The sequence below is a fragment of the Carcharhinus amblyrhynchos genome, chromosome 1, assembly GCF_965287045.1.
Source record: "Carcharhinus amblyrhynchos chromosome 1, sCarAmb.v2.hapA, whole genome shotgun sequence".
NCBI lineage: Eukaryota > Metazoa > Chordata > Chondrichthyes > Carcharhiniformes > Carcharhinidae > Carcharhinus > Carcharhinus amblyrhynchos.
In genome coordinates, this window is record NC_137324.1 from 7464107 (window position 1) to 8578054 (window position 1113948).

A 1113948-nucleotide genomic window follows, 5' to 3' on the forward strand; every position below is an offset into this window, starting at 1 on the left:
GGAAGGGAATTGAATAAACACATTAGGAGTCAAAGGGTGCTGGGCCTCGGGGGAGGGGAAGATGTGGGACTAGCTGATATGTCGAATCGTAGAATCCCTACAGTGCAGAAACATAAGAACATAAGAAATAGGAGCAGGAGTAGGCCATCTGGCCCTTCGAGCCTGCCCCGCCATTCAATAAGATCATGGCTGATCTGTCGTGGCTCAGTTCCACTTTCCCGCCCTCTCCCCATAACCCTTAATCCCCTCTCTTATCAAAAACCCATCAACCCGCTTCTTAAAAATATTTAGCGAGGCAGCCTCCACCACTTCAACGGGCAGAGAATTCCAGAGATTCACCACCCTTTGAGTGAAGAAGTTCCTCCTCAACTCCGTTCTGAACCGCCCCCCCTTTATCTTGAGGCTGTGCCCCCTAGTCCTACTGTCTTTTTTGAGCGGGAAGAGTCTTTCCACCTCTATCCTATCCATCCCATTCATCATCTTATACGTCTCAATGAGATCTCCCCTCATTCTTCTAAACTCTAACGAGTACAAGCCTAGTTTATTCAGCCTCTCCTCATAGCTCAACCCCCTCAACTCCGGTATCAGCCTAGTAAACCTCCTCTGCACTCCCTCCAAGGCCAAAATATCCTTGCGCAGGTGCGGCGCCCAAAACTGCACACAGTACTCCAGCTGCGGCCTCACCAATGCCCTATACAGCTGCAGCAAGACCTCCCTACTTTTATATTCAATCCCCCTCGCTATGAAGGCCAGCATCCCATTCGCCTTCCTGACCACCTGCTGCACCTGCAGGCTGGGTTTTTATACGTCTCAATGAGATCTCCCCTCATTCTTCTAAACTCTAACGAGTACAAGCCTAGTTTATTCAGCCTCTCCTCATAGCTCAACCCCCTCAACTCCGGCATCAGCCTAGTAAACCTCCTCTGCATTCCCTCCAAGGCCAAAATATCCTTGCGTAAGTGTGGCGACCGAAACTCCATCACGTCCATACCGACAACAATCCCACCCCAAGCCCTAACCCCTCACAACCCCGCACATTTGCCCCACTAATCCCTCTAACCTACACATCCCAGGACACTGTGAGTTAGGTTAATTGGCAATTTACCATGGCCAATTAACCTAACCCACACATCTTTGGGGTCTGGGAGGAAACCGGAGCACCAGGAAGAAACCCACACAGACATGCAGAGAACGTGCAAACTCCACACCGATAGTCACCCAAGCCGGGAATCGAGCCCAGGTCCCTGGAGCTCTGAGGCAGCAGTGCTAACCACTGTGTCACAGTGCCACCCACAGTGCCGCCCTGTTATTGCAGAGAGCCAGCAAACGATGGGTTGAATGGTCTCCTCCCATGTTGTAACAATCCTCATAGATCATAGAAGATCATAGAACCCTACAGTACAGAAAGAGGCCCTTCGGCCCATCGAGCCTGCACCAAACACAATCCCCCCCCAGGCCCTACCCCCATATCCCTACATATTATACCCACTAATCCCTCTGACCTACACATCCCTGAACACTAAGGGGCAATTTCTTAGCCTGGCCAATCAACCTAACCTGCACATCTTTGGACTGTGGGAGGAAACCGGAGCACCCGGAGGAAACCCACGCAGACATGAGGAGAATGTGCAAACTCCACACAGACAGTGACCCGAGCCTGTGACTTGAAGTGGTTTGGGTATTCTAAGGCCAGGAAAATCTCTATATAAATGCAAGTCTTTAACTTCCACTCTATATATAGCATAGAGCACTTTTAAATAACAAAACCTTCCAAAGCCATTCACAGGAGTGGAATGAGACAAATGTGACATCACGGGAAGGAATAAAATTTATTTATTAGTGTCATAAGTAGACTTACGGGGCTGCATGATAGCACAGTGGTTAACACTGCTTCTTCAAAGCAACAGAGATCTGAGTTCAATTCCCGGCTTGGGTCACTGTCTGTGTGGAGTTTGCACATTCTCCTCATGTCTGCGTGGGTTTCCTCCGGGTGCTCCAGTTTCCTCCCACAATCTGAAAGGCGTGCTGGTGACAAGGGGAATTTCACAATGACTTCATTGCAGTGTTAACGTACTTGTGACTAATATATAAATAAACTTTACATGAATAAAGTTACTGTGAAAACCGTCAGTTGCCACACTCCAGCGCCTGTTCGGGTACACTGAGGGAGAATTTAGCACGGCCAATGCACCTAACCAGCACATTTTTCGGACAGTGGGAGGAAACCTGAGCACCCGGAGGAAACCCACACAGACACGGGGAGAACATGCAAACTCCACACAGATAGTCACCCAAGCCGGGAATCAAGCATGGGTCCCTAGCGCTGTGAGGCAGCAGTGCTAACCACTGTGCCACCATGTGCCCACGGAGGAAGGATTACTTGGATAGCTTGGTCAGAATTAGGCAGCTGAAGGTATTTACACTTCCCACTGCCCCGGAAAAACAGCCAGCATAATTAAGGACCCCAGGCACCCCGGACATTCTCTCTTCCGCCTGGTCCTGATGGCTACCTAGTCATCGTAACCACAGTGGCACGGAGGTTAGCACTGCTGCCTCACAGCGTCAGGGACCCTGGGTTCAATTCCCGGCTTGGGTCCCTATCTGTGCAGAGTCTGCACATCCTCCCCGTACCTGCCTGGGTTTCCTCTGGACGCTCCGGTCTCTCTCCCACAGTCTGAAAGACAAGCTGGTTAGGTGAATTGGCCATGCAGTGTACGCGAACAGGCACTGGAGTGTGGTGACTCAGGGATTTTCTCAAACACTTCATTGCAGTGTTAATGTAAAGCCGACTTGTGAGGCTAATAACACAAAAAAAAAACTTTAGCTGGTGACCTCCACACATGGCGAGGGGGACACTCAGTCACCAGTAGAGTGCCGCCAATCATACAATCCCAATAGTGCAGATGGAGGGTAGCACAGTGGTCAGCACTGCTGCTTCACAGCTCCAAGGTCCTGGGTTCGATTCCCGGCTCGGGTCACTGTCTGTGTGGAGTTTGCACATTCTCCCCGTGTCTGCGTGGGTTTCCTCCGGGTGCTCCGGTTTCCTCCCACAGTCCAAAGATGTGCGGGTTAGGTTGATTGGCCATGCTAAAAAATTGCCCCTTAGTGTCCAGGGATGCTGAGGTTAGAGGGATTACTGGGTATCATATGTAGGGATATGGGGGTAGGGCCTGGGTGGGATTGTGTTGGGTGCTGACTCGATGGGCCGAAGGGCCTCTTTCTGCACTGTAGGAATCAATCCCAGGCTCACCCGCTTTCCATAACGCTGCACACTTACCACGGCTCATCCGACACTAAGGTCCAATTTTAGCAAGGCCCATCCACTTAACCTGCGCATCTTCACAACCCAATCAGGGCTTAGCCTTGGAAACTGGTTGCCCGACTTCGTTGGGGGAGGCAGACAATCCGCTTCCCCAATCCATCCGCTGGGAAAACTGACTGGCAGCGGGAATAGTTCAGGGAGATGACCCCATGGGTCCCTCCCCCCCCAACCCCCGCAACCAACCGCTGCAAACCCCCACTAAAGGCCCAGCTCCCTCCCCCACCCCGTTTCAAGTCACCGGCATGTGGCCAGGAAGTTTGAGCCCGCTGGTTCTCATTAGGCAACAGAAGTATCCCATTTGTAAGTCAGAGGAAATAGCTGAGGTCTTTGTGGTGTATCACTGATTACTCAGTCCTGGTGAGCACATTCCAAAAGCTAATTTTACATTTAGTTCTCTCTCTGTGGCATTTATAACATTTTTTTTTTGAAAATGTCGATCGCTTCCAATCAGCCTCCCTGGACTCGGGCTGCCTTCTAAATGCTGACTTCCGAGTCATGTAAGGTTTGGAGGAAGGCCGGAATTTTACTGGCCCCGCCTGTCACGGGAAACGGAGCGGGCGAGGGGCGCGGAGCATGGGAAGGAGCGTTGACCTCGGGTGGGATCGTACGGTTTCAGGGCGAGCAAGAACGTAAAACTCTGCCCATGAAGTTAGGTGATGAAAGACGGTGTCACTGTCATTTTCTTGACAGATTAGGCTAATGCCACACACACTCATGGTCAACTTCCCATCTTTGACCCTCCGTGAACCCTGAAGTCATCCAGAACCCCGCTATCAGTATCCCAACTCCCAACAACCCCTGCTGCTTACTGACCCGGAGAGCAGCAGAGTCTGCCTTCTAAAATTCTCCACTCCCTCCTTGGCCTTGCTCCCTCCCGATCTTTGTAACCTCCTCCAGCTCCATAACCCTCCCTATCTCTGTAATCAACTCCAGGACAACACCCTCTCTATCTCTGTAATCCCCTCCAGCCCCATAATCCTCCCTATCTCTGTAATCTCCTCCAGCGCCACATCCCTCCCTATCTCTGTAATTTCCTCCAGCACCACATCCCTCCCTATCTCTGTAAACTCCTCCAGTCCCTCAATCCTTCCTATTTCTGTAATCTCCTCCAGCACCATATTCCCTCCCTATCTCTGTAATCAACTCCAGGACAACACCCTCTCTATCTCTGTAATCCCCTCCAGCCCTACAACCCTCCCTCTCTCTCTGTAATCTCCCCCATCCCCACAACCCTCCCTATCCCTGTAACCAGCTCCAGTCCCACATCCCTCCCTATCTCTGTAATCTCCTCCAGCCCAACAACCGTCCTGACCCTGTAAACTCCTCCAATCCCTTAACCCTCCCTATCTCTGTAATCTCCTCTCGTCCCACAACCCGTCCACACCTTTTGCATTTCTCCATTTCCAGTCTCAATTTATTTTGTCCCTGCATTGGCAGCTATACATTTGATTTGATTTATTATTCTCCCATGTATTGGTATACAGTGAAAAGCATTGTTTCTCGTACACTATACAGACAAAACATACCGTTCATAGAGAAGGAAAGGAGTAGGTGCAGAATGTAATGTTACAGTCATAGCTAGGGTGTAGAGAAAGATCAACTTAATGTGAGGGGGGTCCCTTCAAAAGTCTGACAGCAGCAGCAGCTGATCTTGAGTCGGTCGGTGCGTGACCTCAGGCTTTTGTACCTTTTCCCAACGGAAGAAGATGGGAGAGAGAATGTTAGGGGCGGTGAGGCCCTTAATTATGCTGACTGTTTTGCTGAGGCAGCAGGAAGTGTAGACAGAATCAATGGTTGGGAGATTGGTTTGCGTGATGGATTGGTCTACGTTCATGACCTTTTGTAGTTCCTTGTGGTCTTGGTCAGAGTAGGAGTCATACCCAGCTGTGATACAACCAGAAAGAATGCTTTCTATGGTGCATCTGTCAAGAGTCATAGCTGACATAAGAACATAAGAAATAGGAGCAGGAGTAGGCCATCTGGCCCCTCGAGCCTGCCCCGCCATTCAATAAGGTCATGGCTGATCTTTTTCTGGACTCAGCTCCACTTACCCGCCCACTCACCACAACCCTTAATTCCTTTACTGTTCAAAAATTTATCTATCCTTGCCTTAAAAACATTCAATGAGGTAGCCTCAACTTCTTAGTCTCCTGAGAAAGTAGAGGCATTGGTGGGCTTTCTTAACTATAGTGTCGGCATGGGGAGGACCAGAACAGGTTGTTGGTGATCTGGACACCTAAAAACTTGAAGCTCTTGACTATTTCTACCTTGTCCCCATTGATGCAGACAGGGGCATGTTCCCCTTTACACTTCCTGAAGTTGATGACTATCTGCTTTGTCTTGTTGACATTGAGGGAGATTCACAGGAGATTCGGTCCGCCTTGTTGACCAACAAGGGGGATACATGCGGTGGGTCGTGCGAGGGCTGCTCTTGGATGTTGCTTCGAGAGTTGCCTAGTGCTTCACGTCGTTAGTGTACGTTTAAACTGGACCATCTGACGGAGGGCACTCACAATGTTAAAATGGCGGCGCGGGCTCGTTGGGCCGAAGGGCCTGTTTCCCGTGCTGTGTTGTTCTTTGTTCTGAGAGATTGTCGTTGCACCAGTTCACCAGATTCCCTCTCTCTCTCTTTCCTGTCCTGTCTTGAGATCCAAACCACTACAATGGTGTCATCAGCAAACATCAAAATGTAGGTGGAGGGGATTTTGACCACCCACTGTATAAGGAGTATAGTAGGGGGCTGAGGACACAGCCTTGTGGGGCACCGGTGTTGAGGATGACCGTGGAGGAGGTGTCGCCTAAGCTTGTGGTCTGTGGATCAGGAACATAGAACATAGAACACTACAGCACAAACAGGCCCTTCGGCCCACAAGTTGCGCCGATCACATCTATACCTACCAAGCCATAGAACTATCTGTAACCCCCAATCCCATTAAATCCCATGTACTCATCCAGGAGTCTTTTAAAAGACCCCAGCGAGTTCGCCTCTACCGCCACCGACGGCAGCCGATTCCACTCACTCACCACCCTCTGAGTGAAAAACTTACCCCTAACATCCCCTCTGTAAGCTCAGGAAGTTCAGGGTCCAGTCGCAGAGGGAGGAGCCGAGGCTCAGGACACAGATTCTGCGTTTTGTAGGGATAATGGTGTTGAAGGCTGAGCTGTTATCAATAACTGGGAATCTGACATAGGTATCTTTGTCATCTAGGCATTCCAGGGTTGAGTGCAGGGCCAGACAGATGACATCTGTGGAGCCAGGCAGTCTGGAAGATGAAAAGGCCACTGTATTCATTCTTGGGAGGTGGGCATGGCTGGCAAAGGTGAGCAAAGGTTTAGTGCCCATCCCAAGTTGCCCCTGAGAATCTAGTGTTGGGCCAAGCTCTTGAACCAAAGTTGCCCTGCGAGGTTAGGTGGAAAATGTCAAGATTTTGACCCAATGATGCTGAAAGAACAGAAGTCACTCAGTAATCCTTATCCCCTGCTACTTACATTGTCTTTCATTCTCCACATCAATGTCAGAGATTGAAATATGTCCCCCACAATACATGAGGAACTTTGTGTCCCGCGCTCTGTGAGCTGAGAGGAGAGGGTGAGACAGATGTATCTCAAGCAGGATTGGGGACACAGGCATTGGCTGCAATCATAAACTCCAGCAATTCTGCTAGCTGTGGACAGTTTGAGAGATGCACTATCCCAATGTTAGCTGTGGCTCAGTAGGCAACACTCGTGATTCGAGCCCCAGGCAATTGGACAAAACCCTGTCATCCAGACCAATATCCCAGTGCCTTTCCAAACTAAGAAGTGTCACAACAACAGGTTAAAGTCCAGCAGCTTTATTTGGAAACGCGAGCTTTCAGGACACAGCTCCTTCATCAGGTGAGTCACTCAGGTGGAGTTTGCACATTCTCCCCATGTCTGCATGGGTTTCCTCTGGGTACTCCTCCCACGGTCTGAAAGACGTGCTGGTTAGATGCATTGGCTGTGCTAAATTCTCCTTCAGTGTACCCCAACAGGTGCCGGAGTGTGGCAACTATTGGGATTTTCACAGTAACTTCATTACAGTGTTAATACAGACTTACTCATGACACTAATAAATAAAATAAAATTCAATGAAAGCACTGTTTTGGGAGCTATCCTCAACATCTTGGCCAACATTCATCCCTCGGCTGAAATGACACAAGAATTATCTGCTCATTATCAAATGTGTGTGTGTGTGTGTGTGTGTGTGTGTGTGTGTGTGTGTGTGTGTGTGTGTGTGTGTGTGTGTGTGTGTGTGTGTGTTTGAGTGTGTGTGTGTGAGAGTGTGTGTGAGTGCGTGTTTTGGGTGTGTGTGTGTGTGTGAGAGTGTGTGTGTGTGTGCAAGTGTGTTAGTGCATGTGTGAGTGTGTGTGTGTGAGTGTGTGTGTGAGTGAGTGCATATGTGTGTGTGTGAGTGTGTGAATGAGTGTGTGAGTGAGTGAGTGCATGTGTGTGTGTGAGAGTGTGTGTGTGTTTGAGTGTGTGCGTGTATGTGTGTGCGAGTGTATGTGTGTGAGTTTGAGTGTGTGTGTACGTGCGTGTGTTACATGGATGATGGATAGTGATAACGCTGCAGCAATAACAACTCTCCTCATTTCTGTCTGGGATTTGCCTGAGCTGCGCTCAGACGCAGTTGTGTTAGTTAAACTTTGGTGACCTGCATGTACTATGGATGAACTCAGCGTGCGGGGGTAACTTGCTATACTGACTCACGGTCACTGCTGTGTGTGGAAAGCTGGCTGGCTGCCAGGGAGTTTCCTGCTTTTGCATTTCTTGCTCACTATGGAGAATTCACATACATCTCGAGAAATCCACCCCACTCCGACAGCTAATTGGATTTGATTTTATAACCCTCTGCCAGACTCAAGAAGAAGATCATATGTTCCAAAAGCATCTGCTGTGACCTCGAGATGTCCCAGGGTGTTTCACAGATCGGCGGCACAAGTACTTTCCGATATACCCTTACTGAATTACAGAATATTTACAACTCAGCCGAAGAAGCTTAAACCCCCGTCCCATCTGACATTGTCTCAAGCTGTCAACATATCACTGAATGGATATAGCCGGAGACAGTGGCCTGGTGTTAATGTTGCTGAACTAGCAATTCAGTGACCCTCCCCCTCCCCTCCCCTCCCAGTGAATGGTCTGCCTCTGGAAACACAAGTTCAAATCAGTTGGCTGGAGAACCTTAAATTCAATTAGCAAAATCTGGAATATAAAGCTTGTCTCAGTCACGACGACCGTGACAACTATCGCTTTCTGTCGTTTGAAAAAAAAACCCCATCCGGTTCACTAATGTACCTTCGGGGAGGGAAATCTGCCATCCTTACCCGGTCTGGCCTATGTATGACTCCAGAGCCACAGCAGACTCTAGTCAGAAAACCACTCAGTTCAAGGATGAATCAGGTTTGGTCAAATGCTGGATGAAAACAAATTCCTGCGGATTACTGGAATCTGAAATGAAAAGAGAAAACGCAGGAGAATCCCAGAGGTCTGGCAGCATCTGTAAGGAGAGAAAAGAGCTGACGTTTCGAGTCCAGATGAGCCTCGGTCAAAGCTTTTACAAACGGTCATCTGGACTCGAAACATCAGCTCTTTTCTCTCCTTACTGATGCTTGCCAGACCTGCTGAGATCTTCCAGCATTTCCTCTTTGGGCAAATGTTAGTTGTCACTTGTCAGCCCAAGCCTGGATGACGTCCGCGTCTCGTTGCGTTTGGACATGGACAACTCCAGTATCTCAGGAATCGTGACTGGCGCTGAGCAACCATCGGCCAACATTGTTACCTGTACGGAGGACAGACTGAAAGTATAACAGCAGCCTGTGCAACACCCTAATGACATTGCCAACAAATCAGGTGATCAGCACTTAAAGCAACCTGCAACCACTTAAATATATAACAAAAATGGCGTCAACTTGGCAGCTCCTTCCAGTCACATGTTACGTTTTGCCGCACTCACATTGCTGCCACAGAGGTTGCTATTAATTTTGCCAGCTCTAGGGAGTTATTGAGAGATGAACTGGGGACCCCTAACTCCTCAATGTTCACAGATTTATTTATAACTGTCACAAATCGGCTGACATTAACACCGCAATGAAGTTATTGTGAAAATCCCCCCATCGCCACACTCTGGCGCCTGTTTGGGTACACTGAGGGAGAATTTAGCACGGCCTAACCAACACACCTCTCGGACTGTGAGAGGAAACCGGAGCACCCAGGGGAAACCCACGCAGACACGGGGAGAATGTGCAAACTCCGCACAGACGGTGACCCCAGCCTGGAGTTGAACCTGGGTCCCTGGCGCTGTGAGGCAGCAGTGCTGACCACTGTGCCACCCATAGGGATTGCATGGCTATCACTCGGGAAGTGCAAATTTCCGATGGACAAGTGCCTCATACTGGAGCTGCCCGGAAATTGTGATTTAAATGCAGAACAAACTAGAATAATTAAAACCACTTGTAACTATTGTACACCAACTCCACCCCTCCAAACCCTACCCCCCCTCCAATCATTCCCATACCCACCGGACACCCCTCAGACCCCACAACGACCATGAGATTCCCATAATGCACCTGACTACTCCACAGAACACCCAGCCCCCACTCCACAAGGACACTCTCTTCCATGGGCCTCCCCCAGCCCTCTATGGGACTCCCTACTGGCCCACCCCGTAGGAATCACCTCACCACCCTCCATCCTACCTTAAACAGGACTCCTCAGCCCCCACCTCCCCCGTCACCCTCCATTCCACCTCAAACAGGACTACGCCACCACCTCCCCATTCCACCTCAGACAAGACTCCCCACCCGCCCCCTCACAGGACTCCCTCACCCCAGACACAGGGCCTCCTCCAACCCCTGATTTTTTCCCCCACAGGCCCAATACAACCCAACCTGACCCACCCCCAGCAAAGCTTGGCCCAATACCACCCCCCCCGAAAACACTCCCCCCCCGGTCCCCGCCCCACACACACACACACACACACACACAATGTCTGATCCGACCCACCTCCCAAGGCTTGGCCCTGACCGCCCCCTCAGAAGGCCTGACCCAACTCAACTGGCCTTCCTCCCACACCCAAGGCCTGACCTGACCCAACCGCACCTCCCCACTTCAAAACCAAACCTGAGTAACCCCCAAGGCCCAAACTGAGGCAAGGGTAGAAAACAGAAACCAGAGGGCATGGGTTAAGGGTGAAAGGAGAAAAATTTAAAGGGAATATTAGAGGAGAGGGGGGGGGATTCTTCACACAGAGAGTGGTGGGAGTGTGGAATGAGCTGCCGGATAAAGTGGTAAATGCGGGGTCACATTTAAGAAAAACTTGGACGGGTTCATGGATGAGAGGGGTGTGGAGGGATACGGTCCAAGTGCAGGTCAGTGGGACTAGGCAGAAAAATGGTTTCAGCACAGACAAGAAGGGCCAAAAGGCCTGTTTCTGAGCTGTAATTTTCAATGGTTTCTGTGCTCTCCCTCCCCCGCCGAACCAACCCCCATCCACCCATCCTACCCACCCCCTTACGCACCTACCTTTTCAAAAAAAGCCCTTAAACCTGCTTTGAACCCACCTGGTTTCCAGCAGCCAGTGCTGTAAAGTAAAGGAAGCTTGGCCTACCTACCTACCTACAACTCTCCATCCTCTGAGGCCTTCCTGGCCTGGGTCAGAAGGTCGGGCAAAGATAGGGACAGCTGGATTTTCAGGTCAGCCCCTCTGGATGGAGTGACGATTCGATTAAATTGCCAGCCCCGCCGGAATGGATGGCCCAGTTACTCCCTCCCCTGGCCGCGTGTCCGATTCTGTGCAATGACTTTCCTCGGGATGTTAAGTGCGAGTTGTTATTTTTGAACTGATTGAGGTCAGCAGTTCAACTCCTGGTCAAAACGGCATCTGTCTGCTAATCTTCTAAACATCTCTAAATCACGGGCTAAGCTCCAGCTGGAATATTGTGTCCAGTGCTGGACAGCACACTGCACAGCCTGTGAGAGATTGGAGAGGATATGTACTAGAATGGTAACAAGCATGTGGGAATTCAGTTCCATAGACAGACTGAAGAGACCGGGATTATCTGCTACAGAGTACCCGTTCCTGACAATGTTCGCAGAGGGATCAATGTTGACCCGACCACCGGGACAATATCAAACTGCTACTTGAGTAGAGATCTTTTATAATGCACTTGTAAACACATTGCACCTCCACAAGTGCAGCACTCTTTCAGTGCCGCATTCTCTCAGTGCTGCATTCTCTCAGTGCCACACTCCCCCAGTGCTGCACTCTCTCAGTGCCGCATTCTCTCAGTGCCACACTCCCCCAGTGCTGCACTCTCTCAGTGCCACACTCCCCCAGTGCTGCACTCTCTCAGTGCCACACTCCCCCAGTGCTGCACTCTCTCAGTGCCGCATTCTCTCAGTGCCACACTCCCCCAGTGCTGCACTCTCTCAGTGCCACACTCCCCCAGTGCTGCACTCTCTCAGTGCCACACTTCCTCAGTGCTGCACTCTCTCAGTGCTGCACTCTCTCAGTGCCACACTGTCTCAGTGCCGCACGGTCTCAGTGCCGCACTCTCACAGTGCTGCACTCTCTCAGTGCCACACTCTCACTGCCGCACAGTCTCAGCGCTACACTCTCTCAGTGCTGCACTCTCTCAGTGCTGCACTCTCTCAGCACCACACTGCCTCTGTGCCACACCCTCTCAGTGCTGCACACTCTCAGTGCTGCACTCTCTCAGTGCAGCACTCTCTCAGTGCTGCATTCTCTCAGTGCCACACTCTCTCAGTGCCATGCTCTCAGTGCTGCACTCTCTCAGTGCAGCACTCTTTCAATGCAGCAGTCTCTCAGTGTTACTCTCTCAGTGTCACACTCTCTCAGTGTTGCTCTCTCAGTGCAGCACTCTCTCATGCAGTACTTCTCAGTGTCACTCTCTCAGTGCCACACTCTCAGTGCTGCACTCTCTCAGTGCCACATTCTCTCAGTGCTGCACTCTCTCAGTGCTGCACTCTCTCAGTGCCGCACTCTCTCAGTGCCACACTCTCTCAATGCCACACTCTCTCAGTGCAGCATTCTCTCAGTGCTGCACTCTCTCAGTGCCACATTCTCAGTGCAGCACTCTTTCAGTGCCGAACTCTCTCAGTGCAGCACTCTCTCAGTGCAGCATTCTCTCAGTGCTGCACTCTCTCAGTGCCACATTCTCAGTGCAGCACTCTTTCAGTGCCGAACTCTCTCAGTGCAGCACTCTCTCAGTGCAGCATTCTCTCAGTGCAGCATTCTCTCAGTGCCACAGTCTCTCAGTGCTGCACTCTCTCAATGCCGAACTCTCTCAGTGCAGCACTCTCTCAGTGCAGCACTCTCTCAGTGCAGCATTCTCTCAGTGCTGCACTCTCTCAGTGCCACATTCTCAGTGCAGCACTCTTTCAGTGCCGAACTCTCTCAGTGCAGCACTCTCTCAGTGCAGCATTCTCTCAGTGCAGCATTCTCTCAGTGCCACAGTCTCTCAGTGCTGCACTCTCTCAATGCCGAACTCTCTCAGTGCAGCACTCTCTCAGTGCTGCACTCTCTCAATGCCGAACTCTCTCAGTGCAGCACTCTCTCAGTGCAGCACTCTCTCAGTGCCACACTCCCTCAGTGCTGCACTGTCTCAATGCTGCACTCTCTCAGTGCCGCACTCTCTCAGTGCCACACTCTCGGTGCCAGCCTTGGTTTTGTGCCCAAGTCGCTGGAGTGAGACTTTTGAATCCCTCTAAAATGGCCCACCGTGCCATTCAGTTCAAGGGCAATTAGGGATGGGCAATAAATGCTGGCCCAGCCAGCGACACACATGTCCCACGAATGGATTTTAAAGAAAGCCCCAGATACACAGTCGCCTCTTAGTCCAAATGATGTGGCCTATTTCAGCACCATGTGCCCAGTGGGAGCGCCCACCCCCCACCACCCTCCCCACCACTACCACCACCGAGCGATTCCTCACTCACAGCTCTCTCAAACCGAAAGTGCAGATTAAATCTTGGAACATGTGTGTCACTGGCTGGCCAGCTTTTATTGCCCATCCCCAGTTGCCCTTGAAAAGGTGATGGTGAGCTGCCTTCTTGAATCGCTGCAATCCATGTCATAGAGTCATCAAATCATAGAGATTTACAGCATGGGAACAGGCCCTTCAGCCCAACTTGTCCATGCTGCCCCTTTTATAACCCTTAAACTAATCCCAATTGCCCACGTTTCACCCATATCCCTCCATACCCACCTTACCCATGTAACTGTCTAAATGCTTTTTAAAAGACAAAATTGTACCCGCCTCTACTACTGCCTCTGGCAGCTCGTTCCAGACACTCACCACCATCCGTGCAAAAAAATTGCCCCTCTGGACCCTTTTTTACCTCTCCCCTTGAACCTATGACTATCACTGATTGCTGTGCAGACACATGGATTTGGGCCGGTGTCTGTGGGAGTTTGCGCATTCTCCCCGTGCTTGCGTGGGTTTTCTCCGGGTGCTCCGGTTTCCTCCCACACCCCAAAGATGTGCTGTTAGGCTGATTGGAGGTAATAAATTGTCCCTAAATTAGTTTTCCCTCAATGTGGAATGCCATAAGCATAGATAAGGGTCATGGGTGGAGGGGGGGACTGGTAATGTTAAAATGGCAGCTCGGGCTCGTTGGGCCAAAGGGCCTGTTTCCCAGGCTGTTTTTGTTCTTTGTTCTTTGTTCTTAGTTTTAGACTCCCCTACCTTTGGGAAAAGATATTGACTATCTAGCTGATCTGTGCCCCTCATTATTTTATAGACCTCTATAAGATCACCCCTCAGCCTCCTACACTCCAGGGAAAAAAGTCCCAGTCTATCCGGCCTCTCCTTATAACTCAATCCATCAAGTCCCGATAACACCCTAGTAAGACTTTTCTGCACTCTTTCTAGTTTAATAATATCCTTTCTATAATAGAGTGACCAGAATTTGCACACAGTATTCCAAGTGTGGCCTTACCAATGTCTTATACAATTTCAACAACACATCCCAACTCCTGTATTCAATGTTCTGACCAATGAAACCAAGCATGCCAAATGCCTTCTTCACCACTTTGTCCACCTGTGACTCCACTTTCAAGGAGCTATGAACCTGTACCCCGAGATCTCTTTGTTCTGTAACTCTCCCCAACGCCCTACCATTAACTGAGTAAGTCCTGCCCTGGTTCAATGTCTTGAACAACTTCAACAAGATGTGGTGCAGATACACCCGCAGTGCTGTTAGTGAGGGAGTGCCAGGATTTTGACCCAATGACCAATGATCTCCTTCTGCACTGTAGAAGTTCGATGATTCTCTCTCCTCTCCGAAGATGATTCTGAATATCTACAAGGATTGAGTTCTCTGTCCTGATGCCTCTTTACGCTTGGCTTGGTGACAAATGTTACCTGACAACCAATGTTCCTTATAATTTCTCTTCGATGTGTACCGTCTGTTTGTTACACCGTCCACTCCCTTTAAGGTACCTGATCACTTCACGGGAATATTGTTGGGATGTTTTACTGTGCTACATTAATGCAAGTTGTAATCCTATTGATGACCCAAGGTGTCTGTCACTGTCGTGCCGAGTCCTGTCCCATTTAGCATCCGGGGCTCAGGGACAATTGGTTTGGTGTGATGATAGGAACATGGGAATATAGGAGCAGAAGTTGGAAAATTTAGCCCTTCTCGCCTGCTCCGCCATTCAAACAGATCATAGCTGATCTCTCCCTGCTCTCAAATCCACCTCTCCATCTGTTCTGCCTCTTTTTATTCAAAACATATCTATCCCCTTCTTGAAACTATTTAATGAATCAGATTCCACTGCGCTGTGGGGCAGAGAGTTCCACAAATCCACCACCCTCTGCAAGAAGTAATTCCTTCTTATCTCAGTTTTAAATCTACCGCCTCTCAACCTATACCTGTGGCCTCTTGTTCTTGACCTCTAGTTCTGGGTGGCACAGTAGCTCAGTGGTTAGCACTGCTACTTCACAGCTCCAGGGTCCTGGGTTTGATTCCTGGCTCAGGTCACTGTCTGTGTGGAGTTTGCACATTCTCCTCGTGTCAGAGTGGGTTTCCTCCAGGTGCTCTGGTTACCTCCCACAGTCCAAAGATGTGAGGGTTAGGTTGATTGGCCATGTTAAAATTGCCCCTTAGTGTCCAGGGATGTGTAGGTTAGAGAGATTAGTGGGTAATATATATGGGGATAGGGCCTGGGTGGGATTGTGTTCGGTACAGACTCGATGGGCCAAAGGGCCTCTTTCTGCACTGTAGGGTTCTATGATTCTTAGATTGGCCCATAAGAGGAGACATTTGGTCTACATTTACTTTACCAACCCCTTTTAAATTTTATATAAATCCATCCCCTCTCATCCTCCTAAACTCCAGCAAGTACAAGCTGTTTAATCTCTCTTCATACATCAACCCCTTCATCCCCAGAATCAATCTGGTGACCCTCCTCTGAGCTGCCTCCAACGCCACCACATCCTTCCTCAAATAAGGAGACCAAAGTTGGACGCAATCCTCCAGATGTGGTCTCACCAACACCCTATACAATTACTGCACAAGAAATGCATTTTAATCATGTTCTCTGCAGGGTTCTTTTTCAAGTTTGCCTAAGCCTTTCTTGTTTTGATGTTGTGTTGTCTGTAACCGGTGTGTTTTATTGTTGTTGGAGCAGAATAATTGAAGGAATGACTATTTTTAAGCCAGGTTAACGTCCAACAGACCTCCCCCTCTCAGTGACTGGATCCTGGATCCTCCCTCTGTGACCGGATCCTGAACTTCCTAACTCACAGACCACAATCAGTAAGGATAGGCAACAACATCTCCTCCACAATCATCCTCAACACCGGTGCCCCACCAGGCTGTGTTCCCAGCCCCCTACTATACTCCTTATACACCTATGACTATGTGGCCAAATTCCCCTCCAATTCGATTTTCAAGTTTGCTGACCATAGTGGGTCGGATCTCAAACAATGATGAGACAGAGTACAGGAATGAGATAGAGAATCTGGTGAACTGGTGCGGCGACAATAATCCCTCCCTCAGTGTCAACAAAATGAAGGAGATTGTCATCGAGTTCAGGAAGCGTAAAGGAGAACATGCCCCCTGTCTACATCAACGGGGATGAAGTAGAAAGGGTCGAGAGCTCCCAGATCGCCAAACTGGTCCCCACATGTCAACACTATAGTTGAGGAAGCCTACCAACACCTCTACTTTCTTAGAAGACTTTACAGATCAACCATAGAAAGCATTCCTTCTGGTTGTATCACAGCTTGCTCTGTTCCTGCTCCGTTCACAGTTCCTGCTCTGCCCAAGACCTCAAGAAACTACCAAAAGCTGTGAATGTAGCCCAATCCATCACATAAACCAGCCTCCCATCCACACTTCCCACTGCCTCGGCAAAGCAGTCAGCATTATTAAGGACCCTTCGCACCCCGGACATTCTCCTTTCCACCTTCTTCCTGCAGGAAAAAGATAAAAATACCTGAGATCGCATACCAATCAACTCAAGAACAGCTTCTTCCCTGCTGCTGTCAGACTTTTGAATGGACTTACCTTGTGTTAAGTTGATCTTTCTCTACCCTCTAGCTATGGCTGTGACACCACATTCTGCACTCTCTCCTTTCCTTCTCTATGAACGGTATGTTTTGTCTGTATAGCGCGCAAGAAACAATACTTTTTACTGTATGTTAATACAAGTGACAATAATAAATCAAATCAAGCCCACCTCTCGAAACACCCTACCTGCCACATCACACCTCGTTCCATGATTGGCCATGCTAAATTGCCCCTCAGTGTCAGGGAAATTAAAGAACAAAGAACAACACCGCACAGGAAACAGGCCCTTTGGTCCTACAAGCCCACACTGCCATTCTAACAATCAGTGAGTGCCTCATTCCAATCCTTCTTCTACCTATGACCTTTGTCTACGTCTCTTGGACTCCACAATAAAGGTGTGCAAATTTAGAGAATTTATGTGCTCCAGATTAAGGGAGGTCTAATTTAGAGACAATTTGTTACACCAATCAGCCTAAAAGCACGTTTTTGGGGTGTGGGAGGAAACCGGAGCACCCGGAGAAAACCCACGCAAGAACAGGGAGAATGTACAAACTCCCGCAGACACCGACCCAAGTCCATGTAACTGCGCAGCAAACAGTGATAGTCACTGAGCTGTCATGTTGCCCATCAGTTGGTCGAGGGTCCCCCTCACCCCACGCCCCATAAGAAGTAGGTACCATCCTTTCGAACCATTCCCTTCCACAACACAGCCATGGTTCAAACTCAGGCACGTTTTGCTCCAATTACCAGCATTGAAAGTTCTCCCTGCGACAGAGAAGTTGCAGGATTGGGGAATGAGTTTTAGAATTAGAATAAGAATGAGAAGGGTAAGTGCGTCAAATTGCAGGGAGAGGGCCTGGTGATTTTGTTGTCGGTGCAGACTCGATGGGCCGAATGGCCTCCTTCTGCACTAGGGGGTTCTATGATCCCACACAATCCCATTCAATCCCACCCCATTCTAACATGACCCACCCTGTTCCAATGTCACCGCACTCACGCCTAGACTGGTGGCCTGTGGAACTTGGTCTGCACTGTGCCTGAGAAATGGACTTCTTCCATCATGTGATATGAACATTGCGGCCAAAAACCATGGGAAATATCGGTTTCTTTCTCATTCAGAGCATTAGCAGTTCCCACCAGTCCGTGAGTATCTTTATTTATGTTTATGCATGTAAATTAGAAGAAATATTTTCAAATGTCAGGTTCTGATCTTATTATCCAACAGCCCCAGGGAGTTGGCAAGATGGAGATCATTTAGCAATCCCAAAACTTGTGCATCAGTCATTCCCTTTAAAGAAAATGAGATGATGGTGGGAATGTTATGGGAAAATTTGCAATTCCATTACAGAAGCTAGTCAGAGAGGTCCGCTGGGAATGAGTCACTGACTCAACTTATTATTCTGAACTCATTCTCTTTTCCGTTCGAGGAATTAGTAGGTACAGCAGCTGAGGTTTCCTGCAGTGGGGATGATTCCTGAGTGATTTCAAGCTACTTCTCGCTGACCCTTTTTTCCGAGACCAGGAGAAGGGAGGAGAACACACATCTTATCCAAAGCATTTCACAGTGAGAGCTTTACTCCCGAACTGCTTGCACCATTGTAATGTGCTACAAGCTGAAATAGCTCAGTTCAGAGGCTGGTAGACTGAACATCGAATGGTCCCTGGTTTGGGCATGAACCCACGTGCTGGCTTTCTTTGGGCGGCACGGTGGCACAGTGCTTAGCGCTGCTGCCTCACAGCACCAGGGACCCAGGTTCGATTCCCAGCTCGGGTCACTGTCTCTGTGGAGTCTACACGTTCTCTGCGTGGGTGTGCTCCGGTTTCCTCCCACAGTCTGAAAGACGCGCTGGTTAGGTGAATTGGCCACGTTACGTTGTCCCTCAGTGTACCTGAACAAGCACCGGAGTGTGGCGACTAGGGGACTTTCACAGTAACTTCACTGCAGTGTTAATGTAAGCTTATTTGTGAAACTAATAAATAAAGTTTAACTTTAGAAAGCACAGTAGTCAACTTTCACACTAAGCTCCCACAATCAGAAAAATCTGTAATTGTGGTGTTTATTTCTTGGAAACACACAAATATCGAAACTACAAACAGGAGTAGGCCATTTGGCCCTTCCAACCTGCTGCTGAGTATGCCTTGACCCCCATATCCCTTGACCCCTTTCACCCCAAGAGCTGTATCTAGAATCATATAGTGCAGAAGAGGCCCTTCGGCCCACTGACCCTGCACCAACATGTGAGAAACACCTGACCTCCCACCTAACCCCAATTCTAAGCCCTTCTTGTCATTTTGACCTCAACTATTTTGATTTGATTTGATTTATTATTGTCACATGTATTAATATGCCATGAAAAGTATTGTTTCTTGCGCGCCACACAGACGAAGCATACCATTCATAGAGAAGGAAAGGAGAGACTGCAGAATGTAGTGTTATAGTCACGGCTAGGGTGTAGAGAAAGATCAACTTAGTGCAAAGTAGGTCCATGCAAAAGTCTGACGGCAGCAGGGAAGAAGCTGTTCTTGAGTCGGTTGGTATGTGACCTCAGACTTTCGTATCTCTTTTCTCGACGGAAGAAGGTAGAAGAGAGAATGTCCGGGATGTGTGGAGTCCTTAATTATGTTGGCTGCTTTTCCGAGGCAGTGGGAGTGGGGAGGATGCAGAATTTGGTGTCACAGCCATAGCTGGGATGTAGAGAAAAATTAATCAGTTGAATGTATAAAGGCAAACACATTACCCCCTCACCATCCCACCCACTCTTGCACCCCATCCCCTCTCCAGAATTGGCCCTCCCCATCTCCTCATGTCTCCCTCAGCCCCTCCTGCCACTGCACACCCTCTTATTTCTCTGCCCTCCGCACGCCCCCGACAACTCGCCTTCCCTTGCTCCCCGTCCTTCTCAATCCCCACCTCCCTCCTCACTCTTTCCCTCGTCGTTCCTCTTACGCCTACCCCGCCTCGGACCCTCCCAGCCACCTCTCTTCACCAGCCACCCCTCTCTCGTTTTCCCCCCCATGCTGTCCTGTTGCACCCTCCCCCCCCCACCGCCCCCCCCCCCCCCCACCGCCCCCCCCCCCCCACCGTGTCCATCTCCGATCAAGTTTTGGCTTTCAAATGTTGAAGAAGCTGTACCACGCTCCCTGCTTTCCACCTGACGGGAAGCGCGGCTCCAGAATCCCTTTGGAGCAACGAGCGATTGGGTGATGCGGGGTTAAGAGGGCCCACTACTGTTCAGCTCTGATCAGGAAGCAATCCAAATGGGGCAAGGGTGAGCTTGGGCCTAGCCAGTTACTGTTGCTATGACACTGTTTCCCGAGAGTGTACTCCAGATTGTGGAAAGATGCTATCCAGACGGATCAGTTGCCTGTAGTCACTTACTAGACAAACACTGACCTGCACACAACCCAACAGCTCCCACACTCAGTATTCCTGGCACTTTTTGGATGCATCTTTATCCGTAGATTGTTTGCAATAAACAATCTTACTTTCTGCCTGGTTACAGAGGTAACCATGGAGGGTCAGAGGGCAGGGCATTCTGTTTCTTTCTTGCCACGTTTGGAATATAGTGTTCAATTCTGGTCGCCACACTACCAGAAGGATGTGGAGGCTTTGGAGAGGGTGCAGAAAAGATTTACCAGGATGTTGCCCTGGTCTGGAGGGCATTACCCATGAGGAGAGTTTACTCAGCTTGTTCTCACTGGAACAACAGAGGTTGAGGGGTGACCTGATGGAGGTCTACAAGATTATGAGTGGCACGGGACAGAGTGGATACTCCGATGCTCTCTCCTAGGGTAGGAAAGTCAAGAACTAGGGGGACAAAAGTTTCAGGTGCGTGGGGAAATGTTTAGAGGAGATGTTGGGGGTGAGTTTTTCTACACAGAAGGTGGTGAATGTCTGGAACGCGCTGCCCAGGGAGGTGGTGGGAGCAGGTATGATGGTGGCATTTAAGGGGCAACTAGATGAATCCATAAATAGGATGGGAATGAAAGGATATGGACTTGGTAAGTGCACACGGTTTTAGTTTGGGCAGGCATCATGGTTGGCACAGGTTTGGAGGGCCGAAGGGCCTGTTCCTGAGCCGTTCTTTTCTTTGTTCTTTGTATATCAGAACGGTGATATTGTCACTAGACTATTGATCCTGAAACTCAGCTAATGGGTGGGATTCTCCAGCCACTCTCACCTGAAAACTTCAGTGGACTTTTACATTGCCCACCCCCACCTGCTGGAAGTCCAGCAGTCGGCAGGATGACAGAATTCCGGCCAATGTTCTGGGGACCCGGGTTCGAATCCCACCAGGGCAGATGGAGGAATCTGTATTCGATAAAAAAAATCAGGAATGAGGAATCTACTAATCATCGTAAACTATTGTCGATTATCAGGAAAACCCATCTGGTTCACTAATGTCCTTGGGGGATGGAAATCTGCCAAGCTTATCTGGTCTGGCCTACACGTGACTCCAGAGTTTTGTATCCTTTTCCTAACAGAGAAAGGTGGAAGAGAGAATGCCTGGTGTGCGTGGGGTCCTTAATTCTTCTGGCTGTTTTGCCAAAGCAGCGGAAAGTGTAGACAGAGTCAATGGATGGGAGGCTGGTTTGTGTGATGGACTGGGCTACGTTCACAACTCTTTGTAGTTCCTTGCAGCCTTGGGCAGATCAGGAGACCATACCAAGCTGTGATACAACCAGAAAGAATGCTTTCTGTGGTGCATCTATAAAAATTGATTAGAGTCAGGGCAGACATACCGAAATTCCTTAGCCTCTTCACCCACGGGCGAGGTTTTCCAGCCACGCTGGCCCCAGGACTGGAAAATCCCACCCAAGATCAACAGGAAAAGTAAAGTTTATTTATTAGACTTACTAGACCATAGATTTACATTAACACGGCAATGCAGTTATTGTGAAAGTCCCCTAGTCGCCACTCTCCGGCGCCTGTTCGGGTACACTGCGGGAGAATTTAGCATGGCCAATGCACCGAACCAGCACGTCTTTCAGACTGTGGGAGGAAACAGGAGCATCCGGAGGAAACCCCCACGGAGAGAATGGGCAAACTCCACACATTCAGTGACCCAAGCCGGGAATTGAACCCGGGTCCCTGGCACTGTGAGGTACAGTGCTAACCACTGTGCCACCGTGTCACCCTTTCCACGGTCCGGCCATCGCCCGCTTAAACGCCTGTGAAAATACTGCCCCATATGAGGATTATCATATCCAATCAGTCACGATCTTATCGAATGGTGGAGCAGGTTTGATGGGCCGAATGGCCTACTTCTGCTCCTGTGCCTTTTGGTTGCTCGTGACCTGGTGTGGGATGGTTATACTGATCGTGCCCTACACATTCCCAAACCTGTATCCGTGGAGCTGAAGGAGGAATGACTCTGGCCACCCTTGAACCAGGATTGGTGACAGCAATCAATGAAGGTGAGATAGATTTCTCTTAGTGCGGGTCGGATTTAACATCCTGCATTCATCCATTTTTATTCCTCTCCCTCTAGACAGGATGTTGAACACCAGCCATCTCACACCCAACTGGGGGGACGCAACATTTAAGTTATGAAGAGAGGTTGGATAGGCTTGGGGTGTTTTCTCTGGAGCAGAGAAGGCCCGGGGTGACCTGATTGAGACGTTCAAGAAGCTGTTCCCCTTCATCGAAGGGTCAGTTACGAGGGGACACAAGTTAAAAGTGAGGTTTCGGGGGGATTTGAGGAAAAACTTTTTTACCCAGAGGCTGGTGACAGTCTGGAATGCGCTGCCTGGAAGGTTGGCACGGTGGCACAGTGGTTAGCACTGCTGCTTCACAGCTCCAGGGTCCTGGGTTCGATTCCCGGCTCGGGTCACTGTCTGTGTGGAGTTTGCGCATTCTCCTCGTGTCTGCGTGGGTTTCCTCCGGGTACTCCGGTTTCCCCCCACAGTCCAAAGATGTGCGGGTTAGGTTGATTGGCCATGCTAAGAAATTGCCCCTTGGTGTTCTGAGATGCGTGGATTAGTGGGTAAAAATATGTGGGGATATGGAGGTAGGAGGTGGGATTGTGGTCAGTGCAGACTCGATGGGCCAAAGGGCCTCTATCTGCACTGTATCTCTCTATGATCTCGTGGCAGAGGCAGGATGCCTCACATCCTTTAAAAAAAGTACTTAGATAAGTACTTGGCACGCCGTAACGTTCAAGGCTATGGCCAAGTGCTGGGAAGTGGGGTTAGGTGGGCAAGTCAGGGCCTTTCATGTGTCGATACAGACTCGATGGGCCGAAGGGCCTTTTCTGTACTGTAGCACTCTTGTGATTCTGTAATTGTAATAGTGCTGAACACAGGCAGAGACTGGGAGGAACCTAACCCTGTTACACCCACCTCTGCCCTGTTTAGTGATGCACAGATTAAAGTTAAAATATTATCATCCATTAAGTCCTTCCAGCCAATCCCACCAATCATTACTCAATTGATCAGACCTTCTTCTCAAACTGGGAACCAACCGGTAAACTCTTGCTGCCATTTCCACAGTTCAATCTTTACCCTTTTATGGGGTGTGGCCATCACTGGCATTTATTGCCCATCCCCAGTTGCCCTTGAACGAGTGGCTTGCTTGGGCATTTCAGAGGGCATTTGAGAGTCAACCACATTGCTGTGGGTCTGGAGTCACATGTAGGCCAGGCCGGGTAAGGACGGCAGATTTCCTTCCCTAAAGGACATTTTTTTTTAAACAACAATCGATAGCTATTGCCATGGTCACCATCACTGAGACAGGCTTTATTTTCCAGATTTTATTCAGTGAATTTAAATTCCACCAGATCCTTTGTTGGGATTTGAACCCTTGACCCCAGAGCATCAGCCTGGCCCTCTGGAGTATCAGTCCCATGACAGCACCATGGCTTCACTGTCTCACCCTATATTGGATGCACCACTCTAGCTGAGGGCTAACCAGTGATTTATGGAGATTTAACAGAGTTCCTGCCTTCAGTAGCTCCTTTAATCCAAAAGGTCCACTCTCAACCTTAACCAAAAGTTTAAAAAATCCAAAACAACAGCAGTTTGCATTTGGATAGCGCTTTTAAGGTGATGAAATACTCTGAGGTGCTTCAAAAGAGCATTTCCAGGCATAATTTAATACTAAGCCAGGAGACATTAGGCCAGGTAACCCTTGGCTCAAAGGAGCCTTAAAGGAAAGGGCAGCGAGAGAGGCAAAGAGAGTATCGGGGAGGAAATCCCAGAGCTTAGGACCTAGGTAACCTATAGTTTTGATTTGATTTGATTTATTATTGTCACATGTATTCATATGCAATGAAAAGTATTATTTCTTGCGCACTATACAGACAAAGCATACTGTTCATAGAGCAGGAAACAAGAGAGTGCAGAATGCTAGGGTGTTGAGAAAGAGAAAGGTACATCCATTCAAGTTTTAGGTAGGTCCATTCAGAAACCTGATGGCAGCAGGGAAGAAGCTGTTCTTGAGTTGGTTGATACGTGACCTCAGGCTTTTGCATCTTTTTCTTGATGGAAGAAGGTGGAAGAGAGAATCTCCGGGGTGCATGAGGTCCTTGATTACGCTGGCTACGTTTCCGAGGCAAAGGGAAGTGTAGACAGAGTCAATAGATGGGAGGCTGGTTGTGGATGGACTGGGCTTTGTTCGTGACCGTTGTAGTTTCTTGTGGTCTTGGACAGAGCAGGAGCCCGTACCAAGCTGAGATGCTCTCTGTGGTGCATCTGTAAAAGTTGGTGAGAGTCATAGCGAACATGCCAAATTTCCTTAGCTCCTGAAAAAGTAGGGATATTGGTGGGAGTACTTAAATATAGGTCGGCACGGAGGGGGACCAAGACATAGACCATAGAACATTACAATGCAGTACAGGCCCTTCGGACCTCGATGTTGCGCCGACCAGTGGAACCAATCTAATGACCCTCTAACCTAAACTATTCCAATGTTATCCATATGCCTATCCACTGACCATTTGAACGCCCTCAAAGTTGGCGAGTCCACAACTGCTGCAGGCAGGGCATTCCACGCCCTTACTACCCTCTGAGTAAAGAACCTACCTCTGACATCCGTCCTATAACTATCACCCCTCAATTTAAAGCTATGTCCCCTCGTGTTAGCCATCACCATCCGAGGAAAAAGGCTCTCACTGTCCACCCTATCTAACCCTCTGATCGTCTTGTATGCCTCAATTAGGTCACCTTGTAGCCTTCTTCTCTCTAATGAAAATAACCTCAAGTCCCTCAGCCTTTCCTCATAAGACCTTCCCACCATACCAGGCAACACCTTGGTAAACCTCCTCTGCACCCTTTCCAATGCCTCCACATCCTTCTTATAATGCGGCGACCAGAACTGTACACAGTACTCCAAGTGCGGCCGCGCCAGAGTTTTGTACAGTTGTAACATGACCTCGCGGCTCCGAACTTCAATCCCTCTACCAATAAAAGCTAACACACCGTACAGGTTGTTGGAGATCTGGACACTAGAAACTTGAAGCTCTCAATCATTTCTACTTCATCCCCGTTGATGTAGACAGGGGCATGTTCTCCACTACGTTTAGTGGAGTGTTTAAAACCAGGGGGTGCTCAAGAGGCCAGAATATGCAGAGTGTGGAGGTCCTGAGTGTTGTGGGGCTGGAGGAGATGACAGAGGTAGGAAAGATTGAGAACATAGAACATAGAACACTACAGCACAAACAGGCCCTTCGGCCCACAAGTTGCGCTGATCATATCCCTACCTACCAGGCCTATCTATAGGCCTCAATCCCATTAAATCCCATGTACTCCTCTCTGAGGCTACAGAGAGATTGAAAAACAAGGATGGAAGCTTTCAAGCTGAGTTGTTGCTTAACCAGGGAACAGCAGGGGTCAGAGAGCACGGCGAGGGGGCAGGGGTGATGGGGCAGTGGGGCTTGCTGGGTGTTAGGACATGGGCAGCAATGTCCAACTGGGCAAAAAATGCACAAAAACAAATGTCGACATCATTGCAGTTTCCTGAAGTGACTGATGGTGATGTAGAGGCTGCAACATCTTGTAAACATCTGGGAAGGAGAACACGAGTAAACAGCTCGCAAACAAAAACCAGAGATGAGCAATTAGATGTGGCCACACTTCACCCAAATATTTAGCCACGGGTGAGGGAGAGTTCAGCCAGATTTGCGAATTGAGACCCTCCCATTTCTAACTTTCCAGTTACGGCTGCTGAACTTATCTGCCTGACTGCTGGCCCGCTCCAGTCGCTGAGCGACGTATGCTTCTGCGTCGGAAAAGGTTTGCGCACGTTTTGGCCAACAGCCAAACAGCTTTACAAAGAACAAAGCAAAGAACAACACAGCACGGGAAACAGGCCCTTCGGCCCAACGAGCCCGTGCCGCCATTTTAACATTGTGAGTTCCCTCTTCCACCCATGACCTTTATCTACGCTTATGGCTCTCCACATTGGAAACCAGACTGAGGGAAGACTAATTTAGGGACAATTTGTTACACCAATCAGCCTAAGAGCACATCTTTGGGGTGTGGGAGGAAACCAGAGCACCCGGAGAAAACCCACGCAAGCATGGGGAGAATGTGCAAACTCCCACAGACACTGGCCCAAATCCACGTATCTGCACAGCAAACAGTGATAGTCACTGAGCTGCCGTGTTGCCCATCAGCTGGTCCAGTTTAAGCGTACATGTGAAGCTCTAGGCAACTCTCGAAACATCCAAGAGCAGCCCTCGCACGACCCACCACGTGTATGCCCCTTGTTGGACAACAAGGTGGACAGAAATTCCCGAAATTCTAACCATATGAACCCTTTGATATTGATGGCCCTGCAAGTCTTCTTGAAGAGGTTTGACGTATTGGTCAGAGAAATGGGTCAATGAATACCAAAGTCACTTATGCAAATATATGGACATGTATAAACTGGCACCAGAAAAACGACAGTGAGCTCCTTGGACTGCTCCCCCAACCTGGTTTTCTAGATTCTTTCAACAAAGGGATGGCACGGTGATTAGCCAGGGACCTGGGTTTGATTCTGGCTCAGGTCACTGTCTGTGCAGAGTCTGCACATTCTCCCCGTGTCTGCGTGGATTTCCCCCGGTTTCCTCCCAAAGACATGCTGGTTAGGGTGCATTGGCCATGCTAAATTCTCCCTCGGTGTACCCGAGCAGGCGCCAGAGTGTGGCAGCTCGGGGATTTTCACAGTAACTTCCTTACAGTGTTAATGTAAACCTACTTGTAACACTAATGAAGCACTGCTGCCTCACAGCGCCAGGGACCCGGGTTCGAGCCTGGCTTGGGTCACTGTCTGTGCGGAGTCGGTACATTCTCCTCGTGTCTTTGCACTTATCAACAGGGGGGTTTGAGTTTAAGAGCCGTGGGGTCATGCTGCAACTATACCGGATGTTGGTGAGACCACATTTGGAATAATTTGTTCAGTTCTGATCGCCTCACTATAAGAAGGATGTGGAAGCATTGGAGAGAGTGCAGAGGAGATTTACCAGGATGCTGCCTGGTTTGGAGGGTAGGTCTTATGAGGAAAGGTTGAGGGAGCTGGGGCTTTTCTCTTTGGAGCGGAGGAGGATGAGAGGCAACTTAATAGAGGTTTATAAGATGATGAGGGATAGATAGAGTGGACATGCAGAGACTATTTCCTCGGGTGGATGTAGCTGTTACTAGGGGGCATAACTATAAGGTTCATGGTGGGAGATGCAGGAGGGATGTCCAAGGTAGATTCTTTACTCAGAGAGTGGTTGGGGTGTGGAATGCACTGCCTGCTGTGATAGTGGAGTCGCACACTTGAGGAACTTTCAAGCGGTTATTGGGTAGGCACATGGAACAGACCGGAATGATAGGAATAGAATGCTGCTCCCCTGTCACACCCCTCCCGGGCCGGATAATGCCTTCCCCCTCGTCCCCACAGACATTTCCCCTACCCCCACAACATTACTGACCCCCTTAACCACACCCCCCCCACCCCTCCCACCATCCAGACTCATCGTGGACCCCTTCCCTCCTTCCTCACATTTCTCCCACTAATCTCAGACAGAGTGGCAGCGGACCCCCCCCCTTCCCCCCCCCCCCCTTCACTGATCTCAGACAGAGTGGCAGCGGACCCCCCCCTCCCCCTCACTGATCTCAGACAGAGTGGCAGCGGACCCCCCCCCCTTCCCCCTCACTGACCTCAGACAGAGTGGCAGCGGACCCCCCCCTTCCCCCTCACTGATCTCAGACAGAGTGGCAGCGGACCCCCCCCTTCCCCCTCACTGATCTCAGACAGAGTGGCAGCGGACCCCCCCTCCCCTCCCTCACTGATCTCAGACAGAGTGGCAGCGGACCCCCCCCTTCCCCCTCACTGATCTCAGACAGAGTGGCAGCGGACCCCCCCCTTCCCCCTCACTGATCTCAGACAGAGTGACAGCGGACTCGCCCCCTCACTGATCTCAGACAGAGTGACAGCGGACCCCCCCTCCTCCCCCCTCACTGATCTCAGACAGAGTGGCAGCGGACCCCCCCCTTCCCCCTCACTGATCTCAGACAGAGTGACAGCGGACCCCCCCCTCCTCCCCCCTCACTGATCTCAGACAGAGTGGCAGCAGACCCCCCCCTTCCCCCTCACTGATCTCAGACAGAGTGGCAGCGGACCCCCCCCTCCCCCCCTCACTGATCTCAGACAGAGTGGCAGCGGACCCCCCCTTCCCCCCTCACTGATAGAACATAGAACATAGAACATTACAGCGCAGAACAGGCCCTTCGGCCCACGATGTTGCGCCGACCAGTTACAAAAACAATGACCCACTAGCCTATACCAATCCCTTCTCGTCCATAAACCTATCCAGAGATCTCTTAAATGCCCCCAAACTAGACGCATTTACAACTGCAGCAGGCAGGGCATTCCAATCCCTCACCACCCGCTGGGTAAAGAACCTACCCCTGACATCCGTCCTGTAGCTACCCCCCCTTAATTTAAAGCCATGCCCCCTCGTGCTAGCTTTCTCCATCCGAGGAAAAAGGCTATCACTATCCACCCTATCTAAACCTCTAATCATCTTATATGTTTCAATAAGATCCCCTCTTAGCCGCCTTCTTTCCAATGAAAACAACCCTAAATCCCTCAGTCTCTCCTCATAGGACCTCCCCACCATACCAGGCAACATCCTAGTAAACCTCCTCTGCACCCTCTCCAATGCCTCCACATCCTTCTTGTAATGCGGGGACCAGAACTGCACACAGTACTCCAAGTGCGGCCGCACTAGAGTAGTGTACAGTTGCAACATGACGCTGCGACTCCTAAATTCAATCCCCCTACCAATAAACGCCAAGACACCGTACGCCTTCTTAACAACCTTATCTACTTGATTCCCAACTTTCAGGGATCTATGTACACACACACCTAGATCCCTTTGTTCATCCACACTATTCAAAGTCCTCCCGTTAGCCCTATACTCGACACATCTGTTGCTCCTACCAAAGTGAATTACCTCACACTTCTCCGCATTAAATTCCATCCGCCACCTCTCGGCCCAGCTCTGCAACCTATCTAAGTCTCCCTGCAGACTATGACACCCTTCCTCACAATCTACCACACCTCCAACTTTGGTGTCATCAGCAAATTTACTAATCCACCCAACTATACCCTCATCCAGATCATTAATAAAAATTACAAACAACAGTGGCCCCAAAACAGATCCCTGAGGCACACCACTCGTAACTGAACTCCATGATGAATATTTACCATCAACCACCACCCTCTGTCTCCTATCTGATAGCCAATTCCTGATCCAACTTCCTAGATTACCCACAATCCCATACATCTGCATTTTCTGCAGAAGCCTACTATGGTGAACCTTATCGAACGCCTTACTAAAATCCATATATACCACGTCAACTGCCTTGCCCCCATCCACCTCTTTGGTCACCTTCTCAAAAAACTCAATAAGGTTAGTAAGGCACGACCTACCCGCTACAAAACCATGCTGACTATTTCTAATCAATTCATTACACTCCAAATAACTATAAATCCTATCCCTAATAATTTTTTCTAAAACCTTGCCCACAACAGAAGTAAGACTCACCGGTCTATAATTCCCGGCAAAGTCTCTGTTCCCCTTCTTAAACAATGGGACAACATTCGCTATCCTCCAATCCTCCGGGACTACACCAGAGACCAATGACGACCTGAAGATCAGAGCCAGAGGCTCTGCAATCACCTCTCTAGCCTCCCAGAGAATCCTAGGGTAGATCCCATCCGGACCAGGGGACTTATCTATTTTCAGCCCCTCAAGAATTTCCAGCACATCCCCCTTATCAACTGTAATACTGTCTATTTTACACCCCTGCAACCCAATGTCCTCCTCAGCTATATTCATGTCCCCCTGCGTGAACACTGAAGAGAAATATTGGTTCAATACTTCTCCAATCTCCTCCGGTTCCACACACAACTTCCCCCTGCTGTCTGTAACTGGCCCTAATCTTGCCCTGACCAACCTTCTGTTCTTGACATACCTATAGAACGCCTTAGGATTCTCCTTAATCCTATCAGCCAAAGTCTTCTCATGTCCTCTTATAGCCCTTCTCAACTCACTCTTCAACTCCCTCCTAGCCAATCTAAAGCTTTCTAGTGCACTATCTGAGCCCTCCAATCTCATCCGAACATAAGCCTCCTTTTTCTTTTTAACCATCGACTCAACTCTTTTAGTGCACCACGGTTCCCTAGATCTACCAAATCCTCCATGCCTGACAGGGACATACCTATCAAGGACTCGCAGTAGCTGCTCCTTGAAAAAACTCCACATTTCGGACGTTCCCAGTCCCTGTAATCTCCTAGTCCAATCTATGCTTCCTAATTCACTCCTAATAGCCTCATAATTGCCCTTACCCCAGCTAAAACTACTGACCCGAGGTTCATGCCTATCCCTTCCCATCACTAAGGTGAACGTAACCGAATTGTGGTCACTATCACCAAAATGCACACCAACTTCCAAGTCTAGCACCTGGTCTGGCTCATTACCCAGCACCAAATCCAATATAGCCTCACCTCTAGTTGGCCTATCTACATACTGACTCAAAAAACCTTCCTGCACGCTTTGTACAAACTCAGACAGATCTCAGACAGAGTGGCAGCGGACCCCCCCCTTCGCCCTCACTGATCTCAGACAGAGTGGCAGCGGACCCCCCCCTTCCCCCTCACTGATCTCAGACAGAGTGGCAGCGGACCCCCCCCCTTCCCCCTCACTGATCTCAGACAGAGTGACAGCGGACCCCCCCTCCCCCCCTCACTGATCTCAGACAGAGTGACAGCGGACCCCCCCCTCCCCCCCTCACTGATCTCAGACAGAGTGGCAGCGGACCCCCCCCTCCCCCCCTCACTGATCACAGACAGAGTGACAGCAGACCCCCCCCTTCCCCCCTCACTGATCTCAGACAGAGTGGCGGCGGACCCCCCCCTCCCCCCCTCACTGATCACAGACAGAGTGGCAGCAGACCCCCCCTCCCCCCCTCACTGATCTCAGACAGAGTGACAGCGGACCCCCCCCTCCCCCCCTCACTGATCTCAGACAGAGTGGCAGCAGACCCCCCCCTTCCCCCCTCACTGATCTCAGACAGAGTGGCGGCGGACCCCCCCCTCCCCCCCTCACTGATCACAGACAGAGTGGCAGCAGACCCCTCCTCCCCCCCTCACTGATCTCAGACAGAGTGACAGCGGACCCCCCCCTCCCCCCCTCACTGATCTCAGACAGAGTGGCAGCAGACCCCCCCTTCCCCCCTCACTGATCTCAGACAGAGTGGCAGCGGACCCTCCCCTTCCCCCCCTCACTGATCTCAGACAGAGTGGCAGCGGACCCCCCCCTCCCCCCCCCTCACTGATCTCAGACAGAGTGGCGGCGGACCCCCCCCCCTCCCCCCCCTCACTGATCTCAGACAGAGTGGCGGCGGACCCCCCCCCCACCCCCCCCCCCTCACTGATCTCAGACAGAGTGGCGGCGGACCCTCCCCTCCCCCCTCACTGATCTCAGACCGAGTGGCAGCGGACCCCCCCCCCCTCACTGATCTCAGACAGAGTGGCAGCGGACCCCCCCCTTCCCCCCTCACTGATCTCAGACAGAGTGGCGGCGGACCCCCCCCCCACCCCCCCCCCCCTCACTGATCTCAGACAGAGTGGCGGCGGACCCTCCCCTCCCCCCTCACTGATCTCAGACCGAGTGGCAGCGGACCCCCCCCCCCTCACTGATCTCAGACAGAGTGGCGGCGGAGCCCATAGATACACGCAGATGCATTTATATGGCCGTTGCGCCCATTTCGGGTGGGGTCCCGATCGCAGCCATTTTCAGGCCTTGGTAAAGGGGTAAGTGTGGTGGAGGTGGCACAGATCACCCGACTCGCCTCACGTCCGACTTCACCCAGCGTTCGCCCCCGGAAACGGGCTCAACGCGATGGCTAAATCAGGCCTTAAGGGCCAATTTAGCATGGCCAATCAACCTAACCCGCACATCTTGGGACTTTGGGAGGAATCCAGAGCACCCGGAATGCTGACATAAGAAATAGGCATGATGTGGGTATGCCGGCGTTGGACTGGCGTAAACACAGTAAAAAGTCTGACAACACCAGGTTTTAGTCCAACCTATTTATTTGATAATATTCTCACTAGCTTTCGAGGGGACAGCCTCTTCGTCAGGTGAATGGAGAGTTCTGGCCTCAGACAGAGCATATAAAGCACAGACAGTTTAGAGATTACTGATTAAAATGCGAATCATTACACCTAACCTGCTGTTCAAGACCTGAAGTGGCTGACAATGTGAGTGGTAGGAGCACTGATCACAGTTTAAAGAGATGTGTATTGTCTCCAGACAGTACAGTAAGTGAGGTTTTGCAAACCCAGGCAAGTCACGGGGGTTACAGATAGTGCGACATGAACCCAAGATCCCTGTTGAGACCGTCCTCATGTGTGCGGAACTTGGCTATCAGTCTCTGCTCAGCGACTCTGCGCTGTCGTGTGTCGTGAAGGCCGCCTTGGAGAATGCTTACCCGAAGGTCAGAGGCTGAATGCCCGTGACCACTGAAGTGTTCGCCAACAGGAAGGGAACAGTCTTGCCTGGTGACTGTCGAGCGATGTTCATTCATCCGTTGTCGTAGCGTCTGCATGGTCTCCCCAATGTACCATGCTTCGGGACATCCTTTCTTGCAACGTATCAGGTAGACTTGTCTACCTGATACGTTGCAAGAAAGGATGTCCCGAAGCATGGTACATTGGGGAGACCATGCAGACGCTACGACAACGGATGAATGAACATCGCTCGACAGTCACCAGGCAAGACTGTTCCCTTCCTGTTGGCGAACACTTCAGTGGTCACGGGCATTCAGCCTCTGACCTTCGGGTAAGCATTCTCCAAGGCGGCCTTCACGACACACGACAGCGCAGAGTCGCTGAGCAGAGACTGATAGCCAAGTTCCGCACACATGAGGACGGTCTCAACAGGGATCTTGGGTTCATGTCGCACTATCTGTAACCCCCGTGACTTGCCTGGGTTTGCAAAACCTCACTTACTGTACTGTCTGGAGACAATACACATCTCTTTAAACTGTGATCAGTGCTCCTACCACTCACATTGTCAGCCACTTCAGGTCTTGAACAGCAGGTTAGGTGTAATGATTCGCATTTTAATCAGTAATCTCTAAACTGTCTGTGCTTTATATGCTCTGTCTGAGGCCAGAACTCTCCATTCACCTGACGAAGAGGCTGTCCCCTCGAAAGCTAGTGAGAATATTATCAAATAAATAGGTTGGACTAAAACCTGGTGTTGTCAGACTTTTTACCATAAGAAATAGGAGCAGGAGTAGACCATCTAGCCCTTCGAGCCTGCCCCGCCATTCAATAAGATCATGGCTGATCTGAATTGGATGAGTTCCACTTTCCCACTTTCTCCCCATAACCCTTAATTCCCCTTGTCTATCAGAAACCTATCCACCCGTGACTTAAATATATTTAGCGAGGTAGCCTCCACCACTTCAACGGGCAGAGAATTCCAGTGACACCAGTGTTAGATTCTCCATACTCGGCCACTATTTGGAAAACCTGTCTCTGATATTACCAGTCTCCGCAGGAGCATCAGGCACAGCAGTGCTTCCAATTCCCAGGTCAACCCCCAACCCCTAGTAGACCTGCCAGTGTACATTGACAAAAATATGTTCAAATTTCCCGGTTGGATGCAAGTGACCAGGCGATGCAATCCATAGCAAGACTGAGCTAGCCAGCCATGTATATACACAAACATGGGCGTCCAGCTTAGTAAGGGCCTTGGTAGCATAGTGGTTAATTTTGCATCCAGTTGGCTACCTCACCCCAATTCCGTGAGATCTAACCTTATGCAGCAACCTACATGCGGTGGTACCAAAGTCCATGTACACAACGTCAACTGCACTACCCTCATCTACCATCTTGGTTACCCCTTCAAAAAACTGCACATTCTCCCTGTGTCTGCATGGGTTTCCTCCCGCAGTCCAAAAGACATGCTGGTTAGGTGCATTGACCGTATTAAATTCTCCCTCATTGTATCTTAACAGGTGCCGGAGTGTGGCAACTAGGGGATTTTCACAGTAACTTCATTGCAGTGTTAATGTAAGCTTGCTTGTGACAATAATAAATACAAGCTTAAACAACTTGTATTTATATAGCATCTTTAACTTAATAAAGCATCTCAAGGCAGTTCACAGGGCAAGCTAATGGCACTAAGACACAATAAAGAGTTATGAAGACAAAAGCTAGTTCAAAGAGGTGGGATTTAAACTATCTTCTGATGCATGGGCATCGCTGCCTAGGTCAGAATTTATAGAACATAGAACACTACAGCGCAAACAGGCCCTTCGGCCCACAAGTTGCACCAATCATATCCCTACCTACCAGGCCTATCTATAACCCTCAATCCCATTAAATCCAAACTACTCATCCAGACATCTCTTAAAAGACCCCAGCGAGTTCATCTCCACCACCACCGACGGCAGCCGATTCCACTCACTCATCACCCTCTGAGTGAAAAACTTACCCCCTGACGTCTCCTCTGTGCCTATTGCCCATCCCTCACTCAGTATGACTATCATAGTCAGTGACCCAAACCAGGAATCGATCCCCAGTCCCTGGTGTCGTAAGGCACGAGCTCGAACCACTGTGCCAGCATGTCGCCCATACAGGGCGTGGGTGTCACCAGCAAGGTCACCATTTATTACCCACCGCCAACTGCCTGGCTGGCTGGGCCATTCCAGAGGAAGGCGAAGGGTCAACCGCATTGCAGTGGGCCTGGAGTCACATGTAGACCAGACCAGGTAAGGACGGCAGATTTCCTTCCCGAAAGGACATTAGTGAACAGATGGGTTGTTATGACATAAATGCATTTTTTTTCAACGCTTCTATTCAATCGTTGTGATGTTGGAGATCAGAAATAAAAGACAGTTTGACCAAGCATGTTGGTTGGAGAAGCAGGCCGTTCAAAGACTGCAGGGTCATCAAACACAAACTGAGGTCAACACCAAGGCAACAAAGAGGAATGTTTTGAAGACAAGATCAAACAAATAAAATAGCCAAGGCACCAATAGGCCTTGATACACTGTTTTATGCTTCCATTAAAAGGATTAGGTTGATACTGTTCTCCCTGAATTTTCAAGCAATCTGGGTGTTCCAAGGTCAAATTGTTCGAATAGATTGTTGATAACAGTGGTTCTAACTTTGTGAGGTGACCTAATCCCCACTTTCTGACACTGAATAGTCACTCGTTACTCTTACTCCCTGCTTTCTGTGTCACAACCAGACAGCAATCCACTCCTCTCCTTGTCTCCAGACTCCATATGTCCTGACCGTGATCATTTGTCTATTAAGCAACACTTTATCAAATGGGTTAGAGGGTGCTCTCAATGGAACATATAAAATTCTAAGAAGGATTGAGTAGATGTTGAGAAAACATCCCCCCTGGACACAGCCGAGAGTCACAGTCTCAGGATAAGGTGTCAATGACTTAGAAAACTGAACTGTACGAGCCATATAAATACTGTGGCTACAAGAGCGGGTCAGAGGCTAGGAATACTGCGGCGAGTAACTCACCTCCTAACTCCCCAAAGCCTGTCCACCATCTACAAGGCACAAATCAGGAGTGTGATGGAATACTCTCCACCTGCCTGGATGGGTGCAGCTCTAACAACACTCAAGAAGCTCAGCGCCATCCAGGACAAAACAGCCCTGCTGGATTGACACCCAATCCAAAAACATTCACTCCCTCCATCACCAATGCACAGTGGCAGCCGTGTGTACCATCTACAAGATGCACAACAGCAACTCACCATGGCTCTTTCCAACAGCACCTTCCAAACCCACAATCTCTACCCTCTAGACGGACAAGTGCTGCAGAAACATGAGAGCGCCACCACCTGGCCACTCACCATCCTGACTTGGAAATAAACCGCCGTTCCTGCACTGTCCCTGGATCAACATCCTGGAATTCCCTCCCTAACGGCATTGTGGGTCAACACGTGGGCTGCAGCGATCCAAGAAGGCAGCTCACCTTCTCAAGGGCGATTAGGGATGGGCAATAAATGCTGACCCAACCAGCGACGCCCATAATCCATGAACAAGGAAAGGATTGAGATGAGGAGAAATGTCTTCACTCAAACCGTTACGAACTCTCTAGCCCAGAGCACTGTGGCTTCTCAGCTATCGAGTACACTGAAGTCAGTGATCGACAGATATTTGGATAGCAGGTGAATTCAGGGAGATAGGGGAATGGGGCAGGAAGGTGTAACTGAGGCAGAGGATCAGCCTTGATTTTACTGAATGGTGGAGCAGCATGGACTGGCCTACTCCTGCTCCCATTTCCTATCTCCTAGTAGGGCACAACATGTCTCTCAATCTCCCCAGAACGAGATCGCAATCAGCGAAAGTGCAACAGATTTCCAAAGATGTTTCTTCTTTTTGGAAAAAAAAATTATGTGACCCAAAGCCAACAAAAACTCTCGGAGCAAATCATTCCCAGCTGTTGAATAATGCAGGTTAACATCCCCTCTCCCTCTCCCTCTCTACTCAAGAGGTAGACAAGTCCCCGTGGCTATTATCAAGTGAAGGAGGGAGACGCACACCAAATTCTGACAGGTTGTTGGGAGTTGAAAGGTCAAAAGTTTGCCGATTGCCCATCCTGTCCCCGGCTGCATTGTTTTGGTTGAACCTAATGATTGTTGTCATTCTACAAATAAGCCTGAATTATTGGTCATGGGGGCTAAGCTTTTCGTTTTCCTTGCTTTACAATCACAGTGTAATTTGTACAGTGCTGATCTCAGTATGCTTGACCTTTATCGATACGGTTGAGAACACCAGGCTTACTCCGATTTTCTTTACTTTTTTCACATTGACAAAAAAAGGCCCTCGGATCTTTATGCCCAATTAGCAATTTGTCATAATACATTAACACTACTTCCATGAGCAACAACAGACCGCAGTGTAAACGTTCCTTGTGTCATCTCACATTGAAGGCAACCCGCAGAAAGCTCAGGCCTCCAGTAACTCTTTCAGTGCCCCAAGGTAAGATGTACTTCTTCTTTCTCTCGTTGGCTTTCTCTCCACTTGGCTTTCTCGTTTCCCCCCCACTTTCAACGTTGCTAAAAAGCAAACGAGATTCCATGTTTCCCGATTCTCGGGGTCCCGCCAGACTGGTGGGAAACTCGCAGGCAGGGGTGTGCTGCCGGCGGGGCTGGAGAATCCCACTGACCCTGGTATCAAAGCTTGCGCTCATCAGGACAAACACAAGAGTGCCAAATTTCAAACGACTGCAACAATTTGTACGAAGAAAGGTGTTGATCAGTTGGTGAGTCGACTCCAATTGGCCAGGCCGTTGCCATGGGGAAAGGAATGGGGAGCTATGGGCTTCACAAGCCCCTAGGTAATTTCAAAAAGGCTTGAAGAAATGTTGCTGAGAGTTGAAATGTCTAAATATTAAGCTGCATGCGCGCTTAAAGTGAGGGGGGAAAGTTCAAAGGGGATGTGAGGGGTACGTTTTTACACAGGGAGTTGTAAGTATCTGGAACGCTAGGGGTGGTGGTGGAGGTGGATACGATAGGGATGTTTAAGGGGCTTTTAGAGAATATGAAAGAAAGAGAAGGATATGGACCATGGGCGAGTGGAAGGGATTAGTTTAATTTGGCATCACGTACAGCATAACATTGGGGGCCAAAGAACATAAGAACATAAGAAATAGGAGCAGGAGTAGGCCATCTAGCCCTTCAAGCCTGCCCCGCCATTCAATAAGATCATGGCTGATCTGTCGTGGCTCAGTTCCACATTCCCGCCCTCTCCCCATAACCCTTAATCCCCTCTCTATTCAAGAACCCATCAACCCGCTTCTTAAAAATATTTAGCGAGGTAGCCTCCACCACTTCAACGGGCAGAGAATTCCAGAGATTCACCACCCTTTGAGTGAAGAAGTTCCTCCTCAACTCCGTTCTAAACCGCCTCCCCCTTATCTTGAGGCTGTGCCCCCTAGTCCTACTGTCTTTTTTGAGCGGGAAGAGTCTTTCCACCTCTATCCTATCCATCCCATTCATCATCTTATACGTCTCAATGAGATCTCCCCTCATTCTTCTAAACTCTAACGAGTACAAGCCTAGTTTATTCAGCCTCTCCTCATAGCTCAATCCCCTCAACTCCGGTATCAGCCTAGTAAACCTCCTCTGCACTCCCTCCAGGGCCAAAATATCCTTGCGCAGGTGCGGCGCCCAAAACTGCACACAGTACTCCAGCTGCGGCCTCACCAATGCCCTATACAGCTGCAGCAAGACCTCCCTACTTTTATATTCAATCCCCCTCGCTATGAAGGCCAGCATCCCATTTGCCTTCCTGACCACCTGCTGCACCTGCAGGCTGGGTTTTTGCGACTCATGCACAAGGACCCCGAGGTCCCTCTGCACCGTCGCCTGCTGCAGTTTTTCGCCTTTTTCGATAAAGGTCAAGCATACTGAGATCAGCACTGTACAAATTACACTGTGATTGTAAAGCAAGGAAAACGAAAAGCTTAGCCCCCATGACCAAAGGGCCTGTTCCTGTGCTGTACTGTTCTATGTCCTAAATTCAGAGTGTTTCTGAATTTTTCTCCAGATGACGAGCTGAAGTGAGCTCACCAAGCTGAAATACGAACTCTGAGTATCGCTCCCGACAAGAAAGCAACAACTCCCAGTTATATAGCACCTTTATCAGAGTGACATTTCTCAAGATGCTGCATTATCCAGCAAAACTGATAGCACACAGAAGGAGATTTGGATGTCTGCTTCTTGGGGCGGCACGGTGGCACAGTGGTTAGCGCTGCTGCCTCACAGCGCCAGGAACCTGGGTTCGATTCCCGGCTTGGGCCACTGCCTGTGCAGAGTCTGCACGTTCTCCCCGTGTCTGTGTGGGTTTCCTCCGGTTTCCTCCCGCAGACTGAAAGACGTGCTGGTGAGGTGCGTTGGCCGTGCTAAATTCTCCCAAAGAGGCGTGGTGACTAGGGGGGTTTTTGCAGTAACTTCATTGCAGCGTTAATGTAAGCCTTACTTGTGACACGAATAAATTAAGTTAAAACTTCCATTTTAGTTGTGTCAGTATCACAGACTAATGTTGGTATTCCATCAACATTTATATCATTAGTGCTGGGCAAACCAGGCAGAATCTGCTGATATAGTTCCCTAGGTACTGAAAATATAGAAATAATGGGTCCTGAAGGATTGAAGTAATGGGGCTTTTTCATTGGGAACAAAGGGCAGGATTTTCCCACTACCCCGCCGTAGCATGTTTCCCATTGGCGGAGATAGCCAGCCAGTAGCGGGATCGACTGGCTCCACCAATGCCTATGGCGTTTTGCATGGCTTGGCCACACGGCGCTGGGGTACCAAAAGTTCCCGCCGGTGGGAAGGCTGGAAAATCCCATCCAAAGATTGTTGACACACCATCTTGGAAACAACTGATCCTGGGAGTTTGTATGGATGGCTACCTGGCTGATGTTCATCACTGGTGGAGGGTACCAAGTAATTTATAGAGTCATAGAGTGCAGAAGAGGCCCTTCAGCCCATCGAGTCTGCACTGACACATTAGAAACACCTGAATTCCCACCTAATCCCATTTACCAGCACTTGGCCCTTGAATGTTGTGACATATTGTTCCTGTTAATACTCATTGTTGGTCAAAAAGGTAAGTTTTAAGGAGCATCTTAAAGGAGATAAGAGATTTGGAGAGGAAACTAAGTTTTGGGAGATAACTACAGAGCTTAGCCGAGACGCTAGGCAGCTCAATGAGCAATGGTGAAGCAATTAAAATCTTGAAGTGTCACAAGATGGGTGAGATCCTCAATGAATATTTCTCATCAGTATTTACTGTTGAGAAAAGCATGGATGTTAGGGAACTTGGGGAAATAAATAGTGATGTCTTGAGGAGTGTACATATTACAGAGAAGGAGGTGCAGGAAGTTTTAAAGCACATCAAGGTAGATAAATCCCCGGGACCTGATGAAATGTATCCCAGAACATTGTGGGAGGCTAGGGAGGAAATTACAGGTCCCCGAGCAGAGATATTTGAATCATCGATAGTGAGGCACCTGAAAACTGGAGAGTGGCAAATGTCAGAAGAGCTGCAGGGAAAAGCCTGGGAACTACAGGTACAACTTCTGTAGCAGGTAAGTTGCTGGAAGGTATTTTGAGAAACAGGATGTACAGGCATTTAGAGATGCAAGGAACGAGTAGGGACAGTCAACATGGCTTTGTGAGTGGAAAATCATGTCTCATGACCTTGATTGAGTTTTTCGAAGGGGTAACAAAGAAGGTGGATGGGGGCAGTGCAGTTGATGTTGTCTACATGGACTATAGCAAGGCCTTTGACAAGGTATCGCATGGTAGGTTGTTGCATAAGGTTAAGTCTCATGGGATCCAGGGTGAGATAACCAAATGGATACAAGATTGGTTAGATGACAGAAGCCAGAGAGTGGTTGTAGAGAGTTGTTTTTCAAACTGGAGGTCTGTGACCAGCGGTGTGCCTCTGGGATCAGTGCTGGATCCACTGTTATTTGTCATTTATATTAATGATTTGGATGAGAATATAGGGAGCATGGCTAGTAAGTTTGCAGATGACACCAAGATTAGTGGTAGAGTGGACAGTGAAGAAAGTTATCTCGGATTGCAACAGGATCTTGATCAATTGGGCCAGTGGGCTGACAAATGGCAGATGGAGTTTAATTTAGTTAAATGCGAGGTGATGCATTTTAGTCAATCGAACCAGGGCAGGGCTTATTCAGTTAATGGTAGGGTGTTGGGGAAAGTTAAGAACAAAGAGATCTAGGGGTACATGTTCAAAGCTCCTTGAAAGTGGAGTCACAGGTGGACAGAGTGGTGAAGAAGGCATTCAGCATGCTTGGTTTCATCGGTCAGAACATTGAATACAGGAGTTGGGACGTCTTGTTGAAGTTGTACAACGCATTGGTAAGGCCACACTTGGAATACTGTGTACAGTTCTGGTCACCCTAAGTGCAGAAAAGATTTACTAGGATGCTACCAGGACCTGATGGTTTGAGTTACAAGGAGAGGCTGGATAGACTGGGATTTTTTTCTCTGGAGCATAGGAGGCTGAGGGGTGACCTTATAGAGGTCCATAAAATGATGAGAGGCACAGATCAGTTAGATAGTCAATATCTTTTCCCAAAGGTAAGGGAGTCTAAAACTAGAGAGTATAGGTTTAAGGTGAGAGGGGAGAGATACAAAAGTGTCCAGAGGGGCAATTTTTTCACACAGAGGGTGGTGAGTGTCTGGAACAAGAGGTAATAGTAGAGGCGGGTACAATTTTATCTTTTAAAAAGCATTTAGATGGCTACATGGGAAAAATGGGTATCGAGGGATATGGGCCAAAGGTGGGTAATTGGGTCTGGCTTAGGGGGTTAAAAAAAGGGTGGCATGGACAAGTTGGGCTGAAGGGCCTGTTTCCATGCTGTACACCTCTTTGACTCTATGACTGTGCATAAAGCAAGGATTGAAAGTTCACGGATATCATTGAAGTAAAATCTCTACATTGCAAAAGGAGTCCATTCGGCCCACCAAGTCTACACCAACCACAATCCCATCCTGTATTCCCGTAACCCCACCTGTTTACCCTACTAATCCCCCTGACACTCGGGTCAATTTGGCACAGCCAATCAACCTAACCCGCACATCTTTGGACTGTGGGAGGAAACCCACTCACACACAGGGAGAACATGCAAACTCCACACAGGCAGTCATCCAAAGCCGGATTTGAACCTGGGACCCTGGCACTGTGAGGCAGCAGTGCTAACCACTGTGCTGCCTTGCCACTGGAGTGGTGTTGGGCCGGAGGAAGTTATGGAAATGTGGGTGTGAAGACTTTAAAATCGAGGATGAGAATGTTAAAATGGAGGCCATGTTGGTCATTGAGTACAGCAGCAATGGGTGATCAGGGACATGGGGCAATTTAGAGCGTTTCCTGACCTTCCCTATCTCTTGTTCAGGTTTCTAACCTCTGCAGTATTTCTCTTTTGAACTTACTTTTTCCTCATTATGCAATTCACCGAGACAGATTGTCAGGTCAAGGTGGTGTGGGATCTTGCTGTGCAAACATTGGTTGCTGCATTGGTCACATTACATCAGGGACGGCACCTGACAGGAATGCTTTATTGTCTCTGCAAAGTGCTCAGTGGGAAAGAACGAAGAGCTTATGCATTTATACGGCACCTTTAATGACCTTTGAATGTCCCAAAGCGATTGGCAGCCAAAAGAAACAGTTCTGAAGTGCCGTCAACGTTTAGACATTCTGAAAAGCATGTTCTTTCCTTACCTGCAGCCTCTATGGAGGCAAGGGCGGCAGCCATCTTGTGGTGACATCGAAATAGGAACAGGTGTAGGCCATTTGGCCCTTCGAGCCTGCTCCGCCATTCATTACAGTCATGGCTGATCATCAAATTCAATATCCTGATATCTCCTCCACCCCCCATATCCTTGATCCTTTTAGCCCCAAGAGCTATCTTTAAATCCTTCTTAAAATCACACAATGTTTTGGCCTCTGTGGTAGTGAATTCCATTCATCGCCCAGATCAACGAGAGAAAGAAATTCTCCTCATTTCCTTCTCATGTCTCTTACCCTTAATCCGTGGCCTTTATTCCAGGTTCCCCCCACACGTTCCTTCAGCAGCTGCCCTGGCAAGTCTTCTCAGAATCGAATATTTCAATAAGACCACCCCTCGTTCTTTGAAACGCCAATCAGCATAGGCCCAAACTGCTCAACACTTCCTCATAAGGCAACCCACACATCCCGAGATCCAGCCTAGTGAACCTACTCTGAACTGCCTCCAATACAAGAATATACTTTCTTAAATGAGGAGACCCAAAACTGCGCACAATATTCCAAGTGTGGTCGCAACAATGCCTTGGGCTGTTGTAGCAAAATTCTTTTGTACTCAGTCCAAATTGGGTGAAGCGGTTGGTTGAACAGCAGAGTTTGGCTTAAACTCATTAACGATTAAGCTGCCTGGCTCGAAGAGAATCGTGGTTACGATAGTTTAGTAACGACGAGGAAATAATGGCCTGAATTTTACCGTCTGCCGCGGGAATAGGAGTGGGCGAGGAGCAGCCCGTGGGAAGGTCCGTTGACCTCGGGAGGGATTTTACGGTTTCGGGATGAGCGAGGCCGTGAAATCCCGCCCCAGTGGGTTCAAATCCCTCGACTGCAATTAATCGCATTTTTTCCGATTCGGTTATGGGAGGTGGGCATCGCTGGTTGGGCCAATATTTATTGACCATCCTTAATTTTGTCTGAGTGACTTGCTAGGCCATTTCAGAGTCAGCCACATTGCTGTGGATCTGGAGCCACATGTAGGCCCGATCGGGTAAGGAAGGCAGATTTCCTTCCCTAAAAGGACATTAGTGAACCAGGTGGGTTTTTCTGACAATAGACAGTGTACCTCAGTGTACCCGAACAGTAATTTCATTGCAGTGTTAATGTAAGCCTACTTGTGACACTAATTTAAGTTCTTTTTGTCAGTGTCTTACATTAACACAGCAATGAAGTAAATTCTTAATTCCAGATTTTGTATTGAATTCAAATTTCACCATCTTACATGGTGGGATTTGAACCCCTGGCCCCAGAGCATTACCCGGGGTCTCTGCATTGCTAGTCTAATTCTACTGATATTGTTCTAATAATTCCGAAATATAAATTTACTATTATCAATAATATGGACAGAGCAAATATCAAATTGTCACTGGATTCCTTAATGTCCTTTAGGGACGGAAATCTGCCGTCCTTACCCGGTCTGGCCTACATGTGACTCCAGAGCCACAGCATTGTGGTTGATTCTCAACTGCCCTCTGAAAAGTCTTAGCAAGCCACTCAGTGTTTGTTCACAACCTTCTCAAGGGCAACAAATGCTGGCCTTGCCAAAGGCACCCACATCCCATCAATAAAATGAATACAGAAAAATACTCCAATGTTTACAGAAAACAGTGTGAGATTGAAATCAGAAATGCTCGCTTTGATCAGAAAGATCAATGGCACAAAACATATCAGTGTTAATCATAAATACATCCCTTCATTAGCTTCCAAGCCTCGATGTTTCCCAGGTATCTGTTACACGATACATTTGCAACCATCACATTGACATACAAAGCCTCCCATCCCTTCCTGTGCCTGGGACAATATGTGACTCCAATCTGCGGCCAGCATCTGTGAAAAGATTTAGCGAGCCACTCGAGAGGAAGGCGCAACATGTTGGCATGTAAGGTCATAAGATATAGGAGCAGAATTAGAGAGAACCCTCTCCACCATTCGATCTTGGATGATATTCTCCTCATCCCCATTTTCCTGCCTTCTCCCCATTATCCCTCAACCCATTACCAAGCAGCACCAGGGACCCGGGTTCGATTCCCAGCTTGGTCGCTGTCTGTGTGGGGTTTATACATCCTCTCAGTATCTGCGTGGGTTTCCTCCCACACTCTGAAAGACGCGCTGGTTGGGTGCGTTGGCCATGCTAAATTCTCCCTCAGTGTACCCGAACAGTAATTTCATTGCAGTGTTAATGTAAGCCTACTTGTGACACTAATGTAAGTTTTTTTATTAGTGTCTTGCATTAACACAGCAATGAAGTTACTGTGAAAATCCCCCAGGTGCCTCACTCCTGTTTGGGTACAATGAGGGAGAATTTAGCACGGCCAATCTCCCACTAATAAATAAACTTTAAGCTTTAAAAGAATAAACCAAATGTCTGCAGGAACCTGTTGGGCTAAATGGCCTGGTTTTGCGATGTGTATTTAGACACTGTCCCTTCTTTTTCTGAATGCTCACTCATAGAGAAGAGACAAAGAGATTATAGAATCGTAGAATCCCTACAGTGCAGATGGAGGCCATTCAGCCCATTGATTCTGCACCGACCACAATCCCACCCAGGCCCTATCCCCATAACCCTATGTATTTACTCTAGCTCGTCCCCCCGACACTCATGGCCAATCCACCTAACACACACATCTTTCGGACTGTGGGAGGAAACCAGAGCACCCGGAGGAGACCCACGCAGACACGGGGAGAATGTGCAGACCCCGCACGGGCAGTGCCCCAAGCTGGGAATCAAACCCAGACCTGCCTAAAAATGGCGACCCTGGTGTCAAAGGGAAAACCCACTGGAGAATGGGCGATTTCCGTTTCCTCCAGTGAGGAATCTGGAGTTGGTGCAGCACACTGCGGTTTTGAGACAAATCCTCCTTTCTTCCTGACCCGGGGATTGGGAGCTGCCCCTGGAATCTCGCCAGAGCCACAACGGAGCTCTCTGTTCCTGATGTCACTCCCTACCCCAACCCCAAGGCCCCAGCACAACACAATGGCAAAACATGATTCGTCAGAGCGAGGGGTTAAATTGCGGTAGGGTTGTCTGCTGAATGGTCCTCACAGGTCCCAGACAAATGGAAATGTCTCCAATGCCAAGAATAATCAATCTGTCTCCATTACTGCTTGGCCCTGCTTCAGCATGAGGAATTAACACACTTCCCTCTGCTCCGTCATAACAGAAAAAGAATTTTAAGAGCAGGAAAAGGCCACTTACGCAGAAAATAACTCACCCGTTCAAAATAGCTTTGCCCCACCTATCCACCTTCTCCCTCAGTGCTTCCTCACTCTAACTTTCTTTATCGTGTTACTTACTTTGTTTAATTATTATCGTCACCAGTAGGCTTACATTAACACTGCAATGAAGTTACTGTGACAATCCCCTAGTCGCCACACTCTGGCGGCGCCTGTTCAGCTACATTGAGGACGCTTTCGCTAGTAGGAAAAACTAGAAGCAGACGGCACAACCTCAGGCTAAAGGGACGATCCTTTAAAACAGAGATGAGGAGGTATTCCTCCAGCCAGAGAGTGGGGAATCTGTGGGACTCTTTGCCGCTGAAGGCTGTGGAGGCCGGGTCATTGAGTGTCTCTGAGACAGAGATGGATAGGGTCTTGATTAATGAAGGGATTAGGGGTTATGGGGAAAAGGCAGGAGAATGGGAATGAGAAAAATATCAGCCATGATTGAATGGAGGAGCAGACTCGATGGGCCGAGTGGCCTCATTCTGCTCCTATATATAGGAGAATATAGTATGGCCAACGCACCTAACCAGTACATCTTTTGGATCCTCACAACCCTCAGTTTACCCTTCCAAGTTAACTCATACTTCATAGAATCCCTACAATGCAGCAGAAGGCCATTCGACCCATCGAGTCTGCGGCAGCCACAGTCCCACCCATTCCTGTAACCCCACATATTTACCCTGCCAATCCCCCGGACACAAGGGTCAATTTTTCATGGCCAATCCACCTAACCTGCACATCTTTGGACTGTGGGAGGAAACTGGAACACCCAGACGAAACCCACGCAGATACGGGGAGAATGTGCAAACTGCACATAGGCAGTGGCCCGAGACCAGAATTGAACCCAAGTCTCTGGCGCTGTGAGGCAGCGGTGCTAACCACTGTGCCACCCTGGTGCATTTGGCGTACTTGAGCTGTGAACGTTGCTGGCAGGGCCAGTATTTTATTCCCCTTAAGAAGGTGTTGGTAAACCACCTTCTCGTAGAATCAATCCCTACAGTGCAGAAGGAGACCATTCGGCCCATCAAGTCTGCACTAACCACAATCCCACCCAGGCCCTATTCCCATAACACCACATATTTGCCCTGCTAATCTCCTGACACTAAGGGGCAATTTAATCATGGCTAATCCACCTAGCCAGCACATCTTTAGAGTGTAGGAGGAAACCGGAGCACCCAGAGGAAACCCACGCAGACACGGGGAGAACATGCAAACTCCCCATAGACAGTGACCCTAGGCTGGAATTGAACCTGGGTCGCTGGCGCTGTGAGGCAGCAGTGCTAACCACTATACCGCCATGCCGCAGGGTCATGGCATCTCTGATAGGAAGTTCAAATCCTGAGTACCCATTGCTTGGCGCACACACTGCCTCAGTGAGGTTCATGCCCATTTTGGCAAGGAGCTTGTGCAGAGACTGGCTGATGATGTTCTTCACTGATGTAATCTGATTTCCCCATCCTGCCATCCTCATGACCTGTGGTTGACCCCGAGATCCCTTCTCTCCAGCCCACCACCACCACTCACCATCGCTAGCCCCCCTGCCCCCTCCACCCCACCCGAGGAGGAACTGTTGAGTGATGCCCCTGCGACACTGGGCACCAACACAGGTACAGGCACATTGGCGTGCTATAGTGTGTCGACCCCTTTTGGAGTGCGTTGCGGTGAGGGTGAAGGAGGCAGTGCCCTTGTGATGGAAGCCAAGGCTTGGCAGCTTAGCTGCAGTGGTGTTGAATCAAGGTTTCCCCAGTCTCCCGGCCTCCTGGAAGGATCATCATGTCGGCCTCCCCATCCTCAGTCCATGCCTGCCTGGGATCCTCTTCAGATCCATCTCTAGGGTCTTCCTCTGACGCAACGTGAAGCTGCCTTGGTATCCTCATCTTTGACCAGATTGTGCAATGGGCTGGATGGGACTAGATGGGCTGAAGGGCCTTTTCTGCACAGTATGACTCGATGACACAGTGGCCAGGTAGGCACTCTGTGGGGTATTGCAGCAAGCCCCTGGAATGGTCCAAACAGCAGAACATAAGAACATAAGAACATAAGAAATAGGAGCAGGAGTAGGCCATCTGGCCCTTCGAGCCTGCCCCGCCATTCAATAAGATCATGGCTGATCTGTCGTGGCTCAGTTCCACTTTCCCGCCCTCTCCCCATAACCCTTAATCCCCTCTCTTATCAAAAACCCATCAACCCGCTTCTTAAAAATATTTAGCGAGGCAGCCTCCACCACTTCAACGGGCAGAGAATTCCAGAGATTCACCACCCTTTGAGTGAAGAAGTTCCTCCTCAACTCCGTTCTGAACCGCCCCCCCTTTATCTTGAGGCTGTGCCCCCTAGTCCTACTGTCTTTTTTGAGCGGGAAGAGTCTTTCCACCTCTATCCTATCCATCCCATTCATCATCTTATACGTCTCAATGAGATCTCCCCTCATTCTTCTAAACTCTAACGAGTACAAGCCTAGTTTATTCAGCCTCTCCTCATAGCTCAACCCCCTCAACTCCGGTATCAGCCTAGTAAACCTCCTCTGCACTCCCTCCAAGGCCAAAATATCCTTGCGCAGGTGCGGCGCCCAAAACTGCACACAGTACTCCAGCTGTGGCCTCACCAATGCCCTGTACAGCTGCAGCAAGACCTCCCTACTTTTATATTCAATCCCCCTCGCTATGAAGGCCAGCATCCCATTCGCCTTCCTGACCACCTGCTGCACCTGCAGGCTGGGTTTTTGCGACTCATGCACAAGGACCCCGAGGTCCCTCTGCACCGTCGCCTGCTGCAGTTTTTCGCCACGTAAGTAATAGTCCTTCCTACCATTCTTCCTACCAAAGTGGACCACCTCACACTTGCCAACATTAAATTCCATTTGCCATTTCCTGGCCCATTCGCCCAGCCTATCTAGATCCTTCTGCAGACTCTCCACACCCTCCACACAATTTGCCTTTCCCCCAATCTTGGTGTCATCAGCAAATTTCGACACCCTACACTCGGTTCCCTCCTCCAGATCATCTATATAAATGGTAAATAGCTGAGGCCCCAGCACCGACCCCTGGGGCACCCCACTAGTCACCAACCGCCAATCCGAATAGCACCCATTGACCCCCACTCTCTGCCTCCTATTTGACAACCAATCCTCTATCCACGCTAACACCCTACCCCCAACTCCATGTCCTCTGACCTTCTGCAGTAACCTCTTGTGAGGTACCTTATCAAACGCCTTCTGAAAATCCAGAAAGACCACATCCACCGGCTCTCCTCTATCCACCGCCCTAGACACATCCTCATAGAACTCCAGTAAATTTGTCAGACACGACTTCCCTTTAATGAAACCGTGTTGCGTCTGCCCTATCAAGCAATTCCCTTCAAGATGCCTCGCAATTTCCTCCTTAATGACGGATTCTAACATTTTACCTACCACAGACGTTAAACTAACCGGCCTGTAATTCCCCGCCTTTTGCCTGGCACCCTTCTTAAACAACGGCGTAACATTAGCCGTTTTCCAATCCTCCGGCACTTCCCCGGAATCCAGCGACGTCTGGAAAATAACCACCAAGGCATCCACTATCACCTCCGCCATTTCTTTCAGAACCCTCGGATGCATTCCATCCGGTCCTGGGGACTTGTCCACAATCAGCCCCTCCAGTCTGTCGCGCACCACCTCTCTAGTAACAGTAATGTCATTAAGACCCTCCAGTCCTACCACCTTTCCATCGCTAACACCCGGCAAATTATTCACGTCCTCCTCCGTGAAGACAGAAACAAAAAAGTTATTCAAGACCTTAGCCATATCCCCATCCCCTACCACTAGGTCCCCTTTCTCATCCGCTAAGGGACCAACGTTCACCCTAGCCAGCCTCTTCCTTTTTATATATTTATAAAAACTCTTGCTATCCTTTTTTATATTAAGTGCTAGCCCAGCTTCATAGCTTCTTCTACCCTCCTTTATCAACTTTTTTGTCAATCTTTGTTGACATTTAAACCTTTCCCAATCCTCTTCTCGCCCACTGCTCTTAGCTACTCTAAATTCCTCCGAACCTGATCTTCAGGAGCCCGATTGTCCTCTGGACCGCTTGAGGAAGCCTGACTCTGATTGTGTCTCTTCCACCTCTGTTCTAGGCTGCCTTCATGGCGTCAGGAGCCACCTCGTCAACAGATACCCTTTGACACCCAGGAAACGACCATCCAATGGGCTAGAGCCACTAACAGCCTGAGGACCTGGGCGTGCCACAGTATCAATGCATCATGGGAGTTGCCAAGATGGAACCCTGGGTAGACTGACTCAATTTGTGTTCGGTGGTCACGTTCTATCTGTATGTTCCTGGAGCAGACGCAAAGTTACCCGGCTGAGCTGCTAGTGTCCTAATGGTCACGTGAGTGCAGCCAATGAAACCCTGGATGTGGGGGAAGCCAGAAGTAGCTGCAAAGCCTCTGGCCCGCGTAGCTTGCTTGGATTGGTCCAACCAGTAATGAAGGAGTGTGAGGGCCTCTCTGAATAGGCCTTCAGTGACTTGCTTAACACAACAATGGGACACTTCACACAGATCCTTCTCCGATCCCTGGAAAGATCCGGATGCACAAAAACTGAGGACAACTGGGAGTGTCACGGTGGTACAGTGATTCGCAGCATCAGGGACCCGGATTAGATTCCTGGCTTGGGTCACTGTCTGTGTGGAGTCTGCACATTCTCCCCATGTCTGTGCGGGTTTCCTCCAAGTGCTCCGGTTTCCTCCCACAGTCCAAGGATGTGTGGGTTAGATGGATTGGCCATATTAAACTGCCCCTTAGTGTCCAAAGCTGTAGAGGTAGAGGGATTAGCGAGGTACACACTTCAGTACAGGCTCAATGGGCCAAATGGAGGGATTCAATGAAGGTGAAATTTGAGTCAATTGCCCTTTTATGTGGCAGATTACATGTTGGCAGTGCCAAGGGTGTGGGACCTCACGGTGTCAGAACCAGAGGAGGTGGAGCCAGATGTGGATGGGTGGAGGGGAGGGAATGAGGGAACTCTGCATCGGGAGGGGGGTGGTGGGGGTCTGGTTGTGTGGTCGAGGTTGCAGTCGCCAATTGGGAGTCAGAGCCAGCAATTAGGGGGTGTCTGTGGAAGGGGTCTGTGGGGTGGGTTGTCTGTGTTGGGGTGGTGGGGGGGGGGGCAGCAGCCTTCGTGGGTTCTTTGGGGATTTGGGGGGGGGTGTCTATTGGGGGATGGCGATCGGGTGGGTCTATGAGAGAGGCTAGCAATCAGGGTGGTCCATGGGGGAGGGTGGTGAAGAGGTGGGAGTCTGTGAGGCGGGAGTGGCAATGGGGACGGGGAAACGATATCAGTGACATGGTGGGGGGAGGCATAGAGTCATAGAACCCTACAGTGCAGAAAGAGGCCCATCGAGTCTGCACCAAACACAATCCCACCCAGGCCCTACCCTCATATCCCTACATATTATACCCACTAATCCCTCTAACCTACACATCCCTAGACACTAAGGGGCAATCTCTTAGCGTGGCCAATCCACTTAACCTGCACATCTTTGGACTGTGGGAGGAAACTGGAGCACCCGGAGGAAACCCACGCAGACACGAGGAGAATGTGCAAACTCCACACAGACAGTGACCCGAGACGGGAATCGAACCCAGGACCCTGGAGCTGTGAAGCAGCAGTGCTAACCACTGTGCTACTGTGCCGCCCTTGACAGATGATAGTATCTCCCGTATACTGTAATGATTTGTACATAAGCAGTGTGTGTGTCTAGCAATCTGCAGCCCTGCGTAAGATGTGCTTTTGGAGAGTTGGAGCAGACTTGATGGGCCAAATGGCCTCTGTCTGCACTGTAGGCGTTCTATGGACGTTTCTCTGGTCAGCTGTTTACTCTACGTCATTTGAAGAGAGACAATTATTTCAAAGAACTTACTCAGGGAGGGCCTTCGAGAATACTGCGTTAACCTTCAGGGAGGGATTCTTCCACTGAGAAACAGCACACAGCGTGGCTACACATCTGTGTAAAATATCCCAGCACCAAAACGGAGAGAAGCTTGAATCCTTAGATCCATTCCACCCAGACAGGCAATAAGATCAAGGAAGGGATTATCTCTAAAGAAACATTATTCAGGCTGTTGACAGAGAAATAGTTGCTAAGTAAGCAGAAAGTCATTACATATTCTGAAGAAAGTGCAAATGAGTTAAGGGCTATGTACAGAATAGTTTATTCAAAGGGTGTAAACACAGCTTCTGGTTTCGATCTTCCACACTCTCTTCATGGTCCTTGCACAGAGCCCCGGCCTACAGCAGCTAATCTCACATTTCCATTCATTTGTGGGACATGGGTGTCACTGGCTGGCCAGCATTTATCGCCCATCCCCAGTTGCCCCTGAAGTGAGTGGCTTGCTCGACCATTTCAGAGGGCAGTTAAGAATCAACTACGTTGCTATGGCACTGGATCACATCTAGGCCATTAGGAGCAAAAAGTTGGGCCATTTAGTCCATCAATTCTGCTCTGCCATTCAATGATTACTATTTAGAAGGCGAACGATTACTATTTAAAGGGCGAAAAGCTGCAGCATGCTACGGTGCAGAGGGACCTGGGGGTCCTTGTGCATGAGTCGCAAAAACCCAGTCTGCAGGTGCAGCAGGTGATCAAGAAGGCGAATGGGATGCTGGCTTTTATAGCGAGGGGGATTGAATATAAAAGCAGGGAGGTCTTGCTGCAACTGTACAGGGCACTGGTGAGGCCGCAGCTGGAGTACTGTGTGCAGTTTTGGTCGCCGTACTTGCGCAAGGCTATTTTGGCCTTGGAGGGAGTGCAGAGGAGGTTTACTAGGCTGATGCCGGAGATGAGGGGGTTGGACTATGAAGAGAGACTAAATAGACTGGGTCTGTACTCGTTGGAGTTTAGAAGGATGAGGGGGGATCTTATAGAGACGTATAAGATAATGAAGGGAATGGATAGGGTAGAGGTAGAGAGATTCTTCCCGCTTAGAAAGGATAGCAGGACTCGAGGGCACAGCCTCGAGATAAGGGGGGGGACAGTTTAGAACGGAGTTGAGGAGGAACTTCTTCACTCAAAGGGTGGTGAATCTCTGGAATTCTCTGCCCGTTGAAGTGGTGGAGGCTACCTCACTAAATATATTTAAGTCACAGGTAGATAGGTTTCTGATAGACAGGGGATTAAGGGTTATGGGGAGAAAGCGGGAAAGTGGAACTGATCCACTTCAGATCAGCCATGATCTTATTGAATGGTGGGGCAGGCTCGAAGGGCTAGATGGCCTACTCCTGCTCCTATTTCTTATGTTCTTATGAGATCTGGGCTGATCTGCCTGCATATACAGTAAGATTCGGGATGCACGGCGGCAAGGTGGGGTTAGCACTGCTGCCTCGCAGTGCCAAGGACTCGGGCCCAGTTCCTGGTTTGGGTGACTGCACGGAGTCTGCAGTTCTCCCCGTGCCTGCGAGGGTTTCCTCCGGGTGCTCCGGTTTCCTCCCACAGCCTGAAAGACGTGCTGGTTCGGTGCATTGGCCGTGCTAAATTCTCCTTCAGAACAGGCGCCAGCGTGTGGCAACTAGATGATTTTCACAGTAACTTCATGTAAGTCCAGTTGTGACACTAATAAACTGAACCAAAACTAAAAGAAATAGGTTATGGATAACTGCAATCTGAATCAGAGAATCCTACAGTGCAGAGGAGGCCATTCAGCCCATCGAATCTGCACAGACAGTCCCAACCAGACCGTAGGCCCATAATCTCATACATTTACTCCAGCCAGTTGCCCTGACACTAAGGGTCAATTTAGCATGGCCAATCCATCTAACCCAGTTTCCTCCCACAGTATGAAAGATGTGCTGGTTAGGTGCATTGACCCTAACAGGCGCCAGAATGTCGCGACTAGGGGAATTACGCATGGCTTCATTATAGTGTTAATGTAAGCCTACTTGTGACTAATAATTGAATAAATAAAATAGCCTACGCACCTTCAGACTGTGGGAGGAAACCCTCGCAGACACGGGGAGAACGTACAAACTCCACACAGACAGTCACCCGAGTCGGGAATCGAACCCAGGCCTTTCACGCTGTGAGATAAAGTTTATTTATTCGTCACAAGTAAGATTTACATTAACACAGCAACAAGGTTAGTGTGAAACTTCCCTAGTCGCCACACTCTGTTCAGGTCAATGCACCTATCCAGCGTGTCTTTCGGACTGTGGGAGGGAACCGGAGCACCCGGAGGAAACCCGCACAGTCACGGGGAGAATGTGCAGACTCCGCACCCAAGCCAGGAATCGAACCCAGGCCCCTGGCGTGGTGAGGCAGCAGTGCCAACCACCGTGCCACCCCAGTTTAGTGCCCAGTTTAACTGGTACAGCGTATAAAAGCAAGCAGTTCATCAGTATGAACTCTCCGCAGATGCTGCCAGCAGACTGGCAGAGTGTTTGCAGTGTTTTCTGTTTGGATGTGAAACTGCGCGGGCCTCAGCGTTTCCAGGGGGGAGCTCGCCAGCATCTTCTGAGGGCCATGCAGATGCGGGCATTGGCGGCACTGCCATCACCCAGCAGCAGAATGGAGAAGTGCAGCAGTGATTCGAAACTGGGTTTACTGCAGAAATATTACGTCATTTGAAACCATGCCTTTTGTATTTCAAAACCACCCAGCCCAGGAATCAGATTGATCAGAGCTTTGGTTTTACTGCAGTAAAGAGTTAGTTAATTAGTGCTTAATCACAACTCATTTATTCATATGTTATGTGAAGAGATTCCTGCACGGACAAATGTATTTGCCCAATAGCTGTTGTGGCAGAGAGCCAGAATGCTGATTGTCATGACTATTACAGTGAGCTATTAACAAAATAACTTGACACGCTCATTCAGTGAATCAATACCAGGAATTCCCTCAACTCCTGACCTCCTTGCTGTTATAAACAGACTGAGTCACAATCCTCTGTATCAGGTACATGCCAACATTTCACATTCACAACAAAAACAGGACATTCTGTCCATCAATTTCAATCAATGTTGATCCCACCAGCCCCATCTATATTCAAGCAGGGTCGCCTGTCCTGGGAGTGTTTGATGGGGGGACAGTGTAGAGGGAGCTTTACTCTGTAGGGGAACTGCTTGATAGAGCAGACGCAGCACGGTTTCCTTAAAGGGAAGTCGTGTCTGACAAATTTACTGGAGTTCTATGAGGATGTGTCTAGGGCGGTGGATAGAGGAGAGCCGGTGGATGTGGTCTTTCTGGATTTTCAGAAGGCGTTTGACAAGGTACCTCACAAGAGGTTATTACAGAAGGTCAGGGGACATGGAGTTGGGGGTAGGGTGTTAGCGTGGATAGAGGACTGGCCAGTCCAACGCCGGCATACCCACATCATGTCAAATAGGAGGCAGAGAGTGGGGGTCAATGGGTGCTATTCGGATTGGCGGATGGTGACTAGTGGAGTGCCCCAGGGGTCGGTGCTGGGGCCTCAGCTATTTACCATTTATATAGATGATCTGGAGGAGGGAACCGAGTGTAGGCTGTCGAAATTTGCTGATGACACCAAAATTGGTGGAAAGGCAAATTGTGCGGAGGGTGGTGAGAGTCTACAGAAGGATCTAGATAGGCTGGGCGAATGGGCCAGGAAATGGCAAATGGAATTTAATGTTGGCAAGTGCGAGGTGGTCCACTTTGGTAGGAATAATGGTAGGAAGGATTATTACTTACGTGGAGAAAAACTGCAGCAGGCGACGGTGCAGAGGGACCTCGGGGTCCTTGTGCATGAGTCGCAAAAACCCAGCTTGCAGGTGCAGCAGGTGGTCAGGAAGGCGAATGGGATGCTGGCCTTCATCGCGAGGGGGATTGAATATAAAAGTAGGGAGGTCTTGCTGCGGCTGTATAGGGCATTGGTGAGGCCGCAGCTGGAGTACTGTGTGCAGTTTTGGGCGCCGGACTTATGCAAGGATATTTTAGCCTTGGAGGGAGTGCAGAGGAGGTTGACTAGGCTGATACCGGAGTTGAGGGGGTTGAGCTATGAGGAGAGGCTGAATAGATTAGGCTTGTACTTGTTAGAGTTGAGAAGAATGAGGGGAGATCTCATTGAGACATATAAGATGATGAATGGGATGGATAGGATAGAGGTGGAGAGACTCTTCCCGCTCAAAAAGGATAGTAGGACTAGGGGGCATAGCCTCAAGATAAAGGGGGGGCGGTTTAGAACGGAGTTGAGGAGGAACTTCTTCACTCAAAGGGTGGTGAATCTCTGGAATTCTCTGCCCGTTGAAGTGGTGGAGGCTGCCTCGCTAAATATTTTTAAGACACGGGTTGATGGGTTCTTGATAAGAGAGGGGATTAAGGGTTATGGGGAGAGGGCAGGAATGTGGAACTGAGCCAAGACAGATCAGCCATGATCTTATTGAATGGCGGGGCAGGCTCGAAGGGCTAGTTGGCCTACTCTTGCTCCTATTTCTTATGTTCTCATGTTCTAATCCCGTGCTGTACCTATCCTGGGAGTGTTTGATGGGGACAGTGTAGAGGGAGCTTTACTCTGTACCTAATCCCGTGCTGTACCGATCCTGGGAGTGTTTGATGGGGGACAGTGTAGAGGGAGCTTTACTCTGTATCTAACCCCTTGCTGTACCTATCCTGGGAGTGTTTGATGGGGGACAGTGTAGAGGGAGCTTTACTCTGTATCTAACCCCGTGCTGTACCTATCCTGGGAGTGTTTGATGGGGACAGTTTAGAGGGAGCTTTACTCTGTATCTAATCCCATGCTGTACCTGTCCTGGGAGTGTTTGATGGGGGACAGTGTAGAGGGAGCTTTACTCTGTGTCTAACCCTGTGCTGTACCTGTCCTGGGAGTGTTTGGTGGGGGACAGTGTAGAGGGAGCTTTACTCTGTATCTAGCCCCGTGCTGTACCTGTCCTGGGAGTGTTTGATGGGGGACAGTGCAGAGGGAGCTTTACTCTGTATCTAACCCCGTGCTGTACCTGTCCTGGGAGTGTTTGATGGGAACAGTGTAGAGGGAGCTTTACTCTGTATCTAATCCCATGCTGTACCTGTCCTGGGAGTGTTTGATGGGGGACAGTGTAGAGGGAGCTTTACTCTGTGTCTAACCCTGTGCTGTACCTGTCCTGGGAGTGTTTGATGGGGGACAGTGTAGAGGGAGCTTTACTCTGTATCTAACCCTGTGCTGTACCTGTCCTGGGAGTGTTTGATGGGGGAGAGTGTAGAGGGAGCTTTACTCTGTATCTAACCCCGTGCTGTACCTGTCCTGGGAGTGTTTGATGGGGGACAGTGTAGAGGGAGCTTTACTCTGTATCTAACCCCTTGCTGTACTGTCCTGGGAGTGTTTGATGGGAACAGTTTAGAGGGAGCTTTACTCTGTACTAGCCCCGTGCTGTACCTGTCCTGGGAGTGTTTGATGGGGACAGTGTAGAGGGAGCTTTACTCTGTATCTAACCCCATGCTGTACCTGTCCTGGGAGTATTTGATGGGGACAGTGTAGAGGGAGCTTTACTCTGTATCTAATCCCGTGCTGTACCTGTCCTGGGAGTGTTTGATGGGGACAGTGTAGAGGGAGCTTTACTCTGTATCTAACCCCTTGCTGTACTGTCCTGGGAGTGTTTGATGGGAACAGTTTAGAGGGAGCTTTACTCTGTACTAGCCCCGTGCTGTACCTGTCCTGGGAGTGTTTGATGGGGAACAGTTTAGAGGGAGCTTTACTCTGTATCTACCCCTGTGCTGTACCTGTCCTGGGAGTGTTTGATGGGGGGACAGTGTAGAGGGAGCTTTACTCTGTATCTAACCCCGTGCTGTACCTATCCTGGGAGTGTTTGATGGGGGACAGTGTAGAGGGAGCTTTACTCTGTATCTAACCCCTTGCTGTACCTATCCTGGGAGTGTTTGATGGGGGACAGTGTAGAGGGAGCTTTACTCTGTATCTAACCCCGTGCTGTACCTATCCTGGGAGTGTTTGATGGGGACAGTGTAGAGGGAGCTTTACTCTGTATCTAGCCCCGTGCTGTACCTGTCCTGGGAGTGTTTGATGGGGGGACAGTGTAGAGGGAGCTTTACTCTGTATCTAACCCCGTGCTATACCTGTCCTGGGAGTGTTTGATGGGGACAGTGTAGAGGGAGCTTTACTCTGTATCTAACCCCTTGCTGTACCTATCCAGGGAGTGTTTGATGGGGGACAGTGTAGAGGGAGCTTTACTCTGTATCTAACCCCGTGCTGTACCTATCCTGGGAGTGTTTGATGGGGACAGTTTAGAGGGAGCTTTACTCTGTATCTAGCCCCGTGCTGTACCTGTCCTGGGAGTGTTTGATGGGAACAGTTTAGAGGGAGCTTTACTCTGTATCTAACCCCGTGCTGTACCTGTCCTGGGAGAGTTTGATGGGGACAGTGTAGAGGGAGCTTTACTCTGTATCTAATCCCATGCTGTACCTGCCCTGGGAGTGTTTGATGGGGGACAGTGTAGAGGGAGCTTTACTCTGTATCTCACCCTGTGCTGTACCTGTCCTGGGAGTGTTTGATGCAGACAGTGTAGAGGGAGCTTTACTCTGTAGCTAACCCTGTGTTGTACCTGTCCTGGGAGTGTTTGATGGGGGACAGTGTAGAGGGAGCTTTACTCTGTGTGTAACTGGCACTTTTATCAGTCTGTAGCGCACTCTGTAGATTATGCAAACTATTGAGTAAGTCAGAATGCTGAATCAGGAATCTGGGTCACATCCTCACACAGTAATTAAGCCAGCCTGTGGCTTTTCAGGACCAACTACTTGCAACAATGAATTTGGACTGGGCTCACACGAGATCTGTAATTCATACAGCTCCTGGCCATTCCATAGCTTTAATTACTACCCCCAACTTGACATTCAAGAACACCTATTGCCTAAAGGCTTCAGGGTGCACACTGCTGGCTCATCAAGTGCACTGGGATTTAGAGCCACGCACTGCGAGAGTTGGCGTCTTTGTCTTTTAACTCACATCCCTTTTGCCTGTGGGTCCTGGGTTCAAATCCAGGCCAGGCAACTTGCTGTTTAATTACTGAATGTCATATAAGGCCATCACCCAACAGAGCTCTCAGTACAAATTGTGCAAAGATTCTGAGCCAGAATTTGGTAACATGGAATTTGGCCAATTGAATTGGTGCTGCATGCTGTGAACTTTTGAGATCCATATGGTATTTTTAACCCATGCTGTACTTGTCCTGGGAGTGTTTGATGGAGACAGTGTGGAGGGAGCTTTACTCTGTATCTAACCCCGTGCTGTACCTGTCCTGGGAGTGTTTGATGGGGACAGTGTAGAGGGAGCTTTACTCTGTATCTAACCCCGTGCTGTACCTGTCCTGGGAGTGTTTGATGGGGACAGTGTAGAGGGGGCTTTACTCTGTATCTAACCCCGTGCTGTACCTGTCCTGGGAGTGTTTGATGGGGGGACAGTGTAGAGGGAGCTTCACTCTGTATCTAACCCCGTGTGGTACCTGTCCTGGGAGTGTTTGATGGGGACAGTGTAGAGGGAGCTTTACTCTGTATCTAACCCTGTGCTGTACCTATCCTGGGAGTGTTTGATGGGGACAGTGTAGAGGGAGCTTTACTCTGTATCTAACCCCATGCTGAACCTGTCCTGGGACAGTTTGATGGGGGACAGTGTAGAGGGAGCTTTACTCTGTATCTAACCCCGTGCTGTACCTGTCCTGGGAGTGTTTGATGGGGACAGTGTAGAGGGAGTTTTACTCTGTATCTAACCACGTGCTGTACCTGTCCTGGGAGTGTTTGATGGGGCACAGTGTAGAGGGAGTTTTACTCTGTATCTAACCACGTGCTGTACCTGTCCTGGGAGTGTTTGATGGGGCACAGTGTAGAGGGAGTTTTACTCTGTATCTAACCCCGTGCTGTACCTGTCCTGGGAGTGTTTGATGGGGCACAGTGTAGAGGGAGTTTTACTCTGTATCTAACCCCGTGTTGTACCTGTCCTATGCATGTTTGATCGGGCAGCGTAGAGGGAGCTTTATTTAGCCAATCAGGGATAGCTTTAATCTTCACCAAGCCCCTTCAGTCTGGGACTGGTGTGTTTGATGGAACATGTACAGAGTGCTGGAATTAGTGCAGGAATTAAGAGAGCTTTTTCTCAGATGAGATATTAAACCAATTTAAATTTCAGCACTTATTACTGAAAGCTCTGAGTTCCTCATTGCTGACTTCATTCCTCTGTATAACCACAAAAAGGCATTCACCCAATGTAAACTCAGAAGGCATGCACTTACTGTCATAACAATATGTACGACACACCTTGAAAAACCACAACTCCGAGCTGGGTATTATTATTCAGGTATATGCTGCACCCTCAGTGATGCCGGTAGCTGTCTGGACTGCGCGATGCTGCTCTGGGTCGTGGCTGTTGTTTCTGATGTAGGCACTGAGCAAACCTGGATACAGCCAAACCCGGCCACTGCCCTGAGCTCTCCTCTCCTCCCGGCCACTGCCCTGAGCTGTCCTCTCTGGGCTGAAGAGCACCTCTGATCTCAAGCCTCCATCAACGAGGTGACCCTCCCACGAGCACTCCTTTGCCTTGATTCGATTTGTCCTTGCCACGTGAATTAACACACAGTGAAAAGTATTGTTTCTTGCACAAACAAAGCATACCATTCATAGACAATGTGGGGAGATAGAAAGGAGAGGGTGCAGAATGTAGTGTTACAGATATAGCTAGGGTGCAGAGAAAGGTCAACTTAATGTAAGAAAGAGACATTCAAAAGTCTGACAGCAGCAGGGAAGGGCAAAGAACAACACAGCACAGGAAACAGGCCCTTCGGCCCGACAAGCCCACGCCACCCATTTTAACACTCAGTGACCGCCTCATTCCAATCCTTCTTCTACCTATGACTTTTGTCTACACCTCTTGGGCTCCACAATAAAGGGGTGCAAATTTAGGGAATTAAATGTGCGCCAGATTAAGGGAGATCCAATTTAGGGACAATTTGTTAACAGCAATCGGCCTAAAAGAAGCTGTTCTTGAGTCGGTTGGTACGTGACCTCAGACTTTTGTATCTTTTTCCCACCGGAAGAAGGTGGAAGAGAGAATGTCCGGGGCACGTGGGGTCCTTAATTATGCTGGCTGCTTTCCGAGCCAGCAGTAGTGTAAACAGAGCCAATGGATGGGAGGCTGGTTTGCGTGATGGATTGGGTGACATTCATGACCTCTTGTAGTTTCTTATGGTCTTGGGCAGAGCAGGAGCCCAGACCAAGCTGTGATACAACCAGAAAGAATGCTTTCTATGGTGCATCCAAAAAAGTTGGTGAGAGTCATAGCGGACACGTCGAATTTCCTTAGTCTCCTGAGAAAGTCGAGGCATTGGTGGGGCTTTCTTAACTATAGTGTTGGCATGGGGGGGACCAGGACAGGTTGTTGGTGATCTAGACACCTAGAAACTTGAAGCTCTCGACCATTTCCACTTCATCCCCATTGATGTAGACAGGGGCAAGTTCTCCTTTATGCTTCCTGAAGATGATGGCAATTTCCTTTGTTTTACTTACATTGAGGGAGAGATTATTGACGTCAAACCAATTCACCACATTCTCTATCTCTTCCCTGACTCTCTGCAGTCCCTGGAAATATGAACATGGGGTCCTTTCTTGCCATCTCATACTCCAGAAAATCCCCATGCCGTTGCTCCTTCAACAGTTTGCATTTATATAGCACCTAGAGCGTGGAAATGTGTATGTTGCGTGCGTGGCCTGAATGGCTGGTGGAAGCAGATTCACCCAGAACTTTCCAGAAGGTTTTAGACAATTTCAGAAAAAGGAGAAATTTGCAGGGTCATAGGGGATGAGAAGTGAGTGGGGCTAAATTTCAGGCTCATGGCAACTTGATGGACTGAATGGCCTCCTTCTTCATGCTTTGGTTCTAAGATTTTTATGGGATGTGTGTGTCGCTGGCTAGGCCGGCATTTATTGCCCATCCCCAATTGGTGAACCGCACACAGTGGTACAGTGGTTAGCACTGCTGCCTCACAGCGCCAGGGACCCGGGTTCAATTCCCGGCTTGGGTCACTGTCTGTGTGGAGTTTGCGCATTCTCCCCGTGTCTGCGTGGGTTTCCTCCGGGTGCTCCGGTTTCCTTCCACAGTCCGAAAGATGTGCTGGTTAGGTGCTAAGTTCTCCCTCAGCGTACCCGAACAGGCGCCGGAGTGTGGTGACTAGGGATTTCCACAGTAACTTAATTCTCACGATAAACATACTTGTGACACTGATAAACAAATAAGTAAATAATAGCAGTCATAGAATGCCTAGAGCGCAGAAAGAGGCGATTCGGTCCATTGAGTCTGCACCGACAACAATCCATTACAGTATAATTCACACCTAAATTTGATCCTTCAAGATGCATCACCTCGCATTTGTCCGGATTAAGCTCCATTTGCCATTTCTGTGCCCAAGTCTCCAACCTTTCTATATCCAGCTGTATCCTCTGACAAACCCTGGCACAGTAAGAAGTCTCACAACACCAGGTTAAAGTCCAACAGGTTTATTTGGTAGCAAACGCCACTACCTTTCGGAGCTCTGCCCCCTCGTCAGCTGAGTGCCCCAAAAGCTAGTGGCGTCTGATGCCAAATAAACCTGTTGGACTTTAACCTGGTGTGGTGAGACTCGTTTACCCCAGTCTAACGCCGGCATCTCCACACATCATAACTCTGGCAACTCCGCCAATCTTCGTGTCATCTGCAAACTCACTAACCAGGCCAGCCACATTTTCCTCCAGGTCATTTATATATACAAAACCAAGCCAGTTCTGTATCCATCTGGCCAGCCCACACCAAATCCCAGATGATTTCAGTTTTTGTGTCAGTCTGCCATGTGGGACTTTGTCAAACGCCTTACTAAAGTCCATCCACAGCCCTTCCCTCATCAATTATCTTTCTCACCTCTTCAAAAAACTCATAAAACATAGAACATTACAGCGCAGCACAGGCCCTTCGGCCCTCGATGTTGCGCCGACCAGTGGAACCAATCTAATGACCTTCTAACCTAAACTATTCCAATGTTATCCATATGCCTATCCACTGACCATTTGAATGCCCTTAAAGTTGGCGAGTCCACAACTGCTGCAGGCAGGGCATTCCACGCCCTTACTACCCTCTGAGTAAAGAACCTACCTCTGACATCTGTCCTATAATTACCACCCCTTAATTTAAAGCTATGTCCCCTCATGTTAGCCATCACCATCCGAGGAAAAAGGCTCTCACTGTCCACCCTATCTAACCCTCTGATCATCTTGTATGCCTCAATTAGGTCACCTCGTAACCTTCTTCTCTCCAATGAAAATAACCTCAAGTCCCTCAGCCTTTCCTCATAAGACCTTCCCACCATACCAGGCAACATCCTGGTAAACCTCGTCTGCACCCTTTCCAATGCCTCCACATCTTTCTTATAATGCAGCGACCAGAACTGTACGCAAAATCAATCAAGTTGGTGAGACATGATCTTGTCTGTACAAAATCATGCTGCCTGCTACTATCTAGTCCACAAGATAATGAAGGGGATGGATAGGGTAGATGTAGAGAGATTCTTCCCGCTTAGAAAGGAAAACAGAACTAGAGGGCACAGCCTCAAGATAAGGGGGGGGGCAGTTTAGATCGGAGTTGAGGAGGAACTTCTTCACTCAAAGGGTGGTGAATCTCTGGAATTCTCTGCCCGTTGAAGCGGTGGAGGCTGCCTCGCTGAATATATTTAAGTCACGGGTAGATAGGTTTCTGATAGACAAGGGAATTAAGGGTTATGGGGAGAAAGCGGGAACGTGGAACTGATCCACTTCAGATCAGAAATGATCTTATTGAATGGCAGGACAGGCTCGAAGGGCCAGGTGGCCTACTCCTGCTCCTATTTCTTATGTTCTTATGTTCTTATTTTCTTCCAAATGTGCAGATATCCTGTCCCTCACTACCTTCTCCAAAGGCTTTCCCACTACTGATGTCAGGCTCACTGGCCTATAATTTCTTGGATTATCCCTGCTTCCGTCAAACAAGGGAGCAATATTGGTTATTCTGCAATCCTCTGGAACCTCGTCTGTGGTCAGAAAGGATGTGAAGATACCTGCTATGGCCGGTCTTCGGTTAAACATCTCATCTAAGAAAATGCACTTCTGACAGTGCAGCACCCCCGTGGCGTGGCACAGGAGTGTCAGCCTGGATTGCTGCGCTCAAGTCTTGGAGTGGGACTTGAACCCACAACCTTGCGACACACAGGGTTCCAATACAGAGATTGGAAGGGCTGAGACCATGGAGGGATTTGAAAATATTGAGGCATTGCTGAACCTTTGGAGCTCAGGGAGGTTCAGAGATGTGGAATAACTTTGGACAGCAGATCCCTTTTTTTATTCTTTTGTGGGACATGGGCGTCGCTGGCTGGCCAGCGTTTATTGCCCATCCCTAGTTGCCTGAGGGCAGTTGAGAGTCAACCACATTGCTGTGGTTCTGGAGTCACAGGTAGGCCAGACCAAGTAAGGACAGCAGATTTCCTTCCCTAAAGAACATTAGTGAACCAGGTGAGTTTTTCCGACAATGGTCATCAATAGATTCTTAATTCCAGATATTTTTTACTGAATTCAAATTCCGCCATCTGCCTTGGTGGGATTCGAACCCAGGTCCCCAAAACATAATCTGAGTTTCTGGGTTAATAGTCTAGCAATAATAGCACCAGGCTCGCTGATGTGCTTGAGTTTACAAAGATGGAAGGTGGGAGTTTGCAAATTGGGAGGGCGTCGCAGTGTGTTTGTGGGATCTTGCTGTGTGCAAATTGGTAAGTACATTTTTTTTCCATAACAACAGTAACTTTAAATGGCGCCTCATCAGCTGAGAGGGAGAAGGGAAGCTTTGGAAGGCATCGCCTTCATTCAAGTCCTTTCTTGCGACTTCTTAAAGTCTTTCAGATAAGTTAAAAAGAAATGTTTTGTGGTTATGCCGAAATGGCCGTTGCTTTCGTCTGATCCTTTCGATCAGCGGTCAGGAACCCACAGGACACCCACCCAAAGGCCAAGAGATTGGCCATGGCTTCAGTGCTCCATCTGGTGGTACGGTGGGGGTACTACGAACGTGTCAGTTTGAGCAAGACTGCCCCGAAACCTTGTCCAATCTAAGGGTGGCTCTCATCACCTTTGAGGAAGTTAAACTTGAAGAATGAGAGGTTCTGGTATTGAGCTTGTTTAAAGAAAATCATTGTCACATTTCAGACTTATTTTTCAGGGTAATTGCCAACGTTACAACAATTCACTCAAGCAACACCACAAATTGGAATATAAAATAACAAATAACGCCAGGAAACGTTCTCCTCACTGAGAATCTTCCCCAGTGAATCTTCACACCCGTTTCTCCTCACTGTGAGACTCTCCCCAGTCTCAGTGAATCCTCACACCCGTTTCCCCTCACTGTGAGACTCTCCCCAGTCTCAGTGAATCTTCACACCCGTTTCCCCTCACTGTGAGACTCTCCCCAGTCTCAGTGAATCCTCACACCCGTTTCCCCTCACTGTGAGACTCTCCCCAGTCTCAGTGAATCTTCACACCCGTTTCTCCTCACTGTGAGACTCTCCCCAGTCTCAGTGAATCCTCACACCCGTTTCTCCTCACTGTGAGACTCTCCCCAGTCTCAGTGAATCCTCACACCCGTTTCCCCTCACTGTGAGACTCTCCCCAGTCTCAGTGAATCTTCACACCCATTTCCCCTCACTGTGAGACTCTCCCCAGTCTCAGTGAATCCTCACACCCGTTGCTCCTCACTGTGAGACTCTCCCCAGTCTCAGTGAATCTTCACACCCGTTTCTCCTCACTGTGAGACTCTCCCCAGTCTCATCGAATCCTCACACCCGTTTCCCCTCACTGTGAGACTCTCCCCAGTCTCAGTGAATCCTCACACCCGTTTCCCCTCACTGTGAGACTCTCCCCAGTCTCAGTGAATCCTCACACCCGTTTCCCCTCACTGTGAGACTCTTCCCAGTCTCAGTGAACCTGCACAACCCCTTATCCTCCCTGTGTCCTCAGGGATCCTGTAAAGAGACTCCATCTCCCTACATCCCCATTCCATCACTGTACTTTCTTCAATATCCAGTCATTCAAAACAGTTTTATGGATGGCAGATGAAGAATATCCATTTGTAGAATTTGCTTCATTAGTTGATAAGATCGTATAAAATTGAATCAAGAGTAGGCTATTGAGCCCTTCAAGCCTGCTCCACCATCCAATATGATCATGGCTGGTTATCCAGTTCCATAACCTGTTTCCTGCTTTTTCCCCACATCCTTTGATTCCTTCAGCTCCAAGAGCTTGATCTAACACCTCCTTGAAAATTTACAATGTTTTGGGCTTAATTACTCTCTGTGGTAATGAATTCCACAGACTCACCACTCTCTAGGTGAAGAAATGTCTCCTCATTTCAGTCCTAAGTGGTCCACCCTGAATCCTTAGATTGACCCCTGGTTCTGGACTCCCGCACCACCAGGAGCCTCCTCCCTGCATTGGCCCTGTCTTGTCCTGTTAGAATTTTGTCCCTCCCCTCATTTGTCTAAACTCCAGCAAATACAATCCTAACCTAATCAATTTCTCCTCATAACATCAGTCCCACCATCCCAGGAATCAGCCTGGTAAACCTTCGCTACACTCCCTCCATAGCAAGGACGTCCTTCCTCAGGTCATGAGACCAAAACTGCACACAATATTCCAGGTGTGGCCTCACTAAGGCCCTGTACAATTGCAACAACACATCGCTGCTCCTGTACTCAAAACCCCTTGCAGTGAAGGTCAACATACCATTTGACTTCTTTACCCCCTGCTGTGTTTACATGCTTACCTTCAGTGACTGGTACACGAGAACACCCAGGTCTCGTTGCGCACTCCCCTCTCCTAATTTATGACCATTCAGATAATAATCTGTTTTCCTGTTTGGCTAATGAAGTGGATAACCTGACATTTATCCACATTAGGCTGCATCTGTCATTCATTTGCCCACTCACTCAACTTGCCCAAGTCACACTGAAGCATCTCTGCAACCTCCACGCAGCTCACCCTCCTCTGAAAATTTGGAAATATTACATTTAGTTCCCTCATCCAAATCATTAATATATATGTAGTGAATAGCTGGAATCCCAGCACTGATCCCTGTGGCACCCCACTAGCCTCTGCCTGCCACTTGGGGAAAGACCCGTTTATTGCGACACTTTGTTTTCTCTCTGCCAACCAGTTTTCTATCCTTCTCAATACCCAATGCTCAATCCCATGCATTTTCATTTTACACCCTAATATCTTATGTGGGACTTCCCGAAAAGCCCCATCCACTGGCTCCCCCTCATCAACTCTGCTCATTACCTCCTGAAAGAATTCCAACGGATTTGTCATTTGTCTTGTAGATTCTGTCCAATTCTGCCACTATCTTCCAAGGAGTTGATTTTAAATCATTGACAATGAATTTTAGAATTTTCCCCACTATTGATGTCAGTCTGTAATTCCCTGCTTTCTCTCTATCTGCTTTATTAAATAGTGGGGTCACATTAACTAACTTTAAAGGCGTTCAAATGGTCAGTGGATAGACATATGGATAACATTGGAATAGTTTAGGTTGGAGGGTCATTAGATTGGTTCCACTGGTCGGCACAACATCGAGGGCCTGTACTGCGCTGTAATGTTCTATGTTCTAACTACTCTCCAATCTGCAGGAACTGTTCCAGAGTCTATGGAGTCTTGGAAGATGACGTCCAATGCATCCCCTATTTCTCGGGTCACTTACTTAAATACTCTGGGATTATCAGAGCCTGGGGATTTACCAGCATTCAATCCCATCTGTTTTGCCAATACCATTTCATTATCAATGTTGATTTCCTTCAGTTCCTCTCTCTCGCTGTGCCCCCCCCCCCACCCCCCTATATTTCTTATTTGTGCCCTCCTTTGTGAAAACAGAACCAAAATATGCATTCAAGTATTCATGATGTGGAGATGCCGGCGTTGGACTGGGGTAAACACAGTAAGAAGTCTGGCAACACCAGGTTTGAGTCCAACTGATTTATTTGATAGTACACTCACAAGCTTTCGGGGTTTGTCCCTTCGTCAAGTGAATGGAGAGTTCTGGCCTCAGACAGAGCATATAGCAGCACAGATGTCGCACTATCTGTAACCCCCGTGACTTGCCTGGGTTTGCAAAACCTCACTCACTGTACTGTCTGGAAACAATACACATCTCTTTAACCTGTGATCAGCGCTCCTTCCACTCACATTGTCGGCCACTTTAAGACTTGAACAGCAGGTTAGGTGTAAAGATTCACATTCTAATCAGTAATCTCTAAACTGTCTGTGCTTTATATGCTCTGTCTGAGGCCAGAACTCTCCATTCACCTGACGAAGGGGCAAACCCCAAAAGCTTGTGAGTTTACTATCAAATAAATCGGTTGGACTTAAACCTGGTGTTGCCAGACTTCTTACTTCAATTATTCAGCCATGTCTTTGTTCCTCATTATAAATTCCCTGTTTCTCACTGTAAGGGACCCACCTTCACCAATCTATTTCTTCTCACATACCTGGAGAAAATTTTACAGTCAGTTTTTACGTCCTCCACAAGCGTACTCTTGTATTCGATTCCCCCCTTCTTATTCAGTCCTCCTTTGCTGAATTCTGAACTGACCCCAGTCCTCAGGTCCGTTGTTCTTGGCCATTTTGAATGCCTGTCCCTTGGATCTCATACTGTCTTGAATTTCCCTTGTGAGCCATGGCTTGACCACCTTTCCAGGTTTAATTTAGTGCTAGACAGGTATAAACAGTTAGAATCACAGAACCCTACAGTGCAGAAAGAGGCCCTTCGGCCCATTGAGTCTGCACTGAACACAATCCCACCCAGGCCCTACCCCCATATCCCTACATATTATACTCACTAATCCCTCTAACCTATCCCTGGACACTAAGGGGCAATTTTTTAGCATGGCCAATCATGCTAACTCGCACATCTTTGGACTGTGGGAGGAAACCGGAGCGCCCGGAGGAAACCCATGCAGACATGAGGAGAATGTGCAATCTCCACACAGACAGTGACCCCGAGCCGGGAATTGAACCCAGGTCCCTGGAGCTGTGAAGCAGCAGTGCTAACCCACTGTGCTACCATGTTGCCATTCACCCATGTGCTCCTTGAATGTTTGCCATTGCCCATCCACCGTCATTCCTTTAAGTGACCTTTCCCAATCTATCATAGCCAACTCGTGCCTGATACCATCTGTTCCTTTATTGAGATTCAGGACCCTTGTCTCAGAATCAACTCTACCGCTCTCAATCTTGGTGAAAAATCCTACCATGTTACGGTCGCTCGTCCCCACAGTTTCTTGCACAACTAGATTGCTAATTATTCATTTCTCATTACGCAACACCCAGTCTAGGATGTTCTCGACAAAGTGAAGACATGTAAAACCATCGGCTCCAACACATCCCTCCCTGATGAGCTCAGTGCATTCTACTTGGTTCCTCAATATATTGGCTCCGAAAACCATCCCGCATACACTCCAGGAATTCTTACTGTGGTGTTATGACTAATTTGATTATATATGCAGATTAAAATCACCCATAATTACAGATGTTCCTCTATCAAAATTAATTGCCTTCGGGAAGATGAGCTGCCTTCTTGAACCACTGCAGTCCACGTGGTGTAGGTACACCCACGGTGCTGTTAGCAAGGGAGTTCTAAGACACCGACAACCAATTTAAGATTGTCGTGCAGGCACGCAGTGTGGCACACTTGAGTCATCTGGAAGTTACATATGTCAATACAAAGAGACCTATTTTTTGCAGACAGAAAGAACATATGCATACATGTTCACTCCTTCTGTTAAACATCGTAAGAAGTCTCACATCACCAGGTTAAACTCCAACAGGCTTATTTGATAACAAAAGCTACTAGCTTTCGGCGCACGGCTCCTTCGTCAGGTAACTTACCTGATGAAGGAGATTTTAATCTGCATAGTGTTGACAAACAGAGAGATCTCGGTGTACATGTGCATAGATCCCTGAAAGTTGGCACCCAGGTTGATAAGGTTGTTAAGAAGGCGTACGGTGTGTTAGCTTTTATTGGTAGAGGGATTGAATTTCGGAGCCGTGAGGTCATGTTACAACTGTACAAAACTCTGGTGCGGCCGCACTTGGAGTATTGCGTACAGTTCTGGTCGCCACATTATAAGAAGGATGTGGAGGCATTGGAAAGGGTGCAGAGGAGGTTTACCAGGATGTTGCCTGGGATGGTGGGAAGGTCTTATGAGGAAAGGCTGAGGGACTTGAGGTTATTTTCTTCAGAGAGTAGAAGGTTACGAGGTGACCTAATTGAGGCATACAAGGTGATCAGAGGGTTAGATAGGGTGGACAGTGAGAGCCTTTTTCCTCGGATGGTGATGGCTAACACAAGGGGACATAGCTTTAAATTAATGGGTGGTAATTATAGGACTGAAGTCAGAGGTAGGTTCTTTACTCAGAGGGTAATAAAGGCGTGGAATGCCCTGCCTGCAGCAGTTGTGGACTCGCCAACTTTAAGGGCATTCAAATGGTCAGTGGATAGGCATATGGATAACATTGGAATAGTTTAGGTTAGAGAGTCATTAGATTGGTTCCACTGGTCAGCGCAACATCGAGGGCCGAAGGGCCTGTACTGCGCTGTAATGTTCTATGTTCTATGTTAACGTGGTGTTGTGAGACTTCTTACTGTGTTTCCCCCAGTCCAACACTGGCATCTCCACATCTCTGCTAAACAGGACAGCCATTTGCTGCTCAGGACACTGCCTTCACCAATCATGGCCAAGTTGCCTGGTTTAAATTTTCAAACCGTGCTTGGCAGTTAACTGCCAGTCATCGTGAGCTGGTGCGTTCTCCATGGCGATGTCACTACCATTCATAGTCCACCAACCGACCGCTCGTTACTCTCTTCTCATGCAGCACGGATTCGGCGTTTCCCCTGACATTGATATTCTTGTGATTGCCCTGATGGGTGCGGGGCAAAAAACTTCGACAAGATGTCTTTTTTCAAGAATTCTCAAGTTGAAAATAGAGCCAAGGTGGGAAGAAAGCAGCTCAGTGGGACAGGGAAGATGCTAAAACAATGGGTCCACCAGGGCAACCCTGTCGGTGGATTTTGGGGAGGAGGGGGTAGCAGGCCAGGGGACTGTGAGGGTGGGTGCGATGGGGGGAAGGTCTTCAGAGGACGTGAGGTCAGTGGCGGTCCTGAAAAAGATGGCATAACACTTGAGGATCATGGTCCAGGCTTGGCGAGAAGGGGGAGGGGTGCGGAGACAGGGGGGTGGGGGGTGGCGGAGTTTGGGGGGGGGTGGTGCTAAAAGGAAATGTCAGAGTGTTGCTGATCAGTCTCAGCAATGTGGGCATCAGTTCACCAGACAACAACAATGCCAAGCAGCTTCAAGTTCTTCCTGAAAGAAGGGAGTGCAGCAAGTTTATTTATTAGTATCGCAAGTGGACTTACTTTACAATGAAGTGACTGTGAAAATCCCCTCGTCGCCACGTTTTGGCGCCTGCTCGGGTAACACTGAGGGGGAATTTAGCACGGCCAACGCACCCGGACCAGCACGTCTTTCGGAAACTGGAGCACCCGGAGGGAACCCATGCAGACACGGGGAGAATGTGCAGACCCCACGCAGACACTTACCCAAGCCAGGAATCGAACCCGGCGTGTGAGGCAGCAGTGCTAGCCACTGTGCCACCGTGCACCCAGAGAGGGGCAGAGGGATGGAGACAGTGTGTGCCGTGCCCATCAGATTGAAATGGGAAATCTCGTCAGATGCCAGAGGGTGGGCAATACCGGTGGGTGCGAAAGCAAAGAGGATGGAAGAAGAATTCAGTGTCACACCAAACCCATAGCTCATTGAGTTGGGGGGGGGGGAGGCATATTTTTATTCATTCCTGGGCTGTGGGCAAGGCTGGCTAGGCCAAAATATATTGCTCATCCCTAATTGCCCCTTGAGATGGAGATGATGAGCTGCCTTCTTGACCCGCTGCACTCCACGTGAGGTAGGTATATCCTCAGTGCTGTTAGACAGGGAGCGTTTGAGAGGATGAAGCTTTGCTGAGGATGGTCGGGGAAGGGGAGGTGTTGGGCGCAGGTGTATACTCCGACCCGCCTGTCCTTGAGCCATTCCAATGGAACACAACACGAGCTGAAAGAACACTGTCTCAGCACTCTCCGGCCTTCTGTATGCAGCAAGGGGTCTCAGCAATTCCAGATCAAGACCATCCCTGACAACAGCTTGGGCTGATGTTCCCGCCTTTGACATTTCCACCTCCCCAAGGTCCTTCTGTACGAGCGGCCCGGTAGTTAGCTCTGCTGCCTCACGGTGCCAGGGAGCCCGGTTCAATCCCGGCCTTGGATCACAGTGTGTGTGGAGTTCCCACGTTCGCCCTGTGTCCGCGTAGATTTCCCCGGGTGCTCCGGTTTCCTCCCACAGTCTGAAAAATGTGACGGTTCGGTGGATTGGCCATGCTAAATTGACTCTGGTTATCAGGGGGATTGGCAGGGTAAATATGTAGGGTTATGGGGATAGGGCCTGGGTGGGATTGTAGTCGGTGCAGGTTCGATGGGCTGAATGGCCTCCTCCTACACCGTAGAGATTGTTCTCTTTTCACCTTCTCCTTTTGTCTTGCACTAACATTCATTCTGTCACGTAATCTCTCCTACGCTCCATCCTTTCACAGACCATTCCCTCAGTTCTTAATCCTCTGAGCCTTTAGTTTAAATTTTAAGTTGAAGTTTATTTATTAGTGTCACAAGTGGGCTTACGTTAACAGATCCAGCTGAATCTCTTTCCCCAGCCATGTCAGAAGGCCATTGGCCTGAAATGTTCCCTCGGTTCCCCTCTCAGACCTGCTGAGCTTCTAAAGCTTTGAATTGGGATTTGCAGTATCTGCTGCGTTTAGTTTCTGCTAACAGGGCTGAAGTAAGAGTGGTGGGAACCCAGCCTGCGCGCTGCTCGAGGTTCCTGCCAACCCTCTCCACTGTTTAGTCTCACAGCAATTCAGCATCAACAAACAACGACTCACCTTTGGGTTTGGCCACACCCAGTCTGGAGCCAAGAGGGGCTACAGATTGTTCAATTAGCCGACATCCCAATGTTGTAACCAACCCACCACATTTTAATCAGTCTTACCCAATTAATTCCTAATTCTGGCTGCAATTGCTTCGCGTACAATTGATTCATTTGAAAAGAATGTGTAAAAACTGACTTTATTTCCAAACTTCCGTTAATTGTCTACTGTCTGATTCAGCGTAGAGGGAGCTTTACTCTGTATCTAATCCTGTGCTGTACCTGTCCTGGGAGTGTTTGATGGGGGAGAATGTAGAGGGAACTTTACTCTGTATCTAACCCCGTGCTGTACCTGTCCTGGGAGTGTTTGATGGGGACAGTGTAGAGGGAGCTTTACTCTGTGTCGAACCCTGTGCTGTACCTGTCCTGGGAGTGTTTGATGGGGACAGTGTAGAGGGAGCTTTACTCTGTATCTAACCCCGTGCTGTACCTGTCCTGGGAGTGTTTGATGGGGGAGAATGTAGAGGGAACTTTACTCTGTATCTAACCCCGTGCTGTACCTGTCCTGGGAGTGTTTGATGGGGACAGTGTAGAGGGAGCTTTACTCTGTATCTAACCCCGTGCTGTACCTGTCCTGGGAGTGTTTGATTGGGACAGTGTAGAGGGAGCTTTACTCTGTATCTAACCCCATGTGGTACCTGTCCTGGAAATGTTTGATGCAGACAGTGTAGAGGGAGCTTTACTCTGTATCTAACCCCGTGCTATATCTGTCCTGGGAGTGTTTGATGGGGACGGTGTAGAGGGAGCTTTACTCTGTATCTAACCCCGTGCTGTACCTGTCCTGGGAGTGTTTGATGGGGACGGTGTAGAGGGAGCTTTACTCTGTATCTAACCCCGTGCTGTACCTGTCCTGGGAGTGTTTGATGGGGGACAGTGTAGAGGGAGCTTTACTCTGTATCTAACCCTGTGCTGTACCTGTCCTGGGAGTGTTTGATGGGGACAGTGTAGAGGGAGCTTTACTCTGTATCTAACCCCGTGCTGTACCTGTCCTGGGAGTGTTTGATGGGGACAGTGTAGAGGGAGCTTTACTCTGTATCTAACCCCGTGCTGTACCTGTCCTGGGAGTGTTTGATGGGGACAGTGTAGAGGGAGCTTTACTCTGTATTTAACCCTGTGCTGTGCCTGTCCCGGGTTTGTGAGACGGGGTCAGTGTAGGGGAGGCATTAATCTGTATCTAGTCCCCACTGTGCTCAAAGGCAGAGTGTACCAGACACGCTAACCTGCCCAAAACTCCAGTCCTCCTTTTGTTGTCTTTTCATTTGCCTTTTTTCATTTTTGCATTTTATCTCTTACCTTCCTCATACCTGTCATGAACCCATGTGAGTGTTAAGAGGATCAGAGTTGTTTAACATGTTCCCGCTGTTCTGAGAAATGGGTGAAATATCTGTGGTTACTTTGAGTCAGACACACCCAAAACGCATCGTAAGCCTTTGCAGACTGGGGGAGAATTTAACCTTTCCGATCATGAATCCCAGGAAACTCGGGGCAGTGGCCCAAATTGAGAAGTCACGGAAACTCCTCAACTTAGAATCCAATACTCCAGACATGACATAGAACCATAGAATCCCTACAGTGTAGAAGGAGGCCATTCAGCCCATTGAGTCTGCACTGACAACAATCCCACCCAGGCCTTATTCCTGAAACCCCATGTCTTTACCCTACTAAACCCCTCACATTAGGTTCAATTTTGCATGGCCAATCAACCTAACGCGCATGTCTTTCGGACTGTAGGAGGGAACCAGATCGCCCGGAGGAAACCCACGCAGAGATGGGGAGAACATGCAACCTCCACACAGACAGTGACCCGAGCCGGGAATCGAACCCAGGTCTCTGGTGCTGTGAGGCAACTGCGGTAACCACTGTGCCACCGTGTGGCCCCAACAAAATGGAAGAGAGGAAGCTGCCTAAAGTCTGACATTCAGAGGAACCTGGGTGACTCTGGACACAAATAAGGTGAATGTCCAACAAGCTAGTAGGAAACCAAATGCCTTTCTGATCTTAACTCTACCTTGACACATTCGTTGGCACAATGGCACAGTGATTAGCACTGCTGCCTCACAGCACCACAGACCTATTTTTGGTTCCTGGCTCGGGTCACCGTGCAGAGTCTGCACGTTCTCCCCATCTCTGCGTGGGTTTCCTCCGGGTTCTCCACTTTCCTCCCCCAGTCTAAAAGACGTGCTGGTTAGGTGCATTGGCCGTGCTAAATTCCCCCCCAGTGCACCCGAACAGTAGTGTGGCGACTAGGGGATTTTCACAGTAACTTCATTGCAGTGTTAATGTAAGCCAACTTCTGATACTAATAAATAAAAGGAACATTATCCCCATGTCCTTTATTTCTGTTTAGATACTAACAAAAAACTACTGCCCTCACCAGAACTGATGTGTAGCGACTGTTTCCCTTTAATAAGAAAGGGATACATACAAACAGACCAATTAGGAGCAGGAATAGGCCATTCAGCCCTTCCAGCCTTGCTCTGTCATTCAAAAGTGCCATATTCCTGCTGACCCCCAGTAACCTTTCACCCCCTTGTTACTCAAGGATCTATCGAGCTTGGCCACGAAAACATTCAGAGACTCTATGCCCACTGCCCTGGAGGAAGAAAGTTCACCACCCTCAGAGAGAAAAAAACTTTGAAAACTGCACCTTTTGGAATGAGAGGATGGGACCCTGAGGAAAGATTGAATATTATTTTAGAAATTAATATTGGGAAGGCAGAAGCCATTGCTTTCATTCCCCGCTACAAACACTGCACCACCAATTCCATCGAATTAGAGAGTCCCTCCAGTGCAGAAGGAGGCCATTTGGCCCATCGTGTCTGCACTAACCCTCCAAAAGAACACCTTACCCAGGCCCGATCCCTGTAACCCCGCGTATCCCCCTAACCTACAGATCTCAGGACACTAAGGGGCAATTTAGCATGGCCAATCCACCTAGCCTGCCTAGCTTTGGACTGTGGGAGGAAACCCACACAAACACGGGGAGAATGCGCAGACTTCACATAGTCACCCAAGGCCAGAATTGAACCTGAGTCCCTGGCGCTGTGAGGCAGCAATGCTAACCACTGTGCCACGGTGATGGTTTCGAATAAGGGGCCGACCATTCAATATTGAGATGAGAAGAAATTTTGTCACTCGATTGTTGGTTCTCTGTCTGCCTCTGAAGTTGGTTCTCAGGACAATATTCCAACAACGCTAACTATTTTCATTAACTCTCAGGCCATTGGTGTCCCTGGAAAAGCCAATGTTTATTGCCTGACTTACTGCCTCCCTGACAAGGTCTACCTGCTTTCCTCATTCACCATTGCTGTCTATGTGGTGTAGGAGCTCTCACAGTGCTGATCAGGAGGGAGTTTCAGGATTTGGACCCAGCAGCATGAAGGAACAGTGATCAGTCTTCAAGACAGGATGGTGAGTGGCTTGGAGGGGAACCTGCAGCTGATAGTGTTCCCATGTTTCTGCTGCCATTGTCCTTCTGGATGGAAGTGGTTGTGAGTTTAGAAGGTGCTGTCTAAGGATCTTTGGTGAGTTCCTGCAGTGCATCTTGTAGATACTGCTGCAACTGAACGTCACTGGTGGAGGGAGTGAATGTTTGTGGATGTGTTGCCAGCCAAGTGGGCTGCTTTGTCCTGGATGGTGTTGAGCTTCTTGAGTGTTATTGGAGCTACACCCATCCAGACAAGTGGAGAATACTCCATCGCACTCCTGACTTGTGCCTTGTAGATGGTGGACAGGCTTTGGGGAGTCAGGAGGTGAGTTACTCACTGCAATATTCTCAGCCTCTGACCTGCTCTAGTAGCCACTGTGTTTATGTGCTGAGTCCAGTTGAGTTTCTGGTCAATAGTATGAAAAGTTTTGGAGTTTAAGGTTTCTTTTAACTTGTACAATATATCAGCGCAAGACAGGAGCATAACCAGATGTCTTTGATTCAAAATAATTGACAGAAGAAGTCGAGGGGAACTGAGAAGAATGTTTTTGCATGTAGAGACTGGTTAAGATCTGGAATACACAAACTGAAAGGATGGTGCAATTAAATTCCCAACAAACTTTCAAAAGGGAATTTGATTTGATTTACTGTTGTCACATCTATTAGTTTACAGTGAAAAGTATTGTTTCTTGCGTGTTATACAGACAAAGCATACCGTTCATAGAGGAGGAAACGAGAGAGTGCAGAATGTAGTGTTACAGTCATAGCTAGGGTATAGAGAAAGATCAACTTAATGTGAGGTAGGCCCATTCAAAAGTCTGACAGCAGCAGGGAAGAAGCTGTTCTTGAGTCGGTTGGTACGTGACCTCAGACTTTTGTGTCTTTCTCTCAATGGAAGAAGTGGAAGAGAGAATGTCCAGGGTGTGTGGGGTCCTTAATTATGCTGGCTGCTTTGCTGAGGCAGCGGGAAGTGTAGACAGAGTCAATGGATGGGAGGCTGGTTTGCGCAATGGACTGGGCTACGTTCACAACCCTGTGTGGTTTCTTGCAGTGTTGGTCAGAGCAGGAGCCATACCAAGCTGTGATACAACCAGGGATTGATGCTTTCTATAGTGTATCTGTAAAGGCTGGTGTGGGTCATAGCTGCTATGCCAGATTTCCTTAGCTTCCTGAGAAAGTAGAGGCATTTGTGAGCTTTCTTAACTGTAGTGTTGGCATGGAGGGACCAGGCCAGGTTGTTGGTGATCTGGATAATTGGACATATCTCTGAAAATTGCAGGGTTAAGGGGACAAGGCTGGAGTGCAGGACTAAATTGAATAGATCTTTGAAAGAGCCAGAACAGACATGATGGGCCAAATGTCCTCCTTCTACCCTGGAAGAATTTCTAATCTATGATCATTTTACATCAAAGAACAAAGAAAATTACAGCACAAGAACAGGCCCTTCGGCCCTCCAAGCCTGCACCAACCATGCTGCCTGACTTAACTAAATCCCCTACCCTTCTGGGGACCATATCCCTCTATTCCCATCCTATTTATGTATTTGTCAAGATGCCCCTTAAAAGTCACTACCGTATCCACTACCACTACCTCCCCCAGCAACAAGTTCCAGGCACCCACCACTGTGTGTACAAAATCTGCCTCATACCCCTTAAATCTTGCCCCTCGCACCTTAAACCAATGCTCCCTAGTAATTGACTCTTCCACCCTGGGAAAAAGCTTCTGACTATCCACTCTGTCCATGCCCCTCATAATCTTGTAGACTTCTATCAGGTTCCCCCCTCAACCTCCGTCATTCCAGTGAGAACAAACCAAGTTTCTCCAACCTCTCCTCATAGCTAATGCCCTCCATACCAGGCAACATCCTGGTAGATCTTTTCTGTACCCTCTCCAAAGCCTCCACATCCTTCTGGTAGTGTGGCGACCAGAATTGAACACTATATTCCAAGTGCGGCCTAACTAAATTTCTATAAAACTGCAACATGACTTGCCAATTTTTTAAACTCAGTGCCATAGCCGATGAAGGCAAGCATGCCATATGCCTTCTTGACTACCTTCTCCACCTGCATTGTCACTTTCAGTGACCTGTGTACCTGTACACCCAGATCCCTCTGCCTATCGATACTCTTAAGGGTTCTGCCATTTACTGTATATCGAGGGACAAAGAGGATTCTCCGTAGAGTTGCCAAGCATCACCAGTACTTATCCTTGGTGTTTTTTTCAGTTTTTATTTTTACCTCTATTCATTAAACATGGGCAGTCTCGTATGAAGACAGGGATTGTTGTTGGAATTAGTTTTGTCAAACGGGAGAGAATACGGTGATGTTCTCAGTTATGTATGGTAGCTTGGCAACAATATCAACACTGAAAGTCCAGTGAAGCACTGTGAACAGTACCAACTGCAACAAACATTGCCTCCTGCAGCCTTACCTGGAGTATTGTGTGCAGTTTTGATGTCCTTATCTGGAGAAGGATGTCCTTGTTACAGAGGGAGTACAGTAAAGGTTTACCAGGCTGATTCCTGGGATGGCAGGTCTGTCATATAAGGAAAGATTAAATCTGTTAGGATTATATTCCAGAGTTTAGAAGAGTGAGAGGGGATTTCATAGAAACTTATAACATTCTAACAGGGTTAGATAGGGTTAGATTCATAGAACATAGAACATTACAGCGCAGAACAGGCCCTTCGGCCCACGACGTTGCGCCGACCAGTTAAAAAAAACAATGACCCTCTAACCTAAACCAATCCCTTTTCATCCATAAACCTATCCACGGATCTCTTAAACGCCCCCAAACTAGGCGCATTTACAACTGCAGCAGGCAGGGCATTCCAATCCCTCACCACCCTCTGGGTAAAGAACTTATCAGAAAGAATGTTCCCAATGAGTCCAGAACTAGGGGGGAATGGGGTGGGGTGGGGTGGGGGGGGGGGGGGGTCATAGTTTGAGGGTCAGCAGGACATCCGTGCTCTTGTATTCTAGTCCTCTAGAAATGAGGCGAGATTAGGCGATTTACCATGGTAACTGTGTGGGGTTAGGGGATAGGACAGTGAGTCTGGATGGGATTCTCTTTCAGAGATCAGCACAGACTCGATGGGCCAAATGGCCTTCTCTGCGCTGTCTGGATTCTATGGTTCTAAGGATCCTCCCACAGTCCATTGATTCCTCCCTGAATCAACGGTGACAGCAGCCACATCACAAGACAGAATGAGTATGTTATCCCAGCTAACCCAATTACCCATTGTAAAATACAATCAACAAGACAGAGTTCCTGTGAACACATTATTCCAGCTAACCCAATTAATTTTGACCCAATTAATGGTCTGGTGGGGGTTTCAGACATATTGTTTAACTACGTCACGCCCAGTCCGCAGGTCCTCTGCGTCCCTTAGCACCTCCCGATCGCTATCTTGGATATACTCTGTCTACTGAATACCCAATGCTGTCTGGGATAAAGAATCCTAAACATTCACAACCTCTGAGTGAGGACGTTTCCCCTTATCTCAGTCCTAAACGCGTGACCCCTTATCCTGGAGCCAAGTTGCAGAGTGCCCGGAAACAGTCTCTAAGCAGCTACACTGACTGCCGGGGGAGCTGAGGACTGATAATCTCACACCTTTATTTCAAAAGAGAGGACAGGGAAAGACCGGATAATTGCAGACCAGTCAGACCGAACTCAGTGGTGAGGGCACAATCATTGAATCCCTACAGTGCAGAAGGTGGCCATTCGGCCCATCGAGTCTGCACCGGCCACAATTCCACCCAGGAGATATTCCTGTAACCCACATGTTTACCCTGCTAATCCCCCTGACACTACGGGAGAATTTAGCATGGCCAATGCACCTAACCTGCACATCTTTGGACTGTGGGAGGAAACCGGAGCACCCAGGAGAAACCCGCATGGACATGGGGAGAATGTGCAAACTCCACACAGACAGTGACCCGAGCCGGGAATCATCCCCAGGTCCTTGGTGCTGTGAGGTAGTAGTGTTAACCACTGCGCCACCGTGCTGCCCAGTATTGGAGCCAATTCTGAGCAATAAAATTACCTATCACTTAGAAAGACATGGATTCATCAAGGACAGTCAGTATGGATTTGCTAGGGGAAGATCGTGTCCGGCTAAAACAGAAAGTGCTGCAAAATCTCAGTAAGTCTAGCAACTGGGCGGCATGATGCCACAGTGGTTAGCACTACTGCCTCACAGCACCAGGGAACCAGGTTCAATTCCTGTCTTGTGTCACTGCCTGTGTGGAGCCTGCACATTCTCCCCATGTCTGCCTGGGTTTCCTCTGGGTGCTCTTGTTCCCTCCCAAAGTCTGAAAGATGTGCTGGTTAGGTGCATTGGCCGTGCTAAATTCTCCCTCAGTGTAACTGAACAGACGCCAGAGTGTGGTGACTAGGGGATTTTCACAGTAACTTCACTGCAGTGTTAATGTAAGCCTAGTTGTGACAATAAATAAATGAACTTTAACTTAAAAGCATCTGTGGGGGGAGATTGGAGCCAATGTTTCAAGTCTGGATGATCCTTTCTGACAAACATCAAAATAGGTGCAAAAGTAAGTTGCAATGAGGAAATAAGCAATTTACAAATAGATATGGATAGCTTAGGTGAGCTGGGCCAGAATTTGGCAGATGGAATCTAACGAGGGTAAGAGTGAAATTATCCATTTTGTCGGAGGAATTAAAAGGCAACTTATTATCGAAACAGAGAGAAACTTCAAAATGGTTCAGGGCAGAGGGATCTTGGTGTCATCATGCTTGAATCACAACAAGTTAGTATAGAGGGAGGGAGGCGATGGCCTAGTGGAATTATCGCTAGACTATTAATCAAGAAACTCAGCTAATGTTCTGGGGACTTGGGTTCGAATCCCATGACAGCAGATGGAGCCATCTCAAGGGGCTAGACTGCCCACTCCTTCTATTGAATGCAATCACCTTTCATTCTTCTAAATTCCAGAGAATTTGAATTCAATAAAAGATATCTAGAATTTAAAAGCTATTGATGACTATGAAACCATTGTCAGTTGTCAGAAAAATCCATCTGGTTCACTAATATCCATAAGGGAAGGAAGTCTGCTGCGGGCCTACTCGTGACTCCAGAGCCACAGCAATATGGTTGACTCCCAACTGCCCTCCAATGGCAACTAGAGATGGGCAATAAATGCTGGCCAGCCAGCAACTCCAAGTCTCACAAGTGAATAAGCAAAAAAGGTGAACATAAGAACATTAGAAATAGGAGCAGGAGTAGGCCTTCGAGCCCTGCCATTCAACACGATCATGGCTGATCTGAAGTGGATCAGTTCCACTTTCCCACTTTCTCCCCATAACCCTTAATTCCCTTGTCTATCAGAAACCTATCTACCCGTGACTTAAATATATTTAGCGAGGCAGCCTCCACCACTTCAATGGGCAGAGAATTCCAGAGATTCACCACCCTTTGAGTGCAGAAGTTCCTCCTCAACTCTGATCTAAACTGCGCCCCCCCCCCCCCTTATTTTGAGGCTGTGCCCTCTAGTTCTGCTATCCTTTCTAAGCGGGAAGAATCTCTCTACCTCTACCCTATCCATCCCCTTCATTACCTTGTAAGTCTCTATAAGATCCCCCCTCAGCCTTCTAAACTCTAACAAGTACAGACCCAGTCTATTCAATCTCTCTTCATAGGCTGACCCCGTCTCTCTGGTATCAGCCTAGTGAACCTTCTCTGCACTCTCTCCAAGTTGCAGCAGGTAATAAGGAAGGCCAATGAAATTTTGGCATTCATTGCTAATGAAGTAGAGTATGAAAGTAGGGAGGTGCTATTGCACCTGTAAAGGGCATTTGTGAGACTGCATTTGGAGTACAGTGCACAATTTTGGAGCCCTTACTTGATGCATAAATGCATTCGAGGCAGTAGATAGAAGGTGCACTAACTTGATTCCAGGGACGAAGGACTTCTCCTATGAAGAGAGTTTAGTCCTACACTCACTGAGGTTTAGAAGAATGAGGTGTATAAGATGCTAAAGAGGTTTGACAGAGTGGAAGGAGAGCAGATGTTTCCCCTTGTCAAGACGTTCTAGAACAAGAGGCCATTATTTTAGGCTAAGGGGTCTCAGATTTAAAACAGAGATGAGGGGGAATTCACCCAAAATGTTGTGAATCTGTGGAGTTCTCTACCCCACAGTGCAGCGGACACTGGAACACTAAACAAATTCAAGGAGGGGGGAGATAGGTTTTTAATTAGTAACGGGACAAAGGGTTATAGTGAATGGGCAGGAAAGTTTGGGCGGCACGGTAGCACAGTGGTTAGCACTGCTGCTTCACAGCTCCAGGGTCCTGGGTTCGATTCCCAGCTCAGGTCATTGTCTGTGTGGAGTTTGCACATTCTCCTCATGTCTGCATGGGTTTCCTCCGGGTGCTCCGGTTTCCTCCCACAGTCCAAAGACGTGCGGATTAGGTTGATTGGCCATGCTAAGAAATTGCCCCTTAGTTTCCAAGGACGTGTAGATTAGTGGGTATAATATGTAGGGATATGGGGATAGGGCCTGGGTGGGATTGTGTTTGGTGCAGACTCGATGGGCCAAAGGGCCTCTTTCTGTACTGTAGGGTTCTATGATTCTATGGAAAGTGGAGACGAGGCTAAGATGAGATCAGCCACGATCATATTATTTAGCAGAGAAGGCTTGAGGGGTTAAATTGCCCACTCCTACTCCGAGATCTTCTGTTCTTCGGTGAAATGACCTTTCTTTCTTCTAAATTCCAGAGAATCTTTTTCTTTGATTCGGTTTTGGGACATGGACATTACTGGCAAGGCCAACATTTGTTGCCTATCGCTTGGCAACAGCGAAGAGAAAACAACAACATCTGGTTGTTGACAAAATTATGAGAGGTCTGGATAGAATGGACACTCGGAGTCTCCTTCCCAGGGTAAAAGTTTCAATCACGAGGTGATATAGAGTTTAAGGTAAAAGGGGGAAAGTTTAAAGGAGATGCGAGAGGCAAGTTTTTTTTACACAGAGGGGGGTAAGTTCCTGGAATGTGCTGCCAGAGGAGGTGGTAGAAGCAGATACAATAGCAACATTTAAGTGGTATCTCGACAGATACATGAATAGGCAGGGGATAGAGGGATGCAGACCGCTTATAGGCAGAAAGTCTTTAGAAAGACTTCATGTATCTTGATGGGCTGAAGGGCCTTTGTTCACATGGAGGCCAGACAGGATAAGCATGATCAAATGACCATTGCCTGAATGGACATTCTATCCATATACCACTAAAGATTGTGACATTAGCAATAGGGCACAGTTAGGAAGAATGGTAGGAAGGACTATTACTTACGTGGCGAAAAACTGCAGCAGGCGACGGCGCAGAGGGACCTCGGGGTCCTTGTGCATGAGTCGCAAAAACCCAGCTTGCAGGTGCAGCAGGTGGTCAGGAAGGCGAATGGGATGCTGGCCTTCATAGCGAGGGGGATTGAATATAAAAGTAGGGAGGTCTTGCTGCAGCTGTATAGGGCATTGGTGAGGCCGCAGCTGGAGTACTGTGTGCAGTTTTGGGCGCCGCACCTGCGCAAGGATATTTTGGCCCTGGAGGGAGTGCAGAGGAGGTTTACTAGGCTGATACCGGAGTTGAGGGGATTGAGCTATGAGGAGAGGCTGAATAAACTAGGCTTGTACTCGTTAGAGTTTAGAAGAATGAGGGGAGATCTCATTGAGACGTATAAGATGATGAATGGGATGGATAGGATAGAGGTGGAGAGACTCTTCCCGCTCAAAAAAGACAGTAGGACTAGGGGGCACAGCCTCAAGATAAAGGGGAGGCGGTTTAGAACGGAGTTGAGGAGGAACTTCTTCACTCAAAGGGTGGTGAATCTCTGGAATTCTCTGCCCGTTGAAGTGGTGGAGGCTGCCTCGCTAAATATTTTTAAGAAGCGGGTTGATGGGTTCTTGATAAGAGAGGGGATTAAGGGTTATGGGGAGAGGGCGGGAAAGTGGAACTGAGCCACAACAGATCAGCCATGATCTTATTGAATGGCGGGGCAGGCTCGAAGGGCTAGATGGCCTACTCCTGCTCCTATTTCTTATGTTCTTATGTTCTTATGATAGATTTCCACTCCGAAAGGGCATTAGTGAAGCAGATGGGTTTCTTATGACCATCCGTGATAGCTTCCTGGTCACCATTACTGTGACTAACTTTATATGATTGGTGCATTGACCATGCTGAATTCTCCCTCAGTATACCCGAATGGTGGTTAGCACTGCTGCCTCACAGCACCAGGAACACGAGTTCAATTCTTAGCTCGGGTCACTGTCTGTGTGGAGTTTGTACGTTCTCCCCGTGTCGGCGTGGGTTTCTCCCACGTGCTCTGGTTTCCTCCCACAGTCCAAAAGAAGTGCTGGTTAGACCTGAACAGGCACCAAAGTGTGGTGACTAGTGTTAATATAGGTCTACTATATATTACACATATAACTCCCTAAATTTGCACCCCTTTATTGTGGAGATGTAGACAAAAGTCATAGGTAGAAGAAGGATTGGAATGAGGCACTCACTGAGTGTTAAAAATGGGTGGCGCAGGCTTGTAGGGCCAAAGGGCCTGTTTCCTGTGCTGTGTTGCTCTTTGTTCTTGTGACACTAACAAACTAAACTTGTATTTGAGATTTTATTAATTGAATTTAAATTGCACCAGCTGCCATGGTGGGATTTGAACATGTGTCCCCAGAGCATTCTCTTGGGCCTCTGGGTTATTAGTCTAGTGGCACTACCGTGCTAGGTGAGCGTCTCCCCATTCTCTTCCAGTTCTCTACCTGGTCAGCCTCGTGGCGTACAATCAGTTGTCATGTCTCACTTCTTCTGTGAGAGTCAGTTGGGATGAGTCAACTTCTAACCACAGGGAGCACCTTGCATGGTTAATGGGTTATAAAAATATGAACTAAAATTTCACCTCACCTCCTCCCTCTCTGGTTTCGAAGATTCTCGGCTATCCTCTAACCACTTCATTCTTTGAATTTCTTCACAACAGATGCTTTGCCAAAGATGATTTAATTGCAGATTCCAGAGCCAGGCTGATTACATCACAAGCTTAGTAACGCTGCAAGAGTAGGCCATTTGGCCCATCAAGCCTGCTCCACCATTCAAACAAGGCTGAATCTTTCCCACTGCCTCGGCAAAGCAGCCAGCATAATTAACGACTCATCGCAGGAAAAAGATACACAAGTCTGAGGTCACATACACTCAAGAACACTCAAGAAATGGACCTACCTCGTGCTAAGTTGATCTTTCTCTACACCCTAGCTATGACTGTAACACTACATTCTCCACTCTCTCCTTTTCTTCTCTGTGAATGGTATGCTTTGTCTGCATAGTGCACAAGAAACAATACTTCGCACTGTATGATAATACATGTGACAATAATAAATCAAAATCAAATCAAATCAAACTACCTATCACTGTGCTGTTTTCCCATTTTTCCCACTTCCCAATTTTTTGTGTCATTAGTTTGCCCAATATCACCACACAGAACATAGGAACTCAGAGCAGGAGTCGGCCATCTGGCCCCTCGAGCCTGCCCCGCCATTTAATAAGATCATGGCTGATCTTTTTGTGGACTCAGCTCCGCTTACCCGCCCGTTCACCATAACCCTTAATTCCTTTACTGTTCAAAAATCTATCTATCCTTGCCTTAAAAACATTCAATGAGGGAGCCTCAACTGCTTCACTGGGCAGGGAATTCCACAGATTCACAACCCTTTGGGAGAAGAAGTTCCTCCTCAACTCAGTCCTAAATCTGCTCCCCCTTATTTTGAGGCTATGCCCTCGAATTCTGGTTTTACTTGCCTGTAGAAACAACTTCCCTGCTTCTATCTTATCTATTCCCTTCATAATCTTATATGTTTCTATCAGGTCTTCCCTCACTCTTCTGAATTCCAATGAGCGTAGTCATCATCTGATGAAGGGACAGCGCTCCGAAAGCTTGTGATTCCAAATAAACCTGTTGAACTTTAACCTGGTGTTGTGAGACTTCTTACTGTGTTTATCCGCAGTCCAACGCCAGCATCTCCACTTCTTGTGAACTGGAATGCAAGGTGGTGGAAACAGATTCAATGGTAACTTCTAAAACCGACTTGGATAAACATCTGAAGGAGAAAATCAAAATGGTAAAATCAGGCCTTGTGGGTCATCGAGGTTTACAGCATGGAAACAGGCCCTTCAGTCCAACTTGTCCACGCCACCCAGTTTTTACCATTAAGCTAGTCCCATTTGGCCATTTGGTCCATATCCCTCTATACCCATCTTACCCATGTAATTATCTAAATGCATTTTAGAACAAAGAGCAAAGAACAACACAGCACGGGACCTTTGTCTACGCCTACTGGGGAAGATTGAGGGAAGACTAATTTAGGGACAATTTGTTACACCAATCAGCCTAAGAGCACGTTTTTGGAGTGTGGGAGGAAACCAGAGCACCCGGAGAAAACCCACGCAAGCACGGGGAGAATGTGCAAACATAGAACATAGAACATAGAACATAGAACATTACAGCGCAGAACAGGCCCTTCGGCCCACGATGTTGCGCCGACCAGCTTTTTTAAAAAAAAACACTAACCCACTAATCTAAACCAATCCCATTTCGTCCATAAACCTATCCACAGATCTCTTAAACGCCCCCAAACTAGGCGCATTTACAACTGCAGCTGGCAGGGCATTCCAGTCCCTCACCACCCTCTGGGTAAAGAACCTACCCCTGACATCAGTCCTATAACTACCCCCCCTTAATTTAAAGTCGTGCCCCCTCGTGCTAGCTTTCTCCATCCTAGGAAAAAGGCTATCACTATCTACCCTGACTAAACCTCTAATCATCTTATATGTTTCAATAAGGTCCCCTCTTAGCCGCCTTCTTTCCAGCGAAAACAACCCCAAATCTCTCAGTCTCTCCTCATAGGATCTCCCCACCATACCAGGCAACATCCTGGTAAACCTCCTCTGCACCCTCTCCAAAGCCTCTACATCCTTCCTGTAATGTGGGGACCAGAACTGCACACAATACTCCAAGTGCGGCCGCACCAGAGTTGTGTACAGTTGCATCATGACGCTGCGACTCCTAAATTCAATCCCCCTACCAATAAACGCCAAGACACCGTATGCTTTCTTAACAACCTTATCTACTTGATTCCCAACTTTCAGGGATCTATGTACACATACACCTAGATCCCTCTGCTCCTCCACACTATTCAAAGTCCTCCCATTAGCCCTATACTCAACACATCTGTTATTCCTACCGAAATGAATTACCTCACACTTCTCCGCATTAAATTCCATCCGCCACCTCTCGGCCCAGCTCTGCAACCTTTCTAAGTCACCCTGCAAACTATGACACCCTTCCTCACAATCTACCACACCTCCGACTTTGGTGTCATCAGCAAACTTACTAATCCACCCAACTATACCCTCATCCAGATCATTAATAAAAATTACAAACAGCAGTGGCCCCAAAACAGATCCCTGAGGCACACTGCTCGTAACCGAACTCCATGACGAATATTTACCATCAACCACCACCCTCTGTCTCCTATCTGCTAGCCAATTCCTGATCCAATTACCTAGATCACCCCCAATCCCATACATCTGCATTTTCTGCAGATTTCCCACAGACACCGGCCCAAATCCACGTGTCTGCACAGCAAACAGTGATAGTCACTGAGCTGAGGTGTTGCCCGTCAGCTGGTCCAGTTTAAGCGTACACTAACCACGTGAAGCACTAGGCAACTCTCGAAGCAACATCCAAGAGCAGCCCTCGCACGACCCACTGCGTGTATGCCCCTTGTTGGACAACAAGGCGGGCTGAATCCCCTGTGAATGTAAAAAAAGAGACATCAACAAACATGCAAAACTTAGACATTTACGGAATCGATTTTAAAAGACAAAATTGTACCTACCTCTACTATTACGTCCGACTGCTTGTTCCAGCCAGAGAATCTGTTTACTGAGATGGGTATTTCACAGGTATTAGGACTAGGAAGAAACAGCAGGTTTAAATCGTGCGATTAGTAGTGCAGCTCCGGCAGAAGGTCAGCATACATACAATTATATTCATTTATTTATTGTCACAAGTAGGTTTACATGCAATGAAGTTACTGTGAAAATCCCCAAGTCACCACAATCCAGCACCTGTTCGGGTACACTAAAACCTCACCTCACCTCCTCCCTCACTGGTTTCGAGGATTCTCGGCTATCCTCTAACCACTTCATTCTTTGAATTTCTTCACAACAGATGCTTTGCCAATGATTATTTAATTACAGATTCCAGAGCCAGGCTGATTGCATCACAAGTTTAGTAACGCTGCAACATAGGAGCAAGAGTAGGCCATTTGGCCCATCAAGCCTGCTCCACCATTCAAACAAGGCTGAATCTTTCCCACTGCCTCGGCAAAGCAGCCGGCATAATTAATGAGGGCATAAGAGAGAATTTAGCTTGGTCAATGCACCCAACCAGCACGTCTTTCAGACTGTGGGAGGAAACCAGAGCGCCTGGAGGAATCTCATGCAGATACAGGGAGAACGTGCAAACTTCACACAGACACAGAGCTGGCAAGGTGGATACAAAACTGACTTGGTTATAGAAGACAGAGGTTAGCAGTGGAAGGGTGCGTTTCTGAGTGGAGAGCTGTGACAAGTGGTGTTCCTCAGGGATCAGTGCTGGGACATTTGCTGTTTGTAATATATATAAATGACTTGGAGGAAAATGTAACTGGTTTGATTAGTAAGTTTGTGGATAGTGAAGAGCACAATCAGAGGATACAGCAGGATATAGATCAGTTGGAGACTTGAGTGGAGAGATGGCAGACGGAGTTTAATCTGGACAAATGTGAGGTAATGCATTTTGGAAGGTCTAATACAGATAGGAAATATGCAGTAAATGGCAGAACCCTTAAGAGTGTTGATAGAGGGTTCTGGGTGTACAGGTACACAGGTCATTGAAAGTAGCAATGGAGGTAGAGAAGGTACTCAAGAAGGTATATGACATGCTTGCCTTCATCGGCCGGGGCACTGAGTTTAAAAATTTACAAGTCATGATGCAGCTTTATAGAACCTTAGTTAGGCTGCACTTAGAATATAATGTTCAATTCTGGTTTAGGATTCTGCCATTTACTGTATATTTCCTATCTGTATTACATAAGAACATAAGAACATAAGGAATAGGAGCAGGAGTAGGCCATCTAGCCCTTCGAGCCTGCCCCGCCATTCAATAAGATCATGGCTGATCTGTCGCTGCTCAGTTCCACTTTCCCGCTTTCTCCCCATAACCCTTAATCCCCTCTCTTATCAAAAACCCATCAACCCGCGTCTTAAAAATATTTAGTGAGGCAGCCTCCACCACTTCAACGGGCAGAGAATTCGAGATTCACCACCCTTTGAGTGAAGAAGTTCCTCCTCAACTCCGTTCTAAACCGCCCCCCCCTTTATCTTGAGGCTGTGCCCCCTAGTCCTACTGTCTTTTTTGAGCAGGAAGAGTCTCTCCACCTCTATCCTATCCATCCCATTCATCATCTTATACGTCTCAATGAGATCTCCCCTCATTCTTCTAAACTCTAACGAGTGCAAATGCATCACCTCACATTTGTCCAGATTAAATTCCACCTGCCATCTCTCCGCCCAAGTCTCCAACTGACCTATATCCTGGAACGACTGAGGTAGAGGGGTGAACTGATGGAAGTCTACAGCATTATGAGAGGCATGGAAAGAATGAATAGCCAGAAGATTTTTCCCAGGGTAGAAGAATCAGTTATTAGGGGGCACAGGTTTAAGGTGTGAGGGGCAAAGTTTAAAGGAAATGTATGAGGCAGAGTTGTGGGTGCCTGGAACTCGCTGCTGGGGGAGGTAGTGGAAGCGGATACAATAGTGACTTTTGAGGGGCACCGACAAATACATGAATAAGATGGGAATAGAGGGATATGATCCCCGGAAGGGCCGGGGGGTTTTAGTTGAACATAAGAACATAAGAAATAGGAGCAGGAGTAGGCCATCTAGCCCCTCAAGCCTCCCCCACCATTCAATAAGATCATGACTGATCTGAAGTGGATTAATTCCACTTACCCACTTGCTCCCCATAACCCTTAATTCCCTTATCAATCAGAAATCTATCTACCCGTGACTTAAACATATTCAACGAGGTAGCCTCCACCACTTCAACGGGCAGAGAATTCCAGAGATTCACCACCCTCTGAGAGAAGAAGTTCCTCCTCAACTCCGATCTAAACTGACTCCCCCTTATTTTGAGGCTGTGCCCTCTAGTTCTGCTATCCTTTCTAAGTGGAAATAATCTCTCCAGCCCCTTCATTATCTTATATGTCTCTACAAGGTCACCCCTCAGCCCTCTAAACTCCAACAAGTACAGGCCCAATCTACTCAATCTCTCCCCATAAGCTAACCCCCTCATCTCTGGTATCAGCCTGGTGAACCTTCTCTGTACTCCCTCCAAGGCCCGTATATCCTTTCGCAAATAAGGCGAACAAAATTGCACACAGTCGGGCAGCATGGTTGGTGCAGACTTGGAGTGCCGGAGGGCCTGTTCCTGTGCTGTAATTTTCTTTGTTCTTTGATTCCATTGAGGTAAAATTCCAGCCCAAGTGTCAGGTTGAGGCCAGGACCAGGTGCAATGCCTTTTCTTGTCAGCTGCTTTGTCTCTCTTGTGGGGAACATGAATAGGATTTAATTTGTATTTGTTTTTTGGGACAAGCACCAAGTTAGATCAAGGGTTTGCCCTGTTCACTTTGAGCATTGGCTTTGTAACTTTAAGAACGGAGTAAAAATATATTTTTAAAAAGATTTGTTGCTTCTGAAGTGGCATCAAACCTTGGGGCAGTTGCCATGGGGAGAGGTCGCTGTCCACGATCTTTCACCGTAAAAAGTCTCACAACACCAGGGTTAAAGTCCAACAGGTTTATTTGGCTGCAAACGCCACTAGCTTACGGGGCGCTGCTCCTTCATCAGGTAAGTGGGAGTATGGTTTATTAGGGTGCTATGGCCCATCGAGTCTACACTGAACACAATCCCACCCAGCCCTACCCCCATATCCCTACACATTATACCCACTAATCCCTACTAACCTACACATCCCTGGAAACTAAGGGGCAATTTCTTAGCACGGCCAATCAACCTAACCCCGCACATCTTTGGACTGTGGGAGGAAACCGGAGCACCCGGAGGAAACCCACGCAGACACGAGGAGAATGTGCAAACTCCACACAGACAGTGACCCGAGCCGGGAATCGAACCCAGGACCCTGGAGCTGTGAAGCAGCAGTGCTAACCCACTGTGCTACCGTGCCGCCCAATCTGTTTCTCTGCTCTCCCCAGCAGAGAGCGATCTGACCTGCACCCCCCCCACCCGATCTGAGTCAGAGAGCTCTGAACCTACCTCCTCAGAAGCTGGAGCACCCAAATTGGACCTCTGGGGACCATGTCTGTTTTGCGTTGAATCTGGTCGGGCAAACCTGGGTGGTGAAGGGGGAAATGCGGGTAAGTTTGGGCGTCCGGCCCATCAAGCCAATTTGATGGTAAAATCGGGCCCTGTGACCCTGTTTCCAACACTTCAGTGTCTTTCTTCCCCCGATTAATACTGCTACTTACCTCCTTTTATCATCTCCCCTACCTTCAGTGAACGACTTCGATACCTGGAAACATAGAGAATAGGAGCGGGAACAGGCCCTTCAGCCCCTCGAGCCTGCCCCGCCTTTGTTTTGTAACACTCGGAGAAAATGCCTCGAGATGTTTTATTGTGCTCGCTAAGCAAATTGCCAAGATAATTCGTGACTTAATGACACCCTGGAGAAAAGGTTTGAACTTTAAATGATGTCTTGCCAATGTTGCAAGCAGCCAATTTAAAGAAAGGCAGTTTTTTTCTCTCTCTCTCTCTCTCTCTGTTACATCCTGTCGGAAGGGTGGGGAGGCATTTCGGTTTGAGAAATCTTTCTCAAAGCACAAGGTACAGGTAAAGCCGTCGGAGCAGGGAAAATGAACAATTACAAATTGTTTGAATCTGAGACCAATTAGATGTCTCACTAATCCCAGAGGTGTCAGTAAGAGGAGAATTGTAATCCATTGCTTAACGTCAAGTCCTTGCATGAGAGAGAGAGAGAGAGCGAGACGCAACACAAGAAGCCCAGTAAAGGCGAGGCGAAAGGGAACTCCCCGCCGTCTGAAATAAAGCCAGCACATTCTGGAAACACTCAGCAGATCGGGCAGCATCTGCGGAGTGAGAAACAGGGTTAACCCCGAGAATCCTACCAACCCGCCTGCCACGGGAATTGGAGGGGGCGAGGGGGGCGGGCAGACCCTCGGATGGGATTTCCCATTCTCGGATCAATCAGGGTTGTAAAATCCCACAAAACGTTTCAGGCCAATGTCGTTTTGTCAGAACTCTACTTCCCAGGCTATTCTGTCAGGTTTCCAGCAGGAATTCGCACGTTCTCCCCGTGTCTGTGTGGGTTTAACGAAGAACAAAGAGCAGTACAGCACAGGAAACAGGCCCTTCGGCCCTCCAAGCCTGTGCCGCTCATTGGTCCAACGAGACCAATTGTTTGTATCCCTCCATTCCCAGTCTGCTCATGTGACCATCCAGGTAAGTCCTCAATGATCCCAGTGTGTCTGCCTCCACCACCCTACTTGGCAGCGCATTCCAGGCTCCCACCACCCTCTGTGTAAAAAACGTCCCTCTGATATCTGAGTTATACCTCACCCCTCTTACCTTGAGCCCGTGACCCCTCTGATCGTCACCTCCGACCTGGGAAAAAGCTTCCCACTGTTCACCCTATCCATACCCTTCACAATTTTATACACCTCTATCAGGTCTCCCCTCATTCTCCGTCTTTCCAGGGAGAACAACCCCAGTTTACCCAATCTCTCCTCGTAGCTAAGACCCTCCATACTTTCTTTAAATTGGTTTCCTCCAGGTGCTCTAGTTTCCTCCCACAGCCCAAAGATGTGCGGGTTAGGTTGATTGGCCATGCTGAATTGCCCCTTAGTGTCAGAGGGGCAAGCAGGGTAAACACATAGGGTCAAGGGGAGAGGGACTGGGTGGGATTATTGTTGGGGCTGGTGTAGGAGAAGAGAACTGAGCTCAGCGGGGAGGGCCAGCCAGGAGGCCAGGAAAATTATCAGTACCCTCACTGTAGACTGGCTGTCTCTGCATATACATGAAATAGTCAGCACAGACAAAGGGGATGTTTCACTATATTAAGAGGTCCTTGCTAACAGCACTGAAACTGTAATAAGGACATGATCAAATGACCATTGCCTGAATGGACATTCTATCCATATACCACTAAAGATTGTGACATTAGCAATAGGGCACGGTTAAACAGCTATTGTCTCGGGCCTACCCCCTTGTATCAGATGTCAATAATTTATCAGTGTGTAAGGTGGAAACAATTATCTTTACTAGACATTATGCCCTGTAAAAAAGAAGCAGACTGTACACAACTGAGCAGAGCAGCCTTAGAAATGCTTCAGTTCTCCTCTTCTTATCAATAAGAAGGTGATAAAGGATCCACCAGCTACGAACACTGTGTCAGAGTATCTTTTTAGCTCCAACACAGGCTCAATGGGCCAAATGGCCTCCTTTTGTACTGTAGAGATTGTATGATTCTATGAGGCATGGTATTTTTCTGCAATGCCTGATCTATACAATATACATAAGAACATAAGAAATAGGAGCAGGAGTAGGCCATCTGTTCGAGCCTGCCCCGCCATTCAATAAGATCATGGCTAACCTGAAGTGGATCAGTTCCACTTTCCCGCTTTCTCCCCATACCCTTAATTCCCTTGTCTATCAGAAACCTATCTACCCATGACTTAAATATATTCAACGAGGTAGCCTCCACCACTTCAACGGGCAGAGAATTCCAGAGATTCACCACCTTTTGAGTGAAGAAGTTCCTCCTCAACTCCGATCTAAACTGCCCCCCCCTTATTTGAGGCTGTGCCCCCTAGTCCTGCTGTGCTTTCTAAGTGGGAAGAATCTCTCTACCTCTACCCTATCCATCCCTTTCATTATCTTATACGTCTCTATAAGATCCCCCCTCACCCTTCTAAACTCCAACGAGTATAGACCCAGATGTACTTACAAAAGCCAGCAGTGGGGCATTACCAAGAGTACTTTATTAATGCAAACTCTGTAGGGATGAACTCCAGACATGTCTGGATTGAATGAGGCGATGTCTACTCTCACTTCCCCCTCACCCCTTCCCAAAACCTGGCAGGAAACCCAATCAACCTTTGAAAGCCATTCTGTAACATTCTGACACAAAACCTCCCTCTCTCAAATAATTGTCAGAGTTGTATTGTACCAACAGGCCTCAGCACGCACTTGATTCAGAGGTCAAGTTAAAGGTGACAGCACTCCCAATTCTTATTGGCAGTGCCCTCCACCCCTCTCATCTCCCCGCACCCCCCCAATGCCCCAACCCCAGCCCAACACCGACCCCAAACACTGCACATGTCTACCAATGGAGTTTAATGCAGATAAGTGTGGGGTATTGCACTTTGGAAGGACAAACCAAGGTGGAACACACCAGGTAAATGGTAGGACACTGAACAGTGCAGTAGACAGAGGATCTGGGAAGGTGCTGGGTCTGGCAGAATCCGCAGAGGGAGGAACAGATTTCACATTTTCAATCAAATACTTGTTTGTTCCAAAGAAAAGTCACATTGGACGTGTTATATAAGGCATTGGTGAGGCAGAATTTAGAGTATTGTGTACAGTTTTGGTCACCTAGTTACAGGAAGGATGTGAACAAGGTTGAAAAAGTGCAGAGAAGGTTGACAAGGATGTTGCTGGAACTTGAGAAGCTGAGTTACAGAGAGAGATTGAATAGGTTAGGACTTTATTCCCTGGAGCGTAGAAGAATGAGGGGAGATTTGATAGAGGTGTATAAGATTTTGATGGGTATAGATAGAGTGAATGCAAGCAGGCTTTTTCCACTGAGGCTAGGGGAGAAAAAAACCAGAGGGCATGGGTTAAGGGTGAAAGGAGAAAAGTTTAAAGGGAATATTAGGGGGGGGGGCTTCTTCACACAGAGAGTGGTGGGAGTGTGGAATGAGCTGCCGGATAAAGTGGTAAATGCGGGGTCACTTTTAACATTTAGGAAAAACTTGGACGGGTTCACGGATGAGAGGGGTGTGGAGGGATATGGTTCATGCACAGGTCAGTGGGACTAGGCAAAAAATGGTTCAGCGCAGACAAGAAGGGGCAAAAATTTTCTACGGTTTTCTATGGTCTGTGGTGTTGGCCAGAGTTCTCCGGTTTAGCACGCCCCACTGTCACTGCCAGCGAGAACAGAGAATTTGTCACTCAGCCAAGTCTGCGTTCCCAGCAGCGGGACTGGATAATCCCAGCAGCGGGGCTGGATAATCCCGGCAGCGGGACTGGATAATCCCAGCTGCGGGAGAGGTTGGAGAATTCCAGCCGCCCTGATCCCTGGCCACATCCAGAGATCTGGTTAGGGACCAATAACAGTTTGTCTAAAGAAGTTCCAGGTTGAGATTCCAGCCAGCTACTTTTGGAATAAAGTCACAAGATTCAAACAAACAAAAACAAGATTTAATATTCAGAATGATAAAACAGTTCAGAAACCATAGAACCATAGAAAAATTACAGCTCAGAAACAGGCCTTTTGGCCCTTCTTGTCTGTGTCAAACCATTTTTCTGCCTAGTCCCACTGACCTGCACATGAACCATATCCCTCCACACCCCTCTCATCCGTGAACCCGTCCAAGTTTTTCTTAAATGTTAAAAGTGATCCCACATTTACCACTTTATCCGGCAGCTCATTCCACACTCCCACCACTCTCTGTGTGAAGAATCCCCCCCTAATATTCCCTTTAAACTTTTCCCCTTTCACCCTTAACCCATGCCCTCTGGTTTTTTTCTCCCCCAGCCTCAGTGGAAAAAGCCTGCTTGCATTCACCCTATCTATACCCATCAAAATCTTATACACCTCTATCAAATCTCCCCTCATTCTTCTACGCTCCAGGGAATAAAGTCCTAACCTATTCAATCTCTCTCTATAACTCAGCTTCTCAAGTCCTGGCAACATCCTTGTGAACCTTCTCTGCACTCTTTCAACCTTATTTACATCCTTCCTGTAACTAGGTGACCAAATCTATACACAATACTCTAAATTCAGCCTCACCAATGCCTTATATAACCTCACCATAACACTCCAACTTTTATACTCGATACTCCGATTTATAAAGGCCAATGTACCAAAAGCACTCTTTACCACCCTATCCACCTGTGACGTCACTTTTACATAGAACATAGAACACTACAGCACAAACAGGCCCTTCGGCCCACAAGTTGCGCCGATCATATCCCTACCTAACAGGCCTATCGATAACTCTCAATCCCATTAAATCCCATGTACTCATCCAGGAGTCTCTTAAAAGACCCCAATGAGTTCGCCTCTACAACCACCAACGGCAGCCGATTCCACTCATTCACCACCCTCTGAGTGAAAACTGACATCTCCTCTCTGTACCTGTATTCCCAGATCCCTCTGTTCATTTGCACTCTTCAGAGTCCTACCATTTACCCTGTACATTCTGCTGTGGCTTGTCCTTCCAAAGTGCAATACCTCACATTTGTCTGCGTTAAATTTCATTTACTATTTTTCAGCCCATTTTTCTAGTCAGTCCAAATCCCTCTGCAAGCTTTGAAAACCTTCATCACTGTCCACTACACCTCCAATCTTTGTATCATCAGCAAATTTGTTGATCCAATTTACCACATTATCATCCAGATCACTGATATAGATGACAAACAACAATAGACCCAACACCGATCCCTGCGGCACTCCACTAGTCACAGGCCTCCACTCAGAGAAGCAATCCTTCACAACCACTCTCTGGCTTCTTCCACTGAGCCAGTGTATTTCATTTACTTATCTCATACTGTAGCATTCAGGGTAAGTATGATGTACGTGTGAATCAAAAGATGAATTGTATCCAACGCAACACAACATTGCAAGCAAGGCAGAGTCCATGGATTCCTCAACAGGCATTAGCCCCACTCTGTGCCAACCAATCCACCGATGTTGTATCTTTCTCATGAAGGTTTCTAATCTCCACTTTTGAAAATCCTACCTTGGAATTCTCTCAATTGGATAGAATCATAGAATCCCAACAGTGTAGAAGGAGGCCATTTGGCCCATCCAGCCTGGCCAACAACAATCCCACCCAGGCCCTATCCCCGTAACCCCACATATTTACCCTGCTAATCCCTCGACACTAGGGTCAATTTAGCACGGCCAATCAACCTAACCCACACATCTTTGGACTGTGGGGGGGAAAACAGACCAGCTGGAGGAAACCCACGCAGACATGGGGAGAACGTGCAAAGTCCATACAGACAGTCACCCAAGGCCTGAATTGAACTCTGAGAAGGTTTAACAATGATGTAGAGATGCCGGCGCTGGACTGGGGTAAACACGTAAGAAGTCTCACAACACCAGGTTAAAGACCAACAGGTTTATTTGGTAATAAATGCCACTAGCTCTTAGAGCACTGTTCCTTCATCAGGTGAGGGGAGAGTTCTGCTCACAAACAGGGCATATAAAGGCACACACAGTTTACAGAATACTGATTAGAATGTGAGCTTTGAATAGCAGATTAGCTGTAAATTCACATTCTAATCACTATTCTGTAAACTGTGTGTGCCTTTATATGCCCTGTTTGTGATCAGAACTCCCCACTCACCTGACAAAGGAACAGCGTTCCGAAAGCTAGTGGCTTTTACTACCAAATAAACCTGTTGGACTTTAACCTGGTGTTGTGAGGTTTAACAATGCCGTATCTCACAGGGTTTCGACCTTGTCCAACAGGGTTCCTTCTCCCCGGATTCCCAAGCACACGAGCTTACAAACACACTTTCAGATCTATGACCATGCCAAGCAGAACACCACTGCCCCAAAGGGATACCTTTGCCCCAGTAGGCCTTCTCGCTCATATCCTGTTCCCTGCAGCCCTTTCTAACTCAGCGGAACTGGGGCCTCTGCCTGCCTCTGCCTCAGTGGCACCAGTGGCTGGCAGACTTTCCAGAACTGACTGCTTCAAGAAGAGCTGCTCAATGCCTTAAACCGAGCTATCAAAACACTCCCAGGCAGGCCCTTGTTACAAGGCAGGAAACAATGTAACAGGCATTGCAATGTCCTGTCCTTTAAATGTTACACTCTCCACAGACTGCTAAATTAACACAAGGGTCACACAGATCGCGGACTTCCCAATAGGCTGGATCTTTCTCTACATCCTAGCTATGACTGTAACATTACATTCTGCACCCTCTCCTTGCCTTCTCTATGTACAGTATGCTTTGTCCGTATAGCGCACAAGAAACCATATAAAGAACAAAGAACAACACAGCGCAGGAAACAGGCCCTTCGGCCCGACAAGCCCGCGCCGCCCATTTTAACACTCAGTGACCGCCTCATTCCAATCCTTCTTCTACCTCCGACTTTTGTCTACATCTCGTGGACTCCACAATAAAGGGGGTACAAATTTAGGGAATTATACGTGCGCCAGATTAAGGGAGATCCAATTCAGGGACAATTTATTAACACCAATCAGCCTAAAAGCACGTTTTTTTGGGTGTGTGGGAGGAAACCGGAGCACCCGGAGAAAACCCATGCAAGCATGGGGAGAATGTGCAAACTCCCACAGACACCGACCCAAGCCGGAGATCCGACCCAGGTCCCTGTAACTGTGCAGCAAACAGTGAAAGTTATTTTCACTGTGTGTTAATGTATGTGACAATAATAAATCAAATCAAAACGTGAACTCTGTTTTTCTCTCTCCGCAGTTGCTGCCTGACCTGCTGCTTTTTTTTTACAGCACTTTATTTTCAGTCCCGATTTCCAGCTTCCGCAGTATTTCGCTTTTACAAACATCCAAACTGACTGAAAATGAGCAGCAGTGTGAGAATTGGTTTTAACAATGTTTGTTGCTAAATAAATATTGGGCAGTGTGCTGGGGAGGCACACCCTTGCTCTGAATGGAAATTGTGCCATGGAGGTCTTTTATATCCACCCAAGCGGCAAACGGGACCTCGGTTTAGACACATGACATTCTGATTCAGAAGCACGAGCCATAGCCGACTTAGAAGCAATTGAGCGTTTGGTAATGGATGATGGATTCTGTGGCTGGTTTCCGTGATGACGTCAGCCAAGCTAATGAGGTTGGTGTGCCAGAGCCTGAACTACCTGATGGGTCCTAACTGATAGTTAAATCAGGGAGCCCCATGCTCCTTACTTAAAGCAGGTGTGTCAGAATCTCAGCCTGCACTCAGCAACTGGAGAGCTGGCTGTGTACAGATGCGAGGTGTAAATAAAGTAACTTGGTGACGGGACTTTCGCCTCCGTGGAGTTATTACTGTCCCAATTGTGTAAGCTGACTAATCACCAGATCTAGCACATTCAAACTCACCATTTGCCACCTGAACTCATGGCCTCTGGGTCACTCATTCAAACAGTGACCAATAGCCCATTTAAACCGTAAGAAAGATACACTTCACAGCCAATGACGTACACCTGAAGTGTGTTCACTGTGGTAAAATGGGAAAACACGGCAGCCAATTTTCACACACCTTTTTGGGCCTCCACCACCCTGCTTGGCACTGCCAAGTAGGGTGGTGGAGGCAGACACGCTGGCATCGTTTAAGACTTACCTGGATAGTCACATGAGCAACCTGGGAATGGAGGGCTACAAACGAATGGTCTAGTTGGACCAATGCGCAGCACAGATTTGGAGGGCCGAAGGGCCTGTTTCCTGTGCTGTACTGCTCTTTGTACTTTGCTCACAGCAAGATCCCACCAACAGTAACTGAGCTGGTAATCATTTTTTTATAAGGCTGACTGAGGGATAAATATCGACCCCCCCACTTTGAAAAATAATTGTCATGGATCCTTTTATGTCCATGTGAGAGAGCAGATGGGGCCTGGGTTTAGTGATCTCAGCCAAAAAACGGCACCTCTGACAGTGCAGCACTCCCCCAGTACTGACCCTCTGATAGTGCAGCACTCCCTCAGTGCTGACCCTCTGACAGTGCGGCACTCCCTCAGTACTGATCCTCTGACAGTGCGGCACTCCCTCAGTACTGACCCTCTGACAGTGCGGCACTCCCTCAGTACTGACCCTCTGACAGTGCAGCACTCCCTCAGTACTGACCTTCTGACAGTGCGGCACTCCCTCAGTACTGACCCTCTGACAGTGCGGCACTCCCTCAGTACTGACCCTCTGACAGTGCGGCACTCCCTCAGTACTGACCCTCTGACAGTGCAGCACTCCCTCAGTACTGACCCTCTGACAGTGCAGCACTCCCTCAGTACTGACCCTCTGACAGTGCAGCACTCCCTTAGCACTGACCCTCTGACAGTGCGGCATACTCTCAGTACTGACCCTCTGACAGTGCGGCACTCCCTCAGTACTGACCCTCTGACAGTGCAGCACTCCCTCAGTACTGACCTTCTGACAGTGCGGCACTCTCTCAGTACCTGATCTTGTGCTCAAGTCTTGGAGTGTGATTTAAACTCACTACTCTCTGATTCAGAATTACATGTGAACCATTCCCAGTCTGGTTATTGTTCCCCATGGAAAGTGGACTAAAGATCCGTGTTTGTGTCTTAACCTCTTGACACAGGAGCAGCAAACCAACTGAGCCGGTTGGGAGCAATTCTAACCTTACAGCGCGAGTGGAGATTTTCATTTTGAAAGGAATGCCGGGGTGGATCCTTCATTTTCTTCACTCTGCTGCCTTCAATACCAGAGGCATTGCAAGTCTGGAATTCCCTCTCCTTTTCCCAATCTCCCCCTTTAAGACATTCCTTAAAGCCTGCCCCTTTAAAGTTTTTGGTCAGCTGACCTAATATCCCTCCATGTTGTTCAGCACCAAACTCCTGTTGATAATCTCCCCTGTGATGCACCTTGGGCTAATTCACCACCTGTAAGTTAGGATGTGATGAGGCATTACTTCCGTTGGTGATTCTGGTCTTTCCTGTCACAATCAGTCCATCATAGAATCCCACAGCTTGGAAGAAAGCCAATTGTCCCATTGAGTCAACACCAGCTCTCTCGAAGAAGAATCCAGTTGGTCTAACTCCCCCGCCCTTTTGCCACTCCCTGCAATTGTTTCCCCTTCAAGTATCTATCCAAGTTACCTCTTGAAGGTTAACATTGAATCTGTCTCCATGACCCTACCTGGTATGGTGGCAAGGTCTTGTGAGGAAAGGTTGAGGGACTTGAGGTTATTTTCATTGGAGAGAAGAAGGTTGAGAGGTGGCCTGATTGAGGCATACAAGATGATCAGAGGGTTAGATAGGGTGGACAGTGAGAGCCTTTTTCCTCGGATGGTGATGGCTAACACAAGGGGACATAGCTTTAAATTAAGGGGTGGTAATTATAGGACGGATGTCAGAGGTAGGTTCTTTACTCAGAGGGTAGTAAGGGCGTGGAATGCCCTGCCTGCAGCAGTTGTGGACTCGCCAACTTTAAGGGCGTTCAAATGGTCAATGGATAGGCATATGGATAACATTGGAATAGTTTAGGTTAGAGGGTCATTAGATTGGTTCCACTGGTCGGCGCAACATCGAGGGCCGAAGGGCCTGCACTGCGCTGTAATGTTCTATGTTCTATGTACCTGGGAGTGCATTCAAAATCCAAACTATCTGCGGCAGCACAGTCGCACAGCGGTTAGCACTGCTGCCTCACGGCGCCAGAGACCCAGGTTTGGTTCCTGGCTTGGGTCACTCTGTGTGTGGAGTCTGCGCATTCTCCCCATGTCTGCATGAGTTTCCTCCAGGTGCTCCGGCCTCCTCCCAAAATCTGAAAGATGTGCTGGTTAGGTGCATTGGCCATGCTAAATTCTTCCTCGGTGTACCTCATGGTCTGGAGACATGGGTTCAAATCCTGCCATGGCAGGTGGTGGAATTTGAATTCAATTTAAATAAAAATCTGGAATTAAGAATCTACTGATGACCATGAAACCATTGCCGATTGTCGGAAAAACCCATCTGCTTCACTAACATCCTTTAGGGAAGGAAATCTGCCATCCTTACCTGGTCTGGCCTACATGTGACTCCAGAGCCACAGCAATGGTTGACTCCCAACTGTCCTCGGGCAATTGGGATGGGCAATAAATGCTGGCCAGCCAGCGATGCCAATGTCCCTGAATTAATTTTTAAAAAGGCTATCGAGTCCTGGAGTGTTGCTTGAACCCAGAGGACACAGGTTTAAGGTGCTGGGGAGCAGGTACAGAGGAGATGTCAGGGGTAAGTTTTTCACTCAGAGGGTGGTGAGTGAGTGGAATCGGCTGCCGTCGGTGGTGGTGGAGGCAAACTCGCTGGGGTCTTTTAAGAGGCTTCTGGATGAGTACATGGGATTTAATGGGATTGAGGGTTATAGATAGGCCTGGTAGGTAGGGATATGATCGGCACAACTTGTGGGCCGAAGGGCCTGTTTGTGCTGTAGTGTTCTATGTTCTATGTTAACCTACACTTCTTTGGACACAAAGGGGCAATTTAGCATGGCCAATCTACCTAACGTGCACATCTTTGGAATGTGAGAGGAAACCAGGGCATCCAAAGGAAGCCCACGCAGACATGGGGAGAATGAGCAGACTCCGCACAGGCAGTCACTCAAGGCTAGAATTGAACCCGGCTCCCTGACGCTGCGAGGCGGCAGTGTAAACCGCTTTGGCACCGTGCCACTGGGAGACTTCCTTACTCTTATATTGCAACCCCCAGACAATAGGAGGACGTTGTCAGCAGCTGGGAAGGTGTCCCCTTGGTGTCAGACTGACTTGTGGCATCCTCACCTATTCACGAGGCAAAAAATGAACGGAGGAAATGGGCAGAGCATTCCGTTCCCTGCCCCTCCTGTCTGGTGAGAGACACATCGTAACATCTGTGTGCATTCCCTGCCATCCCGCTTACCCTCCTCGCAGTCACTCACCAGAGCGGTGCAGATCCTGGTTGTAGAGGTGTTTAGATTATTTACAACAGCTCAGGTTCCTGTTAAACACATTCCACGCTCCCTGGGCATGAATCATCTGTGTGAAACTTGGAGTTGACTGCCAAGCTAGGTAGCATTCTCCCTCATGTTGTCAATGAGCGAGAAACAGCCTGAGGGCATGAGACTGTTTACCTGCCAAGTCACATGGCTCGCCCTCAGTTTGCCCTCAGCTTTTAGCAAACTCTTCTGCTTTGCTCTCCCTCAACACAGCTTCCTGTACGCTCCGGAATCCTCGGAGACGTTACTTAATCCAGCTGCCTTTCCCAACTCCATCATCAACAATTTGTACAGAGCAAACAAAAAAAACCAATGCACATCCGCAACCAATCACAACTTGATACCAAGTCACAGAAGATGGGCGGCACGGTGGCACAGTGGTTAGCACTGCTGCTTCACAGCTCCAGGGTCCTGGGTTCGATCCCCAGCTCAGGTCACTGTCTGTGTGGAGTTGGCACATTCTCCTCGTGTCTGCGTGGGTTTCCTCCAGGTGCTCCGGTTTCTTCCCACAGTCCAAAGATGTGAGGGTTAGGTTGATTGGCCAGGCTAAGAAATTGCCCCTTAGTGTCCAGGGATGTGTAGGTTAGAGGGATTAGTGGGTATGATATGTAGGGATATGGGGGTAGGGCCTGGGTGGGATTGTGTTCGGTACAGACTCGATGGGCCGAAGGGCTTTTTTCTGCACTTTATGATTCTATGATCTGGAAAAAACACCAGGGGCGGGATCTTATGACTGCATTGCGCATGTCTTTGGACGCAAAACTGTCATAAAATCCATTGTTTAGCGGGAAGGGCGCCGGGTCCCACTTTACCACAGTAAGATTGGGAATCCGCCCAAAATGGGCGAGATGTCAATGTATATGTTTTTCCATTCATCATAATGTCATTAAGAACACAAGAATGATCTCTGGAATGAAGAGCTTGTCCTAGGAGGAACTGTTGAAGACTCTGGGTCTGTACTCGTTGGAGTTTAGAAGGATGGGGGGGGCGGATCTTAATGAAACTTGTAGGTTGCTGTAAGACCTGGGTACAGTGGACATGGAGAGGATGCTCCCACTAGTACGAAGAAACTAGAGCCAGAGGGCATAACCAAAGGCTAAAGGGACAAACCTTTAAAACAGAGATGAGGAGGAATTTCTTCAGCCAGAGAGGGTGAATCTGTGGAACTCTTTAAGAACATAAGAAATAGGAGCAGGAGTAGGCCATCTCGCCCTTCGAGCCTGCCCCGCCATTCAATAAGATCATGGCTGATCTGAAGTGGATCAGTTCCACTTTCCCGTTTTCTCCCCATAACCCTTAATTCCCTTGTCTATCAGAAACCTATCTACCTGTGACTTAAACATATTCAATGAGGTAGCCTCCACCACTTCAATGGGCAGAGAATTCCAGATATTCACCACCCTTTGAGTGAAGAAGTTCCTCCTCAACTCTGTTCCAAACTGCACCCCCCCCTATTTTGAGGCTGTGCCCTCTAGTTCTGGTTTTCTTTCTAAGTGGAAAGAATCTCTCTACCTCTATCCTATCTAGCCCCTTCATTATCTTATATGTCTCTATAAGATCACCCCTCAGCCTTCTAAACTCCAACAAGTACAGACCCAATCTACTCAAAAAGCCACAACCCTTTGGGTGAAGAGGTTCCTCCTCAACTCAGTCCTAAATCTGCTCTCCCTTATTTTGAGGCCATGCCCCCTTGTTCTAGTTTCACCCACCAGTGGAAACAACTTCCCTGCTTCTATCCTATCTATTCCTTCTGTAAGATCTTCCGTCATTCTTCTGAATTCCAATGAGTATAGCCCCAGTCTACTCAGTAATTCGATACCCTTCTTTATTTCATAGATCAGCTGGATAGTCAATATCTTTTCCTAAAGGTAGGGGAGTCTAAAACTAGAGGATATAGGTTTAGGGTGAGAGGGGAGAGACACAAAAGTGTCCAGAGGAGCAATTTTTTTCACACAGAGGGTGGTGAGTATCTGGAACGAGCTGCCAGAAGTAGTAGTAGAGGCAGGTACAATTTTGTCTTTTAGAAAGCATTTAGATGGTTACATGGGTAAGGTGGGTATAGAAGGATATGGGTTAAATGTGGGCATTGGGATTAACTCAGGGGTTTAAAAAAAAGGGCGACATGGACAAGTTGGGCTGAAGGGCCTGTTTCCATGCTATAAACCGCTATGATTCTATGTGGGCAATAATAAATCAAATCAAAAAAATGAATAGGGAGAGAATAGAGATATATGGACCAAGTAAGAACAGAAGGTTTTTTTTAGTTTAGTTAGGGCATCATGATCAGTATGGGCTTGGAAGGCCAGGGAACCTGTTCCTGTGATGTGCTTTTCTTTGTTCTTTCTTCTTAACTCCCTGCCAGGACCTCCCCACCTCTCTATCACTCTCTCTTGGCATTTGGCACACTGAGAGGGCTCACTGGATCAATGGGCATTGTTGACTTTTCAGCAGGAAACAAGCTTGGCTAACTCGTCCCACTGCCCGAGAAGTGGCTGGGGATAAGGTTTCTTCCCCACCCCTTGCTTTGTGTGGCTCACTGCATTTCTCTGAATGTGAAGGGCTTTGGTGTCACCATCCAAGGAAGGCAAATTGCTATTGCTTTTTCTTTAATTGTTATTTCTTCGGCAAGAGAAATCCGCTGACGTTATCTTCCTGTGGGAAACTCATTTTGAACCCAGGAGGGCGTGAGAATCTGTGTGGACACGTATACTCTTGCCTGTTCCACTCACCTAAGGTTGGTGGCCCTGAACTGAGTCTGGTAGCGCTCACTCTTACCTCTGAAGTCATGCGGGCAGAGAGTCATAGGGTGGGTTTTTTTTTCAATTAATTTGTGGATCATGGACTTTGCTGGCTGGGCCAGCATTCATTGCCCATCCCTAGTTGCCCTTAGAGGGTAGCTGAGAGTCAACTACATTGCTGTGGCTCTGGAGTCACATGTAGGCCAGACCAGGTAAGGATGGCAGATTTCCTTCCCTGTAGGACATTAGTGAACCAGATGGGTTTTTATGACAATGGTTTCATGGTCACCAGATATTTTTGTGGAATTTCCCAGGACATTATCTGAATTTATTAATTAATAGTCCAGCAAGAGGGAGGTTTTTGACACAGAGGGTTGTGGGGGTATGGAAGGCTCTGCCAAGTAAGGTGGTGGAGGCAGGCATGCTGGAGTTGTTTAAGGGCTACTTAGATAGGCACATGGAGATGGAGGGATATAGGAGACTGTTTTAAATAAGGATCAAGAGCCTTGGGGCGTCCCTGGGAATTAATTGATTCCTATGGACCTTCCAACATATTTCCTGGCTCACTTGTTTTACTTTTGAGCTTCTGGGGATTCCCTTGAATGTTTGCGTAAGATGTGCATGTTATCGATGTTTTTCTCTTTTAATCCACAGGTGTTTCGGTCCGCCTTGTTGTCCAACAAGGGGCATACACGTGGTGGGTCGTACGAGGGCTGCTCTTGGATGTTTCGAGAGTTGCCTAGTGCTTCACGTCGAGATACATGGATTTGGGCCGGTGTCTGTGGGAGTTTGCACATTCTCCCCATGCTTGCGTGGGTTTCCTCCGGGTGCTCCGGTTTCCCCCCACACCCCAAAGATGTGCTCTTAGGTGTGATTGGTGTAACAAATTGTCCCTAAATTAGCCTCCCCTCAATCTGGTTTCCAATGTGGAGTGCCATAAGCGTAGACAAGGGTCATGGGTGGAAGAGGGGACTCACAATGTTGAAATGGCGGCACGGGCTCGTTGGGCCGAAGGGCCTGTTTCCCGTGCTGTGTTGTTCTTGTTCCTAACGACACCACTAGGCCATCGCCTTCCCATCGCCTCTGTGGACCTCAGGCGGGATTTTTCCTCCCGCACTTTCCCCAAGATTGGAAAATCCCAACCAAGGTCACTGGGATCTTTTGTATGGCCTGCCCCTGTCCAGTCCTGTGGCAGGCAGGGCGAGAAAATTCCACCCACACAATTTTACAGCATAAAAAGAGGCCCTTCGGTCCATCGTGCCTGTGCCAGCCATCAACACCTATCTATTCCAATCTCATTTTCCAGCAATTGGTCCAGACTCTTGTAGGTGTTCATCTGAATGCTTCTTAAATGTTGTGAGGGTTCCTGTCTCTCCCACCCTTTCAGGCAGTGAGTTCCAGATTCCCACCACCCTCTGACTGAAAAAGATTTTCCTCAACTCCTCTCTAAATCATCTACCCTCTTCCTTAAATCTATCCCCCCATGGTTATTTGACTCCTTTATTAAGGGGGAAAGTTTCTTCCTGTCTATGTCCCTCACAATTCTGTACATCTCGATCAGGTCCCCCCCCCCCACTCAGCTCCATGGAAAACAGCCAGTCTCCCTCTTCATAACTGAAACACTCCAGTCCAGACCTGGCGGCGCGGTAGCACAGTGGTTAGCACTGCTGCTTGATAGCTCTAGGGTGCTGGGATCGATTCCTGTGCTCGGGTCACTGTCTGTGTGGAGTTTGCACATTCTCCTCGTGTCTGCATGGGTTTCCTCCGTAAGAAGTCTGACAACACCAGGTTTGAGTCCAACCGATTTATTTGATAGTAAACTCACAAGCTTTCGAGGTTCCCCTTTTCGTCAGGTGAATGGAGAGTTCACTATCAAATAAATCGGTTGGACTTAAACCTGGTGTTGTCAGACTTCTTACTGTGTTTACCCCAGTCCAACGCCGGCATCTCCACATCATGGGTTTCCTCCAAAGATGTGCGGGTTAGGTTGATTGGCCATGCTAAGAAATTGCCCCTTAGTGTCCAGAGATGCGTAGTTTAGAGGGATTAGTGGGTATAATATGTAGGGATATGGGGGGGTAGGGCCTGGGTGGGATTGTGTTCGGTGCAGACTCGATGGGCCGAAGGGCCTCTTCCTGCACTGTAGGGTTTCTATGATTCTATGGTGAATCCCCTTTGCACCCTTCCTAGTGCAATCACGTCCTTCTGATAATACGGTGACCAGAATTGCTCACAGTACTATAGCTGTGGCCTAACAAGCATTTTATACAGCTCCAACAGAACCTCCCTGCTCTTGTGTCTATGCCTCGGGTAATATCCCATGCGCCTTCTTAATCATCTTACCCAGGCCCGATTCCATACATGTCAGGAAATCTTTTTAAATTGAATTAAGTGTTTGTTGTGGCTCAGGTTCCACGATAACATCTGAATGATCTGAATGAGAGGTTATTGTTCTGGTGCCAGTATTATAACCAGCGTTGAGAAATAGATTAATGAAACCTCGTTTCCTGTCGACTCAAGGTGATTAAGCTTTTGACACCGTTGGTACGTGGACCTCAGACTGCCCTGTGAGCTCAGCGCCCACTTCAGCACTAGAGTACAAAACTCAAGGTTGGGTCTCCCAGTGGTGAGGGAGTGCGACTTTGTCAGCGGCACCATCCTCTGGATGAAATATTAAAATCAAGGCCATATCCACCCTCTCAGACAACCATTCAAAAACCACCTGGTGATATTAAAAAGAGTCATGATGTGGAGATGCCAGCATTGGACTGGGGTAGACACAGTAAGACGTCTGACAACAGGGGTGCGTGGTGTTGTCAGACTTGTTACAATATTAAAAAGAGCCCAAGGAAATTGCCTCCTGTGCTGTGGCAACTATTTATCCCTAAATCATGATCCATAAAAGAAATTACCTGCTCACTATCACAGTGGGGGCAACACAGTGGCACAGTGGTTAGCACACAGTGCCAGGGGCATGGGGTCGATTCCCAACTCGGGTCACTGCCCGTGCGGAGTCTGCACGTTCTCCCCATGTCTACGTGGGTTTCCTCCGGGTGCTCCAGTTTCCTCCCACCGTCCAAAAGACGTGCTGGTTAGGTGCATTGTCCATGCTAAATTCTCCCTCAGTGTACCCGAACAGGCACTGGAGTGGGGCAACTATGGAATTTTCACAATAACTTCATTGCAGTGTGAGTGTAAGCCGACTTGTGACACTAATAAAATTAAATTAAAATATTGCTGTTTCTAGGAGCTTACTGTGCATGAATTAGCTGTCACATTTTACAACAGGGATTATACTCTGAACTATTTCATGAGTCCTGGTCCTGGTTCATGATCCAATCCTGGTCCCCCCCATGCTGACACTATAGTTAAGAAAGCCCCACCAACGCCTCTACTTTCTCAGAAGACTAAGGAAATTTGGCATGTCAGCTACGACTCTCACCAACTTTTATGGATGCACCATAGGGAGCATGCTTCCTGGATGTATCACAGCTTGGTATGGGCTCCTGCTCTGCCCAAGATCACAAGGAACTACAAAAGGTCGTGAATGTAGCCCAATCCATCACACAAACCAGCCTCCCATCCATTGACTCTGTCTACACTTCCTGCTGTCTTGGCAAAGCAGCCAGCACAATTGAGGACCTCATGCACTCTCGACATTCTCTCTTCCACCTTCTTCCTTTGGGAAAAAGATACAAAAGTCTGAGGTCACGCATGAACTGACTCAAGAACAGCTTCTTCCCTGCTGCTGGCAGACTTTCGAATGGACCTACCTTGCATTAAGTTGATCTTTCTCCACAGCCTAGCTATGACTGTAACACTACATTCTGCGCTCTCTCCTTTCCTTCTCTATGAACGGCATGCTTTGTCTGTACAGCGCGCAAGAAAAAATATCTTTCACTGTATGTTAATACATGTGACAATAATAAATCAAACCAGCTTTAAGACCTTTCTTTATCAAAGGATTCTCCCCTTTAATGCGAGCTGTGACAATGTGACAGCGAATCGAAACGCAACTAACTTGGATGGGATACTTGATACAAAGTGCATGTTAACAAAGACCTTCACCCCCAATCCACAGCTGACATTTCCATTGCAGTACTGAGGGAGTGCCGCACTGATGGAGAGGCGAACTCACTGGCGAGATGTTAAAGAACATAGAGCATAGAACACTACAGCACAAACAGGCCCTTCGGCCCACAAGTTGCGCCGATCTCATCTATACCTACTAAGCCATAGACCTATCTATAACCCCCAATCCCATTAGATCCCATATACTCATCCAGAAGTCTTTTAAAAGACCCCAGCGAGTTCGCCTCCACCACCACCGACGGCAACCGATTCCATTCACTCATTACCCTCTGAGTGAAAAACTTACCCCTGACATCTCCTCTGTACTTGCTTCCCTGCACCTTAAATCTGTGTCCTCTCGTAGCGACCATTTCAGCCCGGGGAAATAGCCTCCAAGAATCCACCCTATCTATTCCTCTCAACATTTTATAAACCTCTATCAGGTCGCCTCTCAACCTTCGTCTCTCCAGGGAGAAGAGTCCCAGCTCCCTCAACCTATCTTCATAAGGCATGCCTCCCAATCCAGGCAACATCCTTGTAAATCTCCTCTGCACCTTTTCAATAGCTTCCACATCCTTCCTATAGTGAGGCGACCAGAACTGCGCACAGTACTCCAAGTGGGGTCTGACAAGTGTCTTATAAAGTTGCAGCATTACCTCCCGACTCCCAAACTCAATCCCTCGATTAATGAAGGCCAGTACACCATACGCCTTCTTGACCACATCCTCCACCTGCGAGGCTGATTTAAGAGTCCTATGGACCCGGACCCCAAGATCCTTCTGCTGTTCAACACAGCTAAGACTCCTACCCTTGATATTGTATTCCTTCATCCCATTGGTCCTGCCAAAATGGACCACTACACATTTATCTGCGTTGAAGTCCATCTGCCACTTCCCCGCCCAGTCTTGCATCCTATCTATGTCCCGCTGCAACTTCTGACATCCCTCCAGACTATCCACAATACCACCAACCTTCGTATTGTCTGCGAACTTACTAACCCATCCCTCCACTTCCTCATCCAGGTCATTTATGAAAATGACAAACTGCAAGGGTCCTAGAACAGATCCCTGGGGCACTCCACTGGTGACTGACCTCCATGCAGAAAAAGACCCATCCACAACCACTCTCTGCCTTCTGCAGGCAAGCCAGTTCTGGATCCACAAGCCAAAAGCCCCTTGGATCCCATGCCCTCTCACCTTCTCAAGAAGTCTTGCATGGGGGACCTTATCAAACGCCTTGCTGAAGTCCATGTAAACCACGTCCACCGCTCTTCCTTCATCAATGTGTTCAGTCACATTCTCAAAGAACTCAACTAGGCTCGTAAGGCACCACCTGCCCTTGACAAAACCATGCTGACTATTCCTGATCATTCTAAACTTCTCTAAATGCTCATAAATCTTGTCCCTCAGAATCCTCTCCATCAACTTACCAACCACTGAGGTCAGACTCACCGGTCGGTAATTTCCCGGGCTATCCCTGTTCCCTTTCTTGAAAATAGGAACCACATCTGCAATCCTCCAATCCTCTGGAACCTCTCCCATCTCCATTGACGATGCAAAGATCATCGCCAGGGGCTCTGCAATCACTTCCCTCACCTCCCACAATAACCTGGGGTACATCCCATCCAGTCCCAGCGACTTGTCTATCTTGATAGAGTTTAAAAGTTCTAACACATCCTCTTCCTTAATATCCATATACTCAATCTTTTCAGTCTGCCGCAAACCTGTTGTACAACCTCCCAGATCAGTTTCCACCGTGAATACCGAGGCAAAGTACTCATTAAGCACCTCTGCCATTTCTTCCGGTTCCACACAGACATTTCCCCCTTCACCTTTTATAGGTCCTATCCCTTCACTTCTCATCCTTTTACTTTTCATATATTTGTAGAATGCCTTGGGATTCTCCTTAATCTTACCTGCCCAGGCCTTCTCATGACCCCTTCTGGCTCTCCTAATTTCCTTTTTAAGCTCCTTTCTACAAGTCTTATACTCCTCTAGATCCTTAACATCTCCTAGCTCCCTGAACCTTTTGTACACCTTCCTTTTCCTCCTGACTAGGTTCACCACAACCTTCGTGCACCACGGTTCCCGCGACCTACCAAAACCTCCTTGTCTCATCGGAACGTTATCGTGCAGAGCTCCAGTCAAACATCCCTTGAATATCCGCCACCTTCCTTCTGTACTTTTCCCCAAGAACGCCTCCTTCCAGTTTATTTGTCCAATTGTCTGCCTGATGTCTTCATATTTCCCCTTACTCCAGACAAACACCTTCCTAGCCTGCCTGATCCTAACTCTTTCCAATGCTATCGTGAAGGAGATAGAATTATGATCTCCATCCCCGAGATGCTCTCCCACCGAGAGACCCGTCACCTGTCCTGGTTCATTAGCCAGCACCAGGTCAAGTACAGCCTCTCCTCTCGTAGGCTTATCCACGTACTGTGTCAGGAACCCCTCCTGAACACACCTAACAAACTCCTCTCCATCCAAACCCCTTACCCTAGGGATATTCCAGTCGATGTTTGGGAAATTAAAGTCTCCCATCACGACAACTCTGTTATTACTACATCTCTCTAGGATCTGTTCCCCTATCTGCACCTCAACTTCCCTATCACTATTGGGCGGTCTATAGAAAACACCCAGCAAAGTTATCGACCCTTTGCTGTTCCTAACTTCCACCCACAGAGACTCTGTAGACATTCCCTTCACGACATCCACCTTCTCTGCAGCCATGACACTGTCCCTGATCAACAGTGCCACTCCACCACCTCTTTTGCCTCCCTCCCTGTCCTTCCTGAAGCATCTGAATCCCGGCACCTGAAGTACCCAGTCCTGTCCCTGAGATATCCAAGTCTCCGTAATGGCCACCACATCACATTCCCAAGCAGCAATTCACACCCTAAGCTCATCTACCTTACTTACTACACTCCTGGCGTTAAAATAGACACACCTCAGCCCCTCGGTCTGGACATTTCTCTTCTCCACCACCCGTCTAACCTCCCTCTCATACCGTCTACAGTCCTTCCCTACCCGGGAGCTAACCTCCTCGCTCTCAGTCTCTTCATCTCTGTTCCCTCCCCCCAACCTTTCTCGTTTAAAGTCCCCCCAGTAGCCCTAGCCAGACTTCCCGCCAAGATATTGGTCCCCCTGGGATTCAAGTGCCACCCGTCTTTACTGTACAGGTCACACCTGCCCCTAAAGAGGTCCCAATGATCCAGGAACCGGAATCCCTGCCCCCTGCTCCAGTCCCTCAGCCACGCACTCACCCTCCACCTCATTCCATTCCTGCTCTCACTGTCCTGCGGCGCAGGCAGCAATCCTGAGATTACTACCTTCGTGTTCCTCTTTCTCAGCTGCCTTCCCAGTTCCCTATAATCCCTTTTCATGACTGCTTCCCTCTTCCTGCCTATGTCAGCGGTACCTATATGAACCACAACCTGTGGTTCCTCACCCCCCTCCGACTTTCAGGATGTCTGGGACGTTTCCAGAGACATCCTGGATCCCAAAACAAGATGTCTGTTGTCTCAAGCTGATACAAAAAGCTCTGGGGCAATATTTCAATGAAAAGTAGGGAAAACACCCCTGACGTCTTAGCCAATTTACAAACGTCATCAGAACAGATAATGTTTTTGGCCATCACCAAGCCAAGTTCTCCACATCGTCTAATTACAAAATTCAGAATTACCCAATTGACTGCAGTTTGGGAGATTCTCGGTAGCAAGAGGTGTACAGAAAGGGGAGCTAGTGGTAGGGGATGGGGATATGGCGAAGGTCTTGAATAACTTTTTTGTTTCTGTCTTCACGGAGGAGGACGTGAATAATTTGCCGGGTGTTAGCGATGGAAAGGTGGTAGGACTGGAGGGTCTTAATGACATTACTGTTACTAGAGAGGTGGTGCTCGACAGACTGGAGGGGCTGATTGTGGACAAGTCCCCAGGGCCGGATGGAATGCATCCGAGGGTTCTGAAAGAAATGGCGGAGGTTATAGTGGATGCCTTGGTGGTTATTTTCCAGACGTCGCTGGATTCCGGGGAAGTGCCGGAAGATTGGAAAACGGCTAATGTTACGCCGTTGTTTAAGAAGGGTGCCAGGCAAAAGGCGGGGAATTATAGGCCGGTTAGTTTAACGTCTGTTGTAGGTAAAATGTTGGAATCCGTCATTAAGGAGGAAATTGCGAGGCATCTTGAAGGGAATTGCTTGATAGGGCAGACGCAACACGGTTTCATTAAAGGGAAGTCGTGTCTGACAAATTTACTGGAGTTCTATGAGGATGTGTCTAGGGCAGTGGATAGAGGAGAGCCGGTGGATGTGGTCTTTCTGGATTTTCAGAAGGCGTTTGACAAGGTACCTCACAAGAGGTTATTGCAGAAGGTCAGGGGACATGGAGTTGGGGGTAGGGTGTTAGCGTGGATAGAGGATTGGTTGTCAAATAGGAGGCAGAGAGTGGGGGTCAATGGGTGCTATTCGGATTGGCGGTTGGTGACTAGTGGGGTGCCCCAGGGGTCGGTGCTGCGGCCTCAGCTATTTACCATTTATATAGATGATCTGGAGGAGGGAACCGAGTGCAGGGTGTCGAAATTTGCTGATGACACCAAGATTGGGGGAAAGGCAAATTGTGCGGAGGGTGTGGAGAGTCTGCAGAAGGATCTAGATAGGCTGGGCGAATGGGCCAGGAAATGGCAAATGGAATTTAATGTTGGCAAGTGTGAGGTGGTCCACTTTGGTAGGAAGAATGGTAGGAAGGACTATTACTTACGTGGCGAAAAACTGCAGCAGGCGACGGTGCAGAGGGACCTCGGGGTCCTTGTGCATGAGTCGCAAAAACCCAGCTTGCAGGTGCAGCAGGTGGTCAGGAAGGCGAATGGGATGCTGGCCTTCATAGCGAGGGGGATTGAATATAAAAGTAGGGAGGTCTTGCTGCAGCTGTATAGGGCATTGGTGAGGCCGCAGCTGGAGTACTGTGTGCAGTTTTGGGCGCCGCACCTGCGCAAGGATATTTTGGCCCTGGAGGGAGTGCAGAGGAGGTTTACTAGGCTGATACCGGAGTTGAGGGGGTTGAGCTATGAGGAGAGGCTGAATAAACTAGGCTTGTACTCGTTAGAGTTTAGAAGAATGAGGGGAGATCTCATTGAGACATATAAGATGATGAATGGGATGGATAGGATAGAGGTGGAGAGACTCTTCCCGCTCAAAAAGACAGTAGGACTAGGGGGCACAGCCTCAAGATAAAGGGGAGGCGGTTTAGAACGGAGTTGAGGAGGAACTTCTTCACTCAAAGGGTGGTGAATCTCTGGAATTCTCTGCCCGTTGAAGTGGTGGAGGCTGCCTCGCTAAATATTTTTAAAAAGCGGGTTGATGGGTTCTTGATAAGAGAGGGGATTAAGGGTTATGGGGAGAGGGCGGGAAAGTGGAACTGAGCCACGACAGATCAGCCATGATCTTATTGAATGGCGGGGCAGGCTCGAAGGGCTAGATGGCCTACTCCTGCTCCTATTTCTTATGTTCTTATGTTCTTATGTTCAAATGAAAGCTCTCCCGGTTAAATTCTTGGAAACGAGGCAGCTATTCAGCACACAGCGAGATGTGACAAGCAACAGTGACAAATAACTTGAGGGTCAAAATACTGCAGATGCTGGAATCTGAAACAAGGACTGGGAAATCTCAACAAGTCTGACTGCGTCGGTGGAGAGAGAATAGAGCCAACATTTCGAGTATGGATGACTTTTCGTCAGAGCATCGAGAAATAATTTGGTGCTGTTTACAGAGAGGAATGTTATTCTGAGTCTGTTCCACCAAAGCCCTCTCAGGAAAGGAGCTGGGAGTCTGTGATTAACTCCATATCCAAAAGACATTGCGTTGACAGTGTGGCACTCCCTCAGCACTGACCCTCTGTCAGTGCGGCACTCCCTCAGTACTGACCCTCTGACAGTGCGGCACTCCCTCAGCACTGACCCTCTGTCAGTGCAGCACTCCCTCAGTACTGACCCTCTGACAGTGCGGCACTCCCTCAGTACTGACCCTCTGACAGTGCGGCACTCCCTCAGTACTGACCCTCTGACAGTGCGGCACTCCCTCAGTACTGACCCTCTGACAGTGTGGCACTCCCTCAGCACTGACCCTCTGACAGTGCGGCACTCCCTCAGTACTGACACTCTGACAGTGCGGCACTCCCTCTGCACTGACCCTCTGACAGTGTGGCACTCCCTCAGCACTGACCCTCTGACAGTGCGGCACTCCCTCAGTACTGACCCTCTGACAGTGCGGCACTCCCTCGGTACTGACCCTCTGACAGTGCGACACTCCCTCAGTACTGACCCTCTGACAGTGCGGCACTCCCTCAGTACTGACCTTCTGACAGTGCGGCACTCCCTCAGTACTGACCCTCTGACAGTGCGGCACTCCCTCGGTACTGACCCTCTGACAGTGCGGCACTCCCTCAGTACTGACCCTCTGACAGTGCGGCACTCCCTCAGTACTGACCCTCTGACAGTGCGACACTCCCTCAGTACTGACCCTCTGACAGTGCAGCACTCCCTCAGTACTGACCCTCTGACAGTGCAGCACTCCCTCAGCACTGACCCTCTGTCAGTGCGACACTCCCTCAGTACTGACCCTCTGACAGTGCAGCACTCCCTCAGTACTGACCCTCTGACAGTGCGGCACTCCCTCAGTACTGACCCTCTGACAGTGCAGCATTCCCTCAGTACTGACCCTCTGACAGTGCAGCACTCCCTCAGCACTGACCATCAGACAGTGCGGCACTCCCTCAGTACTGACACTCTGACAGTGCGGCACTCCCTCTGCACTGACCCTCTGACAGTGCGGCACTCCCTCAGTACTGACCCTCTGACAGTGCGGCACTCCCTCTGCACTGACCCTCTGACAGTGCGGCACTCCCTCAATACTGACCCTCTGACAGTGCGGCACACCCTCAGTACTGACCCTCTGACAGTGCGGCACTCCCACAGTACTGACCCTCTGACAGTGCGGCACTCCCTCGGCACTGACCCTCTGACAGTGCGGCACTCCCTCAATACTGACCCTCTGACAGTGCGGCACTCCCTCAGTACTGACCCTCTGACAGTGCGGCACTCCCTCAGCACTGACCCTCTGACAGTGCGGCACTCCCTCAGCACTGACCCTCTGACAGTGCGGCACTCCCTCAGAACTGACCCTCTGACAGTGCGGCACTCCCTCAGTACTGACCCTCTGACAGTGCGGCACTCCCTCAGTACTGACCCTCTGACAGTGCGGCACTCCCTCAGTACTGACCCTCTGACAGTGCGGCACTCCCTCAGTACTGACCCTCTGACAGTGCGGCACTCCCTCAGTACTGACCCTCTGACAGTGCGGCACTCCCTCAGTACTGACCCTCTGACAGTGCGGCACTCCCTCAGTACTGACCCTCTGACAGTGCGGCACTCCCTCAGTACTGACCCTCTGACAGTGCAGCACTCCCTCAGTACTGACCCTCTGACAGTGCAGCACTCCCTCAGCACTGACCCTCTGACAGTGCGGCACTCCCTCAGTACTGACCCTCTGACAGTGCGGCACTCCCTCAGTACTGACCCTCTGACAGTGCGGCACTCCCTCAGTACTGACCCTCTGACAGTGCGGCACTCCCTCAGTACTGACCCTCTGACAGTGCGGCACTCCCTCAGTACTGACCCTCTGACAGTGCGGCACTCCCTCAGTACTGACCCTCTGACAGTGCGGCACTCCCTCAGTACTGACCCTCTGACAGTGCGGCACTCCCTCAGTACTGACCCTCTGACAGTGCGGCACTCCCTCAGTACTGACCCTCTGACAGTGCGGCACTCCTTCAGCACTGACCCTCTGACAGTGCGGCACTCCCTCAGTACTGACCCTCTGACAGTGCGGCACTCCCTCAGTACTGACCCTCTGACAGTGCGGCACTCCTTCAGCACTGACCCTCTGACAGTGCGGCACTCCCTCAGTACTGACCCTCTGACAGTGCGGCACTCCCTCAGTACTGACCCTCTGACAGTGCGGCACTCCCTCAGTACTGACCCTCCGACAGTGCGGCACTCCCTCAGTACTGACCCTCCGACAGTGCAGCACTCCCTCAGTACTGACCCTCTGATAGTGCGGCACTCCCTCAGCACTGACCCTCTGACAGTGCGGCACTCCCTCAGCACTGACCCTCTGACAGTGCAGCACTCCATCGAACCATTAAACCATAGAAAATTACAACTCAGAAACAGGCCTTTTGGCCCTTCTTGTCTGTGCTGGACCATTTTTTGCCTAGTCCCACAGACCTGCACCCGGAACGTATTCCTCCACACCCCTCTCATCCATGAACCCGTCCAAGTTTTTCTTAAATGTTAAAAGTGACCCCTCATTTACCAGTATATCCGGCAGCTCATTCCACACTCCCACCACTCCCTGTGTGGAGAATGAGAAAGAAATGAATCGACACTGGAGAGACGGCTAGACTGAGAAATGAAGGATAGAGACAGAAGGAAGGAAGAATAGTGGAAAGGAGATTGTGTACGAGGACACCAGAATTGGGTGAGTGATTCATAAGTTCATAAGATAGAGGTGCAGAAAGAGGCCATTCGGCTCGTTGAGACTGCTCTGCCATTCGGGCATGGCTGATCTACTCCTCAGCCCCATTTTCCTGTCTTGTCCCCATCATCCTTCAACCCATTACCGATTAAAAATCTGCCTAACTCCCCCTTAATTTTACTCACTGTCCAGCCGTCCACTGCACTTTGGGGTAGCGAATTCCACAGGTTCACAACCCTTTGGGAGAAGTAGTTTCTCATCAACTCTGTTTTAAATTTGCTTCCCCTTACCCTCAGACCATGGCCTCTCATGCTCGATTGATTGCGACGCCTCAATGCCTGCATATAATTCCAAATCCAAATCTATTCCATGTCAGGAATATCCTTGGTGAGGCCGCATCCTTTAACACTATTCCAGCAGTCAGTCCAAACCTGACATCAGTGGTGCCGTGCATCTGAGGCCTGACTTAAATTTAGAAGCTGAGATGCAGGAAGGTGAGCAAACCGTCTGATCCAAATTCACCTCCCGCATCTTCCAAGCAAATCCTTCAATCCGTTCTGCACCTCAGATCTGGTTGCAAAGCTGTACAGGCCACCTCAGCTGCTGTTTCATAAACGCAGTACCTTTCCAAGCTTCTTATTTTTTTAAAAAAAAAGAGCTCTTGAGGACAAGGTTACTAAATATTTTGACTGGAGAATTTCCAAAGAGCTGTTCCTGCTTTGTTACCTTGGCTTGGGAGAGTCCAAAGGAACAGAAAGAGGTTCTCAATCCCTCTTCCCTCTTTGGTTATTCAGACTGATCTTGCCTGATCCACACCCCAACTCTAATTATTGCTTTGGCTCCATTTCCCAGTGATAAAATTACAGAACTCAGTTTTATTCCTCCAGAACTCATCTCATCCATTGCCTGGGCCTCAACACTTCCCTCTGCAACTGGATCTCAAATTTCCTAACTCACAGACCACAATCAGTAAGGATAGGCAACAACACCTCCTCCACGATCATCCTCAACACCGGTACCCTACAAGGCTGTGTTCCCAGCCCCCTACTATACTCTTTATACACCTATGAGTGAGCGGCCAAATTCCCCTCCAATTCAATTTTCAAGTTTGCTGATGACACCACTGTAGTGGGTCGGATCTCAAACAATGATGAGACCGAGTATAGGAATGAGATAGAGAATCTGGTGAACTGGTGCGGCAACAATAATCTCGCCCTCACTGTCAGCAAAATGAAAGAGATAGTCATGGACTTCAGGAAGTGTAGTGGAGGACATGCCCCTGTCTACATCAATGGGGATAAAGTAGGAATGGTTGAGGGCTTCAGGTTTTTAGGTGTCCAGATCACCAACAAGCTGTCCTGCCTCCCCCGCACCCATGCCAACATTATTGTTAAAAATGCCTCTACTTTCTCAGGAGGCTAAGGAAATTTGGCCTGTCAGCTACAATTCTCACCAACCTTTACAGATGTACCACAGAAAGCATTCTTTCTGGTTGTGTCACAGCTTGGTATGGGCTCCCGCTCTGCCCAAGACCGCAAGAAACTACAAAAAGTCGCGAATGTCACCCAATCCATCACACAGACCAGCCTCCCATCCACTGATTCTTTCTACATTTCCCCCTGCCTCAGAAAAGCAGCCAGCATAATTACGGACCCCACGCACCCGGGGCATTCTCTCTTCCATCTTCTTCCGTTGGGAAAAAGATACAAAAGTCTGGGATCACATACCAACCAGTGACTAATGCTACGCCTCAGGGGTCAGTGCTGTGACCACAACTTTTCGCAATATACGTTAACGATTTGGAGGAAGGAACTGAAGACACTGTCTAAGTTTACAGATGATACAAAGATATGTAAAGGGACAGGTACAATTGAGGAAGCAGGGTGGCTACAGAGGGACGTGGACAGGTGAGGAGAGTGGGCAAAGAAGTGGCAGATGGATTACAATGTGGAAAAGTGTGAGGTTGTGCACAGTGGAAGGGGGAATGGAGGCATAGTCTATTCTCTAAATGGGAAGATGTTAGGAAATCAGAAACGCAAAGGAGTCATTGTTCAAGATTCTCTTCAGGATTAGGGGTTAAAGGGAAGTTTACTCGTTGGAGTTTAGAAGGATGAAGGGGAATGTTATTGATACTTGCAGGATACTGTGAGGCCCGGATAGAGTGACCATGGAGAGGATGTTTCCACTAGTAGGAAAAACTAGAAGCAGAGGGCACAACCTCAGACTAAAGGGACGATCCTTTAAAACAGAGATGAGGAGGAATTTCTTCAGCCAGAGAGTGGTGAATCGATGGAACTCTGCCACAGAAGGCTGTGGAGGCCGGGTCATTGAGTGTCTTTAAGACAGAGATAGATAGGTTCTTGATTAATAAGGGGATCAGGGCAAAAATCAGGGGAAAAGTCAGGAAAATGGGGATGAGAAAAAATGGACCATGATTGAATGGCGGAGCAGACTCGATGGGCTGAGTGGCCTAATTTTGCTCCTGTGTCTTACAGTCTTCTGGTCTTCTGGTCAACTGATGCAAGAACAGTTTCTTCCCTGCTCCCATCAGACTTTTGAATGGATCTACTATATATTGTTATCTTTCCCTGCACCCCAGCTATGACTGTAACACTACATTCTGCACTCTTTCCTTTCATTCTCTCCTTTGTACTCTAGCAACCCATATGCGTCATCTGTATAGCACAGTGATTAGCACTGCTGCCTGGGATCTGGGTTCGATTCCCAGCTTGTGTCACTGTCTGTGTGGAATTTGCACATTCTCCCCGTGATTGCGTGGGTTTCCTCTGGATGCTTCAGTTTCCTCCCACAGTCTGAAAGACGTGCTGGTTATGTGCATTGGCCATGCTAAATTCTCCCTCAGTGGACCCAAACGGGCACCAGAGTGTGGTGTCTAAGGGATTTTCGCAGTAACTTCATTGCAGTGTTAATGTAAGCCTAGTTATGACACTAATACATGAAGTTAAAAAATTTTAGCGTGCAGGAAACAATACTTTTCACTGTATCCCAATATGTGTGACAATAATAAATCACATGAAAGAATACTGAGAAAGTATTCTCAGAAAGAATACTAAGTAAGAGACTTCCGGGTTTAATCTTTTCTATTCATTCACTGGTGTGTGAGCATCACTGGCAAGGTCAGCATTTCCTGCCCATCCCTCATGGCCTTTGAACTGAGTAGATTGCTTGACCATTTCAGAGAACAGTCAAGACTCTGCATTGCTCTGGTGTCTCTAATTTATTTGTTTATTAGTCACAAGTAGGCTTACATTAACACTGCAATGAAGTTACAATGAAAATCCCCAAGTCGCCACACTCTGGCGCCTGTTCGGGTACACTGAGGGAAAATTTAGCATGGCCAATGCACCCTAACCAGCACATCTTTTGGAGAAATTCTGATCGATAAGGGAATTAAGGGTTATGGGGAGAAAGCGGGTGAGTGGAACTGATCCACTTCAGATCAGCCATGATCTTATTGAATGGCGGGGCAGGCTCGAAGGGCTAGATGGCCGACTCCTGCTCCTATTTCTTATGTTCTGTGGGAGGAAACCGGAGCACCCGGAGGAAACCCATGCAAACATGGGGAAAACTTGCAAACTCCACGCAGACAGTGACCCAAGCCAGGAATTGAACCTGTAGAGTTACAGGTAGGCCAGACCAGGTAAGGACTGCTAATTTCCTAAAGGGCATCACAACAATTAGTTATTATCAGACTTTTAATTCCAGATTTTTATTGAATTCAAATTTCACCATCTGCTGTGGCGGGATTTGAACGTGGTTCCCAGGAGCATTACCCTAGGTCTCTGGATTATAGTCAAGTGACAATGCCACAACTCCATCACCATCCTTGCTGTGAAGAACAACGTGACAGACAATATGTGTGTGTGAACTTTAACCTCATTGTGCTTGGTAATTTTAAAATTTATTTATTAGCGTCACAAGTCGGCTTACATTAACACTGCAGTGAAGTTACTGTGAAAATCTCCTAGTCACCAGATTCCAGCGCTTGTTTGGGTACATTGAGGGGGAATTTACAATGGCTAATGCATCTAACCAACATATCTTTCAGACTGGGGGAGGAAACGGGAGCACCCGGAGGAAACCCACGCAGACGCGGGGAGAATGTGCAGACTCCGCACAGACAGTGACCCGAGCCAGAAATTGAACCAGGGTCCCGAGCGCTATGAGGCAGCAGCGCTAACCATTATGCCACCGTGCCACCCCAAGACAGTGAGGTGAGGCATGTGTGACCAAAGAACAAAGAACAACACAGCCCGGGAAAAAGGCCCTTCGGCCCAACGAGCCCGCGCCGCCATTTTAACATTGTGAGTTCCCTCTTCCACCCATGACCTTTATCTACGCTTATGGCTCTCCACATTGGAAGCCAGATTGAGGGGAGATTAATTTAGGGACAATTTGTTACACCAATCAGCCTAAGACCACATCTTTGGGGTGTGGGAGGAAACCGGAGCACCCGGAGAAAACCCATGCAAGCATGGGGAGAATGCGCAAACTCTCACAGACACAGGCCCAAATCCATGTGTCTGCACAGCAATCAGTGATAGTCACTGAGCTGAGGTGTTGCCCGTCAGATGGTCCAGTTTAAGCACACACTAACCACGTGAAGTACTAGGCAACTCTCCAAGCAACATCCAAGAGCAGCCTTCGCATGACCCACCACGTGTATGCCCCTTGTTGGACAACAAGGTGGACCGAATCACCTGTGGATTAAAAAAGAAAAAGACCAAACAGTTGTGTGTTGTGAGCACTTTATTTCCTGGGTGACTGAATGGTGAGAGATGTTTGTTCAGTAAATGGACCCAGACAGAGGACATTTACCTCCATTATGAGAAAGACATTGTTGCCTTCTCTGGAACAACGCTGACCTGGACACTAGTCAATGGATCCGAATGTACCCCAATAGCTTCCAGCACAGCCAAGAGTCAATCGGGGGTCATAGATCATAGAACCCTGCAGTGCAGAAAGAGGCCCTTCGGCCCATCAAGTCTGCACTGAACACAATCCCACCTAGGCCATATCCCCATATCCTAGACCCACTAATCCCTCTAACCTACACATCCCTGGACTCTAAGGGGCAATTTCTTAGCACGGCCAATCAACCTAACCTGCACATCTTTGGACTGTGGGAGAAACCGGAGCACCCAGAGGAAACCCACGCAGACACAAGGAGAATGTGCAGACTCCACACAGACAGTGACCCGAGCCGGGAATCGAACCCAGGACCCTGGAGCTGTGAAGCAGCAGTGCTAACCACTGTGCTACCTCGCCGCAGGTCTTCCTGCTCCAGTTCCAATCTCGCCAGCCAAGCTACCAGCTTCATTCTCAGATGCTGTCTCGCTTACTTCACAACTGCCCAAGGCAAGTAACCCGATCTCAGGGGAAAACCTTTGCTTTTAGCAGCCAGTCAGGTTCCAGCAGCCCAAGTTTTTTTTAAACGTAGACATTTATCTCCCAGCGAATGCTTATTCCAGACACCTCCTGCACGGGAAATTTTAATTGAGTGGAGAAATGCCCCAAGTCCTTACACAACAAATTGGTATTCTGTCTGCCGAAACAAGACAGCGCCTGGGACTCATTCATTCCTGGAATCTCCAAACTGTGGAAATCCTCGCCCCTTTCACAACATCAGCTTTGTGTGGAGGTTGAAATGAAGCCCTTAAGAGCGACAAGGTAGAATGATGTCCATTGTCCAGATGTCCAGAGTCTATTGACTGTCTAAACTTCCTGCTGACCCGCACATCAGTGAGTAAGTTATTACTGAGTAAGTGCTGCTTGATGGTGCTGTCCATCACTCAAACCAGCCTCCCATCCATTGACTCTGTCTACGCTTCCCGCTGCCTCGGCAAAACAGCCAACATAATTAAGGACCCCACGCACCCCGGACATTCTCTCTTCCACCTCCTTCCGTCGGGGAAAAAGTTACAAAAGTCTGAGGTCACGTACCAACCGACTCAAGAACAGCTTCTTCCCTGCTGCTGCCATTAGATTTTTGAATGGACCGACCTCGCATTAAGTTGATCTTTCTCTACACCCCAGCTATGGCTGTAACACCACATTCTGCACCTTACCTTCTCAATGAATGGTATGCTTTGTCTGTATAGTATGCAAGAAACAATACTTTTCACTGTATAGTAATACATGTGACAATAATAAATCAAATTATTATGGGCGGCACAGTAGCACAGTGGTTAGCACTGCTGCTTCATAGCTCTAGGGCCCTGGGTTCGATCCCCGGCTCAGGTCACTGTCTGTGTGGAGTTTGCACATTCTCCTCGTGTCTGCGTGGGTTTCCTCCGGGTGCTCCGGTTTCCTCCCACAGTCACAAAGATGTGCAGGTTAGGTTGATTGGTCGTGCTAAGAAATTGCCCCTTTGTGTCCAGGTTAGAGGGATTAGTGGGTATAATACGTAGGGATATGGGGGGTAAGGCCTGGGTGGGATTGTGTTCGGTGCAGACTCGATGGGCCGAAGGGCCTCTTTCTGTACTGTAGGGTTCTATGATCTAAATCAAATCAAATGAGTGGGAGGGAAGAGGTTCTGCGATCGACTCTCTGATATACATTAAGCCTCCTTGTTTGACCCAATCAATTATTTTGATAAATAATTATCTCAATTATTTTTGGGTGAAGGATCCCTTTTCAAACAGATCAATGGACACAGCCAACTGCCCTCTGCCCCCTCCACATATACCCTCCCTTCCCACCCCCCTACCCACCCCTCCCCACTCACCCCTCACCACTCACCAACACCCCCAGTATGTCTCTACACGGATCTGATGTGGAGTTGCCAGCATCGGACTGGGGTAGGCACAGTAACTACTTACTCTGCCCATACAGACTACCAGGAGTCCCAGACCTCAGTGGGATGGGTTGCTCCACAACAGACCTGGTACGACTCTTTTTTTATTCATTCCTGAGCGTCACTGGGCTGTCCAGCATTTATTACCCATCCCTTGAGAAGGTGGTGGTGGGCTGCCTTCTTGAATCGCTGAGGTCCATGTGTCATGGGTTGACCCACAATGCCGTTAGGGAGGAAATTCAGGGATTTTGACCCAACAACTGCGAAGGAACGGCGATATATTTCCAAGTCAGGATGGTGAGAGGCTTGAAAGGGAACTTACAAGTGGTCCCATGGACCTGCTGCCATTGTCCTTGGAAGTGGTCATGGGTTTGGAAGGTTCTGTCTAAGGATCTTTGATGAATTGCTGTAGTGTATTGTGTAGATAATACACGCACTGCTTCTACTGAGCGTCAGTGGTGGAGGGATTGAATGTTTGTAGATGTGATGCCATTCAAGCGGGGCTGCTTTGTCCTGGATGATGTCAAGTTTCTTGAATGTTGTTGGACCCATCCAGGCAACTGGAGACTATTCCATCACACCCCTACCTTGTAGATGGTGGACAGGCTCTGGGGAGTCAGGAGTGAGTTACTCACTGCATGGTTCCTAGCTTCTGACCTGCTCTTGTAGTTACTGTGTAGACCTGGTGAGTCCAGCCGAGTTTCTGGTCAATGGTAACCCCAAGGATGTTGGTAGTGGGGGATTCAGTGATGGTTACACCAAATGTTAGAACAAATGTGGCAGCGGGGGTGGTGGCTGGAAACCAGGATTAGAAGGCTGGCCTCGTCTGCAGCTGGGATTCTCCAGTCCCGCTGCTGTGAACGCAGAACGCCAAATCCTCTGTTCTCACCGGCAGGATCAGCGGAGTGTGAGAGCGTGGAGAATTCTTACCCGAAATGAGAAATAAGTTACGCAGAGGATTAGGAGAAACAGACAACACTAGGATAAGGAATTAGTGAGGCCTGACTCGGAGGCAATGCAACAAAGGCCTAAATTGGGTTTGTATTGCAAAACAGTTGCAGGGAAGTACAGTAAATGAGGTGCAAGAAGCCACATAGAAATATCATGTTGTGATAATAATCAGGACCTGCCTCAAAGAAAGGTATAAGATGGAGTGGGTTTGTCCAGGGTGTGCAGGGTCCTTGATCATGCTGGCTGCTTTGCTGAGGCAGCGGGAAGTGTAAACAGTGTCAATGGATGGGAGGCTGGTTTGCGCAATGGACTGGGCTATGTTCACCACCCTTTGTACTTTCTATGGCCTTGGACAGAGCAGGAGCCCATACCAAGCTGTGATACAACCAGAAAGAATGCTTTCTATGGTGCGTCTGTAAAGGTTAGTGAGAGTCGTAGCGGATACACCAAATTTCCTTAGCCTCCTGAGAAAGTAGAGGTTTAATTTGATTTAATTTGATTTGATTTGAGTTGAGGAGGAACTTCTTCACTCAAAGGGTGGTGAATCTCTGGAATTCTCTGCCCGTTGAAGTGGTGGAGGCTGCCTCGCTAAATATTTTTAAGAAGCGGGTTGATGGGTTTTTGATAAGAGAGGGGATTAAGGGTTATGGGGAGAGGGCGGGAAAGTGGAACTGAGCCACGACAGATCAGCCATGATCTTATTGAATGGCGGGGCAGGCTCGAAGGGCTAGATGGCCTACTCCTGCTCCTATTTCTTATGTTCTTATGTTCTTATGATTTATTATTTTTACAAGTATTACAGTAACGAAGAGGGGGTCACGATCGGTGTGGGTAGCGGAGGCTGTGGGTGGATATGTGGTATAGTTATGTAGTGGGGGTGGGGGTGATACCGGTGGGGGCCATCGCTCTCACCTTATGCTCCTGGGCCACTTTATCCGCTGTTTGCGGCCCAGGAGCGATGTGACAGAGACACAAGTCTTCTCGCCGCGCGTGCGCAGTCGGAGGTTCCAATCAGAGCGGCGGCGTTTCAGGTGCAGTAAGCTCCGCCCACAGAGCGATTCAGACCCGCCATTTTTCTCTTCAGGCAGAGTGTGTATGGGGAAGGGGTAGGGCCTGAGAACAGGTTTCCAAGTCGGATCTGAATTGCGCCCAAATTCAGCACTTAGAATGAAAATGGTAACGTCGGGTCCATAACGCCTAAACCAGGAATCGAACCCATGTCCATACTATGAGACGGCAGTGCTCACCGCTGTGAGCCACTTGACAAAATGATGCTACATTAAGAGATGTTGTTGTTTCTGTCCTTATCTGACCTCTACTTCACTTCCAAACTCCAGTAATACAATCCAAAGCCTCACAATCCCCTGTGTAAGAGGATTTGCTCATTCTCTATCCAAAATCTCAAGGCTACCCAATTGCTGCAGAAGGTTTCTCTCCATCTAATCTCTCCCAACCTTTCAAAGTTTTCGATATTTCAGTCAAATCACCAAGCCCTAATGGAGCTGCACACCACAGTTCCTCCAGCCTGACCTCCCTTTCTATTCATTCTCGGGATTGTAGGCATTGCTAACAGCACCAACATTTATTTTGGAAAGTCTCAGCAGCTCTGACAGCACCTGTGGTGAGAGAATGGAGCCAATGTTTCGGCTCTGTAGTCAGAGCTCTGACGAAGGGTCACCCAGACTCGAAACGCTGGTTTTATTGTCTCTCCACAGAAGCTTTAGACCCGCTGAGACTTTCCAGCATTTTCTGTTTTTGTTTCAGATTCCAGCATCCGCAGTCATAGAGGTTTACAGCATGGGAACAGGCCCTTCGGCCCAACTTGTCCATGCCGCCCTTTACTTTTAAAACCCCTAAACTAATCTCAGTTGCCCGCGTTTGGCCCATGTCCCTCTATACCCATTTTACCCATGTAACTACCTAAAGATAAAATTGTATCTGCCTCCACTACTACCTCTGGAAACTTGTTCCAGACACTCACCACACTCTGTGTGAAAAAAATTGCCCCTCTGGACCCTTTTGTATCTCTCCCCTCTCACCTTAAACCTATGCCCTCTAGTTTTAGACTCCCCTACCTTTGGGAAAAGATATTGACTACCTAACTGATCTGTGCCCCTCATTATTTTATATAGACCTCTATAAGATCACCCCTCAGCCTCCTACACTCCAGAGAGAAAACTCCCAGTCTATCCAGCCTCTCCTTATAACTCAATCCATCAAATCCCGGCAGCATCCTAGTAAATCTTTCCTGCACTCTGCAGTGTTTTGCTTTTACCTGACATTTATTTTGTTTGACAAAGTGGTCCTTGAACCGCTCGTCGCTGTTTTTCTGCGACGGAGTCAACCGGGACTGGGCTCACATCATCGGCCCAGATCATGTAAGGTTTCCTTCCCCAGAGGATACGAGTGAAACAGTAGCTTGACCTTAACCACCCACCCCACCTCCTCCAGTATGCCACTGAGCTGAGTTAGAAAGGGACGTGAAGTATGGGGTGTGGGTGTCTCTGGCAAGGCTAGTATCTCTTGTCCATCCCTCACTCCCCCCCCCCCAGTCATCCACCCTCCAGTCAAGGCACCAGCACCACTACATGCTTTTGTGACCGCCATCTTGAGCTGAGTGGCTTGCTAGGCCATCTCAAAGGGGAGTTATGAGTCAACCACATTGCTGCAGGGAAATGATGGTGGATTTCCTTCCCTGTAGAGCATTAGTGAGCCAGATGGGTTTTTATTAGTTTATTTATTCATGTCACAAGTAGGCTGACATTGACACTGTAATGAAGTTACTGTGAAAATCCCCTCGTTGCCACACTCCGGCGCCTGTTCGGGTGCACTGAGGGAGAATTTAGCATTGCCAACGTACCCTAACCAGCACGTCTTTCAGACTGTGGGAGGAAACCGGAGCACCCGGAGGAAACCCACACAGGCACGGGGAGAAGGTGTAGACTCTGCACAGATAGTGACCCAAGCCGGGAATCGAATCCCTGGTGCTGTGAGGCAGCAGTGCTAACCGCTGTGCTACATTTTGTGACAATCGATGATAGTGCCATGCTCACCCGATACTGAGACTGGCTTCATATTCCAGATTTATTACCTGAATTCCAAATCCACCAACTTCCGGTGGGCCGGTGGTGGTGGTGGTGGTGGTGATGGGGGGAGGGGGGTGGGATCCAATCCAGTGCCAATCCCATGTCCTCAGAGCATTGATCTAGGTCCCTGCATTACTAGTCCAACTTCATTACCAGTAGAGGGAAAGTTAATGCTGCCATTTTCAGATGACGTCTGCCCTCTCAAACAGAGATCATCATTTATTCCCTCCCCCCTCTCTTTATTCCGGTACCCATGTCATCAAAACAGATGACCTGCCAGAAATTCATCATCTCGAGGTCATGATGGAGGTGCGTAGAACTTTGGTGAGGCCGCAGCTGGAGGACTGTGTGCAGTTCTGGTCACCACATTATACAAAGAACAAAGAACAAACCAGCACGGGAAACAGGCCCTTCGGCCCAACAAGCCCGCGCCGCCGCATCACCCTACACCTATTCTACCCTGCGTGTCTACGAATAAAACCCCCCACTTAGCCAGATTCAGGGGAGAATAGTGTCAATTTGGTAAAACCAATCAGCCTAAGAGCACATCTTTGGGGTGTGGGAGGAAACCGGAGCGCCCGGAGGAAACCCACGCAACCACAGGGAGAATGCACAAACTCCCACAGACACAGGCCCAAATCCATGTATCTGCACAGCCAGCAGTGCTAGTCACCGAGCTGTTGCGGCACCCTTCTACCGGTCCAGGATCAAGCACACACACCGACACGAAGTACTAGGCCACTCCCAGAACCTCCAAGAGTAGCCCACGCACGACCCACCGTGTGCATGCCCCTCGTTTGACAACGAGGTGGACCTCCACCTGCGGAATAAAAGACAAAAACGTTAATCACAAGCCTGCCTTCCCGGTGTCTCCCGAGGTTCTAACCCTTATTTAATATCCCCTACCATAACCCTCCATCCTCGTTTCACTCATGTGCCTATCTAACTGAACCTTAAATGAGTCCAACGTTCCCGCCTCCACCACCCTACTCGGTAGCGCGTTCCATACTCCTACAACTCTCTGCGTAAAGAACCTTCCTCTCATATCCAAATTATATCTCTCCCCCCTCATCCTTAAATCATGTCCTCTTGTATTTGTAACCAATCTAGGGAGCAGTCTCTCACTATTGACTCTGTCTATTCCCTTCAGTATCTTATATACCTCTATCATGTCCCCCCTCAATCTTCGTCTTTCCAAGGAGAACAGTCCCAGTTTCTCCAACCTTTCCTGGGTAGGAAGGATGTGAACACACAGGAGAGGGTGCAGAGGAGATTCTCCAGGATGCTGCCTGGGATGGAACAGTTAAGTTATAAAGAGAGATTGGATAGGCTTGGGTTGTTCTCTCTGTCAATATAAATAAACCTGTTGGACTTTAACCCGGTGTTGTGAGACTTCTTAATGTTTTCTCTGGAGCAAAGAAGACCTGGGGGGGGTGACCTGATTGAGGTGCACAAGATTATGAGGGGCAGAGTGGATAGGGAGCAGCTTAGTTGAAGGGTCAGTTAGGAGAGGACACAAGTTAAAAGTGACGGGTGGAAGGTTTGGGGGGGGATTTGAGGAAACATTTCTTTATGACACCAAAGTCGGAGGTGTGGTAGATAGTGAGGAAGGGTGTCATAGTTTACAGAGAGACTTGGACAAGTTGCAGAGCTGGGCCGAGAGGTGGCGGATGGAGTTTAATGCTGAAAAGTGTGAGGTAATTCACTTTGGCAGGAATAACAGATGTGTAGAGTATAGGGCTAATGGGAGGACTCTGAATAGTGTGGATGAACAGAGGGATCTGGGTGTATGTGTACATAGATCCCTGAAAGTTGGGAATCAAGTAGATAAAGTTGTTAGGAAGGCATACGGTGTCTTGGCGTTTATTGGTAGGGGGATTGAATTTAGGAGTCGCAGCGTCATGTTGCAACTGTACAAACTCTGGTGCGTCCGCACTTGGAGTATTGTGTGCAGTTCTGGTCCCCACATTATAGGAAGGATGTGGAGGCTTTGGAGAGGGTGCAGAGGAGGTTTACCAGGATGTTGCCTGGTATGGAGGGGAGGTCCTATGAGGAGAGACTGAGGGATTTGGGGTTGTTTTCGTTAGAAAGAAGGCGGCTAAGAGGGGGCCTTATTGAAACATATAAGATGATTAGAGGTTTAGATAGGGTGGACAGTGATAGCCTTTTTCCTCGGATGGAGAAAGCTAGCACGAGGGGGCATAGCTTTAAATTAAGGGGTGGTAGTTATAGGACGGATGTCAGGGGTAAGTTCTTTACCCAGAGGGTGGTGAGGGATTGGAATGCCCTGCCTGCTGCAGTTGTGGATGCGCCTAGTTTGGGGGCGTTTAACAGATCCGTGGATAGGTTTATGGATGGAAAGGGATTGGTTTAGGTTAGAGGGTCATTGCTTTTGCTTTTTTAATTGGTCGGCGCAACATCGTGGGCCGAAGGGCCTGTTCTGCGCTGTAATGTTCTATGTTCTATGTTTTACCCAGAGGGTGATGACGGTCTGGAATGCACTGCCTGGGAGAGTGGTGGAGGTGGGATGCCTCACACCCTTTACAAAGTACCTGGACGAGTACTTGGCACACCATAACATTCAGGGCTATGGGCCAAGCGCTGGTGAGTGGGATTAGGTGGGCAGGTCAGGACCTTTCATGCATCGGTTCAGACTCGATGGGCCGAAGGGCCCCTCCTGCACTGTAGCACTCTGTGATCTTGGTGTAGTTTGTGAGATTTTGCTTTGCACAGAATAGCTGCTGTGTGTAGCAACATTGCAACGATGACAACGCTTCAAAAAGCACGTCAGTGTCTGTAAAGTGCTTCGAGACAACTGAGTGAGAGACGAAATTTAACCTTTTTCGATAATATAAAGATGTCAGTAAAACCCACCTTTTCGCTGGAGTTCCAGTGACTCAGGCCAGGTTCCAATCACTGTCTGCATGATTACAGTAAGGGGAATAATGACGGGAACTGATTCAAAATGCTGAAACCTGACTCTACTTGCAGACATCCTACATCACACTCTGTCATTCTCCAGCAAGCTGAGAGTAACTTGATGTGGGCCCAGCTTTAGGCTCAGAATACTGGAGACCTCACATTGACATCACTGGAGCAAGGTTGTGTGCCGACTGTCAGCAGCAGATCCCACACATTTGTCAAACATCGGCTTCTGCACCCACTGACTCACCAGTTGGGCAAGCCCGGGTGAAACGAGAAACCAGTTACAAGAAATTTGCCGAGGAAAGGATCTGTGACCACTTCTAGAGGGCTAGAATACAAGAGAAGGGACGTACTGCTGAGGCTCTGGTTGGTACCCATTTGGAATATTGTGTGTGGGCGGTTTTGGGCCCCCTACCTAAGAAAGGATGTGCTGGTCTTCACGACACACGACAACACAGAATCGCTGAGCAGAAACTGATAGCCAAGTTTCACACACATGAGGACGGCCTCAACCGGGATCTTGGGTTCGTGTCACACTATCTGTGACCCCCATGACTTGCTGGGCTCGCAAATCTCACTAACTGTCCTGTCTGGAGACAATACACATCTCTTCAACCTATGCTTAACCCTCTCTCCAACCACATTGTCTGTATCTTTAAGACTTGTTACCTGTAAAGGCTCGCATTCCAACCATTATTTTGTAAATTGAGTTTGTGTCTTTATATGCCCTGTTTGTGAATAGAACTCCCACTCTCCTGATGAAGGAGCAGTGCTCTGAAAGCTAGTGGCTTATGCTACCAAATAAACCTGTTGGAATTTAACCTGGTGTTGTGAGACTTCTTACTGTGCTTACCCCAGTCCAACACCGGCATCTCCACGTCTTGGAGTAGATCCAGAGGAGGTTAAGAACATAAGAAATAGGAGCAGGAGTAGGCCATCTAGCCCTTCGAGCCTGCCCCGCCATTCAATAAGATCATGGCTAACCTGAAGTGGATCAGTTCCACTTTCCCGCTTTCTCCCCATTACCCTTAATTCCCTTGTCTATCAAAAACCTATCTACCCATGACTTAAATATATTCAGCGAGGTAGCCTCCACCACTTCAACAGGCAGAGAATTCCAGAGATTCACCACCCTTTGAGTGAAGAAGTTCCTCCTCAACTCTGATCTAAACTGCCCTCCCCTTTTCTTGAGGCTGTGTCCCCTAGTCCTACTGTCCTTTCTGAGCGGGAAGAATCTCTCTGTACCTCTACCCTATCCATCCCCTTCATTATCTTATACAAGGTTCACAAGAATGATCCCAGGAATGAGGGGAGCTTGTTGTATGAGGAGTGGTTGAGGCATCTGGGTCTGTACTCGATGGAGTTTAGAAGGATGACGGGGGGATCTTATTGAAACTTAAAGAATACTGAGAGACCAAGATAGAGGGGACGTGGAGAGGATGTTTCCACTAGTGGGAGAGACAAGAACCCGAGGATACAACCCTCCTTTAAAACTGAGACAAGGAGGCATTTCTTCAGGCAGAGGATGATGAATCTGTGGAACTCATTGCCACACAGGGCTGTGGAGGCCAGTGCATTGAGTGTCTTTAAGAACAAAAAACAAAGAACAAAGAAATTACAGCACAGGAACAGGCCTTTCGGCCCTCCAAGCCTGCACTGACCATGCTGCCAGCCTGAACTAAAACCCCCTACCCTTCTGCGGCCGTATCCCTCTGTTCCCATCCTATTCATGTGTTTGTCAAGATACCCCTTAAAAGTCACTATCGTATCTGCTTCCACTACCTACCCTGGCAACGAGTTCCAGGCACCCACCACAGTCTGTGTAAAAAATCCACCTCATATATCTCCTTTAAACCTTGCCCCTCGCACCTTAAACCTGTGCCCCCTAGTAATTGACTCTTCCACCCTGGGAAAAAGCTTCTGACGACCCACTCTGTCCGTGCCTCTAATAATCTTGTAGACTTCTATCAGGTCGCCCCTCAACCTCCGTCGCTCCAGTGAGAACAAACCAAGTTTCTCCAACCTCTCCTCATAGCTAATGCCCTCCATACCAGGCAACATCCTGGTAAATCTTTCCTGTACCCTCTCCAAAGCTTCCACATCCTTCTGGTAGTGTGGCGACCGGAATTGAACACTATATTCCAAGTGCAGCCTAAATAATAAAGCTGCAGAATGACTGGCCAATTTTTAAATTCAATGCCACAAAGTCAGAGATAAGTAGGTTCTTGATCAATAAAAGAATCAGGAGTTATGGTGAGAAGATAGGAGAATGGGGGTGAGAATCATATCAGCCATAATTGAATGGCAGAGCAGAATCAATGGGCCAAATGGCCTAATTGTACTCCTATATCTTATGGTCTTATGGTGTAGAGTGACCTCCAACCCCTAGAAAGGACAAAGCAACAGATGCATGAGATTCTCAGCTCAGGCCACTGTCTGTGTGGAGTTTGCACACTCGCCCCGTGTCAACGTGGGTTTCCTCCGGGCGCTCCGGTTTCCTCCCACACTCCAAAGATGTGCGGGTTAGGTTGATTGGCAGTGCTAAATTGCCCCTTAGTGTCAGGGGAGTTAGTAAGGTAAATGGGGATGGATTATGGGGATGGGCTGGGTGGGATTGTGGTCGGTACAGACTCAATGGGCCCAATGGCCTCCTTCTGCACTGTGGGATTCTATGATTCTATGCAGTGGGATACAGTGAAAGGTGTTAGCAGGAATATCCCAGTCGCGTGTTACCCACCAGCGGGAGGGTGCATATCATTTGCTAGGGGTGGGATTCTCTTGTCCCGCCACTGACAATGGGAGTTGGTGTCGCCCCACCCCGGCGGGAAACCTGGGCTGCCAGCGAGACTGGAGAATCCTGCCAGCGGAATGTCTGGAGAATTCCATTGCTTCTTGCGTACTATACAGACAAGGCATGGAGGATCATTCATAAAGTACATCGGGGAGAAGAAAGGAGGGGGCGTGGAATGTAGGGGGGTAGAGAAAGGTCAACTTAATATACGATAGGACCATCCAAAAGTCTGATGGCAGCAGGTAAGAAGCTGTTCCTTGATGTTCTTAAGTCAGTTGGCATGTATTCTCAGACCTTTTTTATCTTTTACCAATGGAAGAAGGTAGAAGGGAGGGTGCGTGGGGTCCTTGATTATTGTAATATTTTAAGTGATTTCTTCCCAGCAGCTGAATAGAGAACACTTGAAGAAAACACATGCATCACATCATCGATCATTTGATGGGGTTACTGTGCGGTGTAAAATTGCAGCCTGTACTGCTAACATCTCCTGAATAAAGCTGTTAATTGTGTTAAACCTTGACAATATCTAAAAGTCAATCCTGCGTCTTAAAACTTCTTGCTCTTGCCTTGAACCTGTGCCACTGTGTAATTGACACTTCCACCCTGGGAAAAGGCCTCTGACTATCCACCCTGTCTACGCCTCTCATAATTTTGTAAACCTCTATCAGAAGCTACCTGTGAGGGCAATGGACAGACTTGCTGTAGTAATTGAGAGGAAGTATAGCTTCCAGCAAGTATAAGTGAGCCACATCACAACTGATAGTGTGATCCTCAGCTCCTGTCATTCCAGTGAGAACAATCCCAGTTCATTCACCTTTCTTTATAGCCAACACACTCGAGACCAGGCAACATCCTGGTGAACCTTCTTTGTACTCTCTCCAAAGTTTCCACATCCTTAATACACAAAGAAGACTACCTTCTGGTAGTATGGTGACCAGGACTGCAGACAATACTCCAAATGTAGTCTAACTAAGGTTTTATATAACTGTAAAATGATTTGCCAACTCTTGTACTCAATGCCCGGCTGATGAAGGTAAGCATTCCATATGCCTTCAAAAGCCATCGACGGTATCATTTGATTTGATTTGATTTATTATTGTCACATGTATTGTGTACAGTGAAAAGTATTGTTTCTTGCACACCATAGAGACAAAGCATGGAGAAGGAAAGGAGAGAGCACAGAATGTAATGTTACAGCCATAGCTAGCGTGTAGAGAAAGGTCAAGGTAGGTCCATTCAAAAGTCTGACAGCAGCAGGGAAAAAGCTGTTATTGAGTCGGTTTGTTCATGATCTCAGACTTTTGTGTCTTTTTCCCGACGGAAGAAGATGGAAGAGAGAATGTCCGGGGTATGTGGGGCCCTTGATTATGTTGGTTGCTTTTCCGAGGCAGTGGGAAGTGTAGACAGTGTCAGTGGATGAGAGGCTGGTGATGGATTGGGCTACATTCACAACCCTTTGTAGTTTCTTGCGGTCTTGGTTGGAGCAGGAGCCCATACCAAGCTGTGATACAAGCAGAAAGAATGTCTACTAAGGTGCATCTGTAAAAGTTGGTGAGAGTCATAGCAGATTTCCTTAGTCTTCTGAGAAAGTTAAGGCGTTGGTGGGCTTTCTTAACGATAGTGTCTGGTTTGATCTGGCCTACACATGGTTCCTGACAATATGCTTGACCCTAAAATGCCTTCTGAAATGAGTCATAAAGTCATAGAGGTTTACAGCATGGAAACAGGCCCTTCGGCCCAACTTATCTATGCCGCCCTTTCTTTTTAAAACCCCTAAGCTAATCCCAATTGCCCGCATTTGGCCCATATCCCTCTATACCATCTTACCCATGTAACTAATACTAATTGACTCGCCAACTTTAAGGGCATTCAAATGGTCATTGGATAGACATATGGATAATATTGGAATAGTTTAGGTTGGATGGGCTTTAGGTTGGTTCCACTTGTCAGTGCAACATCGAGGGCTGGAGGGCCTTACTGCGCTGTAATGTTCTACGTTCTAATGTAAACGGAGGGCAGTGAGGAATGGGGAATAAATACCGGCCTAGCCAGCGACGCTCATATCCCGTAAAATGAATTTTCAAAAACCCTGGGAGTGTCAGCCTGGATTTGATGTTCAGGATTTACCTGTGGGACCAGAGCTCACGACCCGCAGCCTCAGAGCACGGGTGTCACCCACTGAGAGACAGCCTGACTCAAAGGCCCTGCGTGCCGTCAAGATCCAAAGGCGAAGCCGGCGGAGGCAAAAGGGGAAAGGTGGCCTGGATGTTTCCCCTTGGCAACAGTGGCAAATGCAGAAGACAACCTTTCGCAAGACGGGAGCATTCCCACCTCTGAGTACGGGCAGTCCCAGCAAGCGGAGATCGGGGTAGAATTCCGGAATGATATCCCGTAGGACGCTCATCACACCTTCATCATCTAGGATCCTAAACAAAAACACTCTGGCTGTATTGGATTAATAACCATTCCCGATCCCCCCCACCCCCCGCCCCACCCCCCACTACCCTACCCCCTCCCCCACCATCCCTCAGCCTCCCCTCCGCTCCTCTGGTGCAAAAATGATGACAGGCACGGAAGGAATGTTTGCATTCCAGCCTGTGAATTAGTCTGGGAATCCTTCCATGAGTTCACATTGTTCACTAAGGAAAACAACAGCGGATACGTGGTGGAGCTGGAAACCAGCCCAGTGGGGGCAGGAAATGACTCAGGGGCTGGGGGAGTGTGGAGGGGGTGGGGGGGAGGGGGGTGTGGGTGGGGGTCGAGGGTGAGGGGGTAAGTGAGCTACAATGCAAGGTCTGAAAGGTGTACAAGAGGAAAGAAATCATGGTCACAAGTCACTTCTCCCTGAATCTTTTCCCTGACTACTGACCCGCACACATCAGTGAGTAGGTTATTACTGAGTGCTACTTGATGGTGCTGTCCATCACTCAAACCAGCCCCTCATCCATTGAGTCTCTCTACACTTCCCGCTGCCTCAGCAAAGCAGCCAGCATAATTAAGGACCCCGCGCATCCCGGACACTCTCTCTTCCACCTCCTTCCATCAGGAAAAAGATACAGAAGTCTGAGTTCACGTACCAACCGACTGAAGAACAGCTTCTTCCCTGCTGCCATCAAGCTTGAGGAGAGGTCCAGAATTGGTGAGGTTTAGGTGTGGATTCTCAGTGTTTAAGACCTCAGGAACTCAGGCAATAGCCACCAACAGCGTAGCAAAGAAATTGAAAGACTGGAATTGGAGGAATGCCGAGATCTCAGAGGAACATGGGGACGAAAGAGGTTACAGCAGACAGGGAACTGGCAGAGTCTGATGAGGGCACATTAATTTATATAAAACCTACAGCAAAGTTGCTTTATGCAAATTTCCACACAAGCCTCCTCTCATCCAATTTCATCTCATCCTTCTGTCACTTATGGGCGTTTAAATGGTCAGTGGATAGGCATATGGATAACATTGGAATAGTTTAGGTTAGAGGGTCATTAGATTGGTTCCACTGGTCGGCGCAACATCGAGGGCCGAAGGGCCTGTACTGCGCTGTAATGTTCTATGTTCTAACTTCCATCTCAAACACCGCATTTGGGGACAAGCCTCATATTCTAACTCCTCTCTGGGTATAGAGATGTCTCCTGAATTCCTTATTGGCTTTATTAGCTTATATGTATGGCTCCCAACTCAGATCTCTATCACAACTGGAAAAAACAACTTCTCGATACCTACCCTGTTAAAATCCTTTTGTAATTTCAAAGGCATCACTCAGCTTGATCTGATCCTGAGAATAGAATCCAGGCCTGGTCATTACGTTGTGTTAATTGTTGTTTGATAATAGACTTCATTTCAGCATTAGGGAGGCGCTAGCAAATATATTTGGTCAGAACATTGAATACTGGAGTTGAGGTTGTACAGGATCTTGAACAATTGGGCCAGCAGGCTGATGAATGGCAACTGGAGTTTAATTTAGATGAATGTGAGGTGATGCATTTTGGTAGATTGAACTGGGGCAGGACTTACTCAGTTAATGGTAAGGCGTTGGGGAGAGTTATAGAATAAAGAGATCTAGGGGTACAGGTTCATAGTTCCTTGAACGTGGAGTCACAGGTGGACAGAGTGGTGTCTCAGGACTAGAGGGCACAGCCTCAAGATAAGGGGGGAGTGTGCAGTTTAGAACGGAGTTGAGGAGGAACTTCTTCACTCAAAGGGTGGTGAATCTCTGGAATTCTCTGCCCGTTGATGTGGTGGAGGCTGCCTCGCTAAATATATTTAAGACACGGGTAGATAGGTTTTTGGTAGGCAAGGGAATTAAGGGTTATGGGGAGAAAGCAGGAAAGTGGAACTGAGCCACTTCAGATCAGCCATGATCTTATTGAATGGCGGGGCAGGCTCGAGGGGCTAGATGGCCTACTCCTGCTCCTATTTCTTATGTTCTTATGAAGAAGGCATTCAGCTTGCTTGGTTTCATTGGTCAGAACATTGAATACAGGAGTTGGGCCGTCTTGTTGAAGTTGCACAAGACATTGGTAAGGCCACACTTGGAATACAGTGTACAGTTCTGGTCACCCTATTATGGAAAGGACATTATTAAACTAGAAAGAGTGCAGAAAAGATTGACTAGGATGCTACCGGGACTTGATGGTTTGAGTTATAAGGAGAGGCTGGATAGACTGGGACTTTTATTCCCTTGGGGTATAGGAGGCTTAGGGCTGATCTTATACAGAGGTCTATAAGACAAAGGGCATAGATAAATAGTCAACATCTTTTCCCAAAGGTAGGGGAGTGTAAAACTAGAGGGCATAGGTTTAAGGTGAGAGGGGGAGATAAAAAAGGGTCCAGAGGGGCAAATTTTTCACACAGAGGGTGGTGAGTGTCTGGAACAAGCTGCCAGAAGTGATAGTAGAGGAAGCACAATTTTGTCTTTTTAAAAAGCATTTAGACAGTTACATGAGTAAGATGGATATAGAGGGATATGGGCCAAATGTAGGCAATTGGGACTAGCTTAATGATAAAAACTGGATGGCATGGATGAGTTGGGCCAAAGGGCCTGCTTCTATGATGTAAATCTTTATGACTCTGTGCAATATTAGCTGCTTCAAAGAATAAAGGAGATAAATTGCTTAAATTTGTAAGGTCCCAAAGAGTCTCCAGTGTTTTGGTTTCAACCTTCATTGAGTGCTGTGTTCAAAGTCGATGACTTTTCCCCCAGTTTCACACAAAACAAGTGGCACGGTGGCACAGTGGTTAGCACTGCTGCCTCACAGGACCAGGCAGCCCAGTTTGATTCCTGGCGTGGGTCACTCTGCGGAGTCTGCATGTTCTCCCCGTGTCTGCATGGGTTTCCTCTGGGTGATCCGGTTGCCTCCCACAGTCCAGAAATGTGCCGGTTAGGTTAATGGGCATGCTAAGTTGCCCCTTAGTGTCAGGGTAAATATGTGGGGTCACTGTCTGTAAGGAGTTTGCACATAATCCCTGTGTGAATTTCCTCTGACTGCTCTGGTTTCCTCTCAGCCTGAAAGACCCATAACGTATAGGAGCAGAATTAGGCCATTTGGCCCATTGTGTCTGCCACACCATTCAATCACGGCTGATATGATTCTGATCCCCATTCTCCTGCCTTCTTCCTGCAAGCCTTGATCCCCTTATTGATCAAGGATCTATCGAGGTTCACTAGGCTGATACCAGAGATAAGGGGGTTGGCCTATGAAGAGAGACAAAATAGACTGGGTCTGTACTCGTTGGAGTTTAGAAGGATGAGGGGGGATCTTATAGAGACGTATAAGATAATGAAGGGGATGGATAGGGTAGAGGTAGAGAGATTCTTCCTGCTTAGAAAGGACAGTAGGACTAGAGGGCACAGCCTCAAGATAAGGGGGGGGACAGTTCAGATCGGAGCCGAGGAGGAACTTCTTCACTCAAAGGGTGGTGAATCTCTAGAATTCTCTGCCCGTTGAAGTGGTGGAGGCTACCTCGCTGAATATATTTAAGACACGGGTAGATAGGTTTCTGATAGACGAGGGGATTAAGGGTTATGGGGAGAAAGCGGGAAAGTGGAACTGATCCACTTCAGATCAGCCATGATCTTATTGAATGGCTCGAAGGGCTAGATGGCCTACTCCTGCTCCTATTTCTTATGTTCTATCTATCTCTATCTTAAAGGTGTCAGTGTTGTGACCTGGTGTTGGGAGACTTCTTACTCTGTCTTAAAGACACTCAATGACCTGGCCTCCACAGCCCTTTGCGGCAATGGGTTCCACAGGTTCACCACGCGGACATGCTGATTTGATGCATTGACCATGCTAAGTTCTCTACCAGTGTACCCTAACAGGAGTGTGGCCACTCGGGGAATTTCACAGTAACTTCATTGCAGTGTTGAAAGCCTACTAGTGACATTAATGAATAAACTTATGTGGTTGGACTGGAGACTTGGTGTTGAAGATCAGCCCTGATCTTAGCGAATGGTGAAGCAGATTAGGAGTTCACACTGGTCTGCTCGCTCCGACTCCCGTCGCTTCAGTTCTGACGTGTTCACAGTCACATCCAGTACTGCTTATTCACCAACCCCCACACTCAACATTCCCCCTTCCACTCACTCACCCTCACACATACCCTCACGCACACAATGCAAGCAAGCCACTCAAAGCGAAGGAATCTTTTGTTCATTTTTTACTAAAACAATATTTACCAACAGAAAAAAAAATAGTTTCTTTTTACACTAGACGTCTAATTGCAATCTTAAAATAAAAACACACGACAAATAATCCATATATAGCTTAAAGATAGGAATAGTACAAATTTAAACCAGTTTGCTAGGGCTTCTAAGTTTACGCTGAATATAACCAGCATCAGTAATTGGATCAACATTCAAAGTGCAAAGGTTGCAACTCTGTTGCAATCTCTAATCAAGTTATATACCTAGGATGGTACTCAGAGTAAGTTTAAACATATATATACTTTAAGTAGGAACGCAGGATATATATGTGTTTTTTTTTAAAGATAGTCTCTTGTCTTCCGTTGAAAGGTCATCTCTTCCACCAACTTTCTCCCGTGTCCTTTCCCCGCTCTCCCTTCTCTCTCTCTTTCTCTCTCCCTCCCTCGCTCGCTCCTCAACTTGAGTTGGTCAAATCCTCTTCTCTTCCTCCTCCGCTCCCCATCCCTTCCACTTGTCCAGGATTCTTTGCCTTCGGAACTCTCTCTTTGTGTGACTCTCGCGCGAAGTTTTTTTCTTTCCCCATCCAAAATCGCCATCCTTGTGCCAGACACAACGGAAATTTGCTCAGAGGCCTGTTGCGTCTTTATGCCTTGTACATTAGTTTGTCAAAGAGTTTATTTTTTCCTTAAAATTCAGGTGTGTATTTTTTTGTGTGTGTGTGTGTGTGTTGAACCATTGTTGCTTCACTGGGGTTTGGTGAGAAGTGGTGGTGAGGCCGGGGTGGGGTGGGGGGGTGGGGGTGGAGGGGAGGTGGGGTGTAGGAGTTGGCCCTCCGTTACACCGTGGAACCCAGCATCGACTCTGTCTCTGGGTCTATCTCGTTCTGATTGGAATCCAGTCCAGAGAATTTGACCTTCAACCCGTCCACGGGGTGAACCACTGGCACCGTCAACATTCGGGGGAAAGTCCTGGTGGCCAGCTCGAACCTGCTAGTGCTGGCCAGCTCCATCGCCAGCACTTTCAGAATCAGCTTTGCCAGCTCTTTGCCCAGGCAGCTCCTGATGCCCCCTCCAAAGGGGATGTAACTGAAGCGGTCACCTTTGTTCTCGTCCCGATCTTCCCCAAAGCGGTCAGGGTCGAAGACCTCAACGTTCTGGAATATGGGAGCCGTGTCGTGCGTGTCCCGGATACTGTACAGGACACTCCAGCCTTTGGGAATCTGGCATCCCTGAAAACGAAAACGCAGGCAGTGGTTAAACTCCCCCACTCGATCGCTTAAACCCGAAAATTAAACAACAAGAGGGTTTGCTTCATTGGCCTGGTGGGTAGCATCCCTGATTCTCAGCCAGAAGATCTAGGTTCGAGTCCCACGGCAGGACACGATGGCCAAGGAAGGTGTGGCACGATGACACAGTGGGTTAACACTGCTGCCTCACAGCACCAGGGTTCGATTCTCAGCTTGGGTCCCTATCTGTGCAGAACGTTCATGTAAAAACTCCTTCTAAACACACCAATGACCGGCGGTTAAGAGTGGGAGAGACTCCTGGTCAGCCATGCTTGATGGGGAGTGTCACCCCCTCAAGATATAAACCCCTGGCGACAGACTAGAGTCAGGTTTACAGCATGGAAACAGGCCCTTTGGCCCAACTTGTCCATGTCGCCCTTCCTTTTCAAACCACTAAACTAATCCCAATTGCCCATGCTTGGCCCATATCCCTCTATACCCAATGAAACCCTACAGTACAGAAAGAGGCCATTCGGCCCATCGAGTCAGCACCGACCACAATCCCACCCAGGCTCCCCCCCCCACCCCCCATATCCCTACATATTTTAACCACTAATCCCTCTAACCTAAGCGTCTTAGGACACTAAGGGGCAATTTTAGCATGGCCAATTCACCTAACCAGCACATCTTTGGACTCTGGGAGGAAACCGGAGCACCCGGAGGAAACCCAGGCAGACACGGGGAGATTGTGCGAACTCCACACAGATGGTGACCCGAACTGGGAATCGAACCCAGGTCCCTGGAGCTGTGAAGCAGCAGTGCTAACCCACTGTGCTACCATGCCGCCCGTGTAACTGTCTAAATGCTTGTTAAAAGACAAAATTGTATCAGCCACTGCAATACCGCTGGCAGCTCGTTCCAGACGCTCACCACCCCCTGTGTAAAACAACTGCCCCTCTGGACCCTTTTGTATCTCTCCCCTCTCACCTTAAACCCTCTAGTTTTAGACTCCTCTACCTTTGGGAAAAGACATTGACTATCTAGCTTCTCATTATTTTATAGACCTCTATAAGATCACCCCAGAGTCTTCAAAGCTCCAGAGAAAAAAGTCCCAGTCTATCCAGCCTCTCCTTATAACTCAATCCATCAAATCCTGGTAGCACCCTAGTAAATCCTTTCTGCGCTCTTCCTAGTGTAATAATATCACCAGCGACCTGTTCTGGGAATTACTCGCTATGGAAACAGACAAAAGACTGCCTTAGTGCGTCACTAGGTGAGGGAAGGGAATTGGATTGAAATTGCCTCACTGGCCCTGAGTCAATGTTCTAATATAAAAACATGTGAATTTCTATAGCACCTTTCACAATCTCGAGCCCAAATTGCTTCACAGTCAGTGAGGTAACTTTGAGGTGGAGTTATTTTGTGCTGTAGGAAAGCCAGCAGCCAATCTGCGCACAGCAAGATCCCCAGTTAATCACTTTCAGTGAATATTCACCATAAAGAATGTCCCTGTCCTTTTACTGAACCGTTTGCATCAACCTGTCAGGACAGCTCGGGCCTTGTTCCGAGGCCTCATGTGGTGAACAGCACATCAGGCAGTTCCCCACACACTGCAATGGAATGTGCTCACGTCTCCAGGCTGGGGTAAGGTAAAACACATCGACAACACTGGTGTGGGCAATGACAGGGAAAGCCCTGTCGCATCAGCCCCTTCTCAAGGGCAATTAGAGACGGGCAATAAACATTGGCCTAGCCAGTCACGCCCCACGTTCATGAAAGAGTTACGAACTACCACCATCCCTGCAGTGTAGTTACGCCCACAGTGCTGTTAGGCAGGGATTTTGACCCAGCGACAGTGAAGGAACGGTGATATATTTCCAAGACAGGATGGTGAGTGTCTTGGAGGGGAACCTCCAGATACTGATGTACTCAGATATCTGCTGCTCTTGTCCTTCTAGATGGTAGAGACTGTGGATTTGGAAAGTGCTGCTGAAGGAGCCTTGGGGGTTCCTGTAGTGCATCTTGTAGATGGTACACATGATGCATCAGTGGTGGGGCGACTGAATGTTTACAGCGGACCGCTCTCGGCAGTGGCTAGTTCCACATTCTAACCATTCTCTGATTCTAGAAGTTTCTCCTGAACTCCATCAGTTTTCGGAGCGCTGCTCCTTCAACAGGTGAGAGGTAGGTTTCACGAACACGGCTCATATAGATAGAGACACAATTGCAAGATAATTACAGATTTGGAGTATGAAGAATGGTTGGAATGTGAGTCTTTTCAGGTAATGGAATCTTTGCAGGTACAGTGTCACATTCCAACCATCCTTTTTGATTGGTCATGTCACATTGACTCTAGAGTCAGGGGGATTAGCAGGGTAAATGTTACGGGGATAGGGCCTGGGGTTGACTGTGGTCAGTGAGGACTCAATGGGCTGAATGGCCTCCTTCTGCAGGGATTCTATCATTCTATGACTAATAAGAACATAAGAAATAGGAGCAGGAGTAGACCATCTAGACCTTCGAGCCTGCCCCGCCATTCAATAAGATCATGGCTGATCTGAAGTGGATCAGTCCCACTTTCCCGCTTTCTCCCCATAACCCTTAATTCCCCTATCAGAAACCTATCAACCCGTGACTCAAATATATTCAGCGAGGTAACCTCCACCACTTCAACGGGCAGAGAATTCCAGAGATTCACCACCCTTTGAGTGAAGAAGTTCCTCCTCAACTCTGATCTAAACTGCCCCCCACTTATCTTGAGGCTGTGCCCTCTAGTCCTGCTGTCCTTTCTGAGCGGGAAGAATCTCTCTACCTCTACCCTATCCATCCCATTCATTATCTTATACGTCTCTATAAGATCCCCCCCTACTTGTGACACTAATAATAAATAAACTTTAAACCATCCTATTAACTGTACTTCAAGAATACCTCATTGGCATTGGACGCAAATTAATTAATTCTTTGCTAGGCCTCTTTGGGGCCTAAGTTTGATTTGCACTTACGTCTAACTCAAATGTCTGCAGCGCTGTCCTGTAGCCACCCGAGACAGGTGGAAGCAGGCGTAGGACTTCCTTGATGACACAGTCCAGGTACCTGAGGCGCACGACCGTGGCCATCCTGGGGGTCTCCTCGCACTTGCAGCCGTTGTGGAGGATCCCGTTACTCCGCAGCTCCTCCCTCAGTTTCTCCAGCACCTCCGGGTGCTGCAGCAGCTGCAGGATCAGCGATGTGGTCGCGCTCGAGGTGGTCGCAAAGGCTGCAAAGATCAGTTCCACCGTGGATTCCTGGGACGGGGGGAGGGCAGACATGGAACAACATTGAACTTCCAGCACCCAAACAGGCCAGTGGGCCCAGCTTGCCCCAGGGCCCTGGTTAACTTCCACAACCTCCTCCTCCTCCGACTCCTCGTCACAACATCATAACATCTAGAGCCTAAAGATTGTAGAATCCCTACAGTGCAGAAGTAGGCTATTCAGCCCATCGAGTCTGCACCGATAACAATCCCATCTTGGCCCCATCCCCACAACACCACATATTTACCCTACTAAAGGGGCAATTTTAGCATGGCCAATCAGCCTAACCCTCACATCCTTGAAGCACCCAGAGGAAATCCAGGCAGACACGGGGAGAATGTGCAGACTCCATACAGGCAATGACCTGAGGCCGGAATCGAACCCGGGACCCTGGCGCTGTGAGGCAGCAGTGCTAACCACTGCGCCGCCATCCCACCCAGGCCCGATATCCATAATTCCAAGTATTTACCCTGCAAATACCCCTGACTTTGGGGTCAATTTAGCACGGCCAATCAGCCTAACCCGCACATCTTTGGAGTGCGGGAGGAAACCGGAGCACCCGAAGGAAATCCAGGCAGACACGGGGAGAATGTGCTAACTCCACACAGTGTCCAAAGCCAGGAATCAAACCCAGGTACTTGGCGCTGTGGGGCAGCAGTGCTAACCGCTGTGTCATAGCTATAATTTCCAGTTTTGGACAGCCTTGCAAGCTGGGACATTTTCTCTACGTCTGCCTTACCCTTCATCATTCTCTCAGCTTAGCTCTCAGCCCTTTCATCTGTAGGAGAATTAATGTTTTAGAATCAGGGCATGTGCGAGCGCAGTTTCCTCTGGCAAGGTGCCAACTGTGAGTGAGCTGAAGAGAGATGTGACCAACTATTACTGGAGATCCACATCTCAGACTGATTGGAGCCACCATGGGTAGGCAGTGGTATAGCGGTATTGTCAATGGGTTACTGATCCAGAGACCCCAGGTAAGATTTGGGAACCAGGGTTCAAACCCCACCACAGCAGATGGTGAAATTTGAATTCAATACAAATCTGGAATTAAAAATCTCCTGATGACCATGAAACCATTGTCAATTGTCGGGAAAGCCCACCTGGTTCATTAATGTCCCTTAGGGAAGGAAACCTGCCATTCTGGCCTGCATGTGACTCCAGACCCATTGCAATGTGGTTGGCTGTCACTTGCCCTCTGAAATGGAGGGCAGTTAGGGATGGGTGATAATGCTGGGCCCAGGCAGTGACACCCACGTCCCATAAAACAATTAAAAAGAAATTCTGTATAACTGCTCAGTGTCTAAAATAAAGTTTACTTATTAGTCACAAGTAGGCTTACATTAACACTGCAATGAAGTTATCGTGAAAATCCCCCAGTCGCCACACTCCGGCGCCTGTTCGGGTACACTGAGGGAGAGTTTAGCACGGCCAATGCACCCTTAACCAGCACATCTTTCGGACTGTGGGAGGAAACCAGAGCACCCAGAGGAAACCCACGCCAACACAGGGAGAATGTGCAGATCGCACACAGACAGTGACTAAAGCCAGGAATCAAACCCGGGTCCCTGGCACGGTGAGGGCAGCAGTGCTAACCACTGTGCCACTGCGCTGCCCTACAGCCTATCCTCCCATTCATTTAGATTGTGGCTGAGCGGAACCTCAGCCCCATCTCCCGGCTTTTAATAATATCTTCACCCAACAAGCCTTTACCCATTTGAGTACTGACAGCTCCAGCTGCCTTTTGGGACAGGGGCTTGGATTGTTAGGAATGGGTTCACAGACCTTCCCACTAATTCCTAATTTGATAGAAGTCACTGATATATAAAGGTAGCCACAGGTGGCACTGGCTGTCAGTGGAAAACTGTACGTGGAGTTGGATCAAAGAAATAAAGGTAGTTTATGAAGAAGCAGAACTCGTGTTTCCTGTACAAATATGAATATAAATAGGACAAGGGGCCATGGGCTTAAGGTGAGGGGGGAGAGGTACAACACAGATATTAGAGGGAGGTTTTTCACACAGAGGGTAGTGGGGGTATGGAATGCTCTGCCAAATAAGGTGGTGGAGGCAAACACGCTAGAGTCATTTAAGAGTAACTTAGACAGGCACATGACTGGGTTGGAGATGGGTGGATATAGGAGATTGTTTTAAATAAGGGTCATTAGCACTGGGGCGTCCCTGGTAATGTAAATGGATATGGTATGACAATAATGTTTTTTCTCTTTTCATTCACAGGTTTTAAGTCGGTCCGCCTCGTGTCCAACGAAGGGCATACACGCGATGGGTCGTACTGGGGCTGCTCTTGGTTGTTCGAGATTGGCCTAGTGCTTCACGTCGTTAGTGTGTGCCTAAACTGGACAAGATACTGGGCAAGACGACAGCTCAGTGGCTATCGCTGATTGCTGTGCAGACACATGGATTTGGGCCGGTGTCTGTGGGAGTTTGCGCATTCTCCCCGTGCTTGCGTGGGTTTTCTCCGGGTGCTCCGGTTTCCTCCCACACCCCAAAGATGTGCTGTAAGGCTGATTGGCAGGAATAAATTGTCCCTGAATCAGTTTCCCTCAATCTGGATGGCCATAAAACATTAGACAGGGGTCGTGGGTGGAGAGGGGGGCTGGTGGTGTTGAGATGGCGGCGCGGGCTCATTGGGCCGAAGGGCCTGTTTCCCGGGCTGATATTGTTCTTTGTTCTTTGAATATCCACTGGGTCCTCTGATGTCACTCCTAAAGGTCATGACCCCTTCCTTTCGGACTCCTCCACCCGGGGAAACAGTTGCTCCAAAATGGCCCCATCCTGCCGTCTGAACGTTCCAAACTTTTCCCGTTTTGTTATTCCTTCATGGAATGTGGGCATCAGTAGCAGGGACAACATTTAATGCCCTGCCTTAATGGCCTTTGAACTTGCTAGGCCATTTCGGAGGGCATTTACGAGGGATGGGCAATAAATATTGACCAGTCAGCGATGCCCAAGTCCACATGAATGATCTAGAAAAATTTTAAGACTCAGCCACATTGCTGAGGCTTTGGAGTCACACGTAGGCCAGACCGGGTAAGGATGGCAGATTTCCTTCCCCAAAAGACATGAGTGAAGCAGACGGGTTTTTCCAACAATCAATGAGAGTTATATGGTGACCATTACTGAGGCTAGCTTTCTATTCCAGATTTTATTCATTGAATTTTAACTCCATCAGCTGCCATGGTTGAGGCAGCCATGAGGAGGTGGGACCCTGGTGATCGGGAGCAGGGGGTTGGGAAGGGGGAGTGTCACAATCGGTGATCAGGTGGGTGGGGGGTTGCTGGGGCCAGAGATCAGAAGGCCGGTGATTGGTATTTAAAGTTCATTTATTAATCCAATGTTCCCTAACCAGCACATCTTTGGATTGGGGGGGGGGGGGGGGAAACTGGAGCACCTGGAGGAAACCCACGCAGATATGGGGAGAACGTGCAAACTCGGCACAGACAGTGACCCAAGCCGGGAATCGAACCCAGGTCCCTGGCACTGTGTGAGACAGCAGTGCTAACCACTGTGCCACCGCGCTGCCCCGGGGGTGGTGGGGGCATGTCAACCAGCTCCCCGTCTACTGGGAGATTCGCGCCAAGCCCCAGTCAGCCCCTGAACAGTCTGATGCCGGACTCTCCAGCGGGTTTAGGCTCAGTTCCCCACCCCCCAATCGTGTGCAACCCCCCCCCTGCAGACACCACCCCCCCCCCCCCAACGCCCCCCAGCCCATCCTGGCCACTGGTGTGGTTCTCCTGGTGGACTCCATATTGCACCGAGTGCCGTAAATGATCAAAAGCCAGCTCGCCCAAAGAAGCTGGCGGGAATCGCGCCCGTTTGTTTTCGGGAGTGAGGATTGGGAGAGTTGGTTACCTTCAGTTCCTGCATGGTGAGCTCTTTGCCTTGCTCCCTCGCGCTGTCTATCAGAATGTCCAGCGCGTCTGAGTAATCCTTCTCTTGTTTGCACTGCAGTTTCTCGCTGATGGCTTTCTCCAGGTACTTATGAAGGTTGTCCCGGGCTCGCATACCCTGCAGCCGTCAAGAGGTGAAGGTACAATACAATCGTCACTGGTCAGGCCAGAACCTCATTCACTCAAAAACAACTTGCCTATATACACCAGCTTTAACACAACAGATATCCCAATGTGCTCGACAGAAGCCTTCATCAAACCAGATACTGACACTGAAACCCGTAAGGTGATAAACGCTAAGATTTTAAGGAGTGAGGTCGAGACGGAGAGGCTCAGCGAGGGAATTCCAGAGCTTAGGATCTCGGCAACTGAACACACGGCTAGGAAGAGAAGGATGTGCCAGCCATCAGGAGATGAGAGATGGCGAGAGAATTATCATAGAATCATAGATTCCTACAGGAGGAGGCCATTTGGGCCATCGAGTCTACGCCGACCACAATCCCACCCAGGCCCTATCTCCATAACCCCATGCGTTTACCCAAGCTAGTCCCCCTGACACTAAGGTGCAATTCAGCATGGCCAATCCACCTAACCCACATTTCTTTGGAATGTGGGAGGAAATCGATGCACCCGGAGGAAACCCATGTAGACACGGGGAGAACGTGCAGGCTCCACACAGACGGTGACCCAAGCCGGGAATCGAACCGGGACCCTGGCGCTGTGAGGCAGCAGCGCTAACCACTGTACCACCGTGTCACCCTACGGCTGGGGATTGGGAGAGTGCAGAGATCTCAGAGCGCTTCTGGGGCTGGAAAGACGTCACAGCAAGAGGGAAGGGTGAGGGATTTGAAAAGAACCATGAGGATTTTAATATCCGAGATGCTTGCTTGACCAGGAAGCAACGTAAGTCAGCGAGGAATCAGAATCGATGCAAGTTAAGAGATGGACAGCAACATTCTGGATGAGCTCCAGAATTATCAGCCCATCACGAAATTTCACAGGACAGCTCCGAATACATCAGTGCGCCCTTGCAAATTAACAAAGAGACATCCTAATGGCCTCAATAGGCAGTAGAAGTGGACAGTGAGAACGTAACCTCAGTCCATCTCTGACTACCGTGAGAGAGAGAGAGAGGAGTCAGTGTTACACAATTACTCTAGAATGGATTTGAAGTCAGCTCCAACTGAACAAAAGAACAAGCAATAAACAATTACCCAGCAATAAAACCTCCCTCATCGGAATTTAACATCCAATCTAAACAACACCAAAAGACTGAAACTGTGAGGGGGCTGGATTGACATTAGTAGAGATACAGTCAGTAACACAGGGTGCTGGGGGAGAGGGGTTACTGAGTGACAGTGTGAGGGAGCTGGATTAACATCAGTAGAGATACAATCAGTAACACAGGGTGCTGGGGGAGAGGGGTTACTGAGTGACAGTGTGAGGGAGCTGGATTAACATCAGTAGAGATACAATCAGTAACACAGGGTGCTGGGGGAGAGGGGTTACTGAGTGACAGTGTGAGGGAACTGGATTAACATCAGTAGAGATACAGTCAGTAACACAGGGTGCTGGGGGAGAGGGGTTACTGAGTGACAGTGTGAGGGAACTGGATTAACATCAGTAGAGATACAGTCAGTAACACAGGGTGCTGGGGGAGAGGGGTTACTGAGTGACAGTGTGAGGGAGCTGGATTAACATCAGTAGAGATACAGTCAGTAACACAGGGTGCTGGGGGAGAGGGGTTACTGAGTGACAGTGTGAGGGAGCTGGATTAACATCAGTAGAGATACAGTCAGTAACACAGGGTGCTGGGGGAGAGGGGTTACTGAGTGACAGTGTGAGGGAGCTGGATTAACATCAGTAGAGATACAGTCAGTAACACAGGGTGCTGGGGGAGAGGGGTTACTGAGTGACAGTGTGAGGGAGCCGGATTAACATCAGTAGAGATACAGTCAGTAACACAGGGTGCTGGGGGAGAGGGGTTACTGAATGACAGTGTGAGGGAGCTGGATTAACATCAGTAGAGATACAGTCAGTAACACAGGGTGCTGGGGGAGAGGGGTTACTGAGTGACAGTGTGAGGGAGCTGGATTAACATCAGTAGAGATACAGTCAATGTTGATGTAAGATTCGATCATTAAGTTACTGTCCATACGAAGTGACCTACCTTCCTGTAGCCACTGAACGGAAAGTCAAGAGGTAAGGAGAAAAGATTGGCGACTAGCTGTTCGAAACTTTCTGACAGGAGGTCTAGTTCCGGCTCGGAAATGCGGAATCCCAGTAACACCCGGACTGCGATGCGGAAGGTCAGCTTCTTGGCTTCTTGGTAAACGGTGATGGGTTCCCCACTGCTGCTCCAGTCTCGTATTCCATCCTGGATCGCTTGCTGGATCTTGGGAAGGTAACATTCCAGGGCACTATGGCTGAAAACCTTGGCAAAAATCTGGAAATGAACCAGATCAACGAAGATTTGAATTCATTCTCCACATGCCAGTGTCACAGACACAGCCAGTATTTACTGTTCAGTCTTGGTACAAATGGCAGGCCGATTCAGAGAGCAGTTAATTAGTGTTAGATATTGGCACAAACTTAGTACAGACATTAGTAAAGACGAAAGGGCACGGGTAGCATGGTGGCACAGTGGTTAGCACTGCTGCCTTACAGTGCCAGGGACCCGGGTTCAATTCCCAGCCTCGGGTCACTGTCCGTGTGGAGTCTGCATGCTCTCCCTGTGTCTGCGTGGGTTTCCTCCGGGTGCTCTGATTTCCTCCCACGCTCCAAAGACGTGCGGTTTAGGCTAATTGGCCATGCTAGATTGGCCCTAGTGTCAGGGGGATTAGTGCGTTAAATACGTGGGGTTATGAGAATAGAAGCTAGGTGGGATTGTGGTCAGTATAGACTCGATGGGCCGAATGGCACTGTAGGGATTCTACGACATTAGTGATGCAACCAGGTTTTTCTGATAATATCCTTGACACCTGGACTCAAAGCCACAGGGAACCGGAGAAAGTTTCATCAGCTCTTTTGTTCAATGATTTCAGACATTACTTTGAAAGATTGTAGTGAGTAATACCAGGCGCTACTGAATGGGAAATCAATTCTTCACTCGATCCAGCTATTATTTCTCATTTCTTAACCTGAGTTCCAGTTCCCCAATTGCAGTGCGGAGGTTGGTACCCTGGGTTCTTCGCCCAAAAACATGCAAACTGTTAAATAGCGGCAAAAAATGTTTCCACTTTCTCATCACCTCCTTTCCTGCTCTGAGGGTGTGCCAATTAGAAATTGAGCAAATGGTGAGGAGGATTGAGGGATGGAGTGAGGAAGGAGTGTGGGGAGAGTGAGGAGGGGGTGAGGGGAGAGTGAGGAGGGAGTGAGGGGAGAGTGAGGAGGGAGTGGGAAGGGAGTGAGAGAGAGTGAGGAGGGAGTGAGAGTGAGTGAGGAGCGAGTGAGGAGGGAGTGAGGGAGAGTGAGGGGAAGTGAGGAAGGAGTGAGGAGGAAGAGAGTGGGGATAGAGTGAGGAGGGAGGAGGAAAGGAGTGAGAAGGGATTGAGGAGGGAGTGGGGAGGGAGCGAGAAGGGAGGGAGAGTGAGGGGAAAGTGAGGAGGGAGTAGGGAGGGAGTGAGGACGGAGTGGGGAGGGAGTGGGGAGGGAGTGAAGAGGGAGTGAGGAGGGAGTGGGGAGGGGGTGAGGAGGGAGTGGGGAGGGAGTGGGGAGGGAGTGAAGAGGGAGTGGGGAGGGAGTGGGGAGGGAGTGAAGAGGGAGTGGGGAGGGAGTGGGGACGGAGTGAGAAGGGAGTGAGGAGGGAGTGGGGAGGGAATGAGGAGGGAGTGAGGAGGGAGTGAGGAGGGAGTGAGGAGGGAGTGAGGGATTATGGATTAGAGGGAATGAGGATCGAGTGAGAACTTGGTTTGGTCACTCTCTGGAGAATGAATGGTGCGTGTTTATCCTGCTGATTCTGATGCCAGTCATTGTTTATGAGAGAGAATGGAAACGACAGAGAGACCATACAGTGGGAGCTCTCAGACTCGAAGGGTAATGGAACAGTTCAGCTCCTGACCTTTAAAAACAGCCTCAGTGGAGGTGGCTTTCCTGGTCTGGGAAAAGGTAAGATTTTCCTGGCCCCGTTTCTGTAGGTTTATATAATTTGCTTTCAGCTGTCGACTGTTCAAATAATGTTGAGGTTCCCTTTTCGCCTCAGTCTGGCTCCACCCACCTTCTTACACAAAGTAAATCAGTGCTATTTTTCTCTGCAATAACACAGTATAGTACATTGAGGTATTTGATTCTGAGTGCATTACAATAATGACGCAAACGTGCGTAGGAGCTACGGGGAGGTGACGGCCAGCATCACAATGGTCTGCAGACTCGTACAATGAATTGTGGACAGAGAAAAACTGGTGAAGGTTACAGATGAAGAAAATGCAAGCAATCCTGTGCGCTAGTGGAAACACCACTGTGTTGAACTATGCTGTACCCTGGAGGCTGTGAATTCTCAGAGCGCTCAGCGTGCAAACACACTGCCTTTTCTTTTATTCATTCATGGAAGACACTAGTGTGGCCAGTACTCGTAGCCCATCCCTAGTTGCCCTTATTCATAAGAACATAAGAAATAGGAGCAGGAGTAGACCATCTAGCCCCTCGAGCCTGCCCCGCCATTCAATAAGATCATGGCTGATCTGTCGTGGCTCAGTTCCACTTTCCCACTTTCTCCCCATAACCCTTAATTCCCCTGTCTATCAGAAACCTATCTACCCGTGTCTTAAATACATTTAGCAAGGTAGCCTCCATCACTTCAACGGGCAGAGAATTCCAGAGATTCACCACCCTTTGAGTGAAGAAGTTCCTCCTCAACTCTGATCTAAACTGCACCCCCCTTATCTCGAGGCTGCGCCCTCTAGTCCTGCTGTCCTTTCTAAGCTGGAAGAATCTCTCTACCTCTACCCTATCCATCCCCTTCATTATCTTATACGTCTCTATAAGATCCCCCCTCATCCTTCTAAACTCCAACAAGTACAGACCCAGTCTATTTAGTCTCTCTTCATAGGCCAACCCCCTCATCTCCGGTATCAGCCCAGTGAACCTCCTCTGCACTCCCTCCAAGGCCAAAATATCCTTGCGTAAGTGCGGCGACCAAAACTGCACACAGTACTCCAGCTGCGGCCTCACCAGTGCCCTGTACAGTTGCAGCAAGACCTCCCTACTTTTATATTCTATCCCCCTCGCTATTCAGAGGGCAGCTGAGAGTCAACCACATTGCTGTGGCTCTGGAGTCACACATAGGCCAGACTGGGTAAGGACAGCAGATTTCCTTCCCTAAGGGGACATTAGTGAACCAGATGGGTTTTTCTGACAATCGATCACAGCAGAGACAAGTGGGAGCCTCTCACCCGAATGACAGTGCCTACTGACACTGTGTGGGTGGCACTGCTGCCTCACAGCTCCAGGAACCTGGGTTCGATTCCCAGTTTGGGTCTGTGTAGAGTTTGCACATTCTCCCCACGTCTGCGTGGGTTTCCACCGGGTGCTCCGGTTTCTTCCCACAGTTCAAAAGAAGTGCTGGTTAGGTGCACCGACCATGCTAAATTCTTCCTCAGTGTGTCCAAGCAGCATCGGATTTTTACAATAACTTCATTGCAATGTTAATATAAGCCTACTTGTGACACTAATAAATAAACTTTAAACAGTGCAGCAAGTGAACATCAGCAGAGATTTTGTGACCAGTATGCTGAAAGAGGTATAGGAGAGAATTGCAGCCTTCACTCTATTTCATAGAATCCTTACAGTCAGAAGGAGGCCATGTTGCCCATCCAGTCTGCACTGACAACAATCCCACCCAGACCTTATCCACACAGCTCCAGGTATTTTACACTAGCTAGTTCCCCTGATAATAAGGGGCAATTTAGCATGGTCAATCCACCTAACCCACACTCTTTGGACTGTGGGAGGAAACCGGAACACCCAGAGGAAACACTCACACACCCACGCTCAAAGACAGACACACAGTCACACACATGCATACACACACCCACACACACACACCCATACACAGACACACAGCATGCATTCACACACCCACACTCACACACACACAGATACACAGTCATACACACACACATACAGAGTCACACACACACACATATACACAGATACACAGTCACTCACACACACACATACACAGATACACAATCACACACACACACACGGATACACAGTCACACACATACACAGATACACAGTCACACACATATATACAGTCACACTCACACCTACACTCACATACACAGATACACAGTCTCACACGCACACACATACACAGTCTCACACACACACACACACATACACAGATACCCAGTCACACACACTCCCACACTCACATACACAGTCACACACACACACTCACATACAGAAATACACAGTCTCACTCACACACACACACACACCCCCACACACACACACACCCACACACCCCCATACACACTCATACACTCTCACACCACCCCTCCTGCCCCTGCCAAACACACACACACACTCACATACATACACTCTCACACACACTCCTGTAAAGTGTGTTTATCTCAAGAGGACGAAGGGGAAACATGGAGAGAAAAAGAATGCATTTTCTTTGTCAGTTTACAATTCCAACACTTCACCTGATTCCCAGCAGTTGAATTCAATCCCATTCGAAAAGGGAATTGGAGAAATAGTTGGAAAGGAAACTGGGCCATGGGGAAACAGTAAAGAACAGCGGATCTAATTGGATAACTCTCTCAGCAAGTCACCACAGGCAAGATAAGCCAACATCCCCCAACTGGCCTGGGAGCGTCGACTCGGTGACAGAGTTCGGGTCCACACATTCCAGGCATTTAATTTCTCCACATTTTTCTCACAACCGAATGTGGTTCTGTAAACAATGTGCTTTCTCAAGTCCTGCTCCACCAGGCTCTCTTCAAGCAACTGACTCACTTCCCTCCCCACCGCCGTCAGCCCAGAGCTGATCCCAAACCTGCAGCTTGATGCACTGGCTCCTCCGTGTGCACCCACTGCACCCTCTGCTGAAACTTTGACACCACTGCAACTTTGCAAAGAGAGGGAGCAGCTTTGCGGAGGGTGGGGATGGAGGGTGAGGGACTGCGCTGGTCCCTCATGCCACCCACGAGCCCTCGCCCACACCTAAAATTCAGGCCACAGCATCTGGGTGGCTGGAGCCTACCGTTAAGGGTCAGCAGAAGCTCACTGAGTTACACTCTCACCTTTGACTCAAGAGTGTTGTGAGGTCAAGTGATAGAATCACAGATTCGCTACAGTACAGAAGGTGGCCATTCAGCCCATCCAGTCTGTACCCACCACCTAGGGTGGTCCTGCAAACGCACCTATTTATCCTGACACTAGGGTCAATTTAGCATGGCCAATCAACCTAACCTGCACACCTTTGCACCTGTAAACTCCACACGTATCCATTGACTCTGTCTACACTTCCCGCTGCCTCAGAAAAGCAGCCAGCTTAATTAAGGACCCCACGCACCCCGGACATTCTCTCTTCCGCCTTCTTCCGTCAGGAAAAAGATACAGAAGTCTGAGGTCACGTCCCAACCGATTCAAGAACAGCTTCTTCCCTGCTGCCGTCAGACTTTCGAATGGACCTGCCTCGCATTAAGTTGATCTTTCTCCACACCCTCACTATGACTGTAACGCTACATTCTGCACTCTCTCATTTCCTTCTCTATGAACAGTGTGCTTCATCTGTACAGCAGGTGAAAAACAATACTTTTCACCACATATTAATATATGTGACAATAATAAATCGAATTAAAAATCAAAGACAGTCGCCCAAGGCTGGAATTGAACCCAGGCCCCTCGCGCTGTGAGCCAGCAGTGATAACCACTTTGCCGTTCAATGGGGCAGAGCTTTAGAAATCATAGGTTCAAAGCCCCCCTGTTCCTCACAAGGCTTGCTGGACCTTTCTTCCTGTAGTGTGCCATTGCAGAATGCTTTGTCCTGTCAGGAGGCTCCACAAGAGCCAGTGTGGGCTAAATCCTCAAACATCGACAACCCTCAGTATCCAGAACTTGAGCCAGCGTTCCATAGGCATACGGATTTTAATCTCCAATGGATGACCTGGAGCAGCTGATTGAAACAATGGCTCCGAGCCTCCTGCTGTACTTCACTGGATAATATTAAACGTTCTCAACAGAAGAACACAAATGCCTGGTTTTCTGGGAGTTTGTGGTTATCAGTCCCTCAATGAACACTCTTCCCCAGCGTTTAAACTATTGTACATTCCATTTGGAAAAAAGCAGGCTCAGCTAGGCACTACTGCCAGTCCAGGTGAAGCAGTTTGTGTCTGTGCCAGGGGAAAAGACAGAATGAGGAGAGAGGTGGATTATAACTGAGAGAGATGAATCCTTGATGGACACGCTCAGCAAGTGAGCACACAGCCCCTGTGAAAGCCACCACCATTCAGGAAAGCAGCTCAGCTCTGTTCCTCTCTCCACAGACACCTCTAATCTACGGAGTACTTCCAGGTTTTGTATCAGCTTTTCAGCATCTGCAACATTTTACCTTGGCACTGGAGAGTGATTCTCCCACCCCGCCGTGCTGGTTTTCTAGCTAGTTTTTGAGGTGCTCCAGGATAGGGATGGGGGCCTTGATGGGGCTGTGGGGGATTGGCGGGGAGGGGGGGAGCGGTGTGCAGCCTTGCGGGGGTCCCAGGCCAGCCAGCGATCGAGCTGGCCAGCAGTCAGGGAGCTGACAGTTCAGAGGTACTGCGCGTGCGCAGAGCCCCGCTGGTTTCAGCCTCCCAGCAGGAATAGGCCCCCCTCCCCCTGAAATCTAATGAGATTCACACTGGTGACCTCCGCATTGCAGTGTTGGAGATCCTAGTGAGAACTCCCAATGAAAAAAAACAGCGTGAATTACTCCAGTTTTCCTGTGAAATCAACACTTAAAATTCTTTTGGGAGAGTTGCCCCACCCCCACCAACCCCCCCCTTCCCAAGATTGATGGCTAAGTTGCTAAAGGAACACTTCAGTAAGCAGACTGAGCCCTAAGGAACATGTTGATCCGAGCTTTGACCACCACCATCACCACCTACAATGCCCCCCCTACTCTGACCCAACCCAGCCCCCACCCCCACCACCACCTCCCTGCGCTGTGGAAAATCATGTCAGTGGAATGGACCTCAGTACACATGAACAAAATGCATGGGCTTGTTCCCAATTCCCATCATTTTGCTAGGATTGGAAAGCACACAAGAAGCAAGAATTGGAATGCGTTCCATTGTGGAGCCTCACTGGTTAAATAGCCTGATAACACACGCTGCCTACATTTGTACATAAACAGTGATCGCCCCAGACCCACTGAATGTTTGCACCAGCCTCAAGACAAGAGGGGAGAACATTAAATTTGGGACAAAAGGTTGGGATAGGGAAGAGAGGGAGATCCAGAGAGAGCAGATGGTGATTCAATCAGTCATAAAGAAAGAGGGTGACTGATTCCTTATGAGATAGTTTATCATCACTCTGTTAAGCCAGTGGTGCTGAAGAGTGAAGGGGAATGCCTCATTATGAGGAAGATTACTCAGGAATTCTACTGTTGCTTCAGCCAAAGATCATCTGAAGGGAGTTACTGAAGGGAAATATACTGAGAAACCAGGCTTTAAATTGAATTATTTAAGCACCAGAGCTTACCCACTCTGTATTTAATTTACTTTTGTGTCTATTAATTCACCCATTTCCTGAAAATTATTATTGGATTAATAACCCTGAAACTAACTTTGCATGTATTTTGAATGAGATGATGTTCAATTGCATTAAGTTGGTGAGTGATATTGAATTCAGTTGAAGGGTATTAAGTTGTGTCAGCTTCAGTTAGGTTGTGTTATATTGAGTTAGGTTCAGTTGAGTTGCATTGAGTTGAGTTGGATTGAGTTGAAGTGGGTTGTGTAGGGTTGTGCTGGATTGAGATGTTTTCAGTTGGGTTGTGTTGTGTTGGGTTGAGTTGTGTTGGGTTGGGTTGGATTGCGTTGGATTGGGTTGAGTTGTGTTGTGCTGAATTAGGTTAGGTTGAGTTGAGTTGGGTTAAGTTGTGTTGGGTTGTCTTGGGTTGGGTTGGGTTGACTTGAATTGAATTGAGTTGGGTTGAGTTGGATTGGGTTGGGTTGGATTGAGTTGTGTTCAGTGGATTGGGTTGAAATAGTTTGTGTAGGGTGGTGCTGGATTGGGTTTGGTTGCATTAAGTTGAGTTGTGTTGGGTTGGGTTGAGTTGGGTTAGGTTGGGTTGGGTTGTGTTGGGTTGGGTTAAGTTGGGTTGGGTTGTGTGGTGTTGGGTTGGGTTGTATTGGGTTTAGTTGAGCTGGGTTGAGTTGGATTGGGTTGAGTTAAATTAAATTGAGTTGTGTTGAGTTGTGTTGGGTTGAGTTCAGTTGGGTTGTTTTGAGTTGGATTGGGTTGAGTTGGGCTGGGTTGAATTGGGTTCATTTGCATTGAGTTGGTTGAGTTGAATTGGGTTGAGTTGGATTGGGTTGAGTTGGGTTAGTTGAGTTGGGTTGGGTTGCATTGAGTTGAGTTGAGTTGGGTTGGCTTGCATCGGGTTGGGTTGGGTTGCATTGGGTTGAGTTGGTGGATTGGATTGAGTTGAGTTGGGTTGAGGTGGGTTGGGTTAGGTTGTGTTGGGTTGAGTTGGGTTGGGTTGAGTTGAATTGAGTTGAGTTGGGCTGAGTTGTGTTGGGTTGCGATGGGTTGAGTTGAGTTGAGTTGGGTCAGGTTGTATTGGGTTGAGATGTGTTGGGTTGAGTTGTACTGAGTTATGTTGAGTTGGGTTGGGTTGAGTTGGGTTGGATTGCATTGGGTTAAATTGGGTTGGATTGAGTTGGATTGGGTTGAGTTGTATTGAGTTATGTTGAGTGGGGTTGGATTGCATTGGGTTGAGTTGGGTTGGATTGAGTTGGATTGGGTTGAGTTGAATGGGTTGGATTGAGTTTCATTGAGTTTGATTAAATGGTGGTAGATTGGGTTGGGTTGACATGGTTGAGTTGGGTTGAGTTGTGTGTTGTGCAGTTGAGTTGAATTGAATTGGGGTTTGTGTTGTGTATTGTGTTGGGTTGGATTGGGCTGATTTGAGTTGGTTTGAGTTTTTATGGGTTGAGTTATGGTGGGTTGAGTTGGTTGGGTTTAGTTGTGGTGGGTTGAGTTGTCGTTGGTTGAGTTATGGTGAGGTGAGTTGTGTTGGATTGAATTGTGTTGGGTTGAGTTGTGTTGGGTTGAGTTGAGTATCTTCAAATTCAGTTACAGTAAGTTGTGCTGTGCTGAGTTAGATTCTGTTGTATCCAAACTAGGTGGAATTAGATTGAGACAGTTTAACCTGGATTGAAGAGGTAGGAATGTGGTAGCTTGACTTACATTGTGAGAGGGATGGAGTTTAAAATCAGGGAGGTTATGTTGCAGCTGTACAGTTTTGGTCTCCTCATTTGAGAAAGGATATACTGGTACTGGAGGGGATACAGAGGAGATTCACTAGGTTGATTCCACAGTTGAGAGGGTTGGCTTATGAGGAGAGACTGAGTGGACTGGGGCTATATTCATTGGAATTCAGAGGAATGAGAGGGGATCTCACAGAAACATATAAGATTATGAAGGGAATAGATAAGATAGAAGCAGGGAAGTTGTTTCCACTGGTGGGTGAAACCAGAACTAGGAGGCATAGCCTCAAAATAAGGGGGAACAGATTTAGGACTGAGTTGAGGAGGAATCTCTTCACCCAAAGAGTTGTGAATCTGTGGAATTCCCTGCCCAGTGACGCAGTTGAGGCTACCTCATTGAATGTTTTTAACGCAAGGATAGATAGATTTTTAAGCAGTAAAGGAATTAAGGGTTATAGTGAGTGGGCGGGTAAGTGGAGCTGAGTCCACAAAAAGATCAGCCATGATCTTATTGAATGGCAATGTAGGCTTGAGGGGCCAGATGGCCTACTCCTGTTCCCAGTTCTTACGTTCTTATAAAGTACATTAGGGTTTCTGATCTGGTACATTAACAGTATATTTCCTGGAATTGCACAGGATGATATAGAAAACATCTGCATTTCCGCACTGACATTTTAAGAAGTTTTGTTAAGAAAACTTCTGTTATTAAAACACATGAAGCAATTCATTTTGATTCATTCAAATCAAATGCACTAGAATTCTTTCAGTACATGATATTTAGGGATAGGTAGATGGTGAACTTGAGACAGGACAGTTGGTAGTATAGTGGCATGATGGAACAGTGGTTAGCACTGCTGCCTCACAGCGCCAGGAACCTGGGTTCGATTCTCAGTTTGGGTCACTGTCTGTGCAGAGTCTGCACGTTTTGCCCATGTCTGCGAGGGTTCCTCCCTGTGCTCCGGTTTCGCCCCACAGTCCAAAAGACATGCTGATTAGATGCATTGGCTATGCTAAATTTTCCCTCAGAATACCCGAACAAGTGCCAGAGTGTGCCTTCTAGAGGATTTTCACAGCAACATCACTACAGTGTTAATGTAAGCCTACTTGTGATACTAATAAATAAATTAATTAAATAGGCTTGGGGAGGAACAGGTGATTTTGGACCTATGGTTCCTTAAGCTGTCCAGCCGAGGATGTGGGGGAGATAGATGCTTGCCCTGATATTTGTCTGAAAATGAAAGTAGTAAGTAAGTAGCTTGAATTATAAGGAGAGGCTGAATAGACTGGGACTTTTTTCCCTGGAGTGTAGGAGGCTGAGGGGTGATCTTATAGAGGTCTATAAAATACTGAGGGGCATAGTTCAGCTAGATAGTCAATATCTTTTCCCAAAGGTAGGGGAGTCTAAAACTAGAGGGCATAGGTTTAGGGTGAGAGGGGAGAGACACAGAAAGGTCTAGAGGGGCAATTTTTTCACACAGAGGGTGGTGAGTATCTGGAACAAGCTGCCAGAGGTAGTAGTAGAGGCGGGTACAATTTTGTCTTTTAAAAAGCGTTTAGACAGTTATGGAAGTGGGCTGGGTATAGAGGTAAGATGGGTATAAAGGGATGTTGGCCAAATGCAGGCAACTGGGACAAGCTTAGTGGTAAAAACTGGGCACATGGACAAGTTGGACCAAAGGGCCTGTTTCCATATTGTAAATCTCTGGAACAAAAGTGACTTGCATTTATGTAGCTCCCTTTACAACCTCATGACATTCCAGCCACCGGAGTATAGTCACTGATGTAGAGAACATGGCGGCCAATAACATAACAAGTCTGACCAAACAGCAATGTGATAATGACAAGTTTCCTCTTTTTTTCCCCTCTGTGATGTTGACTGAGGGGTAAACATTGACCAGAGAACCAATTGACACAAGTCCTTTGTGATGGGTTTGTCAGAATGGTTCTCTTTACCAGATTCTCAAAGGTGAACTGGGTGATGTTCCATCTATTTTACCCAGGTCTAACAGCTCAATAACATCAGCCCATATTTGAAGAGTGCTCCTAATGTCATTAATCACTCCGAGCTTCTTTCTCGGGACATTATAAAGCAAAGTTGGAAACTGGGGAAGGTAAGGGTGGGTTTTAAGGAGAGTCATACAGGGGGAAAGTGAGGCACAGAGGGAGGCGATTCCAGAGCACTGAGTCGAGGCAGCTGAGGGCACAACCAATCACAGATGATCAAAATCCGGGAAGGGGCAAGGGGCCAGATAACTCAAAGAATTGTGGGGCTGGGGGCGATGATGGAGATCGGGGGCGGGGGGGGGGTGAAGGATTTGAAAATAAGGATAAAAATGGTGAAATTGAGGCATTATTCAGCCAGCAGCCAACAGAGGTTAACCAACAATGAGATGGCGGTGGGGGGGGGGAGCTTGGTGTAAGTTAGGACACAGTTTGGGGTGACCTCAGGTTTTCAAGGGATAAAAATGTGGGAGACAAGTCCAGAAAGATCCCATTGGAATAAAGAACAAAGAAAATTACAGCACAGGAACAGGCCCTTCGGCCCTCCAAACCTGCACCAACCATGCTGCCCGACTGAACTAAAACCCCCACCCTTCCGTAGACATATCCCTCTATTCCCATCCTATTCGTGTATTTGTCAAGACGTCCCTTAAAAGTCACTATTGTACCTTTTTCCACTACGTCCCCCAAGTTCCAGACACCCACTGCCCTCTGTGAAAAAAATAGTTGAGTCTCAAGGTGATAAAAGGGGTGAATGAAGTTTCTTTTAAAGTAAAATTTATTTATTAGTCACAAGTTTGGCTTACATTAACACTGCAATGAAGTTACTGTGAAATTCCCCTAGTCACAACACTCCAATGCCTGTTCGGACTGTGGGAGGAAACCAGAGCACCCACAAGAAACCCATGCAGACACGAGGAGAATGTGCAAACTCCACACAGACCATGACCTAAGCCAGGATTGAACCTAGGTCCCTCACGCTGTGAAGCGGTAATGCTAACCACTGTGCGATCCCCACATGAGCTGCGGCAGGGGTTCAGTCAGGTCATGTTAGGGAGGTAGAAATAGGCAGTGTTAGTGATGGCGCGGATACATGGTGGAGAGCTCATCTCAGGATCCGAACTGAGCATTACCAGGGAAGGGGATGGAGGGAGTAGTGAGGGGAATGGAGTTGGAAATGGGGACAAATAAAACAAGGCCCTCAGTCTCAACCTACAACAGGAGGTGGTGACCCTTAAGGAGGGTGCAAGCCACAGTTGCCCTTCGAAATGCTCACCTTCCGCTTGTGACGATGAATGTCCCCAATGGAGTTGACCAGACTGGTGGAACCCAGGAGCATCCTAGTGCTACGAGGCCACTGACTGCTCACCAGGGTGTGCTCACCCATCAGGATCTTCCGGACATTCTCCGAGCCAGTCACACGGATCAGCGGGCGGCCCAGAAGGTGAGTCTTGAAGACGTTGCCGTACTTTTCCCGTCTGGATGCATGGAATCTGGACCCCTGTTGCAGAGAGAGGCAGAGAGAGACAGACAGAGAGAGAAAATGTTACATGTTGTAGATTCAGGGACACCTCACATACCAGGGGAAACCTGATTTGACACCAGCTCCCTTAGCTCCAATACAGAATAGCACAGAACGGGGCCAATCAGCCCATTGTGCAGAAGCCAGCTCTTTGGCAAGGCTTCCTCAATCGCCTGCTCTTTCCACACATTTCCCTCATTCAGTTCCCTCTTGGAAGTTGCCATTGACCTGCCATCTCCCCGCTCCCCGCCCTTTGCAGACAGCGGAGTGGGATTTCCTTGCCTCGCTCACCCCAAGACCAGGAAAATCCCGCTCGAAGTCAATGGGCTTTTCCATGATCCGCCTGTTCCGATTCCCGTGGTGGGTAAAATTCCTCCCAGGGTATCTCAAATCACAACCAACTCACTGCATTAAAGAAAACCTGATCTCCCAATGTGGATTTATTGCTAACTGTCCTTAAACTCTTCATTGCTTCTGTCACTGGAGGCAGTTTCTCTGCAATCTGCTTTGGTCGGAACCCTTCATAATAATGAAGGAAAATGGGGAGGTGTTGGGGTACAGGGATTATGATGGAAAATTACAGGGTGGAGACAGTTTAATTCTTGGTGTCACAAGTAGGCTTAAATTAACAACACTGCAACGAAGTTACTGTGAAAATCTCCCTAGTCGCTACACTCCACCGCCTGTTTGGTCACACTGAGGGAAAATTTAGCACGGCCACTGCACCACGTCTTTGAGACTGTGGGAGGAAACAGGAGCACCCGGGGGAAACCCACGCAGACATGGGCAGAACATGCGGACAGTGACCCAAGCCGGGATTCGCACCCGGGTCCCTGGCGCTGTGAGGCAGCAGCGCTAACCACTGTGCCGCCCTAACTTAAGCACAGGGAGGTGACTACACTCTCCATTTATAATGCCTCGAACAGTGAAAGTAGTTCCGTCTTAAGTGGCTCGGATTGGGGGGGGGGTAATCTTCCAATCTCACCAGCTATGAACTCACTCCTTCTCCATTTCCCCTTCAGTCCTGCCCTCTGACTCACATTCCCAGGAATTCAGCACCAAAGGTGAAACTGCAGCTGTCACGAAACATCTACCAGTATGGGAATGTGTAGCTTGTTTTCTTTATCTGCTCAGGGGGATGTGGGCATCATTGCAAGGCCTGTATTTATCACCAATTGTTAATTGCCCTTGAGAAGGCAGGTGGCAGGTCACTGCCTGAAACTGCTGTCATCCCTGAGGTGTAGGTACACCCACTGTGCTGTTAAGGAGGGTGTTCCAGGATTCTGATCCAGCCAGAAGGAACGGCGATACATTTCTTTACTCAGAGGGTAGTAAGGGCGTGGAATGCCCTGCCTGCAGCAGTAGTGGACTCGCCAACATTAAGGGCGTTCAAATAGTCATTGGATAGACACATGGATAACATTGGAATAGTTTAGGTTAGAGGGTCATTAGATTGGTTCCACTGTTAGATGCAACATTGAGGGCTGAAGGACCTGTACATAAGAACATAAGAAATAGGAGCAGGAGTAGGCCATCTAGCCCTTCGAGCCTGCCCCGCCATTCAATAAGATCATGGCTGATCTGTCGCTGCTCAGTTCCACTTTCCCGCCCTCTCCCCATAACCCTTAATCCCCTCTCTTATCAAAAACCCATCAACCCGCGTCTTAAAAATATTTAGCGACGCAGCCTCCACCACTTCAACGGGCAGAGAATTCCAGAGATTCACCCCCTAGTCCTACTGTCTTTTCTGAGCGGGAAGAGTCTCTCCACCTCTATCCTATCCATCCCATTCATCATCTTATACGTCTCAATGAGATCTCCCCTCATTCTTCTGCAATGTTCTACGTTCTAAGTCAGGGAACCCATGCAATTGCTTTTTCCATGCCACTCAATTTCTATTCTGTCTTCAATCCTCCCGAGTTCTCGTGCGAAGAACCGTGCCCTCCCATGGAACAAGAAGACACCTTGGAGAGGTTTGCTCAACCTGAGGAACAGAGACTAGTAAATCAAATGGGTGCCTTAGTCAAACACACAATGCTAGTATCTGGGGGGGGGGGGGTGGAAATCTTACAGCACAGGTCAGCAGGGGTGGACATTGGGGGAAGGAGCAGCAGAAGTTGCAGCTCTCCCTCCTCTCTGAGGTTTAGCACATGAAAGCTGAACCCTGGGCTGGGGCAATGGAAAAGAGAATAATGGAGACACACAAACCACTGGATGGGCTGTCAACAATCCTGGCCACTGTGCTGAACATTTCTCCGTGTGCTCTCCTCCCACTCTCTGCCTCCCAGACCCTTTCACATCTTGCAAATTCCCACCAGTTACCTCTCTCGAGATTCAGATTCTCCCTCAGATTCTCTCTTTCTGTCTCTCTGTCTCTCAGGTTCCTGCTCTAGCAGATTGTCCCAGTCTTCCAAATCCTCTCTCCCTCAGATTCTCTATCATTTAGGTTCTCTCACATTTCTATCTGATCCTCTCTCACTCACATTTTCTCTCTCCTCTTTCTGTTTTTCTCTTTCTCTTTCTCTCTCTCTATACGTATATACTTATACATGTCTTCATACCTCTATCTCTGTCTCTCACTGTCTCTCCCTGTGTCTATTTCTCGTTGTGTCTCTACCTGACACTGTCTCTCTGTTTATCACTGTCTCTCCCGGTGTCTATTTCTCATCGTGTCTCTATCTGTCACTGTCTCTCTGTCTCTCGCTGTCTCTCTGTTTCTCACTGCGTCTATTTCCCGTTGTGATTTTTTATTTCTCACTCTCGAATGTCTCTCACTATCTCTCTTTATTTCTCAGCCTATTTCTCACTCGCTGTCTCTATGTATGTATCTCTTTCTGTGTCTATTTCTCATTGTGTCTCTCTCACTCTCTCTATTTACCTCTCACCCTTCTCTCTCGGTTTCTCTAGCTCTCCCCGTCTCTAGTTCTCTCGCTGTCTCGGACTCTCTCTCTCTCTCTGTGCCTCTTGCATTCTATTTCTCTCTCTCTCTCTCCCACACCCATTCTCTGTCCCCCTGTTGCACACACACACACACTTTCTCTGCTCGCTGTCTCCCAGACTGTTACTGTTTTTCTCTCTCTGTCTCTGGCTCTCTCTCGCAGACGCACAACACGCGTGTACACTCTCTCTCTCAGTCTGATACACAGTCTCACCTCTCCCCGCCCCCACACCCTGCAGTATTTGCTTTGTGTATAATGAGGACCATCCGATAAATCTTATTCAACCAAATTTGAGGGATAATCTGAGTAATCGTGGCTTTTAACGCAATTACTGGCCTGATCTCAATAAATATGATTCTAGCTCTGTGTTTAAATAAAGGGTTATTGATACATTTCCACCCAGGGACAAAGAATGCTTTATGCAGAGGAAGTTCAGACCAGTTTACACTAAAAATTAGTATTTTAACAGAGCCATTGAACAGAGAACGGGAGGCGTCCCTCACTCTGTGTCAAACAAAATTCTCCCTCTTTTTTTGGGGGGGGGGTGGGGGGGAATGAATGAATGAGATTGTGAGTGTGCAGAAATGGGCCAGGGTTACATTATTTGTCCAATCGCTTGCTGCCCGGGTCTGGGTAACTCTCACGGTGGCCTTCAGGCATCAGTGTAACTCTGAGAGAGAGAGAGACACCTATAATGTAACCTTTATACCCACCCATATACACACTCACCTGGGGGGGGGAGGAGGGTCAGACTCCACTACACCCCAGGATCAAACACACAGCTTCTCCCTCCACCAGCTCCCCCCTCCCTCCCCGCTTCCTCAATCGCCCAATCTCCAGAGCCGCTGACTATTGAACTGCGGGAGGCTTCACACTCCAGAAGCAGCAGCTTCACACCAGCCCGCCCCCCCCCCCTCCTCCCCCCCACCATCGCCCCCGCTGGCTTCCTGGGGCCCCGTGTTCGCCACATCTACCAGCAAGTGGGATTGGGGAGGGGAGGGGAGGGGGTAGAAGGGGAGTGGGTTTAGAGAGCAAAAACATCACCCCCCCTCCCCACCCCCACAACCCAGAGACAATTGTACCCTCTACCTGCCACCACCCACCCCACACACACACACACATACACATACACACACCCCTCCTAACAACTGAGGTGCGAGACTGACCTGCGCTACTGTCCATGAAATGCTCACTAAACATTGAGTATCAGATTAATTTTGCCATAATGGGTGCTAACTATAGACATATGATCCTAGCTATCTAAAATATATACTGCATGTGTGTGTGTGTGTGTGTTAGTATAGGCGACTGATCCTATCGTTTGTTTACACACACACATTTTTACAGTCAAAACACACACACACACATATAAACATAAATATGAAGGTATTCCCACTCACTGGTCTGCATGATAAAGGTGGAATATTGTCAATTGCCTGGGAGCGACTGTTTCTTGCCCTGGATCAATCCTTCGCGCGATGCTTATTTCCCGTTGAATAGAGAGAGAGAGAGAGGGAGCGGGACGTGGGGGGGGTAGAGTCACTCAGTACACAGTAGCACGTGTAGGGAGGGAGAGACTTGCTTTTTTTTTCTTTAAAAAAAACAGGGACGGATCCGTCAATGGGAGCTGCTGCCGGGAGAGTGGGGGGGGGGGGGGGTCACACTGCCCACTGGGAGGTTCAGTGATCAACTCTGAGACTCTCCTTCACATCCCCCCCCCCAACCAAAAAAAAATAACCTGGATATTTACAAATATCTGATGTACAGATTATAAATACAGAAACAAACCCTGGGGAGAGAGGGGGGGGGGAAGGAAAAAAAAACTGGTTATCAAAATCCACACCCCCCCCCCACCCCCCACTCCCCTCTCTCTACTCAAATCTGGGGTCAGCGCTTTCTTCACAGCGGCATTTATAAGCTGGGCCATTTGAAGAAAAAAAGCTCCTGACAAATGTCTTAAAGATAGACCTTACAATAAAGAGACAGCGATAAGACTCAAACACACACACACACACACAGCAAACCCGGGCTCACAACACTTCACACGGTTAAAAACTGGGATTGTTTTTTTTAAAAAAATTAAATATGTGTTAAAATTTTTCAAATAAAACATTACACGGTTAGAGCATTCAGATAACCCCCCCCACCACCACCACCACCCCCGCGCCCTCTAACAGACAAGAGTTAGAGAGAATTGGATGTTAGAAGCTCACCTCCACCAGCCAGTGAAATGTTTCTCCAATTACAGGTAATCCCATTGAACCTTTGGGGATCGGTAGGCTGCAGCTCTTATCACGGGTCACCGTCCAGCGGAACTGCCACAGTTGCCTCGACACGGCAGCTAAAAGGACCAAAGAGACCAGGCACGCAGTAACCGTGGCCACGGCAGAAACCAACTCAAAGCCTTCTAAAAACATCCTTATAAACAGGAACACACACACAAAAAAAAACAGCAGCAGGTTGGTAATAGTAGGAGAGAAATGGGGAGGGGAGGGGAGGGGGGGTGGTGAAATATCAAAACCTCTCCCTCCTCCTGCTTTGGCAATTTAAAAATATTAAAACTTTTTTTCTGCAGAATGCATTTGACACAGGTACACACACACACACACATATACAGGGTGTCTGAATGTGGTATCCCGAGTAAATGTCTTGAAGTGTGTGTGTGTGTGTGTGTATATATATGTATGTGTGTGTGTGTGTGTGAGTGAGTTGAATGATTTCCTGCACACAGCTCGCCTGGAGTGTGTCTATATAAAGGCGGGGAAGGTTTAAACCGTGGCAAAATGCCACAACAGTGGCCGCTCCCCGCCCGCCAGCCTCCGGAGGCGAGTTCAGCAGCCGGGGTGAACTGTAACACCAAAAAAAATCTACAACTCACGTCTCAGTTTTTTTTGGAGAGAATGGCCCCCGATTAATTAACACTTCTGTGTGTCTGTCTCTCTCTCTCTCACCTCCAACCCTCGTGTTGCAGAACAGAATCTGGAGTAAAGAGACACACACACACACGCACGGGTTCTGAAATCTTTCGACTTAAAGGCAGGAACCTTTTCCACATTCTGAAGGCGAGACAGCTGAATATCTGAGCGCTCCCCTTCCAATTCTCATTGCTCCCCTGTCTCACTGTTACTAAACACCTTGAGGAGTTCCCAGAGCTTTCATTTCAAGAGATGCCTCCTTCCAACTAACAGCCAGGGGTAGGCACTCGGTCATAACAGACAGAGCTGGCACCACATATACATCTATATGCACTAACTATGTAACCAGGCGTGTATCCATTCATACAGATATAGCCCCGCATTCTCCAGCTAAAGGTTTCTATCACTCCTCCCATTCCCAGGATAACCCTATCCACTGATTTATATCCACACTGGGTCTGTACATTAAACTCCTCAAACATCCCAGAGAGTGTCCGAGAAAATTTTATCCTGGAAATTCGCAGTAATGTGTGTGAGAGAGGGAGATAGAAAGAAGGAGACAGTGTGTGAGGGAGATAGAGAGAGAGAAGAGTGTGTAAGGGAGAGAGAGACAGAGTGCGAAGGAGAGTGTGAGAGATAGAGGAGAGAAGAGAGAGTGAGGGGCAGAGAGGGTGCGCAAGGGAGATGGAAGGAGAGGGCAGGGGCGTGCGAGGGATTCAGAGAGGGAGTGTGTGAGGGAGATAGAGGGAGGACAGAGAGAGAGAGATGGAGGGAGAAAATGAGTGAGAGGGGAGGCAGAGATGTAGAAAAGGTATGAGGGAGAGATGGAGAGAAAGTGTGAGGGAGAGGGAGAGATGGAGAGAAGGTGTGAGGGAGACGGAGAGATGGAGAGGTGTGAGGGAGGGTGAAGGGGAGAGGAGTGAGGGAGAAGGAGAGATGGAGATAAGGCATGAGGGAGAGATGGAGAGAAGTATGAGGGAGAGAGATGGAGAGAAGGAGAGGTGTGAGGGAGGAGAGATGGAGAAGTGTGAGGGAGAGGGAGAGATGGAGAGAAGGTGTGAGGGAGAAGGAGAGATGGACAGGAGTGAGGGAGAAGGAGAGAAGGAGTGAGGGAGAAGGAGAGATGGAGAGAAGGTGTGAGGGAGAGATGGAGAGAGGTCTGAGGGAGAGGTAGAGATGGAGAGGAGTGAGGAAGAGGGAGAGATGGAGAGGTGTGAGGGAGAGGGAGAGACGGAGAGAATGTGTAAGGGAGGGGGAGAGGGAGAGATGGAGAGAAGGTGTAAGGGAGAGGGACAGAAGGTGTGATGAAGAGGGAGAGATAGAGATAAGGCGTGAGGGCGAGAGAGAGAAAGAGAGGTGTGAGGGAGAAGGAGAGGGAGAGATGGAGAGAAGGTGTGAGGGAGGAGAGAGGTACTTTATTCTGGGAGTTGGTAGTTAGCAGGGTGCAGTGAGATGGAGCATTGGCTTCTCTCTCTCTCTTGTAGCCATCTTGCACTGACTCTGACACTGTCACCCCCCCCCCCCCCCTGTCATCATCCCTGCTTCAGTGTAAGTCATCGGTCCCCGTCCCTGATCTGAGTGAGTGCAGTTCGGAGAAACAGGTACAAAGTGATTCAGCCACATGTACAGACTGGAATGCATAATGCACGGGTGCAAGCCTGCTGCAATTCAGTTCTGATGTGCTTTATTTATAACACATCCGTGCTGATTGCGAAAGCTTTCGAGGGATGTGAACCTTTGCTGTTGGAGTTGATGCTGTCTCTTGCTGACCTTGCTTTGCCCCAGGCTGCAGTGTCTGTGTGAGTGCAGCTCTGATCACCACCTAGCAACACTCCCATCAAGCGGACACACGCGGGACTGCAGCTCTCTCCCCACCTGCACCCACCCCACAGAATGAGGCCAATCGGCCCCAACGTGGCTGCACTTGACATCTTGAACGGCTTTTTTTTCTTATTTTGTTAGCGTCACAAGCAGGCTTACATTAACACTGCAATGAAGTTACTGTGAAAACCCCCTGTGTCGCTGTTCGGGTAACACTGAGGCAGAATTTAGCGTGGCCAATGCACCGAAGCAGCAGGTCTTTCGGACTGTGGGAGGAAACCGGAGCACCCGGAGGGAACCACGCAGGCACGGGGAGGATGTGCAAAATCCGTGCAGACGGTGATCCAAGCTGGGAATCGAACCCAGGTCTCTGGCGTGGTGAGACAGCTGTGCTAACCACTGTGCCACCGTGGGTCCACAACCCAGCTTTTCTACAGAAAGAAGTTGTGCATTTATCGAAGAATTCCCTGCAATGCAGAAGGAGGCCATTCAGCCCGTCAAGTCTGCACCAACTCTCTGAGTGTCTTAACCAGACTCTCTCCCATTGCCATAACCCTATGCATTTACCATGGCTAATCCAGCTAGCCTGTTCATATTTACGGATTAAATTTGTGTAGCGCCCTTTCACAACCCCAGGACCTTCCAAAGCCATTTGCAGCCAATGAATTATTGCACTTTTGAAGTGTAGCGTGGCTGCTGTGATATAAGAAACACCGCAGCCAATTTTAACACAGCAAGATCCCACAAACAGCATCGCGACAATGACTGTGGGAACCGTTCTTGCTTTTGGTGATGTAAAGTTTATTAGTCGCAAGTAGGCTTACATTAACACTGCAATGAAGTTACTGTGAAAGTCTCCCAGTCGCCACACTCCAGCACCTGTTCAGGTCAATGTACCTAACCAGCAAGTGGGAGGAAACCAGAGCACCCGCAGGAAACCCATGCAGTCACGGGGAGAACGTGCAGAGTCTACACAAACAGTGACCCAAGCCAGGAATCAAACCCAGGTTCCTGGTGCTGTGAGGCAGCAGTGCTAACCACTCTGCCACTGTGCTGCCACTATATCCAATCCTCCAAAATCGTTCCTCTAGCCAAGCTAATTAATACATTACCCAAACTCCCTCAGCCCTATAAATCCTAGTGTGATCAGTGTGAGTGTGATCTATCCCAGTGTGAGTGTGAAGTATCCCAATGTGGATCAGTGTGAGTGTGAACTGTCCCAGTGTGGATCAGTGTGAGTGTGAACTGTCCCAGTGTGGATCAGTGTGAGTGTGAACTGTCCCAGTGTGGGTCAGTGTGAGTGTGAACTGTCCCAGTGTGGGTCAGTGTGAGTGTGAACTGTCCCAGTGTGGATCAGTGTGAGGGTGAACTGTCCCAGTGTGGGTCAGTGTGAGTGTGAACTGTCCCAGTGTGAGTGTGAAGTATCCCAATGTGGATCAGTGTGAGTGTGAACTGTCCCAGTGCGGATCAGTGTGAGTGTGAACTGTCCCAGTGCGGATCAGTGTGAGTGTGAACTGTCCCAGTGTGGGTCAGTGTGAGTGTGAACTGTCCCAGTGTGGGTCAGTGTGAGTGTGAACTGTCCTAGTGTGAGTGTGAACTGTCCCAGTGTGAGTGTGATCTATCCCAGTGTGAGTGTGAAGTATCCCAATGTGGATCAGTGTGAGTGTGAACTGTCCCAGTGTGGATCAGTGTGAGTGTGAACTGTCCCAGTGTGGGTCAGTGTGAGTGTGAACTGTCCCAGTGTGGGTCAGTGTGAGTGTGAACTGTCCTAGTGTGAGTGTGAACTGTCCCAGTGTGAGTGTGATCTATCCCAGTGTGAGTGTGAACTGTCCCAGTGCGGATCAGTGTGAGTGTGAACTGTCCCAGTGTGGGTCAGTGTGAGTGTGAACTGTCCCAGTGTGGATCAGTGTGAGGGTGAACTGTCCCAGTGTGGGTCAGTGTGAGTGTGAACTGTCCCAGTGTGGATCAGTGTGAGTGTGAACTGTCCCAGTGTGAGTGTGAACTGTCCCAGTGTGGGTCAGTGTGAGTGTGAACTGTCCCAGTGTGGATCAGAGTGTGAACTGTCCCAATGTGGATCAGTGTGAGTGTGAACTGTCCTAGTGTGGATCAGTGTGAGTGTGAACTGTCCTAGTGTGGATCAGTGTGAGTGTGAACTGTCCCAGTGTGGATCAGTGTGAACTGTCCTAGTGTGGATCAGTGTGAGTGTGAACTGTCCTAGTGTGGATCAGTGTGAGTGTGAACTGTCCTAGTGTGGATCAGTGTGAGTGTGAACTGTCCCAGTGTGGATCAGTGTGAACTGTCCTAGTGTGGATCAGTGTGAGTGTGAACTGTCCCAGTGTGGATCAGTGTGAGTGTGAACTGTCCTAGTGTGGATCAGTGTGAGTGTGAACTGTCCCAGTGTGGATCAGTGTGAACTGTCCTAGTGTGGATCAGTGTGAGTGTGAACTGTCCTAGTGTGGATCAGTGTGAGTGTGAACTGTCCCAGTGTGGATCAGTGTGAACTGTCCTAGTGTGGATCAGTGTGAGTGTGAAGTGTCCCAGTGTGGATCAGTGTGAACTGTCCTAGTGTGGATCAGTGTGAGTGTGAACTGTCCTAGTGTGGATCAGTGTGAGTGTGAACTGTCCCAGTGTGGATCAGTGTGAACTGTCCTAGTATGGATCAGTGTGAGTGTGAACTGTCCCAGTGTGGGTCAGTGTGAGTGTGAACTGTCCCAGTGTGGGTCAGTGTGAGTGTGAACTGTCCCAGTGTGGATCAGTGTGAGTGTGAACTGTCCCAGTGTGGATCAGTGTGAACTGTCCTAGTATGGATCAGTGTGAGTGTGAACTGTCCCAGTGTGGGTCAGTGTGAGTGTGAACTGTCCCAGTGTGGGTCAGTGTGAGTGTGAACTGTCCCAGTGTGGATCAGTGTGAACTGTCCTAGTGTGGATCAGTGTGAGTGTGAACTGTCCCAGTGTGGATCAGTGTGAACTGTCCTAGTGTGGATCAGTGTGAGTGTGAACTGTCCCAGTGTGAGTGTGAACTGCCCCAGTGTGGATCAGTGTGAGTGTGAACTGTCCCAGTGTGGATTGGTGTGAGTGTGAACTGTCGCAGTGTGGATTGGTGTGAGTGTGAACTGTCCCAGTGTGGATCAGTGTGAACTGTCCCAGTGTGGATTGGTGTGAGTGTGAACTGTCCCAGTGTGGATTGGTGTGAGTGTGAAGTATCCCAGTTTGCAGCACTTAGGTATGTTTACTTGAAAAGCAACTCAATATTTTAACAAAAGCTTAGCTAGTGAGCCCTTGTAACTCAGGAGAGAGGCATCCGTTCTGTATAAAGGTAGACTGTTTATAATCTGCCAGTATTTAGTGGCTGCACACTGTATACCCCCATGAGATCTAGGCTTGAATTTAAGAATTTGGCTGTGGGATTTGGTCAGATGGGAAAAGAGGTTCTCATTTTTTTACCCTTTGTAATCTCCAGGAACTGGTGAGTTGTTTTCCTTGACCTCCACACGAGAAGACTCAATATTTCTTTAGCTGTGTAAATTAAAAGCTAACCAAGTAAAGAAATAAGGTTCAACAGATTTGGCAGAATTGATGAGCGTGCTGTCAATATAACTTGCGAGAATCTGATGCCGCTCCAGATTTGTGCTAAGTGTCTGCAATTTGCGGAGTCTGAGCTCAGGGTTGCTGAGCTGGAGTCCGAGCTGTAGACATTGTGGGGCGTCAGGGAGGGCAACATCTTGTTCTGGGGGCTGAGCAATGATCTGGGATCAGAGTGTGTGTATGATTGGGAGAGACAGGCAGCTGTGGGGGATGCAGCAGGTAGCGATGGAGGAACCTCAGAACCTGTCTTTGTCCAACAGTACATTCTCCTCGTGTCTGCGTGGGTTTCCTCCGGGCGCTCCGGTTTCCTCCCGCAGTCCAAAGATGTGCGGGTTAGGCTGATTGGCCGTGCTAAGAAATTGCCCCTTATTGTCCAGGGATGCGTAGGTTAGAGGGGTAAGTGGGTATAATGTGTAGGGATCTGGGGGTAGGGCCTGGGGTGGGATTGTGTTCGGTGCTGACTCGATGGGGCGAAGGGCCTCTTTCTGCACTGTAGGGTTCCATGTACTCCGTATTTACTGCCAGTGTGAATGAGGAGAAGGGATTACTCTGTGAATGAACAGACTGACCTTGGCACCATGCTGCAGGTGACCTTTGAAATGCGGGAGGGGGTGAGAAGGGTTCTGGCTGCAATGGGATTCAGTGTAGTCAGGTGGATAGAAGTTGCTCTTTGTGGCCACAGCAGGCAGCTCGGAAGGTTGGGTTGCCTGCCTGGTGTCAGGGTGAAGGATAAAGAACAAAGAAGAAAGAAAAGTACAACACAGGGACAGGCCCTTCGGCCCTCCAAACCTGTGCTGATCCATGCCTGCCTAAACTAAAACTGTGTGCACCCATGGAGCCCCTATCCTTCCATTCCCGTCCTATTCATGTATTGGTCCAGTTGCCCCTTTAAATGCCGCGATTGTACCTGCTCCCACCACCTCCCCGGGCAGCGCACTCCAGACATTCACCACCCTCTGTGTCAAAAACTTGCCTCACCCATCTCCTCGAAACATTTCCCCACGCACCTTAAACCTATGTCCTCTAGTGCTTGACTTTCCCACCCTAGGAAAGAGCATCTGACTGTCCACTCTGTCCACTCATAATCTTGTAAACCATTTATCAGGCCTCCCCTCTGTCGCTCCAGCGAGAACAAACCGAGTTTCTCCAACCTCTCCTCATAGTTAATGCCCTCCAGACCAGGCAACATCCTGGTAAACCTCTTCTGTACCCTCTCCAAAGCACGTCTTTGGGGCTGGAGAGGAACTTGGATTGGAAGGGGGATGATCCATGTAGGAATTCAGGGAAGGCGATGGCCTAGTGACATTATTAACCTAAAATCTCATCGAACGTTCTGTGGCTCTGGGTTCGAATCCTACGATGGTGGAATTCGAATTCAATAAGAAAATAATCTGGATTTAAGAATCTCCTGATGACCGTGAAACCATTGCTGATTGTTCGGAAAACCCATCTGATTCATTAATGACCTTTAGGAAAGGAACTGACCTTTGTTGGGGGGGGCGGAGCAGCACAGTGGTCAGCACTGCTACTTCACAGCGCCAGGGACCCAGGTTCGATTCCCAGCTCGGGTCACTGTCTGTGTGGAGTCTGCGTGTTCTTCCTGTGTCTGCATGGGTTTCCTCTGAGTGCTCCGGTTTCCTCCCGCACTCCAAAGATGCGCAGATGAATTGGCCATGCTAAATTCTCCCTCAGTGTAGAGTGTGGCAACTGGGGGATTTTCACAGTAACTTCATTGCAGTGCTAATGTAAGCCTCCTAGTGACTGATGGATAAACGTTAAACTTAAACCTGCCGCCCTTACCAGGTCTGGCCAACGTTCACAGTAACTTCATTGCGGCGTTAATGCAAGCCGAGTTGTGACACCCATAAATGAACTTCATGTGACTCCAGAGCCACAGCAATGTGGTAGGCTTCCAACTGCCCTAGGGATGTGTAATAAATGCTGGTCACCCAGTGATGCCCACGACCCACGAGTGGAGAACGAAAAGGAACCAGCAGCAGCGTACACAGATGGTCTGCTGAGAGTGTCTGGGGAGTTCAAATTCAAATGCAGAACATCAAAAATAACCATCTCTGCATTGCTAACCTGAATCACGTGTCAATTGGAAAAGCATCAAGCAGGTTAGAGAGTTGAATAACGGCGCGAGCAGGGGGAAATGATTCAGAAAGAGTGGTACAGGAGGAAAGAGCATTCGAGTCACGGGGCTCTGGCACCAGTAAGAACTCTCACAACACCAGGTTCAAGTCCAACAGGTTTGTTTGGTAATAAGCAAATAGTCAGACCCCACTTGGAGTACCGTGCGCAGTTCTGGTCACCTCACTACAGGAAGGATGTGGAAGCTATTGAGAGGGCGCAGAGGAGATTTACAAGGATGTTGCCCTGATTAGGAACCAGGCCTTATGAAGATAGGTTGAGGGAGCTGGGACTCTTCTCCCTGGAGAGACGAAGATTGAGAGGTGACCTGATAGATGTTTATAAGATGTTGAGAGGTATCGATCGGGTGGATTCTCGGAGGCTATTTCCCAGGGCTGAAATGGTCGCTACGAGAGGACACAGGTTTAAGATGCTGGGGAGCAGGTACAGAGGAGATGTCAGGGGTAAGTTTTTCATTCAGAGGGTGGTGAGTGAGTGGAATCGGCTGCCGTCGGTGGTGGTGGAGATGAACTCGCTGGGGTCTTTTAAGAGACTTCTGGATGAGTATATGGGATTTAATGGGATTGAGGGTTATAGATAGGCCTGGTAGGTATGGATATGATTGGCGCAACTTGTGGGCCGAAGGGCCTGTTTGTGCTGTAGTGTTCTATGTTCTAAACGCCACTAGCTTTTGGAACGCTGTTTCTTCGTCAGGTGAGTGGAGAGTCCTGCTCACAAACAGGGCATATAAAGGCACACACAGTTTACAGGATACTGATTGGAATGTGAGTCTTTACAGCTAACCTGCTATTTGAGTCTTAAAGGCGCAGACAATGTAAATGGAACGCTTCACAAATTAGCGTGTCATCCTAGCACAGGGGCCATGCTAACCTTCAGTGCATCATTCCAATTTTAGTACATGTGCTGCCAAAGCGAGCACAAATGGAGATAGCATTAAGCATAGGTTAAAGAGGTGTGTGTATTGTCTCCAGGCAGGACAGTAAGTGAGACGTTGCAAGTTCAGGCAAGTCACGGGGGTTACTCTCCACTCACCTGATGAAGGAGCAGCGCTCCGAAAGCTAGTGGTGTTGACTACCAAATAAACCTGTTGGACTTTAACCTGGTGTTGTGAGACTTCTTACAGTGTTTACCCCAGTCCAACGCCGGCGTCTCCACATCGCTCTGGCACCAGTCAGGTCATAGAGGTTTACAGCATAGAAACAGGCCCTTCGGCCCAACTTGTCCATGCCGCCCAGTACTGATGTAAAAGGGGAGCTATTCCGTTAGGATGGACTTCACTTCAACCAGAAAAATGCTGGAAAATCTCAACAGGTCTGACAGCAACTGTGGAGAGAGAATAGAGCCAACATTTGAGAGTCCGTATCACCCTTCGACTTGAAACTTTGGCTCTGTTCCCTCTCCACAGATCCTGTGAGACTAGCTGAAATTTTCCAGCATTTGTTTCAAGATTCCAGCATCCGCAGTATTTTGCCTTCACGTAACACCAGGTTGGAATCACACTCCTGGCCAGCCATATAACTAGGGCTGTGGACAGGGCTTTGAACTAATCAGGCAGCATGGTGACACAGTGGTTAGCATTGCTGCCTCACAGTGCCAGGGAACCGGGTTCAATTCCCGGTCCTTGGGTCACTGTCTGTGTGGGGGTTTGCACATTCTCCCCGTGTCTGCGTGGGTTTCCTCTGGATGCTCTGGTTTCCTCCCACAGTCTGAAAGATGTGCTGGTTAGGTGGACTGACCTGAACAGGCGCCATAGTGTGGCAACTAGGGGAATTTCACATTAACTTCATTGCAGTGTTAATATAAGCCTTACTTGTAAGAATAAATAAACTTTACTTTTCAATGGAGGTTGGGAGGGGGTCGTTGGTGGGCAGAGGGGGGAGGGGGAGGGGGCAGGGGAAAGGGGGAAAGGGGATGGGGAAGGGGAGGGGGTGGGGGAAGGGGAACGGGAGGGGGTAGGGGGAAGGGGAAGGGGAGGGGGGAAGGGGAGGGGGAGTGGGGAGGGGGAAGGGGAAGGGGAAAGGGGAAGGGGGAGGGAGAGGGGGAAATGGTGAAGAGAGAATTTGAAACCCAAAGAGAAAGCTCAAGGCAATGGAAGGGTAGCATGATGTGCGTAAAAAAAGGTCTCAGGGCTGAAGGGATCAAAGGGATATGGGAGGAAGAGGGATCTGGATATTGAATTTGATGATCAGCCAATGATCAAGGTGAATGGCGGAGCAGGTTGAAAGGGCCGAATGGCCTCCTCCTGCCTGTAGTTTCTATGTTTCTCCGATGCATCCACTCTCCTGTTGGGTTATGTCACAAGTCTCTGGATTCAATGTCATTTGCCACTTCTCTGCCCTTCCTCCTAAAGTCGAGAACTTTCTTCATCATTATCAATGGCCCAGCCAGTTTCATATCATCTCCAAACACTGAACCAGGTTCCCTACGTTTGTGCAGTCAGGGACAGATGGGCTAGTATTAACTGTACACCAATAAATTGAGTCAATGTAGGGAATAGCAATAAAGGATGGAATGGAAAGTTTTTCATCTGAATGCACAAAGCTTCAGGAATTATATCGAGGAGCTAACGCTACATATAAGAACATAAGAACATAAGAAATAGGAGCAGGAGTAGGCCATCTAGCCCTTCAAGCCTGCCCCGCCATTCAATAAGATCATGGCTGATCTGTTGTGGCTCAGTTCCACATTCCCGCCCTCTCCCCATAACCCTTAATCCCCTCTCTTATCAAAAACCCATCAACCCGCGTCTTAAAAATATTTAGCGAGGCAGCCTCCACCACTTCAACGGGCAGAGAATTCCAGAGATTCACCACCCTTTGAGTGAAGAAGTTCCTCCTCAACTCCGTTCTAAACCGCCCCCCTTTTATCTTGAGGCTGTGCCCCCTAGTCCTACTGTCTTTTTTGAGCGGGAAGAGTCTCTCCACCTCTATCCTATCCATCCCATTCATCATCTTATACGTCTCAATGAGATCTCCCCTCATTCTTCTAAACTCTAACGAGTACAAGCCCAGTTTATTCAGCCTCTCCTCATAGCTCAACCCCCTCAACTCCGGTATCAGCCTAGTAAACCTCCTCTGCACTCCCTCCAAGGCCAAAATATCTTTGCGCAGGTGCGGCACCCAAAACTGCACACAGTACTCCAGCTGCGGCCTCACCAATGCCCTATACAGCTGCAGCAAGACCTCCCTACTTTTATATTCAATCCCCCTCGCTATGAAGGCCAGCATCCCATTCGCCTTCCTGACCACCTGCTGCACCTGCAAGCTGGGTTTTTGCGACTCATGCACAAGGACCCCGAGGTCCCTCTGCACCGTCGCCTGCTGCAGTTTTTCGCCCCGTAAGTAATAGTCCTTCCTACCATTCTTCCTACCAAAGTGGACCACCTCACACTTGCCAACATTAAATTCCATTTGCCATTTCCTGGCCCATTCGCCCAGCCTATCTAGATCCTTCTGCAGACTCTCCACACCCTCCGCACAATTTGCCGTTCCCCCAATCTTGGTGTCATCAGCAAATTTCGACACCCTACACTCGGTTCCCTCCTCCAGATCATCTATATAAATGGTAAAAAGCTGAGGCCCCAGCACCGACCCCTGGGGCATTCCACTAGTCACCATTCGCCAATCCGAATAGCACCCGTTGACCCCCACTCTCTGCCTCCTATTTGACAACCATGAACAGAAGGCAATGGTTTTGATCTAATCAGTGTGACAGAGACATGGGTCAGAACCTTACCGCCTCGCCCACCCCGGAATCTCCGTTGGATTTTACAAGCCTTGCCCGAGCGAGGTCATAAAATTCCAGCCATGGTTCCCAGATCATCAGGGTGGGAAATAAATATTCCAGAGTGTACAGCAGAATGGCAAAGGTGCTGGGGTAGACTTGTCCTTAAAGATTGACATAAAGACATTCGTGAGAAAGGACCTGGACCTCAGAAGATCACGAGGTGGAATCAGTAGCGGTGGAAATTAGAAAAAGGATGTTTGGGCCGAGGACACTACCCTGAGGAACCCCTGCGGTGATGTCCTGGGAGGGAATGATTGACCCCTCACAAACACATCAATCCTCCTTTGTTCCAAGTATGACTCCATCCAATGGAAAGTTTTCCCCCCGGTTCCCATTGATTCCAGTTTTGCTTGGGCTCCTTGATGCCAAACTGGGTCAAATGCCTTGATGTCAAAGGCTGTCACTCTCCCCTCTGGCGGCACTCACATTCACACTGATCCACCTCTGGAATCCGGCTCTTTTGTCCATGTTTGAATCAAGGCTGAAGTTACAAAAAAAGGTCGCAAAGGGACAAGAATTTATTTCAGATTATTTTGTATTCCAATGGCAAGGACCCATTTCAATTGAAGCAGAATGGTTACAGCAAAGAAAAAGGCCATTCAGCCCATCAAGTTTCCAGCAATGATGATGCTTTATTTGACTCACATGGGCACCCCATGAACATCCGAGCTTTCTCTCACATCCTTCCAATCATACACACACATCCGCACACACACACACACATCCGCACACACACACACACACACACACCCGCACACACACACACACTCACACACACACATCCACACACACACACACATCTGCACACACACACACACACACACACCCGCACACACACACACACTCACACACACACATCCACACACACACACACATCTGCACACACACACCCGCACACACACACACACACGCACACACACACATCCACACACACACACACACACAAATCTACAGTCACACAAAGACACATACACACACCCCAGTCACACACACAGTCACACAAAGACACATACACACACACCAGTCACACACACACACTCATGCACACACTCACACACACACACGCACACCCACAGTCACAAAGACACACATACAACTAGTCACACACGCATACACACACACACACCTACAGTCACAAATACAAACACCCATGGTCACATACACACATCCACAGTCACACACGCACACACACACAAACCTACATTCACACACACTCAAATACACACACACACACACACATTCATACCCACAGTACAACAAAGGCACACACACAGTCACACAAAGACACACACCCACACACCCCCACGGTCACACACACACCCCCACGGTCACACACACACACACCCGCAGTCACACATGCACACACACACCCACAGTCACACATGCACACACACACCCACAGTCACACACGCACACACACATTCACACACACACACACACCCACAATCACATGAAGACACACACACACATAGTCTCTCACACACACAATCACAATCACATACATTCAAACACACACACACACATACCCACAGTCACACACACGCACACACAGTCTCTCACACACACAATCACAATCACATACATTCAAACACACACACACACATACCCACAGTCACACACACGCACACACAGTCTCTCACACACACAATCACAATCACATACATTCAAACACACACACACACATACCCACAGTCACACACACGCACACACAGTCTCTCACACACACAATCACAATCACATACATTCAAACACACACACACACATACCCACAGTCACACACACGCACACACAGTCTCTCACACACACAATCACAATCACATACATTCAAACACACACATACACATACCCACAGTCACACACACACAGTCTCACACACGAACTCACACACACACACGCACTCACACACATATACCCACAGTTACACCACACACACATACCCAAAGTCACAATAAGACACACACACATATACACACACACAGTTACACACAAGTCCCCATGAACATCCTAGCTCTCTCACACAGTGTGAATGGAGTGGGAGGGCGGATGGAGCTTTCTCTCCGCTCTTTGCCCACTCTCTCTCTCTCTCTCTCTCACTTTCAGCGGTCCGGCTCCATTCATTGCGATCGCCCCTCCTCCAATCCTCTGTTTGCTAAACAGTGCAGAGTGAGCACGTTCACTCTCAGAGATAACTCTGCTGTGCCAATGCCCTGTCTAAAACATCCCGCTGAATCAGTTCTTGCTGAGAGGCTGGTTTGGGAGGGGCTGAGGAATCGGGGGTGGGGGGAGCCAGAGGGAGAGGGAGGATGAGCAGGAAGTACACAGCATCCCACTGGGGAATCTCCCCATTGGCTTTGGGTTTATTGGGACAGGAGCAGACGGCAGGGAGACTGCGGGATGTGTGCTGAGTTCCTGGCAGCACAGAGCGGGTATCTTCACCTGCAGGAACTGGGAGCGCTGGAAAAGTTTACTGACAAGTTTTATGTTTAAGTCCCGGCCAAGGGAAAAACAGAGCCAGGTATGTGTGTGTATGAGTGAGTGTAACTGTGTGTGACTGAGTGTGTGTATGTGAGTGTGTGTTTGTGTGAATGAGTGTGTGTGAATGAGTGAGTGTGTGTGAATGAGTGAGTGTGTGTGAATGAGTAAATGTTTGTTTACAAGTGCGTGTGTGTGTATGGAGTGTGTAAATGAGTGCGTGTGTGAGTATATGAGAGTGATGTGTGCGAGTGTGTGTGTGAATGAGTGAGTGTGTGTGTGAATGTGAGTGAGTGTGTGTGAATGAGTGAGTGTGTGTGAATGAGTGAGTGTGTGTGTGAATGTGAGTGTGTGTGTGTAAATGAGTGTGTGTATGAATGAGTGAGTGTGTGTGAATGAGTGAGTGTGTGCATGTGCGAATGTGCATGTGAATGAGTGAGTATGTGTGTGTGTGAATGAGTGAATGTGTGTGTGAATGAGTGAGTGTGTGAATGAGTGAGTGTGTGTGCGTGTGAATGAGTGTGTGTGTGTGGAGCGGAGGGGACAGTGTGATTGTATATGTGTATTTGTGTGGCTGTATCTGTGATTTGTGTGTGTATCGTGTCATATGTATGTGTGTATGTAAATTAATCCATATCCCCTTTTCATAGAATGGTAATCGTAATTAACAGAAGGAGGTCGTTCAGACCATTGAGCCTGCACCGACAACAGCCCCAGCCAGCCCTTATTCCCATAACCTCACGTGTTTACCCTGCTAATCCCCCTAACCTAAACATCTTGGGACACTAAGGGGCAATTTGGCGTGGCCAATCCACTTAACCTGCACATCTTCAGAGTGTGGGAGGAAACCAGAGCACCCAGAGAAAACCCACGGAGACACAGGGAGAATGTACAAACTCCAGTCACCCGAGGCCGGAATTGAACCCGGATCCCTGGCGCTGCGAGGCAGCAGTGCTAACCACTGTGCTGCCCTGACCTATCCCTGTTCTTCTGTTCTGCCCCACCTCTTCCGCCCCCTTTCCCACTATATCATTCTGTGTATTTTTATCTTGCTTCAGTTCTGTTGAAGGATCATTGAGATCCAGAACATTAAGTCCGTTTCTCTCTGCCTTTTGGCTAAAGTCAAGCATCAGATCAAGATGGCATGTGATGCCTTATCTTGTCAGCTTGGATCCTGGGGCGGCACAGTGGCACAGTGGTTAGCACTGCTGCCTCACAGCGCTAGGGACCCAGGTTCGATTCCCAGCTTGGGTCACTGTCTGAATCACGATTACTGTGCATGTATGTGAATGCACGGATCATAATGAATAAAATTGAGGAGTTACAGGCGTAGATTACATGCGAGAATGTGATGTTATGGCAATAACAGAGAATTGGCTCAAGGAAGGACTGTACTGGGTATTAAATATTCCTGGGTACAAGGTATTCAGAAAAGATTAGCAAGCGAGGGCAGAGGGGGGTAGTAAAACTACGGGAAGTACAATGGTTAATGGGAAGCAAAGCAGCAGGTTAACGTGGGGAGAAGGTTTAAACGACATGGAAAATTAAGTTAAAAGAATGGAGAACTCTGGAAATGTTATTAATGGAAGTGTTAGAATTCAAAACGAAGGCGCAGGAGGGCACTTCATCTGAATATTCATCGCATTTGAAACAAGGTAAATGAGTTGACAGCATCGCGAATGAGTATGATTTAGTGGCCATTACAGAGACATAGTAGCAGAGTGCTCGTGACTGGGAGTTAAATATCCAGGGATATCAGACTGTTCGGAAGGACAGACAGGAAGGTAAGGGAGGTGGTGATATTGAAGGATAACATCAAGCCGGTAGTAAGAGATGATATAAGTTCTATGGAGAAAAAGAGAAAATCCATTTGGGTGGAAATTCGAAATAGGAGAAAAAAGTCAGCGATAGACACAGTCTATAGGCAGCCAAATAATAACATCACAGCGGGGTGAGCAATAAACAAGGAAATAACTAATGCATGTAAAAATTTGACGGCTTTTATAAGGGGGGACTTTAATCTATGGGGTTAGTCAAACCCCGTCAGTCAAGGCAGCCTTGAGGAGAAGTTCAAAGAATGTATCCATGATAGTTTCCTCGAACAATATCTAATGACACCTACAAGGGATTAGCTATCCTGGATCTGGCCCTGTGTAATGATGTGGAAGTGCTGGCGTTGGACTGGGGTAAACACAGTAAGAAGTCTCACAACAACAGGTTAAAGTCCAACAGGTTTATTTGGGAGCAAAAGCCACTAGCTTTCGGAGCGCTGCTCCTTCATCAGGTGAGTGGGAGTTCTGTTCACAAACAGGGCATATAAGGACACAAACTCAATTTACAAAATATGGAGACAATACACATCTCTTTAATCTGTGCTTAACTCTCTCTCCACTCACATTGTCTGTACCTTTAAGACTTGATTACCTGTAAAGACTCACATTCCAACCATTATTTTGTAAATTGAGTTTGTGTCTTTATATGCCCTGTTTGTGAATAGAACTCCCACTCACCTGATGAAGGAGCAGCACTCTGAAAGCTAGTAGCTTTTGCTACCAAATCAATATGTTAAACTTTAACCTGGTGTTGTGAGACTACTTACTGTGTAATGAGACAGCAATTATTAATGATCTCACAGTTAGGGATCCTCTCAAAAGGATCAATCACATTACAGTTGAATTTAAAACACAGATAGAGCATGAGAATCATAGAATCCCACCATGGAGAAGGAGGCCATTCAGCCCATTGAGTCTGCACTGACCACAATCCCACCCAGACCCTATCCCCATAACCACATACATTTACCCCAGCTAGTTCCTCTGACACTAAGGGGCAATTTAGCATGGCTAATCCACCTAATCCGCACATCTTTGGACTGTGGGAGGAAACCGGAGCACCCGGAGGAAACCCATGCAGACACGGGAAGAACGTGCAAACTCCACACAGGCAGTGACCTGAGCCGGGAATCAAAGGAGGGTTCCTGGCACTGTGAGGCATGAGTGCTAACCGCTGTGTTGCTGGGCCATCCATGAGAAGGTAAAATTCAATACCAGCGTTTTGTGCTTAAACAAAGGAGACTATAATGGGATGAGGATAAAGTAGACTGGGAGCAAAAACTTTATGGAGGGACAATTGAGGAACAGCGGAGAACTTTCAAAGCGATTTTTCACAACACTCAGCAAAAGCATATACCAGTGATAAGGAAGGACTGTAGAAAAAGAGATAATCAGCCATGGATATCGAAGGAAATAAAAGAGGGTGTCAAATTGAAAGAAAATGCATTCAAAGTGGCAAAGATTAGTGGGAAACTCGAGGATTGGGAAATCTTTAAAGATCAACAGAAATCCACAAAAAAAGCTATAAAGAAAAGTAAGATGGATTATGAGAGTAAACTAGCTCAGAATATAAAAACAGATAGCAAAAGTTTCTACAAAACTATAAAATGAAAAAGAATGGCTAAACGAAACATTGGTCCTTTAGAGGATGAGAAGGGGGATGTAATAACTGGAAATGAGAAAATGGTTGAGGCATTGAACAGGTATTTTGTGTCGGTCTTCACAGTGGAAGACACAAATAACATGCCAAAAATTGATGACAGGTAGGCTATGGCAGGTGGGGATCGAGAAACTATCATTATCACGGAAGAAGCAGTGTTGGGTAAGCTAATGGGGCTAAAGGTAGACAAGTCTCCTGGATGTCCTTGTGCATGAATCACAAAAAGTTGGTTTGCAGATAATTAAGAAGGCAAATGGAATTTTGTCCTTCATTGCTAGAGGAATGGAGTTTAAAAACAGCGAGATTATATTGCAGCAGTATAAGGTGCTGGTGAGGCCACACCTGGAGTACTGTGTACAGTTTTGTTCTCCTTACTTAAGAAAGGATATACTGGCACTGGAGGGGGTGCAGAGGAGATTCACTAGGTCGAATCCCGGAGTTGAGAGGCTTGGCTTATGAGGAGAGACTGAATAAACTGGGACTATGCTAATTGGAATTTAGAAAAATGAGGGGGGAAATTTATAGAAGCATACAAGATTATGAAGGGAATAGATAAGATAGAAGCAGGGAAGTTGTTTCCACTGGTGAGTGAAACTAGAACTAGGGGGCATAGCCTCAAAATAAGGGGGAACAGATTTAGGACTGAGTTGAGGAGGAAATTCTTCACACAAAGGGTTGTGAATCTGTGGAATTCCCTGCCCAGTGAAGCAGTTGAGGCTACCTCATTGAATGTTTTTAAGGAAAAGATAGATAGATTTTTGAACAGTAAAGGAATTAAGAGTTATGGTGAGCGGGCGGGTAAGTGGAGCTGAGTCCACAAAAAGATCAGCCGCAATCTTATTGTTTGGTGGAGCAGGCTCGAGGGGCTAAATGGCCTATTCCTGCTCCTAGTTCTTATGTTTTTATAGAAAAGGGGGAAGGATGGAGATATTGGTTAAAGAGAGCATTGTAGTGCTGGAGAGAGAAAAGTTTTGTTTATTTATTAGTTCACAAGTCAGCTTACATTAACACTGCAATGAAGTTACTATGAAAATCCCCTAGTCGCCATACTTCGGCCCCTATTCGAATACACTGAGGGAGAATTTAGCATGGCCAATGCACCTAACCAGCACATTTCTCAAACTGTGGGAGGAAATCAGATTACCCGCAGGAAACCCACGTAGAGAACATGCAGACTCCGCACAGACAGTGACCCAAGCCTGGAATCGAACCCAGGTCCCTGGAGCTGTGAGGCAAGAATGTTAATCACTGTGCCACAATGCCACTCATCAAGAGAGGCTGACCCAGACAGTCCAAGGACAGAATCAATTTGGCTAGAACTAAGGAACAAAAAAGATACAATTACATTACTAAGTGAAGTCTATAAGCTGTCAAATAATGGGAAAGATATAGAGGAAGACACGTGCAAGGAAATTACAGAGAGAAGCAAACATTACTGAGTAGTTATAATGGGGACTTTAATTCTCCAATGGTGGTGTAAAGGATGGAGAGGGGAAAAGTTCCTAGATTGTGTTCAGGAAAATGTTCTACAGCAATATGTGTCCAATCCTACAAAAAAGGATGCGCTGTTAGATTTAGTTCCTGGAAATAAGGGGGACCACTTAGATCAAGTGTCAGTGTGGGGAACATTTAGGAGACAGTGATCATTGTATTGTAAAGTTTAGGATGATGGTAGAAAAGGACAATGGGCAACCCAGAGTAAGAGTAATTAACATAATTAATAATTATGGGTGGACTGTAGCACAGTGGTTGGTGCTGCTCCATCACAGCACCAGGGACCCGGGTTCAATTCCCAGCTTGGGTCACTGTCTGTGTGGAGTTTGCACGTTCTCCCAGTGTCTGTGTGGGTTTCCTCCAGGTGCTCCAGTTTCATCCCACAGTCCAAAGGTGTGCGGGTTGGGTGGATTGGCCGTGCTAAATTGCCCCTTAGTTTCAGGGGAACTAACTAGGGTAAATGCATGGGGCTATGGGGATAGGGCCTGGGTGGGATTGTGGTCAGGGCAGACTCGATGGGCTGAATGGCTTCCTCCTCACTGTTGGATTCTATGGATTCTATCTATTAACTGGGGGAGAATTGACCTCAATGGGACAAGAATGTAGCTGGACTGGAAAGTTAGCAGGGAAAACTGCAGCTGAATAATGGGCTACCTTCAAAATAAAAATGCACTGTCTAGAAGAGTGGTGAAGGCAAGTTCAATCAAGGCATTCAGGAGGGTATTAGATGATTATTGCAATAGAAACAATGTGCAGAGGTGCAGCGAAAAGGCAGGGGAATGGCACTAAGCCAGATGTTCTTTCAGAGAACCATTGCAGACATGATGGGCCAAATGGCCTCCTGCTGTGCCATAGTGATTTGATGGTTCTCTGAAATGATTCAGACACAGGCAAGACATATTCCCTTAAAAGGAAATTACGTTTAACTAACTTGCTGGAGCTTTTTGAAGAGGAAACAGAAAGAGTTGGTGACGACAATACTGTTGATGTTTTTGGTGTCTATGGACTTTCAGAGGCATTCGATACAATGCCACACAACGGAATTGTGAGAAAAGTTATAATTCATGGAATAAAAGGGAAAGTAGCAACATGGATACAGAATTAGCTGCATAATAGGAAGCAGAGAAAAATAGTCAATGGATATCTTGCAGGCTGGAGGAAGGTTCCTAGTGGAGTTCCCCTGGAGTCAGTATTGCTTTTCCTGATATTTATTCATGATCTAGATTTTGGTGAGCAGGGGACAATTTCAAAGATTGTGGATGACACAAAACTTGAAATTATTGTAAACTGTGAGGCGAACAAGTTGTTGGATTGGGCAGATAGGTGGCAGATGAAGTTCAATGTGGAGAAGTGTGAGATGGTGCATTTTGGTAAAAGTGACATGGTAAGACAATATAAAAGAAAGGGTAAAATTCTTCAAGGGTTCCAGGAGCAGAGAGACCTGGGTGTGTATGTGTCTTGATCACTGAAGATGGAAGGACATGTGGAGAGAGCAGTTAACAATGCATATATTATCCTGGGCTTTATTAATAGGGGCATAGAGTACAAGAGCAATTAGTTTATGCTGAATTTATGTGGAACACTAGCTAGATCTCAGCTGGAGTATTGTGTACAGTTCTGGGTGACACACTATAGGAAGGATGTGAACACATTGAAGGGAGTGCAGGAAAAGTTTACAAGAATGGTTCCAGGGATGAGAAACTTCAGTTCTGCGGGTAGATTGGAGAGGTTGGGACTGTTATTCTTGGAGAGAAAAAGACGCAGAGGGGATTTGAGAGAGATGTTCAAAATCACGAGGGGGCTGGACTGAGTAGAGAGGGAGAAATTGTTCCTGCTTGTAAAAGGATCAAGAATGCGAGGGCACAGATTTAAAATGATTTGCAAAAAAAAAGCAAATGTGATGTGAGAAAAAGCTTTTTCACACAGCGAGCAGTTGGGGTCTGGAATCCACTGGCTGGAAGTGTGGTGGAGGCAGGTTCAATTGAGGCATTCAAGAGGGCATTAGACTGATTCCCAGAATATCAGGCTGATATATGAAGAGAGACTGGATTGCTGGGCTTGTACTCACTGGAATTTAGCAGAGTGAGAGACATATAAAACCCCGATGGGACTGGACAGGATGTGAGACAAATGTTCCCGATGTTGGGGAAGTGCAGAACTGGCAGTGGGGGTGGGGGTGGGGGTCACAGTCTAAAAATAAGGGGTAAGCCATTCAGGACTGACTGAGGAAGAACTTCTTCACTCAGAGAGTTGGGAACCTGTGCAATTCTGTATCACAGAACATTGTCGGGGCCAGTTTGTTAGGAATGTTTAAGAGGGATCTGGACATGGCCCTTGTGACTGAAGAGATCAAGGGATATGGAGAGAAAGCGGGAGTGGGATACTGAAAGTGCATGATCATATTGAATGGTGGAGCAGGCTCAAAGGGCCGAATGGCCTATTCCTGCACCTATTTTCCATGATTATTGAATAGAAACAATGTGCAGGGGTATTGGAAATTGTTACAGCCTTCTGTGCTGTAATAATTTTGATTCTGTATTCTCTATATGTTACTGTGTATCTGTGCCTGTATAATTCCCTGTTACTGTGTATCTGTGCCTGTATAATTCCCTGTTACTGTGTATTTGTGCCAGTATAATTGCCCGTTACTGTGTATCTGTGCCTGTGTAATTCCCTGTTACTGTGTATCTGTGCCTGTGTAATTCCCTGTTACTGTGTATCTGTGTCTATATAATTGCCTGTTACTGTGTATCTGTGCCTGTATAATTGCCTGTTACTGTGTATCTATGTCTGTATAATTCCCTGTTACTGTGTATCTGTGCCTGTGTAATTCCCTGTTACTGTGTAATTCCCTATGTGATAGAGGATTCTGTACAAGATATGAACTTTTTTTTTAAAAAGTGGCGCAGCTTTAATATAGAAGGTATTCGATTTTATTCCTGATTCCTGTAAGATCTCTAACTGCCCTTCTTATATTGATAGGGGTTACAAAGGGCGCTTCCTGATACATTTCCCACATTGATCTGTCCGGGTTGTAAGTGACTATTATCAGGCATGGTTGAGAGCCTGAAGCTGGCAGGGACAGTGGGACTCCCTCGGCCCACTCCACTCACTGTATGTTCCCCATGTACCTGTCTCTCTCTCTCTCAGACCGTTCCCTCATCAACCAATAAACCACACAACTCACAGCCACGTAATACCCCCCAACCCTGCCTCCAATCTAACCTAATGGATCTCGGTTAACGGCTCCTTATGGGAATAAAAGCAGATTAAATTGTCTAAACTTGTTCCACATGTCAAAAAAAAATTGATTGGAAGGCAGTTTGAGACACACCCCGGGGTCGCTATATAAATGTAGATCTTAGTGCGTTCTTAGGGTGTAAGTAACCCCTTGAGAATTTAAGATTGGATTAAATCCTGATTGGTGTGAATCCATGGGTTTAGAGTTTTCCTGGATCCTTATCTGATTGCGAACGGGAGTCACACCGGGATTACATCTCCCCAGAACCCAGTTCAAACTATCCCAAAAAAATGTCTCTGTTCTCAGGGAATTAGAGCAACTTTGGTTCCAACATCGACTGGCAAAAGTGCGAAGTTAAAATCTAACTCTAGGGCACCTGCTCCTTACCGTCAGATCTAAGAGCAGAGATTTATTTATTTATGATACCCGGGAGAAAGATCTAAATAAGAGACGGGGGGAGGAAGAGACAGAAGATGAAAGTGACTTGTTTTCGAAATATCTGGGGCATTTTCGCCCAGTCAGAATTCGACACTCTCTTTTAATTCGATTCTGATTAGGCGAGAAAAATAAACATCCTGTACGGAAAAAAACAAATATTATCCGTTCCTTCAAATACAAATAACCTCAATGGTCCTTACAGAAAAAAATACAGGCAAACGAAAATTAATGTCAAATCGTTAATCAATTATATTAAACTGGGTGAATATTTAAAATTAACACTGGGAGAGCAGCAAAGTCACCGCGAAATGATTGGAAAAGGTACCTGTCTTTGGAAGATCTGTTCGCTGTTCTCTGCCCCACAGACTCGGCCGACTTGCGGTATTTTTAAATAGTTCGATTTTGTTTGTTCGATGCTTAAGGTTGAACATATAGAGCCGACTTCCCCCCACAGATAGATATATATATATATACAAAACTTCAACCGTTAGTTCCCACCCACTGGGTGACGTTCTCTCTATCTCTCCTTGTCTTGTCAAGCTATGAATATTCAAGCCCGGTTAACAAAAAATGTGTTGGCTTGTCTCTCTCTCTCTCGCTTTTTTTTTTGCAAAATAACAAGACATTTGCAGAATAGCTTTTGGATTAACTCACCGAGGTTGCTTCATCCCGGCTCACACACCAAGAGAATTCAGAACAGGGCTTTAAATTGCTCCATGTTCCAGCAAGTTTTTTTACATATATGTATAACATATATATATATATGTATGTATCTGTAGATAGATAGAAAGTTTTTTTCCCCCACTGATTAAGAGGGGAGGCTTCAATGTAATTAAAGATAAACGAATGCGTGTGTGTGTGTATCTGTACTATTCAAGCTCCCCGGAAAATACGGAGGCTATAACTTTTAATGTTTTTGAAGCTTTCTACATAATGTCTGATTTAATCAGGATAAATCCTTTTCACCAAACCCAGCTCCCAGCCACTCACACACCCTTCGCTTTTTTTTTAAACAAGTCTCTTTTATTTTAATCTCTGGTCACCTTGAGGGGAGATGGTTTATTTTGTATTTGTTTATCGAGCCGCAGTCATTAATCTCCTCCCCCTCCCCTGCCCTCCTTTGTCACCCCGTCTAGAATAAACAACGCTTCCTCCTTAATGCCACCTCCACTGGTAGCCGCTTCCCCCGGCCGCCCCCCACCCTTCCATTCCGCAGACCCTCCCGTTCAGAGTCATACCCAGAACCAAGAGTTAGACTTCAACCAGTTTCAACAACTGGGGACTGTATGTGTCTGAGCATATGTGTGTGTGTTTTAAATAAAGGCTTTGATGTGCCTATGGCTGGACCTACAGCTATTCTTCATTGGGAAAGTCGATCTGTAAACATAACTTCTGTCAGCAGCGAAATTTTTGTTACTGTTTATTGTATCTGCCAGTTATTTGTATACAAAAGAATGTACGGAAACTTAGGAATCTACTCATGCCCCTGCCATGAATATATAAAAAAAACAAGCGAAATCTATAAATATATACATATTTAAAATTATATATAAATAAAGTGTTGTGAATACACAACAGGTGGATGAGAGCATCCAGAGAGCGAGAGGCAATTTTATATCCAGACGCTTCATCATAACATTGTGTTTGTCTACATAACTTTGTAGTGTGTAAGCGGGAGGTTTGAGAGTTTGAATCGGATTGTTACAATTCTTTCTGTAAAGGGTTGAGATTAAAGTCTGTATTTCCCCATCAGTGTGTGTAAATATGTATTTGTACATAACCCATGTTTCAGAGCAACTGTATCATTCTGAGATGTGTGTATGTGTATATGGCTGTCTGTATTAGTGGGCGCCTGTGTATGTATCTGTCCGGATGTGTGTTCCAACCTCATCGTTTCATGATATCTGCATGTGAAACAAACTTTCCAAACGGTTCCCCTCCCAAACCACCGCTCCGACTCTGCAACATCTCAGACAACGCAAATATCATTTAGACTAAAAAAAAAGAAATCGCCCTAGCATCTTATAAAATACTGAATAAAATCCGTTCTTTACATTTAATTCGAGTTTGGGATTTGAGTATCCCAGCGGCTGGGTGAAACAAAATCAATGTAAAGTATTCACAGATACACAAGAGCAATGCGCCGGGAGTTCGGGGCTGAACACGGGACTCGAGCTACTGGGGCAATTGCCATTGCCTCCGGGTCAGGCGCTGGCTGCAATATCAGAACTGGGACGCAAACCAACATCCCCTGCTGCAGCAGCCGGTCCCCATGCACGGTGGTCACCGGGAGAATTGCACCCACTCTGGTTCCGCCTCAACTGGAGATCTGCGTCCAAATTCTGGGCTCCCCCCACCACCACCACCACAGGAAGGCATGAGAGAGGGTGTCGAAAAAAAAAGATTGACAAGAGTAACTTCAGGGATGAGGAACCTCAGTTGGCAAACGGATTGGAGAGTCAAATCGTGACGGAGGGAGTACAGAAGGAGGTCACACGCGGCCCTTCCTGCTTGTGCCAGCTCCCTGCAGCTGGCTCCCACTTCACTTTTGATGCTTGGGGGTGAGTGTTAATGCTCTCTTTAAAAGTCTCCTCTGAATGTGCCTCCATCACACTCTTGCACAGTACATTCCAGATCCTTACCATGGGCTGCAGCACATTATTTTTTTTCCTTTATGTCACAGAAAATAGGAGAAAGAGTAAGTTTAAGCTTATTTATGTGTCACGAGTAGGCTTACATTAACACCGCAATGAAAATCCCCACGTGGCCACACTCCGGTGCCTGTTTGGGTACGCGGAGGGAGAATTTAGCACCTGACCGGTACGTCTTTCGGACTGTGGGAGAAAACCGGAGCACCCAGAGGAAACCCATGCAGACACGGGGAGAATGTGCAGACTCTGCACAGACATGACAGTGAATAGGCCATTCAGCCCTTTGAATCTGCTTCCCCAAGGGGAATTATTTGCCACGTGTATCTAAGAATAATGCACTTGAGTCACTCCGCTTAATTTTAGGATCATGGCTAGCCTCCCACAACATCCTGGGATACATTTTATCTACCTTGATGCGCTTTAAGACTTCCAGCACCTCCTTCTCTGTAATATGTACACTCCTCAACACATCACTATTTATTTCCCCAAGTTCCCTAACATCCATGTTTTCCTCAACAATAAATACTGATGAGAAATATTCATTTAGAATCTCACCCATCTCTTGTGGATCCACACGTAGATGACCTTGTTGATCCTTAAGAGGCCTTCCTCTATTCTTTGTTACTCTTTTGCCCTTTATGTATGTGTAGAAGCTCTTTGGATTCTCCTTTGCCTTATCTGCCAAAGCAATCTCATGTCCCCTTTTTGCCCTCCTGATTTCTCTCTTGACTCTACTCTGACACTCTCTCCTCTTCAAGGGATCCACTTGGTCCCAGCTGCCAATGCATGTCATATGCCTCCTTCTTCTTTTTGACCAGGGCCTCAATATCCTGAGTTATCCAAGGTTCCCTACTTCTACCAGCCTTGCGCTTCACGCTAAAAAAAAGGTGCTTACCCTGAACCCTGGTTAATGTGCTTTTGAAACCTTCCCACTTGTTGGTGACAAGCGTTGGTGTGTGTATGTTAATGTGTGTATGTTGATTTGTGCATGTTGGTGTGTGCGCGTTTGTGTATGTAGGTGTTGTGTGCATGTTGGTGTGTGCGTGTTTGTGTGGACATTTTGGTGTATGTTTGTGTGTGTGCATTTGTGTGTACGTTTTGGTGTGTGTATGTTTGTGTATATGTTGGTGTGTATGTTGGTGTGTGCATGCTTGTGTCTACGTGTTGATGTGTGCGGGTTTGTGTGTGCATGTTGATGTGTGTATGTTAGTTATGTTAGTATATGCATGTTGGTGTGTGCGTATTGGTGTATGCGTGTTGGTGTGTGCATGATCGTGTGTGTATGTAGGTGTGTGCGAGTTAATGTATGTATGTTGGTGTGTGCTCACTCACCCCCACTCACTCTCACTATCCCTCATCACTCACAAGTAGCATATCATAGAATCCCGGCATTGCAGAAAAGGGCCATTTGGCCCATCGAGCCTGCACTGACAACAATCCTAGCCAGGCCCTATCCCCGTAAACCCATGTATATACTCTGTGAATTCCACTGACGCGAAAGGTCAATTTATCATGGCCAATCAACCTGACTCTCACATCTTTGGACTGCGGGAGGAAACCGGAGCACACAGAGGAAACCCATGCAGACATGAGGAGAACATGCAGACTCCACACAGATAGTCACCCAAGCTGGGAAACGAACCCGGATCCCTGGCACTGTGAGGCAGCAGTGCTAACCACTGTGCCACCGTGCTGCCATCACCTACTGAAGTGGTAGCTTTTTCAGTGATATTCCTCTACCCTCCTGTTGTTTCCTCAGAATTATTTTAGCCATATTAAATTTACTGGCAGCTCTCCTGAATTAAGTTTATTTATTCTTTCTAGGGCACAGACTCAAAATAAGACGGGGGTGCAGTTTAGAATGCAGTTGAGGAGGATCTTCTCCTCTCAAAGGGTGGTGAATCTCTGGAATTCTCTGCCCGTTGAAGTGGTGGAGGCTACCTCGCTGAATATATTTAAGTCACGGGTAGATAGGTTTCTGATAGACAGGGGAATTAAGGGTTATGGGGAGAAAGCGGGAAAGTGGAACTGATCCACTTCAGATCAGCCATGATCTTATTGAATGGCGGGGCAGGCTCGAAGGGCTGGATGGCCTACTCCTGCTCCTATTTCTTATGTTCTTATGTTCATGGGATGTGGGCATCGCTGACTGGGCCAACATTTATTGCCCATCCTTAAGCTGCCCCTTGAGAAGGTGGTGCTGAGCTGCCTTTTTGAATTGCTGTGGTAGGTACACCCAGAATGCTGTTAGGGAGGGAGTTCCAGGATTTTGATGCAGCAACAGTGATTGTATATGGTTTTATGGGAATTTGCAGGTGGTGACGTTCCCATGAGCCTGCTGCCCTTGTCCTTCTAAGTGGAAGTGGTCTCAGGTTTCAAAGGTGCTGCCTAAGGAGTCTTCATGAGCATCTTGTAGGTGGCACTAACTGCTGCCACTGTGCCTTGGCAGTGGAGGGATTTATCCTTCAAATTCATTTGTGGGATGTGGGTGTCGCTGACTGGCTGGCATTCATTACCCACCATTTATCACTCATGTTTCTACAAATGTATAAAATGAAAAAGAGTGGCAAAAATAAACACTGGTCCTTCAGAGGATGAGAAGGGGGATGTAATAACTGGAAATGATAATAACTGGAAATGAGGAAATGGCTGAGGCATTGAGCAGGTATTTTGTGTCGGTCTTCACAGTGGAAGACACAAATAACATGCCAAAAATTGATGACAGGAAGGTTATGGCAGGTGAGGACTGAGAAACTATCATTATCACCAAAAGAGGTAGTGTTGGGCAAGTTAATGGGGGTTAAAGGTAGACAAGTCTCCTGGCCCTGATGGAATGCACCCCAGGGGACTAAAAGAGATGTTGGGAGAAATAACAAATGCACTATGGTAATTTACCAAAATTCGCTGGACTCTGGGGTGGTTCTCGGAGACTGGAAAACAGCAAATGTGACGCCACTGTTTAAAAAAGGAGGTAGACAAAAGGCAGATAACTACAGACTGGTTAGTTTAACTTCTGTAGTAGGGAAACTGCTTCAATCTATCAACAAAGAAGAAATAGCGAGACATCTGGATATAAATTGTCCCATTAGTAAGACGCAGCATGGGTTCATGAAGGACAGGCCATGTTTGGCTAATTTTGTGGAATTCTTTGAGAACATTATACGTGCAGTGGACAGTGGGGAACCTGTGGATGTGATGTATCTGGATTTCCAGAAGGCGTTTGACAAGGTGCCGCACCAAAGACTGCTACAGAAGATAAAGGTGCACGGTGTTACAGGTAATGTATTAGCATGGATAGGGGATTGGTTAACTAACAGAAAGCAAAGCGTGGGGCTAAATGGGTGTTTTTATGGTTGGCCGTCAGTGACTAGTGGTGTGCCTCAGGGATCAGTGTTGGAATCGCAATTGTTCATGATTTACATAGATGATTTGGAAGTGGGGGCCAAGTGTAATGTATCAAAATTTGCAGGTGATACTAAGATGGGTGGAAGAGCAAAGTGTGCAGAGGACTGTGAAAGTCTACAAAGGGATATAGGTAGTCTAAGTGAGTGGGACGAGGGTCTGGCAGATGGAGTACAATGTTAGAAAATGTGAGATTATCCATTTTGGTAGGAATAACAGCAAAGTGGACTATTATTTTAAAAATTGCAGCATCTGCTGTGCAGAGGGACCTGGGTGTCCTTGTGCAAGAATCTCAAGGAGTTGGTTTGCAGGTGCAGTAGGTAATTAAGAAGGCAAATGGAATTTTGTCCTTCATTGCTAGAGGGATGAAGCTTAAAAACAGCGAGGTTATGTTGCAGCTGTATAAGGTGCTGGTGAGGCCACACCTGGAGTACTGTGTACAGTTTTGGTCTCCTTAGAATCATAGAACATAGAACATTACATAGAACATTACAGCGCAGAACAGGCCCTTCGGCCCACGATGTTGCGCCGACCAGTTAAAAAAAAACAACAACAATGACCCACTAACCTAAACCAATCCCTTTTCGTCCATAAACCTATCCACAGACCTCTTAAACGCCCCCAAACTAGGCGCATTTACAACTGCAGCAGGCAGGGCATTCCAATCCCTCACCACCCTCTGGGTAAAGAACCTACCCCTGACATCTGTCCTATAACTACCCCCCCTTAGTTTAAAGCCATGCCCCCTCGTGCTAGATTTTTCCATCAGAGGAAAAAGGCTATCACTATCCACCCTATCTAAACCTCTAATCATCTTATATGTTTCAATAAGATCCCCTCTTAGCCGCCTTCTTTCCAGCGAAAACAACCCCAAATCCCTCAGCCTCTCCTCATAGGATCTCCCCTCCATACCAGGCAACATCCTGGTAAACCTCCTCTGCACCCTCTCCAAAGCCTCCACATCCTTCCTGTAATGTGGGGACCAGAACTGCACACAATACTCCAAGTGTGGCCGCACCAGAGTTGTGTACAGTTGCAACATAACGCTACGACTCCTAAATTCAATCCCCCTACCAATAAACGCCAAGACACCGTATGCCTTCTTAACAACCTTATCTACTTGATTCCCAACTTTCAGGGATCTATGTACACATACACCTAGATCCCTCTGCTCCTCCACACTATTCAAAGTCTTCCCGTTAGCCCTATACTCAACACATCTGTTATTCCTACCAAAGTGAATTACCTCACATTTCTCTGCATTAAACTCCATCCGCCACCTCTCGGCCCAGCTCTGCAACCTGTCTAAGTCTTCCTGCAAACTATGACACCCTTCCTCACTACCTACCACACCTCCGACTTTGGTGTCATCAGCAAATTTACTGATCCACCCAACTATACCCTCATCCAGATCATTAATAAAAATCACAAACAGCAGTGGCCCCAACACAGATCCCTGAGGCACACCACTTGTAACCGAACTCCATGATGAATATTTACCGTCAACCACTACCCTCTGTCTCCTATCCGCTAGCCAATTCCTAATCCAGTTCCCTAGATCACCCCCAATCCCATACATCTGCATTTTGTGCAGAAGCCTACCATGGTGAACCTTATCAAACGCCTTACTAAAATCCATATACACCACGTCCACTGCCTTACCCCCATAGAAGTTTACAGCATGGAAACAGGCTCTTTGGCCCAACTTGACCATTCCGCCCTTTTCCTTAAAACCTGTAAGCTAATCCCAATTGCCTGCATTTGGCCCATATCCCTCTATACGCATCTTACCCAAGTAACTATCTAAATGCTTTTGAAAAGACAAAATTGTACCCGCCTCTACTACTACCTCTGACAGTTTGTTCCAAACACTCACCACCTTTTGTGTGAAAGAATTGCCCCTCTGGACCCTTTTGTATCTCTTCCCTCTCACCTTAAACCTATGCCCTCTAGTTTTAGACTCCCCTACCTTTGGGAAAAGATATTGACTATCTAGCTGATCTGTGCCCATCATTGTTTTATAGACCAGTATAAGATCACCCCTCAGCCTCCTACGCTCCAGAGAAAAAAACAGTCCCAGTCTCTCCAGCCTTTCCTTATAACTCAATCCATCAAGTCCCAGTAGCATACTACGAAATCTTATCTGCATTCCTTCTAGTTTAATAATATCCTTTCTATAATAGGGTGACCAGAATTGCACAATGTCTTGGATAACTTCAACAAGACATTCCAACTCCTGTATTCAATGTTCTGACCAATGAAACCAAACATGCCGAATGCTTCCTTCACCACCCTGTCCACCTGTGACTCCACTTTCAAGGAGCTATGAACCTGTAGCCCTAGATCTCTTTGTTCTGTAAGTCTCCCCAGTGCCTTACCATTAACTGAGTGAGTCCTGCCCTGGTTCAATCCACCAAAATGTATCATCTCGCATTTGTCTAAATTAAACTCCATCTGCCATTCGTCAGCTCACTGGCCCAATTGATCAAGATCCCGTTGCAATTGGAGATAACTTTCTTCGCTGTCCACTCTGCCACCAATCTTAGTGTCATCTGCAAACTTACTAACCATGCCTCCTATATGCTCATCCAAATCATTAATATCAATGACAAATAACAGTGGACACAGCATTGATCCCTGAGGCACACCGCTGGTCACAGGCCTCCAGTTTGAAAAACATCCCTCTACAACCACACTCTGGCTTCTGTCAAGGAGCCAATTTTGTATCCATTTAGTTACCTCATCCTGAGTCCCGTGAGAAAGGATATGCTGGCACTGGAAGGGATGCAGAGGAGATTCACTTGGTTGATTCCGGAGTTGAGAGGTTTGGCTTATGAGGAGAGACAGACTAGATTGGAACTATACTCATTGGAATTCAGAATGAAGGGAGATCTTATAGAAACATATAAGGTTATGAAGGGAATAGATAAGATAGAAGCAGGGAAGTTGTTTCCACTGGCGGGTGAAACTAGAACTAGGGGGCATAGCCTCAAAATAAGGGGGAGCAGATTTAGGACTGAGTTGAGGAGGAACTTCTTCACACAAAAGATTGTGAATCTGTGGAATTCCCTGCCCAGTGGAGCAGTTGAGGCTACCTCATTGAATGTTTTTAAGGCAAGGATAGATAAGTTTTTGAACAGTAAAGGAATTAAGGGTTATGGTGAGCGGGTGGGTAAGTGGAGCTGAGTCCACGAAAAGATCAGTCGTAATCTTATTGAATGGCGGGGCAGGCTCGAGGGGCCAGATGGCCGACTCCTGCTCCTAGTTCTTATGTTCTTATCCCTAGTTGCCCTTGAGAAGGTGGTGGTGAGCTGTCTTCTTGAATCGCTGCAATCCATGTTCTGTAGGTTGACCCACAATGCCCTTAGAGAGGGAATTCCGGGATTTTGATCCAGCGACTGTGAAGGAATGGCAATATATTTCCAAATCAGGATGATGAGTGGCTTGGAGGGGAGCATGCAGGTTGGTGGTATTCCCCATGTATCTGCTGCCCTTGTCCTTCTAGATGGAAGTGGTTGTGGGTTTGGAAGGTGCTGTCTAAGGTACGTTGGTGAATTATTGCAGTGCATCTTGTAGATAGTACACACTGCTGCTACTGAGCGTCAGTAGTGGAGGGTTTGAATGTTTGTAGATGTGGTGCCAATCAAGCGGGGCTACTTTGTCCTGGATGGTGTCAGCAAGCATTGTTGGAGCTGCCCCCATCCAGGCAAGTGGGGAGCATTCCCTCACACTCCTGACTTGTGCCTTGTAGATGGTGGATAGACTTTGAGAGTCTGGAGGTGAGTTACTCACTACAATATTCCTCGCCTCTGACTTGGTCTTGTAGCTACTGTGTTAATGTGGCGAGTCCAGTTGAGTTTCTGGCCAGTGGTAACCCCCAGGATGTTGATAGTGGGGAAATTCAGTGATGGTAACACTATTGATTGTCGATTGTTAGATCCTCCTCTGTTGGAAATGGTCATTGCCTGGCACTTGTGTGGCACCAATGTTGCTTGCCACCCATCAGCCCGAGCTTGAATATTGTCCAGGTCTTGCTGCATTTGGACATGAACTGCTTCAAGATCTGAGGAGTCGCAAATGGTGCTGAACATTGTACAACCATCAGTGAACATCCCCACTTCTGACCTTATGATGGAGGGAAGGTCATCGATGAAGTAGCTGAAAATGGTTGGGTCTAGGACACTACGCTGAGCATCTCCTGGAGCTGAGATAACTGACCTCCAACCACCACGACCATCTTCCTTTGTACCAGGTGTGACTCCAACCAGTAGAGAGTTTTCCCCAATTCTCATTGACTCCAGTTTTGCTTGGGTTCCTTGATGCCACACTCAGTCAAAGGCTATCTTGAAGTCAAGGGTAGTCACTCTCACTTCACAGTTATGTAATACAGAGAAATACATAGACTGAGATCAAAACACTGAAGGAGATAGATAGATTGACAGAAAAATATTTAGGAAGCATTGTGCGCAAATAAACACAGGCCGATTTTGACTGATTTAAAATATGACCCACCTTCACATAAAGATGATTTTTACAGACAAACGGATAAATAAGCAGATGATAAAAGGGTGAGGCACAGATAGATAGATACAGAAAAATATACAATGTGAAAAAAGATATAAATAGATATTTTAAACATATACAGGAACAGACTGACAAAAGAGCAAAAAGATCTGAACAAAAACTCAATGCCGGAATTCTCTGCCCGTTGAAGTGGTGGAGGCTGCCTCGCTAAATATTTTTAAGAAGCGGGTTGATGGGTTTTTGATAAGAGAGGGGATTAAGGGTTATGGGGAGAGGGCGGGAAAGTGGAACTGAGCCACGACAGATCAGCCACGACAGATCAGCCATGATCTTATTGAATGGCGGGGCAGGCTCGAAGGGCCAGATGGCCTACTCCTGCTCCTATTTCTTATGTTCTTATGTAACAGATACTGAAACAGATTGAGAAGTGGAAAGAGAGATGGTACAGATACAGAGGCAGGCTGGTACGTGAAGCCAGGATGGAGACAGATACATATCCATCTGGAGAGACTGGGTGGTGTCGCAAGGTAAACATTCTATATCCTGAATTTAAATCGAGATGACTCGTGAGACTGGCTCAAAGGGTCTTTGCAAAGTGAGTTGACCAATTACAGCCCAGCTATCTCTGGGCAAGGGTCAAAGGGGATGGAGAACCCACCTCCATCATCCTCTCAGGTACAGCATTCTGGCCCCTAACCACTCATGATATAAAAATATTTTTTACCCTGTCTCCATTGCTTCCTTTGTCAACTTCCCTGAATCTGCAACATCTCATTCCCGATCCTTCCATGATTTTAACACCTCTAACAAACCTCTTCTCGACCAATACTTCCCCAAGGAATTGAATTCTCCAATCTATCCAGGCATCTCATCCTTGGAACCATTCCCACCTGTCTTTTCTGCACACTCCCTAATTCCTTCACATTCTTTCTAAATGTTGGCCCCCAGAACCGGATGCGGTATTCCATCTGAGTGACTGAGTGCACCAGACACAACAGAGACTATAGATCCTCACAACGGAGTGCTGAATATCTGAGGTCTCGGGTTAGCCAGTCCCCTGCCTTAGTGATGTAGCACTGTTGTTTAACTCTGGCATCTAACCAATAATGTTCAACAAAATGTGATTTACGCACAAAGAATTGGCGACCGTGTGGCCAACGTCTGCGGCCAACGTCTTCCTTCCCTAAACCTCTCCACCTCCACATCACAGCAGTGCAAATCATTGAGAAAGGAAATAAAGAGAGCCCAAAGCCAACATGTTCCCATAAGGATAAAGGATCAACAAGTCCAGAGAATCCTGGATGTCAAGCGATATACAGGATTGGACAAGAAAAGAAAGGAGACTTATGGCAGCTACTAATTTAATTTGATTTATTATTGTCATATGTATTAACATACAGTTCAAAGTATTGTTTCTGTGTATTATGCAGACAAAGCGTATCGTTCTTAGAGAAGGAAAGGAGAGTGTAGAATATAGTGTTACAGTCATAGCTAGGGTGTAGAGAAAGGTGAGCTGAATATATGATAGGTCCATTCAAAAGTTTGACAGCAGCAGGGAAGAAGCTGTTCTTGAGTCGGTTGGTATGTGACCTCAGACTTTCAGAACATAGAAAAACTACAGCACAAACAGGCCCTTCAGCCCACAAGTTGCGCTGATCATATCCCCCCACTAGGCTTACCTATAACCCTCAATCCTATTAAATCCCATGTACTCATCCAGAAGTCTCTTAAAAGACCCCAGCAAGTTCGCCTCCACCACCACCGACGACAGCCGATTCCACTCACTCACCACCCTCTGAGTGAAAAACTTACCCCTGACATTTCCTCTATACCTACTCCCCAGCACCTTAAGAACATAAGAAATAGGAGCAGGAGTAGGCCATCTGGCCCCTCGAGCCTGCCCCGCCATTCAATAAGATCATGGCTGGTCTGTCGTGGCTCAGTTCCACATTCCCGCCCTCTCCCCATAACCCTTAATCCCCTCGCTTATCAAAAACCCATCAACCCGCGTCTTAAATATATTTAGCGAGGCAGCCTCCACCACTTCAACGGGCAGAGAATTCCAGAGATTCACCACCCTTTGAGTGAAGAAGTTCCTCCTCAACTCCATTCTAAACCGTCCCCCCTTTATCTTGAGGCTGTGCCCCCTAGTCCTATTATCCTTTCTGAGCGGGAAGAGTCTCTCCACCTCTATCCTATCCATCCCATTCATCATCTTATACGTCTCAATGAGATCTCCCCTCATCCTTCTAAACTCTAACGAGTACAAGCCTAGTTTATTCAGCCTCTCCTCATAGCTCAACCCCCTCAACTCCGGTATCAGCCTAGTAAACCTCCTCTGCACTCCCTCCAAGGCCAAAATATCCTTGCGTAAGTGCGGCGACCAAAACTGCACACAGTACTCCAGCTACAGCCTCACCAATGCCCTATACAGCTGCAGCAAGACCTCCCTACTTTTATATTCAATCCCCCTCGCTATGAAGGCCAGCATCCCATTTGCCTTCCTGACCACCTGCTGCACCTGCAGGCTGGGTTTTTGCGACTCATGCACAAGGACCCCCAGGTCCCTCTGCACCGTCGCCTGCTGCAGTTTTTCGCCACGTAAGTAATAGTCCTTCCTACCATTATTCCTACCAAAGTGGATCACCTCGCACTTGCCAATATTAAATTCCATTTGCCATTTCCTGGCCGATTCGCCCAGCCTATCTAGATCCTTCTGCAGACTCTCCACACCCTCCGCACAATTTGCTGTTCCACCAATCTTGGTGTCATCAGCAAATTTCGACACCATACACTCAGTTCCCTCCTCCAGATCATCTATATAAATGGTAAATAGCTGAGGCCCCAGCACCGACCCCGGGGCACTCCACTAGTCACCAACCACCAATCCGAATAGCGCCCATTGACCCCCACTCTCTGCCTCCTATTTGACAGCCAATCCCCTATCCACGCTAACACCCTACCCCCAACTCCATGTCCCTCGACCTTCTGCAATAACCTCTTGTGAGGCACCTTGTCAAATGCCTTCTGAAAATCAAGAAAGACCACATCCACCGGCTCTCCTCTATCCACCGCCCTAGACACATCCTCATAGAACTCCAATAAATTTGTCAGACACGACTTCCCCTGAACGAAACCGTGCTGCGTCTGCTCTATCAAGCAATTCCCCTCAGGATGCCTCGCTATTTCCTCCTTGATGACAGATTCTAACATTTTACCTACAACAGACGTTAAACTAACAGGCCTATAATTCCCTGCCTTTTGCCTGCCACCCTTCTTAAACAACGGCGTAACATTAGATGTTTTCCAATCTTCCGGCACTTCCCCGGAATCCAGCGACCTGTGTCCTCTCGTGGCGACCATTTCAGCCCTGGGAAATAGCCTCCGAGAATCCACCCTATCTATACCTGTCAACATCTTATAAACCTCTATCAGGTCGCCTCTCATCCTTCGTCTCTTCAGGGAGAAAAGACCGAGCTCCCTCAACCTATCTTCATAAGGCATGCCACCCAATCCAGGCAACATCCTTGTAAGTCTCCTCTGCACCCTTTCAATAGCTTCCACATTCTTCCTGTAGTGAGGCGACCAGAATTGCGCACAGTACTCCAAGCGGGGTCTGACAAGGGTCCTATAAAGTTGCAGCATTATCTCCCAACTCCTAAACTCAATCCTTCGATTAATGAAGGCTAGTACACCATACGCCTTTCTTGACCACATCATCTACCTGCAAGACTGATTTAAGAGTCCTATGGACCCGGAGCCCAACGTCCTTTTGATCCTCTACACTGCTAAGAGTCTTACCCTTGATATTGTATTCCTTCATCCCATTTGACCTGCCAAAATGGACCACTACACATTTATCCGCATTGAAGTCCATCTGCCACTTCTCTGCCCAGTCTTGCATCCTATCTATGTCCCGCTGCAACTTCAGACATCCCTCCAGACCACCCACAACACCACCAACCTTCGTGTCGTCGGCAAACTTACCAACCCATCCCTCCACTTCCTCATCCAGGTCATTTATGAAAATTACAAACAGCAAGCGTCCCAGAACAGATCCCTGGGGCACTCCACTGGTGACCGAGCTCCATGCAGAAAAAGCCCCATCCACAACCACTCTCTGCCTTTGTATCTTTTTCCCAAAGGAAGGAAGTGGGAGAGAGAATGTCCGGGGTGCGTGGGGTCCTTAATTATGCTGGCTGTTTTTCTGTGACAGAGGGAAGTGTAGACAGAGTCAATGGATGGGAGGCTGGTTTGCCTGATGGATTGGGCTACATTCACGACCTTGCGGTCTTGGGCAGAGCAGGAGCCCATACCAAGCTGTGATACAACCAGGGAGGATGCTTTCTATGGTGCATCTGTAAAAGTTGGTGAGTGTCATAGCTGACACGCCTGAAATGGCGCAACAGTGAGTGAAATGCATTTGCATACATTTAAATTGTATTAATGAGGCTGCCCGCCCGACTTTACCAGCATTTCCCCCTTTACCATCGCGTTCACCCATCCAGATTCAACACGAAGAAAGATATGCTCTACAAAGGTCTGTTTCAGGCACTCCAACTTCTGAGGAGGTAATTCAGAGCTTCCAGCGGCTCAGATCGGCGGTGTGGGGGGGGGTGGGGGGCGGGGGGAGACCATTCTCTGGGTTGGGGGGTGCGGTGCAGGGGAGGGAGGCCAGATCATTCTCTGGCGGTAGGGGTGGTGGGGGGATGGGTGGTGGAGAGGGAGGCTGGATGGTTCTCTGGGGAGACCAGATCGTTCTCTGGTGGGGGGCGGGGGGGGGGGGGGGGGGGGGGGGAGTGGGGGTGGGGGGGGGGGGAGTGGGGGTGGTTGGGGGGGGGGGTGCAGAGGGAGGCTTGATGGTTCTCTTTTGAGGGAGAGAGAAGCCCGATCATTCTCTAGTGAGGTTGGGGGCATAGGTACCCTGGCAGTGCCAGCCTGTACTCTCTGGCAAGAGGCAAAGCACCTCTGCCCGGGGACACCTTGGCCCTGCCCACCCAACCTGGGGCAGCGTAAAGGGGGGGCGGAGGGGTGGGGGACCTCGCTCCGCTCTGCATGGTGACCAGTCGGGGCTGGAGGGAGGCCGGCGACTGGGGTGGACAGGAGGGTGGTCTACCAGGGGAGGGGGTGGGGGTGGTCTCCCATGGGGAAGGGTCTACTGGGTGGTGGGGCGGGGGTCTGGAGATTGGAGCATCCAGGACAAGGGGGGGGGCGGTGTTGAGGGCTGGTTGGGAATGCTCAGGGGAGGGAAGTGTCTGAAATGGACCGGTTGGAGGCGATGGAATTGGAAGCAAAGTTGAGGAATTTTTCCAGGTCTGGACGAGAGCACGAAGCAACACCTAAATAAAGGAGTTGTGAGAGGGGACCCAGGTGGGCCTGGAACAAGGAATGCTCCACATACCCCATAAAAAAGACAAGGGTAGCCAGGACCCGTTACTAGTCCTTCGATTTGGAGAAAGTGGGATGAGTTAACGGAGAAATTGTTGAGAGATAGAACGAGTTCAGCCAGGCGGGGGAGAGTGGTGGTGGATAGGAATTGTTCAAGAAAGAAGCTTTGTTAATGGTCTTGTTAAAAATTTGGCACAACGTTTAGTGACTGGTGAACTTGTATTGCGAGATCCCCTATTCCGTTTAGATTCTGATTTTCTCAGTAATGTTCAATCTCTGTGTTTTTCTGACTGATTCGTCACACTTTGAAATTCATCTGGCAGTAAAATGACCATTCTAGAAGTTTATTAATGTTTTCTCGTAATCTGCTGCAGCCCTCCCCAAGCCTGACTATTCACCCAGCCTCTCCAGCTTAGCGTCATCCAAGAATTTAGAAATTGCGTTTTGGTTCCAAGCCCAGATCGTTTTATGTAATTTACTAACTGCAGTGATCCCAGCACAGATCCTTGTGGAACGCCACTCCTCATCGCCGTCACTCTGATTGGGAAGCGATGATGTCCAAAGTGGTCTGGCCGTCCTTGTTCATGAGTTCACATCATTATCAGGAAATGATGTGGAGGTGCCAGTGTTGGATTGGGGTGGACAAGACGAGAGGTCACTTGACACCAGGTTATAGTCCAACAGGTTTATTTGGAGTCACGAGCTTTCAGAGGTGAAGTGGAGCGAGGCACGCAGGTGCAGGATATACAGGCAGAGTGACGATAGCCCAACACAGACCACAATCAGTAAGGATAGGCATCTCTTCCACGGTCATCCTCAACATCAGTGTCCCACAAGGCTGTGTCCTCAGCCCCCCACTATACTCCTTATAAACCTATGACTGTGTGGCCAAATTCCCCTCCAACCCGATTTTCAAGTTTGTTGATGACATCACCGTAGTGAGTCAGATTTCAAATAATGATGAGACAGAGTACAGGAATGAGATAGAGAATCTGGTGAACTGGTGCAGCCAGTTCCCTCAATGTCAGCAAAACGAAGGAAATTGTCATTGACTTCAGGAAGCGTAAAGAAGAACATGCCCCCTGTCTACATCAACGGGGACAAAGTAGAAAGGGTCGAGAGAGCTCCAAGTTTTTAGGTGTCCAGATCACCAACAACCTGTCCTGGTCCCCCCATGCCGACACTATAGTTAAGAAAGCCCCACCAACGTCTCTACTTTCTCAGAAGACTAAGGAAATTTGGCATGTCAGCTATGACTCTCACCAACTTTAACAGATGTACCATAGAAAACATCCTTTCTGGTTGTATCACAGCTTGGTATGGGCTCCTGCTCTGCCCAAGACCGCAAGGAACTACAAAAGGCCATGAATGTGAATCTATCACACAAACCAGCCTCCCAATCATTGACTCTGTCTACACTTCCTGCTGCCTCGGAAAAGCAACCAGCATAATTAAGGATCCCACGCACCCCGGACATTCTCTCTTCCACCTTCTTCCATTGGGAAAAAGATACAAAAGTCTGAGGTCACGTACCAACTGAGTCAAGAGCAACTTATTCCCTGTTGCTGTCAGACTTTTAAATAGACCTACCTTGCATTAAGTTGATCTTTCTCTACACCCTAGCTATGACTGTAACACTCTGCACTCTCATTTCCTACTCTATGAACGATATGCTTTGTCTATATAGCGCACAAGGAACAATACTTTTCACTGTATGTTAATATATGTGACAATAATAAATCAAATCATATCAAATCAAATACTCAAAGGTAATCAGAAGTGTCAACAGATAAGAACAGACAGTGTAGGCCGGCTGAATGACAAGTCTTTACAAGTAATCAAGAGTGCTACTAGATAAATGTAAGCAGTTAAGTATAATCAGTATGTGTAAAGTGTCAACAGGCTGTATAACAAGGGAAGGGGTGACCTAAGAACCAATAATTTAAGGCAGAGAGATAATTACAAACAATCAAAAGACTAAGAAGGTGCTGAACACTATACAAACTAATTCGTGATGTGGAGATGCCAGCGTTGGACTGGGGTGGGCACAGTAACAAGTCTCACAACACCAGGTTAAAATCATAAGACATAAGACATAAGAAATAGGAGCAGGAGTAGGCCTTCTAGCCCTTCGAGCCTGCCCCGCCATTCAATAAGATCATGGTTGATCTGAAGTGGATCAGTTCCACTTTCCCGCTTTCTCCCCGTAACCCTTAATTCCCTTGTCTATCAGAAACCTATCTACCTGTGTCTTTTTGGTAAGATCAACATTCCGTGTCTAGTTGCCGGGTTTGATATAACTGGGCATTTCCTAGGTCATGTAAAGAGCACAGGTGAAGGCCAGCTATGTAAATGAGGCCATCAAGAAAGAAAAGCTTCTTACTGATAATTCAATGGAGGTAGACTGTTGCCTGTTCTTTGCTACAATAGCAGAATTACTTTTTCCTTCAGTAATTAGCAGTTTGTAATTCAGGGGAGATTGCATTCAACTATCATCACCCCAATTACAAACAGGGGTCCAGCTGTTAAAAGTTCCTGAGAACACAACATAGCCTCAAGGACCTGTCGCTGGACAGTGAACAATTCCATGGGGATTTCTGCCTGCCTATGCAAATCGGGATCTTCCTTGGATTGCAGGATCTTACTTGCAATTTTAAAGTGCAAATAGGCACCGCACGTGCTCGGTGCAACTAAACAGTCAGCAGCCTAATCTTTAAAGGGATCACGGGTGGCTGCCACTCTAAAACAAACTGTTAGATGCTTTGCAGTAATTTACCTTGGGCCAGTGGGAGCAGGAATGCTCTTCCTAATCCATCAGAAGCCATGCAGCCCACTAAAGGCCATTGGATAGGCTGCACCACCTCTACAGGTTCAACTCAGCCTGAATCTTAACCCTTCCCCCAATTTTCAGGCTGCCCACAGATACTCGGTCAATGGGGGGGCGGCTCACTGATGATAATCTAATGAGTGGTGAATTGGAAAATAATGCAGACTTCCCACTGAAGGCGGTTAATCACAGAATCTTTACAGTGCAGAAGGGAGCCATTCAGTCCACTGAGCCTACACCAACAATAATCTCACTCAGACCCTACCTCCCTAACCCCACGTATTTATCCTGCTAATCCCCCTGACACTAAGGGACAATTTAGCACAGCCAATCCACCCAGAGGAAACCAGAGCACCTGGAGGAAACCCATGCAGGCAGAGGGAGAACCTACAAACTCCACACAATCATCCAAGGCTGGAATTGAACCTGGGTCCCTCACCCTGTGAGGCAGCATTGCTAACCACTATACCACCATGTCACCATCCACTTCACACCAATTTTAGGTTTATGCTTAATATCACCCTTTGAGGTCCTTAATTACCAATGTGAGCAAAGACATCATTGGTACCAAGTTGAAGTTAATTCAAGCTGTTGAATGTGATGGGGCAAAGCCTACCCTCCCTTCCACTAATTGAGCGCATGTTGAAAGTTTACTCTGCGTTCAGACCTGTCAAGAGTCTTAATGCTAATCAAACCCGTATAAAACATAAAAGGAACTCTCAAAATATAGACAAATCCAACAGGTTTATTTGGAACCATGAGCTTTTGGAGTGCTGCTCCTTCATCAGGTGCTCAGGTTCAAATCCCACCATGGCCCAGTGGAATAAACATTCATCTGGAATTGAAAAGCTAGGCTCGGCAATAGTGATCATGGCCAAAATGTTACGGCCATTCCCGCCAGCAGGATTTTCCCATCTCGGTGCAAGGAATGGAGATTTGGCTAGGGACCGAATTTCCGACTGCACTGCAGTGGGTGGGGGGGTGTGGCGTGACTGACCACTAAGATCCGTGCGTCAGCTACAAACATCTGAGACTAATGCCTTTTGGAAATCTGCCAGCTTTACTTGGTCTGTGAATCCGGACCAACCTGTGAAGCTGAGAGAAAGGAATGGAATTGGACGGATCAATCTAGGCACAGGGAAGGACAAAGGCAAACTCTATAAAGTCCTCAGTACCAACATCTGGGGGACTTGGGTCAAAATTGGCACAAATGCATCAAACAACAACTGTGTCAAGTCACACTTACGAAACCATACCTTACAGATAGTGTCCCAGACATCACCATTCCAGGGTATGTCCTATGCTACCAACAGGACAGACCCAGTTGAGGTGGCGACACAGCGCTATACAGTTGAGAGGGAGCTGCCCTGGAAGCTCTCAACATCAACTCTGGACTCCATGAAGTATCGTGGCATCATTTCAAAGATGGGCAAGGAAACCCCCTGCTGATTACCACCTCACATCTCTCCGCTGATGAATAGTCACTCCTCCGTGTTTTTGGGGGAGTGTGGCCAGGATGCACAATGTATTCTGGGTGGGTGAATGTCAAGAATGGCTCGGTAGCTGTGGGTGTGTACCTACCCCTCAGGGACTGCAGCGGTTCAAGAAGGCAGCTCAGCACCAACTGCTCAAGGGCAATCAGGGTTTGGCATGAAATGCCAGCCTAACCAGTGACACTCACATCCCATGATAAAATCAAAAGCAGCACAGTAGACCGAGCTGGTGTGGTTGTAAAGGACATTGCTGCTAGTCTGGGACCACAGCAGGTGGTGAGGGAACCAACAAGTGGGGAAAATATATTTGACCACATATTCACCAACCTGCCTGCCACAGACGCACAGTAACACGGTGGGCGGCACGGTAGCACAGTGGTCAGCACTGCTGCTTCACAGCTCCAGGGTCCTGGGTTCAATTCCCGGCTCGGGTCACTGTCTGTGTGGAGTTTGCACATTCTCCTCGTGTCTGCGTGGGTTTCCTCCGGGTGCTCTGGTTTCCTCCCAAAGTCCAAAGATGTGCGGGTTAGGTTGATTGGCCGTGCTAACATTGCCCCTTAGTGTCCTGGGATGTGTAGGTTAGAGGGATTAGCAGATAAATGTGTAGAGATATGGGGGTAGGGCCTGGGTGGGGGATTGTGGTCAGTGCACACTGAGCGATAGTGGGGGATTTCTTCACAAATCCTTGGCCAACTTTTAGTCACTTAAAAACAGCTTATCTGTTTATGTATTGCTATTTATGGGAGCTTGCTGTGCATAAATTGGCTGCCATGTTTCATCTGATAGAACAGTGAAATTCCTTCAAGAATAATTCACTGGCTGTAAACAACCCCATGTCAAGGCGCCACGTAAATGCGAGCTATTTCTCTCTGTTATTCTGGGCTGGGTCAGAATCCTGACCCCGGAGTGAAAGGCCAGGTTATGTACCTCTCAGTCTCAGTAACTGTCTGTCTATTTACCCGTCTGGTTTGTGTGTCTAAGTTTCTGCCCGTTAAAATATCTCTCTGTTTATTTATCTCTTCAGTATTTATCTTCTTTTTTATTATTTACTCTTGGGATGTGGGCAGTACTGGCAAGGCCAATGTTTATCGCCCATCCCTGGTTATCCTGAGGAAGTGGTGGTGGCACCTTGTCCTTAAACTGCAGCTGACTACGCCCGGGGACGGTGCCCCGGGATAGCGATAAATTGCTCACTCCAGGTAACTCACCCGGTGACGCTGGATGGAGAGTGTGATACACGTCCCAGTGGAGGTGGTGTGAGACTCGGAGGCGCGTCGGGGGGAGCTCTACCTGAGGGGGCTCTGCCTCCTGCTGCGAGTGCCTACCACCAGCAAGCCCCTGGCTGGGGAAGAGAGCATTTGACCAGCATCTTGCGGTGAGGCCATTTTAGTTATTACAGAAAGAGACAGAAAGTTAGAAAAGAGCCAGTCGCATTCATGGTAGCCCAGTCCATCACGCAAACCAGCCTCCCACCCATTGACTCTGTCTGCTCTTCCCGCTGCCTTGGCAAAGCAGCCAGTATAATCAAGCACCCATATACCCTGGACATTCTCTTTTCCACTTTCTCCCATCGTGATCGCAGACAAAAGTCTGAGACCACGTACCAACCAACATGCTGCCATCAGACTTTTGAATGGACCTACCTCGCACTAAGTTGATCTTTCTCTTCACCCGAGCTCTGAGTGTAACACTACATTCTGCACTCTCCTTCTCTATGAACGGTATGCTTTGTCTGTATAGCGCGCAAGAAACAATACTTTTCGCTGTATGTTAATACAAGTGACAATAATAAATCAAATCAAATCCAACAACACACACATTGACATGTGTGTCAAAAAGCCCATTAACCGCGGGACTTTTCCATTTTGGATAGAGGGCAGCCAGAAAATCCCACCCATTATCATTGGGAAATTATAAACGAGAGAGATAGATAAAGAGATAGATCAATGTCATGGTGGCATGTTGGCTAGCACTGCTGCCTCACAGTGCCAGGAACCGGGGTTCAATTCCAGGTTCTGTGTGGAGTCTGCACGTTCTCCCCGTCTCTGCGTGGGTTTCCTTCGGGTGCTCCGGTTTCCTCCCACATTCCAAAGACATGCGGGTTAGGTGGATTAGCCATGTTAAATTGTCCCAAGATGTATATTTAGCAGGGCAAATGTATTGGGTAATGGGATAGAGCTTGGGTAGGATGCTGAGTCGGAGAGTTGGGACAACCTCTATGGGCCAAATAGCCTCCTTCTGCACTGTAAGGATTCTATGATTCTAATTTGCATGTTGAGTATATTTAAATGGGGGGTGGGATTTGCACAGAGCCTCTCCCACTCACTTATCCCAGGAAGTTGATACTACATTGGTGGAATCTGTGCCGCACTGAAAGGTTTGATTTCAGGGTTGTCCCTTCTCCTCAATGATCTACTGGGCAGGCAGAAGAGACTGATCTACCCTCCACATTGCCATCCTCCCCCTTGGCACCATTTGTCTGCACGGCAGCCAATGCAAACCTTGCGAGTGAACACATAGCTGGGTGTTTTTGAAAGCAGAGTTACCTTCTCCAAGATAGACAGCCAATTGAGGCTGCCAACCTCACCAACCCAGAGCCGTCTGGTTTCGAGGTGCCAGGCACTCACCTTCATACCCCGGCCCACAATTCTAAACAGCGGCTGGCACATGAAGCCAGGCAGTGGGTGTTTGACTCGGAGAGGCTGTTTGACCAGATGGGCCTTGTTGTGGAAGGAAAGCGTCTCCACTCTCTTGACCATCCTGGTTCTCCCTGACCCTTTCACCCCAAAGTGATAGACGTGCCCAGGAGACGAAACATAAACTAACTGCTATATATAGATGGCAAAAACCGGCCCATAAATAAACAGAACACAGCAAATAAGTTAATAGACGACTGCATAAATAGATAGACAGATATCTTTTTATTAATATTTCAGAACCAGAGGTGACTTAAAGAGACTTTATTTTGCACAGTGCGTTATTGTGATCGGAAAAGCATTGCCTGAAAGAGTGCGGGAAGCAGACTCAATCATAATTAGTAGCATTACATAGAACCACATAGTGTTTACAGCACAAAGATAGGCCATTCGGCCCGACTGGTCTCTGCCGGTGTTTATGGTTCACATGTGCCTCTTCCCAACTTCACGTAACCCTATCGCCAAACAAACCCTTCAATTCAAAGAATCCTACAGTGCAAAAGGAAGCCATTCAGCCTCTCAGATCTGCACCAACTACCCAGTCCCATTACTGTAACCTCTCATATTTACCCTCCTAAACCCCCTGACACGAGGGTTAATTTTAACACGCCCAGTAGCCTAACCCGCACATCTTCGGACTGTGGGAGAACAAAGATCAAAAACAGCCCGGGAAACAGGCCCTTTGGCCCAACGAGCCCACACCGCCATTTTAACATTACCAGTCCCCCCCTCCACCCATGACCCTTATCTATTGTTTTTATGGCCATCCACATTGAGGGAAACTAATTTAGGGACAATTTATTACTTCCAATCAGCCTAATAGCACATCTTTGGGGTGTGGGAGGAAACCGGAGCGCCCGGAGGAAACTCCCACAGACACGAGGAAAATGTGCAAATCCCATACAGACAGTGACCCAAGGCCGGAATCGAACCGGGTCCCTGGAGCTATGAGGCAACAGTGCTAACCACTGTGACACTGTGCCATTGCAAATTCCTTTCTTCTTCTTGAGTTTACCGAGCTCCCTGTTAAAAACAACGATACTTCCATCCTATATGGAATTGAGTTCCACATGCTCACAGGTCTCTGGGTTGAGAGCTTTCTCCAGAATTCCCTATTGCATTTCTTTGTGAGTGGTGTAGATTAATAAATTCGTTTTCCCCGCAAGTAGAGATGGCGGCAATTCTCCCATCGTGACCCGCAACCTTTCTGTCAGGTCGCTTTGGGAGATGCGCATCTCCAGCCTTGTACCGGGATTCGCGCACATGCCAGGGACACACGCGTATCTCCCGGATCCGGAGAAGAGTCGGAGTCCAGACCATGCTGGAAACCGGCGGGAAGGCAGGTCAGTTATTTGAATCTGTTTTTAATGTATTTAAAATATGTAATTAGTTAATTAACGGGACCTCTCAGGTCCCAATTGAATCTCCCATCCCATCGGGAATATTTCATTCCAGCGGGATTCAGACTAGCTCCCCATGTTTGGGGGTCTAACAAGAGACTTTGCCAGAATGAAGGTGGGGGGGGTGCAATCGGGACCCCGCCCCCCCCCAGGGCTCAGGTGGCGGGGGGGTGCCCCCCTGGGCATGGGCACCCTGGCAGTGCTAGCCTGTGCTCTCTGGCGCTGCCCAATGGGCAAAATGCCCATGCCCAGGGGGGCACCTTGGCCCTGCCCATCGAGTATTGCGTAGTGCCAAGGGGCTTATTGTGAGTGGGGTGATCAGTTGGGGGGGGGGGGGGGGAGGGGTGTGGGCTGTGCATCGGGGTGGAGGGAGTCAGGGCCATCCCAGGAATTATTGTGGGGGGGCCACAACTGGGCCGTGGGGGGTGGGGGGGGGGGGTGGGCTGGAGGGGCAGCACTGCGAGGGTCCCAGTCTGGCCAGCGATCGAGCAGGCCAGCAAGCGGGGAGACTGACGGATCGGGGCCACTGCGCTTGCCCAGAGTCCCAGAACTGTCAGACTCCAGCGTGAATCAGCCCCACACCCCCGTGTCTCTAATGAGGTTCACAACTGGGACCTCTGCAGTGCACAGAGTGCAGAGATTCAGGGGAGAAGCTGAACTGAGGAGACAGTCGGGATCTGGAACAGTTTTCCCACCAATTCAGCGAATTTGGGAGAATCTCCCCCATCATTTCCACCATTAACTGCAGAGAAATGGGAGATTTAATAAATTATCCTTTTCAGGTTCTCTAATGTCTGCCGTCCTGATCTGGTCTGGCCTACATGTGACTCCAGAGCCACAGCAATCTGGTTGACTCTTAAATGCCCTCTGAAATGGCCCAGAAGGCCAATAAGTTGCCTCAAACTGCTACAAAGTCAAAATAGAATAGAATCTGATGGATCAGCCAGCATCAACCTTAGAACCAGAAACACAATGACAAACCCAGCCCTGTCACCCCTGCAAACCTCTCCTCAATAATATCTGGGGCCTGTGCCTAAACCAGCCTCCCAATCCACTGACTCTATCTGCACTTCATAGAACGTAGAACATAGAACACTACAGCACAAACAGGCCCTTCGGCCCACAAGTTACGCAGATCATATCCCTACCTACCAGGCCTGTCTATAACCCTCAATCCCATTAAATCCCATGTACTCATCCAGAAGTCAAAGCAGCTTCCTGCTACATTGGCAAAGCAGCCAGCATAATTAAGGACACCACACACCCCGGACATTCTCTCTTCCATCTTCTTCTGTCAGGAAGATACAAAAGCCTAAGGTCACGCACCAACCAACTCAAGAGTAGCTTCTTCCCTGCTGCTGCTGTCAGACTTTTGAATGGACCTACCTTGCATTAAGTTCTCTGCTCCCTAGCTATGACTGTAACACTACATTCTGCACCCTCTCCTTTCCTTCTGTATGAATGGTATGCTTTGTCTGTATAGCACACAAGAAACAATACTTTTCACTGTATCCCAATACATGTGACAATGATAAATCAAATCAAATCAAACTTGGGAGAGCTGTTTCACAGCCCAGTCAGACAGCAGCCTGACCTACTCACACTGATGGAATCATACCTTACAGATAATGTCTCAGACACCACCATCACCAACCCTGGGTATGCCCTGTCCCATAGGCAGGACAGAGCCAGCAGAGGTGGCGGCACAGTGGTACACAGTCGGGGGGCAGTTGCCCTGGGAGTCCACCTGGATCGCAGCTTCAGGTTAAACATGGATAAAGAAACCTCCTCCTGATTATCACCTAAAGCAACCTCCCCTCACTCAGAAGGAAAGAAGTAAAACTGCAAAATAAGAATTCTGGTCCAAACTGGTTTTTTTTCCCTTCTGGGCAGCTGATCAATCCGTTCTCCTCCATGCTGAACAACACTCGGAGGAGCACTGAGGGTGGTGAGGGCACAAATTGTACTCAGGGTGGGGACTTCAGTGTCACCAAGGGTGGCTCAGTAACACTACAGACCGAGCTGGCCAGGTCTAAAGGTCATAGCTGCTAGACTGGAAGTACTGAGGGAAAAACAAGAGGGAAAAACAAGAGACAAGAGGGAAAAACATATTTCATTGTCACCAACCTGCCTGCTGCAGGTGTGTCTGATCCATGACAGTATCGGTCAGAGTGACCACCGCACAGTCCTTGAGGAGACAAAGCCCCACCTTCATACTGAGAATACCCTCCATCGTGTTGTGTGGCACTATCACTGTGCTAAATGGGACCGACTACGAACTGATCTACCAACTCAAGACTGGGCATCCATGAGGCGCTGTGGGCCACCAACAGCAGTGGAACTGTCCTCCAGCACAATCTGCAACCTCATGGCCCGGCATATCCCCCACTCTACCATTACCATCAAACCAGGGAATCAACCCTGGTTCAATGGAGAGTGATCTGATCTGATTTGAGTTGATTTATTATTGTCACATGTATTAACATACAGTGAAAAGTATTCTTCCATGCGAGCTACACAGACAAAGCATACCATTCATAGAGAAGGAAACGAGAAAGCGTGCAGAATGTAGTGTTACAGTCATAGCTAGAGAAAGATCAGCTTAATGCAAGGTAGGTCCATTCAAAAGTTTGATGGCAGCAGGGAAGAAGCTGTTCTTGAGTCGGTTGGTGATTGACCTCAGACTTTTATATCTTTTCCCCAACAGAATAAGGTGGATGAAAGAATCCGGGGTGTGTGCAGGAGGACATGTCAGGACCAGCAACAGGCATACCTAAAAATGAGGTGTCACCCTGGTGACAGAGCTAAGCGGTCCCACAATCGATGGATCAGAGCTAATTTCTTCAGTTCTGAATCCAGTTGCGAATGGTGGTGGACAATTAAACAGCACACTGGAGAAGGAGGCTCCATAAATATCCCCACCCTCAATGATGGAGGTGCCCAGCACAACAGTGCAAAAGATAAGGCTGAAGCATTCATAGCAATCTTTAGCCGGAAGTGTTGAGTGGATGATCCATCTCGGACCCCTCCAGTGGTCCCCAGCATCTCAGATGACCGTCTTCAGCCAATCGATTCACTCCACCTAAGATCAAGAAACGGTTGGAGACACTGGGTACTGCAAAGGCAATGGGCCCTGAGAACATTCCGGCAATAGTACTGGAGACTTGTGCTCCAGAACAGCAATGTCCACATCCCGTGAAAGAATAAATAAAAGAATAAGTATAGAATGGAAGTGATAGGCAGTGCATAATGTCACATTGACGGAGAAACTCTGGTAAGGCAGATAAACATTCCCAAAGACTATTGAGGTCTCTTGGTTCAGGTTTCCGTGTTCTCATGCCTAAGTCCACTGGATGATGCGTTGTTCCCTCTTATTTATCCAAGTGTCTAGCAAGAGTCAACAAATGATCTCAGCATGAGGTAAGCTAGAAAGTGACCTTGAGCGAAGATGGATGTTGAGGGGAGGTGACCACCCTGACATCTTGGGTATCTGCCGTGTATTCATTGATTGGAAGGGTTGAAGCTAGTGATTGGCATTAGGTAAACTAGCATCCCCGAGAAATAAAGAATATTATCGGGTATTTAGAGATGGGGGCAATCCTCCTCAGGCAGTAGTCTTCATCAGACTGAAGAATGACCAGAGAAAGGGCAGGGGAAGAGTTTCTTCCTTTGGAGAGCAGAATGCTGATATCATAACTTCCAGGACATAGAGGCGGCACGGTGGCACAGTGGTTAGCACTGCTGCCTCAAGCTCCAGGGGCTTGGGTTCGATTCTTGGTTTGGGTCACTGTCTGTGCGGAGTCTGCACATTCTCCTCGTGTCTGCTTGGGTTTCCTCCAGGTGCTCTGGTTTCCTCCCACAGTCTGAAAGACGTGCTGGTTAGGGTGCATTGGCCCGAACAGGTGACGGAGTGTGGCAACTAGGGGAATTTCACTGTAACTTCATTGCAGTGTTAACGTAAGCCTTACTTGTGACAAATAAGTAAACTTTATTTTAATAAATAAACTTTAACTTTAAATCATTTGCTCACTCTCTGGGATAAGAAATCCAGTCCCCATTGTCACGAGCTATACACCTTTCCTATCTGTTTCACTAATACATCATCTAAAACTGTCACCCCTTAAGACACATAACCTTAAAATCAATTGCCATTCTTAATTAATTTGTGCCTCTCAAACTTCTCAATCTTACACACCCTATCAAACACCTTCACATTTTAAACATCCCTCTTTGGTCACCCCTCAGTCTTTCTCTGCTGGAGAGAAGAACCCCACGTTTACAATTCCCTAACTGTGGCACCCTCTCCCTTCTGATATCACCCTTGTGAACCTTTCCCTCTCCATTGCCTCGAGATCCTTTTCATAAAATGGAGACACAATCGCTCACACCCTGGTCCACAAGTGGGGTCTAACCCCAGGTTCATAACATCACTTCTGTACTTTTCAATTCCATCACTTTCAAAGAAGAAGTCCAGCGTTTAGTTTACATTGTTTCCAGCTTTGTCAAGCTGCATCGTAAGTTTTAACGATTTGTGAAACTGTCCTCGTCATCCCTTTGTGTCTCGACCCCAGTTAGGTTTTAATATCCAAAGGGTACGTCGTCCTTGTATTTTTTTCTGATAAAACGCAACCCGTCACATTTCTGTAACATTCATTTTCCATTTGCACAACCCAATCTGCCACTTAGAACCATTGGCCAGGACTTTACCATCGCATTGCCGCCGCTTTCGGGTGCTACATGGTTGTAAAGTGGGGCATAAAGTGATTAGTGCGATTGGTGCCAGTTTCTGCGACCATCGCCATTTTACAAGCGCTGGATTTCCAACGCGGTCAGCCTCTTGCTGGAAATGGGAGAGAGGCAGGGTAATTTACTGAAATTTATGTAAAGAAGCATTTACATTTCATTAGCGTGCCTGGCGCTCAATCACCCAGGCGCTCGCCGTGTGGAATTGTCCTCAATGTGGATTGCCATAAACAATAGATAAGGGTCATGGGTGGAGGGGGGGGGACTGGTAATGTTAAAGTGGCGGCACGGGCTCGCTGGGCCGAAGGACCTGTTTCCCGGGCTGTTTTTGTTCTTTGTTGTCCAACAAGGGGCATACACGTGGTGGGTCGTGCGAGGGCTGCTCTTGGATGTTTCGAGAATAGCCTAGTGCTTCACGTGTACACTTAAACTGGACCAGCTGATGGGCAACACGACATCTCAGTGACTATCGCTGATTGCTGTGCAGACACATGGATTTGGGCCGGTGTCTGTGGGAGTTTGCGCATTCTCCCCGTGATTGCGTGGGTTTTCTCCGGGTGCTCCGGTTTCCTCCCACACCCCAAAGATGTGCTATTAGGTTGATTGGTGTAACAAATTGTCCCTAAATTAGTCTCCCCTCAATCTTCCCCAGTAGGCGTAGACAAAGGTCATAGGTAGAGGAGGGCAGTCATAATGTTAAAATGGCGGTGCGGGCTTGTTGGGCCGAAGGGCCTGTTTCCCGTGCTGTGTTGTTCTTTGTTCTCTCCCCCACCACCTCCCCATGACCTCACCGAGAAAGGTTCTCGCCGGCAAGGAATAGACACACTCCCCATGAACAGGGAACAGTCAGCTAGGTTGAGAGGCTGAGTTACAGAGAGAGATTGAATAGGTTAGGACTTTATTCCCCGGAGGGTAGAAGAATGAGGGGAGATTTGATAGAGGTGTATAAGATTTTGATGGGTATAGATAGAGTGAATGCAAGCAGGCTTTTTCCACTGAGGCTGGGGGAGAAAAAAAAACAGAGGGCATGGGTTAAGGGTGAAAGGAGAAAAGTTTAAAGGGAATATTAGGGGGGGATTCTTCACACAGAGAGTGGTGGGAGTGTGGAATGAGTTGCCGGATAAAGTGGTAAATGTGGGGTCACTTTTAACATTTGAGAAAAACTTGGACGGGTTCATGGATGAGAGGGGTGTGGAGGGATATGGTCCAGGTGCAGGTCAGTGGGACTAGGCAGAAAAATGGTTCAGCACAGACAAGAAGGGGCAAAAGGCCTGTTTCTGAGCTATAATTTTCTATGGTTCTACAGGCCTTGTCGGTGAAACCAAAGGGCATTGAAGCCCCTCTGGCCGGGAACAAGGGCCCACTTCCACGCTTACCTGGCACTTAGACTAAAAATGGTAAAACACCGCCCATAGAGTCCCTACAGCGCAGAAGGAGGCCATTTGGCCCATTGTGTCTGCACCAACTCCCCAGCAGAACACCACACACAGGCCCAACACCCCTGCCCTGCCCCTGAAACCCAAGATATTCAGCATGGCCAATCCACCTCACTTACACAGCTTTGGACTGTGGGAGGAAACGGGAGCAGACAGAGGAAACCCGTGTCAGTTACTGTTTACACGTGTTTTATTGCAATCTGGCTTGAATTTGCCCCCAGTTTGGTGCCATCTGTAAATTTCAGTTTTCTGATTCCAAATGTGTTCCTGACAGCAATGCCTCTGAGCAAACAGCATGTGTCACAGTGCGATAACAGTGCCAGCTGGAAAAAAAATTGCTTTGAATGTTCATGAAACATTGGAGATGAATTCTGCTCCTGCAGTGACGGGGAAATAACATCTCAGTCTACTTACTCAGTGCCAACTCTTCTTATTTCTATATATCACCCTGAATTTGGAGGAAGCTTATCAGAAAGTCCACAATGATTTGGATAAAATTGATTTTGCTCTGCCCAAGATCGTTCAAAACTGTGTGAACATAGCCCAGTCCATCGCACAAACCAGCCTCCCATCCGTTGACTCCGTCTACACTTCCCACTGCCTCGGCAAAGCAGCCAGCATAATTAAGGATCCCACACACACCTCAGACATTCTCTCTTCCACCTTCTTCCGTCGGGGAAAAGATACAAAAGTCTGAGGTCACATACCAACCGACTCAAGAACAGCTTCTTCCCTGCTGCTGTCAGACTTTTGAATGGACCTACATAGAACATAGAACACTACAGCACAAACAGGCCCTTCGGCCCACGAGTTGCGCCGATCACATCAACACCTATCTATAACCCCCAATCCCATAAAACCCCATATACTCATCCAGAAGTCTTTTAAAAGACCCCAGCGAGTTCGCCTCCACCACCACTGACGGTAGCCGATTCCACTCACTCACCACCCTCTGAGTGAAAAACTTACCCCTAACATCACTTCTGTACTTTCCTCCCCGCACCTTAAATCTGTGTCCTCTCGTAGCGACCATTTCAACCCGGGGAAATAGCCTCTGAGAATCCACCCTATCCATTCCTCTCAACATTTTATAAACTTCTATCAGGTCGCCTCTCAACCTTCGTCTCTCCAGGGAAAAGAGACCCAGCTCCCTCAACCTAACTTCATAAGGCATGCCTCCCAGTCCAGGCAACATCCTTGTAAATCTCCTCTGTACCCTTTCAATAGCTTCTATGTCTTTCCTATAGTGAGGCGACCAGAACTGCGCACAGTACTCCAAATGAGGCCTGACAAGGGTCTTATAAAGTTGCAGCATTACCTCCCGACTCCTAAACTCAATCCCTCGATTAATGAAGGCCAGTACACCATACGCCTTCTTGACCACCTCTTCCACCTGCGAGGCCGATTTAAGAGTCCTGTGGACCCGGACCCCAAGATCCTTCTGCTCTTCAACACTGCTAAGACTCCTACCTTGCAAGGACCTACCTTGCTTTACATCTTTCTCTACACCCTAGCGATGCCGGTAACACTGCATTCTGCACTCTCTCCTTTCCTTTATTAATGGTATGCTTTTTCAATATAGTGCACAAGAAACAATACCTTTCACTGTACACTAATACGTGACAATAATAAATCAAATCAAATCAGGATGGGCTGTCCTGGCATCCCACAGTGCTTTGCAATGGAGCCAGCACCTGGGTAGTGTTGCTTTTCCTCTTCCTCCTCCTGCTGGGCACCCTCCTCTCCAACGACACCCGGCTGGTTACCCTCCAAGTCCTCCTCTTCCTCCGAAGTGTCTCATTGCTGCTGTGCCAGGTTGTGTGGGACACCATAAACCACTGCAATGCAGAACAATATCAGGGGTTATATTGGAGAGCCCCTCCAAATCGGTCCAGGCACCTGAAGTGCACCTTTAGGAGGCCCATGTGCCACTCCACTATTGAACGGGTGGCAACATGGGCTCATTATACCGGGTTTCCACCTCAGTCTCCACACAGGCTTCACCAGCCAAGTCCAGAGCGGGTACCCCATGTCCCCCGCGAACCATCCCTGCACCCTGGGCTCCTTCTCAAAGACCTCCGGGACATCAGGACTGCTCAAGATGAAGTTGTTACGCGCGCTGCCGGGGAGCCTGACACAAACCTGCATGATATTCAGTCAACGGTCACACACCAACTGCACATTTACTGACTGGAAGCTCTTTCTATTCATGAATCTCCCCGAATTCCTGACCGGGGACCTTGAGGGTGACCCGGGTACAGTCTACAGCCCACTGCACATTTGGCATCCCCGCGATGGCCGCGAATCCTGCAGCCCGGGCTTCCTGCTGGGCCTGGTCCAGGTCAAATACTGACCAGACCGGGCACACACAGGGCATCGGTGACCTCCTTCACACACTGGACAGATGGTGGGGAAACTGCCACAAAGATCTCCACTGGGGGTCTGGAAGGATCCGGGGGGGGGGGGCGTAAAAGTTTAAGGTGGCTGTCAGTCTCACAGCCACTGGGAGTGGGTGACCCCCCAACCCACACCACCCACCACCCCCCCCCCAGCCCCTCCCCCCACCACAACCGTGCCCTGAGGTTTCAGGTCTTGCAACAAATGGCACGGGTGCTGCACTGTCTCCTTTCAGAGCCAGAGCCACCGGCGGCACGCGATGTCTGCCATCTGCTCGAAGGACCCTCATGTGCGAAACTGCCGAGGTCTCCACTCCCTCCTCCTGCTGGCTGCTCCCCCCGCCCCCCCCCCCCCCCCCACCTCCTCAGGGCGAATGGCAGTAATGTTCTGCCTCCAGTGGTCGTCTCCCTCTCCTCTTGTGAGTGGTAAGGCATGGGTCTCCTGTGCCACGATACTAGGGTAGGATGTTTATTATTGGGGAGGGGGTTTATTATTGGGGAGGATGTTTATTATTGGGGAGGTTTTTATTCGTGGGAAGGGTATTTATTATTGGGGACGGGGTTTATTATTGTGGAGGGTGTTTATTATTGGGGAGGGTATTTATTATTGGGACGTTGTGTTAATTATTGGGGAGGGTGTTTATTATTGGGGATGGGATTTATTTTTGGGGAGGGTGTTTACTGTTGGGGGAGTGGTGTTTATTATTAGGGAGGGGGTTTATTATTTGAGCAGGTGTTAATTATTGTTCATTATTGGGAGGATGTTTATCGTTGGGGTGGTGTTTATTATTGGGGAGGGTATTTATTATTGGGGAGGTGTTATTTATGGGGGTGGTTATTATTAGTCAGGGTGTTTATTATTTGGGAGGGGGTTTATTTTGGGGAGGTGTTTATTATTGGAGAGGGTGTTTATTATTGGGTAGGGTGTTTATTATTGGGGAAGTGTTCATTAATGGGAGAGGGTGGTTATTATTGGGGATGGTGTTTATCATTCTTGAGGGTGTTTATAATTGGGAAGGTGGTTTATTATTGGGAGATGATTTTTAATTATTGGGCAGGGTGGTTTTTTATTATTGTGGGGTGTTTATTCCTGGGGAGGGGGTTTTTCATTGGGGAGGGTGTATATCACTTGGTGTGGGTATTTATCAGTGGGGATGGTGTTTATTATTTGAGTGGATGTTTATTATTGGGGAGGGTGTTTATTACTGGGGAGGGTGTTTATTACTGGGGAGGGTGTTTATTAGTGGCCAGGGTGTTTATTATTGGGGGATGGTGTTTATTATTGGTCAGGGTGTTTATTATTGGGGGATGGTGTTTATTAGTGGCCAGGGTGTTTATTATTGGGGGATGGTGTTTATTATTGGTCAGGGTGTTTATTATTGGGTGAGGGTGTTTATTAGAGGCCAGGGTGTTTATTATTGGGTGAGGGTGTTTATTAGAGGCCAGGGTGTTTATTATTGGGTGAGGGTGTTTATTAGAGGCCAGGGTGTTTATTATTGGGTGAGGGTGTTTATTAGAGGCCAGGGTGTTTATTATTGGGTGAGGGTGTTTATTAGAGGCCAGGGTGTTTATTATTGGGGGATGGTGTTTATTATTTGAGTGGATGTTTATTATTGGGGAGGGTGTTTATTATTGGTCAGGGTGTTTATTATTGGGTGAGGGTGTTTATTAGAGGCCAGGGTGTTTATTATTGGGTGAGGGTGTTTATTAGAGGCCAGGGTGTTTATTATTGGGTGAGGGTGTTTATTAGAGGCCAGGGTGTTTATTATTGGGTGAGGGTGTTTATTAGAGGCCAGGGTGTTTATTATTGGGTGAGGGTGTTTATTAGAGGCCAGGGTGTTTATTATTGGGGGATGGTGTTTATTATTTGAGTGGATGTTTATTATTGGGGAGGGTGTTTATTATTGGTCAGGGTGTTTATTATTGGGTGAGGGTGTTTATTAGAGGCCAGGGTGTTTATTATTGGGGGAGGGTGTTTATTATTGTGGAGGGTGTTTATTATTTGGGAGGGTGCTTATTAATGGGGTGGGTGTGTATTATTGGGAAGGGCATTTATTAATCTTGTGGGTGTTTATGATTGAAGGGTGTTTATTATAAGGGAGGATTTTTATTATTGGGGAAGGGTTTTATTTTTGGGGTGCTGAATATTACTGATCGGGGGTTTCTTATTGCAGAGGCTACTTATTGTTGGGGGCAGGTGTATAATACTTGGGGAGGGTGTTTATTATTTGACTGGGTGTTTATTATTGGGGAGGGTGTTTATTATAGGGGAAGGTGTTCATTATTAGAGAGGATATTTATTATTGGGGAGTTTTTTTATAATTGAGTGAGGGCATTTATTATTGGGCAGGGTGTTTATTATTGGGGGAGCTGTTTATTATTGGAGTGGGTGTTTATTATTGGGGAGGGTATTTATTATTGGAGTGGGTGTTTATTATTGTGGAGGGTGTTTATTATTGGAGTGGGTGTTTATTATTGGGGAGGGTAATTATTATTGGAGTGGGTGTTTATTATTGTGGAGGGTGTTTATTATTGGGGAGGGTATTTATTATTGGAGTGGGTGTTTATTATTGTGGAGGGTGTTTATTATTGGGGAGGGTATTTATGATTGGGGAAGGTGTTTATTATTGGGGAGGGTATTTATTATTGGAGTGGGTGTTTATTATTGCGGAGGGTATTTATTATTGGAGTGGGTGTTTATTATTGTGGAGGGTGTTTATTATTGGGGAGGGTATTTATTATTGGAGTGGGTGTTTATTATTGTGGAGGGTGTTTATTATTGGGGAGGGTATTTATGATTGGGGAAGGTGTTTATTATTGGGGAGGGTATTTATTATTGGAGTGGGTGTTTATTATTGGGGAAGGTGTTTATTATTGGGGAGGGTATTTATTATTGGAGTGGGTGTTTATTATTGGGGAAGGTGTTTATTATTGGGGAGGGTATTTATTATTGGAGTGGGTGTTTATTATTGTGGAGGGTGTTTATTATTGGGGAGGGTATTTATTATTGGAGTGGGTGTTTATTATTGGGGAAGGTGTTTATTATTGGGGAGGGTATTTATTATTGGAGTGGGTGCTTATTATTGTGGAGGGTGTTTATTATTGGGGAGGGTATTTATTATTGGAGTGGGTGTTTATTATTACGGAGGGTATTTATTATTGGAGTGGGTGTTTATTATTGTGGAGGGTGTTTATTATTGGGGAGGGTATTTATTATTGGAGTGGGTGTTTATTATTGTGGAGGGTGTTTATTATTGGGGAGGGTATTTATTATTGGAGTGGGTGTTTATTATTGTGGAGGGTGTTTATTATTGGGGAGGGTATTTATTATTGGAGTGGGTGTTTATTATTGGGGAGGGTATTTATTATTGGAGTGGGTGTTTATTATTGTGGAGGGTGTTTATTATTGGGGAGGGTATTTATTATTGGAGTGGGTGTTTATTATTGTGGAGGGTGTTTATTATTGGGGAGGGTATTTATTATTGGAGTGGGTGTTTATTATTGTGGAGGGTGTTTATTATTGGGGAGGGTATTTATTATTGAGGGAGGCTTTTTTTATTGGGAAGTATGTTTATCATAGGGGAGGGTGTTAATTATAGGGGATGGTGTTTATTATTGGGCATGGTGTTAATTATTAAGGGAGAATGTTCATTCTTGTGAGAGTGTTTATTATTGGGGGGGGTGTTTATTATTGTGGGAGGGTTTTTTTATTGGGAAAGGTGTTTATTATGGGGGAGGGTATTTATTCTTGGGAGGGTGTGTTTTTTTATTAGGGAGGCAGTTTATTTCTGTGGGTGACTGTCTATTGTTGCAGAGGGTGATTATTACTGGGGAGGGTGTTTATTATTGGGGAGGGTGATTATTACTGGGGAGGGTGTTTATTATTGGGGAGGGTGTTAATTATAGGGGACAGTGTTTATTATTGGGGAGGGTGCTTATTATAGGGGAGGGTGTTTATTATTGGGGAGGCAATTTATTACTGTGGATGGGTGTTTATTCTTGGGGAGGGTGTTTATTATTGAGTGAGGGTGTTTATTATTAGGGAAGGTGCTTATTATTGGTGAGGCGTGGTTATATCTATTGAGGGTGGTAGTTATCAGGGGAACGGGTTTATTATGGGATGATGTTTTTTATTGAGGGAGAGAGTTTATTATTGGGGAGGGTGTTTATTATTGGAGAGGATGTTCATTATTTGGGGAGGGTGTTTATTATTGAGGGAGGGTGGTTATTATTGGGAAGGGTATTTATTGTTGGGAGGTGTTATTAAGGGAGGGTGTTTATTATTGGGGAGGGGGTTTATTATTGGGGAGGGTGTTTATTATTGGAGAGGATGTTCATTATTTGGGGAGGGTGTTTATTATTGAGGGAGGGTGGTTATTATTGGGAAGGGTATTTATTGTTGGGAGGTGTTATTGAGGGAGGGTGTTTATTATTCGGGAGGGTGTTTATTATTGGGAGGTGTTATTGAGGGAGGGTGTTTATTATTGGGAGGTGTTATTGAGGGAGGGTGTTTATTATTCGGGAGAGTGTTTATTATTGGGAGGTGTTATTGAGGGAGGGTGTTTATTATTCGGGAGGGTGTTTATTATTGGGAGGTGTTACTGAGGGAGGGTGTTTATTATTCGGGAGGGTGTTTATTATTGGGGAGGTGTTATTGAGGGAGGGTGTTTATTATTGGGGAGGTGTTACTGAGGGAGGGTGTTTATTATTGGGGAGGTGTTACTGAGGGAGGGTGTTTATTATTGGGGAGGTGTTATTGAGGGAGGGTGTTTATTATTCGGGAGGGTGTTTATTATTGGGGAGGTGTTATTGAGGGAGGGTGTTTATTATTGGGGAGGTGTTATTGAGGGAGGGTGTTTATTATTCGGGAGGGTGTTTATTATTGGGGAGGTGTTATTGAGGGAGGGTGTTTATTATTGGGAGGTGTTATTGAGGGAGGGTGTTTATTATTCGGGAGGGTGTTTATTATTGAGGAGGTGTTATTGAGGGAGGGTGTTTATTATTTGGGAGGGTGTTTATTATTGGGGAGGCGTTATTGAGGGAGGGTGTTTATTATTCGGGAGGGTGTTTATTATTCGGGAGGGTGTTTATTATTGGGGAGGTGTTATTGAGGGAGGGTGTTTATTATTGGGGAGGTGTTACTGAGGGAGGGTGTTTATTATTGGGGAGGTGTTACTGAGGGAGGGTGTTTATTATTGGGGAGGTGTTATTGAGGGAGGGTGTTTATTATTCGGGAGGGTGTTTATTATTGGAGAGGTGTTATTGAGGGAGGGTGTTTATTATTCGGGAGGGTGTTTATTATTGGGGAGGTGTTATTGAGGGAGGGTGTTTATTATTGAGGAGGTGTTATTGAGGGAGGGTGTTTATTATTGGGAGGTGTTATTGAGGGAGGGTGTTTATTATTCGGGAGGGTGTTTATTATTGAGGAGGTGTTATTGAGGGAGGGTGTTTATTATTTGGGAGGGTGTTTATTATTGGGGAGGTGTTATTGAGGGAGGGTGTTTATTATTCGGGAGGGTGTTTATTATTGGGGAGGTGTTATTGAGGGAGGGTGTTTATTATTCGGGAGGGTGTTTATTATTGGGAGGTGTTATTGATGGAGGGTGTTTATTATTTGGGAGGGTGTTTATTATTGGGAGGTGTTACTGAGGGAGGGTGTTTATTATTCGGGAGGGTGTTTATTATTGGGGAGGTGTTATTGAGGGAGGGTGTTTATTATTCGGGAGGGTGTTTATTATTGGGGAGGTGTTATTGAGGGAGGGTGTTTATTATTCGGGAGGGTGTTTATTATTGAGGAGGTGTTATTGAGGGAGGGTGTTTATTATTTGGGAGGGTGTTTATTATTGGGAGGTGTTATTGAGGGAGGGTGTTTATTATTCGGGAGGGTGTTTATTATTGGGGAGGTGTTATTGAGGGAGGGTGTTTATTATTCGGGAGGGTGTTTATTATTGGGGAGGTGTTATTGAGGGAGGGTGTTTATTATTGGGGAGGTGTTATTGAGGGAGGGTGTTTATTATTCGGGAGGGTGTCTATTATTGGGGAGGTGTTATTGAGGGAGGGTGTTTATTATTGGGAGGTGTTATTGAGGGAGGGTGTTTATTATTCGGGAGGGTGTTTATTATTGAGGAGGTGTTATTGAGGGAGGGTGTTTATTATTTGGGAGGGTGTTTATTATTGGGGAGGTGTTATTGAGGGAGGGTGTTTATTATTCGGGAGGGTGTTTATTATTCGGGAGGGTGTTTATTATTGGGGAGGTGTTATTGAGGGAGGGTGTTTATTATTGGGGAGGTGTTACTGAGGGAGGGTGTTTATTATTGGGGAGGTGTTACTGAGGGAGGGTGTTTATTATTGGGGAGGTGTTATTGAGGGAGGGTGTTTATTATTCGGGAGGGTGTTTATTATTGGGGAGGTGTTATTGAGGGAGGGTGTTTATTATTCGGGAGGGTGTTTATTATTGGGGAGGTGTTATTGAGGGAGGGTGTTTATTATTGGGGAGGTGTTATTGAGGGAGGGTGTTTATTATTGGGAGGTGTTATTGAGGGAGGGTGTTTATTATTCGGGAGGGTGTTTATTATTGAGGAGGTGTTATTGAGGGAGGGTGTTTATTATTTGGGAGGGTGTTTATTATTGGGGAGGTGTTATTGAGGGAGGGTGTTTATTATTCGGGAGGGTGTTTATTATTGGGGAGGTGTTATTGAGGGAGGGTGTTTATTATTCTGGAGGGTGTTTATTATTGGGAGGTGTTATTGAGGGAGGGTGTTTATTATTCGGGAGGGTGTTTATTATTGGGAGGTGTTATTGAGGGAGGGATTTTATTATTCGGGAGGGTGTTTATTATTGGGGAGGTGTTATTGAGGGAGGGTGTTTATTATTCGGGAGGGTGTTTATTATTGGGGAGGTGTTACTGAGGGAGGGTGTTTATTATTGGGGAGGTGTTATTGAGGGAGGGTGTTTATTATTCGGGAGGGTGTTTATTATTGGGGAGGTGTTATTGAGGGAGGGTGTTTATTATTCGGGAGGGTGTTTATTATTGGGGAGGTGTTATTGAGGGAGGGTGTTTATTATTCGGGAGGGTGTTTATTATTGGGAAGTGTTATTGAGGGAGGGTGTTTATTATTCGGGAGGGTGTTTATTATTGGGAGGTGTTATTGAGGGAGGGTGTTTATTATTCGGGAGAGTGTTTATTATTGGGGAGGTGTTATTGAGGGAGGGTGTTTATTATTGAGGGAGAATGTTTATTACTGGAAAGGGTGCTTGTTATTGGAGGAGGGTGTTTATTATTGGGGTGGGTGTGTCTTTTCAGGTGGTGGGTGTTTATCATTGAGGCGGGTGTTTATTTACGGGGAAGTGTAGTTAATGTTAGAGGATTGTATTCAGTGCTGTTTGATTTTCTCCTGTTCCATGTGGTTGTAGTATACACACACACACATATACAGCATACAGTTATTATACATATATACCTACTGTCACAAACATTAGCTACAGTAATGAATCAGAGAGGGAGGAAGTTAAGGGGAAGTGAATCTCACACCAAATCAATCAGTGTCCTTGAAACAGGAGTACGGTAGCGAGTGGGCGGAGAGGGGAGGATCCAAGTCCTGTCTTTACTGCACTTGTTCCAACTCCCTTGTGTTATTTCAACACTTGTCCACTGTCCTTTTTTTATATAATAAAAAAAACTTGGTTTCAGTTTCCATCTATAAAGGAGTCCTGATAGATGATGGATCACTTTGGAATGAGGCTAGGTGTTTGTATGGGAAGTGGCGGCTCTTTCAAGCTGCTTTCTCGGGGACGACGTGATAGAGTGTTAAATGAGCAAGATGTCTCCAGCCTTTAACCCTCAGCACATCAATTACCAGGACCAGCACAACCGGTAGTAATTTATCTTCATTACGGCCTTTCACCAGCATCTGTCCAGCAATTCAAAGTCTCCCCAGCTTTTCCTCAGGATCCGTATGTTGGACGCATGGTTCATTCGCACAGGGTGCTGAGGTGGCTGGAATGAGTTAGACACATAGACAGGGATTCACAGGGAGACGGGCAGGTCGGAAATGTCACAGACAGGCGAGGGCTCACACAGGAGTGAAAGTGGCCATTAAAATCAACACCATTTTGATGAATGTCCCACCACAAATTAAATGCTGCTTCTCGCATTTAAGCAGCATTCTGATCCCTGCGGTCTTTGCTAATAACTCTGTCCTGACATTTTACCAGCGTTGACAAGTGAAACAGTGGCAGTAAAACACACACCAGGATCAGGGACACTCAGGAGCACACACAGAGGCTCAAATCCACTCATGGGCACACACAGAGGGTCAAGTATGTTCACAGGCACACGCACACACACACATATACACAGCGGGTCAGGTATATTCACAGGCACACACACACACAGAGGGTCAGGTATATTCACAAGCAGACACGCACACACACACACACATATAGGGGGTCAGGTATATTCACAGACACATACACACAGGTTCAGGTATATTCACAGACACACAACACACACGCACAGAGGATCAGGTATATTCACAGGCACACACACGCAAAGGGTCAGGTATATTCACAGACATACACAGGTTCAGGTATATTCACACACACACCTACACACACACACACACACACACACAGAGGATCAGATATATTCACAGGCACACACAGAGGATCAAGTGTATTCACAGACACACACACACAGAGGGTCAGGTATATTTACAGGCACACACATAGAGAGGGTCAGGTATATTCACAGACACACGTACCAGATCAAGTATGTTGTGGTCGGTGCAGGCTCGATGGACTGAGTGGCATCTTTCCACACTGTAAGGTTTCTATGATTTCTATGAAGTATATTCACAGGCACACACACACAGAGGGTCACGTACACTCATGAGCACACACAAGGTCAGGCACACATACTGCATTCAGAAGTTCAGGTACACACATGGATATGAAGGATAGAATCTTACCAATAAATGGCCCTGTATCCGGTTCTGACTGAAATCTGGTGTATTTCTCTCCAGACCTTATGACACTTTTGTCAAAAAAAGGCAGTGTTAACAAAGAACAAAGAACAAAAACAGCCCGGGAAACAGGCCCTTCGGCCCAATGAGCCCACACTGCCATCTCAACACCACCAGTCCCCCTCTCCACCCACGACCCCTGTCTAATGTTTTATGGCCATCCAGGTTGAGGGAAACTGATTTAGGGACAATTTATTCCTGCCAATCAGCCTAACAGCACATCTTTGGGGTGTGGGAGGAAACCGGAGCACCCGGAGAAAACCCATGCAAGCATGAGGAGAATGCGCAAACTCCCACAGACACCGGCCCAAATCCATGTGTCTGCACAGCAATCAGCGATAGTCACTGAGCTGTCGTCTTGCCCAGTATCTGGTCCAGTTTAGGCACACACTAATGACATGAAGCACTAGGCCAATCTCGAACAACCAAGAGCAGCCCCAGTACGACCCATCGCGTGTATGCCCCTCGTTGGACACGAGGCGGACCGACTTAAAACCTGTGAATGAAAAGAGAAAAAAACATTATTATCATACTATACCCATTTACATTACTAGGGATGCCCCAATGATAATGACCCTCATTTAAAACAATCTCCTACATCCACCCATCTCCAACCCAGTCATGTGCCTGTCTAAGTTACTCTTAAATGACTCTAGCGTGTTTGCCTCCACCACCTTACTTGGCAGAGCATTCCATACCCCCACTACCCTCTGTGTGAAAAACCTCCCTCTGATATCTGTGTTATACCTCTCCCCCCTCACCTTAAGTCCATGGCCCCTTGTCCTATGTGTCTCTATCATAGGAAATAGCTTACCTCTGTTTACTCTATCTGTACCCTTCATAATCGTATATACCTCATGTTGATGCCATGATTTTAAGGGGCAGGGCCTAACCACGGTGACCAAGCCCGGCTTCAGAGATTGGTGTGACTTTTATAAAGGGTGGCCAGATTGGAGCAAAAAAAAAAGGTGCGCTCCACCCCCCCCCCCCCCCCCACAGAGGAATCGGGGACTCCCCACCCCCACAATGATCGCCAGCACCTCCCTCTTCCCACCCCCACAATGATTGTCGATACCTCCGCCAGCCCCCTCCCAAGCCACCATCATTGCTGGCACCTCCCTACCCACTCCCTCCATCCCCAACCATCACTGACATTTCCTCCCCTTTCAGTGCACACTCTCTCTCCCACCCCCCCAAATACAGTACATGACCCCCCCCACCTCCCCTCTCCCACAACATGAGGCTCCTGTTCAGGTCTGTCTCTGACTCTGTGGCCGGCACAGGTTGGCACTGCTAGGTTGGGCACTGTGTGCCCGGGGGGGGGGGGCAGCGTCTGGGTATGCTCCTCTCCCCCCCGGGATTATACCCACCTCTGCGCCCCCAAGAGGGAATCCCTACGGCAGGTTCACATCTGTGTGAACGCGATGTGAGCTTGTCATCCAGGTTTGAAAATACGGTGCGGTGAGGGAGAGGGAAACTATGGCAGGGGTGCGGGGGCCTAATATTGATATTAAATTTGATGTCAATATACATTAAAATGAGGTTCTCGGCTTTTGTGGCAAGGGAGCGGGGAAAATTGCGGAACACAATCTCTCCGGAGGGAACTGTCTTTCCCGATTCTCTCCGGATTTCCGTCCCACTCTGCAGGCTGACGGTAAAAGCAGGGTGAAAATGGCCCAAGTGTTGAGTCCACACAGGGGAGGGGACCTTCCCAGCCACGTGCAGACAGCTCTCAGGAGTGGGATATCTCAAAAGATTTAGTTTTGGGGGGGGGTTTCCCCCAGTGCATTCCTGTGTCTGACTGTCCTTGTCAAAGCCAGATTACCCTGCAAGCAGCAGTGAGGAGCTGACTACTTTCAACTCAGTCCCCACTTGGGGGCAGATTGGTGACGCTAACAGGAACTTCCGGGTGGCGGACAGACCCCTGACTGAGGGGAGATGTCCAGCAAATGGCTGGAACTGGCCTGATGTCAGACTGGGGGGCTTAGAGTCATGGGGAGGGACCGGGGGGGGTGGGGGGGGGGGGGGGGGGGGGGGATTCTCCTAAAAATATTCTAAGTGTCGAATTTGCAGGAAAACTGGAGTAATTCACACTAATCTTTTTCATTAGGAGTTCACAATAGCATCTCCCACACTCTGTGCAATGCGGAGGCCACTGGCGTGAATCTCATTAGATTTCAGGGTGCAGGAGGCCGAAACCAGCAGATCTCTGCCCCTCTGTCCCTCGGCTCCTCTGCCCCTCTGCTCCTCTCTGCCTCTGCTCCTCTGCCCCTCTGCTCCTCTCTGCCTCTGCTCCTCTCTGCCTCTGCTCCTCTCTGCCCCTCTGCTCCTCTGCTCCTCTGCCCCTCTGCTCCTCTGCCCCTCTGGTCCTCTCTGCCTCTGCTCCTCTGCCCCTCTCTGCCTCTGCTCCTCTCTGCCTCTGCTCCTCTCTGCCTCTGCTCCTCTCTGCCTCTGCTCCTCTCTGCCTCTGCTCCTCTCTGCCTCTGCTCCTCTCTGCCTCTGCTCCTCTCTGCCCCTCTGCTCCTCTCTGCCCCTCTGCTCCTCTGCCCCTTTGCTCCTCTGCCCCTCTGCTCCTCTCTGCCTCTGCTCCTCTCTGCCTCTGCCCCTCTGCCCACTCTCAACCTCCCGGCCAGCTCTATTTAAGATTTAGTATTAAATAATACTATTTAAACGCTAGCCCCGCCTCGCAGACACCGCCAGAAATCCAGGCCTGGGAGGCGCAAGCACGGAGCAAACACTCGTGGGAACACTGCAAATTGGCCGACACGCAGTTTTCCCGTCCCGCTGCGCTAAACAATTAGCACAGCGGGACGGGAGAATCACGGCCATAGAGTCAAAGATGTGTACAGCATGGAAACAGGCCCTTCAGCCCAATTTGTCCATGCCGCCCAGTTTTTAATCACTAAGCTCGTCCCAATTGCCCACATTTGGCCCATATCTCTCTTTATCCATCTTTCCCATAGAACTGTCAAATGCTTTCTAAAAGACAAAATTGTACCCACTTCTACTATTACCTCTGGCAGCTTGCTCCACTCACTCATCACCCTCTGTGTGAAAATATTGCCCTTCATAAGAACATAAGAAATAGGAGCAGGAGTAGGCCATCTAGCCCTTCGAGCCTGCCCCCCCATTCAATAAGATCATGGCTGATCTGAAGTGGATCAGTTCCACTTTCCCACTTTCTCCCCATAACCATTAATTCCCCTGTCTCTCAGAAACCTATCTACCCATGACTTAAATATATTCAATGGTCCCTCTGGACCATTTTGTATCTCAACCCTCTCACTTAAACCTATGCCCACTAGTTTTAGATTCCCCTACCTTTGGGAAAAGATATTGACTATCTAGCTGATCTATGCCCATCATTATTTTATAGACCTCTATAAGATTCCCCCGAGCCTCCTGAGAGAAAAGTCTCAGTCTATTCAGCCTCTCCTTATAACTCAAACTATTAAGTCCCGATACCATCCTAGCAAATCTTTTCTTCATTCTTTCCAGTTTAATGATATCCTTTCCATATTATGGTGACCAGAACTGTACACAGTATTCCAAGTATGATCTTACTAATGTCTTGTACAACTTCAACATAACATCCCAACTCCTGTATTCAACGTTTTGACCAATGAAACCAAGCACATCAAAGGTCTCCTTCACCAACCTGTCTATCTGTGACTCCACTTCAAGGACTTATGAACTTGTATCCCTGGATCTCTTTGTTCTATAACGTTCCTCAACGCCCTACCATTAACTGAGTAAATCGTGCCCTGGTTCAATCTACTAAAATGCATCACCTTGCATTTATCTAAATTAAACTCCACCTGCCATTCATTAGCCCACTGGCTCAATTGATCAAGATCCCATTGCAATCCTAATTAACCTCCTTCACTGTCCACTATGCCACCAATCTTGCAAACTTACTAACCATGCCTCCTAAATTCTCATTCAAATCATTAATATAAATGACACTTTAAACAATGAAAGAAATCTTCAGAGGGAACCTCAAAGGCAAGAGTATTATTCCTTGTATATAGTGACCAAAGCTGTGCATTATACATACATACAAAACACCAACAATAGTGTAGCTAGACTTCTTTATTCTTGTCCTCCAAACCCCTTCCGATAAACAGGCCACATCCCTGACTAATTGCTTGATATACCTGCATACTAACTTTGTGTTTCTTGTATGAGTACACCCATGTCTCTCTGAACATCAACATTTAAAAGTTTTAAATCTATTGAAAAATGTCCTGCTTTTCTATTCCTACGACAGAATAACCTCATTGATCCCCACATTTTTCTCCACCTGCCACTTGGTTGCCCACTCACTTGGTGTGTTAGTATTTCTTTCCAGCCTCTGTGTCCTTCCCACAGCTTAGACTCTCATCTCACCAGCAAACCTGTGAAGTAATGGAAGGAATCACAGGCCAGTTACTAATCTGATAGTTGCATAATAACACCACTGACATATCTCAATCCATCCCCAATATTCAATATTCACTCCCCCGACTACCAGGGAACAGTGATTGCAGTGTGTACCATCTATAGAGTCTACAATAGCAACTGGACAGCACCTTACACTCATCCCACCAGGACAGCAGGGGGAATTTAAATACAACTAGTTTTTAAAAATTGCAATTTTTTTATTATATTCGTGTCACAAGTCGACTTACAATCTCACTGCAATGAAAATCCCCTAGTTGCCACACTTTGGCGCCTGTTTGGGTACACTGTGGGAGAATTTAGCATGGCCAATGCATCTGACCAGCATGGATTGTGGGAGGAAACCAGAGCACCTGGAGGAAACCCACGCAGACACAGTGAGAACGTGCAGACTCCACACAGACAAACGGGAATTGAACCTGATTCTGTGGGGCAGCAGTGCTAATCACTGTGCCACCCCCATTCAAATTTGAAAGCTCGTTTCAGTAATGGTGACCATAAAAGTACCTTAATGTTTGGTTCCTCTGGACTGCGTCCCCTGCCCCCTCCCTTCCCTCCCCCCCAACACCCACCTTCTTCCTCAAGACCCTAATACGTGATCTCTATCCACCCTACCCTGGGTGAACTTACAGTGCCTGGCCTTGGATGTCCTACTGAAGTAGGGAGTGGGATAGCTTGATCTTGTGTTTGGATATAGCTCGGCACAACATTGAGGGCCAATGAGCCTGTACTAGAACATAGAACATAGAACACTACAGCACAAACAGGCCCTTCGGCCCACGAGTGCGCCGATCACATCAACACCTACCAACCTACAGACCTATCTATAACCCTCAATCTCATTAAACCCCATATACTCATCCAGAAGTCTTTTAAAAGACCCCAGCGAGTTCGCCTCCACCACCACTGACGGCAGCCGATTCCATTCACTCACCACCCTCTGAGTGAAAAACTTACCCCTAACATCACTTCTGAACTTCCCTCCTTGCACCTTAAATCTGTGTCCTCTCGTAGCAACCATTTCAACCCGGGGAAATAGCCTCTGAGAGTCCACCCTATCTATTCCTCTCAACATTTTGTAAACTTCTATCAGGTCGCCTCTCAACCTTCGTCTCTCCAGGGAAAAGAGTCCCAGCTCCCTCAACCTAACTTCATAAGGCATGCCTCCCAGTCCAGGCAACATCCTTGTAAATCTCCTCTGTACCCTCTCAATAGCTTCTACATCTTTCCTATAGTGAGGCGACCAGAACTGCGCACAATACTCTAAATGAGGCCTGACAAGGGTCTTATAAAGTTGCAGCATTACCTCCCGACTCCTAAACTCAATCCCTCGATTAATGAAGGCCAGTACACCATATGCCTTCTTGACCACCTCCTCCACCTGCGAGGCCGATTTAAGAGTCCTGTGGACCCGGACCCCAAGATCCTTCTGCTCTTCAACACTACTCAGACTTCTGCCCTTGATAGTGTACTCGTTCATCCCATTGGTTCTGCCAAAATGGACGACTACACATTTATCCGCGTTGAAGTCCATCTGCCACTTCTCCGCCCAGTCCTGCATCCTATCTATGTCCTGCTGCAACTTTTTCCATCCTTCCAGACCATCCACAACACCACCGACCTTAGTGTCATCAGCGAACTTACTTACCCATCCCTCCACTTCCTCATCCAGGTCATTTATGAAAATGACAAACAACAAGGGTCCCAGAACAGATCCTTGAGGCACTCCGCTGGTGACTGACCTCCATTCAGAAAAAGCCCCATCCACAACCACTCTCTGCCTTCTGCAGGCAAGCCAATTCTGGATCCACAAGGCCAAAGGCCCTTGGATCCCATGCCCTCTCACCTTCTCAAGAAGTCTTGCATGGGGGACCTTATCAAACGCCTTGCTGAAGTCCATGTACACTACGTCCACGGCACTTCCTTCGTCAATGTGTTCAGTCACATTATCGAAGAACTCAACTAGGCTTGTAAGGCACGACCTGCCCTTGACAAATCCATGCTGTCTATTCCTGATCATGTCAAACCTCTCCAAATGTTCGTAAATCTTGTCCCTCAGAAGCCTCTCCATCAGCTTACCAACTACTGAGGTCAGACTCACCGGTCGGTAATTTCCCGGGCTATCTCTGTTCCCTTTCTTGAAAATAGGAACTACATCCGCAATCCTCCAATCCTCCGGAACCTCTCCCGTCTCCATTGACGACGCAAAGATCATCGCCAGGGGGTCTGCAATCTCTTCCCTCGCCTCCCACAGTATCCTGGGGTACATCCCATCTGGTCCAGGCGACTTATCTACCTTGATAGAATTCAAAAGTTCCAACACATCCTCCTCCTTAATATTCACGTATTCAATCTTTTCCATCTGCTGCAAATCCATAACAAAATCTCCCAGATCAGCTTCCACTGTGAAAACTGAGGCGAAGTACTCGTTAAGCACTTCTGCCATTTCTTCTGGTTCCACACAAACCTTTCCCCCCTCACCTTTTATAGGTCCTATCCCTTCTCTTCTTATCCTTTTACCTTTCACATATTTATAGAAGGCCTTGGGATTCTCCTTAATCTTACCCGCCAAGGTCTTCTCATGACCCCTCCTGGCTCTCCTAATTTCCCTTTTAAGTTCCTTCCTACAGTCCTTATACTCCTCAAGATCTTTAACCTCTCCTAATTCTGTGCTGTAATGTTCTATATTGACCACAATTCGGTTACGTTCACCTTAGTGATGGGAAGGGATAGGCATGAACCTCGGGTCAGTAGTTTTAGCTGGGGTAAGGGCAATTATGAGGCTATTAGGAGTGAATTAGGAAGCATAGATTGGACTAGGAGATTACAGGGACTGGGAACGTCCGAAATGTGGAGTTTTTTCAAGGAGCAGCTACTGCGAGTCCTTGATAGGTATGTCCCTGTCAGGCATGGAGGATTTGGTAGATCTAGGGAACCGTGGTGCACTAAAAGAGTTGAGTCGATGGTTAAAAAGAAAAAGGAGGCTTATGTTCGGATGAGATTGGAGGGCTCAGATAGTGCACTAGAAAGCTTTAGATTGGCTAGGAGGGAGTTGAAGAGGGAGTTAAGAAGGGCTAAAAGAGGACATGAGAAGACTTTGGCTGATAGGATTAAGGAGAATCCTAAGGCGTTCTATAGGTATGTCAAGAACAGAAGGTTGGTCAGGGCAAGATTAGGGCCAGTTACAGACAGCAGGGGGAAGTTGTGTGTGGAACCGGAGGAGATTGGAGAAGTATTGAACCAATATTTCTCTTCGGTGTTCACGCAGGGGGACATGAATATAGCTGAGGAGGACATTGGGTTGCAGGGGTGTAAAATAGACAGTATTACGGTTGATAAGGGGGATGTGCTGGAAATTCTTGAGGGGCTGAAAATAGATAAGTCCCCTGGTCCGGATGGGATCTACCCTAGGATTCTCTGGGAGGCTAGAGAGGTGATTGCAGAGCCTCTGGCTCTGATCTTCAGGTCGTCATTGGTCTCTGGTGTAGTCCCGGAGGATTGGAGGATAGCGAATGTTGTCCCATTGTTTAAGAAGGGGAACAGAGACTTGCCCGGGAATTATAGACCGGTGAGTCTTACTTCTGTTGTGGGCAAGGTTTTAGAAAAAATTATTAGGGATAGGATTTATAGTTATTTGGAGTGTAATGAATTGATTAGAAATAGTCAGCATGGTTTTGTAGCGGGTAGGTCGTGCCTTACTAACCTTATTGAGTTTTTTGAGAAGGTGACCAAAGAGGTGGATGGGGGCAAGGCAGTTGACGTGGTATATATGGATTTTAGTAAGGCGTTCGATAAGGTTCACCATGGTAGGCTTCTGCAGAAAATGCAGATGTATGGGATTGTGGGTAATCTAGGAAGTTGGATCAGGAATTGGCTATCAGATAGGAGACAGAGGGTGGTGGTTGATGGTAAATATTCATCATGGAGTTCAGTTACGAGTGGTGTGCCTCAGGGATCTGTTTTGGGGCCACTGTTGTTTGTAATTTTTATTAATGATCTGGATGAGGGTATAGTTGGGTGGATTAGTAAATTTGCTGATGACACCAAAGTTGGAGGTGTGGTAGATTGTGAGGAAGGGTGTCATAGTCTGCAGGGAGACTTAGATAGGTTGCAGAGCTGGGCCGAGAGGTGGCGGATGGAATTTAATGCGGAGAAGTGTGAGGTAATTCACTTTGGTAGGAGCAACAGATGTGTCGAGTATAGGGCTAACGGGAGGACTTTGAATAGTGTGGATGAACAGAGGGATCTAGGTGTATGTGTACATAGATCCCTGAAAGTTGGGAATCAAGTAGATAAGGTTGTTAAGAAGGCGTACGGTGTCTTGGCGTTTATTGGTAGGGGGATTGAATTTATGAGTCGCAGCGTCATGTTGCAACTGTACACTACTCTAGTGCGGCCGCACTTGGAGTACTGTGTGCAGTTCTGGTCCCCGCATTACAAGAAGGATGTGGAGGCGTTGGAGAGGGTGCAGAGGAGGTTTACTAGGATGTTGCCTGGTATGGTGGGGAGGTCCTATGAGGAGAGACTGAGGGATTTAGGGTTGTTTTCGTTGGAAAGAAGGCGGCTAAGAGGGGATCTTATTGAAACATATAAGATGATTAGAGGTTTAGATAGGGTGGATAGTGATAGCCTTTTTCCTCGGATGGAGAAAGCTAGCACGAGGGGGCATGGCTTTAAATTAAGGGGGGGTAGCTACAGGACGGATGTCAGGGGTAGGTTCTTTACCCAGCGGGTGGTGAGGGATTGGAATGCCCTGCCTGCTGCAGTTGTAAATGCGTCTAGTTTGGGGGCGTTTAAGAGATCTCTGGATAGGTTTATGGACGTAAAGGGATTGGTATAGGCTAGTGGGTCATTGTTTTTGTAACTGGTCGGCGCAACATCGTGGGCCGAAGGGCCTGTTCTGCGCTGTAATGTTCTATGTTCTATGTTCTATATTCTAACTTCCACTTGTGTCCACTGCAGCTCTGCTGCCTCAGGGACTGGAGGGCTGTTTGACCGACAGCCCTCTAAGGTGGAACCTCCTCCCAAGTGAGGACTGTAAATCCTACCTGCAGCCCTTTAACACTCATTCAAGTGTGAAATGTCTGTGGGAGGAACTTGGAGTTGGTGAGGAACACTCCTCGGATGGCGGGAAGTAAGACCCTGCCATCCGAAAATCATAGAATCCCTACAGTGCAGAAAGAGGCCATTTGGCCCATCGAGTCTGCACCGACCACAATCCCACCCAGACCATAACCCCATAACCCCATTCATTTACCCTAGCAAGTCCCCCCAACACTAAGTGGCAATTTAGCATGACCAATCCACCTAACCCACACATCTTTGGGGTGTGGGAGGAAACCGGAGCACCCGGAGGAAACCCACGCAGACACAGGGAAGAACGTGCAGACTCCACACAGACAGTGACCCAAGCCGGGAATCGAAACTGCGTCCCTGGCACCGTGAGTCCACTGCGCCGCCCTTATGCTTTGCGTGGGTTCAGCAGGATATTCTGCAGTGACTTTGCCCACTAGACTGAGCTCCGTGCTACGTGTGAGTGAGTTAATAGCTGTTTGTGTGCAGTGGGAGTTTATTCTGTTGTATATATAGGTCATCCTGCACTAATGAGACCTTGACACTGAGGACATTTGCCCAAGAAAGCTGCTAATGCACTTCAATCCACATTAATAACACAAATCTGATAGAAATAAATTCCTCGCAAATCTTTGGATCAGTCAATGGAGACCCTGTTGATGAGATTGTTCACTGAAGGGGAATCTCTGTCCTGCTCACAAGCCTAATTACTGCAGATGCTGATAGTCAAATAGAATTTGAGAATATTTTTGTGAATTTCAGCAAATCACCTGTCACCAGCCAAAAAATACTTTCACTTTGTTAAAAAAAAATCAAGCTAGGCGAAAGGTCGTAACCGACGGCGAAGGGTTATGACCTGAAGTGCAGGTCAGGAGAACTTGTGTAAAGTTCAAAGGCCTTGGGTGGAAGGTCAAGGTCTACAATGAAGGGCCAACGGAATGGGGGAGAAGGCAAGAAAAACGGGGAAGTAGCAACAAATCGATATCAGTCTTGAGTTTAGAGACCAAAAAGTTCCAACAAAACGGAATAAGGCGGAGAACTGAATGGTTTTGAGGATTTGGGAACGAATAATGTGCAGTATGTTTCGGAATGCTCAACACTGCCAGAGCAGAGGGAAGTGACATTTTATTGATAGTTTTCATTCATTGGCAAGACTGGCATTTATTGCCCTTGAGAAGGTGGTGGTGAGCTGCCTTCTTGAATCCCTGTCGTCTGTGTGGTCCAGGTACACCCACAGTGCTGTTAGGAAAGGTGTTCCAGGAACTTGGCTCAGTGATAGTGAAGGAATGGTGATATTGGGTGGAATTTTGCCATGGCATTGCACCCATTTTCGGGCACAAGAAAGTGGTAAAGTCGGGTATGAAGCGATTAGTGCGATGTTTATCCGTTTCTGCGCCAGTTCCCATTTTACCAAGGCCAAAAAAAAATCAGTGTGATCAGGAACCCGCCCAAAACGGGCACAGCATCAATTTGAATATTGTTGCATGCATTTCAATGCAATTAGCGTGGTGCACGCCCCAATTTACCAGCACGTCAGTGTTTTCCACCACAGTTCGCCCAAGCCGGAATCCGTCTGGTACAGACATGCTTGATTAAAGGTCTGATTTGGACTCTCCATCAATGAGGTTAGTGAGGAGGTAAGTGCCTACCATCAGATGCTGCTCACAGGGGGTTGTTTTGTGGCAGTCACGTTGCGTTGGGAGGGGTCTGCAAGTGTGTGGTAGATTGGGGAGGCTGGTGTCCGATGTCTGATTTTCAACACAGACCTGGGTCTTGGCACTGACCTCGGGTCTTGGGGATGCTGCTGGGTCCAAGTGCACGCAGCACAGTTCCAGGTGGGGGATGTGCTGGAAGCCCTTTGAAATGACAGTGCTGCAGCCTCAGGAACTTTTCAGCAGCAGTCTGCGTGGTCACTACTGCATGAGTTCTGGGTGTGTGTTACTGGGGGGGCCTGTGGGGGAATTGGGGGGGTTTGAGTTGCTGGGAGACCTCTGGGGGAGAGGCAAGGTCACTCCACCTGCAATCGGTAGGGGAGTCACAATCAGTCTAGGTGGAGGGAGGGGGGGTTGGAGCATAAGGAGGTCAGTAATGTTGGGGAGGGGGCTCAATGTCCGTGGGGGCCAGGAGGAGCCATTATCTGGCCCCGGGAGGGGGGGGTTGCTTTTTTTTCACTGTGCACGTGCAGTTTCAATGTTTAACACACTCGAAAGCCTGTGCTGCAGGCTTTCGAGTGTGTTAAGCCCCACCCACAGGTTTCTGCAGCGAGAAACGGCCTCGCTCAAAATTCTACAGCCAGAGTGCGTACGGGGGTGGGGGGGGGGGGGGGGCGGGTGGTGCTTGAGAACGCACTCAAGAAATGTTCTGAAAATCTCCCGGTTTCAAGTCCATCCAGGCTCTTCGACCAAAAATGGTAAAATACTGCTCATAGTTCCAAGTTAGAATGATGTGTGACTTGGAGGTGGAATGCATGAGTTGCTTTCTCCCTATTGGGGAGCCGGTTCAGCTCAGTGGGCTGGTTTGTGACGCAGAGTAGTGCCAACAACACGGGTTCAATTCCCGATACTGATTAACCGGCTAAGGTTATTCAGGAGGGCCCCACATTCTAAACCTCGCACCCCACACCACCCCCCCCCCCTCGCCTGAGGTGTGGTAATCCTAAATTAAACTTACCACCAACTCTCCCCCTCAAAAAGGAGAGCAGCCCATGGTCACATGGGACATCTATGGCAACCAACTTTACCTTACGTAAGGAAGTGGCCCTAGAAATAGTGGACACATTCCCGGCTCGGGTCACTGTCTGTGTGGAGTTTGCACATGAGTTTCCTTATGTCTGTGTGGGTTTCCTCCAGGTACTCCGGTTTCCTCCCACAGTCCAAAGATGTGCGGGTTAAGTTGATTGGCCATGCTATAAGAAATTGCCCCTTAGTGTCGAGGGATGTGTAGGTTAGAGGGATTAGTGGGTAAATGTGTGGGGATATGGGGGTAGGTTCTTGGTGGGATTGTGTTCGGTGCAGACTCGATGGGCTGAAGGGCCTCTTTCTGCACTGTAGGGTTCCATGATTCTATGAATCTACATTGGTGATCAGTTTCCAGCATTCTATAGACTCTGGAAGATTTTCAAGGGATTGGAGGTTAGCGAATGTAACCCCATTTTTAAAAGAGGGAGGGCTAGAAAACAGAATTATAGACCAGTTAGCGAAAAATGATGGAGTCAATTAACAAGGATGTCATGACTGAGCAATTGGAAAGTGGTGATAGGATTGGTCCAAGTCAGTATGGATTCATTAAAGCAAAATCGTGCTTGACAAATCTTCTGGGATTTTTTGGGGATGTGACCTGTAGAGTGGATAAGGGTCACCCAGTGGATGTAGTGTATCTGAACTTCCAAAAGGCTTTTGACAAGGACCCACATAAGAGATTAGTGAGTAAAATTAAAGCTTCTGATATTGGGGGTAACGTATTGACGTGGACACAGAATTGGTTGGCAGACTGGAAGCAGAATGCGGGAATAAATGGGTCCTTTTCAGAGTAGTGGCAGTGACTAGTGAGGTACTGCAGGGTTCAGTGCTGGAATCCCAGCTGTTCACCAACATAGAATCATAGAAACCTTACAGTGCAGAAAGAGACAATTAGGCCCATCGAGTCTGCACCGACCACAATCCCACCCAAGCCCTAACCCCATATCCCTACAAATTTACCCACTAATCCCTCTAATCTACGCATCTCAGGACACTAGGGGGCAATTTTAGCCTAACCTAACCCACACATCTTTGGACTGTGGGAGGAAACCAGAAACCGGAGCACCCCGAGGAAATCCACGCAGACACAAGGAGAATGTGCAAACTCCACACAGACAGTGACCCAAGCCAGGAATCAAACCCAGGTCCCTGGAGCTGTGAAGCAGCAGTGCTAACCACTGTGCTACCGTGCCACCTAATATACATTAATGATTTGTATGAAGGAATTGAATGCAAAATCTCCAAAGTTGCAGATGACACTAAGTTGGGTGGTGGATGCTAATGGGCTACAGGGTGACTTGGACAGGCTGGCTGAGTGGGCAAATACTTAGCAAATGCGATAAAATGTGAATAAATGTGAGGTTATCCACTTTGGTGGCAAAACAGGAAGGAAGATTATTGTCTGAATGATGGCAGGGGAAGTGTAGCGTGGACTGGGTGTCATGGTGCAACAGTCGCTGAAGGTTGGCATGCAGGTACAGCAGACAGCGATGAAAGCTAATGGCATGCTGGCCTTCATATCAAGAGGGTTTGTGTCTTGTTGAGGCCATGCCTTGAGTATTGTGTGCAGTTTTGGTCTCCTAGTCTAAGGACATTCTTGCTAGTTCTATGAGGATGTGTCTAGGGAGGTGGATAGAGGAGAGCCGGTGGATGTGGTCTTTCTGGATTTTCAGAAGGCGTTTGACAAGGTACCTCACAAGAGGTTATTACAGAAGGTCAGGGGGCATGGAGTTGGGGGTAGGGTGTTAGCGTGGATAGAGGACTGGTTGTCAAATAGGAGGCAGAGAGTGGGGGTCAATGGGTGCTATTCGGATTGGCGGTTGGTGACTAGTGGAGTGCCCCAGGGGTCGGTGCTGGGGCCTCAGCTATTTACCATTTATATAGATGATCTGGAGGAGGGAACCGAGTGTATGGTGTCGAAATTTGCTGATGACACCAAAATTGGTGGAAAGGCAAATTGTGTGGAGGGTGGGGAGAGTCTACAGAAGGATCTAGATAGGCTGGGCGAATGGGCCAGGAAATGGCAAATGGAATTTAATGTTGGCAAGTGCGAGGTGGTCCACTTTGGTAGGAATAATGGTAGGAAGGATTATTACTTACGTGGAGAAAAACTGCAGCAGGTGACGGTGCAGAGGGACCTCGGGGTCCTTGTGCATGAGTCGCAAAAACCCAGCTTGCAGGTGCAGCAGGTGGTCAGGAAGGCGAATGGGATGCTGGCCTTCATCGCGAGGGGAATTGAATATAAAAGTAGGGAGGTCTTGCTGCAGCTGTATAGGGCATTGGTGAGGCCGCAGCTGGAGTACTGTGTGCAGTTTTGGGCGCCGTACTTACGCAAGGATATTTTAGCCTTGGAGGGAGTGCAGAGGAGGTTTACTAGGCTGATGCCGGAGTTGAGGGGGTTGAGCTATGAGGAGAGGCTGAATAGATTAGGCTTGTACTCGTTAGAGTTTAGAAGAATGAGGGGAGATCTCATTGAGACGTATAAGATGATGAATGGGATGGATAGGATAGAGGTGGAGAGACTCTTCCCGCTCAGAAAGGATAGTAGGACTAGGGGGCATAGCCTCAAGATAAAGGGGGGGCGGTTTAGAACGGAGTTGAGGAGGAACTTCTTCACTCAAAGGGTGGTGAATCTCTGGAATTCTCTGCCCGTTGAAGTGGTGGAGGCTGCCTCGCTAAATATTTTTAAGACGCGGGTTGATGGGTTTTTGATGAGAGAGGGGATTAAGAGTTATGGGGAGAGGTTGGGAATGTGGAACTGAGCCACGACAGATCAGCCATGATCTTATTGAATGGCGGGGCAGGCTCAAAGGGCTAGTTGGCCTACTCCTGCTCCTATTTCTTTTGTTCTTATGTTCTTATGAGAGATCCAGTGAAGGTTCACCAGACTGGCAGGACTGACATACGAAGAGAGACTGGATTGACTGGGCTTGTACTTGCTAGAATTTAGAAGAATGAGAGGATCTCATGGAAATATATAAAATCCTGATGGGACAGTTAAGTTAAAACTGGGGGGTGAGAGGTTTAGTGGGTATTTGAGGAAAGATGTTTTTACTCAGAGGGTGGTGATGGTCTGGAATGCACTGCCTGGGAAGATGGTGAAGGCGGGATGTCTCACATCCTTTAAAAAGTACCTGGATGTGTAGTTTGCATAACATTGCATAACATTCAAAGCTATGGGCCAAGTACTGACAAATGGGATTAGGTGGGCAGGTCAGGGCCATTCATGCATCAGTGCAGACTCGATGGGCTGAAGGGCCTCTTCTGCTCTTTAGTATTCTGTATCACCAACCTCCGACCTCCTGTAATTCCATCTAGACTTACGATCAGGGAATCTTCTGATGCTCCCCCATGGAGAAGTCAAGCTGTTAGGCTTGGAGGTCTAATCCCAAGAGCATAGAAGAGAGAAAATGAATGGTCTAAAATTAAATCTTTCTCCTGAACACTTTGAAGCAGATCCCAAGATTAGGGGTGGCTTGTTTGAACCAACTGAATAAAACAAGTGTTATTACTGGTAAGGCACTGGTGAAGTTTAACTACATGTGGCTAAACATACCAAAGTTAGAATGGAAAATAAGACACTAAAGTGACGCACCCCACCAGGGATAGTTTCCATCTGAAAATTCTAAAGTGAGAAGAATGTAGCTGCCCCAATTCTATGGCTATAATGTCCAAAGTTCTCTCAAATCATAATTGTTGCCAGTTAATCTAACATTTGTTGATGACAATATACTACAATTCATAGGTTAAGGTTAGGGAAACTAAGCACTTAAAATGTTCTCCGATTAGAGAGAACGCGTGGATTCGGAAAGGATAGGTAATGCCTGATATGAGAGTGGCACAATGGCACAGTGGTTAAAACTGCTGTCTTACAGCAGCAGGCACCTGGGTTCAATTCCAGCCTCAACTCCATTCTGTGTGGAGTTTGTATATTGTCCCTGTGAGTTTTCTCCAGATGCTCCAGTTTCCTCCAAAGACGTGCAGATTAGGTGGATTGGCCATACTAAATTGCCCCTTAGTTTGTCTTTGAGAGTGCAAGTGTAGCTACGCTTGATCTGGTATAGTACCCGTCAAGCTATAGAACAAGCTAGCAAATTGTTCCGGAAATAATTAGCAATGGAAACAGACAAAAGTCTAACCTACGCACCATGAAGTTGAGATAACTGGACCAAATTCTATGAAGAGGTGGCTAAATTAGTAGTCTTAGGAATGTCAATGGATGCTCTTTAAATGGACTTCCAGATGACATTTGATGAAGTCATGCATAGAAAAATATTAACTGAAAGTGGAATTTACGGAATTGAAAGCAAATTATTGATCTGATTAGGAAATTGGCCAAATGACAGAATATAGAAAACATGGAGAATGGGAGAGTATGCTAATCGGCAGGATGTGATCCACAAGGATTTCTAATGAGGCCTCAACTATTCACCATATTTATTAATGTTTTCAATGATGGACACTGCATTGTAAGCAGGGTTGATGGAACCTTAAACTTACAGAGCGATATCAATATTTTATGGACAAAACTGTGTAAATGGTTTGTAGTGAGATTGCTGCAGTACATTGGCTATCAGTCAAGTAAGGAGTTGATTTTAAAATTTTTCATTGTTGTTTCCAAATCCCTTTGTGGCTTTGCACGTCTTGTAACCATCCCATGGTATCAGCCATGATTGAATGGCAGAGCAGACTCAATCGGCCGAGTGGTCTAATTCTGCTCCTATGTCTTATGATCTTATTCCCAACTCCACAACCCTCTGAGGTTTCTGCACTCACCTAATTCGGTCCTCTTGAACATCCCCAACTTTAATTGCTCTACCACTCACAGCCAGACTTTGGTTGTTGCCTAGGCCCTAAGCTCTGGAATTCCTTCCCTAAACCTCTCGCCTCTTGACCTTGCTGCCCACCTATAAGACACTCCTTAAAACCTACCACATTGACCTGTTTTCTCCTTATGTGGCTCAGTGTTATACTTTGTTTTATAATGCTCCCATGAAGTGCCTTGGGAAGTCTGATTCTGATTCAAGATGCTTTAAGTTTTGCTGACACCCACTTTGACCGAAAAAGGATGAAACAAGATATTTTATAAATGGTGAAAAGCAAAGAACAACTGAGATCCGAAGAGACTGAGGGCTCCAGGTAATGGACAGGTGCAGAAAGTAATCCAATTGATAAGCTTGACAGGATAAGAATACAAGGCCATAGATATCATGCCAAACATAGAAACATAGAAGATAGGACAGGAGGAGGCCATTTAGCCCTTCGAGCCTGCTCCGCCATTCATCACCATCGCTGCTGATTGTCCAATAGCCTAATCCTGCTTTCTCCCATAACCTTTGATCCCATTCGCCCCAAGTGCTATATCCAGCTGCTTCTTGAATACATTCAATGTTTTGGCATCAACTACTTCCTGTGGTATTGAGTTCCACAGACTCGCCACTCTTTGGGTGAAGAAATGTCTCCTCAGCTTGTCCTAAATGGTCTACCTGGAATCCTCAGAGTGCGACCGCTAGTTCTGGACTCCCCCACCATCAAGAACCTCCTTCCTGCATCTATCCTGTTTGGTCCTGTAAGAATTTTATAAGTCTCTATGAGATCCTCCCCTCATTCGTCTGAACTCCAATGAAAACAATCCTAACCTAGTCAATCTCTCCTCAGACATCAGTCCCGCCATCCCCAGAATCAGCCCAGTAAATCTTCACTGCATTTCCTCTAGAGCAAGAACATCTTTCCTCAGAAAGGGGACCAAAACTGCACACAATAAGCGATACAAAGACCTGGAATATTGCGAGGAATCCTGGTTACCAAACCTAAAGAAAGATATATTGGCCCTGAATGGACTCAGTGTTAACTTAGGAGGGGACATGAGACAAACTGGGGTCGTAGTCACTGGGATTTAGAATATTAAGGCTTGATTTGATTAAAGTTTTCAAGATTGGAAGCAGAAGGCAGGGTAGATAGAGAGAAAGTATTTTGGTTGGTTGAGGTGTCCAGGTCTTGGGGACGAAAAAGAAATTAGAGTCCGACCTCTCAGGAGTGAAGTCTGGAAACAGTTCTGCACAAAAAACGGTGGGCACAAGTTTGGAACCCTCTTCCGAAAATGGAATCAATGCTTGCTCAAATGTAAACTTTAAACCTGAGATTGATAGATCTTTGTGAACTAAAATTATTAAGGGATGTGGGGCAAACATAGAGTTAGGTCACAGATCAGCCATAATTCTACTGAACAGCAGAACAGGTTAAATAGACAACTCCTGATCCAAATTCATTCTCAAGACGTGGGCTCTGCTGACAAGGTCAATAGTTATTGTCCATTCCCAGTTCCCCTGTGAAGATGATAAAGGTATAAAGTTTATTTGTTAGTCACAAGTAGGTTTAGGTTAACACTGCAATGAAGTTACTGTGAAAATCCCCCAGTCGCCACACTCAGGCACTTGTTTGGGTACACTGAGGGAGAATTTAGCATGGCCAGTGGACCTAATCAGCACGTCTTTCAGACTGTGGGAGAAAAACCAGAGCACCCGGAGGAAACCTACACAGACATGGGGAGAATGTGCAGATTCCGCACAGTGACCCAAGCCCAGACCAAACTCTGGTCCCTGGCGCTGTGAAGCACCGGTGTTAACCACTGTGCCACCCCCTACAGCATGCTACAGCTGACTGGCTTGCTAGGCCACTTTAGCGGTAAGTTAAGATTCAACGATCAATGATATGGGATTGATGTCACATATAGGTCCACACCAGGGAAGAATTGGGACTTTGCAACAATTCCAAAACTTCAGTCATATTTTTTAACTGCTACAGTGATACGGAACGCCAGATTCCCTGGATCATTGATCCGGTTTCTGGATTACTTGCGACAACACATACAGCCTGAAAGGGGTGGTGGAAACAGGTTCAATTGTAACTGCTCAAAAATAGTTAAATAAATACTTAGAAAGGATAAAACTGTAGGGCTAAAAGGGAGAGTAGGAAAGTGAAGGGTCAGTCATGAGCAGACATTGGTTCAAGGTGAGGGGCAGATTTTTGGGGGATGTGAGTGAAAACCTTTTTATCCAGGGGGGTGGTGATGCGCTGTCTGGGAGGGTGGTGGAGGCAGAATGCCTCACGTCCCTTAAAAAGTACCTGGATGAGCACTTTGCATGTCGTAACATTCGAGGCTATGGGCCAACTGCTGGTAAGTGGGATTAGGTGCGAGTTTGGGTGTTTCTTGCATGTCAGTGCAGGTTCGATGGGCAGAAGGGCCTTTTTTACACTGACGATTCTGTGAAGTGGATAGCTTTCAAAGAACCAGCACGATTACGATGGGCCTAATGGCCTCCTTAGGTGCTGTATTATTTTATGAATGCAGGAAACCATCAATTTACATTATAATGCTTTCCAAATATTTCTTTCAGTCGCGTGTAACATCCATTAGTGGGCACAAGGGGTGAATATCTGAATGGCCTCTTGCTGTGCAGTTTTGTTGTATGGCGGTGGGTGGGTATGCCTAACCTTGATGCTTTTTTTTTGGGCATCAAAACAGTGCGACTTTGCCCTGATAGTGGGTTCAAACCTCCCCATTGTTTTCCAACCATCTCACACACACAGCGTTAAACTCGACTTGAGAAGAACACACTCATTGCTGTGACGGGAAGGAAGCCTCCTTCAAAGTGAATGAACTTGTTGTTTTGGGTTGAAAAGGGGATCCACTTATCAAAGAATGAATGCCAGTACAACGGAACAGGTCAGGCTGAGTTTCACACAGGTGTAAGTTGCCTTACTCCCACACCATTTCCTTTTTATGTTGCCTTCCCTGTAACCTGCAGTTGACCTCTTAAGTAACAGAGCTGCTTTCTGACTAATCAGAGGAAAATTCCTTGTGGATTAACAGTCTCTGACAAAGGTTGGCAGAACTAATTCAAAGCCTATTTGGTCATTTTCGCTCTTGCTGCTGATTTTTATCCTGTGTTTCACATTTGCTCCCTCCACCACTGATCCATAGTAGCAGCAGTGTGTACCATGCAGCAACTTGCAGGAGTCCCCCGTCAGTCTTTTCCAAACCCCTGTCCTCTACTACCACTAAGGACAGCAGACATATGGGAGTCCCGCCAAATGCAAGTTCCTCTCCAAGTCACACACCATCCTGACTTGGATCTATATCCCCTCCGTTCCTTTACTGTTTTTGGGTTAAAAACCTGGTACTCACTTTCTTTCAGCAATGGAGGTGCACGGCGGAACAGGCGGAATCAGCCCATCAAGTCTGCTCTGCTATTCCACATGATCATCCACTTCAAAGCCTTTACCTCCACATTATCCCATATAAGAACATAAACAAGAACATAAGAAATAGGAGCAGGAGTAGGCCATCTAGCCCTTCGAGCCCGCCCCGCCATTCAATAAGATCATGGCTGATCTGTCATGGCTCAGTTCCACATTCCCGCCCTCTCCCCATAACCCTTAATCCCCTCGCTTATCAAAAACCTATCAACCCGCTTCTTAAAAATATTGAGCGAGGCAGCCTCCACCACTTCAACGGGCAGAGAATTCCAGAGATTCACCACCCTTTGAGTGAAGAAGTTCCTCCTCAACTCCGTTCAAAACCGCCCCCCCTTTATCTTGAGGCTGTGCCCCCTAGTCTTACTGTCCTTTCTGAGCGGGAAGAGTCTCTCCACCTCTATCCTATCCATCCCATTCATCAACTTATATGTCTCAATGAGATCTCCCCTCATTCTTCTAAACTCTAAGAGTACAAGCCTAGTTTATTCAGCCTCTCCTCATAACTCAACCCCCTCAACTCCGGTATCAGACTAGTAAACCTCCTCTGCACTCCCTCCAAGGCCAAAATATTCTTGCGTAAGTGCGGCGACCAAAACTGCACACAGTACTCCAGCTGCGGCCTCACCAATGCCCTATACAGCTGCAGCAAGACCTCCCTACTTTTATATTCAATCCCCCTCGCTATGAAGGCCAGCATCCCATTCGCCCTCCTGATCACCTGCTGCACCTGCAGGCTGGGTTTTTGCGACTCATGCACAAGGACCCCGAGGTCCCTCTGCACCGTTGCCTGCTGCAGTTTTTCGCCATGTAAGTAATAATCCTTCCTACCATTATTCCTACCAAAGTGGACCACCTCGCACTTGCCAACATTAAATTCCATTTGCCATTTCCTGGCCCATTCGCCCAGCCTATCTAGATCCTTCTGCAGACTCTCCACACCCTCCGCGCAATTTGCCGTTCCACCAATCTTGGTGTCATCAGCAAATTTTGACACCATACACTCGGTTCCCTCCTCCAGATCATCTATATAAATGGTAAATAGCTGAGGCCCCAGCACCGACCCCTGGGGCACTCCACTAGTCACCAACCGCCAATCCGAATAGCACCCATTAACCCCCACTCTCTGCCTCCTATTTGACAGCCAATCCTCTATCCACGCTAACACCCTACCCCCAACTCCATGCCCCCTTACCTTCTGCAATAACCTCTTGTGAGGTACCTTGTCAAACACCTTCTGAAAATCAAGAAAGACCACATCCACTGGCTCTCCTCTATCCACCGCCCTAGACACATCCTCATAGAACTCCAATAAATTCGTCAGACACGAGTTCCCCTTAACGAAACCGTGCTGCGTCTGCTCTATCAAGCAATTCCCCAATATCTCTTTACATCATTGGCATTGTGAAACCTGTCAATCTCTACTTCAAATATACTCCAGGATTGAGCTTCCACAGCATTCTGGGATAGAGAATTCCAAAGATTCTGGGTATAAAAAATTCTCTGCATCTTGATCCTAAGTAGCTTCCCCATATTTTGAAATTGTGCCCCCTGGTTCTAGATTCCCCGACCAGGGGAAGCATCCAACCTACATCTACCCTATCTATTCCTTGAAGTATTTTGTAGGTTTTGCCGAGATCACTTTTCATTCCTCAAGACTCTAGAAAATACAAGCCTAGTTTCCACAAAATCTCTTCCCACCATCCTGAGAACAGTGTCACATGAAATTACTGTGAAAGTCTACTGAATATTCATTACACTTCCTCAATGGCAATAATATCTTTTCTAAAAGTAGAGAAACCAAAACTGCACACAGCAGTCCAGGTGCTGTCTAACCAAGCTTCTGTACAATTAAAACAGGACTTTGTTACACTTGTACTCAAATCCTCTTGTGGTAAAGAGCAACATATCATTAGCCTTCCTAAAAGCTTGCTGCACCTGAATGTTAGCCTTCATTGACTTGTTGACAAGCACACCCAGGTCCTTTTGTATACCTACACTTTCTAATCACAGCAGGGTGGCACAGTGTTAGCACTGCTATTTCACAGTACCAGGGACCGGGGTTTGGTTCCCGGCTTGGGTCACTAGCTCTGTGTAGTTTGTACATTCTCCCCATGTCTGCGTGGGTTTCCTCCGGGTACTCCAGTTTCCTCCAACAGTCCAAGGATGTGTGGGTTAGGTTGATTGACCATACTCAATTGCCCCTTAGTGTCAGGGAGACTAGCTAGGGTAAATACATGGGGTTATGGGGATGGTTATGGGTGGGATTGTGGTCGGTGCAGACCCGATGGGCTCAATGGCCTCCTTCTGCACTGCCTGATTCTATGATACAATCAATCTCTCACCACTTAAGAAATACTCTATGCGTCTGTTCCCCCTACCAAAGTGAATAACATTCTTTCCACATTATATTCCACCTGCCATGTTCTTACCCATTCACTGAGTGCGTATCCAAATCACTATGAAGCCACTTTGCATCTTCCTCCATCATATACATCAATACCTGATGTTCAAACATATTGCGCATGTCCTTTTCATAACAGTAATTAGGGATGGTCAACACATGCTAGCCTCGCATCTCATGAATGAATAAAATGATGGTTTGTAAAGTTACTGGACAGAGTGAGAAGGTACAATTAGCACTCGCAGAGAGCCGGAACGAACATAATGTGTCGAGTTGCCTTATTCTGTGCTGTAATCATTATACGGTTAAATGAAAGCGTTTCATGGTAATTTTCCTGCAACCAGCCCTCAGATTATAAACTGTTATAAAATTTCATCCATCTCAGCAGGCCATGATCCAGGTCCCAGACTGGACGTCAAAAAGGTTGTCCTTCACGTACTGGAATCCGTCCTGCATGTAGACCATTGGTTTCTGGTGATCCCAGTTCCACTACGTGTAACATTTACAATTTTTCCTGGCTCACAGGGAGCAATAAAGCAAAAAAGACAATTTTTTTTGCTTGAGACTTTGTCTTGTGTGTTGACAATACTCTATATTATCAATAACGTGGAGCTGCCGGTGTTGGACTGGGGTAAATACAGTAAGAAGCCTCACAACACCAGGTTAAAGTCCAACAGGTTTATTTGGTAGCAAAAGCCACTAGCTTTTGGACCGCTGCCCCTTCGTCAGGTGAGTGGGAGTTCTTTTCACAAACAGGGCATATAGACACAAACTCAATTTAGAAAATAATGGTTGGAATGTGAGTCTTTACAGTAATCAAGTCTTAAAGGTACAGACAATGCGCATGGAGTGAGCGTTAAGCACAGGTTAAAGAGATGTGTATTGTCTCCAGGCAGGACAGTTAGTGAGATTTTGCAAGCTCAGGCAAGTTGTGTGGGTTATAGATAATGTGACATGAACCCAAGATCCCGGTTGAGGCTGTCCTTATGATTGTGGAACTTGGTTATCAGTCTTGGCTCAGTGACTCTGTGCTGTCTTTTGAAGGCCGCATTGGAGGACGCTTACCTGAAGATGAAGTTTGTGTCTTTATGTGCCCTGTTTGTGAATAGAGCTCCCATTCACCTGACGAAGTCAGCACTCTGAAAGCTAGTGGCTTTTGCTACCAAATAAACCTGTTGGACTTTAACCCTGGTGTTGTAAGACTTCTTACTGTATTATCAATAGCCCAGGTTCAGGTCTCCTGTACAAATGGATCCAGCAAAAGGGTTTTTGAGACAAGGGAGAAGTCAAAGGGAATTACCAGGATCAATGGGCATCGATCTCCACTGATATTAAAATTTAGACCAACAGCCTTGGCAACAGCCAGAGTCTGATTAATGCTGAAGTAGATTGCAAGGAAGGGTGGATGAGGCAAGGACTGGATTAATTTACACACTCGTATGAATCTCATCAATAAAGGGTGAAAACCTCTGGTCTTGGTGGGTGCCTCTGTGGAGGAAGGTCTGCTGTGTATTCTGTCCATCAAGCTGTTAAATAGACAGCAACCAACCTTGCTTCAGACAGAGGATCCAAGAAGACAACCTCCTGCCCACAAAGAGCTACCAGCCAGAGGTTGGCAGCTGTTGCACATGGCATTTCCACAGAGGAGGCTGTGGCTGCAGCTGAAACAACAACCCCAGAGTCCGAGGAGCTTACAAACACCTGTAAAATTCTTCAGTTCCTCCATTTCACTAAACTCTATGTCCCCAAATTCCTGATAAGTTATTTGCATCCTCCTTTGCGAAATCAGAACCAAAGTATGTATTTAGTTGGTTAGCTATTTCTTTGTTCCCCATTATAAATTCCCTGGCAATGGAGGTGGGATGAGGCCCTTAAGTGGTCATTAATTGGTTACTTAAGGGTCTCAAGTGCAGGCAGGGCAGTAAGTTCAACCATGGACCTTCAGTTCCAGAAATTAATTCCAGTGCAGGAGGGGAAGGCATCAGGTATCGGTTGTGAAGCCAACTCACCAAAGTCAAAGGTCCTGTCCCCTCCTTCCTCACCGCCTGTGTCTGGCCAAGCATTCAACAAATTTAAATACCAAATATCAATTTTTCTACTTAATATATTTACAGAATTTAACTTGTCAGAGTGGGATTTGAACTTACAACTTCTGGGTTTCTGGTCCAAAGAAAGACTTGCATTCATATAGCGCCTTTTGTGATTTCAAGATACCCCCAAAGCTTTGTACATCTCAATTAAAAACGTTTTGAAATTTGATCACTGCAATTGTGGGAAATGCTGCAACCAATTTGCGCACAATTTCCCACAAACATGAACTGCCGTACTGCAATAATCACAAGATCGTTTGTTTTATTGGTACTGGTTGAGAGATAAATATCAGCCAGGACACTAGGGAGAAGTCGGAAATTTGTTGTGGGAACTATTAGGTAGATATGAGAGGGCAGGTGAGTGGTACCTTGACTTAAAATCATGTCCAAAAAATGGGAACTCTGACAGTGCTGTTCCAGTTTCAGCCAGGAGTACATGCTCAAGCCTCTAGAGTAGGATTTGAACCCAACAACAGCTGACCCAGAGACCACAGTGCACAACCATTAAGCTGCCATACTCAGTTTGGTGGATAATGTTCTCAAGTCATTGACTATTCTTTCTTGTAGGTGAAAAGCTGTTTTGTAAGGCTGAGATGTGCGGAAAGTAATAGCAGTGAGAGAGTTGGTCATCTAAGCAATTTTATTTTGGTCAACCTGTAGTACTGTATACTGAGGGTTGCAAGCCTTTCCCATAATAATTTGCACCTCGCAGATGGGTAACACGCAAAGAAAGCAATTTCCCCCTCGTTTGTTCATTTTTTTTTGTAAATTCCACATTTGTGCAAAAAAAATACTGTGCAATTTCCAACAAATAAAACATTTGAAGAATAAAAAAAACAGAGACTAGACACCTAGCAGCCAGATGAGAGGCTGAGAACTAGGAATGTATAGGTAAAACATGACACTGCGTAATACATTGATTATAACAGTCAGTAAGCAAACCTCCAGTAAACCCAACACTTACCCTGCATATCATGTACTCTTCTTTATGTAGTGGCCTAGGATACTGTAAGCTGTGTTCACCGAGAGGTTCTATATATATATATACAACCTGTATGTATTTAGATATTCCCTTTTAATAACATATTAATAAAAAGTAATTATGGCTGTACTCTCCCCCATTTCCCACCCAATTCCCCTAATTCAGGTTCGAGCATGCTCATTGGAAATAGAGTTAACAAAATGGGTAATCTTTCCACTGGAAGCGTTAGTGTAAATGAAGACAACAAAAAAATAGAAAGCCAGAAACTCACCACCCACAGTGAGCTCCTTGCTCTGAAAGGAATCATCAAGACGACTTATCTGAGGTTTTTAAGGATTGCAACATTGACAGGCAACCTGTTTCATTTAGAACTCTATTCCAGTGGACGGAAAGATCATGGGTGGGATTTTATGGGCTTGCTTGGCCGGAAACCGTACAATCCCACCTGAGCACAATGGATCTTTCCGCTGTCCACCCCTCGCCCACTCCGATTCCCATGGCAGGATGGAGCAGTAAGACCCCGGCCTATATATCGAGAAGGGAAGTTAGTGGGAATTTCTTCACCCAAAGTAACAAGAGTTAGATACCAGCTAAGGATTTTGAAAAGGGCTATGCAATTGGGGTAAAGAGACAATCAGGTATGTTTGTTGGAGGAAAACAATCTGTACACACATACAATGAGTTGAGATTTAGGGAAATGATGGTTAAGGAATCCAGGGCTAAGGTAGAAAGAGATTGAGGGATGTGAGGAGAAGAGGATAAAGGCTGATAGGCTGATAGAAAAGGTGAAGGCTCATGGGATACAAGGCCAGGTATGTAGATGGGTGGAGAACTGGCTTGGGAGGAGGAGACAGCGAGTAGTAGTGGAAGGCTCCTTTTCCAATTGGAGGCCTGTCACCAGTGGTGTGCCGCAGGGCTCGGTACTTGGACCTCTTCTATTTGTGGTATATATTAATGACTTGGAAGAGGGGGTAGGTGGTGTGATCAGCAAATTTGCTGATGACACCAAGATGGTTGGATTGGCGGGTACTGAGGAGCAGTGCCTGGCAATGCAACAGGACATAGACAGGCTGGTAGATTGGGCAGATAGATGGCAAATGGAATTTAATCCGGAGAAATGCGAGGTGATGCACTTTGGCCGGAATAATGTGGAGGGGAGTTATACAATAAAAGGTAGAACTATCCGGAGTATAGATACGCAGAGAGACCTGGGGGTGCAAGTGCTTAAGTCCCTGAAGGTGTCGGTACAGGTGCAGAATGTGATGAGGAAAGCGTATGGTATGTTAGCCTTCATAGGAAGAGGTATAGAATATAAGAGTAGGAGTTTGATGTTGCAGTTGTATAGAACATTGGTTAGGCCTCACTTGGAGTACTGTGTCCAGTTCTGGTCGCCGTACTACCGGAAGGATGTAGAGATCCTGGAGAGAGTGCAGAGGAGATTTACCAGGATGTTGCCTGGTATGGAAGGGCTGTCTTACGAGGAAAGATTGGATGAACTTGGGCTGTTTTCCCTTGAGAGACGTCGGCTGAGGGGGGATCTAATAGAGGTTTATAAGATTATGAAGGGGATAGATAGAGTAAATGGTGGTAAGCTTTTTCCGCTACAAGAAATGGATAGAACGAGGGGTCACGGGCTTAGGGTGAGGGGGGCTAGGTATAAGACAAATATTAGAGGGCAGTTTTTCACGCAAAGGGTAGTGGGGGTGTGGAATGCACTGCCGAGTAAGGTGGTGGAAGCAGGCACGCTAGGGTTGTTTAAGAGTCACTTAGACAGCCATATGAGCGGGCTACATATAGGGGGATATAGTAGGCCTTACTGAACATTGTAGGCTTGGGAATACATTTTGCCTCAGGAATGTTAGTCTTTGCCTGTTTAATAATGAATTTTTTTTGTCTCCACAGGCATTTAAGTCCAGCAAGGGGCATGCAGGCGGCAGGTTGTAGTGGGCTGCTCTTGGATGTTGCTTCGGGAGTTGCCTATTGCTTCATGTCGTTAGTGTGCTTAAACTGGACCATCTCGAGGGCAACATGACAGCTCAGAGACTATCTCTGTTGCTGTGCGGACACATGGATTTGGGCCTGTGTCTGTGGGAGTTTGCACGTTCTCCCCGTGGTTGCGTGGGTTTCCTCCGGGTGCTCCGGTTTCCTCCCACATCCCCCAAAGATGTGCTTTTAGGCTGATTGATTGGGTACTAAAATTGTCCCTAAATTGGACCTCCCTGATCCTCGCACGTTAGACGTAGACTAAAATCATGAATAGGTCACTGAGATAGTAGGACGGCGGCGCGGGCTCGTTGGGCCGAAGGGCCTGTTTCCCGTGCTGTGTTGTTCTTTGTTCTTTGCTATAGGCGAGGAGTTGAGAAAACTAGTGGTGAAGGATTGAGGGTTGTTGATAAGGGACTGAAAGATGTACGAGGAGGAGTATGGAGAGGAAGGACTGAAGGATATGGTGGGATGGAGATAGAGTGAATAACAGATTGAGACAGTGTGAAGAAATTGCTGTATGTGGTGACTCAGATTTAGTGATTGGTGAATATGGGTAAAAGTTCGATTGATGTCTGAAAGAGTGAGGAGACCTCTGGGGTCGCAAATCCATTCTTCACAATCCTGTTAGTATCAACATTAGCTTAACAGTTCACTCTCTTTGGATGCCATACTCTACCACCCTCACAACTCCTCTGAGAAAATACTCTTGACTGATCCATATTTTCAAAATATTAACTCATCCCTGTTTCCTCCCCAAAGTTATTGAACAGATTATCTCCTCACAAACAAGTTTCCCTGACTGAAATCCATGCTTGAACACCCTCCAATCAGGTTTCCGTCCCTGTCACAGTACTGAAATGTTTCATATCAATGGGACAAATGGTATCCTGGAGCGTAGGAGGCTTAGGGGTGATCTTATAGTGGTCTATAAAATAATGAGAGGCATAGCTCAGCTAGTCGATATCTTTTCCCAAAGGTAGGGGAGTCTAAAACTAGAGGGCATAGGTTTAAGGTGAGAAGTGAGAGACACAAAAGGGTCCAGAGGGGCAATTATTTCACTCAGAGGGTGGTGAGTGTCTGGAACAAGCTGCCAGATGGTAGTAGATGCGGGCACAATTTTGTTTTTTAAAAAGCATTTATACAGCTACAGGGGTAAGACGGGTATAGAGGGATATGGGCCAAATGTGGGCAATTGGAACTAGCTTAATTGTTAAAAAAAAGGGCAGCATGGACAAGTTGAGCCGAAGGGCCTGTTCCTATGCTGTAAATCTCTACGACTGTGGCAAAGCTAAACTTTGTCCTTCTCTGGTGGCTAGGCCTTTGACATGGTTGACTACACCTTCCTCCTCCAACACTTCACCCTGGGTGGAAATGTACTTGCTTTGTTCTATTCTTAACTATCCAATTGTAGCCAGAGATATACCTACATTGACTTATCTTCCTGCTCCGATACTAGTGCCTCTGGAGAATCTAAGGATGAACCCTTGGCCGCTTCTATTTCTTATCTGTATGTGGCGAGTTTGTAAGAAAGAGTGAGGAGACAGCCAGGTGAATTTTCCTGTTACGGGATGCGGGCGGGACATGGACCATGAAAAGGGTCCATTGACCTCAGGTGAGATCACGGTGTTAGTTTCTACATGTATAGATTACACCCAGTTCTAACTCACCACTTCCTTCCTTGACCTCTCCACAGTGCCTAAATTGCTAGATTGCTTGTTCAACGTCCAGCACTGGATGATCATAAATTTCCTCCAATGGAATATTGAGGAGACACAGGCCATTGCCTGTTGCCCTTATCTCAAACTCTTCAATTTCCCATCCACAAACTCTGTCCTTCCAGCTATCTCAGGCTGAACCAAATTGTGTCAGAGTTGACCAAGGTGAGCTTCCACATCACCAGATGATCAGTAAGACTGTCTATTTTCACCTCTGCTACATAGAAGCATTTATGGCACAAAACAAGGTCATTCAGCCCATCATGTCCATCTTCACTTTGCCTCGGATGGTCTTCTCCAGAAACCTCAGCCATATCCTTTGTTATCTCTGGGTCCAACATTTCCAGTGCACTTTGGCTGACATCCCATATTTTCCCTGCTGTAAAATTGAAGCCATCCAAAACTCTGGTGTGTTTTTACCGCCTGCCAAGTTCTGTTCATACATCACATTGTGCTTACTGACCTACAATGATTCTCCGCTCAGCAAGCTTTGATTTTGAAGTGTTCAAGACTGTTTTCAAATCTCTCCATGCCCTCGTCCTCCTTTCCTCTTGTCACCGTCCCCGGCCCTACAACCATGAGATACCTGCATTCCTCCCTCAATTTCAATCACTTCATTATTGGTGGGTAAAATTTTGTCTTTTAAAAGGCATTTAGACAGTTACACGGATAAGATATATACAGAAGGATATGAATCAAATGCAGGCAATTGGGACTAACTTAGTAGTTAAAAAAAAGGGCAGTATGGACAAGTTGGGCCAAAAGGTCTGTTTCCATGCTGTAAATGTCTAAGACTCTATGGTGGCCATGTCTTCGTCTGCAAAGGCCATAAGCTCTGAAATTTCCTCTTTAAATCACTCTTTTTTCCTTTCAGTGCTACATCTCATTGATCAATCTGTTGGCTATCAGACTTCATACCTCCTATAGTGTCAATTGTGTTTAGTAATGTCCCTGTGAGCCACCTTAGGAAGTTTTACTACATTTAAGGTGTTTTAAAAATACAAGTTGTTGTTGTTCTGATCAGCCCTTAATCATAGTCTACCTGATGCTAATAGTCTTTCATCTCACGGATGCTGACTATATAAATTCATGACTTTCTGTTCCTCTAAAAATTCCAGCATTTGGGGGGGTTTAATTTTTGTCCTTTTTATCTTGTTGATGCAATTGGGCATAAATGCTGCTCGCTCTCGTGAGAAAGAGGTCATTGCAGTCCTTCAAGAGGTTTCAAATTGACAATCAAATGTGCCTTGTACCAGGCTGGTAATCTCTGAGGACAAAACACTTGAACAGCAATGAAAATTTCCTCAGAGTCAGCAACATCACCCTCAGAGTTATTTACTGATGGTAAAATAAAACTATCCCCTGACCAGGGAGTACATATTCTTGCCTCAGTCCTAATTTCTCCTAAAAATGTCAATCTTGTTCGGGTCCAGTTCTATCAATACAGGCCATCTTCTGACTCAGCCAGTCCAGAGGGTGAATTGAGAATATCGGAACATGGAGGCACCACAGTCAAACCTTGTCCAACTCCCGCGCACAGCTCAACCGCCTGAGGGAGAATGTGTCCAGTCAGGCAGCCAGTCGCATTCTTCCCAACTGAATCAAAAGCGAGGGGGATTAATGAGAGTGCAACTCAACTGAAGCTCTGGCCGAGATCAGCTAGTGAGACGGGATAGTGCCAAGAGAGCAACATCTTCCAGCTCTGGATGAAGGGGATATTTCTAGAACAAGTACACTACTCTGCTATCTAGTGCTTCATTTTCTTTTAAAAGTTTGGATGTTCCAGGAATGAGTTAATATATTTAAAATGGCTAATTAAACTAGAGTACAAGTGTCGAGGGCCACTGCTATTGTTATTTAGAATAATTGATTGGGTGCTTGAGTGAGCGAGGCATTGAATTTTTGCTTCTGAGGCAAATTGCAGCACCATACAGCTTCTAAAGTTTGATCCTCTCACTCCTAACAGGTTACTGTACTTAGTTAGTGTAGTAGAAGGGAAAAATTCATACCTTTGGCAGTCGGGGGCATTCTCTTGAGTCTGGTGCTAAAAACCAGGAGTTTTGCACCTTGACCCATGTTGTACCTGGGCATACTTTATGGGTCAGCAAACGGCATTTGCAAAGTAAGATGTTCCATTTGTTGGTATTAATGTTGAACAATCATAATGTTCACCAAATGAAATGTGAAAATGTCACTTCCCAATGAAATACAGATCCAGACAATGAGATGGGGCTCAAGAAGGGTGACTGTGTCTGCATCAATGTTCCCTCCTATCATTGAGTTCTGCAACTCTTTGCACCCTGAGATCATTTCATTTGAGCAAATGGTGCACATTTGCTTTTCATCGGCAGGCGCCTGCACTTGTCCACTAGTTAAGCTGCATTACTTTGAGAGAAAAATTTCCACAGACGATACAGTTGGAAAGGACAAGCTCACTCATCGTAGTGTCCAAAATCAGGCTTTCAGTCACAATTGGCGATGAAGCCACCCGGCCTGAGCTATGGTGGGGTGACCTGACGTTTACAATGGGTATTCCTTTCAGTTGGAGATACCAATAAGTTAATCAGAAGTCTTGTAGTGACTAGACCTAGTAAGAAACTTCCTAATGCTCTGCTCTGGTGAACTGCACACCTTCATTTGATTATGCTGTTGCAAAAACACAAGCTCCCTGAGATATGGCACTTACCAAACTCTGTCCAAACTTAGTTAAGTGTGGCCCTGAAAGGCAGAGTTTGCACACTCCATATCTGACTGTGTGGGCTTGAAAACTCAAACACAATGAGATTTCGTGTATACTATGCGCACAAATAAAATCCCACCCCCTCCCCCAGCACTGTGTTATTGACTGCATCTGTGCTGATGTTACTCCAGCTCCCTCACACTGTCACCCAGCAACCCCGCTTCTCCAGCACTCTGTTAGACTGTCTCTACTGATGTTAATCCAGCTTCCTCACACTGTCACTCAGTAACCCCTCTACCCAGCACCTTGTGTTATTGATTGTACTGATATTAATTCAGCTCCCTCACCCTATTGGATTCATCATTCCCTCTTAAAAAGGACCAGATAACATCATTGGCATTTGTTAGCTTATATTAGAAAATAAGGCAGTATGATCAAAATATGTGTGTCAATATTTTTATGGTGGTAACAAGGGTTCACTTCCACGGATGTTGTCACAGGAATTGGGGATGTGAAATGCGTTTAGCAATCAGTGCAAGATATTTGAATGGAAAGAGTGTCCCAAGGAGTATTTGTTAGTTAATGAGTTCATTTGGTGGCAATGATGAGTTTGGAAGTACAGCGCCACTAGATGAGGTTGTCTTGGAATGAATGCAGAAGGGAGAGAGGAGAAAAGGATTGATGAGTGATGAAAGGAGATATATTCAGTGCGATCCAGGTTGAGGGTCAATATTCAGAATTTCTCTGGACCCCTCCAATTTCCTGTAAGTCCTAAATTCTAGCACAAGGTTTATAATTGGCAGATCTTTGCTTTGAGCTGCTGCACAAAATCCGTTCATCCAACAAAAGAAACCCTATGAACTATCAAGAGGCGTAGTGTTTTTCTCATCAAAGGGACACCGTGCCCATAATTGATTAGCAAAGCCACATGTGTCTGCAGGAGGGATACTGAGCAGTGGTGTTGCTTTTTACCTTCGCAGCAGTCCCAAAATATCTTGCGAGGCAGTTCGCAATATTCCGCAGCACGCTTGTAAACAAACAAAGCAACAAAAAAAAAGTTTGCCAAACACTTGTTGCCCCTTTAAAGGAGTGAATTGGTCTCAGTTTCCATGGCTGTGATGGCACATTGTTCAATATCCAGCATTATGTGCAACTAAGAGGGATGGAGGAAGAGAGGGGCAGGAAGGACGGGGGTAGGTTCAATGGTGGTGGGACATGCTGTGGATCAGACTCCTGAGCTGTTTTGCCACAGTGTCTATGAGCTTCTGCTTGTCCCGTTCGTTCTTGCGGAACTGTGCAAAGACGTTGTTTTTCCTGCTGGTGTCTTTCATTCTGGAAGAGACGAGAGTCACAGCATTTGGTTAAGAGAGGTGGCTCTGAGTGTTTAAGTAACTCTGACAGCACAGATTGCAATCAATCAAACAAAAAGGAGAGAATCTGTGCCGCCAGACTGCACATTTTTTAATGGATAGGAAACAACACATTAGAACATAAGAACTATGAGCAGGAGTAAGTCATTTGGCTCCTTGAGCTTGCTCTGCCATTCAATAAAATCATGACTGATCTTTTCATGCACTCAGCTCACTATAACCCTTAATTCCTTTACTGTTCAAAAATTTATCTATTTATCGATTGAAATATTGCCAAGTTATAATTGGAAAATCTTTATGGTGTGACACAGAACAATGAGTCTGCCCCATTGAGAATGTGATAAATTGAGAAGGTGTGATAAAATTCGCTGGATCAATAATCCGGAGAATGTGAGTTCAAAATTCACCAAGATAGCCTGAGAATTTAAGTTCAGTTTGAACAAAGATTAAAACCTAGTCACAGTAATGGTCACCATAATGTCATCAGATTGTTGTTGAAAAGGCAACAAGTTCATGAACGTTCTAAAGTGAAGGAATTCTACAGCTGTTACAGACTCTGGGCTTATCCCACATCAAAATGTTTACCTTTTAACTGCTACCATAGTTCTTTCATCAACTTTTCAGAGTAATACGTGCCAGCCTTAGCAACAAGGCTATTGTGGAGGCTGCTTAACTCTACATATAACTGTGCTGCAATTTGAAGGGACAGTGTAGAGGGAGTTTTACTCTGTATCTAACCCCGTGCTGTGCCTGTCCTGGGAGTGTTTGATGGGGGACAGTGTAGAGGGAGCTTTACTCTGTATCTAACCCTGTGCTGTACCTGTCCTGGGAGTGTTTGATGGGGGACAGTGTAGAGGGAGTTTTACTCTGTATCTAACCCCGTGCTGTACCTGTCCTGGGAGTGTTTGATGGGGACAGTGTAGAGGGAGTTTTATTCTGTATCTAAACCCGTGCTGTACCTGTCCTGGGAGTGTTTGATGGGAACAGTGTAGAGGGAGCTTTACTCTGTATCTAAACCTTCTCTATGAACGGTATGTTTTGTCTGTACAGTGTACAAGAAACAATACTTTTCAATGTATGTTAATAAATGTGACAATAATAAATCAAATCAAATCAGGAATTCGAGATGCTGGGCAGGATTTTCCAGCCATGCTTGCCCCAAGGCCGGGAAATCCCGCCCAAGGTTATTTAATCATAGAATCCCTGCAGTACAGGAGGTGGCCATTCGGCCTACACTGATAGCAAACCCACCAGGTCCTATCCCCATTACCACACATATTTACCTACTAATCCCTCTGATACTAAGGGTCAATTTAGCATGGCCAATCCAACTAACCCACACTTCTTTGGGAGGAAACCCACGCAGGCACGGGGAGAACGTGCAGACTCCACACAGACAGTGACCCAAGCTGGGAATTGAACCCGGGTCTCTGATGCTGTGAGGCAGCAGTGCTAACCACAGTGTCACTGTGCTGCTCGCATCAACGGACCTTTGCATGATCTCCTGTCCTGCTATGATTTCCATGGTGGGAGGGATGTGAAAATTCCACCTGTGGTCTCACCAATGTTCTGTATTAATGAAGCATAACATTTTTATTTCAATCCCTCTTGTAACAAAGGAAAGCATTCCATCAGTTTTCTTAATTACTTGTTTCACCTACACACTAACATTTGGTGACTAGAGCACCCAGATCCCTCTGCACCTTGGAATTCTGCAGCCATTCTCCACTGAATTAATAGTCTGCTTCTTTATTCTTCCTGCCAAAATGAACAACTTCGCATTGATCTCATTGCATTCCATCCGTCAGATTTTTTGCCCATTCACTCAACCTATCTATATCCATCTGCAACCTCCTCATGTCCTCTGGTTCCATGCTAGGATGATGTAGAATGAACATTTTGCACAGACATCTTTGGAATTCCATGTTCCTGATTGTTTTCAGCAAAAGGCTGGCCACAAGTTATCTCCAGAAAATTGATACTTACGCTCGAGAGATCCTGCAATGCAGCAGTAATATAAAAAGGAAAAAGAGTCATCAAATTTCAATGGTCTCGGGAATACAGTGAAATGACAGCACCATCTGCTTTAAAGTTTTAAAGTGTCACAAGTAGGCAAAGATTAACACTGCAATGAAGTTACTGTGAAAATCCCCTAGTTGCCACACTCTGGTGCGGGTACACTGAGAGAGAATTTAGCATGGCCAATACACCTAACCAGCACATCTTTCAGACTGTGGGGGAAACCAGAGCAACCGGAGGAAGCCCACGCAGACACAAGGAGAACTTGCAGACTCCGCACAGAGAACAGTGTCCGTGTGGAGTAACACTGCAACGAAGTTACTATGAAAATCCCTTAGTTGCCACACTCTAGTATGGGTACACTGAGGGAGAATTTACCTCAAGCCAGGAATCGAACCCAGGTCCCTGGCACTGTGAGGCAGCAGTGCTAACCACTGTGCCACCAGCTGCTTTTGTGCCTGTTTTGATACTTTTCCTCCATCGAGTCATTCAAACTCTAAATGTTGGCTCCATTGTCTCTCCACAAAAGCTGTCAGACCTGCTGAGATTTTCCAACATTTTCTGTTTCAGATTCTACAGCTCGCAGTAATTAGCTTTTATCTTACCATACCCCATACCACCACCCCCCCCCCATCCTGACCCCCACTCCAGTCTTTACAGGGACCTGCTCGTCTCTTGCTCACAATATCACTGCAAAAACACAGTGATTATTCAAACAGAGCAGAACAGTCAACCCCGTCCTCATTTACTGTCTGGGTAGAGATGGTAATGGATAGTAATTCTGAGACAGTGTGTTGGGAGGTAGGGAGGGAGTGAGAGACAGAGTATGGGCAGCAGAGAGAGAAGGTGAGTGTCAGAAGGAGATCAAAGTGGGGATGAAGGCAAAGGGAGAGAAGAGGGTATGTGGACGATCTGAACAGATTGAGCACGAGCCGCTTAAGCCTTTAAATTCTGCATCAAATCCCTCCATTATCTCATCCCTCCCAACCTATCAACCATTCTCCATCCAAGATTTTGGCTTTCTTCCAATTCTGACCTTTTAAAAGCATCTCCAATTTTCACTGATGGTCTTATCTTTAGCTGCCCAGCCCCCAAGTTCTGGAATACTCTCCCTTAACTTCTCTGCCCCTCTCCTTCTTTTAAGACACTCCTTGAAACCCGCCATTTCCTAAAAGCTCCTTAAATGGCTCAATGTCAAGGTACTGCTGATTCTTTTCCTGTAAAGGTATTTGTTACTCTGACAGGCATTAGCAAAACCAGTTGTCGCTGTTGTTCTGATTTGCAATGATTACTTTGGCTTTCTACAATCTAACATGTTTGCTTTGCCAATGCTGCCCTGTAGGCCTGGGAAGATTGTGCCCCAAACAATTGGTATCCTGGCATTTAAAGACTCGACCCACCCACAATGGACAAAGTCCATTCATGCAAGATATTTCCACTGTTTGCATAAACCTTCCACTCCCTGAAATGGAAGCCCTGTAGAAGATGGCACACTTACTTATCCAGCAGGGTGAGGGCTGTTGTAGGATTCACCCTCAGGTATTTACAGTTGGGTTGCCCATAATCCGCTAGGTACGTCGACCAGTCCCACTGGATGAAGAGGTCCAGAAGCTGTGTGAGCAAAAAAGAACAGGGGATAAGAATACCTGCCAAGGTGGGGATTGGTGCTACGCGAGCAGTCTTACACATTGCGACTTCTCTCCCAAAACTATGGAAGGAGGGAGGGGGAGCACAACAATTATATAAATCAGTCAAGAACATCCCCCGCTCTGTGCAAGGAAGAAAATTCTTTAACCTAAGCAGGCAGGATTGCACAGACAATCTTCAAAGCCACACTGAACAGCAGAGGCTGCCAATAAAAATAAGGGGATAAAAAAAATTAAACTACTTCAATTATCTTTCAATCAGGTTGAGCTGCATAATACATACAGCACAGAAACTGAGCATTTGGTCCAAATGATTCATATAGGTGTTTATGCTTCACATTAGCCTGCTCCCACCCCTCTTCATCTCATCTTATCAGGGTCTACTTCTATATCTTTCTCTGATTAAATGTTTAATTCAGCTTAAGCACTCTCCGCACTTTTACCATTCTCTGGGTGCCAACTGGGCTCTCACTTCTTTGAGAAACTTAATTCCAAAGATAAAGCTTGCAACATAACAAAGACATTAAAAGTTATGTGTTCCAACAGTCACCAAACTTACCCAAGTAGTCGCATTTTTAGCTTTAAAATAGGCCCAATGTCGCTTTGTAAGAAGATCTTCGCATTGTCGAGACACCAGAGATTTCACTCCATGGATCTTCCCAGAACTCTGACTCTTAGCTGAGCTGATTGGTTCTGAACAGGCCTCCAGCTCCCAGAATGGTTTTTAAATGATTGACAAGAGTGACCATTTCCAGGAATTGGAATTCACTCCAGCACAAAGCTAGTCGACCACTTCTGCTACTTTAAAACTGAGTGTTCGTCTATTGTTTCAGTCATCTTGGCCTTTTGGCTAAGGTCGAGCATTAAATCGAGCGCAAGATGGGGTGCAATGCCTTATCTTGTCAGCTTGGGTCTTGTTTGTCTCCCTTGTAGGGACCATGAATTAGATTCAATTAGAAAGTTGGATTTGGATTGAATAGAAATTTGAAAAAAAAAACAGCCAATTTCTCAGTAAAACTGTTGCCACTTTTTCACCTGCCCTCCATTAGACAACTCATTTCTTCTCTTGGGTCCGATCCAAGCAATCTTGTGAGTCTTCTGACTGAGTTTTCAATCATCAATTTTAGAAACCCTACAGTGCATTTGGCCCATTGAGTCTGTACCAACCACAATCCCATCCAGGTCCTACCCCCATATCTCTACACATTTATCCGCTAATCCCTCTAACCTATGCATCTCAGGACACTAAGGAGCAATTTTTGCATGGCCAATCAACCTAACCCGCACATCTTTGGACTGTGGGAAGAAACTGGAGCACCCAGTGGAAACCCATGCAGACACAAGGAGAATGTGCAAACTCCACACAGACAGTGACCCAAGCTGGAAATTGAACCCAGGTACCTGGAGCTGTGAAGCAGCAGTGCTAACCACTGTGCTACCGTGCCATACCGTGTTGAGTGTTGGTTTTAGTCCACTCTCTCTTGCACATCTCCTGACAGATTCAGATCATGTGCAATCAAAATGTTCCTCCTGACTACTTTCAACAATCCAGTGCAAAAAGGCAGAGAGACCCTTCTGTCCATTTACCACAACTCAAAGTCTGACCAACCAGATGTCCCACCTCCTTGTGAAATGTTTTGTCAACTTCAGCCCAGTCGCAATCCATTCATAGGATGTGGTCATCATTGTCAAGGCCAGCATTTGTTGCCCATCCCCAATTGCCTTGGAGAAGGTGGTGGTGAGCTGCCTTGTACTGATACCATTCATGTGGTGTTGTTACAAAGGAAGTTTAAGGATTTTGATGTTGCAACAGTGAAGAGATGGTGATTTGGTTCCAAGTCAGTGTGGCTAGGATGGGAAGTGCATGAGGTGTAAATGCATTGGGGGTAGTTCAGAGGAGATTTACTTGGAAGAAGTTGGTTGTCTTCTGAGGATAGGTTAGAAAGGCTGGGCTTGTTTCTGAGGATGAGCAAATGGTGCTCAACATTGTATAACCATCAGTAAACATATCCACCTCTGAGCTTATAATGGAAAGGAAGTCATTGATGAAGCAAATGAATATGGTTGGATCTGGGACATTACCCTGAGGAACCTCTGTAGCAATGCTCCAGAACTGAGGTGATTGACCACCAACCATCAAAACCATCTTCCTTTGTGCCAGGTATAACTCCAATCAGTGGGAAGATTTCCTCTGATTTCCATTGACAAGGGACCCTTGATGCTTTTTGTTATGTTCAGATCAAGCTGTAATGAGGTGAGGAGCTGAGTGGCCCTAGTAGAAACCAAATTGAACATCAATGAACAGGTCATTGCTGAGTGAGTGTCACTTGATAACACTGCCGGTGACTCCTTCCAGAACTTGATGGGATGGTCATTGGCCAGGTTGTGGACAGGACAGACCTGAGCAATATGGTGCTGGGAGGTGCCAGTATTGCAAGTGTACTGGAACAGTTTGGCTAGGGTTGCAGCAAGTTCTGGAGCACAAGTCTTCAGTGCTATTGCTGGATTGTTCGCAGAGGCTGTAGCTGTTCCAGTATCCAGTGCCTTCAGCCGTGTTTTGACATCATTTGGAGAGTCACTGGCTGAAAACTGGGATCTGTGATGCTGGGGATATCAGGAGAAGGCCAAGATGGATCGTCCATCTTGTACTTCTGGCTGAAAATGGATGCAAATCCTTTAGCCCTGCCTTTTGCATCATTGTGCTGGGCTTCTCCATCATTGAGGATGGGGATATTTGTAAAGCATCAACTTCCTCCAATCAGTCATTTAATAGTTGACCACCATTCATGACTGTAAGTAATAGGACTGCAGGAATTCCTTTATAACTTTTTACTCCATCCTTAACGTTACAAAGCCAACACTCAGAATGGAACCAGGCAAACTAAAATCCATTCCTTGCTTGCTCCAAAAACCAAATTCAAAATCCAATTGAATTCATGTCATGGTCCCCATAAGAGAGATGAACAAGATCTGAGCTGACAAGAAAAGGCCTTGCACCTTGGACTTGATTTTAGTCAAAAGACCAGGAAGCAGGACTGCAGGAATTAGATCTGTCTATTGCACGTTGCTTTCATTGTTTGGCGTGAAGTCATCCTGTACTGTAGCTTCACCAAGTTGATATCTCATTTTTAGGTGTGCCTGGCGCTGTTCCTTGCTCTCTTCATTGAACCAGGGTTGATCCCCTAGTTTGATGGTAATGGTGGAGTAGAGGATATGCCAGACCATGAGGTTACAGATTGTGGTTGAGTACAATTCTGCTGCTAATGATGGTCCACAGCGTGCCAATGGAGACCCAGTTTTGAGTTGCTAGGTATGTTCAAAGTCTATCCCATTTAGCATGGTGCTAGCACATAACATGATGGAGGGTATCCTCAATGTGAAGATGGGACTTTGTCTCCACAAGGACTGCGCAGTGGTCATTCCTACCAATACTGTCATGGACAAATGCATCTACAACTTGTACATTTGTGAGGATGAGACAAAATATGTTTTTTTCTTTCTTGTGGTCCCCTTACCATCTGCCACAGTCCCAATCTAGTAGCAATGTCTTTAGAACCAGCCAGTTCTGTCACTTGCGTGCTACCAAACCACTCTTGATGATGGACATTGAAGTCCCCCACCTAGAGTACATTCTGTAGGCCTTGTCACCCTCGGTGCTTCCTCCCTTCATGTAGTGTTCAACATGGGGGAAATGCTGAGTCATCAGCTGAGGGTGGTGGTGGTGGGCGGGGGGTGCGGGGGAAAGGGGAGTACGATTAGTGGTAACCAGGTTTCCTGCCCAGGTTTGATCTGATGCGATGAGACTTCATGGGGTCTCGGGTCCACTGTTGAGAATTCAGGACATACCCAGGAATGTTGATGGTGGTGTCCGGGACATTATCTGTAAGGTATGATTCTATGAGTATCAGGCTGTGTTAGGCTTTTGTTTAACTGGTCTGAGACACAGCCCTCCCAAACTGGGCATAAACCCCAGATGTTGGTAAGTCGGACTTTGCAGGGTAAAGAGGGCTGGATGTTCTGTTGCCGTTTCCGGTGCCTGGGTCAGTGCTATGTGCTCTCTCCGGTTCTGTTCCTTTTAGATCCCATGACAGTCTGATAAAACCGAGTGGCTCGCTGGGCCATTTTAGACATTAGTGAACCAGATGGGTTTTTATGGCAAACTACAAGTGTTCTGTGGTCACCATTAGACAGCTTTTAATTCCAGATTGAATAACTGAATTTAAATTCCATCAACCGCTGTGGTGGAATTCGAATCAATGATCCACAGCATTAGGTTGGGTCTCTGGATTACTAGTCTGGTGACATTACTACTCTACCACCGCCCCCCCCGCCCCATCCTACCAATGAGCCTGTACACGAGGACAAGTCAGGTAGAAAGAAATCTAACCATAACATCATAGCCAGCAGGTAAGTGACTGGCTGGTGGCTGGTAAGTAGTTTTTCTTTCCTTTTTCTCTTTTTTCCCCTTGGCATTGTAGTTATTGTTGTGAGTTGGGTGGTTGTAGAGGGTTGTATTTCAAACTGGAGGCCTGTGACCAGCGGTGTGCCTCAGGGATCAGTGCTGGGCCCACTGTTATTTGTCACTTGTATTAATGATTTGGATAAGAATATAGGGGGCACGGTTAGTAACACCATAGTGAACAGTGAAGAAAGTTATCTCCAATTGCAACAGGATCTTGATCAATTGGGCCAGCGCGTGGTCGAATGGCAGACGGAGTTTAATTTAGACAAATGCGAGGTAATGCATTTTGGTAGACTGAACCAGGGCAGGACTTATTCAGTTAATGGTAAGACACTGGGGAGAGTTACAGAACAAAGAGATCTAGAGGTACACGTTCACAGATCCTTGAAAGTGGAGTCACAGGTGGACAGAGTGATGATGAAGGATTCGGCATGCTTGCTTTCATTGATCAGAACATTGAATACAGGAGTTGGGACGTCTTGTTAAAGTTGTACAAGACACAAGTTGTGTGCTAAGGCCACACTTGGAATACTGTGTGCAATTCTGGTCACCCTATTATAGAAAGGGTATTATTAAACTAGAAAGTGTGCAGAAAATATTCACTGGAATGCTACTGGGTCTTGATGGATTGAGTTATAAGGAGAAGCTGAATAGACTGAGACTTTCTTCTCTGGAGCATAGGAGGCTGAGAGGTGACCTTATAGAGGTCTATAAAATAATGAGGGGCACAGGCAAGGTAGATAGTCAATATTTTTTCCCAAAGGTAGGAGAGTCTAAAACTAGAGGCATAGGTTTAAGGTGAGAGGGGACAGATACAGAAGTGTCCAGAGGGGCAATTTTTTCACACAAAGGGTGGTGAGTGTCTGGAACAAGCTGCCAGAGGTAGTAGTAGAGGTGGGTACAATTTTATATTTTAAAAAGCATTTGGATAGTTACATAGGTAAGATGAGTATAGAGGGATATGAGCCAAATGCAGGCAATTGGGATTAGTTTAGGGGTTTTTAAAAAAGGGCGGCATGGACAAGTTGGGCTGAAGGGCCTGTTTCCATGCTGTAAACCTGTATGACTCTACGAGTTAACTTAAGGGTTAAATCATGGCAGGTGATCCTAGACCCATATCATGCTCCTCTTGTGCGGTGTGGGATTTCAGTAATCCTTCCGGTGTCCCTGGCTTGTTCACGTGCAAGAAGTGTGTGTGTCCAACTGCAGCTTCTGTCAGACCACTTGATTACTTTGGAGCAGTGGATGGATTCACTTTGGCAGAAGAAGTTGTGGATGCAGAATAAGTCGTGGATAGCACATTCAGTGAGTTGGTCACCCTGCAGATAAAAATTACTGAGGGAGATAGGGAATGGGATCAACTGGGTTTACACTCACTGGAATTTAGAAGAATGAGAAGGGATCTCATCGAAACATTAAATCCTGATGGATCTGGACAGGCTAGATGTGGGAAGAATGTTCCCGATGCTGGGAAAGTCCAGAACTTGGGGTGGGGGGTGGGGGGGTCACAGTCTAACAATAAGGGGAGAGCCATTCAGGACTGAGATGAGGAAGAATGTCTTCACTCAGAGAGTTGGGAACCTGTGAAATTCTCTACACAGAAAGCTGTTGGTACCAGTTTGTTAGACATGTTCAAGAGGGAGCTAGATGTGGCCCTTGTGACTAAAGGGATAAAGGGGTTTGGAGAGAAAGCAGGAGTGGGATACTCAAACTGCATGATCAGCCATGATCATGTTGAATGATGGTGCAGGCTCAAAGGGCTGAATGGCCTACTCCTGTGCCTATCTTCCTTGTTCCTATCCTTGTCTCAACTAACACAAGCCCCTCCATTACACCGCTTAAGAGAGGCTCCAGAGCACTTGGCAAATTGGTTTAAAGAACTTCGATGCTTGTTAACATAAAAAAAATGCAGTAACGTTGATTCTACGGTCCTCCGTGGTTAATAGTGAGTCCAGAACTAAGGGTCAGCCTCAGGGGAAGAAGTCAGCCATTTAGAACTAAGATAAGGATCAATTGCTTCACCCAGAGGGTGGTGATCATTGAAGTTCTTTACCCCAGAGTGTGGTGGATGTTCAGGCAACCAATATATTCACCATGAGATCCACAGATCTTTAAATACCAGGAAAATCAAGAGAGGTGGGAATAGAGTGAGAAACTGCAGTTGATGTAAAAGCTCTAGTACAATCTTCCTCATCACATTGAAACTCTTATTTATATTTCCTATGTTATGTTTTCTGATGATGGGAAAGACTTGCATTTCTGTCACATCTTAGAGGACCACAGGACACTCAAAGTGCTTTGCAGTCAACAAAGTACTTTTGCAGTGGAGTCACTGTTGTAATGTAGGAATTTACTGTGCCGGTGTGTGAATTTCCTGTTTCCCATACCCACTAGCCTTGGGCTGAGTACCGTAATGCAAACTCACCCAGGCTCAATGAGCGAGTACAGAAGGGAATGCTGCCAACCCACTTGGGCTAGCAGAGTGAAAAGACTTGTCTAATCAGCCTGTACTGGATTTGAACCCAGGTTGCAGAGATTAATGGGCAGTGTGCTGACTGACTGCTCCACCCAGTCCCTGAGTCCACATCCCTTCTAATCTCTGCTGCTCCCTTGAATCTTTCCCTTGCATGTAACAAACAGATTAGGTGTAAAGCACTTCCTTCCAGTTTAACAATACGGCTGGCTTTCTTTGTGTCTCTAAGCAGAGGTTTAAAGTTCATGAGATAGAGTGCCCGCACGTGTCTTGCTGTTCCACAGAGTTCAAACTGAGGTTACTGGCAGCAGGCCAGCAATACACCAAGTATGTGAAGTATTCTTCATACTTCAAAAAAAAATTAAACTTGCACAGATTACAATTAATGCTCATCAATCTCTACCGTGAGCAAAGCAGGTCCTTGTTTGCAAATAGCGTGCAAGTGAAACACACCAATTATTATGATGAGTGGATAGTGATTGATGGCTGGAGTATGCCACACACACACACACACACACACTGCATACGCAAACTGCAGTTTCGTTACACATGCACAATGCATAGGCGCAGTGCATGTGCCATACACTGCACATGCATATAGCAGATATATTACACAGACACACACAAACCGGTGATTACACACACGCATAACTAATATCCATACGGCACCGTTAATGTTTGTGACAGGGACAATAGTGAGTAAGTTTAATTTTTCAATATTTGGAGGCAGTTCACAGCTGCATGTTCGCACACACACAACACGCATTGCCCACACTCTTATACACTTCAGAACCAGGACACGCACACCCTGTGTATGTGTGTAAAAACAGTGTCAGCCCACACCACATACAGAATGTGAAGCAATGTCTTGTGACCTGCTTTTCACAGTCAAGGGCAGGACAATGGAAGAGTTCAGATTGAGGTTGGGTGTCCTAGAAACTGAAAAGTGCATATTTGTGCATCCTTCCAGTCCAACAAGAAACTGGCCCAAAACGGCTCCGGTCAATTGGCTTGTAACACAATTATCAAGGTTAATCTGTCTTTCTACAGCAGTTCTTACAATGTTTTACTGTGTTTCTTCCAATCGGCACCGCACTGGAGTGAGTAATCCGCAACACCCCTTCAAAACTCCAAGCCTTGGCCATGTGAGTGCTATCAGTCCAATCACAGCACAGCCCCAACACCTTGGCAAGAAACATCCAAGAGTGTGTGAACATTCCAGAAGGGGTCACTGGACAGGGGTCAGGACCCTGGGAGCTTCACCAGTTTCCTGTATTATATATTTGGCGTAACAACATCAGGCAGCCTGAGGCAAGTGGAACTGGGACAAAAGTTCATACATGTAACCGAGGAAAAGCTGGAGAAGCAATGTTGAGGACACTTGAGGGTGAATGGGAGTGACTAAGTGGTCAGACGTTGATTCAGACAATTCCACTGAACACTGGTTGAGTGGGTAGCTTGCTTGTCACTGGGTCAGCAGGTTGTAAGTTTCAGGTCTGCTCTAGAAACTGAGCACAAAATCTCAGCAGATGTTCCACCGAGGGAGTACTACACCGTTCACCAACTCAGGAGTAAGTCTGACAAACCATTGTTGCACTCCCTCTATGGCAATAATATCCTTTTTAAGGGGACCAAAATCACACACACTCTAACCGGGATTTCACAATCTCGTTTGGTCAAGGCTGTGAAATCCTACCCAAGGCCAACAGAGAATTCCGTTCTGTGAGCCTCGCCCACCACAAGGCGGTAAAATTCCCGTCAATATTCCAGGTGTAGTCTAACCAGGCTCCTGTACAACTGAAGCAAGATATCCCTACTCCTGTGCTCAAATCCTCCTTCAGTAAAAGCCAGAGTTCCGTTAGCCTTCCTGATATCTTGCTGCTTGTTAGCCTTCAGTGTCTTATGGACAAGGACACCCAGGTCCCTTTGTACATCCACAGTTTCTTATTTTATTTACCGCTCAAGAAATACTCTGCACATTTCTACAAAGTGGATTACCTCACACTTTCCCACATTATATTCCACCTGCCATATTCTTGCCCACTAAGTCCTCCTGCAGCTGGTTTACATCTTCAGCACGCATTCCCACCTAGCTTTGTACCATCCACAAAGCTGGAAATATTTACTACATATTGTGCCTCTTTACCTCTCCTCCTTTAAGTCCCATCTTAAAACTTATCTCTTTGACCAAGCTTTTAGCCACCTGTCCTTATGTTTCTATAATGGGGTTCAGTATCAAACTTTAATCTGATAAAGCTCCTGAGAAGTGTCTTAGGATACTTTAGCTTTTTATTGTTCTTCATAAAGTGAGAGAGAGAAGACTTTCCAAGTCAGGAAATCACGGTTAATAATTATTTCCCCAGGTCCGCCTTCGAATCGCACAAAGCAGGCTAATCAATCGAAGTGTGAATCACACCCCTGCAATGGGTGTGTCACAAGGTTGAAACAGTAATTCATATCTGACACCGCCTAAAGGGGCAAAAGGTCAGATCTGATCTCCCCACACTGGAATAGGAGTCCAAAACATACAAATCGTGATATTTAAGAAAATTATTTATTCATGGGATGTGGCACATTGCTGGCTTGGGCAGACTTTAGTGCCAATCCCTAATTGCCTTTGAGAAGGTCGTGGTGAACCAGTGCAGTCCACGTGATGTAGATACACACAGCATTCGGGAGAGAGTTCCAAGAAACTGAAGGAAGAGTGATATATCTCAGGATGATGAGTGGCGTGGAAAGGAATTCTTGGTGCTGGTGTTCCCATGTCCTTCTAGGTGGTAGTGATCATTGGTTTGGAAGGGATCCTCAGGTTAGATCACCACCAAAAGGGAGAGCAGCCTATGGTGCCACGGCAACTTTATCTTTTACCATTGCTGAAATATTTTCAGGGCCTTTAGCCTTTGCAGTGCCTTCTGCCATTTATTGATAACATGCGGAATGCATTGAATTGGTTGAAGACTGGCATCTGTGTTGCCGGGGACCTCTGGAGGAGGCTGAGATGGATCAGTCACTCGGCACTTCTGGCTGAAGATTGTTGCAAATGCTTCAGCTTCATCTTTTACACTGATGTGTTGGGCTGTGCTGGGCTCCTCTATCACTGAGGATGGGAATGTTTGTGTAGCCTCCTTTTCCAGTTGTTTAATTGTATACCACCAATCACAACTGGACGTGCAGGTCTGTGGAAGTCGTGAGAACATTTAGTTCTATCACTTGCTGCTCATGCTGTTTTGACACGCAACTAGCCCTGTGTTGTAGCTTCACCAGGTTGTCCCGTGGAAATAGATTATTTCTGAATTGCTGACAGTCCTGCTATTCAGGTAAATATTGCAGCCAATTTTGTAGATGGTGATGTTCCACAAACAGGAAATTAAATGAGTTCATCAAAACTTGAAAAGGTTAGAGATGGAACAGAACATTGACCTGAAATGTTGGGCGGGATTTTATGGCCTCGTTCATCCCAAAATTGAAAAATCCTGCCCAAGGCCATTGGGCCTTTCCATTGTCTGCCCCTCGCCCGCTCCGATTCCCGTGGTGGGCAAGGTGGTAACATTCCAGCCATTAACTCTGTTTCTCTCTCCACAGATACTGCATGATTCTCTGCGTGTTTCCAGCCCTTTGTGTTTTATTTCAGGTGTCCAGAATCCAGTATTTTGTTTTTGGATCAGTACTCAACTCATTGCTACTCTTTTTTTCAAAACTGTTCAGAGAAGTTCTGCTCTTCTCTCCGATGAGATTTGCATTTAATTCTTTTACTTTGGTTACCTCTTTGATTTGATATTTGATTTGAATTATTATTGTCACATGTAATAGTATAGAGTGAAAAGTATTGTTTCTTGCGCACTATATAGACAAAGCATGCCATTCATAGAGAAGGAAAGGAGAGGGTTCAGAATGTAGTGTTATAGTCATAGCTAGAGTGTTGAGAAAGATCAACTTAATGCAAAGTAGGTCCATTCTCAGATTTGATCAGATCAAAAGCTACTGTATCTCTATCTAGTGTTTAAGAAGGGTGCCAGGCAAAAGGCCGGTTAGTTTAACGTCTGTGGTAGGTAAAATGTTAGAATGCGTCATTAAGGAGGAAATTGCGAGGCATCTTGAAGGGAATTGCTTGATAGAGCAGACGCAGCACGGTTTCATTAAAGGGAAGTCGTGTCTGACAAATTTACTGGAGTTCTATGAGGATGTGTCTAGGGCGGTCGATAGAGAGCCGGTGGATGTGGTCTTTCAGGATTTTCAGAAGGCGTTTGACAAAGTACCTCATAAGAGGTTATTGCAGAAGGTCAGGGGACTTGGAGTTGGGGGTAGGGTGTTAGCGTGGATAGAGGATTGGTTGTCAAATAGGAGGCAGAGAGTGGGGGTCAACGGGTGCTATTCAGATTGGCGGATGGTGACTAGTGGAGTGCCCCAGGGGTCGGTGCTGAGGCCTCAGCTTTTTACCATTTATATAGATGATCTGGAGGAGGGAACCGAGTGTAGGGTGTCGAAATTTGCGGATGACACCAAGATTGGGGGAACGGCAAATTGTGCGGAGGGTGTGGAGAGTCTGCAGAAGGATCTAGGTAGGCTGGGCGAATGGGCCAGGAAATGGCAAATGGAATTTAATGTTGGCAAGTGTGAGGTGGTCCACTTTGGTAGGAAGAATGGTAGGAAGGACTATTGCTCCTATTTCTTATGTTCTTATGTTCTTAGTGCTGGTGAGATGGCACCATCCAGAAAACTTAACTCTTGTTTCTCTCTGCAGATTGTGCCTGACCTTTTATGCATTTTCTATTTCAATTTTAGAATTCCAGCAAAGGAGTGATCAGTTAGTCTATTTCTAGAGGAAGGATGGTGTTGCTCTTGGAATTGTGACAGGCAATCTTTTCTAACCCAACTGAAAGACAGCGCCTCTGACAATGCTGCAGTCCTTCACTAAAATACTTGAGGATTAATCTAGGTTATGGACTTAACTCCTGTTCTATGGCCTGACATGATTCAAAGGTAAGGGAACTGCTTCATCAGATGGACATTTGGGATCTGGGCATTTCATTGAAGAAGGAAAGGAGAGGAGGTAACTTGAAAAGAGAAAGAAACAGAAATGATGAACAAATTTGTGCTTCTGTAGCATCTCTCACACCCCCAACTTGTCCCAAAATGCTGTACAGACATTTGAAATTCTAATATAGGAAACGCAGCAGCCAATTTGTACGTGCAAGATTTCACAAACAGTGAGGTGATATGACCAAGTCTCTTTTAAGTGATGTTTGTTTGTGGGATAAACATCTTCCAGGGCTCTCTACTCCAGAAAGCAGTGGATGCTCAAACAGAGAATATATTCAAGGCTGGATTAGGCAGATTTTTGATTGAATTGGGCATCAGGGATTGTGGCTGGATGGGGGGAATGGACAGGAGATTGGAGTGAAGGCCACAATCTTATCGAAAGGCGAAGCAGGCTTGATGCATTGAATGGCCCACTCTGCTGTTTCTCATGATCGTGGGAACCAGGGAGCATTTAAAGTTTAATGTTTATTTTACTGATGTCACAAGTAAGCTTACATTAACAAGGCATTTAAGTTACTGTGAAAATCCCCTAGTCGCCATACTTTGGCACCTGTTCGGTACACCAAGGGAGAATTTAGGGTACACCAAGGGAGAATTTAGCATGGCCAATGCACCAATAGTGGCCAGTGGACCTGAAGGGGCAGACTTCAATTTCATTTCTCATCTAAAGTAAAAATGCAAAGTTTATTTAGTAGTATCACAATTAGGCTTACATTAACACTGCAAAGAAGTTACTATGAAAATCCCCTAGCTGCCACACTCCAGCACCTGTTTGGGTACAGGGGGAATTTAGCATGGCTAAGTTCATCTGACCAGCAAGTCTTTCAGACTGTGGGAGGAAACCTGAGCACCTGGAGGAAACCCACACAGAAAGGGAGAGAACGTGCAGACTCCACACAGACGGTGACCCAAGCCGGGAATCGAACCCAGGTCCCTGGCGCTGTGAGTCAGCAGTACTAACCACTGTGCCACCATGCTGCCCCAGAAAGATGCCACCTCCAACAATGCAGCTTATCCTTGGTACTGCACTCAGTAACATCAACTTGGACTGTGCACTCGGCTCTGTGAAGCCACAGCTGATGCCCAGGCTGAAAGGGAGCAAGAAATAAGAAGGGGAGGTGATGAAGGGGAAGAGTTAAAACAAAAGTAAACTACACATCCTACTCTCTGGATGGCCTGTTTTTGTAGCGCTGTGTTTTCGCACTGCCGCGTGCCAATTTGTTACAAAAATAATTATAAAAGAAAAACAAAGCATTGGAACAGCCTTGCCTGGTCCAACCTGCATCACATCTGTACTCATTTATTGTGCGAGCACACTAACCTCCCAGTGACCCGCCGGGGAAACAAGGACGTCACCTTACCTCGAGGTGAACTTCCCTGCTATCTTTGTTATGAGTAATATAACGCTGATTAAACACGGCTCCACGGCAACAGATGCATTTGTGCAGTATTACTTCCTCTTACTTTGTGTATGTGTGTGTGTGTGTGTGTGCGCGTGTGTCTGTAGGACAGAAAGAGAGCAACAACTCTGCATATCTCTCCGAACTTTATGGCAGGTCAGGCACAGACTTACATTAGATTAATTTTTTTTTGCTTTCCTCCCCTAACCTGATAGGAAAAATAGCGTGCATTTCTATAGTGTTTTTAAAGACATCAAGATGCCCCAAAATGCTTCATAATTGAAGTAGTACATTGGAACTGTGGTCACTATTGCAAAGTAAGAAACACACAGCAAATCACAGACCACTGAATTCTTCACATCAATATCCTCCAAACCAGACAACATCCTGGAAAATCTTTTCTGCACCCTTTCCAATGCATCAACACCCTTCTGGTAGTGTAGCAACCAGAATTGTACACAGTACACTGAATATGACCTAACCAAAGTCTTATTATACAGCGGCAACATGATTTTCCAATTCCTACAATCAACTCCCTGAAGAATGAAGGCTGACATGCCATATGCCTTCTTGACCACCTGAGTTGCCACCTTCACGGAACTATGGATCTGCACATCTAGATCTTTCTGTATGCTAATATTTCTATGGGCTCTACCATTTACTGTATACTTTCCTTCTGCAGTAGACCTTCCAAATTGCATCATCTCACATTTGCCCAGGTTAAATTCCATCTTCCATCTATGTGGGGATGGGGCCTGGGCCAGATTGGTGTTGGTGCAGACTCGAAGGACCTCCTTCTGCACTGTAGGGATTCTATGATTCTGCCATCTTTCGGCCTAGGTCTCCAGCAGATTTATACCCTGCTGTATCCTCTGACAATCCTCTTCACTATCTGCTACTCCCCCAAATTTTGTATCATCTGCAAATTTACTAATCAGGCCACCTGCCTTTTCCTCCAAATCATTGATATGTATTGCAAACAACAGAGGCCGCAGCACTGATCCTTGTGGAACACCGCTTGTCACAGACCTCCAGTTAGAAAAGTACCCTTCCACTGCTACTCTCTGCTTTCAATGCCCAAGCCAGTTTTGTATCCATCGTACCAGCTCACCTCGGATCCCATGTGACTTCACCTTCTGTATCAGCCTGCCATGAGGAACCTAATCATAGGCTTTACTAAAGTCCATGTATACAACATCCACTGCCCTGCCCTGGTCAATATTTTTTGTCACTTCCTCAAAGAATTCAATCAAGATTGTGAGACACGACCTCCCCTTCACAATACCATGCTGTCTACAAGAAGCGACAGTGCACGGCTTATATGGTACAGTTCCACATGAGGTGGAGAGTTCACCAAGTGAGATACAATATTGGGGCGACGCCAAAGACATTATATTTCATAGTGACCTGAGGTCGCTGTGATGTAACTGTCAACTCTGGATTAATAATAGCACACTAGCTTTGACAGCAGTGGTGTGCTATTACTATCCATTGCCTCTTTTTCCCTGTTCCTTTTTCTTCTCATTCTCTTCCCTCTTTTCTTTGCTGTGGAAATTTAGAAATATTTGTAACTTAGTAATGTGAATGACTTGCATTTATTCTGCTCCTGACCACGTCTCTTTACTGACAATGACTACTTTCGCATTCAGCAATTTTTGCTGTGTGCACTTAATTATTACGCTTAGAAGAATTTGAATTATCCACAAATGGGATGGGGAATAAATGCCAGCCTTGCCAGCTACATCCACCTCGATGAATAAAAACGTTTTCTGATTAAGACTGATTTTGCGCAGAGTATAAGGAACAGGAATCGGCCATTTGGCCTGATCACCCCATGACGACGTTTATGCTCCACCAAATTAATTTATGTGCCTCTCATCTATGCTCTGTCTGAGGCCAGAACTCTCCATTCACCTGAAGAAGAGGGAAACCCCTCGAAAGCTAGTGAGTTTACTATCAAATAAATCGGTTGGACTAAAACCTGGTGTTGTCAGACTTTGTACTGTGTTTACCCCAGTCCAACGCTGGCATATTCACATCATAACTGCTATAACACATTCCTACTCCTATATTCAAAACTTCTTGCAATGAAGGCCAACAAAGCATGTGTGTTCTTTACCACCTGCTGTGGTAAAGTGACTTATTTAAGTCCATGAGTGCTTTAAAAATTTTTTTGTGTAACTGCATGTGCAGTAATTTAGAGGGGCCAATTTGTGCACCGCCATTGGGTAAATTTTCAGGTTGTGGCACATAGCTTAGAAATAATACTGCCCTCCCACCTTGCCCCTCCCGCTACCCACACCAAGTGATTATTCTCTCATCTCTAATACTTTCATAAACAAAAATGTTCAAGGCAAAATTGAATAATCACAACTTCCTTTTCATCTCTCTGTGATCTGTCTCCAAAGTTGCTCATAGCAGTGACCAGGAGGTTATTTTAGTGAGTGTGGGTCTTGAGTTAGTGAGTGTGGGTCTTGAGTTAGTGAGTGTGGGTCTTGAGTTAGTGAGTGTGGCTCTTGAGTTGGTGAGTGTGGCTCTTGAGTTGGTGAGTCTTGAGTTGGTGAGTATGGCTTTTGAGTTGGTGAGTGTGGCTCTTAAGTTAGTGAGTGTGGCTCTTGAGTTGGTGAATGTGGGTCTTGAGTTAGTGAGTGTGGCTCTTGAGTTGGTGAATGTGGGTCTTGAATTGGTGAGTGTGGATTTAACACCTTCCCTGAAGTTCACCATCTTTGACACTGGGAATGTCAGCCATGCTTCTGTGCCTCAGCTCTCCGGAGTGGGACTGGGACCTGTGACTTTCTGACACAAATGTGAGAGCCAAGCTGATGCCACGTAATACTGGCAACCCAAATTATTTTTTTTTTAACAGATCGATTACATTGCCCTGGGAAGGTAACGCACCAGACTGATTCTTGGGTGGGCTGGAGTGGCGGAAATCGGTATTGAACCTGGCCAGCAGTGTTAATGAGACGTGAGAGAACTCACTCCACGTAAGCAACTTGACATAAAGCAGGCTTGTTGTACTGTGGTGTTACGTTAAATTTCTTGGCCCCATTCCCATGTTTACAGAAGGAACCCAAGCACCGGGGCACAAGGAGTCAGCTCAGCCCGCCTGGGATGTCAGTGAGTTTTTCTTACAAGTAATTATAGCAGGGCCCAGTCACAGACTCTCCAGTCATGTGGTGGAGTGGTGTTTCCCAGTATTTAGACAGCCTTTGGCATGTAGTAAATAAAATTTCATGAGTTCTATTTTTAAATGTACCTTTTTAAAGCACACACCCATCAATGAGTGCAATCTTTCATGGGGTGGGGAGACATGATGTTATGCTTTGCTAATTAAAATAAGAAGCTGAGGCCCCATCACATCCCCCCCAAAATCACTTGAACGTGAGAAACTCTTCTGCTCCAGCCCAGCGCAGGGCTGCCCTGAAGTCTCCAGAAATTGAAAACTAAACACCAGGTCGGTGCTTGAGAACAAAACTGAGAGGGCTGCACGGTGGTCAGCACTGCTGCCTCACAGCGCCAGTGATCCGGATTCAATCCCTGGCGCGGGTCACTGTCTGTACGGTCTTTGCACATTCTCCCCGTGTCTGCCTGGGTTTCCTCTGGGGGCTCCAGTTTCCTCCCACACTCCAAAGGTGTGCAGGTTAGGTTGAGTGTCCATGATAAATTGCCCCTTAGTGTCAGGAGGATTAGGAGGGTAAACATGTGGGATTACGGGGATAAGACATGGGTGTTGTTGTTGGTGCAGGCTTGATGGGCCGAATGGCCTCATTCTGCACAGTAGATTCTATTCTACGGAAAAAAAATCAAATGCAGAGTATTAAAAGTGGCAGAATAGAAAAATCGAATGGTTACAGCACAGAAGGAGGACATTCAACTTATTGTATCCACTCCATAACTTCAATTTAATCAATCCTAGTCACTGGTCCTATCTGAATAGCTTTATGAATATTTCCCCCTTAAGTGCTTACCCAATTCCTTTTTGAAAGCCATGACTGAAGCTGGTTCTATCACCCTGTCAGACAGTGGTGTTGAAGTAATCCAGTGGCTCAGACAAATTCACTGGTGAAGTTAAGTTCAATCAATAAAATCTGGAATTAAAAGCCAGTACCAGTAATTTTTCTTATTCATACTTGATAATGTGGGCATCACTGGCTGGCCAGCATTTATTGCCCATCGTTAGCTGCCCTTGAGGAGCTGGTGGTGAGCTTTCTTCCTGAACCGCCGTAGTCTATATAGCCACGGTATTTGTGTGGTTAGTCCAGTTAAGCTCCGGTCAATGCTGATAGTGGCTTATTCAGAGCTGGCATGTCAGGGCGATAGTTAGATTCTCTCCTGTTGAAAATGGTCATTGCCTGGCACTTGTGTAGTGTGAATGTTTCTTGTCTTGCAAAATTTGGGCATGGACTGTTTTGGTATCTGAGCAGTCATGAATGATGCAGTCATCGGCGAACATCCCCACTCTGATGGAAGGGAGGTCATTGATGAAATAGCTGACTGTGCCCAGGACACTGCCCTGAGAATTTCTTGCAGTGATGTCCTGGAAGAGAGGTGATTGACCGCCACTAACCACAAACATTGTCCTTTGTGCTAGTTATGACTCTAACCAGCTGAGAATTTTCCTGATCTTCGGGTAAGCGTTCTCCAAGGCGGCCTTCACGACACACAACGCAGAATCGCTGAGCAGAAACTGATAGCCAAGTTCCGCACACATGAGGATGGCCTCAATCGGGATCTTGGGTTCATGTCACACTATCTGTAATCACCATGACTTGCCTGGGCTTGCAAAAATCTCACTAATTGTCCTGGCTCTTTAACCTGTGCTTAACCCTCTCTCCACTCACACTGTCTGTACCTTTAAGGCTTGATCATTTGTAAAGACTCGCATTCCAACCATTACTTTGTAAACTGAGTTTGTGTCTTTATATGCTCTGTTTATGAACAGAACTCCCACTCACCTAATGAAGGTTCAGCACTCCGAAAGCTAGTGGCTTGTGCTACCAAATAAACCTGTTGGATTCTAACGTGGTGTTGTGAGAGTTCTTACTGTGTTAACCCAGTCCAATGCCGGCATCTCCACATCATTGAAAGAGCACCCATCTAATTCACAAGTGTACTTGAGGGAAGGAAAGCTGCCATCCTTACCTGGGTCTGGCCTACGTGTGACTCCAGACCCACAGCAACGTAGTTAACTCTTAACTGCCCTCTGAAATGGCCCAGCAAGCCACTCAGTTCAAGGGCAATTAGGGCTGGGCAACAAATGCTGGCCTTGCCACTGACAGTCACATTCCAATACAGAATACATAAAAGATTGTAATTTCTTGCCATTTAATAAAAGTTTTTCTTAATGTTGCTTCTGGTTCTTTTGCCACAACATTAAATCTGTCTCCACTGATTTGTGACCCTTCAGCTAATGGGAAGGGTTTCTTCCCATCTACAGTCTAAGATCCTCATGCTTTTGAATACCTCTATCAAAATTTTTAACAAAAACAAACACAGCCTCTCCAATCTCGCCACGTACAGTAACTGAAATCCCTCATTCCTGGAATCATTCTCTTCAATCTTTTCTGCTCCCTCTCTAAAGCCTTCACATCCTTCCTCAAGTGAAATGCCTATAAGTATACACAATACTCTTGCTCAGGCAGTGTTTTCAAAAGATACTTCATGATTTCCTTGCTTTGTACTCTGCGCTTTTATTTATACAGCCCAGGGTCCTGTATACTCTTTTAAACATTTTCTCAACCTGCCCTGTCACTTTCAACAGATCGCACATGTATACCCCCTAGTTTCTCTGTCCTGAACTCCCTTTACAATTGCACTTTTTATTTATTTTGCCATATCTCATTCTTTTCACAAAAATATTATAGAAATGATATTATTAAAGCAGAAAGAGTACAGAAAAGATTTACTAGGATGCTACTGGGACTTGATGGTTTGAGTTATATGGGGAGGCTGGATAGACTGGGACTTTTCTTCCTGGAGTGTAGGAGGTTTAGGGGTGATCTTATAGAGATCCATAAAATAATGAGGGGAATAGATCAGCTAGTTAGTCAATATATTTTCCCAAAGGTAGGGAAGTCTAAAACTAGAGGGCATAGGGTTAAGGTGAGAGGGAAGATACAAAAAGGATCCAGAGGGGCAATTTTTTCATTCAGTCAGTGGTATCTGGAACGAGCTGCCTGAGGCAGTAGTAGAGGCGGGTACAATTTTGTCTTTTAAAAAGCATTTAGACAGTTACGTGGATGAGATGGGTATAGAGGGTTTTGGGCCAAAGGGCCTGTTTCCATGCTGTGAACTTCTATGACCCTATGACTCATGGCAACAAGTCAAAAAAAGACAAGGAAACTTGCTGATTACCACAAATGGCCTTCTCTCAGCTGATGAATCAGAACTCCTCTGTGTTGAACATCACTTGCAGAAAGTATTGAAGATGGCATGGGCACAAAATGTACCTTGGGAGGGGCAATGTCTATCAACAGAAGTGGCTCAGTGGCACCACTAAGACTGAGCTAGTTGATGCCGGAAGGACATATCTACTAGACCAGGCCTGCAGCAGGTGGGGAGGGAACCAACAAGAGAGAAAAACCACCTTGACCTTGTCCTCACCAATCTAACTGTCACTAATGCACATGTCCCTGTTAGTATTGGTAGGAAGGAACATCTTGTAGAGATGAAGTCCCAACTCCACACTGAGCATACCCTCCATCATATTGAGTGACATTACCACTGTGCTAAGTAATGATAGATTCTGAACAGATCTCATAACTCAAAACTGAGAACAAAGCTTGGATCAGTTGTGACACCATGCCTGGTTGTGAATGAGGTTGTTAGCACCTGGCAACACGGGAGAACATTTAAATTCTTTCTCCCAATAACCACATCAAGCAAAGCTAAGAAATGTTGTACTAAAGAGACCAGAGTTCCTTGAGTTCACCTTGGCACATTTTCCAATCATATTGAGCTTTTGTCTAATCAGCAATCAATCTTTAACAATTAGTCTAAAACAGACCCAGACATGAAGTGAGGAAAGCCCCAATGGTGAGGAACTTTGGGAATTATAGGCTCAAAGTTACCTGTTCTTCCTATTCTCTTGGGCAATTAGGGACAAGCAATAAATGCTGGTCCCATGAACAAATTTAAAAAACGCAGCAAAGATGTCAGATATTATGTCTCAAAGTTTCTGAAAGAAGTAATCAAATTTGCCTCTGAATGTATTTGATACGAATTGCTCCCAACCTCCATCCCAAGAGAAACTACTCCACAGATCAGCCACTGAAACATGTTTTCCTACAGATCAGCTTTGAATTTAGCCCATGTCACATACAGGTCATGTCCTCTCGGCTGGGGGAGGGGGTGGAACCCAGCAACGGAAAGGAAACGGTGAAGGTGGAACAGCCCCAGACGGTGAACTCCTGTCGACAAGGTGGATCGCTCAGCACTCCACAGCAAATACACGCTCACTTAGAGATGGCTTGGTGGAAATAATGTTGCCAGGAAAGAATTTCAGCTATGCGCAAACGTGGGGAATCTTGTGCCATGTCATCACAACTTTCAGACACTCGTTTCTAAGTATGATCTTGTAGCTGAGAGCCAACATGAAACAGGGCAATAACTCAACGGCACTGGCCTTTCCATGACCTTCTTTCTTCTCCTCCACCCCTCCCCCAGGTCTACAGGTGATAACTGCGGTTCATAGCCTTGGTTATCAGCTCCCTGATCTCTAGACTACTGAACTCTCACTGCACCTTCACTGCGGTTACATTTTAAAAATTTATATCTTACATTGATTTATCTAATCTGGAACAGTGTTATGTAAATAAACCAAACAAGCATTCAAACTGCAGGCAGGCCCTACTTATTCACTCAGCTTCTCTTGCCGACAAGTGGATGAAGAGAATATCAAGCATTTGGCCAATGTAAGGTAGTGGGGATGGATGGGTCAGCCAAAGGCCCATTGTACTGTCAACACGTGGATCAATTAGTGGACACATTGAGGGAAGGGTGGAAGGTGAGTTGGGAGAGGGTGGGGTTGGGGATAGCAGAGGTTGGGAGAATGTGGCAGGAGACGGTACGGCAGAAAAGCGGGATGGAAGAAGGAGGTGAGATGGGAGAGAGTGGTGCAAGCTTAAATAGGAGAGAGTGGTGGTAAGCGCATGGGAGAAGGCGATACAATCTGGGACAGAAGAGGTTGACATGGGGTGAGATGGGAAGGGATGGGAGAGGAGGGCGTAAAGAAAGTTGGTTATGGTTTACAGATACAGTCACGCAGGAAGCACGCAGATTAAAAAGGGAAAACTCCAAGTACTGAAGATCTTTGTACTCTGTCCCAACTGCAAAATCCCTGACTGTAAAGACCCTGAGATTACTGTTTCCCACGAGTGTTTGGTACTAATTCGGCTGAATGCTGACCAATGCTGTGAACTTGGATCAAAAAACAAATGGGATCAGTCTCACTTAAACTGGGTGCTGAAGATTCCAGTAACCCTTTATGCAGTTACTGAAATATTGCCACAAATGGCTGTGTTCATTACCAGTGCTTTTATTTGCTAATAAAGTCCAATAATCTCTCATTACTCAGTGCCCTTATCCACCTGATAGCAACATACTCTGGGACATCTTCCACTCTGTGGAATCTTCCCGTCGCGCCCGCCAAAGCACTCGTACTGGGCGGGACATGGACCATGCAACAGTCTAGTGGTACCTGGGTTCGAATCCCGCCATGGCAGCTGATGGAATTTGAATTCAATGAAAAATACCTGGAATTAAGAATCTACTGATGACCATGAAACCATTGTCAATTGTTGGGAAAACCCATCTGGTTCAATAATATCCTTTAGGGAAGAAAATCTGCCATCCTTACCTGGTCTGGTCTACATGTGACTCCACAGCCACAACAATGTGGTTGACTCACAAATGCCCTTGGCCAACTAGGGATGGGCAATAAACGCTGGCCAGCAAGTCCCATGAATAAATTAAAAAAAGATTTCGTAAGCAGAATGCTTGACTCTGAGTTGGTAATTTATTGCTAGAGAGCTGCTGTGATTTCCAAAACCCTAGACTGGGTGAGTGAATGGGGAAAACGGGTTGGGAAATTCTTTCCGACTTCAGAGCAAAACAAAACTAAAAATATCCCACGGTTCCTCTTGAGGGAAAACCAGGAAGTGTTGGCAATTTACAACCCGTCCTACAGGTCAACAACCTAAGTGAAGCCTTCACTCCTGATTAAGGGTCACAACCAAAACATTGGCCTGTCTTTTCTTTGATAGACACACAGTGGGTTCCCCTGCATTCCTTTTTGGTTTAATTTCAGAAGAGATGCCAATGTGGGATTTTTAAATACAATATTAAGAAAGAAACAATATTGGTTGGAAGGTATTTTCTAAAAACATTCTTACCATTGGTTAGAGCCCTGCACCATTGACCCAACCACAACTGTATGTTGAACCTGCTGTCTTTCGTAGGACTAGTTCCCACCCAGTGGCATTGCTCACGATACTGTTTGAAACATTTTATAATTTCTTTGTTAAATTACATACATATATAGAAAGCACTTTCTGCCTCTCCAAGTATGTTATCTGAAAAGGAGAAAGATAGCTATTTCAGGCTGTTTGTTATGACCTGGAGCCAGAAATATATATGTAGCTTTCTATCTTCCTTCCTCATTGAGCAATTCAACTCTGAATGACCTCAGGATTTGTTTGCTTACAGTATAGAATTTCATAGCACAGAAGATGATCATTTAACCTCTTTCTGGCGGCTCTCTGAAAGACCTATCTGCTTAGTCCCAGCCCACCACTGTTTTCTTGTGGGCTTTCAAATGAAAAAAGAAGATTCTGCTGCCACCATTGTTTTTGGTAGGGGCAATATGCTAACAAATTTCTGAGTTAAAGAAGAGTCCTCATAACCTCTCTTGTTCTTTGGTAATGATCTTAAAGAATCTTTTACACTTTTCTCAGTCTTACCAAAATTTTCAATTAGGCTGAGGCAACACTGTGTGAGAGACCTTATGATTTATAGCGACATGGTGGCACAGTGGCTAGCACAGTGCCAGCGACCTGGGTTCCATTCCCATCTTGGGTCACTGTCTGTGCTGAGGCTGCATGTTCTCCCCATGTCTGTGTGGGTTTCATCCCACATTCCGAAAAACATGCTGGTCAGGTGCATTGGCCATGCTAAATTCTCCCTCAGTGTACCCGGAGTATGGCGACTAAGGGATTTTCACAGTAACTTCATTGCAGTTTTACTTGTGACACTAAGGAATAAAAACTTAGGTGATCCAGTTTTTTTTTAATAACCAGATGTGTTTACTGCACAGTTAGAGGCCAATTGGTCTATTATGTCAGTATTAACTCTTTGTTAGAGTAATCCAAACCTCCCTGCTCTTTCCTCATATAGCCCTTATGCTCCTCTGCTGCAATCAGAACATGCAATGGTCTCTGTCTCAAACTCATGCATGGTCCAAGAACTCATTGTTTCTAAAGGATTGCCAACAAGAAGTTCCATTCATTCTATGTCCCTTCAGACTGCTAAGGGGTACAACACAGATTTACTGGAATGGCTTAGTAAGGTTTAGACAGTTGAATTATGGGGAAAGGTTGCAAAAAGTTGAATTGCACTCCTTTGAGCATGGGAGACCAAAGAGTGATCTGACTGAAGTGTTGAGAATATGAGGCTATGATAGGGTAGCTATGGAGAAATTATTTTCTCTCAGGGATTGGGGGAGGGAAAATCCGGAATGTGAAGTATAATCATAAAAAGAATGAGAAGGGCACACTGGGGCGGCAATGGCCTACTTGTATTATCACTAGACTATTAATCCAGAAACTCAGCTAATGTTCTGGGGATCCAGGTTCGAATCTTGCCATGGCAGATGGTGGAATTTGAATTCAATAAAAAATATTTGGAATTAAGAATCTACCGATAACCATTGTCGATTGTCAGGAAAACCCAACTGGTTCACTAATGTCCTTTAGGGAAGGAAATCTGCTGTCCTTACTTCGTCTGGCCTACATGCAACTCCAGAGCCACAGCAATGTTGTTGACTCTCAACTGCTCTCCAAGCAATGGCAACTAGGGATGAGCAATAAATGCTGGCCAACGATATCCATGTCCCATGAATGAATAAAAAAAAGGTAGAGTGCACACCTCCACCATGCTGCATTTTGGCAATGCAATTATGAATACTCAGCTCTTTCTATAGGCTTTTCCCTGCCTGGTTGATGCTCTGTAACCACAAAGCTGAAATAAATAAACGTTTTTATTCAGAGCTTTCAATCATTAAGGTGGTTTCAAGGCAATCTACATCCAAGAACCTGCTCCAAAAACTCTGCTCATATTTTTGACAGCTGTGACAAATTCCACCAAAGCAGCTGAGACAGTCACAACATTTTAAAACAATCAACAACATTCTAACAACAACACAAGTAAAACAACCTAGAACAACTTGTCCTCTGTCCAAATGCTAACAGATCTTTTAAAAAATAATTCCAGAATGCAGATCCCCATCCTTGCCAGAAATGAATCAGTTCTTCTTTGGGCCATATCCCTTTTTTACTGAAATTCATCCACCAGTTTCTGAGATATATTGTTTACAGACAAACATCATCTCTGCCAACCTTCAGTGGCAAAGGTAGTTCGAGCGATGCTATTTAGGAATAAAATCAGGAAGCACCTTTTCAGACAAAGGTTAGTAGAAATTTGGAATTCTCTCCCACAAAAGGCTGAGAATAATGGAGGACATAGCTTTCAGGATTGTGGTCGATAGATTCTTATTAGGCAAGTGATAGGGAGTATATGTGATAAATAGGTTTGAGTTGCAGATCAGCCATGATCTAATGATCTTACTTATCTAATGGAATGCTGGTGCAAGCCCAGGGGGGCTGAACAATCTCCTCCTCTTCCCATTATTCCCTGTTCAGCAAAGCAGCTTTCTTCTCTGTCTGAACTTTGTGCTAGTCTTAACACCAAACTTGCGTAATCTACCACATTTGACTGAGCTTGATGGATAATTCAGTCCACCTCCAAAGATCCCAATAACTGCACGATTAGCTCCCGTTTCACTGGGGGTGAGGAGGAATGAGGGGGATGGGGACTGGCGGGGGCGGTGGGGGGGTGGGGGGAGAGTGGTCAAACATCAGCAGCAATGGAGATTGAGAGCTGAAGCAGGCACTCATGGCTGGGTGGATAGTTCTGCTGTTTCAAATTTCATTAGTTGCTTGTTAAAGTGTCTCAGCCGTGTAATCCAGCTGATAGATGGATCCAGTGACAGATGGGAGTGTCTAGGTCAGAATAAGAAGGGTGTGCCCCAGGGAGGTTCCTGTGTTTGTCTAATTGCTCCATGTTATGACGGAGATGAAACATTAAAAGGATTAAAATGGATCATAAAAAAACAATGAGAAAAATATCCCAATCTTGAAACACTGTCACGTAACGGAAATTTTGAAAGGATATGGCACTATAGGGTGAAGGAGGAAGGTTAGGAAGCAGAATTTTCTCATTTTTGAGCCAGAAGGTTTTGGTTTCAAGATTCGCTCCCAGAGACTCGAGCGCATAGCCCAGTCTGATACATTAGTGCTGTACCAAGGGACTACTACAGTAGACAGTAGAAAGTCAGTAGAACTGACTTTCAGATCAGTTGTTATCTGCCCTCTCAGATGGATACAGACGATCATATGGCACCTTTCAGAAAATGTAAATGGAGCTCTCCTTGGTATTCCCGCTGTTCTCATCACTCCTCATCCAATATTGCTAATGCTGGTTGGTCATTATCATTGCAGGAACTTAATGTGTCCAAATTGTCTCTCACATTCCCTACAACAGTGACTTCATTAATAATGAAGATGCTATATAAATGCATTTTTTTCTTTAAGTAATATCAACACTAGGAATTATTGTGAGCCATCTCGTTGGCTAATATGGTGACAATGAGACAACATTTCCTCTCTCTTTTCTCAAAAGCCTCTTGCAAACTTTGCTCCCTTGTGTTTTCTCCCTCAGACTCGAAAGTTGACTGCTTATTTTTAAAAATCTTACATGGGATGTGGGCGTTATTTGCCCATCCCTAATTGCCCTTGGGCTGACTGGCTTGCTTGGCCATTTGAGAGTGCAGTTAAGAGTCAACCACATTGCTGAGAGCCTGGAGTCACATGTAGGCCAGGCCAGGCAAGGATGGCAGGTTTCCTTCCCTGAAGGAAACCAGATGGGTTCTTGCGACAGTTGACAGTGGTTTCATGGTCATCACTAGACTTGTAATTCCAGGTTTTTTTTACTGAATTCAAATTTCAGCATCTGTCATGGCAGATTTCAAACACGGGTCCCAGAGCTGGGTCACTGGGTTACTAGTCCAGTGATGATATCACTACACCACTGCTTCGTCCCAGATTGGCTGTGTTGATTCTTGGCCCTAGGTCAGAGGTCATAGGTTTTAACCCCATTCCAGACTCTGTGCTGATGCATCTGCACAGAGTCAGAACTCCCACTATCCTGATGAAGGGGCAAACCCCGAAAGCTAGTGGTGTTTACTACCAAATAAACCTGTTGGACTTTAACCTGATGTTGTGAGACTACTTACTGATGTGTCAGTGCTGGACAGAGAGTGCCCTGTATTATCATTCGGAAAAGATGCTCAGCTATGTAGGAAATCCCAGTACGTCATTCAAAGAAGCACAGCTGAGTTCTCCAAACATCCTTCTTCAACCAAGACCACCAAAAATTAAATAAGCATTTATCTTGGTGCCATTTTTGGAATCTTGCTGTGTGCAAATTGGCTGCTGTGCTTGCTCGTCTAACAACATAGACCACTGTAAGATAAAGGAAGGAAAAATAGAATCAGCAAACCCATCGGAGGGTAACGGTGACGTGGAGAAGGAAATAGGCAGATGAAACTTCCACGGAATTTCTTCCATGGAAATACCATTAACACCACATGTGGTATGCAGCGAGACTTGGCTGGGCTGCGAAAGGGAAACCCAACTCCCAGGCACAGGATCTGTGACTGGCAGATGAATGAGGTAAAATCAGGAAGGAAGGCATTAAACAGGAGTCTTAACAACCAGAATCCACGCCAAGGTTTCGCAAGAGAGAGAGAGAGGGGAAAAAAAAGAAAATATTTTTCCAAAGGCAGCCAGGGCTGCTGAGAGGGAGCAAACAGAAAGCTGTGTTTCAGAGTGAAGACACAGCCCCTTCACAACCCTGTCAAAATGAGGAAAAAGCATGCGGGAGAACCTGATGCAAGATGCCTGGGGGAGCGGGGGCGGGGAGCTGAACAGGGTGACTGGGGAAGAGGAGGATGGGAGAACCCAAGTGCTTAGGTGTTGCGGGTTAAGCTGAAGGCTGGCTGTGGTGCACCTTCAGTGTGCTCTTTGACCTTATACTCTTTGGATCCTGAGGCACCCTCACAGTGGAAGCTTGTGGAGGATAGACTATCCATAATTGGGAGGTGGCGATGTGTCACAGGCTCCAGGAATTGGCAGGTGCACCATAGCTTCCACTGAACACAAACACTAAATCACTTCCGTGCACAGCTATTAGCTTCCGTACCGAGGCCCCAATAATCGAACATCTGTTGTTGCTTCCTCTCCCATCACACCTAAAACAATTGTATGCAAGATTTATGCCTTGCCTCAGTGGCCCAGTAAATAAATGCAGTCTCTGATGCAGTAGAGAGGCACGTAGACCACAAGATATCTGTGTTGTTAAAGCCCGTCTCAGCCTGGGAGATCGCAGGTGCAGTACAATCAACCTCAGGGCCCTCAGCCTAGAAAACAACAGCTTCCATTTATATAGCGCCATTAACATCCCAAAGGTGCTTCACAGGAGCAATATCAGACAAAATTGTATACTGGCCCACACAAGGAAATATTAGGATATTAGTGACTCGGAATAAGGCATTGACCATTAAGGACTGAGATCAGAAGAAATCTCTTTAATCGGGGGTTGTGAGTCTTTAGCATTTACATTCTCAGAGAGGCTGCGGAAATTTGAGTATATCCAAGACTGAGATGGATATATTCTTGGATATATGATATAGGGATATAATGCAGAAACCTTCCATCTCTCTCCACCAATAGACAACTTCTCAAAACTCATACTGCGATCGGTCTTTATCATCCACCCCATCCCTTCTCAAGCTTGGCTCAGCTTCCTACATTTTTATTTTCCTTCCAGTCCTATGTGAGGCACTTTTGGGCATACTCTATCTTAATAAACAACAACTTTCATTTATAGCATCTTCAATGTTGTTAAACACCCTGAGATCTTTTCTTTACAGGAGCAATTATCCAACAAAGTTTGATACTGAGCCAGCTTTGGAGATATTAGGTCAGATAACTAAGCGCTTGGACAGAGAGATATGTTTTAGAGAGCATGGAGAGGGAGAGATAGAGAAATTCAGGGGCTCAGGGCCTTAGCAGTTGAAGTCATGGCCATGGCTATTGGAGCAATGAAAATCAGCAATGCACAAGTGGCACAGTGCTGCCTCACAATGCCAAGGTCCTACATTCAATTCCAGCCTCCTGTCACAGTCTGTGTGGAGTTTGCACTTTCTCCCCATGTCTGTTGGGTTTCCTCCAGGTGCTCCAGTTTCCTCCCACAGTCCAAAGATCTGCAGGTTAGATGGATTGGCCATGCTAAATTGTCCCTTATTATGTGATGCTATTAACAGGGTAAATGCGTGGGGTTATGAGAATAGGGCCTGGGTGGGATTGTGTTTGGTACAGACTCAATGGGCCAAATGGCATCCTTCTGTACTACAGGGATTCTACGATTCTATGAGAATTTGAGGAGTGCAGGTATCTTGAAAGGTTGAAGGAGATTATAGATGGAGGAAGGGGGGAAAGCCATGAAGTCTAGAGGTAATAAAGGCATGGATAAAGGTTTCAATAGCAGAGAGGAGGCAGGGCAGCAATATCTTTGGAAAGAAACAGCAAAACTGCAAGGGAATAATTAGGGTGTGTTTGGGATTTGGCCAGTATATAACCAATAGTAATATAATCTGCAAGGCTCAACTGGGATTATTCCCACTTGGCACAAGGTAACCCTCTCCGCCTCAAGTCAATGGATCTTTTGCCAGTCCATCGAATTTTCTATCCTGCCTAAAATGATTCCCACAGTGGGCAGGACTGGAAAATCCTGCCCAGAATGCTGCAACTGATCAGATAGTCCAGACTGAACAAGAGTTTCCTCAGGGCCAGCAGACTGTATGATCTTTTCACTGGTTAAACTCCAGAATTGTCCTTATCCAATTGGAGACCATTTACTTTTATCTTCCTGGACATAGAGTACACCAGGGAGAGAACGAATGACACCCTAGTGTTAGAGGTAGGCAATCAAAATTTGCTGATGGTTTTCCATGCTTGTTAAACATTGGTAATCGGGACGAAGTAAATTACCACATGGAAGATGATCCTGAACTCTCTCATTCTGACGCTGACCCTGCAGCCAGTACAGCTTCCCTACACCGGGCCTCGCTGGAATCCCTTAAGCTGAATGCCATTTCCACAAGCAAGTACATGTCTCCTGTCCCCTCCCTCAGCCTCCACATCCCACTCTGCACTGATCAGTCTTTGAAATGGCTCAAAGGCAGTAGGCAGGAGCTTGAAAACGATGATCCCGGATAGCCTACAAAGGGAAAGTCAACAACCAAGGGCACAAAACATCTTTTAACAAAGAGTGGTCAGTGTGTGGACCAGAAACAGATGCAGTTGTAAGAATCTATAAATTACTTTCCAGGGCAAGTTTTTTTTTACATGGAATGTACAGCACAAAATAGGCCATTCAGCCCAAATGGTCTGTCCTGGCTGGAGACAATACACATCTCTTTAACTTGTCCTTGGCCCTCTCTCCACTCACATTGTCTGTATGTTTAAGACCTGATTACCTGTAAAGACTCGCATTCCAACCATTATCTTGTAAATTGAGTTTGTGCCTGTATATACCCTGTTTGTGAACACAAGTCCTCACTCACCTGATGAAGCAGCGAGACTCTGAAAGCTTGTGCTGCCAAATAAACCTGTTGGTCTTTAACCTGGTGTGAGACTTCTTACTGGTGCTTATCTCCATAGGAACCTCCTCCCCATGCCCCCACCTTCATCTAATTTAGTGGCTGCTTGGAAAAAAAAAGCCCAGTCATATTGAAGTGAAGGAGGTGCACGGACAACAACGTGCTATTAAACTAGCGGATTTCCTGTGCAGAAATGAAATCCATGCCAGAGCAAAGTTAATGCTCTTTTTTGGAGCTGGAACGTTGAATGATTCACAAAAACACTAGTGTGCCAGTGCTTAGCGATACTGTCACATTCCAATAACTCTTGATGGAGCCAGGTCGACTGTGCCAAGTCAGCTCGCCGCACAGAAGGCATCTTCAAACTCCCTGCAAATATTGACATATTCCCAAAAGAAGAGAGTGCCTTCACTGCAGGAACTGCTTTATAAGAGTATAGCAACAGATGTGATGCTATTAAGTCAAGTACAGATATATAATTACTTTAGATCTCTCCCTTGGGATCCTTTAGGAGTCTAGGGAGCTCAGTTGAAACCTCAGCACTACATAGTTTCTAATCAGTAGCGAAGACTGATTTTTTTTTCTTTTACATTGTTGTCTTTTGCAGCTCTTTCTATCTTACACACCCCTGTCTAAGAACATATGAAATAGGAGTTGGATGAGCCAAATGGTTCCTTGAATCTACTCTACCTTTTCACTATCAAATCTATCCTCTCTGTCCAAGCACTATGATCTAGATTAGAGATAGATTTTTAATTAGTAAGGGAATCAAGGGTTATGGGGATAAGAGGGGAAAGTGGTGTTGAGGATTATCATTTCAGATCAGTAATGACCTCGTTGAATGGCAGAACAGAGTTGCTGGGCCGAATGGCCTACTTCTGCTCCAATGCCTGATGGTTTGTGAATACAATCTACGTGGGGCAATGCAGCAACTCACCAAGGCTCCTTTGACAGAACCTTTCAAATCTGAGACCAATACCACCCACAAAGACAAGGCAGTAGATGCATGGCAGAACCAAGCAAGTTCCACCATCCAACACACTTACTATCCTGACTTGGAAATACATCACCCTGTTGCTGCGTCAAAATCTTGGAACTCCCTTCAAGCACAGTAACAGTACATAGATGCATCTACACTTCATACTGCTGTGGTCGAAGAAGGAAGCTCAGTACCACTATCTCAAGGGCAACTAGAAATGGCTAATAAACATGCTGGCCTAACCAGCGATACCCACATCCCAACCAGCAATGTCCGTGTCCCATGAAAGAAATAAAAAACACCTGAACTTTACCGTACCATAAAGTGCCCTTTCTTTATTCTGTGTTGATTTGTTCTTTAATGCCCTTTTCCTCCGCCTCTCAATCTCCTTACATTTATTATTTCTAGGAAGTTATAACATTCTTGATTAATGCTTCAGTGAGGCAGCCCAGGTATAATGGCCCAATGGAAAAGGCACAGTAAGTAGTCTCACAACACCACGTTAAAGTCCAACAGGTTTATTTGGTAGCATAAGCTTTCAGAGCACTGCCCTATCATCAGGTGAGTGCAGATTTGTTTCACAAACAGGACACATATAGACACAAACTCAATTACAAGGTAATGGTTGGAATGCGATTCTTAATAGGTAATCAACTCTAAAGGTGCAGACAATGTGAATGGAGAGAAGGTTAAGCACAGGTTAAAGAGGTGTGAATTGTCTCCAGCCAGGACAGTTAGTGAGATTTTGCAAGCCCAGACAAGTTGTGGGAGTCGTAGGTAGTATGACATGAACCCAAGATCCCGGTTGAGGCCGTCCTTATGTGCGCAGAACTTGGTTGTCAGTTTCTGCTCAGTGATTCTGTGCTGTGTGTCACGAAGGCCACCTTGGAGAATGCCTACCCGAACATCACAGGCAGAATGCCCTTGACTGCTGAAGTGTTCCCCGACAGGAAGGGAACACTTCTGCCTAGTGACTGTTGAGGAATGGTACCGAACTGAGAATTCTTTCAGAGGGCTAGTATAGACACAATGGACTGAATGGCATCCTTCTGTGTTAACTATGCTTCCATGTTGCCAGTCTTTGTAAAGCCTGCAATTTTATTTTGTGCTGCTGGAGCCAGAGGACCAGGATTTAGCAACTAATGACACGCGTACAAGGTTCAGCGCTTTTTAGGATGTGGGTATCGCTGGTGCGGTCAGTATTTACTGCCTGTGCTTAGATTCCCTTGAGAAGATGGTTCTGAGTCCCCTTCTTGAACTGTTGCACTTCACTACAACAGTGTGGTATGTGAAATCAGTTCAGAGGGTGGTTTAGAGATACCCAGGGCAGATATAAGTCTTCAGGCTAGGCTAGGTATGAACGGCTGATCTCCATCCGTAAAGAGTATCAGTGAACCAGTTTGATTTTCTATGGCTTCATGGTCATTCTTACTGAGACCAGCTTTTAATTTCCATTTGTTTAACAACATGTCAGTACAGAGGCAATTGACAGCTCTGGTTGAAAGCGATACCAGCCTGGCAATGACTTTCTTGGGAAGCACTACACAAAATCAATTGGCTTTGTTCCAACTGCAGAACTGTCATTACCATCTGAAGCTCAGACAAGAGCGTCAACACGATTTGGAGTTGGGGTTATCATTTTTCGAACGCTTAGTCAGTTTTCAACGGTGACAATTGCTGATCTTTATAGTGGCGAAGCATGCAGAATACAGGCCTAACCTTGCGCACGTATGCAAGATCGTTGAACACGAGCAGCTCAAAACCAGAATGGAGCCCAGCTCAGCCCAAGAAGCTTAAAAGGTTTCAAATAACCTGTATGCAAATTGCTCATTGAAATTTTGCACGTACAGTATTCTTTTTAATCTACATACAATTCTGCAGTTATTGCAAGTTTGCCAAATTTGACATGAGGCAGTGCCTTGGACTTTAGGGTACTTTGTTTTGGCAGTTTTAAAACTTTTCCGAATGGGGATTCGCCTGGAATTATTAAGCTACTCCCAAATCTCCTTTGAGCTTCTTGCATGACCCCACGCACATATTGATTCATTTTCAGGGACTGCTTACAAATACAATGCACTCAAAGAAAAAATCATTTTCAGATATTGACCAACTCCCAGAAAACCCCTTTACAGATACAGACACACTCCCAAAAAGACACTCTCCAATTACTGATGCACACTCAGGAAGCCCTTTCCAAATATTGATCAATTCTCAGAAAATCCTTTTCCAAATATTGGCACACTTCCAGAAAACTCCTTATAAATACTGACACACTCTCAGAAAAACCCTTACAAATACTGACACACTCCCAGAAAACACTTTTGCAAATAATGAAACAATGCTTTCCACAATTCCAGAAAACCCCTCTCCAAGCGATAGTGAAACACTTTTAGAAAATCCCCTTTGCAAATATTGACACACTCCCAGAAAGGGAATCAGTACTCTCACTGCAGCACTTTAATAGCTACACAGTAAGAAAAATAACATGCAATGATTCAACAAAACATTATGATGGCCTTGGGAACCCCCTTCTCTGACGGTTTCATTTGGCAGTTTATGCTTGATGTATTGCAAGTTATGAATGCCCAAACTATACATGCCCTGAAGATCAGCAGGAATTGATGAGTGCTCGTTAGAAGATTATATGGAATGGGCTTTTCTTAGGTTTATTGTTGCAAGGTCACCAAAATGCCTAATTTTCATTTTCATCGTGAATTCAATGTCAACTGGTAAAATATAGTCAAGGCTGAAGGCGGAAGAGATTGAAGGGGAGGTAGTGGTATTATCGCTAGACTAATAATCCAGAAACTCAGCTAATGTTCTGGGGACCCAGAAGGGTAAGGACGACAGATTTGTGTCTGAATCTGACACCCTTACCTGGTCTGGCCTACTTGTGACTCCAGAGCCACAGCAATGTGATTTGACTCTCAACTGCCCTCCAAAGCCAATTAGAGATGGGCAATAAACGCTGACCAGTCAGCGATTCCCATGCCCCACAAATGAATCATGATAAAGAAGGCTTCGGTTTGATTCAGCACTGGATGTGTTTTATAAATGTGTATCAACAAGCAGCCAAGCAGACAGAATGGGCTGCATATAGTGGCACGTCTATTCTTGTCCAGTATGGGCAACATTCCTTCATCAATGGTGTCTGCTGATCACATTATTCAGCAATGTGACAGAGATTGACATTTCATACATAATTTGTGTCAAATAACTGTGCTGCATGCACTGCATTTGTTGAGAAATAATCCCGATTTTATCAGCAATGGCTGGTGTGGTTTCAGTTGGGAGCTCCGTTTTTCTGAAGCACATAGAGATGGTTTCTGCACGGACTCTGCCAATAGACTTTGTTGTAAAAACAGACTGGTTGCTGTGACTCTGGCTTTAAGTGCTGCCTGGCCTCCAACAATAATCACTCTGAACAAAACGTTGAAATGCAGTCACCAATCAGCACGAGTGCAGTTTGCAGAGGACAATGGTCAAACCCGACAGTGCTCAGGTAAGTCTATACCTTTGAGTACTGTTTCCAGGACACAAGAGAGGCATTCAAGCGGTGAAGAGGGACGATTTCCCGTTTGTTGAGTCACATTGTCAAACCTCTCAGCAGTATCTCAGAATTCTCTGGACCACTGCTGCTGATAACCCAGGAGAAAGGTTTATTACAGAGGCAGCTCACAGCCGCATAATCCAGATCATTGTCGCTCACAGTCAATCACCTGTTTGTAGCCCACAACCTCACTGTAATTTCAAAGTTATTGTGTCAGCAATAATTTAAACGTATTTCTCCCTGACCCGATCTTAACAAAGATGTTACAGGAGTGAGGCTGGGGATCCATTCTATTATTCTAGTTCCTCATGGATTATCCATTATCCATCATGCGGAACAATAGGCGGCACAGTGGTTAGCACTGCTGCCTCAAAATGCCACGGACCTGTGTTCGATTGCTGGCTTGAGTCACTGTCTACGCGCAGTTTGCACATTCTCCCCATGCGGTTTCCTCCAAGTGCTCCGGTTTCCTCCCACAGTCTGAAAGACGAGCTGGTTAGGTGCATTGGCCGTACTAAATTCTTTTTCAGTGTACCCGCACAGGTGCCGGTGTGTGGCAACTGGGGGATTTTCACAGTGACTTCATTGCAGTGTTAATGTAAGCCTACTTGTGACTAGTAAATTAACTTTAACTTTATCTAGAATGCATTGCAAAACCTGTCCTGTCCATTTCAGCGGAAATGGCTGCAGAAGGAGCAGTTTGTGGGAAAAATGCACTTCACCAATGCTTGTATTAATTTATTGCTTGTGGTGACAAATTTAGTCTTGACAAAATTGCAGCATCAATCTCATAATCTGCTAGCATTGTGGATAAAGCATATTTAATCTTACTTTTTTCAGACCACAGCTTATCTGGTGAATCCAGTGAGTTGATTTTCTTTATACAGTAACATGTCTTTGACCAGGACTGAATTGGCAACTAACATCTTATGAATCAGAAAACCCACAGAATACATCTGCAATTGAAAAACGTAGCCTTTCATGAAAGAGAATCTCATAATTGCGCTGAAGCCATTTAAACTTACTCCTGAAAAGGAAAGCAGATAGTCAATGGTTTCAATGGGTAAATTAGCAGGCAGTTAGTAAAGGTCAGATTGTTTTTCTCAGAGCTGTGATATCTCAATGATAAAAAGCTGACAAATCTTTTTCCTGAACTCTCATCTGATACCACAATGACAAACATTGTGATAGATTGGCACAGGAGAGAAAATCATATAGGCGTTACAACACATAAACACAATCAACAATATCTGTTCTGCTGATCATGCTCCCTGTGAATCCCCTCCCATCGTATCAACACATTCCTCCATCACGTTCTTCCTCCTTTACTTAACCAGCATTAACATTAAAGCATCTGCGTTTCATGCCTCGGTCACCCCAAGTTGCACATCCTGACCACTCACTCATAAAATCCTACAATGCAGAAAGACACAATTCACCCCTTCAAGTCTGCACCGACCACAGTCCCACCCAGGTCCTATCCCCATAACACCATGTGTTTACCCCAGATAGTGCCCCTGACAGTAAGGGGCAATTTATCATTGACAATCCACCTAATCTGGACATCATTGAACTGTGGGAGGAAACCAGAGTACCCAGAGGAAACCCACACAGACATGGGGAGAATGTGTACCTCCACACAGATAGTGTCCCAAGCTGGGAATTGAATGCAGGTTCCTGGCAGTATGAGGCAGCAGTGCTAACTACCGTGCCAGTCCTCACAGTGCAGCTTGGTAGTCATTTTTCCTTAACTTTTTATTGAATTTATTAGCGACTATTTTAAACATATAGAAACATAGAAACTAGAAGCAGGAGTAGGCCATTCAGTACTGTGAGCCTCCTCCGCCATTCATTTTAATCATGGCTGATCATCCAATTAATTTTCTGATTCCCCTTTCCCCTCATATCCTTGATCCCTTTAGCCCCAAGAGCTATATCTAATTTCTTCTTGAAATCAGACAACGTTTTGGCCTCAGCTACATTCTGTGGTAGCGAATTCCACACATTCACCACCCTCTCAACTCAGTCCTAAAAAGTTTATCCCTTATCCTCAAACAAATATCCCTAGCTCTGGATTCCCCACCATCGGGAACATCCTTTCTGAATCTACCCTGTCTAACCCTGTTAGAAATTTATAAGTTTCTGTGAGATCCCCTCTCACTCTTCTCAAATCCAGTGAAACTTTGTATCCTCACTAGCTAGAGGGGAGATTCCAGAGGATTGGAAAACATCCAATGTTTAAGAGGGGTAGCAAGAATAATCCAGGTAATTATAGGCCGGAGAGCCTTATGTCTGTGGTAGGGGAAATTATTGGAGAGGATTCTTTGAGACAGGATTTACTCCTACTTGGAAATAAGTGGATGTATTACCAAGAGGCAATATGGTTTTGTGAAGGGCAGATAGTGTCTAACTAACTCGATCAAGTTATTCGAGGAAGTGAAGATGATTGATGAGGTTCGGGTAGAGGATGTTGTCAGCATGGACTTCAGTAAGGCCTTTGACAAGGTCCCTCGTGGCAGACTGGTGCAGAAGGTGAAGTCACATGGGATCAGAGGTGAGCTGGCAAGATGGATACAAAACTGGCTCGGTCATAGAAGATAGAGGATAACAGTGGAAAGGTGCGTTTCTGAATGGAGGGTTATGGCAAGTGGTGTTCCTCGGGGATCAGTATGGAGACCTTTGCTGTTTGTAATATATATAAATGATTTGGAGAAAAATGTAACTGGTTTGATTAGTAAGTTTGCAGACAACACAAAGGTTGGTGGATTTGCAGATAGCAATGAGTGCCATTAGAGAATACAGCAGGATATAGGTTGGTTGGAGACTTGGGCGGAAAGATGGCAGATGGGAGTTCAATCCAGACAAATGTGAGGTAATGCACTTTGGAAGGTCTAATACAGGTAGGAAATATAGAGTAAATGGCAAAACCCTTAGGAATATTGATAGGGATCTGGGTGTACAGGTACATAGGTCACTGAAAGTGGCAATGCAAATGGAGAAGGTACTCAAGAAGGCATACAGTATGCTTGCCTTCATCGACTGGAACATTGACTTTAAAAATTGGCAAGTCATATTGCAGCTTTATAGAACCTTGGACTGTAGTATTCATTTCTGGTTGCCACACTACCAGAAGGATGTGGAGGCTTTAGAGAGGCAGAAATGATTTACCAGGATGTTGCCTGGTATGGAGGGCATTAGCTATGAGGACAGGTTGGAGAAACCTGGTTTGTTCTTATTGGAATGACAGAGGTTAAGGGGTGACCTATTAGAAGTTTACAAGATTATGAGGGGCATGGACAGAGTGAATAGTTAGAATAGCTTTTCCCAGGGTGGAAGAGTCAATTACTTGGAGGCATAGGTTTAAAGTGCGTGGGACAAGATTTAGAGGAGATATATGAGGCAAGGTTTTTACCCAAGGATGGTGGATGCCTGGAACTCGCTGCCGGGGGAGGTAGTGACTTTTAAAGGGCACCTTGACAAATACATGAATAGGATGGGAATAGAGGGATATGGTCCATGAAGAGTAGGGGGTTTTAGTTAAGTCAGGCAGCATGGTCGGTGCAGGCTTGGAGGTCCGAAGGACCTGTTCCTGTGCTGCAAACTTATTTGTTCTTTGTTCTAATCCTAACTGACTCAATATCTCCTCATATGATTTATTATTGTGTTTTGTGCACTATATAGATAAATCATATAAGAACAAAGAACAAAGGAAATTACAGCACAGAAACAGGTTCATAGAGTTCATAGCAGAGAAGGAAAGGATAGGTGCAGAATATGGTGTTATAGTTAAAGATAGGGTGAAGAGAAAGGTCAACTTAATATATGATAGGTCCATTCAAAAGTCTGATGGTAGCAGGGAAGAAGCTGTTCTTGAGTCGGTTGGTACATGTCCTCAGACTTTTGTATCTTTTTCTCAACAGAAGAAGATGGAAGAAAGAATGTCCAGGGTGCTTGCGGTCCTTTCTGAGGCAGCAGGAATTGTAGACGGAGCCAATGGACGGGAGGTTGGTTTGTGTGATGGACTGGGAGTGAGACTAAAAAAAAATGTCATCCTGACAGACTTGCAATCCTAGGAATCAGCCTGATAAACTTTTGCTGCACTCTCTCTAATAGCAAGGACACCCTTGCCCAGGTAAGTAGACCAAAACTGCACACAATACCCATGGCACATGGTTTTGGTATCCCCAGAGATAAACATCGTCTGTACGTCCACCCAGCCAAAAACCGACAACAATTAAAAACCCTCCATAATTTTGAAACCCTTTATCAGGTCACCACCTTTATTTTCTGGAGAAAAGAGAACCAGCCTTTCTTGATGGCTGCACCCCCTTAGTTCTGGTATCAGAGAAGCCCCCACCATAGTCCATGGAAATTTGACTGGCAGCTTACCAGAACATTTCCTGCTGTTAGATAGCACAAACACGCCCTTCGGCCTACAAGTTGCGCTGAAAATGTCCCTACCTACTAGACTTACCTATAACTCTACATCTTACTAAGTTCCATGTACTTATTCAAAAGTCTCTGAAAAGGCCCTATCGAATCTGCCTCCATCACCACCGACGGCAGCCGATTCCACGCACCCACCACCCTCTGAGTGAAAAACTTACCCCGACATCTCCTCTGTATCTACTCCCCAGCACCCTAAATGTTCAATTACTTTCTGTGATAGTGAATTCCACACCTTCTTGCTCCTTTTATTTTCGTGATGCTAATACGTGTACTAACTTCAGTTTCTGTTGAGGGAGTCTGCTCTCGACTAGAAGATTCCTTCAGCTTCCTCAGCAGAAATCTGGTCAATCAATTCTCACCTGCAATAACAAATCCTTTTGCAGTTCTCAAGTAATTTGATGGGCACTGAACTGTTGAAGAAATGGCCAAAAACCCAAATGCAGTTCCAAATAACAGGGAATAAATTAAGCATAGCATCAAAATTACACAGCCTGATTAACTGACAAACTGTTCGGAAGACAATTTTATTATCTTAGGTGCTAGACTGAAATTTCTAATCTTGTAATTAATCAAAGTCTGAGGTAAAGTAGAAAAAAGTTTATTTATTAGTCTCAAGTAGGGCTTATATTAACACTGCAATGAAGTTACCATAACAATCTCCCAGTTGCCACACTCTGGCGCCTGTTCGGGTACACTGAGGAAGAATTTAGCATGGCCAATGTACCTAACCAGCTTGTCTTCAGGAGTGGGAGGAAACTGGAGCACCCGAGGAAACCCACGCAGGAGAATGTGCAGACTCCGCACAGGCAGTGACTCAAGCCGGGAATTGAACCTAGGTCCCTGGGGCTGTGAGGCAGTAGCGCTAACCACTGTGCCTACCCAAAAGTTTGAAATGAGAAACAGTAGGCAGAGTTCACCCATGGCGCTGCCAGTGGGCTCAATCGCGGTTGGGGGGCGCGGTGGCAGTTTGGTGGGAGTGCAAATATTAGTTTCATATCAGCATGAATTTCCCAAAGTATTTTCCGTGGCTCCCCGCCCACGGGTGGATCAGGAAATCCGTTGATGGTCAGTGTGAAGCTTATTTACATCCCAATAATGAGATGGAATCATCCTCCACTCCCTCTATATCAAGAACAGAGAAGGACACCTTATAAAGATAACACAGATAAGGACACCAAAACTGCGCACAATACTCCAAGTGTGTTATTAAAGGATTATCTGTCTTTGATGTGGTTAGCGAAATACATGTTTGATTTTACAACAGATTGATCACTGGGGATTTAAATTTTCTGAATGGATTTTATGAATGAGAGTTTTCTTTTCAGTATCAACTGTGTTTGTGTGACAGTTCCCTTAGACTGTTAGAAGTTTGATATGTTGTCAGTTGCTCATAATTCCTGAAGTCTACCCGTAATGGATACAGGATGAGTGGCTACAGAGGATTCAGAGAAGATATGGGACACGTAGAATGAGGAATAGATGTTGAAGCTGCATGAGGAATATGATGAAGGGGACATGAAGGTGGGATGGGGGATATGAGGGGTTATAGGGAATATGAGGGTGCATGGAATTGGTATGGGAATATGTGGAGCATGGAGGGGGATGTGGAGTGAGGGCCTGATACTCACCATTAAAACTGGGCTGATGTCCCAGTAAATGGAGGCACATGTTCCAGCCTACTGGCCCAGCCATCCACCACCTCAGGCTGGTGGTAGGCCCCACACTGTCCTGATGCTGCCTCCCCGGATCAGAAATATGGTCGGCGGGGCCTTTTTAAAGTAGAAAGGTTTGCCAGGACCCCAACTAGCAGAAACACTTCCTCTTTATCTACCCTATTTGTTCCCCTTATTTATCAGTCTCATGCTGCACTGTGTGGAATCTTATAAATGCAAGTCAGTCTTTCTTTGTTGAAATCCTCACCCTCTAGATTGCCATTCCCATAATAATCAAATGATGGAATTTACCAAGCCAGCATCTTGACTCAGATAGAACGCTTAAATGTCACACACCAGTCCCGCTAATTTGAATGTGCACTTTCTCTCCCCACGCCTTTCCTCCCCCCTAGGTCCCTCTCCCAGAGTAACTGGACACCCCATTTCTGCAGAGAACAAGTCCCCATGTAATTAATGTTCTGTCAGTGATCTGATCTGCCTAATGCATGACACTTCAAAACACAGATTAGGTATCTGCTATCGGCTCCGCTGAGTATCTGCAAATCACTCCCCTGGAGAGTTTCATATTGGAACTAAACAGCGACGGAAATATGAGATACATGTGCTTTTAATTGGCACAGCAGGGGGAAATAAACCTAAGCTGCATTTACAACAATGTTAAAAACACACTGTAATCCTAGCATTTTGACTCAGCCCAGAGAACAAACTGAATGTTCAAAGACTTGAACATATTTTTGATGTTTCTTATGTCTTTAAGATACAGTTAGTTGTTACTACATTCTAATCACTGTCCCTTAAACAATAAATTCATATCTGAGAAAACAAAAGGTCAACAATTCCAAAAAGCTTGCCCTTTTCTCACAGATTAATTCTGTATCACCAAGTCCCTCAATCTCCCCTCACCAGATCCTTCAATCCTTGCTCAGCCAATCTCCCCTCACTAGATTCCTCAATCACTGCTGGCTGGATCCCTCAAATCCTCTTCACTAGACTGCACCTCACCTGTCCTGAAGCAGTCCATTCCCATGTGCAGCAAGACCTGGACTACAGCCAGAGTGACTAAAGTTTAAATTTAATTTATTTATTAGTGTCGCAAATAGGCCTCCATTAACAGTGTGATGAAGTCACTGTGAAAATCCTCTAGTTGCCACACTCTGGTGCCTGTTCGGGAGAATTTAGCATGGCCAATGCACCTAAACTAATGCACCTTTTGGACAGTGGGAGGAAACTGGAGCACCCAGAGGAAACTCATGCAGACATGGGGAGAATGTGCAAACTCTGCACAGACAGTGATCCAAGTCGGCGCTGTGAGACAGTAGTGCTAACCACTGTGCCACCATGCCGGGCCTGGTGAACAAGAATTGAAAAAGTTGATGAGGGGAAATTTGGTGAGGAGAGATTGAGGGAACTGCTGAGGAATGATCTGAGGAATACTCTATGCTGAGGAGGGATTGAATGATCTAGTGTGGAGAAGTCTTGGGGAGGGAGGATTGAAAGATGTGATGAGGAGAGACTGAAGATGCTGATGCAGACTTGAAGTTGGTGAGCGGAGCTCTGGTGAGGAGGGATTGAGGAAGTTGATTAGAATGGATTTGAGGGATATTGCACACTGAGGAGGAATGAAATGATCTTCCAAGAGTGTAAACATGCACGTTTTGTAATTAATGTTTGGTGACAAGTGGTGTTCCTCAGGGATCAGTGCTGGGACCTTTGCTGTTTGTAATATACATAAATGTTTTGGAGGAAAATGCAACTGGATTGATTAGTAAGTTTACAGACGACACAAAGGTTCATGGATTTGCGGATAGTGATGTGGACCATCAGAGGATACAGCAGGATATAGATCGGTTGGGGACTTGGGCGGAGAGATGGCAGATGGAGTTTAATCCGGACAAATGTGAGGTAATGCAATTTGGAAGGTCTAATACAGATAGGAAATATACATTAAATGGCAGAACCCTTAGGGGTATTGATAGGCAAAGAGATCTGGGCGTACATGAAACTGGCAATGCAGGTGGAGAAGCTAGTCAAGCTCATCTTCAAGGGCTGGGGTACTGAGTTTAAAAATTGGCAAGTTATGTTTACATTTTATAGAACCTTAGTGAGGCTACACTTGGAATACAGTGTTCAATTCTGGTCGCCACACTACCAGAAGGATGTGGAGGCTTTGGAGAGGGTACAAAAAAGATTTACCAAGATGTTGCCTGGTATGGAGGGCATTAGCTATGACGAGAGGTTGGAGAAACTTGGCTTGTTCTCACTGGAGCGATGGAGGTTGAGGGGAGACCTGATAGGAGTCTACAAGATTATGAGAGGCATGGACAGAGTGGATAGTCAGAAGCTTTTTCCCAGGGTGGAAGAGTCAATTACTCAGGGGCATAGGTTTAAGGTGCAAAGGGCAAGTTTTAAAAGAGATGTATGAGGTAGATTTTTTTCCACAGAGAGTGGTGGGTGCCTGGAACTCGTTGCCAGGGGAGGTAGTGGAAGCGGATGTGGTAGTGACTTTTAAGGGGCGTCTTGACAAGTACATGAATGAGATAGGAATAGAGGGATATGGTCCTTGGAAGCGTAGGGGTTTTAGTTAAGTCAGGCAGCATGGTGTAGGCTTGGAGGGCCGAAGGGCGTGTTCCCGTGCTGTAATTTTCTTTGTTCCTTGTTCTCTCAAGGAGTGACAGATCTACTGCATAATTTTGGTCTTTCCAATTACAATTACACATTATTAACAACATCCTGATGTTGAGAATTCTTTCTCCTTAAATGATCTGAATGGATTTTTATCTGTCCGCTGCACCATTCATTCATCACTGCTATAAAATTACTCTTATTTTGAAAAGTCTTGCTTCTTAAGTGAAGATTTAAAAATAAACTCAATAGCTTCCTCTCTTTCCCCCACCCTTGAAAAATATGTTTTCAAAGGTATTGCTCCCCAGTTTATGTGGTTCCTGCCCAGTCTGTTTTGGGATCCCCTGAACTCATCAGGTTTCTTCACTAAAAACCCTCTAAGGAGAGGTGCTGACCACAAGACACAGACCACAGGCCCTCCCTGCATATAGAATCCTCAGTTCCAAGGATAGGGAGGCTTGGATCGAACGTAGTAATGAGCTGACCAAATTACACTGCACTTTAACCGCGCTCCCCCCCACCACCACCGCTGGGCAACTAGACATTGAGGAGATGGAATTACAACCATTATCAATGCAACTGGGAGAGGGGCTAAGGGGTGAGATACAAATGGATGGCAAAGAGCATTAATCACAAGGGAGGTCTGATTATGTATGTTTGATGAGGCTGATTGTCTTGTCTCATAGTCTGTTTTCCGAAGAGAGGAGGTTACGAGGCATCGCAGGGCAACTGCTGTGACTGCTCTCGTGTCTGCTAACACAGTGAAAATTCACCATCAGTGGAAATAATGTCCAAAATAGACAATCACTGGCTCGCCCCACACAGCTTCTGCACCACCCCCCACTCCAGTCAAGTCACCACAGTGGAGGGAGAGCAGCCTTGGGGGAAATTCCCCACTCTTGTGTTCATACTGAGCCTCAAAGGGGCAAATCGAAACACAGCGCTTGTGAAATGAACTCTCCTGAAATATGAGGAGTGTTGATAGGTGTGACATTTCCTGCACAATAAGATTCCAAGAATAGAACTACGCTCATCGACATCAAAAAGTAGATTAAGTGTTTACTATTAGGAGGAGAGTCTGGCATCAAAAATGATGTTTAATTAGGTTATAAAATTTGATGTTGCCAATTAAGTTCTGTACTTATTGGTGAGTTCCACAGACTCCAGAGTTAGGAGAGGCAATGGGTGAGTGGTATTATTGCTAGACTATTAATCCAGAAACTCAACTAATGTTCTGGGGACTGCAGACTTGAAGGGCCTCATAGCCTCTTCCTGCTCCTATCTTTTTATGTTTCTAATACCCGGGGTCGAATCCCGCCAAGGCAGATGGTGAAATTTGAATTCAATAAAAGGAATCTAGAATTAAGAATCTACTGATGACCACGAAACCATTGTCAATTGTTGGGGAAAAAACCATCTGTTTCACTAATGTCCTTTAGGGAAGGAAATCTGCCGTCCTTACCTGGTCTGGCCTTCATGTGACTCCAGAGCCACAGCAATGTGGTTGACTCTCAACTGCCCTCTGAAATGGCCCAGCAAGCCACTCGGTTCAAGGGCAATTAGAGATGGGCGGTAAATGCTGGCCAGCCAGGGACACCCATGTCCCACGAATAAATAAAAAAAATTAAGCAACTGGTATTGGATTGAGGCACCTGTAAAACTAACATAATTGCTCAACTCATTGACGTCAAGTGACATTTGGATGCTGGGAGATTGTGATGTGAAATCTAGGCTCATCTCTCACTCTAAAAGGATCAATTTCAAGCACAATCCTTTGGTTCCTCACATGGTATTTGGGCTCCTGACATTGTCTTCTGTTATAGTGCTATGACTGGGATGGAAGGAGTGTGCAGTTTATCTAGTTCCACTACTCTGCAGTTGCACCATTAGTTTAAAAGTTTAATTCACTCACCATTATTTAACTTTGCTGCTGTTAAACCCGGAATAAAAGAGATTTTAACGGCTTCTTTCATTAAACTCAGTATGATTTATTTATTATAAAACAAAACTTTTCAAAACAAGTTGCAGAAACTAAAACTGTCATGGTTTCCTGTTTAGTTTTAGGGACAGGGAATTCCATCAAAGCCTATACTTTTGTTGTTCTTGACAATGCTTGCCCCTGCTCCACGTTACAGCCTGGATAAATTACGAACACAATTACAGCCTTCACGAACACAATCTTGGCCAGGTTTATTACTAGATCTGTATGGTCAAAGTTGTACACCCTAGTTTATCCCTACAGGTTCCCTTCAATTTTGTAAGTAATCTCACTAGATCCTCACGCCGTCCTGCCTCTAATATGAAAGTACGGTGCCCAACTGTCCTAATATTTCAGTGTTGCCTAACTGGATAATAGGAGGTTCAATTTGTGAACTCCTCATTTTCACTGCCTCTCTCAGCCACTGTGTGTACCATCTGGTACAGCCGCTCCGTCTGGTCTGCCTACTTACGATGCTATTGTATTAACATATTGGTGTGATACTGCCAATTTGTTTTCTTGCGATCTGGGGTGTCTACAAAATAATTTATTTTACCAACCCTCTTAATTACGTTGTATGAGCCATTGGACATTATCTTCAGAGGTTCCTCCTGAGAAGACAACACTAACACTTCAGCCCCTGGTTGTAACATTTGGGTCACTACTTGCAGAGCTGCCCATCCTTCATCTTTCTTTGAAAAATTCAAAGATGTTCTTCCGTCACTTTGCAGGTTTCCAACAGCTGTTCCTGGAACACGGATACATAATCTAACACAGAAGACTCATGCATCCGCTCTTAAAGCTTTTCCTTGATTAATTTCACAGGACCCTTCATCTCATGATCATAAATTCATTCAGAAACCAGCAGATTCATTTGGTAAATCTTAGTAGCAAATAAAAGAAAGTGTAGTCGTTTGTCCCAATCACAGGGATATTCATAGCAACATTAGGTGGGTGGTTTGGCAAAGCTAAAAAATTGCCCCTTAGTGGCCAAAGAGGTGTAGGTTCGGTGGATCAGCCATGGTAAATACGCTATAATTGAGAGTTTGATGGTATCGCTCTTAAGCTTCCCGTGTCTGAGGATTTAATTTGATTTTTGTCACATGTAATAGTATACAGTGAAAAGTATTGTTTCTTGCAGACAAAGCATAATTTATAGAAAAGGATAGAGTATAGAATGTAGTGTTACAGTCATAGCTAGGGTGTAAACAAAGATCAACTTAATGTAAGGTAGGATGATATACTGTGAATTTTAATTGTTTTATACCCAAACTACTGATCACGCTTTGCAAAATTTGAGACATAAAATTGGAACCTTGATCCAGCTGGATCTCTATCAGTAATCCATATTGAGTAAAACAATTAAGTTAACTCCTCTACCGCTACCTTAGCTGTAACTAAAAGGATGGCCTGTGGAAATAATGTTATTAAAGTATAATAGCAGGATAGTGGTAGGGTGTCCTGCTTTTGTTTTTGGTGACAGTCTACCACCAACTAACTAAATGGCTCCTTAAAAACTGGTATGGGAATTAAGAGTGCCAGTTTGATTGTAGGTTGTGGTTTTCCCACCATTGGCACGTGTGGCAGATTTTGCAAACTGCACATTGTCCTGCTGAAGAGCTGGCCAGTAAAAAGGTCAGGTTATCCGCAGTTAGGTTTTCTTAATCCCTACATGTCCTATATATGAGTTTCATGTGTTATCCATAATATTTCTTTTCTTTCATGGATATGGGCATCGCTGGCTGGGACAGCATTTCTTGCCCATCCCTCACTGAGGGGGCATTTAAGAGGCAACCACATTGCTGTGGGTCTGCAGTCACTCGTGGGCTGTTAGGAATGGCTTAACAGACCTTCCAATTAAGTCCTAACTTGATGTCAATTATTCAACAGAAGTCACTGATACATGGAGGGCACAGGGTATTGGTGGAGAATTGTATGTGGAGTTGGAGCAAAAAAATGTCATGAAGAAGCAGAACTTAACATAGAACACAGAACACTACAGCTCAAACAGGCCCTTCGGCCCACAAGTTGCGCCAATCATATCCATACCTACCAGGCCTATCTATAACTCTCAATCCCATTAAATCCCATGTACTCATCCAGAAGTCTCTTAAAAGATCCCAGCGAGTTTGCCTCCACCACCACAGACGGCAGCCGATTCCACTCACTCACCACCCTCTGAGTGAAAAACTTGTGTCTCCTTTATTTACTGAACAGCAACCGAGAGGCTCAAACTTAGGCCAGATCAGGTAAGGACGGTAGATTTCCTTCCCCGAAGGACATTAGTGGACCAGACGGATTTTTACGACAATCATGATCACCTGGATTGACCATCATCAGGCTTTTGCCTTTAAACTAATTTGTTCTTCCAACAATTAAAATAATTGCAGTTCAAACAAATAGCTCTCCCCCCCTCAAGGGCCACACTGAAATCATGTGTTATCCGAGAAAAGGCAGGCTTGTTGACAGTCCAAAGTTAATTTATGACCCTCTTTTAAAAAAAGTCCAAGTGTCCAATCAACGCAATCACAAATTTTAAAAGGAAAATTTGTGAAAGTATCGTTTTCCTAACAATGCAGAAACACTTGTATTTATAGAGTGCCTAATCACCCTACTCTAAAACACCATGTACCATGAATTAATCTGAACTGGTGACTGCTGTATGGGGCGAACAACCACCAACGCCGGCATACCCACATCATGGGGCAAACAAAGCAGTCACTTTGCAAAAAAGCAAGATCACTCAGACCACACAGGATAAATGACCAAGAGGATGAAGGCATAGCCTTCAAAGGCCTGGAATTCCTTCCACAGAGCTCTTTTAACCATATAAGAAATGTTTGTAGGAATAGACCACCTAGCCCTTCGAGCCAGCTCTATTATTCAATACGATCAGACCTTGGACTTCAACTCCATCTTGCAGCCCACTTCCCATATCTCAAAGCTTAAAATTTATTTATTAGTCACAAGTAAGGTTTACATTAACACTTTAATGAACTTACTGTGAAATTCCTCTAGTTGGCACACTCTGGCACCTGTTCAGGTCAATGCACCAAACCAGCACGTCTTTTAGATTGTGGGAGGAAACTGAAGCACCCGGAGGAAACCCACGCAGACACAAGAAGAATGTGCAAACTCGACACAGACAGTGACCCGAGCTGGGAATCAAACCCAGGTCCCTGGCGCTGTGAGGCAGCAGTGCTAACTACTGTGTCACCTCCTTACTTCCCTGAGAGACCAAAAATGTGTCTATACCAGCCTTCAAGGTATTCACCAATGGAGCCTCTGCAACCTGATGGGACAGGGAATTCTAAATATTCACAATCCTTTGAATGAAGTAACTACTCATCACCTCAGCCCTAACAGACCTGCCCCTTAGGGTTCCCCGGCCAGCAGAAACCTTCTCAGCGCCAACTCTGTCAAGTCCCTTCAGAATTTGGTAGGTTTTAATGGGATTGTTTCTCATTCCTCTAAACTCCAGAGAATATATCAATTTACTCAGCCTCTCATTATAGGATAACTCCCCCAATCCCCACCCTCCCCACTCCCCATCCCAAGGACTAATTTAGTGAACCTCCACTGTATCACCTCCAACAAAAGTACATTCTTTCTCAAATGTGAAGACCAAAATTGAATTTTGTCCCCTCTTTATAATCTCCACCTTGGTCTTATATCTATTCTTGTCTGATTATGTAGCATTTTGGGACTTTTCCTTAAGAGTGTTACAGAAACAGAAATATAGAAAACAGAAGGCGGAGTAGGTCATTCTGCCCTTTGAGCTTGGTCTGCCATTCAATATGATCATGGCTGATCCTTTACCATGCTCCTATACTCTCCCAATACCTCTTGAACCCTTTAGAGTCGAGAAGACTATCTGTTAAGTACATTCAGTGACTTGGCTTCCACAGCCTTCTGTGGTAGAGAATTCCACAGGCTCATCACCCTCTGAGCAGAAAACGTTTCTCTTCATCTCAGTCCTAAATGGCCTCCCCCGCACCCGGAGACTATGACCCCTTGTACTAGACCCTCCAGCCTGTGGAAATGATAGCCTTTCATCCAGTCTGTCCAGCCCTGTCAGATCTCATTTCAATGAGATTCCCGCGACTCCCCCCATTCTTCTAAACCATAGAACCATGGAAAATTACAGCTCAGAAACAGGCCTTTTGGCCCTTCTTGTCTGTGCTGAACCATTTTTCTGCCCAGTCCCACTGACCTGCACTTGAACCATATCCCTCCACACCCCTCTCATCCATGAACCCATCCAAGTTTTTCTTAAATGTTAAAAGTGACCCCGCATTTACCACTTTATCCGGCAGCTCATTCCACACTCCCCCCACTCTCTGCGTGAAGAATCCCCCCCTAATATTCTCTTTAAACTTTTCTCCTTTCACCCTTACCCCATGCCCTCTGTTTTTTTTCCCCCTGAGCCTCAGTGGAAAAAGCCTGCTTGCATTCACTCTATCTATACCCATCAAAGTCTTGTACACCTCTATCAAAACTCACCTCATTCTTCTACACTCCAGGGAATAAAGTCCTAAACTATTCAATCTCTCTCTGTAACTCAGCTTCTCAAGTCCCAGCAACATTCTTGTGAACCTTCTCCTGTGAATACAGGCCTTCTACAAGTTACATAACTGCACCGTTATAGCTGATGATATCTCAGCTTTCAACCTCCACTATCAAAAGGGACAAGTGAAGCAACACCGCCTTCAGTCACACATCATCCATTGTCTAGCAGCACTGTGGACCATCCGGCAGAAGGGCTGCTGTGGTCCAAGACATCTATAAGATATACAAGATATAGGAGCAGAATTAGGCCATTCGGCTCATTGAGTCTGCTGCAATGATTCACCCACTGCCATGTCTCAGGCCAGCAAGGGATGGACGATAAATGCTAGGCTTGTCAGCAACGCCAACATCCTGAAAATATCAACAAAGTGCAGACCCTCAACTGAGTCTTCAGCTGAGCTTTCTTACAGATCACAGAACCTGAAGACTAGCCTTGCATTTTGATGCCAAAAGAAAACCTTAGTTGGTGTTTCTTCTGAATTATATCTCCACCCCCGCCGACTCTTAATTTCTGAAGTGAAAGGGTTACAAGAAGTGGGGAGCGGGTAACATCTTGCGTGTGTTATAAGGAAACAATTTAAAAACACATACATACATATATAATTATCACACCTGCAAAGAAAGCACAAGTTTCCAGCTGGTAAAGGAATAATCGTGCACTAAAGAAAGCAGGCGGCAAATCAGCCTGCCTGCTGTCTGACCTCAGCACATTGAGAAGTGGCAGAAAGGATCCAGGTGTAATCACTTTCTGTTGTTGTGTTCGCAAAGGTGATAACGTGCCTTGGGGCAACACTTTACATCCTGACCCTTGCACGACCTCTTGTTTCTCTTTAACTGAACTGATAAACTTGGCGAAAAAAAACTGCGCTGCTATTAAAGTGCGATAGTAAAGCATATCAGGAGAGTGCATTAGGGAGACACTATGACCTGACCTCCTGTCGACCTTGGCTGCCAACCAGAAAAATTCATCCCTGCTACTGTGTAAACTCCGGCAGCTTGCCACCAATTGTCTGTTTCCAGTCACCCTTCCTACAGTGCTATCACTGTGAGACTGTAGAGCAGACTGTGACTTTCTGTTAGCTCTCTTTAAAAAGCCGACAAGCTTTCACGGTGGGATTCAATTACTGGGGCTTCTTTTCTCTCTGGTTATCAAACGCAGCACTTAGAAACACAAAAGCCATCATTTTCAAAGAATATACATATTTAGGTGAACTAGATATTTTCCACCGGTGCTGCCAACGATAGTCTCGGGTCTGAAGCACACTTGTGATACTTGGCTTGTAATACAGCACGTCCCAGTAAGGCTACTGTTCCAACTTAGCGACGCGAGAAAACCATTGCAGTTTCTAAACAGCTGAGGTTAATTGTTGTGAAGTCGCAGCTTCAGGCGCAGTTATATATTTTCAATATTTGTCACAAGTAGGCTTACATTCACACTGCAATGAAGTTACTGTGAAAATCCCCTAGTTGCCGCACTCCAGCACCTAGTCAGGTACACAGAGGGAGAATTAGCATGGCCAATGCACCTAACCAACACGTCTTTCAGACTGTGGAAAGAAATCGGAGCACCCAGAGGAAATCCTGCAGACATGGGGCGACCATGCAGACTCCACGCAGACAGTGACCCAAGCCGGGAATCGAACCTGGGTCCCTGGCACTGTGAGGTGGCAATGTTAACCACTGTGGCACCATGATACCCTTTAGGTTGCATACCTCTGTATTTTGGACCTCTGTGTTGTTGGACCTCTGTGTTTTTCCAAAAAGTTATTTTTGGTGTTAGCCATGGCTGAGTTGGTAACCCTCTCACCTCTCAATCAGAAAGTCATGAATTCAATATCCACTGCAGGGACTTGAGCAGAGTACAGGGGCTGTCTGGATACAAAACTGTGGCAGGTAGAGATCAACATGGAAAAGTCAGGTTGCTACACTTTGAAGAATAATGCACCAGAGTACTTTCTGACAATTGTGGTTGAATAGAGAGAGGTTTAGGGATAGAAATGACAAAAGCTAGATTAGCTGTGGTGAATGTCCTGTTTCTGTATGGCATACAGTATACACAAAATTGTTTCGGCAGAGAAGAATGCCCAATGTGTCTGCACCAGTTTCCCAAATGAGTACGGTGACTTAGTACCATTTCCCTGTGTTTTTTTTAATTACCCAGTATTTATTGCTCATCCCAAATTGTCCTTGAACTGAGTGGTTTGCTCAGCCTTTTCGGAGGGAAGAGTCAAACACATTGCTGTGGATCTGGAGTCACATGTTGGCCAGACCAGGTAAGGACAGCAGATTTCCTTCTCTAAAGGACATTAGAGAACCAGATGGGTTTTCCTGAGAATCGATAATGGTTTCATGATCATTATGAGACTTTTAATTTCAGATGTTTTTATTGAATTCAAAATTCTCCATCTGCCAAGGCGAGATTTGAACTCAGGTCCCTGGAGCATTACTCTGAGTCTCTGGATTATTAGTCCAGTGACAATACCACTGCGCTACTGCCTTCCCCCACACTGTGAAATAACTTTCAAAGTAGAGCTGGGATGGCCAGTGTGATTCCTAAGATCACCTTTTACATAAAGTGTATTGAAAATCTGGAATACTCTTCCCAAATAAAGTTATTGAGGCTGGGGACGAATTGAAAATTTCAGAACTGAGATTGACAGATCTTTGTTTAGAAAGGGAATTAAAAATTATGGAGAAAGGCACTTAGGTGGAGTGGCAGTATGGATCAGCCATGATCTAACTGAACACTAGAACAGGCTCAAGGGGTTGAATGGCCTCCTCCTATTCTTTTCTGTGCAGTCCTGAGGGAATACTGCACTGACAGAGGCTTTATCTAAGGTTTGAGCCCTCAAACCGATGCCTTTTGTCTCCTCAGACAGGTAGATGCAAAAGATCCAATGTACAATTTGTGTAAGAACAGGGGAGTTCCAGTGTCTTGGCACACTTAATTTATCCCTCATCCAATGTCACAAAAGAGATGGTCATTACACCATTGCTATTGGTGGGATCTTGCTAAGAGCAAACTGCCTGCTGCTTTTCCTACATTAAAGTAGTCACAATTCCTCAGAAAGTACATTGGGTTGCAGAATATTTAGGGATGTTACTCTACATAACATCCTTCTCTGGTTTGGATCCATCTATCCCTATGGTTTTTCATAGTATCTGGAAGGGATTCTCTATGTTCAATGCATAATGCAAGTGTCAACTTTGGCTCACATTGGCCTCTGGATCTAGAAGGTTATGGGTTCAAGTCCCACACCTGAGACTGGAGCACAGATTCTTGGCTGACACTTCAGTGCAATGCTGAGGATGATATCGTTCCAAAGTTTTTACAGTTAATTTATGAGTCACAAGTGGGCTTACATTAACACTGCAATGAAGTTACTATGAAAATCCCCTAGTCACCACGCTCAGGCGCCTGTTCAGGTACACTGAGAGAGAATTTAGCATTGCCAATGCGCCTAACCAGCATGGCCTTCGGATTGTGGGAGGAAACTGGAGTGCTTGGTGGAAACCCATGCAGACACAGGGAGAACGTGTAGACTCTGCACAGTCAGTGACCCAAGGTGGGAACCGAACCAGGGTCCCTGATGCTGTGAGGCAGCAGTGCTAACAAATGTGCCACCATGCTGCCCTATTCTATTCTTTCTGTTCTATTAGATGATATAGAAGATTCCAGGGTGCTATTTGAAGAGGAGCTGGGGTAACGATTCTGGGGTTCCGGCCAACATTAAATCCTAACCCAGCATCATTACAGTTCTGAGGCAAAATGCAGGCCAATGGAGATGAACCGTCTGTGAAACTTCTGATAAACGTACTGAACTTATTAATAGATGAAACGTTAACCATCTCAAACCATCCTGAGCAAGAGTATAAATCCTTGGTCCAAAGCAAGGGGAAGAAGTGGGAGTTGTGTCGCATGACCCCCAAGCTGTTAGAACCTCTAATATTGCCTTATGAAGCTAGAGGAGGGAGTCTGCCACTCTCCGTCAAAAAGCAGCAGCAGCTCTCTATACTGTTTCTACAAGAGCTTCTGTACTAGCTACTACAAGACTAATTCAGCTTTATGTGTGTTTCCCATTGTGGAAGCCATCACTACAATAAAAGTGGATTATGTAGAACCCCTACAGTGCTGAAACAGGCCATTTAGCCATTGAGGCTGCACTGACAACAATCCACTCAGGCTCTATCCCCATGACACCATGTATTTACTCTACTAGTCACCCTGACACTAATGGACAATTTAACATGGCCAATCCACCTAACCTACACATCTTTGGAGTGTGGGAGGAGACTGAAACACCTGGACGAAACCTACGCAGACACAGGGAGAACATGCAAACTCCACACAGTCACCCAAGGCTGGAACTGAACCTGTGTCCCTAGCCCTGTGAGGCAGCAGTGCTACCTACTGTGCCATCATGTCACACACTGTGTTGCCCTGTATCAGCTTCAGCCTGCTAAACCTTTGGAGAAATACACCATTAAATTTTATATTCTGGGCATGAAATAATAATTCTTATTTTGTCTGTGGTCTTTGCCCTGTACCTCATTCTGCCTCTTATGTTTCTTTTTTAATTTGTGAATGCATAAAGCGGGAGATGTTACATTCACTCAAAACGCATGAAGAAGGTGTGTAAAATAAACTAGCCCTCTGACCTTACCCCGTCTCGAGTTTGCTATGAGGGGGTCATTAATAGGGCATTGGATCTCTCCAAAACTGAAGGGGTGCGGAAAATATGCCACCTGAAGGGAGAAACCAAAGGCACCTTTTTGTTTCTGGATGGGGGAGAAATCAGAGTTGTTTTAAATTAAACCTCCTCCTGCCTGTGTCGTGAGCAAACCTAGGAGAAACAACATTAAAAATCAAGTACATCCTTTTTTTCCATTTTCTTTGAACACTTCGACTTATTTCCTATTAAAAGACTACAGATGGAGGAACTGAAAAGGCTGTCTCACTTTCTATGCCTTTTTAGCTTTGACAAAAGGTCATCTGGACTCGAAACGTCAGCTCTTTTCTCTCCTCACAGATGCTGCCAGACCTACTGCGATTTTCCAGCCTTTTCCCTTTTGGTTTCAGATTCCAGCAACCGCAGTAATTTGCTTTTATTATTAAAAAAGGTTGTCTAGCTGGGCAGGTGGTTGGAGTTCAACGAACACCATGGACAGACAATGGGGCAAATTTTCCCATTCCGCCCGCCACATAGTGGGCAAGATCCATTGGGATTTGGGTGGGATTTTAGGGGCGAGCCAGGACTGGAAAAACTCATCAAATGTCTAAGAATCACTTGTCACAGAAAGGGACACAGGCAGCAACAGTGGAGAGAACCACTGCAGGGGGCTGGGATTTAGATTTTTGGATCATTGAAATCTTTTCTGGGGAAGGGATGATCTGTTCAAGAGGGATGGGTTACATCTGAACCGGAGGGGGACTAACATCCTGGCGGGGAGACATCAGGAGGGTTTAAACTAGTTTAGCAGTGGGGTGGGATCCAAAGCAGTAGGGAGACAGAAAAGAAGTTTGAGGACAGCACAGAAGTTAAAGAGAGCACATTAAATAGTAAAGGTAGAGTCAGTAATCCTAGTACCAGACAGGTCAGGCAAAAGCAGGACAAAGAGCAAGGGAAGTCCAGATTAAACTGCATTTATTTCAATGCAAGAGGCCTGACGGGCAAGGCAGATGAACTCAGAGTGTGGATGGGTACGTGGGACTGGGATATTATGGCAATTACCGAAACATGGCTGAGGGAGGGACAGGATTGGCAGCTCAACGTTCCAGGGTACAGATGCTATAGGAAACATAGAAATGGAGGTAAGAGAGGAGAGGGAGTTGCACTTTTGATTAGGGAAAGCATCACGGCCGTAGTGAGAGCGGATATATCTGAGGGTTAGGCCACTGAGTCTATATATTAAGGGGGGGTAGCTACAGGACGGATGTCAGGGGTAGGTTCTTTACCCAGCGGGTGGTGAGGGATTGGAATGCCCTGCCTGCTGCAGTTGTAAATGCGTCTAGTTTGGGGGCGTTTAAGAGATCTCTGGATAGGTTTATGGACGAAAAGGGATTGGTATAGGCTAGTGGGTCATTGTTTTTGTAACTGGTCGGCGCAACATCGTGGGCCGAAGGGCCTGTTCTGCGCTGTAATGTTCTATGTTCTATGTTCTATATGGCTAGAACTGAGAAATAAGAAGGGGGAAATCACTTAGATAGGGTTGTACTATAGGCCCCCAAATAGTCGGCAGGAAATTGAGGAGCAAATATGTAAGGAGATTACAGATCACTCCAAGAAATTTAGGATGGTAATAGTCAGCTATTTTAACTTTCTCAACATTGACTGGGACAGCCATGGTATTAGAGGGTTGGATGGAGAGAAATTTGTTGAGTGTATTCAGGAGGAATTTCTCATTCAGTCTGTGGATGGCCCGACTCGAGAAGGAGCAAAACTTGACCTCCTGTTAAGAAATAAGGAAGGGCAGGTGACAGAAGTGTTTGTGAGGGATCACTTTGGGACCAGTGACCATAATTCCATTGGTTTTAAGATAGCTATGGAGAATGACAGGTCTGGCCCAGAAGTTAAAATTCTAAATTGGGGCAAGGCCAGTTTAGATGCTATCAGGCAGTAACTTTCAAAACTTAATTGGGGGAGTCCGTGGGAAGTCAAAGGGGCATCTGGTAAGTGGCAGGCTTTCAAAAATGTGTTAATCAGGGTTCAGGGTAAACACATTCCCCTTAGAGTGAAGGGCAAGGCTGGCAGAAGTCAGGAACCCTGGATGACTCGGGATATTGAGGCTCTGGTCAAGAAGAAGAAAGAGGCACGTGACATGCTGGGGTCAAGTGAATCTCTTCATGAGTATAGGGGGCAATTGTTCTGCCTTTGTTTAAAAAGGGCTGCAGGGAAAAGCCTGGGAACTAAAGGCCCGTGAGCCTCACATTTGTGGTGGGTAAATTGTTGGAAGGTATTTTGAGAGATAGGATCTACAGGCATTTAGAGATGCAAGTGCTGAATAGGGACAGTCAGTAGAGTAGAGTTAAGAGAGAAATCAGGAGGGCAAAAAGTTGACACGAGATTTTGGCAGATAAGGCAAAGGAGAATCCAAAGAGCTTCTATAAATACATGAAGGGCAAGAGAGTAACAAGGGAGAGAGTAGGGCGTCTTAAGGATCAACAAGGTCATCTATGCGCAGATCCACAAGAGATGGGTGAGATCCTAAATGAACATTTCTCATCAGTATTTACTGTTGAGGAAAGCATGGATGTTAGGGGACTTGGGGAAATAAGTAGTGATGTCTTGAGGAGTGTACATATTACAGAGGAGGTGGTGCTGGAAGTCTTAAAGTGCTTCAAGGTAGATAAATCTCCAGGACCTGATGAAGTGTATCTCAGGACACTGTGGAAGGCCAGGGAGGACTTTGTGGATCCCCTAGCCGAGATATTTGACACAGGTGAGGTGAAGATAAGAGATTGAAGTGAAGATTGGAGAGTGGCAAATATTCTGCCTTTGTTTAAAAAGGGCTGCAGGGAAAAGCATGGGAACTACAGGCCCGTGAGCCTCACGTTTGTGGTGGGTAAATTGTTGGAAGGTATTTTGAGAGACAGGATCTACAGGGATTTAGAGATGCAAGTACTGAATAGGGACTGTCAGCATGGTTTTGTGTGTGGAAAATCATGTCCAACAATTTGACTGAGTTTTTTGAAGGGGTAACCAAGAAGGTAGATGAGGGCAGTGCAGTTGATATTATCTACATGGACTTTAGCAAGGCCTTTGACAAGGTACCGCATGGTAGGTTGTTGCATAAGATTAAATCTCACAGGATCCAGAGTGAGGTATTGAAATGGATCCAAAATTGGCTTTTTGACAGAAGCCAGAGGGTGACTGTAGAGAATTGTTTTTCAAACTGGAGGCCTGTGACCAGTGGTGTGCCTCAGGGATCAAGTGCTGGGTCCACTGTTATTTGTCATTTATATTAATGATTTGGATAAGAGCATAGGAGGCATGGTTAGTAAGTTTGCAGATGACAATAAGATTGGTGACATAGTGGACAGTGAAGAAAATTATCTCCAATTGCAAAGGGATCTTGTTCAATTGGCCAGTGTGCTGATGAACAGCAGATGGAGGTTAATTTAGATAAATGCGAGGTAATACATTTTGGTAGATTGAACCAGGGCAGGACTTACTCAGTTAATGGTAGGGCATGAGGGAGAGTTATAGAACAAAGAGATCTAGGGGTACATGTTCATAGCTCTTTGGAAGTGTAGTCACAGGTAGACAGAGTGGTGAAGAAGGCAATCGGCATGCTTTGTTTCAGAACATTGCTTTGGTCAGAACATTGAATACAGGAGTTGGGACGTCTTGTTGAAGTTGTATAAGACATTGGTAAGGCCACACTATGCGCAATTCTGGTCACCCTATTATAGAAAGGATATTATTAAACTAGAAAGAGTGCAGAAAAGATTTACTAGGATGCTACCGGGACTTGATAGATTGAGATATGAGGAGAGGCTGGATACGCTGGGACTTTTTTCTTTGGAACATAGGAGGTTGAGGGATGATCTTATAGAAGTCTATAAAATAATGAGGGGCACAGATCAGCTAGATAGTTAATATCTTTTCCCAAAGGTAGGGGAGTCTAAAACTAGAGGGCATAGGTTTAAGGTGAGAGGGGAGAGATACAAAAGTGTCCAGAGGGTAAATTTTTTCACACAGAGGTGGTGAGTGCCTGGAATAAGCTGCCAGAGGTAGTAGTAGAGGCAGGTACAATTTTGTCTTTTAAAAAGCATTTGGATAGTTACATGGGTACAATGGGTATAGAGGGATATGGGCCAAATGCGGGCAGTTGGGATTAGCTTAGGGGCTTCTAAAAAAAAGGGCGGCATGGACAAGTTGGACCGAAGGGCCTGTTTTCATGCTGTAAACCTCTATGACTCTAATGCTGGGTGGGGAGGAAGGTGGTTTGTGGAGAGAGAGAGAGAGAGAGAGACAAGCGCTGTGAACAAAATATACTCCATGCCCTATCGACCTCTATGTATTTACTGCTTAGTATAACAGCAACAACAGCTGGACAGGACCTGTTTGTTTAAAACACTTTGAAAGTTCTTGCTGCATGGCAATGTGCAAAAACCTGCGGACATGGGCAGGGAACCAAACTGCGGTTTTCCAAATCTTTGTGGTATGTGCAGATTCCATCTTTAACTGCAATTGTGTGGTCACCTCTCTCTGACCTTTTCACCTTCCTTTCACTTGAATTAGAATCCTCTGTTCACTTCTTCATGAAACACACACACACATATACACAAACACATTAAATACCCTTGTGGCTTCAGTGCAAGATGAGTTCAAAATAGTTTATACTGAACATCTTTAGCCTGTTGAACCAACAGGAGTCTTAATCACCTTTGGAAGTGTCTTTTCATCTTGAACTTGATTGTTTTTCATTGGAAAATTTTGTTTTTGCAACTATAAAATTAAGGTAAAAATAATCTATAAATTGCCGCTGCAGCAATATGCAGAAAATCAGAAATAGATGAGTAAATGTGATTCAAATTATTTCCTCATGGAGCAGATGGACCAAACGGCCTTTTGGGTTTTTTTTTCCCCTCTGGCTAGGTGCCGAGCTCCTGAACATAAGTGTTTGTTTGAAATGGGTTAACACTCCATTAAAAGAGTGCTGTGAAAACCGCCGCACAGATCTCCAATCAGCACACGGAGGGTGGTACATCCACCACAACAAGATTACACAATACCTAAACGCAGTGGGTTCTGAGTGCTCTGGAGTGGGCTGTCAACAAACAACCCCTTTTCTCCAGAGAGCTCTACTTGAATCTGGATGTTGAGGTGAAGTTGAGGAGATGCGTTTGATGCTGAGGAGCTGGATTCATTCTCTTTCAAGCTGAGAAAATTAAGGGGAGAATTGGCACAGTTGCTCAAAATTATGAGGAGCCTTAACTGAGTAAATAAAGGAAAACTGTTTGCACTGCTCGGGAAGCTGCTTGAGAGGATAGACATCTCTGAAGATAAAGGATAGTGCAGCTGTTCCTCAGCTCAGCACTGTGAATGTCAATGTAGATGTTGTGCTCAAGTCTCTGGAATGGGTCTTGAACCCTGACCTTAAGACTCAGAGGCGTGAGTTGTATGCACTCAACCAAGCTGATATTAGCAATATGAAATGAATGTGACAACATTCATGTACCGATATCATAAACAACCACATCTAGGTTAATATCTTTTCCATGAACGATTCAAAATAAAACGTGCTTCATCGCACTTCCAGGATTAGGTGTTGGCTTTTTTCAAACATTGGGGTTTCCAGTTTAAATCTCCATCCTCCTCCACTACCACCACCACCTAGAGATTTTACACAAGTAATCCCTTTGAACACAGACCCACACTAAGTTTACTCCAGTCTAGCTTTTCAATAGGGCATCAGTATTGCCAGGAAGTCAGCAGTTTTGTGCAAATAATTGGCACCATGTGCAAGAATTCCACAAGCCTGCAGTCCCACAGGGAGGAGATTGGGGTAAACATTCACGGACACTGGGGCAGAGTCTCGCAGGGAGATTGGTGTAATACAGACACTGGGACAGGGTCTCACAGGGAGATTGGGGTAAACATTTACGGACACTGGGACAGAGTCTCACAGGGAGATTGGGGTAAACATTCACGGACACTGGGACAGAGTCTCACAGGGAGACTGGTGTAATACGGACACTGGGACAGAGTCTCACAGGGAGATTGGGGTAAACATTCACGGATACTGGGACAGAGTCTCACAGGGAGATTGGTGTATCATTCACAGACACTGGGATAGAGTCTCACAAGGAGATTGGGGTAAACATTCACGGATACTGGAACACAGTCTCACAGGGAGATTGGTGTAATACGGACACTGGGACAGAGTCTCACAGGGAGGAGATTGATGTAAAGATTCACGGACACTGGGACACAGTCTCACAGGGAGATTGGGGTAAACATTCACGGATACTGGGACAAAGTCGCACAGGGAGATTCGTGTAAAGATTCACAGACACAGGGACAGAGACTCGCAGAGAGACTGGAGTAAACATTCACAGACACTGGGACAGAGTCTCACAGGGAGACTGGTGTAATACGGACACTGGGATAGAGTCTCGCAGGGAGGTTGGGGTAAACATTCATGGACACTGGGATAGAGTCTCACAGGGAGATTGGGGTAAACATTCACAGACAAGAATCTCACAGGAAGATTCACGAACTCTGGGACAGAATCTCTAGGGAGATTGGGGTAAACATTGACAGACACTGGGACAGAGTCTCACAGAGAGGAGAGACGATTGTGAAAACACACTGATGATGAGGGAGGGAATCCGCAAATAAGGTAACTGTGATGGTGATTGATGGCTTTTGTAGGAAAATATCACCCGATTATCACTAATAAAAGCATGCAAGAAGTTAAGTAGATCTTATTAACCCAGCTCACTTCTGCTCTGAAGAGTTGCCATGAAATAAACATTTCAGTAATAATATTCTGATCCGGTTATATTTACACATTGAATCATTCTGAATTCTAAATGGTCACAATATCAAACTACAGAAGGAGTAGATTCGAACTGCAGGTGCACAGCCCTCTGAGTGTGCTCTGCCATTCAGTGGGATCATGGCTCATTTACATTAAATCCGCTTGCCAACCCAATCCTCACACTCCTCGATTCCCTTCGTGACCAGAAATCACCTGATCCCTCTGTTGAAAAGTTTCACCCTCTTTGCATCTATAAACCACTGGGGTAGATTCCAAAGATTCACAGCCCTCTGAGTGAAGAACCTTCTCTTTGTTTCAGTCCTAAATGACTCCTTATCCTGAGACTAAACTGTCTTAGCGTGCTAAACTCTCCAGCCAGAGGAAATTGCCTCTCAGCATCTACTCTGTTAAAATCTTTAAGAATTCTGCACATTTTCATGAGATCAACTCTTCTTCATATGATGGTTGCTCCAATTTACAGGCTTCTTACTCAAGCACATCACTAATTATTTTTGACTCTGTGATTTTTATACTTGTAAATATGATGGACATGCTGGCAAAACCATCAAACACTCATGGGGCACGTACCCGAGTATCGGTTAGATACAGAGTAAAGCTCCTTCTACACTGTTCCCATCAAACACTCTCAGGAAAGGTACAGAACGGGGTTAGATACAGAGTAAAGCTCCCTCTACACTGTCCCCATCAAACACTCCCAGTACAGGTACAGCACGGGGTTAGATACAGAGTGAAGCTCCCTCTACACTGTCCCCATCAAACACTCCCAGTACAGGTACAGCACAGGGTTAAATAAGGTTGAAGCTCCCTCTACACTGTCCCCCATCAAACACTCCCAGGGCAGGTGCAGCATGCGGTTAGGTAAGGAGTAAAGCTCCTTCCACACTGTCCCCATCAAACACTCCCAGGGCAGGTACAGCCCGGGGTTAGACACAGAGTAAAGCCCCCTCCACACTGTCCCATCAAACACAAACACAAGGCAGCACGTGGCAGAACAGTTTGCCTCATAGTGCCAGGGACCCAGGTTCAATTCCTGGCTTGGGTCACTGTCTATGTGGAGTCTGTATATTCTCCCCATGTCTGTGTGGTTTTCCTCCAGATGCTCCGGTTTCCTCCCACCAACCGAAAGACGTGCTGGTTAGGTGCATTGACCATGCTAAATTCTCCTTCAGTATACCCTAACAGGTCGTGGAATGTGGTGACTAGGGGATTTTCACAATAACTTCATTGCAGTGATAATGTAAGCCTACTTGTGAACACTAACAAATAAACTTTAAAACTTCATGCTGTATCTTTTTTGGGAATGTTTGCTGGGGACAGTGTAAAGGGAGCTTTACTCTCTATCTAACCCCATGCTGTACCTCTCATGAGAGTGCTTGATGGAAGTAGTGTAGATGGAAATTTACTCTGTATCTAACCCTGTGCTGTACCTGTCCTGGGAGTGTTTGATGGGGGACAGTGTAGAGGGAGCTTTACTCTGTATCTAACCCCGTGCTGTACCTGTCCTGGGAGTGTTTGATGGGGACAGCGTAGAAGGAGCTTTACTCTGTATCTAACCCCATGCTGTACCTGTCCTGGGAGTGTTTGAAGGGGACAGTGTAGAGGGAGCTTTACTCTGTATCTAACCCCATGACGTACCTGTCCTGGGAGTGTTTGGAGGGGACAGTGCAGAGGGAATTTTACTCTGTACCTAACCCGGAGCTGTAGCTGTCCTGACAGTGTTTGGTCAGACAGTGTAAAGCAGGGTTTTTCAAACTGGATTGGGGGTTGTGAACCACACGGACGTTGAAATTTTGTCACTGGATATCATATTTAAAAAAGCACAAGATTTTCAAAACATGGTGGGATGTTCTGTGTCCTGTTCAAAACATCGCAAGATGTGTTAAAAACATTGGTGAGATCTTCTGCTGTCCAGAAAAGCAAGATGTTCTGTTTACAGAACACATTTTGTAGAAGGCAGTGTGACAATGAGGATCTCCAGACTCAAGACTGCATAAGAACATAAGAACATAAGAAATAGGAGCAGGAGTAGGCCATCTGGCCCTTCGAGCCTGCCCCGCCATTCAATAAGATCATGGCTGATCTGTCGTGGCTCAGTTCCACTTTCCCGCCCTCTCCCCATAACCCTTAATCCCCTCTCTTATCAAAAACCCATCAACCCGCTTCTTAAAAATATTTAGCGAGGCAGCCTCCACCACTTCAACGGGCAGAGAATTCCAGAGATTCACCACCCTTTGAGTGAAGAAGTTCCTCCTCAACTCCGTTCTGAACCGCCCCCCCTTTATCTTGAGGCTGTGCCCCCTAGTCCTACTGTCTTTTTTGAGCGGGAAGAGTCTTTCCACCTCTATCCTATCCATCCCATTCATCATCTTATACGTCTCAATGAGATCTCCCCTCATTCTTCTAAACTCTAACGAGTACAAGCCTAGTTTATTCAGCCTCTCCTCATTGCTCAACCCCCTCAACTCCGGTATCAGCCTAGTAAACCTCCTCTGCACTCCCTCCAAGGCCAAAATATCCTTGCGCAGGTGCGGCGCCCAAAACTGCACACAGTACTCCAGCTGCGGCCTCACCAATGCCCTATACAGCTGCAGCAAGACCTCCCTACTTTTATATTCAATCCCCCTCGCTATGAAGGCCAGCATCCCATTCGCCTTCCTGACCACCTGCTGCACCTGCAGGCTGGGTTTTTGCGACTCATGCACAAGGACCCCGAGGTCCCTCTGCACCGTCGCCTGCTGCAGTTTTTCGCCACGTAAGTAATAGTCCTTCCTACCATTCTTCCTACCAAAGTGGACCACCTCACACTTGCCAACATTAAATTCCATTTGCCATTTCCTGGCCCATTCGCCCAGCCTATCTAGATCCTTCTGCAGACTCTCCACACCCTCCGCACAATTTGCCTTTCCCCCAATCTTGGTGTCATCAGCAAATTTCGACACCCTACACTCGGTTCCCTCCTCCAGATCATCTATATAAATGGTAAATAGCTGAGGCCCCAGCACCGACCCCTGGGGCACCCCACTAGTCACCAACCGCCAATCTGAATAGCACCCATTGACCCCCACTCTCTGCCTCCTATTTGACAACCAATCCTCTATCCACGCTAACACCCTACCCCCAACTCCATGTCCTCTGACCTTCTGCAGTAACCTCTTGTGAGGTACCTTATCAAACGCCTTCTGAAAATCCAGAAAGACCACATCCACCGGCTCTCCTCTATCCACCGCCCTAGACACATCCTCATAGAACTCCAGTAAATTTGTCAGACACGACTTCCCTTTAATGAAACCGTGTTGCGTCTGCCCTATCAAGCAATTCCCTTCAAGATGCCTCGCAATTTCCTCCTTAATGACGGATTCTAACATTTTACCTACCACAGACGTTAAACTAACCGGCCTGTAATTCCCCGCCTTTTGCCTGGCACCCTTCTTAAACAACGGCGTAACATTAGCCGTTTTCCAATCCTCCGGCACTTCCCCGGAATCCAGCGACATCTGGAAAATAACCACCAAGGCATCCACTATCACCTCCGCCATTTCTTTCAGAACCCTCGGATGCATTCCATCCGGTCCTGGGGACTTGTCCACAATCAGCCCCTCCAGTCTGTTGCGCACCACCTCTCTAGTAACAGTAATGTCATTAAGACCCTCCAGTCCTACCACCTTTCCATCGCTAACACCCGGCAAATTATTCACGTCCTCCTCCGTGAAGACAGAAACAAAAAAGTTATTCAAGACCTTAGCCATATCCCCATCCCCTACCACTAGGTCCCCTTTCTCATCCTCTAAGGGACCAACGTTCACCCTAGCCAGCCTCTTCCTTTTTATATATTTATAAAAACTCTTGCTATCCTTTTTTATATTAAGCGCTAGCCCAGCTTCATAGCTTCTTCTACCCTCCTTTATCAACTTTTTTGTCAATCTTTGTTGACATTTAAACCTCTCCCAATCCTCTTCTCGCCCACTGCTCTTAGCTACTCTAAATTCCTCCGCTTTTAATTTAACACTTTCCTTCACCTCCTTCGTTATCCACGGCTTATTACCTCTCTTCCTACTGTCCTTTTTAACCATCGGAATAAATTTCTGCTGAGCACCAAGAAAGATCTCCTTAAAGATCCTCCACTGCTCCTCAGCAGACCTACCTTCCAACGCGCTCCCCCAGTCCACATTCGCCAATTCTTCTCTCATCCTACCATACTCCCCTCTATTCAAACAAAGGACACGTGTCCGGGAACCCACTTTCTCCTCCTCCATCTGCAACAGAAACTCCACCATACAATGATCACTCTCTCCAAGAGGATCCTTCACCTCAAGGTCCCTAATTCTACCCGCCTCATTACATAGCACCAGATCCAAGATAGCTCGCTCCCTCGTCGGCTCCAACACACACTGTTCCAGGAAACTATCCCGGCAGCATTCCAAGAACTCCTCCTCAAGCCCACCTCGTCCAACATGGGTCGACCAATCAATATGCAGATTGAAATCCCCCATAACTACTGCCGTCCCATTCCTGCACGCCGCACTTATTTGCGCGTTAACAGCCCGCCCCACCTCCAGATCATTATTCGGGGGCCTATAGACGACACCCACCAGCGTCTTCCTCCCTTTGCTGTTCCTAATCTCCACCCACAACGATTCCACTTTCTGCTCTTTGGCTCCGATATCATCCCTTGCTACCACCTTGATGCTGTCCTTAATCAGCAGAGCTACGCCACCCCCTCTTTCCTCCTGCCTATCCTTCCTAAACATGAGGAGGAAAAGCTTAGCATTGTCTGGTACAATTCATGTTGTGTGCACTTTATGAATGGAAAAGATAAGGTGCATTTTTATATGTGGAATAAATCCCGTTTAGATTGCGACTGTAACTGCAGGGCTGCAGCTTGCCTGATCAGTGGGTCACGAAAGGCAGCCATTTTGTAGAAGTTGGTCGCAGGAATAAAATTTGAAAATCACTGCTCTACTGCACCAGTTAAACTGGAGGCTTCTGCCTGTTTCCATAGTAGCTGTACTATGTACTTAAGTGAAAATAGAAATGAGTGCTGAAGTAGAGAGTTTTGATCTGTGGATCTAGGAGCTGGCTTCAAATTCTGATTCAACTGCGCTCCCAAAGGCTGTTGCCATGCCATGCTGGGCCCAAGCCCATTCCACATGCCCCCGTCTGCAAGCAGGCAATCCAGTTCGCCCAAAACCAGCTGAGCCAAAATGGGGAGATGCCCTTATGACAATAACCACTCACTGACGAAGCTGAGATCTAATTTCTGGTCAGCCTCTTAATAAAGTCACAAGGTCATAAGAAATACAAACGGGAGTAGGCTATTTGGCCCATCGAGGATGCCTCTGCCATTCAATAAGATCACAGCTGATCTGGCTGTGGCCTTTAGTCTACTTTCCTGCCTGTCCCTCATGACCTTTGATTCCCCTGTTGATGAAAAATCTGTCTAAAGTGGCCTTGAATGTATCTGATGACCCAGCCTCCAGTGTTTGCTCCAGTCTCCAGCTCCCTGTGGAAGAGCATTTCAAAGGTTAATGGCTCTCCTTATCTCTGTTTTAAATGGGAGACCCTTATTTTAAACTGCGCCCCCTAGTTCTAGACTCCTTCATAGCAGGAAACATCCTCTCAGCCTTTACCCTGTCAAGACCCCTCAGAATCTCAATATTCAACTCTCATTTTTCTAAACTCCAGGTTCAACCTGTTCAACTTTAGAAACATAGAAACTAGAAGCAGCAGAAGGCCACTCAGCCCTTCAAGCCTGCTCCGCCATTCATTTTGATCATGGCTGATCATTGAATTCAATATCCTGATCTACCCTTACCCCCCATATCCCTTGGTCCCTTTAGCCCTAAGAGCTATATCTAATTTCTTCTTGAAATCAGACATTGCCTTGTCTCATAAGACAATGTTTTTCCCCAAGAGTCAGCCTTGTGAACCTTCTCTGAATTGCTTCAAATGCTAGTTTATCCTTTTTTCAGTAGGAAGGCCAAAACTGCACATTGTCCTCCACAGAACAACATAGTACTTGTTTCTCCAAACTCTGCCCGTACACAGCCCAAATAGACCCTGGACTCAGTGTACATAGAAAATCATGGAAAGTGCACAATGTAAGCCAGGTAGATAGTAAAGTTCCCTTAGTTCTGCTCTGAGGACTCTCAGGCCAGCTAGATTCGAGAGAGCTAATGATAAACACCTTTTCATGAGTGGCAGTGTTAGAATGTAACCGGTGACAACTTGGTATTGGATGTAACGTGCCCAATGGGAACAAGATGTAAAGGTTAGCTGACCCAGTAAGTCATGGAACCAATTATACAGTGATGTAATAGTCAGCTGAGCAGCTAATTCACTGTAAATAAGGAACTATGTAGAATTCTGGGGAGCTTGGAGTGGCCCAGGGTGAGGCCCCAGGTTTGGAGTAATGATGTTTCTTTATTAAACCCTTTCTTTGGTTGAGAAGTTGGAGTAAGTTTTGTTGTATTTTCATTAGCTGCATTTTGAAGAGTTCCTTCTGAAGAAACAGGCATGACCACTTTTTAAAATAAATGTATCACAGATGAAACAATAATAGAAAACAAATTTAGGGTTAAAGCTTGACATGAAACCCTGACTACCTCTTCAGTTCACAGTTCACTTTATTGTGGGGATGGACGGTGAGGTTGGGACACAGATAAGTTAAAGTTATTAGTCACAAGTAAGGCTTACATTAACATTGCAATGAAGTTACTGTGAAATTCCCCTAGTCGTCACAGTTCGGATCAATGCACCTAACCAGCACGTCTTTCAGAATGTGGGAGGACACTGGAGCACCCCGCGCAGACACGAGGAGAATGTGCAGACTCCACACAGACAGTGACCCAAGCCGGGAATCGAACCCAGCTCCTTGTGAGGCAGCAGCGCTAACCACTGTGCCACCGTGCCACCCCTAAAGATAAAGGTTGTGTTATGGAAATCTACGAGGGACCAGCATGGAGAGGAGAACACAGAGGTAACAGCAAGTATAGAAAGGAGTGAACAAAATTGGGAAGGACAATGGGAAACAGATTAAATTCAAAGGAATATAAAGGAAGGAACACCAAATAGTGGGAAATGAGTCAAGATCTTGGAATTCCATGTTCTGAAAGTGTGTACAATTTAGTTTGGTCAGTCTGTACAATAACAGCAGGAATGCTCACTGCAATTGTAGGATCCAACAGCAACAAGACGGTTGAGGGGAACATTCAACATATTAACTAATTCATCAACGGGGGAGGGGGCAATAATGTTTTGAAAGTCAACACATAGTTTTGGTTGCCCACATTTCCTTCCACATTTAATACTAAAAAAAAACATCAGATAGTTTTATTTTGGAAGTGACGTTTCCCACATTAAAAACCTGAATTTGGTTAAGCTCCATTTGGGTTTATATTCTTAGGTTCTGGAGCCCTCTTACCTACTGTAAAAGGAGCAGCTGTAATTATTCCCAAACAGGTAAACTGAGAGAGCAAAGGGATGCCTATGCCACCTCCTATAAAGAGCTACCTAATTATTTCCTCTCCCTTTACTCTTTTCCCAAAACCGTGTAAATGTTTTAGCTTCAATTCCCTTTTGGGAGTTATTACTGAATTTCCTCCGATTGCAATACATTCCGGATCCTATCACAACCTGAAAGGTAATTCAGCTTTCTAATGAGTTACCAGAAGGTGAGAGGCAACTGGATATGGATCGAAAATAGATCGTGGGTCTTCCCGACAATGGACAGAGACCTCTACCAGCCAGGAATGGAGACCCCCGCTAGGCAAGGACAGAGACTCCCCGCTAGCTGGAACAGAGACCTCCGCCAGGCAGGGGCAGAGATCTCCACCGGGCAGGAACACAGGCCCCCAATGGGCAGGAATGGAGATCCCTGCCGGGCAGGGACAAAGACCTCCACCTTGCCCGGTGAAAGGATAGACACCTCTACTGGGCAGGGACAGAGACCTCCACTGGGCAGGGACAGAGACCTCCACTGGGCAGGGAGAGAGACCTCCACTGGGCAGGGACAGAGACCTCCACTGGGCAGGGACAGAGACCTCCACTGGGCAGGGGCAGAGACCTCCACTGGGCAGGGGCAGAGACCTCCACTGGGCAGGGACAGAGACCTCCACCGGGCAGGGACAGAGACCTCCACTGGGCAGGGGCAGAGACCTCCACTGGGCAGGGGCAGAGACCTCCACTGGGCAGGGGCAGAGACCTCCACTGGGCAGGGGCAGAGACCTCCACTGGGCTGGGCAGGGAGAGAGAGACCTCCACCGGGCAGGGAGAGAGACCCCCTTCCGGGCAGGGACAGAGACCTCCACTGGGCAGGGTCAGAGATCTCCACCAGGCAAACACGCTGCGGAGGTATATGGGAAATCCACTGTATCTGACTGGTTCAAAGTACACATTTGTAAAGCAGCGGATAGCGATCCACACATAGGCTAGGGTTCACTGTGACTTTAAAATCTCCGCGTAGCCTCACTGAACCATCAGTCTTCATAACGGGAACAATGGGTGTGGCCCACTCACTCGGTGGGTGGTCAATGGCACAATAAGAAAATTAACCACATGCCTGGCAACTAACTAACTAAACTTGCAGCATTCAGTATTTTGCCAGCAGACTGAGCTACGCCAAACTCCTTCGAAAGCATCTTCCAAATCCACAACCACTACCGCCCAGGAAAATAAGGACAGCTGATGCATGGGAACAGCACACACTGCAAGTTCCCCTCTAAGCCACACACCATCCTGACTTGGAATTATATTACTGTTCTTTCACTGGGTCAAGATCATTCCCAATGTGTCTGATGTACACCTAGACCGGGTGGAATGCAGTGGGTCAAGGCTCGCTCGCACCTTCTCAAGGGCAATCAGGAATGGACAATAAATGTTGGCCTTGCTGCTGTGATACTCACATTCCATAAGTGAATAAAGATGTTGTTCCAAATCAGAAAGGGAAAGGGCAGTGGGATTAGGTGACACCCACTTTCTAATCTGGTTGGGGTGGGTAGATAAATGGCAGGACAGGCAGCCACCTCTAATAAAGTTGTCATTCAGAAGGATTTCAATGAACTTGTATGCAAATCATACAAAGTTACTACGGAGATACAATTACAAATACAAGTCACTGATCATCTTTGCTGCACTGGGATTGGAGTATAAGAGTAAGGGAACCTTGCTGCAACTATAAAGGACTCTCCCCTGATGAAGGAGCAGCGCTCTGGAAGTTGGTGCTCCAAATAAACCTGTTGGACTTTAACCTGGTGTTGTGAGACTACTTACTATAAAGGGCTCTGTTTAGACTGCATTACTGGGCAGCACACAGTTTTGGTGGTCTTGCTAAAAGAATGTCATATTTAGTATGTGCAAAGATTCACCAATTTGATTCCTGGCATTGGAAAGCTGTTATGAAGAGTAGAGTATGCCTAAAGTATTTGATATTTGAAGGATATCGTATAAGTAATCGAATAAGTAATGAGTAAGTAACCGTGCTGAAACATATAAAATTCTTCCAGAGTGTGACAGGCAGCTGAGAGGCTGGGCGGAGAATCAAAGACAAGGGCTCTAGGCTAAAGATTGGCCATTTAGAGCTGAGATGAGGAGAAATTTCTTCGCTCAGGAGTGTTGTGAGTCTTTGGATTTCTCTATCTCAGAGAGCTGCGTAATGATGCTCCAACATTGAGTGTATTCAAGAAAGAGATCATCAGATTTTTGAACGCTAAGGGATATGAGGGGAGTGCAGGAAGTGAAGCTGAGGTAGAAGATCTGCTATAATTTTTTCAATTATGAAGCAGGTACATGGGGGTATTTGGCCTACTCCTTTACAGAACTGAGAGGCAGGATATGATCGCCCTACCTGCCCCCACACCACCTCTTCTCTGCAAATTCGGGAACACTGTTGGGATGGGTGGAGGAGAACTTGACGCAGAGGTAAAGAGATTATTTGTGAAAGGTGCGAGTCTCATTGAATGCTGAATGTTTCATAGATTCATGCCCTCAAAGGAGTTTCCATATACACAAAACGCAAACATACTTCTGAAAGAACCCTTGACTTGGATCTGATAAAAAGAGTTTACAGCACCAAGGCTATTAAAATGCTGCAATCTCGGGAGATGGTATGATTACAGAAGGTAGATAAAACTGAGTCATCACCGGCTGTACCATGACTCCTACACTTCTCGCCTTTGATTACTCGGTTAATGAGGAGGGTGGTGAATTGGGGAAGGAAGCAGGTCATCCAGCGGGCAACAAGCACAGTTACGACATACCAGCTGTCTTATCTCTGACACAATTATGCACTCTCTCTTTCTTTTAAGCGTGAAGGTGCAGTGGCCCATTTAGAGCCCTTAATATAAGTGCTAGGAATTACCACACATTGTTTGAATGCCCGGATCATTTCCTTGGCAGGATCAGAGAGATATCAAATGTCCTTGTACCTGGCAGGGGTGATGGACAGGTGTTTATGGGACCCTGCTTTGCGCAAGTTGGCTCACGTGTTTCCCAACATTCAAAAGTCCTTCACCAGCTGTGAATTTTTTTATGATTTCCGAAGCAGTAGGAAGCATTGTAAAAATGCTCCCTCTTTCCTTCCTGGGCTGACCCTCGAGCATTGTGGCAGTTCTTTCCAGTTTCACTGTCATGGATCTCATTCCCAGTATCCATTCGGGGCTATATCTCAGCAGGCCTGTGATGCACCTGGGAAGATACAGGTCCATGGGGTGGACTCACGTGGCTATGTTTGAAACACAGCTAGCTCCGAGAGGCAGCAGTCATTTGGAAGCAGCCGTTAGCTGAGGCAACATTTGCCAACAGCAACTTCTGTATTGCCCTTGAACCGTGTGCTTTGATTGGCCATTTCAGAGTGCATTTAGGAGTCTACCACAGCGTTGTGGATCAGGAGTCACACGCAGGCCAGACCAGTAAAGATGGCAGACATTCAGACATCAGTGAGCCGTGCGTTGGAAGGTAGGTCTGCTGAGGAGCAGTGGAGGATCTTTAAGGAGATCTTTCTTGGTGCTCAGCAGAAATTTATTCCGATGGTTAAAAAGGACAGTAGGAAGAGAGGTAATAAGCCGTGGATAACGAAGGAGGTGAAGGAAAGTGTTAAATTAAAAGCGGAGGAATTTAGAGTAGCTAAGAGTAGTGGGCGAGAAGAGGATTGGGAAAGGTTTAAATGTCAACAAAGATTGACAAAGAAGTTGATAAAGGAGGGTAGGAGAAGCTATGAGGCTGGGCTAGCACTTAATATAAAAAAGGATAGCAAGAGTTTTTATAAATATATAAAAAGGAAGAGGCTGGCTAGGGTGAACGTTGGTCCTTTAGAGGATGAGAAAGGGGAGCTAGTGGTAGGGGATGGGGATATGGCTAAGGTCTTGAATAACTTTTTTGTTTCTGTCTTCACGGAGGAGGACGTGAATAATTTGCCAGGTGTTAGCGATGGAAAGGTGGTAGGAATGGAGGGTCTTAATGACATTACTGTTACTAGAGAGGTGGTGCTCGACAGACTGGAGGGGCTGATTGTGGACAAGTCCCCAGGACCGGATGGAATGCATCCGAGGGTTCTGAAAGAAATGGCGGAGGTTCTAGTGGATGCCTTGGTGGTTATTTTCCAGACGTCGCTGGATTCCGGGGAAGTGCCGGAAGATTGGAAAACGGCTAATGTTACGCCGTTGTTTAAGAAGGGTGCCAGGCAAAAGGCGGGGAATTATAGGCCGGTTAGTTTAACGTCTGTGGTAGGTAAAATGTTAGAATCCGTCATTAAGGAGGAAATTGCGAGGCATCTTGAAGGGAATTGCTTGATAGGGCGGACGCAACACGGTTTCATTAAAGGGAAGTCGTGTCTGACAAATTTACTGGAGTTCTATGAGGATGTGTCTAGGGCAGTGGATAGAGGAGAGCCGGTGGATGTGGTCTTTCTGGATTTTCAGAAGGCGTTTGACAAGGTACCTCACAAGAGGTTATTGCAGAAGGTCAGGGGACATGGAGTTGGGGGTAGGGTGTTAGCGTGGATAGAGGATTGGTTGTCAAATAGGAGGCAGAGAGTGGGGGTCAATGGGTGCTATTCGGATTGGCGGTTGGTGACTAGTGGGGTGCCCCAGGGGTCGGTGCTGGGGCCTCAGCTATTTACCATTTATATAGATGATCTGGAGGAGGGAACCGAGTGCAGGGTGTCGAAATTTGCTGATGACACCAAGATTGGGGGAAAGGCAAATTGTGCGGAGGGTGTGGAGAGTCTGCAGAAGGATCTAGATAGGCTGGGCGAATGGGCCAGGAAATGGCAAATGGAATTTAATGTTGGCAAGTGTGAGGTGGTCCACTTTGGTAGGAAGGACTATTACTTACGGGGCGAAAAACTGCAGCAGGCGACGGTGCAGAGGGACCTCGGGGTCCTTGTGCATGAGTCGCAAAAACCCAGCTTGCAGGTGCAGCAGGTGGTCAGGAAGGCGAATGGGATGCTGGCCTTCATAGCGAGGGGGATTGAATATAAAAGTAGGGAGGTCTTGCTGCAGCTGTATAGGGCATTGGTGAGGCCGCAGCTGGAGTACTGTGTGCAGTTTTGGGCGCCGCACCTGCGCAAGGATATTTTGGCCCTGGAGGGAGTGCAGAGGAGGTTTACTAGGCTGATACCGGAGTTGAGGGGATTGAGCTATGAGGAGAGGCTGAATAAACTAGGCTTGTACTCGTTAGAGTTTAGAAGAATGAGGGGAGATCTCATTGAGACGTATAAGATGATGAATGGGATGGATAGGATAGAGGTGGAGAGACTCTTGCCGCTCAAAAAAGACAGTAGGACTAGGGGGCACAGCCTCAAGATAAAGGGGAGGCGGTTTAGAACGGAGTTGAGGAGGAACTTCTTCACTCAAAGGGTGGTGAATCTCTGGAATTCTCTGCCCGTTGAAGTGGTGGAGGCTGCCTCGCTAAATATTTTTAAGAAGCGGGTTGATGGGTTCTTGATAAGAGAGGGGATTAAGGGTTATGGGGAGAGGGCGGGAAAGTGGAACTGAGCCACAACAGATCAGCCATGATCTTATTGAATGGCGGGGCAGGCTCGAAGGGCTAGATGGCCTACTCCTGCTCCTATTTCTTATGTTCTTATGTTCTTATGAGAGATGACAGTTTTTGGAGCGCTGCCCCGTCATCTGGGGCCTGATGAAGAGGCAGTGCTCCGAAAGCTCGTGCTACCAAATAAACCTGTTGGACTTTAACCTGGTGATGTGAGACTACTTACTGCGCATGTCACTTGCTATTTTAACTCAGCACCTCACTCTCATGCCTATATATCCATCCTTGGCCTGCTGGCATGATCCAGTAAAGTCCAACGCAAGCTGGAAGAGCAGCACCTGATCTTCCAGCTGGGTATACTGCAGCCCTTGGGATTAAACATCGAATTCAGCAACTTTAGATTTTGATCTTTCTCCTCCATTATAAACCCCCTTTTTTCTAATATTCCATACATGTAATGCCCCAATGCAAACTGCCCCACTACACACCAGGCCATCCATCTTTTGTTCTTAAAGGTGCTCCTTTGTTATGACAGTTCCAGCACATTCTCTCTCCCTTCAGTTCTGACAAAGCATTAATGGACTAAAAACATTAACTCTGCTTCTCTCTTAGTAGATGTTGGCAAACCTGCTGAGTTTTAACAGCATCCTCAATTCTTGTTTCAGACTCCAGCATCTGCAGTATTTTGCCAATTTTTTTTGTCCAGAAGGGTGTATTGGCTTTGGAGGAGAAGAAGCAAAAATTCACCAGAACGCTGCCAAGCTTAAAGAATTTAGTCGCAAGGATAGATTGCATAAACCTGTTTCTACACTTACAATTAATGGGTGACCTACCTGAGGTGTCTAAAATAACTTAAAGGGATTTGATGAGGTATGCAGACAGAAATCAGTTCCTCGGTAGGGGGAGACCAGAAGGGGACATATCCTTAGAATTAGAGCTAGGTCACGGAGGGGTGAAATCTGAAAAATTGTTTTGAACACGAGCGTTTGTCGAAATTTTGAACCCTCTCACGCGACCAAAGGAAGGTGGGTGCTAGGGGCCGGCTGAGATTTTCAAAACTACGATCGATACGACTTTTGTTTGGGAAAGGTATGTGGAATAGAGGTAAATTAGGGTGGTCATGGTCTGTTTGAATACAGGATGTCAAGTGACCTCCTCCCCCTGTTCCTTTGCACAATGGTTAGCATCGCTGCCTCATAATGGCAGAGGGCTGGGTTCGATTCCCAGCTTGGGTCACTGTCTGCACATTCTCCCCATGTCTACGTGTGTTTCCTCGAGGTGCTCTGGTTTTCTCCCGCAGTCCGAGAGACATGCTGGTTAGGAGCGTTTGCCATGCTAGATTCTCCTTCAGTGTACCCAAACAGGTGCCGTTGTATGGCGACTACGCAATTTTCACAGTAACTTCATTGCAGTGTTAATATAAGACTATTTGTGACACTAATAACCTTTAAAACTTCATACTCAGAGAGGACTGAGGCAGGTCACGAGGCCGAACAACATGCAGCTCACAGTCTTACCCCTGGTTGGCTCTGAACTTCACTATGACTCAAGATTCTGATATAAAATAACGTGACTGCTGTAAATGATAGCTGACAGTTCCAGCTGTTCAGCAGCATAATCAGAGCAGACTGCCTAGGTGTGCTTAAAGCAATCTGCATATCCAAAGATACTAATGTACAGTGGCACAGGGCAGCAAGGTGGCACAGCGGTTAACAGTGGCAGGGGCCTGGGTTCGATTCCCAGCTTGGGTCACTGCCTGTGCAGAGTCTGCATGTTTTCCCCATGTCGGCATGGGTTTCCTCCGGGCGCTCCAGTTTCCTCCCAAGCTTCAAAGACGTGCTAGTTAAGTGGATTGTATGGTAATTGCCTCATGATGTCCCAAAATATTTACGGTTGGATGGATTAGCAATGGTAAATGCGTGGAGTAATGGGAATAGAGTGGAGAAGAGGGCCTGGGAAATTCTATCACAGTGTCAGTACCTACCTGGTGGCCTCCTTCTATAATCCTATTTCAACTCAGAATTTCCTGGGTTCCATGTCTCTCCTTTTCTGGAGGCAATGTTACACTGAGGCGGGCTGCCACGTTGTTTTACTTTGCAAAGGTAATAACACTACAAAAGTACTAATATGAAATGCTTCACGATGTCCTGAGGCCATGAAAGGTGCTGCGTTCCCCTCCCCACAAGAATCTGTCCTGGGACCTCAACTATTCACTACATTTATTCGCCTCTTATTGTTGACCCGTAGACATACAATACGCAAAAACCTTCAAAGCTGTTCTGACCTGGCAAATTCTTTCTGCCGTCTAATTCACCAAATTTAACAATCCCAATGTGTTTTCGGATAAAATTTGACAAAACCTGCACTGGGAAGATTAATTTAACATGACATTAAAAATCAGCCTGCACAGATAGCCTAGGGCTGACAAATTAGCTGGGTGCTTGAAATGATCTTGCAAGTTGAGATACTGCTTGCCTGAACTTAACGACATAGAAGACAAAAACAATTTCAGGAAATATTTTCAGATATTTGTCAGAAGCATATGCACTTTAGAGTCAGGAAAAGACCAGTAGGCATAAAAAGTCTATCCACATTATCCAGAGATCAATCCCAACAATTCACCTTCTCACCCTTTCCCTCAACATCACCATACCTCCAATACTCTCCTCAGCAAATCACTCAACAACTCCAAACCATCTCCACTCTCCCTCTTCACCATATCACACACTCCCGTCTCATGATAATCCTCAATCACTCACCATATACCCCACTCCCTCCTCACCGTCTCCTCCTCCATTCCCTCCTCACGTCAATTAATGTCAACCATATCCCTCAATCCCTCGCCCAAATCTCATCATATCCCTCAATCCCTCGCCCACATCTCATCATATCCCTCAATCCCTCTTCCACATCTCATATCCCTCAATCCCTCATCCATATCTCATATCTCTCAATCTTTCGCCCAAATCTCATATCCCTCAATCCCTTGCCCACATCTCATCATATCCCTCAATCCCCCTACCACAGCCTCACCCCCTCTTCACAATATTCCTCAAGACGTCAAACTTATCCCACACTCGCTCTTCACCAAATCCAGTGCTCCCCCTTATGATATTCCTCAATCCCACCTCACCATATCACACGCTCTCTCCTCGTGATAGTCCTCTATTCCTTACCATATGCCTTGCATCAATCAATTTGAATCATATGCTCATCCACTCGTCACTGGTCAACTCACCCTCCTCCCCATATCCCTCACTCTCAATTCTCCATATCCCGCACTCTCAATTCTCCATATCCCTCACTCTCGATTCTCCATATCCCGCACTCTCGATTCTCCATATCCCGCACTCTCGATTCTCCATATCCCGCACTCTCGATTCTCCATATCCCGCACTCTCGATTCTCCATATCCCGCACTCTCGATTCTCCATATCCCGCACTCTCGATTCTCCATATCCCGCACTCTCGATTCTCCATATCCCGCACTCTCGATTCCCCATATCCCTTGTTCTCGATTCCCCATTTCCCGCACTCTTGATTCCCCATATCCTGCACTCTCGATTTCCCCATATCTCACACTCTCGAGTTTCCAAATCCCGCACTCTCAAGTCCCCACATCCATCACTCTTGATTCCCCATATCCCGCAATCAATTCCCCATATCCTGCACTCTTGACCTGCCAAATTCCAAACTCGATTCCCTTTATCTTTCACTCTCGTTTCCCCATATCCCTCAATCTCGATTCCCATATCTCTTACTCTTGATTCTCCGTATTCCCCACTCTCGATTCTCCATACCCTGCATTCTTGATTCCTCATATCTCTCATTCTCTACTCCCCATATCTCTTGCTCTTGATTCCCCATATCCCGCACTCTCGATTTCCCCATATGTTTCACTCTCTACTCACCATATCATTCACTCTCGATTCCCCATATCCCTCACTCGATTCCCCATATCCCGCATTCTTTACTCTCCACATCCCGCACTCTCGATTCCCCGTCTCCCCCACTTTCAACTTTCCCATATCCCTCACTCTCGGCTCCCCATATCCCGCAATCTCTACTCATGTCCCACACTCACTACTCCCCACATCCCACACCCTCTACTCCGCATATCCCTCACTCTCGATTTCCAATAACCCTCACTCTCTACTCCCATATCCCTCGCTCTCGATTCCTCATATCCCACACTCTCGATTCCCCATATCCCGCACTCTCGATTCCCCATATCCCGCACTCTCTACTCCCCATATCCCGCACTCTCTACTCCCCATATCCCGCACTCTCTACTCCCCATATCCCGCACTCTCTATTCCCCATATCCCGCACTGTCCACTCCCCATATCCCTTGCTCTCTACTCTCCATATCTCACTCTCTCTAGTCTCCATATCTCTCACTCTGGATTCCCCATATCCCGCACTCTCTTCTGACCAATCCTCTCAATCCTTTCCCATCATATCCTTCGCTAGGAACAAATTGAATTGCCTCTTGATCTCATTTTCAGTTCTATTGGCATGACCTCCCTCTCACCCTAACTGTCAACGTATCAACCGACTCAAGAACAGCTTTTTCCCTGCTGCCATCAGACTTCTGAATGGGTCTACCTCATGTTAAGGTGATCCTTCTCTACATCCTAGCTATAAGTGTAACAATACATTTTGCACCCTCTCCTCTCCTTCTCCCCTCCGTTCTCTGTGAACAACATGTTTTGTCTATATAGCGAGCAAGAAACAATAGTTTTCACTGCATGTGAACACTCACGAAAATAATAAATCAAATCAAGAAAAAGGATTCCAGTTCAAAGTCTCCTCTTTGCAAAAGAAGACCGCCTAATTTCCTTCACATTTCTCAGAACAGCCTTCTTATCTAACCTGTACCCAGCTTACTTCAACTAAAAAAAAACATTGTATTCTCTCTGCGTCATCAGATTGGAGATTGCAAGCTGAACAAATGGTTCATACAAATAGTGTTTTTTTTAATACCCCAGAACTTGTTTTTTTGTCCTTTATCCTTTGGATCTCAATTTAGTCTGAGGTGTAGATCCACAGCTGCTGGCCACCCACCAGCATGCGGGTGTCATTCAATTCCCATTTTAAAGTCATCCACACAATCTACCCATTATAAATTATGTCCACATTCATACATGTGAACCTGAAACATGGTAATTGCACTGTGAGGGCACTAAAGCACCCACAGAGAGGTTTAAGGGCCAAATGTAATTTGAGCTTCAAAGATTTACATAGGCAGTGTGCATAATAAATGTGGACAAAACTTACAATTGGAAAATTGAGAAATCTGTATTTAATGAATGAAGTGGGCGGGGGGCGGGGGGGGGAGGCGGTAAGCCAATCAGTGCTGGTTTAACAGTGGGGAAGCAGTGGAGAACATGCCCCTGGCTACATCAATGGGGACAAAGTAGAAATGGTCAAGACCTTCAGGTTTTTAGCTGTCCAGATCACCAACAACTGTCTTGGTCCCCCCATGCCAACACTAAGCCCACCAACACCTCTACTTTCTCAGAAGACAAAGGAAATTTGGCATGTCCACCACAAGTCTCACCAACTTTTACAGATACAACATAGAAAGCATTCTTTCTGGTTGTATCACAGCTTGGTATGGCTCTTGCTCTGCCCAAGACCACAAGAAACTACAAAGGATTGCGAATGTAGCCCAATCCATCATGCAAACCAGCCTCCCATCCTTTGACTCTGTCTACACTTGCTCTGCCTCAGGAAAAGCAGCCAGCATAATTAAGGACCCCACACACTGCGGACATTCTGTCTTCCACCTTTTTTCATTGGGAAATAGATACAAAAGTCTGAGGTACCAGCCGACTCATGAACAGCTTCTTCCCTGCTGCCATCATACTTTTGAATGGACCTACCTTGCACTAAGTTGATCTTTCTCTACACCGAGCTGTGACTGTAACACTACATTCTGCACTCTCTCCTCTCCTTCTCTATGAACGGTATGCGTTGTCTATATAGTGTGCAAGAAACAATACTTTCCACTGTATGTTAATACATGTGACAATAATATATCAAATCAAATAAAAAGAGAATTCTTGTATTGGTAGGGTGATGGTTGAGGATCACGCAGTGACGGCACGGGCGGGGGGGATTGCAGAACTAGGAATGTTGGGTGTGGAGGGTGGGGGGTTGTGATTTGAAGGATTTTACACGTGCACTAATATTGAGACTGGATTAGGAAGTAGAATTTGGCACGGGAGCGAGTCGACTTCTTGTGAGCTGTCCCCAACATAGCCTCTTTTTTGATCTTTCTCTTCACCTTACCTGTAACTGTAACACTATATCCTGCATCCTCTCCTTTCCTTCTCCCCTATGTATTCTCTTAATGGTATGCTTTGTCCGTATAGCATGCAAGAAACAATAATTTTCACTGTATACCAAATACATATGACAATAATAAATCAAATCAAAAGTTCTCAGTCCTTAGACATGAGAAGATGGTAAAAGGTCTTCTTTGCAGCTTGTTGGGGTGGGGGTATCTGGGGTTCGGGAGGTAGGTACATACAAATTCCTCACTGGACACATTTTTCTTTTCTTTTTTTCTGCTGTTGTTTTCTGCAATGAACCTGCCCGGCATTGGCTCTCTCTCATTTTGAGCTCACAAATGTGCTTCCTGTTGAGCTATTCAGTTCCTTGGGCAGGCAGCAGTAACGTCAGGAGGACAGGCTCTATTCATCAATCCAGCCTAATTTGGCAGGTTAAAGGTGAGAGTGAGTCTTATTGTGCGACGGACGCAGGCGAGTGAGTGACACTAGATCACATGCTTGACAATTGCAGGGTGTCTGCAGTCACAGGGGGTCAGGATTGCTGCTTGCCCTCTAACCAGAAGCCCAGTGCCTGCTCACACACTGAAATTCAGTATTGCTACACTACTTTCAAGAGATTCTTTTGCCTCTCTCTTTTTCAGTCTCCCCATCTATGTCTTTCTCCCTTACTGTCTAAACGTGTTTCTCTGCCTTTTTATGCAATGCTCTCTCTGTCTACCTGTGTGTGTGTGTGCGTGCCTCTATCTATCTGTGTGAATTTCTCTTTACCTGTGTGTAAGATTCTCACTCTGCATCTCATCTTGCTTTCTCCACCTTTCATTGGCTCTCTCTCCCACTTTCGTTCTCATTCTCTCCCCCTTTCATTCTCACTCTCTCCCCATTTCGTTCTCACTCTCTCTCCCTTCGTTCTCTCTCCTCCCATCATTCTCACTCTCTCCCCCTTTTGTTCTCACTCACTCCTGCTTTCGTTCTCAGTCTCTCCCCTTTCCATTCTCATTCTTCCCCCCTTTTGTTCTCACTCTCCCCCCCTTTCATTCTCACTCTCTCCCCCTTTTGTTCTCATGGTCTCCCTCTTTCATTTGCACTCTTCCTCCCTTTCCTTCTCACTCTCCCCCCTTTCCTTCTCACTCTCTTCCCCTTTCCTTTCCACTCTCTTCCCCTTTCATCCTCATTCTTCCCCCTTTCGTTCTCACTCTCTCCCCCTATCGTTCTCACTTTCTGCTCTCTTTCGAAATTGAGAACTTTTGAAACTGCGCATAAAATTAATTACCGCACGAATAAAAGGAAATGTTGGAAATACCCTGCAGCTCAATCAGAGACTGTCAAGGAGAGATTAATATTCAGCAGGAAATGTGTGACTGATTTTAGAATTGGTTCAGGAACCAGATAATGGTTCGGGTTGGAAATAAAGATGCTAAAGAAACGAGCAAGTTTTACAATTAAATATTCTTCATAAAGTCTATGTGGAACAGAAAGTGCTGCATAGGATTATATTTGAACTGTCATTGCTATGTTATGTAGGAAATTACATCAGGCATGTTAAACACAGCAAGATTATATAAACAATGAGGTGGCATTTGGTGGGGGTGGTTGAGAGGTTAGGGATGGGTTGAGCAAGCGGGGATTATTCTTTCCAGCATGTTCTGCAAGTTCCCTGTGCCAGGAGATCTCCGACAGCTACCAGAGGCAAGACTTCAGTGCCTAATATTCCAGCCTGAGGTTCCACAGCTCTGACAATGCAATGCTCCCTCATTAAACTAAAATGCACAAATGCCTTGTGCAGGTGGATGGGTAGCCACCTTTGTACCAAGTGCTGTGTGTTTTGATTGAGAAATCCTCACACCCAGTTTCTCAGCAGGCAGCAGGTGGGAAAGTTTTAATTTATTAGTGTTTTCATTTATTAAAGTTTTTATTTGTTAGTGTCACAAGTAAGGTTCATTAATACTGCAATGAAGTTACTGTGAAAATCCCCTAGTCGCCACACTCCTGTTCGGATACCCCATCTGGGCCAGTTGCTTTCCGTGGGTTGACTTTTGAGAAGGCTGCTCTGAAATAGTGACTTCAGATACAGGTTTGTCCGAGGCTTCTGGGATGGAGGGCGTGCTCTCGCTGACCTCTTGGACCAGTTGGATTGAAAGGCCTGTTTCCGTGCTGTATTGCTCAATGACTCTATGGCTGGAAACTTACCACCATTCACGCTGGCGGGATTTCCCCACCTTGCTGCAGCGAACGGAAATTTGGCTGGCCACCAAATGTTCCGACCTTGTTGCAGTGGGAGCGTGGCGTGAAGGGGCGGTAGGATTGTGCTCAATGACACTATGACCATAAGCAGTGCGGTGAAGCCGTATAATTTCACCTGCGATGTCAAAAATACCGGGCACTGCCTCATGCCTCCAATTCCAAATATACTGAACCCTCACTTTCAGCCAGCGGTGATTCTGGGACCATAGCCTCGCCCCTCAAAGCACTGCAAAAATGTTTGGTGTATTTTTTCTCAAGCCACGCTCACAGGATCAAGTGTGAAGTACCTTTCATTTAATTCATTCTTGGGATATGGGTGCTGCTAAAAGACCCACATTTATTTCCCTTCCCCAGTTGTCCTCTGAGAGCAGTTAAGAGTCAATCACACTCAGAGTCACATGTCATCAGACCAGGTAAGGATTCATTACCTCAAGAACATTAGGACTTTTATGACAATCGATGATAGAACATAGAACATAGAAAAACTACAGCACAAATAGGCCCTTCGGCCCACAAGTTACACTGATCATATCCATACCTACTAGGCCTACCTATAACCCTCAATCCTATTAAATCCCATGTACTCATCAAGTTTGATGATAGTTTGATGGTTACCATTACTGAAACCACTTTTCAATTCCAGATTTCATTTCATTAATTTAATCTATTAACTAAATATAAATTCCACTCTGCTATGATGGGATTGAACCTGTGTCCCAATTTTTACAGGTGCACCATAGAAAGCATTCTTTCTGGTTCTATCGCAGCTTGGTATGGCTCCTGCTCTGACTGAGACTGCAAGGAACTACAAAAGGTCGTGAATGTAGCCCAATCCATCACACAAACCAGCCTCCCATCCACTAACTCTGTCTACACTTCTCGCTGTCTCAGCAAAACAGCCAGCATAATCAACGACCCCACACACCCCAGACATTCTCTCTTCCACCTTCTTCCATCGGGGAAAAGATACAAAAGTCTGAGATCACGTACCCACTGACTCAAGAACAGCTTCTTCCCTGCTGCCATCAGACTTTTGAATGGGCCTATCATATATTAAGCTATGACTGTAACATTATATTCTGCACTCTCTCCTTTACCCTATGTACTCTATGAATGGCATGCTTAGTCTGTATAGTGCACAAGAAACAATGCTTCTCACTGTATTCCAATACATGCGACAGTAATAAATCAAATAAAAATCAGGGCATTAGCCTGGGCCTCTGGATTGTTAGTCCAGTGACATTACCACTACACCACTGTGTCCCGAGCTTAAATTATAGAGTCTTTCCCCCAGCTGCCATTAATCCTACCCACCTCTACAGGTGACTGTTTCAAATAGCAGTACTTACTTTGAAGGGGACAGCTAACAGAATGTTGAGAAAACTGGTTACAAACAGGGGAGGGGGGAGTGGTGGGTAGCTAAGGACAGCTGCTCAATCTGGTAAAGGTTTTTCACTGGGTTGCTGCTGGGGCCACTGTTGTTCACCATTTGGATAAATCATTTTGCAGTCAGGAATCAAAAGTTTAATTTCAAAATCTAGAGAGACGACATCAAATTGGGAGGTACAGTACAAAGTAATATTGTGACAAAGTACAGAACGGCATGAGTAAATCTGAAAAATGAGCATTCAGTTAGCAATAATTTCAATATAGATAAGTGTGACATGGTGCATTTTGATAGCATGAATAAGAATTTCTGCTGTAGCTCTTCTAAAACCAATGTATCCTTCTTGAGGCGCAATGCCCGAAGAAAGCAATTACTCCAGCTAAGTACTGACCAAAGCTCTGTACAACTAAAGCATCAGTTCCATCCTTTGAGATAAAGGCCAAGATCTCTTTCACTTCCTTTGTACTCACGCACTAAGTTTTAATGATCTGTGTACAGAGACCCCCTACACAATTCCTCGAGCAAAAACAGGAATTCAGGTCCATCTTAACTGGACCCAAAGTGGACAGCCTCAAACTTAAAGCAGTTTACTATTTTTCTTTTGAAAAGCTGGTGCATGCTGGAGGTACCCTTGCTGTAAAACACAACCCTGGGCATAGTTCTCTCCTGTAATACAAGACCATCAGGGTGAGGATGGCCAGGCTGGGTTGTTGTGTTGCTGAAAGATATCAAGGTGTTGCAGTACGCAGGGTTAATGGGCAAAATAGCTAAATCATCACGGATAAAATAAACATTTTTTACAAAGCAGCAAATAAAGGACCCAAATAAAGAAGTAAGCTTGCGTGATTGCTATGCATGCATTTTGGTCTATTTATGTCCATGTATGCTTGCTTACATATGCGTGTCTGTAAAATGCATGCATGTCTAAAGGGATTGTGTAGTCCCTGAGGGGTAAAGGCAAGAGTGACATGTCCATTATGTGATGTTTTGGTGCCTAGGCTACCTTTACAACCAGTGGAATTAGGAGCTCATTAATCAGCCTGTCAGTGCTGGCTGGAGATGGAGAGGCTGATGAGCAGGCTTTTCACCGCATGATATGTAGCACTGCACGTTGAGGTTAGTGCGACCGCTTGACAAGGTTTGCCTTCAATCTCAGGTCTTCCGCAAAGACAGCCAAGGTTGCAGGCACCACAATAAAGGGCTTGAGGAAGATGGAAGCCTCAAGAAAACATTTTTTAAAGCATTTTTTGTAGGTAAATGTTATCTCAATTTTCCTCCTGTTCCCAGCTCTCACTAGGCTCCTGCTCAAAGGGACTGGGCCTGGACAGACAGGTGAATGCTGATAAATTTATTTAATCATGGACGAGAGGAAGGTGGACAGTTGAAGCCTCACCTAATGCTGACTTTTTCTGGCACTCACTGGATCATGATCAGAAATATAAACCATTTTCTCCCCAGCAGAAACAGTGCATTTACCTCTCCAGATCAGATGGCGATTACATCTCTCCTTGTAGCTCAGTGTGCCTGGGTCATACTGCCCAAAGACCACTGAACCAGTATCTGATTGCAGCTGAGGACTTCAACAGGACTGGGGTAGCACAGTGGTTAGCACTGCTGTCTCACAGCGCTAGGGAGCCCATTCAGTTCCTGGCTTGGGTCACAGTCTGCACCGAGTCTGCATGTTCTCTTCCTGTCTGCATGGGTTTCCCCGGGGTGTTCTGCTTTCCTCCCACAGTCCGAAAGACGTGTTGGTTAGGTGCACTGCCCGTGCTAAATTCTCCCTCAGTGTACCCGAACAGGCGCCAGAGGATTTTAACAGTAATTTCATAGCAGTGTTAACGTAAGCCTATTTGTGACACTAATAAATAAACTTTAAGGAGTGCCTCAATTGACCTCAGCATGTTTATGCCCAGTCCCAGTTACTGCCACGACTAGATGTTCTTGTTTATTGAACCTTGCATTGCTGAGAGTGCAAACACTGAACCATGAGGCTGATAAGCTACTAACTGTTCAGAGTTAACTCACTTCTGCTGGGTCGGCAGCAATGCCGCAAGTCTTGGCCTCATCGTTGCAGGACTACAGAAGAGTATAAATGTCAGCTAAGTTATTCCATTCCTCTCAGTATCCTCCTGCACATTATTGGCAACACTGGCAGGTCAGCATTTGTTCCTGCCCCTAGTTGCCCTCAAGAAAGTGGTGCTGGGCTTCCTTCCTGAACTGCAGCGGTCCATGGCGTGACGGCACTAAACATTTGCAAATCACTGGAGTATTGCATCCAACTCTGGGCACTAGACTTTCAGAACAATGTCAAGGCCTCGGAAAGTGTGCAGAGGATATTTATATAGGGATAATTCCAGGGGCGAGGGACCTTAGTAATGTGAAGACTGTTCTCCCTCAGGCTGGAGAAGTTTAATGGGGTTTAATATCTTCAAGATGATAAAGGGTTTTTTGACACAGCAAATAAGGCAAAACTGTTTCTGCTGGCAGAAGACCAGATTTCAGATCATTTTTAAAATTAGGGGAGTTGAGTTGATGAGAAATCATCTTATTCAGTGAGTCGTTAAGATCAGGAGTGCGATGGTGAAAATTAATTCAACAGCGACTTTCAAAAGGGAATTGGGTAAATATTTAAAGACAAAATAATATGAAGGGCTATGGGGGAAGAGCAGAGGAGTGGGACCACTGGGATAAGTCTTTGAAAGTCGCTTTCCATGGTATCTGCCTGTGTATCTATGTACGTACATGTAAAAATATTTCCCTGAGGGAACTCTGGTCGCTTATTCCCTGTGTTAAGTGACCTGATTAAAAGCTTCTCCAAGGAAGCTTGCGAGGGTGTCCTAACCCCGGGGATGTGCTACGATTGTGCTCGATAAAATATTCCCCGAAAAATATGCAAACAAAAATCAGCAGCTAAATGCATGAAACGGGATTAGGCACAGGCCGTGGCGCTAATGAGTGAGTGCAACACCAACCACCCTTCCCACCACCCCCCACCCCCCCCCATACTCCCCCTCACTCTACTGCCACCCGCAAAGTAAAACAGAGTGAAGTAATGGGTTCAGAACATCAGTCAGCGGTGACTGCTACATTCACAGATCCTGACAAACCCCCATCTATCTTCTAACTGAAAAGATGACAGGATAAGAATCTCCTTTTTATTTTCGTGGCACGCCCACTGCTGTCCCAGGAGATTGCCGGATTGAGTTGCTCTTTTCAATTGCAAGCGCAGCGGAATTATCAAGAAAACTGTATAGGTACCTGCTGCAGTGACATCACTGGCAATAAGAGTCCTAGAGGTGGACAAGGCTGACTGTAAATCATCATTATAAGGCAGCATTCTATCAGCCAGCTTGGAAAGAATGGTTAGCAGTGGTCATGACAGAATGCTAATTCTTCCTTCCTTTAACTCGCTCTCTGGACATTATCTCTCTGAACAATACGTCTGCCAAGCAGGTGGTCCCTGCACACTGCTCCCTGTATACCAAACACCTGCTTTGTGTCACCCCTCTCCGACAGTCGCTCCAGTGCTTCACTGTGGGACTGCAGAGCCAAGGATGTGACAGCTCTTCTAGGCTCAGAAATTTTGGGGAGGGGAGTGGGGTGTGGGGGGGGAAGGGGGAGGCCGGGGCAGTCTGGCTGGCCAGGCCTCAGGCTTTTCTCGAAGGCCAGAAAGCCAACAAAAAGGACGAACAACAGCAGCGGCCAAGGGCCCCGGCCGTGGAGTTGATAGCGGTGGGAAGGTGGTGGTGGGGGGCGGGGGGGGTGCGAGGACGAGCGTCTATCGCATCCTGCAGGCACTGCGGTCTTCAGTCACACATTTAAAACAAAGGCTTACTTGTCTCAAGTCGATGAAGGCCAACTGCAGCGTGTCCCCTTGGAACCCAGGCACCGGTCCGGATCTGGCAAAGTCTGTGGGAAAGAAAAGAGGATAAAAACATCTCTAAACAACCATGGACAGGGAGATTGGCAGACGGATGACAGCACAGACAGTGAGGCCAAGCTAGAGGAGGACCATTCTTCTAAGGAATCATGTCTTCCTCCCCTACACCTTTGTTCACCCGTCAAAAATTCTGTCATCAAACCACCATTAATTCCAAGCCTTGACAGCTAGGAACTGTACTAATCGACCTAAAATTTATTCCCATGGGCTGTTTTAGCTTCATAGTTTTTCTTTTCCCTTCTTTCTCGAACGAACAAACAGCTTGCGAATAGTTTCTCGACACAATAAAATCTACAGCTGGTGAAATCCTTTCAATTCTGTTAAACTGATTTGATTTTCTATCCCGCACGGCCCACACTGTGGGATCTTTTAAATTACACGCTTGTCACCTGATTTTATTAATGCTAATAAGAGAACATTAAAAGCTCCGATCTCCCCCTCGCCATCGACCGCCACCCCACAACCCCTCCCTGTTTACAACTTGTTTTCAGATGAAAGTCTAAATAAGAAAACTGTCTGGTATAGCTACGTTATTAGCGTGTTTTCAGAAAGGTCGGAAAATATTGGCGCGTCCGGCTGTAAAGGTGCTGCTAATCATAGCATTGAGCAAATGCTCACTCCGAAAAGGAGAACCGGCAATGGTGAAGCAGATGCAACGGAGAAAGAGAGAGAGGGGCACACAGGGACAGGCAAAAACGAGAGAGGAGAAAGAGAGAGAGAGAGAGAGAGAGAAAGAGGCCAAAGCTTTACAGAGGTGCGGGAGATTAGAGGGGGCTTGAATGTGGCAAGGAGGGGAGGATTGGGTAAGAAACTGCAAGGGAGAGGCAAGAAGCAGAGGGAGAAGGGGTGAGAGTGTACGATACGAGGCAGAGCTGAGACAGAGAAGTAAGAGTGACAGATCCAGACACAGAAGTGGAGACTGAAAACAGACAGGCTCCAGAGGAAGAAAGGTTAAAAAAAGGGAGGGATAAAAGAGTCAACAGACCGCATTAGTGTCACAATCAACAGATTTTTGACAGCATTTGCTGTGTTGATTGTTATATAACCTGGTGTTAGACGTTCGGTAATTTTAAACTTCCAATTTTCTGCCAACGACGGTCTTGCTTGGAACAATCCCTTCTGCACATTCATTCACAGTGAAAATGCAACTAAATTTACACACTTATATAAAATCTCTTTGTGTCAGTATATTTATTTAATATTTGGAACAATATGTTCAGTTGCTTTCTTTTCTAACACAGGTTTCAGACAGTGAGCTGTTTAGAGTTTTAGTGGTTGCACCTCGTCACACTTGCACCTTTCTCACTTTCCAATAGAAGATGCTGGAGCCTTTTCCATTTCACCTGCAGGCAGTTAACAATGACTGCTCACCATACCAGTGGGCAAATAGCCCAAATACTTGGATTACATCCTCCTGCCCGTTGTGTTGGGAGCACGGTTAACCCTCCATTAAGATGGGGGGAAAGCAGTAATGCCCAAGGGAGCACCAAACTATTTTTGGGCTTGTGCAGTCAAATCTGAGTGCATGTGGGTATCAATTAACACAGGAATGCTAGAATTAGAGGCAGAGAGAGGTCATATACAGAGTCCATCGAGTCTGCTGCACAACACAGTTAAGACCACAGCTGATCTGCTACATCAACCTCACTCCGCCATCACCCTATATGTCATACACTCTGTTACCAAAAATCTACTGACTTCAGTCTTGAATATAGAGTATCCCAAAGATTCGCAACCATCTGAGTGGAGAGATTTCTCCTCATCTCAGTCCTAAATGGACTCCTTGAAGACAAAGGTAGATGAAGGTTCAGGTTGGGGTGGGGGTGAAGGAAACAGGAATAAAGACAGGACAACACAGCTTTTTAATGCCCAGTGAAACATTTTTAAAATTAATTCTGGGGATGTGGGTGCTGCTGACAAGGACGGCACTTATTGCTCAGCCCTCATTTCCCTTTGAGAAGGTAGTGAGTTATCTTCTCGACCTGCCACAGTCTGTCTGGTGAACGTACTTCCACAAGGGGCTGGAGGGTTGTTTCAAGATTTTAACCCAGTGATGATGAAGGTTATTTTTGCTGGTAGGTTTATTATCTCCGGGTGGAGTGTTCTTTTGTATTGCAGCTTGAAAAGCAACATTTTTTTTATTCATTCGTGAGACATGGGCGTCACTGGCTAGCCAGCATTTATTGCCCATCCCATGTTGCCCTTGAGAAGGTGGTGGTGAGCTGCCTTCTTGAATCGCTGTGGTGAAAGGCCATATTCTGTGGGTTGACCCACAATATCATTAGGGAGGGAGTCCCAGGATTTTGACCCTGTGACTGCGAAGGAACGGCGATATATTTCCAAGTCAGGACGGTGGGTGGCTTGGAGGGGGACTTGGAGCTTGGTGGTATTCCCATGTATCTGTATTAAATGTCAACATTTAACATGGTTATCCGTTTAATGACCTTGAGTGAATTGGAGTAAATAGATCTAAGGAGTGAGATTACCATGCAGTGCTCGATGGTTTGCATAGTCACCCTCAGCCGAATAAGGGAGACAGATTTTTCTCAGTCTTAGCGTGCAGGGATCAGTAAGATAAACGTTTATGTCATTACTACATCTGCTATTCGTTATGGCATCACAAGACAAACAGCCTCATCCCCTTCTTTGTTTTCACTTGCAAAGTGGGTAGCACATTCACCTGAAGGTCAGGAAGTGTGGATAAAAGAAATACCCCAGAGCACTGTAATGTCCCTTCACCAAAAGAAATCCTATCTCCAGTGAGATAGACCAAAATATTAACCAGATAATGGCCCCTCCCACTAATCAGAGCAACTAATTTCTGATCTGCATAATACACTGGGAAGTAAATACAGAATGTAGGCTGTTACTCCAGTGCAGGAGTAAGGGAGAGCTACGTTGTCAGGGTGCCATCTTTTGGTTAAATTGAGGCTCTGTTTTCCTATTCAACAGACAATTGTATTGTTCAAAGGGCAAACAGGTAGGAATCTGCAGCTATAAACAGAGTTTGAGTTAGGTTAGATTGGAAGCTGGGTAGAGTTAGTCTAGTCAGGAGGGAAGAGAGAGAGGGAAAGAGATCAAGGCTGAAAAATCTCATTCTTATCAAGAATCTCTGCAGATTTCAATCCTCACTGCTGTGTACAAATTTACCCAATCAACTTTCCCTCATAATACTAGTAATCGTCTATCAGAATTAAAGGATACTGTGGCAAGAATCATTTCAATTTGAACTAAATGACACAGTTAACACTTGCAATCCATATACAATAGTATCCCCTATTTTCAGAAGTAATCTCACAACACCGAGTTAAAGTCCAACAGATTTATTTGGAATCACGAGCTTTCAGAGCATTGCTCCTTCATCAGATGAATGGACACTCTCCACTCATCTGATGAAGGAGCAGCGCTCTGAAAGCTCGTGATTCCAAATAAACCTGTTAGACTTTGACCTGGTGTTGTGAGGCTACTTACTGTGTCCATCCATTCCAACGCTGGCATCTCCAAATTATTTCTAGAAGGGCTGAAGGAGTGTCACTGTTTGAGTTCACTTATTGAACTTGAGCCTTTCAATTCAGACCACCTTGCTCTGCGGTTTTATGTCTCTGGAACAAAGTAAAATCTTTATTGATGTTTTTAGAGCAAGATATATCGCAGCAACCTTCCTGCTTTGTCACAGTTTCCAGCAGCGGTCAATGGGCAGCAGCAAGAGGATGAAGACCAACTCACTCACTGTACCAACTTGAATGTTCTTCCAAATTACTTTTTGTACCTGTGCCTTTAGTGATGTGCAAATCAGAGATAATTTGTGGACCTGCGTCCAAATGGTTGATTTGTGAGCATTCAGCAACCGCCATCTCTGCTCCGGTCTTCAGCAGACGAAGGTCTCTGTCCTTCAATGTTGAATTAACAATTATCAATGTTAAATTCAATTCCAAAAGTGTCATCAGTATCAAAAGTGGAGGAACTGATGTTCTCAATCTAAGGGGGAGGGAGGAGGAAGTAAAGGGAGAGGGGAGAGAAAGCAGACAGGAGAAAAAAGTATTAAGTTTTTCAAGTTTATTTCTTAGTGTCACAAGTGGGCTAATATTAATGCTGCAATGAAGTTACTGTGAAAATCCCCTAGCCGTCACACTCTGGCGCCTGTTCAGGTACACTAAGGGAGAATTTAGCACAGTCAATGCACCTAACCAGCACATCTTTCAGAAAAAATAGGGGAAACAAGAATAAAAAGGGCACAGAGTGGAAGAGATAAAAGGTGTGTATGAGAGAGAGAGAAGGGAAAAGGTTGCACAGAAGAGAGGAATTCAGTAAGGGAAAGAGAAAGTGAAAGGGGGGAGGGGAAGAGATGGGAAGATACTGATAGATAAATTGCGAGGGTAGAGGGCAAGAGACAGAGATGGCTTCAGGGTGATTTTTAAACTGACAGAGAGGATGAGACAGCACAAGACAGAAAATGATGCAAGCTCGGCTCTGATGAGCCTGAGTGTGGATTTTTCTGCCAACACAACTCTTTTGGCATGTATGTGATAAATTTCCACTTGGGCTTGGTACTGGAGCCAGCTGGTGGTTATGACACTAATCCCCCACTAAAGACTGGAACAGGGACAGTGATGGGTGAATGCCTGCTGATCAAACATTTGGACACACATCCATAAATGACCTCTTTGATCTATACATCTAAAAGCAATTACACAGGTGCAAAAAAGTAAGTAGAAAGGTCTCAGAATCACAGAATACTGCAGTGCAGAAGAGGCCCTTTGGCCCATTGAATCTGCACCAAGGCATGAAAGGTCTCTGGACTAATGCACTGCACGAAACCGTATCTTCAGGAAGGATTGTACGAGGTGTTATTATGGCATGGGCGGCATATTATCAGGCTTGTCGACAAGCTCAACTGACTCTTGATTATTGATTTAAATATGGCGTGTGGGCACTGAGCTACAATGTTATGGGGGTGAGTGGGAGGGGCACCCACCCTATTTTGTGCGCATCCCCGCTGAAAGCACACTTGGTGGTGGCACGTAAACTCCAACTCCCTGTCTGCTCTCCCATGTGGTACTCATTGTAGAAGAGCTGGGGAGTTAAGAACATAAGAAATAGGAGCAGTAGGCCATCTAGCCCCTTGAGCCTGCCCCACCATTCAATAAGATCATGGCTGATCTGAAGTGGATCAGTTCCACTTTCCTGCTTTCTCCCCATAACCCTTAATTCCCTTATTGATCAGAATCAGTTCTCCCCTGTGCCCTGGCCATCATGTAATTCTTTAATTACCATCACTAAAATTATCTGCTCATTATCACATTGCTGTAGGAACTTGCACAATTTGGCTGCTGCATTTCCAGCATTACAAAAATGACTATAGGCACATAGAATCCTACAGTGCAGAAGGAAGCTATCAGGCCCATTGAGTCAGTACTAACCACAATTCCACCCAGACTCTATCCCCATAACACCCTAGCTAGTCCACCTGACACTAAGGGGCAATTTAGCATGGTTAATCCACTTAACCCGCACATCTTTGAACATGGGAGGAAACCGGAACACCCGGAGGAAACCCATGCAGACATGGGGAGAAAGTGCAGACTCCACACAGACTGTGACCCAAGGTGGGAATTGAACCTGGGTCCCTGGCGCTGTGAGGCAGCAGTGCTAACCACTGTGCCACCGTGCTGCACTAAAAAGGGTAGTAAGAAGAATGGTGAGGTTGATTAGGCACTGGGAGGTAGAGGGCATGGCTGAGGTATTAAATGAGGACTGTGCATGGAAGAAGATGCTGTCAAGGTTATAGTGAAAGAGTATCTAATTGAGTTACTGGATTGGCTAAACTTTTAGAAAGATATTGGGAAGGCTGTCTGTATTTCAAGAGGAAAAAGTTACCAGGACTGAATGAGATGCATCTCAGGATGCTGAGGAAGATAATTGCAGAAATATGGAGCCATTCTCCTTTGATGTGGTAGTTACAGAGCTAAGTTTTTAAGTTTCAAATTTATTTATTATTGTCACAAGTGGGCTTGCAGTGGAGTTACTGTGAAAATCCTCTAGTTGCCACACTATAGCGTCTGTTCAGGTACACTGGGGAGAATTTAGCACGGTCAATCTACCTTACCAGTACATTTTCTGGACTGTGGGAGGAAACCGTAGTGTCTGGAGGAAACCCTCACAGACACAAGGAGAACTTGCAGACTCCGCGCAGGCAGTGATCAAAGCCGGGAATTGAACCTGGGTCTCTGATGCTGTGAGGCAGCAGTGCTAATCAGCTTGCCACCGGGCTGTGGAAAAATGTAAACATTGCATACTTGTTGAAAAAAATTACAGGCCAGTCAATTTAATCTGGGTGGTGGGAAAGCTTTTAGAAATTACAATCAGGGAAAAAATTAACACTCACTTGGATTAACTGAGGAATGCCAGGTAGATTTGTTAAAGTCAAATCATGTTGAAGTAACATGATTCAGCTTGTGATGAGGCTGATGGGGACAATTTGGTTGATGTGTTGAATGTGGTCTTGATAAAGTGCCACATAACAAGATTGCCAGCAAAGTTGCAGTCAATGGAATAAAAGGGACAGTAGCAGCGTGGATATGAAGTTCATTGTGGAGTGTCATAAGCATAAACAAGAGTCATGGGTGGAAGAGGGAACTCACAATGTTAAAATGGCGGCGCGGGCTTGTTGGGCCGAAGGGCCTGTTTCCCATGCTGTGTTGTTCTTTGTTCTTTGAATGACAGAAAACAGAGATTAGAAGTGAATGTCTTTTCTTTGGACTGGAGAAAGGTATACATTGAGGTTTCCCAGGAGTAGATGCTAGGACCACTGCTCTTCTTGATTTACATCAATAACTCAGACTTGGGGGGTTAAGGACACAACTTCAAAATTTGCAGATGACACAAAATTTAGAAGTATTGTGACCTATGAGAAGACTTTGGCAAGACACAGACAGGCTGTTGGAATGGGTGGAGACTGTGCCACAATGGAAATGTCACTGGACTCATAATCCATAGGCCCAGGTTAATGCTCATGGGTTCAAATCCCCATTCACCTGGTGAATTCCCCATGGGATTTGAATTTAATTAATAAAATCTGGAATATAAAGCTAGTTTACGAAATAGCGATTGTCGATTGCTGTAAAAACTCAATAGGGTTCACGAATGTCCTTTAAGGAAGGGAATTTGACATCCCTTACATGTGTGACTCTAGACCCACAGCAATGTGGTTAACTCATAATTGCCCTCTTAAATGGTCTAGTATGCCACTCAGTTCAAGGGCAATTAGGGACGAGCAACGAACGCTGGCCTTGCCAGAGATGCCCACATCCCTTGAAAAAATGAAGCAAAATAAAGTAGATGAAATTTATTGCAAAAAAATGTGAGGTGATACATTTTGGTAGAAAAATCAGGAGAGTCAATAGAAAACAAAGGATGCAATTCCAGACTGTGTACAGGAACAAACTGGCCTTGTGGGTATAAGTATATAAATCTTTGAAAATGGCAGGACAGATTAGGAAAGCGGTTCGAAGGGCATACAGGATCCTGCACTACATAAATAAAGGCACAAGGCTGGTTGTTACAGAGCCCCATGGTTTTTGCTCCCCATCCCAGTTGGGGCAGGGAACCCATCCATGATTCTGATGGTTGTCCTCCAAACATTTTAAACATTGGAAGGAGCATTAATTGCTCTCAGGCGAGGCTTGTATCCCCATTCTATTCAGGTGGCCACTGTTGGGACTACAGCCTATGCCACCCGAAGAATCCAAATGTCCAGAGTGAGGATCTCAGTAATGGGGTAAGGACTGGGTTCAAGATAACAGGGAGAACGGTTAAAGTGGGGGAGGGGGAGAGAGAAGAGATGACCTGTGGGTGGGGCTCCATGGCCCCAAGGGACCCACGAAGGAAGAACCCGCTCCCGGCCGCCCCACCAATACCAGCCTGCACTACCAAAACTGCCGGGCTTCCCGCCTGGCATTGGCAGTTTGAGACATCAAGTCAGGAAAGGTGCTATATTAATGCTACTTTCCTTTCATCTTGCATCTTATTTTAAAGAAAATCATTCTTGCTATTTTCATCTTCATTGAGGATTGGGATGTTAGGATGCAGTGAAGAATTGTTTCTTTCCTATTATTTTCAACCATCTTCAGATACTCTCAGGTCTGTTCTCAATGTTTCACCATCAAACATTACCAGCTCTGGGGGTTGTTCGATACATTTCCCTAACTAGCCCTCCATCAGCTGATTTGCGATACTAACGATTCACTATTTACTGGGACCCTGGAGGATAAAGGATAAGTAATTGCAGTCTTAGAGTCCTGGATAGTTCCAAATGGAGCTTGTCACCCGAGAACGATAAACTGAATAGTGATTTTTCATGAGTTTCTGGTGAGTTTATAGAACTAAGGAGACCTAATAACCATTAGGGGGATATTTATCTCAATATAAGGACCAGCTGTCTGAAGTACAGATAGCAGGAGCCGTCTCTTTGCTCATTACAGTCAATCTTCCTAATTTGTGCCTGTCCTAAACAGGCTGAAATTTATCAAAATGCTTTAAAAAAAATTGCAGCAGATGACATACATTTGAAAAAGGGAAGGGGAGGACTATCATTTTCTTCATTGAGCACAGGGAGAAAAAAAAATCACAACTAAAACTTTATGAATTCTGCAACTAATGCTCCCCATTACATCATAAACACAACACCGACAAAAGGGTATTTTACTTGAGAGCGAAGCCACTTTGTGTGAGTGTCCCCATTCTTAGCTTCCAAACACTGGAGATGACAGTGAAAAATAGCAGGGTTACGGCACTGCTATCAATCTCAATTACAGTGACTGTAATGTGAACGGAGTCTCTCTGGGCGGGAGAGGTCACCTGCCCCTGGTGCTCAGGTTAGGAGGCACCTGCTATTCAGTGTCTGCAAAACCCCACCATTCTCAAGGCATTCTGCATTATTTCTCAAACACTACCTCTCCCCCCACCGTATCCCCCTCCCCAAAGACAGGGTTGGTCTCTCTCTCTCTCTCCATTCATGTGACAGACACAGTAATTCAAGACATTCTAAACCAAGATTGTGTTTGCTTTTCATCTCCTCAGCTCTTTCTCTCTCTCTCGTTCTGGCCTGCCCTGCTGCGATTTCGCAGACAGCCCATGTACTGTTGAGCTGCTGCAGTGCCCTCCTGAGTGAGAGACTCAGGTTTTGCACAAGTACACAACTCCATGGCTTAAAGGTGAAGGCCCCATTTGGTCTTGGTACTACCGCTTATAAATCAGGGAAGTGCCAGGTACAGTCACTGGTCTGTACACTGGTGGTATAGTAGTGAACAAAGATGCCTTCCATTAGCCTGTGGTCTCACGGGGCACGTAGGAGTGGTGGGGTGGGGTGGGAGCGGAGGCAATAAAATTAATTCCTCGACAGGGGCTGCCTTGGATTTTTCTTTGAAAAGAATGCACGATTAAGAAACAGATAAAGGAAGATCTTGCGTATATATCACATCTTTCACAGCCTCAGGACAGCCCGAAGTGCCATTTAAAATGGTACCTGCTGAAATATAGGCAATGTAGCAGCCAACTAGTTGCACAGTAAGCTCCCACAAACAGAAACATGATAATAGTCGGATCATCTGTTTTTATGTATTGGTGTAAATTGAAGGATAAATAATGGTTAGAACACCAGGGAGACTCTCTGCTGTGCTTCCAATTACAAAGAATGGAATACAGCACAGAAGCAACAGGTCTGTACAGTATCTATGTTCCACATAAGCACCTCTTTTCACATATCCTTCTATTCCTTTTCTTTATTCATTCATGGGGCATGGGTGTTGCTGGCCAGCCAGCATTTATTGCCCATCCCTAGTCGCCCTTGAACTGAGTGGCTTGCTCGGCCATTTCAGAGGGCAGTTCAGAGTCAGCCACGTTGCTGTGGTTTTGGAGTCACATATACGCCAGACCAGGTAAGGATGGCCGATTTCCTTCCCTAAAGAACATTAGTGAACCCAGACGGGTTTTTCCGACAATGGCCATCAATAGATTCTTCATTCCAGATTTTTTTTATTGGATTTGAATTCCACCATCTGCCCATGGCGGGATTCGAACCCAGGTCCCCAGAACATTAGCTGAGCTTGTGGATTAATAGTCCAGCAATAATACCACTAGGCCACTGCCTCACCATATACTTATCTATCTATACTACCACAGACCCTTCTACACACACCAGTGTGGCAGCGGGGGCTTTGGCTTAATGTACCATCCAATGGACGGCACCTCTGTTGGCCCAGCACTCCTCTAGTACATTGCTGAATGCTACATAACCAAGAAAATTAAGTTCACTTGGGAATGATAGTACTGATTCACTTTGCCATCACTTTTTACAAAGTTTGAAGAAATCATAGACTCTTCAGGTACAATCCAGAGGGGAGACAAGGAACATTTATTTTTCAGGCAGCAAGTATGACCAGCCTTCCCATGCAAGCAGAGCAGGTAGAACACCTGCCGTTTTGTCAAATGCTCTTCTCACCATTCCGGGCCATAAATACTCTCTCCATCATAATTCATCTTACTGTATTCACTGTAGTCTTGTCTATCCTGGAGAGCACATACAGATTGGGAAATCGTATTGCAGAATATCCCTGGTCAGTCTGCAAGGATAACCTTGAGTTTCTGGTTGCCTGACATTTTAATTTTCTATCTATTCTTGACCTCCTATACTGTTTCAACAAAGCTCATCAGAAGCTTGAGGAACAACCCTTATAGCCTCCGGGACACTCTCCTTTTTTTTAGAACATAAGAAATAGGAGCAGGAGTAGGCCATCTAGCCCTTCAAGCCTGCCCCACCATTCAATAAGATCATGGCTGATCTGAAGTGGATCAGTTCCACTTACCCGCCTGCTCCCCATAACTCTTAATTTCCTTATCGATCAGAAATCTATCCACCCGTGACTTAAACATATTCAATGAGGTAGCCTCTACCACTTCAATGGGCAGAGAATTCCAGAGATTCACCACCCTCTAAGAGAAGAAGTTCTTCCTCAACTCTGTTCTAAACTGCACGCCACCACCCCCCCCCCCCCCCCCCCCCCCCATTTTGAGGCTGTGTCTTCTAGTTCTAGTTTTTGGGACATCAGTTCTCAGTCATGCTTAATATTCACTTTGGAAGAGGAACTGTGCATAGTTCTGGTCCACGCTTAAAAACAGCTAATTGAAACACTGAAGAAAGAACAGAAATGTTTCACAAAGATGAAACCAGAACTGAGAGTGTACAACTATCAAAACTACTGAACAAGCTGGGGTTCTTTTCCTCAGAAAAAGCAAAATTGGGAGGTGATCAGGGAGAGGTCTTTAATAATTACAAAGGAGTGGGAGGCGAGTGCAAAAACTACAGCCATCCAATAAGGAAATCGGGAGAAACTATTTTACTCATGGTTTCTAAAGGAAACAATTCAAGTCCATGAAACAAGGATAAGGATAAATCTCGGCCAACACGGCTTCAGGAGAAGTCCGTTGTGTCTAACAAGTTGAGCAGAGCTCTGAGGATGTAACAGAATTGATGGATGATTGTAATTAATATGGCTGAAAGCATTTCATTACTTTTTTTGCAGAAGAATTGTGGTTAAATGAAAGCTCGTGGGAGTGAAAATTGCATAATTGGAAGAAAGCAGTGATCAGTGATCCTATAGAAGAAATGGCCTGACAGTCATCCTCATAAATTGATGGATGCAGGCAATGACTAATGCTGGCAAAATTTTGTTCTCTTTCACCTCCTAAACTCCAAATGAATTATCTAATCTACATCCTTTCTTCTGTTCAATCTCACACCCTAAATTGCACTGGCAAAGTCAACATTCATTCTCCATCCCTAATTACCTTTGAGAAGGAAGTGATGATCCACCTTCTTGAACCTCTGTGGTTCATGTGGAGTGTACAGCCATTGTGCTTCTTGGGAAAGTGTACCAGGTTTCTGATACAGTGATGATGAAGGAGTGGTGTTTTCTGTCCTGGTTGGGATGGTATTTGGATTGGAGGGGAACTTGGAGGTGATTGATGTGCTGTCTTCATCCTTCCTCCTCCTCTGTCTTGTATCCCCACTGCAATGAAAGCAATGCTCATCTCCTAGTCTAACTCATTGTTTTTCCCCAACATCCCCTCACATCTTTCAGTTTTCCCTTCCCCTATAGGTCTTGAAACCAAAGCCTACTCATTCTAATTTAGATTTCTTTTGATTTGATTTATTATTGTCACATGTATTAACATACAGTGAAAAGTATTGTTTCTTCTGCACTATACACAGCATACCATTCACAGAGAAGGAAATGAGAGAGTGTAGAATGTAGTGTTACAGTCATAGCTAGGGTGTAGAGAAAGATCAACTTAATGCAAGGTAAGTCCATTCAAAAGTCTGACAGCAGCAGGAAAGAAGCTGTTCTTGAGTTGGTTGGTACGTGACCTTGGACTTTTAGAACATAGAACACTACAGCACAAACAGGGCCTTCGGCCCACAAGTTGCGCCAATCATATCCATATCTACCAGGCCATAGAACTATCTGTAATTCCCAATCCCATTAACTCCCAATCCCATTTGTAAGTTTTTCCCAAAGGAAGAAGGTGGAAGAGAGAATGTCCAGAGTGCGTGGGGTCCTTAATTATGCTGGCTGCTTTTCCGAGGCAGGGTAAAGTGTAGACAGAGTCAATGGATGGGAGGCTGGTTCGCATGATGGATTGGGCTACATTCACGATCTTTTGTAGTTCCTTGCAGTCTTGGGCAGAGCAGGAGCTATACCAAGCTGTGATACAACCAGAAAGAAAGCTTTCTATGGTGCATCTGTAAAAGTTGGTGAGAGTCATGGTCGACATGCCAAATTTCCTTACACTCCTGAGAAAGTAGAGGTGTTGGTGGGCTTTCTTAACTGTAGTGTCGGTGTTGTTGACTTTTGTTGTTGACTACATTTTCCCTTCAGTCTTAATCCAGCATAATTATCATTGATCTTTCTTCACTTATATTTCTTAATACAGGGAAAACAAATTAGCTATCAAATTAGCTAAGTGTTCCCCAAATGTTCCAGTTAGGATAGACTGAATGGGCCAAATGGTCTCATTCTGCACTGTAGGGCCTCTATGTATTTATTAGGTGCCTTACAACATCTCTAGAAACCTTCTGTAGTGTTCCATATGCAGTGAATCAAGTGAAGTCTAGTCGCTGTTAAATAACAAGTATATAATAACCTAAACTGTAAAAGGATGCTAAATATTCACCGTATAAGAAGAACTGTGCACACTTCTGGTCCGTGTTTTAAAAAAGGTAATTGAAACACTCAAGAAAGAACAAAAATGCTTCACAAAGAACTGAGAATGTGTAACTATCAGAATCCTAGGTGAGCACTGCTGCCTCACTACGCCAGGGTTCCAGGTTCAATGTCACCCTTGGGTCACGGTCTGTGGGAGTCTGCACATTCTCCTCGTTTCTGGGGTCTCCTCTGGGTGCTCTGGATTCCTCCCACAATCCAAAGACATGTGGATTACGTTGGTTGGCCATGATAAATTGACCCTAGTGTCAGGGGGTTTAGGAGGGTAAATTTGTGGGGTTACGGGAATGGGGCCTGGTTGGGATTGTGGTTGGTGCAGACTCGATGGGCCAAATGGCCTCCTTCTGTGCTGTAGGGATTCTATGATTAAACAAGCTGAGGGTCTTTCCCCAGAAAAAGCAAAACTGGGAGGTGATCAGAGAGAAACCGAAAGAGAAAATGCTGGAAAATCTCAGCAGGTCTGGCAGCATCTGTAAGGAGAGAAAAGAGCTGATGTTTCGAGTTCAGATGACCCTTTGTCAAAGCTAAAATGCATAGGTGATCAGAGAAAGGTCTTTAATGATTACAAAGGAGTGCGCGGTGACTACAAAAACTATGACCATCCAATAAGGAACAGGAGAAACTAACTTACTCAGGATATGGTTGAATGTGGAACTTGCTATCACATAAATAGCTCAAACAAATAACACAGATACATTTAAGAAGAAAGGAGATAAAAGTGAAAGAATTTGTTGATAGGCTGAGATGAAGCAAGGTGAAAGGATGTGTGTGTGGAGAACAAACTCTGGCACTGACCTGTTGTTTGGCTGAATGGTTTATTTCTGTGCTGTAAATTCTATGTAATTCTAGGCACAGGATTGAAATGTTGTCAACAATTCTTAACGGCTGCCACTTAATGGGGTTAAATCATGGCAGTGGCTCAGTTTTGGGAAGCTGGTGTAAAGGTAACCAGCCCAATGTGCTAAAGTCACTCTGCAATTAACTTGTTGAGGTGTTTGAAACACCATCAGACAGACTTCATCATCAGCAACACCTTCAGGCAGGGAAACTTCACACTCGCAGCTAGTAATACAGCATCACTATGACAACACAGCTGTATCCAAGGCCTGCTTCCCATATTCATAAATATATATTTTAAATTAAAGGCTCATATTAAGGGCATACTAACAGATGCACAGTAAAGTTCTCTCTACACTGTCCCCATCAAACACTCGCAGGACAGGTACAGCACGGGGTTAGATACAGAGTAAAGCTCCCTCTACACTATCCCCATCAAACACTCCCAGGACAGGTACAGCACGGGGTTAGATACAGAGTAAAGCTCCCTCTACACTGTCCCCATCAAACACTCCCAGGACAGGTACAGCACGGGGTTAGATACAGGATAAAGCTTCCTCTACAGTGTCCCCATCAAACACTCCCAGAACAAATACAGCATGGGGTTAGGTAAAGGGTAACGCTTGCTTTGAACATAAGAACATAAGAACTCAGAGCAGGAGTAGGCCATCTGGCCCTTTCAGCCTGCTCCGCCATTCAATAAGATCATGGCTGATCTTTTTGTGGACTCAGTTCCACTTACCCGCCCATTCACCATAACCCTTAATTCCTTTACTGTTCAAAAATTTATCTATCCTTGCCTTAAAAACATTCAATGAGGTAGCCTCAACTGCTTCACTGGGCAGGGAATTCCAAAGACTCACAACCCTTTGGGTAAAGAAGTTCCTCCTCAACTCAGACCTTATTTTGAGGCTACACTCCCTAGTTCCAGTTTCACCCACCAGTGGAAACAACTTCCCTGCTTCTATCTTATCTATTCCCTTCATAATCTTAAATGTTTCTATAAGATCTTCCCTCATTCTTCTGAATTCCAATGAGTATAGCCCCAGTCTACTCAGTCTCTCCTCATCAGCCAACCCTCTCAACTCCGGAAACAATCTAATGAATCTCCTCTGCGCCCCCTCCAGTACCAGTATATCCTTTCTCAAGTAAGGAGACCAAAACTGTACACAGTACTCCAGGTGTGGCCTCACCAGCACCTTATGCAGCTGCAACATAATAAGAACATAAGAACATAAGAAATAGGAGCAGGAGTAGGCCATCTAGCCCTTCGAGCCTGCCCCGCCATTCAATAAGATCATGGCTGATCTGTCGTGGCTCAGTTCCACTTTCCCGCCCTCTCCCCATAACCCTTAATCCCTTCTCTTATCAAAAACCCATCAACCCGCTTCTTAAAAATATTTAGCGAGGCAGCCTCCACCACTTCAACGGGCAGAGAATTCCAGAGATTCACCACCCTTTGAGTGAAGAAGTTCCTCCTCAACTCCGTTCTAAACCGCCTCCCCTTTATCTTGAGGCTGTGCCCCCTAGTCCTACTGTCTTTTTTGAGCGGGAAGAGTCTCTCCACCTCTATCCTATCCATCCCATTCATCATCTTATACGTCTCAATGAGATCTCCCCTCATTCTTCTAAACTCTAACGAGTACAAGCCTAGTTTATTCAGCCTCTCCTCATAGCTCAATCCCCTCAACTCCGGTATCAGCCTAGTAAACCTCCTCTGCACTCCCTCCAGGGCCAAAATATCCTTGCGCAGGTGCGGCGCCCAAAACTGCACACAGTACTCCAGCTGCGGCCTCACCAATGCCCTATACAGCTGCAGCAAGACCTCCCTACTTTTATATTCAATCCCCCTCGCTATGAAGGCCAGCATCCCATTCGCCTTCCTGACCACCTGCTGCACCTGCAAGCTGGGTTTTTGCGATTCATGCACAAGGACCCCGAGGTCCCTCTGCACCGTCGCCTGCTGCAGTTTTTCGCCACGTAAGTAATAGTCCTTCCTACCATTCTTCCTACCAAAGTGGACCACCTCACACTTGCCAACATTAAATTCCATTTGCCATTTCCTGGCCCATTCGCCCAGCCTATCTAGATCCTTCTGCAGACTCTCCACACCCTCCGCACAATTTGCCATTCCCCCAATCTTGGATAATCTCACTGTTTTTAAACTCCATCCCTCTAGCAATGAAGGGCAAAATTCCATTTGCCTTCTTAATTACCCGCTGTCCCTGCAAACCAACTCCTTGAGATTCTTGCACAAGGACACCCAGGTTCCTTTGCATAGCAGTATGCTGCAATTTTTTACCATTTGAATAATAGTCCATTTTGCTGTTATTCCTACCAAAATGGATGACCTCACATTTACCAATATTGTACCCCATCTGCCAGACCCTCGCCCACTCACTTACACTATCTATATCCCTTTTCAGCGTCCTCTGCACACTTTGCTCTTCCATCCATCTTAGTGTCATCTGCGAATATTGACACAATACACTTGGTCTCCAATTCCAAATCATCTGTGTAAATCGTAAACAAACGTTGCACTGTTCCATCAAATATTCCCAGGGCAGTTACAGCACAGGTTAGTTACAGCATAAAGCTGCCTAATCAAACGCTCTCAGCATGGTACCACCCAGGTTCAATGTCAAGTGAAGTTATTTGTCTTCATCATACCCATAATTTGCAGGAGAGCACACGCTGTATATGAAGATGATATTTCTGTCTGACTGATTCTGAGATTAGCAATTTGGCTCATTAAGAGCTATTCTGTTGAGATGGGTCTAATCTTACAGGATTTTATTTACAACTCAAACATTAGGGGAATACAGGCTTTGTTTGAATCTGTAACAATAGCAAACCCAGATCCCAGAAAAAAGGGTTCTTCTCCTGCAGGATTGCCCCCATCAGAAAGGATGCTGGTTTCGCAGAGTTACTGTTACTGGGTTACGATGTGAGATAACTAGATGAGCATCAGTGAAGCTAAAGTTTTAAAGTTTATTTACTAGTCACAAGTAAAGCTTACATTAACACTGCAATGAAGTTACTGTGAAATTCCCTCTGGTGCCTGTTCAGGCCAACGTACCTAACGAGCACTTCTTTCTGAATGTGGGAGGAAACCGGAGCATCCCGTGGAAACCCATACAGACATGGGGAGAACATGCAAACTCCACAGAGACAGTGATCCAAGCCAGGAATTGAACCTGGGTCCCTGGCATTCTGAGGCAGCAATGTTACCATTGTGCCACTGTGCCACCCCAGCTAGATAGTCAATGGCTGGGAGAGGTTACTGTGTCCGGACGTTAGCTGCTCAGGGCTAATCAGCTTTTCATTTACCTTCCCTCTCAGAATGTGGCTATCACTGATAAGGCCTGATCTACATCAACGGTGATGAAGTAGAAATGGTCGAGAGCTTTGAATTTCTTGCTGTTCAGATTACCAAAAGTCTGTCTTGGCCCCTCCATGCCAACACTACAGTTAAGAAAGTGTACCAATGCCTCTACACTTCACGCTGCCTTAGGAAAGCAGCAGCACCCCGGACGTTCTCTCTTTCATCTTCCTTCAGGAAAAAGATACAAAAGTCTGGGGTCACATACCAACCAAATCAAAAACAACTTCTTCCTTGCTGCTATCAGACTTTTGAATGGACTTATCTGATATTAAGGTGATCTTTCTCTATACCCTAGCTATGACTGTAACACTACGCTCTGCACTCTCTCATTTGGGGCTGATCATTTGGAACTGTATAATTATGAATGGTATGCTTTGTCTGTATAGCACGCAAGAAACTACTCTTTCACTGAATGTTAATACATGTGACAAGAATAAATCAAATCAAATCAAATCAAATCAACTGACTCAAGAACAGCTTCCTCCCTGCTGTCATCAGACTTTTGAATGGTCCTACCATATATTAAGCTGATCTTTCTCTTTGCTCTATCTGTAACTGCATCCTATCCTTATCTCATCTCCCCATGTATTCTATGAACGGTATGCTTTGTCTGTATAGTGCGCACAAAACAATACTTTTCACTGTATTCCAGTACCTGTGATAATAATAAATCAAATCAAATCAATATTTATTGCCCAAATCCAGTTGCTCTAGAAAGATGGTGTTGAGCCTTTTTCCCAAGTTGCTGAAGCAGGTGCTAGCTGGCGAACCAGGAGTTATAGATAGGGCAGACCAGGCAAGGACAGCAGCTTTCTTTACTTAAAGGCAAGGAATCAGTTGGGTTTTTACGACAATCTGACAGCTCTGTATTCACTTTTACTGACAGGGCTTTTTATTGAATTTTTCCAATAACCACAGTGGGATTTGAACTCACATTCTTTGGATTATTAACTCAGGAATATAACAATAACGACACCACTATCATATCCATGTCTGGCTGTAAAGAAGCTGGATTAACATCAGAGAGACAGGACTGCTGGCCAGAGGGGTAACTGAGCCTTAGTGAGGAAGCTAGATTGACATATCTGGAGGAAAAGCAGGCCAAGAGGGACTTTACCTAAGACCAGTTTAGTCTCTTCGCCTTTGGTCTGCGCAGGTGCGGTTCCCAGGGATGGTCACCGGGGAGCAACCAAGTAAGGGGTTGGGGAACTGTGCCAAACTCTGGTTTTTGAGAAGTTAGCTCGGTACAAATCCGAGCTGCTCAACTCCTCACTCTGTGGGGATCACAAATCATTGCATCGTTTCCTCTTGCAATCCATGTTCTCCAGGGTTTGAGGAAAAAATCAGGTACGTGTGTGAGAGAGTTGGCAATTACTCTGACCAATTGGGATATCAAGGGCTTAAAACTCTTAATTGCTTTTTTGGACGGTTTGTTTTTTTGCATTAATGAGGTGGAACCATGGCGAGGCCTTGCCTTAAAGGTTAACATTTGTCTTCATTAAGCAAAATGTGATAACCATACTTCAGCACGGCTGAACCGCTTTTTCGCTAATCACCGTGTTCATCTTTATGATACCATTAATTTGTTTTTACTAGATGTGGCTGAAGGGAGTCTTGTGTTTTTGCATACGGACTTGGGCATTTTTACAAGAGTGCGCTGGGTTGAAAAGTCCGCCCGGTACCTTGTAAACTGCAGCTACAACTTTAATATCCAACATGTGGCTTTTCTGTTTGGTTTGTGCAAAATAAGATACACTCTAATGTATTGTACACATGGTATCCTGCTCCTCCTGCAATACCAGTCATTGTTCCAGGCCACATACTTCTAACTCACGGTCCTCAAGGCCTGTGTACAGTTCTGGGGAGTGAGGGGGGAGGCTCAGTGGTTTTCTCAAGATGGCTGGGGTTCAGGGAGGGCTGGAGGAGCCCTGGAGGTGTTACATGCATGCCGATGACATCCAGATCTACTTCACCACCATCTCTCTTGATTCCTCCACATGGGAGACTAGTCAAGAAGGCAAGGGCCCATGGGATCCAGGGCAATTTGGCAAATTGGATCCAAAATTGGCTTGGTGACAGGAGGCAGAGGGTATTGGCCGAAGGTCATCAAGCTTGCCTCCAGTGATGTAAAGCCGGGGTTGGTGCTGGTCAGATGGCCAGAACAGTGGGAAATGGAATTTAACCCTGAAGAGTGTGAGGTGATGCATTTTGGGAGGACTAACAAGGCAAGGGCATACACAACGAATGGTAGGATGCTAGGAAGTACAGGGGACCAGGGGGATCTTGGAGTGCATGTCCATAGATCCAGGAAGTAATTAGGACAGGCAGACAGGTGGTTGAAAAGGCATGTGGAATTTGGCTGGAATGAGGTAAGAAGCTGAGCGAACCTGGCTGAACTCAAATTGAGCATCAGGAAGCAGGTTATTGCTGAGCAGGTGAGCCCTTCCATCACTTTACTGATGATTGAAAATAGGTAGATGGGACGGTTTGATTGGCTAGGTTTGATCTGTCTTGCTTTCTGTGTGCAGGACAAAGCTGCAGAATTTGCCGGTTCGATGTCAGTGTGCTAACTACTGTAGCATGGCAAAGAGGTGTGGCAAGTTCTGGGGCAAAAGTCTTCAGTATTACTGCTAAATTATTGTCAGCATCTAGCTTCCGGAGCCTTTGCAGTATCAAGTGCCTTCAGCCGTTTCTTCATATCACGTGGCGTGAATCTAATTGGTTGAAGACTGTTATCTATGATGCTGGTGACCACTGGAGGAGGCCAAAATGGATCAGCCACTCAGAACATCTGGCTGAAGATTGTTGCAAGTGCTGCAGCCTTATCTTTTACACAAATCATTGAGGACGGGATATTTGTAAAGCTTCCTCCTCCACTGAGTTGATTAACTGTCCACCGCCATTCAGAACTGGGGACTCCAGAGCTTAGATCTGATCCACTAGTTGTGGGGTCACTAAGCTCTGTCTATCACACGCTGATTACTCTGTTTGGAATGCAAGTAGTTCTGTGTTGTAGCCTCACCTGGTTGACATCTCATTTTTAGGTTTGCCTGGTGTAGTTCCTGGCCCTCCTGCCCACTTCATTGAACCAGGGTTGAATCCCTGGGTTGGTGGGAATAGTAGAATGGGGGATATGCAGAGCTATGAGGACATAGATTGTGATTGAGTACAATTCTGCTGCTGACGATGGCCCACAGCGCCTCAAGGATGCCCAGTCTTGAGTTCAGTACGAAGTCTCACAACACCAGTCTTGAGTTGCTAGATCTGCTCAAAATCTATCCTATTTAATGCGGGAATTGGTTTAGCTTAATTGGCTGGACAGCTGATTAGTGATGCAGAGCAACACCAACAGTGCGGGTTCATTTCTCATACTGATTAAGATTATTCATGAAGGCCCCCCCCTCTGCCCCTTCTCAAGCTTGTCCCTCACACAATGTGTAGTGATCCTCAGGTTAAATCACCATCAGTCAGCTCCGCCCCTCACAGGGAGAGCAGTCTATGGCCACCTGGGACAATGACGACTTTAGTTCCATACAGCATGATGGAGGGTGTCCTCAAGGTGAAGATGGGACATGGTCTCCACAAGGAGTGTGTGGTGGTCACCTACCGATACTGTCATGGACAGATGCATCTGCAGCTGCAGCTGGTGATGATGAAGCCAAGTATGCTTTCTCTCTTGTCAGTTCCCTCGCCACCTGCCGCAGTTCTATCTAGCAGCTATGTCCTTTAGGTCTCAGCCAGCTTGGTCAGCAGTGGAGCTACTGAGCTACTCTTGGTGATGGATATTCAGCTCCCCCACCCAGAATACATTGTGAACATAGAACACTACAGCACAAACAGGCCCTTCAGCCCACTAGTTGCGCCGATCACTTCTATACCTAGAAGTATAGAAGTGCGCCTTTGCTTTGTCCAATGTCAACAAAATTAAGGAGATAGTCATTGACTTCAAGAAGTGTAGTGGAGAACATGCCCATCTACATCAATGGGGATGAAGTGGAAATGGTTGACAGATTCAAGCTTTTAGGTGTCCAGATCATCAATGATGTGGAAATGCTGGCATTGGAATGGTATAGGCACAGTAAGAAGTCTCACAAAACCAGGTTAAAATCCAACAGGTTTATTTGGTAGCACAAGCTTTGGGAGTGCTCCAAAAGCTTGTGCTACCAAATAAACCTTTAGGCTTTAATCTGGTGTTGTGAGACAGATCACCAACAACTTGTCCTGGATGCTATAGTTAAGAAGGCCTACTAATGCGTCTACTTTCTCAGAAGACTAAGGAAATTGGGCATGTCCGCTATCACTCTGATTTTTACAGATACACCATAGAAAGCATTCTTTTTGGGTGTATCACAGCTTGGTATGGCTCCTAATCTGTCCAAGACCGCAAGAAACTACAAAGGATCGTGAACAAAGCCCAATCCATCACTCAAACCAGCCTACCACCCACTGACTCTGTCTAGACTTCCTGCTGCCTTGGAGAAGCAGCCAGCATAATTAAGGACCTCATGCACCCCAGACATACTCTCTTTCACCTTCTTCCATTGGTGAGTATGATTCTATCTCCGGCTGTTGCTTGACTAATCTGTGGGGCTGTTCTCCCAAATTTGGTGCAAGCCCCAGATATTAGTAAGGGGGATTTTGCAGGGTCAACAGATCTGAGTTTGCCGTTGTTGTTTCCGGTGCCTAGTTCAATGCTGGGTGGTTTGTCCGATTACATTCCTTATAGATATTACAGTGGTTTGATGCAATTGAGTGGCTTACTAGGCGATTGCAGAGGGCAGTTAATAATCAATCACCTTGCTGTGGGAGTCACATGTAGACCAGACCAGGAGAGGATGGAGATTTCCTTTCTTAAAGGCATTAGTAAACCAGATGGTTGTTTTCAACAATCAACAGTTGTTTCACGGTCATCAGTAGACTTTTAATTCCAGTTATTTTGTTGATTGAATTCAAATCTCACCATTTGCACCAATAAGTTGTTGCAGAGGTCATGCTACTTGATGCACAGTTCAGGGGCCTGGAACTAATAACCTTGAGAATAAGTGTTCAAATCTCAACCCGTTTTAAGAATTTGAATTCAGTTTAAAAAAAATAGAGAATAACAGGCTGACCTCAGTAAGCACAAAGTTGCTTGATTGTCATAAAAACCAAACCAGTTCACTGATGTTCTTAGAGAAGGAAACTTGTCATTTTTACCTCATCTAGGCCTGTGTGACTCCAGTCCAACACCAACTGCTGTGAACTGGAGTGCTCCAGCACATCTATAAATGGTTCCGAGCAACTTGGGATCGGTGAGAAATTCCAGCCTTGCTAGCAGTGCTATATTTATATTGAATACTACAAAATATTTAAACTTCCAATATAAAAATAAGCATGCACTATGTTGACCCTAAAATATAAGTTTCATTCTGACTACACAATCTGTTTCTTTTAAGTTTGGTGATGTTGGCTGAAAGGTCAATATTGGCTAGGACAAAACAGGTATATACTTTATAGTCCACAACTGCCAGTTTTGCGGAAAAGTCAACTCCACATCACTTGGGATGACCTCAGCACATTTACAAATAGGTTCCAAGCAAAAGGTTTAACTTCATTAATACCAAAGAGGTCCAAAGATGTGCGGGTTAGGTGGACTGGCCATACTAAATTGCCTCTTAGTGGCAGGGGGACTAGCTAGGGTAAATGTATGGGGTTACGGGAATAGGGCGTGGGTGGGACTGTGGTCGGTGCAGACTCAATGGGCTGAATGGCCTCCTTCTGCGCTGTAGGATAAAGAAATACAATTTATCCTCCTCACTTCAAGAAATACATAAATGAATAGGCAAGAATAAGGAGAATCCCAAGACTTTTTAATGTGTATATAAGGAGGAACAGCATAGCTAGGGAAAGAGTACCTCTTTCAACAATCTGGGATGTAGATCATCTTGCGGACTTATCAACCTTCAGCTCCATTAGTTTCTCCAATACAACCTTCTTATTAATCCTAATTTCCTTCAGTTCCTCATTCTCCTTACTCACTGCATCTCTAATTCTGGGAGATTTCTTGTATCTTCCTTAGCGAAGAGAGCCATTAGGTAATAATTTAGCTTCTCTGCCATTTACTGAAATAAATATTGACCAAGATACTAGGGAGAATTCTCCACACCTTCTTCAAAATAGTGCCTTGGATATTTTATGCCCAACCGTGATGGTTCATTCAAATTACCCTATCTCTGACAGCGCAGCATGAAGACTCGGAAAGACTGGTTCCAGCCTGGTCAGCCATTCAATTGGATCACGTCTGATGATTATCTTAACTTCAAGTTCCAAACTGTTTTAAAATCCCACCTGACAAAAATCAATCAGTCTCAGTTTTGAAATTTTCAATTCCCAGCTCCCAGCCTCAGATTTCCACAACCCTTTGTGTGAAGAAGTGCTTCCTAACCCCAAGTGCCCTAGACCATCCCCGACTTCCTTTGGCTTCCCCAATCTCCCCCACAGCTGCTCCCATTGGCCCTCTCCAGCTGAAGGCATGGCTGCCAAGGCTTTGAAGTCTCTTCCGTAAACTTTCCCACTTCTCCCTGTTCTTTTCGGGACAGTGCCTTAAAACCTGTCTCTTTGACTCAACCTTTGGTTACCTGTCCTAATTAACACTTCTTTATGTAGCTTAGTGCCAATTATCCACTGATTACTTACCTGTGACGTGATGATCATGTTTAAGGTGCTACATAAACGCAAGTTATTGCTGAAACAATTTAATGACAGGTTCTTGAGAATACTTTGGAAGGAGGACAAAGATGAAATAGCTGCAAAGCGGGGCCCCTTTGATCACTTACGCTCACACTCTTCAATGTCCATGTTAAACTGTTTTAAGGCTCCCATGGTGATCTGTTTGACCTCGGTATCCAACAGCAGCTGCAGAAGAGATGTAGACAGATGTTTGCATGCAGACATGCAGGCTGTCTGAGCCACTTTGCCCTGAAAAAAAACAAGACAAAATTCCTATTAGACATTAAATCCTCAACTTCCCAGACACAAATTAACAAACAGAAAGGCCATGCTGACTTTTTCCAAATTAAAATGGGTCTGACTGTTCAATACTGAGTATTTGATTATTGCTAGAAAGACATCCATTAATTCACCAACACCAGATAGTTATATGAACATACAAAACACAAGTAGACCATTTGACCCCTCGAGCCTGCTCCACCACTTGATATGATCATGGCTGATCTGTTTGTGTTTCTATTTCCACATTCTCACCTAACCCTGGCAACCTCTGCCTAACAGGAACCTATATCTGCCTTGGAAATATTCAGTGCCTCACCTCCACTGACTCAGTTCCAAAGTTACACCATCTTCAGAGAAAAAAATTCTCTTCATCTCTGTCCTAAAAACGCAACCCCAAATGTTGAAACAGTGCCCCCTAGTTTTGGGATCACCCACATTAACCTTGTTCAGACTCTTAGGGCCTCATCGACTTCAATCAAGTCACCCCTTACTCTTCTAAACACCAATGGGATCAAACCCAGTCTGTCTCCCTTTCCTCACAAGGCAACCTGTTTATCCTAGGTATCAATCTCGGAATCAAAAGCAAAATACTGTGGATTCTGCAAGTTGGAAATAAAAATGGAAAATGTTGGATGAACTCATTGGTTTGATAGCAGCTGTAGAATGAGAAACAGAGTTAACATTTCACATCCATATGACTCTTCTTCAGAGCTGATTTATGTAGTAAACCTCCTCTGAATGGCCTCCAATGCATTATGTTATGAATCTCGTGTGTGGGTAAGATGCTAGTGTACTGTCCACTTTTGTGTTTGCTTCTTATTTTCAGCTCCACTTTTGGCCAGCAGCAGATATGGAAGTCTCTTGTTATAAGTACACAGTCTCTTCCTTGGAAAGTCCTCAGCTGTGTCTTGTCTTGACTGAATGTGGTGATTGTTCCTTCAAGGACAACACCACTGAATGCGAGGCATCTGGCTTGGGTGAACCAATGGAAGTGAGAGTGGAGGAATCATCCCTGGAGGAGGAGTTCACCTTAGAATCACCTTAGGAGGAGTTCACCTTAGGAGGAGTTCACCTTAGCATGCCAGAATTAGCTGCAGAAATGCTGCTGCTCTTGTACGCCTTCGTAAATAAATCCTTTGTTGTCTACGAATGAAGTTTCGGAAAGTGCATCATTACAGTGACACACGGAAACTGGCTCCCTTACTCGAGTTTTAGAGCAACTTTCAGGAGGTTTGGCCCCCAGATATGCAGTGTGTTAGCCCACTGACATGTGGACATACCCTGGTACCCATGAATCAAGTTTCCACCTACTATCAAATAGCTCCGCATCTTTGTGGGTGCCTCAGCAGAATTGAAGGCTAAAAGGAGCAAACACCTGACTGTGAGGCCAAATTCACCTCCAGCTCACTTTTCAAGTTTGCTGATGACACCACTGTAGTGGGCTGGATCTCCAACAACGACAGGACAGAGTACAGGAAAGAGATAGAGAATCTGGTGAACTGGTGCAATGCCAAAATATCTGGAGTGAAGCCAAAGGCAGACTGATGTCTCAGTGTGTCATCTTTCTGTTTACTCCTACAACCAAGTGAGTGCCAGATCCATCTCCCTGGCCCTGCACTCAATACTGGAACACCTGGATAACAAAGACACCTGTGTCCTACTCCTATTCATAGACTACAGCTCAGCCTTTAACACCATTATTCCTACAAGACTCATCCAAACTTCATGGCCTGGGGCTCGACTCCTCCCACTGCACTGGACCTAGACTTCCTAACCCACAGACCACAATCAGTAAGGATAGGCAACAACACCTTCACAATCATCCTCAACACTGGTACCCCACAAGGCTGTGTCCTCAGCCACCTACTATACTCCTTATACACCTATGACTGTGTGACCAAAATCCCCTCCAAATCGTAGTGGGTCAGATCTCAAAACAGTAACAAGACAGAGTACAGGAATGAGATAGAGAAGCTGGTGAACTGCTGAGGCAACAATAATCTCTCCCTCAATGTCAACAAAACAAAGCAGATAGTTATCGACTTCAGGAAGTGGAGGACATGCCTCCATCTACATCAATGGGGACAAAGTAGAAATGGACGACAGCTTCAACCTTTTAGGTGTCCAGATCACCAACAACAGTCCAAAAATGTGCAGGTTAGTTTGATTGGCCATGCTAAGAAATTGCCCCTTAGTGTCCAGGGATGCGTAGGTTAGAGGGATTAGTGGGTATAATATGTAGGGATATGGGGGTAGGGCCTGGGTGGGATTGTGTTCGGTGCAGACTCAATGGGCCGAAGGGCCTCTTTCTGCACTGTAGGGTTCTATGTTCTATCCTGGATCCCCCATGCTGACACTGACGTTAAGAAAGCCCATCAACACCTCTACTTTCTCAGAAGACTAAGGAAATTTGGCATATCAGCTATGATTCTCACCAACATTTACAGATGCACCATAAAAAGCATTCTTTCTGGTTGTATCACAGCTTGATTTGCTCTGCCCAAAACCACAAAAAACTGCAAAAGATCGTGAATGTAGCCCAATTGATCACGCAAACCAGCCTCCCATCCATTGACTCTGTCTATACTTCCCGCTGCCTTGGAAAAGCAACCAACATAATTAAGGACCCCATGCATCCTGGACATTTTCTCTTCCACCTTCTTCCGTTGGGAAAAAGATACAAAAGTCTGAAGTCACTTACTAACTGACTCAAGAACAGCTTCTTCCCTGCTGCCATATTTTGAATGGATCTACTCACACTAAGTTAGTCTTTCTCTACATTATCTATAACTGTAACACTACATTCTGCATTCTCCCCTTTCCTTCCCTATGTATGGTTGCTTTGTCTGTATAGCGCACAAGAAACAATACTTTTCACTGTATACTCATACATGTGACAATAATCCAACCAAATCAAAGAGTTGCATTCCTGTGCCTGTGTACACAACTGGGGAGGTTAAGACACAGAAGCAGAAAATGCTGGAAAATCTCAGCAGGTCTGACAGCATCTGTGGAGAGAGGATCAAGCCAATGTTTCGAGTCTGGATGACCCTCTGTCATTATTCTGGGTGTCCCTTCTGTGTATTTTGCCTTTATCTCAAGAAGTGGACCCTGATGTTTGGAGAGCCCAGTGTCTCCATAGGTTTTGTCTAGGCTTGCACCCTAGAGAGGACATTGCAGTTTTGCTGCACAGCATTCACAGGACACAGGAGGCAGCAGTTAGAAGTGTCAAACCAATTCAAGTGTCGTAGAGAATGGGTGCTTCTGGCTGTCTCCGACAGTGGGAGGGACCATTGTCCCTATTGGTCAGTCACTGACCAATGTGAGTCAGATTTAGAGCTCAAGAGGCTTTGCTCAACAAATAAATGGAATCTATTGCATCAGGCAAACAAGCAAAACAAACAAAAAGAAAGTTTGGAAAGCCGGAATATCAGGACACTGCGCATAGGACTGATAGGCTACTCACAGCTGCTTAAAATGAGCGCAGCTGTGTGTGATCACAGGGAACTAGACAGGCTGAACATTGACATGACTTCCTGACTGAAGACCAGGTCACTCAGAGCAGGTCACTGAAAGAGGAATATTACATCTTCTATTGGCTGGGGAAAAGGTCCAGGGAAACATGTGAGCAAGGTGCAAGTTTTCACTGTAAGGAACTCGTTACTTAATAGAACCCCATAAATGGTTCAGAACCTATTACCTCCATCTGTCTGTCAACTATAACATAATCTGTCCATCTGTCTTTCAACTAAAACAGAGCCAGTTATCCTCATAATTATCTATGCTCTAAGCTGTGCCCCATGACAGAGGCAAAAGACTAGTTCTTTAGGGAGTTTGACATTGTTAATGGCAGAATTGGAAAGTCAGAATATCTTGACCTAATGGGAGATTTCAATGCAAGGTTGGAGATAGATCATGAGGCATATATCCCCTGTCTTGGACATCATGGCCTCTGAAAGGTAAGTGAGGAAGAACGGAGATTATTTGAGCTTTGCTGCCACCCTGAGTTTTGGGTAACTAATACCATCTTTTGGAACAAGCCATGCCATACGATGAAGGCATCCAAACTCAGTGCACTGGCACCAGCTGTTCGCCTGAGATCCAAGACAAAGGTGCACCAAGTTTTCATCAGGGAGTGGCTCTGCACAGACAATGCTGCACTAACATTCCAAACATGCCTATACCTGCAGCGGCAAATGGGCAGTTTGGTTTGGTATCAGCATCAGGAAGTCAAATGTTATGGTTCAGGACGCCAACATATCCCTCATCTATCAACATTGACAAGGTGACACTGGAGATTATTGATAACTTCACATATTTTATCTCCACAATCACCGACAATCTGTCACTTGATGTTGAAATTAACATTCAAGACCCGGACAAAGTATGCTAGGCAGGAGGAAAGCTTGAGTTTCCCTCTCAATTATACCCTCGGCACATTTTGACAAATATAACCAGGTCTGGTTCTTGAAAATGCTAATTCAATCATAATACTGACATTAAAAACTGGAGGACATTTGTTGACAGCATTTTTTTTATTCGTTCATGGGATGGGGACATTGCTGGTGGGGCAATTTCCCTAACTGCCCTTGCTGTTAGTGGCTTGATAGACCATTTGACAGGGCATTTAAAAGTCTGGAGTCACATGTAGGCCAGACCAGGTAAGGTTGACAGATTTCCTTCCCTGAAGGACAGCAAGTGCACAAGTCTTTGAAGGTGGCAGTGCAAGTGGAGAGTGTGGTGAAGAAAGCCTATGGTATGTTAGCCTTTATAGGGAGGGGTATAGAATATAAGAGCTGGAGTCTAATGTTGCAGTTGTACAGAACGTTGGTTAGGCCGCATTTAGAGTACTGCGTTCAGTTCTGGTCGCCTTACTACCGGAAGGACGTGGAGACTCTGGAGAGAGTGCAGAGGAGGTTTACCAGGATGTTGCCTGGTATGGAAGGACTGGGGTATGAGGAAAGATTGAAGAAATTGGGGCTCTTTTCCCTTGAAAGACAGCGACTGAGGGGGGATCTAATAGAGGTATATAAGATTATGAAGGGTATAGATAGCGTAAACAGAGGTAAGCTATTTCCTATGATAGAGACACATAGGACAAGGGACCATGGGCTTAAGGTGAGGGGGGAGAGGTATAACACAGATATTAGAGGGAGGTTTTTCACACAGAGGGTAGTGGGGGTATGGAATGCTCTGCCAAGTAAGGTGGTGGAGGCAAACACGCTACAGTCATTTAAGAGTAACTTAGACAGGCACATGACTGGGTTGGAGATGGGTGGATATAGGAGATTGTTTTAAATAAGGGTCATTAGCATCGGGGCGTCCCTGGTAAGACAAATGGATATGGTACAACAATAATGTTTTTTTTTCTCTTTTCATTCACAGGTTTTAAGTCAGTCCGCCTTGTGTCCAATGAGGGGTCGTACTTGGGCTGCTCTTGGTTGTTCGAGATTGGCCTAGTGCTTCATGTCGTTAGTGTGTGCCTAAACTGGACCAGATACTGGGCAAGACGACAGCTCAGCGACTATCACTGATTGCTGTGCAAACGCATGGATTTGGGCCAGTGTCTGTGGGAGTTTGCGCATTCTCCCCATGCTTGCGTGGGTTTTCTCCGGGTGCTCCGGTTTCCTCCCACACCCCAAAGATGTGCTGTTAGGCTGATTGGCAGTAATAAATTGTCCCTAAATTAGTTTCCCTCAATGTGGATGGCCATAAAGCATTAGACAAGGGTCATGGGTGGAGGGGGGGACTGGTGGTGTTAAGATGGTGGCGCGGGCTCGTTGGGCCAAAGGGCCTGTTTCCCGGGCTGTTTTTGTTCTTCGTAGTGAATCAGATGGGTTTTTATAACAATCGCTAATGGTTTCATGTTCATCATTAGATTTTAATTCCAGAGTAGTTTTTGAATTCACTATCTGCCCTGGTGGGATTCAAACCTGGGTTCCGAGAGCATTGCCCTGGATTCTAGAAGAGAATCATACCTTACAGATAATACAGATAGTAGGAATAACAGATGTGTCGAGTATAGGGCTAACGGGAGGACTTTGAATAGTGTGGATGAGCAGAGGGATCTAGGTGTGTGTGTACATAGATCCCTGAAAGTTGGGAGTCAAGTAGATAAGGTTGTTAAGAAGGCATACGGTGTCTTGGCGTTTATTGGTAGGGGGATTGAATTTAGGAGTCGCAGCGTCATGTTGCAACTGTACACAACTCTGGTGCGGCCGCACTTGGAGTACTGTGTGCAGTTCTGGTCCCCACATTATAGGAAGGATGTGGAGGCTTTGGAGAGGGTGCAGAGGAGGTTTACCAGGATGTTGCCTGGTATGGAGGGGAGGTCCTATGAGGAGAGGCTGAGGGATTTGGGGTTGTTTTCGCTGGAAAGAAGGCGGCTAAGAGGGGATCTTATTGAAACATATAAGATGATTAGAGGTTTAGATAGGGTGGATAGTGATAGCCTTTTTCCTCTGATGGAGAAATCTAGCACGAGGGGACATGGCTTTAAATTAAGGGGTGGTAGTTATAGGACGGATGTCAGGGGTAGGTTCTTTACCCAGAGGGTGGTGAGGGATTGGAATGCCCTGCCTGCTGCAGTTGTAAATGCGCCTAGTTTGGGGGCGTTTAAGAGATCCGTGGATAGGTTTATGGACGAGAAGGGATTGGTTTAGGTTAGTGGGTCATTGTTTTGTAACTGGTCGGCGCAACATCGTGGGCCGAAGGGCCTGTTCTGCGCTGTAATGTTCTATGTTCTATGTTCTATATCCCAGACATCACTATCTCAATCCCTGGATATGTCCTGCCCCACCGGCAGGACAGACGCAGCAGAAGTGGCAGCGGCCCAGTGGTTAAAGGAAGTTGCTCTTAAAGACCTCAACCTCAAGCCTGGACCCCATGATGTCTCTCAGCATCGGGTCAAACATGGGCAAAGTGTATACCTGAACTTATGTCCACGCTTTGGTGTATCCTAGATGTTCAAATATCTGGGAAAAGTCTATCCATCACTTCCTAAAAAATCTGGAATTAAATGCCTACATCTCTATGATTTGCTATGACTTTAGAACTTTCAGGGATTGGCAATTAAAACGGCTTAATCAGATTTACCTTCATCCTAAGAATAAATAAAATGTCCTATAACTGAGACAGTGTTCAGCATAATTTCCACTTGGCAAATTAATTTATATTCTTTCAAGTTTGTTGAGGGGACAGAGGGAGTTAGAATCATAGAATTCTACAGCACAGAAAGAGGTCATTCAGCCCATTGAGTCTGCACCAACCACAAACCCACCCAGGCCTTATCCCCATTGATTTACCCTGACAGAAACGGGCAATTTAGCGTGGCCAATCCACCTAACCCCCATATCTTTGGACTGTGGGAGAAAAATAGGGCACTCGGAGGAAACCCACACAGACAAGGGGAGAAGATGCAAACTCCGCAAAGACAGCGACCCGAGCCAGGAATCAAACCTGGGTCCCTGGTGCTGTAAGCAGCAGTGCTAACTGCTGTGCCATTTCTTGAATGTTATAGCTACATCTAAGTAGAATTAGCTGGGAATCCTCCAAGTTGTGTCGCAACTTCCCCCGCACCACCCGATCACTCCCCTGACAATTTGCACACCCTCAGTGGATGGCATGGTGGCGTAGTGGTTAGCACTGCTGCCTCACAGCGCCAAGGATCCAGGTTCGATTCCTGGCTTGGGTCACTGTCTGTGCCGAGTCTGCACATTCTCCACATGCCTGCATGGGTTTCCTTCGGGTGTTCCGGTTTCCTCCCAAAGTCCGAAAGACGTGCTGGTTGGCTGCACTGGCCGTTCTAAATTCTCCCTCGGTTTACCCGAACAGATGCCGGAGTGTGGCGACTAGGGGATTTTCACAGTAACTTCATTGCAGCGTTAATGTAAGCCTACTTGTGACACTAATAAATAAACTTAAGCTACCGCTCCAAAGTGACAACCCAGGTGATGCAGTCATATTGTGGAGTGGATCCGTGCAACCAACGTGAGGCACATTCATTCAAGTGCTGTTGTGTGGAATTTTGGGCTGAAGCGAGAGGGAGAGACGGGGTGAAAGAGAAAGAGAGACAACAGACCGATGGAGGGAAAAAAAGAACATTAATATTGAGTGAGAGCAGGCTTAGGCTGAACCTGATGCTTTTCCTCTGAAGCAAGCTGCAAACATATAGTAACTATTGAGGCCCACACACATAGAGATGCCATTGAGTGGGGAGGGTGTCTAGCACTGGGGGAGCTCTACTGCAACAGAAATCAGTACTTTGAGAGATGGGGAGAAGTTCTCTGAAAGAAAATCCAGTTTCCTCTCTGAATATCAGTACAGGGCCAAAAACTGGTGTTCACAAATATTAATATCAATGATATGCATGTGCCCGCTAAAACTAGCACCAAAGGGAGATCTCTTGCGGAATAGATGTGCATTAATGATGACCCCTTGCTCAAGGTCCAATTCCACTGTTATTAACCATCAAAGTACCAATGCTTTGTAGCTTTTTTTTCTCTCAAAAGTAAAGTAATATGTACTCTGTTTTTCATCTCCCAACATCTGGAAATCCTCTATTCTGCGGCTTCCTAGTTCCAATTACTATTAAATAGAATTTAGAGGAATAGAACCACAAAACATTTCTTCATTTGTGGCATTCTTAAGTGGACTCACCACAACCTCCTGGCTCTCAGATTTGAACTTTGGACTGTTCTATGTCAGCTCCTCCCTGTCCTCTCCTTACGGCTGCTTCAAGTCTCCCCTAATCTCTACCAGACCTGAGTAATCCAAATCTCTCATGTCAGCATTCTGGTTGCCGTACCAGATCCAACCAAGTCTGTTACTTTTTCCTTATTTCAGTCCCTCTGGCTTGTTTTTTTGCCTTTCTCACCCCCATTGTATCTTCCCACTTTTAGGTATTTCAGATCTACACCCATTGACATACACCAAACTTCCCTCTCCCCTTCAATCATTCAGGGTTTGAATCTTCTGTCTTTTACTTGGCATTTCCAAGTCAACCCATCACAGCACTTTTCCTCCTCATCAACAAATGCCTCAGCAACCTCCTGTCCAGCTACCTCTATGTCTCACTCAACTCACCCAGCACAGAGGGTGGCATGGTGGCACAGTGATTAGCACTGCTGCCTCATAACACCAGGGTTTAATTCCTAGATTGGGTCACTGTCTGTGTGGATTTTGCACATTCTCCCTGTGTCTGTGTGGGTTTCTTCCCACAGTCCAAAGATGTGGGGGTTAGGTGGATTGGCCATGCTAAGTTGCCCCTTAATGTCAGGGGAACTAGCCAGGTTAAATGCATGGGGTTATGGGGATAGGGTGGGGTTGTGGTTGGTGCAGACTTGATCGGCTGAATGGTTTCCTTCCGCACTGTAGGAATCTATGAGCACTGCTCCTTGGCACCTTGCAAGCATATTAACAATCACAGGTCCTCACCACTTTGTCCTACTTGAATAAAGATCCTTGCAATCCTTGACCTTACTGTGGATGCATCCAGGTTTGATTGAAACCTGGTCAGAGGGTGCCAACATCTTATTCCTTATTAAATATTATTCACACAGCTATGCCCCCACCACCTTGCCTCATCGTCATCACCAACCTGCACTTGGCCATTCCCCCCAGTCCCATGGCATATTCTCCTCAGTCAAACACTTCACCTGAATTACCATTAAGATCATTGTGTACCTCCCAACAAATACCAGTGTGTTTCTTCCTGTGATATCCTCCCACTCCATGGGCCTCCATATTGAGGAACTCCTTATTTTTGTTTTTAGGAAACTCCTTAATTTCTGTCACAGTGGTCCTCCTTTGCCCTCTTTCCTTAAGATTTAATGCATCCCCGTTCTCCTGAAATCTCTCCCTCAAAACATATTGCTACCCTCTCCACCCTGCTATATCCTATAGGCATTCTATCCCCATAGCCTCATTCTCTCACAAGGCAATCTGCAAATAGTTCTTTGACTTGTCATTCACTTCACTCTCTTTCCTTCTGCCTCTGTCCTTGGGAAATATCAAGTCATTTCTAGACCAGTATGTTGCCTAGCTCTTTGCCTTCTACATCCGAATTGCTCAACAATTCCCTCGAACCCACCCTGTATGCTCCTGTCCTCAGACAATCCTTCACCATTTCACATCCTGATATGAACAATACCTTCACATTCACAATTCCAAGAAGTGCAAACTTCAGTGTAGAAGTGTCTCAGCCTCCTGCTGCCAGATATGGTGTGACTACAAGCTTTATCGGCCTTGCTTTCCATTGCCCAAATGGTCTGCTACTCTAGAATGGCGCTGGAGGGAAGGAAAAAAGCACAAGCTTCTCTTCTCTACTTCCAGCCATATCTCCTTAAACCCCATTTCCCCAGCTCTCACAGCCACACCTTATTGTGTGAAGAGCTCACAGACTACTTTGTCTCCAAGACATGATCATAGAATCTTGGAGCAGAAGAGGTGCTTTGGCCCATCAAGTCCACACTGATTATTTTTAACTGATTCTACTGCTCCCTATGCTTCCTGTCTATTAAACCAAACCTTTCTGTGTCCCAAGCCCTCCACTGCCTGTACCCTGATCTCTTTATTTTCTCCCTGTCTCTCCCTCCTTCCCACTCCAAGCATATCCAAGCCCTGTCTTTTCTCCCGCAACCCTTTCCCGCTAAACTAATTTCCCTTCCTGGTTACCCATTTTAAGCAATATGGTATTTGCCTCAGGGAGTGTTCCCTTACCCTTCAAAATTGTCATCATTAATTCCGTCTGAAAGAAAAGCCATCTTCAACCCCTCATCCTCATTAATAACTGTCCCAATTGCTTTACCAGATCTGAACCCTTCTCTTCAATGACCCTATATTTAAATCTCTCCATACAGCCTCTTCCATCATCATCTGTTACCCTGCTTTGCCTTACCACTTTTCTACACACTTCTACTCCTTAGAGTTGTTCAAAACAAATCATCTTTAGCCCCAGCATGAACTTGGCCCTTCTTTAGGCTGAACCTTACCACTAACTATCTCAACAGCTTGTTATATATCCTCTCTTTGATTTGATTTATTATTGTCACGTGTATTGGGATACAGTGAAAAGCACTGTTACTTGTGCGCTACACAGACAAAACATAACATTTATAAAGCACATAAGGGAGAAGAAAGGAGAGGGTGCAGAATGTTGTGTTAAAGACATAGCTAGGATGTCGAGAAGGATCAGCCTCTCACTTCATTCTCACTCATTTCCACATCATGGCCCACCTCTACTCCTAGTTCTATTATCCTGCCGCTGAAACCCTCATCACTCACATAATTAATTATTCTAATGTTCTGCTGTCCTGAGCCACCCATCCTCAAAGAACGAAGAACCAAGAAAAGCACAGCACAGGAACAGGCCCTTTGGCCGATCATGATGCCCTAACTGAACTAAAACAAAACTTCTGCCCTTACTCAGTCCATATCCTTCTGTTCTCTTCTTATTCATGTACTCATCCAGATGCCCCTAAAACTGAAATTGACCTAAGTTGAATCCTGGTCCCCAGTTGATTCCAATGTCCCAGATGTGGTGTCACCAAGGCCCTGTTTAATTGCAGCAAGACATCCCTGCTCCTGTACTCGACTCCTCTTGTAATGAAGGCCATCATACCATTTGCCTTCCTGACTGTGCCCTGCAGGGGCTGAGTGTATTTCAACAGATAAAAATGCCCAATATTCCTAAAGAAAATAACTACTTCTACTTTTTTTATACAGTGATCCCTGAAATCCAGATGTCCCCAGAACCAGCACAGACTTGCCGAAGAGTTTATATTCCTGTGGCCCAAAATACGGTTGGATTTTACCACATGTTTCAGTGGCTCTCATCATCATTTTCGTACCTGCTTCAATATAGGTGTATCCCACACTCATTTTTATTATGCTGGGTGTTTAACTTTCGTTGTGCCTGTCATTCTGGGGATTTAGGTGTTACTATCCTATCTTCACTCGCTATCTGTACTATCTGCTTGTGTTGAGGAGCTGATGATACAACTGAGTGTCTCCTGGTCTAAACCACTCCATGAGGTAGTCAAGAGGCAATCACATTGCTGTGGATGAGAAGTACATGTTAATCCAGATGAGGTACAGACAACAGATTTCCTTCCCTGAAAACAAGTTTTTCTTTTGCAATGACAAACTGACAAGCTTCACAGTCAATTTTACTGATACTGGTTTTTAATTTCTAGATTCATTTCTCAAATAAATTTAAATTATAAATCACCAACATAGGAATGTAAATTATTAGCTGTTACTTCAGGCCTCTGGGTTGCACCAGCTTAAAATGAAACCCGGAAGAGTAGCTGTACTAATGGTTTCAAAGAGCGAAAGGCATTGCATGCACGCTACTGTGGATGCGCTTTGCAGGGAGGTTCAGTGCACAAGCTGTGCTTAGTTACTGAATCTCAGTCTGGGGGTGGAAGGAGTAATCAGCCACGATTCCAACTCCTGATTTAAGTGGCATCAATGGTTTGGACTCAGCCTGAAATGTGCACAGACCAAGAACACATACTGTTCAGTCTCACACAAGATACCAGAGGGCAACTAATACCCAGCACTCAGCACCATCAGAATCAAGGGCCGATATCATGGTCCTCCTATTTTCTGGAGGATGCACGCCGGGACTTTTGGGTGGGGGTGGGCTGCAGCGGAGGTAAAGTTTTGGTGAGGCACGGGATGTGTGGGGCATTGTTCTTAACCATTTCGCCACCAATCAGACTTCAGGAAATTGAGCGTGGAGTTGTTTAATTTTATTTATATTTCCGAACTTTTAAACTCTTCAATTCCTGGATCAGGAATAACACAGGAGAAGCTGGGCTGTAATCAGAGAGTGTCCTCATTGCTAACAGTAGCACAGTTGTTTGAAAAGTTGCAAATATGTTAACAATTACTGGGTGGCGGGGGTGGTGGGGGGGAGAGCGAGGGTCTGAAAGTCTGTACCGTTAATTATGGAGCCCGGTTATCAAAGGACTCGTTAACAAAGGCACCAATAAAATTACTGTTAAAATAAACCTACATTAATCTCAGCATACAGTAGGACACGCAATCAGAACAGGCTCCCTCGCTTCAGCCAATGAACTGTCACTCCACTAAAAACTTTCCACCCATGGTCCCTGATCAGTTTCAGATTTAAATGTCAAGTGAGGGGGTGGGGAGGGAGGGAAAGTAAAGTGGATGCCCATTCTGAATATCCAAATGAGAGCAGACATAAACTCCAACTCAGCTGTTAGAACGTTGTGGATTCCAGCCACCTCCAGAGGCCTCAGCATAAAATCCTCCCGTGCAGGGCTGAAGGAGTGCTGCACTGTTGGGGGGGTGCTATTATTTGAATAAGGTGGTAAATTGAATGCTGTCTGCCCTCTCAGCTGGACATTAGCGATCTCATGGCGCTACTTTGAAAAGGACAAGGGATCCTCCTGCGTGGAAATCACTAAACAAAGAACAGAATATCTGGAACCAAAAGAGAAAATGCTGGAAAATCTCAGCAGGTCTGGCAACATAGAATAGAATCCCTACAGTATAGAAGGAGGCCAATCGGCCCATTGAGTGTGTACCAACCACAATCCTACCCAGGCCCTACCCCCCATATCCCTACATATTTACCCACTAATCCCTCTAACCTACGCATCTCAGGACACTAAAGGGCAATTTTATCATGGCCAATCAACCTAACCCACACATTTTTGGACTATGGGAGGAAACCACAGCAGACACGAGGAGAATGTGCAAACTCCACACAGACAGTGACGCAAGCTGGGAATCGAACCCAGATTCCTGGAACTGTGAAGCAGCAGCGCTAACCACTGTGCTACCATGCCGCCCAAAACATCTGTAAGGAGAAAAAGGAGCTGTTGTTTCGAGTCCAGATGACTTTTTCTCAAAGCTCACCCTGTAACCCAGCTTTGTCAAAAGGTCATCTGGACTCGAAACGTCAGCTCTTTTCTCTCCTTACAGATGCTGCCAGACCTGCTGAGATTTTCCAGCATTTTCTCTTTTGGTTTTAGATTCCAGCATCTGCAGTTATTCACTTTTTGTTTTTAACAGAATATCTTGCCGTGGTACGATGTAATTTGTGGGAGCTTGCTATGGGCAAATTTACTTTTTTGTACGCTACAAAAGTGAGTAGCCTAATAGCTGTAAAGCTTTTTGGAATATCCTGAGGTTGCAGAAAGCATTACATATATCTAAGTTCTTTCTTTCTGTTCTTCCTTTCAGTAAAAACCAAGAACCCAAGTGTCTTGCTGCACAATCCTGGAATCATTTCACTCCAATGAGTTGCAGCAACTGAATTAAGAATGTAAGACTGAACTATATAAGAAACAGGAGGTGACAGCCTCACAGCCTTTGGAACCTGTTCCATCACTCAAGATCACGGGTGAACATCCACATCAACGTCACATTTCAGCCCGATCCCCAAATCCATTGACTTGCCGAGATTCCACGAGTCGATCACAGGTTTGTTACAGCGCAGGAAGCTGCCATTTGGTCCATCATGTCTGCATCGGCTCTCTGAATGAGCAATTCACATAGTGCCATTCCCCTGCTTTCACCCTGTAACCCTACACATTCTTTTTTAAGTAACAGTCTAATTCCCTTTTGAACGCGGAGTTGAACCACACACTCTCAGGCAGAGCATTCCAGCGCCTAACCACGCACTATGTGAAAGTCTTTCCTCATGTTACTATTGCTTCTTCTGCCAGTTACTTCAATATCTGTATCATCTCCTTCTCAATCTTTTCACGAGTGTGAACACTTTCTCCCTCTGTCCAGGTCCCTCATAATTTTAAATACTACTACGAAATCGCATCTCAGACCTCTCTTCTCCCAGGAAAATAATATGAACTTTTCCAATCTATCTTCATAACTGAAGATGCTCATCCCTGGAAGAATCCGCATCAATCTTCTTTGGGGCATAACTATAAGATTCATGGTGGGAGATATTGGAGGGATGTCCGAGGTAGATTCTTTACTCAGAGAGTGCTTGGGGTGTGGAATACACTGCCTGCTGTGATAGTTCGATGTTTCTATGTTTCTTTACACTCTCTCCAATGCCTTCTCATTTTTCCTAAAATGCGAGACTCAGAATTGGACACAATGGGCAGAATTTTCCCATCCCAGCTGCCGCAGGATTCACAGTGAGTGGAATACGGACCAGGCAAAGGTTCATTGACCTCAGGTGCAATGTTCCAGTCTTGGGATGGGCACGGACAGGAAAATCCCACCTAATACTCCAGTGGAGGCCAAACAAGTGTCTTCCACTAGTTCAACACAATCTCCTTGCTCTTGTACTCTACAACCCTCTTAATGAAGTCCAGAGTATTGTATGCTTTATTAACCATGCTCTCAACTCTACTTTCAACTCCAATTACTCATACACATACAGACCCAGGTCCCTCTGCTCCTGCATCTCTTCTGGAGTGGTATGCTTTAGCTGATATTGTCTTTTCATGACCTTCCTACACAAATGAATCATTTTGCATTTCTCCACATTTAACTTCAGTTGCCACTTTCCCATTCATTCCATTAATTTGTTAATGTCCTTGTAGGATACTAACCTCCTCACAGATAACAATGACTCCAAGTTTCATACCATCCACAAATTCTGAAATTGTGCCTTGCACAACAAGATCTAGGTCAAATCGAGATCAGCAAGAGTCCCAAAACTGACCCTCCACGGCAAACCGTCCTCCAGCCCAAAAGCATCCATTAAACACTATCCTGTTTCCTGTTATTCAGCCAATTTTATATCCATGTTGTTAATGTCCATTTTATTCCATGAGCTATAACTTTGCTCGCAAGTCTGTTGTTCAGCACTGTATCAAATCCCTTTTGGAAGTCCATGTACACCACACTAACAGCAATGTTCTCATGAACCCTTCGTAAATTCATCACTTTGAACAACATTTGCAATTTTCCAGTCCTCTGGCACCATTCCTGAGTCCAAGGAAAACTGGAAAATTACACCAATGCCTCCAGAATTTCCACTCTCATGGCCCTCAGTGTTCCTTAAACCATCTTAACCTGCCCTGGTGCTTTATCAACTTTAACTGTAGACAGCCTATTTAATACCGTTTCCTTATCAATTTTAAATTCTTCCATTTATTAATTGGTTCCTCTTTCACAGTAGCATCTTCTTCCTTGTGATGACAGATGCAAAGTATTCTCAGTTATTCACTCTTGAATCCTTCCAGTCACTCATAGTGCTATTAGAGAGATTTTGACCCAGTAACAGAGAGGGAAATGGGACATAGCTCCAAGTCAGGGTGGTGTGAAGTGAAGCATGCAGGCGGTGGTGTTCCCATGCTGCTCTTGTCCTTCTAGGTGGTAGATGTTGTGGTTTGGAAGGTGCTGTTATAGGAACCTTGCTGAGTTGCTGCAGAACATTGAACATTGCCAGCTCTGACCTTACAATGGAAGGAAGGTCACTGACAAAGCAGCCGAAGATGGTTGGGCCTAGGACACTAACCTGAAGAACTTCTATAATGATGTCCTGGGGTTGAGATATTTGACTTCCTTCCCTGAAAGACATTTGTGAACCAGCTAGGGTTTTTATCTTGCAGTTGCACTGTCATCATTATAGAAAATTCTAGCTTTATTTAGGTTAATTGAATTTCATTTGTTGCCTCAGACTGTGATGGTGGCAGATTCAATTGCGGCTTTTAAACGAGAATTCAATAATTATCTGATGAGAGAAAAAATTTCACAGCTCCAAGGAAAAGGTGAGGAGGGAAGCTTATTGGATTACTTAGGAAGGGAGCTGGTATGGACAGGAAGTTTGAAAGGCCTTGTTTTGTGCTGTAACCGTTTGATGAAACTCCCCAGCTGCTTTGGGGGATTTGAACTCCTGTCTCTGAATCATTAATTGGGATAATCCAACAGCGGAACCACTTTGCTATCCCCACCCACTCATTTATTGCTCAATTTTACACAGAGAATTGAACAACATTCCCACCCCTCCCAACTCCATGACATTTACCTTCCTCTCCTATTCTTTATCTCATGGCCTTAATTGGGCTCCTTGTACTTCAGAAATCTGTCTCCAAGCTGTGCTCCACGTCACCAGCATTCCAACACGGAAGTTAAAGCTGGAGAGGATCGCACACGACTTGGTGTGAAAGTGAAGGGGAAGATGTTCTTACGGCACTGAGCAATTTATTTTAGGTGAGAAACAGAGCCGATGAAGTTACAAATTACCTTATAAAGTTGAACAAAATTGACAAAAAGCTGCTGCAAGCTCGAAATGAGAGCACTCAGTCAACCTCTAGCTGCACATGTGTTACGCACGACTCTGCACAGGTATGCAACATGCACACACAGGTATGTAACACACATTAGCAGTCAGGTCACAGTTGTCAAACAAAACGGAAATGTCAGTTCCAATTTTTATGAAATCTTGAAATGCCTTCCAATGCTTCTTTTGGAAGCGCTGAAGGGTGAATCGCAACATCTGTCTGGGTAATTTTCTGCTCCTGCAATGCCAAACATAATAAAGTTCTACAGAATTACAGCACTCGGCTGAAAGGCTGTGCTTGTCTTAATCACAGTGCTCCCTGGATAAACAAACATATTGTTTCAAAGTGTAGGGAGGGGAATGAAGGCACTTGTCTTCAGTAAATGGCACACTTGTCAAACCTTTGGACAACTGGCAAACAGTCAAGAAAGATGAGGGTTAAAGCAAACTGCTCCTTTGTACAAAGACATGTCGTCTGTGTCTGAGATTGTTTTGAAGAAAGTTGTGTGTTGGCTGCATCAGTTTGTGTCTTCTCACTCTCTCCACCCTGTCCTGTTCCTGAAACAGTTCCTCAGTACATTGACAGCATTGCTGAGGTAGCACCAGTAAAGACAGGTGTAACTTTTTGGTCCACACAGCCTTTGGAATCCACTGCACTAGCTAACTTTCTAGAATGACTGGTGTCTAAATGAGACATCTTGCAGTATATCCGAAGAGTTGACAATCTAAAACAATGTCCTCCATGGAGGAGTTTAACTGGATTGCTGCTAGGGAGGTAAAAGGCAGGCTGTTTGGTGATCCCTCCTGCACCACTTTGCACCAGAAGTGATCCAGAAATTACTATCTTCTGAGTCACTTTTTTAAATCTACTTCCTAGCTGTCTAAATTCTACTTGCAGGACCTCATTCCCTTTTTCTACCTATATCTTTGGTACCAACCCACTTCTCCTTCTCTCCTTCGGTGAGGTTGTGGGTTTATGAGATGTTGTCAAAGGAGTTTTGGTGAGTTCCTGCAGTGCATCTTGTAGGTGACACACACTGCTAGCACTGCATGTAGATGGTGTAGGGAGTGAATGTTGAAGGTAGTGGATGAAGTGTCAATCATGTAGCCTGCATTGTCTTGAATTGTATTGAATATTGTTGGAACTACACTCATCCAGGCAAATTCTATAACAGTCGTGACTTGTGCCTTGTATTGTGGCTTTGAGGAGTCAGAAGATGAGTTACTCACTACAGAAGTCTCAGTCTCTAACGTGCTCATCTTGCAACTACCACACTTGTCTGGTTGGTCCAGTTGATTTTCTGGTCAGAATGGTAACCCATTAGATCCCACTCTCTTGCTAAGTTAGTTTAGACCCTCCACAACAGCACTCATAAACCTCCCCTCGCTAAATATTTTTAAGAAGCGGGTTGATGGGTTCTTGATAAGAGAGGGGATTAAGGGTTATGGGGAGAGGGCGGGAAAGTGGAACTGAGCCACAACAGATCAGCCATGATCTTATTGAATGGCGGGGCAGGCTCGAAGGGCTAGATGGCCTACTCCTGCTCCTATTTCTTATGTTCTTATGACACTGGTTCCATTTCAGTTCCAATGCAACTCATCCATCTTATACAGGTCCCACTGTCCCCAAACATGGTCCCAATGACCCAGAAATCTAAAGTGATCTCTCCTGCACCACACTGCATCGGAAGTAATCCAGAAATTACTATCTTCCGAGCTCTGTTTTTTAATCTACTTCCTAGCTCCCTAAATTCTGCTTACAGGACCTCATCCCTTTACCTACCCATATCTCTGGTACCAATATGTACCATGGTCTCTGTCTGTTTGCTCTCCCCCTTCAGAATGCCCTGCAGCTGTTCAGTGGCACCAGGGAGGCAACATACCATCCTGGAGTCTCTTCTGTAGCCATAGAAACTTGTCTGTTCTCCTTACAATTGAATCCCCTACCACTGTAACTCTGGGTTATTAATGAAATCCCTCAAGGGGAGCCCAGACCACTGAACCATCTCCCTTCAAATTTCATGCCTTTGAAAATCCACAGCTGTTAAATAAATTAGAGTAATGACCAGAAGGTTCAAAAAGCAGGAACTAGGGTCAGCTTGGATCAGTGAATCGGTCTGCCTCTGAATGGGGTGTGAACTCATAATCCGAGTGCAGAGAAAGCGCTGCACTGTTGGAAATGACTCACTGGATCCACTAAGTTTGCCGACCATCGCAACAGGTCCACAGCAGACGCCATCTTCCTGGCCCTGCACTCAACCCTGGAACACCTAGATAACAAAGGCATCTATGTCAGACTCCTATTTATCTACAACAACTCAGCTTCAACAGCATTTTTCCTACAAAACTCACCTCCAAACTCCATGCCCCGGGACTCTGTTCCTCTCTCTGCGACTGGATCTTGAACTTCCTAACTCACAGACCACAATCAGTAAGGATAGGCAACAACATCATCCTCAACACCGGTGCCCCACAAGGCTGTGCCCTCAGCCCGTCACTATATTCCTTATACACCTATGACTGTGTGGCCAAATTCCCCTCCAACTTGGTTTTCAAGTTTGCTGATGACATCACCATAGTGGGTCAGATCTCAATAATGATGAGACAGAGTACAGGAATGAGATGGAGAATCTGATGAACTGGTGCAGCAACAATAATCTCTCCCTCAATGTCAACAAAACAAAGGAGATTGTCATTGACTTCAGGAACTGTAGTGGAGGGCATGCCCATGTCTCCATCAATGGGGACAAAACAGAAATGGTTGAGACCTTCAAGTTTTTAGGTATCCAGATCACCAACCACCTGTCCTGGTCCTTCCACGCAAATACCATACTCAAGAAAGCCCACCAATGCCTCTAGTTTTTCAGAAGACTAAGGAAATTTGGCATGTCCGCTACAACTCTCACCAACGTTTACAGATGCACTACAGAAAACATCCTTTCTGGTTGTATCATAGCTTGGTATGGCTCCTGTTCTGTCTAAGACTACAAGAAACGACAAACGATCGTGAATGAAGCCCAGTCCATCACTCAAATCAGCCTCCCACTCATTGACACTGTCTACACTTCCCGCTGCCTCAGAAAAGCAGCCAGCACAAGTAAGGACCCCACGTACCCCAGACATTCTCTATCTTCTTCTGGCGGGAAAAAGATAGAAAAGTCTGAGGTCACGGAGCAACTGTTTCAACTCCTTCCCTTTTGCTGTCAGACTTTTGAATGGACCTATCTTGCATAAAGTTGATCTTTCTCAGCATCCTAGCTATGACTGTAACAATACACTCTGCAGTCTCCTTCCTTCTCTATGTACAGTATGCTTTGTCTGTATAGCTCGCAAGAAACAATACTTTTCACTGTATACTAACACATGTGACAATAATAAATCAAATCAAATTTTCAAGCAAAATATAGTACCAGGGCCTAAGAATGTGCTCCTGGCCAACATTCCTCTATCAACAGCACCAAAAATACACCAAGCACTCAATATGGGGTTGCAGTGTGTAGAAAATACTCCAATTTTTTTTGGATGCAGGTCATTCAGGGATACAAGAAGACAATAATTATAAACAGCAGAAGGCTATTCAGCCCCTCTACCTTACTCTGCAATTTGATAAAATTATGGCTGATCTGCTTGTGGCCTCAAGCCCAATGTCCTGTCAGTCCCTCATAACCCTCGAGTCCCTTGTTTATCAAACGTTTTTGTACTGAGCCTTGAATATACTCAATGACCCAGCCTCAACTGCTCTCTTGGGAAGAAAATTCCGAAGACTAACGACTCTCTGAAAGAAAACATTTCTCATCTCGGTCTTAAAGGAGAGACGCCCAACTTTTAAACTGTGTCCAATAGTTTTCAATTCCCCCCACAAGGGAAAACCTCCTCTCAGCACCCACCCTGTCAAGTCATCTCAAGATCCCGTGTTTTCAAAAAAATAACCTTCTAAATGCAATGGGTATAGGTCCAAGTTGCTCAATCTTTCCTCATACGGTGACATCTTGAATTCTTGTTGGATGTTTGTGAGATTCTTTGGCTACCTACCGCGCACGCCACATTCACTGCAGCAAATTTGGCGGCTAGCCAAATCCCCGCTCACTGCGACGGGATGGGGAAATCCCACTAGCTTGAACGGTGGTGAGATTCCGGCCTCCATGCGGGCTTAATTCAGTTATTAGCATTCTCATCCTGCTCTGCAGAGTTCAAGACTCACTACAAACACGAGCAGATAGCTATCTGAACAAACAGTGGCCAGTCCACTCATTTGTTACTTGTGGTTTTATGTGGTGTGCCAACCTGCAACCACAAAGCAGCCGTGACTGTCAGAAAGAATTAATGAATAGTGACGTGCTTGCTTTGGAACAACCTGTGAAAGGTACAATCTGAATGCAACCTTGGTTTTTCTTTTAACAGAGCAGTTCTTCAGTGAATTTGGAACTCTCTGAAGCGTAAACAATATCTAAAAAAAAAACTGTTCTAATTTAAATAAATATTCATTACTTCCATTTAAATGTTTCCAGTGTATATTTATCAGCTAAACAACAGAGCTCAAAGCACGATGCTATCCTTGGCCCTACTCTTTCCCAGTATAGCCACTGCAGTAGACGATGACCTGTTCTGTAACCCTCTCACTCCTTGTCCGATCGAGGCAGTTATCTACTGGATAAAAGCAAATTACCACAGATGCTGGAATCTGAGACTAAAAGAGAAAGTACTGGAAAATCTCAGCATCTGTAAGAAGAGAGAAGAGCTGACGTTTCGAATCCAGATAACCCTTTGTCAGAGCCAAAAGGAATAGAAAATGGGAGATATTTATACTGCAGTGGAGGGAATGAAAGCTGTGTCATAGCCACAAAAATGAGGGGAAAGGCTGCTAATGGCAGTCCACAGAGAGGAGGCAGTTACCTAACTGTTTTAGGAAATTCAAGTTTGAGGGCTGGGAAACACTTTGATAAACCACCCAGAGTTTGATAATTGTCACTCAAAGACCTCAAGGGTGACCTCAATTGGAAATTCAAAGGTCAAGTTTTGAAGCAAGGGAACAGCTGTTTTGAGGTTTAATTAAAAGCAGTCTTTTGCTTCCAACTTTTGCCAATAAGGAACGAGTTGAAACTCCTCCCAAACTCATTGCAACAGCAACCTGACAATGACCAGAAGGTTCCAATGGCTGCAATCGGAAGACAGGTTGTGGGTACACAGGGTTTGTAACTTCAGCATCTCGATGATCTGCCAACAGATCGCACTATGAGAATGACCCAGGAAATAATTTGCCATTTTCTGTGGCGATGAAGTGGTGACTGTTGGCAATGATGGGGCAGTAGTCTTTATCAGTAGTCGACTCTTATGCTCCATTTGTTTTAGCCTGACACAAATGCTCAAGAAGTGATGCTCAAGATGGAATTCTATCTCAACTATCGTACAATGTTTGCTGAGCAGCTTAAATCCCCATGACAGAGTTTGTGTTGTCAATCCATCCAGTGAGACATTCAAAAATAAAAGTATAACCTGCTTTCAGTGACACTGGTTGAGGAATAAGTGATGGCCAGGAAGCCATCAATAACGGCCACCCTTTGCCATGGGATCTTTTACATCCTCCTTAAAGGACAGTCACGACATCAGGTTAATGTTTCACCTACCCCATCCTATCCCCGTCACCTGGTGCATTGATCATGGCCAATCCACCTAACCTGCACACCTTTGGACTGTGGGAAGAAACCGGAGCACCTGGAGGACACCCATGCAGACAAGGGGAGAACGTGCAAACTTCACCCAGATGGTTACCCGAGGCCGGAACTGAAGCTGGATCCCTGGCAGCAGTGCTAAGTACTGTAATGCCCTGACGCCAATGATGTAAAGAGAATTGGGGATAGTGTGGGGAAGAATGCACCGAAGTGAATGATCAGCCATGATTGTGTTGAACAGTGGAGGGGGATCAGTGGGCTAAATGACTGACTCCTGCTCCAATGTCCCTCTGCTCCGGAATGGGATCTCTGCAAGGCAGACCTGAGACCAATTCTGAAGCTTGAGCAGCAGGTGGCATCACTGATGCGACCCTGAGGTTGTGAGCTTTTAGCGTTTATAAATGTGGTCTCCCTGCAGCTTAAGACTGTGCAGGGAGACAGGGAATGGGTGTTCACCAGTCAAGAAGAAACAGGCAGGTGGCACAGGAGTCTCTCGAATACATTTTTCATTCTTCAACCAGTGTTGAGTTCTGAATACTGATGAGAGTGGTGGCTGGAGCCAAGTCCATGGCACCATGGCTCAGCTGTATGATTGGGTTTGGGGGGCGGTGGGTGCAGGGGACACAGAGGAGACTAGAAAGGCAATAATTTGAGGAAGGTGGCTAGCTAAGTGAAAGAGAAAGCTGAGAGAGAGCTGAACTTTCAGAAATACCGTTTTTTGGTTGATACATCAAACTCATTTATCATACTGGGTGGAAGTAAAAGATGTCTTGACACTATCTCCCAGGGCCCTGGGCAATACTTATTCCCCAATCAAAACCGATATTCTGCCTGTACATTGGCTACCACATTTCTTACATTACTACAGTGACGATGATTCAGAAAAACTAAATTAGCCAGATATAAGGGCACTAGGTGAGGACAGAACTCCACTCAGCCATCCACAATTCACCCGCCATTTAGGTACAAGAGACCTGGTAGTTTCTGCAGAATTGCCTCTGGAGTAATGACCAGCATTTCCGAGAAAGAAGATCGACAGGTAGGGACATTTTTCTTCCTCGAAGAAGAAATGGGTGCATTGCAGGTTTTAAATGGTTGTACTCACCGGTAAATGCGTGAACACAGCAAACGTACTGCGTAGGAAAGCAATGAGGTCGACTAAGTAATCACTGGCATGGCCATTGGGTTCTGCTCTCATCCAGTCATAGTCCGCCAGCTGCAGGAACTGGTCAATCTTCTGGTTTAGCTTTGTGTAGATCTCCTCCTCTGCAGCATGCCGACAGTCCTGTGCAAATATAAATACCCCAAACATTCTCGTCAAACACTGCCGGCTGGTGGCTTATGTTTCACATGGACACAGCAAACTAGTCAATGTCAAAACAGAAATCACAACCACAGAAATATCTCCAGTAGCTTTGAGAACCTTGCAGTGCAGAAAGCAGACATTCAGCCCCTTGTGCTCGTGCTGGGTCTGACAAGAGCTTTCCAATTGGTTCCACTGTCCTGCTTCTCTTCCCCAGGGTCCTGCAAAGTTCTCCATCTCAAATATTTACCCAATTGGCTTTTCAAAGTTGCTGCTGAATCCGCTTCCACCAGTCTTTCATGCTGCGCATTCCAGATACCAACAGCTCATTGACTGAAAAAAAATCTCATTTTCCCACCACACCCCCCGACTCTCCCCCGCCATCCACTACCCACCATCATTCTTTTGTCAAATCTGTGTCATCTGCTTCATAATGGCAATGGAACAGTTTCCCTTTACTTACTCTGTCAACAGGCATGGAATTCTTATGGGGAACGTGTATTAAAGTTATTAATGGGAGTAAGCGGAAACTAATTAGGGATTTATATTGAAGGGAAACAGCCAGATCCTGAGCACACAATGTAACCTGATGTTCCCATGTATCACTAAGAGAGCTGCCCTGTTGTGACTAAAGCTGGTGTTCCATGTGCCTGTTGATGTGGACCTTGGAAGATGCAATGACATTACTGGAAAAAAGATAATATTCCAGAAGAGGGGGTGGTTGACGTTTAATGTCATCCCTGGCTGTCGCTGTGGAAAATGCGAAGGGCTGTTTGAGCTGTTGGTATAGGTGCATCAAGAGGATAATTCCAGGGTTGTACAGACACAGTCCAACTAATTTGATTTTACAGGAGTTCTGCCTAAATGCTTGTGGCACACAGTGTACAGACATGCCTTACCTTGAAGGTGGCTGTTCCATACAGCTTGGTGGCATGAATGGTCTCAGGAGGTACATTGGTAATGTTTGTGATGAACTCTTCCAGAAACTTGCAGGATCGCTCCAGATGTGTTGTGTTAATGATAATCTGTACAAGCTGCAAAGGGAACGGGAGGAGTGAGCTGGTTAATGGACAATGCACCCTTCAGGTTTACCATCTGAAATCCTTCTCTATATGTGACCTTTAAATGAAAAATAGTAAATTACAGCATAGAAGGTGATTTCTTCAACCTACCGTAAGTGGAATCATAACTTGTTGCACAAGTTATGATCTGCAATGAACCACATTAGAATCATAAAGTTAAAGTTTATTTATTAGTGTAACCCTTGCACTAACACTGCAATGAAGTTACTGTGAAATTCCATGAGTTGCCACACTCTGGCGCCTGTTCGAGTCAATGCAACTAATCAGCATGTCTTTCAGACTGTGGAAGGAAACCGGAACACCTGGAGGAAACCCACGTAGACATGGGGAGAACGTGTAAAGTCCATACAGTCAGTGACCCAAGCCGGGAATCGAACCCAGGTCCATGGTGCTGTGAGGCAGCAGTGCTAATCATTGTGCCACCATGCCGCTCACAGAATCCTTTCAATGCAGAAGGAGGCCATTTGGCCCATCAAGCCGGTACCAACAACAAGCTCACCCAGGCCCTATCCCCATAACCTCACGTATTTACCCTGCTAATCCCTTTGACATTAAGGGGAAATTTAGCATGGCCAACCAACCTAACCTGCACAGCTTTGGTGCGTGGGAGGAAACTGCAGCATCCGCAGAAAACCAATGCAGACACGGGGAGAATGTGTAGGCTCCATACAGTCACACGAAGCCAGAAATGAACCTGGGATCCTGGCACAGTGAGGCACCAGTGCTAACCACTGTGCCACCACACTGCACTAAATGGTGGTGGAAGCAGATCTATAGTAACTTTCAAAAGAGAATTTGGTAAATACTTAAGGAGAAAATGTACAGTTATGGAAAAATAGCATGGGGATTGGGACTATTTGGCAAACTCTCATCCAAAGACACAGCAGGTATGATGGCTTGACTGTCATAATTCTGGGCAATGTAATTCCTCATACAGGATCTTTACTTGAGCAATTCACAACTAGTTCCCCCTGCCCTGCATTCTCCTCACACGCCTGTATCTTTCTCTGATTTCCTTTAAAAAAAGTAGTCCTGTTTCACCCCGTCCTGCAGCAAAATATTAGATGCTCCACCATCCTAACCTCTCTCATTACTTACCTAGTCACAAGATTAAATTCACGACACTCACTGACTTTCCAACAGGAGGAAATAGTCTTTCCCTATTCACTGACAAAATGCTGAACATTTAAAAAAGACTGAGTAAAACTTCACTTGGCTTCCTCTGTTCCCAAGAACTTAATGTTGTAGAGATGCCGGCGTTGAACCTTCCACATACCTGATGAAGGAACACCGTTTCTGAAAGCTTGTGAGATTACTATCAAATAAACTGGTTGGACTCTAACCTGGTGTTGTAAGACTTCTTACCAAAGAACTTAAGCCAGATTTTGATAGCCAAGGCAGAGGCTTCCCGACTCGCTTGAACTACCTTGGTAAAGAAGAGCCCCAATATACAAGATTCTTGCTCTGGCAGGGAAAGAGTTTGGGATGGAGATGGACAACCCTGGAAGCAGAACATGGGTGGCCACTGGGTTGGGGCGTGTGCTGAAGTAGATTGGTTAGACAGTCTTGGGTCCCTGGGCCTTCGCCTCACTTGTGTCATAAGATTTTAGACTTCTACTCTGAATCCCTCCTCGCTCCTTATACCTTCCACGCCAACTCAGCCCACCCAATACTCCCCATAACCATTCACACTCTCCATGCCAAATCAATGCCAACTCAAGCCCCTCCGCCATTCCCCATAACCCATCATACTCTCCATGCCGCTCAATGCCCATTCATGCCTCTTCCATGCCCATTCATCCAGTATGCGCTACTTACATAACCAATGACCCATGAAATAATGATGGCAAGTACAGAGAGAAGAAAAATCTATTCTCATTCACAAATTTTCTTTTGAAAAACACTGTTCTTACAACCCCATTAAAGTATCAATCAAAAAGACTACTGAAGTATCAAAACAGAGGCTTCTAACAATCCTCTTAATCTTGTTCACGTCCACATCGACACATTAACGAAACAGGTCTTAGAAAGAACATCTCCCTCTTCAGTCCTGTAGAAGGGTCATATAGTCTTGAAATGTTAACTCTGTTTCTCTCTCCACAGATACTGCCAGATCTGCTGAGTTTATCCAGCACATTTTGTTATTATAACCATTCAGAGTGGTCAATCAAGCAAATCCAACAATTCACTTCTGTTGTCGAAATAGAATGTTTTTATTGGACTGGGCTCACAGACAAAAAATACATCACAAATTGGCAGGGACAGTATGAGGTGACATGGGGGAGTGGCTAGGGGGCATGAGTTAGCACAAACAGGTCAAACCTTCTGAACTTGCCTTTCAGATGGTTCCTAAATCTAGATTATGATAGATGACTCCTCTGAGACCATGAACCACGAATCATGGAGAGGTTGGCCTGATTCCAGATTAGCTCAATTGGCTTTGTGATGCAGTGCAATGCAAACATCAGCACGGGTTCAACTTCTGTACCAGCTAAGGTTATTTATGAAGGTCCCACCTTCTCAACTTTGTCCCTCGCCTGAGGTGTGGTGACCCTCAGGTTAAATCACCACCAGTCAGCTCTCCTCCTCAAAGGGGAGAGCAGCCAAGGTCAACTGGAATTATGGCGACTTTACCTTTCCTTTTATGCCAACATCCTCTGAAGTCTCCCATCAATCTAGCATTGCCTTCTTGTTCACATATACTCTGCCCCTTGGCAATCATTTGTCCAAAGTTGGTCCACTTCCAAGTATATCACAACCAGTTCTACTTGATCGATGTCTACTTTTCATTCCTTTTCTGACACTGTTGTCAAACAGCTCATCAGAGATCCTGGTCTTGTAGAAGTTGCAACTGCCCCTTTAAATATTGCAAAAAAACTGAAGACATTCTTTTATCACTGACTAAACATTCCATCCTTCTCCCTGGCCATCAACTCCACAAGGTGACTCCACAAATACTTCCATCCTCAATGATGGAGGAACCCAGACATCAGTGGAAAAAATGGTGCTGAAGTAATTGCAACAATCTTCAACCAGAAGTAATCACTGGATGATCCACCTTAGTTTCCTCTGTAGATCCTCAGTGTAAGAAGTCTCACAACACCAGGTTCGAGTCCAACCAGTTTATTTGATAGTAATCCACAAGCTTTCAGAAACGGTGTCCCTTCATCAGGTGTGTGGAAGGTTCCTTCCCGGTATCGTGAGACTTCTTACTGTGTTTACCCCAGTCCAACGCCAGCATCTCTACATCATGGTCCCCAGTGTCACAGACGTCAGTCTTCAGCCAATTCAATTCACTTCACATGATATCAAGAAACAGCTGAAGGCACTAGAAACTGCAAAGACTATGGGTGCTGACAATTTTCCTGCAATAGTACCAAAGACATGTGCTCCAGAATCCGGCAGTAATCCTGAAGACATGTGCTCCAGAACATGCAGCGCCTCTAACCAAGCTGTACCATTATATCTGCAACACTAGCATCTATCTGGCAATATAGAAAATTGCCCAGGCATCTCCTGTACACAAGAAGCAGGACAACTCCAATCCGGCAAATTACTGCCCCATCAGTCTACTATCAATGATCAGTGAAGTGATAGAAAGGACATCAACAGTGCATCAAAGTGGCATTTGCTTAGCAACAATCTGCTCATTTAGCTCATTACAGCTTGGTTCAAATATAGTCAAAAGAGTTGACTTCCAGAAGGGAGACAAGAGTGGCTGCCCTTGATATCAAGGCCACATTTGACCAAATGCATCAAAGAGCTTCAGCAAAACTGGAGTCAATAGGTCAATGAATCAGAGGGAAATATCTCATATTCAAAATATATCATAGCTCACCCCTCCCAATATTTCTAATCTCCTCCATCTCAATTGACGTTAAGCTCACTGGTCCATAGTTCCTTGTTTTCTCTCTACCTCCCTTTTTGAATACGGGCTTACATTAGCTACCCTCCAATCTGTAGGAACTATTCCAGAGTCCAAAAGTTTTGGAAAATAACCAACAATGGATCTACTATTTCGAGGGCCAATTTTTCAAGTACTTAGGGATGAAGATTATCAGGACCTGGAGATATATCCATCTTCCATCCAATCAATTTCCCTAGAATCATTTCTCTCCTAATGCTGATTTCTTTCAGCTGCTCACTAAAACATGTTTCTCTCAGCACTTTTGGTACATTATTCATGTCTTTCTTTGTGAAGACTGAAGCAAAGTACAAATTTCTTTATTCCCCTTTATGATTTCTTCTGTTTCTAACTGTAAGGGGCCTACATTCGTTTTTGTCAATCTTCTTCTCTTTACATATCTATAGAAACTTTTACAGTCAGCTTTTATGATTCCTGCTAGCTTACTTTCATACTCTATTTTTCTCTTCTTAATCAATCCCTTGGTCTTCCTTTGCTGAATTTTAAACTGCTCCCAATCCTCAGCCTATAGTTTTTTCTTGCCAATTTGAATGCTTCTTCCTTGAATTGATACCATCTCTGATTTCCCTTGTAGGCCGTGGTTTGGCCACAATTCCCTTCCCACTCTTGTGTCAAAAGAAATAAACAACTTCTAGAGTTCACCTATTTGTTCTTTAAATGGCTGCTATTGCCTGTCCGCTGTCTTTCAGTAATGTTTCTCAGTCTATCATGCCCATTTCATGCCTCATACCATTATAGTTCCCTTTATTGAGATTCAGGACCCTGGTCTCAGAATCAACTACATCATCACCCACCTTGACAAAGAATGCTACCATATTATGGCCACTCATCCCCAAGGGTTCTCTCACAGCTAGGTTGCCTTTCTCATTGCACTACACCAAGTCCAAAATAGCGTGTTCCCTTGCTGGTTCCTCAACATATTGCTCCAGAAAACTATCCCGTATGCATTCCAGAAATTCCTTCTCTTTTGTACTGTGATTAATTTAGCTCTCCCAATCTATATGCAAATTAAAGTCATCCATAATCACAGATGTTCCTTTAACACATGCATTCCTGTCTAATAGAGTTATGGAGTCATAGAGATTTACAGCATGGAAACATGCCCTTTGGCCCAACTTGTCCATGCCATCCTTTTTCAAAAATCCTTAAAGTCCCAGTTGCCACATTTGGCCCATATCCCTCTTTATCCATCTTATCCATGTAACATGCTTTTCCCAACAGTACCACTACAGGTTGGTGGTCTGTATATCACCCCCACCAATATTTTTTGCCCCTTGTTATTTCTTAGCTCGACCCATACAGATTCCACTTCATCTATGCTAATATCTTTCTTCAATATCACATCGATATCATCTTTAATCAACAATGCAATCCACCACCTTTTCCTTTCCATCTGTCCTTCCTAAACACTGAATAGCCTCAATGTTTAATTCCCATCCTTGCTCACCTTGGAGCCATGTCTCTGTAATGCGAACTATATCGTACCCCTTTACATCTATCTGTGCAACTAATTCATCCATTTTGTTTCAAATGTTCCAAGTATTCAGTTATAAAACATTAAGTTGTTTATTGTCCCACTGATTTACCTTCTTTGGAACAGAGCCTATGTTATGAACCGCCTGCAAAAAATGGTGAGGTTTTTTTTTAACAGTGCAAATTGCAATTTGCATACAAGGTTGTAAATATGTTGGAAGCAATTCAGAGAAGGTTGACAAAACTAATACCTGGAATGGGTGGATTGTCTTATGTGGAAAGGTTGGACAAGCTAGACTTGTATCTGCTGAGGTTTAGAAAAATAAGAAGTGACTTGAGTAAAGGAAGGCAGTGAAATAGTAGTATTGTCATTGGACTTGTAATCCAGAGACTCAGGACAAAATCCAGGCATCAGGGTTCAAGTCCCACCACTGCAGATGGTGAAATTTGAGTTTAATACAAATCTGGAATTAAAAGTCTAATGATGACCATGAAACCATTGTTGTTTGTCATAAGAACCTGTCTGGTTCACTGATGCCCTTTAGGGAAGGAAATCCACTGTCCTTACTTGGTCTGGCCGGCATGTGACTCAAGATCCACGGCAATGTGGTTGTTTCCCAAATGCCCATGAATGGAGGGCCGTTAGAGATGGGCAATAAATGTTGATCCAGCCAGCAATGCATTGTCCCATAGAATGGATAAAGAAAAAATAAGATCCTGAGGGGACTTAACAGGGTAGATATGGAAAAGTTGTTTCCTTGCAGGAGAATCTAGAACGGGGGTCACTGTTTAAAAATAAGGGGTTGCTCCTTGAAGAGATGAAGAGAAATGTTTTCTCTCAGAAGGTGGTGAGTCTTTGGAACTCTCTTCCTCAAAAGACAGTAGAAGCAGAGTCTTTGAATATTTTTAAGTCAGAGCGAGATAGATTCTTGATAAACAAGGGGTAAAAGGTTATTGGGTGAGCATGTGGAGTTGAGGTTAAAAGCAAACCAGTCATGATCTTACTGAATGGTAAAGCAGGCTCCAGGGACCGAGTTACCTACTCCTAATTCATACGTTTGTAATTGTAATAATTTGTAATAATTATACCTACAAATTATAAATGCAAAGTGTTGTTACTCCCATATGGAAACATCTAATAATTGACACTGTGCTCTAATTGGTGCCTGACCACTGTTTTGTAGCGCAAGGAAAACATTATGCTGATGTAGCCCTTTAGAGGATCTCATGGCATCCCAAAAGGGTTAACAGCCAATTAATACTTCAGTGTAGTCACGGAATCCTTACAGTGCAGAAGGAGGCCATTTGGCCCATCAAGTGTTCTCCAACCACGATTCCATCCAGGCCATATTCCCATAACGCCACATATTTACATTACTAATCATCCTGACACTAAGTGGCAATTTAGCATGGCCAATCAACCTAACCAGCACAGCTTTGGAGTGTGGGAGGAAACCAGAGCATCCAGAGGAAACCCACACAGACACAGGGAAAACGCACAGACAGTGACCCAAGCCGGGACCCTTGGTGCTGTGAGGCAGCAGTACCAGCGTGATGCCCCAATCAATGCTGTCATTTAGTGAAATTCAGCAGCCAAGTTGTATGCAGCAGGTTCCTACAAACAGCAAGGAGTAAAAGGATGAACCAACAGCCTTGCTGGTACTCAGAAAGGAATAAATACTGACCAGCGTACCAGCTCTTCTTCAAAATAGTACTGTCTAAACTTCGACAAAGCTCTGAGAGGGCATACTAGACCTTCTCTGACACTGCAGCACTCCCTCAGTATTTCTCTAATCTCGTGTTGCCAGAGATAGAACATAGAACATAGAACATTACAGCGCAGAACAGGCCCTTCGGCCCACGATGTTGCGCCGACCAGTTACAAAAACAATGACCCACTAGCCTATACCAATCCCTTTTCGTCATGTGCATAAGTGGTGGAGGAGGCCACAAGCATCTGGCTTGGAAGCTAAATTACTGCCATTGAGACATAGTACAGATTTATCATTTCTCACCTACCACGCATTTGAGTCACCTGACCCAAACCTCTTCCTGTGGCCCAGTGACAGGTTTTGTTGGATGAATTTATGTGAAGTGCATTGGGATGTTTTTATTCAGTTAAAGGTACAATACAAATGCAAGTTCTTGCTGTAAGATGAAACTGCGGCCTGACTTCCCTTCAGGCCCATAAATTCCTTATTTTGGGATCCGAATCCTTCAAGTCAACAAACTAATTTACCTGGATCGACTTTGAATGTCACCAACCTCTGTCCCCAAAATGCCTCCTTTTCTCTAAAGGAAATAAAGCGAACTTCCTTGACCTTTCCCCTCACGAACATCTGTTGCTCCTTTTTTGCCAACTTCTAGGAGCATAATCCTCTCCCCATGACCTGGTGACCAGAATTAATTCAACCCACTGGGATTATCTGACCAGCAATTAATTCAACAACACCATTAGCTTCTTAGATTTGTATTAGATTTTGCTGCCAATGCGCTGCAGTTGTGATGAAGTCATAAAATGTCAGCAAAATGCACCTTTTCTCCTTCCAGCTGCAAAGTAGGCAGAGCAGTGACTGAAAGGGCTGCTGTGTCACAAGCACACAGGACACACTCTCGGTGTTCATGCCTGAGATATCACTGTCAGCAATGTACTGGGCAGCTGCCTGCATTATGCTGCTGCAAACCAAACCATCACAGTTGAGAGAAAAAAAATTGTTTCAAAGTCCAATCTTTTAGAAGTCTGAAAAACAGTGAAAAAACGCAACACACATCCACCTGCCCCCGTCCCTTCTCCTTTGACACTTGCTCCACTTCTCCCAGCTTCCTTTGCCATTTCACTCCCCAATTTCCTCTGTCCCTCCCCCACCCACTCCCTGTGAGGTTTCCCCATGCTTTTTCCACTCCCTTTGCCGCTATTCTCTGCTCTTTCCATTTTTTAAAATTCATTTGTGAGACATGGGTGTCACTGGCTGGCCAGCATTTATTGCCCACTCCTAATTGCCCAAGGCCAGCTGACAGTCAATCATATTGTTGTGGGTATGTAGGCCAGACCGGCAAGGACAGCAGATTTCCCTCCCTAAAGGACACTAGTGAACAAGGTGGGTTTTTCCAACAACGGTTTCATGGTCATCAGTAGATTCTTAATTCCAGATTTTTTTTATTCAATTCAAATTCCACACCTATCAGTGGCAGGATTTGAACCCAAGTCCCCAGAACATTCGCTGAGTTTCTGGATTAATCTCGCCAAGGCAGGTGGTAGAATTTGAATTCAATAAAAAATTGTCAGTTGTTGGAAAAACCCGTCTGGGTTCCTATCCCAAATTCCTCATACTCCCACCCTCCGTTGCTTTTCCGATACAATGGTGTTGTAATGTGTGGTGAAGTCATTTCTGGCACACACAGAAGCGTACTCAGAAATAAGGGTGACACCAGTGCTCGATGTGTGTACATGCACATACCTTGAGCATGTGCTGACCATGCATTGGCAGCAGTTGCCGGAATTACAATGGACTGAGAGATCTTTCCTTTCCAAAGAGCTCGAATAGTGAGTTTCTCACTTGTTCAGTACTGATGGAGGGTTTCCCTTTTTATGAAACAGATAATGATGCAGGGGTAACTAAGATGTGGGGATGTCAACGTTAGATTGGGATGGGCACAGTGAGAAGTCTCACAGCACCAGGTTAAAGTCCAGCAGGTTTATTTGGTAGCACGAGCTTTCGGAGCGCTGCTCACTCATCAGGTGAGTACTGACCCGATGAAGGGGCAGGTCTCCAAAAGCTCGCACTACCAAATAAACCTGTTGGACTTTAACCTGGTGCTGTGAGACTACTTACAGGGGTAAGTAATGAAAAGATTTTCCTCGCTTCCCGCAGGACTAGCGATGGTGTAATTGGGTGTTGATTAAGCGATTCCATACAAAAGGGAGTGCTAATGGCCTGATCCTACTCTTTGAAAGGAATCACTGGCCTCTTCAACTGAACAGGTTTAGCACACCTGAGAGGCTCAATCAGAGAGTGTGAGACACCCAGCTGAACATGTACAGATAAGGAAAGTATGGGAGCTCGTAAAAAAATTCTCCAACTTCAGCACAACTACTTTATTCACAGATCAAAGAACGGCGTGATCACCCGCCCCTACCCAAAGCATGTACACTCCATCACTGGTGAAGATGTTGTACGTATCTTCAATCAGAATATGGAAGATAACCAAGGCTGCAGCTGGGTTGTCGATGGTCCACGTTTACAATGTATTTCATTACCTAACCAATGATTGAATGGTAGAAAGAGAATAAAGGGAAAATGAGTACTTTGTAAGACAGCTTGGAGGATTTTCTCTCTAGTGATAAAACAGTGAGCCAGCCTTGTCAACACATTGCCAATTTTGAATGCTGAAGTTTCAGAAACCCTAGGAATTGAATCCTTTAGTTTCAGCAGGTTGCAATCTGCTGAGGAGTCTCCCTTTTTATCTATTAGATGATAAAAGGTATGGATAAAGTAAACATGGAGCGGATGCTTTCTCTTGTGGGGCATTCTAGGCCGAGAGATCATGGTCTTAGGAGAAAGGGTAGCAAATTTAAAACAGAGTTGAGGAGAAACTATTTCTCCCGAAGGAATTTGCTATCGTAAAATTTGATAGGAATTTGATACCGGAGATGAGGGGATTGAACTATGAAGTGAGGCTGAATAGACTGGGTTTGTACTCGTTGGAGTTTAGAAGGATGAGGGGGGATCTTATTGAGATGTATAAGATAATGAAGGGGATGGATAGGGTAGAGGTAAAGAGATTCTTCCCACTCAGAAAGGACAGCAAGACTAGAGGGCACAGCCTCAAGATAAGGGGGGGGGGCAGTTTAGAATGGAGTTGAGGAGGAACTTCTTCACTCAAAGGGTGGTGAATCTCTGGAATTCTCTGCCCATTGATGTGGTGGAGGCTGCCTCGCTAAATATATTTAAGACACGGGTAGATAGGTTTTTGGTAGGCAAGGGGATTAAGGGTTATGGGGAGAAAGCGGGAAAGTGGAACTGAGCCACTTCAGATCAGCCATGATCTTACTGAATGGCGGGGCAGGCTTGAGGGGCTAGATGGCCTACTCCTGCTCCTATTTCTTATGTTCTTATATCCCAAAGTGTGGTGGATGTTGGGACAGTGCATAAATTTAAGGAGTCAGACAGATTTTTAATTGGTAATGGGTTGAAGGGTTATGGGGAGAAGACAGGAAAGTGGGGATAAGGAACATATCAGCCATGGTTGAATGACAGAGCAGGCTCAATGGGTTGAATGGCCTAACTCTGCTCCTATATCTCATGAACTTTCAACTGAGTTTTCTTTCTGAGTGAAGATCTCTGCACAACCTGTCCGTCAAGCTTCCCCAATTTGAACCATTCCATCACTCAGAGCCCTGCCTCCAGCTGCCTGGGTCTAAGCTCTGCAATTCCCTCTCTAAACCTCGCCAGCTCTCTTTGCTCCTTTAGTATGCTCCTTGAAACTACTGCTTGACCAAACCTTAGGGTACCCATCATTAATTTTGCCTACTAGACCACTGTGAAGCTCCTTGGGTGGTCTTCTCTTAGATATGATTCCACAATTGGACACCATTTGCTAATCAATCCTGAGTGCACCAAGAATTACACCGACAACCAATTGGTGTGGCTTACTTACACGTGGTAAAAGCTAAATGTATCAAAATACAGGGCCCTGTCCTTTTCAGCAGAAAGTACATTACATATAACATTATACATAAACAATGCACATTTTTCAACTAAACCATCTGGTCCATTCACCAGGGCAATGCCTTGACCAGTCAGAATCAACTTAGCTTATTTTAATCTAAACAAAGCTTGGCAGTTAACTGTCAGTCATCAGTGAACTGGTGCACTGGGAGTTGGTTAGCTCAGTTGGCTGGATGGCTGGTTTGTAATGCAAAGTGACAGCAACAGCGTGGGTTCAATTCCCGTATCAACTGAGGTTATTCATGAAGGTTCCACTTTCTCAACCTTCTCCCTCACCTCAGGTGTGGTGATACTCAGATTAAATCACCACCAGTCAGCTGCCTCCCGTGCCCCCCATTCCCCCACCCCCAACCCCCAAAGGGCAGAGCAGCCTGTGGTCATCTTGCATTCTCCATGGCAACAGCTCTACCAATCAGAGTCCACCTGCTAACCAATCAGCACTATCTTCTCATGAAGTATAGTTTAAGTTTATTTATTAGTGTCACAAGTAGGCTTACATTAACACTGCAATGAAGTTACTGTGAAAATCCCCCAGTCGCCACACTCCGGCGCCTGTTCGGGTATCCTGAGGGAGAATTTAGCATGGCCAATGCACCTAACCAGCACGTCTTTCGGACTGCGGGAGGAAACTGGAGCACCCGGAGGAAACCCATGCACACAAGGGGAGAACGTGCAGACTCCGCACAGACAGTAATCCAAGCGGGAATTGAACCTGGGTCCCTGATGCTGTGAGGCAACAGTGCTAATCACCGTGCCACTGAGGTTATTGATGTTGTTCCCTTTACATTTGGTATTTTTGCAAATTGTCCTGAAAGCTTTGGCATCATGTGTCCTCCTTCAGCAATACTCGAGGTTTTGTATGTTAAAGATACTGTATAAGTGTAAGTAATTGTTGTTTGGTTTGGGTGGTGAGGAGGGGAAGAGGGTTAAATACTAAAGAAGAGTGAGCAGAATCTTGCTTCTCAATTCTAGGGACTGGCAGTCTAATAGTCACTGAAACTGGTCATCTCCAGCTTTATTGCATCTTAGTTCTTTGGACTGAGTGACAGGGAGAGCGTTCCATTGAGGAAGTGTGCATGCTGTCCATATTAGGCAATTAGCCATAGCGCACAAAGGAATCCTTCCATGAGAGAAAGGCAATTGGTTACACATACCTTGAGGGACACCAACCTATAAGCATCGGACAAGGTGAGGAGGTAGGTTTCTATCAACTAGCACAGATGGGATGGGGATTGAACACATGACATTGAGTGTTATTCTGCCATCCAGCTAACCGCTCCCCGGTCCATGTGAAGCATACAGGATCTCTGGGTCGAATTTATAACCAGATTGGTTTGGAAATGGAAATATAGTCATATGTGAAACATCTAGCTTAACAAGAGGACATTCATGACAGAAGCCATCACAACATATGAAATTTCTCTGGTTAAAAAATGTTGGGGGGGGGGGGGCAGGGGGGGAGAAACTAATTAAACAAAAACAAATTAAATGAGCTTTAATCTGGAATTTATTTGTATAAATAAATTTGTATTGCATTGTTTGGATTTCCAAACAATGCAATAAATTCATTTGAAGCCACAATTAACAGAAAAGAAATGACAACAATGTCATGAAAATATTTACTGGGTGACATGTGGCACAATGAAACTCTAATTTTGGCACTGTTCCAGAAGTTCATGCCGAATTCAATTATTGTCAGATCTTCAGCTTGGGAGGACTTGCACATTGCTGGGGCTGGGAAGCTCTACATCCAAACTGTACTGACTCACCGGTAGCTCCAGAGCTTGCAATCCAGGCAGTCACTCCACTGCAGTACAGATGGAGTGCTGCACTATCAGATGTGCCAATTTACCAACAAACATACAAATTAAGAGTTGAAGTAGGCCATTCAGCCCTTTGAGCCTCCTTCGCCATTTGATAAGATCACGCTTTGTGGCCTCAACTCTACTTTCCAGTCTACCCACTACACCCTTTGATGTGGCAGTACGGTGGCAAACAAAACAAAGAACAACACAGCACAGGAACAGGCCCTTCGGCTTGCCAAGCCTACGCCGCTCTTACCTACCTCTGACTTAAAAATATTCAATGACCCCGCCTTCACCACTCTCTGGGAAACAATGTTCCAGAGATTCATGAACCTCAAAAACAAATTCTCATCTCCGGCTTACCTTTTTAAACAGTAACGACTAGTTCTATTCACTTCACAAAAGGAAACATTCCCTCAGCATCTACCGGTCATGTCCCCTCAGGATCTGACATGTTTCAATAAGAAAATGTTTTATTCTTCTCAGGACGTCCCCCAGGTATTTGCTGAGTAAATCTTCTCTGAACAGCTTCTCACAGATTTGAATTATTTCTGAAATAAGGAGACCAAAACTGTACACAGTACTCTAAATGTGGTCTCATCAATGCCCTGAACAACTGCAGCAAAACGTCCCTAAGTTTATATTCCATTCCCCTTTCTATAAACAACAACATTCCATTTGCCTTCCCAATCACTTGCTGCAGCTGCACTCTAATGTTCTATGATACACGTACCAGGACACCCAGATTCCTCCGTACCTCAGAATTCTGTGATCTCGTTCCATTTTAATAACATACTGCTTCTCAATCTTCCTGCCAAAGTGGACAAGTTCATATCTGCCCATATTATATTCTGCTTATACATCCAAACTGTGCTGTATCAGCCTTGGAAGTGTTTGATGGGGACAGTGTAGAGGGAGCTTTACTCTGTCTCTAACCTGTGCTGTACCTGTCCTGGGAGTGTTTGATGGGGACAGTGTAGAGGGAGCTTTACTCTGTATCTAACCCCGTGCTGTACCTGCCTTGGGAGTGTTTGATGGGGACAGTGTAGAGAGAACTTTGCTCTGTCTCTAACCTGTGCTGTACCTGTCCTGGGAGTGTTTGATGGGGGGACAGTGTAGTGGGAGCTTTACCCTGTATTTAACCCCGTGTTGTACCTGTCCTGGGAGTGTTTGATGGTAACAAGTCTCACAACACCAGGTTAAAGTCCAACAGGTTTGTTTGAACAAAGAACAATACAGCACAGGAACAGGCCCTTGGGCCCTCCAAGCCTGTGCCGCTCATGCGCCCAACTAGACCATTCGTCTGTATCCCTCTATTCCCAGTCTGTTCAGGTGGCTATCTAGAAAAGTCTTAAACAATTCCAGCATGTCCACATCAACCACCTTGCTCGGCAGTGCATTCCAGGCCCCCACCACCCTCTGTGTAAAGTACGTTCCCCTGACATCTGTGTGAACCTTGCCCCCTTCACCTTGAATTTGTGAGCCCTTGTGTTCGTCACCTCCGACCTGGGAGAAAGCCTCCCACTGTTCACCCTATCTATCCCCTTCATAATTTTATACACCTCTACTAGGTCACCCCTCATCCTCCGTCTTTCCAAGGAGAACAACCCTGAGGAGATTTATCCAATCTCTCCTCATAGCTAAGACCCTCCATACCAGGCAACATTCTGGTAAACATTTTCTGTACTGTCTCCAAAGCCTCCACGTCCTTCTGGTAGTGTGGCGACCAGAACCGGATGCAGAATTCCAAATGTGGCCTAACCAACGTTTTATATAGTTGCAACATCATATGCCAACTTTTATACTCTATGCCCCGTCCAATAAAGGCAAGCATACCATATGCCTTCTTCACCACCCTCTCCGCCTGTGCTGCCACCTTTAAGGATCTGTGGACTTGCACACCCAGGTCCCTCTGTGTGTCTATACCCCTGATGGTTATTGTATAGCTCCCACCTATAGTTCAGAACTCCCACTCACCTGACGAAGGAGCAGCGCTCCAAAAGCTAGTGGATTTTGCTACCAAATAAACCTGTTGGACTTTAACCTGGTGTTGTGAGACTTCTTACTGTGTTTATCCCAGTCCAATGCCGGCATCTCCACATAGTTTTTGATGGGGACAGCGTAGAGCGAGCTTTACTCTGTATCTAACCCCGTGCTGTACCTGTCCTGGGAGTGTTTGATGGAGACAGTGTAGAGGGAGTTTTGCACTGTATCTAACCCTGTGCTGCACCTGTACTGGAAGTTTTTAATGGGGGCAGTGTGGAGGGAGCTTTACTCTGTATCGAACCCTGTGCTGTATCTGTTCTGCGAGCGTTTGATAGGGTCAGTTTAGAGAGAGCTTAACTCTATATCTATTCCCATGCTGTATCTGTCCTGGGAGTGTTTGATGGGAACAGTGTAGAAGGAGCTTTAGTCTTCATCTAACCCCATGTTGTACCTGTCCTGGGAGTGTTTGATGGGACAGTGTAGAGGGAGCTTTACTCTGTATCTAACCCTGTGCTCTAATTGCCCAAGGAGGTTTCTATCTGTCCTGGGAATATGACAGGACAATATAAAGCATTGTTTACGCTGTTTCTAACCTGTACTATAACCACCCTGAGGGTGTTTGATGGGACAATATAGAGCGAGCTTTACTCTTTATCCCAAGCTATTACTGCCCTGAAGGGCTAGCAGAGTGGTTTGGCGAGGATGGCTAATGGCGTAGATAGAATGGAGAGGTGATGCTGAAATGTATTAATTTCTCCAACAGCATCAAGAAAACACACCTTTCCCAACAATAAAATTGCACCAAAATATATCAATTTCAAGAGATATCCATTGTGTTCAAAAAGGAATGAAACAGGATTGTGTACGAGCTAAATGAAGAATGGTGGAAAAAGGCTTGGGTCATAAGCACTGACACGGAGCTAAAATAAAAACAAATTACTGTGGATGCTGGAATCTGAAGCCAAAAGAGAACCCTGCCTAACTCCCCTCACATCTTCATCTATTACAGTTTACCCTCTGATTCCAGCTTCTCGTGCGTTTGGCCATTCACACCTTCTATTCTGTCTATAGACTGCCATTAGCAGCCTTTCCCCCTGGTTTCTGTGGCTATGACTCACCTTTCATCCCCTCACCCTGCAGTATAAATATCTCCCACTTTCTATGCCTTTTCACTTTGACAAAGGGTTATCTGGACTCCAAACATCAGCTTTTTTCTCTCCCTACAGATACTGACATGGAGCAGTTGGCACAAAGGGCAAGTTTCTGTGCTATAATCAAACTGAATTTGCACCTACCTGTTAAACAGGAAGGGTGGGCACAGTAGCACAGTGGTTAGCACTGCTGCTTCACAGCTCCAGAGTCCTGGGTTCGAATCCCGGCTCAGGTCACTGTCTGTGTGGAGTTTGCACATTCTCCTTGTGTCTGCGTGGGTTTCCTCCAGGTACTCCGGTTTCCTCCCACAGTCCAAAGATGTCTGGGTTAGGTTGATTGGCCACGCTAAGAAATTGCCCCTTAGTGTCCAGGAATGTGTAGGTTAGAGGGATTAGTGGGTATAATATGTAGGGACATGGGGGTAGGGCCTGGGTGGGATTGTGTTTGGTGCAGACTCGATGGGCCAAAGGGCCTCTTTCTGCACTGTAGGGTTCTAGGATTCTATGTTCTATGATTCTAAGAAGATACACAAAGACTAGAAGAATTCTGGGGTGACTCACCTCAGTGAGTCCAACATGCTGCTTCTTGATAACATTCTGTAAACAATTGCTCAGCGTCCTGGTCAGCAGGAGATTGGTGGATTTCCGAATCATGTCATCTACCTCAGTCGAGCTGCGAAAAAAGTAATGTTTTTTTATTTGAAATCATCTCAGCATTATCTGTAAACCATATGCAGACTTTATAAGACTGGAGCTCATGGCAATGAGGTTAACGTGAACAGATTCCACTTCAGTCACGCTGTATTAGAATCAAGTATTCTCAGAGTGGGGAGCGCACTGACTGACTTCCTCCACAATGTGCCAATCCCATTCCTGCAAACAATGCCTGCTGCTGTGTTCACTATGGCTCAGTGGGGAGCAATCTCACCTTGATGGTTAGAGTTCAAGTTTCATTCCGGAGACTTGAACACAAAAGTCTGGTTGACTCTCCTAACATTGTACAAAAAGGGAGCCACTCTTCAGAGATGCCATCTTTTACCCAAGATGTTGACCAATGGACTCATCTTCCCTCTTAAGTGGACAGAAAAGATCCCACAGTGTCTTCAAAGGGAGGCAGAAGCATTTTCCCTTATGTCCGAGCCAATATCTAACCTTTAAACAACATTAAAAAAACATACTTGGTCCTTGTTGTTTGTGGGAGATTGCTCTGCACTGACTTGCTTGCCATACTTCTAATGTTACAACAATTAATACACTTCAAAAGTGCTTCATGGAAGCTGAAGAAAGGCTTTGGAACAACCTGGGGTGTGAAAAGCACCGTACAAATCTGGCATTACATTTTTCTATTTCCCACAGCATTCACCATGTGTCCATTGAAGGAAACATTTGCAGTCGGAGGACATTGGATAAGAGTGATCATTGTGTCATAAGGTTTAGATTAGTAACAGAGAAGTGCAAAGAGGAGTAGAGCTTCTAAACTGGAAAATGGCAAACCTCAATGGGATGAGAAGGGATCCAGCCTGGGTAAAACTGAATCAAAGGTTAACAAGAAAAACTGTGTTGGAACAATTACTGATCGTTAAAGAAGGACAGGTCTCAGATTCAGGCTAACTCCATTCCAACAGCAGGAGACCAAAACCAGCACCCCTTGGATGAGGGAGGGGATAAAGAACATGATAAATCACTAAAAACAGATGGTGTATTTTATTTGATATTATTGCATGTGTTGGAATATTGTGAAAAGTATTGTTTCTTCTGCCCTATCCAGTCAAAACATACCATTCATAGAGTACATAGAGGAAAAGGAAAGGACAGAGTGCAGAATGTAGTGTTACAGTCATAGCTTGGGTGTACAGAAAGATCAACTTAATCTAAGGTAAGTCCATTCAGCAGTCTGATGACAGCAGGGAAGAAGCTGTTCTTGAGTTGGTTGGTATGTATCTTTTTCCCGATGGAAGATAAATTAAAAAAAAAAATTTTTAAATGAAAAGGGTGGAACAGAGTATATCCAGGATGCATGGGGATTGAGTGAAGTGAATGACTTGGATATTGAAGTACAAAATAAAATTTCAAAACTTGCTAATGATACCAAACTTGGAGGTGTGACAAAGTGAAGATGATACCAATTCAGTGTAACAACTCATAGACCACCTCACAGGATTGGCAGACAAGTGATAAATGGGATTTAATACATGAAAGCGTGAGACTCCATATTTTAACAGAAAGGATAAAGAGGTTCAACACAGATTAAATGACACAATTTTAAATATGGTGTAGGGACAGAGGAATCCGGGACTATGAGTGCATAGATCTTTGAAAATGGCAGGACATATTGAGAGAACATGTTGGAAAAACATATGGGATCTTGGACTTTGATGTATTAAGTCCAAATGCAAGGAGCTTCTGCTGAAGCTTTGAAAGCTCTAGTGTGGCTATAACTTGATTGAGGTTCAGACAGTACAAAGGTGCCAGGATTCAGTTTAAGGTTTTGAGGAAGGGATGCAGGGGTTGTGGACCATATTCTACAGTCTACAAGAGTGCTGGAAGCAGAAATGAGGAAATTAAATAGTCATTTGAGGGAAGGAATCTTGCTGGGCTATAGGGATAGAGTGGGGAAATGGGACCGAATGGACCAACTGTGTAGAATAGCCCCCTTTTTTGTTTTAATTACTCTATCACATTTCACTCTTCCTTCCTTCAGTCTTCCCTCCGTCCTTCATGTGCTTTATGTTTAATTCCCATACTTGCTGCCAGTTCATCAAAGTTTAACAATTAAAGTAAAGGTACTGATCAGAGAGAGGGCTTGATAAAGGACAAGTGAAGTGGAAAGTCACAGAGCACAGTCATCAAGCTATTACTGCTTTCTATTTTACACCAAGATTACTCAACATCTCCATTATAGCTGCATTTTTTGACAATGAGGACAGTGGAGTGAACTAGATTGATATTGGCCTTTCTTTATCCTGCAATTCCAATGTTCCCATAAAATGAGTTTAAAATCTCAATGTAAATTGACTGAATTGGGAAGATTATTAGAATTGAAGGAAGCAATGCAGAAACTACAAAAAAAAGTCCAACACAATATATGTAGGCAGGCCAAACATGACGGATGACATTTAATGTAAGACGGGTATAGAGTATTATACATCAAATGGAAAAAATGAGCAGCATGCATACTTCCTAAATGTGTTGACACTGCAATGGATGAAGTTTAAAGAGCCTGTGGAGTCTTAAATAAAGACTCAATATGTTCAATCAAACCCAACAGAAGGTTCAACAAGGCCAAAAGCACAGAATAAAAGTCAGGGGAAGCTTTATAATCAAACGATAATTTTGGACAGACCACATTCTGAGACTCGTGCCCAGGTGTGGTCACCAAGACACAAGTGAGGCATTCAAGGACGAAAACCACAAGGCTGACCCCTAGTGTCAGAAGCTTGAGTTATACAGAAATATGTGGCAATTACAGATACCTGGCTCAAAAGAGGGCAGGACTGACTCACAAGATACAAGACAGGCAGGGAGAAAGAGGGAGGGGGTGGTAGTATTGATTTAGTGTAGCATTAAAGTGTTAGGTATAATGTCCTTGAAGAGTCAAGGACAGAATCTTGCTGGGCTATGTAAAAGGCCCTACAAGAGAAGGGGCTCTCTTACTTCTAGGTAATGAAGACAGGCAAGAGGTTGAAGTATCAGTGCGGGACCACTTCTGTATTCTGTATTCCCCATTATTAACTTTCCTGTCTCATCCTCTAAGGGACCAATGTTGACTTTAGCTACGCTCTTCATTTTGTATACTTACAGAATCTTTTACTCAGAATCCCTACTGTGCAGAAGGAGGTCATTCAGCCCACTGAGCCTGCACCTGCTCTCCGACAGAGCATCTTACTCAGGCCCACCCCCGTACTAGTTCTGTAAGCCCAGCATTTACCATGCAAACTTACACTAAAGGGTAATTTAGCATGGCCAATGCTTCTAACCTGCACACCTAACCTATGGGAGGCAAACAGAGCACCTGGCGGAAACCTGCGCAGACATGGGGGATTGTGTAAATTCCACGCAAATAGTGACCTGAGGCTGGAATTGAATCGGAGTCCCTGAAGCTGTGAGGTAGCAGTGCAAACCACCGTGCCACCCTTTTACTATTTCTTTTTATATTTTGCACTAGATTTCTTTCATAGTTTACCTTTGTGCTTTTAATTTCATTTTTAATAACCCTCTGTTAGTCTTCAAAAGTTTCCCAATCTTCCAGCCTGTCACTGACCTTTGCAAATGGTATGCCTTAGTTTTTGCCTTTGTGTTATCTTTAAGCTCCTTGCTTAGCCACAGAAGCATTCCCCCCGTCTCTTACAATCTGACTTCCTTTCTGAAATATATTTTACTTGGGAAGAGTTGAATATCTCCTTAAATATCTGCTGCTATACATCAACTATCCTACCCTGTAACCTTTCTGCCCAGTCCACTCAAGCCAAATCTGACCAGAACACTCGCTTAGGCTTCGTGTTTGTTGCCCTCAAACTGAATTAGAAATTTAAGAATGCAATGATCACTATTCCCGAGAGGAGCCATTACTACAAGATCATTAATTAATCCCATCTCATAACGCCATACTAAATCTAAAATAGCCTGTTCCCTGGTTGGTTCAACAACATATTGTTCCAAATAACATGCTCCAAAACACTCTATGAACACTCCCTCATGGCTCCCTTGCCAATTTGATTGATCCAGTCTGTATGTATACTAAAATCACCTATGATTATTGTCATACCTTTCTTATACATCCTAATATTTCCCTGGTTTATACTGTGTTCTACTATGGAATTAAGGAATCTAATTAGTCCCCACAGGGACTTCTTTCCCTTGCTATTTCTTATTTCTCCCAGATGGATTTTACGTCCTGGACTCCAGTGCCAACATCATTTCTCACTACAGCACTAATCATTTCCTTTACTAAGAAATCTACACCACCTCCTTTTCTTTTCTGTCTTTCCTTCTGAAGCACTGAGTACTCCTGGATATTCAACTCCTGGACCTGGTCTCCTTGTAACCATCTGAGAGTGATCACCAACAAATGATACCCCATTGTCTCTGCTTGCTATGTTAACTAATTAATTTTATTCCAAGTGCTATGCACATTCAGATACAAAGCCTTTAGGTTTGTCTTATTATTAATTTTCCTTACTCCTGTACGATATCCTGGTGTAATATGATCAGTAAGGACAGCAGGTTTTCTTCCTAATGATTACCATTACTGAGACTAGCTGTTAATTCTAGATTTATTAAGTGAACGTGAGCCTAGGCCTCTGGATTCCCAGTGCACCATATTGTCACTAAGCCCCCATGCAGTTCCATGCAAGTACAGATGAAAGCCAGTGGTATGGACAGGTATTTAGACAGTATAACTGAGCAAGGCAAACAGATGGGACTTGTTTGAATTTAGTGACTGCCTGTCAGGATCCTAACAGCTTAGAAATCCATTAAGTAAGTCTTTTGAAATATTGAACAAACCAAACACTGTCTGGATGCATAATACTAAAAATATCTCCCCCCTTCCACATTAGTTAGAAGAATTAGAGGCCAGTGTCTCAGTCCACACAATGGACAAAACACTTCAGTAAATTACTACTCTTCATCACCTCAAGTAGGGGGAGAGAATTTCAAAGTGCCTTTTGCCAGCAAGCGTTAACCATGAATTTTTCATCCCACCTATCTAAAGGTCAACATTGAAGCACTCTTGAAAATGTTGTTTTACAAACCATCCTTTCTTATTTAACTCTACCATACTTTAATTAGGGTCATTATCTAGTGGCTTACTTGTTTAAACTGCATTATTTTGCTCCATGAGAAGCTTACTTCAATGCCTGAGGAATCCCAAGCATTGTGCAGAGGTCCATCCAATGGTACAAGGACTCTTTGATGTAAAAATCAAAGGGTTGTCATACATTGAGTGATTAGTATATAAGCAGGTCTGAGAGGGCATCCCTTTTCACAATTACTGGGTCAATTTAGAACTTCATTTAAAATAGGCTGGGAGGAGGCAAAGCCCCTTTTGCAGCAGTGCACCAGAAAGAAACCTTGGCATCTAGTTTGATTTTGCTCAATTGGGATGACGTTTCCAATTGTTATTTTAACATGTTTAAAAATGCATCTGCAGAACAGCCCAATAGCAAAATGTGTAACCCAAAAAGTTACACTTTTTGGAGCTCTGGAGAAGATGGGTAAACTGGTCTAATGTTGGAACCGGATTCTTGGAGAATGAAGAAGGGTAGTGGAGAATAAAAATGCAAGGAGAATGGGAGGATTCTCGGAGAGGATGGATGATGGAAATGAGAAGAAGGAGGCAATGAGTGGGAGCTGTGAAAGAAAGGCGAAGTGAAGGAAAGAAAGGCAAAGGGTGAGGAGGATTGGGGGAAGGGGAGCGGGGTGGGGGAGGGGAAGTAGGGGAAAAGGGAACGGGGTGGGGGAGGTGGCAAGTAGACAACAGGGTGTGGCAAGGGGTGAGGGAGAAAGAGGGGAGTGGGAAAAGGGAGAAGGGAGAAGGAAAGAGGGGGAAGAGGAGGTAAGAGGGGGGAGGGGGAAGGAAGAAAAGGAAAAGGGCAAAAGGGGAAGAAGGAAAAGGGAGAGGGAGGAGAGGGGGCAAGGAAGAAAGGGGAGAAGGGGAGGAGAGAGGAAAATGGGAGAGGGAAAGGGGAAGAGGGAAAGGGAAGAGGGAAAAGGGGAGGGGATACAGAGGGGAGAGGGAGGGAAAAGAGGAGGGGGAAGAAGGAAGGAGAGGCAGAAAGGGGGAAGGATTGGGCATAAGGGGAAGGGAAGGAAGGGATGGAGAAATAGGGAGAAGGAGTTGGGAAAGAGCAAGGGTGAGGGGGAAAGGGGAGGGGATTGGAGGAAGGTTGAGAAATGGCAAGTGGGTGAGGAAGAGTGGCGTGGACAGAGTAGAAGGATTACAAATTAAAGGATAACAGACTAACATAAATACTGGAGATGTAAGTTAGACAAAGTTAACAAATAAGACAGGTTTGTTGGGCCAAATGGCCTTTTAGCTTTTCTTATGTAAATAAAAACTATCAATTTTTCAAAAACTGCTGACATATTTGTAATCAAGCAAGTTGCCTCAAGTGATGTGGGAGGCTGATAGGATATCTTCCAAAAATTGTATTTACACCACAAATCCAGTAAAACTTCACAGGGTGCTTCATTGGGAGCAATGCATGGTTTTGATCTGATTTTGATTTATTATTATCACGTGTATAACATACAGTGAAAAGTATTGTTTCTTGCGCACTATACAGACAAAGCATATCGTTCATAGATTACATAGGGCAGAAGGAAAGGAGAGGGTGCAGAATGTAGTGTTACAGTCATAGTGAGGGTGTAGGAAAAGATCAACTTAATATAAGGTAGGTCCATTCAAAAGTCTGACAGCAGCAGGGAAGTAGTTGTGCTTGAGTTGGCTGGTACGTGACCTCAGACATTTGTATCTTTTTCCGACGGAAGAAGGTGGAAGAGGGAATGTCCGGGGTGCGTGGGGTCCTTAATTAGGCTGGCTGCTTTTCCGAAGCAGTGGGAAGTGGTACAGGAGGTGGGAGTGATAGATTTTCTCGATTTTGGGAGCTGCACTATAGCAGAAGAAACTGATTAATTTCAATCAGGCTTCTCTGTTTAGGCATATGCTTCTGATTTGGAGCAAGGATTTTTGTAAACTGAGTGACCACAGTCTATGAGCCTTTACGTTGTACAGAATGAGTTCCAGAACTCCAGATGTCCACTGAACTTTACTGGCAGGATGGATTCTAAAAACAAATTTGTTCCTAATATGCATTTTGCTCATCAAGGTGATATGTTGGTGCTCCTTAAGAAAGCCTCTTTGCCCTTGAGCACCCAAAGTCAGCAAGTCTTCCACCCAGCTACAGGTTTGAAGTTTATTTATTAGTGTCACAAGTAAACTTACATTAACGCTGCAATGAAATTACTGTGAAAATCTCCTAGTCGCTACTCTCCAGCGCCTGGTTGGGTACACGGAGGGAAAATTTTAGCATGGCCAATGCAGCTAACCAACACGTCTTTCAGAGCACCAAGCGGAAACCCACATGGGCAGAACGTATGTTCTTATGTTCTTATTAATGTGCAATCTACATTCTTCAGTTCCGGTCTAATATTGTTGTAACCAGCCTTCCTCCAATTTAGAGCCTTCTACACTTACCTTTATCTATCAATACCTTAAAACTTACTGAATTGTGGTCACTGTTCCCGAACTGCTCCCCTACTGAAACATCAACCATCTGGCTGGGCTCATTCCCCAATACCTAGTCCAATAAGGCCTCTTCCCTAGTTGGACTATCTACATACTGTTTCAGGAAGCCCCATCCACACCCCTAGCACTAAGTAAGTCCCACATCAACACTGTTACTTTTACACTTTGCCAAAATCTGCCTACATATCTGTTCCTCAATCTCCCGCTGGCAGTTGGGTGGCCTATCATAAACACCTAACACTGTGAGCTCCACCCATATTGCCTCACGGTATGAGCCGTCCTTATCAAAGGCCTTGCTAAAGTCCAGGTAGACAACATCAACTGCACAGCCCTCATCCACCTTCTTAGTTACCCCTTCAAAAAACTGCCGTATAGCCGGATTCCCTTACTGACCAATAATCTGCCAAACTCAGTCTTGTTTATACTCAATGGCACAACCTCCACTGCTCTCTATGGAAGAGCATTCTAAAGACTAACAATCTGCTGAGAGAAGAAATTCCTCCTCATCTTCGTCTTCAATGGGAGACCCTTATTTTTAAACTGTGCTCTCCCCCATTCTGGATGTCTCCCGCGACAGGAAGCATCTTTGTTGTCATGCTCCCTCAGGATCATTGTCTTTTCAATAAGATCACCTCTCATTCTTCTGAACTGGGTACAGGCCCAACCTGCTCAATCATTCCTCAGAAGGCAATGAATCAGCCTGGTAAACCTACTCTGAACTGCTTCCAACATACGTCTAGCCCTCCTTAAATAAGGAGATCAAAAACTGTACACAGCCTTCAGGTGTGCTCTCACCAATGTCCTGTACAATTGTACTAAGACTTGCCTCTAATGTACTAAGACATTTATCCTCCATCCTCCTCGTAATGATGACCAAGATTCCATTTGCTTTCCTAATTACTTGTTGTATCTGCATGCTAACCTTTTGTGATTCATGTGTAAGGGCATGCAGATCACTCTTTACTCCAGCATTCCGCAGTTCCTCTCCTGCTTTTTCCTCCCTGCCAAAGTGAACAATCTCATACTTTTCCAAATAATATGCAATATGCCAGTGTTTTGCCCATTCAGTTAAATATCTATATCCATGTGCAACCTCTTTGCATCCTCCTCACAACTTATTTGTATCACCACCAAATTTGGCTACCATGCAGTCCCTCTATTCATCCAAGTCATTAATACAGATCGTAAATAGTTGAGGGCCCACTAGTTACAGCTTGCCAACCTGAAAATGATCCATTTATCTCAACTCTTGTTCTTGTTAGATAGCAATCCTTTAATGATGCAATGTTCATTGAGGATTACACAATGTTCAGCATTATTAGCGACTTGTCAGACACTGAAGCAGTCCAAGTCCAAATGCAGGAAGACCTGGACAACATTCAGGTATAGACTGCTAAGTGACAACTAACTTTCGTGCCACACAAGTGCCAGGCAATGACCACCTCCAATAAGACAGAAACCAATCATTTCCCCTTGACATGCAATGGCATTACCACTGTTGAATCCCCTACTATCATCTTGCAGGTTACCAATGATTGGAAAATGAGGACAAGGGAAACCGTACCATGGCTGGGGGGGCGGGGAGGAGGGAGGGAGGGAGAGCAGGGAGATGTGGTGATTGCAAAAGTGGGGGAACTGCGTCAGACATGGGTTTAAGTTTCTGTAAACTGCAGTGCAGGGGAGGGAATCCACAGTTGAGGAAAATGGAAGACATGCCAAAGCACCATTGGAGACAGATCTGACAATGGGTCATAAATGCCTGCCAATTTATTGCCCATCCTTAAATGACCCTAAGAAAGTGGTGCTGAACCACCATCTTGAACCACTGCAGTCCATGTGTTTTAGGTACACCCACAGTACTGGAATAAAGTGTTCAGGTAATCATCCCTCTCCCTGATGCACTGCAATGTCCACAGCTTGGACTTCAACTTGGACCCAAAGCTCCTTTAGCTGCATAACCACTAACTGCAGAAGTGGTTACCATGGGTCACATTGGTATCCTGTCGTTCCCACATGCTACAGCTGCAACACATCAATGGATATATTTGGCTTCTTTTGTAGGGCTGTGCACAATTTCCTTTATGTAATGTTGAAGGAAGAGATATCCCGAACTGACATTAGTTCAGAGAAGGAAGGCTTGCATTTCAACTGTACCCTTTGTAAGCTCAGGATACTCCAAAGCACCTTACAGCCAATGAAGTACAGTCACTGTTATAATGTAAGAAACTCAGCATCTAATTTGTACACAGCAAGGACCCACAAATTGCAATGAGGTAATGACCAGAAATTCTGTTTTTGTGATATTTTGCTTGTGAAATAACATTGGTCCGTTCTTCAAGATAGTGCCATGGGATTTTTTTCCTGAGAAAGGGCCTTGGTTTAAGGTCTCATTCGAAAACTGATGACGGTTTAATAGATATTCAACTTAACACAAGTTCAAAACAAGCTGCCAGATGCATTGATTAGCTAAAACTAATGGGTGCTGAACCATGAACGGGGCCATACAGAGGGACTTGTTCCCATCATAACTGGTGTTGCACATATCAGGACTTCACACAGTGTAATGCATAATACAGTTTGTTCCAATCACTTTATAGCTCCACAAAAAAGATTCATAATAATCTAGGTGTGAGCAAATGATACCTTGTGGAAAGAAGAAAGAGCCTATTGAATCAGTTGCAGTTTAAACATGAGACAGATAAGCATGATTTTAGTCCCAATATATGTACATTCTCAAGGATCTGCTTTCCTTAGATACATATTTTCCAGCAGTGAGGAAAGTTAGGACAGTAGGGAAGGGTACAGCTGGCCTCCATCTTTGCCTCCTCAGGAAGATGGCTGTGGTGGTTGTACGTCAATCTTCTCAATTCCAGGACGTCACTACGGAACTTCTTCAGGGCAGTGTCTGAGACTTAAACATCTTCAGTTTCTTCATCAATGACTTTCCTTCTATCATCAGTTCAGAAGTGCTGATGCCGAACACTGCTGCCTCACAGCACCAGGGACCTGGGTTCAGTTCCTGGCTTGGGTCACTGTCTGCATGGAGTCTCCACATTCTCCTTGTGTCTGCTTGGGTTACCTCTCTCAGTCCAAAAGATGTGCTGATTAGGTGCACTGGCCATGCTAAATTCTCCCTCAATATACCTGAACAGGTGCCGGAGTATAGCGACGAGGGGATTTTCACAGTTGCTTAATTGCAGTGTAATTGCAATGTAAGCATACTTGCGACACTAATGTGCAACACCATTTGCAACTCCTTAGATACTGAAGCAGTCCATGTCCAAATTCAGCAAGACCTGGAAAATATCCAGGCCTGGTCTGACAAGTGGCAAGTAACATTTGAGCCAGACATGTATCTGCAACAAGACCTGCACATATAACCCGTTGATATTCAATGGCATTACCATTGCTGAATCGCCACTATCTATATCGTGGGGGTTGCCACTGACCAGAAACTAAATCTGACTACCCTTATGGCCACAACAGCAGGTCAGAGGCTAGGAATCCTGTGGCAAGCAACTCATCTCCTAGCCCCCAAAAGCCTGTCCAAAATCTGCAAGGCACAAGTCAGAAGTGTGATGGAATACCCCCCGCTTGCCTGGATGGGTGCAGATCCAACAACACTCAAGAAGCCTAACATTACCCAGGACAAAGCAGCTCATTTGATTGAAAGCCCTCCCACAAACATCCACTCCCTCCACCACCAATGCTCAGTAACAGTTGTGTATACCATCTAAAAGAGGAAATGCTGGAATGCACCAGAACTCCTTAGACAGCCATCTTTCAAACACATAACCACTGCCATTTACAAGGACAACAGCAGCAGAAACAGGGGAACGCTATTTTTTAAAATCCATTCGTGGGACATGGATGACTCTGGCTGACCAGCATTTACTGCTCATCCCTAGTTCCCTTGAACTGAGTGTCTTGCTGGGCTATTTCAGAAGGCGGTTGAGAGTCAATCACATTGCTGTAGCTCTAGAGTCACATGTAGGCCAGACTAGGTAAGGACGGCAGATTTCCTTCCCTAAAGGACACTAATGAACCAGGAGGGTTTTTCCAACAATCGACAATGGTTTTATGGTCATCAGAGATTTTTAATTTCAGATACTTCATTTTTTATTTAATTCAAATTCCACCATCTACCATGGCGGGATTCGAACCCGAGTCCCCAGAACATTAGTTGAGTTTCTGGATTAGTAGTCCAGCGATAATAATACTAGGCCATCGCCTCCCCCTACTACCTGGAAGTTCTCTTCAAAGCCACACACCATCCTGACCTGGAAATATATCGACATCCCTGAATGCCCCTCCCTAACAGCACAATGATGTTGCACTACATGGACTGCAATTGTTTAAGAAAGTTGCGTACAATCACCTTCTCAATAGGAATAGGAATGTACGAAAAATGCTGGCCGAGCCAGAGATGGCCACATCCCAGGTATGAATTAAAAAAATGTTACTAATCCCAGGTCATTCCACTATGGAAGTCCATCCTCTGCTACTATAACCGACTGCTGAGAAATCTGCTGCCCTGGCTTAACACCCAGTGGGCGTGGTACTGCCAAAGTTGACGAGTGCAGAAGAGAAGACAAGGGAGAAGGTTGAAGAAAGGGCTTGATTTGGCAAACTTTCGTTTTAAAATCCTGGCAATGACTGAGTCTGATGAGGTAAGGGGATTTTACATTTGTGGCTACGGAAAGCAATTCTTCCTCTTTCCACCCTTTCCTCCTACGCTTTAATGATATGCGTTGAACAGATACTGCACACAATAGACGGTGGGGGGGGTAGGGAAAGTCATGGCATTCCAAATGCTCCTGTTTGCTTGTAGAGAGCAGTCACTTTTATCCAACATTACAACCATCAGGAGCTCATGGTTTAGTTGACTTTGCTCTTGCGTTGCCAACATTTTAACAATTACAATCCTTCAATAAAATAATTTCACTGGCTTTGAGTACCTTGGGGTGGTGTAATGCGCTCTATTAAAGGAAAGTTCTTGTTTTCTAAGCCGGTGCAGTGATTAAGTTATTGATGTCTGTTAACATACATCGATGGCAGCATAGTAACAAGCCTCATATCAGGGAGGGGAGCATGCCAACGGTTTAAACACAACACTGCCAAATCTGTAATTCAGCTGCAAGGTACAGGCAGCCAGCCGAAAATGCAATGGGTTGCCCTGCTGATTGAGGAATAGTGCAGATAAAGGGAATTAATAAATGGGTTTGCTCTCGGGCACATAGTCCCAATGCTCCCTCCAGCACTTGTCTTCAAATTCACAGGTAAAGTGCTGGACACAATCAGTGTCTTAAATCGCAAACTGTCCACCCTGCAGGAGGCATCTGTCAACAACACCACATTAGACCCAGAACTACAATATTCTTTATGATGCTCATGTGAGGAGATAAGGGAAATGAGTGACACCAGGGCTAGTCAGTGTTTTGGGGTGGAATCCTGCCACAAGGCAATGAGGACAGATGCTTTCTACTTCATAAAATGTTTATCTCATCTTCCTCATGCAAAACCTACCCAGAAGACAAAGATCCAGTTTCACAGAACATCTGTATTTTAAAATTAACTGGCTAGATGAGCTGGTTACTCAGCTCACTGCTAATTATGGGTGTGCATTTAATGGATCCTATATTCACTTAGCTAACAACAGCAATGACACGTTCACCTCAGTGTTACAATATTTCTAAGTTAACATATAAAGTTTGGGTCTTTCTTTCAATTCTTCAGCCAAGTTATTCCAGCTTGTTACTCTCTCCTGCATAACTATGACTCAGATTGTATCTTTAGATATCATCAACCTCTTGATTAGATTCTAGCCTGTAACTCACGACAGGGTATCCATTATTCTATTTGAATCTTTTGATTAGATTCCAATCTCCAACAAGCATTCACTACTCCTCAAGTAAACCAACTTATTCTCAGAATTTGACCTGAGTATATACTAACCATATTTTAATCATAATTCAAGTCCTAACACAATCGTTGCATGTGCTAACTGACAGTGTAAATCAGCAACAAGTTGTTTTGTTATAATCACAACTTCTGCACTACAGAACTTTTGGACCAAACCCCTTCCTAATCACTCTGATTGCGTACAATTCCAATGGATCAAACCTCTTCCCAATCACTACCATTCTGTGCAATTCCAATGGATCAAATCCCTTCCAAATCACTCCGATTGTGTACAATTCCAGTGGATCAAACCCCTTCCCAATTACTCCAATTATGTACAATTCCAATGGATCAAAACCTTTCCCAATCATTCCGATTGCGTACAATTCTAATGGATTATACCTTTTCCCAATTACTCCCATTCTGTATCATTCCGATTGACCAAATCTTTTCCAAACCACTCCCACTGGGTGCAATTCCAATGCTTCAAACTCTTTCCCAAACACTCCAATTGTGTACAATTCCAATGGATCAAACCCTTTCCCAATCACTCCAATTGTGCACAATTCCAATGGATCAAACTCCTTCCCAAACACTCCCAATTATGTACAATTCCAATGGATCAAACCCTTTCCCAATCACTCCAATTGTGCACAATTCCAATGGATCAAACTCCTTCCCAAACACTCCAATTGTGTACAATTCCAATGAATCAAACACATTCCCAATCACTCCCATTGTGCACAATTCCAATGACCCAAATCTTTTCCCAATCATTCCAACAGTGTACAATTCCAATGGACCTGGTATTGGGGAATGTGCCCAGCCAGGTGGTCGATGTTTCAGTTCGGGGAGCAGTTCGGGAACAGTTAAGGTAGACGAGTCCCCAGGGCCTGAGGGGGTATACTCCAGAATACTGAGGGAGGCAAGGGGGGAAACTGCTGGGGCCTTGAGAGAAATCTTTGTATCCTCACTGGCTATAGGGGAAGTACACACAGTAGGAAGTCTCACAGCACCAGATTAAAGTCCAATGATTTATTTGGTAGCAAACATAGAACATAGAACATTACAGCGCAGAACAGGCCCTTCGGCCCACGATGTTGCGCCGACCAGTTACAAAACAATGACCCACTAACCTAAACCAATCCCTTTTCGTCCATAAACCTATCCACGGATCTCTTAAACGCCCCCAAACTAGGCGCATTTACAACTGCAGCAGGCAGGGCATTCCAATCCCTCACCACCCGCTGGGTAAAGAACCTACCCCTGACATCCGTCCTATAACTACCCCCCCTTAATTTAAAGCCATGCCCCCTCGTGCTAGATTTCTCCATCAGAGGAAAAAGGCTATCGCTATCCACCCTATCTAAACCTCTAATCATCTTATATGTTTCAATAAGATCCCCTCTTAGCCGCCTTCTTTCCAGCGAAAACAACCCCAAATCCCTCAGCCTCTCCTCATAGGACCTCCCCTCCATACCAGGCAACATCCTGGTAAACCTCCTCTGCACCCTCTCCAAAGCCTCCACATCCTTCCTGTAATGTGGGGACCAGAATTGCACACAGTACTCCAAGTATGGCCGCACCAGAGTTGTGTACAGTTGCAACATAACGCTGCGACTCCTAAATTCAATCCCCCTACCAATAAACACCAAGACACTGTATGCCTTCTTAACAACCTTATCTACTTGATTCCCAACTTTCAGGGATCTATGTACACATACACCTAGATCCCTCTGCTCATCCACACTATTCAAAGTCCTCCCGTTAGCCCTATACTCGACACATCTGTTATTCCTACCAAAGTGAATTACTTCACACTTCTCCGCATTAAACTCCATCCGCCACCTCTCGGCCCAGCTCTGCAACCTGTCTAAGTCTTCCTGCAAACTATGACACCCTTCCTCACTATCTACCACACCTCCGACTTTTGGGGGTCTGCCCCTTTGTCAGGTGAATGGGGAGTTCTGATCACAAACAGGGCATATAAAGGCACACACAGTTTACAGAATACTGATTAGAATGCGAGTCTTTACAGCTAATCAAGTCTTAAAGATGCAGACAATGTGAATGGAGATAGCATTAAGCATAGGTTGAAGAGATGTGTATTGTCTCCAGGCAGGACAGTAAGTGAGATTTTGCAAGTCTCACAAACTTGATCGAGTTTTTCGGGGAAGTGACAAAGAGATTGATGAGGGTAGGGCAGTGGAAGTTGTCTATATGGACTTCAGTAAAGCCTTTGACAAGGCCCCTTATGGCAGGCTGGTGCAGGAGGTGTAGTCACATGGATCAGAGATGAACTGGCAAGGTAGATACAAAACTGGCTAGGTCAAAGTCCAACGCCAGCATCTTCACACCATCAGTGAAAGAAGACAGAGGGTAGCAATGGAAGGGTGTGTTTCTGAATGGAGGGCTGTGACAAGTGGTGTTCCTCAGGGATCTGTGTGGAGACCTTTGCTGTTTGTAATATATACAAATGATTTGGATAAACATGTAACTGGTTTGATTAGTAAGTTTGCCGACGACACAAAAGTTGGTGGATTTGCGGATAGCGATGAGGACCATCAGAGGATACAGCAGGATATAGATCAGTTGGAGGCTTGGGTGGAGGGATGACGGATGGAATTTAATCCGGACAAATGTGAGGTAATGCATTTTGGAAGGTCTAATACAGATAGGAAATATACAGTAAATGGCAGAGCCTTTAAGAGTATTATTAGGCAAAGGAATCTGGGTGTACAGGGACACAGGTCACTGAAAGTGGCAATGCAGCTGGAGAAGTCCAGAAGGCTTACGGCATGCTTGTCTTCATCAGCCGGGGCACTGAGTTTAAAAATTGTCGTCGTGTTGCAGCTTTATAGAACGTTAGTGAGGCCACACTTGGAATATAGTGTTCAGTTCTGGTCGCCACACTACCAGAAGGATGTGGAAGCTTTGGAGAGGGTACAGAAAAGATTTACCAGGATGTTGCCTCGAATGGAGGGCATTAGGTATGAGGAGAGGTTGGAGAAACTTGGTTTGTTCTCACTGGAACGATGGAGGTTGAGGTGAGATCTGATAGAAGTCTTCAAGATTATGAGGGCAATGACAGAGTGGATAGTCAGAAGCTTTTTCCCAAGGTGAAAGAGTCAATTACTAAAGGGCACAGGTTTAAGGTGCGAGGGGCAAGGTTTAAAGGAGATGTACGAGGCAGATTTTTTACACAGAGGGTAGTGGGTGCCTGGAACTTGTTGCCGGGGCAGGTAGCAGAAGCGGATACGGTAGTGACTTTTAAGGGGCATCTTGACAAATGAATAGGATGGGAATAGAGCGATATGGACCCCAGAAGGATAGGGGGTTTTTGTTAAGTCAGGCAACCAGGTCGGACAGGCTTGGAAGTCCGAAGGGCCTGTTCCTGTGCTGTAATTTTCTTTGTTCTTTGGACCAAACCCCTTCCCAATCATTCCGATTGTGTACAATTCCAACGGACCAACCCCCTTCCCAATCACTCTAATGGACAGAACAAAGAACAAAGAACAAGTGTCTCTGTGTAAAAAATCTGCCTCGTATATCTCCTTTATCTACCTCGCATATCTGCCCCTTACACCTTAAACCTGTGCCCCCTAGTAATTGACTCTTCCACCCTGGGAAAAAGCTTCTAACTATCCACTCTGTCGACCTCTATCAGGTCTTCAGTCAAACCTCCGTCGCTCCAGTGAGGACAAACCAAGTTTCTCCAACCTCTTCTCATAGCTAATGCCCTCCATACCAGGCAACATCCTGGTAAATCTTTTCTGTACCCTCTCCAAAGCCTCCACATCCTTTGGTAGTGCGGCGACCAGAATTGAACACTATATTCCAAGTGCGGCCTAACCAAGGTTCTATAAAGCTGCAACATGACTCGCCAATTTTTAAACTCAATGCCCCAGCCGATGAAGGCAAGCATGCCGTATGCCTTCTTGATTACCTTCTCCACCTGCCTTGCCACTTTCAGTGACCTGTGTACCTGTACACCCAGATCCCTTTGCTTATCAATACTCTTAAGGGTTCTGCCATTTATTGTATACTTCCTATCTGCATTAGACTTTCCAAAATGCATTACCTCACATTTGTCCGAATGATCAACACTTCCACTATGTTGAATTTTAATAGATCCAAAGCAACACTCCCTAATTATCCAATGATTTAAAACATTTGCAGACAATTAATCACGATAAAACGTTCACGTATGGAGATAACAGCACATTCCACTGTCCAACCCATTTTGGGTACAATGTTATTCTGTTAAACTCTGGTTTTTCAGTTGAGATTGAATGGTTATTATGAATCACTGTGCATTATACAGACACTGAGATTATAATTAGCTATCTTACTTCACAATTAACTGAAGTCCTGATCTAAATGGAACTATTCCTTGGCAAAGCAGTTTATCGGCGTCTGATATGAAAGGACCGGATATACCAGGATCCAAAGTGCAACAAGCAGACAGGATGAACGGGCGCCTGTTTACTGAAGAGTGACCTGATTGATTTCAGCAGTTTACTATCAATGACAAATACTTACATAGAAAAGAGATGTCCTGCTGCCCACCCTTCAAAGATAAAGAGTTTCATGGGGAGGCGAAGAATGAACTGGAGAGCTCCTTCAAAGAGCCAGTACAAGCATGATGGGCTGAATAGCCTTCTTAGTTGTATGAATAAGTCGCAGAATCATAGAATGGTCACTGCACCAAAGGAGGCCATTTGGCCTGTTGTGTCTGTGCCGGCTTTCTGCAAGAGCAAATCAGCTAGTCCCACTCTTCACTTTTTCCCCATGGCCCTCTACCTTTTAGCCTCTTCAGATCACAGAATGTTTTAGGCTTATGTTCATAGATGTCTATTAAAATTTTCTTTTGAAAGCTCCAATTTAATCCTCCTTCACCACACTCTCAGGCTGCGCAGTCCAAGTGCTAATGACTCACTGGGTAAAAATATTCTTCCTCATGCCACAGTTAGTTATTCTGCTATTCACCTTGTGCCCTCTGGTACTTGATCCTTTTGTTAATCTACTTCTGGGGGGGTTAACATTTACCAGACACTTAACTGTACCAGTCAAGTAAATACTGTGGTCACAGGTCAGAGGCTAGGAATTCTTTGGCAAGTAACTCACATCCTGAACCCCAGAGTCTATCCACCATCTATCTACAAGTTAGGATGGAATACTCTCCACTTGTCTGGATGAGAGTAGCTCCACCAATGCTCGAGAATAACACCTTCCAAGGCAAGATGCTTGATTACCATCCCATCCACCAGCTTTAACATTCACTTCTTTCACCACTAGCTCACAGTGGCAGCAATCTGCACCATCTACAAGATGCACTGCAACAAATTGCTAAGGTTCCTTTGACAGCACCTTCCAAACCCACAACTTCTACCAGCAAGGTACACTGCCACCTGCACATTCCCCTCCAACCATCCTGACTTGGAACCACATCATCATTCTTTCAGTGTCCCTGGCTCAAAATTTTGGAACTGCCTCTCTAACAGCACTGTGGGTGGCTACAACACATGAACTACAATGGTTCAGGTAGGCAGTTTAGCACCACCTTGTCAAGGGCAATCCACAAAGGACAACATATGATGGCCATGCCATCTGCATTCACATCCCATGAATAAATAGTTTCTAAAAATCAGTTTCTGCTGTGGTGGCACAGTGGTGAGCACTGCTGCCTTGCAGAACCAGGGACCTGGGTTCAATTCTGGCCTTGAGTAATTATTGTGTGGAATTTGCACATTCTCTTTGTGTCTGCATGGGATTCCTCCAGGTGTTCCAGTTTCCTCCCACAGTCCAAAGATGTGCAGGTTAGGTTGACTGGCCATGATAAATGACCCTTAGTATCAAGGGGACTAGCAGGGTAAATACATGGGTTCCGGATTAGGGTCTGGGTGGGATTATTGTCGATGCAGGCTTGATGGGCCAAATGGCCTCTTTCTGCACTGTAGGGATTCTATGATCTCTAATTATTTTGAACACTGCCTCAGAAAAGCAGCCAGCATAATCAAGGACCCCACACCCCATGGACCTACATTTGTCCACCTTCTTCCATCAGGAAAATGATACAAAAGTCTGAGAGCATGTACCAATCAACTCAACGACAGCTTCTTCCCTTCTGCCATCAGACTTCTGAATGGACGTACCTCGTATTAAGTTGATCTTTCTCTGCACCATAGCTATGACTGTAACACTGTATTGTGCACTCTCTCCTTCTCTATGTACAGTATACTTTGTATAGCATGCAAGAAACAACACTTTTCACTATATATTAATACATGTGACAATAATAAATCAAATAAGTCAAATCAAAACAAAGCGTACCGTTCATAGAGAAGGGGAGAGTGCATTCTGCACTCCTCTATCCAAGCCCCTCTCAATTTCTTCTCTGAGAAGAACAGCCCCAGTGTCCCTGGGACCTTTCTCATAAATTGTTTCTACGCCCTCTCTAAATACTTCACATTCAACAATTTGTTTTCAGAAAGTACCAGGTCTCTGTCTCTGTGTCCCTTATAAAACTGCTTCCCCTCATCTTCCTACCAAATTGTATCACTCTTAATTGCCTGCTGAAATGGCCAAGTAAACCTATCAATCCAGGGCAATTGGGATGGGCAACAAATGCTGGCCCAGCCAATGACGTTTACATCCCACGAATGAATGAATTAAAAGAAGTAGATTTAAACACTTCTGACGAGCTCCTCATACACTTGTAGCCAGTTACATACAATGAAGTGCATTATCAAACTTCCTCCTAATACTGTTAATAATGTCTTCAGTCCAAACTCAGATGAACTCTCAGCACTTAATACAACTTCTTTCTTTCCTGCAGCAAATTACCCTTTTCTACCACAATTTCTTCTTCTCCTCAAACTTACTTTGCCCTAGTTGCTGAAATACTTCAGACTTTTAGCTTCACGGTCTCAAATACTTTTAGACCCAGATGCCAGACTTGAAAAGACAGAAATTTCCATTAAATCATGGGATTTAATGGGATTGAGCCATGGGATTTAATGGGATTGAGGCACGGGATTTAATGGGATTGAGGCACGGGATTTAATGGGATTGAGGGTTATAGATAGGCCTGGTAGGTAGGGATGTGATCGGCGCAACTTGTGGGCTGAATGGCCTGTTTGTGCTGTAGTGTTCTATGTTCTATGTAAAAATGACATCCTCAAGGCCTTTAAGGATTCAAAGCCACTTCATTCCAGTGAAGAATTTTTGAAGTATTCTGTCAGCTGAAGCCAAAGTAGGCCTCACTGATCATAACCTAACCGAAGGATTAATTTCCATAGTGAGAATGATCACATATATCACAATGGAGGTTTCAGCATTTCCTTGTTGGGTGAATGCAAGATTCCTCTGCCCCATTTTAAAGCCATGATGTGGAGATGTCAGCATTGGACTGGGGTACACACAGTGAGAAGTCTCACAACACCAGGTTAAAGTCCAACAGGTTTATTTGGTAGCAAAAGCCACTAACGCTCCGAAAGCTGGCATTTTAAAGTCAGCAGGGATGTTCATTTTGTAACCTTAATAATTATCCCTGAACCACCATTCCTAAAATTCGATCAACTGGTCATTATCACATTGCTTCTTGTGGGAAGTTAACAAGTGGTGTATACAAGTTGAAGCAATGATAAAGAACTTGCATTTATAAAGCATCCCTCATCATTAACTGTAGCTTGGACTGTTCAAACACACTTCCAGCTGGTCGCTCACACTTGAGGTCATCAAAATTCTTCTGTCTATGCCTTTGGCCATGGCCTTATTAGGCCCGTTCATCCATCCTCCCTCTGCTTGCTGATCTACATGGTTCTTGGTCAAACAAGATCTTGATTTTAATATTCTCAGTCTTGTTTTAAAATCCTTCCATGACATCATCCCTCCTATCTCTGTAATTGCGTCCAGCCTCACAACTCTCCAAAATATCTGTGCTCCTCTCATTCTGGCATCTTGAGTATCTGATTTTAACTACTCCACCGTTGGCGACAGCACCTTTAATTGCTTAGGCCTAAGGCTCTGGAACATTTTCCCTCTTCCTCTCCTCCTCTCTAACTTGCTTTTCTGCTTAAAACGTACCTCTTTGACCAAGCTTTTGATCATCTGACCAAATATCTCATTAAGTGGCTTCTGAGGGGCATCTTGACAAATACATGAATAGGAGGGGAATAGAGTGAAGGTTAGGGGATTTTACTTCAGATGGGCAGCATGGTCAGTGCAGGCTTGGAAGGCCCAAGGGCCTGTTCCTGTGCTGTAATTTTCTTTGTTCTTTGTGGCTCAGTGTCACGTTTTGTTTTATAACATCCCTCAGCAGTATCTTGGGATGTTTCATGACATGAATGATGTGATAGATATAAGTTGCAATTTTTTCCTGTTGCTTTATCATTCGTGCTGTTGGCATGTCCCAAACTGTTGCACAGATAATGGCCAGAGCAGAGCCAGCAGAGGTCCAGGGTAATTCTGTCTAGAGGATGAGATGTTTAACTGAGGCCCCATCCAGTTGTCCATTAAAGATCTCATGGCATTACTCAAAGTGCAGTGAGTGCTTCTATCACTTCAGTAACCACCATTCCCAGCTGAATCATCATCCATTGCCTCAAAGAGATCCGCCCTCCCCATCAAACTGGCAATTCACCTCCCCGTTTCTTGCATTTACCTCCGCAACAGGTACTGTACTTCAAAAAGAAGACTTATTTTTTTCTGCCGCAACTTTCAGGTATTCGGGATGTTGAAAACTGCCTCACAGCGAATGAAGTACTTGCAAAGTGCAGTCGCTGTTGTAATGAGGCAAACACAACAGTCAATCTGAACACAAGAAGATGCTGCAAACAGCAATGTGATAATGAACAGATAATAAATTTTGGGTAGCATTAATTGAGGGACAAATATTGGCCAGTATACCAAGGAAAACTCTCAGCTCTTTTTCAAAGTAATAACCATGAGATCCTTTTACATCTGTGCGAGAGGGCAGACCAGATCTTGTCTGAAATGGGGAGGCATGAGACGATACAAATTCCATTATTTCAGCTTGGACTCTGGGATCAATGGGAGATAATGCGGGGTGAAAAAAAATAAAACAAGCATTGAAGGAGAGACAGAAGAGTGTGCAAAAAGACACCACTAAACTCGATACCTTGCTTCCTAAGGACTCACAAGCTTATGACCCGGCATACCTAACTTGATTGACGGGCTGACCCCATCACTCTAGGGTTCAGTAAGAATGACAGCTAAATATCCTGCTGGCTCTCCATGCAGACCCTCTAATAAAAACCAATTCAAACCTGTCACGTTACTGAAGGGAAGAAGTGGCAGGCGACATTATTGGTCAGGGATAGTGGGCCATTGTTTGGCAGGGGGCCCTTTCTAACAGGACAACAACTCCAGCAGAGAAGACGGCAGCAAAGTGCACTCAAAGCGTTTTATTTAAATTTTCCTCTGACATGCAGGCTTTGTTTTTTTGTTACGAACTGACAAGTATTTTAAAAGCACCTTAGACAACAGATTTGAGGAATTTTCTCAGATGACACACAAACCCATTGTATTGGAGGCTAACATTCATTGTCTCCAGCTCCAATTCATTCTTTCCCAGAACCTCACAACTGTGGAACTTCACAGTCCTTCCTCCTACCATCAATGGGCTTTTAAACATCAAGATTGGCAATACCGAATCATCACTCCTTCATTTCACCAACATCTTCCAGCTATCCACTTCCCAGTTCCCCTGCCAATATTTCTCCTTCAATCATCATCACCAAAGAAAAATTGCCTGGCCATTTCCACAACCTTGGTCTGTGGAGCTTGCTGTGAGAGAATTGGTTGTCACTTTCCTACACTAAATAGTGACTGCACTTCAGATATATTTCGTTGATTGTGACATACTTTAGAACAACCTGTGGTCACAAAAATGCAAGACCTCCTTGCTTTTTAAGAAAGCTTTGCGATGTCTTGAACCATATCCAGAAGTTTGCAGAAAGAAGAAACTATCTCCCTCATAAGATGCTGACGCTGGGGGTCAACTTTTTTTAAAAATTCATTTGTGGGACATGGGCGTCGTTGGCTGGCCAGAATTTATTGCCCATCTCTAGTTGCCCTTGTTCAGAAGGCAGTTGCGAGTCAACCCACACTGCTCTTGCACTGGAGTCACATGTAGGCCAGACCAGATAAGGACGGCAGATTTCCTTCCCTAAAGGACATTAATAAATCAGATGGGTTCTTCCAACAATCGGCAATGGTTTCATGGTCATCAGTAGATTCTTAATTACAGATATTTTTATTGAATTCAAAATCCACCATCTGAGATAGCAGGATTTGAACTAGGGTCTCCAGAGCTGAGTTTCTGGATGAATATTCTAGTGATAATACCATTAGATACCACCTCCCCATAATTCAAACCCTAGACTGACAGAAGTTTTCTCTGTGAAAGGGGAATATGCAGCAAATGGCAGGTAAATGGAGTTGAGATACAGATCAGGCACGATCCAAATGCAGTACAGGCTCAAGAGTCTACTTATGTTGATAGATTCCTAGTTGTTCATTTTGTGAACAACTAATGAGGTGAATGTGCACATACTTCAACAACTTGCATTTATACAGCAACTTTAAGGCAATAAAATATCCCAAGGTATTTCTCAGGAGCATCACCAGATAAAAAGAGTGGACCAAATCACAGAAAATGATATTCCAGCAGTTGGGCAAAAGCTTGCTGAGAGGTAGGTTTTATAGAGTGTCTTAAAGTAGGAGAAGGCGGTAAGAATTGGAAAGGTTTCGAAAGGGGATTCCATAGCTCAGGCCCTCGATAAGTGAAGGCACAACTACGATGGGAAGAGTGATGACAATCAGTGTTGCATAAGAGGCCAGAATCAGAGCAGCATTCACAGAATCCCAACAGTGCAGAACAGTCTGCACCAACTCCTTGACAGAACACATTACCCAGGCCTTCTCCCCATATTTCTTATGGCCAATCCACCTAATCTGCACATCTTTGGACTGTGGGAGGAAACCGGAGCACCTGGAGGAAACCCACGCAGACACTGGGTGAATGTGCAAACTCCGCACAGTCACCCAGGCCAGAACTGAACCCTGGCGCTGTGAGGCAGGGTAACAAATTCTCTGGCAGAGAATGTGGTAGTAAATTCCACACATTCACCACCCTCTGAGTGAAGAAATTTCTCCTCACCTCAGTTGTAATCGGTTTACCCCTTATCCTTAAACTATAACCCCTATTTCTGGACTTCCCCACCATTGGGATATTCTTTCTTAATCTACCCTGTCTAATGCTGTCAGACTTTTATAAGTTTCTATGGGATTCTCTGTTACTCTTCTAAGTTCCAATGAATATAATCCTAACCATTTTAGTATCTCTTCATATAACAGCCCTTCCATCCCAGGAATCAGCCTGGTAAATCTTCGCTGTAGTCCCCCTACTGCAAGGACATCCTTCCTCAGATAAGGACAACAAAACTGCACACGATATTCCAGGTGTGACCTCACCAATGCCCTACACAGTAGAACATCTCAATTCCTATACTCAAATCCTCTCACTATAAAGGCCAACATAACATTTACCTCTTTACTCTCTGTTGTACCTGCATGCTTACTTTCAGCAACTGATGCACAGGGACACCAAGGTCTCGCTGAGCATCCACCTCTATCAATTTACATCCATTCAAATAATAATGTGATCCTATTCTGCTACCTCACATTTTGGATAACCTCACATTTATCTACAGTATTCTGCATTTGCCATGCAGATGCCTACTCACTTAGCCTGTCCAAATCACCCTGAAGCATTTCTGCATCCTCCTCACAGCTCACCCTTTCTATCATCTACAAATTTGTAGATAATATATTTAGTTTTCTCATCCAAATTTTTAATACATAATATGAACACTTGGGGGTCCTAGCACAATCGCTAGCCATTCACTGCCAATTGGAAAAAGACTCATTTATTCCAACTCTTTGCTTCCAGTCTGCTGACAAGCTTTCTATCCATTTCAAGACACTACCCACAATGAATCTATGATTCTAATCCCACATGCTTTAACTTTACATATTGATCTGCTATGTGAGATTTTGTCGAAAGCCTTCTGAAAGTCTAAATAAACCACATCCACGGGTTCTCCCTGGTCAACTCTACTAGTTACATCCTTAAAGAATTCCAGTAGGATTGCCAAGCATGATTTCCCTTTTGTAAATCCATGCTGACTTTGTCTGATTATACCACTGTCTTCCAAATGCTGACTTATGAAATCTGTGATAATGGACTCTAACAACTTCCCGATGGCAGGCTCACTTGTCTGTAGTTCTGTTTTCTCTCTACCTCCCTTTTTGAATAGCTGACTTAAACTGGCTATGACTGTAACGTCACAATCTGCACGCTCTCGTTTCCTTCTCTAAACGGTATGTTTTGTCTGTAAGTGCGCAAGAAACAATACTTTTTACTGTATGTTAATGCATATGACAATAATAAATCAAAGTAATCAAACTACCATCCAATCTGAAGGAACAAGTACAGAGTCCAAAGACTTTTGGAAAATGATCACCAATGGATCTACTGTTTCCAGGGCCTCTTCCTCAAGTACTCTAGGATGAAGATTATCTGGCCCTGGAGATTTATGCTCCTTCAATCCCATCAATTTCCCCAAAGCCATTTCTCTATTAATGCAGATTTCCTTCAGCTCCTCACTAAAACATTTTGCTCTCAGAACACCTGATACATTATTCACACCTTCCTTTGTGAAGGCAGAATCAAAGTACGAATTTAATTCCTCAACCATTTCTTTATTCCCCGTCATGGATCCCCCATTTCTGACTGTAAGGGGTCTACATTTGTTTTTGTCAGTCTCCTTCTGTGCTGTAAGATTTCACAAACAAACAAGGAAATATGTTGTTCACTCAATGTTGCATCAACTGCAACCTTAATAAGCTCTGGCAGGAAGTGCAGGAGGCATGCTTATTTTTAAAAATATGTTCTCAAGGTTTAGTTGAAGTTGGCAAAGACTGTTTTTATGACTTTAACGAGGTCCATGAGATGGACCTGTTCAAATATGAACTCCGTGATTGAGACAGTTAATGCTGTCTAACTGCAGAGGAATATAATGTGAAGTGGCCAGATTACCAAAACTCAGGATATAGAATCCAACAGTGCAGAAAGAGGTCTTTCGGCCCATCGAGTCTGCACTGACCACAATCCCACCCAGGCCCTATTCCCATAACCCCATGCATTTACTCTAGCTAGTCCTCCTCACGCTAAGGGTCAATTCAGCACGGCCAATCCACCTAACCAGCACATCTTTGAAGTGTGGGAATCAAACTAGAGCAACTGGAGGAAATCCACACAGACACAGGGAGAATGTGCAAACTCCACACAGACAATGACCCAAACCGGGAATCAAACCCAGGTCCCTGGTGCTGTGAGGCAGCAGTGCTAACCACTGTGCCAATGTGCCGATGTATACTTTGTACTGGGAAGTACTTGTGTGAGTATTACTAACTGTTGTGAAGTATTCTGAAAGAAATGGCGGAGGTTATAGTGGATGCATTGGTGGTTATTTTCCAGACGCCGCTGGATTCCGGGGAAGTGCCGGAAGATTGGAAAACGGCTAATGTTACGCCGTTGTTTAAGAAGGGTGCCAGGCAAAAGGCAGGGAATTATAGGCCGGTTAGTTTAACGTCTGTGGTAGGTAAAATGTTAGAATCCGTCATTAAGGAGGAAATTGCGAGGCATCTTGAAGGGAATTGCTTGATAGAGCAGACGCAGCACGGTTTCATTAAAGGGAAGTCGTGTCTGACAAATTTACTGGAGTTCTATGAGGATGTGTCTAGGGTGGTCGATAGAGGAGAGCCGGTGGATGTGGTCTTTCTGGATTTTCAGAAGGCGTTTGACAAAGTACCTCATAAGAGGTTATTGCAGAAGGTCAGGGGGACTTGGAGTTGGGGGTAGGGTGTTAGCGTGGATAGAGGATTGGTTGTCAAATAGGAGGCAGAGAGTGGGGGTCCACGGGTGCTATTCGGATTGGCGGATGGTGACTAGTGGAGTGCCCCAGGGGTCGGTGCTGGGGCCTCAGCTTTTTACCATTTATATAGATGATCTGGAGGAGGGAACCAAGTGTAGGGTGTCGAAATTTGCGGATGACACCAAGATTGGGGGAACGGCAAATTGTGCGGAGGGTGTGGAGAGTCTGCAGAAGGATCTAGATAGGCTGGGCGAATGGGCCAGGAAATGGCAAATGGAATTTAATGTTGGCAAGTGTGAGGTGGTCCACTTTGGTAGGAAGAATGGTAGGAAGGACTATTACTTACGGGGCGAAAAACTGCAGCAGGCGACGGTGCAGAGGGACCTCGGGGTCCTTGTGCATGAGTCGCAAAAACCCAGCTTGCAGGTGCAGCAGGTGGTCAGGAAGGCGAATGGGATGCTGGCCTTCATAGCGAAGGGGATTGAATATAAAAGTAGGGAGGTCTTGCTGCAGCTGTATAGGGCATTGGTGAGGCCGCAGCTGGAGTACTGTGTGCAGTTTTGGGCGCCGCACCTGCGCAAAGATATTTTGGCCTTGGAGGGAGTGCAGAGGAGGTTTACTAGGCTGATGCCGGAGTTGAGGGGGTTGAGCTATGAGGAGAGGCTGAATAAACTAGGCTTGTACTCGTTGGAGTTTAGAAGAATGAGGGGAGATCTCATTGAGACGTATAAGATGATGAATGGGATGGATAGGATAGAGGTGGAGAGACTCTTCCCACTGAAAAAAGACAGTAGGACTAGGGGGCACAGCCTCAAGATAAAGGGGGGGCGTTTTAGAACGGAGTTGAGGAGGAACTTCTTCACTCAAAGGGTGGTGAATCTCTGGAATTCTCTACCCATTGAAGTGGTGGAGGCTGCCTCGCTAAATATTTTCAAGAAGCGGGTTGATGGGTTTTTGATAAGAGAGGGGATTAAGGGTTATGGGGAGAGGGCCGGAAAGTGGAACTGAGCCACGACAGATCAGCCATGATCTTATTGAATGGCGGGGCAGGCTCGAAGGGCCAGATGGCCTACTCCTGCTCCTATTTCTTATGTTCTTATTACTAACTGTTGTAAGTTTGGTAAAGGGACACTGACCTCGGTGGTTTTTACTGTCCATTCAAGGCTACTCTGACCAGAGCCACATTCTGAGTGTTTAGGGGAGCAATATTAAAATTAGAACAAAGTCACGTAAAAGAGAAAGCAAAGACTCTACAACTCACTTTTCAATCCTCTGGGCAGTTGCTTAACTGATTTATGATGTTATTTACTGTTTTCTGCAACTCTGCAAATAGGTTTAGAATGTCTTTTTACTCAAATTAACTTGTCGGTGGCTGATTCCGTGAACCTTTCTGTCACCTGTGTGAACATTTCCCAGTTCCAGTCGCCTCTCATCATATTCAGAGTCTAAACTAGTCAGCAACCTCTGCAACCTAAAAAGGCTTTAAAATAAAATTGCCGAAAAATAACTTGGGAACTTCAAGATAAAAATTTGGCATTTATAAAAGACAGCAACTTAAAACTAAATTGGCAAATGTCTCTGGCAGAATGATTTCCTTCAACTCCTCACTAAAACTTGTGTTTGTCAGAACTTCTGGTACATTATTCATGTCTTCCTTTGTGAAGACAGAATCAAAGTACAAATTTAAATCCTCAACCACTTCTTTGTTCCATTATGAACCGTGGCACAGTGGTGAGCACTGCTATCTCACAGCGCCAGGGACCCGGGTTTGATTCCCGGCTTGGGTCACTATCTGTGCGGGATCTGCGCATTCTCCCCATAACTGTGCGGGTTTTTGCTGGGTGCTCTTCCCACAGTTCGAAAGACATGCTGGTTAGATACACTGGCCTTACTAAATTCTCCCTCAGTGTGCCCGAACAGGCACTGCAGTGTGGCGGCTAGGGGATTTTCACAGTAACTTCATTGCAGTGTTAATGTAAGCCTACTTGTGACACTAATAAATAAACTTTAAATTTATATATAGTAGGTTAAATACAGGTGTTGAAATAATGCATCATTAGAAAAAAATTAAATAACAATACATCAATCTAAATTGTCACTTTCTTCAAAACTTTTTAAACTATAATTTTGCCAGTGATGTCCTCTTTAAAACAAACTTTAACTTAAGATATGTAAAATTAGGATAATTTTTTTGGCTATTGAGTCCCATGATAAATAAAAGCTTAAATAATACATTCAGAATAATGCTGAAAAAGAGACATTCTGGTGAAAATGTTCATCTTGCACTTATCAGCACAAACACAAGAATGCCAAATTTCAAGGAAGCAACAATTTTTAAACATCCATTCATGGAATGTGAATGTAGCTGACTCAACCAGCATTTATTGTCCATCCCAAATTGCCCTCGAGAAGGTGGTGGTGAGCTGCCTTCTTGAACTGCTACAGTCCACGTGGTGTAGTTACACCCACTGTGTTGTTAGGGAAGGAGTTCAAGGATTTTTGACCACACGACAGTAAAGTAGCAGCAATATATTTCCAAGTCAGGATGGTTAGTGTCTTGGAGGGGAACATCTTGGTGTTGGTGTTCCCAGCATCTGCTGCTCTTATCCTTTCATCTAGAGATTGTGGGTTTGAAAGGTGCTGTCTAAGGAGATTTGGTGATTTTATACTTCATAAGGGGGAACACTAATTCCCCGGTGCATTCTTTGTGGGAAAGCCTTGACCAGAGGCAAGTCACCAATCGATCAGTCACCTTTTCACACGCAATATGAAATGTAATTCTCTTTGAAATTTGGCATTCAAAAATCTGACCTGATGAGTGCAAGACAAAAAGCTTTAACAGCATGTCTCTTTTTGCAGCAATACTTAAGATCTCATTGTCTACATTCAAAATAATTCATCATCTCAACTCTGTTAGAAAGAACAACGATCATTAAGTCTGTTCCTCGAACGAAAGGTATGAGCCGGGATCCCCCCCCAAAAAGCATGCAAGAAACAAAGCTTTTCACTGTATACTAATATATGTGACAGTAATAAATCAAAAAAATTCTAAGTCCCCATCATGCGGGAAAATGGGAGTAAATTCATGTGTTTTTTCAGCGAGATTTCCAGAATGAATCTATGACACTGTGCATCACAAAGTGCTCCAGTGGGAATAAGGGGATAGAGCCTATTCCTGCTCAAGAGGCCAGCAGCATTGCACTGAGTGGGCCACGTAAACAGGTTTGTTCTGAGCGCGATGACATTTTCTTCTTCAAATAATTATTTCAAACCATAAAGGACAGCATGATTAACCTCATGTCTCACAATAAAAACACAGCTCTAGCTTTTCTTGATTTCATTTTTGTAAAGGTTTTTTTTGCATGCTTGTGTGATCTAACTGGAAAAGGCTGCAAGCCACAAATAAGATGAAATGAAACAGAGCCACTGGTTTCAGACCATTGGTACAACCTCAGGTACTTATTGACCTGTAATTTATTTGTTTCTCTTCATTGCCAGAATGTCTCTACGTTACAACAGAAACTTCCATTTGTAGAGTTCCTTTGTGATCTCAAGGAGACACGTAAGGGGTGGAATTCTCCCAAAATAATTTCAAGCATCCAATTTGCATTTAAAAACTGGAGTAAATTCCACTGCTTTTTTCAGGGGAACTTTCAAAATGAATCTCCCACACTCTGAGCATTGTAGAGTACCCTGGTGTGAATCTCGATGAAAGTCAGAGGCAGGGCCTATTCCTGCTGGAAAGGCCGGCAGCATGGTGCTAAACAGATCACTGCACATGTGCTGATCTGTCAGGGCAAAGATTGGCCTCCCAATCACTGGCCAATGACCTTGGCGACAGTGCATCACTGGCCAATGACCTCGGCGACAATGCATCACTGGCCAGTTACCTCGGCAACAGTGCATCACTGGCCATGTAACCTTCATCTCCCTGGTTGCTGGCCTCCTAGACATGTCTGGGCCAGCCCACCTCCCATAAGATGTTAGAATAGGTGAGCAGAACCTAGGCCAAAGAGGATGGTTTTTAGAAATGTCTTAAAGAAAGACAGAGGTAGAGTGGTGGTGAGGTTGAGGGAGGGGTTTCCAGAGCTTGAGCCGGGGCTATTGAAGTTGTGGCGAGGAACAAAATTGGGGATGCATAAGCTGCCAGAATTGAAGTAGTGCACTGATGTTGAAGGGTCAGTGGTCTGGAGGGCTGAGACCTTAGAGCAATTTGAATGTGAAGATAAGGATTTTGAAATCAAAGCAACAAGTTACAGCAGACTTCTGCATATTACTCCAAGTGGAGACAAACCAGACCTTCGTACAGATCAATGTTAAAACTCTCCATCTTTTTTTGCACCTCCTCACAATCACTTTACAGACCCTTCTAGTCACAGCTGGAAACAAATCATCCGCCTGTCACTTGATTGAAGTGTGGTCGTGAGAAGAGAAACTAAAAATTATTCTGAAAATTACTGGCAAAGAAAAAGGGACAAAATTTAAAAAAAAAGCATTGCTACATTAGGCCATAATAGCCAACTGGACTAGCAACTAGAGATCTTTGTATTCAAATCCCACCATGACAAATTATAAATCCATTTCAATAAGACTGGTTTCTTGATAATCGGCAACAACTAAAATGACCATTAGAACTGCCAGATTTTTAACAAAACCAATATGCTCACTGTTGTCTTCATCAAGGAAGAAAACCTACCATTTGTACATGTGCTTCGAGTCCGGTAACCATCTGACTCTGAACTCAGGGATTGGTAGATTCCATAGTATTAACAAGATTAAGGGAGGATTTGATTGATGTTGAATTTAGTTTTTTTAGGAGGGGTGACAAAAATGATTGGTGAGGGAAGGGCTGTGGATGTTGTCTACATGGTCTTTAGTAAAGCATCTGACAAGGTCCCTCATGGCAGGCTGGTACAAAAGATTAAATCCCATGGGATCAGGGGTGGGCTAGCTCGATGGATTCAGAACTGGCTTGGCCATAGAAGACAGAGGGTAGAGGTGGAAGAGTGTTTTTCTGAATGGAGGCCTGTAACTAGTGGTATTCCGTAGTGATCGGTGCTGGGATCTCTGCTGTTTGTAATATATATAAATGACCTGGAAGAAAATGTAGTGGTCTGATTAGCAAGTTTCCGGATGATACTGAGATTGGCGGAGTTGCAGACAGTGATGAAGGTTGTCAGGGAATACAGCAGGATATTAATAGACTGGAAAATTGGGTAGAGAAATGGCAGATTTAGTCCGGACAAATGCGAGGTGATGCATTTTAGTAGATACAATTCAGGTGGGAGCTATAAACTAAATGGCAGAACCCCCCCCCGGCCAGGTGAGTATACAGGTGTACTCACCTACACAGGTGAGTATAGGTGTTCGTTCATACGTCAGCCATAATCTCACTGAATAGTGGCACAGGCACAAGAGCCTAAGTGGCCACCTCCTGTTCCTATGTCCCCTCAGGGCAATTAGTGACGGCAATGCTGCCTTTAGTATCAGATGTTCCATTTAATTTGTTCTCTCTCAATGATCTCCTTACCTCAGATGAAGGTCCTCCGAGAACTTGAGGCAGGCGTAGATAAACTCTTTAATCTGGGTGTAGACTTTGGGCACAAATTCCGAGAATGGGAACTTTTTGGGGAAGGGTTGCTGAAAATAAGGAACATAAGTCAACATGGGGGTGGAAAGAAAGTAGCAAAGACTTGAACAACAGCACATTCAATGATGCATGGCACTGTGGGGTAATTTAAAACCGTTAGAGCACCAATTAAAAAAATACAGGAAACAGTAAAATAAAAACCCAGTGCCAGAAGAACACAGCAGGTCTGGCAGCATCTGTGGAGAGAAGCAGAGTTACTAGGCAGAATTATACCATTCCACCAGCCACGGGAATTGTAAAGGATGAGGGTGGACCATGCAAATGTCCAATGACCTTGGGTGGGACTTTCCGGCCTTGGGGCGAGCGCGGCTATAAAATCTAACCCACTGAGTCCAACAAGACTCTTCTTCAGAACTTAAGAGTTTCATTCCTTAACACTTGAAAGGAAGAGAAAAAGTTTATGCTAAAGAGTTTGGATGAGATGAAGAATGAAATCAAATTGGGAACCAGGACAGCTTTGAGATTGGTTGAGTTGGTGCTGCTGGAGACAGAGGTCTAGTGCGTATATGGGATGTGCATGGCACTGAAAGTGGATCTCACCATGTGCTGAGAACAACAGTCTGAAGAACGTTGTATGTCTCACCAGTACCTGTAACCCTGGGCCATGGAACTTCAGATGGAATCCACATGGGGTAAGTCAGGGGCAGACACTGAGAAAGGAGATGGGGCTGTGAAAGCAAGTTTTGGTAAACACCTTATCCAACGCTGGGAGGGAAATGGAAAGCAATGAATGTGAACAAGCTGAAAGACACAAGAGGAGGATTTCTCCAAGGTTGGCATTGCTGGAAGTGAAGTGGCAGTGAATTAAACAATAAAATGAAAGCAGAATATTGCGAATGCTGGAGATCAGAAATTAAAACAGAAAGTGTGGGAAACATTGCAAATCGAAAATATCTCTCCGGGTGCCTGTTTCAGGATCTTGTCAACTGCACTGGATAAATCTGTCATTGTTTGAGGTGGTGATTTCATTCAGAAGAGTAGCTGGAGCTGATAGATCTCTTACTGTCTTCATATGGTGCAGGAAAGCACTCCATCTGATGATAAAACTAACAGGAGGAAATGAGATGCATACTAGGAAGTTATAATTAGATGACACTAATCTCTGGTCTCAAAAATCTGTAGATTACAAAGAGCAAGGGAAAGAAGCCCGAGGGATAACTTGAGATAATGTGTTTCACTCAAGGTGATAAGCTGGAGAAACAGGATATCATGTAGAACAGCAGTTGAGTTTAGATACCTAATTGAGTGTATGTGGTTATGAAGTCAGTATGACACACACACAAACCATGAAACCAATAAGGGATGATATCCATCTTAATTCATCAAACAACCTGTTATTCTATAGGTTGCCCTCTCCATTTTAACAATATTTCTTTGAGGGAGATGAAGGAGTTTTGTCCTGATAGTAATGAAAGTTGGCAATAAAGCCAGAGAGTCATTATGGCCCAGAAAGAGGCCATTCAGTCCATCGAGATAGTGTGATGGCTCTTGATTTCAACACAGTGAAGATGAACAGAGAAGAAAGTGTGCGTACGATGGGGTGTTTCATGGGAATAAGCAAAGAAATTTCACTGAAACTCCGACCTTACTAACCCTGTGAAGGAGGAGAGGATGGCAGTCTTTGAGAGACTTGAATGATAAGTGAGCAAGTTAGAGAACAACACTGGAGAAAACGGACAGCTCAGATTTGGGCCAATCACTCAGAAACTCATCTCATAGAGTTATAATGACACGCACTGGGAGTATTCAGCTCCTTGAGTACATGACAATCCTCTGTACAGCAATCCAGTCTCATTTCCTCATTGGAAGTTTAGTTCCCTCGAGTGCCATCCAATTTATTTCGGAAATTATTCATCGTGTCCATTTCCATCACCCTCATAAGCTACAAGTATGCGCTGATGCAAGCGTCAGACATCAGATGATCAATAAAAGTGCACTATGACTGCTCCAAAATGACTGGATGGATGAAGTTGGAGCCACCAAAAGGCAAGGGATGGCAAAGCAGGTAAACTATAACTCTGACCACCCAAGATATTTGCTGAAAATCGTTGCTTTCATTAAAAGTGAAAAGGCAGACATGGCCGTGTAGTGGTTGATTTAGTAGGTGCTGAACTAGAATAGGAAACACACATCTAATTGAAGAAGGAGGTGGTAGCCAAGAACCTTCATCGGCCTGTGGTTCATCTATTCAAGGGAGGAACATGTTGCAGACACTGTGGAACAGATCCAAGAGCCTTGTCCTGACTGTGGATATGTATTTGAATGCAGTCATCTAAATCCCAAATGACTCAGAACAAGGGTTTACATTGTTGGAAATTGCAAGTCATCCCAGACTCACACTATTCCACATTCAAGCACTCTACTTCACTGTGGCACAAAACCATACCAGCATTTGACCTTTTAATAACATTATATTAAATGAACCATTTCCAAGCTATACCTTGGACACAAAAGATCCCACAATTGTTGATCACATCTTGGTATTATCTCCCAGTTAGTGAAAAAGCAGAAAGTGTTGGAAATACTTGTGATACTCTACGTTATTCTGTGATACTCAGCAGGTCAGATAGTATCTCTGGGAAAAGAAATAGAGTTAATGTTTCAGCTCAGTGTCCTTTCCTTAGAACTGGTACATTGACATTTTCTGCCTTATTTCAATTTTCCAACCTGTCCATGGAACCCAAGTTGGGGATCATTGGATATTGGGGCCCAGCTGAGATTGATAAGGTCTGACCAGATCTCCTGTTGGACCTCATGGCGGTGGCCAGTGCAAGCTGCTGTTGTTGTTGGATAGCTCAACTAGCAGCGCACCAGATACACTTAAGTCTGTACCTGTCCGTCTCAAAAGAATGGAGATGACGAAGGGAATGGGTTGAGGAGAGGAGAGTCAATGGGAAGAGGGAATGAAATACAGGGTAGGATTTTACAGCCTTGCTCATCCTGAAACTGCAAAACCCTGCCCGAGGTCAACGAGTGGCACAATGTTACAGTGGTTAGCACTCCTGATCACCGCGCCAGGGACCTCAGATGACTGCGTGCAGTTTGCACGTTCTCCCCATGTCTGCGTGGGTTTCCTCTGGGTCAGTTTCCTCCCACAGTCCAAAGATGTGTGGGTTAGGTTGATTGGCCATGCTAAATTGACCCTTAGTGTCAAGAGGATTAGCTGCGTAAATACATGGTGTTACGAGGTAGGATGGGATTGTTGTCAGTGCAGGCTTGATGGGCCAAATGGCCTCTTTCTGCACTGCGAGAATTCTGTTCTCAGGTCACAGACCTTTCCACGTTCTGCCCCTCACCTGTTCCATTTCCTGTGGCAAGTGGGGTGGTAAAATTCTGGCCATAGTCACTCAAAGGCATCACTGGGAGATAATAAACTGGTTCAACATATCGATGCCTGAAGGAATTTGGCTAATAGAGGTGTCAAGGATCATCAGTTTGGAGTTCTATTTACTAACAGTAAGTTTTCCAGGGAATGCTGCAGAAGGAAGTGGTGACTGAGGAAGTTTGAAAGATATGGGTGATGATGACAAGTATTGATTAAGTCCCATTCGTATCTTTGAGTTTTAGATTGCTTCAGTAGTGTTTGATATTAATATCATGCACACTAACTGGGAAATAATACCAAGATGATGTGTTCAATAATAGTGGGATCAACAATCTCAGATAAGGACACCAAAACTGCACATAATATTCCAGGTGAGGCCTCAACAAAGCCATATTCAATTGCAGCAAAACATCCTTATCACTATACTCAAACCCTCTCACTATGAAGGCCAACACACTATTTGCCTTTTTTACTACCTGCTGCAGCTGCGTGCTTACTCTCAGCAATTGATGTACGGGTCATTGAGTATCCACCTCTCTCAATTTACACCCATTCAAGTAATAATCTGTCTTCCTATCATCAATACCAAAGTGGATAACCCCACATTTGTCCACATTATGTTGCATCTGTCATGCAGACGCCCACACAGCCTGTCTAAATCATGCTGAAGCATCTCTGCATCTTCCTCACAGCTCACCTTCCCATCCACCTTTGTATCATTTGCAAATTTGGAGATAAAACATCAGTTCCCTCTTCCAAACCATTAATATATAATGTGAACAGTTGGGGCACTAGCATAGATTCCTACGGAATCCCAGTAGTCATTGACTGCCAATCAGAAAAAGACCCATTTATGCCAACTTTCTGCCTTCTATCTGCCAACTAGTTTTCTATCCATCTCAAGACATTACCTGCAATGCCATGTGCTTTAACTTATGTGAAGGAAACGTCCACACACCACCTCCACTGGTTCTCCTCGGTCAACTCTAGTTACATCCTCAAAAAAGTCCAATAGATTTGTCAATCATGATTTCCCTTTTGTCACTCCATGATGGTTTTGTCTGATTGTATTGCTGCTGTCCCAATACCAGGTTATGAAATCCTTGATAATAGCTTCCGGCAACTTCCCCAGTACCGATGTAGGTTCACTGATCTATAGTTCCCCGTTTCCTCTGTACCTCCCTTTTTGAATAGCGAGCTTACATCAGCTACCATCCAATCTGTAGAACTATTCCAGAGTCCAAAGAATTTTGGAAAATAACCATCAATGGATCTACTATTTCTAGGATCACTTCCTTAAGTATTTTGGGAAGAAGATTTATCCATCTTCAATCCCATCAATTTCATTAAAACCATTCCTCTACTAATGCTGATTTCCTTCAACTCCTCACTAAAACATATTTCTCTCAGCATTTTTGGTGTATTATTCATGTCTTCCTTTGTGAAGACTGAAGCAAATTACAAATTGAATTCCTCAGCCATTTATTTATTCCCCGTTATGAATTCTCCTGTTTCTGACTGTAAGGGACCAACATTTGTTTTGTCAAACTTCTTTCTCTTTACGTATCTACAGAAACTTTTACAGTCAGTTTTTATGTTCTCCTAGCTGACTTCCTGCTCTATTTTTTCCTTTTAAATCAATTCCTTGGTCTCCATGGTGAAAATATTTAACAGAGTAACAATTGCTTACATTTTCCAGCTCTGGATCATGGAATGGGAATTGGCCCATCACTCTTTTGTACTCCTCTTCACTTGAGACAGGAATAGCACTGTAGTTATCCAGGTCTAAAATATATCTGGTAGAAGAACAAAATCATCAGAGTGAACAAGCAGAGTGATTCAATTTCTGATGCATCAGTAGCAAGTGATACCACTTCTCACCAATCTCACAAGCAATCCCTCTTGAACATTTGGTAGCTGCAAGTCAACCTTACCTGAATTAAAATCAATTTATAACTGTACTCCTACAAATTCCCTGTGTATCACATTTCCTTTATTTTTTTTTATTCATTCAATGGACATGGGTGTCGCTAGCTGGCAGCATTTATTGCCCATCCCTAATTGCCCTTGAACTGAGTGATTTGCCAGACCATCTTAGAGGGCAGTTGAGAGTCAACCATATTTCAGAGAATAGAAAATAAATGGGTCTTTTTCATCTAGCCTTCTCTGAACTGCTTCGAATGCAATTATACCCTTTTTCAAATAAGGAGACCAAAAGTGTACAGTTCTCCCGATGTGGTCGCACCAAGGTTCGTACAGTTTCAGTCAGATTTCCCTACTTTTATATTCAATGCTCCTTGGAATAAACACCAACATTTCTAATCTAATCTAAGCTTTTCTAATCACTTGCTGCACTTGAATGCTGACTTTATGTGATTCATGTACCAGGACACCCAGATCCCTCTGTGCTTCAGAATTCTGTAATCTCTCCACTTAGTAATATATTGTTTCGATCTTCTTCCTGTCAAAGTGGACAAGTTCATATTTTCCCATATTATACTCCACCTGCTAAACTTAACCTATCCCCTTGTAGACTTTCTCTTGTCAACATACTTTCCTACCTATCCATGTGTCACCTTCAAATTTAGCTACCATGCGTTTTGGCCCCTTCATCCAAGTTATTGATGTAGTTTATAAATAGTTGAGGCCCCAGTACTGATCCCTGTGGCACTTCTGAAAAAGACCCATTTATCCCTACTCTCAGTTTCCTGTCAGTTAACCGATCCTCTCTCCATGCTGATATGTTATCCCTTACACCATGAGCTCTTATTTTGTGTAGTATTAAATCCCACAAGCTGGAATGATGGGATTTGAATCCATGAGCGGTCTGGATTACTAGTCCAGTGACATTACCACTATGTTACTGTCTTCTCATTGGTCATTAGGCAACAGATGAGCGTAGGTTTGAGGTTTCACCACCAGAGAGAAGAGCTTAAGAACAAGTGGTGACACACAACTGATAGAAAATGGCAGTGCATCGTCCCTGATCAGAACTTGAGACCAATGCAAATTTGAGGCAGTGGTTATCGATTAATTTTCTATTACTTCAAAAGAATGCCTCTATAATAAGGTGCTGCCTCTGAACTGTGACGAACATGCCAAACAAAAGGCACAAAGACTTGGTCCTGGTCCCATTCCCCTACAACTTCCTGCCCAAGAGGATTGCAAGTAAACGAGTGCTAGCCCTCCCTCGATGCTATTCTCGCTGGGGAAAGTAATAATTGGCCTTCAATTCTCACTTCTCCCCATTCCCATGGAATAACTTTGCCAGTTTCAAGATGGTGCTGGATTGTGGTGGCTTCTTGTGAGCTGCCCCTAGCGTGCCCTCTAATTTTATCTTTTATTCTTGTTCTATGTTTTTAAAACTGCACTATGACTGTAACACTATATTCTGCACTCTCTCCTTTCCTTCTCGCCTGAGTACTCTATGAACAGAATGCTTTGTTTGTATAGCACTGTATATTAATTTTCACTGTATTCCAATATACTCGATACCCCTAAACACACTGCCCTCAGAAGTTCTTTCTTCAAATCTTGCTTTTTGTATTGATGGCAGAACATCCAACCCTCTCTCACTCTCATATAGGATCTGCTGTGTCCTTTTCTCCAGCTACATCTCCCCAGCCTTCACACCACCAAACATCTAACCCATCAATAACAACCCATCAATAACACTCTTGGTCACTTCTTCAGGAATACCTCTTGGCTCTGATGTTCAACATTAAGCCCCTGGTATGGTGTCCATGTGGTCATTTCTGGTGCAAACTGCCAAACTGACTGACTGTGGGAAAGCCTCAGTATGAAGCCATATCCCTAGTCTTTGAATGTTTTGCCAGGTATCTCTTTCAGCACAGCAGTGATCAAGATCAGGTGAAAAGGGGAGAGGCAAGGGCCTGTTTCACTGTTCTTCCTCTGTTGGCCAGTTATAGCACTGATGAATTCAGCACAGGGATTAAGCCTAGCTTGCATCGGCTATCTACTGTACAGGCTCCAGGTCATTCTGCCTTGATTAATTTTTGTTAAAAAGTATTAAAGTGGGAGTATTTTTAAACACACTCATTTTCTTCAGTAAAGACGTCAGGGGTTGCTAACAATAGCTTTCTGGGCAGCATTTGGGCTTCAAAAGAGCACAAGTCAAACAAGGGGCAAGGAATCACTCTGCAACAAAGAATATATTTGGTGGAGTAAGACTGCTGTGGATTTGTGCTGGTGATTGAAAGCATATGTATGGTTTACTGAGGGGAAACATCTCCAACTGCTCTTTAATTATTATACACTTTCAGGGCCAAATAGTAATTTGGACTTGTGACAAAACCTTGGGGGAGGAAAGAGAAGGATGGAGGGAGAGAAGGAGAAAGAGAGAGAGGAGCAGGGGGAGAAGATAGGGAAAAGAAAGAGGAGTGAGAAAGATAATGAAGGAAACAGAAAAAGTATAGACAGAATGGCCGGTATTTTATGATCTCGCTCGGGTGAGGCTCGTAAAATCCCACCCGAGGCCAATGGAGAATTCCATTCTGTGAGCCACACCCGCCCCAATTCTGTCATGGGCATGGTGGTAAAATTCCAGCAAATATGTATGCGCTCACACAAACGGTGAGAGTAAAGGAAGAAAACAAAACGTTAAAAATGAAAAGGGGTTTAACCCACAATATCTGAAAGGAAGGAAACATGAATCATTCAGACTCAGTAGATTTCAGCAAGCACAGGAGTGAAGGGATAACGAGATCTTGTCTATAAAGTCAAAGACTATGACATTCTCACTGAGTTGCAATGTGTAGAGGAAAACTTGGACAGTGTTTGTGAGATCAAGTTTCAAGATGATCAAAGTGGAGATTTGAGTTTCAACAAAGGTAAGGAAGTTGAGGACAGAAATGGCAGCGTAGAGATGGATGTGGACAGTATGGAACAAAGCAACTTCTGTTGGGCAGATGGGTAAGCAGGGAGCTTTAATCACTAGTCAAACAATGTTGGACCTTCTAAGGTGCTTTTGATTAGACAATGTAGTGGGAGCTTTACTCTGCATCTAATCCATGTTGCCTCTGCCACAGTAATACTGAGAAAAACATTAACTAAACAACAGGAAGTACTTAGAGGAGAACCTAGATATAACAGAAACAAAGTATAACCAAGAGGCTAATGAGAATGGGGGAATGAGTGAATGTAATTAATATCAGAAGAAAAAAATTACTGGAGAAACTTAAGGGACTAAATCTGACAAAGCCCCACCTAGGCTTTGAAAGTGAATGAATCAAAGAGAGAATCATTCTACAACAAATAATACATTTGGTAGAATAAGGATGGCCTACATGCTAGGAATCTGAAAGAGGTAATTGCAGACATAAAGGGTACACTGGTTATTATTTTCCAAAAATCCTGAGTTTCTAGAATGGTTCCAGCTGATTGGAAGTCAGACAATATAAAACTGCTATTTAAAAAATGGTGGAGCAAGGAAACAGGAAAACGTTGGCCAAGTTATCTCAACTTCACTCATTAGAAAACTGCTGACACCTATTATTAAAGGAGTCTTAACAATGCACTGAGAAATTCATAGCTTTGATCAAAATCAACATGGTTTTGTGAAAGGGAAATCTTGTTTGACAAATTTATTAGAGTTCTTTAAGGATGTATCTAATTCATTCATGTGTGCTTTGCCCAAAGGCAGATGCGTTGGCTCACTGTCAGGATGCTTCATCCTGAGCTGTGCCCTTGGTAGTTTTGTTTAGTGATGTCTTGCACTCTCAGGAACAGGACGAGGAAGCAGGTCCCCAGGGTTCCTCCACTGGAACAGGAATCAAACAACATTGTTACTGCTCTACCCATCTAGCCAACTAAGGGAAGCTGCCCCTCAGGATTTAACTAGCGGGCCAGATGAAGGGAAACCAAGTGGATATAGTGTATGCGGATTTCCAAAAGGCATTAGATAAGGTGCCACACAAAGTTTCATGTGGAAGATAAAGGCTTATGGAGTTGGGTGATATATTAGCATGGGCAGAGATTCGGTTAACTGACAGGAAGCAAAGAGTAGGGATAAGCAGAGTATTAGCAAGTTGGCATGTGACAAGTAGTGGAGTTCTAGAAGAATCAATGCTGAGGCCTCAGCTATTTACAATCTTTATTATTGACTGAGAGGAAGAGACAGAGAGAATCTACATTTGCTGACGGTGCAAAGCTAGGTGTTGCTCCAAGTTGTGAGGAAGACAAAAGGAGACACAAAGAGTTTAGACAAGTTCATTCAGTACTCTCCAAATAGTTGATTGCAATTGACAGGGCAATCCTGGAGTCTCAAAAAACCAACTGTCATTGGCTGCCGTACTGCTGCTGAAAACGTGCATGTCTCAGGCATCTATCTCATGATGAAAAGGGAATCAGCTCACTGACTGCTGAATCGCAGGCACCAAGATATTGACTAAGATGGGTCAAGACAAAATGATGAGCAAGGATGCTGGAATCTGAAACCAAAAGAGAAAATGCTGGAAAATCCCAGCAGGTCTGGCAGCATCTGTCAGAAGAGAAAAGAGCTGACGTTTCGAGTCCAGGTTAACCTTTGTTAAAGCTCAGAAAAACACTCTGATTAACAAACTGGTTGCATCACAACTGATGGTGCACTGTCAATGCTGGCTGTCAATGAAAACTTTGTTGCACTTTGTAGAAATGATCCTGAATTCCCCATCTTTGTCAATTGGAACTCTGTTATCCACCAACAAGCGCTAGCGAGCAAGGTTATCGACTTTTCTCATAAGAACATAAGAACATAAGAAATAGGAGCAGGAGTAGGCCATCTGGCCCTTCGAGCCTGCCCCGCCATTCAATAAGATCATGGCTGATCTGTCGTGGCTCAGTTCCACTTTCCCGCCCTCTCCCCATAACCCTTAATCCCTTCTCTTATCAAAAACCCATCAACCCGCTTCTTAAAAATATTTAGCGAGGCAGCCTCCACCACTTCAACGGGCAGAGAATTCCAGAGATTCACCACCCTTTGAGTGAAGAAGTTCCTCCTCAACTCCGTTCTGAACCGCCCCCCCTTTATCTTGAGGCTGTGCCCCCTAGTCCTACTGTCTTTTTTGAGCGGGAAGAGTCTTTCCACCTCTATCCTATCCATCCCATTCATCATCTTATACGTCTCAATGAGATCTCCCCTCATTCTTCTAAACTCTAACAAGTACAAGCCTAGTTTATTCAGCCTCTCCTCATAGCTCAACCCCCTCAACTCCGGTATCAGCCTAGTAAACCTCCTCTGCACTCCCTCCAAGGCCAAAATATCCTTGCGCAGGTGCGGCGCCCAAAACTGCACACAGTACTCCAGCTGCGGCCTCACCAATGCCCTATACAGCTGCAGCAAGACCTCCCTACTTTTATATTCAATCCCCCTCGCTATGAAGGCCAGCATCCCATTCGCCTTCCTGACCACCTGCTGCACCTGCAGGCTGGGTTTTTGCGACTCATGCACAAGGACCCCGAGGTCCCTCTGCACCGTCGCCTGCTGCAGTTTTTCGCCACGTAAGTAATAGTCCTTCCTACCATTCTTCCTACCAAAGTGGACCACCTCACACTTGCCAACATTAAATTCCATTTGCCATTTCCTGGCCCATTCGCCCAGCCTATCTAGATCCTTCTGCAGACTCTCCACACCCTCCGCACAATTTGCCTTTCCCCCAATCTTGGTGTCATCAGCAAATTTCGACACCCTACACTCGGTTCCCTCCTCCAGATCATCTATATAAATGGTACATTGACAGTTGTTGCCATGATCATCAACTCAATTCGTGCCAAAGCTCTGCAACATTGTTTGTTCAGATTGTTAACTGATGAGCTTGATGCCACCGTACAGATGTGAGGTAGTTGAGAAAAAGTACGAACAGAAATTCTTCCAATTCTAACAGAACGAGACAGGAATGGATGCAGGAAGGACGTTCCCAATGGTGGGGGTGCCCAGAACCAGGAGTCAAAGTGTAAGACCTGAAATGAGGAGAAAGCTCTTCACCCAGAGAGTGGTGAGCCTGTGAAATTTGCTAGAACAGAAAGCAGGTGCCAAAACATTGTATATTTTCAAAAAGGAGTTAGATATAACACTTGAGGTGAAGGGGATCAAATGATATGGGGGGGGAGGTGGTATCAGGGCTATTGAGTTGATAATCAGCCATGATCATGATGGCTTGAAGAGCTGAATGCTTCTACTCCTATTTTCTACATTTCTATGTCACGGGCAGGTGCAGATGAAAGAAGCAGGTTAGTGAGAATGAGGTCAATTATGTTTTTCCCACTTGTTGGTTCCCTCACCACCTGACACAGTCCCAGTCCAGAAGCTGTGTCATTTAGGACCTAGCCAGTTCAGTCTGTGGTGATACTACTGACTGACTCTTGGTCACAGAAGTCCCCCACCCAGAGTATATTTCAAGCCCTTGCCACCCTCAGTACTTCCTCCAAGTGGTGTTCAACATGGAAGCGTACTGATTCATCAGGAGGTATAGTTTGCGGTAATCAGCAGGAAGTTTTCTTGACTATGTTTGACCTGGTGCCATGAAATTTCGTGGGGTCCAGAGTCAATGTTGCGGACTATCAGGATAACTCCCTCTCTCTTATACCTGTGTGCTGTCACCTCTGCTGGATCTGTCCTTCCAGTGGGACAGGACATATCGAGGAATGGTGATGGCGGTGTCTGGAACATTATCTGTAAGGTATGATGCAGTGAGTATAACAATTTCAGGCTTTTGCTTGACTAGCTCTCCACATTTGGCACAAGCCATAAGATGTTAGTAAGGAGGACCTTGCAGGGTCGACAGTGTTGGGTTTGGCGTTGTCTTTTCCGGTGACTAGGTCATCAGTCTAGTTTCCTTCCTTTGTGTTTTCTTAGTAGCAGTTGAATAAACTGAGGGGCTTGCCCATTTCCGTGGGCATTTAAGATCAATTACAGTGCTGTGGCTCTGGAGTCACATGTAGGCCAGACCAAGTATGGATGGCAGATTTCTTTCCCTGAAGTTGCTTCTTCTCACAATAATCAACAATGGTTTCACAATCACCATTTGACTTTTAATTCTAGATGTTTTGTTGAGCTTAAAGTCCACCAGAAGATTAAGGAAATTTGGCATGTCAGCTATGATTCTCACCAATTTTACAGATACACCATAGAAAGCATTCTTTCTGGTTGTATCACAGCTTGGTATGGCTCCTGCTCTGTCCAAGACTGCAAGGAACTACAAAAGGTTGTGAATGTAGCCCAATCCATCACATAAACCAGCTTCCCATCCATTGACTCTGTCGACATTTCCCACTGCCTCGTCAAAGCAGCCAGCATAATTAAGGACCCCACGTATGCCAGATGTTCTCTCTTTCACCTTCTTCCGTCAGGAAAAAGATACAAATGTCTGGGGTCACATACCAACCAACTCAAGAACAGCTTCTTCCCTGCTGACAACTTTTAATGGCCCTATCTTGCATTAAATTGATCTTTCTCTACACCCTATGACTATAACACTACATTCTGTACTCTCTCGTTTCCTTCTCTATGAAAGGAAGCTCTGTCTTTATAGTGTGCAAGAATCAACACTTTTCACTGTATACTAATACATGTGACAATAATAAATCAAATCAAATCAAATCTGCTGTGGTGGAACTTGACTCTGGGTCTCAGGGATTACCGTGGGTCTCTGGATTACTTGTCCAGTGACAATGCACCACTGGTCTCTGACTGGGCAACAAGATAGCAGAAGGAGTATAATATGGAAAGTGTGAGATTATTCACTTGGGCAGCAAGAACAGAAAAGGAGAATATCTTTTAAAAGATGTGAAACTTGTAGTGTTGATTAAAGAGCAACTTGGGCATGCTTACATGAGGACTCAGAAAGTTAGTATGGTCTTGGTGCAATTGTACAGGGCTTGGTGAGGCCACATTCTGAGCACCGTGCAGTTTGAAGGAAGGATATACTTACCTTAGAGACAGTGCAACGAAGCTTCACTCGATTGGTCCCTGAGCAGAGAAGGTTGGTCCTACAGTGAAAGGCTGAGTAAATTGGGCATAAACTATCTGGAGTTTAGAAGAATGAGAGGTAATCTCATTGAAACATACAAGATTCTGAATGATTAAAGGCAAATTGCTGTGGATACTGGAATCTGAAACAAAAACAGAAAATGCTCAAAATTCTCAGCAGGTCTGACAGCATCTCTGGGGAGAGAATAGAGCCAATGTTTCAAACCTGGATGACCCTTCGTCAGAGACTCTGAAGGGGCTTGACAGGGTAGATACCGAGGCCCTGATTTTACCGGCATGGCTACCCCGAAATCGAGGTGGGCCAGGCTTGCAGAACAGCATTCCCCGTTGGTCTCGGGCGTGACCTTGTGAACCTCGGGTGGCCGCATCAGTAAAATCATGGTTTGATAGCTTGTTTCTCCTGGTCAGTGAATCAGGAAAATGGAGGCATAGCCTCAGGATGATCAATGAGGAGAAATTCCTTCACTCAAAGGGTTCAGAATCTTTGGAATTCTCGACCTGAGAGGGTTGTGGATGCTTCATCGTTGAGTATATTTAGGTTTGGGAGAGACTGATTTTTGGTCTCTGAGGGAATCAAGGGATATTGGAAGCTGACAGAAAAGTGGAGTTGAAACCCTATATCGGAGCAGTTTAAACAGGCCATGTGGTCTACTCCTATTTCCATTTCATATATCCAATATGGTACCAGCTGAATAAGTTGGTTCTTTATTACTGGTGACTGTTTGCCACATGAATATTATATTTTATATACTCATTTAAATCCAAATTCTCATGCCTGTACTTAAATATTTTAATAAAGTGGGTCATGGGATAATAATGTTCTGGTTGTAGCTCAGTTTTTTGGGAAGGATTCCAAAGTCCCAATGTTCTCAGCATGAGGAAATTAAGATAAGTTGCAGTTTCCTAATCTGAGTCATTCTTTCCTAAAAACTGTGGGAAGAACATGGCTTTAAAAAGATTTAAATTTGTATAGCACCTTGAAAAAAGCAGGACGTCCCCAAATGTTTCTCAGTCAGCTAAAGATTTTTTGAAGTTTTTTTATTCATTCATGGGGTATGGGTGTCGCATTTATTGCCCATCCCTCAGGGCATTTAAGGGTCCTAAAATAAAAGTGCAGAAGACAGTCATTTGGACCATCAAGTCTGCATCGAGCACAATCCCACTCAGGCCGTATCCCTATATCCCTACTCATTTACTCTGTTAACCTTCAGACACTAAGGGGCTATTTAGCATGGCCAATCAACCTAACTTGCACATCTTTGGGCCGTGGGAGGAAACCAGAGCACCGGAGCAAACTCACGCAGACACAGGGAGAATGTGCAGACTACGCTCTGACAGTCACTCAAAGCCAGAATTGAACCTTGGTCCCTGGAGTTGTGAGGCAGCAGTGCTAACCACTATGCCATCCAACCACATTGCTGCGGCTCTGGAGTCACATGTCAGCCAGACTGAGTAAAGACAGCAGATTTCTTCCCCTACAGGACATTAGTGAACCACATGGTTTTTTACAACAACATGACAATGGTTTCATGGTCATAATTAGATTTTTTGTTCCAGATTTCCACTGAATTCAAATTTAACCATCTGCCATGGTGGGATTCGAACCCTGGGTTCCCAGAGCATTGCCCCAGGTCTCTGGATCACTAGTCCAGCGACAATAGCACAATGCCACTGCCTACCAACAAGTGCTCTTGTAATATTGGAAATGATGCAATTTGCTCATCCTATAAACAACAATGAGACAATGGTCAGATTTAATTTTGAGAACATTACATGTGCAGTGAACAATGGGGAACCCATAGATGTGGTGTATCAGGATTTCCAGAAGGCATCTGACAAGGTGCCGCACCAAAGACTGCTACATAAGATAATGGTGCACAGTGTTATAGGTAAGGTATTAGAATGGATACAGGATTAGTTAACTAACAGAAAGCAAAGAGTTGGGGGTAAATGGGGTGTTTTTCTGGTTGGCAATCAATGATTAGTGGTGTGCCTCAGGAATCAGTTTTGGGGCTGCAATTGTTTACGATTTAAATAGATGATTTGGAGTTGGGGACCAAGTGTAGTGTGTCAAAATTCGCAGATGACACTAAGATGGGTGGAAGAGCAAAGTGTGCAGAGGAAACTGTAAAAGGGATATAGATAGTGTAAGTGAGTGGGCGAGGGTCTGGCAGATGGGGTACAATGTTGGTAAATGTGAGGTCATCCATTTTGATAGGAATAACAGCAAAATGGGCTATTATTTAAATGGTTAAAAAATTGCAGCATGCTGCTGTGCAGAGTCCTTGTGCAGGAATCTCAAGGAGTTGGTTTGCAGGTGCAGTAGGTAATTATGAAGGCAAATGGAATTTTGTCCTTCATTGCTAGAGGGATGGAGTTTAAAAGCAGAGAGATTATATTGCAGCTGTATAAGGTGCTGGTGAGGCCACACCTGGAGTACTGTGTACAGTTTTGGTCTCCTTACTTGAGAAACGATATACTGGCATTGGAGGTGGTGCGGAGGAGATTCGCTAGGTTGATTCCGAAGTTGAGAGGGTTGGCTTATGAAGAGAGACTGAGGCTATAATCATTGGAATTCAGAAGAATGAGGGGAGATCTTACAGAAACATTTAAGATTATGAAGGGAATAGATAAGATAGAAGCAGGGAAGTTGTTTGCACTGGCGGGTGAAACCAGAACTAAGGGGCATAGCCCCAAAATAAGGGGAAGCAGATTTAGGACTGAGTTGAGGAGGAACTTCTTCACACAAAGGGTTGTGAATCTGTGGAATTCCTGCCCAGTGAAGCAGTTGAGGCTACCTCATTGAATGTTTTTAAGGCAAGGATAGATAAATATTTGAACAGTAAAGGAATTAAGGGTTATGATGAGTGGGTGGGTAAGTGGAGCTGAATCCACAAACAGATCAGCCATGATCTTATTGAATGCGGAGTAGACTCAAGGGACCAGATAGCCTTCTCCTGCTCCAAATTCTCATGTTCTTAATGACGTTGGTTGAGGGATAAACTTTGGCTGGATCATAGAGGAACATTGTGTGGTCTTCCTCCTCCTGGGAACGGCGGCACAGCGGCACAGTGGTTAGTACTGCTGCCTCAGCGTCAGGGACCTGGGTTCAATTCCTGACTTAGGTCACTGTCTGTGCGGAGTCTGCATGTTCTCCCTGTGTCTGCGAGGGTTTCCTCTGGGTGCTCCAATTTCGTCCCATAGTCTGAAGGACCTGCTAGTTAGGTGCAATGGTCATGTTAAATTCTCCTTCGGTGTACTCGAACAGCCATCGGAGTGTGGCAATTAGGGGATTTTCACATTAACTTCATTTCAGTGTTAACATAAGCCTACTTGTGACATTAATAAATGAACTTTAACATCAAACTGAGAGGTATTTGAGTTAGTGCTTCATCTGAAAGACAGACCACCCTTGTTTGTGTTAAACATGCTGTTAAATAAAACAGTGCTCAAGGCTTTATAAATAGAAGAAAAGAATACATAAGGGAAGGTGCTAAACCTCAATGGAGGTACAATCTGCCCCCACACTTTAAGGTTACTGAGGCTTTGGAAAAGAGGATTCTTATGCAAATGAAGCAGGGATGAGAGACTCCAGTTGCGTGGAGAACTCAAGAAGATGGAATTATTCTCCTCATAGAGGTTTTGGAAATATTTAGTCAAAGTATTCAAAATCATGCAGGATTTTTGAAGAGGGAGAAACTGTTCCCATAAACAAGAGCAATGGTAACTCGAGACAACAAAAGAACCAGAGGAGAGATGAGGATTTTTATTTGGGCAGTGCGTAGCAATAATCTAGAATGTACTGTCTGAAAGGCTGAAAGATTCAGTGAGAACTTTCAAAGGGGAATTACAACAATGGTTAAAAGGCGACGTTTGTAATGTGAAGGGGAAATGAGCAAGGGTGGAACTAAATGGATAGCTCTTTCAAAGAGCTGGTACACAGGAATAATGGGCTCAATGGCCTCCTTACATGCTATACAATTCAATGACCGGAACTTTCTTGCCCCGTGCTCCGCGGGAGTCAGAGCGGGTGAGGGGTGCACCATGGAAAGATCTGTTGACCTCGAGTGGGATTTTATGGTTATCAGCGAGACTGTAAAATCCCGCCCAATAATTCTGTGATTGTAGCTCCCTGACAATTTGAAAGAGTTGTACTCATCCACTATCCTGGGCTTTTTAAGGTTAGTGGTGCTCTGGGCCTTTCTAAATAATTAGATTAATCCAGAGAGGAAAGAGATTACTCAGGTCAGTGCAATTACACTGTTACCCTTAATGATCTATAGTGGTATTGAGAATCCGGTTTGGAGACATATAATGTGGATTTTAAAATAAAATGGAAATAAATAACCAGAAGGCCAGAGTGCACTGAAAAGGGCCTGAGAAAGAAAATCGCTGCAGCGTCTCATGTGATGGTTTTGCCAGGAGTTGGGAGGGTGCATATCAAGTTAACAGGACAGAATGTAGAGTTGACAACATCTGGGAACAACTGTGTATATTTAAAACTGGATTTGCAGTTTTAACAGGTCCAAGGTTGCCAGTACAAGGGAAAATTATTTTATTTTTGAGGATTTATTTACTTTAGACGTTGTTAAGCCCAGCAGAGATTAATCTGCGTAAGTGCGGTATTTGCAAAGAGCCCACGAAGCTTCAGAAACTGCACTTGCAATGAGAAGACTTACAAGATCAATACACACAGAGATCATAACTTGCAAGGACTTCTCTACTGACTGAGTCCAGTTGTAAGCAGGCAGATGATATTCCCAACTGTGGAACACAAGCAATAAAGGAGGCTAATCCTGTGCAGTGTCCAGACCCTTCTCTTTCACAAGATGTGTTAAGATACAAAGCCTGTTTGCCATTTTTAGTCATCCTAACATTTCTTTGTACTGAGGCCCTGTTTGCCTCTTACCCTGTCTATCATTTTTGCATTTTACTGTTCTCTCTTTTATTACTGTCCTTGTTTCTCTTGACCTTTCCAAAAGACAGGAGTGAAGGAAAAGGTGGTGGGGTAGCACTGTTAATAAGAGATGAAATGAGGAAAGATGTGAGAGACGATCTAGGATCAGATGATGTAGAGTACATTTGGGTGGAGGTAAAAAAACAGCAAGGGCAAGAAGACAGTGGTAGGAGTATTTCATAGTTCTCCAAACAGTAGTCACATTTAGGAAAGGGTATAAATCAACAAGTAATAGGAACATGTGGAAAAAAAGAGCAATAATTATGGTTGATTACAGATGACTTTAATCTTCATGTTGATTGGGTTAATCAAGCTGGAAAAGGCAGCTATTGAATGTACTAGGTTTAGTTTCCAACAGCAATACATCATGAAGCTAATCACGGATCAAGCCATCTTGGATCTGGTAACGGGCATTGAGATAGGTATAATAAATGACCTCAGAGTAAAATATCTTCTTGGAAGTAATGATCATAACATTATAGAATTCAATATTCAGTTTGAAAGTGAGAAACTTCAGTCGGAAATAACTGTGTTTAACTGAAATAAACAGAATTACAATAAAATGAGGATAAAATTAGCTAAAGTGTACTGGGCAGGAAAGACAGTCAACAAGCAGTGAGGTAATTTGAGGAGGTAATTTATAACTCTGAGCAAAAATCTATCCCAATAAGGAGGAAAGATGCTAAGAGAGGGATAAACCAACCATGGCTAATCAAGGAAGTTAAGAAGAGTATTAAGTTAAAAGAGAAAGCATATAAGGAGGCAAAAGTCAATGATAAGACTGAAGACTAGAATAAATTCAAAATCTAGCAAAGGAGGACTAAAAATAATAAAGTGAGAGAAAATTAACTGTCGGGCAAACTAGCAAGGAATATAAGAACTGACAATAAGAGCTTCTTTAAATATATAAAAAGAGAGAGGTCCATTAGGCCCTGAGAAAATGAGTCTGGGGAGATGGCTATGGGAAACAAGGAAATGGCAGAGGAGTTAAACAGGTATTTTGCAAAAGTCTTTATAGTGGAAGATATTTCGAACATCCCTTTAATATGAAAGAACTCTGGAGAGGAATTAAGTACCATCACCATCGTTAGAACAGTAGTATTAAACAAACTAATGGGGCTAAAGTCAGATAGGTCCCCTGACCCTGATGGCTCACATCCTGGAATCCTAAAAGAAGTAGCGACAGAGACAGTGGATGCTTTGGTTGTAATTTTCCAAATATTCTTGGATTCTGGAGAAGGAGGATTGCCAACCTGACACCCAAAAAACAAAGAAAATTACAGCACAGGAACAGGTCCTTCGGCCCTCCAAGCCTGCACCAACCATGCTGCCTGACTGAACTAAAACCCCCTACGGTTCCGGGGACCATATCCCTCTATTCCCATCCTATTCATATATTTGTCCAGACATCCCTTAAAACGTATCTGATTCCACCACCTTCCCTGGCAGCAAGTCCTAGACACCAACCATCCTCTCCTTTAAACCTTGCCCCTCGCACCTGAAAGCTGTGCCCCTAGTAATTGACTTTTCCACCCTGGCAAAAAGCGCTTTATCTGAATGCACGAAGCATTTGGAATAAAGTGGATGAGCTGGTGGCGCAGATCAACACAAATGGATACGATCTGGTGGCCATTACAGAGACGTGGCTGCAGGGTGACAGGGACTGGGAGCTGAATGTACAGGGCTATCAAGTGTTTAGGAAGGATAGGCAGGAGAGAAAAGGGGGGGGCGTAGCTCTGCTGATTAAGGATAGCATCACGGTGGTAGCAAGGGATGATATTGGAGCCAAGGAGCAGAGGGTGGAATCGTTGTGGGTGGAGATTAGGAACAGCAAAGGGAGGAAGACGCTGGTGGGTGTCGTCTATAGGCCCCCGAATAATGATCTGGAGGTGGGGCGGGCTGTTAACGCGCAAATAAGTGCGGCGTGCAGGAATGGGATGGCCGTAGTTATGGGGGATTTCAATCTGCATATTGATTGGTCGACCCATGTTGGACGCGGGGGGCTCGAGGAAGAGTTCTTGGAATGCTGCCGGGATAGTTTCCTCGAATAGTGTGTGTTGGACCCGACGAGGGAGCGAGCTATCTTGGATCTGGTGCTATGTAATGAGGCGGGTAGAATTAGGGACCTTGTGGTGAAGGATCCTCTTGGGGAGAGTGATCATTGTATGGTGGAGTTTCTGGTGCAGATGGAGGAGGAGAAAGTGGGTTCCCGGACACACGTCCTTTGTTTGAATAGAGGGGAGTACGGTAGGATGAGAGAAGAATTGGCGAATGTGGACTGGGGGAGCACATTGGAGGGAGGGTCTGTTGAGGAGCAGTGGAGGACCTTTAAGGAGATCTTTCTTGGTGCTCAGCAGAAATTTATTCCGATGGTCAAAAAGGATAGTAGGAGGAGAGGTAATAAGCCGTGGATAACGAAGGAGGTGAAGGAAAGTGTTAAATTAAAAGCGGAGGAATTTAGAGTAGCTAAGAGTAGTGGGCGAGAAGAGGATTGGGAGAGGTTTAAATGTCAACAAAGATTGACAAAGAAGTTGATAAAGAAGGGTAGGATAAACTATGAAGCTGGGCTAGCGCTTAATATAAAAAAGGATAGCAAGAGTTTTTATAAATATATAAAAAGGAAGAGGCTGGCTAGGGTGAATGTTGGTCCTTTAGAGAATGAGAAAGGGGACCTAGTGGTAGGGGATGGGGATATGGCTAAGGTATTGAATAACTTTTTTGTTTCTGTCTTCACGGAGGAGGACATGAATAATTTGCCGGGTGTTAGCGATGGAAAGGTGGTAGGACTGGAGGGTCTTAATGACATTACTGTTACTAGAGAGGCGGTGCTCGACAGACTGGAGGGGCTGATTGTGGACAAGTCCCCAGGACCGGACGGAATGCATCCGAGGGTTCTGAAAGAAATGGCGGAGGTGATAGTGGATGCCTTGGTGGTTATTTTCCAGACGTCGCTGGATTCCGGGGAAGTGCCGGATGATTGGAAAACGGCTAATGTTACGCCGTTGTTTAAGAAGGGTGCCAGGCAAAAGGTGGGGAATTATAGGCCGGTTAGTTTAACATCTGTGGTAGGTAAAATGTTAGAATCTGTCATTAAGGAGGAAATTGCGAGGCATCTTGAAGGGAATTGCTTGATAGAGCAGACGCAGCACGGTTTCATTAAAGGGAAGTCGTGTCTGACAAATTTACTGGAGTTCTATGAGGATGTGTCTAGGGCGGTGGATAGAGGAGAGCCGGTGGTTGTGGTCTTTCTAGATTTTCAGAAGGCGTTTGACAAAGTACCTCACAAGAGGTTATTGCAGAAGGTCGAGGGACATGGAGTTGGGGGTAGGGTGTTAGCGTGGATAGAGGATTGGTTGTCAAATAGGAGGCAGAGAGTGGGGGTCAACGGGTGCTATTCGGATTGGCGGATGGTGACTAGTGGAGTGCCCCAGGGGTCGGTGCTGGGGCCTCAGCTATTTACCATTTATATAGATGATCTGGAGGAGGGAACCGAGTGTAGGGTGTCGAAATTTGCTGATGACACCAAGACTGGGGGAACGGCAAATTGTGCGGAGGGTATGGAGAGTCTGCAGAAGGATCTAGATAGGCTGGGCGAATGGGCCAGGAAATGGCAAATGGAATTTAATGTTGGCAAGTGTGAGGTGGTCCACTTTGGTAGGAAGAATGGTAGGAAGGACTATTACGTGGCGAAAAACTGCAGCAGGCGACGGTGCAGAGGGACCTCGGGGTCCTTGTGCATGAGTCGCAAAAACCCAGCTTGCAGGTGCAGCAGGTGGTCAGGAAGGCGAATGGGATGCTGGCCTTCATAGCGAAGGGGATTGAATATAAAAGTAGGGAGGTCTTGCTGCAGCTGTATAGGGCATTGGTGAGGCCGCAGCTGGAGTACTGTGTGCAGTTTTGGGCGCCGCACCTGCGCAAAGATATTTTGGCCTTGGAGGGAGTGCAGAGGAGGTTTACTAGGCTGATACCGGAGTTGAGGGGGTTGAGCTATGAGGAGAGGCTGAATAAACTGGGCTTGTACTCGTTAGAGTTTAGAAGAATGAGGGGAGATCTCATTGAGACGTATAAGATGACGAATGGGATGGATAGGATAGAGGTGGAGAGACTCTTCCCGCTCAAAAAAGACAGTAGGACTAGGGGGCACAGCCTCAAGATAAAAGGGGGGCGGTTTAGAACGGAGTTGAGGAGGAACTTCTTCACTCAAAGGGTGGTGAATCTCTGGAATTCTCTGCCCGTTGAAGTGGTGGAGGCTGCCTCGCTAAATATTTTTAAGACGCGGGTTGATGGGTTTTTGATAAGCAAGGGGATTAAGGGTTATGGGGAGAGGGCGGGAAAGTGGAACTGAGCAGCGACAGATCAGCCATGATCTTATTGAATGGCGGGGCAGGCTCGAAGGGCTAGATGGCCTACTCCTGCTCCTATTTCTTATGTTCTTATGTTCTGACTATCCACTCTGTCGTTGCCCTCATAATCTTGTAGACTTCTATCAGGTCACCCCTCAACCTCCATCGTTCCAGTGAGAACAAACCATGTTTCTTCAACCTCTCCTCATAGCTACTGCCCTCCATACCAGGCAACATCCTGGTAAATCTTTTCTGTACTCTCTCCAAAGCCTCCACGTCCTTCTGGTAGTGTGGTGACCAGAATTGAATACTATATTCCAAGTGCAGCCTAACTAAGGTTCGATAAAGCTGTAACACGACTTGCCAATTTTTAAACTCAGTGCTCCAGCCGATGACGACAAGCATGCCATATGCTTTCCTGACTACCTGCATTGCCACTTTCAGTGACTTTGTACCTGTACACCCAGATCCCTCTGCCTATCAATACTCTTTAAGGGTTCTGCCCTTTACCGTATATTTCCTAGCTTTATTAGACATTCCAAAATGCATTACCTCACATTTGTCCGGATTAACTCCATCTGCCATCTCTCCGCCCAAGCCTCCAGCCGATCTCTATCCTGCTGTATTCTCTGATGGTCCTCATCGCTATCGGCAAATCCACCAACCTTTGTGTCGTCCGCAAACTTACTAATCAAACCAGTTACATTTTCCTCCAGATCATTGAAATATATTACAAACAGCAAAGGTCCCAGCACTGATCCCTGAGGAACACCACTTGTCACAGCCCTCCATTCAGAAACACACCCTTCTACTGCTTCCCTCTGTCTTCTTTGACCAAGCCAGTTCTGTATCCATCTTGCCAGCTCACCTCTGATCCCACATGACTTCACTTCTGCACCAGTCTGCCATGTGGGACTTGTCAAAGCCTTACTGAAGTCCACGTAGACACCATCCACTGCCCTACCCTCATCAACCATCTTCGTCACTTCCTCAAAAAACTCAATCAAGTTAGTGAGACACGACCTACCCTTCCCAAAACCATGCTGCCTCTCACCACTTATTTCCAAGTGGGAGTAAATCCTGTTTCAAAGAGTCCCCTCTAATAATTTCCCTACCACTGATGTAAGGTTCACCGGCCTGTGAATACCTGGATTATTCTTGCCACCCTTCTTAAACAAAGGAACAACATTGGCTATTCTTCAATCCTCTGGCCTAGCCAGTGAGGATACAAAGATTTCTCTCAAAGCCCCAGCAATTTCCTCCCTTGCCTCTCTCAGTATTTTGGGGCATATCCCATCAGGCCCTGGGGACTTGTCTACCTTAATGTTTCTCAAGAACCCAATATCTCCTCCTTTTCGATCTCAACATAACTTAAACTATCTACACGTCCTTTCCCAAATTCATCATCCACTAAGTCCTTCTCTTTGGTGAATACTGATGCAAAATACTCATTTAATACCTCACCTATTTCCGCTGGCTTCATGCATAGATTCCCTCCCCTGTCCTTGAGTGGGCCAACCCTCTCCCTGGCTACCCTCTTGCTCTTTACATATGTATAAAAAGCCTTGGGATTTTCCTTAATCCTGCTGGCCAATGATTTTTTGTGACCCCTTTTAGCCCTCCTTACACCCTGCTTAAGTTTCTTTCTACTTCCCTTGTATTCCACACTTGCTTCATGTGTTCCCAGCCTCCTAGCCTTGACAAATGCTTCCTTTTTCTCTTTGAATAGACTCACAATATCTCTCGTTATCCAAGGTTCCAAAACTTGCCATACTTACCTTTCATCTTTACAGGAATGTGCCGGTCCTGAATCCCTATCAACTGACACTTGAAAGCCTGCCACATGCCAGATGTTGATTTGTCCTCAAACATCTGCCCCTAATCTACATTCTTCAGTTCCTGCTTAATATTGTTGTAATTAGCCTTCCCCCAGTCTAGCACCTTAACACGAGGCCTATACTTTTCCATATCCATCAGTACCTTAAAGCTTACCGAATTGTGGTCACTGTTCCCGAACTGCTCCCCTACTGAAACATCGGCCACCTGGCTGGGCTCATTCCCCATTACCAGGTCCAGTATCGCCCCTTGCCTATTCATCTGCCTTACCTGTTACACTTCTCACATTGAAACAAATGCGCTTCAGTCCACCAGGCCCTCTTTGATTAGCAACTGCACCCTGCCTGCTCTTTCTCTGAGTCTTACTGGCCCTACTCTCTGTTATTAGAAAAGGAGGGAAGTTAAAAAGTGAGTAACTGTAACCTATTAGCCCAATATCTATTGTTGGAAAAATGTTAGAATCAATTATTAAGGAAGTAATAGCAGCACATTTGGAAAATCATAAACTAACCAGTCAGAGTCAGCATGGCTTCATGAAAGGGAAATTGTTCGAGTTTTTTCAGGAAGTTTCAACCAGAGTGGATAGAAAGAAATTAGTAGAACCAGTGGATGTTGTGTATATGGACTTTCAAAAGGCTGTTGACAAGGTCCCACACAAGAGATTAGTGAACAAAATTAAAGCTCATGGTATTGGGGATAATGTATTGATGTGGAACTGGTTGGCAAACAGGAAGCTAAGAGTGGGAATGAACGGTCCTTTTCAGAGTAGCAGGCAGTAACTAGTGGTGTGTCACAGGGTTCAGTGCTGGGACCCTAGCTGTTCGCAATATACATTAATGATTTGGACAAAGGAATTGAATGCAGTATCTCCAAATGAGCAGACGACACTAAGCTGGGTGGCAGTGTGTGCTGTGAGGAGAATGCTAAGAGACTGCTGGGTGACTTAGACAGGCTGGCTGAGTGAGCAAATACTTGGCAAATGCAACATCATGTGGAAAAGTGTGAGGTTATTCACTTTGGTGGCAAAACAGGAAGGAAGATTATCTGAATGGCGGCAATTTAGGAAAAGAGGAAGTGCAACGTGACCTGGGTGTCATGTGGAACAGTCACTGAAGGTTGGCAGGTACATACAGAGGAAAGCTAATGGCATGCTGGCCTTAATAGCAAGAGGATTTGATAATCGGAATAAGGATGACTTGCTGCAATTATACAGGGCCTTAATGAGGCCACACCTTATGTATTGTGCGCAGTTTTGGGCTCCTCATCTGAAGAAGGGCATTTTTGCTATTGAGGGAGTCCAGCGAAGGTTCACCAGATTGATTCACAGAATGGCAGGACTGACATATGAAGAAAGATGGATCAGCTGGGCTTCTACTCACTGGAATTTAGGGGACCTCATAGAAACATATAAAATCCTGATAGGACTGGACAGGCTAGATGCAGGAAGAATGTTTCCAATGTTGGGTGGGAAGTCCAGAACCAGGTGTCACAGACTAACAATAAAGGGTGAGCCATTCAGGACTGAGATGAGGAAGAACTTCTTCACTCAGAGAGCTGGAAACCTGTGGAATTCTCTACCACAGAAAGCTGTTGGGACCAGTTCATTAGATATGTTCAAAAGGGAGCTGGACGAGGGCCTTGTGGCCAAAGGGATCAAGGGGTTTGGCGAGAAAACAGGAGTGGGATACTGAAAGTGCATAATCAGCCATGGTCATATTGAATGGCGTGCAAGCTCGATGGGCCGAATGGCCTACTCCTGCCCCTATTTTCTATATTTCTAGACATGTTCTATTTGGACTTCCAAACGGTGTTCAGCAATGTATCTCGCAAAAGATTAAGCCATAAGATAAGAGCCTATGGTGTTAGAGGCATGGATAGAGGATTGGCTAATGGACAGCAAACAGCGAGTGGGGATGAGGGTTTTTTGTTTGGGTTAATGACCTGCAACAAGTGGGGTTTCGCAGGGACTACAACTCTTTATAACATATATTAATGACTTGGAGGAAGGAACAAATGTGCTGTAGCCAAATTTGTGGATGACACAAAAATAGGTGAAAAGGCAAGTTGCGAGACCTGGACAGAATGTTTACATTCCACAAACAAACGGGGAAAAAAAGGAACATTTCCATGCAGAACTCAACACCGAATCAAGAGGAGACTATCTGAATAAGGGAGCCAGGTTTTGAGCAGTGTCTGAGAGATGGCAAGAGAGAGGGGCAAGGTCTTGGAACTGTGGTGGAAAGTGCTATACTTGGGCTTCGATAGCTGAAAGCAGAGTCACCAATGGTGGGGCAAAGGAAATAGGGGATACATAATAGGCCAGAGGTGACTTCTCAGAGCTGTTACAAGTATCAGGTTTCCCTTTTAAATGAAGTTTCATAGCTTTGACTCATCAGTAAAGATAAGCAACCAATCAAAAAGAAATTTTGTGCGCAAGTAGAAACCAAGATAGTTACTAACAGCTTAGTAACTAGCTCAGAACTAACTCCACAATCATAAAACAAAAGAAATACGAACAAGAGTATATTACAGACCCTACTAATTTGGTCCGGCAAGGGATACCAAGAGAGAAACTTGCATTCATTTGGTGGCTGATGTTTCTCAAGAGATGTAACAAAGCACTTCACGTTCAATGAATGATTTTGGACTGTCGTTACTGTTTTAATGCTTCAACCTACAAACAGCTGTGAGATGAATGAGCAGTTACTCTGTTTTTGCTGGTGTTGATTTGAGTCAGGAAAGTTGGCCAGAATTCTGCTAAAACTCTTTATTTTTCAAGAGTTCCACGGTTTCTGTTAATAACGCCCTGTGGAGCCACTGGCTTGCTGTCCTGCCGAGAGAATAAAACCGCCTCCAAGAATCCAGCACTATAACCGACGAGGGGGAAATTTCTACTGATGTTTACTCAGCTTCTGACTCCCACATCGGCAGATATACAAGGCAACACACAACCCATTCCTATTCTGCCATCAGTGCTTTATGCTCCCTTTCAAACTCTACAAGGCCCAATTTAAACTCTCTCTACACCTGTTTTACAATTTTTCACTGACCCCTTTAGCTTGTTATCTGCTTGGGCTATCTGTTTACAAAAACAGAGAGAAAACTACAGGCTGGTTACAGCATGGGCAGCACAGTGGCACAGTGGTCAGCACTGCTGCCTCACAGCGCCAGGGACCTGGGTTCAATTCCCAGCTGGAGCCACTGTCTGTGCAGAGTCTGCACATTCTCCTCGTGTCTACATGGGTTTCTTCCGGGTGCTCCGGTTTCCTCCCAAAGTCTGAAAAACGAGCTGGTTCGGTGCATCGGCAATGCTAAAATTCTCCCTCAGTGTACCCGAACAGGCGCTGGAGTGTGGCGACTTTCATAATAACTTCATTGCTGTGTTAATGTAAGCCTACTTATGACTCTAATAAATAAACTTTAAACTTGAACTTCAAATTCAGTAGTGGGCAAAATGATAGAATTTATTATTAAGGACCGGTAATACGGCACTTAGAAAACTATTATCTGACTAAACAGAGTCAACACGGGATTTATGAAAGGGAAATAGTGTTTGACAATTTACAAAGTCTTTTGAGGATGTAACTCATGGGATGGATAAGGGGGATACCATTTATACACCTTTACTAAAAAGGTATTCAGTAAGATGCCACAGAAGTGGTTGTGCTACAAAATTAAGACATTGGATTGGGGGAGATAATATATTAGACTGAATTGATTAATGGACAGAAAATAGAGAGTGGGAATGCAGTCAGCATTTTTGGCAAGCTGTAACTAGTAAGGTGCCGTAATGATCAATAAAGGGGCCTCAGCATGAGGGATTGACAGGAAAATTGCTGAGAAAACGTTTCACGTGGCTGGGGAATCTAGAACATGGAATCAAAATCTCAGAAATGGCTGGCCATTTAGGAATGAGATACACAAACATTTCTACATTCAAAGGGTTGTGAATCTTTGGAATTTTCTAGCTCAGAGGGCTGTGGCTGCAGTCACTGGTTACGTTCAGGATGGAGGTCAACAGTTGTTTTTGGGTACTCAGGGAATTATCTCCAGGAATCTCTCGAAGCAAGGCGGGTGTTTGCTACAGAGCCCACAGCAATTGCTCTCATGTGGGTTTTTTTTAAACACGGGGACACTATTTCGCTGCAGCTACCACGAGCTCCTGGCAGAGCAGGAAACTCTCCCAATTTTGCCACCTCTATATTGGATTCTCAGGTTGACAATCTGATCGGCCACACCAAAAGGCTCAAAGGGAAGGACGCAGCATTCATGGCTAACTACTGAAGTCAAAGATAGTATCAAATTGAAAGAGAAAGCACGTAATTCCGCAAAGATGAGTGGCAGCCCAGAAAACTGACAGAATATAAATAACATCAAAGAACGTCCAAAAGATAGATAGGGGAAAAAACTAGAGTTCAGCTGGAAATATGGGTAGGTGACAGAAGTATTAGTGAAGGATCACTTTGGGACAAGTGACCATAATTCCATTTGTTTTAAAATAGGTATGGAGAATGATAGGTCTGGTCCTGAAGTTAAAATTCTAAACTGGGGCAAGGCCAATTTTGATGGTATTAGACAGGAACTTTCAAAAGCTGGCTGGGGGAGTTTATTGGCAGCAAAGGGACCTTTGGTAAGTGGGAGCCTTACAAAGTGCGTTACCCAGTGTTCAAGATAAGCATGTTCCTTTTAGAATGAAGGGCAAGGCTGTAGAAGTAGGGAGCCCTGGATGACTCAGGATATTGAGGCCCTGGTCAAGAAAAAAAAGGAGGCACATGACGTGCATAGGCAGCTGAAATTAAGTGGATCCCTCTAGCAGTAGAGTTAAGAGAGAAGTCACGGGGGGCAAAAAGGGGACAGGAGATTGTTTTGGCAGAGAAGGCAAAAGAAAATCCAAAGAGCTTCTACAAATACATAAAAGCCAAGGGTAACTAGGGAGAGAGTAAAGCTTCTTAAGGATCAATAAGTTCATCTATGTGTGGATCCACAAGAGGTGGGTGAGACCCTAAATGAATATTTCTCATCAATATTTACTGTTCACCTTTCCTCATTAGGTTCATCTCTTTACTCACATTTTTTTCAAGTAGCAAAAATAACTAGTTAAAAAACAGTGTTCCAAGTTTCTCTTCTGAAATTTGGGATGCCCTCACTTGAACACCAGTGGGGTTCATAATACTACTTAGAATCTATACCAATCTCTTGAATGAAGGAACCAAATGTATGTTGCTAAATTGATGACACAAAGGAAAGTAAGTTGGGAAGAGGATATAAGGAGCCTGCAAAGAGACACAGATAGGTTAAGTGAGTGGGCAAATGTGGGAAAATGTGAACTTGCTCACTTTGGCAAGAAGAATGGAAAAACAGCATATCTTTCAAATGGGGAGAAACTGCAGAACTCTTGAGGTACAGGGGGAACTGGGTGCCCTGGCACATGAATCACAGAAAGTTAGAATGCAGGTGAGGAAGGCCAATAGAATGATGCCATTTCTCGCAAGGGATATTTTGCTACAGTTGTACAAGGAGTTGGTGAGACCATATCTCGAATATTGTGTACACTTTTGGTGTCCTTATTTAAGACAGGATATGAATATATTAAAAGGAGTTCAGAGAAGGTTCAATCAATGAATACTTTGCATGAGGGTTTACCTTACAAGGAACGATCAGGTAGGCTGGAATTTAGTGATTAAAAAGTAAATGTCAACATAGGCTCTCCCCTTTGAGAGAGCTGACTGGTGATGATTTAACCTGGGGGTTACTACACCTCACGCAAGAGGCAAGGTTGAGAAAGTGGGGCCTTCATGAACAATCAACATGGGAACTGAATCTGCGCTATTGGCATTGCTCTGCATCACGAACCAGCCAATTGAGCTAAGAGTTGATCTTATTGAAATATGTAAGATCCTGAGGGCACTTGACAGGGTGGATGATGAAAGGACGTTTCCCTTTGTGGGAAATACCAGAACCAGGGGACACAGTTTTAAAAGTAGGAGTATCCCATTGAAGACAGAGGTGAGGAAATTATTTCTGAGGGTCATGAATCTTTGGAATTCTCTTCCCCAGAGAATGGGGGAAGCAGAGTCACTGAATAGTTTTAAGGTAGAGCGAGACAGATTCTTGACTGAGAATGGAGTCAATGGTTATTGGGGGGTGGTATGTGGAAGTGGCATATCTTACTGAATGGTGGAGCAAGGTCAAGGAGCCAAATAACCTACACGTGCTTTTAACTTATACGGCCATATGCAAGTCTTTCTTTCTTCATTATCAACCACTTACCCCACCCAACTGGTAATGGCTGTGCCCATAGAGATCAGGGCTCCCTCTGGTCCAATTTAGGTGAGGTTATCCCCCTCCAAAAAAAATGACAGGTTTTAATGCTGGAGGCATTTCTGAGTCTGTACCTTTAAGAACTTGCCTGACCCACCAAAACTTTTAGTTTCGCCAAGCGGCCTACACTTCACCTCACCAGACAGGAATGAAACAGGAAAGGAGGAAAAACGGGACAAGTTTCCCAAGCTCAAGCCTTGCCTGAAGGCTCTTCAGTTACATCCTAGGCTTCTATTTTAAGCCACTGTTGGTAATGGCTGTCTAAATAAAGGCTACTCCATTTCACAGTGGAGGAACTGAGAAAATACTTTTTTATGAACTTTGTCAGAACATGGTGTAATTTCACTTGCATTGTTCATACTTTACACTACCAGCAAACACCTGGCATGCAAGTAACTCCACAAACATGTCTGAAACAATAAGACCACTATTAATGTTCTCCAGATCTGGACAGAAACACTCTTGGCAAGCACAGGAAAACTCTCACTATTATTTTAGGCCCTTTCAAGCCATGAATCACGTCCAGTGGGAAGTCAGGGGATTCTTGAGTGAGAACTCTGGAAACCACTAATTTCAAAAGCGAGGAAGACCTTTTAACCAGGCAGTGAGAGAGTCAAGCCCCTGTTGCAAAAAAGGCCAACTCATGAGTGGAAAAATTCTTCTCTATTCCAGTTCCTTCATTTGGTTTTTCATGTGCTTTTATTGTGATATAAAAGATCTGATATTGAATGCATTTCAAAAAGGATGGAATGTGTAAATATAATTGCCATGGGTTGCAAATTCATGTTGTTTCCCTCGTTTTGAAATGTTCCTAGAATCTGGGAATGATACACTAAAGGAGGATACTTGGTCCATGAGCCTACTTGGCTGACCTATGCAAATAGCCCTGCTCCCCTGCTCCTTCCCCAGACCCCTATAAATTTTTCCCTTAAATTATTCATCCAATTATATTTTGAAAGTTCCAACTGATTTTCCACCAGGCTTTCAGCCCATGCTTTTCCAGATCAAAAAATTCACCATGTCACCTCTGGCTCTTTTGCCGATTACCCTAAATCTCTGATTACTCTCAGTTTGGCCAGTGGAAACAGTGGGCAGGATTTCATGGCCTTGCTTGTCCCAAAACCGTAAAATTCCACCTGAGGTCAACAGGCCTTCCCACTGTCCGCCCTTTGCCTGCTCCAATTCCCACGGCAGACAGGGCAGTAAAATTCCAGCCAGTTTTTCCTTGTTTATTCTACCAAAGCCATTCATGTGCACCTTCATCAAATCTCCTCTTAACATTCTCTGCTGTGCTCTACTGAGAACAAATTCCAGTTATCCACGTAACTGATGTCCCTCCTCTCCCATACCATTCCAGCAAATCTCCTCTACACACTCTTTACACTCTTGATATCCTAATTTGTGGTGCCCAGATTTGGGAAAAAGTACTCCAATTAAGGCTGAGTCAGTGTCTTATCAAGGTTTAGTGTAACTCTCTTGCTTTTGTACTCAACTCACTTTAATAAAGTCAAGGGTCCAAATATGCTTTTTTAAAGTCTTTTTAGCATTTGCACCTCTGAGTCAGCAGGTTCCAGGGTCAAGACCCACTCCAGGGTTTGAAAAAAAACGAGACTGACATGGGATGACATGGTGGCACAGTGGTTAGCACTGTTGCCTCACAGACAAGGACCTGGGTTCAATTCCAGCCTCGGGTCACTGTCTGTATGGAGTTTGCACATTCTCCCCGTGGGTTTAAAATGTTGAGAGGAATAAATAGGGTGGATGCTCAGAGGCTATTTCCCCGGGTTGAAATGGTCGCTACAAGAGGACACAGATTTAAGGTGCGGGGAGGAAAGTACAGAAGTGATGTTAGGGGTAAGTTTTTCACTCAGAGGGTGGTGAGTGAATGGAATCGGCTGCCGTCAGTGGTGGTGGAGGCGAACTCGCTGGGGTCTTTTAAAAGACTTCTGGATGAGTATATGGGGTTTAATGGGATTGGGGGTTATAGATAGGTCTATAGATTGGCAGGTGTTGATGTGTTCGGCGCAACTCGTGGGCCGAAGGGCCTGTTTGTGCTGTAGTGTTCTATGTTCTATGTTTCCTCCAAGTGCTCCGGTTTCCTCCCACAGTCCAAAGATGTGCAGGTTAGTGAGACTGACATGCTAAATTGACCCTAGTGTCAGGGGGATTAGCAGCATAAATATGGGGGTTACAGGAATAGGGTCTGGGTAGGATACTGGTTGGTGCAGACTTGATGGGCCAAATGGCCTCCTGCTGCACTGTAGGGACTCTATAACACTCTAGCTCAGTACTAGGAAAATGCTGCATTGTCAGAGATGCTGTCGTAAAGGAATCTTGAGCCATGCTGTCCCTGTCCCTTTAATCCCATGGGCTTCAATCATGCTCATAAATTTATTGTGTGTTAATTTATGTAACCACTTTCAAATATCCACATACACATCAACCACACTGTCCAAAGATGTGCAAGTTAGATGGACTGGCTATGATAAATTGCCCCTGAGTGTCTGGGGGATTAGCAGGGTAACTATGTGGAGTTGTGGGGATAGGATCTGGGTGTTATTGTTGTTGGTGCAGGCTTGATGAGCCAAATGGCCTCCTTCTGCACTGCAGATTCTATACTCTCATCAACCCGCTTTGCTATTTAATCAGATAAATCAATTAAGTTATCAAACATGATTTGCCTTTAACAAATCTATGCTATTCATTTATAAGCCCATGCTGTTCCAAATGCCAACCAATTTTGTCCCCGATTATTGTCTCTAAGTTTCCCATCACTGACACTGAGCTGACTGGCTTAAATTTGCTGGGTTTATCACTCTCCCTTTCTCAAACTGGGGTGTAACACTTGCAAACTTCCAATCATCTCACACCACCTCCATATCCAAGAAGGATCGAAATATTGTGATCAGAGCTTTCTTGGCTCTACCCTTCCTCAACAAATATGTAAAGCATTTAAAAGTATTCACAACACAGGTACATCTGGCCCAACAGATCCATTCTGATATTTACGCAGCATTCCTTTGCATATTTACAACTTGTAAATGTTGTCCGCATGTTGCCATTGAGGAAATACACAAAGGTTCAACACACTTGTTCCACAGATGCCAGGACTGTCTTAGGAAGAGAGACTGGGCAAACTGGATCTGTATTCTTCTGAGTTTTGAAGAATGAGAGGTGATGTTATTAAAACTTACAGAATATTAAGGAATGGACAGGGTAGATGCAGGAAAGATGCTTCCCTTGATTGGAAGTCTAGAACCAAGGGGCACAATTGGAAAGAAAAGGGGGAAGCCATTTAGGACCAGGCTCAGGAGAAAGGGCCATGGAAGCTCAGTCATCAAATTTGTTTAAGGTAGAGATTGATAGATTTGTGATTAACAATAAAGTGAAGGATTATGGAGATAGTGTGTGTAAAAGGCATTGAAATGTCCGATCAGCCATGATTGTACTGAATGGCGGAACAGGCTTGACATGCTGAATGGCCTACCCCTGTTCCTATGTTGCAATAACCAGGACATTTCACAGTGAAAAACATGAATGGACACATATTCACTAAATGAATGGGGTTTCAAGAGGCTAGGAGAGAAGCTAAGAGGGTCTTGGGCATGATGGCAGACTGAACAAGTGGGACAAATAGCGACTGAGCAGCAACACTCACTTTGTTGAGGCAGAACTGCATTACCAGATTATGTGGACAAGTCTATCATGCTGAAATCATATTGTGCGGTGGCCACAAAGCATCCCAACTGCTGTGTCTGGCTCCACTTACCAAAGCACATTTGCATTGGAAATACTGCAGAGGATCACCAAGCTCATTCCCATTGTCAGAGGGACACAACTATGAGGGCTGTCTAGAAAAGCTCAGGCTCCACAATACAGTGAGGCTCCAAACAGGAGAGAAAGAAGTTAATCCTGAACGCCATTAACAATGTACAGGTATAACCTGCTAAATGATAAGTTCAGCATTGTAAGGAGGTACTTCTTCATAATACACTCAATACTGAAATGGGCTCTTGGTAGAACAATGCAAAAGAAATTACAATAATTCATTGCTTTGATGGGGGAACTGTTGAATTCTTTCAGAGAATGAGGAATAAAAATCCTTTCTCACTGGTGTCTACTTCTATAATATATGGTGCAACAACAGATAATAGGAATGCAACTTATTTTAAACAAAGAAACAACTTACATTTATACCACATCTTTCATAATTTTAGGATGTACCATGGCACTTTATAGCCAATGGAATACTTTTGAAGCGTAGCCACTGTTGTAAATCATTAGCCAGCTCTTCTCCCCTGCTCATCTTCGAAACAGTACAGTAGAACCTATGCACCAAATTTGTCATTTCATCCTGAAGAAGGCATATCTGGCAGTGGAGCACTTCCTTGCTACTGTACTGGTGTGTCACCCTGGATTGTTCAAATCTTGGGAGTGGGGTTTGAGCCCACAATCTTTCACTCAGAGTGCAACCAACTACATCTTAGTTTGAAACCAAGGTGAAAGGGCGAAGTGTGATTCTAGGACTCTGTCCAGGTTTGAAAGAGCAGAAGATGTGGTGAGTCAGTACCTGAATGATGTCAAGTTTAAGGTTTTGAGTGGTAGAAGATGAAGATGAGGAATTGAGGAACTCCACAGTTTTGAGGTGCTGGGAACAAAAGACTTAGAGTCGGAGATTATTTGGATAAGTCTTCTGGGAAAGGAACTATCTGATCATATTTAAGCATCTAAATCAACACCCATGCATGGGGAAATTGAAACTCCCTCTACTATACTCAATAACACGCCCTAACCCAAACCTCAAAAGAGCATCTTTCCCACATCAGCATGACTCTTCATTTCCACACAAACCATCCTTGTGGCCTATCTGGGTGCAATTAACAACCTGATGTTGACGTGCTGGATTGTGGCCAAATTAGTGGTGTGGACACATGCTAATCGGGAATGAGGTTGACAAAAGTCATTTCAGATGGGATCCATTCAATGAGAACCAGAGCTTTCCATTCTGTCATTCCGAGCTGAATTAAAATCCAGGTTAAGAGTTGTAGCTACAGTTTTTTCACAACGCTTTGCATTGATCCGGTGCTTTAACGGAGTGAAACTTCTCAAGGATCTTCACAAAAGTGCAATAAAAAATATCAACAAAGAAAGGAGATAATTAGAAATAGAAAGAAAATGGTGTCAAGGTTCAGCATCTTTGGAAAGGGAAGAAGAGTTAATGTTTCAGGTTAATGAGTTTTTGTCAGAAGGCAGGTAGGAGCTATGAGAACTGATGACCAAAGGCTTAGTTTTAAGTTGACTCTTAAAGTGAGAGATAGAGGGAGGAAGGTAGACAGGGTTAGGGAGTGAATACTGGTACTCAGGGCCAAACCAGCTGAACCAAATATGGGGGTCAGCTATGGGCTGTTAAGATTCAAATTCTGTTACAGTGGTCTTAATCTATTTTACCATCTGTTCTAGGTGATGGACATCATGCAATAATCTGGCACTGTGGATATTGTGACTGTGATTGTTACGCAACCGTGAAGAAATTTCTAAATATCCAAGCTATACCATGGTTTAGAAATTTGGTACATTCTCCCACAATAAGATTTTATAAAGGGGCGGCACGGTAGCACAGTGGTTAGCACTGCTGCTTCACAGCTCCAGGGACCTGGGTTCGATTCCCGGCTTGGGTCACTGTCTGTGTGGAGTTTGCATATTCTCCTCGTGTCTGTGTGGGTTTCCTCGGATTCTCCTGTTTCCTCCCACAGTCCAAAGGTATGCAGGTTAGATTGATTGGCTATGCTAAAAATTGCCCCTTAGTGTCCTGAGATGTGTAGATTAGAGGAATTAGTGGATAAAATATGTAGGGATATGGGGTAGGGCCTGGGTAAGATTGCGGTCGGTGCAGACTCGATGGGCCAAATGGCCTCTTTCTGTACTGTAGGGTTTCTATGGTTCTATGAAGATTTTGTTTTTATTTCACTGCTATTCACTAAGAATTTATTCCTCATCTGTGGTATTTTTAAAGGATAGGCTTGCAGACCACGAAGGTACAAACAAACAAGAGCTTTATTGGAAAGGGGTTACTCTACAGGCTATTAGAATAGACCACCCACTTGTCCGTGCAACAGACCAATGACATCATCAGGACATCATGTGACTGGTCCCTTAAAAAAGGTGAATACACAACAGCAAGGCCTTGATGGGTGTTCTCAGTGGTATCAATGGAGCAGGAGGAAGGCTTAGGTCCAGGAACACCACCACCTGCAAATTCCCCTCCAAGTCGTGCATCATCCTTAAAACTATATCACCATTCCTTCATGGTCACTAGGTCAAAATCCTGGAACCCCCTTCCCAACTGTGGGTGCACATATGCCGCCATATTGACGAGCAGTTCAAGGAAGTGGCTCTCACCACCTTCCCAAGGGAAATTATGGATGGGCAACAAATACTGTCCTGGCCACATTCTGCCAAAGGATAATAATAAAAAGCATCAAAATAGGTCACCTTATTTTAAAAAAACAACCAACTGTTGTTCCTAGTGAGTAATATTACTGCATCTGCTAATTAAGAACAGATCTATGCGACTCTGAGCACTGAAGGAGAGAAAATGGGACCATGAAAACCCATCCTCTGATCAAAACGATCTGGGGAGGGTGGAAGTTTTTACAGTGCGTTTGATCTATGCTCACTTAATCCCTGAAGAGTCGGAGAAGGGGAAGAGGAAACACAAAAGCCATTTACTGTGTAAATAAAGCTCTTCTGGGTGAGAGGGGAGGGAATGGAAAGCAGTCCAAGCACTCCACCAAAACCATTTCAGTCGCACCATCTTTTGCTCTCTCATTTCACTTTGGGGGATAGCACAGTGGCACAGTGGTTAGCACTTCTGCCTTACAGTGCCACGGACCCAGGTTTGATTCCTGGCTCAGGTCACTGTCTGTGCAGAGTCTGCACGTTCTGCCTGTGTCTGCGCGGATTTCCTCTGGGGGCTCCGGTTCTGAAAGATGTGCTGGTTAGGTGCATGGGCCATGCTAAATTCTCCCTTGGTGGACCCGAACAGGTGCTGGAGCGTGGCGACTGGGGGATTTTCACAGTAACTGCACTGCAGTGTTAATGTAAGCCTACTTGTGACAAATAAATAAATGAACTTTAATAAATAAACATTTAATCTAGACACAACCCCAGGAGAGAGAATAAAAACTCAGGCACGCAGATAAACAGAATAATCACCTGTATCCACAATGCCATCTATCTGTGTATACAAATACATTTATAATATGCATGCATTAATCAAGAGGGCAAAAAAATGCTTCAGCTCATATTTCTTATGTTACAAATATGAATGCAACATTTCAGGAACCAGCTACTTGCACAAATGATTCTCTCAGGAAAAGTGAGGATTTAAAAAGTGCCTACAGAAGGAAAAGGCAGAGAAGAGAGATAAGAACATACAAAGTAGGAGAAGTAGGCTATGAAGTGAGGTGGCGCGGTGACACAGTGGTGAGCACTGCTGCCTCACAGCGCCAGGGATTTGGGTTCACTTTCCAGCTCGGGTCAGTGTTTGTGTGGAGTTTGCACATTCTTGGGTCAGTGTTTGTGTGGGTTTCCTCCGGGTGCTCCGGTTTCCTGCCACAGTCCAAAGATGTGCAGGTTAGGTGGATTGGCTAAACTTTTCCTCCGTGTACCTGAACAGGCACTGGAGTGTAGCGACCAGGGGATTTTCACAGTAACTTAATCGCAGTGTTAATGTAAGCCTTAATTGTGACTAATAAATAAACTTTAATTTGCTTTTTCTATATAACTCCTTGGACCTGCTATGCCAGATAATAAGATCATGGTTGATTTTATACCTCAGCTACACCTCCCTATGCCCATATCTCTGGATTCCCCTCCTGATGCACAGAAACAGAAAAAAAATAAAAGAAATGAAAGCCCATGTAAGATGGAAATACTTGAAGGATGAGTCAGCATTGGAAAGGAAAGAGACTGTTTACTGTTTCAAGTTGGTCCCTTAACCGGACATAACACTAGGTCTTCTCCTGTTTGAGTTCCCACAGTAAGTTAGAGTGGTTTGTTCTAAAAGGAGATGAGCATATCAATACCCTTCCTGAACAAAAGCTGAAAGCTCCAGTCCTCTCTCAATCATGGAGAAAAAGAAGATAAAGCCATTGTCTTCCACAAGCTGTACTTAAAGAACTGGAAGATATTGGAAACCATTTACATGAACACCAGAGCAATGGAGAAGCAAAACTGTATGAAAGAACAAAGTTAACGTAAGCCTGCTTGTGACCAATAAATAAATAAACTTTAATAAATAAACATTTAACATTGAAGTTATCCTTCAATGGTAATGTCTCCAGTTGCAGGGATGTGTGCTCAGGGTTAGTACAGGCTTAAATTACCCTGAAGTACGGAAGAGTTACATTCTGGCAACGAGACTGGGATTTATTTCACCAGCCCACCCCATTCCCAAATAGCGAGGTGGAATGTCACAGTAGAGTCCAATTTCCACAGCTATGAAAACTCCACCTAATTGAACACAACTGAGGCAGCCAAGAAAACAGTCTGCTCAATGAATACAATTTCAAAGTTCAAGATTGTACAGAGTATACACCACCATTGCATGCACTCGTTGCTCAGAGAAGATTTGGCTGCAAATTGATTGCTGAGGAGAATCTTCATGCCTTGATGAATGCAACAGGAATTGTGCGCAAGTACTTCAGATGTTGGACTTTCAAGTGGATTTTCCACAAGAATTTCCAACACGAGAAATGCCCTTTGTGCAAAGCGGTCACCGTGTGTGGCCTATGTTTGATTGAGGTGCTACATTGGGATCAAGACTGCTGTAAACTCAACAGGAGTTCTGTAAAAATGACAACCGCTGCCCACAGTAATTGCAAACTTTGAGGCAGGCTGTTCAGCCTGCTGAGCAGATTCCATCATCAAATGTGATCGTGGCTGGTCTAAATATCAGCACTCTTCACCCACCATACTTCTGTAGCCCTTATTACCTGTGATAACCTCCATGACTTGTATGGGGAATCACTGATTGGCCTCCCTGAAGTGTTCGGAGAATATGAGCTCCCTGGGGGATTGAGAATTCGCTCACCAGTGGAGTTCCTATATCAAACCTTGCACAAAGCAGGCCCCTGAATGGGTCCATTATTCCATTGTCCCGGTTGAGGCCTGTTGTGTTCATCACAGGCTTGTGGTTTTGCTTTACTTTATTTTGTGCAATAAAGCACTGTTCCTTGACAGCCAGCTCCTGGAGTTACTATATTAACCTTTCCCAGAACAATTTAGCAATTCCATTTCAACAGCTTTTTCAGGGTGGGAGTTCCAGATTTCCACTACGACTTCTTAAATAGCCTAATATTAATTTTATGATCATGCCCCATTGTTCTGGTCGCTTCCAACAGCGGAAATAGTTTCTTTCTACCTTCTCTGCAAAACATACTGGATGGTCTGTTAACCTCACAACCATGCAAATCACATACTGAAAACATCTTGTCCATTTGAATCATAGGTCATTGGGTCCCATCTGCAAGAACTTTGTTTTTAATAAAAGCAAAATACTGTTACTGCAGGAGATCTGAAACACAAACAGAAAATGCTGGAAAATCTCAGCAGGTCTGACAGCATCTGCAGAGAGGAAACCAGAGTTAATATTTCAAGTCCATGATGACTTTTCTTCAGAACTCATATCATAGACTCTGTACAGTATAGAAGTGGGTAATTTGGCCCATTGAGCCTGCATTGACCATAATCACGTCCTGGCCCTATCCCCGTAACCCCACATATTTACCCTGCTAATTTCCCTGACACTAAGGGGCAATTTAGCAAGGCCAAAGGAGTCCGGAGCACCCGGAGGAAACCCAGGCAGACACGGGAAGATTGTGCAAACTCCACACAGAGAGTGAACCAAGGTCATAATTGAATCCAGGTCTCTGGCACTGCGAGGCAGCAGAGCTAATCACTGCGCCACCTTGCCATCCACTTGAACTATTACCTCCATTTTAACTCTGATGCAAAGGTATTTTCAGGTGTTCCAGCACTCGAATAGATTATGTGCCCTCACCCAAGAATGCATCATGAGTTTTGGCTGAGAGCCCAGATATCTATTAGTGTGGCAAAACACCAGAGCCCAGGAAAAAATTGCTTGATTGATAGTTCTGGTTCACTGATCTCTTCTGTAAATTGCACAATGTTTATCTACACATGATTAAGAAGTTTCAAGTGCTTGTGATTTCAGCAATTGATACTTGGGTCTAAATGATTGACACTGTATTGGCCTGGAGTAAAAAGGAGAGTTTTTTTTAAGGAAGTGCAAAATAATCAATGAATCCCTGCCTTTAAAGCTTTTCATTACACATTCAAATATCTCTGTAGGGTTCATTAATTCTATACAGTATATAGTGGGTGAATGGGAAGTAGTTGATACCAAAACATTTAATTGTATTCAAGAGGTGGCTAGATATAGCACGTGGGGCAAAAGGGATCAAAAGTTATGGGGAGAAAGCAGCATTAGGCTACTGAGTTGGATGATCAGCCTTAATCATGATGAATGTCGGAGCAGGCTCGAAGGGCTAAATGGCCTCCTCCTGCTCCTATCTTCTATATTTCCATGTAATGGCCATGGAAGTCCCATAGCTTAGCATCGAGACTGTGATGGTCTCTAGAGAGTGGGTGAGATGCATACTTAGTAATGGGAGGTATGAGGAGGTGTAAAAGATGGACGGAGACATCGCATGGAGTGGGGGGATGAGTAGGTGTGGGGGTGAGGAGGTGCGGGAAGGGGTGGTAAGGGTTAGAGGATCTTGCTATTTCTACTATGGCTGGGAAGACCCACAGCATCAAGACAGGCCTTTTAAACAGCCCAACTTGGTACCCAGGAACACTGTGGCAGACTCTAAATTCTTTCAAAAATCCCTTCTTTCCTGGCACTTTCTCCTGAAGTGAACAGGCCAAGCTGGAAATTTCCCTGACTCACACTAAGCACCTCAGGGATGACAATCCAGCCCATAGTGTTAGGGTGATAGTGCTGAGGAGAATTGGACCAGATACTGAATAGCAATACTTATCCTTGATGGCAAACACGGTGGCACAGTGGTTAGCATTGCTGTCTCACAGCATCAAAGACTTGGGTTCAATTCCTGGCTTGGGTCACTGTTTGTGTGGAATCTGCACATTCTCCTAGTATCTGCACAAGTTTCCTCCAGGTACTCCGATTTCCTCCCACAGTCTGAAAGATGTGCCGGTCAGGTGCATTGGACATGCTAAAGTCTCCCTCAGTGTACCTGAACAGGTGCTGGAATGTGGCAACTAGGTCACAGTAACCTCATGGCAGTGTTAGTGTAAGCCTACTTGTGACACTAATAAATAAACTTTAAAAAATCTTTAAGAACTGTGGTAAACAGTTAGGGGGCTGGGTGGCGAAGGAATCAAGGGAATTATCAACGATGGTCTCAGCAGTGACAGAAACTGTGACACTGACAGGAGTACACGGATTGTGAGGTTGAATGGGAGAATCAATCTCCGTCAGTTCAAAGGTAAGGGGAATAGCAATGTACACTACAAACCGCTTTGGGCCAAAATTCTGTTCCAGCAAGAAAACAAGAAAACAATAAAAAAAAAGTAAACTTTTAATCACTGTAACAGCTCCAGGTTGGGAAGACTTCACCCTAAGCTGTCTTTGCAGCTGCCTTTGGCTGTGCTTGCTATGATAGCCCCCTCGCCCTACTATAGAGTATTGCAATATGGTTCTATGGCTGTCGGCTAGAGATGTGCACCCATTGCTGGAGTACAGCAAGCACAGGGTAACACTGCCCTGAAGGGGCAGGCACATTATTATTTGACAACCATCATATCCCAATCAAGTATGTCTACAGGGGAGCTTTAGAAAGTACAAACATGCAGGCACGGAGACACTGGTTTAGAAGTGTGATGATATCAGAACTGAGAGTGTAGAAAGGAGAATGCTGCAGGGTGACCTCGTTTTTTTTATTTATTAGTGTCACAAATGGGTTTACATTAACACTGCAATTAAAATACAGTGAAAATCCCCTAGTTGCCACACTCCGGTTCTGTTTGGGTACAGGAGGGAAAATTTAGCAAGGTCAATGCACCTAACCAGCACGTCTTTCAGACTGTGGAAAGAACCCGGAGCATCTAGAGGAAACTCAGGACAGACTCGATGAGAACATGCAGACTCTGCACAGACAGTGATCCAAGCCGGGAACCAAGCACAGGTCTCTGGCGCTGTGAGGCAGCAGTGCTAACCACTGGCCTCTTTCTGCACTGTAGGGATTCTATTTTTCTGAATAGTATAGACACATGTAAAGGAATACTGCATGAGCACACAAGGGAGAAAGGAATCAAAAGTTGTGTTGATAGAGTGAAATGAAGGGAGATGGAAGGGGTTTTTTTTTCAAGTATAAACACCAGCTTGGACCTGTTAGGCTGAACTGCCTTTTCCTGTGCTGTATATTCAGCAATTTTACTTAAATATACTTCTTTTAATTCATTTGTGGGACATGGGCATTGCTGGCTGGCCAGCATTTGTTGTCCATCCCTAGTTGCCTGAGTGCAGTTGAGAGTCAACCACATTGCTATGGCACTGGAGTCACATGTAGACCTGACCAGAATGGCAGATTTCCATCCCTAAAGGACATTAGTGAACCAGACAAGTTTTTCCAACAATCGACAGTGGTTACATGGTTATCAGTAGATTCTTAAATCCAGATATTTTTTATTGAATTCAAATTTCACCAGCTACCGTGGCAGGATTTGAAACCAGGTCCTCAGAACATTAGCTGAGTTTCTGGATTAATAGTCCATCAATAATACCACTAGGCCACTGCCTCCCCATACTGTTTCTTTGAAAGCTTAAACAAAGTTAAAAACAAAGTTATAGGAATCAATAGTTCCTCAAGCAGAACCTAAAGATACCTAAAGGTACCCGGACCAGCACTCAGATACTGCATGGACCAGGTGACGGGGGTATTCACAGACATCTTTAACCTCTCTTTATACCAATCTGAGGTCCCTATCTGCTTCAAGAAGACAACCATCATCCCTGTACCCAAGAAAAGCCAGCCTTAATGGCTTTCATCTGGTGGCTCTGACATCCATCATTATGAAGCTTCGAAAGGTTAGTCATGACAGAAATCAATTCTGGCCTTCCAGACTGCCTGGTTCCACTACAGTTCACCTACCACTGCAACAGGTTCATAGCAGATGCCATCTCCCTGGTCCTACACTCAACCCTGGAACACTTAGATAATAAAGACACCTATGTCAGACTCTTACTTATTAACTACAGCTCAGCCTTCAACACCTTTACTCCTACAAAACGCCTCTCCAAACCCCGTAGCCTGGGGTTCGGCTCCTCCCTCTGTGATTGGATCCTGAACTTCCTAATCCGCAGACCACAATCAGTAAGGATAGGCAACAACACCTCCTCCATGATCATCCTCAATACCAGTGCCCTGCAAGGCTGTGTTCTCAGCCCTTACTATACTTCATATACAGTTATGACTGTATGGCTAAATTCCCCTCCAACTCGATTTGCTGATGACACTATCATAGCAGGTCGGATCTCAAATAAAGACAACAAGAAAGACACAGAGAATCTGACAAATTGGTGCTATGACAACAAACTCTCCCTCAACAGCAACAAAATGAAGAAGATCGTCATCGACTTCAGCAAACATAGTGGAGAACATGCCTCTGTTTACATCAATGGGAATGAAGTAGAAATGGTCGACAGCTTCAGGTTTTTAAGTGTCCAAATCACCAACAACCTGGCCTGGTCCCTCCATGTGGACACTACAGTTCAGAAAGCCCACCAATGTCTCTACTTTCTCAGGAGACTAAGGAAATTTGGCATGTCCACTACAAGTCTCATCAACATTTACAGATGCATCATAGAAAGTATTCTTTCTGGTTCTGTCACATCTTGGTATGCATTGTGCTCTGTCCAAGACTGCAATAAACTACAAAGGGTCATGAACGAAGCCCAGTCCATCACTCAAACCTTCCTCTCATCCATCAACACTGTCGACACTTCCTGCTACCTCAGAAAAGCAGCCAGCATAATCAAGGACCCCATGTATCCCAGACACACTCTCTTGCACGTTCTTCCATCAGGAAAAAGATGCCAAAGTCTGAGGACATGTACCGACTGACTCAAGAACAGCTTCTTCCCTGCTGCCATCAGACTTTTGAATGGACCTATCTCACATGAAATTCATTTTTCTCTACACCCCAGCTATGACTGTAACACTACATTCTGCACTCTTTCCTTCCTTTCTCTGTGAACGGGATGCTTTGACTGTATAGCGCGCAAGAAACAGTGAATACTTTTCACTATCAATACATGACAATAACAAATCAAATCAAAATCCAATTTTCCTTCTAGTGTGGGAACACCGCACTATCAGAAATGTCCTCATGAGAATGAGACATTAAACAGCTCCATCTGTTCTCTCAGCTAGATATAAAAGATCATACAGCTCTCTTTAAAAAACTGTAATGGGGAGCTTTCACAATATTTATCCCTCAACGAGCACCCTGTAATAGACTTTCTGGTCATTATGACAGAACAGTTAGTGGGATTTTGTTTTGTGCAAATTGGCTGTTCATTTCCTACATTTCAACAGTGACGACGTTCAAAAGTGCTTCAATAGCTGCAAAGTGCTTTGATGTGTACTGAGTTAGTTGAAGCAATATAGAGTCAGTGAATCAGTCTTTCTTTTAAACACGCAACTGGATGCAACAACTATGCAGCAACTCATCACAAAGTTGGTATCTGGGTCTAACCAGCATTTCCTCAGTGGCAGACTGAGTGTCAGGGCTAACTTTTATAATTTAAAGGTAAGTGTACCACTAACAGTTCTACAGCTAGGATATTGTCAGGACCCATAGTTTTTGCTGTAACCAGTGCTTTCAGCCATTTCTTGATATCACATGGAGTGAATCGAATTATCCGAAACTGGCGTCGAAAATGATGGGGTCCTTGAGAGGAGGTCGTGATGGGTCATCCACTCAACATTTCTGTCTGAAGGTGACTGTAAGTGCTTCAGTCTTGTCTTCTGTACGGACGTACTGGTTACCCCATCATTGAAGATGTGGATATTTGTGGTGCCTCCTCCTTCTCCAGTTAGTTGTTTAATTGCCCACCACTATTCACAACTGGATGTGGCAAGACTGCAGAGCTTTGATCTCATCCACTGATTGTCAGATTGCTTAGCTCTGTCTCGCACGCGGTTTCCACACAATTACAAATAACTTCTTCCTTATAAAAAAAGAGCAAATCAGCCATAAGCAGCCAAGCATGTTACTGAAGAGGGCCAGAGTTAATGAATTGCTTTCAGATGGCAAAGTTAACGCGTCCCTTTCTTTCTTCAATATGACCCATGGCCTGAGCGATGCAAAGTTGCTTCTAGTTACTTTGCAGACTTAAGGACTGCCCTTTCTTAGTCACGCAAGAACGCTCTAAAAGCTTTGCTGATTTTATGAGTTGTTCAACATAAGCCAAGCAACTTAAGCACAGCGATGGCTAAAATTCCAAGTATTTGGAGTCAAGTCCTCACATTGTCTTCTTGTGAAATCCACATTGTATGGAGGAAATTCTCTTTAGGGCTCTTTCATGATGTGGAACCTTATGTTGAAAGCGAACTTTTGAGTCTGAGAAATTCTGGTTAATATTCAATCATTAAAAGGATGTCCCAGTGTTTGTGGGCGCCCGGATGTGGGTGTCCTCCGAATTCAGTCACATGCAGAGTATGAGAACTTGGAATGTTAAGTCATTAGATTTCCAATGAGTCTTCAGTGAACTACTTTTCTTTTCTCCTTATGTATAAAAATCAGAATTACTTCGAATCCAGAAAGGCGCATTGCACCTTCTTCTGGTCTTCATAAGTTCAATTATGACTACCCATTCCTATCTTTCCATAACTTTTTCTATCATCTCCCTGATTAAATTTTCAATGCTATTCATCTCCATTGCAATGGTTCTCAGTGACCCAATAAATACTCCCAGCTAACTATGGCAAGCGTTAGAAACAGATAAACGCTTTTGTGCTCTCCCATCAAACACTCCTAGAAGTGTTACATTACAATCTTAGTAGAGACCAGTAAATTCTTCTTTTAAATAGACAGAATTTGATATTCCAGTTATTTAATAAGATAATGAACCATAAATACTATCTATCCTATAGTCTATCATCCAGAATTGACATAAGCTAAGATGAATTAACAGGAAGATTGTGGTCAAGCAGAAAGTGTAACCTGCAAGTGAAGTGGCAGCTACAATGAAGACAGACCTTATGAATGGGCTCAGCTGTTCACACAGACATTTAGTGATCACACTGAGTCACATAATTCTTCAAGCTCTGTTTTCCTCATAAATAATTTCTCCTTTTTTGTTATTTATTCTTTCATGGGATGTGGGCATTATTGGCAAAGCCTGTATTTGTTGCCCATCCCTAATTATCCATAAACTGACTGGCTTGCTAGGCCATTTCAGTCAACAATTATGAGTCAACCATATTGCTGTAGGTCTGGAGCCGCATGCAGCCCAGGCAAGGGAAAGATAGCAGATTTTCATTACTAATTTGTATGTTTGCACTTTATTCATTTGAATTTAAGTTCTACCTGCTGCCGTGGTGGGATTTGAACCCACATCCCCACAGCATTAACGTGAACCTCTGGATTACTAGTCCAGTGACATTGCTACGATACCACTGTCTCGTCCGGCTTCTCCTAGATGCTAGTCTGATCTCCAGTCAACAGCAGCACAGAAGCAACCCGATTTCCATGGGCACAGTCTTTACCACAACTGGAACACATTCACAGAAACTGCTCAACTTGGTCCAAATGGCGTAAACCCACCAATGTTATCATAAACTTTAAAGTTAGTTTATTTATTGGTGTCACAAGTAGGCTGACGTTAACACTGCAATGAAGTTACTGTGAAAATCTCCTAGTCACCACACCCTGGTACACTGTTCGAGTACACTGAGGAATAATTTAGCATGGCCAATGCACCTAACCAGCATGTCTTTCAGACTGTGGGAGGAAACCCGAGCACCCAGAGGAAACCCACACAGACAGGGGGAGAATGTGCAGACTCTGCACAGAGTCTGACCTGAGCGAGGAATCGAACCTGGCGCTGTGAGGCAGCAGTGCTAACCACTGTGCCATTGATAAAAGGTACTATAGCCAAATTTGCAGATGACACTAAAATAGATGGGACAGTAAAGAAATAAGCAAATTCCAAGCGGATATAGATAGGTTAGGTGAGTGGACCAAAATTTAGTAGAAGGAGTTTAAGATGGACAAGTGTGGGGTTATCCATGTTGGTCGGAAAAATGGAATGGTGACTTATCACTTCAATGGAGAGAGACTTCAAAGTGCTTCAGTGCAGAGGGATCTGAGTGTCCTTGTGCATGAATTGCAGAAAGCTAGTATGCAGGTACAGCAAGTAATATGGAAGGCAAATGGAATGTTGGCATTTATTGCTAACAGAATAAAGTATAAAAGTAGGGAAGTGTTGCTGTAAATGTACAAGGCATTAGTGAGACTGCACCAAGAGTATTGTGCACAGCTTTGGACCCTTTACTTGAGGAGGGATGTAGCTGCTTTGGGGGCAGTCAGGGGAATTTCACTTAATTGATGCGGAGTTCCCGGCATTGGACTGGGGTGGGCACAGTAAGTAGTCTCACAACACCAGGTTAAACACAGGTTTATTTGATAGCACGAGCTTTTGGAGCGCCACTCCTTCATCAGCTGATTGCAGAGATGAGGTCTGATGAAGAGAGACTGAGCAGTTTAGGCCTATACTTTCTAGAGTTTAGAAGAATGAGGAGTGATCTAATTGAGGGAAAGAATACACAAAAAGGGGTTTGACAGGGTGGATGTGGAGTGGAAGTTTCCTCCTGCGGGGCATCCAAGAACAATAGTTTTACAATAAAGAGTAGCAGATTTAAAGCAGAGATGAGGAGAAACTATTTTTCTCAAAGGTGGTAAATCTGTGGAGTTTGAGTAAATTTAAGGATGAGATAAACAGATTTTTAATTAGTAACGGATTTAGGGATTATGGAGGAAGAGCAGAAAAGTGGTGTTGAGCTTGTGGGAAGATTGATCATATTGAATGGCAGAGCAGATTTAAAGTGCTGAATTGCCTACTCCTACCCTGAGTTCTTATGTCTTTATGTTCTTCAGCAGCCATAACAACTTATTCACTTTGCTAATTCTCGAGTCTTTATTTCTTCACCTTGCCTGTTCCGCTCCAGTGGGCTCAACAACTGCAGCTGCACAGTTTGGGCAGGTCTGTATTTTGTATGTGAAACTGGGAAGTTCAGTTTTATATCTGGGTGCACCCTTTTCTGCTTCCAGTTCAGTTTCATTTCCAGTTCAGTTTCTGTTCTGAGATAGCGTCTGCCTCAAATGCATAGAAACTACATTTTAAAATACAGGTTCCTTCGCGACAGGTACAGTACAGGTTAAACACAGAGAAAAGTTTCCTCTCAACCGTCCTATCAAACATTTCCAGAAAAAGTCCAGTACGAGGTCAGATTCAGAATAAAGCTCTCTTTGCACTCAACCAAATATTCTTAATTCATGTTATATTCAGAGTGAGGTTTATCCGATTCAACAACCTACCTCAAGCACAACCTGGGAAAAGCATCTTCTACTGAATCGGACTGACATTCTGATAGACAAGGGAATTAAGGGTTATGGGGAGAAAGCAGGAAAGTGAAACTGATCCACTTCAGATCAGCCATGATCTTATTGAATGGCGAGGCAGGCTCGAAGGGCTCGATGGCCTACTCCTGCTCTTATTTCTTATGTTCTTATGACATGTTCTCCATTTCCTACATCTGTAAAGCTCACTGGTTGGAATTTTACCATCCAACCCGTAACGAGAATCAGAGTGGGTGAGCAGCTGACCATGGAAAGGTCTGTTAACTTCAGGCAGTATTTTATGGTTTTGGGGTGAGCAAGGCTGTAACATCCTGCCCATTGTGTCTGAATCAAATTGCTAACCTGCGCTGAATTTTAGGCACTTCTATGAACAGCAAGCATGAATCAATGGCAGCTGGAGTAGAACTGCACACGCACATTACATGCTTATAGCCAAGGAAAATTTCAAACCTTCAAAGGTAACAACCTGCATGTGCATAGCAAGTGGAATCCAGGTTGGATTGAAACTGGGCAGAAGTAAAACAATGACAGCGCATTGCTGTTTTTGTAAAGCCATCTCACCTGAAGACCCCAGACCACTTCTTGAGCAGAATTTCACCGTACTGGTCCCGGATCTCGAGCAGCATGTCAAAGTACTGATTAACTGGAAATCCGTATCCCTGTAAAAGAAATGCGAGTGCTTCAAATATCAGCGTTCAGAACAGCGAACGCTCAGGTCCTAGAATCATGGAATTCCTATAATGCACAAGAGGCTATTCAGCCCATCGAGTCTGCACCAACTCTCTGACAAAGTAACTTACTCCGGCCCTGTGCCCCGCCCTATCCCTGTACCCCACACATTTACCATGGCCAATCCACCTCAGAGGAAACCCATGCAGATAAGGGGAGAACATGCAAATTCTGCAGACAGTGACCCAAAGCTGGGATCGAACCGGGTCCCTGGTGCTGTAAGGCAGCAATGCTAACCACTGTGCCACTGTGTCACCCACAGATTAAAATTCTAATTGATAAAAAATGAATACTTCTGAAGGCAACTGGACTGCACAAATCCCAACACATTTTATGCTAACTAGACCTCTGTGTAATCCTGACTGAAGATATTAAATCTTGTTTAATTATGTGCATTCATTATGGTGTTTTCAGATTTCACTCTTCTGTACCGCGTGATTTTCTATGAACGTCAAGAAACAGTGGCCTTGATTGTGATATTCCTTGTACAATATCATCTATATCCCAAAGCCAGTTATTGATAGAAAACCATTAAAATACTTCTTATTCAGCAAAACAAATAGTCCTGAGATTGCAGGGTTGTCCGAAAAGGAGGGAATGAGTAGGAAGACCCGATAGTATTTGCAGTTTAAGAAACTGAGATGTGATCTCATTGACACATATACAATTTTTACAGACTTTAACAGGGTAATGCAGAGCCATTCTTTGCCATGGCTGGAAAGTGTGATAATCTCAGGATAAAGGATCATTTAGAAGAGAAATTATAATAGATTTCTTCACTCAGCAGATATGACATTTTGGAATTTTTACTGTAGATTTTCAATGAGTATACAGTAATTCCTAACTTAACATTCTAGTTGTACTTCTAAAAATCCAACTTTAAGAAAAATTACTTTTATGGCGGCATAGTGGCACAGTGGTTAGCACTGCTGCCTCACAGCACCAGGGACTTGGGTTCGATTCCCGGCTTGGGTCACTGCCTCTGTGGAGTTTGCACGTTCTCCCCGTGTCTGCGTGGGTTTCCTCCGGGTGCTCCGGTTTCCTCCCACAGTTTGAAAAACATGCCAGTTAGGTGCATTTATGCAAACGGGCATCGTAGTGTGACGACAAGGGGAATTTCACAGCAACTTCATTGCACTGTTAGTGTAAGCCTTATTTGCGACTAATAAATAATCTTTACTTCCTTTATTTTTAAGCAAATCAGGTTCTCCCATAAGAATATATAAACTGGAGTTAAGTTCCTTAGCCAGTCTCACCTTGATAGAGTCATAGAGATGATTAGAGATTCAGTCCCTAGTGCCCACCAAGTTTCTCCCCAAGCCCTGATGAGTCCGTCCCAAGAGTCTGTTCCCAGCAAGTCTGTCACCAAATCCAGTGAGTCCATCCCTGCAAGTCCACACCAGGAGAGTCTGTTCCAGGCAAGTCTCTCCCGGAATTCTTCCCTACTTTTTTTTAAATCCTTCGCGGGACATGGGCATCGCTGGCTGGCCAGCATTTATTGCCCATCCCTAATTGCTTGAGAGCAGTTGAGAGTCAACCACACTGCTAAGGCTCTGTAGGCCAGACCAGGTAAGGACAGCAGATTTCCTGCCCTAAAGGGCCAGATGGATTTTCTGAAGATCGACAATGGTTTCACGGTTATCAGTAGATTCTTAATTCCAGATATTTTTGTTGAATTCAATTTGCACGATCTGCTGTGGCAGGATTCGAATCCCAGCCCCCAGAACATTAGCTGAGTTTCTGGGTTAATTGTTCAGTGATAATACCACTTGGCCATTGCCTCCCCCTTTTCCACTGGTGTCAGTGTAGAAAAAAAACACTGAACACAGTAACCGCCACTGAATTATAATGTATTTAAGAATGAGATTGATAGATTATTCCACACTTTGAGAATCAGAGAATATGGCGATAAATTGGGAAAGTGAAGATGATGTCGAAGATCAGCCAATGATCAGTTAAACGGCAGACCAAGCTTGATGGGCAGTATGGCCTCCTCCTGTTCCTTTTTCAAACATTTCAAACATAATGAATAAAGAAACCTTTTCAAGATTCTTAATCATCACACAGTTAGTTTAGATACAAGGCTTTGTCAAATTCCAGCTATGGAAAGGTCCCTAGTTACCTGTAGAGTGTCTGCAAAGAGTACGAGGAGGTTCTTCAAATCCAAGACCAAGTTCGGGTCAGAGCAGTATGACTGAATGAGGAGGAAAAAACAATATTTAATGCCAGAAAACTTCAAACTGCCTTTCAACATATCTAACTTTGTGAGTAACCTATTGTATGTCTGGGCCAGTTGAAGATTTTCATCTTCACAGTGTTAGAAAGACAACACAACTCATATTTAAAGACCAACTTTTATGATCAAGAGACCCTATCTTCTACGTTTCTACAGGCTATTGAGTTGGATGATCGCGATGGTTGTAAGGAATGGCAGAGCAGGCTTAAAGGGCCAAATGGCCTCCTCCTGCTTCTACCTTCTTCTTTTATGTTTCTATCCCAAAGTGATTCACAGCTAATGAAGTACTTTTTAAATTGTGGTCACTGTTGCAATGTAGGAATCAGGTTGAAGACAAAACTACTGTATTTCTTCCCTCTTTCTCAGACCCAAAACCATGGTCCTCTTCACCTGCCTCAGGTTTGTGTTCATGTCATCTACAAACTCAAAGTGGAACATCATTTAATCTCATATCATTGCACCTCCCAATTTCAGTAACCTCCTCTAATCTCATAACCCTCCCCAGCCCTCTGACTCCAATCAAGATGTGTATCTCTCCTTAGAAAGTTTCCTCCCTATTGCATTGACAGAATTATAACAAAACAACTTTGAATGACCAATGAAGCATCTCAATTGCTATAAGCTACAGAGCTTTGCGCCGGTTGCAGGAGGATGGGTTTAGAAAGGGCGTCTGGGTATTCTCAGACTGGCATGGAGAAGATTTTGATTTGATTTGATTTATAATTGTTACATTTATTAGCATACAGTGAAAAGCATTGTTTCTTGCACACCACAGAGCCAAAGCATACTGTTCATTGAAAGGAAAGGAGAGAGTGCAGAATGCAATGTTACAGTCACAGCTAGGGTGTAGAGAAAGATCAACTTAATGCCAGGTAGGTCCATTCAAAAGTCTGACGGCAGCAGGGAAGAAGCTGTCCTTAAGTCAGTTGGTACGTGACCTCAGAGTTTTGTATCTTTTGCCCATTGGAAGGAGGGGTCCTTAATTGTGCTGGCTGCTTAGCCGAGGCAGTGGAAGATGGGCCAAATGGCTTCCTTCTGTGTTGTAACCTTCTTATGCTTCTATTAGTGAGTTCGTACTGAATTCAAGAATGACATAGATTGACACTATGAGAATCGGGAAATATGGGAATAGATCAGGAAAGAGAAGTTTTTTTTATTCTTTCACGGGATGTGAGCATCACAGGCCAGGCCAGCATTTACTGCCCATCCCTACTGCCCTTGAGAAGGTGGTGGTGAGCTGCCTTTTTGAATCACTGCAGTCCATGTACTGTGGGTTGGCCCACAATTCCACAGAACTCCTGGCCTCTGACCTGCTTTTGTAATCACAGAATTTATAGGGCTGGTCCAATTCACCTTTTAGTCAATGATAACCCCAGGATGTTGACAGTGCGGGAAATTCAGCAATAGTAATTTTTAAGTTCTCTCTTCCTTGAGATGGTCATTGCCTGGCACTTGTATAGTGCGAATGTTACTTGCCACTGATCAATCTAAGCCTCAATATTATCCAGATCTTGCTGCATTTGGGCAGAGACCACTTCAGTATCTGAGGAATGGTAAATGTAGCTGAACATTGCACAATCATCAGCAAACATCGCACTACCGTTACAATGGGGGCCAGGGAGAGAGAATGTCATTAATGAAGCAGCTGAAGATGTTTGGGCATGGACACTACCTTGAGGGACTCCTGCAGTGATGTCCTAGGACTGAAATGATTGAGCTCGAATCACCACAATCCTTTGTGCCAGGTTATGAGTCCAACTTGCAGAGAGACTTCCCCTTGATTCCCATCGACTCATTGCCATATTTGGTCAAGTGCTACTTTGATATGAAGGGCAGCCAATCTCACCTCATCTCCTGAGATCAGCTCTTTTTGATTTTTGCACCAAGGCCACAATGAAGTCAGGAGTTGAATGACCCTGTTGCAAACTAAACTGAGTGGCCAACAGCAGGTTATTGCTGGATAAATGACACCTGACAGTACTGTAGACAATCTATTCCATCACTTTGCTGATGATCGAGATTAGACTAATGGGCAGTAACCAGCCGGTTTGGGTTTGTCCTGCTTTTTGGGGCAGGACATACTTGGCAGTTTCCCACTTTGCCGGGAAGATGCCAGTGTTGTAACCGTGTTAGGACAGCTTGGTTAGGGACGGGACTAGTCCCGGATATAGAAAAATCAGCCAATGATCATACTAAATGGAACTACAGGCTCGAGGAACTGTATGCCCTACTCTTGTTCCTAATCCTTTCAGTCTTATCTATAAAGAACAAGTAATTATTGTTAATATTAATTAAATTCCACTAATAGAATACACTGATAAATCTGCGGCTGAATTGGAAGGACAGACAGGGGTCTTTAAAATCTGTATGACTGAGTAGTGAAGATGAGATGCTCCAGTATTCTGGAGCTTTAAGTGGTTAAATAGAGCCCGCGATAAGTCTTCACCTCACTCCTTAGCCACTCAGATCCCACTTTCTGGAATTTCCTCCTTGGAGACTTTGACACCCTCTTGTTGCTTCTTGCAAACCCAGTAGTTGCACTAGGTTGATAGTCATCTCTGTTCATCTCGTCCCTTTGACTTAGCATTAACTTTTATTCCCAAACCCCTCTATGAAGTGACCATAGGTTTATCTGATTTAAAGGCACCATACAACTGAAAACTGTACTATGCTACACTGACTAGGGAGTAGTATTGGAAGCCTGGGCAAATGTTGCGTAGAGTCTGATCACCAGAATCACAGAATACTATAGAGTAGAAGACACCCTTCATACCATCAAGTCTGCACCGATGCATGAAAAGCCCTATGCGCCCACCTAATCCCACTTGCCAGTACTTGGCCCATAGCCCTGAATGTTATACAAAGAACAAAGAACAAAGAACAACACAGCACGGGAAACAGGCCCTTCGGCCCAATGAGCCCGCGCCGCCGTCCTACTATCTCAGTGACCTATTCATGATTTTAGTCTACGCCTAACGTGCGAGGATCAGGGAGGTCCAATTTAGGGACAATTTTAGTACCCAATCAATCAGCCTAAAAGCACATCTTTGGGGGATGTGGGAGGAAACCGGAGCACCCGGAGGAAACCCACGCAACCACGGGGAGAACGTGCAAACTCCCACAGACACAGGCCCAAATCCATGTGTCCGCACAGCAACAGAGATAGTCTCTGAGCTGTCATGTTGCCCTCGAGATGGTCCAGTTTAAGCACACTAACGACATGAAGCAATAGGCAACTCCCGAAGCAACATCCAAGAGCAGCCCACTACAACCTGCCGCCTGCATGCCCCTTGCTGGACTTAAATGCCTGTGGAGACAAAAAAATTCATTATTAAACAGGCAAAGACTAACATTCCTGAGGCAAAACGTATTCCCAAGCCTACAATGTTCAGTAAGGCCTACTATATCCCCCTATATGTAGCCCGCTCATATGGCTGTCTAAGTGACTCTTAAACAACCCTAGCGTGCCTGCTTCCACCACCTTACTCGGCAGTGCATTCCACACCCCCACTACCCTTTGCGTGAAAAACTGCCCTCTAATATTTGTCTTATACCTAGCCCCCCTCACCCTAAGCCCGTGACCCCTCGTTCTATCCATTTCTTGTAGCGGAAAAAGCTTACCACCATTTACTCTATCTATCCCCTTCATAATCTTATAAACCTCTATTAGATCCCCCCTCAGCCGACGTCTCTCAAGGGAAAACAGCCCAAGTTCATCCAATCTTTCCTCGTAAGACAGCCCTTCCATACCAGGCAACATCCTGGTAAATCTCCTCTGCACTCTCTCCAGGATCTCTACATCCTTCCGGTAGTACGGCGACCAGAACTGGACGCAGTACTCCAAGTGAGGCCTAACCAACGTTCTATACAACTGCAACATCAGACTCCTACTCTTATATTCTATACCTCTTCCTATGAAGGCTAACATACCATACGCTTTCCTCATCACATTCTGCACCTGTACCGACACCTTCAGGGACTTGTGCACTTGCACCCCCAGGTCTCTCTGCGTATCTATACGCCGGATAGTTCTACCTTTTATCGTATAACTCCCCTCCACATTATTCCGGCCAAAGTGCATCACCTCGCATTTCTCCGGATTAAATTCCATTTGCCATCTATCTGCCCAATCTACCAGCCTGTCTATGTCCTGTTGCATTGCCAGGCACTGCTCCTCAGTACCCGCCAATCCAACCATCTTGGTGTCATCAGCAAATTTGCTGATCACACCACCTACCCCCTCTTCCAAGTCATTAATATATACCACAAATAGAAGAGGTCCAAGTACCGAGCCCTGCGGCACACCATGTTATGGTGTGCCAAGTAATCATACTTTTTAAAGGGTGTGAGGCATCCCACCTCCACCACTCTCCCAGGCAGTGTATTCCAGACTGTCACCACCCTCTGAGTAAAGAAGTTTTTTCTCAAATCCCCCCTCACCAACCCACACTTTTGACTTGTGTCCCTTCGTAACTGACCCTTCAACTAAGGGGAACAGCTGCTCCCTATCCACCCTATTCATGCCCCTCATAATCTTGAATACCACAGTCAGGTCGCCCCCTCAGTCTTCTCTGCGCCAGAGAAAACAACCAAAGCCTATCCAACCTCCCTTTATAACTTAAATGCTCCATCCCAGGCAACATCCTGGTGAATCTCCTCTGCACCCACTCCTGTGCATTCACATCCTTATAATGCGGCGACCAGAACTGCACACAATACTCCAGCCGCGGCCTCACCAAAGTTCGATATAACTTCATCATGACCTCTCTACTTTTGTAATCTACACCCCAATTGATAAAGGAGAGTGTGCCATATGCCTTTTTCACCACCCTATTAACCTACCTTTCCGCTTTCAGAGATCTATGGACAAATACGCCAAGAACTCTTTGTTCTTCAGAACTTCCCAGTGTCAGACCTTTCACAGAATGCATCCTTGTCAAATTACTCCTTCCAAAGTGCATCACCTCACACTTTTCAGGGTTAAATTCCATCTGCCACTTATCCGCCCATTTGACCATCTCCTCTATATCTTCTTGTAACCCAAGACACTCAACTTCACTGTTAACTACCCGGCCAATCTTTGTGTCATCGGCAAACTTACTGATCCTACCCCCCACATATGTCATTTATATAAATGACAAACAATAGGGGGCCCAGCACGGATTCCCTGTGGTAGGCCACTGGTCACTGGCCTCCAGTCACTAAAGCAGTCATCTGTCATCACCCTCTTTCTCCTACCGCTAAGGCAATTATGAATCCACCTTATCAGATCACCTTGTATTCCTTGTGCATTAGCCTTCTTAATAAGTCTCCCAAGTGGGGCTTTGTCAAAGGCTTTGCAGAAATCCATACGACACAGTGAATGTAGAGTAATAGAAAGGACTTGCATTTAAATAGCACCTATTGCAACCACAGGACGTTCCTTTTAGCTAAGTAAGTACTTCCCTGAGTGTGACCACTGATGTTATGTAGAAAATCTGGCAGCTAATTTATGCAAAACAAAATCTCACAAAAAGAAGTGTGCTTCTAACCAGATAAAGTGATAATTGGTGATGTTGGGAATAGTGTCATGTTATCTGTTACAGCCTGAGGGGCAGGTAGGGCCTTGGCTTATTGGCTCCTCCAAAAGGCAGCATCTCTGACAGCTCAGTGTCTTCTGTCCTCGTAATGAGCTGGCATTGTTAGTCTAGAACTGGAGTCTTAGCTGGCAGAGGAAGATTATGAATTCAGGGAAAATGTACACGGAGCTTGGCACTGTACGGCTATGAGGATTTACAGTCAAGTCTGATTCTGCCTTCTTCTGATAGCATGTCCATTTAGCAGCAGGGGCTTCTGAGAGATCAGCAAGAGGGGGTAAATTTTCCTCTTTCTAATCTAGTCTTCGTAGTTTATTTTTAAACATTTGAAAGGGAAAAGAAATTCCAGGGCCGTGGGGAAAGAGAAAGCAGTGCGACAAACAGGATAGCTTTTTTTTGAAGAGTCTGCAGTGGCACAATGGTCCAAATGGGCTCCTTCTGCGTTGTACACTGTGGTGACAGAAAGTGACATGATAAGATATATTGTGTTATGAATCTATACTGACATCGATGATTATGTCTACATAACAGCCTGCACGTAACAATTTGACTCAAAGCACTTTGCAGTGGGGCTAGGAAGTGAAAAAGAAGTTAATATGCAGTCGTGAGGATAGATTGAGAAGGCTCTTGAAGGTGGGGAGGGAGATATTCGGATGAGATTTGTGAGAGCGAGTTCCAGAGTGTAGGGTGTGTAGTGGCTAAAGGCTAAAAATGTGGCTAAAAATGGGGATGAGGAGCATATCAGCCATGATGATCGAATGGTGGAGCAGACTCGATGGGCCAAATAGCCTAATTCTGCTCCATTGCCGGGGGAGGCAGTGGAAGCGGATACAATAGTGACTTTTAAGGGGCATCTTGACAAGTATATGAATGAAATGGGAATAGAGGGACATGGTCCCCGGAAGCACAGGGGGTTTTAGTTCAGTCGGGCAGCATAGTCGGTGCAGGCTTGGAGGGCCGAAGGGCCTGTTCCTGTGCTGTAATTTTCTTTGTTTTTTTGTTCTAAATATTATGAATTTATAAGGCTGTAATACTGATGAAGCCAGGAGAGAGTTACAATGCCGGCATGGGGGAAGCAGAGGACTCACACTGATTCACGTGACTACTAACAGTGGGGGTTGATGGGGTTTTATTCAATTTAACAAGTGGGACAGAGTAGAAACAGAATTACTTATCTTAAAATTAGAATTGGCAATGAAGTATATTCTGTTTCTGCGTTTAATAATGTCTTGCAATACAAGTAGTGCTTTGACATGGTAGAGGGGTGGAACTGAAGGAGACGGTGGAGGGGTGTGCCTGTGTGGAGGAGGGGAGGTTTAGTGGGGTGGATGCAGATTTCAAAATCTTACTTACTGAATGAGTCCTGAGTGCCGACATGGTTTTGGACACTGCCAACTCCCACAGCTGATCAATGTACGCTCTGTTCACAAGACCCTGCGTGGTGTGCAATATGTGGTCCTCAACTACAAAAAATCTGCAGGGGGAACCGGGACAAGTCAGAATTGGACACAAAGTCAATCAGTAAAGACACACACATGCACAGCAAAAGACACACCCTTGACTGCAACAGATACCCCAGACAGATTTAAGGCAGGATTCGTTACACTGTTAAGCCTTGCAATATGAGGTATTAATAAACACCTTGACTTGCCCTTCGTTCACCCACATTCACACTTAACCTGAGGTGATAGCTGCTCAATGTCAGCACAACAGCTTCTGTGACTTTTCCTCAATTGAAATTTGTATTTGCGATTACTAGGGAGAGGAATACCAATTCTGGAGGCGGGGAGGAGGACGGGGAGCGAGGGAAGTATGGCAGGGAGGCAGGCAGGAGTGGAGAAAGACAGAAAAGAGAGAGGAGAGAAGATATCAAGGGAGAGGCAGAGTGGAGAGAAAGAGGAAGCAGCGGGGAGAAGTTAAATAAAAAGGATAGCAGAAAGGGAAAATGGGCAAGGGACAAAGGGAGAAAGCATTGGGGGGAATATTGAGGGGGGAAACAGCAGATAAAAGGAGAAAAGGAGGGGGAAAGGAAAATAGGTAAGGGGGCAAAGGGAGAATGGAGGGGAAAAAGAGGAAGGAATGGGTGAAAAGTGAAAGAAATAGAGGGTGGGAGGGGAGTGAGAGAAGGAGAGACAACAGGGAGAGACAAAGATGGGGTCAAAAGGAGATGAGGAGAAAGGGGAGAAAAGGAAGAGAGAAAGGAAGGAGGGACAGGAGAAAGGAGAGAGGAACAGGAGAGAGGAGGAGGGACAGGAGAGAGGAGGAGGGACAGGAGAGAGGAGGAGGGACGGGGAGAGGAGGGAGGAACAGGAGAAAGGAGGAAGGAACAGGAGAGAGGGAGGGAGGGACAGGAGAGTGGGAGGGAGGAACAGGAGAAGAGGAGGAGGGAGGGATGGGAGGAGGGAGGAACAGGGAAGAGAATGGGGAGAGGAGGAGGAGAGAGGGAGGAGGGGGAGAGAGAGAGAGAGGGGAAAGGGAAGAGAGGGAAGAGAGGGAGGAGAGGGGAGCGAGGGAAGAGAGGGGAACGAGGGAGGAAAGGGGAGTGAGGGAGGAAAGGGGGGCGAGGGAGGAAAGGGGAGCGAGGGAGGAAAGGGGAGCGAGGGAGGAAAGGGGAGTGAGCGAGGAAAGGGGAGCGAGGGAGGAGAGGAAAGGGGAGAGAGGGAGGAGAGGGGAGAGAGGGAGGAGAGGAGAGAGAGGCAGGGAGAGAGGTGAGAGAGGCAGGGGGAGAGATGAGAGAGGTGGGGGAGAGATGAGAGGGGCAGGGGGAGAGATGAGAGAAGCAGAGGGAATGAGGGAGAGGGGAGGAGACAGAGCAGGAAAAAAGTGAAGGAGGGGTGAATGTGGAATTAGGAGGGGAAAATGGAGAGAATAGAAAAAAAGAGGAGGGTGGGAAAGGAGAGGACACTTCACACTCAATATTTTCCTGTTTTTTTTAGCCGGACTTATTGGATTGCTACTGGAACAGGATTCTAACTCATAGACATGCTTCTTATCCAACTCTGCTGAACACTAGGATTGAAACCAAAACCTGATCTGAATGATTCAGGTACGCACAGTTAACCAGCAGAACACTATGAGAAGGACACGTTAGTGCGTCCTATCACCAAGGACGCTCATAGGTACGAGATTCGTAAATAGAGATTTGAGGGGAGGAGACCGACCAAGGTGGGGAGAGAGAATGTGAACATGAGAAGGAGAATGGGGAAGAGAGATAGAGAGAAAAAAAGACAAAAAACTGGGGAGGCACAAAGAAAGGAACCTACAACTGGAGAAGTGTCCTGGTGGTAGAAACCATCTCCTGAAAAATAACCCAACACAAGCCCTCCACTAATGAACACCACTCCAAAATGTAAATAACAAGAACATTGCACCAGCAGAACTTTCCCTTTGCATGAAAAACATACACTCACCCGACAATTTGATTAAAATACCTCCTGTAGCCGTCTAATGTTTCATGCTGCAACAAGACAAGCATTTTCAGTTAGGACAATAAAGGACTGCAAAAATAAAGCATTTTAAAAAAAGGGTCATACACTGGCATACTCAGTAATTCAGGGCAGAAACAAAAAGGAATACTGTTTCATCAAGGTTAAAATGCTCTTTGGTTAATGGAAATGAAAGGGGAGATTATTCCTACCATGTTGGAAGGGGGCTGCAGGACTAAGCGGGCCTGTTTCTTTCTTTGTTTCCTGTAGTAGTTCTCAAATGTATCTTGGGCACCCTGGAGAAATGAAACAGAAGAAAAGGGGATGTGTGTTGGAGTTGGGAGCGCGTGAACACATTTTTAAAGACTGACAAAAGCAGATTTGTTGTCGAAAGCCAGACACCTTTAACCAAGGCTCCTGTCTACACAATGGGCTTCCCATTTCGATAGGAGCGCCCCAAAACCTCCTTCCCCTCCACCAGCGTATCCCGACTGCTGCCATTATCTGAAGCACCCAATTACCTGACCTCCGTGAATGGACACTTCCGCTCATTAAAATCTGTCTTCGTAATTTATCAAAAAAAGCTAAAGGCAAATGTTCTCACCATTGGGATGAGTTATAGAATCAGACAGCACAGAATGAGGCCATTCACTCCATTAGGAATGTGCTAAGCACAACCAGAATGATAGAATCTGGATCTACTGTGATTCTAGCACCTCAGCTTTAATAATCATTTTGTTATTTTCTCCATATTATGTCAGGTCATAGCATCAAAAAGATGTGCAAAGTATTCTAAATTTGTTATAGTCAGTACTCATTAACCTTTGTGACCAAGTTGACTGATAGGGAAGGCAATTCTTTATGTTTCTGTGTCTGGAAATTATTGTGTTAACCACAATGTCCTAAATATATGCACTGGGGCTTCTTGAATCACTGCACTCGTTCAGATGATCAGCGCAAACAGGGAAGTTTCTTCACCCAGTCTATGATGGAATTGGTTAAGGCAGGTAGATTTGATCATCTGTATTGGCATTTCCCAAAGGCAGACAAATTAATCAGTTTCTTGTCAAAGTGCCAGTGTTCTTTCATTTTGGGGAATATGCTACAGGGCTGGATGGGGATGCTCTTGCTGTGCAATACCGACTCTTACTGCTCTCAGAGCAAGTGAAGGAGCTTACTCAATTAAAGCACAATATTGTATTAATAATTTTGTATCCTCCTAATAATGACACTGTACTTCACATGAATCTCTCCTTCCCATCATCCCATCTATGAAAAAGCTGTCTAATTAAGTCCCACTCTTCTGCTCTTTGGTCTAAAGTTCTTCCAATGTGCACCACTCAATCGTTTATGCAGCTCATTTTGAAAGGCATAGCCAAATCTGATTCAACCATGCTCTCTGTGACATACCTGTTCATATAAAACTGCCTGAGCACAAACACATTCTCTTCATTTCCCTCAGTTAACTGCTCGCGAAAAAGGTTACACACAAAGGGGAATGCTGAAGATAATTCACACTTTCCACTATATTTACTGGGGGGAGATCCAATAAATTGGCCTTGAGTCCTTGACAATTGGAGAGACTCTGATGTGATTTAACACACGATTTCAAGGTTAGGAAGGGAATTGCTCAAACCAATAATGGAAAGTGTTCACAATTGTAGTTGGAACAGGTACAAAGTTAGGTTCGAAGGGAAGACAGGCTGAATACAACCAACCAACGGGTAATAAGGAGTATGATTAAGTTATCAGGGAAGAAACCGTGAATGAGTACAAATGAATTCAAGAGACAATTATAGAGAAGGAGTTGAGGGATGATGTGTAACAATGGTAAGGGTTATATGAAGACAGGGTTTAATATATCAAGAGGAGATAGGCATATTGGGTCAAATGGTCTTTTCTTGCTCCTGAAATGTCTCATTCTCATGAACGGCAATACAGTAGCAGTGATTTCAGTAGCGTCTCCAGTGTCGCCATTCTGTGCCTTCAAAACACTGGACTCCACAAAACAGGGTGCTATTTTCCGCCAGCAGATTTCCTGTTTCCATTCATTGCAAAAGAACAAATTATAACCGGTTTTTACAAAAAAAAACATCCACAGAACAAAAAGGGTTTTAAAGTCTAAATGACTCGAGACCAGCTGGTTTTAATGAGAAGACCTTTTTTTTCCACCACCACCCCACACAAAACAACTATTTACAATTATTGTTTTTGTTTCAAGTCTTAAATCGCTGTAACCTTATGTGGCTCCATAATCCCCTGACGTTTTAAGCTCAGAGTCTCAGAGTGGATGTTCTTTAACGAATTAGGCAGTATCTTTGCATTGTTGCTTGTATTAAGATCGCTCTGGGGGCGAGGCGGAGCAGAGGGGGGGTGAGTGTGATGAGAGTAGGGGATTTGTTCAGCAGCCTCAATGGTGCTGGCGATGAGGCTAAATGGTGGCGCAGACAGCCGGAGAAATCAATGCGGTCTGCAGTCTCGACTCCCGTTGCTCAACAACATTAATCTATATAACACCTATAAGATAGTCAAACGTTCCACAACGCTTGGTAGGAGGCTTAAAATTTGACGTGGAGTCACAAGAAGAGATATTAAGGTAGATGGCCAAAAGCTTGGTGAAAAAGGCAGGTTCTTCCGAGTTTTCAAAAGGAGGGAGAGAAAGGAAGAGGGGCAGAAAAGTTTAGTGGGGAAATTTCAGAGTTTAGGCCCAGGCACGGCCACCGATGGTGAAGTGAGTAGAATTGCGGTGAGTAAGAGGCCAGAATTAGAGGATGTCACAGATCTCAGGGAGATGTCAGGTTGAAAGAGGTTACAGGGATAGGGAAAATCCTTTAGGTGGCAGGTGAAGATGTGGGTGGGTCAGATTGTGAAAGAAAGACGATGACAGAATCTTCAAGCACAGACAAAAACTATTCCTCTCTTTGCATCTGCGAAAGTTCTTTGAAAGAACTATCCGATTAGTCCCAACTCCCAAGCTCTACCTAGTGCCAAACAAATTTACCCTTATCAAGTTTCTATCCAATTTCTGTCAAACAGTGCATTCTGGATGTAAAGTAAAGCTTATTTATTTATTAGTCACAAGTCGGCTTACATCAACACTGCGATGAAGTTACTGTGAAATTCCCTTACTTGCCACAGTCCAGCATCTGTTCAGGTCAAAATTTGGTTCCAAAAAAGAAATCTAATTTTTTACTCCGGTTCTTGTTCTGTTCGAACATTGGCGCTTATGATTATTGACTCAATGGAAACAGTTTCTCCCCATTTATGTTACCAAAAACCACTCGATCAAATTTTCACTTAACCCTCATTGCTTGAAGAAGAAAACTCTGATTTCTCTAGTCTCTCCACTGTTAGAGAGCAGGTTAAATTTTAAAGAAACTTCAATCAAAAATTCAGAGGAAGAGATCTTGGGGAGCTTAGAGAGAGATTTCCTTGCTTTCTCCCTTACCTTTCCTGTCCTGAAGGTAGGGTCTTGTGTCAACAACAATAACTGCGCAAGTAGCTTACCCTAAAAACCAATTTTGACATGGGAATATGTAAAACCCAGGTTTTTGTCACCTCCTGATCTGGATGCTGCCAGATTCGCTGAGTTTCTCCTCTCCATTTTTAGCTCAGTTCTCCTAGTGTGCAAGGCGATATTCACCTCTCAACCAACAACACCAAAATCAGATTAATTGGCCTGCCTGTTTGTGGTACCTTGTTGAATTTTGTTGATAAGCTGTACTTCAAAGTAATTCACTGTCCATGAGAAACCTGAGACCTACAAATGTGCTACATAAATTTTAGACTTGCTTTGCAATGAGGGGCTTTCATAGCGATTTTACCATGAGTCATTAGAAATGTCATTCCTCAAGAGAAGGGACAATGCGTACAGCACCACAGTTTGGAAGACCAGGTAGCATTTGCTTTGAAGGGGAATTAAAATAGGAATGGTATTAAAACAAGATGTTGATTTACCACCTCTAACGAATGCTATTCAATAAAAATGTGTGGCTCAGTTTTCAATGGATGCCCCTCCCCAATCATCAATTTTGTCAAGGAATTATGGAGAAAATACAATGCTATTTCACTGGTTGGGATGTCCAGAAGTCTCCAAATGAAGTTACAGTCAGCTGCTAGGAAAACTCTACTGGACATCAATTGACAGTGAAAATCTCACGTTCTTCACTCTTCCACAGCGTTGTCAGTGAGATTTCAGATTAGAGTACAGGAGCAGGGATGTCTTGCTCCAGTTACACAGAACATAAGAATTTAAAGTTAAGTCACCACCAGTCAGCTCTTTCCCTCAAAGGGAGAGCAGCCTGCGGTCATCTGGGACTGCAAACAACTTTCATTATTTTTTACTTCGGTGAAGGGGATCAAAAGTATGATGGGGGGAAGGTGGGATCAGGCTACTCAGGTGGATAATCAGCCATGATCATAATGAATGGCGGAGCAGGTTTGAAGAGCCAAATGGCCTACTTCTGCTCCTATTTTCCATGGGTGGGATTTTCTGGCTGCGCTCGCCCTAAATCCGGAAAATCCCACCCAAGATCAACAGGCTTTTCACTGTCCGTGTCCCACTTGCTACTGGTGGGGTGGCAAAATCCAGCTTATGTCTATGTTTCTATGTCTAAGATTACTTGACAGCTATGATAGTTCAGAACAAAAATCAGAGTTAATACCAAAGGGCGAGAAGAAAATAGGAGAGAAGACAAGGTAAAAGAGAAAGAAGTGAGACCAATTGTATGAGACAGAGAAGACTGATGAGGGAACAGTGAGGAGCTGAGGAGGAAGGCGTTCGAGTTAAGGGATTTCACAGTGAGCTTTGAATTCAACACACTGAGGGTGCCAGGGGGTGGAAGTGTGTGCTAAAGAGGGACTTTGCAACTCAAGGGGACTGAAAGGAGAAAAGCTCAGAGCAGCACTGACCACACCAGCATTAAGAGAATAGAAAGAAAGCTGGATTTAGAATCAACGGGGAGCTGGGCCCTTGAATAGCGCCAGGCTCCACCAGCTCAGGCTCGGATGCCTGGCGCCGTCTTTTGAGTCCACAGCCTGGCTAGCATGGAAAGGAGAATTCTTTAAGACTCGGGGGTTTGTGACATAGCAGTTTAGCTATTTAGCTCATTGCAGCTTAGAGGCAAGGAACAAAATCTCTTTAACAAAACTAATAAGGTCAGCACTTGCAGCATTTTCAAAACATAATCACATGCTAAGAAAACAAGTGTTGTAATGACCTGAAAAGCTAAAAGCATGATTGACATAATGTTGGAAGATCAGAGCTCCCTGGCAACCCTTGAATGTTGGATTGACGGTGTCTTGTTATATTCAGTTTTGGACACATTGTGCCTACTGGATATCTTTCAGTGAACCCAGAATTCTGCCAAGTTATGCTCTAGAATTCCTAAGCAGACAGCACATCAACTACAAACCACATATTTAAATGTTATATTATTGCACACAAGATGTGTTACTTTTGTGACTGTGGACCGGATCGTCTGTGGATAGCGTAACATGCTTGCAGAAGAAGTCATAGCCTCCGTATTTTTCAGATAGTTTCTCTGTTGAATGGATCTAATTTCAAATAACTGTGTCATTCTTGCCGCAGTGGAGCTGCCCACAGCATTCAACACAGGAGGGGACCGGCAGCTTCACAAATGGGTAAAAGGCAGACAGATTTGGGGTCTAGGTTTTATTCAAGTCAGCTGTACTTGCGACCAGGCCAAAGCTGTACCTATTTATGCTGAACCCATCTACTCTATCATTCTTGCTATCAACCATTTTTAAAACTCATTTAGTTCTAATGCCTTCATCATTCTATCCCCCACCCCTTCTTGATGCTATTTCTTGGCTTTCTGTTCCACAATCCTGCTGCTCCTTCAATCCATTCTCCTTTCGATAAATTGTTTTCCTTCTTGTGTTCTCTTCTGTTCTCTCGTTCTTGGCTTCCCACCCGTAGCCCCAAACCCACCCTGAGCCCCCTGTGTCCATTGCTCTTCTAGGGCTTGCATTATAATTTGCAACTCTTTAAAAATACATTTGACAAGGACAATATTTATTGCCTATTACTAGTTACATACATAGGAACATTACACAGAAAATAGAAGCAGGAGTAGGCCATTTGGTCCTTCAAGCCTGCTCCACCATTCATTATGATCACTTTAGCCCCAAGAGCTATAGCTAATTCCTTCTTGAAATCACACAACATTTTGGCCTCAACTATTTTCTGTGGTAGTGAATTCCAAAGATTCACCATCCTTTGGGTGAAGAAATTTCTCCTCACCTTAAGGTTTGCCCCTTGTCCAGCCCAGAGCAAACCTTGTAATAATGATCTTCCACAATGAGGGCAGCACAGTGGCTAACACTGCTGCCTCACCCATGTTCAGTTCCCGGTTTGGGTCACTGTGTGGAGTTTGCACATTCTCCCCATGTCTGTGTGGGATTCGTCCTCCCGGTGCTCTGGTTGGTTTCCTCCCACAGTCCACAAGTGTGCAGGTTAGGGGGACTGGCCATGCTAAATATCCCATAGTGTCAGGGGGACTAGCCAGGGTAAATGCATGGGGTTATGGGGATAGCAGCTGAGTGAGAGTGTGATCTGTGCAGGCTCGATGGGCCAAATGGCCTCCCTCTGCATTGCAGGGTTCTATGATTCTATGAATGAGAAGCAATTTCCTTTGTGTCAGGTATTATGCCAGCCAATGGAAAGTTTCCTCCTGATTCTCACTGAGGGTCTCCCACAATGATGTCCTGCAACTGAGATGATTGACCTCCAAATACCACAGCCATCTTTCTTTGCGCCAGGTATGACTCCAACCAGAGGAGAATTTTTCCCCTGATTCCTGTTGACTCCAGTTTTGCTACAGCTCCTTGATATCACATGCAGTCGAATGCTACCTTGATGTCAAGGGCTGTCACTCTCACCTCACCTCTAGAGTTCAGTGCTTTTGTCCATGTTTGAACCAAGACTGTAATTAAGCCAGGAGCTGAACAGTCCTGACCTCATTGTTGTCCTTGGTGAGTGGAGAATAGAACAATGGAGCAGGACATTGTACCTCACAGATCTCATGGGCATAGTAAGATGCAATTTGTGATGCTTTAAAAAATCATCATCTATGAACTTGCAAAAATGGAGTAAAAAAGAACTTGCTGAATCTGTATTTCAATGTCTTTCCTTTTATAGAACATAGAACATTACAGCGCAGAACAGGCCCTTCGGCCCACGATGTTGCGCCGACCAGTTACAAAACAATGACCCTCTAACCTAAACCAATCCCTTTCCATCCATAAACCTATCCACGGATCTCTTAAACGCCCCCAAACTAGGCGCATTTACAACTGCAGCAGGCAGGGCATTCCAATCCCTCACCACCCTCTGGGTAAAGAACCTACCTCTGACATCTGTCCTATAACTACCACCCCTTAATTTAAAGCTATGCCCCCTCGTGCTAGCTTTCTCCATCCGAGGAAAAAGGCTATCACTGTCCACCCTATCTAAACCTCTAATCATCTTATATGTTTCAATAAGGTCCCCTCTTAGCCGCCTTCTTTCTAACGAAAACAACCTCAAATCCCTCAGTCTCTCTTCATAGGTCCTCCCCTCTATACCAGGCAACATCCTGGTAAACCTCCTCTGCACCCTCTCCAATGCCTCCACATCCTTCCTATAATGTGGGGACCAGAACTGCACACAATACTCCAAGTGCGGCCGCACCAGAGTTTTGTACAGTTGCAACGTGACGCTGCGGCTCCTAAATTTAATCCCCCTACCAATAAACGCCAAGACACCGTATGCCTTCCTAACAACTTTATCTACTTGATTCCCAACTTTCAGGGATATTTATTTATTTTAAAAATTCACAAATCAGCCATGATGTAATTGAATAGAAAAGTTATGAATGGGATAGAGAAGGTTAAGAAGCGACTGGCTCGAGGTTTTCAAGATGATGAGAAGTTGGGCAAAGTAGATATAGAAATCTACTCACTCTGACGAGCACACTAGCGGCAGCATGGTGGCTCAGTGGCTAGCACTGCTGCCTCACAGTGCCAGGGACCTGAGTTCGATTCCCGGCTTGGGTCACTGTCTATGCAGAGTCTGCATGTTCTCCATCTCCACGTGGATTTCCTTTGGGTGCCCCGGTTTCCTCCCACAGTCCGAAAGATGTGCTGGTTAGGTGCATTGTACCCAAACAGGTGCCGGAGAGTGGTGACAAGGGGATTTTCACAGTAACTTCATTGCAGCGTTAATGTAAGCCTACCTGTGACACTAATAAGTAAACTTAAAACTTAGTCATCAGTTTTAAATCATTGGCAAAAGCTATGAGATACCAGGAGGGATTTTTTTTGTAACAGCATTGCTGGGATTATGAATGCTCTACCTGAAAGGTGGGATTAGCACAACTGCTCTTTCAAAGAGCCAGTACAAGCTCACCCCCAATCAAGCTGCAAGAGCTTGCAGATGTAATATCTTAAAAGTAATGAAGTATCCCTACAGCAAGCCACAGGGACAGATAACCAATGTCAATTAAATGAAGGAGATAGTCATCGACTTCAGGAAGAATAGTGGATGACATGACCCTGTCTATATCAATGGACAGCGCTTCAGATTTCTAGGTGTCCAGAACACCAACATCTTGTCCTAGTCCCTCCAAGCCAATGCTACAGTTAAGAAAGCCCACCAATGCCTCTACTTTCTCAGGAGACTAAGGAAATTCGGCCTCTCTGTTACAACTCTCACCAATTTTTAGATGCATCATCCTTTTCAGAGGTATCACAGTTTGGTATGGCTCCTGCTCTGACCAAGACTGCAAGGAACTACAAAGGGTTGTGAATATAGCACATAAACCAGTCTCCCATCCACTGATTCCATCTAAATTTCCTGCTGTCTTCAGCATAATCAAGGACTCCACGCACCACTGACACACTCTTTCATGCCTTCTTCCGCCGGGAAAAAGATACAAAAGTCTGAGATCACATATCAACCACCTCAAGAGCAGCTTCTTCACTGCTGTCATCGGGCTTTTGAATGGGCCTATCCTATATTAGGCTGATATTTCTCTACACCCTATCCGTAACTGCAAAACTATGTTTTGCATCTTATTTTTTCTTTCTCCCCTATGTACTCTATGAACTGTATGCTTTGTCTGTATAGTGCGTAAGAAACAATACCTTTCACTGTATCCCAATACATGTGACAGTAATAAATTAAATCAAAAAAAAAAGCCTTTTCAAAAATCCTAGGTACTTAGCAGCAAGAGAGGCAGAGAAGAGGAGAGATTTAGGGAGGGAATTCCACACAGCTGATGTTTTTGCCTATGGCGGAGCAAATAAAATCATGGATGCACTAGAAGCCAGAATTGGAGGAATGCAGAGATCTCGGAAAATCTAAGACCTATCAGTAAAACAACTTCATAAAAGCAAAATGTCATAGATGCTGCAAATCTAAAAGGAAACATGGAAAAGTAGAAATATGTTGCAGGACAGGCAGCACGTGTGGAGTGAAAATTGAGTCAATATTTTAAATCTGTGACCTTTCATTCACAGTTCTGATGGGTGAGGTAATAGCAGGCACTAAGCTTCCCCGGGTGCCATCCAACGAAAGTCACTGCCTTAAGGAGAGATGGGAAGTGGAAAATTGGGGAAAAGACCCAATGGTGAAAGCGACTTTTTAACAAATAATTAGTGTGACTTCTCTTTAAGAATTGCGGTCTCACAGCATGAACTGGAAGAGCAAGTCCAACTTTTGTGATTAAACTTAAACTAATAGTATTTTTTTTGCTTCTTGTTTCATTAGCTAATTCTTTTGAGAAACGGGGGGAGGGGGTGGGTGGAGCGAGACTTATCAACATCGCTGTGTGGGACTTAATCATCTGTGAAACAGTCGCAATACAATATTTTCTAGCTTGTCTAAGCTCCTTTTCTGTGTCAACTCAACCTTTCCACCCTTTAAATTGGTCGAAAGATCATGATAAACTGCCACTGAAGTGTCTAATTGTGATCTCCGTTACAGTGCCATTGTACCTTCAGCTGGTGTGCTGTGTAGGAGCTTGCAACCCCTTATTGTCCTCCCACCAGGAATGAGCGTAAGCCTATCCTGTGCTATTGTGCCATTAACTCTCCTGGAATCCCCACGAGTTGACAATTTAATACAAAGTTCTTTTTGAGAGCAGACTGAGATCTTTTCTTTTCTCTCTCTCTCCAGCTTTTTCTTTCTTTAAGTGGTGTTGTTGTTCAAAGTCCTTTTCAGAGTTGATCCTATTCTGGGTCTAAAAGAACACTTTAAAAAAAAGGACTTGTTTCTACATTTTTCCTTCCATTGTCTGCACTCAGCTTGTAATGCTCCTTTTGATCCCACGTGCGAGAGAAAATTATAAAAAAAAATCAATTGGAATGTGTTTACAGAGGATGCTACACTTCAAACCAATGGGTGCCACCTTTTCTCCCCGTAAAGGGGAAGGAATATTTTGGGTGCAAGGAACTGGAAGGGCAATATTATTTTGCTTAACTTTGAGGCACTCCTGCACTTTGTCAGAAGCAAAAATATCAACACCCCCTGCTGACATTCGCAGTGCCAGGAGCCTCAGGGGCTGCAGCCACTATGCCTAACAACATTCAGCTCCTCTGCTGACAAACTCACTGATTAACTGGCAACAGCAACACCAACTTGCATGCATACAGCACCTTTAATCTGTAGAGCACCTGTAGGGTGTCACAGTGGCACAGCGGTTGGCACTGCTGCCTCACAGCACCAGGGACCTGGGTTTCATTCTCGGCCTGGGTCACTGTTTGTGCGGAATTTGCATGTTCTGCCCGTGTCTGCATGGGTTTCCTCTGGGTGCTCTGGTTTCTTCCCACAGTCTGAAAGAAGTGCTGGTTTGTTGCATTAGCCATGCTAAATTCTCCTCAGTGTACCCGAACAGGTGCCGGAGTGTGGCCTCTAGGGGACTGTCACAGTAATTTCATTGCAGTGTTAATGTAAGCCTACTTGTGACTGATAAGTAAATAAACCTTACCTTAACATAATAAATATACCCCAAGGGGATTCAAAAAAAACATCAGCAGACAAAAACTGGCATTGAGCCACATCCGCAGCTGGTGAATTTTGCTACCAAATAAACCTGTTGGACTTTAACCTGATGTTGTGAGATTTCTTACTGTGCTTATCCCAGTCCCAATGCTGGCATCTCCACATCATTGAGCCACATATACAGGCTTGAGAACATTTTGAGTCTAGATGACTCTTTGTCAGAAATCTTGCTGGATAAAGTTTCTCTACAGCACCTCAGTTTGCCTTACTGCATTACAGTGTTGCGTAATTGCAAATTACTGCTGATTAAGGGGAAGTTACAGAAGCATGGAGAAAGAAATTGAAGGATATGGAGATAGGGTGAGGTGAAGCAGATCAAGGGGGAGTTCATGTGGAGTGTCAGTAGCAGTATGGATCTGTTGTGGGCACTGATGGCCTGTTTCTGTGATGTACATTTATGCAATGTTTAAAAGAACAATGAAAACCGGGTTCAAGATAACGAAGACAGTCATTGAGACAGAGCTAAGATATGGTCAAACTGCCAATCCCATCACTGCTTCGTAGCTTTCACTTCACAAATCGCAATTCTGGAGCTGCCAAGCAATGTGATATTATTAATGCCTGAGCCAAATCCCAAGAGCAAGCGACACGTTCCTTGACCTGGCCCAGAAGTAAGCCAGTTATTCTCACCCCTCTGGGGCCGCAGTAACTTCCCCGCAGATTAAACAAACAGCAAGCCATCTCAGCTGTCAGGCCCATTGCTGTTTGCTGTCACCGAAGAAAGAGTGAATAACTCATACGGCCAGATGTGAAAGTGCATTCGTCTCTCCTTTCTCAATCTGTCTGGTCTCACTGGATTAATTTGGCAAAGCCCAAGGGATGCCGATTGCAGCATTTAAATTGTACATTTTGTTGCCTTGTTATAGAGAGATACCGACAGGGCCAAGGAATCCCAAAAGCTTAAAAGTTCAGCAATAACAGCAAGTTGCTTTTATACAGCACCTTTAGTAACGTAGATGCTCCACAGGAGAAGTTCCTGGACAAAACCTAACACCAAGCTACATAGATGTTTGGACAGCTGACCAAAAACTTTGTCAAAGCAGGACATTGGCAGGTGCACCTTAAAAGGAGCAGAGCGAGATGGAGAGATGCGGAGTCTTATAAAGGAATTAGACAGCATTGGACTTAGACATCTGAAGTCTCAGCCACCAATTGGGAAGTGATTAAAGGGATGCACAAGAGGCCAGAATGAGAAGAGCATAAAGACCTCAGAGGGTTATAGGGCTAGGAGAGGTTACAGAAAGGGAAGTGCATGGCCATGGAGGAATTTGAGAACAAGGATAAGAATTTTAAATTCCAGGCATTGCCACACCAGTAGCCATTGTAGGTCAATGAGCATCACTTGATGATTAAGTAACTTACAGACCAGAAAAGGGATTTTAAAATTATTCTAAAAAGAGCAATTTCTCACCTGCCGATATTCAACCAACAGATCGGATCTAATCTCTGCAATCCCGCCACACCCAGCTCTGAATGATGGTGGACAAATAAACAACTAATGAAGAAGTGACTTCACAAATATTGTCATGCTCAGTGATGGGGAAGCCCAGCATTTTGGTGCAAAAATCAAGCTTTAAGCACTTGCAACTATCTTCAACCCAGAAGTGTCATGTGGATGATCCATCTCAGCCTGCTCCTGTCATCAGTAAGGTCAGAAGCGATTCACCAACAATTGCACAATGTCCAGTAACTCCTCTGATACTGAAACATAGAAACATAGAAACTAGTAGCAGGAGTAGGCCATTCGGCCCTTCGAGCCTGCTCCGCCATTCATTTTGATCATGGCTGATCACTGAATTCATTATCCTGATTCCTCACATTCCTTGATCCCTTTAGCCTCTAGAGCCGTATTGATGGGTTCTTGATAAGAGAGGGGATTAAGGGTTATGGGGAGAGGGCGGGAAAGTGGAACTGAGCCACAACAGATCAGCCATGATCTTATTGAATGGCGGGGTAGGCTCGAAGGGCTAGATGGCCTACTCCTGCTCCTATTTCTTATGTTCTTATGTTCTTATGATTTCTTCTGCGTCAACCTGCAGCAAGACCTAGTCAATATTCAGCCTTGGGCTGACAAGTGACGGGTAACATTTACACCACACAAATGCCAAGCAATAAGCATCTCCAACAATGTGGAGTTGCCGGCGTTGGGCGGGGGTAGACACAATAAGTAGCCTCACAACACCAGGTTAAAGTCCAACAGGTCCAAATAAACCTGTTGGGACTTTAACCTGGTGTTGTGAGACCACTTACTGTGCCATCTCCAACAAGAAAGCATACAACCATTGCCCTTTGGCATTCAACGGCCTTGCTATCACTGAATTCCCCACTATCCCCATTCTGGGAAGATCACTGACCAGACACTGAACTGAGACAGTGATATGAGTACTGCGGCTATAAGATCAAGTCAGTGGCTGTAAATTCTGAGCAAGTAACTCACCTCCTTACTCCCCAAAGCCAGTCACCCATCTACAAGGCACAAGTCAGGAGAGTGATGGAATACTCTCCATTTTGTCTGGATGAGTGCAGCTCCAACAAGAAATTCAACACCAAACCATTCGATTGGCACCCCATCCGCCAACTTGACTAATCACTCCCTCCAGCACCAACACAATGAGGCAGCAGTGTGTACCATATACAAGATGCACTGCAGCAGTTTACTAAGGCTCATTCAACTGCATCCTTATCATTGAGAAGGACAAGGGTAGCAGATGCATGGGAACACCACCACTTGTAAGTTCCCTGCCAAGTTAAACACAATCCAAACTTAGAAATATATCACCATTCCTTCAGTGCCATTAGGTTAAAATCCTGGAACTTCCTCCCTAACAGCACTGTGGATGTACCTACACCAGATGGTCTGCAGCAGTTCAAGAAGGCCACCTTGTAAAGGGCAATTAGAGATGGGCAACAAATGATGTCCATGGCACTGATGTTTATAACCCATGAGAAAGAAACAATTAAGGCAGAGAAAAAGTTGGTGACAAAAAGACCTTGAGCAGCAGCAGGTAGAAGGTGATATGAAGTGGAAGTGGCTTCCATTATGTAGTGCTATTGTCTTGAATTAAAAGTAATTAAAAGGAGAGACGGTGATGTAGTGGTAATGTGACTGGACTAGTAATTCAAGAGGCGCAAGTTAATGCATTGGGGACATGTGTTCAAATCCTAACGTGGCAACTGCTGGACTTTACCTTCACTGAATAAATCTGGAACATGAAGTCTCAATGATGGTGACCATGACAATGATCATCAATTAACATTGAAACCCATCTGGTTTACTAATGTCCTTTGGGCAAGGAAATCTGTCGTCCTTACCTGGTCTGGCCTACATGTGACTCCAGAGCCACAGCAATATGGTTGGCTCTTAACTGTCCTCTGAAATGGCCTAGCAGGCCACTCAGTTCAAGGACAATTAGAGATATGTAACAAATACTGGCCCTGTTTGTGATGCCCACATGCCATGAATGAGCAACAAAAACATGCATTTAAACAGTTAAGGCAGTCGGTAAGACTTGTCGTTTCTTCACTGCTTCCTTTTTCTGTTTAAAGGTACGGCTTCATTCACATGTGGTTCACCCAATTGGCTTTTCGTATGTGTGCTACATCATATGGGCAGCACGGTTAGCACTGCTGCCTCACAGTGCCAGGGACCTGGGTTTGATTCCCAGCTTGGGTCACTGTCTGTGCGGAGTTTGCACATTCTCCCTTATCTGTGAGGGTTTCCTCTCAGAGTCTGAAAGGCGTGCTGGTTAGGTGAAGTGGCCACGCTGAATTCTCCCTCTGTGTCTCCGAACAGGCACTGGAGTGTGGTGACTAGGGGATTTTCACAGTAACTTCATTGCAGTGTTAATGTAAGTGTACTTGTGACACTAACGAATAAAATTTACTTTATCTTTTACTTTATCAGCTATTGAACAAGTAAGTCATCGCACCCACCACCATGTATTCTTATTTACTTTCAACAAAAGTCAATAGCTAGCAATCATAAAAGGTGAAACTAACCCAAGCCACAAAAAGATACTTTTTTTTATTCTTTCTTGGGACATGGGCACCACTGGCTGGCCAGCATTTATTACCCATCCCTTGTTGAGAGTCAAACACATTGTTGTGGCTCTGGAGTCACACGCTGATCAGACAGGATGAAAGATTTCCTTCCCTAAAGGACATTAGTGAACCAGATGGGTTCTTCCGACAATTAACAGTGGTTTCACGGTTATCAGTAGATTCTTAATTCCAGATTTTTAAAAAATTGAATTCAAATTTCATCATTTGCCATAGCAGCATTCGAACCAGGTGTCCTGAACATTAGCTGAGTTTCTGGATTAAGGAATATACCAAGAGGCCGTCACCTCCTCTAAGATAACAAAACTGACCCAGGCCACAACTGCACAGATGTCAAAACTAACCCAGATCCTTGGTGAAACTGACCCAGGTCTCTCTGCGTTATGGTAAATCTGCTCCAGCAACAGAACAGCAGACAATGGGTTTCTGCCGTACTGTGAAGCAAGCAGTTTATATCGATGTAATTTATTGTACAACACACACAAACAGTGTGCACTAAACAATTACAGAGTGATTACACAACACAATCACTAAAACCAGGGGAAAGAAAGGAATTCAGTTCTTTGCACAGAATGTAACTCAATCTCTGTAAATAGGTCATAGCGCGGCCGGCCATAAATATGACAAGAGGTTGACCATGGTGGTTCCAACATCCTGAGATAGTTCAAGGAATTTATTGTGGAAAGCCAGTTTCAAGCAAACCAAAAGTTCAAGTCCTGCTTCAAGGAGGAGATTCCCTTGATACACAGCTGCAGGCATTTCAACCATCAGCGTAGCCAGCTCTCTCTCACTCTCTCTCTCTCACTAGTAAAACAGCTGAATGCAAAACACCGTGTGGAACATATGGAGAGTTTGCTGCCAGAAACTGACCCCCGAGATTTGGAAACGCTAACCGAATTATGACAGGTCATGTGTTGTGTGGCTAAACACCAGCATAAACAGGACTGTCCATACTCGCAGCAGATGGTTACATGATCTCTAAGTGCCTCTTCACACCACGAACTGCTCGCCGTACCTCAGAGTGCAGTCACTGTTCGGGAAAATGACACAACCACCACAGGACAAGAACACCTCATGAACATTCGAGCCAAGCTGACATGCATTTATCGCAACATGACAAAGGAAAAATGTGCATTTACAAACATCCCACAGCATCCTCAGGAAATTCCAAAGCACATCAAAAATAACGAATTACATTCCTGAGATATAAACACTCCTGTTTTATAGGCAAGTGTACAACAGACGATTCATGCAGAGCCAGGTCCCTGATCAGCAATGAGACGAACAACCAGTTAATCTGATAGAGTGTTCTTGCATGAAAGACAAGAGTTGGCCAAGATACAGTGAATTCACTGCTCTTCTTCAAAGCAAGACGGTACTTTCAAAGTCTACTAGAACAATCAGGTGGTGTAAATGTTTTGTTTAAAGGACAGCACCTCTGGAAATGCAGCACTACCTCAGTACTGCACTAAAAGGTTGGTCTGGTTCATGTTCTCAAGTCCCAGAGTGGGACTTGTAGCCAGAGTGGAGAGAAAATCAAATCTGCAAATGTTGAATGCTGCTTTCTTATTTTTCCACATCATTAGGTGGAGTGTTTATTGGCAGAATTTTCCAACTGTACATGGATTCCACTCACGGTACATGCCTGACATTACAATGGTTGGCAAGTCTAGATTTAACAAGTTGAGTAACTATCGTTCACACTTTTTTCAGACCCAATTACTCACATGCCCTCCTGGCTGGCCTCCCAGCCCCACCTTCAAAACTAACGCTCATCTAGAACACTGCTACCCATATCCTAAAATACTGGGTGGTTTTACAGCACACTGGGTGGTCATTTCATCCACTGAACTCTGTACTGGTTTAATTTCTTCAACTGGAAATATCTGTGATCAAATTTCATTAGCCTGTACTTTCCCTGTATGCTTTCACTTATCCTTCTAAACCATGGGCAGCTTCTGCCTGAGTACCATACCCAGGTTCAGCAGGGGCTCTGGGCTGCCATGGGGCTTGAACCTGCACCCTGAAGATCCAATGGAGCCAAGCCAAGCCAGGTCAGCTGGATGCCATCTTTCCCAACCCAGGGATTGGTCAGCATGAAGTTAGAGAACAGTTTCTGTACTGAACTGTGTGCGTGTGTCAAGGAGGGAGGAGGAGAGCGAGGGAATGAGAGAAAGAGAGGAGAGAGGAAAAAGGAGAGCTCTGGAGGGGGGGGCGGGGATAAGACGGAGGGTGTTAAAAGGGCAAGAGTGATCTGGGTTCTCCGATGGGCAAAGGGGACCTATAATGGAAGCTCACCCTCCCTGCTCCGCACGAAACACTAAGCCTTTGTGTATGGCATGCTAGTCTTCATCAGTCAGGGCACTGCGTATAGGAATTGGAAAATCATGTCACGGCTGTGTAAGCCTTTGGTTAAGCAGCGTTTGGAGTATTGTGCACAATTCTGGTTGCTGTACTACGGGAAGGATATTGATGCATTGGAAAGGTTGCAGAAGACATTCTCCAGGATGTTGCCTGATTTGGAGGATATGGACTATGAAGGAAGGTTGAACAAACTTGGGTTGTTTTCTTTGGAGCACTGGGGGATTGGGGAAGGAGGGGTGGGGCAGCAGTGGTGGAAACCTGATAGAGGTTTACAATATTATGACCAGGCTTGGATGGAGTGGATAGTCAGAGTCTTTCTCCCAGGTTCAAAGCGTCAATTACTCGAGGCGTAGATTGAAAGTGAGAGGGGGAAAGTTTAAAAGAGATGTAAAGGGCAAGTTTTTCACACAGATGGTGGTGAATGCCTGGAACGCACTGCCAGAGGAGGTGGTGGAAGCAGATTCTATAACAACATTCAAGAGGATAGATACAGGAATAGGCAGGGAATAGAGGGAATATTGACCAATTAGAGGCAAGAAAGTATGAGATTGGAGAAGCATCTGTGTCAGCACAGACTTGGTGGGCCGAAGGGCATGCCCCTGTGCTGTACCATTCTTTGTTGTCTGCCTTAGGTATTAATTGACTGTGTAAAGACCTGACCAGGTCCGAGGATGTGTGAGCCAGCTAACTCCTTCACCAGCCCCCAGAATAGCCGACAAGCCCGCCAGACGGAGCATGTAAAATCCAGCCCTGGGAATTTCAGATGGACTTGAGCAAGATCTACAAAAAAAAGTACACACTCATCACCTGTCATTAGCAGAGACACAGTAGAATTACCTGTCCCAAATGAATCTCACTTGACCCAGATGCAGTTAAAATGTCAAAAGCACAGACAAAAAAAAGCTTAATAGGATAAATGCAGCTGCCTTCTCAAGTTCCAATCAAGCCGATCTCCATCACGATATCCTTGGTCATGCTGTTATACAATCCCAGCATAAACAATACACTCTTCATTTACTTGTCCAATGGGATTTGGGTGGGGGAAAAGAGGGAATCTGCACTCTGTGTGGCTCTGGAGGTTGAATCATCAAACCATGAATAAAAATATGCTAGTTTTTTTTGATGAATTGTAAGTTCACCAAGATGAGGAGCATTAATGCAGTGGAACAACATACTTTCCGACTCAATCACTCACTGCCACTGTGAAGCATTTTTAAGTAACCACAGCACAGGTTCAGATACAGATAAAGCTCCATCTACACTGTCCCCATAGTACACTCCCAGGACAGGTACAGCACGGGGTTACATACAGAGTAAGGCTCCCTCTACACTGTCCCATCAAACACTCCCAGGACAGATACAGCACAGGATTAGATACAGAGTGAAGCTCTCTCTATACTGTCCCATCAAACACTCCTAGGACAGGTACAGCATGGGGTTAGATACAGAGTAAAGCTCCCTCTACACTGTCCCCAACAAACACTCCCAGGACAGGTACAGCACGGGGTTAGATACAGAGTAAAGCTCCCTCTACACTGTCCCCATCAAACACTCCCAGGACAGGTACAGCACAGGGTTAGATACAGAGTAAAGCTCCCTCTACACTGTCCCCATCAAACACTCCCAGGACAGGTACAGCACGGGGTTAGATACAGAGTAAAGCTCCCTCTCCACTGTCCCCCATCAAACACTCCCAGGACAGGTACAGCACGGGGTTAGGTACAGAGTAAAGCTCCCTCTCCACTGTCACCCATCAAACACTCCCAGGACAGGTACAGCATGGTTTAGGTGGCAATGTCAAATGCCCCATCACTGATGCAACAATGTGATGCATCCCCAGTGCCAAACAGAAATTCATTCCCATCTTCCCCTCCCAGGTACTCCTGCCTTAAATGGATCCATGTGCTATTTTCCAATTTCTTACACGTTGTCATATTACGACCTCTCAGATTATCAAAAGTTCCAGAAGGACTTGTTTTAGTCTTCTTTTTCACACAGATCAGTCAGCCACATTTTTGGGAAGCACAAAGCAGAACGCATGGTATAATCTTTGACTTTCTCCGAGTGCAAAAGCAAAAACGCAAAGTCTGTGCATCTGAAAGTGCAGGGCAAGTCAGGTTAAGAGTTACCATTCAGTTAGAGACACTTTGTCTCAAGGTCAGAAGAAGATATTCCTTGATAGCACTGAATGAGAGCTCAGATGAAGAATGCTGCGCAAAGTGTATTTTAGATGGGAGATTTTTTTTATATAATGGGTGGTAGTAGGGTAGGTGACCACTGAGACCAAGACAGGGTGCAGGGGCAAGAATGCATTTGGATTATGTTCAAAAATGGAGAAGGAGTGAAAAAAATGGTCACTAAAACAAGGACAAGTTCCCTAACAACACTTCTTTAGACTTGTATAATCCAGGATTTGAATATATAAACAATGTGGACGCTACAGTGTGATACTGAAGCACAGCTGCGTTTCAGATGGAGCATTCAACATTGGCCCCAGGATGGAGGTGCCTTAACTGACAACCAATAAGTCTTATATTGCAGGAACTACTGTCAAATGATAGAGCATCAAAACGTGACAGAAATATCCTTATTCATTTACATTGGGGTGGCAAGGGTTAAAGTACCCCCCTGTATAGACTGGGTAAAGTTGTGCTCCTCTGTACTTTGAGAAATCCTTCAGATTCAACAGATGATGTTGTTTTAGTCTAAATAACCTCACTGGATGGCCACATAAAGTTGTTCATTGTAAATTCTGCAATGCCCTCTGCTGTTTTCTTTGAGACATTCTGCCACACCAAACAAACAGTGCGGCTAATCTTGTCCAGTGAGTTTTCCACAGATTCACAGTACAGTTACAACACAAAAGGTGGACATTCGGCCTGTCAAGTCTTTGCCAGCTCTCTGCAAAGGAAACTCAGCCTGTCATTTATCCATAGCCCTACAACATTTATCTGCTGAGATGCTTATCCAATTGCATGTTAAAGTCCACGACTGAATCTTCCTCCACCACACTCTTGGATAGTGTATTCCAGATCCTAACCGCTCATCGCAGAAACAAGTTTCTCCTCCTGAAGCCTTTGGTCCATTTGCCAACCAGCTTTAATCGACCAGTGGGAACAGTTTCTCTCCAAAAACTGCAGCAGGCGACGGTGCAGAGGGACCTCGGGGTCCTTGTGCATGAGTCGCAAAAACCCAGCTTGCAGGTGCAGCAGGTGGTCAGGAAGGCGAATGGGATGCTGGCCTTCATAGCGAGGGGGATTGAATATAAAAGTAGGGAGGTCTTGCTGCAGCTGTATAGGGCATTGGTGAGGCCGCAGCTGGAGTACTGTGTGCAGTTTTGGGCGCCGCACCTGCGCAAGGATATTTTGGCCCTGGAGGGAGTGCAGAGGAGGTTTACTAGGCTGATACCGGAGTTGAGGGGATTGAGCTATGAGGAGAGGCTGAATAAACTAGGCTTGTACTCGTTAGAGTTTAGAAGAATGAGGGGAGATCTCATTGAGACGTATAAGATGATGAATGGGATGGATAGGATAGAGGTGGAGAGACTCCTCCCGCTCAAAAAAGACAGTAGGACTAGGGGGCACAGCCTCAAGATAAAGGGGAGGCGGTTTAGAACGGAGTTGAGGAGGAACTTCTTCACTCAAAGGGTGGTGAATCTCTGGAATTCTCTGCCCGTTGAAGTGGTGGAGGCTGCCTCGCTAAATATTTTTAAGAAGCGGGTTGATGGGTTCTTGATAAGAGAGGGGATTAAGGGTTATGGGGAGAGGGCGGGAAAGTGGAACTGAGCCACAACAGATCAGCCATGATCTTATTGAATGGCGGGGCAGGCTCGAAGGGCTAGATGGCCTACTCCTGCTCCTATTTCTTATGTTCTTATGTACTGCGCCTGGACACCTATGATTCTGAATACCTCTATCAAACCTCCTCTCAAACTTCCTGCCTAGGAGAACATCCCGACCAATTTGCGAAGAGCAAGTCTCACAAACAGCAACGTGGTAAACATTATGTTGTATGGTATTGGCTGAGGGATTAATAATGGCCAATGCACCATGGAGAGTTCTCTGCTCTTCTAAAACCAGACTGTAGGATCCTTTATGTACACCTACCATAGCAGACATATCATATCATTGGCAAGACAGAGGCTCTGACATTCAACACTGTCTCAGTCCTGCAGTCGTCCTGAATTAGGAGCTCAAGAATCCTGAGCTTTGTGTAACAAGCAGAGTGCGATGCATGTGCATGAGGTGCTGGCAGTGAAGAGCTGAACTGGTCCTGAGTATCTGAATCACAGGCGTTACTTAGAACACATGGCATGTTAAGCAGCATAGTTGTAATCAAACTTTTACATTAGTGAGACACCTAATAAATCAAAAAAATAATTTGTGTACATCTGTACAAGCATACAAATTAGGAGCAGGAGTAGGCCACTTGGCCCCTCAAGCTTGCTTCACCATTCAATAAGATCACAGCTGATCTTATTTCAATTCCACATTCCTATCTACCCCTGATAACCTTTCACCTTCCCATGTTAATCAAGAATCTATCCATCTCTGCCTTAAAAATATTCAAAGGCCTCCCATCCATTGACTCCATCTACACTTCCCGTTGCCTTGGCAAAGCAGCCAGCGTAATTAAGGACCCCATGCACCCTGGACAAACTCTCTTCCATCTTTTTCCGCCGGGAAAAAAAAACAAAAGTCTGAGGTCAAGGACCGACCAACTCTGGAACAGCTTGAATGGACCTACCATACGTTAAGCTGATCTTTCTCTATATCTTAACCATGACTGTAACACTCTATTCTGCACCTTCTCCTTTCTTTCTCCCCTGTGCACATATTCACCCTGCAAATCCCCCTAACCTACACATCTTGGGACACTAAGGGGCAATTTAACCTAACCAGGGGTTAGGGGAAATCCATCCATCCTGCACATTTTTGGATTGGAGTGTGGGAGGAAACCGGAGAACCTGGAGGAAACCTATGCACACGCGGGAAGAATGTGCAGACTCCACACAGTCACCCAAGGCCGGAATCAGTCCCTGATGCCCTGAGGCCACAGTGTTAACCACTTTGTGCCGCTTCATGGGAAGGGCATAACTTAGTTGAAAGTAGCAGTTCCAAATCAAGGGAGTTGAGGCAAAAGATCTATTGCAGCTGACTTATCACTTTATGTAATTTGGGCTCCATATGCCTAATTCAGTGACACGGTTGATTCTTCAAATACATTACTAAGGATTGGCATTAAACGCAATCTTGCCAGTGTGGCCAAGGCCAATTTATTTTTGTTTTGATTGAATGATATGTGAACTAGTTATAGGCTTCTGCAACCATCTGGCAGCTTTCCCGGTCATTTGTTTTTCTGGCGCCAGATTTACTGAATTCAATTTCACCATTTACTGTGGAAGAGTTTGAACTCACGGCCCCCGAGTTGTTAATCCAAGTAGCATAACCAGTGCGCCACCTTACCCTGAACAACCACCACTGGGTGAAGTACTGGCCCAGCACAAGGTGGCAAATCCCAGCAGAACCTGCGATGGGTGGGGAACAGTATCAGAAAAATACTGATGCTTAAAATGACCACATTTAAAATTTTTTTGATTCTCAGCCAACCTGGCTAAGTACTGCACAAACATTACATCTAAATGGCAAGTATGAACTTTGGCAAGGGAAGAGACCCAATTTGGCAAAACAGGAGTTGCTTAACATTAAATTGTTCATTCCTTTTCCTTCTGTTGATTTTTTTGATAACGACATCAGTACTAATTTGGCTTCTTGATTTATTGCCCTGCCTAGCACTGAGAGAAAGAATAGACTGACTGTTTGTTAGAAAACATTGGATACAGGTGTCCCGAGAGCAATGTTGTCAAGGCAGTGGTCCCTTGCCAGAACATGCTGAGATACTCCAGTCCCCCTGCACTGCTGAGACTGCAGCTACTAGAAATAAAGGGAAGAAAACACATATTCTGGAGGGAAAACATCTATCAGTGGCTACATTATTCTGCAATGCACCGCTGCATCCCATCTCTTCAAAAGCACTAATCTCCAGCTGAAGTCCAAGTGAGCATTATTCAAGTGTGAGCCAGAAGCCAGTGTTTTCAGGGAGAGGGGTGGAGTTGGAGAGGTGTCATGAACTTGATCCTGATCCTGATCTGAACAAGCTGACGTCCAGTAACCGGCCACTGGAATGCTGGGGAAATCCTTGCTGACTTTCCTTCACCCTAGAGCAAGGGAGTAGAGGAAAACCACAGCATGTCTCTTCTCTCACCATCAACTTAGCTGAGTTCATTTGTGCCCAGTGATTAAATCAGACTTGCATGCTAAAAACCACATGGTCCATTTACTCACTAAGTTACCTAACTTCATTACCAACCGAAGATCCACATATTAAGAAATGAGAAAACTGCCCAAAGAGTGGCGTAGATCTCATTCCTGTCTGTCAAAGAGACCTCCACCTTTCTACCTAGAGCTTCTGAGGGCACTGAGACACCTCGTTAGGAAGCAAGATGGAAGAGGTGTAGGGGATGGGAATGAAGAGTGAGCAACCCTCACTATGCTGAGATGCACCTTTAGTCTTGCTCAAAGCAACTGCAAAGGAAGAAGTGCAAAGAACCAGCCACTTCACTGACCAATCAAGGGAAGGATCTGGGTTGGGGGAGGGCGTGAAAGAAGTAGTAAAGAACAAAAGATAATAGATTAGCTAGAAATCAGTATGGGAGCCATGACCTACGTGCAGGATACTGCAGAATGCTGGAGATGATGAAGGAGAGGGGGCAGGCCAAAGAAAGTGTGACGCAAATGAAGCTGGGGTGGAGGATGGCACGCTCTATATACCCCCCAGACTAAACAAATATTGAGGCCCCCTAAACACTATCAACTTCCTGGTTTTCAGCACCCCCCCCCTCCCCAAATGAATATTCCTTCTCAGTGACAAGACATTGAAAGCCACTGTGCGGTACTGCACAAGTTAGAGAGTGTTGGCTGGCTCCCAAGCCGTTTATGAGGTGCACAGCCCTTCACTAATGACTGGGCTGTTTATTAGCAAAGGCTGCATTTTGCAAGACCTTGTTTCTCTTGGCACATTCCTCACGGCTTGTCCCAGGCCTGACCTAACAAGGAACTTCCCCTCTAGGGGCCAACTACTGCCTATACTACGACAGATTGCTATCACAAAGACTTCGTACAACAGCGCCTACACACTGTTATCATAGCCAATAGTTTCTGGAGGGGAAAAAGAAACAAACATTAAGGTTAATACAATATGACCCATTGTAACCCTGATTTCCAACAAGTGCTGGGTTGTGGAGCTGGCCTAAAAGAACAATATAAAAGTTGTAATGTTCACTCCTCCTTCGCTGAAGGCACTGACTCTCACCAAGATACAGTTCCACAAGCATCAGCCATTGTCTGACTGGCTGCCCATGGAGTCCATTCTGTACCTCCAAGTCTCCATAGCGGCTATATCAACAGCAGCACATTATCACAGCTGAAGCTGATCTCGCTCTCACCTAATAACCACACATGCCTTCCAGGGGGCTGTTGGATGCTGGTTGGTGTTCACGAGCTGGAACTCTGGCTAATATTTGACTCCCTTCCTAGCCCGCAGGTCCTGATGGCAAGTGTAAAACATTAACTGCTATCTTACAGGGATTAACGAAGTCAGTCGAGTCGGGCGACTGAACCCAATGCCCTACAACAGTATACACCCATTCAAAGGATGTCTCAGATTTTCACAGAAAACAAATCGCTTTCAAAGTACTGTTGTTTTACAGCTAACTTTTCTGCACAGCAAGATCCCACAAAAGCTAATGAGATTTAAAACCAATGTTCCTTGGTCAACCACTCAGAAACAGATTAACTGTTTTTTCTTTTAAATCTCATTGTCTTTTGTGGGATCTTATTGATCAAAAATCTATCTCAGTCAGAAATATACACAAAAGCTCTGCCCCCACAGTGTTCTGTGGCAACAAGTTCCAAAGACTCTCAACCGTCTGAGAGAAAAAATTCCTTCTTATCTCAGTATTAAATTGGTGCCTTTTTATTCTGAGACAGTGCCCTCCAGGTCTAGATTCTCTCATGAGGGGAAAGCTCTTTAACAGAAACATAGAAAATAGGAGCAGGGGTAGGCCATTTGGTCCTTCGAGACTACTCCAGCATTCATTATGATCATAGCTGATCATCCAATTCAATAGCCTGATCCTGCCTTCCCTCCATATCCTTTGATCCCCTTCACCCTAAGTACTATAACTGTTTCCAGAAAACATGATGTTTTGGCCTCAACTACTTTGTGTGGTAGTGAATTCCACAGGCTGACCACTCTCTGGGTGAAGAAATTTCTCCTCATCTCTGTATACCCTGATAAACCTTCTCTGCACTCCCTCCAGAGCAAGAACATCCTTCCTCAGATAAAGGGACCAAAACTGCACACAATATTCCACATGCAAGGCCCTGTATAATTGCAGTAAGACAGCCCTGCTTTACTCAAATCTTCTTGCTATGAAGGCCAACGTATCATTTGTTGCACCTGCATGCTTACATTTGGTGACTGGTACATGAGGACTCCTAGATCTCGTTACACATTCACCTCTCCTAATTTATGACCAGATAGTAATCTGCCTTCCCGTTTTTGCTACTAAAGTGGATAACCTCACATTTACCCGAATTGTACTGCCATTCATTTGCACACTCACTCCACTTGTCTAAATCACACTAAAGGATATCTGCACCCTCCTTACAGCTCACCCTTCCATCCAGCGTTGTGTGATAAGAATCCTATTGCCCCAATTATTGAGAGAAGTCCCGGGGTGAGGTTTCAGCCTGCAGCTTCATGGCTCAAAGCTGAGCGTGTTACCACTTAGCAAAGCAAAATACTGCAGATGCTATAAGTCAGAAATAAAGATTGCTGGAAATATTCAGTAGGTCCAGCAGAGTCTATGGAGAGAGAGAGGAACAAAATTACCATTCCAGGTCAATGAGCTTATGTCTTGGTTCTTGGTCAGAAAAGTTAACTTTGTTTCTCTCCCTCAGGGTGATGAGGGTCTGGAACCACTGCCCGAAAGAATGGCAGAGGCAGAAACCCTCATTATAAAAATACAATTGGATGTATACCAGAAATGCCATCCACGGCCATGGACCCAGAGCTAAGAGAAATTGCTAAACATTGTAAAATGGGAAGATGTTAGCATGGGACTTAGCAAGGCTGAAGGAAGCAAAACACACAAAGCTCATGAATATGTTTCCTTTTGCAGGGATGCAATAACCTAGTGGTATTATTGCTAGACTATAAATCTAAAAATGCAGTGAATGTTCCAGGAATCCAGGTTCGAATCCTGCCACAGCAGATGGTGGAATATGAATTAACTAAAAAGTAAAAATCTGGAATTAAGAATCTACTGAAGACCATGAAACCATTGTCGATTGTCAGAAAAACCCATCTGGTTCACTAATGTCCTTTAGGGAAGGAAATCTGACATCCTTACCTGGTCTGGTCTCGGGGCAATAAATGCTGACCAGCCAGCGATGCACATGTCCCACAAATGAAGAAAAAAAAACTGCACCCTTAAAATTCAAAATCAGGATGGAAGAGGAAGCCAGAAGAGAGTTTTTTTTTCATGGGATGTGGGCATCGCTGGCAAAGTCAACTAAGCCCAGGCTAATCGGGAGGAGTTGGTGGGGGGGGGGGGGGGGGCTTTCTCTCAGAACGAGAAAGTATGAGGAGTGAGCTGAGAGAGATTTTTAAGATTATGACAGGATTTAATGGGGTCATTAATAGAAAAGAGTCACCAATACATCTAATACAGGAAGGAGTCAGGAGAGAAAACTATGCCAAGAAAGTGAAACCAGCTACAACAAGGATTAGGTGAAACTAAGGGCATGGATATATTTAAAGAAAAGCCCTAAAAGATGAAAAAATGAGGGAGAAAAGGCCATTCTGATTGGGTTAGGTGAAGTGGGCTGGAGGGAGGCTCATGCAGAGCATTAAAACTATTGCAGATCTATGGTGTAAAATGACCTGATTCTGCATTGTAAAATATACGCAAATATGAGTCACAGAGTCTACTTGATTTCCTAAAACTGCAAATAATTAAAAATCTCAGATTTATTTCTTGTTATAATTAATAGCTGGTGTTCTGATTCTTGACCTAATCAGCCTTTAACTTAGAACTGATAAACTACTATTTCAACAATGTCTTTCCCATCTTCAGAATATTCATTTCCTCCTACAGCCCACTATTTCTTTTTCTTTTCAGTTATGCATTTAATTCTGTTCTGAATCTGCTTCCACCACACTTTCAGGTAGTCTTTTCCAGATCACAATAATTCACTGAGGACCAAAAGTTCTCATCATTCTGCTGGTTCTCTCACCAACAATCTTGAATCAAAGTCCCCAATGCCGATTCCCTTGCTACTGGAAATAGTTCCTCCCTAGCTATTTCATCAAAACCTTTTGAACGTCGCTCTTGTAAATCTCCCCTTCACTGTTCTCTGTTCTACAGTGATCAATCCCAGATTCTCCAGTCTAACCTGAGAAACAGTTCATCACAGGCCAGCAACTGAGGGGTTAACCCATAGGTTTCCATGCTCCATTGTCACTAATCTCTCAACAAGTTCATCAAAACATAAAACAAACAACCTTCATAACATAATGAAAGATCACTCAAGTCCGATGGCCGTATCACCTTCTGCTATCTCATGCACAATAAAAAGTGTTTGCAATTCACCCAACTCTATCCGGGCGTCAAACACAGGGCAAGCACAGCAATAAATGAAAACCAGGAGGTCAGGAAAAGGTGACACAAACACGTTTAATGCCACCTTGCCAAGGGAATGGTTAGAGGGCAGAGAAATGCATGCGCCACAGGATGGTTGATACAATATTGCCAATTTACGGCAACAGGCATTCCTCATGTCCCTATCAGGTAGGTGCACAAACTCCCTTTCATTACTTCACTCCCCAAAGCACACCCACCACAAACCCACTCCTAGCCGTGTGCAATTAGTATCTCAAGATTTTTTTTAATCGTTCAGTGGGCCAGCATTTATTGCCCATCCCTAACTGTCCTCCATTTCAGAGGACATTTGACAGTCAACCACGTAGCTGTGGGTCTGGAGTCACATGTAGGCCAGACTGGGTAAGAACAGCAGATTTCCTTCCCTAAAGAACATTAGCGAACCAGGTGGGTCTTTTCGACATTCAACAATGGTTTTGTGGTCATCAGTAGACTTTTAATTCCAGACTTATTATTACTGAATTCAAATTTCACCATATGCCGTGGCGGGATTCAAACCCGGGTCCCCAGAGCATTAGCTGAGTTTCTGAATTAATAGTCTAGCGATGATGCCACTTTGCCATTACCACCCCCTAAAGATTCTCTTCACTAATGATTCTTTGTTGTAAATCCTTACGGTTCATGTGAAGCACTGGATTGCCACAGTATGGAGTTAATTTAAGAATCACCTGACCCAATCACTTAGCGTTGTTCTATGTCCCTCTGACATGACAGCAATAAAAAATATATACGCAATGGTAGGGCAGAGAGTTGCCAAACAAGCAACAACTGAACCATGGCATTTTGAGAATTTAAGTCAATTACAAAGGGGGGGAACAAACAGAGAAAAGTTATAAAGTTTATTTATTAGTCACAAGTAGGCTTACATTAACACTGCAATGAAGCTACTGTGAAAATCCCCTAGTCGCCACACTACCGCGCCTGTTCAGGTACGCTGAGACAGCATTTAACATGGCCAATGCAACTAACCAGCACGTTTTTGGAGTGTGGGAGGAAACCGTTGCACCCAGAGGAAACCCACGTAGATAAATGGGAGAGCGTGCAAACTCTGCACAGACAGTGACCCAAGCCGGGAATCAAACCTAGGTCCCTGGTGCTGTAAGGCAACAGTGCTAATCACTACCAGAAGTGACCTAGATGTGAGTAGAAATGACCATGAAGGTGTGAGAATGCCATAAAGTCTCGACCGATTCACAAATGGACTTTAGAGGAGGCAATGTGTCATCCTTAACCATTTGCAACACTGTCCCAAACATGGTCAAGTGATTGCCTCCAAAAGAGTTGAGCAAACAACTCCACTGTATCCAGGGCAACTAAGGTTGGGCAATAAATTCCAGCCTTGTCAACAACAGACACATCCCAAAAATGAATTGAAAAACATTCCCGAATTTAAGGATATAATCTAGACTGTCATTGTCAGGAGTGGTGTTGCTGGAATGAGACATTATACGGAATCACATTTGCCAGCTCGGGTGGCTCAGATGAGCAGTATATTATAACCCCACAGTTAAGTGATAAAAGTTTTTTTCTGTTTTTATTCCAATTCAATCCAATCAAGTCCAATTCAGAGTCTCAACAAGTTGAGACATTCCTGATCCAAGCTGACAAGACAGGGCTCTCACCTCCTGTCTTGGGCTTGATCCAAGCTGATTAGAGTAGGTGTAGCTCCTCCTCCAAGGCTTGTTCTCATTTGCATCTTAGCCAAAAGACCGAAATGCCGCTTTTAAAAATTGCTTCAAATGAAGCTAAAATGTAACCTAATGACTTCAACCAAGCACAGCATGTCCATACTACACTTGATCTTAACCAAAAGGCCGAGAAGGATTGTGTTGAAGTGCTCAAACACAAGGGAACACAAGGTATGTAATGGGAATAAGAAGGAAAACCAGGCTGTTCTTTTCCAGCCAAATGGCAAGAGCTTTATGTAAGCTACCATTGGAGCAGAAACGATAAACAGGTCAGAGGCAAACAACACAATAGATGGGAACCGATAATAGGTTATGAAAAGTGGCACATAATTGAGAGTTTGGTCACACACATACAAACCACAGGAATGAAAAAAAGTGCAATAACAGCAAATAAATACTGACAGGAACCATACAAAGGAGATTAATCTTATACAAGGCTCGGTATCCCAATTTTTTTTTATGCTTAATCAGACAAGGAGATATTTATTCTACACTGTTGAAGAGGTTAAAATACATGGACAGTTTGCATTGGTGTGGCTTGATTTCCCTGGAAGACAGAAAATTAACAGGGTGATCTATTATTCAAAATACTTACAATAAGCAAAACAGTAATAGGGTAACTGAAGAGAAACGTTGCTTCTGCTGAGGGAGCCCAGAAGAAAAGGGCCATAACCATAAAATTTGAGCTAGACCATTCAAGGATGTCAGTAAGTACTGCTTCACACAAGCAGGGGAGGCGATGGCCTAGTGGTATTATTGCTAAAGTATTAATCCAGACTCTCAATTAATGTTCTGGGGACTTGGGTTGGAATCCCACCATGGCACATGATGAAATTTGAATTCAACAAAAACAAAGTCTGGAATTAAGAATTTACTGATGGCCATGAAGCCATTGTCACTTGTCAGAAAATCTCATCTGGTTTGCTAATGCCCTTTAGGGAAGGAAAGCTGCCATCCTTATCCAGTCCAGCTTACATGTGATTCCAGAGCCACAGCAATGTGGTTGACTTTCAACTGCCCTCTGAAATGGCCTAGCAAGCCACTCAGTTCAAGGGCAACTAATAATGGGCAGTAAATGCTGGCCAGCAAGCGACACAATGTCCCACAAATGAATAAAAAGGTTGGTGGAAACCTGAAAGTGTCTTTCACAAAAAGCCTTTGAGGCTGGGGACTCAATTGAAAATGTCAAAACTGGAATCAATAGTTTTTTTTATTAGGCAACGGCATTAAGCACATTAAGGTAACTAGATGGAGCGAAGATACAGATCAGTCTTGAGCTAATTAAACAGCGGTACAGGTCCTTGGGACTGAAAGGCCTCTGTGGCAATGAATGATGTTGAACTGGCTAGGGGTGAAACTAAGTGACATCTGGGAATGACAATAAACATAACACTTAGAATGTATAATCAATGTAAAGCAGCAGAGAGTAAACTAGTGTTAGCTTGGCTTGATAGTAGCTTAGTGTCAGAAAGGTTGTGAATTTAAGTCCTAGTCCAAATGAACACTAAATCTGGACAGGCACTCCAGTCCACTCTTGACAGAGTGCCACACTATCTTTCAGAAATTATACTAAATTAAGTCAACCTGTTCAAGTGCATGCAAAAGAATCCATGACATTATATGGAAGAACTTAGGGAGAACTCTCCTGGTGTCCAGGCCAACATTCTTCCCTTAACTAAAACATGTAAAATAGATTAACCCATCACTTACCTAATTTTAAAGGACCTTGCATGCCACAGCCGTAACAGTTATTTCAGAAATAATGCAGTCAACTGTAAAGCATCTTGATTATATGAAAGGCACTTCATAAGTCTAAATTCTGGCTTTTTAAAGAAAAACAGGTATACAGCAAAAGCATACAACTCTCAATGCTAAAGCTGCAGTCGCTTACTTCCTCTCTAGCTTAGCTGAAACCGTGATTTATGCTTCCATTAACTCAAGATCAGACTATCAGGTGCCTTCTGCTCCTCCTTCCTGAGCAGCTCCCTGTCTTCCAACCACTGCCTACGCATCTCCCACCCACCCCCACCCCGTGACAGAGACTATAGGTCGCCCACTGGACTCCTCAGCTACCTCAGGACTTATTTTTTAGAAGCAAGTCAGCCTCAATCCCAAGGAGCTGCCCAAGTAAAAAGAAAGAAGTGCTGCTGCCAGTTCTCATCAACTAACCATCCAAACTTTACCCTGATGGCATGGACTCTGAACTTCTTGAAGAGTCAGAGTGCAGGTAGTGATACTCCAGCCACAATCCCGCAATCCCCCTTCGACACATGGCAGGGAATAGCCGATCAAATTTTTCAATAAGGCAAAAGAAGGGAAAGGCTAAATCAATTAGATATTCTGATATAAAACTCCAAGAATCCACATTTCAAGTTAAAATTGAGAAATGTAAAAAAGACTGACACCAGATCTCATGACCACTGGATGTCTCAAAGCATTTTACAGCCAACGAAGTTTTGAAATGTAGCTAAAGTAGGAAACATGGCAGAAAATTTGCAAGCTTCAACAAGCAGCAATATGTTAATAACCAGATAATCTACTGGGCAGGACACCAAGGATAACTCCCCAACTCCTCTTCAAAATAGTGCCAGGGGATTTTTTACACCCACCTAGTTGGGATCTAGGTTTAACATCACACCCGAAAGACACACAGAAACCAACAGCTATCGTGGATTTGTTAAACACGAAGGGCTTACAAGGGAAATTGGAGGTAGTGTCAGATCGAGGAAGGGGCATTCAAATTGGCCAGAAAAAGCAGCAGAACTGAGGATTGGGAGCAGATCATACATGATGATGCCAGTGAATTACGAGGAGAGACTGGGACTATTTACACTGGAACACAGAAGGTTAAATGGAGATTAATTGTGGATTCCATAATTATGAAATCTGCACAAAGTCAATTTCCTGAGGATTGGAGATCAGCAAATGAGGAGGGTCATCAGATTAACATAATCATTCGCAGGGAGACAAGAAGTTAAGAAATGTTTCTTTACACAAAGGGTTGTTGGGAGTTTGGGATCCTTTGAGAAGGAATCCAGGGCGAGAAAAGCAAAGGGAAAGAGCAACGTTTGAACTAAATGGCTCTGTGCAATAGCTGAACCCCCAAAGAAGTAAGCCGATTGCCCATAAACTAGATGTTATTCACGATAACTCTAGGTCTCCAGCAAAGCATTTAAGGTTTATTGGAACAGCAAACAATGAGCAACAATTATGGAACCAACTGGGCAAATTGAGGTATAATCCTTTGCCCTGCAGCAAATCCTAGAACTATCACATCATCAACCTTATCCCCTCTCAATAATTGTCAATTTCAGATACTTATACATCCAGCAACCTTTGAACTTTCACTCGATAACGAGTTAGAAACTGACAGCGTGGGAACGAAATAATCACAGCTATCTGTTTGGATATCACATTTCAAAGTCCAAACTATCCTGTTAAGTGGCTGCATTCTCATTCTGGCAGCAGCTGATTAACTAGATTATTTGGAAGCAGGCCAATGCATGAGTGATCTAATACTCACCTCAGCAGGGAAAACAACTTGCTGCTCTTGCAAGATTATTTGCAAAATTTATACACAAGCAAGGACACGGCCACAAAGAATTCAGGCTAAGCTTCTTCACCCATAGCGCTGAGAATGTTAAACTCTTTACCACATGGAACGGCTGAGAATAACATTCACGCAAGGGAAAACTAGATGAACAAAAGTGAGAAGGGAATGGAAGGTTATGTTTATAGGGTGGGATGAAGCTTCCCTGCTTCTCTCTCCTCCTTTAAGACACTCCTTAGAATCTTCCACTTTGATTAAGCCTGTGGTCACCTGTCCTAATATCCCCTGAAGTGGCCTGGTGTCAAATATTGTTTGGACATTTTCTGCAGTTAAAAGTGTTAAATAAATGCAAGCATTGTTGGAAAGTGGGAGGGAGTTCTTGCGAAGAGTGGGCAGAAAGGGCCCCTTCTGTGCTTTAAATTCTATGTAACATCTACACTTTGTGAGAACGTAGATTTGATCCCTAGCCTGTGAGGAATTAGCAGATCATAGTGGGGCCCGCAGGCAATGTTTCACCTAACCCAGGGGCGAGGCAAAGAGTCGCCAGCGCTTGTTGAATCGTAACCGAAACCAGGTTTGCCATTCTCTACAGCGGCAGGATTTGGTGGTTAGTGAGGAAGCGGAAGTTGGCAGGAGAGAAAGAATTCAGACATTCTCCAGTGCCAACCACCTCCCCAGTGTTCAGAGCCACAGAAAAACGGAGGCTCAAATACTGGAAATTACTGCAAAAAAAGAATTATTAAACTCTGATGGAACACAAATAGTTTGCACATGATGAGAATGGAAATGAAAAATGCTGCGGCTACGACTGAGGCTTTGACACTTAAGGGAAACATTTTCTTAACATCAATCATGATGCGCTCAAATGACAGATTAGGGATTCTCTCTTATTTTTGGCTAATCCAGTGGAATTTGGGTTCAAAGTACTGGCAAGGCAGTTCAATGGAATTGTGATTATTTGTTTATGGGTAAAAGTCCTGCCCTGGAGCACATGACAAACACCATATTTGAGAACTTAACCAACAAAATCATCTTATGATCATCAGTGAGAGAGCACAGCACAGGAAATGGCCAACCAGCCTATTTTGCCCTTGCAACATAACCACAGACTCTTCCCAACCTCTTTCGTCTTCTGAAGGAGAGCAATAACTACAGTTAAAGGTTCCCTCCTGGAGCTCAGTCTCGGGATGAAAATGCAGCCAGTTGCACAGCTTTACAGAACGGAAGCCACTGGCTTAATAAGTAAGTATTCCGTACTGAGCAAAGCTGATTTAGCCAATGCTGCAAACAAACTGTCCCAGTCTTCCTGGATAAAGTAGGGTAAAAGAAACACATCAGGACACATCCAATTAATCTCCGGGACACCGCTGCGAAAAACTCCAGGTAAAATACCATAGCCTCGATTGAGCAAATTAGATAAGGGAAACAAGTGCCCTGGTGTGAGGTTACTCAGTTTGGGTGCAAAGAAGTTTTTGAAAAGTGGGAAACCTGCACATGTTGATATTCAGGGAGACTTGAATGTGCTCGTACAGAGAGCACAGAAAGTTAGCATGCAGGAACAGCAAGAAATTAGGAAGGCAAATGGCATGTCAGCCTTTATTGCAAGGGATTGGAGTAGAGAAAGATTAAGAAATTTGGCTACATTGTGCAGGACTTTGTTAACAAAACATCTATGTGTGCAGTTTTGGGCTCTATATTTAAGAAAGGACATACTTGCATTGGAGACGGTACAGCAAAGGTTCACTAAATTGGTGCCTGGGATGAATTCTACGAAGACAGGCTGAGTAAATTGATCCTACCTTCTCTGGTGCTTAGAAGAATGAGGCAATATCATTGAAACATATAAGATTCTAAAGACCTGATAGAGTAGAAGCTGAGACTTGTTTCCACTGTCGGGGAATTTAAAACATGGGGACACAGTCACAAGATAAGGGGAAGATATGTAGGACAGAGATGAGGAGAAATGATTGAATCTTTGGAATTCTCTACCCCAAGAGGGCTGTAGCTGCTCCACCACTGAGTATATTTTACTAAGTATTTAAGTACTATTGAGTATATTTAAGGCAGAGAAGACAGATTTTGTGGTCTCTCAGGAAGTTAAGGGAGCATGTGGGAAAGTGGAGTTGAAGTCAGAGATCAGCCATTAATGGCTGTATGCTCCACTCCTGTTCCTATTCCTTGTGTTCCAAACAGTGACAACACTTTAAAGGTATATCATGGCCCATGAATTACTTTGGAACCACATCAATGCAAGTTGAAAAAAGGAAGAATGTTTATGGGGTCATAAACTGAGCTGGAACTGCACCCCAGCATCTTCAGATGTCTAGAAAGAATGAAGAAAAATAAGGAAAACGCAATAAAAAAAAAGAAACATAGAGAAAGAACACTGTGAACCTATTAGTACATAGATTAACTGGTGTGATTCTGCACACAAATTAATGAAACAGATCTCAACTTTTATTGTACTGGGGGACCATTGGTGAAATGATCTCATAAGGGTGAGGGTAAGTGAGTAGGTGAGGGATAGATGAGAGAAAACTAAATTGCCAGTTACGACAGTTACCGAACCGAATTCTAGTAATAGCATCTTCAGAAGAGCAGGAAAACTGCAACATAAACAAAACTTAGTAAATAAATCATGCTCAAAAAGTCGCCATAGAGATCTGCAGTGTTTAAGACTTAATGTGCGATTATTTCACCATCTAATTGTTATCCTGTTTTTGTGAGAGTTGTTAAGATACTAGGTCTTTGCACACACTACTTTCAGCTATTTACGCAAACTGCGGAGTCAGGAAATTACTTCTAACTGAGGAAACTCTTCAGATTTCTATGGAGGGTACAAATGAGCGTTTTTTTTTACAGCCGTACCAGGAACAATAGATAAATTAAAAGGTTTGAAGCTTACTTGCCGCTGCCCCGCCACTGACCCCGTGGGCTAACGTTTTGCCAGTCTTGACCTTCCTGAGAGAGTTCAGGGCTTCCTGTGGCAGTGGCACCAGTTCCCAGATAGCTCAGTCTCTCCCAACTTCCAGCTGCTGATGGTGGGAATTACAGATACCTACACCCACAGTCACCAAGACCCTGACCATGGACTGACCTCGACGCACAAACCGCAGCACAAAGCTGAACTTTTACCCTGCAGATAAGCAGGAGGGAAGCACAAGGAACTAGTGCTGCACGCCTAAGCTTGCAGTATCTTTCCTTCCCATCTCAGCTGTGCTTTGAGTATTCGATAGAGGCAGCGTTATGAGTTATAAATGACCTGAAGTAAAATTTCTGTCTTTAAGATCGTACTGTGAGAATTGGAAATAAATGAAAAGGAAAGTGACATATTTTATACTCCTCACTTACAGGGGCAGCTGCCTGAATGTCACAATTTGACTCTCGGGAGGCAAGGGATTGAACAGCAGTCACAATGGCAAGCAGCAATGGCCAAATACCTTTCCAAGTTGTGGTGATATCCTCCTGGCACCAAGGGTTAAAAATACTTTTGCAAGGTAGCAAGCTGGCACTTCTATGATGTTGCAGGTTGTGTAATACCAATCTTCCACTATATACTGCAGTATGTCATGGAAATCAGAAATGAGTTGGAGGTTCACAGGTTAAATCAAAGTCACACAGGTTAATATTTAGTTCCTGTCATAGGGTGCCAACCTGAATCATGAATGTGTCTTTTCCTTTCCTGATACTGAAGGATCTTTCAAGCACTTGCTCATATTTCGGGTTTCTGAAGCTCAAAGCCCTTTTGATTTCTTTTAAATCCATTGCAAAGCAAGAGTACCTGAATCATTTCTGTAAAACCTTCCAATTGTATATTGGTTTCTGGTGTAACAGCACTAGTGAACCCAAATCCCCCGATATAACTTTGGGTCATTTCTTCTCTCCTGTGATGCACAGCTTGCACTCATAGGGTCACAAGTTCTGGAATGCCATCTTACCATAGAATATCATAGAATCCTACTGTGCAGAAGGAGGCCATTCGGTCCATCGAGTCTGCACTGAACACAATCCCACCCAGGCCCTATCCCCATAACCCCATGCACTTTACCCTGGCTAGTCCTCCTGACACTAAGCAGCAATTTAGCACAGCCAATTCACCTAACCCGCACATCTTTAGACCGTGGGGGGAAGCCGGAGCACCTGGAGGAAACCCACGCAGATACGGGGAGAACGTGCAAACTCCACACAGACAGTGGCCCAAGCTGGGAATCGAACACGGATCTTGGCGCTGTGAGGGAGCAGTGCTAACCATTGTGCCACCGTGCTTATCAGAAGCCGGTTACCTACACAGAGTACCTGAAGCTCGAATTAGCAGCACAATTCTCAGCACAGTTGGTCCGCACGTGTGTTCTTTCCCGCCGGTGTGAAAATACTTATCGCCAAGTGTGTGTCACAATCATATAAAAACCCACTGCCACCAAACAGGCAAGAGGTTCAAGTCATGATTCCCAAGTATCTGAGCAAAAACTCATTGCTCCAACATGCTGACAGGCGAGCAAATCTCTGCAGATCTGGATCAAAGACGTTCATTCTTCCTGCACCTCCCGTCAATTTTCATCATATTCAGCACCATCCCCCACCCCAATCGGAATAGCATGATTTGGAGCCAAGTGACTTACCAGCGCAGTATATATGTGCAGACATCTGTACACGGGGGAAAAGTCAACCAGATCTTGAGCACTTAGTACCTGTCAAACACATGAAAAAACATACACACACAAAAAGAAAAAGAGAGGAGGTGAAACTTAGTGCATGGTCCACATCCATATCAATCAATAACACTGTCAATCAAGGTAACACTTCCATAAAAACATCAAAAGCTCCCAAGCAGATATCTATTATAAAAGACAGGTGTGCTGCAGCTGTTGGAAATGATCAGGACAATGCCAGACCTGTATGTTTTGGGTTTGGCCTGTTTCCTCAACACATGCAACCAGGCCTCCTTTACTGGGATTAGAGCTTTTATTAAGTTGTGTCACTGGCCTTAAAGGAATCCTGTGGGATAATGGTCCCACAATGAATAAAGTGCTGTGAAATGTTACTGCTTACCATTAAATTACTCACAGGTTTTTAACATTTAAACTTTTTGAGAGCTAATGGCACATCAAGATGAGGGATATCACTGTTCTATTTCAGGCAGCCAGTAACATCAAACACTGACAGGTACAGCACGGGGTTAGATACAGAATAAATCTTCCTCCATACGTCTCCATCAAACACTCCCAGGACAGGTACAGCAGGGGTTAGATACAGAGTAAAGCTCCCTCTACACTGTCCCCATCAAACACTCCCAGGACAGGTACAGCACGGAGTTAGATACAGAGTAAAGCTCCCTCTACACTGTCTCATCAAACACTCACAGGACAGGTACAGCACGGGGTTAGATACAGAGTAATAGGATAGAGGTGGAGAGACTCTTCCCGCTCAAAAAAGACAGTAGGACTAGGGGGCACAGCCTCAAGATAAAGGGGAGGCGGTTTAGAACGGAGTTGAGGAGGAACTTCTTCACTTAAAGGGTGATGAATCTCTGGAATTCTCTGCCCGTTGAAGTGGTGGAGGCTACCTCGCTAAATATTTTTAAGAAGCAGGTTGATGGGTTCTTGATAAGAGAGCGGATTAAGGGTTATGGGGAGAGGGCGGGAAAGTGTATCTGAGCCACGACAGATCAGCCATGATCTTATTGAATGGCGGGGCAGGCTCGAAGGGCTAGATGGCCTACTCCTGCTCCTATTTCTTATGTTCTTATGTTCTTATGTACACTGTCCCCATCAAACACTCCGAGGACAGGTACAGCACGGGGTTAGATACAGAATAAATCTCCCTCTATACGTCTCTATCAAACACTCCCAGGACAGGTACAGCACGGGGTTAGATACAGAGTAAAGCTCCCTCTACACTGTCCCCATCAAACACTTCCAGGACAGGTACAGCACGGGGTTAGATACAGAGTAAAGCCCCCTCTACACTGTCCCCATCAAACACTCCCAGGGCAGGTACAGCATGGGTTAGATACAGAATGAAGCTCCATCTATTGAAATTTACAAGATTTAAATTCAGCTATCCTTTTAGCCTGCACTTCCAGCATTTTCTGTTCATATTTCAGATTTCCAGCATCTGCGGTATTTTGCTATTTGTTCACGGATATTGGTTGGCCAAGGGTATCAAGTCTTATGAAACAAATACAGTAAAGTGAAGCTGAGATACAGATTTGCAATGATCATGTCTAATTTTGTCAACCTTCCTAAAACTCCTACTTGGCCCCCCCATCACCTTGCCAGATTACGTCTCAGTGGTGCGAATCACCCAACATTTCTCCTGAATGGGAGACTGGTCCTGGGTGCGCCGCCAGTATAATTGTGATAAAGGTATGTGACATTGTTAGCTCGTGTCTGCATTCAAAACCCTTCCCATACCCCACTTTCATTGCTGCATTCCTGGTAAGAAGTCTGACAACACCAGGTTTAAGTTCAACCAAGTCCAACCTGGTGTTGTCAGACTTCTTACTGTGTTTACCCCAGTCCAACACCAGCATCTATCTCCACAGCATTCCTGGTGCTCAGAGCCCATTGCTGATGTTGCCAGTTGCAAACCAAGTCATCAGGAAATTCAGGCCTATCGTGTGTAAGAATTTCAACTATTTTTTGAAACTGGTAAACACTTATTATTCAGAACGTAAATTTGTGGCAACGGGCCTTTTCTTCAGCACCAGGAGACAGTGGCATTGTGGTTATGTTGCTGGACTCGTAAGCTAGAGGCCCAGTCAATGCTCTGGAGACATGGGTGAAAATCCCACCATGGCAGCTAGAGGAATTTGAATTTGAGGCCAGAAGACCTTTCCATGGTCTGCCCCTCTGATTGCTGTGGCTGGCGGGATGGTAAAATTCCGGCCATTGTGTCTAATTTTGAGTCAATTTTAAGCATTGCGTCATAGAGGTTTACAGCATGGAAACAGGCCCTTTGGTCCAACTTGTCCATGCTGCCTTTTTTTAAAATCCATAAACTAATCCCTCTGTACCCATTTTACCCATGTAACTGTCTAAATGCTTTTTAAAAGACAAAACTGTACCTCTGGCAACTTGTTCCAGAAGCTCACTGCCCTCTGTGTGAAAAAATTGCCCCTCTGTGCCCTTTTGTATCTCTCCCCTCTCACCTTAAACCTATGCCCTCTAGTTTTAGACTCCACTACCTTTGGGAAAAGATATTGACTATTCAGCTGATCTATGCCCCTCATTATTTTATAGGCCTCTATAAGATCACCCCTCAGCCTCCTGTGCGCCAGAGAAAAAAGTCTCAATTATCCACCCTCTGCTCAAACTCAAACCATCAAGTTCCCGTAGTAAATTTTTTCTGCAATCTTTCTAGTTTAATAATATCCTTTCTATAATAAGGTGATCAGAACTGCACACTGTATTCCAAATGTGGCCTTACCAATGTCTTGTACAACTTCAACAAGACGTCCCAACTCCTGTATTCAATGTTCTGACCAATGAAACTAAGCATGCCGAATGCCTTCTTCACCATTCCAACCACTTGTGACTCCATTTTCAAGGAGCATAAATCTGCCCCCTGGATCTCTTTGTTCTTTAACTTTCCCCAACGCCCTACCATTAACTGAATTAGTCCTGCCCTGGTTCAATCTACCAAAATGCATCACCTCGCATTTATCTAAATTAAACTCCATCTGCCATTCGTCAGCCCACTGACCCAATTGATCAAGATCCTGTTGCAATCCAAGATAACCTTCTGCACTGTTCACTCTACCACCAATCTTGGTGTCATCTGCAAACTTACTAACCATGTCTCTTAAATTCTCACCCAAATCATTAATATAAATGACAAATAACAGTGGACCCAGCACTGATCTCTGAGCCACACCACTGATCACAGATCTCCAGTTTGACAATCAACCCTCTACAACCACCCTCTGGCCTGTCATCAAGCCAATTTTGTATCCACTTAGCTACCTCACCCTGGATCTCATGAGATTTAAGCTTATGCAACAACGTGCCATGTGGTACCTTGTCAAAGGCCTTGCTAAAGTCCATGTAGACAACATCTACTGCGCTGCCCTTATCTACCTTCTTGGTTACCCCTTCAAAAAACTCTATCAAATTTGTGAGACATGATTTTCCACTCACAAAGCCATGCTGTCTCTAATCAGTCCTTGCATCTCTAAATTCTGTAGATCCTGTCTCTCCAACAACTTACCCACCACAGATGTGAGGCTCACCAGTTTCCAGCAGTGCTTTTTAAACAAAGGCACAACATTTACCACCCTCCAATCTTCAGGCACCTCACCCGTGACTATTGATGATTCAAATATCTCTGCTCGGGGACCCGCAATTTCTTCCCTAGCCTTCTACAATGTCCTGGGATATCCTTCATCAGGTCCCGGGGATTTATCTACATCGATGCACTTTAAGACTTCAAGCACCTCTTTCTCTGTAATATGTAAGCTTCTCAAGACATCACTATTTATTTCCCCAAGTTCCCTAACATCCATGCTTTTCTCAACAGTAAATACTGATGAGAAATATTCATTTAGGTTCTCACATATCTCTTATGGATCCGCACACAGATGACCTTGTTGATCCTTACGAGGTCCTACTCTCTCCCTTGTTACTCTTTTGGCCTTTATGTGTTTGTGGAAGCTCTTTGGATTCTCCTTTGCTTTATCTGCCAAAACAATCTCGTGTCACTTTTTTGCCCTCCTGATTTCTCTCTTAACTCTACTCCTACACCTTCTATACTTTTCAAGATGTTCACTTGATTCCAGCTGCCAATGCATGTCATGCGCCTCCTTCTTCTTCTTGACTAGGGCCTCAATATCCCGAGTCATCCAGGATTCCCTCCTTCTATCAATTTTGCCCTTCACTCTAAGAGGAATGTGTTTACCCTGAACCTTGTTAACATACTTTTGAAAGCCTGCCACTTACCAGATGTCCCTTTGCCTTCCCACAGACTCCCACAATTAACTTTTGAAAGTTACTGCCTGATACCATCAAAATTGGCCTTGCCCCAATTTAGAATTTTAACTTCTGGGCCAGGTCTATCATTCTCCATAGCTTTCTTAAAACCAACAGAATTCTGGTCACTGGTCCCAAAGTGATCCCACGCTAACACTTATCTCACCTGCCCTTCCTTACTTCCCAAGAGGAGGTCAAGATTTTCCCCCTCTCTGGTAGGCCCATCCACATACTGGGATGCTCCCCTACTACTTTGCGCTCTCGGTTCTGCTCACTGTAAGAATCTATAGCAAAGAAACTGGTTACGGAACATGTCTCCTGGCAGAGTTACTCTGACTAGACAGAGTACAAAAAAAAGCTACAGTACTTTGCAATCCATTGATATTGATTCATTTGCTGTCTCTGGAATGAAGCAGAAATATGGGAACAGGAGAAGGCCCCTCAAGCCTGTTCCGCTGTTCAGTTAGATCATGACTGATCTGTATCTCAACTCCATCCTCCTGGCTTAGTTTTGTAGCCCTTCATATCCAAAAATCTATCAATCTCAGTTTGGACATTTTTTCCTATTTGGGGGGGGAAACAGTTCTAGATTTCCACCAACATTATATGTCAATGTTATGTTTTTAAAAAAGGCTCCTTCCTCACACATTTTCAACATTTAGTTTGTAACATGTAATTGAGAACCAGCCATTTACAACAAAATAGTTCTCTGTATCTATGCAAAGTTGCTGATATGTAAGGGTAGCTTGCCACAGATTTTCATGCACTCCAATCTTGACACACATAACAAGCGTATTCAGGACATAATTCCAAAACGCTTGATCCATGTTGTGCTTCGAATTTAATAAAACAATTTTTGTGCGCTATAATATAATTATCTTACATTATCTTAAGGATGCTGGAGACCTCAGTAATAAACTAGCTTGTGACTCACACAAGGGACTCAACCTTGCCAAGGGAAAGCTACTGGCAGAAAAGTATTACATGATCGACCTCCAGGAATCCATAAAGCCAAGTTTGGCAACATTAATGAAGTGCTTTGGGACATTATTTTTTCACCTTAAAGGTGCCATATCCCTGCACAAGCAGAGATATAGAATGAAGCACAAAAATGATTGAATAGACTGGGCCTGTACTTGTTAGAGTTTAGAAGGCTGAGGGGGGATCTTATTGAGACATATGGATTTTCAGAAGGCGTTTGATAAGGTACCTCACAAGAGGTTACTGCAGAAGGTCAGAGGACATGGAGTTGGGGGTAGGGTGTTAGCGTGGATAGAGGATTGGTTGTCAAATAGGAGGCAGAGAGTGGGGGTCAATGGGTGCTATTCGGATTGGCGGATGGTGACTAGTGGGGTGCCCCAGGGGTCGGTGCTGGGGCCTCAGCTATTTACCATTTATATAGATGATCTGGAGGAGGGAACCGAGTGTAGGGTGTCGAAATTTGCTGATGACACCAAGATTGGGGGAAAGGCAAATTGTGCGGAGGGTGTGGAGAGTCTGCAGAAGGATCTAGATAGGCTGGGCGAATGGGCCAGGAAATGGCAAATGGAATTTAATGTTGGCAAGTGTGAGGTGGTCCACTTTGGTAGGAAGAATGGTAGGAAGGACTATTACTTACGTGGCGAAAAACTGCAGCAGGCGACGGTGCAGAGGGACCTCGGGGTCCTTGTGCATGAGTCGCAAAAACCCAGCCTGCAGGTGCAGCAGGTGGTCAGGAAGGCGAATGGGATGCTGGCCTTCATAGCGAGGGGGATTGAATATAAAAGTAGGGAGGTCTTGCTGCAGCTGTATAGGGCATTGGTGAGGCCGCAGCTGGAGTACTGTGTGCAGTTTTGGGCGCCGCACCTGCGCAAGGATATTTTGGCCTTGGAGGGAGTGCAGAGGAGGTTTACTAGGCTGATACCGGAGTTGAGGGGGTTGAGCTATGAGGAGAGGCTGAATAAACTAGGCTTGTACTCGTTAGAGTTTAGAAGAATGAGGGGAGATCTCATTGAGACGTATAAGATGATGAATGGGATGGATAGGATAGAGGTGGAAAGACTCTTCCCGCTCAAAAAAGACAGTAGGACTAGGGGGCACAGCCTCAAGATAAAGGGGGGGCGGTTCAGAACGGAGTTGAGGAGGAACTTCTTCACTCAAAGGGTGGTGAATCTCTGGAATTCTCTGCCCGTTGAAGTGGTGGAGGCTGCCTCGCTAAATATTTTTAAGAAGCGGGTTGATGGGTTTTTGATAAGAGAGGGGATTAAGGGTTATGGGGAGAGGGCGGGAAAGTGGAACTGAGCCACGACAGATCAGCCATGATCTTATTGAATGGCGGGGCAGGCTCGAAGGGCCAGATGGCCTACTCCTGCTCCTATTTCTTATGTTCTTATGTTCTTATAAGATAATGAAGGGGCTAGATAGGGTAGAGGTAGAGAGATTCTTCCCGCTTAGAAAAGAAAACAGAACTAGAGGGCACAGTCTCAAAGTAACCTGAGAACGGAGTTAAGGAGGAACTTCTTCATTCAAACGGTGGTGAATCTCTGGAATTCTCTACCCATTGAAGTGGCGGAGGCTACCTCGTTGAATATATTTAAGTCACGGGTAGATAGATTTCTGATAGACAAGGGAATTAATGGGGAAAAAGCAGGAAAGTGGAACTGATCCACTTCAGATCAGCCATGATCTTATTGAATGGCGGGGCAGGCTAGATGGCCTACTCCTGCTCCTATTTCTTATGTTCTTATGGTAGGCTCAGCAGCCTCCTCCTGTGCTGCATCATCCTATAAAGTGGACTTTAGGCTCCATCTAAATAAAACATTTACTTAAAACAATTGGTGTTTTGAAATAAGGCTCAAAGAAAAGAAAAACCTCCCAAGAAGTTCAGAGATAAAAAAAATATTCAAAATTTACAGATGGTCTTGGACTGTTTTCAACACTATAATCACAACTCTAGGGTTCAGAGGATGCTTACAAACCACAACTAAATCCAGAGATGAGATTATAGATTTAAGCTCTCTACCATCTATTCACCGGTTGACATGCACATTGCTGTGTTCATTTGTGGAGAGTGAAGGGGGGAGAGGTTATTCTATCCTTTCATGGCAGATAGCGCCATGAAAATTGCAGAGAAGTAATATATATCTACTTTGAAGACTGGCAACTCACTGCAACATTTAGTGAATCAGTCAACTGCCCGGTGACCATCACTTTCTGTGAATCAGTTAGACTGTTAACAGGGTGATTTTGTTTGGATTTGTCAGTTATGCAACAATACTGTATGTAATGAAAAGTGAGAGTAACTGCTGAATGAAAAGAGAAAAAAAGCTTCATTAATAAAATGCTTTTCACAATCTCAGGATGTCCCAAAGTACTTTACAGTAATTAGGTACAGTCACTGTTGTAATGTGGGTGGCAGGGAGTTAATTTGCACACAGCAAGCTCCCACAATCAGTATTGAGATATTGACCAATAACCCATTTTATGGTGTTGGTTGAAGGATAACTACTGGGGATGACACCAGGGAGAATTTCTCTCCTCTTCTTCAAATGGTGAGAAGTGCTTCTGATCAGGCAGGACAGTGTTCAGAATACACTGAAGTGGAATATGTTCTTCAGTTCACAACCACCAATTCAGAGGCTGAAGTTTTATTGCATTGCTACAACAGACACTTGACAGGATAGAGATACATACCAATGCCAAATTTCCAATCTTGTCTTGGCTGTAACATGCCCGGAAATTAAAACAACATTAAGTTCACAATATGGTACTTATGTCAGCTTGTGCAAGTCCAAAAAAAATGTATCCTTATAACCTTGCCCAGCACAAGTTGTCAGAATTAAAATTGCAGTTATAACAATCACGGTCAAATTCATTCTTATTTTCTCCTCTGCACCTCCTAGTGGACAGATGGATTTCTGTGTTTCCCAACTCTCAGGACTCCATGAAGGTAACATGAGCCAATTACCCTGGAGTTATTACATCATTAAGTCCTTAAAGAGTTCTTGCTGCAACTCCACATCATGTCAAATATGCTATTCTGCAGTCTCTGGATTCCATTACCATTAATGATGATTGGGTTTAATAAGAGGTAATGACATACATTTTCAGTGGCATGGGATCAATGAAAACCAGATAAATCCCACTCACAGGGTTAATTCTCAATTACAGAGAACTTTAAATATAAACAAGCTGTTTTGGGAGAATTAAAACTCACCTCAGGGTAGCTCAGTTCTCATTTTATGTTTGACTGGATGAGGGAATTTTGGTACTAGAGAACAGAGCACTGGTATCAACAGCTAGAGAGAGGCTCCAGGCCTGGTTTGGGTGACTGAGTTGCACATTTGTGGGGCTGTCACTGACAGTGACTCCACCGAGTGGTGACATTTAGTAGACAGCCAGCCTGATTGGACAAAGCTGTCCACCAATGTCACAGCGTGGTCTTCGCACAGATACTAGGCAAGGTGTGGGACCACTAGACAAAATTCAGATTGGGAGTGAGTGGGCAGAATCACATACCCGAGTTTGCATTGGGCAAGGGTCGTTATGTAGGCCTAAGGAAAGGGTTGGCCCAAGAGGACTGGGCTAGAGTATTAAACGGAAGGAGGGTAAAAGAACAGTGGCAGTTGTTTAGGGATGGTGTTCAGAATATACTGAACACTGTCCCTAAGACATTCAAGACATCTTAACTAAGGACATTTCTGAGGGAACGAGAAATTGCAAAAGGGTGAAAAAATAAGGAAATCAAGGATAGCATAGGATAAAAGCGAGGGCATATAATACTGCAAAAGTTAGTGGCAGCATGGAGGATTGGGAGGACTTCAAACGCCAACAAAAGTTGACTAAATACAATACCAAAAATGCTAAAATGGATGATGAAAGGAAACTAGCTGAAAACATAAACACTGACACCAAAACTTTCGATGATTATCTAAAAAGGAAGAGAATAATGAAAGTAGATGTTGACCCTTTTAAAGGATGGAAATGGTGACATAATAATGGGAAACTTGGAGATGGCAGAGGCACTAAAGCAATACTTTGTCTCTGTCTTCACAGTAGAAGATAATAATTCTGTCTCAAAAACTGCAGTTAATACAGTGGAACTTAGTGAAATTTCTATAACCAGGGAGAAGGTACTCAGTCAACTGAAGAGTTTAAAAGTAGACAAGTTTGTGGGACCTGATGGTCTATATGCTAGGGTAATAAAGGAGGTCACAGCAGAGATAGTGGATGCATTAGTTAAGATATTCCAAAATTTCCTGGATTCCAGAGAGGTACTGGTGGAAACATGCTAATGTAACATCCATATTCAAGAAAGACGAGGGGCAAAAAGTGGGAAACTATAGACCAGTCAGTTTGACTTCTGTGGTGGGAAAGTTGCTGAAGTGAATCATAAAGAAGGACGTGACCGAGTTTCTGGAACGGCAATGCTCCATTCACCAGGGTCAGCACCTTAGTGCCAGGGGGACTAGCTAGGATAAATAGATGGGGTTGTGGGGAGAGGGCCTGGATTTGGTATAATCTATCTGAGGGTGTTTTGCATATTAAAAGGTTATGACTTTGTGGAAAAAATAAAGTATTTGCACTGGTGGCAGAATCAAAAATATGGAGCTGTGATATTAAAATCAATGCTTGACATTTGGGGGGATATCACAAATCATTCTTTCCAAGCAAAGGGGTGATGAAAACTGGAATTCTTCCCCTCCTCCCACCCCCAAAAGGTTGGGGGAATCAACCAGGCTTCAAGACACAGAGAGCTAGATCTTTGCTTGGTATGGGTATCAAGGATCATGAAGCTAAGGCCATGCCCATGGGTCTGAAATGGAGCTGAATGGCAAAACAGATTCAAGAAGCTAAATAGCCTATCCCTGTTTCTACGTTCCTAGTCTTCAGGTATTCCATTCCACAAAGTGATTAAGCTCAAGTTCTGTTGTTTGCAGAAACTGTTCTTTGCATGTACATCTTGGAAAACAGAAACACCCCCAACCCATTAAATGCCCTGCACAAATTCACCAAGTGGGCTGGCTTGTCACCACTATACAAAGTAAAGGAATTTTGGCTGATACTGCAAGACTATCACATCAAAAACATCCACTTATTGCGATAATCAGACCATCTCATTGATCATTGTTTGTTTCCTTCAGAACCATTAAACAGCCATAAGGAGCTAAGCAAAATAGAAACAAAACAAAGGGCAACCTTCATGTCTGTTGAGCTGCACGTCGATGGAAGTTGGACGTGTTGTTGGCCCATGGGGTACGGAAACCGCTCACGTCAGACAAGAAGGGCAGGGTTCCAATGGTCCTATTCCTCAGCAGAGGGAGGAGGAAATGGGCAATCAGAGTTAAAAGTGAGAGTTTTTTTTTATCCTAAATAGTCCGACATCAAAAACATATAGCTGGGCCCGTTGAGAAATGCCAAGCTTGATTACGCTGCTGGTAAAAACAACGACATGATCTGATAGTGCTGGACAAAGTTGAGTGTCAGTCGTGTCACCAGCCAAAGGCAGGCTTCTTTGGCTGATCCAGACGCACATTTCATTTAAGTTTGAAACAGGGAGGGTAAACTTGTAAACATCCTCAGACTTATCTGCATGAGCAAAGAGCATCTCCCCTTCATGATGTGCTGCTGAGCCACATAAACCAGAAGGTCACAGGTTCCATTCCTGAATGATCTCATCTGCAGTGGCACTGAGGCAGGACAATTAGTCTCTTCAGTCCCAATACAGCAAAAGGAATAATCGGTCAGCTTTCCTGCCTCTCCCACAACCCTGCTCTAAAGAGTGGGCAATTAGGAAACATAGTCTTGACTGTGATGCCCCCACATGGTCAAACGACAACTGAATGCTCATATTCTGGGTTTCCATCCAAAGGTTAGGCAATGTGGGGACATACTGGAAAGCTGCTCGAATAAACTGGGGGTTGGATTTTACCTGCTCCGGTGGGCATGTTTTTGCTATGTAAAATATGGACGACATAGAAACAGAAGATAGGAGAGGAGGAGACCGTTCAGCCCTTCAAGCCTGCTCCGCCATTTATCACAATCATGGCTGATCGTCCAACTCAATAGCCTAATCCTGCTTTCTCCCCATAACCCTTTGATCCCCAAGTGCTATATCTAGCTGCCTTTTGAATACATTCAATGTTTTGGCATCAACCACTTCCTGTGGTAATGAATTCCACAGGCTCACTGCTGGACAGTGATGAGCGGAAGGGCGAAGATAAATAATTGTGACTGATCAACCGATAAACTCTGCAAAACATGACCAGCTCTCTGCTGGACACATGGCTTTGCCCAGCGCTGTCGTTGCACAATAACAAATGTATGTGACATCAATCATGCTCAGAAGATCTTGTCTCCCACAAGTATGCATGGGAAACCAAGCTTCAGCAGCGTAAGCAGGCTGATGAGATCAGAAAGCCACAAGGACATTTATACAGCACATACTGCTATGTATCACTGACACACTTCCCACCTCCGCCCAATATTCTAATACGGACATTAGACATGTTTGCACTTTGTTTTTGCAGTTCATGAAACTAAAGGGACAAGGGAATTTCCAATTCAGTTGACTCCCTCTAATGCCATTCAACTAAAACTCATCTCTTCAGAAAAGATATATCCACCGCCATCCCTGAAACTACCAGCTTGGTTCAGTTGGTAATACTCCTGTTTCTGTTTCAGAAGTGGGTTCAAGTTCCACACCAGAACATTAAGCATAGATTGTTGGATAACCATCCAGTCCGGTATTGAAGAAGTGCTGTTCTGTCGGAGGTGCCTGTATAGAATATGTGGCATCGAAATAGGCCATTCAGCTCCAGCAGTTCATGGCACCATTCATATTCAAGCCTCCTCCTGTCAGAAAAACCCTCTATACTCCTCATGTGCTTGTCTAACCTCCCTTTAATGTATCTAAACTATTTGTTTTAACCACTCCCTGTGGTAGATAATTCCACAGTCTCACCACACTCTGAATATAGCATTGAAGTCTGCCTGTTCAGTGTAATGTAGAAAAATAACAACAAGATATCTTAGTGTTGGGATGAACATCTACCTTTCATCCAAATCCAACCAACAAGCTACTCACTTGTTCTTTAGTTTTCCTTTCGCCAAGCACTGACTTTGTATACCTGTTAACACATATCTTATTTTTATGCACTATCAGTGCCTCCTAGTCCTAAAAACTGCCATTAACACTTCCTTTGTCTTGTGCCCTAAACAGCTTTGTGTAATCGCTCCTAGCTCAGACCTTTTAACTTGATAAAATCCAGGTTGAAGTCCAAAAGGTTTGTTTGAAATCACGAGCTTTCGGAGTGCAGCTCTCTCATCACTCAGCGCTCCAAAAGCTCGTGATTCCAATAAACCTGTTGGACTTTAACCTAGTGTTGTGAGACTTCTTACTGTGCCCACCCCAGTCCAACGCTGGCATCTCATCACATTTCTCCCTTTTTAGCTCTGAAGAAGTCATACAATTCAGAGCATTGACTCTGTGTTTCTCTCTCCACAGTTGTGGCCAGACCTGCTGAGTTTATCCTGCATTATCTGTTTTTATATCAAATAAATCAACTTTTGGTGTCAAGGGGGCAGAGACAAAGCGGGGAGTGGGGGAGGAGGTAGGAGGGGAGAGAATGGGGGGAACTCTGCATTGGGGGTTGGGGGCTGGTGATGGGTTTGGCCATCAGGAGGCCAGCCCCTCAGAGGGTGGGGGCAATCAGGGAGAGGGATGTTTGGTGATTACTGGGGTGGGGTTATGGTCGGCGATCAGAGGGGAGGCATGTGTAGGAGTTTACTGTGCACAAAGTATCTGCTACCAGTACATAATCATAGAATCATAGAACCCTACAGTGTAAAAAGAGGCCCTTCGGCCCATCAAGTCTACACTGAACACAATCCCACCCAGGCCCTATCCCCATATCCCTACATATTATACCCACTAATCCCTCTAACCTACGCATCCCAGGATACGAAGGGGCAATTTCTTAGCATGGCCAATCAACCTGATCTGCACATCTTTGGACTGTGGGAGGAAACTGGAGTACCCATAGGAAACCTACGCAGACACGAGGAGAATGTGCAAACTCCACACAGACAGTGACCCAAGCCGGGAATCGAACCAGGACCCTGGAGCTGTGAAGCAGCAGTGCTAACCACTGTGCTACTGTGCCACCCCTTATAGTCATAGTACAGTCATAAGTATAGTCATAACAAAGACTACAAAAGTATTGCATTGGCTGTGAATCGCTTTGTGGCATGAAATACACTATTGCAAGTAAACTCAATCTTTCTATTTCTAGTTCAAACAAGTCTCAAACATTATCACTCACAGTCTGACAGAGGCTGCTGAAATAATTGATAAACTCAAAGCTGCAAATTTAGTCAAGTGTCTGTGGGCTTAAGTCCCTTCAGGGCCTTGCACATAACGTGCCAGATAATTAACTTAAAAAAACTCAACATGGACAATGTCATAAAAACAGAGAGTTCTGGAAGAACTGAGCAGGTCTGGCAGCATCTATGGAAAGAGAAACAGAGTCAATGTTTCGAGTCCAATATGACGCTTCTTCGGAACTGAACGGAGGTCAAAATGTGATGGGTTTTATGCTGTTGGAAAGGTCAGGGGAGGGTCAGGTAGAACAATTAACTCTCATCAGCAATCTCTTTAAACTTAACGAGCGTGATTTTCCCAGTGCACTGCACAGCTTGAGTAGCATAGCAGGCTGGGAAATATCAGCGGGTAGCCAGAAAGAGGAATCTTCCAAGGTCATTGTTTCCTAATCAGGCTGAAGGCAGGGAACAACGCGAGGCTGATTACACTATCCAACAGGGGAACAGGGAATCAGAATATTGAATTCAATGATCAGTCATGAGCAAAATAAATGGCAGAGCAGGCTCGAAGGGCCAAATAGCCTACCCCAGCTTCTACATAAGAACATAAGAAATAGGAGCAGGAGTAGGCCATCTGGCCCTTCGAGCCTGCCCCGCCATTCAATAAGATCATGGCTGATCTGTTGTGGCTCAGTTCCACTTTCCCGCCCTCTCCCCATAACCCTTAATCCCCTCTCTTATCAAGAACCCATCAACCCGCTTCTTAAAAATATTTAGCGAGGCAGCCTCCACCACTTCAACGGGCAGAGAATTCCAGAGATTCACTACCCTTTGAGTGAAGAAGTTCCTCCTCAACTCCGTTCTAAACCGCCTCCCCTTTATCTTGATGCTGTGCCCCCTAGTCCTACTGTCTTTTTTGAGCGGGAAGAGTCTCTCCACCTCTATCCTATCCATCCCATTCATCATCTTATACGTCTCAATAGATCTCCCCTCATTCTTCTAAACTCTAACGAGTACAAGCCTAGTTTATTCAGCCTCTCCTCATAGCTCAACCCCCTCAACTCCGGTATCAGCCTAGTAAACCTCCTCTGCACTCCCTCCAAGGCCAAAATATCCTTGCGCAGGTGCGGCGCCCAAAACTGCACACAGTACTCCAGATTTGCATCTATTTAGTGAGCCCAGGACATAATCATCCGGGCTCACTAAAGTTTCTGATCCCACTGGTGGAGGTCCAGACCAAGGGGATCATGTATGGTCCCCAGCAACGGAGGCCAGGCGTGATGGCCTCACTGGTGCAGACCAAAGGCCATTGAGGTCTCCCGGGAGGTCGGGGTGGCAAGGGGATGAGTGCCCCTTGGACACTGCCAACCTGACTCCCTGGCAGTGATCAGTGGACACTGGGCAGTGTCAAAGGGGCAGGGCCTGAGGAGGTAAAGGCACAGCAAGGAGTGGGGGGAGGTAGGGGGGAAGGGAAATGGGGAGAACTCTGCATTGATTTGATTTGATTTATTATTGTCGCACATATTAGTATACAGTGAAAGGTATTGTTTCTTGCATGCTATACAGACAAAGCATACCATTCATAGAGAAAGAAATGAGAGAGTGCAGAATGTAGTATTACAGTCACAGCTAAGGTGTAGTGAAAGATCAACTTAATGTAAGGTAAGTCCATTCAAAAATCTGATGGCAGCAGGGAAGAAGCTGTTCCTAAGTCGGTTGATCCCTGATCTCAGACTTTTGTATCTTTTTCCCAACAGAAGAAGGTGGAAGAGAGAATGTGTAAGATGCGTGCAATCCTTAATTACGCTGGCTGCTTTACCAAGGCAAAGGGAAGTGTAGGCAGAGTCAATGGATGGGAAGCTGGTTTGCGTGATGGATTGGTCTACATCCACTACCTTTTGTAGTTCCTTGTTGTCTTCGGCACAGCAGGTCCATACCAACCTGTGATACAACCAGAAAGAATGCTTTCTAGGTGTATCTGTAAACGTTGGTGAGAGTCATAGCTAACATGCCAAATTTCCTTAGTCTTCTGAGAAAATAGAGGCAATGGTGGCTTTCTTAACTATGTGTCAGTTTGGGGGGACCAGGACAGGTTGTTGGTGATTTGGACATCTAAAAATTTGATGCATTGAGAACTGAAGAGTGGGGGGGGAGGGCCCGCCGCCGCCATCAGGTGGTCGGCCACTCGAGCATTGCGGTGGGGGGGGGGGTCATGTTCAGGACCGGTGTGGAGGGGAGGGAGATCAGGGCCAGTGACCGGAGAGGAGGGACATGTCAACCGACCTCCCAGTACACCGGGGGAATACACCGGGCTTGCATGCCGGGTCCCCCTCAATACTCTGATGCTGGCCTCTCAAGTGAGATTAGCCCCCCACCCCACACAATTCCTGCTTTCTGACCCATTGGGCATTTAGCTTTCTTCGGAAAATTGTGGCCGATTAATCTCCAACTTGACAAAAAGGTTTGGAAATATTGCTAACGTTGTCCATAACTGTTTGTGGTTACGCTTGTGTATCTCCGTTCCATATAATATTGTAAGTCTGAAGAACAAAATCCCAAACAGAGTTGCAACTATACAAATTTAAGAACATAAGAAAGTATGGAACGATAAAAGGTCAGTCATCTATTGGCCCCTAAATCTATCAAGATAATTTGTTCCCAACTGCTCCTAGTTCTTTTTCATTAACATTTTGAATTTAAGTAGACCCAGTACTTTATAATGTCAATAAACGTAAGAATCATTAACCTAAGACTTGTCTGTATAGCCTCCAATCCAATCCTTAACCAGCTCCTAATGAGAGGTGTTGCTTTCTTGTTACCTGCAATTGTACAACCGAAGTTGAAAAGATCCTTCTCCATCCTCGTACTCACAAATTTATCACTGGACGTAAGACTGACGGGAGGCATTGTACGGGTGTTTGAAAGACAGAATGTAAATAAAGTGCTGTTCTATCTGAGCAAAATGGTACAGGACATATAGCCAACACCACGAGGAGAAACATAACCACAGGAGGAGGGCAGCATTATCATACTAAAAGGTGCATGCGGTTGCAGTTTGATTCTTGTTGCTAATAATGCAGATGTATCAAGATATTTAAGCTGGACCAATGAGTATTTCCTGTCGGTTTTTTGTTGAGGGAGTAAGCACATATAAACTGTTAATCTAGAGCAAAGCAGTTAAAACAGACATGCATTCGTATAATTTTCACAACCTCAAGATGCTCCGAAGTGTTTTTCAAGTTAAGCAGTTCACTGCCATAATGTAGGGAACACAGCAGATAATTTGTGCACAGCACAGTTCCACAAACAGCATGAGATAATGACCAGGTAATCTGTTCTAATGATATTGATTGAGGTAAATATTAACCAGGAAAATGGGGACAATTTCACTGCTAGTGCCATGAGATTTTACACATCCAGCTGAGAGGGCAGACCGGGACCTCGGTATTAGATGTCACCTGAAAGATTACTTCCTACATTGCAACACTCTCTCAATGCCAGACTGGAGTGTCAGCCTAGATTAGCTCAAGTCTCTGGAGTGGGTCTTGAACCCATAACCTTCTGCCTCAGAGACAACAGTGATACCCACTGAGCCACAACTGACACTGGCTCTAATTGTTGTTTCTACTTACCCTCTAACAACCCTGAGAATCTGCCCAAGAGCAATTTACCTGTGACTGACAACCCAGCGCATCCACACAACAATTACCTTGAAGTGGCATACCCATTCCACATAGCTTCACTTGAGCTGCATGCTACAATCATCCTGTCTAACATGGCAAACATTTTCATCAATTACAGACAGCTTCACTGGCTCGGCAGCATTCACAGGATGGAAGGCATTTGCATTCGAAGGATTTTCTGTCTGGTGATTTAACTGGAGCCAAGTGACCTGTAGGACGACCAAAGCTCTGCTTCTAGAATGCTTAGGGCATGATCTGAAGGCCCTAACCATCGATTCTCACACATGGGAGACACTAACTGATGACAGAGGAAAAAGTGATTATAATCTGTGCACCAGGATATGCCACCATGATGATCAATGGCTAAAGCAGTTGGGCAACGAGTGCCAACAGTGAAAATAGCCACCCAGAGCACCTGAGAGCTACTTTACATCAAGCACTTGTGTCCAAATTCGCTTCTCACAGATTGGCTCTTCAGCCATCAGCACAAATGCACAATATGAAGCTACTTCACCCACAACCGATTTACTGCATGTTCTTTACCTTGTGCAGATGGAAGAATGCAGATGTACAACCCTAGAAAAGTCATTACAAAATAACTGAATTTAACTTGAGCAATGTCATGGAAGAACTATCAGTAATTTCACTAAACAGTCACACCACATAAGGAAGCCATTTGGCCAACTGTATTTGCACAGGCCCTCTAAAAGAGTAATTCACCAAGTGCCACTCCTCCACATTCTCCCCACAATCCTACGCAGTTTTCCTTTCTAGTTAGTAATCCAATTCTCTTCTGAATGCCTCAGTTAAACCTACCTCTACCACTGGAATACTATATCCAGTTCTGGGCATCACACTTTAGAAAGGATGTGAAGACATTGGAGAGAGTGCAGAAAAAGTTCACAAAAATGGTTCTATGAGTGCATAGATAGATTGGAGTAGTTGGAACAATATTCTTGAAGAAGAGAAGGTTGAGAGGACATTTGATCGAGGTATTCAAAATCCTGAGGGGATTGGACCGAGTGGATGAGGAAAAACTTCCAATCATGAAAAAGATCGAGAATGAGAGGACACAAAGAAACAACGGAGTCATGAGGAAAAATCTTTTCACACTGTGAATCATTAAGGTCTGAATGCACGGTTTGAGAATGTGGTGGAGGCAGGTTTAATTGAGGCATCCAACAGAGAATTGGATTGTTATCTGAAAAGGAAGCCTCTTTGAATTTAGCTTGAGCAAGGCCAACATTTACTATGCAATTGCTCTTGGGAAGATAGTGGTGAGTCATCTTCTTAAATCAATGTAGTTCACTTGATGAAGGTACTGTTAAGGTATTGTGCTGTTAAGAAAAATGTTCCAGGATTTTGATCAAACTGACTGCAGAAGAGAGTTCAGATGGTGTGCTACTTACAGGGGAACTTGCAAGTGATGGAGTTCATAAAATTGTCAATCCTCTGCACTGACAATACATACAGTAAGAAGTCTCACAACACCAGATTAAAGTCCACAGGATTATTTGGTAGCACAAGCCACAAGCTTTCAGGGCACTGCTCCTTCATTAGGTCAGTGGGAGTCATTTTCTCAAACACGACATATAAAGACACAAACTCAATTTACAAAATAATGGTTGGAATGCGAGTCTTTACAGATAATCAAGTCTTAAAGGTACTGACAATGTGAGTGGAGAGAGGGTTAAGCACAGATTAAAGAGATGTGTATTGTCTCCACACAGGACAGTTAGTGAGATTTTGCAAGTCCAGGCAAGTCATGGGGGTGTGTTAACCTGGTGTTGTGAGACTTCTTACTGTGCTTACTCCAGTCCAACCCCAGCATCTCCACATCTTGACAATACATTGCAGGTGTCCTGGCCAATATTTATCCCTCAACAAATATCACTAAAAAGAAGGCAATCCGATCATTACCTCATTGCTGATTGTGGGACTTTGCTGTGGACACACTACATTACAGTCATGATGACTCACCATATCTAATTGATTGATAGTAAAGCACTTTAGGACATTTTGAAATGTGGTGTATAAATACAAGTCTTTCTTGCTTCCTCTCAAAATGTGTCAGGCAAGTGATATGGAATGTTTCAAAGAGGCTATGGACAGATGATAAGAATTTCAGGCAGAGACCGTCAACCTTAGTCATTCTATTCTGGGGCGTTCTCTTGGCATCTTTCATCTTTTTTGCAAGCTGCTTTCCATGAAACACTGTGGCTTTCAAAGGGAAGAAGTTGACGCACCAGTTGAAGATTCTTTTGGTAAATGTGGGTTATTTTCTTATCGACAAACACCAATTCTCCAAAGATCAATACCAAAAATCTGGCATCCCTCCTGCCAAAAAGACAACTTAATTTTCTGTCTGTTTTTTATTTTTTTAAAAATGCTGCCTACTTTATTACACCATGATGCATTTTACTGATCTACAAGCATTTCAGAAAGTGCACAAACCTACTTTATAGGACAAATACTTTGCAGAGGCCTTTAAATGACTTTTTCTTCCTGTTAGTTTTTAGTAATTTGCCAAGAGATTGGAAAAAGTGCAGAAGAGAGTGACAAGAATGGTATGAGTGACTTCAGTCATGCAGAGAGACAAGGGAAACTGGGATGGCCTTCTTTGATTTGCGCGCTATACAGACAGAGCATACTGTTCATAGAGACGGAAAGGAAAGAGTGCAGAACGTAGCGTTACAGTCATAGCTAGGATGTAGAGAAAGATCAAGTTAATGCAAGGTAGGAAGCATAGAACGAGAGTAAAAGATAGAATTTGAAGGTATCCTGGGCACAACTTGCAAGAAGTTGCCTCACTCTGGCGTCATCTTGGATACTGCCCTCTATCAGACAGAAAATCAAGGAGGAGTTTTTTTTTACTCTTGAGTATGAAGAACTGGAATGCACTCTACAAAAGTATGATGGAAGCAGATTCAAGGGGAAATTAGATATATAATTGTAGGGAAATGTCTGCATGGCCATGGTGAAAGATAAGGGGAGAATGGGTAGTGCTTTCAAAGAACGGGCTCTACAGGTGAATGGCCTCCACTTGAGAAGAATCCCGGCTCCTTTGGTACAAAATGCATTTTTTCAGGGTTTGTCTGGTTATTGATCACAGGCTGGCAACATTAAAATATTAATCCTACAGTAAATGGTTAAATCAATTTACTGGGCCAAATATTTCAAGTCACTAATGCAATGAGTCACAGTTTCAGGTTCAAAAGTTCACTTCCTTTGAATTGGGTTCTTCATTTTGGTGACTGAATCAAGCTGGCAAGCAAATTGCTTAATCAAAAAAGTATCATATCCCACTTTAACTCACCCAGTAAGACCCATTCACCATCTCATCTCATTCATTTCCAAAATGTTTGCAGCATTTTCAACATCTCCATGTGATTTACTGCTCACTGTGTGACTAATTTTTTACCATGCTGTCATGGGGTGTCAACATCACTGACAAGACCACCATTTTATTGCCAATCCCTACTTTCCCCTGTGAAGATTATGATGAGCTGCCTTCTTCAACCGTTGTGATCCATGTGGTCTAACGCTGTTAGGAAGGGACAGTGAGGGCAAAGCAATATAGTTCTACATCAAAAGGGTAAGCGGTTTGGAGGAGACCTTGCAGGTTCTAGAGTTCCCATACATCTGCTACCCTTGTCCTTCCAGGTGGTATCGGTCATGGGTTTAGAAGGTGCTGTCAAAAAAGACTTGGTGCATTGCTACAGTTGGGTAGCTTGGGGTATTTACTGCTGCTACCATGCATCAGTAGTGGAGGGAATGCATTTTTAAGGTGGTCACTGATCAAGCAGGTTGCTTTGTCCGGGGTGGTGTCAAGCTCCTTGAGTGTTGTTGGAACTGCACTCATCCAGGCAACTGGAAAGTAATCCTTCACATTCCTGACCTGTGCCTTGTAGATGATGGACAGGCTTTGGAGAGTCAGGAGGTGAGTTACTCACTGCAGAATTACAAGCCTCTGACCTACTCTTGTAGCCACACTATTTATATGCTGGACCAGTTCAGTTTCTCATCAATGGTAACCCCCAAGATGTGGATGGTAAGGGATTCAGCAATGATAATGCTGTTGAATGTCAAGGGGAGATCAATGGATTCTCGCTTATTGGAGATGGCCATTGGCTGGCACTTGTACGGCATGAACATTACTTGTCATTTACCAGCCCAAGCCTGAGTGCTGTCAAGGTCTTGCTTCTGAGGAGTCACAAATGATACTTAACACAGTGTAAAAACATCCCCACATTCTGACATGACAGTGGAGGGAAGCTCACTTGTGAAGGTGGCTAGGCTGAGAATAATACCCAGAGGAACTTCTGCAGGGATGTACTGGGGCTGAGATGACTGACCTCCAACAACCACAACCATCTTCCAGAGAGAGAGTCAATGTTTCAAGTGTGGATGACCCTTCATCAGGGCTGACGAAGGGTCATCTAGACTCAAAACATTGGGTCAATTCTCTCTTCACATATGTTGTCGGAAATGCTGACATTTTCCAGCATTTTCTGTTTTTGTTTCAGACTCCAGCATCTGCAGTATTTTGCTTTTATTACAACTATCTTCCTTTGTGCTATATATGATTTCATTGGAGAGTCTTTCCCCATTCTCAGTGACTTGAATTTTGCTAAAGGTCCTTGACTCTACACTCAGTCAAAGGCTGCACTGATGTCAAGGGCAGTCACTGTTATCCCAAATTCAGTTCTTTTGGCCTTGCTTTGACACGACTGCAGTATGGTCAGGAGCTGGGTGGGTCTGGCAGAACCCAAGCTGAGCATCAGTGAGCGAGATGTATAAATGCCACTTGATAACACTGTTAACAACTCTCTTCATCACTCTGCTGATGACTGATCATAGACTAATGGGGTGGTAACTGGCCGGATTGGGACTGTCCTGCTTTCTGTGGATAAATTTACGGAATAAGCCATCTCCCACTGCCCTACTCTCTCAGTAAAACTCTGAAACTAACTTCCCCGCACAGTCTTATTTACCTTTATCAAATCACTTTTCTCTCTGGAGCATAGGAGGCTGACCTTATAGAAGTCTATAAAATAATGAGGGGCATAGACAAGGTAGATAGTCAATATCTTTTCCCAAAGGTAGAGGAGTCTAAAACTAGAAGGCATGGGTTTAAGGTGAGAGGAGAGAGATACAAAAGTGTCCAGAGGGGAAATTTTTTCACACAGAGGGCGGTGAGTGTCTGGAACAAGCTGCCAGAGGTAGCAGTAGAGGCAGGTATAATTTTGTCTTTTAAAAAGCATTTAGATAGTTATATGGATACAATGAGTATAGAGGGATATGGGCCAAATTCTGGCAATTGGGATTAGCTCAAGGGTTTTAAAAAAAGGATGGCATGAACAAGTTGGGCCAAAGGGCCTGTTTCCACGCTGTATACCTCTATGACTCTATGACTTGTCATCTCCGTTCTTAAGAGCACTGAATTTACATCTGCAGCCTTCACCAGCCATAAAACCTCAGGATAGCAACACTCCTCCACTTCTGATTTCCTGCACTGTCAGGTCTTATATCCCACCTTAGGTCAACGGACCTCTGTATGGTCCACCCCTCACCCGCTAAGATTCCCATGGCGGGCGGGACAGGAAAATTCCACCCCACGTCTTTTTGTTCCCCCACAGGTAGATGATCAGTGATTTTGAGGTTAGGACCTTCAGTGTACATTGATAATAAAGAAAAACTCTGCCTGCATTGCCTTCCATTGCCGGAATGCAGCCGTCTTTTAAAATGTGGTTTTCTGGCTATGCATTAGGTTAAAATGCACCTCACTCGTTCTGAATGTAACTCCTTAACTTTATATGTTTTTTTGTCTACTCTGCAATATCCTCAAGTCCTTCTTATGCCTTCTGGTCTTCAGACACTGGCCTGCATCGACCCAGGTTAGCACTGGATGGATATTTTCCTGGGGATTCACAAGGCCTCCTGCCTCCAATTGCCTCGGCCCCAGATTCCTGTCAGCGGCTACCCCAACCTCACAGCACTCCTGTTTCCCACACCAACTAGAAAAACAAACAGATTTATTCGTTACCCTACAGGATTCTTCATCTGCATCAAACAACCTATTAGCCCATTTCCAATATATTTGTTACTAAAGTTTATTAATAGTGTCACAAATAGGCTTACATTAACACTGCAGTGAAAATCTCCTAGTGGCCACACTCAGGCACCTGTTTGGGTACACTGAGGGAGAATTTAGTTTGGCAAATACACGTAACCAGCACGTCTTTCAGACTGTGGGAAGAAACCCAAGCACCCGGAGGAAAACCCACAGAGACATGGGAAGAATGTGCAGACTCCGCACAGACAGTGACCCAAGCCGGGAATCGAACTTAGGTCCCTGGCGCTGTGAGACAGCAGTGCTAACCACTGTGCCACCCTGTCACCACTGGTGCGTCATCAGAGTGAGTAGATTTCTATATCTACTTTACGCGGAGGGTGTGGAGAGTCTGCAGAAGGATCTAGATAGGCTGGGCGAATGGGCCAGGAAATGGCAAATGGAATTTAATGTTGGCAAGTGTGAGGTGGTCCACTTTGGTAGGAATAATGGTAGGAAGGATTCTTACTTACGTGGCGAAAAACTGCAGCAGGCAACAGTGCAGAGGAACCTCGGGGTCCTTGTGCATGAGTCGCAAAAACCCAGCTTGCAGGTACAGCAGGTGGTCAGGAAGGCTAATGGGATGCTTGCCTTCATAGCGAGGGGGATTGAATATAAAAGTAGGGAGGTCTTGCTGCGGCTGTATAGGGCATTAGTGAGACCGCAGCTGGAGTACTGTGTACAGTTTTGGGTGCCATACTTACGCAAGGATATTTTGGCCTTGGAGGGAGTGCAGAGGAGGTTTACTAGGCTGATGCCGGAGTTGAGGGGGTTGAGCTATGAGGAGAGGCTGAATAAACTAGGCTTGTACTCGTTAGAGTTTAGAAGAATGAGGGGAGATCTCATTGAGACGTATAAGATGATGAATGGGATGGATAGGATAGAGGTGGAGAGGCTCTTCCCGCTCAGAAAGGACAGTAGGACTAGGGGGCACAGCCTTAAGATAAAGAGGGGGCGGTTTAGAACGGAGTTGAGGAGGAACTTCTTCACTCAAAGGGTGGTGAATCTCTGGAATTCTCTGCCCGTTGAGGTGGTGGAGGCTGCGTCACTAAATATTTTTAAGACGCGGGTTGATGGGTTTTTGATAAGAGAGGGGATTAAGGGTTATGGGGAGAGGGCGGGAATGTGGAACTGAGCCACGACAGATCAGCCATGATCTTATTGAATGGCGGGGCAGGCTCGAAGGGCCAGATGGCCTACTCCTGCTCCTATTTCTTATGTTCTTATGTTCAAACCTCACAGCGCTAACCACTGTGCTGCCCGTTAATCAATTAATGCATTCACAAAGGAAGTGAGAGAGAAATAAAATCATTGGAATTGTTTTTTCATGTTTCCTGCTCCCTATCTTGCCGCCTGCTTCTCCTTCACTGAAATCCCTTCAACCTCTCCACATCGCCACCCACAATTCTCCAAGCAAAGCCTTGGTCACCTCTCCACTCGCCAACAAATTCTGTTCCTTTGTGAAGCGGCTAAGATCCTTTCCTACATGAAAGGCACCTCTACAGGCAAGCTGTAGCGGAGCTATTGTTGTTGAATAAGTCCTGTTGGCAACTCTCATCAACACCACTTAGTGGGGGGAGAGGAGAACACAAAGGACATTGTACGCAGTTCATCCGCCCTTTCATCTTGCGGAAGATGCTTGGGGGCAAAGAGCCAGCAAACAGTTTAAAACTAAAGCCACTGAAGAAAGTTTTTTCTTTAAAAAAAGTGTTTTCTCTTCCTCCAAACAGTAATTATAATAAAAACTTTTTTGCTCCACCTGCCTCTTGGGAGCTTGGGGAAAAAAGAGCTGAAAATGGCCAACATAAGTCAGACAGTAAATAATGACTGTAAATATTTATGCTGACTGGGTCACCGAATAATGAGAATACAAAGCTGGACCCTTTCCAGCCTTTCTTGTGTTGCAGCTCCGATGGTAGCCTCTGGGTCAGAATGTTCAAACCCCACAGCAGGAGTCTGAGCATGTACTGCAGGCTTAGACTGTGGCAAAACAGTGCTGCAATGCCAGAAGTATTGACTTTCAGGTAAAGCAGTAAATTGCGGTCCTGTTTGCTGGTGGCCATACAAAGCCTCACGGCAAAAAGAAAAACATCTATGCTACTGGGCAAGACGAGAGCTGACCATTCATTTCATTACCATTTGGGAGAGCTCACTGAGTGGGACTGGCTGCCGCACTATCGATGTAGCAAGCATTATGGCACGCAGAAGTATTCATTAAATATTAAGCACTTTTAGGAGTTTTAGGAAAAGAAGAAGACTTGTACTTCAACAGCATTGCCCACAACTTCATGACGATGAAGTAATTCTGAAGTGTAGTCAGAGGAAATGTAGCAACTAATTTATGCACAGCAAGCTTCCACAAATAGTCTGATAATGTCCAGGTTGACAGTTTTAGGCAATGGTTGAAGGATAAATGTTGACCAGGACACCCAGGAAGAGCTCCATTGCTCTTCTTTCAAAAGTGCTGTGGGATCTTCCATGTCCATTCAAACAATCAAACTGAACCTCGGTTTATCATCTGATTGATAAGTTGGCACCTCCGGCAGTGCAGCACACCTTCAATAATTCACTGTAATGTCAGCCTAAACTTTGTGCTCAAGTATGTGGAGTGCTCACCAGAAGGGGAGAAAAAAAAGGTTATAAAGAAAGAGTGCAAAACTGAATTTGATGATCTCAACTGGCGAGTCAGCAATGGGCCAATAACTGGCTTCAGGTTACAGGAATAGGGAGGGGAAAATTGGATCGGGTTCCTGCTTGTAATTTTTAAATAGGATGTGAGTAACATTGGCGACACACATTTATTGCCCATCCCTAGTTGCCCTGACAACTGAGCGGCTTGCTAAGCAACCTCAAAGCGGGTATTAAGAGTCAACCACTAGTGTGGGACTGGATCAGGATGGCAGGATCACTTTTCTGAAAGACATGAGTGAGCCAGTTGGCTTTTTACTGGCCATTTGGCAGCTTCCATGATCATATTTTTCCGTTGCCAGACCATAAATTACCAGATTTATTGAATGCAGCTTCACAAATTGCCAAGGTTGAATCTAAACTCGCGCTCTCCCAGTAAGTAGTTCCATTGTGCTACCTTTCTCATCTGTTGTCCCTTGTGAACAGTTGTGGACATTATGTAAATGTGGGATCAGCTATGAGGCCCCTCCACAGTCAACTGACCTGCACGCACCAGAACCACACTTCAAGAATGGGTTGCCTGACAGGAAGGGCCAGAGAAACACTAGTCCTGTTGGAAGACAATGCCTTTGGGGGAGAAGGAGAGCAAGGGAGGAACAAAAATTGGATAAAAACAAAATAAGAATAAAATAAAGCTAATAAGATAATAATAAAAATTAGAAGAGTTTTGTTCAGCTTGTCAAACTAATTCCAATAGACATCATGGAGTCACCCAGAGGTGAATTTCTGGAATTCACTATCACAGAAAGTAGTTGAGGCAAAATGTTATGTGATTTCAAAAAGAAATTAGATCTAGCTCTTGGGGCAAAAGAGATCAAGGGATATGGAGGGAAAGCAGGATTAAGATATTGAAAACGATGATTTGCCATGACCAAACCGAATGGCACAGCAGGCTCGAAGAGTTGAATGGCCTACTCATGCTTCTGTTTTCTATGAGCATGCAAGTAAAACCTTCGAACAGAGTAAATGTCAGAATTTGATTATAGTGGTTATGTTACAGAGTCAGTACCCTGGGTAATGAAATGAATGGTCAGCTCTCGTCTTGCCCATAGGTGTGTTTCTTTTTGCTGTGACACATTGTATGGTCACCAGCAAACAGGAGCAAAATTTAATGCTCCTGGGTGAATAATCCAGGGAACAGCCATGTGGGAACATCTCCATCAAACATACTGCAACAATGAAAGCAGAAGACACACCATCATTTTTTCTGGGCTTCTAAGGATGAAAGTAAATGCCAGAGGTTGATTGGTTGCAGTGCACTTGTGACAGTCACAGAGTCCAACAGAATCATGAACCAAAGTGCACCAGACTTGGAAATACTCTGCAGCAGCCACAAGTCCAGGCCATAAATTTAAGTTATAAGTAGATATGTTGGGCTGAATGACCTGTTTCTGCACTATAAATGCTTTGTGATTCTCTGCAAATAATACAGCAATTACTTTGACTCTTATGAAGATAAATTTATCCTGATACTATCCAGCCTTTACTGTAAGCAGACAGGCAATCACCTCATTTATCAAACAATAAACATTATTTAACATTGCAGCAATGATTTCTGCAAGATGCAATGTATCTACTATTTTGAATGAAATCAACTGCTTCCAAATTTAACCCCATCGCAGCGTTTGCCAGTAACTTATTGTGCGGCTTTCCAGTTTAACTTGAGTAACCTCCTTCAACCACACCTTCCACAGGCTTGAAAGACCTGAATCGTGTCTTCTCTCGATTCTTCTGGCACCAATTCAGTCTTGACAATTTGGGACATTTAACTCCTGAAATCAGCCTTTGTCGCACTCTTGAGTCCTTTCCGAAATGTCCTTTTCAAGGCAGGGTGCCCAAAACTTCTCCCGCTATTCCAGCTGCAACCTCATCAATCACCCACTGGGCTAAAATGACCTGTTCTGATTTATAACCAAATGCCCCCAAGATGTTACGTTTCCCAGGGGTTTGATTAATATCATGTGTTACACATCAGAAACCCCACCATTCTCACGCATACACACACATGAAGAGTGTAACCTTTTGTGCAGAAGGAGAAGGTAATTGAAGCAACACTTTCCGTGCACAAGGATACTTCATCCATCAGAGCGAAAAGCTAAGCCAATGACATAGAAGTCCACTTCACAGGTTGATCTCGTTCCTCTAGCAGACTGGAAGTCTGGAAAATTAAACTCTGGAAACATTATGAATCTAGGCTTTAGCTTTTTCGTAGCTTGATTCTTTTTTTAAAACAGTGAAAGAACAATGTTTATATAATGCGCCAGAATGTTTCACAGCAAATTAGATATTTCTGAAAGGTAGTCACTTACGACAATGAGAGAAACATGGCAGCCAATTTGCATAGTGAGAAGAGAGATGAGAATATCTGGTTTTAGGAAAGTTATTTGAGAAATAAGTTTTGGCTGGAACACCAATAATAAGTAGTGGTAGTAGAGGTGGATACAATTTTGCCTTTTAAAAAGCATGAGTAAGATGGGTATAGAGGAATATGGGCCAACTGTGGGCAATTGGGATTAGCTTAGTGGTTAAAAAAGGGTGGCATGGACAAGTTGGGCCAAAGGACCTGTCTCCATGCTGTAAATCCCTATGACTAATAACTGCTCTGCTTTGAAAAGTCCAACAAGATATTTAACATTCACCTCGGAGGCAGATGAGACCTCTATCTGAAAGACAACACCTCTGACTGTGAGGCAGGCCCTCAGTAGTGCAACGAAATGTGCGTCAAGATTACGTGTTTAAGTCTCTGGAATGGGAGTTGAACCTACGATCTTCTGTCTCAAAGGCAAGAGCGTTCCCATCAAACCACAATGGGAAAGTTAGGATCAAGAAGAGAAAATGTCCTTTATGACAACAGGGGGCAGATAACCTTATGCAGATGGCTGCATCAGTAGGAAAACCATGGAAAAGTGTGGCCTGTATTAAAAGCAGCACAAAACAACAGGTTTAAGGGAATCAAGAGTTAAAAAGCAGCATGAATGTCAAATGAAAATCAGCCTCCCTTCACAAATAAAACACAACAAACGCTTCATGATTTCATTACATTTCCCTTACAATTTGAAGTGGGCAGACTCAAATATTGAAGCTTTTCACCAGTATGTCGCAATGGCATTTTCCTCATTAGGTTATGCTACACTGCCCTCTGTGGCCAATTGGAAAAGTGCATCGCTGGCTGAAGGAATAGAATCGCATTATTTCCAGTAAATTGCCCAGCCTGATATGAACTAGCCCATTCCAGAGAGGTTGGTGTGTTAGAAACATAGAAAAACTACAGCACAAACAGGCTCTTCGGCCCACAAGTCACGCCGAACATGTCCCTACCTACTAAGCATACCTATAACCCTCCATCTTACTAAGTTCCATGTACTTATCCAAAAGTCTCTTAAAAGACCCTATCGAATCCGCCTCCTCCACCACAGCTGGCAGCCGGTTCCACGCACCCACCACCCTCTGAGTGAAAAACTTACCCCTGACATCTCCACTGTACCTACTCCCCAGCACCCTAAACTGTGTTCTCTTGTGGCAACCATTTCGGCCCTGGGAAAAAGCCTCTGACTATCCACTCGATCAATACCTCTCAACATCTTATACACCTCTATCAGGTCACCCCTCATCCTTCGTCTCACCGAGGAGAAAATACTGAGCTTTCTCAACCTATCCTCATAAAGCATGCTCCCCAATCCAGGCAACACCCTTGTAAATCTCCTCTGCACCCTTTCTATGGCTTCCACACCCTTCCCGTAATGAGGCGACCAGAACTGAGCACACAGTGTTATCAGCTAGCTATTTTTCACCATTCATTTATGGGATGTGGGTGTTGCTGCTAGGCCGGTTTTAATTGCTCATCCCTCATTGCCCTTGAGATGGTGACCTGCCTTCTTGAAATGCTGCAGCCCATGTAGGTCCACCCTGGGTGCTGTTAAGAAGTTCCAGGGTTTTGAACCAGAGACTGTGAAGGAATGGCGATATATTTTAAAATCAGGTAGGCGAGTGACTGAGAGGGGAGCATCTAGATGATGGTGTTCCCAAGTGACTGATGCTCTTGTCCTTCTAGATGTTAGTGGTCGTGGGTCTGGAAAGTGCCTTTTGGCAGTGCATCTCGTAGATGTTACACACGGTTCCCAGTGTTCGTCAGGGATGGAGGGAGTGAATGTTTGTGGAAGGAATAGCAATCAAGCGAGCTGCTTTGTTCTGGATTGTGTCGAGCTTCTTGAGTGTTGTCGGAGCTGCACTCAGCCAGGCAAGTGGAGAATATTCTATCACACTTGTGACTTATAGATATAGACAGACTTTCGGGAGTCAGGGGCTAAGTTCCTTGTTGTAGGATTCCTAGTCTCTGACCTGCTCTTGTACTGCAACACCATGAGCACGGGGAAGTGATGGCTCAGTGGTATTATCACTAAAGTATTAATCCAGAAACTCAGCTAATGTTCTGGGGACCCGGGTTCAAATCCCACCACGGGAGATGGTGGAGTTTGAATTCAATAAGATATCTGAAATTAAGAATCTACCGATGACCAGAAAAGCTCAACGGAAGAAGCTGAGGTGAGACATTAAGGCATTTGACCGAGCGTAGCATCAAGTAATCTAGAAAAACAGAAATCCATGGGACTCAGATGGAGTCATACCTTGTGCACAGAAAGGTGGTCCTGGTTGTTTGAGGTTAATCATTGCAGCCCCACACCATTACCGCAAGAGCTTCTCAGAGTAGTTTCCTAGGCTTAGCAGTCTTCAGTTGTTTCGCCAATGACCTTCCCTCCATCATAATCATCACTAGGTCAGCACAGTGACACAGTGGTTAGCACTGCTGCCTCGCAGCACCAGGGACCTGGGTTCAATTTCCAGCTGGGGTCACTATCTGTGCCGATTTTGCATGTTCTGTCCATTTCTGCGAGGGTTTCCTCTAGGTGCTCCAGTTTTCTCCCACAGTCCGAAAGACATGCTAGTTAGGTGTGCTGGCCATGCTAAATTCTCCCTCAGTGTACCCGAACAGGCACCAGAATGTGGTGACTAGGGGATTTTCAGTAACCCCATTGCAGTGTTAATGTAGGCCTACTTGTGACACTAATAAATAAACATAAAAAAACACTGACGCTTGCAAAATGTTCAGCACTATTCACAATTCCTTAGATGCTGAAGCAGTCCATGCCCGTGTGCAGCAAGACCTGGACAACATTAAAGATTGGGCCAATAAGCGGCAAGTAACATTTGTGCCACACAATGACTATCTCCATCATGAGAGAATTTAACCACCTATCCTGCACCACTATAAACATCCTGAGGTTTACCAGTGACTGAACAGAAGCTGAACTGGACCAGTCATGTAAATACTGGCTACGACAGCAGGTATGTCCACTATACATAACATTCCCTTCCTAACAGCACTATAGATATATCTCCACCAAAAGAATTGCAGTGGTTCAAGAAGGCAGCTGACCACCACTTTCCATGGGCAATTAGGGATAGACAATAAATCATGGCCTAGCCATAGATGCTACCATCCCATGAAAGAATAAAGAAGTCCATTTATATAGTTCTTTTAATGCCATGAAATGTCCCACCATTGGAGCACTACCAGAAGAGATTAATTTTAAGAAGTGCCTTAAAAAGGGACAGAGAGAAGAGAGGGAGCAAGAGGGAGTGAGATAGAGTGAGAGAGAGTGCAAGAGAGAGCGTGAGGTTTAGGAAAGGCATTCCAGAGCGTAGAACCGAGAGAGCCAAAGACTTGGCCACCAACCATGAAGCAAGTAAAATTAGGATGCTCAAGTGGCTAATACTGGAGGAATGCAAATACCACAGAGGGTATTGTGGCTGGAGGAAATTACAGAAGTAGAAAGGGGGCAAGGCAATAAAGGGATTTGAGAATTTTTAAATCAAGGATTTACCGGGAGCCAATGCAGGTCATGAACACAGGACCGATGGGTGAATGGGACCACAGTGCTAGTTAGGCTTTGGGCGACCTCAAGTTTGCAGAGGGTGTAAGATGGGAGGCCAAACAGGAATGTATTGAAATAAGTCAAGCATAGAGGTAACAAAGGCACGGATATGGATTTCAGCAGCAGATGTGAACAGGCATGGTTACAGTCAAGCGTTGTTAAAGGTAGAAATAGGTGGTCTCAGCGATGGCGCATGGTTAACTCTTAATTGCTCGTTAAGTATCCCAGTTGTATCAAACAGTTGTTCAGGAAGGCATGACACCATACCACCTACAAATGGAGGTGCTAAGTAAATGCCAACCTGCCACATGTCGGGAATGAAAAAGTATTCTCTTGTGTTTCTAGCTCGATGCAAGCATCGATGTGTCTTTGCTTTCAACTTGACACATTTTGCTGCATATTCCTTTGGGGAAAGAGGTGAAAAGCAGAGATTTTTCATTCTCTCCCTTTTTGAAGCTGTTAAGAATTTCACTAATTGCAGTTGCGAACTCTGAGGAATAGTTATTTTGGTTACAAAGCCGTCTCTAAAGTAATCTAAAACAGCATCGAATGATTGTCAGCTGTCCAGCTGCGAACATGGAAAGGTGACATCTGGTTCACTGCATTTTTAGCTAATACTTTCCTTCGTCTTATTGCCAGTGGATTGAGGCTGAGAAAGTTTGAGTAAGATAAACTCCCTTTACAACCTGGAGCATTGCAGCAACTAAAGCTGGTAAAACTTTTACAAGACTTCTTTTTCACATCATCGACAGAGACATTTGGAGGAGGGGGGGAGTGCAAAGAAAGTAAGGCTCATGAGGCTGAAAGAACGAGAAAGTATGTGAAAGTATGCAAGAGAACAAGGTTGAGTAGGAGTGAGTGACATTTCACAAGAAAGTGAGGTTGTGCAAGAGTGAGCAAGGCGTGTGCAAATGAAGTTGTGCAAGAGTAAGTGAGACTGTGCAAGATGAGGTTGTGCAAGAGTGAGCAAGGTTGTACACGAGTGAGGCTGTGCAAGAGTGAGCAAGGCTGTGCACCAGTGAAGTTGTGCAAGAGTGAGCAAGGCTGTGCACGAGTGAAGTTGTGCAAGAGTGAGCAAGGTTGTGCACGAGTGAGGTTGTGCAAGAGTGAGCAAGGTTGTGTTATGAGTGCATGCAAGTGAGAGATTGTGAGTGAGTGTAAGAGAAAGATTGTGCAAGACTGATCAAGATGAAGCAAGTATGCATAAGTACTCATGTGAGTAAGTGAAATTGTGCGCAAGTATGTGCACGAGTGTGTGTGTGAGAGTGACATAGTGAAATGGTTGTCATAAGAACTAGGAACAGGGATAGGCCATCTGGCCCCTCAAGCCTGCTCCGCCATTCAATAAGATCATGGCTAATCTTTTCGTGGACTCAGTTTCACCTACCCGCCCACTCACCACAATCCTTAATTCCTTTACTGTTCAAAAATTTATCTATCCTTGCGTTAAAAACATTCAGCGGGATAGCCTCAACTGCCTCACTGGGCATGCCAACTTTCCTTAGTCTTCTGAGAAAGTGGTTGGTGGGCTTGATGGGCTTAATTCCTTTACTGTTCAAAAATTTATCTATCATTGCCTTAAGGCATTCGATACTGTGCCACACAATGGATTGGTGAAAAAAGTTATAGCTCAAGGAATAAAAGGTACAGGAGCAACCTGGACTCAAAACTGACTGAATAATAGGTAGCAGAGAGTAACAGTCAGTCAATGGATATTTTTCAGGCTGGAGGAACATGTTCCCCAGAGGTCAGCATTGAACCTTGCTTTTCCTGATATTTATTTGTGATCTAGATCTTGGTGTGCAGGGGATGGTTTCAAATTTCACAGATGATGCAAAACTTGGAAGTATTTTAAACTGTGAAAAGGACAGTGTCTTCAAAAGGACACAGACAAGTTGTTGGAGTGGTCAGATAAGTGGCAGATGAAGTTCAATGTGGAGAAGTGTGAGATGGTGTATTCTGGTAAAAAGAACGTGGACAAACAATATTAAGTAAAGGATAAAATTCTTAAGGGAGAGGCGGTGGGGTAGTGGTATTGTCGCTGGACTAGTAATCCAGAGACCCAGGGTAACACTCTTGGAACCTGGGTTTAAATCCCACCATGGCAGATGGTGAAATCTGCATTGAATTAAAAGTCTCATGAAATCATTGTCGATTGCTGGAAAAATCCATCTTATTCACTAATGTCCTTTAGGGAAGGAAATTTCCTGTCCCTACCTAAGAATGGGCAACAAATGCTGGCCTTGCCATGCCCACATCTGTTGAAAGAATTAAAATGCCACTAGTCCATCACCTCCCCCTTAAACCGGAGCACCCAGAGGAAACCCATGCAGACACGGGGAGAACGTGCAGGATCCACACAGACAGTGACCCAAGCTTGGAATTGGACCCAGGTCTATGAGGCAGCAGTGCTAACTACTGTGCCACCGTGCTGCTCCATGGTCTATGCACCCAGGTTCATTTGCTCCATTTTTTATCAAAACAATGTGCAGGGATACTGGGAACAGGCAGGAGAATGGCACTAAATCATTATGCTCAATTGGAGATACAGTGTAGGCATGATGGATTAAATAACCTCCTTCTGTGCAGTAACAATTCTGTGAGAGAGAGCAGGAGTGAGTGGACGAGGAGGGGGAGACAGCAAATGAGAGACAGAGCGAGTGGGAGACAGCAAGTGAGTGAGAGCGTGAATGAGAGTGCGTGAGTTAGAGTAAGCAGGAGTGAGAGCAAGAGCGATCCTACACTATTCTCCCCTGAATCTGGCTACATTAGGGGTACCATTCACATTCACATGGGGCGGGGGTAGGTGTAGGGAAATGCTTTGTTGAAATGCGGCGTGGGCTCGTTGGGCCGAAGGGCCTGTTTCCCATGCTGGGTTGTTCTTTTGTAGTACAGCGAGAGAGAGTCTGAGTGAGAAACAGCCTGAGCAAGAGAATGAAAGGCCACATCCCTAATTTCCCTTGAGCCAGTGGAGGTAAATCACCTTCTTGAACTGCTGCAGTCCATGTGGTGTAGGGAACGCACAGTGCAGTGAGGAAGGGAGTTTCAGGATTTTGACCCAGCGGCCGTGATATATTTCCAAGTCAGTATGTTGTGTGGCTTTGAGGGAAATGTCCAAGTAGTGATGTTCTCATGTATCTGCTGACCTTCGTCCTTCTAGGTGGTACAGGTCGCAGGTTTGGAAGATCAGTTGCTGCAGTGCACTTTGTTTGTGAATGGTAGCGTGCATGTTTAAGGTGGTGGAAGACTGTTGATCAAGATTTGTCCTGGATGGTGTTGAGATTCTAAAGTGCTGTTGGAGTTGCACTCATCCAGGCAAGTGGTGCCTTGTAGATGGTGGCCAGTCATTTGTGATGTTGGGGACATAGAAAAAAGGCCAAAATGGATCATCCACTTGGTACTTCTGGCTGAAGATGGTTGCAAATGCTTCATCCTTCTTTTTTGCACTAACATAGGTATGTTCTATAGGTATGTCAAGAACAGAAGGTTGGTTAGGGCAAGGTTAGGGCCAGTTACAGACAGCAGAGGGAAGTTGTGTGTGGAACCGGAAGAGATTGGTGAGGCATTGAACCAATATTTCTCTTCGGTGTTCACGCAGGGGGACATGAATGTAGCTGAGGAGAACACTGGGTTGCAGGGGTGTAAACTAGACAGTATTGCAGTTGATAAGGGGGGTGTGCTGGATATTCTTGAGGGTTTGAAAATAGATAAGTCCCCTGGTCCGGACGGGATTTACCCTAGGATTCTCTGGGAGGCAAGAGAGGTGATTGCAGAGCCTCTGGCTCTGATCTTCAGGTCGTCGTTGGTCTCAGGTATAGTACCGGAAGATTGGAGGATAGCGAATGTTGTCCCATTGTTTAAGAAGGGGAACAGAGACTTCCCCGGGAATTATAGACTGGTGAGTCTTACTTCTGTTGTGGGCAAGGTTTTAGAAAAAATTATTAGGGATAGGATTTATAGTTATTTGGAGAGTAATGAATTGATTGGAGACAGTCAGCATGGTTTTGTAGCGGGTAGGTCGTGCCTTACTAACCTTATTGAGTTTTTTGAGAAAGTGACCAAAGAGGTGGATGGGGGAAAGGCAGTTGACGTGGTATATATGGATTTCAGTAAGGCGTTTGATAAGGTTCACCATGGTAGGCTTCTGCAGAAAATGCAGATGTGTGGGATTGAGGGTAATCTAGGAAATTGGATCAGGAATTGGCTAGCAGATAGGAGACTGAGGGTGGTGGTTGATGGTAAATATTCGTCATGGAGTTCAGTTATGAGTGGTGTGCCTCAGGGATCTGTTTTGGGGCCACTGCTGTTTGTAATTTTTATTAATGATCTGGATGAGGGTATAGTTGGGTGGATTAGCAAATTTGCTGATGACACCAAAGTCGGAGGTGTGGTAGATTGTGAGGAAGGGTGTCGTAGTTTGCAAGGTGACTTAGATAGGTTGCAGAGCTGGGCCAAGAGGTGGCGGATGGAGTTTAATGCGGGGAAGTGTGAGGTAATTCACTTTGGTAGGAATAACAGATGTGTCAAGTATAGGGCTAACGGGAGACTCTGAATAGTGTGGATGAACAGAGGGATCTAGGTGTATGTGTACATAGATCCCTGAAAGTAGGGAATCAAGTAGATAAGGTTGTTAAGAAGGCATACGGTGTCTTGGCGTTTATTGGTAGGGGGATTGAATTTAGGAGTCACAGCGTCATGTTGCAACTGTACACAACTCTGGTGCGGCCGCACTTGGAGTATTGTGTGCAGTTCTGGTCCCCACATTATAGGAAGGATGTGGAGGCTTTGGAGAGGGTGCAGAGGAGGTTTACCAGGATGTTGCCTGGTATGGAGGGGAGGTCCCATGAGGAGAGACTGAGGGATTTGGGGTTGTTTTCGCTAGAAAGAAGGCGGCTAAGAGGGGATCTTATTGAAACATATAAGATGATTAGAGGTTTAGATAGGGTGGATAGTGATAGCCTTTTTCCTCGGATGGAGAAAGCTAGCACGAGGCGGCATGGCTTTAAATTAAGGGGGGGTAATTATAGGACGGATGTCAGGGGTAAGTTCTTTACCCAGAGGGCGGTGAGGGATTGGAATGCCCTGTCTGCTGCAGTTGTAAATGCGCCTAGTTTGGGATCCGTGGATAGGTTTATGGATGAAAAGGGATTGGTTTAGGTTAGAGGGTCATTGTTTTTTAACTGGTCGGCGCAACATCGTGGGCCGAACGGCCTGTTCTGCGCTGTAATGTTCTATGTTCTATGTTTTAACATGCTGGGCTCCATCATCATTGAGGATGGGGATATTTTTGGAGCCTCCTTCGGCTCATTGTTCATTTGTCCACCACCATTCATAACTGGACATAGCAGGATTGTAGAGTTATGATCTGATCAATGTGGAATCATTTAGCTCTGCCTGTAATTTGATGTTTCTGCTTTTAAACATGCAACAGAGTATGGGCAAGTGAGGGAGAACAGAGGGTGTAAGTGAGCGTGAGCAAAGCTAAGCAAGGGCAAAGACAGGCATGGGCACTGTTATTTTGGTAGCAAATGTAACAGCCAAAGTGCATGCAGCATCTCCAGAGACAGTGATAAGATGAATGAGCGGGTACTTAGCTTTGGAAGTGCAGGTTAGGTGATGAACCTTGTTGGGGATGAGGAGACATCTAATGTATTTCTTCAGATAGTGCCATTTAACATTCACCTGAACTAGCACACGGGGTCTTTGCTTAACATTCCATCCAAAAAAATGGCACCTCTGACAGTGCAGTTCTCTTTCAGTACGGCACAGCAGTGTATATGCAGGTCTAGTGGCGAAATGTAAATGTTGCATTGAAAATTTGGAAGGAAGGAATGATTTATATTTGGGGTAGAGCTTGAGCCTGCATCTTACTGTGTCAAAATCAAGGAACTACAAAAGGTCGTGAAAGTAGCCCGATCCATCATGCAAACCAGCCTCCCATCCATTGATTCTGTCTACACTTCCCACTGCCTTGGGCAAAGCAGCCAGCTGTTTTTGTTCTTTGTTCATAATTATGGACCCCACGTACCCCAGACATTCTCGCTTCCACCTTCTTCTGTCAGGAAAAAGATACAAAAGTCTGAGGTCACATACCAACCGACTCAAGAACAGCTTCTTTCCTGCTGCTGTCAGACTTTTGAATGGACTTACCTTGCATTACGTTGGTCTTTCTCCACGCCCTAGCTATGACTTAACACTACATTCTGCACTCTCTCATTTCCTTCTCTATGAATGGTATGCTTTGTCTGTATAGCATGCAAAAAACAATACTTTTCACTGTATACTAATATATGTGACAATAATAAAATAAAATCAAATCCAACCTACTCCTGCTCCTATTTCTTATATCCTTCAATCTTGAATCTTGATCCAACAGCTTATCTGAATTTTACACTAGAAGAGACAAGCGCAAACAATCCAGGCATCAAACCTAATCTACCTCCAAGGGTTCAACCCAACCAATCTAAGCTGATAGAGGGAGGCTCTTCAAAACTACTTTCCGGGTCCAATGACATTTCAATCCGTAGCGCATTCACCAGTTTCAGCAAAAGATTCTGGACCTCAAAGGCCTTTTCAAGATTTGCCCATAATTAAGACAGACACCAATTAGTGAGGAAGTGTTGGGTCTTTTAGATGCATGAACAAACTGAGGTTTCTTCTTCCCAGTCAGATGAACGTTAAAACATCTGTGACACTGTCCGAGCAAATGGTCTCTGGTACCCAGGCTCGCATTTGTAGCTCCCTCAGCCACAGAAAGATGGTCATTTATCTTATTGCTTTCTGTGAGATCTTACGATATATAAATTGGCTGCTGTTTTTGTTAACATGACCAGTGGCTATATGTTAGAAAGTAATTAACTGGCAGTGAGATGCTTTGGGATACCCTCAGCATGGGAAAAGGGCATGAGATAAATTCTTTCCTAATCAAGAAAAGCTTAAAAATGCTTCTTTATTTGAACATCTCCACCGCTGGCCCTCCACAGATGGCAGTTCCTTGCTCACGGCACCAGAAGGGCTATCATGCTCAATGAAGTTTTTAGTTATTTCTATCTACATTGATCCCAATAACCCTTAATCTTATTCTGAAACCAGATATTCACCCAGTTCTCGTCTTGAAGGAGTTTAACACAGCTCAGGTGCGTTTTTGTGAGAGCCATTTCCAGATGTCAACTGCCCCACAGGCAAACTTACTTCTTCTGATCTCTGGAGTTGCTGATCTAAAGCAGATTGTTGCCATTTTGTGATTCAAGGAGGAGGCCCACTACCACTTTCTTAGAGAACCCAGGGGCAGTCAATTAATACAGCCCGCAACCCACAAACAAATCAATGTTCCGACTTGTAAAACCAGTCACGATGCTAGATCAGTCCCAGGACTGAATAAACAAGGACTAAAATATGCAGCACTTGCTCAGAGGCAATGGTTAGATGCATGGGATGCACAGCTGAGAAACAGGGCATTTGGCTCAGCCAGTCCACTGTTGCTTATGCCCCTTCTGCCCCTTTTCATTTAACCCTGTTGACACACAATTGCCTTCAAAGTAGCTTGGGAAATAAGTAATTACCTCCTCTTCATCTTCCTCATCTTCAACGTCTAAGATTCCAGAATCCTGTTCAGACATCGGGCTGATATTGTCCACTTCTGCGTCTAAACCGATGCCGCCATCTTTCTTCACTTTCTTTCCCGTTCCAACCTTGTGCTGCTGAGAGACTATGTTATCCAGGTTCCTCTGCTGATGGGCCTAAAATAAAAAAGCAGCAACAATGCATCTTTAAGTCAAGCTTATTGTAAATTTTGCTGGCACGCACAAACTCTAGCAAATGTTAGCGCAGCTTCTAATGTGGCAAAACATAAGTAGAGTTCCTGTCCACTTCATAAGCTTGCAATCTTCCAAAATGCCTCACAATCTGCACCAAGATTGTAGCAGAGTGAGGCAACTTCTTGCAAGCTGTGCCCAGCATGCCTTCTATGCTTCTAAAACTTCATTCCAACTCTTTTAAACTCTCTAACAATGATTTAATGCAATTTCTTCACTCTCTAGTTTCCTTCTCTGTGAACGGTATGTTTGTCTGTATAGCGCCAAAGAAACAATGCTTTTCACTGTATACTAATGCATGTGACAATAATAAATCAAATCAAATCAAATCCAATCAAATCAATCTTCAAGCTGCTGTTTGAAATGTGAGGCAGGATGTTACGGCCTCGCTCTATCCAAAATTGTAAATTCCTCCCACCCCCCGAGAGGTAAGATCTTTTCATGGTCCGTCCCTCGCTTGCTCCAATTCCTGTGGGGGGGCTGGACGGTAAAATTTCATAGAACATAGAACACTACAGCACAAACAGGCCCTTCGGCCCACGAGTTGCGCCGATCACATCAACACCTAACAATCTATAGACCTATCTATAACCCCCAATCCCATTAAACCCCATATACTCATCCAGAAGTCTTTTAAAAGACCCCAGCGAGTTCGCCTCCACCACCACTGACGGCAGCCGATTCCATTCACTCACCACCCTCTGAGTGAAAAACTCACCCCTAACATCACTTCTGTACTTTCCTCCCCGCACCTTAAATCTGTGTCCTCTCGTAGCGACCATTTCAACCCGGGGAAATAGCTTCTGAGAATCCAACCTATCTATTCCTCTCAACATTTTATAAACTTCTATCAGGTCGCCTCTCAACCTTCGTCTCTCCAGGGAAAAGAGTCCCAGCTCCCTCAACCTAACTTCATAAGGCATGCCTCCCAGTCCAGGCAACATCTTTGTAAACCTCTTCTGTACCCTTTCAATAGCTTCTACGTCTTTCCTATAGTGAGGCGACCAGAACTGCGCACAGTACTCCAAATGAGGCCTGACAAGGGTCTTATAAAGTTGCAGCATTACCTCCCGACTCCTAAACTCAATCCCTCGATTAATGAAGGCCAGTACACCATACGCCTTCTTGACCACATCCTCCACCTGCGAGGCTGATTTAAGAGTCCTGTGGACCTGGACCCCAAGATCCTTCTGCTCTTCAACACTACTAAGACTCCTGCCCTTGATAGTGTACTCGTTCATCCCGTTGGTTCTGCCAAAATGGACGACTACACATTTATCCGCGTTGAAGTCCATCTGCCACTTCTCCGCCCAGTCCTGCATCCTATTTATGTCCTGCTGCAACTTTTCGGTTGCAATGTGGGCAAAGAATGAACTTTAAATAAGAGAGGCCAATTTGTGCACAGCACTGCCCCACAACCAGTGCTTGAATAAATGATTAAGTGATCTGTTTTGTCATTGTTTGTTGGGATGGGGGGGTGCAGGGTGTGAATGTTGGCCAGGATAATGGAAGAAATTCTGTGTTCTTATTCGAGAAGTACCCTGGAATAGGTCCTGCTCGGTGGTAACAATGGGCCTGTGTTTAACTTCTCAATTAAAACAAGGCAATTTTGCCTTGTGAATCACTTCCTTCACTGCTTCTCTCACTATTGTACTGAAGTGTCAGTCGGTTGTGCGTTCCTGCAAAAGTGTTTTAACCCAATCTCTCAATCCTTACGCCACATTTTATTGAGGGACTGAATGATCAGTTTCCTCAAACTGCCAGACAGAATGTAAGAATAGATATCCTTAGTTTTAGTGTCTTATCTGAAAGACGGTACATCTCTGAAGTGCAGTACTCCATCAAAACTGCAGCTTAGTATTTTGGGCTTAAGTTTCTGGAGTGGAATTTAAACTCACGACCTTTCAATTCAGAGGTGGGTGTGCTGTCAACTGAGCCACAGTTGACAATGAGTTCCTGCATTACCTTGTGACTGACCTTGTATTGCACTGGTGGGATCTCAAAATAAGTTCATTCACATCCCGACCACCTTTGTCTACAGTTTTTTTTTGAAAATTAAACAATGGATCCTTGTATTTATGTAGCACCTTATTATGTCTCTCAGAAACATTATCAAATACTTCACAAACAATTACTTTGAAGCAAAGTGTCTGCTGTTAGTGAGACAAACATGCTAGCCATTCTGTGCCAACAATGTCCTGTAAACAGTAATGGGGTGTATAATCAGTTAATGTGTTTTTGGTGGTATTGGTTGGAAAAAGAACATTAGTCAGGACAAAAATAGAAGTACTATTAACTTGCAGACACCGCCAGTGTACAGAGCTCACACCCACTCAAACATAATTTTCACACAGTAGCAGCACAAAATACATGGCTTGTATTTATAATGGGCTTTCCATGACCACAGGACACCCCGAATCATTTTACAACCAATAAAATGCTTTTAGAAGTGTAATCACCATTGTAACATGGAAAACATGGCAGCCAATTTACAGAGGCACGATCCCACAAACAGTAATGATATACATGTTTTAGATGTTGGTTGAGCAATCATTGCTGCCCAGGATGCCGCAGGAAAGTGCTCAGCGAACTGTGATGTGGGACCTTGCTATCCACTTAAGAGGAACTTGGTTTATCATTTCATTCATCTTCGACAATCTCCCTCCACATGCACTAAGAAACAGTCTGTACTCAAACCTCTGGAGTGGGATGAGGGGAAATAAGAGATGAGGATGAATTTCTTCAGCCAGAGAGTGGCAAATCTGTGGAACTCTTTGCCACAGAAGGCTGTGGAGGCCAGGTCAGAGTGTCTCTAAGACAGAGAGAGGTAGGTTCTTGGTTAGTAAGGGGATCGGGGTTGTGGGGAAAAGGCAGGAGAATGGGGATGAGAAAATATCAGCCATGATTGAATGGCGGAACAAACTCGATGGGTCGAGTGGCTTAATTCTGCTCCTATGTCTTGTGACTTGAACAAATAACTTGACTCGGAGGCAGGAGTGCTACCAAATAAGCTCCGGTTTATCCACAGGTTAACTGTTGAGAACATATCTAACGTGCAGTTTAAGCAAAAGTCAATACACAATTAAAATTATCTGCTGCAGAATTAGCTTCCTGAGTGCCAATGTGTTTATGCAAAAATCTGGTGTGGAACTAAATTCTAAATCATCAGGTTATTTTTCATATCCGTGTATGTTATCACAATGCATCAGGCCAATCGCACAGGCAAATATCACTCATACCATTCAACTGATTCCCTTGGAAAATATTAATCCAGCTCCTTGGGTTTACAACACGACCTAGTCTGCATTATCCACATATCTGCAATTCTTAGCTTTAACATAGCTACTTTAAACTATCTGTTTGCCTTCCCTCTTCTGAGTTTTTTTTATATCCTTGAATAATTAAGCCCATCGTAAAGAAACTTCAAGGATTCCATTTGCCTATAGTCTTTAGGATCTTGATTACTCCAATAAGATCTCTCAAAGCCTTCACTCAGATGGAGTGGAGTCAATCCTCAATGTATAATTTTCCGTGTCTTGGTCCCTCCCTCTTGACAATATTTTGGTGGTTAATCCACTAGTATGCCACATCTCTTCTTTTTATTAAATCCTGTGGTCTATTACTACTACCAGATATTACAACTTACGTTCTTTTGCCCAGTCTGGCCAACATTTATTTTTCAACTGACACCTAAAAACTGACTAACAGTCGTTGTCTGAAAACTTGTCGCGCACAAACTACCTCCCATCTTTCCTACAGTGCCAATGACTGCACTTCATAGAATCACAGAATCTCTCCTGTGCAGAAGTAGGCCATTCAGCCCATCAAGTCTGCACTGACCACAATTCCACCCAGGCCCTATCGCCATAATCCATTTATCCTAGCTAATCCCCCTGACACTAAGGCCAATTAACCATGGCAATCCACCTAACTCCCACATCTTTGGACTGTGGGAGGAAACCGGAGCACCCGGAGGAAGCGATACCACACAAATCTTTCCTTCTACTTCTCAATTCTTACAAATTCCCTGAACTCTGCTCACTTGTTCCTTGTTAAATGCAGCCAGCTTCCGGATTCCAAGTGCAGCACTTGTGATTTCAAACTTTCCCAACGTGCAAATCATTTTGGTGCTACTGTCAAAATCCATGGTTTCAGCAAAAACTGCTGAGACACCTGCTAGTTATCTATTATTCAAATAACATGGTTCCATGTGCAGCTGCTACTGGACTCTCCAGAGACATAACTAATTTCTGACCTACTTCAGAAGTTTCTCTCATCCTCATTCTTACTGCAGCTGTGTAGGGCCTTGTTGAGACCACACCTGGAGTACTGAATGCAATCTTGGGTTCCTCACCTGCCAACCATAGAGGGAGAGCAGAGAAGGTTCACCAGACTAATTCCTGGGATGGCAGAATTGTCATACGAGGAGCGATTGAGGCAACTGGACCTGAATTCAGTGGAATTTTGAAGAATGAAATGAGATCTAATTGAAAAGTATAACTTTCTGAGACTGCTGGACAGACTGGATGCAGTAATAGGGCTGGACAGACTGGATACAGTGATAGGGCTGGACAGACTGGATGCAGCAATAGGGCTGCAGGGATGTTATTTCTAGCCTCTGGCTAGAGGCTCACAAAGTCAGGATATGGGGCAGGCCATTTAGGACTGAGATGAGGAAAGATTTCTTCACCCAACCTGTGGAATTCGCTACCACAGGAGGTTGTGGCGCACTTGTAAGAAGTCAAGTTGTGGAGATTACAGATAGTGTATCTGTGTACCACACTATCTGTAACTCCCCCGACTTGCATGGGCTTGCAAAATCTCACTAACTTTCCTGTCTGGAGACAATACAAATATCTTTAACCTGTGCTTAACTGTGTCTCCACTCACACTGTCTGTACTTTTAAGACTTGATTACCTGTAAAGACTTGCATTCCAACCATTATCTTGTAAATTGAGTTGTGTCTTTATATGCCCTGTTTGTGAAAACAAGTCCTCGCTCACCTGATGAAGGAGCTTGAAACCCCGAAAGCTAGCGCTACCAAACAAACTTGTTGGACTTTAACCTGGTGTTATGAGGCTTCTTGTTGAGATAGAGGGGTCAGCCGTGATCATATTTAATGGTGGAATGGACTCAAAGGGCAGAATGCCTACTTCTGCTCCTATTCCATGGGTTTCTATGTTTTATTCCTCGCCTTCTAACATGTAACTAATGTCCCAAGCAGCACTGTGTTAATATTTTGGCCAGAAGTATTAATATCTTAGGTCCATTGAGATCAGCATATCCATGTAGAGCCAAAGAACAAAGAACAAAAACAGCCCGGGAAACAGGCCCTTCGGCCCAACGAGCCCATGCCGCCACCTTAACACCCCCTCCACCCATGACCCTCATCTATTGTTTTTATGGCAATCCACATTGAGGGAAACTAATTTAGGGACAATGTATTACTGCCAATCAGCCTAATAGCACATCTTTGGGGTGTGGGAGGAAACCAGAGCACCCGGAGAAAACCCACACAAGCACGGGGAGAATGCGCAAACTCCCACAGACACTGGCCCAAATCCATGTGTCTGCACAGCAATCAGTGATAGTCACTGAGCTGTCGTCTTGCCCATCATTTACCCAACCATGACCTGTCACCTACGGGGTTATACTGACACCATCAACACTGCTGTAGGTATTTCATTAATTCTTCCTTCAAGGCACATTCTAGTATTTTATAGGCTTGTGATTTCAGACATACTGGCAAAGGGACATAAGAACATAAGAAATAGGAGCAGGAGTAGGCCATCTGGCCCTTCGAGCCTGCCCCGCCATTCAATAAAATCATGGCTGATCTGTCGTGGCTCAGTTCCACATTCCCGCCCTCTCCCCATAACCCTTAATCCCCTCTCTTATCAAAAACCCATCAACCCGCTTCTTAAAAATATTTAGCGAGGTAGCCTCCACCACTTCAACGGGCAGAGAATTCCAGAGATTCACCACCCTTTGAGTGAAGAAGTTCCTCCTCAACTCCGTTCTAAACCGCCCCCCCTTTATCTTGAGGCTGTGCCCCCTAGTCCTACTGTCCTTTCTGAGCGGGAAGAGTCTCTCCACCTCTATCCTATCCATCCCATTCATCATCTTATACGTCTCAATGAGATCTCCCCTCATTCTTCTAAACTCTAACGAGTACAAGCCTAGTTTATTCAGCCTCTCCTCATAGCTCAACCCCCTCAACTCCGGCATCAGCCTAGTAAACCTCCTCTGCACTCCCTCCAAGGCCAAAATATCCTTGCGTAAGTACGGCGCCCAAAACTGCACACAGTACTCCAACTGCGGCCTCACCAATGCCCTATATAGCCGCAGCAAGACCTCCCTACTTTTATATTCAATCCCCCTCGCTATGAAGGCCAGCATCCCATTCGCCTTCCTGACCACCTGCTGCACCTGCAAGCTGGGTTTTTGCGACTCATGCACAAGGACCCCGAGGTCCCTCTGCACCGTCGCATGCTGCAGTTTTTCTCCACGTAAGTAATAATCCTTCCTACCATTATTCCTACCAAAGTGGACCACCTCGCACTTGCCAACATTAAATTCCATTTGCCCATTCGCCCAGCCTATCTAGATCCTTCTGCAGACTCTCCACACCCTCCGCACAATTTGCCGTTCCACCAATCTTGGTGTCATCAGCAAATTTCGACACCATACACTCGGTTCCCTCCTCCAGATCATCTATATAAATGGTAAATAGCTGAGGCCCCAGCACCGACCCCTGAGGCACTCCACTAGTCACCAACCGCCAATCCGAATAGCACCCATTGACCCCCACTCTCTGCCTCCTATTTGACAACCAGTCCTCTATCCACACTAACACCCTACCCCCAACTCCATGTCCCCTGACCTTCTGCAATAACCTCTTGTGAGGTACCTTGTCAAACGCCTTCTGAAAATCAAGAAAGACCACAACCACTGGCTCTCCTCTATCCACCGGCCTAGACACATCCTCATAGAACTCAAGTAAATTTGTCAGACACGACTTCCCCTTAACGAAACCGTGCTGCGTCTGCTCTATCAAGCAATTCCCCTCAAGATGCCTCGCTATTTCCTCCTTGATGATGGATTCTAACATTTTACCTACAACAGACGTTAAACTAACCGGCCTATGATTCCCCGCCTTTTGCCTGGCACCCTTCTTAAACAACGGCATAACATTAGCCGCTTTCCAATCTTCCGGCACTTCCCCGGAATCCAGCGACGTCTGGAAAATAACCACCAAGGCATCCACTGTCACCTCCGCCATTTCTTTCAGAACCCTCGGATGCATTCCATCCGGTCCTGGGGACTTGTCCACAATCAGCCCCTCCAGTCTGTCGAGCACCACCTCTCTAGTAACAGTAATGTCATTGAGACCCTCCAGTCCTACCACCTTTCCATCGCTAACACCCGGCAAATTATTCACGTCCTCCTCCGTGAAGACAGAAACAAAAAAGTTATTCAAGACCTCAGCCATTTCCCCATCCCCTACCACTAAGTCCCCCTTCTCATCCTCTAACGGTCCAACGTTCACCCTAGCCAGCCTCTTCCTTTTTATATACTTATAAAAACTCTTGTTATCCTTTTTTATATTAAGCGCTAGCCCAGCTTCATAGTTTATCTACCCTTCTTTATCAATTTCTTTGTCAATCTTTGTTGACATTTAAACCTCTCCCAATCCTCTTCTCACCCACTACTCTTAGCTACTCTAAACGCCTCCGCTTTTAATTTAACACTTTCCTTCACCCTTGGAAGCAACACGGGGATTCTCTGGAGAACGTCTTTGTTTGCTGGGGGCTCCAGAGAAGCACTGCAATATTTGCAGCACTCTTTTCCTTCCTACCCCCCCACCCCATTAGCATTACTGCCTCACAGTGTCAGGCATCAAGTTCAATTCCCAACTTGGGTCACTGTCTGTACGGAGTCTCCATGTTCTCCCCGTGTCTCTGTGGGTTTCCTCTGATTGCTCCGGTTTCCTCCCATAGTCCAAAAGACATGCTGGTTAGGTGCATTGACCATGCTAAATTCTTCCTCTGTGCACACGAACAGACGCCGGAGTGTAGCAACTAGGGGATTTTCACAGTAACTTAATTGCAATGTTAATGTAAGCCTGCTTGTGCCACTAGTAAATAAACTTTAAACTTTAAAACTAACCCCCATCCCAGCAACACACACAACCACTCAGCCTTCAATACAAAAAAAATTTGAAAAAGAAATACTGAGTTCACAGGTGTGGAGGCATACAACACAAATCCTTATCTGTAATATAAAAATAAGAGGACACGTAAATTTTGAGCGAACAAAAGGCCGTCAGAGTGCAGGAATACAGATTTTTCAAATAAAACAGTTTAAAGTATCCAAAACAGTTGTAAAGGGAGTTCATAACAATACTCCATACAACACTGCCACTAAAACAATGGCAGGGAGCCAGACAAACGTTCCAGAAACGACAATGACCTCTTGTCCCTCAAATCAGACAAGTGCAGAATTATTTTTGAGAAGTGCAAAGTCAACATGTTAACATTGTTTTTCCCTTTCTCCTGAACTGAAACACAAACCCACAAGAATGATAAGAGTTGTATGATTTGTCTGCCCTTGCTACTGTTATCTTCCAACCCACTTCCCCATAGATCAGATCTAAAAACAACTCTCTGTAAATGGACAGGGACGTGACAGATTGACTTGGCCTTTCTTTGACTCCTGAGCCACGGTCAAAAGTGCATGAACTGAGTTGAGGTAATACATAGTCTTGATCTCAAAAGGACTTCTTTGTGTGAATAAGCAATACGTACACAAGACTCTGATAAATGATCTTAACATGAATCTGAACAGATTATGATTTTTTTAAATTTACTCGATTAAGATGAAGAATTGCTTTAAAAATATAAAGCAAAATAAATTTTCAAAAGCGAAGATTTTAGAGCATCTTGCCAAGAGGAAAAAGCTGAGGAACAATATCTAGCTTACTCAAAACACCAATTCTTCCCTCATCCTATCTGACCATCAGATTTGCAGACATGCTAGATTAGGAGACCGTGGAGACAGCTATTTGGTTCAACATGCCTGCACAAGTTCTTTGAAAGAATGACCCAATTAGTTCCAAACTAGCATCTTAACTCATGGCCCTGCAATGCTTTCACCGGAATACATGAATTAGGAGCAGGAGTAGTCCCTTTAGCCCCTTGAGCTTACTCTGCAATTTGATAAGATAATGGCTGATCTGATTCTGGCTTCAACTCCACTTTCCCATCCATACCCTTAATTCCCTTGTCAATCAAAAAATTATCTAACGCAGCCCTAAATATATTCAATGGCCTCCCCACCCTTGTCAATCAAAAAATTATCTAACGCAGGCCTGAATATTTTCAATGGCATCCCACTCTCTCTGGGAAAGAGGATTCCACAGGTTAACAAGGCTTAGAGGAAGAAATTCTCATATCTTTTAAACATGAGACCTCACTTTTAAGCTGAATCCCTAGTTCCAGATTCCCTCACAAAGGGAGATATTCTCTCAGCATTCACCCTGTCAAATCCTGTTTCCTATAAATCATCTGTTATCTGTTTTCTATAAATCATCTTTCATTTTTCTAAACATCATTGGGTATAGGCTCAACCTGTTCAACTTCTCTCCATAAGGTAACCAGTTCATCCCAGGCCTCAACCAAGTAAATTGTCTCTGATACATTTCTAAGGCAATCATGTCCTTTCTTAAATAAGGACACTAAACTGTGTAGTTCTGATTCAATTCTCTTGCAATAATCGCCAACATTCCTCTTCAATTGCTATACCTGCATGTTCGCTTTTAAGATTCATGTACCAAGATATCCAGATTTCTCTGCACCAAAGTTCATCACTCTAGTTACATAATATACTGCATTTCTATCCATCCTGCCAAAGTGATCAAAATTCACATTTTCACATGTTGTACTCCATCTGCCAATTTCTTTGCCCGGTCACTTAACCAATTTAAATCCCTTTGCAGACTTTTTATGTTCTCATGACAACTTGTTATCCTACCTTTTATCGTGTCATCAGCAAATTTAGTTACCGTACATTTAGCCGCTTCATCCAAGTCATTGACGTGGATCCCTGTGGCACTCTACTAGTAACAACAGCAGGCCAGCACAAAATGGCTCACTGATCCATAGGATAGAATCCATAAAATCCCCATAGTACAGAAGAAGGCCTGTCACCCCATCAAGTCTGCATTGACTCTCCAAAAAAGCATTTTAACTAGGTCCATTCCACTGCCCTATCCCTGTAACCCCGCACATTTATCATGGCTAATCCACCTAACCTGGATACTAAGGGGCAATTTAAATTTAGCATGGGCAACCTACCCAACCTGGGCATCTTTAGACTGTGGGAGGAAACTGGAGCACTTAGAGGAATCCAACGCAAAGATACAGAGGAGGTGCAAACTCCACACAGTCATAAACATACATGATCTGCAGTTTGCGAACGACTGCAGTGTCATTGTCCACTCTGCACCTGATTCTCAAGCCACTCTCAATCTCTTCAATGCTGCATTCAGGAAATCTAGCCTGTCCTGGAACGCTGCCAAAACGAAACTCAGCCAAATATTCCACCTCCTTTTAAGCTGACCAGTGAGCCCATCAGAAGCAAATGTGGGAGAAAATCAGGCTGTGATTGGAGGAGCAGCAAATGCCAGCAGTGGTGAGTTTTCTGGAAAGAGGTTTTCTTCCAGGGGAGTCCGTGAAGAAAGACAGGTGCAGGTGCGGGGAACACAAGAGCCAGGGCCTGGAGTGCAGGAACACGAGGGCCAAGACTCGAGGACTGAGAATCAAAGTGCCAGGGCCCTAAGGAGGGAGAGGCTGGCTGCATTCCGGGAGTGAGACACGGCGGAACCTCAGGTTGAAGGACATAGGTGGGTAGAGGCTGACAGGTCTGTGTGTGACAGAGTTGAGTGTGTATCTGCCTTACTTGAAGTTTCTGGTTTTTCACTCAGTCTCACAACCACACACCAACACATACTCATCCACTGAGTGTGTGCATGTAATAGTGAGTGAGCACCCTGAGTCTGGGAGTTATGCACACACACACACACACACACACACACACACACACACACACACACACACACATTCTGAACCTCTCAGACTCTGCTCATTTTTATTAATTATTCTTTTTATTGAGCTTATCCAGTCAGTCCCATTCCCCTGCTCTATCATCAGAATCCTGCAAGTTTATTTCCCTCAAGGGCCCCTCCAATTTCCTTTTGAAATTAGTCATCACCTCTGTTTCCACCACCCTCGCAGGCAGCGAGTTCCAGGTCATTACCACTTACTGCATTAAGGAATTCTTCCTCACATTCTACTTGTCCTACATCTTAAATCTGTGTTCCCTGGTCCTTTAACAATCAATTAATGGAAACAGTTCTTCCCTGTCTACCTTATCCAAACCTGTCATATTCTTGTTCTCCTTGATCAAATCTCCCCCCAATCTCCGCTGCTCATGGAGAGCAAGCCCAGCTTCTCCAGCCTAACCTTGTAACTCCCTGGAACCATTCTGATCAATCTCTTCTGCACCCTCTCAAGGACTCTCACATCTTTCCTAAACTGTGGGACCAGACTGGATGCAATAATCTAGTTCAGGCCTAACTAGAGCTTTATAACGGTTCAGTATAATTTCCCTACCTTTGCACTGAATACCTCAACTTATGAAGTCCAAGATCCCAGGTACTTTGCTAACCATTCTCTCAATATGTCCCATCACTTTCAAAGATCTATGTACATGTACCCCTAGGTACCATTGTCCCAGCACTTGTTACAACCGGGTCACCAAATCGACATTGTCACACCCTATTCCATTTGCCAAAACACATCATAAGAACATAAGAAATAGGAGCAGGAGTAGGCCATCTAGCCCTTCGAGCCTGCCCCGCCATTCAAAAAGATCATGGCTGATCTGTCGTGGCTCAGTTCCACATTCCCACCCTCTCCCCATAACCCTTAATCCCCTCTCTTATCAAAAACCCATCAACCCACGTCTTAAAAATATTTAGCGAGGCAGCCTCCACCACTTCAACGGGCAGACAATTCCAGAGATTCACCACCCTTTGAGTGAAGAAGTTCCTCCTCAACTCCGTTCTAAACCGCTCCCCCTTTATCTTGAGGCTGTGCCCCCAACTCATACTTATCTGTATTAACTTCCATCTGCCTCTAGTCTACCCATTCTGCTAATCTTTCTACACCCTGCTGCAATCACTTTGTATCATCCACACTGTTTGTCAGCTATCCAAGTTTATATCACGAGAAAATCTGAAATGTAATTATTTTTGAAAATGCTCTTGTGAAACATTTTGGGACATGTTCCCAATGGTGGGGGAGTCCAGAACTAGGAGTCATAGTTTGAGGATAAGGAATAAACCTTTTAGAACTGAGGTGAGGAGAAATTTCTTCACACAGAGGGTGGTGAACGTGTGCAATTCACTACCACAGATTGTTGTTGAGGACAAAACATCTGATTTCAAGAAGAAATTAGATATATCTCCTGGGGTTAAAGGGTTAAAGGGATATGGGAGGAAGTGGGATCAGAATACTGAACCCAATGATCAGCCATGATCAGAACGAATGGCGCAGAAGACTCAAATGGCCAATTGGCCGATTTCTGCTTCTAGTTTCTATAGAACCATAGAACACAATAGCACAGAAACAGGCGTTTTAGCCCTTCTTGGCTGTGCTGAACCATTTTTCTGCGTAGTCCCACTGACCTGCACCTGGACCATATCCCTTCACACTCCTCTCATCCATGTACCTGTCCAAGTTTTTCTTAAATGTTAAAAGTGAGCCTGCATTTACCACCTCATCTGGCCGCTCATTCCACACTCCCACCACTCTCTGTGTGAAGAACGCCCCCCCCAATATTCCAAAGAACAAAGAACAAAATCAGCCCGGGAAACAGGCCCTTCGGCCCAACGAGCCCGCGCCGCCATCTCAACACCATCAGTCCACCTCTCTACCCACGACCCCTGTCTAATGTTTTATGGCCATCCAGATTGAGGGAATTTAAACTTTTCCCCCTTCACCCTTAACCCATGTCCTCTAGTTTTTTTTTCCCCTAGCCTCAGTGGAAAAAGTCTGCTTGCATTCACTCTTATCTATACCCATCATAATTTTATAAATCTCTATCAAATCTCCCCTCATATGTTACAACACTAAAAGCAGTATACTTAGTCAAACTGGTTGTTGCAACCAAAATGGTTCAATACAGTGAATGGACCTACCTCATACTAAGTTGATCCTTTTCTACACCCTAGCTATGACTGTAACACTACATTCTGCACCTTCTTCTTTCCCTTCCCTATGTGCAGTATGCTTTTTCTGTAGAGCATGCAAGAAACAATACTTTTCACTGTATACTAATACATGTGACAATAATAAATCAAATGAAATCAAAAACTTTTGAAATATTGTTATGTTGCAGTGTTGGAAATGTGGAAACAAATTACTACACACAGCAATAAGATAATGACCAGATGATTTGATGGTGATGGCTGAGGGACAAATATTGGGCAAAAAACCAGGTACAACACTTCTGGTAAGAAGTCTCAGAACACCAGGTCAAAGTCCAATAGGTTTATTTGGGATCACGAGCTTTCAAAGCACTGCTCCTTCATCAGGTGAGTGATTACCAGTGAACCTTCACCTAATGAAGGAGCAGCGCTCCAAAAGCTCGTGATTCCAAATAAACCTGTTGGACTTTAACCTGGTGCTGCGAGACATTGTACTGCGCCCCACCCTGTCCAGCATCTCCACATCATGGCTATCTTAGAAAAGTGCCATGGGCTCCTAATGTCCAGCTGAGACTGCAATAGATCCCATCTGAAAGACGGCACCTCCAACAGCCCAGCACACCCTCCTTCAGCACTGAACTGTCAGCCAGACTTCATGCTCAAGTCTGTGGAATGACATTTGAACCCACAGCCTCTGATTCATACAACCAATTCAGCCACTGACGACGCCAGTCCCAGTGACACATTTTCCCTGCTACCGTATCTACAGCCTCCATTTGCTACACGCCATTGTTGCAAACTTCTCCAAGCGAAGTGGTCATGACTGTGTTGGCTCGATAAGCAATCCTGTGTATTCGGGGCCCCCCTCTGAGAAGCGAATGGAAGCATCCTGATTTAACTTGACCTAGTTTTAACAGCTGGTGAAAAGGTGGGGTGCCTGGCCACAGCTCAAGGGTAAATGAAACAAGAGGCAGAGTTAAGAAAGAATTAAGGTAGATGGAGCTGCTGAAAGGCATTGGGTGAGCCAAAATACAAATAGAATGAAGTTAAACAAGTAAATGTTTAATGACTTGAGCATTTAAATCACTCCCTCATGTCAGGTGCTATTTATACATCTCTTCTTATGTTTCCCTTATTAGAAACAATGTTGGAATGAACTTCTAAAAGTTACCCACTGCTCGGCATGGGGAGGACTTTGTTTTTTTAAAGCTCACCCAATATTAATTTTATAACCAAAAATCAAAACCTAGGTTGGTAATAATTGTGTAAAAACAGAAAAGAATAAATCAAGCAACTTGTTACTGGGGAAATAACTGTTATAAAGTTCTCTACCATAAACTAATATTGAAGCAGGGCCCATAAACTCTTAGCTGAGAGCTGCCAGGAAAAAAAGATGCATATTAGAGCATTCGGGCAGCGAGCCAAAAAGTAGTTAATCCCACTCTGTCGCTCGCTCCCCACATCTTTCAGCAGTGTTGGTGAGTGACGCAGGAGGAGTGAGAAGCACCAGCACAGGCTTGAAGGGCTGAAAGGTCCAGTGCTGTGCTGTTAACGTTGCATGTGCCTTATGTCACCCCAGGGCTGAATGGAGCAGAAACACATGAAAAGAGAAAAAAGTTAGACCTAAGCGAATAATGGATCAGAAACAAGTGCGCGTTTGTCTAGGTAATGCCTGCAGGATTTATTTCGCTCTTTCACAGGACGTGGGCATCGGTGGCTAGGCCAGCATTGATTGTCTATCCCTCATTACCCTCGAGATGAAGCTGAGCCAGCTTCTTTAACCGTGGCAGTCCCTGTAGTCTAGGTACAGCCTGTACTGTTCGGGAGGGAGAGCCAAGATTTCAGGCTGGGACAGTGAATGGATGGTTCTAAGGACAGTGATGTCCCATGCAGTTGATCCTCATGTCCTTCCAGGTGATTTGATTTATTTATTATTGTCGCATGTATTAGTGTACAGTGAAAAGTATTGTTTCTTATGTGCTTTACAGACAAAGCGTACTGTTCATAGAGAAGGAAACAAGAGAGTGCAGAAAGTAGTGTTACAGCAATAGCTAGGGTATAGAGAAAGATTAACTTAGTGTGAGGTAGGTCTATTCAGAAGTCTGACAGCAGCAGGGAAAAAGATGTTCTTGATTTAGTTGCTACATGACCTCAGACTTATGCATCTTTTTCCCAATGGAAGAAGGTGGAAGACAGAATGTCCGGGGTGCGTGGGGCCCTTAATTACGCTGGCTGCTTTGCCGGGCAGAGGGAAGTGTAGATAGAGTCAATGGGTGGGAAGCTGGATTGCATGATGGTAGATCACAATGATAGATGTCAGAACCACTGGACGCTAGGTGGGAGAGATTGTGAATTTGGAAGGTCAAAGGAGATATCACAAGTTGCTGCATCTTATAGATGGGAGGTTGACTAGGTTAGGATCGTTTTCACTGGAGTTGAGGGGGAGATCTCATAGAGACTTATAAAATTCTAACAAGACTCGACAGCACAGATGTAGGGAGGATGTTCCCGATGATGGGAGAGTCCAGAACCAAAGGTCACAGTCTGAGATTTTGGGGTAGAGCATTTAAGATGGAGATGAAGAGATATTTCTTCACCCAAAGAGTGCTGAATCTCTGGAGTTCATTACCACAGGAAGCAGTTGATGCCAAAACGTTAAATGTATTCAAGAGGCGGCTGGATATAGCGCTGAGGGTGAATGGGATCAAAGGTTATGGAGAGAAACCAGGATTAGGCTATTGAGTTGGACGATCAGCCATGATCGTGATAAATGGTGGAGCAGGCTCGAAGACCGAATGGCCTCCTCCTGTTCCTATCTTCTATGTCTCATGCTCATTCAGTACTTCGGATTTTTTTGTAAGATTGCTCCCGAGAAATCTATCTATTTCCTTCTTAAATGTTTTCAGTAATTTGGTCTCCACAGCTTTCTATGGTAGAGAATTCCACAGATTCCCTACCCTCTGAGTGAAGCTGTTTCTTTTCATCTCAGTCCTAAATGACCTACGCTGTATCCTAAGACTGTGAATCCTTGTTCTCAACACCCCAGCCAGAAGAAACAAAGTCCCTGCATCCAGTCTGCCCAACGCTGTCAGAATTTTATAAGTTTCAATTCTTCTAAATTCCAGTCAACATCGGCCTAATCAACACAGCAATCCCGCCATCCCAGGAATCAGTCTGATGAACCTTTGCTGCACTCCCTCTATGGTAAGTACACCCTTTCTTAGATAACAAGACCAAATCTGCACCCGATATTCCAGGTGTGATCTCACAAAGAGCCTGTACAGCTGCAGCGAGACATCCTTGCTCCTGTACTCAAATCCTCCCGCAGTAGAAGGCCAAATATCATTTGCCTTCTTAATTGTTTGTTGAACCTGCATGCTTGCTTTGAGTGGTTGGTATACACTGACAGACAGCTCTCCTTGTATATCAACATTTCCCAACCTATCACCATTTTGCTTCTTCCTCCAAAGTTGATAACTTCACATTTACCCATATTTATACTGCATCTGCCATTTACCCAGTTACTCAATTTGTCCAAATCACCTTAAGGTCTCTTAACATCCTCCTCACCGCTCACCTTCCAACCAAGTTTCGTGTTATCAGCAAACTTGGAAATGTTACTTTTGGTTCCCTCATCTAAATCATATTGTGAATATCTGGGGCGTGAACAGTGATCCCCACAGGACCCCACAAATCACTGCCTGTCACTTTGAAAAAGACCCTTTCATTCCTACTCTGTTTCCCATCTGCTAGCCAATTCTCAATCCATGCCAATTTATTACCCCCAATCCCATTTGCCTTAATTTTGCACACTGAGCTCTTATGTGGGATTTTATCAAAAGCTTTCTGAATGTTCAAATATACCAAAACCACTGGTACAACCTTCTCTATTGTACTCATACATTCACAAAATATTCCAGTATGTTTTTCAATCATGATTTCCCATCTGTAAATCCATGTTGATTTTATCTAATCTTGTTGATATTTTCTAAGTGTCATATTACCACATCCTTTATAATAGTCTCTAGTATTTTCTCTACTACTGATGTTATGTTAACCAGTCTGTAATTCCCTGTTTTTTCCCTCCCTCCTTTTTTAAATAGTGGGGTTACATTTGTCACCCTCCAACGTGCTGGGACTGTTGCAAAACGTACAGAATTTTGGCACCCTGGGATGTAGATTATGAGGTCCTGAGGATTTTTCAGCTTTCAATCCAATTAATTTCTCTATAACTACTTTTCTAGTGATACTAATTTCCTTCAATTCCTGCGTCTCAGTCGGCCCTTGATTTCTTCGCATTTCTAGGAAGCTATTTGTGTCTTCGTTAGATCAGCAGCAATGAAGGAAAACTCAAATTCAAAATAGCTCAATAAAAAAGTACACAGTTAAAGAATCTTCTCCACACGTTCAGGGTTTCTATTACTTCAGCTTATAAGAAAGAGGAGGAGGCCATTCAGCCCATCAGTCCTTCACCACCATTCAGTTATCATCGCTGATGTAACTGTGGCCTGAACTCCAATTTCCAGCATGCATAACCCCCATAGCCCTTAACTCTGTTTGCAGATCAAACTTGTAAACTTTAAGCTCCTGCAGTTTGGAAAGACTCTGGCCCCCTTGTGTGTTCCTGGGTTTCTGTGATTTAGTGTCCTCTCAATTCGGCTGTGTGCAGTGGGAAGAGTTTCAAAAGCTCTGGGTTAGCAAACATCACAAGACACCTCAGAATGTGAGTAGCTCCCACATTGAAGCTGAACTAGGTTTTACTATATTTTTGTCACCATAAACAGACGCTGATCTGGGAACGAGGTTGGAACCACAGGATCTATGAACTCAGGCCCCCCTGCCATCCACAAGGGGATCGTAAAGTCAATTTAGTTGAGTATTTAGAAAGAATGTGACTAAGTTCCACATGTGTGAAACTTACAAAGATTAGAAGTATTGTTACAACACAGACTCAACATCAGATCAGCAGACTGCAGTTTACTGCTGCCCCGGCACTGCTTTCCACCCATGGGGCAACGTAACGCCACAAAGTGGCGTCCAGTGACTGGTTAAATTTTCATGTTGCAGCAAAATCACTGTGTCTGTTGGCAATTTGATGATGTTAGAAATGGCATTTTAAAAAAAATGTTTAGTTTGCTTTAAAAATCATTGTTTTTAAAAGCTGTGATTTGCATTGGGATGCAGCTGCACCAACAGATGCAATGTCCAGGAGGTTTCACACCTCATATCGAAAAACCCCTGTGCCATGGGTCTTGCAGCCTCTAATTGATACCACTAGGTTTCCCCTCAACAGAAGCCTCCATTGTGAGTGGTGCAATGTGACCTCCCAGGAACGAGCTGGATCTTTACCTATTGGAGTTCAGAAGAATCAGGTGTGATCTTAGTGAAACATTTATGTTCTGAAGGGACTAGATCAGGTGAATACTGCAAGAATGTTTCTTCTGCAGCAGGGCCTAGAACAGGTTGAGAAAAAGAGGTTTCCCTTTTAGGACGGAGATAAGGTTTCCTTTTTCTTTTAGTGGTTCGTTAGTCTCTCTCTTCCCCAGAGAGCAATGGAGGCAGGGTCATTAAATTTATTCAAGCCCAAGATAGATAGATTTTTTTTGATTGACAAAGGAGTTAAGGGTTATGGAGGAGGTAGTGGGGGGTGTCAGGAAGGTGAAGTTGAGACTACAATGGAGTGCAGCGTTGCCGGCGTTGGACTGGGGTAGACACAGTAAGTGGTCTCACAACACCAGGTTAAAGTCCAGCAGGTTTGTTTGGTAGCACAAGCTTTCAGAGTGTTGCTGCTTCGTCAGGTGAGTGGGAGTTGTGTTCACAAACAGGGCATATATAGACACAAACTCAATCACAAAATAATGGTTGGAATGCGAGTCTTTACAGGTAATCTAGTCTTTACGGGTTCAGGCAATGCGAGTGAAGAGAAGATTAAGTACAGGCTAAAGAGGTATGAGTTGTCTCCAGCCAGAACAATTAGTGAGATTTTGCAAGCCCAGGCAAGTTGTGGGGGTTACAGATAGTAACCCATGAACCCAAGATCCCGGTTGAGACCATCCTCATGTGTATGGAACTTGGCTATCAGTTTCTGCTCAGCGATTCTGTCTTGTCGTGAAGGCCATCTTGGAGAACACTTACCCAAAGATCAGAGGCTGAATGCCCTTGACTGCTGAAGTCTTCCCCGGCAGGAAGGGAACACTCCTGCCTGGTGATTGTCGCATGGTGTCCATTCATCCGCTATCATAGCGATGATCTTATGGCATGGCAACACAGGCTGAAGTGTCAAATTGCCTATTACTGCTTCTAATTTCTAATGTAATAACTGGAGCAATTTGTGCTCCCCATTACTTTCTTGTTCTCTAGTTATAAAGACTCACATTCGATTAGCTATTTTGATTTTTAAATTTTTTTTACACTTTTGTGTTTGCGTACATGAACCCCTAGGTCTCCTTGGACCAGAACATTCCCAAGCTCTTCATCATTTGTCTCAGTCGAATACTAAAGAGACAGCAACTACCCTTAAGTCAAGGGGAGGTGGCTGTGAATGTCCTTGACATCAAGGCAGCAATTGACCGAGTATGGCATCAAGGAGCCTGAGCAAAACTGGAGTTAATGGAATTAGGTGGGCAACTTTCTGCTGGTTGGAGTCATGCACAGCACAATGGAAAATGTTTGAGGTGGTTGGAGGTTAATCATCTCAGCTCCAGAACATTATTGCAAGAGCTCCTCAGGGTAGTGTCCTAGACACAACCATCTTCAGCTGCTTTATCAATGACCTTACTTGCATTACAAGATCAGAACTGTGGATGTTCGCCAATGATTACAAAATGCTTGATGCCATTTGCGACTCCCCAGATGTGAAGCAATCCATGTCCAAATGCGGCAATTCCTTGGGAATACACAGGCTTGGGCTGACAAGTGGTATTTGTGCCACACAGGTGCCACCTCCATCTAGACAGATTCTAATCATCTCCCTTGCAAACTGCACTGGTTTAAAGCACTGGCTCACCACCACCTTCTCAAGAGCAATTAGGGATGGGCAACAAATGCTGGCCTTGCCAGCAACACCCACACCTCATGAAAGAAAGGGGAAAAGACAGAACAGCCAAGGAGCCCTAGCCTAAGTAATTTCAATGCAAGTGGATAGAAAACAACCCTGTGTTATAGAGATGCCCAATGCACAGGAAGATATCATCATTTCAGATTGCAATTAGCATAGGCCTGGAAGGCAATGTAATCAGTATAACCGTCTTCATCTCCTTCAAAGATTTCAACAAGCAAGTTCTACCTTAAAATGTGTGGACATAAGCACCAACTTTATAAATGAAGACCCAGTTAGACTTTCATCCTAACTCACCTCAATAGAAAGGGGAGGACGAAAGAAAACCAAGAACTGAAACCAAAAATCCCAGTTGCCTGAGGCAGAAAATGCAGAACTTTAATCATGTCTACTTTTGTAACTTCGGAATGGGTTTTCGCAGAAAAGTTAATGGAAATATGAAAACCTCTAGATGCTGAGGGACAACCGCAACTTTTAAGACTAAGGCAGATAGATTTTCTTATGTTGGTGAATGGAGTTTGTTACAAGGCCTTTCTTAATCTTTATTTTCAAAAATACGATTTTTCAACTTTCAACTTATTGGAAAGTTTGCAGCTTGAATTGAGACATAGCAAACTACTTCAACATGCAAGTTCACAGCCCAAGGTAAAGATGAGGAACAAACAAATCACCCTCAGGGGAGTGAGAGGAGAGAGACATTACCTATAATCCAGTCACTCACCAAAACTTGTATCTGTCAAAAGAAGAGACATTAACAATGCAAAGCACAATATATTGAAACAATGGCTTCCACAGACAGACACAAATCCTCTTGGGTGAAGTATTTCAACACAAGGCTGTTGGCACTAGAGAGAGAGAGATGCAAATGACACAGGCAGTGTCAAGAAAGTCTTCCACACAGAAAACAAGCTGAGGGCTTTTTCTCTCCCCCTCTCTTTTGAAATGACTGTCGCCAAGTTTAACAAGCTAATTCTACCAGAAGTCTACCAGTGAAACATGATCTCGTAATAATTGCAGTATCTTTTGCATCTGCACACTTCCAAAATACCAGCTAACCTAAATCAGCAACAACATTCAAAATCTACATCTCAAGGACAATGAAAGCACACTTAACCACATATTCATTTACCTTTTTTCATGAAGTGTGTGTGTCTTTCTGTGTGTGTGTGTGCATCTGTACGTGTGTGTCTGCCTGTGTGTGTGTGTGTGTGTGTGTGTGTGTGTGTGTGTGTGTTTGTGTGTGTCCGAACAATTGCACAAGGGCCGAATGCTTGATGTCACTTTTTACTTCTTTCCTCTGGTTTACTGGTTAATAAATTTTCTCTTTGACTCAAGAAAACCTTGTCTGATTGGCTCCTTATTGCTCAAAGCTTAAATAGCAAAATACTTTCTGATTTGGAAAAGGCATCGCCTCATGAAAAAGAAACTTAAACCTTCGTGACCAACAGAGAAGGTTCCATAGAGGAAAGCCAGTTCACACTTCTCACATAGTCATAGCAAGTTGAAGAACAAATCAGCCATGACCTAACTGAATGGTGGAGCAGACTCAAGGGACTAAATGGCCAATTCATTTTCTTAATGAATCCTCATCAGATCTGAAAGACTGCTGTTTCACAGTCTTTGATTTTCAAGGAGTATGGTACGACTCTGATGAGGTGCATGAGCAGACAGACCTGGGACTGCATATTCACAAATCGTGTGAATATTTAGGGAATTAAGGGTTATGGGGAGCAGGCGCGTAAGTGGAACTAAACCACTATCAGATCAGCCAAGATCTTATTGAATGGCAGGGCAGGCTTGAGGGACTAGATGGCGTACTCCTGCTCTTATTTCTTATGTTCTTGTGTGGCATGTGTCAGAGTACAGGATACTTGGCATTGTAAATAGGGACATATAATACAAAATCGGGACATATGATACAAAAGAAGTCATGGCAAACCATTATAAATCTCTGTTTGGCTTCAGTTCAAGTACTGTATGTAATTCTGGCCACCGCATTTTAGGAAGGATGACAAGAGCTTGGAAAGGATGCAGGATGATACCAGAGATAAAGGGCTTAACTTATGTGGAAAAATCTGCTGAAGGCAGTGAGGGTGAAAAGATGGAAACCAGCAGAGATATTCAAAACTGAGGCATTTTGATAACGGTCACAGGAAAAGCTGTTTCCTTTGACAAGTGCTCCAGTAACCAGAGGTTATAGATGTTAACTAATTGATGGATTAGTTCCAAAGATGTGCTTATTAGGTGGATTGGCCATGCTAAATTGCCCCTCAGTGTTAGGGGGACTAGCAGGATAAATATATGAGGCTACGGGGATAGGGCCTGGGTGGGATTGTGGTCAATGCAGACTCGATGGGCCGAATGGCCTCCTTCTGCACTGTAAGGATTCTATGAAAGAAGAACTGGTGGGAAATTAGAAATTAATGGGCTCTCTTGAGATGGCCTCCATCTATTCAATAAGATTCTATAACTTAATGAAAGCAAATTACTCGGATGCTGGAATCTGAAACCAAAAGAGAAAACGCTAGAAAATCTCAGCAGGTCTGGCAGCATCTGTAAGGAGAGAAAAGAGCTGACGTTTCAAGTCCAGATGACCGTATAGAAAGTGGAAGATATTTAAGGTGGATGGGGGAGAGAGACTATAACTTCATTGTTACTACAGAGCTACATCTCACAAGGGGTGATAAAATGCCTTGACATATATATTTTGTACAGCGAGAATAGTAAGTATAGACTCTTAGAATCATATAGCACAGAAGGCCTTCAGACCATCGAGTCTGCACCGACATATGAGAAACACTTGATGCACCTAATGCCATCTGCCAGCACTTGGCCCACAGCCCTGAATGTTACGATGAGCCAAGTGTTCATCCAGGTTCTTTTGAAAGGATGTGAGGCAACCCACTTCTACCACCTTCCCAGGCAGCGCATTCCTGACTGTCACCATCCTCTGGGTATACATTTTTTCCTCACATCCCCCTTAAACCTTCTGCCCCTCACCTTGAAACTATGTCTCCTCGTGACTGATCCTTCAACTAAATAGCTGCTCCCTATCCACTCTGTCCTTGCCCCTCAATCAAATCGCTCCTCAGTCTTCTCTGCTCCAACGAAAACAACATAGCCCAAGCAACCTCTTTTCATAACTTAAATGTTTCATCCCAGGCAGCATCCTGGTGAATCTCCTCTAAGAACGTAAGAACATAAGAAATAGGAGCAGGAGTAGGCCATCTAGCCCTTCGAGCCTACCTCGCCATTCAATAAGATCATGGCTGATCGGAAGTGGATCAGTTCCACTTTCCTGCTTTCTCCCCATAACCCTTAATTCCCCTGTCCATCAGAAACCTATCTATCTGTGACTTAAATATATTCAGTGAGGTAGCCTTCACCACTTCAAAGGGGAGAGAATTCCAGAGATTCACCACCCTTTGAGTGAAGAAGTTCCTCCTCAACTCCGATCTAAACTGCACCCCCCCTTATCTTGAGGCTGTGCCCTCTAGTCCTGCTATCCTTTCTAAGCGGGAAGAATCTCTCTACCTCTCCCCTATCTATCCCCTTCATCATCTTATACGTCTCTAAAAGATCCCCCCTCAGCCTTCTAAACTCCAACAAGTACTGACCCAGTCTATTCAGTCTCTCTTCATAGTACAACCCCCTCATCTCCGGTATCAGCCTAATGAACCTTCTCTGCACTCCCTCCAAGGCCAATATATCCTTCCGCAAGTGCGGCCACCAAAACTACACACAGTACTCCAGCTGCAGCCTCACCAGTACCCTGTACAGTTGCAGCAAGACCTCCCTGCTTTTATATTCTATCCCCCTCGCTATAAAGGCCAACATTCCATTCGCCTTCTTGGTCACCTGCTGCACTTGCAGACTGGGATTTTGCAATTTGTGCACAAGGACCTGCACCACCTCCAGTGCAATCACGTACTTCCGATAATGTGGTGACCAGAACTGCACACTGTACTCTAGCTGTGGCGTCACCAAAGTTCAATACAACTCCAATATGACTTCCCTTCTTTTATAATCAATGCCTTGATTGATAAAGTGTCCCTTCACCACCCCACTAACATGCCCTTCTGCCTTCAGCAAGCAAGGGTTTCACAGATCTCCATGTAATGCTGTTTGGTTTTGAAGCTGGAGAATGGTTATGGAAAGCCCAAAGTAAAAAATAACTGTTTTCAAGTTTGAAGTTTATTTATTAGTGTCACAAGTAGGCTTACATTAACGCTGCAATGAAGTTACTGTGAAAATCCCCTAGTTGCCACACTCCGGCACCTGTTCAGGTGCACTGAGGGAAAATTTAGCGTGGCCAATGCAACTAACCAGAATGTCTTTCGGACTGTGGGAGGAAACCGGAACACCGGGAAAACATGCAGACTTCACACAGACTTCATCGAACCCGACTCCCTGGTGCTGTGAGGCAGCAGTGTTAACCACTGTGCCATCATGCCGCTCTACACAAAAAAAGGAAAAAGGATAAAGTCCAAAAGACGCGCTGGTTAGGTGCATTGGCCACGCAAGATTCCCCCTCAGAGTACCCGAACAGGTGCCATAATGTGGCGGCTAGGGGAATTTCACAGTAACTTCACTGCAATGCATGACACCAATAAACAAACTTAAAAATCTTAAATATGCCTTGGTAGCAGGGAATCCAATGAAGGCCAAAAGTGAGGATAGAGAGAACCTTAGCTTTATTGGGAGGGAGAGAGGGGTGACAGCAGAAGTGGGTGAAATACATCAGACATGGTGGAGGGTCACCCACACCAAGGAAATCCTCACTTGAGGAAAAAGACATATCACGAGTGCGAGAATGGAAAGTTATATCAATGGGACCAATGCAACAGAAACAGAGAAACTGGGAGAACGGAACAGAGACCAATTGTCACGCCACCACCCCATATCCTGAGCTTCTCTTCCTGTGGCACTCAATCCGAGCGTCAGGGGATCATCACATCCTCTTTTCTTCCCTGTGATTCTTCCATCAAAAATCAATAAATCTACAAATCCACTTGTCCTCCCTATGAAACTCTCTCCCAGAGTCAGGGAATCTTCATACCTCCTGTTCCTCTCTGAGGGATACTCTGGGAGTAGCCAGACACAAGTAGGAATGCTACTTTCTCGTTAGAGTAAAATGACCGATCATGCAATTCACACAGGCCAACTGAATCACCAGAAAAGTAATGGCAGGTTATGTTATATGATTTGCACGGGTTAATCACACATCCTCAAGTCAACACCCAACCAAACGTACCAAAAGACAAACACAACATTTTGAGAAAGAAAATTTCTCTGAGCTTGTTATTTCATCGTTTATCTTCACCTTGTCAATACATAACTCACGTACAAATCAAAATCTTAATACAGCTCAGTATTCTTCCTCTGTTCAAATGGCTAAAGTATGAAAATCTTGTGCAGGTAACTGGGAATAGCAGAGCCAAAACAATTTATACCCAAGTACTTAGCTCTGGAAAGCTACTTAATGATTTCTTGATTTGCATAATTTCTATTAGCCTTTAATAAACAATTCTCTACTTAAGGGATCAACACTTATTAATTTTAATTTGAGCTTCAAATCAACTGCAAATCCCTAGTTGTAGTGTCGGCTTAGGTTCGTTCTCGCTTCTACTGCACTAGCATTTGTGTTACATAATCTGACACTTCAGCGCAGCAGTGGAGTGCCACATTGTCAGAGGTGCCGATATGAGTATGGAATGTAAGAAATATGCTCCAAGAGATGTGAACTCTCCCCGTGTCTTGGTCAGCATTTCTCCCTCCAGCAGCTCTATTTAAAAACACTTTAATTAATTATTCATCTCATTAATGTTTATGGCTTCTTGTTCTGCAAAAAAAAACTATATAAAACATTAATTAAGCACAAAATACTACCATGTTTCTTTCCTGAACTCTGATATGGTGACACGTAAATGCAATTTCATTCTTTTATAGATGATCTGTTTCAAGGACCGGGTGAAGATCGAGGAGAATTAACAAATACAAAAGTTTCAAAAAATCTGGCAATGCGAATCCAAAATCTCTTTCATTTGTTTACTGGGAGCTCAACAAAAATAAATCAGTAAAACATGCTTGCAAGTTTCTGGGGACAGAAAAAAAAACCCAATTCTTTATATGTTTTAAATTAACAGAATTCTATAGCTTAGGCTACAGGGTAGTCAGAATATGAGAAGGGAAAAGCACTGAAGAGGGTTTTCTGAAACCTCTTTTTTTTGACCATATTTATGAATTATTTGATAATATACTGAGAAAAATGTTGAAAGATGTGGGTTTTAAAACATTCAAAAAATCCACCACTCAAAGCAAAGTGACGAGAGTAAAAGGCAGAATATGCTGCCGGCACATAGTTCTGTTGAAAATAAACTGGAAACAGATTGCTAATGACTCAAAACTGGAGAGTGTGAATCTGCAATTAAATGTTTTCATATGCTGACAGATTTCTATACATGTGCAGGCACAGCATAGGTGTACGACCCTTTTACAATCCCTTCAGGACATTAACTGTTTGAGAGCTGCAGTTGCACCTTGTAACAGCAGCAATGTTGGCTGGCTGAACTGAGAATTAATTGTCAAGCTGTGCTGAGAGTATTCTCACCTCTGGGTCAGAAGGTTCAAATCAAAACTCAACACTGGGACTTCAGCGCATAATCTAGGCTTCAGAACGAGGAAGTTGTACTGTCAAGAGTGTTCATTCAGATATGCCTACTAAACCTTGATCCCATTTCCCTACTTGCATGGAGCTTTTAAGACTCAGGCAGATAAATTTTCTTATCCTGGAGAATGGAGCTTGTTACAAGGCTATGTCCCTTTATTTTCAAAAATATGATTTTTCAACTAAGTGGAAATTTTGCAGCTTGGGCTAAGACATAGCAAACTACTTCAACATGCAAGTTCACATTCCAAGATAAAGGTGAGAAACCAACAAATCACCCTCAGGGGAATGAGGAGAGAGACATTTCCTATGATCCAGTCACTCATCAACACTCGTATCTGTCAAAAGAAGAGATCCCTAGTCACCACACTCTGGCGCCTGTTCGGGTACACTGAGGGAGAATTTAGCTTGGCCAATGCACCTAACCACCTTTCAGACTGGGTGAGGAAAGCCACGCAGACTCAGGGAGAATGTGCAAAGACAGTGACCCAACCAGGAATCGAACCTGGGTCACTGGCGCTGTGAGACAGCAGCGTTAACCACTGTGCCACCGTGGGAAACCTGTGGGGAATGGAGCCCAAGAGAAAGGGAATTATATTGATTTTTGTCACTAGTTAGACCTCAACAAGAATACTGCAATTCAGTCCTGAGTGCTGCACTTGAGGAAGGGTTTGAAAGCTGTAGAGAAGGTGCAGAAAATATAGAGAATGGGAACAGTTATGAAGATATACTGGAGAGGTTAGGACTTATCTCCTTAAAGAAAAGGTTGGGGAGAGATTTAATAGAGGTATTCAAAATCATGAGGGGTCTGGGCAGAGCGGATAGGGAGAAATTGTTCTCATTGGCAGAAAAATAGAGAACAAGAGGCCGCAAACTTAAAATAATTAGCAAAAGTGAAATGAGGAGAAACTAGTTTTGCTCAGTGAGTGGTTAGGGTTTGTAATGCACTGCTTAAGAGTATGGTGGAGGCATATTCAATTTAAGCTTTCAAAGAGAATTAGACTGATTATCTGAAAAAGATGAATATGCAAAGTTACAGGGAGACGATGGGGGATAGTACTAGGGGAGTTGCTCATTTGGAGAGTCAGTGCAGACACAATGGGCCTAATGACCTCCTTCTGCTGCACAGCAATTCTAAAATTCTGTGAAGCTAATAATGGTTGATATTTTGGGAAGATGGTAGCTAATATCTAAGTTATCATTCTGGAATAGCAATCCAAAGGTTGACAGCCCAAATCCCGGCATGGCAAGTTGTGAAACTGAAACCAACCAAGAATGAAATCTACTCAAATGTCAGAAAATCCCATGAAGTAATTCATGACCTTTAGGGAAGGGAAACTATCTGGCCAGCATAGTGGTTCTCATCTACAATAAATGGTCACCTTTAAATGCCCTCTAAAGTATTCTGACGATGAGTAAAATGAGGATGAGTGCAGCAGGCAAACTGAAAAATCAAATGAATCTTCTTGCTCTGCAGTCAGTCAGTATACTCCTCACCCAGTTTCTCTATCTTCTTTGAAATGACACTGGTGTGTGGCTTTGCAAACACCAAATACAAAGTAAGAAGTCTCACAAGTTGTGAGGTTGAAGTCCAACAGGTTTATTTGGAATCACAAGCTTTCGGAGCACTGCTCCTTTATCTGGTGATGTCACTGAATGAAGGAACAGCACTCCAAAAGCTCGTGATTCCAAATAAACCTGTTGGATTTTAACCTGGCGTTGACAGCCTTCTTACTGTGCCCACCCCAGTCCAACGCTGGCATCTCCACATTATGGCTACCACTGTTCAAATGGTCATTCATGAGTCCTGTAAGATATCATGATCTAAATCGACCCTTTCATTAACTAAGGCACACACATACACATTTCCAGCAACAGGTCACTGACAAGGCAGAGGCAAGACCCTCGCTGATTTTCTTAGCAGGTCCAGCTGCTCCAACCGAGATCAGTTTGCTTGGAACAAACTACACAGAAAATCCCAGGCTTTATCACAGTGTATGTCCCATTCACCTCATTCCTGCTTGGAGACCTTGCTGCTACATTATCCTACGTAACAACACAAACACGGGGAGAACGTGCAAACTCCACACAGACAGTAACCCAAGCAAGGAATCGAACCCGGGTCCCTAGTGCTGTGAGGCAGTAGTGCTAATCACTGTGCCACCATGGGAAACCATGTGAGGCATGAAGTACAAGAGAAAGGGGATTATACTGATTGTGTCTGAGTCACTAGTGAGGCCTCAACAAGAGTACTGCATCCAGTTCTGGGCACTGTACTTGAGGAAGGATATTCATTGTATATGAAGCATTTGGGGATGACTCTGGAGGTGCAGCCACAGGACAAAACAGGAGGCCATTAGGTCTGTTGTGCCTATTCTTTGCAAATGCTCTCTAGTTCAATCCACTTTCTCTTTTCTTCAACATAGCCGTGCACATTTTTCTTATCCAACTATTTATCCAATTCCTTTTTGAGAGTTACTATTGAATCCATTTCCAGGCAGTGAATTTCAGACCATAATAACTCAACTCCAATAATATATAAAATAACTCAACAATAGTGCCTTTAACATAAAAGAATATCCAAAGACTCTTTGTAGGAGCATTATAAAATAAGGCACAGAGCCACGTGCGGAGACGATAGGTCAGATGACCAAAAACTTGGTCAAAGTATTATGTTTTAAGCAATAGCTTAGGGAGGAAAGCGAGATAGAGAGGCAGAGATTCAGGAAGGGGATTCTAGACCTTAGGGCCTAGGTGACAGTCACCAATAGTAAGGCCAGAATTATATGAGCACCGATAACCTGGACGAGATGATAAAGATCGGGAAGGGCGAAGATAAGGAAAAATTATTTTAAAAAGATGAGAACTTCAAAAACAAGATGCTGCTTGATCAGAAGCCAATAAAGATCAGTGAGCACAATTTAGTGAACAGGATTTGGCACGAGTAAGAAAATCGGCAACAGAGATTTGGGTGACTTCAAGTACAGAAGGTAGAATGTGGGAGACCAGCTCACAGACCGTTAGATTAGTCAAGTCTGGACGTGACAAGGACATGAATGAGGCTTAAGCAGCAGATGAGCAGAAACAAGCAGGCAATGTTACAGAGGTGGAAATAGGCAATCTTAGTGATGGCACAATGTGCCATGCGTCGGATCATCCTTTTGTGCAGTTTCAACTCAACCAACGTTGTCTACCCGATACGCCGCAGGAAAGGATGTCCCGAGGCATGGTATATTGGGGAGACCATGCAGGCGCTACGGCAATGCATGAATGAACAGCGCTCGACAATCACCAGGCAAGAATGTTCTTTTCCTGTTGGGGAACATTTCAGCGGGTACCGGCATTCGACCTCTGATCTTCGGGTTCTCCAAGGCGGCCTTCACAACACATGACAGCACAGAGTCGCTGGGCAGAGGCTGATAGTCAAGTTCCATACACATATGAACACAGCCTCAACTGGGATCTTGGGTTCATGTCACACTATCAGTAATCCCCACTACTTGCCTGGGCTTGCAAAATCTCACTAACTGTTCTGGCTGGAGACAATACACGTCTCTTTAACCTCTGCTTAACCATCTCTCCACTCACATTGTCTGTACCTTTAATACTTGATTACCTGTACAGACTCGCATTCCAACCATTATTTTGTAAATTGAGTTTGTGTCTTTATATGCCCTGTTTGTGAACTGAAATCCCACTCACCTGATGAAGGAACAGCGCTTCAAAAGCTAGCGCTTTTGCTACCAAATAAATCTGTTGGACCTTAATCTGGTGTTGTGAGACTTTTTATTGTTCTTGTGGCCACAGTATTTATATGGCTGTCCAGTTCAGTTTTGGGGAGGCAATGATGCAACAGTATTGTTGTTGCATTAGTATTCCAGAGACCCAGGGTCTCCCACGGTCTCTTTACTTGAGAAAGGATACACTGGCATGGAGGGGGTGCAGAAGAGCTTCACTAGGCTGATTCCGGAGTTGACAGGGTTAGTTTATAAGAACATAAGAACATAAGAAATAGGAGCAGGAGTAGGCCATCTAGCCCTTCGAGCCTGCCCCGCCATTCAATAAGATCATGGCTAATCTGTCGCTGCTCAGTTCCACTTTCCCGCTTTCTCCCCATAACCCTTAATCCCCTCTCTTATCAAAAACCCATCAACCCGCTTCTTAAAAATATTTAGCGAGGCAGCCTCCACCACTTCAACGGGCAGAGAATTCCAGAGATTCACCACCCTTTGAGTGAAGAAGTTCCTCCTCAACTCCGTTCTAAACCGCCCCCCTTTTATCTTGAGGCTGTGCCCCCTAGTCCTACTGTCTTTTTTGAACGGGAAGAGTCTCTCCACCTCTATCCTGTCCATCCCATTCGTCATCTTATACGTCTCAATGAGATCTCCCCTCATTCTTCTAAACTCTAACGAGTACAAGCCCAGTTTATTCAGCCTCTCCTCATAAGGAGAGACTGAGCAGACTGGGGCTATACTCGTTGGAATTCAGAAGAATGAGGGGAGATCTTATAGAAACATGTAAGATTATGAAGGGAATAGATAAGATAGAAGCAGGGAAGTTGTTTCCGCTGGTGATGAAACTAGAACTAGGGGGCATAGCCTCAAAATAAGGGGAAGCAGATTTAGGACTGAATTGAGGAGGAACTTCTTCACACAAAGAGTTGTGAATCTGTGGAATTCCCTGCCCAGTGAAGCAGTTAGGCTACCTCATTGAATGTTTTTAAGGCAAGGATAGATAAATTTTTGAACAGTAAAGGAAATAAAGGTCATGGTGAGCAGGCAGGTAAGTGGAGCTGATTCCACGAAAAGATCAGCCATGATCTTATTGAGTGGCAGAGCAGGCTCGAGGAGCCAGATGGCCTACTCCCGCTCCTAGTTCTTGTGTTCTTGAATGCTCCTGGGAGCCACCATGTTAAATGGTGAAATTTTAATTCAATAATGGAATTAAAAATTAATGATGACCATGAAACTACTATCAATTGATTCTCTAACATCCTCTAGAAAAGGAAATTTGCCGCCTTTACCTGGTCTGGCCTACATCTCCACATCAACAGATAATGTGATTGACTCTTAGCGACAGTGAAGGAATGGCAATATATTTCCAAAAGAGGACGGTCAGTGACTTGGAGGGAAACTTCCAGGAGACAGTGTTCCCATATATCTATGGACTATAACTTAGGTGGCGAAAAACTGCAGCATGCGACGGTGCAGAGGGACCTTGGGGTCCTTGTGCATGAGTCGCAAAAACCCAGCCTGCAGGTGCAGCAGGTGGTCAGGAAGGCGAATGGGATGCTGGCCTTCATAGCAAGGGGGATTGAATATAAAAGTAGGGAGGTCTTGCTGCGGCTGTATAGGGCATTGGTGAGGCCGCAGCTGGAGTACTGTGTGCAGTTTTGGTCGCCGTACTTACGCAAGGATATTTTGGCCTTGGAGGGAGTGCAGAGGAGGTTTACTAGGCTGATTCCGGAGTTGAGGGGGTTGAACTATGAGGAGAGGCTGAATAAACTGGGCTTGTACTCGTTAGAGTTTAGAAGAATGAGGGGAGATCTCATTGAGACGTATAAGATGATGAATGGGATGGATAGGATAGAGGTGGAGAGGCTCTTCCCGCTCAGAACGGACAGTAGGACTAGAGGGCACAGCCTCAAGATAAAGGGGGCGCGGTTTAGAACGGAGTTGAGGAGGAACTTCTTCACTCAAAGGGTGGTGAATCTCTGGAATTCTCTGCCCGTTGAAGTGGTGGAGGCTGCCTCACTCAACATTTTTAAGACGCGAGTTGATCGGTTTTTGATAGGCAAGGGGATTAAGGGTTATGGGGAGAGGGCGGGAATGTGGAACTGAGCCACGACAGATCAGCCATGATCTTATTGAATGGCGGGGCAGGCTCAAGGGGCTAGATGGCCTACTCCTGCTCCTATTTCTTATGTTCTTATCTGCTCTTGTCCCCTGGCCACAACACTCCAGTTGAAGCTGAACCAGTGATTTGTACAAGGGTTCATCTTAACTTTCTTGCCTTTGCCTAAACATTACAGCCCAGGATCCCATATCTTTTATTAACCACATTCTCAACCTACCCCCCACCTTCAATGATTTGTGTACATGTACAGCATGTCACTCTGTTGCTGCAACCACCTTAGAATTGTCTCCTTTATCTTATATTGTCTCTACTTGTTCTTCCTTAGCAAAATGTAGCACTTCAAACTTCTCTGTATTAAATTTAATCGGCCATCAGTCCATCAATTCTGCCCGCTGTTCTCCTGGAATCTATTAATATGCTCCTCGCAGTTCACAATACTTACAGCGTTTTATAGCAGTTTACCAGAACTTTGGTACAATTTTCTTGCTCTTTTATACAAACATACTTTTATTTTCCAAAAATATCTCACAAGGTCCCAGTCACTTTTATAACTAGTCTTTGTATCTAGTCCTGCCACCTTCAAAAGATTTGTGTCTATGTTCCCTATTTTTGTGTTCCTACTGCCCCTTTTAATATTGTACCATTGATACGGTAAAGCAAACCCTTTCTTTACCACACAATGCAAAAGAGACATCTGCGCTGTCCAATGCAATTCTTTAAAGCCCCGTAGCAGTCTAATTCCAGTCTATGGTGGTCATCATCAAGGGGGTCACGAAGATGTCTTTGCACAGTTGCATACAAGATAGAGGAAAGCCGGACTGAATTAGAGAGACTATACCAGATGCCGCTGACTGAATTAAAAACAGCGGTCCAATCAAAATCAGATGACAAGAGTTTAAAACTATTATCTGAACCAGGACACTGGATCGCTGTCCTGGAGTTCACTCCAAAGTGTCTGGTATTGTTTTAACACATAATGGAGAGCTTGAAGCATTCCATATAAAACAGATTTTATGTTATGCTCTTCTTAAATGGGATTGAATGTATGTGACTGAGATGCCTGTTACATCAAAAGTAAGTGACACCATGACATACAGCAAAACAGAGGGAGTTGGCTTGGCCATCTACTCCATTGTCCTTACAATTTACTGATTACTGCATATTAAATGATTCCTACCCACTTTTCTCCACTCCCATATCCAGGTCCCATTCTAAGTACAAACTGCTCCTTGTGCAAAGTCAGGCTTCCTGACATAAGTCCTTACATTGTCCCTTTCCAATTTGAGACCTGAAATCCCATGTGTCGTAGTCATAGGCAAACATGAAATGATATTCTGTTTCATGTGGGGATGGTGGCAGAGCAGTGATGGTACTGGACTAGTAATCCAGAGGTCTGGGAAACCTTGATTTGATATGATTTATTATTGTCACTTGTATTGATATACAGTGAAAAATATTGTTTCTTGCACATTATATAGACAAAGCATACTGTTCATAGAAAGGAGAAGGAAAGGAGAAGGTGCAGAATATAGTGTTATAGTCATAACAAGGGTGTAGAGAAAGATCAACTTCAGTAGGTCCATTCAAAAGTCTCATGGCAGCAGGGAAGAAAATATTCTGCAGCAAATAACTCACCTGCTGACTTCTCAAAGCCTGTCTACAATGTACAAGGTACAAAACAGGATTATGATGGAATACTCCCCACTTGCCGGATCAGTGCAGCTCCAACAGCACTCAAGAAGCTCAACACCATCCAGGAAAAAGTAGCCTGCATGCATCCCATCACAAACTGACACATTCAATCCCTCTACCACTCACACATAGTAGCAATATTGTGTAAGATATTCAAAATTGAGGATCTCATCAAGGCTCCTTCAATGGCGCCTTCCAAAGCATTGAATTCTATCAACTGGAAAGACAAGAGTATCAGATACATAGGAACACCACAACTTGCAAGTCCCTCTCAAAGTAACATGCCATCCTGACTTGGCATTCTATAGATGTTCCTTCATTGTTGCAAGGCCAAAATCCTGGAACTTTCTTCCCACCAGCACTGTGCACATGCATCAGATGAACTGAAGCAGTTTAAGGTGGCCGCTCACCACCATTTTCTCAAGGGGAGTTAAGGATGGGCAATAAAGCTAGTCTAGCCAGCAACACCCTCATCCCATGGAAGAATTAAAAAAAAAGCTTGGCAATATCAATTCAATACTGGGGGCCAGCTCTCATATGCATGCCAGTCATTCCCAGCTCTATGTCTCCACTATCTCTGTACTGTCAGAATGATTGTCCAGCATCTGGTGTGTAAGGTATAACTTCCTCCAGCTAAACATTGCTAAGTTTAAAAGTATCATTTGAAGTCCCTACTTCAAACTCTGAGCCTTGTCATCACCCCATATTCCTCTCTGGCCATTATATCATGTTGAAATAGATTGTTAGCAATCTCAGCACTGTGTCTAACCACACCCTCTCCATTACAAGGACAATGTACTTCAACCTCCGTAATAGCTCTGTCTTCACATCTCCTTTCAGCAATCAAGACCCTCAGCCATGCCTTTGTCAATTACAAACTCAATTCCTCAAATGCTCACCAAGTTGACATCCATTAAAATTCAGCTAATCCAAAATATCCCACGCCAGATCCTCCTCACCCACTGCCATATCTTAACTGACCTACAGAAGCTTCTAATTTAAAAATCTTCTGTTTAAATAGACTCATCCACACAGTGCTTTCCGTCACCTCAACCAGCCAACAATCCGCCTCCTCCTCTCTTTTTGTTCCTCTGAATTTAATCACCGAGTTCCTGTTGACAACAAACCCCCCCCTCCCCCACATACACACATCTTCCACATCTTCCTCCCATCATACCCCTTCAGCTACCTGGCCATGCGCTGACCGTATTATCCCACCTTTCTATAAGACATGCCTTAAAACTGACCTCTTCCATCAAACCTTTAGTCATCCTTCCCAATCGCTACTTTGCTTCAACAGTCATGCTTTCGCTCCCACTCTATTAAACACCCAAAGACATTTTCCGGCATTTAAAGCCCTAGGTAAATACCATTCATGTTTTCTCTTGCTGTCCTAAACTGCATATATTTTGGTTTTTGTGTTGCATCTTCTTCTCAAGTTCTCGATGTTAAATTCAATACACAGCACACCACCTCATAATTTCCCCAAACCTTAAAGCCTGGCAACTCCTTACTTCCCCCTTACAAAGTTTGACAATTCAAATGCCACTCAAACACTACTTCCCAACATGTTTTATATTCTCTCTCATTCTTATTAATCCCAGTGATGTCTCGTAAGTTTGGAATTAACTTCAGAAACCTGAATGAAAGACGAATAAACTGATGATCCATTGGACACTCAACCACACTGGCCACAAGCTATAAAGTCAAATGTTGCTTACGATGATATCTCAATTGGGATTCATACATACATGTTAAAATCTGTCACTACATCCCATTCCAATAGCTCAAAAGGCAAATATATCATGTGTTATGGTGCTAAGCCATGCATGGCACAAGATCCCAAAATACATCCCTAGCCTGCATTAATGGAGCTGACCATAACCACAGCCAGTTAGGGACAAACATCGGGGCCTCAGCTTCCCTAAGCTAAGGGGAAAAACAAAGGCAGCCTGATTCATATCCCAGGAACTTTGTAGATGGTATGCAAAAGCGAATAGCAATGTTCAGCTTTCTGTTCCCAACCTGGTCTTGTGCATGGTTAATGGATGAGGGGCCATGCAGCTAGAGTCAAATAGCATCTTTACACTTTTAGGCCAGATTCTGACTTAGAGGCGTTCAGTCATAATCCCACAGATAGTAGCTTCACACCACTGGCTCCCAGTCAAACACATACGCCAAATGTCTGTACCTGCAGTTCCTTTCGCACTTGTTCAATTCGGGTCGCCACACTACCAGAAGGATGTGGAGGCTTTGGAGAGGGTACCGAAAAGATTTACCAGGATGTTGCCTGGTATGGAGGGCAATAGCTATGAGGAGAGGTTAGAGAAACTTGGTTTGTTCTCACTGGAACGACAGAGGTTAAGGGATGACCTGATAGAAGTCTACAAGATTACGAGGAGCATGGAAAGAGTGGAAAGTCAGAAGCTTTTTCCCAGAGTGAAAGGGTCACTTACCAGGGGGCATAGGTTTAAGGTGCAAGGGGCAAGATTTAAAGGAGATGTACGAAGCAAATTTTTTTACACAAAGGGTGGTGGGTGCCTGGAACTCGCTGTCAGGGGAGACAGTGGAAGCAGATACGATAGTGAATTTTAAGGGGTGTCTTGACAAATGCATGAATAGGATGGGAATAGAGGGTATGGTCCCCAGAAGGGTAGGGGGTCTTAGTTAAGTCGGGTAGCATGGTCGGTGCAGGCTTGGAGGGCTGAAGTGCTTGTTCCTGCGCTGTAAGATCTTTGTTCTTTATTGAGCAGGATTACTATCGCAACAACATTTTGTATCATCAGTAGGATAAAATAAACCTGTCTCACGGCAGGAAATAGTTCAAAAACCTGAACTACTTCTCTCCCTATTTTCAATTAACTAAAAGCCCATCATGGATTGTAAACCGAGCTGCTACCCCTCTGATAATCGCGTATCTCCTTGATGTTACCCCGTTTCGTGACCTCTCGGGCTATCTCATCAAGCAGCCATCCTTTTCGACTGCGACAAATGCTGTTGATGGCTCCCTTTTCTTCTCGTTTCAAATGCTGGTGCGGTATGTACATCCAGAGTTATTTTCCTATTTTTGAATTCATTTATCAAAGGCGACACATGCGAAGGGAGGAAGTGGTGGTGGGAAATCAAGCTTATGTTCCCGCCAGGCAGGGAAGTTGTGTTGAGTGCCAATTACCCCCTTGTTCTGTGATGAGAATAGAAATGCTTTGATAATCTTGGCTTTAATTAACTTCAAGTGTTTTCATTTTTGTCATCCATACATAACAACAGTCACTGCACTTCAAAGCAATTCATTCCATGTGAATAAAATTCATCACATTTTGTACAAACGGTGACAACTTGCATTTCATGAAATAAGGTCCCAAGGCGCTCCTCCAAGGAGCAAAAGAGTGGGCATGAATCTTTGCAAAAGCAGTTCTTTGAGAAGTCGGGGATGGAAGGGAAGCAAGGAAGTTGCAAGAGCTGTGTGAGGGAGATCCAACGTGCAGTCCTGTTCATTTGCTACAAAGCAATGCTGAAAATAGAATAGTCCCCCACAATAGAACGTACCACCATGTGAGAATTACTTCAGGGATATTTTCCACAGCACTGGAATCACTGAGCAGCAGGTAAATTAGAAAAGGAAGAGGCAAATGAAGGGGTGCTCAGCATCTCCTGGATTATTATTATCAGTTAGCTTGTATGACTCGAAAATTGCTCTGTTCTTATTACCTCTTTTTGAGGTTTTTGGAGGCTGCGTTTCATTTCAAAAAGTGAAAGTGAATGGCATTAACTCCATCCACCAAAATGACTGTGTCCCATATCCCATCCGACCACCCCCCCCACCCCAGATCTCTAAGTGTATTACTAGATACTTTTCAGAGACCAAATTTTGCATGCACTAAACTAAAATCCCACTGACAAAGAGGATCCTATGCTTTCAGAATTCAATATAGGGTTTAATGGAAATCCTTGATTCAGCTCCAGCCTAACTCACTCTTGGCTTTTGTATATGTATATATAAATAAATTCCAGCTAACAACGCACTCCTAAGTATCCATTATTCTATAAATCTTTCAAACCCTTCAATTATATTCCAGCCTGGGAATTACTCAACAGAGATCAGTGTGAGGTATTACATTTCAGAAAACAAAATATGGAAATTATTTCTTCCATGTCACTTGGAAATTAAGAATCTAAACCGAGTGGAAGAACAAATGGATTGGGGGATAAAAAGACACAAATTCCAAAAGTAGCAACACAGGTTAATACATGACAATAAAAAAAAAGCAAAGCAAACACTCAATTTGGAAAGTGGAGACGTCACAGTACTGAATCTCAGTTAGGCCACACTCGTGAAGAACTGTGTTTGGTTTTGGTGCTCATATGAAGGACAGAGAGGAATTGGAGCAATATTCCCTCTATGCTACGTGAGTATGTAATGATGCAGCAATCTGGAACTTACTATGTAGCGCAAACAGTCTGCGCACAATCAACTTTCCTTTTAAGACAGGGTATGGGGAGACAGTGGCTTTGTGGTAATGTCATTGAACTAATAATCCAGAGACCCAGGCTAATTCGCTGGAGATATGGGTTCAAATCACAGCAGGGAAACTAGTGAAATTTGAATTCAGATAATAAAATCTGGAATACAAAAGTAGTCACCAAAAAGCTATCACTGATTGTCATAAAAGCCTACCTGGTTCACTAATGTCCTTTGGGGAAGGAAATCTGCCGTCCTTATCTGGTCTGGCCTATATGTGACTCCAAAGCCACAACAACATCAGGGACTCTTAACTGCCTTTGAAATGGCCTAGCAAGCTACTCAGTTCAAAAGGCAATTAGGAATGGACAACAATGTTGTGCTTGCTAGTGATGCCCAAATTCCATGAAATATATATTTTTAATGTATGACTACACAACAATTTTAAAGGGATCATGCAGTGCAACAAACAGACCGCAGACAAGAAAAATTAGAGGGAGCATTCCACTGGAGAGGTTGCAAAACATATTTATAGTGTAATGCCAGATCTGCAAGATTATTTTAATCTGAAAAGGGTAAGCAGAATAGAAAGTGACCTTACAGAGCTTTTTAAAATTATGAAAGGTTTTGATTGAGTAGATATAAAGAGTGTGTTTCCACTCATGGGGAAGAATACAACTAAAGTGCATCAGCATGAAATGGTCATCAAGAAATCCAGCTGGGAATTCGTAAGAAATGTCTTCAATCAGAGTGTGTTGAGGATGTAGAACTCACTACCATGGGGAGAATTTGAGGCAAATAGTACAGATGCATTGAAGGGAAAGGCAGTAGATAAGCAGAAGAGGAAGAAGAAAGTAGAGGTCTGGCTGCATCTGTGAGGAGAGAAAAGAGCTGACATTTCAAGTCCAGATGACCCTTCGTCAAAGCTCCCCATGCTCCCCAAAGAACCCATACTCAAAGTTTTGACAAAGGGTCATCTGGACTCGAAACATCAGCTCTTTTCTCTCCTTGCAGATGCTGCCAGACCTGCTGAGATTTTCCAGCATTTTCTCTTCTGGTTTCAGATTCCAGCATCTGCAGTAATTTGTTTTTATTTAGAAGAAAATAGAGGGTTATCTTATTGAAGGACCATGGGAGGAGGTTCAAATGGAACATAAATGAAGTGACTGGAACAAGTGGTCTGTTTCTGTGCTAGGCACATGACGTAATTCTATACAGTATATCTTATACTTCACATAAATCTCCTGATTAAAATCTATAGCCCAATCCCAGGTATTCACTATTATATATTTAAATAATCTGAACTTGTTTCAGATCCAGCCAGTAAGTCATTCCTGGGTATCTATTATTCGATACATAACCATCTGATTACTCCAGAACCCTTGCCATTACTCTGAACTTAAGTTATTTTCGTCATTGTGCACCCCAGTGGTCTATGGGGATCCTACACCCTTTCATCCTGCGGTCTGCCGCATTAACGACCCCACAGCCAATTACTAAAAACCTTCCAATGCTTGCACTAGAACAGATGGCCGGTAGCAAGTTACAAGGTTGTAATTTAATTGAGTGGTTCTGATAGTATCTCAAAGCCCAAGAGTGAAGCCAGAACAGCTTATGAACACGAGCAGAACCCACCAAGATCGGATTACTGCTTTCAACTCACTGCCAGACATTTGTTAGTCTTTATCTAGTTTATTAAAAAACTTGTTTTAAAGAAAAAAAGCTTTGTTTTTGATTCTTTTTATCATTACATCTTGCACAGTGAGGAGAGATTGAAGATGACAGTGAACTGCTCCCAATGACAATGTCAGCTTGGCTCAGCAGAAACACCCCCAAGGTCTCAATCCAGGACTTGGAACACGTACTCCAGACCAACAGCAAAGTTAACATTGGCTGAGAGCATTGCATGATATACTGTCACTCACAGGAGATATTAAACCGAGACCCTATCAGGTGAAAGTAAAAGAATTTTTAAAATATATATTTTGATGGGGTGTGAATATTGCTGGCAAGGCCAGCATTTGATGGTCATCCCCAATTATCCTTTAACCTCGTGGCATGTTTGACCATTGCAGAAGACAGTTAAAAGTCAACCACATTTCTGTCAAATGTAGGCCAGACCAGGTGAAATAGGCAGATTTCATGAACGGCACAATGGTACAGTGGTTAACATTGCTGCCTCACAGCATCAGGTATCCTAGTTCAGTTCTGGCCTTGGGTGTCTGTCTATGTGGAGTTTGCACATTTGCCCCTTGTCCTCATGGGTTTCCTCTGGTTTCCTCCCACACTCTAAAGATGTGCAGATTTGATGAATTGGTAATGCTTAATTGACCCTTAGAGTCTAAAGATGTGAAGATTAGATGGATTAGTCTGGGTAAGAAGCTCTTTCAGAGAGTCAACTTAGACTTGTTGGGCTGAAAGTGAGCTTTCTGCACTGTAGGAATTCTATGGTTCTATTTCCTTTCCTAAGGATTTGAGTGAACCCCATTCTTAAAGGTACAAAGTCAATGTGCAGAGTGGACAGGGCAAGCCCTTAATCCACCTCCCTGCTTGCTCCAAAAAGCAGAGCAAATTGAATCCAATTAATGGTCCATGCAAGATCCAAGTTGACAAGAAAAAGCATTGCATCTTGAGCTTGTTGAGATGCTTGATCCTAGCCAAAAGGCCGAGAAGCAATTCAGGAGGGTTTTTACAACAATCATAATTAATTTTATGGTCACCATTACTAAGGATAACTTCTAATTCTAGATTTATTATTAACTGAATTTAAATTCCACCAGCTGCCACGGTGAAACTTGAACCCATATCCCCACAGCATTAACATGGGTTGCTGAATTACAAGCCCACTGACATTCCCACCATGCAACCTTCTCCTTCGACTCTGTTATGTCATACGAAGAAGAGCAGGAGAATTGTCCCCAGTGTCTTGATTAGCATTCATCCCTCAACCAATACCAAAACATACAAATTGTTCATCTATCTCATGGTTGTCTGTGAAACCTTGCTTTGAGGAAATTTTCAATCCTATTTTCCGCCACAAAAACTGTGGCTCTATTCCAAAGGTAAGTTATGTTGTTCTGGAGTGCTATGAGGAAAGTTTTTCTAACTTTGAATAGGTAAAGGTGTCACATAGCTAGATTGGCTTAAACCATAGAGATCAAAAGACTCCAGCCTTGATTCCCAGTCTTCTGTAGGGAGCTAGACTTCAGAGAGTTTCCTTTTGCCAGAGGAAAGGTAAGGGAGGAAATTGGTCATGGTTACTGTTCCCGATTGACATATGTAACTGGAAAGTTTGTGCATGTATGCCATGCAAGGGCAAGATCTCACTTAACATAGAAACTAGAAGCAGGAGTAGGCCATTTGACCCTTTGGGCCTGCTCTGCCATTCATCTTGATCATGGCTGATCATCAAATTCAATATCCTGAGACTCCCATGTCCCTTGATCCTTTTAGCCCCAAGTGACGAAATGTCTGGGGCCTTTACAGCAGAATCCAAGAGGGTGATTTAGTGACTCCATGAATGAAGGTAGGTGAGCAGGCTCTGTTTAGTTTAAATGTCAGTGAATGCCTGGGAGTGCAGAGATTGCCCCATGATTGAAGGAGACAGAATACTTCAACAATTGTGAACTTCCGCTTTTCAATCAGTTCCAATCAAAGCCCAGAGCAGCAAACCAAACTACAACAAATTCTGCCTTAATACAGCGCTTTTCAAATTACACTCCAGAAGGCTCAAGTGGAGTTTTTGGTAGCAGGAAAGAGAGATTAAAAAGTGCAAGGTATGCTCAATGACTCAGTTATAGTTGTAAAGCTCCCTCTACCTGGTCCAAAATTTGCCCTTAAGATTAGACATAGAGCAAAGCCCCCTCGACCTTGTTCAACAGTTGCCTCTGCAGGTGGGGTACAGAAAGAACTTCAATCCCTCCATTTTACTGAATAAACTTCAAGCCATAACGCTCCATAGTGAAATTTCCAACAGAGGCCTCTCTGATTGAAGGCGCTAACTTATATTAGAAAAAAATGTGGAGTTGGGACTGTGATTCAGACCAGGCACAATCTTATTGGAGCAGTCTGGAGGGGTTGAATGGCCTGCTCCTAATTAGTACTTTCATATGTTTGTAGCGCTTGGCTGCAAACAGTTCTTGTGCTGAGGAGTTATACCCGTGAGCAACTGAATTGACATTTCCACACGCACACCTTGCTTTGAACTCCAACAGATGTAAAATTAAGACCAGGTCACTTGGGCCCATAACTTGCAGGCAACTTCTGGGTGATCCTCTGGAGAAGCCCATGTGCAGCCCATCTCTCTGCCAGGAGAAGAACCAGCGAAGAAATAGCCCATGAGCCATTTGACACAGTTTTCTACATCCAAGGTGCAAAATAAGTGTAATTTCTAGTAGGCGGTTCCATTGTGGCAAAGAGATAGTTTCTTTCTTACTTCAAAGAGTCTATACATCACTCAAATGATTGGAGAGATAAATCCACCAAAATCAGATGTCTTGCCAAACTCAAACACTACATATATATATCACTGGGTGCTGTTTTACCCAGTATCTAGTAAAATCCTGCTCTACGCTCAGTGGGTTACATGCTGCTTGGAAGCAATTTAGTTGAGCCATGAGCTTGGAGATCAACCAGCACCAGAGGCAAGGCGATTTCCTGGTGAAAGCAATCTGCTATTGGAAAACGTAAATCTGCTCTTAATAGCAACAAACGGTCCATGTCTGGTAAGTGCAGCTCCAGGTTTTATGAGCACAGGTGTGGCAACATCACAAACTTGAAGCTTAACCAATTAAAGGTTGGTAAAGAGATCCAGCTGCATAATGCTGCATGGAACTCTGACCATATCTTCCACCTCAGCCCATTGCAATCCCCGCACTCGGAGCTCCGAACTCAGCTTGTCTCTCCCACCTTGGTCAAAATCTAATCCCAAACATCACTGTGTTATTCTGCGATCATAAAGAGCCTTTAAAAAGTACCTGGCTGAGCAACGGGCACATCATAACATTCAAACCCATGGGCCAAGTGCTGGTAAGTGGGATTAGGTGGGAGTTCAGGTGTTTTGGTGCAGGCTCGATGGGCCAAAGGACCTCTTCTGTACGATTCTACGAAGGAGAGATGGAGTCGTGTGGAGGACAGTTCAAAGAATTCAAAGCATGGTCGTTGCAGGCTCAGAGGGCCAGTTCCTGTGCTGCAATTTTCTTTGTTCTTGTTCTTTGAATAGGATGCCCATGAAGAAGAAAATAGATATTCATGGTGCCAGTGGTAAAGGTAATAACAATAACGAGATATGAAGAAGGAGGAAAAGCTTTTCAACTCGAGGGAGCAAAAGGGAAGTTTTTGATTTGATTTGATTAATTATTGTTACATGTATTAGTATACAGTGAAAAGTATTGTTTCTTGTGCACTAATCAGACAGGCATAGGGCAGAAGTTCTTTAACAGTCACTGGGTCAAACATCCTGCAAGTCCTTTCCTAACAGCACTGCGGGTGTTATTACATAGAAACATAACAACTAGACGCAGGAGTAGGCCATTCAGCCTTTCGAGCCTGCTCCGCCATTCATTTTGATTATGACCGATCCTCAAATTCAATATCTTGATCCCCCCTTCCCCCCATATCCCTTGATGCCTTTAGCCCCTAGAGCTATAGTTAATTTCTTCTTGAAATCAGACAACGTTTTGGCCTCAACTACATTCTATGGTACACAAAGACTACAGAAGTTCAAGAAGGCAGCTCACCACCATCTTCTCATGGGCATTTAGGGATGGGTAATAAATGCAGGCCTAACCAGTAATGCCCCACATCCCATGAACTAAGATAAAAAAGAACAACATTGTTATAAAGAGGGAAAAGGTCATTCGTAAGAATCTACCACTTCATAATCTGTGAGCGGCTGGTCAGATCAATAGAGGCTGACTAGTAATTTTGAACAGTGCATTGTGCATGGAAGAGAGTGCACATAAGCAGGATAGAGACATGCAAGGTTGGGCAACAGAAGGGGAGCAGGTGGGCCAAGAGGAGAACGAGCAGACATAAAGGAGGAGTGAGTGGGCGTGAAAGGGGGAGGGAGTGGGCATGAGAGGGGAATAAGTAGGCGAGAGAAGGAGAGCAAATGGGCAACGGGGAGGGACAAGCGGATGAATGATGGGGAACAAGCAGACGAGGGGGTGTGAGCGGATGAGATAGATGGGAGACTGAGAGGGAGGACAAGAGGGAGCAAAGTGTGAGAAAATGACAGAGGAGAATGAGTGAAAAGGGAGGAGCACACAAGAGGGGAGAACAAGCAAGGAGGGAGTTTGTAAGATGGAAGAATGAGTGAGCAAGGAGAGAACCAGCAAGCGAACAAGGGGGCAAGTGAATAAACTAAACAGATAAAGGGCGATGGAGACAGCATGAGAGTATGTGCGTGCGTGATTGACACTTCAATGGCAATTGTCCAGCTTTCAACTTTCCCAGAAATACGCGAGTGTGTGTGAAACCATTCCAAACAGCAAACGTGCCTTTCCCACATGTGCTTCTGACGGTTATCTATTTTGAGTAAATCTCACTGAGGAGCTTTGACGCCATGAGAAAGAATCGCTGAAAGGTTCACAGGATCGCTACGAGGTTCTGGTTTATGGTTTCATACAGCTTTAAATCATTTCTGTCCATGTACAGGAACACACTGTATTCATTTTCTTCAAGTATTTTTTTCTCTTTCTCTCTACCCCCCACTCCTCCATCCCGCTCACTAGTTCCTTTTAACCCTTAGTGAACAGCACCAACATTGCAACAGCAAGTCCACAAATGTCAAATGTCCTTGTGCTGGGAAAGGTTCAGACAAATTGTACGCAAGTATTTTTTTCTGCTCTAAAATGACGCAGCATATCACAGGGCAGAAACTGTCCTTCCAGCCCAACAGGACCTTTTGGTGTTTTATGTTCCACATGAGCCTCCTTTGCAGTACTTGAACTCACTTTATCGACATAGCCGTCTGTTCCTTTCTCCTTCCTGGGCTTATCTAGTTTCCACTCATACTATTGCTATGTGCCTCAATGACTCTCTGCGGTAGACAGTTTCTGAGTGATTGTTTTCACAGGTTTATCCTAGCGTGCGCATTGACCAGAACGGCTTGCTTCCACCTGTTCTACCACACTGTAATTCAGCAACAGAACTATGTGACTTACCTGCAACATTTCCAACTGGGAACTTCACTTCCTATTTTGTGTGGTACTCAGTTATAACACAAAATACAAAATGTAAGCCCAAAGGATCATGATTACAAAATAAAGACAACAAATGAAAATCGGAAATACAGGAGCACTTTTTTTTACTAAAGGTGTGGTAAACATGAAAAATAAAATCAATCACATGGTTGGGGGACAGAAAGCAAATTCACCCACATTTTTTCAGACAGCGGCTATTGGTGAACATCCTGCTATTCCCATTTATACCTCCTCTCAATAAATCTTTCATTGCTTTACTTCCCATTGATCTTTTCCTTTTGCCTTGCGGCATTAACCCTTCTCTCATTTTGACTCTCTTGACTTCTCCTCCACCTTTCCCTGTCACTGTACATGTCCAAAACCTGTGCCATCACTAATTTTCTCCAGTCCTGATTGACCTGATGTATTAAGTTCTCCCTCCACAGATGCCGACCAACCCGCTGAGCATATCCAGTACATTTTACTTTCATTTCCAATTTCCGTCTTCTGCACCACCTTGCTTTTGGACAAGTCTCAGTGGGTTTCAAGCACTAGCTAGGTCAGTTCTGATCAGCAACTGGAATTATGAGTTTATAATAACTCTAGAAATTGGCTGTGAAGGAACCGTGCTTTATTGCACAAAATAAAAAGAAATAAAAACCACAAGACCGTGGTGAACACAACAGGTCCCAAATGGGATTAAAATAATGGATCCTCTCGGGGTCTTGCTTTATAAACGACTCGGTACACAAGCTCCACCTGGTTGGCTAACTACCAATCCCCAGGAAGCTCATAATCAGCACAGATACCATAAGAGTTATTACAAATGAACAACAGAATGCTGTTGATCAGTGTGCTCAGTGAATCCTGTGAGACAAAATTAACTTGCATTAACATAGCAGCCCTCAGGGCGTTCTGAAGCGTTTCAAAGCCAATGGAATATTTTACACTATAGATTTGGAGCCCTATGGAGCGAACCAAGTTACAACAAATTACATTGATACAGCAACTACAGCAGTAAAATATCCAACATGTTTCACAGGATACTTGGCAGATAAAATCTCACACTAACCCAAAGGGGAAGATATTAAGAAAATTGACCAAAGGCTTGGTCAGAGATAGATTTTATGGCATTTAGGAAAGAGTGACAGGTATAGGGAGGAAATTCCAAAGTTTATTTAAGGCAGAGATAGAACAAAGAACAAAGAAAAGTACAGCACAGGAACAGGCCTTCAGCCCTCCAAACCTATGTTGATCATGATGCCCTAACTAAAAAGATCTCTGCCCTTACTCAGTCCGTATCCCTCTATTTCCTCCCTATTCATGAGCCCATCCAGATGCTCTTAAATGTTGCTAATGTGCCTGCATTAGAACTCATCCTCTTGCAGTGTGTTCCAGGCACCCACCATTCTCTGCGTGAAAAACACCCCCTATACTACAAATGACAGAGGTCCCAGCACTGATCTCCCTTAAACTTTCCCCTCTCACCTTGAACCTGTGCCCCCTTGTAACTGACACTTCCACCCTTGAAAAAACATAAGAACATAAGAAAGCCTCTGACCAGCCACCCTGTCTGCGCCTCTCATAATTTTAGACTTCTATCAGGTCCCCCCTCAGCCTTCGTCTTTATAGTGAGAACAATACTAGTTTATTCAACCTCTTTTCAACTCCCTTGAGATCTTTATCAATTTGGCCACCTGTGTTGACATTCTTAGGGAACTGTGGACCTGCACACCCGGATCCCTCTGTATGTTAATGTTCCTAAGGGTTCTGTCATTTACAATATAATTCATACTTCAATTTGATCCTCCAAAAAAGCATACCTTGCAATTGTCCAGATTAAACTCCACCTGCCATACCTGTGCTCAAGTCTGCAATGTATCTATATCCTGTGACATCCTTTGACAATCCTTGGTACTATCAGCAATTCCATCAATCTTTGTGTCATCCACAAACTTGCTAATCAGACCACCCACATTTTCCTCCAGATCATTTATATATACTACAAATGACAGCGGTCCCAGCGCTGATCCTGGCAGAACACCACTAGCTACAGATCTCCATTCGGAAAAACACCCTTCCACCACTACTCTCTGCCTTCTATAACCAAGTCAGTTCTGCATCCATCTAGCCAGCCCACCCTGAATCCCATGTGATTTTAGTTTTTGTCTGCCGTGTGGGACCTTGTCAAACACTTTACTAAAGTCCATATAAAGTCCAGATAGTTGAAAGCGTGGCTGGCAATGTTGTGTTGAAAAACATCAGAGGTGGACAAGAGGCCAGAATTGGACGAATGCAATACTCCTGGAGGGTTGTAGGTACTCACAAAGAGAAATTAGATAAATAACCAATTAACCTATGCATGAGGCTCCAACTTCAGCTCACAGCCAAGGCATCAATAATTTGCCTCATCTGAAAGACAGCAACCCTCCAACAGCGCAGCACTCTCTCAGTACTGCACCAAAACATCCTCAATCGAGTGGTCTTTTCCATAACAGGAGCTGAATCCAATCTGCCAGCAGTTGCATTTGTCACACTGCACTTCGTTCAGTTTTCATCAAGAAACACTCAAGGTCCGAAGGTACTGCAGTGAAGCACCAAGAGCCTGGTTCCTGGGGTCAGTGGACTGGATTGTAAGGATGGAAGGGACACCAGCTGGAAGAAAAATCAGACTACTCACCCTTCACTGTTAAAAATTAAATGAACTCCCCGGAGTATCATGAGCCCTGAACTAAACAACCGAGTATTGACTTTAAAGACATACAGAAAATATGACACAACACTTATCAGGTATTCCAACTGATAACAGTTCATTAAAGTATTCACAGTACTCTAACTATGACCTTACTAAACACAGATTCACTGTTAAATCTCAACTTGTAAAAACAATATACCTCACCAAAAACATCACTATTCCACTGGCGTTTTTTTTTAACGGCTGTGTCCACGTGATGCACTGCTTTTGCTGTCAACTGAACCTGAATCCCACAAAGCACAGCTTTCCCTTCGTTTATAATTAGTACATTTTTAATAGAAAGGAAGCAATAACAAATTACCTCACATTTACTAACATCAAAATCCATCTGGTTTTTTCTTTTAGCCCATTCTGTAATCTTATCAATTCACTTCTCTGGTCTCCTTTGATTACTGAGCCTGCAATTCCAGATTCAGCTGCAAATTTGGACTGCTGCCTCTGGTCCAGGTTTACTTTATTCCCCCTTGTCCAAGCTCAACAGCTTGAGGTCCCATTTAGAGACCCAACCTCCATCTCAAATGAAATCAACCAATTCGGAAAACACCTGATATTTAACCTGGGCGTGCTTGAAATGTCTGTCTCAGCTGCACTCCAAGCATTTAGTAGAACTTGCAGGGAAATCTTTCCGCTTCTGCAAGATATGCTTTACAATTTTGAAGAAAACTCAATGAAGTACTGCTTCATGCAAGTTTGCTCTGAGTTCAGAGAGTTAGAAATAGGACAAATGCCAGAAGAGCACAGTGAAATAGGGATACAACAAAATTAGTAGAGGAACATTCAACAACATAATTACATTGGAGCTCTATGCAAGGTTCTGTATCAGTGGGTACTCTGACCAACCTCAAGCTGTTCCACATCAGAGTGCAGGTTGCCCAAACTAGATGCGTATGTGTGAGCATGTGCGTGAGTGTGTATGTGTGGCATGTGTTGCTCATATGTTGCGTGAGTGTGCATCTGTTCGTATGTTGCATGTGTGTGTTGCATGTGTGTTGTGTTGCACGTGTTGCGTTCGTGTGTGCTGCATGAATGCTGCATGCTTGTTGCATGCATATTGCATGTGTTATGTGTTGCATGTATGTGTGTGTGTTGCATGCATACGTTGCATGTGAGAGTGTGTGTACTCGTTGCATGTGTTGCTTGTGTGTGTGCATTGCATATGTGTGTGTTGCATGTGTTGCTTTGTGTGTATGTGTGTTGCATGTGTGCGCATGTTGCGTGTGTGTGTGTATCTAAGGTGGGGGGAGATGGTTTCAGGGAACGGGGGGGAGTGGGAGAAATGTTACAATGCAAATTTGCTCAAAGTAAAAAACAACTGGTTTGCTTTCTTAAATTTATTATCATTATTTGTGTTTTCATACTGACAACACTGTAGAAATACAGTCAGTAACACAGGGTGCCAGGGAGACGGGTTATTGAGTGACAGAGACAGGAAGCTGGATAAAGATACTGACGGTAGCACAGGGTGTTTCGTGATGTGTTCAGTTGTTCTACGCCAGCGTATTTTCAAGTTCATTTACCAATGGAGGCTGGAATCAATTCTTTCTAATATAGGTTTGTTTTGAGTAAACGACTCCAGTGAGGAGGCCCCTCCCTCCCACTTTACAAGGGATCTCCATGGCAAAGTGCCCACTGAAAATTATTTTGGGAAATGTAAGCATTTGTATTTTTCCCTTTGTCAGCACCATGAGGCAGAAGAGGGAATTGTAAAAAAAAACTTAAAACAGTAGAAAGGAAAAATAAACTCGTTATAAAAGTGCACGACCTTGAAAAGAGGATTTGATGTTAGATTTGTTCAACACCATTTCCCCAGTGTTCTCATTCTGCAAAGGCACAAAACACTCAGAAAAACATCCACTTTTTAAAGAGATGCTAAAGTGACAATTCCAATTACACCCATCCTCTACATCAGTTTATAAACTTGAAGAGCACTTTGTTTTAGTTTGAAATCCTTCAGAGAGATTTCCCCCTCTTGGTTTAAGGTGTCGACTTGGGCGGCAGAGTGGCGCAGTGGTTAGCACTGCTGTCTCACAAGGCCCAGGGACCCAGTTCAATTCCTGGCTTGGGTCACTGTCTGTGCAGAGTCAGCACATTGTCTGCGTGGGCTTCCTCCGGCTGCTCCAGTTTCCTCCTGAAGTCCGAAAGAGCTGCTGGTTAAGAGATTGGCCATGCTAAATTTTCCCAAGCAGCGTGCCTTAATGACTATCGGCCAGTGGCTCTGACATCCATCATTATGAAGTGCTTTGAAAAGTTAGTCATGGCACGAATCAATTCCACCCTCCCTGACTACCTGGATCCACGACAGTTTGCCTACCGCAGCAACAGGTCCACAGCAGATGCCTTCTCTCTGGCCCTGCACTCAACCCTGGAATACCTAGATAACAAAAACACCTACGTCAGACTCCTATTTATTGACTACAGCTCAGCCTTCAACACTATTATTCCCAGGAAATTCACCTCCAAACTCTGTGGCCTGGGCCTCGGCATCTCCCTCTGCAACTGGATCCTGAACTTCCTAACTCACAGACCACAATCAGTAAGGATAGGCAACAACACCTCCTCCATGATCATCCTCAACACTGGTGCCCCACAAGGCTATGTTTTCAGTCCCCTACTATACTCCTTATACACCTACAATTGTGTGGCCAAATTCCCCTCCAACATGATTTTCAAGTTTGTTGACTACATCACCGCGGTGTATCGGATCTCAAACAAAGACGAGGCAGGCTACATGAAAGAGAGAGAATCTGGTCAATTGGTACGACGACAATAACCTCTGTCTCAATGTCAACAAAATGAAGGAGATTGTCATCAACTTCAGGAAGCATAAAGGAGAACATGTCCCTGTCTACATCAACAGGGACAAAGTAGAAGGGGTTGAGAGCTTCAAGTGTTTAGGTGTCCAGGTCACCAATAACCTGTCCTGGTCCTCCCACGCCAACACTATAGTTAAGAAAGCACACCAACGCCTCCAGTTTCTCAGAGGACTAACGAAAGTTGGCATGTTAGCCATGATTCCCACCAGCTTTTACAGATGCACCATAAGGCTTTTTGGTGCATTCTTTCTGGTTGTATCACAGCTTGATATGACTTCTGCTCTGCCCAAGACGGCAAGGAACTACAAAAGGTTGTGAATGTAGCCCAATCCATCATGCAAACCAGCATCCTAACCATTGACTCTGTCTACACTTCCCGCTGCCTTGGAAACGCAGCCAGCATAATTAAGGACCCCATGCACCCTGGACATTCTCTCTTCCGCCTTCTTCCATCAGGAAAAAGATACAAAAGTCTGAGGTCACGTACATAAGAACATAAGAAGATAAGAAATAGGAGCAGGAGTAGGCCATCTAGCCCTTCCAGCCTGCCCTGCCATTCAATAAGATCATGGCTGATCTGTTGTGGCTCAGTTCCACTTTCCCGCCCTCTCCCCATAACCCTTAATCCCCTCGCCTATCAAAAACCCATCAACCCGCGTCTTAAAAATATTTAGTGAGGCAGCCTCCACCACTTCAACGGGCAGAGAATTCCAGAGATTCACCACCCTTTGAGTGAAGACGTTCCTCCTCAACTCAGTTCTAAACCGCCCCCTCTTTATCTTGAGGCTGTGCCCCCTAGTCCTACTGTCCTTTCTGAGCGGGAAGAGTCTCTCCACCTCTACCCTATCCATCCCATTCATCATCTTATATGTCTCAATGAGATCACCCCTCATTCTTCTAAACTCTAATGAGTACAAGCCTAGTTTATTCAGCCTCTCCTCATAGCTCAACCCCCTCAACTCCGGCATCAGCCTAGTAAACCTCCTCTGCACTCCCTCCAAGGCCAAAATATCCTTGCGTAAGTGCGGCGACCAAAACTGCACACAGTACTCCAGCTGCGGCCTCACCAATGCCCTATACAGCCACAGCAAGACCTTCCTACTTTTATATTCAATCCCCCTCGCTATAAAGGCCAGCATCCCATTCGCCTTCCTGACCACCTGCTGCACCTGCAGGCTGGGTTTTTGCAACTCATGTACAAGGACCCCAAGGTCCCTCTGCACCGTCGCATGCTGCAGTTTTTCGCCACCTAAGTAATAGTCCTTCCTACCATTATTCCTACCAAAGTGGACCACCTCGCACTTGCCAACATTAAATTCCATTTGCCAGTTCCTGGCCCATTCGCCCAGCCTATCAAGATCCTTCTGCAGACTCTCCACACCCTCCGCGCAATTTGCCGCTCCACCAATCTTGGTGTCATCAGCAAATTTCGACACCATACACTCGGTTCCCTCCTCCAGATCATCTATATAAACTGACCAACTGACTCAAGAACAGCTTCTTCCCTGCTACTGTCAGACTTTTGAATGGACCTACCACGCATTATGTTGATCTTTCTCTACATGCTAGCAACGACTGTAACACTACATTCTGCACTCTCTCTTCCCTTCTCTATGAGCAGTATGCTTTGTCTGTATAGCGTGCAAGGAGCAATGCTTTTCACTGTATGTTAATACATGTGGCAATAATAAATCAAAGCAAATCAAATCCTTCAGCGAAGCCAAACAGGCACTGGAGTGTGGCGACTAGCAGGGTTTCACAGTAACTTCATTGCAGTGTTAATGTAAGCCTACTTGTGACATTAACAAATAAACTTTTAAGAGTTGGAGGTCCAGTTGCAGAGAACTCATTCTGGTTGCCACTCTCGGTTATGTGTGACATTTTCTGAAAATGTCCTGCCCCTTTGCAAAAATATTTCCTGCTCCAACAATCTGCTGTCAAGAAATTTCTCCTCAGCTCACTCCTCAGGCTCTGACAATTTTAACCCAGGAAGAAGTCTCACAACACCAGGTTAAAGTCCAACATTTAAGCCCATTAGCAGGAAATGGGTCAATCCATCCCATCTATTGAAACTCTGCATAAAAGCATTCACACTCAGTTCTGCATCCCTTGCATCAGTCTGGTGAATCCACACCGTGCATGCATCTTTCTCCCCTTCGGATAGGTTTTTATATCCCCCCGCCTTCCTCAACTGCCACACGGGCTGAGATCAATTAATTTCAATACATTACAGCACTTCCAGCACAACAAAAGTGACTGCAACTCAAAGGTATTTCACTCGGTGTAAAGCACTGTGGAACACCCTGAGATTATGCAAGGTAGGTATAAGTTTTTCTTTCAAGAACAAAGAACAAAGAACAACACAGCACGGGAAACAGGCCCTTCGGCCCAACGAGCCCGCGCCGCAGTTGGGAAGTCACCTGGAACTTGCTGCAATGGATATCTGAACACCACATCTGGAGGCTGCATGACACTTTTGGGGAGGAGGAGAGGGGGACAGCTTTTAATTCCTTGAGAATTAGAAAGATGGCATGAGATTGCCAGATATTACTTACACCGCCATCAACATGTTTGGAAGTTTATTGAAAGTAAGTTTACTTTTTAAAGAAAAATCACAACATTTGGAAAGTTTCAAAAAATATATTAAAACAAATCACTTTTGTGAAAGAATCATCCAGTGGGACTGTGCAACCCCCGGTCCCCACCCAATACAAGTCTTCCGACCACAAACTAACTGGAATTAAGAAATTAAGGGAATCCAGTAACATTACAGGCTGGAGTACAAAACAAGATCCTTCTCCTGCTCCTCGTGACTTTTATATTTAATTTTACAAGTGAAACTCCTGGGACACTCAGCAATCTATGAAAAATGTATGTTTTTATATATATATTTATACATATCAAAAGCCTCAAATCCTCGAGGCCATCTCCGACATCTGGAAAGTAACTATTCCCAAATTCCCACTCCACTGCCAAACACCGCATGCTCCAACAATTACCCTGAATTCCATCACACTTAAAACATCGTGCGTTAAACCCTACTTTTTGAGGTCGTGTACTTTGCAATGACTAGCTAACTCCCTAACCTTTGTAACTTCCATTTTTATAAAAGACAGTTCTTACTCCTGTATTTTGGTGCTGAATTTTTGTTTTCTTTCCAATATTCCTGTTGAACTCACCTCCGCGCCCTCCACCTCCTCTCCCCACCCTGGCCCCCGCCTCGCCAGGTTCCAAAAAAAAGCATTTATCTGCAGCGCATTGCAATTCATAAAAATTTGCACCAGACATTCTTTCAACCGAAAGACGTCAGTAGCTAACGACCATTGTCTGATGACAACAAAGGATAGCTCAGTAGGAGAGGCTTTCTTGTTGTATTGGTCTCTGTTACAATGTAAAGAGGACCTTCCACACACCTGACATCTGGAAAGTAACTATTCCCAAATTCCCACTCCACTGCTGAAAGCTTGTGGGATTACTATCAAATAAACTGGTTGGACTTTAACCTGGTGTTGTGAGACTTCTTACAATGTAAAGAGTACAGCAGATATATCAATGCTTGAGCAACACTGACTGGCCTTATCATTGGAGCATATCCTCTTCGTCTGCCACTTACTTCACCCGTAGGTGCAACAGTGAGCAACAGAGGTGACTCTGCTAATTAAAGGATGATGACAAAAAAGAGCCTATCACCCCACCCCCTCCACTTCACAGATCCAACCAAGAACCAGGTGCTTAGGTTCATTACGGTAATGGCTTCAAATTCATGAGGGCCATCTGGCTTTCAAATCCAAAAAAACACTGTTGCAGATTTCTGAACAGTTGTTTTTCATGGCTGGAGAGTCTAGAACTAGACACGCATAAGGTGGCAGCTGTGTTCAGATGAAACAAGGAGAAATCTACTCAAAGAGTTGTGAAAAAAGAACAAAGTCCAGCACAGGGAACAGGCCCTTCGGCCCTCCAAGCCTGCAACAATTACGTTGTCCTATCTAGACCAACCGCCTGTATCTCTCTGTTCCCCGTTTGTTCATATACCTATCAAGAAAAGTCTTAAATGTGGCTAACGTAACTTCCTCAACCACCTCGCTTGGCAGTGCATTCCAGGCCCCCACCACCCTCTGTGTAAAAAACCTTCCCCCACACATCTTCCCGGATGAACATGAACTTGTGCCCCCTTGTAATTTTCATTTCTGCGCTGGGAAAATGCTTCCAACTGTTCACCCTATCTATACCCCTCAATTTTACAAACCTCTATCAGATCACCCCCTCAGCCTCCGTCTTTCCAGGGAGCACAATCCCAGTTTCTTCAATCTCTCCTCATAGCTAATACCCTCCATGCCAGGCAGTAGGATACTCCACTTCAAAGAGTTGTGGATATTCAGTCATTGAGTGTAGTCTAGTCCGAGATCAATTTATTCTTCAGCACTAAAGGAATCCAGGGATAAACAGAGGGAAAGTGGAGTTGAGACAGAGGAGATAAGCCATGGGATCTTACTGAATGCTGCAGTGGATTCAAGGGACCAACCTGACTTGCGTTCTTATGTTTCCATGCAATAAAGGGGGCATAAAACACATTAGTTGAATTGGGCAGACTGTTTCTGTGCTGCATAATCCATGTCAGAATTATCAGTCACACAAAGGCACGCAACGTTTTCGTTTGGTTACATCATTAAGCACATTCACAGGGAGATGTCAATGTGCTGGGACAGTCTCGTCTAAATGCAAAAACAAACACAGAACTCTCAAAAAGGGCAAAGACCTATAGACACAGGAAAGAACCATGAGATCTAAAATTCCTTAACCTTGATCGATGAAGCTGCTTTCACTGGTGTTAACTGTGGGGTATTTACCTCAAAAAATAACTGGCACCAAAAGTTATTGGGCAAAAGTTCTCCATCATGACAGATTTATATGCAAGTTCACTGCCAGTGTGGAACTGAGTTCCTACTTTGTATATGTTCCAAAAAACTTGTGATGCAGAAACAGGCCATTTGGGCCCAACCGATCCATGCCAGTTTATGTTCCGCACAAGCCTCTCACCCTAATTTTAACGGGAGAAGTAGTAAGGTTGTTAACAGTTCAGCTCAGCTGTGTTAGGTTGAGTTGAAAAATTAACTGATTATTCAATAATGGCAACAACTGGATGGCACGTTCCCTATGCTTATATTTACATCGGTATGTGCTTCTGCACGGATTTGGGTGGATATGTGGTTACTTCTGTCTGGATGCATACACAATTGTAAACTGAAGACAGGATGTGAAATGCCCAGTGACGAGCCAACCCACTCTCACCTTTAGGCTCACAAACAAAGAACTATCACTTGTGAAGGGTACGAAACAGCCATGGTTGTCTGTTTGGTCCTGCCTCAGCCAATGATCAGCATCTTCAAGGAAATGTTTATCTATTTAAAAAAAATACTATTCCAAATTGCTCCTTTTTTTTTAAAGTCTCCTCCTTGAAGTTTAGCTGCAAATCATCCATACCTCATTTGTGGTTAGTTATCTGAGCAATCAGAGTAAATTGCAGCCTTATAACTTTTAAACACCTGAATCATACATGTAATTATACCTCATAACTGACAAGCAATAAGTGGTAAGTGAGTTGTTAGATAGGTCATCATCAGCAAAATGTCTGTTACTTCTACTGTTTATACCTGAAACCATCAATTAAATAGTCTCTTTCTTAAAAAAATGTGCCAGCTTTGCTCAGTGGTAGCACTTGCCTCTGGGTCAGAAGGTCGTCGGTTTAATTCCCATTCCAGAGACTTGAACACATTATCAAGGACGACATGCCTAATATAACACTGATGGAGTGCTTCACTGTCAAACAGGCCATACTCGGATGAGATATTGAATCAAAGCTTTGACTCATGTGGCCATAAAAGATCCCCCTGCACTATTTTTTGAAGCACGAGCGAGGCTGTTTTTCCCAGACTCCTGGCCAATATTTGGCCTCCGACCAACCTGATCTGATTATCACATTGCTGTTTGTGGCAGTGTGCTATGTGCAAATTGGCTGCCATATTTTCTACATGTCAACAAAGATGACATGGCAAAAATACTTCACTGGTTGTCAACGGTTTTGCAATATCCTGTCGTTCTGAAAGGAGCGGTGGAATGCAAGTTCATTCTTCAAAAAACGAATTCCATGTTCTACAAGTCATTTTCTGAATTTCTTTGCAATTTCCACTTATATTTCAATAATTTTTTTTTAATTTCCTCACGGGGTGCGAGTGTCGTTGACTAGACCAGCATTTATTGCCCATCCTTAATTGTCCACAGGAAAGGTGGTGTTGAGCCGCCTTCTTGAACAACGGCAGACCATGTGGTGTAGGTACACCCACTGTACTGTTTGGGAGGGAGTTTCAGGATTTTGGGTGCAATCTTACCTGCCATTCATATCATGCTCCTGCTCAGTGAAGTCGGAGAATTTGGCGGCCAGCCAAATTTCCGTTCACTGCGGCAAGATGGGAAAATCCCACCATTGTGAACGATGGTAAGATTCCAGCCTTTGACACAGCAACTGTGAAGGAAAGGCGATATAGTTCCAAGTCAGGACGTCGTGTGATGTGGAGGGGAACTTGCAGCTGGTAGTGTTCCCATGCCTTGCATCCCTTGCCCTTCTAGGTCATAGTGGTCTCAGGTTTGGAAGGTGCGTTCAAAGGGGCCTTGGTGAGTTGGTGAAGATGGTACACACTGCTACCACAGGTCTTCAGTGGTGGGGACAGTCAATGTTTATGGTGGATGAAGCAGCAGTCAAGCTGGATGCATTGTCCTGGACAGAATCAAGCTTCCTGAGTGGAGCTGCACTTATTCCATTGCACTCCTGACTCGAGTCTTGTAGATGATAGAGACTTTAGGAAGTCAAGAGAGAAGTTACTCGCTGTAGAATTCCCAGCCTCTGACCTGTATTTGTAGCCACAGTACTTATATGGCTGGGGTTCAGTTTCTGATCAATGGTAACCCCCAGGTAGTTGATTTCAGTACCAGTGCGATGCTAGGTGTGCAGACAATATGTCGCAAAGAATGGCGAATCCTATCAAGCAGCAAGTCCCAGCCACTATTCACAATGGGCAAGATACAAACTGCACCCAAGCAGCCCATGTATCCATCCAACATTAGAGATCATCCAGTAATTCTGCAACATTTGCTAAATAATCCTCAGTGTGCTAAAAATTACATCAGTAGCCTATTTAAGATTGTCAGTTGGGCTTGCAGTGTGGTGCATGTTGTTCTGGAAGCCTTGTATAATAATACACAGGGCTCTGTTCCTTGCAGACAGAAAAAAAACATGCACATACATTCTGCCTGTTTTAGCTAAACAAAGTAAGTTTTTAAAAAAAATTACTTACCAGTGATTAGCAATAGTCATTGTTTGATATATTCCGAGGGCCAATACCTTGATCAATCAGGCTGAAGTTGTCTGTTTTAAATTTTGAACAATTCTTGGCAGTTATCTGTCAATCCCCAGGTAATGCCTCTACCAATCAGAGTCCACTTTTTTAAAGTTTATTTCTTAGTGTCACAAGTAGGCTTACATTAACACTGCAATGAAGTTACTGTGAAAATCCCTAGTAGCCACTCCAGCACCTGTTCAGGTACACTGAGGGAGAATTTAGCATAGCCAATGCACCTAACTAGCACATCTTTCAGATTGTGGAAGGAAACTGAAGCACTCAGAGGAAACCAACGCAGACACGGGGAGAACGTATAGACTCCGCACAATGACCCAAGTCCAGAATTGAACCCGGGTCCCTGGCGCTGTGAGGCAGCAGTGCTAATCACTGTGCCACTGGCACATGGCAATCAATCAGCATTCTCTTCTCATGAAGTATAAATTGCTGTTTTCCCCACATACTGGCATTATTGCATATTATCCTGATGAGTACAAGACAAAAAGCTTTGACTCGTCTCTTTTCTCAGCAATACTCAAATTGAGAATCTGCATAAACAGGGCATTTTCGATATGTTTTGCACTTCAATGCATCTATTCTGTCTGGCAAAAGCATTTTGAACCTCATAGCGTTAGGATGACTTACTGTCTGACTAGTGGTGGGTGCAATTTAAGTTGAGGGTTAGAGGTATCACACAGAAACCAACACTGTCTTGTGTGTTATTTTCTGAACTGTTCCGCTGTTGTCAGAACATGAAACATGTCTTGTGATAACTCCTGTATCTCAAATTGTGTACTACCTTATGCTGCATGATTAATAACTACACTAGAAAGCTTACTGCATTTCCCATGGCCACCATTACAATTATAAAGGAGCAGAGAAAAGAGTAGCAACAGGCCATTCAGCCCATCAAGCCTATACTGCCATTCAAATCGATCATGGCTGATCATCTAGCTCTGCATTTTTCCCCCACAATTCCTCTATCCCTTGATGCCATTTATATCAGAAATCTATCAGTTTCAGTCTTGGACATGTAATGTTCAAGCTAATATGATTTTCTATAAGCTAATGAAGCATGTAAACTGCCAATGTAAGCTTCTCAAACTGTAATAACAGTGTCCCACCATTGGTCGTGTCAATAGCATAAGAAATAGGAACACAGTAAGCCATTCAGCCCCCTTAGCCTGCTCCGCTCTTCAATAGGATCACGGCTGATCCAACATTCTTGATATCCACTTTCCTGCCCTCCATAACGCTTGATTCTCTTATTGATAGGGTGTTATGAAAATGTCTAACTTCACGATTCATATGCTGCTCGAAATGCAACTGGCAGTTTTGGGGAAAATGGATTTGTAAATGTAAGGTGATTGCAACTCTGGAATTTAGAAGTTGCCAGATCAGCTAAGGTATTCACACATCAAAGGTTCTTCCATGCACAGTTACAAAATCCGAGGTAGGAGGGCAGGAGCTATAAAACAGTAAGTGGGTCAGTTTAACTGGGGAACTGAAGACAGTGAGTCTGAGGTGAATTGCCTTGTGTTTGTTTGATATATGAAATGTTCATATAATTCCCCTGAGCAAAGAAAGGTCGAAAAGTAACTAGTAAACACGGGAAGTTCTTAAAATATCCATGTATTTTTCACGTCAAAAGGATCTTTGGGAAGGTGAAGCCATATAGTCAAAAGCTCTGTCTGGGACATCCCCAGTGTGCCTCACTGCAGCGGGGAAAGATTGCAGGGAGGCAGTCTTTTGTGTTGAGGTTTATCTATGTGTTTTCTCATAGCCAAAGGGAGAGAAAGCAGATCCTGGAGGCAGCTGAGACAAGTGGCAAAAAGGCTATCAGAAACAAGCATATTTACTGATTTTGGAGTCATAAAGCAAGAGTGAAGTCAGTGTTTGAACAATTGTGAGGTGTTTAAAGAGAATTGGAAGGTCACCTGAGGTCTCATAATTCAAACAATCGCAGGACCATTCAGGGGAATCAAAGTGAATTCCTAAGGGCTGTGGCACACCTTGGTTTGATCTCAGCAGAAATGAAGGAACTTTCAAGATCTTGAAGCATACAGAGTTACTCAACAGATGAAATTTGAAATTGAACGGTTAGTAGTCTGTTGATATTTTCAGGTTTATATGTTTACGAAGTATATAGTAGCAAATTAGTTGTACTTGCTTTGTTTAACTCTTGTAAGGTAAAAGATTTTGTTTAAAATTTGTAATCTCGTGGCGTTTATTTAATAACTGGGAGTTCTGAAACTTAATTGTCTCTCTGAAGATGAAACAGGTGCCTCAAATTTATATCTTCCAACTACTTAGTGTACACTGCAAAGAAATTCTATGTCCTCAACAAACATGAAATCAAAATACTATGGAAAATATAGATAGAATGTATAACTGGATACTCAGCGAGGCCTTGGTGTTTTCATGCATCTGCCACTGAAGTAAGTGCACAGGTACAGCAGGCAGTAAAGAAGATAAATGGTACGTTGGTCTTCATAGCAAGAGGATTAGAGAGACTAGGGGGCACAGCCTCAAGATAAAGGGGAGGCGGTTTAGAACGGAGTTGAGGAGGAACTTCTTCACTCAAAGGGTGGTGAATCTCTGGAATTCTCTGCCCGTTGAAGTGGTGGAGGCTGCCTCGCTAAATATTTTTAAGAAGCGGGTTGATGGGTTCTTGATAAGAGAGGGGATTAAGGGTTATGGGGAGAGGGCGGGAAAGTGGAACTGAGCCACAACAGATCAGCCATGATCTTATTGAATGGCGGGGCAGGCTCGAAGGGCTAGATGGCCTACTCCTGCTCCTATTTCTTATGTTCTTATGTTCTTAGTATAGGGATAGGGGTGTTTTGCTGCAATTGTGTAGGGGATTGGTGAGGCCACACCTGGAGTACTGTGTGCAGTTTTGATGTCCTTATCTGAGGAAGAATATCCCTGCTATAGAGGGAATACAGCGACTGTTTACCAATCTGATTCCTGGGATGACACATCTGTCATACAAGGAGAGACTAAGTCGGTTAGAATTATATTCACTGGAGTTTAGAAGAGTGAGAGGGGATTTCATAGAAACTTATAAAATTCTAACAGGGTTAGACAGGGTAGATTTAGAAAGAATGTTTTCAATGGTGGGGGAGTCCAGAACTGGGGGCCATAGTTTGAGGAAACCCACGGAGACATGGGGAGAATGTGCAAACTCCACAGACAGTGATCCAGGCCAAAACTGAACCAGGGTCCCCGGCGCTGTGAGGCAACAGTGCTAACCATTGTGCCACCATGTCACCCAAGTTATTGGGGATCGCATTCAAAACTCAGCAAAGTAAGGTTTCTGTTTGGCAAATACATTAAGGGATAAGGAAGCAAGAAATGGAGTTAAGATGCAGATTTGCCCTAATATGGCAGAATAATGATGGAACAGGCTCAGAGAGTTGAATGGCCTCTTGGCTTAATGGGCACAATTATCGCTCACCAACTGACACCACCTCCTGTGAAGACTACACTTGGTCTTCACTCTGAGGTGAAATGCCATGGGAGACTGACAGGCAATATTTTGTAAGCTCTGGATGTAGAGTTTTTCTTGTAAATGTCATAACACTTTCCACATCAAACTTTCACCAATCACACCTCCACTGCTATGGAACATAGTATCCTCCAACTCACAGTGAGCAGAAACACAATGGATCTGCTGTTTTATATCGCTTTTTTTATATCAATGTATTTTCCAAAATTATGCTGAGCAACATCTGTTGTACATGCCCTTCGCCTTCTTATTTTAAACAAAAACTCAATTCTGCGAATTACGCGCAGCAGTGTTCAGTAGTGCTGCCTTTAGGGGATTGTCTAAAGGAAATAATTTAAAAACTTAAATTTAAAAAAGATTTGTCCGTGGGTGGGTATGTTCATAGGAGACTTTATATTTCATAAAATATTTGCGAGTCATAAAAACCTCCTCTGCACAGGCCTGTTGCTGGAAGTTGAGTCCAACTATTTACATGGGGTCCTGGCTTCCAAACTCAGCCTTGTCTTAATCAGCACCCTGGCCTCCTGAAATACTGGTGTATTGTTCTTAAATTAATTTGAAGATGCACATATTGCCCATCCTTAATTGGCCTAAAGAAAACTTTTACTTGAACCTTTGCAGTCTGTGTGGTGTTTCCACAGTGCTGTTAGGTCAAGAGTTCTAGGATTTTTATTGTGTCCTACAATCCCTACAGTGCAGAAGAAGGCCATTCAGTCCACCGAGCCTGCACTGTCAACAATCCCACCCAGGCCCTACCCCGTAACCCCACATATTTACCCTGCTAGTCCCCCTGACTGTAAGGGGCAATTTTGAATGGCCAATCAACCCAACCTGCACATCTTCTGACCGAGCATTTTCAAGTCATGATGATGTGTGATCTGAAGGGGAACCAGGAGGCTTCACTGTTCTTGGATTAAATTATACTGCTCTGGTTGAGTGTTGGCCACAACTTTACCAGTGTTACTGTCAGGCAGGATTGAGAGGAATGTTAGGACACTCCAAGAACGCTGTGCTTTGCCTCAAATAGTGCCATGGAATCTTGGCGGTCCATCAGAACAGGAAAACGGGGTCTGGGTTCAACCTCACATCCAAAAGACAATGCATCGGCAGTACACTTAAGTTGTCAACCTAGATTATGCGCTGATATCTGACTTATGAGCAGTACTGATCACTAAATAAATTTAATGTTAAAACAGGGTCAATTCTGAGGCTTATTTGCCTTGTTGTGCAGCAGAAACAAAAACAATCGCACTTCATGGTAAAAGCAAAATACTGCGGGTGCTGGAATCTAGATGACTCTTCGTCATGAAGGATCATCTAGACTCAAAACGTTGGCTCTAATCTCTCCTCACAGATGCTGTCAGACCTGCTAAGATTTTCCAGCATTTTCTGTTTTCGTTGCGCTCCATGGGTAATCTTGACATAACCTGCACGTTGCCTATATTTTGGAGAGACGGCAGGGTACAGGACTGAAGCATTGCCTTTCAGAATTTTCAACCGTAAGACAGACACTGTCTACTTCCATGTTGTTTAATGATCTTATAATGACCAGGGTTCTGCAGATCAGTCCTGACACAAAGCATACCTGTACAGTCATTTGTTTCCAGCTTCTAAATGGAACAGATTCCAGAACCTCATGCACACAACAATTACAACTGCAACCTTCCTCAGTGGCTCAGGCACTTGAAACTTCACTCACTCAGTCTGATTACATGGGAACATAGAAACTAGGAGTAGGACATTCGATCCTTCTGAGCCTGCTCCGCCATTCATTTTGATCATGGCTGATCATCCAATTCAAATTCCTGATCTTGCTTTGAGCTCTGATGAAGAACCATCTAGACTTGAGACATTGGCTCTATTATCTCCTCACAGATGCAGTCAGGCCTGCTGAGATTTTCCAGCATTTTCTGTCTTTGTTCCAGATCCCAGATCTGCAGTATTTTGTGTTTATCCCGATCTTGCCTTCCCCCCATATTTCTTGATCCCTTTAGCCGCAAGAGCGATATGTAACTTCTTCATGAAGTCAGACAATGTTTTGGCCTCAGCTACTTTCTGTGGTAATGAATTCCACACATTCACCACTGGTTGAAGAAATTTCTCCTCACCTCAGTTCAAAAAGGTTTACCCCTTATCCTCAAACTATGACCCCTAGTTCTGGACTCCCGCATCATCGGGAACATTCTTTCTGAATCTACCCTGTCTAACCCTGTGAAACCTGATCCTGTTTTTGTTCCTTTCCTCGCCCTGAAAATAATTCCCTCCACAATTACTTTTCTTTCTTAGATATACCTAGACACAGGGCATAGTTTCAATATAAAACTTGGAATTCACAACCTCAGACTGCAACTGCAGGTGCTGGAAAGGTTAAGTGGTGAAATTAGAAACGTTCGGAAGGCTCAAAGAGCCTAACACAAAGCAAAGGACAACTAAAAAAAATGAAGAGGCAGAAATGGGAGTACGAGCAAGATTAGCAAGAAACATAAAACAACAAGTGTTTAAAAAGAAGAGTAGCTAACTTAAGTATTAGTCTCTTAGAGAATGAAACTGGGGAATTAAACAACGAAATAGTAGAGATTTTGAATAAGTATTTTAAAGTAAAGTTTAAAGTTTATTTATTAGTCACAAGCATGCTTACATGAACACTGCAATGAAGCTACTGTGAAAATTCCCTAATCGCCATATTCCAGCACCTTTTTGGGTAAACTGAGGGAGAACTTAGCATGGCCAATTCAGCTAACTTGCATATTTTTCAGGTTGTGGGAGGAAATCAGAGCACCTGGAGGAAATCCATGCAGACATGGGGAGAACATGCAAACTTCACACCGACAGTGACCCAAAACAGGAATTGAACCCAGATCCTGACGCTGTGAGGCAGCAGTGCTGCCCATATCTGTATCTGTTGTCACAGTTAAAGACTCAAAAAGTGTCCTGAGAATAGTGGTAAATCAAGTAACAAAGGAAGGGAGAAGCTTAAAATTATTATTACAGAAAAAGTACTACGAAAATTCATGTGACTAAGGGCTGACAAGTACCTGGACCTAACAGTCTTAAAGGAAGTGGCTGCAGAGATTGTGGATACCAATTGTGGGTTCCAATTTTCCGAAATGCCTGGGATTCTGGAAAAGTTCCAGCAGGTTGGAAATCCGTAAATGTGAGATATCAGTTCAAGATAGGAGGGGGCCAGAAGGTAGGAAACAATAGGCCAGTAAACCTTACATCTGTCACTGGGAAAAAGCTAGAATCTATTATTATGGAGCTAGTAGCAGAGCCTTTAGAAAGTCATAACAGAATCAAGCAGGGCCAACATGGTTTTGTGAAAGGTTTATTGTGTTTGACAACTTTATTAGTTCTTTGAGGAGGTGACACACAGGCTGGATAAAGACGTACCAGCAGATGTAGTTTGTTTGGATTTTCAAAGGGCATTTGATAAGATGGCACGTAAAGGTTACTGCACAAAATAAGAGCTCACAGTGTCACGGTGATATATTAACATGGATAAGGTGCTGGCTAACCAACAAGAAACAGAATCAGAATAAATGCTAAATTTTCAGATCGTCAAACTGTAAGTGGTCAAGTGCCGCAGGGATTACGGCCAGAGTCTTAACTATTTACAATCATTTTAAGAACATAAGAATTAGGAGCAGGAGTGGGTAATCCAGCCCCTTGAGCCTGCTCCACTATTCAATACAATCATGCCTGATCTAATCTCGGCCTCAACTCCACTTTCCTGCCTGGTCTCCATAACCCTTCAACCTGTTGCTAATTAAAAATCTGTCCATCTCCTCCTTAAATTTACTCAATGTCCCTGTATCATTCCGGGGTAGTGAATTCCACAGATTCACCACTTTTTCAGAAGTAGTTTCTCCTCCTCTCTGTTTTAAATTTGCCACCCAAATACCATTTACCATCTTATATACCTCAATTAGATCGCGTCTCATTCTTCTAAACACTAGAGACCATGGGCCTAAACTGCTAAATTTCTCTTCATAAGACAAATCCCCATCTCTGGAATCAATCAAGTGGACCGCCTCTGAATTGCCTTCAATGCCCACTACATATTGCCTCAAATGAGGGGACCAAAACTGTACATAGTATTACAGGTGCGGTCTCATCAATGCCTTACTTTTACACTCTAATCCTTTAACTATAAATTCCAAGACTCAATTTGCTTTCATAGAATCCCTACAGTACAGAACGAGGCCATTCAGCCCATTGAATCTACACCGATCACAATCCCACCCAGGCCCCATAATGCCATATATTTATCCTGCTAATTCCCCCGACACTAGAGTCAATTTAGTATGACCGATCCACTTAACCCGCACACCTTTGGAATGTGGGAAGAAACCGGAACACCAGAGGAAACCCACGCAGTCACGGGGAGAACGTGCAAAATGCACACAGACAGCCTTAGTGGTGTAGCATGGTGACACAGTGGATAGTGCTGCTGCCTCACATTGTAAGGGACCCAAGCTCAATTCTAGTCTTGGATGTTTGTCTACATGGACACGTTCTCTCCGTGTCTGTGTGGGTTTCGCCTGGGTGCTCCGGTTTCCTCACATAGTCCAAAGCTTTACCGGTTAGATGGATTGGACATAATTGATATGCGGGGTTACAGGTTTAGGGTGCCGGGTTGGGCTAGGTAGATTGTTCTTTCAGAGAATCAGTGCAGACTTGAAAGGTTGGATAAGTGGAAAGAAAATTGGCTGCTGGAATACAATGTGGAAAAAATGGAGGTTGTCCACTTTAAAAGGAATAGAAAATTAAAATATTATTTAAATTGAGACACACAGCATGAATTGCAAAGGGTTAGAGTGGATAGAGGAGGGCCAGTGGATGTGGTGTTTCTTGATTTTCAGAAGGCGTTTGACAAGGTGCCTCACAAGAGGTTATTACAGAAGGTCAGGGGGCATGGAGTTGGGGGTAGGGTGTTAGCGTGGATAGAGGATTGGCTGTCAAATAGGAGGCAGAGAGTGGGGTTCAATGGGTGCTATTCGGATTGGCGGTTGGTGACTAGTGGAGTGCCCCAGGGGTCGGTGCTGGGGCCTCAGCTATTTACCATTTATATAGATGATCTGGAGGAGGGAACCGAGTGTATGGTGTCAAAATTTGCTGATGACACCAAGATTGGTGGAACGGCAAATTGTGCGGAGGGTGTGGAGAGTCTGCAGAAGGATCTAGATAGGCTGGGCGAATGGGCCAGGAACTGGCAAATGGAACTTAATGTTGGCAAATGTGAGGTTGTCCACTTTGGTAGGAATAATGGTAGGAAGGAATAATGGTAGGAAGGACTATTACTTACATGGCGAAAAACTGCAGCAGGCGACGGTGCAGAGGGACCTCGGGGTCCTTGTGCATGAGTCGCAAAAACCCAGCCTGCAGGTGCAGCAGGTGGTCAGGAAGGCTAATGGGATGCTGGCCTTCATAGCGAGGGGGATTGAATATAAAAGTAGGGAGGTCTTGCTGCAGCTATATAGGGCACTGGTGAGGCCGCAGCTGGAGAACTGTGTGCAGTTTTGGTCGCCGCACTTACGCAAGGATATTTTGGCCTTGGAGGGAGTGCAGGGGAGGTTTACTAGGCTGATACCGGAGTTGAGGGGGTTGAGCTATGAGGAGAGGCTGAATAAATTAGGCTTGTACTCGTTAGAGTTTAGAAGAATGAGGGGAGATCTCATTGAGACATATAAGATGATGAATGGGATGGATAGGATAAAGGTGGAGAGGCTCTTCCCGCTCAGAAAGGACAGTAGGACTAGAGGGCACAGCCTCAAGATAAAGTGGGGGGCAGTTTAGAACGGAGTTGAGGAGGAACCTCTTCACTCAAAGGGTGGTGAATCTCTGGAATTCTCTGCCCGTTGAAGTGGTGGAGGCTGCCTCGCTAAATATTTTTAAGACGCGGGTTGATACGTTTTTGATAGGCGAGGGGATTAAGGGTTATAGGGAGAGGGCGGGAATGTGGAACTGAGCCACGACAGATCAGCCATGATCTTATTGAATGGCAGGGCAGGCTCGAGGGGCTGGATGTCCTACTCCTGCTCCTATTTCTTATGTTCTTATGTTCTTATATTCTTAGCATGCAGGTACAGCAAGCATTTAGAAAGTCAAATGGATTGTTGGTTTTTATTGCAAGTGGGATAGATTATAAAACTCTTGCTGCAACTGCAAAGGGCATTACAGTTTTGGTCTCCTTATTTAAGATATATAATTACTGGAAACAGATCAAAGGTTCACTGGGCTGAAACCTGGGATGAAGGGGCTGTCTGAAAGGTTGAGCAGGTTGGGTCTATACTCATTTGAGTTTAGAACATAAGAACATAAGAACATAAGAAATAGGAGCAGGAGTAGGCCATCCAGCCCTTCGAGCCTGCCCCGCCATTCAATAAGATCATAGCTGATCTGTCGCTGCTCAGTTCCACTTTCCCGCCCTCTCCCCATAACCCTTAATCCCCTCTCTTATCAAAAACCCATCAACCCGCGTCTTAAAAATATTTAGCGAGGTAGCCTCCACCACTTCAACGGGCAGAGAATTCCAGAGATTCACTACCCTTTGAGTGAAGAAGTTCCTCCTCAACTCCGTTCTAAACCGCCCCCCTTTTATCTTGAGGCTGTGCCCCCTAGTCCTACTGTCTTTTTTGAGCGGGAAGAGTCTTTCCACCTCTATCCTATCCATCCCATTCATCATCTTATACGTCTCAATGAGATCTCCCCTCATTCTTCTAAACTCTAACGAGTACAAGCCTAGTTTATTCAGCCTCTCCTCATAGCTCAACCCCCTCAACTCCGGCATCAGCCTAGTAAACCTCCTCTGCACTCCCTCCAAGGCCAAAATATCTTTGCGCAGGTGCGGTGCCCAAAACTGCACACAGTACTCCAGCTGCGGCCTCACCAATGCCCTATACAGCTGCAGCAAGACCTCCCTACTTTTATATTCAATCCCCTTCGCTGGGAAAGGTTTAAATGTCAACAAAGATTGACAAAGAAGTTGATAAAGGAGGGTAGGAGAAGCTATGAAGCTGGGCTAGCGCTTAATATAAAAAAGGATAGCAAGAGTTTTTATAAATATATAAAAAGGAAGAGGCTGGCTAGGGTGAACGTTGGTCCTTTAGAGGATGAGAAAGGGGAGCTAGTGGTAGGGGATGGGGATATGGCTAAGGTCTTGAATAACTTTTTTGTTTCTGTCTTCACGGAGGAGGACGTGAATAATTTGCCGGGTGTTAGCGATGGAAAGGTGGTAGGACTGGAGGGTCTTAATGACATTACTGTTACTAGAGAGGTGGTGCGCGACAGACTGGAGGGGCTGATTGTGGACAAGTCCCCAGGACCGGATGGAATGCATCCGAGGGTTCTGAAAGAAATGGCGGAGGTGATAGTGGATGCCTTGGTGGTTATTTTCCAGACGTCGCTGGATTCCGGGGAAGTGCCGGAGGATTGGAAAACGGCTAATGTTACGCCGTTGTTTAAGAAGGGTGCCAGGCAAAAGGCGGGGAATTACAGGCCGGTTAGTTTAACGTCTGTGGTAGGTAAAATGTTAGAATCCGTCATTAAGGAGGAAATTGCGAGGCATCTTGAAGGGAATTGCTTGATAGGGCAGACGCAACACGGTTTCATTAAAGGGAAGTCGTGTCTGACAAATTTACTGGAGTTCTATGAGGATGTGTCTAGGGCGGTGGATAGAGGAGAGCCGGTGGATGTGGTCTTTCTGGATTTTCAGAAGGCGTTTGATAAGGTACCTCACAAGAGGTTACTGCAGAAGGTCAGAGGACATGGAGTTGGGGGTAGGGTGTTAGCGTGGATAGAGGATTGGTTGTCAAATAGGAGGCAGAGAGTGGGGGTCAATGGGTGCTATTCGGATTGGCGGTTGGTGACTAGTGGGGTGCCCCAGGGGTCGGTGCTGGGGCCTCAGCTATTTACCATTTATATAGATGATCTGGAGGAGGGAACCGAGTGTAGGGTGTCGAAATTTGCTGATGACACCAAGATTGGGGGAAAGGCAAATTGTGCGGAGGGTGTGGAGAGTCTGCAGAAGGATCTAGATAGGCTGGGCGAATGGGCCAGGAAATGGCAAATGGAATTTAATGTTGGCAAGTGTGAGGTGGTCCACTTTGGTAGGAAGAATGGTAGGAAGGACTATTACTTACGGGGCGAAAAACTGCAGCAGGCGACGGTGCAGAGGGACCTCGGGGTCCTTGTGCATGAGTCGCAAAAACCCAGCCTGCAGGTGCAGCAGGTGGTCAGGAAGGCGAATGGGATGCTGGCCTTCATAGCGAGGGGGATTGAATATAAAAGTAGGGAGGTCTTGCTGCAGCTGTATAGGGCATTGGTGAGGCCGCAGCTGGAGTACTGTGTGCAGTTTTGGGCGCCGCACCTGCGCAAGGATATTTTGGCCTTGGAGGGAGTGCAGAGGAGGTTTACTAGGCTGATACCGGAGTTGAGGGGGTTGAGCTATGAGGAGAGGCTGAATAAACTAGGCTTGTACTCGTTAGAGTTTAGAAGAATGAGGGGAGATCTCATTGAGACGTATAAGATGATGAATGGGATGGATAGGATAGAGGTGGAAAGACTCTTCCCGCTCAAAAAAGACAGTAGGACTAGGGGGCACAGCCTCAAGATAAAGGGGGGGCGGTTCAGAACGGAGTTGAGGAGGAACTTCTTCACTCAAAGGGTGGTGAATCTCTGGAATTCTCTGCCCGTTGAAGTGGTGGAGGCTGCCTCGCTAAATATTTTTAAGAAGCGGGTTGATGGGTTTTTGATAAGAGAGGGGATTAAGGGTTATGGGGAGAGGGCGGGAAAGTGGAACTGAGCCACGACAGATCAGCCATGATCTTATTGAATGGCGGGGCAGGCTCGAAGGGCCAGATGGCCTACTCCTGCTCCTATTTCTTATGTTCTTATGTTCTTATGTTCTATGAAGGCCAGCATCCCATTCGCCTTCCTGACCACCTGCTGCACCTGCAAGCAGGGTTTTTGCGACTCATGCACAAGGACCCCGAGGTCCCTCTGCACCGTCGCCTGCTGCAGTTTTTCGCCCCGTAAGTAATAGTCCTTCCTACCATTCTTCCTACCAAAGTGGACCACCTCACACTTGCCAACATTAAATTCCATTTGCCATTTCCTGGCCCATTCGCCCAGCCTATCTAGATCCTTCTGTAGACTCTCCACACCCTCCGCACAATTTGCCGTTCCCCCAACCTTGGTGTCATCAGCAAATTTTGACACTCTACACTCGGTTCCCTCCTCCAGATCATCTATATAAATGGTAAAAAGAATGAGAGGTGATCTTACTGAAGCATAAAAAACTGAGGGGCCTTGTTAGGATAGATGCCGAGAGGATGTTTGTCCTTGTGGGAGAGGCTAGAACGGGGGCACAGTTTCAAAGTAAGTGGTTTCCTGTTTCATATGGAGACAAGGAGGAATTTCTCCTCTCAGAGGGCGGTTAGTTTTTGGATAACTCTTCCACAGAGAAGTGGCAGCGAGATCATTGAATATATTCATGGCTGAGTTTAACAGATTTGTGATCGCTGGGACTCAGAGAGTCAAGGTTATTCAAGAGAGTGGGGTTGAGACACATTATTTGAATTTTATGAGGACATAACGAGTGTGGTTGACAGAGGGAAGCCAGTGGATGTGGTGTATTTAGATTTCCAGAAGGCATTCAATAAAGTGCCTCACAAAAAGTTACATAAAATAAAGGTACACGGAGTTGGGGGTAAAGTGTTAGCGTGGATTGAGGATTGGCTTTCTAACAGAAAGCAGAGAGTTGGAATAAATGGATGCTTTTCCGGTTGGCAATCAGTGACTAGTGGCACGCCCCAGCGATCGGTGCTAGGGCCTCAACTGTTTACCATACACACAGACGTTCTGAAGGAGGGGACCGAGTGTAGGGTAACAAAGTTTGCGGATGACACAAAGATGAGTGGGAAAGCAAATTGCGTGGAGGACACAGAGAATCTGCAGAGAGATTTGGATAGGCTAAGTGAGTGGGCAAGGATATAATGTTGGTAAGTGTGAGGTTATCCACTTTGGAAGGAATAATAGTAAAATGGACTATTATTTAAATGGTGAAAAATTACAACATGCTACTGTGCAGAGGGGCCTGGGGGTCCTTGTGCATGAATCACAAAAACTCAGTCTGCAAGTGCAGCAGGTGACAAAGAAGGCAAATGGAATGTTGGCCTTTATCGCAAGAGAGATGGAGTATAAAAGCAGCGAGGTCGTGCTACAATTGTACAAGGTACTGGTGAGGCCACACCTAGAGTACTGTGTACAATTTTGGTCCCCTTATTTAAGAAAGGATATATTAGCTTTGGAGGGGGTACAGAGAAGCTTCACCAGGTTGTTTCCAGAGATGAGGGGGTTAGCTTACGAGAAGAGATTGAGTGCACTGGGCCTGTACTCATTGGAGTTTAGAAGGTTGAGGGGAGATCTTATAGAGTCATATACGATAATGAAGGGGCTAGACAGGGTAGAAGCAGCGAGGTTATTTCCACTTACAATGGAAACAAGAACTAGGGGGCACAGCCTCAAAATACGGGGGAGTCAATTTAGAAGAGTTGAGGAGGAACTTCTTCTCCCAGACGGTTGTGAATCTTTGGAATTCTCTGCCCATTGAAGCAGTGGAGGCTACCTTGTTAAATATGTTTAAGTCACAGGTAGATAGATTTCTGACCAAGAAGGGAATTAAGGATTATGGGAAGCAGGCGGGTAAGTGGAACTGAACCACTATCAGATCAGCCATGATCTTACTGAATGGTGGGGCAGGCTCGAGGGGCTAGATGGCCTACTCCTGCTCCTATTTCTTATGTTCTTATTCATCAGGCATGGTCTGACTGATTGGCAGAGGAGTCTTGATGAGCGGAATGGCTGACTCCTGCTCCTATTTCTTATAGTCTTAAAGACTTGGGAGTTACGTAACCTCTCGTCACATCTCTCAGATTCATCCCACACAATAGTTTACTTTGAAGTGCAGTAACTGACATTGCATAATCTAATGTTTGCAGCTACTTTGTGTACAGAGAAATCTCACAGAAATGAGATGAATGGCCAGTTAAATCTGTTCTCGCTGGTGCTGACTGGCCATCTGCCAATTGCCTCCCAAGCTTGGCTCCACATTTTAAAAAGCAAGTAATTGGGCTTGAAATGCTTTGGTGTATCCTGGGGATGTACTATGGCACTATATAAATGCAAGCTGTTTCTGTTTTATGTCTGCATTCCTGTTGATCATTGAGTCAAATCTTTGTTCCTGAAAAGCTCCTCAAACCACTAGGTTTGGCAAGGGGCCTCGGTTTAACAACTCATCGAAAGGATAGCACTTCTAACAATGCAGCACTCTGTCACAGAACCACGCTGGAGTGTCAGCTGAGATTATCTGCTCAAGCATTGCTCCAACCAAGAACCCTCCATGTCAGAGGTTTAAGATTATTCCCAATGATCAGTATCAAAAGACCAGAGATTCAGGACAAGTAGTTGGAGCATAAAGAGGGAGGCATTGAGAAGCCTTTTCACATGAAGATTTACAATGACGTAGAATGAATTCCCATACATGACTACTGACACCAAGTCTATCAAGAAAGGTTACGCACGGTGGCACAGTGGTTAGCACTGCTGCCTCACAGCGCCAGGGTTCAGTTCCGGCCTTGGGTCAGCGTCTGTGTAGAGTTTGCACATTCTCCCCACCTATGCGTCAGTTTCCTCCGAATGCTACGGTTTCCACCCACAGTCCAAAAACGTGCAGGTTAGTGGATTGGCCATGTTAAATTGCCCCTTAATGCTCTAAGATATGTAGGTTAGATGGGATTTGTCATGGTAAATGTGTGAGATTACAGGAATAGGGGCAGTGTAGGATGCTCTGTCATGGAGTCAATGCAGATTTAATGGGCTGAATGGCCTCCTCTACACTGTAAGGATCCTATTCTACGATTCTATTAATCAGAAAAACAGAATCACAGAATGGTTACAGCAGAGGAGGAGGCCATTCGGCCCTTGTGTCTCTGCTGGTTCTCCAGAGAAGCAATTCACTTCATGTCACTCTTTTACCTTATCCCCATAGCACTGCACATTCTTCATTTTCAGATAACAATCCAATTCCCAGATCCTCATGGCTCGCTGCACTAAGAAAGGTTTTATCACACGTCATCATTGCTTCATTTGTCAATTATCTTCAATGTGTGCCCTCTTGTTCTCAATCCTTCCACTAGCGGGAACAGTTTTCCCAATCGACTCTGTCCGGACGCCTCATGATTTCCAATATCTCTCACCAAATCTCTTCTCAAGCTCCTCGTGTACAAGAAAACTGTCCCAGCTTCTCAAACCTACAAGAAAACTACTCCAACTTCCCTCACTATCGACAGAACTGATACTCATCATCCGTGGAATCATTCTCATTAACCTTTTCTGTACTCTCTCTAATGCCACCACTTCCTAAAGTGTAGCACCCAAGTTGGATGCAATACCAAATCTGAGAAAAAACTCCATTTTAGAGTTTTCAGCTCTGACAACGAGTCATTCAGATGCGAAATGTTAGCTCTATTTTCTCTCCACAGATGCTGTCATATCTGCTGAGTTTCTCCAGCATTTTCGATTTTTGTGTAACATAACTTTTGCATTCTATGCCCCAATGCTTTATTACCCTTGAAGAAAAACATGAGAAGTATTAAATATTAATATTAAACGCCATCACTGGCAGCCATGTCTTCAGATGACTAAGTTCTTTTGGAACATAGAATAGAACATAGAACAGTACAGCACAGTACAGGCCCTTCGGCCCTCAATGTTGTGCCGAGCTACGTCCAAACCCAAGATCAAGGTATCCCACTCCCTATAATTCTGGTGTGCTATCCAATAACCGCTTGAAAGTTCTTAAAGTGTCCCACTCCACTATCACAGCAGGCAGTGCATTCCACACTCCAACCACTCTCTGAGTGAAGAATCTACCTTGGACGTCCCTCTGATATCTCCCACTATGAACCATAGTTATGCCCCCTAGTAACAGCTACATCCACCCAAGGAAATAGTCTCTGCACGTCCACTCTATCTATCCCTCTCATCATCTTATAAACCTCTATTAAGTCGCCTCTCATCCTCCTCCACTCTAAAGAGAAAAGCCCCAGCTCCCTCAACCTTTCCTCTTAAGTCCTACCCTCCAAACCAGGCAGCATCTTGATTAATCTCCTTTGCACTCTCTCCAATACTTCCACATACTTCTTATAGTGAGGTGACCAGAACTGAACACAATATTCCAAATGTGGTCTCACCAATGTCCGGTATAGTTGCAGCATATCCCCATGGCTCTTAAACTCAAACCCCCTGTTAATAAACGCTAACACACTATAAGTCTTCTCCACGGCTCTATCCACTTGAGTGGATAGAGATCACCTTCAGAGATCTACGGATATGAACCCCAAGATCTCTCTGTTCCTCCACATTCCTCAGAACCCTGTCGTTGACCCTGTAATCCGCATTCAAGTTTGTCCTACCAAAATGAATTACCTCACACTTATCAAGGTTAAACCTCATCTGCACTTTTCAGCACTTTTCTCTTTCTCTTCCTTTAAGTCACTCAACTCCAACCAATTTAATGAGATCTAGATACAACATGAGCAGCAGCATTTAAAATGACATGACTAAGTAATGCCCAGGTCAAATTATACCAAATGTAGTATGTCTTATTCTGACCACCAACTGCGTAAGGGTCTTCTAGAACCAAGTTTCCCAAAACTGCAGCAAAATGCAGGACAAACATCAAATGAATAATAAAAAACCAGCAAAGAAAGCTCTTCAAGGGTGACTGGGGTTGGACAAGATCCCATTCAAGATAAATATGGAAAGCACAAATCTTGGATATTGCTTCCTAATCTAATAAACAGGAACATCAGGACAAGTTGCCAAGATTCAAACAGGTGAAAGACAAAATGAAGAATGATATCAGACGGTATGTAGTCATGCAGTCTGATCAATGCCTGGGGAATAGGAAGATAGGACCGAGGAGAGATGGAGAGAACTGGAGCCTGGGGAAGGAGGTCATAGAGTCATACAGTGCAGAAAAGGCCCTTGGGCCCACAATAACTAGTGCTAAATTTGTGCTAATCCCATTTTCTAGCACTTGTCCCATGTCCTTGAATGTTATGATATTTCAACTACTCGTCCAAATACTTTTCAAATTGGGTAGGTCGTGCCTTACTAACCTTATTGAGTTTTTTGAGAAAGTGACCAAAGAGGTGGATGGGGGTAAGGCAGTTGACGTGGTATATATGGATTTTAGTAAGGCGTTTGATAAGGTTCACCATGGTAGACTTCTGCAGAAAATGCAGATGTATGGGATTGAGGGTAATCTAGGAAATTGGATCAGGAATTGGCTAGCAGATAGGAGACAGAGGGTGGTGGTTGATGGTAAATATTCATCATGGAGTCCAGTTACGAGTGGTGTGCCTCAGGGATCTGTTTTGGGGCCACTGCTGTTTGTAATTTTTATTAATGATCTGGATGAGGGTATAGCTGGGTGGATTAGTAAATTTGCTGATGACACCAAAGTCGGAGGTGTGGTAGATTGTGAGGAAGGGTGTCATAGTTTGCAGGGAGGCTTAGACAGGTTGCAGAGCTGGGCCGAGAGGTGGCGGATGGAGTTTAATGCGGAGAAGTGTGAGGTAATTCACTTTGGCAGGAATAACAGATATGTCGAGTATAGGGCTAATGGGAGGACTCTGAATAGTGTGGATGAACAGAGGGATCTAGGTGTATGTGTACATAGATCCCTGAAAGTTGGGAATCAAGTAGATAAGGTTGTTAAGAAGGCATACGGTGTCTTGGCGTTTATTGGTAGGGGGATTGAATTTAGGAGTCGCAGTGTCATGTTGCAACTGTACACAACTCTGGTGAGGCCGCACTTGGAGTATTGTGTGCAGTTCTGGTCCCCACATTATAGGAAGGATGTGGAGGCTTTGGAGAGGGTGCAGAGGAGGTTTACCAGGATGTTGCCTGGTATGGAGGGGAAGTCCTATGAGGAGAGACTGAGGGATTTGGGGTTGTTTTCGCTGGAAAGAAGGCGGCTAAGAGCGGATCTTATTGGAACATATAAGATGATTAGAGGTTTAGATAGGGTGGATAGTGATAGCCTTTTTCCTCGGATGGAGAAAGCCAGCACGAGGGGGCATGGCTTTAAATTAAGGGGGGGTAGTTATAGGACGGATGTCAGGGGTAGGTTCTTTACCCAGAGGGTGGTGAGGATTGGAATGTCCTGCCTGCTGCAGTTGTAAATGCGCCTAGCTTGGGGGCGTTTAAGAGATCCGTGGATAGGTTTATGGATGAAAAGGGATTGGTTTAGGTTAGAGGGTCATTGTTTTTTAACTGGTCGGTGCAACATTGTGGGCCGAAGGGCCTGTTCTGCGCTGTAATGTTCTATGTTCTATGAAACAAGTAAAATACAGGTTTGTCAATCTGAAGCCCACACCACAATCAGTTAAACAACAATTGTTTCAGGTGCAGAAAAGTACTTGCAAAGAACAAGAAGGGCCTGCCAAATCAGGAAGGAGGAAGAAAGGGGGGGAGAAAGAACTGAGTGTTTCACTTGAAAACCCATCACAGTGCATGTTCTGCATCGGTCAGGAAAGGATTGAAGCTCTCCGCTTTGATCACAAGTCAAACATCCCATTTCAAGACAAGCAGGATAGTACAGGGCAACCACCAGAAACCTGTCGACTGCACTCACTTTCCCAGGCAGAACAAAGAGACAAGCTTCTGTAGCACAGAAGTCAGGCAGGCAACATGCGCAAGTGAGTAATTGTCCACCATTAAAACCTTTCAAAGTTAACCGGGAACCCACAGCAAGACCTGCATGTGTTTCAAGGTGCTCCATACTTTATGTGACAGCTTTGAAGTGAAGCACAGTGAAGGCCAAGAACAAAAATACACTGTTTGTTTGAAGTGGGCTAAACTGGCTCATTCAGAAGTTCATGTCCCAAAGGAATGCCTGATGTAACTGCTGTGCCAAGCAACAACAACCGCCCCCTCCCCACCGCCATAATATTTAACACTTTCCCATCCAGTTAAGAAGAAAGTCTAACTGCATTGTTTCTCCTGGGAAACTTACATTATTCATGCCCATTCACCTTTATTCTCGCAGACAACCTAACTGCACAGATCCTGGGTGAACCAAGAACAAGAAGCTCAGGGGACAGGTGCAGCTCAGCAGGACAGACATATATCGGTAAGGAAGGAGCTCTGAAATAAAACAGCAATAGAAAGAGAAAAATGTGGATTTGTATAGCTCATTTCACAACTCAGGACATCCCATGCTACTTCACAGCTGCTGAACAACTTTTCAACTGTAGTCAATCCCTCAGAGTAAGAAATGCAGCAGCCAATTTGCGCACACACCAAGTCCCCTAATTTGCAATGCAATGGTGGCCAGACCATTTATTTTCATGGTGTTGGCTGAAAAATTATTTTTGAGCAGGGTTCAGTCAAAATACCCTTGTTCTTCTTCAATGTAGCGCTGTGGCATCTTTTATATTCACCTGAGAGCAGACAGTGCCTCACTGTTATCTACTATCAGAACAACAGCATTTCTGACAGGGTAGCATTCTCTCGGTGATCCACTGGATTCAGTGCCGTGACTTGAACCCACAATATATTGTGGAGAGTACAGCTAAGAGTAAGCTATAGTGAAACCCTAAGTCAGATATGGAGGGGAAAAATAAATATTCTAGTAGGACCAGTGATTTGATTTTGATTTATTATTGTCACAAGTATTGGGATACAGTGAAAAGTATTGTTTCTTGCACGCTATACAGACAAAGCATACTGCTCATAGAGAACATGGGGAGAAGGAAAAGAGAGAGTGCAGAATGTAGTGTTACAGTCATAGCTAGGGTGCAGAGAAAGATCAACTTAGTGAAATGTAGGCCCATTCAGATATCTGACAGCAGCAGGGAAGAAGCTGTTCTTGAGTCAGTTGGTACGTGATCTCAGACTTTTGTATGTTCTTCCCGATGGAGGAAGGTGCAAGGGACAAGGTCTGGGGTACATAGGGTCCTCGATTATGCTGGTTGTTTTTCCGAGGCAGCATGGATGGAGTCCATGAATGGGAGGCTGGTTTGTGTGATGAACTGGGCTATGACTCTTCATAGTTTCTTGCGGTTGCATTTGGAATACTGTATACAGGTCTGGTCACCCTATTATAGAAAGGATATTATTAAACTAGAAAGAGTGCAGAAAAGATTTACTAGGATGCTACCAGGACTTGATGGATTGAGTTATAAGGAGAAGCTGAATAGACTGGGGCTTCTTTCTCTGCAGCGAAGAAGGCTGAGGGATGATCTTATAGAGGTCTATAAAATAATGAGGGGCACAGATCAGCTAGGTAGTCAATATCTTTTCCCAAAGGTAGGGAAGTCCAAAACTAGAGAGCATCAGTTTAAGGTGAGAGGGAAGAGATGCAAAAGTGTCCAGAGGAACTTTTTTCATACAGAGGGTAGTGAGTCTCTGGAACCAGCTGCCAGAGATAGTAATAGAGGCGGGTACAATTTTGTCTTTTAAAAAACATTTAGACAGTTACATGAGTAACATGGGCCAAATGTAGGCAATTGGGATTAGTTGAGGGTTTTTAAAAAAAAAGCAGCATGGAATAGTTGGGCCGAAGGGCCCGTTTCCACGCTATAAACTTCTAAGACTCTATGATTCTGTGAGTGCAGAAGGAGGCCATTTGGTCCACTGAATCTGCACTGACCACAATCCCACCCAGGCCCCATTCCCTTAACCTCATGCATTTATCCTAGCTAGTCCCTCTGCTATTATGGGGCAATCTAGCATGGCCAATCCACCTAATCTATACATCTTTGGACTTTGGATCCCAGAGACAAAAGGTCAAATCGCAGCATAGCAACTGGAAAACTTAAATTCAGTTAATTAAATCTGGAACAAAAGGGTCTCAAAACCCAAATTCGCTCGTGTCCTTCAGGGAATAAAATCTGCTGTTCTTACCTAGTCTGGTTTATACCATGATTCAAGACCCACAGAACTGCAGCTGACCTGGCAGGCCACTAAAGTTGTGTCTACACCACTGGAAGAAATTGGAAGAACAAACCAGACACCAGACACCACACAGGCTGCAATAATTCATCAATATATAGATGATTTGGAGTTGGGGACCAAGTGTCGTGTGTCAAAATTCATGCATGACACTAAGATAGGTGGCAGAACAAAGTGTGCAGAGGACGCTGAAAGTCTGCAAAGGGATATAGATAGTCTAAGTGAGTGGGTGAGGGTCTGGCAGATGGAGTACAATGTTGGTAAATGTGAAATCATCCATTTTGGTAGGAATAACAGCAAAATGGACTATTATTTAAATGGTAAAAAATTGCAGCATGCTGATGTGCAGAGGGACCTGGGTGTCCTTGTGCGGGAATCTCAAGGAGTTGGTTTGCAGGTGCAGCAGGTAATTAAGAAGGTAAATGGAATTTTGTCCTTCACTGCTAGAGGGATGGAGTTTAAAAACAGCAAGGTTATGTTGCAGCTGTATAAGATGCTGCTGAGGCCACTCCTAGAGTACTGTGTACAGTTTTGGTCTCCTTACTTGAGAAAGGATATACTGGCACTGGAGGGGCCGCAGAGGAGATTCACTAGATTGAGTCTGGAGTTGAGACCGTTGGCTTATGAGGAGAGACTGAGTAGATTGGGGCTATACTCACTGGAATTCAGAAGAATGAGGGGAGATCTTATAGAAACATATAAGATTATGAACGGAATAGATAAGATAGAAGCAGGGAAGTGTTTCCACTGGCGGGTGAAACTAGAACTAGGGGGCATAGCCTCAAAATAAGGGAGAGCAGATTTAGGACTGAGTTAAGGAAGAATTTCTTCACAGAAAGGGTTATGAATCTGTGGAATTCCCTGCCCAGTGGAGTAGTTGAGGCTACCTCATCGAATGTTTTTAAGGCAAGGATAGATAAAGTTTTGAACAGTAAAGGAATTAAGGGTTATGGTGAGCGGGTGGGTAAGTGGAGCTGAATGCACGATAAGATCAGCCATGATCTTATTAAATGGTGGAGCAGGCTCGAGGGACTACTCCTGATCCTAGTTGTTGTGTTCTCATGTTCTAAATGCGATTAAGGCAAGAAATTAATGCTTTGCCTGTCAGTGAAGGTCAAATGAATCAAGGAAGAAATCTTGCACTTGCGCAATTCTGGACACTTGTCCATCTCTCATTTCCTTCACCCCTCAACTGGCAGTCATCCCTTCAGCTGCCTGGCCCAAGCTATGGAGTTTCTTCCCAAAACCTCTCTCTTCCTTTAAGATGCTTCATTAATGCTCCAAGGATGTGAGGGTTAGACTGATTGGCCATGCTAAATTGACCCTTGTGAGAGGGTAAATCAATAAGGTAAATATGTGGGGTTATGGGAATAGGGCCTGGATGGGATTGTGGCTGGTGCAGGCTCTGCACTGTAGAGTTCTATGCTTGAACCTACCTCGTAGATCAATTTTATAGTCACCTGTCTTAATACCTCCTTTATGTGGCTCACTGCCAGGTTCCATCTGACAACACTCATTGTGAAACCCCTTGGGTGATTTTGCTGCATTGAAGGTGTTATATGAATGCAGATCGCTGCATATCCTTATAGGTACTGGTCCCTCACAGGTCTATCTGGAGTGAGACTCTCCAGAATTACCCAGCCCCTATCATGGATTCAGAATTCCCTTCCTTTTTAACCAATTCTACACACAAGAACTGACTGAGCACTCTCAGCCTCTCTTTTCAACTCAGCGCCTTTTGCCCTGCACAAGGTTTCCAGATCTTCACCGAGGTTCAGAAACCAATTTTTGTTACGAGGCCACATTAAACAGTGTTGGCATTTGTCATGCACAAGATTCTGATTAAAATGCAGTAAAGATGCAGAAGGCTAAGAATTATCCCCAAGTCATTACTCACTGATGGCATGTTCTCTTGCGCAACTATAAGAGTCTTAAAACAAATCTGTTATTTAGTTCAACAGCAGAAGAAGGGACAGGTTTGATTCCAAGGTTTTACCCATCTTAGTTATGTTCAAGATTCAATTCCTGCAGGATGTAATGTGATTTATATCAAATCAGAAGCAGCCTTTTTTTCAGTTTAATCATAGAACACAGGAGACCATTTAGCCCACTAAGACTGTGCCAGCTCTTTGATAAAGCCAATTTATCCTGCCCTTTTCCAACAGTACTATAAATGTCTTTATTTCACATTTTTATCCAGTTCCCTATTCAAAGGTGACGACTGGACCTGCCTCACTATCCTTTCAATCACTGCATTTCAGATCGTAACAATTTCTCTTATCCCCTGGTTCTTTGACCAGTTCCAAGCAAGTGACCATAATTGAGCTGTGGCCTCAGGGAAGATGGAAGAGTGTCACACCCTCAAGAAAAATGACACATTACAGCAAGGAAAACTGCTGGCAATCAAACAACTACAGACAAACCATTACTATAAACTATAGTGTAATTCAGCCAGGTCATCAATGAAGGGTAAACAAGTCAAACATTCAGACACAAAAGCTGAGAAAAAGAGGGAAGAGAATGAGGGCACAGAAGAGAGAAAACGAGTCAGCAAGTGAGAGAGAAAAAGCGAGAAGGAGCAGGAGGTTTGTGCTTGACGTGTGTCTGAGGCAGTTTAAATTATCAAACGACTTTCAAAAAGTAAACTTTCTGACCTTCTCCAAGACAAGGAGCTAGGGGCTGACAAGCCACAATACAACCAACTATGCTTTTGACTTACCAATTGCAACTACAATTTTACCTTAAGATTTTAAAAGCACAGGCCACGTTAAGCAAAGTTTATCTTGACAAAAGATTTCAGCTCATGAAGAAAATAAGGAGGGTAGGATAGAGGGAAATTTGGCCGATTGGATAAGTAACTGGCTATCTCATAGAAGACAGAAGGTGGTGATGGATGGACAGTTTTCAGACTGGAGACCAGTTACCAGCTGTGTACCACAGGGATCAGTGCTGAGTCCTCTGCTATTTGTGATTTTTATCAGTGACTTGGAGGAGGGGGCTGAAGGGTGGGTCAGTAAATTTGCTGATGACACCAAGATTGGTGAAGTAGTAAATGAGGTGGAAGGCTCTTGTTGGCTGCAAAGGGACATTGATAGGATACAGAACTGGGCAGAAAAATGGCAGATGGAGTTTAACCCTGATAATTGCGACGTGATTCATTTTGGTAGGTCAAATTTGAATGCAGATTACAGGATCAACAGCAGGATTCTGAGGAATGTGGAAGAACAGAGAAATCCTGTGGTTCATATCCACAGATCTCTGAAGGTTGCCACTCAAGTGGATAGAGCTGTGAAGAAGGCCTACAGTGTGTTAGTGTTTATTAACAGGGGGTTTGAGTTTAAGAACCATGCGGTTATGCGACAACTGTACAGGACCTTGGTGAGATGGCATTTGGAATATTGTGTGCAATTCTGGACACCTCACTATAAGAAGGATGTGGAAGCATTGGAGAGAGTGCAGAGGAGATTTACCAGGATGCTGCCTGGTTTGGAGGGTAGGTCTTATGAGGAAAGGTTGAGGGAGCTGGGGCTTTTCTCTTTAGAGCAGAGGAGGATGAGAGGCAACTTAATAGAGGTTTATAAGATGGTGAAGAGTATAGATAGAGTGGACATTCAGAGACTATTTTCTTGGGTGGATGTAACTGTTACTAGGGGGCATAACTATGAGGTTCATGGTGGGAGATACAGGAGGGGTGTCCGAGTTAGGTTCTTTACTCAGAGAGTGGTTGGGGTGTGGAATGCACTGCCTGCTGTGATAGTGGAGTGGGACACTTTAGGAACTTTCAAGCGGTATTGGGTAGGCACGTGGAGCACACCAGAATGATAGAGAGTGGGATAGCTTGATCTTGGTTTCTGACAAAGCTCGGCACAACATCAAGGGCCGAAGGGCCAGTACTGTGTTGTACTGTTCTATGTTCTATTTCAACATTTCCTACATGGAACTAGATTTAATATAACCTACACCATGGCGAGAAACATAGCGGTTAAGTCTATTTAATCATGGGGGAGGCAGGTCATCAAGCTCCTGATAGTGGAAAAATCTCCTGTGATTAAGTCGGAGGCAGGAACAGGCCGATGGTGGAAAATTTGCTCACGTACATACAGCAGGTGGTCAATTAGTCTTATTATTGAGCCAATGGGCACGCATTATCACTGGGTCTACCAGTGGTGGCTCAGATTACACAGAGTGGCAGAGCTTTCCCATGTCTCCAGAAGATCCTGTGATCTATTGGGTCCCACTTTCAAAAGCACTTTAGTGCTGAATCAAGGGATCCTGCATCAAGCAGGATAGCGACTGAAAGTCACCCCTCGAAACCTGGGGAAAGCCTAACATTGACCAATTAAGTGCCTGACAGATTCTAAATACAATCATGTGTCCTCCACAGAAGCACCACAAGTTTTCCACTAGTTCTTGAACTGGTAATTGACCATGTCAATTCCACCCATGGAAACAATATGCATGAACCTTCAACACAGCATCAGCCTTTGTTCAGTGCATGTTCACCAGGGTTTGAAAGTTGAGCACATATTCTAATCTGAATATGTTACTCGGATGCTGTGGCCATTTATTGCCTATCTCAAGTTACGTTGTAGTGCTGGACTTTCTTCTTAAACCACATCTGCTCCCACCACTTTTTCATATAGTGCATTATGTAACATAATTAGTGAATTTTTTTAAAAATCATCTTAGCTCTTTACTGACTTTTCTGTGATTTAAATCTGTGACTTGCAAAGCCACTTCAGTGAGAAGTTAAGAGTTAACATTAATGTGGGACTGGACTCTCATATAGGTCAGAGCAGACTGGTCAGAAGGACATCAGTGAATCACTTAGGTTTTGATAACAGTTTGATACTTTAATGGTCACTTTCACTGAGACCAGCTTTTTATTTTTCTACAATGATTACAAATTCTTAAACTGCCCAGGTGGAGTTTGAACTCACGTTCTCTGAATTATATGTCTAGTAACAAATAATACTTGTGTTTACATTACTGAAGAGTGCTGGAGAAAATCCAGAGATCATCTGAAACAGCGTGGCCAAGGAGCTGAATATCTCCTAATCCCTGCTGGAATAATAAGGCCCAAGAATGCAGGACATAATAACAGAGATTGCAGGATTAATGTTGATCAAACAACCGACATCAGGTTGAGCAAGTTTACTGACTGATGCAGGAGGAAGCTGCACAGTTCCATTGTCCTGGGGAAGACAAAGTTAGTGTGGGTTCAATTGTTCTAATGAAAGTATAGATGTATAAGTTGTGGTAAACTTTTAAAATCAATAATAATTTTGCAATAGCAATAAAAAGACGCACAGGAACTACCAACGTGACCAGTGACCTAGTCTTGCTGAAGTTAGAGTAAGAAGTCAAGAGGACACTTTGAGCTCTTGAAGGATGTGTTCGTTGTTTTGTTTGTAATGGACTATATTCCTTTTCATCAAGTCAAAATCTGGTGTTAAACTCAGATCAGTATGGTTTCTAAGTCCATTGACTTAGTATTTGTGGCCATGTTTGAGAGAATATCATAATCTTAGTGCAGAAATAACAGATGGTGGGACCTTTCATGGGTCTCTGCAAAGCTTTTGGCACAGTGAATCATTCTATTAACTTTGCAAATTGCAATATCACAGAGATAGAGGAACTGCTCTTTCGTGGTTCCAAAGTTACATTAAAGACAGAAAGAATTCACATGGTTTTGATTCAACTTGGTCCAATATATTAAGTATGAAGTATCACAGGGATCCATTCCTGGTCTGTAACTATTTCTTATGCACACTAATGACATTGTAAATTGCTTCTCCTGTCCTACACTTCGTTCTCTTCGTGTTGACACTCATACATAATAATCACATTCTAGTATTTGCTTCATTGTAAATTTGAACTGCCAAAATTATCCACGTGGTTGGAGTTAACGTTAAATAGGCAAAAGACAAATTTCATTCGCTTAAGATCGAAAAAAATCACCACTGAATGATTCTCAATTTGCAATTAATTAGATGGAGAAGATACTGAGGAAAGGAACAGTACAACATTGTGATCGACGATAGAATGAACAAGTGTTGATAAATATGTCTCGTTGCATTGAAATATTGTTCAAATTGAGATACCATTTGCTTTAGCATTTACTGCACAAAATTATTTTATTTCCCTGCATGTATCCAATGGTAACAATGTATGGACATGCCACAAATCAAAAAACTCATTTGATTTTTCTATTACAGAGGAAAAGTGTACAAAGTCCTGCGGTTGTAGGCTATTCTGACGACACTGACCCATTATTTACTCACTTTTAAGACTTTGAAAATTGAAAACATACATTTTGTTTTACAAAATGCCCTCTTTACATTCCAATTTCATTCTAATTCATTCAACAAAATGTTTCAGTTGAATTTTGGCATTCAACGATCCAGACCAGACATTCCTGTAATGTACATGTGGTCAATACAAAAACTGTTTGAGCACATAAGTCAGTGAGAGTCACTGGTGAAGGTGTGTGGAATGCAATATGCCTAGACATACAAACATGTTCAACCTCCGTTCAATCTGAAGTGAAAAAATTCTCCTTCAGCTATTCTTTGTAGTTTTACAATAGCTTAAACCATAGAGGCCAATGGTCAGATATTTGCTAAGTTTGATTACTGCTCTGGATATTTTCTCATCTTCCTCTCTTCTGGACAAACTAGGTTTCCTTTCACTTGAATGGCGGAGGCCAAGGGGCGACCTGATACAAGTTTACAAAATTATGAGAGGCATGGGTAGAATGGTCAGTCAGATCCTTTTTCCCAGGATACAAAGTTCAATTTCAAATATAAGTTTAAGATAAAAGGGGGAAAGTTCAAAGGAGATGTGAAAGGCAATGTCCTTTTCACAGTGGCCAGGAAGTGCCTGAAATGCGCTGCCAGAGCGGGTGGTCGAAGTATAGAATCACAACATTTAAGAGGCATCTCGACAGATACATGAAAAGGCAGGAAATAGAGGGATGTGGACCATTGAAGGCAAAAAGTCTTTGGTTTAAAAAGGTGCCATGTATTAGTGCAGGCTGTTCAAGTGCTGTACTGTTCTTTGTTCTTTTTGAATCAGCACTTTCCCTTGGTAAATAGATAAACTCATGTGGAGTAATTATCTGTAATTAGTTCAGTGCATAACATGAGGATTCAACTTTCTGGCTTTCTTTCCCGTTGACATGTGGTGACTTGGCTATCTCTCTCCTTCACTCTCCCTTTCTCTCCCCCCTCAGGTCCCAGCATCAGAGCTGCCAGTCTTTGGCCAATTCAGTTCACTCCATGTGATATCAAGAAGCCACTGAAGGCAATAGATTCTGCAAAGGCTGCGAATGCCAATCTTCTGGCAATTGTAGTGAAGACTTGTGCCTCAGAACTTGCCACATCTCTAGCCAGGCTGTCCCAGTTCTAGTATAGCTACAAAACTGGCATCTACCCAGCAATATGGGAAATTCCCAGCTATGTCCTGTCCATGCAATAAAAAGTCTGACAACACCAGGTTTTAGTCCAACCTATTTATTTGATAATATTCTCACAAGCTTTCGAGGGGACAGCCTCTTCGTCAGGTGAATGGAGAGTTCTGGCCTCAGACAGAGCATATAAAGCACAGACAGTTTAGAGATTACTGATTAAAATGCGAATCCTTACACCTAACCTGCTGTTCAAGACCTGAAGTGGCTGACAATGTGAGTGGTAGGAGCACTGATCACAGTTTAAAGAGATGTGTATTGTCTCCAGACAGTACAGTAAGTGAGGTTTTGCAAACCCAGGCAAGTCACGGGGGTTACAGATAGTGCGACATGAACCCAAGATCCCTGTTGAGACCGTCCTCATGTGTACGGAACTTGGCTATCAGTCTCTGCTCAGCGACTCTGCGCTGTCGTGTGTTGTGAAGGCCGCCTTGGAGAATGCTTACCCGAAGGTCAGAGGCTGAATGCCCGTGACCACTGAAGTGTTCGCCAACAGGAACACTTCAGTGGTCACGGGCATTCAGCCTCTGACCTTCGGGTAAGCATTCTCCAAGGCGGCCTTCACAACACACGACAGCGCAGAGTCGCTGAGCAGAGACTGATAGCCAAGTTCCGTACACATGAGGACGGTCTCAACAGGGATCTTGGGTTCATGTCGCACTATCTGTAACCCCCGTGACTTGCCTGGGTTTGCAAAACCTCACTTACTGTACTGTCTGGAGACAATACACATCTCTTTAAACTGTGATCAGTGCTCCTACCACTCACATTGTCAGCCACTTCAGGTCTTGAACAGCAGGTTAGGTGTAAGGATTCGCATTTTAATCAGTAATCTCTAAACTGTCTGTGCTTTATATGCTCTGTCTGAGGCCAGAACTCTCCATTCACCTGACGAAGAGGCTGTCCCCTCGAAAGCTTGTGAGAATATTATCAAATAAATAGGTTGGACTAAAACCTGGTGTTGTCAGACTTTTTACTGTGTTTACGCCAGTCCAACGCCGGCATACCCACATCCTGTCCATGCAAGGCAGGATAAATCCAACCCAGCCAATTAGTGCCCCAGCAGTCTATACTCGATCATCAACAAAGTGATGGGTCATCAACAATGCCGTCAAACATAACTTGCTTAGAAATAATCTGCTCACTGAGGCTCATTTTACATTCCAGCATGATCATTCAGCTCCAGATTTCATTACAGGCTCGGTACAGGGCGGCACGGTGTCACAGTGGTTAGCCCTGCTGCCTCACAGCGCCAAGGACCAGGGTTCAATTCCCAGCTCGGATCACTGCTTGTGCAGAGTCTGCACATTCTCCCCGTGTCTGCGTGGGATTCCTCAGGATGCTCCAGTTTCCTCCCACAGACCAAAAGACGTGCTGGTTGGGTGCATTGGCCATGCTAAATTCTCCCTCAGTGTACCGGAACAGATAGCAGAATGTGGTGATTAGAGGATTTTCACAGTAAGTTCATTGCAGTGTTAATATAAGCCTAGTTGTGACACTAATGGACATTCAAACATGGACAAACAAGCAGAATCTCAGGGGTGAGTTGAGAGTGACTGCCCTTAACCACAGATGCACAGTGATAGCAAGGTGTACCATCGACAAGGTGCACTGCCACAACCCATCAAGGCTCCTTCAACAGCAACCTCTACCACCGAGAAGGGAAAGGGAGAAAGATGCCCTGCTCCAAACCATTCATCATCCTCATTTGGAAATATATCGCTGGGTCACAATCCAGAAACTCTCTCCCAAACAGCATCTTGGGTGCATCTACATCGAATGGATTGCAGTTCACCACCATTTTAATTTAAAGGGCCCTCTGACACCTCTGGAAGCAGATTTTTGGCAGTTCAGATACAAATGTATACACATTGGATAGACGCAGTCTGATCAATAACAACAGGGGTTGGGTGGGAGAGAATGGGGGGAAAAAAGGGAAGAACTATACTATGTGCCATATAGTATAGACAATCCAAAGAGCTTCTACAAATACACAAAACGCAAAAGAATAAGAAGGGAGACAGTAGGGCCTCTTAAGGATCAATAAGGTCATCTATGTGTGGATCGACAAGAGATCGGTGAGATCCTAAATTAATATTTCTCATCAGTATTTACTGTTGAGAAAAGCATGGATCCATGGTGAGGTATCCAAATGGATACAAAATTGGCTTCTTGACAGAAACCAGAGGTTGGTTGCAGAGGGTTGTTTTTCAAACTAGAGTCCTGTGTCCAGTGGTGTGCCTCACAGATCAGCGTTGGGTCCACTGCTATTTGTCATTTATATTAATGATTTGGATGAGAATATAGGAGGCATGGTTAGTACGTTTGTAGATGATACCAAGATTGGTGGCACAGCGGGGAGTGAAGAAAGTTATCTTTAATTGCAATGGGATCTTGATCAACTGGGCCAGTGGGCTGACGAATGGAAGATGGAGTTTCACTTAGATAAATGCGAGGTGATGCATTTTAGTAGATTGAATCAGGGCAGGACTTGCTCAGTTAATGGCAGGGCATTGGGGAAAGTTACAGAACAAAGAGATCTAGGGGTGCACGTTCATAACTCCTTGAAAGTGGAGTCACAGGTGGACAGATTGGTGAAGAAGGCATTCGGCACGCTTGGTTTCATCAGTCAGAACATTGAATACAGGAGTTGGGAATCTTGTTGAAGTTGTACAAGACATTGGAAAGGCCACATACTGTGTGAAGTTCTGGTCACCCTATTATAGAAAGGATATTATTAAACTAGAAAGAGTGCAGAAAAGATTTACTAGGATGCTACCGGGACTTGATGGATTGAGTTATAAGGAGAGGCTGGATAGACTGGGAATTTTTTTCTCTGGAGCGCAGGAGGCTGAGCGATGATCTTATAGTGGTCTACAAAATAACGAGGGGCATAGACAAGGTAGATAGTCAATATCTTTTCCCAAAGATATGGGAGTCTAAAACTAGAGGGCATAGGTTTAAGGTGAGAGGGGAGAGATACAGAAGTGTCCAGAGGGACAATTTTTTTCACACAGAAGGTGGTGAGTGTCTGGAACAAGCCGCCAGAGGTAGTAGTAGAGCAGGCACAATTTTGTCTTTTAAAAAGCATTTAGATAGTTACATGGCTAAGATGGATAATAGAGTGACATGGGACAAATGCAGGCAATTGGGATTAGCTTAGGGGTTTAAAAAAAAGGGCGGCATGGACAAATTGGGCCAAAGGGCCTGTTTCCATGCAGTAAACCTCTATGCTTCTATGGCTGTAACAGAGCTGCAACACACTGATTCTGCATCCAAGCTTCTGATCATAGGTCCATTGAATAGTGTGATTTTAACAAATGGTAGGTCCTGACTTCTGACCAACCCAATTCAAACCCCTGCGAGACCTGCAGGATGCAAGTCTCGTATAGCACGTGACTTAGATTCTGGTGGATGGCCCCACAATGCAAAGTCAACTTTAAATCAGCACTGAATGACACTAAATTGGCCAAAGACCTACCAGACGACTTGATGAAAAAAATGCCATGCTGTAGCACAAAGGATGCTCCTTCGAGGCATGTTGTTAATGAGGCATTGTACAGAGAGCACTGATCTACATTTACCCTGTGATTGTTGATGGCGGTGGTGGAAAAGAGGGAACTTTAATGTATTTAACCCATGCTGAACCTTCCCTGGAGATGTTTGGTGGGACAACATGGAGGGAGCTTTACAAATCTATGTTATACCAGCCTTGGAATTGGTGATGGCAATACCAGAAGCTTAAAATGAGAGCGAACCAGACTAACATTCGCACAGAAAGTCTCACAAACAAGTTTTTCAAAACTACTTGAAAAAGAGAGAAAGGATGCAAAGTAAAGGGAACAAATGAGCATTAAACTAATAGAGACAGCACTGAGAGTTCTACCGTCTGTTTTTCTACAAATCCCCTCTGCACGATATCTGTTTTCACTCCTTTCCCATGGCTGTTGTGCAAAGAAATTTAGAGAAAAAAATTGGCTCCTCTTATTTTTTTTAATGTGGAGCAAAAAAACTTCTTTACATGCCTGCTGGCAGATGTAGTTCTCAACTCTGCCAGTTCCCGAGATCCACCATCTTAATCAGCATCACATAAAACTTAACACATGCTTTGAAATTTGCACCAGACTCTGAAAAAAAAGACATAGCCTCAAGGGTGTACTGCAAAAACCCGCAACTCCAGCTCCTGCCGCAATTATCTCTCAACTCTGGCTGAACCAGCCACAGACCCTGGCTGCCAAACAGAGGAAAGGTCATCAGGTCAGAGCAGCCAAATTGCAAGGTCCGACAGACAAATCTTCTATTTAGAATATATTCAGGGTGAAGGGTTTAAGTTTAAATTTGTTTATTAGTGTCACAAGTAGGCTTACATGAACACTGCAATGAAGTTGCTATGAAAATCCCTTTTTCACCACACTCCGGTGCCTGTTCGGATACAATAAGACGAGAAGACATCGGAGTAGGATTAGGCCACTCGGCCTTGAGTCTGCTCCGTCATTCAATCATGGCTGATACTTTTCCCATCCCCGTTCTCCTGCCTTTTACTCATAATCCCTGATCCCCTTATTAATCAAGAACCTATCTATCTCTGTCTTAAAGACACTCAATGACCTTGGCTCCACAGCCTTCTGTGGCAAAGAGTTGCACAGATTGACTACTCTCCGGCTGAAGAAATTCCTCCTCACCTCTGTTTTCAAGGATTGCCCCTTTATTCTGAGGTTGTGCCCTCCGGTTCTAGTTTTTCCTACCAGTGGAAAAATCCTCTCCTAACCAGCACGTTTTTTGGACTGTGAGAGGAAACCAGAGATCCTGGAGGAAACCTACGCAGACATGGGGAGAACATGCAGACTCTGCACAGACCCAAACTGGGAATCGACTCCGGGTCCCTGTGAGACAGCAGTGCTGACCATTGTGCTGCTCACCTTACATACACCTTAACTGAGAGTGCTCGAGGTATGTGAACACAAGCGTCAGTGCGTGCAGTTATACTTACTGGACTCCCAAGGGCTAAAGGGGCTGCTTGTTGTAATGGTGTGAAACATGCTTACACTGGTACAGGCAATATTTATTGCCTTTATGAAAGTGCTGGTCAGCCTTCTTCTGGAAGCAGTGCTGTCCATGTGGTGTACACACACCCACACTGCTGTCAGGGAGGGAGTTACAGGAATTTGACCCAGCAACAGCGAAGGAACTTTTCATAAAGTGCAACATAACAAGTTTGCCCGCAAAGCTGAAGCCCCTGGAATAAAAGGGCAAGTGGCTGCCTGGATACAAATTTGACTGAGAAAAAACAGACAGCAGCGATGAACAGTTACTCTTCAGACAGGGGTGGTGGGTATACTCAGATTCCCCAGAATCAGAGCGTGGTTGGGGTGTGGAATGAACTGCCTGCTCTTGATAGTGGGGTCCGACACTTTGGCAACTTTTAAGCGGTTCTTGGATAGGCACATGAAGCACATCATAACGATATGGAGTGGGTTAGCTTCATCTTGATCTCGGACAAAGCTCGGCACAACATCGAGGGCTGAAGGGCCTGTACTGTGCTGTACTGTTCTATGTTCTATATATAGTAATGACCTATTCACTTGGGTCTACTGGAAATAAATTCAAAAGTTTGTGTATTTAAAAAGTTTGTAAATTTAAGTATTTAAAACAGTAAAGAGAAGCTTAGACTCCAAGGCTGGCATGGTGAGAATGATTGGCAGAATGAGTGGGCACACTGCTGATGAAGTTCAATGTAGAGGAGTGTGAAGATCAATCCTAGCAGGAAAAGCAGAGAGGAACAGGATCATGAAGGATAGCGTGGAAACCAGTACATGCCAATGTTCAGGCTGCATTTGAACTTCCTCCCATTTTTCCTCATCTAAATCTAACATTGTGAAATGTGAGGTTAGACATGACACGAATCAACTCCAGCCTCCTGGATTGACTGGATCCACAACAATTCACCTATCGCCGCAACATGTCCACAGCAGACGCCATCTCCATTCCTGCACTCACCCCTGGAACGAGTACACCTATGTCTGACTCCTATTTATTGATTATTCCTACGAAACTCATCTCCAAACTCCGTGGCCTGAACCTCGAGTCCTCCCTCTGCGACTAGATCCTGAGCTTCCTAAATCACAGACCACAATCAGTAAGGATAGGCAGCAACACCTCCTCCTCGATCATTCTCAACACTAGTGTCCCACAAGGCTGTGTTCTCAGCCCCTTGCTATACTCCTCATACACCTATGACTGTGTGGCCAAATTCCCCTCCAATTCGATTTTCGAGTTTACTGACGACACCACCATAACGAGACAGAGTACAGGTATGAGATAAAGAATCTGGTGAACTGGTGCTGCAACAATAATCTTTTCCTCAATGTCAACAAAACAAAGGAGATTATCATCAACCCCTGGAAGCGTAGTGGAGAAATGCCTCTGTCTACATCAATGGGGACGAAGAAGAAATGTTGAAAGCTCATTCACCCTCCTAATCCCCCTGACACTAAGGAGCAACTTAGCATGGCCAGTCCACCTAACCCACACATCTTTGGACTGTGGGAGGAAATCGGAGCACCCGGAAGAAACCCACGCAGACACAGGGAGAATGTGCAAACTCCACACAGACAGTGACGCGTGCCAGGAATCAAAGCTGGGTCCCTAGCGCTGTGAGGCATGAGTGTTAACCACTGTGCCGCTGGGCCACCCATGAGAAGGTGAAATTCAATACCCGTGTCTTGTGCTAAACAAAGGAGACTATAATGGGATGACGGTAAACTGGGAGCAAAAACTTTATGATGGGACAGTGGAGGACAAAGCGATTTTTCACAATGCTCAGCAAAAGTGATAAGGAAGGACTGTAGAAAAAGAGATAATCAGCCATGGATATCTAAGGAAATAAAGGAAGGTATCAAATTGAAAGAAAATGTGTACAAAGTGGCAAAGATTAGTGGGAACCTAGAGGATTGGGAAATCTTTAAAGATCAACAGAAAGCCACAAAAAAAGCTATAAAGACAAGATGGATTATGAGAGTAAACTAGCTCAGAATATAAAAACAGATAGCAAAAGTTTCTATAAATATATAAAAATGAAAAAAAGTGGTGAAAGTAAACATTGTCCTTTAGAGGATGAGATGGGGGATGTAATAACTGGAAAACAGAAAATGGCTGAGGCATTGAACAGGTATTTTGTGTCTGTCTTCCCAGTGGAAGACACTAATAATGTACCAAAAATTGATGACAGGAAGGCTGTGGCAGGTGAGGACACAGAAACTATCATTATCACAAAAGAGGTAGTGTTGGGCAAGTTAATGGGGGCTAAAGGTAGACATGTCTCCAGGTCCTGATGGAATGCACCCCAGAGTACTTAAAGAGATGGCGGGAGAAATAGCAAATGCATTAGTGGAAATCTACCAAAATTTGCTGGACTCTGGGGTGGTTCCCGCAGATTGGAAGACAGCAAATGTGATGCCACTGTTTAAAAAAGGAGGTAGATAAAAGGCAGGTAGCTTAACTTCTGTAGTAGGGAAAATGCTTGAATCTATCATCAACGAAGAAATAGCGAGACTTCTGAATATAAATTGTCCCATTGGTAAGATGCAGCATGGGTTCATGAAGGGCAGGTCATATTTGATTAATTTGGTGGAATTCTTTGAGAACGTTACATGTGCAGTGGACAATGGGGAACCTGTGGATGTGATGTATCTGGATTTTCAGAAGGCATTTGACAAGGTGCCGCACCAAAGACTGCTACAGAAGATAAAGGTGCACAGTGTTACGGGTAATGTATTAGCATGGATAGGGGATTGGTTAACTAACAGAAAGCAAAGAGTTGGGGTATATGGGTATTTTTCTGGTCGGCAATCACACACTAGTGGTGTGCCTCAGGGATCAGTGTTGGGACCGCAATTCTTTACGATTTACATAGATGATTTGAAGTTGGGGACTAAGTGTAGTGTGTCAAAATTTGCACATGACACTAAGATGGGTGGAAGAGCAAAGTGTGCAGACAGCGCTGAAAGTCTGCGAAGGGATATAGATAATATAAGTGAGTGGGCAAGTGTCTGGCAGATGGAGCACAATATTGGTAAATGAGGGGTCATCCATTTTGGTAGGAATAACAGCAGAATGGATTAGTATTTAAATAGTAAAAAAATTGCAGCATGCTGCTGTGCAGACGGACCTGGGTGTCCTTGTGCAGGAATCTCAAGGAGTTGGTTTGCAGGTGCAGCAGGTAATTAAGAAGGCAAATGGAATTTTGTCCTTCATTTCTAGAGGAATGGAATTTAAAAACAGCGAGATTATGCTGCACCTGTATACAGTAAGGCCACACCTGGAGTACTGTGTACAGTTTTGGTCTTCTTACTTGAGAAAGGATATACTGGCACTGGAGGGGGTGCAGAGGAGATTCACTAGGTTGATTCCGGAGTTGATAGGGTTGGTTTATGAGGAGAGACTGAGTAGACTGGGGCTATACTCATTGGAATTCAGAAGAATGAGGGGAGATCTTATAAAACATATAAGATTATGAAAGGAATAAATAAGATAGAACAGGGAAGTTGCATAACCTCAAAATAAGGGGAAGCAGATTTAGGACCGAGTTAAGGAGAAAATTCTTCACACAAAGGGTTGTGAATCTGTGGAATTCCCTACCCAATGAAGCAGTTGAGGCTACCTCACTGAATGTTTTTAAGGCAAGGGTAGATAGATTTTTGAACAGTAGAGGAATTAAGGATTATGGTAAGTGGAGCTGAGTCCACGAAAAGATGAGCCATGATCTTATTGAATGGCGAAGGAGGCTCAAGGGGCCAGATGGCCTACTCCTGCTCCTAGTTCTTATATTCTTATGTTACGTTCTTCAAGTTTTTAGGTATCTAGATCAACAACAACCTGTCTTGGTCCCCCATGCTGACACTATAGTTAAGAAAGCCCCACCAACATCTCTACTTTCTCAGAAAACTAAGGAAATTTGGCATATCAGCTTTGACTCTAACCAACTTTTACAGATGCACCTATGAAAGCATTCTTTCTGGTTGTATCACAGCTTGGTGTGATGCAACCAGAAAGAATGTAGTTTTACTTTTGTAGTTTCTTGCTCTGCCCAAGACCGCAAGAAACTACAAAAGGTCGTGAATGTAGCCCAACCCATCAGGCAAACCAGCCGCCCATCCACTGACTCTGCCTACACTACCCACTACCTCAGCAAAGCAGGCAGCATGATTAAAGACCCCACACACACAGGGTATACTCTTTTTCACCTATTTTCATCGGGAAAAAGATACAGAAGTCTGGGGTTGCATATCGACTGACTCAAGAAGAACTTCTTCACCATTACCAACAGACTTTTGAATGGACCTACCTCACATTAAGTTGACCTTTTTCTACACCCTAGCTATGACTGTAACACTACATTCTGCACTCTCTTGTTTCTTTCTCTATGAACTGTGTGCTTTGTCTGTATAGCGTGTAAGAAACAATACTTTTCACTGTATGCTAATACATGTGATATTAAAAATCAAATCAGGTTATCCACTTTGGTAGCAATAATTGGAAGACAGATTATTACTTGAATGGGTGTAAAATGAGAAGGGTGGATACTCAGTGAGATCTTGGTCTCCTGCATCAGTTACTGAAAGTAAGCGTGTAGGCACAGCAGGCAGGGAAGAAGGCTAATGATATGTTGGCTTTTATAGCAAAGGGATTTGAAATAGTGATAGGGATTTTTGCTGCAATTGTATAGGACATTGGTGAGGCCAAACATGGAGAATTGTGTGAAGTTTTGGTGTTTTTATCTGAGGAAGGATGTCCTTGCTATAGAGGGAGTACAGCGAAGGTTTACCAGGCTGACACCTGGGATGGTAGGTCTGTCATATGAGGGCAGGCTAAGTCAGCTAAGATTATATTCACTGGAGATGAGAAGAGTGAGAGGGCATCTCATAGAAACTTATAAAGTTCTAGCAGGGTTAGACGAGTATATTCAGAAAGAATCTTCTTAATGGTAAAGGAGTCTAGAACTAAGGGTCATAGTTTGAGGTTAAGGGATAAATTTTTTAGAACTGAGGTGAGGAGAAATTTCTTCATCCAGAGGGTGGTGAATGTGTGGAATTCACTACCACAGAATGTAGTTCAGGCCAAAATGTCTGATTTCAAGAAGATATTAGATATAGCTCTTGGGGCTAAAGGGATCAAGGGATATGGGGGAAGGGGGTTCAGGATATTGAATCTGATGATCAGCCATAATCAAGATGAATGGCGGAGCAAGCTCAAACAGCCAAATAACTTACTCCTGCTTCTAGTTCTAAGTTTCTATCTTCCCATAGTAACCATCCAATCCCTTCCCCATCAAGTATTTGTATCCAGTTTTGGGCAGCACTCTAAGAATGACATTAGATGGATGCAGGAAAGATTTACGAGAAAGGTTCCAAAAGTGGTGGACTTCTGTTATTTGTATAGATTGGAGAAACTGGAGCTGTTCTTCTTAGAGAAGGTTCAGAGGAGATTTGATGGAGAGGCTCAAAGTCAAAAAGTATTTAAAAAGGGTCTAGGTAAACTAGGCAGAGAAACTGTTCCCACTGGCAGAAAGATCAAGAACTAAAGAACACAAATCTAAAGCGAATGGCACAAGAGCCAGCAGCAAAATGAGAGAAACTTTTTTAAACAGCGAGTGGTTGGAATGTGTTAGCTGCGAGTGTGATGGAGATAGGTTCAAGCAGAAACTGGATAAGAACCTGAAGAGAAAAGGCTTGCAAGGTTATGGGAAGAGTGTGGAGCAGTGGGACTGGTTGAACTCACTTTGCAAAGAGCTGGCACAAACACAACAGTCTAAAAGTGCTGTAAGCACTCTGATTCAAAGAATTCCAGTCTCCATTACTGGGAAAATACACACTTTTGCCTAAGGGTGAGATTACGATCGAATAATCCAGCCTGCAGACACTCACTGTCTCAACACAGGGCAAATCACTGTGAGATACACTGCCATATCCCCAGTAACCAAAGGACTTCAATCAATTGTGGTGAGGGCAACAAGGAATGACTATGGGTGTCAAAAAAGCCAAGGTGCAAACTGGAACACTGAGTGGAGGTAGGGTCGGGTGAGCCACAAGGTTCTTAGTCAAGCTACAGTTTGTGAAGCTGGTGCAGTCTGGTTGGAATTACCAATCCTCCAGGTGGAGTTGTCCAAATGGTATTGCAGTTTGATCATTTTACTATGGTTCCAGGGTCACAATAGTGGTCTATAAAGACAGGACAAGGTGACGATCAGTAAATTAAAAACAAACTTGCACCCTTTATGATCTAAGGACTCCCCAAAGCAGTTCACTGCTAATGAACTATGTTTGAAATGTAATCACTGTTGTAAGTAAGAAACAATTGCCTACAAAATCCCACAAAGTGTTCTCAGATAGTTCATGTTTGTGTGGATTGACTGGGACACTGGGAGAACTACCTTGCTCTTCTTTGAATAGTGCCATGCGTAACATCCATCTAAAAGGACCAACAAGGCCTCAAGTTAACATCTCACACAAATGATGGCATCTCTGATACTGCAGCACTCTCTAAATATTCACTGGTGTGTCAACCTCAGTTACATATTCAAACATCTGGGGCAGCAGAATTTGAATCCATAACCTTACAACAGAGGTTAGGGCTACCCAGTGAGCCACGGCTGACACCATCAAATCTTTCACATTACCAAACAGCGGCCTGACAACAATAGGTTTCTCAAGAACCTTCTCTCCACCTCTGGCAGTCCCACATTTTCCACCAATATAAACCAAAATGCAATGGTAATAGACTGAATACTTTTCTCAGTAAAAGTACATTCTAAAAGGGACATGGTGGCAAAGTGGTTAGCACTGCTGCCTCACAGCACCAGGGACCGGGTTCAATTCTGGTCTTGGGTGACTGTGTGTGTGGAGTTTGCACTCTCTCCCCGTGTCTGCATGGATTTCCTCTGGGTGCTCCGGTTTCCTCTCACAGTCCAAAGGTTTGATCTGATTTGATTCATTATTGTCACGTATTAGCATACAGTAAAAACCGTACAGACAAAGCATAACATTCATAGAGAAGAAAACGAAAGAGTGCAGAATGTAGTGTTACAGTCACAGCTAGGGTGCAGAGAAAGATCAACTTAATGCAAGGTCAAAAGTCTGACAGCAGCAAGGAAGAAGCTGCTCTTGAGTCAGGTGGTACATGACCTCAGACTTTTAAACAAGATGGAAGAGAGAATGTCCAGGGTGCACGGGATCCTTAATTGTGCTGGCTATTTTGCCGAGGTAGCAGGAAGTGTAGACAGTGTCAATGGATGGGAGGTTTGCATGATGTGCAAGCTAAATAGATTGGCCATGCTACATTGTCCCTTAATTTCCAAAGGGACAGGTGGAGGAGAGAGTGTGGTTAAGATGCTCTTTCAAAGAGTCGGTGCAGACTCAATGGGCTAAATGGCCTTCTTTTGTATTGTAGAGATTCTATGATGATGAAATTCCTTCCAATGTTCTAAAAGTCAGTGTCTATCACCATAACCAGTTCCAGTTCAGAATCCAAGACCAGCCACACAGAAGTACCCAAGTTAATGTCAGTAGAGACATTCTTTTCACCAGAACGTTTCAGGAGGTTAGAAAAATGACTCCATAAAAGATGGCTAGTATGTGGAATTACTTGCCACAAACGCTGTGGGAATCATAATCGAAGAATCATAGGGGGTGATTCTCCCATCCCGCTGCGCAGCGGAGACTGTTTTGCGAGATCCACAATGGCCCCAAGACCAGAAGTAGGCGCAGAGCTAAATAAACTAAATTAGCATTTCAGTATAATTTACATAGCATTAGCAGGCCTGATACGAAAGTCTATGAGCCCGCTAGCTTCTCCCCCGACTCTGCCTAGAGTATTTCACTCCAGTGGGGCTCAGTATAGCTCCCCACTTGCGGGGAGATGGCAGCCGGCCACTGGAGTGAAGGGGAGGGCAAACTAGGCCTCCCAGAGGGGTGGGGGGGGGGGCACTTCACCACCATTCCACATATTGCTACACTTTCTTTCACCTGCAAATATGCATCCAATTCCCTTCTGAAGGCTGTTGCTGAATCTATACCCACCACGTAATCAGACAGAGAGTTTCAAAATGCTAACCATTTGTTCTGTTAAAAGGTTTTTTCCTCATGTCGCCTCTGCTTCTTCTGTCAATAATTTTAAATCTGCGCCCTCCAGTTATCAATCTTTCAGCCACTGCGAAGTTTCTCTCTATTTACTCCATCTCAAGCCTTCATAATTTTGAAGACCACCATCAAATCTACCCTTTGCCTTCTCTGCTCTAAGGAAAGGAATCCCAGCTTCTCCAGTCTATTCATGTAACTGTAATTCCCCCATTCCAGCAATCAGTCCAATCAATCGCTTCTGTATCCTCTCCAAAAATTTAACATCTTTCTGAAATCATGGTGCCCAAACATGGACACAATCCTCAGAGAGGGGATGAAATAGTCTTTTATGTAAATTTAGCTTTTGAAATTAATTCTTCTTAATTCAAAAACACTCCAAATAGAACACAAGACATTTTGTTTTGCACAATTTCAATTCCAATGTTATGATGCCACAGTGCGTAACACTGCTGTCTCACAGCTCCAGAGACCTGGGTTCGATTCCCGATTCGGGTCTCTGGCTTTACGCTGTTTGCATGTTCTCCCTGTGTGTGCGTGGGTTTCCTTTGGGTTCTCCGGTTTCCTCCCACAGTCCAAAGATGTGTAGGTTAGAACATAGAACATTACAGCGCAGAACAGGCCCTTCGGCCCACGATGTTGCGCCGACCAATTAAAAAAGCAATGACCCTCTAACCTAAACCAATCTGTTTCCATCCAAAAACCTATCCACGGATCTCTTAAACGCCCCCAAACTAGGCGCATCTACAACTGCAGCAGGCAGGGCATTCCAATCCCTCACCACCCTCTGGGTAAAGAACCTACCCCTGACATCCGTCCTATAACTACCACCCCTTAATTTAAAGCTATGCCCCCTCGTGCTAGCATTCTCCATCCGAGGAAAAAGGCTATCACTGTCCACCCTATCTAAACCTCTAATCATCTTATATGTTTCAATAAGGTCCCCTCTTAGCCGCCTTCTTTCTAACGAAAACAACCCCAAATCCCTCAGTCTCTCTTCATAGGACCTTCCCTCCATACCAGGCAACATCCTGGTAAACCTCCTCTGCACCCTCTCCAAAGCCTCCACATCCTTCCTATAATGTGGGGACCAGAACTGCACACAATACTCCAAGTGCGGACGCACCAGAGTTTTGTACAGTTGCAACATGACGCTGCGGCTCCTAAATTCAATCCCCCTACCAATAAGCGCCAAGACACCGTATGCCTTCCTAACAACCTTATCTACTTGATTCCCAACTTTCAGGGATCTATGTACACATACACCTAGATCCCTCTGTTCATCAACACTATTCAGAGTCCTCCCGTTAGCCCTATACTCTACACATCTGTTATTCCTGCCAAAGTGAATTACCTCACACTTTTCCGCATTAAACTCCATCCGCCACCTCTCGGCCCAGCTCTGCAACTTGTCCAAGTCTCTCTGTAAACTATGACACCCCTCTTCACTATCTACCACTCCTCCGACTTTGGTGTCATCAGCAAATTTACTGATCCACCCAACTAAACCCTCATCCAGATTATTTATAAAAATTACAAACAGCAGTGGCCCCAAAACAGATCCCTGAGGCACACCACTTGTAACCGAGCTCCATGACGAATACTTACCATCAACCACCACCCTCTGTCTCCTATCTGCTAGCCAATTCCTGATCCAATTAACTAAATCACCCTCAATCCCATACATCTGCATTTTCTGCAGAAGCCTTCCATGGTGAACCCTATCAAACGCCTTACTAAAGTCCATATATACCATGTCAACTGCCTTACCCACATCCACCTCTTTGGTCACTCTCTCAAAAAACTCAATAAGGTTAGTAAGGCACGACCTACCCTTCACAAAACCGTGCTGACTATCTCCAATCAATTCATTACTCTCTAAATAACTATAAATCCTATCCCTAATAATTTTTTCTAAAACCTTGCCCACAACAGAAGTAAGACTCACCGGTCTATAATTCCCGGGGAAGTCTCTGTTCCCCTTCTTAAACAATGGGACAATATTCGCTATCCTCCAATCTTCTGGCACTATACCTGTGACCAACGACGACCTGAAGATCAGAGCCAGAGGCTCTGCAATCGCCTCTCTTGCCTCCCAGAGAGGTTGATTGGCCATGCTAAATTGCCTCTTAGTGACAGGGGGACTAGTACAGTAAATATGTGGGGCTACAGGGATAGGAGCTGGGTGGGATTCTTGTCCTGTGCAGACTCAATGGGCTGAATTGCCTCCTCTGCACTACAGGGTTTTTGTGATTCTATGATATTAAAGAACGTGGCACAGAGTGGATAAACTGAATGGCTGTGATATTTCTCAAGTGGAACATTTATGATTTTAATAATGAGGAAAATATTTGCTTTTATATACTGCCTTAAAGGAGCTTCATGGCATTGAAAAAGTCCTTCCAGTCAACAATGAAGTGAAGGAACTGTCAGAGGTGCCAACTCTCCACTCACCTGACGAATAGTCAGAGGCCCAAAAGCTAGTGGACTTGTTGGACTTTAACCTGGTATTGTGAGACTTCTTGCTATGAGACATCAAACTCAGGTCCCAGCTACTCTCTCAAGTGGACATCAAAAATGATCCCACTGCATTATTTTTAGGAGTCAGGCAGTTCTCATTGGTGTCCTAACCAATGTTTATCCATCAATCAACATCACTAAATCAATTACCCGGTAATTTACCTTATTGCTGTCTATGGAGGCTTACCAGGTGCAAATTGGTTGCTGCATTTTCTACTTTACAACAATGACGACACCTCGGTGGGTGGGAGGGAGGGAGGGAGGTGGGTGGGTGGGTGGGTTGGGGGGCGCTGGTCGATGGAACTTCCCGAAATGTATGACTTCCCTTATTGAGTCAGATGTTCACCTGATAGGAAAGGGGCAGCAGGGTTTTAAAACGTGCTGTCTCTACTTGGTCTGGGCCCTATAGGTCTTCAGGCTTTGACTGTAGTTGCAAAAGTGGTGCTTTATTTGCTGTGTAAATAAAGGGTTTTCGTGATGGAAGGTTGGTCTTGGCGAGATTATCATCTTGGCTATGAGGAGTAAACAAGTTGTTTCTTCCCTCTGGACAAACTTCATTTTCAAGGCAAGTAATAATGGAGAAAACAGGGCCTGTATCCTGCAGGCCTCGTTACCAGCCATGGAGACGGCTGCTGCCAGTGTCAGGCTCGACTTGAAACTGACCCTACGCTTGCCTCCCTGGGTGACAAGGACATGGATTTCATGTTGGAAGCAGAAGAAGTTGGTACCTCAACTGAAGCAGAACCCTAGGAAGAATCTACGCCTGTGGCTCTACGAACCTCCCTCCAAAAACAATGATCTCCAATTTGGTTCACATGACCAGATCCTGTCCCACCTTTGACAGACACCAGGCCAATCACCAGGCAGCAGAAGGGATCTTCCCACGGCTGGGGTGCTGGGGGAGAAATGGACTGAAGGAGGGAGAGATGCTATGATGGCCACAGAGGTTAAGGGGGATGGTCAATAGACTTCCCGTTGGGCTTCATGGAGTATGAATTCCCCTATAGAGCGAGTAGACATTCGCCCAATAGGAAAGGATCAGCATGACTTTAAAACCAGCTGTCTTGACCTGGACTAGGCACTATTGGCCTCCAGGTTTGGACTTGTGTGCTGTAGCTACAAACCACGCTTTATTCATGTTGCAAAGAAAGAGTGTTAATGACAAAGACTCCGCTCAGCAAGATTATTATAGCTTTAAAGTACATTGTGACATGCTGAGATATTGAAATAAATGCATGTTGTTTCTTCAGGTCTTTGGGGAGGAAGCTCCAGTGCACATCAATTGAAACTATATACATTGATTGTAGAGTAGAAAACAGGGAGAAACTCTGGACCTCAGTGAACAAAGTGTGTATAAACATGGACGTATGGATGGAGGTAGGGCCAATAAAAGCCCCAGAGAGATTTTAAAGCCACAACAAGGATCTCTGTCAACTTGCTGCATCAGGAAGGGCCAATGGAGCTTGGATTCAGTCTGGTTAGAATCAGTAATTCTCCCAGTTGATATCCAGTTGTCTAAACAAAATATTCTGTATTATAGTTTGATCATTTTAAATGGGTCTCTATGGTCAGATTATCCTCCTCGAAAAGAAGTTCCAAGGGCCAGGCTCCCTCTTCAATTAAAAGACATTCTTTTCTTTTTCAAGAACAGTTAACTATTTTCCAGCAATATAAACACTTCAGGCGTGTGTACGGTTTTGAAGCTAACTTGGGAATTTTTTTTTGAGAGTTTGTCTATTTCTGGAATATTAGCTTCCCACTGGTGGTTTCGGCACTCTGCCATCAGCGAACCACTTGAAAGTGCAATGAGAAGGAAGATAATTGCAGCGTGTTTTCAAAGTTGAAAACAACTCTACTTGCTCGCACTTCATCCAGCGCATTTTTTAAAATGTTTCTCTTGCAGCGCAGTAACAGCAGCAAGGGTGCATTAATTGTCCATCCCTTGCTGCCATTTAAGAGTCAGCTGACTCATTATAGATTAGAGTCAAATATATGAGCTGGAACACGTGAGGGTGGCAGGTCCCTTCCCCAAAGGACATCAGTGGACACCTAGGGTTTTACAATCAATTATCAGATTTATTCAGTTCCAATTTCAGATTGGATTTGAACTCATCATTCTTGCTTGTTAGTCCAGTGTCACAACCACTAAACTGTGTGACATAGTGGCACAGTGGTTAGCACTGCTGCCTCACAGCGCCAAGGACATGGGTTCGATTCCCGGCTTGGGTCACTGCCTGTGTGGAGTCTGCATGTTCTCCCCATGTCTGCGTAGATTTCCTCCCATAGTCCAAAAGACAGATTCTGGTTTCCTCTCACAATCCAAAAGACGTGCTGGTTAGGTGCATTGGCCGTGCTAAGTTCTCCCTCAGTGTACCCAAACAGGCGCCAGAGTGTGGCGACTAGGGGATTTTCACAGTTACTTCATTGCAATGTTAATGTAAACCTATTAGTGACACTAATAAATAAACTTTAAACTGCTGCAGTGTTTCTTGTGTTATATTAATTGCTTTTAAATTTTGTATAAATTAACTCATGATATCTCATAATCTTAAATTCAACAAAAGATGAAGGCAGGTAGAGGGATGGGAGCACACAGCTTCAAACTCTGAAGATGAAAATTAAAGTTTATATTTAGCTACTTTACATCAAAAGTAGCAAATGCAAACAGCAGACTGCATTGTGGGTTAAATAGGGCAGCAAATTCAGTGAGTAACTGAAGTCATGCTCTGTAGAGTTAAGGGGCATGAATGTTGGATGGGAAATGTTCTGAATGTCATACTGTCATCTGGACTCTGTGAATTGATAGCGATTTACGATCCAGGGCCAACGATTCTGGAGTGAGAGAGAAACATTCGACCCATTAACGCTTTTCATCCACAGCCCGTGTACAATCACTCTCCTCCATTCTTTTTCAGACCCAAAAGCACCTGTTCTCCGTCTCGTCTCCCGTTAAACCTACAGACTCCCTTCTCAATGACCTGAATACAATAGCGACACATTGAAAGAGCTTTTTGGACGAGGTAGCAGCAATTATCATGTTTTCCAGAGGAGAGTTTTTTTTAATGAGTCGAATTGTTATGATTAGCAATACACAGTTTGGAAGGGTGTTAGAATTGGATTCAACAGCAACTTTCAAAAGGAAATTGGGTGAAGATTTGCAAAGAAAAGGGTGGGGTGGTGGGTGTTGATGTGAGAGAAAGGTAATGGAAGGGGATAGTGGACAGCTATTTCAAAATGTTGGATTGTACATGGTGAGCCAACAGCTTCTCTACACTGTGCAATTCGTCAAAAGCGCTGCTAAATATCACCACAGTTCAAGCGGCAATAACATATTTCACATACCCACCATTAACCGAAATTTAGAGATAAGATCAGCTTGTTATTCCCTGTAATGTAGCACGAGTTATTTCCCACATCTATAAAATCACCAACATCAGACTGGGTCAATGCATGTTTGCAAAACTGGGGGAGAGAGAGACAGAAAGAGAGAGAGAGAGAGAAAACCTATTTGCCAAAAGTCAAAAACAGAGACAGTGAGCACTGTGTGGTCAGAGTTTTCTAAATGCAGAGGTTAGCTTCTAATGTTCAGCAAACAGATACATGCAAAAAAGAAGTTCAATGTCTGACATAATTTTCTAACATTCAAACTGGTCTTGAAGACAAACTATTCACCACTACTTTTTTGGAAGTGTGAACAGTTTGTTCAAAGACAATGTATCATGTGTCACATTAGTGGAGCAAAACATCTTTGCTTCCCAGTGTTAGTATCTCACTTAGGTTAGACGTGGGGGTCAGATGTAGCCATACAACTCTACCACAAACAGCCTCAGTTCTGACCTCAGAACAGTGCCCCAGATTTTACCAAGTTGACTTGCTTCCATTTTATGAAATTATAGGACAGCTGATATGGGAAATCCAAAACATTCCCAGGTCCATCCCACTGGGAGGTAGATTAAAGTTGCACCAAACTAATTTTATATTCAAACCCAACATCCAGCAGACTGCGAAGCCTTTCGTCTCCATCGGTCTGGGTTATGTTCACAACCAAAGCTGAGGACAGTACACTGAGAATGCACTGTACCCTACATTTCCCTGGTGTGGAGAGAGATAAAGAAAGGCAGAAGAGCAAAAGAGAAAAGAAAAGATATGCATTTCTATAGCTGCTAAACAAACTCAGGACCCCTCAAACTATTTTATAGTCAACACAATACTGTGTAGTCACTGATCTTACATACGGGATGCATGAGGCAATTTATACACAGCATGCTCCCACAAATGAAGCATTGAACAAATAATCAATTTTAACAACATTAACCTCTGGTGCTCTTCTTCAAAGTTTCCCTTATGTTCACTTGAGAGAGAACACCAGGCACTTGTTTAACACTTTACCCAAAGAAGGTGAGAGGGCATGGGATCCAAGGGCCTTTGGCCTTGTGGATTCAGAACTGGCTTGCCTGCAGAAGGCAGAGAGTGGTTGTGGATGGGGCTTTTTCTGAATGGAGGTCAGTCACCAGCGGAGTGCCTCAAGGATCTAGGGACCCTTTATCAAGGTTCTGGGACCCTTGTTGTTTGTCATTTTCATTAATGACCTGGATGAGGAAGTGGAGGGATGGGTAAGTAAGTTTGCTGATGACACTAAGGTCGGTGGTGTTGTGGATGGTCTGGAAGGATGGCAAAAGTTGCAGCAGGACATAGATAGGATGCAGGACTGGGCGGAGAAGTGGCAGATGGACTTCAACGCGGATAAATGCATAGTCGTCCATTTTGGCAGAACCAACGGGATGAACGAGTACACTATCAAGGGCAGAAGTCTGAGTAGTGTTGATGAGCAGAAGGATCTTGGGGTCCGGGTCCACAGGACTCTTAAATCGGCCTCGCAGGTGGAGGAGGTGGTCAAGAAGGCGTATGGTGTACTGGCCTTCATTAATCGAGGGATTGAGTTTAGGAGTCGGGAGGTAATGCTGCAACTTTATAAGACCCTTGTCAGGCCTCATTTAGAGTATTGTGCGCAGTTCTGGTCGCCTCACTATAGGAAAGATGTAGAAGCTATTGAGAGGGTACAGAGGAGATTTACAAGGATGTTGCCTGGACTGGGAGGCATGCCTTATGAAGTTAGGTTGAGGGAGCTGGGACTCTTTTCCCTGGAGAGACGAAGGTTGAGGGGCGACCTGATAGAAGTTTACAAAATGTTGAGAGGAATAGATAGGGTGGACTCTCAGAGGCTATTTCCCCGGGTTGAAATGGTTGCTACGAGAGGACACAGATTTAAGGTGCAGGGAGGGAAGTTCAGAAGTGATGTTAGGGGTAAGTTTTTCACTCAGAGGGTGGTGAGTGAATGGAATCGGCTGCCGACAGTGGTGGTGGAGGCGAACTCGCTGGGGTCTTTTAAAAGACTTCTGGATGAGTATATGGGGTTTAATGAGATTGAGGGTTATAGATAGGTCTGTAGGTTGGTAGGTGTTGATGTGATCGGCGCAACTCGTGGGCCGAAGGGCCTGTTTGTGCTGTAGTGTTCTTTGTTCTATTAACATCGCCTGACAGAGCGGTATCTTCTACAGTCTCAGTTGACTGGACAAATCATGATTTGGGAAGGCGTGGCGGGGGGGGAGGGGGTTGGCTTCTCTGTTCCCATCAGAGAAAGTTAGGGCATCGTGACTGGCACAGGCTTGGAGGGCCAAAGGGCCTGTTCTGTGCTGTACTTTTCTTTGTTCTTTGCTCAATACGCATTCAGGGTCGGCTTGTTTACATCAGGAGTTCTAAGTTCTTCTGAGGATTTCAGGGTGATTGGGAATGAGGTTTCTCAGCTCCCTAGAGGTTTATGCTTCTACTCTAGTAAAACTCCAGTAAATTAACATAAATACATACAAACATACAAATTAAGAGAATTAGGCTATTTGGCCCCTCGGGCCTGCACTGCTATTTGATAAGATCATGGCTGATTTGAATGTAGTCTCAACTCTCAGTCTGCCCCCATAACACCCGACTCCCTTGTCAATCAAGAATCTATCCAACTCAGCCTTGAATTTATTCAATGATATTGCCTCCACAGGTCTTTGAGGAAGTGAATTCCAGAGGCTAACGACCCACTCAAAGTCTCCTCATCTCCATCCTAAATGGGCTTTATCTTATTTTTACACCATGCACCCTGGTTCTTGTCTCCTCTACAAGTGGAAACATTTTCCCAGTATCCACTCTGTCACGTATCCTTAGGATCTTAAATGCTTCAGTTGCATAGTGGTACCTCGAATTAAAAGTCTAATGATATCCATGAAACCATTGTCAATTGTCGTAAAAACTCATCTGGAGTCCAATAAGAAAGGAAATCTACTGTCCTTACCTGATTTGGCCTACATGTGACTCCAGAGCAATGTAATTGACTCTTAAATGCCCTCTGTAAGCAAGACATTCAGTACAAGGGGCAATTAGGGATAGTCAACAAATGCTGACCTTGCCAGCAATGTACACATCCCAAGAAGAATAAAAGATTCTATAAAGGACCTCTCATTTTCCTAAACTGTAATGGATTCATTTTCTGGTAAAATGCATTTTCTTGTAAAATAAGCAAAGCCCCATCAATCCCAGTAATTAGACAAGTGAACTGCTTCTAATGAAATTTTTATCTTTTCTTAAATAAGGAGCTCAAAAGTGTACACAGTAATCTAGATGCCTCACTAACTCTATGGATGTACGTTCCTACTTTTATGAATGACAACATTCTACTTGCCTTCCTAATCACTTGTTATTCCTGAGCACTAACTATTTGTGACTCATATGCCAGAACACTCTCAGATCCCTCAGCTGCACAAGAGTTCTGCAACCTCTCTCCATTTAAGTAATATTCTGCTTTTCTATTCTTCTGCCAAAAATGAACATCTTCGCATTGTCATACAACTAAGTCCCACATTCTTCTGCTTCACCCTTACTGGGCCCCACTTCTGATAATGTAACAAATTTGCAGATTAAATGACCAACAAATGACAAGAGTTGCCTCACGGGTTCCATACTGGACAAGACTTGCCTCATTGGTTTCAATATAAGCATAGAACGAGGATGCCATTCAGATATTTTGAGTCTGTTTTACCATTCAGTTAAATAATGGCTGATCTGTGCCTCAACTCCAGCTGACCACCTTTGATTCATATCTCTCAACTGCCCCAATTTAACAGAAGTCTATTGATCCCAACCTTAAGAGCTCTAATTGTCCTCCACTATCCTCTACAGTCTTTGGTAGGGGAGTGTTCCAAATTTCCACTACACTTCATTGACAATGATTCTTGGTTTCACTTCTGAATGGCCTAGTTCTAGTTTTGAAATAATACCTCCTTGTTCTGGATTTCCTGAATGGAGAAATTAGATTTTCTGTATATTTGCTAGCCAACCACTTAATGATTTCAAACACCTCAATGAGATCATCCTTCAAAAATCTAAACTAAAGTGAATACAAGCTAAGTCTATGTTTCCTGTCCTCATAACTTAACCCTTTTAATTCCTGCTGTTAGTCTGAAGGACATGCGCTGGACCCCTTTTGAACAGTTAATCTCACCCCTTTACCTCCTGTCACAAATGCATAGTGGTGTCAGTGTGATGTGGCGGATTCACCTGTTTCATGGCGGTCTCTCCAATTTTGTCCGAATGCTTTCGGATGCTCTCCAGGAAATCCTTCAGGTCTGACATGGAAACTTCTTTTATCTCCTCTCGTAACCTGGGGATATCTTCCACCATTATTGTGCAGAAACGATAGGGATTCACTCGAGGCAGGAATGTGTGTTCCATGTGCTCCATCGTCTTCAATGCAGGATAGTGTCTGATGGGAAGGGGGAGAGTACGTCAGAAAGAATGAACGCACAAGAGAAAGAAAGAGGGTAGGATGGGGCAAAGGAAAAAGGAATTGGAAATCAAACAAAGAGGAACATTGGTCATTAACTTTTTTTTAATCCCAATTTGTCCTGTCAATTATGTCACCCAAATCCTGAAGAACTTTTACTTCACTGAAGTTCCACAGACTTCTATTGCCCTGCCCTAGCTCCTGAGAGGTGGTGGCAGTAGACCTGCTTCTGCCTTTGATACAAGTCAATGGCTTGATCGTGGGTTCGGACATAGCTCAGCACAACATCGAGGGCTGAAGGGCCTGCACTGTTCTATGTTCTATGGCTTGCGAGGCCCCTGAAGACAGGAGTTAAGAGTTGTGGGACTGGAGTCACAAATGTAAGCTAAATCAAGTAAAGGCAGTAGGTTTACTTCCCTGAAGGACACTCATGAAGCATGTGGATTGTTAACAAAATACAACAGCTTTGGGATCATTTTTACTGACAACTTTTTTTAATCTCCAGAACTGTAGTTATTGGTAAACAGTAAATGCAACAGCCCAGCATGAACAGTAAGAGCAAACAGCCATGAAATGAACACCCCATGAATTTGCTGTTCACCGAATGAGGACGATGGACAGATGCCCCAGCAAATAGTGCCAAGGAACCAGAGGCCGCTTGAGGAAAGAACTTCCTTTTAAGGAAACAAATCAAAAGTAGTTCCAAAAATGACTGCTCAGCTCGGGAAAAGAATGTATCAGCGATAGAAAATATCTACATTTATAAAAGAAATCAAGCAAATACATAGATGCTTTGCGCTGGACAAAACTGAAACAAAGCATTTAAAATCATGAATCGCTTTCAAAGTCCCGCTTACTTGTCATGTAGCTCTCTGACTTAATTCAATTTTAAAGTTCTTGGCCACATTTTTCAAATCCCACCATGACTGTGCCAATCCCTATCTTCAAAACTTTCAGCTGTGCATTCACAAGGACACAAGGAATAGAAGCAGAAGGAGACCATAGCTAATCATAGCATAGCACCATAACAGTGGTTAGCACTGCTGCCCAACAGCGCCAGGGACCCAGGTTCAATTCCGGCCTCAGGTCACTATCTATACGGAGTTTGCGCATTCTCCCTGTATCTGCGTGGGTCTGCTCTGGGTGCTCCGGTTTCCTCCCACAATCTAAAGATGTGCGGGTTAGGTTGATCGGCCATGCTAAATTGGCCCTAGTATCAGGGGAATAGCACAGTAATATGGCCTGGTGGGATTATGGCCTGTGAGGTTAGATGGGCCGAATGGCCTCCTTATGCATTGAGGGGATTCTACGATTCTAATATAGCCCATGGAACCTGTTCTACCATTCAATATGATTAGAGCTGACCTTGGGTTTCAACTCCATTTTCCTGCCCGTTCCCCATATCCCTTAAATTCCTGAGAGACCAAAGATTTGTCTATCTCAACCCTAAATGAATTCAATGGTGGAGCATCCACAACCCTCTCAGGTAGAAAATTCCACAAATCTTCAAGTGAAGTAATTTATCCTCATCTCAGTGCTAAATTAGCAACTCTAAAACCCCAATGTTTTAGATTTCCTGACTAGCAGCAAGTCTCTCAGCATCTACCCTGTCAAGCATACTTTTGGAATCTTGCGTAATGCAACAAGATTGCTTCTCGTTCTTCTAAATTCCAGAGAATATAGGCCTAAATTACTCAGCCTCTGATCATAGAACAACTCTCTCACCCCAGGGACCAATCTAGTAAACCTTCACTGTTTCACTCCAATGCAAGTATCATAAGAACATAAGAAATAGGAGCAGGAGTAGGCCATCTAGCCCTTCGAGCCTGCCCCGCCATTCAATAAGATCATGGCTGATCTGTCGTGGCTCAGTTCCACTTTCCCGCCCTCTCCCCATAACCCTTAATCCCCTCTCTTATCAAGAACCCATCAACCCGCTTTTTAAAAATATTTAGCGAGGCAGCCTCCACCACTTCAACGGGCAGAGAATTCCAGAGATTCACCACCCTTTGAGTGAAGAAGTTCCTCCTCAACTCTGTTCTAAACCGCCTCCCCTTTATCTTGAGGCTGTGCCCCCTAGTCCTACTGTCTTTTTTGAGCGGGAAGAGTCTCTCCACCTCTATCCTATCCATCCCATTCATCATCTTATACGTCTCAATGAGATCTCCCCTCATTCTTCTAAACTCTAACGAGTACAAGCCTAGTTTATTCAGCCTCTCCTCATAGCTCAACCCCCTCAACTCCGGTATCAGCCTAGTAAACCTCCTCTGCACTCCCTCCAAGGCCAAAATATCCTTGCGTTAAGTATGGCGACCAAAACTGCACACAGTACTCCAGCTGCAGCCTCACCAATGCCCTATACAGCCGCAGCAAGACCTCCCTACTTTTATATTCAATCCCCCTCGCTATGAAGGCCAGCATCCCATTTGCCTTCCTGACCACCTGCTGCACCTGCAAGCTGGGTTTTTGCGACTCATGCACAAGGACCCCAAGGTCCCTCTGCACCGTCGCCTGCTGCAGTTTTTCGCCACGTAAGTAATAGTCCTTCCTACCATTCTTCCTACCAAAGTGGACCACCTCACACTTGCCAACATTAAATTCCATTTGCCATTTCCTGGCCCATTCGCCCAGCCTATCTAGATCCTTCTGCAGACTCTCCACACCCTCCGCACAATTTGCCTTTCCCCCAATCTTGGTGTCATCAGCAAATTTCGACACCCTACACTCGGTTCCCTCCTCCAGATCATCTATATAAATGGTAAATAGCTGAGGCCCCAGCACCGACCCCTGGGGCACCCCACTAGTCACCAACCGCCAATCCGAATAGCACCCATTGACCCCCACTCTCTGCCTCCTATTTGACAACCAATCCTCTATCCACGCTAACACCCTACCCCCAACTCCATGTCCCCTGACCTTCTGCAATAACCTCTTGTGAGGTACCTTGTCAAACGCCTTCTGAAAATCCAGAAAGACCACATCCACCGGCTCTCCTCTATCCACTGCCCTAGACACATCCTCATAGAACTCCAGTAAATTTGTCAGACACGACTTTCCTTTAATGAAACCGTGTTGCGTCTGCCCTATCAAGCAATTCCCTTCAAGATGCCTCGCAATTTCCTCCTTAATGACGGATTCTAACATTTTACCTACCACAGACGTTAAACTAACCGCCTATAATTCCCCGCCTTTTGCCTGGCACCCTTCTTAAACAACGGCGTAACATTAGCCGTTTTCCAATCATCCGGCACTTCCCCGGAATCCAGCGACGTCTGGAAAATAACCACCAAGGCATCCACTATCACCTCCGCCATTTCTTTCAGAACCCTCGGATGCATTCCATCCGGTCCTGGGGACTTGTCCACAATCAGCCCCTCCAGTCTGTCGAGCACCGCCTCTCTAGTAACAGTAATGTCATTAAGACCCTCCAGTCCTACCACCTTTCCATCGCTAACACCCGGCAAATTATTCACGTCCTCCTCCGTGAAGACAGAAACAAAAAAGTTATTCAAGACCTTAGCCATATCCCCATCCCCTACCACTAGCTCCCCTTTCTCATCCTCTAAAGGACCAACGTTCACCCTAGCCAGCCTCTTCCTTTTTATATATTTATAAAAACTCTTGCTATCCTTTTTTATATTAAGTGCTAGCCCAGCTTCATAGCTTCTCCTACCCTCCTTTATCAACTTCTTTGTCAATCTTTGTTGACATTTAAACCTTTCCCAATCCTCTTCTGGCCCACTGCTCTTAGCTACTCTAAATTCCTCCGCTTTTAATTTAACACTTTCCTTCACCTCCTTCGTTATCCACGGCTTATTACCTCTCCTCCTACGGTCCTTTTTGACCATCGGAATAAATTTCTGCTGAGCACCAAGAAAGATCTCCTTAAAGATCCTCCACTGCTCCTCAGCAGACCTACCTTCCAACGCGCTCCCCCAGTCCACATTCGCCAATTCTTCTCTCATCCTACCATAATCCCCTCTATTCAAACAAAGGACGCGTGTCCGGGAACCCACTTTCTCCTCCTCCATCTGCACCAGAAACTCCACCATACAATGATCACTCTCTCCAAGAGGATCCTTCACCGCAAGGTCCCTAATTCTACCCGCCTCATTACATAGCACCAGATCCAAGATAGCTCACTCCTCCAATTCTGGACCCTAGCGCTTCCCCAAGTGATGGCCATGACTTTAGCTGCTTAGGTCGTCAGGGTCTGCAATTCTCTCCCTAAACCTCAACACATCTCCCTTCTTCTTAAGGAACCTACTTCCAGCCCTATATTCACTTTTATGGCTTGGTGTCAAATTCTGCTCGACAACACTCCTGTGAAGTGACTTGTCGTCCGGAATTCTCTGGCTGTTCACAACAGCAAGCTTCTCCAGTCCTGCCAGCAATGCACCCCCGCCTGCAGGTTTCCTACCAGCATGGGGTAACGTCAACGAGAATTCCCAATGATAGCAGCGGGACTGGAGAATCCCGCCGTTAGCAAACAACACACCACTTCCCGCTGGTGGGAAACATGTGGCTGGTAGGATGGATAATTGAATCCATAATGTTTCACTACATTAGGCACTAAATTGTTGTTGGAGAAAATTGTTTTTCTATGTCAACAACATTCCCAAAACAGCAATAAGATTAAATCATCACTTGCTGTATCTTGGGATTAGTAGAGGGAAGAATGTTGGCCAATGGGCTGAGAGAGTAGTCCAAAAGAATTCTGTAGATTCTGTTTTTCAAATAATAGGCTTACCTCTTATTCTCAAACTACGACACCTCTCCTCACTACCACCCCCCAAGTTCTGGACTCCTCCATTATTGGGACCATGATTCCTGAATCTATCGTGTCTAACCCTGTTAGAATTTTATAAGTTTCTATGAGATCCCCTCTCCACTTTTCTAAACTCCAGTGAATATAATCCTAACTCTCCTCACGTGACAAAATCCCCGCAGGAGGCCATTTGGCCCATCAAATCTGCACTGACTCTCCAAAAGAGCCCAAGCCAAATCCCTACATCCTGTCCCTGTAATTCTATGGTTCATCCACATAACCTACACATCTTTGGACATTAAGAGATAACTTAGCATGATCAATCCACCTAACCTGCACATCTTTAGACTGTGGGAGGAAACTGGACCACCCAAGGGAAACCCATGCAGACACGGGCAGAATGTGCAAACTCCATACAGTCATCTTAGGCCAGAATCAAACCATGGCCCCTTGCGCTGGGAGGCAGGGGTGTTAACCACACCATGGTTGAGAGGGTTTTTTTTGCCAAGCAGAGAGGGGCTTCTCTGTTCAATCTCACATCTGAAAGATTGCAACTTAAACAATGCAGCACTCCCTCAGTAGTAGATCTGTGACCCTTGTGCTAGCGCGGAGTCCAAAATCATAGCCTCCTGACCTTCTTGTCAACCTCATCCACAACTTACTCACCTGGTCTACTTTCAGTTTCTACATTTCAATTTGCAGAAAATGCAAAAGAAAACTTTCAGAAGTTTTTTTTGTTGCCTTTTTCTTGTGAGGTAAGAGCAGGAAACAGGGAAAGATCATGAAATAATTTGTTTACAATCTAAAATAAACTGGAGTCCAGCTTCCAATTTTCCCCAACTGAAACTTAATATCCTACAAAAAAATATAAAATTTAATCGATCACAGAAACTTAAGTCTTGAAGCCAAAGTGAAATTTAAAAAATAAACAAATATTTTCTTTGCATAACAGCATTATATATCCAAACAGAGATTAGGGGCGGAAGCAAAAAAACAAATGTTCACATCAAATTATATTCTATGGCTGCTAAATCACTTGGAGATACTTAAAAGCATGTCAGCCTTCATGATATGATGAGTTTAAGCATCAGTCCAAAGGATTATACTCATTACTGCTAATCCAAGCTTCTGCAAAGCCCCCTCCTCTCCACACGTCCACAATCAGCCCAACAAAGCCTGAGCTTTAATATCATTACAGTCTGTTTCCTCTCTCATTTGAAAACGTCAGCGATGCAATTACTACTATGAAACATTATTATCCCTCCATCTGTTAACACAGCAGACCCCTCCCACCTTTTTATCCAAAGCTCCTTATCTCAAATTATATCTATCAAGTAACGAAAGCCTTTCAGCACATTTACAAGGTCCTGACTGTTGGTCCTTTAGGTCAATATTGGAAATTAATCTGAGTTAAATCCTCTCCTGCAGCATCCGCCTCCCTCCTGCCCCACAATCTCCAGTGTTAAGTACTTTATTGATTAAGGCTCTTACTAACATCGGGGCATTGACCTCCGAGCTTGCACAAACAGCAACAGATTTAGAGGGGGGTAAATACTGGGCAACAGATGCTCTCCAAAGCGGCATGTTGCAAAGGAGATGGCTATGTCCTGTCTCATTTTGAGTTTCACTGGAACTGAAAACAGAATATGCTGAAAAATACAGAGCAACTATTCCTAAAGAGAAAGAGATATTGGAACATTAGAAATAGGAGCAGGAATGTATCATTCAGCTCGACTGTTCAATATGATCATGGCTGATCTTCAGCATCAACTCCATTTTTAAGCTCACCATTATTACTATTCTATCTCACCCTCCAGAGCAAAGCTCCCCTGACTTGTTTTGGGAGTCCTCTATTTCTAATATGTACAAGTTACAACGTGGAAACAATCCATTCTGGCCAACCAGCTTGTGTCAGCATTTACAGCTAGTAGTTTAAGTTTAAATTTATTTATTAGTGTCACAAGTAGGCTTACAATAATGCTGCAATGAAGTCACTGTGAAAACCTCCGAGTCACCACACTCTGGCGCCTGTACGGGTACACTGAAGAAGAATTTAGCATGGCCAAAACACCTAACCAGCATGTCTTTCGGATTGTGGGAGGAAACCCACACAGACACGGGGACAACATGAAGACTCTGCATAGACAGTAACCTAAGCCAGGAATTGAACCCGGGTCCCTAGCACTGTGAGGCAGCAGTGTGAGACCCAACAAGCTGATGGAAAAATATAGGTTAAGAAGATGGCTACACAGCACAAGTCAAAATGAGGATAGGACAGGCCAGCAAAATTTTGAAAGATTTACTGATTAGCTTGCATGAATCCGAGGCATTCGCCAAAGAATTAGCTGTGCACTTTTAATTTTAGCATGAGCCTGCAGTAACATTGGCACCAGGCAGCATAAATAAATACAGACGCCACAATTGAAGACTGCTCCACTGTACTATGCTCACTTGGTTGATTTACCGGGCAGATATTATCCTCGGCCTACTGAACCATACACACCACAAGGTCCAAGATTTGACTCCTATGAGAGTCTGGCATTAGTATTTCATGATCTCAGAACATTCCAAAGCATTACAGCCAATAATTTAGAGTTGAACTGAAGTCGACTGTTGCAATGTTGGAAATGTGGCAGCTAATTTGCACTCAGCAAGCTCCCAAAAACATAAATAAGAGAAGGGTGGCATGACGGCACAAAGGGCAGCACAGTGGTTAGCACTGCTGCCTCACAGTGCTAGGGATTGGATTCAATTCTCAGCTTGGGTCACTGTCTGCATGGAGTTTGCATGCTCTCCCCATGTCTGCATGGGTTTGCTCCGAGTGCTCTGGTTTTCTCTCACAGTCCAAAGGTGTGCCGGTTAGGTGGGTTGGCCATGACAAATTGACCCTTAGTGTCAGGGAGATTGGCAGGGTAAATATGTGGGGTTATGGGGATAGGGCCTGAGTGGGATCGTTGTCAATGCAGGCTTGATGGGCCAAATGGCCTCCACCTGCACCGTGGGGATTATATAACAACCAGATGATCCATCTCAGCAATGTTGATTGAAAGATGACTATTGACCTGGACACAGCAGTTACTGCCCTCCTCTTATTTTTAATTTGATTTAATTTATTATTGTCACATGTATTGGTATACATGTAGCTTCTTGCATGCTATACAGACAAAGCATACCGTTCACAGAGAAGGAAAGGAGAAAGGAGAAGGAAAGGGGCGGCATGGGAGCACAGTGATGAGCACTGCTGCTTCACAGCTCCAGGGACCTGGGTTCAATTCCTAGCTTGGCTCACAGTCTGTGCGGAGTTTGCACATTCTTCTCGTGTCTGTGTGGGTTTCCTCCAGGTGCTCCGGTTTCCTCCCACAATCCACAAATGTGTGGGTTAGGTTGATTGGCCATATTAAAAATTGCCCTTAGTGTCCGGAGATATGTAAGTAAGAGGCAATAGTGGGTAAATATGTAGCGATATTGCAGTAGGGTCTGGGTGGGATTGTGGTCTGTGCAGACTTGATGGGCCGAATGGCCTCTTTCTGTACCATAGGTTTTCTATGATTTCTATGAGAGGGTGCAGAATGTAGTGTTACAGTCATAGCTAGGGTGTAGAGAAAGGTCAACATAATAGAAGGTAGATCCATTCAGAAGTCTGATGGCAGCAGGGAAGGAGTTGTTCCTGAGTCGGTTGGTATGTGAGCTCAGGCTTTTGTATCTTTTTCCTGATGGAAAGTGGTGGAAGGGAGTATGTCCGGAATGCGTGGGGTCCTTGATTATCCTGGTTGCTTTTCCAAGGAGGCGGGAAGTGTAGAGAGGGTCAATGTGCAGTGGTAGCTTTTGAATCCAAGAGGAATGTAAGGATAAACAGAGCCCCAATTTAACTGAAAGACGGCATCTCCAACAGTGCATCACCCCATCAGTAGTGCATTGTAAGTGTCAGCCTAGATTCAGCAGCTGAAAATAGTTCTGAACAAAGGAACCGATGCTTTAAGATTCTAGGTTTGCGGAAAGTAACTGTGGTCGACCTGACCATGACCCAGAACTTGCGTGAACTGCTTTATTGCATTCACTCTTCAGTACAGTGAAAACCATTATTGGGACTGCGGAAATATAGAAATGCTTCTAGTTAGTATTCCTGAGCACTAAGACCCACTTATTTTTCCAGGAGCTGTATAAATCATTGTTCTTTTCCTCTTCAAATAAAAACATAGGTTACTGCGGTACTGTAACAATTTAGGATTGGATAGTCAAAGCTGCCTGGAGACTCAACTCATAACTGTGGCCTTGGCAATATTTCAATTTCTTTATGAGTAACTTATGTAACATTTTCTTTTGGGGAAAAAGTTTCAGCAATTTTCATAACAGCTTTCCTAAAACAGTGCAATTCAGGAGAACCCATTGTGGCATTCTAATGGTTTGTCGTTGTGCTTGTAGTTACTCAAGTTAATCTGTTCAGAGAATAATTCAATATTTCATGAGGACATGGGAGGGCAACGCAATGCGGGGAGTGATGCCAGACGCATCAGGACTGATCGGTTTCAAAGCACTTCATACAGTGAGTTACCTGGAACTTGTGGACTCTTGCGGTGGCAAACAAGTGTGTCCAGCAAGACTGTACATCCAGCAATACAATGAATGGCCAATTAATCTGTGGTGCTGGGTGAGGGAGGACTGTTGATAAGGGCACTAAAAGAATATTTCGCTCGTCTTTAAAAAGATCTTCAACATCTACTGAACTGTCAAGTGAGGATGATGCCCACAACAATGCAGTTCCTCCTCTCATCACCTCTTCAAATTAGAGTTGGGCAGGAATGTAAGCCGTGAGGATGAAACAATAAGGTGGTATAAAGAAATACAGACATGTTAAGTGATTGGGCAAAAATGTGACAGATATAAGAGCTTAGTGTGGGAAAATAGGAGGCTACAAGGTTCCTTAGATTGGTCCATTGGCTGAGAGTTGTCCAATAACAAGAGGTTGAATAAACTGGGTCAATACTGGAGTTTAGAATAATGAGACTTGATCCTATTGAAAAAAGAATTTGGGCAGCAAGGTGGCACAGTCATTAGCACTGCTGCCTCACAGGGACCTGGGTTCGATTCCCGGCTTGGGTCACCATCCGTGCGGATTTGCACATTCTCCCCGTGTCTCCGTGGGTTTCCACTTGGTGGTCCAGTTTCCTCCCGTAGTCCTGGTTGGTTAGGCACATTGACCCGAACAGGTGTCAACTAGGAAATTTGACAGTAACTTCATTTGCAGTGTTAATGTAAGCCTACTTGTGGCTAATAAACAAACTTTAACTTTGAATTTGAAGGGTATTGACAGGGTAGAGAGAGAGATTATTACCCCTGGCTGGGTAATCAAGAAATGGAGGTACAACCTCGGCATAAAGGTGAATCATTTAGGACTGAGGTGAAAATAATTTTTTTTACCTGGAGAGTTGTAAATCCTTGGAATTCCCTAAGGCAGAGAGTTCTGGTTGCTCCATCACTGAATATATTCAAAACTGGGATTGATAGATTTATGATCTGGTTGAATCAATAGAGAGTTGGCAGTGAAAGTGATCAACCATTATGTCACTGACTGACAGAGCAGATTCAAGGGGCCAAATGGTCTATATCTGCTCCTATTTCTTATGTTCTTACACTGAACTGTGTGCCGAGATTGTGTGCTCAAATCTGTTGAAAGAACACAAATGCAAAAAAGCTGGTATCACTAAAATTGACCTTGAAGCTGTTAGAGTGCCAAAAAACTGAGCCGGTTCACTAACTTAGGTAAGGAAACTTGCCATCCTTACACAGCCTGGTCTACATATAATTACAGTCCAACAGCAACATAGTTGACAGTTAAATGGCCCCAGGAACCCAATTACTTGTATTAAACTTCAAGGGGTGAGCTTTGCCAGTGACAAGTACACCTCAAGAAAGATATTTTTAAATCATTTTTAAATTTTTAAATATGCCTTTGAACTAATTTTTGCCCTAACCTCTCAATTTATTCAAGGGATCTCTAACTTGACTACATTCTAGTTAGAACGATCTAATCACATATAAATCTCTGAGGTTTAAATATGCCCTACTGCTGCTCCACCATTTTTCTAATCCATTAATCTAAACTAAGTCTCCGACTGAAATTAGCTAATTTGTAGTTCTATACCTTGATCATCGATAACTTTTTTGGAGTACAATGAGGACTGTTTTCCACTCTATCAGATAAGATTCAGGAAATTTAACTTGAGGCTTTCATGATGGTAAATGGTTTGACAAACAAATGGTTTTCTTTTAGTTCAGAATTCAGTGACATGGGGCCAGTAACAATTTGAGGAGTGGGTTTAGGGGAGAAAGTTTTTTTTAATGCAGGGAACTGTTGCTACATAGTATGCTTTACCACAGGGAGTATGTGAGGCAGAGGCATCAAATTCTTTTATTTACAGCAAAGCCAGAGTAATATTTGAATCAGAGAAAGACAGAATGCTGTGAGAAATTAAAACAAGACTAGCACTTTCATGACCTCGCCGTTCCACAACAATTCCCAGCCAATTAAGTGCTTTACTTCCTGACACGCAGTTACTTTTGTAATGTAGGAACAGAAGCCAATTTTCTCACAGAAAGCTCCCACTAACAGCAATGACAGAGCAAACACATAAACCCTTTTAGGGATGTTGGTTCAGGGATAAGCAGAGAGTAGGACAGAAGAATCAATTTTGAACTGATGAGTCAGTACAGACACTGTGAAGCAAATGTCAATATTCAGCACTGTAACTTGCTACAGGCCTAAAAAGAATGGAAAAATTCATCCCACCACAGAACACAGATCTTGAAAAATCATTGACCACAAGTGAAGAGCCCAGGCGATGGATCAGAGATTGGTTAGATATGGATAACCAGTCAATAAGGTGAGGCAACTGAAAAAGTTAGACAGTAGTAAGTGACATAAGAACATAAGAAATAGGAGCAGGAGTAGGCCATACAGCCCTTCGAGCCTGCGCCATTCAATAAGATCATGGCTGATCTGTCATGGCTCAGTTCCACATTCCCGCCCTCTCCCCATAACCCTTAATCCCCTCGCTTGTCAAAAACCCATCAACCCGCGTCTTAAAAATATTTAGCGAGGCAGCCTCCACCACTTCAACGGGCAGAGAATTCCAGAGATTCACCACCCTTTGAGTGAAGAAGTTCCTCCTCAACTCCGTTCGAAACCGCCCCCCACTTTATCTTGAGGCTGTGCCCCCTAGTCCTACTGTCCTTTCTGAGCAGGAAGAGTCTCTCCACCTCTATCCTATCCATCCCATTCATCATCTTATATGTCTCAATGAGATCTTCCCTCATTCTTCTAAACTCTAACGAGTACAAGCCTAGTTTATTCAGCCCCTCCTCATAACTCAACCCCCTCAACTCCGGTATCAGCCTAGTAAACCTCCTCTGCACTCCCTCCAAGGCCAAAATATCCTTGCGTTAAGTATGGCGACCAAAACTGCACACAGTACTCCAGCTGCAGCCTCACCAATGCCCTATACAGCCGCAGCAAGACCTCCCTACTTTTATATTCAATCCCCCTTGCTATGAAGGCCAGCATCCCATTAGCCTTCCTGACCACCTGCTGCACCTGCAAGCTGGGTTTTTGCGACTCATGCACAAGGACCCCGAGGTCCCTCTGCACCGTCACATGCTGCAGTTTTTCGCCACGTAAGTAATAGTCCTTCCTACCATTATTCCTACCAAAGTGGACCACCTCGCACTTGCCAACGTTAAATTCCATTTGCCATTTCCTGGCCCATTCGCCCAGCCTATCTAGATCCTTCTGCAGACTCTCCACACCCTCTGCGCAATTTGCCGTTCCCCCAATCTTGGTGTCATCAGCAAATTTCGACACCATACACTCGGTTCCCTCCTCCAGATCATCTATATAAATGGTAAATAGCTGAGGCCCCAGCACCGACCCCTGGGGCACTCCACTAGTCACCAACCGCCAATTCGAATACCACCCATTAACCCCCACTCTCTGCCTCAAAGCTCCTATAGCCTAATGCGTATCCATCAGTATGCAAGCAAGGCCAGATGGTTAAAAAAAGGCTAAGTCTGTATCAGCAAAGAACAGGGTGTGCAGTGAAGAACAGATACAAGAATTGATTGCACAGTGGCTGTCACTATGCCTTGAACAGAAAGTGATTGAACACAGTCCCCTGTGTTGTGCTCCTAAGAGAAATACAACCCCTTGACAGAGATATGACTCCCTGTACGTTCGTGACAGTAATTTATTAGTACCTGTCCTGTGAGTACGGGATTGAAGGCACATTAGTGCAAGGAAAATCTCTCTAAGGAGGAGAAACAAAGGGGTCTCTGGAGTGGTAACCCAGGAACAATCATCACAGAAGAAGCAACAACAGACCCCAAGTCTGGGACTTGGACACATCGGAACAAAACCTATTGGAAGGGAGTTTGATCATCTCACTTCAAGTCCAAGCCAAGAGTTTGATATTTTTGTGAAGCTTTTGATACCTTTTGAATACTTTGTGCATAGCGAAGTAAGAACATAAGAACATAAGAAATAGGAGCAGGAGTAGGCCATCTAGCCCTTCGAGCCTGCCCTGCCATTCAATAAGATCATGGCTGATCTGTTGTGGCTCAGTTCCACATTCCCGCCCTCTCCCCATAGCCCTTAATCCCCTCTCTTATCAAAAACCCATCAACCTGCGTCTTAAAAATATTTAGCGAGGCAGCCTCCACTACCTCAACGGGCAGAGAATTCCAGAGATTCACCACCCTTTGAGTGAAGAAGTTCCTCCTCAACTCCGTTCTAAACCCCCCCTTTATCTTGAGGCTGTGCCCTCTTGTCCTACTGTCCTTTCTGAGCAGGAAGAGTCTCTCCACCTCTATCCTATCCATCCCATTCATCATCTTATACGTCTCAATGAGATCTCCCCTCATTCTTCTAAACTCTAACGAGTACAAGCCTAGTTTATTCAGCCTCTCCTCATAACTCAACCCCCTCAACTCCGGTATCAGCCTAGTAAACCTCCTCTGCACTCCCTCCAAGGCCAAAATATCCTTGCGTAAGTACGGTGACCGAAACTGCACACAGTACTCCAGCTGCGGCCTCACCAATGCCCTATACAGCCGCAGCAAGACCTCCCTACTTTTATATTCAATCCCCCTCGCTATGAAGGCCAGCATTCCATTAGCCTTCCTGACCACCTGCTGCACCAGTAGGCCAGAGGTTCAGTATTTTGTGTATAATGAAGTAGGCCAGAGGTTTAGTACTTCCTGTATAACGAAGTAGGCCAGAGGTTTGGTACTTTGTGTATAATGAAGTAGGCCAGAAGTTCGGTACTTCTTATATAATGAAGTAGGCCAGAAGTTCGGTACTTCCTGTATAATGAAGTAGGCCAGAGGTCTGGTACTTTGTGTGTACTGAAGTAGGATGTAGGTTGAATACTTTGTGTGTAATGATGTTTTGAAGCTTTTTGTAGAGAAGTTTTAATACTTTTGTGGTAACTTGGTAAGGTACAATAAAGGAGATTGTTGTATGATAATTTGAGAGTTTGAGTGTCTTTGTCCATAACGTCAGTTGACCCCATATCAGAGAGGCAACTCTCCCCAATATGAATGGCTTACCGCTTCCTTGGGACTGCCACAGCAACAAAACATTTTAGCTTTTTCAGTAGGATAACGTGTATAATGCATTAATATGTGGTTTTGGTATGGCTCCTAATTATTATGACTTTACTCAATGTAAGGTTTCCACTGGAGTCCAGAGTACAACAAAATAAAACATTTAATCTGCTCAAGGAAGAAAGAATGCAGAGCCAAGAGAGGCGCATTAGCCTTCTCACTTACCCCTACTCCCCAGCTCCAGTCGAAATGTCTCGAGGGAGAGCCTCACTACTTACTTTCCCATGAGATGCTGGCAAGTATTGGAGTCGCCTACACATTGTGCCCTTCTGCTATGTAACGCTCTGCACGCCACTGCACAGATTCAGTTCCGGCCCCAAGACACCCCCAACACTTCACAAGTCTTTCCCAATCTATACAGGCAGTGATGTGGTTTAAGAAAAATTGTGCAAATGTTTGAAACTATTTTTGAACACAATTTCTGTGAATTTCATTCAAATTAACCAACTAAGCGCCAAAGCTTTTACCTTAACGCTACCCGCTTAAGATCGCTAAACAATATAGACATGGTATGTCCAGAGCAGACTTCCCCATTGACTGATCTCAGTAAGGGCAAGAAGATTAGCCTTAATGCGCACCCCGTGCCCCCCCCACCCCATTTCCATGCCACCAGGCAAGGTGTTTGGGTGGAATTTGCTGAGATTGTCATTACAGGTTTCAGTTCAGCATTGGACCAGGTTATGATGCAGTCACATTTGAACAACTCATCTGGACTCACACAATAAAGTTAAAGGTTATTTTATGAGTCACAAGCTTATATTAACACTGCAATGAAGTTACTGTGAGAATCCCCTAGTTGCCAGACTCTGGCGTCTGTTTGGGTACACTGAGGGAGAATTTAATATGGTCAATGCATCCAACCAGCATGTCTTCAGACTGTGGGAGGAAACCGGTGCCACCCAGAGGAAAACCACGCAAATACGGGGAGAACGTGCAGACTCCACACAGACAGTACCCAAGCCTGGAATCGAACCCAGGTCCTTGGCGCTGGGAGGCAGCAGGGCTAACTGCTGTGCCACCATGCATTTTTCTATTCTAACAAGACTAGACAGAGTAAATGCAGGGAGGATATTCCCAATGGCAGGGGAGTCTGGAAGCAGGGATCACAGTCTGAGGATTCAGGGTAGACCATTTAGGACGGAGGTAAGGAGACACTTCTTCACCCAAAGAGTGGTGAGCCTGTGGAATTCATTACCACAGGAAGTAGTTGATGCCAAAGCATTGAAAGTATTCAAGAAACAACTAGACATAGCACTTGGGGCGAATGGGATCAAAGATTATGGGCAGAAAGCAGGATTAGGCTATTGAGTTGGATGACCAGCCATGATTGTAATGAATGGCAGAGCAGGCTTGAGGGCCAAATGGCCTCCTCCTCCTCCTTTCTTCTGTTTCTATGCAGAAATAGGCACCATTGTTGAGGAGTAGAGGAAGAGTAGTTAGTGGCCATGTTAATTACAACACCATTAAGCATCAATAACATCACAAAATAAAATGCAGGGAATTGAAAGGACAAAAGGAAAACAAGAAATCAGGTTTCACTGCAGCAAGCCATCTTTTGGATGTTTAGATTTTAAAAATATATGTCTATAATATTACTAGTACTACAGGCTGCTACCAGTGAATCGAGAGAAACAGTGAGACTCATAAATTCATAAATAAATAGAGGAAGAAACGAGCAGAAGCGTTTGTTAGTTACTGAATTCAACGTCCAATTGGAAGGAGAAATTAAAGAAAGAAAGATTGGAATAAGACAAAGAAGATGTCCAATATCGTGATTCATATATTTTAGGGTTTTTGCTTAGGGGATTGAATTTTTTTACATGTGAAATAATAGATGCACCTGGTTTGAGTAGCTGGTAAAAGAGGCGTGAAAAGGTGACTGCAATTCAAGGCATGGCCCACATTTGTTTAATAAGGTTAGAATTGGAAGTGGCAAACAGTAACTAATAGGTGATCCTCTCGGTTTCAGAATGGAGCCAATGAATCCAGTCAGATTGTAGTTGTCCCCATGAAAAGATATAAATTATTTGTGTAAATTCCCCAGGTCAAAGAAAGGTTCAAAAGCAACTGATAAACAAGGGAGGATCCTAAAGTATCCTTATACTTGTCAGATCATAAGATAGGTTTGGGAATTAGAGATACTTCAATCAAATCTCTATCTGGGACATGTCAGGCTGCCATTGGGATGGATTGCATGAAGGTATGCTTTTTGGTTTCGAGTTTATCTATCACATTAGCAGGAAGTCAGAGCTTGGAAACGGATCCCAGACAAGCAGAGTGACAGAGAGTGAGAGAGAGAGTGAGAGAGAGAGAGAGACAGAGACAGAGAGTGGAAGAATTGGCCAGGAGCTGTAGACCAGGAACAGAGGGCTATCAGAAACCAAGGGTATGTTCTGATTTGACGTCGCTAAGTCAGAAGGAAAGGAAGTCCATGCTTTATCTGGAGAGTTCACAGTCATGGTGTGGTTAAAGAGGGTTAGAAGGTCACTTCGCAAGAATCCAGTGCAAGGACCCTCAGAAACTTCACAGCTCGCAGAATAGCAGGAGCAGCAAAGAGAATCAAAGTAAATTTCCAGGAGCTGCAGCACACCTTGGTTTGGTGCCAGGCGACGTAAAGGAACCGCCAAAATCATGGAAAGCAGAGGTGAACTCTTGGGTGGAAATGAAAGTTGAACATGGAATGTTCTGTTGAAGTTTTCCTGTATTCCAGTGTTAAGTTAATAGTACTTGCTTTGTTTAACACTTAGACAGTAAAAGATTTGTTTAAAATGCAAAATCTTGCGGCATAATTTTTTCAATTAATATCTGGGAACTTGAATTTCGATTTAAAAGTGACTGCTCGACCTTGAGAACTGAACCAAACAGAAAGAAAAATGATAACTAATTAAATATGAAATTTTAAAGCTCTCCACAAACAATTCACAACCTGAAGGGAGGAGACGTCACGTTTACAACTGTTTACTTTCTGGGTAAGAAAGGTTGATTGGCAAGTATTAAGAAGTGACGGACACACACAAAAATGGTCATTTTACCAGAGTGCTGGAAGGTGACCACAGAACCAATCCCACCCTCAGGAAAGGAAGAAAGAAAAAGAAATCCATACAAAACATAATAATTTATAGTTGAACAGGAAAAAGAGCAGCACCCCTGCCCCCGCCCCCCAAGCTAATCTGTCTGCATAACCATCCATGATGCCACCTATCAGATGTTCCTGACCCAATAAGGCACCAGGTAAAGGTAACATTGGTTAAGTTCAGTAAGCACTTCCAAATATTCAGAAATCAATGCTTTTAAATATCCCACTCACTACCACATCCGGAACAATCAACCTGACTTAGCAGTGAGACCATTCCAGACTCCAGCAGAAAAAATTACACAGCTTAGCGGTAAGCTATACAAAGAAAAGCTCAGTTGTTAGGGAATTGAACAATGGCTTCCATTAAAGGGTAAAACCATTATACAAGGCAGTGTGAAATCTAGGGAAAGGGTTTAGAACTCTTATGGCCAGAAGCTGATAATCAGGTTTTGATTTCAACTCTGTAATACCATTTTGTAACTGCATAGAATCATTGCTTTTATTCCTCTCAGATTAATGTTATTGCTTCGGCACCTTAAATGCAATAGTCTTCAAGGATGCCCTGAAAATTTTCATTTTATCACTCAAATCACCCCATTACAAATCTAATATCGACCTGGGCAAGCAGGTACCATTGTGATTAGTGCTTCATTCAAAGAAAGCCACCTTCAATAATGAAGCCTCTCCCTGGGGTGACATCCAAAGATATGCACTCACCGCAGGGTGGAGTTTTCAACTACAAAGTTTTCACTCCGTAGCAAAGCACACTGCAGGTTTTAACAATCCGCTGGATACCGCAATGGCTAAGGGCCCTGTCAACATTCTAGCAATACTGAAGGGGCGGCATGGTGGCGCAATGCTTAGCACTGCTGCCTCACAGTGCCAGGGACCAAGGTTCAGCTCCCAGCTTGGGTCACTATCTGTGGGGAGTCTGCACATTCTCCCCGTGTCTGCGTGGGTTTCCTCCAGGTGCTCTGGTTTCCTCCCACAGTCTGAAAGATGTGCTAGATAGGTGCAATGGTCATGTTAAATTCTCCCTTAATCTACCCAAACAGGCGTGTGGTGACTAGGGAATTTTCACCATAACTTCATTGCAGTGTTAATGTCAGCCTACTTGTAACACCAATAAATAAACTTTGAAACTTAAAACTTATCTCCAACTCCAAGAATGCTTCAGATACAAAGTCAGAATCCAGAGTGCCAGTAGCCCTGACATTCCTCAATAGTGTCAGGTGAGGCTCTCTGACAATAGAACATAGAACATAGAACATAGAACATTACAGCGCAGAACAGGCCCTTCGGCCCACGATGTTGCGCCGACCAGTTACAAAAACAATGACCCACTAGCCTATACCAATCCCTTTTCGTCCATAAACCTATCCAGAGATCTCTTAAACGCCCCCAAACTAGACGCATTTACAACTGCAGCAGGCAGGGCATTCCAATCCCTCACCACCCGCTGGGTAAAGAACCTACCCCTGACATCCGTCCTGTAGCTACCCCCCCTTAATTTAAAGCCATGCCCCCTCGTGCTAGCTTTCTCCATCCGAGGAAAAAGGCTATCACTATCCACCCTATCTAAACCTCTAATCATCTTATATGTTTCAATAAGATCCCCTCTTAGCCGCCTTCTTTCCAACGAAAACAACCCTAAATCCTTCAGTCTCTCCTCATAGGACCTCCCCACCATACCAGGCAACATCCTAGTAAACCTCCTCTGCACCCTCTCCAACGCCTCCACATCCTTCTTGTAATGCGGGGACCAGAACTGCACACAGTACTCCAAGTGCGGCCGCACTAGAGTAGTGTACAGTTGCAACATTACACTGCGACTCCTAAATTCAATCCCCCTACCAATAAACGCCAAGACACCGTACGCCTTCTTGACAACCTTATCTACTTGATTCCCAACTTTCAGGGATCTATGTACACACACACCTAGATCCCTCTGTTCATCCACACTATTCAAAGTCCTCCCGTTAGCCCTATACTCGACACATCTGTTGCTCCTACCAAAGTGAATTACCTCACACTTCTCCGCATTAAATTCCATCCGCCACCTCTCGGCCCAGCTCTGCAACCTATCTAAGTCTCCCTGCAGACTATGACACCCTTCCTCACAATCTACCACACCTCCAATTTTGGTGTCATCAGCAAATTTACTAATCCACCCAACTATACCCTCATCCAGATCATTAATAAAAATTACGAACAACAGTGGCCCCAAAACAGATCCCTGAGGCACACCACTCGTAACTGTACTCCATGATGAATATTTACCATCCACCACCACCCTCTGTCTCCTATCTGATAGCCAATTCCTGATCCAACTTCCTAGATTACCCACAATCCCATACATCTGCATTTTCTGCAGAAGCCTACCATGGTGAACCTTATCGAACGCCTTACTAAAATCCATGTATACCACGTCAACTGCCTTGCCCCCATCCACCTCTTTGGTCACCTTCTCAAAAAACTCAATAAGGTTAGTAAGGCACGACCTACCCGCTACAAAACCATGCTGACTATTTCTAATCAATTCATTACACTCCAAATAACTATAAATCCTATCCCTAATAATTTTTTCTAAAACCTTGCCCACAACAGAAGTAAGACTCACCGGTCTATAATTCCCGGCAAAGTCTCTGTTCCCCTTCTTAAACAATGGGACAACATTCGCTATCCTCCAATCCTCCGGGACTACACCAGAGACCAATGACGACCTGAAGATCTGAGCCAGAGGCTCTGCAATCACCTCTCTAGCCTCCCAGAGAATCCTAGGGTAGATCCCATCCGGACCAGGGGACTTATCTATTTTCAGCCCCTCAAGAATTTCCAGCACATCCCCTTTATCAACCGTAATACTGTCTATTTTACTGTCTATTTAATAGGCAACCATTACCTCATTCAGGGAGCTCATACTCCAAGAGGCCAACCTTATTGACATCATTACACTAACCCTGTGCAGCTACAACACTGAGAGCTGTCTGACAATGTGGAAGATTGCCCAGGTACGTCCTATCAAAAAAAAGCAGAAATCCAATTCAGCCAATTGCCACCCCAGTCAGTTCCCTCCCAATCAACAACACAGTGACAGAGAGTGTCATCGATAGTGCTACCAAGCGGCATTTAGTCAGCAATAACCAACTGCCGATACTCAGTTTGCGTTCTGCCAGGGGCACGCAACTCCAGACCTCATTACAATCTTGGACCAAACATGAACAAAAAGAACGGAATTCAAGAGATAAGGTGAGAGTTACTGCATTATTATCAAGGCAGCATTTGACTGGAGTGTAGCATCAAGGAACTGAAATGAAATGGGACTCATGGGGAAACCTCTTCACTGTTGGAATTACACCTAGCATAAAAGAAGATGGTTGTGATTGTTGGAGGCCAATCAAACCAGATATTGCTGCAGGAGTTCTTCAGGCTAGTAGATGAGGAGATGGTGAAACATGGCAGCCATTAACATTGAACATAAAACAGTACAGCACAGTACTGGCACTTCAGCCCTCGATGTTGTGCCGAGCTTTGTCCAAAACCAAGATCAAGCAATCCCACTCCCTGTTATCCTAATGTGTTCCATGTGCCTATCCAATAACCACTTGAAAGTTCCTAAAGTGTCTGATTCCACTATCACAGCAGGCAGCCCATTCCATGCCCCAAACACTGAGTAAAGAATCTACCTCGGACATTCCTCCTATATCTTCCACCATGATGAACCTTATAGTTATGCCCCCTAGTAACAGCTACATCCACCCGAGGAAATAGTCTCTGAACGTCCACTCTATCTATCCTTCTCATCATCTTATAAACCTCTATTAAGTCATCTCTCATCTTCCTCAGTCGAAAGAGAAAAGTCCTAGCTCCCTCAGCCTTTCCTCATAAAACCTAACCTTCAAACCAGGCAGCATCCTGGTAAATCTCCTCTGCACTCTCTCCAATGCTTCCACATCCTTCTTATAGAGAGGTGACCAGAACTGCATACAATATTCCAAATGTGGTCTCACCAAGGTCCTGTACAGTTGCAGCATTAACCCACAGCTCTTAAACTCAAACCCCCTGTTAATAAATGCTAACACACTATAGGCCTTCTTCATGGCTCTATCCACTTGAGTGGCAACCTTCAGAGATCTGTGGATATGAACCTGAAGATCTCTCTGTTCCTCCATATTCCTCAGAACCCTGCCATCAACCCTGTAGTCCGCATTCAAATTTGTCCTACCAAAATGCATCACCTCACACTTATCAGGGTTAAACTCCATCTGCCACTTCTCGACCCAGCTCTGCATCCTATCAATGTCTCTTTGCAGCCTACAACAGCTCTCTACCTCATCCGCTACTCCTCCAATTTTGATGTCATTAGCAAACTTACTGACCCACCCTTCAGCCCCCTCCTCCAAGTCACTGATAAAAATCACAAATAGCAGAGGATCCAGCACTGATCCCTGTGGTACACCGCTGGTAACTGGACTTCAGTCTGAAAATTTTTCCTCCACCACCACTCCGTCTTCTATGAAATAGCCAGTTACTTATCCAATCGGCAAAATTTCCCTCTATCCCACACCTCCTTACTTTCTTCATGAGCCTACCATGGGGAACCTTATCAAACGCCTTACTAAAATCCATATATATGACATCAACTGCTCTACCTTCACCTACACAATTAGTTATCTCCTCAAAGAATTCAATCAAATTTGAGAGGCAAGAATTACCCTTCACGAATCATTGCTGACTATCCCGGATTAAGCTGCATCTTTCAAATGGTCATAAATCCTGTCCGTCAGGACCTTTTCCATTAACTTATCAACCACTGAAGTAAGACTAACTAGCCTATAATTACCAGGGTCATTCCTATTTCCTTTCTTGAACAAAGGAACAACATTCACCACTCTCCAGTCGTCTGGCACAATCCCCGTGGACAGTGAGGGCCCAAAGATCAAAGCCAAAGGCTCTGCAATCTCAACCCTTGCCTCCCAAAAAATCCTAGGATATATCCCATCTGCCCAGGGGACTTATCGACTCTCAGGTTTTTCAAAATTGCTAATACATCTTCCCTCAGAGCATCTACTTCCTCCATCCTATCAGCCTGTATCATAATCTCATCCTCAAAAACATGGCCCCTCTCCTTGGTAAACACTGAAGAAAAGTATTCATTCATCACCTCTCCTATCTCTTCTGACTCCATGCACAAGTTCCCACTACTATCCTTGTCTGGTCCTAACCTCACCTTGGTCATTCTTTTATTTCTCACGTAAGAGTAAAAAGCCTTGGGGTTTTCCTTTATCTGACCCGCCAAGGACTTCTCATGCCCCTTCCTTGCCCTCTTAAGCCCTTTTTTTAAGCTCATTCCTTGCTACCTTGTAACCCTCAAGCGACCCAACAGAACCTTGTTTTCTCATTCTTGTATACGCTTCCTTTTTCCTCCCGACAAGACAGTCGAGTGATTCCGATGGCACTAACTTTAAAGCTTTAGTGCTTTACACCGAACTATCCTTGTTGGTTTATTAATGACCTTTGCCCATCATAAGACCAAAAGTGGGGATATTCGATGATGATTGCTGTATTCAGCACTAAGCTGACTCCATAGATGCTGAGGCAGGACATTACCAAACACAGAAAAACCTGAACAATATTCAGGCTTGGGCAGATAACTGGTAAGAGATATCCGTGCCATGAGTGCCAAACAATGTTACAACTGGTGAAACAGGCAAAGTCCCCCAGTTTATTATTCCGGATGAGATAACCCAAAATTGTTATCCCATGTGAGCAGGGATGAACTGGCTGCCCTCTTTATTCAACCCCCTCAGTTGATCGCAACAAGGATACTAAAATGCGAGAAGAAATTAATAAAACATAACACACGTACACTCAGATTAGAAGTGAGAAGGGAGTCCAAAAAATAGAACTGAAACAAGATAAACAAATCAGTCTTTGGCTTGTCCATGAGGAGTGGATGATGAAACATGGCTGCCATTAAGTTGAGTGATTCCAGTCGCACTAACTTTGGCAGTCGAGCAGTTGGTTTGGAGATGCTTGGTTCTGCAGTTTAGCTGGAAGGAGTTGTCCTGTTTCTTATTCAACTGTGACTTTGCTGATTCGTGACTTGTTTCCAGCAATCAAAGAGAAACATTTTTTAACCTGTTGCAAGCGCAGGGATGCCTGGTGAATATTCTTCAGCTGTGACCTATTTAGCACACACTAGCACAATAGGAACAGAACAGCAAGACTATCACAAGAGACCACAGTTGCAGTTAGTTTTTAACCCCTTGAAGAGGTACATGTACATATTTTGCCCACAACTGCTTTCTTTTGACTCATAATGTGCACAACTTGGGATATAACTCAGAGGAGATAGTTTCTGCTGAGATGGTAATCAGCCTTCATTATCTCTGCAACCACAAGAGATTACAGTTCAGTCTTTGAACTGCATCTCCTTTAAGTGTCTCTGAAAGTTCCATGACACACTCCAGGTGTAATACTTCCTCATCTCAGGAACTTTCCAGGCATTTGCTGTATTACATTCCTAACTATCTTTGGCTTGTATTTTGTTTTATAAGGACACATGTCTTACTTTAAAGTTCAAAATATCCATTAGTAATTCAGTGCTATGATCCATCATCATGACACAATGATCTCTCCAACAAGAGAAAATCTAGCTATCTCCCCTAAACATTCAATGGATCACCATCACTGAATACCCACACATCAACGTCCTGGGGGTTACCACTGACCAGTAACTGAACTGGATCAGCCTTACCAAAGGTGGTGAATCTCTGCCCATTGATGTGGTGGAGGCTACCTCGTTGAATATGTTTAAGTCACGGGTAGATAGACTTCTGATAGGCAAGGGAATTAAGGGTTATGAACAGCAGGCAGAAAAGTGGAACTGATCCACTTCAGATCAGTCATGATCCTTTTGAATGGCAGGAAAGGCTCAAAGGGCTAGATGGCCTACTCCTGCTCCTATTTCTTATGTTCTTACGTTATGTTCTTATGTATACACTGACTACAAGAGGTCAGATCTTTCAACTCCCCAAAGCATGTCCATCATCTACAAAACACAAGGGAGGAGTGTGACAGAATACTACATAAGAACATAAGAAATAGGAGCAGGAGTAGGCCATCTAGCCCTTTGAGCCTGCCCCGTCATTCAATAAGATCATGGCTGATCTGAAGTGGATCAGTTCCACTTTCCCAGTTTCTCCCTATAACCCTTAATTCCCTTGCCTACCAAAAACCTATCTACCCGTGACTTAAATATATTTAGCGAGGATAGCCTCCACCACTTCAATGGGCAGAGAATTCCAGAGACACTCACCACCCTCTGAGAGAAGAAGTTCCTCCTCAACTCCGTTCTAAACTGCCCCCCTCTTATCTTGAGGCTGTGCCCTCTAGACCTGCTGTCCTTTCTCAGCGGGCAGAATCTCTCTACCTCTATCCATCCCTTTCATTATCTTGTTCGTCTCTATAAGATCCCCCCTCATTCTTCTAAGCTCCAACGAGTACAGACCTAGTCTAAGATGATGAATGGGATGGATAGGATAGAGGTGGAAAGACTCTTCCCGCTCAAAAAAGACAATAGGACTAGGGGGCACAGCCTCAAGATAAAAGGGGGGCGATTTAGAACGGAGTTGAGGAGGAACTTCTTCACTCAAAGGGTGGTGAATCTCTGGAATTCTCTGCCCGTTGAAGTGGTGGAGGCTGCCTCGCTAAATATTTTTAAGACGCGGGTTGATGGGTTTTTGATAGGAGAGGGGATTAAGGGTTATGGGGAGAGGGCGGGAAAGTGGAACTGAGCAGCGACAGATCAGCCATGATCTTATTGAATGGCGGGGCAGGCTCGAGGGGCTGGATGGCCTACTCCTGCTCCTATTTCTTATGTTCTTATGTTCTTTAGTCTATTTAGTTTCTCTTCATAGTCCAACCCCCTCATCTCCAGTATCAGCCTAGTGAACCTCCAAGGCCAATACATCCTTCCGCAAGTGCAGCAACCAAAACTGCACACAGTACTCCAGCAGCGGCCTCACCAGTACCCTGTACTGGAAAGGGGTGAGAGTGTGGCAGGGAAGAGTGGGCAAAAATATATCAACAAAAACCAGCGGGGGGAACTGATTATCAGTAACAGGAAGGGAAAAGGCAACCATCGATTTCAACATACTGAATTGGAAGTGCGAGTGGGGCATGGACAAGTTGATATGTTAACCTACATACATTGAAACCAGTAACTCACTCAATGTGGTACAACGGTCCCTTTATTCTTTCTCCAAAATCTGTTCTAAGGCACCTTAAGAAACAAGCAGAATAGCACTGGAAGTGAAACACTCAGTTTTCCCTGCTGCCGTGGCTATCAAGGGGTTAACATGGTTTTCAGCTCTTCAAGAAATAAAATGAATTAATTTGTGCTAACGACCACTGACCTAAACATAAAAATCTTAATACAGGATTAAAAATCCTTTCAATAATCACCCATAATCTCTACTGTCGGTTCATATTTAAATAATTATTCTTTAATTGAGGTCAGCCCTCTGCAAATCCCCCAAGGGACCTTGTGGGCACAATGTGAACTTTGAAGGAGGAGGAAGGGGGGAAAAAAGGCAAAGATTTATAGAACAAATGTTCTGGCTTTCCCCGACACAGCTCCCTCTCGTTATAACAATTCTTGGGAGATGTGCACGTCTTGATGAAAGGTACGTTCCAGCGAATGCTGAGCGGCTTACACAGAAGCACTCATTCAGTTCGGATTTTGGAGGAGAGCTGGGTCCACAATTCTGTCAGCAGGGGAAGGGAGCCAGATGTCAGGGATGAACCCTCGATCAGAGGCGCTGGACTACGAGCCCCTGTACAAACGAAGCTTTCAGAACACAGCATCAAAGCTAGGGTGCAGGTCGGGGCACTTTGTCTCGGCACGTAGGCCAGAAGGGTTAAATGCCTTTGCAAGGTGGTATCATCACCTCTGAGGGGTGGTCGAGTTGGTAGGGTGACGTGGGGGCATTGGTTGTGGTGGAGTAAGTTCCTCAACAGCAATTAGATGCATCAACCATTTTGTCCTAACAAAATTGCTGGAGTGTGGTGACTTCTTGAGAGCTGTACCCAGCATACCCTCTAATTCCATCTTTTACTCTCTCGTTCTATGCTTCAAAAACTCTATCCTAATCCTTTTAAACTCTCTAACAATGCACGTTTCAGATTTTTGAATGGACCTACCTCATACCAAGGTGATCTTTCTCAACAACCCAACTACGACTGTAATACTACATTCTGCACTCTCTCCTTTCCTTCACTTTACACGATGTGCTTTGTCTGTATAGCGCAAGAAACAGTACTTTTCACTGTATACTAAAACATGTGAGAATAATAAATCAAATCAAATTAAAAAAGCCCTTCTGTACAAGCCAGCAAGAAAATTCATAATGAGAGCAGGTGTCAGCTCACTGGGCATCAGTCTCTGCATCAGAAAGTTGTGTATTCAATTGCCAGTCCAGGGACATGGAAACAGTGAAGCGGACGAATCCACTGAGACCTCACAAATCCTACAGTTCGGGAGGCCATTCAGTCCATCAAGTTTGCACTGACAGAGTATTCACTAAAGGGCAATATAGCATGGCCAGTCAACCTAACCTGCATAGGCGGAATTCTCTCAAAATAATTCGAAGTGTCAAAATCGCATGAAAACTGGAGTAATTCGTGCTGACTTTTTCCAGCGGGAGTTTAGAGAAGAATCTCCCACGCTGAGGGGATGGGGCCTATCTCCACTGAAAAGGCTGAAATCAGTGTGCTGAGTGGGCCATTGCACATGTGCCGATCTGTCAATGCTGAGATTGGCGCATGCACAGTGGCCCTGCACTGCCGGCCTCCCGATTGCTGGCCAGCCCCACGACTCCCACAATGCTAGCACTTCGCCCCCAGCCCTTTCCCTCCACGCCCCTGTTCCCCCACCATGGCCTGATCGCTACCCCCACCCTCCCTTCCCCCGCCCCCCTCAACCATTCCCAGGCTCAGCCCCGACCCCACATCCCCTTCCTAGCCCACTATCATTATTGCATTGCACTGGGATCTTGCCTCTCTCAAATTGTTTGCCATGTTTCCTTGGAGACTAAGGACAGCACTAAATCTGCTCCGGGTATGAAGGATGCAGTCACCTGCTGTCTAGGGTAAGGAAGGAATTATGTGACTGTCACCTCAAATCACAAATCATAAAACTCATTCCATAAACCTGCTCAGGGAAATCTGTTGCTGGAGGCACTACATTTCTCCATTCAACATCTCAAAGCACCAAGAAACGGGTAGCCAAATGAAACAAGCTTTACCCATTGGCACTTCAATAAAGTCCTCCACCAATTGTAAAGCTTTTTGGGATGCCCTGAGTTGTGAAATAAAATACAAGTTCTTAAAGTCTCCCCTGAACTGTTCTCTCCATCCTTACCACCGGCACAGAAATACTTGGCAACGTGGAAGGGCAAATCAAGTAATTTGTGTTTGTTGTAAGCATTGCAGGACTCTGGCATCACCTGCTGTGTGAGAAAGGCAGAACCTGAGCCATACTTCGCCTTAAACAAAATACTGCACTGAAAAACACTGCTATCATAAACAGCCTGGCTGGAATGGTCAAGATCATAATGCGATAATACTTTTATACACTCTGTTTAACAATCATTAGTTAGAACATAAGAAATAGGAGCAGGAGTAGGCCATCCAGCCTCTTGAGCCTGCCCCACCATTCAATAAGATCATGGTTGATCTGTCGTGTCTCAGTTCCACATTCCCGCCCTCTCCCCATAACCCTTAATCCCCTTGCCTATCAAAAACCTATCAACCCGCGTCTTAAAAATATTTAGCAAGGCAGCCTCCACCACTTCAACAGGCAGAGAATTCCAGAGATTCACCACCCTTTGAGTGAAGAAGTTCCTCCTCAACTCCATTCTAAACTGTCCCCCCATTATCTTGAGGCTGTGCCCTCTAGTCCTACTGTCCTTTCTGAGCGGGAAGAGTCTCTCCACCTCTATCCTATCCATCCCATTCACCATCTTATATGTCTCAATGAGATCTCCCCTCATTCTTCTATACTCTAACGAGTACAAGCCTAGTTTATTCAGCCTCTCCTCATAGTTCAACCCCCTCAACTCCGTTATCAGCCTAGTGAACCTCCTCTGCACTCCCTCCAAGGCCAAAACATCCTTGCGTAAGTGCAGCAACCAAAACTGCACACAGTACTCCAGCTGCGGCCTCACCAGTGCCCTGTACAGTTGCAGCAAGACCTCCCTACTTTTATATTCAATCCCCCTCGCTATGAAGGCCAGCATCCCATTTGCCTTCCTGACCACCTGCTGCACCTGCAGGCTGGGTTTTTGCAACTCATGCACAAGGAGCCCGAGGTCCCTCTGCACCGTCGCATGCTGCAGTTTTTCGCCATGTAAGTAATAGTCCTTCCTATCATTATTCCTACCAAAGTGGACAATCGGATAATCAGCCATGGATAACGAAGGAGGTAAAGGAAAGTGCTAAATTAAAAGCGGATGCGTTTAGAGTAGCTAAGAGTAGTGGGCGAGAAGAGGATTGGGAGAGGTTTAAATGTCAACAAAGAATGACAAAGAAGTTGATAAAGAAGGGTAGGATAAACTATGAAGCTGGGCTAGTGCTTAATTTAAAAAAGGATAGTAAGAGTTTTTATAAATATATAAAAAGAGGCTGACTAGGGTGAACGTTGGACCCTTAGAGGATGAGAGGGGGGATTTAGTGGTAGGGGATGGGGAAATGGCTGAGGCCTTGAATAACTTTTTTGTTTCGGTCTTCACGGAGGAGGACATAGTTGCACAACACAGCCTGGATTCTCAACTGTTATCCTACTCCGCAGTGAACAAATAAACCATAGAGTAATGATCATTACAACACAGAAATTCCATAATAAAACTTATACATCAGACATAATAAAAACACAGGATTCTGAATCTCATTATACACAGAGAAAGAATACAGGACTCTGAATCTCTTTGTACACAGAGCAGGAGTACAGGGTTCTGCATCTCATTGTACACAGAGCACGAATACAGGGCTCTGAATCTCACTGTACACAGAGAAGGAATACAGGACTCTGAATTTCATTGCACACAGAGCAGGAATACAGCGTTCTGAATCACATCATACACAGCAGAAATACAGGGTTCTGAATCTCATCATACAGAACAGGAGTACAGGATTTTGAATCTCAGTGCACATACAGCAGAATTACAGGGCTCTGTGTCACATTGTACACTCAGCAGGAATACAAGACTCTGAATCTCAGTACATACACAGCAGGAATACATTGTTCAGACCCACATTACATACACAGCGGGACCATTTAGTTCTGACTCTATAACCCCTTTCAAATCAAAAATTTGATTAAAAAAACAGGATAAATTTGAAATGTGACATCATCGGAAAGCTGCTTTCTTTCTCTCTCTCTCACCCAGAGCATTGGTTTAAACTAAAAATCATAAAATTTAATGTTTCACTAGGTACATAAACTACTTGTACAAGCATAGGGCAGCTTCTCCTGAGCACAGATTTTATTGTACAAGATTCTGAAAGAGGTTGATGGGATACATGGTGAGAGACAGTTTCCATAGATCAGGGAATCAAAAACACGGCCCTATAAATCAAAGAACGAAGAAAACTACAGCAGATAAACAGGCTCTTCGGCCCTCCAAGCCTGCACCAACCATGCTGCCTGCCTCAACTAAAACCTCCTATACTCCTGGGGACCATATCCTTCTATTCCCATCCTATTCGGAGGGGGGGAGGGATAGTGAGGAAAGGGGGTGAAAGTGAGGGGGGCATAGTTGGGGAATGCAAGGCACGGCATAGTGGGGGTGGGGCGGAGCAGGGTTTGAAATGCGTGTACTTTAATGCGAGGAGTATTCGCAATAAAGTGGATGAACTTGCAGCGTGGATCAGTACCTGGGACTTTGATGTTGTGGCCATTTCTGAGACTTGGATACAGCAGGGTCAGGAATGGATGTTGCAGGTTCCGGGGTACAAATGCTTTAGTCGGAGTAGAGAAGAAGGTAGAAGGGGGGGTGGGGTAGCATTGCTAGTCAAGGACTGTATCACAGTGTCGGAAAGAAAGTTTGATGAGGACTTGTCAGTTGAGGTAGTATGGGCGGAGATTAGAAATAGGAGAGGAGAGGGTCACCCTGTTGGGAGTCTTTTATAGACCTCCTAAAAGTTCTAGAGAGGTTGAGGAAAGGATTGCGGAGACAATCCTGGTTAGGAGTGAAAGTAATAGGGTAATTGTTATGGGGGACTTTAACTTTACGAATATTGATTGGAGTTGCTATAGTTCTAGCTCGCTAGAGGGGTCAGTGTTTGTACAAAGCGTGCAGGAAGGTTTTTTGTCTCAGTATGTAGACAGGCCAACTAGAGGTGAGGCTATATTGGATTTGGTGCTGGGAAATGAGCCAGACCAGGTGCTAGACTTGGAAGTTGGTGTGCATTTTGGTGATAGTGACCACAATTCGGTTACGTTCACCTTAGTGATGGGAAGAGATAGGCATGAACCTCGGGTCAGCAATTTTAGCTGGGGTAAGGGCGATTATGAGGCTATCAGGAGTGAATTAGGAAGCATGGATTGGATTAGGGGATTACAGGGACTGGGAACGTCTGAAATGTGGAGTTTTTTCAAGGAGCAGCTACTGCGAGTCCTTGATAGGTATGTCCCTGTCAGGCATGGTGGATTTGGTAGATCTAGGGAACCGTGGTGCACTAAAAGAGTTGAGTCGATGGTTAAAAAGAAAAAGGAGGCTTATGTTCGGATGAGATTGGAGGGCTCAGATAGTGCACTAGAAAGCTTTAGATTGGCTAGGAGGGAGTTGAAGAGTGAGTTGAGAAGGGCTAAAAGAGGACATGAGAAGACTTTGGCTGATAGGATTAAGGAGAATCCTAAGGCGTTCTATAGGTATGTCAAGAACAGAAGGTTGGTCAGGGCAAGATTAGGGCCAGTTACAGACAGCAGGGGGAAGTTGTGTGTGGAACCGGAGGAGATTGGAGAAGTATTGAACCAATATTTCTCTTCGGTGTTCACGCAGGGGGACATGAATATAGCTGAGGAGGACATTGGGTTGCAGGGGTGTAAAATAGACAGTATTACGGTTGATAAAGGGGATGTGCTGGAAATTCTTGAGGGGCTGAAAATAGATAAGTCCCCTGGTCCGGATGGGATCTACCCTAGGATTCTCTGGGAGGCTAGGGAGGTGATTGCAGAGCCTCTGGCTCAGATCTTCAGGTCGTCATTGGTCTCTGGTGTAGTCCCGGAGGATTGGAGGATAGCGAATGTTGTCCCATTGTTTAAGAAGGGGAACAGAGACTTTGCCGGGAATTATAGACCGGTGAGTCTTACTTCTGTTGTGGGCAAGGTTTTAGAAAAAATTATTAGGGATAGGATTTATAGTTATTTGGAGTGTAATGAATTGATTAGAAATAGTCAGCATGGTTTTGTAGCGGGTAGGTCGTGCCTTACTAACCTTATTGAGTTTTTTGAGAAGGTGACCAAAGAGGTGGATGGGGGCAAGGCAGTTGACGTGGTATACATGGATTTTAGTAAGGCGTTCGATAAGGTTCACCATGGTAGGCTTCTGCACAAAATGCAGATGTATGGGATTGTGGGTAATCTAGGAAGTTGGATCAGGAATTGGCTATCAGATAGGAGACAGAGGGTGGTGGTGGATGGTAAATATTCATCATGGAGTACAGTTACGAGTGGTGTGCCTCAGGGATCTGTTTTGGGGCCACTGTTGTTTGTAATTTTTATTAATGATCTGGATGAGGGTATAGTTGGGTGGATTAGTAAATTTGCTGATGACACCAAAATTGGAGGTGTGGTAGATTGTGAGGAAGGGTGTCATAGTCTGCAGGGAGACTTAGATAGGTTGCAGAGCTGGGCCGAGAGGTGGCGGATGGAATTTAATGCGGAGAAGTGTGAGGTAATTCACTTTGGTAGGAGCAACAGATGTGTCGAGTATAGGGCTAACGGGAGGACTTTGAATAGTGTGGATGAACAGAGGGATCTAGGTGTGTGTGTACATAGATCCCTGAAAGTTGGGAATCAAGTAGATAAGGTTGTTAAGAAGGCGTACGGTGTCTTGGCGTTTATTGGTAGGGGGATTGAATTTAGGAGTCGCAGTGTAATGTTGCAACTGTACACTACTCTAGTGCGGCCGCACTTGGAGTACTGTGTGCAGTTCTGGTCCCCGCATTACAAGAAGGATGTGGAGGCGTTGGAGAGGGTGCAGAGGAGGTTTACTAGGATGGTGCCTGGTATGGTGGGGAGGTCCTATGAGGAGAGACTGAGGGATTTAGGGTTGTTTTCGTTGGAAAGAAGGCGGCTAAGAGGGGATCTTATTGAAACATATAAGATGATTAGAGGTTTAGATAGGGTGGATAGTGATAGCCTTTTTCCTCGATGGAGAAAGCTAGCACGAGGGGGCATGGCTTTAAATTAAGGGGGGGTAGCTACAGGACGGATGTCAGGGGTAGGTTCTTTACCCAGCGGGTGGTGAGGGATTGGAATGCCCTGCCTGCTGCAGTTGTAAATGCGTCTAGTTTGGGGGCGTTTAAGAGATCTCTGGATAGGTTTATGGACGAAAAGGGATTGGTATAGGCTAGTGGGTCATTGTTTTTGTAACTGGTCGGCGCAACATCATGGGCCGAAGGGCCTGTTCTGCGCTGTAATGTTCTATGTTCTATGTTCTATTCATGTACTTGTCAACACACCCCTTAAAGGTCACTACCGTATCCACTTCCACTACCTTCCTCAGCAATGAGTTCCAAGCACCCACCATTCTCTGTGTAAAAATGTGCCTCGTACATCTCTTTTTTTAAACCTTGCCCCTCGCACTTAAACCTATGCCCTCTAGTAACTGACTCTTCCACTCTGGGAAAATTTGATCCTCCAAAATGCATCACCTCACATTTCTCTGGATTAAGCTCCATCTGCCATTTCTGTGCCCAAGTCACAAATTTATCAATGTCCTGTTGTATCCTCTGACGATTCCCAGCACTATCAGCAACTCCATCAATTTTTATATCAGCCATAAACTTGCTAATCAGATCACCCACATTTTCTTCCAGATCATTTATGCATACTACAAACAGAGGTCCCAGCACTGATCCCTGTGGAACACCATTAGCTACAGATCTCCAATCTGAAAAACAACCTTTCACCACTACTGTTTTCTATAACTAAGCCAATTCTGTGTCCATCTAGCCAGCCCACCCCGAATCCCATGTGATTTTTGTACCAACCTGTCATGTCGGACCTTGTCAAACGCCTCACTAAAGTCCATATAATCTACATCCACAGCCCTTCCCTCATAATTTTCTTTGTCACCTCTTCAAAAAACTCAATCAAGTTGGTGAGACATGACCTTCTCCGCAGAAAACTATGCTGCTTGTCACTAACTAGTCCATTTGCTTCCAAATGTGCAGATATCCTATCCCTCAATATCTTCTCCAAAAACTTCCCCACCACTGACATCAGGCTCATCAGCCTAGAATTTCCTGGATTATCCCTGCCTTCTTTCTTAAACAAGACAACAAGAAAACCGGAGCACCGGAAGAAACCCACAAAGACACAAGGGTGGGAATTCACAGCCTTCCACTGCTGTCAGGGAGAATGGGGAATTTGGCACTCAGCCAAGTCTCCATTCACACAGCAGGACCGGAAAATCACAGCCGTGGGTAAGATCAGAGAATCTGACACAAACATGCAAACTCCATTGTTACCCAAGAACAGAATTGAACCCAGGTCCCTGACACTATGAGGCAGCAGTGCTAACCACTGTACCACCATGCTTGGTCTAATCCTGCTCCTATTTCTTGTGTTCACCAGTGTACTAGGGAACGTGGTGAGCATGGCTATTTGTCAGGTAGGTTCAGATTCTGTTTGATATGTAAAGATAAATAAGTTAAAAACAGTCATGCTTATGGTCGAAAGCACTTAAAAGACCCACCAGCCAGTGCCAGGGGGTGGGGCCTGAAGGAGACAGGGCCTGAAATGGGTGGCCTGACGAGGCACGGGGCGGGGGGGGTCACTGCCTCTCCGCAGATGCGATCGGATCAGGTGGAGGGAGGGTTCAATCGGTCTGGAAGAAGGAGGAGGGGATTACCTGTCTGTGATTTGTGGGGCTGGGGAATTGGCTGGGTGGGGGGGGGGGGCGGGGGGGGGGGGTTCAATGAGGCAAACTGCAGCAGCAGAGGCCTGACAGCTGTCTCACTGCTGTTGCGACTGCACATGTGCAGTGTCAGAGGTCTGCACATGTGCAGCAGCTCCCTTTACAGGCTGGCTGGCAAATTAAGCCTGCAAGAGCTAGGAACAGTCTGCACCATTTTTTCTATGACTAAGGATTAAGATTAGGCGTGAAAACACAACCAAAACACTGATCAGGAACTCTCCCATTTTCACACTAGCTGGACATTTAGGATCACCCTTGTAAAACTCTGTCTATGTTCCAAGAGACAGTCACACACCCACTATGCTAAGTACTTCAGATTTGCTCTGTAGTTAGGGACAGAAGGATGTCACCACAAGAAAGACAGGTACAGGGATCAAGACTGTAGCACTCCTTCATTGGCTGTGATGTTGCAAATGCAACAGAATATGGTGCATCCCACTTTGCACCTTGTGACGGGCAGGATGAAAGCTAAGGAACTCCTGCAGCAATGTTCTGGGACTGAGATATTTGGTCTCCAGTGACACTGGTTTTCACTTATGCTAGGTATGACCCTTAACCAGTGGAAAGTACACTTTCCCCCTACCCCCTCTGATTTGCAGTGACTTCAATTCTGGATTTTATACTCGGTCAAATGCTGCATTGATGCCAGGAGCACTCGCTCAGCTCACCTGTGGAATGTAGCTATTTTGTGCATGTTTAGACCAAGGCTGCAATGATGCCTGGAGCTGAGTGAGTCTGGTGAAACCCAAACGGAACATTGATGAGCACGTTATTGGTGATTAAATGTCACCTCCCATCACTTTGCTGGTAATTTAGAGTAAGCTGATAGCACAGGGAAAGAGAAGGGATGGGGTGGATGCGGTGGGGTGGGGTGGGGTGGGGTGGGGTATGTCTGAGAGTGTGTGTCTGTGTGTGTATGTTAGTTAATCGGCCACATTGAATTTGTTCCACCTTCCCTTGCGAACAGGACATGCCTGGGCTTTTTTTCCACATTGTTGGGTTGCTGCCAGTGCTGTAGCTGTCCTGGAACAGCTTGGCTAGAGGAGCCCAAGTCTTCAGCACCACAGCCAAAATGCTGTCAGGATCCATAGCCTTTGCTGTATCCAGTGCGCTCAGCTGTTTCTTGATGTTATATCAAGTGAAAGAGTATCCTTTACGATGGTGGGAACCTCAGGTGAAGGCCTGGATGGCTAATTCAGTCATCTTCTGGCTGAAGATAATAGCAGATGTCTTTTGCACTGATGCAACAGGCTCCACCCACCATTCTAGATGGTCACACCTCCTCCTGAGTTGTTTAATTGCCCACCTGATTAGCTTTGTTCCACTGTGGACCACCATTTCCTCAACTGTCTTCAGCCCCAAGTTTTAGAAATACCTGCCTAAACCACGATGGACTGCAACAACTTGCCAAGGTTCCACTGACAGCACCTTCCAAACCTGTAACTTCTACCACCTGGGAGGACAAGGGCAGCAGATACATGGAAACACCACCACTTGGAAGTTACACACCGGCCTGCCTTGGAAATATATTGCCATTACTTCACTGTCGCTGAGGTAAAATCTTGGAACTTGCTTCCCGAACAGCACTGTGGGTGTACCTGCACCAGAGACTGCAGCGTTCAAGGCAACGGATCGCCACTGACTTCACAGAGGCAATTTGGGATGGAAAATAAATGTTGGTCTAGCCAGTGATGTCCACATCCCATGAAAGAATTTCTTTTAAAAAGCTCCCCATGTCTCCACCTCACTCCCCTCAAATATTTGACTATGTTTTTGGTCACCTGTCCCAACATGTCTCCTTATGTAATGTGATGTGAACTTGGACCACATTACTTCATTAAAAGTGTTACATAAATGCAGGTTATTATTAAGGTCAAACATTGTAGCACATCGAGGGTGGCATGGTAGCACAGTGGTTAGCACTGCTGCTTCACAGCTCCAGCGTCCTGGGCTCGATTCCCGGCTCGAGTCACTGTCTGTGTGGAGTTTGCACATTCTCCTCGTGTCTGCATGGGTTTCCTCCCGCTACTCTAGTTTCCTCCCACAGTCCAAAGATGTGCGGTTAGATTGATTGACCATGCTAAGAAATTACCCCTTAGTGTCCAGGGCTGCATAGGTTAGAGGGATTAGTGGGTATAATATGTAGGGATACGGGGTTAGGGCCTGGGTGGGATTGTGTTCGGTGCAGACTCGATGGGTCGAAGGGCCTCATTCTGCACTGTAGGGTTCTGCGATCTATGATCTATCGCTGTTCCTGCAGAAATCTGAATTCCGAGCCCTGCGGTGGTCTCCACCTAAACATTTCCCCTTCCTTAAAGCACCTTAGAATCATTCATTTTTACAAATATGAGCTGTTGCCACTGTAAATCACACAAAGCTGGAGGGGACACATCAAGGGGTAGGTGACAGAAGGTTAATCTGTCAAACACGAAGAGTCTTGTTGAGTTCAGTCGTGTCTTCCAGTCTCTCAAATTCACCATGTTCCTGACTGGCAGAGACGCATAAATAACCTGCTGGAGGTGAGACTGCAACTCATTAAATTTTCACAATTCTTCCGGCGTTCAGGCAGAATCTATTTTCCCTAAATTTGCAAAAATCAGCTGTGAGCAAAATCTCTGCTTTTCTGTGGGGAAAATGCCTGTAATCAGAAGGTTTACATTTAATCAGGAGATCACAGAGAAACCATGAAGTAAATACTCGCAGGATGACATCCATATGGGTGTTTTCACAAAGGGGAGAGAATGTTGCTTGCTGCAAGTCCCCTCATTGACATGGAGAGGAGCAGGGTGCAGTGCTTCATGCTGCAACTAATTTAGTTTTTATTGTCATCCATGCAGCCCACATTCTGCTCCCGGTATAAGCTGTCTGCATTCGGCTAGTATGTAGCCCTCTGGCCTCTGAGTCGGAAGATTATGGTTCAAGACCCATGTTTTCAGCACATACTTTAGTCTACCTCACCAGTACAGTACTGGAGGAGTGAAGCACTTATTAAGTGTAGAAACATAGAAACCAGGAGCAGGAATAGGCCAATCAGCCCTTCGAGCCTGATCCGCTATTCATTCTGATCCCTTTTTCCCCCCTGATCCCTTTAGCCCCAAGAGCTATATCTAAATTCTTCTTGAAATGTTATTACGTGACCACATTATCAATGAAACCATGGACATAATGTAGGAAACCTGACAAGACAATTTGTGCAAAGCGAACTCTTATAGATCTAGCAATAAGCTAATGCCCAGGGATAAGTACTGGACACAGCAAGGGGAGAAGGCCCTGTTCTTCGCCTAGGTGATGCTGCAGAATGTTTCAGGCCAATCCCGAGAAGAGGCTTCAGTTCAATGCCTCATCCAAAAAGACAGCATTTGGGGCACAAACTCCCTCAGGACTGCACCAAGGTGGCGGTGCGGATCTTGCGCTCAAGGCCCTGGAGTGGGACGTGGAGCCACAAGGCCACGAAGCTCAGCCATGACTCACTGATAGGGTCAGGGTCCCCAGTTATCAAGGTCAAAACACAGATCAGGAGGCACCAGAGAACTTACGCCAAACTTTGGTTTATACGAAGGGGCCTTGCAGAGAGGGAAATGAGGAATTTTACAGTTTTGAAACCTTCAGAAAGCAGGAGCGGAACATACTTCCTTTAACTCCCAGATTCTCTTCAGTCGCGCTTGGGTTGCGAATGAACAAAATTTGTGGGTTATAGGAAGCATGTTTAGGATTTGCAGCTTTGGACGAACAAGGGAAAACATCAAACACACAAACATTTTCGATGCGAATCCCTCAAATAAATGATTCTGATAAGAAGTTCATCTGCTTTTTTTTCTATACTATAGCATTCTCTATACATTTTCTCTTTACATTTGTAGTATTTTCTATTGCGTTTTCAATACTAGCTACTTTCTCCCATCCTGGTTCAGAGCAGGGTTGTGTTTGCCTTATACTTTGCTGCCACCTGCAGGTAATGCACATCAAAAGCAAAACAAGGCAGATGTTGGAAAAACAAAGTCTTTAAAAATGCTGGAAGTACTCAGCTTGCCCGAGCGCATCTGTGCAGAGAGAAACAGAGTTAACTGGCGTTCCATTCGAACAGGCAGAAATAGATACAACAGCTTTAATTTAACCAGTATAGAGGAAGGGAAAGACATTGACAATAAGGTCAAAGGCAAAACAACAAAAGAGATGATGGTTCCAAGCAGAATGGGGTGCTCATGGATCAAGTATGGATAGGCCTATATAACCATCTGCCCCAGATGCTGTGATAAATGTGCAAAAGCCACCAACTCAAATGATACCGCAGATGGTGGAATTTGGAAAAAAAACAGAAAATGCTGGAAAATCTCACCAGGTGTGACAGCACCTGTGGAGAGAGAATAGAGCCAACGCTTCGAGCCAAAATGTTGGCTCTATTCTCTCAAACGACATATCTAGTTTCTGTACATTTGTCCCCTTGGAAAGTGCTTACAACGCCCCAGTTGCTCCCACAGCAATTTTACTCCCTTTCAGCTTCAACACCAAGGCACACAGACTGGAAAGCACACCTTCCATCCTGGTTTGGGCAGTATGGTAGCAAAGTGGTTAGCACTGCTGCCTCACAGCAAAAGAGACCCGGGTTCGATTCGCGGTTGGGGTCACCAACTGTGCAGAGTCTGCACGTTCTTCCCGTGTCTGCGTGGGTTAACCCTGGGTGCTCCAATTTCCTCCCATAGTCTGAAAAACATACTGGTTAGGGTGCACTGGCCACGCTAAATTCTCCCTCCGTGTACCCGAACAGGCACCGGAGTGTGGTGACTAGGGGATTTTCACAGTAACTTCATTGCAGTGTTAATGTAAGCCTACTTATGACACTAATAAATAAACTTTGAAACTGTTTTGTGCTGAATGACCTGATCCCCAGTTGGGAAGATACGAATGAACTCTATAATCTTGGGACAGGAAGATGAATCATCTTGTTTGGGTGAGTGAGGGTGTGGGTGAGTGGGAGTGTTTTGTACATTAACATTCCAAGTCTTAATGACCCTGCATTTACAGAGCTCCTCAATCACGTCTTCCAAGTTAGTGTAGAGCATCTCACGTACAATTGTTTGGGAAGTGAACATACTCCACAGCAAGATCCCAGAGCTAGCAATCAGACGAAAGGAGGCAAGTACGGAAGATAGCATCCAGTTCCTCAAAAAAAATACTAAATATTTAATATCCAACTAAGCCGGTGATGCAGGACTTATTTTAAACTATCATTTGACAATGCACTCATTCAAAAACAGACTTCAATATCAACTTCATTCACATTCTGTGGTCTGAGGTTGAAGTTTGAAGTCACAATTTTTCTTCAGCCTGTGTAGGTCATGTTCAGTGGAATCTAATTCTTTTCTTGGTGTCCTTCCAAGACAGAACACAACAAATTTGTAGATTGTGTCCTTTCCCTGATCCTCTTCCCTCCACGCACCACCACAAGCCATTTTATAAGCATATCACAGCCTGTCAGTACAGTAAGTTTTCACCATCTGCTCCTCAGACCTGTGCAACACGTTGCCAAGCTCATCAACTTCATGTCAGGAAGTGTACTGCAGGCGTTTCAGCTGCGGATAGTGCTGTGATACAGAGAGAGCTGGATTGCAGATAGAGGGCTAACTGCTGACTTTGTGGATGGAAAGTCCTGCATGGTAGATTTGACACAGCACACTCCTTCCATCTTTATTATATTATTCTAAGAATACTTCAGTTGCAATGGAGGAGCTGGGGTTATTTTCCTTAAAGCGGTGAAGGGGAAATTATAACAGGTTTTGATAGACAAACAGGGAGAATTAGTTTCTTTGGGGTGTCATGTCAGTAACAAATCACAAATTAACGATAATTGGCTACTTTGTTTATTCAACGAGTGGTTACGAAACTGTAATACACCTCTGAAAGGGTAATGGAAGTAAATTCAACAGTAACTTTCAAAAGGGAATTAGACACAGTTATAGAGTTTTACAGAACAGCAAGAAGCCCTTCAGCTCGTCGTGTCTGCATGTCATCAAGCACCTACCTGTTCTAATCCCATTTTCCAGCAATTGTTCCATAGCCTTGTATGCTATGGTGTTTCAAGTACTCAGCTAAAAGCTTCTTAAATGTTAAATAGTTATGAAGGACAAACATTAACTTTGTTGCACCAGCACAGTGAGCTAGCTGGCCTCCTTCAATGAAAGGGAAGCTGATTCTGAGTCGGGCGGATAATTGTTAAGATAACTGGCCATTATTCATGAAGGACCAATGGCATCTCACTCCATTAGGAAGCAGCAATTGATTATGTAGAGCTTGCAGTGTACCACTCAGCAAGCAAGGTGAGGATGCAGGCCTCCATGAACAGCAGCTAATACAAGGTTTATATTCACACTATTGACATCATTCTGTACCACATGGTAGCCAGCTAGTCAACTATGCTAACCAATTCTCTGGCAGTGTTTCCACTGGCAGTTATTCAAAAGTTGGTGGAATAGGTTCAATATTAGCTTTCAAAAAGCAATCAAATAAAAAGTTGCAAAGTTGAAATATGCAGGACTATGGAAAAAAAGAGCAGGTGAAGTAAAACAATTAGGATAGTCCTTAACCTTTTCTGGTCTGAGATGAACAGCTCCAATCTCTCTAGACTCTCCATATAACTTTTTTATTCATTCACAGGATTATAGTAGGTCATATAAATACTGTGGCTACAAGAGCAGCTGGAAATCCTGATTCCCCAAAGCCTGTCCACCATCTACAAGGCACAAGTCAGGAGTGGGATGGAATACTCCCCCCTTGCCTAAATCATGTAGGACAAAGCATTCTGCTTGATTGGCAACCCATCCACCACTGCTTCAACATTCACTCCCTCCACCACTAACACAGAGTGGCAGCAGCGTGTACCATCTACAAGACACACTGCATCAACTCACCAAGTCTCCTCTGATAGCACTTTCCAAACTCACAACCGCTACCATCTTGAAGGACAAAGGCAGCAGATTCTTGGGAACACCACAACTTGCAAGCCCTCTTCAAGCTGCACATCACCCTGACTTAAAACTGCATCACCGTTCCTTCAGTGTCAGTGGGTCAATAATCTAGAATGCCCTTCCGAGCAGCACTGTGGGTGCACCTACACCACATTGTTGTAGTGGAGAATTGGCCTCGCAGGGAGGGACGTGTGCTATTATAGGTCAGGAGTGCTGCACTTATATCCCAGATGCCTCTGAAAATATCACCAACCTGGCCGGCTACATCACAAGACAGGCTGATCAGCTTCAGGAGGTTGGCCGGGAATTTCATGATTATAACCCACCAGGTTGGTTAGGTCACAGATTATTCGACTGGGTCTTTAGGGCTTTTATTTTGCTTCCATTACTGTTACTTGGGACAGGATTGCTTGTTTGCTTGATAGATGCATTATTAATCAGGTCATGGATATACCTATTTAGTTAGTTGTCATGATATGACAAAAGGAGGGAATGTGATAGTGTACGAATGAAGCAGTGGCATGACGGGAAAAATGGTCAAGTAATTGGTATTAAGGAGAGCCGACCAAGCTATTCCAAATTGCCAGACCCCTGTAAAACTGACTCTGAATAACCTAAGACATGAGTAAGACCACAGAAGGTCAAGACCTGATAAGGCTGACTCCACATAACTTCGGGCTGGATGAGTGAGGTGAGATAAGGTCAGAAATGACAAAGTCATCGGCCTTCTTCTGTTCTACCAAAAGTACAAGATAATGGTATTACTGATGAGACAGAGAGATCTTAGTGGTCACCTGATCCTAATACAACTGATGATGTATTACTGCTTGTATTACTAATTGAACATGTACACTGATAAGAAAAAGGTATAACTATGGAATTGATTCTTGTAGCTGGCGTGGTCTTGGTATAGAATCAGCAGTTTGTAAGAACTGCTCTCTGTCGCCAAGACTCTGCCATATACTGCATGCAGTTTTGTGAAAATAAAAGCTAGTTGCTTTTGCAAAGCAAACTTTGTTTAGTTTTACTATCACAGCTCGGAAAACAAGAAATTCTCCACTACAACATGGACTGCAGCAGTTCTAGAAGGCAGCTCATGACCACCTACTCATGGGCAATCAGGAATGGACAATAAATACTACACAAATGTAGGCTATATTTACAACAAAGAAAACTCTGGAAATCTAAAAATTACAGGCTTCAGGAAGCGAGAGGGTACAATAAGGGGGGAAACAAACCGAAGGAACAGAAGGCTCCTATCAGTGTGCCCTGTAACAACCCTGGCCAAAGGCTGCAAAGCCGATGCTGAAATGTTACCTGCTGATAGTGAAAGAAGAATGAAGGAGACAGCCCTTCCAACCAAAAGAAATTAACTTGAACAAGTGAGTTTTCAAAAGAAGCATAACAAATTTTCTAACCTAATGTAGTCCAAAACACTTCAATAGAATAATGAACACAAACAACTCTGATGACAATCTTCAGTGGCCTTGTGGCATTATTGTGAGACTATTAATCCAGAAACTCAGCTAATGTTCTGGGGAGCAGGGTTCGAATCCTGCCACAGCAGATGGTGGAATTTGAATTCAATAAAAATATTTGGCATTAAGAATCTACTGATGACCATGAAACCACTGTCAATTGTCAGAAAAACCCATCTGGTTCATTAACGTTCTTAAGGGAAGGAAATCTGCCATCCTTACCCGGTCTGGCCTATATGTGATTCCAGAGCCACAGTTATGTGGTTGACTTGCAACTGCCCTCTGAAGTGGCCTAGCAAGCCACTCAGTTCAAAGGCAACTCGGGGGGGGGGGGGGCAATAAATGCTGCCAGCCAATGCCACCTATGTCTCATGAATGAATAAAAGCTTTGATGTGCAGCACCTTTAGGGATGTAATAATAACGAGTGCTGGAAAAAGTCAGGTCTGGCAGCATCTGTGGAAAGAAATTGAGTTCCCACTTTGAGTCTATATGAACATTACACTTCCCTGTTCATTGGGAACACAGGGTGACAACTCCAAGTCCTGACAGTCGTCTGACCTTCAGTGCATGCCAATTTGAGGGCTTTGCGTATCAAGGACAAAAAAAAGGTGCAACAACCCACGTCATGTCACAGGTATCCCAGAGAGAGGGAGGGACAAGGCAGGGAGTCAGGGAAAGGTCACAATTAGTGTTCCAGAGGCATGGACAAGAGACAGGGACAGAACAAGGTCCCAGTTAATTTAGGAAAGGAAAAACAGGTTCGAATTAGAGAAAGAGCGGTCAGGGGTAGACTTTAATTGAAGTCAGATCCGGGAAGTCTCTGGTGGTCAAAGGGGGTTCAAGGTAAGCCCTGAAGTTCCAAGAAGGTCGGTGACTCCGTGCTGGAGGCTGTTAGGGCAAAGGTACTCCTTTGGAGCCGTAAAGTTCTGTTTGGCACAGTCAAAAAGCTAAACTCGTGCTTGTAAATCGATGCTTGAGCGTTCTGTGGAATCCAAGGGAAGAGAGTCTCGGAAGATGAGGCTGAAATGTTGCAAGGTTGGCCAGAGTTGAAGCTACCTGAATTGGAGCAACTTGTGGAGGGTATTCTAAGGCAGGATCTTTGAAGATTAACATTGAAAAGCCTCATGACAGAGATGGAATTCCAGTAAGTTTGGTTGACTCATCACAACTAGCGTCTGCTTGGTTAGCTGAGAAATCAATGGATTTGGTCATTCATTTTGTAGTGCGGTGTGTCCGACCACAGTTGACCTTGTACCTCATTCTTATCCTAAATGATTGCACATAAGATAGATATTGTAAATTGTTTTATTTTTTGCTTTAAAGTTTATTTATTAGTATCACAAATAGGCTTGCATTAACACTTCAATGAAGTTACTGTGAAAATCCCATAGTCGCCACACCACGGCCCCTGTTTGAGTACACTGAGGGAGAACTTAGCATGGCCGATGCACCTAAGCAGCGGATCTTTCACACTGTAGGAGGAAACCGGAGAAAACCCACGCAGACCTGGGGAGAACAGGCAGACTTCACACAAACATTTCCAAGCCAGGAATCGAACCCAGGTCCCTGGTGTTGTAAGGCAGCAATGCTAACCACTGTCCCACAGTGCACAGAAGATTAAGTTTAATAATATTATTAATACATCGCTTTATGTATTGTGCTCAGGTATTCTCTGTGAAGAATCATCTCACTAAAGTGTGCAGCCACTCAAACATCAAGGAAACCACTTCTCCTCAGAACACTTTTCCGTAGAATGATTTCACTGAAACTACATGTGGAAACAGCGTACAAGCTACAAGTAACGCAGGAGGATTCAGATGCTTCTTCAAAACCACACAGGCAAAGTTCAAAGGAGTTTAGTGTCACCACAAACGCTGGTCACTTCAGCTTGGATTATACTGTATCCAAGTAGAAGAGGGACATACTGCCTTATTTAGGGACATATTTAGCAAATATTCTACTTGGAAGCAAAGCGTAGCAGGCTCAGAGAAATGAAACCAGTTTCAAGTGGACACTCTGTGCCATTTGATTCAAACTGCAGAAAAAGGCAGTAATGCTCTGAAGATTGCGCAACACTTCAAAAGAAAGGAACATGACCCAAGATACGCCAGTTCCAGAGAGCTGCAATTTTCCAGGAGGTATTCTCCACATTGTGGGTGCAAGAAGGATCTAAGCATTATTTTACACGCAAGAATACAAGGTCCAAAGTGAGGAACATATTTTCACATATCTTTGTATGGTTATCATTTCTCGTCCACCACTTGTTCATTCCCTAATATAAGGGAAGATAAATTTCCTTGCCTGATCAACTCCCAGAGGAAACAGAGCAGCTAATATGAGGTGTCAGACTTGGCTCAGTGGTCGGTCATGAGCACAGAATCTGGGCAAACACTTCCAGTGCCGTACTGAGAGAATGCTGCACTATTGGAGATGCCGCATTTCGGGTGAGTCATTAAACTGAGGTCCCATCTATCTTCCCGGGCAAGCATAAAAATCCCATAGCACTATTTTGAAGCAGAATAGGAAGTTTTCCCTGGTGCCCTGTCCTAATGCAATGAAGCAAAGATTTGACATAAATCGGTCTTTTTTGATTGGTAGTCAGTGACTAATGGGTTTCCACAGGAATCTGTGGTAGGAACCCAGCCATTCATATTATACATTTATTTGGAAGAGGGAACTAAATGTATTATCTCCATATTTGCAGATGATACAATGTTTGGTAGGAGGGTGAGCTGTGAGGAGGATGCTGAGATGCTTCAGTGTCATTTAGACAGGTTGAGTGTGTGGGCATCTGCAAGCCAGATGTGGATAATCCTATTTGACAACCAATCCTCTATCCACACTAACACCCTACCCCCAACTCCATGTCCCCTGACCTTCTGCAATAACCTCTTGTGAGGTACCTTGTCAAACGCCTTCTGAAAATCCAGAAAGACCACATCCACCGGCTCTCCTCTATCCACTGCCCTAGACACATCCTCATAGAACTCCAGTAAATTTGTCAGACACGACTTCCCTTTAATGAAACCGTGTTGCGTCCGCCCTATCAAGCAATTCCCTTCAAGATGCCTCGCAATTTCCTCCTTAATGACGGATTCTAACATTTTACCTACAACAGACGTTAAACTAACTGGCCTATAATTCCCCGCCTTTTGCCTGGCACCCTTCTTAAACAACGGCGTAACATTAGCCGTTTTCCAATCTTCCGGCACTTCCCCGGAATCCAGCGACGTCTGGAAAATAACCACCAAGGCATCCACTATAACCTCCGCCATTTCTTTCAGAACCCTCGGATGCATTCCATCCGGTCCTGGGGACTTGTCCACAATCAGCCCCTCCAGTCTGTTGAGCACCACCTCTCTAGTAACAGTAATGTCATTAAGACCCTCCATTCCTACCACCTTTCCATCTCTAACACCCGGCAAATTATTCACGTCCTCCTCCGTGAAGACAGAAACAAAAAAGTTATTCAAGACCTTAGCCATATCCCCATCCCCTACCACTAGCTCCCCTTTCTCATCCTCTAAAGGACCAACGTTCACCCTAGCCAGCCTCTTCCTTTTTATATATTTATAAAAACTCTTGCTATCCTTTTTTATATTAAGTGCTAGCCCAGCCTCATAGCTTCTCCTACCCTCCTTTATCAACTTCTTTGTCAATCTTTGTTGACATTTAAACCTTTCCCAATCCTCTTCTCGCCCACTGCTCTTAGCTACTCTAAATTCCTCCGCTTTTAATTTAACACTTTCCTTCACCTCCTTCGTTATCCACGGCTTATTACCTCTCTTCCTACTGTCCTTTTTAACCATCGGAATAAATTTCTGCTGAGCACCAAGAAAGATCTCCTTAAAGATCCTCCACTGCTCCTCAGCAGACCTACCTTCCAACACGCTTGGCGGTTGGTGACTAGTGGGGTGCCCCAGGGGTCGGTGCTGGGGCCTCAGCTATTTACCATTTATATAGATGATCTGGAGGAGGGAACGGAGTGCAGGGTGTCGAAATTTGCTGATGACACCAAGATTGGGGGAAAGGCAAATTGTGCGGAGGGTGTGGAGAGTCTACAGAAGGATCTAGATAGGCTGGGCGAATGGGCCAGGAAATGGCAAATGGAATTTAATGTTGGCAAGTGTGAGGTGGTCCACTTTGGTAGGAAGAATGGTAGGAAGGACTATTACTTACGTGGCGAAAAACTGCAGCAGGCGACGGTGCAGAGGGACCTCGGGGTCCTTGTGCATGAGTCGCAAAAACCCAGCTTGCAGGTGCAGCAGGTGGTCAGGAAGGCGAATGGGATGCTGGCCTTCATAGCGAGGGGGATTGAATATAAAAGTAGGGAGGTCTTGCTGCAGCTGTATAGGGCATTGGTGAGGCCGCAGCTGGAGTACTGTGTGCAGTTTTGGGCGCCGCACCTGCGCAAGGATATTTTGGCCCTGGAGGGAGTGCAGAGGAGGTTTACTAGGCTGATACCAGAGTTGAGGGGATTGAGCTATGAGGAGAGGCTGAATAAACTAGGCTTGTACTCGTTAGAGTTTAGAAGAATGAGGGGAGATCTCATTGAGACGTATAAGATGATGAATGGGATGGACAGGATAGAGGTGGAGAGACTCTTCCCGCTCAAAAAAGACAGTAGGACTAGGGGGCACAGCCTCAAGATAAAGGGGAGGCGGTTTAGAACGGAGTTGAGGAGGAACTTCTTCACTCAAAGGGTGGTGAATCTCTGGAATTCTCTGCCCGTTGAAGTGGTGGAGGCTGCCTCGCTAAATATTTTTAAGAAGCGGGTTGATGGGTTCTTGATAAGAGAGGGGATTAAGGGTTATGGGGAGAGGGCGGGAATGTGGAACTGAGCCACAACAGATCAGCCATGATCTTATTGAATGGCGGGGCAGGCTCGAAGGGCTAGATGGCCTACTCCTGCTCCTATTTCTTATGTTCTTATCCATTTTGGTAGCAATAATAGGAAGATAGATTACTATTTGAATGGGGATAAATTGAGAGAGGTGGATACTCAGCAAGACCTTGATGTCTTCATGCATTCAGTCGCTGAAAGTAAGCGCGCAGGTACAGCAGGCAGTAAAGAAGGCAAATAGTATATTGCCCTTTATAGCAAGAGGGTTTGAGTATAAGGATAGGGACGTTTTGCTGCAATTGAATAGGACTTTGGTGAGGCCACACCTGGAGTACTGTGTGTAGTTTTGGTGTTCTTATCCGAGGAAGGATGTCCTTGCTATAGAGGGAGTGCAGTGAAAGTTCACCAGGCTGATTTCTGGGATGGCAGATCTGTTATATGAGGAGACTAAGTCCATTAGGATTATATTCATTGGAGTTTAGAAGAGTGAGAGGGGAATCTCATACAAACTTATAAAATTCTAACAGGATTAGACAGGGTAGATGATTCAAAAAGAATATTCCCAATGGTAGGGGTCATTGTTTGACGAAAAGGGGGAAAGCTTTTAGAATAAGATGATGAATGGGATGGATAGGATAGAGGTGGAGAGACTCTTCCCGCTCAAAAAAGACAGTAGGACTAGGGGGCACAGCCTCAAGATAAAGGGGAGGCGGTTTAGAACGGAGTTGAGGAGGAACTTCTTCACTCAAAGGGTGGTGAATCTCTGGAATTCTCTGCCCGTTGAAGTGGTGGAGGCTGCCTCGCTAAATATTTTTAAGAAGCGGGTTGATGGGTTCTTGATAAGAGAGGGGATTAAGGGTTATGGGGAGAGGGCGGGAAAGTGGAACTGAGCCACGACAGATCAGCCATGATCTTATTGAATGGCGGGGCAGGCTCGAAGGGCTAGATGGCCTACTCCTGCTCCTATTTCTTATGTTCTTATGTAACTGAGATGAGGAGAAATTTCTTCACCCAGAGGGTGATGAATGTGTGGGATTCACTACCACAGAATGTAGTTGAGGCCAAAATGTTATGTGATTTCAAGAAGAAATTAGATATAGCTCTTGAGGGGGTGGGTGGGTGGGTGGGGCGGGGGGGAAGGGAAATCAGGATATCGAATTCAATGATCAGCCACGATCAAAATGAATGGCGGAACAGGCTCGAAGGGCCGGATGGCCTATTCCTGCTTCTAGTTTCCATGTCCCTAATTACACTAGATAATTTCCTTCTTGTTATCACATTGCTGTTTTTGAGAGCTTGCTGAATGCTGCTGTTTGCTGCATTACGGCAGTGACTACACGGCAGAAGTACTTCACTGACAGTAAAGCACTTTGGTACACCTTGATCATCACAAGTTTTTTCTTGCTCTTAACAGCTATCATGCCAGCTCCCTCCTCAATGTGTCAGTTGGCTCTCTAATTAGCCGCCTTCTCTGGAAGTGTTCCTCATAGGCCCTACAAGAACAGAAAATCCTTTATGCTTTAATCGCCAACATTGTGACTAAGTTTATTGCTTAAATTCAAACAAGAGACAGTCAGCTGCTGTGACCACACGTGGGATTGAGTTTTCTCTGAATCTCGAAGTACCACTACATTGTGCACTTATTTCTGAATGAGAAATTATGATTCAGCAGGCTAAACTTCTGGAGAAAATATGGAAAGAGTGAGAAATTATCATCTTCCCCCATTGTCTGTAAACCACACACTTTCACAGGATAAAAGAAATCATTCTTTGCCATTCTTAGTAGCTCCTCCTCTGACACACTTCAGGAGATTTCCCACCCCCACACCCCAACCTCCTCTGCAGACTCAACACTCTTCTGCTCTCCCAACCATTCCTTTCTCACCACAACCCCCAGCACTACATCTCCAACACAATAACTTAACTTTACCGATGATTTAACCCTGCAGTTACCTATGTCCTTCAGCCTTCCTAAAATCCATGCACCTTGATCTCACCACTGAAGTTACAATTAAACTCTTCTTTCTCTTCTTCAAGGAGCTAACTATAATCTTGCCCTTGGACGTCAGTTTCCAGCTTTGATGATTCTCCATCATGTATCTCGTTCAGATCTCTTCTGTTCTTGACTCGATCTCATAACCACCTCCCAGAAGGTTTGGTTTCTTCTTCAAAGCAACAACAGCCAGCCTAGCAGAAGACTGTTCATCTTTGGAAATGTTTTGCTTAGCCCCTGACCATCCAACATCTTCTTCTAATCCAATTCAATTGTCCCCCACTCGAGTATGCCTGTCAATTTTAGGTGGATTGGCCACGCAAAATTCCTCTTTTGTGTCCAAAGATATGCAAGTTAAGCGATTGAGTTATGGGGATAGGGTGGGGGATCAGGCCTAGATACAGTGATCTTTTGGAAGGGCAGTGTATACTTGATGTACTGAATGGCCTCCTCCTGTACTGTTGGGATTCTATGGATCTGCAATCCTACCCACAATCCACTTACCACCCTTACCACCCTTTCCCATTCTAACCCCTTATGCACTTTTTCCTAACCAGAATATAGCAATTAGTGCCATAAATAGGATTTCTAATCCTGATTCTGGGCCATTCTTAGAGAGAAATTCACAAATACCGAGCTCCATCCCTCCCTCAGTCTCCTTCTTACAAATGAACATAAGAACATAAGAAATAGGAGCAGGAGTAGGCCATCTAGCCCTTCGAGCCTGCCCCGCCATTCAAAAAGATCATGGCTGATCTGTCGTGGCTCAGTTCCACATTCCCGCCCTCTCCCCATAACCCTTAATCCCCTCACTTATCAAAAACCCATCAACCCGCGTCTTAAAAATATTTAGCGAGGCAGCCTCCACCACTTCAACAGGCAGAGAATTCCAGAGATTCACCACCCTTTGAGTGAAGAAGTTCCTCCTCAACTCCGTTCTAAACCGCCCCCCACTTTATCTTGAGGCTGTGCCCTCTCGTCCTACTGTCCTTTCTGAGCGGGAAGAGTCTCTCCACCTCTATCCTATCCATCCCATTCATCATCTTATATGCCTCAATGAGATTTCCCCTCATTCTTCTAGACTCTAACGAGTACAAGCCTAGTTTATTCAGCCTCTCCTCATAGCTCAACCCCCTCAACTCCGGCATCAGCCTAGTAAACCTCCTCTGCACTCCCTCCAAGGCCAAAATATCCTTGCGTAAGTGCGGCGACCAAAACTGCACACAGTACTCCAGCTGCGGCCTCACCAGTGCCCTATACAGCTGCAGCAAGACCTCCCTACTTTTATATTCAATCCCCCTCGCTATGAAGGCCATCATCCCATTAGCCTTCCTGACCACCTGCTGCACCTGCAGGCTGGGTTTTTGCGACTCATGCACAAGGACCCCGAGGTCCCTCTGCACCGTCGCATGCTGCAGTTTTTCGCCACAGAGCACGTAAGGAAGCCATTCAGCCTATCGCGATTGTGTTGGCTCTTTGAAAGAGCAATCCAATTTCCTCACTCCCTTGCTCATTCCTTATCGCCTTCCAAATTTTTCCCCAACAAAGAAGCTCTTTAAAATCCTATCATACGGACCAAGCTTTTAGTCACCTGTATTTCCTTATGTAGTTCAGTGTCACATTTTATCCAATAACATGAGGTGTTTTGGGATATTTCATTATGTTAAAGGCGCTGTATAACGTTGTTGTATATCCAATTCCATTTTGAAACTCGTGAGTGAATCTGTTTCCACTGCCCATTCCAGGCCACAACAACTCACTGTGTAAACAAAATCTCCTCACCCCTCAAGTCCTTATATGAATTTTTGTAAATTTGCGTCCTCCACTTAACTGCACCCCACCACCACCAGTGGAAACAGATTTTCCTTATTTAGTCTATCAAAACTCTTCATAATTTTGAACACCTTGAGCTTGTCTGTGCTTTGTCTCCTCTAAAGGGAAAATAATCCCACTACAACGCCTCATCATCCCACTCATCGCGCCTTGTGCTTCGATTTGACTTTGCTGATGTTGGGCACTGTGGATCTTGGCGCTTTATCTAGTACTTGCCGCTGAAACAAAGACATGCATTCGGAGGCCCCAAAGAAATATTCAGCCTCCTCGCACAGGTCTCTAAATTACAGCATCCATCAGATTCCAATACACAGAAAATCCTTTTTCCAGATGTTGGATAATGAAAAGCATTTGAGCTTTGGAAAATGTATTGTGCGCAGAATTTCCAGCTAATCAACTGCAAATTTTGCTGCAACCCCACCGCACCGACGTCAGAAATAAACTTAAATCTGAACAGCCCTGCAATTAATCAGCCTCTCAAAAAGAGGGAAAAGGGAGATGCCGCTGCAGAGGACTGTGGGAAAATGAGAAAACAATAACCTGCATTTATGTAGTGACTTTAACACTTTTTTTAAATTCCCAAGATGCTTTGAAGGAGCATGTACTGACAAAATTTAACACCGACCCACCAAGGAGACAAGTTCAAGCAGCAGCTTACTGCTACGAAGAAGAAGAATAAACACAGACAAACCAATCATCTGCAACCTATATATCAAGCTCTGAGATAAAAACTAACACAGCTCAGTTGATCCTGCAAAATCCTCCATGCCAACATGAGGTCAGGTGTCTGAATCTACCCAAGCTAACCATCACCCTAGCAACCTACTCTCAACGTCTGTTGTTTAGGATATATCCAGCAGCCCTTATTCACCAGAGCATTGTTTTCACTTTGGATTCGCAAAGACTACCTGCTCTAGACCCCAATACAGCTTTTCTCTCCCTCAATGGCAACAAGACGAAGGAGATTGTCATCGACTTCAGGAAGCTTAAAGGAGAACGTGCCCCTGTCTATATCAATGGGATGAAGTAGAAAGGGTCGAGTGCTTCAATTTTTTAGGTGTCCAGATCACCAACAATCTGTCCTGATCCCCCCATGCTGACACTATGGTTAAGAAAGCCCACCAATGCCTCTATTTTCTCAGAAGCCTAAGGAAATTTGGCATGTCAGCTATGACTCTCACCTACTTCTCCAGATGCACCATAGAAAGCATTCCTTCTGGTTGTATCACAACTTGGTATGGCTCCTGCTCTGCCCAAGACCACAAGGAACTACAAAAGATCGTGAATGTAACCCAATTCGTCACGCAAACCAGCCTCCCACCCACTGACTGTGTCTACACTTCCTGCTACCTCATCAAAGGAGCCAGCGTAACTAAGGACCCCATGCGCTTAGGACGTTCTCTCTTCCACTTTCTTCCTTCAGGAAAGAGATACAAAAGTCTGAGGTCACGCACCAACTGTCTCAAGAAGAGCTTCTTCCCTGCAGCTGTCAGACTTTTGAATGGACTTAAGTCGATCTTTCTCTACACCCTAGCTATGACTACACCACTACATTTTGCACTCTCTCCTTTTCTTCTCTATGAATGGAATGCTTTGTATAGCATGCAAGAAACAGTACTTTTCACTGTATGTTAATACATGCGACAATAATAAATCAAATTAAATCATGGAGTCATACAGTCATAGAGGTTTACAGCATGGAAACAGGTCCTTCAGCCCAACTTATCCATGCCGCCCTTTTTTTTAAACCATTAAGCTAGTCACAACTGTCTGCATTTAGCTCATAGCTTATAAGTATTTTGTTTCTGTTTTGTGGCTAACTGACCCGCTCTTGTAAAGGGTTGGCATGGACACAATGGGCTAAATGACAATCGCCTGCAGCCATTCTACTGTGAGTGTCACATCTGACTTTCCAAAGCCTCTCCACCACTACAAAGGGCAAGTTAAGAATGTGATGGAACACTTTCCACTTGCTTGGACAAGAGTGGCTAAAAAAAAAAAGCACAGGAAACTTGACACCATCCAAGAATGGTAAGCAGTCTCACAACACCAGTTAAAAGTCTGACAGGTTTATTTGGAATCGCGAGATTTCGGAGCACTGCTCCTTCATCACCTGATGATGTATGTGGACATACATCATCGTTTCTTCATTGTCTCCGGGACAAACTCCTGGGATGCTAACAGAATTGTTGCGTGCCTACACCACATGGAAAGGTTCAAGAAGGCAGCCCAACAATACCTTTTGAACAACCGGGGACTAGGGTTAGGCAATGAGATGCTGGACCTGCCAGCAAACCTGTGCATCCTGAGAATAATGAAAAAGAAACCTCCCACCATTGCAGTTGACTACAGTCACAAAGCTTTAGCTGCAGCGCCTTTTGTGTTTGAAAATCACTATAATTTCCCTCATTAAATTAATTTGTTTTGAACCACAGCACCGCCAGCCAGACACACAACGAAGAGTTTTGCACGGATGAAAAACATTCTATTTTTATGCCTTTTTATAAACAGAAAATTTGAAGATCAGACAAGATGTCGGGAAAAGTAAATCATTTGACTAAATAATTCAAAATCAGACTATCCTTCTTTACACAACTTGCCTTACAGCAACTACGTGACATATCCGATTTTACCCAAGTGGGAACTCGCAGGCCTTGTCACATATCTTCATGTGTAGGTTTATATTTCCATCCTCTTGAATACATTCTCCATTCTACCTCACCTCCATTTATTTTTATCTGCCCTTCCATAATAGAACATAGAACACTAAGCACAAACAGGCCCTTCGGCCCACAAGTTGCACCAATCATATCCATACCTACCAGGCCTATCTATAACCCTCAATACCATTAAATCCCACGTACTCATCCAGAAGTCTCTTAAAAGACCTCAATGAGTTCGCCTCCACCACCACCGACGGCAGCCGATGCCATTCTCTCACCACCCTCTGAGTGAAAAACTTACCCCTAACATCTCCTCTGTACCTGCTCCCCAGCAACTTAAACCTGTGTCCTCTCATAGCGACCATTTCAGCCCTGGGAAATAACCTCTGAGAATCCACCTGATCTATACCTCTCAACATTTTATAAACCTCTGTCAGGTCGCCTCTCATCCTGTGTCTCTCCAGGGAAAAAAGAGCGAGCACCCTCAGCCTATCCTCATAAGGCATGCCACCCAATCCAAGCAACATCCTTGTACATCTCCTCTGCACCCTTTCAATAGCATCCCCATCCTTCTTGTAGTGAGGCGACCAGAACTACACACAGTACTCCAAGTAGGGTCTGACAACGGTCTTATAAAGTTGCAGCACTATCTCCCAACTCCTAAACTCAATTCCTCGATTAATGAAGGCTAGTACCACCATATGCCTTCTTGACCACATCCTCCACCTGCGAGGCCGATTTAAGAGCCCTATGGACCCGGACCCCAAGGTCCTTCTGATCCTCTACACTGCTAAGAGTCTTACCCTTGATATTATACTCCTTCATCCCATTGGTCCTGCCAAAATGGGCCACTACACATTCATCCGCATTGAAGTCCATCTGCCACTTCTCCGCCCAGTCTTGCATCCTATCTATGTCTCACTATAATCACTTTGCTATGTAAATAAACTTTGAGCACCTAACACTGGCAGAGATAAAGCCGAACAACAAGATGCCCCTTACAGCCAGCAAGCATCAACACAGAAAATCAAAACCAAGTGTGCCATTTACCTTTTAGTCTTCAGCTGTTCCCGTAATTTACTGTACATCTCCAGTACTAAAAAGAAAAACAGAGAGAGAGAGACATCAGAGACTGGAACAGACATTTTGCAATGTATTTTTGTTACAATGGATGCCATTTTCCTTCAATGCTTTCTATCCATAAATGGTTTTAATATTGCATTTTTATTTTCTTTAACACAACTAAATTTTATTTACATTCACAGGTTATTCCTTTGGTCACCAGCATGTCTCAGAATGACACCAACCACCATACCCAAGGATCAAAAGCCAAGACAGCAAGGAATCTGTCCAAAGACTGTGTTCTTCTGGGCTGAGGTTCGCTGGGTTTAAACAAGTGCTGCATTACACAGACACAAACTCTAACTGGGCCCTCCACAATGTGTCCATTGGCATTGCAGAACGCAGCTACCAGTGCAGAATATTCATAGGTTTCCTGTTATTTATCGAGCTTCAACCACCCAACAGGTTAGAATGTTGGCTCGTGGAGTTAACTGGAGTAGAATGGGACAAATCCAAGCTCCCAAAAACAAAGAAAATTACAGCACAGGAACAAGCCCTTTGGCCCTCCAAGCCTGCACGGATCATGCTGTCCATCTAAACTAAAACTACTTACCCTTCCAGGGACCATATCCTTCCATTCCTATCTTTTCTATGTACTTGTCAAGATGCCCTTTAAAAGTCAGTATTGTATCTGCTTCCACCATCTCCCCTGACACCGAGTTCCAGGCACCCACCAGCCTCTGTGTAAAAAATTTGCCTCATACGTCTCCTTTAAACCTTGCCCCTCACACCTTAAACCTGCGCTCCCTAGTAATGACTCTTCCAACCTGAGAAAAAGCTTCTGACTATCCACTCTGTCCATGCCCCTCATAATTTTGTAGATTTCTATCAGGTCACCCCTCAATCTCCATTGTCCCAGTGAGAACAAACCAAGTTTCTCCAACTTCTCCTCATAGCTAATGCCCTCCATGCCAGGCAACATCTTGGCAAATCTCTCCAAAACCTCCACATCCTTTTGGAAGTGTGGCAACCAGAATTGAACAGTATTCCAAGTGCAGCCTATGTAAGATTCCATAAAACTGCATCACGACTTGCCAATTTTTAAACTCAATGCCCCAGCCAATGAAGGCAAGCATGCCGTATGCCTTCTTGACTACCTTCTCCACCTGCATTGCCACTTTCAGTGACCTGTGTACCTGTACACCCAGATCCCTTTGCCTATCAATACTCTTAAGGGTTCTGCCATTTACTGTATATTTCCTATCTGTATTAGACCTTCCAAAATGCATTACCTCACATTTGTCTGGATTAAACTCCATCTGCCATCTCTTTGCTCCTGTTTGGTGCTCTGTTAGTCCACTTTGCTCTTTAACATAGAACATAGAACACTACAGCACAAACAGGCCCTTCCGCCCACAAGTTGCACCGATCACATCCATACCTACCAGGCCATAGAACTACGTGTAACTCCCAATCCCATTAAATCCCACGTACTCATCCAGAAATCTTTTCGAAGACACCAATGAGTTCGCCTCTACCATCACTGACTGCAGCCGATTCCACTCACTCACCACCCTGAGTGAAAAACTTACCCGTGTATTTGCTCCCTAGCATCTCTCTGTCCAAGTCTCCAACCGATCTACGTCCTGCTGTATTCTCTGATGGCCCACATCACTATCCGCAATTCCATCAACCTTTGTGTCATCCGCAAACTTACGGATCAACCCAGTTATATTTTCCCTCAAATCACATATATATTACAAACAGTAAAGGCCCCAGCACTGATTCCTGAGGAACGCCGCTTGTCACAGCCCTCCATTCAGAAACGCACCCTTGTACTGCTACCCTCTGTCTTCCATGACTGAGCCAGTTCTGTATCCACCTTGCCTCTAAGCTGCGAAGGCCTGTCTCTCCGGACTGTATCAAGGAGTCAGGCTCACTGGCCAATTGTCAAAACAACAGCACAGTCTGGGAATCAGATTATCCAATCTGTTGCTGACTTTTCATTCCCAATTCCCTATCCCTAGCGTCCCATTTCAGAACAAACTCAATCCCAAAGAAACTTCAACCAAAGAAAGGGAGGAATATAGAACCATCATCGTCAAAACTGAGCCAACTATGGGATTGAAGCAGGCAAGTCCTCCGGGCCTGATGGCCTGCATCCTAGGGTCGGTGTTAGAGATAGTGGATCCATTGGTTACAATATTCCAAAATTCCCTGAATGTGGGAATGGTTCTGGTGGATTGGGAAAATGCTAATATAATATTCAAAAAGAGAGGGAGGCAAAATGTAGGAAACAAGAAGCCAATTGGTTTATCATCTGTTGTTGAGAAATTGTTAGAATCCATTATAAAGGAGATAATAACAGGACATTTAGAAAGTCAAAATGCAACCCGTCATGAAGGGTAGGTCACGATTGACTAATTTGCTTGAGTTCTTCGAAGATGCAACAAGCAAAGTTGATAATGGGGATACTGTGGGACTTCAGATCAGGACTTTGAAATAACTTGCCACAAAAAAAGTTAGTACACAAGGTTAGTTCACACGGAACTTGGGGTAATTTATTAGCTTGGATAGAGGATCAGCTAACCAACAGAAAGCAGAGAGTGAAGATAAATAGGTCTCGAGTTGGCAAGATGTAACTACTGTGTCACAGGGTTTGGTCCCTGGGATCCAATGATTTACAATCTATAATAATGACTTGGATGCAGGGATAGCAGGTACCAAAGCAAAATTTGGAGATGACATTAAAATAGGTGGGATGGTAAGTTGTGATAATGAAATAGGCATGGTAGCACAGTGATTAGCACTGATGCCTCACAGCGCCAGGGACCTGGATTCAATTCCCAGCTTGGGTCACTGTCTGTGTGGAGTTTACAGATTCTACCTGTATCTGCTCTGGTTTCCTCCCACTGTCCAAAGATGCATTAGGTTAGGTGCATTGGCCATGCTAAATTGCCCCTAAGCGTCAGGGGGTCTAACTAAGGTAAATACATGGGGGTTGCAGGGATAGGGCCTGGGTGGGATGATGGTCGCTGCAGGCCTGATTGGGCCGAACGGCCTCCTTCTGCACTGTAGGGATTCTTTGATTCTATAAGAAATTTACAAAAGGATATGGATAGGTTAAGTGAATGGTGTGAAATTTGGCAGATGGAGTTGAACATGGATAAATGCGAGGTTATCCATTTTGGTAGCAAAAATGCAAAGGCAAATTATCTAAATGGAAAGAAACTTCAGTGCAGAGGGATCTGGGTGCTTCAGAGCAGAGGGATCTGGATGTCCTCATGCATTAATCACAGAAAACTAGTATGCAGGTATAGCAGGTAATAAGGAAGGCAAACTGAATCTTAGCTTTTATTGCTAAAGCAGTAGAATATAAAAGAAGTGTTTCTGCACTGTACAAAATATTAGTGAGCACTTCGAATATTGCGTACAGTTTTAGTCCCCTTACTTATAATCATTGAATCTTGAGAAGGGAATATACAAAACACATAACAATTATCAAATTGTTCACTTGTCATGACTGTGATTCAAAACATAATTATAACAAGTCAAACAAAGACTTGTGAATGAAAATTTGTGCAGTTTTGGCTTTCAACCAGTGTGTCATTTTAACCTAGCTGGCAGCACTCTGGTCTCTGAGTGAGTTATGAGTTCAACTCCCACAGTGTAGGTTGAACACACTGAACTGAGGGAGTGCTGCATTGTCAGGGGCACTACATTTCTGATGGGGACATCAAACTAAGGTATCGTCTCTGCAGACGTGACACTAAAGATGCTAAAGATATGACACTACTCATGAAAAAGCAAGGAGGATAAGACTAAGATCCCTCCTCCACCCACTACTCATGAGATATCTCTGGCATTGAACTGCCACCACTATGCCACATAACAACAGTGACTACACTGCAAAGTAATTGCGGCACGCAATGGGTGGTGCCATGGAATCACAGTGGTTAGCTCTGCTGTTTCACAGCACCAGGGGCCCGGGTTCAATTCATGGTTTGGGTCATTGTCTGTGTGGAGTCTGCACGTTCTCCCCGTGTCTGCATGGGTTTCCTTCGGGTGTTCTGGTTTCCTCCCACAATCTGAAAGACGTGCTGATCAGGTGCACTGACCCGAACAGGCTCCAGACTGTGCAATTAGGGGAATTTCACAGTAACTTCAGCGCAGTGTAAGCCTTATTTGTGACTAATAAATAAACATTAAACTTTAAGTAATTGCGTGAAGTGCCTTAGGAGCTGCTACGTTAGTGGAAAAATAATCACAATTCCACTTTACCAATTGTATTTTTGCTGCAAGACTTTTCACTGCAAACGACAGGCAGGTAATCCAAGATGGACGGGGTCCATTTATTTCACGCTGCCAGGCACAACACGGCAGCTAATTCAGAAGCAGCTACAAAGCAGAAAACTGCAGTAATTTTCTCCAACAAAGTCTGCAATTGGACCTCTCCTCCCATCCTTCCGAAACCCCTCAATAAACGGCTCTGCTAAGCTCTTCAGCGCTCACTCGCAATCATTCAGGAAATTATACTGACAGAGCTGCAGAGGCCTCAGTGCTCCTGTCAACACTTGTTAACAAATCATACCTTAACTTTGAATTTCATCCCAATTCTTTGGGTTTTTTTTAAAACTTGACGTCCCCTGCAGTCCCCCATCCCCCTCATCCTGCTGTAAAGGTTGTGCAGGGCTGAGTCCATAACTGCTGGAGTTTAACAGCGAGCTTGCAGAACGCATGGCAACGTTGCAGTCGGGTCATTGTGACTGGAGACGGGGCCTGATCGCTCACTGGCCCAGTGAGATGGGGGAAGGGGGGTACCAGGTGGGTCTCTGGTGGGGAGGAGGGGGGTCCGCTGCCATTCTGCAGGCATTTGGTGGGGGAAGAAGGGGGTCGCAATCGATCTGGGTCGTTGCGGGGGAGGGGAGGGGTGGATGGATGGATAAGGGGGACAGTGATGTTTGTTGAGGCCATCGCTCCCACTTTTAGCTCCTGGGAGAGATGTGACACGGGCGTGATTTTGAATTTTTTTTCTCACTGCGCATGCGCGGTTCAGGGCTCCCATCATTTTGGGCATGCTAAACCCCGCGATTTTTTTTCAGCCTAAGTGCATACGGGGGCGCCTGAAAGCAGATTTCTAAGTCGGATCTGAATTGCGCCCAGATCCATTAAAATCAGACCCTTTAAGCAAAAATACACCTCACCAAACAGGTACCTGCGCAGCACTTTAGACTGACCAGGTTTCCATCTGGTGGCAGACATTGCTCAGTGCAGTTACCAGCTGAAGCTCCAGAGACACCTGCACTAACCAGCTTCTACCATTAGATGGAGCCCAGGACGTCAGTGGAAGTCCAGAAGCAGAAGAACAGCAGACCCCAGGGCCAAGGGTAAGAAATGGGCAGAAGGCAAGACCCAGGAGCAAAGGAGGAAGGCGAGGCCCGGGAAAGAGGTACTGAGGGCTAGAGTAGAAGAACTGAGGGAAAGGTCTTGCGTGTAGGCAGACCACAGAAGACTACATTGCAAAAGGAGGCTATTTGGCACATCGGGTCTGCACCAACTCTCACAGAACATCTTACCAAGGCCCCCTCACCCGCCCTGTCCCTGTAACCCCACACATCTACCATGGCTAATCCCAAATAATCTACACATTTTAGGACATGAAGGGATAATATAACATGGCCAATCCACCTAACCTGCACATCTTTGGATCGTGGGAGAGACACAGGAAGAATGTGCAAACTCCATATAAGAACATAAGAAATAGGAGCAGGAGTAGGCCAACTAGCCCTTCGAGCCTGCCCCGCCATTCAATAAGATCATGGCTGATCTGTCTTGGCTCAGTTCCACATTCCCGCCCTCTCCCCATAACCCTTAATCCCCTCTCTGTCTTGCTGCGGCTGTATAGGGCATTGGTGAGGCCGCAGCTGGAGTACTGTGTGCAGTTTTGGGCGCTGTACTTACGCAAGGATATTTTGGCCTTGGAGGGAGTGCAGAGGAGGTTTACTAGGCTGATGCCGGAGTTGAGGAGGTTGAGCTATGAGGAGAGGCTGAATAAATTAGGCTTGTACTCGTTAGAGTTTAGAAGAATGAGGGGAGATCTCATTGAGACGTATAAGATGATGAATGGGATGGATAGGATAGAGGTGGAGAGACTCTTCCCGCTCAGAAAGGATAGTAGGACTAGGGGGCACAGCCTCAAGATAAAGGGGGGGGGGCGGTTTAGAACGGAGTTGAGGAGGAACTTCTGGAATCTCTGGAATTCTCTGCCCATTGAAGTGGTGGAGGCTACCTCGCTAAATATTTTTAAGACGCACACAGACAGTGACCCAAGCCAGGTATCGAACCCGGATCCCTGGAGCGACCGTGCCACCCCTGTGGCAGCCAATATAATAAAAGTAAGACTGGCAATATTAAACATGCCTACTGACTCAATCAAGGGACGAGGCAGAGAGAAAAGGGTCAATGTTTCAAGTCTGGATAACCCGTCCTGAGCTGTGATTAGAGATTGCCTTATTGGTGATTGAAATGATGGGACGAGCGAGTCCACATGAGATAACAAGGACAAGGGAGCTGCCATGAATATAGTTTCGGGAGTTTATATGGAGGGAAGGATTTAGGAGAGATAAGAGGGCACCGAACTCAGAGGAGAGAGGGCGTGACAAGTTGAGATGGCTGTTGAAATCAGAAGTCACCAAGTGCAGACAATGAGGGAGGAAAAAGCGAGGATATCTCAGAGAAAATATTTATCATGCTTAGGAGAGCAGTTCAGAATGATTACTTTGAATGAAAGGAGAGAGGAACGAAGCAAGGTGAAAAGGGTATAAAGTGCAGAGTTGGCAGGGGGATTGGTGTCAGACCAAGATGAGGTTTGGTGATAAGTGCCACACCGTCACTGTGATGGTCCTGATGAGCAAGCGGTGGAACACTGGGAGATGGTGGTGCAGTGGTAATGTCACTGGACTAGTAGTTCAGATATGTAGCCGAATAATGTGGGTTCAAATCCCACCACCACAGCTGATGGAGTTTGAACTCATTTTTTGAAAAAATTTGGAATATTAAGTTAGCCTCAGTAATGGTGATCATGAAACTGTCATCAATTGTTGTAAAAACCCATCTGGTTCACTAATGTCCTTTAGGGAAGGGAAGGAAATCTGTTGTCCTTAGCTGGTCTGGTCTACATGTGACTCTACAACCACAGCAATATGGTTGACACTGAAATGGTCCAGCAAGCCTCTCAGTCCAAGGGCAATTAGGCTTGAGTAACAAACACTGCCCTTACCAGCAGCATCCACATCCCATTAAATATAGAAAAAAAAAGACCAGGCCGGGAGATTGCACTAGCCCTCAGCCATGTTTCCATAAGACCACGATGTCAATGCAATCACCCATGTTAAGTTCATGATCGGCAGTGAGTGCATATTCTGAGGGAGACACATAGTGGAGTAAAAGAAGGGTTAACAGGGTCAAAATGAAGTTGTGTGGTTGAAGTTTAATTTCACTGTTGCAGCTTGGTTGAGATGATTAATCATGCCAACAGTTAAGGTTTTTGTACTTCAGTCTCAGCGTTTAAGATTGGCTGACTCCTTATTAGTCAGTGCTGCGAAAGCTTTTTAAACATTCACTGTAGAATCTGCAACACTGATGAGGATGTTCTGTGACTCCTGGGATTAACAGAATGAGGTGTTGAGCGAGAACTCAAATGCAAAGGCCAGCGTGGGATATTGAACGGAAAGGACAAATTGCATTAGTACTTTGCCTTATAAATCAATCAGAAACATCCCAAATTACTGCACAGAAACACAGCTCCGTAACCAGAGAGGGAAATACTGCAGCCCATTTACACTCATTAAGATCCCACAGTGATACAATGCCCAGTTGCTGGTTATGTAGTTCAAAGGAAGAACTTGGGCCCGGACATCCTGCTCTTCCAATATTGTCACAGATCTTTTACTTGAACTGTCTGGACAGGGGGTTTAAAGTTGCATGTGAAGGCTGGTTACAGAATCATAGAGGTTTACAGCATGGAAGCAAGCCCTTCAGCCCAACTTGTCCATGCCGCCCATTTTTTTAAAAACCCGTAAGCTAATCCCAATTGCCCACATTTGGCCCATATCCCTCTATATCCTTCTTAGCCATGTAACTGTCTAAATGCTTTTTAAAAGACAAAATTGTACCCGCCTCTACTATGACCTCTGGCAGCTTGTTCCAGACACTCACCATCCTCTGTGTGAAAAAATTACCCCTCTGGACACTTTTGTATCTCTCCCCTTAAACCTACGCCCTCTAGTTTTAGACTCCCCTACCTTTGGGAAAAGATATTGACTATCGAGCTGATCTGTGCCCTCATTATTTTATAGACCTCATAAGATCACCCCTCAAGCCTATGCTCCAGAGTCTATCCAGCCACTGCTTAACTCAGTCCATCAAGTCCCGGTAGCATCCTAGTAAATCTTTTCTGTACTCTTTCTAGTTTAATAGTATCCTTTCTTTAATAGGGTGACCAGAATTGCACACAGTATTTCAAGTGTGACCTTACCAATGTCTTGTACAACTTCAACAAGACATCCCAACTCCGGTATTCAATGTTCTGACCGATGAAACCAAGCATGCTGAATGCCTTCTTAACCACTCTGTCCACCTGTGACTCCACTTTCAAGGAGCTATGAACATGCACCCCTAGGTCTCTTTGCTCTGTAACTCTCCCCAACGCCTGACCATTAACTGAGTAAGTCCGGCCCTGGTTCAATCTACCAAAATGCATCACCTCGCATTTGTAAAATGCAACTTCATCTGCCATTTGTCAGCCCAGTGGTCCAGTTGCTCAAGATCCCGTTGCAATTGGAGATAGCATTCTTCACTGTCCATTATGCCACCAATCTTAGTGTCATCTGCAAACTTACTAACCATGCCTCCTTTATTCCCATCAAAATCATTACTATAAATGACAAATAACAGGGGACCCAGCACTGGTTCCTCAGACAGAATCTTTACAGTGCAGGAGGAGGCCATTCAGCCATCGAGTCTACACTGGCTCTCTATCTAAAAGAGCATTCTACTTAAAACCACTCCCCTGTCTTATTCCCATAAGCTTTCAGATGACAATCAAAGCAGCTCATTCCAGACATCAACCACCCTATGGTTGAAAAGACTTTTCCTCACATCACTCCTACTCCTTTTGCCCATTTTTGGAATCTGTGCCCTCTAGTTCTTGATGGACAGTTGCAGCACTCTTGTGGGCATCAAAAACAACTCGCCTTTAACACAAAGAAATGTATTACTTCACAGAAGTGTAACCAGTACAGCACTGGATAATCTGCTCAAATCCAAAATTGAGGCCTTTGATTCTGCAGTTCACAGAATCTCTACAGTCAGAACAAGGCCGTTCAGCCCATCAAGTCTGCACAGACCCAATTCCCATAACCCCATTTATTTACCCTGCTAATTGTCCTGACACTAAGGGACAATTTACAAAGAACAACCCAGCACGGGAAACAGGCCCTTCGGCCCAACGAGCCTGACAGCATGGACAATCAACCTGATCCACACATCTTTTGTTTATTTTTGTTTTCAATTCTTTAATGGGACTTGGGCGTTGCTGGCAAGACCAGCATTGGTTACGCATCCTTAATTGCCCTTGATATAAGTGGTCAGCAGGCGGTTGAGGGTCAGCCACCTTCCTGCGGCTCTGGAGTCGTGTGTAGATTAGACAAAGTAAGAATGACAGAGTTTCCCCCTTAAAGCACATTAATGAAGCAGAAAAGTTCAGAGTCCACTTGCTAACCAATCAGATTCTCTTCTCATAGAGCACAAATTGTTATTTTCCTCTATTATGGGTATTCTTATGAAGTCTCCTCCTGGGTGCAAAAAGAAAAGCTTTGATATGTCCCTTCTCTTCAGCAATATTCAAATGGGTTTTCCTGACAATTAGAACATAGAACATAGAACATTACAGCGCAGAACAGGCCCTTCGGCCCACGATGTTGCGCCGACCAGTTTAAAAAAAAACAACACCAATGACCCACTAACCTAAACCAATCCCTTTTCGTCCATAAACCTGTCCACAGACCTCTTAAACGCCCCCAAACTAGGCGCATCTACAACTGCAGCAGGCAGGGCATTCCAATCCCTCACCACCCTCTGGGTAAAGAACCTACCCCTGACATCTGTCCTATAACTACCCCCCCTTAGTTTAAAGCCATGCCCCCTTGTGCTAGATTCTTCCATCAGAGGAAAAAGGCTATCACTATCCACCCTATCTAAACCTCTAATCATCTTATATGTTTCAATAAGATCCCCTCTTAGCCGCCTTCTTTCCAGCGAAAACAACCCCAAATCCCTCAGCCTCTCCTCATAGGATCTCCCCTCCATACCAGGCAACATCCTAGTAAACCTCCTCTGCACCCTCTCCAAAGCCTCCACATCCTTCCTGTAATGTGGGGACCAGAACTGCACACAATACTCCAAGTGCGGCCGCACCAGAGTTGTGTACAGTTGCAACATAACGCTACGACTCCTAAATTCAATCCCCCTACCAATAAACGCCAAGACACTGTATGCCTTCTTAACAACCTTATCTACTTGATTCCCAACTTTCAGGGATCTATGTACACATACACCTAGATCCCTCTGCTCCTCCACACTATTCAAAGTCTTCCCGTTAGCCCTATACTCAACACATCTGTTATTCCTACCAAAGTGAATTATCTCACATTTCTCTGCATTAAACTCCATCCGCCACCTCTCGGCCCAGCTCTGCAACCTGTCTAAGTCTTCCTGCAAACTATGACACCCTTCCTCACTATCTACCACACCTCCGACTTTGGTGTCATCAGCAAATTTACTGATCCACCCAACTATACCCTCATCCAGATCATTAATAAAAATCACAAACAGCAGTGGCCCCAACACAGATCCCTGAGGCACACCACTTGTAACCGAACTCCATGATGAATATTTACCGTCAACCACTACCCTCTGTCTCCTATCCGCTAGCCAATTCCTAATCCAGTTCCCTAGATCACCCCCAATCCCATACATCTGCATTTTGTGCAGAAACCTACCATGGTGAACCTTATCAAACGCCTTACTAAAATCCATATACACCACGTCCACTGCCTTACCCCCATCCACCTCTTTGGTCACTTTCTCAAAAAGCTCAATAAGGTTAGTAAGGCACGACCTACCCGCCACAAAACCATGCTGACTATCTCCAATCAACTCATTACTCTCCAAATAACTATAAATCCTATCCCTAATAATTTTTTCCAAAACCTTGCCCACAACAGAAGTGAGACTCACCGGTCTATAATTCCCGGGGAAGTCTCTGTTCCCCTTCTTAAACAATGGGACAACATTCGCTAACCTCCAATCATCTGGTACTATACCAGAGGCCAACGACGACCTGAAGATCAGAGCCAGAGGCTCTGCAATCACTTCTCTTGCCTCCCAGAGAATCCTGGGGTAAATCCCATCCGGACCAGGGGACTTATCTATTTTCAGACCCTCCAGAATATCCAGCACATCCTCCTTATCAACTGTAACACTGTCAATTCTACTCCCCTGCAACCCAGTGTCCTCCTCAGCTATATCCATGTCCCCCTGCGTGAACACCGAAGAGAAATATTGGTTCAATGCTTCACCAATCTCCTCCGGTTCCACACATAACTTCCCTCTGCCGTCTATAACTGGCCCTAACCTTGCCCTAACCAACCTTCTGTTCTTGACATACCTATAGAACGCCTTAGGATTCTCCTTAACCCTATCAGCCAAAGTCTTCTCGTGTCCTCTTTTAGCCCTCCTTAGCTCGCTCTTCAACTCCCTCCTAGCCAATCGAAAGCTCTCTAGTGCACTATCCGAGTGCTCACGTCTCATCCGAACATAAGCCTCCTTTTTCTTTTTAACCAACGAATCAACTTTTTTGGTGCACCACGGTTCCCTAGCCTTACCAATTCCACCTTGCCTGACAGGGACATACCTATCACAGACTCGCAGTAGCTGCTCCTTGAAAAAACTCCACATTTCGGACGTTCCCAATCCCTGTAATCTCCTAGTCCAACCTATGTTTCCTAATTCTCCCCTAATAGCCTCATAATTACCCTTCCCCCAGCTAAAACCACTGGCCCGAGGTTCATGCCTATCCCTTTCCATCACTAAGGTGAACGTAACCGAATTGTGGTCACTATCACCAAAATGCACACCAACTTCCAAATCCAACACCTGATCTGGCTCATTTCCCAGCACCAAATCCAATATAGCCTCACCTCTAGTTGGCCTATCTACATACTGAGTCAAAAAACCTTCCTGCACACTTTGCACAAAAACTGACCCCTCTAACGAGCTAGAGCTATAACAATTCCAATCAATATTAGTAAAGTTAAAATCCCCCATAACAATTACCCTATTACTTTCACTCCTAACCAGGATCGTCTCCGCAATCCTTTCCTCAACCTCTCTAGAACTTTTAGGAGATCTATAAAAGACTCCCAACAGGGTGACCTCTCCTCTCCTATTTCTAATCTCTAATTGGTGATAGTTTTATGGTCACCATCACTGAGACTAGCTTGCTGCCGTGGTGAGATTCGAAACCACATCCCCCAAGGACTAACCTGGGCTCATGGATTACTAAACAAGTGACAGTACCACTACATCGCCATTTCCCCCTTATGATACCAACAGGCACTACTCACTTTGAGCTAGAGTTTAGTAAGTTTACAGCAACAATTCAGAGATTCCACAAGACTGATACAAGATGGAAATTCTCTTTCTGGCTCTTGAGACTCCGCTATGTCTTGATTTTAAAATTTATCCTAGTTTTCAAATCTTTCATTACCTCAACCTCCTCCCTATTTCTGCGATCTCCTTTTGTCCCACATCTCTCTGAGGTCTGGTCTCTTGTGCATTCCCAATTTGCATCATTCTCACCAAATGATGGTTGCACCTTTAGTTGCCAAAGTCACAAGCTGTGGAATTCCCATGGTAAACTTTTCTGTCTCTTGTTTCTATTTTAAGACTCTCCTTAAAGCCTACATCTTTGACTTGACCTAATATCTCATCATGTAACTTGGTTAACATATTCTGTTATAACATTCCTGTAATATATCTTGAGGTTTTCTATGTTGAAGGTGGTTTATAAATACAAGGTGTTGCTTGAATAACTATCGATCTTTGCCTCTCGTTACTCTAGTACTCACAATCTCATCCTCGTATCCTCAAGATGGTGAAATCAACTGATTCTGCTTCAGATTCTATGCACTTTCACCTTTCCCCACGATCTAGAACCCTTCAAAACACTAATCTGCATCACTTAGCACTGTCACAGAGCAGCAGTGGCACACAGGCACAGTGTGGAGGGTGATAGCCTGTCAGGGGGGATACCAGCAGTAGCCAGGCCTGTGGCGCCACACCTCAGTCTGCTGTAAACCAGGGGTGGGCAAAGGGCAAGCGAGTTGTAGTAATTGGGGACTCGCTAGTTAGAGGCACAGACAAGCGTTTCTGTAGCCGCAAACGAGACTCCAAGATGGTGTGTTGCCTCCCTGGTGCCAGGGTCAAGGACGTCTCTGAGCGGTGCTGGACATTCTTAAGGGGGAGGGTGAGCAAGTTTTGGCAAAGGAGAATCCAAAGAGCTTCTACAAATACATAAAGGCCAAAAGAGTAACCAGGGAGAGAGTAGGACCTCTTAAGGATCAATAAGGTCATCTATGTGTGGATTCACAAGAGATGAGTGAGATCCTAAATAAATATTTCTCAACAGTATTTACCACTGAGAAAAGCATGGATGTTAAGGAACTTGGGGAAACAAATAGTGATGTCTTGAGGAGTGTACATATTACAGAGGAGGTGCTGGAAGTCCTAAAGCACATGAAGGTAGGTAAATCCCCAGGACCTAATGAAGTGTATCCCAGGACATTGTGGAAGGCTAGGGAGGAAATTGTGGGTTCCCCAGCTGAGATATTTGAATCATCATTAGTCACGGGTGAGGTGCCTGAAGATTGAAGGATGGCAAATGTTGTGCCTTTGTTTAAAGAGGGCTGCAGGAAAAAGCTTGGGAACTCCAGGCCAGTGAGCCTTACATCTGCGGTGGCTAAGTTATTGGAAGGTATTTTGAGAGACAGGATCTACAGGCATTTAGAGACGCAAGGACTGATTAGGAACAGTCAGCATGGCTTTGTGAGTGGAAAATCATGTCTCAAATTTCGTTGAGTTTTTTGAAGGGGTAACCAAGAAGGTAGATGAGGGCAGTGCAGTTGATATTGTCTACATGGACTTTAACAAAGTATTGCATGGTAGGTTGCTGCATAAGGTTAAATCTCACGGGATCCAGGGTGAGGTAGCTAAACGGATACAAAATTGGCTTGATGACAGAAGCCAGAGGGTGATTGTAGAAGGTTGTTTTTCAAATTGGAGAACTGTGACCAGCAAGATTAGTGGCAGCATGGACAGTGACAAAGGTTATCTCAGATTGCAGTGGATCTTGATCAATTGGGCCAGTGGGTGGTCGAATGGCAGATGGAGCTTAATTTAGATAAATGCAAGATGATGTATTTTGGTGGAATGAACCAGGGCAGGACTTACTCAGTTAATGGTAACAAAGAGATTTAGGGGTACATGTTCATACCTCCTTGAAAGTGGAGTCACAGGTGGACAGAATGGTGAAGAGGGCATTCAGAATGCTTGGTTTCATTGGCCAGAAGTTGGTACATCTTGTTGAAGTTATACAAGACATTGGTAAGGCTACACTTGGAATAATGTGTGCAGTTCTGGTCACCCTATTATAGAAAGGATATTATTAAACTAGAATCGGTGACTTGGGCGGAAAGATAGCAGATGGATTTTAATTTGCCCAAATGTGAGGTAATGCATTTTGGAAGGTCTAATACAGATTGGAAATATACAGTAAATGGCAGACCCTTAAGAATATTGATAGGCAAAGGGATCTGGATGTACAGGTACATAGTCACTGTAAACGGCAATGCAGGTGGAGAAGGTAGTAAAGAAGGCATACAGAATGCTTGCCTTCATCGGCTGGGGCACTGAGTTTAAGTCATGTTGACGCTTTATAGGACGTTAGGCCACAATTGGAATATTGTGTTCAATTCTGGTCGCCTCATTATCAGAAGGATGTGGAGGCTTTGAAGAGGGTACAGAAAAGATTTACGAGGATGTTGCATGGTATGGGGGGCATTAGTTATGAGATGTTGGAGAAACTTGGTTTGTTCTCATTGGAACATCAGAGGTTGAGGGGAGACCTGATAGAAGTCTGCAAGATTATGAGAGGCATGGACAGAGCGGACAGTCAGAAGCTCTTTCCCAGGGTGGAAGAGTCAATAACTAGGGGGAACAGGTCTAAGGTGCAAGGGGCAAAGTTTAAATGAGATGTACAAGGCAGGTTTTTTTACACAGAGAGTTTTGGGTGCCTGGAACTTGTTGCTGGGGGGAGTAGTGGAAGCGGATACAGTAGTGACTTGTAAGGGACATCTTGACAAAGACATGAATAAGATGAGAATAGAGGGATATGGTCCCCAGAAAAGTAGGGGATTTAGTTAAGTCAGGCAGCATGGTCGGTGCAAGCTTGGAGGGCCAAAGGACCTGTTCCTGTTTTCTTTGTTTAAAAAAGAGTGGAGAAGAGATTTACTAGGATGCTACCGGGACTTGATGGTTTAAGTTATGAGGAGAGGCTCGATAGACTGACTTTTTTCTCTGGAGCGCAGAAGGCTGAGGGGTGATCTTACAGATGTCTATAAAATAGTGAGGGGCATAGATCAGTTAGATAGTCAATATCTTTTCCCAAAGGTAGGGGAGTCTAAAACTAGACAGCATAGGTTTAAGGTGAGAGGGGAGAGATACAAAAGGGTCCTGAGGAACGGAGGCTGGCGAGTGTCTGGAATAAGCTGCCAGAAGTAGTAGTAGAGGTGGGTACAATTTTGTCTTTTAGAAAGCATTTAGACAGTTACTGGGGTATAGAGTGATACGGGCCAAATGTGGGCAATTGGGACTAGGTTAGTGGTTTTAAAAAAGGGCAGCATAGACAAGTTGGGCCGAAGTGCCTGTTTCCATGCTTTGAACCTCTATGACTCTATGACCACTGTTACAGAATAGAGATAGTTTTAAGGAAGTTATATTTTTATTTGTGGGTATTAGGAATAAGATATGGTTTTAAGTTTAAGCTTTAGGCTAAGGCTTAATTTATATTTCTGCAGGTTTAGTTTCACTTTAAAAAATGCCTTTGTTTTAATGAGGTTTTACAACTCTAAAGCAAACACAGGGTATAAAGTACTGTGGTTTTGCTAAGGAATGGTAGATGGAGTTTAATTCAGATAAATGTGAGGTGGTGCATTTTGGTAAGACAAACCAGGGCAGAACTTACACAGTTAATGGTAGCATCCTGGGGATGTTACTGAACGCTATAGGTGCAGGTACAGTTCCCTGAAAGTGGAGTCACAGGCAGGCAGAGTGGTGAAGAAGCGACAGAGAATTGCGTACAGGGGTTGGGACATTATGTTACAAATTTTCAAGACATTAAGGCCACATTTGCAGTACTGTGTACAATTCTGGTCACCCTGCTATAGGAAGGATGTTATTAAACTGGAAAGGGTGCAAAAATGTTTTACAAGGATGTTACAGGGAGTGGAAGGTTTGCGTTATGAGGAAAGGTTGGACAGGCCGAGATCTTTTTTTCTTGGAGCACTGGAGGATGAGGAGTGACCATACAGAAGCTCATAAAATCATGAAGGATATAGACAAGGTGAATAGACAAGGTTTATTCCCTAGGGTAGGGGAGTCCAAAACTAGAGGGCATAGGTTTAAGGTGACAAGGGAACAATTTAAAAGGGACCTGAGGGATAGCTTTTTCACACAGAGGGTGGTGCATATATGGAATGAGCTGCCAAAGGAGGTGGTAGGGGTGGGATCAGTTACAACATTTAAAAGACACAGAAAGGAGAAGTTCAGAGGGATATAGGGCAAATGTAGGCAAATGGGACTACTTCAATTCAGGATATATAAGTTGGGACGAAGGGCCTGTTTCCCTGCTGTACATATTTCTATGACTCAATGACTTCCCAAAGTAATCCAGCTTTTCTTTTCAAACATTGCAGGTCTCCTGCATTAGGCTCACGATCATAGCATCATAGAGCACAGAAGGTGAGCGGCAGGGTGGCACAGTGGTTAGCACTGCTGCCTACAGTGTCAGGGTCCCAGGTTCAGTTCTGGCTCGGGTTACTGTCTGTGTAGAGTTTGTACATTCTCCCCATGTCTGCGTGAGTTTCCTCCGGGTGCTCCGGTTTTCTCCCACAGTCCAAAGATGTACAGGTTATGTTGATTGGCCATGCTAAATTGACCCTGGTGTGAGGGGATAAGCAGAGTAAATACGTGTGATTACGGGAATAGGGCACGTGGTTCGTGCAGACTTGATGGGCTGAATGGCCTCCTGTGCTGTATGAATTCTACGAAGGCGGTTATTTGACCCTTCATGCCTTTTGTTGGCTCTCTTTGAAAGGGCAACCCAATTAGCCCCACTTGCCTACTCTTGCCCTGCAGATTTTTCCAGTTTAATTATACTTGTAATTCCCTTTTGAAAGTTTCCAATGGCTCAGCTTCCACTATCCTTTCACGTAGTGCATTCCAAGCTGTAGCTAGATTCGTAAAGATTTCTTCTGCCCACTGGTGTCTTTTTGAGAATTATCTTAAAGATATCTGCCAATCTCCAGTCCTCTGGCACCGCTTCTATATGTGGGTATGCTGGCATTGGACTGGCGTAAACACAGTAAAAAGTCTGACAACACCAGGTTTTAGTCCAACCTATTTATTTGATAATATACTCTCAAGCTTTCGAGGGACACCCTCTTCGTCAGGTGAATGGAGAGTTCTGGCCTCAGACAGAGCATATAAAGCACAGACAGTTTAGAGATTACTGATTAGAATGCGAATCTTTACACCTAACCTGCTGTTCAAGACCTGAAGTGGCTGATAATGTGAGTGGAAGGAGCACTGATCACAGTTTAAAGAGATGTGTATTGTCTCCAGACAGTACAGTAAGTGAGGTTTTGCAAACCCAGGCAAGTCACGGGGGTTACAGATAGTGCGACATGAACCCAAGATCCCTGTTGAGACCGTCCTCATGTGTGCGGAACAGTTCCGCACACATGAGGACGGTCTCAACAGGGATCTTGGGTTCATGTCGCACTATCTGTAACCCCCGTGACTTGCCTGGGTTTGCAAAACCTCACTTACTGTACTGTCTGGAGACAATACACATCTCTTTAAACTGTGATCAGTGCTCCTTCCACTCACATTATCAGCCACTTCAGGTCTTGAACAGCAGGTTAGGTGTAAAGATTCGCATTCTAATCAGTAATCTCTAAACTGTCTGTGCTTTATATGCTCTGTCTGAGGCCAGAACTCTCCATTCACCTGACGAAGAGGGTGTCCCTCGAAAGCTTGTGAGTGTATTATCAAATAAATAGGTTGGACTAAAACCTGGTGTTGTCAGACTTTTTACCGCTTCTATATCCAAGGAAGAATTATTCTCTCCTGGAATGGGACTGTCTGAAGGTGACAGTTGGAGGCTGAATCAGTAGCTACCTGGAAGAAGACTGATGGAAGTGTGCACTGATATTTTTGGGATACGGTAATTGCCAGGTGGTAGCTATTCACTTGGAGGCAGGCAATGGTCTTTCCCGTTGCTCTACATTTCAACGTTGGTGAATTCCACTCCAACTTGCTTCAGATTGTCTGTTTTCTCTCTTCATATTTCACTGGTTCAACACTATACTACCAATTCGAGACATGACAATCAACACCAAACCCATTACCTCCAGCAGAAATCTCGCCTCTCATAACTGTATCGTACCTGGTAAACATAGCGTCAGTTGGTCCACTGTGGCTGCTATGTTCCTTTGCTGAGAGCGACATTTCTTCAGTTCTTCCATTTCGGTAAGTAACTATCAAATGGTGAAAAGAAACAAATTTAATGACTAAATTTTCGCGATCCCCAGTCAGTCGGTTTTGACATGTTCGCTAGCCAAGCAGTCTCAGTTTATTCTTAATCTCACAGATTCTCACCAACTCCTTTTAGCTCAGTACGTCATCCAAGGGTCCAGAGGGGAAATTTTTTCACTCAGAGGTTGGAATGTGCCTGGAACAAGCTGCCAGGGGTGTGGTAGTGGCAGGTACAATTTTGTCGTTTAAAAAGCATTTAGACAGTTACATGGGTAAGATGGGTATAGAAGGATATGGGCGAAATGCAGGCAATTGGAACTGGTTTAGGGGTTTAAAAAAAAGGTTGCATGGACAAGTTGAGCCAAAGAATCTGTTTTGTGCTGTAATCCTCTGACTCTAAGTGACCACCATCCACATACAGGCCTCCATGGCCAACATGAACAGAACTGCCAACAAGCAAATGGCAGTGACATAACAGGCGAGCTTCACTGTCCCACTCTGATTTACATTTTGTCAGTGGCCATGCCAATAACAGCAATAACTGATGTTCTATTTACAAACATCCAGTAGTCACTACTGGCTCAGCTCAAGTCCAGCTGAATCTATGCAGATTGAACTGTCATCACTAGGTTACATGACTCACTGAATAACTCACAACCACTTGAAAGGTTTTGACCTTTTCTTTGAGTACATTTCCATATAGTTGAGAAATGTGGTAACTGGGTAAGCTGGGAGCTCAGCACAAGGCAGCTGGTTGATGATTTTCAAAAACATTTACAGTAGCACAAAAAATAGTAGGCTTATGTAAATAGTAGGCATTTATATTGCACCTTCAACAATCTTAGGGTACCCCAAATTGTTTTACAGGCAATCATAGAGTCATAGAGGTTTACAGCAATGTCAACTGCATTGCCCTCATCTACCTTCTTGGTTACCCTTCAAAAAAAATCAATTAAATTTGTGAGACATGACTTTCCACTCACAAAGCCATACTGATCGTCCCTAATCAGTCCTTGCCTCTCTAAATGCCTGTAGATCCTGTCTTTCAAAATACCTTCTAACAACTTACGTTAGGCTCACTGGCCTGTAGTTCCCAAGCTTTTCCCTGCAGCCCATCTTCAACAAAGGCACAACATTTGCCAACCTCCAATCTTCAAGTACATCACCTGTGGCTGTCGATGATTCAAATATCTCTGCTATGGGAACCGCAATTTCCTCCCTAGCCTCCCATAATGTCCTGGGATACATTTCATCAGGTCCCGGGGACGTATCTACTTTGGTGCACTTTAAAACTTCCACCACCTCCTTCTCTGTAATACATATACTCATCAAGACATTACTATTTTTCCCCAACTTCCCTAACATTTCTCAATAGTAAACACAGATGAAAAATATTCATTTAGGATCTCACCCATCTCCTGTGGATCTGCACACAAATGATCTTGCTAATCGTTAAGAGTCCCTATTCTCTCCCTAGGTATTCTTTTGCCCTTTATGTATGCTCTTTGGATTTTCCTTTGCTTTATCTGTCAAAGCAATCTCATGTCTCCCTTTTGCCATCCTGATTTCTCTCTTAACCCTACTCTGACACCCTCTATATTCTTCAAGGATCCCAGCTGTCTATGCATGCCATATGCCTCCTTTTTCTTCCTGTCAGGGCCTCAATAATTCCGAGTCATCCAGGGTTTCCTACTTTTACCAGCCTTTTCCTAAGAGGAATGTGCTTACCCTGAACCCTGGTTAACATACTTCTGAAAGCCTCCCACTTACTAGCCATCCCTATGCCTGCCAGCCATCTCCCCCCAGTCAACTTTAGAAAGTTCCTATCTAATACCACCAAAATTGGCCTTGTCCCAATTTAGAATTTTAACTTATGGGCCAGATCTATCATTCTCCATAGCAATCTTAAAACTAATGGAAATACGGTCACTGGCCCCAAACTAACACTTCTGTCACCTGCCCTTCCTTATTCCCCAAGAGGAGGTCAAGTTTTGCCCCCTCTTAGTCGGTCCATCCACATACTGAATGAGAAATTCCTCCTGAATACACTCAACAAATTTCTCTCCATCCAAGTCCCTAATACTATGGCTGTCCCAGTCAATGTTGGGAAACTTAATGTCCCTACTACCACCATCCTCAAATGGTACCACCCTCAAATGTCCCCCTCTATTACCACCAAATCAAGTAATTTGGAAATATAATAGCCTAATAGGTAGGAACAGCATGGGAAGAGATGAGACAAGATATTGGAGAAGTACTCACCTCCCTCCCCGATTCCTGCAGCTTGTTGTTGGTGTCTGTCACTTGAATCTGAAATAGAAAATAAAACATCTCCTTTTGAAAAATTCAAAAAATTAGTAAGTTAAAAATAATTGGTGCTAAAACAGTGAGGATCATCAGGATGAATACACGCTGCTACTTGGCTTTGGTACATTATGCCAACAGAGCTGCGACATTTTAAACCAGAAACACATTAATTTTGGATTAACATTGGCTCTGGGGAGAGAGTGAACAGTGGGATAGTTTTAGATAATACAGGGCTGTGGGGAGAGTGGTGGGCCAGGGGATTAGTCTGAGATTGACAGACGAACAGCAGGCAATGAATTGAAGAGTCAGCCCAAGTTCAGGTGATCGTCACATCTTAAAACCTGAACAAAGTGAACGCGACATAAAACATCTTTTCCATCACTAAGTGGAGTGAGGGATCCCAGGGTAAAAGGAGACTTCACTGTTACCTGTTGCCGAAGTGATGGCCTCGTAGTATTATCACTGGACTATTAATCCAGAAATTCATCTTATGTTCTAGTGACCCAGGTTTGAATCCTTCTGGCAGATGGTGGAATTTGAATTGAATAAAATATATTGGGAATTAAAAATCTGTTGATGACCATTGTGGATTGTCAGAAAAATCCACCTGGTTCACTACTGTACTTGGAAAGGAAATCTGCCATTCTTATCCGGTCTGGCAGAATGTGACTCCAGAGCCACAGCAATGTGGTTGACTCAACTGCCCTCCGAGGGCACGAGGGATAGACAATAAATGCTGGCCCGCCAGCGATGCCCATGTCCCACAAATGAATAAAAAAGTGTTAATTGACCAAAGCATCACATTTTTAAGAATCAGTTATCTCCTTGTATCAATTATTTCTGTTCAAAGTTACATTGGCATATGAAATAAAATCTGGTCATTTAGCCCAATTGTCTGCACTATCACAGGCCTTCATTTTGTCTTTGCCCTCCCACTACTGTTCAGAACCTATTACATCTCGAACTTTGCCCAGTTATGACGAAAGTTCACTGACCTAAAACATGAACTCGAGCATTTCCAGCATTTTCTGTTTTTATTTCAGATTTCCAGCTTTATTCTGCTTGATGAATGGGTCTGTGCTGGTGTTTGTATTTCACACGAGCCTCCTCCTATTCCAATCACCCAGTTGCACCCAGTCACAATGTCCCTCGATTTCCTTCACCCTCCTGTGTGCACCAGTGTGGCAGCAGGCTCCACATCCTCACGGCTCTGTGACGGCACCGGGAAAGAACAGGACGGGGCTCACAGTCATTTCATCCTTAGGCCCCACCAACATGGCTTAGACTCGGGGGGGCTCCCGGTATTGGCAGTAACCATTTTAGAGTGTGGCAGCGCTGTGACAAGATGAGGTAGGGGGCGCGTGACTTACCTTCAGCTTCTGTGCTTCTCCCCGCACTTTCAGCAACTCTGTGATGGAGTCAACAAATCCCTGGAAATGGAAGTTGCACATTTTCTCAATCTCTCGGTCATGGTTCCTGATCCGAGCCTCCAGCTTCTCCATGAAGCGCCAATGTTCCTCTCCATCATACACCGACCTGAAATGGGACAATTTAGCAGCACTTTAAAGCTTACAGCATTTGCACTCATCTAATTCTGGTCCCTTGAACCTCCTCGTTTTGAGTCCTCCACCATTACTGGCTGCGCCTTCAACTGCCTCCGCCCTTCACTCCTCTAACCTCTCAACCTTTCAGCCTTCAGGATGCTCCTTATAATCTACCTCTCTGAGCACCTGTCCAAATCTCTCCTTGCGTGGCTCGGTGTTAAAACTTTGTTTGATAATGTTACAGTGAAGCATCCAGGGGCTATGTTAAAGGCGCTACATTAATGCAAAGTGTGCTTACTGAAATGCCATTTAAATGGGCAATGCTCCAAATGGAAAGGAGACCCTCTCCCATCAAAAATCCAAAGAGGATTACAGAACAGGAGTCCCTTAGCTCACTATGTCATTGATTATTTTATAAAGTATTAACATTTGTTCCATGTGACAATACTGTGCCTTTAAAGAATGTATTTTATGTCATATTTCTGATGAAGGTTGTGTTTATACTTCTACTCCATTTAACAATGCCAAATTGTTTACTGCTGGCTGTCCTCGTATTTATTGCAGAAGGTTGATTGCTGCTAATTATTGGAGTGTTTTAATCTAGGTTAATGAATTATTGTTATGTTAGGGTCGCCCTCTGGGGATTTCAGAGTAGGATCTGATTAGGTTGATTGACAAGTAAATCATGTGTGTAGGTGGTGCTACATTTACAGGTGTCTCTCAGAATCTTGTCTAAAGGGGTTACAAGACTGGAGGGCTGGGAATTCGTGCAAGTCTGTGTGTCTTGCTAACTAATTCTTAAGAGGAATTTATATCTATGGGGATATTGGTTAAATCAGAACTAATAGAACAAGCGGCAGTTAAGAATCATACCTTGTCATGTTTAAGTATTCCAATTGGTAAAAGTTATACTAATTCTTTTTGTTATATTTTAAATAAATAAAGTTTAATAAAAGCTTTCTAGTGGGTCATTAGAATCACACCTGAAGCAGAACACCTTATACTCATACTACAAGTAAAGTGAAGTGGTCCAGTAAACTACACAGTGGTAAAGTTATTTACTGATGAGCACTGTCTGGGTAGAGCCAGTGATAGGAAATAATTCCCAGTAAAATATACATCTAAAAAGAACATGATCCATCAAGTTCATCTTCTACCATCCTGAAGTCACGTGAGTTGCTGATTCAGCAACCAAATTCAACTCATTAATCGAATGAATCTACAGCAAACTAAGACATGAAGTGAGGAAGCTTCAGTTGTGGAGTGCATTGGGAACCATAAGTGTAAAGTCACCCATTCCTCCCAAGCACATTACACTCAGGTTCCAACTTAATCAGGCATCACATCCCCAAATGTTATTTCCTAAAAAAAATCAAGGGAAAAGGAGAGTCTAAGTGAAGGAGGCACAGGCTGTCATAAACCAGGAAAGTTAAAGGTCCACTGAAATTTAAAGCTTCTTTATAGGTCAGGGAGAAGCTAGTGTCCAAGGCATCACAGAAAAGTTACGGCACAGAAGAGGCCATTGTGTCTGGGCCAGGAAGTGGACAGGATTTTTTTAATCATTCATGGGACACGGGTGTCGCTGTCTGGCCAGCTTTTATTGCCCATCCCTAACTGCCCTTGGATGGCTGTTGAGAGTCAACCACATTGCTGTGGCTCTGGTATCACATGTAGGCCAGACTGGGAAGGACAGCAGATTTCCTTCCCAAAAGGACATTTGCGAACCAAATGGGTTTTTATGACAATGGACAATGGTTTTATGGTCATCAGTAAATTCTTAAGCCCAGATTTTTTTATTGAATTCAAATCCTACTATCAGCCGTGGCAGGATTTGAACCTTGGTCCCCAGAAATTAGTTGAGTTTCTGGAGCAATAGTCTATCAATAATACCACTAGGCCATCACCTCTCCATGATTTGGAGCATGAAGGGAATCAGAGGTCAAGTGGAGTATGGCTGACAGGGAGATGGAGAGGGGGTGAGGGGTTGTCAAGCCTTGAGTTAGAAGTGGTTTTAATTGTAACTGTTTTCTGGGTAACTATTGATGTAACCCATCAGAACCATTCAAAGTTCACAATTTAAATCAAATTTTAAGATATTTCCCAATGGAGGGTATTTGTTCAGAGGAGGTTTGAATTTCTGGGCAATTGCTGTTAAGACCTTAACTGGGAACCTCTTAAGGGGATTCCTCAATGCACTTTTGAATCCCACAATGGGGAGCTCAGATGTTGTTTCCAATAATTCATTTTGAATTTACCCTCCTCCATCACCTACTTTAGAAATCAAATAGGTTCCTGCGATGGAAACACAGAGTCTACACTTAGAGGTTCCCATCTTACTGTGTCAACTGAAAAACAGCCAGCGCTCCAGACATTCTCTCTTCCATCAGGAAAAAGATACAAAAGTCTGAGGTCACATACCAACTGACTCAAGAACAGCTTCTTCCCTGCTGCCATCAGACTTTTGAATGGACATACCTTATATTGATCTTTCTCTTCACCCTAGCTATACTGTAACACTACATTCTGCATCCTCTTCTTTCTTTCTCTATGTACGGTATACTTTGTCTGTATAGGGCGCAAGAAACAATACTTTTCACTGTACACCAGTACATGTGACAATAATAAATGATAATAATCCCACTACCTACCTCTCCCCTTATAGCCATGTTTCAATCCCAAACTAATCCCCCTGCACACTTCTCCCTCCACAACCTCGTATTAATCCACAACTAATACTCATGCACAACTCTCTCCCCGTAGCCCTGTCCAAATTCCAAACTAATCCCACTGCGCCACTCTCTCCCCATAGTCCTGTATCAATCCCAAACTAACTTCACTGCCCCATTCTCTCCCCATAGCCCTGTATCAATCCCAAACTAATCCCACTCTCTCCCCACAGCCCTGTATCAATCCCAAACTAATTCCACTGCCCCACTCTCTCCCCATAGCCCTGTATCAATCCCAAACTAACTCCACTGCCCCACTCTCACCTCATAGCCCTGTATCAATCACAAGCTAATCCTAATGTCCATGGCTGATCATCCAACTCAACAGCCTTTATTAATTCAAAATGAATTCCACTGCCCCACTTTTTCCCCACATCCCACATTAATCCAGAATTAATCCCCATGCTCACCTCTCTCCCCATAACTTTGTATCAATCCAAAACTAACCCCATTGCCTTGAAGATTTATTCAATTTGCTCTTGGGTAGCGACCCAAGTTCAATTCCCAGCTTTGGGTCACTGTCTGTGTAGAGTCTGTGCGTTCTCCCCGTGTCTGCGTGGGTTTCCTCCGGGTGCTCCGGGTTCCTCCCGCATTCTGAAAGACGTGCTAGTTCAGTGCATTGGCCATGCTAAATTCTCCCTCGATGTACCCAAACAGACACCGGAGTGTGGCGACTAAGGGATTTTTACAGTAACTTCACTGCAGTGTTAATGTAAGCTCACTTGTGACACCAACAAATAAACTTTAAAAAGCAATCACCCATTAAGTTAAAAAGCTTCAAGCTTTAACCAGGGATCCCAAACTTAAAATAACTGGCCAAAATATTAGAGGAGCAATGTGGAGAGGTTTTTTCACACACACAAATATAGAAGATAGGAGCAGGAGGAAGCAACATGGCCCTTCGTGCCTACTCCATTGTCTCCCCATAGCCCTGTATTAATCCCAAATTCATTATGTTCTTGGCTGATCATGCAACTCAACAGCCTAATTTTACTTTCTCCCCATAACCTTTGATCCCATTGCTCCAAGTGCTATATCCAGCCACCTCTTGAATGCAGAACACAGGAGGTTTGTTACACATTCCCTGAGGTTTGGAACACCGGAAAGCGTGGTGAGAGCAGATTATATCAGGACTTTCAATGGGATCTGGATATGTATTTTTTTTTAAACTTATTCTTTCATGGGACATGGGTGTTGTTGGCAAGGTCAGCATTTCCATTGCCTATTGAACTGGACCGGCTTACTGGGCTATTTCAGAGGGCGGAGAAGAGTCAATCACATTGCCTAGTGGACCTAGTGTCACAGGTAGAATCCACAGAATCATTACAGTACAGGAGGCGGCCATTTGGTCCATCGAGTCTGCACCAACAACAATCCCACCCAGCCCTATTCCCGTAACACTACATATTTACCCTGCTAATCCCCTTGACACTGGGGTCAATTTAGCATAGCCAATCAACCTAACCGGCACATCTCTGCACTGGAGGAGGAAACCGGAGCACCCGGAGGAAACCCATGCAGACACGGGGAGAACGTGCAGATTCCACACAGACAGTGACCCAAGCTGGGAATCAGACCTGAGTCCATGGCACTATGAGGCAGAGTGCTAGCCACTGTACTGCCCTAAGATGAATAAACAGCAGCAGAATTGCAGCCAAACATACATCACTCTGCAGGAGGAGCATCAATGGACGATGATGGGAAAGCCCTAGTTTGGTGATGTGACAAGCCCCAGCTGTCACATCACCAAACCCAGAGGTACCTGGTCCATCAGAGACAACCTGAAAGGGGCCTGGGCCTTTCTGCTCTCCATGGTGAAGAACAAACAGAGAAGAGTTTGCATTTATGAATTTGTCTCAGGAAGCGTATCTAATAGAATTGCTTGGATTTTTCTATATTTCTGAGTAATATTGTCAGTGCTGAACATCTTGTGCTGCTTGGATAGTTCTGTATATCTGTGAATTTAAAAGCTTGCATTGCATTCACAACCTCTTGGCAGCCCAAAGCGTTTCACAGTCAGGGAGTGCTTTTTCAAGTGTTGTCAATGGTGTAATGTAGGAGATGTGGCAGCCAATTTATGCGCAAGATCCCACAAACAGCAATGAGCTCATGACTAGATAATCTGTCTCTTTTGATTTGATTTATTATTGTCACATGTACTGGTATACAGTGAAAAGTACAGTTTCTTGCGCACTATACAGACAAAGCAGTAGTGATGTTGGCTTAAGGGATTAAATATTGGCCATGACCCCAGGGAGAAATCTCTTGCTCTCCTTCAAAACGGTGCAGTGGGATCATCAACGGTCACTGTCTTATTATCTTTAAAACGGAGATAGCTAGGTTCTTGATTAATAAGGGGATCAGGGGTTATGGGGAAAAGGCAGAAGAATGGGGATGAGAAAAATATCAGCCATGATTAAATGGCGGAGCAGACTCGATGGGCCGAGTGGCCTAATTCTGCTCCTGTGTCTTATGGTCACCTGAGAAGCAGCTGGGGCCTTGACTTAATGCCTCATCGGAGAGAAGGCACCACTGAAAGAGTTAACCCTGGATGCGGGGCTCAGATCCCAATAGCCAGTGTCACAGCTTTAGCAGCGGAGGAGTTGCTTGCAGCAAAGAGTTACTCACCCATTCGTGACCCGCAGTCACGCTAAAGCTTGAATGTATCAAAAGTCTGCTTTAATAATAAAACTTAGCGGCTGTGTCAAGGCTCCGTAATTCACCAGCACCAGTTATGACAGCACATCTGTCAGCTATTAAAGCTTGCTTTGATTTTTCTTCATACCGTAAGGAGACTTACAGATTTAACAGCACGGCAAGGTGGCAAAGTGGCTTTGTGTCACACTGCGGAATGAGTTTGAATCCAGAGTTTTGTTTTCCACTCTCGCCTACAGGACTCCAGCCAGATTTTTACCCCCCAGAATGATCATTAGATTCTGAATGTGCAATCAGCCCTCTGGTACCACACCCTGGTCACCCCTCCTGGAGCTTTTGGGGCAGGGTGATCAACTGTGAAGGCTTCCACAGTCAAATCCAATTGTGGTGCACTCCAAACAGTGCTGGGGAGATCACTGGACGGTTCTGAGGTACGGATTCTCTCCTCGAGTGTGTTGAGTTGGGGTGGAACTCTCCAGCTGAGTTCAGCTGTCTCCACACAGTTGAACCTGGGATCTTTCCTGGCATGTTTAGGGGAGGTGCCACGAAACTATTGCAACAGCTATCAATTCCCGGGTATACACAATGAAATTTACTTGTTTTTAGGTTCATGGCTTGCCCCGGGATGATGGTGCTGGGCTCCGTTAAGTGAACGGTTCTCGTGGTTTGCACTATTCCCACAGGGGTGAATAACAACTTCCGAGGGCATGGAGAGTGTATCAGTGGAGCCAGATAGGATCCTGCCACCTGGAAGGCTCCTTTCCCTGAGCAATGTGTCTGAACCCTCATGGTCATTCTCTTCCCACTGCCAGTTTACTGATGTCCTTTCAAGGACAGCTGCAGTCTTTGCCCACTTTAGCCTTCAAGACTCAGTACGGGAACCATTGTCCTCAGAAATCACCTGGCAAGACACTCAATGCAGGGCAACATGGAAAACAGGAGCAGGAGTAGGCCATTCTGCCCTTTGAGCCTGCTCCGCTATTCTCAATAGCCTGATCCCCCTTCCTCCCATATCTTTTGATCCCCTTAGCCCCAGGTGCCACATCTAATTGCCTCTTCGTAGAATCCGTACAGTGTAGAAGGAGGCCATTCGGTCCATCGAGCCTGCACCAACCACAATCCCAGGCAGGCCCAAAGCCCATAACCCTATGCATTAACCCTACCCAGTCCCCCTGACACTACAGGTCAATTTAACATGGCCTATCAACCTAATCTGCACACCTTTGGACTATGGGAGGAAACCGGAGTACCTGGAGGAAACCCACGCAGACACAGGGAGAATGGGCAAACTCCACACAGACAGTGATCCAAGGCCACAATTGAACCTGAATATATTTAAGACACAGGTAGATAGGTTTTTGGTAGGCAAGGGAATTAAGGGTTATGGGGAGAAAGCGGGAACGTGGAACTGAGCCACTTCAGATCAGCCATGATCTTATTGAATGGCGGGGCAGGCTCGAAGGGCTAGATAGCCTACCCCTGCTCCTATTTCTTATGTTCTTATGTTATGTTCATATGTGAGGCAACAGTGCAAACCTCTTGAACACACACAATGTTTTGGCCTCAATTACTTTCTGTAGTAGCGAATTCCACAGGCTCACCACTCTCTGGGTGAAGAAATGTCTCCTCATCTCAATCCTAAACAGTCTACCCTGTATCCTCAGACCGTGACCCTTCATTTGGACACCCCACACCACTGGGAACATCCTTCCTGCTCTTTCAATGCTGCAAAAAGCGATGATTCTCACGTATAACTTGCTGACTGGAGGAATGGTCAAAGCCAACAGTGTAGATATATTTAAGGGGAAGCTCGACAGGCATTCAAGGGAGAAGGGAATAGAAGATTACCACCATAGACTTAGGAAAGATGGGAGGAGGTTTGAATGGATCATTAACGCCAGCATGAAGTGGATGAGCTGAATAGCCTGTTTCTGTACCATATATGCTATGGAATGTCTCATGTACGCTTCGCTTGTAACTGGGTGTTTTCAGGCACCCCTTGCAGGAGAGGAACACTGCCGGGTACGGAAGGCGACTGCATCAGATCTGCCGTAAATCTCCCAATAACTTACCAAACCCTGATAAACACAAACCTTTAGTCCACGGTTTCCGCTCAACGGTACGCTCCCCTGACAGGAAATCTCCTGAATCGCCACTTGAAATTCCACCGCTGGACTAACAGATGAACTGATAAAAGACACAGCCACTCCGGTGTAATTGGAGAGGGTTCTGGATTTCCGACAAAGCCCACCCCCACCAACCCCGGCCGCCACTAATCTCCTCCTGGAGCCTGTCGATACTTGTTTGGTTTACCTGGTAGCGAAACTCCACAGCCCAGTTAGGTGGAGGGTTAAGGAAAGAGTGAGGGGCGGTGGGGAGAAGCTCACCCAGCTCAGCAAAATACCAAGTGAAACAGATTGCGTCAACCCAGATTATCACTTCAAAGTAAGGCAGCAGTGGTAGGAGCCAGAGAAAATAAACGTGAAATTAAAAGAAAGAAATATGAGGGGAATGTCTTTACTCAAAAAGATTGAAAGATACTTGGAATAATCTATGAGCAGCAACATGGGGCCATGGTGGGAGACTGCGTGCACCAATGGGACGTGCTTCAATGGGCCAGATGGCCTTTTCTCATCCTTTCCTTGCTTCGACAATCTGAGACGAAGTACCCATAGCTCAACACTACCATCTGCAGGCGTTCTGTACCACAACAAATGGCTCACAAAGACGTGTGTGTGTGCACGCGCACTTCTTTCACACAGAAATAAACATAAAAATACAGCTGCTTTTCAGTCGCATGATTCATGATTGTTGGATCAGTATCCCCCTCTCCAACACGGGTGAGCTCTCCCGGAGAACCAGTTTGTCAAAAATGAAGGAGTTTTAATTCTTTCCTTAAGACATATATTTTATCCGTTCTTGTGATAACAGTGCCACTGAGAGATTCTATGATTCTAGTGGTGTTTTACAACAACTCGACAATTTTTTAATGGCATGCAACAACTTTGTGATCACTTTCAGAGAAAACAATCTTTTATTCTAATTGGGAGCTGTAGTTCCCTGGATGAACTAACCCTGTAACTAAACCACCGGAGATGTAAAATTACCGCAGAAAAAAAAAGGAAGTCATCAGAAAGGACAGTGACCTGAAATGGTCACTGTTCCTCTCTCCACAGATGCTGCCTGACCTCCTCAGTATTTCCAGTTTTTTTTTAATGCTGTGACAACAGAGATGTAACCTGAGCAAGGTTGGTAACAGCCTATGGGAGACTAGGGAGGAGATTGCAAGGGCCCTGACGAAGATATTTACATCTTCACTGGCCACAGGTGAAGTACTAGGCAACAGGAGGAGAGCTATCATGGTAACTTTATTCAAGAAGGGCAACATGGATAAGCCGGGTATTCACACGCCAGTTAGTCTAATGTCAGTGGGAGAGTAACTATTGCAAAAATGTCTGAGGGATAGGATTAATGAACACATGGAAAAGAAAGATTGATCAGGGATAGTCAGCACAGATTTGATGGTGGAAGGTCCTGTCAAATTTAATCGACTTCTTTGAAAAAGGAAGTTAAGTATATTGATGAGGGTAGAGCAGTTGATGTGGTTTAAATGGACTTCTTTTGGGCCTTTGACAAGATCCCACATGGAAAGCTGGTCCAAAAGATTAGCGCCCATGGGATCGAAGGCGACTTGGCAAATTGGATCCAAAACTGGCTTATTAATAGGAGGCAAAGGATGACAGTAGAGGGCTGCTTTTGCGATTGGAAGCCTGTGACCAGCTATGTACGACAGCGATCAGTGCTAGCACCCTTGCTGCTTGTTATACACATTAATGACTTGGATGTGAATGTAGAAGTTATAGAACATAGAACATAGAACAGTACAGCACAGTACAAGCCCGTCAGCCCTTGCTATTGTGCTGAGCTTTGTCTGAAACCAAAATCAAGCTATCCACTCCCTATCATTCTGGTGTGCTCCACGTGCTTATTCAATCACCTCTTGAAAGTTCCTAAAGTGTCTGACTCCACGATCACAGCAGGCAGTCCATTCCACACCCAACCACTCTGTCTTACGTCGGACATCCCTCCTATATCTCCCACCATGAACCTTATAGTTATGCCCCCCTAGTAACAGCTACATCCACCCGGGGAAATAGTCTCTGAACGTCCACTCGATCTATACCTTTCCTCATCTTATAAACCTCTATTATGTTACCTCTCATCCTCCTCCACTCTGAAGAGAGCTCCCTCAAAGGCCTACCCTCCAAACCAGGCAGCATCTTGGTAAATCTCCTCTGCACTCTCTCCAATGGTTAAAATGTATAACTAGTAAATTTGCAGATGACATGAAAATTGGTGGTGTTGTTGATAGTCTGAGGCTATGGGCTGATAATGATCAACTGGTAAGTTGGGCAGAGTAATGGCAGATCTAATTCAATCCTGATAAGTATGAGGTGATGCATTTTGGGAGGTCTAGTAAGACTGGGATATACACAGTGAATGGTTCCTAAGGAGTATTGAAGAACAAAGGGGCCTTGGGGTACAAGTTCATAAATCCCTGAAGATGATAGCACAGGTAGATAGGATGGTGAAGGCAGTGTACGGAATGCTTGCCTTCATTAGCCAGGACACAGAATATAGGAACAAGGAGGTCTTAGTACAAGTTTATAAAACATTGATTATACAATAGATAGACAGTGTGTGCAGTTCTGATCACCACACTATTGGAAGGATATGATAGCACTCGAGAGGGTGCAGAGGAGATTCACCAGGATGATGCCTGGAATGGAATGTTTCAGCTATGAGGAGAAACTGGATAGGCTGTGTTTGTCTTCTCTGGAATAGAGGAGGGATCTGATAGAAGCATACAAAATTGAAAGACATAAATAGGGTAGATCATAAGAATCTTTTCCCCATGGCAGAGGTGTCGAAGACCAGAGGATTTAAGGTGAGGAGTAGTGGTTGAGAGGAGATCTGAGGGAAACATTTTTCCCTGAGGGAAGCGCGGGCTCGTTGGGCCGAAGGGCCTGTTTCCCGTGCCGGGTTGTTCTTTGTTTCTTTGTTCTATGTATGATGTGGTTTATTTAGACTTTCTGAAGGCTTTTGACAAGGTCTCACATCGCAGCCTACCATGTAAAGTTAAAGCGCAGAGGATTGTCTTGAGTGTCTTGAGATGGGTAGAACAGATAGGAAACAGAGTTGAAATAAATGAGTCTTTTTCCAATTGGCAGGCAGTAACAAGTGGGGTTCCACAGGGCTCTGAGTTAGGGTACCAATTGTTCGCATTATATGGTAATGATTTGATTTATTGTCACATGTATTGTGATAGTGAAAAGTATTGTTTCTTGAATGCTGTACAGATAAAATACATGTTCATCGAGTACATAAGGGAAAAGGAAAGGATAGGGTGCAGAATATAGCATTACAGTCATAGCTAGGGTTTAGAGAAAGATCAACTTAATACAAGGAGGGGTGTATATATAACAGAGAAGGAGATGCTGGAAGTCTTAAAGCGCATCATGGAACCTGACGAAGTGTTGTGGGAGGCTAGGGAGGAAATTATGGGTCCTCTAGCAGAGACATTTGAATCATTGACAGTTACAGGTGAGGTGCCTGAAGATTGGAGAGTGGCAAATTATGTTCTTTGTTTAAAAAGGACTGCAGGGAAAAGACCGAGAACTACCGGGCAAAGAGTCTCACGTCTGTAGTGGATAAGTTGAGAGAAGGTATCTCGAGAGGCAAGGACTGATTAGGGACAGTCAGCTTGGCTTTTACAGTGGAAAATCATTGAGTTTTTGAAAATATGATTGAGTTTTTTGAAGGGATACCCAAGAAGGTAGATGAGGGCAGTGCAGTTGGTGTTGTTTACACGGACTTTAGCAAGGCCTTTGACAAGGTACCTGCACGGTATGTTGTTGCATACGGTTAAATCTCACAGAATCCAGGATGAGGTAGCCAAATGGATACAAAATTGGCTTGATGACAGAAGACAGAGAGTGGTTGTAGAGGATTGTTTTTCAAAATGAAGGCCTGTGGCCAGTAGTGTACCTCAAGTATCGGTGCTGGGTCCACTGTTATTTGTCATTTATATTAATGATTTGGATGAGAATTTAGTAGGCATGGTTAGTAAGTTTGCAGATGACACCAAGATTGGTGGCATAGTGGACAGTGAAGGTTTTCTAGAATTGAAGCGGGATCTTGAGCAAATGGGCCAGTGGGCTGACAATTAGCAGATGGAGTTTAATTTAGATAAATGTGAGGTGATGCAGTTTGGTAAATTGAACCAGGGCAGGACTTACTCAGTTAATGGTAGGACATTGGGGAGAGTTACAGAACAAAGATCTCAGGGTACAAGTTCATAGCTCTTTGAAAGTCGGCAGGATGGTGAAGAAGGCATTTAGCATACTTGGTTTCATTGTCAGAACATTGAATACAGGAGTTGGGACATCATCCTGAAGTTGTACAAGACATTGGTAAGGCCACACTTGGAATATTGTATATAGTTTTGGTCACTCTATTATGGAAAGGATATTATTAAACTAGCAAGAGTGCAGAAAAGATTTACTAGGATGCTGCCGGGACTTGACGTTTAAGCTGTAAGGACAGGCTGGATAGACTAGGACTTTTTTTTCCCCTGGAATGTAGGAGGCTTAGGCTTATTATTTTATAGACCTTTATAAGATCAATGAGAGACATAGATCAGCTAGATTGTCAGTATCTTTTCCCAAAGGTAGAGGGAGTCTAAAACTAGAGGCTGTAGTTTAAGGTGAGAGATACAAAAGGGTCCAGGAGGGCATATTTTTCACACAGAGGGTAGTGAGTGTCTGGAATAAGTTGCCAGGGGCAGTAGTACAGGCAGGTACAATTTTGTCTTTTAAAAAGCATTTAGACAGTTACATGTATAAGATGGGTAGAGAGGGATATGATCCAAACGTGTACAATTGGGACTAGCTTAGGTGTTAAAAAAAGGGCCTGTTTCCATGCTGTAAACCCTGATGACTTTAAGGTTAATGTTGATTTATTGTCACATGTATTAGTATACAGTGAAAAGTATTGTTTCTTGTGCGCTAAGCAGACAAAGTATACCGTACATAGAGAAGGAAAGGAGAGAGTACAGAATGTAGTGTTACAGTCTTAAAGTGTAGAAAAAAATCAACTGAATATTAGGTATGACCATTCAGAAGTCTGATGGCAGCAGGGAAGAAGCTGCTCTTGAGTCAGTTGGTACATGTCCTCAACTTATGCATCATTTTCCCGAAGGAAGAAGGTTGTGTGGGGTCCTTAATTATGCTGGCTGCTTTTTCGAGATGGCAGGAAGTGTAGACAGAGTCAATGGATGGGAGGCTGGTTCACGTAATGGACTGGGCTGCATTCACATCACTTTGTAGATTTTTGCAGTCTTGGTCAGAACGGAGCCATACCAAGCTATGATACACCCAGAAAGGATGCTTTCTATGGTGTGTCTGGAAAAATTGTTGAGTCGTAGTGAACATGCAAAATTTTTTTTAGCCTCTTGAGAAAGTAGAAGTGTTGGTTGTACCAACAGGTTGTTGGTTAACTGGACACCTAGAAACTTGAAACTCTCAACCAGTTCCACTTTGGACGAGTGAACGATCTGCAAATTTGGAGACAATGCGGAGTTGGGTGGCAGGGTGAGCTGTGAGGAGGATGTAGAGTTGCATCAGCGTGATTTGGACAGACAGTGTGTAGGCATACGCATGGCAGACACAGTATAATGTGTGATTATAAACTGCGATAGCTACAATAGGAAGGCAGATTATTTGAATTGAGAGAGCTGGATACTCAGCAAGACCTTGGTGTCCTGACTGCTGAAAGTAAGCGCGCAGCAGGCAGTAAAGAAGGAAAATGGTATGTTGGCCTTCATAGCGAGAGATTTGAGCATATAAATAGGGATGTTTTGCTGCAGTGGTTAAGGGCAGTTTCGCTGTCCTTGTATGAGGAAAGATGTACTTGCTCTTGGAAAAGAGCAGCGAAGGGTTACCAGGTTGAGGGATGGCAAGACTGATATATGAGGAGACACCGTCAGTAAGGATTGTATTCACGGGAATTTAAAAGAGTGAGAGGGAATCTCAGAAACTTATAAAATTCTAACAGTGTTAGACAGGATCGATTCAGAAAGAATGCTCCCAGTGGTGTGGGGAGTTCAGAACTAAGGGGTCATTAGTTTGAGGATAAGGGTTAAACCTTTTAGAACTGAGGTGAGGAGATATTTCTTCACCCACAGGATGGTGAATGCACTACTACAGAATGTAGCTGAGGCCGAAACATTGTCAGATTTCAAGAAATTAGATATAGCTCTTGGGACTAAAGAGATCAAGGAATATGGAGGGTTGGGAGGATCAGGATATTGAATTCACCGATGAGCCATGATCAAAATGAATGGTGAAGCCAAATGGCCTTCTCCTGCTTCTAGTTTCAACGTATTTTGGGAATTTGCTGCGTCTTGCAGTAAATATAAAACAGAAAGCTTTAATTAAAAACACCTTTTTTAAAAAATTAACCCTGCCCTCAACCCATGACAGCAGCCAGCTTCTTCTTAAATGAGCCTGTGAGACAATCAACTCCAGCCAGGGATCACCCTCTATACATCTCAGCACCTGGCCTAAGCTAGCTGTTCCAAATTCCATCCGCACCCTGGTGTCCTTTCCCCAGATTTATTTTCTCTATCCTATTATTCCCCTCAAGCGCATGCTCAAAAGAGCTCAACGTTGTCAAACCTGCAGTGCTGAGTTCTCTCATCACCGGGCCAAGGATTTCACTACTGCTCCGTGCTCAGTCACAACTGCAATGCGAGTGCGCCCTCTCGAGGGTACCAGACAGACTCAGTTTTCAATATCACCCTTTCCATGGCTTCCACATCCTTCCTGTAATTGAGGCAACCAGAACTGAGCAGAGTACTCTAAGTGTGGTCTGGCCAGGGTACTATATAGCTGCAACATTATCTCTCGCCTCCTAAACTCAATTCTTCGATTGATGAAGGCCAGTACACCATATGCCTTCTTAACCACAGCTTCAACCTGCACAGCTGCTTTGAGTGTCCTATGAACCCCAAGATCCTTCTGACCTTCCACACTGCCAAGAGTCCTACCATTAATATTATATTCTGCCATCCTATTTGACCTGCCAAAACGAACCACCACACACTTCTCTGGGTTGAACTCCATCTGCCTTTTCTCCGCCCAGTCTTGCATTCTATCAATGTCTTGCTGCAACTTCTGACATCTCTCCACACTATTCATAACACCTTCAACCTGTGTCATCAGCAAACTACCAACCCATCCCTCCACTTCCTCATCCAGGTCATTTATAAAAATCACAAAGAGTAAGGGTCCCAGAACAGATCCCTCGGGCACTCCATTGGTGACTGACCTCCATGCAGAAAATGACCCATCTATAACCACTCTTTGCCTTCTGAGGGCAAGCCAGTTCGGGATCCACAAAGCAATGTCTCCTTGGATCCCATGCCCTCTCACTTTCTCAATAAGTCTTGCATGGGGCACCTTATCAAATGCCTTGCTGAAGTCCATATATACTACATCTACTGCTCTTCCTTCAATGTGTTCAGTCATATCTTCAAAAAATTCAATCAAGCTGGTAAGGCATGATCTGCTTTTGACAAAGTCATGCTAACTATTCTTAATCATATTATACCTCTCCAAATGTTCATGAATCCTACTTCTCAGTATCTTCTCCATCAACTTACCAACCACTGAGGTTAGACTCACTGGTCTGTAATTTCCAGGGCTATCTCTACTCCCTTTCTTGAGCAAAGGAACAGCTCAACAGACTGGAGGGGCTGATTGTGGACAAGTCCCCAGGACCGGATGGAATGCATCCGAGGGTTCTGAAAGAAATGGCGGAGGTTATAGTGGATGCCTTGGTGGTTATTTTCCAGATGTCGCTGGATTCCGGGGAAGTGCCGGATGATTGGAAAACGGCTAACGTTACGCCGTTGTTTAAGGGCGCCAGGCAAAAGGCGGGGAATTATAGGCCGGTTAGTTTAACGTCTGTGGTGGGTAAAATGTTAGAATCTGTCACTAAGGAGGAAATTGCGAGGCATCTTGAAGGGAATTGCTTGATAGAGCAGACGCAGCACGGTTTCATTAAAGGGAAGTCGTGTCTGACAAATTTACTGGAGTTCTATGAGGATGTGTCTAGGGCGGTGGATAGAGGAGAGCCGGTGGATGTGGTCTTTCTAGATTTTCAGAAGGCGTTTGACAAAGTACCTCACAAGAGGTTATTGCAGAAGGTCGAGGGACATGGAGTTGGGGGTAGGGTGTTAGCGTGGATAGAGGATTGGTTGTCAAATAGGAGGCAGAGAGTGGGGGTCAACGGGTGCTATTCGGATTGGCGGATGGTGACTAGTGGAGTGCCCCAGGGGTCGGTGCTGGGGCCTCAGCTTTTTACCATTTATATAGATGATCTGGAGGGAACCGAGTGTAGGGTGTCGAAATTTGCTGATGACACCAAGATTGGGGGAACGGCAAATTGTGCGGAGGGTGTGGAGAGTCTGCAGAAGGATCTAGGTAGGCTGGGCGAATGGGCCAGGAAATGGCAAATGGAATTTAATGTTGGCAAGTGTGAGGTGGTCCACTTTGGTAGGAAGAATGGTAGGAAGGACTATTACTTACGGGGCGAAAAACTGCAGCAGGCGACGGTGCAGAGGGACCTCGGGGTCCTTGTGCATGAGTCGCAAAAACCCAGCTTGCAGGTGCAGCAGGTGGTCAGGAAGGCGAATGGGATGCTGGCCTTCATAGCGAGGGGGATTGAATATAAAAGTAGGGAGGTCTTGCTGCAGCTGTATAGGGCATTGGTGAGGCCGCAGCTGGAGTACTGTGTGCAGTTTTGGGCGCCGCACCTGCGCAAAGATATTTTGGCCTTGGAGGGAGTGCAGAGGAGGTTTACTAGGCTGATACCGGAGTTGAGGGGGTTGAGCTATGAGGAGAGGCTGAATAAACTGGGCTTGTACTCGTTAGAGTTTAGAAGAATGAGGGGAGGTCTCATTGAGACGTAAAAGATGATGAATGGGATGGATAGGATAGAGGTGGAGAGACTCTTCCCGCTCAAAAAAGACAGTAGGACTAGGGGGCACAGCTTCAAGATAAAGGGGGGGGCGGTTTAGAACGGAGTTGAAGAGGAACTTCTTCACTCAAAGGGTGGTGAATCTCTGGAATTCTCTGCCCGTTGAAGTGGTGGAGGCTGCCTCGCTAAATATTTTTAAGACGCGGGTTGATGGGTTTTTGATAAGAGAGGGGATTGAGGGTTATGGGGAGAAAGCGGGAAAGTGGAACTGAGCAGCGACAGATCAGCCATGATCTTATTGAATGGCGGGGCAGGCTCGAAGGGCTAGATGGCCTACTTCTGCTCCTATTTCTTATGTTCTTATCCGCAATTCTCCAATCCTCCGGAACCTCTCCCGTCTCCATTGATGACGCAAAGATCATCGTTAGAGGCTCAGCAATCTCCTCCCTCGCCTCCCACAGTTGCCTGCAGTACATCCCATCGGGTCCTGGTGACTTATGTAACTTGATGCTTTTCAAAAGCTCCAACACATCCTCTTTCTTAATATCTACATGCTCAAGCTTTTCAGTCCGCTGCAAGTCTGCATTACAACACCAAGATCCTTTTCCATAGTGAATACTGAAGTATTCATTAAATACCTCTGCTATTTCTTCCGGTTCCATACAAACTTTCCCACCGTCACACTTGATAGGTCCTATTCTTTCACATCTTATCCTCTTGCTCTTCACATACTTGTAGAATGCCTTGGGGTTTTCTTAATCCTGCCTGCCAAGGCTTCTCATGATCCCTTCTGGCTCTCCTAATTTCATTCTCAAGATCCTTCCTATTAGCCATATACTCTTCTCGATCTTTAACATTACCTAGCTCTCTGAACCTTTGTAAGCTTTTTTTTCTTGACTAGATTTATTACAGCCTTTGTACACCACGGTTCCTGTAACCTACCATAACTTCTCCTCTTATTGGAATGTTGCTCCAATGGATAGGATAGAATGATTGGATAGGTTGGGGTTATTTGCATTGGAACAAAGATGGCAGAATGTGACTTGATAAAGGTGTACAAAATTATGAGGGGAAGAGATAGAGAGGACAGAATAAAATTGTTGCCCTTGGCAGAGAATTCTAGAGCCAAGGGACACAGATTAGGCTAAGTGGCAGAAACTGTAGCAGGGACATGAGGCAGAGTGTGGTGGGTGTCAGGAAATCATTGCCCCACCACCAACTCAGGCAGAGACCCTAAACTCTAAGTACCTGGATCTGCACTTCAAGTCCTATAAGCTACAGAACTATTGGTTGGGTGCAGGAAAGTGGGATAAGAATGGGCACCTGTGTCTACTTGGGATGGCAAGAACAAGATAGGATGAATGGATCCTTCTGTGCTGTAACATTTTTACTTTTAGATGCTCAGTGACTATATTACAAAACATTTTGTGTTGGCTGTAAAGCATTATAAATGTTCTGAAGTGGGGTAAAAAAGACATGGTATAAAGGGAGGTCTGTCGCTCTCTTAAAACGATAGGGTAAATTTTCCTGTCCGTCTGCCAGGTAGGACAGAAAATTTGATGGATCATTTAAAGATACACCGACCTCAGGCAAGAATTTCTGATCTCAGGGCAAGCACAACTGGAAAATGAAATATGAGAGTTGGCAGAATGAGAGCATGTGCATTATGCACCAAAGGGCTAATTAAGAGCTAACATAAGGCATTAGGTGCATTGGTGGGTTAATTATACAGTTTGCAAGAAAGCATCGATTGGGTGCTCAGTTTTTGGAATAGCTTTCTGAAGTAGGGAACAAGCAGCTTCGATCAATTCAAGGTCACATCAGACAAGTATCTTGGTGATAAACACCAGTTACAACTGCTGGACAGTGGAGATTTCCCACTTTTCCAATATATCCCAATTCTTTAGAATGGGGAAGAAATAAAGGAAGAACCAGGAGAAAGAATTATATTTATTTGATCTGATTTATTATTGTCACATGTATCAGTTTTAAAGTTTGTTAGTCAAAAGTAAGGCTTAGATTAACACTGCAATGAAGTTACTGTGAATAGTGAAAGGTTTTTTGCGTGCTATACAGTCAAAGCTTACCATACATAGAGAAGGAAAATGCGCAGAATGTAGTGTTGCACTCATAGCTGAGGTCTAGAGAAAGATCAACTTAGCACGAGGTAGGTCCAAAAGTCTGATGGCAGCAGGGAAAAAGCTGTTCTTGAGTTGGTTGATACATGACCTCGCATGTCGTAGCTGACATGCCAAATTTCCTTCGTCTTCTGAAAAAGTACAGGTGTTGACGGGCTTTTTTAACTATAGTTTCGGCATGGGAAGGAACCAGAACAGGTTTTTGGTGACCTGGACATGTAAAAACTTGAAGCTCTCGACCGTTTCTACTTCTTCCCCATTGATGGAGACAGGGGTATGTTCTCCATTACGCTTCCTGAAGTCATGTCTATCTCCTTCATAAATGCAAATTACTACGGATGCTGGAATCTGAAACCAAAAGAGTCCGTGCGCAATCAGGATCCTGACCTTCCGGATGCTTGCCATTTTGATACACGATCCTGCTCCCATGTCCATGTCTGTCCTTGGCCTCCTGCAACATTCCAGTGAAGCTCAACGCAAACTGGAGGAACAACATCTCATCTTCTGGCTCGGTACTTTACAGCCTTCTAGTCTTAACATCAAATTCAACAACTTCAGATGATTTGCTCTACCCACCTCAGCCCCTTTGTTTTCATTCTATTTTATTTAGTTTTTAATTGTTCTCTACCTTATGTTTCTTTATGGTCTTCCTTCATTTTTCTTCCCTCCCCCCACCACTTCTCTTCCCTTACCTTTTCTCCCCCGCCCCCCCCCCCCCCCCCCCCCACCCCCCAACACAATTTCCTAACATCTCCACCTGTCACAGCTTACGGCTTCTCTGCCGTTTGGCCATTCATACCCTTTATTCTCTCTGGGGACAGCTATTAGCAGTCTTTTTCCCTGATTTCTATAGTATGACTCATCTTTTATTCCCTCACCCTGCAGTATAAGTATCTCCCGCTTCCTATGCCTTTTAGCTGTGACAAAGGGTCAGCTGGACTCGAAACATTTCTCCTTACAGATGCTGCCAGACCTGCTGAGATTTTCCAGCATTTTCTCTTTCAGTCTATTGTCTTTGTTTGGTTGACATTGACGGACAGATTATTGTCGTCACACCAGTTCACCAGATTCTCTCTTTCCTGTACTCGGTCTCGTCATTGTTTGAGATCCGACCCACTACAGTACTTGAAAATCAAGTTGGAGGGGAATTTGGCCACACAGTCGTAGGTGTATAAGGAGTATAGTAAGGGGGCTGAGAACACAGCCTTGTGGGACACCAGTGTTGAGGATTATCATGGAGGAGGTGTTGTTGCCTGTCCTTACTGATTGTGGTCTGTGAGTGAGGGAGCTCAGGATCCAGTCACAAAGGGAGGAGCCGAGGCCCAGACCAAGGAGTTTGGAGGTGAGTTTAATTGGAATAATGGTGTTGAAGGCTAAGCTGTAGACAATAAATAGACACAAGTGTCTCTGTTATCTAGCTATTCCAGAGTTGAGGGCAGGGCCAGGGAAATGGCATCTGCTGTGGATCTGTTACGGCTGTAGGCAAATTGTAATGGATCCAGGCAATCTGGGAAGCTGGAATTGATTCGTGCCATGACTAATCTTTTTAGTCAGAAAGATGGATGCTGACTAGGTTTTAAGCTGGAGAAGCAAGCAGGACACAGGAATTCCAGGAGGGAGTTCCAGAGAGTGGGGTTAAAATAGCTGAAGATCCTCCAATTAAAGGGAAAGCAAATGTATTGAAAGGTTGAAGCAGGAGGATCACAGAACAGACAGGATAAAGTTGGAGGAGGTATGGAGGTGCAGTGAGGAGGAGGTATTCAGAGCAATGGCAAATTGACCATAATGGGCCCATCTTCTTTAGAGTTAAGAAGAATGAGTGATGATTTAATTGAAACGTTTGAAACCTGGGAGGCTTAACAGAATAGATACTGGAAGGATGTTCCCTCCAGCTCGAAGGTCCAGAACAAAGGTTTTTTTTCCTCATGACAAGAGAGGGGTCAGCTATTTTGGGGGAGAAATTTCTTCAGTTGGAGGGTGTGTCTATCTTTGGAATTCTCTACCAAAGCAGGTTGCAGGTGCTTAGTCACAGAGTACATTCAAGACCGAGAGCATCAGAGTTTTGGACATTAAGGGAACTACGCAATCTGAATAGGGCAAAGAGCTGGGTTTAATGTACAAATTCAGCTATGAACTTTTTGAATGATGCAGCAGGCTCAGGGAGTTCCAAGACCTACTCCTGCTCCTAACTTCATAAGACATAGGAGCAAAATTAAGCCATTCGGCCATTGAGTCTGCTCCGCCATTCAATCATGGCTGATATACTCCTCATCCCGATTTTCCTACTTTCTCCCCATAACCCTTCAATCCATTACCAATTAAAAATCTGTCTAGCTCCTCCTTAAATGTTCTCACTGCCCCAGCATCTACCACACTTTGGGGTAGCGAATTCCACAGATTCACAATTCTTTGGGAGAAGTGGTTTCTCCTCAATTCTGTTTTCGATTTGCTACCGCTTATCCTAAAACTATAACCTCTCATCCTAGAATACCTCAAGAGGAAGCACCCGCTATACATCTACTTTATCCATACCTTTTATCACCTCGTATACCCCAATTTGATCTCCCCTCACTCTTCTAAATTCCACAAACTATAGGCCTAAACTGTTCAATCTCTCTTCATACGATAAACCCCTCATCTCTGGAATTAATATAGTGAACCTCCTCTGAGCTGCCTCGAATGACAACACATCTTTCCTCACTAAGGGGAAACTATGCACAATACTCCAGATGTCACCTCACCAATGCCTTGTATAGTTGCAACAATACTTCCTTACCTTGGCATTCTATTTCTTTAGCTATAAATGCCAACTTATTTCCAAGTTATAATATTAGTCAGTGATGATGAGGGCAATGGTAGAGAAGGATAAGAAATGCAAGCTGCATCTTTTCTCCAGGTTCATCCCCCCACACCTGGGGTCAGTTTAACTTAATTTTTTTTAATTTGAGAATGAATTTCTGGTGAGACAGAGCTGAACACAGCATTCCATGGGGTGATTTATGACATCTTAAAAGTTAACGTCTTTAAGTTACTGTGAAAATCCCCTAATTGCTCCAGCGCCTGATCGGGTATGCTGAGGGAGAATTTAGCATAGCCAATGCACCTAACCAGCATGACTTTCGGACTATGGGAGGAAACCCAAGCAGACATGGGGAGAACATACAGACTCCGACAGTGACCCGCGCCGGAAATCGAACCCAGGACCCTGGTGCCGTGAGGCAGCAGTGCTAACCACTGTGCCATTAAATTTATTTTTATAAAATGCAATTAAAATATTTGACAGAATGATTTTTTTAGGTCATGTGTGCTGTGACCTGGAATATGCTGCCTGCAAGAGCAGTGGAAGCAAATTCAACAGTAACTTCCAAAAAAGAAATTAGATAAACGCTTGAAGAAAAAAAGAAAACTGCAGGGCTATGAGGAAAGAGGAGTGGGACTAATCAGATAGTGTATTTTAGTAAAACCAGCACAGATACAATGGACTCCTTCAGAGGTGAGCAATTAAAATCTTTGGCACATCATCTAGACACCAAAGGACCACACCTTCTATTACTGCTAGCTCAGCGTTTGGAAAGGTGAATCCTGTGTACAGGCAGTCCATCCCGATATCCTACATGGATCCTTGCTCCCTCTTTGTGCTGTGATTTATATCATTTAACGATAGTTTTGATGGCACTGTACTGACGTGGTACAAGTACATACACAAACACAGCAGCTCACAACAAACAGTGCATACAATCTACCGGACAGACTCTGCGCTCACCCATCCCCGCACACAAGCAGCAACTGGGCTCAACAAACCTCTCAGACCATTTCAGGGGACAGTCTAGGAGTTCAAGGGTATTTAAGGATAGACAACCAATGCAGCCTTTACTGGCAATATTCACATCCCGCAAAATAATTGTTTTTAAAATCCTCACTACTCAGCCTTCAAATCACACAGGATCTCCTGTGTGTGAAGGGAATTTTGTTTGATAATGTTTCTGTGAAATGTGCAAAATATTGAAAAACGCTGAATTACTTCGGAAACCAAAGGACTTATTTTGTTTCTGGGGTGCGGTGGCCGGTGGTTGGGGTTAAGGTTAGGAGGTTCATGGTGTCAGTGGAATTGTGTTCTTTTGAAGCCAGCTTTCACATTCAATCAAGTCATGATGTATCTCCACAAGCTGACACACTAATGACTCTTAACTTCAACAGTTGCAACAATTGACTGATGACCCTAGATGGCGGGTGAGTGGAGAGTTCTGGCCTCAGACAGAGCATATAAAGCACAGTTTACAGATTACTGATTAGAATGCGAATCGCTTGTACTCGTTAGAGTTAAGAAGAATGAGGGGAGATCTCACTGAGACGTACAAGATGATGAATGGGATGGATAGGATAGAGGTGGAGAGACTCTTCCTGCTCAGAGAGGGGATTAAGGGTTATAGGGAGAGGGCGGGAATGTGGAACTGAGCCACGACAGATCAGCCATGATCTTACTGAATGGCGGGGCAGGCTCAAGGGGCTAGATGGCCTACTCCTGCTCCTATTTCTTATGTTCTTATGTTCTTTACACCTAACCTGCTGTTCAAGTCTTGAAGTGGCCGACAATGTGAGTGGAAGGAGCACTGATCACAGGTTAAAGAGATGTGTATTGTCACCAGGCAAGACTGTTCCCTTCCTGTTGGCGAACACTTCAGTGGTCACGGGCATTCAGCCTTTGACCTTTGGGTAAGCATTCTCCAAGGCGGCCTTCACGACACACGACAGCGCAGAGTCGCTGAGCAGAGACTGATAGCCAAGTTCCACACACGAGGACAGTCTCAACAAGGATCTTGGGTTCATGTCGCACCATCTGTAACCCCCGTGACTTGCCTGGGTTTGCAAAACCTCACTCACTGTACTGTCTGGAGACAATACACATCTCTTTAACCTGTGATCAGTGCTCCTTCCACTCACGTTGTCAGCCACTTCAAGACTTGAACAGCAGGTTAGGTGTAAAGATTCGCATTCTAATCAGTAATCTGTAAACTGTCTGTGCTTTATATGCTCTGTCTGAGGCCAGAACTCTCCATTCACCTGACGAAGGAACTAACCCAAAAGCTTGTGCGTTTACTATCAAATAAATCGGTTGGACTAAAACCTGGTGTTGTCAGACTTCTTACTGTGTTTACCCCAGTCCAACGCCGGCACATCCACATCATGACCCTAGATGGCAGCAGAGTGTTAATAAATCCATTTTACACATGCTGAAACTGACTTGAAGATCCTGATCACAGTAAGAAGTCTCACAACACCAGGTTAAAGTCCAACAGGTTTATTTAGTAGCAAACGCCACTAGCTTTCAGAGCGCTCCCAGTGCCCTACAGAAAGTCGTTTACCTCTGTCTCACTTGATCTACTCTTCTTTCTATTCATCTCAGACAATTCAACTTAGCTGGGCATGGCATGTCTCCCATATAGCATCCCCTGTCTCAGGGCAGACAACATTAGCACAAATGAGGCAAGGACACCCTAAAAATTGAGTCTTTCAATCAAATTTCTGCATTGCAGACTGCCTCTCTTGAGAAAACATGGCATATGTGGTAGCAAGTATTGAAACTTGGTCCAGCAGATTCTATGTCAGAGTCGCAGCATCCAGCGTCCCCAGAGGAAGGCCAGAGGTGGAGCGAATGCAGATGTTCCTGGAATCATCAACGAAAATATGAGCAACCAGTTCTGTGGGACATCCATGCAAATCCTACATCAGACTCTTCAATCATGGGAGGACCCGCAAGACCATGGCACTTTAATATACTCAAACAAGAAGGAATCTACCAATGGACAGGGGATAAACTCCACTTTTCACAGCAACCACCATTAAGCATTTGTATAGCGCCTTCAATGTCATAGGTCATCCCAAAGCACTTTACTAGTGCATCCAGGACAAAGCAGTTTAGCACTACTTTCACCAGAGATGCACAGTGCCAGTCTGGCAAAGCCTCAATTTAAAACATTCTCATTCTTTTTTATAAACCTCTCCAATGACCTTGACCTTCCTTTTTATCCTCTTGTAGAAACTAGAAGCAGGAGGTGGCCATTCGGCCCTTTGAGCCTGTTCTACCATTCATTTTGATCATGGCTGATCATCGAATTCAATATCATGATCTCCTCTTCCCCCCATATTCCTAGATCCCTTTAGCCCCAAGAGCTGTATCTAATTTCTTCTTAAAATCACACAACGTTTTGGCCTCAATTACTTTACGGTCATGAATTCCAAACATTCACCCGATCCTCTGAGTGAAGAAATTTGTCCACACGTCAGTTCTTATATCTTTAGGATAACCTGATATCTTTGTGCTCCTCCAAATCCTTCATGGGTCTTGGGCATCGCTGGCTGGCCAGCGTTTATTGCCCGTCCTTAGTTGCCCTCGGAGGACAGTTGAGAGTCAACCACATTGCTGTGGCTCTGGAGTCACATGTAGACCAGGCCAGGTAAGGACAACAGATTTCCTTCCCTAAAGGACATTAATGAACCAGGTGGGTTTTTCTGACAATTGACAATGGTTTCATGGTCATCAGTAGGTTCTTAATTCCAGATATTTTTTATTGAATTCAAATTCTGCCATCTGTCATGGTGGGATTCGAACCCAGGTCCCCAGAACGTTAGTTGAATTTCTGGATTAATAGTCTAATGATAATACCACTACGCTATCACTTATTGTATGTTCCCAATTTTAATTATTCCACCATGGGTGTACGCGCCTTCATTCTTGAAGGCCCAACTCTGAAATGTCTTCCTTAGACCTCTTCCCCTATTCTTTTTAAGATTTATCTTAGAACCTGCCCCTTGGATCAAATCTTTGGCCATCTGCTCATGTGAACTCACTGTCAAAAGTTTGTTTTATTTTTAAATTCTTTCATGGACTGCTGGGGTTGCTGGCTAGGTCAGAATTTTTAGCCCACCTCTAATTGCCCTCAAGAAGATGGTGGTGAGCTGCTTTATTGAGCCTCTGCAGTCTGCGTGGTGTACGAACAGTGACAGTGAATGATCGGTGATCTGGTTTCAAGGCAGGATGAGACGTGAACGTGCAGTCACTAGTATTCTCATGCATCTGTTGTCTTTGTCCTTCTAGATGGTAAAGGTTGTGGGTTTGGAAGGTGTTGTCAAAGGAGGTGTGGTGAGTTGTATGGTACATACAATGTATGTGGTGAATGTGTGGAATTCATGACCACAGAAAGTAGTTGAAGCCAAAACGTTGTGTGGTTTTAAGAAGAAATTAAGATATAGCTCTTGGGGCTAAAGGGATCAAGGGATATGGGGGAAAGCAGGATATTGAATTCCATGATCAGCCATGATCAAAATAAATGGTGGAGCAGGCTCAAAGGGCCGAATGGCCTACTCCTGCTACTAGTTTCTTTGGAGGGTAAAAAGGAAGAACAAAATCATGGAGAGGTTAATAAATAAGAATGAGAATTTTTAAGTTGAGGCTTTGCCAGGCTGGGAGCTGGTGCTGGTCAGTGAGTACAGGGGTGATGAGTTATTAGTACTTACTGCAAGTTCGGTTTCCCAAATAGCTCAGGATTTCAATTGCTTCAACAACTTGCAAAAGAGACCAAGTGTGAATTCTTTTGTTAGGCTAGGGTTTTGAGGCTCAGGGGGTAGATGGATTAACTTACAAATCATCCATGGTCTCATGAAATGGCAGAATAAGTGTGAGGAGCTGAATGGCCTCTTTCTGTTCCTTCATCCCAACATCCGATCGTTGGGGCCAGTTCTGCCAGAGCTGGACTATCCACAAATTCAGTGCAGAAAGCAAGCAACCACGTAACTGCAGGAGCAATTAGGCCACAAGATACGTGGTTAAAAACAAACACAAAAAAAGTCACATCACTTGACAGATTCCCGCCGTGTGAAGTGTTTGGCCAGAGCGCATCCCAGATCAGACACAGCGAGGTCACTATATTGTCCTGCGTCCCAGTAACAACATACAGCAAAATAAGATGAACAGCCAACAAGCACATCCTGTTGGCTATTTTTCAGCAAGTTTTAATACAAGTTTAAAAACAAAGACAATTTAGCTGATTTAAAGAAATGTTTAATCCTTCTGTTGTCCGAAGAAAACCATCAGCAGCGGAGCCAAACGTGGAGTCAAACATTCACTGACCATTACATAGAACACAACAGCGCAGTACAGACCCTTCGGCCCTCGATATTGCGCCGACCAGTGGAACCAATCTCATGACCCTCTAACCTAAACTATTCCAATGTTATCCATATGCCTATCCACTGACCATTTGAACGCCCTTAAAGTTGGCGAGTCCACAACTGCTGCAGGCAGGACATTCCACGACCTTACTACCCTCTGAGTAAAGAACCTACCTCTGACATCCGTCCTATAATTACCACCCCTCAATTTAAAGCTATGTCCCCTTGTGTTAGCCATCACCATCCGAGGAAAAAGGCTCTCACTGTTCACCCTATCCAATCCTTTGATCATCTTGTATGCCTCAATCAGGTCAACTCGTAACCTTCTTCTCTCCAATGAAAATAACCTCAAGTCCCTCAGCCTTTCCTCATAAGACCTTCCCACCATACAGGTAACATCCTGGGAAACCTCCTCTGCACCCTTTCCAATGCCTCCACATCTTTCTTATAATGCGGCGACCAGAACTGTACGCAATACTCCAAGTGCGGCCACACCAGAGTTTTGTACAGTTTGTACAGTTGTAACATGACCTCACGGCTCCGAACTTCAATCCCTCTACCAATAAAAGCTAACACACCGTACGCCTTCTTACCAACCTTATCAACCTGAGCGCCCACTTTCAGGGAGCACTGTGGATGAACTTACACCACATGACTGCAGCGCCCTAACTCGAGGGAATTTGAGGCAGGCAACAAAAATGCTGGCTCGTCCCATGAAATAATTTTTTTAAAAGCTTGTATTTATAATTTTGCACATATACAAAGTATAGTGAAGTTCTTTTCAATAAGGAGGAAGTGGATAGGGTTGTCACTGAACATGGGAAGAGGGTGGGCAATAGTGAAGCTAGGATAGAGAACTGAAGACAGTTCCTACCGAGGGGGCAGTGTTGAGGTCTTTGACAATCTGAAGGGATGGGACAAGGTGAGGACAACTGGCGATGGAGAGTTTCTGAGGTCAGGAACAAGAGGTGTGGAGGTGGGGTTGGGGGCAGAGAAGCTCCACACAGGGAGACCAGATTACAATGTCAGGCTGGGATGAGCAAAGGTGTGGTTTCCAAACAGCACAAGGATTTTGAACTCAACAAGACAAGGCAGTCAAGTCTAGGTTCTAGAAAGCCTTGGGCAAAAAGAGTGCTTCCCGCTTTCACTGATCAACAATTCTAAGGTTATTGAATTGTCTTATCATTTTAAGCATCGGTGGCTGCCTCACAGCGCCAGGGGCCCAGCTTCAATTTCCAGCTGGGGTCACTGTCTGTGCAGAGTCTGCACGTTCTCCCCGTGTCAGTGTGAGTTTTCTCACGGAGATCCAGTTTCCTCCCACAGTCCAAGAGACATGCTGGTTAGGTGCAAGGCCGTGCTAAATTCTTCCTCCGTATACCCGAACAGGCATCGGAGTGTGACGACTGGGGGATTTTCACACTAACTTATTGTAGTGTTAATGTAAGCCTACTTGTGACAATAATAAATGAACTTTAAACTCAATTCTATCATTCTGCATCATTCCAAATGCAGAAAGGTTATGTTTATATATTATGTATTCATCCTCAGTATGATTCAGGTGAACAGTCACTGCCCTTCCTCCAAAGACAATATGTCCTTCCTGAGGTGCCGCATCCACAACTGAATGCAGGTGTTCCAGATGGGGTCTGATTAAGGCTCTCTAACAATTAAAAGCATCACCTCCCCACTCTTGAGATAAACGCCAACATGCCACTAGCCTTATTAATTATATTTTTGTACCCATGCACTTGCCTTTATTCCCAATAAGTTAGCTGTTAACAGTAACTACACTTCAAAAGTGCTCAGCTGACTGTGAAACATTTAGGGTCATGTTATGGTTGTCCCACAGCACAATATTAAATGCAAATTTGTCACAGCATCTCAGATTTCTCCTTATAACTATAATCAGCAATGAGCCTACTGCTGCTCCCAATTCCTATGTTCGTAGCCTTGAAAGATACTCTGCACAGTGGCAACATATTGAATTAAAAGCAATTTACAGAAGGCCGATCAGTCCCTCATATTTGTGCCAGCTCTCTTCTGCAGCAATCCCACTGTCCTGCCGTTTACTTCAAAGATTTATTCATTTATTCAAAGATTTAAGAACATAAGAAATAGGAGCAGGAGTAGGCCATCTAGCCCTTCGAGACTGCCCCGCCATTCAATAAGATCATGGCTGATCTGTCGTGGCTCAGTTCCATAACCCTTGATCCCCTCTCTTATCAAAAACCCATCAACCCGCTTCTTAAAAATATTTAGCGAGGCAGCCTCCACCACTTCAACGGGCAGAGAATTCCAGAGATTCTCCACCCTTTGAGTGAAGAAGTTCCTCCTCAACTCCGTTCTAAACCGCCCCCCCTTTATCTTGAGGCTGTGCCCCCTAGTCCTACTGTCCTTTCTGAGCGGGAAGAGTCTCTCCACCTCTATCCTATCCATCCCATCTTATACGTCTCAATGAGATCTCCTCTCATTCTTCTAAACTCTAACAAGTACAACCCTAGTTTATTCAGCCTCTCCTCATAGCTCAACCCTCTCAACTCCGACATCAGCCTAGTAAACCTCCTCTGCACTCCCTCCAGGGCCAAAATATCCTTGCGTAAGTACGGCGCCCAAAACTGCGCACAGTACTCCAGCTGCGGCCTCACCAATGCCCTATACAGCTGCACCAAGACCTCCCTACTTTTATATTCAATCCCCCTCGCTATGAAGGCCAGCATCCCATTCGCCTTCCTGACCACCTGCTGCACCTGCAAGCTGGGTTTTTGCGACTCATGCACAAGGATCCCAAGGTCCCTCTGCACCGTCGCCTGCTGCAGTTTTTCTCCACGTAAGTAATAATCCTTCCTACCATTATTCCTACCAAAGTGGACCACCTCGCACTTGCCAACATTAAATTCCATTTGCCAGTTCCTGGCCCATTCGCCCAGCCTATCTAGATCCTTCTGTAGACTCTCCACACCCTCCGCACAATTTGCCGTTCCACCAATCTTGGTGTCATCAGCAAATTTCGACACTCTACACTCGGTTCCCTCCTCCAGATCATCTATATAAATGGTAAATAGCTGAGGCCCCAGCACCGACCCCTGGGGCACTCCACTAGTCACCATCCGCCAATCCAAATAGCACCCATTGACCCGCACTCTCTGCCTCCTATTTGACAACCAATCCTCTATCCACGCTAACACCCTACCCCCAACTCCATGTCCCTCGACCTTCTGCAATAACCTGTGAGGTACCTTGTCAAACGCCTTCTGAAAATCCAGAAACACCACATCCACCGGCTCTCCTCTATCCACCGCCCTAGACACATCCTCATAGGACTCCAGTAAATTTGTCAGACACGACTTCCCTTTAACGAAACCGTGCTGCGTCTGCTCTATCAAGCAATTCCCCTCAAGATGCCTCGCTATTTCCTCCTTGGTGACGGATTCTAACATTTTACCTACAACAGACGTTAAACTAACCGGCCTATAATTCCCTGCCTTTTGCCTGGCACCCTTCTTAACAACGGCGTTATTCATTCAAAAGCAAGGAAGTGACAAATCATTGGCCAAACCACATTCAGAGTTCAGTTCTGGACACCTTATTTAAGGAAGGATGTTAAAGCCTTAGAGAGAGTTCCAAGGAGATTTACTGGAATGAGAGAAGGAATGAGGGATTTTTGATACAAGGAAAGATTAGAGAAATTGAGCTTATTCTCCTTGGAGCAGAAAAGATTGAGGGGCGACCTTATTGAGGTGTTCAAAATTATGAATACATAGAATATAAGAGCAGGGATGTACTTCTAAGACTGTATAAGGTTCTGGTCAGACCCTATTTGGAGTATTGTGAGCAGTTTTAGGCCCTGTATCTAAGGAAGGATTTGCTGACCTTGGAAAGAGTCCAGAGGAGGTTCACAAGAATGATCCCTGGAATGAAGAGCTTGTCATATGAGGAATGGTTGAGCACTCTGGCTCTATACTTGGAATATAGAAGGATGAGGGGGGGGATCATATTGGAACTTACAGAATACGTTGTTGGTTTGGAGAATGCTGTTTAAGGATCTTTGGTGAAATGGTGGAGGCGGATTCCATGGGAGGTTTCAAAAGAGAGCTGGATACGATTTGAAAGTGACGAATTTAAAGGGCTACGGAGCCAGGGCCGGATGATAAGACTATCCGGATAGCTCTTCTGGGAGCTGGTGCAGACACGATGGGCTTAATGGCCGCCTTCTGTGCTATAAAATTCTATGATTCTATTTATCCCCTAAAGATATAATCATTTCCTATGCCTCTAAAAACCTCTCATGTGAAGGAATTGCTTTTAATTTCCCTCCTCAGTCTAGTTGTGACTAATTTAAATTAATGACCATCATCACTAAGGCTCCAAGCTTTAAATAGCTTTATTCTCAGAATTTGCACATCACTGAACAAATAGGTCAGCATTTGTCCTTGATAAGAGGATTGTGTGGAATATTGATGCTACAGGAAGGATGCTGAGGTTTCAGAGAAGCTGCATCATGGATTTCACTAGGAAAGAACCTGATCTGAGAAAATACAGAATAAAACTTGGAAAATTGGGTCTTCTTTTAAAACATGAACACAGATTGAGGTATGACAGAAGCATTTGAAATTATTAAAGGATGGGAGAGGGTAGTTAACAGAAGGTCATTCCCTGTGGGTGAAAGTTCAGTAGGAATGTGGTTGACTCTTAGCTGCCCTCTCAAACGGCATGACAAGACATTGGGCGCTTCTTGATAAGCTGACTCACACTATTTCCTCTAGGGGATGGGCACCAAGAAGCCAGCCTTGCCAACGACACCAACGTTGCATGAGTGAGTAAGCAGTAGCAGGCCATTCCGACTCTCCAGTCTGCTCAATCTTTCAACATCATGGGGCAGGAAGGTGGCAAGTCACCTTAATTACAATGGAATGGTTCACTGTTTGAAGGCAGTTAAAAATCAAACAAATTGCTGTGGGTCTGGCGTTAACACTTTAGACTTTCGCAGTTAGTTTTTTCAATGTGCAGTATCCTAAAGTTTTTGTTTTGCATGGCCACATTTGTGGGGCATTTCACACAGAATGAGGGCTGCACTGTATCCTCCAGGCTGCAAAGCCACGAGCACACACAGCAAAAACACTGGGCCAGATCAAGTAACAGCAACTGATGCCTTCCTGAAAGGATATTAGTGAAGCAGATGGGTTTTTAATGACAATCTGGTACTTTCAATTCCATTATTTAATAGTCACCAATTCTGATGCTTATTTTGTTGCTGATTCAATTAATAAAATTAACGAGTTTAAGTTTGGCAGCAGGGAAGGTGGGATTTGAACTCTTATCAGCAGATCGTAAATCATGGTCCCTTTGACCTGAATCATGATAGCAGATACCTTACAATGAGGGTAAGACATACAAAACAATATCCTACAAAGCTAACACACCCAATCAGAGATAAATACAACCCAAGCAATTCTCATAACAGGAAGTGACCTTCACGTCCCAATAGGTTTAGGTTTGAAAACATTTTGCTATCTAAACTCTGAAAAAGAATCCACAATTCTTCATGTTGGCATTGCTCAAGATTCCATGGGTCAGTGGTTTGTCACAAGTGCGTCAAGGTATGTACAGGCATCGGTTCCTTTCCTCCCCCTCCCCAATTTTTATTCATCCTCTGGGGAAGGGTGAGGTCAGGTTAAATTTGCTGTCTCTCCCATACAAAAGGTTGGCAGCCATCCCTTCATATAGAATCCAAAACAATTTTTTTTGTTCCAATAAAACTAGGAAATGATAAGCACAATTGCAGAGCAAACAAGTGCTCAAAGCTCCATTTAACCCTCTGCTCACACAATTCCTATGATAATTTCCAATATCGTAGATGTTCACTCATTACCTCTCCCATTTCTTGTAGGATTTTTATTTTTTAATCAGTTTATTTTCTCCCTTCTATCCCAAAAAGGTGGAATCCAGAATGAAGAGAACAATCCTTAAAATTAGTGCTGGCCCACGCATGAATGATGTTAGGAGATACTCACAAAACAAAGAACAAAGAACATTACAGTGCAGGAAGAGACCCTTCGGCCTTCCAAGCCTGCACCAACCATGCTACCTGACTTAACTCAAACCTTCTACCATTCCAGAGCATATCCCTCTATTCCCATCCTATGCATGTATTTATTTGTCAAGACGCCCCTTAAAAGTTATTATCGTATCTGCTTCCACTACCTTCCCCACCAACGAGTTCCAGGCACCCACCACCCTCTGTGTAAAAAAACTACCTCGTACAGCTCCTTTCAATCTTGCCCCTCGCACCTTAAACCTGTGCCCCCGAGCAACTGACTCTTTCACCCTGGGCAAAAGCTTCTGACAATCCACTCTGTCCATGCCTCTCATAATCTTTGAGACTTCTTTCAGGTCACCCTTCAACCTCTGTCGTTCCAGTGAGAACAAATCAAGTTTCTCCAACCTCTCCTTATAGCTGATGCCCTCCATACCAGGCAACTTCCTGGTAAATCTTTTCTGTACCCTCCCCAAAGCCTCCACATCCTTCTGATAGCGTGATGACCAGAATTGAACACTATATTCCAAGTGAGGCCTAACTAAGGTACTATAAAGCTGCAACATGACTTGCCAATTTTTAACTTAATGCATTACCTCATATTTATCCGGATTAAACTCCATCTGCCATCTCTCCACCCAAGTCTCCAACTCATCTATATCCTGCTGCATCCTCTGATGATCCTCATCGCTATCTGCAAATCTACCAACCTTTGTATCGTCCCCAAACTTACTAATCAATCCAGTTACATTTTCCTCCAAATCATTTATATATATTACAAACAGCAAAGGTCTCAGCGCTGATCCCTGAGGAACGCCACTTGTCACAGACCTCCCTTCAGAAATGCACCTTTCCACTGCTACCCTCTGTCTTCTTTGGCCGAGCCATTTTTGTATCCACCTTGCCAGCTCACGTCTGATCCCATGCAACATCACCTTCTGTACCAGGCTGCCATGAGGGATCTTGTCAAAGGCCTTAGTGAAGCCCACGTAGACAACATCCACTGCCGTCATCAATCATCTTCGTCACATCCTCAAAAAACTTGATCAAGTTCGTGAGACACGACCTCCCTTTCACAAAAACAGTGAAGATACAAAGATTTCCCTCCAGGCCCCAGCAATTTCCTCCCTTGCCTCTCTCAGTATTCTGGGGTATATCCCACTAGGCCCTGGGGATTTGTCTACCTTAATGTTTCTCAAGAACCCCAAAACCACCTCCTTTTTGACCTCAACATGACTCAAACAATCTACACACCCTTTCCCAGGCTCATCATCCACCAAGTCCTTCTCTTTGGTGAATACTGACACAAAGTACTCATTTAATACCTCACCCATTTCCTCTGGCTCCACGCATAGATTCCCTCCCTTGTCCTTGAATGTGCCAACCCTCTCCCTGTCTACTCTCTTGATCTTTATACATATAAAAGCCTTAGAATTTTCCTTAATCTGGCTGCCAAAGGCTTTTTTGTGACCCCTTTTAGCCGTCCTTACTCCTTCCTTAAGTTTCTTTCTACTTTCCTTGTATTCCACACTTGCTTTGTGTGTTCCCAGCTTCCTAACTTTGATAAGTGTTTCCTTTCTCTCTTTGACGAGGCTCACAATCTCTCTCATTATCCAACGTTCCCAAAACTTGCCAAACTTATCCTTCATCCTTACAGGAATGTGCTGGTCCCAAATCCCTATCAACTTATACTTGAAAGCCTCCCACATGCTAGGTGTTGATTTGCCCTCAAACATCTGCCCACAATCTACATTCTTCAGTTCCTGCCCAATATTGTTGTAACTAGCCTTGCCCCAATTTAGCACCTTAACTTGTGGACTACACTTACCTTTATCCATCACTCCTTCATACATGTAATGGAACTCTGGTACTCTCTCTCAATCTGCCAAAAAGATGTTGTAGTTGGATTCCCAGTGAAAACTCCAAAATAGCTAAGAGTATTAAAGGGATGTGGGATCATGGTGTGCAGATGGAGTTAAGAACTAATGATCCAACTGATGGTGAAACAAGTTTGAATAGCTGCATGGACTGCTGTTTCTACCTTCTGACTCATTCTGAGGTTGCTGTTCTACTCTTACAAGTCCTCATAGAAGTGGCCTTCCTTCATATCAGCCTTACCCAATGTCAGGTATGTCAACTGAGGAAGAAGCCAGATCATATAATAAAATCCCTAAAGTGCAGACAAGGCCATTCAACCCATCCAGTCTGCACCAACCACAATCCCACCCAGCTCCTATCCCTGTAATCCCACAATCCCCCGACACTAAGGGGCAATTTAGCATGGCCAACCAACCTAACCCACACATCTTTGGACTGTGGGGAAAACATGCAGAACTCCACACAAACAGGGACCTGAGGTTGGAATTGAACCTGGGTCCCTGGCGCTGAGAGGGTGCAGTGCTAACCACTGTGCCCCAACAAAGAATGTGAGTTTAGGGAAGGAAATCTTAGGGAAGGTGTGACTCCAGATCCACAACAATGTCACTGACGGTTAACTGTCACCTGAAAATGTTGGGATACGCAATTAATGCTGACCCAGCCAGCAACACCCACATCCAATGAAGCACTAAGAGAATGCTGCACTGGCAAAGATAGCACCTTCCAGAGCTTGCATTAAACTAAGGCTTTGCCTGCCTTTGTTCTGCCCTGCTCCAGAGCACAATTTGAAGAGAAGCAGAGTTCTCCAAGTGCCCAACATTCCACTCATCGTCATACTTGCCTACAAAACACTTCAAACACAAGTTACCAACTGAAGCATCTCGCAACACCACCTTAAGCGGACAATGCAGACAGGGCCATGTAGCCTGCTTCTCTAATATAACTGATATTTGTCAATGCAATTGGCTGTATAGCATTTTGAAACCAACTCCCAAGGCAGCAAGTTTGTTCCTTCACTTCCCACAACATTGGCCTGAACCTAAGGTGTGGGCAAGTAGCACACAGAAGAGGAGAGAGACAGACAGACAGACAGAGAAGGGTGAAAGGAGGGAAGAGAGGGCAGAATAGAGAGGACAGTAGAAGGGAGGGGAAAGAGGAGAGAGAGAAAATGAGAAGGAAAGGGGGTGAGTGAGAAAAAGGAGAAAGGGAAAACAAAAGGAAGGGGAAGTGAAGGAGAGAGAGGAAAAGGTCGAAAAGAAAATAAAGTGCAAAGGCTCAGACTAAGAAGGCAAAAAAGAAGAGATATGCTGGCAATCCCAGTGCCGCAGTCACCGTTCTACTGTTCACATGAACTCCAGGGATCCATAAAATTGAAACAAGTAGTATTGGAAATACTCAACAAGTCAGGCTGCATCTCAGAGAAAGCAACAGAGCTCAAGTTCCAGGCTGAAGAGTTTTCATCCAGGAGTCTGTGTTTGGTCCCCTCTTCTTCACTGTTTAAACACTGCCTCCTCGGGCACAGGCTCTATCGCTTTCTTCAATCTAAGATCAGTTTCTCCAAATGCTTACATCAGCAAAACCTCAGCGAGGTATAATTTAACCAAGAAAACCTCTCGCCTTTGGTTTCCATTTTCACTGAGACCACTTCCTCCATCTCTGCAACATTACCCACATTCACCGAATCTCCCTCCCAAAGACAAAACCTTGGTCATGCCTTCATCACCTTGATTCTTGATCATTTGGAAACACTCTTAGGCTGTTCTCTATGTCAAGCATCCCTTAGCTTCAACTTATTCAAAGTTCCACAACTTCATTCAGAGACCCTTCTTTTAACACTGCCGTCAACAAACTCCTTCCTGATGCTCAATAAAACTGACCAAATCTCTCAACCTTAGATTTTACATCTTTTCCTACTTCAGTGATTTCAACTCCCTGACCTACACAGTTAACACCAGGTTACTGTTACTCTGACTCCATCATTGACTTGCCTCCTGCAGGACCAGTACAATACTGTCCTCTCAGTAACTGCTCGCTCATTTCCAACCTCTACCCACAACTACAGAACCATACTCAACGCCCCTACTCTAACGCTTCCAATCCACCACAGGAAAAATATGTTGGCCTTGGAGAGAATTCAGAGTCATTGGATTGTTACAGTGCAGGTGGTGGTCATTCAGCCCATCATATCTGCACGGGCTCTCCAAATGAGCATGATGATTCATGTCATTCTCCTGTCACCCTGCACACTGTTATATTCAAATAATAAACAAATAATGGGCATATCCTCAGGCCCGGATGAACTGCATCGCAAGCTACAGTGGGAAGTGAGCCAGGAAATTGCAGGGGCTCTGATGCAAAATTTTCATTCCTCTCTGGCCATGGTTAAGTGCCAGACAAGTGGCGGAATAGCTAATGTGGTTCCACTTTTCAAGAAGGATGGTAGAGCTGAACCACGGGTTCAGGTTGGTGAGTTTCACGTTAGTAGTAGGGAAACTACTGGAGAAACTCGTAGGAGGAGAGAATTCGTAGAACATAGAACACTACAGCACAAACAGGCCCTTCGGCCCACAAGTTGCGCTGATCACATCCATACCTACCCAGCCATAGAACTATCTGTAATTCCCAATCCCATTAAATCCCATAAACTCATCCAGAAGTCTTTTAAAAGATCCCAGCGAGTTCGTCTCTACCACCACCAACAGCAGCCAATTCCACTCACCCCCCACCCTCTGAGTGATAAACTTACCCCTAACATCTCCTCTGTACTTGCTTCCCAGCACCTTAAACCTGTGGTCATCTCGTAGCGACCATTTCAGCCCTGGAAAATTCATCTCCACTTGGAAAGGCATGGTTGATTAGGGATAGTCAGCATGGCTTTGTCAGAAGTAGGTCAGGCCTAACAAATTGATGAGAACTTCTGTTTTCAAAAAAGTGATCAAGTCAGTGTGTGGATGACGGAAGTGCAGTTGATGTAGTTTACGTGGATTTTACCAAAGCCTTTCTCAAGAGACTGATTGAGAAGGTTGAAGCACATGAAATTCAGGGAAACTTGGTGAGATAGTGTCTTATTGCTAGTTTCTGACCTAGGAGTGGTGGTAGAAGGTCATTCAAGTGACTGGAGGCCAATGTCCAGTGGTAATCACATGGTTCAGTGCTGGGTCCCTTATTGTTATATTCATAAATTATATAGATGGGAATGATAGGTAAGTTTGCAGATGATACAAAGATTTGTAGGGTGGTTAATAGCAAAAAAGAATGTCATAGTTTGCAGGAAAATATAGATGGATTGGTCAGATGGATAGAGCAGTAACAGATGCTATTTAACCTGATAAGTTCAAGGTGATGCATTTTGGAAGTAATAAGACAAGGAAATATTTAATGAATCAAATTAGCATGACTTTAGTGGCGGTTATTGTCGGTGGATTCAGTTCCAGGCAGTGCTTTCCAGACACACACCACTCCATGTGAAAAAGTTCTTCCTGGCAATCATTTTCAATCTGTGCCCTCTCATCCACAATCATTTTGAGTGAGGACAGTTTCTCCCTATCTATTTGGTCCAGCACCCTCTCCAATCTATCCTCATAACTGAACCTGAGGAACACAACTACAAACCATCCTCCACTATGAAAAATATCCACTGACCATTACTCTCTGCTTCCTATTATTCAGCCAATTTTGTATCCACATTGCTACTGTGCTCAATGGTGGACAGATTGAATGCTAAAGGAAGTGAATAGAGTGCCAATCAAAACAGCTGCTTTGGCCTGGATGGTATAAAGCTTCATGCGTGTTGTTGAAACTGCACTCATCCAGGAAAGTGGACAGGATTCCATCACACTCCTTAAGGATGGTGGACAGGCTTTGGGGAGTCAGAGGGCTAGCAACTCACCATGGAATTCACAAGCCTCTTGGAGCTACAGTATTTATATGGCTACTCCAGTTCAGCTTCTGGTCAACAATAACCCCCAGGATGTTGATAGAAGGGGATTCAATGATGGCAATGCCATTGTCATGGGGAGCTGGTTAGATTCTTTCTTGTTGGAGACGGCAAATGCCTGACTCAAGTGGCACAAATGTTACTTGCCACAAAACAGCACGAACGTGAATGTTGACCAGGTCCTGCTGCAGATGGACACAGGTTGCTTCAGCAGGAGTGCAAAAAAGATGCACCAGAATGTTAATTGGATTCTCAGTGCAAAATTACGAGGAGGGATTATACAACTAAGATTGTACACCCAAGAATTCTGAAGCTGATTTGATATGTTTTCAATTTTAAGAGGAACATGAAAGGTAAACAGAAACTATTTCTGCTGGTTGGGCGTCGAGGGCATTGCCTAAATGTTGGATCCAGGTATTTCAGACTGAAGTTCGGAAATCCTTCATTATGCTCTTCCTAAAACAGCAGCTATTGTTTGGTCACTGTTGATTATTAAATCTGACAACGAGAGATTTTTGTTAACTAAGTGTTGAGTAAAGGTGGATGTATGAAATTTGGTCACACATCAGCCATGATCTCAATGTCAGAACAGGCGCGAGGGGTTAAATGATCTCCTCCTGTTCCCATGTTCAATCTCTCCTGTTCAGTGGCCACAATTTGTTCGCAAAATTCGAAAAAAAACATGATTGCTACCATCTTCCTCCCTGCTACAGACAGGCAAGTAACTGTTGGGTGAAAATTGCACCTCAGGATTCACTTGCTCCACTCTGTAGTCCACCAACCTGTGGTACAGTCATTTAGGGACTCAATCCCAGCTGACTGCATCATGGTGTGTGCTTTCTGCACACCATGACATGCGCCGGTGCATATTTACATACGCAGAGTCAATCCACGTGCAGAGCACGCTTTCTCCCTGTGCAAGATAAGAGTAAATTTTATATGATGATACATAGAAACTAAATTTGATACTGTTTTGCCCAGGCTAATGAAATGTAACTACAACTATTCCTGTTGACTGCAAAAGCCTTGTGCAATACAAGTAACCTTTACTGCAGTATTGTAAGATTTTAACCTTGAATCGCAGCCCAAATCCGAGTGGGTAAGGATACAATGTAAAACTGTCCTCACTTATTCATGTTTCATCATGTTAAAAAATAAAAGACATCTGGACCCACAGAATAAGTGCTAACTGAACAATACACAATGTTAAACCTTTAAAGTTAAGTTTATCAGTCGCATGTAAGGCTTACATTAACACTGCAATGAAGTTAACTGTGAAATTCCTCTACTTAGGGCACAGAAACATATGCTATTTAACATAATTTGTAATTAGAAACTGGGATTAATTATCTGAAGAGGAGTTTAAATGCCACTGTGCAGTTGGAGAATTTAGAGTCAGAGGTTTACAGCATGGAAACAGGTCCTTTGACCCAACTTCTCCATGCCGCCCTTTTTTTAACCCCTAAGCTAATCCGAATTGCCCGCATTTGGCCCATTTCCCTCTAACCAATCTTACCCATGTAACTGTCCAAACACTTTTTAAAAGACAAAACTGTACCCGTCTCTACTACTACCTCTGCAGTTTGTTCGAGACACTCACCACCCTCTGTGAAAAAAAATTGCCCCTCTGGACACTTCTGTATCTCTCCCCTCACACGTTAAACATGTGCCCTCTAGTTTTAGACTTCCCTACCTTTGGGAAAAGATATTGACCATCTATGCCCCTCATTATTTTATAGACCTCATAAGGTCACCCCTCAGTCTCCTACACTCCAAAAACAAATGTCCTCATCTATCCAGCCTCTCCTTATAACTAAAACCACCAAGTCCTGGTAACATGCTAGTAAATCTTTTCTGCACTCTTTCCAGTTTAATAATATCCTTTCTATAATAGGGTGTCCAGAACTGTACATAATATTCCAAGTGTGGCCTTACCAATGTCTTGTACATCTTCAACAAGACGTCCCAACTCCTGTTTCAGTGTTCTGACCGATGAAACCAAGCATGCTGAATGCATGCTTCACCACTCTGTCCATTCCGTCCACCTGTGACTTCACTTTCAAGGAGCTAGGAACCTGTACTCCGAGATCTTTTGTGTAACTCTCCCCAGTACCCTACCACTAACTGAGCAAGTCCTGGTTCGATTTATTATCTAAATAATTTATCTAAATTAAACTCCATCTGCCATTTGTCAGTCGACTGGCCCAACTGAATTCAATGCATTAAGCTGGATTAAAATTCTGAAAACGTTGACCATAAAAATACCAGACTGTTGTAAACAAAAACACCTGCTTCATTGATGCTCTTCACGGGAGGAAATCTCTGCATAATGGTGCTCAAGGTATGCTTGGTGCATTTTTAGCTATAGAATGGCAGTACTAGGCCCGTACTGTGCATTATGTTTGACTGGCCCTGTGGGAGAAGGTAAGAAGGTGGCACTGGTAGATTGAGAGAGGGTGACTTGTTCAAAAAAATAGATCTTAGGACACAGAAGTCTGGGGACCTCTGCCTGAGTACATCTCAGTAAAGAATATGACAACAAGTACCTATAAACTCAAAACTGGTTTATCATTCCATTGGTTGTACTATAGACAATCACAGGGTTAAAAAGGATCTGTCTCTTGTTCCCAAAAGGAAAAAATATGTCATATCTCTTTTCCTGAGTGGAATTGCGCAGGAGAGAATATTTACACAGGATACACTGTACCAGGATGTATCAAAATAGGAACTTGCCCGTTTACTATTGGCAAAAAAATTGTGTTTATGAGTTCCGCAGGGGAAGCGTTGAACAGATTATTATATCTGTGCTGGTGACAAGCCTTTCAATTCATCAGCAAAACAGGCAAGGACTAATAAAAGCTCCTATAGTTACCTTGACTTTACAGCTCTCCTTGTACAAAACAGACTTGTGACAGATAGCAGAAATAAAATCATAATGGGTCAATTAATATAGCCAGCAAATCTTATAACACAGAAGGTAGCCATCTGGTCCATCATGCCTGTGCCAATTCCAATTGGTCTTACTGTGCAGCACTATCTGCTCTAGCTCTGCAACCTTTTTACAGTTCGTAATGCATCAGCAATCTCTGGTCCTTTCACCAATTACAGGAAGAGGTCTCACAACACCAGGTTAAAGTCCAACAGGTTTATTTGGTAGCAAATGCCACTAGCTTTCAGAGCACTGCTCCTTCATCAGCTAAGTGGGAGTTCTGTTCCAGTTACCAAGAAGCTCTTTCCTATAGCAAAGGGGTTGAGAAAAATCTGTGTTCTCGATCCTTTTGCCACAGGAAACAGTTTCTTCTCATTTAATTGGTCAAACTACTTTCTAATTTTGAACGCTTCTATCAAATTTCCTCTCTACTTTCTGCCCTCAAAGAACAACCTTCACCAAGTTGAGGAATATCCCAATGCTGCTCTCATCCTGATAGCCATCTTTGTGTGGGCTGCATCAAGCTGTGTGTAGACCTTTGGTACACTAACAGCAAGTGCCATTACTTTTTGAGGTTCTACCTGTCCCAAGTGTTGTGGATGATGGGTCTGTCCACACAGCCACAGAATGCTCTAGGTAGTTGGGCCGTACCGCAGCAACTGTCCTTCGTGGAGAAATTTTTCTGGAAACACACCTTTGACCACCTGGCGATCAAGCAGTGGTCAGCACGTAATGTCTTTGAGGCCCTGACAGAAAAGGAGATGGCGGATCCTGTTGCATGGTTCTCTGAACAGACTGTCAGTGTCCAAGGTCTCAACATCACCGCATACTGCCCTTGAAGCGGCTGCGGGGGTAATGAGATGGTCACACATGTCCTTGTGGAATGTGCCTTTGCAAAAAAGGTCTGGAGTGTGATGTCATGGTATTTTTCGAGGTTCGTCCCGAGCAGCTCGGTGATGCAGGACTCTGTGCTCTCTGCGCTGTTTCCAAGGATGCACACGAGACAAATATCAACCGCTGCTGGAGGGTCATCAACTCAGTGAAGGATGCACTTTGGTCCGCCCAAAACTTGATGTTCCAGCTGAAAGATTTGTCCTTGACTGAGTGTTGCAGACTGGCACATTCCAAGGTCCAGCACTACATGCTGAGGGATGTGCTCAAACTTGGGGCAGCCGCCATAAAGGCACAATGGGGAAAGGCCACGTGTAAAGCCTTTCAAATGAGGTGGACCGAGGGCCCGGTAACTATAGAATACCCTCAGCCTGCGCAACTGTGTGCTAATCTGAAAAACAATAGCACATGGTAAAATCTAATGTGTATATACACACTGAAACGTAACGGATGTAATGTTGTGCAAATAAGTATCGCACAGTACTGTAAAAATGACTTTTTTTGCACCGTTTATAATTTTTGGATATGTCGTTTTGCAATGGTTTGTTTGAGAGCTTTCCTCTATGAATAAAGTATATTTTGAAATTAAAATCAGTGCTGATTCAAGTGTCCTTTTAAATAGGTTTTCATTCTGCTGACCTACCTTCTTACTCTCACTTTTCTCATTGTTCACGTGTTCCTCTTGAGATTTGACAGTGAACAATTTAGCTGAATACATTTCCGAGTTCAGCTAGTTCCCTCAGTGGATTTGCTTTTCTAGGTCACACGGTTTCATCGTTCCTCCATGGATTAACAACAGCATGAGTTTTCGACAGTCCTGCAACCTGGAAAGGCACCCCAAGATACTGCACAGAGACTTAACCACAAATCCACAAAGGCTATGGAGAAGGTAATAGGAAGGAGTGATCTAAAGCTTGTTCAGAAGGGTGGGTTTTCAGAAGGGCCTTAATAGAAAGGAGAATGTAGAATCAGACAGGTTGGAGGAGAGAAACTTAAATGCACTCACTCACATGAGTCATTGGGTCATTATATCTATCCTGACTGTGTCTATGTTTATCTCCCCAAGACTCCCTGCCCACTCTGTGTAGCCACTTATTCACGGAATTTGACACATCCTTTCTAACAGAATGCGTGCACTTTGATTCAACAATGGCCCGTGGCAGAGTAATAGACTAAACATTAACCCACCCTTTAATTTTTAAAGCAAGAAGTTAACATCACAAGGTCAGATGGTCAAGTGAACTCAGTACGGATTTTGCTTACTCAGGGGTGCCAAAAGTGCTTAACGCTGCCCAGAGTCACCTGAGTCCTTTCCTTAGCAACTCCATAAGCAACAGTGAGGAGGAACCCTCAACTGACAATCCAACTGACAGGCAGCCTCAATTACAGAGCCAAAAAAATAAAAGCCAGAAACTTGAGAGTTCAAGTTTCACTCCAGAGTACATAATCCAGGCTGATGCAGAGTAGTACTGAAGGAATGCTTCACCGTCACAGCTATTTACAGCATTCATTCACGACTTTGATAATAGGACAAAAAGTCACATATGTAAATGTTCCAGTGACAAAAGGATAAGCAGAGCAGATAGAAGCATAAAGAGATAAATCAACTGAAGAGAAAAGCTGAGGCAAATGGATTTCAATGTGGGAAAATGAGGGACCGTCCACTTAAAGATATAGCAGAATTTTTTTTAAATCGTGAAAAGCTAAAACAGTGGCAATCCAAAGAGAATTGAAGATTCATGCACATAGATCATGAGCTGGCGCAGAAAATAATCAAGCCTAACAGATGGTTGGTCTTTATATCTAGAGAATGTTATGGTTCAGGTTAGAAACACCAAAGTGTTTTATGAAGCCCACCTGAATCTTGAATTTGGCTAGAATAAGCATGAGATGTTCCACTTACACATGATTCAAGTGTCCCACTAGGAAGCTTTTATCAAACACAATTTATTTAAGAATATAGTCAATATGTATAGTAAGAAAATTAACAAGAACTTCTATCAATTACAAACAAGAAACAAAACAACCATGATAATATATAATCCTTAACAAATATATCTAACGTATTCCAATCAAATCAAATTCCTTGCCCTTTAAATATGTTCAATACAACAAAATCTGCTGCTCACATGATAATGGGATTGAGGCTGTTCGGTGAATTCTGCAGTCAAATCGTCTTGAGACTCAGAACAGTTTGAAGACAAGACAGCTTTCCAATTCACCAGAGATGCTCTGGTCCAGCCCCCAACAACAGCAGATTTTCACACTTCAAGAAAACAAGATCTTGTTTTCAACGAACCAAAAGTGGCGTCACAGGTAGGCAGGGTCATAAAGAGTGCTTTTGGTACATTGGCCTTTATAAATCAAAGTATTGAGTATAAGAGTTGGAATGTTATGTTGAGGTTATATAAGACATTGGTGAGGCTGAATTTAGAGTATTATGTGCAGTTTTGGTCACCTAATTACAGGAAGGATATTAATAAGGTTGAAAGAGTGCAGAGAAGGTTTACAAGGATGTTGCCGGAACTTGAGAAACTGAGTTACAGAGAAAGGTTAAATAGGTTAGGACTTTATTCCCTAGAGCGTAGAAGAATGAGAGGAGATTTGACAGAGGTGTATAAAATTATGATGGGTATAGATAGAGTGAACGCAAGCACGCTTTTTCCACTGAGGCTAGGGGAGAAAAAAACCAGAGGACATGGGTTAAGGGGGAAAAGTTTAAAGGGAATATTGGCGGGAGGGGGGCGCGCGCGCTTCTTCACACAGAGAGTGGCGGGAGTGTGGAATGAGCTGCCAGATGAAGAGGTGAATGCAGGTTCATTTTTAACATTTAAGAAAAACTTGGACAGGTACATGGATGAGTAGGGTGTGGAGGGATATGGTCCAGGTGCAGGTCAGTGGGGCGAGGCAGAAAAATCGTTCGGCACAGCCAAGAAGGGCCAAAGGGCCTGTTTCTGTGCTGTAATGTTCTATGGTTCTATGATATTCGTTTCCCTGTATCCACAGCACATTACTTTCTCAAAAAATTCCAATAAGGTAGTTAAACATGATTTCCCTTTCACAAAACCATATTGACTCTGCATGATTACCATGAGCTGATCAAGTGCCCTGCTATAGCTTCTTTAATAATAGTTTCTAACATCTTTCTTACAATAGAAGCTAAGCAAACTGTAGTTTTTCACTTTCCGTCTCCCTTCCTTTTTGAATAATGGAGTTACATTTAACACCTTCCAATCTATTGGGGTCTGAAAAATAAAATCAATGCATCAGCTATCTCACTAACCACTTCTTTAAAGACCTTGGGATAAGTCATCAGGACCCAGGCACTCAGCAGCCCACAGCTGACAAGAATTTACTCAGCACTACTTCTCTGGTGACTGAAATTTTCCCGACTCCCTCAGTCCCTTCCCTTTCCTGGTTTATAACTATTACACACCATTTCATAGAACCTGCAGCACCAAAGGAGGCCATTCAGCCAGTCTGCACCAATTATCCACTACAAGTACAATGTTACTCGTATACTCGGTAGTGAAAACTGATCCTGTTCAATTCATTTGCCATTTCCTGGCTTTTCTTTATCAATTGTCCAGACTCACTTGCCCTTGGACCAATGCTCGCTTTGTTAACTCTAATTACATATTAAAAACTCTTACTATCTGTTTTAATATTTCAGGTCAGCTTTCTCTGATACTCTAATTTTTCTCTCCTGATGCATCTTTCAATCTTGATTGAAACATACAAGGTCCTGAGGGGTCTTGACAGGGTGGATGAGGAGAGAATGTTTCCTGCCCTTAAAAATGGTGGTGATCCACATTCTTGAACCTCTGCAGTCAGTGTGGTGTAAGTACACTCCAGTCAGTGTGGTGTCGGTACACTCACAGTACAGTTAGGGTAGGCAGTGTGAAAAATTTTAAAAATGTCTGTATTGATATATTGTGCAGAACGTTGGGATGTTCCAAAGCACTTTACAGTAAATAAGGACTTAGCACAGTCACTATCGTAATGTGGGGAGCTTGATTCCATGTCAAAGTTTGTAACCTCTGGCTCAAGAGTGCTCAGAGGCAGCTTAGAGGGATCATCCAAACCATGCTATGCCTGTCCTGCAAGTGGGTTTGAGAATGAAAGTCTATTCTATCCTGTACTTGATCCGGAGTGCTTGAGCCTGATAGTATATGTTAAAAAAACCAGGAAGTTCTCCATTCCTGAGCCTTACCGTTCTTCAACTTGATCAGCATAAAATTCAATGTAAAATTTAGCAAGTACAAATATCTTAACTTGTTCCAATACTCCCACATCTGAAATGTTTCAGAATGTTTTACATAATCCTCTTCTCTGTGAAACAGAACCTTGCACCAAGGCTAGAACATTAGGCTCAGAACAACTACAATTTGTATTTTTCATAGTACATTGTACATCCCTGCTCATTTAAATCTGCAATTATTGATCCCTAGTTTGCAATTAATCTGGAGAATTGCTACACAGTGAAACCTAGGTGAAAGGCAAAGACTCAGGTAGGAAGATACCAAGGTTAAAAAAAATGCAAGAAAAATCAGGAAGCAACAACTCCAGTAGATGCAGGAAGGAGTGAGATATCAAAGGGTTAATTTCTAGTTCTGAAACTTGGAATAGAATCATAGAATCCTGATGGGATCTTTCCCAGAATACTGAGGGAGGCAAGGGTGGAAATTGCTGGGGTCTTGACAAATCTTTGTATCCTCGTTGGCTACATCTGAAGTTCCAGAGGACTGGAGAACAGCCAACGTTGTTCCTTTGTTTAGGCAGCAAGCAGGGATAATCCAGGAAATTATAGACCAGTGAGCCTTACATCAGTGGTAGGGCAATTATTGGAAAAGATTCTTAGGGACCGGATTTACTCACATTTGGAAACAAACGGACTTATTAGTGATAATGTGGAGATGCCGGCGTTGGACTGGGGTAAAAAGAAAGAAATCTCACAACAGCAGTTTAAAGTCCAATGAAAATAAACTTGTTGGACTTTAATCTGGTGTTGAGAGACTTAGTGATAGCATGGTTTTGTGAAGGGGAGATCATGCCTCACTAACTTGATCGAGTTTTTCGAGGAAATAATGAAGGTGATAAATGAGGGAAAGGCAGTGGATGTTGCATACATGGACTTCAGTAAAGCCTTTGACAAGGTATCTCATGGAAGACTGATACAAAAGATGAAGTCACACGGGATCAGCGGAGAGCGGCAAGTGAATACAGAACTGGCTTGACCATAAAAGACTGAGGGTAGGAGTAGAGGGGTGCTTTTCTGAATGGAAGCTGCAACTAGCGGTGTTCCACAGGGATCAGTTCTGGGACCTTTGCTGTTTGTAGTACATATAAATGATCTGGAAGAAAATGTATCTGGTCTGATTAGTAAGTTCACAGAAGACACAAAAATTGGTGGAATTGCAGATAGTGAAGAGGATTGCCAGAGGATACAACAAGATGTAGAGCAATTGGAGATTTGGGCAGAGAAATGGTAAATGGAGTTTAATTCGGACAAGTGTGAAATAATGCACTGGATATTCCAAAATGCAGGTAGGAATTGTACAGTGAATGATAGAACCCTTAGGAGTATTGACAGGCAGAGAGATCTAAGTATACCTGTCCATCAATCACCGAAAGTGGCAACGCAGGTGGATAAGGTAGTCAAGAAAGCATACGGCATACTTGTCTTCATTGGTCGGGGAACTGAGTATAAAAATTGGCAAGTCATGTTGCAGCTTTATAGAACCTTAGTTTGGCCTCATTTAAAATATCGTGTACAATTCTGGTCGCCACACTACAAGGATATGGATGCTTTGGAGAGAGTAAAAATGTTTATCAGGATGTTGCCAGGTCTGGAGGGTATTAGTCATGAGGAAAGATTGGATAAACTCAGTTTGTTCTCACTGGAACGACGGAGGTTGAGGGGTGACCTGATAGCGGTTTACAAGATTATGAGTGGCATGGACAGAGTGGATAGTCAGATGCTCTTTCCGAGGGTAGAAAAGTCAAGTACTAGGGGACATAGGTTTAAGGTGCATGGGGCAAAGTTGAGGAGATGTGCGAGGCACTTTTTTTTTTACAGAGTGGTGAATGTCTGGAACACACTGCCTGAGGAGGTGGTGGGAGCAGGCACAATAGCAACATTTAAGGAGCAACTGGACGAATTCATAAATAGGATGGGAACAGAAGGATATGGACTCGGTAGGTGCGTATGGTTTTAGTTCAGTTGGGCATCATGGTCAGTGAGGCTTGGAGAGCCAGAGCCTGTTCCTGTGCTGTACGTTTCTTTGTTCTTTAATCCCAACTGTGCATAAGGAAGCTATTAGGCCCATTAAATCTGCACCGATCACAATCCCACCCAGCCCCTATCCCCGTAGCCCACATATTTACCCTGCTAATCTGCCTGATACTAAGTGACAATTTGGCATGTCCAATCAATCAACCTGCCCTGCACATCTTTGAACTATGGGAGGAAACCCACCCAAATATGGGGAGAACGTGCAAACTCCACACAGACAGTGATCCAAGCCGGGAATCGAACCTGGGTCCCTGGCACTGAGAGGCAACAGTGCTGACCACTGTGCCACCCTGAATCTGAGTCAGGAGTTAAAGAATAAGAACTTGTATACAGCACCAGAGAACACCGGAAACACTTCATAGCCAATGAAATACCATTGAAATCTAACCGCTGTTTGAATGGAAAAAATGCAGTAGCCAGCTGGAACACCACAAGGTCCCACAGGCAAGGTGATGATGGATAGTCTGCTGTAGGGTTGCATGAGCAATCATCATCCAGATTACCAGCAAGAACTCCCCTCCTCCATTTCTTCTCAGGATTTCAGGGACACTCCCTCGGCACTGTGCTGAGGGTACTGGAGTGAAATTTAAGCTCAAAATGTTTAAAATGAATATGCTACCCACTGAGCCACAGCCAACAGCCAGATCAAATAGTAAGAACACGGAGGAAAAATGTGAAATTCGTGGCAAGCCATTTCAAAATTACCCCAAGAACATTAGAAATGGAAGCATCAGCATAGCAGTGTGCTATAGCACCTCCTTCACAAGCTCTACATATTGAGCCTGCTTCACTCAATCACTGCTCAACTCACACCTCAATTTTCCAACCTGATTCCAATATCCTCCAAATTGAGTGCCAAAAATTCCATCCATTGCAGCCTTGAATGCACTTAACTGAGCAGCTCACCCGCTTGACTGAAGAAATTTCTCCTCACCAGAGGCCAAAACGGCCATTCTGTTAATCAAAAACTACAACACTTCAACCCTCCCCCCCGACACTTCTTTCTGGACTCTCCAATTAGGAGAAACAGCCTCTCAGCATCAGCCAAAGAATATAGACTCATTCTGTGCAATTCAGTCATCTTAATCTGAAGGATGAATATTCTGTAAAAACTCTGTAAGAATGTCCATTCTTTTGGTTAAGATACGGAACCTCCGCACAACACCCCTGGTGTACATTCATCAAAGTCTTAAACAAGTGCTACAAGACATCCTTACTCTTACACTGAAACCCCCTTGTAAAGGTCAATATGCCAATTGCCCTACTAATTAGTTGCTGCACTTGTGTTGATTCACATAGAAAGACCCCCAACTCCCTCTGAGTACAAGCATTTACTCAGGTCTCACTTTGGCAAACCCCACTCCAACCAATCCCAGCAAATGCAGACAAGAGCTCAAACTCCAAATTCTCAGTTGGCATCCAGTAAATACCAGTGTCGATGAATGTGTGACAGCCATCACACTAGGATCACCCCCCACTTTGGAATTATGGACAGAGCTCTGTAAATTCTTCTATGGCTTAGTTTCATAAAATTCTCTGAGATAAAAGGTCTAAGAATTACAAAAACCACCAACACTTAAGATCTCTGGAATTAGGGTCAGGGAAGCATGACCCTAAGGAAAGTAGAACAGCACAGCAAGCAAACAGATTCACGATCCGTGGGTTTCTCTCCCTTAAGCACCAGTATGAGTTTCTACATAACTGGCCAAAAAACTCCATTTTGACAAGCCGCAATCATCCTTAACCTAGTCATTGCGGAATTATTCAGAATGAACTAACAATAAAATGTTCCTCCCCATAAGAAAATAACAGAATGCTTGTACTCACCACCGAGGCATTTCCAGTGATGCTGCTCTATTGTACTCCATATCACTCGCAGTAACTCACAACGAAGGCAGTTTCAAGTTAATATTACAACGTCTGCTGCTTTTCGATGTTGTTGCAAGGCAGCCGGTCATGAGTTATTTTGCTTACGCATGCTGATGTTTATGATCATCCAATAAATTCCCAGGTCCTGTTTTGACTAGTTCAGGAAGCACACTGTTCTGACCCTGGTGTTCCAAATACACACTGGCTGTCACTGTTCTCTCAGATATACTTTGCAACACATACAGAGAAGGTCATGAAAGCACGTCGACTGAGAGCTGAAGATACGAAGAGCAAAGCAAGCACAGTCCATCTCATTTAATGCTGCTCCCACGTAATACTAAACTGCCCTTGCCGCAACTCATGTCCTCAATTGGCAGGCACTGAGGAAGTCATCAATATCAAGGGCGGCAAACAGTTGGACAATAGAGGCTGCAGAGCACCGGCACTAATAATATCAAACTGCAGTTTAATGCACTTACATGCATGCGTACGATGAATCATCTCCATTCATTCAGACAAGACGACAGATCACACAGACAACAAAAAAACCATACGACACCACAAGCAGGGTCCCTCAACTTGAGAAGAGAGCATCCTTGTATCATAGTATGATATAGAACAGGAAGCCATTCGGCCCATTGTGCCTGTGCCAGCTCTTTGAAAGAGTTTCTTCAATTAGCCCCACTCCTTTGCTCTTTCCCAATAGCTTTGTTAAGGTTTTCCTCGAGTACTAATCTAATTTCCTTTTTTAGTCAGAATTGAATCTGTTCCCTTATTCCACATCACAACAGCTCGCAGTGTGTAAAAAAAATACTAAATCCTCATATCGTCTCTGAAGACGACCATAAGAAATCGGAATGGGAGTAGGCTGTTCCCTCAAGCCTGCTCCAACATTCCTCATGCCCACTTTCCCATGACTCTTGATTCTCTTATTAATCAAAAACCTATCTCAGCCTTAAATATGCATAAGGACACTGCCCACACAGATTTCTGTGGCAAAGAGTTCCAAAGACTCTCAACCCTCAAAAGAAATTCCTCCTCATCTTAGTCTTAAATTGACACCCCTTTATTTTGAGACTACGCCCTCTGGTCTGAGACTCTCCTACAAGGGAAGACATCCTCTCAGCATTCACCATATCAAGCCCCTTAAGAATCTTATCGTTTCAATGAGATCACCTCTCATTCTTCTAAATTCCAATGAGACGAGTCCCAACCAGTTTACCCTTTCCTCATAAGATAATCCCTCCGTACTGAGGATCATCCTAACGAACCTTCTTGGAACTGCCAGTTATGACGGGGACATAAGTTAAAAGTGAGGGGTGGGAGGTTTAGAGGGGATTTGAGGAAAAACTTTTTTAATCCAGAGAATGGTAACGGTCTGGAACGTGCTGCCCGGGAGGGTGATGGAGGCGGGATGCCTCACATCCTTTAAAAAATACCTGGATGAGTACTTGGCACACCGTAACATTCAAGGCTGTGGGCCAAGTGTTGGGAATTGGGATTAGGTGGGCAGATTAGGGCCTTTCACGTGTCGGTGCAGACTCAATGGACCAAAGTGCTTCTTCTGCACCGTAGTATTTTGTGAAAGGGCTCATAGTACTCAGCGTTGGGCTGGAGTAGGCACAATAAGAAGTCTCACAACACTATATTAAAGTCCAACAGGTTTATTTGGTAGCACGAGCTTTTGGAGCACTGCACCTTCATCGGGTGAGTAGAAGATTGGGTTCGCAAACAGGGTATATATGGACACAGACTCAATTTATAAGATAATGGTTAGAATGCAAGTCTTAACAGGTAATCAAGTCTTTACAGGTGCAGACAATGCAAATAGAGAGAGGGTTAAGCACATTAAAGGGTTGTGAATTGTCTTAAGCCAGGACAGTTAGAGAATTTGCAAGCGCAGGCAAGTCATGGGGGTTACAGATAGCGTGACACGAACCCAAGATCCCAGTTGAGGCCGTCCTCATGTGCAGAACTTGGTTATCAGTTTCTGCTCAGTGATTCTATATTGCAGTGCATCTTGAAAGCCATCTGGGAGAATGCTTATGCTTAAGAAAGCTTATGCATTTTCTGGTGTTGTGAGACTGTACTCCAGATGTACACCAATACCGTGCAGCAAGACTTCCCTACTTTTGTCCTCCAACCTCCTTGAAATAAGGGACAACAAATCTATTAACTTTCCTGATGACCTGCTGCACCTGTGTGCTAACTTTGTGTTTTGCTGCAAAGGTATCCCAAGTTCCTTTGTGTTGCAACTTTCTGCAGTTTTCCTCTATTTAAATAATACTGTTCTTTTGTTTTCCCTTCCAAATGTCCCTCAATCTTGTATGCCTCAATCAGGTCACCCCTCAGTTTCCTCTGCTCCAACAAACACAACCAAGTCTATCCAACCTCTCTTCATAACTTATATGTTCCATCCCAAGCATCATCCTGGTGAATCTCCTCTGCACCCGCTCCAATGCAATCACATCTCCCTTTAACATAGCAAACAGGACTTTTGATTTGATTTCTGTCACATTTATTGGTACACAGTGAAAATATTGTTTCTTACATGCTACACAAACAAGACACACTGTTCATAGAGTACACAGGGGAGGAGAGGGTGCAGAAAATAATGTTACAGTCATAGGTAGGATGTAGAGAAAGACCAACTTAATATAAAGTAGGTCCATTCAAGAGTCTGACGGCAGCAGGGAAAATGCTGTTCTTGAGTTGGTTGGTACGGGATCTCAGACTTCTGTATATTTTCATAGCGAGGGGGATTGAATATAAAAGTAGGGAGGTCTTGCTGCGGCTGTATAGGGCATTGGTGAGGCCACAGCTGGAGTACTGTGTGTAATTTTGGTTGCCGTACTTAGGCAAGGATATTTTGGCCTTGGAGGGAGTGCAGAGGAGGTTTACTAGGCTGATACCAGAGTTGAGGGGGTTGAGCTATGAGGAGAGGCTGAATAAACTAGGCTTGTACTCGTTAGAGTTTAGAAGAATGAGGGGAGATCTCATTGAGACGTATAAGATGATGAATGGGATGGATAGGATAGAGGTGGAGAGACTCTTCCCACTCAAAAAAGACAGTAGGACTAGGGGGCACAGCCTCAAGATAAAGGGGAGGCGGTTTAGAACGGAGTTGAGGAGGAACTTCTTCACTCAAAGGGTGGTGAATCTCTGGAATTCTCTGCCCGTTGAAGTGGTGGAGGCTGCCTCGCTAAATATTTTCAAGAAGCGGGTTGATGGGTTTTTGATAAGAGAGGAGATTAAGGGTTATGGGGAGAGGGCCGGAAAGTGGAACTGAGCCACGACAGATCAGCCATGATCTTATTGAATGGCGGGGCAGGCTCAAAGGGCTAGATGGCCTACTCCTGCTCCTATTTCTTATGTTCTCATGTTCTTATAAGAAAGGTTGGATAGGATTGGATTATTTTCTCTGGAGCAGAGAAGACTGAAGAGTGACCTGATTGAGATGTTCAAGATTATGAGGGGCATGGATAACGGGCAGCTGTTTTCCTTCGTCGAAGGCTCAGTTACGAGGCAACATCGGTTAAAAGTGAGGGGTGGGAGGTTTAGGGAGGATTTGAGGAAAAACTTTTACCCAATGGGTGGTGACTGTCTGGAATTCACTGCCTGGAAGGGTGGTACAGGAGAGCTGCCTCACATCATTTAAAAATTATCTAGATGAGTACTTGGCATGCCATAATATTCAGGGCTCTGGGCCAAGTGCTGGCAAGTGGGGTAAGGTGGGAAGGTCAGAGCAGACTCAATGGGCCGAAGAGCTTCTTCTGCACTGAAGTATTCTGTGATTCTGTTTCTGTCATACTACAGTCGGATTTGTCAGCCTTTTTGAACACGATAAGTGGGTGTTAATTATCAAACAAGAGCACCAGTAAAGTTCAGAATTAACTTGAGACAAAGACTACAAGCTCAGGGTTATATCACCACACACCCAGTTTACAAAGCATGCATCAACACCACTGTACACACTTGTCTCAAGTTTAGTTGGCAGGCTGCCACAGGGCCCACTCAGCTGTAGATTATGTACTTAGCTTATGAAATGAATCAGGAAACATGCACCCAGAAAAATAAGCTATGCAATTTATCACAAAACTGTAACAACATAAGAGGTCATTCAGCCGATCATGTCTACAACAGTTCTCCAAATGATCAATTCACCATATGCCATTCCCCTGCCTTCGCCCCATAACTTAACTCTACTTTCTCATGAGACTGAGGAAATTTGGCACGTCAGCTACAACTCTCACAACTGCTATAGAGGCACCATAGAAAGCACTCTTTCTGATTGTATCACAGCTTGGTATGGTTCCTGCTCTGTCCAAGATTGTAAGAAACTATAAAGGGAGTGATGCCCATGTGTAGATAGAGTCAGTAGATGAGAGGCTGGTTTGAGATGAGATGCCCCTCGCACCTTAAACCTGTGCCCCGAGTAATTGACTGTTCCACCCTGGGAAAAGCTTCTGACTATCCACTCTGTCCATGCTTCTCAACCTTGTAGGCTTCTATCAATTTCATTGAACCTGCCTCCACCACATACTCAGGCACTCCATTCCAAATCTTAACCACTCACTGCGTTTTAAGGACAATTTGAAAGAAGGAAGGGGAGGTCGAGGGACTTCAGTGGGGAATCCTCGACAAGGCCAAGGTGATCAAAGTGACCACTCCCTTGGAAAAGCAGCCAGCATTAACAAGGACCTCACACACCCCGGACATTCTCTTCTACCTTCGGGAAAAAGATACAAAAGTTTGAGACCATGTACCCACTGACTCAAGAACAGCTTCGTCCCTGCTGCCATCCTACTTTTGAATGGACCTACCTCGCATTAAGTTGATCTTTCTCTACGTGCTAGCTATGACTATAACACCACATTCTGCACCCTCTCATTTCCTTCCCTTTGTAAGGTAAGTTTTGCCTGTACATTCCATAAGAAACAATACTTTTCACTGGATACTAATACATTACAATAATGAATCAAATTCAAACCCTGTACATTCTTCCTTTTTCAACTAATTTCCTTTTGAACAATTTCATTGAACCTGTCGCCATCACACATACAGGCACTGCGTTCCAAACCTTAATCACTCACTGTATGGTCATGTCACTTTTGCTTCCTTTGTCAATTAACCAAGAACGAACAAAGAAAATCACAGCGGAGGAACAGACCCTTCAGTCCTCCAAGCCTCCACCAACCATGCTGCCCGACTGAACTCAAACCCTCTATCCTTCTTGGGACCCTATCCCTCTATTCCCATGCTATTTGTGTATTTGCCAAAATGCCCCTTAAAAGTCGCTATCATATCCACTTCCACTATTCCCTGGCAACAAGTTCCAGGCACTCACCACCCTCTGTGCAAAAAATCTGCCTCGTACATCTCCTTTAAACCTTGCCCCTCACACCTTAAACCTGTGCCCCTGAGTAACTAACTGACTCTTCCACCCTGGGAAAAGCTTCTGACTATCCACTCTGTCCATGCCTCTCAATCTTGTAGACTTCTATCAATTTCATTGAACCTGCCTCCATCACACAATCAGGCACTGCATTCCAAATCTTAACCATTCACTGGGTTTTAAGGACAGTCTGAAAGGAGGAAGGGGAGGTCGAGGGACTTCAGTGGGGAATCCTAGACAAGGCCATGGTGATCAAAGTGATCAATACCAATAATGAGACAAAGAGAAACGAACACACAAAGCCAGAGCTGGAAGAATGGAGAGCTCAAGGAGTGTTTTCAGACTGGAGGTCAGCAATGTGGTTGACTTTTAAATGTTTTGATTTAAAGTTAGAGTTAGTTTATTAGTCACAAGTAAGGCTTATATTAACACTTCAACGAAGTTACTGTGAAACTCTCCTAGTCACCACACTCCAACATTTGTTTGGGTCAATGCACCTAATCAGCACGTCTTTCAGACTATGGGAGGAAACTGGAGCAACCAGAGGAAACCCACGCAGACATGGGGAGAACATGCAAACTTCACACAGACAGTGACCCAAGGCAGGAATCAAACCCAAGTCCCGCGGCTCTGTGAGGTAGCAGTGCTAACCATTGTGCCACTGGGCAGTCCGCGATTTGATTTATTATTGTCACATGTATTGAGATACAGTGAAAAGTATTGTTTCTTGTGCATTACACAGACAAAACGTACTATTCAAAGGGGAGAAGAAAGGAGGTTGCAGAGTTACAGTCATAGATAGGGTGTAGAGAAAGATCAGGGATGTCCTCAAGGGTGGACAATAAATGCTAGTCCAGCCAGCATCACCCACCTCCCATGCAAGTTCCTTTACACTGGGGGGGAACTAATTGCAGACTGGATGACAACTTTGCAGAACACCCACACAAAATCCAGTTTTCTGTCGCTTGTCATTTTAATTCTCCACATCACTCCCACTCTGACCCTTCGCCCTTGGCTTGTAATAGTGCACCAGTGAGGCTCAACATAAGCTCAAAGGACAGCATCTCAGCCACCGACTGAGTACTTTGCAACCTTCCGGAATTAGCGCCAAGTTCAACTATTTCGGGTTATAACCTCCTGCCTCTTTTCTTTGGACAGGTATTGGTGATGAATCTGTGATTCCTATTTTTATACCTTCCCTTGGTCCATCTGTGCTCAGACCCCAACTGTTCACATTATATATTAATGATTTGCAAGAGGAAATTGAATGCATCATCTCCAAATGATGATTCAAAGTTGGATGGGAGGGTGAGCTATGAGGAGGATGCAGAGATGCTTCAGTTTGATTTGTACAGGCTGCGTGTGGGGGTATCTGCATGGCAGATGCAGTATAATGTGGATAAATGTGAGGTTATCAACTTTGGTAGTAATAATAGCAAGACAGATTATTACTTGAATGTGTGTAAATTGAGAGAGTTGGATACTCAGTAAGATCTTGGCGTCCTCCTGTGTCAGTCTCTGAAACTAAGCACGCAAGTACAGCAGGCAATAAAGAAGAAATGTGGTATGTTGGCCTTCAGGGATAAGGATGTTTTGCTGCCATTGCATAGTGCATTGCTGAGGCCACATCTGGAATATTGTGTGCAGTTTTGGTGTCCTTATCTGAGGAAGGATGTCCTTGCTATACAGGGAGTACAGCAAAGGTTTACCAGGTTGATTCCTGGGATGGCAGGTCTATCACATGAGGCTAGATTAAGTCGGTTAGGATTATATTGACTGGAGTTTAGAAGAGTGAGGGGGGATCTCACATCAACTTATAAAATTCTAACAAGGTAGATTCAAAAAGAATGTTCCCAATGGTGGGGGAGTCCAGAACGAGGGGTCATAGTTTGAAGGGGTAAACCTTTTAGAACTGAGGTGAGGAGAAATTTTTTCACACTGAATGTGCTAAATGCTGAATGTGTGGAATTCACTAGCACAGAATGTAGTTCCGGCCAAAATGTTGTCTGATTTCAATTCTTGGAGCTAAAGGAATATGGGAGGAAAAGGGGATCAGGATATTGAATTCGATGATCAGCAATGATCAAAATGAATGGCAGAGCAAGCTCGAAGGGACAAATGGTCTGCTCCTGCTTCTTGTTTCTAATTTTCCTTGTCCCATTAATAACTTATTTTGCTTTGGACCATCATCCCTTTTGTTATTTAATCTCTACTGCTTTCCAACCTATCAGACACCACTCCCCCAGTCAACCCTGCCCTAATTTACAGTTCTGGTCACCCTATTATAGAAAGGACATTATTAAACTAGAAAGAGTGCAGAAGAGATTTACTAGAACGTAACCGGGACTTGGTGGTTTGAGTTATGAGGAGAGGCTGGGACTTTTTCCTCTGGAGCGTAGGAGGCTGAGGGGTTATCTTAGAGGTTCATAAAATGAGGGCATAGATCAGCTAGATAGTCAATATCTTTTCCCAAAGGCAAGGGAGTCTAAAACTAGGGGGCATAGGTTTAAGGCGAGGCGCAGGGACACAAAAGGGTTCAGAGGGACAATTTTTTCACAGGGGGTGGAATAAGCTGCCAGAGATAGTCAGAGCAGGTACAATTGTGTCTTTTAAAAAGCATTTAGACAGTTATATGGGTAAGATGGGTATAGAGGGATGTAGGCCAAATGTGGGCAATTAGAATTTATTTATGAGTTTAAAAAGGAAGGGTGGCATGGACAAGTTGGGCCGAAGGGCCTGTTTCCATGCTGTAAACCTGAGTCTACACATCGAAGTTAAATTGGTTCTGACGTAAGATGATTGACCTGGAACGTTACAACACAAAGTATAAATGATTGAAATCTGGAATACACTAATAAATAAACTTAAAACAGGTCGGACTGTGAATCGATGGTGTTAATTTTTCAAACTGATGTTGACCCTGATGTTCAGCCCGAAACATCTGTTTCTTTCTCCACAGATATTGCTTTACCTTCTGATATATGCAGCATTTTCTGGTTGTATTTGAAAATGAGATACTAGTTAGCTGTTTTTAATCTAGATTAATACAAACAAGGCAAAACAAGCATTAGCTCTCACACAGCAGTAATAATAGGCTTTTGGCAAAGGCAGGGCCACAATTATCTGTTGAGACTTGAAAGTGTGCCACTGAAATTAAAGCATAAAAGCCTGAGAGTGCAGCACTGCTGTCGAGCATTCCTAAAGCAAGTGGTGTAATTTATTCATTAAATTAATGCAGTTGGCACTCAGCCAAGGTGTCGCCGCTCTTCAATGTGTGCCACCCCTTTCAGCTGCGTTCACAAAACTGGAAGAATACGTTTTCACAAGCTGCTTCATTTCAGGCTCGCAACAACGTAGAGTTTGTTATTATTTTTGTTGGCTTATTCGTTACTAGGTCAAGCAAGACATATCCTTACTTCAACCAAGCTGTAGCATTGCTGCAAATTGGGCTTGCTTCTGACTAAAGCCATGAAATCTTCAAGACCCAGAAGCAAAAGTCTGAGTGCATTCCAGAGCAAAGTGGCACCAGGCCACCTCTTCCACGCTTGAATTCTGCTTTGCTCAAGATTGACATTAGGTCCCAACACTGGCTGAAAAACTTTAATGGGCATCAGTGCGATGGTCAAAATGAATGGTGCACCAGACTCGAAGGGCCGAATGGCCTACTCCAGCTTTTAGTTTCTCTATTTCTACGTGTACTTGCTGTAGGTCTTTCAGAGGCCAGTCCAGACTGGTTCTTCGCAAGCTTGAACTGGCCTCTGATGAAACCACATGGTACAACCCAGTCCAATCCTGCAAAGATCCAAATTTTGCTTTCTGTTCAATTTATTTTAAATAATCTTCCCCCCATCCACTGAAGACACCAGATTTTGTTAGATGGACAATCAGTTGGCCTTGGGGCACAACAGCTTTTAGCAAGGACACTGGGAAGGGAGGCGTCTTCATTACATTCGTCTGCACATGTGCATGGAGAACGAAAGAAACTTTTGAGTTATATAACTGGGAAACTTTCAACTGTACCACCTGGAATGTAATTGGATGGGTGGGTTCCACAATTAGCAGATGGATCTTTAGCACTAGATTATGTCCCAGCCAGTTGAAAACGACCTCAAAGATTGCTCAAAGACCTCGAACCTGCAACATATACGCTCTTCTCATCAATGTGCATGCAGCATTCATCACCACAGAGGTAACTGCCAATGGTAAGCTTGTCACACTAATCCCACCCCTTTCCCACTGCAGCGGCAGCACTGTCAGGACAGTGGAATTGCAGGTTATATAGTTCTATCATAAGATCAGAATTCATAATGGAAATATAGAAGAAAATATTTCATCTTAGCATACATTCAAAAAGAAAAACTGCAAATACACAATTGAACTAATTCAAAAAAGCAGGATTTGCAATATGAGTATCCGGAATTATAGAAAGGATCTTATTAAACTAGAAAGACTGCAGAAAAGATTTACTAGGATGCTACCGGGACTTGTGGATTGAGTTATAAGAGGAGGCTGGATGGACTGGGACTTTTTTCTCTGGAGTATAGGAGGCTAAGGGGTGATTTGATAGAGGTCTATCAAATAATGAGAGGCATAGCTTAGCTAGATCGTCAATATCTTTTCCCAAAAGTAGGGGAGTCTAAAACTAGAGGGCATAGGTTTAAGGTGAGAGGGGAGAGATACAAAAGTGTCCAGAGGGGCAATTTTTTTCACACAAAGGGTGGCGAGTGTCTGGAACAAGCCACCAGAGGTAGTAGTAGAGGCAGGTACAATTTTATCTTTTAAAAAGCATTTAGATAGTTAATGGGTACGATGGGAGTAGAGGGATATGGGCCAAATGCAGGCAATTGGGAATCACTTAGGGGTTTAAAAAAAAAGGGCAGCATGGACAAGTAGGGCCAAAGGGCTTGTTTCCATGCTGTAAATCTCTATGACTCTATGAATAGTTTACAAAGCATATACAAGTACTTTCAGCTTTGAGAAACTGCAATGTGACGTTTTGTGAAATGTTGCTGTATAACTGGAACTTCTCCACAATGCTGTCAAGAACATCTGCTCTCTCAGGGTGTGGTATTTGGAAGATGTGAGTAACAAGCAGAGTTCATTCTCTACATCTCAGATCACTTGAGCACAGGGCTGCATGCAAGTTACACAGCCTCTTGTGCCCATTCACCCAGCAAAAACAAATGCTAGTGGGTAAGGAGTACCCCCTTCCCCATCAATGCTAATTCTTACCAGGTTGCAGACAGTAGTCATGACTCCCTTTACATACTTCAGCTAAATCTAGGCAAATTAGACCAAACTTTTTTCTGCCGTTAGCTCTCCGCAGTAGATGCAGGTGACATGACTACCTCCAAGGCAAACAAAATTGGCCATTGACAGAATGCTTAAAGACAGGAATTTAATTTGAAACTTGCATTTAAATCGTAAAAATCAGGAACATCCTGAAGAATTTCACCAAACAAAATTGGATCAAGTCAATAAGGAGAGACTATAACAGGTGACACACAGTTTGGTCAGAGAGGTAGACTTTAAGAAAAACCTTAAAAGAGGAGACAAATTTATGAGAGAGAGAACAGGCTCCAGATCTTGGGGTCTGAGCAGCTGAAAGCGTAATGCCAAAGGTGGAGCAATGAAAATCAGTTGCACAAGAGGCCAGAAATGGATGACAGAGATTTTGGAGGGTTGTGGGTTTGGAGGAGATTATAGTGACAGGGAGGGGCATGACCACAGAATGCTTTGAAATCAAGGGTGAGAACTGGGGGCCAATATGATCAACAAGCACAAGGTGATGGGTGAAGGGGACTTGGTGTGCACTAGGATAGGGCAGTAGAGTTTTGGATTAGCTGAAGTTTACAGAGGCTACAAAGTGGGAGAGCATTGCCATAGATGAACGCATAGGTAACAAATGCACGGGTAAGAGTTTTAGCAGATAAGTTGAGGTCAGGCTGGTTTTGTAATAATGTGAGAAAATCAGATCAGTGCAGTAACTGATCTTACATGTGTTTGGGCACGTGTGTTAAATGCAAGTTTGAATGAGAGAGATTGAGAGTGCCTACTTGTTGCTATTTCATACTGCAATGAGCATTAGCTTCAGATCTCAATAAATCCTGCTGCTGCCATTAAAAAAAAAATCATATTTCACAGAAAATGGGTGGGGACTTCAGAAATGTACATGTACGGTGTGGAATCGTCCAAGCAAATAACAGAATGATTTCATGTGGCAGTCCTTTATTTTTTCAGCACGAGTAGTAATCATCAGGCCAGGCAATAATTTCCACAGTGACAGCCTTCCTTGTTAATAGATAGTCTTCAATGGTGTAAGTCATCGATTGGGGTGCACCACAGCTGCAGCCCAGGCTCATTACACAAAAATCTTGGCCGGTAATGAACCAGGTGAGGAGTGTCCAATGTTACCATGGCAGGTTGAAGCCAGGTGGACAGGATGGGAGGAGAGCAGCAGGTGGACCAGCAAGGTCCTTGTGTAGTGGCCGGTTTGGATTGATGCAAACCTTCTCCATGAGCTTTCTTATTACAATCTCCCTCCTTACCAGGGGGAAGGATGTTGCTCAGGACTGGGAGCCAGGGAACTGAGTTGATCGAGGGAGTATCCGAGATGATACACATTGCTCTGTTGAGCTGGGTATTTACAAGACTGTAAGAAGTCTCACAACACCAGGTTAAAGTCCAACAGGTTTATTTGGTAGCAAACACCACTAGCTTTCGGAGCGCTGCTCCTTCGTCAGGTGAGTGGGGAGTTCTGATCACAAACAGGGCATATAAAGGCACACACTCAGTTTACAGAATACTGATTAGAATGTGAGTCTTTATAGTTAATCAAGTCTTAAAGGTGCAGACAATGTGAGTGGAGATAGCATTAAGCATAGGTTAAACAGGTGTGTATTGTCTCCAGAATGGACAGTGAGTGAGATGTTGCAAGCCCAGGCAAGTCATGGGAGTTTCAAATAGTGTGACATGAACCCAAGATCCCGGTTGAGGCCATCCTCACGTGTGCAGAACTTGGCTATCAGTCTCTGCTCAGCGACTCTGCGCTGTCATGTGTCATGAAGGCTGCCTTGGAGAACATTTACCTGAAGATCAGAGGCTGAATACCTGTGACAGCTGAAGTGTTCGCCAACAGGAAAAGAACAGTCCTGCCTGATGATTGTCGAGCGGTGTTCGTTCATCCGTTGTCGTAGCATCTGCATGGTCCCCCCCAATGTACCATGCCTTGGGACATCCTTTCCTGCAGCATATCAGATAGACAATGTTGGCCGAGTTGCAAGAGTATGTACCGTGTACTTGGGGGATGATGTTTTCACGTGAGGTGATGGCATCCATGTCAACGATCTGGCATATCTTGCAGAAGTTGCTGTGGCAGGGTTGTGTGGTGTCATGGTCGCTGTTCTCCTGAAGGCTGGATAGTTTGCTGCAGACAATGGTCTGTTTGAGGTTGTGCGGTTGTTTAAAGGCAAGAAGCAGGGGAGTGGAGATGGCCTTGGCGAGATGTTCGTCTTCATCAATGACATGTTGAAGACTCCGGAGATGGTGTCGTAGCTTCTTCGCTCCACACACCAAAGCAAAAAACCGCATTGACCTCCTCAGAAGACAAACACGGGACACATTGGACAGAGTACCCTTCGTCATCCAGTACTTCCCCATCTCCACATCATATTTACAAGACTGGCATGGGAGGAGCTATATCACACTGGTGCACAGTACTTCGCAGTTAAGTACATGATAGCAAGACTTGAAATAAGGTTTGAGCATCTGCAGGGAAAGCAAGCAGTGTTGCTGGACCACACCATCAGAAAGCAGCCCAGCATGCTCACAAAGGTCAATAAATGGAGGGCAGGGATTTAAAGTGAATGGTAAAAGAATCAAGAAGGCAAAAGACTGTAAAGATAAAAATGCAATTCCCTATTCTTCAGTTCTGATAAAAGTTAAATACCTGACATGTTAACTCTGTTTCTCTCCACAGTTGCTGCCAGACCTGTGGAGTATCTCCAGCACTTTCCTTTGTATTTCAGATTTCCAGCATCCTTAGTGTTCTTTTTTTTTATAAGACACAAAGACACAAGGTAAAAACATTCTCATGCAACAGCAGGTTAGGATTGGAAATGCACTGCCTGATCGGGCAGCGGATATAGATTAAATAAAAGGGGAATTGGATCATAGAATCATAGCAACCCTATAGGGCAGAAAGAGGCCATCTGGTCCAATGATTCTGCACCGACCACAATCCCATCCAGGCCCTACCCCTATATCCCCACACATTTACCTACTAATCCCTCCAACTTACGCACCTCAGGATACAAAGCGGCAAACTTAGCTTGGCCAATCAACCTAACCCACACATCTTTGGACTGTGGGAGGAAACCAGAGCACCTGGAGAAAACCCACGCAGACACAAAGAGAACGTGTAAACTCCATACAGACAGTGACCTAAGCCGGGAATCAAACCCAGGTCCCTGGAGCTGTAAAGCAGCAGTGCTAACCACTGTGCTACCGTGCTGCCCAATAAATAGCTGAAGGACAAATAACTGCAGGGATATGGGGAAAGAATGGGTGAATTCTGTGTTGCAAAAGAGCTCTTACAGGCTAGATGGCAAAATGATCTACTTCTTTGTTACTCCATGAATCACTAGACTATTAATCCAGAAACTCAGCTGACGTTCTGGGGATGTAGGTTCGAATCCTGCCACGGCAAATGGTGGAATTTGAATTCAGTAAGAAAAATCTGGAATTAAGAATCTATTGATGGCCATGAAACCATTGTCGACTGTTAGAAAAACCCATCTAGTTCTTTAATGGTCTTTAGGGAAGGAAATCTGCCATCCTTCCCAGTCTGGCCTACATGTGACTCCAGAGCCACAGCAAGTTGCTCACTGGTATCAAACATTACAAAATCTCAACGAAGAAATGAAATTGGGCAAATCACCTGGCATCCGATCTAGGCACCGGAAAAGACAACAGCAAAACAAACAGCCCTGTCGACCCCGCAAAGTCTGCCTTATTAACATCTGGAGGCGAGTGCCAAAATTGGGAGGAGTATCTCACAGACTAGTCAAGCAACAGCCTGACACAGTCACTCTCACGGAATCATACCTTATAGATAACATCCCAGACACCACCGATACCATGCCTGGATAGGTCTGTCCCACCAGCAGAACAGAGCCAGCAGAGGTGGTGGCACAGTGGTATACAGTCAGTGGGGAGTTGCCAAGGGAGTCCTCAAAATCGACTCCAGACCCTATGAAGTTAATGGCTTCAGGTTAAACTTGGGCAAGGAAACCTCTTACTGGTTACCACATACCATCCTCCTTCGGCTGATGAAGGACACAATGAGGGTGGCAAGGGCGTAAACCATATCTGGGTGGGGGATTTCAATGTCCACCATCAAGAGTGGCTCCGCAGCAGCATCACTGATCAAGCTAGTTGAGTCTTAAAGGGCATAACTGCTAGACTGGGTCTGCAGCAGGTAGTGAGGGAACCAAAAGAGGGAAAAACATACCTGACATCATCCTTACCAATCTGCAAGTTGCAGATGCATTCGTCCACGACAGTATCAGTAAGAGTGATCACCACACAGTCTTCGTGGACATAAAGTCCCACCTTCACATTTCTTACAACAATCTGAGGTCCCTATCTGCTTCAAGACAACCATCGTCCAAATACCAAAAAAAAGCTAGGCAGCGTGCCTCAATCATCTGGTGGCTCTGACATCCATCATTATGAAATGCTTCAACAGGTTAGTCATGGCACAAATCAATTCTGACCTCCCAGAATGCCTGAATCCACTCCAGTTTGCCTACCAACTCAACAGGTTCACGGCAGACGCCATTTCCCTGGCCCTGCACTCAACCCTGGAACACCTAGACAACAGAGACACTGACATCAGACTCTTATTTATTAAGTACAGCTCAGCCTTCAACACCACTATTCCTGCAAAACTCATCTCCAAACTCCGTGGCCTTGGCTTGGCTCCTCCCTCAGCGATCGGATCCTGAACTTCATAATCCACAGACCATAATCAGAAAGGACAAGCAATAACACGTCCTCCGCAATAATCCTCAATACCTGAGCCTCCGACTATATTCCTTAAACACCTACGACTGTGGCCAAATTCCCCTCCAATTCAAGTTTGCTGATGATACCACCATATTGGGTCAGATCTTAAACAATGACAAGACAGAGTACAGGAAAGAGATAGAGAATCTGGTGAACTGGTGCAACGACAATAATCTCTCCCTCAATGTCAAGGAGATTGTCATCGACCTCAGGAAGCATTGTGGAGGACGTGCCCCTATCGACATCAACAAGACAAAGTAGAAATGGCTGAGAGCTCAGTTTTGTTAGGTGTTCAGCCCAGTCCATCACTCAAACCAAGCTCCCAGCCAATAACACTGTCTACACATCCCGCTGCCTCGGAAAAGTAGTCAGCTTAATCAAAACCCCAAGCACCTTGGACATACTCTCTTCTGCTTTCTTCCATCAGTGACCCAAGCCAGGAATTGAACCCAGGTCCCAGGTGCTGTGAGGCAACAGTGCTAACCACCGTGCGTGGATGAGTGCAATGCCAACAACACTCAAGAAGCTTAACATCCAGGACAAAGCACGCCCCCACTTTGTCCTGGTTCCTCCTCCCCCCCCACCCCCCCACTTGATTGGCATCATATCCACCACAACTAACATATGCTCCCTCCACTACCGATGCTCAAAGCAGCAGTGCACTATCTACAAAATGCACAATAGCAATTCACCAAAGATCTTTAGTCAGCACCTTCCAAATCCATGACCACTTCCACCTAGAATGACAAGGGCAGCAGATACGTTGGAATACCACCACCTGCAAGTTCATAAGAACATAAGAACATAAGAAATAGGAGCAGGAGTAGGCCATCTGGCCCTTCGAGCCTGCCCCGCCATTCAATAAGATCATGGCTGATCTGTCGTGGCTCAGTTCCACTTTCCCGCCCTCTCCCCATAACCCTTAATCCCCTCTCTTATCAAGAACCCATCAACCCGCTTCTTAAAAATATTTAGCGAGGCAGCCTCCACCACTTCAACGGGCAGAGAATTCCAGAGATTCACCACCCTTTGAGTGAAGAAGTTCCTCCTCAACTCCGTTCTAAACCGCCCCCCCTTTATCTTGAGGCTGTGCCCCCTAGTCCTACTGTCTTTTTTGAGCGGGAAGAGTCTCTCCACCTCTATCCTATCCATCCCATTCATCATCTTATACGTCTCAATGAGATCTCCCCTCATTCTTCTAAACTCTAACGAGTACAAGCCTAGTTTATTCAGCCTCTCCTCATAGCTCAACCCCCTCAACTCCGGTATCAGCCTAGTAAACCTCCTCTGCACTCCCTCCAAGGCCAAAATATCCTTGCGCAGGTGCGGCGCCCAAAACTGCACACAGTACTCCAGCTGCGGCCTCACCAATGCCCTATACAGCTGCAGCAAGACCTCCCTACTTTTATATTCAATCCCCCTCGCTATGAAGCCACTCACCATCCTGACTTGGAAATGTATCGCCATTCCTTCACAGTGGCTGGGTCAAAATGCTGGAGTTCCCTTCAATGCTATTGTTCATTCAACCCACAAGTACACGGACTGCAGCGATTCAAGGCAGTAGCTCACCACCACCGTCTCAAGAGCAACTGGGGACGGGCAATAAATACTGGCTTAGCCAGCTATACCCATGTCCAGCGAATGAATTAAAAAATATGAACCAGTTATTCCAACGTAAATCTGGTCCAAATGTGAATTGAGTTCATCCAAGCCATCCAGAATAGCCGAGCATTAAACACACCATTCTACAGGTAACAAATGATTAGGCATGAGCCCGACATGTGTTGAGCTCATAATGGGCACACACCAGTAGAGTATTGAGAGAACACTACATTGACAGATGTCATCCTGTGTGGAAAAACCTTTTCTCATGAACGTAAAGATTGCAAGACACCAAAGGGCCAGGGAAGTTACCTGCTGTCCTAGTCCCAAACTAGGACAAAGGTTGTTAAGAAGGCGTACGGTGTCTTGGCGTTTATTGGTAGGGGGATTGAATTTAGGAGTCGCAGTGTAATGTTGCAACTGTACACTACTCTAGTGCGGCCGCACTTGGAGTACTGTGTGCAGTTCTGGTCCCCGCATTACAAGAAGGATGTGGAGGCGTTGGAGAGGGTGCAGAGGAGGTTTACTAGGATGGTGCCTGGTATGGTGGGGAGGTCCTATGAGGAGAGACTGAGGGATTTAGGGTTGTTTTCGTTGGAAAGAAGGCGGCTAAGAGGGGATCTTATTGAAACATATAAGATGATTAGAGGTTTAGATAGGGTGGATAGTGATAGCCTTTTTCCTCGGATGGAGAAAGCTAGCACGAGGGGGCATGGCTTTAAATTAAGGGGGGGTAGCTACAGGACGGATGTCAGGGGTAGGTTCTTTACCCAGCGGGTGGTGAAGGATTGGAATGCCCTGCCTGCTGCAGTTGTAAATGCGTCTAGTTTGGGGGCGTTTAAGAGATCTCTGGATAGGTTTATGGACGAAAAGGGATTGGTATAGGCTAGTGGGTCATTGTTTTTGTAACTGGTCGGCGCAACATCGTGGGCCGAAGGGCCTGTTCTGCGCTGTAATGTTCTATGTTCTATGTTCTATGTTCAAACAACATATTCATCCCTCCAGAATGCAAGACCTCAAGAACAGGAGAGAGGGCACAGGGACGGGGCCAGAGACGAGGGGAGCATACGGGGCAGCGGGGGCCAGATGGAGAGGGGGGGGGGGGGGTGAGGGGACCAGACGATTGGGTGAGGAGACCGGATGGGGGGAGGGCTGAGAGGACCAGAATGGGAAGGGGGGTGGAGGGAGAGGGGGGGGGGGGGGGTGGAGAAGGGTGGTGGGGATGGAGTTGGATGGTGTAGGGAGCGAGTGGGGGAGGGGGTGGAGAGAGGGGAGGGGGTGGAGAGAGGGGGGAGGGGGAGTGGAGAGGGGGAGGGGGAGTGGAGAGGGGGGAGGGGGAGTGGAGTGGGGAGGGGGGTGGGGGTGGAGAGAGGGGAGGGGGAGTGGACAGGGGGGAGGGGGTGGGGAGGGGTGGGGGAGGAGGGAGGGGAGGGGAGGGGGAGTGGACGGGGGGGAGGGGAGTGGGGGTGTGATGGGGGGGATTGTGTTTAGGGGGATCCGCCCCCCCGCTCTGGAGAAGGGTCCCTCTCTCTCTCTCTCTCTCCCTGTGCGGTGCCCGCTGCCCGGCCCCAGGCTGTGCCTCTCTCCCAGCTCTCTCTCTTACCGCAGGGTGGGCCCGATGCAGGCCGGCTCCGTGCTCTCGATCTCCCGCAGGATCCGCTCGTGCTCCGCCGCTGTCTCCAAACTCTCCGCCGCCATCTTGCCCCTTTTACCTTTACGTGATGACGCCGGGGGGCTGGGCGGGGGGGGGTGGGGCGACGTGCCGCGTGGCCTGCCGGGAGCTGTAGTCCTTCCGTCCGAATTGGCGGCTGAATTTCCGGTTTGGCGGCGGCGGCGCCTGCGCATTGTCAGGTCACTGTGGAGCGCCTCCACGCGGCAAGGGCTGTTACTGCAGCCGGATTCAGAACATCTCCTTTGTGGTCCCAATCCCTTTGAGTTAACTCCGGGAAATGTTCCCCAAAGTGGCTGAGCATGCCACCTAGAAAGGCGATAAAAGGTGGACGGCAATGAAATTAAATTCAATCAATAAATAATAAAATAAAATTTAATTCATAAAATTCAAGCTTTAGAAGAATGGTAGGAGACCTTATTGTGGATGGCACAGTGGTTAGTACTGATGCCTCACCGTGCCAGGGACCCAAGTTCAAATCGCATCTGGGGTCACTGTCTGTGTGGGGTCTACACGTTCTCCCTGTGTCCTCTTTTAAGGTCAAACCAAACAGACAAACTCAAATTAAATTAGGACAAACTAAAAGGGGCAGCTCCCCCAAAGGAAGGGGAACAGCCCGAACAAAAACAAAAGTACAAAGGAAACTTAAAACACATCAAATTAAAATGTGATTAACGTCCTCTCTTGTGTCTGCTTGGGTTTCCTCCAGGTGCTCCAGTTTCCTCCCACAGTCTGAAAGATTAAGTGCATCGGCCATGCAAAATTCTCCCTCAGTGTACCTGAACAGGGACTGGAGTGTGGCAGCTAGAGGATTTTCACAGTAGCTTCATTGCCATGTTAATGTAAGCCTACTTTTGTCACTGATAAATAACTTAAAACTTTAAAAATATGCAAGACATTGAGGGGACTTGATAGGCTGTATACAGGGAGGATGTTGCCTCTCAAGATGGAATCTGGACCCATTTACTCCCTCCATCAATGATGCATAGTAGCAGTAGTGTGTCCCATCTACAAGATCACACAATTACCATCAAATCATAGAATCCCTACAATGCAGAAGGAGGCCGTTCAGCCCATCGAGTCTGCACCAACCCTCCAATAGTATCTTACCCAGGCCCTTTCCCTATAATTCCACATATTCACCCTGCTAATCGCTCTAACCTCCACATTTTGGGGCAGTACTGGACAATTTAGTAGGGCCAATCCACCTAACCCACACATCTTTGGACTGTGGGAGGAAACTGGAGCACCCGGAGGCAATCTGTGCAGGACAAGGAGAACATGCAAAGTCAGATCCCAAGGTTGGAATTAAATCTGGGACCCTGGCACTGTGAGGCAAGAGAGCTAACCACTGTGCCGCCCTAATCTGCAATTTTTCTTCCTCTCTCTTCTTTCGCTGTAGTTTTGAGCCAGTGCTGAACGTTAGTGTGTGGATCCAGACACTAAGAATCTTCCTGGTACAAGGGCGACACCGTGGATTGGCTTCTTGCCGATGCTCACTCAAGTCATTTTGTTCTGGGCAAACGACTATTATTCTGCAAGCTGGAATGCAGCGAAATTTGAAATTTTTGATGTGGAGATGCCAGCATTGGTTGGGGGTAAACACAGTAAAAAGTCTCACAATACCAGGTTAAAGTCCAACAGGTTTATTTGGTAGCACAAGCCACTAGCTTTCAGAGCACTGCTCCTCAGGTGAGTGGAATTTCAGTTCACAAACAGGGCATAAAATAAATACAGGTATCTGTAAAGACTGACATTCCAATCATTATTTTGTAAATTGAGTTTGTGTCTTTATATGCCCTGTTTGTGAACTGAAATCCCACTCACTTGATGAAGGAGTTGTACTCCGAAAGCTAGTGGCTTGTGCAACCAAATAAACCTGTTGGACTTCAACCTGGTGTTGTGAGACTTCTTACATAAGAACATAAGAACATAAGAAATAGGAGCAGGAGTAGGCCATCTAGCCCTTCGAGCCTGCCCCGCCATTCAATAAGATCATGGCTGATCTGTCGCTGCTCAGTTCCACTTTCCCGCTTTCTCCCCATAACCCTCAATCCCCTCAATCTCAATTCTTACTTTGGAATCTTTACCAGAGCATTGTATTACTCAGAGGCTCCGCTATCTGTCCTATACAGGTACTGCACCACAATTTGATGGAACAAATGTCTCCTTGAAAAACATGTTCATTATTAGTGATTTTTTTGATTTGATTTATTTTTGTCACATGCCTCTCAAGAGGGAATCTGGGCCCATTTACTCCCTCCATCAACAATGCATAGTAGCAGCAGTGTGTCCCATCTACAAGATCACACAATTACCATCAAATCATAGAATCCCTACAATGCAGAAGGAGGCCGTTCAGCCCATCGAGTCTGCACCAACCCTCCAATAGTATCTTACCCAGGCCATACAGTGAAAAGTATTGTTTCTTGCACGCTATACAGATAAAGCAGATCGTTCATAGAGAAGGAAAGGAGAGAGCGCAGAAAGTAGTGTTACAGTCATAGCTAGGGTGTAGAGAAATATCAACTTAGCGCGAGTCCATTCAAAATCCTGATGGCAGCAGGGAAGATGTTGTTTTTGAGTCGGCTGGTACGTGTCCTCAGACATTTGTATCTTCCTCCCAACAGAAGAAGGTGGAAGAGACTACGGCTGGGGTGCATGGGGTCCTTGATTATGCTGGCTGCTTTTCTGAGGTAGAGTGAAGTGTAGACAGTGTCAGTGAATGGGAGGCTGGTTTGAGTGATGAATAGGCTTCATTCACAACCCTTTGTAGTTTCTTGTGGTCTTGGGCAGACCAGGAGCCATACCAAGCTGAGATACAACGAGGAAGAATGCTTTCCATGGTGCATCTGTAAAAGTTGGTGAGAGTCGTAGCTGACATGCCAAATTTCCTGAGTGTTCCGAGAAAGTAGAGGCGTTGGTGGGCTTTCTTCACTATACTGTCAGCATGGAGGGACCAGGACAGGTTGTTGATGATCTGGACACCTAAAAACTTGAAGCTATCGACTCTTTCTACTTTGTCCCCATTGATTAGACAGGGGCATGTTCTCTTTTATGCTTCCTGAAGTCGATGACAATCTCCTTCATTTTGTTGACATTGAAGGAGAGATTATTGTCATCACACCAGCTCACCAGGTTCTCTATCTCATCCCTGTGCTGTCTCGTCATTGTTTGAGATCCGACCCACTACAGTGATGTCATCAGCAGATATGAAAATCAAGTTGGAGGGGAATTTGACCGCACAATCATAGGTGTATAAAGAATATAGCAGGGGGCTGAGGACACAGCTTTGTGGAGCACCAGTGTTGAGGATGATCATAGAGGAGGTGTTGTTGCCTATCTTTACTGACTATGATCAGTGGGTTAGGGAGTCTAGGATCTAATTGCAGAGGGAGGAGCTGAGCCCCAGCCACGAAGTTTGGAGATGAGTCTCGTGGTTTCACCAATTGAGAGATTTCATGAGAACGTTACACCCGAGAACTTTGCTGTATTTGCATGCCAAGCAGCAAAAGCAATGCCGAGCTAACAATCAGATCCAAGCTCTGCCATATCCAGTCATGACTGGTGGTGGACAATTAAACAACTCACTGGAGAAGGAGGGTCCACAAGTATCCCCATCCTCAATGGTAGGGAGCCCAGCACTTCAAGTTTAAAGTTTAAAGTTTATTTATTATGTCACAAATAGGCTTCCATGAACATGGAATGGAATTACTGTGAAAATCCCTGAGGGATCAACATTGTACAGGACACTGGAGAGGATTCCCTGCTGCTCTTCCAGTGGTGATAGGGAAACATTTATGTCCACCTGAGAGAGCAGACAGTTCAATATCTCATTCGAAAGATGGTTCCTCCAACAGTGGAGCATTCCCTTCGTATGAGTACAGGGAATATCACCCTGGAATGTTTGTCCATATTCAGTGAACAATGTTCAGTACCTATTTCAACTGGTGCTTATATATCTACATCTCGGGAGTTATGGGTAGCACGGTGGCACAGTGATTAGCACTGCTGCCTCACAGTGCCAGGGACCGGGTTCGATTCCTGGCTTGGGTCACTGTCTAGCGGAGTCTGCACGTTCTCCCAGTGTCTGTGTGGGTTTCCTCCAGATGTTCTGTTTTCCTCTCACAGACCGAAAGACGTGCTGATTAGGTGGATTGGCCATGCTAAGTTCTCCCTCAGCGTACCCGAACAAGCGTGGGAGTGTGGCGACTCGGGGATTTTCACTGCAACTTCATTGCGGTGTTAGTGTAAGCTTCACTTGTAACATTAATCAAACTACCATTGACCAGAAATGGAACTGCACAAACCATGTAAATATTCCGGGAGCAAGAGCAGGTCAGAGGCTGGGAATTTTGCAGTGAGTAACTCACCTCCTGACTCCCCAAAGTCTGTCCAATATCTACATGGCATCAGTCAGGAGTGTGATGGAATGCTCCCCATTTGCCTGGATGGGTGAAACTCCAACAACACTCAAGAAGTTTGACACCATCCAATACAAAGCAGCCCATTTGATTGGCACCACATCCCACAAACATGCACTCATTTCCTCACTCCAATGAAGTTGAGAGGAATATTAGAATTTGGTTTCTGTAAAAATTATAAAAAAAATGTAAAATGCTAGAATGGAAAACACTGAGTGGTCCCTTTAAAAGGTGCTGCTTCTTCTGTACTCAGAGTTTGAAAAAATAGATGCAGGTGCACGCAGTACACAGACCGAAACATTTTATCAAAGGCCAAACAGTAGTATTGCCGAGACAACAGGCTGTTTTTGAATTTTGCCCAATCAATTTAAATTAGGCAGTTGGTTAACAGCAGCCTATTGGATTTAAATTTGATGTTTTGGTAACCCGAGAACCAATCCCATTGTGGGGATGTTGGCATGTCATCAGGGGTATAAGAGATGGGGGAGGGGGGTGGAAACAGTGGCACAAACGGGAGAAGAGCACCTGCTACAGCTCTAGAGAGAGACAGCTCTCAGCTCCAGAGAGATACAGCAACTGTTCTCTGCCACAGCGCATAGAGTCATAGAGGTTTGCAGCATGGAAAGGAGCCCTTCGGCCCAGCTTGTCCATGCCGCCTTTTTTTTAAACCCTTAAGCTGATCCTAATTGCCAGCAGTTGGCCCGTATCCCTCTACACTCATCTTACCCATGTAACTGTCTAAATGTTTTTTAAAGGACAAAATTGGACCTGCCTCTACTACTACCTCTGGCAGCTTGTTCCAGACAGTTACCACCCTCTGAAAAAGTTGCCCCTCTGGAAACCTTTGTATCTCTCCCCTCTTAACTTAAATCTATGCCCTCTAATTTTAGATTCCCCTAATTTGGGAAAAAATATTGACTATCTAGCTGATCTGTGAACTATTTTATAGACCGCTACAAGATTCCTCTCAACTTCATTGGAGTGAGGGAATGAGTGCATGTTTGTGGACATGGTGCCAATCAAATGGGTTGCTTTGTCCTGGATGGTGTCAAACTTCTTGAGTGTTGTTGGAGTTTCACCCATCCAGGCAAATGGGGAGCATTCCATCACACTCCTGACTTATGCCATGTAGCTATTGGACAGACTTTGGGGAGTCAGGAGGTGAGTTACTCACTGCAAAATTCCCTTAGCCTTCTACGCTCGGAGAAAAAAGTCCCAGCCTTTCTAGCCTCTCCTTACAATACAAACCATCAAGTCCCTGTAACATCCAGTAGATCTTTTCTGCACTCTTTCTAGTTTAACAATATCCTTTCTATAATAGGGTGACCAGAATTGCACAAAGTACTCCAAGTATGGCCTTACCAATGTCTTGTATAAGTTCAATAAGATGTCCCAACTCCGATATTCAATGTTCTGCATGCCGAATGCCCCCACACTGTCCACCTGTGACTTCACTTTCAAGAAGCTATGAACCTGTATCCCTAGATCTCTTTGTTCTGTAACTCTCCCCAGTGCCCTACCATTAACTGAGTAAGTCCTGCCCTGGTTCAATCTACCAAAATGCATCACCTCACATTTATCAAAATTAAACTCCATCTGCCATTCGTCAGCCCACTGCCCCATTGATCAAGATCCCATTGCAATTGGAGATAACTTTCTTCACTGCCCACTATGCCACCAATCTTGATGTCACCTGCAAACTTACTAACCATGCGTCCTATACGCTCATCCAAATCATTAATATAAATGATAAATCACAGTGGACCCAGCATTGATCCCTGAGGCACACTGCTGGTGACAGGCCTCCAGTTGTAAAAACAATCACTTACAACCACCCTCTGACTTCTGTCAAGAAGTCAATTTTGTATCCATTTAACTACCTTAACCTGGATCCCATGAGATTTAATCTTATGCGGTACTTGTCAAAGGCCTTGCTAAAGTCCATGTAGACAACATCAACTGCACTGCCCTCATCTACCTTCTAAAAACTAATAGCTTTTAGCTCAAAGCCTCATCTGAAGAGCAAAGGTACCAAAAAGACAGAGATTCTAAAAAGAAGAAAGAAGACAGAAGATTCTGGAAGACACAAAAACCTTTAGAGAGTGACTAAAATTTTTATTTGACTTGATTTATTATTGTCACATGTATTAGCATACAGTGAAAAGTATTGTTTCTTGAGCACTATAGACAAAACATACCTTACATGGAGGAAGCGAAAGAGTGAAGAATGTAGTGTTACAGTCATAGGGTGAAGAAAAAGATCAACTTGATGTAAGATAGGTCCGTGCAAAAGTCTGATGACAGCAGGGAAGATGCTATTCTTGAATCGATTGATATGTGACCTCAGACTTTTGTACCTTCTTCCTGACAGAAGAAGATGGAAGAGAGAATGTCCAGGGTGCGTGGGGTCCTTAATTCTGCTAGCTGTTTTGCCGAGGCAGCGAGAAGTGTAGATGGAGTCAATGGATGGGAGGCTGGTTTGCGTGATGGACTGGGCTACATTCAAGACATTTTGTACTTGATTACGGTCTTGTGCAGAGCAAGAGCCATACCAAGCTGAACCGGAAAGAATGCTTTCTAGGGTGCATCTGTAAAAGATGGTGAGAGTCGGAGCTGGCAAGCCAAATTTTCTTAGTCTCCTGATAAAGTAGAAGCATTGGTGGGCTTTCTTAACTATAGTGTCAGCATGGGGGGACCAGGACAGGTTGTTGGTGGTCTGGGCACCATGGGAACTGAATTTATCTGAACAGCATTCCATTAGAATAGTGTTTTATTTGGCTTGTTAATAGTTTAATTATCCTGTTCACTGTTAGTTAGATAAATAAAGTTTTATTTGTTGATTTTAAGGAGTCTGAGGTAGTTATTTTGACTTAACCACTATCAACTGCTGAAGAGCAGATCGTACTATTTCTCACACACTTTTAACAGACTATAAAGCGAGCTACTCCTCTTTGAATGGTTAGATGTTAGGTCTCAGAGAGGAGATCCACTTCCCCTTCATTAAAACCACCTTCCGAACCCACAGCTGCTCATCTCAGAGAACAAGCACAGCAGACACAGAGAAACATCACTACTTGGAAGTTCCCCTGAAAGCCACACACCATCCTGACTTGGAAATATATTGCTATTCCTTCACTGTCGCTGGGTGAGATTCCTGGAACTCCGTCCCTAACAGCACCATGGGTGTTCCTACACCATATGGACTGCAGCTGTTCAAGAGTGCAGCTCACCACCACCTTCTCAAGGGCAAGTAGTGATGGGCAATAAATGCTGGCTTGGCCAGTGATATCCACTTCCCATGAAAGATTTTTTTTAACGTGAATGGAAACGCCCTCTAACTTTGAATGCACTTTCTGGAAATCAACAGCAAACATTCAGTCACGTGGACAATGACTGTAAATGCACACACACTGAAATCTTTCACCAAGTATACTTCAACTATTAGATATTATCGGGGTCTAGGGGAATTTCACAACTTCATTGCAGCGTTAATGTAAGCCTTACTTGTGACTAATAAAAAATTTCTTTTATTCTCACAAAATCTGTAAAGATTTTGACACATTACCTATAGATGCCAACACATTCCCAGCGAGGGGTCAGAAACATTGCCGGAAATCCCCTGGGGAGGGGCCATACTTTGGGATTTAAGGTTTAAAATACCAAGTAATCATAAGTTTATCTTGTAAATCAAATGCAGAACTTAAATTTGACCGGTTCCACTGGGGATTAAACAGGAGTGTGTCAAGTTGATGTAATTACCACTGTACTATCAGCCATCATTAAGCATTGGTGTTAGGATGGTGCTAGAGAAACTGTGAACACACTTTCTGGAAATCACCGACAAGTTTTCATATTCTCGTGGGCACCCTTTGTCAGTACAGCATTGCCTGGAGATTATAACATCCTTCTGGTCACCCCACGCAAATAAGGACACGTTCACACATTCGCAACAGCTTCCAATCCAGGGCCAAGGCTTCCAATACTGACACAATAATACCAGTTATTGACACACTCAATGACCTGTCAACAACAACAGACACACGTCATACATTCCCCTTTCAAATGCTGGCACATGCACACAAAACTACTAGAATTAAAGTTTATTTTATTAGTCACAAGTAAGGCTTATATTAACACTGCAATGAAGTTACTGTGAAATTCCCCTAGTCGCCACAGTCCGGCACCTGTTCGGGTCAGTGTACCTAACCAGCACACCTTTCTGAATGTGGGAGGAAACCAGAGCACCTGGAGGAAACCCACACAGACATAGGGAGAGTGTGAAAACTCCACACAGACAGTGACCCAAGCCGGGAATTGAACCCAGGTCGCTGGCGCTGTGAGGCAGCAGTGCTGACCACTGGGCTACCATGCCACCCACTGTCACAGAAATATAAACCCACTATTAATACGGACACACACTCGGACACCTACAATAACCAGGCTTATGAACTCACTCCAAGGAACCCAGTATAATACCTCACTCAGCAATCCGTGTAAGGATTAGAATCGCCAGATGCTTGATGGCCGTCTCAGACATGATAGGCCAAAGGGCCTCTTGCTGTGCTGTAAAAAAACTCATATGACTCTTTACTCACAGACATTACAGGGACCTATTGTCCTGAACCCTGTGAAAATGCTGATGCGTTCAATTCGATAAATACAAAGACTCCCTCGATTAGTAGTGGGAAATGTTGCTCACAATCCTCTAGGGAACATGCTTTTGGATTCAATGTATAAAATGTCACATCAGCTTCAATTATGTAGAGATGCCGGCATTGGACTGGGGTAAACACAGTAAGAAGTCACACACCAGGTTAAAATCCAACAGGTTTATTTGGTAGCACAAGCCACTAGCTTTTGGAGCACTGCTTCTTCATCAGGTGAGTTGGAGTTCTGTTCACAAACAGGGCATATAAAGACACAAACTCAATTTACAAAATAATGGTTGGAATACGAGTCTTTACAGGTAGTCCTTTCGGTATCTTGTCTGCTTTCTTGTATCTTTGCAGAAACTTGATGTCTGTGTCGATACGCGCGATCTCCTTGGAGATCCTCTCTACTTGGAGCTGGCAGTTTGCGGTGTCAATGGTAGCCATGATGTGGAGATGCCTGCATTGGGCTGAAGTAAACACAGTAAGAAGTCTCACAACACCAGGTTAAAGTCCAACAGGTTTATCTGGTAGCAAACGCCACTAGCTTTCAGAGCGCTGCTCCTTCATCAAGTAAGTGGGAGTTCTGTTCACAATCAGGGCATATAAAGACACAAACTCAATTTACAACAGCTTAAGCCAGGTTCAGAGATGAATTGCTACATTCTGAAATGAGCGAACCCAGCACCTTCTATAACCATTACGCCATGAAACAATTCACAAGTTCATCTTCTGGGTGGATGTTTTTCTGTGTGAGAATTACCTACAAGACCTCGCATGCTCATGGCCATGTGCTGCAAACACACATTCGCCAGCAATCAAAATCATTAGTTGTTCATCTCTGAAGATTAGTGTCGTAAGTTTCTGCCAGTATATCTTCATGTGCCTGAACAGGATGATTCTTGGGCTGCAGATCTTTGGGCACATGGGACAAAGGCCGGAATTCGCCGACCTCATCTAGCAGAGGAGATTCACTAGGTTGATTCCGGAGTTGAGAGGATTGGCTTATGAGGAGAGACGGAATAGACTGGGGCTATACTCATTGGGATTCAGAAGAATGAGGGGAGATCTTATCGAAACATATCAGATTATGAAGGGAATAGATAAGATAGAAGCAGGGAAGTTGTTACCACTGGCGGGTGAAACTAGAACTAAGGGGCACAGCCTCAAAATAACGGGGAGCAGATTTAGGACTGAGTTGAGGAGGAACTTCTTCACACAAAGGGTTGTGAATCTGTGGAATTCCCTGCCCAGTGAAACAGTTGAGGCTACCTCATTGAATGTTTTTAAGGCAAGTATAGATAAATTTTTGAACAGTAAAGGAATTAAGGGTTATGGTGAACGGGCGGGCAAGGGGAGCTGATTCCACGAAAAGATCAGTCATGGTCTTATTGAATGGCGGAGCAGGCTCAGGGGCCAGCTGGCCTACTCTTGCTCCTAGTTTTTATGTTCTTATTCTCCAGTTCCGCTGTTGTGAACGGAGATTTGGCTCCATGCCAACTTCTCCATTCTCTCTGGCAGTGGGGCATGTGAGCACGGAAATTCCAGCCAATATGTCTCATGAAGAAGTGAGATCCGGAGAGCAGGATTTGCTTCCTTTTCTTTCCCTCACTGCCACCGCTCTGCCTCATCATTAAGACATCAGGACTTGGAGCAAGATGCAACTTGATGGGACACATTGTCGCCATTTTGACCAATTAGTAATAACCTCCTCCCACTCATTAATGTCAATCCTGCTGTGTTTCAATGGGATTTAAACAATCTTTGAACTGTTTTTTCATTCTCTCTGAAGTAACTCCTCAGAGGCCAGTATCCCTCTATCAAATTCCCTTTATTTATGAACTCTATTCCACTCCGTGGATTCGAAGTCAGAATCCAGAGAGCCAGCAGGACTGACACTTCCAGTTTTATAGACACATGAGACTCCCTGATTGGGCAGGCAACTAAGTTCACACTCGAGGAAGCCAGCCTCCAGTGCCTCGTTGAAGTTATTACACTCTCTCCTGCAACATTGGCCATTTGAGAGTTGAGAAATCAGGACCTGGCTGGTGAGATGGTTTTTGACCATTTGGATGCTGCATCCAGTCCGGTGATGTTGATTTTACAGGAATTTTGCCTGGATGTTTGTGAAGCTAGCTTCAAGAAGTTCACTAGCATTTGTTCAATGATCCTCCCACCGAATCGAGAAGATCATAGAGAATCATAGAATCCCTACAGTGCAGAAGGAGGCCATTCGGCCCATCGAGTCTGCATCAACCACAATCCCACCCCGGCCCTCTCCGCATAACCTTATTTATTTACCGTACTAACCCCCTGACACAAAGGGGCAATTTAGGATGGCCAATCAATCTAACCTGAAAATCTTTGGAATGTGGGAGCAAAACCGGAGCACCAGGAGGAAACCCATGCAGACACGGGGCGAATGTGCAAACTCCACACAGACAGTGATCCAAGCCCAGAATTGAACCCGAGTCCCTGGCGCTGTGAGGTAGCAATGCTAACCACTGTGCCACCATGCCGCTGAAGATGCAGCAGGAACATTGCTGATGGAATTTCTCCAACACTCTATTGTGTCGCAGATACACAATCCAGGTCTCACTGCAGTGCAGGATGTATTGCTGTGTTCATTATCACTTATGTTAACTTGCCAAGGTCTTTGTTGCTTGTGGAAGACTGAACTGGTGCAGCCCGTTCAGTGTTGGATCCGCATCAATGGTGAACTTTTCAGAGCGGAGGCTGCTGAGGTACGGGAAGCATTCAACAAATTTTGGAGTCTCTTCTTCAACATGTATGGGATATGGAATATTTGGCTGACCAGGTCTGTCAGTATCTGCAGAAGTTTCTGTGAGTATTTACAATGCATTTCAGTCTTGTACTTACAATGTATTTCCATCAGTGTGTGTCAGCATTTACAATGTATTTCTGTTTGTGCCGGTATTTATAATAGCGTTCTGGGAGTATGTGGGCAGTTATTTATTTATTTATTCATTCATGGGATATTGGCACCACTGGCTATTGACAATAATTTTATTTCAGCGTGTCAGCATTTACAGAAGGGATCTGGAAGTGTGTCAGTATTTGCACATGGGTTGTTCAAAATATATCTGGAATGTTTTATTCTTTAATGGGACATAGTCATTGCTGGCGAGGCCAGCATTTATTGCACATCCCATATTGAGATGGTGATGAGCTGCCTTCTCAAATTGCTATGTCTATGTGAACATTCATAGTGCCATTTGGAAAGTCCCAGGATTTTGACTCGACAACGGTGAAGGAATAATGATATATTTCCAAGGCAGGGTGGTGTGAGGCTTGGAGGGGAACTTGCCGATGACAGTGTTCACTTGCACTTGCTGCTCTTGTCCCTTCAGGTGGCAAGAATCGCAGGTTTGCAGAGCTGTTGAAGGAGCCTTGGTGAATTGCTGCAATGATTTTTATAGACGGTGTGCAATTGCATGTCAGTGGTAGAGACAATGGATATTGGAGGTGGCAATCTGCCACTTGATCGCAGATTTGAGGACAATTTACTGATGATCAAGAGTAGACTCATAGGGTGGTAATTGGTCCGGGTTGGATTTGACCTGCTTTTTGTGGACAGGGCATACCTGGGCAATTTTCCACATTGCTGAGTAGATGCCAGTGTTGTAGCGGTACTGGAACAGCTGGGTAAGGAGCGTGGCCAGTTCAGGATCACAGGACATCAGTACTGTTGCCAGAATGATGTCAGGACTAAAACCTTTGCAGTATCCACTGTCTTAAGCCATTCCTTAATTGCCTGAAGACTGACATCTATAATGCTAGAGACCTGAGGAGGAGGCCAAGATGAATCACATATTTGTTACTTCTGCTTGAAAATTGTTGACATCTGACGCTTGTGAACAGATGTGCTGGGCCCTCCTCTTTCTCCAGTTAGTTGTTGAATTATCCACCACCATTCCTGACTGGGTGTGGCAAGACTGCAGTGCTTAAATCTGATCTGTTCGTTGTGAAATCACTTATCTCTGTCTCTTGCATGCTCCTTCCAGTGTCCCATTAAAGAATAAAACATTCCAGATACATTTTGAACAACCCATGTGCAAATACTGACACAATCTGGTTTTTAACAGGTCATTGATTGTGAACATTGTTTCAGTACTTGAATGTGTGCCCTCATTTTTTTTATTTGTTCAAAGGTTGTGGGTATTGTCATCTTAGATCAGCATTATTGTCTATCCTTAATTGTTCTTGAGAAGGTGGCAGTCCATGTGGTGCAGGAACACCTCTGATGCTGTTTGGAAGGAATTGTAATATAGTTCCAAGTCAATATAGTTCAGCAAACATATATGGTTAAAAAGATATACAGAATACTTGCCTTTATCCAATGAGAAATAGAATACGAGAGCAGGGAGGTTAAGATGGAGTTGCATCAAACGCCCGTTAGGCCGCAGATACAGTACTGGATGCATTCTGATTGCCACACTTTAGGAAGGATGATTGCACTGGAAAGGGTGCAAAGGAGGTTCACCAGAGCGTTGCCAGGGCTGGAGTGTTTCAGCCATGAAGAGAGGCTGTTCGGCTGGAGCCGTTCTCCTGAGAGCAGAGAAGGGCTGAAGGGGGGAACCCTAAGTTTAAGTTTATTTATTAGTGTCATAATTAGCTGACATTAACACTGCAATGAAGTTACTGTGAAAATCTATGAGGGACATAAAAAGAGTAGATAGAGAAGGAAGAAGATAAAAATAAATGACTGTAGATACTGGAATCTGAAACAAAAAGAGAAAATGCTGGAAAATCTCAGCAGGTCTGACGGCATCTGTGGAGAGAGAACAGAGCCAGTGTTTCGAATCTAGATGGCTCTCAAAAGCTGTAGTTAGGAAGGAGATCTGCCACCCCCCCCCCCCCCCCCTTTACCAGTGGGTGGTCAAGACCCAAACAGCAGAGATTTAGAAGGGATCTGAGGAAGTTTTTTTATGATGTGGAGGTGCCGGCACTGGACTGGGGTAAACATAGTAAGAAGTCTCACACGACTGGGGGAGCGCGTTGGAGGGAGGGTCTGCTGAGGAGCAGTGGAGGATCTTTAAGGAGATCTTTCTTGGTGCTCAGCGGAAATTTATTCCGATGGTCAAAAAGGATAGTAGGAAGAGAGGTAATAAGCCGTGGATAACGAAGGAGGTGAAGGAAAGTGTTAAATTAAAAGAGGAGGAATTTAGAGTAGCTAAGAGTAGTGGGCGAGATGAGGATTGGGAGAGGTTTAAGTGTCAACAAAGATTGACAAAGAAGTTGATAAAGAAGGGTAGGAGAAACTATGAAGCTGGGCTCGCGCTTAATATAAAAAAGGATAGCAAGAGTTTTTATAAATATATAAAAAGGAAGAGGCTGGCTAGGGTGAATGTTGGTCCTTTAGAGGATGAGAAAGGGGACCTAGTGGTAGGGGATGAGGATATGGCTAAGGTATTGAATAACTTTTTTGTTTCTGTCTTCACGGAGGAGGATGTGAATAATTTGCCGGGTGTTAGCGATGGAAAGGTGGTAGGACTGGAGGGTCTTAATGACATTACTGTTACTAGAGAGGCGGTGCTCAACAGACTGGAGGGGGCTGATTGTGGACAAGTCCCCAGGACCGGATGGAATGCATCCGAGGGTTCTGAAAGAAATGGCGGAGGTGATAGTGGATGCCTTGGTGGTTATTTTCCAGACGTCGCTGGATTCCGGGGAAGTGCCGGATGATTGGAAAACGGCTAATGTTACGCCGTTGTTTAAGAAGGGTGCCAGGCAAAAGGCGGGGAATTATAGGCCAGTTAGTTTAACGTCTGTGGTGGGTAAAATGTTCGAATCTGTCATTAAGGAGGAAATTGCGAGGCATCTTGAAGGGAATTGCTTGATAGAGCAGACGCAGCACGGTTTCATTAAAGGGAAGTCGTGTCTGACAAATTTACTGGAGTTCTATGAGGATGTGTCTGGGGCGGTGGATAGAGGAGAGCCGGTGGATGTGGTCTTTCTAGATTTTCAGAAGGCGTTTGACAAAGTGCCTCACAAGAGGTTATTGCAGAAGGTCGAGGGACATGGAGTTGGGGGTAGGGTGTTAGCGTGGATTGAGGATTGGTTGTCAAATAGGAGGCAGAGAGTGGGGGTCAACGGGTGCTATTCGGATTGGCGGATGGTGACTAGTGGAGTGCCCCAGGGGTCGGTGCTGGGGCCTCAGCTTTTTACCATTTATATAGATGATCTGGAGGAGGGAACAGAGTGTAGGGTGTCGAAATTTGCTGATGACACCAAGATTGGGGGAACGGCAAATTGTGCGGAGGGTGTGGAGAGTCTGCAGAAGGATCTAGATAGGCTGGGCGAATGGGCCAGGAAATGGCAAATGGAGAGTCTGCAGAAGGATCTAGATAGGCTGGGCGAATGGGCCAGGAAATGGCAAATGGAATTTAATGTTGGCAAGTGTGAGGTGGTCCACTTTGGTAGGAAGAATAGTAGGAAGGACTATTACTTACGGGGCGCAAAACTGCAGCAGGCGACGGTGCAGAGGGACCTCGGGGTCCTTGTGCATGAGTCGCAAAAACCCAGCTTGCAGGTGCAGCAGGTGGTCAGGAAGGCGAATGGGATGCTGGCCTTCATAGCGAGGGGGATTGAATATAAAAGTAGGGAGGTCTTGCTGCAGCTGTATAGGGCATTGGTGAGGCCGCAGCTGGAATACTGTGTGCAGTTTTGGGTGCCGCACCTGCGCAAAGATATTTTGGCCTTGGAGGGAGTGCAGAGGAGGTTTACTAGGCTGATACCGGAGTTGAGGGGGTTGAGCTATGAGGAGAGGCTGAATAAACTGGGCTTGTACTCGTTAGAGTTTAGAAGAATGAGGGGAGATCTCATTGAGACGTATAAGATGATGAATGGGATGGATAGGATAGAGGTGGAGAGACTCTTCCCGCTCAAAAAAGACAGTAGGACTAGGGGGCACAGCCTCAAGATAAAAGGGGGGCGGTTTAGAACGGAGTTGAGGAGGAACTTCTTCACTCAAAGGGTGGTGAATCTCTGGAATTCTCTGCCCGTTGAAGTGGTGGAGGCTGCCTCGCTAAATATTTTTAAGACGCGGGTTGATGGGTTTTTGATAAGAGAGGGGATTAAGGGTTATGGGGAGAAAGCGGGAAAGTGGAACTGAGCAGCGACAGATCAGCCATGATCTTATTGAATGGCGGGGCAGGCTCGAAGGGCTAGATGGCCTACTCCTGCTCCTATTTCTTATGTTCTTATGTAACACCAGGTTAAAGTCCAACAGGTTTATTTGATAGTAAAGGCCACTCACCTGACGAAGGAACAGCGTTCTGAAAACTTGTGGCCTTTACTATCAAATAAACCTGTTGGACTTTAACCTGTTGTTGTGAGACTTCTTACAAAGTTTTTTTACACAGAGGGTGATTTGAATCTGGAACGCACTGCCTGAAAGGGTGGTAGAGGCAGCAATTCCCCACAACATTAAAAAAGCATTTAGATGGGCACTTGAAACACCATAGCATACACAATCCTATGGACCAAGTGCTGGAAAATAGGATTAAAATAGATAGGTGCTGGATGTCTGGCATAGACATGATAGGCTGTGTTGTAAAACTCTATGACTAGGGTGGCACGGCTGCACAGTGGTTAGCACTGCTGCCTCACAGCGTCAGGGACCAGGATTCAATTGCAGCCTTGGGTCACTGTCTGCGTGGAGTTTGCACATTCTCCTCATGCCTGAGTGGGTTTCCTCCGGGTGCTCCCATTTCCTCCTACAGTCCAAAGATGAGCGGGTTGGGTGTATTGGCCATGCTACATTGACCTTTGTGTCAGGGGGATTTGTAGGCTATATATGTGAAGTTATAGGGATAGGGCCTGGGTGGGATTGAGTTTGGTGCTGACTCAATGGGCCAAATGGCCTCCTTCTGCACAGTGGGGATTCTATACAAATTAGGAGCAGGAATAGAGCATGAAGATTGCAGGAAGACATGCCTGGAGCAGCACCAGGAAACATGCCTGGAGCATACCTAAACACAGGGACACTGGAAGGAGCATGCAAGAGACAGAGATAAGTGATCTCACAACCAACGGATCAGATTTAAGCACTGCAGTCTTGCCACACCCAGTCAGGAATGGTGGTGGATAATTCAACAACTAACTGGAGAAAGAGGAGGCCCCAGCACATCTGTCCACAAACGTCAGATGTCAACAATTTTCAAGCAGAAGTAACAAGTATATGATTCATCTTGGCCTCCTCCTCAGGTCTCCAGCATTATAGATGTCAGTCTTCAGGCAATTAAGAAATGGCTTAAGTCAGTGGATACTGCAAAGGTTTTAGTCCTGACTCATACTGGCACCTACTCAGCAATGTGGAAAATTGCCCAGGTATGCCCTGTCCACAAAAAGCAGGTCAAATCCAACCTGGACCAATTACCGCCCTATGAGTCTACTCTTGATCATCAGTAAATTGTCCTCAAATCTGCGATCAAGTGGCAGTTTGGGTTCAGCCAAAGTCACTCAGCTTCTGACCTCATTACAGCCTTGGTTCAAACATGCACGGAAGAACTTGAAATCAAGACGTGAGGTTAGAGTGATTGGGCTAGACATTAAGGCCACATTTGATCAAATATGGCATCAAGAAGCCCGAACAAAACTGGAGTCAAGGGGGAACTCCACTGGTTGGAGTTATACCGAGCATAAAAGAAGACAGTTGTGATTGTTGGTGGTCAGTCACCTCAATCCCAGGACATGATGTAGGTGTTCCTCAGGGTAGCTTTCCAGGCTAAGCTATCTTCATAAATGAGCTTTCTTTCATCATAAGGTCAGAAGTGGGGACGTTCGCTGATCACTACACAATGTTCAGCCCCTTTCACACTCCTCAGTTATTGACGCAGTCCATGTCCAAATGCAGCGAAACCTGGACAATATCCAGGCCTGGGCTGAGAAGTGGAGTAACATTCATGCCACACAAGTGCCAAGCAATAACAATTCCCAACAAAAGAGAATTTTATCATCTCTCCTTAACATTCAACAGCATCACCATTGCTGAATTCCTCACTATCAACATCCTGGGAGGTTAGCTGTTCATCCATCATCAGCAATGAGGACCATTAGTCATTTTGAGGCTGGTTGTGGCGCGTCCAAAGATGACGGATCAGGCCAATTCGGAGCACGCAATGTCCTGGAACATATTGGACAGACTTGTGTAAACACTGTAGTTGTTGTGCTGGTGGTTCTGGATTTGCACAGCTCGCACTTAAGTTGTGCTTCAGCAATACACCTTGCTTTGTAAGCTTGACAGCCCTTGTGGATGAGGCAGTGCCAGGTACGGCGGTTTTGTGCCAGCGTTTCCCAGGTGGTCGTGTCTATGTCAAGCGACTTCAGGGAGGCCTTGAGTGTGTCTTTTAAACATCTCTTCTGCCCTCCATGCAAGCATCTTCCAGCAGAGAGTTCCCCAAAAAGGAGCTGCTTGGGTATGAGCTTGTCTGACATACGGATGACATGACCTGCCCACCAGGTCTGCGCTCTCATCAGCGATGTGCGGACTGATGGTAGACTTGCTCTAGAGAGAACTTCAGCGTCTGGTACTTTGTCTTGCCATCTGATGCGTAATATTCTGCGAAGACAAGTCATGTGGAAATGATTGAGCTGTCTTGCTTGTCTTCGATACACAGTCCAAGTTTCACAGGCAAACAGGAGGGTAGTGAGAACCGCGGTGCTGTAGACCTTCAGTTTTGTTGCTGGGCTGACTCCTCGTTCCCATACAGTGGAGCGCAGTCTACTGAAAGCAGAACTTGCCTTTGCTATTCTGCAGTTAACTTCTGTATCAATAGTCACTGCGTGACAGAGGGTGCTGCCAAGACAAGTGAACTGGTCCACTGCCTGTAGTTTCTGCCCTTTGAGTGTGATTATAGGTTCTGTGTACGGTGCATGAGGAGCAGGCTAGTGCATGACTTTGGTCTTTTTAATATTGATGGTGAGTCCAAAGTTGTCACAAGCCATGGAAAATTTGTCCATACTGACTTGCATCTCTGGCTCTGAGCCAGTATGCATGATGTGGGTATGCCGGCTTTGGACTGGCGTAAACACAGTAAAATGTCTGACAACACCAGGTTTTAGTCCAACCAATTTATTTGATATTACTCACAAGCTTTCGAGGTTTCCCTCTTCGTCAGGTGAAGGGGGAAACCTCGAAAGCTTGTGAGTAATATCAAATAAATCGGTTGGACTAAAACCTGGTGTTGTCAGACTTTTTCTGAGCCAGTATACAGGGCGCAGTCATCAGCAAAGAGGAAGTCTCTCAGAACAGTCTCCTTCGCTTTGGTAATAGCTTGAAGTGTCCTCAGGTTGAAGAGCTTCCCATCCACTCTTGAGGCTGATTCCAACAACACTGTCTTGGAAGGCATCATTCAGCATGGCAGTAAACATCACGCTGAACAGTGTGGGTGCGAGCACACAGCCCTGTTTGACACCATTGGTGACTGGGAATACCTCAGTGAATTCTCCACCATCTAGTACTCTGGCCATCATGCCATCGTGGAACTGGCATACCATCTGAATGAATTTGTGTGGTGGGGGGGGGTGGGGGGCAGCCGAACTTTGACATGATTCTCCACAGGTCTTGTTGGCTTACAGTGTCTAAGGCTTTCGCGAGATCAACAAAGGTTGTGTAGAGCTCACGATTCTGCTCCTGACACTTCTGAAGTTGGCGCGCATCAAAAATCATGTCAATAGTCCCGCGGTCTTTGCGGAAGCCACACTGTGACCCTGGAAGCAGGCCCAGCTCCAGATGAGTGACCAGACGATTTAGCAGGACTCTTGTGAGGGTTTTTCCTGTGATGGAGAGCAGCGAGATTCTTTGGTGGGTGTCGCATACTTGCTGATTGCCCTTCCTCTTGTAGAGGTATGCAATGGAAGCATCTTTAAGTTCCTGAGGAATCGATCCTTGCTTCCAAAAGGACTGGAACAACCTGGTGAGCTTCTCGGTAAATACAGGACCAGCAACTTTGTAGATCTCTGCAGGTATGGCATCTGCCCCTGGGGCTTTGCCACTGGATAGCTGGCTGACAGCTTTCGTTACTGTGGCTACTACCGGTGGGTCATCCATGGCACTGTTGATATCAACCTGGGGAATCCTGTCCATTGCCTCATTGTTAATAGATGATGGTTGGTTGAGGACAGCTTCAAAGTGGTCAGCCCATCTCTGCAGGATCTGAACCCTCTCTGTAATGAGAGTTGTACCATCTGTACTCAGGAAGGGGGAACTCCCAAGAGATTGAGGTCCGTAGAGAGTGTTGAGGGCTTCACAGAACCGTTTCAAGTTGTTTCTGTCAGCGTATCCTTGTATTTCATCTGCCTTGGCGCTCAGCCAGGCATCCTGCATTTTACGCAATTTATTCTGGACTGCCCTGCGAGCACTGGTAAAAGCATTTTTCTTGGCAGCTGAAGATGGTTTGTTCTGACAGGCCCGATGAAGACGGTGCTTTTCAACAAGTAGAGCCTGTATCTCCTCATCGAACCAGTCATGCTGCTTACGGGAGGAGGGCCCGAGCATCTTCAGCGCAGATGTATGGATAGCATCCCTGAAGCGTTCCCAGTCGTCTCAGCGCTGCCTGTGAGGTGTACGTCAGCGAGCTTAATTTCTAAATCTTCAGCCAGTGCTGAAGCTATGCCGGAGTTCTTCAGCTTGGCCACATTGGTTCTTTTCACAACCTTGCTTCCTTGTGGTCGCCTCTTGGGTCTGATGCAGGGCCTCATTTTGGAGACAATGAGCCTGTGATCTGTCCAGCAGTCAGCACCACACGTGGCCTTGGTCACTCTGACATCCTGCCTGTCTTTTCTTCCTGCAATGACATAGTCGATAAGATACCATTGACCTGAAGCTAAACTGGACCAGCCATATAAGTATTGTGGCTACAAGAACAGGTTAGAGGCTGAGAATTCTGTGGCGAGTAACTCACCTAATGACTCCCCACAGCTTGCAAGGCACAAGTCAGGAGAGCGATGGTTTACCATCTACTTGACTGCAGCTCCAACAACACTCAAGAAGCTTGACACCATCCAGGACAAAGAACAGTCCTCAACTGACCGTCATCTGTTAACAATGAGGCAATGGACAGGATTCCCGAGGCTGATATCAACAGTGCCTTGGATGACCCATTGGTAGTAGCCAAAGTCACAAAAGCTGTCAGCCAGCTATCTCTTATATGAGAAATAAAAGAATGACCAGGGTGAGGTTTGGGCCAGTCAAGGATAGTAGTGGGAACTTGTGCATGGAGTCAGAAGAGATAGGTGAGGCGTTGAATGAATATTTTTCTTCAGTGTTCACTAAGAAGGGGCCACGTTTCTGAGGATGAGTGCGTGATACAGGTTGATAGGATGGAGGAAGTAGATGTTCTGAGGGAAGAAGTATTAGCAATTTTGAAAAACCTGAGGGTCGATAAGTCCCCTGGCCAGATGGGATACATACTGGGATACTTTGGAAGGCAAGGTATGAGATTGCAGAGCCTTTAACTTTGATCTTTGGGTCCTCACTGTCCACAGGGAGGGCTGGAGAGTAGCGGATGTTGTTCCCCTCTTCAAGAAAGGAAATAGGAATGACCCTGATAATTATAGGCCAGTTAGTCTTACTTCGGTGGTTGGTAAGTTAATGGAAAGTGTCCTGAGAGATAGGATTTATGACCATTAGGAAAGATGCAGTTTAATCCGGGAGAGTCAGCACGGTTTTGTGAGAGGTAAGTCCTGCCTCACAAATTTGGTTGAATTCTTTGAGGAGGTAACTGTGTGGACGAAGGTAGAGTAGTTGATGTCATATAAATGGATTTTAGGAAGGCGTTTAATAATGTTCCCCACGGTAGGCTCATGAAGAAGATAAGGAAGTGTGGGATAGAAGGAAATTTGGCCGATTGGATAAGTAACTGGCTGTATCAGAGAAGACAGAGGGTGGTGGTGGAAGGAAAATTTTCAGACTGGAGGCCAGTTACCAGCAGTATATCACAGGGATCAGTGCTGGGTCCTCTGTTATTTGTGATTTTTTATCAATGACTTGGAAGAGGGGGCTGAAGGGTGGGTTAGTAAATTTGCTGATGACACCAAGATTGGTGGAGCAGTGGGTGAGGTGGAGGGCTCTTGCAGGCTACAAAGAGACATTGATAGGATGCAGAGCTGGGCTGAAAAGTGGCAGATGGAGTCCAACCCTGATAAGCGTGAGGTGATTTATTTTGGTAGGACAAACTTGAATGCAGATTACAGGGTCAATGGCAGGCTTCTAAGGAATGTAGAAGAACAGAAAGATCTTGGGGTTCATATCCACAGATCTCTGAAGGCTGCCACTCAAGTGGATAGAGCTGTGAAGGCTTATAGTGTGTTAGCGTTTATTAACAGGAGGTTTGAGTTTAAGAGCCGTGGGGTCATGCTGCAACTATACCGGACGTTGGTGAGAACACGTTTGGAATATTGTGTTCAGTTCTGATCACCTCACTATAAGAAGGATGTGGAAGCATTGGAGAGAGTGCAGAGGAGATTTACCAGGATGCTGCCTGGTTTGGAGGGTAGGTCTTATGAGGAAAGGTTGAGGGAGTTGGGGAGGATGAGAGCGACTTAATAGAGGTTTATAAGATGATGAGAGGGATTGATAGAGTGGACGTGCAGAGACTATTTCCTCGGGTGGATGTAGCTGTTACTAGACGGCATAACTATAGGGTTCATGGTGGGAGATATAGGAGGGATGTCCAAGGTAGATTCTTCACTCAGAGAGTGGTTGGGGTGTGGAATACGCTGCCTGCTGTGATAGTGGAGTCGGACACTTTAGGAACTTTCAAGCAGTTATTGGATAGACACATGGAGCAGACCAGAATGATTGGGAGTGGGATAGCTTGATCTTGGGATTGGACATAGCTCATTGAGGGCCAAAGGGCCTGTAGTGTGCTGTTATGTTCTATAACCCACTTCATTGGACCGCATTCACCACAATAAACATTCACTCCCTCCATACACAGTAGCAAATGCGTGCACCATTTACAAGATGTATTGCAACTCAGCAAGGCACTTAGAAAGCACTTTTCAATCCTGTAACCACTACCACCTCGAAGGGCAAGGGCTTAAGATGCAATTTCCCCTCCAAGTCATTCACCACCCTTGGAAATATATTGTTGTTCCTTCATTGTGGCTGGGTCAGAATCCTGGAACTCCCTCCCTAACAGCACTGTGGTGTTTCTGCGACAGATGGACAGCAGCAGTTCAAAAAGGCAACTCCCACCACCTTCTGAAGAGTAATTAGGGATGGGCAGCAACGAGAATTCTAACTTCACCAGCGACATCCACATCCTATGAATGAACATAAAAAGTTGGGATGTTCTGTGACTTGTCAGTGGTGATGATGTTTCTATTCAAGGGCAATCAGGTTCTGTCAATCTTACTAACCTGTGTCTGGCAGGATTTCAGTGTTCATATGAAGGGATCGAGGTAGTATCAGAAGTCCTTAGCAGGCATTAGTGAGAGTATCAGTATTAGTATCTGATGACCAGGAGTGTGTCCTGATTCGAAGGCAAGAAAAATGAACACATATTTAAAACAGGAGCCCAAGGGATTGCAGGTGATTTCCCAGTAGATCTGTACTAGGACTAGAAGGCACAGCCTCAAGATAAGGGGGGGGGGGCAGTTTAGATTGGAGTCGAGGAGGAACTTCTTCACTCGAAGGGTGGTGTATCTCTGGAATTCTCTGCCCGTTGAAGTGGTGGAGGCTGCCTCGCTAAATATATTTAAGACGCGGGTAGATAGGTTTTTGATAGGCAAGGGGATTAAGGGTTATGGGGAGAAGGCGGGAAAGTGGAACTGAGCCACGACAGATCAGCCATGATCTTATTGAATGGCGGGGCAGGCTCGAGGGGCTAGATGGCCTACTCCTGCTCCTATTTCTTATGTTCTTATCATTCTAGGGCCTTTCCCACTGAACAGAAAAATCTCAACCAACAAGCTAATAACTGGTTTTAGTGCATACTGCATGAACCAACACATCTCCTTTACACACGGGAAGTCCTGATGCAATACAAGTATTTCTGCTTCTCCTTTAGTTGTTCCAGCAGTCCTGTACTCTGCCGAAGTTTATAGGGGTAGCTCGAACTAAACCAGGCATGACCTGCTGAGATGGTAGTCCTGATAATGAAAACATATAAATGGAAATAATCTAAGGAGGGATCTTAAAGATGTTCACTGATGGGGTTGTGACTACTTCTTCTGGCAGCTTGTTCTATTGCAGGATTGCCCTTGGGAAGAAACCAAAAGAGAAAATGCTGGAAAATCTCAGCAGGTCTGGCAGCATCTATAAGGAGAGAAAGGAGCTGATATTTTGAGTCCAGGTGACACTTTTCAAAGCTAAAAGGCATAGTAAGTGGGAGATGTTTATACTGCAGGGGAAGGGAATGAAAGATGAGTCATAGCCATAGAAACCACAGCAAAATAGCTGTCCACAAAGAGAATAAAGGGTGTGAATGGCCAAACGGCAGAGAAGCTGTAAGCTGTGACAGATGGAGATATGGAGGGGCAGGGTTGGGAAAGATGGGACAGAGGTAGAATGTAGAAAAGGGGAAGTGGGGGGAGAAAAGGTAATGGAAAGGGAATGAAGTCGAGGGAAAGGATGGGGGGGGAAAGAAAAAAGAAGAAATACAATAAAGAGATAAAAGGTAGAGAACAGTAAAAAACTAAATAAAATTAAGTGAAAGCAAAGGAGTCCGAGGTGGGGTAGAGCAAATCATTTAAAGTTGTTGAATTCGATGTTGAGACTGGAAGGCTGCAAAGCGCCTCACCAGAAGATAAGTTGCTGTTCCTCCAGGTTGTGTTGAGCTTCACTGGAACATTGCAGTAGGCTAAGGACAGACACGTGGGCATGGGAACAGAATCATGGGTTAAAATGGCAAGCAACCAGAAGGTCAGGGTCCAGATTGCGCACAGACTGAAGATGCTCAGCAAAGCAATCACCCAGTCTATGTTTGGTCTCTCCGATATAGAGAAGACCACATTTGGAGTGGCGAATGCATGAAGCGGCACCAAAATAGTCATCGTAAAGGAGTTGTGGGAGGGGACCTGGTTAGGCCTCGGACAAGGAATGTTCTACATACCCTCTTCATGCTCTTGTCCAGACCTCGAAAAATTCATCAACTTTATTTCCAGTTTCAACCCCTCCATCGCCTTCACCTGGTCCATCTCGGATACTTCCCTTCCCTTCCTTGACCTGTCTCCATTTCCGGCAATTGACTATCTACCAGTATCCATTACAAGCCCATGACTTCCACTGTCTGGACTACAGCTCTTCACACCCCACATCCTCTCAGGACTCCATCCCTTTCTCTCAGCTCCTTCACCTCTGTCACATTTGTTCCAATGATGCCACTTTCCAAGGTGGTGCTTCGAATGTGCTCCTTCTTTCTCAATTGTGGATTCCCGTCTACAGTTGTTGACAGGGCCCTCAACAGCATGCGGTTCATCTCCCACGCCATGACCCTCACCCCCTCCCTGTCAGAGCAAGGATAGAGTCCCCCTTGTTCTTACATATCACCCCATCAGCCTCCGTATACAAAGCATAATCCTCCACCGTTTTCACCAATTCCAGTGTGATGCCACCACCAAACACATCTTCCCTTTCTTCCCTCTGTCAGCATTCCACAGAGATCGTTCCCTCTGGGATAACCTTGTCCACTCCTCCACTATACCAAACACCTCTTCCGTAACTCATAGCATCTTCCCATGCAATCGCAGAAGATTAACATCTGTCCCTTCGCCTCTTCTATGCTCACCATCCAAGGTTAAAAACATTCATTCCAGGTTAAACAGTGGTTTGCTTGACCTCTTTCAATTTGGTGTATTGCATTTGCATCGAATTCAACAACTTCAGATGATTTGCTCTACCTCACCTCAACCCCCTTCGTTTTCATTCTATTTAATTTTTTTTACTGTTCTCTAATTTTTATTTCTTTGTTGTCTTTCATTTTTCTTCCGCCCCCACTCTTTCCCCCTATTTCATTCCCCTTCCCTTTTCTCCTCTTGCTTCCCCTTTTCTACATTCTACCTCTGTCCCATCCCTCCCCCCAACCCCCCAACATCTCCATGTCACAGCTCAGTTTCTCTGCCATTTATTCTCTCTGTGGACAGCAATTAGCAGTCTTTTTCCCTGGTTCTATGGTTATGACTCATCTTTCATTCCCTCCCCCTGCAGTATAAATATCTCCCATTTTCTATGCCTTTTAGCTTTGACAAAGGGTCATCTGGACTCAAAATGTCAGCTCTTTTCTCTCCTCAAAGATGCTGCCAGACCTGCTGAGATTTTCTAGTGTTTTCTCTTTTGATTTATTATTCACATGTATTAATACTGTGAAAAGTATTGTTTCTTGCGTGCTATACAGACAGAACATACGTTCATAGAAAATGTAGTGTTTTAGTCATAGCTAGAGTGTAGAGAAATACCAACTTAATGCAAGGTAAGTCTATTCACAAGTCTGACAGCAGCAGGCAGCAAGCTGTTCTTGAGTCGGATGGTACATGATCTTGGACTTTTGTGTCTTTTTCCCGAAGAAAGTGGAAGGGAGAATGTCTGGGATACGTGGGGTCCTTAATTATGCTGGCTGCTTTGCCGAGGCAGCGGGAAGTGTAGATAGAGTCAATGGATGGGAGGCTGGTTTGCATGATGGATTGAGCTACATTCACAACCTTCTGTAGTTCCTTGCAGTCTTGGGCAGAGCTGGAGCCATTCCAAGCTGTGATACAACCAGAAAGAATGCTTTCTATGGTGCATCTGTAAAAGTTGGTGAGATTTCTTTTGATTTCAGATTCCAGCATCCGCAGTAATTTTCTTTTATCCTTGGGAAGAAAGAATGTTGATAAACTATCTTGGAAACAAATGGTCTTAAGTGGAACCAGTCATCTCAAATAAAGGGTAACATTTTAATTCCGGTAGTGCCTTGAGCTTGCTTTGTCTTTCGCATTACTTGGCATTTTTTTCTGGTCTGGTTCAGACTCATCCTCAACAGCGGTGCCCCACAAGGCTGTGTTCTCAGCCCTCTACTGTACTTCTTGTACATCGATGAGTGTGTGGCCAAATTCCCCTCTAATTTGATTTTCAAGTTTGCTGACGACTACACTGTAGTGGGTCGGATCTCAAACAATGATGAGACAGAGTACAGGAATGAGATAGAGAATCTGGTGAACTGGTGCAGCAACAATAATCTCTCCCTCAATGTTAACAAAATGAAAGAGATTTTCATCACTTCAGGGAGCGTAAAGGAGAACATGCCCCTGTCTACATTAATGAAGATGAAGTAGAAAGTTTGAGGCCTTCAAGTTTTTAGGTGTCCAGATCATCAACAACTTAAATTTATTGGAGTTCTATGAGGATGTGTCTAGGGCGGTGGATAGAGGAGAGCCGGTGGATGTGGTCTTTCTTGATTTTCAGAAGGCGTTTGACAAGGTACCTCACAAGAGGTTATTGCAGAAGGTAAGGGGGCACGGAGTTGGGGGTAGGGTGTTAGCATGGATAGAGGATTGGTTGTCAAATAGGAAGCAGAGAGTGGGGGTTAATGGGTGCTATTCTGATTGGCGGTTGGTGACTAGTGGAGTGCCCCAGGGGTCGGTGCTGGGGCCTCAGCTATTTACCATTTATATAGATGATCTGGAGGAGGAAACCGAGTGTATGGTGTCGAAATTTGCTGATGACACCAAGATTGGTGGAACGGCAAATTGCGCGGAGGGTGTGGAGAGTCTGCAGAAGGATCTAGATAGGCTGGGCGAATGGGCCAGGAACTGGCAAATGGCATTTAATGTTGGCAAGTGCGAGGTGGTCCACTTTGGTAGGAATAATGGTAGGAAGGACTATTACTTATGTGGTGAAAAACTGCAGCAGGCGACGGTGCAGAGGGACCTCAGGGTCCTTGTGCATGAGTTGCAAAAACCCAGCCTGCAGGTGCAGCAGGTGGTCAGGAAGGCAAATGGGATGCTGGCCTTCACAGCGAGGGGGATTGAATATAAAAGTAGGGAGGTCTTGCTACAGCCGTATAGGGCATTGGTGAGGCCGCAGCTGGAGTACTGTATGCAGTTTTGGTCGCCGCACTTACACAAGGATATTTTGGCCTTGGAGGGAGTGCAGAGGAGGTTTACTAGGCTGATACCAGAGTTGAGGGGGTTGAGCTATGAGGAGAGGCTGAATAAACTAGGCTTGTACTCATTAGAGTTTAGAAGAATGAGGGGTGATCTCATTGAGACATATAAGATGATGAATGGGATGGATAGGATAGAGGTGGAGAGACTCTTCCCGCTCAGAAAGAACAGTAGGACTAGGGGGCACAGCCTCAAGGTAAAGGGGGGGGTGGTTTAGAACAGAGTTGAGGAGGAACTTCTTCACTCAAAGGGTGGTGAATCTCTTTCTCTGCCCGTTGAAGTGGTGGAGGCTGCCTCACTAAATATTTTTAAGACGCGGGTTGATAGGTTTTTGATAAGCGAGGGGATTAAGGGTTATGGGGAGAGGGCGGGAATGTGGAACTGAGCCACGACAGATCAGCCATGATCTTATTGAATGGCGGGGCAGGCTCGAAGGGCTAGATGGCCTACTCCTGCTCCTATTTCTTATGTTCTTATGTTGTCCTGGTCCCCCCATGCCCAAACTACAGTGAACCAACGCTTCTACTTTCTCAGAAGACTGAGGAAATTTGGCATGTCAGATATCACTCTCACCACCTTTTACAGATTCACCACAGAAAGCATATTTTCTGGTTGTATCTCGGCTCGGTAGGCTTCTGCTCTGCCCAAGTCTGTAAGGAACTACAAAAGGTCGTGAATTAGCCTAATCCATCACACAAACCAGCCTTCCATCCATTGACTCTGTCTACACTTCCTGCTGCCTCGGGGAAAAGCAGCCAGCATAATTAAGGACCCTATGCACCCTGTATATTCTCTCCTCCACTTCTTCCTTCAGGAAAAAGATACAAAAGTTTGAGGTCACGTACCAACTGCTCAAGAACAGCTCCTTCCCTGCTGCTGTCACACTTTTGAATGGACTTACCTTGCATTAAGTTGATCTTTCTCTAGACCCTAGCTGTGACTATAACACTCCGCTCTCTCTCGTTTCCTTCTCTATGAATGGTATGCCTTGTCTCTACGGTGCACAAGAAACAATACTTTTCACTGTATGTGAATACATTTCACAGTAATAAATTATATCAAATCAGAACACTGGGCAGCATGGTGGCACTTTGCTTTGTCTTTCGCATTAAGAACATAAGAAATAGGAGCAGGAGTAGGCCATCTAGCCCTTCGAGCCTGCCCCGCCATTCAATAAGATCATGGCTGATCTGTCGCTGCTCAGTTCCACTTTCCCGCTTTCTCCCCATAACCCTTAATCCCCTCTCTTATCAAAAACCCATCAACCCGCGTCTTAAAAATATTTAGCGAGGCAGCCTCCACCACTTCAACGGGCAGAGAATTCCAGAGATTCACCACCCTTTGAGTGAAGAAGTTCCTCCTCAACTCCGTTCTAAACCGCCCCCCTTTTATCTTGAGGCTGTGCCCCCTAGTTCTACTGTCTTTTTTGAGCGGGAAGAGTCTCTCCACCTCTATCCTATCCATCCCATTCATCATCTTATACGTCTCAATGAGATCTCCCCTCATTCTTCTAAACTCTAACGAGTACAAGCCTAGTTTATTCAGCCTCTCCTCATAGCTCAACCCCCTCAACTCTGGTATCAGCCTAGTAAACCTCCTCTGCACTCCCTCCAAGGCCAAAATATCTTTGCGCAGGTGCGGCGCCCAAAACTGCACACGGTACTCCAGCTGCGGCCTCACCAATGCCCTATACAGCTGCAGCAAGACCTTCCTACTTTTATATTCAATCCCCCTCGCTATGAAGGCCAGCATCCCATTTGCCTTCCTGACCACCTGCTGCACCTGCAAGCTGGGTTTTTGCGACTCATGCACAAGGACCCCGAGGTCCCTCTGCACCGTCGCCTGCTGCAGTTTTTCGCCTCGTAAGTAATAGTCCTTCCTACCATTCTTCCTACCAAAGTGGACCACCTCACACTTGCCAACATTAAATTCCATTTGCCAGTTCCTGGCCCATTCGCCCAGCCTATCTAGATCCTTCTGCAGACTCTCCACACCCTCCGCACAATTTGCCATTCCCCCAATCTTGGTGTCATCAGCAAATTTCGACACCCTACACTCGGTTCCCTCCTCCAGATCATCTATATAAATGGTAAAAAGCTGAGGCCCCAGCACCGACCCCTGAGGCACTCCACTAGTCACCATCCGCCAATCCGAATAGCACCCGTGGACCCCCACTCTCTGCCTCCTATTTGACAGCCAATCCTCTATCCATGCTAACACCCTACCCCCAACTCCATGTCCCTCGACCTTCTGCAATAACCTCTTGTGAGGTACTTTGTCAAACGTCTTCAGAAAATCTAGAAAGACCACATCCACCGGCTCTCCTCTATCCACCGCCCGAGACACATCCTCATAGAACTCCAGTAAATTTGTCAGACACGACTTCCCTTTAATGAAACCGTGCTGCGTCTGCTCTATCAAGCAATTCATAAGAACATAAGAAATAGGAGCAGGAGTAGGCCATGTAGCCCTTCGAGCCTGCCCCGCCATTCAATAAGATCATGGCTGATCTGTTGTGGCTCAGTTCCACTTTCCCGCCCTCTCCCCATAACCCTTAATCCCGTCTCTTATCAAGAACCCATCAACCCGCTTCTTAAAAATATTTAGCGAGGCAGCCTCCACCACTTCAACGGGCAGAGAATTCCAGAGATTCACCACCCTTTGAGTGAAGAAGTTCCTCCTCAACTCCGTTCTAAACCGCCTCCCCTTTATCTTGAGGCTGTGCCCCCTAGTCCTACTGTCTTTTTTGAGCGGGAAGAGTCTCTCCACCTCTATCCTATCCATCCCATTCATCATCTTATTCCCTTCAAGATGCCTCGCAATTTCCTCCTTAATGACAGATTCTAACATTTTACCTACCACAGACGTTAAACTAACCGGCCTATAATTCCCCGCCTTTTGCCTGGCACCCTTCTTAAACAACGGCGTAACATTAGCCGTTTTCCAATCATCCGGCACTTCCCCGGAATCCAGCGACGTTTGGAAAATAACCACCAAGGCATCCACTATCACCTCCGCCATTTCTTTCAGAACCCTCGGATGCATTCCATCCGGTCCTGGGGACTTGTCCACAATCAGCCCCTCCAGTCTGTCGAGCACCGCCTCTCTAGTAACAGTAATGTCATTAAGACATAAGAACATAAGAAATAGGAGCAGGAGTAGGCCATCTGGCCCTTCGAGCCTGCCCCGCCATTCAATAAGATCATGGCTGATCTGTCGTGGCTCAGTTCCACTTTCCCGCCCTCTCCCCATAACCCTTAATCCCCTCTCTTATCAAAAACCCATCAACCCGCTTCTTAAAAATATTTAGCGAGGCAGCCTCCACCACTTCAACGGGCAGAGAATTCCAGAGATTCACCACCCTTTGAGTGAAGAAGTTCCTCCTCAACTCCGTTCTGAACCGCCCCCCCTTTATCTTGAGGCTGTGCCCCCTAGTCCTACTGTCTTTTTTGAGCGGGAAGAGTCTTTCCACCTCTATCCTATCCATCCCATTCATCATCTTATACGTCTCAATGAGATCTCCCCTCATTCTTCTAAACTCTAACGAGTACAAGCCTAGTTTATTCAGCCTCTCCTCATAGCTCAACCCCCTCAACTCCGGTATCAGCCTAGTAAACCTCCTCTGCACTCCCTCCAAGGCCAAAATATCCTTGCGCAGGTGCGGCGCCCAAAACTGCACACAGTACTCCAGCTGCGGCCTCACCAATGCCCTATACAGCTGCAGCAAGACCTCCCTACTTTTATATTCAATCCCCCTCGCTATGAAGGCCAGCATCCCATTCGCCTTCCTGACCACCTGCTGCACCTGCAGGCTGGGTTTTTGCGACTCATGCACAAGGACCCCGAGGTCCCTCTGCACCGTCGCCTGCTGCAGTTTTTCGCCACGTAAGTAATAGTCCTTCCTACCATTCTTCCTACCAAAGTGGACCACCTCACACTTGCCAACATTAAATTCCATTTGCCATTTCCTGGCCCATTCGCCCAGCCTATCTAGATCCTTCTGCAGACTCTCCACACCCTCCGCACAATTTGCCTTTCCCCCAATCTTGGTGTCATCAGCAAATTTCGACACCCTACACTCGGTTCCCTCCTCCAGATCATCTATATAAATGGTAAATAGCTGAGGCCCCAGCACCGACCCCTGGGGCACCCCACTAGTCACCATCCGCCAATCCGAATAGCACCCATTGACCCCCACTCTCTGCCTCCTATTTGACATCCAATCCTCTATCCACGCTAACACCCTACCCCCAACTCCATGTCCTCTGACCTTCTGCAGTAACCTCTTGTGAGGTACCTTATCAAACGCCTTCTGAAAATCCAGAAAGACCACCCTCCAGTCCTACCACCTTTCCATCGCTAACACCCGGCAAATTATTCACGTCCTCCTCCGTGAATACAGAAACAAAAAAGTTATTCAATACCTTAGCCATATCCCCATCCCCTACCACTAGGTCCCCTTTCTCATCCTCTAAAGGACCAACATTCACCCTAGCCAGCCTCTTCCTTTTTATATATTTATATATATATATTTATATAATATATATTTATATATATATTTTATATATTTATATATATTTACTCCAGATTTAATTCCCAGCTTGGGTCACTGACTGTGCAAAGTCTGGATTTGCATGGGTTTCTTCCAGTTTCCTCCCACAATCCAAAAGACATGCTCGTTCGGTGGACTGGCCACACTAAATTCTTCCTTGGTGTACCCAAGCAGGCGCCGGAGTGTGGCAACAAGGAGATTTTCACAGTAACTTCATTCCCGTGTTCAAGTAAGCCTACTTGCGGCGCGAATAAAAACTCTTGACATTGCTCCTCGTTGTTTCCTCCTCCACTGTGCCCCGACCTTGCGCTGTTCCCCACCTGCCAACAGGGGGCGATGATCTTGACCATGACCACGAGGGGGATAGTAGTCATGATGTGGATGTGCCGGCGTTGGACTGGCGTAAACACAGTAAAAAGTCTGACAACACCAGGTTTTAGTCCAAGCGATTTATTTGATAATACTCACAAGCTTTCGAGGTTTCCCTCTTCGTCAGGAGAGTTCACTCTCCATTCACCTGACGAAGAGGGAAACCTCGAAAGCTTGTGAGTATTATCAAATAAATCGGTTGGACTAAAACCCAGACTTTTTACTGTGTTCACGAGGGGGAAACCAGAGGATAAAGGTATGATTGACAGCCCGAGGGGCCAATCAACGTGCGGGACCACCACCAATCACGAGCCGCGGTGGGGGCGGTAACAGCCACACGCTGCTTGTTCGCCCTGCCTTCTTACCAATGATTGACAATAAACAACCTATAAAAAAATGTGAAGCTCCTTTCTTCAAATTACACCAAGAAAGGGGGATTAAGTTTCGTTTTCAGTACATGCCGAACCAAATGACTCGTTAAGATTGGTTTCGAAATTTAAAGTAAAATGCACAATCGCGCAACTCCACCATCTTCGTCAAACATCAACAGAGACCAAATATGGCGGACAACAGAGAAAGGGGCGGGGACACGATGGGGGCGGGGAGAGGGATGGGCTACCGACCGAGCTGCTTTCTGATTGGCTTAGGCTCTCCTCGTGGCTTCAGCAGCGGAACAAACAGGCCCGCCACCCGCCGCGCCCGCTGTGATTGACGTGTGTTCTGCCCAATGGAAGGACAGAACAGGGGAACGCCCAGTTGTAATTGACAGCAGTAGCGATCAGTCGTCTCAAGGGAAGGCGGGCAGACGGCTGGCGTTGACATTCGGTGCGTCCAATCGGGCGCGGGGACGTCGCTCTCTTGTTGTGATGGGCGTACAGGCTGAGCAATGGCAGTGCGGGATTGCGTGGGGGGGTGTTGCTGTCCAATGGGAGCGGGCGAGGGGCGGGCCACTGCCCCTTTCTTTCTCTGGCTGTGTGAGGTCTGTCCCCGCTCGAGCTCCGGAGTCGGTTTGTGCGCGCGCACGGCGGCCGCGGATCGGCACCCAGGCTTTTAAACCGCCCCCCCCCCCCGTTAACCTGAGGTAAATTCTCCACATGAAGCGCTGGCTGAGGCCGGGAGGGGGAAGGTGGGGAGAGGCCGTCTCTGTCTCCCTCTCCGCGGGGGCTGGAATGTCTTTGATGTCAGTCTTTGCCACTTGGAGGCTGTTTTTCCTCAGTGGCCCCAACACCGTGTGTCCTAACAACCCGAGCCCCGAGCCCCGCGGCCTCAGTGCTGCCCTCCACCCGGGGAGAGTCCTGGCTAACCCCCACCCACACTGCCCTCCCCCTCCTGGCCCACACTCCCCCTCCTGGCCCACACTCCCTGCCCTCCCCACCCACACTCCCCTTCCCCCCCCACTCCCCTCCCACCCACACTCCCCTTCTTCCCCCCCCCACTCACCAACCCACACTCCCTTCTTCCCCCCCCCCACTCACACTCCCCTTCCCCCTCCTTCCTCCTCCTCCCCCCCACACTGTGTCACTTGCCCTGGTGCTGCCTCCCCTATGCCCCCCAATGCCCCTGCTTCTCCCTCCTGTTGGCCCCTCTGCCTCCCCTCTCCAACCCTGCTTCCCCCCCCCCCCCACTCCCAGTGGTCCCCCTCCACATCCCCCCCCACTCCCAGTGGTCCCCCTCCACATCCCCCCCCCACTCCCAGTGGTCCCCCTCCACATCCCCCCCCCACCACCCAGTGGTCCCCCTCCACATTCCCCCCCCCCTCCACATTCCCCCCCCCCCCCAGTGTCCTCCCTCCACATCCCCCCCCCCAGTGTCCCCCGTCCACATCCCCCCCCCCAGTGTCCCCCGTCCACATCCCCCCCCCCAGTGTCCCCCGTCCACATCCCCCCCCCCAGTGTCCCCCCTCCACATCCCCCCCCCCAGTGTCCCCCCTCCACATCCCCCCCCCCAGTGTCCCCCCTCCACATCCCCCCCCCCAGTGTCCCCCCTCCACATCCCCCCCCCCAGTGTCCCCCCTCCACATCCCCCCCCCCAGTGTCCCCCCTCCACATCCCCCCCCCCAGTGTCCCCCCTCCACATCCCCCCCCCCAGTGTCCCCCCTCCACATCCCCCCCCCCAGTGTCCCCCCTCCACATCCCCCCCCCCAGTGTCCCCCTCCACATCCCCCCCCCCAGTGTCCCCCCTCCACATCCCCCCCCCCAGTGTCCCCCCTCCACATCCCCCCCCCCAGTGTCCCCCCTCCACATCCCCCCCCCCAGTGTCCCCCCTCCACATCCCCCCCCCCAGTGTCCCCCCTCCACATCCCCCCCCCCAGTGTCCCCCCTCCACATCCCCCCCCCCAGTGTCCCCCCTCCACATCCCCCCCCCCAGTGTCCCCCCTCCACATCCCCCCCCCCAGTGTCCCCCCTCCACATCCCCCCCCCCAGTGTCCCCCCTCCACATCCCCCCCCCCAGTGTCCCCCCTCCACATCCCCCCCCCAGTGTCCCCCCTCCACATCCCCCCCCCCCAGTGTCCCCCCTCCACATCCCCCCCCCCAGTGTCCCCCCTCCACATCCCCCCCCCCCAGTGTCCCCCCTCCACATCCCCCCCCCCAGTGTCCCCCCTCCACATCCCCCCCCCCAGTGTCCCCCCTCCACATCCCCCCCCCCCAGTGTCCCCCCTCCACATCCCCCCCCCCAGTGTCCCCCCTCCACATCCCCCCCCCCAGTGTCCCCCCTCCACATCCCCCCCCCCAGTGTCCCCCCTCCACATCCCCCCCCCCAGTGTCCCCCCTCCACATCCCCCCCCCAGTGTCCCCCCTCCACATCCCCCCCCCCAGTGTCCCCCCTCCACATCCCCCCCCCCAGTGTCCCCCCTCCACATCCCCCCCCCCAGTGTCCCCCCTCCACATCCCCCCCCCCAGTGTCCCCCCTCCACATCCCCCCCCCAGTGTCCCCCCTCCACATCCCCCCCCCCAGTGTCCCCCCTCCACATCCCCCCCCCCCAGTGTCCCCCCTCCACATCCCCCCCCCCAGTGTCCCCCCTCCACATCCCCCCCCCCAGTGTCCCCCCTCCACATCCCCCCCCCCAGTGTCCCCCCTCCACATCCCCCCCCCCAGTGTCCCCCCTCCACATCCCCCCCCCCAGTGTCCCCCCTCCACATCCCCCCCCCCAGTGTCCCCCCTCCACATCCCCCCCCCCAGTGTCCCCCCTCCACATCCCCCCCCCCAGTGTCCCCCCTCCACATCCCCCCCCCCAGTGTCCCCCCTCCACATCCCCCCCCCCAGTGTCCCCCCTCCACATCCCCCCCCCCAGTGTCCCCCCTCCACATCCCCCCCCCCAGTGTCCCCCCTCCACATCCCCCCCCCCCAGTGTCCCCCCTCCACATCCCCCCCCCCAGTGTCCCCCCTCCACATCCCCCCCCCCCAGTGTCCCCCCTCCACATCCCCCCCCCCGTGTCCCCCCTCCACATCCCCCCCCGTGTCCCCCCTCCACATCCCCCCCCGTGTCCCCCCTCCACATCCCCCCCCCCCCGTGTCCCCCCTCCACATCCCCCCCCCCCCGTGTCCCCCCTCCACATCCCCCCCCCCCCCCGTTCCCCCCCTCCACATCTCCCCCCCCCCCCCCCTCCCAGTGGCCCCCCTCCACATTCTCTCCCCCCCCCCTCAGTGGCCCCTCCCTCGTTTCCCCACTGCATCACAGTCCTCCCAGTCCTTGTGTCCTCTCCTACCCCAACCCTTTGTAACCCCTGTCGGGACAATATGTTTATACGTTTAAAAATGTAGCTTTCATTGTTGCTGGCTCTTGATGCAATTATATTGGCTAACAAAGGCACAAATGGGACATTTGGTAGGGAGTGAATACTTTGCACGTTAATTATTGATTGATATGTTCACGTTTGTGTATCTGTGCTTCCTGTCTTTTTGCTGGTGGTGGGCTTTCATGTGGTTAAATGTGTTCAATTCTTTTGGAAACCAAGCCCTGTCTTCACACCATAGTGCCAATACCATTTATTAACAGATTCTGCAGCTCAATATTGTGCATGTATGTATGCCATCAGTACAGAATTGTATATCTTATGGCCTGGTATATCCGTCATTTCTCCATAACCAACAAGCCTGATGAGCAACATTGGTTTAGTATGGAAAGCCTATGGAATATTACGTAGCAAAACAAAAAATTAAGTGCCAACCTGACTGAAACTTCAATATAGGACGACAAGCATGCTCAACTATGAAAGCAATATGTGACAGACAGACAAGCTCACCAATTCACAGCTAACGGATCAGCTTGAAGCTCTTCAAACACTATGGACACGATTAAGCTCCTCAAGAGATGTGGCTCCACGAACATCTCTATCCTCAATGGGGCAGCACTGCTGCTTCACAGCTCCAGGGACCTGGATTCAATTCCTGGCTTAGGTCACTGTCTGTGTGGCGTTTGCACATTGTCCTTGTGTCTGTGTGGGTTTCCTCCGGGTGTTCTGGTTTTCCCCCCACAGTCCAAAGATGTGCGGGTTAGGTTGATTGGCTATGCTAAAAATTGTCCTTAGTGCCCTGAGATGTGTAGATTAGAGGGTAAATTTGTAGGAATATGGGAGGTATGAAGAGGGTGGGATTGTGGTTGGTGCAGGCTTGATGGGCCGAATGGCCTCTTTCTGTACTGTTGGGTTTCTTTCTCTGATTCTATGAGCGCAAAAGGCAAGGCTGAAGAATTTTCCGTTGTCCTTTTGATGGTCATTGCCATCATTGATGCCAATTTTTAGTCATTTTGATTCACTCCAACCTGACGTCACAAACCAACTAAGTCCTTTGGATGTCGCAAAAGCTGAGGGCATTGACAACACCGTGGCTGGAATGTTGAGCACTGTCTTCTACCCAAGAATGTGGAAATTCTAAACAAATCTATCTGCTTCTAATGCTTAAGTCATCAGTTTAACAGTGGAAGGCATTGTCAAGGATGCTATCAAGTGTCAGTAATAACCTGTGGTCTGTTTGCATTCTGCCAAGATCACTCGGCTCCGGTCCACATTGCAGCTATTGTCCAAACGTGGACACAAGGTGAATTCCACAGATGAGATGAGAATGACTGTCCTTGACTTCAAGGCAACATTTGTTTATGTCCACTATCAAAGAGTGCAAGTAAATTTGTAATTAATTGAAAACACCTCGTGGTGCTCCATCCCTGAAATTGAAAACCCGCTCTCGCTTTGTAAATCAAGGATCATGATTGCAATTGTTGGAGGCCAGTCATATCAGACCTAGGATGTTGCTCCTGGAGTTCCATGGTGTATTTTGCACAACTACCTTCAGTTACCTGGCTGGTTCAGGTGGCTGAAGGGAATTTGGGAATGGGCAACAAATTCTGGCCTTGCCAGAGATCTTGTCATCCGATGAATGAATGATTTAAAAAAAAAACTGCCATCCATCAAAAGATCAGACTTGGGACTGTTTGCTGCTGATTGCACTCAGTTCAGTTCCATTCGTAATTCCTCAGATAATGAAATAGTCCTTGCCTGCTGCATGCAGCAGAAGAACAACGTTCAGGATTGGGCTGTCCAACTAGCTGGTCGTGATGTGAGATGTCAGCATTGGACTGGAGTCAACACAGTAAGAAGTTTCATGGTGCTTTTGAACAGAACAGTGGCTTTTGCTACCAACTAAACCTGCTGGACTTTAACCTGGTGTTGTCAGATTTCTTACTGCAACTAGTAGATGACATCCATCTCCAATATAAAAAAAACTTAACCACCTTTATTATGATCTCCAAATCCCAGATTATGGCCTGGAAGGATAAGGGAAGTCCCATGTTCATAAGAAAATATCGAGTTAAGAGTTCCCCTCCCAAGTCATATACCATCCTGATGTGGAGATATCAACATTCCTTCGTTATTCCTGGGTCAAAACTCTACCTTCACCAAATGGTCAACAGCTGTTCAGAGATGTTCACAACCACTACCTACTTAGAGTAGTAGGCAAGGAATTTAAATGTTGCCATTTCCAGCATGCCTGCATCCCATAAATCAAGTATGGGACTGTTTGTTAAAGAACAGTAGTCTGGTGGTTATGTTACAGAACTAACATTGTGAATTCATGAGTTCAGACTACTCTGAAAAGTAAATTTGGCAATTTGTACTAAAATGGTGACAGTTACATTATGGAACACAAGAAATCGAAGCGGGAGTGGGCTTTCAAGCCTGTCTGGCCATTCAGTGCGATCATAGCTGAACTATGCAGGCCTCCATTCCTTTTCTGTGCCATTTCCCCATAGTCCACCTCCACTTTAAATACTTCTATTGATCCAGGTTCCACCCTTTGGGGCAGAGAATTCCAGAGATTCACCACCCTGTGCAAGAAGAAATTTCGACGCACTATGGTTTTAAATGAACAGCCCGTTGAAGTGGTGGAGGCTGCCTCGCTAAATATATTTAAGACGTGGGTTGATAGGTTTTTGATAGGCAAGGGGATTAAGGGTTATGGGGAGAGGGCAGGAAAGTGGAACTGAGCTATGTCCCTTTGCGCAAGATTTTCCTGCTAGAGAAAACATCTCGCCATCTATGCTGTCAAGCCCCCTTGGCATCTTACATGTTTGAAATAAGGTCACCCCTCTTCTAAACTCCAAGGAGTACAGTCCCTGACTATTTAGTCTCTCTTGATAGACAACCCCTCACCCCAGGAATTAGCGTAGTCATTCCCCTTTGGGCTGTCTCCAATTTGATCATAGAATTCTGTACAGTACAAAAAGGGGCCATTTGGCCCATTGAGTCTGCACCAACCACAATCCCACCCAGGTTCTATCCCTGTAACCCCAGGGAATTATAGGCCGGTTAGTTTAACGTCTGTTGTAGGTAAAATGTTAGAATCCGTGATCAAGGAGAAAATAGCGAGGCATTTTGAGGAGAATTGTTTGATAGAGTAGATGCAGCACGGTTTCGTTAAGGGGAAGTCGTGTCTGACAAATTTATTGGAGTTCTATGAGGATGTGTCTAGGGCGGTGGATAGAGGAGAGCCGGTGGTTGTGGCGTTTCTTGATTTTCAGAAGGCGTTTGATAAGGTGCCGCACAAGAGGTTATTACAGAAGGTTAGGGGGCATGGAGTTGGGGGTAGGGTGTTAGCGTGGATAGGGGATTGGCTGTCCAATAGGAGGCAGAGAGTGGGGGTCAATGGGTGCTATTCAGATTGGCGGTTGGTGACTAGTGGAGTGCCCCAGGGGTCGGTGCTGGGGCCTCAGCTATTCACCATTTATATAGATGATCTGGAGGAGGGAACCGAGTGTATGGTGTCAAAATTTGCCGATGACACCAAGATTGGTGGAACGGCAAATTGTGCGGAGGGTGTGGAGGGTCTGCAGAAGGATCTAGATAGGCTGGGCGAATGGGCCAGGAACTGGCAAATGGAATTTAATGTTGGCAAGTGTGAAGTTGTCCCCTTTGGTAGGAATAATGGTAGGAAGGACTATTACTTACATGGCGAAAAACTGCAGCATGCTATGGTGCAGAGGGACCTCGGGGTCCTTGTGCATGAGTTGCAAAAACCCAGCCTGCAGGTGCAGCAGGTGGTCAGGAAGGCAAATGGGATGCTGGCCTTCATAGCGAGGGGGATTGAATATAAAAGTAGGGAGGTCTTGGTGCAACTGTACAGGGCATTGGTGAGGCTGCAGCTGGAGTACTGTGTGCAGTTTTGGTCGCCGCACTTACGCAAGGATGTTTTGGCCTTGGAGGGAGTGCAGAGGAGGTTTACTAGGCTGATACCGGAGTTGATGGGGTTGAACTATGAGGAGAGGCTGAATAAACTAGGCTTGTACTTGTTAGAGTTTAGAAGAATGAGGGGAGATCTCATTGAGACATATAAGATGATGAATGGGATGGATAGGATAGAGGCGGAGAGGCTCTTCCCGCTCAGAAAGGACAGTAGGACTAGAGGGCACAGCCTCAAGATAAAGGGGAGGCGGTTTAGAACGGAGTTGAGAAGGACCTTCTTCACTCAAAGGGTGGTGAATCTCTGGAATTCTCTGCCCGTTGAAGTGGTGGAGGCTGCCTCGCTAAATATATTTAAGACGTGGGTTGATAGGTTTTTGATAGGCAAGGGGATTAAGGGTTATGGGGAGAGGGCAGGAAAGTGGAACTGAGCCACGACAGATCAGCCATGATCTTATTGAATGGCAGGGCAGACTCCAAGGGTTATATGGCCTACTCCTGCTCCTGTTTCTTATGTTCTTATGTATTTACCCTTCTAATTCCCCGATGTTAAGGGACAATTCAGCATGGCCAATCCACCTAACACTCTCCACTTTGGAAAGTGGGAGGAAACCCTTGCAGACACGGGGAGAATATGTGGAATTTGTACGGTCACCCAAGGCCGGAATTGAACCTGGATCCTTGGCGTTTTGAGGCAGCAGTGCTAACCATTATGCTACCCCAGATAATGAAACTGCTATATCTCTTTTTAGGTAAGGGAACCAAAAGTATTCCAGGTGAGGCCTCATTGACACCCTGTAGAATTGTAGCAAAACTTCCCTATTTTTAAACTCCAATCACTTTGCAGTAAAGGCCAAACTGCCATTTGTCATAACTATTCAACTGGTTCATCATTGTGTCAAGAGAAGGAACCTGTGTTCTTCTCCTCCTTGTCTGACCTGAATGTCTTGAATCTCTCATTTTTTATGCTTGACTTTAATGCCATTTGAACTTGCCGAGCAAACTCTCTGACAGTTAAAATCGAACACAAAATTGTATTACCATTTGGACTGCAGCATATCAAGAAGACCCACTTTCTTAGGGCAGCTAAAGCTAGTCATAGAATCGTAGAAACCATACATTGCAGAAAGAGGCTGTCGGGTCTGCGCCAACCATAATCCCACCCAGGCCCTATCCCCATATCCCTACATATTTTACCTGCTAATCCCTCTAATCTCCGCATCTCGGGACACTAAGCAATTTTAGCATGGCCAATCAACCTAACCTGCACATCTTTGAACTGTGGAAGGAAACCAGAGCACCGGGAGGAGACCCACACAGACACAAGGAGAATGTGTAAACTCCATACAGACAGTGACCCAAACCAGGAATCGAGCCCAGGTCCCTGGAGCTTTGAAGCAACAGTGCTCACCACTGGGCTACTGTACCAATCCAATAAATGCAGCCGTCACAGCATCATTGACATTCCAAATTTTCAATATATTAGTGTTGGGAAGAACCTTAGAACAATTTTTTTCTTTCAAAATTATTTGGATTTGGATATTTTTTAAAGGTCATAAGTTCATCTTGGACTGGGAGTTGGCATAACTTTTCCAAGAAATCACCTGACCAGCATAATATTTGAGGAAGAAAGCTATTTGATCAGAAATTGATTACTGGCTGAAAAAAAAACTTTTAAAAGGCAAAGGCTTGTGTGACTTAGTGGAAATCACCTGAAAAAGATGAGCTTTAAGTTTTAACTTGTTCTTTTGAACTCAGTTGGGAATAAACCAAGAAGGAGGAAGGTTGACCAATTTACACACTCTTTGCCTTACCTGAAACAATGGTTATCAATATCCTGCAAGGAGTTCTCATCTCACTGGAACGTGTCTGTATTTGGAAAGCCAAAAGATTGAGATGAGAGGGAAGATCCAATGATTGATTTGATCTCCTCCATGCTGAAGTGCCATTGGTGAGAACCTCCAGACGTCCATTGGGACTAGCATTCTGACTTCACACAAGGAAGCACCAGATCAGTGGCGTCAAAACCCAACAAACTTTAGCGTTTCCATAAAATCCTCTTGACCACCAATTTCTGCAGCTACGTTATTTGTTTGTCCTTAGTGGGTATTTTAGAAAGGATAGATAGTTATGTTCTATAGATTACAAATTGTGCATTAACCAGTTCTTGTTTATAAAGATGTTTTGCTCTCTAATCAATTATTGAGTTTATTGAAAGAGATCTGGTTAGAGTCTCTTTATTCTGCGTCTAATGGAGCAAAGGTGAACAGTTGACCATTTCAGTGAGTGAATTAAACATTTGCACTAATGGTGAAGTAGTAGGGTGAGATTAACTGCACTTTGCTGCCGTTCCAAACGTAACAGTGAATATTCTGTGAATAAATGTTTGTGTATGCCCTGTTCAAAATGGAGCAGGGATTTGGGTCCAAATCACAGAAATACAGAGTTGCAACAGAGCAGAAGGAGGCCATTTGGCCCAGCATGCCAACACCAGCTGACCAAATGAGCTACTCACTTTGTGCCATTCCTCTGCCTTTATCCTTAACCCTACACATTGTTTATTTTTCAGGCAACAGTACAATTCCCTTTTGCATGCTTCAGTTGAACCTGTCTTCATACTTTCAGGCAGTGCATCCCAGACTTAATCACTCATTGCTTGAAAAACTGTTTCTGATGTTACTTTTTTGCTGCTTTTGCCAATTACTTTAAATTTGTGCCCTCTTTGCTCTCAGTCCTTTCATGAGTTTCTGCTCAGGTCCCTCATAATTTTGAATAACTTCATCAGATCTCTTGCCCTACTAATCCTAGGAAGTTAGACTGGAGCAGATCGAACTATCTGCGTAACTGAATTTCCTCATCCCTAGAATCATTCTCGAGAATATTTTCTGCACTCTTCAATGTTTTCACATGCTCCCGATAGTGTGGCATCCAGAACTGGACATAGTACTTCAGTTGAAATCTAACTCGTGTCTTGTGCAAGTTCACTGTAACCTCCTTGCCTTTGTACTCTATGTTCCTATTGAGAAAGCCTTGAATACCATATGCTTCATCACCTTTATGCTCTCAAACTCTCCTGGACCTTTTAATGACTTGTGCATGTATACATCCTTGTTCTTAGAGTTGTACCTTCTTTTAGAAAAGTATTGTCACTGTATGTTCTTCCGACCAAGATGAATCACCTCGTATCTCCACATTGAATTTCATTTGCCCTTGTCTACCCATTGCAACAACTTGGATATGTCTTTTTTTAAGTTGTATATTATCCCCCTCACAGTTCCCAATGCTTCCAAGTCTGATCATCTACAAATTTTGAAATTGAGCCCTGTACACCAAAATCCAGGTGATTTAATATGTTTCAGGAAGTGCAAGGGGCACAACACTGATTCCTGGGGAAATCCAGTACAAACCTGCATTTGTGTTAGTGCCCCTTTTGTTCCATAAGCTCTAACTTTGCTCACAAGTCTATTTTGTGGCACTATAACAAATGTCTTTTGTAAGTTCAAGTACACTGCATCACCAACGTTGCTCTCATGTCTCACTGTCACTTCTTTAGAAAGCTCCCAAGTTACTTGAGCACAACTTTCTGTCGAATCTGAGCTGGCTTTCCTTAGTTAATCGAACTTTGTTCATGTGACCATGAACTTTGTCCAGAATTATTGTTTCTAGGGGCAGGACTTTATGGCCTTGCTTGAGCGAGACTGGAAATTCCCTCCCGAGGTCAATGGACATTGTTGTACGCCTCAAGCCAGCTTCGATTCTGTGGCGGGTGCAGTGGTAGAATTCCAGCGTAGGTTTCCCCACCACTGGGTTAAATTGACTGGCCTGTAGTTGCTGGGCTTTTCTTTACGCCCTTTTTTGAACAAGGGTGTAACATTTGTAATTCTTCAGTCCTCTGGAGGGGCAATTTTTAGCATGGCCAATCAACCTAACCCGCACATTTTTGGTTTGTGGGAGGAAACCGGAGCACCCGGAGGAAACCCATGCAGATACGAGGACAATGTGCAAACTCCACACACAGTGACCCAAGCCGGGAATCGAACCCAGGTCCCTGGAGCTGTGAAGCAGCAGTGCTAACCAATGACCATCAATGACCGAGAGCAAATCCAATGTATTATCACAAGGTCCAGAGCGTAGAGTTGTAAAATTTACCAAGTAAGTACCTGGATCCCACAGGATTTTTTTTCACCAGGGAAATCTGAGCATCAAAAAGAAGAGTTGTCTTTTTATGGATAAATTCCCAAAGTTGCAAATGTCTAAAAAAGAAATGTTTTGGAATATCAAGCTTAGCTAATACCACCGTAGTTTCGTGAAGAAACAAAAGTGACTGCAAGGAGTACAAGGACATCAGCTTCAACATCAAGCCGTATGAAGCAAGGCTCTCCCTTATTCCATTCATGGATAAATCTGAGTGGGAAGCTAAATGGGACATCATGATATTTAGCATCCCGAGCCTGCCTTTAGAACCAGGCAACTACAATTTACCCAACTTTAAACAAGGCTTGGTCTTATTCCAAGCTACAAAGTAAGCAATCCATAAATTTCTTCAATTGCCTTAGCAGACAAGAGTAGAGGTAGCATTTGCAGAGGACAAAGTCATCTAGACAACACACCAATTTTTATCAAGGCAAATTCTACTTAACTGGAAATCAGTAAAAATAGTCAATAATTTAAGCCCCACTTAACTGAAGCCTATAATGGAGGAAAGTTTGCCTCGTCCAGCAGAGGGAAGACGAATGCCCAGATAAGTAAACCCCAACAGAGACCATCTCGAGGAAAAACGAGAAGACGATTAACGTGGGGCAGCACGGTGGCACAGTAGTTAGCACTGCTGCCTCACAGCGCCAGGGATGTTGGATTGATTCCCGTTTGGGTCACTGTCTGTGTGGAGTTTGCCTGTTCTTCCCATGTCTACGTGGGTTTCCTCCAGGTGCTCCGGTTTGCTCTCATAGTCCAAAGATGTGCAGGTTAGGTTGATTGGCCATGCTGAATTGCCCCTTAGTGTTGGGGGTTAGTAGGGTAAATAAGTAGAATTATGGAGATAGGGCCACGGTGGGATTGTGGTTGGTGCAGACTCAGTGGTCCGAATGGCCGCCTTCTGCACTGTAGGGATTCTATATCAAAAAAAGAGGGCATCTACCCCTTAATTTGTTCAGGGCCATAGATTTCAATTTCGTGAAGTTAACCTTATAACTTAAAGAGATTGAATCTAGCTACCACATCAATAATGGCAGGAACAGAGACATTAAGATGGGAAACAAATAGTAACTCATCCATATAAAGCAAAATTTTATGCTGCCTACCTCTACTAGACAACCTATAAACCTGGAGGTCCTGTCTAATGCTCTCTTCCAAAGATTCGATAGCTGGAGCAAACAAAAGAAGGGGGGAAATCTGTCTAATGTCTCTCTGAAGGCTGAAATTCTCAGCCCTGTAATTATTTGCATGGGGTTCTGTCGTCCTTGACTTCACGTCACAGAGCCCTCCTAATCCAAACTAATGCAACGCATAGAACAAATAACTCCTTTCTCTCCTATTCAAGACTTTTTTAGCATCCAGGGAGATCTTAAGCAATCCAAAGCATGCTTTTGGGAGTTTTGGATAATATTCAGCAGTCCTCCTAACATCAATGCATTTCCAGGCCGATTACCCTGGAAAATCACAGGAAGGATTTTCTCCAGGTTCATTGCCAAAATCTTAGACAACACTTCTAAATCAACATCCAATAAAGAAATGGGTATGTAAGAGGTACAGTGCTCAGGATTTTTGCCCGGTTTTGAGATTAAATATTCACTTCTGAAGCAACTCCAGTAGCAGTCCTTTTCCAACTCAAGAAGAGTGGTCATAGCCTTAGGATAAGGGGTAGCAAATTTCAAACACGGTTGAGGAGAAAGTGCTTCTCTCAAAGGCTTGTAAATCTGGAATTTGTTATCCCAAAGTGCGGGTGGATGCTAAACAGATTTTTAATTGGTAATAGTTGAAGGGTTATGGGAAGAAGGCAGGAAAACAGGGATGAGGAGCATATCAGCCACACTCGAATGGCAAAGCAGACTTGATGGGCCAAATGGCCTAATTATGCTCCTATGTATCTTATGAGTGATGAAATATAATCACTGAAAACCATCAGACCTGGAAACCTTGCCGGATTGAAGCTCTTTTATGGCAGAGACCATCTTCTCCCCAGAGATCTGAGCATTTAAAGCTGCTCTCTGTCTCAGAAGATCTGAGGGTCAGAGGAGATGCTTCATAGGTATCAGAACGACCTCAACTTGTTCTAATTTAGACACATTGGTGTAAAAGCTCTTAATAGCCTCGTTACTATTCTCAGTTTATGTCTATGGCTACAGAAACTCTGCCAATTCCCCTAACCTTCTATGGCTCTAACTATTAAATTCTTTATTATGTACAGGCTGTCTGTAAACACCTTTTTTGATTGTTTCCCCCTTTGTAAGCATATTTATAAGGGGTATTTCCCTTGGGTTTTGGTGTGATTCAATTTTATATTATCCCCATAATGACTTGGAATAGGATGAACAGATGACACCAAGATTGGTGGCATAGTGAACAATGAAGAAGATTATCTCAGATTGCAACAGGATCTTGACCAATTGGGCCAGTGGGCTGATGAATGGCAGTTGAAGTCTAAATATGAGGTGATGTATTTTGGTAGATCGAATCGGGGCAGAACCTACTCAGTTAATGGTAGGGCATTGGGGAGAGTTATAGAACAGAGTGCAGATTCATAACTCCTTGTAAGTGGAGTTACAGGTGGACAGGATGGTGAAGAAGGCATTCAGCATGCTTGGTTTCATTGGTCAGAACATTGAAGTCATGATGTGGGAATGCCGGCATTGGACTGGCGTAAACACAGTAAAAAGTCTGACGACACCAGGTTTTAGTCCAACCGATTTATTTGATAATACTCACAAGCTTTCGAGGGGACTGCCTCTTCGTCAGGTGAATGGAGAGTTCTGGCCTCAGACAGAGCATATAAAGCACAGACAGTTTAGAGATTACTGATTAGAATGCGAATCCTTACACCTAACCTGCTGTTCAAGACCTGAAGTGGCTGACAATGTGAGTGGAAGGAGCACTGATCACAGGTTAAAGAGATGTGTATTGTCTCCAGACAGTACAGTAAGTGAGGTTTTGCAAACCCAGGCAAGTCACGGGGGTTACAGATAGTGCGACATGAACCCAAGATCCCTGTTGAGACTGTCCTCATGTGTGCGGAACTTGGCTATCAGTCTCTGTTCAGCGACTCTGCGCTGTCGTGTGTGCGACAGCAGGTTAGGTGTAAGGATTCGCATTCTAATCAGTAATCTCTAAACTGTCTGTGCTTTATATGCTCTGTCTGAGGCCAGAACTCTCCATTCACCTGACGAAGAGGCAGTCCCCTCGAAAGCTTTGTGAGTATTATCAAATAAATCGGTTGGACTAAAACCTGGTGTTGTCAGAACATTGAACACAGGAGTTGGGACATCTTGTTGAAGTTGTGCTAGACATTGGTAAGGCCACACTTGGAATACTGTGTACAGTTCTGGCCACCCTATTATAAAGTGGATATGATTAAACTAGAAAGAGTGCAGAAAAGATTTACTAGGATGCTACCAGGACTTGATAGTTTGAGTTATAAGGAGGGGCTGGATAGAACATAGAACATAGAACAGGATAGACTGGGACTTTTTTCCCTGGAACGTAGGAGGCTTAGGAGTGATCTGAGAGAGCTCTATAACATAACGAGGAGCATAGATAAGGTAGATAGTCATATCTTTTCCCAAAGGTAGCAGAGTCTAAAACTGGAGGGCATAGGTTTAAGGTGAGAGGGGAGAGACACAAAAGTTTCCAGAGAGGCAATTTTTTCACTCGGAGGATGGTGTTTGGAACAAGCTGCCAGAGGCAGTAGTAGTCGGTGAACTGAAAAACCAATGCTAGATGTATGACTTTTCTAATGGTGTTGACTTCACATGATGAGCTAGGCATGCAGTGATTAATCGGTCTTGTTGGAAATGGCACGGAATTTCCATTAGGAGGAGTATAGATGGGACCAGGTGTCCAATTTGGACCAGAGCTCCTTGCCTGTGAGGCTGCTAGTCGGATGTTTTTCAAAAATAGACAGAGTTTACAGTCTAGCAAGGCAATTAATATTGATTCCACAACCAGAGTCCCATGACTCCCAACTCTCTACCCTGTCTTTGACAAAGGACATTTCTCCCTTCTCTGGGTCCCCGAGATTGTTCAATGTCTCAAACCATTAAGAATTGAAAGGAAGGTTGTGGGGTTCTTTATCTTAACAGACAAGAACTGGTTATGAAATGCTGATGGCCTTTGTATAGCTGTCTTTATTCTGTGCAGTCCATAGGGGGCCCTTAGTGGCTCTTCAACGATAATGATATGTGGAGTCACAGACAGACCTAGATTCAACTATTTTAGTCTTGTCCATTGTGAAATTTTTAGAGAGAACAATATTTGCTATATATTTTAAGAAAAGTATATAGGACAAGGTTTTAGCTCCTCACAGCTATCATTATTTCTCTTTTTATCTTCATTGTATTCCCCTGAAAAGCTGAACCAACCACGTGCCATGGGCTTGGATTTAGCTACACTCTCTATAGAAAACAAATCATCTTATCAGTATTTAGAACTGCATACTGATTGGATATTGGGATTCACGGATTCCTGCACTGTCGACCTATTTTTCTTGACTGCCTGCGGGTCATTCGATTCCTCTTGGTCTGAATACACTTAAGCATATGTTTATAAATGTGCTATCCATGAAACTGTCAACCTGACAAAGATGATTGAGGATAGGACAGTAGATGTTGTTGACATGGACTTCAGTAAGGCCTTTGACAAGGTCCCTCATGGCAGACTGGTGCAGAAGGTGAAATCGCACGGGATCAGATGTGAGCTGGAAATTTGGATACAGAACTGGCTCGGTCAAAGAAGACAGGGTAGCAGCGGATGGATGCATTTCTGAATGGAGGGCTGTGACAACTAGCGTTCCTCAGAGATCAGTGCTGGGACCTTTGCTGTTTGTAATATATAAAATGATTTGGAGGAAAATGTAACTGGATTGATTAAGTTTGTGGATGACACAAAGATTGTGGATTTTCAGATAGCGATGAGGATCATCAGAGGATATAGATCTATACAGGATATAGATTGGCTGGACAATTGGGCGGAGAGATGGCAGATGGAGTTTAATCCGGACAAATGTGAGGTAATGCATTTTGGAAGGCCTAATACGTATATGAAATATGCAGTAAATGGCAGAACCCTTAAGACTATCGATAGGCAAAGGGATCTGGGTGTGCAGGTACACAAGTCACTGAAAGTGACAATGCAGGTGGAGAAGGTAGTCAAGAAGGCATATGGCATGCTTACTTTCATTGGCTGGGGCGTTGAGTTTAAAAATTGGCAAGCCATGTTGCAGCTTTATAGTACCTTAGTTAGGCCACGCTTGGAATGTTCAATTCTGACTGCCACACTACTAGAAGGATGTGGAGGCTTTGGAGAGGGTACAGAAAAGATTTACCAGGATGTTGCCTGGTATGGAGGGCATCAGCTAAGAGGAGATGTTGGAGAAACTTGATTTGTTCTCACTGGAGCGAAGGAGGTTGAGGGGGTGACCTGATAGAAGTCTACAAAATTATGAGAAGCATGGACAAAGTGGATAGTCAGAAGCTTTTTCCCAGGATGGATGAGTTAATTACTAGGGGGTACAGGTTTAAGGTACGCAGAGCAAGGTTGAAAGGAGATGTATGAGGCAGATTTTTTTTTCACAGAGGGTGATGGTGCCTGGAACTCGTTGTGGGGGGAGGTAAGCGGAAGCAGATACTATAGTGACTTTTAAGGGACATCTTGACAAACATATGAATAGGATAGGAATAGAGAGATATGGCCTCTGGAAGGGTAGGGGCTTTTAGTCAAGTCGGGCAGCTTGATCGGTGTAGGCTTGGAGGGCTGAAGGGCCTGTTCCTGTGCTGTAGAGTTCTTTGTTCTCTCGGATGTGCGAGCATGCACCAGTTGCTGCTCAAGTTCCAAAACATGGAGCTCAAGCTGTTGCTGATGACAGTATTCCCTATACAAATGATTATACCAGGCATGAAAAGTGATCTGGGGTTCCCACATAAAGCAGGATGTGCACTCTAGCAGTCAGGCCAACCCTGCCATTCCTCTATCTAACCGTTAACAAATCTTGTTACTGCTAATAAACCTTCACCAATACTCATAACTCTTATGAATATGGATAAACCTTATTAATACTTGATGCACCTTTTATTAGTCATATTACACCTTAATTAAAAATCACAAAGTTAGTTTTAAAATCTAATTCGAAAGGCTAATGAAGTGTTGGTTTTAATCTCTTTTGGGTTGGAATGCAAAAAGGATGAAGCTTTAATTTTGATTTCAATAGTCTTCATCTGGCACCGTAAAGAGCATTCATTTTGAGTAGTCTGTGTGGAAGAAGGGAGGGGCAGTTTGGAAGCTTGGAGGAGTAGCAGATTCATCAGAGTGTTGCCTGGACTTGAAGTGTCATGTTACAGATAGATGACATTAATGAAACCAAAATTGCAGATACTGGAAATCCGAAATATAGCAGAAAAATTCAGCAGGTCTGGCAGCATTTGTAGACATGATGTGGAGGTGCTGGCGTTGGACTGGGGTGCGCACACAAAGAAGCCTCACAACACCAAGTTAAAGTCCAACAAGTTTATTTGGTAGCGTGAGCTTTCGGAGCACTGTCATAAGAACATAAGAAATAGGAGCAGGAGTAGGCCATCCAGCCCTTTGAGCCTGCCCCCCCATTCAATAAGATCATGGCTGATCTGTCGCTGCTCAGTTCCACTTTCCCGCCCTCTCCCCATAACCCTTAATCCCCTCTCCTATCAAAAACCTATCAACTGTCCCTTCACCAGCTGAGTGGAGAGTTCGGTTTACAAACAGGACATACGTAGACACAGACTCAGTTGTAAGATAATGGTTGGAATGTGAATCTTAACAGGTAATCAAGTCTTTATAGGTACAGACAATGCGAGTGGAGAGGGTTAAGCACAGGTTAAACAGGTGTGAATTGTCTCAAGCCAGGACAGTAAGATTTTGCATGCCCAGGCAAATTGTGGGAGTTACAGGTAGTTAACGTGAATCCAAGATTCCAGATGCAGCTGTCCTCGTGTGCACAACTTGGCTATTAGTTTCTGCTTGGCAGTTTTGTGTTGCTGTATGTCTTGAAGACTGCCTTGGAGTACGCTTACCTGAAGATAGAGGCTGAATGCCCTTGACTGCTGAAGTTTTCCCAGATAGGAAGGGAACCCTGTGGTTGTCGAGCGATGTCCATTCATCCGTTGTTGTAGCATCTGCATGGTCTTGCCAATGTACCAAGCCTTGGGACATCTTTTCCTGCAGTGTAACAGGTAGACATCGTGGCTGAGTTGCATGAGTATGTCCATGAGATGATGGCATCTGTGTCGATGATTTGGCACGTCTTTCAGAGGTTGCTGTGGTAGCGTTGTGCGGTGTTGTGGTTGCTGTTCTCCTGAAGGCTGGATAGTTTGTTGCGGACAGTGGTCTGCTTGAGGTTGCGTGGTTGTTTGAAGGCAAGTTGTGGAGGTGTGGGGATGGCCCTGGCGAGATGTTAGTTTTCATCAATGACATGTTGAAGGCTCCAGAGAAGATGTAGCTTTTTTGCTTTGGGGAACTACTGGACGACGAACGATAGTCTGGCTGTGTCCCACGTTTGTCTTCCGAGGAGGTCAGTGTGGTCTTTCACTGTGGCACGTCAAAACTGTAGATAGATGACTCCAGTACCCATATCCTGTTCTTACCAGGGTACCTTTCAGCATCTGTCAGTGTCTGTTACGTTCCTCCTCATCTGAACAGATCCTGCGTATTACGGCAGACTTGATCGTAGCGGGTCCGCTCAGCTGATGAAGGAGCAACGTTGTGAAAGCTTGTAATACCAGATAAACCGGTTGAGCTTTAACATGGTGTTGTGAGACTTTTTACGAATTCAGTATAGCATATATCTTATTATTTTATGAATCCAACATAGTTGCTTGTCTTATCATATTTATATTATGTTGGTGAGGCCTTTATGCCTCTGATTCCCAATATACAGATGTCATTGAAAGTAAGCTTGCCAGAAAATGACCTTGCTTTTTCTCAGCTGCGTGCTTTACTGAATATTACAGGCTATGTTGTCACATGGTGGGGACTGCAGGGGACCAATTGGTCAATATTTAGTAGCTCTAAAGGCCCACTAAACACAATGCAAAAACATGATAGTGGTTCCAGGCTTGAATTATCAAAAACATTCCTGAAATTGTCAGTTTTAACTTTATGTACCAACACATTTACGTATCGCCTTTAATATAGTAAATGTCCCAAGTTTATGGTGTTCTCGAAGAAAAATAACACTGAGCCAAATAGGGAGATGCTATATTATGATGAGCTTGATTAAAAAGCTTCTTATGGGAGAAGTGGATGTTTAGGGAGGAAATTCCAGAGCATCTGTGAATTGTTTCTTGATTATTCTTTCTCTCTATTTCTGTCCTTTCTAGTCTCTTGTATAAGCACCTTCCTTACATGAAAATATGCACATAGCTACTCATGCTAGTCCTCTTTTTTACTATTTCTTTTTTTTTCTTTCTCTTTTTTGAGTGTGCCTGCATCTGGCATGGGGTCACAGTATGTTCTTGAATAAGTGCTCTGTGTGTATTTTCCTCTGTTTCTATGCATGAGTAGTTCTGTCTCTTTTTGCACTTTTTCTCCCTCTTGCTGTGCCTCTGCATGGATGTATGTCTCTTTGCCCATATTGCTGTCACTTTCTTTTTGTGTACATGTTGTTCACTCCCTTTCTGTCTCTTTTGCGTCTCTATTATTATCTGAATGCTTCTCTGTTTTTCTGCTGTTCACTTTGTAATGTCTCGCTTGAATATTTGTGTATGGGACTCTTTATTTTTTCTCGTCTCCACCTATCTCCCATCTCATGCTGTGCTTCTCCCAGTATCTCGAATAGGCATGCATTCGGCCTTTATCTTCCTGTTGTTTATATACATCCGACGTCTCTGCTCTTCTTACTCTGTTCCTCTCTTCCACTTGTGTTCTGCCGACAGCTCCCTCTTTTGTCTGTCACTTTTTTTCCCTCCATAGGCTTTGAATGTCCGTATCCTTTCTGGCCTTGTAGCATACCACTGTTTACATTAAGTAACGTTATCTAGAAAAAAACACCAGTTTTGTTTGGATAGCAACATTGAATTTTGGAAGATAGGATGGTGATGATTCTTGGAAGTGTCAGTGTTCTCACAATAAGATTACCCATTTAAGAATCTCCAGTATGAGCATCACTAGCAATATTTATTTAGGGTCTGAATAATGCAAAAAGACATCTTGAGGTGCTCATTGGTGTGATGAAAAAATTAGTACACTAAGACTCTTAAGGGATGATAAAAGCTTGGGTAAACACATGGGCTGGAGAGAATTCAAGAGCATGGGACCCCAGTGGCTGAAGGTACTCCTTCAAATGATGAAGAGAAGATGCACAAGAAGCCAAATTTAGGAGAGCTGGTTACACTCATGAAAGCCAACAAATGAAGGATAGAACTAAGACCAACCTTGATACATTTCTAATGATAGAATTTATAAGTATGCAATTCCTAACCGCCCCCCCCCCCCCCCCCCCCCCCATTCACCCCGTGTTTGTGTGAGTTTTCCCCCACAGTCCAAAGGTGTGTAGTTAGGCGGATTAGCTCCTAAATTGCCCCTGATTGTCAGGGAGGCCAGCAGGGTAAATATGTGGGGTTATGGGGATAGGGCTTGGGTGGGATTATTGTCAGTGTAGACTTGATGGGCCGAATGGTCTCCTTCTGCGCTCTATGAATGTATTTCAAAAAACTAGAAGCTTGTAAGGATAAAAGAAAATAGCCTGAAAATTTGAAATAAGAAACACAAAATGCTACACAGAAAGATAGTCAGTCCCAAAAAGATTCGGACTTGAAACAGAAGCCATTTTTCCTATTCACTTGTAAGGGCACAAGTGAATATCTGCCATTTACGTACAATTTAGAACGTAAAACATTATGGCACAGTACAGGCCCTTTGGCCCTCAATGTTGTGCCAAGCTATGTCCAATCCCAAGATCAAGCTATCCCACTCCCTTTAATTCTGGTGTACTCCATGTGCCTATCCAATAACCACTTGAAAGTTCCTAAAGTGTCTGGCTCCACGATCACAGAAGGCAGCCTACTCCACACCCCAACCACACTGAGTGAATAATCTACCTTAGATATCCCCCCCATATCTCCCACCATGAATCTTTATAGTTATGCCCCCTAGTAACAGCTACATCCACCCGAGGAAATAGTCTCTGCATGTCCACTCTATCAATCTCTCTCCATCATCTTATAAACCTCTACACAATTATTTAAATACAAATAACTTACAATGAGCAGTAAGTAGTAATAGGGAAGGACAACCCACTTGCAATCTGCTTTTGCCTTAGGTATCTGATTTTTGATACGTTTTGTTTTACGATTGTTTTATTTGCATGTTTTATTTTGAAAGAATATTATTTTTGTTATGACGTCATACAACTTAAACTTATGGCTTTATATTGTTAGATTAAAGTTTGAATTATCTGGTTGGATAAATGACAATTTCCTGTTGTTTAACTACCCAGTCTCCCCCCCGCCCCCCCCACTTGAATTGCCATAAAATTAGAGTTGAGATTACTGTACATTTTTTTTGTTAATTCCATGTTTTTGCTCAAAACAGTTTAGATGGGATAATTTAAATAAAAACATGCATGAGTGACTTATGCATTTAGTTAACTGAGCTATAGAATCATTGAATCAAACAGTGCAGAAGACACCCACCAAGTCCATACTGCCACATTAGAAATACCTGACCTCCCACCTAATCCCATCTGGCAGCTCTTGGCTCATAGTTCTGAATGTTATGATTTACCAAATGCTCATCTAGATACTTTTTAAAGGGTGTGAGCCAACCTGCCTCTACTACCCTCCCAGGCAGTACGTTCTAGACCGTCACCTCCCTCCGGTTTAGAAAAAATGTTTTCCTCACATTCCCCCCCCCCTCCCTCCCTCCCTCCCTCACTTAACCTATGTCCCCTGGTGACTGATCCTTCAATTAAGGGGAACAGTTGCTCCTTATCTACTCTGTCCTTTGTATACTCGATCAGGTCGCCCCTCAATCTTCTGCACTCCAATGAAAACAATCCAAGTCTACCCAACATCTCTTCATAAGTTAAATGCCATAGGTAGGCAGCAGGCAGCATCCTGGTGGATCTCCTCTGCACCCTCTTCAGTGCAATTACATCCTTCTGATAATGTGGTGACCAGAACTGCACAATTGCTTTTCAGATTTGGGCTTTAATTTGCTGTTTAGATTTATCCTGCTTAAATATCCTGGCAGATTTTAATTTGCCTATCCTTGAGAGTATTTGCTCTTTGGATGCAGCAAACACATAAGACCCTTGTCAGGCCTCATTTAGAGTATTAAGAACATAAGAACATTGTGCGCAGTTCTGGTCGCCTCACTATAGGAAAGATGTAGAAGCTATTGAGAGGGTACAGAGGAGATTTACAAGGATGTTGCCTGGACTGGGAGGCATGCCTTATGAAGTTAGGTTGAGGGAGCTGGGACTCTTTTCCCTGGAGAGACGAAGGTTGAAGGGCGACCTGATAGAAGTTTACAAAATGTTGAGAGGAATAGATAGGGTGGACTCTCAGAGGCTATTTCCCCGGGTTGAAATGGTTGCTACGAGAGGACACAGATTTAAGGTGCAGGGAGGGAAGTTCAGAAGTGATGTTAGGGGTAAGTTTTTCACTCAGAGGGTGGTGAGTGAATGGAATCGGCTGCCGTCAGTGGTGGTGGAGGCGAACTCGCTGGGGTCTTTTAAAAGACTTCTGGATGAGTATATGGGGTTTAATGAGATTGAGGGTTATAGATAGGTCTGTAGGTTGGTAGGTGTTGATGTGATCGGCGCAACTCGTGGGCCGAAGGGCCTGTTTGTGCTGTAGTGTTCTATGTTCTAACACAGGAACATCAAATTGAGCATGTCAATTTGATATTCAATATAAGAACATAAGAACATAAGAAATAGGAGCAGGAGTAGGCCATCTAGCCCTTCGAGCCTGCCCCGCCATTCAATAAGATCATGGCTGATCTGTTGTGGCTCAGTTCCACTTTCCCGCCCTCTCCCCATAACCCTTAATCCCCTCTCTTATCAAGAACCCATCAACCCGCTTCTTAAAAATATTTAGCGAGGCAGCCTCCACCACTTCAACGGGCAGAGAATTCCAGAGATTCACCACCCTTTGAGTGAAGAAGTTCCTCCTCAACTCCGTTCTAAACCGCCTCCCCTTTATCTTGAGGCTGTGCCCCCTAGTCCTACTGTCTTTTTTGAGCGGGAAGAGTCTCTCCACTTCTATCCTATCCATCCCATTCATCATCTTATACGTCTCAATGAGATCTCCCCTCATTCTTCTAAACTCTAACGAGTACAAGCCTAGTTTATTCAGCCTCTCCTCATAGCTCAATCCCCTCAACTCCGGTATCAGCCTAGTAAACCTCCTCTGCACTCCCTCCAGGGCCAAAATATCCTTGCGCAGGTGCGGCGCCCAAAACTGCACACAGTACTCCAGCTGCGGCCTCACCAATGCCCTATACAGCTGCAGCAAGACCTCCCTACTTTTATATTCAATCCCCCTCGCTATGAAGGCCAGCATCCCATTCGCCTTCCTGACCACCTGCTGCACCTGCAAGCTGGGTTTTTGCGACTCATGCACAAGGACCCCGAGGTCCCTCTGCACCGTCGCCTGCTGCAGTTTTTCGCCACGTAAGTAATAGTCCTTCCTACCATTCTTCCTACCAAAGTGGACCACCTCACACTTGCCAACATTAAATTCCATTTGCCATTTCCTGGCCCATTCGCCCAGCCTATCTAGATCCTTCTGCAGACTCTCCACACCCTCCGCACAATTTGCCTTTCCCCCAATCTTGGTGTCATCAGCAAATTTCGACACCCTGCACTCGGTTCCCTCCTCCAGATCATCTATATAAATGGTAAATAGCTGAGGCCCCAGCACCGACCCCTGGGGCACCCCACTAGTCACCAACCGCCAATCCGAATAGCACCCATTGACCCCCACTCTCTGCCTCCTATTTGACAACCAATCCTCTATCCACGCTAACACCCTACCCCCAACTCCATGTCCCCTGACCTTCTGCAATAACCTCTTGTGAGGTACCTTGTCAAACGCCTTCTGAAAATCCAGAAAGACCACATCCACCGGCTCTCCTCTATCTACTGCCCTAGACACATCCTCATAGAACTCCAGTAAATTTGTCAGACACGACTTCCCTTTAATGAAACCGTGTTGCGTCCGCCCTATCAAGCAATTCCCTTCAAGATGCCTCGCAATTTCCTCCTTAATGACGGATTCTATATATATATAATATAATGTCAATTGGTCGAGCATAAGGGAGCCTACCCATTTTCCTTTTAATCCAGTTAAGCAAATGGGCAGAAAATTGGATGGGGTCAGTTAGGAACCGCTTTTTGATGTTCGATTTGCTGAACTCGATCCATCGATGCTGGCATTCAAGAACAATAAAATCTACTTGATTGTTTTATTTGCATGTATGATGTTTACTTTGTGGCTCATTTTATGGATACTTTGTTTCTAGTTATGTGTAATTTTATATAATTTACATTTTTATTGATCCCCTTTGTCTATGTCTTTGTTAAATTTGCAATTGTATCAGTGTTGTAGACTGATACTCTTTGATATCTTCTCCAAAGATCAATGTGCTTTATGTTTTGCATGTTCTTTTTCCTCTGGGTCCTATACTGATAGTTGAGTGTAGATCATGCTACAAAAATCACTCAAACTTTTTCTTGGTGTCTTTATGGCTTCCTCTTAAACTGTCTGTTATATTGCCAGGGGTCTGATATCTCAAAATGATTTGCTTCCTGTTGTAAGAGAGTGATTGTGGAAATTACCTCGTTGAATAGTCTAACCTCGAGATTGATCAAGGAGGCCTACTTCATTGCTAAGTTACCAAATTTATTTGCCTTTTTTTTAACAAATGCATTAATGTTTTTGGTCTTGATTTATTGTCGTAAATTGCTACAACCACTACTAGTTCTCAAACTATTACCTGTTCTCAGTTATGCAGAGGAAAAAGCCTTCATCTGAATCTAACTTTGTCAGGAACTTAGACCCAAAATGTCCCTCTTCCCCGTGCCACATTTAATTGAATTAGAGTAGACTTGGATGTACACAGATGTAAATTAGAGTAAACAATATATTTTTTAAAAAATGAACATTTAAAGTCTCAAGTCATTTAACATAATTTCTGCACATTAGGTTCAAGAACATGCAGTGAGAGAAGCATTTAGGGGAGGTGATGGCCCAGTGGTATATCACTAAACTATTAATCCAGAATCTCAGCTAATGCTCTGGGGACCCGGGTTCGAATCCCACCATAGCAGATGGTGGAATTTAAATTCAACTTAAAAAAATCTGGAATTAATAGTCTACTAATGACCATTGAACCATTGTCACTTGTCGGAAAAACCCATCTGTTCACTAATGTCCTTTAGGGAAGGAAATCTGCCATTCATATCTGGCCTGGCTGACGTGTGACTCTAGAGCCACAGCAATGTGGTTGCCTCTCGACTGCTTTCGGGCATCTAGGGATGGGCAAGAAATGCTGACCAGCCAGTGACATCTATGAATGAATAAAAAAAAATTAGATACTACAAAAATTCAGTTGAAGAAACTGAAAAGAGAGCAGACTTCAACAGAAAAATGGCAGTTTCCAGTCCGAAAATATTTGTCATTTGGAGACAGATTTTGAGCCAGCAAATTTTCAGCAAACCAATTCTGTATCATGGGGAGTCGGGCCATTATTATCGTCACTCCAGTGGATGGAACGATAGATATCCCAAAAGATTGAACAGATTTGGGCATTTTGCACTTGGGCTTAACATTTTTTGATCGTTTAAGTCATTTTTTTTAATCAATGATGCAAATGTATGAAATTCCAGGCACCAACATTTGCATGTGAAATGAAAAAGTACTCAGTATTGCAATTACAAGAGGTGTGCATAATGTTCCCTTCATTTTCTGAAGTCTTGTCAAGTATATATACCTCTTATTTTTGTGCCTCCGGAATGAAATACGTCGATATTGCTTGTAAAAGTTTGTTTCGTTAACTTGTTTGGGAGAATCCTTCAAATCAGCAGAATGTCTTTGTTTGCATAGCTGCACTTTGTCATTTGTACATAATAACAACTGAGTTGCCTTCCTCTATTCATAACTACAGAATATTGGTGATCATTTTGCCTTGTAGGTGCTATGGTAGATAAAGGTTATACAGCATTCACACAGCAAGTGATGAGGATCTTTCAATGTTAGGTAAATCGAGAAGCAGTGGTTAGGCAAACAAAAGTTGGATTCTAAAGCCAATAAATTGTACAGGATTTAAAGAAGCCCACAACATGCAATTTTAATGGTAGTGCGGCAGAGAAAGGAAAGTAATGTTCTCGTGTTATTCCTCAGTTTTTTTTACATTCATTCGTGGGATGTGGGTGTTGCTGGCTGGCCAGTATTTATTGCCCATCCCACATTGCCCTTGAGAACGAGTACTGAGAATGAGGCCCAAAAAGCACCTCTTTGAATTTTGGCATTCAACAATGGTCTGAAAGCTATTTTATCTAAGTTTCTCTCACTGATTGTGTCTGCTTGCCTCAGTTGAAGTATTCAAAAAGGAATGGAGCAAGATTCTATTTTTTTAACAGTGAGTTGCGCTTGGTAAACATCAAAATTTGAGCCTTTTTCTTACGCAAAGAAAAGCTTTCTGACGTCTGTTCTAAGCTTATCTTTAACTGGTTTGAACCTGTGGTTCCTTGTGTCTTCATTGCAGTTGTTTTATCACAAGATTATCATCTCTCAAAGTGCTCCTTTCAGGGCAGAAAAGCCCAACTGCCTGCAGTCTTTCCCCATGATGAAGATCTTGAAGACCAAGTGAGCTTTGCGGCTCTCTCTGCACTTTTGATTGGCTCCCTGATGCCTTGGTGACTAGAACACAGTTACTAAGGTGTGGTCTGACTAGAGTCGGATACAGACTGATCATGACTTTGACTTGTTTTGGCTGTTTGTAATTCAACTTTTTATTGACTTCATTGATTGCTTGCTCAACTTTGGTTAATTATTAATGCTAACACACAAGGGATCTTCCTCTCCCCTGTGGGTCTTTGTGTCTAAACAGGAATTTTTGTAATTACTTGTATTTAAAGGGGTGCCAATCATGCTAACAGTTATACAAAGTGTTTGTTTGGAATTGGCATTTGCTGCCTTTTGGTATAAAATGGTACTATGCCTGTTAAGATGGGTGTGAGAGATGTCTCAGCACTTATTTTGAAGAAGAGTGGGGATTACCTTGTGTCCTGGCCAACATTCATCACTCGATCAATATCAGCTAAGTGGGTTAACTGGTCACTCTTTTATTTCTGTTTGTGGGATCTTCGTGTGCACATGTTTGATGCTGCATTTGCCTGCAAAACAACAACAAATAGTTCATTGGCTGGGTCAAAATCCTGGAATTCTCTCCCTAACAGCATTGCGGGCAACTCGCAGTGCATGGACTTGTGATTTAAGAAGGTGGCTCACCACTTCCTTTTCAAGGGCAACATGTGATGGGCAATAAATGTTGGCCAGCCAGTGACACCCATGTCCCACAAATAAATCTTATAAAAAAACCACTGAGGAATAATGTGAGAACATTACTTTCCTCTCTCTCTCTCTCTCTCTCTCTCTCTCTCTCTCTGCCACACTTCCATTAAGATTGCACATTGTGGACTTCTTTACATCCTGTACAATATTGGTTTTAGAATCCAACTTTTGTTTGCTTAACCACTGCTTCATGATTTACCTAACATTGTTTCTAACTTCTTATTTACCTACATTTTTCAAACTTTGTTTTGTCATACACTATTGGCTGCAGCCCTTGATCTGGATTGAAGTCTTTGCCATTGCTTGTTGGTATAGCCCTGGCTTCTGGTCAAAGTTGTGAGTTTGAACACTTCTGCAGACTTGAGTGTGTGAACTAGGCTGACCTTACACTGTATTGACAGAGGCAATGCTGCATTGCCAGAGTTGCCATTTACTGAATGAAAAGTTAAATCAAGGCCCTGTTTGTTTGGTCAGCTGGACATAAGTCTGTTGATACGAAGATAGGTGGAAAGGGCAGGTTGTGATCAGGATGATGTGATTCTGCAGTGGAATATAGTTGGGTGACTGGGCGGAAACCTGGCAAATGGAGCTTATCATAGAATGATAGAAACCCCACAGAGCAAAAGGAGACCATTCGGCCATTTGAGCATGCATCAACAACCATCCCACCCAGGGTCTAGCCCTGTAATCCCACCTATTTATCCTGCTAGTACGTCTAACCTACACATCCCGGGACAGTAAGAGATAATTTAGCATGGCTAATGCACCTAACCCGCACATCTTTGGACTGTGGGAGGAAACCCACGCAGACATGGTTTCATTTTATACCAAAAGACAGCAAATAATCCACCATCTTCTCACTGCACTAGATTCCAAACTAATATTTTGTATAACGTTAGCATGATTGGCACGCCTTTAAATACAAGTAATTACAAAAATTCCTGTTTAAATACAAAAACCCATCAAAGGAGAGGAAATCCTTTGAGTGTTAGTGTGGGAAGTGTGAGGTTGTGCACTTTGGTAAGAAGAATCAGAAGACAGATAATTGTCTAAATGGAGAGAGACTGTAGGTGAGTGAGAGACCTGGGTGTTCTAATGCATAAACCACAAAAAGCTGGCAAGCATGTCCAACAAGTAGTTAAGGCAAATGGCATTTAATGCAAAGGGGTTGGAGTTTTATTACAACTGTGTAGTGTTGGGGAGGCCGCACCTGGAATACTGTGTGTAGTTTTGGTCCCCTTACCTTAAACAGGATATAGTAACACCGGAGGCAGTCCAAAGAAGATTCACCCAGGCTAATTCCTCAGATGAGTGGATTAACCTGTCGCGACACTAAATAATTTTGTTCTGTATTCCTTGGTGTTTACAAGGGCGTGAGGTGACCTTATTTCATTATTGGGGGAGTCTTGAACAAGGCAACATATTTACAAGATAAATGGCATTTTAAACTGAGGTGCATGGAAATTTCTTCTCACAGAGGATGGTGGCTCTCTGGAATTCTCTGCCCCAAAGAGTGGTGGGGGCTGGATCGTCAGAAGTATTTAAAGTGAAGGTGGATATCTATTTGATAGGTGAAGGCATAGAAGGCTGTGGAGAAATGGCACAGAAAAGGAATTTCTGTGGGAAATATAGACAGTCAGTGGATGGGAAGCTGGTTTGTGTGATGGACTGGGGTTCATTCAAGACCCTTTTTGGCCTCTTGCAGTCTTGGGCAGAGCAAGAGCCATACCAGGCTGTGATACAACTGAAAGACTGCTTTCTATGGTGCATCTGTAAAAGTTGGTGAATTAGTGGATATGCTAACTTTCCTTAGTCCTCTGAGAAAGTAGAGGTGTTGGTGGGCTTTCTTCACTATAGTGTTGGCATGGGGGGACCAGGACAAGTTGGTGATCTAGACATTTAAAAACCTGAAGCTGTCAACCATTTCCACTTCATCCCTGTTGATGTAGACAGGGGAATGCCTTCCACTAGGCTTCCTGAAGTTGATGACTATGTCCTTCATTTTGTTGACATTGAGGGAGAAATTATTGTTGTCGCACCAGTTCACCAGATTCTCTATCTTGTTCCTGTACTCGTCATTGTTTGAGATCCAATCACTACAATGGTCATCGGCAAACTTGTAAATTGAGTTGGAGAGGAATTTGACCAAATAGTCACGTGCATAAGGAGAACACTAGGGGCTAAGAACACAGCCTTGTGGGGCACCGGTGTTGTGGATGATCATGGAGGAGGTGTTGTTGCCTATCCTTAGTGATTTCAGACTGTGGGTTAGGAAGTTCAGGATCCAGTCACAGAGGGAGGAGCTGAGCCCGAGGCCAAGGAATTTGGAGATGAGTTTTGTGGGAATAATGGCGTTGAAGGCTGAGCTGTAGTTAATAAATAGGAGTTTGACATAGGTGTCTTTGTTATCTAGGTGTTACACGATTGAGTGCAGGGCCAGGGAGATGGTGTCTGTTGTGGACCTGTTGTGGCGGTAGGCAAACTGTAGTGGATCCAGACAATCAGAGAGGCTGGAATTGATTTGTGCCATGAGTAACTTTTTGAAGCACTTCATAATGATGGATGTGAGAACCACCGATAGTCATTAAGGCAGACTGTCTGGCTTTTCTTTGGTACCTGGATGATGGTCATTTTCTTGAAGCAGATGGGGACCTCCTCTTGTTGTAAAGAGAGGTTGAAGATATCTGCAAATGCCCCCGGCAGCTGATCCGCACAGGATCTGACTGCTCATCCAGGTACCCCATCTGAGCCAGTTGCTTTCCATGGATTGACACTCGAAGGTTGCTCTGACATCTGCAATGGTGACCTCATACAGGTTCATTCGCGGCTTCTGGGGTGGAGGACATGCTCTCACTAACTTCTTGCTCATAGAATGCGTTGAGCTCCTCGGGGAGGGGTGCTTTGGTGCTGGCGATTTTACATGCCTTCATCTTGTAGCCTGTTATGTTGAGTTAAGGCTGGCATAGATCAGCCATGATCATATTGAATGGCAGGGCAGACTTGAACGGCGTGGTGGCTAATCCTTGCTTCTATTTCATGTGTTTTTGACACTATTGGAAGAGCGAGGGGAGTTTTCCTTTCACCAATGGCAGAAACAGATTATTTGGTATGTTTTCTCATTGCTGTTTCTGGGGCCATACTGTTCACAAGTTAGCTGCTGGGCTTGCCTATGTGATTTCATTTCATCAAAAAGCTGTCTGATTGTTTTAAATATCAAACTGATTCCTTCAAGGAAGGAAACCAGTTGTCCTTGCATAAATCGGTCTTTGGACGTATGTTGACTCAGCAAATGGACTTCAACGCAGATAAATGTGTAGTTGTCCATTTTGGCAGGACCAATGGGATGAAGGAATACATTATCAAGGGTAGGAGTCTTAGCTGTGTTGAAGAGCAGAAGGATCTTGGGGTCCGGGTCCATCGGACTCTTAAATCGGCCTCGCAGGTGGAGGATGTGGTCAAGAAGGCGTATGGTGTACTGGCCTTCATTAATCGAGGGATTGAGTTTAGGAGTCGGGAGGTAATGCTGCAACTTTATAAGACCCTTGTCAGACCCCACTTTGAGTACTGTGCGCAGTCCTGGTCACCTCACTATAGGAAGGACGTGGAAGCTATTGAAAGGGTGCAGAGGAGATTTACAAGGAGGTTACCTGGATTGGGAGGCATGCCTTATGAAAGGTTGAGGGAGCTGGGACTCTTCTCCCTGGAGAGACGAAGGTTGAGAGGTGACCTGATAGAGGTTTATAAGATGTTGAGAGGAATAGATAGGGTGGATTCTCGGAGGCTATTTCCCTGGGCTGAAATGGTCGCTACGAGAGGACACAGATTTAAGGTGCAGGGAAGCAAGTACAGAGGAGATGTCAGGGGTAAGTTTTTCACTGAGGGTGGTGAGTGAATGGAATCGGCTGCCATCAGTGGTGGTGGAGGCGAACTCACTGAGGTCTTTTAAAAGACTTCTGGATGAGTATATGGGATCTAATGGGATTGGGGGTTATAGATAGGTCTATGGCTTGGTCAGTATAGATGTGATCGGCGCAACTTGTGGGCCAAAGGGCCTGTTTGTGCTTAGTGTTCTATGTAAATCCCCAAGTTAGCTTCAAAAATATGAACAGTAAATCCCAGTTTTACCAGCAAAGCTTGAGAATTAATATTTTTAAAAACACAATTCATTTGTGAAGTACTTTGCAGTTGTGAAAGGTGCTATATGTGTGTGTGTATATAAATGTCCCATCCAACCATTCGTTCACTTCCTTCCCATTAATGAGAGCCTTTTCTTGTTTATAAAGACTGCACTAATACACAACTTGACTGCAAAATTATGTCACAAGGGAAGTGCTGAATCAAATTAAACTTATTCTATTTCCTTATGGACTGCAGTGGGTCTAAAAGGCAACCCACCATCACCTTTTAAAGTGTAATTAGAGATGGGGCAAAAAATGCTGACCTAACCAACAGCACCCACATCTCCCAAGAATGAGTTGAAAAATTACTGTGCCTACCTTGCTCCCTTGACCTCCATACTCGGTCAGTTACTGACCATCCAGTATCCCTCCTTGAACCCCAAGCTAAGTTGTAGTAAATTTTCAAAAGGAGATTATTTGGCTCATCCTGTCTGCTGGCTGGAAAATGTGGAGCATGTCATTTTTATTTTTACATGGGATTACTTTGAATATAGCATGGCTGGAATTGAGAAAGTATGACCTCTGGAAGAAAAATGGGGTGTGAACCTAGTGCTAATAGAAGATGAAACATCAGGCCAGGTCAGAGTGACTGGATGGGTGGACTACATCAAAAACCAAACAAGGGAGAATGACCAATTAATGCAGGATGTGCAGTGAATAGAGAGGTACCTGTGGCCCATTGTAGATTTTGGATTATTATGATAGATATAAGACACAGAAGTAGGGTCTCTGGCCAGGCCAGACCAGACCAGACTGTGTTGCGGTTTGTAGACCATATGAGCACCCTCCCATTTTGTCTCATTCAAATCAAATCTATTTCCTTATCTATCTCCTTCTCCCTCAAATGGTTGCTCAAAGTATGAAATAAAGGTTAAAATCCCAAAGGGGATACAGGAGCCAAGGGTTCCAAGCTGTACTCTTTTGAATAAATTAAAAATCAATAAACTAAATACAGTTGAGAGAGGTCATAGCCTCTGGTGGAGCTCTGTAACTAAAACATAAGATCAAAAGGAAGCTTAATAAATTAAATCAAAATGTCACTCCCATGGGTGCTGATGCACCCCGATCCCTGTGGTGCTCACTGGTCACAGAAAGCCTAAAGGTTGCTGGTGGACGCTGCGTGCTCCCTCTCCAAGGCTGCCAAATCGAGAACCTAGCTGTGGCAGCGGGAAGACAGTCGATCGGATGACTCCTTAGCTGTCTGCTGCCTGGACCTGTTAATAACCAACTTCACCAGGCCCAGGAACAAGCTTACTAGGATGTCCTTTTTCCTCTTTCCCACTCCATACCAGGAAATATGTCTACAAATTATTGAAGGTAGCAGTTTGTGAGACATGGGTCCTGGACTTCAAAAACAAAGGCAAAAGAGTATTAAAGCAAGGAAGTTAGGGCAAATTATTCTGAAGTTTTAGTTCAGCTTCAAGTGTGCGGTTCTGGGCACCACACTTTTGGAAGGAAGCAAAAACTTTAGAGAGGGTGCAGAAATGATTTGTGGGAACAGTTCCAGGGATAGGAAACTACAGCTATATAATTTGGCTGTTATCCTTTTGAGAAGAGAAGGTTGTTGGGAGATTTGGTAGAGGTGTTAAAAAATCATTCGGGATCTAGACAAGGGAAGGAAACTGTTCCTGCTGGCAGAAGGTTTGAGAACCAGAAGACGTTGGTTTCTTAAATCTTGGCTCCCACTATTTCATAATTTCTATTGATGCATTCTTCCTCAAAAATCCACAGTTGACCCCTTGTCCTTCCGAACTCATCACAGACTCCCCTTCTCTTATCGAGACCTTGCAAGTTATCTTGCCTTCAAAATCACTGTCCAGCTTTCCAATGGCTTCCTTTTGAAATTATCCAATCTTCCAACATGAATTAGCTTTCAGTCATACTGTGTTTTTGGACTTTGTATCCAATTATTTATAGTTATGGTGTGGAAAACGCCATTTTTTTAAATACTAAAGTTACAATATAAATGTTGTTGAATTGGCATGAATTCTGAGGATATGATGGGTTTGTGTTGGCAAACTATAGACTGTTTATAAAATCTCTGATCTCTTAAATGCCTGAATTTCACAGAGCAGTTGGTTAGTATAATGGTGCACAATGATAGCCAGCTTCATTGTTTGTTTTTATTAAATTTTTTTTCATTTTTAAAAAGACTCTGCTCAAACCTGTTGACACATTCTCCTGCCCACTGCTGGCATTTCTGGAAATCCCCTGTTTATAGTAAAGTCTCCTATACCTGCTCAATATTAAATTAATGTTTGTTTTATAGCTTGAGCCATGGTCTGATGAGTTATGAAATCAAGGAGACCCGTGACGTATTCTAATAGAGTGAAGTAGCAAGGATTCACTGTAACTTCATGTTCACTAAATGCTGGCTAGGTGAAGATAAATTCTGGCTGTTGGGAACCGATGGTCAATGTTGCTGATCTGGAGTAAAAGCTAAAACCAGATGATGCTAGATGAGCGCTGATGATGTAGTAGTTGACAATCTCTGATCTGTGACTCCAGTCTGTCTTGACACTAAGCATTGTTGAAAAGCAATATGGTTTCTGGTTACAAGAGAACTTGCTTTAGATGGTGACTTTGTACTTTTTTGTCAGCTTTGATAAACCCACTATAGCACTGCTGATACTGAGTTCCTTTGTGCTGGTATTTCGCTCCAGACCTACAAAACATTGAATCCTTTTGTGCTCTTTATGCTGTGAACCTGGTGAACACCAACCACTGAGCAGGAATGACAAATCTGAGTAAGAAAACTACTGAGTTATTAACACACTTACTTCAGAAATATGGAGTGCAAGATTCCAAACATTTTTTTCTTAAAATGGCAACAATACAATGTGAACCAGCTGGTAGAAGTGACTTGCATGAAGATAGGACCCTTGATTAAGTACCCCGGCCTTTTTTTTCAGATACAAACTGATCTTGTTTCTGGTATTTTCTCTTTTAATTTGTTTCATTATATTGTTGTTTTAAACATTATGTGAAGAGTTTTCCTAGGATACTTAAAGCCCTCTTCCCACCTCCTCCCCATTCATCAGATGAAAGGCAAAAAAAAATCTTTATTTCTGGTGTGAGGGGAGCAGAGAGTATGTCATTGTAAGCATGAATTTAACAATTGAGTGGCTTTTGGACGAAGGACTGAACTTTTTAACTACCTCAGTGCTAAAGTCCTTGCAATAATGTGAAGAAATCCTTTCATACTGTGTTCCAGTAGATGCTGCAGTTGTCACTCAATTTTATCTCCTAACACTCTGTGTGCAAGTTCTATTACTTTCTGATGATTTGTGACCCAGAAGCTCTTTGCACAGATGTTGCCTGGTGTCCTGCAATTTAAGCTTACTCAGTGTTCCAGGTTTTTGCTGAGTCTTCATGTGACTGAACAAACCAATTCTCAACCTACATATCTTTTGACATGTGGAACAGGAGTGCTTCCTTTTTTCCTTTCCTGCTGCTGCATTTTCCCTTTTTTTAGATGAAACTCAAAGCGTGATGCAACTTGACAGACAAATTCTGAATGATTGGTAGCAAGCTCTTCCCAGTCATTAAGGTCAATGCTATTGTGTTTCAAGGAGAGCTTCAGAGTGTCTCTGAAGCATTTTCATTGCCCTTTCCTGGAATGTTGACCATTTGAGAGTTGAGAACACTCAACTCTCGACTTTGTGAATTTTGTTGACTTGTACAGGTTTTTGTTGTCAGTTGCTGCTGTGTATGTATAAGGCTGAGCTGGCACATCTGATTCATTGCCAGATCTTGTTATCAGTGGCAGCATTTACAGAGAGATGCTTGCCAAGATATGGAAAGTTTCTCTGCCTGGGAGATGGAATATTTTGCTGACCACATGTAGATTGAGCAGAGGAGTTATTGCCAGTATTCAGGTCAGTATCTATCTCTCAATCAATATCATAAAATAGATTATCTGGTCATTTATCACAGTGTTAAGCACATTCGTAAGTGGTCAGCCTGTGATCTTGATGCAATCAAAGTAGAAGCGAAGCATGCGTTTTGTTTTGGCAGCATTCAAGAGCAGGCTGAGTTTTCTTGCATGCAGAATTACAGAGATTGAAAGTGTTTGCAAATCTGGTACAAGTGAATGAAGTGCAGCCATTTTCCTGTAGATCTCATATCTATGGTGGCCAGTTTAGTTTTGGCATAGAGGCACCCAAGGTTCAAATGTTTTTCATCTGGCGGTATTTAATACTGACGCCAGAGGGAAATTAATCTTTGTGGTGAATAGCCACTGTCAGGTAGATTTATAATATTATGGAGGCGATCTCACAGCCTTGCTGAACCCCAATCTGGATTTTGGTGTCAGATATCTCATTCAAGACAGTTACAGTCATGCTGTAGAAACGATTGAGGATTTTCTTTCAGTTCTTTCATGGAATGTGTGTGTCACTGGCTAGGCCAGGGTATATTGCCCATCCCTTAATGCTCTTGTGAAAATGCTAGTGATCGCCGTCTTGAACTGCTACATCCCAAGTAGCTCAGGTATGCCCACAGTGCCATGAGAATATCTGGGAAAATCTTGACATGCATTCTCCAAATGCCTACTTTCTGTGGCTTAGGGAATCCTTCCAGAAGAGCCTTCAACAAGGATCTGTCTGGCAACAAAGACCAAGAAGAATGTTGAGAACAACACCGGGAACACACTGGCATTCATCAACATGACCAAAGCATTTGACCCATTAATTCACAAGGTTTTGCGGATCGTGCTCCAAAGATTTGCTTTTCCAAGAAACTTCATTAATGAGATTTATGGTACTACCTAAATAGCTAGAGTACTTGCTTTCAAACTTCTGTGCTGCACAACCTGCCATCCTTGTCTGTTGGCAGAAACTACAGCTCCCATTCCATTACTTAATATATGCTGTTCAGTTTTTTTGTTCACACGTGATTATGTGCCATCAACCTGTATTCATCCAAGCCTCCTGTTTATGTCCAGTACAATAAGAAGTCCCACAACACCAGGTTAACGTCCAACAGGTTTATTTGGTAGCACAAACATTCAAAGTGTCACTTCAGGAAAGCTTGTGCTACCAAATAAACCTGTTGGACTTTAAGCTGGTGTTGAGACGACTTACTGTGCTTACCGCAGTCCAACGCTGGCATCACCACATCATGTCCAGCTTGGGTAGAACAAGTGGCATTTTCCACATGTTTGAATTGTGCACAAGTGACTTTAGAATGTAGGTATCTACTACAGAATGGATCCCTATGTAACTGTACTGCAAAATATTATCAGTTTAACTACTTTCTTTTAGCATTCGTTTTGATTTTGGCACTCCCTAACGGTACTGTGGGTAACTATACCTCAGATATTGCAGTGATTCAAGAAGGCAACCTACCATCATCTTTAGGGCAACTGAAGATGGACAATAAATGCTGCCCTAGCCAGCAACTTCCCCATAAATGAATAAAAAAAGTCAGTGTCATGGAAGTGGTAGTGAAGTGGTAGTGATCTGCTTTTGTTAGAGTCCTTAGATTCTTAAATAGCACCTTTTCAGTTTAGCATGAAAGGTATATGCTGAGCTTTAGTGAACATAGAACATAGAACATTACAGCGCGGAACAGGCCCTTCGGCCCACAATGTTGCGCCAACCAGTCTTATTTTAAAAAAAAAACATTGACCCACTAATCTAAACCAATCCCTTTTCGTCCATAAACCTATCCACCAATCTCTTAAACGCCCCCAAACTAGGTGCATTTACAACTGCAGCAGGCAGGGCATTCCAGTCCCCCTCCACCCTCTGGGTAAAGAACCTGCCCCTGACATCTGTCCTATAACTACCCCCCCTTAATTTAAAGCCATGCCCCCTCGTGCTAGCTTTCTCCATCCGAGGAAACAGGCTATCACCATCCACCCTATCTAAACCTCTAATCATCTTATATGTTTCTATAAGATCCCCTCTTAGCCGCCTTCTTTCCAGTGAAAACAACCCCAAATCCCTCAGTCTCTCCTCATAGGACCTCCCCTGCATACCAGGCAACATCCTGGTAAACCTCCTCTGCACCCTCTCCAAAGCCTCCACATCCTTCCTGTAATGTGGGGACCAGAACTGCACACAGTACTCCAAGTGCGGCCGCACCAGAGTTGTGTACAGTTGCAACATGACGCTGCGACTCCTAAATTCAATCCCCCTACCAATAAACGCCAAGACACCGTACGCCTTCTTAACAACCTTATCTACTTGATTCCCAACTTTCAGGGATCTATGTACACATACACCTAGATCCCTCTGCTCCTCCACTCTATTCAAAGTCCTCCCGTTAGCCCTATACTCAACACATCTGTTACTCCTACCGAAATGGATTACCTCACACTTCTCCGCATTAAACTCCATCCGCCACCTCGCGGCCCAGCTCTGCAACCTGTCCAAGTCACCCTGCAAACTTCGACACCCTTCCTCACAATCTGCCACACCTCCGACTTTGGTGTCATCAGCAAACTTACTAATCCACCCAACTATACCCTCATCCAGATCATTAATAAAGATTACAAACAGCAGTGGCCCCAAAACAGATCCCTGAGGCACACCACTCGTAACCGAACTCCATGATGAATAATTACCATCAACCACCACCCTCTGTCTCCTATCTGCTAACCAATTCCTGATCCAAGTACCTAAATTACCACCAATCCCATACATCTGCATTTTCTGCAGAAGCATACCATGGTGAACCTTATCAAACGCCTTACTAAAATCCATATATACCACGTCTACTGCCTTACCCCTATCCACCTCTTTGGTCACCTTCTCAAAGAACTCAATAGTGAGGTTAGTAATTCATTGTAAAGTGTGTTTGATGCGGCTACATGCCCTTCTATTGTACCTAAGTTAGTATCTTGGCTCGCTTGCTATTATGGAATGATTGAAGTTATATACAGGGCAATGTCATCCTTACTATGGACTCCCAGAAGGCATTCATTAAAATTCCTCATTGGAACTGAAGTTCATGAAAATGAAGGCGAACACAGACAAATTATTGACCTGATGCAGAAATTGGCTGAGCAGCAGGAGACAGGGAATAGTAATACTGAGCAGATAGAATCATAGCCGTCTTCTGCACTGTAGGGATTCTATTTGGCCCATCGAGCCCACTAACAAGAGTCCCATGCCCCTGACTCCATAACCCTGCCTGAGGCAACTGTACAGTCCATTTGATTAATTGAGAAACCCTCTAGTTGTAGGGCACTGTCCGGTGAAGCAGGGGTGAGCCACGTCTCCAAGAAACAGAGTACATAGCAGTCCCTCAGTTCTGTTTTTGGAAAATGAATCTCTAGAAAACAACAATCAGACCAATCTCAGGAGCGTACTACCAACTTACCCCCAACACATCTCCTGTTCCACCAGAGGCCCAAACATCCTAGATCACAGCTACACAATTATAAAACGTACGGACCATTCCATCGCCCACCCACACTTTGGCAAATCAGACCACAAGGATGTGCTCCCAGCTTACAACCAAAAACTAAAGTGAGAGAATCTATCAAAAAGTCATGCAATGTTGGTCTGTGGAATTAGATGATCTCCTATGAAGCTGCTTGGAGTCAGTGGACGAGTCAGTATTCAAAAACTCTGCAATCAGCCTGAACAAGTACGCCACTATGATAACTGACTTCATTAAGTGTGTAGAAGACTGTGTGCCAAACAAGCCAACCTGTGTGTTTCCCAGCCAGAAACCATGGATGAACAGGGATATCCACTGCTTACTAAAGTCTAGGTCTGAGGCTTTCAAGTCAGGTGACCTGACCTATACAAGAAAGCCAGATATAATTTAAGGAGATCCACCAAAGATGCCAAAAGACAGTACCGGACCAGGCTAGGGTCCCAGGCCAGCCACACCGATCCCTGCGGACTATGGCAAGGTCTGCAAGACATAAAAGACGACAAGATGAAGGCATGTAAAATTGCCAGCTCCAACGCACTCCTCCCTGATGAGCTGAATGGATTCTATGCCCGTTTTGAGCAAGGGGTCAGCGAGAACATGCCCTCCACCTTGGAAGCCCTGGATGAACCTGTACCTGGGGTTACCACTGCAGATGTTGGAGCAGCTTTCTCGAAGGTCAACCCACAGAAAGCAACTAGCCCCGATGAGCACTCAGGTCCTGCATGGATCAGCTGGCAGAGGTATTCACAGACATCATCTTCAACCTTTCTTCACAAGAATCTAAGATCCCAACACGCAAATAAGTGCGGCGTGCAGGAATGGGACGGCCGTAGTTATGGGGGATTTCAATCTACATATTGATTGGTCGACCCATGTTGGACGCGGTGGGCTCGAGGAGGAGTTCTTGGAATGCTGCTGGGATAGTTTCCTTGAACAGTGTGTGTTGGAGCCGACGAGGGAGTGAGCTATCTTGGATCTGGTGTTGTGTAATGAGGCGGGTAGAATTAGGGACCTTGAGGTGAAGGATCCTCTTGGGCAGAGTGATCATTCTATGGTGGAGTTTCTGGTGCAGATGGAGGAGGAGAAAGTGGGTTCCCAGACACGCGTCCTTTGTTTGAACAGAGGGGAGTGCGGTAGGATGAGAGAAGAATTGGCGAATGTGGACTGGGGGAGCGTGTTGGAAGGTAGGTCTGCTGAGGAGCAGTGGAGGATCTTTAAGGAGATCTTTCTTGGTGCTCAGCAGAAATTTATTCCGATGGTTAAAAAGGACCGTAGGAGGAGAGGTAATAAGCAGTGGACAACGAAGGAGGTGAAGGAAAGTGTTAAATTAAAAGTGGAGGCGTTTAGAGTAGCTAAAAGTAGTGGGCGAGAAGAGGATTGGGAGAGGTTTAAATGTCAACAAAGATTGACAAAGAAGTTGATAAAGAAGAGTAGGAGAAACTATGAAGCCGGGCTAGCGCTTAATATAAAAAAGGATAGCAAGAGTTTTTATAAATATATAAAAAGGAAGAGGCTGGCTAGGGTGAACGTTGGTCCCTTAGAGGATGAGAAGGGGGACTTAGTGGTAGGGGATGGGGATATGGCTGAGGTCTTGAATAACTTTTTTGTTCCTGTCTTCACGGAGGGGGACGTGAATAATTTGCCGGGTGTTAGCGATGGAAAGGTGGTAGGACTGGAGGGTCTTAATGACATTACTGTTACTAGAGAGGCGGTGCTCGACAGACTGGAGGGGCTGATTGTGGACAAGTCGCCAGGACCGGATGGAACGCATCCGAGGGTTCTGAAAGAAATGGCAGAGGTGATAGTGGATGCCTTGGTGGTTATTTTCCAGACGTCGCTGGATTCCGGGGAAGTGCCGGAAGATTGGAAAACGGCTAATGTTACGCCGTTGTTTAAGAAGGGTGCCAGGCAAAAGGCAGGGAATTATAGGCCGGTTAGTTTAACATCTGTTGTAGGTAAAATGTTAGAATCCGTCATCAAGGAGGAAATAGTGAGGCATCTTGAGGGGAATTGCTTGATAGAGCAGACGCAGCACGGTTTCGTTAAAGGGAAGTCGTGTCACACAAATTTACTGGAGTTCTATGAGGATGTGTCTAGGGCGGTGGATAGAGGAGAGGTGATGGATGTGGTCTGCCTTGATTTTCAGAAGGCATTTGACAAGGTACCTCACAAGAGGTTATTGCAGAAGGTCAGGGGACATGGAGTTGGGGGTAGGGTGTTAACGTGGATAGAGGATTGGTTGTCAAATAGGAGGCAGAGAGTGGGGGTCAACGGGTGCTATTCGGATTGGCGGATGGTGACTAGTGGAGTGCCCCAGGGGTCGGTGCTGGGGCCTCAGCTATTTACCATTTATATAGATGATCTGGAAGAGGGAACCGAGTGTAGAGTGTCGAAATTTGTTGATGACACCAAGATTGGTGGAACGGCAAATTGTGCGGAGGGTGTGGAGAGTCTGCAGAAGGATCTAGATAGGCTGGGCGAATGGGCCAGGAACTGGCAAATGGAATTTAATGTTGGCAAGTGCGAGGTGGTCCACTTTGGTAGGAATAATGGTCGGAAGGATTATTACTTACGTGGCGAAAAACTGCAGCAGGCAACGGTGCAGAGGGACCTCGGGGTCCTTGTGCAAGAGTCGCAAAAACCCAGCTTGCAGGTGCAGCAGGTGGTCAGGAAGGCGAATGGGATGCTGGCCTTCATAGCGAGGGGGATTGAATATAAAAGTAGGGAGGTCTTGCTGCAGCTATGTGCAGTTTTGGGCGCCGTACTTACGCAAGGATATTTTGGCCTTGGAGGGAGTGCAGAGGAGGTTTACTAGGCTGATTCCGGAGTTGAGGGGGTTGAGCTATGAGGAGAGGCTGAATAAACTAGGCTTGTACTCGTTAGCGTTTAGAAGAATGAGGGGAGATCTCATTGAGACGTATAAGATGATGAATGGGATGGTTAGGATAGAGGTGGAGAGACTCTTCCTGCTCAGAAAGGATAGTAGGACTAGGAGGCACAGCCTCAAGATAAAGGGGGGGCGGTTTAGAACGGAGTTGAGGAGGAACTTCTTCACTCAAAGGGTGGTGAATCTCTGGAATTCTCTGCCCGTTGAAGTGGTGGAGGCTACCTTGCTAAATATTTTTAAGATGCGGGTTGATGGGTTTTTGATAAGAGAGGGGATTAAGGGTTATGGGGAGAGGGCGGGAATGTGGAACTGAGCCACGACAGATCAGCCATGATCTTGTTGAATGGCGGGGCAGGCTCGAAGGGCTAGATGGCCTACTCCTGCTCCTATTTCTTATGTTCTTATGTTCTTTCTGCTTCAGGAAGATGAGCATCATTCCGGTACCCAAGAAAAACCAAGCAGTGTGCCTTAATGACTATCGGCCGGTGACTCTTGCATCCATCATTATGAAGTGCTTTGAAAGGCTAGTCAAGGCATGAATCAATTCTAGCCCCCCAAACTACCTGGATCCACTACAGTTGCCTACTGCCACAGCAGATGCCTTCTCCCTGGCCCTGCACTCAACCCTGTAACACATAAGGAATGACGACACCTATGTCAGACTACAGCTCAGCTTTCAACACCATTATTCCCACGAAACTCATTTCCAAACTCTGTGGCCTGGGCCTTGATACCTTCTTTTGTGACCAGATCCTGAACTTGCTAACTCACAAACCACAATCAGTAAGGATGGGGAACAACACTTTCTCCATGATCATACTTAACACTGGTGCCCCACAAGGCTGTGTTCACTGCCCCCTACTATATTCCTTATACACTTATGACTGTGTGGCCAAATTCCCCTCCAATTCGATTTTCAAGTTTGCTAATGACACCACCATAGTGGGTGGGATCTCAAGCAATAATGAGGCAAAGTACAGGAGTGAGATAAAGAATCTGGTGAACTGGTGCAGCAACAATAATGTCTCCCTCAACGTTAACAAAAGAGATTGTCATCGGCTTCAGGAAGTGTAAAGGAGAATATGCCCCTGCCTGATCAACGGGGACGAAGTAGAAAGAGTCGAGAGCTTCAAGTTTTTGTGTCCAGATAACCAACAACCTGCCCCAGTCCATCCTTGCTGACACTATAGTTAAAGCCCACCAACACCTCTACTTTCTCAGAAGACTAAGGAAATTTGGCATGTCAACTACGACCCTCACTAACATTTACAGATGCAGCATAGAAAGTATTCTTCCTGGGTGTATCACAGCTTGGAATGGTTCCTGCTCTGCCCAAGACTGCAAGGAACTACATACGGTCATGAATGTAGCCCAATCCATCGCACAAACCAGCCTCCCATCCGTTGACTCTGTCTACACTTCCCGCTCCCTCAGCAAAGCAGCCTGCGTAATTAAAGGACCCAGTGCACTCCGGGCATTCTCACTTCCACCTTCTTCCTTCGGAAAAAAGATACAAAAACCTGAGGTCAGGTATCAACCAACTCAAGAACAGCATCTTCCCTGCTGCGGTCAGACTTTTGAATGGACCTTCCTTGCATTAAGTTGATCTTTCGCTAAACCCAAGCTATGACTGTAACACTGCATTCCGCACCCTCTCATTTCCTTCTGTATGAATGGTATGATTTGTCTGTATAGTGCTCAAGAAACAATACTTTTCACTTTTATATCAATATATCTGACAATAATAAACCAAATCACACAACCCCACGTATATACCCTGCTAAACCCTCTGACACTGGGCTTAAATTAGCATGGCCAATCAACCTAACCCCCACATCTTTGGAGTGTGGGACAAAACTGGAGTAGCGAGAGGAATCCTATGCAGACACGGAGAGAATGTGTAAACTCCACACAGGCAGTGACATGAAGCCTGAATTGAACCACACCCACGGTGCTGTGAGGCAGCAGTGCTAACTACTGTGCTATCGTGCCACTCCTACTTGCTGCCCATGATACTTTCTGCTCTACACAGGAGAAGCCAAACCACTTTTCATGACCACTTTGGGGACACTTCCTTCAGTGCACAAGTATGACTCCTAAGTCATTTTAATTCTGTACCTTGCATCACACTCTGACCATTCTGTTTTTGGCCCCTGCAGAGTTTGAATGAAGCTCAAGGCAAACTAAAGAAACAGCTGCTACTTTCGATTAAGCACGTTCAGCCTTCCAGACTCGGGATTGAGTTGAACAATTTGAGGCTGTACCATCTCTTCCCCCATTTTGTTTTCTTTTTCTTTGCTGGTTTTAGTTTTTCAGCGTGTCTCTTTCAGACAGCAGCTACTCATGACTCTACCATTCACACTTCTACACAATCTTTTCTATTTTTACTTGTCGCATTATTACTTCCTTTGACCTTGCACCACCAATGTATTTAGGGGAATTTTTTATATCAATATGTAGGCGGACAAGGGATGGAGCACTGCTGGAGGTGGTTCTGGGGAATGAAGCTAGACAAGTGTTCGTTGTGGCAGTGGGAGAGCATTTCAGTGATAACGACCACAACATAGGGTGGTTCAAGTTTGTTATGGATAAAGAGAAAGATGGCCTGCAAAAGATGGCTTTGGATTAGGGGAAGGCAGATTTTATTAAAATGAAGCAGGGTCTGGCCAAAGCTGACTGGGAATAGCTCCTCACAGAAAAGCCTACGGCAGAGCAGTTGTGGGGGCGGGGTGGGGGGGGAGTACAGTAAGTTCAGGGATCTCTAGGACAATTCAGAACTGGACAAGGAAGAACAGAAAGAAAGGCTTTTAGCAAGTCCAAAGCAAGCAGTTCAGCTGCAGCCCTGGAATAATATAGGGAACTTAAAACAATAAAGAGAGCAAAAAGTGGGCATGACAAAGGCCTTGTAAACAAGATTATGGACAATCCTAAGATATTCTATAAATACATTAAGGGAAAGAGGTTAACCAGGGAAAGAGTAGGGCCCATTGGAGACCAAGGGGGCAATCTGTGTGTGAAACTGCAGGATATTGTAAGGTTGTTAAATGAATAGTCCTCATCAGTCTTCACTCACGCGAAGAGGGATGTAGATACAGAATTCAGGGAAAGGGATTGTGAGGACCTTGAGCAGTTTGACATAGGAAGTGAGGAGGTGTTGGAGACTCTAATGGGATTATAAATGGACAAATCCACAGGTCTAGATGAATTGCATTCCAGGCTGCTTGGGAGGCAAAGCAGAAAATTGCAGGGGCTCTGCAAATTTTTAAGTCCCTTTTTGGCCACAGGTAAGTGCCAGAGGAATGGAGGACAGCTAATATGGTTCTACTTTTCAAGAAGGAATATAGAGATAAACCAGGGAAATATAGATCGGTGTGTCTCACATCAGTGGTAGGAAAACTATTGGGAGAAAATTCTGAAGGAGAGAATTAATCTCCACTTGGAAAAGCATGGCTTGATCAGGGATAGTCGGCATGGCTTTGTCAGAAGTAGGGTCATGCTTAACAAATGTGGAATTTTTTGAAAATGTTATCAAGTGCCTGGATAAGGGAAATGCAGTTAATGTATTTTATATGGACCTTAGCAAAACCTAAGGTCCCACATGGGAGACTGAGAAGATTGAAGCACACAGAATTCAGGAAAACTTGGCATGATGGTTCAGGAACTGTCTTAGTTATAGGACACAAAAGATGGTGGTAGAAGGCTGTTTGGAGGATTGTGCAGAGGGTGTAGAAAGTCTGCAGAGGGATCTAGATAGGCTGAGCGAGTGGGCGAGGACCTGTCAGATGGAATACAATGTTGGCAAGTGTGAGGTTATCCACTTTGGCAGAAATAATAGTAGGCAGGACTACTACTTAAAGGGCGAAAAGCTGCAGCATGCTACGGTGCAGAGGGACCTGGGGTCCTTGTGCATGAGTCGCAAAAACCCAGCCTACAGGTGCAGCAGGTGGTCAGGAAGGCAAATGGGATGCTGGCTTCATAGCGAGGGGGATTGAATATAAAAGTAGGGAGGTCTTGCTGCAACTGTACAGGGCACTGGTGAGGCCGCAGCTGGCGTACTGTGTGCAGTTTTGGTCGCCGCACTTGCGCAAGGATATTTTGGCCTTGGAGGGAGTGCGGAGGAGGTTCACTAGGCTGATACCAGAGTTGAAGGGGTTGAGCTATGAAGAGACGCTGAATAGACTGGGCTTGAACTCGTTGGAGTTTAGAAGGATGAGGGGGGATCTTATTGAGACGTATAAGATGATGAAGGGGATGGATAGAGTAGAGGTGGAGAGGTTCTTCCCGCTCAGAAAGGACAGCAGGACTCGAGGGCACAGCCTCAAGATAAGCGGGGGGGAGTTTAGATTGGAGTTGAGGAGGAACTTCTTCATTCAAAGGGTGGTGAATCTCTGGAATTCTCTGCCCGTTGAAGTGGTGGAGGCTACCTCGCTAAATATATTTAAGACACGGGTAGATAGGTTTTTGGTAGGCAAGGGAATTAAGGGTTATGGGGAGAAAGCGGGAAAGTGGAACTGAGCCACTTCAGATCAGCCATGATCTTATTGAATGGCAGGGCAGGCTTGAGGGGCGAGATGGCCTACTCCTGCTCCTATTTCTTATGTTCTTATGATATCCAGTGGTGTACCTCAAGGATCAGTGCTGGTCCCTCATTGTTACAAACACAAATAATATAGATACGCGGCATGGTAGGAAAGTGATTAGCACTGCTGCCTCACAGCTCCAGTGACCTGGGTTCGATTCCTGGCTGGGTCATTGTCTGTGTGGAATTTGCACGTTCTCCCCATGAGCGCATGAGTTTCCTCTGGATACTCTGGTTTCCTCCCATAGTCCAAAGATTTGCGGGTTAGGTTGATTGGCCATGCTAAATTGTGTCGTCTTTATGTGCCTTGTGAACAGAACTCCTACTCACTTGATGAAGGAGCAGTGCTCTGAAAGCTTGTGGCTTGTGTTACCAGATAAACCTGTTGGACTTTAACCTGGTGTTGTGAGACTTCTTAACATGCTCAATTGCCCATGGTGTCCCAGGATGTGTAGGTTAGAGTGGTTAGCTGGGTAAATTTGTGGGGTATTGTGGCAGATGGTATTGAACTCTGATAAATGCAAGGTGATGCATTTTTGAAGAAATAACAGGATGAGGGAGTATTTAATGAATGGTAGGAAGCTAGTAAGCTCAAGAGGAACTTGTGAATCTTGAGGCACTTAATCACAGATCTTTTGAAGGCGGTAGAACAGGTGAACAGGGTAGCTGAGAAAGTATTTCAGACACTTGCTTTTATCAGTTGTGGTGTAGAATAAAAGAACAAGGAGATAATGTTGGGGCTGTACAAACTTGCTTAGGCCACAGCTGGAGCGCTTTGTGCAGTTCTGGTCACTTCGCTATAGGAAGGATGTGATTGCCCTAGAGGGGATACAGAAGAGGTTCACCAGGACTTTGCCCGGGATGCAGCATTTAAGCTATAAGGAGAGATTGAATAGGCTTAGATTGTTTTCTTTAGAGCAGAGAGACTAATTGAGGTGTATAAGATTTAGGGGTATGTTTCCCTCAGGAGTCAGTAATGAGGGGTCATGGTTTTAAGGTGAAGGGCAGGAGATTGAGGGAATTTAAGAAAAGACATTTTTACTTTCCCAAGCAGTGCATTCCAGATTTTCACCAACCTCAAAGTAATGGAGGTAAGAAATCATACAATCTTAAGTATTTAGATGAGCATTTGAAACATCATAACGTTCAGAGATATGGGGCAAATGCCAGAAAATGGGATTAGGGTGACTTTATTGGTAGTTATTGTAGGTGCACACTTAATTAACCAAAGGGCCTTTTTTGTTCTGTACAACTTCATTCCTCTGAGTAACTCTTTTGTTTGATCCTTCCTATCTTCTACCATTTGCTTTAGTTCTTCCAGTGAATTATGCTATAAATGGCAGAACCTTCAGGAGCATTAACACATAGAGGGATCTGGGCATGGAGGCCTGCAGTTCCCTAAAAGTGACAACATAGGTGGCCAAGGTGATTAAGAAGAATTATGTCACCACACTGTCAAAAGGACATGGAAGCTTTGGAGAGAGCACAAAGAAGGTTCACCAGGATGCTGCCTGGTCTCCAGGGCATTGATTCTGAGGAGAGGTTGAATAAACTTTGATAGTTTTCACTGGAAAGATGGAGGCTGAGGGGAGACCTGATAGAAGTCAACAAAATTATAAGAGACAATGATAAGGTGGATTGTCACAGAGGCTGTGGAAGTGTCAATTATAAGGGGATAAGAACATAAGAACATAAGAAATAGGAGCAGGAGTAGGCCATCTAGCCCTTCGAGCCTGCCCCGCCATTCAATAAGATCATGGCTGATCTGTTGTGGCTCAGTTCCACTTTCCCGCCCTCTCCCCATAACCCTTAATCCCCTCTCTTATCAAGAACCCATCAACCCGCTTCTTAAAAATATCTAGCGAGGCAGCCTCCACCACTTCAACGGGCAGAGAATTCCAGAGATTCACCACCCTTTGAGTGAAGAAGTTCCTCCTCAACTCCGTTCTAAACCGCCTCCCCTTTATCTTGAGGCTGTGCCCCCTAGTCCTACTGTCTTTTTTGAGCGGGAAGAGTCTCTCCACCTCTATCCTATCCATCCCATTCATCATCTTATACGTCTCAATGAGATCTCCCCTCATTCTTCTAAACTCTAACGAGTACAAGCCTAGTTTATTCAGCCTCTCCTCATAGCTCAATCCCCTCAACTCCGGCATCAGCCTAGTAAACCTCCTCTGCACTCCCTCCAAGGCCAAAATATCCTTGCGCAGGTGCGGCGCCCAAAACTGCATACAGGTTCAAGATGAGAGGGGGAAAGTTTGAGGAAGATGTGTGAGGGAAGTTTTTCACACAGAATGGTGGGTGCCTGGAACACACAGGTACATTAGCAACATTAGTCTTGCTATAGGCATCTGGATTGGTATATGAATAGGGAGAGAATAGAGGGATGTGGACCAAGTAAGGGCAGAGGTTTCTCTTAGGGCATCATGATTGGCACCGGCTTGGAGGACCAAATTGCCTGTTCCTGTGCTATACTTTTCTTTATCCAGTCCCTTTTTTCCATTTCCTTATCTTCCTGGTTTAGATGAAAGATCAGAGATTTGTGGCATTAACTCTGTTTCTCTTTTCACAGATGCGGCCTGAGCTGAAGTATTTCCAGCATTATGGTTTTTGGTCATTACTACTGTTTCTTGTCACTCAGCCAACTTTGTACAATGCTGTCACTTTCCCTTTTCTTCTTTGGGTGTGAACTATCATGTGACACTTATTAAATCACCTACGTTACCCCCATCAACTCTATTACCTCTTCCAGCTGGGGCAGCACGGTATCACAGTTGTTAGCACTGCTGCCTCACAGTGCCATGGACCCAGGATTCAATTCCTGGTTTGGAACACGATGCAGAGTCTACACGTTCTCCCCATGTCTGCGTGGGTTTCCTCCAGATGTTCTCGTTTCCTCCCACAATCCAGAAATGTGCAGGTTAGGTGGATTGGCCATGCTAAGTAGCCTCTTAATGTCAGAGGGACTAGCTAGTGTAAATAGGAATTATGGGGATAGCCTAGGTGTGATTGTGGTTGGTGCAGACTTGATGGGACAAATGGCCTCCTTCACTGTTGGGTTTTATGATTCTGTAAATCAAGTTAGTTAAATATGACTTTTCCTTTAATCCACATTTGTCTGATAACTTAATATTGCAATTTCTCAAAGCAATTATTGAGGTTAAACTGACTGGCCTGTAGTTGCTTTGCTCTGTCTCTGGTGCTGGGGAATGAAGTGAATCAGGTTTTAGTTTGGGAACATTTAATGAACAAGTGATCATAGTTTTATAAGGTTTAAGTTAGTCATGGAAGAGGACAAGGAGCAATATAAACTAGAAATATTTTGGCGGGGGAGAGCCATTTTCAGTGCGTTGAGAACAAATTTGGCCCAGTTAAATTGTAATCAAAAATTGGCAGGCAAAAATGTAGTAGAACAATAGAACATAGAACATAACAGCGCAGAACAGGCCCTTCGGCCCATGATGTTGCGCCGACCAGTTAAAAAACAATGACCCACTAACCTAAACCAATCCCTTTTCATCCATAAACCTATCCACGGATCTCTTAAACGCCCCCAAACTAGGCGCATTTACAACCGCAGCAGGCAGGGCATTCCAATCCCTCACCACCCTCTGGGTAAAGAACCTATAACTACCCCCCCCTTATGGCCTCCGTTTAAAGAGGTGAGGTTTCAGATGCAGTCAAGGTACGTTTACACAAGGTGGAAGAGGAGTTGGGCAGCCAAAGCCAGTGCTCCCTGGATGATGAATACATTAAGAGTCAGATGAAAACACTGATATAGGGGCCATATGGTAGATACTGGGTTGATAACTCTTAATGAAAAAGAATAGCACCTTCTCTCTCTCTCTCCAACGTTGTAATTTTTTTTGTCATTGCATCTTCTGTTTCTTGTCCGTCTCCATCTTCTCATAATTCATATGTATGCTCGTATGTGTACATCTTATCTGAACACCTTGCATTCAGGAATATTCAGTATAGTACTCAGTTCTGCTTTTAACAAAATCTAAGTCTCTGTTATCACCACAATGCCATATTACCTGTAGAAGTAGTTCCATAGGCTTTTACTTATAATATGTAAGACAGGTTTTATGGTAACAGAGTAGATAGAGTCTAGAGATGGGTACAAGTCACATGAACCTGTCTGTCTGGATGGTTTTGAATTTCTTGAGTAGTGTAGCAGCTGTATCCATTCAGACAAGTGGTGGTCATTACATCATATTGCTGACCTGAACCTTGCTGGTGAAAAGGCTTTGAAGAGCTTGGCAAAAAAAAACACTTGTCACAGAATACTTGGTGTCTGTCCTGCTTTTTATTGCAACATTAATGTGGCTGATCCTATTCAATCTGATCTGATCTAGTTCCTAGGATACTAATGGTAGTGGTCTGGTGCCATTGAAGATTAAGAGAAGATGGCTGAGCTGCTTCTTATTTGACCTGGTACTTATGAATAGGTCCATGAACTGAACATCAATAAGCAAATTACTACAAAGTAGGTGTCTCTTGATGGCACCATTAATAGCTCCTCCTTCTGTATTTTTATGAAGAGGATATCTTGTACTTATATCGCAATTTCCACAATCTCAAAGCAAAGGAACAGGTCCTTCGGCCCTCCAAGCTTGCACCAGTGACGCTGTCTGATCTCGACCAAACGTTCATAAGTTGTCTGAAAGCACTTTACAACCAAAGTTTTTGAAGTGTAGTCACTGTATTGATGATTGGGAGGCTGTCGTGCAGGAATTGGTCAAGTTAGATTTACCTTTTTGGGTGTATTTGGGCAATCATTGGGTAGGTGCTTTTGTGTTAGCTGTAGAGGAACAGCTTGGCTAATGGCAACAGTTAGCTACTATACTGGTTTTCAGTACTATTCAGTTTGTGTTGCCCTTGTGGAGCATAGGAACAGGAGTCAGCCAGTTCACCCTTCATACTCGTTAATGCTGTTCAATGATTTCATGGCTGATCTGTGACCTAACTCTATATGTTCACCTTTTGCTGTATTCTTAGATTTTGTTGACCAAAGATATTCTCAATCATGTATTTAAAATTAACGATTGACCTAGCATCAGTTGTCATTTGTGAAACAGAATTCCTTTGCGTGTAGAAGTATTTCCTAATTTCGTTCCTGAAAGGTCTAACTCTAATGTTTAGACTATACTGCCCAGTCAAGCCAGAAGTAATAGGTTCTATGTATCCTGTTTTCCTTAATATCTTGGAACGTTTGATTTGTGTTGTCACATGTATTGGGATACAGTGAAAAGTATTACATGCTTACTGTACAGACAAAACCCATAATGTTGGTAGAGTATGTAGGGGAGAAGGAAAGGAAATATAGTATTGCAGTTGCAGATAGGATGAAAAGAAAGATCAATTTAATATATGGTACGTCCATTTAAAAGCCTAGCAGCATGGAAGAAGCTGTTCTTGAGCTGGTTGGTATCCGTTCTCAGACTTTATCTTTTTTGATGCATTCACACCTTATTTAACCGTCTAATTTCCCAGGAGTACAACCGGAGTTTGCTTAATCTCTAATCGTTCTTAAACCCGTCAAAACTTAAACAAATGCAGAAATCTGAGTCAGAATTTTGTTGACCACCTGGATCTCTAAGATCTTGTGATATTAGTTGGAAAGTCTTTATTCTAACTTAGTCACTTAAAAACACAATTCCATCTTGCACTTTTGACTATTTTTTTCCTTTGAGAAGGGACACAAGAGAAACCTATTTCAAAAGCTGTAAAGTAGTTATGTGATGTGTGGATCTTTCCTGCTGTAATAATTTGCAGGCATGTGTTGCCTCAAATGAATAATCTGAAAGGAAAAGAAGATTTCTGTCTTTGGATGTGTAGTTTGGCTTTGAAATCTCTGTTTTTTGATGTTCTGTGCTTGGGCGTCTAATGCTTGCTTATTTACGTGGTTGGCTAAGGAGGGGGTGGGGAAAATGTAGGTGTCAAATGACCAGTACTGCCGTCAAATTGAGCAGCTAAAAAAACTTAGTCCCTGGAACGCTTCCACTTTGATTCTACATGACTGTTGTGAAACATGACGGACAATTATTTTTTGGTGGAATTAAATTTAAATGAATTATTCATCTTGTGGTAAGAATCTGTCAGGTTTGCTAGCGATGTCTGTGTATGCCTAGCTAGTTTGCTTGATTGTGTTCTTGCTTTAGGCAGAGTGATCTGTTTTTTTTAATAGACTGCTCTAACCAGGTGGTGATTGCTTCATGTTTTTGCCATGTAGAGTTTCTGGAGTTGGGCCATGGAAATTATGTCAAGATTTAAGTTGGCTCCAGAAATCTTTGAGAGGAGGGGACGACTTGCACCTTTCGAAAAGCTGCTATGAATGATACATTACAGCTTGCTGATTTTCTTCATTTTTCAGCTAGGTTTTATGGCGTAATGTGTATTTTTTTTAAAAAGTCTAGAAATCGAGTTAACAAACGTTAAATGGACAAAACCCTAAATTTGACATCCAGCTCAGACTTTTGCTATAATCCTGCAAAATGAAGTGTGAGAGGTAGTTGGATTTCAGGAGAAATTCTGTCGTTGAGGAATGGTTGTGCAACGGTAACGCTCTTGAATCTCTCTTGCCACATCCACTTTGGTCGAAAGCGTTCTGTTGATATGTTTTCTGTTCACGATTTGTGATAACCAGCTTTGAGGCATTCAGTAGACAAGCTCAACCTATTTTTGCTTCTATTTTTCCAAAGCACATATTCCTATAGGAAAGCTGCTGGCTTTTGTTCGGTTCTTGAGCAGATTTCTAGGCACAAAAATATACATGCTTATTGCATGCAATACAGCTGCAATATTCAGGTTGAATTGCAAGCCTTAAGCCAAATATTTGCCCAAGGGAGAGGATTTAAACCTTCGCTTCAAATTTCTCTCAATGTTCATTAGCCACATTAACTTCACCTTAATAGTCTAAGAGCAACCCATGTTATGGAGAGATCTAGTGGCAATGTTTTTCTAATTTTTACATCTAAATAATTTAACAATTCTTTGGGCAGAATGAGAGTTCCTAATTTGTTTAAAATTACATTTAGAAATTGAAGAGCCTCTGTGCAATAAATAGATTTGTTCTGTGCTGTTGCATTGAGCTATTGTTGATCGCCGTTTGAGGGTGTTTGGGAGTGTTCAGGTGGATATGTAGGTGACTGTAAGGCTGATCTATGCCCAGAAGGTTCTGTCGCAAATAAAACGGAGATACAGATGATTGCTTTTTAGACAGTGAGCTGCTGGCTTGGGATTTCCTCTCTCTCTCTCTCTCTCTCTGTTTTTACCTCTGCCCTGATGTGTACTTACTTTCAAATGGGGCCACACCTTTTTTAAAAAAATTTTTAGAAATATATCCTTCTTTGGGATGTGGGCGTTGCTGGCTAAACCAACATTTATAGCCCACTCCTAATTGCCCTTGTGGTAATCCATGTGGTACACCCACAGTAGGAAAGAAAATTTTCCCTGTCGGATAGTGTACAAATTATACAAAATCCTTTGAGAAATTGGTCCTCCTGACATTGGCCTTTTCGCTCATTTAATGAGGATGGGATATTAGATATGCTGACTGCACTTAAAATGTGTAAGGCACCACGACTAGATAAGATCCATTCAAGGACACTGCAGATGTAAGTGTAGAAATTGCACAGGTTCTAGCCATGATTTTTCAATCCTCTTTAAATAAGAGTGATACTAGAGGGCTGGAGAATTGAACTATTGTTCCAAAATAGTTGTAAAGATAAGCCCAGCTATAGGTTAGTCAGATTTATTTCAATGGTAGTGAAGTTTTTAGGAACAATGATTCGGGACAAAATCAACAGTCATGGATTTGTTAAGGGCAAATCATGTTTAACTAATCTGCTAGAGTTTTTTGAGATAACAGAAAGTAAATTAGGGTAATGCCTTTGAAGTCATGTACATAGACATCCAAAAAGCTTTTGATAAAATTCTGCTCAGTAGACTTGGGTAAAGTGGACTAAAAGGGATATGAAACTGGCTGAGTGACAGGAAATAGAGAGTAATGCTCATGGATAATTTTTGGACCTGGGAAAAGTTTATAGTGAAGTTCCCTGAGGATTAGTGTTTGAACTCATAGAATCATAAAATCACTATAGTACAGAAGGAGAAATTCAGCCCATCAAGTCTGCACCTCCTCTCTGACTAAGCATCTTACCTCCTGCTCTACCTGATGTATATTAACAATCTATATTTTTGTCTGAAAGACACGATTTCAAAATTTAGATGACACTAGAAGTATCGTGAACTATGAGGAGGACAGTGTTAAACTTTAAAAGGACATAGTTTGGGGTAATGGGCAGACAAGTGGCAAATTAAACTTAATGCTGAGAAGTGTGGAGTGATTTATTTTGGCAGAGAGGACATGGAGACCACATAAAACAAAGAGCACAATTCTAAAAGGAAATCAAGGAGCAGAGGAACTTGTATATACACAAACATTGAGAGCAGTTGATAAAGTGCATGGGATCCTGGGTTTTATGAATCGGGGCATAGAGTATGAAAACAACAAAGTTAGGATAAATCTGTATAAGATGCTGGTTCAGTCTCAACTGGAGTACTGTGTCTAGTTCTAAGCACCACACTTCAGGAAGGATGTTAAGGCATTTTGAGAATGCAGAAAAAAAATGACAAGAATGGCTCCAGAGATGAGGAACTTCAGTTGGAGAAGTTTGGACTGTTCTCCTTCGAGACAAGAAAGCTGAGAGGACACTTGCTAGTGGTATTCAAAATCGTGTGAGGTCTTGGCACATCAGAGAGCAACTGATGGAAAGATGGTGAACCAGAGAGCACAGATTTAAGATGATTGGCAAAAGTTTTACGCAGTGAGTGCTTGAGACCAGGACTGGATTGCTGAGAGTTTAGAGATAGATTCAATTTTGGCGTACAAAAAGGAGTTGAATCGTGACCAAAAAATGAAAAATTTGCAGGACACCGAATGAGACTCGGTGAGCTCTTGCAGAGGGCCAACATAGACGAAATGATCTTATGACCTCCTTTTGTTCTTTCACTCTTTGATTCTATTCCATATTAATTAGGAGTTACTGTAAAACAAAATCAGATCGTTTGGGCCAAACACCTTATTTCTGTGCTGCAAATCTTACATAAAATGATGCAATACCTTTATACTACAGCTAAAGTTAGCCAGATAGTTTCTGTGCAGTGCAAGGCAGTGGCACAATTTTTATCTCGATGGCAAGGTCACCTGAATTTTGATACAAGGAACCCTTGCATGGGTTTGTACAAAAATGTCAACATTGAATAGTTCAACTACAGTAGTAGCTACAGGCTGTGCCAAGTATTGGATGGCAAATGTATCCATTCTGCTTCAATGTCATCTCTCCCTATTATGTCTTGCTACATACTTAAATGTATTGAAGCAACTAATGTTTTTCCCCCACTTTGATGAGTGTCACTGGCAAGGCCAACATTTATTGTCCTATCGAATTGCTCTTGAGAAGGTGGTAGTAAGCCACCGTCTTGATCTACTGCTGTCTGTGTGATGTAAGTACACCAACTGTGCTGTTAGGGTGAGGAGGTTCCATAATTTTAACAGAGTGACAGTGAAGGAATGGTGATATGTCAGGAGCATGTGTGACTGGCAAGAGAACTTGAAAGTGACGGTGTTTCCATGTATCTCCTGCCGATGTTCTGGCTGTTAAAAGTTTGGAAGGTACTGTCGAAGGAGCTTTGTCAAATTGTGATCCCTCTTGTTTTTTTTTGTTTTTATTCCAATTCAATCCAATCAAGTCCAATTCAGAGTCTCAAGTTGAGACATTCCTGATCCAAACTGACAAGACAGGGTTCTCACCTCCTGTCTTGGGCTTGATCTACATGATCCAAGCTGATTGGAGTAGGCATAGCTCCTCCTTGAAGGCTTGATCTCATTTGCATCTTAGCCGAAAGGCCGAGATGCCGCTTTTAAAAATTGCTTCAAATGAAGCTGAAGTTAACCTAATGACTTCAACCAAGCACAGCATGTTGATACTATACTTGATCTTAGCCAAAAGGCCAAGAAACAATGGGGATTGCACAAACTGGCAGCAGTTGCACAAGTGTATGCAAATGTTTAAGGTGGTGGATGGGGTACAAAATCAAGCAAGCTACTTTGCCCTGGCTGGTATCAAGTTTAAATGCAGTTGGGGCTATGCTTTTCCAGGCAAGGCACTCTCTGGACTTGCTACAGACCAAGTTCTGCAAAATGGGATAAGAATAGATAGGTGCTTGATGGTAAGAGCAGACACAATGAACCTAAGGCCTCTTCCTGTGCTGTAAAACTATATGACTCTAGATGGTGGAGAGGTCTTGGAGGGTCTGGTGAGTTACTCGTCAAAGAACTCCCAGCCTCTGACCTGCTGTTGTTTCCACAATATGTGGCGAGTCAAATTCAGTTTCTGGTCCCCCAGGATGTTTGATAGTGGGAGGATTCAGCAATGATAATGCCATTGAATGTCATGGGAGATGATCAGGTGGATTACTTGTGTGGTCTGAATATTACTTGCTGCTTGTTAGCCCAAGCCTAATGTTGCCTAGGTATTGTTGCATTCAGGCATGGACTGTTTCAGTATCTGAGGTGTTAAGTGTACTAAACATTGTGTAATCATCACTTTTGACATTATGATGGAGAAAAGATCATTAAACTGTTAAGATGGTTGAGGATAGATCTGCAGAGCTTTGATTTGGTCTGTTGGTTGTGGGATTGCTTAGCTGTCTGTCAACATGCTGTTTGGTATCCAGATAGTCTTTTATTGCAGCTTCACCAGTTTGACACCTTATTTTTAGATGTGCCTGGTACTACTCCTGGCATGCTCCCCTCCATTCCTTAAACCAGGACTGGTCCTTTTCTTTGGCAGTGGAACAGTGAGGGATGTGCTGAGTATGAGGTTACAGATTGTGGTTGAACACAATGCTGCTGCTGATGGCCCACAGTGCCTCATGGCTGGTGGTATTACATTTTGAAGAGAAGTTTGTATGAGGCTTGTAAAACTGCAGTTAATTACATGGAAATTAGTGGGGATTTTTAAAAAAATTCTTGCAGTGTTGGCAATATGTTTATGTTGATCACCCCTCAGCCTCCGACGCTCCAGAGAAAAAAGTCCCAGTCTATTCAGCCTCTCGTATAACTCACTCTATCAAGTCCCGGTAGCACCGTAATAAATCTTTTCTGTACTCTTAATATCCTTCCTGTAATAGGGTGACCAGAATTGCACACAGTATTCCAAGTGTGGCCTTACTAATGTTTTATATAACTTCAATAAGACATCCCAACTCCTGTATTCAATTTTCTGACTAATGAAACCAAGCGTACCGAATGCCTTCTGTCCACTTGTGACTCCACTTTCAAGGAGCTATGAACATGTACCCCTAGATCTTTGTTCTGTGACTCTCCCCAATGCCTTACCATTAACTGAGTGAGTTCTGCCCTGGTTCAGTCTACCAAAAATGCATCACCTCGCATTTGTCTCAATTAAATGCCATCTGCCATTCGTCAGCCTACCGGCCCAATTGATCAAGATCCCGTTGCAATTGGAGATGACTTTCTTCACTGTCCATTATGCCACCAATCTTAGTGTCATCTGCAAACTTCTGTATTCATCATGCCTTCTGTATTCTCATCAAAATCATTAATATAAATGACAAATAACGGTGGGCCCAACACTGATCCTTGAGGCACACCACTGATCACAGGCCTCCAGTTTGAAAAACAACTCTCTGCAATCACCCGACAGAAGCCAATTTTGTATCCATTTAGATACCTCACCCTGGATCCCGTGAGGTTTAATTTTATGCAACAACCTATCATGCGGAACCTTGTCAAAGGTCTTGCTGAAGTCCATCTAGATGTTAAGCATAGTTCTGGATCTCATAGGAACTCGACAGAGTGGCCTCCTACCTTGCCTTCTACCAGGGCTTGCTCCACACTGTCCTACTTGGTGCTGCAAACCCACTATGGAGAGACCTGGCACTGTCACACTCTGGGGTGTGTATCCAATTGAAGATACACTGTCATCTCTCCCACTAAATTGACCAGAGCATGCCTTGCCTGGCCTCCTAGAGGCAATGCTCTGTTCTTGTAGTTGCATTTGCTGACTGGGTGCCTTACAATCTCTAACAAAGTGGTCTGGGCACCCACATTTATAACAATTTCCGTGGTGGCCACTGGGTCCCTATCTCTCACCGCAGGAGGGGCATAAATGGTGGTCTCCCCTATTTCTGTCACTCCTTTCATTCTGCCACACAGGACCTAGGTGTTGGTCTTTGGTGTTGGGATATGTGGGGTTCAGTGCCACTTTTCCCACATTCACTCACTCACTTGATTCATCTTGCCTCCCTTTCTCTGTTTAGGATGCTCTAACTCCAGGACCTCTTTATCCAAGGCCTGGGTCATCCTAAGTACCATGCCTTGGTGTGTGAGACAAAGATTTGGGTCTAGTGGTTCTAAGTGACAGTGCAGCTCTGTCCATGTTGCCTAAGACGTTTGTGAACTGTGTCCACATGCGCCTGGTAAATGCAGTTGGGTGCTCTCCTTTCCTCTGCTTTTATTTATTCAGTACTTCCAAGGGTCCCCTCTATTGCAACCTACTGCAGTAAGGATTGCCTTTTCCGTGTCTGCCAAAATGCCTCTCCTACATTCTGGGACTGGGTAAAGTGGAATGATGTGGGTATGCCGGCGAAAGCTTGTGAGAATATTATCAAATAAATAGGTTGGACTAAAACCTGGTGTTGTCAGACTTTTTAAAGTGGAATGGACAGTTGGACTCGGACACTGTAAAATTTTCACCTCTTTGATGTCGTGCAGCCCATGTAGGACCATATGGTGATGCGTGTGATCAAAGAATGCAAAGGGATCTGGTGACGGCTCAAATTCAGAGATCTTCTTAGCAATCTCACAAAGCTGGGTGACAGAGAAAGGTGGTGCCCATGATGGGCTATTGTTCTGACCATTCTGGCAGCTGGTGGCCAGAGGGATTATCGGGATAGGAGGCTATACTGGGACAGGAACAAGTAATGGAGGTTCATCGGGTAGGTGTTTAAACAGTTCAAGTTGTTATGAAAAGTGAAATGGGGTTCCCTTTTCACTATTCGATGTGGCATACCTGTGCGCCTTCTCGTCGATATGCTCCTGGTCTACGATGTGGGCGCTTTCCTTGAGGTTCCCACAGTGCTGAAGGCTCCCATTAGGTCCTTCAGTACTGACAACGATTTAAGTCTGTCGATCTCATTCTGCCAGTTCAAGTGATCAGCTGAGCAGGCTTTATTTTCTTTACTTGCTTGGTGCAGGACTTCGATCGCCGCTTACAGGTCTTTATATTGTTCTGCAAACTCCACCGTCTTTCTCTGGGCAGCATCGCAATCTCTGATCACCCCTTGCTGGTAGGCCTTCTCAAACTGGGCCTGAAACTTCCCTATGTATAGTAGGTTTGCTTGACTGCGGTGCCCCTGCTCCAGGAGCTTTAAATCCATTCTTTCTAATCCTGACCTAGCACCTTCTAACTTCTCATTAAGTCTAAGGATTTCTGTTGCTCTCTCTCTCTCTCGTGCTCTTGCTCTCAGTACCGCACCACCCCCCCCAACTTCTTGTCAATTTCTCATGGGGCACTAAGTTCTTCTCTTTCTGTATGCTTCTTTAAATTTAAGATCTCCATTTCTTTACTGCATAGCTGTTCCATATAACTAGCTATGTCGATAGCTTTAACTACTTCAGAAGCATACATCCCTAAACAATGATGCACTTCCTCCCAGCAATTCTGGCCTTGGATCCAGACCCGTTGCCGGTTTATCACAAAATTTTACCCACGTAGGCCCATCTTTCTTAAATATTTTGGTAAGGTTTCCTCCCAATTCATACAACTGGCCATAGCATATATTGTATCTTCTCCTCTAGGGCTTGTGTCTCAGAATGTACCATTTGTGTATCTCATAGTGTAAGCACCTGGTTCTGCCCAATTTCTGGTCAGTTACCTTCCCTTTTTGATGGGGTCTGATTTTACCCGAGTATCCTTTTGGATACTAATTACTGACCCACCCTTGGGACACCAATGTTGTGAAGTGAAAGGAGGGTAAATGTACTTTGACTAACCTTCATCAGTTTGCAGTAACCCTTTTTGACTCCAGCATGATACACAGTTAGACAAAGGGGACAAGAGTCAGGTGAAGATCCAACACAACTTTATTGAATACTTTCTCAGGGAAAAACAATATCTTTCAGATTCTACGATTGTACTCTAATTAAACTCTATCAAATACTTATCAATCTCTTCACAGGACTCTTTCAGCAAGTAGTCTTAAATCTCTAAACAAAAAGTCCCAAATCTACTCTAGCTACTACTTCTGGATTTGCTATAGCTATTCACAGGTCCCCAATACTGTATTTGAACTGTTTGTCTGAAAAGACTAGTAATTCCCATTCAATAAGGTTGGGACAAACTACTCCTCCATCTTTGAGAGTTGGCTGATGTTTCAGGATCTGCAGTCATTGTTTGGGTTTCCCCTCCTGTTGAGGACTGGTTATGGTCTTTGGGTTGACTCACCTGGGTGGACTTCGGTGTTTGGTCAGTCTGATGATGATCAGCATGACGTACAAGGAGCTGGAGATGCTGCTCAGCTGCCAGTCGAAGGTGCTGTCTGGAGACAACGTTTAGAACATAAGAAATAGGAGCAGGAGTAGGCCATCTAGCCCTTCGAGCCTGCCCCGCCATTCAATAAGATCATGGCTGATCTGTCGTGGCTCAGTTCCACTTTCCCGCCCTCTCCCCATAACCCTTAATCCCCTCTCTTATCAAGAACCCATCAACCCGCTTCTTAAAAATATTTAGCGAGGCAGCCTCCACCACTTCAACGGGCAGAGAATTCCAGAGATTCACCACCCTTTGAGTGAAGAAGTTCCTCCTCAACTCCGTTCTAAACCGCCTCCCCTTTATCTTGAGGCTGTGCCCCCTAGTCCTACTGTCTTTTTTGAGCGGGAAGAGTCTCTCCACCTCTATCCTATCCATCCCATTCATCATCTTATACGTCTCAATGAGATCTCCCCTCATTCTTCTAAACTCTAACGAGTACAAGCCTAGTTTATTCAGCCTCTCCTCATAGCTCAACCCCCTCAACTCCGGTATCAGCCTAGTAAACCTCCTCTGCACTCCCTCCAAGGCCAAAATATCCTTGCGCAGGTGCGGCGCCCAAAACTGCACACAGTACTCCAGCTGCGGCCTCACCAATGCCCTATACAGCTGCAGCAAGACCTCCCTACTTTTATATTCAATCCCCCTCGCTATGAAGGCCAGCATCCCATTCGCCTTCCTGACCACCTGCTGCACCTGCCAGCTGGGTTTTTGCGACTCATGCACAAGGACCCCGAGGTCCCTCTGCACCGTCGCCTGCTGCAGTTTTTCGCCCCGTAAGTAATAGTCCTTCCTACCATTCTTCCTACCAAAGTGGACCACCTCACACTTGCCAACATTAAATTCCATTTGCCATTTCCTGGCCCATTCGCCCAGCCTATCTAGATCCTTCTGCAGACTCTCCACACCCTCCGCACAATTTGCCTTTCCACCAATCTTGGTGTCATCAGCAAATTTCGACACCCTACACTCGGTTCCCTCCTCCAGATCATCTAGGTGCAGAAACAGGGAGAGCTGGGGTTCCAGGTTGCTCCTTTTATCCTGCCTCTTTGAGCCCTTCTCGAAGATTCTATGTCCAATACCGCCATCGGGCGGAGGCAGGAAGACCCAATGAGGTGACATACTTGGAAGAACATGGTTTTGAACCTTCAACTGTTAAGTGCGTCCTTGTCACACTATGCCTGCTACTGAGCTGGGTGCCACCAAGTTTGCTTAGCATTTTTCTAATAAAGCAAGTTCACTAGAGGCGTAAATAACGGTTTGTTTTCAAACAATGTGGCCATTAGCACTTGGCCAGGCAGTTCTAGGCATGCTTGGTTTCGACAGGAAGTCGATAGTCCAAAGCCTGGCTTGGTGAAAACTATGTTGCAGCTCTGCTGTCCGCAAATTGCGGAGTCCGGCTAGTTTTAAACTTGGCTTCCGTGTTTTGAGTTTATATCGTGCTCTTAAAAAAAAATCAATATCTCTAACAATTTTGGAGATCGTGGGTCACCTGACCACAGAAAGCCGAGAAATTTTAAAAGGTCTCAAGTCTGTCGAGCCATTTTCCTTTTTATCCAGTGTTCAGTAAATCTGGGTAGATCAGTAATTTTTAAAAAATCATAGCTTTAAAAGGGAGCCATTATACCTTGGTATTGGTGTTTGCTTGGTCTGATACCCAGATTTTTTTTTCTCTCATGGTAGTGTTTGTGTCTTACTACTTTTCAATGGCCCAGCCCTTACGTTTGTTTCTTTACCTCTAGTGACTACCCTGGAACATCTTTTTCTTCTGATCATTTCAACAACTGAGGAAAATGGTGAGTCTGTCAGAAGAGTTGTGAGCCTTATCACATCTGTCCCTGCACCATATGTTGCTGGGAAGTATGGGGTCAGGTCACGAGGTCTGTAGCATTACAACACACCCATCCAGAAAGTTTGTCTGTGAAAGGGTAGCATGTGTACAACTTGCCTTTAACAAGAAACTTTTAAAACTGTGTTTTAGTGATCGTTTAGGTATTGTGTTCCAGTCCGATGATTAGCTTTCTTGCTTGCTGCTACCATACTCCAGTTGGGGATTTACCCAACCAGCCTGCAATATGTGCTAAATGCTTTGGTTTCTAATGACTATCTTGTGCAAACCCACTATTTTCATAACACTCAATAATGGATTTAGGGTATTAGTGAACCAAATGTGACCCATCCTTAATCAGTCTCTATCTCTTGTGCTCTGCATTTCAGACCGATTCCTTAGACATGAAGGCGCCTAATATGGCAAACACGCCAGGCTCTGGGGCACAGGAGATTATCATATCCAATGGACACACTGAAAGTGAGCCGAATCCTTTTGCTGAGTACATGTGGATGGAGCATGAAGAAGAATACAACAGACAGGTAAGAGTGTACTTTCAAGTGAATGACAGCATTATTCGATCAGTTATGGGAGTGGTTTCCCTTATGTGGTTTTGATCCCTTTTATTCTATTGTGGAAACCATTCCACAACTATTTGGAAAAACAACCAAAAAGGCAGATTACTATCTGAATCACTGTAAATTGGGAGAGGGGAGTGTGCAGTGCGATCTGGGTGTCTTTGTGTACCAGTCGCTGAAGGTAAGCATGCAGGTGCAGCAGGTGGTAAAGAAGGCAAATGGTATGTTGGTCTTCATTGTGAGAGGTTTTGAGTACAGGAGCAGGGATGCATTGTTGCAATTATACAAGTCCTTGGTGAGGCCACACCCAGAAAATTGTGTGCAGTTTTGGTCTCCTTTTCAAGGAAGAATGTTCTTGCTCTTGAGGGACTAGCGAAGGTTTACCAGGCTGATTCTGAGGATGGGACTAATACGTGAAGAGAGGTTGATGAGGTTAGGATTGTTTTCACTGGAGTTTAGACAAGTAAGGGGAGGGGGGGGGGGATGGAATCTCCTAGAGACTTATAAAATTGTAACAGGTCTACACAGGGTGGATGCAGGGAGGAAGTTCCTGGTGGTAGGGGAGTTCCGAATCAGGGATCACAGTCTGAGGATTGTAGACCATTTAGGATGGAGATGAGGAGACATTTCTTCACCCACAGAATGGTGAGCCTTGGAATTCATTACTACAGGAAGTAGTTGATGATAAAACATTGAATGTATTTAAGAGGTGGCTGGATATAGCACTTGGGGCGAATGGGATCAGAGGTTATGGGGAGAAAGCAAGATTAGACTATTGAGTTGAATGATCAGCCATGATTGTGATGAATGGCCTTCCCCTGCTTCCATCTTCTATGTTTCTCCTTGGCAATCCCCTCCACTACCTAATCTTTTGAGAAAGTGGAAAACTAAGGCCCATAAGTTTAATTTGCGGTTGAATGGAATTGGGGAACAAAAGGTAATCGAGAAGTCATGATTATGTGATGGCAAGTCTCAGTTTTCAAAAGTTGTAGCTGGTCAGAAGAGAGGAAGAATTTGAGGAAGTAAGTTTGTACTGAAGGCTGATCAAGTGAAAAACCCAATAGTGAATTTCTACACGTGATGACTAATTATTGGAAAGTCCCCTATAATGACAAAGGATATAGGGGAATTGCAAAGGCACTCCCAATTCTAAATCGGTTCTTTTTCCATGAACTATACAGCTATTAGTTACTGTTTAGATTCCTATCAACAAAGAAGACTTTCACAATCAATACCTTGGGAACAGGTGGTATAGTGGTAATATCACTGAATTAGTAATATAGAGGCCCTGGAGACACGTGTTGAAATCCCACCATGGCAAGTGGTGGAATTCAAATTCAATTAATAAAATCTGGAATATAAAGCTATCATCAATTCTTATAAAAACCCTTCTGGTTCATTCATGTCCTTAAGGGAAGAAATCTGCTGTCAGGACTCCAAGCCAATGCTTTTGACTTTTAACTGCCCTCTGAAATTTCCAACATTCAACTTAACCACAAGGTTTAAGGGCAGTTGGGATGGCAACAAAGAATAAAGAAAGCATGCTAAATGTAGTTAGAAGATGCTTTGCAGAGAGTATGGCGTTGGTACAAGCAAGTTAGGTGTAAAAATAGTTTTGAGGAAGCTTTTGTTAGTGAGGAGAAAGTTAGCAAGATTCAAACCAGCCAAGACAGAGGGGAAAGAACACACCCGAGAATCTCTAAGTTTGAAATATTGTATATTCAATAGGTAGAGAAAACTTGTTGGAGTGATTGTATGAAATCATACAACATAGGATGAGGCTATTTGGGTATTATACTTGTGCCAACTCTTTGAAAGAAATTTACAGCATGTTTCACTCCTCTGTTCTTTCCCAGAGTCTGCAGACTTTTACTTTTCAAGTATTTATCCAGTCCCCTTTTGAAAGTTAGTTAAATCTGCTTCCAACAACTTTCAGAATATTACAAAATTTTAAAAACATTCGCATCATTTTCCCTCTGGATTTTTTTTGTCAAATACGTGTTCTCTGGTTATTATCAAAATCCCTCAAAATATTGAACACCTCTGTTAAACCTCCCATTATCCTTCTCTGCTTTAAGAGCACAATTCCAGATCTCTTCCGTTAACATAACTGAAACTCTTCACTCCAGTGCCATTCTGGTAAATCTCCTTGGCACCCTTGCTGTGTATTCATGTTGTTCCTATGAACAAGGGCGCTTTAGAAGATCAATCATGTGATGACCTGATGTCACCATCAGCTGTTTGCGTAGGCAAACGGGCAGTCTCTCCTAACACCTTGTAAACACCTTTCCAGTAGTTTTGTACCTTTTATGGTGTGCAAGCCTATTCTTTAAAAACACCATAACCCCCTCTAAAGGCTACACATCTTTAAAGTCCCCAGGATTAAAAACAAAACTTCAGTTGACACCTAACCACTGATTTATAAAGGTTCAGCATAACCTCCCTTGCTTTTGTGCTCCATTTATAAACCAAGGATCCTGCATACTTATATAACCGCCACTCTATGTTTTCTTCTTTTTCCTCTATAACCCCACAAAACCATAAAATGTGCTGCAGAACTGGTCCATAGAATTAGTTGTCTGGAATTAAGAATCTACTGATGACCGTGAAGGTCGATAAGTCCCCTAGGCCAGATGGGATACATCCTACGATACTTTGGGAGGCAAGGGATGAGATTGCCAAGTCTTTAGCTTCGATCTTTGGGTCCTCGCAGTCTACAGGGATTGTGCCAGAGGATTGGAGAGTGGCGAATGTTGTTCCCCTCTTCAAGAAAGGAAATAGGAATGACCCTGGTAATTATAGGCCAGTTAGTCTTACTTCAGTGGTCAGTAAGTTAATGGAAAGGGTCCTGAGGGATAGGATTTATGATCATTTGCAAAGATGCAGCTTAATCCAGGATAGTCAGCATGGTTTTGTGAGGGGTGAGCCCTGCCCCTCAAATTTGATTTAATTCTTTGAGGAGGTAACTGAGTGTGTAGACGAAGGTAGAGCAGTTGATGTCATACACATGGATTTTAGCAAGGCGTTTGACAAGGTTTGCCATGGTAGGTTCATGAAGAAAGTAAGGAGGTGTGGATAGAAGGAAATTTGGCCAATTGATAAGTAACTGGCTATCTCATAGAACACAGTAAGAAATCTCTCGACACCGGGTTAAAGTCCAACAGGTTTATTTGATCGTAAACGCCACAAGCTTTTGGAACGCTGTTCCTTTGTCAGGTCAATCACCTGTGTTTACCCCAGCCCAATGCCAGCATCTCCACATCATATCTCATAGAAGACAGAGGGTGATGGTGGAGGGAAATTTTTCAGACTGGAGGCCAGTTACCAGTGGTGTACCATGGAGATCAGTGCTGGGTCCTCTGCTATTTGTGATTTTTATCAATGACTTGGAAGAGGCTGAAGGGTGGGTTCGTAAATTTGCTGATGACACCAAAATTAGTGGCGTAGTAGATGAATTGGAGGGCTCTTGTAGGCTGTAAAGAGACATTGAAAAGTGGCAGATGGAATTTCACTCTAAGTGTGAGGTGATTCATTTTGGTAGGACAAACTTGAATGCAGATTACAGGGTCAACGGCAGAGTTCTGAAGAATGTGGAGGAACAGAGAAATCTTGGGGTTCATATCCACAGATTCTTGAAGGTTATGACACAAGTGGATAGAGCTGTGAAGAAGGCTTAGTGTGTTAGTGTTTATTAACGGGGTTTTGAGTTTGAGTCATGGGGTTATGCTGCAACTAATACAGGACCTTGGTGAGACCACATTTGGAACATTTGTGTGCAGTTCTGGTCACCTCACTATAAGAAGGATGTGGAAGCATTGGAGAGAGTGCAGAGGAGATTTACCAGGATGCTGCCTGGTTTGGAGGGTAGGTCTTATGAGGAAAGGTTGAGGCTTTTCTCTTTAGAGCAGAAGGGGATGAGAGGCAACTTAATAGAGGTTTGTAAGATGATGATGGGGGATAGATAGAGTGGATGTGCAGAGACTGTTTCGGGTGAATGTAGCTGTTACTAGGGAGTATAACTATAGAGTTCATGGTGGGAGATATAGGAGGGATGTCTGAGGTAGATTCTTTACTCAGAGTGGTTGGGGTGTGGAATGCACTACCTGCTGTGATAGTGGAGTCAGACACTTCAGGATAGGTTATTGGATAGGCACATGGAGCACACCAGAATGATGGGGAGTGGGAAAGCTTGATCTTGGGTTGTTCGGACATAGCTCGGCACAACATTGAGGACCGAAGGGCCTGTACTGTGCTGTACTGTTCTATGGAACCATTATCAATTGTCGTAAAAACCCATCTGCTTCACGAATGTCCTTTAGGGAAGGAAATCTGCCTGGGCTGGCTTATGTGTGACTTCAGAGGCACAGCAATGTGGCTGAATCTTAACTGCCACTCAGTTCAATTAGGGATGGACAGCAAATGCTTTTCTCGCTAGTAGCTCCCAAATACCATTAAAAAGTAAGAAAAATTGAATAACAGTGGTATATATGTATTGGGGATTAAACTGTAATATGAACTTTGCTTCTATTATAAAAGAAATGGAAAAATATTCACTTTAGGATTGCTCAATAAGGTTGGCTACATGCTGTAAAGTTTTGTGTGCGCCAGTACACCAGCACCTACCAGGAATCAAGATAAAATATATTCTTGAACTTGTATCCATAAAGGTTCGGAGTATATTTGGCCTGAAATGCTTTCTGTATTGAAGCTTATTACTGGGTGCACTGGTTTCCAGGCTAACAGACCAGTTCTTCTACAAGATGTCCTTTTAATTGATGCTGCTTGTTTCAATGAGCTGGCCTGCTTTGTTTTCAGTTAATATTCTATGATCTAAAACAATTACAATAATAAAATTACTTCATTAAAAATGATGTTACACTTTTTAAATATTAAATATTTAAGTTCATCAGTGCTCGCCTCCTTACTTTCTCCCTTTCCCTCATGATGTAATCTAAGTTGTTTACCTGCCTATTTATTTTTACTTTCCTGCTACTTAATGAAAATTTTTCTGAGACTATTCTAAAAGTGAATTTTATTCACCAAAAACCAAAAAAACAAGAATTATATTAAGCAAGGCCTCAGAATCTTAGTGAACTCAACACTTGAGATGCTCAACTAATGTAAAAATAACAATCAGCTTTAATTATATGTTTGTATATGGTTAATACAGCATAATTTATCTTGAGGTCTTGACTAAATTATTCAGTCTCCTGATCAGACTTCCCTTGAGTACTGTGTCCACTCCTGGCTGCCAAGAAACAAAGAAAGCATTCAAGCAATGTAGGGAAGAGACATAAGCCAAGTGTGAAAAGTCTGAGTTGTGAGGAAAGTCTAGAGAAACCTGGGCCTTGAGCTTGGAAAGGAAATATCTGGTGATCATACTGAAGGAATGGAAAAGGCAAATCCAGAATACTTTAAATTAAGGTGCAAAATTAGGACTGGGGACTTGAATTCAAAATAGCAAAAAATGTAAGGAAGTTGTTTATACAGTGATCCACACATGAAATAGAGTGGTGCAGGGAAACCCTGAAATAATAATTTAAGAAACATTTGAATGTATAGAAAGTCTTAATGTATTCAAAATTTCATTCATGTATCAAAGATTTAACTGTAGAGTTATTACCTTTTGATGTTTCACAAGAATGTTTCCTGCGATTTTAATGTAATTGTTCACTTACTTAGCTTGTTGGACTTTTTGCTTGATACTGATTCACTGTTTGGCAAAATGTGTTCACTTTTTAATGCCATCAGACTGGTGAAGATTATTGGAAATGAGACTACTTTTTGACTGAAGTCAGTTATTGGTGATCATGTTCCAGAACTGTTCAGATTTATTTTAGTCTAATTTGGTTGTTGAAGGTGATATTGCAGCTCTTCAGCAGTCTAGCCACATAAGTTCCACAAAAGCTATATGCTAGTAGTTTATTAAGACGTTAGATGATCATCCCAAGTTTGAGAAGAATTTTGGAAAGAACTTCAATTGGATATTTTTTGTTTAACCTTTGATGAACTGGCTCAAGACTACTGAGCATTTCTGGCATGATTTCAGTGTCTTGATTTCTCCTTCTTGCTTTTTAAATAATGATCCCCCAAGCGTCACCTTGATTCAGTCGAGAGTGCTCGTTTCTGAGCAGGCTGAAGCTTGAATTCGACTTCAAGACTCGTTCATATAATGTAGACTGTCATTTCAGTGTGGTTTTGAGGAGTGTTACGTTGTTTGAAGAACAAAGAAAATAGCAGCGCGGGAACAGACCCTTCAGCCCTCCAAGCCTCTACCGTACATGCTGCCCAACTGAACTAAAACCCTGTATCCTTCCGGGACCAAAGAATAAAGAAAATTTGAAGGAGCGTCTTTTTGATGAGTCATCAAGTCAAGACTCGTATTTAACCATTGTATGGTGACAGTCATCAGATTATTTGTAAACATAAGATCAAGACTGCACAAGTCTCAATTTGTCATGTACAATACCATGGGCCTAGATATTCCATTCCCCGGAGAGTTGTACCTCAGTGTCCCAAATTATGCCCTGGGGGACCTGTATGTAGAAGATTGTGATCCTTTTCAAAAGTACTGTTGTCCTGCCCAACACTCATTCTCAAAAAATGTTAATTTTGCTATTTATTTATCATTGTTTGTTGGACCTTGCTTTTTGTAGATTGACAGATGAGTTTGCCTTACGAGTAAACTTGACGACAGTTGAGGAGTTATTATGAAAGATTAGATGAAGATGTTTTATTCTAGAATTGGTTTTAATCCTTAAAACTTTTCCTAGTAAATATTCTGCTAAGACAGCCAGAACCTTCTGAAGTCTCCAATTGTAAATTGGGAGTTTTATAGAGTTCTGAGCTCAGGGTAATTGCCCAATGGATGTTGAAACGTAGAAAATAGAAGCAGGCGAAGACCATTTGGCCTTTCCAACCCGCTCCACCATTTATTTTAATCATGGCTGATCACCAAATTCAAAGTCCTGGTCGCTTGTCTCTCCCCCCCCCAGTATCCCATGATCCCTTTGGCCCAAACTGAAACTTCAGTGCAGTCCTTGCATGGGACTTCTGAGGGTTCCCCTCCAGTGCATACATTGGAGTACCGCCAGGTACGACTCTGAGGAACACAATATCTTGGTCCGTGGTACTGTACATGATAAATTGAGACTCTTGTGTTTTCAAACAATCTGATGACAGTCCATAAAACAATAATCAAAGCTGCCACTATTAACACAAATATTAAAAATTAAGTTACAATATAATTTGTTGCTTCTTTTGTTTTAGCACCATACCTTTGCAGTAAAACTCAAATTATGTAACCATTTATAATTACGCTATCACAAAAGGTTACTGATGAACGATGTAACATAGCTAAGGAGGCACAAGTGATTTAACGAATTAACAAAGCACCTACCGTTATGAAATCCTAGGAACACTGACATCAATATTTTGTTTTCAAAACATCTGCAGGCACCAGCAAGTTTAAATTTATAGAGCAGGATATGGTTGTGATTTTTATTTGTTCCCTGGCAACCCTACATTTCCACTCTATTTCCTTGCAAAGGTAGTGGTAGGACTTTTCCTGCAATATTTCATGTGCTGAGGATGCTCCCACCGTAGAGCTACGTAAGAAATCCCAGGACATTGGCTCAGTGACAATGATGGAAATGGGAACGAAACTCGATCGTATTCCAACAATGTTGCTGCTTTGCCCTCTGTTAAAAGTTGCAGGGAAGCAATGTTAAATCAAAGTATCTAATCAGTTCTTCAATGCATTTTGTCAATTATGCATACAGTCCTTTAGCTGCAGTGCTATTGGACAGATCTAGTAAACTGTTCCATCCTGGATGGTGTGGAATTTTGTGTATTGCACCCACTCGGAAAGTGACAAGAATTCCATTATATTCTTAATTTGAGCCTTGTAGATGTTGGATTGTTTGCAGGTTTCAGGAGGTTAGACATTTGTTGTAGACTTACCTGTCTCCTGCCCTAATCTTTAGCTATAGTGTTGTTATGGCCAATTAGCAGCATAAATAATAAAATAAAAAGGAAGTCATTTGGGTCTTCAAACCTACTCCACTGTTTAATGTGATCATGGCTGAACTTCTGTCTGAAATAATAATCATGCACACTCCCCAGACTGCTTGATGCCCATAGTGTCTAGAAATCTATCCATTGCCCTCTTAAATATATTCAATGATTTGGCTTCCACAGCCTTCTGTGGTAGATAATTCCATAGGCTGTCCACCCCAAGTGAAGAAGTTTCTCCTTAACTCAGCCCGTAATGGCCTATCTTGTCTGCTGAGCACCTTCTGTTCTAGATCCTCCTCCCCCATTCATCATCCCAACATCCAGTTTGTCCAACCTTGTCAAAATTTCATATGTTTCTTCAAGATCCCATCTAATAATTGACATGGTTCAATTAAGTTTTTGAATATTGATGAATGCTCTCCCCCTCCCAAGATGTTGATGTTAGGAGACTCTAAGATGACAGCATTGAAGGTCAAGAGGAAGTGCCTGGAAGCTTTGTAGTGCAAGTGTTATTTATCAGCACAAGCCTCGATGTTCAACAAGTCCTGCTATCGGCTGATATTGGCTGCTTATTTGTGTGTTAATAGGGAAAAATCAAAGATTGGGGCTAAATTAATTTATTTGGAGTAAATGCAAAGTAAATATATTTGAGACAACATAGAAAGTCAAGACAACGTGGATTTTGTGTGGTTGTGGTGCATTTATTAACATGGGGAGTTGGAGAATATGAAGCGCCATCTGATGGATATATCTACAGCTACAGGCTTTGCTGTCACAAGTGATGGCCAAATAGAAAATGTGTGACATAAGTAATAAATATATCTCGAGTCATTTTCCCCGTGACTTTGTACACTAAGTCTGAGATCATGTACCAACCGGCTCAGGAACTGCTTCTTCCCTGCTGACATCAGTCTTTTAAATGGACCTACCTTATATTAAATTGATCTTTCTCTGCACCCTAGCTATGACTGTAACACTATATTACTATATTCTGCACCCTCTCCTTTCCTTCTCTATGTACTCTACGAATGGTACGCTTTGCATGTATAGCGCACAAGAAACAAAACTTTTCACTGTACCCCAGTACTTGTGACAATAATAAATCAAATCAAGTCAAGACTAAGTGCAGTTTTCATTATTGAGAGAAGGCTAATTAGACAGGTAAACAAAAGAAATCCATTTCCCATTGTTAAGCCCTTATCATTCTTCAACGTGTCATCTCTGTGGGAATTCTATGGTGAGTAACTTGCATCCTGACTCCCCAAGCCTGTCCACCACCTACAAAGTATAAATCAAGAGTGTGATGCAATACTCTCCACTTGGATACTTGACCAGTGAAATGAGGTATTGGAAGCATTGACAGGCTTAAAAATGGACAAATCCACAGGCTTGAATGAATTGCATCCCAGGTTGTGGGAGGCGAGGCAGGTACATGCAGGAGCTTTGCAAATTTTTAATTCCTTTCTGGCTACGGCGCACGAAGGGGGTAACCCCAAAAGCTAGTGAGTATATTATCAAATAAATAGGTTGGACTAAAACCTGGTGTTGTCAGACTTTTTACTGTGTTTACGCCAGTCCAACGCCGGCATACCCACATCACGGCGCAAGTGCCAGTGGATTGGAGGACAGCTAATGTGGTTCTATTTTTCAAGAAAGGTGGTCGAGATGAACCACGGAATTACTGATCAGTGCGTCTCACATCGGTGGTAGGGAAACTATTGGAGAAAATTCTGAAGGACAGAATTAATCTCCAATTGCAAAGGAATGGATTGATTCGGAATAGTCAGTATGGCTTTGTCAGAGGGGGTTCATATCTAACAAATTGAATTTTTGGAAAATGTGATCAAGTATGTGGATGAGGGAAATACAGTTCATGTGGTTTTATAGACTTTAGCAAAATCTTTGACAAGGTCCCATATGGGAGACTGGTTGAGAAAATTGAAGTGCATGGAATTCGGGGAAACCCGGCAAGGTGGATCAGAAACTGGCTCAGTAATAAGACAGAAGGTAGTGGTAGAAGGCTGTTAGTGACTGGAGGTCAGTGTCCAGTGGCGTAGCACAAGGTTCAGTGCTGGGTCCCTTATTATTTATGATAGATAAAATTATGTAGATGAGAATATGAAGGGAGTGATGAGCAAGTTTGCAGATTCAAGTTTGGAGCTGAAAGAAATCAGCAACAGTAGAGAAATGCTTTTGGGGAAATTGAAGGTGGATAATTCTCCAGGTCCTGATAATCTTCATCCCAGAGCACTTAAGGAAGTGGCCCTGGAAATAGTAGATCCATTGGTGATTATTTTCCAAAATTCTTTGGACTCTGGAATAGTTCTACAGATTGGAGGGTAGCTAATATAAGCTTGCTATTCAGAAAGAGAGGTGGAGAGAAAACAGGGGATTATAGAGCCTAACGGCAGTACTGGGGAAGTTGCTAAAGTCTATAATCAAGGATTTCATAACTCGGCATTTGGAAGGCAGTGGTATAATCGGACAAAGTCAGCATGGATTTACAAAAAGGAAATCTTGCTTGACGAATCTATTGACATTCTTGGAGATTGTAACCAGTAGAAGTGACCAAGGAGAAACAGTGTATGTGGTTTATTTAAATTTTCAGAAGGCTTTCGATAAGGTCTCACATAACAGATTACTATGTAAAGTTAAAGCATGTGGGATTGCAGGTATGTCTTGAGATGGATAGAAAGCTGATTTGCAGATAGGAAGCAAAGAGTTAGCATAAATGGGTATTTTTCCTGATTGGCAGTCAGTGATAGTGGTGTTCCACAAGGATCTGTGCTAGAACCCCAACTGTTCACATTATATATAAATGATTTGGAAGAGGGAACTGAATGTATTATCTCCAAATTTGCAGATGAAACAAAGTTGGGAGGGAGGGTGAGCTGTGAGGAGGATGCAAAGGTGCTTCAGTGTGATTTGAACAGGGGAGTATGTGGGCATTGCATGGCAGATGCAGTATAATGTGGATAAATGTGAGGTTATCCTCTTTGCTAGCAATAATTGCAAGACATTATTACTTGAGTGGATGTAAATTAAGAGAAGACATTAGTTGTTTAAGAAGGGTGCCAGGCAAAAGGCAGGGAATTATAGGCCGGTTAGTTTAACGTCTGTTGTAGGTAAAATGTTAGAATCCGTCATCAAGGAGGAAATAGCGAGGCATCTTGAGAGGAATTGCTTGATAGAGCAGACGCAGCACGGTTTCGTTAAAGGGAAGTCATGTCTGACAAATTTACTGGAGTTCTATGAGGATGTGTCTAGGGCGGTGGATAGAGGAGAGGCGGTGGATAGAGGAGAGCCGGTGGATGTGGTCTTTCTGGATTTTCAGAAGGCGTTTGACAAGGTACCTCACAGGAGGTTATTGCAGAAGGTCAGGGGACAGGGAGTTGGGGGTAGGGTGTTAGCATGGATAGAGGATTGGTTGTCAAATAGGAGGCAGAGAGTGGGGGTCAACGGGTGCTATTCGGATTGGCGGATGGTGACTAGTGGAGTGCCCCAGGGGTCGGTGCTGGGGCCTCAGCTATTTACCATTTATATAGATGATCTGGAGGAGGGAACCGAGTGTAGGGTGTCGAAATTTGCTGATGACACCAAGATTGGAGGAAAGGCAAATTGTGTGGAGGGTGTGGAGAGTCTGCTGAAGGATCTAGATAGGCTGGGTGAATGGGCCAGGAAATGGCAAATGGAATTTAATGTTGGCAAGTGCGAGGTGGTCCACTTTGGTAGGAATAATGGTAGGAAAGATTATCACTTACGTGGCGAAAAACTGCAGCAGGCGACAGTGCAGAGGGACCTTGGGGTCCTTGTGCATGAGTCGCAAAAACCCAGCTTGCAGGTGCAGCAGGTGGTCAGGAAGGCAAATGGGATGCTGGCCTTCATAGCGAGGGGGATTGAATATAAAAGTAGGGAGGTCTTGCTGCGGCTGTATAGGGCATTGGTGAGGCCGCAGCTGGAGTACTGTGTGCAGTTTTGGGCGCCGTACTTACGCAAGGATATTTTGGCCTTGGAGGGAGTGCAGAGGAGGTTTCCTAGGCTGATACCGGAGTTGAGGGGGTTGAGCTATGAGGAGAGGCTGAATAAACTAGGCTTGTACTCGTTAGAGTTTAGAAGAAAGAGGGGAGATCTCATTGAGACGTATAAGATGATGAATGGGATGGATAGGATAGTGGTGGAGAGACTCTTCCCGCTCAGAAAGGATAATAGGACTAGGGGGCACAGCCTCAAGATAAAGGGGGGGCGGTTTAGAACGGAGTTGAGGAGGAACTTCTTCACTCAAAGGGTGGTGAATCTCTGGAATTCTCTGCCCGTTGAAGTGGTGGAGGCTACCTCGCTAAATATTTTTATGACGTGGGTTGATGGGTTTTTGATAAGAGAGGGGATTAAGGGTTATGGGGAGAGGGCGGGAATGTGGAACTGAGCCACGACAGATCATCTTATTGAATGGCGGGGCAGGCTCGAAGGGCTAGATGGCCTACTCCTGCTCCTATTTCTTACGTTCTTATGTTTATCCTCGTGCATCACTGAAAATAAGCGTGCAGGTACAGCTGTCAGTAAAGGCAAATGTTTTGTTGGTATTTATAGTAAGAGGATTTGAGTATAGGGATGTTTTGCTGCAATTTTGTTGGTGAGGCCACACCTGAAGTATTGTGTGCAGTTTTGATGTCCTTAATTGAGGAACAATGTCCTTACTACAGAGGGAGTACAGCAAAGGTTTACCAGGCTGATTCTTGGGACGGCAGGCCCAAGTCAGTTAGGATTATATTCACTGGAGTTTAGAAAAGTGAGGAAGGAGCTCATAGAAACTTATAAAATTCTAACCAGGTTAGGTAGGGTAGATTCAGAAATGTTCTTCCCAATGGTGGAGGAATCCAGAACAAGGGGTCATAGTTTGAGGATAAGGAGAATAAGAGGTAAACCTTTCAGAACTGAGGTGAGGAGAAATTTCTTCACCCAGAGGGTGGTGAATGTGTGGAATTCACTACCACAGAATGTAGTTAAGGCCAAAATATCTGATTTCAAGAAGAAGTTAGATTTAGCTCTCAGGACTAAAGGGATCAAGGGATATTGGCGGGGGGAAGTGGGATCAGGATATTGAACTTGACGATCAGCCATGACTATAATGAATGGCAGAGCAGGTTTGATGGGCCATATAGCCTGTGCCTGCTTCTAGTTTCTATGACAAAGATTGATAGGGTGGCTAATAGTGAAGAAGGAGGTCATAGGTTCTAGGAAGGTATAGTTGGGTTGGTCAGATGGGCAGTGGCAGATGGTATTGAACCTTGATGAGCACAAAGTGATACTCCCTCATCTTACTCCAAAGTGTATTTTAATGAATGACAAGTCACTAGGAAACTAAGAGGAACAGATGGATCATGCATTACTTATTCACAGACCCCTGAAGATGGCAGAGCAGGTGAATAGAGTAGTTCAGAAGGTATATGGGACACTTGCTTTTATCAGTTGTGGCATAGAGTAAAAGAGCAAGGAAATTATGTTGGAACTGTACAGAATGTTGGTTAGGAGTACTTTGTGCAGTACTGGTCACCACTATAGCAAGGATGTGATTGCACAGGAGAGGGTACAGAGGAGTTTACCAGGATATTGCAAGGGATCGAGCATTTGAGATATAAGGAGAGCACTATAATGACAGCACAATGGCACAGTGGTTAGCATTGTTGCCTTACAGTGCCAGAGACCTGGGTTCCATTCCACCACCATTCACGACTCAGATACCCAAATGCAACAAGATCTGGACAATATCCAGGCTTGGCCTTGACAAGTAGCAAGTAACGTTCGTGTCATACAAATACCAGCCAAAGACCATCTTGAACAAGAGAGGATCTAACTTCACCCCTTGACTTTCAGTGGCATTACCATTACTAAACCTGCCCTATTAACATCCTGGGGATTATAATTGACCAGAAACTGAACTGGACTAGTCATATACATACTGTGGCTACTAGAGCAGGTCAAAGGCTAGGAATCCTGTGGTGAGTACTGTTGTCCGAGCTCCCCAAAGTCTGTCCACCATTTACAAGGCAGAGGGCAAGAATGGAATGCTCTGCGTTTCGCCTGGATGAGTGCTGCTCCAACGATACTCAAGAAGCTCGATACCATCCAGGACAAAGCTGCCTGCTTGATTGCTACCCCTTCCACAAATATTTAATCCCTCCAACAACGGCAAACGGTGGCATCTGTGTTTACCATCTACAAGGTGCTTTGCATGAGAGGCATGATGGTTCGCACTGCTGCTTCACAGCACCAGGGACTCGGGTTTGGGTTACTGCACGTTGTCTCTGCGTCTACATGGGTTTTCTCCGGCTGCTGCAGTTTCCTCCCACAGTCCAAAAGGTGTGCTGATTAGGTGCACTGGGCATTCTAAATCCTTCCTCAATGTACCAGAACAGGCGCAGAGTATGGCAACTGGAGGATTTTCACAGTTACTTCATTGCAGTGTTAATGTAAGCCTACTGTCACCAGTAAATAAACTTGCAACGATTCATCAAGGTCCCTAAGGCAGCACTTTCCAAACCCATGACCACCATCTGGAAGGACAAGAGCAGCAGATATCTGGGAATGTCACCACCTGAAGGTTCCCCTCCAAACCACTCAACATCCTGACTTGGAAATATATCGCTGTTCTTTCACTCACTGGGTCAAATTCATGGAATTCCTTCTCAGACAGCACTGTGGGTGCACCTACACATCAGTGAATGCAACAGTTCAAGAAGTCAGCTCATCATCACTGTCTGTAGTGCAGCTAGAGATGGGAAAAAGTACTTGCCTAACCAGAGGCACCCACATCCCACAAATGAATTTTGAAAATATGGGAAATGGTAATCAGGCCATGAAGGAAGAGCTAGAGTGTTCAAATCCTCGAGTAAATCAGCAGGTAAACCTTGAGGTTCATAAAATAATAAAACAAAACTAAAGGCTCAAATCTGAATGCATGTAGCATTTGTAAGAAAATAAATGATCTGATAGCTCAAATAGAAATAAATGAGTGCAATCTGATATCATAACAGAAAAATTGCTGCAGGACCTGAATATTGATGGGTACGTGACATTTCGGAAGGACAGGAAGCAAGAGAAAGGTAGAGGGGTGGGTCTGTGAATTAATAATGGAGTTAGCACATTAAAAAGGGATGATCTAATTTCCAGAAACCAGAATATAGAAGCAGTTTGGGTAGAGTAGCCTAAAGGTCGCCTAACAGTACCTGCACAACTGGATGGAGTATGAAGAAAGAAATAAGGTATAGTGATAATAATGAGATTTTATTATTGTCATGTGTATTAGTATAAAGTATACTGTTCATAGATAAGAAAACGAGAGAGTGCAGAATGTAGTATTACAGGCGTAGCTAGGGTGTAGAGAAAGATCAACTTAATACGAGGCAAGTCCAAAATCTGATGGCAGCAGCGAAGAAGCTGTTTTTGAGTTGGTTGGTATGTGTCCTCAGATTTTTGTAACTTCTTCCCAATGGAGGAAGGTGGAAGAGAGAATGTCCAGGCTGCGTGGGGTCCTTAATTATGCTGGCTGCTTTTCTGAGGCAGCAGGAAGTATAGACAGAGCCAATGGATGGGAGATTGATTTGCATGATGGACTGGGCTTCGTTCACAACCCTTTGTAGTTTCTTGCAGTCTTGGATAGAGCAGGAGCCACATCAAGCTGTGATGCAATGCTTTCTATGGTGCATCTGAAAAATTTGGTGAGAGTTGTAGTGGACATGCCAAATTTTCTAAGTCTCCTGAGAAAGTAGAGGCATTGGTGGGCTTTCTTAACAATAGTGTTGGTATCAGGGGACCAAGACAGGTTATTGGACTAGACACATAAAAACTTGAAGTTCTCAACCATTTCCACTTCATCCCTGTTGATGTAGATAGGGGCATGCCCTCCACTATGCTTCCTGAAGTTGATGACTATCTCTATTTTGTGACATTGAGGAAGAGTTATTGTCGTCACACCAGTTCACCAGATTCTCTATCTCTTTCTTGTATTCTCTCTCGTCATTGATTCAGATCTGACCCACGACAGTGATGTCATCAGCAAACCTGAAAATTGAGTTGGAGAGGAATTTGGCCACACAGTCATCAGAGCTGTATAAGGAATACAGTAGGGCTCTGAGAACACAGCCTTGTAGGGCCCTGATATTGAGGATGATTGTGGAGGAGGTGTTGTTGCCTATCCTTACTGATTGTGGCCTGTAGGTTAGGAAGTCTGGAATCCTGTCGCAGAGGGAGGAGCCGAGTCCCAGGCCATGAAGTTTGGAGATGAGTTTTGTAGGAATAATGGTGTTGAAGGCTGAGCTGTAGTCAGTAAATAGGAGTCTGACATAAGTGTTTTTGTTGTTCCAGAGATGAGTGTAGGGCCAGGGAGATGGTGTCTGTTGTGGACCTGTTATGGTGGTAGGCAAATGGTGGTGGATCCAGGCAGTCTGGGAGGCTGGAATTGATTTGTGCCATGACTAACCTTTCGGAGCACTTCATAATGATAGATGTCAGAGCCACTGGACAATAGACATCAGGGCATGCTGCCTGGCTTTTCTTGGATAATGGAATGATGGTCATTTCCTTGAACAGATAGGGACTTCAGATTGGTGTAAAAAGAGGTTAAATATGTCTGCCGATATACCCATCAACTGGTCTGCACAGGGTCTGAGGACCAGTCCGGGGACCCCTCTGGGTCAGTTGCTTTGTGAGGGTTGACTTTCAAGAAGGCTGCTGTAACGTCTGCAATAGCAACCTCGGATACAGGTTCACCTGAGGCTTCCAGGGTGAGAACATGCTATCGCTGACCTCCTGCTCAAAATGGGCATAGAATGTATTGAGCTCAATGGGAAGGGGTGCATTGATGCTGGTGATTTTATATGCCTGTTATGTCTTGCAGACCTTGCCACAGTCAGTGGGAGTCCGTGTGGCTAGCCTGGCACCCTAGCTTGGTCCAGTACTGTCTTTAGGCATCTCTAATGGACATCCATAGATCATATCTGGATCTCTTGTACAGGCGTCAATTACCAGGCTCTTGTACAGGTCAGGTTTGCCTGACTTGCACACCTCAGACCTAGAGTTTAGCAAGCAGCGGATAGCCTTGTTTATCCATTGTTACTGGTTGGGAAACACGCGGTTTTGCTTCTTTGGCGTACAGTCTTTTACACACTTACTAATGAAGTCAGTTACTGTAGTGGCATACTCGCTCAGGCTGATTGCAGAGTTTTAAATACTGACCAGTCTACTGACTCGAAGCAGATTGGCATAGATTGGGACCTAAATATTGAAGGATATAAAACATTTCAGAAGGGCAGTGTTATGATGTGGCATTCCAGGTGTCATGAAGACATTTCAGACTTTGTTCGGAACAAAAGGTATTCATTGATGAAGAGAAACTTGCAATAGGAGTTGCAGCTCTAGACTGCTCTGAAGCAGTACTCCAATCCTTAAATGCTTAGCAGGAGGAGGCCATTTGGCCCTTTGAGTCTGCTCTGCCATTCATCACGATCATGGATGCTCGTCAAACTCAATTGCCTAATCCTGCTTTCTCCCCATTACCTTTGATCCCATTCACCCCAAGTGCTATATCTAGCTGCCTCTTGAATAGATTTAGTGGCATTAACTACTTCCTGTGGCAATGAATTCCACAGGCTCACCACTCTTTGGTGAAGAAATATCTTCTCATCTCTGTCCCAAATGGTCTACCTCAAATCCTCAGACTGTGACCCCTGGTTCTCGACTCCCTACCATCAGGAACAGGCCTAGGCCTGTTAGAATTATTACATGGCTTGCAGATATATTCTGCCGAGAAAGGACTTCACCCTGTGGCGTGATCACTTACTCTCAGTTCCCAATGTCCTCAAGTGATCTACTTCTGCTGTACCGTCTTAAAGACAGTAAAAAGACTGACAACACCAGGTTTTAATCCAACCGATTTATTTGATAGTAAACTCACTAGCTTTCGAGGGGATTCCCTCTTAAGAGACAGACACCACATACACAACATCCCATCCCCTTTAAATTTCATATGCAATCTTCATAATTGATAATTCAATCCTCATTCTAAATTTATACACACAAGCTTACACATAGGTTTAAGAGGGGAAAGAATTAATGGAAACCTGAGGAGCAACTTTTTTAAACATAGGCTACCTATGTGGAATGAGCTGCCAGAGGAAGTGGGTGAGGTGGGGACATTGACAACATTTAAAACGTTTGGACAGATACATGGATAGTAAGGGTTTAGAGGGATATGGGCCAAAAGCAGATAAATGGGGTTAGCTTAGATGGGCTTTTTGGTCGGCATGGACCAGTTTGGGCCAAAGGGCCTATCTCTGTGCCATAGATTCTACGATTCTAAGTTAGACAATCACTCTAATGATTGTTCAGTCACAAAATCTTGAGGCTTGCATTTAACATAACACTTCTAGAAAGTTTCACCTAATGCACAGTTCCGGATATAGGCTTGCATGGGATTCTTTCATACGGTCTTGCTGCTTTCTGAGTTCTGTCCTAGACTGTGACTGAATAGGGACTTCACTCTGCAAATGCTGTCACTCTCCAGTCTACCGTTGATCCTTTTTGCTGTCAAGCAATTTACTCTACCGTGCATGCAGGTACTATTATTGCAATACAAACCTTGTGTCTTGACAGTTCTTGCACAATCTCAATTTGTCTCTTGTAAAGGTAATGGTCATGGTACTCTGTCTGATCTTTGGGTTATGTGATAAAGCTTGTTCTCTCCCTATTTGGCATGTTTTCCATTGATCATGTTATTATATTTGTTCTTGTGCATTTCTATTAGTGTAACCATTTCAGCAATTGTATTCTGGCATGTAAACTCAGGTTCCTTCTCTGCCTGTATTGCTGCTATATCTAGAGTGCTCCAGCACAACTTCCACAGCTGATTGGCTTCATTTTCTAGTCACTTCCTTCCATCTTCTGCATCAATAAATCTTCTGCTTGCAACTGAGCTATTATTTATTCCATGTGTCCGTTTTTGCCATCTATTCCATTCATCCATTTGAGTTTCTTCCAAGGTGAAAAAACTCCCTTTTATCATTTCTTTTTAACAATATTTGATTATCTCTCCCTTCTCATGCTTTACATGTTTTCAGAAAACTGACATGTTCCTTTTTTGTTGTGGTTCCAATGAATTCTACTTCTGCATTCAACATTTCTTTCAACTTTGTTATATTTATTAGACAATTCTCCTGAATTGCTAACTTGTTCCAACAGCTGTGTGTTCTCTTTGGGTTTGTCTGTTGCTAAGTCCTCCCAGCACCTTTTAAACACTGTACAGTTTCTGCCTCCCTGCAGAATGCCAATTTCTCCAGATTGTTTGTTTGTGTATTCCACATGACTGGTAGTTTGATCATTCAATTGGATTGCCAAAGAATTCCCAGTGATGGCTGTGGTGAATGATGGGTCTGCTCTAATTTCTGCTTCAACTGTACAGTGCGTCTTGCAGTAGATGGATATAGTATGTCCTACATGAGTGCCATGGATCAAATCTTTGAGGTTCTTCACTCTGAGATGAGTAGTTCTCCCACCAATCACAAAACTGATAGCATCCATTTCCTTTGGATCTTAAGTTCCATGCTATGACCTCTGCTGAGTTCTGCTTGTGCTTTTTATCTCAGTGACTTTTTACTGTTCGTGCACATTTTCATGCTCTTACTCCAGTTCTTTATTGCTTGCTGGTGAATGTTGTACTGTTTCTTACTGGCCCTAATAGATTTCCTAGCTACTTCCACCTAGTGTTTTTTTTAACCTTTGATATAGCTGGGCCGCATCTCATTTAGAATAAACTTGTGGACTTTTATCTCATTTTCTATTTGCTATAGTCCTCGGAGACTGTTATCTAACCTTTTTTTTCTTTATTACTACTTCTGCTGCTCCTTATCTTATTTTCTGACTGATTTTATCTTTACTGTTTGCTTTTAGTTTATTAGTAAGGATGGGATGAAATTAGGTCTTGTTGCTTCGGGTTTTCGGTACCATCAATAAGGGCTCTTTGGCTGCCCTCCTGCTGGGCTCTTTGGCTGCCCTCATCCTCTTGAGGATCCTCTCGAGGGTTATTCAGAAGTGGCCTCTTTGAGGTGTTTTGCTTATGGACCCTCTTTTGATTTACTCCTTCCAAGTGTTTCCCTCAATCTGGAGTTTGCTCTGATCTTCTCTCCATTGTCCTTTGTTCCCCCTAGTGGTCCTTTCATGAAATGTTGTACATCATTGCTTTAAGAATGCCACTCTGTGTGTCTGTGCTTTTGGGGTTTTGGCGGGAACTTTTCTCTTGAACCTTTTTTTTCCGACTGTTAATCTATCTTTTTACTGTCGGAAGACTCTTACTTCGATTTCTACTTCCTTCTCATTTTTCCTGGCTGGCTGGAGAGCCCGTCCTTTCTCTAATTGTGCTATTCCTTTTGTTAATTTCGAGAACGGTTTTCTTTGATTTTTTTAGCAAGTAAAGGACTTCTGTTCAAAACAGCCAATTTTCACTGCCCCTCCCTACAAGGGTGACTCCTGCAAGCTCTGTTCATATCGGAAGCTCTGTAATCTCAGCTTTTCACTTTCCCACGCTTTTGAGACAGGATTTGATTTGATTTATGATTGTCACGCGTATTAACATAACAGTGAAAAGTATTGTATCTTGCAGGCAAAGCATACCGTTCATAGAGAAGGAAACGAGTGAGTGCAGAACGTAGTGTTACAGCATAGGGTATAGAGAAAGATCAACTTAATGCAAGGTAAGTTGATTCGAAAATCTGACAGCAGCAGGGAAGAAGCTGTTCTTGAGTCGATTGGTGCATGACCTCAGATTTTTGAATCTTTCTCCCGAAGGAAGAAGCTGAAAGACAGAATGTCCAGGGTGCGTGGGGCCCTTAATTATACTGGCTGCTTTGCCAAGGCATTGGGAAGTGTAGACAAAGTCAGTGGATGGGAGGCTGGTTTGCATGATAGATTGAGCTACATTCACGACCTTCTGTAGTTCCTTGCGGTCTTGGGCAGAGCAGGAGCCATACCAAGCTGCGAAACAACCAGAAAAAATGCTTTCTGTGGTGCATCTATAAACATTGCTCCCTGAGACTTTTTCTCTTTTTACATCTGAACTTGTTTGACTGTAGCCAATATCTGCCGCCTTCTCAGATTTTTCCTTTTTAAATCTGAAACACAGCTCTCTTCTAGCTGGATGTACCTTCCTTTTATTTCAAAAACCCCTTTTTTTTTTCTTTTACTCAAGTTACACTTCCTTGCTCCTGAAGGCTAATCTCGCTTCATTTTCAATTTTTTATCCCTTCCCAAACCTCTTGATTTTGTCAGCCACACTGGTTTGATTACTTTTCCTGCCTCTCGGGCATTTGGCGCAACCTGAAAGACTCTGAGTCTGTTTGCCCAGAACAGGTATTCAGGAGTCTATCCTCTTTTCCAACTTCAATTAAACCAGTTACTCACGGTTAGGCTATGCCATACAATCAATTTCATTGCGTCGCAGAATGTAATGTTGTAGCATTCCAGGCATTGTCCAAGGTATTTCAGACTTTTTTTAGAACATAAGTGTGTAGAAGATTGTGTTAAAGAAGCAAATCTGTGTATTTCCCAACTGGAAAGGTGGTGGAAGCAGATTATTCTAATATTTTTAAGGCAGAGCTCAGTAGGTTTTGATAAGCAAGACAACAAAAGATTATCGGGGAGGCGGGAATGAAGAGTTAAGGTTACAGTCAAGTCAGTCATGTTTTTATTGAATGGTAGAACAGGCTCGAGGGGCTGAGTGGCCTATTCTTGCACCTAATATTAGGTTCCTTTGTTCACACCATCAGGTGAAAAATCCAGCTGGTAAGACCTTGAGATGTACTGTTTACGGACATACACATTCAAATGTACTTTCCCTTGTAGATAAATTTCATTTTAAAGCAGGTTATCTACCGTGCTGCTTTCTGCATCAACCAATTTATTCTTTAGTGAGGTCATTTTTAGCTGGTCTAGTCGGTGAATTTTCAAATAGTGATTGCTGATGATTCAAAATATCCATTCACCCCTTAAATACTTATCAACATTGAAATCGCAAACAACACGTGGATTTTTATACTTAATAGACTTCTTTGTAATATAATTCCACTCCAGATATATTTTTGGCACGGGTGGCACTGTGGGGATTCTATGGGTCTGTTTTTATTATCTGCTGCCTGAAGAATTTGCAGCGAACCAGCATGGCCTGGCTTGCCCAGTGATGCCATGCTCCAAAATTCAGACTCCCCTTGTAAAATTAACCAACTTGTGTTTAATCATTAATGTTTTTGTGATGGTTTGCAGGTAGAAGAGGAATTATGGGAGGAGGAATTCTTGGAGCGTTGTTTTCAGGAGATGCTGGATGAGGAGGACCAAGAATGGTTCATTCCAGAGCGGGATTTACCAGGCATCAACCAGATGCAACAACAAATGAATGGCCTGTCCATAAATGACAGCAAGACAGAGGAACTCGTGGTAAGGAAGAAAGAATAGTGATTTAAGTCTCGCACAAAGGGCCAATACGCACTACATTCGCATAAAAATATTTGCTTCCTGAACACTGCAATTAATGTCCCAGTATCTTCCTTTCCTTTTCATTTTGATTGTTAAATAGGCTTTTGGGCCTGGATTTTCACAAAGTGAGTTATGTTTTAAAATCTTTATCCCTGACTCCTGGTAGACTATTCTGAGGCTAAATATTTGCTTGTATTTTTTGTGATAACTGGGCAGCCATGAAATTGCACTAAGTTCACATCAAAATAAAACTGCAATACATTCAACAGATGTTTAGGTTTAGCATTAAAAATCCCATACATGCTTGATTTTTTTTTGTTTGAAGTTTTGGTTTTGGACTGCGGAATACGATTTGAAGGTACTCACCTGGACCTTTAAATCCTGTATTGTAATCTCACTTTCAAACTTCCAGTCTCATCAATGTGCAAGACAAATTTCAAGTGGTTCCCTAATTTGAGCTGCTCTGGTTCACTGCTTTATACCCAACTGCAAATTGCCTGCTGCTGGCTGGGATGGTGTACTGTAAGCCCATTGGCTGGATAAATAAAGGAGAAATGTAAATATTAAAAGGGGAAAAATGGTGAATATATTAACAGTTATGTTTTTAAAATACACAGTGTACAATTTCCTCAGCATCAGAGTATCTGGAGCATTGATACTGCAGTTCAGCAAGTGGGTTATACTAACAATTCTGCAAAATGCAATTTGTTTCCAATTGCCCTGTTCTGAGGAGATACAATGGGAAGGTTGGGTGCTTTCTCGCACAGTAAATTGGAGGAGGAGAGGAATTGGTAAACAGATCACCAAAAAGTCACTATTGCCTACAACCGAGCAGATTGTTACACAGCCTCCAGCATTCTATATCATAAGAACGTAAGAAATAGGAACAGGAGTAGGCCATCTAGCCCTTCGAGCCTGCCCCGCCATTCAGTAAGATCATGGCTGATCTGAAGTGGATCAGTTCCACTTTCTCCCCATAACCCTTAATTCCCTTGTGTTTCAAAAACCTATCTACCCGTGACTTAAATATATTCAGCGAGGTAGCCTCCACCACTTCAACGGGCAGAGAATTCCAGAGATTCACCACCCTTTGAGTGAAGAAGTTCCTCCTCAACTCTGATCTAAACTGCGCACCACCTCCCCCCCAACTTATCTTGAAGCTGTGCACTCTAGTCCTGCTATCCTTTCTAAGCAGGAAGAATGTCTCTACCTCTACCCTATCCATCCCCTTCATTATCTTATACATCTCTATAAGATCCCTCCTCGTCCTTCTAAACTCCAACAAGTACAGACCCAGTCTATTTAGTCTCTCTTCATAGTCCAACCCCCTCATCTCCAGTATCAGCCTAGTGAACCTCCTCTGCACTCGCTTCAAGGCCAATATATCCTTCCGCAAGTGCGGCAACCAAAACTGCACACAGTACTCCAGCTGCGGCCTCACCAGTACCCTGTACAGTTGCAGCAAGACCTCCCTGCTTTTATATTCTACCCCCCTCGCTATAAAGGCCATCTGGTCAGTTGAAGGAAGGCACAGTGTGCAAGAAAGACAGAAACCAAACTGAGACCTGGGTTTTAATTTGGGAAACTGAGTGCAACAAGTTCAGCTGAATTATGTGGGGAGTGATTAAAATGAAGCTTGTCCTGTGATGTTCAGTTTTTGTGACAGTTAAAAAATATGGTGAAGGGAATGAGCTATTTGGAGAGATTTGTTTTTGGGAGCAGCTAACTTGACAGCATAGTCTTTACTGGCCCTGTTTTTGTTTGTGTTCTTAAATAATCTGTACACTCCTGCCAATTTTCCTTGTCACATCATCTCCTCCTCCCTCTCACCCCCTGCCCCCCATTCTCCCACCATACGTTTAGATAACAACCAAGGTGATTAAAATTATGGCTTTACAGAAACATAGAAAATTGAATCAGGAGTTGGCCATTCTGCCCTTCGAGCCTACTCTGCCATTCAATTTGATCATAGCTGATCATAAAATTCAGTATCCTAATCCCATCTTCCCCCACCCCCCCATGTCGCTTGATTCCTTTAGCTCCAAAAGCTACATCTAATTTCTTCTTGAAATCTCACAATGTTTTGGCCTCAACAACTTGCAGTGGTAGTGAATTCTACTTTGGGTGAAGAAATTTTTCCTCACCTCAGTCGTTAAAGTTTTACCCAAACTGAGTCCGAGTTCTGGACTTCCTCACCGTCAGGAACATTCTTTTTGAATATACCTTATCTAATGCTGTTAGAATTTTGTAAGTTTCTATGAGATTGCCACTTGCTATTCTAATTTCCCAGGAATACAAACTTAAATGACTTTGTCTCTCCTCGTATTCCTGGCCATTCCAAGAATCAGCCTGGTAAACCTTCACTATATCTCTATAGAAAGGACATCTTTCCTCAGATAAGAACACCAAAACTGCACATAATACTCAGATTGTGGCCCCGCTAACATTCTGTATAATTGCCGTAAAACACCCTTATTCCTGTACTCAAATCCTCTTGCTGTGAAGGCCAATGTACTACTTGCCTTCTTTACTGTGGCACGGTAGCACAGTGGTTAGCACTGCTGCTTCACAGCTCCAGGGATCTGGGTTCAATTCCTGGCTTGGGTCACTGTCTGTGTAGAGTTTGCACATTCTGCTCGTCAGCGTGGGTTTCCTCCGGGTGCTCTGGTTTCCTCCCACAGTCCAAAGATGTGCGGGCTAGGTTGATTGGCCATACTAAAAATTGCCCCTTAGTATCCCAGGATGCTTAGGTTAGAGGGATTAGTGGATAAAATATATAGGATATGGGGGTAGAGTCTAGGTGGGATTATGGTCGGTGCAGACTTGATGGGCTGAAAGTCCTCTTTCTACACTGTCGAGTTCTATGATCTATGATCTGCTGCACCTGAACACTTACTTTAAGCGACTGATGCACGAGGACAAAAAGATCTCGGTGAGTATCCACCTCCCTCAATTTACACTCACTCAAATAATAATCTGCCTTCCTATTGTTGTGACCAAGAAGCTGTTATTGAAGTAATTTCCTCGTGCCCTCAATTCCCTACGCCTCAACAAGCTATTCAAACTTCAGGTATCACAACTATGTGGAGATGTGCCCTGTGAAATAGATGAGGTGAACCAGTGGATATGGTGCATTTGGATTTTGAGAAAGCTTTCGATAAAATCTCAAGAGTTTAGTATGCAAAATTGAAGCAAATAGGATTCAGGGATATTGGCATGGATTGAGAATTGGTTAGCATACAGGAAACAGAGCGTAGGAGTAAAAGGGTCATTTTTGAATTGGCAGACAGTGACTAGTTTGGTCCTGCAGGGGTCAGTGCTTGTGCCCCAGCTATTCACAATTTACATCAACGATTTGGATGAGGGAACCAAAAGTAATAATTTTCCAAGTTCGCTAATAACACGAAACTTGTTGGGAAGGCTGTGTGGCGAGGAGGATGTTCAGAGGCTTCAAGGGATTTAGATAAGTTGAATGAGTGGGCAAATATATGGCAGATGCAGGACAATGTGGATAAATGTCCACATTTCATCACAGATCACTCCAAAGATGTTACGGTTAGTTGATTAGCTATGTTAAATTGCCCCTTAGTGTCAGGAAGATTAGCAAGGTATAGGGTTACGTGAAAGGGATGGGAATGTTGTCGGTGCAGGCTAAATGGGTCAAATGGCCTCCTGCACTGTAGGGATTCTATAAATATGAAGTTATCCACTTTGGACGAGGAAGCAGAATGGCAGAATATTATTTAAATGGTGGTAGATTGGGAAATGTTGATGTACAAAGCTGTCCTAGTACGTCAGTCATTGAAAGCAAGCATGTATGTACAGCAAATGGCATGTGGGCCTTCATTGCAAGAGGACTTAAGTACAGAAGCAAGGATGATTTACCAAAGCTGTATAAGACCTTAGTGAGACAACACCTGGAATATTATGTGCAGATTTGGTTTCCTTATCTAAGAAAGAATCGACTTACCATAGAGGGAGCACAGCGAAGGTTCACCAGACTGATTTTGGGATGCAGGATTGTCATATGGCGAGAAATTGGGTCAACTAAGCCTGTATTCACTAGAATTTTTAAGAATGAGAGGGGATCTAATTGAAATGTATAAAATTTGACAGGACTGGATAGACTGAATGGAGGTGTAATGTTTCCTTTCGCTGGAGGGTCTCAAACAAGGGTTCACAGTCTCAGCATATGGGGCAGGCCAAGTAGGATTGAGATGAGGAAACATTCCTTCACTCACAGTTTAGTGAATTCACGGGATTATTGACCATAGAAGGCTGTGGAGACCAAATCACTGAATATATTTAAGAAGGAAATGGATTTCTAAACTCTAACTGTGCCAAGGGGTATGGGGAGAGTACTGGAGTATGGCATTGAGACAGAGGATCATGTTGAATGATGAAGCAGGCTTAAAGGGCTGAATGGCCTACTCCTCCCAATTTTTAATGTTTCTGTGCCAGATTCTGTTCTCATTGAACATGAACATATTCACTTCTCAGCAGAGCACCACTGAATAGAAGTCAGCCCCATCGGGACTCGCGTTGATATTTTTCCTTTTCATTGTTCAGTGTTGCCAGATATTTGTGCAGTTTACATTTTCTTCAAAAAATCATCGTTTGTGACTGTATAACTCAGACGTGTCTATTCTTCCTTTTTTCCCTCTAGAGTAAAAGTACTCTGAATCCCGACGCCAAGGAATTTGTTCCTGGAGTGAAGTATTGAAATTCGGAGATTCTTGCAGGCTGCCCTCTGTTGGAGGGCAACAAAAAAAAAATACAATTTCTGAACACTGTGAAGCAAGTCACTTTTTAGGAGGGCCTATTTGTTATAGATGCTATTGGATTACCCACCCTCTACCCCCTCCCCAACTGAAGACCTGTTTTAGATTTACTGTTTTTTTTGGCTTGGTTCGGCTTTATTGCAAAAACAGCTTGGCCCTGTCACACTTTCTGGTACATGGAAGGCCAAGTTGGCATGCTCTCGCTGGTGTACGGTATTCCGTCTGCCACGTATCACAGTGGGTCTGTTACTTAAAACGACTGGTTTCATGGCATGGTGAGTGGTGAAGGAGGTGAATTGAACGTAATGCCAGAAGTTGCTCAGTGTAGGATACTCCATATTTCTGAAGGATGAATTTAAAGTGATGGTATCCTTTTTTTAAAAAAGAAATTAAAAATTGGCTCAAGCGAAATAACAAAAGCACTTTGCCAAAATAATTTGATTCTAAAAGAATTGACAAATTACCAACCGTTGGAAACACACACGCACATACCCACAACCTTTGGCTATTTTACTGCCTGATCATAAACTTCCCTGTCTTCCCTGCTCCAAGAGCTTTACAAATGTTGGGGATGTCGAACAGCTATACAGAATACAGTATTACCACTGCCATTATATGTAGTCAATTTCATGGTCTAAACAAATTTCCTTCTAAAATAACATTGAAACTAGCAGTAAAGGGAACTTGATGTAGAAGCTAAATATGTTACAATGCATATTGTAAGATTTTATAAATGCAGTATATGTATCTTTTTGGGGTTTTTTCCTGAAATGCAGCCCAAATGAGCTAATAGAAAACCAAAAGGGATGCTGTTTGTTAAAAATAAGTTTGTGTCAGGAGATCCTTTACTGACTGAAAATTGGGTTACACTTTTCACAGCAGGGGAGGAGGGTGGGCCATGTAAAATTGCCCAAGCTACAGAGTCCACAAGTGCTCGGCAAAGAGTTTTTCATGTAGCACACACCTGACATGAGAATCTAGCTCTCAAGTTCTCACAAAAACATTATTGCTTGTGTATACCTAAATGGTGAAAATGGCATTGCTGTTGCAGCCTCTCTCGCACTTTCTCTCTCCCTGGGAAGATGATGCTCCTTTCAAGGCTCAGATCTATTTTTTTTTTCTTTTCTGATCTCGACGACAAGTGAGTGCAGAAACCAACAGTACTGGAGAATAGATTTTTATTTTAAGAAAACAATAAGGTACTTGGCTACTCTTCTAAAGCTTTGGTCAGTGGAAAGTTCAGAAGTTCAATGGTTGAATGTGGTTTTTAAAAAAGATCATGAATAAATTCTTTGGGTGATGGGGATGTGTTGGTTCAGGACCTGTTGGTATAAAAGTGGTTTGGCAGATGCCCTGATTTAAGTAGTGTTAAAAGTTTTGTTTTGCACGTTGTGTTACATTGGGAGGGAACTGAATTGGTCTTAAGTTCTGAAACTCACCCTTTTCTTTAGATTGTTAGAAAGACATCTCATAATTCATCATAAGGCACAGAAATAAGTGTCGGGGAGGTAACTAATTTCCAATTTGGGAGCAAAAAATTAAAGACTGATGCCTGATTTTCTTTGTGAAAGTTTTTGTTAATCCAATCCAAACTCGGCCGTGGGGGAGTGGGTGGTGGAGGAGTAGTAACCTTCATCTTCACTGCAGTACTTTGGCCATTGATTTCTGAATTTTGGTGCTGGGAAAATGCTTTCTAGGGGGTGTAAGTGGGTACTGAATTATTGAAATTTTCTATGAATTTGACATTTTTGGGCATGTCAGACTTTCACTTCTTCTAATCACCTGTCCTTAAAACCATGCAGGTCCTGAACGGGTGGGGGTTTTCAACCCCATAGTACTCATTTTCAGATATTGAAGTTGCTGTATTTCTTCCTGAGCCTTGTGTCAGCTTATATTAACAAAATGTATTTTATTGCTAATAATTTAAACCTAGTTTACCCCATTGAAAATGTTGCAAAATATTTTTATTATACCCATTTCGTGTTTCACCCAACTAATCCCACAAACTTTGATTAGATCTTTTTGTGGCTGCATCGAGTAACTCAAATCTCTAGAAAGAGACCACTGTTGAGATGCTTTGGCAGGTTCCATGATAATTGCATGTGAACAGTTCTTTATTCTTCTCCTCACTCCCACCCAGTTCTGTGGTTCTGTTTACAAAAGTAGTATAAATTCTATTATGGTTGTTTTAATAAGTGAAGATTTTTTTACATGCTGTTATGCAGGACATCTCGCTATGGCCAAAAGCATCTGTTTGTGGCTCCTTCACTCCCCTAGTACACTTCATACTGTCATTAAAAAAACTTAACTTTAATATTCTGCATAATGTAAGCTGCCAAATAATACTTTATTAGAAATCAACTCTCCTTTATACATTTTATAAACTAGATGGATGATACGGTATCATTCTGACAATCAACACTTGACCCACTTAAGTTGAAAGGATTTAAAGATATTTGAGTCTGTTTCAAGGTGACATTTTTCCCCCTGATGTTCTATCACACATGCAGTGTTTGCTATCTTTGCTCAAGGTGGATTAGTGTTTGGAAGAAAGAAATATTCCACTTTCATCATCCTGTGTCATCATTAAATGCCCCTGAATTGGTTCTAATGTGGGTGGATGCCTGCTGTAAACTTTTTTGTTGTAGCATGGCTTTATTAGAACAACACCTGCACCAGTCTGACATTCCCCTTCGCCAAGCTTACTTGAATCATAGACTCTCTATAGTGCAGAAGGAGTTCATTTGGCCCATCAAATCTGCATCAACAACAATCCCGCCCAGGCCCTAACCCGGAACCCCACATTTGCCCTGCTAATCCCCTGGCACTAGGGTCAATTTAATTGTGGCATCTGAGTGTAGTGCTAGTTGCTGCTGAATTTAGGTCACTTTAGTGCGTAAGTACCACCAAAAACATGAATTTCTTTTGTTTGGATCAGGAAGTTCAATCACATCAATCTAGAGGATTGGAAACTGCATTCTGGGGGTGAAGAATGAGTTTTTGGTCTTTTAGTGACAGTGATTAAAGGCATTTTCCCCACATGTGAAATCATGCTGACCAGGAGGCTCTAGATTCAATCCTCGGTGAATGTTAAGTAAGCTGATAACAGCAAAGGAAGTAGCAATAGATGCTTACTATTGCATCTGCGCTCCGAGACAAAAGAAAAGGAAGTAATATGGAATCCATCTCCTATCTGTCTCCCGTGCTGAAGGAAAAGTCCGTGCGTTTGAATGGCTAGCTGAACGATGATCAGATTCAAATATGGTGATCTCCACAGTCTGCTTCTGAAAATTGTGTTTGAAGAATAGTCACTTGAGGTACAAGTGGCAGCATTGACAGATTTCAGCATAAGCCAGTGACATCAGGAGGAAAGATGGTTAAAGTTTGAATAGTGTGATGGGGGTGTTTAGGACAGGAAAGTTCCAATATGACAACTCATTCCATAATTGGGAAATTCTTAATTTTAGATCTTTGTAAGACTAACGTCAGAATAACTTTCTTTTTCTGAAATCTAATTTTAGCCATTACTGCTTATTTTGGTCTGCCTTCCAGTCTACCTAAAAGGAGAAAAATAGTTTTGCTGGTGTTTTTCTTGTTCTGATTGTTCCATCATATTGTCGCAATTGTGAACTTTCAGGGAGAAAACTTCTTTACAATACATTGTCTGAATTTAATATTGAAGAAGGTGAGAGAAGAATTTCTGCTGCTTTAATCATTCTGCAGGAAAACAGGGTGAGTCATTCTAGGTTACTGTATGTTGCATTTAAAATTATGTATGGCAACTATCCTGCCTCCTCCACCCAACTTTCACCTCTTGAATCTTTAACTAGGAGACTATAAATTGTGGCCCAGAGAGAATTTTTCCAAATTCAGGTTTCCCTGGTGCAGTAATAACTGGGAATTAGAGCATCAAGGTGAATAAAACAAACACATCTAGGAACATGAATGTGTTTTTTGATTAGAAGATGGGTAAAGTTCGGCCCTATATTAAGTCTCAGGTGATCTTTGGACTGTGTGGAGTCTAAAAGTTCTCCCTGTGTCTGTGGGTTTCCTCCCACAGTCCACGGATGTGGGGTTAGGTTGATTGGCCATAGTAAATTGCCCTATAGTGTCAGGTGGATGATCTGGGTGAATGCTTGGGGTTACAGGGATAGGGTTTGCGTGGGATTGTGGTCTGTGCAGACTCGATGGGCTGAATGGCCTCCTGCACTGCAAGGACCTTGCTATTAAGGTTGCTTTTCTTTTAGTGATCCAAAATGATGTTAATGCAACCACAGAATTTAAGTTTAGCCAGGGTGATATGCATGCATTAGGTTTTTGTGGATATTTGGTTGCTATTTGGCAAATTGTCTGGGATTTCTCCCCATCTTCCCCCCCCCGCCAATCCCATTCATTTCACCTCTTCATAGCTGCACAGTTAAGATCTGTGGAGTAATGAGGATCTGCCTCGGAAAATCCTGTTTGTACTGCACATCCAGGTACATACCAGGCTGTTTCAAGAATTGTGGGACTCCTATATGCTTGTATTTGTACACTTTCCCTTTGTGCCCATGTTTTGAAGCTTAGAAGCAAATGAACTCTCCAATGTGAGGATACCCTATCCCACCATGCACTTAGCCTTTCATTTTCTCTCAAATTTCAGGGAAAGGGAGGTATTTTTGGTCTTTCAACCCATGTATCTCCATTTTTGTTAATTGCAGATAGGATGCATGTAACTCCTTAGGCCCAGTCTGTATCAATTTGATGGTAAATTGCATTGGGGATAAAAGTTCCTGGTCAGTGCTATGGTTCATATCACTGCTGACTATTTTGTTTATTGCTTGCATATGTGAGGTGTTGGTGCAAGGGTGAGCTAAGATTTTAATGGTGCAAGGATCTACCGTACCAGCTTTGCTTTTTAAATTATGCAGGGAAAAAAACTTAAGCAAAATCAGCTGTTCTACGTGCTGCCATTATCCTGGCTGCTCTATGCATTCATTTAGCATTTTCCATCAAGATTTACCTGTATGTGGGGAATAAAAGATAGAGCAAACTAAAATGCTAGACCGCTGGACCTGTCAGGGCAATGCTGAAGTTCTGTGCCCTTGAAGCTGACAGCTGCTCATTTCTAAGCTTGCTGTGTAATTGGAATAGTTGGCACGGTGCTAGAATTCTGTTTCTTTTCTCATTTGTGTTAACTTGCTACCTACATTTTAGTTTAAATTTGCATTTCACTTGGTACAATATGCACTTGAGACATTGAGCTTTTTTTGATGATTGCTGGAGGACTGGATTTGGAAAAACTCCATCTTTGCATCTGGAGGATAATTTACAACATTTCTGACAGTAGTGAATGCATTTCAAAAATCTTTTATTGACATTTTGGGACATCTTGAAGTTGTGAAAAGGTTGAAAAATATGCAATTCTTCCCTTCTATCTCTTTTTTTTTCTCCCTCTGTCAAATTATTGCAAACCAATCATGACCAAAAAGTGGGAGGGGGACAAAAGAGTCACCCTGTTAAACAGCACATAAGTTTGTAAAACCAAAATATTTAAGTTTTAACATTGAAAACCTTGTTGAACATAGGAACATATTGTGTGATTTATTTTGTTAATTCATTTGGAAAGGTCTAGCACCATGACTATGCATTTGGGGCAGGGTAATGTCCCATTATCTAACTGGTTTTTGTTTCCCTACAAGCTCTATTTTGCTTATCCCTGAGGCTTACAATCTTCAATGGCAGACTTGGCTGGTGAAGATTTAACCAAGATGGCATTTTGTAGACTGAAACCTAGCAATCCTATTGGCTGAGGTGCATAGCCATTAAATGCATTACAGCCTAGCTCCCCAATTTACTCCAAGACGTCCACGAACACCACTTTGAAATTGATTTCTTAAAGTCAACTGAGGGACCATGTACCTCAGTTCTCTCTGGAAATTATCCAACATTTTTTCGAGCATGCTTTTGTTTTCTTTTACCCTGCCTCTCGGTCCCTAAATAGCCCTATTCATGATCTTAAATTGTTGGCAATTGGTCTTGGTCCCATAAAAATTCAGTTACACAGTATCATTATTGCCATTTTGCTACTTGGTAGTTAATGGATTGGATCAGTCCTGGGGTAAAATCTGTTTAAACCACAGTTGCCAGCATATTTCTGTATTACTACCATTTCTGTATTAAAAATTGAGTTCTCAGCATTTTGTCGAGACAAGGGCATTATCCGATTGTGGATGTATTGCCTTGGTTTATTGTTAATTATCTGACACAAGTGTGGAATAAAATTTGTAATTTACTTATTTGTTTAGTCTGTTTTCCTTGAACTGCAAAATACAGAATTCTACAAGTACAAAATAATAACAATACAGATATCAAGAAATTGTTGATAGAATTTGCAGCACAAAAAATTCTGTCCAAATGGTCCATGCTTTGATCTCCCCTACATGTTGAAACATCATCATTTATAACACATCAAATTCTTTCATAAACCTGATGGCATTTATCAAATAAAATCATTACAAATCTAATCAATAAAAAATAGCATTTGAGGTATTTTACCGTGATGGAATCCTATTTATCCAACAGTAACAAAACATATTCAGTATGTCCCTTCATTTGTGGTACCTATTTGTGTTTGCAGGTGCTATGTATATTTGTCTGACAGTTAAGTGTGCCTTTTGTGTTGCATTGGTTCTGCAACAAAAGATGCTGAAAATCAGGCACTCCATCTCAATGAATTTGAATATTTATGGCCAGTCTTCATGGTGATGCACTGAATCTGCTCACTGAATTCAGGTTGAGACTGCAGCAGACACATTTCATATTGCCACTAGCAGTAAATGTCATCTTTCTGGGCTGGATTCAAACCCATTCCTGATTTGATGGGGCAAGCCAGGTCAGTTTGACACCATTGATCCATTTGATGAAGAAGCAGAAAATTGGAATTCTAATGCAGAAATATTCCAATGTTATGTTCCAGGAAACAAGATTCCCGAGGACCTCACGGTTCTGCCTTAGCACCACTTGTAGTAAAACTTCTAATTTACTCTGTAGTCTGATTCAGCCAGAGCGTTTTTTATGTTTTATAAGAGAAATCGGCTAGAAGGAGGAAATATAGCACAATTTGTTGTGGCACTAAAGTGCTTTTGGATGATGTCAGAGATGCCTGTTTTGTGGGCTGAGGAATGAGGCTTTTCAGCAGGCCTGCGGCAGGTGTTGTGGGAACCAACAAGAGAATAGCACATAACCTCATCCTTGTCTGCCAACCTGCTGCCGCAGATGCATCTGTCCACGACAGAACTGGCAGAAGTGACCACCAAACAGTTGTGGAGACAAAGTCCCATCTTTACATTGAGGATACCCTCCATCATGTTGTGTGGCACAACATGCCAAATGGGATAGATTTCAGAGTTAGCAGCTCAGGATTGGGCATCCATGAAGTGCTATGATTCACCAACAACAGCAGAATTGTGCTTAATCACAATCCATAATCTCATGGCCCAGCATGTTCCTCACTCTACCATTACCACCAGCCAGGCAATCAACCCTGGTTCAATGAAGAGTGCAGGAGGGCATACCAGGAGCAGCACCAGACGTACCTAAAAGCGAGGTGTCAACTGGGTGAATCTATTATATGGAACTACTTGCATGTCAAACAATGAAAGCAGTATGTGTTAGAGGTAAGTGACCCTACAACCGATGGATCAGTCTTGTGACATACAGTTGTGAATGGTGGTGGACAATTAACTCACTGGAGGAGGAGGTTTCACAAAAAGCCCCATCCTCTGATTTGGGAGGGGTGGGGGTGAGCTCAGCACATCAGTGCAAATGATAAGGCTGAATTATTTACAACAATCTTCAGGCAGAAATGCCAAGTGGATGCTCCTTTTGCTATCAACAATTGGCTTCAACTTACTCTCAGTAAAGAAACTGTGTTCAGCTCCTTCCCAGATGCTTTTCCTTTACTTCAGGCAGTCTTGGGCCAGGGATTCCCTGGTGCTTATGGGGATGATACACTTATTCAAGGAGGTTTTGCGGATGTCTTCCTCTGCCCTGTGGAGGTTACTTGCAGCGACAGAGTTCCAAGATGAGCACTTGTTTCCATTAAAACCATACGATGTAGGAGCAAAAGTTGACCATCCAGCCCACTGAGTTTGCTCCACCATTGAATGAAATCATGACTGACCTATAATAATGATCCTCAACTTGAATTTCCTGCCTTATACCTATAGCTCTTCATTTCTGTCTATCAGCTTGAGCATTCCTAAGGGCCCAGTCTCCCCAGCTCTCTGCAGTAAAGAATTCCACAAATTCGCTCCTCTCTGAGAGAAGATATTTCTCCTCATCTCTGTCTTAAATGAACAACGCCTTACTCTAAGATTATGTCCTCTAGTCCTAAACTCTCCCAAAGGGGGGGGGGGGGGGGGGGCGGGGGGGGGGTACAACATCTACCTTGTCAAGCCAATATGTCTCAATAAGGTAGAATCATAGAGTCTACAATGCAGAAGGCGGCCATTTGGCCCATCAGGCCTGCAATGACAGCAATCCAACCCAGGTCCTATCCCCACATATTTACCCTCCTCATCTTCCTGACACTATTGGGCAATTTAGTGTGGCCCATGAACCTAACCCGCACATCTTTGGACTGCGGAAGCAAGCCAGAGCGCCTGGAGGAAACCCATGCAGACAGAGGAAGAATGTACAAACTCCATACAGACCACCACCCAAAGTCGGAATTGAACTCGGGTCCCTGGTGTTGTGAGGCAGCAGTGCTAACCACTGTGCTACCATGCTGCCCGCTCATTCTCCTAAACTCCAATGAGTACAGGCTAAACATAGTCAACCTCTCCTTATAATTCCTCCACACCCACGATCAACCAAGTGAAACTTCTCTGGACTGCCTCCAATGTCAGTATATCATTCTTTGGTTAAGGGGACCATATCTGTTCACAGTATTCCAGGTGTGGTTTAACTTATAATTTCAGCAAGATTTCCCTATTTTTATAGAGAACTGGAGAAAAGAACAAAACTCAGACTGTGACAATTATTAAGCGAAATTATGCTCCATTCTCTTTGAAATGAAGGTCAACATTCCATTTGCTTTCAATATTACCTGATGAACTTGCATGTTAGCTGTTTGTGATTTATGCATAAGGACCCCCAAATCCCCCTGAGCTGCAGCTTTCTGCATTTAACTAATCTTCAGCTCCTTTATTCTTACCAAAAGCATATAACATCACATTTTCCTACATTACATTCCATGTGTCAAGTTTTGCCCACTCACCTAACCTGTCTACATCCCTCTGTTGTCATCCTCACCACTTGCCGCCTTTGTGTCATCTGCAAACTTGATATTTGTGCATTCCCTTCCTGTGTCCAAGTCATATATATACTATACATTTAAAAAATTGTGGACCCAATACTGATCCCTGTTGAACTCCACTAGTTACAGGTTACCATCCTGAAAATGCCCTGCTTATCCCACCTCTATCTACTATTTGTTAGCCAATCCTCTATCCATGCTAATATATTACCCACAATGTGCTCTTGTTAAGTAGCCTTTTGCGTGGTATCTTACCAAACATGTTTTGGAAATCAAAGTACATTACACCTACTGGTTCCCCTTTATCTATCCTGCTTGTTATCACCTCAAAGAATTCTAATAAATTTGTCAAATGCAAGTTTCCCTTCATGCAGCCATGCTGACTGTTCTTGATTACATTATACATTTCTAAATGCTCTGCTATTCCTTCATAAAGGATTCTAACATTTTGCCAATGATGGATGCTAAGCAAATTGGCCTTTAGTTAAAAGCAAAATACTGTGCTTGCTGGAATCTGAAACAGAAACAGAAAATGCTGGAAAATTTCAGCACATCCGACAGCATCTGTGGAGAGAGAATAGAAACATTTCGAGTCCAGATGACCCTTCATCAGAGCTGGACGAAGGGTCATCTATGGGCTATACATTCAAGCACTAATGCTCTTATTGTCCTCCTTTCTCCTTCCCACAGGACCTCATTAGTTTCAGTCGTGCCTGCTCTCCTTACTGGAGAAAAAATTATATGTAGCTCTTGGGGCTAAAGGGATCAAGGGACTGGGGGGAAGAGGGATTAGGATATTGAATTTAATGATTAGCCATGATCAAAATGAATGGCGGAGCATTCTTGAAGGGCTGAATGGTCAATTGCTCCTATTTTCTATGTTTCTGTAAAGTCCCATACTTCATACCACAATCTCTGCTGAAGTTTTGCTCTTCCTACACCAGAGTGTAAAAACATTGAGCTTTAATAAACCCTTATGAATTTGCAACAGTGCCTCCTTCTAACTTGAGTTACAAAGTGTCTTTTCATAGGAATCATAGAAACCCTACAGCGCAGAAGGAGGCCATTCGGCCCGTTGAGTCTGCACCGACCACAATCCTACCCAAGCCCTACTCCCATATCCCTACATATTTACCTACTAATCCCTCTAACCTACGCATCTCAGGACACTAAGGGCAATTTTATCATGGCCAATCAATCTAACCCGCACATCTTTGGACTATGGAGGAAACCCATGCAGACACATGGAGAATGTGCAAACTCCACACAAACAGTGACCCAAGCTGGGAATCAAACACAGGTTCCTGGAGATGTGAAGCAGCAGTGCTAACTGTTGTGCTATCGTGCCGCCCCTTTTGACGCACATGTAAACTAAATAGTGATGAAACAATAAGGTGGAAGGAAAGGGATTTCCAATTCATGCTCTAGTCAAGGATATTACTGCAACTGGCAGCTTGTTCAAACCATTGCTCAACATCTATCCCAATTTTAGCATCAACTTGGTCACTGGTTGAAGCTGTCTGCATCTGGAGAACCTGATTGGTTTGGTCACTATCAGGAGCTTACATTCACAGTGGTCTCACATTAATGAAGTTCTGTCAGCTGTATATCCTGCCCTGACCATCTGTCATGCTCATACATTTAAAGCTGTGTTTTGTGATGCTATCCCTCACACATACACACGTGAGGTCACGTTCTCATGCATCAAAGATAGTGAAATCAGATTCTGCTGGCAAAGAGCGCTATTCTCACCTCCATACCCCTTGAAGCCCCTCTCTCAACCCCACATTGTTTCTCTCCTGACCGCTTGCTGCCTCATGCCTGTCATCTCACTCCCTAACTTTCATTGTCCTAGCTCATGGTAAGCAGCAAGTGGCAAAGGGTTGAGAGAGAGGCTATGGTGAGAGGTGGCAAGGGGATCAGTGGTGAGCAAGCTGGATGTGCAGATTCCATACAGATGTGAGATATCATCTCAAGTCGCCAGGACCGGATGGGATGAACCCCAGGTTACTGTGAGAGGTGAGGGAAGTGATTGCAGAGCCCCTGGCGATGATCTTTGCGTCATCGATGGAGACGGGAGAGGTTTTGGAGGATTGCAGATGTGGTTCCTATTTTCAAGAAAGGGAACAGGGATAGCCCGGGAAATTACCGACCGGTGAGTCTGACCTCAGTGGTTGGTAAGTTGATGGAGAGGCTTCTGAGGGACAAGATTTATGAGCATTTGAAGAAGTTTAGAATGATCAGAAATAGTCAGCATGGTTTTGTCAAGGGCAGATCGTACCTTATGAGCCTAGTTGAGTTCTTTGAGAATGTGACTGAGCACATTGACGAAGGAAGAGCGGGAGACGTGGTTTACATGGACTTCAGCAAGGCGTTTGATAAGGTCCCCCATGCAAGACTTCTTGAGAAGGTGAGAGGGCATGGGATCCAGGGGGCTTTGGCCTTGTGGATCCAGAACTGGCTTGCCTGCAGAAGGCAGAGAGTGGTTGTGGATCGTTCTTTTTCTGCATGGAGGTGGGTCACCAGTGGAGTGCCCCAGGGATCTGTTCTAGGACCCTTGCTGTTTGTCATTTTCGTAAATGACCTGGATGAGGAAATGGAGGGATGGGTTAGCAAGTTCGCAGATGATACGAAGGTTGGTGGTGTTGTGGATGGTCTGGAGGGATGTCAGAAGTTGCAGCGGGACATAGATAGGATGCAAGACTGGGCGGAGAAGTGGCAGATGGACTTCAACGCAGATAAATGTGTAGTGGCCCATTTTGGCAGGACCAATGGGATGAAAGAATACAATATCAAGGGTAGGAGTCTTAGCTGTGCTGAAGAGCAGAGGGGTCTTGGGGTCCGGATCCATAGGACTCTTAAATCGGCCTCGCAGGTGGAGGATGTGGTCAAGAAGGCGTATGGTGTACTGGCCTTCATTAATCGAGGGATTGAGTTTAGGAGTCGGAAGGTAATGTTGCAACTTTATAAGACCCTTGTCAGACCCCACTTGGAGTACTGTGTGTAGTTCTGGTCGCCTCACTATAGGAAGGACGTGGAAGCTATTGAAAGGGTGCAGAGGAGATTTACAAGGATGTTGCCTGGATTGGGAGGCATGCCTTATGAAGATAGGTTGAGGGAGCTGGGACTCTTCTCCCTGGAGAGACGAAGGTTGAGAGGTGACCTGATAGAGGTTTATAAGATGTTGAGAGGAATAGATAGGGTGGATTCTCGGAGGCTATTTCCCAGGGCTGAAATGGTCGCCACGAGAGGACACAGATTTAAGGTGCAGGGAAGCAAGTACAGAGGAGATGTCAGGGGTAAGTTTTTCACTCAGAGGGTGGTGAGTGAATGGAATAGATTGCCGTCAGTTGTGGTGGAGGTGAACTCGCTGGGGTCTTTTAAAAGACTTCTGGATGAGTATATGGGATCTAATGGGATTGGGGGTTATAGATAGGTCTATGGCTTAGTAGGTATACAAGTGATCGGTGCAACTAGTGGGCCGAAGGGCCTGTTTGTGCTGTAGTGTTCTATGTTCTATCAATGAGAATAGGTATTAAACAAACACTTCAGCCACAAGGGGATGCACAGGTGGACAAACTGAGTTCTAAGGTAATCAGGAGTTGCAGTACATTGAGTAATTTTCATGGTAACAACTGAAGTGTTAATGTAAGCCTGCTTGTGACTTTAATAAATAAACTTTAGACTGTAGCAACACAGTGCTGTCTCACAGCACCAGGGACCTGAGTTTGATTCCTGACTTGGGTCACTATGCAAAGTCTGCAAATTCTCCCCATGTCTGCATGGGTTTCCCCTGGGTGCTCTGGTTTCCTCCCACAGTCCAAAGATGTGCAGGTTAGGTGGATTGGCCGTGCTAAATTGCCACTTAGTGTCAGGTGGACTAGCTAGGGTAAATGCATGGGGTTGTGGGGATAGGACCTGGGTGGAATTGGGGTCAGTGCAGACTTGACGGACCAAATGGCCTCCTCCTACACGGTAGGAATTCTATGATTCTTTCATTTGGAAGGTAAACGCTGACAGAGCGGCTGGGCTAAATGCCTTGATTCTGTGATGTAACTCCTGTGATGGCACTTTCGAGGATTCGAGAGGTCAGGTCACATGTCTGACCAGGTCTCTTAAAGGGCTCATTGAGTTGAGCTAATCTGCATTGGCATTTACACTTCTTGGGGAGCTAATTTTTCTAAGACTATTGAGCTGCCTTCTTTCTGTAACCCTTCACCTCATTCTGATTGTTGATGTAGTTTCTAGGTCAATCACTAAAAGTGACTTCCAGAATCATGGAACTTCGTTCTCAGAATATGGATGTAGGTGGATTTTATTGCACCATTTGATACAGCTGAATAGTGTTCTTCCAGGAAGCATTTCTCCCCTCAGGAATGCTCACAAAGCAGTTCAATTTTTACATCAATCCGATTTTGGCTGTTTTTGCTGACGCCAGCTTTTGAAAAATAAAATTCTGAAATTACCATGAGGGATCCTGGACTCATGGGGATAGATATCCGTGTCTGCCTGGAGATGGGAATGATGTCAGGAATGTCCAGAACCCATTTTTTTCACTGCAATTGTAAAATTCTGGTACAAAAATAAGTCCATACAATTATTCCTATAGGCAGGGAAAAGTTCAGGTTAAGGTCAAGTCATGACATCGTGCACACACCTGAGCGGCACGATGCCAGGCCAGGTAAGGACAGCAGATTTCTTTCCTTAAGGGACAGTGGTTTGCACTACTGCCTCACAGCACCAGGGACTTGGGTCCAATTCCAGCTTTGGGTCACTGTCTGATTTGAATTGAGTTGATTTTTTTATTGTCACATGTATTAGCATACAGTGGAAAGTATTGTTTCTTGCGCACTGTACAGACAAAACATACCATTGATGAAGGAGGAAATTAGAGAGTGCAGAATGTAGTGTTACAGTCACAGCTGGGATGTAGAGAAAGATCAACTTAATGCAAGGTAAGTCATTAAAAGTCTGACACAGAAGGGAAGAAGCTGTTCTTGAGTCAGATGGTATGTGAGCTCAGACTTTTTCCTGAAGGAAGAAGGTGTAAGAGAGTATGTCTGGGATAATTGGGATCCTTGATTATGCTGGCTGCTTTGCCTGAGGCAATGGGAAGTATAGACAGAGTCAATGGATGGGAGGCTGGTTTGAGTGATGGATTGGGTTACATTCATGACCTTGTATAGTTCCTTGCGGTTTTGGACAAGGTGAGTTGTTGTTGGGTCAGGCAAGTTTTGGGAAGCTTCTGAAACCCTACCTTCAATACCCACCCTATTTGACAGTTCATAAACCTTGGGGAAAGCCTACAGAGGGGTCGGGAACACTGTTAAACCACTGTTAAATGGTTTGACAGCTTCAAGTATAATGATGAGATGCTGTCTAATAAGTTGGATGTATTTTTATTGCAGTGATTGATCATAGCGCTCTGTTCTGCAAACATACCTTGACCAGCATTGTTCAAGTGTTGCAATGTATTGCAGTACGTCTCCTGTTGGGAAGATGATATTGTGTGTTCAGAATTGAAGAAAGCTTAGGAACTCAGATGATCTGATTTAAATGTTCACACTGTGTTTAGTTTTTTTAAAAATGGTTTTGCTGTTTTCTGTGGGAGAAAAAGGACAGATACCTGTTCCTAGACTGCTATGATTGACAGGACATCTGGTATAGCTTAGGAAAAACATGGGCACCTGTTTCCACTCTTCCAGTAGGTTCCATTGTCTAGAGCTCCAAAGAAAATTACAGCACTGAAACAGGCCCTTTGGCCCTCCAAACCTGCACCACCATGCTACCCGACTTAACTTAAACCCCTACCCTTCCGGGGACCATATAAGAACATAAGAACATAAGAAATAGGAGCAGGAGTAGGCCATCTAGCCCTTCGAGCCTGCCCCGCCATTCAATAAGATCATGGCTGATCTGTTGTGGCTCAGTTCCACCTTCCCGCCCTCTCCCCATAACCCTTAATCCCCTCTCTTATCAAAAACCCATCAACCCGCTTCTTAAAAATATTTAGCGAGGCAGCCTCCACCACTTCAACGGGCAGAGAATTCCAGAGATTCACCACCCTTTGAGTGAAGAAGTTCCTCCTCAACTCCGTTCTAAACCGCCTCCCCTTTATCTTGAGGCTGTGCCCCCTAGTCCTACTGTCTTTTTTGAGCGGGAAGAGTCTCTCCACCTCTATCCTATCCATCCCATTCATCATCTTATCCTTCTATTCCTATCTTTTTCATGTATTTGGCAAGACACCCCTTAAAAGTCACTATCGTATCTGCTTCCACTACCTCCTCCGGAAGTGGGTTCCAGGCACAAAGTTCCAGCTACAGTGAAATCTATTCTGAAAAACTGGGATCATGATTTTTTTTAAAAATTCATTCATGGGAGTCACTGGCTAGCCAGCATTTATTGCCTGAGGGCAGTTGAGAATCAACCAAATAGCTTTGGCTCTGATGTTACAAATAGGCCAAGCCAGGTAAGGACAGCAGATTTCCTTCCCAAAGGACATTAGTGAACCAGATGGGTTTTCCCCTCAATTGACGATGGTTTCATGGTCTTCAGTAGATTCTTAATTCTAGATATTTTATCCAGGTATTCCACATTGCTTGTCCGAGTTTCAAATTTCACTTTGCACTGGCTTGTGTTCACATTTTGGTACTTCTAAGAGGTTATTGAAAGATTACTTTTCTTTGTGGATACTGAATAGATGCAAACATCAACTTGTTTTTACAACTGAGTAAACCATTGAGTGGATTTAACATACAGTATTTTTAATTTAGTCAGGATTTTCATTTTGTTAGTGACATTTCCATTAGATTGTTGGAGGTGCACTATTTCAAAGTTAATATAAAAGGATTCCCGTTGCCATTACATGGCTCTTGAGGACTGTGCATGATGGATACTAGATGAGTGACAAGGAAGAATGCATGGGGAATGTGAGGGAGCATGGGGGTTATGAGGTATCAATGGTGAGGATTAAGATTAAGAACGATGTGGAAAGCTAGGCCAAATTCCACATGAACCAAGGAAGATGGGCCTTCTTAATAGCCCATCATGTCACATGAGTGCCCTGACTCTGCCTCAGGACTCTGAAAACATGAACCCTGACTGCCCACGTGTCCAGGAAATGAAATATGACTGGCATGGGCAAAGGTGACAGGTTCAGTTTTTGGGAAATGGACTGACACCTGTTTCTGAACCCAACAAGAAAATCTAGCCCATGCTCTCTGGATTATTAGTACTGGCTTCTGAATTACTAGCCCTGTAACATAAACACAGTGCTACCATACCTACATTAACACTCTCTCCAAAGAGATTTCTCTTGCAAGAGGTTTAACACTAGGAGCATTTAATCATATATCTGAGGTCCCTCAACTATTGGAAAGATTTTGCTTTTATACCTCTTTCCCATGTTAGCCTATTAGCAATAGCACTTTCCTTGTTGGGTTCAATATTGTGGTTCACCACCACCTCGAGGACAATTAGGGACAGGTTACAAATGCTGGCCTTTCCAGTGACGCATACCCATACAAATATTTTTGACATTTGTCCCTCCATTACTTCGCAAAGCAGAGGTGATTTTGTTCAAGGTCTGTAGGACACTGCTTGCCTACAAAACCAAATTGTTTTGAAAGACTTAGACATCCTGCTAATGTGTAAAATGCTATACAACATTTGAAAAAATAGAATAAGCCATCCAGCCCATCAAACCTGTTTCAACATTCAATTAGTTTGTGGCCGATCTTAACTCCATCCACCCGCTCCCTTAATAACCTTGCTCAACAAAAGCCTGTAAATGCAGCATGGTGGCACAGTGCTTAGCACTGCTGTCTTACAGCACCTGGGACCCAGGTTCAATTCCAGCTTTGGGTCACTGTCTGTGTGGAGTCTGCACATTCTCCTCATGTCAGCGTGGGTTTCCTGTAGGTGCTCTGCTTTCCTCCCACATTCCAAAGATGTGCAGGCTAGGTGGATTGGCCATGCTCAGTTTCTCAAGATGTGTAGTTTAAGGAGATTAGTGCAGTAAATATGTGGGTTACGGGAATGGGGCCTGGGTAAGATGCTCCGTTCGAGAGTAGGTACAGATTCGATGGGCCGATTGGCCTCCAGCTCTATAGGGATTCTATGATTTTATGAATCATTCTATGAAATGCATCTTTTCAAATATCTAGCACTATTCAAATGGATGTACATCAAAAGATTGTTTTGAATCTCTTTTATTTTTGTTTGAGTGACAGTAAGTATAAGCTGAAGAAGTTCCATTGGTGAATGTGGTGCCAATAAAGATGGGACTCATGTTAGTATTTGAAAGGCACTAATAAAACGAAGGAGTGGGTGGTTGTGTGAGTTATATGTTTGGATGGCGTGCACTTGAACATTGGAGGAGAGATGAAACATGTGTGAGAAGTTTTAGTAAAGTCATGAGGGATGATGTATGTTTGTCATGGCATTAATGATGAGAAGCAGTGGATAACACACAGTCTTCTGCCATCTTGTACGACCTACTCTGTGGAAATCATGTTATTTAATCTGGCCAGCCGATTACAACTGCGCCTGCAAACAAAGAGACCATCATGATAAATAAATTGTACTTTGTTAATGATTTTCACTGTCACAAATTTGATGGAAATTAAACATTAAAATATTTTTCATTTTGGCTAAATTGAAAAGTAGCTTGATTCCAAAAGCATAGCTTAGGATTGAACAGGCAAAAGGCAGGGAATTATAGGCCAGTTAGTTTAACGTCTGTGGTAGGTAAAATGCTAGAATCCGTCATTAAGGAGGAAATTGCGAGGCATCTTGAAGGGAATTGCTTGATAGAGCAGACGCAGCACGGTTTCATTAAAGGGAAGTCGTGTCTGACAAATTTACTGGAGTTCTATGAGGATGTGTCTAGGGCGGTCGATAGAGGAGAGCCGGTGGATGTGGTCTTTCTGGATTTTCAGAAGGCGTTTGACAAAGTACCTCATAAGAGGTTATTGCAGAAGGTCAGGGGACTTGGAGTTGGGGGTAGGGTGTTAGCGTGGATAGAGGATTGGTTGTCAAATAGGAGGCAGAGAGTGGGGGTCAACGGGTGCTATTCGGATTGGCGGATGTGACTAGTGGAGTGCCCCAGGGGTCGGTGCTGGGGCCTCAGCTTTTTACCAGTTATATAGATGATCTGGAGGAGGGAACCGAGTGTAGGGTGTCGAAATTTGCTGATGACACCAAGATTGGGGGAACGGCAAATTGTGCGGAGGGTGTGGAGAGTCTGCAGAAGGATCTAGATAGGCTGGGCGAATGGGCCAGGAAATGGCAAATGGAATTTAATGTTGGCAAGTGTGAGGTGGTCCACTTTGGTAGGAAGAATGGTAGGAAGGACTGTTACTTACGGGGCGAAAAACTGCAGCAGGCGACGGTGCAGAGGGACCTCGGAGTGCTTGTGCATGAGTCGCAAAAACCCAGCTTGCAGGTGCAGCAGGTGGTCAGGAAGGCGAATGGGATGCTGGCCTTCATAGCGAGGGGGATTGAATATAAAAGTAGGGAGGTCTTGCTGCAGCTGTATAGGGCATTGGTGAGGCCGCAGCTGGAGTACTGTGTGCAGTTTTGGGCGCCGCACCTGCGCAAAGATATTTTGGCCTTGGAGGGAGTGCAGAGGAGGTTTACTAGGCTGATACCGGAGTTGAGGGGGTTGAACTATGAGGAGAGGCTGAATAAACTAGGCTTGTACTCGTTGGAGTTTAGAAGAATGAGGGGAGATCTCATTGAGACATATAAGATGATGAATGGGATGTATAGGATAGAGGTGGAGAGACTCTTCCCACTGAAAAAAGACAGTAGGACTCGGGGGCACAGCCTCAAGATAAAGGGGGGGCGTTTTAGAACGGAGTTGAGGAGGAACTTCTTCACTCAAAGGGTGGTGAATCTCTGGAATTCTCTACCCGTTGAAGTGGTGGAGGCTGCCTCACTAAATATTTTCAAGAAGCGGGTTGATGGGTTTTTGATAAGAGAGGGGATTAAGGGTTATGGGGAGAGGGCCGGAAAGTGGAACTGAGCCACGACAGATCAGCCATGATCTTATTGAATGGCGGGGCAGGCTCGAAGGGCCAGATGGCCTGCTCCTGCTCCTATTTCTTATGTTCTTATAATTTTCCAGTTTCAGGGCGAATGTGGCTGGAAAATCCCTCCCGAGGTCAATGGACCTTTCCATGGTCCTCCCCTTGCCTGCTCTGATTCCTGTGGTAGGTGGGACAGTAAAATTAATCCCAATGTATTACTGGAGTAAATTTTAAGCCTTGGTAGTAGCATTTCCATCTTAGAAGGTCATATGTTCAAGGTCCACCACAATTGCCCCAGTGGTTTGAGCTTGGAATAGAGACGCTTGAATTGCCATTTAGTGGGCAATTTGCATCTGGTGGATTTCCCAGCATTGCTGCCTCTGAGTCAGATGGTTTTGGTGTGGCCCCTACTTCAGACAGTGCCAACATTGAATAGTAGATTGATGACTAGTGAGCATACTTGTGCCTGCTCTCCACATCCCGTAATCTAAAGAAAGTGCCTTTCACAACTCCAGAATGTCTCAAAGGAAGTGCTCTACAGCCAGTGAAATTCTCCATGGAAAGAGGGAGACTGAGGGGTGACCCAATAGAAGTTCATAAAATCATAAGGGTTATGGATAGGGTGAACAGTTGGAGGCTTTTTCCCAGGGCAGAAATGATAATTACAAGGGCACACAAATTCAAGGTAAAGGGAAGGCAGGAGGGAGGCCAAGGTTCAGTGGAGATGTGGAGGGGGGTAGTTTTTTACACAGTGGTGGGGACCTGGAATGCACTGCATAGTAAAGTGGTTGAGGCAGACACATTAGCGACATTTAAGACTTATCTTGATAGACACAAACAAGTGGGGAAATAAAGGGATACAGGCGGTTGGTCTAGATAAGACAATGTGATCAGTGCAGGCTTGGAGGGCTGAAGGGCCTGTTCCTGTGCTGTAGTGTTTTTTGTTCTTGAAGTACTTCTGAAGTGTAATGTCAGAGATGGGACACCAATTTACAGACAGCAAATTCCCAAAAGCACCAGGTAGGAATGACCTCAGGGTTTGTTTTGTGGTTTTATTCTTTTCAGTGGTGTATTGAGGGATAATTCTTGGTTAGGACACAAGGAAGAATTCACCTGATCTTCTAAGTAGTGCTGCAGGATCTTTTATTTCCACCTGAGAGAACATAAGAACATAAGAACTAGGAGCAGGAGTAGGCCGTCTGGCCTCTCAAGCCTGCTCCACCATTCAATAAGATCATGGCTGATCTTTTTGTGGATTCAACTCCACTTACCCACCTGCTCACCATAACTCTTAATTCCTTTATTGTTCAAAAATTTATCTATTCTTGCCTTAAAAACATTCAATGAGGTAACCTCAACTGCTTCACTGGGCAGGGAATGCCACAGATTCACAACCCTTTGGGTAAAGAAGTTCCTCAACTCAGTCCTAAATTTGCTGCTTCTTATTTTGAGGCGATGCCCCCTAGTTCTATAGTCTCACCTGCCAGTGGAAACAACCTCATTGCATTATCTATTCCCTCCATAATCTTTTTTGTTTCTATAGGATCTCCCCTCATTCTTCTGAATTCCACTGAGTAAATTCCCAGTCTACTCAGTTTCTTCTCATAAGCCAACCCTCTCAACTCCAGAATCAACCTAGTGAATCTTCTCTGCACCCCCTCCAGTGCCAGTATATCCTTTCTCAAATAAGGAAACCAAAGCTGTACACAGTACTCCAGGTGTGGCCTCACCAGCACCTTATGGAGCTGCAACATAACCTCCCTGTTTTTATACTACATCCATCTAGCAATGAAGAACAAAATTACATTTGCCTTCTTAACTACCTGCTGCATCTGTAAACCAAAGTTTTGCAATTCATGCAAGAACAGGCACGGTGTTAGACCATAGAAAAACTACAGCACAAACAGGCCCTTCGGCCCACAAGTTGCGCTGATTATATCCCTCCCTACTAGGCCTACCTATAACCCTCAATCCTATTAAGTCCTGTGTACTCATCCAGAAGTTGCTTAAAAGACCCTACCGAATTTGGATTTAACATGTGTCCTTGTTTAGCAATGGCACCTTTGACATTGCAGCATTCCTTCAGCAATAATTTGAAACATCAGCCTGGAGTTTGTACTCAGGTCTCAAGTGGAGCTGGAGCCTCCGATCTTTTGAACATAAGAAATAGGAGCAGGAGTAGGCCATCTGGCCCTTCGAGCCTGCCCCGCCATGCAATAAGATCATGGCTGATCTGTCGTGGCTCAGTTCCACATTCCCGCCCTCTTCCCATAACCCTTAATCCCCTCACTTATCAAAAACCCATCAACCCGCGTCGTAAAAATGTTTAGCGAGGTAGCCTCCACCACTTCAACAGGCAGAGAATTCCAGAGATTCACCACCCTTTGAGTGAAGAAGTTCCTCCTCAACTCCGTTCTAAACCGCCCCCCCCCTTTATCTTGAGGCTGTGCCCCCTAGTCCTACTGTGCTTTCTGAGTGGGAAGAGTCTCTCCACCTCTATCCTATCCATCCCATTCATCATCTTATACGTCTCAATGAGATCTCCCCTCATTCTTCTAAACTCTAACGAGTACAAGCCTAGTTTATTCAGCCTCTCCTCATAGCTCAACCCCCTCAACTCCGGCATCAGCCTAGTAACCTCCTCTGCACTCCCTCCAAGGCCAAAATATCCTTGCGTAAGTATGGCGCCCAAAACTGCACACAGTACTCCAGCTGCGGCCTCACCAATGCCCTATACAGCCGCAGCAAGACCTCCCTATTCAATCCCCCTCGCTATGAAGGCCAGCATCCCATTCGCCTTCCTGACCACCTGCTGCACCTGCAACCTGGGTTTTTGCGACTCATGCACAAGGACCCCGAGGTCCCTCTGCACCGCCGCCTGCTGCAGTTTTTCTCCACGTAAGTAATAATCCTTCCTACCATTATTCCTACCAAAGTGGACCACCTCGCACTTGCCAACATTAAATTCCATTTGCCAGTTCCTGGCCCATTCGCCCAGCCTATCTAGATCCTTCTGCAGACTCTCCACACCCTCCGCACAATTTGCCTTTCCACCAATCTTGGTGTCATCAGCAAATTTTGACACCATACACTCGGTTCCCTCCTCCAGATCATCTATATAAATGGTAAATAGCTGAGGCTCCAGCACCGACCCCTGAGGCACTCCACTAGTCACCAACCGCCAATCCGAATAGCACCCATTGACCCCCACTCTCTGCCTCCTATTTGACAACCAGTCCTCTATCCACGCTAACACCCTACCCCCAACTCCATGTCCCCTGACCTTCTGCAATAATCTCTTGTGAGGTACCTTCTGAAAATCAAGAAAGACCACATCCACCAGCTCTCCTCTATCCACCGCCCTAGACACTTCCTCATAGAACTCCAGTAAATTTGTCAGACACGACTTCCCCTTAACGAAACCGTGCTGCGTCTGCTCTATCAAGCAATTCCCCTCAAGATGCCTCGCTATTTCCTCCTTGATGATGGATTCTAACATTTTACCTACAACAGACGTTAAACTAACCGGCCTATAATTCCCCGCCTTTTGCCTGGCACCCTTCTTAAACAACGGTGTAACATTAGCCGCTTTCCCATCTTCCGGCACTTCCCCGGAATCCAGGGGAATTTGCATTCCATCCGGTCCTGGGACTTGTCCACAATCAGCCCCTCCAGTCTGTCGAGCACCACCTCTCTAGTAACAGTAATGTCATCGAGACCCTCCAGTCCTACCACCGTTCCATCTCCTCCTCCGTGAAGACCGAAACAAAAAAGTTATTCAAGACCTCAGCCATTTCCCCATCCCCTACCACTAAGTCCCCCTTCTCATCCTCTAAGGGTCCAACGTTCACCCTAGCCAGCCTCTTCCTTTTTATATACTTATAAAAACTCTTGCTATCCTTTTTTATATTAAGCGCTAGCCCAGCTTCATAGTTTATCCTACCCTTCTTTATCAATTTCTTTGTCAATCTTTGTTGACATTTAAACCTCTCCCAATCCTCTTCTCGCCCACTACTCTTAGCTAGTCTAAACACCTCCGCTTTTAATTTAACACTTTCCTTCACCTCCTTTGTTACCCACGGCTGATTACCTCTCCTCCTACGGTCCTTTTTGACCATCGGAATAAATTTCTGCTGAGCACCAAGAAAGATCTCCTTAAAAATCCTCCACTGCTCCTCAGCAGACCTACCTTCCAACACGCTCCCCCAGTCCACATTCGCCAATTCCTCTCTCATCCTACCGTACTCCCCTCTGTTCAAACAAAGGACTCGTGTCCGGGAACCCACTTTGTTGTCCTCCATCTGCACCAGAAACTCCACCATACAATGATCACTCTCCCCAAGAGGATCCTTCACCGCAAGGTCCCTAATTCTACCCGCCTCATTACATAACACCAGATCCAAAACAGCTCGCTCCCTCATCGGCTCCAACACACACTGTTCAAGGAAACTATCCCGGCAGCATTCCAAGAACTCCTCCTCGAGCCCACCGTGTCCAACATGGGTCGACCAATCAATACGCAGATTGAAATCCCCCATAATTACGGCCGTCCCATTCCTGCACGATTCACAGGCATCAGTGCTACTCACTGAGTCACAGTTTTTTTTATTCATTCAAAGAACAACAAAGATCAAAGAACAGTACAGCATAGGAACAGGCCCTTCGGCCCTCCAAGCCTGTGCTAATCATGATGCCTGCCTAAACTAAAACCATATGCACTTACAAAGTCCATATCCTTCCATTCCCATCCTATTCATGTATTGGTCCAGTTGCCCCTTAAATGCCGCTATTGTGCCTGCTCCCACCACCTCCCCGGGCAGCGCGTTCCAGACATTCACCACCCTCTGTGTAAAAAGCTTGCCTCGCATATCTCCTCTAAACTGCTTCCCATGCACCTTAAACCCATGTCCCCTGGTACTTGACCTTTTTTAACCCCAGGAAAGAGCATCTGACTATCCACTCTGTCCATGCCACTCATAATCTTGTAGACCTTTATCAGGTCACCCCTCAACCTCCGTCGTTCCAGTGAGAACAAACTAAATTTCTGCAACCTCTCCTCACAGCTAATATCCTCCAGACAAACCTGGTGCATATCTTCTGTACTGTCTCCAAAACATCCACATCCTTCTGGTAATGTGGTGACCAGAATTGTGCACAGTATTCTAAATGAGGCCTAACTAAGGTTCTGTACAGCTGCAGCATGACCTGTCAATTTTTATACTCAATGTCCCAAACGATGAAGGCAAGCATGCCATATGCTTTCTTGACTACCTTCTCCACCTGCAATGCCACTTTCAGTGATCGGTGGACATGTACGCCCAGATCTCTCTCTCTACATTTACTGTATAATTCCTATATAGAAATAGAACACTACAGCACAAACAGGCCCTTTGGCCCACAAGTTGCGCCAATTATATCCCTACCTACCAGGCCTATCTATAACCCTCAATCCCATTAAATCCCATGTACTCATCCAGAAGTCTCTTAAAAGACCCCAACGAGTTTGCCTGCATGGGGCTTTCCAAAATGCATTATCTCACACTGGTACAGATTAAACTCCATCTGCCATTTCTCCACCCAAGTCTCCAACTGGTCTGTATCTTGCTGTATCCTCTGACAATCTTCTTCACTATCCACAACTCCATCATGTGGGACATGGATATCATTGGGTAGGATGCTCTTTTGGGAAATCGCTGCAGATTTGGTGGGCCAAAGGGCTTCTTTCTGCAATGTAGGCATTCTATGGTTAAATTCTCTCCTATTCGAAATGGTCACTGCCTACTTCAGCTACTTTTAGTGCCAGATGCCGATAGGCTGCTCTCCACTGAGGGGGATGTTTGATTTGATTTATTATTGTCACATGTATTAACATACAGTGAAAAGTATTGTTTCTTGTACACTATACAGACAAAGCATACTGTTCACACAGAAGGAAACAAGACAGTGCAGAATGTAGTGTTACAGTCATAGCTAGGGTGTAGAGAAAGATCAACTTTATGCAAGGCGCATCCATTCAAAAGTCTTATGGCAGCAGGGGAGAAGCTGTTCTTGAATTGGTTGGTATACAACCTCAGATTTTTTAAAGTGGAAGAGAGAATGTCTGGCGTGTGTGGGATCCTTGATTATACCGGCTGCTGTGCTGAGGCAGTGGGAAGCGTAGACAGAGCCAATGGATGGGAGGCTGGTTTGCGTGATGGAGTGGGCTTCATTCACGACCCTTTGCAGTTGGATAGATCAGGAGTGCTGACTGGTGGCAATTTAATCTGAGGGTTGAGAAGGCAGGGCCTTTATGAATAGCCTCAAATGGGAATTGAACCTATGCTGTTGGTGTCATTCCACATCACAAACCAGTCATCCAGCCAACTGAGCTAACTCAGAAATTGCCGTATGAGATTTAACTGAGGACCCCCCTCTGGGGTAGAATAAATGGACAGATTATAATCTCACACAACTTTTTATTTATTCTTTGATGTGATGTGGGCGTTAGTGGCAAAGCCAGCATTGTTTCTTATGCTCTTGAACTGGGTGGCTTGCTCAGCCATTTCAGCGAGTCAACCACATTGCTGTGTCTCTGAATTCAAACATCTGACAGACTAGGTAAGTTTTTTTTCCCAAAAGACGTGAGTGACCCAGATAGAATTTTACAACAACCAATGATAGTGTCATGGTCATGGTTGCTGAGACTAGCTTTCAATTCTTGATTTTATAAATTGAACTTTAATTCCACCAGCTGCCTTGGTGAGATTTGAACCCAAAGAATTAGGCAGTGCCTCAAGATCACTAGTCAATCGACATTGCCATTACCCCTTAAAATTCACAGTAACTTGATGCAATATTTTATAAGGAGTAATTATATAATATTCAATACTTTAGTCCGCTAAAGGAGAACAATCTCTATTGATACCACAATTGCCAACTGATGGATACGGTCTCCAATTAATCTGATGTCCTGAACAACATTGATTCCTGAACTCACTCCATCAAAACAGATTGTTTATGGGACGGCGTGTTGGCACAATGATTAACCTCACAGCCATGATGTGGGAATGCCGGCGTTGGACTGGCGTAAACACAATAAAAAGTCTGACAACACCAGGTTTTAGTCCAACTGATTTATTTGATAATATACTCACAAGCTTTCGGGGTTAGCCCCTTCGTCAGGTGAATGGAGAGTTCTGGCCTCAGACAGAGCATATAAAGCACAGACATTCTAATCAGTAATCTCTAAACTGCCTGTGCTTCATATGCTCTGTCTGAGGCCAGAACTCTCCATTCACCTGACGAAGGGACCTGAGTTCAATTCCCGGTTTGGGTCACTGTCTGTGAGGAGGCTGCACATTCTCCCCGTCTCTGCATGGGTTTCCTCTGGGTGTTCAGGTTTCCTCTCTCAGTCCGAAAGACATGCTGGTTTGGTGCTTTGGCCATGCTAAATTCTCCCTCAGTGTACCTGAACAGGCGCCAGAGTGTGGCGACGAGAGGATTTTCACAGTAACTTCATTGCAGTGTTAATGTAAGCCTACCTGTGACACTAATAAACAAACATTAAAGCTCATTTTCTGTTTGCAGTCTCGTGGTCTGCGCTATTTGACTGCTGTACTTACTGACATAGCAGTGGCCGACAGTTCACAAATGATTTATGGTGAAGTAGTTTTGGATGTAATAAGTGAATGCGAGTTCCGGAGAGGGCGGGAAAGTGGAACTGAGCCACGACAGATCAGCCATGATCTTATTGAATGGCGGGGCAGGCTCGAAGGGCTAGATGGCCTACTCCTGCTCCTATTTCTTATGTTCTTATGTTCTTCTCTCGTGCGTAAACAAAAGCTGAGATGAATCAAAGCTTAATTTGTTCAGAAATTTTGTAGTGTGGTCAGAGCCAGACAGTTTTAGGTAGAAGTCAGACGCACTCTGCATTAGGTCACTAACATTTTGATTCAGAATGGTTTTGCATCTGTATACGGAGTAGTGAGGTATGTGTTATTTTTAATGTTCGCTGATCTAAGCTTTTAAAACAGTACCACATTCAAGCTTTCACCTTGTTTTACAAAGAAGAAATGGAGAGGAATTGATGCATTGTTTGGCACTGGAGTGTGGGGGTGTGATGGAATTCTTTTGTAGACAAAAATCTGACATTAGAAAACCGTTGGATTGTTGTCAAAATATTAGGTTGATAGGCTATGCTAAATTGCCCCTTAGTGTCCATCAGCGGGACCATCAGGGTAAAGACAGGAGGGATATTATGGGGATAGAGTCTGGGTGGGATGGGATTGTTGTTGGTGCAGGCTCAATGGGCAGAATGGCCTCCTCCTACACTGTAGGGATTCTGAAAAAACCCAACAAATTTGCCAACGTGCATTTAAGGAAGGAAACCTGTTGTCTGTATCCAAAGAACTTCCTGCCTCTTATTTGATAAGGCCACAGGATTTTTTTAATGTCAGACAGATAACGCAGGCAAGACTCTTTTTGACATCTTAGAAACAGCATAGCTGAGTCCTGCACTGATGCATCAGCCTCGCTCACATGTTGGAGTAATGGTTTTGAGGAGAATGGGTTTAATGGCTGGTGTGGCTTTGGGTTGGATGGAGGTGGAGATGGGGTGGACACACATGGAATTTGCTGCATGTGAGACACAGAATTGTGCCCCTCTGGTTTTGATTTTTTTTTCTTTCTCTGTTGCTGCTGAAGAAGGAAAATCTAGTTTTTGCAAAGTTTTTTCTATGCATTTGTGGGACATGGATGTCTCTGGCTGGCCAGTATTTATTGCCTATTCCTGGTTGACAAACAGAGTGGCTTGCTAGGCCATTTCAGAGGGCAGCTAAGAGTCAGCCGCATTGCTGGGGCACTGGGGTTATGCAGACCAGACCAGGTAAGGACGGCAGATTTCCTTCCCTAAAGGATATTAGTGAACCAGATGGGTTTTTCTGACAATCGACAATGGTTTTGTGCCATCAGTAGATTCCTAATTGCAGATATCTTTTATTGAATTCAAATTCCACCATCTGCTGTGGTGGGATTCGAACCCAGAACATTAGCTGAGTTTCTGGATAATACCAGTAGGCCGTCACCTCTCCCCAAAGTGACCAGTGTTGCGTGAGCACTGAGGGAAGGAGCACAAAATCTGCTCTTGACTATGCTCTGAATGCATTCCACAGAATAGCTACAACACAGGAGGCCACCCAGCCCATTATGTCTGTGCTAGCTCACTGCAAAAGCAATTCACCTCATACTACTCCCCACCTTTTCCATGCAACCCTGCAAGTGTTTCCTTTTAAGTTAATCCAGTTCTCATTTGAAAGCCACAACTGGACCTGCGCTCACCACACTCTCAGGTACTGCATTCCAGTTAACTCACTACATTAAAAAATAAATCTCCTCATGTCACTTCTAGTGTACTTATGGCCAATTATTTTCCATCTGCATCCTTTGGTTACCAGCCCTCCTGCCTGCCAGTGCAAAGGGCTTCTCCTTACTTACTCCATCAAAGTAATTCATAATTTGGAACATCACAATCTTACCTCCTCGATCCTTTTCTGTTCAGCGAACAACCCCAGCTCCTCCTGTGTCATCACATTACTGACTCCCCTTTATCCCAGGTCTAAGGCATTTTTCAAGCAAATACAAGGAATTGATGTGTTACTGAAGCTTATGAACAACAATGTTTCTGTGCTAAAGCAAAAGGGGAATAATTTCTAAAGCTATTACAGTGCCTGGGTAATTTAGCCAAAAGAGTGTTACATAGAATTGCAAACAATATTCAGCACAGAAACAGGCCATCTATCCTAACCAGATCATTTTATGTTCCTCTTGTTACCCTCCTTTAACTCAATCCTCTTCACAATCATATGCTTATTTGTTAAATTAGTGTCAGAAGTAGGTTTACACTGCAATGAAGTTACCGTGAAAATCCACTAGTTGCTGTACTCTGGTGCCTGTTCGGGAGGGAGAATTTAGCATGGCAGTGCACCTAACCAACATGCGTGAGGAAACCAGAGCACCCGGAGGAAACCCATGCAGACACGGAAAGAACGTGCAAACTGCACAGACAGTGACCCAAAGCTGGGAATCGAACCCAGGTCCGTGGCGCTGTGATGCAGCAGTGCTAACCACTGTGCTACCGCTCCTCTGTCTTAAGTGAACCGATGCTTCTTGGTCTCAACCACTTCCTGTAGTAGCGAATTCCTCATCCTCACCATACTCTGGGTAAACTAATCAATCTTCCTATTCTAATGCTCACGACTAAATTAGATTTTGATTCATCTCAGCTTTTGTTTACTCATGAGAGAAAGACTTGCATTCACCTATTACATCCAAAACCACTTCACGATCAATCATTCTTGAACTGTTGACCGCTGCTATGTCAGTAAATACAGCAGTGAAATAGCACCTGGCACAAGCTCGTAAACAGAAGATAAGATTTAATTTATTTATTAGTGTCACAAGTAGGCTTACATTAACACTGCAATGAATTTACTGTGAAAATCCCTGAGTTGCCACACTCCGGCACCTGTTCGGGTACACTGAGGGAGAATTTAGCATAGCCAATGCACCTAACCAGCACGTCTTTCAGACTGTGGGAGGAAACCGGAGCACCCGGAGGAAACCCACACAGACATGGGGAGAATGTGCAGACTCCACAGACAGTGATCCACGCTGGGAATCATACCCGGGTCCCTGGCGCTGTGAGGCAGCAGTGTTAACCACTGTGCCACCGTGCCTCTGTCTTAAGTGAATCAATACTTATTGGTTTCAACCACATTCTGTAGTAGGGAATTCCGCATTCTCGCTACTCTCTGTGTAAACCAATCAATCTTCCTATTCTAATGCTTTTGAATGCCCTTTATAACTCTTGAAAATCTGCTTTCAGTACCTCATCCCTTTTCGCTACTGTGGACCATGACCACTATCCCAAAGGCCTGTGAGATCCTTGACCCTTGCACCAGAGAGGTATCCTGGAGTCTATGCTGGAGTCACATCTGCGGCCACAAAAACATCTGTCTGCTCCCCTAACTATGGAATCCTCTGCCACTTCCACTCTTCCTCTTCTCCTGGGCAGCTGAGCCACCCATGGTGCTAAAAACCTGCCTTTTGCTACAGTCATAGAACATAACAGCGCAGTACAGGCCCTTCGGCCCTCGATGTTGTGCTGAACAGTGGAACGAATCTAATGACCCTCTAACCTAAACTATTCCAATGTTATCCATATGCCTAACCAATGACAATTTGAATGCCCTTAAAGTTGGCGAGTCCAGGCAGGGCATTCCACACCCTTATTACCCTCTGAGTGAAGAACCTACCTCTGACATCGGTCCTATATTTATCAAGTTAAAGCTAAGTCCCCTCGTGTTAGCCATCACCATCCAAGGAAAAAGGCTCTCACTGTCCACCCTATCTAATCCTCTGAGCATCTTGTATGCCTCAATCTTGTACTGGTCTCCCTGGATGAACCAATTGGAGGGTCACCTCTTAACCTTCTTCTCTCTAATGAAAACAACCTCAAGTCCTTCTGCCTTTTCCCAGTTTCCACCTATAGTCTGAAGATGTGTAGGTTAGATGGATTGGCCAAGCTAACTTGCTCCTTAGTGTCCAAAGATGTGTAGGCTAAATGGATTAACCAAGGGAAATGTGTGGTGTTACAGGAATAGGGCAAAGGAGAGGCCTTGAGTAAGATATAGAGGGTCAGTGCAGACTCGATGGGCTGAGTGGCCTCTTTTGCACTGTGGAAATTCTATAATTCTAACTAAACTTGCCAAACTCGTTGTACCCTCCACTGTTGACACTGAAGTGCCTCTGATAGAGGGAAAAAGCATGTGCATGTCAGTTTTACATCAGTTTCCATCATAAGGATCTATATTAGGAGAAAGTTGGCTTGCGTTGGAGCAGGTTGAAAGAGTTTAATGACCATGAGTAGTGTCTTTCCTATCATGTGTCTATAATTCAAGCAAAATCTTGACTGCCAGGATGCTTCGAACCTCAGCTGAGTTCTATCTGTAGTACATCTAAAGCAGAAATACAATGTTGGCAGCACAGTAGCACAGTGGTTAGGCATTGCTGCTTCACAGCTCCAGGGACCTGGATTCAATTACTGGCTCGGGTCACTGTCTGTATGGAGTTTGCACATTCTCCTCATGTCTGCGTGGGCTTTCTCTGGGTGCTCTGGTTCCCTCCCACAGTCCAAAGATGTGCGGGTTAGGTTGATTGGCCATGCTAAAATTGCCCCTTAGTGTCCTGAGGTGCGTAGGTTAGAGGGAGTAGCGGGTAAAATATGTAGGGATATGGGGGTAGGGCCTGGGTGGGATTGTGGTCAGTACAGACTTGATGGGCCAATTGGCCTCTTTCTGCACTGTAGGGTTCTATGATGATGATGAAGCCTTTCCTCAAAAGACCTTCCCACCATACCAGGCAACATCCTGGTAAAACTCCTCTGCTTTCCAATGCTTCCACATCTTTCTTATAATGCGGTGACCAGAACTGTACACAATATTCCAAGTGCAGCCGCACCAGAGCTTTGTACAGCTGCAACATGATCTCATGGCTCCGAAATTCAATCCCTCTACTAAATAAAAACTAACGCACTGTACGCCTTCTTAACAACTTTGTCAACCTGGGCGCCAACTTTCAGGGATGGTCCTCTGACGAACCATCTTTCTTGCTCACCAATAAGCAAAATGGCCTCTGGAATTCCCACATCACTACCTGGTGACACAGTGGTTAGCATTGATACCTCACAGCCCCAGGGACCTGGGTTCAGCTCCAGGCTTGGGTCACTGTCTGTGTGGAGTCTACACGTTTTCCCTGTGTCTGCGTGGGTTCCCTCCTGTGCTCTGGTTTCCTTTCACAGTCTGGAAGATGTGTTGGTTAGGTGCATTGGCCATGCTAAATTCTCCCTCAGTGTGTCAGAATAGGCACCCGAGTGTGGCGACTAGAGAAATTTTACAGTAACTTCATTGCAGTGTTAATGTAAGCCAACTTATAACATGAATAAATTTTAAACTTTGTTAGATACTCTGAGAATCACCCATTTCGTCTGTGCCTGTGCAATTCTTAGCTACAGTGTGACCACCTCTCAAAAGATGTTACCCATGTCATCCTCAGACTTGCAGATGCACCACAGTTACTCCAACCATCACTTAAATTCTGTAGCCCAGAGTTTCAGTTTATGCAGATTATGTTAGAGTTCCTGCAACCTAGTCATTGAGGGCACTTTCTGCCTGCATGACTTCCCACATCCCGCAGGATGCGCATTCCACTGGACCCAGCTGCACTGACCCACTTTAAATGATATGTGAAGTTTTTATTACAGCATGGAATATATATAAAACACCTGTTACTCACCTACCATCTCCTTTGTGCTGAATCCAGAAAGGCCTATACCTTTTTGTTCATTTACAGGTGTCACTGGCTAGGGCAGCATTTATTGCCCATCCCTAACTACAACCCATTTCAGAGGGCCTTGAGGGTCACATGTAGGCCAGACCAGATAAGAATGGCAGATTTCCTCTCCTAAAGGACATTAGTGAATTAAATGGGATTTTACAACAACCTACAATGGTTTCATGGTTTTATTATTAATTAGACTTTTAATTCCAGACTTTTAACCACCATCTGCATTGGTGGGATTTGAACCTGGGTCCCCAGATCTTGCCCTGGGTCTCCGGATTATTAGTCCAGTGACAATCCCACTGTGCCACCACCTCCATTTAGTTTAGTAACTGGGCAACTCACAGGACTCCTGTGACGTGGCTATTAGATTTTATCTGTAAGCTCCTCTCTTTCTCTGCTGCTTTTTTGGATTTCCCTCTGTAGCAAAGTAAGAGCTCGCTACTGGAGGCTGAGGAAAGGTAGAAAATAAAAGAATCACTTCCTTCCCCTCTTCACCAAATTCCCTCACACACCAAACTCTACTTTAAGTACTCTAATGCACACAAAGTAGAGACAAGGCAGCACTGAGGAAGGTCTGTTTCTAAGCTCCCTGATTCAAACTTCCAAAATCAGTTTGAGCCATTTATCTAATTAACTAAAATAAAGACAAAATACTGCGGATGCTGGAATCTGATTAACTAGCTGCTCTGACTATACCCCTGTTTAAAGGTGGAATAAAACTCAACTTCTCCCAACCCAAAGGGCAACAGAGGGAGAGCACCCACCCCCTAGGTTTCATTTGTCTAACTTTATGGTTCCTTCCTGCCAGAAATAATGGCCAGAGAAATCACAAAGAAATTATTGAAAAACCTGTTGAAGATTAAGTTTATGCAGAGGAGTTGGATTCAGGAACTAAAGCAGTTGGAGAAAGAAGAAAAGAAGATAATTAGTGATGAACATTGGCATTTGGATTTACCAGAATTGAAGGGAACAGAGTCGTATTATTGAAGAAAAGAGCTTTGTGCCATGAAGCCTGTACAACTCCAATATGATCTCTCCGAGTATAGATTACAAAAGCAGAGCGGTCATGATGGAGTTGTATAGAACTTTGGTGAGGTCACAGCTGGAGGACTGTGTGCAGTTCTGGTCACCACATTATAGGAAGGACATGAACACACTGGAAAGGGGTGCAGATGAGATTCACCAGAATGTTGCCTGGGATGGAACATTGAAGTTATAAAGAGAGGTTGGATAGGCTTGGGTTATTTTCTCTGGAGCAGAGAAGACTGAGGACCTGATTGACGTGCTCAAGATTATGAGAGGCATGGACAGGGTGGATAGGGAGCAGCTGTTCCCCTTAGTTGAGGGGTCAGTAAAGATGGGGCACAAGTTAAGAGCGAGGGGTCTGAATTTTAGGTGGGATTTGAGGCGAATCTTTTTTACTCAGAGGGGGGGTGATGGTCTGGAATGTGCTGCCTGGGAGAGTGGTGGAGGCAGGATACCTCACATCCTTTAAACAAAAACCTGGATGAGTATTTGGCATGCCATAAATTCAAGGTTCTGGGCCAAGTGCTGGCAAGTGGGATTAGGTGTGCAGGTCAGGGTCTTTCATGAGTCAGTGCAGATTCGATGGGCCGAAGGGCCTCTTCTGCACTGCAGTATTCACACCAGGTAGGGCAAGGGTGGACCATGTAAACATCCATTGATTCGCTTTGACTGAGTGTCCTTTAAAGGTTTTAATCCAGAGATAGAGAATGTGGTAGCATAGATGTATTCCTAGAATGAAAATGAAGAACCTGATGAAGATGTTAAGAAGGAGTTAGATGTTTCAGATGTAGAAATGGCTAGGAGATATGAAAGCTTGGTGGAACAATATAAAAAAATTAACAAAAGAAGAGATTCATCAGCTCCTCAAAGTGTAGAAACAGAAGCTAGCACCAGGGGTAGTAAAGTCAAGAAGATATTCATTAAGCCTCAGGAATGAATAGCGCAAGTTGCCTTTAAATACTTCCCTTTTTAAAGTGGTGAACTTCCTGCCTGAAACTCTGCAGCAGTGATTATAGAAATATAAATTTTGTTTGCATACTAAAATTAGAAATGAAGTGCAATGAAAATATTTTGTGAAGAATTAAAAACAAAAGGGCAACTTGTGCCTAATTGCTAAATTTAATTTATGGGAAGGTGATAGCTGAGTGTCATTATCATTAGACTATTAACCAGAAACTCAGTTTGTGTTCTGGGGACCTGGGTTCGAATCCCGCCACGGCAGATGGTGGAATTTGAATTCAATAAAAAAAAAATCTGGAGTTAAGAATCTACTGATGACATGAAACCATTGTCGATTGTTCACTAATGTTCTTTAAAGAAAAAAATCTTACCTGGTCTGGCTTATGTGTGACTCCAGAGTCACAGTAATGTGGTTGACTCTCAACTGCCTCTGAACAAGGGCAACCAGGGATGGGCAATAAATGTTAGCCAGCCAGTGACGCCCATGCCCCACAAATGAAGAAACAAAATTAAGAAAAGACTTTAGATAGAAGTTAACCCTTAAATCAAATTAACCTTTAAAATTCTCTCCTGCCACATACGATAACCTTGCATTGCTTCTTTAAGCTCTGCACCTGGTTTATATCACCTGTTCTCTCACACAAATATCCAGTTTCCCTTTATTTGTTTTTGGGAGCGTTCGTACAGGTCAGCATTACAAAGAAGAACAGTTGCCACTGGTTGTTGGTTGCGTGCTTGTGAGATTTGCAGGTATGTTTGCCTATTGTGTTACTTTGGTACCCATTTCAATGGTGGTAGTCCAGTGAAGATCTTCTTCTAATGTGCTACAGAGCGGGTGAGTATTGGTATGGTTAGGCAGCATGAGTATTGGCAGGATTAGATGATAAATTTGAGCTTGGGTTGATGATACTGGTGACCAGGTGTTGGTAGTCATACAAGTTAAGCTTTAGGGTGAAGAACTGGCAATGTTGGAGTCTGTGTGGCAATTGGAAGGTTCGTCTAAAGAAGATTAGTAAAGATCAGAATGGAGTTTTGGATGGCGTGAGATCATTGGCAAATTGGAAAAGGCACCAGAACCATAGGACTTCAAATTTATCGATGATCCTTTAGCTGGTTTCTTCAATTATTCTGTACGATTTTAATTATCTGTAGCCTACTTGATGAAAATCAGTTAGCTTGTTCTCTCCAGCCTATTGCAACTGAAACTGCAAACAAAAACAAGACACAATGTTAAAAGAAGTTACTTTCAGCACATTTGCCCATTCTCCTGGTTAGGGTGCTTTCATGTTTATTCAGGAAAAGGATTTTGGTATTGGAAATTGGAACGCCTCAATTACCAGGAGTAAAACTTCCAGGACCTCAAAACCCAACACTTTGCCTGGGCACCAACCTCAGATGCCTTTCTTTTGTGACACTCTGCTGCTTGCAGGTGCAGCAAGTGGTCAGGAAGGCAAATGGGATGCTGGCCTTCATAGCGAGGGGGATTGAATATAAAAGTAGGGAGGTCTTGCTGCAGCTGTATAGGGCATTGGTGAGGCCGCAGCTGGAGTACTGTGTGCAGTTTTGGGCGCTGCACCTGCGCAAAGATATTTTGGCCTTGGAGGGAGTGCAGAGGAGGTTTACTAGGCTGATACCGGAGTTGAGGGGGTTGAGCTATGAGGAGAGGCTGAATAAACTGGGCTTGTACTCGTTAGAGTTTAGAAGAATGAGGGGAGATCTCATTGAGACGTATAAGATGATGAATGGGATGGATAGGATAGAGGTGGAGAGACTCTTCCCGCTCAAAAAAGACAGTAGGACTAGGGGGCACAGCCTCAAGATAAAAGGGGGGCGGTTTAGAACGGAGTTGAGGAGGAACTTCTTCACTCAAATGGTGGTGAATCTCTGGAATTCTCTGCCCGTTGAAGTGGTGGAGGCTGCCTCGCTAAATATTTTTAAGACGCGGGTTGATGGGTTTTTGATAAGAGAGGGGATTAAGGGTTATGGGGAGAGGGCGGGAAAGTGGAACTGAGCAGCGACAGATCAGCCATGATCTTATTGAATGGCAGGGCAGACTCGAAGGGCTAGATGGCCTACTCCTGCTCCTATTTCTTATGTTCTTATGTTCGGTGGCACAGTGGGTTAGCACTGCTGCCTCACAGTGCCAGGGACCCGGGTTCAATTCCAGCCTCGGCGCACTGTCTGTGTGGTGTTTGCACATTCTCCCTGTGTCTGCGTGGGTTTCCTCCTGGTGCTCCGGTTTCCTCCCACAATCCAAAGATGCGCGGATTAGGTTGATTGGCCATGCTAAATTGACCCTAAAGTCAGGGGGATTAGCAGGGTAAATACTTAGAATTATGGGAATAGGGCCTGGGTGGGATTGTGGTTGATGCAGACTCAATGGGCCAAATGGCATCCTTCTGTACTGCAGAGATTCTATGATTCTATGATCTCACACCAGGTAGGGACAGGGGTGGACCATATAAACATCCATTGACCTTGGGCGGGATTTTCTGATCTTCGGGCAAGCGCAGCCGGAAAATCTCCCCCCCCCGCCCCAGATATTTTAAAACTAGCTAGTTTAAAATATTAGGTTATAAAGTTACTGAGCAGCATTCCATACCATTATTGTGGAGATGCATGTCAGGGTAAAAGAGAGCGAGCTTGCACTTACAGCACCCTTCATGATCTCAGGATTTTCCAAAGGTATTTCCGAAGTGCAGTCACTGGAGTCATGTACTAAATGTAGCGACAAATTTGCTCACAGCGAGTCCCACAAACAGCAATGTTTTGGTGATGTTGGTTGAGGGGTATGTTAGCCAGGTTTCCAAATAAAATCTTCTGATGTTCTTCCAAGGCACCTTATATCCGTCTGAAAAGGCAGTGTATAGTCGCGAGTGGAAGTCGGCACCATTCCTTCAGTACTGCTCTGGATTGCCATCCTGGATTTTGTGCTTGAGCTTTGGGCTGGGATGTGAACCTTCTAACTCAGGGCTGACACTGACTGAACCTAGGGTGCCACTTTAAGACATATTGCTCATCTGGTGTTAGAATGTAACCGATGACAACTTTGCTTTGGATGTGATGTGACCAATGGGAACAAGATGTAAAGGTCAGCTGACCCAGTAAACCAATGGAACCAATTACAGAGTGATGAAATAGTCAGCTGACCAGTAGATTCGCTATAAATAAATTCACTTTGTCGAATTGTGGGGAGCTTGGAGTGGCCCAGGGCGAGGCCCCACGTTTGGAGTAATGCTGTTTCTTTATTAAACCCTTTCTTTGATTTATAAGTTGGAGTAAGTTTTGTTGCATTTTCATTAGCTGCATTTTGAAGAGTTCCTTCTGAAGAAACATCTAAGAGGGTTGTGCTGTTAGAGGTGGAAGTGGGATGGTGGGAGGAGAGGGCTGGAGCATTTAGATAACGTGACAATTATTCCCGAGTTAGTACATCCAATATTGTAGAATAAAAGCACAATACTGAAGCTGCTGGAAATCTGAAATAAAAACCCAAGCTGGAAGAACTCAACAGGTCTGCCAGCATCTATGGGGAGCGAGGAAGAGTTAACATTTCAAGTCTGCTATGACATCTCTAGGATTGAGGGGAGGTAGTAATGTGATGGACTTTATGGTGTTGAAAAGTGTGGGATGAGGTGGGGAGGGGAATCAGGAATAGGTTAGAGGTCAGGGGAGATTAAATGACAAAGATGCCATAGGACAGAGGGCCGAGAGAAGATAATACCAACATGTTCCTGTAAAGGCTTTCACTTGGCATTGCCGTAGGCCTCTCCAAAGCCTTTGAGAATCTCTGACACTTTGCATTGCTCAACAAAAGGCAGACCTTTTAACCACAAAAAGCAGTTGGTCAGCATGACTGAGCCAGATCTAACAGAGGAGGAATTATACTTTATGAAACCTTCTGCATCCCAACTACAATATCACTCGCTTCACTGACACAGATACCATCTTTACAATATTGCGACCTGGTCAGGCTAGAAATGTATGTTGGCACTTGCCTCATATCCAGCTCCATGTCCTTGCCCCGTACCTCCAGTCACCCAACCCCCCCTTCCCTGCCAGCTCTTGGAAGAGAAGGTACTGCCCAGAGGGGAGTTTTTTTTGTTGAAGCTTTTTGTCTTGTACTCATCAGGACAATTTGCAAGAATACCAAAGGCAAAGGGTTCAACAGTTTGTACTGTACGAGAAGGAAGTGCCAATTGGTTGGCAAGTGGATTCTGGTAGAAGTGTTTCTATGGAGCATGCATCAATTGGTGATGACTGATGGTTAATGCCAAGCATTGTTTGAAGTTTAAGCCAGGCAGGTTGACCCGGACTGATCAAGACAATGCTCTGAGGAATGAGCCAGAGACTGGACTGTCACTTTTGTTTAGCTGAAACAGGCACAATATGTGTATCTGTTCTTTCTGTCTGCAAAGAGCAGAACCCTGTGTGTTAATATATGTCATTTCCAGTACAAGCAAATGTGAGCCCAAGTGACAATCTTAAATGGGTTGTCAGCGTCATTCCTGGCATGCTGAGGATCCTTTAGCAAATATTGTCCAGTCTCAGAATTGCATCTCTTATTGGACACGGTTTGTCCAGAATTTTACCGTCCCGCCTGCCATGGGAATCGGAGCAGGTGAGGGGCAGATCATGGAAAGGTCCCTTGACCTTGAGTGGGATTTTATGGTTTTGGGACAAGCGAGGCCATAAAATCCTGCCCAATGTTTTGATTTTTACAAACATGGGCTAGATGGGTATGGGAGAGACATGTCGTTTGATATGATTCGCCAGTCTCTGGGATGAACAGTCTACATAACTAGCATCAAAGTCCGGGTTCAAATCTCGCCACAGCAGATGGTGGGATTTGAATTCAATAAAAGATAACTGGAATTAAGAATCTACTGATGACCGTGAAACCATGGCTGATTGTTGGGAAAAATCCAACTGGTTCACCAATGTCCTTTAGGGAAGGAGATCTGTCATCCTTACCTGTTCTGGCCTACATGTAACTGTAGAGTTACAGCAACGTGGTTGACTCTCAACTGCCCTTCAAGAACAACTATGGATGGGCAATAAATGCTGGCCAGCCAGTGACACCCATGTTCCACAAATGAATAAAAAGAAATTAGCACTATAATGGCAATGCCTCTACCAATCAGAATCTACTTATCAACCAATTGGCATTCTCTACAAGTTGTTGTTCCCTTTACATTTTGTATTCCTGTGGATTGTCCTGATGAGTACAAGATAGAAAACTTTGGCCAAAATGTCTTTTTCTCAGCAACATTCAAGCTGGGGCTTAAGAGAGCTATAGGGGCAGCAGGTCCAAGTCAGGGATTTGAAATCATAGGAAAATCAAAAATGCCCAATAACATAGGTTCAGAACTGAAAATGTCAGGAGAAATAGTCAGAAATCAATCTTGAAATCAGCGAGGGCGGATGGGGGTGACCAGATTGTCAAGGGCAGAATCAAGATGATGTCATGTAAAGACAGGACAAACAGAAAAAGGCAAGAGATGCGATGAGTATAATTCCGGGGTCTCAAGTAAATGCCATCGGAAACTATCAGTCACCAGGCAGTTTGTTAAAGAAATGCAGAGATTGCTGCTATTTACTTGAGCTCATTGTACTTACAACAACCCATTGATGAAAGGTCAAAGCACCTACCTGTACTCCTGCTGACGGGGCATGCGCATGTAAGGGTCACACGGATCAGCGACTACACCAGGATAATGACAGAATCGGCTGTCGACCTTTTGGGAAGGGAAACCAGACAATTGGCTTACTTGTGCTGGGAAGAAAGAAGACCAGATTGCAAGGCTTAAAATCCAGGAAACATATGGCCCCTTAAGCCTTATCCACCATTTAATTCGATCATTGCTGACCTTAACTCTAAGGGCTACTTTATTCAATATCTCTTAATACTCCTTCCCTGACTAACAAATCTTATTAATATAGAAACAAGAAGAGTAGGCCATTCAGCCCTTCGAGCCTGCTCCACCAATCTTTATGATCATGACTGATCCCAATCTTAAAATTGTCAATTGAATACTTTGGTGGAAGTTCTGAATTTCTTCTACCTGCTGTGAAGACATCACTCCTCGACAACATTGACCCTTAAGATTCCTCTTCCCTCAGGCATCATGCCCCAAGAAGGATTTTGCTCTATGATTGTGCTCTGCAAGATACTGTAGTAATTTGCCTCTACAAAACTCTCCCACTCTGCATTCGTCTGTCATCAGGTATATTGGAAGGATTTACAGGTCGATAATCAACCTGCTTCTCCACGTTATGAATACACATTCCTTGCCCATCAAAATCTGTTTGATCAGTTTCATCAATGTTGCAGCACCATGCAGTGCCTTCTGATGGCGCTGCTGTCAACTGTATGGCTTCTAGCTATGGACTCAACAGCTCTCTCCAAACTCCAATCGCACCCCCCCAACCTTGCTTTCCCCCCCCACCCCCCCCCCAGCCCAGTTAGTTTACCTGGTATTGCTGCAGTTGCCAGCAATGAGTGAATTGACTGACACATAACATAGTGTGTGGGAAAACACTGGGGACTTCGTATAAAGTCTAAATTCACGTTGACATTGTGTATCATCTATGCTTTAGTTAGCTCTAGGTTTGACTATTTGAACATACTCATGGCCTGCCTTTCTATGTCCTACCCTCCATTTATTGAAAATTCTGCTACCCAAGTCCCATTCACCAATCACGCTGAGCTACATTGCCCTATTTTTAAAAATCTTACTTTTGCTTTCAAACCTCCCCTGGCCTCTCACTCTCTCCTATCTCTGTAGCTGCCTCCATCCCTACAAGCCTATAAAGTATGTGGGTCACCTATCCTGACCTTTAGAGCATCCCTCATTTTAATCTTTTCACAATTAGCAGTGGTGCCTTCAACTGCTAAAGCTAAAAGCTTTGGAATTCCTTTCCTAAACTCTAGCTCTTTCTCCATTTCTCTCTCCTTTACCACATTCCTCATAACCTGTGGCCAAACTTTTGGTCATCTGTCTCTCATTTTCCTAAGTGGCTTTTTTACAATGTCCAAGGAAAGCAACCTTGGGCTGTTTTATTACATTCAAGGGGCTAAATAAATATCTGTTCCTTCAATATTGTGATTTAGGCTTTAGCTGTGGATTAGTAGGAGCTCTTGATAGAGTTACTCCAAATCATGAAAGGTCTTGGCAGAGTAGATGGGGGAACCCATTTAAACTGCTTCACGAATGAACCAGCGGCAACATCTGGATCTGGAATTCACTGCCAGACAGCGTGTTAGAGGCAGATTCAATCATGGTTTTCAAAGGGAAATTGGGTAATTACCTGAGGAGAAAAGGTGTACAGGGCTATGGGACAAATGTAGGGTCTATCTGAGTTGCTGTTTCAGAAAGCTGTCTCAGGGGGAGCTATACAATAAGTGGCAGAACCATCAAGAGTATAGACACACACAGGGACCTGGGTGTGCAAGTCCACAGATCCTTGAAGGTGGCAGCACAGCTGGAGAAGGTGGTGAAGAAGGCATATGGCATGCTTGCCTTTATAGGACAGGGTATAGAGTATAAAAATTGGCATCTGTTGTTACAGCTGTATAGAACGTTGGTTAGGCCACATTTGGAATACTACGTCCAGTTCTGGTCGTCACACTACCAGAAGGACGTGGAGGCTTTGGAGAGAGTACAGAAAAGGTTTACTAGGATGTTGCCTGGTATGGAGGGTCTTAGCTATGAGGGGAGATTGGGTAAACTGGGGTTGTTCTCCCTGGAAAGACGGAGAATGAGGGGCGACCTAACAGAGGTGTATAAAATTATGAAGGGCATAGATAGGGTGAACAGCGGGAAGCTTTTCCCAGGTCGGAGGTGACAAACACAAGGGGTCTCAGGCTCAAGGTGAGGGGGGTGAGGTTTAACTCAGATATCAGAGGGACGTATTTTACACAGAGGGTGATGGGGGCCTGGAATGCATTGCCAAGCAGGGTGGTGGAGGTGGACACGTTGGGATCATTTAAGACTCATCTAGATAGACACATGAACAGACTGGAAATGGAGGGATATAAACGAATGGTCTAGTTGGACCAATGAGTGGTGCAGGCTTGAAGGGCAGGAGAGCCTGTTCCTGTGCTGTATTGTTCTTTGTTCAGGCAGGATGGGCTGAATGGACTCTTTACTGTCACCACTCTCTGATTCCAGGGCCCTGAAAGGTGAGTGACTTTTCTTCTATTCTCTACACCTTGTACTTGTGCGATTCTGTCACTATCTTAAAGACAACAGAACACTAACCGGCAGGGAAGATGGTGCACTCTTCCAGTTTCTTGCTCATGCCTCCTTCAGGCAGCCGAGGCATCGTTGAGGTTTTCTTAACATATCCATTACCATTTGGGACATTAGGAGCTAGGTGAGACAAAGTAAGAATAGGAAGAGTTCAAAGAGCTGGATAATTAAATCCTGCAGCAAATACACCCTAGTTCAGCTCAGATAAATATTACATGTTCATCCTCTCGCATCTATTACCAAATTCTAATGGATATTGATAATAGATTCAAATGGCTCCTGCTCTGTTAAGACCGCAAGAAACTACAAAGGGTCGTGAATCCATCATCCACCACATGCCTCCCATCCATCGATTCTGTCTACACTTGCCGCTGCATCAGAAAAGCAGCCAGCATAATCATCATGGACCACATGCAACCCGGACATACTCTCTTCTACTGATAAATCTTTCCTGACAGGTATACCCTCAAGGCTCTGGTATCATTTTTAATTAGGAACATAGGAGCAGGAGTAGGCCATTCAGCCCTTCAAACCTGCTCTCTCTTTCACCTTCTTCCATCGGGAAAAATATACAAAAGTCTGAGATCACATACCAATCAACTCAGAGTCATAGAGGTTTATAGCATGCAAACAGGCCCTTCGGCCCAACTTGTCCATGCCACCCTTTTTTTTTAAAAAGATCCCTAGGCTAGTCCCAATTGCCCGCATTTGGTCCATATCCCTCTATATCCATCTTACCCATGTAACTGTCTAAATGCTTTTTAAAAGACAAAATTGTTCCCGTCTCTACGACTACCTCTGGCAGCTTGTTCCAGACACTCACCATCCTTCTGTGTAAAAAAACTGCCCCTCTGGACTCTTTTTGATCTCTCCCCTCTCACCGTAAACCTATGCCCTCTATGCCTGTTTTAGACTCCCCTACCTTTGGGAATAGGTACTATCTAGCTGATCTATGCCCTTTTATTTTATAGACCTTTATAAGCCTTCTATGCTCCAGAGGAAAAAGGTTCCAGTCTTCTAGCCTCCCCTGATAACTCAAAGCCTGGTAGCATCCTAGTAAATCTTTTCTGCACTCTTTTCAATTTAATAATAACTCAAGAACAGCTTCTTCCCTGCTGCCATCAGACTTTTGAATGGACATACCTTATATTAAATTGCTCTTTCTCTACACCCTTGCTATGACTGTAACACTACATTCTGTACGCTCTCCTTTCCTCCTCCCTTATGTATTCTATGAATGGTATGCTTTGTATAGCACGCAAAAAACAATACTTTTCACTGTATCCCAGTACATGTGATAATAAATCAAATTAACATCCAAAGATATGTAGTGATTATAAAATGGACCAGGTCCCATTTTATACAAAGTGTGTGTATTGACCCGTCAACTTGTTTATTTACCTGTGAACAGGCATGGATTTGGCACAAACTCATCAGGTGGAAATTTCTCGTTCTGTTAAGACAAGGAAAAATAGGTTATTGTTCCATGGGTTTAATGGAAAATCCGGAATATCAGAATGGAGACCAGCAAAATTCTAAGAGAAACATTTGCCAGTTTAGTTCTATTCCTCCTTTGAAGGTGGTGGCTTAGAAATCAGATCATACAAAAACAGACAAAACATAGGTGTCTCTTAGATTGAAATATTCTATTAAACTTTACTAATGGAAACTGAGAATAAGAAATTCTGGGTGAAGTCATCCTGCAATTAGAATGCTGCGTAGTGTGCTCACTAGGACTTTATAAACATGTAACTCTTTGATAACCAAAACAATGGATGGCACAGTGACACAGTGGTTAGCACGGCTGCCTCTCAGTGCCAGGGACCAGGTCCAATTCCTGGCTTGGGCCACTGTCTGTGTGGAGTTTTCACATTCTCCCCATGTCTGCATGGATTTCCTCCAGGTGCTCTGGTTTTCTCCCACAGTCTAAAAGACGTACTATTTAGGTGCTTTGGCTATGCTAAATTTTCCCTTGGTGTACCCAAATGATGCCCATTTGTAGCAGCTAGGGGTTTTTCATAGTAACTTCATTGCGGTGTTAATGTAATCCTACTTGTGACACAAAAAAAATTAAATAATTGCCTTTATGTATCTCTTTTAAGATGGTAAGTGTCCTGAGGAATATCAGAGGAACTTATCAAACAAAATTTGACACTGGGCCACATATGAAGGTGGTGGTGGTGGAGTGGTATTGTCACTCTGTTACCAGAGACCCAGGGTAATGCTCTGGGGACCTGGGTTCAAATCCCACCATGGCAGATGGTGAAATTTGAATTCAGTAAAATTCTGGAATTAAGAATCTACGAATGACCATGAAATCATTGTCAATTGTTGTAAAATCCCATCTGGTTTGCTGATGTCCTTTAGGGAAGGAAACCTGCCGTCCTTACCTAGTCTGGCTTACATGTGACTCCAGAGTCACAGCAATATTGCATCAAACTGCTACAGAGATTAATAAAACTAAAACCGGACCAAAGACCTAGCATTGATTTAAGCCATGATGTGGAGATGCCAGCGTTGGACTCGGTTAAACACCGTAAGAAGTCTCACAACACCCAGGTTAAAGTCCAACAGGTTTATTTGGTAGCACAAGCCACTAACTTTTGGAGCACTGCTCCTTCATCAGTTAAGTGGGATTCTGTTCACAATCAGGGCATATGAAGACACAAACTCAATTTACAAAATAATGGTTGGAATGTTTCGGCACTCTTACCATTATTTTGTAAATTGAGTTTGTGTCTTCATATGCCCTGTTTGTGAACAGGATTCCCTCTTACCTGATGAAGGAGCAGCACTCCGAAAGCTAGTGGCCTGTGCTACCAAATAAACCTGTTGGACTTTAACCTGGTGTTGTGAGACTTCTTTCATTGATTTAAGTAGCAGAAATGATGAAGACAAGTGCTGTTCAGTCATCCCTGTAAAGTCCTCATTAATAACTGGGGATTTGTCATAAAACTGGGAGAGCTGTCCCACAGAGAGTAGTCTGGACTGATCAAAATATATATTCCAGCCAATGTTCTCCGGTCCCTTCATTACCATTTCTGGGTATGACCAGTACCACCAGTGGCTAGTGCTCAGTTAAGAGAGAGTGGGGGTAATCTATTAGCATACATAAAGCATTTTTTTTTATTCATGGGACATGGCCATCGCTGGCTGGCCAGCATTTATTGCCCACCCCTAGTTGTCTGACTTGAGAGTCAAACACATTGCTATGGCTCTGGAGTTACATGTAGGCCAGACCGGGTAAGGACAGCAGATTTCCTTCCCTAAAAGACATTAGTGAACCAGATGGGTTTTCCGACAATCGACAATGGTTTCATGGTCTTCAGTAGATTCTTAATTCCAGAATTTAAAAAAAATTAATTCAAATTTCACCATCTACCATGGCAGGATTCAAACCTGGGTCCCCTGAGCTGAGTTTCTGGATTACTAGTCTAGTGATAATACCACGAGGCCATCACCTCCCCTCGCGGGACAGGAAACAGTAAGTTGGGAATAAAGGGGACATTTTTACATTGGTAGGTTTTAACCTGTGGATTGTCAGAGGGTCAATGCTGGGGCCTTGGCTATTTATGATCCCTGACTGACTACAATTAATGACTCAGACAAAGAGACCAAGAATTATTGTTTTAAGTTTGTTGATGAGACAAAACTAGATGGGAATGTAAGTAGGATGCAAAGAGGCTTACGCAGCAGATAAGCTGAGTGGGCAGATGGCATACAATGTGGGAAAGTGTTCTTTACTTTGGTCGTAAGAGTAGAAATATTTGTTTAAAAAGATGTGATATTTTTAAATGTTCACGTTCGGATGGATTTGGGCTTATTTCTACATAGAACACAAAGTTAGCAAGTGGGTATCATAAAACAATCAGGAAGGTAAGTGGCATGTTGGTCTTTATTGCAAAGGATTGAATACAAGAACAAGACAGTCTTGCTACAGTTGTATAGCACCTTGGTGTCATCACCACATTTGGGATACTGGTGTTGGCCTCCACATCTGGGGAATGATTTGTTTGCCTTGGAGGTGTGCCGCAATAAAAGTTCACTAAATTGATTCCTGGGACGTGAGAACTTCTCAAGGGCAAGTAGGAATGGGCAACAAATACTGGCCTAGCCAGTAATGCCCTTGAACGAACACTTTTGAAAAAGTACTTACTCAGTAACTAACTATGATGCAGGCATTGGACTGGAGCAAGAAGTCTCACAACATCAGATTGAAGTCCAACAGGTTTATTTGGAATCACAAGCTCTCGAAGCACTGCTCCTTCAACAGGAGTGCTGAGGTAGGCTGTATTTGTGAACCTACCTCTCCTGATGAAGGAAAGTTTGTGATTCCAAATAAACCTGTTGGACTTTAACCTGGTGTTGTGAGGCTTCTTACAGAACTACCTATCCAAAGCATGAGGAAATTCTCCATAGAATTTCCACAGAAATTCACAGAAAACTCCACAAAACGCCACAGAAAGAGGCCTATTGAGTTTGCACTAACTTCCTGAAAAAGCATCTTACTCCAGGCCGTTCCCTCTGCCCTATCCCTGTAACCCAAGAAGGCGAATGGAATGTTAGCCTTTATAGCGAGGGGGATAGAATATAAAAGCAGGGAGGTCTTGCTGCAACTGTACAGGGTACTGGTGAGGCCACAACTGGAGTACCGTGTGCAGTTTTGGTCGCATTTGCGGAAGGATATATTGGCCTTGGAAGGAGTGCAGAGAAGGTTAACCAGGCTGGTACCGGAGATGAGGGGGTTAGCCTATGAGGAGAGATTGAATAGACTGGGTCTGTACTCGTTGGAGTTTAGAAGGCTGAGGGGGGATCTTATAGAGACATATAAGATAACGAAGGGGATAGATAGGTAGAGGTAGAGAGATTCTTCCCACTTAGAAAGGATAGCAGAACTAGAGGGCACAGCCTCAAAATAAGGGGGGCAGTTTAGATCGGAGTTGAGGAGGAACTTCTTCACTCAGAGGGTGGTGAGTATCTCTGGAATTCTCTGCCCATTGAAGTGGTGGAGGCTACCTCGCTGAATATATTTAAGTCACGGGTAGATAGGTTTCTGACAGACAAGGGAATTAAGGGTTATGGGGGGAAAGCGGGAAAGTGGAACTGAGCCACTTCAGATCAGCCATGATCTTATTGAATGCTGGGGCAGGCTCGAAGGGCTAGATGGCCTACTCCTGCTCCTATTTCTTATGTTCTTATGTAACCCCGTGCATTTACTATAGCCAATTCTCCTAACCCACACATTGTTGGACTGCAATGGACAATTTAGCACAGCCACTCAACCTAACCTGCATACCTTGGGACTATGGGAGGAAACCAAAGCACACCCAGAGGAAACCCATGCAGACATGGGGAGAACGTGCAAACTCTGCTCAGTGACCCGAGGCTGGAATTGAATCTGGGACCCTGGCACACTGAGGCAGTAATGCTAACCACTGCATCACCTTCTCATATTGCTGCAGAATTTCCTCAGGGTACTGTATGAAATCTCATCATCTTCAATGGCATCATCAATTACCTTCCTTCCATTGTAAAATTAGACAACCAACAACCTATCCTGGTCCCGCCATGCCGACGCTATAGTAAACAAAGCCCGCCAACACCTCTTTCTCAGAAGACTAAGGAAATCTGGCATGTCAACTACAACTGTCACCTACATTTACAGATGCACCATAGAAAGCATTCTTTCTGGTTGTATCATAGCTTGGTATGGGCTCCTGCTCTGCCCAAGACCACAAGGAACTACAAAAGGTCGTGAATGAAGCCCAATCCATCATGCAAACCAGCCTCTCATCCATTGACTCTGTCTACACTTCCTGCTGCCTCGGCAAAGCAGACGGTATAATTAAGGACCCCACACACCCCGGACATTCTCTCTTCCACCTTCTTCCTTCGGGTAAAAGATTCAAAAGTTTGAGGTCACGTATCAACCAATCAACAACAGCTTCTTCCCTCCTGCTGTCAGGCTTTTGAATGGACCTACCTTGTATTAAGTTGATCTTTCTCTACTCCCTAGCTATAACTGTAACACTACATTCTGTACTCTCTTGTTTCCTTCTCTATGAACGGTATGTTTTGTCTGTATAGCGCACAAGAAACAATACTTTTCACTATGTCAATACATGTGACAATAATAAATCAAATCAAATCAAATCAGAAGAAAGTGAGGACGTTTGCGGATTGCACAATGTTCAGCACCACTTGCAACTTTTCCGACACTGAAGCAGTCCGGGCCCAAGGTAGTAAGATCTGGACAACAGTCAGGCTTGTGCTGACAAGCAGTAAGTAATGTTCATGTCACACATGAGCCAAGCAATGACCATCTCCAACAAGACAGACTATAATTATCTCCCCTTCATATTCAACAGCATGACCATCACAATTCTCCCATTGTCAATATCCAAGGAATTGGTATTGACCAGAAACCTAACTGGACTGACTATTTAAACAATGCAACAACAGGTCAGAAAGTGGCGATTCTGGAGTGGTTCATTCACTTCCTGACTGCTGCTCCACTAGGTGCAAGGCAGGAGTGTGATGGAATAGTCTCCTGGATGAGTGCAATCTCAACATCATCCAGGATAAAGTAGCCCGTTTCACCAGCACCCTATTACGTTAAACATTCTGTCCTTTCACCACTAGTGCGCAGTTGCAGCAGTGTGAACACTTGTGTACAAGATGCAATAACTCACCAAGGTTCCTTCAACAGCACCTCTACCACCAAATGGACAAAATGCAACAGGCATAGATAGGGTGCTGATCAAACAGACTGCTTTACCCTGGATGATGTTGAGATTGCACTCATCCAGGAGAGTATTCCATCACCCTCCTGCCTTGCAACTAGTGGAGGGGCAGTCAGGAAGTGAATGAACCATTTCTGCAATTTCCCCTGCAAGACACTCACCATCCTGACTCAGAACTGTATGGCACGGTAGCACAGTGGTTATCACTGCTGCCTCACAGTGCCAGGGACCCAGGTTCGATTTCCAACCTGGGTCACTCTCTGTGTTGAGTCTGCATTTTCTCCCCATGTCCGTGTGGGTTTCCTCCGGGTGCTCTGGTTTCTTCCCACAGTCCAAAGATGTGCGGGTTAAGTGGATTGGCCATGTTAAATTGACCCTTTGTGTCAGGGGGACTAACTGGGTAAATACGTGGGGTTATGGGGGATAGGGCCTGGGTGGGATTGTAGTCAGTGCAGACTCGATGGGGTGAATCACCTCCTTCTGCGCTGTAGGGGTTCTAAGGAGGCAGCTCACCATCACCTTCCTGAGGAGAACTGGGAGTGAACAATAAAGGGAGTGACCAGCGATCTGGCCGCCGCGCTACCAGAAGGAGGTGGAGGCTTTGGAGAGAGTGCAGAGAAGGTTTACCAGGATGTTGCCTGGTATGAAGGGTCTTAGCTATGAGGAGAGATTGGGTAGACTGGGGTTGTTGTCCCTGGAAAGATGGAGAATGAGGGGAGACCTAATAGAGGTATATAAAATAATGAAGGGTATAGATAGGGCAAACAGTGGGAAGCTTTTTCCCAGGTCGGAGGTGACGATCATGAGGGGTCATGGGCTCAAGGTGAGAGGGGAGAGGTACAACTCTGATATCAGAGGGATGTTTTTTTTTTACACAGAGGGTGGTGGGGGCCTGGAATGCGCTGCCAAGCAGGGTGGTGGAGGCAGACACGCTGGCATCATTTAAGAATTACCTGGATAGTCACATGAGCAGACTGGGAATGGAGGGATAGAAGCGAATGGTCTATTTGCACCAATGAGCGGCACAGGCTTGGAGGGCCGAAGGGCCTGTTTCCTGTGCTGTACTGTTCTTTGTTCTTTGTGAGCCCACAACCCTCTGACTCTGAGGCATGAGTGCTCCCTGTTGAGATGTGGTTGACATTGTACATACAGTTCCCACCATCTGCATCAAAATAACCTCTCAACACCCCCACCTGCTGACTCACCTGAGCTATAGCCGAAGGGCCGTAGAAGCTGTCTAAGCATTTCTTGTACCTGTAACACGCAAGCGCATCCTCTGCTGCCTGGAAAATAAAGCAGACATTTTTACATAATAAAGGCAAAATACTATGGATTCTGGAGATGTGGTAAATCTCTGCAGTTCTGCCAGTACCTGTGCAGAGATTAATGGAGTTAACATTTCAAATCCAATATGACTCCTCTTCGGGAAGATTCTGAGGAAGAGTTAACTGTCATACAGCGCAGGCATGGGCACCCTGGCAGTGCCAGCCTGTACCCCTGGCACTGCCCAAGGGGTAAAATGCCCACATGCAGGGGTACCTTGGCACTGCCCAGGCAGTGCCAAGGGGGCAGGCCTCTGGGGGTGGGGGGGGTGTAATTGGTGGGAGTGGAGTTGGGGGGTGGGTTCTGCTGCCACTCTGTAATTGGCAGTGACAGAGGGAGGCAGGCCAGCGATCAGAGCTGGCCATCGGGGATGGGGGTCGGGAGCTTTGGTGGGGTCAGGGCTGCTGGTGCACATGCGCAATGGACCACTCAGCGCTATGTTGCCAACCACTCCAGCGGGAATAGGCCACTGATTTTCAGTGTGATTTCATACTAGGACACTCTGCAGTTCACAGAATGTGAAAGATTCATTTTTAAAATCCCGCTGAAAGAACTGGCAGGATTTACTCCAGTTTTTACGTTGAATCGACATTTGGGAGTTCTTTTGGGAGAATTCCGCCCTTGCGATCCTCATCTGAGGCAGGATGTTTATGCTATAGAGGGAGTGCAAAGAAGGTTTACCCAGACTGATTCCAGGGATGGCGAGATTGGTGTATGAGGAGATACTGAGTCAGTTAGGATCAAATTTGCTGGAGTTTGGAAGAACGAGGGAGGATCTGTTGGAAAACGAGAAATTCTAACAGGAGTGGACAGGATAGATGCAGGAAGGATTTTCCTGATGGTACGGGGGTCCAGAACCAGGGGTCACAGTCTAAGGATACAGGCGGAGATGAGGAGGAATTTCTTCACCCAGAGAGTGGTGGATCTGTGGAATTTGCTGCCACAGAAAGTAGTTGAGGCAACAACATTGTATATTTTCAAGGAGTTAGATATAGCTCTTGGGGTGAAGGGGATCAAAGGATATGGGGGAAGAGGGGATCAGGCTATTGAGATGGATGATGAGCCATGATCGTAATGAAGGGGGGGAGAAGGCTTGAAGGGCCGAATGGCCTACACTGGCTCCTATTTTTTTTATTTCTAATTTGGACTCAAAAGTTACCTCTGCTTCTGCCTCCACAGGTATTGCCAGACCTGTTGAGTCTATCCAGGATTTTTTGTTTATAACCTCTGGAAAGAATAGCATATAGATATATTCAAACAAAAAATCATCCTTTAGCCAAGAATTTCAATGGCACTGCTCCCACATTCAGGTGTTAAATATATACCTAAGCCTCTAATAGTACTTTGGAAGCCTTCTTCAGATCGGGGGAGTGTAAGTGGTGGTAATAGGCAAGAGGGGAGAGGGGGATAAACACTGAGTAACACATGAACATATAGGTAAATTCCTGCTTCCACTATAAGGTCAGTATTACAGAATTTCATAAGACGTAGGAGCAGAATTAGGCCACCCGGCCCATCAAGTCTGTTCTGCCATTCAATAATGGCTGATTTTTTTTCTCATCCCCGTTCTCCTGCCTTTCATAGAATCCCTTCAGTGCAGAAGGAGGTCATTTGGCCCATTGAGTCTGCACTGACCACAATCCCACGCAGGCCCTACCTCCGCAACCCCATAATCCCAAACTTGCAACATAAAAACTGGCCATTCAGCCCAAAAGCTCCATGCCAGTGTTTACGTTTCCCAAGAATTTTCTCCCTGCTCTCTTCAACACGTTTTTCTCTGCACCCTAGCAGTGATTGTAACACTAACCCCTCCATAGCTCCCGTGCCCAACGAAAATATGTCTAATTCTGCTTTCAGTGACCCAGCCTCCACTAAATTCTGGGGGAGAGAATTCCACGCACTAACAATCCTTTAGGAGGATTTCTCCTCACCTCTGTCTTCAAAGGGGGAACCTCTTGCTTTTAAACTGCGTCGCCTTGTTTTAGTCTCCCACTAAGGAGAGACACCCTCCAGCTTTCCACCCTGCCAATCCCCTCAGGGTCTTGCAGGTTTCAATAAGATCACCTCTCATTCTTTATTTTTTTGGACCTTCTTTTGGTCTTCCACATCCATTTTTAAAATACAGAGACCGGAATTGTTCATTGCACTCCGACTGTGGCCTAATCAATTCAACAGGAACCTGAAAATGGTTTGCCGGACAGAACGCACTCCCTAACCCTTTGCTACCTTGTTTGTGTCATAGGTGCAGCTGGTCTGGGGACATATCTGATAGCCACATGGGTTGCAGCAGGAATATGTGAAGCGATCCATACAAGCAGTGTATGGATTCATGTGTGGCCTGCAGTAGTCGATACATGGCTTGATAGGAGGCATACATCCTCGATAATGATCCATGTAGGTGGTTGGGATGCTCGGGTCTATATTTGGGATCTTTAGGGAAGAAAAAGACAGACCATCAGAAGGGTGGGATTTCATTAGAGGTACAAGAACGTACAAAATAAGCAGCACAATCCATTGTCATGGGTAAAATCCATCCCTGCTATTTATTTCTTTTTATTTTATTCATTAGTGTCACAAGTCGGCTTACATGAACACTGCAATGAAGTTACTGTGAAAATCCCCTGGTCACCACATTCTGGTGCCCATTCAGGTACATGGAGGAAGAATTTAGCATGGCCAATGCACCTAACCAACAAGTCTTTCTGACTGTGGGAGGAAACCGGAGCACCCGGAGGAAACTCACGTAGACACGGGGAGAATGTGCAGACAGTGACCCAAGCCAGGAATCGAACCCGAATCCCTGGCGCTGTGCTAAACACTGTGCCACCGTGCCTCAAAATGTTGCCTTGTGAGTATGGTCAATGTTTATTTAGTGGCCAAGAGCAAGAACAAGAGGAAAAGACAGTAAGGAGAATGAAGAAAGGAAAATGATAGGCAGAGGAATCAAGGGCCAGAGTCAGATAAGGATCAAGTAAGAAATAGTAGGAAAGGGGAAAGAAATGTTATAAGTGCCCACGTTAAAGATTTGTACCTCAATGCTCAGGGCATTCGAAACAAAATGGATGAATTAGTTGCACAGATAGATGTAAAGGGGTATGATATAGTTGGCATTATGGAGATGTGGTTCCAAGGTGACTAAGGATGGGAACAAAACATTGAGGGCTATTCAGTGTCTTGGAAGGACAGGCAGAAAGGAAAAGATACGGTATTAAGAAAAGATATCAGCATAGATGATGGAATCTGTTTGGGCCGAGTTAAGAAACAACATGGGGCAAAAAATCATTGGTGAGGTGGGACACAAAACACCAAACGTTAGTGGTAATTAGTGTTGGGAAATCAACATCAATGACAGGAAATCAGAGATGCGTGTGTTAAAGGAACATCTGTAATTATGGGTGACTTTAATTGGAATATTGATTGGGAGAGTCAAATTAGTCACAGTACAACAGAGGAGGAATTTCTGGAGTGCCTACGGGATGGTTTACTAAAGCAATATGTTGAGGAACCAACAAGGGAGCAGGCCATCCTGGACTGGGTGTTGTGCAATGAGAAAGGATTAATTGGCAATCTAGTTGTGAGAGAACCCTTGGGGATGAGTGACATGGCATGGTTTGAAAACTGGCTGTCACACAGAAAACAGAGTTGGAATAAATGGGTTCTTTTCAGAGTGGAAAGATGTAACTAGTGGAATACTGCAGGGATCAGTTCTTGGCCTGCAATTGTTCACCACTTACGTTAATGATCTGGAGGAAGGAACGGAATGTAAGCTTTCCAAATTTGCTTATAAGAAAATAGGTGGAAGGGCATGTTGTGATAAGGATATTGTGAGGCTGCAATGGGATATCGATAGGTTGGGTGAGTGAGCGAAAACCTGGCAAATGGAGTTTAATGTAGGGAAGTATGAAGTAATGCATTTTGGTGGGAGGAATCAAAAGACAGATTATTATTTAAATGGAGAGAGACTGCAGGTGAGTAAACTGCAGAGGGATCTAGATGTTCTCGTGCAGGAATTACAAAAATCTAACAGACAGGTCCACAAGAGGTTAATTAGGCAAACGGCATTTTGGCCTTTATTGCAAGGGGTTGGAGTTTAAAAATAAGGAAGTTTTGTTGCAATTGTATAGGGTGTTGGTGAGGCCTCACCTGGAATATGGGTACAGTTTTGATCTCCTTACACAAAAAGAGATATAGTAACATTGGAATCAGTCCAAAGGGGATTGACTAGGCTAATGCCAGGGATGAGAGGGTTGTCCTGTCAAGAGAGGCTAAATAGTCTGGGTCTGTATTCCTTGGAGTTTAGAAGAGTGAGGGTGACCTTATTCAAACGTATAAGATCCTGAGGGGACTTGAAAGGATAGATGATAAAACGCTTTCATTAGTGGGAAAGTCTTGAACAAGGGGACATAGCTACAAGATAAAGTCCATTTTAAACTGATGGGAATGGAATTTCTTCTTGAGAGGGTAGTGAATCTCTGGAATTCTCCGTCCTAAAGAGTGGTGGAGGCTGGATCATTCAGAGTATTTGAGGTGAGGTGGATAAATATTTGATAGATCGAGGAATAGAGGGCTGTGGGGAAATGGCACAAGAAAAGAATTGAGGTCAGCATAGAACAGCCATGATCACATTGAATGGTAGGGCAGGCTTGAAGGACTCCTTGTGTTCTTATGTGCCATTGGTCGGGGAGATAGGACATAGTGTGGAAGTAAAGTAGGGGATGATACACAGCCAAATATAGAATAAAAACTAAGTCAGTCTGGAAGGCAGATTGATTATAGACAAATTAAGGGACAGGAGAATAATATAGCAAGGCTGGATGAGAGTTATTTTAATGTAAGGAGTCTTGCAAATAAGGCAGATGAGTTGAGGGTGTTGATTAACACATGGGAGTATGATATTATTGCTATCACAGAGACATGGTTAAGTGAGGGGCAGGACTGTTGTAGAGTTATAGAGGTTTACAGCATGGAAACAGGCCCTTCGGCCCAACTTCTCCATGCCACCTTTTTATTAGACATATAAGATAGTCCAAATTGCTGCATTTAGCCCATATCCCTCAATACCCATCTTATCCATGTCACTGTCTAAATACTTTTAAAAAGACAAAATTGTACATACCTCTACCTCTACTTCTGGCAGCTTGTTTCAGACACTTACCACCCTCTCTGAGTGAAAAAAATTGCCTGTCTGGACACTTTTGTATCTCTCCCTCTCACCTTAAACCTATGCCCTCTAGTTTTAGACACGCCCCCTACCTTTGGGAAAAGATATTGACTATCTAGCTGATCTATGTCCCTCATTAATTGTTAGACCTCTATAAGATCATCCCTCAGCCTTCTACGCTCCAAAGAAAAAAGTCCCAGTCTATCAAGCCTCTCCTTATAAGTCAATCCATCAAGTCCTGGTAGCATTCTAGTAAATCTCTTCTGCACTCTTTCTATTTCAATAATATCCTTTCTATAATAGAGTGAGCTGAACTGCACACAGTATTCCAAGTGTGGCCTTACCAATGTCTTGTACAACTTTAACAAGATATATTCAATTCCAACTCTATATTCAATGTTTTGACCGATGAAACCAAGAATGCAAAATGCTTGCTTCACCACTCTGTCCACCTGTGACTCCACTGTCAAGGAGTTATGAACCTGTACCCCTATATCTCTTTGTTCTGTAACTCTCCCCAACATCCTTCCATTAACTGAGTAAGTCCTGCCCTGGTTCAATCTACCAAAATGCATCACCTCGCATTTATCTAAATTAGACTCCATTTGCCATTCATCAGCCCACTGGCCCAATTGATCAAGATCCTGATGCAATCCGAGATAACCTTCTTCACTGTCCACGATACCACCAATCTTGATGTCATCTGCAAATTTACAAACCATGCTTCCTATATTCTCATTCAAATCATTAATCTAAATGACAAATAACAGTGGACCAGCACCGATTCCTGAGGCACACCGCTGATCACAGGTCTCCAGTTTGAAAAACAACTCTCTACAACCGCCCTTTGGCTTCTATCATCAACCCAGTTTTGTATCCATTTTGCTACCTCACCTTGGATCCTGTGAGATTTAACCTTATGCAACAATCTACCATGCGGACTGACAGCTCAATATTCTGGGGTATAGAGTCGTCAGGTGAGACAGGGCTGGAGGTGTAAAAGAGGAGGTGGTGTCGTAATATTGATCAAGGGGCCAATTATTGCAGTGAGGAGGGATGCTATCTTAACAGACTCCTCAATTGGGCCATATGAGTGGAATCTAAACAAAAAGAGGGCAATCACATTGCTGGGAGAATACTGTAAACTCCCAAATAGTCAGAGAGGTGGAAGAATAGATATGTAGAAGATTAAACATAATAGGGTAATAAATAGGAAGGGATTTCAATTTCCCCAATATTAATTGGAATAGTCAAAGTGGGAAAGGCTTAGAGGGGGCAGAACTCTTAAAATGCATCCAGGAGAGTTTTTTGAGCACCTTGAAAGTCCTCCAAGAGAGGGGCTGGTACAGGTCCTAATTTTAGGGAATGAAGCCAGACAGGTGGCAGAGGTGTCACTGGGGAGCATTTTGGTGATAGTGGCCATAGCTCGGTAAGAATTAAGGTACTTATGGAAAAGGATAAAGATGGACTGGAAATAGGATCTGGCCAAAATGGAGTAGCTACTTGTAGGAAATACACATCAGAATAGTGGGAATCATTCAGAAAGGAAATAGAGAGAGTACAAAGCCAACATGTTCCTGTAAAGATAAAGACATCCAGAGAACCCTGGATGTCAAGGGATATATAGGATTGGATAAGGAAAAAAGGGAGGTTTATGACGGATAAGGGGCTCAAAATAATGGATGCATTAGAGGAGTTTAGAAAGTACAGGAGGGTACTTACAAAACAAATTAGGAGAATGAAGAGGGGGCATGAAAAAATACTGGCAGATAAAATAAAGGAAAATTCTAAGGAGTTTTATAAGTATGTTAAGGGCCACAGGACAGGAGACAGAGAATTAGAGGACCACAATGTGGCACCATTATTCAAGAAAGGAACTAGGGAAAAAACAGGTAATTACTGGCCAGTGAGTCTAACATCAATGGTAGGGAAATTATTGGAAAAAGTTCTGAAGGACAGAATTAATCTCCACTTAGAGAGGCAAGAGTTAATCAAGAATAGTCAAATGGCTGTGTCAGAGGGAGACCATAAGAAATAGGAGCAGGAGTAGGCCATCTAGCCCTTCGAGCCTGCCCCGCCATTCAATAAGATCATGGCTGATCTGTCGTGGCTCAGTTCCACTTTCCCGCCCTCTCCCCATAACCCTTAATCCCTTCTCTTATCAAAAACCCATCAACCCGCTTCTTAAAAATATTTAGCGAGGCAGCCTCCACCACTTCAACGGGCAGAGAATTCCAGAGATTCACCACCCTTTGAGTGAAGAAGTTCCTCCTCAACTCCGTTCTAAACCGCCTCCCCTTTATCTTGAGGCTGTGCCCCCTAGTCCTACTGTCTTTTTTGAGCGGGAAGAGTCTCTCCACCTCTATCCTATCCATCCCATTCATCATCTTATACGTCTCAATGAGATCTCCCCTCATTCTTCTAAACTCTAACGAGTACAAGCCTAGTTTATTCAGCCTCTCCTCATAGCTCAATCCCCTCAACTCCGGTATCAGCCTAGTAAACCTCCTCTGCACTCCCTCCAGGGCCAAAATATCCTTGCGCAGGTGCGGCACCCAAAACTGCACACAGTACTCCAGCTGCGACCTCACCAATGCCCTATACAGCTGCAGCAAGACCTCCCTACTTTTATATTCAATCCCCCTCGCTATGAAGGCCACAAATTAGATTGAATTTTTTGAGGAGGTAACCAGGTGTGTAGATGAGTGGTACAGTTGACATAGTCCAATTGGACTTCAGTTAGAATCATAGAATCTGCAGTACAGAAGGAGACATTCAGCCCATCGAGTCTGTACTGACCACAATACCACCCAGGACCTATTGCTGCAACTCCACCCATTTACCCTGCTTATTCCCCTGACACTAGAGTCAATTTAGCTTGGCCAATCAACCTAACACTCACATTTTTGCACTGTGGGAGAAAGCCGGAGCACCTGGAGGAAGCCCACGCAGACACAGGGAGAACGTGCAAACTCCACACAGACAGTAACCCAAGGCCGGATCCTTGGTGCTGTGAGGCAGCAGTGCTAACCACTGTGCCACCGCGCTGCCCTAAGATAAAGTTTCTAACAAGGTCACACATGGAAGGCTGATGAATCAGGTAAGAGCACATGGGAGCCAGAGCAATTTAGAAAACTTAATCCAAAATCAGCTTATAGGCAGGAGACAGAGGGTGATGATCATAGGTTGTTTCTGTGACTGGAAGCCTGTACCACAGGTGTACAGCAAGGATCGCTGCTGGCTCCCTGATTAATGAGCTAGATGTGGGGGGGCGGGGGGGAGAGAGAGAGAGAGAGAGAGAGAGAGGCTGATGGGTGGCAGAGTATGATCTTATCAGATGACATGAAAATTGGTGCTGTGGTAAACAGCAAAGTGGAAAGCCTAAGATGACAGGATGATATAGACAGGCTGATCAGATACGCAGAATAGTGGAAAATGGAATTTAACTTGGAAAAGTGTGAGGTGATGCATTTTGGGAGGAATAACAAGGCAAAGGAATAAGCAATGAATGGTTGGACGCTAGGAAATACAAAGGATCAGAAGAATGTTGGGGTGCATGTCCATAGATCCCTGAAGGCAGCAGGACAGGTAGATGAAGTTGTTCGGAAAGTATAGCTGCCTTTATTAGCTGAGGCGTAGAATTTCAGAGCAGGGAGGTTATGATGGAGCTGTGTAAATTGCCATAGCTAGAGTTCTGTGTGTAATTCTGGTTGTCACACTATAGGAAGGATGTGATTGCATTAGAGAAGGTTCAGAAGAGATTCACCAGGATGATTGGGGCAGACACGATGGGCCAAAAGGCCTCTTCCTGCATTGTAGAAATCCATGGCCCTAAGGTCAAGAAGGTGATTCAGCAGCATCTTCTCCAGGGCAGTTAGGGATGGACAATGCACACTAACCTTGCCAGCAATGCTCACATCCCAGCAACAAATAAATGAATTATTTGCCATCAAGAAACTCAGTTTCTTAAATTCTCAGCTTGAGATTGGTTTGCACATCTGACTCTGATCAAGTAAATCTGTATACCCGCCTGCACTCTAACATATTAACTCCACTGATTAAATACCGATATGGGAACCAATCTTCAGATTGTAGGCAATAGAAATAGGGAGTCATCTTATTCAACCCAGAGTTTGTAAGTTAAAATTCTGCATACTTCAAGATGAGAATATAAGATCTAGTAATGTGTGAGCTTACCCCAGAGAATGACCATGAAATCCATAACAAACATTCGTTAAAAACCAAATTAGTTCACAAAAGTCCTTCAGGAAAAGGAACTTGTTGCCCTTATTCTGCCTGGCCTTTCTGCGACTCTGCACTGGCTAGCTCTGTTGGAGTTGCGCCTTCCTCACTGCATTCAGGGCAGCTGGGGGTGAGCTGTAAACGCTGCCTTGTGCCACTCAATTTTAAAGAACAAACAAGAGCCGCCGCTTGAATGAATGAATGAATGAACCAGTTGAGCTTTTGGGAATGGGAACAGGTCTATCCTATAAATTATTTCATAGATCATCTTCATCTGCGGAGAGTAACTTGTCTCCTAACTCCGCAAAGCCTCCCATGATACAGATCAGGAGTGCGATGCAATATTTTATCCTTTTATTCAACAACACTCAAGAACCATCAAGGAAAAAGCAGCCTGCTAGATTGGCACCCCATCCACTACCTTTAACATTCTCTCTCTCTTCACCAGCGACACACAGTGGCAGCAGTTCATATCATCTATAAAATACAGCACAACAACTCGACAAGGCTCCTTCGACAGCACCTTCCAAACCAGTGACGTCTACCATCTGGCAGGACAAGAGCAGCAGATGCATTGGAGACACTGTCAGTTTCCCCTCCAAGTCCCACAGGATCCTAACTTGGAAATATATCACAATTCCTTCACTGTCACTGGGTCAAAATCCTGAAATTCCCCTCCTAATAGCACTGTGGGTATACCTACATCTCAGGGACCACAACAATTCAAGACGACTTTCTGAAGGACAGTTAGGGATGGGCAACAAGTGCTGGCCTTGCCAGCAATGCCCACGTCCCATGAATGAATATAAACAAAAACTCCATCTACCTGTCTTGGTTACATACATCTTAATATCTTTGCCAAATTAAATCCTGTTGATCTCAGATTTTTACATTTTTTTATTCACTCCCCAATCCCCAACCTCAACACATTTCTTGGAGGGAGCAAGTTCCAGATTTAAACCACCCTTTTTTTGAAGAAATTGTTCCTGTCAGCAATTCTGAATTTCCCATTTCTAATAAAACACAAGGTGATACCAGAACAAGTTTCATTTCTATCTCTTATTATTGCCCAGGTTATTTTATCATTTGGCATAACTTGCATACATCATCATCTCAATATCATAATATTGTTGCAGTGTTGGTCTCATGATGCGTGTGGATGTCCAGTGACCTCACTAAGGTCACCTGGTGACCTCTGCTCTTTTGTGATACAGGCCAACTGAAAACTGAAGTAATATTCTTATCCCCTCCTCTGGAAAAGTACACAGCGACATTAAAATACGGGGAATAATCAAATAGCAATTCTCTTGGGAGTAGGGTCGCTATAACCTTCTTGTTTTCAGGGCATTTTTGGAAGAGAGATATCATTCCCAGGAAAGGGGACACTTTTCCACTGCTTGATTCCAGTACCAGCAAAAGTATTTCTAAATTTGACCAGGGCACAAGCTAAGGTGCACAGTAGTCTCTGCTGTTTACTCCAACTATCTTCCCGAACCTCCCACCAACTGAGGGATGGAACCTGTGTCTAAATGGCACCTTTTACAATTTCAGGCTGTTTCACAGCCAATGAGGTATTTTTGGAATTTAGTCCAAGATTGGTGGAACAGCAAATTGTGCGGAGGGTGTGGAGAGTCTACAGAAGGATCTAGATAGGCTGGGCGAATGGGCCAGGAAATGGCAAATGGAATTTAATGTTGGCAAGTGCGAGGTGGTCCACTTTGGTAGGAATAATGGTAGGAAGGATTATTACTTACGTGGAGAAAAAGTGCAGCAGGCGACGGTGCAGAGGGACCTTGGGGTCCTTGTGCATGAGTCGCAAAAACCCAGCTTGCAGGTGCAGCAGGTGGTCAGGAAGGCGAATGGGATGCTGGCCTTCATAGCGAGGGGGATTGAATATAAAAGTAGGGAGGTCTTGCTGCGGCTGTATAGGGCATTGGTGAGGCCGCAGCTGGAGTACTGTGTGCAGTTTTGGGCGCCGTACTTATGCAAGGATATTTTGGCCTTGGAGGGAGTGCAGAGGAGGTTTACTAGGCTGATACCGGAGTTGAGGGGATTGAGCTATGAGGAGAGGCTGAATAAACTAGGCTTGTACTCGTTAGAGTTTAGAAGAATGAGGGGAGATCTCATTGAGATGTATAAGATGATGAATGGGATGGATAGGATAGAGGTGGAGAGACTCTTCCCGCTCAGAAAGGATAGTAGGACTAGGGGGCACAGCCTCAAGATAAAGGGGGGGCGGTTTAGAACGGAGTTGAGGAGGAACTTCTTCACTCAAAGGGTGGTGAATCTCTGGAATTCTCTGCCCGTTGAGGTGGTGGAGGCTACCTCACTAAATATTTTTGAGACGCGGGTTGATGGGTTTTTGATAAGAGAGGGGATTAAGGGTTATGGGGAGAGGGCGGGAATGTGGAACTGAGCCACGACAAATCAGCCATGATCTTATTGAATGGCGGAGCAGGCTCGAAGGGCTAGATCGCCTACTCCTGCTCCTATTTCTTATGTTCTTATGTTCCTGTAGTATTGGAGGGAATTTGTGAACAGCGCCATGCCACAATGAAGTAATGATTGGATCATCTGTTTTATTCACCCTAGCTATGACTGTAACACTACACTTTGCACCCTCTCCTTTCCTTCTCTATGAACAGTATGCTTCATCTGTATAGCATGCAAGAAACAATACTTTTCACTGTAATATGAATACATGTGACAATAATAAATCAAATCAAAATTATTGCCACTGCTTGATGGATAAATATTGACCAGGGCACTGAAAAGAGTGCCCTTCCCCCACCACAACCATACACTAACCCCTACTACCATCGCTCCCCATCGTTTATTTGAATAGCTCAAGGGGATCTCATACATCCATCAGAGAGAACAAATGAGGCCTTGGTCACCTGTAAGACGGCACCTCTGACAATGCAGCACTCCTTCACTACCCGACATTGCCAGTGTAGAACTTCTGCTTCTCACACAAACCATCCAATGAACTGAGGGACATGTTGCTCAAGCTGGGGAAATTACTTTGTGCCCTGAGCACTTCTGTAGAGACTGCAACAAACTTTGGACTGCTGCAGCCAAGAGATGAAAGGTCAACGGGTCTAACTCAGCGTACTAGCCATGGATTCCCAGAGCTGTAGCAGCACTTTAGCTTCATTAAGCCTGACCTTCTCCTCATGGAGCACCTAGTCAAATTTTACACTTCTATGCTTGCTTCCCAAACCTTTGACAGATTGTTACACTTGTCAATGAGCGTCTGGTCACAGTATCTATAGGTTTGCTGAACATTACCCTGGGAAGGCAGGTCTTTTGGGTTGTACTTTTAGATCTCGTGTGACTCGAGCACGCCTCAGACGATCTTTGCTCTTTCTCAACCTTGGCCAACACTGAACTATTGTTGGTCCATCACATCAGCTGTGCAGCCTACAGCCAATTGTGACATCACTTCCCCCTTCCCCTCCCCCTCCTTGGCTGAAAGATTAGTCAGCCCCATAAAGATTACTGGGCCATTTGGCTATCCAGGAGATTTTATACCATGAAGGACCATGTGTCAACTGTGGCTCAGTGGCAGAACTGGTGGGCTGTTGATCCAAATGCTTCTCCAGAGACTTTGGTACAATGTTTATGTTGGCATCTGTGGACTGCTGGAGGTGCTATCCTTCAAATGAAGTTTTTAAAGTTTATTAGTGTTACATAGTGAAGCAATGAAGTTACAGTGAAAATCCGCTAGTCACTACACTCAGGCGCCTGATCAGATAGACTGAGGGAGAATTTAGCGTTTGTTGCACAGACCTGGGGTTGTTTGGAGGTGTGGGGGGTGGGGGGGGGGGGGGGGGCGGCGGTCCGGTCCATCACTCAAACCAACCTCCCATCCATTGACTCTCTGTCTACACTTCTCGCTGCCTCGGCAAAGCAGCGAGCATAATTAAGGACCCCACGCACCCCAGCCATTCTCTCATCCACTTTCTTCCATTAGGAAAAAAACGCAAAAGTCTGAGGATACGTACCAACCAACTCAAGAACAGCTTCTTCCCTGCTCCTTTCAGACTTCTGAATCGACCTACCTTATTTAAGTTGAACTTTCTCTGCACCCTAGCTGAAAGATGTGCTGGTTAGGTGGATTGACCTGAACAGGCGCTGGACTGTGGCGGCCAGGGGAATTTCACAGTAATTTCATTGCACTGTTACTGTCAGCCTTGCTTGTGACAAATAAATAAACTTTAAAAAAAACCTTTGACTGTAACACTACATTCTGTACTCTCTCGTTTTCTTCTCTATGAACGGTATGCTTTGTCTGTGTAGCACGCAAGAAACAATACTTTTCACTGCATACTAATACATGTGATAATAATAAATCAAATCAAAACCTATGGCCTTGTCCGGCTCAGTTGCACAAATTAAGCCGTGCGCTAACAATGGGGATTTGTTGTCCGGTTAGAGTTTGTTCCTCATTACCTCAGGATTGAGGTGCTCCTTGATTTTTCCGACTGGGAGTTTGTATAGTTGCTGTCTCCGGCGTTCGTTCAAAGGTTTGTAATCATCCAAGTAAGTTGTGGGATAGGGATCCCTTTGGTCATCCTGAGCAGAATCCCAGAAACAGACAAGCAATTAGATTGATGGGAAAGCGACTATAATGGTTCAGCTAAACAGCAACTCCTCACAGGCACGGAAGGGTAAAAGGAGATTTGACGGCAATGTTCCACATCGTGAGGGTTGAGAGAGAGTAAGGAGAGGGGATCTGGTTCCAGTGGCTGATGGGTTAATTACCAGACAGCACAGATTCCAGACGAGTGACAGAAGCAAAGGCGACCTGATCGAAGTGTTCAAGGTTATGAGGGACACGGACAGAGTGGATAGGGAGAGGCTGTTCCCCTGACTTGAAGGGTCAGTTACGAGGGGAACACAAGTTGAAAGTGAGGGGTGGGAGGTTTTGGAGGGATTTGAGGAAAAACGTTTATACCCCAGAGGGTGGTGGCAGTCTGGAATGTGATGCCTAGGAGGTTGGTGGAGGTGGGATACCTCACATCCTTTAAAAAGTACCTGCATGAGTAGTTGGCACATCATAACACTCAGGGCTATGGGCCAAGTGCTGGCAAGTGGGATTAGGTGGGCAGGTCAGGACCTTTTATGTGTCGGTGCAGACTTGATGGGCCGAAGGGCCTCTTCTGCACTTTGGTATTCTCTGATTCTGTGATTTGAGTATAATGTTCTTAAATGAATGTAAAGTGCATTATATCCTTCTTCTAAGCTAGAATTCCCTGATAAGGGTGAAAGGAGAAAAGTTTAAAGGGAATATTAGGGGGGGCTTCTTCATGTAGAGAGTGGTGGGAGTGTGGAATAAGCTGCCAGATAAAGTGGTAAATGTGGGGTCACTTTTAACATTTAAGAAAAACTTGGACGGGTTCATGGATGAGAGGGGTGTGGAGGGATATGGTCCAAGTGCAGGTCAGTGGGACTAGGCAAAAAAATGGTTCGGCACAGACAAGAAGGGCCAAAAGGCCTGTTTCTGAGCTGTAATTTTCTATGGTTCTATAACAACACAATAACCTGCAGCGCAGGGGTGGCAGAGTGGTTAGCACTGCTGCTCCACAGCACCCTGGGGTTTAAGTCCAGCCTCGGGTCATTGTGCAGAGCCTGCACAAACATTCTCCCCGTGTCTGTGTGGGTTTCCTCCGGGTGCTCCGGTTTCCTCCCACAGTGCAAAGACACGCAGGTTAGGTGGATTATTCATGCTTAATTGACCCTTAGTGTCAGGGGGATTAGCTGGGTAAAAATGTGGGATAGGGCCTAGGTGGGATTGTTGATAGTGCAGGCTCGATGGGCCAAGTGGCCTCCTTCTGCACTGTAGGGATTCCTGATTCAATGATTCTATGTTAGCACTCTCACCTCTGAACCAGATAGTGGTGGAGAACAAGTCACGTACAAATATGTTATGCCTAGGGTGACACGCAAATGAGGGAGTGCTGCACTACTGGAGGTACCATCATTCAGATTAACTTGAGGCCTGTCAGGTGGATATAAGAAATCCCATGGCACTGTTTTGACAGAGACTGGGGGTGTTTCCCCCACACTCATGAGCTGGCTTTCTATGTCACAAGCACTTCCTGGTACAACTATAGCACAAGGGCCAGCAGACTGCCACCCAGGCCGTGCCACCCGAGTAGGGGGAGGGAGAGTAGGGCACAAAGTTGATCCAAGCTCATTTTTCCACCTTTATCCCTGAGTGGGGTGGGGTGGGGAGGGGTTAGGGGGCAGATACTACTTGATCTTGGATGGGGGAGGGAGGCTCGTAATGATGGCGAATACTTAAAAAGAGCTTACAGCACAGAGATAGGTCATTCCACACAACTGGGCAGCACAGCTGGGGTTAGCACTGCTGCCTCACAGGGACCCAGGTTCGATTCCCGGCTCGGGTCACTGTCTGTGTAGAGTTTGTACATTCTCCCCATGTCTGCGTGGGTTTCCTCCGGGTGCTCTGGTTTCCTCCCACAGTCCAAATATGTGCAGTTGAGGTAGATTGGCCAAGCTAAATTGCTCCTTAGTATCACAGGGGGCAAGCTAGGGTAAAGATGGGAATAGGGCCCTGGGTGGGACTGTGGTCAGTGCAGACGTGATGGGCCGAATGACCTCCTTCTACACCGTAGGGTTCTAACCAGTCTATACCTAGGTGTTTATACTCCACATGGGCCTTTGCCGCGGTCCCTGCCCACTATTTACTCTCCATTACCATCGGAATCGTCAAGTTGTCAGATTTCGGTTTGGCAGGTTCATCTTTGGCCAGTTTAGCAGCAGTCACAGAATATTTCTTATAATCGTGCATATACGTTGATTCTGGCTCCACATCCTTTATTCGAAAAACACAAACGTCATTGATTAATTAAATAGACAAATAAATAACTGGAAACCAATGAAAGAAGGGGTTGTTTTTGGCCCCCGTAGTAAATGGTGGGGCTGGGAGGAGCGTGGAATCGGTTGGTTCCTGTTCCGACAACACCGTCACACCAGCTAGTGCAGTCACGCGGGAGAATGTCATGTCTCATGGAAGTAATGCATGGATCTGAAAATGAGGTGCTGAGGGCAATTAAAGTGCCAACTGACCTGGATTTTATGAGATCCAACCTTACAGGGACTGTGTGGGTATCAGAACCCTGGCGGGTATAACAGAGAGGCCAGCAGGAGGCAGTCATGTCAGTGCTGAATTTGGCAGTCATTGGGTAAGGTGCCTTCACCAGGTGGCCATATCACATTGCAGCTGGGAGGAGGGAAGTCCCAGTGCCAGGGCATTGGGGTGGAGTTTCCATAGGGCTGTTTTCTCTGGCGCAGAGAAGGCTGAGGGGCCACCTGATTGAGGTGTTCAAGATTATGGCAGCAGATTTTGGGAGGCTTGGGGGGGGATTTGAGGCAAAACTTTTTTACTCAGAGGGTGGTGATGGTCTGGAATGCGCTGCCTGGGTGGAGGCAGGATGCCTCACATCCTTTAAACAGAACCTGGATGAGTACTTGGCATTGCATAACGTTCAAGGCTATGGGCCAAGTGTTAGCAAGTGGGATTAGGTGGGCAGGTCAGGGCCTTTCATGTGTCAGTGCAGACTTGATGACAGCACGGTGGCACAGTGGTAAGCACTGCTGCCTCACGACGCCAGGACCCCGGTTCGATTCCTGGCTTGGGTCACTGTCTGTGTGGAGTTTGCATGTTCTCCCTGGGTTTCCTCCGACTGCTCCAGTTTTCTCCTACAATTCAAAGATGTGTGGGTTAAGTAGATTGGCCATGCTAAATTGACCCTAGCGTCAGGAGGATTAGCAGGGTAAATGCATGGGGTTATGGAGATAGGGGCTGGGTGGGATGGTGGTCTGTGCATGCCTGATGGGCTGAATGGCCTCCTCCTGCACTGTAAGATTCTTTGATTCTATGGTCATCTCACAATGGCCCTTAACTTCTACACCACTGGTTCAATCCAGGGGAAGTCTCAAAATACCAGGTTAAAGTCCAACAGATTTATTTGGTAGCAAACGCCACTCGCTTTCAGAGCGCTACTCCTTCGTCAGGTAAGTTACTGGATTAATAGTCTAGTGATAATACCACTAGGCCATCGCCTCCCCTGTCGGCAGTTTATTGGCCAGAATAATGGGATGGTGTTGCAATAGAGGATCACTAGCGGCACCAACACTACCACCTTGGGCTCCCGGCTGCCACTTCTCATCTCTGCACAGAAAATCCCAGCCAAAATATCTAAAGCAGCATCGTAGAGTAGGCAACTCATTGTCCTCGAGATCATATGTGAGATTCAACCTGCTTAATCCCCAAGGAACACAGGGATATTAGAAGGCCATTCAGCCCTCCAAACCTCTTCCTTTCCTCTGATTTGGTACCAACTCCATGAAGCCACCACCCTTGTTTCATACACTAGTGACCCAGTATCGATGTCTTCTTCCCTTTGCATGCAGGCTTCACTCCTGAAAGCTCTGGCTCCAGTGTTTAGGCTGTGTCTTGAATTTTAGATTCACAAACTACTTTTGCTCCACCTACCCTCAATATAAGGACATAAGAACTAGGAGCAGGAGTAGGCCACCTCACCCCTCAAGCCTGCTCCGCCATTCAATAAGATCATGGCTGATCTTTTTGTGGACTCAGCTCCACTTCCCCACCCATTCACCATAACCCTTAAGTCCTTTACTGTTCAAAAATCTATCCTTGCCTTAAAAACATTCAATGAGGTAGCCTCAACTGCTTCACTGGGCAGGGAGTTCCAGATTCACAACCCTTCGTGTAAAGGAGTTCCTCCTCAACTCAGTCCTAAATCTGCTCCTCCTTATTTCGAGGCCGTGCCCCCCTAGTTCTAGTTTCACCCGCCAGTGGAAACAACTTCCCTGCTTCTATCTTATCTATTCTCTTCATAATCTTGTATGTTTCTAAAAGATCTCCTTTCATTCTTCCGAATTCCAAAATATCTTGAAAACCTTCAATCAAATACTTTTAAAATGTATTCTTTCATCGGATCTGATGCCACTGGCAAAGTCAGCGTTTGTTGCCCATCCCTAATAAGAACATAAGAACGTAAGATATATGAGCAGGAGTAGGCCATCTAGCCCCTCGAGCCTGCCCCACCATTCAATAAGATCATGGCTGATCTGATAGTGGTTTAGTTCCACTTATCCACCTGCTCCCCACAACCCTTAATCAGAAATCTATCTACCTGTGACTTAAATATATTTAACGAGGTAATTGCCCTTACCTGAATGACTTGCTAGGCTACTTCTTTTATTATTCATTTGTGGGCCATGGGCATCGCTGGCTGGCTACCATTTACAAAAACAAAACAACTATAATAATGTGTAGCCCTAAACAAATAGGTCTAAAATGTTCAGCCAGAACCAATGACCTACCAACCAGTCTTCCTTCTAACAATGCAGAGTCATAAAAGATGCCAAAGTAAAAATAAACAAATCCTATTTAAGCCACTTGAGGACCAATAAAAGGACTTCTCTGGTATAATTACTTCAAAATGATATTATGCAACAGATATCATCATAAAGCATCTCTCTGAGTTGATGTGTCTTAAAATCTCATCTTCTTAAACTGTATTCGGAGACCTACAAATGAGCATCAGAGTTGCACAAAAACATCAATGTGTGCAACTTATTGTGAAGAATCAGTTCATTGTGAATCCCTGTGATGAGAGTCAGGGATAAGAAATCTGAATTTTATTTTCAGTTAAAATAGAATGATTGTAGAATAAAATGATCCTTTTCAGCATTTGGAGCTATCAAAAAGTTTGGTACAGTGTAAATCTGCTCTGTCACGGCAATGTTGCACGGCCAGCATTTGTTGGCCATTCTAATTTGCCTTGGTAGGTAACAGTGAGCCACTTTCTTGAACCACTGTCGTCCATGTGACATGACTTTTCTGTAAAAGTTTGGTATAATTGAGTGGCAGATTGGTTAGTTCAGAGGGCAATTAAGAGTCAAGCATATTGTGTGTCTGGAAACCAGGTTAGAACAGTAGCTTTCCTTCCTTAAAGGAAAGAACCAGATGGGTTTTTGCAATAATCATTGTTAGTTTCATCGTCTTGTTATAATTCAGGTTAGAAACTCCAAAGTGTTTTATGAAGCCCACCTGATCATAAGTTTTGCACTTTTAATTTGGCTAGGGTAAGCATAAGATGCTTCAGTTCCAGAAAGTGGAACTGATCCACTTCAGATCAGCCATGATCTTACTGAATGGCGGGGCAGGCTCGAAGAGCTAGATGGCCTATTCCTGCTCCTATTTCTTATGTTCTTATTTATGCCCATCCCTCGTTGCCCATGGGCAATTGAGAGTCAACCACATTACTGTGGCTCTGGAGTCACATGTAGACCAGACCAGATAAGGATGGCAGATTTCCTTCCCTTTAGTAACATTAATTAGTGAACCAGATGGGTTTTTCTGACAATCGACAATGGTTTCACGTCATCAGTAGATTCTTAATTCCAATTTTTTTGGAATTCAAATACCACCATCTGCCATGGCGGGATTTGAACCCGGGTCCCCAGAATGTTAGCTACGTTTCTGGATTAATCGTCTCGCGATAATACCACTAGGCCATCACCTCCCCATTTCAGGGGACATCAAAAGTCAACCACATTGCTATGGGTCTGAAGTCAGAACAGACAAGGACATTTGTGAGATGGGTTTTTAACTTCAATTAATCAGGGTCACCATTTCTGAGTCTAACTTTAAATTCCAGATTTATTCATTGAATTTAAATTCCTACCAGCTACCATGGTGGGATCTGTACCCATGCCCTCAGAGCATTAACCTAGATTACTAGTCCAGTGACGTTACCACAACACCATCATCTCTCCTCAGGTTACTCCTTAATATTCTCCATTCCAGAGAATCTAACTGCAGCTTGTATAATCTCTCCTTGCCATTGGTAAATCTACACCAAACTCCCTCCAAGGCCAGCTACCTCCCTAAGGTTCTCATAGAACCAGGGGGATTTCCCACTGATCCACCAGCACAAAGGACAGCGGGAGAAACAGCAAGGAAGTTTATCCCTTCCACTTAAGCGGAAAGAAAGCATTCTTTCTGGTTTTATCATACCTTGGTATGTTTCCTGCTCTGCCCAAGACCTCAAGGAACTACAAAAGGTCTTGAATGTATCCCAATCCATCATGCAAACCAGCCTCCCGTCCATTGACTCTATCTACTCTTCCAACTACCTCGGAAAAGCAGCCAGCATAATTAAGGACCCCACACATCTTAAACATTCTCTCATCTATCTTCCGTCAGGAAAAAGATAGAACTGATGTACTAACTACTCAAGAACAGCTTCCTCCCTGCTGCCGTCAGACTCTTGAATGGACTTACCTCGCTTACCTTGAGGTGAGATCAGCTATGGAGAGAGGGTGGTGAGTCTGGGGCTGTTTTCCTTCGAGCAGAGAGGGCTGAGGGGGAACCTGATTGAGGTGTATAAAATTATGAAGGATATAGATAGTAGGGTAGATAGGAAGGAATTTTTCCCCTATAGGGGGATCAATAACCCGGGGCAGAGATTTAAGGGAAGGGGCAGGAAATTTAGAGAGGATTTGAGGAAAACCTTTTTCACCCAGAGGGTGGTGGGAATCTGGAACTCACTGCCTGAAAGGGTGGGAGAGGCAGCAACCCTCATAATATTTAAGAAGCATTTAGATGAACACTTGAAACATATGAGGCTTGAAACATACAAGGCATACAAGGCTGCAGACCAAGTGCTGGAAAATGGGATTAGAATAGATGATTGCCATGTGGGTCAAAGGGCCTCTTCCTGTGGTGCAGGACTTGGTGAATCTATAAGCAGAATGCTGTCAGTACCAGGTAAACCACATTTTCCCCCAAAGCCTGAACTCCACTTTTGGGAGAAAATTAGACTGAGTGAGAAAGAAGTCCCAGAGGAGTTTTTGTGTCTTACCATGGTGCCGACTAGGAAGTCTCAACTAGTTGGAGAGATTCAGAGGCTAGCCACAGAAGGAGAGAGAAAGAAAAACATAATTAAAATCGTATCATCACAAGGTGCAAAAGTGAAATTAAAATTCAAGACAATAGATTGTCAGCGATAGCAAATTCCACTCCTTTTCACTAGTGTGCAATGGGCACCACTGGCAAGTTTGGCATTTATTGCCCATCCCTAGTTTAGAATCAGAGAATAGAATAGATTCCCTCCAGTGCAGCAGGAGGCCATTCGGCCCATCCAGTCTCCACTGACTCTCCGAAACAGCATCTTAGCCAGGCCTACCTCGCAACATACCCCCAGAACTCCTCACATTTACCATGACTAACCCACCTAACCTACTCATCTTCAGACACCAAGGGGCAATTTAGTATGGCCAATCCACCTAACCGGCTTGGGTCATTGTCTGTGTGGAGTCTGCACATTCTTCTCATGTCTGCGTGGGTTTCCTCCAGGTGCTCTGGTTTTCTCCCACAGTCTAAAGATATGCCGGTTAGGTGGATTGACCGCTAAATTGTCCTGTGTCAAGGGGACTAGCTAGGGGTATGGGGATAGGGCCTGGGTCTAACTGTGGATGGTGCAGATGTGATGGGCTGAATGGCCTCCTTCTGTACTGTAGGATCCTGACCTGCACATCTTCAGACTGTGGAAGGAAACTGAAGTACCCGGAAGGGACCCATGCAGACATGGGGAGAATGTGCAAACTCCACATAGAGTTACCCAAGGCCAGAATTGAACCTGGGTCTCTGGCACTGTGAGGCAGCTGTGTTAACCACGGTGCTCTGGTTTAATGCTTGCGAGAGCCACCGATCTAGTCTGGAACTGGAGTCACATATAGATCTAACTAGCTAACGATGATGCGTTTACTTCCCCTAAGAGCATCAGCGATTGGACTTTTGTGGCATTGTCCCAGCTTCACAGTCACTTTACTAACACTGGGTTTGTACTTAAATTGCCCTGGTGGAAGTTGAACTTATTCTGATTGGATACTAGTCCTATTATAACTATACAGTTCTGGTCACCCTATTATAGAAAGGCAACCACATTTTTAGTTCTTTATTCTTTCATGGGATGTAAGGTTTGCTGGCTAGGCCAGCATTTGTTGGCCACCCCCAACTGTCCTTGAATGCAATGGCTTGCTAGGACATTTCAGAGGGTCAACCACATTGCTGTGCTCTGGAGTCACATGTAGGCCAGACCAGGTAAGGACAGCAGATTTCCCTCCCTAAAGGACACTAGTGAACTAGATGGGTTTACATCAATTGATGATAATTTCACGGTCCCTATTACTGAGACTGATTTTTTTCAATGCCAGATTTATTCACTAAAGTCAAATTTGACCAGAGCATCAGCTTGGGGTCCAATCACATTACCATCATCTCCCCACTACACTAATACTCACTTACACTAACGTGCCCCCATTCTGTGTACAGTTCTGGTCACCCAATTATAACTATACAGTTTTGGTCACCCTATTTTAGAAAGGATATTATTAAACTAGAATGAGTGAAGATTTACTAAGATGCTACCGGGACTTGATGGATCGACTGGGACTCTTTTCCGTTGAGCGTAGGAGGCTGAGGGTGATCTTACAGAGGTCTATAAAATAATAAGTACAGATCAGCTAGATGTTCAATATCTTTTCCCAAAGGTAGGGGTCTAAAACTAGAGGGCATAGGTTTAAGGTGAGAGGGGAGACATACAAAAGAGTCTAGAAGAGTAATTTTTTCACAGTGAGTGTCTGCAACAAGCTGCCAGAGGCAGTAGTGGGTACAGTTTTGTCTTTTAAAAAGCTTTCAGTTACATGGGTAAGATGGGTATAGAGGGATATGGGCCAAATGCGGGCAATTGGGGCTAGCTTTGTGGTTAAAAAAAAGGGCGGCATGGACAAGTTGGGCCAAAGGGTCTGTTTCCATGCTGTAAACCTCTGTGACTCTAATTCAGATATTATCTTGCCGACGCTCATAAAACCCTGACAGCTGGCTGATGATGATGTGCCTTTAATGGAGTCACACAGAGCAGATCCAATCAGATTCTGGGTGTCCTCATTAGCAAACTTAACCATGTTAATTGGAACAGTTTCACTTTAATATTTCTCTGCTTGAAGGATAAGGGTGCTTGTGACCTTTGAATTACTCAACATCCTGACTTGGAACTGCATCGCTGTTCCCTCACCATTACGAGGTCAACCTCCTTGAACTCCCCACCTACAAGAACTTTGGGACTGCCATCATCGCATGGACTGCAGAAAGATCCACCCCACCACCACCTCCTCCTCAAGAGGTAACTGGGGATGGGCAACAATTTCCAGCTTTGCCACCTCTTCCAGAATGATTTTCCTTTTAAAACATCATGGGGTCAAACAAATAAAGGCAAAATACCACGGATAAATTCAGCATCTGTGGAGAGAGAATAGAGCCAACATTTCCAGTCTGGATGACCCTTCGTCAGAGCTATGGATCAAAGTTAGTCCCAGGCATTTCTCCGGAGTTCATTAATTACCTCCTTTTAAATTGTCCTCACAACTTTGTGATTCTCTTAGTCCTCCTCCTTCAAAGATTTACAATATGTTTTCTTCCAAACAGTATCATGAGTCTTTGAGTGTTTATGTGCATTTGAGCGTGTGTTTGGAGATGAACTGTGCTGTTACATTTTATGTTACAAGAAGAAATTTAGTTAATTCATTATGATGTCAATGCCAACTCCTGTGACATCATTCCTCACAGCAATTTTGTTTGACTAATTTTCACCACTCTGAGGGCTGCCATTTCTGGCTGGGGCTGAATTCCAGACACCACCTGTTCCATGCCTAGATGGGCATTCATTATGTATGAAGGCCAAGGAAATTTGGCATGTCAGCTACAACTCTCAGCAACTTGTACCAGAGACAGCATTCTTTCTGGTTGCATCACAGCTTGGTATGGTTCCTGCTCTGCCCAAGACCGCAAGAAACTACAAAGGGTTGTGAACGTAGTCCAGTCCATCACGCAAACCAACCTCCCATCCATTGACTGTCTACACTTCCCGCTGTGTTGGAAAAACAGCTAGCATAATCAAGGACCCCACACAGCCCGGACGTACTCTCTTCCACCTTTCAAATACGTGCAGGGGGCTCAGATTGCCCCTTAGTGTCCCACAATGTGTAGTTTAGAGGGATTAGCAGGGTAAATATGTAGAGTGACAGAGATAGGACCTGATTGGGATTGTTGCCGGTGCATGCTCAATGGACCAAATGGCCTCCTTCTGCACCATAGGGATTCTATGATTCTTGTGACAACAACAAATCAAATCAAAAAGAAATTTCTCATCTCATTAAAGGGTATAAAGTAGGAATGCATTACTGAGAACTGCATACGTGCAACAGGAACAGTTATCACAGGACACTTTTTAAAGGGCATTTTCAGGAGAAAAAGTGAGGAATTGCATGGGATGTTGCCAGTTGATGGGTAATTGTAGTGGTTTGGCATTGTTTTAAGAAGCTGGGATGGTAAAATTAATTGTCATATAGAAAATAGGAGCAGGCCATTTGGCCTTTCACATCTGGTCCACCATTCATTTTGATCATCCCAGCTTCCTCCCTCCTCCCCCCTCCCCCCATCCACTGACTCCCCTTTCGTCTGCAAATGCTGTTTTTGATTTATTATTATCACAAGTATTAGCATAGAGTGAAAAGTACTGTCTCTTGCACACTATACAAAGCATACCATCTATAGAGAATGTAGTATTACAGTCATAGCTACAGCGTAGAGAAAGATCAGCTTAATGCGAGGTAGGTCTATTTAAAAGTCTGACAGCAGCAGGGAAGAAGCTGTTCTTGAGTTGGTTGGTACGTGATCTCAGGCTTTTGTATCTTTGTCCCGATGGAAGAAAACGGAAGAGAGAATGTCTGGGGTGCGTGGGGTCCTTAATTATGCTGGCTGCTTTTCTGAGGCAGTGGGAAGTGTTGGAGGTTTACCAATCTCTGGTGAAGAAATCTGCCCTTGTCCTGTGATCTCTGGTTCTGAACACTCCAACCATTAGGAACATCATCCCCGCATCTACCCTCTAGTCATGTTAGAATTTTATACATTTCTATGAGATATCTCCTCATTCTTCTAAACTCCAGTGAATATAATCCAAATTAACTCGATCTGTCCCCACACATCAGTACCACCATATGATAAACCTTCACTGCATTCCCTCTATAGCAAGAACATCTTTCTTCAGATAAGGAGACCAAAACTGCACACAATATTCCAGGTGTGGCCTCACCAAGGCCCTGTATAATTGCAGCAGATGATGTGGAGATGCCGGCGTTGGACTGGGGTAAACAGAGTAAGAAGTCTCACAACACCAGGTTAACGTCCAACAGGTTAAAGTCCAACCGGTCTCTGCCCCTTATGAAGGGGTAGCGCTCCGAAAGCTAGAGGCTTGTGCTACCAAATAAACCTGTTGGACTTTAACCTGGTGTTGAGACTCCTTACTGTAATTGCAGCAGGACACCCCTGCTCCTGTACTCAAATCCTCTCACTATGAGGGCTAAAGCGGGAAGAAGAGTGGTGTAGGTTCACTAGAATGAACAAAGAGCAAAACAGCCTGGGAAACAGGCCCTTCGGCCCAACGAGCCCGTGCCGCCATTTTAACATTGAGTCCCCAGTGCTGCGGGTATTGGGGAGATTGAATGAAGGCTGAAAAATCCCCAGGGCCTATTAATCTCCATCCCAAAGTAAAGAACTAGTATTGGAAATACTCAGCAGGTCTGGCAGCATCTGTGGAGAGAAGCAGAGTTAACGTTTCAAGTCCAATATGGTGCTTCCTCAGAATGGAAGGGAGATGGGTTTTATGTTTGTGAAAGGCTGAAAAGAGAGGCAAACAAAAGGGGAGGTCTGAGATATGGGTAAAGGGTGCGCGAGATTAAATAGCAAAGATATCCTGAAACAAAAGGCAAAGGGACTGGTAGTTGTTGTAGTGAAGCATTGTCCAGAGTGAGTGCCAACGGGAGAATGAAGGACAGCTTGGTATGAAAGCAAAAACAAAAAAAGATAGACTAGCGCTTTGCAAATACAAAATCGAAATGGAGGACAGAGTTCATGTTTTGAACTCAACGTTGAGGCTGTAAAGTGCCCAATCGGAAGATAAGGTGCTGTTCTTCAAGCTTGCCTCTTGCTCTGACAGATTCCCAGAACAAAGAGAAGGTTGGGCAGTTGGGCACATGGTATAGTCCAATAGTTTACCTATCGATACTCTTAATGGTTCTGCCATTTACTGTATATTTCCTATCTGTATTAGACCTTCGAAATGCATTACCTCACATTTGTCTGGATTAAACTCCATCTGCCATCTCTCCGACCAAGCCTCCAACTGATCTACATCCTGCTGTATTCTCTGATGGTCCTCATTGCTATCCGCAAATCCACCAAACTTTGTGTCGTCTGCAAACTTACTAATCAAACCAGTTACATTTTTCTCCAAATCATTTATATATATTACAAAAAGCACCCTCTGCAACCCAATGCTATCTCTTGGGATTAGGCCCCACCTGTATAAATCCCCTGAGAGACTCTGTGGTGCAGAGCACCGTAAATTCATTCAACTTAGCTCGCCCCAAAAAACAGGTGGGAAAAGCCTGTAACACTGCAACAGGTTAAGGACAGAAATGTGAGTGAGAGCTAGATAGTGAACGAAAATGGCCAGCAACTGGAAGGTCAGTGTCATGTGTAGTCACTGAGTGAACGTGTTATGCAAAGCAGGCACTCAGTTTGCATTTGTCTCAATGTAAAAGAGATTGCATTGTGAGCAGTGAATTCAGTTGCTAATAGTTACAGGGAAACATACCAATCAGACCAAACCATCCACATTAACCATAAACTTGGGTCATCAGCTAATGTTTCACTCAACTCCTGTTTAACTCCCTGACACTTCTCTTTGATTAGATGCAGTGTTGGAACAGTGAGGAGAGCCTGAAACTTGTGCTTTGACCACTTGGCATCTGAGAGAACTGTACACGGGTCGGCCCCCTTCTGCCAACCCCCAATCCTCTAACCTCCTCTTTCCCAAGGCAAGCATCAAGAAACAATCGAGGATCGAGATACTGGGTGAATGAGTCGCAGGATTTGAACAAGCTAACATCCTCCCAGAGCCAGAGGTCGGGGCAGGACGAGGATGGATGGGGGTGGGGAGAGGGGGCTGGGAATAGTCAGGGAAGGGTTGCGATTGGGCTGTCTGGAGGGAGGGAGGGGGTTGGGGGAACATTGCGGGTATCCCTGGCTGGCCTGCAAATGGGAGGCAGTTCTGTTGCTTTCAGCCTCCTGGGTGTGAATAGGACCTCTGCATTGCACTGAGTGTGGGAGATCCTAGTGTGAACTCACCCTGAAAAAAAACCAACACGAATTACTCCAGTTTTCCCGCACCTTTCGACACTTAGAACTTTTTTGGGCAAATTCCACCCTCCCTTAGGGAAAGCTAGAGCGACTGTCCATCCAAGTAGGAGAGAAAGACTTGAGATGCACCAGTCAGTGTACCATCCTCAGTGAGATTGTTCAGTAATGTCATTGAATACAAAGCGTCTCTGATTAGGAAACAAGTGTAATACAACTTGAATTAACTGATTGTCTTTTTCATGGAAAATATACAAAACTGTTCAATTAATAAAAAAAGCATTTTGAATCCTCTCTGAGTTAAAAGACTTTGACCTCATTGGCCACAGTTTGACAACACTGTTGTCAAAACAATCTATAAGTGTCTCTAGGGACTGAAGCAATGTTCAAAGAAGATGTCTATATTGTCCGCATAGTTCATTGGTAAATCGTAACCAACGTGTCTGGCGCCAAGTTTGGACGCACCCAGCGCAGAGGAGCGTTTCAGTTTCATCAGGGTCACTTTCTTCAGATCCCTTCCCATTGGCTTTTGTTTGGCTTCCTGCAAAACTTCCACAAATCCTAAGAGAAAAGGAAGAACTTGCATTTGTAACAACCTCAAAGCATCCGCAGTAAGGAGGAGGAGGGGAAATCTCAGAAACCTATAAATTCCAACAGGACTGGACAGGGGAGATGCAGGAAGGATGTTCCCGATAGCAGGGGTGTTCAAGACTAGGACGGGGTCACAGTCTGAGGGTACAGGGTAGATCTTTAGCGCAGAGATGAGGGGAAATTTCTTCACCCAGAGAGTAGTGAGCCTGAGGAATTCACCACCACACAAAATAGTTGAAGTCAAAAAATTGTATGTTTCCAAGTAAGAGGTCTCACAACACCAGGTTAAAGTCCAACAGATTTGTTTGGAATCACGAGCTTTCAGAGCACTGCCCCTTCATTAGGATGAAGGAGGAGCAGCAGCAGTCCAAAAGCTCATGCTGCTAAATAAACCTGTTGGGCTTTAATCTGGTGTTGCGAGACTTCTAACTGTGCCCACCCCAGTCCAACACCAGCATATCCACATCATGTTTTCAAGGTGGAATTAAACATAGCACTTGGGGCAAGGGGATCAAAGGATATGGGGGGGGGGCGGGAAGGGAGAAGGGAGAAGGCACGGTCAGCCTATTGAGTTGGGTGATCAACCAAGATCAATGAATGGCAGGGCAGATTTGATGGGCAGAATGACCTCCTCTTTCTCTCGTTTCTGTAAATTATGTTTACATTTTACCAATTTGTGCAGAGCAAGATTCCATAAGAACATTAAAAAAAGAGCAGACCACACAGCCCATCGAGACTGCTCCATCATCCAATAGGATGATGGTTGATCTTGGGTTCTAACTCCATCTTTCTACTTACTCCCCATATCCCATAATTCTGAGACACCTAGAATCTGTCTATCCCGTCCTTAAACATGTTCAAGATGGAGCATCCACAACTCTCGGGGGTAGGGAATTCCACAACCCTGAGTGAAGTAATTTCTCCACATCTCGATCCTAAATAATCAGCCCCTCACCCCAAGACCGTGCCCGTGTTTTAGATTCCGTGACCAGTGGAAACAATCTCCGCCCAATTAAACTCCTTCAGAATTTTGTAGGTTTCAATGAGGTCGCCTCTATATTCTTCTGAATTCCACAGCATATAAACACAATTCACTCAACTCCTCATATTGGGATAACCTCTTCATTCCAGGGACTATTGAGTTATAAGGCGAGGCTGGATAGACTGGGACTTTTTCCCTGGAGCGTAGGAGCCTGAGGGGCAATCTTATAGAGGTTGATGAAATAAGGAGGGGCACAGATCAGTTAGAGCGCATAGGCTTAAGGTGAGAGGTAGGATACACAAAAGGGTCCAGAGGAGCAAATTTTTTTCCCCAGAGGGTGGTGAGCATCTGGAATGAGCTGCCAAAGATAACAGTAGAGGTGGATACAATTTTGTCTTTTAAAAAGCGTTTAGACAGTTACGCGGATAAGATGGGTATAGAGGGATATGGACCAAATGCAGACAATTGGGACTAGCTTAGTGGTTTAAAAAAAAGGGCAGTGTGGACAAGTTGGGCTGACTGGCCTGTTTCCATGCTGTACACCTCTATAACTATGACCAATTTAGTTATTGCTGTACCCCCACCGATAGGGCATTCCACAAACACAGATGCAATGACAATCTGGTGACATTAGTTGGCCATGACACTGCATAGGTGCTATCCTTCCTTTGTAGGTCCATCTGATAGGTCCTGGGTTTAATATCTCATCTGAGAAACTCCCAAAAACAATAACATTTGCTTTGGAGAGGGAGAGATTTATTAACATAGTACCAGGGATGAGGAATTTCAATCATGTGGTGACTGAGGGGGAGTGGAATTGGTCACTTTCCAGTAGCAAAGCTCAAGGCAAGATTTTTAAAGTTTATTAGTGTCACAGGTAGGCTTGCAATGAAGTTACTGTGAAAATCCCCTCATCGCTTCTTTGGGTACACTGAGGGAGAATTTAGCATGGCCAACGCACCCTAACCAGCACATCTTTCAGACCGTGGGAGGAAACTGGAGCACTGGAGGAAACCCACGCAGGCACGGGGAGAATGTGCAGAATCTGCACAGAGAGTAACCCAAGCTGAGGATCGAACTGAGAGAAAGCAGTGCTAATCACTGTGCTGCCCTATCGCGCTGCACTTATATCCCTATTTATAACTGCAAATGCTTGTTGGTTTTTTTTAAAAAATTTGTCCAGGTGGTGTTCAAAATAACAAACATCAAAATAAAATAAGGAGGAGTTTTGGTACTGTAAACACAGAGAAACTGTTCCCCTCATGAGGCCACAGATTTAAGGTAATTGGCAAAAGACAATCATAGTCATACAGTGCTGTAAAGGCTCTTTGGCCCATCGAATCTGCTCCAACAAAAATCTACCACTAAAGGCGCACTAGCCTTTTAAGATTTTTTTTTAAAGCAGCGATGAACTGGAACGTACAGACACAGATTCAACTTTCAAAAAGGAATTGGATAAAAACTTGACAAGAGAAATTTGGCAGCGCTGTGGGGTAAGATCAAGAGAGTGGAGCTAATCCAGCACAGAGCTAATGGGCTGAATGGCTTTTTTCTGTTCTCTACATCTAATGTTTCAAATCTAGTAGCTCTTTCTCAGACTGAGCCAGCATAGGCAGAATGGCATTCTTCTGAGTGACAAGATTTTTCTACGATCAAAAGGTGACACAGTGGTTAGTGCTGCTACCTCACAGCTCCAGGGACCCGGGTTCGATTCCCACTTGGGTCACTGTCTGTGTGGAGTTTGCACGTCTTTCTCCCCCGTGTCTGAGTGGGTTTCCTCTGGGTGCTCCGGTTTCCTCCATGGTAAATTACCCCCTTAATGTCAGGGGGATTAGCAGAATAAATATGGGGGGGGCCATTAGGGGGATAGGGCATGGGTGGGATTGTTGTCAGTACAGGATCGATGGGCCAAATGGCCTCCTTCTGCACTGTAGGGAATCTATGATATCAGCTGATGAGGCAGACTACGTGGACTGCACTGGGGATTCCTGTCAATCTCATAACCGCGCTCTTATGCTACACGTAAATCATTCCAGGTCCTCTCCTGCGGACCCACATTGCAACTTACCATCCTTCAGCAGGTTCCAGCTGTTCCACACGGATCCCACGCAGACGATAGTCAGACCCAGCTCCCCCTCATGCAGTTTCTGGAACAGAAAGAGCAGTTAAACCTGCACCCAAATCTTCCCAGGGAAACAGAGTCAGCTCCAACTAACATCCGCCACGGAGGAGGAGGGTGATGGCCTAATGGTATTATCACTAGGCTATTAATCCAGAAACTCAGTTAATGTTCTGGGGTCCTGGGTTCAAATCCTGCCACGGCAGATAGCGGAATTGGAAGGATCAAAAGTCACACAAGTTTAAAAATCACACAAGCTGCAAGCTGAATCTCAGTCACACAGGGAAAGCAATGTGCAAATGGCAGGTTTTGATTAAAAGAAAGTCCCATAAGGGTCAAGGACTATCTAACTGAATGATGTGCAGCTACAGTTCATATCTGCCCATTAGAACAAGGAACAATGGAAAGGGAGCTTGAGATACCATTTGGTCAGATATAACTATCATTTCTTGACAATATAACATGCACAAGTTTTAATTGGACATTATAATACACCTCTGTGTGCATGATGCAACCTGAACTATGATTAGATAAAGATAACTCCTTTACTGGTAAATGCTAGTTACTTGTAATCGAAGCTAAGGCTTTAATTGCTTTTGTATTTCTGAACTTTTCACTCCGAATGGGGTTTCATAGCTATAGTTTAATAAATCATCTTGAAACCACTGTTACTTTGGCTACTTGAATGATCGTTGAATGACGGTGCATATGGACCTGGGGGTACTTGTGCATGAATTGCAAAAACCCAGTCTGCAGGTGCAGCAGGTGATCAAGAAGGCGAATGGGATAGAATATAAAAGTAGGGAGGTCTTGCTGCAACTGTACAGGGCACTGGTGAGGCCACAGCTGGAGTACTGTGTGCAGTTTTGGTCGTCGCACTTGCGGAAGGATATATTGGCCTTGGAGGGAGTGCAGAGGAGGTTCACTAGGCTGATACCGGAGATGAGGGGGTTAGCCTACGAAGAGAGACTGAATAGACTGGGTCTGTACTTGTTGGAGTTTAGAAGGATGAGGAGGGATCTTATAGAGACGTATAAGATAACGAAAGGGATGGATAGGGTAGAGGTAGAGAAATTCTTCCTGCTTAGAAAGGACAGCAGGACTAGAGGGCACAGCCTCAAGATAAGGGGGTGGGGGGGGGGGGGGGGGGGGAGCAGTTTAGATCAGAGTTGAGGAGGAACTTCTTCACTCAAAGGGTGGTGAATCTCTGGAATTCTCTGCCCGCTGAAGCGGTGGAGGCTACCTCACTGAATATACTTAAGTCACGGGTAGATAGGTTTCTGATAGACAGGGGAATTAAGGGTTATGGGGAGAAAGTGGAACTGATTCACTTCAGATCAGCCATGATCTTATTGAATGGCAGGGCAGGCTCGAAGGGCTACTCCTGCTCCTATTTCTTATGTTTCTTTGTTGTATTTAAAAACTGTCGTAACAGCCCCTAACACAATTCAATGAAAATATCTGGAATTAAGAATCTACTGATGACCATAAAACCATTGTTGATTGTCAGAAAAACACGAATGCCCTTTAGGGAAGGAAATCTGCCGTCCTTACCTGGTCTGGCCCACATGTGACTCCAGGGCCACAGCAATGGGGTTGACTCTCAACTGCCCTCTGAAATGTCCTAGTAAGCCACTCAGTTGTATCATTCACTAACTGCAGTGTTTCAAAAAGGCAGCTCACCACTATTTTCTCGAGGGCAACTAGGGATGGGCAATAAGTGCTGGCCAGCCAGCAACACCCATGTAGAATGAATAAAAAAAACAAGACATCAGTTAGACCTCAGCTAGAACACTGTGTACAGTTCTGGCTGTCAGACTATGGGAAAGATGTGAATACATTGGAGAGAGTGCAGAAGAGGTTTACAAGTATGGTCCCGGAGATGAGAAACTTCAGTTATGAGGGTAGATTGGAGTGGTTGGAACTGTTCTCCTTGGAGTGAAGAAGGTGGAGAGGAGATTTGACAAGGTGCTGCACCAAAGACTACTACATAAGAATTAAGGGTTATGGTGAGCAGGTGGGTAAGCGGAGCTGAGTCCGTAAGAAGATCAGCCATGATCTTATTGAATGGCAGAGCAGGCTCGAGGGGCCAGATGGCCTACTCCTGCTCCAAGTTTTTATGTTCTTACTTGGTAGAGATGTTCAAAATCATGAGGGGGCTGCACAGAGTAGATAGTGAGAAACTTTTCCTACTCGTAAAAAGATCAAGAATGAGGGGGCACAGAGTTGAAGTGATCTGCAGAAGAAGCAATTGAGATGTGAGAAAAAATTTTTTTCACACAGCGAGTGGCTGGGGTCTGGAATGCATTGTGGGGGAGGCAGGTTCAATCAGGATATTCAAGTGAACAGAGACATTGTGCAGGGGCATGGGGAAAAGGCTGGGAAATGGCACTAAGTCATGATGCTTATTCGGAGAGCTGGTGCAGACATGATGGGCCAAATGGCCTCCTTCTGCACCATAACTATTGAGAGATCCTGAGTGGAGCTCCTGACCTATTTGCTCCATCACTCATACCGCTTACATCCACCTCTGCAACATCTCCTTGTCTGCTCCCCTGCCTCAACTCACCTTGTTATGTTATTAGCCCTTCATTTTCCCAATGCTCTCACAGCTGACCTCCCACCCTGCACAGCTTGTAAGCCTGTGCTTACAAGAACATAAGAAATAGGAGCAGGAGTAGGCCATCTAGCCCTTCGAGCCTGCCCCGCCATTCAATAAGATCATGGCTGATCTGTCGTGGCTCAGTTCCACATTCCCGCCCTCTCCCCATAACCCTTAATCCCCTCGCTTATCAAAAACCCATCAACCCGCGTCTTAAAAATATTTAGCGAGGCAGCCTCCACCACTTCAACGGGCAGAGAATTCCAGAGATTTACCACCCTTTGAGTGAAGAAGTTCCTCCTCAACTCCGTTCTAAACCGCGCCCCCCTTTATCTTGAGGCTGTGCCCCCTAGTCCTACTGTCCTTTCTGAGCAGGAAGAGTCTCTCCACCTCTATCCTATACATCCCCTTCATCATCTTATATGTCTCAATGAGATCTCCCCTCATTCTTCTAAACTCTAATGAGTACAAGCCTAATTTATTCAGCCTCTCCTCATAGTTCAACCCCCTCAACTCCGGCATCAGCCTAGTAAACCTCCTCTGCACTCCCTCCAAGGCCAAAATATCCTTGCGTAAGTGCGGCGACCAAAACTGCACACAGTAATCCAGCTGCGGCCTCACCAAAGCCCTATACAGCCGCAGCAAGACCTCCCTACTTTTATATTCAATCCCCCTCGCTATGGAGGCCAGCATCCCATTAGCCTTCCTGACCACCTGCTGCACCTGCAGGCTGGGTTTTTGCGACTCATGCACAAGGACCCCGAGGTCCCTCTGCACCGTTGCCTGCTGCAGTTTTTCGCCACGTAAGTAATAGTCCTTCCTACCATTATTCCTACCAAAGTATTCAAAACTCTTGCTTCCCACCCCTTGTGCTCACTGACTCCCACCGATCTTTTGTAGATTTCCTCATCCCCACAGCCATCAGATATCTCTCGCCGTCACCGCCACCATAATTCTGGCGTTTTGAGTCAACGGTTTCCGTGCCTTCAGTTGCCGAAGCCCCAAACTCTCCAGCTCTCCTCTCTTCCTTTTAAAGATTCCTTTTCCATCTGTCTGATATTTCAAGGGCTAGATTTTGCTAGATAATGCTCCGTGCCATGGAACATTTTACTATGTTGAAGATGCTAAACAAAATGCCAGTTGTTGTTGTGATTAGCCCCATAATACTTTTCCTTCTCTTCCACAATTACAACAGGGTCCAGATATCTGAGGGCAAGTCACTGCTCATAAGAAGTTATGACCATTCAGTCCCTCAGACCTGCTCAGTCAAGACCACTTCCATCTAGAAACACAAGGGCAGTAGACATGTGGGAACACCCCACCATCCCTCCAAGCCACTCACTATCCTGACTTGGAAATATATCGCCGTTCCTTCGCAGTCGCTGGGTCAAAATCCTGGAATTCCCTCCGTGACGGCATTGTGGGTCAACCCACAGCATGTGGACTACAGCGATTCAAGAAGGCAGCTCACCACCACCTTCTCAAGGGCAACTAGGGATGGACAATAAATACTGGCCTAGCCACTGGCACCCATATCCCACAAACGAATAAAAAAAATTCTGATTAAGTCATGGTACTGCGATTCTCTTACTCAATAAAATCTATTTATCTGAGTCTTCAGAATTTCAGTTGACAGAGCTAGAACTAGGCGATTTTGCTGTAGATCCCCCTTTACTCTGGATTTCCACCATGAGATGATGTTCTTTCCACCCACCCTATTGACTGCCTTCATGTTTCTTCTTGTGGGTACAAAATGCAAGAACAAAGAACAGTACAGCACAGGAACAGGCCCTTCGGCCCACCAAACTTGCACCGATCACACTGTCCTATCTAGGCTAACTGCCTGTATCCCTCTATTCCCCGTCTGTTCACGTGTCTATCCAGATAAAAGTCTTAAATATCACTCACGTGTCTGCCTCAACCATCTCACTTGGCAGTGCATTCCAGGCCCCCACCACCATCCGTGTAAACAAACTTTTCCCCGCACATCTCCACTGAATCTTAACTGCCCTCCAAGGGCAACTAGGGATGGGCAATAAATGCTGGTCAGCCAGTGATGCTCATGTCTCACAAATGAATTTTAAAAAAAAGTGCAAATTGTCTGCATTTCCTACATTACGATGGTGACCATGTCATGTACAATTTGAACTTGTGCCCCCTTGTAATTGTCATTTCTGCTCTGGGAAAAAGCTTCCAACTGTTCACCATATCTATACCTCTCATAATTTTATAAACTTCTATCAGGTTGCCTCCTCAGCCTCTTTCCAGGGAGAACAATCCCAGTTTATTCAATCTCTGCTCATAGCTAATACCCTCCCTATCAGCAACATCCTGGTAAACCTTTTCTGTACTCCCTCCAAAGCCTCCATGTTCTTCTGGTAGTGTGGTGACCAGAATTGTACAGTGTTCCAAATGTGGCCTAACCAACATTAAATAACATTAATATAATTTGCCAGCTTTTATACTCAATGCGTAAAGCAATTCTTGAGATGAGAATGGCCCCATGTAATGCTGTGCTGCAGCAGAACGAAGAATCAGTTTAAGTTTAAAGTGTCACAAGTAGGTTTACATTTACACTGCAATGAAGTTACTGTGCAAATCCCCAAGTCTGAAAGATGTGCTGGTTAGGTGCACTGACCTGAACAGGTGCCAGAGTGTGGCAACCATGGAGGATTTCACAGTAACTTCATTGCAGTGTTAATGTAAGCCTTACTTGAGACACTAATAAATAAACTTTAGTCGTCACACTCTGGCGCTTGTTCAGATACACTGAGGGAGAATTTAGCATGGTCAATGCATCTAACTAGCAGGGCTTTGGACTGTGGGAGGAAACCCATGCAGACACAGGGAGAACGTGCAAACTCTACACAGACAGTGACCCAAGCCAGGAATCGAACCTCTGGTGCTGTGAGGCAGTAGTGCTAACCACTGTGCCACCCCTCAGCTGCATTTACATTATTCCCCTCTATCACCGCTCGTGACAACATTCCTGAGGTGAAAAAGCTTGTCCTGAAGCAGGAAGAATCGAGACAGAAGCTGTTAAGAGCTCAAAAGCTTGACTTCCAAGCCAACCTTCTCCAGACAGTGTTTCATGTTGTTACCTTATCCGCCTGTGGCAGCACAGCGGCCACATGCCAGGCTAGCTCCTGTCCTGCTCTCGTGAAGATGTGACGAGATAAATGGTCTCCAGCAACTGCCACTGCAAATAAGTGTTCAAAGATATTTTTAAAACGTGCTTAAGTGTCAATCCTCCATCACAAGAAGTGAGATTGAACTCAATGAAAGCTTAGTAATATAGAGGTTATAGGTATGCCTAGTAAGGAGGGACATAAGAACATAAGAAATAGGAGCAGGAGTAGGCCATCTAGCCCTTCGAGCCTGCCCCGCCATTCAATAAGATCATGGCTGATCTGTCGTGGCTCAGTTCCACTTTCCCGCCCTCTCCCCATAACCCTTAATCCCCTCTCTTATCAAAAACCCATCAACCCGCGTCTTAAAAATGTTTAGCGAGGCAGCCTCCACCACTTCAACGGGCAGAGAATTCCAGAGATTCACCACCCTTTGAGTGAAGAAGTTCCTCATGATCGGCGTAACTTGTGAGCCAAAGGGCCTGTTTGTGCTGTAGTTTTTCTACGTTTCTATGGAACAACTTTCTGTTACAATGACATTGTACATGACGTAGTCACCATCATAATGTAGGAAATAATGCAGACAATTTGCACTTCTTTTAATTCATTTGTGAGACATGGGCATCGCTGGCTGGCCAGCATTTATTACCCATCCCTAGTTGCCCTTGGAGGTCAGTTGAGATTCAACCACATTGCTGTGGCTCTGGAGTAAGGGTGGCAGGTTTCCCTCATTAAAGAATATTAGTGAACCAGATCGTTCTTTTCCAACAATCGACAGTTTCTTAATTCCAGATTTTTTTTAAATTGAATTCAAATCCCACCATCTGCCATGGTGGGATTCAAACCTGGGCCCCCAGAACATTAGCTGAGTTTCTGGACTAACAGTCTAGCGATAATACCACTAAGCCATCGCCTTCCCTACTTGTGTAGCAAGCTCCCACAAGCCGTACTAGGATGAATGAGCAGGCAATGTACCTCAGTGACGTTAGCCTGGAGGGTGGGCAGCAGATTTCTGTTGTTCAAAATACTGTAAAAAGTCTGACAACACCAGGTTTTAGTCCAACCTATTTATTTGATAATATACTCAAGCTTTCAGGGTTAGCCCCTTCGTCAGGTGAATGGAGAGTTCTGGCCTCAGACAGAGCATATAAAGCACAGACTGTAAACGCCAGTCCAACGCCGGCATACCCACATCATGACTACTATCGTTCAAAATACTGCCATGGGGGTCTTATACCTCCTGCAAGGGGCAACATGACACCTTGTTTTAATGTCTCACGATGTGGATATGTCGGCGTTGGACTGGGGTAAACACAGTAAAAAGTCTGACAACACCAGGTTTCAGTCCAACCGATTTATTTGATAGTAAATTCACTATTGACTTACTATCAAATAAATCGGTTGGACTGAAACCTGGTGTTGTCAGACTTTTTAATGCCTCACCCCAGAGACGGTATCTCCAACCGTGCAGCCTTCCCTCAGTGCTGTACCAGAGGGTCAGCCCGGGTTTGTGTGCTCAGATCTCTAGGGTTGAATATGAACTCTCAGCCCGTTGACTGGGTCGTGGCAAACACAGCAATTTATGCTAAAATACTGCCGATGCTGGAATCTGACACAAAATTAGAAAATGCTGGAAAATCTCAGCAGGTCTGAAAGCATCTGTGGAGAGAGAATAGAGCCAACCTTTCAAGTCTGGATGAATCTTTGTCACAGCTGAAGACATTAGAAAATAGGGTGAAATTTATATTGTTAGAGTGGTGGTGGGGGGAATTGACAAATATGTCATAGAAAAAAAGAGAACGCAAATGGTCACGATCATGGCTAAGAAGGGCTCTAATAGCCACACATTAAAGGATCAGGATGTGCGAATAGCAGGGCTAAGGTCAGCAGATTTCTGAAGGGCAGCCTCAGATAAGTCACAAATGTCCCTAGTTTTGGGGGGGGAAAAGGGGTGGAGATGGAAAGCAAGATTTATAATGTCAATACTATGCCTTTAAGAAATGTATTTCTATCATGTTTCAGCTGAAAAGGGCAGCACAGGGGCACAATGGTTAGCACTGCTGCCTCACGGTGCCAGAGACCCAGCTTGGGTGATTCCCTGTGTGAAGTTTGCACGTTCTCCCTACATTTCCTCCGGGTGCTCCGGTTTCTTCCCACCGTCCAAAGATGTGCGTGTTAGGTGGATTAGCCATGCTAAATTGCCCCTTTGTCTTTTCGTGTATGACATATTTGTCAATTCCAACCCCACCCCCTCCCCCAATAGTACAAATCTCACCCCATTTTCTAATGTCTTCAGCTCTGACAAACGGTCATCCAGACTCGAAACGTTGGCTCTATTCTCTCTCCGCTGTCAGACCTGTTGAGATTTTCCAGCATTTTCCGTTTTGGTTTCAGATTCCAGCATCTGCAGTATTTTAGCACAAATTGCTGCGTTTGCCGCGACTCAGTCAACGGGCTGAGAGTTCATATTCAACCCTAGAGATCTGAGCACAAAACTCTGTGCTGACCCTCTGGTACAGCACTGAAGGAAGGCTGCACGGCTGGAGATACCGTCTCTGGGGACCAGCAGGATAAATTTTTTTTTATTCATTCATGGAACATGGTTGGCCAGCATTTATTGCCCATCCCTAATTGCCCAAAGGCAGCTGAGAGTTGCTGTGGCTCTGGAGTCACATGTAGGCCAGACCAGCTAAGGTCAGCAGATTTCCTTCCCTAAAGGACATGTGTGGGGTTACGGGGATAGGACATGGATGGTATTTTCTGTTGGTGCAAGCTCAATGGGCAAAATGGCCTCCTCCTGCTTCCTGTTTCAACGTTTCTATGCTCTGAATGTATTGAACACTGAGTCCAGAAGGCTGTAAAGTGCCTAATCAGAAGGTGAGGTGCTAGTCCTCTAGTTTGCGTTGGGCTTCACTGGAACAATGCAACAGGCCAAGGACAGCCAAACCTATGCGCAAAACTATCACACCCCTAAAAAAAAGGTAGAAAAGTTAGGCTTACCTTCCGCTAACGTCTGACAAAATCCAGCTATTTTGGATTTCTCAAAAGTACGATACAGGTGAGTGAGGATGCCCATTCGCTTAGACACCTGGTTATCATAGAGAGGGAGTGAAAATATCTGAGAGTCAGTCCATAAAATCACAGGCAGAACTTATAGCAGTCATTGGAAGAGCAATCTAGTTCCTGACTCCCTAGCTTTTCCCCCCTAAATTCCAGGAATTCTGTTTTTTTTTGGTAGCAGCTTGATCCCAATGAATGGCTTTCCAGGCCATTTCAGTTAAGAAGTCAACCACATTGCTATGGATCTGAAGTCAAATGATCATAGAATCACTACAGTGCAGACGGAGGCCATCTGGCCCATCTAGTCTGCACCAACATCAATCCCACCCAGGCTCTACCACGGTAAGCCCATGCATTTACCCTGCTAATCCCCCTGACACTAAGGGGCAATTTACCACGATCAGGCCAGATAAAGAGTTTCTTCCCAAAAGTACACGAGTGAACAAGTTGAGCTTTTGTTTCAATCTGGTAGCTTCAACATTACTGAGACTTGGATTTTCCTCCACATTTATTTTAGTTGAATTTATATTTCCCAGCTGCTGTGGTGAGATCTGAACTAATATCTCTTGTGACATTATTCCAGGCCTCTGGAATTACTAGTCCATAATTACCAATACGTTATCAATCCTGCTTTGATTTCCAGGTATGCCCCATCCACAAAAGGCAGGACAAATCCAATCCGGCTGATTACCATCCCATCACTTTACTTCCTTTCGGCAGCAAGTTAAGGGGTCATCAGACAGAGAAGCCAGAGGCAGGAGTAGGCCATACGGCCCTTCAAGCCTGCTCTGCCATTCATTTCTAGGAGATTTTCACAGCAACTTCACTGCCATGTCAATTTAAGCCTCCTTGTGGCTCATAAGTAAACTTTAACTTTTTGATCATGGCTGATCATCAAATTCAATATCTTGATTTCCCCCTCCCCCCCCGCCCATGTAGAATCCTACAGTGCAGGGAGGAGGCCATTCAGCCCGAGTCTGCACGGATCACAATCCCACCCAGGCTCTATCTCCATAACCCCATGTATTCACCCTGCTAGCCCCGCTGACACTAAGGGGTAATTTAGCGTGGCCAATCCACCTAACCCGCACATCTTTGGACTGTATATCCGTTGACTCTTTTAGACTCAGGAGCCATATCCAATTTCTTCTTGACATCAGACATCCTTTTGGCCTCAGCTACTTTCTGTGGTAGTGAATTCCACACATTCATCACCCTCTGGTGAAGAAATTTCTCCTCACCTCAGTCCGAAAACAGTTATCCTCAAACTATGCCTCTAGTTCTAGACTCAAAAGGCCCTTGTCAAATAATTCCCGCACTGTCAGATCACTATAGTAACAGCTTCTAACCTGGAAGTAATCATACATGGCTTCCTCTACCAGGCGGATGCTGAATGACGTGGGCTTGTAGTTGTCAATAGCATCAAACACCGTCTTCATAGCCAAGTGAGCTATCCAATAAGCTGCAAATGAAAAAGTATTTTAGCTATATTCATTGCTATTATCTCTTCTTCACTCCCCCACCAAAGACACTGCCTATTGCTGGAGGAAGGGGGTGTGGGGGGTAGTGGCAGCAGCAGTTGTTGTGCACAGTCCTTCTAGCAAGTGTAGGGAGGCTGAATGACAAGGACCTAGAGGCTCAGATCAAGTCTGGATTTTAGGTTTGAAAGACTTTGCATCAACACGACGGGAGGCCCGGTGGCACAGTGGTTAGCACTGCTGTCTCACAGTGCTAGGGACCCGGGTTCAATTCCCGGCTTGGGTCACCGTCTATGTGGAGTTTGCACGTTCTCCCCATTTCTGTGTGGGTTTCCTCCCACAGCCCAAAGATGTGTGGGTTAGGTGGACTGGCCATGCTAAATTGACCCTCGTCTCAGGGGATTAGCAGAATAAATGAGTGGGGTTCCAGGAATAGGGCCTGGGTGGGATTGTGGTCGGTGCAGAATCGAGATGGGTTAAATGGTCTCCTTCTGTACTGTAGGGGTTCAATGATTCTATGAACACAGTCCATCCTTGCATGCAGAGAATTCCTTGCAGAGTGGATACAATGGGCAGTCACCTTTATCAAGAGGGCATCCTTCATTGAATCTGGAACTCTGCAATGTTGCTATACAACTACTTATGGTACCCAGGCCCACATTCTAACTGCTTTCGAGGTAAAGAAGTTCCTCCCCATTTCCATATTGGACTAATGTGTATTGATAATCACCAATTTTGGACTCCATGCAAGTGGAAATATGTTCTCTATCTCGACCCTATCAATCACCTTCATACTTTATTTTTTTAAGTCAGATCAGTCTTCCCTGGTAGAGAGAAAATATCAGTTCAATCAGTTCCGACAGGTCTGGTATCCTTGTAACTCCATCCTGCACTTGTCTCCAGCGGAAAGGATGTTGTGCGAGAGTGATGAAAAACTCCAAACTCTCCGGAACAAGCAGAAAGCACTTGAACTCTTACAACATGCTGAAATATGGGCCAGTGTCTTGTCCATACACACCTCTCCCTGCCTGTACTCCAAAGCCCACACTTCCCGAAAACATGATTCCTCTTCACTCACCTGATCCCTCGTCTCCCATCAGGTGACCCCAACCTCCACAGCCGATCTCCGATCCGTCCGGATTCACGAGCTTGCAGTTGGAACCAGTTCCCGAGATCAACACTATTCCACCTGGTGGGTGTTTGGGTGGAGGGGGTGAGGAGGGGAGGAGGGGAGGAGGGGGTTAAAGGGTAAAGAGGTTACAAAACTTGCATAAATTTTTGATCCAGAACCAGTCAATATAGGAGGGGCTCCTGCAGCAGGTCAGGCACAGAAGTATGGGTTAGTCATGAAGCAAGTCTCACCTCTATTCTCTAAATTTGCATCCCTTTATTGTGGAGTCCACGAGATGTAGACAAAAGTCGTAGGTAGGAGGAGGATTGGAATGAGACATTCACTGAGTGCTAAAATGGACGGCGTGGGCTTGTAGGGCCGAAGGGCCTCTTTCCTGTGCTGTGTTGTTCTTTGTTCTCTTTGTTACCTCACCCAAACAACTGGTGCAATTTCATAGATTGATACAGATATTCAATATTTGCCATCAAGAGCCAGGAACATATTTACATTCAGGCTGTGGGGAGGGGCACAGTGGAGTACAATTAGGTGGCTGCTTGACTTTTTTTTTTATTCACAGGTCATGGCTAGCCAGTATTTATCACTCATCCCTAGTTGCCCTTGGAGGACAGTCGAGAGTCAACCACATGTGGCTCTGGAGTCACATCTAGGCCAGACCAGGTAAGGATGGCAGACTTCCTTCCCTAAAGGACATTAGTGAACCAGGTGGGCTTTTCCAACAATGGTTTTGTGGGCAACGGAACGTTTTCTTTTTGTCATTTTTATAACATTTTCCACAATGTATTTGTAGCAACATTTTCTCATGGGATAAATCATGCTGAGGTCCATATTACATCATGCTGAGACATGCTGTGTACATTCACAGCTCAGAATCAACTAACCTTGGCACAGACCACTAACTCACAGACAGTGCATGATCAGAGGTCAGAACCAATTAGTGTCAGCCTCCTTTGCAAATATGTTTAATTGACCAATGAATATAAATTGGCATTCTCTGCAGAAATGGGTGGCACGGTGGCTAACATTGCTGACACACAGCGCCAGGGATCCGGATTCAATTCCCAGCTTGGGTCACCGTCTGGGTGGAGTTTGCATGTTCTTCCCATGTCTACGTGGGTTTCCTCCGGGTGCTCCGGTTTCCTCCCACGGTTCAAACAATGTGCTGGTTAGATGCATTGGCCATGCTAAATTCTCCCTTGATGTACCTGAACAGGCACCGCTGAGTGTAGCGGTTAGGGGGTTTTCACAGTAACTTCATTGCAATGTTAATACAAGCCTATGAATAAATAAACTAATTTATAACAATGACTGAGAGACAGAACAATAGGAGGAGGAGACTGGCAACGTCATGTAAGACAGAGAAGGAACCCCTAATGAACTTGTACACTTGTACCAGACCACGAGGTCTGGAATTCTGGAGCCTAACAGTTTCATGGTCATCAGGAGATTCTTAATTCCTGATTTTTTTTTATTGAATTCAACTTCCACCATCTGCTGTGGCGGGATTCGAACCCAGGTCCTCAGAATGTTAGTGGAATTTCTGGATTAATAGTCTGGCGACAATACCACTCGACCATTCCCACGTCTCCCCCCCCACCGACCCTACTCCCAAATAGTGTGGCTCAAACGCTATTCATCATCTCAAGCAGCTCTGGCCTCTCCTCGGAAAGAGGCACCTTCCAATTATCTGGACAAATAGTGACATGGGACTTAATAATCCAGAGTTCAAATCCCGAGGCAGCTCGTGAACTTGGATTCACTTCTTAAAATTCTGGAGAATAAAAAGCTGGGTTATCAGCAAAAGTGAACGTGAAGCCAGCAGATTGTCTAAAAACTCGAATTCATGGTCGTCCCTTTTGGCAGGAACTCTGCTGTCCTTACACAGACGGGGCCTTCATGTGGCTCTTCATTAATGTCCCAACACCCTCTGAAGTGGCCTGACAAGATACCTTGTCGTGTCAAATCATTAGCAGCGGCTCAAGAAGTGGCCTCCACCCACTTCTCAGGGCAACTAGGGGTTTTTAAAAAAATTATTTCATGGGATGTGAGTATTGCTGGCCGGGCCAGCATTTGCTGCCCAAGCCCTAAATCGCTCTTGCGCCGAGTGGAGTGGCTTGCTCAGCCATTTCAGAGGCCTGTTAAGAGTCAACCTCATTGCTGAGGATCTGGAGTCACATGTAGGCCAGACCAGGCAGATTTCCTTCCCTAAAGGACATTAGTGAACCAATTTACGACAATCGACGATAGTTTCATGGTCACCATTGCGGAGGGTAGCTTTCAATTACAGATTTGATTCATTGAATTTAAATTCTACCAACTGTCCTGGTGGGATTTGAACCCATGTCTCCAGAGTATTAGCCTGGGCCTTTGGATTGCTAGAACACTGATGCTGCCACTTACGCCAGTATCTCCACAGCAATGGAACCTGGTCAATAAATGCTGGTTTGCTCCAACTGAGGAAAATTGACAACAAGCTTCAAAACGCAACCACTGGGTCAAACAAAAAGCACCCCAACATACAAGTTCAATCTTAAAAATAAAAGTGAACCTGGCTATATTGAAACTCACCAGCATCTGTGGCGGTCAATATTCCCCCAATCGCATCCGTCGTGATGCAGTAATTCTCACTCAGTTTTGGGAACCTCACTTTCAGCTGTTGAATCATTTTATTGATAGCTTCCTCCTGCTCCCCTCCACTCAGAGTCAGTCCCTGAGAAAGCAGAAAAGGCAGAGATCATTCTAGCACCTTCTAAAGGTGCAGGAAACATCCCCAGGTAGTTCCAAGGAGTATCATCTGACACCGGGCCTAAGGAGGAGACATTAGGCCAAAGGTGTCGTCAAGTAGGGAGCTTTATGGGTAGAGAGGCAGAGGAGCTTGATTTCATTTATTGTTACATGTATGAGTATACAGTGAAAAGTATTGTTTCTTGCGTGCTATACAAAGCATACCATTCATTGAGAAGGAAAGGAGAGGGTGCAGAATGTAGTGTTACAGTCATAGCTAGGGTGTAGAGAAAGATCAACTTAGTGCAAAGCAATCTGATGGCAGCAGGGAAGAAGCTGTTCTTGAGTCGGTTGGTACAGGTCCTCAGATTTGTATTTTTACTCCTACAGAAGGTGTAAGAGAACATATCCGGGATGCATGGGATCTGAAAAACGCTGGCTGCTTCTCCGAGGCAGTGGGAAGCGTTGACAGAATCAACGGATGGGAGGCTAGTTTGCGTGATGGACTGGGCTTCATTTATGACTCTTTGTAGCTTCTTGCGGTCTTGGGCAGAGCTGGAGCCATACCAAGCTGTGATACAACCAGAAAGACTGCTTTCTGTGGTGCATCTGTAGAAGCTGGTGAGAGTCTTAGCCAGCATGCCAAATTTCCTTAGTCTTCTGAGAAAGTTATTGTTTGTCCATCATAGTTGATGACGACCATGACACCATTAGTCATTTTGAGGCTAGATGCGAAATTTCCTAAGATGACTGATCAGGCCAATTCGGGCACGGAATGTCCTGGCACATATCGGACAGACTTGTATAGACACTGTAGTTGTTACGCTGGTGGCTCTGGACTTGCGCAGCTCGCACTTAAGTTGTGCTTCAGCAATACACCTTGTTTCGTAAGCTTGACAGCCCTTGTGGATGAGGCAACGCCAGGTAGGGCGGTTTTATGCCAGCGTTTCCCAGGTAGTTGTGTCTATGTCAAGTGACTTCATGGAGACCATGAATGTGTCTTTGTAACGTTTTTCCTGCTCACCATATGAGCGTCTTCCAGCAGAGAGTTCCCCAAAAAGGAGCTGCTTGGGTATGCACTCATCTGGCATACGGATGACGTGACCTGCCCACCGAGTCAGTGCTCTCATCAGCGGTGTGTGGACTGATGGTAGACTTGCTCTAGAGAGAACTTCAGTGTCTGGTACTTTGTCTTGCCATCTGATGCGCAATATTCTAAGACAGATCATGTGGAAATGATTGAGCTGTTTTGCATGCCTTTGATACACAATACATGTTTTGCAGGCATACAGGAGGGTAGTGAGTACCATGGAGCTGTAGACCTTCTGTTTTGTTGCCGGGCTGATTCCTCGACGTTCCCATACAGTGGACTGCAGTCTACAGAAAGAACTTGCTTTTGCTATTCTGCAGTTAACTTCTGTATCAATAGTCACTGTTGAGAAAGTAGGAGGAGGTTTAAGGAGGGAGTTCTAGTGGTTAAGGCCTAAGCACACCACCAATGGTGAGGTAAAAGAAGTGGGCAGCTTTCTTGCCTCTGATTCAGAATGTTGTGCGTCTACGTCCCATCCCATAGAGTGGAGCACTAAATGGCAGCTGACATTCTGGGCGAGGTGCTAAGGATGGCATCCTCTTTTAAAGATCCACCCATTAGTGAGCCAAATGGGTCTTCCCAACAAACAACAATGGTTCATGGTCATCAGTAGATTCATAATTCCAGACTTTTTTTTAAAATCACATTCAAGTACCACCACCTGCCTTGGTGAGATTCGAACCCTAGTCCCCAAATCTTGCCCGGGGTCTCTGGGTTGCTAATCAAGTGATAATACCACTATGCCACCACCTCTGATTTTCAGATAACAATCAAATTTCCTTTTGAAAACCTCATCTGAATGTTCCTCCACCAGACAGCACAGTCCTGATCCTAACCACTCGCTGAGTGAAAATAATTTTACTCATGTCACTTTTGTTTTGCCAATGACCTTAAATCTGTGCTCTCTGGTTCTTAATCCTTCAATCAATGGGAACAGCTTCTCCCATCTGCCCTGTCCAGCCCAGCTTGAACAGTTCCTCTTCACCTTCTCATCTCCAAGGAAATCAATCCCAACTTCTCCAATCTGAGAAACTGACATTCCTCACCCATTCTTGTGAACCTCCTCTACACCCTCTCTAATGTTTCCACATCCTTCATAAACAGTGATCTCCAGAACTGATGCAATACTCCAGTTGAGATGGAAGCAGTGTTTTATACAGGTTTATCCACTTCCATAAAACCCCTATAATGCAGAAGGAAGCCACTGAGTCATCACCGACTCTCCAACAGAGCATCCCACCCCAGGTCCCCCCCTGACAAACCTACACATCTTGGGACACTAAGGGACTACTTAGCACGCCCAATTCACCTAACCTGCACATCTTTGGACTGTGGGATGAACATAAGAACATAAGAAATAGGAGCAGGAGTAGGCCATCTAGCCCCTCGAACCTGCCCCACCATTCAATAAAATCATGGTTGATCTGTCATGGCTCAGTTCCACATTCCCGCCCTCCCCCATAACCCTTAATCCCCTTGCCTATCAAAAACCTATCAACCCGTGTCTTAAAAATATTGAGCGAGGCAGCCTCCACCACTTCAACGGGCAGAGAATTCCAGAGATTCACCACCCTTTTTGAGTGAAGAAGTTCCTCCTCAACTCCATTCTAAACCGCGCCCCCCCTTTATCCTGAGGCTGTGCCCTCTAGCCCTACTGTCCTTTCTGAGCGGGAAGAGCCTCTCCACCTCTATCCTATCCATCCCATTCAACATCTTATATGTCTCAATGAGATCTCCCCTCATTCTTCTAAACTCTAACGAGTACAAGCCTAGTTTATTCAGCCTCTCCTCATAGTTCAACCCCCTCAACTCCAGAATCAGCCTAGTAAACCTCCTCTGCACTCCCTCCAAGGCCAAAATATCCTTGCATAAATGCGGCGACCAAAACTGCACACAGTACTCCAGCTGCGGCCTCACCAGTGCCCTATACAGCTGCAGCAAGACCTCCCTACTTTTATATTCCATCCCCCTCGCTATGAAGGTCAGCATCCCATTCGCCTTCCTGACCACCTGCTGCACCTGCAGGCTGGGTTTTTGCGACTCATGCGCAAGGACCCCGAGGTCCCTCTGCACCGTCGCATGCTGCAGTTTTTCGCCACATAAGTAATAGTCCTTCCTACCAAAGTGGACAACCTCACATTTGCCAACATTAAGTTCCATTTGCCAGTTCCTGGCCCATTCGTCCAGCCTATCTAGATCCTTCTGCAGACTCTCCACACCCTCTGCACAATTTGCCGTTCCACCAATCTTGGTGTCATCAGCAAATTTCGACACCATACACTCGGTTCCCTCCTCCAGATCATCTATATAAATGGTAAATAGCTGAGGCCCCAGCACCGACCCCTGAGGCACTCCACTAGTCACCAACCGCCAATCCGAATAGCACCCATTGACCCCCACACTCTGCCTCCTATTTGACAGCCAATCCTCTATCCACGCTAACACCCTACCCCCAACTCCATGCCCCCTGACCTTCTGCAATAACCTCTTGTGAGGCACTTTGTCAAACGCCTTCTGAAAATCAAGAAAGACCACATCCATCGGCTCTCCTCTATCCACCGCCCTAGACACGTCCTCATAGAACTCCAATAAATTCATCAGACACGACTTCCCCTTAACGAAACTGTGCTGCGTCTGCTCTACCAAACAATTATCCTCGAGATGCCTCACTATTTTCTCCTTGATCACGGATTCTAACATTTTACCTACAACAGACGTTAAACTAACCGGCCTATAATTCCCCACCTTTTGTCTGCCACCCTTCTTAAACAACGGCGTAACATTAGCCGTTTTCCAATCTTCCGGCACTTCCCCGGAATCCAGCGACGTTTGGAAAATAAATCACCAAGGCATCCACTATCACCTTCGCCATTTCCTTCGGAACCCTTGGATGCATTCCATCCGGTCCTGGGGACTTGTCCACAATCAGTCCCTCCAGTCTGTCGAGCACCGCCTCTCTAGTAACAGTAATGTCATTCAGGCCCTCCACTCCTACCATCTTTCCATTGCTAACACCCGGCAAATTATTCACGTCCTCCGTGAAGACCGAAACAAAAAAGTTATTCAGGGCCTCAGCCATTTCCCCATCCCCTACCACTAAGTCCCCCCTCTCATCCTCTAAGGGTCCAACGTTCACCCTAGCCAGCCTCTTCCTTTTTATGTATTTATAAAAACTCTTGCTATCCTTTTTTATATTAAGCGCTAGCCCAGCTTCATAGTTTCTCCTACCCTTCTTTATCAATGTCATTCTTTGTTGACATTTAAACCTCTCCCAATCCTCTTCTCGCCCACTACTCTTAGCTACTCTAAACGCATCTGCTTTTAATTTAACACTTTCCTTCACCTCCTTCATTATCCACGGCTGATTACCTCTCCTCCTCCAATCCTTTTTAACCATCGGAATAAATTTCTGCTGAGCACCAAGAAAGATCTCCTTAAAGATCCTCCACTGTTCCTCAGCAGACCTACCTTCCAACACACTCCCCCAGTCAACATTTGCCAATTCCTCTCTCATCCTACCACATTCCCCTCTGTTCAAACAAAGGACACATGTCCGGCAACCCACTTTCTCCTCCTCCATCTGCATCAGAAACTCCACCATACAATGATCACTCTTCCTAAGAGGATCCTTCACCACAAGGTCCCTAATTCTACCCGCCTCATTACATAACACCAGATCTAAGATAGCTCGCTCCCTCGTCGGCTCCAACACACACTGTTCGAGGAAACTGTCCCGGCAGCATTCCAAGAACTCCTCCTCAAGCCCACCGCGTCCAATATGGGTCGACCAATCAATATGTAGATTGAAATCCCCCATAATTACCGCCGTTCCATTCCTGCACGCCACATTTATTTGCGCGTTAACAGCCCGCCCCACCTCCAGATCATTATTCGGGGGCCTATAAACGACACCCACCAGCGTCTTCCTCCCTTCGCTGTTCCTAATCTCCACTCACAACGATTCCACGTTCTGCTCTTTGGTTCCTATATCATCCCTTACTACCACCCTAATGCTATCCTTAATCAGCAGAGCTACGCACGCCCCCCCCTGCTTTTTCCTCCTTCCTAAACACTTGATACCCCTGGACATTCAGCTCCCAGTCCCTGTCACCTTGCAGCCATGTCTCTGTAATGGCCACCAGATCATATCCATTTGTGCTGATCTGCGCCACCAGCTCATCCACTTTATTCCGAATGCTTCGTGCATTCAGATAAAGTGAAATTGGAGGAAACCCACCCAGACACAGGGAGAAAGTGCAAACTCCACACAAACGGTCACACAAGGCTGGAATTGAATGCGGATCCCTGACGTGGATGATGGCTTCCATTATTGTCAGGAAGTTACAGTTCAGAGCAAATCATGACCAGAGCATTATGGTCTGAGCCTCTCCCATTGAATTTGCTGCTAATCTCTCCCAATAGATTTTATTTACTCTGATCTCAGTGCTCTTTGTACTCTGCAACTCAGATACTGCATGGCTTATCAGTGAAGCCCAGTAATTACACAATCAAACACAAATTGAGGTCAAATTCAAGTACAACTAATTTTTAATTATTCTTGAGATAAGGACGTCGCTGACTGAGCCAGAATTTACTGCCCATCCCCGAGTCAAGTCAACCACATTGCTGTAGGGCTGAAGTTACATGTAGGCCAGACACACAAGAAGAACGGAGAGAGGAAAAGGGATGAAATTTGCAGCTTTCAATTTTCGACGGTGTAGTATTGAGATGTCACATGGTTGGGGGGGGGGGGCAGAGTGCGGAGAGAGTTCAACTGACAGGAAATAGCCATTTTCCGCGTGGCTGAAGTATTGCTGGGAAAGCGAGGTTAATGTTTGATGGCCTTGAACTCTATGCAGAATCATGCTTCACTTACCAATGATTTGAGGGGGACATTAGGGTCAGCCTTGGCTGCTTTCTTGGCTTCCTGCACCATATTATTGATGCTTTCCAAACATCTGTCCATTCCAACCAGCTATGGAGGAGTAACCAAAAGGTCAAAGTTCAGCAAAAAATCAGCACATGGCATCACCTACCAACCACCCACCCCACCCCCAACCAGCCCCCTCACCCCAATACCCCCACCTCTCCCCACCCAGTCCCTCCACTCCACCCCACCCAGCACCCCCCATCCCAAACCCCCCACTCCACCCACCCACCCCAAACCCCTTCCTCCAACCGGTCCCCAGGTCCCAACCAGCCCAAAGCCCCCGCTCCACCCATCCCAATCCCCCCAGCACCCCCCACCCCACTCTATCCAACTACTATTTATCTCACTCCACTACCACCATTCACCTCACCCCATCCAACCACCCACCCTATAATTTTCCCCACCCCACCCCATCCAGCCTCCACCCATCTCACCAACCAATCTCCCTGTCTGTCACAGACAGTCAAATCGGCCCTATTACTGGTTCCAGCCCAGCCGATCACCCTCCCTGCCCACTCCAGACAGTCAATCTGCCCTCTCGTTAGTCCCAGTGCTCCATCTGTGACAAACAACCAGGTATAAGAATGAAACAAACGTTAGTAGGATTTAAACAATGCTTCATGCCAGTTCACAAGCAGTTGCTTTGCCCTCTGTTTACACAATAACAAGACTGATGGAATGAAGGGACTGGGTTATGAGGAGTGAACTCCCTGGAAAGTCAGTAGGTGGTGATGTGATTTCTTGGAGGGTTATTTCAAAACTAATCCGCGGTAGATTGAACCAGAGCAGGATTTAATCAGTTAATGGTGGGGCATTGGAGAGAATTACAGAAGAAAGGGATCTCAGGGTACATGTTCATAATTCCTTGAAAGTAGAGTCACAGGTGAACAGAGTGGTGAAGGCGGCATTCGGCATGCTTGGTTTCATTGGTCAGAACATTGAACACAGGAGTTGGGACGTCTTGTTGAAGTTGCACAAGACATTGGTAAGGCCACACTTGAAATACTGTGTGCAGTTCTGGTCACCCTATTACAGAAAAGGTATTATTAAACTAGAAAAGTGCAGAAAAGACTTACTAGGATGCTACCTGCACTTGATGGTTTGAGTTATAAGGAAAGCTGGATAGACTAGGACTTTTTTCTCTGAAGCATGGGATGCTGAGGGGTGATCCTATAGAGGTCTATAAAATAACGAGGGGCACAGAACAGCTAGATAGTCAATATCTTTTCCCAAAGCTGGGGAGTCTAAAACTAGAGGGCATATGTTTAGGCGAGAGGGGAGAGATACAAAAGTGTCCAGAGGGGCAATTTTTTCACATACACAGTGATGAGTGTCTGGAACAAGCTGCCAGAAGTAGTAGTAGAGGCGGGTACAATTTTGTCTTTTAAAAAGCATTTAGACAGTTACATAGGTAAGACCAGTATAGAGGAATATGGGCCAAATGCGGGAAATTGGGATTAGCTTAGAGGTTTAAAAAAAAGAGCTGCGTAGACAAGTTGGGCCGAGGGGCCTGTTTCCATGCTCTATGACTCCAGTACAGATATATAAAAGGCAGATTGTGTTTGATAAATCTGAATATTTTGATGAACAAAGAAGGCTAATGCAGGGAATCAGAATCCCTACAGCACAGAAGGAGGCCATTCAGCCCATCGAGTCTGCACCAACTCTTCAGAAGGGCATCTTACCCAGCCCAACCATCTCTACCCTGTAATGTTCTATGTTCTAGCCCAACCATCTCTACCCCTCCACCCTATCCCCATAATCCAGACACTTACCATGGTTAATCCACCTAACCCACACATTTTTGGACACTAAGGGGCAATTTGACATGGCCAATCCACTTAACCTGCACATCTTTGGACTGTAGGAGGGAACCAGAGCACCCAAAGGAACCCTACGCAGGCACAGTAAGTAGTGGATGTTATCATTATGAATATTAAGAGGACTGCTGACAAAGCATAAAAGATTGGTTAATAAAACTCTCGCTCATATTAGGGGAGAATCAGGAGTCCAACTGGATAAAAAAAAAATCGGCTTCAGGACAGAAAACCCGAGCAAAATAATTATTTCCTGACAATGCTCCTTCTTGACCACTGTTTTCATTAAACACAGAGTGAACAAAGAAAATTAAAGTCCAGGGACAGGCCCTTCAGTCCTCCAAGCCTGCACCCGAACTAAAACCACCTAACCTTCTGGGTACATATCCCTCCATTCCCATCCTATTCATGTATTTGTCAAGACGCATCTTAAAAGTCACGACCCTATCTGCTTCCACTACCGCCCCAGGCAGCGAGTTCCAGCCACTCGCCACCCTCTGTTTCAAAAAAAACTTGCTTCGTACATCTCCTTTAAACCTTGCCCCTCGCACCTCAAACCTTTGCCCCCTAGTAATTGACTCTTCCACCCTGGGAAAAAGCTTCTGACTATCCAGTAGTGTCAAGATTTGCATGCAATTCCAAACTTGAATGCGTGGCTGAGAGTGAGGATGATACAATGAACTACAACAGGACAGAGTCAGCTAGCAGAATGGTATTGACGCTATCTAGGACAAAGCAGCCCGCTTGTCTGGCATCCTATCCACCACCTGGAACAGTCATTCCTCCACAGATGCACAGTACTATCTACGAGATGAACTGCAGTGACTGACCAAGGCTCCTTTAACAGCACTTTCCAAATCCACATCCTTCTAGCTGGTAGAAGGTAAGGACAACAGATACTTGGGAACACCATCAGCTGGAGATACCCCTCCAAGTCACTCACCATCATGACTTGGAAATATATCCTTCACTGTCGCTAGGTCAAAACTCTGGGAGCCCCCTCCCTCCCTAACAGCATTATGTGTGTGCCTACATCCACACTGATTGCTGCAATTCAAGAAGACAACTCACCACCACCTTCTCAAGGGTGGCATGGTGGTCAGCACTGCTGCCTCACAGCACCAAGGACCTAGGTTCAATTCCCTGCTTGGGTCACTGTCTGTGCAGAGTCTGCACGTTCTCCCTGTGTCTGCAGGGGTTTCCTCCGAGTGATCTGGTTTCCTCCCACAGACGTGGAGATGCCGGCGTTGGACTGAGGTAAGATCAGTAAGAAGTCTCACAACACCAGGTTAAAGTCCAACAGGTTTATTTGGCAACAATAGCTTTCAGAGTCCTTCATCCGAAGGAGGCTTCTTCACCTGATGAAGGAGCAGCGCTCCAAAAGCTCGTGCTGCCAAATAAACCAGGACTTTAACCTGATGTTGAGAGACTTCTTTCTGTTCCTCCCACAGTACAAAGATGTGCTGCTTAGGTGAATTGGCTATGCTAAATGGCATCTTAGTGTCGGTGTACTAGTTAGGGTAAATGCATGGGGTTATGGGGATAGGGCCTGGGTGAGATTGTGGTTGGTGCAGACTCAATGGGCAGAATGGCCTCCTTCTGCACTGGGGGATTCTACGAATTAGAGATAAATAATAAATGCTGGTCTAGCCAGCAACACCCACATCCCATGAACAAATAAATAAATTTATTTCAGAATGTAATACTTTGGGATAAAGATTCAAGACACGGCATGCAGCAACTATAATATTCTTGGGGTGGTACAATAGCACAGTGGTTAGCATTGCTGCCTCACAGCGCCAGGGACCTAGGTTCGATTCGTGGCTTGGGTCACTGTCTGTGTGGAGTTTGTACATTCTCCCCATGTCTGCATGGGTTCCCTCCAGATGCTCCAGTTTCCCCCACAAAGACGTGCTGATTAGATACATCGACCCAAACAGGAGTTGGATTGTGGCGACTAGGGGAATTTCACAGTAACTTCATTACAGTGTTAATATAAGCCTTACTTGTGACTAATAAACTAACTTTAAAAGGAGGAACTTGGGGCTTGTGACTTTCAAAGTTCCCCCCAGTTTGCCTGGTGTCTGTTGTAAACTCTGATAGAGTTTGATTCAGTCAATAGCTCCAGTATCATTGCACTGTGACCGCTAGGATGACAGAAAACTGTTCCTTACCCAATGGTTGGTGGCTGGGCCATCAATATTGGACATAATTGTTCCATTGGCAGCAACAATCACCACGGTTGATTTGGTTCCTCCTCTAGGAAAGAAATTAGGATTAATTGATGTTTGAATACGCAGTGGGAAAAAAAAAGCCTCGCTGCTGCATCTTCCTCCAGCACTTTTCAAGTATTCTTTCATGCGCTAATCGCTGGCGGGGGCCAGGGGACCAGGGCGGGTCTTAGCCCGGGGGAGGCGGGGGGGAAAAAGTGTGGGTCCCAGCCCCGGGGGAGGGGGCTGCGGGTCCCGGGAGATTCCTCTCCCAGTAAATAACCGGCTGTGCCCCGGGGAAGAGGCTGCGCTGGCGGTCCGGGAGGGGGGGATGGAGCAGAGGGTCCGGGCTCACTCACTCTCACCATTTGTCTGTTTCTGTCTCCATTTCTCTCACTCATTCACTATCTGTCTCATTCACTCCCTCACCCTCTATCTATCGCTGTCTCTCTCACTCACCCCTCCACTCCGCCGTACAGCTCCAGCATTTTCCTCTTCCGCTTCGAGCGATCATGTGACACAGGACACTGTAACAAAACTCATCACGTGACAACCAGCTCACATGATGGGGAGGAGCGAGAAAAGGAATAGAGAACAGAGAGGGTGATAGACAGAGAGAGAGAGAGAAAGGGGGATGGACAGAGAGAGAGAGAGAGAGGGGGATGGACAGAGAGAGAGAGAGAGGGGGATGGACAGAGAGAGAGAGAGAGGGGGATGGACAGAGAGAGAGAGAGAGGGGGATGGACAGAGAGAGAGAGAGGGGGATGGACAGAGAGAGAGAGAGAGGGGGATGGACAGAGAGAGAGGGGGATGGACAGAGAGAGAGAAAGGGGGATGGACAGAGAGAGAGAAAGGGGGATGGACAGAGAAAGAGAGAGAGAAAGGGGGATGGACAGAGAGAGAGAAAGGGGGATGGACAGAGAGAGAGAAAGGGGGATGGACAGAGAGAGAGGGGGATGGATAGAGAGAGAGAGAGAGAGAGGGATGGACAGAGAGAGAGAGGGGGATGGACAGAGAGAGAGAGAGGGGGATGGACAGAGAGAGAGAGAGAGGGGGATGGACAGAGAGAGAGAGAGAGAGGGGGGGATGGACAGAGAGAGAGAGAGAGAGGGGGGGATGGACAGAGAGAGAGAGAGAGGGGGGGATGGACAGAGAGAGAGAGAGAGAGGGGGGGAGAAAGAGAGAGAGAGAGGTGGATGGACAGAGAAAGAGAGAGAGAGAGAGGGGGATGGACAGAGAAAGAGAGAGAGAGGGGGATGGATAGAGAAAGAGAGAGAGAGAGAGGGGGATGGATAGAGAAAGAGAGAGAGAGAGAGAGGGATGGACAGAGAGAGAGAGAGGGATGGACAGAGAGAGAGAGAGGGATGGACAGAGAGAGAGAGAGAGGGGGATGGACAGAGAGAGAGAGAGAGGGGGATGGACAGAGAGAGAGAGAGAGGGGGATGGACAGAGAGAGAGAGGGGGGGATGGACAGAGAAAGAAAGAGAGAGAGAGGGGGATGGAGAGAGAGAGAGGGGGATGGACAGAGAAAGAAAGAGAGAGAGAGGGGGATGGAGAGAGAGAGAGGGGGATGGACAGAGAGAGAGAGAGGGGGATGGACAGAGAGAGAGAGAGGGGGATGGACAGAGAGAGAGAGGGGGGGATGGACAGAGAAAGAAAGAGAGAGAGAGGGGGATGGACAGAGAGAGAGAGAGAGGGGGATGGACAGAGAAAGAGAGAGAGAGAGAGAGAGGGGGATGGACAGAGCGAGAGAGAGGGGGATGGACAGAGAGAGAGAGAGGGGGATGGACAGAGAAAGAGAGAGAGAGGGGGGGATGGACAGAGAAAGAGAGAGAGAGAGGGGGGGGATGGACAGAGAGAGAGAGAGGGGGGGATGGACAGAGAGAGAGAGAGGGGGGATGGACAGAGAGAGAGAGAGGGGGGGATGGACAGAGAGAGAGAGAGGGGGGGATGGACAGAGAGAGAGAGAGGGGGGGATGGACAGAGAAAGAGAGAGGGGGGGATGGACAGAGAAAGAGAGAGAGAGAGGTGGATGGACAGAGAAAGAGAGAGAGAGAGGGGGATGGACAGAGAAAGAGAGAGAGAGAGAGAGGGATGGACAGAGAGAGAGAGAGGGATGGACAGAGAGAGAGAGAGGGATGGACAGAGAGAGAGAGAGGGATGGACAGAGAGAGAGAGAGGGATGGACAGAGAGAGAGAGAGGGATGGACAGAGAGAGAGAGAGGGATGGACAGAGAGAGAGAGAGAGGGGGATGGACAGAGAGAGAGAGAGAGGGATGGACAGAGAGAGAGAGGGATGGACAGAGAGAGAGAGAAGGATGGACAGAGAGAGAGAGAAGGATGGACAGAGAGAGAGAGAGAGGGATGGACAGAGAGAGAGAGAGGGATTGACAAAGAGAGAGAGAGGGAGATTGACACAGAGAGAGAGAGAGGGGGATGGACAGAGAAAGAGAGAGGGGGATGGACAGAAGAGAGAAAGGGGGATGGACAGAGAGAGAGAGAGAGAGAGGGGGGATGGACAGAGAGAGAGAGAGAGAGGGGGGATGGACAGAGAAAGAGAGAGAGGGGGGGATAGACAGAGAAAGAGAGAGAGGGGGGGATGGACAGAGAAAGAGAGAGAGGGGGGGGATGGACAGAGAAAGAGAGAGAGAGGGGGATGGATAGAGAAAGAGAGAGAGAGGGATGGACAGAGAGAGAGAGAGGGATGGACAGAGAGAGAGAGAGGGATGGACAGAGAGAGAGAGAGGGGGATGGACAGAGAAAGAGAGAGAGAGAGGGGGATGGACAGAGAAAGAGAGAGAGAGAGGGGGATGGACAGAGAAAGAGAGAGAGAGGGGGATGGACAGAGAAAGAGAGAGAGAGGGGGATGGACAGAGAAGGAGAGAGAGAGGGGGATGGACAGAGAAGGAGAGAGAGAGGGGGATGGACAGAGAAGGAGAGAGAGAGGGGGATGGACAGAGAGAGAGAGAGAGAGGGGGATGGATACAGAGAGAGAGAGAGAGAGGGGGATGGATACAGAGAGAGAGAGGCAGGGATGGACAGAGAGAGAGAGGGGGATGGACAGAGAGAGAGGGGGGGGGGATGGACAGAGAGGGTGGGGGATGGACGGGGGGGGAATGGGCAGAGAGAGAGAGAGGGGGATGGACAGAGAGAGAGAGAGAGGGATGGACAGACAGCGAGAGAGAGAGAGAAAGGGGGATGGACAGAGAGAGAGAGAGGGATGGACAGACAGCGAGAGACAGACAGAGAGAGGGGGGGATGGGCAGAGAGAGAGAGGGGGGGATGGGCAGAGAGAGAGAGAGGGGATGGACAGAGAGAGGGGGGGATGGACAGAGAGAGGGGGGGATGGACAGAGAGAGAGAGGGGGGGATGGACAGAGAGAGAGAGAGAGGGGGGATGGACAGAGAGACCGAGAGAGGGGGGGATGGACAGAGAGAGAGAGGGGGGGATGGACAGAGAGAGGGGGGTTGGACAGAGAGAGAGAGAGAGGGGGGGATGGACAGAGAGAGAGAGAGGGGGATGGACAGAGAGAGAGAGGGGGATGGACAGAGAGAGAGAGGGGGGGATGGAGAGACAGAGAGAGAGAGGGGGATGGGCCGAGAGAGAGAGGGGGATGGGCCGAGAGAGAGAGGGGGATGGACAGAGAGAGAGAGGGGGGGATGGACAGAGAGAGAGAGAGAGGGGGATGGACAGAGAGAGAGAGAGGGGATGGACAGAGAGAGAGGGGGGGGATGGACAGAGAGAAAAAGAGAGAGAAAGGGGGATGGACAGAGAGAGAGAGAGGGGGATGGACAGACAGCGAGAGAGAGAGAGAGAGCGCGAAAGGGGGATGAACAGACAGCGAGAGAGCGAGAAAGGGGGATGGACAGACGTAGAGAGAGAGCGTGAAAGGGGGATGGACAGACAGCGAGAGAGAGAGAGAGAGCGAGAAAGGGGGATGGACAGAGAGAGAGAGCAAGAAAGGGGGATGGACAGAGAGAGAGAGCGAGAAAGGGGGATGGACAGAGAGAGAGAGCGAGAAAGGGGGATGGACAGAGAGAGAGAGCGAGAAAGGGGGATGGACAGAGAGAGAGCGAGAAAGGGGGATGGACAGAGAGAGAGAGCGAGAAAGGGGGATGGACAGAGAGAGAGAGCGAGAAAGGGGGATGGACAGAGAGAGAGAGTGAGAAAGGGGGATGGACAGACAGCGAGAGCGAGAAAGGGGGCTGAACAGAGAGGGAGAGAGAGAAAGGGGGATGGGCAGAGCGAGAGACAGAGTCCGTCTGTGGTTATCCAGTGACTGGAAATGATCATGGTTGGCTGGGCCAACATTTATTGCCCATCTCCCTCTAGAAAGTGGTGTTGGGCTGTCTTCTTGAACCGCTGCAGTCCATGTGGTGTCGTTACAGCCACTGTGCTGTTAGGGAGGGAGTTTCATGATTTTGATCCAGCATCAGCCAAAAAAAATTGATGTTGTTCCAAGTCAGGCTGATGAGTGACGACAGGAACTAATCCAAGGGAATGTGGCAATTTGTATTTTTCAGCAGCAGGAAACGAAGCATGATGATGAAACGAGATTGCTGCAGCATGGTGGCGCAGTGGTTAGCACTGCTGCCTCACAGTGCCAGGGACTGGGTTCGATTCCTGCTTGGCTCACTGTCTGTGTGGAGTTTACATGTTCTCCCCATGCCTGCATGGATTTCCTCCCACAGTCCGAAGAACGTACTGGTTAAGTGCATTGGCCATGCTAAATTCTCCCTCAGTGTACCCAAACAGGCGGTGGAGTGTGGCGACCAGGGGATTTTTGCAGTAACTTCATTGCAGTGTGAATGTCAGCCTACTTGTGACTAATAAATAAAACTTTAACTTTACAGTGACATTTCTGCAGGGCTCAATACTCATTCTCTTGTGTTTTGTACTTTATAATTAATGATTTAGAATCCACTTAACCTACACATCTTTGGACTGGGAGGAAGCCAAAGCACCCACAGGATACCAATGCAGACATGAGAATGCCGATTCTATCCTGTCTCCACAAGGCTGGAATCGAACCCGGGTCCCTGGTACTGTGAGGCAGCATTGCTGTCCAAACTGCGTACAACACTCATTAGACCACAACTTGAGTACAGCATACAGTTCTGGTCTGATCTCTGGATTGCCACCTAGCCACAGGCATATTGGTGTAGGGTAAATAATTTTAGAGAGTTGAACTAGTGGAATAAAGATTGGTGTCAGAGAAATAGATTTCCATTCAAGGGTCACTGAAACAGGACTGGGGAAAGTGAGAGCTGTACCCTGGGATGGTCTTTCTCTGAACTGTGTTGGGACCAGTGTTCTGGTGAGCTGTTCAACTAAGGTGGTCGAGAAAGTTTTAAACTGAATACTCGGGGGCAAGGAATGACATGAGATTTGGTACAATAGAGCAGAGATAATGATAACCAGACTGTGGCAGAAAGGAACAGAGAGCATAAACGTAAACCTGCAGGTGAGGTCAGAATTCGTAAGAATAGTAACAAGGCATAATTAAAGGCTCTGTATCTTTAAAGCGCACAGCATCTGTAACAAATGGATAGCACAGATAGAAATAAATATCTGTGACCTGATCACCATTTTGGAGATGTAGTTGCAAGGTGACCAAGTTTGGGATGAAATATGATGACAATTGAAAGGACAGGAATCTAGGAAATGGTGGTGGGGTAGCTCTACCTCAGTTCATAGAAACATAGAAGATGCAGGAGGAGGCCATTTGGCCCTTCAAGCCTGTTCTGTCATTCACCACGATCATGGCTGATTGTCCAACTCAAAAGCCTAATCTTGCTTTCTCCCCATAACCTTTGACCCCATTCGCCCCAAGTGCTGTAGCTAGCCACCTCTAGAATGTATTCAAAATTTTGGCATTAACTACTTCCTGTGGAAGGAATTCCACAGGCTCACCCCTCTTTGGGAGAAGAAATGTTTCCTCATCTCCGTTCTAAACGCTCTACCCCGAATCCTCAAATTGTGATCCCTGGTTCTGGACTTCCCTACCATCAGGAACATGTTTCCTGCATCAACCCTGTATAGCCCTGACAGAATTTTATGAGTCTCTATGAGATTTACCAACCCCCCGCTACCACCCCCCCCCCACCCCATTCGTCTGAACTCCTGTGAAAACAAATCCTAAGCTAGTCAACCTCATACATCAGTCCCGCCATCCCTGGAATCAGCCTGGTAAACCTTCGCTGCACTCCCTCGAGAGCAAGAACATCCTTCCTCAGAAAAGAAGACCAAAACTTGACACAATACTCAAGGTGTGACCTCACCAAGGCCGTGTATAATTGCAACAATAGATCCCTGCTCCTGTATTTGAAACCTCTCGTAATGAAGGCCAATATACCATTTGCTTTCTTTGGCGCCTCCTGCACCTGCAGAAGATGTAGAATCAGTTTGGGTACAGATTAGAAACCTGGAAAGTAAGACTTCACTTGTGGCAGTGTGTCTTAATCCCCACTAACAGTAGCTACACTGGATAGAATATGCAGGAAGGAAATGATGTGGACGACATAGACTCGATGGGCTGAATGATCTCCCTTCTGTGTTGTTAATTTTCTATGATGAGGCCATAGAAGGGATTTGAACACAAGGGGAAGAATTTTAAATTGGAAGTATTGGAGGAATGGAGGTCAATGTCAGTCAGCGAGCACAGAGGCAATGGATGCTGCGAGTTAGGATATGAGCAGTAGGGTTTTGGATGAACACAAGGTTACAAAGAATGGCAAGCAGCCTGGAAATCTTTGGAATAGTTGAGTTCAGAGGTAATAATGGTTTGGATGAGATGAGCTGAGAGTTCCTCCAATAGCAGGAGCAGAGACAGGTAATGTCCCTGAGATGGTATTAGGTGATGTTGACGATGGAAAGGATATGGACTTGGAAGTTCAGTTTGGGGTCAAGAAGGAGTCAATATTGTGAACAGCACTGTTCAGCCCTGATGGTTACTGGGGAAGGATGGGTGTCAGTGGCTGGGATTGGACTTTGTGATGGGGAACGAAACAATGACTTGGATGTTCCCAGTATTTAATTGGAATCGTCAAGATGAGTTAATAAAAGCTTGAATGAGGTTTCAGCCAGAGGCGGGAATGCTTCCATTAAACAGAACTCGCCACTTCCCCACAATTTAAAAAAAACATTAAAGCTCAATGGTAAAACTTTCTGTAGGTGTGCAAGAAAGCTCAACAATAGTACTCGTGGATTCCTTAAAGGCAGAGACAGGAGAATTGTACCGAATATGATGAAATGGCAGAGGAGAGACCTTGAGCAGTATTCCTCTGCAGGAGCAGTCATTGTGATATAAAGAACAAAGAAAATTACAGCACAGGAACAGGCCCTTCAGCCAGTCAAGCCTGCGCCGACCATGCTGCCTGACTGAACTAAACTCCCCTACCCTTCTGGGGACCATGTTGCCCTATTCCCATCCTATTCATGTATTTGTCAATACGCCCCTTAAAACACACTATCATATCTGCTTCCACTACCACCTCCAGCAGTGAATTCCAGGCAACCCCTCATCCTCTGTGCCACCCTTTTCCCCAGAGCTCTGCACATTTACTGTTTCAGATTCTTTTTCAAATGCTACAGTAGAAGCTGCCACACCACACTCGCAGAAAGTGCATTCCGGTCCTAACTACTCATTGAGTGAATGTTTCATTTCGCCATTGCTTCTTTGGCCAATGACTTTAAATCTGTGCCCTCTAATTTGTGATCCTTCTGCTAATGGGAACAGTTTCTCCCTGTCTACTTTGTCCAGACCCTTCACTATTTCTATGGAATAAGAACATAAGAAATAGGAGCAGGAGTAGGCCATCTAGCCCTTCGAGCCTGCCCCGCCATTCAATAAGATCATGGCTGATCTGAAGTGGCTCAGTTCCACTTTCCCGCTTTCTCCCCATAACCCTTAATTCCCTTGCCTACCAAACACCTATCTACCCATGTCTTAAATATATTTAGCAAGGTAGCCTCCACCACATCAACAGGCAGAGAATTCCAGAGATTCACCATCCTTTGCATGAAGAAGTTCCTCCTCAACTCCATTCTAAACTGCCCCTCCCCCCTTATCTTGAGGCTGTGCCCTCTAGTCCTGCTGTCCTTTCTGAGCGGGAAGAATCTCTCTATCTCTACCCTATCCGTCCCCTTCATTATCTTATACACCTCTATAAGATCCCCCCTCATCCTTCTAAACTCCAATGAGAAAAAAACCCAGTCTATTCAGCCTCTCTTCATAGTCTAACCCCCTCATCTCCGGTATCAGCCTAGAGAACCTCCTCTGCACTCCCTCCAAGGCCAAAATATCCTTGCACAAGTGCGGCGACCAAAACTGCACACAGTACTCCAGCTGCGGCCTCACCAGTGCCCTGTACAGTTGCAGCAAGACCTCCCTGCTTTTATATTCAATCCCCCTTGCTCAGCATCCCATTTGCCTTCCTGATCACCTGCTGCACCTGCAGGCTGGGTTTTTGCAACTCATGCACAAGGACCCCCAGGTCCCTCTGCACCGTCGCAAGCTGCAGCTTTTCGCCCTTTAAATAGTAATCCCTCCTACTGTTATTCCTGCCAGGAATCTCCTCCTGTTATGATCCCAGGTGATGTTACTACTGGACAAGTCAGATCCCAGGGTAGACCCTGACCCAGTAGATCAAACTTTTTTTATTTTTTGATGTGGAGATGCTGGCGTTGGACTGCGGTAAGCACAGTAAGAAGTCTCACAACACCAGCCTAAATGGCAATGACAATAATCTCTCCCTCAGTGTCAACAAAAAGAAAGAGATAGTCATCAACAACAGGTTTATTTGGAATCATGAGCTTTTGGAGCACTTATAGATGTGGATGAACAAAGTCACAGAGCTGCCGATTAATTTTAATAAAACCTTTATTAAATATTAAAAATATCAAAGGATATGAGGGTGAGGGGGCAGGGGGGATCAGGATACTGAATTTGATGATTAGCCATGATCAAAATGAATGGCGGAGCAGGCTCAAAGGGCCGAATGGCCTACTCCTGCTAATTTTTATGTTTCTATTAACTACAACTACATGACTGCTTTACCACATCTGTATTTGTACACATGCACACTGATTTTGTAAGGATAACACAAGTTAGAAAATATATCTTGCACTCTAATGCTGTCAGTAAGTACATGGTCTGTGTAAACCAATAGGTGAAATGTGGTCAGACACACCACACTGTGAAACCAGTTGATAGATACCAGCCAAATCATTTATGTGAATTTCTCTTCTAATCTACCCCCGCACACCCCCCAACACCCCACCCTCTGCAGATGCTTGGCTGTGAGCCAATTGATCTCACTGGAATAAGACCATAAGATATAAGAGCAGAATTAGGAACTCTGGCTTCCAAACTTCACCCTCGATGAACACACTTTGAAATCTTCTCCCACACAAGGCTTTCTCTCAGATGCATTCATCGAGGATCCACATCCAGGATTTCAACCTCCTTTCAGTTTTCCTTTGTCCTGGAGTGTCATGTGCATTCAAGCTTCCATGCAATCTATCAGGTACCCAGCCATACCAACAGAACATCATTGCTGCATAGGCTGTATTAAGGTATCACCAACCCAAGGTTTACTTCAGATTTGATTTCTCAGTAGCTGACTTCTCCCAGGTCTACAACTTGCAGCTCTCTCTCTTACTGAGAGCGTCTCTTTCTCTCTCTGCTCCTTTCTTAATTGAACAGAACCCTTTTCCAGATTTCTGCTCTTTTAATCCTTTAATTTCAAGAACTTTCATTCCCTGATTTTTGGTCGTTACTTAGCTTCTGGGACATGTTTTCCACATTGCTGTATTTTCAGGGGACATGGAGTTGGGGGTAGGGTGTTAGCGTGGATAGAGGACTGGTTGTCAAATAGGAGGCAGAGAGTGGGGGTCAACGGGTGCTATTCGGATTGGCGGATGGTGACTAGTGGAGTGCCCCAGGGGTCGGTGCTGGGGCCTCAGCTATTTACCATTTATATAGATGATCTGGAGGAGGGAACTGAGAGTATGGTGTCGAAATTTGCTGATGACACCAAGATTGGTGGAACGGCAAATTGCGCGGAGGGTGTGGAGAGTCTGCAGAAGGATCTAGATAGGCTGAGCGAATGGGCCAGGAACTGGCAAATGGAATTTAATGTTGGCAAGTGCGAAGTGGTCCACTTTGGTAGGAATAATGGTAGGAAGGATTATTATTTACGTGGAGAAAAACTGCAGCAGGCGACAGTGCAGAGGGACCTCGGGGTCCTTGTGCATGAGTCGCAAAAACCCAGCTTGCAGGTACAGCAGGTGGTCAGGAAGGCAAATGGGATGCTGGCCTTCATAGCGAGGGGGGTTGAATATAAAAGTAGGGAGGTCTTGCTGCGGCTGTATAGGGCATTGGTGAGACCGCAGCTGGAGTACTGTGTGCAGTTTTGGGCGCCGTACTTACACAAGGATATTTTGGCCTTGGAGGGAGTGCAGAGGAGGTTTACTAGGCTGATGCCGGAGTTGAGGGGGTTGAGCTATGAGGAGAGGCTGAATAAACTAGGCTTGTACTCGTTAGAGTTTAGAAGAATGAGGGGAGATCTCATTGAGACGTATAAGATGATGAATGGGATGGATAGGATAGAGGTGGAGAGGCTCTTCCTGCTCAGAAAGGACGGTAGGACTAGGGGGCACAGCCTCAAGATAAAGGGGGGGTGGTTTAGAACGGAGTTGAGGAGGAACTTCTTCACTCAAAGGGTGGTGAATCTCTGGAATTCTCTGCCCGTTGAAGTGGTGGAGGCTGCCTCGCTAAATATTTTTAAGACGTGGGTTGATGGGTTTTTGATAAGAGAGGGGATTAAGGGTTATGGGGAGAGGGCGGGAATGTGGAACTGAGCCACGACAGATCAGCCATGATCTTATTGAATGGCGGGGCAGGCTCGAAGGGCCAGATGGCCTACTCCTGCTCCTATTTCTTATGTTCTTATGTTCTTATGTCCTGCCTGTATTGGTAGTTGCTGAGAAAACATGTTGCTTCTTGAGTTGCCTGGTTCCAATCACACTTAAAAATGCTTTTGCTGTTCAGTGTGAGTCTCTGGTTGCTAAGCAATGGCATAGCTTTTAAAAAAAACTATAATTGCTTTTACATGGTAAAGCATCAAATGCAGGCACAGTTTAAAGTGAAACTAAATCTACAGGCTAACATGTCTAACATGAAGCCAAACTGAAGTTTTAACCCTTTCTTAGCATACAAAAATGGTAACTCAATTGAGTTTAAACTTGTACATTATTTCTAATACCCACAGTACAAAGAACAATAGTTTAAACAAGCTTTATTTCCCAATACTCTCAACTTTTTCCAACGAGAACATTGCTAACTTCTCCAATCTATCTATGTAACTGAAGTTCCTCATTCATGGAAACATTCTCATAAATCTTTTCTGTACTCTCTCTAACCTCTCACATGTTTGGTACTGTTGTGCAAAATCTCCTTACCAAAAGATAGTTTCACTTGCTTGTCTTTGACAGAAAGGTGGTAAGATTCATTAGACTAATTTCTGGGATAGAAACAAAGAAATTAGGAGCATGAGTAGGCCATTTGGTCCTTTGAGCTTGTGCTGCCATTCAAAGTGATCATGGCTGATCCTCTATCTCAACACCATACCCCGTGCTCACCGCATATCTCTTGACACTTTTAGAGATTAGAAATCTATCTATTTCCTTTTCCTTCTTAAATATATTCAGAGACTTGGCCCTCAGGGCCTAGTGTGGTAGAGAATTCCACAGGTTCGCCACTCCCTAACTGAAGAAATTAGCCCTCATTTCAGTCCCTAAATGGCAATGACAATAATCTCTCCCTCAGTGTCAACAAAAAGAAAGAGATAGTCATCAACTTCAGGAAGCATAGTGGGGAACATTCCCCTGCCTACCTCAGTGGGGAGGAAGTAGAAATGGTTGAGTACTTCAAGTTTTTAGGTGTCCAGATCACCAACAACCTGTCCTGGTCCCCCCCTGTCGACACTATAGTTAAGAAAGTCCACCAATGCCTCTACTTTCTCAGAAGACTAAGGAAATTTGGCGTGTCAGCTATGACTCTCGCCAACATTTACAGATGCACCATAGAAAGCATTCTTTCTGGTTGTATCACAGCTTGGAATGGCTCCTGCTCTGTCCAAGAATGCAAACAGCTACAAAGCATCGTGAACGAAGCCCAGTCATTCACTCAAACCAGCCTCCCATCCATTGACTCTGTCTATACTTCCTGCTGCCTTGGAAAAGCAACCAGCACAATTAAAGAACCCATACGACCCAGACATTCACTCTCCCACCTTCTTCTGCTGGGAAAAAGATACAAAAGTCTGAGGCCATGTACCAACCGACTCAAGAACAGCTTCTTCCCTGCTGCTGTCAGACTTTTGAATGGACCTACCTCACATTAACTTAAACCTTTTCTACACCCTAGCTATGACTGTAACACTACATTCTACACTCTCTCCTTTCTCTATGAACGGTATGCTTTGTTTGTATAGCACGCAAGAAACAATACTTTTCACTATATACCAATACATGTGACAATAATAAATCGAATCAAAAGCCTATTGCCTATCTGAGACTGTGGCCCCTAGTTCTAGCACCCCCCACCCCCACACTTCCCCTCCCAACCAACCAGAGGAAACAACATCCCTGCATCCAGTCTGTCTGTCAGAATTTTACATGATGAGGACATTGTCATATGAGGTGAAATTAGGGCCTCTCTTCCCTTAAGTTCAGAGGAGCAATGATTGATGAAATATAGAGTTCTGGGTGTTTCTGCTGGGATATATGCTCAGGTATTTAGAATGAGGAACTACAAACTCAGATAAAGGATTGGCTGTTTAAATCTTTGATGAAAAGAAATTTCTTCACTCAAGTTGGCACCACATCCACAAACATCCACTCCCTCCACCACCAACGCTCAGTAGCAGCAGTGTAGACTATCCACAACATACTCTGCAGCAATTCACCAAAGATCATAGAGTCATAGAGGTTTACAGCTTGGAAACAGGCCCATCGGCCCAACTTCTCCATGCCACCCCATTTTTTTTTAAACCACTAAGCTAATCCCAATTGCCTGCATTTGGCCATATCCCTCTATACCCATCGTACCCATATAACCATCTAAATGCTTTCTAAAAGACAAAATTGTACCCGCCTCTACTACTACTTCTGGCAGCTTGTTCCAGACTCTCACCACCCTCTATGTGAAAAAATTGCCCGTCTGGACACTTTTGCATCTCTCCGCTCTCACCTTAAACCTATGCCCTCTACTTTTAGATTCCCCTACTTTTGGGAAAAGATATTGACTCCCTACTGATGCATGCCCCTCATTATTTTATAGACCTCTATAAGATCACCCCTCAGCCTCCTACGCTCCAGCAAAAAAAAGTCCCAGTCTATCCAGCCTCTCCTTATAACTCAAACCATCAAGTCCCGGTAGTATCCGAGTAAATCTTTTCTGCACTCTTTCTAGTTCAATAATATCCTTTCTACAATAGGATAACCAGAACTGAACACAGTACTCCAAGTGCGGCCTTACCAATGTCTTGTACAACTTCAACAAGACATTCCAACTCCTATTTTCAGTGTTCTGACTGATGAAACCAAGCATGCCGAATGCCTTCTTCATCACTCTGTAAACTTGTGACTCCACTTTCAAGGAGCTATGAACATGTACCCCTCTTTGTTCTGTAACTCTCCCCAACGCCCTACAATTAACTGATAAGTCCTGCCCTGGTTCAATCTACCAAAATGCATCACCTTGCATTTGTCTAAACTCTATCTGCCATTCGTCAGCCCACTGGCCCAATTGATCAAGATTCCATTGCAATTAGAATCATAGAATCATAGAAACCCTACTGTGCAGAAAGAGGCCATTTGGCCCATCAAGTCTACACCGACCACAATACCACCCAGGCCCTATCCCCATACCTCTACATATTTACCCGCTAATTCCTCTACTTTACGCATCTCAGGATTCTAAGGGGCAATTTTTAGCCTGGCCAATCAACTTAACCCACACATCTTTGGAAACTTTCTTCACTGTCCACTACGCCACCAATCTTAGTGTATTCTGCAAACTTACTAACCATGCCTCCTATATTTTCATCCAAATCATTAATATAAATGACAAATCACAGTGGGCCCAGCACTGATCCCTGAGGCATATCACTGGTCACAGGCTTCCAGTTTGAAAAACAACCCTCTACAACCACCCTCTGGCTTCTGTCAAGAAGCTAATTTTGTATCCATTTAGGTACCTCATGCTGGATCCCTTGAAGTTTAATCTTATGCAGCAACCTACCATGCGGTACCTTGCCAAAGGCCTTGCTAAAGTCCATGTAGACAACATCAACTGAACTGCCCTCATCTACCTTCTTGGTTACCCCTTCAAAAAACCCAATCAAATTTGTGAGACATGATTTTCCACTCACAAAGTCATGCTGACTGTCGCTAATCAGTCCTTGCATCTCTAAATGCCTGTAGGTCCTGTCTCTCAAAATACCTTCCAACAATTTATCCAGCACAGATATGAGACTCACTGGCCTGTAGTTCCCAGGCTTTTCCCTGCAGCCCTTTTTAAACAAAGACACAACATTTGTCACCTCCAATCTTCAGGCACCTTATTCGTGCCTATCGATGATTCAAATATCTCGGCTAGGGGATCCGCAATTCCTAGGGATCCTCCCTAGCCTCTCACAATGTCCTGGGGTACACTTCATCAGGTCCCGGGGATTTATCTGCCTTGATGCACTTTAAAACTTCCAGCACCTCCTTCTCTTAATATGTACACTCCTCAAGACATCACTATTTATTTCCCCAAGTTCCCTAACATCCATGCTTTTCTCAACAGATCCTTAGACAGCACCTTCCAAACACACAACCACTTCCATCTAGAAGGACAAGGGCAGCAGCAGATACATGGTAACACCACCACCTGCAAGTTCCCCTCCAAGCCACTCACCATCCCGTCTTGGAAATATATCAACGTTCCTTCGCAGTTGCTGGCTCAAAAGCCTGGAATTCCCTCCTGACGGCATTGTGGGTCAACCCACAGCACGTGGATTGCAGCAATTCAAGAAGGCAGCTCACCACCACCTTCTCAAGGGCAACTAGGGATGGGCAATAAATGCTGATCTAGCCAGTGAGGCCCATGTCCCATGATTGAATAAAAAGAATCTTTGGAATTTCTTACCCCAGAGATCTGTGAATGCTCAGTCACTGAGTATATTCAAGACTGAGGTCGATAGATTTTTGGGTACTGAAGCAAGTATGGGACATGGGGGATAGTGGAGGTGAGGTAGACCAGCCCCAATCTTACTGAGTGTAAAGCAGGATTGAGGGGCCAAATGGCCTGTTCCTCCTCCACCTTCTGCTTTGTAAGTCTTTGTAAAATGGCAACAGAACTTTTAAGGTTCTGCAAACACCCATTTGCAGCAAGGCTGTTTTAATTTTGAAAAGGAAGTGATGACTTTGAGTTATGCTTTGCTGCAATCAAAAGAGGAAGAGGACAAATAACTCTTGACTAACACACATTTTCTAGATAACAGAGTGATGACCATTCGGCCTGCATTGCTTGCGTCAGCTCTTTGGTAGAGCTATCTGATTAATCCCACTCACTTTTCCTCACCCCAATCCTGTTCTTTCCCCATCAGCCAGCTGTGTGTTCTGTTTCAAGTATTGGCATAATTTCCCTTTTGAAAGTTAATATTGAATTGGCTTCTGCCACCGTTTCAGGAAGTGTATTCCAGATCATCATAACTCGCTGTGTTTTCTTAAAAAAAAACCTTCGGGCCTCCCCTCTGACTAACTCATCAATTAACTTCAAATCTGTGTCCTCAGGTTAAGGACCAACCTACCTACTAGTGAAAAATACATCCCCTCTATTTACTCTATCATAACCTGTTATAATTTTCAATGCACCTATGAAATCTCTGCTCTCAGAGTCTAAGACAGCGATGGGTAGGTACCCTGGAGTAGTGGGTGAGCTGCGCGAATGGCCCACCTTCATCTCAGTGGGCCGCAAGATTGAAATCAGATTTGATCACTAACTGTAACCCCACGGATGGCACAGCAGCACAGTGGTTAGCATTACAGCCTCACAACACCAGGGACCCTGGTTTGATTCCCAACTTGGGTCACTGTCTATGTGGAGTCTGCGTGTTCTCCCTGTGTCTATGTGGGTTTCCTCCAGGTGCTCCAGTTTCCTCCCATAGTCTGAAAGATGTGCTGGTTAGGTGCATTGCCCATGCTAAGTTTTCCCTCAGTGTACCCGAACAGGCGCCGGAGTGCGGTGACTAGGAGATTTTCACAGTAACCTCATTGTAGTGTTAATGTAAGTCTACTTGTGACACTAATAAATAAACTTTAAATTTGAATACATTTAATTAATGCCAAACATTTCATAAATTGGTGTGTGTGTGTGTGTGTGTGTGTGTGTGTGTGTGTGTGTGTGTGTGTGTGTGTGTGTGTGTGTGTGTGTGTGTGTGTGTGTGTGTGTGTCTCGGCATTCTTTTTGTGATCTCTGGTCTGGGAAGTGTAATTCCTGATTGTGGGATAGACTAGTAAAACTGCCAATGGCATCCCTTGCATACCTTCCTCTCCACCCCCACTCCGAATTACATATGGCTCTTTTGGAATTGGGTCTTGCAGGAATGGAAAGAGGTTAAACATCCCATGTCTAAAGCATGAATGTTTAGTGATGTGTTTAGGTAGATCAGGCATCAGATCCAGCCCACGGTAGGGTGCAATGCCTTTCCTTGTCAGCTTGGATCTTGTTTGTCTCGCCTGTGGAGACCACGAATTGGATTCAATTTGAATTTGATTTGGGTTTTGGAGCAAGCAAGGAAATGGATTAAGGGCTTTCCCTGATCACTCTGCACGTTGGCTTTGTAACTTTAAAAAGAAATATGTTTTGTTAACAAACATCCATTTGAATAGACTCTGCGATCTGATCTCTGACCTGTTATCTGGAATGTGACTGTCACAAGCTTACCCCTAAAGTGACAATTTTAACATAAAACCATATATATAAATTAACACCAAGCGTAAGTCCAATCCCCTGTTTCCACACCCCTTCATCCCAAATTACAATGTCCATCCAGGCACACACTTTTCCTTCTCTCTGTGTTAAATTGAAAAATGATTTTGCTTTTATCCCCCAACATTCTTTTCATTCACCTATGGGATTTGAATACCTTCAAACTTTATTCCTGTTGTCTTTTTCATTTGGCTGGGAGAGGAGGTGGAGGGGTGGGGGGCGGTTAGTACTTCTAATTGATTGCTCCTGTAAGGTAAATTTCTAATGGTGTGCAGGATCAATGATGGGTCTAGAGGGTAGCTTTCTCACCTCTGAATATGTTTGAGTCTCAATCTGGAGATTTGACCACAGGATGGACAAAAGAGGTGAATGCCAGAGGTGAGGTGAGAGTGACAGCCCTTGACATCAAGGTCACATTTGATCAAGTGTGGCACCAGGAAGCCCTGGCAAAACTGGAATCAATGGGTATCAGGGGGCAAAGTCTCTGCAGGGGGGTTTGGAGCCGTAGCTGGCACATAGGAAGATGGTTGTGGTTGTGGAGGGCCATTCATCTCAGCTCCAGGACATCTCTGCAGGAATCTCTCAAGGTAGTGTCCTAGGCCCAACAATCTTCAGCTGCTTCATCAATGAGCTACTCTTTATCATAAGGTCAGAAGTGGGGATGTTCGCTGATGATTGCACAATATTCAGCACCATTCGCGACTCCTCAGATACCAAAGCAGTCCATGTTCAAATGCAACAAGATCTGAACAATACTCAAGTTTGGGCTGATAAGTAGCAGCAAACAATATTCATGCCACACAAATGCCAGGCAATGACTATCACCAATTAGAGTCACTCTAACCATGACCCCTTGACATTCAATGGTATTACCATCCTGGGGGTTACCATTGACCAGAAACTCAACTGGACGTGCAACATAAACACAATGGCTACAAGAGCAAGTCAGAGATTAGGAATACTGCAGCGAGTAACTCACCTCCTGAACCATAATGCCTATCTACCATCTACAAGGCACAAGTCAGGAGTGTGATGGAATACTCCCCACTTGCCTGGATGGGTGCAGCTCCAACAACACTCAAGAAGCTTGACACCATCCAGGACAAAGCAGCCGCTTGATTAACACCACATCCACAAACATCCACTCCCTCCACCACCGAAGCACAATTTGCAGCAGTGTTTATTATCTACAATAAAAGCAAAATACTGTGGATGCTGGAATCTGAAACAAAAACAGAAAATGCTGCAAAATCTCAGCAGGTCAGACAGTGGAGAGAGAATAGAACCAACATTTTGAGTCTGGATGACCCTTCGTCAGAGCATCAGAGCCAGCTCTAACAAAGGGTCATCTAGACTTGAAACTTTGGCTCTATTGTCCCCCAACAGATACTGTCAGAAATGCTGAGACTTTCCAGCATTTTCTGTTTTTGTTTACTATCTACAAGATGCACTGCAGCAATTCACCTAAGATCCTTAGACAGCATCTTCCAAACCCACGACTACTTCCAGCTAAAAGGTCAAGAGTAGCAGATAATGGGAACACCGTCACCTGCAAGTTTCCCTCGAAGCCACTCACCATCCTGACCTGGAAATATATCGCCGTTCCTTCACTGTCGCTGGGTCAAAATCCTGGAACTCCCCCCATCCTAATGGCATTGTGGGTCAACCCCTAGTACATGGACTGCAGCGATTCAAGAAGGCAGCTCACCATCACCTTCTCAAGGGTAACTAGGGATGGACAATAAATGCTGGCCTAGCCAACGAGGCCCATGTCCCACGAATGAATAAAACAAAATAATGTAGGCCATAGATGAGTACATGGGATTAATGGGATTGAGAGTTATAGATGGGCCTGGTAGGTATGGATATGATCGGCGCAACTTGTGGACCGAAGGGCCTGTTTGTGCTGTAGTGTTCTATGTTCTATAATCATGTGCTGCACTCTGATTTTAACTTTTCTGCTATTCTCTTTTTAAGCTTTGCATCAGTGGAGATTGAAACATGCTGTGTAAGAACCTTGAAGATAATTTTGGATAAAAAGTGATGAAGGAACTGGCTTCTTCCTTCTTTTCGAGCTGTTATTTATGTGCATAAAATTCAGGCTCGCGATGCCTCTACTGAGGAACTGCTGCACTGTCAGACATTGCCTTTCAAATGGGGTGTTGAACGGAGGTCCCCTCCTTCAGGGAGACAGGGGTAGTGGCAATGTCACTGGGCTAGTAATCCAGAAAGCCAGGCTAAAGCTTTGGGGATACAGGTTCAATTCCCACCACAATGGCTGGCAGAATTTAAATTCAATTGATCAATAAATCTGGAATTAAAAGCCAACTTGAGTGATGGTAAACATGGCAACTACCATCGATTATCGTATTAGCCCACCTGGTTCACTAATATCCTTTTAGGGAAGGAAATCTGCCGTCCTTACCTGGTCTGACCTACATATGACTCCAGGGCCAATGCAATGTCTCAACTGACCTCTCGGTTTAAGGGTATTTAAGGTTAGGCAACAAATACTGGCCTTGCCAGCAACGTCCATATTCCGTGAAAATATTTATAAAAAGGCTCGGTTTAGTAGAATATATCACTAGCTGCCACGTACTGTTCTTGACTTTGAACTTCAAGAGACATAAACCAACACAGACATGTTATAGCAAAATACTGCCGATGCAGGAAGGAAAACGTGAAGCTGTTCATTTTGGCAGGAAGAATAAGAAGGCAGAGTATTACTTAAATCAGAAAGTAGCTGCACAATTGTGGGTTAGTAAGCAGTTAGGAAGGCAAACAGTATCACAGAATTGTAGAATCCCTACAGTGCAGAAGGAGGTCATTCGGCCCATCAAATCTGCACCAACTTGCTCCAACAGGGTATCTTACCCAGGCAATTCCCCCACCCTATCCTCGTTCCCCATAGATCATTTACCATTTATCATTTACCATAGATAATCCATCTAACCTCTACATCTTGAGAGCTAAGGGGTAATTTAGCATGGCCAATCCACCTAACCTGCACATCTCTGGGCTGTGGGAGGAAACAGGAGCACCCGGAGGAAACCCATGCAGGCATGGGGAGAATGTGCAAACTCCGCACAGTCAACTGAGGCCAGAATTGAACCCAGGTCTCTGGTACTTGAGGCAGCAGTGTTAACCACTGTGCCGCCTGAGGATTTAAATGTGTTGGAGGCATTGCAAACTTGTTTTCATTACACTAGAGTTTAGAAGAGTGAGGGGTGACTTGATTGAACGCTCTTGATAGGTGGATGTGGAAAGGGTGCTTCCTCTTGTGGGTGAGTATAGAACCGGTGGGCCACTATTTTAAAATGAGGTGGATGAGCTTTTTGGTCAGAGGTGAGGAGAATTTTTTTTCTCTTAAGTGTTGTGTGACTTCGGAATGCTCTGCCTCAGAGGGCCATGGAGGCAGAGCCTTTGAATATTTTTAAGGCTGGGGTAGATAGAATCTTGTTAGGCAAGAGAATTGAAGGTGATTGGGGGTACATGGGGAACGTGAAACTTGAAATAGAAACAGCCATGGGATGATGGGTCAGATGTGAGGGGCTGAGTGGTCTACTTCTGCTCATATTTCATATGTCTGTAGGCTGGAAATCTCAAATAGTGCTGAATTCACATGATAATGTCATTGGGCATCAAGGTGAGATGTTCAAGTTCTCTCTTGTGGGAAATGATCATTGCCTGGCACAAGTGTTGCTTGTCACTTGTCAGTCAAAGTCTGAATGTCTTGTTGCGTACATGCACAGAATGCTGTGAGGAGTTAGCAGCACCTTCCGAATCCATGCCCACATCAAAGAATAAGCCAGTAGATGCATGGGAACACCATGTTTCTCTCCAAGCCACTCACCGTTCTGACTTGGAAATATATCTCACAACGCCAAGTTAAAGTCCAATGGGTTTATTTGGAATCACAAGCTTTTGGAGCACTGCTCCTTCCTCAGAGACTCTTGAGGCTTCCTGAGACTCTCCTGAGGAAGGCGCAGGACTTCAAAAGCTCATGATTCCAAATAAACCAGTGTTGTGAGACTGCTTACTGTGCCCACCCCAATCCAACGCCGGCATCGCCACATCATGGAAATATATCGCCATTCCTTCGCAGTCATGGGATCAAAATCCTGGAACTCCCTCCCTAACAGTGTTGTGGGTGTACCTACACCATATGGACGCAGAGGTTCAAGAAGATGGCTCACCACTACCTTCTCAATGGGCAATTAGGGATGGGCAATAAACGCTGGCCCATCCAGCCACACCCAAATCCCTTAAAAACTAAAATTGGAATCAAATTAGCTGGGACCGGATCTATCTGGGCAATTTTCCATATTGCTGGATAGATATCAGTGTTGTAGCTGTACTGGAATAGCTGGGCTAGGGGAGCAGCAAGTTCTGGAGCACAAGTCTTCAGTACTATTGCTGGGGTATTGTCAGGGCCCATAGCCTTTGCAGTATCCAGTGCCTTTAGCAGCTTCTTGATATCGGACGGCAACGTGGCAGAGTGGTTAGCACTGCTGCCTCACAGTGCCAAGATCTGGGTTTGATTTCAGCCTTGGGTCACTGTGTGGAGTTTGCACCTTCTCCCCATGTCTGCGTGGGTTTCCTCCGAGCGCTCCAGTTTCCTCCCACACTTCAAAGATGTGCATGTTAGGTCGATTGGCCATGTTAAATTGCTCCAAGATGTGTAGGTTAGGCGGATTAATGGGTTAAGTGTGTAGGGTTGTGGGACAAGGTGGAGGATGGGCCTGGGTAAGATGCTGTGTTGGACAGTCAATGCAGACTTCTTGGGCTGAATGGCCTCCTTCTGCACTGCAGGGAATCTATGATATCAGGTGGAGTGAGTCTTGTTTACAGCCTTTCGACCCTCTTATTGTAATTCTGCCTCCCATTGTTTCTGAGGAACATCAACTCTGGTGGCAGTGCCAGGGACCTGGGTTCAATTCCCGGCTTGGGTGACTGTCTATGTGGAGCTTGCACATTCTCCACATGTCTGCATGGGTTTCCTCCAGGTGCTCCGGTTTCCTCCCACAGTCCAAAGATGTGCAGGTTAGCTGGACTGGGCATGCTAAATTGCCCTTGGTTTCAGGGCGGCTAATAGAGTAAATACATTTGGTTATGGGGATTGGATCTGGGCAGGATTGTTGTCGGTGCAGACTCAATGGGCTGAATGGCCTCTTTCTGCATTGTGGGTATTCTATGATTGTATGGCATGGAACTGTGTTCTGACCTTAGTGTCGCTCCACATCGGAAAGAGGAAGCCATTTGGCCTTTTGTCCCAATGCTGGCTTTTTGGAAAAGCAATCAAATTTTTCCCTGCTCCCCCCCTCCCATCACCTCCTTGCCCTTTCCACACTTCTTGTATTTTCTGCTTTTCAGTAAGAAGTCTCACAACACCAAGTTAAAATCCTACAGGTTTATGGGGAATCACGGGCTTTTGGAGTGCTGCTCCTTCATCAGGGCTCACCTGTTGAAGTGG

The 1113948-nt window shown here is 45.1% G+C and overlaps 4 protein-coding genes, 2 non-coding genes and 2 pseudogenes across 10 annotated transcripts; 2 read left to right on the top strand and 6 right to left on the bottom strand.

Annotated features, from left to right (window-relative positions):
* Positions 1–142770: 142770 nt before the first annotated feature.
* cyp26b1 (cytochrome P450, family 26, subfamily b, polypeptide 1) lies at positions 142771–194122 on the bottom strand. 2 transcript variants are annotated; one of them, XM_080192101.1, is made up of 7 exons: positions 194004–194122; positions 170495–170699; positions 165097–165321; positions 152570–152845; positions 150362–150517; positions 146203–146484; positions 142771–143203 (listed from the first exon to the last, which is right to left on the bottom strand). In XM_080192101.1, exons 2-7 carry the CDS (start codon positions 170696–170698, stop codon positions 142811–142813), a joined length of 1536 nt encoding a protein of 511 aa, XP_080048227.1. In that variant the 5' UTR covers position 170699; positions 194004–194122; the 3' UTR covers positions 142771–142810. The 2 variants fall into 2 exon arrangements, with proteins under 2 accessions (XP_080048227.1, XP_080048312.1); XM_080192186.1 differs by lacking the exon at positions 194004–194122 and having other exon boundaries at positions 170495–170970.
* LOC145351158 (U6 spliceosomal RNA) lies at positions 179568–179674 on the bottom strand. The gene has a single exon (XR_013888334.1). It is a non-coding gene; the product is annotated as a U6 spliceosomal RNA (small nuclear RNA).
* A 69865-nt stretch (positions 194123–263987) lies between the features above and the next one.
* LOC145344932 (exocyst complex component 6B) lies at positions 263988–859952 on the bottom strand. 2 transcript variants are annotated; one of them, XM_080192414.1, is made up of 22 exons: positions 859852–859952; positions 790446–790611; positions 789031–789078; positions 786680–786770; positions 767821–767866; positions 712061–712265; positions 600412–600588; positions 560787–560855; positions 522868–522951; positions 522641–522687; positions 520584–520704; positions 513541–513612; positions 511251–511348; positions 466245–466350; positions 461110–461219; positions 428028–428139; positions 411215–411349; positions 410118–410297; positions 385933–386074; positions 361511–361584; positions 272909–273021; positions 263988–269353 (listed from the first exon to the last, which is right to left on the bottom strand). In XM_080192414.1, exons 1-22 carry the CDS (start codon positions 859944–859946, stop codon positions 269221–269223), a joined length of 2424 nt encoding a protein of 807 aa, XP_080048540.1. In that variant the 5' UTR covers positions 859947–859952; the 3' UTR covers positions 263988–269220. The 2 variants fall into 2 exon arrangements, with proteins under 2 accessions (XP_080048540.1, XP_080048452.1); XM_080192326.1 differs by lacking the exon at positions 859852–859952 and adding an exon at positions 841142–841394.
* On the bottom strand, positions 642140–642342 carry LOC145351507 (U2 spliceosomal RNA; annotated as a pseudogene).
* Positions 859953–893985: 34033 nt separating the features above from the next.
* paip2b (poly(A) binding protein interacting protein 2B) lies at positions 893986–991104 on the top strand. 3 transcript variants are annotated; one of them, XM_080192554.1, is made up of 5 exons: positions 893986–894102; positions 956856–956909; positions 957331–957483; positions 979840–980010; positions 984716–991104. In XM_080192554.1, exons 2-5 carry the CDS (start codon positions 956907–956909, stop codon positions 984770–984772), a joined length of 384 nt encoding a protein of 127 aa, XP_080048680.1. In that variant the 5' UTR covers positions 893986–894102; positions 956856–956906; the 3' UTR covers positions 984773–991104. The 3 variants fall into 3 exon arrangements, with proteins under 3 accessions (XP_080048680.1, XP_080048857.1, XP_080048768.1); XM_080192642.1 differs by lacking the exon at positions 893986–894102 and adding an exon at positions 946564–946582; XM_080192731.1 differs by lacking the exon at positions 956856–956909.
* On the bottom strand, positions 950324–950521 carry LOC145351044 (U2 spliceosomal RNA). Its single transcript, XR_013888303.1, has one exon. It is a non-coding gene; the product is annotated as a U2 spliceosomal RNA (small nuclear RNA).
* Positions 991105–1018352: 27248 nt separating the features above from the next.
* Positions 1018353–1019502, top strand: LOC145348856 (M-phase phosphoprotein 6-like; annotated as a pseudogene).
* A 42354-nt stretch (positions 1019503–1061856) lies between these two features.
* Positions 1061857–1091979, bottom strand: nagk (N-acetylglucosamine kinase). The gene is made up of 10 exons (XM_080192865.1): positions 1091891–1091979; positions 1091396–1091480; positions 1087351–1087449; positions 1081229–1081370; positions 1078610–1078720; positions 1077403–1077515; positions 1075994–1076081; positions 1072967–1073064; positions 1067213–1067291; positions 1061857–1064132 (listed from the first exon to the last, which is right to left on the bottom strand). The coding sequence occupies exons 1-10, from the start codon at positions 1091917–1091919 to the stop codon at positions 1063939–1063941; spliced, it is 1038 nt and encodes a 345-aa protein (XP_080048991.1). The 5' UTR covers positions 1091920–1091979; the 3' UTR covers positions 1061857–1063938.
* Positions 1091980–1113948: the final 21969 nt, after the last annotated feature.

Coding starts and splice junctions, on each gene's coding strand:
- LOC145344932 (XM_080192414.1), bottom strand. CDS start 859,946: ATGGCGGCGGAGAGTTTGGAGACAGCGGCGGAGCACGAGCGGATCCTG. Junction 361,585..385,932: donor GGACATTGAAGAGTGTGAGC/GTAAGTGATCAA, acceptor TCTTTCCCACAG/ACTTTGCCAGATCCGGACCG. Junction 269,354..272,908: donor GCCCTCACCCTGCTGGATAA/GTAAGTGTGCCA, acceptor CGTCTCTTCCAG/AATGAAAGACACCAGCAGGA.
- paip2b (XM_080192554.1), top strand. Junction 957,484..979,839: donor AAGAAGAATACAACAGACAG/GTAAGAGTGTAC, acceptor GATGGTTTGCAG/GTAGAAGAGGAATTATGGGA. Junction 980,011..984,715: donor GCAAGACAGAGGAACTCGTG/GTAAGGAAGAAA, acceptor TTTTCCCTCTAG/AGTAAAAGTACTCTGAATCC.
- cyp26b1 (XM_080192101.1), bottom strand. CDS start 170,698: ATGTTTTTAGAAGGCTTTGAGTTGGTTTCTGCCGTGGCCACGGTTACT. Junction 165,322..170,494: donor CATTTCACTGGCTGGTGGAG/GTGAGCTTCTAA, acceptor TCTCTGCAACAG/GGGTCCAGATTCCATGCATC. Junction 152,846..165,096: donor TTCATCGTCACAAGCGGAAG/GTGAGCATTTCG, acceptor GTTCATTTCCAG/ATTTTTGCCAAGGTTTTCAG.
- nagk (XM_080192865.1), bottom strand. CDS start 1,091,919: ATGCTGGAGCTGTACGGCGGAGTGGAGGG. Junction 1,091,481..1,091,890: donor CTGTACGGCGGAGTGGAGGG/GTGAGTGAGAGA, acceptor TTTCTTTCCTAG/AGGAGGAACCAAATCAACCG. Junction 1,087,450..1,091,395: donor GCCCAGCCACCAACCATTGG/GTAAGGAACAGT, acceptor ACTCCTCCATAG/CTGGTTGGAATGGACAGATG.